At 45.5% G+C, this 1,153,433-nt stretch overlaps 2 protein-coding genes and 1 non-coding gene across 7 annotated transcripts; 2 read left to right on the top strand and 1 right to left on the bottom strand.

Annotated features, from left to right (window-relative positions):
- The first annotated feature begins 207,441 nt into the window (after window positions 1–207,441).
- MEGF11 (multiple EGF like domains 11) lies at window positions 207,442–996,757 on the top strand. 5 transcript variants are annotated; one of them, XM_075346052.1, is made up of 23 exons: window positions 207,443–207,947; window positions 354,271–354,394; window positions 430,850–430,951; window positions 436,075–436,175; window positions 547,065–547,157; window positions 734,366–734,612; window positions 734,769–734,889; window positions 734,972–735,108; window positions 764,027–764,239; window positions 772,634–772,808; window positions 851,569–851,689; window positions 856,103–856,266; window positions 856,363–856,465; window positions 875,642–875,788; window positions 880,980–881,114; window positions 892,906–893,034; window positions 896,041–896,169; window positions 938,203–938,331; window positions 940,048–940,176; window positions 940,272–940,505; window positions 962,156–962,212; window positions 976,510–976,716; window positions 995,383–996,757. In XM_075346052.1, exons 2-23 carry the CDS (start codon window positions 354,279–354,281, stop codon window positions 995,544–995,546), a joined length of 3,153 nt encoding a protein of 1,050 aa, XP_075202167.1. In that variant the 5' UTR covers window positions 207,443–207,947; window positions 354,271–354,278; the 3' UTR covers window positions 995,547–996,757. The 5 variants fall into 5 exon arrangements, with proteins under 5 accessions (XP_075202168.1, XP_075202167.1, XP_075202165.1 ...); XM_075346050.1 differs by having other exon boundaries at window positions 734,342–734,612; XM_075346051.1 differs by lacking the exon at window positions 207,443–207,947 and adding an exon at window positions 208,140–208,207 and having other exon boundaries at window positions 734,342–734,612.
- A 90,312-nt stretch (window positions 996,758–1,087,069) lies between these two features.
- Window positions 1,087,070–1,139,752, bottom strand: RAB11A (RAB11A, member RAS oncogene family). Its single transcript, XM_075346045.1, has 5 exons — window positions 1,139,594–1,139,752; window positions 1,111,158–1,111,353; window positions 1,109,707–1,109,900; window positions 1,095,877–1,095,957; window positions 1,087,070–1,087,845 (listed from the first exon to the last, which is right to left on the bottom strand). The coding sequence occupies exons 1-5, from the start codon at window positions 1,139,631–1,139,633 to the stop codon at window positions 1,087,706–1,087,708; spliced, it is 651 nt and encodes a 216-aa protein (XP_075202160.1). The 5' UTR covers window positions 1,139,634–1,139,752; the 3' UTR covers window positions 1,087,070–1,087,705.
- A 444-nt stretch (window positions 1,139,753–1,140,196) lies between these two features.
- On the top strand, window positions 1,140,197–1,140,268 carry TRNAQ-CUG (transfer RNA glutamine (anticodon CUG)). The gene has a single exon. It is a non-coding gene; the product is annotated as a tRNA-Gln (tRNA).
- The last annotated feature ends 13,165 nt before the right edge of the window (window positions 1,140,269–1,153,433 follow it).

Below are 1,153,433 nucleotides of genomic sequence, written 5' to 3'. Positions count from 1 at the left end.
AAAATGCTACATTGGACTTAATCTTATCGTGTTGCAATATTTACGATGAGCCCTAGTGGTGGAAGATTATTCATAAACTTCATATATTCTTTACACTCTCTGAAATTCCTTTCCAACCTGTACTTACTTGGCCTTCAGCATCTTCAGGCACTTTCCCACTGCTCCTGGCTTGAGTGTTGCACTTTTCAGCAGGTTCATTCTGTCTCTCAATTATATTTGGAAAGGTTGACGGCTTTATGGGAAAAAGAAAACTAGAAAGTCAGAGGCAGGTGGAAAATTCTCTGGACCAACACACTTTGTGGTGAATTGGAAAGGTCTGTAACCTGTATATAAAGTGACCCGCCGTGTGAACCAGTACCGGCTGATGTGGAAATGGATTTCATTGTTCTACTTTTTCAGAAACCTACTGCTGTATACCGTATGAACATTAACTCAATTGTACATAATGATGAAGGTACAATCCCGTATCAGTTTTTAACAAGGTTAAATTAAATAAATCTTAAACTGAACATCACTGTCTGAAAATAATTCCCTAAGGGTACAACGCTGTACAAGGCTTTATGCAAGAAAGTTGAAATAATAGCCAAATGACAGCCACTGATTATTGTGAGTGAGCAGCTGTCATCTGACAGATATATATATATATATATATATATATATATATACTAGAAGGTGGCCCGATTCTACGCATCGGGTATTCTAGAATTTACGTATTGTGTAGTTAATGTATGATTTTTGTTATATATATATATAGATATATAGATGTTGTTGTCTGTAGTTACCAAGTGTTTATGTAGGGCGCTGTACATGTTCTGGGTGTTGTCTGGGTGTGGCGGGGGGTGAGAGCGGTGTTGTATGTGTGTTGCGTGTGTTGCGTTGTTTGTGGAGCGCTGTGTGTCTGTAGCGTTGCGTGTGTGTGTGTTGCGCGGTTTGTGTGGGTGTGGTGTGTTTTGGGGGGAGGTATGTTTTGTGCAGTGTGTGTGTGTTGCGTGGTATGTGCGTATATTTATGTATGCCGCAGTGTTTGTGTGTTGGGTGTTGTGTGTGTGCAGCGTTGTCTGTGTGTGTGGGTGTCTGTGTAGGGCGGTGTTTGTGGTTCCCAGTGTGTGTGTGGTGTGTTGTGTGTGTGTGTGTGTGTTGGGGGGAGGTGTGCACCTCCCATCGTGCTCCATCCCCCATGCTGCGCACCCCCTATCGTGCTCCATCAGCCATGCTGCGCACTCCCAAACGTGCTCCATCCGCCATGCTGCGCACTCCCAAACGTGCTCCATCCGCCATGCTGCGCACTCCCAAACGTGCTCCATCCGCCATGCTGCGCACTCCCAAACGTGCTCCATCCGCCATGCTGCGCACTCCCAAACAGGCTCCATCCGCCATGCTGCGCACTCCCAAACGTGGTCCATCCGCCATGCTGCGCAGTCCCAAACGTGCTCCATCCCCCATGCTGCGCACTCCCCATCGTGCTCCATCCCCCATGCTGCGCACCCCCCATCGTGCTCCATCCCCCATGCTGCACCAGCATCAGCCTCTCTCCTCCCAGCATCAGCCTCTCTCCTCCCAGCATCAGCCTCTCTCCTCCCAGCATCAGCCTCTCTCCTCCCAGCATCAGCCTCTCTGTCCCCAGCATCAGCCTCTCTCCTCCCAGCCTCAGCCTCCCCCCTCCCAGCCTCCCTCCTCCCAACCTCCCCCAGCATTAGCCTCTCTCCTCCCAGCCTCCCCATCCCAGCCTCCCCCAGCATCAGCCTCCCCCAGCATCAGCTTCTCTCCTTCCAGCCTCCCCCAGCATCAGCCTCCCCCAGCATCAGTCTCTCTCCTCCCAGCCTCCCTCTTCCCAGCCTTCCCCAGCATCAGCCTCCACCTCCCAGCCTCCCTCAGCATCAGCCTCCCCCAGCATCAGCCTCTCTCCTTCCAGCCTCCCCCAGCATCAGCCTCTCTCCTTCCAGCCTCCCCCAGCATCAGCCTCCCCCAGCATCAGCCTCCCTCCTCCCAGCCTCCCCCTCCCAGCCTCCCCCAGCATCAGCCTCCCCCAGCATCAGCCTCTCTCCTTCCAGCCTTCCTCAGCATCAGCCTCCCCCAGCATCAGCCTCCGCCTCCCAGCCTCCCCCAGCATCAGCCTCCGCCTCCCAGCCTCCCCCAGCATCAGCCTCTCTCCTCCCAGCCTCCCCCAGCATCAGCCTCTCTCCTCCCAGCCTCCTCCAGCATCAGCCTCTCTCCTCCCAGCCTCCCCTAGCATCAGCCTCCCCCAGCATCAGCCTCCCCCAGCATCAGCCTCTCTCCTTCCAGCCTCCCCCAGCATCAGCCTCCCCCAGCATCAGCCTCTCTCTTCCCAGCCTCCCCCAGCATCAGCCTCCCCCTCCCAGCCTCCCCCAGCATCAGCCTCCCCCAGCATCAGCCTCTCTCCTTCCAGCCTCCCCCAGCATCAGCCTCCCCCAGCATCAGCCTCTCTCATCCCAGCCACCCCCAGCATCAGCCTCCCCCAGCATCAGCCTCTCTCCTCCCAGCCTCCCCCAGCATCAGCCTCCCCCAGAATCAGCCTACACCCTCCCATCCTCCCTCAACACAACATCAGCCTCCCCCAGCATCAGCCTCTCTCCTTCCAGCCTCCCCCAGCATCAGCCTCCCCCAGCATCAGCCTCTTCCATCCCAGCCACCCCCAGCATGAGCCTCCCCCAGCATCAGCCTCTCTCCTCCCAGCCTCCCCCAGCATCAGCCTCCCCCAGCATCAGCCTACACCCTCCCAGCCTCCCCCAACATCAGCCTCCCCCAGCATCAGCCTCCCCCTCCCAGCCTTCCCCGGGATCAGCCTCTCTCCTCCCAGCCTCCTCCAGCACGCCGTGCTCCTCTGCCGACACTCACAGATCCAATCCGATCGCATACACACACACACACACACACACACCCGATCGCATACACTCACACACACCCGATCGCATACACTCACACACACCCGATCGCATACACTCACACACACCCGATCGCATACACTCACACACACACACACTGACGATATTGCACATACGCGCTCACATTCACAACATCCGGAGATACCACATGCTTCTGGCCATGTGATCCTCCGGCAGTTCCTGAAAGCTCACTGCAGCACAGTATCGCGGCCGAGAAGCAAGCGATATCGCCGGATGCTGTGAGTGTGTGGATGCGATCTGATGTGTGTGTGAGGTGTGTGTGAGAGTGAGTGTGATCTGATGTGTGTGTGTGTGTGTCTGTTGTTATGTGTGTGCGTGTGGATGTTCCGCCACTGCAGGACCTTGATGCGCTGGTAACTATGCTACCATGGCTACCAGCGCATCCTGTCCCCCACTCGCACGGGAGCCCACACCAGCATACGGCGGGAAACCCCAGCAATGCGAGGGTTTGTGTCGGCTGGGTTGGCGGCGTATGCTGGTGTGGGCTCCCGGGGGTACAGTACTCACCTGGGAGTCGGTGTCTCCGTGTCAGTTCAGGGGATGCGTGCGGGGGCGGGGCCAGAGCGAGCGTGTATTGCGTGAGGGGGGCGGGGCGTGGCCGAGTTGCGAATACGTGCAGGGTGCCGGGGCGAGAGGCCAATCCGTGTGGGGGGCGGAGCCTGTGCGAGCAGCCGGCCAATCCATGTGGGGGGGGAGCCAGGGCGAGCGACCAATCCGTGCGGGGGGGCAGGGCCATGGCGAGGCCAGCGGCCAATCCGCTTTGTGTCACCGTAAGGACACAATTTTGGAGCAAGACAGACAGACAGACAGACAGACAGACAGAATAAGGCAATTATATATATAGATATATAAATTGAGACTTACAGTCACTAGCTTTGGTAAATGTGTGTAATACTATGACGCCTGCTATAAGCTCATCGCGGGCTTTCAAGCTCTTGTATAGCTATGAAACAAATGGTGACTGGTGATAAATAGCAGACCAATAACACATAAACTGACAGATTTTTTTTGTTTTTAAGAATGGAATGAAAAATTGAAAAATTGTTAAAGCGCACCAATCACCAGGATTTTCCTATATAACCTAAAGCCAGTGTTATACTGGCACTATCAGGCTGATTCTATGCATACCTTTAGTTGTCTGCTAGTATGTATAGATTTTGAAACACAAGCAAGTAAAATTTGTAAAATCAGCAGCTTTTTGATTGACAGCAGCTAGGGTGGGTATTCATAGTTATCCCCTCCCCCGGTTATTTATGCTAATTCTATTATAGAATCAATTTACTAAGTGACTAGAAGGACCTGTGCTGATGTCATACCCATGTGACCAGAAGGGGCAGGGCCTCAACCAGCAGAATAATATTGGTTCCTGATATCAGTTATGTTGGCTGAGGCCTCTCCTCTTCTGGTCACATGGGTATGACATCAGCACAGGTCCTTCTAGTCACTTAGTAAATTGATTCTATAATAGAGTTAGCATAAATAACCGGGGGAGGGGATAACTATGAATACCCACCCCAGCTGCTGTCAATCAAAAAGCTGCTGATTTTACAAACTTTACTTGCTTGTGTTTCAAAACCTATACATCCTAGCTGACAACTAAAGGTATGTAGAGAATCAGCCTGATAGTGCTAGTATCGTACTGGCTTTTGGTTGTATTGTAAAATCCTGGTGATTGGTGCACTTTAAAAATGATGCCTTTTGGGGGGTAGATTATTGCTGTGCCAATGTTTTTATATAGGTGGTGTATACAGAAGAAGCCATTGCTTTTTGACAAGTGGTGATCCAAAATGTATTCCTGTTTGGATAATAGTAACAAGTTTGGTGTTTGGAAAATAAAGAACCTATAGCTTTTTAACAAACCTTCCAAAACTTACTCCTTTTTGGTAGCAGTAATAGGTTTACTAGTGGTGTTTTGAAAATGAAGAAGCAATGGATTCTTAAACAGCTGTCCAAAAATTATCATTATAAGTTGTTTTAGGTTTATTTACCATATACAGGGTACCTTTCAAGCAGCAATATAGTATAGTAATACTGACAGATTTTTTATGTTTTTAAAAATGGAATGAACAATTGAAATTTTTTTAAAAATTATACCTTTTTTGGGGTAGATTATTGCTGTGCCTATATTTATATATAGGTGGTGTACACAGAAGAAGCCATTGCTTTTTGACAAGTGGTGATCCAAAATATATTCCTTTGTGAAGGCTTGATGTTTGTAAAATAAAGAAGCTATAGATTTTTAACAAACCTTTAAAAAAGTAATCCTTTTTGGAAGCAGTAATAGGTTTGCTAGTGGTTTAAGCTATGGACTCTTAACGGTCCAAAACTTATCGATATAAGTTGTTTTAGGTTTATTTACCCTGTACAGGGTTCCTTTCCTGCAGCAGTATAGTATAGTAATAGACCACTTTCTGATGTGTGTTTTTGTCTACCACCAGTGGAAATGGCAGTGGCAGAAACATCACAGTATAGATAATGATGGGACAGGCAAGGAGATGTCTAGCTGTCTTGGACCAGTACTAGCCAAACCCAGCAACAGCAAAGTAGTATAGTCTTATGGAGAGACAGAAGCTGTGTGGCTGTCTATCGATAGGGTCTGTAAACAAAAAAATACAGTGCAAAGTCACCACTGCATCATTACTCTGTGTTGCATTCAGGTCCTGTTTGTTACACCCGAATTCATCCAGTGTCACAAAAATGGAGCTCAGAAGCCACAGATTCATTTAGGGTCTGTTAAATTAATATCTGGTGGGATGACAAAGTCTGGGGAAATCCAGCCCATGTTCAATCTTATAAGAGTCAGCCTGTCTGCATTTTCCTGTGACAGGTGGCCGTGCCTATCCGTTATGATGGCCCCAGCAGCACTAAAAACCCCTACAGACAAGACGTTAGAGGCATGATAGACCAGCACGCACCTCCAAGGTGAGTTCATGACATGTATCTTCCTTTGACATCCAATAGTTATATGGCACTGAGGAATCATGGAGGACGCTGGTATGGTCATCTTAGTACTTCAACATCTACGTCAACTTCAACCTCCTTGTCAGAGTACCCCACAAAACTGTCCCTTGGTGCTGGGACAGTTTAAGGAAACTGTCCCAGGTCTTGTGTATTGTAGGCCTGCCTATGTTGTACCTGGTGTGTGTATCCCTCCTCTCTAATCCTTGGTTGGCCAAAGAAGCGGGAGCTCTGCCATCAGCATTGCCTGAGGGGAATTTTTTCAGCAACTGCTCAACAATGGCTTTCTGATATTGTTGCATTTTATTAGCCCTTTCTGCCATCAGAAGGAGAAATGGAAATTTCTCCTTGTACTATGGATTGAGAAAGTTGCACAACTAGTATTTGGTGGAGGCCAAAATGCATATCATGCGAGGGTTTGGGAAAGGCCAGTAGGATATGAACTCTGCTGTGTGCCAAACTACCAAGATGCAAACTTTTAGTGTCCCCACCAGGACGAAGACTATCCATCATCTCCTCATCCTGACTCTGCTCCTCCTCTTCAGGCCATCTAAGCTGAACAAACAAGAAGCTGGTGTTGGTAAACCCCTCTGTAGTGCAAACAAGCAACTCCTGTTCCACCTCCTGCTCAGTATCCGCCGACTGATTATCAGCAAGTCTTTGCTAAGAAGATGGGATGAATCTGGGTAGTATCACCTATTGTATATTTTTGCTTCATAGCCACCTGCTCAGCATGCAAAGCTTCCTCTTTCAGAGTGATCAGTGAGCGTTTCAGTAGACTCAGCAGTAGGATAGTTAGGCTGATTATGGCATCATATCCACACACCATCTTGGTGGAGTTCTCAAAATTTTGGAGAACCTCACAGATGTCAGACATCCATGCTCACTTCGTAGCTGTTATGTTCGGAGGCGGATTGGAAGTCCAATGGACATGTTGGAGCCGGTAATTAGAGTTGAGCGCGGTTCTCCAGTTCGCGGCTCGAGTGATTTTGGGGGCTGTTCTAGATAGAACTAGAACTCGAGCTTTTTGCTAAAGCTCGATAGTTCTAGATACGTTCGAGAACGGTTCTAGCAGCAAAAAGACCAGCTAATTACTAGCTGGCTTTCCGCTGTAATAGTGTAAGTCACTCTGTGACTCACACTATTATGAAATTTCAGTGTATAGTGTGCGGGAACAGCGCATTCAGATCACTGCTGTATGGATAATGGCGATCGCCAATTTTTTTTTTTTCCCTTGTCTTCCTTCCCTAAGCGCGCGCGTGTAGTGGGGCGGGCCAGCATGTCAGCCAATCCCAGACACACACACAGCTAAGTGTACTTTTAGCCAGAGAAGCAACGGCATGTGTGATAGGATGTCAATGTCACATGTCCCTGCATTATAAAAACGAGTATCTGCCCGTCCGGACGCCATTATCTCTTCTGCGTCCTTGGTGTCAGTCACCGCTGGCGCAGCGCCTATGTCCAATACTGCTGTGTACGCTCTATACACAGCGCTGTACAGAATAGGGATAGCACTTTCTATCAGTCCATTTAAGGGCTAATACCGGCAGGGTCAGAGCCATAGGTGACAGGTCCGTGAAAACAGAGTTTAACAGCTACACAAGATGACAGCGTCTGTGTAGCTAAGGTCAGGGATTTCCTCGCTGCATTTCCCCATTAGGAGGGATAGAAAGGCAGGCTTCCTTTCCTCTACCCAGAGACCCACAACCCTGCCACTGTACCCTCCTGCCTTTTGCACACTCCAACTCATTGTTACTAAGACATTATACTAGCAAACACTGAGTGAACTTAGTGGCATCCTAAACGTGGCTATTGGACTTCTGTATAGTCCCAGTAGTGCAAAGATATTTGCAGCACGTCTGGCTGCATTGCACACTCAAACTCATTATAACTAAGCCATTATACTAGCAAACACTGAGTGAACTTAGTGGCATCCTAAACGTGGCTATTGGACTGCTGTATAGTCCCAGTAGTGCAAAGATATTTGCAGCACGTCTGGCTGCATTGCACACTCAAACTCATTATAACTAAGCCATTATACTAGCAAACACTGAGTGAACTTAGTGGCATCCTAAACGTGGCTATTGGACTTCTGTATAGTCCCAGTAGTGCAAAGATAATTGCAGCACGTCAGCCTGCATTGCACACTCAAACTCATTATAACTAAGCCATTATACTAGCAAACACTGAGTGAACTTAGTGGCATCCTAAACGTGGCTATTGGACTTCTGTATAGTCCCAGTAGTGCAAAGATAATTGCAGCACGTCAGCCTGCATTGCACACTCAAACTCATTATAACTAAGCCATTATACTAGCAAACACTGAGTGAACTTAGTGGCATCCTAAACGTGGCTATTGGACTTCTGTATAGTCCCAGTAGTGCAAAGATATTTGCAGCACGTCTGGCTGCAATGCACACTCAAACTCATTATAACTAAGCCATTATACTAGCAAACACTGAGTGAACTTAGTGGCATCCTAAACGTGGCTATTGGACTTCTGTATAGTCCCAGTGGTGCAAAGATATTTGCAGCACGTCTGGCTGCATTGCACACTCAAACTCATTATAACTAAGACATTATACTAGCAAACACTGAGTGAACTTAGTGGCATTCTAAACGTGGCTATTGGACTTCTGTATAGTCCCAGTAGTGCAAAGATATTTGCAGCACGTCTGGCTGCATTGCACACTCAAACTCATTATAACTAAGCCATTATACTAGTAATTTATACTGCCAGTTTAAGGGCCGTAGTTGCATTGTCAGGGATAATTATTCTTTATTATTCTGCTGTTAATAAAGCTAGACCACCGCTGCAATCTACACCACCTCTCAATTTTTACTACCACATTTTCAGTCCACAATCTTGTCGCAATCAACATGAGTGGCAAAATGACAGATGCTGGTGGAAAGGGGAAGAGGCGTGGTGGAAAAGGAAAAAAAGGGTTTGTCCGTGGAGAAGGTGGCAAAGCTCCATTAACATCTGCTGAAGATAGACCATCTACCAGCAAAAGTAAGATGTCTACTACTTACCGTGGACAATCCGATGTGCTCCCTTTTTTACGGACACGAACAACAGGAACAAAGGTAGATGATGGCCAAAAAAGGAAAATGCTTGAATGGATCTCAAGTGGTCCAACAAGTGCCCTCTCAGCCACCTCAAGTACCGCATCCAAAAAACACCAGTCCTCTGAGTTGTCATCCCAATCAAACTTGCTTTCTCCCAGCTCTGAAGTCTCCATCAGCCCTGCACAGTATGGTGGAACTGAGATGGCTGAGTCTGCAGAGCTGTTCAGTCACACTATAGCCTGGGAATCAGAGGTCTGCTCCCAAGCTACAGTGAGTACAGACCAGGAAATGGTCTGCAGTGATGCCCAGAACCTTTGTGACTCTGATTCAGGCCGTGAGGACCAAGTTTCTGAGCATAATGTTGACCCTTTGTCACAAACTGTAACACCTGTGGTTATAGACAATGAGGAACATACTGATGACGATGAGACGCATATACCAGATTGGGATGACAACTTAAATATTCGGTCAGGGCAAGAAGAGGCTCGGTCTGAGGGGGAGGGGAGTGCAAACACAACAATTGATGATGAAGTTCTAGATCCCACCTACTGTCAACCCCCAGTCAGGCACTCGAGGAGGTCAACAGAGGCGGTGGAGGAGGATGCAACCGACGACGAAGTTACTTTGCGCCTTCCTGGACAGAGTCGGAGCACTGGTAGCACGTCTACAACTGCATCATCAGCCACCACTCTGCCTCTGAGCACTAGTCGGGGGGGGCTCAGCAGGTCGCATGCCCTCTAAGCTTTGCCTAGCCTGGTCCTTTTTTGACATAGAAAAAGATCGCCCAAATTATGTGATGTGTAAAATTTGTCGTGATTCTGTTAGTAGAGGTCAAAACCTCAGCAGTTTGACAACTTCTTCCATGAATCGTCACATGAATAAATATCATATGTCCCGGTGGGAAGTTCACCGTGCTGCAATGCGGCCTAGCGGAGCGAACCATCCATGGCCTGCCCCTTCCAGTGCAACCGCGCGCTCTTCATCTTCTAGGACTGTGGGGACAGCTGTCAGACCTGGTTTTCCACGCACAACTTCCACCAGTGTAACCGCAACAGGCAGTTTGCTTGGTAGGTCGTCAGTTGGTTTGGAAGGGGAAACAAGTGAGTGTGTACAGCTCTCTCAGACATCGATAGCACCAACGTTGGATGAAGGCAACATCATGTCTCCGCCTGCACTTTCCTCACAAACCTGCATTTTTCCAGGGACACCCTACTCAACACCGTCTACACACAGCAGCCAGATCTCTGTCCCTCAGATGTGGTCAAATAAAAGGCCATTTCCTGCGACCCATGACAAAGCTAAGAGGTTGACTCTATCCCTCTGTAAGCTCTTGGCTACCGAAATGCTGCCTTTCCGCCTAGTGGACACACAGAATTTTAGAGACCTTATGTCTGTCGCTGTGCCCCAGTAACAGATGCCTAGTCGCCACTACTTCTCTAAGAAAGGTGTGCCCGCGCTACACCAGCATGTCGCACACAACATCACCGCTTCCTTGAGAAACTCTGTGTGTGAACGGGTGCATTTCACCACTGATACTTGGACCAGTAAGCATGGACAGGGACGTTACATGTCGCTGACTGGGCACTGGGTAACTATGGTGATAGATGGTGAAGGGTCTGCTGCACAAGTCTTGCCGTCCCCACGACTTGTGTGTCAATCCTCTGTCTGTCCAAGTTCCGCCACTGCTTCTGCCTCCTTCACCTCATCTGGGTCCTCCACCTCCGCCCCAAGCCTGCCTGGTCAGGCCACCAGCGTTCTCACTGCGCAGAAGGAATCACGCACCTCTCATTACTATGCTGGCAGCAGAGCGCAATGGCATCAGGCGGTCTTTAGCTTGACATGTCTTGGTAATAGGAGTCACACAGCTGAGGAGTTGTGGTCAGCTCTGCGGTCCGAGTTTAATAAATGGTTGTCTCCACTCAACCTGCAGCCTGGTAAGGCCGTGTGCAACAATGCTGCAAACCTGGGTGCGGCCCTTCGCCTGGGCAAGGTGACACACGTGCCTTGTATGGCTCACGTGTTGAACCTTGTTGTCCAGCAATTTTTAACACACTATCCCGGCCTAGATGGCCTTCTGACAAGGGCACGAAAACTGTCTGCTCACTTCCGCCGTTCAAGCGCCGCAGCTGAGCGACTTGCATCGCTCCAGAAGTCTTTCGGCCTGCCGGTTCATCGCCTGAAATGCGATGTGCCGACACGCTGGAATTCGACTCTCCACATGTTACAGCGACTGTGGCAGCAACGCCGAGCCCTGGTGCAATACGTCATGACGTATAGCCTGGGCCAACGAGATGCAGAGGTGGGGCAGATCACCCTGATGGAGTGGTCTCAGATCAAGGACCTATGCACCCTTCTGCACAGTTTCGACATGGCGACGAATATGTTTAGCGCTGACAATGCCATTATCAGCATGACAATTCCAGTCATTTACATGCTGGAGCACACGCTAAACACTATTCGGAGTCAGGGGGTGAGACAACAGGAAGGGGAGGAACTACAGGAGGATTCATATGCGCAAGACACAACAACATCACCAAGGTCCAGACGTTCATCATCACCAACGCGGCAGGCATGGGATCATGGGGGACAGGGATCAACAAGGGCGCATGGTAGCAGGCGAAATGTTGAGGAAGGTGCAGGAGAACATGAAGAAATGGAGGACGAACTGTCCATGGACATGGAAGACTCAGCGGATGAGGGAGACCTTGGTCAAATTTCAGTTGAAAGAGGGTGGGGGCAGATGTCAGAGGAAGAAAGAACGGGTAGCACCTCTATGCCACAAACACAGCGTGGACTTGGTCCGCATGGCTGCGCAAGACACATGAGTGCCTTCTTGTTGCACTACCTCCAACATGACCCTCGTATTGTCCAAATTAGAAGTGATGATGACTACTGGCTTGCCACACTATTAGATCCCCGGTACAAGTTCAAATTTTGTGACATGATTCCAGCCATAGAAAGGGACGCACGTATGCAGGAGTATCAGCAGAAGCTGTTACTCGATCTTAGCTCGGCTTTTCCACCAAACAACCGTGCAGGTGCAGGGAGTGAATCTCCCAGTTGAAACTTGACAAACATGGGACGGTCTCGTCATTTTCAACAGTCTACCCATACCAGTAGGACTGTATCTGGTGCTGGTAACAGCAATTTTATGGAATCTTTTCATAATTTTTTTAGACCCTCCTTTGCAAGGCCCCCAGAGACAACAAGTCTGACACATAGTCAACGGCTGGAAAGGATGATACAGTAGTATCTCCAAATGAACATCGATGCCATGACTTTGCAAATGGAGCCTTGCTCATTTTGGGCTTCAAATCTAGAAAAATGGCCAGAGCTCTCTAGTTACGCCTTGGAGATTTTGTCGTGTCCAGCTGCCAGCGTTGTCTCTGAACGTGTCTTCAGTGCTGCTGGGTGTGTGCTGACAATGTGGACAGACTAAAGTTCATCAAAATGAACAAGTCATGGATCCACTAGGAATTTACTACCCCCTGTGTCATCCTGGGGAGAGTAAATGCTTGTGGATTTGGAATGTGCTTGATGCAAATCTAGCTGTGAAGTGTACAACTAGGGCACAAGTGCTGCCACTGAATGGGTGGGTGTGTGTGGGGCACAATTTTTGGAAAAAAAGGTAGACTCCGCTTGGAGTAACCCTTGCTTGCTGCGTTTTTTAAAAATGATCCAAGATGAACAGAGCTGGGATCAGGAAAGACTTTGCTACCTACCCCGGTGTCATCCTGGGGACGGTTAAGTATGGCGTATTTTTGAATGTGCTTGATGCAAATCTAGCTGTGAAGTGTACAACTAGGGCACAAGTGCTGCCACTGAATGGGTGGGTGTGTGTGGGGCACAATTTTTGGAAAAAAAGGTAGACTCCGCTTGGAGTAACCCTTGCTTGCTGCGTTTTTTAAAAATGATCCAAGATGAACAGAGCTGGGATCAGGAAAGACTTTTCTACCTACCCCGGTGTCATCCTGGGGACGGTTAAGTATGGCGTATTTTTGAATGTGCTTGATGCAAATCTAGCTGTGAAGTGTACAACTAGGGCACAAGTGCTGCCACTGAATGGGTGGGTGTGTGTGGGGCACAATTTTTGGAAAAAAAGGGAGACTCCGCTTGGAGTAACTCTTGCTTGCTGTGTTTTTTAAAAATGATCCAAGATGAACAGAGCTGGGATCAGGAAAGAGTTTGCTACCTACCCCGGTGTCATCCTGGGGACGGTTAAGTATGGCGTATTTTTGAATGTGCTTGATGCAAATCTAGCTGTGAAGTGTAGAACTAGGGCACAAGTGCTGCCACTGAATGGGTGGGTGTGTGTGAGGCACAATTTTTGGAAAAAAGGGAGACTCCGCTTGGAGTCACCTTGCGGTGTTTTACATGATTTTAGAAGGGCATGCCATGCCTATATATGTGTCTCGTCCTCTTTTTCCTCGTAACGCTGTTTTGTTTTCACATGAGAATTTGTCCTTGTCACTTTCCCATGTGTTTGTGTTGTGTTGTGAGTTGTTTGTCACCTTTTGGACACCTTTGAGGGTGTTTTCTAGGTGTTTTTATGTGTTTGTGATTGCCTGCCATTGTTTCCTATGCAGTTCGAGTTCGGTTCGTTGAACGTTCGACGAACCGAACTCGAATGGGACCTCCGTTCGGCGAACCGACCTCGAGCCGAACCGCGACCGGTTCGCTCATCTCTAGTGACAACTCCGGAGTTAATTGCAGGTAATTGCGGCCAGGCCTGGTATTACTGAAGATTCCTCCAGTAGCCAGTCCGACGCTGGCTGCAGCATTTCCGCACCAAATCCGCATTCAAATCCGCAGCAATACGCAACAAACGCATGCGTATTTAAATGTGGTTTCAGTGTGGTATTTTCACGCAGGTGCGGTAATCTTACTGAGCCTCCGGAATTTTCTTAAGAAAATTCCTTTTTCTAGTGCGCACAGGGCCTTACAAGTAGCTCCAACAAGTCTGGGTATGTTTTCAGAAACTGCTGTACAGCTAGGTTAAGCAGATAGGCAAGGCATGGAACATGGTACAGGTTGTCAAGCTGAAGAGCAGCCACAAGCTTACGCCCATTATCGCAGACGACCAGGCCTGGTTCTAGGTTCAACGGCAAGAGCCACCGATCTGTCTGGTCTCTGCTGCAGTGTGTGGTTTATCACCTAAACAGATGAGTTTTACCAGAGTCTTTTGCTGCTTTGCCCAGGAAGTGCTGCAGTGATCTCAGCTTGGGACTGATGGGGAGAGTAATTCAGCTGCCGATGAGGAGCAGGAGGATGAGGAGGGGGTGCAAGAACTGCTTTACAAAGAGAGGGAAACCCTGATGGAATGTGGCCCTGCTATTCTATGCATCAAAAGCACATGTGGTGTTCCAGGATCTGACCCTGTCCCGAACTCCATCAGGTTTGCTCAGTGTGCCGTTAGGAAAATGTAGTGTCCCTGTCCACAAATACTGGTCCACATGTCTGTGGTTAAGTCGACCTTCCCAGTAACTGCATTGGTCAGAGCATGGTTGATGTTATTGGACACGTATGTGATTGTGTAAGGCATGAACAGCACACAGGCAGAAATAGTGGTGGCTGGGGACAGAGTACCAAGGGACAGCCGCCGCCAAGTGGTTGTGGAACGACAGCCTCCACAACATGAAACTGCAACATTTCAAGGGTGGCAGTCTGGCAATGTTGCTATTTAGTGTTTGAGCCTGTGGGTGGATGGCTGAGTATTTCCACTTCCTTTCCAAAGTGTGGGGTAGGGACAACTAAATGCTACACTGGGACAAGGAAGGGGACATGGCTGCTGATGTTGGTTGTGTATGTGCAATAACAGGTTCAGGGGACGAGGCATCCACACCTGCTCCATGGACAGCAGATTTGGAAACATGCAGCCTATGTAGAGTGGCAGTGGTTTCACCCTCAGACAATGGTTTTCTACCAAGGTGCTTCAGCTACCTAGTGGAGTGCTTGGCTGACAAGTGCTTGAGCATGCTGGTGGTGCTCATGTACCGCCCTGAGAGGGGCCCGGCCGCTCTCCATTGCTCGGGCTAAGCCACTCGAGGTCCGGGCTCGGGTTGTCGGTGGCATGAGCGCCTCCGGACCGGGGGCCACGTCGCTCTGTTAAGGGGAGGCAGTGGGGTGGTGGTGGTGTGGGACGAGGTCCGCAGCCGGGGGCCGCGTTGTCGTCGGACGGGTCATGACGCCACCCATGGGTCGAGGTGACGGGATGCACCACCACTGCGGCTGGAGGTGGAGGGTATTCCCGGGATCGGTGTTGCGGCCGCAGCCTAGATGTTAGCCCCTTGGTGGGTAGGGGCGGTGTGTCCCGGGGCCCGCTTGGGAAGGACTGGCGGCAGTGTTGTTGTCAGGGTGCAGGGTGCCGTGCTGCGGTGCAGTGTCGTGCCCGGATGGCACTGGTGTACTCACGAATAATTCACACTCAGAGTCACTGGTAAACCAAAGTTCGGGTCTGGTCGGGTCCCGCAGCTGGCTGCTTCTGTCCCTTGTGAGGCTGATGGTGGCCCCTTTCCCTTGCACCTCTTGTTTGACTGTTGGCTCCCCTGCCTGGACAGTGGTAGCCCGCTCCCCGGCGTTTTAGCTGCCGGAGGAGCCCTTGGTTGCCCGCAGGTGCTGGCCCATCAGATGTTTGGCCCTTGGCGGTGGCTCTCACCCGGTATCGGTGGGCTTTTGCCTTCTTTCGGGACTTTGGGTGAGGATGAACCCGTGAGGTCCAGACTGCAATCAGTTAATTTGCCTATACTCAGTGGCTTCTAAGCTAGGACAGGGTCTGAGTACCCAGTTTCTGGTGATCCGGTAAATGGTTGACTCCCCGGTTCAGAATCAGGCACAGTTTGCCCTGTCACATGGCTACGTCCACGACCACGGCGTTCACCAACATCAGCACCGTATCTACTTCCCCGTCCCCTAAGCCATTACTTGAACATTTTTATTTTTTTTAAACAAACTTTATTTGATGAGAAAAGGTATCAAACATTACATAATATAAATTGTTCATTTAATCATATTCTCATCCTTTTTAAACTTTTTTATGTTAAAACATTTATTGATAACCACAATTATTTCAGAGCCCGTAACAATAAGAACTACCCAACTATCTAATCCTTCTAAGTAACTTGTAACTTCCCTAAATTTGCCCTCAGGTCTTCAATACAATACCAAATTGTATTTCTAAACACCTTTACTAGACTTGAAATTTCCGACTGCGTAAAACTACAATCAATGACTGTCCATTTTTTTAAATTTCCGTATTTTTTTTCTTTTTGTTTCCATGTTTCTATTTTATCATAAATCATCAGTTTCTTTACTGTCTCTACTACTTCCAATACCCTTGCCGTCTGTTTTCCCAACCAATGTCTGAGAATGCATTTTTTGCAACCAGTAATACTTTGTGAATTATTAACGGGACATTTCGTCTTCTCTCCTCCTCTCCCTCCCGTGCGTCAACAGAATGTAGAATGCAGGTCTGAGGGGTTTTAGGGATCGCCACACTCCAAAATTTTTTATGGAATCAATAACGTCTCCCCACACACTTTGAATATTCGGGCATTCCCAGATGCAGAGAAATAGATTTGCTTTCCGTAAGCTACACTTCGGGCAGGCAGTTATGTAGTGTCCAAGTGAGTTTTAAAAGGATAGAATAAATGCGTATGTCACATTATGTATTAATTTAAAGTGCATTTCTCTCCACTGCTCATTGTTCATCACCTTCCCTACCTTATTTGACCCCTCTAGAATTGTATCGTGTAGATCTGGGTCCTGTATGGCATTGGCCCAACCTGAGAAAATCTCTTCACTCCAGCCTGTTTACGTTTCCATCCTCATTTTACTGTAAATTTCTGACAGTGAATCGCAATCTCTCGACCCCCCTACCAGTGAATCAAAGTGTCCCTGTTTCTCTACTTTACCCAAGTCTCTTATCCGGATAAAGTGATGCTGCACTACCTGGTTATATTGGAGAAATTGATGACCACCCAAATTATATTTTGGATAAAATTCCTGCCACTTTAGAAATCTCCCTCTCTACATCCAACATATCTCTCACCTTAACAACGTCTCTCTGTTTCCGTTGTGAATACAATTTGTTTTGGCTCGCTTGTAAAAACCTTGAGTCACTCCAAAGTGAAATGTATTTTGAAGCCCCAAATGGGAGTTTATACATTTTTTAAACAATTTTCCATGTCGTGATGGTATCACTCAAAAGTACACTAGATTTCACTTGGACTTTAATATATTTAATTAGGTATGCAACTAAAGGCCACTTTACACACACAGATAAATCTGCGGCAGATCTGTGGTTGCAGTGAAATTGTGGACAATCAGTGCCAGGTTTGTGGCTGTGTACAAATGGAACAATATGTCCATGATTTCACTGCAACCACAGATCTGCCAAAGATTTATCTCTGTGTGTAAAGTGGCCTTTAGAAAACTATTCTTACAGAATAGAATAGATTTGAATTATTCCTTTAAGGGACTGTTTGATTGATCTTGCAGCAGGTAATGTAGCGCAATCAACCCTGCCTAACTGGCTTTTTTAAACCTTATTCTATTAAAGGAGTTGTCCGACATTAGCTTAACAAAAATTTTTGAGTTTATCTGTGCTGTATTGTCATATAAATCACACCTACATTGTTATTTTTTGTTTTCTAACTTTTGTTCCTCTTGAATTATCCTTTTATTCTCTGCAGCTTCTTGTTTACATTCAGATCCAGCAAACATGACCACTTCCTGTGCAAAACCTCAGTCAGAGCTGTCACCACTCACCACCCACCCCAGTGTCCAGCCCCTCCCCAGTGTCCAGCCTCGCCCTCTGCCCGCCCCCTGCACACACATTCCCTGTCAGTATATTCTGCCCCAGCACCTGACCTGGTATCACTACAGCATTGCAAATAACAGCCCCACATCGGGCTCTGCACCGCACACATATGGCTTGGCACCGCACACGTATGCTCTGCACTGCACACATATGGCTCTGTACCGCACACATATAGCTCTGTACCGCACACGCACACATATGGCTCTGTACCGCACATGCACACATATGGCTCTGCACCGCACACGCACACATATGGCTCTGTACCGCACACGCACACATATGGCTCTGCACAGCACATGCACACATATGGCTCTGCACCACACACATATGGCTCTGCACCGCACACGCACACATATGGCTCTGCACCGCACACATATGGCTCTGTACCGCACACGCACACATATGGCTCTGCACACGCACACATATGGCTCTGCACACGCACACATATGGCTCTGCACCGCACACATATGGCTCTGTACCGCACACGTACACATATGGCTCTGCACCGCACACGCACACATATGGCTCTGCACCGCACATGCACACATATGGCTCTGCACCACACACATATGGCTCTGCACCGCACACGCACACATATGGCTCTGCACCGCACACATATGGCTCTGTACCGCACACATATGGCTCTGCACACGCACACATATGGCTCTGCACACGCACACATATGGCTCTGCACCGCACACATATGGCTCTGTACCGCACACGTACACATATGGCTCTGCACCGCACACGCACACATATGGCTCTGCACCGCAGACGCATGGCTCTGCACCGCACACGCACACATATGGCTCTGCACCGCACACATATGGCTCTGCACACGCACACATATGGCTCTGCACCGCACACATATGGCTCTGTACCGCACACGCACACATATGGCTCTGCACACGCACACATATGGCTCTGCACACACACACATATGGCTCTGCACATGCACACATGGCTCGGCACACGCACACATATGGCTCTGCACACGCACACATGGCTCTGCACACGCACACATATGGCTCTGCACCGCACACGCACACATATGGCTCTGCACCGCACACGCACACATATGGCTCTGCACACGCACACATATGGCTCTGCACCGCACACGCACACATATGGCTCTGTACCGCACACGCACACATATGGCTCTGCACACGCACACATATGGCTCTGCACATGCACACATATGGCTCTGCACACGCACACATATGGCTCTGCACACGCACACATATGGCTCTGCACACGCACACATATGGCTCTGCACACGCACACATATGGCTCTGCACACGCACACATATGGCTCTGCACACGCACACATGGCTCTGCCCATGCACACATATGGCTCTGCGCACCCCCCCCATAGGGAACACATGTAGCAGGGAGTACATACTCACCCGTCCTCGGTCCCCGCCGCTCCTGCACGTTCGCCAGCTGTCTGTGCTCTGGACATATCAGCACAGTAGTGACGTCACCGCTGTGCTGAAGAGAGCACAGACAGCCGGAGGGACAGTGATGAGAAGCAGCGCTGCACTGCTTCTCATCAGCACTTTCAAATGTACCGGCATCGGTGATCTGTGATGCCGGTACATTTGAATGTGCGATCCTGGGCAGGGGGCCCGGTGCCGGCGCTGACACCACGGCAGCCGCCGCCAGGCCCCGCCCCCAGGTCACAAACCCACAGCAGTGCAGGGGGAGGTTACTGGAGAGTAAAAGAGGTGCGGGGGAATGTGTGGGAGGGTGCAGGGAAGGGGGCGGGGCTCATCACACTGTAGACACACAGCAGGGAGGCGACATGCTGTTCCACATTTGCATGTCAACATGGTCCTGCCCATGTTGACATGAAATGACCGGAAGCGGCAAAATCGCAGCAGGAGCGGTCACATGACCGCTCTGAGCCGGGGGAGAGGGGCTGACAGCAGGGCAGGTAAGTGGTCTCTATCTACTTACCTGCCCAATGTAGCCCAATAGAGAAATAAAAAAAAAAAGTCAAAGAAGCCGGATAACCCCTTTAAACTCTATAAGCACTAATAAGGAACAATAGAAGTGGTTTTAGAATTTTCCCTTTAAAATGGCATTCAGTTTTGGGCAGCAGGTAATTTAACACAATCAACCCTGCCTAAAGGGGACTTTACACGCAGCGATATCACTAGCGATATCGCTGGTGAAAGCACCCGCCCCCGTCGTTTGTGCACCACGGGCAAATCGGTACCGTGGTGCACAATATCGTTAGGAGCCGTCACACGGACTTACCTGCTTAGCAAAGTTGCTTTCTAAGGGGGTGGTTCGTGCGGCGTCACAGCAGCGTCACTAAGCGGCCGCCCAATAGAAGCGGAGGGGCGGAGATGAGCCTCCTTCCTTCCGCATTGCCGGTGGCCGCAGGTAAGCTGTAGTTCGTCGTTCCCAAGATGTCACACATAGCGATGTGTGCTGCCTCGGGAACGACGAACAACTTATGTCCTCAACAATCAACGATTTTTTGAAAATGAACAACATGTCAACGATGGACGATTTGGTGAGTATTTTCCATCGTTAACGGCCGTTCGTTGATGTCACACGCAACGATGTCGCTAACGATGCCGGATGTGCGTCACGGAATCCGTGACCCCGGCGATATATCGTTAGATATGTCGTTGCGTGTAACGGGGCCTTAACTGGCTTTTTTTAAACACTCTGTAGCTTTTTCGCCATTTAACTATATAAGCAATAGCAAGCTCAGATAGCAGCAATTTTAGAATTCTCTCTTTAAAATGGCATTTTGTTGCAGGCAGCACCAGGTAATTTAATGCAATCAACCCTGCCTAACTTTTTTTTTTTAAGCACTCTGTAGCCTTCACTCCATTACACTCTATAAGCACTGACAAGTTCAGATAGCAGCAATTTTAGAATTCTAGCTTTAAAATGGCATTCTGTTTGGTGCAGCAGGTAACTTATCACAATCAACCCTGCCTAAGTGGCTTTTTTTAAACACGCTATAGCTCTTACTCCATTAACCGCTTTAAGAACTAGCAAGTTCAGATAGCAGCAAATTTAGAATAATACCTTTAAAATGGCATTTTCTTTGTTGCAGTAGTGGGTCATTTAAAGGAATTAACCCTGCCTAAATACCTTTTAAACATACTGTACCGTACTCCGAAATCTCTCCCTGTACTAACAAACTCAGATATCAGCAATTTTAGAATGATACATTTAAAATGGCATTTTATTTGTGGCAGTATGTCATTTAAAACAATCAACCCTGCCTAAATTCCTTTTTAAACAAACTGTACTCTATTCCAGTACTTTGCCCTGAACTATGCTCAGCTTGCACCAGTATTGTGATTTAGCTGTTTGTTTAACCTTCAAGCAGTCCTGCCACACACTGATACTGTCCCTTCTCCAACAGCAATGCTCGCTCTGCATCAAATGCACCTAACATGGCGTCATATAGCCAGTAGCCATATCCGGCCAGCCAATCACAGTAATGCCAGTAGCAAAGATGGCTACAGCAGTACTGTGTTTGGCAAGCAATCCCATAATGTTTAGTGGCTGAAAATCAGGTGCAAAATGTGCAGGGAGGAGACTTGAAGCATGCGAGGCAAGGAGCAAAGTGCTCATTGAGTAAAGGATATTGCGAATATTGCACTATTCATGCGAGTAATGCATAGTAACGATATATTCGCTCATCGCTAATGAGCAGACAGATGTAACGAACAGTCTATCCATTGGCATTAGCAATTCTTGTCTGAAAATCAGCACTGATTCATGTCCATTTCATTTTTAGAAATGTAAGGTATTCCATATTTGTGGAGGACAATCTGCTCCATTTGGGTATGAGAAAACCACCTATCATGGAGAATACCCACTCTGGCAGTACACTGGAGTCTGGACAAGACAGTACAACCATGATAAACTGGGCAAGCTCTTGCCACTTGTCCAATCTACCAACAGAGAAGTTCATGGGGTCAGGGCTTGATTGTCTGCAGAGGAAAGGACATAGTCCAGGTATGATTGAACGTGGCTGTTCAGTTGATTCATGTCTGTTTGCTGATGTATGTTAGGTTGGTGCAGCAGTAGATGTTGGTGCATAGACAGACCGTTATTAGGAATGGATATATGATGGCACCATGGAGAAGGAGGCAGAGGAGTAGTTGAAGTACAACAAACAGTAGTTGTGGATAACGGTAATGACACTGTCCAGGTGCTGCTTGAAGTTGTGGCTTGGCTACCAGAAATATGAGTGAGAAGAGAAATGTAGCAGAGGTAGCGGTATCACCACTAGGCAGAGTTCAATTACGGTACAGAAGGTGAGGGTGCAGAAAAAAGGGAACTGCTTTAATAACATACAAGGAATATATGTGTGAATTAACAGTGGAAAATAGTTTCACAACAGTATGGTTAACAAACACTGCAGTTTCTAGCTAGGCCGCACCAACTCTGTGTCCTCCCAACTATTACAAGTTGCAATACAACAGTAGAATTTTCAAGGAGAATTTACTTAAAACTACACTACACTAACAACCTAACTGGCCTCTGCTAAATGGGCCGCGCAGCTACTGATCTTTAACTACTGAGGCCTATGTTAAACCATATCGAGTGCACACTCTGGTAAATGACTCACAGTATTGTTGAGGGTGAACAAGTCCACTCCCGGGAGCTCGATACCACAAAGCTCGGATGGCCCATCGGTGCGCACTTTCCTTCCAGGACAGGCGGTAACTTCTGTTCTCCCACAGACCCGGTGTTCTTTGCCTCTTTTGGACTCTATCTCTTCTCAGCTACAGGATCGCTGACATCAAGAGCTTCTCCGCCTGGTACTGGCTCGATGTCTATGAGGGCTTTGCCATAGTCCAGGTTGCAGTCTGTTTCTCATATCCTGGCACCAAGCTTCTCCCCCACCCACCATTCTCGGAAACTTATCAGGCAACATCTCTTCTCTCACTCTCTCAAGTGACCCAACTTCTCTTGTTCCCGCTCTAAGTTCTCCTCTGTTTCTTTCTCTACTTCCTGCACTTTTTGGGCAGGGTAAGTCCAACTACACAGTACAGAAGAGAGCGTTCTCTGCTGGTTAGTCCACAAAACACAGAACATGGGGAGCATAGTCTCTAAAAGTCACAGTGTGCTTATACATTCATAGGGGCGACACCCCTATAGGAATATAACAGCTTGAGCCTTTGTCATATTGCTGACAAGCTTGTTTTTCTCACATGAACAGGAAATGCCACTTAATGTGCTGATAGAGAAATGTAGTTCCTACTCTGTTTGAACCTGGATGCCCATGGCTTATTTTCCTCATGCCAAGCCTACATACTGCAAATAGTTGTCGGACGGTAACATGGAAAATAATTCCAACCTCCGAGGTGCCTGCACATAGGACTTGCCACCACAACTACGACCAGGCACTACTGAGCCTCTTCCACCAACAGCAAGTGTCTACTTACCTGCACCAAAGCTGACTGGAGACGAAGCAGATCTGCCTCTTGAAGATGTGTTGAATGTTGACTGTCTGTCAGCTTCACTCTTTATAATGGATGACAGCACCTTAATTCTCTGACGACATAACCTCTTTGGCAACCTAATATATCCACCATTATTGTCAGCTCTGATTTTGCTAACCGTTTCGTCAGTGTGTGATCTATCCTGAGCTCATTACCACCACCTGCTTCCCATCTCTAGAGTTGTCCTGACTGCTAATACTACCTTGGCTGCTACTGCCAGTGCTCCTATTGCCATGACGGACAGAGCCATCAATACAGCTAGGTCTCTGAACTGTGTCCTCTATCTCCTCCAGCCCCAAATCATCCGAGTACAAGTCTGATTGTTCATCTTATGCAACAAATCAACTAGAAGGTTATTGTTGTGAACAGTCTTCCTTAGTCTCCTATACCACAGCACTCTGGGAGCTAAGAGGCAAAACAAGTAGAGGAGTAGTTAAAGGGAAACAACCACCGGGATTTTACTATATGAAGTAAAGGCAGTACCATACTGGCACTAAGATGCTGAGTCCAGGCATACCTGTTGTAGAAAGATCGGATGCTTGGTTGCTGAAATATCTTTAATCAAATTTGCAGAAATGCACTTCACTTTGATAGACGTGTGCATCAGGGGCGGGCCTTTGTGGGTCGGGTGCTCAGTATATTCCTCCTCCTGCGTCTTGATGTGTTGTGAATTTAAAACAAATAGTTTACACTGCAGAAAAAAAGCACAAGTGGGTATGAGATATTTATAAATCCCATTTACTTTGCTGGAACCATAAGATGTGTTTTTTTGCACTATGAAAATACTCAGCATCAAAAACTCACCACAGGCTTATTGTGGGAACTTAACCAGAAAGTAAAGATGGAAGATTGGCACTCCAGTACGTGCAGACCTACTCTCAGGCTCGATTCACAAACACTTTACTTCATAGTTTTTTTTAATTTGGATTTGTTGCCTCGTTGGGGGCTACATTATCAAGGAGATAACTAACACGTTTGATTTTCAAGAAAAAAAAATAAACACTAAAGCCCGCTTTACACACTACAATATATCTTACGATGTGTTGGCGGGGTCACGTCGTAAGTGACGCACATCCGGCATCGTAAGGTACATTGTAGTAGTGTGTAACAGCTACGTGCGATTGCGAATGAACGGTAAAACGTTCATCGCACGCACATCGTTCATTCCTCATGAATTGAACGTCAGGTTGTTCATCGTACCCGGGGTAGTGCACATCGCAGTGTGTGACACCCCGGGAACGATGAACAAATCTTACCTGCGTCCCGCGGCTCCCGGCCCACAATGCGGAAGGAAGGAGGTGGGTGGGATGTTTACGTCCCGCTCAGCTCCGCTCCTCCGCTTCTATTGGCTGGCTGCTGCATGACATCGATGTGACGCCGAACGTCCCTCACACTCCAGGAAGTGGACGTTCGCCGCCCACATCGAGGTCGTATGGACGGGTAAGTACGTGTGACGGAGGTTAATCGTTTGTGCGGCACATTCAACAAAATTGAACGTGCCGCACATACGATGGGGGCGGTTACGATCGCATACGATATCGTATGCACAATCGTAACATTTAAAGCAGGCTTAAAACTACATGAAAAAATGCCAAGAAAATTGCATGCAAAAATGCTCCCAATTTTATGGGAGTTTTTTATGGCCAAAAATGTGTGTGAAGGTAACCTTAAAGTTATTTTTAAAGCGAATGCAAACTCAAGTATTTTCCTATGAACATGTAATTCGTCCCTGCTGCATGGCGACCCCATGGTGCGTTTCCCCAAGCACAGACAATCAATAAAGTTAATTAGTAGTGATTAATGGAGCAGCATTAATTGTTGACTCCTGGAATTACAAAAGAGGATGAACATTTGGAGAAGAGTTAAACCTTAAACTGCTGATGATTTCATTTGTTCAGGCAGGATCGGTGGATTACTTAACTGCTCATCTGCCCATAGGGCACTTATCTATTTTATCAGACATTAATTACTACCTGATTGCTCCACAATTCAATTGTAGTGGGACTACAAATACCAACATGTGCTATTTGTAGGACCATGACAGCTGAAAGGTGATTTAGGTGACTATAGTGTGTAGTTTATATATAATGTTAACCCCTTCACCCCCGGCCACTAAAACACCCTAATGACCGGGCCATTTTTTGCAATTCTGACCAGTGTCACTTTGACAGGTTATAACTCTGGAACGCTTCAACGGATCCTGGCGATTCTGAGATTGTTTTTTCGTGACATATTGTACTTCATGTCAGTGGTAAATTTAGGCCGATATTTTTTGCGTTTATTTGTGAAAATTTAGGAAATTTGGCGAAAATTTTGAAAATTTTGCAATTTTCAAACTTTGAAAATTTATGCCCATAAATCTGAGAGATATGTCACACAAAATAGTTACTAAATTAAATTTCCCACTTGTGTACTTTACATCAGCGCAATTTTCGAAACAAATTTTTTTTCCGTTAGGAAGTTAGAAGGGGTCAAAGGTCATCAGCAAATTCTCATTTTTCCAACAAAATTTACAAAATAATTTTTTTTAGGGACCACATTACATTTGAGGTGACTTTGAGAGGCCTAGGTGACAGAAAATACCCAAAAGTGACCCCATTCTAAAAACTACACCCCTCACACTGCTCAAAACCACATCCAATAAGTTTATTAACCCTTTAGGTGCTTCACAGGAACCAAAGCAATGTGGAAGGAAAAAATGAAAATTTTACTTTTTAACACAAAAATGTTACTTTAGCCATAAAATTTTCATTTTTACAAGGGAGAAAAGAGAAAGTACACAATACAATTTATTGTGCATGTTCTCCTGAGTACGCTGATACCCCATATGTGGTAAAAATCAATTGTTTGGGCGCACGGCAGAGCTCGGAAGGGAAGGAGCGCCATTTGAATTTTTGAACGCAAAATTAGCTGCACTCATTAGCGGACGCCATGTCGGGTTTGAAGACCCCCTGAGGTGCCTAACCAATGGAGCTCCCCCACAAGTGACCCCATTTTGGAAACTAGAGCCCTCAAATAATTTTTCTAGATGTTTGGTGAGCACTTTGAACCTCTGGGGGCTTCACAGACGTTTATAGCGTTGAGCCGTGAAAAGAAAAAAAAATGTTTTTTACCACAAAACGGTTGCTTCAACTAGGTAGCTTTTTTTTTCACAAGGGTAACAGGAAAAAATGCACCATATAATGTATTGTGCATTTTCTCCTGAATACGCAGATACCTCATATGTGGTGGAAATCAAATCTTTGGACACACGGCAGTGCTCGGAAGGCAAGGAGCGCCATTTGAATTTTTGAGTGCAAAATTAGCTGCACTCATTAGCGGACGCCATGTGGGGTATGAAGACCCCCTGAGGTGCCTAAACAATGGAGCTCCCCCACAAGTCACCCCATTTTGGAAACTAGAGCCCTCAAATAATTTTTCTAGATGTTTGGTGAGCACTTTGAACACCTGGGGGCTTCACAGAAGTTTATAGCGTTGAGCCGTGAAAAGCAAAAAATTTTTTTTACCACAAAACGGTTACTTCAACTAGGTAGCTTTTTTTTTCACAAGGCAATCAGGAAAAAATGCACCATAAAATGTATTGTGCATTTTCTCCTGAGTACGCAGATACCTCATATGTGGTGGAAAGTAATTGTTTGGGCGCATGGCAGGGCTCAGAAGAGAAGGAGCGCCATTTGACAGCAAAATTGGTTGGAATCATTAGCGGACGCCATGTCACGTTTGGAGACCCCCTATGGTGCCTAAACAGTGGAGCTCCCCCACAAGTGACACCATTTTGGAAACTAGAGCCCTCAAATAATTTTTCTAGATGTTTGGTGAGCACTTTGAACACCTGGGGGCTTCACAGAAGTTTATAGCGTTGAGCCATGAAAAGAAAAAAAATTTTTTTTACCACAAAACGGTTGCTTCAACTAGGTAGCTTTTTTTTTCACAAGGCTATCAGGAAAAAATGCACCATAAAATGTATTGTGCATTTTCTCCTGAGTACGCAGATACCTCATATGTGGTGGAAAGTAATTGTTTGGGCGCATGGCGGGGCTCAGAAGAGAAGGAGCGCCATTTGACAGCAAAATTGGTTGGAATCATTAGCGGACGCCATGTCACGTTTGGAGACCCCCTATGGTGCCTAAACAGTGGAGCTCCCCCACAAGTGACACCATTTTGGAAACTAGAGCCCTCAAATAATTTTTCTAGATGTTTGGTGAGCACTTTGAACACCTGGGGGCTTCACAGAAGTTTATAGCGTTGAGCCGTGAAAAGAAAAAAAATTTTTTTTACCACAAAACGGTTGCTTCAACTAGGTAGCTTTTTTTTTCACAAGGGTAACAGGAAAAAATGCACCATAAAATGTATTGTGCATTTTCTCCTGAATACGCAGATACCTCATATGTGGTGGAAATCAAATCTTTGGACACACGGCAGTGCTCGGAAGGCAAGCAGCGCCATTTGAATTTTTGAGTGCAAAATTAGCTGCACTCACTAGCGGACGCCATGTGGGGTATGAAGACCCCCTGAGGTGCCTAAACAATGGAGCTCCCCCACAAGTCACCCCATTTTGGAAACTAGAGCCCTCAAATAATTTTTCTAGATGTTTGGTGAGCACTTTGAACACCTGGGGGCTTCACAGAAGTTTATAGCGTTGAGCCGTGAAAAGCAAAAAAGTTTTTTTACCACAAAACGGTTACTTCAACTAGGTAGCTTTTTTTTTCACAAGGCTATCAGGAAATAATGCACCATAAAATGTATTGTGCATTTTCTCCTGAGTACGCAGATACCTCATATGTGGTGGAAAGTAATTGTTTGAGCGCATGGCGGGGCTCAGAAGAGAAGGAGCGCCATTTGACTTTTCAAACGCACAGACGCAGTGCACTGATCGGCCGCTGCAGGACGCACGGTCGGATGCGATAAAAAAAAGCGTCGGGGATACGTAAAAAAAAAAGTCACGCCAAAAATTGAGCAGGGATGCCGATCCGTTATCTGCATCCCTGATCAGCGCTTGGCGGGACGCACAGACGGATGCGATACAAAAAGCGTCGGGGATACGGAAAAAAAAGTCACGCCAAAAATTGAGCAGGGATGCCGATCCGTTATCTGCATCCCTGATCAGCGCTTGGCGGGACGCACAGACGGATGCGATACAAAAAGCGTCGGGGATACGGAAAAAAAAGTCACGCCAAAAATTGAGCAGGGATGCCGATCCGTTATCTGCATCCCTGATCAGCGCTTGGCGGGACGCACGGACGGATGCGATACAAAAGGCGTCGGGGATACGGAAAAAAAAGTCACGCCAAAAATTGAGCAGGGATGCCGATCCGTTATCTGCATCCCTGATCAGCGCTTGGCGGGACGCACAGACGGATGCGATACAAAAAGCGTCGGGGATACGGAAAAAAAAGTCACGCCAAAAATTGAGCAGGGATGCCGATCCGTTATCTGCATCCCTGATCAGCGCTTGGCGGGACGCACGGACGGATGCGATACAAAAAGCGTCGGGGATACGGAAAAAAAGTCACGCCAAAAATTGAGCAGGGATGCCGATCCGTTATCTGCATCCCTGATCAGCGCTTGGCGGGACGCACGGACGGATGAGGTGTAAAAATGGACAGGGGATACGGAAAAAAAAAAAAAAGTTATACTCACAGTACCCAGAGGACTAGCAGGAGGATCACTGACCAGAAGAGCTGCAGAGGAACAGATGGCAGAGAGATGGACAGCTTTACAGGAGCAGCAGGCAGATCAGCAGAATGCCCAGGAAGGACCCAGCGATGGACGCAGATGTGATCAGGCCGGTGAAGACAGGTAAGAGGACGTCGGGGGAGAGCAGAGGGGGAGAGGGGGGGGTGAGAGCAGAGGGGGGGTTGAGAGCAGAGGGGGGGGCAGAGGGGGTGGGGGTAGAGCAGAGGGGGAGACCGGAGAGGGAGCTGCAGAAGCAGAACAGAGATAATGGGGGAGGCAGTCAGATCGCGGGGGGAGCAGATCGGGATGTCGGGGGGTGGGGAGGGTGGGGGGGGTTGGGGGGAGCAGATCGCGGGGGGGGGCACGGCAGGGGCTATCACGGCAGTGTGCAGGGGCACCACGGGAGCGCGCAGGGGCACCACGGGAGCGCGCACGGGCTGGCTGCAAAGTGAGCACAGTACTCACGTGCAGCAGCGGTGACCTCAGCTACGGCGGCGGCGGCAGCAGCAGCGGTGGCGTGGTACCACAAGTACCAGCCACTGCACGCTGCAGACATGTTGGGGGAGGGCTCGCAGGCCAGCACAGGCCTGGGGAGGGCGGCCACCGGCAGATCAGACCGCCCCACTGCACACTGATTGGAGCGATTGCGCGTCATAGCACGATCGCTCCAATCAGTGCTGCAGGGGCTGGGGGCGACATGTTTGAGGTCCACCTATGATATGCTGCAGCAGCTGCGGCATCTCATAGCTGGATCTCACAGGATCGCACTAATTCGGGCATTATTTTTGCCGAAATTAGTGCAATCGATGTGGTTGGCGGTTCAGATTTGAACAGCCAATCACATCGATCGTCGATAGGGGGTGGCGATGCCGCCCCCCCTGGGGTCAAGCAAAGGTCCCCTGCTGTAAGAAACAGCAGGGGACATCATTTGAAAGCCGTTGCTATGGCCACGGCAATCAAATTAACTTTAGGCAGTAAAATTACGTCCCTGGTCGTTAAGTCACGTTAAAATAGGACGTAATTTTACTGCCCGCGGTCGTGAAGGGGTTAAAATAACCTGCTCAGTTGTGGACAGCCTCAAACATTACCCTGCATTCATTCAAGGCCAATGCAAGGAACATTGGAATGACAATTTTCTGAAATACATGACAAAATCATGTACCATGTTTCCCCGAACACAAGACAACCCCTGAAAATAAGACCTAGTAGAGGTTTTGCTGAATTGCTAAATATAAGACCGCCCCTTTCTGAAAGTAAGACTTAGCAAAGATTTTGTTTTAAAGCATGCCCACTGAACAGAACACACGTGTAGCTGTGATTGTTTTTAGCCCGCCGCCATTGTCCCCTACCTTCACCGCCCGTTGCAGAGATGCTGCTTGCAGGACATGAAGACCATCACCTGCCGCCAACCCCGATGTTGCCTACTGTGGCCATCACTTGTCAATGTGCAGGCAAGGTATCAAGAGGCCCGTTGCCTGCCGCCATCCCGGTTGTCCCCTACCGCTAGATGTAGAGCTGCACACAGTCTGCCATTATCCAGTCGCCTGCCGCCATACTGTACGCTGTGCCTGCTGTGCTGTACGAGTGTGCTGTGGTGAGCTCCCCCTGGTGGCCGGAAGCCGCCATCCCCTTACACTCTGTCCCTGCTGTGCAAGTCTGTTGTGATGAGCTCCCTGTGCTGGCCGGAAGCTGCAATACCATCCCTCCTTCACAAGTAGTCCAGGAACTGCTGAGGTGAGCTCCCCCTGGTGGCCGGAAGCTGCAATATTGTCCCTGCTGTGCTGTACGAGTGTGCTGTGGTGAGCCCCCCTGGTGGCCGGAAGCCACCATTCCCTTATGCTCTGTCCTTGCTGTGCGAGTCTGCTGTGATGAGCTCCCCCTGGTGGTCGAAAGCTGCAATACCGTCCCTGCTTCACAAGTGGTCCAAGAACTGCTGTGGTGAGCTGCCCCTGGTGGCCGGAAGCTGCAATATCGTCCCTGCTGTAAGGACTTTGCTATTGCCAAACATGAGAGATTTGGGTCAATGATTCTGAAACAAATGTAGTCACAGGAAATTCACCAGGATATTCGGGGTTTGTATTGTTAATATGATGTTCCAGAAAATGATGACACGACTGTCATTGAATAAATCTTGCTCTGTGTTCATATATATAAGGATCTGAAAATAAACTATAGATTATTGTACATGGAAATAATATAATTTGGAGTAACAAGAAATTCTTGAAAGGATTCACAGTTCGTCTGTTTATGCTGGTTTGTGATAACAACTACTATTCAGTATAAAATAAATGCTCATTTTTTTGTTCAACAATAAATGGTAATTCTTCTTTATGGAAAAATAAGACATCCCCTGAAAATAAGACCTAGCGCATCTTTGGGAGCAAAAATTAATATAAGACATTGTCTTATTATTGGGGAAACAAGTTATTACTTGGTCAACCATTGGATTCTTCTTGAACTGGCACTCAGCTGTCTAATGACAAATAATTCTAATGTGAAAACTCTTTTGGAAAAAAATATTGATATAAAATTTCTACTAAATACACATACTCAGGGACTTAAGGGGGCTTTACACGCTACGACATAGCTAATGCGAACTCGTTGGGGTCACGGAATTGGAGACACACATCCGGCCGCATTAGCGATGCCGTTGCGTGTGACACCTATGAGCGATTTTGCATTGTTGCAAAAACGTGCAAAATCGCTCATCGGTGACATGGGGGTCCATTCTCAAAAATTGTTACTGCAGCAGTAACGAGGTTGTTCCTCGTTCCTGCGGCAGCACACATCGCTCCGTGTGACACCGCAGGAACGAGGAACCTCTCCTTACCTGCCTCCCGGCCGCTATGAGGAAGGAAGGAGGTGGGCGGGATGTTACGTCCCGCTCATCTCCGCCCCTCCGCTTCTAGTGGCGCAGCTGTGACGTCGCTGTGATGCTGAACGAACTGCCCCCTTAGAAAGGAGGCGGTTCGCCGGTCACAGCGACGTCGCCGGACAGGTAAGTAGTGTGACGGTTCTGGGCGATGTTGTGCGGCACGGGCAGCGATTTGCCCGTGTCGCACAACAGATGGGGGCGGATACCCACACTAGCGATATCGGTACCGATATCGCAGCGTGTAAAGCGGCCTTAAGTCAAGCTTCATTCATTCATTCATTCATTCATTCATTCAGTCAAAAGTATTGATAGAGGACTGGGGTAGGTTTTGGGTGGGTTAATCATGGCAGACACGGTAAATAAATCTGATGTGTGACCTTATATCACAAATGAAGAATACCAGCTACAACTTGAGAACCAGAGCTTTAAACATTCTTCAACATTGGAATTGCAACTCCAAGAAGGAAAAGTCGTGGGATTATGGAAACATCAGGATTGAAAGACAGGTTAACCTCTTCACCCAAGGGCGATTTTCCGATTTTTTTTCTGTTTTTAATTTTTTTTCCTCTCCTTCTTCCGAGATCCGTAACATTTTTATTTTTCTGTGAATCTTGCTATATGAGGGCTTATTTTTTGAAGGACAAGTTAAACTTTTAAATAAAGCCATGAGTTGCACCATATAGTGTTCTGAAAAACGGCAAAAAAATTCCAAGTGCGGAAAAATTTCAAAAATAGTGCGATCGCACAATTGTTTTTGGAATATTTTATTCACCGTGTTCACTACATGGTAAAACTGATATTTCAGTGTGATGCCTGAGGTCGGTACAAGTTTGTAGACACCAAAAATATATAGGTTTACTTTTATCTAAGGGGTTAAAATAAATTCACAAGTTTGTCCAAAAAAATTGGCTCACTTTTTGCGCCATTTTCCAAAACCCATAGCGTTCTTATTTTTCGGGATCTGGGGCTTAGTGACAGCTTATTTTTTCATCTCAAACTTTACCATTTTGGCGCAGATGCTACGTTTTGATCGCCTATTATTGCATTTTGCGCAAAATGGGTGGCAACCAAAAAATGTAATTTTGGCGTTTAGAATTTCTTTGTGGCTACACCGTTTACCAATCAGCTTAATTGATTTTATATTTTGATAGATCGGTCATTTCTGAACGTGGTAATACCAAATAAGAGTATATTTTCTATTTTTTTAACCCTTTAATCTTCAATGGGGCGAATGGGGAGTGATTTGAACTTTTAGGTTTTTTATTTTTTTAAATTTTTTTTAACTTTTTTTTATTTTCCTAGTCCCCCAGGGGACTAGAAAGATCAGCAGTCTGATCACTTATTCATTTCTGTAGATCACAGTTGCACAGCTAAGATCTGTAGAAATGCTGCTCTCCTCTCACACACTGGGTAAGGAATTGGCTAAAAGATAGGAAACAAAGAGTAGTCATAAATGCTACATTCTCTAAATGGGCTATAGTCAGCAGTGGGGTGCCGCAGGGATCTGTGCTAGGACCAATTCTTTTTACTCTCTTTATTAATGACCTTGTGGATGGGATTGATAGTACAGTGTCAGTCTTTGCCGATGACACCAAACTATGTAAGATATTAAAAACTGACCTGGATAGTACAATATTACAAAAAGATCTGGATAAGATGTCAGAATGGGCAGATACTTGGCAAATGAGATTTAATGTTGATAAATGTAAAGTAATGCACCTAGGACGGAGTAATCCTATAGCTGCGTATACATTAAATGGAAGTAAACTCGGGACTACAGAACAGGAGAAGGACTTGGGTATTCTCATTACAAATAAGCTGAGCAGCAGCACTCAATGTCAAGCAGCAGCTGCTAAAGCAAACAAGATTTTAGGGTGTATAAAAAGAGAGATTAGATCCCGTGATCCCAACGTATTGTTACCCCTCTATAAATCACTTGTAAGGCCACATCTGGAATACGGGATCCAGTTTTGGGCTCCACATTTTAAAAAGGACATTCAGAAGTTAGAGTCAGTTCAAAGGCGGGCAACTAGACTATTACAAGGAATGGAAGGCCTCCCATATGATGGCAGATTGAAAAAGTTAGATATGTTTAGCTTAGAAAAAAGACGTCTCAGAGGAGATCTCATTTATATGTATAAATACATGTGTGGTCAATATAAAGGACTGGCACATAACTTATTTCTTCCGAAAACAATACTAAGGACCAGGGGGCACTCACTGCGAGTGGAAGAAAAGCGATTCCGACACCTAAATAGGAAAGGGTTCTTTACAGTTAGAGCGGTCAGACTGTGGAATGCCCTACCACAAGAGGTAGTAATGGCAGATACTATAACAGCTTTTAAAAAAGGGCTGGATGATTTCCTCAGTACACAAAACATTGTTGGTTATAAATGACTTAGTGACTAAATGTAGAACTGGTGGAGGAAGGTTGAACTAGATGGACCTAGGTCTTTTTTCAACCTAAGTAACTATGTAACTAACTATGTAACTGCGTTCTGCCGGGTGTAAGAGGAGGTGACTCATGATAGCTACAGGAATCATCACATGGGACCATCGGCTCCATGGGATCACATCATGTGACTTCCGATGGTGGCCGGTGAGTACGCGATTACCACGCCGGGCATGTAGACCAGGCTGTCACAGTTTGACAGCCCACTGTAAGGGGTTAATAGGGCTCGGTGGATCATAAATCTATTCATGCCTGGTAGGCACACATGCCAACTGTTCAAATCAGCTGACATGTGCGGGGATCGCTGCTGGCTGCCTGCGGCAGCCGGTGGCGATTATCCTGACACGATCCATGACGTACCTGTGACGCCCTGGAAAAAACAGGTAGTCACAGATGACTGTACTCCCACCAAGGGTACAGGAATCACCTCCTCCTTGGGATTTAACATCACATCCCACACACAGGAACACCAGCCACAAAGCCTAGTCGCCCCCCATGACAACCAAGACACACCAGTAGGCGGGACCAGGTGGATGCGAGCGCCCACCTAGGGGTCTTGAGGTGTCAGGGGCAGGAAAGTGTCAGTTAAGTGAAAAGTTGAGTTAAATGAGGAGTGGAGTAGTTTCAGTGGAGCTGAGTGGTCAGGGGTGGGAGCCCTTGGACCACGGGAGAACCGACTAGGTGGCAGACGGCAGGGTCGGCCCACAGGCGACGGAGATCCGGTCGTGGGAGACGCAAAGTGGACCGGGGCAGGGTTGTAGCCTGCCGGTACCGACAGTGGGAATCCGGTCCGGAGGCCTTGTACAGGCGGGTACCTGGACCCTAGGATGAGGCAAGCTTCAAGCCCCTTGTTAATTGACCAGCGGAACAAGGTTTCAGGCCTTGTTTCCAGAGAGAAGCCCGGAGAGCAAAATGGCAACCCAACGCGGGGGATAGGGTGTCCGCCAGAACCCACTAAAATCCCAAGGGTCAGATTTTGCAGGCACGGCTCCCTCTGTACACAAAACCACAGGGGAGCGGATTTCTCCCATTCCAAGTGGGTTAAATCAACACACAGCAAGACACAAGTGCAGGAGGAAGGGTCCCTACCTTGCTAACCCGTGTGCGGGACCAGCACACCTCTCCAACGGCAACCGGCATCCGGCCTTGGTTTACTGTACAGAGTCTGTGTGGATTATTCCTAATCGTGAGTACACCGGTGTCATCCGGTCCAACCTGCCAACGGCGCCCCAGCACTGCTCCCTACCTAAACCTGGGCCCCGGGACTGCACCTCCCCTACTCGTGGAGAGGATACCATCTTGCTGCCCCACACCATTGGTACCGGGCACTGTCTCCAGAGGCAGCGGTGGTGCCACCATCTCATCACCACAACCCACGGGTGGCGTCACAGACAAAAACTATCTCCCCTGTAAATACCCCCTTTTTCACTGTTGCGAGGACGGGCGGTTGCACAAGCCCCGGGTCCAGTCACCACTCGAGCCCCAGACACGATCCCGGATCTGAGCACCCCGAGCAGTCCCTCTGCCGTGGAGCGGCACCCGTCCGCGACATACCCAGTACGTCATGTGTCGCGAAGAGGTAAATGATATGTAAATGATGAATAAAGGAAACAAAATTTTCAAAAAGTCTTGATTTATTTAATATGAGTGTCATATGCAGAAATACACGGACTTACTCTGCTTGGCTGCTATCATTGTTATTAATGGTTGTCTAAGGAATGTTCTAACATGCTGAATACACTTCGGGCATGCAAATCTATGTTGCTGGCAGCACCCTTTGCAATTGCTGACCTATTACGATACAGATGTGCTAGGAGGCAGACAAGTCTGTGGACACCGCAGGCCATGGTAGCATGTTTAGGCCAAGTAGGCTGCTCACAGTAGCACAAGCAACATGCAGCCTGGCATTGTTGTGTCGAAAATTGTCTCCTGGGACACTTTGGAAAAATGGCTGTACCGTTAGTGGTTGATATCTTCTATACTGCAAATAAATTTTGATTTCATAAATAAAGCCTATGGCTTCAAAAAGAGTACAAAACCGTGAAAGTATCCCAGTAACCATTTTTCAACACATTGCCAGGCCTCATATTGATCGTGGCCCTGTGATCAGCCTGCATGGCAGACCATTCCTCAGACATCCATTAATAACCTCATTGATAGTGTAAGAGTGGTGGACTGTTGCTGTCATGTTCCTCCCCCTTAAGAGATCAAACACATTGTGCAGTGTAATGTGAATAATGTCTCGTGTCTTCTGTAAATATTGTGTAATGTGGATTGTAATGTGTTCCTGTGATATGTAATGTAATGTACAGTGAGTAATGTGTGGCATAGCACTTATAAAGGAAGTTACCAGACCATAGGATAAGTAATGGTTAAGTGTTGGGACTAGTCCACAATTGCAGGGGTTAGTTGATAGGGAAAGTGATGGTTCATTCTGAAAGAATCAGCGAAGACCTAATAAGCAAAAGTTACTGACAGATAGTCTGTAGGCTGTAAAGGTTACATACAGTGGGTGACTGGTAGAATCAAAGGAAACAAAGGAGACTGGAGACAAGATAGCGTGATCCTTGAGTGTTGACCGAGACATGAAACAAGAACATTGTGAAGACTAAAGATTGACCCTTGAATGCAGCGGCCTGCAGACTATAGGAGCAGGACGGGACTCTAGAAGCCAGACCCTTAATCATCAAGGTAACAGGTTAGTCCTAACTGGAGTATGTACAAGGTTGGCTTACCCTAGCAGATTTTTCTCAAGCATCTGAGAGCACAAGAGCATAAGACTCTGCTTTGGTCGTGGTGATGAGACTCCTAATTCTTAATCCTGTAAGGAGAATAGACGTGAAGCTGCAGCAAAGGAAAATGACAGTCACAAGTAAGACTGTATCCTTATGCGGGGTTGCGCTGGAACTCACAGGACCAGTAAGATCTGAAGCAATCCAGTGAGAACTAAGACTGTGTCTGAAAACATAGAATTGTAACGTGCTGAAAGATATGTGCCCGGTATCTGATGTGTAAAGTTATTGCTGACAATGAACCATTGAGTAAAGTACTGTTGTTTGAAACAAACGGGAAATCTTCTTGTATGAGCTGCCATCCGATCCTGGCCAGCCAATGTCAGTAGCAACATGCAATGTGCACAGGTTCACAACCCACACAACACATGTCCACACAGGACCAGCTCTTTCATGTAGAATGCCAGGGCATCCGGAATCAATCCCTTGTCCACAACTACCCCACATGGCACTTCACCTTACAATAGCACCCAAGATGTCTAAATTCAAGGCTTCTGTGTGTCGCTCCTTCTGAAAACTGATTAAATCAAGATATTTTGAAAATTTTGTTTTCACTCTTTTACATAATTTGCATAGTATTGACATATCTATCCATGCTACGCTTATCAGAAGTCCACAATTTTTCTTTCTTGGCTTTGCAGTTTGTTCAGGAGAGCATAAATGAGCTCTGTTAATACAAGTACAGTGCCTACAAGTAGTATTCAACCCCCTGCAGATTTAGCAGGTTTACACATTCAGAATTAACTTGGCATTGTGACATTTGGACTGTAGATCAGCCTGGAAGTGTGAAATGCACTGCAGCAAAAAAGAATGTTATTTATTTTTTTATTTTTTTTTTTAAATTGTGAAAAGTGTATTCAGAGGGTCATTTATTATTCAACCCCTCAAACCACAAGAATTCTGTTTGGTTCCCCTAAAGTATTAAGAAGTATTTCAGGCACAAAGAACAATGAGCTTCACATGTTTGAATTAATTATCTCTTTTTCCAGCCTTTTCTGACTAATTAAGACCCTCCCCAAACTTGTGAACAGCACTTAGGCTATGTGCGCACTAGAAATGTGAAGTTTCTCAAGAAAATTTCTTGAGAAACTTCTGCCAGTGAAAGATTTCCGGACCTGCGGAAAAAATCCGCACCAAATCCGCATGCGTTTTTGCCGCGGATTTGCCGCGGATTTGCCGCGAATTTGCCGCGGATTTACCGCGGATTTACCGCAGGTTTGTCCCTGCAATAAATAATAAAGATAATCGATAGACAGATAATGGATAGAGGGAAAGATGGATAGATGAATAGATAGATAGATAGAGGGATAGATAGATGAATAGATAGATAGATAGAGGGATAGATAGATAGATGAATAGATAGATAGAGGGATAGATAGATAGATGAATAGATAGATAGAGGGATAGATGGATAGATAGATAGATAGATAGATAGATAGAGGGATAGATGGATAGATGGATAGATAGATAGATAGAGGGATAGATAGATAGATAGATAGAGGGATAGATAGATAGATAGAGGGATAGATAGATAGATAGATAGATAGATAGATGAGAAAAACCTATATAATGTTCCACCTCCCTGCATTTTCTAAGCTGGCACCCTTTAGTGACTTTCATGTGGCACTTAGGCTACTTTCACACCTCCGGTTTTTGCTATGCGGCACAATCCGGCACTTTGCATGAAAATCGCAACCGTTTTTTTTTTGCTGCCGGTTGCGATTTTCCTGCATAGACTTTAATTAGTGCCGCATTGTGCCGCATGGCCTTGCGTTCCGTCCGTTTTTTGCCGCATGCGGCAGATGTAGCCGATGCGGCGGCCGGATGGAACGTTGCCTGGCACGTTTTTTCGTGCGGCAAAAAAAACCGCATCGCGCCGCATTCGGCCGATGCGGCACATTTTTCAATACATGCCTATGGCGGCCGGATGCGGCGCGATGCGGCAATAACCGCATCCGGCCGCCGCATGCGGTTTTTGCCACTGCGCATGCTCAGTAGCATGCCGTAAGCGGCAAAAAACGGACTGGCCGCAAAGGAAAAACCTATGCAAAGGATGCGGTGTTTTCACCGCATCCGTTGCATAGCTTGCACAGCCGGATTGAGCCGCAGAGCTCAAGCCGGATGTGTGAAAGTAGCCTAAAGGGTGCTTAGCCTTGTATTTAGCCATAAAATAAATAAATAATTAAAAAAAAATGACGTGAGGTCCCCCCATTTTTTGTAGCCAGCTAGGGTAAAGCAGACGGCTGCAGCCTGCAGACCACCGCTGGCAGCTTCACCTTGGCTGATAATCCAAAACAGTGGGCACCCCACGCTGTTATTTTAAATTATATAAATAATTTAAAACAAAAAACGTGGGGTCCCCCCCATATTGGATCACCAGCCAAGGTAAAGCGGACAGCTGGGGTCTGATATTCTCAGACTAGGGAGGTCCACTGTTATTGGACACTCCCCAGCCTAAAAATAGCAGGCCGCAGCCGCCCCAGAAGTGGCGCATCCATTAGACGTGCCAATCCTGGCGCTTTGCCCCAGCTCATCCCGCGCCCTGGTGCGTTGGCAAACGGGGTAATATATGGGGTTGATGCCAGATGTGTAATGTCACCTGGCATCAAGCCCTGGGGTTGGTGAGGTCAGGCGTCTATCAGATACCCGACATCACCAACCCAGTCAGTAATAATTAAAAAATAGACAACAAAAAAAGTTTTATTTGAAAAAACACTCCCCAAAACATTCCCTCTTTAACCAATTTATTGAAAAGAGCACAATCAATTCCACGTCCGGCGTAATCCAATAAGGGAGGGGGGGGGGGGCACGGCGATCCATACCATAGTCGCTGTCCCAGTCAATGAAAAACAGAATGTTCCCCATTGGCTGGGAGAGCAATGCAGTGACCTGAGCTAACATCAATAGGTCAGCTCAGGTCACTGCAGGGGATGACGAGCGCTGCCATCAGGAGCATAGATGAGATCATTACCTTCTGTGATCATCTCCTGTACTGCTGACGTCAGCGCTGTCACTGACTTATCGCGAGAGCCCGTGATGTCACCGCTAGTGACAGTCTCGGGCCGCTCGCGAGTCGGCCCTAGACAGCAGTGACAGCGCTGACGTCAGGAGGCAGGAGATCGTCACAGCAGGTAATGATCTCACCTCCTGACAGCAGCGATCGTCATCCCCGCGGCTCCCAGCACTGCAGGATGTCAGTGTGTGCCAGCGCTGCAGCGTGACAGGCTGCTGACACTGCGGGCAGACACTGACACCCTGCAGTGCAGGCAGCCGCGAGGCCGGAGCAGGACACACACTGCACAGACACCTGGAGGTCGCACGGAAGTGCTTCTGTGCGGCGTCCAGGGAGTGTGACGTGTGTTTCCTCTGCTCCTCTTCCTGGCATAATGACATCGCTTCCTGCAAAACCGCAGGCAGCGATGGGCATTACCGCAGGTAAATCGCGGCTATTCCGGTGGTATACCGCACATCATTGCTACCTGCGGAATACCCCCGGAATACCGCAGGTACCTGCGGAAATTAATGGACATGCACATTTTCTCAAGAAAGTTTCTCGAGAAAATTTTCTCAAGAAATTTTCTTGAGAAAAATCCGCACAGTGCGCACAGCTATTTTTTTTTCTCATTGAATTTCATGGGAAATGTCTGCACAAAGATTGCAGACATTTCTCAAGAAATTTCCGGGGCAAATCCGCGGGTAAATCCGCGGGAAAAACGGTCTAGTGCGCACATAGCCTTATACTTGGTCAACATGGGAAAGACAAAGGAGCATTCCAAGGCCATCAGAGACAAGATCGTGGAGGGTTACAAGGCTGGCAAGGGGTACAAAACCCTTTCCAAGGAGTTGGGCCTACCTGTCTCCACTGTTGGGAGCATCATCCGGAAGTGGAAGGCTTATGGAACTACTGTTCGCCTTCCACGGCCTGGACAGCCTTTGAAAGTTTCCACCCATGCCGAGGCCAGGCTTGTCCGAAGAGTCAAGGCTAACCCAAGGACAACAAGGAAGGAGCTCCGGGAAGATCTCATGGCAGTGGGGACATTGGTTTCAGTCAATACCATAAGTAACGTACTCCACCGCAATGGTCTCCGTTCCAGACGAGCCCGTAAGGTACCTTTACTTTCAAAGCGTCATGTCAAGGCTCGTCTACAGTTTGCTCATGATCACTTGGAGGACTCTGAGACAGACTGGTTCAAGGTTCTCTGGTCTGATGAGACCAAGATCGAGATCTTTGGTGCCAACCACACACGTGACGTTTGGAGACTGGATGGCACTGCATACGACCCCAAGAATACCATCCCTACAGTCAAGCATGGTGGTGGCAGCATCATGCTGTGGGGCTGTTTCTCAGCCAAGGGACCTGGCCATCTGGTCCGCATCCATGGGAAGATGGATAGCACGGCCTACCTGGAGATTTTGGCCAAGAACCTCCGCTCCTCCATCAAGGATCTTAAGATGGGTCGTCATTTCATCTTCCAACAAGACAGCGACCCAAAGCACACAGCCAAGAAAACCAAGGCCTGGTTCAAGAGGGAAAAAATCAAGGTGTTGCAGTGGCCTAGTCAGTCTCCTGACCTTAACCCAATTGAAAACTTGTGGAAGGAGCTCAAGATTAAAGTCCACATGAGACACCCAAAGAACCTAGATAACTTGGAGAAGATCTGCATGGAGGAGTGGGCCAAGATAACTCCAGAGACCTGTGCCGGCCTGATCAGGTCTTATAAAAGACGATTATTAGCTGTAATTGCAAACAAGGGTTATTCCACAAAATATTAAACCTAGGGGTTGAATAATAATTGACCCACACTTTTATGTTGAAAATTTATTAAAATTTAACTGAGCAACATAACTTGTTGGTTTGTAAGATTTATGCATCTGTTAATAAATCCTGCTCTTGTTTGAAGTTTGCAGGCTCTAACTTATTTGCATCTTATCAAACCTGCTAAATCTGCAGGGGGTTGAATACTACTTGTAGGCACTGTATATGTCGCCCAAGCATCTAAGTAATCTGGTACCTTTTCTGCCCTAACTTAAGGTTTTATCTAAAATTCAGTGTTATATTGGGATATTAGTGGCTACGAAATAATTTTTGGGGAAAAATGTGATTGCGACCCATGAAAAACAAGTTTGTTTGGATTTTCTTTGAGAGCTGTTTTATAAATTTCTCCCTAAATTTTCTAATATTATATCTTTTTTAATTTAGACTGGATGGGATATAATGTAATGCACTTGACTTATTTCATTGAAGGTTTTTCTATAACTTTATGTAAATATTTCTTATTACAAGTTGTATTTCCTTTTGCTTTCTTTCCCTTTCAGTGTGTTATAACTCACAGCGGGATGCATTTCTGTCTTATGTGTTTGCATCTTTGAAATTTGTTTGTTCAGCCACAGTTACATTTTTAAATTCTCTTCTTGGAAACTTGTGGTCTTTAGAGTCCTGGTACTTTCACATGTTTAACCTCTATTTAAGGCACATACATTAAATGCATGCAAAATGGCACCTTCATGATGATTTAATCTCCCCTTCACAGTGATGGATTTTCTGTTATTTTGTTCTCTAGACCTTGTGTGTGTGACGGGAGAGTAAATTCACTTCATCCTGAGGAGATGCTGAATCAGATAGTCCAGCTAGTGCTGACCCTTGGCAGTGGTGACGGCCAGATTCTGTGGCCTCAGCAACTGTAACCCTAATCTGTGTAATGTCAGTAGAAATTGACATGCTCTGCAGAACAATAATTGCTGAGAAATAAGACCCTGTAGACACCTGGGTTATGGCCTAGTCAGGAATCCTCTGTAGTTTCCGAATCAAAGCAACACAAAGTGAAAACTTATTATCCCATTACTCTTATACCTAAATTAAGTGAATATTGTAAACAATATACTCTAATCTGGCAGGTAAGTTTATTACCAATTTATACATGAAAGGTTCCAATATGCGATATAGTAAAGTCAAATGACCAAAGCTATTTTTAACAGTTCCTTGTTGACAAAGATGGAGGACCTCTACCCAACATCAGAGAAGCTTTGATGTGCCCTGCTCCACTCTGGTAGTGGTACCTTGCACCTTTTTCTAGTGGTGATTTATATCCCGGTATCAAGTGCAGGACCTTCTGGTCGTCACCAAACATCCAACTGGAATACATCTGCTGGCCGAAGCTTTGTCTAGCTACAGTATCTCAATTATGGCATCTGTGATTTGGGAGTAGTGGGTAATGCGGGTAATGCTTGTGATGTGAGCCAAAGATTGTGGAGGCTAGAATTAGTCTCTGCACTACTGACAACCAGTGAAATAAATCCTGGGCTGGACTGTTCTCCAAGCTGGTGTTGTGCACTTTACCCCAGATTTTAAATAAAGTCTAAGAGAATAGAGTGCATCTGAAAATCAAAACAGTAGAATCATAGAATGGTAGAGTTGGAAGGCAACTCAAGGGCAATCGAGTCCAAACCCCTGCGAGTTCCAGTAGCAGTCACTCTGAATCGTAGTGTGTTTCACCTTCAATGGTGGACACTAGGTTGTCTTTTTCTTCAGTTTTATGGGTATTCAGACCTATACACACATCATCATTCCTCCACTTTACACGGCAATTCCTCTCCAGTGGACATCCACATTGAGCTCTCTGCAGAGTCCTTATCCCAGGTGTAGCAGCGCAACACCTCATACATCTGCAAACCAGTGTCCCGTCCTTGTCTAATGGTAGGGAAATGTGGCACCCCAGTGTCTGCGAGCTACAGTAGTGTTGCCCTCTCTACGGGGGGTGATGCTATGCCTGGAAGCAAGGAGGAGGGTTTCCCATGTTAGGTATACCAACAGTCTACATCTCCTAACTCTGGGCCAGTAGGGGGAGCTCAAGGACCACCTGTTTTGAGCGAAGCTTCCCTAGTATACTGGCCTGGAGGAGGGGTTACTTGCATACACAAAACAGAAAGTGAAACACCAGATGAGCAGAGGCAAAAATCAAGCATGGTCGCTGAAAGAGAGCTGTCTCCCAAACTCTCCCAGGACCAGGCGCAGTAGCAGGACGCCGGGGTCCTCAATGATTGCGTGCTAAAGCCCCATCGGTGAAGCCCGGAAAGCAGGAAATTTCAAGTCCCCTGGCCCAAAGAAAGCCCGAAGGTAAAGCAGCACAATAGAGCCCGGGGCCACAGTTACACAGGCGGTGCCCAGGACCTGCTTGCGCTGCCCGCCATAAAGGAAAGAACAAACAACAACTAGGAAGAGGGTCACTCTGCGGCTCCAAGCCACAGAGACTCACACACATAGCGCAACAAGGAAGGCCTCCAACCCACCTAGCAATGTGAATCCCCTCATTGTTTCCAGGCTGACCGGACTCCTATCATCTTCATCATCTTCTGGAACAGTCTGCCCAGGCCTGTTATCTACTTAATCTACCACTAGAGGTGCGCTATAATTTAGAAAAGCAGTTGATGCAGCAGATTACTAACCTTGCACAATTTCAAATCAATCAATCAAGTCTACCATGCTAAGTGGCTTCTCCACTATCTGCTCACAAGTAGAGATGAGCCACCCCCGTAGCGTTTGAGTTTGGTTCGTCGAATAGAGGCTCCGTTCGACGAACATTCGACGAACCGTTCGCCGAACCACTCGAACCAGGCAAACACATAAAAACACATTGTACATGTACACATAAAGTTAATAAACATTGCCATAACACAGGTCCCCGCGACGCGTCCTGCACTCTGTCTCCCGCCACTTTTCCTTCCAATAATCACTGCGTCCTCCCGGTAACCAGCACTATTGATAGGACCTATCGTGACGTCATAATAGCATGTGACCAGTCACATGTCTATTATCTCATTGGCTACAGACTGGTCACATGGCTAGACGTCATGCTAGGTCCTGTCACTGCATCTCTCCGGTACGCGGTGATCGTTCCAGCATCTCCGTGTACTGGCAAATGCTCTGGCACATGGTCAGCTTCCCTGTTCCTGCATGTGTGCGCTCTTTACAGAGTCAGCCCACATGCAAGGACTGGTTGCCACAGCCGGTGAATAACGGAGATCACCGTTGCTATAGCAACCCGCCTGTCAGCGGTGACGTCACCGCTTACAGCCCACAGCTTCTGCTCACTCACTGAGTGAATAGACTGCACGAGAGCAGCAGCATTCTTCCTCCCATGCTGTGCTGTCTGATGTAGCAGAGCTGCATGGGTTTAAGGAAAAAGAAGACAGAAGACCACGGAAGGATGAGAGGGAGTAATAAACATGGAGTCTCTAAGTGTGTCTGTGTATTTATTTCTATTAAAGTATTTTGTCTCTGTGTGGTGTCTTCTTTTTAACCCTTTATTGGAGATTCTTAATAGTCAGGTCAAACTTGCCTGACATTAAGAATCTCTGGCTTAATACTAGCTAGTAAAACAAAGGTAGTATTAACTCATTATTACCCAGCAAGCCACCCGGCTTCAGGGCTGCTGAAAGAGTTGGATACAGCACCAGATGATGCAATTCGCAGCAGAGGGGCCCAGAAAGCTCGGGTTAACCTGTGCTGCGGATTCCAATCCCCAGCTGCCTAGTTGTTCCTAGCTAGACACAAAAATGGAGCAAAGCTCATGTCGACTTTTTTTTAATTATTTCATGAAATTCATGAAATAATTAAAAAAAGGGCTTCCCTATTTTTTTAGTTCCCAGCCGGGTACAAATAAGCAGTTGGGGGTTGGGGGCAGCCGTACCTGCCTGCTGTACTTGGCTAGCATACAAAAATATGGCGAAGCCCGCATCATTTTTTTGGTGGGCAAAAAAGTCCTGCATACAGTCCTGGATGGAGTATGCTGAGCCTTGTAGTTCTGCAGCTGCTGTCTGCTCTCCTGCATACACTAATGAATGGAGCATGCTGAGCCTTGTAGTTCTGCAGCTGCTGTCTGCTCTCCTCCATACAGACAGACAGCAGCTGCAGAACTACAAGGCTCAGCATACTCCATCCAGGACTTTATGCAGGAGTTTTTTTGCCCCCCCCCAAAAAAATGACGTGGGCTTTGCCATGTTTTTGTATGCTAGCCAGGTACAGCAGGCAGCTACGGGCTGCCCACAACTCCCAGCTGCCTATTTGTACCCAGCTAGGAACCAAAAATATAGGGAAGCCCTTTTTTTTAATTATTTCATGAATTTCATGAAATAATTAAAAAAAAAATGACGTGGGTTTCGCCCAATTTTTGTGTCCAGCCAGGTACAACTAGGCAGCTGGTGATTGGAATCCGCAGCTCAGGGTGCCCAAGCTTTCTGGGCACCCCTGCTGCGAATTGCAGTCTGCAGCCGTCCCAGAAAATGGCGTTTTTATAGAAGCGCCATTTTCGGGTGCTGTATCCAACTCTTTCAGCTGCCCTGGTGATGTGTGGCTCGCTGGGTAATAATGGGGTTAGGGCTAGCTTTATATTATCAACTGGTCCTAAGCCCGAAATTTATGGTGTCACGCCAATATTAGACATGGCCACCATGAATTTCTAGTACAGATAAAAAAAACACAACACAGAAAAATATTTTTATTAGAAATAAAACACAACACAATTAGTGACTCCATCTTTATTGAAATAAAGAACCCCCCTCCACAGTAATCCTGGGTGAACGGTCCCGCGCCGTCCAATCTGGATCCGATATCATCTGATCGGTTTGCTGAAAGGCAAAGCGATCAGATGATGTGTCAGGTTCAAGGGCCTGAATCACATGACACAGCAGCTGATTGTACAAACAGCTTTTATACAATCAGCTGATGCATCAGTGCAAAAAAAAAACAAAACTACACACTTCAGTGCAGACTCCTGTCCGACAGCAGCAGCTGATAGTTTAGCCGGCTGGGCGGTAAAAAGCCGGCCTCACCGCTCGACTTATAGTGTCAGCTGATTCCGTCAGGTGACCGCATCAGCTGATCATCGCCAGGTCTGAGAGAAAGAAGAGAGAGAAGATAGAGAAAAGAGAGAGAGAAAAAAGAGAGAGAAAAGAGAGAGAAAAGAGAAGAGAGAGGGGGAGAGAGAGAAGAGAGAGAAGAGAAGAGAGAGATGAGAGAGAGAGAAGAGAGAGAAGAAAGAGAAGAGGAGAGAGAGGAGAGAGAGAGAAGAGAGTGAGAAGAGAGAGAGGAGAGAGAGAAAAGAGTGAGAGGAGAGAGAGCAGAGAGAAGAGAGAGGGAGAGAGAGAGAAGAGAGAGAGGAGAGAGAAGAGAGGGAGAAGAGGAGAGAAGAGAGAGAAGATAGAGAGGAGAGAGAGAGAAGAGGGAGAGAAGAGAGAGAGGAGAGAGAGAGGGGAAAAAGAGAAAAAGAGAGACTGAGAAAAAAAGAGAGAGAAAAAGAGAGAAAAAGAGAGAGAGAGAGAAAAAGAGAGAGGGGAAAGAGAGAGGGAGAGAGAGAGAGAAAGAGAGAGAGAGAAAGAGAGAGAGAAAAAGAGAGAGAAAGAGAGAGAGAAGAGAGAGAAGAGAGAGAAATGCAGCCTCATTCCGTGAACTGCTCCGATTTTAGAGGTGTGTCCCGCGGTTCACAGCTGATGTCTGGCTCCTCCCCTCAGTGCATAGTTAAATTAAATTATAATTATAAATAATAATTATAATTTAAAATAAATTAAATTCTTTACCGGGGCGGCTGGGACTTGAATTTGTGAACTAATGCTTTTTAGGCGAGAGTTCTAACCATTGAGCCACTGGCTCTAATAAGAAACATAGGCAGATTTGGTAATCTTTAGCTCTATACTGCAGTAGAGAATCTAGCAGATTGTTCAGCTGCAAGGATGGATGGATGGGCGGACGGATGGATGGATGGGCGGGCGGATGGATGGGCAAGGGGATGGATTGATGGGCAAGCGGATGGATGGGCAAATACCGGCAGTACCGCACTCATCACCGCACACACGCAGGCACTACAACCACCATCATCCTCCCCTCAGTGCATAATTAAATTAAATTATACTTATAAATAAATTAAATTCTTTCCTGGGACGGCCAGGACTTGAACTCATGAACTAATGCTTCTTAGGTGAGAGCTCTAACCATTCAGCCACTGGCTCTAATGAGAAACATAGGCAGATTTGGTAATCTCTGCGGACAGCGCAATTCACTTCGGGTGCTACGTGGAGAGGACACAGCGATCGTGTTCTACGGTGCTCCCTGTCATCTTCATGTAGCAGAGCTGACAGTGTCATGTGGATTACTTCGGACCTGGAGGGGTATTTGGGGATTTTAATAAAATAGTGAAAGAGGGTTTTTTTTGTCTTTTATTCCAAATAAAGGATTTTTCGTTTTGCGTGTTTATTTACTTTTACTTACAGTTTAATCACGGAAGGTATCTCGGTGAGACGCCTGCCATGATTAACTCCTTATTACCCCGATTGCCACCGCACCAGGGCAATTCGGGTTGAGCTGGGTAGAGTCTCAGGACTGCCGCATCTAATGGATGCGGCAATTCCGGGCGGCTGCTGGGTGATATTGTTAGGGTGGTGGGCTCCCCATGACGTGGCGCTCCCCATCCTGACAATACCAGCCTGCAGCCGTGTGGCTTTATCCTGGCTGGTATCAAATATGGGAGGAACTGCATTTTTTTTTTTTTTATTATTATTAATTTATTTATTTTACTGCACGATATAGACCTGCCCACCGGCGGCTGTGATTGGTTGCAGTGAGACAGCTATCACTCATCGTGGGGGCGTGTCTGACTGCAACCAATCATGGGCGCCGGTGGGTGGGGAAAGCACGGAATAACTAATTGAATAATGAAGCGGCAGCCATTTTCAAAAGAGGAAATGCCGCTGGAGATTTGTGACAGCTGTGCAGTGAGACGCCCGTGATCGGTGAGTAGGAAAGAGAGAGGGATTGTGCTGGGGATGCAGGACGCATGCAGATATGAAAGGTGCACACATACTTACTGTGAAAAGCCACGCTTTTGGTGCTCGAACCGTTCTCGAATGTAACTCGAACTGCCGAACTTTTAGCAAATCGTTCGAGTTCGTCGAACACCCCCCAAAATCACTCGAACATGAAATTGGCAAACCTCGAACATCGCTCATCTTTACTCACAAGCCTCTTTCCATTTAGAATAGCAACTAATGCAGCAGCCATTGGCTTCATCTTTGCTCATGACTCGCCCACCCCAGGGCTATGGGACACCCGGTGCCGGGCCGGACTAGTCCGGTGGTAGTCAGTGGTGGCTCGGCCCGGCTCCGTGGCCCTGGTGGGTGTCAGTAGAATATGTGGCTGACGACTTTAAGTTTGTGTTCGTGACGCCACCTGTGGTATGCGGCTATTAAGCCGCCGCTGCTGTGTAAGGCCTCCGGGGTGATGAAGTGGCAGCAATGGTGATACTGCTCCCCACAGGTGGAGCGGTGCCCCGGGACACAGTTGGTGCTTGTGGAAGTCTATGGTGTTGTGTGACTAACACGGTGCAGGGCCGACAAGCAATGAAAGAAACAGGCACAAACAGTAGTCTCTTTACCTTCTCCTCTTTTACTCGTCAGAAGTGTAGTCCAGGGAGACCGTCACAGATGGTAAAGATGGTCCGGCCGGCCTGGAAGTGCCTGGGGTGATCTTTGGCCAGTTGAGTATGAGGCCTACTCCCTAATCTTTCTTTGCTGTTTTTGGACACTGCACTTTGGGTTCGCAATTGCCCTCTTGCTGCTGGGACTGGTTGTTCGTCCCTTTTTCTGTGTGGTAGACTGCGCAGGCCCTCTCTGGTGCTTCTCTGCTGGAGTCTACACCGGGCCCTTGGAATGCAGCTGTACCTTCAGATTACTTCTGGGCCAGGGGGCTTGCAGCTCTCCTGCCCTCCGGATTCAGCTACCAGGGATGGATTTTATGCCCTGGCAACCACAGACTCCGATGTCCGAGTCTCTGCTGTGCCTCTCTGCACCTCTTGCTTCACTGGGCCAAGCTATCCCAGCTCTAGGCCCCAGTTCTACAAGGCAGCACTACTCTCCGTCTGTCCTCCTTCACTCCTGTCTACAGACTAACCACTACTTCCTCCTTCCAGCCAGACTTAAGGAATGCTCCATGAAGTTCCAGGTTCAGAGCTCCCCCTGCTGGCCGGAGGGAGAACTGCGGTTGATGTTACACTTACTGGCCAATAGATCTCCCAATTACCTCCAGGCTCAGCATTAACCCTTTGGAAGGGCAATGCTGTTGTGGCGACCAGGTCCTGGGGCGCCACACTCCCCCTTAGTTAAATTCAGTACTCCCGGACTGTAGAAACAAACATGACATGTTAGAACATTTCATCCCATTATGGGAGGCGCATTACTTGAACGTTACAAACTTAAACATTACTATAAGAGTCCAGTGTGGCTCCCTGCCGGGTGTCCATTACACTGCTCCATGGGGGACCCGCCGCGATCAAACCCCCAACGTAGGCTATGGGCGTGCGTCAGAGCATTGATGACCCCACTCTATGCACGCCGGACGGGTTTTTCTTCAGGGGTGTTGAGCACACTGGTGCTAACTATGAACAATTTAGGTGTTGACCACCCATAGTCCAGTGGCCCAATTGTCCATTTTCGCAATCAAAGAAAAAGAAAAACATTTTGTACACAACATTACAGACATTTCGCATAACTATTTACATTCTAATAAGTACTCTTTCTTTTTCCCTTATACAGTTGACTCTCTATACCTTGGAGGGGGTTGTCCCCGAGTGCTGCGTTGAGACCTGCGTAGCTCTGGTGTTTGCCCCTGACTACTTGGTGTGTCTTCTACTTCAGCACTACAGGTAGGCCTAACCCCGATAGGTAAGCGTGATGATTGCCTATGTGGCCTAAGAGTCGCCAAGGGTATGACAGGTTCACCACTGACAGGGGGTTGATCCTCCTGTTCCACTGCTGGCGTGTCATCTCGTGTTGGAGCGGACGGTTCTTTAGGTGGATCCGGACCCTCTTCTGTTTCTGGCTCGACCAACTGCGGAAACGTCAAAACTGGTACCACTATGGCATTGTTTATTCGGGTCCAAGTTTTGGGGAATTTTCCAAGGATTGTTTGGATCATCTCCCCCTCTTTCTCTTGACTTTGGGGACTTCCTTGTACTTCTTTCATTTCTCTTTGGATTCTGCACCATTCAGGGCACGCTTTCAGGCGGTCTCGAGAGACTGCTTGATAGGTCTTGCCTTCATCCTTGCTTATGAGGCATACCTTACTGTTGTCAAAGTTGGAGGGGATAATGGTGTAGGGCTCGTTTTCCCACTGATCATCCAATTTATGCGTCCTCCGCTTCTTCTTGAGGACTTGTTCTCCAGGTGCTAAGGGAGTTGCTGGGGCTGTTTGATTGTAATGCTGCTCTTGTCTCGTTCTTGCTTGAGACAGGGCCCTCTCTACGCATTCTTGGACCTTACGGTACCGCTGCTGCCGCTCCGTATCCCAATCTTCCATTTCCTGAACCGCCTCAGGTGACACAGTCCCCATTTCAAAGTCTACAGGTAACTTGCCAGGTCTGGCTCGCATCAGGTAAGCAGGGCTGCAGTTGGTCGAATTTACCGGGATATGGTTGTACAAGTCTACCAGATCTGGTAACTTTTCTGGCCATTGGTTTCTTTCTTCCAAAGGTAGAGTCTTGAGCATGTCAATAACCACATGGTTCTTCTTCTCGCACAATCCATTGGTTTGGGGGTGGTACGGTGTGGTTCTGATTTTCTTACAACCGTACAGGTTACAGAACTCTTGGAACACTTCTGCCTCGAATGCAGGACCCTGATCAGTCAGTACCCTTTCAGGGTAACCGTGAGGTCGACAAAAGTAGGCCTGAAATGCTCTCGCTGCTGTTCTAGCTGTCTGGTCCTTCACGGGCACTACTACCAGGAAACGAGAGTAATGGTCCACAATGGTGAGGGCGTACACATAACCTGACCGGCTTGGTGTTAACTTCACGTGGTCCAGAGCCACCAACTCCAGGGGCTGCTTCGTGACAATTGGCTGTAGGGGAGACCTCTGGCTAGCATCATCTTTCCGCCTCAGGTTACACGGACCACAGTCTCGGCACCACTTCTCGACTGTCTTTCTCATGTTCACCCAGTAGAACCGATCACGGAGTAGGGTCTCCAACTTCTTCCACCCGAAGTGTCCTGCATTATCATGATAAGCTGCTAGGACCATTGGATCATCCCTCTGCGGAACCACTATCTGCCAGACGAGTTCATTCGTTCGCCAGTTGACATATCTCTTACAGAGCTTGCCTTGATAGGTGAACAGCCGTCCCCTCTCCTTCCACAACTGCTGGGCTTCTTCTGGAGCATCTGGGCCAAGATGAGTCTCAGCTTGTGCTAGCTTTGCTTTGACCAATCGCACGGCCGGGTCACCGTTCTGCGTCTCTTCCCAATTATGGTGGAGTAACGGGTTGACCGAGACTTCGTTCTGGCTCGAGCGCTTCACTCCTACAGCATGCTCACACTGGGACACACCTTGGTGATGGAAAGCCGGTAACTCTATCTCTTCGAGTTCATCCAGGTCTTCTCCAGACTCGGGCAAGTGAGGCATTCTGGACAGCGCATCAGCATTGCTATTCTTCTTGCCAGCCCGATACTTGATGGTAAAGTCAAAGTTAGACAGCCGGGCCATCCATCGCTGTTCCAACGCACCTAACTTGGCTGTTGCCAGGTGTGTCAACGGATTGTTGTCCGTGAAGATGGTGAACTTAGCCGATGCCAGATAGTGCTTGAAGCGTTCAGTCACTGCCCAAACAATAGCGAGGAACTCCAGCTTGAAGGAACTGTAGTTTTCTGGATTCCTTTCTGTGGGCCGTAGCTTCCTACTGGCGTACGCTATCACCCTCTCTCTACCTCCCTGCACCTGGGACAGAACTGCTCCCAGTCCCACGTTGCTGGCGTCTGTATACAGTACAAACGGCTGGCTGTAGTCAGGGTAAGCCAGAATCTCTTCTCCCGTGAGAGCCCCTTTCAGCCGGACAAAGGATGTTTCTAATTGGCTGCTCCATTCAAATGGAGGGCTCTGCTTCTTAGCCTGCTTTGGCTGGCCCACCAGGAGATCTTCAAGGGGCGCTGCTATCTTGGTGAAACCATCAATGAACCTTCGGTAGTAGCCCACCAGCCCAAGGAACTGCCGCACCTCCTTTACCGTGGTGGGTCTTGGCCAGTCCTTGATTACGGTGACTTTCTCTGGATCAGGTGCCCCACCTTCCGCGCTGACCACATGACCCAGGTACTGTACCTTTGGCTTCAAGAGGTGACATTTGGACGGCTTTATCTTCAGGCCATATTTCGACAAGGACTCAAACACCTCGGCTAAGTGCCTCAGGTGGTCTTCATAAGTCTTGGAGTAGACTATGACGTCATCCAGGTACAACAGCACGGTTTCAAAGTTGTGGTGGCCCAAGCAGCACTCCATCAGCCTTTGGAATGTCCCTGGAGCGTTGCAGAGCCCGAATGGCATACAGTTGAACTCACAGAGGCCCATTGGTGTCGTGAATGCAGTCTTCTCCTTGTCCGCCTCTGCCACGGGAACCTGCCAATACCCACTGGTGAGATCCAAGGTGGAGAAATAGTTAGCTGACTTTAAGGCTGTTAGTGACTCCTCTATTCTGGGCAGTGGATAAGCATCTTTATGTGTAATGCGGTTAATTTGCCTGTAATCTACGCACATTCTCATTGTACCATCTTTTTTCTTTACGAGCACTAGGGGAGCTGCCCAGGGGCTACAGCTATCTCTGATAACCCCAGCCTCCTTCATTTCCCGTAACATTTCTTTGGCACGCTGATACTGTGCGGGGGGCACAGGGCGTTATCTCTCTTTAATGGGATGATGATCACCCGTGGGGATTTGATGTTTAACCCCTTTCACCTGCCCAAAATCTAGGGGGTGTTTGCTGAAGACCCGCTCGTACTCCTGTACCACCCGGTAAACCCCATGCTTTTGGTGTGAGGGGGTGGAGTCGGTGCCCACATGTAAATTTTGGCACCAGTCTTCCAGCTGCCCCTTGGAGCCATTGTCTTCCGCCTGGTCGGACGGGATCAAGGGTTCCACTGCTTTGATGGTATTGTTGCTGACAGTGTACAGTTTTGCTACAGTGGCGTACCGGGGCAATTTGGCCTCCTCCTCCCCACAATTCAGGACACGGACGGGCACTCTCCCCTTGCGGACGTCTGCTACCCCTCTGGCTACCAGAACTCCCGGCCTACTATCTGAATATACCGGTTCTACCAAGGCATGGTAATCCTGACCCTTGAGGCCTATTGCTACCCGACACCATATCAACATTTCACTTCTTGGGGGTATTGCAATGGGGAGGGGGTCACTTACCCTCACACTGCCAATTTCTCCTCCGGCCAGCTCTACCTGCTGCCTCCTCATCAGGGCTCTGATCTCCCTCTGTAGGGCACGCTGCTGCCCGGAGCTGGCGGTTTCAGACGCCTGTTGCAACAAAATTATCACTTCGGCATTACAATTTTCTATCACATTTGTACCAATGGTTAGCAGTGGTTCAGATTCTTTGCGATCTATATCTACAATTATCATCCCCTGACATGGCAATTCTACCCGCCCCACTTTAATGGTTACTTCTTTGTACCCAATTTGGGGTAAGGGCTGACCATTACTGGCCACAATTGTTAAATCATCATCTGGGCCATGGTCAATGTCTGAATCAGCCCAATATCTTTTGTACAGTTTGTAGGGGATGGTTGTTACCTGGGACCCCGTATCCAGGAGGGCATTCAAAGGGATCCCGTCCAGCACAATAGGAAGGACCGGGCGTCCTCCCACATACTTGCTGCGGCTGGGGGTTGAGCCGGGCTTCCTCACACCTGGGGGTTGGCTCCTGGCCCCAGGCTCGGCCCATTTAAAGGACAGCGTCGTGCAATGTGGCCCGCCTGGCTGCAGCGGCGGCAGATCGGTTGTCCCGTTGAATCATACCGGTCTGTGTCTCTGCCTCGGGTCGGCGGAATCCTCCTCTGTCGCATCCAGGGGACGTCATCTGGGCTGGAGGCCAACTCGAGTCTTGCAGGCGATGGGGTCACTTGTAGAGACTGCACGGTCTTGGCCAGGGCAGCTACAGTCTTGGTCAGCTCCTGGACCTGCTGTCTGAGCTCTGCAGTGGGGTCCTTATCCAGGGACTGCGCCTCAGCCCCTGCAGCGGCTCGTGTTGCAGGCACCACCCCGGGGTACGTGATAGCAAGAGGCCGGAGGGATACTGGGTCATTCGGTGTAGATTCTCTCAGTACCCGGATGGCCTGGTCCTTAAACTTTGCAAAGTCCAGAGCAGGGTTCTGCAGGACCATGATACGCAGCTGTGTCCTGTGGGCATCTGACAGGAGCCCTTCTATGAACTGCTCGGTTAGGAGTTTGTGTTCTTCACGTACACTCTCTGGGTCCACCTGTTTAACTGCTTTCAGGGCCTCCTGCAAGTTTAAGGCATAGTCCCTTATGCTGTCTGTGGCCCGTTGTTTGCACCCAAAGAATCTCATCTTTATCTCTGCTGCGGTGCGGGTGTCAAAAGTACTCTTTAGCTTGGCCAATATCTGGGTTACTGTCCCTTTATCTGTATCAGGCCAGGACTTCACTTCACGCTGGGCTGCGCCGGCTAGCTGTCCCATTAATATGCCCACCTTCTGGCTCTCAGTCAGAGGATACACCCGGAACAAGCTGTGCAGGCTTTCCCTGAAGTCGCTCAAGGTATGGGACTCCCCGGAGTACTGCGGTAGCCATTCTGCTCCCGGGATGTACGGCATTGTGATCGGCATTACCGGCGCTGCAGCGGGGGCTGGGGCGATGGCGACTGGGATTGCTTCGGCTGGTGCTGCGGCGTCTCGGGCTATGGCAGCCACCTGCTCTCCCTCTGAGTCGGACATCTTCCTCCCCCTTAGTGAACCTTACCAGGCTCCGTTCACTTTTCAAATTTCCTTCCGGGTCGCGCGGGGTTAACAGCGCTCTGCTCTGATGGCGCGCTCCCTTCGCGCTCTTTGTCAGGCACGCCCCCCTTCTTCCTGCGCTCGGCGAGGCTAATGGCGGCGGCGGTTTGCAGACAGTACACAGTCTTTTAAGCACAATTCCTGCAGGCGCACAGTACCCGGTGTGACCGGGCACAAAATCCTTTTCGTGACGCCAAATGTTGACTCGCCCACCCCAGGGCTATGGGACACCCGGTGCCGGGCCGGATTAGTCCGGTGGTAGTCAGTGGTGGCTGGGCCCGGCTCCGTGGCCCTGGTGGGTGTCAGTAGAATATGTGGCTGACGACTTTAAGTTTGTGTTCGTGACGCCACCTGTGGTATGCGGCTATTAAGCCGCCGCTGCTGTGTAAGGCCTCCGGGGTGATGAAGTGGCAGCAATGGTGATACTGCTCCCCACAGGTGGAGCGGTGCCCCGGGACACAGTTGGTGCTTGTGGAAGTCTATGGTGTTGTGTGACTAACACGGTGCAGGGCCGACAAGCAATGAAAGAAACAGGCACAAACAGTAGTCTCTTTACCTTCTCCTCTTTTACTCGTCAGAAGTGTAGTCCAGGGAGACCGTCACAGATGGTAAAGTTGGTCCGGCCGGCCTGGAAGTGCCTGGGGTGATCTTTGGCCAGTTGAGTATGAGGCCTACTCCCTAATCTTTCTTTGCTGTTTTTGGACACTGCACTTTGGGTTTGCAATTGCCCTCTTGCTGCTGGGACTGGTTGTTCGTCCCTTTTTCTGTGTGGTAGACTGCGCAGGCCCTCTCTGGTGCTTCTCTGCTGGAGTCTACACCGGGCCCTTGGAATGCAGCTGTACCTTCAGATTACTTCTGGGCCAGGGGGCTTGCAGCTCTCCTGCCCTCTGGATTCAGCTACCAGGGATGGATTTTATGCCCTGGCAACCACAGACTCCGATGTCCGAGTCTCTGCTGTGCCTCTCTGCACCTCTTGCTTCACTGGGCCAAGCTATCCCAGCTCTAGGCCCCAGTTCTACAAGGCAGCACTACTCTCCGTCTGTCCTCCTTCACTCCTGTCTACAGACTAACCACTACTTCCTCCTTCCAGCCAGACTTAAGGAATGCTCCCTGAAGTTCCAGGTTCAGAGCTCCCCCTGCTGGCCGGAGGGAGAACTGCGGTTGATGTTACACTTACTGGCCAATAGATCTCCCAATTACCTCCAGGCTCAGCATTAACCCTTTGGAAGGGCAATGCTGTTGTGGCGACCAGGTCCTGGGGCGCCACACTCACACCTACATTCTACATGTGACGCTAGTGTCACGCTTCATACGGGGTACCAAGTACCAAGCAAACGGCAACACAGAAGGGAAACCCTATGTCTAGGGAATAAGGAGATGGTGACCCTCTGACCAAACCTACCTCTGACCCTAACTAGGTAGGTTTGGCAAATATGCGCCGAGCCGGATACCTAACCCTGGCTGACCCTGAAATAGGCGCTAGGTAGGGAACAGATGGCATGAGCACTTAGTCGGCCCCCAGTCATTCACTGGGAACAAGGCACGCCTGAATAACCCAGCAGCTTCCAGTATCAAATTGGATGATTGAGCCGTCATCCAACTCACCAAACTGACAGATTAGCACGCCCTGATTCCATTGTTCAGCAGACAGTGACTCATTGTGTCCTAGATGCATTGAGGGGAGGAATCGTGACACTATATATATAATGTAAACCACTGCAGTATAGCAGTAGTGATAAATACTGTTTGTATGTACAATTTTAGATGGGTGAGGTCAAACTGAATCTTTGCCATTGGTGAAATGCCTAGCTCTGCCATTACATGGCAAAAATGGGTGTTGACTCAAACACAGATTTTCCCCTTTGTGTCCAATTTTAGTAATCACAATTGACTCCATATAAGCCACACTGCACAAAAAAAAAACCAAGAAGGTCTATAAGTGAAATGTATTGAAGGGATAAATAGAAAAAGCCTACTTATTTATTGTGTGAGTACAGCAAGTTCTGGGAGTACATAATAGTGCCCTTTTATGATCACAAACATGATGTGCTGGTCTCTGCAGAATCAGGATATATCTGTATAATAAAGGAAGAGCATAGTAGTTAGTAAAGGAATATTAACGGACAAAAAGCCTGAGTACCAGCAACAAGTTTCATCCCCATGATTTGCATCCCCTGGAAGTGTTTTTTGAACGTTGCTCTGATGCTTGTCAGATACCTGCGGACAATGAGGTTCTCCATCCTGGTTATAGATGCTGACATTTTCCACGTATAGTCACTCTCGCCTTACATTACTTTCCGCCGTGCACTCAAAAGAGATGCAAGTGTCTCACATCTCTGCTGTATTTACTCTTCTGCAATTCAAAGACAAACTCAGAAGGGAAAGTATCATAAAACAGGGGATATTAATGTCCTCACAGCTGGTAGCCGCAGCTTTATAGAACAGTGACTCCAGTAATACGCCGCTCTGGTCAGAGAATGCAGTACTGCGTATGCAGAAATAGACCCAGATTATCAATAGGGACTATTATGTCACTTTATTCTTCTATAAATGCCCATAACTATGCGCTTTGTGATCCCAAACATCTAACAATGAAACATACTCTCTTCCTGATGTGCTTATTATGTAAATAAATCTGTTTCTTATGTAAATTATTATGTAAAAAGTGTTTGTAATAATGGTAGTCACACGCAAGCCGATGTTTTCATGATTCATTTATGATCCTTCTTTGAGTGATCACTTATGCAGCTGTTTGAATGCGCATTTTTCTTGCCAATTTCCAATGCTGGTGAACACCATACACCTCTGCCTAACTAGTGTCCATGAGCTTCAGAATGCTTTGTGAACTTTGGTTGTCTGACCCCCCTTTCCCTCCCTCTTATTTCCCCCACTACACCCTTTTATTATAGGGAATGGAATGTCACCTTGGAAAATGCCATTTACCTGCAGACTTATGGGTACTTTGCACGTTGCGACATCACTAGCATCGGCTAGCGATGCCGAGCGCAATAGTACCCACCCCCGTCGCGCATGCGATATCTTGTGATAGCTGCCATAGCGAACATTATCACTACAGCAGCTTCACACGCACTTACCTGCCCTGCGACGTCGCTCTGGTCGGCGACCCGCCTCCTTCCTAAGGGGGCAGGTCTTGCGGCGTCACAGCGACGCCACACACGACAGGTGGCCAATAGAAGTGGAGATGAGCGAGACGTAAACATCCCGCCCACTTCCTTCCGCATAGCCGGTGGACGCAGCTAAGGAGATGTTCCTCGCTCATGCGGCTTCACACACAGTGATGTGTGCTGCTGCAGGAACGAGGAACCACTTCGTATCTCCTATTGGTGTGACATTAGGAAAATGTCCGACACTACACAGATCACCGATTTACGACGCTTTTGCGATCGTTTATCGGCGCATCTAGGCTTTACACGTTGCGACGTCGTTACTGGCACCGGATGTGCGTCACTTTCGATTTGAGCCCAACAATATCACAGTAGCAATGTCGCAACGTGCAAAGTACCCCTAAGTCATGAGGATGTGCATGGAGCGCCGACAAGCATTACTCACAGCACAGCTCACTATAATATGAGCAGCGACTATAAGCATGCCCAGCACTTTGATTAACAGCTTACTGTCTACAGATGTGCTGGAGAGGTGGCTGTCAATCATAGTGTCAGGGAATGATTATAGCCGCCACTCACAGTACAGTGAATGGTGCTATAAGCAATGCTTGTCGCCAGCCTATTCACACCCTCTTGACTGAAAGTCGGTGGCTCCAGAAGGAAATAAATACTTTCTCTCTCAGTTGCTACACTTTCAGTAAGCTGATCATTTGTCTGTGGAAGTGTGGCGCCCCTGAGGCTTCCGTCGCCACAGAGACATTGCACCCCAGCCAGAGGTGTGATGTCCCATCCTGGGTAAGAAAGGGGGTACATGCCAGTTCACAGGTAAATCTGCACTACACCCATTGTTAGGCACACACAGGGACCAGGGATAGTGGCAGCAACCCTCCCATGCTGCATGCTGGGAGGGGCCGTAAGTCCCATCCCTTCTCCCATAGGGTGGTAGCTTAGCAACTGGGGAGGTGGGAGGAGCCAGCTGAGAGAAGAGTAGTAAGGAAGGTCAAGTTAGTTCAGTTTACCTCAGAGAGTGAGAGAGTGAGGAGACAGCATGTAGCTGTGAAAGAAAAAGGAGCTCTGTGAGTTCAGAGTGTCCGCAACAGAGAAAGAAAGCAACAGTCAGAGAAAGCTCTAGTCAGTCAGGAGCTAAAGAGAAGAAAGTGATGCTTCCAGGTGAAGATCCTGGGACTCAGAGGGTCCAGGTGACACCAAGCAGGGAACGAAAGGATTCCAGGACCACAGATAGCTTTTGAGCTGGTGGCCTGTTCCACAGGAACATCGGTGGAGGGATCAAGCTGCATCCAGGGGACGGTCCCTAGTCACTGGAGGAGGAGAAGTCAACTCCAAAGGTTAACAACTGAGGTTCAGGGAAGCTGCATGCTCCCCGGACCCCAGCCCACAGCAGAACCTCTAGAAAAGGGGCAAGTAACCGACAGGCGAGCTCCCAGCCCGGAGGCTGCAGTGGAGGGCGAGCCAGGTTCGACAAGGGCAAGGCTAGTGAAGTCAGCTGAGGAAGAAACACATAGAGGGGTGCACTGGCATTTACCCCCAGATCTACTCGGGATCGGCGGAGGTCCCTGACAGGGGATTCCATCACACCAGTGGGCAACCGGACAGCTGCCGTGTCAAATAACCAACTGTGAGTAAACATCTTGAAACTGCAGCCCCTGGTGTTGCCTCTGTTATTTCATCTGCATAGACTTCCATCACACCATAGACTCTCACGAGCACCAACTGTTGCCCCAGGGCACCGCTCCATCTGTGGGGAGCAGGACCATCCGAGCTGCCATACCACCAGCCCCGGAGGCCTCATACAGCAGCGGCGGCTTAATAGCCGCAAACCACAGGTGGCGTCACGAAAATGCAAACTTTAATCAACCCCACTGAAGCCATATTTAATTGACACCCACCAGGGTCACGGAGTCGGGTCCCGCCACCACTGACGACCCCTGGACTAGTCCGGCCCGGCACCGGGTGTCCCATAGCCCTGGGGTGGGCGAGTCAGAAGAGAAAGCGCACATAGGGACTGACCAGGTATGAGATTTGACAAACAAGGTGCCAAAGGCACACTCACCTGTTGAAGTTGTGTCAGGCACAACTCCTTGAATGCACATATATCAAATGGTGGTCAGCAGCAGCCCCGAAAAGAGGGATAAAACAATATGGGTAAAAGAGATCCGGGTTTACTGCTGCGCTAGAAACCACATAAATCCAAAAGTATATGATGAAATCCTTTTTCTTTATTTCTGCAGGTCAACGCGTTTCAAAGACATATCCGTCTTCTTCATCAGGACAACAAAGGAACAATATTTTTCCTTTGTTGTTCTGATGAAGAAGACGGATATGTCTTTGAAACGCATTGACCTGCAGAAATAAAGAAAAAGGATTTCATCATATACTTTTGGATTTACGTGGTTTCTAGCGCAGCATTAAACCCGAATCTCTTTTAGCCATATAGTAAGATGATCAGGCAGCCTTGTAACATTATTTACCAGTAGAATAACCCTATAAGTGAAGGTAAACAGCATTTTCCAAGGTGACAGGTTCACTTTACATACGGTACTTATATTCCTCATGACATAAGAAACCTGGAACATCTTTTCTTTTAACACTGTTCATTTTGCTATTCCTCCTAGAAATGTATGAATAAGTAGCCATCATGTCCTTATACTTTAGTTGCTGCTCTATTTACACACTCCTTTGCAGCTTTTGTCAGATCCTTTCTTTGGGAACAGCACTGTTTCTCCTACCTAGTTCTTTTCTTTGTGTAGCACAAAAATATTCTGCCTATGTTGCTTTGCCACACTCTGCCTCACTTCCTGGAAGCAGCTCTTTATAAGCACTGTCTAGTCTCTGCAACAGTAGAAGTGACAGCAGTTAATACTGTAGTACAGCGTCATTCCAGAGTCAGCATAATACACCTTACACCAGGGGTGTCAAAGTCATTTCCACCAAGGGCCACATCAACATTATGGTTGCCTTCAAAGGGCAGCTTGTAATTGTTAGGTCTGAGTATAAGGATGGACTGCAATGCACAAATTGGCCAAGGGCTATAAGAGAGCGATAGAAGAGCTGTGACTGGGTAAAACTGGGCTACACAAGAGATGTTCCTGGGCAGTAGGGCTATGCAAGAGCTGTACTTGGGTAGTAGGGCTATGCAAAAGCTGTATTTGGGTAGTAGGGCAGTACGAGAACTGTTCCGGGGATGTAGGACTGTCTGAGAGCTGTCCCTTGATTAGTAGGGCTATGGATGAGCTGTCCTTGGGTAGTAGGGCTATATGAGAGCTGTCTCAGGGTTGTAGGGCTCTACGAGAGCTGTCACTGGGTACAAAAGCTATACAAGAGCTGTACCTGAGTAGTAGAGTTATACAAGGGTTGTCTCTGGCTAGTAGGACTATACAACAGCTGTCCCTGGGTACTAGGGCTAGGGTAGTAGGGCTATCCAAGAGCTGTCTTTGGCTTTTATGGCTAAGATAAAAACGTTAGGGCTTTGGGGCCAAAACACTGATGACGCCGTTACCTTTTTTTGTGTTTGTGAAAAATGCTGATATATGAATATGGCCTAAGGCACGGGTGGGGAACCAGGGCTGAGAATCTGCCCACAGGCTGCATGACCTTTTCTCCGATACATACACTGGAGGATACATCCTCATACTGGCCAGTGCCAGTGTAAGGACGTACTTTGCATGTGAGGTAGGCCACGATGCGCTCCCATCCCACAGAAGAAAAGCAGCTGTTCCAGTGCCACCAATATTGTTTGTGTCCTCAGTGTCCCCAAGTCTGTCTGTGCCCCCAACATCCTCAGGATTGTCTGTGCCCCCTGCATCCCCAGTGCTGTCTGTCCTCCCCCCCCCAACATCCCCAAGGCTGTCTGTGCCCCTCCAGCATCCCCAGGGCTGTCTGTGCCCCCAAGCACCAAAAAGGAGACAGTTGCCCTCTGTAGTGCTAATATGTGTAACAATGAATATGGGAATATAGATATGCATTACTACTATGTAAAAATGAGATACTTAGCACACAGAAATAGCCAGTTCTATGTATGTGAGCCCAATAGCCAATGGCAAGGCAACCTCTTTTTGTTGGGTCCCTTTCAAACTATTGCCCCTCTTTAGGTTAAAAAAACCCCTAGAATTTATGGGCAGACAGAAACCTGTAAATAAAGAATTCAAAAGGCCTAAGACTGAAGAGCAGGAGTGCTCAATGAGAAGGTATGACCCTATAATCTAAGAAAAAGACTGATGGCACATCCTACCTTTCTAATGTGAACAGCTGCAAACTGAATATGAAACATGGTAACAAAAAGGAGACAGTTGCACACTGCAGTGCTAAGTGCTAAGATATGTGGAACAATGAGTATGGGAATATAGACATGCATTACTACTATGAAAAACATGTAAACATTTAGATAAAAATGTCCACTTTTATGTGAGCCTAATGGCCATTTTTGTGTGCTAAGTATCTCAATTTTTACATGTTTCTCATAGCAGTAGTGCAAGTCTATATTCCTATATATTTTAGCACTACAGTGTGCAACTGTCTCCTTTTCATTACTATGTTTCATGTTCAGTTTGCACCTCTTCAAATTAGAAAGGTAGGATGTGCCATCAGTCTTTTTCTTAGATTATGTGCTCCTCAGCATCCCCAGGACTGTCTGTGACCCATAGGATCCCCAGAGCTGTCTTTGCCCCCAGGGCTGTTTGTGCCCCTCGGGCTTTCTGTGACCCAGAGATTTTTGTGTCCCCAGCGATATATTTGCCAGTCAGTTATGTATGTACCCCCAGTGATTGTTGTACTCCAGTGATGTATGTACCCTCCAGCATTATATATATATATATATATATATATATATATATACAGCCCCAGTGATTTCTATGCCCCCCCAGTGATTTCTGTGCTGCTTAGTAATGTCTGTGCCCGTCAGTGATGTCTTCTTTGATGTATATGCCCCTATTTTCTCTTGTGATGTATATGTCCCCAGCGTTTCCTGTAATGTATATGCCCCAGCATATCCTGTGATGTACATGCTTCCAGCGTCTCCTGTGATGTATATACCCCAATGTCAAGGTGAAATTCCATCGTTTTTGGGAAATCACCTTCTATACAGCGAATGTCTGATTAATAGTCACTGAGAGCCGGCGGAGAAATCCACACCACACAGAATAGCTCTGGTACGAATTCCTTCTCAGTGAAGGTGCACAAGAGAGTGCTTTATTTTTTTTTACAAGCCTTTTATAGAGCAGTAATGAGTTAATCTTTTAGGATAATTCCTACGTAAGCATTGGCTATATTAAAGCGTATACAGAAAACTTGTGACATTTATGCATTTCTTGGGACTTCCCCTCCAGCCCCTCCTTTGTGTCCAACTCCATATCTTGCAGAGTTTTCGGCAGATAGCACCTCAGGCCATAAATTTGGACTTGCGCAGATAGCCAGTCTTTGATATCAACATCTGCATTCCGTTCCTTTGTATCAGTCTTCAGCTGCTGACCTTAATATACACATACTTGCTTTCCTGATATCAGCAATAATCAGAAAACAGACTCTTCCTTTTTACTCATATAGAAAAGAAAGTTTGGTTATAGAAAACCATATATATATTCTCACAGTAAAAAGCATATATTCTCACAGTAAGAAGCATATAGAAAAATATTTTGTATTCTCACACCAGCGTCTCCTATGTGATGTATATACAGCAGTCCCAGCAGACACAAACCTAAAAAAGCAGTTGTGAGAAGCCACAAGCTCAACATCACCTAATATCACAGCCGCACCAAAGAGAAGCAGCTCCAGCCACCACAGTAGGGGTGAGCTAATTAATTGTTTGACCAAACACAGCAGGGTCATTTTCAAGTTGATAATTTTGTGTGGCCCCCAAATGATGGTAAAAAATTTCCAAATGGCCCCCATCAGAAAAAAAGTTCCCCACCCATGGCTTAAAGGGAACCAATCACAAGGATTTTTGTATATAACCTAAAGCCAGTGCTATATTGGCACCATCAGGCTGATTCTATACATACCTGTAGTGGTCAGCTCAGATGTATAGGTTTTGAAATCCAAGAAAGTAAAGTTTATAAAAGCGGCAGCTTCTTGAGTGACAGCAGCTGAGGATCAGATAATAGCTGGGGGGGTATTCATAGTTATCCTCTGCCCCTATTAGAATTAGCATAAGTATTATACAATTGATTTAACTTTTCACTTGCAGGACCCGTGTGAGGTCATACCCATGTGACCAGAAGGGAAGGGGCCTCAACCAACAAAGCTGATGCCAGGAAGCAACATTTTTCTGATGGCCGAGGCTGCGCCCCTTCTGGTCACATGGCTATGACCTCACCACAGGTCCTGCTAGTGAAAACTTAAATCGATTGTATAATACTTATACTAATTCTAACAGGGGAAGGGATAACTATGAATACTCCCCCAGATATTATCTTATCCTCAGCTGCTGTCACTCAAGAAGCTGCAAATTTTATAAACTTTACTTTCTTGGATTTCAAAACCTAAACATCCGAACTGACAACTAAAGGTTTGTATAGACTCAGCCTGATAGTGCCAGTATAGCACTGGCTTTAGGTTATATATGAAAATCCTGGTGATTGATGTGCTTTAAGGGCCTGTGCCATTATATGGAGCATGTATGGCAGTGTGGACCAGCTGTGAGAGTTGCTAGTACTGAGTGACTCCTACAGGATATGTAGGAGATTTAGGACTCTCAACTAAACGACTGTACTCTATAGAGCTGTTATACGACTGTGAGCATGAACCCTGACAGCTTGATCATCACATCACTACATGTATACACACTACAGATATGATAAAACAAATTCTATAGGCTGTAATTGCTACAGTTACACTATGACATGTCATAACTGTTGCGCAATGCATCTTTCAGGACTGGTTGTAGATATTTTTTACTGTGGCACTTGTTAATTCAGAGTATGAAGACAGACTGAGAGTCACAGATGGTTCTTTGCAGCATGAGCTGCTTTGTATTCTTTTCAAGGATTCTTAAACTCTGCAGTTTTTGCATAGTCCTGTGTTCACCTTTTACTATAATTCTTCCTTTACGTCTATGGAACTTGTTCAGAAGTAACATATATACCATGAAAATGACGCTGACAATCCTGCCGTTGAATTTTAGTTATATGAGATACAATCTGGAGGGTGACGTGGCACAAACTTTGTATCTGCCCCTGAAATCTCCATATCTCATCCCCTTCACTCCTTTCATCACTCCCAAGTCGCTCTTTATATATGAATTTCTGAAACTCTCTTCGTGTTTTTCTTTAGCTCCTTCCCTTCCGGGGGTTCCAGGCTCTGGCCTGGTTTCCTACACAGCATGCTCTGTTCCTTAGCCAAAAGAGAGCTCACAGATGATTTTTGATGAGGCTGTGAAGCTAATTAGGAAGGAGTAACAGTTCAGAGAGACTACGGGGTGATACTGTCCAGGCTGGCATGAAAGACACAATCCTATTGACTTAAGAGATCATTTTTATTGGCAATAATACAGTGTGCCGTCATCCGTTCCCATGGGATATCCTCTGGAATCAGCACTGATGTTTCTTTTTCCTTCAAGTAAATGACTTTGCAGTTTCCAAATTATTATAAAAATGCAGTTCCTTAGAGAATAACCTGGTTAGGGTCGGAATACGTTTTGCAGGATATCTCCGGTGGATCTCCAGCTGTGCTTTGTGGGGAGCCGGTATTGTCACTTTGTTGTCCCCACGTTCCCTTTTTCAGGCGATAGAAGTGTGATGTGATGATGAGAGCTCGACATTGACCCCAGATTCTTCCTGTCTTATTTCTACTCAGTATAACCCTAACCAACATATTTTATTAAAGGCTGGCACCGTGTGAGTCATATGTATTTTTTATTAATTTGGCTCGGCACCCGCTGTGAGGAGTTACCTATGTGTCGAAATGTGTAAATGACTGGAACAAGAAGAAAAGATAAGTTTTCCAGGAGATTATATGCAACTCAGCGCTGACCTATATGAACCAATCTACAATTAGCCGGTGAGCAAACTTTATATTCTAGACTTAAAAACTTTGTGTGACTAGTGACAATGACTTACCATCCTCAAATAATAAAATCTACTTATGTGTATGCTCATGTGCCGCCCCCACATGAGCAGCCGGGCCGCTCAGCTCCGGATCTGCAGTGGCTCGAGGGGTTGTATGGACACTCAAATAAAAAAGGGGCGTAATACGTACAGGGGATTGTTGTAGATAGTGACGCCACCCACTGTGTGTGGTAAGATGGAGTACCACCGCTGCTGTTGCGGAACACCCGGGGGCGATGGAGCGGCAGCTAGGTGTTTAACCCCTCTGTGGGTAGGGGTGGATGCCCCGGGTTTCAGTGTCCATAACACGGGAGGTGATGGCTGCTGGTGGTGGTGCGCCGGGACGGACCGGAGAGTGTTGGTGTACTCACGATTGAGTGATTGCACACAAGTCCGCTGGTAAACCAAGGTGTCAGTGGCCGGCTGCCGCCTCCAGGTGTATATGGTTCCCCCACCCAGCTGGTGTGCCAAGGTCCCTTCCTCCGGCACTATGTACTTTTCTTCTCCTGTGGATAACCTCGTGTAGAACGGGGAAGTCCTCTCCCGGTTCTGTTTTGGTTGGGAGATGTGCCCACGAAAACTGACCCATGGGATCTCAATGGGTTGTTGCGGATACCTTATCCCCCGCGGTGGGCTGCCGTTTCACTCTATCTGGGCTAACACACTCGAACAACGTCTGGAACCTTGTCCCCGGTCTGGTTAATTAGAGAAGGAGCTTGCAACCGTCTTCTAACTAGGGTCCAGGTACCCGGTCTGTGCACGGTTTCCAGACCGGATCTCCGCTGTCGGTACCGGCGGGCTCCAGCCCTGCTCCGGTCCACTTTGGATTTCCCGCGACCGGACTCCCGTCGCCTTTGGACATGGTCCACTGATTGCCACCTAGCCAGTAGACCAGGGCCACTACCATGGCTACCCTTCACTAGACTCAGACTGGACTTCAACTTCGACTCTCTCCTCCAAACTTCAACTTGAACTACCACTTGAACTGAACTCACTGGTTCCCTCCCCCGGATCCTCAAGACCCCTAGGTGGGTGCTCCCAATCCACCTGGTCCCGCCCACTGGTGTGTCCTTCCTACCCTGAGGGGGGTGGCTAGGGTTTTGTGGCTGATGGTACCTGATGTGGGGTGTACTGTTTCTCTGTGACCACCTGGGAAAAGAGGAAAGGAGCACTTTCTCCCCATCTCCTCCCCAGCCTATCTGTGCGCATATCGCAGTGCACACGCTCCCATAGACTTGTAAGGGGGTGTGTGAGCCAGGACTCGCTACCAAATGCAGCATGCTGCGATTCATTTCTCATGCCAGATATATACTTATTTATTCATCTACAAAGCTTCTAGATCATACCAAGGAAATTCCAACTCAGAAAGTACATATAAAGTGCAGTGCAGAGGATAAAATAATAGTGCGGCTATTTATCATTAAGCTACACAACTTCCCAGGTGCCTAAATGAAGTATTTAAAGTGCAGTGCAAAGACAGGTACTCTAATTCATGATAATAGATGAAAAAAGCTAATAAGATTACTTCAATGCTGATTCCAGGACAGAGGACAGCCCCAACGCGCGTTTTGCTACTGCTTTTTCAAGGGCAGTGGTTAGGAAGCAGTTTGCCAGGCATATATATATACACACCAGGGATGTACGTCATAATAGAAAGAACACCTGTTTAGTTTATGCACTCATACTGATAGCAGTCCGGTGAGTGCATCTAACCAATGGCGTTCATTTGGGAGTGCTCATGTTGGGAGGAATCTCCAGATTACGTCATTTTGATGAAGTCACCGACAGAGATACAGCGGTAAACCAGATCAGAAAGATCGCTTACCAAACGGTGGACATTTTTAGGAAGACCAGTGAATAGCATTGTTCTATGAGTTATGAATATGGATAAGCAGTGTGTTATAAACAGATGCCATTTTTAAGTAGTTCCATAGATGGCGCCATTTTGGAGTATTTCATGAGTATAAAATAAGAAACACATGTGGACCAGGATTATAACTATAGTAAAGATACATATAGTTATTAATGTGAAAGTAAGGGGAACATGCCCACAGAGGTGTGCTAACATGCTATTCAATACAGAACCATCAGCGGTGACGCACGTACCTGTATCTGATGTCATCGCTGATCAGAAGTCCAGGCACTTCCGGTCATGCACACTGGACCTCTTTGAAGCCGGGACGCGTATACCTTTTCTCATACTGCGCATGACCGGAAGTGCCCAGCATTCAGATCAGCTGTGACAGTGGACACAAGTATATGCCGCACTGCCGATGACGCTGCATTGAATAGCATGATAGGATACCCCTGTGGGTATGCTAACATGCTAAGAGGGCGGAACGAGTGCAGGAACTAACGCCCTTGCGAATACTCCCTGCGCTCATTAGCATATCATAAAGGATCTTTAGAAATACTTTTTCTAAAGATCTTTTTATCTATGCCACTGGATGCTGGACGGTTAGGCAGGGATTAGCAGTATGCACCCACAACTGCTCGTAGCTCTGGGTGTATATTGCACCTGACAGGTTCACCTTAAATGGCCTCAACACATTTTCAGTAAAGGGAATCTTTAAGTCCTATCTATTTGTAATATAGCATTCTGTGTCTTAAAGAGCAGTGACGTATGAAATTTGGCTGAGAAACGATAAGCTATACACCAGGGCCAGATACACTGCAGATGGCACACTGGAAAGCAAAAGCGTTAGAATCTGTAATGTTCGCTGCACGCTCCAAGAAAAACGGCTTTCCCATATCCAGCTATTTTACATGCAGCGAGCATGGAGCGCAGTTGACAGCTCCGGTCCCCGTCACTGCGTGCTGAAGCTGCTGGAATGGGTTACAATATGTAGGATTTCAGCTTGGATTCCAGTTCCTGTAGCCAGACAGTGTTATCAGGGAATTACTTTACACACATTGTCTATACTATGAACTTCTGTCACAGATTCCGCATAGCGTGCTATTTCATCTGGAGATCATGATGGAAACCTGACGGACTCTATTACAGTAAATGGGATCTATTAGGGGCCATTTGTGTTCGCTGTGTGATGGATCCATTGATCTTTGTGAATTTTTGCTTTTTTGTTTATATAATTGAATCACTAACTACAATTACGAATTCAGATGTGACCAAAGCCCTAATTACTTTATTTGTAAATATTCAGACTTGTTCGGTTAAGTTCCCACAATTTGGTAAGTTATTGATGTTGCAGATTTTATCCAACATTTCTGCCCCTATTAGCTATATTAGTTTACTTGTATTTTTGAGTGGTTTTTTTCACGCATTTTTATTGCGTTTTTGACACTGTGGTTTTTGTCTGTTTTTCGTATGTCATGTTTTAAATAATGATTTTTTTTATACTTGTTGGCATTTAGCTTTGATAAAACTTTATTGATACAATCATGTGGATTATATGTGTTTCTTGGAAAGAAAAAAAGATTCAGCTCACCTGCCAGCCTAAGGGCGGCTTTGCATGTTGCGACATCGCACGTGCGATGTCGATGGGGTCAAATCGAAAGTGACGCACATCCGGCGTCGCAGTCGATATCGCAACGTGTAAAACCTTTTTGATACGATTAACGAGCGCAAAAGCGTCGTTATCGTATCATCGCTGCAGCCTCCGACATTTCCATAATGCCGGTGCAGCGACAGGTGCGATGTTGTTCCTCGCTCCTGCGGCAGCACACATCGCTGTGTATGAAGCCGCAGGTGCAAGGAACCTCACCTTACCTGCCGCCGGCTGCAATGAGAAGGACGGAGGTGGGCGGGATGTTTACATCCTGCTCATCTCTGCCCCTCCGCTTCAATTGGCCGCCTGCCGTGTGACGTCGCTGTGACCCCACACGACCCGCCCCCTAAGGAAGGAGGCGGGTCGCCGGCCAGAGGGACGTCGCACGGCAGGTATGTGCGTGTGAAGCTGCCGTAGCGATAATAATCGCTACGGCAGCTTTCACTAGATATCGCACGTGCGACGGGGGCGGGACTATCGCTGCAGCATCGGTAACACATTGTTACCGATGTCGCAGCGTGCAAAGCCCGCCTTAGTCCTATGACTAAGGACTTAGTTTGTTTTTATTTAAAGTCCGAAATGCGTTAAGAGCACCCATGCTTTAATGTATGCTTCCAATCTTCGGTCTCCTTTTTGTTTTTGCTTTTAATACTTCAATAAAGAATAAGAAAAACTTTTTATCAATAAGGAATTTGTGCTGGATCCTTTCCTTCCATTTTGCTGTTGCTTATATGTGTTTCTACCTATGGATTTTCCACATCTAATGCAATTCTTTGGTGAAAATCCGCACATAGAACTCAGCATATGCGTAAGAGAAATTGTCATATTGTGGATTTAAAAAATAAATTAAATAAATATAAATAAATAATAAAAACAGGATAATAGGCATGAGATTTGTATGAATCCCATCCACTTTGCTGGAAATGTAAGACGCTGTATTTTTGGGGCAGTGAAAATATGCAGCTCAGAAACTTACTAAAAACTCCTAGTGCACCCATTGATTGTTAAAAGCAAATAGGAACGGGACGTTGGCCCCTTGACAGAAGACCAGTGGTCCGACATTCTAGAACAGGTCCCTAGGCTGGCGGTCTCGGAGTGCCAAAGGCTGTCTCAAATATATCTCATCCACAGGGTATATAAAACTCCCAGTCTACTATTTAGGATGGGATTTAGATCAAATCTTCAGTGTGTTAGGTGTGGACAGGATGATGCCCATTTGATACATGTTATGTGGGAATGTGGACATATTAGTAATTTCTGGAAACAAACTGTGGCGCCCCTGACCTGGTCAGGCACCACTGAGTACTGCACCCATGCTGGGGACAGTACAACACAGGTAATCCAGAAGGCTGACCGAGGTGTGACTACACAGGCGCATAGTGATAAGGTCTCACACATGTACCTTTGAGAGGACCCCTGGGGATCCCAGGAGGGGGCGAAGCCTGAGCGAAGCCTCCATCTCCACTCAAGGGGTGTGGTGGAGAGCCTGGTTGCTAGGTGGCGTAGGCAGGCACAAAAGGGAAAAGAGGAAGGAGGAGGAGAGGGGCAGTCTGAAGCAGAGTGTGGAGGAGTGAGGAGCATGGAAGTGGAGCTCAGACAGGAGCAGCAGTGCAGGTCCCACGAGTGAGCCGGTTTAGTGTGCAGCTCAGGGAAAGCAGACGTGAGGAGCAGACCCTGGAGCTGTGGCAGTCTAACAGCGTCCGCGCAGTGACTACCGACGGGGGAGAACGGTCACCTGGGAGTGCTACCCGAAATCCACACACAGCTAAAGAGAGAGCAACGGAGTGGAAAGTAAGGAGACTGTCAGGGAGATACCAGGCCCAACGGGTAGCAGGTCCCAGTGCAGGGATAGATCCACCTTTCCCTTGCCAAACCTGCATGAGGGGGCACTTTACACCCCCAAGACAACACTACAGAGTCCGCAGCCACGTAGCCACAGTTAGGGCCCATAGTTCACAGGAGGCAAGCAGCCGGAGTGTCCTGGTCCAGGCTACAAGCAAATGGGCCAAAAAGAAGGGGAGAGAGGCACCAGCAACTTCCCTGGGCGACCCCAGCAGGGCTTCAAGCAGGGGTTACCCCAAAACGGAAAGGGCTAAGGAAGGCGAGTCGGTAGCCACCCTCATCAGTCAGCCTGAAGGACACCTGGTTCCAGCCTGGTTCATCCCAGCTACGCCCGGGTTACTCACCCTGCCACCATCAGTGAGTAAAATCCCTGAAAGACATCCTGCTTGTGCGTGTGAGTCATTCTGCGACTTGTAGTTCCACACACTTACACAGGGCCCTGGGGCTTGCCTCACTCTCAGGAGGCTATTACAACTGACTGCACCCACCATCAGCCCCAGGCGTCCCTTAATCTGCAGTGGCGGTCCCCACTGACCGCAATTCTGAGAGTGGCGTCACGACAATCCTAGATAGAAGATTTCCTACCTGTGACAGGATCCAGCTGCGTGGAGTCCCTGAAGGTAATGCACCGACACAATACTTGCGGGGCTTCACATCTGGCGTCACGAACAGGATAAGGACTAGACCTGTTCAGACAGGTGACCATGTGCCTGGGCGGTCCGCTTGGAAAATTGGAAGCGCCGCCATATTGCCACCATGAAAAGCGCGCTGAAAAACAACAGCAGCCCGCGCTGGGAGAAGTTACCGCCCACGAAGAGGTGTGGCTACCCAGAGATCCCCTGAAGGGTCCTGGCTTCGCAAGTGATGAGAGCGGAGGCGTTCAGAGACGTCGGGAAGGAAAGGGAGCCAGAAGCCTGCTGCTGGAAAAGGCAGAGCAGAAACTGATAAGCCTGCTGTTGGGAGAAGAGTTCAAGGCAGTGAAGGAACTGGCACTGAGGCTGCAAGGAAGAGTCGGAGGCCTGCTGCTGAGAAAAGATCTGCAGAGCGGCGACGACGCGGTGAAGATGGCGTCTGAAGATAGGAGCCCAGAGCCGGGTTCCGCTGCCTGGTGGTCCTGGGAGCTTGCCCAGTTCAGTGACCGACTGGAAGCGAGGATCGTGCAGCAGATCCGAGAGGGACGTGCGGAGCTGCAGGAAATCGCTGAAGCAGTTCAGGCCTATGAGAGGGGAACCGCACGACGAGTGCCAGACCGAGCGGCGACGACTCAGGCCCCGACGATGTTACCGATGGGTGAGTCCTGTGTTGCCCCTGTCAGCGCGAGTGCCCCGACCCTTGCTGCCATGCCCGCGGTCCCTGGAGAGATGCCCGGCACGGCGACGCTGAATCAGGCCGCAGCCACGCCAGGTGCGGCCCGCCGAGCCCAGGCCGCCGCAACGATGCCCAGCCCGGCCCGCAAAGATCCGGCTGCCGCCGCGACCCTCCTCCACGCCGCAGGTGTGACGCTGACCCAGGCCGCCGCCATGCTAGGCCCGGCCCGCCAAGACCCCACCGCAGCAGCGACGCTCGTCCGCGCCGCAAGTGAGGTGCTGAACCAGGCCGCAGCCACGTCAGGTGCGGCCCGCCAAGCCCAGATCGCTGCAGCGACGCCCAGTCCAGCCTGCACAGATCCCATCGCAGCTGCGACGCCAATTCAGGCCGCCGCAGCGATGCCCTGCCCGGCCCGCCAAGAACCGGCCGCAGTAGCGATGCCCGCTAAGACTCCAGCTGCGACCCTGATTGAGACTGCGACAGCGACGCTGATCCAGGCCGCCGCCATGTCAGGCGCGGCCCGTCAAGACCAGGCCGCCGCCATGCAGGGCGCGGCCCGCCAAGACAAGACTGTACCACTGTTTACCCCGGCCTGCAAGGCCAGAGCAGACACCGCTCCCCAGTCTAAGGAAGTCCCTGCTAGGAAGTCCCTGCTGGGGGAGGACCCCGAATACTGGAAGCTGAAGGCTGACCTAGAGGCCCAGTTCCCACAGGAGATGGTGGACCGGTATCTGCTCCCTCCGCACACCCCCAGGAGGATTCCGGCAATATCCACGCCAAAAAGTCCACTGCCCTGGCCGGCTGATGAACACCCATCCCCAGCGCTGCCACAACAGGAGTGCTCAGAAGAACTAAGGGGGAGAGGAGAACAGAAGGCTGAGGAGCTGACCCCGGAGCCATCAGCAGGGGATCCATGCCCAGAGCCAGAGATGTTGCCATATTCCCGCTGGGATGAAGAGAGCCCGACATCCTCCGCTGAGGAAGATTTGTCCAGATACCTCACCTGGGAGCCTGCAAGCAGTGAAGTAGCAGCCCAGCGGAATCCAGCCCGCAAGACACGGCGCCGCAGCAGGACAAGGGATCCACCTGCACAGCAATCTCCAGATAGAAAAGACGAAGTAACAGCCAGAGACTTGGAGGAGAAGCAGTCATTAAGGAGAGCTAAATCCCAGGTCAGAGGCCCACTTTGTCGTGGAGTAGTGGAAGACTTTAGTTTAAAATCAGGATATGGCTTTATAGTTGTACCTGGAATGAAAGAAGGCATCTTTGTAAACAGAAGGGACGTTAGAGCCCATTTGCCTAGAGGACATCCAGGAAGAAACTTACAGATGGGAGACTCAGTGGAATTCACCATGCACCAAGGAGAACGCGGATGGTACGCACTGGATGTTACACCATGTCCCAGAAGTCCCTACAGTAATCCTGAAAAAGAAACAGACACAGAAGAAGAGGAAAGAAAAGACAAAGAACCCATTGATGAGACCACTACAGATGATGACAGAGATGGAGAAAGCAACAGGTGCCGCAGCCCTACAGGCCCAAGCCCTGGTAAGGAGGAATCTGTGTAAAGCATGTAAAGTAAAGTACAGAAGTTAAAGTTTGAAGTTTTGCAACGTTTACAAGTTTAAGAAATGTGCCCACATGAACTAATGTGAGAAACCCATGAACCTTAAGGCTATGAACTGGCTATAGCCACAAACTCTCGCAGTGTAAATAGTTACCCCAGAGGTACCACCACCAGAGCCAGCCTGTTTAGGGGCCTGGCTCGCCTGCAACCAGGGAGCATGCCTGTTTATGGGGCCTGGCTCTCCACCACAAACAGGGTACCTGGTCAGCACCAACTGAAGAAGAGGCTGAAGGCGCGGCTCCACCAGGCCAGGTATACCCTGAAACCACCAGACCATGAAAGCCGCCTCTACATCCTGCCAGAAGTGGCTGAAGGCGCGGCCAACAAGAGAGGGTTTAGGGTGGGTTAACGGACTTGTGGGTGGAGGGTGGTGATGTATGGTACCTGGTGGTTTTAAAACGTTTTACCATGTTTTAATGTTTTACGCATTTTAAAATGTTGTCTTGCAGCCCGAGGACGTGCTGGTGATAACTAAGGGGGAATGTGGCGCCCCTGACCTGGTCAGGCACCACTGAGTACTGCACCCATGCTGGGGACAGTACAACACAGGTAATCCAGAAGGCTGACCGAGGTGTGACTACACAGGCGCATAGTGATCAGGTCTCACACATGTACCTTTGAGAGGACCCCTGGGGATCCCAGGAGGGGGCGAAGCCTGAGCGAAGCCTCCATCTCCACTCAAGGGGTGTGGTGGAGAGCCTGGTTGCTAGGTGGCGTAGGCAGGCACAAAAGGGAAAAGAGGAAGGAGGAGGAGAGGGGCAGTCTGAAGCAGAGTGTGGAGGAGTGAGGAGCATGGAAGTGGAGCTCAGACAGGAGCAGCAGTGCAGGTCCCACGAGTGAGCCGGTTTAGTGTGCAGCTCAGGGAAAGCAGACGTGAGGAGCAGACCCTGGAGCTGTGGCAGTCTAACAGCGTCCGCGCAGTGACTACCGACGGGGGAGAACGGTCACCTGGGAGTGCTACCCGAAATCCACACACAGCTAAAGAGAGAGCAACGGAGTGGAAAGTAAGGAGACTGTCAGGGAGATACCAGGCCCAACGGGTAGCAGGTCCCAGTGCAGGGATAGATCCACCTTTCCCTTGCCAAACCTGCATGAGGGGGCACTTTACACCCCCAAGACAACACTACAGAGTCCGCAGCCACGTAGCCACAGTTAGGGCCCATAGTTCACAGGAGGCAAGCAGCCGGAGTGTCCTGGTCCAGGCTACAAGCAAACGGGCCAAAAAGAAGGGGAGAGAGGCACCAGCAACTTCCCTGGGCGACCCCAGCAGGGCTTCAAGCAGGGGTTACCCCAAAACGGAAAGGGCTAAGGAAGGCGAGTCGGTAGCCACCCTCATCAGTCAGCCTGAAGGACACCTGGTTCCAGCCTGGTTCATCCCAGCTACGCCCGGGTTACTCACCCTGCCACCATCAGTGAGTAAAATCCCTGAAAGACATCCTGCTTGTGCGTGTGAGTCATTCTGCGACTTGTAGTTCCACACACTTACACAGGGCCCTGGGGCTTGCCTCACTCTCAGGAGGCTATTACAACTGACTGCACCCACCATCAGCCCCAGGCGTCCCTTAATCTGCAGTGGCGGTCCCCACTGACCGCAATTCTGAGAGTGGCGTCACGACAATCCTAGATAGAAGATTTCCTACCTGTGACAGGATCCAGCTGCGTGGAGTCCCTGAAGGTAATGCACCGACACAATACTTGCGGGGCTTCACAAAACCCTGGGACTCATAGACCAAATATATCATATCACAATACAACTGTCCAGTGGCGTAACTAGAGTTGGATGGGCCCCGGTGCAAAGTTTAGACCTGGGCCCCCCCTCCACATACACAGACACTTGGGGTAAGGCATACCTCCCAACTTTTAAAGAAGGAAAAGAAGGACAAAGCTACGCGCGCCGCGGCACATTTTTAGGCCACGCCCCCTAACCACACCCATTTCACAGTCACGCCCATATCCACTCCCCATCCACAGCCATTCAGCATGGACACGCAGGCAGCCGGCGGGCCTCCAGCATGGACACGCAGGCAGCCGGCGGGCCTCCAGCATGGACACGCAGGCAGCCGGCGGGCCTCCAGCATGGACACGCAGGGAGCCACAGTGAGGCGGCCGGTCGCCCACACAGTGAGGTGGCCGGTCGCCTTCACAGACAGGCGGCAGGGGGGCGCCCACACAGACAGGCGGCAGGGGGGCACCCGCACAGACAGGCGGCAGGGGGGCGCCCGCACAGACAGGCGGCCGGGGGGCGCCCGCACAGACAGGCGGCCGGGGGGCGCCCGCACAGAGAGGCGGCCGGGGGGCGCCCGCACAGAAAGGCGGCCGGCCGACCGCACAGACAGGCGGCCGGCCGACCGCACAGAGAGGCTCCGGCCGGGGGTGAGGGGGGGGGAGGGAGGGAAATCAGCGCTGGGGAGATTTTACTGTACCAGCAGCAGCACAGGCAGCGCTCCTCTCTGTTATGCCACGTCTACTGGGATGGTAGGAGGGAAAAGCAGGGAGGCGGAGAGAGAGTGGGTGGGCGGAGCCCGGGAGCCGGCCGTCCTGATCGTGGCAACGGGACAAACAACGTAAAGCGTGAAAGTCCCGCTGTATCCGGGACGGTTGGGAGGTATGGGGTAAGGGATAATGACACTGACACTCGGGGTACAGGATAATGACGCTGACACTTGGCTCTCACCCACAGCACCCTGAAATCCCTCTATCAGCACCCAGCTTTCCTATGTTCTGATATTTATCTTGTCCTCAGCACCCAGCTTTCCCATATCAGAGCATGAGAAAGCTGGGTGCTGAGAGATGTATATCAGAACATGGGAAAGCTGGGTGCTGAGAGATGTATATCAGAACATGGGAAAGCTGGGTGCTGAGAGATGTATATCAGAACATGGGAAAGCTGGGTGCTGAGAGATGTATAGCAGAGCATGGGAAAGTTGGCTGCTGAGGGAAAGAGCCTTTTTCCCTCAGCACAAAACATTTCCATCCCATACTTGTATCTTTGTCCCCCCTGTATAAAGTTCTCAAAATACTATAACAGCCCCCACATAGCCTTCCAAATAATTGTATAAAGGGTCTCACATAACCCTTCATATATTAGAATGCAGATACATAGCCCTCCATATATTATAATGCACCCCCATAATCCTCCATGTATAAAGTAGCCCTTCAATTATAATGCATTTCCCATAGTTCTCCATGTATTAAAATTCACCCCATAGTTCTCCATATATTATACTGCACCACATAGTCCTCCATGTTTTATAATGCACTTCCATAGTCCATGTATAAGGTAGCCTCCATAGTCCTCCATATATTATAATGCAGCCCCCATAGTCCTATATGTATTATAACACAACCCCATAAAACTTCAGATGGTATTATGCAGCCCCATACTCCTCCATGTATAATTCACCCCTATATTCCATGTATAAGGTGTCCCTTCATTTTGTATTATACAGCCCCCCCCCCCGACCTCCATTTTAATGCAGCCCTATAGACCTCCAGTATAATGCAGCCTCCATAGTCCTATATGTATTATAATCCAGCCCCATCAATTTTCATATTGTATTATGCAGCCCCATACTCCTCCATGTATAATGTACCCCTAGTCCATGTATAAGGTGTCCTTCATGTTTTTTATGCAGTCCCATAGACCTCCATGTGTCATGCAGCCAGCCACCCCAGGGCCTCCATGTGTCATGCAGCCAGGCCCCTCCAGGGCCTCCATGTGTCATGCAGCCAGGCCCTCAGGCCTCCATGTCATGCAGCCAGGACCCTCCAGGCATCCATGTGTAATGCAGCCAGGCCCCTCCAGGCCTCCATGTGTCATGCAGCCAGGCCCCTCCAGGCCTCCATGTGTCATGCAGCCAGCCACCCCAGGGCCTCCATGTGTCATGCAGCCAGCCACCCCAGGCCCTCCATGTGTCATGCAGCCAGGCCCCCAGGCCTCCATGTCATGCAGCCAGGACCCTCCAGGCCTCCATGTCATGCAGCCAGGCCCCTCCAGGCCTCCATGTGTCATGAAGCAAGGCCCCTCCAGGCTTCCATGTGTCATGCAGCCAGGCCCCTCCAGGCCTCCATGTGTCATGCAGCAAGGCCCCTCCAGGCCTCCATGTGTCATGCAGCAAGGCCCCTCCAGGCCTCCATGTATCATGCAGCAAGGCCCCTCCAGGCCTCCATGTGTCATGCAGCAAGGCCCCTCCAGGCCTCCATGTATCATGCAGCAAGGCCCCTCCAGGCCTCCATGTGTCATGCAGCAAGGCCCCTCCAGGCCTCCATGTATCATGCAGCAAGGCCCCTCCAGGCCTCCATGTATCATGCAGCAAGGCCCCTCCAGGCCTCCATGTATCATGCAGCAAGGCCCCTCCAGGCCTCCATGTATCATGCAGCAAGGCCCCTCCAGGCCTCCATGTGTCATGCAGCAAGGCCCCTCCAGGCCTCCATGTATCATGCAGCAAGGCCCCTCCAGGCCTCCATGTGTCATGGAGCCAGCAAAATAAAAAAACAAGTACCTCTCTTCTCCTTTTGACCCCTGCAACCACGGTAGTTATGACCCTGCCCCCATATGTCACACACACTGCTCCCCATACAGCCTGCACCCCCCATAGCACACACACTACACCCCCATATGTCACACACCCTGCCCCACATATCTCACCCTGCCTGTACCCCAACTTACCCCTCTCAAACACTCTGCACCCCTTCACATCCTTCTGTCACAGTCTGCAGCCCTCATATGCCACTCACCCTGCACTCCCCTCCCCCTCGTGCCCCCTCTTTTCTCATTACCAGTCATGATGTGTCCAAATCTCTTTCAGGAATCCGTATCTTCTGATGCTTTCTGCCCGGCAATCTTGTGTCTCCTCCCACACACTCACATGGGCATGACATCATCGCAGGTCCTGGAAGGATGGATTTCGTCTGCTGTGCAGGAGCGCTTCTGCTCTGCCGCAGCTCAGAAACGCCTGGTGGGTCTCTCCAGGTCAGGGGGCCCCTCTGCCCCCTGCTGACACCGGGCCCCCTGACTCACAGGCCGGCCCCCTGGCGGTCGCGTAGTCGGCCACTACACAGCGCATCACCTCTGTTACAGAGAGGAGCCGGCTGTGCAGAGCGGCTGCCGGGCCCCTAAAACCCTGCGGGCCCGGTCGCAGTGGCGACCGCTGCGACCGCGGTCGTTACGCCCCTGCAACTGTCATCTCGTCTATGTTTGTTGAGTCTGTGGGAAGGAGGAGTAGACCCGGACTCTCCAACAGCCCTGGGAATAGCCCGTATCCTGTAGCAAGCAAGAAAGCTACTTGCATATCACTGGTTAGATCCTCTACCACCAACACTACTGGACCTTAAAAACTAATTAAATAATGTATTAAGATTAGAAAGGGGAGTTTATTTAAAAAGAAAAACATTGAGAAAGTTTTACAAAATTTGGCAGCCATGGATGGAGTCGCCGGGCCTACCCTCTAGTGCACTGGTTCGGGATGCAATGCTGGACCGGTTACTGTTGTGCTTGCAATGAATGAAATGTGTGGGGAATAAAACTAAAACTAGTGTTTTCCGTGGCGAAGTGGATTATAAGGCTATGTTCGCACGTTGCGATTTTTACCGCGTTTCTGCAGCATTTTTAGCAGCAGCGTTTTTGCGCTAAAACGCATGCGTTTTTATTTTCCAGCAAAGTCTATGGGAAAAGCAGAAATCCTGTCTGCACTTTGCTTTTTTTTCTGCAGCGTTTAATTTGCATATTTTGGGTCAAAAAACATGCAGAAAAAGAAGCAGCATGTCAGTTGTTTTTGCCATTTCTGCAGCGTTTCCTTAACATTGGAGTCAATGAGAAATGGCAAAATGCAACCAAAAGCACAATTCCTGCGTTTTTCATGCTTTTTACCTGCTTTTCCACTGCGTTTTTGGCTCCAAAAACGCATGCTTTTCTGGCCAAAAATTAATGGGTTCTAATGTTCCTTTACACACACACAATAACCGAAAATTTAAATGTTAAAAAATAATAAACTTTACCTATTTTTCTGATACAATGTGCATAACCACTATTATTTCATTAAAATTGATAATTTTCCATATATTTTTATTCAAAGTTAATTTTATACTTTTTTTCTCTTTTTTCATTCATTTTGACTATTTCAACTTTATTTCTCAGTGTCTTAATCTACGAAACGCATCTGCAGAAACACAGGTGAAAACGCAGGTAAAAAGCGCTAAAAACGCACTAAAAACGCGGTAAAAACGCATCTGCAGAAACGCAGGTGAAAACGCAGGTAAAAAGCGCTGAAAACGCACAAAAAACGCGGTAAATACGCATGCGTTTTTAGCGCTAAAAAATGGTCAAAAGCCATTTGGTCAAAAACCAAGGGAAGGAAAACGTGCAGAATAAACTGCAGGTACTCTGACGCAACGTGCGCACATAGCCTAAGTGTTGTTGTGGGAGGGGCCGGAAGGGTTTGATTGATGACTGCACGGAGACAGAAGTAGGAGGGTATGGAACTATGATGTGGAGCGACATGGCTGATGGAGGAGGCTTTTCTGTTAGACTGAGGCATTATTGCATTATTTAAGTTTTGTTTATCTGTGGAGGCACGCGGTTTGTAGGCTCATTTTCTACAATATGACTGCGATTTGAAAACCTTATTATTAGTTTTATATATATACAGAGGAAGAACTTGATTTACATACAACATGTGCTTATTTGATGTATCCTGTTATTAGCCATATGAGAAGTGATATATTCTCTCTGTATTGATTTCAAACTGTTTAATAAAAAAGATTTAATTTAAAAAAAAAACTCCTAATGAGAACTAAACCTCTACGTACCTCTCTTGCTCCAGCCGAGAGCAGTATCTGGCGTTTATCTCACTTGCATTTGTCTGTTCTTCCTGCACTCCACTGATGTAACCTTACCAAGTCACTTAAAGCATTATGCCCGTTTTTTTTATTTGAGCGCTGGAGTGGTGCTTTAAATGTAAGTCTCCTGCTAACAGTTTTATACTCACCTGCTGCCATCTTAATCTGATTCCAGCGCTGCCCCGGACTCTACTGCAGCATCTCCCTGCTTCCTGGCCTCACGCAAGCCTTCAGTGTATTCCCTTAGGCTGCGGGTGCGGCCACGCCCCCTTTTTTAGATGGCCGGCATCCAATTACCCGGAAGCAATTGCAGAGGTCACCTGTGACCCTAAATGTATTTAAGTCTGCCTCCTCTAACAGGAAGCGCCTGAGCAATGTTGCGTATAGTGAGTTGCTAGCTCTCAGGTCCCTGTACGTTACTGTGTCAAGTCCTTGTACCAGTTTCATGTATCTAACCTCTGTCTCGAACTAGAGCTTGCTCTCTACCACCTCTGTGCCGACACACCTGAGCATTCACTGTCGTGCCGCTATATCAGAGACACTACCCCTGTGCCGACACACCTGAGCCTTCATTGCTGTGCTATCACATCTGAGCCTTCACCGTTATGCCGCCATCTCCGTGCTGCTGTAACGGGGGGCAAGGGGTGCCTTGGGGTTTGCTGTAATGGCCGCTCTATGTATCAGGCTGACCCCTGGCCCGGCCGTCACTGTTAGAACAGGGGTGTTGTTGGTGGGGAAGAGTGTGGATGGCGGAGGCATGTTGTCAGACTCAGGTAAACACCGCAGACAGACATCAGATGAACCAAAAGGCATTTTATTGCACATAACTTCCATACCGTTTCGGTACACAAATCTTTCAGTTTCCAAATACAATTCCTGCCGGGGGCTTCTCTTATTTCTCTTCAGCGGGCGTTACCCGGCTACTCTTGTTTCTGTAACTATGCTCAGACTCCGGCTACTACAGGCTTTGCCCATAAACTTCTGTTTCTCTGTCTCTGCTTCTTCGGGTCTTACCGGTTCACTGCTGGTTCTTGATCAAAGCACTTTTCTCTTTCTCTCTTTGGCTATCTGCCACGGTCGCTCCCACACCCTGCCCCATTGCTTCTTCTCTCACCACCAGCAGACACTCTCTCTTCTACTCTCACTCTGCTACAGAGTCCTCTAACCCTCCCCCTAGGCTGTCCTGCTCCTCCTTCTCCTGTCACTGTTCCCATGGGGACCACCCTCCACCCTGTACCTAATGGGGACCCCGGTTATCACTATAACCACACATAACATTACATCGCTGACCACCCCATTGTGGGGCATCTTCAGGGGGGCAAAACGTCCTTTTCACCAACAGGGGTCCGTCCACCCCTTACACTGCTGCAATTGAGTATTCCAATATCAGACAGTCAGATACTATCCCTACAGGTCCCTGGCTGCCGTGCATTTATAACTTCCGTTGGTGCACCACACAGTCACTGTATAGGGGTTCGCTGCTGGTTGCACCTTCGTGAAGTCTGGTGCACAGTCCAGTGGGTTCACCCCCAGGCGCTCACCACCCTTCGGCGATCGTAACACAGCACAGCTAATCAGCAAACTTTCAGCATAGGGAAGATGCCTGGACACTGCTGGGAACAAAGTAAATACATAAAATGACATGGGGTCCCCCCTTTTTTTGATAACCAGAGCTGGTAAAGCAAATAGCAGCTTTACCTTGGCTGTTTTTCAATAATAGTGGGGATCCTAAGATGTTTTTTTTCAATTCTTTATTTATTTTGTTACCAGCAGCATCCAGGCATCTTCCCCATGCCAAAAGCTTGTTTATTAGCTGTTCTGCAGCCTTTCAATAAACTTTATTCTGTATCTAAGTTTCAAACATGAAAAGTCCATGTTCAAATTCGAGCCCAAAAAAACTAGGTGTCCAGTACAAACCCATAGCCATTTATCGGCAGGTTAATAGTGTTTGAGGACATGGAAGCTGGAGGCTGGTATTATCAAGCTGGGATGGCCCATTTTTTTTTTGGCCCCTCCCAGCCTAAAAATAGCAGTCAGCCTAGAAATTGCATATCCATTGGATGCACCAATTATGGCACTTTGCAAGGCTCATCCTGATTACACTGGCGTGGTCAAAATTGGGGTAATATTTTTGGGGTTGATGTCAGCTGTGAATTAACAGCTAGCATCTTGTTTTTATACAAGAAAATGCCATGGCAGATGACATGACCAGTGATACCATAAATTCACCCTTGAATATTACCTGCTTAACCCAGCAGGAAGTACGCCGCCGCCTCGAAATCACTAAGGTTGACAAATCTCCGGGCCCGGATGGCATACACCCCAGAGTACTACAGGAATTGAGTTCTGTGATAGATAGACCATTATTTTTAATCTTCTCAGATTCCTTAATAACAGGGTCGGTACCGCAGGACTGGCGCATAGCAAATGTGGTGCCAATATTCAAAAAGGGGACAAAAACTGAGCCGGGAAATTATAGGCCGGTAAGTTTAACCTCTACGGTTGGTAAAATCCTTGAGGGTTTCTTGAGAGATGCTATACTGGAGTATCTCAAGAAAAATAACCTTATGACAGAGTATCAACATGGGTTTATGAGGGATCGATCCTGTCAAACAAATTTGATCAGCTTCTATGAAGAGGTAAGTTCAAGTCTGGACCAGGGAAATGCAGTGGATGTTGTGTATATGGAGTTTTCAAAAGCTTTTGATACGGTGCCACACAAAAGGTTGGTACATAAAATGAGAATAATGGGGATAGGGGAAAATATGTGTAACTGGGTTAAAAACTGGCTCAGTGATAGGAAACAAAGGGTGGTTATTAATGGTACGTACTTGGACTGGGTCTCAGTTCATAGTGGGGTACCACAGGGGTCAGTATTGGGCCCGCTTCTTTTCAACATATTTATAAATTACCTTGTTGGGGGCATGCGGAGTAGAATTTCAATATTTGCAGATGATACTAAACTCTGCAGGGTAATCAATACAGAGGAGGATAATTTTATATTACAGGGAGATTTATGCAAATTGGAGGATTGGGCTGAGAAGTGGCAATTGAAGTTTAATGTAGATAAATGTAAGGTCATGCACTTGGGTAGAGGAAATAACATTTATGATTATGTACTTAATTGTAGAACACTGGGTAAAACAGACACAGAAAAAGACTTGGGTGTATGGGTGGATGGTAAACTTCACTTTAGTGGCCAGTGTCAGGCAGCTGCTGCCAGGGCTAATAAAATAATGGGATGTATTAAAAGAGGTATAAGTGTTCATGAAAAAAATATAGTTCTACCTCTGTACAAGTCACTAGTGCGACCGCACTTAGAATACTGTGTACAATTCTGGTCACCGATATATAAGAAGGACATAGCTGAACTGGAGAGGGTGCAGAGAAGAGCGACCAAGATTATTAGAGAAATGGGTGGGCTGCAATACCAAGACAGGTTATTAAACTTGGGGTTATTTAGTTTGGAAAAACGAAGGCTTAGGGGGGATCTAATCACAATGTATAAATATATGAGGGGACAGTACAGAGACCTTTCCAAAGATCTTTTTACACCTAGGCCTGCGACTGGAACACGGGGGCATCCGCTACGTCTTGAGGAAAGAAGGTTTAATCATAATCACAGACGAGGATTCTTTACTGTACGAGCAGTGAGACTATGGAACTCTCTGCCACATGATGTTGTAATGAGTGATTCACTACTAACATTTAAGCAGAGCCTGGATGCCTTTCTTGAAAAATTTAATATTACCAGTTATGTATATTAGATTTTATGACAGGGTATTGATCCAGGGAACTAGTCTGATTGCCGGATGTGGAGTCAGGAAGGAAATTTTTCCCCATTGGAACTTGTTTGCCACATTGGGGTTTTTTTTGCCTTCCTCTGGATCAACATGTTAGGCTACGGGTTGAACTAGATGGACTTAGAGTCTCCCTTCAACCTTAAAAACTATGATACTATGATACTATGATCAAGCCCAGGGGTTAGTAATGGAGAGGCGTCTACCAGACAACCTGATTACTAACCTGGTAAGTTTACAGTTAAAAACACACACACACACACACACTGGAAAAATAGTTTATTTGAATAAAGATTCCACCACACTCCCTTGTTCACCAATCTATAAATTAAAAAAAATTCTTGAAGTTCTTATATGATTCAATGGTGCAATGTCCTATGACATCCATCAAAACCTAGGGAGCCTCGTTCTGCGGTTACTCTCGTTCAGTGGCATGCACAAAATTTCTAACGAGCGTCATTTTTTGTTTGTAGGGCAATTGTCCCGCTCTTAGCTCCATTTTGCTTGAACAGATGCAGATATTATCAGGGGGCTGGCAGCTATTAGACACTAGGAACAGGCCATGCCCAATGATGTGCGATGTACTGTTGTAAGGGGTAGTCGGACCCCTGGTAGTGAAGGAGCGGTTTTTCCCCCCCTGAAGACGCCACAGTAGTATGGTGGCAAATTGTAAATGTTGATGGTAAAATGTTACCTGTCATAAACTGTTTCCCCACTAGGTGCCAGTGTAGAGCAGTGGTTCCCCTGGTAACAGTGGCAGGGAAGGAGGGGAGGGCAGCCTAGGTGGGGAAGGAAGGAAGGGAGGTCTCTGAATGCAGAGCAGTGTGTGCAGGACAGTGTAGTAGTCGGATGTGACTGAAGAGAGGAGTCTGAGGTGCCGGGGCAGAGTGTGGAAGTGGTGCAGTGGCAGAAGAAGTGAAAGAGTCAAGACTAGTCCCAAAGCCGGTGGTGTGTACTAGAGTGGAGTGCAGCTATCAGGGGGATAACAAGTGGCCCCTGCAGGCGAAGGTTAGTGCCCTGACAAAGAAGTGGAGAGGTGAGAACTTATCCAGAGCCGGTAGTCTGTGCTAGATCTGCCCTATAGATCCGGGTTCAGTGTGCAGCTACTAGAGGGTTAACGCATGTCCCCTGCAGGCGAGGGAAAGTTACCGGGGAAAGAGGAAACCGTCAGCAAGAAGTGGAACCTGTAAACCGATGTGACTTGATGCTGAAAGGTGTAAAGAGGAGTGGGAACTCATCCGGAACCGGTAGTGTGTGCTAGATCTGCCCTGCAGTAATTCAGGGTTCAGAGTACAGCTACTAGGGGGTTAACAAGTGTCCCCTGCAGGTGAAGGAGAGTGACCGTCAGCAAAAAGGGGAAACCGTCAGGAAGGAACGTAATCTGTAACGTTAAAGTGAAGTACTGAAGTAACTTGCTGCTGAGAAGTGTAACAGAAAATGGAAGCCTCGTTCAATAAAATGTTTCTTAGTTTACCAGCTGCCTGTCAGTGGCTCTTTTCTGTAACTGATGAAGGGGCTGGCGAGCCGAGGGAAAACGGCGTAACGGAGAACTCAGGTACCGGCACGAACGCGTCCCTGCCACCCACACTCTGCCCCACAAACAACACCCCTGTTTTAACAGTGACGGCCGGGCCGGGGGTCAGCCTGCCGCCCCCTGGGCGGGAGACCGCGACTACAACCCCTGAGGCGCCCCCTGCCCCCGTTACAAACTGGCGTAGTCGGCAGGATCAAGCCTGCATGCAAGAAACCCCGACCAGAGACTGTGAGGAAGATCAAGTGGTGCCTGACGTGCTGAACAGGCCACAAGATGGCGGCAAGATGGCGGCCGTCCTCATGGACTCAGCAGAGGCGCGAAAAGTTGGCGCCAAACGAAAAACGCTGGGCTGGCCTGGGAGGAAGAAGCCCAGAGTGCACTGCCCAAAGAGGGGAGGTACCTGCCCCAAGAAGCTGCAGAGGTCTAGAGATGTGGGCGGCGCCGCAAGAAAGAAAAGGCGTCATCAACGCTATGCAGACCTGGTGGGTGAAGCCGGGGGCGGAGTGTGTGCTAAAGCGGGAAAAGAAGAACCGCCTCCACCTTCCCTGGCGCCATTGCAATCCCAGCAGCAGAAGCAACAGTTCCAGTTACCTGCGCTAAACAGAATGGAGGCCAGGACAGACAAGCAAGCCGTAGCGGGCGCGCTGGTGCCCGTAGGACGCAGAAGAGAACGTCCGATGGAGAGCTCGGTGGGAGAGTTACCCATCATCACGTTGCCGGCAAGCATGATACCGGCCGTGACTGGAGTCTCGGAGAAACCAGCAAAGGTCACGTTTTTTACCTCATGGGATGCCGTTACCGTGGAAACGACGACGGAAGTCTGGGCCACCTACAAGTCCCGGCTGACACTGGGGAGCGGGCCACCAGGAGCATCCGTACAGATTCCGGAGGCGCCCGCGTCTGTTAAGGTAGGCCCTCTGCCCCCCTCAGGAGTTAAGGCCCCGTACTGGCAAGATATCCCAGAACCAGAGGTAATCGTCCGGAAGAGAGTGATTTGTTTGCCGTTGAAAACCAGTACTGTTGAAAGCCGGTGAATGTTTCCAGTTACAGTAACGTTAAAAGTACTGAACCCGGGAGGAGCTTAATGCAGAGCTGTGCGTGGACTCCTTCCGTGACTGTTAAGAAGGAATCTTGTTGTCTTGTTATTTTCTGCCCACCCAAAGACCGGGAGCGCTTGGAAATAGCCTCCGGGCAGAAGGTCAGCTAAGACCGGGAGCGCCTGAGGAGGGCCTCCGGGCAGATGTGCGACTAAGACCAGGAGCTTCCCTGGAGGGACTCCGGGCACCAAACTTGTGTGCCAGTCTGTGTGTTTTAAGTATTGTGTTTTCCTACATGTATTGTTTTGCAGGTACGAACCTCGCCAGGAGGCTGAGGTTAAAGAGGGGAGGAATGTAAGGGGTAGTCGGACCCCTGGTAGTGAAGGAGCGTTTTTTTCCCCCCTGAAGACGCCACAGTAGTATGGTGGCAAATTGTAAATGTTGATGGTAAAATGTTACCTGTCATAAACTGTTTCCCCACTAGGTGCCAGTGTAGAGCAGTGGTTCCCCTGGTAACAGTGGCAGGGAAGGAGGGGAGGGCAGCCTAGGTGGGGAAGGAAGGAAGGGAGGTCTCTGAATGCAGAGCAGTGTGTGCAGGACAGTGTAGTAGTCGGATGTGACTGAAGAGAGGAGTCTGAGGTGCCGGGGCAGAGTGTGGAAGTGGTGCAGTGGCAGAAGAAGTGGAAGAGTCAAGACTAGTCCCAAAGCCGGTGGTGTGTACTAGAGTGGAGTGCAGCTATCAGGGGGATAACAAGTGGCCCCTGCAGGCGAAGGTTAGTGCCCTGACAAAGAAGTGGAGAGGTGAGAACTTATCCAGAGCCGGTAGTCTGTGCTAGATCTGCCCTATAGATCCGGGTTCAGTGTGCAGCTACTAGAGGGTTAACGCATGTCCCCTGCAGGCGAGGGAAAGTTACCGGGGAAAGAGGAAACCGTCAGCAAGAAGTGTAACCTGTAAACCGATGTGACTTGATGCTGAAAGGTGTAAAGAGGAGTGGGAACTCATCCGGAACCGGTAGTGTGTGCTAGATCTGCCCTGCAGTAATTCAGGGTTCAGAGTACAGCTACTAGGGGGTTAACAAGTGTCCCCTGCAGGTGAAGGAGAGTGACCGTCAGCAAAAAGGGGAAACCGTCAGGAAGGAACGTAATCTGTAACGTTAAAGTGAAGTACTGAAGTAACTTGCTGCTGAGAAGTGTAACAGAAAATGGAAGCCTCGTTCAATAAAATGTTTCTTAGTTTACCAGCTGCCTGTCAGTGGCTCTTTTCTGTAACTGATGAAGGGGCTGGCGAGCCGAGGGAAAACGGCGTAACGGAGAACTCAGGTACCGGCACGAACGCGTCCCTGCCACCCACACTCTGCCCCACAAACAACACCCCTGTTTTAACAGTGACGGCCGGGCCGGGGGTCAGCCTGCCGCCCCCTGGGCGGGAGACCGCGACTACAACCCCTGAGGTGCCCCCTGCCCCCGTTACACTGTCCAGAAGGGAGGGGGAGCACCAAGGAGCAACTGCAGTGTAAGGGTATGTGCGCACGTTGCTTTTTACCTGCTTTTTACCTGCTTTTTTGCTGCTTTTTCTTCTGCGCTGTTTAATGCCAAAATGGATGTGTTCTTCTATTCAAGCAAAGTCTATGGGAATTTGGGTTTCTTGTTCACACTATGTTGTTCAAAATGCTGCCTTTTTGTGGCAGAACTTTGGTCAAAAACTCAGCTTTGCAGTGCAAAACCCAAATGGCAAAAACAATTGACATGTTGCTTCTTTGAAAAGCTGAGTTTTTGACCAAAGTTCTGCCACAAAAAGGCAGCATTTTGAACAACATAGTGTGAACAAGAAACCCAAATTCCCATAGACTTTGCTTGAATAGAAGAACACATCCATTTTGGCATTAAACCGCAGAAGAAAAAGCAGCAAAAAAGCAGGTAAAAAGCAACGTGCGCACATACCCTTACATTGAATTGCAGATACTTTGAGGGTTCAAAAGGTAGGGGGGAGCACCAAAGATTAGCTACAGCGTTTCCCTGGATTGCAAGTAATGTGAGGGTGGGGAACAGCACTATGAATCTCATCTTTAGAGGTTATGACGGTATGGCCATTAGAATAATTTTTTATCTCCCTGGAATACCCCTTTAACCTGCATATTAACCCTATATCTGCAAGGCTAATAGTGTTTGGTGGATATGATAGTACTATGATACTATGACATGACCTTTTCCCTTTAATCTGATTAAGGACACCATTTGAGTATTCAGGAAGTTGGCATTTCTGCTGCTACACTGTACATCCACTGCAACCTTGGCCTTTCGATATCAGCCTATGCTGCTAGTATTATGCTATTTCCGATCATCATTATTCCAACAGTGCTACATGATACACTTCTGCAACAACTTTGCTATTTGGTTTATTGTTGTTCCAGTACTGCTACATCAGGAATCACTACTATACTCTGCTATTTTGGTCATCACTTCTCCAGCACTAATATAACAATTACCACTACTACAACCCTGCTATTTGAGTTATTGTTGCTTAATAGGGATGATCGAATACCTCAAATATTTGGCTTCGCGAATATCTGACAAATAGATCGCCGCTATGCAAATATTCGATGTGCAATGTAGCCTGAATAGTTCCAAATAGTTGTTATTCGGGTTTCCCATAGACTTACATTGCGCATCAAATATTCGCGAAAAGTCGAATAGTGGCGATCTATTCGGCAAATATTTGCGAAGCCGAATATTTGAGGTATTCGATCATACCTAATGCTTAAGTCTTTACATCAGTCACAGCTGTTCCAGCTCTGCTACATCAGTTTAGCCTTTGCTTTTCTGACCACTTTTTTTCAACACCTCTAGTCTTCACCCTGTTTCTGCCGTACCAGAGTCACTTGTCTATATTGCACAATAACTGCTCATCCAGACCAAGGGCTTTGAGACCCCAACTCACCAGGGGAGACCTAACAAGATTGATTTCTCAATCATTAATTATAGGATGATGGTTGGAGCTAGTCATCTACATTCATAGATACTGTGCCAGGATCAAAACTAATTTATGCTATTTCCACTCAATGGTGTCTTCAAATCGCATTACAATCACAGTAATAACAGTAATCAGTTTAGCAGGACATTTCACATCATTGTTTTCCAAAGAGATTATTTTCACAAAGCAGAAAATGGCATTCTGACATTTCAAGTTGGATTATAGCCAATTGTTATATGTTTAGTCTAACCTTAATATTTATGTAACATCTATTGTATATAAAGTAAAAACTTTGCCACTTCCGGTAAGGGTGCAATTACGTTTTAGAAGGTCCACATTAACCAAGCACACTCTGAAATTGCACAAATATACTAAATATCAAACAAAGGAAAATAATGCTTGAGAAGAGGCAAATTAATTTAGGGGCAAGTACAAGTGCATCTCAATAAATTAGAATTTCATCAGAAAGTTAATTTATTTCAGTAATTCAATACAAAAAGTGAAACGCACATATTATATAAAGTCATCTATTTCAAGTGTTTATTTCTGTTAATGTTGGTGATTATGGCTTACAGCCAATGAAAACCCAAAAGTCATTATCTCAGAAAATTAGAATATTATATAAGACCAACTGAAAAATTATTTTAAACTCAGAAATGTTGGCGCCTATTGAAAAGTCTGTACAATAAATGCCTCAATACTTGATCGGGGCTTCTTTTGTATGAAATACTGCATCAATGCGGCATGGCATGGAGGCGATCAGCCTGTGGCACTGCTGAGGTGTTATGGAAGCCCAGGTTGCTTTGATAGCAGCCGTCGGCTCATCTGGATTGTTGGGTCTGGTGTCTCTCATATTCCTCTTGACAATACCCCATAGATTCTCTATGGGGTTTAGGTCAGGCGAGTTTGTTTGCCAATCAGGCACAGTGATACTGTGGCTATTAAACCAAGCATTGGTACTTTTGAAAGTGGGGACAGGTGCAAAGACCTGCTGGAAAATGAAATTTCCATTTCCAAATAGCTTGTTGGCAGAGGGAAGCATGAAATGCTCTAAAATTTCCCGGTAGACAGCTGCTCAGACTTTGGTCTTGATAAAATACAGTGGACCTCCACCAGCAGATGACATGGCTCGCCAAACCATCACTGATTGTGGAAACTTCACACTAGACCTCAAGCAGCTTGGATTGTGGCCTCTCCACTCTTCCTTCAGACTCTGGGACCGCGATTTCCAAATGAAATGCAAAATCTACTTTCATCTGAAAACAACACCTTGGACCACTGAGCAACAGTCCAGTTATTTTCCTCTTTGGCCCAGGTAAGATGCTTCTGGTGTTGTCTATAGGTCATGAGTGGCTTGACACAAGGAATGCGACAGTTACAGCCCAAATCCTTGATACGTCTGTGTGTGGTAGCTCTTGAATTACTGACTCCAGCAGCAGTCCACTCCTTGTGAATCTCCAGCAAATTTTTGAATGGTCTTATCTTAACAATCCGATCAAGGCTGCGATTATCTCAGTTGCTTGTGCACCTTTTTTACTACACTTTTTCCTTCGACTCAACCCTCTATTAATATTCTTGGATACAGCATTCTGTGAACAGCCAGCTTCTTTAGCAATGACCTTCTGTCATTTACCCTCCTTGTGGAGTGTGTCAATGACTGCCTTTTGGACATCTGTCAAGTCACCAGTCTACTCCATGATTGTCTAGTCTACAGAACCAGACTAAGGGACCATTTTAGAGGCTTAGAAAGCCTTTGCAGGTATTTTGTGGTAATTATTCAAACTTTCTGAGATAATGACTTTTGGCTTTTCATTGGCTGCAAGCCATAATCATCAATATTAATAGACATAAACACTTGAAATAGATCACTCTGTATATATATATATATATATATATATATATATATATATATATATATATATATACATATACATATATATATCTAATATATAAAGCTCAATGTGTGTATGTATGTATGTATGTATGTATGTGTGTGTGTATGTCGGGATTAGCATCTGCCCGTCACAGCTACAGCCACAAAATTTTGCACACTCACACATCTGGACCCCGAGAGCGTCATAGGCTGTCTTGTGAGGCGAAATTTTAACCCCGCGCGTTCCAATTTACCAATCAATTTTGCCCCTATCTACATAATGGGAAAAAAGTGAAACGAAAAGTGTATCCGCACCGTCGTATTTACAATCACGAAATTTTGCACAGACACCTCATGTGACCTAGGGAACGTCGTAGACTATGTTTTGACAGGAAAATTGAACCCCGCCCTTTATAGTTACTCTCCAAAAAACATGCCTCCATTAAAGTAAATGGAGCCTGGAACTACAGGTTATTAGTAGGAGCTGTGATTAGTTGCTATAGGAACAAAAGACATTCATAGTATAAGAAGCTTATATGTGACGTAATAGGATGCCGGTGGGGAGACGGATAGAGACAGACAGACAGAGAGACAGACAAAGATAGATGGGGAAATACACAGACCTTGATAGAGTCAGACAGGGAAAGAGACAGAGAAATAGAGACAGACAAGGAAAGAGACGACAGAGACAGGCAGACAGGGAAATAGACAGACAGGAAAAGACACAGACAAAGAGACGGGGAGACAGACGGGGAAAGAGACAGAGAGAGACAGACAAAAAAAGAGACAGGCAGACGAGAAAAGAGACATGCAGGGAAAGAGACAGACGGGGAAAGTGACAGACGGGGAAAGAGACAGACCTGGAAAGAGACAGACGGAGCACATGTTGTGAAATGCTTCTATTAGCTTAGTTTTTGCCTTTTAATAATTACATTTCTATCTATTTGTTTTATGGTTTCTGTGTGCAGAATGCATTTATGTTAATACATTCTATTTTGTTAACAACAGTTATTAAGCCGGGCGAAGCTGGGTAGTACAACTAGTATATATATATATATAATATACTAGCTTCGCCCGGGTTAATAACTGCTGTTAACAAAATAGAATGTATTAACATTCCCGGGATAGAATGTATAAATAGAAAGTATTAATGCCCGGGATAGTAACTGTCTCTCTGTTTCTTTCCCATTCTCTGTCTGTCTCCCCCTCTGTATATATCTCTGTCTCTCTCTCTATCTCTTTGTCTGTCTGTCTGTCTTTTTCCCTGTTTGTCTCTGACTGTCTCTGTCTCTTTCTCCGTCTGTCTCAAACTCTTTCCCTGTCTGTCTATCTCTTTCCTTCTCTGTCTATCTATCTCTGTCACTTTCCCTGTCTGTCTCTTTCACTCTCTTTCCCTGTATGTCTCTTTCCCTGTGTCTGTCTCTTTGTCTGTCTCTTTACCTGTCTTTGTCTGTCTCTTACCCTGTCTCTTTCCCTGTGTCTGTCTGTCTCTTTGACTGTGTCTGTCTCTTTACCTGTCTGTGTCTGTCTCTTAACCTGTCTCTCTCTTTCCCTCTCTTTCCCTGTCTGTCTTTTTCCCTGTCAGTCTGTCTCTTTGTCTGTGTCTGTGTCTGTCTCTTACCCTGTTTATGTCTGTTTCTTACCCTGTCTGTGTCTGTCTCTTTCCCTGGCTGCATTGTGACACGCCAACATTCCATATAAGGACATGGCTGCGCATTCTTCTGAAGTTCTGGCTGCACTGTGGCTCCCAGCTCCATTCGCTTTAATGGAGGCAGGTTTTTTGGTGAATAACTGTAAAGAGCGGGGTTAAAATTTCCCCTCAAAACATAGCCTATGATGCTCTCGGGGTCCAGAAGTGTGAGTGTGCAACATTTTGTGGCTGTAGCTGCAACGGTGCAGATGCCAATCCCGGACATACACACAAACATACACACACACACACACACACACACACATATACACACATTCACCTTTATATCTAATATATAAAGCTGAATGTGTGTATGTGTGTATGTGTGTGTGTGTGTGTGTGTGTGTGTATGTATGTATGTCCGGGATTGGCATCTGCACCGTCGCAGCTACAGCCACAACATTTTTCACACTCACACTTCTGGACCCCGAGAGCGTCATAGGCTACGTTTTGAGGGGAAATCTTAACCCCACTCTTTACAGTTAATCGCCAAAAAACCTGCCTCCATTAAAGCGAATGGAGCTGGAAGCCACAATGCAGCTAGAACTTCAGAAGAATGCGCAGCCACGCCCTTATATGGAATGTTGGCATGTCACAATGCAGCCAGGGAAAGACAGACACAGACAGGGAAAGAGGCAGACACAGAAAGGGTAAGAAACAGACATAGACAGGGTAAGAGACAGACATGAAGAGACAGACACAGACAATAAGACAGACTGACAGGGAAAGAGACAGACACAGACAAAGAGACAGAGACAGACACAGGGAAACAGACAGACAGGGAAAGAAAGTGAAAGAGACAGACAGAAAAAGAGAAGGAAAGAGAGAGACAGGGAAAGAGAGGGAAAGAGACAGGGAAAGTGACAGAGATCGATAGACAGACAAGGAAAGAGATAGATAGACAGACAGGGAAAGAGATTGAGACAGACGGAGAAAGAGACAGAGACAGTCAGAGACAGACACTGAAAGAGACAGACCGACAAAGAGATAGAGAGAGAGACAGAGAGATATATACAGAGGGGGAGACAGACAGAGAATGGGAGAGAAACAGAGAGACAGTTACTATCCCGGGCGTTAATACATTCTATTTATACATTCCATCCCGGGAATGTTAATACATTCTATTTTGTTAACAGCAGTTATTAACCCGGGCGAAGCCGGGTAGTACAGCTAGTATTAGATAAAGCTGAATGTATGTATGTATGTATGTATGTATGTCCGGGATTGGCATCTGCATCGTCGCAGCTACAGCCACAAAATTTTGCACACTCACATGTCTGGACCTCGAGAGCGTCATAGGCTATGTTTTGTGGCAAAATTTTAACCCTGCGCGTTCCAATTTACCAATCAATTTTGCCCCTATCTATATAATGGGGAAAAAGTGAAACGAAAAGTGTATCCGCACTGTCGCATTTACAATCCCGAAATTTTGCACAGACACCTCATGTGACCCAGGGAATGTCGTAAACTATGTTTTGACAGGAAAATTGAACCCCGCATTTTACAGTTGCACTCCAAAAAACATGCCTCCATTAAAGTAAATGGAGCCTGGAACTACAGGTTATTAGTAGGAGCTGTGATTGGTTGCTATAGGAACAAAAGACATTCATAGTATAAGAAGCTTATATGTGAGGTAATAAGATGTTGGTGGGGAGACGGATAGAGAGAGACACAGAGAGACAGACAGAGAGACAGAGAGACAGACAGAGAGACAGAGAGATAGAGACAGACATGGAAAGAGACAGACAGAGACAGACAGGGAAAGAGACAGACAGAGACAAACGGTGAAAGAGACAGACAGACACAGATGGTGAAAGAGACAGACAGAGACAGACCTGGAAAGAAACAGACCTGGAAAGAGATAGACCTGGAAAGAGACAGATGGGGAAAGAGACAGATGGGGAAAGAGACAGACAGACATGCAGACAGGGACAGAGACAGGCAGACAGGGAAGGAGGAGACAGCCAGAGAGACAGACAAACATAGATGGGGAAAGACACAGACCTTGATAGAGAAAGACGGGAAAAGAGACAGAGAAATAGAGACAGACAAGGAAAGAGACAGACAGAGACAGGCAGACAGGGAAAGAGACAGACAGGAAAAGAGACGTGGAGACAGACGGGGAAAGAGACAGACCTGGAAAGAGACAGATGGGGAAAGAAACAGAGAGATAGAGACAGAAAAAGAAAGAGACAGACATCGACAGGCAGATGGGGAAAGAGACAGACGGGGAAAGAGACAGACGGGGAAAGAGACAGACGGAGGAAGAGGCTGACCTGGAAAGAGGCAGACCTGGAAAGAGGCAGACTGGAAAGAGGCAGACCTGGAAAGAGACACCTGAAAAGAGACAGACGGGGAAACAGACAGACGAGGAAAGAGGCAGACCTGGAAAGAGGCAGACCTGGAAAGAGGCAGACCTGGAAAGAGACTCCTGAAAAGAGACAGACAGGGAAAGAGACAGACAGAGACAAACAGGGAAAGAGACAGATGGGGAATAGACCTGGAAAGAGACAGACCTGGAAAGAGACAGACGGAGCACATTACTTGGCCAATTTAGTTAAATCTGTGTGGAATATCTGGGGTGTTGAAATATATGTTGTGAAATGCTTCTATTAGCTTAGTTTTTGCCTTTTAATAATTACATTTCTATTTGTTTTGTGGTTTTTGTGTGCAGAATAAATTTTTGTTAATACATTAGATTTTGTTAACAGCAGTTATTAACCCGGCGAAGCCGGGTAGTATATATATATATGAAATATGCAAATCAAAAGAATCCGTGGAGCCTCTGTTAGAAGTCTCGACTAGAGTTGAGCGTGGTTCGTGGTTCGGGTTCTCCAGTTCGCGGTTCGAGTGATTTTGGGGGCTGTTCTAGATCGAACTAGAACTCGAGCTTTTTGCTAAAAGCTAGATAGTTCTAGATCCGTTCGAGAACGGTTCTAGCAGCAAAAAGCAGGGCTTTTTACAGCTACAGTGTGCAGGAGCCATCGCTGGCAGCCTGCCACAAGCTGGTAACCAAGATAAACATCGGGTATCCAAGCAAAGCGCTTTGGTTAGTAACCCGATGTTTATCCTAGTTACGTGCAGGAAGCCCACACTTCCCCGCTCAGCTCGCTCCGCCCCCTCCTGCCCGTGGCATGTACACACGTACACACACACACACACACATGGTCCCGCTTGGCTTACCTGCGGTGATGAAGTCCCGCCATCCCGACCTCAGCGCTGTCACTGTCCTCCATGGCCGCCGCTTGTCACATCACCTTCTCTCGCTTCCGACCCGAGACTGACTAGCGGTGACGTCATGGGCCTCTCGCGATACTTGGCTGTGAAGGCGGCGGTCATTGAACTCAGTGACAGGTGCTGTCGGCAGTGCAGGAGATCAGCGCAGGTAATGTACCTCGCTAACAGCAGCACTTGTCATCCCCTGCAGTGACCTGGGCTGACCCATTGATGTTAGCTCAGGTCACTGCATTGCTCTCCCAGCCAATGGGGAACATTCTGCTCTTCATTGACTGGGACAGTGTGGATCGTCATGGCAACCCCTTGGATTACACCAGACCTGCATTTGTTTTTCTTTCTAATAAATTGGTTAAAGAGGGAATGTTTTGGGGAGTGTTTTTTCAAATAAAAATGTGTTTGTCGTCTATTTTTTTTTATTACTGACAAGGTTGGTGATGTCGGGTATCTGATAGACGCCTGACCTCACCAACCCCAGGGCTTGATGCCAGGTGACATTACACATCTGGTATTAACCCCATATATTACCCCGTTTGCCACCGCACCAGGGCGCGGGATGAGCTGGGGCGAAGCACCAGGATTGGCACATCTAATGGATGCGCCACTTCTGGGGCGGCTGCGGCCTGCTATTTTTAGGCTGGGGAGAGTCCAATAACCATGGACCTCCCTAGTCTGAGAATATCAGACCCCAGCTGTCTGCTTTACCTTGGCTGGTGATCCAATTTTGGGGGGACCCCTACGTGTTTTTTTTCTTTTAATTATTTAATTTAAAATAACAGCGTGGGGTGCCCTCAGTTTTGGATTACCAGCCAAGGTGAGGTTGCCAGCTGTGGTTTGCAGGCTGCAGCCATCTGCTTTACCCTAGCTGGCTACAAAACTAGGGGGAACCCTACGTCATTTTTTTTCTTCATTTTTTTGGCTAAATACAAAGCTAAGCACCCCTTAGTGCCACATGAAAGGCACCAAAGGGTGCAAAATTACAAAATGCAGGAGAGTGGGACATTATGTGTCTTTCTGCCATTATAATGACAGAAAAGACTGATATGAAGTGCACAAGCACAAGAAAATCACCAGAGCGCTCTACGCTGTGAAAAGCAGTAGAAAATGGCACTGGAGTGAACATGTGACCGCCTCATGTAGGATGAAGCTATGGACCCTGGGTAAATTTATGCATTTACCCTCCTTCAGTTTTTTTGCAGGACACAAAAAAAACGGAAGGCACACGGATGACAAACAGATGACATACGGACCGTCTACGGAACGGAAACGGATGCCACACGGATGCACCTGTGAAAAAAAACGGACTGTTTTTTGCAGACCGCAAAAATGGATCGGTCGTGTTAATGTAGCCTTATTCTGATCTGACGTTTATAAACAGCAGGCAGAAATAAGTGAATAACGCCCCCCGGTGTCAGAAAATCTCCGGGGTTTCAGGGCTAGCTGAGACCCTGGAGATCATGATTCAGGACGGTTTTTCCGGTCCCCGCTCACGTGATCACAGGTATACACCGTACACCGATGATCACGTTACAGTAAATGACAGCGCCAGTAAAAAATTATTTATCTCCCATCTGGCATGAACAAACACTTCTTCTCCACTTCTTCTCCACTTCTTCTCCACTTCTCCACTTCTTCTCCACTTCTTCTCCATTTTTTCTCCATTTTTTCTCCCCTTTTTCTCCCCTTTTTCTCCCCTTTTTCTCCACTTTTTCTCCACTTTTTCTCCATTTTTTCTCCATTTTTTCTCCACTTTTTCTCCACTTTTTCTCCATTTTTTCTCCACTTTTTCTCCACTTTTTCTCCACTTTTTCTCCATTTTTTTCTCCACTTTTTCCTCCACTTTTTCTCCACTTTTTCTCCATTTTTTTCTCCACTTTTTCTCCACTTTTTCTCCATTTTTTCTCCACTTTTTCTCCACTTTTTCTCCACTTTTTCTCCATTTTTTCTCCACTTTTTCTCCACTTTTTCTCCACTTTTTCTCCATTTTTTCTCCACTTTTTCTCCACTTTTTCTCCATTTTTTCTCCATTTTTTCTCCACTTTTTCTCCACTTTTTCTCCACCTTTTCTCCACTTTTTCTCCATTTTTTCTCCACTTTTATTCCATTTTTTCTCCACTTTTTCTCCATTTTTTCTCCACTTTTTCTCCACTTTTTCTCCATTTTTTCTCCACTTTTTCTCCACTTTTTCTCCACTTTTTCTCCACTTTTTCTCCACTTTTTCTCCACTTCTTCTCCACTTTTTCTCCACTTTTTCTCCACTTCTTCTCCACTTTTTCTCCATTTTTTCTCCACTTTTTCTCCACTTTTTCTCCATGTTTTCTCCACTTTTTCTCCACTTTTTCTCTGGTCGGTCTACTCATTAGCTCTGCCATGCATAGTGTAGCTCTACACCTACTGCACATGTTACTTTATGATTGACATCTCTTTCGTACCAGAGCTGTCTAAGCCTACTCTGACCCCATATTTGTCATTACTATGTTGTCCTTGTATTGTATTATGACATTTGTATCATGTGTTTAATTTCTTGCTGTGTTGCAATTTTTTTGCTGCATCCCAATTGTACCTCTACATTGTTCGAGTTTATGTTATTGTTCTCTCACTCTTATGTGATACTGATTATTGTCATTTTTCATGATTACATGCAGATAAGTTCAATCTGACGAAGGCTCAGGCCGAAACGTCATTTGTAACTTGTTTTGGACAAAAACATATATGCTTATGAAAATTTTTTTTTTCTTAATACGGACCAATAAAGAGTGATATTGCATTACTATCCGTTGTGACTTACTGACTTAGGGGCACTTTGCACACTGCGACATCGCAGGCCGATGCTGCGATGCCGAGTGCGATAGTGCCCGCCCCCGTCGCAGCAGCGATATGTGGTGATAGCTGGCGTAGCGAAAGTTATCGCTACGCCAGCTTCACACACACACTCACCTGCCGTGCGAAGTCCCTGTGGCCGGCGACCCGCCTCCTTGTTAAGGGGGCGGGTCGTGCGGCGTCACTGCGACGTCACACGGCAGGCGGCCAATCAGAGCGGAGGGGCGGAGATGAGCAGGATGTAAACATCCTGCCCACCTCCTTCCTTCCGCATATCCTACGGAAGCCGCAGTGAGGCCGGTAGGAGACGTTCCTCGCTCCTGCGACTTCACACACAGCGATGTGTGCAGCCGCAGGAGCGAGGAACAACATCGGACCGTCGCGTCAGCGTAATCATGGATTACGCCGACGCTGCACCGATGATACGATTACGACGCTTTTGCGCTCGTTAATCGTATCATCCAGCCTTTACACACTGCGATGTCGCATGCGATGCCGGAAGTGCGTCATTTTCAATTTGACCCCACCGACATCGCACCTGCGATGTCGCAGTGTGCAAAGTGCCCCTTAGTCTGGGAGATTTAGAGTGCCGAGGTTACTCACTAATTTTATCTATTATTACCTCTGAGCACCTATATACCAGTGAGCAGAGCTTCCTCTACAGTAGTTCTCCTGATTAGGGATGCCCTTACCTCATGAGCAGGGCATTGCAGCTTTGGTAGCAACCATTACGACATGGACTCTGCTGCTGTGGACCCGGGGAGAGTGAGTGCAGATTCATTGCACCCACACTCCTCACATGAAGGGTCCACACTCCTAGAAAATGGGGGATACGTCTAGACGGTCCAGAGTCGTCGTGGGACCCCTTTATTTTTTTTCTTACAATAAATTGGTGAAAGAGGAAATGTTTTGGGGACTGTTTTTTCAAATAAATTTCTTTTGTCGATTTTTTGTTTTTGTTAGTACTGACAGTTTATGATGTTGGGTATCTAATAGACGCCATGACATCACAAACTGCTGGGCTTGATCTCAGGTGACTTTACAGCTAGTATCAACCCGATTTATTACCCCGTTTGCCACTGCACCAGGGCACGGGATGAGCTGGGGTGAAGCGCCAGGATTGGCGCATCTAGTGGATGCGCCACGTCTGGGGTGCCTGCGGCCTGCTATTTTTAGGCTGTGAAGGCTCAATAACTATGGAGCTTCCCACCCTGAAAATACCAGACCACAGCAGTCCGCTTTACCTTGGCTGGTGATCCAATTTGGGGGGGGACCCTACTTTTGTTGTGTAATTATTAATATTTATAAAATAATTATAAAAAAGAGCCTGAGGGGACCTCCACATTGGATCCCCAACCACGGTAAAGCTGCCAGCTGTGGTTTTCAGGCTACAGCCGTCTGCTTTACCCTAGCTGGCTATCAAAAATGGGGGGACCCAACGTCATTTTTTTTTTTAACTATTTTTTAAATAGAAAAAATTAATGGGCTTCCCTGTATTTTGATTGCCAACCAAGGTAACGGCAGGCAGATGGGGGTGGCAACCCATAGCTGTCTGCTTTATCTGCGCTGAGAATCAAAAATACCGCGGAGCGCTACGTCATTTTTTTTAAGATTTATTTTTACAGCACTGTGATGTCCAGCAATCAAAATACAGGGAAGCCCATTTTGTTTTTAGTTATTTAAATAAATAATTAAAAAAATATATATGGGCTCCCGCTGCATTTTTTGTATTGCTAGCTAAGGGTAGTCCAAGCAGCTACTGGCTGCTAACCCCCACTGCTTGGTGTTACCTTCACTGGCAATGGAAAATCCAGGGAAGCATTTTTTATTTTTTTTGCCAAAAAACTACAAAAAAAGGACGTGAGCTTCGCCATATTTTTGTATGCTAGCCAGGTATAGCATTCAGGTGCTGGAAGAGTTGGATACAGCGCCAGAAGATGGTGCTTCTATGAAAGTGCCATTTTCTGAGGCAGCTGCAGACTGGAATTCGCAGCAGTGGGGCCCAGAAAGCTCAGGCCAACCTGTGCTGCGGATTCCAATCCCCAGCTGCCTAGTTGTACCTGGCTGGACACAAAAATGGGGCGAAGCCTACGTCATTTGTTTTCTAATTATTTCATGAAATTCATGAAATAATAAAAAAAGGGCTTCCCTTTATTTTTGGTTCCCAGCCGGGTACAAATAGGCAACTGGGGGTTGGGGGCAGCCGTACCTGCCTGCTGTACCTGGCTAGCATACAAAAATATGGCGAAGCCCACATAATTTTTTCAGGGGGCAAAAACTTCTGCATACAGTCCTGGATGGAGTATGCTGAGCCTTGAAGTTCTGCAGCTGCTGTCTGTCTGTATGGAGAAGAGCAGACAGCAGCTGCAGAACTACAAGGCTCAGCATACTCCATCCAGGACTGTATGCAGAAGTTTTTTGCCCACCAAAAAAATTTGCCTATTTGTACCCGGCTGGGAACCAAAAATATAGGGAAGCCCGTTTTTTTTAATTATTTCACTTATTTCATGAAATAATTAAAAAACAAATGACGTGGGCTTCGCCCCATTTTTGTGTCCAGCCAGGTACAACTAGGCAGCTGGGGATTGGAATCCGCGGCACAGGTTAGGCTGAGGTTTCTGGGCGCCTCTGCTGCGAATTTCAGTCCGCAGCCGCCCCAGAAAATGGCGCTCTCATAGAAGCGCCATCATCTGGCGCTGTATCCAACTCTTCCAACAGCCCTGGAGCCGGGTGGCTTGTTGGGTAATCATGAGTTAATACTGGCTTTGTTTTACTAGCCAGTATTAAGCCAGAGATTCTTAATGTCAGGCACGTTTGACCCGGCCATTAAGAATCTCCAATAAAGGGTTAAAAAAAAAGACACCACACAGAGAAAAAATACTTTAATAGAAATAAATACACAGACACATTAGAGAATCCATCTTTATTACCCCCTGTCAGCCCAATAAATCCTCAATAAACCAGCGCTGATAAGAGGTTTTTAATAGAGGCTTAAATTATAAGCAGCAATTTCAGCGTTCCAAGTGCCTTTAAATGAATTTGAAGAAACTGCACTTCAGGATTGTAGTGAGGATTGCAGTGAGGATGAGGTGCCCCAGCTCATCACTTGATGAGCTGGGGCACCTCATCCTCACTACAATCCTCACTACAATCGGGAAGTAGCGTGCAGCCTTCACTCCGTGAGAGATCAGTGCTGCTGGCTGTCAGCGGTAACAGCGGTAACGCTGACAGACGCGTTACCATAGCAACGGTGCTCTCGGAGCCGCAGTTAGTGGTGACGTCATCGCTAACTGCGTTGCTATGGCAACGGTGATCTCCGTTAATGACCGGCTGTGTCAGCCGGTCCCTAACGGAACGGGGAGTCGACCGAGTGCTAGAGCATGTCGCCGGTACACGGTGATACACAAATGTGCACCGTGTACCGGAGAGATGCACTCGCAGGTCCTACATGACGCGTCATAGTCATGTGACCAGTCTGTAGCCAATGAGATAATAGCCACGTGACTGGTCACATGGCTATTTTGACATCACGATAGGTCCTGCATCTCTGCTGGCAGTGCCGATCACCGGGAGGATTCAGCGATCATCGGATGGAATAGCGGCAGGAGACAGAGTGCAGGAGGGATCGCGGGGACCGGTAAGTGTTATGGCAATGTTTATTAACTGTATGTGTACATTTATAATGCAATTTTATGTGTTTGTGATTGCCTCCCATTATAGCCTATTGTTTCGAGTTCGGTTCGTCGAACGTTCGACGAACCAAACTCGAACGGGAGCTCTGTTCGGCGAACCGACCTCGAGCCGAACCGCGACCGGTTCGCTCATCTCTAGTCTTGACACAGAAACTAGCCAGATATCCCTCCGGGAAGGACCTAGCCAAGGAGTGGCTCTTTTTAGGAGACCACCATAACCCACATATTAAGTGGCCCTTTTAGTCAATATCCAACTTTTTGACAAGTTTAAAGATATGACAAGGGAAATACCAGGGCCAGGTATCCATCCACAGACAGCTGTTTTGGGGTATTGCCACTCATCAGTGTGGAGTAGGATTCTGGCCAGGTGGTAGCAATGCCTAGTAGACCAACAAGACAAAACAATCACTGATCTCGGGGAGACCAGCCAGAGAAAACACAAGGAGTGGCTCTTTTTAGGAGACCACCATAACCACCATATTAAGTGGCCCTTTAAGTCAACATCCAACACTTTTTTGTTAAGTATTTCATTCCACATGTATTAATTCAAAGTTTTGATGCCTTCAATGTGAATCTACAATCTTCAGTCATGAAAATAAAGAAAACTCTTTGAATGAGAAGGTGTGTCCAAACTTTCGGTCTGAACTATATATATATATATATATATATATATATATATATATATATATATACTAGCTGTACTACCCGGCTTCGCCCGGGTTAATAACTGCTGTTAACAAAATAGCATGTATTAACATTCCCGGGATAGAATGTATGAATAGAATGTATTAACGCCCAGGATAGTAACTGTCTCTCTGTTTCTCTCCCATTCTCTGTCTGTCTCCCCCTCTCCCCCTCTATATATATCTCTCTGTCTCTCTCTCTATCTCTTTGTCTGTCTCTTTCTCCGTCTGTCTCAATCTCTTTCCCTGTCTGTCTATCTCTTTCTTTGTTTGTCTATCTATCTCTGTCACTTTCCCTGTCTCTTTCCCTCTCTTTCCCTGTCTGTCTCTTTCCCTCTCTTTCCCTGTCTCTCTCTTTCCCTCTCTTTCTCTGTCTGTCTCTTTCACTTTCTTTCCCTGTCTGTCTGTTTCCCTGTGTCTGTCTCTGTCTCTTTCCCTGTCAGTCTGTCTCTTTGTCTGTGTCTGTCTCTTCGTGTTTGTCTCTTACACTGTCTATGTCTGTTTCTTACCCTGTCTGTGTCTGCCTCTTTCCCTGTCTGTGTCTGTCTTTCCCTGGCTGCATTGTGACACGCCAACATTCCATATAAGGGCGTGGCTGCGCATTCTTCTGACGTTCTGGCTGCACTGTGGCTCCCAGCTCCATTCGCTTTAAAGGAGGCAGGTTTTTTGGCGAACTGTAAAGAGTGGGGTTAAGATTTCCCCTCAAAACGTAGCCTATGATGCTCTCGGGGTCCAGAAGTGTGAGTGTGAAAAATTTTGTGGCTGTAGCTGCGACGGTGCAGATGCCAATCCCGGACATACATACATACACACACACACACACACACACATACATACATACACACATTCAGCTTTATATATTATATATATATATATATATATATATATATATACAGTGTGTCCAGCCATATAGTGTCCACCGCCATTAAGTTTAGAACGGCGGCTGCTATAGGCATAGAAGTGGTGTCTAGGTATAGTAAAGTAGCCATGCGCTACGCAATGATACCACCTATAGCGCCACCTGGTGGAAAACAACGGAGTTAGCATTTTTATCTCAAAAACGGAACGAGAGAAAAAAAATGAATTTAAAAATTGTAGGGCATCATCAATTCAATACGAATCGTCACCTTGCATACAGAAATGTTATGATATGAAACCCATGGCCCCCCTCCAAAACATTGAATGCTGGTCACGCATATGGCGCTCATTTAACTTTGATGCTCAAAGTGGCCTCCCTCAGCTGCCATGCACATCTGGACTCTGGACAGCATACTGTATCTTGCTGCACGTTGTGCAATATGGTAGGTGACACGTTTGCACAAGCATCTGTGATACGTCATCGTAGGTCCTGCAATATTGATGGAGGGGTCACATACACCTACTGTTTGATGTCAACTCACAGAAAGAAGTCCAATGGGGTCAGGTCAGGTGAGCGTGGAGGCCACTCCACGCAGCCACCATACCCAATGACTTGTTGGAAGGTCTCCATGAGGCATCGCTTCACGTCCGCAGCCTTGTGAGTTTTACACCTTCTAATCATAGCATTTCTGTATGCAAGGTGTTGATTCATATTGAATTGATGATGCCCTACAACTTTGCAATTCACTTTTTTTCTCTATCTCGTACCGTTTTCGAGATAAAAATGCAAACTCCGTTGTTTTCCATCAGGTGTCTCTATAGGTGGTTTCATTGCGTAGTGCATGGCTACTTTACTATATCTAAACACCACCTCTATGCCTATAGCTGCCGCCGTTCTCATGTTAATGGCAGTGGACAGGATATGGGTGGACACATTGTGTGTATATGTATATATATACTAGCTGTACTACCCGACTTCGCCCGGGTTAATAACTGCTGTTAACAAAATAGAATGTATTAACAAAAATGTATTCTGCACACAAAAACCACAAAACAAATAGATATAAATGTAATTATAATGTCTGTCTCCCCCTCTGTATATATCTCTCTGTCTCTCTCTCTCTCTTTATCTGTCTGTCTCTTTCCCTGTCTGTCTCTGACTGTCTGTCTCTTTCTCCGTCTGTCTCAATCTCTTTCCCTGTCTGTCTATCTATCTGTCACTTTCGCTGTCTGTCTTTTTCCCAGTCTGTCTCTTTCCCTCTCTTTCCCTGTCTGTCTCTTTCCCTCTCTTTCCCTGTCTGTCTCTTTCCCTCTTTCCCTCTGTCTCTTTCCCTGTGTCTGTCTCTTTGTCTGTCTCTTTACCTGTCTTTGTCTGTCTCTTAGCCTGTCTGTCTCTTTTCCTCTCTTTCCCTGTCTGTCTGTTTCCCTGTCAGTCTGTCTCTTTGTCTGTGTATGTCTCTTTACCTGTCTGTGTCTGTTTCTTACTCTGTCTATGTCTGCCTCTTTCCCTGTCTGTGTCTGTCTCTTTACCTGTCTCTCTCTTTCCCTCTCTTTCCCTGTCAGTCTGTCTCTTTGTCTGTGTCTGTCTCTTTGGCGGGCTTTGCACACTACGACATCGCAGGTGCGATGTCGGTGGGGTCATGTCGAAAGTGACGCACTTCCTGCGTCGCTCTCGACATCGTAGTGTGTAAATCCTAGATGATACGATTAACGAGCGCAAAAGCGTCATAATCGTATCATCGGTGTAGCGTCGGCGAATTCAATAATTACGCTGATGCGACAGTCCGATGTTGTTCCTCGTTCCTGCGGCAGGAGCGAGGAACATCTCCTACCTGCGTCACCGCGGCTCCCATCGGCTATGCGGAAGGACAGAGGTGGGCGGGATGTTTACATCCCGCTCATCTCCGCCCCTGCGCACCTATTGGCCGCCTGGCGTGTGACGTCGCAGTGACGCCGTACGACCCGCCCCCTTAATAAGGAGGCGGGTCACCGGCCAGAGCGACGTCGCCGGTCAGGTGAGTGCATGTGAAGCTGCCGTAGCAATAATGTTCGCTACGGCAGCTATCACTATGATATCGCAGCTGTGGCGGGGGCGGAGACTATCGCGCTCGGCATCGCAGCATCGGCTTGCGATGTCATAGTGTGCAAAGTGCCCCTTTGTGTCTGTCTCTTACCATGTCTATGTCTGTTTCTTACCCTGTCTGTGTCTGCCTCTTTCCCTGTCTGTCTCTTTCCCTGGGTGCATTGTGACATGCCAACATTCCATATGAGGGCGTGGCTGCGCATTCTTCTGAAGTTCTGGCTGCACTGTGGCTCCCAGCTCCATTCGCTTTAATGGAGGCAGGTTTTTTGGTGAATAACTGATTACTCTAGCTGTGTCTGTCTCTTTCCCTGTCTGTGTCTGGCTCTTTAACTGTCTCTCTCTTTCCCTGTCTCTCTTTCCCTGTCAGTCTGTCTCTTTGTCTGTGTCTGTCTCTTTGTGTCTGTCTCTTACCCTGTCTATGTCTGTTTCTTACCCTGTCTGGGTCTGCCTCTTTCAGGGAAAGAGACAGACAAAGAGACAGAGACAGACACAGGGAAACAGACAGACATGGAAAGAAAGGGAAAGAGACAGACAGGGTAAGAGACAGACAAAGACAGGTAAAGAGGCAGACAAAGAGATAGACACAGGGAAAGAGACAGAGGGAAAGAGGGAAAGAGACAGACAGGGAAAGAGAGGGAAAGAGACAGACAGGGAAAGAGAGGGAAAGAGACAGACAGGGAAAGTGACAGAGATAGATAGACAGACAAGGAAAGAGATAGATAGAGAGACAGGGAAAGAGATTGAGACAGACGGAGAAAGAGACAGAGACAGTGAGAGACAGACAGGGAAAAAGACAGACAGACAAAGAGATAGAGAGAGACACAGACATATATACAGAGGGAGAGACAGACAGAGAATGGGAAAGAAACAGAGAGACAGTTACTATCCCGGGCGTTAATGCATTCTATTTATACATTCTATCCCGGGAATGTTAATACATTCTATTTTGTTAACAACAGTTATTAACCCGGGCGAAGCCGGGTAGTACAACTGGTATATATATATATTTATATATATATATATATATATATACATATATATATATATATATATATATATATATATATATATATATATATATGGTGGTTTTTACTAGTACTATTTTTGGATAATTTGATTCATTTTTTATTTCATTTTCTGTGAGGCAAGATAGACAAAAACAGCAATTATGGTGTAGTTGCTTTTTTCTTTTTTAATGTTTGTCACCATGTGGAAAAATAATAATATAGTTTAATAGAATGGATCGTTAGTAACGCAGCAATGCTAAATGCATGCCATTTATGTAGGAGTTTGTTTTTTTCCACAAATAAAACATTTCTTTAATCTTAAAATTGAGATTTGTGGGGGGGTTTTATTGTCATTTTTTTCTACAGTAAAAAATATAAATCTTTTTCTACAATACTTAAAAGTCCCACAAAAGGAACTGAACATAAGATTCCATGATCGCATTGATAAACTTTTGATCATCAGTGTTTGACTGACAGGTCGAACATTAAACCCCAACTCCAGCAGGATATGCTAGGCTGAGGTATATGAAACTACACAGATCACTGTTATGCCTTTGGCTGCCATAGCAACATATTGGCACCCTGCGACCACACTGCTGGGGTACCGATGGGCTGACAGAGGAAGTGATCTCCCTCTGTAAAACTTCTCACCTGTCACTATTGACAGCAGGATTAGAGGAGCTAAAGTGCAGGGATTGTAGCTAGATCTAGTCATAGCACATGAAGCATCAGTCGTGCTAAAGGAATCCAGAGGTGATAAAGGATGGACATATGGTCAAACACTGTAATAACATCCATCTTCGAGAGGGCCCTGGCCAGTGGCATCTCTCAAAAACAAATATTTGCACTTCGTAAGTATCACAGCAAAGTACGGAGGTCAGGATATACCAAAAATGTGTAATGTGTTTCAGAAAGAATAACTTTCCCTTGTCAGCGATATCACAGGTTCCCAGAGTATCACATTTTTTAGCATTATGAGGCAAAGCATTTCATGCAGCAGTTGAAATAAGTATTGAACACATCACCGAATTTCTAAGTAAATATACAAGATGGGCGATTTATATGGATACACCCAAATAAAATAGGAATGGTTGGTGATATCAACTTCCTGTTTGTGACACATTAGTATATGGGAAGGGGGAAACTTTTCAAGATGGGTGGTGACCATGGTGGCCATTTTGAAGTTGGCCATTTTGGATTCAAGTTTATTTTTTCCAATGGGAAGAGGGTCATGTAACATATCAATCCTATTGAAAATTTCACAAGAAAAACAATGGTGTGCTTGGTTTTAACATAACATTATTCATTCATTAGTTATTTACATGGTGCACCACCATATTATGGGTGTCAAGTCCGAGCATTCCTACATGAACAGTGTCCTGGAAAGTGGATTGGTTATTGTGGCCCAGTTCAATGGCCACCAAGGTCTCCTGATCTGACCCTCTTTGACTTTTATCTTTGGGGTCATCTGAAGACAATTGTCTATGCTGTGAAGATACAAGATGTGCAGTATCTGAAACAATGGATACTGGAAGCCTGTGCTAGCATTTCTTCTGCGGTGTTGCTATCAGTGTGTCAAGAGTGGGAGAAGAGGGTTGCATTGACAATCCAAAACAATGGGCAGCACTTTAAACACATTTTATAAGTGGTCATAAAATTGTAAATACCTAATGGGCAAATAAAGTTATATTAAAACCAAGAACACCATTGTTTTTCTTGTGAAATTCTCAATAAGTTTGATGTGTTACATGACCCTGTTCCCATTGGAAAAATAAACTTGGATCCAAAATGGCCAACTTCAAAATGGCCGCCATGGTCACCACCCATCTTGAAAAGTTTCCCCCTCCCTTAGACTAATGAGCCACAAACAGGAAGTTGATATCACCAACCATTCCCATTGTATTTAGGTGTATCCATATAAATGGCCCACCCTGTATTTCAAAATGTGCTATTAATATGAATTTCTCACCAGACAATGGTAATAACAAATCCAATCCACACAGGCAAAGAAAACCGTAGATGTCTATAAATTTAGTGATGTGTAATAATGAGAAATGACACAGGGAAAAAAATAAAGAAAGAGAGGTGCCAAAAGCCATGGAAAATCATGATAGCAACTGATATTTATCAGTAAAAAGCAAACTTGTGACTTAGTGAAAAATAATATCAGCTGGTTCAACTGCTTGCCTATAAAAAGGGGTCTCATTACCAAGTTGCCACACAAGAAACATCTCATGATGGGTAAAAACAGTCTCAAAATGTCACGTTACAAGATGGACGGGAGAGAGGGACGTAGATCAACTGCTGCCAAATCTGGCTTTCCTTGGATGGGCATGACTAAGTACCTTCCCAGTCTTTAGCAGAGCATCTGATGGAGAGGTTGGACGTAGCTGACAATAGACACTAGGTACCACTAAGGGGATGCTCCTGGTTGACGTGCTGTACCAAAGAGCTGGTTGGCAGAAGACATACTGTGAGGAAGGAATGAACTTGCACTAAGAAAGAATAAGGAGAGACTACTCTTGACACTTTCACTGGGCAACCCTGAGTTCCCTGAGGTTTCTAGGTGTTTTGTTTCACCCAGTGTGGCAATCACGTTCCTATCCCTGTCTTTCCCTGAGCACAACACTTACTAGTGCACAGGGCAGCAGGAACACTAGTCCCGCTCTAGAATAAGGACGGAAAGGGGAAAAGACAAATAAGGGTTAAACTAACAGCAACCATACAGTGCACACCGGGCTACAGACAGGAGTAAAGGGAAAGAATTAGTAAGACAAACAAAAAAGGAAATAAAGGATGAGAAGACACCAAACATACTTCCAAGCAGCAATCTTGAGATACAGCTCCTTAAACGACTTCTTTGTCTACAACTCACACCTCCAAATTAAGATCAAGGTATATCAAGCTATCACAGGAAAGAACCCAAGCTGAGAAGTGAGTATTTTTAGCATAAGGGAGTGGGAAAAATCGGAACAGGACTAAACCCAGGACTAAAAGCCTTAGGAGACCAAAATAACTGATTAACCCTTATAGCACCGGACCAAGGAAAATTTGCACAGCTAACTGGAAGGCAAAGCAGATCCAACCACTACTAGTGTGCTTGTAGCCATGCACTACGATCTCCTAAAACCTGAAGTAGAGGAGATCACTCTCCATTGTGGTACACCATGACAATCCTTCAAATCTTATTGTTGCAAAACATACTGGTACATTAGGTACAGAAGAATTTCTAAACTACTGAAAGTTCCAGTGAACACTGTTGGGGCCATAATCCGAAAGTGGAAAGAACATTATTTCACCATAAACTGGCCATGTCCATGTGTTCCCCACAAGATTTCAGACCGATAAGTGAAAAGAATTATTTTTAGGATCGCTACTTCCAATAGGTGGCGCTGCGCTAGAGTTTGTCTCCATTCCTGGAGAGATACAGTCATATGAAAAGTTTGGGCACCCCTATTAATGTTAACCTTTTTTCTTTATAACAATTTGGGTTTTTGCAACAGCTATTTCAGTTTCATATATCTAATAACAGATGGACTGAGTAATATTTCTGGATTGAAATGAGGTTTATTGTACTAACAGAAAATGTGCAATCCGCATTTAAACAAAATTTGACCGGTGCAAAAGTATGGGCACCCTTATCAATTTCTTGATTTGAACACTCCTAACTACTCTTTACTGACTTACTAAACCACTAAATTGGTTTTGTAACCTCATTGAGCTTTGAACTTCATAGGCAGGTGTATCCAATCATGAGAAAAGGTAGTTAAGGTGGCCACTTGCAAGTTGTTCTCCTATTTGAATCTCCTATGAAGAGTGGCATCGTGGGCTCCTCAAAACAACTCTCAAATGATCTGAAAATAAAGATTATTCAACATAGTTGTTCAGGGGAAGGATACAAAAAAATGTCTCAGAGATTTAAACTGTCAGTTTCCACTGTGAGGAACATAGTAAGGGAATGGAAGAACACAGGTACAGTTCTTGTTAAGCCCAGAAGTGGCAGGCCAAGAAAAATATCAGAAAGGCAGAGAAGAAGAATGGTGAGAACAGTCAAGGACAATCCACAGACCACCTCCAAAGACCTGCAGCATCATCTTGCTGCAGATGGTGTCAATGTGCATCGGTCAACAATACAGCGCACTTTGCACAAGGAGAAGCTGTATGGGAGAGAGATGCGAAAGAAGCCGTTTCTGCAAGCACGCCACAAACAGAGTCACCTGAGGTATGCAAAAGCACATTTGGACAAGCCAGTTACATTTTGGAAGAAGGTCCTGTGGACTGATGAAACAAAGATTGAGTTGTTTGGTCATACAAAAAGGCGCTATGCATGGAGGCAAAAAAACACGTCATTCCAAGAAAAGCACTTGCTACCCACAGTAAAATTTGGTGGAGGTTCCATCATGCTTTGGGGCTGTGTGGCCAATGCCGGCACCGGGAATCTTGTTAAAGTTGAGGGTCGCATGGATTCAACTCAGTATCAGCAGATTCTTGACAATAATGTGCAAGAATCAGTGATGAAGTTGAAGTTATGCAGGGGATGGATATTTCAGCAAGACAATGATCCAAAATACCGCTCCAAATCTACTCAGGCATTCATGCAGAGGAACAATTACAATGCTCTGGAATGGCCATCCCAGTCCCCAGACCTGAATATCATTGAACATCTGTGGGATGATTTGAAGTGTGCTGTCCATGCTCGGCAACCATCAAACTTAACTGAACTGGAATTGTTTTATAAACAGGAATGGTCAAATATACCTTCATCCAGGATCCAGGAACTCATTAAAAGCTACAGAAAGCGACTAGAGGCTTTTATTTTTGCAAAAGGAGGATCTACAAAATATTAATGTCACTTTTATGTTTAGGTGCCCATACTTTTGCACCGGTCAAATTTTGATTAAATGCGGATTGCACATTTTCTGTTAGTACAATAAACCTCATTTCAATCCAGAAATATTACTCAGTCCATCAGTTATTAGATATATGAAACTGAAATAGCTGTTGCAAAAACCCAAATTGTTACAAAGAAAAAAGGTTAACATTAATAGGGGTGCCCAAAATTTTTCATATGACTGTAATTTGAAGAATTATTAGAAGAGTTGTCCAAAAACAAAGGATCATGTGTGGAGAGCTACAGAAAAACCTAGAATCAGCAGGTACAATTGTTTCAAGGAAAACAATAAGTAATGCTCTTACCCTCCATGGCCTGTATGCATGTTCCCCACACAAGACTCCACTGCTGAACTAAAAGCATGTTCAAGCACATTTAAAGTTTGCTCAACAAGCCTGGGGAATACTGGGAGAATATAGTCTGGTCAAATGAGGCCAAAATTGAACTCTTTGGATGCCATAATACACACCATGTTTAGAGGCCAAAGGGCACTTGACATCATCCCCAAAATATCATACCAACAGTGAAGTTTGTAGGTGGGAACATCATGGTGTCGGGCTATTTTTCAGCATACCACACTGGCAAACTTCATATAATTGAAGGAAGGATGAATGGACAAATGTACCGAGACATTCTTGATAAAAATCTGCTGCTATCTACCAGGATGATAAAGATGTAATCAGAGTGAACATTTCAGCAACAAAATTATCCCAAACACACAGCCAAGGAAATTCTCATTTGGTTTCAGGGAAAGAAAATAAAGCTGCCAGAATGGCCCAGCTAATCTCTTGACCCGAATCCAACAGAACATTTATGGAAGGAACTAAAGCTCAGAGGTCATGGAACTGTCGCGGGCGCGGAGGGCGCTGCGCTCACCACGCTCGGGTCCGGCGCTGCTGCTGCTGCTCGGTGGCTTGAGCGGTGGGCCGGATCCGGGGACTCGAGCGGCGCTCCTCGCCCGTGAGTGAAAGGGGATGATTTCTGGGTTTGGGAAGTCAGTCCGTGATGCCACCCACGGTTTCGGCCCCGATGGCTTCCCACCGGTGACCCGCTCCCCAGCGCTGTAGTTGCCAGAGGAGCCCCTTTTGCCCGCAGGCTCTGGCCCTGGGAACTCTAGCTGTGGCGGTAGCTGTATTTCCCCTCACGGTTGAGCGGTTGCCTTCAGTCGGGTCTTTGCTGCTGGGTAACCCCGGAGGTTCCCGTCGCTGACGGATTTGACCGGTTTAACGACGACTCCAAGCCTGGTCGGGGTCCGTAGGCCTTGCCGAATGGTGCTGTCTTCTCTTCGCTCCCCGGTCCGGTACCGGCGGGCCACCGCCCATCCCCGGTCCTTACGGTTGTGCGTCAATCGGCCTCGCCTGCAGATGGTCACCACCATCTGCCAACCTTGCTGTTTCTGTGCCCGGGCCACGTACCCGGACACGGCCAGTCTGCTCCACTACCACTTCCCTCAACTCTCCAAACTGTTCTCTCTTTTCCCACCTCCAGGACTGTGAACTCCTCGGTGGGTGGGGCCAACCGCCTGGCTCCACCCCACCTGGTGTGGACATCAGCCCCTGAAGGGAGGCAACAAGGATTTGTGTGTGACTCTGATGTTCCTAACCGGGGTGTGGGGTGTGTTGTTGTAGTACCTGTGACGTCCTGGCTTGTCCAGGGCGCCACAGAACCTTCAGGATTTTAAGTGTGTTTGTGTGGAAGAATGGACAAAATCACACCTGAGCAATGCATGTCATTAGTTTCTCCACACAGGGGGCCTCTTCAAGCTGTCATCACCGACAAAAGCTTCTGTATGTATTAAATACATTTCAGTAAGCGTGTTCAATACTTTTTCCCTGTTTCATTTCTCATTATTATTATTATTATTATTATTATTATTATTATTATTACACATCACTAAATTTATGGACATCTATGGTTTCATTTTTTGCCTGTGTGGATTGGATAGGTTGTTACTGACATCTGGTAGGAAAATCATGTAAATAGCAGCTTTAGAAATATATTTACTGAGAAAATTGGTGACGTTTTCAATACTTACTTCATCCATTGTATGTATCTACCACCACTATCTAACACCATCAGTGTTTTGTCCGCTTGAACAAAATGTGCACACATCAGCTCATCAGTGGCTGCTGACTGGCTGCAGCGCTCACCTGACGTCCCCACCAGATGTTGTAAGCTATGGAGCACTGATTATGTAGGAGCGGTGGAAGTACGGTAGGTTAGTTTTTGCGTCCATGTCCACATCCCTGAACCCTTTATTGTTCTTGTCCATTAGTGGGCAACCCCTTGAATCTATACATTTAATACCTGTGAAAATCATTAAATACTGGGTGAATGTTAAGTAAAATTTCAGCATAAACTAAACGAGCCCATCAAATGTTGAAAATCAATTTCAAAACTGACATTTTGTAAAAGGAACAATAGAGAGATTTAGGTAGAAGAAAAGGATTATTCATAACAACATATGAATACAATAATTATAGATGATGGGTACAGTATAAAAGGCATAAAATTCTAAGATACAATAGTTTTAGTTAAATGTACCCAAAATTACTTTTATGGACAAGCAGTGTTCTAAATGGTGAAGGAAAAATGATTATTTCAAACTGTTATACTAATGCTATGTACATTGAGAAATATGGGGCCGCTGAGTCCCCCCCAAAAAACTGTGCAGGAATGAACAAGTCACATCTATAACAATCTATGTGTATTACCTATATTAATAAAATATGTACATGTGTAGGAGGTGACCAGACCACCCCACTCCTACGCTGTACATATACTTTTTATTAAAGTAAATGTCTAAATGCTGCTGCTGAAGAGTACGGCTGGCGATGTAGCAGAACCGGAGCATTGCAGCGGTCAGCGCCCTCTTACGACCGGCATTATTAATTTTATTGCATATTGCATTTTACTGTATGATGTGTATTTTATAGTATAATCTGTCACGTGTGACTTCTGTGATAATATTAAAATGTTAACTAGGTATGTTAGTAGGGAGGATTTTAGCATATATAGTGTAATAGATACATCCTGGTTGCTGAGGGAACTAGAGCCAGGATGGGGGGGAGTGTCAGAGAGCAGAGGGTTGGTTAGTGAGACAGTCCAGAAGAGGGGCAGTTCTGCAGAATAGTTGCTAAAGCAAGGATGAGCTCTTTATTAGAGTCCATCGCACAACCAGGAGGAATCCTCCAATGGTCTGGAGCCTACGGCTCACCCCGTGACAGACTTAGAATAGTACAGGGACCAAGTGTTCAGCCGACGGGCCCATATACAGGTTAAAGGTGTTAGAAGCTGTCCGAGGTAGTGGAGCAGACTTGGGAAGCCGTGGAGACAAGAAATGGGAGAAAGCAGAAATTTAGACTCAGCTGCTGGAAGGGCAACACTCAAAGGGCTAGACAGGAAAAGTACCCTAAAGAAAGAACAATGGCAGCAGAACAGGAATGTATGGCCATGTCTGTCCAGAAGATTGAGAAACAAACAAAACAGATGTTCTTGTTTTGCAAAGAAACTCTCTGTGTAATGTGCTGCACTTCTACATCTACAACGGTGACCTGCTGTGGGGTGGTGGACGCACCCCTGAAGACCCAAGTTGATGCATTCCATTGCAGGTCCTCAATGCATTCCACCGCTGGCCTTCACGTTCCACTGGATCCTAGAGCCGTACGGTATCACCGGGGTGTGTATGTGTGTGCGTTCCACCGCAGGTCTTCACGTTCCACTGCGTCCCAGGATCCTATAGCAGTACGGTATCACCGGGGTGTGTATGTGCGTGTGTTTCACTGCAGGTCCTCATGTTTCACAGCCTCCCGTTTGGGGTCTGGTAAGTATGATTGTAGGGTCTGTCTTCTCTCTTTTGGGGGGGGGGTCTGCTTTCTTTAATGAAGTGTCCTGCAGTATTCATTATCTTTTTTAGCTGCATGGACACTTCATTATTGAACTGCGACTAGGGCTTATTTTCGGGGTAGAGCTTATATTTAAGCCTTACTCCGAAAAAGCCAAAAATTCCTGCTAGGGCTTATTTTAGGGGCAGGGCTGATTTTCATGGAAACACTGTAGTGTAGTATTTCAGAGTGCTACACTACAGCACTCTGAAATACCGTATTTGCTTTAATTGTATGGACTAGTTCTTTCAGTATGCACCTGTTCACATTTGTCTGTCTCTTGGATGTGGCGGTCAGTTTTTTTCTATTCCATAGTAACCCTGCTTACCTTATTAACATTAGTTGTACACCCTCACATCCCTCTTTTAATTGTGCTCTCTGGAATCCACGGTCTGTATGTAACAAGCTTCCCTACATCCACAACCTCTTTCTCAATAACTCTCTTAATCTGCTGGCCCTCACTGAAACCTGGATTCAGGACTCTGACACTACTTCCCCTGCCGTTAGTTCTCACGGTGGTTTACATTTTTCCCATTCACCAAGACCTGAAAACAGACATGGTGGTGAAGTCGGTTTACTCCTGTCCCCACAATGCACTTTCCAGGTCATCCCCCAGCTCCATCACTCTCATTCACATCTTTCGAGGTCCACACCATCAGGCTCTTCCATCCCCTCTCCCTCAGGGTAGCTGTCATATACCGTCCACCAGGCTCACCCACCCAGTTCCTTGACCACTTTTCAGCCGGGCTGGCGCTTTTCATGTCCTCAGAATTACCAACTCTCATCCTAGAAGACTTCAACATCCCCATAAACAGCCCCTCCTCCCCATCTGCATCCCAGCTTCTATCTCTAACCACCTCCCTTGGCCTCTCACAGCTCTCATCCTCTGAGACACATGAAGATGGTAACACCCTTGACCTGGTCTTTATCCGCCTCAATCTCTCACTTTGACAACTCACCTCTTCCCCTCTCTGACCACAACATCCTCTCCTTCAAGGTCACAAACCCTCGTCCACTCCAGCACACAAGGTCTTCCCTTGGTTACCCGATATTTACAGTGGTTACAGCTTTCCGCAGCTGCCAGACGCCGGCTCCTGCTCCCTGCTCGCTTCATTTCGTCGCTCTCTCGCTGTCACACACAGCGATGTGTGCTTCACAGCGGGAGAGCGACGACGAAAAAATGAAGCAGGACATTCAGCAACGAGCAACGACCTCACAGCAGGGGCCAGCTCGTTGCTGGATGTCACACACAGCGACAGCGACGGGACGTCGCTGCAACGTCACAGAAAATGGTGACGTAGCAGCGACGTCGTTGTCGTCGTTGTCGTCGTCGCTGTGTGTGACACCACCTTAACACCCCTCACCCTCAGAACCTCCAAACACAGAGTGAAACAGCCTTGGCTCATATCCCAAACTCGATTTCTCCAGCGATGCTCTAGGAGTGCCGAACGCCTATGGAGGAAAACCCGTGTCGGTGTTAGTCAGACTGCTCGGATCCGGGATCACGCCCCGAGGGGGCTCGTCCGGACCCGGCTTGGCGGACACTTTGATCCGTATAAAGGGGGTATTTACAAGGGATAAGTTCGTGATGACACCTGTGGGTTGCGGTAATGGGAGTACCGCCGCTGCTGTATGGAGTACCGGGGCAGATGGAGTTAAGCAGCCAGGTGTTAGTCCCTCAACAGGTAGGGAAGGCCCCGGACACAGGGTATTGGTAGTTATCTGGGAGAGCAGGGTGCAGGGGACCAGGGTACTCACTGTGGGTAGTCGTGGTGCTAGATAAGGATTATAAAGGAGACACACACTGCAGGTAAACCAAATTCTCTGTGTGCCGCTGCGGGAAGCCCGTCCAAGTACCCGGTCCCACCGGTGTCACATAGTAATCCGGAGCCTGCCTCCGTGCACAGTTTCATGTCCGTGTGGGTCCCTCTAGCTTGAAACTATAAGGTCCCCTCTTCAGTTTTTAAGTGAAGATTTACTCCCAAGGGCTGGCACTTGGGACTTTAATGGGTTGCTTTCTCTGGAAAACCCTGTCCCCCGCAGTTTGCTGATGCCCTCAGTCTCTGAGCTCTCTGGGAAGGTCCCTGAAGGTCCCCTTCCTCTGCAGGTCAATTGTCAGGACGTTGAATTGGCTCCTGGCCTAGGGTCCTGTACTCTGTCATTGATTGGGATTTGAGGTGCTGATGGAGGTGACACCGATTTCTGGGAACTTGAAACCGGGGGGGTAGGTCCTGCACCCTGCGAGAAGGATGCAGCTCCCTGTAGCACCCTGATGTATTCAAGGGCGTTACACCCACACACCGGAAAACTTCATCCACTACAAGTTCATGTTAAGGACCTACAACTCATCCCTTCACCTCGCCAAACAGACCTACTTCACCACCCTTATTTCCTCACTATCCAACAATCCAAAAAAGCTTCATACTTTTTACTCCCTCCTCAATCCCAAAGCACAGACCCCTATCACAGACGTTCATGCTGATGACCTGGCCTCGTATTTCACAGAGAAAATAGAAAACATCTGCCAACAGATCAGCTCCCAGCCACCAAGTGTTGTGAATCCCATCCCTCCCCACATCCCATCCAGCTCACTTTCCATATTTGACCCAGTCACAGAGGAGGAAGTCTCCAGGCTCCTCTCTTCTTCTCGTCCTACCACTTGCCCTACTGATCCCTTTCCCTCACACTTACTCCAGTCCCTCTCTCCGGTTGTCACTACTCACCTAACTAAAATCTTCAATCTCTCTCTCTCCTGGTATCTTCCCCTCCTCCCTCAAACATTATCATTTCTCCATTATTAAAAAAAACCTTCTCTTGATCCATCCTGCACAAGCAACTACAGACCTGTCTCCAATCTCCCCTTCATCTCCAAACTCTTGGAGTGCCTGGTCTATTTTCGACTCACCCACTACCTTTCCACTCACTCTCTTCTAGATCCTTTACAGTCTGGCTTCCGCCCTTTACACTCAACAGAAACTGCCCTTATCAAAGTGACCAATAACCTATTGACAGCAAAACGTAACGGTGATCACTCTCTGCTTATCCTTCTTGACCTCTCTGCCACCTTCGACACTGTTGACCTTGACCACCATCTCCTTCTCTCTATGCTCCATTCTATCGGCCTAAAGGACACTGTTCTTTCCTGGTTCTCTTCCTATCTTACTGGCCGCTCATTCAGTGTATCATTTGCTGGCTCCACATTTTCTCCTCTTCCTCTCACTGTTGGGGTCCCTCAAGGTTCAGTCCTTGGCCCTCTTTTCTCCCTCTATACTGCCCCAATTGGACTGACCATCAGCAGATTTGGCTTTCAGTACCATCTTTATGCTGATGACACAGCTATACACCTCATCCCCTGAGCTCACCCCCGCTGTACTACAGAACACAAGTGACTGCCTGACTGCAGTTTGCAACATCATGTCTGCTCTCTATCTGAAACTTAACCTTTCCAAAACTGAACTTCTTCTTTTCCCTTCGTCTTCCAACCTTCCTAAACCTGACATCTCCCTCTGTGTGTGTGGCACAACGATAAGTCCTAGGCAGCAGGCCCGCTGTCTGGGTGTTATACTTGACACTGGTCTCTCCTTCACCCCCTTCATACAATCTCTTGCCCACTCCTGCCGCTTGCACCTCAAGAACATCTCTAGAATCCGCCCCTTTCTCACAATGGAAACGACAAAAACCCTCACCGTGGCACTGATCCACTCTCGCCTTGACTACTGTAACTCTCTATTAATTGGTCTCCCCCTAACTAGGCTCTCTCCTCTGCAGGCCATCCTTAATGCAGCAGCCAGGGTCACCTATCTGGCTAATCGCTACTCGGATGCCTCTGCTCTGTGCCAATCATTGCACTGGCTGCCCATATATCACAGGATCCAATTCAAACTGCTTGTTCTCACCAACAAAGCTCTCCACAGTGCGGCACCCCCCTACCTCTCCACCCTCCTCTCTGTCTATCACCGCACACGTTCTCTACGCTCTGCAAATGACTTTCGACTAACATCCACACTAATTCGAACCTCCCACTCCCTGATCCAAGACTTCTCCCGAGCTGCACCAACTCTCTGGAACGCTCTACCCCAAGAAGTTAGGACAAATCACAACTTACTCAGCTTCAGACGAACCACAAAAAACGCATCTTTTCAGTGCGGCCTATCACACTCCTTAGCCAAACTAAATTCACATAGTCCCTCCACAACTTCTCAGAACATAACCCCACATCAAATTCCATGGCACCCAAATGCATCTCAAGGTTCTGGCCAACTGGTCCAGGAAGCCATTATCTATCCCCCATTTCCTTGAGATGGCTGGATTGTCATTGTAAATAAGCACTCGTACCTTGCTTCCCCCCCCATCTCATTGTAGATTGTAAGCTCTCATGAGCAGGGTTGTCTTTTTTCCCTCTAAATATTGTATTTTCTATAACTATTACTTGTTTGTATATGATCCTCCTGAATTGTAAAGCGCTGCAGAATATGTTGGCGCTATAGAAATAAAGATTATTATTATTTACAAAATATGAGGAGTGTACTCACTTTTGTGATATACTCTATCTATCTATATATCTATCTATGATCTTTCTTCATTTCCCAGTGCTTCTGTACTCTTGCTTTAAACTGGTTTAGTATCCTTCCTTGTTAATTCTATGGGGTGGGTTGTCCTTTTGTTCACTTTTTTTGTGGTGGGGGTCTGTGGTTGTCTTACACATGAATTGGTTTTATAGATGATAAATTGGCAAGATTTTTCTCTAATGTACCTTGTAAAAAAATGTTTTTTTGTTTCAAAGTGTTACTCAAATGCTAATCTATGTAACTATGTACGCAAGAAAAAATGACGTAATGCTACGGTATGTATTTTCTGGCAGATGAGTGACTACTTACGCTTTATTGATGCAGTCCTGACCAGTTATAGATATATAAAGAAATGTCTTGGAATATAAAAAAAAAATCTTAATTTGTGCAGCGTGGCAGAAAATGTTTTTCCCGATCAGTCAATTGAAGACTGACAGACTAATAATCAGATGTTTAAAAGGCATTGTGATGTGTGCTTAAATCTAGTTACTTGTGTTTTAGTTAGTTTTTTTTTTATTTAATGGCAATTGCAAGCAATTATATTAGACATGAGCTGTGCACATTTGCTGGTGCACCCTTCCCCTCCAATCCAATATCTGTGGGGTATTTCCTGGGAATTGATGATCAATTATGTTGGAGAATTCTGCTTAGAAAAGCTGAAGCAAGGAGACTGAATGGTGAATATTTTATAAGAATGTCACATTTTCTCTGGACTCTTTTAAATGACAGTCTTAGTGTGTGAAATGGGATGTATGCCAAAGTGCCTTTGTCTTAACCCCTTTCTTTCCAGTGCTTGGTTTTACATTTGTAGATAGAGGTACAAATGGGATGAGCAAACCTCATTTCGCTTTGGTTCCCATATATTTAAATGGGGTGATCATAGAGTAGTTGAATTAGAGATGACAGAACTCAATAGAAAATATTGATTGAGTTTTATATATGAATCACGAAAATGTTCAAATTTCACAGCGGATCCTCAAAGTCTATGGGGAGAGCTAGACTTTTACCTTTGTAAGCATGGATTAGACAAGCTGAATATTAGCAGTCAGCCATAAATATCCTGACAGCAAAAGTCAGCAACTTTCTATATAGTCTTTATTAAAAATGTTCTACTATTTCAGTCCAGTCCTTTTTCTAGCGTTTGGCTTTTGCAAAAATACCCTATTTTCCGGCACACGCTTACTCCAGGCGCCATGATTTGAAGTCAGAGCATCTGGGATATCCGCCGCACAGCTAACGCAGCTTCCGCTGCCAGCACAGCTAGTCGGCCGCCCATACGGCGAGGAAGTCAGCCGTCCGGCCGGCCACACGCACACACGGAGAGACAGCCAGCCGCCCGCACGCATGGAGAGACAGCCAGGCGCACGCATGGAGAGACAACCAGCCGTACGCATGGAGAGACAGCCAGCCTCATAGAGAGCCGTCCGTACATAGAGGCAGCCGCCTGCACCCACAGACAGCCACTTATAATTCGAAAAATACGGTACAGTACCTAATTATACGCCCTTTCAGACAATACCAGGCGTATAAGACAACTGCGGACTTTTGAGAAGATTTTCATGGGTTAAAAAGTCGTCTTATACGCCGGAAAATATGGTATTAAAAATCTCTCAGCGCTCCTGCTGAATTCTGCCAGCTCTCACTGCCTTCCCCCAACTTCCCACATTGGGGGAGTATTTGTATGCAGATATCCAGAATCGAGAGGTGAGAAAGTGTGCCGCCCCTGCAGCGGTCGAACCGCTCGGATCCGGGGGTTGCTGTGTCTCTAGGGTCTCCGGACCTGGAGGCTCGCGGCCACTTCAAATGAAAAGGGGGTATTTACAGGGGATAAGAATTTGTGACGCCATCCATGGTTCACGGTAAGGGGAGTACCGCCGCTGCCGATGGGAGTTCCCGGGGGAGATGGAGTTGGGCAGCCAGATGACATTCCCTCCACGGGTAGGGGAGGCCCCAGGACTCTGGATGGTGGAGTTGGTGTAGGGGAGCGTGGTACAGGTTGGAAGCAGGGGAGGACAGCATACTCACTCAGGCAGTGTTGGTAGTGATGCAACCGCAAAGCAGACTCTGACACAAAGGTAAACCAAGTCTCTGGGTGCCGCTGCCATTTCAGGGGAGCTCGTCCTGGAGTCCGCTCCCTTTGGTATTGCTGATGGTCTGTACCTTGTCTCCATGCACTGTATTTTAGATGTTCTGAGTGACCCCTATGCTTGAAGCTATCAGGGTCCTGCTCCCCACTGTTAAGTAGGGAAGCTGTGCTCTCGATGGCTGACACTTGGGATTTCAGTGGGCCGCATAAGCTGGAAAGCCCTATCTCCCTCTTTGTGTTGATGCCTTCTATCTCTGATCTCTTGGGGAAAGTTCATAAAGAGACTATCCTCCACAGGTTAATTATCAGGTTGCGTGAAGCTACTCCCTGATCTATGGTACAGTACCCCGCCGTGCTCGGTACCGGTTCGGTTACTAGGTACTCCGGTGCCAACCGTTCCCCAAAACTAAGCCTGGCACCTTTTCGCCAATACCCTCCGACCGGGTCTCCGACTCCTTCGGTCCTAGACCACCATCCGCGGCCTAGCCAAAAGTCCCCAGGTAGCTCCAACTCCCAACTCCTCACTCTTTGGGAGCTACTTTTCTTCTCCAGGGAGCTGCTACTCCCAGCTCCTCTTTGGTAAATACTAAAGTTCTGCCTAAGCTTTGCTCTCCACTTCTTCTCTTTGACTTCCTCCTTCCCACCAGTCTGCCTGACCCCTAGGCAAGTGGCCCTGTTCCAGCTAGACCACCCACTAGTGTGCCTGACAGGGTGTGGTGTGAGGTGTGACTAGGATCAGGGCCGTATTTACCACTAGGCACCTGTGGTCCGGTGCCTAGGGCGGCGCGATGCAGGGGGGCGGCGCCTTCTAGCAGCAAAAAAAAAAAAAAAAAATATTTTTTTTTACCTATCCCACTAAATCCGCAGTCTTTTCGCGGGGGGGGGGTGTGTCGGGGTAAAGGGGGGTGTTGTGTTGGGCGCACGGGCGCCCCTCTATTGATTTGTATGTATCCGCGTCTTTAAAGCGGATGCAAATTCACTGCAGGCAACGGGCACAGGGAGCTGATTGAACCCGGAACTGACGACAGCTGCATTTCCGTGGTCACAACACGCGCGCTCCTATCAGCTTCTTGCCAAGAGCTGGGACATCCAAACCTGTGCAGAGCTCACAGCAGGCAGGCACCAGTGTGACGTCTGGAGGATAATCACCGGGTCCGGAGCAGGTAATAAGCTGTCTATATGTGAAGGGGGGCTTTACTGCTAACTGTATGTGATGGGGGGGAGGGGAGCACTGCATACTCAGAAATGCCTGTGCTAACTGTATGTGATGGAGGGAGGGGTGCACTGCATCATGCAGTGCACCCCTCCCCCATCACATACAGTTAGCACAGGCATTTCTGAGTATGCAGTGCGCCCCTCCCCCATCACATACAATTAGCAGTAAGCACAGGCATTTCTGAGTATGCATGCAGTCTGCATGCATACTCAGAAATGCTTGTGCTTACTGCTAATTGTATGTGATGGGGGGAGGGGCGCACTGCATACTCAGAAATGCCTGTGCTTACTGCTAATTGTATGTGATGGGGGGAGGGCGCACTGCATACTCAGAAATGCCTGTGCTAACTGTATGTGATGGGGGGAGGGGTGCACTGCATGCATACTCACAATTAGCAGTAAGCACAGGCATTTCTATGTGATGGGGGAGGGGCGCACTGCATGCTCAGAAATGCCTGTGCTTACTGCTAATTGTATGTGATGGGGGAGGGGCGCACTGCATACTCAGAAATGCCTGTGCTTACTGCTAATTGTATGTGATGGGGGGAGGGGCGCACTGCATACTCAGAAATGCCTGTGCTTACTGCTAATTGTATGTGATGGGGGGAGGGGGCACTGCATACTCAGAAATGCCTGTGCTAACTGTACAGTTAGGTCCAGAAATATTTGGACAGTGACACAAGTTTTGTTATTTTAGCTGTTTACAAAAACATGTTCAGAAATACAATTATATATATAATATGGGCTGAAAGTGCACACTCCCAGCTGCAATATGAGAGTTTTCACATCCAAATCGGAGAAAGGGTTTAGGAATCATAGCTCTGTAATGCATAGCCTCCTCTTTTTCAAGGGACCAAAAGTAATTGGACAAGGGACTCTAAGGGCTGCAATTAACTCTGAAGGCGTCTCCCTCGTTAACCTGTAATCAATCATGTAGTTAAAAAAAGAAAAAATCCATCAGAGAGATAGCAGACATGCTTGGAGTAGCAAAATCAACAGTCGGGTACATTCTGAGAAAAAAGGAATTGACTGGTGAGTTTGGGAACTCAAAAAGGCCTGGGCGTCCACGGATGACAACAGTGGTGGATGATCGCCGCATACTTTCTTTGGTGAAGAAGAACCCGTTCACAACATCAACTGAAGTCCAGAACACTCTCAGTGAAGTAGGTGTATCTGTCTCTAAGTCAACAGTAAAGAGAAGACTCCATGAAAGTAAATACAAAGGGTTCACATCTAGATGCAAACCATTCATCAATTCCAAAAATAGACAGGCCAGAGTTAAATTTGCTGAAAAACACCTCATGAAGCCAGCTCAGTTCTGGAAAAGTATTCTATGGACAGATGAGACCAAGATCAACCTGTACCAGAATGATGGGAAGAAAAAAGTTTGGAGAAGAAAGGGAACGGCACATGATCCAAGGCACACCACATCCTCTGTAAAACATGGTGGAGGCAACGTGATGGCATGGGCATGCATGGCTTTCAATGGCACTGGGTCACTTGTGTTTATTGATGACATAACAGCAGACAAGAGTAGCCGGATGAATTCTGAAGTGTACCGGGATATACTTTCAGCCCAGATTCAGCCAAATGGCGCAAAGTTGATCGGACGGCGCTTCATAGTACAGATGGACAATGATCCCAAGCATACAGCCAAAGCTACCCAGGAGTTCATGAGTGCAAAAAAGTGGAACATTCTGCAATGGCCAAGTCAATCACCAGATCTTAACCCAATTGAGCATGCATTTCACTTGCTCAAATCCAGACTTAAGACGGAAAGACCCACAAACAAGCAAGACCTGAAGGCTGTGGCTGTAAAGGCCTGGCAAAGCATTAAGAAGGAGGAAACCCAACGTTTGGTGATGTCCATATTGAAACTAAAAATTTTTTTTTGGGTTTGGTTTATTTGTCCAATTACTTTTGACCTCCTGAAATGTGGAGTGTTTGTAAAGAAATGTGTACAATTCCTACAATTTCTATCAGATATTTTTGTTCAAACCTTCAAATTAAACGTTACAATCTGCACTTGAATTCTGGTGTAGAGGTTTCATTTCAAATCCAATGTGCTGGCATGCAGAGCCCAACTCGCGAAAATTGTGTCACTGTCCAAATATTTCTGGACCTAACTGTATGTGATGGGGGGAGGGGTGCACTGCATGCATACTCACAATTAGCAGTAAGCACAGGCATTTCTATGTGATGGGGGGAGGGGCGCACTGCATGCTCAGAAATGCCTGTGCTAACTGTATGTGATGGGGGAGGGGGGCACTGCATGCATACTCAGAAATGCCTGTGCTTACTGCTAATTGTATGTGATGGGGGAGGGGCGCACTGCATACTCAGAATTGCCTGTGCTTACTGCTAATTGTATGTGATGGGGGAGGGGCGCACTGCATACTCAGAAATGCCTGTGCTAACTGTATGTGATGGGGGGAGGGGTGCACTGCATGCATACTCACAATTAGCAGTAAGCACAGGCATTTCTATGTGATGGGGGGAGGGGCGCACTGCATACTCAGAAATGCCTGTGCTAACTGTGATTAGCTGAGGCTGGGGGGAGAGAGGCTGAGGCTGGGGGAGAGGGAGGCTGGGGGGAGAGAGAGGCTGAGGCTGGGGGGAGAGAGAGGCTGAGGCTGGGGGGAGAGAGGCTGAGGCTGGGGGGAGAGAGAGACTAAGGCTGGGGGGAGATAGAAGCTGAGAGGAGAGAGGCTGATGCTGGGGGAGGCTGGGGGGAGAGGGAGGCTGGGGGGAGAGAGAGGCTAAGAGGCTGAGGCTGGGAGGAGGGAGGCTGATACTGGGGGAAGCTGGGAGCAGGGAGGCTGATGCTGGGGGAGGCTGGGAGGAGAGAGGCTGATGCTGGGGGAGGCTGGGAGGGGGAGGCTTGGAGGAGGGAGGCTGATGCTCAGGGAGGCTGGGAGGCTGATGCTGGGGGAAACTTGGAGGAGGGGGGCTGGGAGGCTGGGAGGAGGGAGGCTGATGCTGGGGGAGGCTGGGAGGAGGGAGGCTGATGCTGGGGGAGGCTGGGAGGAGGGAGGCTGATGCTGGGGGAAGCTGGGAGCAGGGAGGCTGATGCTGGGGGAGGCTGGGAGGAGAGAGGCTGATGCTGGAGGAGGCTCATGCTGGGGGAGGCTGGGAGGAGAGAGGCTGATGCTGGAGGAGGCTCATGCTGGGGGAGGCTGGGAGGAGAGAGGCTGATGCTGGGGGAGGCTGGGGGGAGAGAGGCTGATGCTGGGGGAGGCTGGGGGGAGAGAGGCTGATGCTGGGGGAGAAGCTGCTGCTGGAGGCGGGGGGGAGAGAGGGTGCTGCTGGGGGAATGAGAGAGAGGGGCCAATGCTAGAGACAGAGGACAAGGGTTGAGGGATAGTGCAATGACAATATCGATGGGGGGAGTGTAAGGACTCAGAATAAGAGGGGGCAGCATTGGGAGCTCATTATGGAGAAGTGGCAGCATGTGTGGGCTCAGTATGGAGTGGAACAATGTAGGGGAGTCAATATCAAGAGTGGGGTAGTGTGTGTGTGTGTGTGGGGGGGGGGTCTCAGCATAAGCGCTAGTGTGGTGGTCTTAGTATGATGAGTGGGGCAGCATGGAGGTGTCATTATGGAAAAAAGGAAGGCAGCATTAGGAGCTCATGGAGAGAGGCAGCATGCATGGGACATTGTGAGGAGGGGGCAGCATGCATGGGACATTGTGAGGAGGGGGAAGCATGCATGGGACATTGTGAAGAGGGAGCAGCATGCATGGGACATTGTGAGGAGGGGGCAGCATGCATGTGACACTGTGAGGAGGGGGCAGCATGCATGGGACATTGTGAGGAGGGGCAGCATGCATGGGACACTGTGAGGAGGGAGCAGCATGCATGGGACATTGTGAGGAGGGGGAAGCATGCATGGGACATTGTGAGGAGGGGGCAGCATGCATGGGACATTGTGAGGAGGGGGAAGCATGCATGGGACATTGTGAGGAGGGGGCAGCATGCATGGGACATTGTGAGGAGGGGGCAGCATGCATGGGACACTGAGGAGGGGGCAGCATGCATGGGACATTGTGAGGAGGGGGCAGCATGCATGGGACATTGTGAGGAGGGGGCAGCATGCATGGGACATTGTGAGGAGTGGGAAGCATGCATGGGACACTGTGAGGAGGGGGCAGCATGCATGGGACACTGTGAGGAGGGGGCAGCATGCATGGGACACTGTGAGGAGGGGGCAGCATGCATGGGACACTGTGAGGAGGGGGCAGCATGCATGGGACACTGAGGAGGGGGCAGCATGCATGGGACACTGTGAGGAGGGCGCAGCATGCATGGGACACTGTGAGGAGGGCGCAGCATGCATGGGACACTGTGAGGAGGGGGCAGCAAGCATGGGACACTGTGAGGAGGGGGCAGCATGCATGGGACACTGTGCGGAGGGGGCAGCATGCATGGGACACTGTGCGGAGGGGGCAGCATGCATGGGACACTGTGCGGAGGGGGCAGCATGCATGGGACACTGTGAGGAGGGGGCAGCATGCATGGGACACTGTGAGGAGGGAGCAGCATGCATGGGACATTGTGAGGAGGGGCCAGCATGCATGGGACATTGTGAGGAGGGAGCAGCATGCATGTGACACTGTGAGGAGGGGGCAGCATGCATGGGACATTGTGAGGAGGGGGCAGCATGCATGGGACATTGTGAGGAGGGGGAAGCATGCATGGGACATTGTGAAGAGGGAGCAGCATGCATGGGACATTGTGAGGAGGGGGCAGCATGCATGGGACACTGTGAGGAGGGAGCAGCATGCATGGGACATTGTGAGGAGGGGGAAGCATGCATGGGACATTGTGAGGAGGGGGCAGCATGCATGGGACACTGTGAGGAGGGGGCAGCATGCATGGGACACTGAGGAGGGGGCAGCATGCATGGGACACTGTGAGGAGGGGGCAGCATGCATGGGACACTGTGAGGAGGGGGCAGCATGCATGGGACACTGTGAGGAGGGGGCAGCATGCATGGGACACTGTGAGGAGGGGGCAGCATGCATGGGACACTGTGAGGAGGGGGCAGCATGCATGGAACACTGTGAGGAGGGCGCAGCATGCATGGGACACTGTGAGGAGGGGGCAGCATGCATAGGACACTGTGAGGAGGGGGCAGCATGCATGGGACATTGTGAGGAGGGAGCAGCATGCATGTGACACTGTGAGGAGGGGGCAGCATGCATGGGACATTGTGAGGAGGGAGCAGCATGCATGGGAGATTGTGAGGAGGGGGCAGCATGCATGGGACATTGTGAGGAGGGAGCAGCATGCATGGGACACTGTGAGGAGGGGCCAGCATGCATGTGACACTGTGAGGAGGGGGCAGCATGCATGGGACACTGTGAGGAGGGGCCAGCATGCATGGGACATTGTGAGGAGGGAGCAGCATGCATGGGACACTGTGAGAAGGGGGCAGCATGCATGGGACATTGTGAGGAGGGGGCAGCATGCATGGGACATTGTGAGGAGGGGGCAGCATGCATGGGACACTGTGAGGAGGGGCCAGCATGCATGTGACACTGTGAGGAGGGGGCAGCATGCATGGGACACTGTGAGGAGGGGGCAGCATGCATGGGACATTGTGAGGAGGGGGCAGCATGCATGGGACATTGTGAGGAGGGGGCAGCATGCATGGGACATTGTGAGGAGGGGGCAGCATGCATGGGACATTGTGAGGAGGGGGCAGCATGCATGGGACACTGTGAGGAGGGGGCAGCATGCATGGGACACTGTGAGGAGGGGGCAGCATGATGTGAGGACAATGTGCAGATCATATTTCATAATTGAGGAAGGTGTGGTGGGTATAATTTATAAGGGAGGGCAGTGTGTAGTATATTAGGGGCAGTGTGACAGTCACAGTATATAAGTGGGGACGGTGTGGTGGGAATATTTTATACTCATGCTATGTTTTGATGTGCCTGTGGTGATTCCCATTGGGGGGGTTAGTGCCCTTCATTTCTCATTGATACTTTTTAAAGTGTTTTACAGAGTAGATCTGCCTTAAACAGATGTCGTGTGCGAAAACTCAGTTTTACGTTGTCACTAAGGGGCGCGACCACTTAAAGTGCCTAGGGCAGCATGAAGGCAAAATACAGCCCTGACTAGGATTTGCATGCTAATGGAGCAATACCAAAAGTTAGGATCCCAGAACCATGGAGGGTTGAGTCCTGCACCAGAAGGAAAGGGGTGCAGTACCCTGTGACACCCTGACTAGTTCAGGGGCATCACAAAAGTAACTCAGATAGGGCAGAAAAAAATAGGCCATAGGAAAGGAGGAAAGCACATGAAGTGCAGGATAGAAGCTGTGATGGTATGCAGTATTAGCTACTGTCAGCCCCTTTACAAGCCCAGCGCTCTCATCCAGCCTATATTACAGAGATAGCCGTTCCCAAAAAAGAAAAATCTGAATCTTATATCAGGATGCAGATTAAAATTTAGTGCAATTTAATTAAAGGGAACGTGTCATCAGGCTACCCAAATCATGGGCAGTATGAATCAAAGCCTGGCTGCACAATTTCTCTAAAATGCTTTGGCATTTCATTGAGGATATAGCTAGAAGATCCAGCTAAGGACCATAGTCAGAGATAACATTAGCCTGGCAAGCCAGTCACAATGCCGCTCCAGATGATTAACAGATCTCTCGCTTGTGTGTGTGCATAGGGAGAGACCTGTCAATCACATGTAGTAGCGCAGGGAAAAGGCAGATCTTCTAGCTATCGTGTCCCTAAAATACTGGCGATTTAGAGAACAAAATACCTGGAGGCAATTACAGTCAGGCTCTGATCCATGCTGGTTTGGACAGCATGAATCACATAACAGATTCGGTTTATTCCCCTCACAACATCCACCGTGGGAGGTGCATTCCCGCAAACCGACTTACATATACAGAGATACGATCGCGTTGGCTCATGTGCGGCATCAGAAAAATCATCAGCAGGTGTTAGCTATGCATCATAGTTGACACCCTGCTTAAAGGGAAGGTGCCGCATATTTTAATTTTTGTATTAATAATAGTGATTATCGAATCAATTATTTTTAATATAAAATTACATTCACTGTTTATTTAGTTTTTATTTAATTCTATTTTTACTCAAACACTGGGGGCTGCCATTTTGAATTTGTTGTGTGTAATGACAGTTACTCACCTCAAATACGACAATTCCTGTGCATAAGAGACAGGGTCGGAGGCCGACTACTATCTCTTAGGGTTCCGTCACACGTAGCGACGTTCCAGCGATCCCACCAGCGATCCGACCTGGATCGCTGGAGCGTTGCTACATGGTCGCTGGTGAGCTCTCAATCAGGCAGGTCTCCACAGCGATCAGAGACCAGCCACCAGCCACCAGCGACCCGTGTAACGACGCTGTGCTTGGTAGCCAGGGTACACATCGGGTAACTATGTAAACCGCTTTGTATAGTTACCCGATGTGTACCCTGGCTACATGTGCATGGAGCCGGCGTCTATCAGCCTGTAACAGGCGTACGCTGGTAACCATGGTACATATCGGGTAATAATAATAATAATAATAACTAAGCAAAGCGCTTTGCATACTTACCCGATGTGTACCATGGTTACCAGCGTACCGCCGCTTATAGGCTGCCAGACGCCGGCTCCCTGCACATGTAGCCAGGGTACACATCGGGTAACTAGATTGTTGGTCTCCCGCCGTGAAACACGCTGATGCGTGCTGCACAGCAGGAGACCAGCGAGCAAAAAATGGTCCTGATCATTTTGTAACAATCAGCGACCTTGCAGCAGGGGCCTGCTCGCTGCTGCTTGTCACACACAGCAATATCGCAGGCGAGGTTGCTGATACATCTCAAAACCTGTGACGTTTCAGCGATCTCGCTAGCAATCTCACTGTGTGTGACGGGGGCTTTACAGTGTAGCTGCTTCCTGCTGTGACCTGGACAGCTCTGGGAGGAGATCACCATCATCTCTGTGGAGCCCACAGTGTCTACTGCGTGGCTGTGTGCTCTGCTGTCCCTCTGAGCACGGTGGCAGTGGCGGTGATGGTGATCTGCGGCTGATCCTGGTGTGCTGTGGAAGTTGCGCTGCGATCACTGCACCCCCTGTATGTGCTCGCCTCTGGCCTACTCTTCCCCACGCATATGCTCACCTCAGGCCTCCACTTCCCCCTGAGTGTGCTTGCCTCGGGCCTCCACTCCCGGCAGCTCCTCCTCACTGCTCTGTGTTCTAATCGTTGACAGGAGCAACAGCCGAGATACCAAGTTGACATGAGATGCTCCAGGGCAGAGGTCTGAAGTGAGTGCATGCGTCTGGGAGCGGTAACCGCGCCGTGACTTCTGTAGTGCAGTGCTGGGCTCAGGCTGCAGATCACCCCTCCTAGCCACATGTCACCTCGGACCTCTGCTCCCAACAGCTTCTCTTGTCAGTCTGGTGTTTCAGCAGTTCCTCCTCTCAGCACTCAGAGCACAGTATATGGGGGCACAGGAATATGGGGGCACAGAAATATGGGGGCACAGAAATATTGGAGAAACAAGAATATCAGTGCACAGTATATGGGGGCACAGGAATGTGGTGGGAGGGTATATAGGGCATAACATACAGTGGGGCACAGTATACAGTAGAACACTATGCCAGCTGTCCTTGGTGACACTGTAGACATATAAGGATCACTTTGCGGTCACCAATAAAATGGCTCCACACTGTAATCCTAAACTTCATCCTCCCTTATCCTTTTGGAAACACCCAGATTGGGAGGGGGAGGTGACATCAGACACGTGGGAGAAGATTCTGCTCACTTTTATTGCAGTTGTAATCCAGGCTAATTGTACACTAGGATTTCAGCAGCTGCTGCCCCTTGTGTTTAAGAGTGGAACATATCAAACTTTTCAAATTATTTTTTTATAGTTTGCTCAATTAAAAACAAATAATAATGTTTAAACAAAACACCAAAACAATAATACTTTTCATTTTTTCAGTTATTGAACTTTTTTTTTATGACACCTTCCCTGAGCTGCTGCATTCATTGTCTTTCATGGAGCCAAGTGGAATGCGAGATTTTCTCATATTGCATTCGTGTTAATCATACGCCAGTGTGACTCTGCCCTAATGCTCACAATTGTAGGCGTTTAACCCTTGTGATGTCGCTGTCAATAGTGACAGCGACATCAATCTGAGGTAGGCGGCACTATCTCTGCTCTGATCGGCACAACGCAATTGTGATCATGTGGTGCTGAACATCTTCATGGTGACCACGGACAAAATAATGGTGGCAGAGCCAAACAGGTATGCATATTTGGTATTGCTGAGTTTCGAATGACCTGCTCTATAAAACTGTCACACTAGTTAAAGCCTTCAGTGAACACAGTAAAAAAAAATATGTGTTCAAAAAAATGATGCTTTTCATCATACCACCCAAAAAAATGAAATAAAACACAATTAACAAAATTGCATGTAGATAAAAATGGAATTGCCATAAACGTCATCTTGTCCTGCAACAAAAAAAGCCACCACTCAGCTTCATCTGCAGAAAAACAAAAAAGCTATAGCTTTCAAAATATAGTGATGCAAAAACAATTATTTTTTATATTAAAAAAAAATGTATTGTGTAAAAGCGGAAAAACTTAAAAAAACAACATTTATGTGGTACTGCTGTAATCATACTCATCCGAAGAATAAAACTATCTTATTCATTTTACCATACAGTAGACAGCATAAAAGAAAAAAAAACAACAATTCCATCCTGAATTGCTGTGTTATGTTCATTTAGCCTCCCAAAAACCGAAATAGAAGCGATAAAAAAAGGTAACAATAAAACAGTCAATTCATCATGCAAAAAAAAAGCCCTCACATGACTCTGTCAGCAGAAATACAAAATAATTATAGCTCTCAAAATATGGCAATGCAAAAACTTTTTTTTGGTTAAAAAAAGTGTTTTTGTGTGTGATAGTAGCCAAACAGAAAAAACTGTATACATGTGTACCGCCCCACGCTCGGCTGCAGCCGAGCCGCTCGGGTCCGGGCTCGTTTGGTGGGTGGCTCGAGCGCCTCCGGACTCGGGGGTCACGTCGCTCTGCAAGGGGATGCTGGCGATCTTGATGGGGGTGGTTAGGTAGGTGTATGGCCGGAGCCGTATTTGAGTTTGTGACGCCACCCACAGGACGTGGTGAAGGTGTAGACACCACCGCTGCAGTTACGGGGCACCCGGGGGAGACGGGGGAGATGGTAGTGCAGCAAGATGTTAACCCCTCCGTGGGCAGGGATGGTGGCCCCGGGACCCGCTAGGGAAGAGTAGTGGTTGGGCGGTGCAGGGCAGTGCGCGGCCGGATGGCACTGTTGTACTCATGATTACTGACACACTCAAGTCTCTGATGAACAAAGTTGATGGTGGTCGGTGCCCACAGCCGGCTGCGTCTTGTCCCCCACCCGGGTTGGTGGTCCTGGCCTTTCTCCTGCACCTCTTTATGTTTGTGTAGACTGCCTGTGCCTTAGCAGCGGGAGTCCGCTCCCCGGCTGTGTATGTACCGGTGGAGTCCGTTTGCCCGCAGGCGCTGGCCCGTGGGATCTCTCTGCCTGTGCGGTGGCTTTCTATCCCTCTCGGTGGGCTGTTGCCTTCTTTCGGGTCTTGGGATGGGAAAGGACCTAAGGTTCAGACCTCAATCAGTGAATTCGACGTGGTCCAGTGGCTTCTGGGTTCGGTACCGGCGGGCCACTACCCTGTCCCGGTCCCTTACGGTTCCACCTGGCTGTCTTCCCGGCTCCTGCAGGCCAGGCCACCACCTGCCTCCTAGTCAAGGTACCAGGGCTACGACCCTGGCACCTGTCAGTTTCCGCTGCAGACCTGTCACCACAGGCCTGCTGCACTCTACTTCACTCCTCTACCAATTGATCTGACTGTGAACTTGAACTGAAGTGAACACTGTTCTCCTGCCTCAGGCCCTCTGGACTCCTCGGTGGGCGTGGCCAACTGCCTGACTCCGCTTCCTGGTGTGACCATCAAGCCCTGAGGGAGGTGACTAGGTTTTAATGTGGTTGGCTGCTGTTACCTTTTTAGGGGGACGGGTGTTATGCAAGGGCCTACCTGTGACTACCTGGCTAGTCCAGGGCGCCACACATGTGTTATCATTGTTATTGCACTGACACAAAGAATAAGGCTGCCTAATTACTCATACCGTAAAGTGAATGGCGTAAAAAATAAAGAAAAGCAATTCTTGACCTGCTGTTGACTTATTCAGTTTTCCTCCCAAAGATCGCAGTAAGGCTCAGCCTCACATTTATCCTGCCCTCTACGCTGAGCACTTACATCAGGTTTCCATATAAATCTCTGAAATACGTGATTCAGACGGAAACCCTGATGGAACATTTCCTATAATGAGTCAGATAGAGCCACTGTGGGCTCAGTCTGTACTATGATCCGGCAGTGTCTGTCTTTTCAATGGTTCATAAAGCGTGGACAGAGGCCAGACGGAGTCTGGAGAATTTCTGCTGTCTCATTATAGTGAATGGGTGTCACCTGAATTTTGTCATTCGAATATTTAGATGGAAACCCTGATATAAGTCCTATGCATAAAGCACAGGATAAATGTGTTGCAAAATTTTATGTAAAATGTGCCCAATAAAAGCTTCAACTCAGATCACAAAAAAACAAAGTGACCACTCAGGTCCGTCATCTGTAAACAGAAATATAGGGGTCTTCAACAAAGGCTCTACAAAAGTGCTTTGTCCTACCCCCAAAAAAAAAAATCCTGCAAAATCTGTGATCCAAATCCACATGCCCCTCTCCTTTCTGAGCCCGAAGGTGTGCCTAAATGACATATAGTGTCCACATGTTTTGGCATTTCTGTAATGAGAAAGCCCACTTAATTTCCAGCTGCATGTCTCCAGAAGCATGAGCTAGGCACATTGTATGAGCACTACAATGTACTGGGCACTACAATGTCATATTTTCAATTTTCATTCAGCAGCATCCATTGCTGCTTGTTTCTAGAGAACACCTATGGACTCAAAATCATCGCTACACCTGTACATTAATTCCTAGAGGAGTGTAATTTCCCAAATGGGGTCACTTGAGGGAAACGTCTGCACTTCTGGCACTTAGGGGCTCTGTATATGGAGTCTCCAAACTATTGTATGAAAATTTGTACTCCAAAAGTCAAATAGTGCTCCTTAATTTAAAAGTCTTCGGACAGAAACTTTTCCCTCATCAACTCGATTACTAAATCTTACATTAAATTCTCTCCCTAATCCACTCTACTTTCTTTAGCGATGGAAGATATCGAACCAGAATATTCTCCCTTTATGATACATTTATTTTTAGTAGTCAAAAACTCAATAGCCAAGCAAATAGGTATCAGCTAGGCACCAGTAGTTCCATATTGTAAATTAATCTAATATATGCTGGAAATGATGTTCAAAAGATATGAATTTTATTGTTACAATATCAAATGTGTACAGGTATACTAAAAACATTTAAATCCATTATTATGGAATGTTTTAAATGTTTTTAATATACCTGTACACATTTGATATAGTAACAATAAAATTTTTATATCTTTTGCACATGTCATTTCCAGCATATATTGGATTCATTTACTATATGGAACTACTGGTGCCTAGTTGATACCTATTTGCTTGGTTGTAGTTCTCCTGTCCTTGGTATCTGGCACAGAATTGACCTATACTATAGGTGGTTCTTAAATTCCCCCTATTTTGTAAAAAAAAAAAACCTCAATAGCGGCATGCTGGAGAAGGCCATTGACTCCATCCATTAACAAAATCTCTTTACACAGCGATTATAAAAAGAGCCACGCTTTAGCGAATAATCACTTTGCAACGTACCTCAGGAGATGGAGCCCACATTAACCAAATCCTTTTGAAACTCAAGAAATTTATCAAATTCAAGTTATAACTTTTCTATGTATTGTTTTTCATTGTTCATTGTTCATTGTATTCATGAAAGTGTGTATCATCTAGTAATGCAATATTATACTGTGCATTTGTATATAAGTAATTTAACCTGTTTTCTATATAATTATATAAATGTTTTTGATTGTTTTTTGTTCTATATAGTTTTTTGTCTTCACAACTTAATGAATATTCTCCTATTGTTTCCAGCACTCTTCCCCTCTCCCTCCCTAAGGCCCCCTTCACACGTTCGTGTGTCCGGTGCGTGTGACGTCCGTTTTCACACATACCGGAGACACAGGCACATGTAGACCCATTAAAATCAATGGGTCTGCGCATACGTGCGTCTTTTAACATGGACCGTGTGTCCGTGTGGAGCATACATGTGTCTGTGTACTCCACACGTAGATATGTCCATTTTTCTCCGGCAGCACGGGTGTCACATGGACCGCACGGATGTGATCCGTGTGACACGTTTTTGTGAAATAAAATGAATTTCTACACTCACCTTCTCCAGCACTGCTGTCTCTGCCGCTGATGTCACTTGATCCTGACCCCCTCTCATTATGGTCATTGCGTATGCACTGCAAAAAGGACCGGAAGCAGCAGCAGTGCCGGAGATAGTAGCATCATGGATAGGTAAGTATAAAAATTCATGCTGTCCGTGTGCTATGAAGATGTTACACGGATAGCACACTGACAGCACACACTGAACACACACACGGACACACGCACACACATACGCACCTACACCACTGACCGCGTGCAAAATGTGTGTTTTTGCACGGACGTGTGAAAGAGGCCTAATACAGACTCCTTCCCTTTCCTTCCCCTTCCATTTTCCTCTATTTCGTTTCCTCCCTTTCTTGTTTTTACTACAGCGCTTGTATTATATTAGTTGTTAACTTAATTTTTAATTTCCTGTTAATATTTTATAAAAATCTCAATAAAATTACTAGAAATCTAATAGCGCTCCTTCCCTCCTGAATCTCTCCGTGTGGCTAAGTAGTACTGTATAGCCACATATGAGGAATTGCCTCGTTCACCAAAAATTGTGTAACAAATTTTAGTGCAATTTTTACCCATTTCCCTATGTGAAAATGTAAAAAATGGGGCTAAAGCAAAATGCTTGTGGTAAAAATATAATTATTTTTTCTTCACCGCCCAATTGTATAACATTTTAAGATACACCTGTGGTGTCAATATGCTCACTGCACTCTTAAATAAATTCAATGAAGGGTGTAGTTTGTAAAGTGGGGTCATTTCTTGGGGGTGTTCTACTGTTCTTGTACCCCAGCGGCTCTGCCAATGTGACATTGCACCATTCCAGCAAAATCTGAAGTCAAATATGGTGCGCCTTCTTTTCTGAGCTATAGACTGTGCCTCAAAAGTAGTTTTCTACTACATATGCATATGGAATATTGGCTTTGAACAACAAATTGTAAAGTTCGTTTTTTCAAATTATCCTTTTTGAAAATTAAAAATTTGGGTCCAAAGCAACATTTTAGCTGAAAAAATGGTAATTTTCATTTGCTCAGCTCAATGTTATACAATTCTTTGAATCACCTTAGGGTTAGAAGTGCCCACTAATCCTCTATTTGAATTCCACTAGAGGTGTAGTTTTCAAAATAGAGTAACTTGTGGGGGTTTCTGCTGTTTTGGCATATAGCGGTTCAAATGTGACATGTAATTTGCAATCATATTCTGGGCAAAATGGCTCTCCTTCCCTTCTGAACCATGCCATGCACCCAAACAGTAGTTTTCCACCACATATGGGGTTTTGCGTACTCAGTAGTAGAGATGAGCGAACCTAAGGTTTGGTTTTCATACCGAACGCAGACTTTACAAAAACAACAGAGTTCGGGTGCTTTACTTATGAAAACCACTCACGCAAGCATCACTGTACTTGGATAGGCTCGGTCCTCAGCCAAGTGCGACCCACTTGCAGAGTTTGAATGACGCACACTGGGGGTAACAACAACATGATCAGATGTAATGTGCACTGAACAAAAAAAAATGGAGAAACCCTGCCTCCATGAAGTGATCTGTTTATGTCTAAGTGCATGCTGACGGAGACCCAAACTGTCCAATTAGGGACTTCCATTGGGGTTCAGGTCAAGTCTGGGTCCCAAACCAAACTTTATCTAAAGTCCAGCTAAACCTGTCGAACCGAACTTCAACAGATTTGCTCATCTCTACTCAGGAGTAACAGCAAAACAAATTATATGATACACTTTTTCCTGTTATCCTTGTGAAAATAAAAAATTTGGGGCTAAAGCAACAATTTTGTGGGGAAAACTGTGATTTGTCATTTTCACAGCTCAACGTTATAAAATTCTGTGAAGCACCTTTTGATTCAAGATGCTCAACAAACATCTAGTTAACTTCCTTGAAATGTCTAGCTTCAAAAATGGGGTCCCTTGTGGGGGGGGGTCACTGTTTAGGCACTTCCAGGGCTCTCCAAATGCGACATGGCATACACTATCGATTCCAGGCGATTTTACTTTTCAAAAGTCAAATGGTTTTCCTTCCCTTCTAAACTCTGCTGTGCGCCCAAACAGTAGATTTACACCACACATGGGGTATTGGCATACTTATGAGAAATTGCACAATAAAAGGTATGTTGATTTTTTTCCTATTACTCTTTTGAAAATAATACATTTGGGGCTAAAGCAACATTTTTGCGGGAAAAATTAGATTTTTTTTATTTTCACGACTCAACATTATAAAATTCAGTGAAGCACCTGGGGCTCAAGGTGCTCACCACACATCTAGATAAATTCCTTGAGAGATCTAGGTTCCAAAGTGTGGTTACATGTGGGGGGAGTTTCCACTGCTTGGGCACATCAGGGGCTCTGCATACATGACATGGTATCTGCTGTCGATTCCAGACAATTTTACGTTCCAAAATTAAAATAGCGCTCCTTCCCTTCCAAGCCCTGCTGAGCACCCAAACAGTAGTTTTCCACCACATATGGACTATCTTATACCGGTATTAAATAAGGAGGAATTTCACAACAAACTATTTGGGTCCATTTTTTCCTGTTACCCTTGTGAAAATATAAAACTTTAGGCTAAAGTAACATTTTTGTGGGAACAAGGAAAATTTTCATTTTTTTCCTTCAACATTGCTTAGATTGCTTTGAAGCACATAAAGGGTTAATAACTAGGGATGATCCAATACTTCAAATATTCGGCTTCGCAAATATTTTCCGAATAGGTCGCCGCTTTTCAACTATTCGTGAATATTTGATGCGCAATGTAAGACTATGAGAAACCCGAATGACAACTATTTGGAATTATTCGGGCTTCCCATAGACTTACATTGCGCATCGAATATTCGCAAAGCGGTGACCTATTCGGAAAATATTTGAGGTATTCGATCATCCCTATTAATAACCTTATTTATTATATGTGGTTTTGAGCACTTTGAGGGGTGCCGTTGTGAAAATGGTATCAGTTTTGGGTATTTTCTGTCACCTAGGCCTCAAAGTCACTTCAAATGTGATGTGGTCCCTAAAAAAATGGTTTTGTAAATTTTGTTGGAAAAATGAGGAATTGGTGATAAAATTTTAACCCTTTTAACCTCCTAAGAAAATAAAAATTATCTTTCAAAAATGATACTGATGTAAAGTTGACATGTGGAAAATGTTATTTATTAACTATTTGGTGTGGTATAACTTTCTGGTTTAAGGGCATAAAAATTAAAAGTTTGCCAAATTTCTCATATTTTCACAAATAAGTGCAATGATCTCAGAGGATCACTGGGATCCATTGAAGCGTTACTGAGTCATTACATCATAAAATGACACTGGTCAGAATTTTACCAAATTGGCCTGGTCCGGAAGGTGAAAACAGGTGGGTTAATTAAAGATAATTACTAATATATGTAAAAAACAATACAAAATTCCATTTCAAATGTTTCTAAAGCCTTTCTCACCTTTTTGGAATCAATTCAGTACGTTTACAAATTGGCTGGTCAAACATCTAAGTTAACTTCTGCCTTTCCCGGTCCTTATTACAGCCTTCTCAACAATATTTTAAAATGAATAAGAGTAATCGCTACTTCGACAAAAAACAGGATGTGTAGTAGTGCAGCACATGAACTGGCAAGTAAAATTTACTGACTCAGTAGCACCATCCAAAATGTTCGCTGTGCAATGAATCAAACACTAATAACTAGCTATTAACTGGGACATCTAAGACATGCGAGAACAGTCACTTAGATAATGATTTTTCATGATTTTACTGGAGGACACTTGGGACACGAGAATCTGTACCAAGAATACAAATAGAAGTTGCAGCTTGGACTTTTTCTCTGCTTTAAACTTCTTTCTCCGGATGTAAAAATAAAATCTAAATCAGTATAACACGTGTTACGTGAAGCGCAATTAATATGTCTTATCTAGCATTACCTGTCCTCCCTCTACTGACATCACTGCAATTGATGAAGGGAAAGAAGGAATGGAGAGGTTGTCCTTTTACTTTGTACTATCTAAATAAGAGTTTATTCGATAGAGTCTGACTTTTTTCGCAGAACATTGGTCTTTGGTTCGGTCTTGTGACCTACAGTTACTTCCGGGAATTACTGCGCATGCATCGCCATATATCACTCTGTGTACAGGTACCTGACAAAGGTTATCTTCTTAAAGGGAACCTGTCAGGTCCAATATGCACCCAGAACCATGAGTAATCCTGGGTGCATATTGCTAATTCCTGCCTAACCGTCCCTGTATACACTAGTATAGATAAAGGGATCTTTAGTAAAAGTATTTCTAAAGATCTTATATCGTATGCTAATGAACGAGGGGACTAGTCCCCTGGGCGTTAGTTCCCCTGGCTAGTCGGCTCCATTAGCATGTTAGTATGCCCCTATAGGTGGTGCAGCGTCACAGGATGATCTCACTCACCTCTCCGCTGCCATCGCCGCCAGACACTGGACTTCGGCTCAATGCACATGACTCCGGAGGTTCGATCATGTGCACTATGAAGCCGGGTGTATGCGTCCTGGCTTCAAACTCATATAGTATGCATAACCGGGACTTCAAAATCATGTGCACTGAGTTGAAGTCCAGGAGTCAGACGCGATGGCAGCGGAGAGGTGAGTGAGATCATCCGCAGACGCTGCACATCCGGGCACAATTGCATTGATCAATACTTTTGCTAAATATCTCTTTTATTTCAAATATTCTCAGCAGGTATGCAATTTCCATTTTTCATGTTATCAATTTTTTCCATTTAGTCAACAGTATTTTTCATTGTTCTTATATTCCTATAGCAGTAATGCTTTTCCCATAATTCCTTATAACATAGTGTTTAGTGTGCAGCTTTTAAACTTTATTATAGTTATGTGTTTTTTTAAGCTAGCACCTAGTTCACACATACTGGTGTTCCAGACAGTCTTTTCTTATTGGTAACAAGACAAAGTGAGACTCTGACCCAGAACATGTCACCAATCTCCACAACAGGGAAAAGTCTGTGACACTTCAGCTTGACATTTGACTATCCACTTGTTTTGTGATTCTGTTCCTGACGTGACCTCCTGGATCTCACCCGGCTCCCTGACCATTCTACTTTCCAGCTTGTGCCACCGAACAGCTGCTGACTCTGTGGCCCTTACCCAGGGATTTCTGGGTAATTCCAGTTTCCTGTACAGGGGTTAAATGGTGAAGGATAGGGCAACCCCTGAAGTCTGGGAAGCTGAGTAACTTGTGCCAAGCCTATGCATGGTAGCCAGTTTTGAGCTGTAACCCTTTATATACCAGGCATAATATCCCCACCTACCCCCCCTGACAAAGTCATTGGTGAAACGGGGGTCAGATGTTTGGTGGCTGAGCCTCATTAAGCCCTTACTCTTATATGCACTTTATAACATGTTATGTATGGGGTTGTATTACTGTTGGCACTCTAAATTTGTACCATATCATCCTGACACTTGGATTTACTTCCTCTAGTTACTGATTGTGCAGTATTCATGTATACCACATTTATATTTGGATCAATGTAATCCTTTACTCATTAATTCTGTGATAAACATGAATGCAGAATATACCACTTGTATATGGATACCTCTCCATGGTGCCCTTGTAACTTTTGTGTAGGGGGTACCCCCTTTCTTGGCTCACCCATCATTCCTATTTGTATTAATTATGTTGGATATACACCATTGAAATTAATATATATATATATATATATATATATATATATATATATATATATATATAAAAAATATATATATATATGTATATATATATATATATATATATATATATATATATACATATATATATATATTTTTTTATATTCATATTTATTTTTGCCCTTGAACATTTTTTTGCTGTCTTGATTTTCTAATGCTTGCAGTATGTCATACCCCGTCGGAGTTATAATTTCTGTTGTTTTTTTTTTTATCTAATTCAGAATAGTCACATTAAAATGAAAAAATACTGGATTTAAAGTAGATCACCAACCAGAAAAAAAACAGTCGGAAGCTTATAATAATGCATGAATAATAATTCATTTATTTAATTCATATTAAAATTAAAATAAAATGTAATTGTGACATTCTGCATTCTAATGTCTCAAACAGAGATAATAAACACTACAGTCAATGTGTATACAAATGACTAACCCAATAGCGAAATAGGTATTAAATACCACCACACGGGAAACTAAGAATTGTTCTTCAATAGAACAGTAGAACATCCCCGCTTAGGAGTTATTATATTGAAATGTCAAAATATCAGCAATTACTATGTGATGATGCATCAGGTAGGTAAAGGGGTGTTACAATTCCAAGAAAGTGGATATTGAATGGTCTAAATTGGCTAACATAATAAAAAAAGCAGCTCTTCACCCCTCCCAAGGTCGGCACTGCTGCTCCGGTTGCAATGTGTTGTCTGGACCAGTGATGTCACACTGACAGCCTGCATCACCAATGTAGCCAGTTATTGAGCTCAGCAACTGGATCAAGGTAGCCGGTGCAAGATGCCAAGCTCAGATATTGATGGCAGGGGTGATGTGCACTGTCAAAGGGATGTCACCACTGTTGACAAAACATAGAGATCCATGCAGCTGCAGAGACATCGCTGGACCTGGGAAGAGTAAGTAGATCCTCATTTTCAATATTTCAGAATATTTGAAGTCCACTTTCCTGAAGGTGCAGCGGTTTTAATGTAATATTTTCAGTAAATCCAATGTAAAAATGACTCCTCAATAATCTCAAAATGTCAACTATTTGGAGTTACAGTGGAACCTTGGATTAAGAGTAACTTGGTTTGAGAGCATTTTGCAAGACAAGCAAAGCTTTTTAAAAATGTGTAACTTGGTTTAAGAGCAATGATTTGCAAGAAGAGCAAATCCTCACCGTGCACACTTCCGGTTCCATCATTTCACAACGCTCTGACTCGCTCTGGAGGTAACTTTTTGTACACATGTTATGTATACTATATACCAGTCATGGCGAACCTTTTACAGGCCGAGTGCCCAAACTGTAGCCCTAAACCCATTTTAATTTCCTGAAGTGCCAACTAATCCTATTATGTAAATAGTTGATTGTAATCTTAAGCTGGGTTTACACACTGCAACATCGCAAAGGACATCGCTGTAACGTCACCGGTTTGGTGACGCAATAGCGACCTCCCTAAGTCTCTGCTAAGTCTCTGGTGAGCGTTCAAACAGGCAAACCTGGCCAACAACACAACAGCGATCCGGACCTGCAGAGCGACCTAGCTGGTTGTTGGGGACGTTGATAAGCAGCTTTTTGAAAGGGAAGTTGCTAACAAAGTCGCTGCAAAGTCTTCACACACTGAAACTTCATGCTGCACAGCGGGAAACAAAGGACCTAGGAATGGTCCTGAACGATTTGTAACGATTACAACTTCACAGCAGGGGCCAGGTCGCTGATAGGATTCACACACTGCAACATCGCAAACAACATCGCTATTGCGTCACAAAACCGGTGACGTTACAGCGATGTCGTTTGAGATGTTGCAGTGTGTAAACCCAGCTTTACCTTTGCAGTCTTCTCTGCTCTTCAGCAGGGGGCATCACGCTCATGCATGCTTACCACACATTGAAGCTGAGCCCCTGCCCTTTCCAGACACAGCAGTTGGATTGATCTTCCTGGAAAAAAATTGCAGCATATTAGACACAAGGGATTTTAGCATGGAATGTAATCAGATGTCACCCTGTAATCCACATCTACATTTCAAAGTCTGAACATCCTGAAATCCCATAAAAACGTATGAGTTGCTCCCCTCCCCTTCATTGTGTAGTTATGTCCCCCTTCCTGGCCACTTCCTGGTAAACATGTCCCCCATCCTGATATATATTTCCTACATTCTGGTATATTTGGCCCCATCCTGGTAAATATTCCTCATACTGGTAAATGTACCCCATCCTGGTAAATGTACCCCATCCTGGTAAATATTCCTCATTCTGGTAAATGTACCCCATCCTGGTAAATGTACCCCATCATTGTAAATGTATCCCAACCTGGCATGTTTCCCCATGCTGTTAAATGACCCCATCCTGGTAAATGTACCCCATCCAGGCATGTACCTCATTCCTGGTAAATGTACAGTTAGGTCCAGAAATATTTGGACAGTGACACAAGTTTTGTTATTTTAGCTGTTTACAAAAACATGTTCAGAAGTACAATTATATATATAATATGGGCTGAAAGTGCACACTCCCAGCTGCAATATGAGAGTTTTCACATCCAAATCGGAGAAAGGGTTTAGGAATCATAGCTCTGTAATGCATAGCCTCCTCTTTTTCAAGGGACCAAAAGTAATTGGACAAGGGACTCTAAGGGCTGCAATTAACTCTGAAGGCGTCTCCCTCGTTAACCTGTAATCAATGAAGTAGTTAAAAGGTCTGGGGTTGATTACAGGTGTGTGGTTTTGCATTTGGAAGCTGTTGCTGTGACCAGACAACATGCGGTCTAAGGAACTCTCAATTGAGGTGAAGCAGAACATCCTGAGGCTGAAAAAAAAGAAAAAATCCATCAGAGAGATAGCAGACATGCTTGGAGTAGCAAAATCAACAGTCGGGTACATTCTGAGAAAAAAGGAATTGACTGGTGAGCTTGGGAACTCAAAAAGGCCTGGGCGTCCACGGATGACAACAGTGGTGGATGATCGCCGCATACTTTCTTTGGTGAAGAAGAACCCGTTCACAACATCAACTGAAGTCCAGAACACTCTCAGTGAAGTAGGTGTATCTGTCTCTAAGTCAACAGTAAAGAGAAGACTCCATGAAAGTAAATACAAAGGGTTCACATCTAGATGCAAACCATTCATCAATTCCAAAAATAGACAGGCCAGAGTTTAATTTGCTGAAAAACACCTCATGAAGCCAGCTCAGTTCTGGAAAAGTATTCTATGGACAGATGAGACAAAGATCAACCTGTACCAGAATGATGGGAAGAAAAAAGTTTGGAGAAGAAAGGGAACGGCACATGATCCAAGGCACACCACATCCTCTGTAAAACATGGTGGAGGCAACGTGATGGCATGGGCATGCATGGCTTTCAATGGCACTGGGTCACTTGTGTTTATTGATGACATAACAGCAGACAAGAGTAGCCGGATGAATTCTGAAGTGTACCGGGATATACTTTCAGCCCAGATTCAGCCAAATGCCGCAAAGTTGATAGGACGGCGCTTCATAGTACAGATGGACAATGACCCCAAGCATACAGCCAAAGCTACCCAGGAGTTCACGAGTGCAAAAAAGTCGAACATTCTGCAATGGCCAACTCAATCACCAGATCTTAACCCAATTGAGCATGCATTTCACTTGCTCAAATCCAGACTTAAGACGGAAAGACCCACAAACAAGCAAGACCTGAAGGCTGCGGCTGTAAAGGCCTGGCAAAGCATTAAGAAGGAGGAAACCCAGCGTTTGGTGATGTCCATGGGTTCCAGACTTAAGGCAGTGATTGCCTCCAAAGGATTCGCAACAAAATATTGAAAATAAAAATATTTTGTTTGGGTTTGGTTTATTTGTCCAATTACTTTTGACCTCCTAAAATGTGGAGTGTTTGTAAAGAAATGTGTACAATTCCTACAATTTCTATCAGATATTTTTGTTCAAACCTTCAAATTAAACGTTACAATCTGCACTTGAATTCTGTTGTAGAGGTTTCATTTCAAATCCAATGTGGTGGCATGCAGAGCCCAACTCGCGAAAATTGTGTCACTGTCCAAATATTTCTGGACCTAACTGTACCTCATCCAGGCATGTTGCCTTATCCTGGTAAATGTCCCCTTTCCTGGTAAACGTACCCCATCCTGGAAAAATATACCCCATCCTGAAAAATGTCACCCTTCCTGCTAAATGTTCCCCATCCTGGCAATTTTCCCCATCCTGGCAATTTTCCTCATCCTGGCATGTTCATGTACCCCCATCCTTTCATGTTTCCCCCCATCCTGGTAAATGTATCCCCCATCCTGGTAAATGTACCCCATCCTGGCATGTTTCCTCCATCCCTGCAGTCATGTTTCCCCCAATCCTTGCAGTCATGTTTCCCCCCATCTTTGCAGTCATGTTTCCCCCCATCTTTGCAGTCATATTTCCCCCATCTTTACAGTCATGTTTCCCCCATCTTTGCAGTCATGTTTCCCCCATCTTTGCACGTTTCTCTCCATCCTTGCAGCCATGTTTCCCCCATCCTTGCAGCCATGTTTGCCCCGTGCTCTCCATGTTTGTCCCGTGCTCTCCATGTCTGCCCCGTGCTCTGTATGCCCCCATGCTCTGTCTGTATGCCCCGTGCTCTGTCTGCCCCCGTGCTCTGGGTTTGCCCCCGTGCTCTGGGTTTACCCCCGTGGTCTGGGTTTTCCCCCATGCTCTTGGTTTACCCCCGTGCTCTGGGTTTACCCCCGTGCTCTGGTTTTACCCCCGTGCTCTGGGTTTACCCCCGTGCTCTGGGTTTACCCCCGTGCTCTGGTTTTACCCCCGTGCTCTGGGTTTGCCCACGTGCTCTGGTTTTACCCCCATGCTCTGGGTTTGCCCCTGTGCTCTGGGTTTGCCCCCGTGCTCTGGGTTTGCCCCTGTCCTGGCACAGCCGCACACAGCTTGAAAATAAAAAAAAACTCACCTTGCAGCCCCTGCTCCTCCGCTGCGCGCCGCCCTCAGTCAGTTCAGAAAGATCTCGCGCGCCCACAGGACGCCGGCGCCGCCTACTGACGCTCCTCCGTCTCCTAGGCAACAGGCCTGCGGCCCAGGAGAGGAGGCGTGTCAGAGGCAGGAGAAATGTTTCCTCCGCTCCAACACCAGTTTGTACTGTCGGCGCGACCGCACCGACAGTACAAAGTGGCTCAGGGTGGCGACAGCGCGCGTGCCGGCACAAAGGGCTCTGCGTGCCCAGTGTGGCACGCGTGCCATAGGTTCGCCATCACTGCTATATACCATTGTGCAGTACAGTATATACTATATAGCATGTCTATCAATTTGGATTTGTGGATACAGTACTGTACATTCTTTCTGCTAGCCAGTGCAGCATATTACTTGTACTGTAATCTGCCTGGGCAGTATGCCTGCCCCACATTTGGCTTAGTTCTGCCCTTATATTGGGGAGAATAGATTTGGGGTGTATTTTTTGTATATTGTACTAGAATAAAGATTGTCATATTTATGCATCATTTTTTCTCTCTATAGTGAACCTACCGCACAGCATCAATTCTATTGTAAGCTAACGTGCAGTTTCATTTTTTTTGTTTTTTACTGTACTGTACAGTATTTTGTATTAGTGTACTGTAATAATTTTATATGAATACAGTACATTATTTTGTATTACTATAATACGTTTGTATAAATACAGTACATATTTTTGGGTTGTGGAACGAATTTTCTGCATTTCAATTATTTCCTATGGGAAAATTCGCTTTGATTTAAGAGTAACTTGGTTTAAGAGCACACTCCCGGGACCAATTATGCTTCTAATCCAAGGTTCCACTGTATAAGAAGATCCAGATTCTGTCTGCTAGTCCATGGTTGTCAAAGACCTAAACCTTATAGCCATAGGTAACCGCACAATGCAATTGACATTAAATATATAAAATGTGAAGGCAAGTCAATGAATTGAAAAATACAAACACCTTAAAATCACCTTAATCATATGATAAAAATTAATATAATAACATCGTAGAGAATCAGAAAAATAGATCAATAGGATTTTCCTGTCATTTTCTTAGTTGTAATTTACAACAAAGCCAAGGTCAATAAACCGCTTACATTACAGGGAAGTTTTCTTATTTTTGAAAGTTTTCAGTTTGGAGAAGGACAGAAAAAAGGCACAACAATGTCATTACAATACAAGAAGAAAATTGGTCCAAAGAATTACAAAGAAAATTTCACCAACATTACAGGCATTACAGGAGCTGCAGGAATTTCTGGCAAGTATTGGTTGTGTACTGTATGTGACAACAATCTTCCATATTCTTCATATGTCTGGCCTGTGGGGTAGGGTGGCAAGACAGACGCCTTTGCTTACAAACAAAAACATCCAAGCCTGGCTACATTTTCCAAATAGCTACATCAAGTATGTCAGAAGTATGTGAGAAAACGTGTCCTTATCAGACCAAGTGTAAACGTTTTGTCCATAATTCCAGGATGTATTTTTGGTGCAAAGCCAACAGTACACATTACCAAAAGAACACCAAACCCACAGTAAAGCATGTTGGAGACAGAAAGCATTATGCTTTGGGGCTGGTATTTTTTTCCAGCTGGAACTGGGACTTTAGTCAAAGTGGAGAGAATTATTAACAATTCCAAATATCGGTCAATTTCACAAAAAAAGCTTCAGGTCGCTGTTGAAAAGCTTTCAGTATGAAAATGTCCCTAAGCAGACCATCAAATCAACAAATGGCTTCACCAGAAGAGGAAAGATGTGGATTGCTCCAGACAGAGCCCAGACCTAAATCAAATTGAAAATATGTGTGTGACCTTAGGAGAGCACTGTACAGAGGAAATCTCCTTACAAGCTGACACATTTGGAGCACTACTGCAAGCAAGATTGGGCAAAGATTGCCAGTTCTAGAGGTGCCATGCTAATAAACTCCCTTCTGAATGATGTCATTAATTTAAAGGGTACTTCAACAAAGTATTATTTTAAGAGTGTGCATATTTATTAGTGACGGGCGGACCCAGACTATAAAAGTCCGGATCCGCGCGGGTTTAAAAGAACCCAAGCACTGACCCTGGGACTGAAATACTCAGGGAACTCAGCGTATTGATCCGAGTCTGGACACTCTGGTAATAAAAAAAAATCAAAGAAGAAAGAAAGAAAATTAGAATAAAACAAGTGCTTTATACTTAACGGTCTCTGCACATATGTACACTTTCCAGGCTGCTCACTCTGCTTCAGGGGCCACTCATTATCCTTCATACATATTCACTGCTGTACCCACCCACTGGCATTCCTGGCATCTCTGATTGGCTACAGTGAGACATCGTCCCCAGCCTGTGTGACAGCGTGTCTGGCTGCAAACAATCAAAGGCGTTGTGTCTGCGTCTAAATTGATGTAAAAATAAAAAAAATGGCGAAAAGTCCCCCCATATTAAAATATCCAGCACAGATAAAGCATATGGCTACAGGCTGTAGCCCCCATCTGTGCACTTATCTTGGCTGTGTATCAAAATAAGGAACCACATATGGCTTGTTTAAAAAATGACTTAAATAAATAATTTTAAATCCTGGCATTCAGTATTACCCCCAATTTTGATACCCAGCCATGATAAAGCCGACAGCTGGGAGCTGTTATTCTCAAGCTGGGGAGACCCATGATTATTGGGACCCTCCCAGCTTCAAAATAGCAAGCTGCAGCCTCCAAAGATTATCGCATTTATTAGATGCAACAAACCCTGAACTTTACCCAGCTCATATCAATTGCCCTGGTACGGTGGCAATTGGGGTAATAAGAGGTTAATAACAGCTCAGAGCTAAGCCCTGGATTAGTAATGAGAGGCATCTATGAGACCCCCCCATTACTAATATGTAAGTGAAAAGAAATTAACAGAAACACCAGAAAAATTCTTTATTTGAAATAAAATACAAAAAAAAACCCCATCCTCTTTCACCCCTTTATTAATCCCCAAAACACCCAGGTCCAACATAATCCAGACGAGGTCTCAGGACAATTCCAGTTCTGCTACATCTGAAGTGACAGCATGCGGACATAGACCATGACTGCCCACTGTGAGCTTCAGGCAGACAATGACTGGGCCATAGTGATGAGTGGTGACGTCACTCAGGTTATTTGCGGCCACAGCTGGAGGTTCCCCCGGTCCTCCACCTGTGATCACAGGTAAACTGACCTTAGATTACATCATTGAATCATTGAACTATGTGGCCTCAGGTGAGTTTACCTGCAATCACAGGTGGAGGACCTTGGCAACCGCCAGCTGTAACTGCAAAGAACCTGAGTGACGACACTATTCATAGCGCCTGAAGCTCACAAAGAGCGGTCATGTCCTATGATGTAGCAGAGCCGGAATTGTCATGGGACCTTGTGTGTATTACGTTGGACCTGGGTGTTTTGGGGGTTAATAAAGGAGTGAAAGACGGTGGGATTTTTTGTATTTTATTTCAAATAAAGAATTTTTTTGGTATTTGTGTTTATTTCTTTTCACTTACAGATTGGTATCAGGGGGGTCTCATAGACACCCCTTATTAATAATCTAACAAACAAACTGAAAAATGCATAGGTAAAATATACAGCAAGATTTAGAAACTTGGACAACCCCTTCTTATTCCCATTGTTCACCCCTGTAAAAATAAATAAGCCTATACTCACCTGTGGTGCAGCTGATTGATAGTTCTATCCAAATTCTGAAGTTCTTTAGTGGTTAGGTCTTGGGTCTGAATTTATTTAGGGGTCTGCATTAATTAATTCATGGGTCTGGAGTCTCTATTTAGGTTTGATCTTAAGTCTGAATCCATACAGTGGTCTGCATTGATGAATGAGTTTGGCATGGGGTCTGAATGCACTTGGGTGACTGACCTTGGATCTGAATGTCATAGGATGTCTTGTCTTTGGTGTACATTAATTATGGGGCATGGTTCAATATCTAGTCTTCTGCTTTGGGTCTTGAATATATTTAGTTGTCAGGTCTAAAGCATGCACTAATTTAGGGGTCTGGCTGGTGGTCTGAATATATTTGTGTTGCAAAGAGGCTGAGGATTGTGGCATGAGTCAAAGTTGTCAGCTTTTGTACCTCAGCGGGTAAATCTGTAGTCATCGGGAAAAGTTGTCATAGCAGTCTGGGCCGTGTGGAGAAGAAAAGAGAACATTTTTAATCAGTTAAATAATCACTGACTTGGGAGTCACTTGATTTATAATGGATCTATTAGATTTCCTGTTATGTTTGTTATAATAAATCCTTGCATTCCTCATAACATTTCTGATGTTGTGATATTCCTTTGTTTTTCCTGCTGGAAATGTAATCGGTCTGACTTGCATGCTTTTTGTGACACAGTTAATGGATTTTAACTATAGAACTAAATCTGCAGTACAAACAATATACTGAGATGCTTAACACTAGAAGTCCCAGGAATTTCGAGCTCCATAGGGTTTCAATGGTAGAAATGTTAAATGACCTCTCTCTGGGACTTCTAGTGTTAAAGCACCACTCCAGCGTTTTTTTCCGTGCTGGAATGTTGCTCTAAATATAAGCCCTCTGCCTCCTGTACTTTCCCTTCATTATTATCATCCTTTTTCAGTGCCATGCTGATCCCCACAGTGACATCTTGTGCCTATAGCTTCTGATTTTCCAGACATCAGTAGTTACGCCACAAGAGCTCAATGCAAGTCTATGATAGCCAGAAGAAGGCTCTCATAGACTTGCATTGAGTTGTGGCCTCTATGAAACACTGAATTAGCTAGCAGTTCACAAATTGCCGGATACCGACCGGAGCGACGCTGGAAAAAGAAAATGGTGACAGGTGAGTATAAGATAGGGGGCAGGGGACTTACATTAACGCACCACAACTGAGCTGAAATAAAAATAAAAAAACAATACTGGAGTGCTGCTTTAAATTTTGGAGACTGCAACAATCAATTAAGTTAATATCACAACCTAATTGACAACAGGGTGTTATAATTTCCCTTTTGAATAAGGGTGTCCAATGATATACCAGACACCATCACTAATAAGGAGTATGGTGACGTGACGGCCAGTGGGCAAATTTTTATACATTTTGAGAAGCAATGGCACAAAGTGCCGTAATATTGGATGTGGATTGCTGAGATATGGGTGCCAAGGCTTCTTTATAATCTCAGCCTGGTCATAGGCTTTATTCTAGGACTCATACAAAACAGTTTCTCACTATTATCACATTACAGCTATTCTAAACTGAGCAGTCTGTGATCCCTCCTATTCTTAATCTATGGGTTTCCTTACAAAACAACAAAGCTCATACCATGAATTTAAATGTCTTTTAAAGCTAGCGGCGACCTTTATTACTTATACAAATGAAATAACACAGCAAAGTCGGCAGCATCCACAATAGACTCCGGGAGCATGAAAGAGGCGGCTGGGCTCCCAATGTGCCGCTTGGTTTCCGTGATGCTTTTTCGTCTCTCTATGTGACCACAAAGCATCAGCACAGTCTGTGCAGTCACAGAAGAATTTCTAATTGAGAAACACTAAGCACTGACTTCAATGCGCACTCTTTCCTAGAGAATTGTGAGCTAAGAACTCTCAATTATCTGCTAAAAAGGGCACCGTGTTACGCTGGCATTTCAGTCTTCCTAAACTTGCCTTCAGCATTGAAGTCTCAGGCCATACAACTATGTATGTAAAAGGACTGGTTTTCCAATTTAAAGATCTTTTGACATTTTGCTAAAAAAATATACATTGATGTGGGTATAATTACCAGGACCACAACTGATGCCTAGAACTTCTGCTAACAAGGACTGACTTGGCTTCTTCTCTATTAAGTGCTCTCCCTACTTGGGATGTCAGCCATGTCTTCGTAGGTTTACAGTTGTGCCATACACCTTCCATTTTTGAATAATGAATTGAATGCGCTACCTCAGCACATCAGACTCTCCCCTACCGTGGAAAGCTTCAAGAGGAACCTCAAGACCAACCTCTTCCAACAAGCCTACAACCTACAATAACCCTCAGTCCAGTAGACCACTGCACAACCAGCTCTGTCCTCACCTATTGTACCATCACCCACTCCCTGTAGACTGTGAGCCCTCGCGGGCAGGGTCCTCTCTCCTCCTATACCAGTCTGTTTTGTACTGTTAATGATTGTTGTACATATACCCTCTTTCACTTGTAGTGCACCATGGAATAAATGGCGCTATAATAATAATAATAATAATAACAGCGCTCCGTGAGATGTTCAGAGCTTTAGCTATTTTTTTTATAATCTAACCCTGCTTTACTGTTCTCCACAAATTTATCCCTGACCTGCCTGGTGTGTTCCTTGGTTTTCATGATGCTGTTTGATCCCTAATGTTCTCCATCAAACCTCTGAGGATTTCACATAATAGCTGGAGCTATACTAAGAATAAATTATACACAGGTGGACTCAATTCACTTCTGGAGGCAATTGGTCAGTTAGGATTTTAGAGATATGACTACAGTTGGCTTGTGATGCTAGTCACTACTTATGGGTAGTACAAACAGTAGAGTAGTCAGGAAAGCTGGGGTTGGTAACAGGAGAATATGTATGGACATAGGGAGTACACAGAGGCGTAGTCAGATCACGATCCAAGGGTCAGAATTCCGAAAAGGCACGCAGTGGATTCAGGGAGAAAACTGAGATGTGGTCAGGTAACAGATCGAGGTCAAAAGCCAGGAGACCCTGACAGGAACAGGGAGCGGGCAGAGAGGAGTCAAGCAACAGTTCAAGGTCAGGGAACAAAGATCAGAGCACAAGCAGGAACACAGGCTAACAGCACAACAACAAAACCAGAAAGTATGACTGGCAAGATTCTGGGAGAGCATGCTCACTAAAGAAGCAGAGCAATTACTCGGGAGATGGAACACCTGAGTAATCAGCACCTCCCAGAATCAGCATGGAAACCAGTGCTGTCAATCAACCTGCCAGCCAGAAGCCCAGGAAAATACATCAGAGCATCTCCTAATGTGCAAGATGCTCTGCACAGAGGAATCATGACAGGGCTGAATACATATGCACATCACAATTCTCAGAATTTTATTTTTTAAATATTTAGAAAGCCATGTATCATTTCCTTTACACTTAACAAATAATTGCAAATAATTACATAAAATCACAATAAAATATATTTAAGTTTGTGGGTGTAATGTGAAAGAATGCGGAAAAGGTCACAGGGTAGGAATACTTTTTCAAAGTGCTGTCACTTAAACTGAAGGTGCTGTAACTGAAAATTCCCTCAATACAGTAAGATATTAGACAACCACCTGAAAAATATAGATTTTTCATTAGATCATCAATGTTGGCCCAACAGCTATGGCCCCATACAATTGTACCACCCCGGTGTTAGTCGGGCTGCTCGGATCCGGGATTGTTGTGGCTCAAGGGGTCCGGACCCGGCTTGGCGGACACTTTGATTCGTAAAAGGGGATATTTACAGGGGAGAAGTTCGTGACGCCACCTGTGGGTTGCGGTAATGGGAGTACCGCTGCTGTGAGGAGTACCGGGGCAGATGGAGTTAAGCAGCCAGATGTTAGTCCCTCCACATGTAGAGAAGGCCCCGGGCTCAGGGGTGTTGGTGGTTATTTGGGAGAGCAGGGTGTAGGGGACCAGGGTACTCACTGTGGGTAGTCGTGGTGCTGAATGAGGATTATAAAGGAGACACACATGCTGCAAGTAAACCAAATTCTCTGTGTGCCGCTGCTGCTGTGGGAAACCCGTCCAAGAACCCGGTCCCACCAGTGTCACGTAGTAATCTGGAGCCTGCCTCCGTGCAAGTCTCGTGTCTGTGTGAGTCACTCTAGCCTGAAACTATAAGGTCACGCTCTTCAGTTTTTAGGTGAAGATTTGCTCCCAAGGGCTGGCACTTGGGACTTTATTGGGTTGCTTTCTCTGGAAAATCCTGTCCCCCGCGGTGTGCTGATGCCCTCAGTCTCTGAGCTGTCTGGGAAGGTCCCTGAAGGTCCCCTTCATCTTCAGGTTAATTGACAGAACGTTGAATCGGCTCTTGACCTTGGGTCCTGTACCCCGTCGTGCTCGGTACCGGTCAGTTCTTTTGGGCTTTCTGGTGCCATCAGTCCTCCTAGACTATGTCCGTCGCACCCTTTTCCAATGTCACTGCCACCAGTCCCCGAATCCTCTGGTCCCGGGCTACTGTCTGCAACCCAACCTCGGTCCTTCTAGCTCCACGGAAGCTCCCACTCCCCAGCTCCTCTCTCTTTAAGGGTTCTCACTAGACTCCTTCACTTCCCTCCCACCAGTCTGCCTGACCCCTAGGTGGGTGGCCCTTCTCCAGCTGGTCCAACCCACTGGTGTGTCTGACAGGTCATAATGTGAGGTGTTGATTGGGATTTGTGGTGCTGATTGAGGTGATACCAGTTTCTGGGAGCCTGGAACCATGGGGGGTAGGTCCTGCATCCTGAGGGAACAGGATGCAGTTCCCTGTAGGAACCTGATGTATTCAGGGTGCCACACAATCACTAGAGTGGAGAAGTAATAGGAAAGTATAATTCCCCTTTGCTTCCTGATTCCTTGATTTGATTGCCGGTTGGCCCATAAGGGCTCATGCGCACGTTGCGTACTTACATGCATTTATGCTTCATATTGCACTGCAGTGTAAATGCATGCGTCCTGCATCCCCTGCACAATCTATGTAGATTGTGCATGACACGTGCGCACGTTGCTTTTTTGAACGTAGCGATTTGGGTGTTAACATTTTGACCCAAATCCGTGCGTTCATAAAAGCAGCATGTCAATTATTCCGTGCGCTTTGGATGCAGCTCCCACTCTGTCTATGGTGGAGGCAGCAGCCAGAGCGCATGAAATCAGCTTTTTTTCTCCAAAAAAACTGCATCCAATATGCAGTGTTTCTGCAGCAATTTGAAGCGCACATGTGCTGTCAAATCGCTGCAGAAAATTCAGCAGGTACGTGAGCATGAGCCCTAACAGTGACAAATAAATGTGGTTCAATTTTGTAAAACTACCATAGGAAAAGAAACCAATAAATCAACAAGATAACTGTATAGCCATAAACTAATATAATGTCACGATTCCTATGTGCAGAACATTCTGTAGTGTTCTACTATGCTCTCCTGCGGGGCCATTATGTGTTGCTTAGGGTGCAGAGCGTTTTGCAGGATGAATGCTCTGCTGGTTGTTTCACAGCACTGGGCTCCACGCTGTTCCTATGAGGTGCTCACGCAGATGCTTCTCGTTCCCGGTGATTGCTCTGCTTCATTAGGGAGCGTGTTAGCTCAGGACATCGTACTTCCTGATATCAGTTGTGTTTTTGGCTCCCGTGGTGCTCAGAGTTCAGATCTTGGCTTCTTGACTCTGGACTGTTGTTGACCCATCTCTGCCTGTCCTCCACTGTTTCTGTTGTAACTTCCCGGCTTCTAACCTCGGACTTCCTCCTGACCATGTTCCCACCTGCTCCCTGTATTTTTAACATACTCTCCAGGAACCCTGACCTTCGGCTTGTATTTTGACCTTGTCTCTGTCTACCCCCCCCCCCCCACCTCGTATACTGTCGTGCCCTCCTGCTTTAGGATCTCGGCCTGTTTGACTACCTCTCCATTCACTGCATGCAAGTAGTGTCTATCGCCACCTAGTGACGGTCATCACATGTAAGCTGTGCTAGGCATATGGAAGATGGTGATTGAGCTTCTATCCCTGAAGACACCAAATGTTCTTAATTATATGTGTGATAAGATATAAAGTAAAGTTATGTAGGAAAGTAATGCAAAGTAATATATAGCTGTAGCAGTGCTGGTAGTGATATAAGGTTAAATTATAGGATGTAGATAAGATAGGTTGCACGGCAACCGATTGCAGGACAAATAACAGTTGAAAGTTGGGTTTAGCCCATGGTGGAGGAGCTACTGCTGAGGGAGAGATATACTCCATCTGAGAATCCAGTTGGAGGAATGACCAGAGTTGAGTGTGGATGTACGGGTCCACAGGTTGTTTTGGTCGCATTCTTTGGGTGATTTGTGAAGGCTGCAATGTCAAGATCGAACAAGAGTAGAATGAGAAAACATATGGACACATGGAGGGGGGTTGTGACCTAAAATGAAATTTCTAGAAATATCTAGAACTGGTCGATAGCAGTAGCACCTCTTGTGGGTAGAGAGTTGCAAGTGACACGAGTATGCAGTCCAGTGTGGCAGATCCAAGAGCGTCACTACAAACCTGTTGTTTGGGGATGTGGAACTGCACGAAGACTGGATTGACTCTCACAGATGGCTCTATTAGGTTAGGCAGTGGAAAAAAGACTGGAAACATCCACAATAATTCCAGCTGAGGTGAACTTAGAGGAAATGTGTCTGTTGGTGTTTGATACTAATGAAACGCACCATGAGATTTGTGCCCACTACATCTGGTGTAAAGTTGCCATCAGAGACTGTATAGTAAAGAACTGTTGCGTAATCAGATCTATCAGTCTCTGTCTCTGCTTCCTCCATGATCCGGTCCTGGCCTGCCAAAGACAATGGCGAGAAACAGCCCCATGAAAGGCATGAACAGCACCGCACCTATCTACACACCCAGCCAGGACCACAACACTTTTCCTGTGAAGTGGGCTGGGGCTACTACCAGATGGAATCCATCACCCGCGACTACCTCCCTGTGCCTACTGCTCACTGACAATCGCCACAGTCGGTATAGATGCTATGGCATCCATGCTTCATTGGGACCCATTGCATAAAACAGATACCCTGTAGTATATAATATTTTTCTTGTAGGTTTCTGTGTAGGAAAATGCAGGCCCCAACGTTTTCTGCCGGGTATGCATATGCATAACATATAAGGGACAAAAAAGGACAGGCTTTTGGAATCTGTGGGGTGAAAGAGGTCCTATGGCAATCTTAAATAATACACCATGAGGTTTTCCGGCCACATAATGAAATGTTTATCAAAGTGCCATTCTGGCTAGAGAGTAGAGATGAGCGAACCGGTCCCGGTTCGGCTCGAGGTCGGTTCGCCGAATGGAGGTCCCGTTCGAGTTCGGCTCGTCGAACGTTCGACGAACCGAACTCGAACTGCATAGGAAACAATGGCAGGCAATCACAAACACAGAAAAACACCTAGAAAACACCCTCAAAGGTGTCCAAAAGGTGACAAACAACTCACAACACAACACAAACACATGGGAAAGTGACAAGGACATATACTCATGCGAAAACAAAAGAGCTGGACAAGGAAAAAGAGGAGGACATACAGATATATGAGGATATGCAAGGAAACGTCGATTCCATTATTGTGCAACTTGAGCCCTGCTCATTTTAGGCTTCCAATCTTGATAAATTGCCTGAGCTCGCCACGTACGCCTTGGGGATCTTGTCGTGTCCTGCAGCCAGCGTTCTCTCGGAACCTGTCTTCAGTGCTGCTGGGGGTCTGCTGGCAGATAAGCACACGTGTCTGTCCACTGACAATGTGGACATGGCTCTCAGAGGACTTTTCTTCCCCTGGGTCAGCCAGGGGACGGGAAAGGCACGCGTATTTTTGAGAGTGCTTCATGCAAAGCATCTTTTTCTTTTTCAAAAGGGGGCTCAACCGATGCCAGGCAAGTGGGGTGTGTGTGGCCCAGTTAGTGGAAACGAGGGAGACTGTGGTTGGAGTCCCCTCGCTGTGTTTCTAAAAGAACCAAGATGAACAAGTCATGGCTCTCAGAGGACTTTTCTTCCCCTGGGTCAGCCAGGGGACGGGAAAGGCACACGTATTTTTGAGAGTGCTTCATGCAAAGCATCTTTTTCTTTTTCGAAAGGGGGCTCAACCGATGCCAGGCAAGTGGGGTGTGTGTGGCCCAGTTAGTGGAAACGAGGGAGACTGTGGTTGGAGTCCCCTCGCTGTGTTTCTAAAAGAACCAAGATGAACAAGTCATGGCTCTCAGAGGACTTTTCTTCCCCTGGGTCAGCCAGGGGACGGGAAAGGCACGCGTATTTTTGAGAGTGCTTCATGCAAAGCATCTTTTTCTTTTTCAAAAGGGGGCTCAACCGATGCCAGGCAAGTGGGGTGTGTGTGGCCCAGTTAGTGGAAACGAGGGAGACTGTGGTTGGAGTCCCCTCGCTGTGTTTCTAAAAGAACCAAGATGAACAAGTCATGGCTCTCAGAGGACTTTTCTTCCCCTGGGTCAGCCAGGGGATGGGAAAGGCACGCGTATTTTTGAGAGTGCTTCATGCAAAGCATCTTTTTCTTTTTCAAAAGGGGGCTCAACCGATGCCAGGCAAGTGGGGTGTGTGTGGCCCAGTTAGTGGAAACGAAGGAGACTGTGGTTGGAGTCCCCTCGCTGTGTTTCTAAAAGAACCAAGATGAACAAGTCATGGCTCTCAGAGGACTTTTCTTCCCCTGGGTCAGCCAGGGGACGGGAAAGGCACGCGTATTTTTGAGAGTGCTTCATGCAAAGCATCTTTTTCTTTTTCAAAAGGGGGCTCAACCGATGCCAGGCAAGTGGGGTGTGTGTGGCCCAGTTAGTGGAAACGAGGGAGACTGTGGTTGGAGTCCCCTCGCTGTGTTTCTAAAAGAACCAAGATGAACAAGTCATGGCTCTCAGAGGACTTTTCTTCCCCTGGGTCAGCCAGGGGACGGGAAAGGCACGCGTATTTTTGAGAGTGCTTCATGCAAAGCATCTTTTTCTTTTTCAAAAGGGGGCTCAACCGATGCCAGGCAAGTGGGGTGTGTGTGGCCCAGTTAGTGGAAACGAGGGAGACTGTGGTTGGAGTCCCCTCGCTGTGTTTTACATGCTTTTAGAAGGGCATGACATGGCTTAGAGGTTGACTTTCAGCATCTGGAAACTGTTGGCTACCAAAATGCTGCCTTTCCAACCTTTTTAACCGAGGATTTTCGAGACCTTATGCCCATCGCAGTGCCCCAAGAGCCGATGCCCAGGCGCCACTCCTTCTCCAACAAAGGCGTGCACGCGCTACACCAGCATGTCGCACTAAACATCACTGATTCCTTGTGAAACTCTGTGTGACAGGGTGCTTTTCACCACAGATAATTGGCCCAGTAACCATGGACAGGGGCGTTACATGTCGCTGACTGGGCAATGGGTTACTGTGGGGAGAGATGGAGAAGGGTCTGCTGTACAAGTCTTGCCGTCCCCACGAGTTGTTTCAATCCTTCTTCTGTATGTAGAAGTTAATACACTGCTTCTGCCTCTTCAACCTCGTGTGGGTCCTCCACCTTGGCGCAAACCCTGTGTGGTCAGGCCACCCTTCCTTGTAACTGCGCACAAGGACTACCACACACCTCCTTACTATGCTGGCAGCAGAGCTCAATGCCATCAGGCGGTCAAAGTTTTACTTTGAAATGTATGGGAAATGTGAGTCACACCGCTGAGAAGTTGTGGACGGTTAGCTCTGGAGACCGAGTTTCATCAATGGTTGTCTCCACTCAACCAGCAGCCAGGGAAGGCCGGGTGCGACAATGATGCAAACATGGGTGCGGCCCTTCGCTGTGACAATGTGACACACGTGCCTTGTGTGGTTCACGTGTTGAACCTGGTTGTCCAGCAATTTTTAAAGCACTATCCTGGCCCACATGGCCTTCTGCAGAGAGCACGGTGTAACGCCTTCCTTGATCCACACACTCAGATGGGCTGTAAATGATAGGCTAGAGGGAAGCCACTCACCAAGCAGGACCCCTAGAACCCTGAAACCCTTTAACCCCTATACAGGGATTAGGAATTGCACAGGGCCCAAGGTGATTAATACCTGTGGAAGGCTGCAGTTCCAGAGAATAGTAGTCAGGCAGGGTCAAAACATTAATTGAGGAACAGGAACAGAATGGGACGGCCAGGACTTAATCAGAAAACAAGCAGAGGTGAAATGCGGATCGGCCAACAAGGTACATAAACAGCAAGCAGGAAAAGTAGTCAGGTAACAAGCACACAAAATCATAAAACTGAACTGGGGGTAAAAGCAGAGCTATGTCTGGCAGTGGTCTGCAGACAGGATGGGCATAAAAAAGGGTGTGGTGTCTTCCCATTGGTTGTAGCTGAATGATGGTATTTCATCTGTGAGATACCCACCAGCTACATTCAGCCAGAGATTCTGCATCTGTCAAGGTAATGCAGCCCAGTGGGTGAGCATAACCTGCGTCCACCTGCGCCACTGGCATCGACTCCTCTCCCATCATCAGCACTATTCATGAAAGGAACACGTTGTCACCTGGCGACCGGAGTACAAATTGACGGAGCGGACTCCGTTGGTGACTTAACAGCCGTGTGCGGCAATGATGCAAACCTGGCTGCGGGCCATCCTCAGGGCAATGTGACACACGTGCCTTGTATGGCTCACGTGTTGAACCTAATTCTCCAGCAATTTTTAAAACACCATCACGGCCTACATGGCCTTGTGCAGCGGGCACGCTCGCTATGTGCTCACTTCCATCGTGCGCACACAGCAGCTCAACAACTTTCGTCGCTACAGAAGTCTTTAGGTCTGGTGGTTAAACGCCTGAAATGTGATGTGCCCACACGCAGGAATTTGAATCTGCACATGTTGCAGCGTTTGTGGCAGCACCGCCGAACCCTGCTGCAATACGTTATGACATATAGCCTGGGATAACTTGATCCAGAGGTGGTGCAGATCACGCTGCTGGAGTGGTGTCAGATCAAGGACCTATGCACCCTGCTACACAGTTTACAAATGTCGACGAAGATGTTTAGCACTGGCAATGTCATTCTCAGCGTGACAATTCTTGTCATCTACATGATGGAGCACACTGTAATTATTATTCGGAGTCAGGTGTTGGGACAAGAGGAAGGGGAGGAAGTACAGGAGGAGTCATATGCGGAAGGGATAACAAGATCTACGAGGTCCAGATGGTCAGCGGCACCTATGCGGCAGTCATGGTGAGGGAGAGGGATTAACAAGGGCGCATAGTATCAGCAAAAAGTGTTGAGGAAGGTGCAGGAGCCCATGAAGAAATGGAGGACGAACTGGCGATGGGCATGGAAGACTCAGCAGATGAGTGAGAGCTTGCTCACATTTCGGTTGTGCGAGGTTGTGGGGAGAGGGCAGAGGAAGGATGCACGATTCTCACCTCTCTGCCACCAACACACCAAGGACTTGGTCCTCCTGGATGCACAAGACACATGAGCGCCTTCTTGCTGCACTACCTACAACATGACCCTCGGATTGTACGAATTCAAAGTAATCCAGAATACTGGGTTGCCACACTGTTAGATCCCCGGTACAAGACAATATTTGGCAAAATAATTCCTGCCATAGAAATGGACGCACGTATACAGGAGTATCTGCAGAATGTGGTACGCAATCTTAGATCTACTTTTCCACTAAACACCAGTGCTGCACAGAGTGAATCTCAACGCTTTGTCATGGATAGGAGGAAATGGTCTTTTACTTGTCCACATCTGAGGGACCGAGGGCTGGCTGCTGTGCTGAGATGGCATTGAGTACGGTGTCTGTAATACTATTGTATGTTCTGAGGATTTCGATAGCGTTAGGGCTATGACAGCCAGAGACGAGTTTGTGGTACAAGATGTTTATGATATGTAACCACGGTAGATACACAACGGAAATACACAGTATAACAAACACATGAAAATACCTTTCCGAAACGGAGCGAAGGGGATTCCCGGGGCCACGCACCGGACTCCCCCAGGGAGACCACCAGAGCGAACCCCTATACAGGGACTGTCCGGCAATCACCCCGGAAGGCCTAAATGCGCCGCAGCCGGGACACAAGGGGCAAGCGGTAAAGTCCAGAAGTGTCCGTACGGGATGAAAGTCCAGAATGGTTATGAACCGGAAGAAACCGGGCAGCCGTGCTGACCAAAGACGGCAGACGGAGTCCAGGCACAGTTTGAAGAAACCGGGTGTGGTCCAGAGTCGGTCGGTAGATTTTCAGGAGGATCCAAAGGTAATCAAGTAGCAGCAGCAGCAGCAGCAGCAGCAAAGCAGGAGCACACAGCAAGCAGTATACTCAGGCACTGGACTAGGCTTAGAGGCGGCCTTTTAAGCAGCTGGACAGGAAGTAGGGCAACAGAACATAAAACTCCATGTTAACCGAGGGCAAGCTCTTTCAAAAGAGGACTGGAAAACCCGGAAACCTGACATTACTCCCCCCCCCAGAAACGGCCTCAGGACGGGTCAGGGCCCGGCTTGTCCGGGTACCGTCGATGAAACTGAGCGATCTTCCGGGGTGCTCGAATGTTACCCACCGGTTCCCAGGAATCGTCCTCGGGGGCGTACCCCTGCCAACGTACCAGATACTGAAGCCGACGACGATGGAGCCGGGAGTCAATAATGTCCTCAACCACGAACTGCTCCTCGCCGTCGACCATCACAGGCGGAGGAGGAGGCACGACACGACCATGAAACGTATTGGGAGAGACGGATTTGAGGAGAGAAACATGAAAGACCGGGTGTACCTTTAGATGGTGCGGTAACCGCAGCCGACAGGCCACAGGGCTCACGATCCCGGTGATCTTGAACGGACCGATGAATTTTTGTCCCAGCTTCTGCGAAGGGACACCCAATCTCAGGTTCTTGGTGGATAACCATACAGAGTCCCCTACCTTATACATGGGTGCCGGTTTCCGGTGAGCGTCTGCCGACCTCTTGTAACGCTCCTGAGCTGTAGCCACAGTGTCCTTCAGAACCTCCAGATTTTGTCGTAGCTCTGTCAATCTGTCCTCCACCGCAGGCACTGAGACCGCAACCGGTGACCTAGGCAAAATAGTCGGATGGTAACCCAAGTTAGCAAAGAAGGGCGTTACCTTAGTGGAGCTGCTCTGAGTGTTGTTATACGAGAACTCCGCCAACGGAAGCATCTTCAACCAATCGTCCTGCAGATGGCTGACATAACAGCGAAGGTATTGTTCCAGGGTTTGATTGGTCCGTTCGGTTTGCCCATTTGTCTGAGGATGGTATGCAGAAGACAAACAGACATCAATCTGGAGTGCCGTACAAAACCCCTTCCAGAACCTAGACGTGAACTGCACGCCCCGGTCAGAGATGATCTCGTCTGGTACCCCATGTAATCGGAATACGTTCTGGATAACCAGATCCACTGTCTCTGCGGCTGAGGGAAGACCGGCACACGGAATAAAGTGAGCAGCTTTAGTCAACCGATCCACCACCACTAAAATGGTATTGTGACCGTCTGAGACGGGCAACTCCACAATAAAATCCATTGAGATAGACCCCCAAGGGCGAGATGGCACGGGTAACGGTTGGAGGAGTCCTGTAGGAGCCACACGAGGGACCTTGCACCGGGCACAAACCACACATGAGTGGACATAGTCCTTTAAACAGGTAGGCCACCAGAAAAAACGGTTCAGAAATTCCTGCGTCTTCTGTACCCCCCTATGACCAGCCAACACGGAGTCATGGACCAACTTGAGAACCCGAAGTCTTACGGCCTCCGGGACATAAATGCGTCGCTCTCTCAACCACACACCATTCCGAAGAACAAGAGTTACATCATTCGGGGGGGCAGCAAGAAATACGTCACCATCATAGGCCAGCTTGATGTCCTTCCACAAGTCCTGGTCCTGGATTACTCCAACGAAATTGGCATCCGATAACACGGTCTGAGACGGGGTTCCAGGCACGGAGTCCACGGCGTGGATTCGGGACAAGGCATCGGCTTTCCCATTACGTGAACCTGGACGGTATGTAACGACAAAATTGAACTGGTTAAGGAATAGGCTCCAACGGGCTTGCCGTGGAGACAGGCACCTGGCAGACTTAAGAAATTCCAGATTACGATGATCTGTGAGTACTATCACTTGCTGCGCGGCTCCCTGTAAGTGGTGTCTCCATTCCTTGAAAGCGGAAATAATCGCTAACAATTCTTTGTCCGCAATGTCATAGTTCCTTTCTGCAGGGGACAACCGGCGGGAAAAGAAAGCACACGGATGTAAGAGACTCTTGTCCCCAGTCCTTTGAGAAAGGATGGCCCCTAATGCGTAGTCGGAAGCGTCGACTTCCACGATAAAGGGAAGTGCGGGATTCGGATGTACTAATATTGGCGCTGAGGTAAAACAGACCTTGAGACGATGGAAGGCTTCCTGGGCCTGGGCGGACCACACAAACTTCTGTCCTTTCTTGGTTAACAGAGTGATGGGACGAACGATCTCTGAAAAATTACGGATAAAACGTCGGTAAAAGTTGGCAAAACCGACAAAGCGTTGTACCTCTTTGATGTTTCCCGGTTCCGGCCAGTCTAGAATTGCTTGTATTTTGCCAGACTCCATGTTCAGTCCCTGAGGAGAGATGACATAAACTAAGAATTGTATCTGTGAGCAATGGAATTCGCATTTCTCCAGTTTGATGTACAGGTGGTTTTCCCTCAGCCGGGTAAGTACGGTCTTGACGTGCTCCTGGTGTTCCTGTAGGGAATCAGAAAAGATTAGGATATCGTCCAGATAGATCACCATGAATTGGTCCATGATATCCCTAAAAATATCGTTAACTAGATGTTGGAAAGCCGCGGGAGCGTTACAAAGTCCAAAAGGCATCACTAGGTACTCAAAATGTCCATACCGACATCGGAACGCGGTCTTCCACTCGTCTCCGGGACGTATGCGGAGTAGATTGTATGCCCCACGGAGGTCCTATTTGGTGAATATTTTTGCCTGTTGGACCCTCTCCAATAGCTCAGGAATCAATGGTAACGGATACCGGTTCCGGATGGTTATTTTATTCAGTTCCCGGTAGTCAATACAGGGTCTTAGAGTCCCCTCCTTCTTTTTCACGAAAAAGATGGGTGCCCCTGCTGGTGAGGTAGACGGACGAATAAATCCCTTAGCTAGACTTTCATCAATGTAGTTTTTTAGTGCTTCTAGCTCAGGTGCCGCCAACGGGTAGACATGACCAAACGGGATCTCCGCCCCTGGGAGTAAGTCTATGGGGCAATCATACGGTCTATGCGGGGGAAGCCGATCGGCTTTTCTTTTGTCGCATATGTCCGCAAAGTCGTTATACACCGGGGGTAGAACAGGTACCTGTACAGTGCCCTCCGCATTCGGTGTTACTGGAACCGGAACAGTTGGACTAATGGTCGGAATACTCTGCGGTGGGAAGGATATTTCCTTAGTTTCCCAATCGATGACCGGATTTGTAGACCGTAGCCACGGAATACCTAAAATAATCGGAAAATGAGGAGAAGAAATTAGCATGAAAACAAGGGTCTCCTGCTGACCTGGCTTCATGACGCATTCTAGCGGTACGGTTTCCCGATCAACTGGTCCAGAGATTAACGGAGATCCGTCTACCGTCTCCATGGTAACCGGTGAGGCTCTTTGCTGAGTCCGGATACCGTGTTTCCTGGCAAAAGAGGAGTCCATGAAATTTCCCCCTGCCCCAGAATCTATCATTGCAGAGGTAGGTATTAGCTGTCCCTCCCACCGGATCTGAATGGGGAGCGAGCAATGGGTATATTTCCCTTCCGAGTCCTTCGGTGAGGTTGACATTACAGTCAAGGGAAATACCGCATCCAAGTGTCCACTTGCCTCAGAGATATCGGACTCTGCGTCCGTGTTGTCACACTCTGCCATGGCTGCCAATACCTTATTTGGGCGATTCGGACGTTTCGGGCAGTCGATCAAGAAATGGTCCGATTGACCGCAATAGAAACACAAACGCTCACGGAGCCGGTGTTCGCGACGTTCATTGGTCTCTCGCTTTTGCAGAGAGTCCACTTGCATAGGAACGTCCTCGGCCTCCCGTGGCGTCCTGAGAGCGGGTTCTCTGGAAGGAAATGCAAAGTTGTTTACACGGTTTACAGCTGCCCATTTTTCCTGTCTACGTTCCATCAAGCGGGTATCAATACGCACACAGTGCTGGAGAAACAGTTCAAAATCCCCTGGAGATTCAGAACGAGCTAACTCGTCCTTGATGGTACCGGACAACCCCTTTCTGAAAACAGACAATAATGCATTGTTTCCCCAGTCGGTGTCTACCACTAACCTCTTAAATTCAGTGGCGTATTCAACGACAGAACGCTTTCCCTGACGTAAGGAAAGGAGAGCCGATTCAGCGGTAGCACGGCGATTCAGATCATCAAACATCTGCGCCATTGCGGTCAGAAAATCATCTAGGTGATTTAAACGGATGTCCCGGTTCTCTATCATAGGATTAGCCCAAGCCAGTGCTCGTGAGGTTAATAACATAATTATACATAACACTTTGGACCGGTCAGAACGGTAATAATCGGCATGTACATCAAAAAACAGTATACATTGGTTCACAAATCCACGAAACTGACTACGGTCACCATTGAAACGGAATGGGGGTAACCTAGGCATACCGGCAGCTGATACGGACGTAGTGGGGCCGGCTTCCTGAGCCTCCACTCTGACTTGCAAGTCCTGTATAGCTGGACCCAGTACCTGGTGATCATGGCCCAGCTGTGCCTCCACATCTCTAAGTTTAGTCTGCACCACCTCCATCTCCTGCTGCAAGGAGTTAATCATAGAAAAGAGCTGATCTACTCCTCGTGTCTCAGTCATTGCCCCAGCGAAATCCTCTTATGGCCTGAGTATAATGTAATACTATTGTATGTTCTGAGGATTTCGATAGCGTTAGGGCAATGACAGCCAGAGACGAGTTTGTGGTACAAGATGTTTATGATATGTAACCACGGTAGATACACAACGGAAATACACAGTATAACAAACACATGAAAATACCTTTCCGAAACGGAGCGAAGGGGATTCCCGGGGCCACGCACCGGACTCCCCCAGGGAGACCACCAGAGCGAACCCCTATACAGGGACTGTCCGGCAATCACCCCGGAAGGCCTAAATGCGCCGCAGCCGGGACACAAGGGGCAAGCGGTAAAGTCCAGAAGTGTCCGTACGGGATGAAAGTCCAGAATGGTTATGAACCGGAAGAAACCGGGCAGACGTGCTGACCAAAGACGGCAGACGGAGTCCAGGCACAGTTTGAAGAAACCGGGTGTGGTCCAGAGTCGGTCGGTAGATTTTCAGGAGGATCCAAAGGTAATCAAGTAGCAGCAGCAGCAGCAGCAGCAGCAGCAAAGCAGGAGCACACAGCAAGCAGTATACTCAGGCACTGGACTAGGCTTAGAGGCGGCCTTTTAAGCAGCTGGACAGGAAGTAGGGCAACAGAACATAAAACTCCATGTTAACCGAGGGCAAGCTCTTTCAAAAGAGGACTGGAAAACCCGGAAACCTGACAGTGTCCCTGCAGAGTTGCACTTTTGGTCATATACCAAAATGAGTTGAAAAAGGACAGATGCTGGTGGAAAGGGGAACAGGTGTGTTGGAAAGGGGAAAAAAGTTTTGGTCCATGGATTTGGTGGTTAAGCAACAGTAACATTTGCTGAAGAAACACCATCTGTTACAGTGGGACTGGCACATTTGGATAAAGTGGTATATACTATGTTACCGCTATATAACGAAAATTAATAAGAAAAGAAAGAGAAAGGTATATATCCCCATCAGCAGTCAGTGTCCACCGTGCTCCCAGTTGGAAAAGGAGAGGTTGGCAACTGGAAGGTTTGGTGGAGGATACAGAGCTGTGTGGCTATGAAACTAATAGTAGCCTGAACCGAGTTAGACGCCATTCGGATCTGGAGACTGGGAGCCCTGTTAGCGTCACAGGGTCCACATGCCCACCCAGCCCAGGAACTCCCTGTTAACAACACAGGGGCCATTGAGTACGCTGACCGTGTGCGTAGGGGCACACCTGTGGACAGCAGGCGCATCAGCAGCAGCAGGCCTGTTAATGCCACTGGGCTGCACAAGCAGGACTGGTAGGACAGGAGCTGGTCTTAACCGTTCTGCGTTACCAACTGTGGTGGTGGCCTGCATCGACACCCTATCCTTGCCTACCTCTGGCCTAAAGCCGCAATGGGTTCAACAAATGGAGGTGTGCTCTTTCGGAGCATAATAGAAGACTGCGCACCTCCTTGTTGGCTCCAGCCCCTTTTATAACCTGGGTCCGCCCCAAACCAGGGTGAACCACAATGCACCTCCTGGAGACAAAAGTAGAGTGACACGTCATGAGTGGCATAACTAGCGTCCTATTTGGAACCGCAACTTCAATGATGACCTCATGGCTGCCATGACCCAAACACCTCACCAGTCATCGTCTGACCATCAATAATGCGGTGACAAGTCATAGGGGTGGGCCTCTGCAAGCCATTTGGGAGGACACCTGATGCCCTGTGGTCTATATGGGACCCCCACATCAGGGGCAGGGCCAAAGAGTTCATTACCGGACCTAGTCTCTGATGCAGTAAGTGCCTGAGCATGCTCAGTAGCATGAAATACAGGGTCTGAAAAAAGACTATCAGCTTTAGCATGGTGTCTAGGCACAAAACAGGACTTAGACCCGGCACGGAATGCAAGCACCTGTGCAAAGAGGCTTTTCACACTTAGTGTGGGAGCATGCGCTGTATCCCGAAATGAAGACTTAGCGTCAGGAATAGCACAGTCAGGCTGAGCATACTCACTAGGCGAAACACTGTAATTAGGCTGCAGCTGGGGTAAATCGGCACACGCATGCGCACTAGCTGCCTCTCCACACTTAGACGTGGAGGGGAAATTGCTCTTGGAGATGCTGTCTATGAACAGAAGGAAAAGCTAAAGGAAGCCTGACTTTCTATCCCTCCGAATTATCAAATGCAGCAATGAATTCCATGAGTTTGCTATAACATTAGCGTAGCAAAATGTGCATGAGGGTGTCATGTAGAGGTGCTATAAATAGCTTGGCACCAGTGGGGCACTAATGGAATACAACAGCCAGTTCTATGATGCCACTAAATGGCAGTATTTTTTGCTATCATTATAGCTTATTAAAAACAGAGCAGGAGGGTGTCCTGCACAGGTGCTAGAAATAGCTTGCACCAGTGGGGCACTAATGGAGTACAACAGCCAGTTCTATGATGCCACTAAATGGCAGTATTTTTTGCTATCATTATAGCTTATTAAAAACAGAGCAGGAGGGTGTCCTGCACAGGTGCTAGAAATAGCTTGGCACCAGTGGGGCACTAATGGAGTACAACAGCCACTTCTTGTATGCCACTAGGTACACTGACTGTTTGCTAGTATAATGGCTTAGTTAAAAAGAGTTTGAGTGTGCAATGCAGGCAGAGGTGCTGCAAATATCTTTACAATAGTGTGAATAGACCAAAGTACAATAGCCACGTTTAGGATGCCACTAGGTACACTGACTGTTTGCTAGTATTATTGTGTCGCCCTGGGCAAGCCAGGGGACACAGGTCACAACACCACCACACCCCACACTCCAGGTAGGCACATCACAGCTAACCACAAATCCTTGTTGCCTTCCTCCGGAGGTTGATGATGCACACCAGGGGGTGGGCCAGGCGGTTGGCTCCGCCCACCGAGGAGCTCACCACTCTGGAGGCAGGAAGAAACCAGGCAGTCAGCTCAGGGACGAGCTTGAGTGAACAGCAGATTAGCCCAGGCAGGGGTTGAGTGCAGTTGAGCCCAGGGAGGAGAGGAGTTTAGAAAGTGAAAGTGAAAGTAGAAAAAAGGAGGAAAAGCAAGTAAAGTGACAGAAGAGAAAGACAGCCTGAAGGGTCCAGCTTTGTGAGGGCCAGAACAGCAAGGTCAGCAACGGCGGTGACTGTCTGGAGGGGGACCGTTTGGAAGTTCCTGGAAGGACCCCGTTGGCTGTGTGCCCGGTGGTCTGGAGCAGTGTTCCGAAGGACAGTCAGCACCAGGGCAGGGGCCTCTCGGACCCCGGCAAGGCTAGGAGTCGCCAGATTTGCCAAATCCGTCAGTGACGGGGACGCAGATCCCCCAACAACCAAGTCCCGATTGAAGGCAACAGCCCAACCCGTATTGGAGAGACACCGCCACGGCACCAGTTTCTCAGGGCCAGCGCCTGCGGGCAAAGTGTAGAGCTCCTCCGGCCCAGATTGCAGTCGGGGAGCGGGTAACCGGAGGGAATCCACCGCTACCATCAGTCAACACAGGTGCAAGGAAGAGGGACATCACCGTCACCTACCGGGAGTGCAGGTGCAGCCGTCTGTGGGACCGTCCTACCAGCCGTTGGTTTACCGTACAAACTGTGTCCGTGTGTCAGGCTGAGTGAGTACCATAGTGCCGCAAGGCACAGCGCTGCCCCCGCGTCCCTGCGCCCTCCTGGCCCTACACTTTACATCTCATCACCGGGCCCCGGGATCACCAACCCCTACCCACGGAGGGGCAACACAACACCTGGCTGCTCCGCATCACCATCCCCGGGACCCCCACACTGAGCAGCGGTGGTGCAATCACCACAACTGTGGGTGGCGTCACGAACTATAACAATCCCCACACCCAACAAACACCCCCTTTCACTCACGGGCGAGGAGTGTCGCTCGAGAAACCCCGGGATCCGGCCCACAGCTCGAGCCACCAGGAGCAGCTGCCGGACCCGAGCAGAAGGGGTGAGCGCGGTGTGCTGACACCCTCCTCCCCGCCCGCGACAACTTGGCGTCACGAACAGGATCTTACCGTTCTGCCGTCAGGTAGAGGTGCGCCTTGTTACCGCCGGAGGCATCCGGCAGAAAAATTTCAGAAGCCGCCATCTTTGGCGTGAAAAGTTCCCGCTCGAGCGTCTTCTCGAGCAGTAGAAGCGCGAAGGCCAAAACTCCGCCCCGAGAGAGGAGGGGCCGGAAAGAGCTAAGGGGGACGGAAACAAGATGTCTGCGCCCGACGGAGCCGCTGGAGGAGCGGTGGTCGCAGCCACAGCGGCACCCGCGGATGGGAATGGGCCTGCCCAGGTCCCGGTCGTACCGGCGGGAGGTGCCGCGGCCCCCGCGCTTGCTCAGGTCATGCCGTTTTCCTTGCCCTATGCGCCCGGAGCTGCCTGGCTACCGCGGTATGACGGGAAGCCGGATGCCCTACAGGCCTTCCGGAAAAAGCTTAACCCGTTGCTAGAGCTGTACCCCCTGACTGATAAGCAACGTGCAGCGATAGTGCTAGGCCAGTTAACCGGTGCGGCGGAGCAGGAAGCGGAGACCTGGGCCGAGGGGGACCGGCTCTCTGTAGCCACCATCTTCGAGAAGGTACAGACTGCCTTCGAGACCCGGACTGAAGCTGAGCTGAGGATGCAGTTTTACCAGTGCCGGCAACGAGCTGGAGATAGCATTCGGGACTATGCTCTACGTCTGCAGACCGCCCTCCGCACGCTGAAGCGGGTGAACTCTATTAATGAGGCGGATAGCAACAAGATGTTAGTGGAGCAATTTGCGCAGGGGATGAGGTCCCCTGAGGATCGCAAACAACTTCGGCTGTGGGCCCTGGAACACCCTGATGTGGACTTTGCTGTGTTAAAGGAGCGGGCTATCAAAGCACTACAGCCCCCAGCTGCTGAAGTTCTGGAACCCGTCCCGTGGCCCGTCGAGACAGCTCCCGTTGTGGCGGCCCCAGCCAAATCAACCTCCTTAATACCTGCAGCCCCGAGCAGCACCGTGGAAGAACTGGCAGCCCAGGTCCGTCGCCTGGACGGAGACCTTGCCAAGATCCTTGCTGCGCTACAACCTCTGACCAGATCTCAGCCTCCAGCGCAGATACAGCTTGCTGACAGTCCCGAAGATGTTCCCTGGATGCAGCGGAGAAGCGCTAACAACCCGCGGAGCAGACCCCCAATCTGCTACAAGTGCCGTAAGCCGGGCCATTATTACCGACAGTGCCCGTTAAACGAGCAACCCCTGGGGCCCCGGGCCAATCCTCAGGAGTAGAACACCGTGGCCCCCCGGACTGGCGAGACCGATATGTCGGGGCCCGCCCTATCATCCCCGTGGCTGTGGACGGCATACCAGTGATGGCTCTCTTGGACACTGGATCACAGGTAACTACCATACCGTACACGTTGTATCGGCAGTATTGGGCCACAGACGAGCTGGCGCCTCCAGACAATAGTATAAATTTGATTGCCGCTAATGGACTTCCATTGACCCAGGTGGGGTATAAACAAGTGGCTATGACAGTGGGGCAAGCTGAACTGCAACACCAGGGTATGATTGTGATCATGAATGAACCGAGTGATCATAACCCGAAAATAGTGCTGGGAACCAATGTGATGGAACACTGCATGGCTGATGTGTTGAACCTATTGCAACAGCTAGCCGCCACAGCGGCGGGGAGCCGGCAGAGGGCTGTGCAGCGTGAGATCCGCGCCCTGATGTACCGCCAGCATGTAAGCTCAACAGGAGGGGAGATTGGTGGGGTGAGAGTGATGGATGTTGCTCCATTGACTGTGCCCCCTAGGAGTGAGATGATGATCTGGTGTAGGGCAGCAGTAGGGCCTCAGGGGCGTGACTACCCTGCGATGATGGAGCCCATGCCCTCCGAACACTGGCCCACTGTAGTGGCCGCCCGAGGGGTGGTAGATGTGAAGAAAGGGAGAGTGCCCGTGAGAGTGTTGAACTGTGGGGAGGAAGAAGTCAGGCTCCCCCGGTATGCCACCATTGCCAAGCTGCTCACCCTGGACCCCCACACTATCCATGAAGCCAGTCCATCCACACTCCCACCTACCCCCAGCACTTCCCCACCCCAGGGGGACACAAAGGAGTGGCACCAACAGCTACATGTAGGCACTGATGATACCCCTACACATCACAGGGCCGGGGTACACAGGGTGGTGCAGGAGTACGAACAGGTTTTCAGTAAGCACCCCCTAGACTTTGGGCGGATCAAGGGGGTCCAACACCACATTCCCACAGGTGAACATCCCCCTATCAAAGAGAGGTATAGACCTATTCCCCCTGCACATTACCAGTGTGCCAAAGATATGTTGAGGAATATGAAGGAGGCAGGGGTTATTCGGGACAGCTGTAGTCCCTGGGCCGCTCCGTTGGTACTGGTCAAGAAGAAGGATGGTACCATGCGGATGTGTGTGGACTACCGGAAGATCAACCAGATAACCCATAAAGATGCCTATCCCTTACCTCGTATTGAAGAGTCTTTGGCTGCACTGAGAACCGCAAACTACTTCTCGACCCTTGACCTCACCAGCGGATACTGGCAAGTGGCCGTGGCCCCAGAGGACCGGGAGAAGACCGCCTTCACCACCCCGATGGGACTCTGCGAATTCAATAGCATGCCGTTTGGGCTGTGCAATGCCCCTGGGACCTTCTAACGGTTGATGGAGTGCTGTCTGGGACATTTAAACTTCGAGACCGTCCTGCTGTATTTGGATGATGTGATTGTTTATTCCCAGACGTATGAAGCCCATCTGGAGCACCTGGCCGAGGTGTTCGCGTCCCTTGCCCAGTACGGGATGAAGTTGAAGCCCTCAAAATGCCACCTGCTGAAACCCAGAGTGCAGTATCTAGGGCATGTGGTGAGTGCGGATGGTGTCGCCCCCGACCCTGAGAAGATTACTGCCATCCAGAGCTGGCCGAGACCAACTACAGTGAGGGAAGTAAGGCAGTTCCTGGGTCTGGTGGGGTACTATCGGCGCTTTATAAAGGGATACACGAAGATGGCTGCCCCCATGCAAGATCTCCTCGTGGGACAGACCAAAGGTGGTAGACCCATTGGGGCCCCACTGACGTGGGAGGACAAGCATGAGGAGTCCTTTTGCCAGTTGAAGGCGGCCTTGACCGGAGAAGAGGTCCTGGCGTACCCTGACTATGGGAGCCCGTTCATCCTCCACACGGACGCCAGTAATGTGGGGCTAGGAGCGGTCCTATCCCAGGTCCAGGATGGAAAGGAGAAGGTGATTGCCTACGCTAGCCGAAAACTCCGGCCGACCGAAAGGAACCCTGAGAACTATAGCTCCTTCAAGCTTGAGCTATTGGCGTTGGTGTGGGCTATCACGGAGCGGTTCCGCCACTACTTGGCGGCAGCCAAATTCACCGCGTTTACGGACAACAACCCGCTGACTCACCTGAACACGGCCAAGTTGGGCGCGCTGGAGCAGCGGTGGGTAGCCCGGCTAGCCAACTATGATTTCACCATAAAGTACCGAGCTGGTCGTGTCAACATAAATGCTGATGCACTCTCCCGGATGCCCCATTTGTCAGAAGAGGGGTGCGAGGATGACGACCTCGAGGAGATCGAGTTGCCTGCGTTTCACCAGCTGCCTACTGAGAGGGTACAAGTCTGTCAGCAAAGGGTGGATCTGGACCCGCGGCCCAGTCAAGAGTGGCAGGACGCCCAGGACCAAGCGCCGGCTGTCCGCCTTGTCAAGACTCTGGTGGAACAAGGTGCTATGGGAATAGACCCTGCCGCTCCAGCCGAAGCTCAACGCTTGTGGAAAGAACGAAAACGGCTTTACCTACACCAAGGGAGGCTGTACCGTGAGCTGATCAACCCGAAGACCCATGAGAAGATATGCCAGTTGATCGTTCCTCAAGCTGAGGTCGCTACTGTCCTGCGGGCATACCATGATGGTGCTGGCCACTTCGGGTGGAAGAAGCTGGAGATGCTGTTGAGGGAGCGGTTCTATTGGAGTGGGATGCGTGAATCGGTGGAAGCCTGGTGTCGAGAGTGTGGTCCTTGTACACTGAGGAGAAAGGACGAGACTAGCCAGAGGGCACCGTTACATCCCATAGTCACCCATCAGCCGCTGGAGCTGGTCGCCCTGGACCATGTCAAGCTCACCCCTAGCCGAAGTGGGTACACCTACGCATTGACCATGGTAGACCACTACTCAAGATTTATGGTGGTAGTCCCCATTAAGGACCTGAAAAAGGATATGAATAATAAGGTCCATACTATTAGAAACCTATATATATGAATGGTCACCAAAAAAGGACACAGAAGAAAGGAAGAGAGACCTTCAAAAATTCATGATAAACACACCAATATCATAATAAATCCAAGAAAATTCCATATCAAGATAATAAGGTGCAATTTAATTCATTATATGACAAAAAATGACAATGGATTTAAGGGATGTCATTTGGACACATAAAGTGCAGAAGTGCCTGTAAAATCACAACCAGGGAGGTGTGCCTGAAAGACCAGACCAGGGGTTTGGTAAAACATGGAAATACATAGGGACTGTTACAGTAACAGGTATACAAGGTTCTATGATACAACGATTATATACAACAATTACATTACATCAGGTTGGCTAGGTGTATAACACTACCCACTGTTCAGCAATCATAGATCATAATAAAACATGATATGCAGAATATAATATAGTACATGCAGAATAAAGTATTCACCCTATGCATGGAAAGGTGCTGTCACAGCCTAAATCATGACCGTGGCAACCAGGGATCAAAAAAACTCCCTTTGTATATTCAGGGTAGGACCAGCAGGCAAGGTAACCTACCACAATGACCCCTGGACCTAGTGCAGACACACCACCCTGCACCTCGACGCGTTTCGCTGTCGCTTCGTCGGGAGGTGCAGGTGTGATGTGGGTGGCTGCTATATATCCGGAGAAGTGTCAGTTACCGTCCCACATTGGCGCGCCACGGTAATCCGATGCCCATCCTCCACACTGACCGGCGTTCCGGAATCCGAATTGCGCATGCGCGCAACCCAGAGTCCTGGTAGGTCGCCAGACAGAAAGGAGGAGGGGAGATCGGACCACCGCGCGCGCACAGGATGGAAGTCGGAGTCACCATATTTGATTAGGGCAAAGAGATGGGCAGCACGATAATGCTGCGCATAACAGCTGGGAATGTTAACAAATATGGACACATATGAAATAAATCAGTTATTAACCAACATGGTAATGACCACAAAGATCTTTCTATAGGTACAGATCTCTGCTATGCTGTAAGTCCATATTTAACATATAATTGTCTCTCTTCACTCTTCAGTGTTCTCCCTTCCGGTAACCGAGTTGGTGAAAGGCAGCAGCCAGCCACATCTGGAAGATCATATAGTGAAAAAAACCATAAAAATATATTAAAAACAAAAAATAAAAAATGGCGTATAGCCATCGGCACAGTCCACCACAACAATGCAGAACCACGAGCTAATATATCATATTCTGTTCAAGCTGATCAGGTCAAGAACGGCTTGTAACTAATTATATCATTTAGACCCCTCGGTTTGACGGTGTCAAGTATAGTTATCCACCGAGTTTCTCTTTTAAGTAGTGTATTTTTAAGGTCACCACCTCTAGATCCAAGATGGACTTTTTCAATTCCTCTGAATTTTAACAATCGCCAGTTGCAATCATGGCATTCTTTGAAGTGTTTGGGAATATTTTTTAAAAGAAAAATATCCTCTGGCTTGTGTAGTTTGGCCGCGTTTTTAATATCCCGGATGTGCTCCAAAATCCGCACCCTGAATTCCCGGGAAGTCAGCCCTATATAAACCAGACCACAAGGGCAAACCGCCCAATAAATAATGCCTGACGAACGGCAATTAATAAATTCTCTGATTTTATAGGTATTTTTGCGGCTCGAGTCCCAAAACTCCACCGCACGGTCCATCTGAGGACATGCGCCACAATCCCCGCAAGATCGAGAACCCCAATTGGAACCCCTAGAACTGCCAAAAAAGTTGGTAACCCTGGGAGTATAATGACTCCTCACAATTTGATCCTTAAGTGTTTTTGATCTTCTTGGCGTAATAGCAGGTACTGGAGTTAGAATGTGAGATAAGTCACTGTCAGTCTGGAGAATTGACCAGTGTTTTCTGACAATGTCTGACATCTCCCTCCATTGGGCATGATAAGGGGTGATAAAGCGAATAACTTCATCATGGCACTTAATGTGAGTTTTGAGTAATTCTTCACGTGGAGTATCCCTAGCCCTGATGTAACCATCTTGTATGGATCTATGATGATAGTGGCGGGCCCTAAATCTCTTTTTTAATTCCTCTGATTGTTGCTCAAACAAGGCATCACTAGAACAAACACGTCGAACACGTAAGAACTGGCCAATAGGTATAGACTTAATCACCTGAGTAGGATGTGAAGATTTAGCACTCAGGAGTGAGTTCACCGCTGTTTGTTTACGAAATAAATCTGTGCATAAAGTTCCATCATTCCCTTTAAAAACTCGCACATCCAGGAAGTCGATTTTCTCACTGCTGTGGACATAAGTAAGATGAATATTATTAGAATTAGCGTTGAGTCGTTGCATAAAGGTGTCTAGCTGATCGATCCCCCCCTGCCAAATCAAAAAAATATCATCGATGTAGCGCAGCCACATGTGGACTGCGCACATCTCAGAATCCGGAAAATGTATGGACCGCTCCCAATATCCAAGAAAGAGGTTCGCGTATGAGGGCGCACAAGAAGCCCCCATCGCAACTCCTCTCTCTTGGAGATAGAAGCGGTCCTTAAATAGAAAAAAATTATGAGTGAGGATGAATCTTAAAAGAAGCAGGAGGAGATCGATCAGCCGGACATCCAACTCCGTAGTTTTCAGAAAAAAATTTACCGCTTCAACACCGTCTTCATGCTTTATAGACGTGTACAACGACTCAACATCTGCGGTTATCATGACCACATCAGTTTCGAGGATTATACCATCAAGTCTATTAAGAAAATCGGTAGAATCCCGAATGTACGAGGGAAGGGTATTCACCAAAGGTTTGAGGTAATAGTCAAGGAATCTACAAGCGGGTTCACATAGACTATTGTTACCAGATACGATCGGTCTCCCTGGCGGACAAATTATATTTTTATGTACCTTCGGTAGAAAGTAAATTGTAGGTACAATAGGATGTTCCACTATCAATCCCTCAAAAATAGACTTAGGTATGATGTTTCTCTCACATGCCAGAAAAAGCAGATCAAAGAGTTCACTCTGATATCTCCTCAATGGATTAGTCTCCAATTTAGTATAGCAGCTGGTGTCATGGAGTTGTCTAAAAGCTTCTGCTTCATATTTTTCTTTTCCCCAGAGTACCACATTACCCCCCTTGTCCGATTGTTTTATTACAATATCATCCATATTTTTTAGTTCTTGCAAAGCCAATCGTTGATTATGGGTAAGATTGTCGTGTGTACGCCTACGAGGTAGGCGTCTAAATTCCTGTGTTACCACTTTCGTAAAGGTATCAATCACAGGACAGGTCGACAAGGGGGGAAAAGCAGTAGATCTTTTTTTAATAAATGAGGGAAAGCCTGCCATGCTTCCATCCTCCTGTTCTGCCAATAGTGACTCCAATGTTCTCACCGCCTCCAATTCTTCAGGGGATGAATCAGGGTGCAGACTCATCTCCTTTTTCCTGAAATACTTCTTAAATAAGAGCTTACGACCAAATAGATTAAGGTCCTTGATGGCAGTGAAAACATCGAAGTCAGCTACAGGTGAAAAAGAGAGACCCAACTGCAATACCTCAGTCTGATCATTTGTTAACAGTTTATCAGTAAGATTAATTACCTTAAGGGTATCTGCTGAGTTAGAAGATTTTTGTGCATTCTGGCGCTGTTTTTTCTTGGCAAAATTTCTTGTTTCCATCCTATACGTAGAAGGATTATGTCTTCCATGACTACCAAAGGGAGGGCGGGAATGTGATATTCCCTCACCAGAGGAGAGTGAATCCGTATTCGACTGTGACTTGGAGCGACTAATAGACCCAGATTTAAAGAATTTGTTATGGTGCCATCTGAAGACATTCCCATTTTGATAATCAGTGACATCACGCTTGAATTTGTGTGCCTTTTTCTGTTTGATGTCTGCCTCCCATTCCTCAAATTCTTTGGCCAGCTCCCTGTCAAAATCCAAAAGGGCAGTTTCAGACATATTCTGCTTTAATTCATTATTGATTTTCTCAATTTCACATTCAAGTTCTTGGATTCTCTTTTTATCATAACCAATAAGAAGCTCCAGCATGGTTCGGGAGCATAGCTTGCAGGCCTCCTCCCACCTGGTTTTAAACATATCATCATCTACCACAAAAGCAGGAAATGTCTGAATACGTAGCCCTCTCGGTATGATATCTTTGCAAAGGTATTGTTCCAGTGATGCCTTATTCCACCACGTCTTGGTCCGCTTGAACAGAAAATTTTTCAATTTAACCTGAAGCTCGCGGTGCTGCACTGGGGGCGAGGGGCCAGGCTGGCCATCGCCATTCCCAAACACGTCCGACACCTGTGCTGCCCAATTGGCATCCCGACCTCGATAATCCATATTTGAACCTATATTCCCCAAAACAACAAGAAAAAGGATATGAATAATAAGGTCCATACTATTAGAAACCTATATATATGAATGGTCACCAAAAAAGGACACAGAAGAAAGGAAGAGAGACCTTCAAAAATTCATGATAAACACACCAATATCATAATAAATCCAAGAAAATTCCATATCAAGATAATAAGGTGCAATTTAATTCATTATATGACAAAAAATGACAATGGATTTAAGGGATGTCATTTGGACACATAAAGTGCAGAAGTGCCTGTAAAATCACAACCATTAAGGACCTAACTGGTCGAACCGCTGCTCGAGCGTTCCAGGCTTATTTCTGCCGACCCCATGGGTACCCTGAGAAGGTGCTGACTGACCAAGGCCCGGCTTTTGAAGCAGAGGTGTTTCACGAATTCTGCCAGTTGTACGGCTGCAAGAAGATCCGGACCACTCCGTACCACGCCCAAACCAACGGCATGTGCGAGAAAATGAATCACTTGGTCCTGGGGCTCCTCAAGACGCTACCGCTGGAAGAACGGAACATGTGGCCGGAAAAGCTACCTGACTTGGTCGACATGTATAATAATATCCCGTCCAGCTCGACGAAGTGCACCCCAGCGTATCTGATGAGGGCTCGGCCTGGCCGCCTGCCGGTGGATCTGGAGATGGGGTTGGAAGCCCCGGAAGCACTCCCCTCAACGGCAGAGTGGGAAAGTCGGAGGAGGGCACAGTACCGGCAAATCCAGGAGTATGTGGAGAAAAACCTCAGTCGAAGTCGAGAGCAGCAGGAGCACCGGTTCAACCAGAAGCCGCCCGCAGGTCCTTTCAAGCCAGGAGATGTGGTGCTGAAACGGAAGAGAAAAACCCACAAGCTGGATGATCAGTGGGAGCAAGTCCCTTATGTCATACAACCCACAGAATGGGGAGATGGGAAGACCTACCAGATCAGTCGTGACCAGGGGGACACCCTAGCCACAGTTTCCCGGGACCATCTAAAAAAATGCCCCCCAGCGCTGAAGGCAGAGGCTGAAGTACCGGTTCCTCCACCAGTGGAGAAGGCAGCAGAGGTAATCCACACTGTAATGGGTGACTTCCCAGCAGACTGGCCTACACAGAACGGCGCGGTGATCCTTCCAGTGATACTGTTCCCACAACCCGTGGATGAAGAAGTAGTGGAAGCGGTTAACCGTGAGCCAGAACCAGTGCCAGTGCCCAGGGATGAACCTGTACCCAGCCCCCCTGCACCTCCGCCTGCTCCACACTATAGCAGGGAGGAGGAACCGATTGTTCCCTCTACCCCACTGTCTAGCACCACTGACACCGGGCCCCGAAGGTCCACCCGTTCCAACCTAGGTAGACCCCCACTTAGGTACAGGGAGACCGTTCTATGAGTGAAAGGGGTCCGCAAATGTAAGAGTGTTGCTGTTTGTTTGAAAAGTTTGAAAGTTTGAAATGATAAGAAGAAAATGATTATACCGAGTTTTTCACCTGATTTGTTTGTTGATTTGCTTTGTGATTGAACCGGCAGGAGCTGGCACCGTTGTCCCCGTGGGGACCGTTTAAGTTTATTGGCGTGGGAACTATCCATGGACAAGCCCGTGAACTTGCAGGGCACCACAAACGTTAAGTGGCTTGTAGATATGTTGGGTACCGTTACCGTTTCCGCAATGCCGCCTCCGGAGAGGCAGGTTGGAGGGAGGGCCCTGAGCAGAGCAGGCCAGGGCCCAGCCACCAAAGGAACCGGTGGCTACCCTCTGGAGGGGAAGGACAGATCCCGCTCGGGTAACTTGTGCTGGACTGTGGGTCAAGGGGTGCTGCCTGGGTTTTAGGGGCAGCATCAGGGCCAGGTTGCTTGGGTGGGAGAGAGCGGAAACCGTGACCGTATACCGTTGCAACGTTTAAGTAAATGTGCCTCCCGTCTTGGGAAGAGTTTTTGATTAAAAATGTATTTATGTTTGCTTAACCCTTGTTACCCCTTTTACAGAAAAATAAAACCGGTGTAGGACGGCAGCCCGCGGACGGTCTGCATTTTGCTAAGGGGGAATGTGTCGCCCTGGGCAAGCCAGGGGACACAGGTCACAACACCACCACACCCCACACTCCAGGTAGGCACATCACAGCTAACCACAAATCCTTGTTGCCTTCCTCCGGAGGTTGATGATGCACACCAGGGGGTGGGCCAGGCGTTTGGCTCCGCCCACCGAGGAGCTCACCACTCTGGAGGCAGGAAGAAACCAGGCAGTCAGCTCAGGGACGAGCTTGAGTGAACAGCAGATTAGCCCAGGCAGGGCTTGAGTGCAGTTGAGCCCAGGGAGGAGAGGAGTTTAGAAAGTGAAAGTGAAAGTAGAAAAAAGGAGGAAAAGCAAGTAAAGTGACAGAAGAGAAAGACAGCCTGAAGGGTCCAGCTTTGTGAGGGCCAGAACAGCAAGGTCAGCAACGGCGGTGACTGTCTGGAGGGGGACCGTTTGGAAGTTCCTGGAAGGACCCCGTTGGCTGTGTGCCCGGTGGTCTGGAGCAGTGTTCTGAAGGACAGTCAGCACCAGGGCAGGGGCCTCTCGGACCCCGGCAAGGCTAGGAGTCGCCAGATTTGCCAAATCCGTCAGTGACGGGGACGCAGATCCCCCAACAACCAAGTCCCGATTGAAGGCAAGAGCCCAACCCGTATTGGAGAGACACCGCCACCGCCACAGCACCAGTTTCTCAGGGCCAGCGCCTGCGGGCAAAGTGTAGAGCTCCTCCGGCCCAGATTGCAGTCGGGGAGCGGGTAACCGGAGGGAATCCACCGCTACCATCAGTCAACACAGGTGCAAGGAAGAGGGACATCACCGTCACCTACCGGGAGTGCAGGTGCAGCCGTCTGTGGGACCGTCCTACCAGCCGTTGGTTTACCGTACAAACTGTGTCCGTGTGTCAGGCTGAGTGAGTACCATAGTGCCGCAAGGCACAGCGCTGCCCCCGCGTCCCTGCGCCCTCCTGGCCCTACACTTTACATCTCATCACCGGGCCCCGGGATCACCAACCCCTACCCACGGAGGGGCAACACAACACCTGGCTGCTCCGCATCACCATCCCCGGGACCCCCACACTGAGCAGCGGTGGTGCAATCACCACAACCGTGGGTGGCGTCACGAACTATAACAATCCCCACACCCAACAAACACCCCCTTTCACTCACGGGCGAGGAGTGTCGCTCGAGAAACCCCGGGATCCGGCTCACAGCTCGAGCCACCAGGAGCAGCTGCCGGACCCGAGCAGAAGGGGTGAGCGCGGTGTGCTGACACCCTCCTCCCCGCCCGCGACATTATGGCTTAGTTAAAAAAAGTTTGAGTGTGCAATGCAGGCAGAGGTGCTGCAAATATCTTTACAATAGTGTGACTAGACAAAAGTACAATAGCCACGTTTAGGATGCCACTAGGTACACTGACTGTTTGCTAGTATAATGGCTTAGTTAAAAAGAGTTTGAGTGTGCAATGCAGGCAGAGGTGCTGCAAATATCTTTACAATAGTGTGAATAGACAAAAGTACAATAGCCACGTTTAGGATGCCACTAGGTACACTGACTGTTTGCTAGTATAATGGCTTAGTTAAAAAAAAGTTTGAGTGTGCAATGCAGGCAGAGGTGCTGCAAATATCTTTACAATAGTGTGAATAGACAAAAGTACAATAGCCACGTTTAGGATGCCACTAGGTACACTGACTGTTTGCTAGTATAATGGCTTAGTTAAAAACAGTGTGAGTGTGCAATGCAGGCAGACGTGCTGCAAATATCTTTACAATAGTGTGAATAGACAAAAGTACAATAGCCACGTTTAGGATGCCACTAGGTACACTGACTGTTTGCTAGTATAATGGCTTAGTTAAAAAGAGTTTGAGTGTGCAATGCAGGCAGATGTGCTGCAAATATCTTTACAATAGTGTGAATAGACAAAAGTAAAATAGCCACGTTTAGGATGCCACTAGGTACACTGACTGTTTGCTAGTATAATGGCTTAGTTAAAAAAAGTTTGAGTGTGCAATGCAGGCAGAGGTGCTGCAAATATCTTTACAATAGTGTGAATAGACAAAAGTACAATAGCCACGTTTAGGATGCCACTAGGTACACTGACTGTTTGCTAGTATAATGGCTTAGTTAAAAACAGTTTGAGTGTGCAATGCAGGCAGACGTGCTGCAAATATCTTTACAATAGTGTGAATAGACAAAAGTCCAATAGCCACGTTTAGGATGCCACTAGGTACACTGACTGTTTGCTAGTATAATGGCTAAAGCGGGCTTTACACGCTACGACATCGCTAATGCGGAGTCGTTGGGGTCACGGAATTCGTGACGCACATCCGGCCGCATTAGCGATGCCGTTGCGTGTGACATCGATTAGCGATTTTGCATCGTTGCAAAACAGTGAAAAATCGCTAATCGGCGACACGGGGGTCCATTCCCAATTATCGTTACTTCAGCAGTAACGAGGTTGTTCCTCGTTCCTGCGGCATCACACATCGCTGCGTGTGACGCCGCAGGAGCGAGGAACGTCTCCCTACCTGCCTCCCGGCCGCTATGCGGAAGGAAGGAGGTGGGCGGGATGTTACGTCCCGCTCATCTCCGCCCCTCCGCTGCGATTGGGCGGCGGTTCAGTGACGTCGCTGTGACGCTGCACGGACCGCCCCCTTAGAAAGGAGGCGGTTCGCCGGTCACAGCGACGTCGCCGGACAGGTAAGTATGTGTGACGGCTCTGGGCGATGTTGTGCGCCACGGGCAGCGATATGCCCGTGTCGCGCAACAGATGGGGGCGGGTACGCACACTAGCGATATCGGGACCGATATCGCAGTGTGTAAAGTAGCCTTTAGTTAAAAAAAGTTTGAGTGTGCAATGCAGGCAGACGTGCTGCAAATATCTTTGCAATACTGTGACTAGACAAAAGTCCAATAGCCACGTTTAGGATGCCACTAGGTACACTGACTGTTTGCTAGTATAATGGCTTAGTTAAAAAGAGTTTGAGTGTGCAATGCAGGCAGAGATGCTGCAAATATCTTTACAATAGTGTGAATAGACAAAAGTACAATAGCCACGTTTAGGATGCCACTAGGTACACTGACTGTTTGCTAGTATAATGGCTTAGTTAAAAAAAGTTTGAGTGTGCAATGCAGGCAGACGTGCTGCAAATATCTTTGCAATACTGTGACTAGACAAAAGTACAATAGCCACGTTTAGGATGCCACTAGGTACACTGACTGTTTGCTAGCATAATGGCTTAGTTAAAAAGAGTTGGAGTGTGCAGAGGACAGGAGGGTACAGTGCCAGGATTGTGGGGCTCTGGGTAGAGGAATGGAAGCCTGCCTTTCTATTCCCTCCTAATGGTGAAATGCAGAGACGAAATCCCTGACCTTGGCTACACAGACGCTGTCTCTGTTTTCAGGACCTGTCACCTATGGCTCTGACCCTGCCGGTTTGAGCCCTTAAAAGGACTGCTAGAAAGTGCTCTCCCTAAGCTGTCTAACGCTGTGTATGCAGCGCATACAGCTGTATCGGCGATAGGACTCAGGAGGACGGAGCTGCGACAGTGATGTCTGAAACCAAAGATGCAGAAGAGATAATGGCGTCCTGGAGGAAAATGTCCGGTTTTATAATGCAGGGACATGTGACATGGACATCCTATCACACATGCCGTTGCTTCTCTGGCTAAAAGTCCACTTAGCTGTGTGTGTGTCTGGGATTGGCTGACATGCTGGCCCGCCCCACTACACGCGCGCGCTTAGGGAAGGAAGACAAGGAAAAAAAAAAAAAATGGCGATCGCCATTATACAAACAGCAGTGATCTGAAGGCGCTGTTGACGCACACTATACACTGAAATGTCATAATAGTGTGAGTCACAGAGTGACTTACACTATTACAGCGGAAACCAAGCTAGGAATTAGCTGTTTTTTTGCTGCTAGAACCGTTCTCGAACGTTTCTAGAACTATCAAGCTTTTGCAAAAAGCTCGAGTTCTAGTTCGATCTAGAACATGCCCCAAAATCACTCGAGCCTAGAACTGGAGAACCTCGAACCGCGAACCGCGCTCAACTCTACTAGAGAGTACCTGTTCTATGTTGCGTATGATTATGTTATCTAGCAATGTGCAACAGTATCAATAGCAGTAAAAAACCACAACCAAACAGCAGCCAGTCCAAAAGCATTAGATTGCGGTCTATGATGGCTAAGCTGCTTGCAATCAAATATTAAGAGGTTTGAATTTTTAGTGAGCGCCAATAGGATGACAATAGACCTAGGTCCATCAAATTCAGCCTTTTTCAACCAATTATACATTTAGGACACTAAATTATCTGTAACCCGCAATGTTGTGTGTAATGAGGAAATCATCCAGCCCTATTTTTAAAAGCTGATATAAGGGTCTGCCATTACTATCTGTTGTGGTAGGGCATTCCACAGTCTGAGTGCTCTAATTGTAAAGAACCCCTTCCTATTAAGCTGCCAGAATAGAGTAGGTTTATTTTCTTGTCTTGCAACGCAAACACATAGTACACAATCTTTAGTTATGATGTCGCAATGCAACATTACAATCTTCATGTCACATATTCAACCAAATTCACGGTGTAGTCCTAGCATTAGGTAGATAAGTATTTTTTTTACAGTGGAGTATAGAAGGAGTTAATAAGTGGACTGGCAATGTCTCCTGGAGGCGGATTATTTGGGGTTTTGTAAAATAAAACACAGTGGTCCTTAATGTTTTTGACGTCGAGAGCTATATTCAGCTGTGAGTGAGGGTCAGCAGCCACATCCAGCTCCACCCTCCTTCCCTCACAGTAGTAACACCCATCTCTGGTATAATGACAACCAAAGCTTTTCCACAGAAATCACACCAAGGCAGTATACCAAGATCCAAGGAATCCAACAATACCCCCATTCAATATTCGCGCATAAGCCCTCTGACCAAACTTTTAGATCCTTTAAAGGAGTTATCCGACATACACTCCAAAACAAATTGTAAGCTAATCTGTGCTGTATTGTCATATAAATCACCCCTACATTGTTATTTTCTGTTTTCTAACTTTTGTTTCTCTTGAATTCACACTTTATTCCCTGCAGCTCTTGTTTACATTCAGCTCCAACAAACATGACAATTTCCTGTATTCTTGGTTGACAAAACTCAGTCAGAGCTGTCACCGCCCAGCCTCAGTGTACAGGAACGCCCCCTGCCCGGCCTCAGTGTACAGGAACGCCCCCTGCCCGGCCTCAGTGTACAGGAACGCCCCCTGCCCGGCCTCAGTGTACAGGAACGCCCCCTGCCCGGCCTCAGTGTACAGGAACGCCCCCTGCCCGGCCTCAGTGTACAGGAACGCCCCCTGCCCTCCCTCTGCACATTCAATGGCTGTCAGTATTCTGCCCAGCACCTGACCTCTCAGCATGTGACAGAGCAGAGATCCAGCTTCTCTCATCTGTGACACAGCAATCAGCTCACATCCCATCCACAATGGTAACAGAAAGAGTTGTTACATGTTCCTCACCCCTTATAGATAAATGAACACTGTGTAAGGCAGACTATATATAGCACCCAATGTGAGTCTATAGTAGATATATACGCCATGTATGTATGGTACATGTGTGTGTGTGTGCGTGGTTTGTGTCATATAGTTATGTGTATACATATACATTATATATATATATATATATATATATATATATATACACACACATAGATTCTCCAGGCTTATCCCTCTATGTGTCACTATATGAATTGACACATTGGGCTCAGAATGTGGAGTGTGCAGCTTGCATACGAGTGGTCACATGACCATTCATTCTGACTGTCGACAACTGTGTCTGCTGCATCTGCAACCGTCTGTCTCGTTCACCGTCTGTCTCGTTCACCGTCTGTCTCGTTCACCGTCTGTCTCGTTCACCGTCTGTCTCGTTCACCGTCTGTCTCGTTCACCGTCTGTCTCGTTCACCGTCTGTCTCTGTCTGTCTCTAGCTTTCCGTCTCTTTTCTTTCCCTGTCTGTCTCTCTCTATCCGTCTCCCCACTGACATCTTATTACCTCTTATACTAACACTGTCCTTTGATACTATAGTAACCAATCACAGCTGAGATTAATACACTGTAGTTCCAGGCTCCATTCACTTTAATGGAGTCATGTTTTTTGGAGAGTGACTGTAAAGCGCAGGGTTAAATTTTCATGTGAAACCGTAGTCTACGACGTTCCCTGGGTCACATGGGTCATCTGTGCAAAAAAACGTTATTGTAAATGAGAGCTTATTCCTTTAGCGGACATACACACACACACGGTGGATGCAGCGGTGGCCGCGGGTAACCTCAGTGACAGCTCAGCTGATCGCGATACTCACCTCATTTGCTGTGTGGAGCTGACAGGAGCGGCGGCTGAGTAGCGCGATCAGCTGGACTGTCACCGCTGCATCCAGGTAACCTCAGTGACAGCTCAGCCGATCGCGCGGCTGTCTTCATTAGCTGCGTGGAGGTGACCGGAGCAGCTGTGTATTATGCAGCTCCTGTCACCTGCATGCAGCAGAGCTGGATGCGACGCTGGAGGAACGTGGATTACGCCGGACAAGGAGGGCTTTGTTGTGGGTAATAAATTGGTAATGAGGGAATTTGTTAGTGTTTTTTATTTCTAATAAAGGATTTTTCGGGTGTGTGTTTTTTAACTGTAATTTACAGATTAATCATGGAAGGTATCTCGGTCAGACGCCTGACATGATTAATCTAGGACTTATTGGCAGCTATGGGCTGCCAATAACTCCTTATTACCCCGATTTGCCAATGCAACAGGGCAAATCGGGAAGAGTCGGGTACAGTCCCAGAACTGTCGCATCTAATGTATGCGGCAATTCTGAGCGGCGCTGGCTGATATTGTTAGGCTGGGGGGCTCCCCATAACGTGGGGCTACCCATCCTGAGAATACCAGCCTTCAGCCTTATGGCTTTATCTGGCTGGTATTAAAATAGGGGGGACCTCACGCCGGATTTTTTAATTATTTATTTATTTATTTTACTGCACAGTATAGACACGCCCACCGGCTGCTGTGATTGGGTGCAGTGAGACACCTGTCACTCAGCGTGGGGGCGTGTCTCACTGCAACCAATCATAGGCGCCTGTGGGCGGGGAAAAGCTGGGAATACGAGATTGTTTAATGAGTGGCCGGCTTTTTCAAAAAAGGAAAAGCCGCTGGAGCAGTGTGAATGCCGTGCAGAGCCGGGGATCGGGGATCGTTGAGTATGAGAGAGGGGGGGAAACTTCAGTCACTCGGGGGATTAGCGGTCACCGGTGAATCCTTCACAGGTGACCGCTAATCATGACGCTACACAGACAGAGCCGCGTGGTCGCTGTAAAGTCCCCTTTACACACTGAGACTTTGCTGCACAGCGGGAAACAAAAGGAACAAAGAATGGTCCTGAACGATTTCTAGCGATCACAACTTCACAGCAGAGGCCAGGTCGCTGATGTGTTTCACACACTGCAATGTCGCTGGGGAGGTCGCTGTAACGTCACAAAACCGGTGACGTTACAGCGATGTCGTTTGCGATGTTGCAGTGTGTAAAGCCACCTTTAGTGCCTTTCATGTGGCACTAAGGGGTGCTTAGCCTTGTATTTAGCCAATAAATAAAGAATTAATAAAAAAAAAAAAACGACGTGAGGTCCCCCTTATCTTTTGTAGCCAGCTAGGGTAAAGCAGACGGCTGCAGCCTGCAGACCACAGCTGGCAGCTTCACCTTGGCTGGTAATCCAAAACAGAGGGCACCCCACGCTGTTATTTAAAATTAAATAAATAATTAAAAACAAAAAACGTGGGGTCCCCCCCAAATTGGATCACCAGCCAAGGTAAAGCGGACAGCTGTGGTCTGTTATTCTCAGACTAGGGAGGTCCACCGTTATTGGACACTCCCCAGCCTAAAAATAGCAGGCTACAGCTGCCCCAGAAGTGGCGCATCCATTGGACGTGCCAATCCTGGCGCTTTGCCCCAGCTCATCCCGCGCCCTGGTGCGTTGGCAAACGGGGTAATATATGGGGTTGATGCCAGATGTGTAATGTCACCTGGCATCAAGCCCTGGGGTTGGTGAGGTCAGGCGTCTATCAGATACCCGACATCACCAACCCAGTCAGTAAGAAATAAAAAATAGACAACCAAAAAATTTTTATTTGAAAAAACACTCCCCACATTCCCTCTTTCAACAATTTATTGACAAGAACAATCAAATCCGGGTCCGGCGTAATCCAATAAGGGTGTCGCACGGCGATCCATACCATAGTCAATGAGACTCCCAGTCAATGAAGAACAAAATGTTCCCCATTGGCTGGGAGAGCCGTGCAGTGACCTGAGCTAACATCAATAGGTCAGCCCAGGTCACTGCAGGGGATGCCGAGCGCTGCCGTCAGGAGGTTAGATGAGTTCATTACCTGCAGTAACGATCTCCTGCTCTCCTGACGTCAGCGCTGTCACTGACTTCTATGCCCGCCGCGTTCTACGCAGTATCGCGAGAGCCCGTGACGTCACTGCTAGTGACAGTCTCGGGCCGCCCGCGAGACGGGCAGAGAAGGCAGTGACCGCGGTGACGTCAGGAGGCAGGAGATCGTTACTGCAGGTAATTATGTCATCTAATCTAACCTGCAGCTACATGTGCAGAGAGCAGGGAGCCGCGCACACTGGGCGCTGGCTCCCTGCTCTCCTAGCTACAGTACACATCGGGTTAATTAACCCGATGTGTACTGCAGCTACATGTGCACAGAGCAGGAGCCGGCGCTGGCAGCGAGAGCGGCGGAGGCTGGTAACTAAGGTAAATATCGGGTAACCACCTTGGTTACCCGATGTTTACCTTGGTTACAGCTTTCCTCAGCTGCCTGATGCCGGCTCCTGCTGGCTTCATTTCGTCGCTCTCTCGCTGTCACACACAGCGATCTGTGCGTCACAGCGGGAGAGCGTCAGTGTCCCGCTCCCTGCCAGCCCCGCGGCGTGAGAAGCTGCAGATACTGCGGGCAGACACTGACATTGCAGTGCGGGCAGCTGCGGGGCTGGCAGGGAGCGGGACACAGACTGCACGGGCAGTGAAGCAGCGCTCGTCATCCCCGCGGATGCACGCACTGCAGGCTGAGAATGAGAGGCAGCTTATACTGCAGAGGGGGGCAAACACTGACAGGAGGGGGGGGCGGGGGTGGGTGAAATGGGGGGGGGGGACAGTTCCCAGGGCGTCAGGCAGTAAACATAATAAAGCGCTGGGGACACAGCGCTGGCAGTGTATCGGACAACAAGTGTTCCTTGCCTTATTGAACTGGACACTGACTCGGCTGCAATTCAGGGCGCACGTAGCTGGGCACAGGAGGCGGAGGAGGGAGACTACGGCGTGTGTGGGAGGTTGTGGGTGGAGTACGGGGTGCGGGGGAATGTGTGGGAGGGGGCAGGGAACGGGGGCGTTTACTCCAAACACTGTACAGCCCAGCAGGGAGGCGACATGCTGTCCCAGATTTGCATGTCAACATGGCCCTGCCCATGTAGACGTGCAAAGGCCGGAAGCAGCAAAATCGCGGCAGGAGGGGTCACATGACCGCTCTGAGCCGGGGGAGAGGGGCTGACAGCGGGGCAGGTAAGTGGTCTCTATCTACTTACCTGCCCCAATGTAGCCCAATAGTGTAATAATGAAAAAAAGTCAAAAGAAGCCGGATAACCCCTTTAAGCATCACCTCTGACAGGGAGTATCATCCTGCATCCTATCTCCAGCTTAATGTACTAAAATTATCTCTAGACCTGAAAAGGCCAGTATATGGGCATCCAGATCTGCTCTTCTGTGTGGGGTTCTCACATACTTCACCATCTGGAGATCTGCTCTTCATAGCTGCTTGCTAAACCTTTTGATAATGCACCAAGCTTGCAGACAACTGTGAACCACACATCACCAGACAGCCGCGAGCCACACATCACGGGTCCGCGAGCCACACATCACTAGACAGCCGCGAGCCACACATCACAAGACAGCCGCTGTCACACTAAGTATGGGGAAGTACCAAGTGAACCGTGAAAGTAAATGGAAACCCTGTGTCTAGGAAAGGGGGAGACAGCAACTCCTGATCAAACCTATCGCTGGCCCCGGTCTTCCCTCACTGCCCTAGATACAGTTGAAATCAAAAGTTTACATACACTATCTAAAAAGACACATCTGCATGTTTTTTTCCTCACTATCTGATATGAAATCAGAATAAATCTTTCCCATTTTAGGTCAATTAGGAACCAAATTTATTTATATTTGCCAAATGCCAGAATAATGAGAGAGATAAATGTTTTAAGACATATTTATTACTTTCTGCAAAGTCAAAAGTTTACATACACTAAGGCAGGGGTGGGCAATTAATTTTCCCATGGGGCCGCATGAGAAATTGGGATTGGTTTAGAGGGCCGGACTAATATAATTACCTCAGTTCTACCCAATATACTACATCACTACACCCCCTCCATATACTACACCTGTAATAAACTACACCACTACACCCCTATATACTACACCTGTAATAAACTACACTCCCTCCATATACCTGTAATATACTACACCCCCATATACACCTGTATTATACTACACCACTATATAATACACCTCCGATATACTACATCATTACACCCCTATATACTACACCTGTAATATACTACAACTCCATATAGTACACCTGTAATATACTACATCACTACACCCCATATACTACACCTGTAATATACTACACCTCCATATAGCACACCTGTAATATACTACACCTCCATATAGCACACCTGTAATATACTACACCTCGATATAGCACACCTGTAATATACTACGCCTCCTTATAGCACACCTGTAATATACTACACCTCCATATAGCACACCTGTAATATACTACACCTCCATATAGCACACCTGTAATATACTACACCTCCATATAGCACACCTGTAATATACTACACCTCCATATAGCACACCTGTAATATACTACACCTCCATATAGCACACCTGTAATATACTACACCTCCATATAGCACACCTGTAATATACTACACCTCCATATAGCACACCTGTAATATACTACACCTCCATATAGCACACCTGTAATATACTACACCTCCATATAGCACACCTGTAATATACTACACCTCCATATAGCACACCTGTAATATACTACACCTCCATATAGCACACCTGTAATATACTACACCTCCATATAGCACACCTGTAATATACTACACCTCCATATAGTACACCTGTAATATACTACACCTCCATATAGTACACCTGTAATATACTACACCTCCATATAGCACACCTGTAATATACTACATCACTATACCCCCATATACTACACCACTAGCCTGCACCCCATATATCACACACACTACACCCCATACAGCCTGCACCCGCATATCACACACACACTACACCCCCATGTCACACACCATGCCCACATATCTCACTCTGCCTGTACCCCAACTTACCCCTCTCAAACACTCTGCACCCCTTCACATCCTTCTGTCAGTCTGCAGCTCTCATATGCACTCACCCTGCAGCCCCCCTCCCCCTCATGTCCCCTCTTTTCTTATTACCAGTCATCATGTGTCCACATCTCCTTCAGGATTCACTATCTTTGCTTTCTGCCCGGCATCCTGTGTCTCCTCCCACACAGTCACATGGGCGTGACATCATCGCAGGTCCTGCAAGATGAATTACTCCGTCTGCTGTGCTGCTCCTTCTCCTGCAGGGCGGGCGGGAACTTTTGAAATGACACACGCAGCGCAGTACTGACAACGTCAGAGCGCGCGTGTGTCACTGACAATTAGTGCCGGCAGGGAACAGAGGAAAGACTCCCGCGTTCCGCTGCCTGCACTGACTGTGCGGACCTGCACAGGATCTCTTCCTGCTCGGCACGCTGCAGCCCGGCTCCACTGCACCGGCTGAAGACGGGCGGGCCGGTCACAGAGAGCAGGCGGGCCGGATGTGGCCCGCGGGCCGCCCCTTGCCCAGGTCTGCACTAAGGGGTACTTTGCACACTACGACATCGCAAGCCGATGGTAGCGATGCCGAGCGCGATAGTCCCCGCCCCCGTCGCAGCTGCGATATCTTGTGATAGCTGCCGTAGCGAAAATTATCGCTACGGCAGCTTCACATGCACTTACCTGCCCTGCGACGTCGCTCTGGCCGGCGAACCGCCTCCTTCCTAAGGGGGCGGGTCGTGCGGCGTCACAGCGACGTCACACAGCAGGCGGCCAATAGAAGCAGGGGGGCGGAGATGAGGGGGATGTAAACATCCCGCCCACCTCCTTCCTTCCTCATTGCAGCCGGGACGCAGGTAAGGCGATGTTCCTCGCTCCTGCGGCTTCACACACAGCGATGTGTGCTGCCGCAGGAACGAGGAACAACATCGTAACATCGGTCCTTCCGAAATTATTGAAATGACCGATGCTACACCGATCATACGATTTCGACGCTTTTGCGCTCGTTAATCGTTGTAAAAACGATTCACATACTCCGATGTCGACAACGACGCTGGATGTGCGTCACTTTCGATTTGACCCCACCGACATCGCACCTGCGATGTCGTAGTGTGTAAAGTACCCCTAAGAGTACTATACCTTTAAAAAATATGGGACAGCAAATATGATGATGTCATGTCTTTGGAAGCTTCTGATAAGTTTATTGGCAACATCTGTGTTAATCAGAGACATATCTGTGAATGTATTTTAATGCACACATGAAACACACTGTTTCTTTGTGTAGAACAGTGGTTCTCAAACTCCAGTCCTCACGACCCCCAACAGGTCATGTTTTCAGGATTTCCTTAATATAGCACAGGTGATGCCTTGATAATGATTCCATCACCTGTACAATAGTAAGGAAATCCTGAAAACAAGACTTGTTGTGGGCCATGAGGACTGGAGTTTGGGAAACACTGGTGTTGAATCATGGGAAAGTCAAATGAAATCAGCCAAGATCATAGGAAAAGTATTGTGGACTTGAAAAAGTCTGGTTCATCCTTGGGTGCAATTTCCAGATACCTGAAGGTGCCTCATTCATCTGTACAAACATAAGCAAGTAGAAACAAGATGGGAATGTCCAGCCTTCATATCGCTCAGGAAGGAGATGGGTTTTGTGTACCAGAGCATTCATTGGTCATTGAACATTCATTGGTCAGACATGTGCATATCAACCCAAGAACAAACGCAAAAGACCTTGTGAAGATGGTGGAATCTGGTCATTATCCACAATGAAACTAGTACTGTATCAACATTGGCTGAAAGGCCAACCTGCCTGGAAGAAGCCACTAGTACAAAAGAAACATAAAAAAGTCAGATTAATGTTTGCAAATGTACACAGGAACAAAGACCTTAATTTTTGGAGACATGTCCTGTGGTCTGACGAAACTGAAACTAATATTGAACTGTATGGACATAATGACCATCGTTACGTTTCGAGGCAAAAGGGAGAAGCTTTGAAGCCTAAAAACACCATCCCAACTGTGAAACACAAGGGTGGCAGCATCATGTTGTGGGGGTTGTTTTGCTGCAGGAGAGACTGGTGCACTTCACAAAATAGATGGCATTATGAGGAAAGAAGACTATATGGCAATACTGAAGCAACATCTCAAGACATTAGACACGCACTTAAAGCTTGGATGCAAATGGGTCTTCCAAATGGACAATGACCTGAAGCATACTGCCAAACTGGTTACAAAGTGGCTTAAGGATAACAAAGTCAATATTTGGGAGTGGCCATCATAAACCCCTGATTTCAATCCTATTGAAAATGTATGGGCAAAGCTGAAAAGGCCGGTGTGAGCAAGGCGACCTACAAACATGGCTCAGTTACACCAATTCTGTCAGGAGGAATGAGACCAAATTCCTACCAAATATGGTAAGAAGCTTGTGGAAGGAGAGCCAAAACGTTTGACTCAAGTCATACAGTTGAAGGACAATGGTGAAATGTATATGTATGTAAACTTTTGCCTTTGCAGAAAGTAATAAAAATACCTTAAAACATTCTCACTCATTATTCTGGCATTTGGCAAATATAAATAATTTTGGTTCCTAATTGACCTAAAATGTGATTTATTCTGATTTTATGTCAGATAGTGAGAAAAACCTGCAGATGTGTCTTTTTAGATAGTGTATGAAAACTTCTCATTTCAACTATAGGCTCCTCACCTATGCGCCAAGCCGGATACCTGACACTGGTTGACCCTGAAATAGGCCCTATGTGGGGAAAGTGTGAGATGAGCGCTTAGTCAACCCCACTAAGTTCACACACAGAGAAAGTAAACGAATAACTTATCTCCAAATGACCCCAAGAGAAGAACTGCAATAAAAACAAAATTTCTCCAGATGAATACTAGCAGACTGCTTGCACTGATGACTGGTTAATAGTATTAGACCTATCACCAGTGCACAGTAAGGGGAAATGAGGGTATTTAACACTAGAACTACTGAGGTAGTCATTGTGACTACTTTGCACCATGTATTTCTATATAGGTGTCACGAGTCCAGTAGGTCTAGTGTTAAAGACACAAAAGGAAGTGCTCTAGATTAATAGCTGAAAAGGTGAGGAAATCCGCAGGGTGCTAAAGAGAAAGGGATAAACCACAGGCAGGGAAAAACCGAAAGGCAGAGAGCAGCTTGTGTAGCCGAATGCTGCGACCTTCTACAGCAGGAAACTACAGGACTGTCTTTCAAGCATGACACACCCATGACAGTACCCTCCACTTCTAAAAGTGGTCTCTGGAAACTCAGGAAAAGGTTTATCTGGATGGGAAGCATGAAATGAATGATCCAACCTTGTGGCATTCAAATCTAATGCTGAAACCCACATCCTTTCTTCTGGACTGTAACCCCTCCAGTGCACCAAGAATTCAATGGAACGAGGTAAAAAAAAGAGAATCAACAATCTTAGCTGTTTGAAATTTTAAATTACCATTAACCATAGTTGGGGCCGGTGGCAGGGGGGATGGCTCCAAAGGTAACGCATACGTTTTGAGCAGTGACCTGTGGAACACATTGTGGATCCTAAGACCCTGAGGTAACTCCAGACAAAATCCTAGTGGATTAATTACGGTGGTTATGTGGCGCCCTGGACAAGCCAGGGGCCACAGATAACAACACCCCCACACCCACAGCCCAGCAGTTCACAGCAGACATCCCCAGTGAAACTTGATTCATTTCCTCGGGCTCAGACAGACACACTAGGTGGGCGGAGTCAGGAGATGGAGACACCCACCCAGGAGTTTAGCTGTCCTGAGGCAGGAAACAAGCCCAGTCAAGTCCAGGGAGAGGAGGAGAGAGAAGGTCTGCAGGGAGACAGAAGCAGACAGGGGCCTAGGTTGGAGCCTAAGGCCCCCGTGCAGAGAGTGAGGCAGATGGTAGTGGCCGTCTGCGAGAGCCGGGAAGACAGTTGGTGGAACCGTAGGTAGCCGGGGCTGGGCGGTGGCCCACCGGTACTGAATCGGGGAGCCAGCTGGAAACCGGATTGCAGGAGGAGCGTGCTCGGAGGGGAAAGAGAGGACTTACATTACCAACCTGGGGTCAGGGGAAAAACACCGCAGCCGCCTGTGGGACCCGTCCATCCAGCCGTGTGTTTTACCGAGAACTGTGTCATCATTACTGGCTGAGTGAGTACCACCGTGCCGTGCGGCACAGCGCTGCCCCCGCGACCCTGCACCTCTCCAGGCCCCGTAGCCCGCCTGTCAGCTCCAAAACCCTCCACGGGCCCCGGGACCACCAACCCCCCTACCCACGGAGGGGACATAACAACTACGCTGCTCCCTGTCATCGCTCCCGGGATCCCCGTCCAGAGCAGCGGTGGTGTCACAACCTCACCACAACCGTGGGTGGCGTCACGGACAATCTCCCTTACCTAACCCCTTTTTACTGTGGAGCCTGGGATCACAGACCGGGTCACGCCACCGTGATACCCACAGAAGTGACCCCGTGGCCCGGATCTGAGTACCCCTGGTCCCCGGGCGACACATTTGGCGTCACGAACAGGATCCTACCGCTCTGCCGTTTGGTAGAGGTGCGCCTTGTTACCACCGGAGTTGTCCGGCCGAAAGTTTTGCAAAGCCGCCATATTGGGCGCGAAAAATTTCCCGCTCGAACGTCTTCACCGAGCAGGAAAGGCGCGAAAGTGGAGCCCCGCCCCCTGAAGAAGGAAGTGCTAAAAAGAGGCTAAGGGGGACGGGATGGCGTCCGGCCGCATGTGAACCGCGGCTGTGGAAGCAGGGACGCAAAGACTCTGCCAGTGTTTGGTTCCTGGAACACCGCTGCACGAGACGTCCCGTCCGTCGCTGAAACCTCGGTGCCCGTGCCCGCGGTCAACGCCCCGACCGACCCGTTACCCCTGTCACCGGTAGCGGAGCTCGCAGTGTCTGTGAGGGAGGGCCCAGGCCTTAACATCGTCACCGCCCTGCCACCGGTCCCGGCTTCCATCCTGGCCGCGACGGAGATGACGACGGCTCCGGCAGTCCGCCCGGCCGCAACGGAAGCGAAGCACCCATCCCGTTAACTATCTGGGCAGCCTGGTTCTGGACTGGGGTCAAGGGGTGCTGCCCACTTCTTAGGGGCAGCATCAGGGCCAGGTTGTTTGGGTGGGTGACTAAAGGACCCGTTCCGTTGCCATTATTAAAAGTGTTTATTTTTGTTGCAACGTTGAAGTAATGTGCATCCCGTTGTGGGAGGTTTGCAAGGTAATGCTTGTGTTTTGATGTTTTATTCTTTTTGCAGTTAAAAGAAAAATAAAACCGGTGATGGACGGGCAGCCCGCGGACGGTCTGCATTTTGCTAAGGGGGAATGTGGCGCCCTGGACAAGCCAGGGGCCACAGATAACAACACACACACAAACCCACACCAGCAGTTCACAGCAGACATCCCCAGTGAAACTTGATTCCTTTCCTCGGGCTCAGACAGACACACCAGGTGGGCGGAGTCAGGAGATGGAGACACCCACCCAGGAGTTTAGCTGTCCTGAGGCAGGAAACAAGCCCAGTCAAGTCCAGGGAGAGGAGGAGAGAGAAGGTCTGCAGGGAGACAGAAGCAGACAGGGGCCTAGGTTGGAGCCTAAGGCCCCCGTGCAGAGAGTGAGGCAGACGGTAGTGGCCGTCTGCGAGAGCCGGGAAGACAGTTGGTGGAACCGTAGGTAGCTGGGGCTGGGCGGTGGCCCACCGGTACTGAATCGGTGAGCCAGCTGGAAACCGGATTGCAGGAGGAGCGTGCTCGGAGGGGAAAGAGAGGACTTACATTACCAACCTGGGGTCAGGGGAAAAACACCGCAGCCGCCTGTGGGACCCGTCCATCCAGCCGTGTGTTTTACCGAGAACTGTGTCATCATTACTGGCTGAGTGAGTACCACCGTGCCGTGCGGCACAGCGCTGCCCCAGCGACCCTGCACCTATCCAGGCCCCGTAGCCCGCCTGCCAGCTCCAAAACCCTCCACGGGCCCTGGGACCACCAACCCCCCTACCCACGGAGGGGACATAACAACTACGCTGCTCCCTGTCATCGCTCCCGGGATCCCCGTCCAGAGCAGCGGTGGTGTCACAACCTCACCACAACCGTGGGTGGCGTCACGGACAATCTCCCTTACCTAACCCCTTTTTACTGTGGAGCCTGGGATCACAGACCGGATCACGCCACCGTGATACCCACAGAAGTGACCCTGTGGCCCGGATCTGAGTACCCCTGGTCCCCGGGCGACACAGTTACATTATAAGGACCAATAAACCTAGGACCTAGCTTCCATGGAAGGAATCTTCAACTTAATATTCCTGGTAGACAACCACACATAGTCATTTACACTTACATTCAGATCTGGCAATTGTTTTTTGTCAGCCATACATTTGTACAGTGGAACCTTGCTTAATGAGTAACCCAGTTTGCGAGTATTTCGCTTAATGAGCAAAGCTTGCTGTAAATTTGTAACTCGGTTTACAAGCAAGCTTTGCTGTATGAGCAAAATCCTCACCGCACACACTTCCGGTTCCGTACATCCACAGCGCTCTAACCCGCTCTGGCAGTCCACACAAACACACACAAGCATGCACAAACACACACAAACACGCACGCACACACACACATATTATGCTCACCTTACCTTCCGTTCTCTCGCCGGCCTCCTGGAACTTGTAGTTCGCCCGTACAGGCTGTATATCGGGTAACCATCGCGACCAACGCCGGACCTTCCGCTCCCAGCGCGCTGACGTCAAAGGCAGGAGCCGCTTGCCTCTGATTGGCCAGCGCGCTGCCTTTGAGTAGCGGCTGACAGGGGAAGGTCCACCCTCGTCGCGATGCTTGCCGATGCACATCCTGTAGCGGTGAACTACAAGAACCATGAAGCCGGCGATGGAATGGAAGGTACACATATTAGCTCACCTTACCTTCCATTCCATCGCCGGCCTCATGGTTCTTGTAGTTCGCCGCTACAGGATGTGTATCCGGTAACCATTGTGACGAGGGAGGAACTTCTCCTGTCAGCCGCTACTCAAAGGCAGCGCGCTGGCCATTCAGAGGCAAGCGGCTCCTGCCTTTGACGTCAGCGCACTGGGAGTGGAAGGTCCGGCATCGGTCGCGATGGTTACCCGATACACAGCCTGTATGGGCGAACTACAAGTTCCAGGAGGCCGTCGAGGGAACGGAAGGTAAGGTGAGCATAATATGTGTATGTGCATGTTTGTGTGTGTTTGTGTGCGTTTTTGCTTGTTAGTACGTGTGTGGAATGGCACAACATGGGACCAGGATGGGACATTTAACAAGTTGTGGAACGAATTGTCTGCTTTGCAATGATTTCCTATGGGAAATTTTGCTTTGCTGAACGAGTAACTTGGTTAACAAGAACACTCCCAGAACGGATTGTTCTCGTTAACCAAGGTTCCACTGTATCTATCTCCATTCAGCTTCAAATTAGTCTGAACCCCTTGTCATACAGAAGAGAGCGATGAAGACTTGCTAGTAGACTCCTGGTGATGATTGTTTAACTCAAATTCGACCAATGGTAAGATGCCCAATCCTCCTGGTCCTCAGACAAAGCACCTCAAGTAAGTTTCCAGATTTTGATTTATGCGCTTGGTCTGACCCTTTGACTGAGAATGAAAGGCAGAAGAGATAAACAACTGCACCCCCATTCACGCACAAAATGCTTTCCAAAATTTGGAAACAAACTGGGTTCCCCGATCTGAGGCCACATCGGAAGGAACCCTGTGAAGCTTCACGATCTCATTGACACCTGAGCAAGTCTTGGCATTAGGAAGTGCCAGTAACGCAATGAAATGTACCATCTTACTGAACCTATTCACAACTTCTAAAACTACAGTATTTTCCAAAGACAAAGGTAGTTCATTAATGAAATCCATGGTGTATTAGGGACAGCCATTGGAAGGTGAGATCCTGACGAACGAGTATGCATTACCTTGAAACGTGTGCAAATGCTAAATGCAGACATAAAGTCAACCACATCCTGATGCAACCTCAGCCACCTAAAACATTGAGAAAGAAGGTTTATGGTTACTTTATCACCTGGATGACCCATAAGTATAGTATTTTGATGTTCACCAATTATTTGGCAGCGCAAATTAGGTGACACAAATAACTTCCCTGAAGGGCAAGAGGCTGGGCCATCCCCCTGAGCCTCCAACACATCCCTCTCCAGGTGTGGACACAAGGGTGAGATCACCACCCTATTCTGAAAAATGGCTACAGGGTTCACATGATTACTACCACCAGTGAAGCGCTAGAATAATGCATCTGCTTTGATGTTTTTACCCCTGTACGGTAAGTGACAGTAAAATAAAACCTGGTAAAAAACAAGTATCATCTAGCCTACCTAGGATTGGGACATTTGGCAGACTCGAAATATGACAGGTTTTATGGTCTGTAATTACAGTAATGGTAATGGGATGCACTGGCCCCTCCAGCCTATGGCACCATTCCTCAAAAGCCAACTTAATTGCCAAAAGTTCTCTATTGCCAACATCATAGTATCTCTCTGCTAAAGACAATTTCTTGGACAAGAAAGCACAAGGATGCCATTTACCAGGATACGGACCTTGTGACAACACAGCCCCATCCCCCAACTCCGATGTATCAACCTCTACGATAAAAGGCTGTGAAACATCAGGTTGAATGAGTATAGGTGCTGCGGAATACAAGCTTACTGCTTGCACTAAAGATTATTAGACCTATCACCAGTACAGAGTAAAGCTGGGTTTACACACTGCAACATCGCAAAGGACATCGCTGTAACGTCACCGGTTTGGTGGCGCAATAGCGATGTTGTTTGCGATGTTAGAGTGTGTGAAACTTATCAGCGACCCGGCCCCTGCTGCGAAGTTGTAATCGTTACAAATCGTTCAGGACCATTCCTAGGTCCTTTGTTTCCAGCTGCGCAGCAAGCATCGCTGGAAAGTTTCAGTGTGTGAAAGACTTTGCAGAGACTTTGTTAGCAACTTCCCTTTGAAAAGGCTGCTTATCAACGTCCCCAAACAACCAGCTAGGTCGCTCTGCAGGTCCGGATCGCTGTTGAGTTGTTGGCCAGGTTTGCCTGTTTGAACGCTCACCAGAGACTTAGCAGAGACTTAGGGAGGTCGCTATTGCGTCACCAAACCGGTGACGTTACAGCGATGTCCTTTGCGATGTTGCAGTGTGTAAACTCAGCTTAAGGGAAATGAGGGCATTTAAGGACACAAAGAAAAGTACTGAAGAATAACAGCTGAAAAGGTGAGGAAATCCACAGGGTCATAAAGAGAAAGGGATAAATCCAAACAGGGAAAAAGGGAAAGTCAGAGAGCAGCTAGCTAAATGCTGCGACCTTCTACAGCCGGAAACTGCAGAACTGTGTCATTTGCGACACACCTGTAACACCCAGGAGTCACACATCATCAGACAGCCATGGTCACACATCACCAGACAGTTGCGAGCCACACATCATCATACAGTCACGAGCCACACATCAACAGACAGCCGTGAGCCACACATCATCAGTCAAAAGTCAAATATCACCAGACAGCTGTGAGCCACACATCGCCAGAAAGCTGCGAGCACACATCACCAGAAAGCCGCAAACACACATCACCAGACAGCCATGGTCATACATCACCAGACAGCCATGGTCACACATCACCAGACAGTTGCAAGCCACACATCACCACACAGCTGCGAGCCACACATCACCAGACAACTATGAGCCAGGCATAACCAGACAACTGCGAACCACACATCACCAGACAGTTGCGAGCCACACATCACCAGACAGTTGCGAGCCACACATCACCAGACAACTGCGAGCCACACATCACCAGACAGTTGCGAGCCAGACATCACCAGACAACTGCGAGCCACACATCACCAGACAGTTGCGAGCCACACATCACCAGACAACTGCGAGCCACACATCACCAGACAACTGCGAGCCACACATCACCAGACAGTTGCGAGCCACACATCACCAGACAACTGCGAGCCACACATCACCAGACAGTTGCGAGCCACACATCACCAGACAACTGCGAGCCACACATCACCAGACAACTGCGAGCCACACATCACCAGACAACTGCGAGCCACACATCACCAGACAGTTGCGAGCCACACATCACCAGACAGTTGCGAGCCACACATCACCAGACAACTGCGAGCCACACATCACCAGACAACTGCGAGCCACACATCACCAGACAGTTGTGAGCCACACATCACCAGACAACTGCGAGCCACACATCACCAGACAACTGCGAGCCACACATCACCAGACAACTGCGAGCCACACATCACCAGACAGTTGCGAGCCACACATCACCAGACAGTTGCGAGCCACACATCACCAGACAACTGCGAGCCACACATCACCAGACAACTGCGAGCCACACATAACCATACATTCGAGAGCCTACATCACCATACAATCGCTATATACGCATCACCAGACAGCTGTGAGCCTCACATTACGGGACCACGAGCCACATGTGGCTCCTGAGCCACTGCTTGGGGATTCCTGATATAACAGGATCTATCCACAAACAATTACATTTCAGAGTTTTTCCTGAAATTATAGAAACAATGAATTTTGGATTTGGGAAATAATCTTTATTTGTTATGTCAAAACCAAGATGGATTTCTATTGCACCCTATGGGGGGCTGCATTATAATTGTGTAATAAGTTTAGTTGCAGTCCTATGTAACCCCACAGACCACACATGGTGCCATCCTCAGGAGTTATGCCACATTGTAAAGTCAGCACTGCTTGATCAGTACAGGTGGCTCCGCTCATGACTGTCCCCACTGAGAAATGTCTGGGACTTGTGCACCACCCTGATGGTGAATCTCCGCCGGCTGAGCCGCGGCTGCCCACAGTCGTCCTGTCTCGCCTGCACCGGGCAGCAGGAAGGTCTCCAGCAGCAGCAGCAGCAGCAGTGCACGGCGGAGCGGGGCAGATAATCGCTTATTCAGCAGCCTGACCTGTGATCAATGAGCCGGGCTGCGCATTACAAGCGGAGCAGCCAGCACCGAGCACAACACCGGCATCCAGGGGACCAGCATAGTCATCACCGAGGGGAGGGGACCAGGATAGCCACCACCGAGGGGAGCAGGACAGAGTCATCACCGAGGGGAGCAGGACAGAGTCATCACCGAGGGGAGCAGGACAGAGTCATCACCGAGGGGAGCAGCAGCCCGGAGACACGTGGGGAGCAGCCCCTGGGCTGGAGAGGGGGGAGCTGATCCTCTGCACAATGACTGACAGGAGAGCAGGAGACAGGAGACCTCTCTGATCATCCCCCCTATTACTGCTGCTGCTGGTGGGACAGGAGGTAAGAGTGAGGGCACTGTGCTGGGCAGGACAGTGCCAGGGTACCACCTGTATGTGCTCAGGGGGGCTGCACATAGGATGTTCATCTATCACCTGGATCTATAGATGGCAGTGGTCTTGTGATACTTTATTGCTACTTTCCTGCCGGCACCCAGGGGGTTAACTCTCCATGCAGCTACATCTGTAGGATCTCATTGGGTCTAGCACTTGTTTTGGACTCTGCAACTGCACAGCACTCCAAGCATTGCCCTCCACAGCCTGGTGAGTAGAGGCAGCCACTTCCAGAGTTCCCATTATGGCTAGTAGCCCTGATATTGTCGGAGTAGCCTGCAATGCAGAGCTCTGATTGTGGGAGCAGACTGGGAGACTCAGGGTTAATTTGCCAGGTGTGCTTCTTTTTTTAGGTCCCCCTGGTGAAGAGGTGTACTCCTTAAATGTAGGGGAGTGACTATGTTTGGAATCCATAGGAGTTGTGAAATGCTTGTATATCCCCTAATAGGAGCCATGCGGGGATCCAGTCTATTAGCCCTTTGGGCTTGTGAAGCCTCTCATTGCTGGCTCTGCACACACGATGGTGTCTGGTGCCCCAGTCTGGCATACAGGAGCTGGCACAATAGGGCAAAGTTCTGCTTCTCATACAATATGTGTGTTGGGCATTGCAGACAAATGCTGATGGGCTGCAGCATCAGAATATGCTGATTTAGGGCAAATATCATCACCCCAACTCACATGGCTACTTGCAGCTGGCACCCCCTTGTTACACTGCCACTATGATGCCAGCACCTCCACATGGCACAGGGTGGGCAGCAGGTGTTTAATGCAGCATTTAGGACCAGATGTAACAGCCTGCAGGGTCCACACACTTTTTTTCCTCCACTTGCTTTGCATAATGCTGTTGTCTGTATAGTTGGATGTATAGGGATTATTTATGACTATAGAGGGAGCAGGGTTGGATATATTTAGCCTGGAAATAGAATTTACAATGCTAATTGTAACCTGGGTGTGTATTGGAGAGATGCTGTATAATCAGCCTCTTAATACTAGTGCAGGGCTACCATGAAGTGTCCATATACCCAGCTCCAAGTCTCCGCAATCATTCCAGGAGGTATGCCTATTACTGGAGGGGTCTGCTGCTTCTTCTTCAGCCCAGCTCTGCTTCTGCCATTCATTTTAGTGTAATGATGACATTTGTGGCCAATCTCCTTAATAATCACTTCACTGTGTAGCATCTTTTTTGCAAGATGCTCTGAACTTATATTTGTGATGTTTGCATTTTCTGCCCTGCTTTCATGTTCCCTTAAAAAAAGTGATTTTTTTTGGGGGGGGGATGATGAAGGCAGTGGAGGGTCTGTCTCAGGGCAATGTCTGACTGCTTCTCAGGGCTGGAAATAACTGATAAACATTCATTTAGCCAGGGTCTTCTCCCAGCTTATATAATGTAAACTTGCCATAATTAATAGGATTTCTTCTAATAAGGCTTTTCTGAGCGGCTGCTGTGATTAGAACATCTTCCCTTTTACTTTTAGCTAAAGTTTTCTTGAAATCTACAGTAAAGGTTTTAATTATATAACTGCCAGGCTCGCTGTAAGAAATTGTTCCTGGCTTTCTATTTTTAACCCATTCTACAAATACCAGGTGTAGATGTTCTTTGCTTTATTTCAGTGAGTCACCTTCTATGTAGAGAGCCATTGTTTTTCTAATTAGCATCTATGTATTAGAAAAATACGAGCTAATCCGAGAGAAGTGTAAATTCTGATATGTGACATTACTTGCGGTGATATTTTGTATTTTGGCATCAGATGTGTCCATGTGTGAATGATACGTTGTATTGTTTATAAATAGAGGTTTACTTGTAAACAATAATCTGTTGAATCCAAGATATGTGAAAAGGGATTCTAATGAGGGGCTCCGAAGTAAGACATCTAAGAAAGGATTAGCATAGTTAATAGGGATGATCGAATACTTCGATTATTCGGCTTCGCGAATATTTTCCGAATACCTCGCCGCTATTCGACTATTCGCGAATATTCGATGCGCAATGTAAGTCTATGGGAAACCCGAATAACAACTATTCGGAACTATTTGGGCTTTCCATAGACTTACATTGCGCATCGAATAGTTGAATAGCGACGAGGTATTCGGAAAATATTCGCGAAGCCGAATAATCGTAGTATTCGATCATCCCTAATAGTTAACTATTACTTATATTTTATATATCAAACCTAGAATTTTGTCTTTGGTGCCTTTATTATAAAAGGAGAGAACATTAGTAGAGAATTTAGGAATCAAACATTGGAGGAGGAGGCAAACAGATCCTTTTGGGAAGATTAAAAAAATGGCAGATTTGTTGCAAATTTCCTCAAGCGTTCCATCAATCTACACAGGGCTTGGGGGAAAAAACACGTGCTTCCTGCAGAAATAGCCACATTCAGTCGTATGGTACTGATCTTTACCTCAGAAATTTCTACAACAAATCTTCCACATGGCATATATATGTATATATACAGTATATATATGTATATATATATATATATATATATATATATATACATATGATGTAGAGGTGGCATGTGAATTTTATCTATATATATATATATATATATACATATATATATATATATACACATATATATATATATCATATATATATATATATATATATATATATATATATATATATATATATATGCCATATATATACCGTAGAGATATATATATATATATATATACACACCGTTTATATATATATATATATACTATATATATATATATATATATATATATACACCGTATATATATATATATATATATATATATTTATATATATATATATATATCTATATATATATATACCATATATATGGTGTATATATATACCATAAAGAACAATATATATTTATATATATATATATATATATATATATACCATATATATGGTGTATATATATACCATAAAGAACAATATATATATATCTATATATGTATATATATATATATATATATATATATATATATATATATATATGTGTGTGTGTGTAAATGATGTAGAAGTCGTACTTCCTAGTACTTTTCGAAGATTTGTAGTTGTAGATACCATACAGAATGTTATATCCCTGTTGGGTATCCTGAATAAATTGACTAACTGGACAGAAAAATGGCAGATAAGGTTCAATGCTGATAAGAGCTAGGATGATATACATTTTAGGACAGAAAAGGAACATGCTATTTATACCCTGATTGGATTTCTATTGGGTTAGTGTGGAATGGAGGACGATTTGGGAATATTTGTTGGTATTAATGCCAGTCTGCTGCATCAAAAGCCAACAGTATAATGTATTGTTTTAGGAATGGCATCGCTTCTAGGAAAGATAGCATTTATGTGACCACAGCCAGTTTTGGACGCCAATCCGTTAGTAAGATATTAGAGAGCTGAAAAGTGTTCAAAGAAGGACAACCATACTTATAAGATGTATAGAAATTCCCAGTTATATCTTAGCAAAGCTAAATGAATTTATTCTAAAGAAGAGAAGACTGATATCTTTATATAAATATGTAAATGGCCTTTATAAAAGTCAATACAATGATTCTTTTCCCCGTCCCACCATTGAGTTGCTGACGGTTAGAGGCAGTGCACTGTCCTTAAAGTTAGAAAGCATGATGAATTTACTGGCTGAATCCTAAAGTTCTGTAACTGCTCCCAATGTAACTGAAGATGTGGATAGAGTTAAGAGATATAACAAATATGTATAGTTTCTGCTATTGATGTAAAATGATGATCCGTGGTCTGTCTGATAGCCAGAAGGCATTATAAAGGATATTTTTTCCACTTTCTGGCTAATGGAGTCATCATTTCATAGATTTGTCTCTGTAACAACTAGGGTTTTGTAAGTATAAAATGAACTTCCCTATACGCAGTGTATAAAGGTGCCTATTAGTGATGAGTGAGCACTGCAGTGCTCGGGTGCTCGGTACTCGTAATGACTGGTGATGAGTGAGCACTACCATGCTCGAGTGCTTGTTACTCCTAACAAGCAGTTGGACACTCGGACAGACTCGACTCGAGTACCTGAGTGTATTGGAAGTCAATGGGGGACTTGAGCATTTTTTTGGGAAATCTGGAAAAACGTCCGAATTCCCTATTGACTTTCTATACACTCATGTACTTGAGTCGAACCCATGCGACCATCCAACTGCTCATTACGAGTACCGTGCATGGTAGTGCTCACTCATCGTTAGTGCCTATATTTCCTTACAAAAGAATAAAGTTGTGTACATGCCTTGTACTTTTAGGATTTTTCAGTATATCAATCCAAGTTATTTACTTGTGATGATGAGAGATCAAAAGTGATCACAAAAAACCCTTGGGATAATCTCGGGATAATCTAATGGAGCTGATGCATTTTCTATTATGGTAAAATGCTGTTGAAGTCAACAGGATTCATCAGTAAATCAGTTTTATCAGGCTGTCTGAAAGAAAAGTAATCATTTTGCCATATATATTAGATACCTGTCGGCTAAATACTCGCTCAAGCGATATCTATTCCTCCTTCCCCTTTTCCTATTCCATATACATTCAGTTCTGCCTTTAAGTGATGGCTTATTGCCCCCAAAAAATGTTGAAATCCATCCGTTCCATTCTTCTTTCCACTGACATTAGCGTGTCAATGGAGGAATGTCAGGATGCCCACTACACCCCCTTCCATACACTTTATATGGTTGCTTGGAATTGGTGGGTCCAACCAACCATGTAATGTGTATGGCCACTTTTCGGAAGAGCGAAAATGTCCTGGGTTCAAATCCCACTAAGGACAACTATCTGCAAGGAGTTTGTATGTTCTCCCGGTGTTTACGTGGGTTTCCTCCAGGTTCTCCGCTTTCCTCCCACACTCCAAAGACATACTGATAGGGAATTTAGATTGTGAGTTTCAATGGGGACAGTGATGATGAAGTCTGTAAAGCGCTATGGAATTAATGACGCTATATAAGTGAATACATGTTATTACTATATATTAGGAATTGTAAATTACACTCAGTTCTGTGTCCTGCTGCTTTGCTCCATTCTTTCTTGGGGTTCTCCTAGTATCGGCCCCAGCAGTGTCCGCCATTGTAGCCAGGTGCATTTCTGAGCAGTATGGGTGTAGAGGCAGGATAAGGAAATTCCTACGTGTGATGAATTTCAAGTATAAGAGGGTTCTTAGTATTATTTTTGTGTTTGGATATAGTCCACCGGTATCTGTTATTTTCACCTTAGGGTATGTATTCCCCCGACAGCTCACCCCCGGTACCTGTTGCCATCTCTATATCAAAAAATCCGGTTTGCATGGAAAACAGTTAACCTTTTGTGCTACAAACACAAACTGAGCAAATTTTCATTTCTAAGATGACTTCTAGTCGGGTGACCCATAATGCATTTCGGTGCAAGGTGTTCCATTTCCCTGTGGCGGTGAATGGGGTACCCATCCATCACCATGGTTCCTCTTTTCCCAAGGGGACAACCTCTCCCAGCTGGGTTGGTAGTTATAGAGCGAGGCAAAGTGGTGTCACTTAGCATTGCTGATCCCATTTGTTCTGCACTAAGAAGAATGTCCTGTCACAAGCAGCTCTTCCCTTTGGCCTCAGAGAGCGATAAGGCAGGAGAAGGGGGAGAAGCGTAGCCTTTTTTGACTATTTAAAACTCATTCATTGATAAACTGAGCACGCGGAAATCCTGGAGCAGTCTGCTTCATAGGGAGAACAGGACATCAAATGTTACAAGGGAAGCCGGCTTTGGGTGCGTGCAGACAGTAAGTGATTACCTTGCTCGTGCTGAGGAGTGTGCAACCTATGACACAACTTGTTCTTGTTCTAACAATATTATTTTACGATTTGGAAGTGTAGTGCAGCCTGGTCTGGGCTAGCGCACTGTCTGCTGGCTACTAGAGGAAGGGTGCCAGGTGTTGAGTGCAGAGGAACGTGATCCTGTTAGATATTCCAGTGTGACCGAGGCCAAACACTGGAACTGGCAGCCAGGAAAAGGTTTATTTTTTTCCAAGTCCATGCTCAACCCGGGAGCGGCAATGATGTCACCTTACACTGTGACAGTTATTGATATCATCTAACGCATTAATTAGTTGCTGGGTGCTGGAACAGAGCCATCTGACCTGGTTCTCCTGCAACAAGGTCTCCTCGGAATGAAGCCTTTCTTTCCATGCGCTCAGGGTTGCTAGCTTGTTTTTTTTAATTTTTCATGGACAGCTATCAACAGTAGGTAAGTTTGTAGTAGAAGAAATATGCTAAATTGGTGCTAGCACTAATATTAGTCCAGAGGTTGGGTAAAAAAATGCTATTTTATTTGTGCAGTTCCTTAAACTTATAGGAATAATGTAGCATCTTTTACCCAACCTCAGGTCTGATAATACATTGTTGGGGTGAGAGCACCAATTTAGCCTCTTTCTTCTACTACAAATGTACCTACTGATGATAGTTGTCCATAAAAACAAGTTGGTAACCCTGAACCCATAGAAAGTCTTAATTCTGAGGAGACCTTGATGCACGAGAACCAGGTCAGATGGATGATGTCCACCACCCAGCATCTACTCAGTACGTTAGATGATATCAGTAACTATTACTATTTCTTCTTACGACATTCTTACATACTCTGGGGAACAATGCAAAACTCCTCTGGAGAAGGGAATAGTGATGGGCAAATAGTATCTATTCTTGTTTGGATAATACTTACCGAGTAATATTCCAGTATTTGTCACATCATGGCAAGAAAAGTGCTCGGATCCCCCCTTGACTTGCATTAGGTTCGTTATTTGTGACGAATACCGGAATAGTACTTTGGGATTGTTTATGAATAATCTGAATCCGAATAGTTACTATTCGCCCATCACTAGAAAGGAGACCCACCATCAGATGTCAAGCATTAACAGTCACTTCTGTTCCTCCTACCGGGTCGGATTATTAGAGGATGTGTTTTCCTCTTTCTACTGTTTTGTTTTACAATAAAAAAAAAAAAAAAAAATCACAGACATTTTTTATGACTTCCACATAATTAAGATTAGAAATATTATATATCTACGGCGCAGAATTCCGATATGAACATATTAGGGAACTGCAAAATAATGATAATAACGATCACAATAATCTCAACGTGCTCCTACGGCCTTAAAAAAAACCCTAATGCATCAAAATTTTGGGGGGGTTGAACGGAAAAAAGTGTCCGATTTGTAGGGGCTGTTGAGGAATTTGTGTACAATTGGCAACCCTGAATAGTATGTCTTGCTGGAACGTCCAAGCCTATGTATCTAATAGCAGAAGTTGTATCATCTACAATATACTTTAAAACAAACAAAACTGTAGAATATGAGAAAAATAGCTACCATGCACGGGACATACACGGTACATTTGCACTCTGACACTGCCGCGTGTGACCGAGCTGTGCTACAACAGATGATGACAGCTTTACCTGATCTTTGCAGAATGGGTTAAGAATGTAACAGTGATGGACATTCATAAAACATGTCACTTATTCCGTTTTGTTATCAGAAACTTGCCATAGAGATGTATCGACCTTGAGACATGTTTACAGAAGTGTAAAGTGATGTATCAGGAATACATCATGGATGGGACCTCGTATGACAGGTGCAAACAGATCTATATATTTACATGTTTATCCATTGAAATGTTAAAATGTTTTATGATTTGATGCAGCATTTTATTATAAATATTAACCAGAAATAGCAACCTTCACCTTTTAGAATATGGTTCATTACTTTATTTTTAGAAGACCCTTCCATTTATGTACATATTTTTTTGTGTGTATATACATATATATATATATATATATATATATATATATATATATATATATATATATATATATATATACATCGTATATATATATATATATACTAGCTGTACTACCCGGCTTCGTCCGGGTTACTAACTGCTGTTAACAAAGTAGAATGTATTAACAAAAATGTATTCTGCACACAAAAAATACAAAACAAATAGATATAAATGTAATTATTAAAAGGCAAAAACTAAGCTAATAAAGGCATTTCACAACATATATTTCAACACCACAGATATTCCACACAGATTTAACTAAATTAGCCAAGTAATGTGCTCCGTCTGTCTCTTTCCCCGTCTGTCTCTTTCCCCGTCTGTCTCTTTCCCCGTCTGTCTCTGTCTCCGTCTGTCTCTGTCTATCTCTTTCCAGGTCTATCTCTTTCCAGGTCTGTCTCTTTCCAGGTCTGCCTCTTTCCAGGTCTGCCTCTTTCCAGGTCTGCCTCTTTCCAGGTCTGCCTGTCTCTTTCTTTGTCTGTCTCTATCTCTCTTTCTTTCCCCATCTGTCTCTTTCCAGGTCTGTCTCTTTCCCAGGTCTGTCTCTTTCCCCGTCTGTCTCCCCGTCTCTTTGTCTGTGTCTTTTCCTGTCTGTCTCTTTCCCTGTATGCTTGTCTTTGTCTGTCTCTATTTCTCTGTCTCTTTCCTTGTCTGTCTCTATCAAGGTCTGTGTCTTTCCCCATCTATCTTTGTCTGTCTCTCTGGCTGTCACCTCCTTCCCCGTCTGCCTGTCTCTGTCCCTGTCTGCATGTCTGTCTGTCTTTCTCCATCTGTCTCTTTCCAGGTCTGTATCTTTCCAAGTCTGTCTCTGTCTGTCTCTTTCCCCGTCTTTCTCTGTCTGTCTTTTTCACCGTCTGTCTCTGTCTGTCTCTTTCTCTGTCTGTCTCTAGCTCTGTCTCTTTCCCTGTCTGTCTCTGTCTGTCTCTCTCTCTGTCTGTCTCTCTGTGTCTCTCTCTATCCATCTTCCCACCGACATCTTATTACCTCACATATAAGCTTCTTATACTATGAATGTCTTTTGTTCCTATAGCAACCAATCACAGCTCCTACTAATAACCTGTAGTTCCAGGCTCCATTTATTTTAATGAAGGCATGTTTTTTGGAGAGTAATTATAAAGCACATGGTTAAATTTTCCTGTCAAAACATAGTCTACGACGTTCCCTGGGTCACATAAGGTGTCTGTGCAAAATTTTATGATTGTAAATGCGACGGTGCGGATACAATTTCGTTTCACTTTTTCCCCATTATGTAGCTAGGGGCAAAATTGATTGGTAAATTGGAACGCGCGGGGTTAAAATTTCGCCTCACAAAATAGCCTATGACACTCTCGGGGTCCAGATGTGTGAGTGTGCAAAATGTTGTGGCTGTAGCTGCGACGGTGCAGATACCAATCCCCGACATACACTTATACATATATACATACACATATTCAGCTTTATATATATATATATATATATATATATATATATACTGTATATACATACATATATATATATAGATATATATATATATGACCCCTACGAAATTCCTGCATTATTGTAGGAGATATAATAGTGTAGTATAATAGTATCAAAGTACCGTAATATTGCGTCTGTATATTGCTGTGGCCTAATACTGCACTTTCAGTCGCACCTTTGTCATATGTGAAAGATGTATTAAAAATTATAAATACTATAATGTAGCCTCTACTGTGAATTATAAGATTATTAGAAGACATGGGGATTACCATATAAAAGCATACTGCTGCAGGCTGAGTACATCTGTCCATGACAATTAAGGGTATGTGAATACTGAGTACTCGCTCAGTTTTTGCTCCAAAAATTCAGCAGAAAGACTCAAAATGCCCGATTTATCAAGACTAGGGATGAGTGAATGCTAAATATTTGTGTTCGCATTATTCGTACCGAATACCTAGTACTATTCCGGTATTCATCACAAATAACGAACCTAATGTCAATGGGGAGCGCGAGCAGTTTTCTGGGATATTTTCAAGATGCTCCGTTCCCCATTGACTTGCTTTAGGTTTGTTATTCATGACGAATGCTGGAATAGTACTAAGTAATCGGTACGAATAATACGAACCGAAATATTTAGTATTCGCTTACTACTAATCAAGACTGGCATTCTTTGCGCTGGTCTTGATGAGGACATGTGCAAGAGTCGATGTTTCTTATTCATGTAGAAGTGTATCTCTCTTCATGAAGCAGGAGCGCTGGACGAGTGGCATTCATCTCAGGGTGCACCTCGCCATACATCCTTATCCAGTCCGTGCTGGAGTAAGATTTGTGGCATAATGAATGCCACCGCTTGTCATTTTAAAGGGATAGTATAGAAGGAAATGAGGCTTCTAGACTCACCATAAGTCTGGGTACCCTGCGTTGTCTCTTATCCCGACGGTAGACTTTGAGGTAGCCAGGGTTGAGCCTCCAGCGTAGCCCTGTCTCCTGTCCAGGCCCTAACAACTAAGTCCCCACCACCCAGGGGATTGACCTGTACGGGGCCCAACAATCCACCAACACAGAATCAGATGGGGGTAAACAAAAACCTATATACACCATTAACCTGCACCAGGGAATGGCCAAGGAGTAAGGGTAAGGGTACAACGAAAAAATGAGGCAGAAGAAACCACTTACAATAATCACAGAATAGCAGCAGTAGTAAGACAAGTCCACTCTGCTCCTTGGCTAGCCCCAAATGAATAAATAACCAGCCACAAGTCCAGGAAGCTGAGGGCTTATATCTGGGCAATTGCTTAAATGGAACCTGTCAGGTGCAATATACACTACGAGCAGTTCTGGGTGCATATTAGTGATTCCTGCCTAACTGTCCCTGTATCTAGTAACATAAATGAACAGATATTTAGAAAAAGAATTTCTAAAGATCGTATGTTATATGCTAATGAGATCGGGGACTAGTTCCAAAGACGTTTCTCCCCTTAACTAGTCGGCCCACATAGCATGGTAGCACAACCCTGTGGGCATACTAACATGCTAATGAATGGGCAGCGACACTGCACATACCTCACTGTTCATGGTGGCCGGCGGAGGATGGATGCACTCAAAAGGAAAAAACCTGTTTAAAGTGCATGGTCTAGATGATAACATGAGAACTAGCCCTGAACCTGTCACGTGACATTCATGAATTTGCCCACTTTGTCGAAGTTGGGTACAATACTGGGAAAACAGCAAAAGTTGAATCATTTTAGCACAACCTTGAGTTGCACCAAAATTATGTGATTCTTAATCTTGTGGTGTAAAAGCTTTCATGAATCAGATCCAGAATCTTGGTTTGAGGAGGTTTGCGATTTTGATGATGATGATTTGGACAGTTTCCACTCAGTTTTTGCTCACTTTTTACCTAAAAATCTCCTTGAAAAACTCTGTCTACACATAGCCTAACTCTAAGGTGACCGCTAATATTCTTTAGAATCTATAGTAGTGTGTATATAGTAGTGTTTGTATAGTAACGTGTGTATAGTAGTGTTTGTATAGTAGTTTGTATAGTAGTGTGTGTGTATAGTAGTATTTGTATAGTAGTGTTTGTATAGTAGCGTGTATAGTACTGTGTGTATAGTAGTTTGTATAATAGTGTGTGTATAATAATTTGTATAATAGTGTGTGTATAGTAGTATTTGTATAGTAGTGTGTGTATAGTAGTGTGTGTATAGTAGTATTTGCATAGTAGTGTGTGTATAATAGTGTGTGTATAGTAGTTTGTATAATAGTGTGTGTATAGTAGTATTTGTATAGTAGTATGTGTATAGTAGTGTGTGTATAGTAGTATTTGTATAGTAGTGTGTGTATAGTAGTGTGTATAATAGTGTGTGTATAGTAGTTTGTAAAGTAGTGTGTGTATGGTAGTATTTGTATAGTAGTGTGTGTATAATAGTTTGTATAATAGTGTGTGTATAGTAGTATTTGTATAGTAGTATGTGTATAGTAGTGTGTGTATAGTAGTATTTGTATAGTAGTGTGTGTATAGTAGTGTGTATAATAGTGTGTGTATAGTAGTTTGTAAAGTAGTGTGTGTATGGTAGTATTTGTATAGTGTTGTGTGTATAGTAGTGTGTGTATAGTAGTGTGTGTATAGTAGTGTGTGTATAGTAGCGTTTGTATAGCAGCATTTGTATAGTAGCATGTGTATAGAAGTGTTTGTATACTTCTTGTACTATAATATACATCTAAGCTGCTGTAGAACGTCTTTTTAAAAAGAAAATTGAATTTCCAGTTCACATCATTTTAAGCAACTAATATTAAATAACATAGAGTGGGATTTTTTCATTAGCAGCTAAGATGTATTTTAAGATTTGCAAAAGTTAGGTCACACATGGCAACTGCTGCAGAACCTCTTTTTAAAAAAGATGGAGCAATACATGACATTGATTAAACTGTTCAATAGGATAAAGAGTTGCACACAAGTAACAATGTATATGGGAATGATGAAAAGCAGAACTGCTATGGGAATACTAGACTGAAAAATACAATGAACTATCTGAAAAAGGGAAAAAACATGAAAAATGGAATATGCATAACTGCTATGAATATTAGGAATATAAGAGATGTTTAGCCATTGTATTGATCAATGCAAAAGAGCCCCAAACCAACGCCAAGGTAATCTCTATTTTTGGGGTCCCTAGCCTATATGTAGCCTCACCTGCAGTTAAATATGGGCTAGGGACCCCAAAAATAGAGATTACCTTGGCGTTGGCTTGGGGCTCTTTTACATTGATCAATACAATGGCTAAACATCTTATATTCCTATTATTCATAGCAGTTATGCATATACCATTTTTCATGTTTTTCATTTTTTCAGATAGTTCATTGTATTTTTCAGTCTAGTATTCCCATAGCAGTTCTGCTTTTCATCATTCCCATATACATTGTGACTTGTGTGCAACTCTTTATCCTATTGTATAGTTATGTTTTTTGAGTCTTGCACCATGTTCACACCATTGGTGTTCCAGACATCCATTCTTTAATGATTAAACTGTTGACATAAGAGAATGAACTTCAAGCGTAAGTGATTTAAGAAAAAAACGCTTCTACAAGACGAGCTGAGCGGCTCTTATATCTCATTGCTCATCATTGCGTAATTGTCAGGTTGTGACATTACAAAGTGATGTATATAAGTATTATATAGCTGTAATAATTACATTTTGCTGTAAATATATTAATTATATTTGTGTTGATGACTTCACGTGGCCATGCGGATGTCATGTGTCAGATCACTAAGGGGCCCTTTGCACAGTACGACATCACAAGCCGATGCTGCGATGCCGAGCGCGATAGTCCCCGCCCCCGTCGCAGCTGCGATATCTTGTGATTGCTGCCATAGCGAATATTATTGCTACGCCAGCTTCACATGCACTTACCTGCCCTGCGACGTCGCTCTGGCAGGCGACCTGCCTCCTTCCTAAGGGGGCGGGTCGTGTGGCGTCACAGCGACATCACACAGCAGGCGGCCAATAGAAGCGGAGGGGCGGAGATGAGCGGGACGTAAACATCCCGCCCACCTCTTTCCTTCCGCATTGCAGACAGGATGCAGGTAGGAGATGTTCCTCGCTCCTGCGACTTCATACTTCATACACAGCGATGTGTGCTGCCGCAGGAACGAGGAACATCGTACCGTAGCTGCAGCCAAAATAATGAAAATGACCAACGCTACACCGATCATACGATACCGACGCTTTTGCACTCGGTAATTGTAGTTAAAACGCTTTACACACTACGATGTCAAGAGCGACGCCGGAAGTGCGTCACTTTCATTTTGACTCCACCGACATCGCACCTGCGATGTTGTAGTGTGCAAAGGGCCTTTAAGGCCACCAGACTTTTGTAAATCCCTTTAAATAAAAAAAACATGGCCAAAAAGAGAAGTTATTCTTCCCTTTTTGGCAAGAAAGTTGTGTAAAATAATGAAATCAGCCATTTCTTTGTGTCTGCCTATCTACTGCTTTGCACTATTGCAGACAAGGAACCTGCCTCATGTAATCGTCTCAGTTTACTGAACAGAGAGAGAGCCGAGGACCTGCGGCCCTGAGAAATAACAAGTAATTATGTCTTTTTTTGGACTGAGTCTCTCTTAAACAGTGTGAAGCTTTAACTTTAAGGAGAGGTCACCTTTGAAAAGGCGAACTCTCCCCTCCCCTCCCCATCTTGTCAGTTCTTCACAGAGCGGCTGAATTTACCCTCCCCATTAGCGGGCATGAATAATTATTTTCTCGATTCAGCTGGTGACGTGCGGTTCACGGGAGGTTAATTGGTAATAATGGGTTCTGTTCCAAACGAAGAACAGCTTCACAACTCAGCCAAGGACTCTGTCCGAGAGCGGGCGATGAGACCAGTCACTGGTCATTTGCACAATGGGTTGGGATACACATGCTGGGTTTGCACAGTCCAGATGTCGGAGTCTGTGGATTAAGTAATCTGTCTGCTCTGAAGTTCTGGGGCTAGGTAATTAGCCTTTTAAACATAAATTCTATTATGTGTAATAATAGCGTTATTACTGCATAAGTTATTTGTGGACCATTATGTATTTGTTCACAAAATATGTAGCGAGCCTTGTGTATGAAACTGTGGCTGGTTATAAGGCAGGGGAACATTTTTCACCCTAAGGCACCAAGTACCGCTGCACCCATCATAGGTATGTATCCTAATATTTATGTAATACATACAGAGCAATCACATAGGCTCAACAGTACAGTGGGATCCTTAATATCATTGCAGCTGTATCAATACTTGTTCGTGTCAGAACTTAAAGGGTACCTGTCATATTAAAAAAAACACTATTAACCAGAAGATATGAGGTTAATTTGCAGGTCAATACCACTCTGACTTTGTTTCGCTGCTGCATTGAGAGTCCCAGGAGGAGTTGAGCTTTACTCCTACTGGCAGCCTCTAGCTTTCAGTCATAAAGGCGGGGTTTCAGTCACCTCTGTGTACATAGTGAGCAGCAGCTGTAACCGCGCCTCGACACTGACTGACAGCCAGCTCTGTACTGATGCAATGCTAAGCCAGCTGTCAGTCAATGCCGGAGGCGTGTTTACGGGTTGTGTGACAACTGTCCTAGCTGGCACCAAGTGGGAATCCTGCAAGATTTGGAAATCCACATTCACATAGAGTGTATAAAATAATTCCTATTCAGCCCAGAAAACTCCTGCAAGGACAACATACTCATTAGTTGAATCGGCCAACTGTAAGGACACTCTGTCAGTGTGAGCCTGTCAGCTCTAAAATGGCTACCATCAATGAAAGCTGGAAAGAAGAAATCATGCAAATAGGGTCTTATCCAGTGCAAAACAATAAGTAAAGCGTAGAGAGGCTCACCTCATGCGGTTGTGCAGGTCACAACCACCATAAACTCCTGTCGGCCACTGCAGAACCCACATGGAGATCAAACAGTGGAAGGGAGAAAGGGTTAATCTACTGCACTACCACACAGTCCAAACGATGTAAGTAAAATATGATTAATTGGTCAACCCGTTTCAAAACCCTCAAAGGCTTCTTCATCAGGACAATCATATACCAAACCGCTTACCAGATCCCAGGGGTTTCCCTGGCCTTCCCCCTTTAACCCCTGTACAGGGATCTGGACTTAAACAGGGGTGACTGGGCTGGGGCCACAGAATAAGCTGCTGTACGGTGGTGCAGGCTGGAAATCAAAAGCCGTAAGAATAGTCAGAAAAACAAGCCGAGGTCAAAGCAAGGAACAGAGATGACTACAAGGTGTTATACAGGAATGAACCAGAGAAGCACAAGCTGGAAACTTTAAGGCTATGTGCCCCCGTTGTGTTTTTTCATGCGTTTCCGCAGCGTTTTCAACTGCAGCGTTTTAATGCCAAAATGCATGCGTTTTGATTTTCCAGCAATGCCTATGGGAAATAGGGCTTTCTTGTGCACACCATGCAGTTCTAAACGCTGCTTTTAATTTGCATATTTTTGGGCAAAAACTCAGTGTTTAAAGAGGCAACATGTCAATTGTTTTGGCCATTTGAGCTGCGTTTTGATAACATTAGAGTTAATGAGAAGATGCAAAACGCATTCTACATCAAAATCCTAGCGTTTTACATGCTTTTTGGATGCTGAAAACAAGCGTTTCTGACAATTTAATTGCCTCAGTTTTTGACATTATATTAAAGGCATGATATGTGCCATTACACACACACATAGTCCGACAATTAAATGTATGAAAATCATTAATTTAACGTTATTTTATACATAAATATTAACAAACATTTATCATTTTAATAAAATCAGCTATTTTGTTTATGATTATAATCTTGATATTTGTTATCATTTTTTTTTCCATTTTTTCATAGTGTTTGAATGTTAAAACTTTATTTAGCAGTTTATTTGTCATCAAAACGTATCTGACTTTAAGCAATGAAAAAGCATGTAAAACGCGGAAAAAACGCGGCCAAAACGCGGTAAAAACACAAGCGTATTTATAGCATTTTTGTGGTCAAAATCAACTTTGGCAAATACCATTTCTGCCAAAGGGTGCGTTTAGAACTGCAACTACCTCGACGCAACGTGGGCACATAGCCTAATAGGGTGTGGTGCTTTCTAGTTGGCTGAAGCACGGAACTGATAACTTCAGCAGGACAGCACACATACCCATACTGACAGGCTAAAAAGCACTGCAGTTCATAGCCAAGTATCCATGGTTACGACCACGAGCAACTAACTAACTGTGATTATGTGAGTGGTATATCTAAGTTACTGCAATGCCCTGCAAATAAGGTATAATGGAACAGGATCTTGGAGATTGGAATACCCCTTTAAGGGCCATTCAAGATAATCATGAATGAGCGTTATTACAGTAAAACTCTCGTTTGACAATTATCGTCCTATGTACAAAAGTCTGCCGATCACCTGATGAATAAGGTCAATGCCGTTAATCAGGTGACATGGTGTGGCGCCCCTGCGGCTTCAGGCGCCACAGGGTACTGCACCTCAACCAGGGTGCAGTATTCATCTTGGATACGGAGGAGGTCATCACCGGTAAACCACCACTAACACACTCACCCAACACATAACAAGAGAGCTCTGTACTGGGACTTGGCTAGGGTAAGTGCTGGGGTGGCCATCATGAGGTATGGGACCTCTTGCCCACTAGTTCAGCAACCCGGGAGGCGGGTCACCAACAGGGGTAGTTAGGAGCCATCTCACACACAAGTGAGGAGTTAGCACCAGGCAGCGTCCGCACGAGGTCAGACTCCGGAACAGACAAGCAAGTAAAGACAAGAATAGCAAGGGGCCCATGGTCTGGACCTGGAGGCTCGACACGGGTTCTTAGGAAGAAGGGGGATCCTAGGATTCAGTGCAGCAGGCACCCGTGACCCGTTCCACTGCCCAGGAGCTGGGGTGGAGGGAAACCGTTGAAAGGAGACATACAGAAGGAAACGCCGGCCTTGACCTCCAAAGTATCCGGGATCGGCTGAGGCCCATCATAGCGGGACATGGCACTCCAAGAGCAGAGTGACTTCAGTGATCATTACCGGCGCCCTCACCATCACGCCCCTGTGCCATAGGCGACTACTACTCCCAACACCCTCCCTGGGGCCTGAGCTCTGCCTCTGGAGAGCTGTTCCATCTGAGCTGCGTTATCATCCGCCCTAGAGAAGACTTCCCGCAGTGGCGGCTAATACTGGCCACACACATCACAGGTGGCGTTACAAATACAAACGCCACATCCCCATCTTAATTGACACCACCGGGGTCACAGAACCAGGTCTGGCCACAGCGGCGTCCCAGAAGCTGAACCGAGGCCCGGTAATGGGTAAACCCCAGATGCCGTGGGCACGTCAATGGTCTTTTGTGCAGGATAAAAGACCATCATTCTCGGCGGTGCATTGTCCTGTGTAAATGGGATTCGTACTGTCGAGAACTATTGCAGCCTGTGTACACTAATCTGGTAAAGATCTGTTACAGTAAGTCCGAGGCCACAGGCTCAAAAAAGGCTACCTCAGACAGGCTTGGCACAAGCCACTCCGTGTTCCAGATCCTAGTCCCAACCTTTACCCTTTAACCTTTATACAAGGATCTAATCTTATAACAGTGTCCCCTGGATTGCTTTCACGGGAGGCTGCAGAACAGAGGAGCAATGTCATGTCAGGAACAAAATCATAAAACAAGCTGGTAGTGAAGTTTCAAGTTGAGGTGAAGAACAGGATAAAGTAGCAGGGGTAACCCCCGCACTAACTGACAGCTGGTTCTAATGCTGAGCGGCGGTCAGTCAGTGTGGGGCGTGGTTACAGCTGCAGCTCTCCATATACAGAGTGATGCCTGAACTCGCGCCACCCAATGACTGAAACCAGAACGCTGCTGGGAGGATTAAAATTAATTTCCTCCTGGCAACAGGGTTTAATATGCCAGCAAGTACAGTTGCCACAGAGGTTACCATTCAGGTGATAGAAAAAGCTGGGTACAATCCGTAATGAGTTATAATTGAGGCCATATTGATTATCACGCAGACTTCAAAGAAATTTAGTAAAGTAGATTAAACTAAGGATCGGCTTAATTAAATTATTAATAATTTCACAGTTAGGATTGATAAAATGACTTGTATACTGTATATTGGTGATCATTTTTTTTAAATTGTTTTAATTTTGAGAGAGATGGTCTGTACTGCCATAAAGGAGTTCAATTTTCATGGACAAATATACAACTATGGAACACAAGTGCCGCAAGAAAGTTTTGCAGTATAGCAGCAGTGACAGCCATTTTTATGCCCCTTTACATAATCAGAGTATGGGTCCCTTTCCTTCACTGTACATGTTCTTGTAGTGTATATAAAGGGAACCTGTCAGGTGTAATATGCACACAGAACCACGAGCAGTTTTGTGCACATATTGCTAATCCCTGCCTAACTGTCCCTGTATTTAGTAGCATAGATAAAGAGATCTTTAGAAAAAGTATTTCTAAAGATCTTTTATGATATGCTAATGAGTGTGGGGACTAGTCACAAGGGTGTTAGTTCCTGAGCTCATTCCGCCCTCTTAGCATATAAGTACGCCCACCGGGGTGTGCTAACATGCTGTTCAATGCAGCATCATCAGTGGTGCCGCGCGTACCTGTGTTCACTATGACCGCTGATCTGAATGTCAGGCACTTCCAGTTATGCGCAGTATGAAGCCGAGTGTACGCGTCCCAGCTTCAGAGAGGTCTAGTGTGCATAACCAGCAGTGCCGGGATTTCTGATCAGTGGACACAGGTATGTGCGGCATCGCTGGTGACGCTCCTTGTGGGCTCGCTAACGTGTTAAGAGGGTGGACTTGTTGGGGGAAGTAACAGCCTTGTGACTAGTCCCTCGCTCATTAGCATATCATAAAGGATCTTTAGAAATACTTTTTCTAATAATCTCTTTATCTATGCTAGTGTATACAAGGACAGTTAGGCGGGCTTTGCACACTACGACATCGCAGGCCGATGCTGCGATGCCGAGTGCGATAGTGCCCGCCCCCGTCGCAGCAGCGATATGTGGTGATAGCTGGCGTAGCGAAAGTTATCGCTACGCCAGCTTCACACACACACTCACCTGCCGTGCGACGTCCCTGTGGCCGGCGACCCGCCTCCTTGTTAAGGGGGCGGGTCGTGCGGCGTCACTGCGACGTCACACGGCAGGCGGCCAATCAGAGCGGAGGGGCGGAGATGAGCAGGATGTAAACATCCTGCCCACCTCCTTCCTTCCGCATATCCTACGGAAGCCGCAGTGAGGCCGGTAGGAGACGTTCCTCGCTCCTGCGACTTCACACACAGCGATGTGTGCTGCCGCAGGAGCGAGGAACAACATCGGACCATTGCGTCAGCGTAATTATGAATTACGCCGACGCTGTACCGATGATACGATTACGACGCTTTTGCGCTCGTTAATCGTATCATCTAGGCTTTACACACTGCGATGTCGCATGCGATGCCGGAAGTGCGTCATTTTCAATTTGACCCCACCGACATCGCACCTGCGATGTCGCAGTGTGCAAAGTGCCCCTTAGGCAGGAATTAGGAATATCCACCCAGAACTGCTCATAGTTCTCGGTGCATATTGCACCTGACAGGTTCCCTTCAAATCCATTAGCAGGACTTATCCCAAACGCCAAATGAAGCCAAACAATTAAAAGTTTAGCTCCTGGAAATACAATCAAAAAGACGCTGGCGAAAACGTTTCAGGAAAACAACTGCCTCCATTTTCCTAACACATTTTTGCTTGGAAACCTCAGGGGTTCCGCCAGTGTCTTAAGAGCATAATGGGAACATATAATTTGGGCACTTATTATTTTAGCTTAAAGTAATTTAAAAATAATTTTTGCTATTTGGTTTAAATAAAAATGTTGCACTTGGCTTTTACAGGCTCTTTTTTTTCTTACATATTCAATTTTGATGTGGTCTGATGTCATAAATCAGCCGAGAGGAGTTAAAGGTGCTTTACACGCTGCGACATCGCTAACGATATATCGTCGGGGTCACAGTGTTTGTGACGCACATCCAGCGCCGTCAGCAACATCGCAGCGTGTGACACCAAGGAGCGACGATCAACGATCGCAAAAACGTCAAAAATCGTTGATCGTTGACACGTCGCTCCTTTTCATAATATCGTTGGTGGTGCATGCCGCTGGTTGTTCGTCGTTCCTGAGGCATCGCTATGTGTGACACCGCAGGAACGACAAACATCTCCTTACCTGCGTCCACCGGCAATGAGGAAGGAATGAGGTGGGCGGCATGTTCCGGCCGCTCATCTCCGCCCCTCCTCTGCTATTGGGTGGCCGCTTAGTGAGGCTGCTGTGACGCCGAACGAACCACCCCCTTAAAGGAGAGATTGTTTGGTGTCTCCAGCGACGTCGCTAAGCAGGTATGTACGTGCGACGCTGCCGTAGCGATATTGTTCGCTACAGCAGCGATCACCCCCATGACGAAACAGCAACATGGGCGAGTGTTATCGTGCATGACATTGCTAGCTATCGCTAGCGATGTCGCAGCGTGTAAAGCACCCTTTAGGGTGCGTGTCCTGGACACAGCATGTCGTCTCCTGCAGGGATGCGAGTGCTGTCTGCAGGATACCGCAGCTGCCAGTGCCTACAAACAGGGTTCGGGCTGCTGTGGACTTTAGTTCTATTCTCTCTGAGGAGAACACTCGAATCTCCGCAGCATAATTTGACATGTTGTGGCTCGGGAAGCTGTGCTACAGGTTACTTTACACTGCAGAAAACAAGCACAGTATGCAGGAGATTTCTATAAATCCATCCACGGTGGTTGTACTGTACAACGCAGCAGTTTGGATGCTGAAAAAACACGCTTGTCCAAAACACTGCAAACCCCGACCATGGACACAAAGGGAATCTGTCACCAGATTTGGTGACTATAAGCTTCAGCCACCACCACTGAGCTCTTAAATACAGCATTATAGAATACTGTATATAAAAGCCCAGGCCACGCTGTATAAAGTAAAAAACACTTTTATAATACTCACCTAGGGGGCGGTCCGGTCAGATGGATGTCTCTACTCTCTGCGTTCCGGCGCCTCCTCTCTGCTGCGATCTCCGTCTTCCTTCTTCCCAGCACAGTATAGATGACGTGTCTATGTCATGCACACAATCCGGCATTGAGGTCCTGCACAGGCGCACTTTGAACTGCCTTGCTGAGGGCAGAGGAAAGTACTGTAATGTGCAAGTGCAAGGAAAGGTTAAAGACCGCTCGCGCATGTGCACTACAATACTTTGATCTGCCCTAAGCAGGGCAAATCAAAGTGCCTCCACTCAATGCCGGCTTGTGTGGATCACGTAGGACGTGTCATGCACACAAGCCTCAGAAGAAGGAGGACGGTGATCACAGCAGAGAGGAGGCGCCGGATCAGAGACCAGCGACACCCATCGGACCGGACCACCCCTTAGGTGAGTATTATAACATTTTTTTCTAGGTTCTCCAGAGCGGCCTGGGTTCTTATATACAGCATTCTAGAATACTGTATATAAGGGCTCAGAGGTGGTGACCGCAGCTTATAGGTGAAAAATCTGGTGCCAGTTTCCCTTTAAGAAAAATTCAGATAAGGGCTCATTTACACATCTGTTTTTCACATACTATTGCAATTATCCATTTTATTTCACGGATAACATTTGTACTTATGACAGTCTACGGGAGCTGTTCACTTGTGCGATTTTTCTCCTTGAACCGAGTAGTCCGTTCAAAATTGTGCACACGTCCGAAATTGATGCGAGCGTCGAATCAAAATCTGAAATGCAAGTTTACAGGTCAGTGATTGATAGCTAGGAGAAGGTAGAGAAACTTTTTTTTCCTCACCAATAAAAAAATCCCGATGACATAAAAATCACTGATGAAGCTTTGTCTATTTTTCTCATACGTGAAAAAAACTGCCTCTTGAATAAGACCTTAGAGTTATAAGTAGAGATGAGTGAACCTTTGGAAGTTTGGTTCGGCGGGCACAGTCTAAAGCGGGCTTTACCCGCTACGAGATCGCTACAGCCATCTCGTTGGGGTCACAGATTTTGTGACGCACATCCGGCCGCTGTAGCGATGCCGTTGCATGTGACACCTATGAGCGATTTTGCATCGTTGCAAAAACGTGCAAAATCGCTCATCGGTGACATGGGGGTCCATTTTCAAATATCGTTACTGCAGCAGTAACGAAGTTGTTCCTCGTTCCTGCGGCAGTACACATCGCTCCGTGTGACACCGCAGGAACGAGGAAGCTCTCCTTACCTGCCTCCCGCCTGCAATGCGGAAGGAAGGAGGTGGGCGGGATGATCCCCGCCCCTCCGCTTCTATTGGGCGGCGGTTCAGTGACGCTGCTGTGACGTCGCTGTGACGCTGAACGAACCGTCCTTTGAAAGGAGGCGGTTCGCCGGTCATAGCGACGTCGCAGGGAAGGTAGGTCCGTGTGACGGGTCCGGGCGATGTTGTGCGACACGGGCAGAGATTTGCCCGTGTCGCACAACCGATGGGGGCGGGTACGCATGCTGGCGATATCGGTACCGATATCGCAGCGTGTAAAGCAGCCCTAACCTTAAAAAAGTTCGGTTTGTGACCCCGACGTGATCCGAACCTCAATGGAAGTCAGTAATTGGGCAGTTCGTGTTTCCACCCACATGCTGCCAGCCATAAGCAGAACACTTCCGGAGGAGGGACAGTGGGGTTTTTCACATTTTTTCTTTTTGTGTGTACACACTACATCTGATCATGCTGATTTTACCCCCTGTACAAGCTGTTCACACACTGCACGTGGCCCGCACAGGGCTGAGCATCAATCGTACCCAAGCACAGAGCTTCTCGCTTTATTGGTTTGTACTGGTAACTCACTCGAACCCGAACTTTGTTTTTTGGAATTCGGTTTCCGAACCCAAACATCGGACCTCAGGTTCGCTCATCTCTGGTTATAAAGTCTCCAATTAGACAATCAAAATGCGCTCCTTCATGGTTTCTCAGTTAAAGGGGCTGTACGGTAATTGAAGGGGTTGTTCACTACTAGGACAAACCGTTTTGATTCCATATGTTTCCCCCAGGGAAAATTAACAACCTCTACTCAACTCTGTGGTTGGCCCGGTTCCAGCAGTGCAGGTGCTTGCAGTGATGGGGCTCATGGGGTTTGTGATGTCATGCAAACCCCTTGTCCAATCAGTGCCAGCTTCTGTCTCCCCACCTTTGGACAAAGAAGTTAATCAAGTGAGTGCAGCCACTGCTAATTTCCTGTTGATTACTCATGTGTCCGAAGACATGGAGAGAAGTCAGTGCTGATTGAACGTGGTGCTCACATGACATCACAACTCAACATTAGCCCTGGCACCACAAGCCCTGGCACTGCTGGAACTGTGCTGGCCATGGAGGCAAGTATAGGCTTTTTTACTTTTCCTAGGGGAAACATATGGAATCTGTTTGGATTGTCCTAGTAGTGGACATCCCCTTTACCAATTGATTACAGTGCCTACAAGTAGTATTCAACCCCCTGCATATTTAGCAGGTTTGATAAGATGCAAATAAGTTAGAGCCTGCAAACTTCAAACAAGAGCAGGATTTATTAACAGATGCATAAATCTTACAAACCAACAAGTTATGTTGCTCAGTTAAATTTTAATACATTTTCAACATAAAAGTGTGGGTCAATTATTATTCAACCCCTAGGTTTAATATTTTGTGGAATAACCCTTGTTTGCAATTACAGCTAATAATCGTCTTTTATAAGACCTGATCAGGCCGGCACAGGCCTCTGGAGTTATCTTGGCCCACTCCTCCATGCAGATCTTCTCCAAGTTATCTAGGTTCTTTGGGTGTCTCATGTGGACTTTAATCTTGAGCTCCTTCCACAAGTTTTCAATTGGGTTAAGGTCAGAAGACTGACTAGGCCACTGCAACACCTTGATTTTTTCCCTCTTGAACCAGGCCTTGGTTTTCTTGGCTGTGTGCTTTGGGTCGTTGTCTTGTTGGAAGATGAAATGACGACCCATCTTAAGATCCTTGATGGAGGAGCGGAGGTTCTTGGCCAAAATCTCCAGGTAGGCCGTGCTATCCATCTTCCCATGGATGCGGACCAGATGGCCAGGCCCCCTGGCTGAGAAACAGCCCCACAGCATGATGCTGCCACCACCATGCTTGACTGTAGGGATGGTATTCTTGGGGTCGTATGCAGTGCCATCCAGTCTCCAAACGTCACGTGTGTGGTTGGCACCAAAGATCTCGATCTTGGTCTCATCAGACCAGAGAACCTTGAACCAGTCTGTCTCAGAGTCCTCCAAGTGATCATGAGCAAACTGTAGACGAGCCTTGACATGACGCTTTGAAAGTAAAGGTACCTTACGGGCTCGTCTGGAACGGAGACCATTGCGGTGGAGTACGTTACTTATGGTATTGACTGAAACCAATGTCCCCACTGCCATGAGATCTTCCCGGAGCTCCTTCCTTGTTGTCCTTGGGTTAGCCTTGACTCTTCGGACAAGCCTGGCCTCGGCACGGGTGGAAACTTTCAAAGGCTGTCCAAGCCGTGGAAGGCTAACAGTAGTTTCTTAAGCCTTCCACTTCCGGATGATGCTCCCAACAGTGGAGACAGGTAGGCCCAACTCCTTGGAAAGGGTTTTGTACCCCTTGCCAGCCTTGTGACCCTCCACGATCTTGTCTCTGATGGCCTTGGAATGCTCCTTTGTCTTTCCCATGTTGACCAAGTATGAGTGCTGTTCACAAGTTTGGGGAGGGTCATAATTAGTCAGAAAAGGCTGGAAAAATAGATAATTAATCCAAACATGTAAAGCTCATTGTTCTTTGTGCCTGAAATACTTCTTAATACTTTAGGGGAACCAAACAGAATTCTTGTGGTTTGAGGGGTTGAATAATAAATGACCCTCTGAATAAACTTTTCACAATTTAAAAAAAAATTAAAAAAAGAAATAACATTCTTTTTTGCTGCAGTGCATTTCACACTTCTAGGCTGATCTACAGTCCAAATTTCACAATGCCAAGTTAATTCCGAATGTGTAAACCTGCTAAATCTGCAGGGGGTTGAATACTACTTGTAGGCACTGTACCTATTCTGGGGATAGGCTATCGAAATGAGATTGGTGGGGGTCCAACACCTGGCACCCAAACCGATCAGCTGAACTATGGAGTTATTTGATTATTGCCTTTATTTGCATGTCGTAGGGTATAGGTGAGTAGAGGTCCACTATTATGTTATGGTTGACAAAGACTTTTGTAAAATTGAAACGTAGTATGTGACTTTAGCGTCTAAAGACATTGATTCTGCTTGAAATGATCCCTGGAGAAGTGCAATCTTCTATTTTATACATCAGTTGAGCCTTGTGGGTTCAGGACTGATCTGCTCTGCATTCGTTATTCATTATAGCCTATTATTGTGCTGCTATGTCTATGATGTCTGAAATCTGCTCTTGCAGCAGCCGGATATAAACATTGTATGGACCGGAGCACCGCAGCCCTGTACATTATTTAGCTACTACCTGATGTGTTTTAGTCTGGATTGCATGTGGTTTGTGGTACTACCAGTGTTTGCTCCCTGGTGTCAGTGGTATCCAGTGCATAGAAAGAAGTAGTAAAAAATTTTGCCATAGCAGGAGTTCTAATTGGGCACCTCTCACAAAAAAAAAGTAATAAAAATATTCAGATGTCATGCTTGCAGTCTGTCAGGACTTCTCCCAGACTTATCTGGACGATCTTGCCATATTCAGTAAGAACTGGGAAGAATGCCTACAGTATATAGCAGACAGTGGCGTAACTAGAGTTCGATGGGCCCTGATGCTAAATTTGTACCTGGGCCTCCATACAGCAACACTCGAGGTACAGGATAATTACACCGATACTTGAGGTATGGAATAATTACACCGACACTCAGGGTATGGGATAATGACGCTCACACTCGGCTCTCTCTCAGCACCTAGCTTTCCCATGCTCTGAAATCCCTCTTTCTATCAGCATCCAGCTTTCCTATGTTCTGATATCCATCTTGTCCTCAGCACCCTGCTTTGCTGTACATCTTTCTCTTAGCATGCAGCTTTCCCATGCTCTTTTATACATTTTTACCTCAACACCCAGCTTTCCCTAGATATCAGAGCATGGAAAAGCTGAATGCTGAGGGAAAAATGTTTAGCAGAGCATGGAAAAGCTGGATGCTGAGGGAAAGATGTATAGCAGAGCATGGAAAAGCTGGGTACTGAGGGAAAGAGCCTTGTTCACTCAGCTTCCCCTATCCTTGTATATATGTCCCCATCCTGGTACATACGATCCCCATCACACTGCACACTTTAATAAAAAATGTAACAATTATACTTACCTTCCCGCTGCTGCCCCGATGCATGTTCTGATACAGTTTTTAAATAAGCAGTCATAAACCCCTACAGAGAAACACATGCTGTATTCTGTACATACACTAGTACAGGCATAGTATAGTGTGCACAATATTACGTTTACTGTATACCATATACACACTTATATGCAATACAAACTATTATTTACATTATATGTCAACTTTTATACAGTATATACTACCTTCATGCACACATACACACTATATACTACCTACATACACACTATATACTACCCACATACACACTGATATATACTATATATTACCTACGTACACCTTCATAAACACTATATACTCCCCACATTTATGTTGATATACACTATATACTACCTACTTACATCCTCATATACACTATATACTATCCACATACATCCTGATATACACTATATACTACCCACATTCACACTGATATACATTATATACTACCCACATGCACACTGATATACACTATATACTACCCACATACACACTGATATACACCATATACGGCATACACACCATTACATGTACTTACCTATGCTGAAGTCAGTCACCAGGAGCAGCAGGGCCTTCACATCCCTGCCCCATCATAAGGCAGCAGCCATGACCAGAGAAGTCTTTGCTCTGCAGGAAATGGAGGACACAGCACAGAGCAGAACTGAGAGATGAGCTGCCCCTGTCACAGGTTTTGATGCTACAGCTGCCAAGTCCTCTTCCCTCTCCCTCTGCTCTCTGTTCCGACTGCTTCTAGTGACAAGAGGGAGGGAGAAGAAGGGGCTGCACTGACCATTAGGTTCCCTGCAGCTCACGATGGCAGCAGTACCACACTCCACACACTAGTAGAAGACTGCAACGCGGCAGGGCCAGCAAGCCCGAGGTCACAACATGCTGGAAGAGGCTGGAAGGGCGGAGCCAAGCACTGACCAGCCATTTGTATTAAAACTAGTACAGGAACAGCACAGCTACTCTCTCACTGAGCGGAGCTAGCTGCTTCACTGCAGGGCGTGCGCCGGGCCCCTAAACTGCGGGCCCGGTCGCAGTCGCAACCTCTGCGACAGCGGTTGTTACACCCCTGGTAGCAGAGATACTTCAGCGCATTCTGAAGGCTGGGTTAACCATTTGGGTAGACAAGTACCAAATGGGGATGACTGGAGTCCAGTACCTAGGACACTGAGTATTGGGTGGTAGGATAAAGCTTGACCCGGCCAAAGTGGAAGTTGTAACTCTGTGGCCCCCTGGCCCCGCAACCAAAAGCAAGTGCAATAATTCTAGGGCACCACAGGGTATTACCGAAAATTAATCCTGGCGCACAGTGCGATAGCCAAGCCCCTGACTGAGCTCACAACTAAGAATTCCAAAGCCAGATAGAATGGACCGACCTGTGTGAACAGGATTTTGTGCAGCTCAAACAAGTTCTGGCGGGGGCCACTGTGCTGGTTATGGCTAATTACCGTGTTTTTTGGTTTATAACATGCACCGGATTATAAGATGCACCCCAAATTTAGAGGGGAAAAAAGGTTAAAAAAAAAATGAGGTCCATCTTACAATCCGGTGGTGTCTTACCGGGAGGGGGCGGCAGCACTGGTGGAGCGTGGTCACAGGAGGCAGTGCCGGAATAGGGCAGTGCTGCGGGTGCTGTGCTGGGGCTGCAGGCGCTGTGCTGGAGCTGTGGGCAGTGTTCTGGAGTTGTGCTGTGTTGGAGCTGTGGGCAATGTTCTAGAGCTGCGCTGTCCTGTACTGGGGTTGTGGGCACCATCCTGAAAATTTCGGCAGTGCAGACTTCAAATAATGGCGCCCGGAGTCGGAGTATGCGTAGATGGAGCTCTCGGCTCAAGATCTCATCTGCGCACATGCTACTTCCCTCTGGGCACCATTATTTTGAAGTCCGTACTGCCAACATTTTCAGGATGGAGCTCGCAGCTCCAGCCCAGCACAGCACCCTTGGCCCGCAGTCCCAGCACTGTGCAGCTCCAGCACAGCAACCGCAGCCCCATCACAGCAACGCTCCCTCGGCCCGCAGCCCCAGCGCAGCTCCAGCACAGTGCCAGCACCATTGCTCCTGCGACCCCTCTCCACCATCCCTGGTAAGCAACATTCGGATTATAAGACGCACCCTTCATTTTTTCCCCAAATGTTTGGGAGGAAAAGTGCATTTTATAATCCAAAAAATGAGGTATACCAAGAGATCCCTGATGCATAATGATGCATCAGAAAGTGGGTTGGGCACTTTCCTTAGTCAGGCGGATAGCACAGGGCAGGAACATCCAGTGGTGTGTCTTTCAAGGAAACTGGTAGACCAAAAGAAACAAACAAGGAATGACTGGCCATTGTCTGGGCACTGTAGAAACTGTTACCCTATGTGTATGAGAGGGACACCACCATACTAACGGGCCACAATCCATTGACCTCACCTACACCAGGTGGCAAGGGAGAATGGTATGTCATGTGAGCCCTGCCCACAATCAGCGTTGGCTTCACTCTCCACACCTTTGGACATATCAAACATCAAGAGGAAATGAGCGACCAGCCTAAGCTCTGACTTCCTCTCGATGTTCAATCTTCTGAAAGCAGTGAGTGTGAAGCCAATGCTGATTGGTGGCAGGGCACAAGTGATGTAACAATGTCATGTGAGATCCAGAAGAGTGAGTGCTGACACTGCATGAACTGCATCGGCACTAGAGATTAGTGGAAGTGTTGTTATTTTAACGGGTGTAAACATGCTGATTGAGAGGGGGTTGTCTGAGTAGTGGGCAATCCCTTTAAGGTCCATTTGCACTGCAGTTATATCATGAACACTTGTTTCATGATAATCATGCAGTCTAGACTGACAGTCACCCAATGAGCGAGAAAAATGCTCATTAGTTGGGTGACGTTATCTTTTGCTTTACACAAATGCAGCATATTGTCCTCTGTAAACAGGCCCTGGGCTGCTGAGAACAATGTCAGCTCATGCGCAGACCATTCAATGCGCATGAGCTGACATTATTCTCAGATCGTCCTGTGCACATCTGAAGCATAGTCTGCCAGTGTAAGACTATTAAATGAGTCCCTGGTCCTTGCTCTACTTTGCATGCATCGGCTGTCAATTCCGACTTCTGTTTAGCAATGTTACTTTCAATGCATGGTGAGAGTTTGCTCCCTCATCGGCTTTGATGAGGACTGACGAGCCAACAAGAGAGGGATGTTAGGGGGCTCAGGGATCAGTCACAGGTGAGTTCAGGTGGTGACCCATCTCCCTGTCATAAGGACCTTCTTCTACATTTTCCCTGGTGTAATGACCGGAGGTCCAATAGGGATCCACGAGACAAAGACACAGGCAGAAAGTTAACCAAACTGAGTTTACTGACAGGGTTGGGGGAGGGAATGTAAGATAAAGAACAGTACACAGTCTCTTCACCCAGACTACCACACTGATACCATACAATGAGTTATACTCGAGGGTCAGGGTGTCAGCCTCAGAGTTCCCCAGATTATGTTTTACAGCAAACCTGGAACAAATTTACCTAACAGTACTCAGGCTGAATAACTAGCACAGCACCAGGGGGGTGTAAATCACGTGAGTGCAACTCCAGGGGGATCTCTGAGGCTTCACACCAACTTACAACTTATCTGCTTTTAACTACAATACAACACAGAAGCAGAGACAAGACATAGTATATGTGCATATACTCTAGCAATTGGTATACCCGGGTATATCTGCACTGAAGGTACCGTTTGCTCTGGCAGTGTCCTTCACAGGCCTGTGAGGGGTCCTGTCCACATCCGCTTCCGGGGTCTTCGGTGCCAACCAAAGGAATCCAAAGTGCACAACAAATCTGTCCTCTCTATTCCACAGCGTTCAAAGGCCTTTGGCCATGTCACTCACAGTTCTGTCAGCACAGGGATGATAGTCTGCCATCCGGGTGTCGACATTTAATGAACAGGTCCACTGCTCTCCTCAACAGGGGGGAACTTCTTCACACTCTCCAGGTCCTTGGGTAACGTCCCAATGAACAGCTGACCTTCACCTCAGTCAGCACGGTCCTCCACGACTCTCTGAGCTCCTGACAGCAGGCCTGAACAGTCCTTTCTCCTTTTATTACCTGGGCTTGTCTCGACACATCCTATCCATGCTGCTCCCTCTCCATCTGGCCCCCACCTTTCCAGGGCAGTAAGGCTCTGAGTCTTAGTGCCCTCTCTACAGCTGATGAGTCACACACAGGGATAGAGCACTTATTAGGAATTGCAGTACAGCTGACAACACTTTTCACATTGTCACACTGGTTTGCCTCTCCTCTTGTGCTGCATGCTGTGCGGACCTCACTCCGGTGTAACAGTGATAGGTATCCTATTTTGAGGAGGCATGAATTAAAACATGTGTTTTTCTTAAGAACAACTCATTGGTGCAATCAGTTCTTTTCAAAACTTAACACTTCTGTTGTTAGATATACAATAAAATGACTTGTCATGCAATATGGGAAAACTTTTTTTAGTAATGTAGGAGGCTGATAGACTGGTGTTTTGGATATATGCTGCTCCATCAGCAGACAGTTTATTTTATGTCTAACAAGAGCCGACTTTATGTAATAAAGAATGGGCACTATTTATAACAAAACTAACAAGAGAATGTGCAATGCAAGGAATGGTGGATACTAATTAATAAGGGTCAATGCCATGCAAGATGGTGCTGTACATAACGAGCAGATGCTATGTAATAAGGGATGTGCTATATATAATAAGTACAAACTATCTAACTAAGGACAGTGCGATACATAAGAAGAAAGTACACTCTATACTAAGGGATGGAGCTATACATATTAAGTACATTATATACTAAGTCACGATGCTATGAATAATAAAGCTACATTAACTCATCCATTTGAATTGTCAATTTGCTGTTTGATTTTTTTAGTTGGACAGCACACAAACCCCATGACTATGTCCTATTATGATCTTCAAAATCGGAGAATAATAGGGAATGCTCTGAATCTCATAGATGTCATCCTTGTGTCTATGATTTTCATGGATGTGTAAATGCATCTATGAAACTGATGGGTCTGTGTGCTGTCAATAAAAAAAAAAAAATCTGTTGGCACATGGACATATCACATGAATGTGTGAATGTAGCCTAAGGGAGGTTGTTTTACAAACAACAGTATTACTCCCATTACCTCTCTGCAAGTCTTTACAGTATAGATACTGATTAAATATTTACATCCAGTGACTTACCACTGACGCCTCTTCTGGTACAGTCATTCTTTGTTGTTTCTTCTTCATCTGGTCAGAGCTTCATGTCAACACCTTCCAGCTACATTTGTCTCCTGAATAACAAATTCTCCACACTATGCCCCTAAATACAAATATGTACCACACCATTAATATACAATGAGCCACAGACCATTTAAAATTACAATTGATAAGCCAGCACCATGTGCCCCATTAACTATAATTTCCTCTATTCAATAAATATAGATTAATCAATCACTTTTACTCTCCTGCCATTTTATTCTAAATCCCTGTATAGCATTATAATGAATTGGGGGAGGGGGGTAGATAATGCTATATAGGGACTTAGAATGAATTGGGGGGTGGGTTAAGACACTATAAGAGACTCATAATGAATTAAGGGGTGGGAGAGGATTCTATTAGAGACTTATAATGAATTGGGGTCAGGGAGGATGCTATAGAGGGATTTATAATGAATAGGGGTATGGAAGAGGATGTTATAGAAGGACTTATAATGAATTGGGTGGTTGGAGAGAATGCAATCAGGGACTTGTAATGAATTGGAGCATCTGAAAGGATGCCACCATGAAGTTGAAATGAATTGGTGGGTGGGGGAAAATGCTGTTGAGGAATTTTAATGAATTGTGGGGTGGTAGATAAATTCTTAATAGCATCCTCTCTCACCCCCAATTTATTATAAGTCCTTCTATAGCATCCTTCCTCACCCCAAATCGTTATCATTCACCAACAGCGTATTTCCTCATGTCCCAATCCATTATAGGTCACTGATAGCTTCCTATCCCTCTTTTTCTCCATCTTGCTCTCTCCTTACTGTGTTATAAAAAAAATAAAACAATCATTCACCTCTCCAGATATTCCTTCACATCGTTTCCTTCTTTTTGTTACCAGGTACTTTCTAAATGGTGCAGGAGGTATACTGACATTATCATGATGCACACTCCTTAGTGATGGAGAAAGAAAAGGATAGGAAGGGGAAGTTTGCTGTTGCTCCAAAACCAATCTCTACTGTATGCTCCTTGCCCGACATGCCGCTAATTATAAAGGCAATCTGGTTTTGGCCCCCATATTCTCGGGCTTCACGCAACAGACCAGATTGCCCTCATAATAAGCCACCTCTGTATAAGCTCATGTCCACTTTTTGGCCCCTGGAATATGTCTGCCTTTTGGCCCTTGGCAGAAAAAGGCTCTATACCATACAGGATGTATGCAATCAATCAATAGGTTGCCAGTTGTCTTTTATTTCTGGGGTCAGGAAAGGGATCCATTATCATGATCTTTCAGATGGACAGTTTGCCAGTCCTTCCAACAATAAAGTAAATGATGTGCATAGGGCTATGAAACATTATACTTCCATTGCTTTATTATATATGAAGTTGTGAATTTAGATGATTTCTTAAACATTGAAAACAAAAGCTATAAAAAACATGAAATAAATAAAAATATGGATCATTTGTATAATGTTTGTTGTTTAAGTGTCTCCTTTGACCACGGGAAATTATGAAATATAGGAATTAAAATAAAGCTTTTTCCCAGTTTTAGAATTTCACAACAGGGAAAAGGTTTTGAAAATACATTTTATTTCTTGCCGCTATTGGCTAATTTTCTGTTGCTCTTTTTTTGTGATCGATCAAAGAGCTGTAATTGTGCCTCTTAGCTTAAAATGTACTAAGGAAGAGGGAGTAGGTTGTTTTGTGGAAAGAACGAGAATGGCAATGTTTCAGAAACTATTTCTTTTTGCAAATACATTGTAAAATCCAGAGCTGATTAGAAGCAAATACTACTTTGTAATTTAATGTTACGCCTGTATTGGAGAAAAACATTTATAAGCTATATAATAACAAAGAAGATTTTCCATTCATTTGCAAATGGCAACATCATGAACTATCAACAACATATTGAGCTTAATTTTTATAGCTGAAAAGGAAGAGAGAACAGGGGTTAGTTAGTTACATTAGTGAGGTGATAAGCCAGTCTTAAGAAATGTGTTTTTAGGGCACCCTTAAAACTTTGAATACTGGGAATTAATAAGATTGTCTGAGGTAGTGCATTACAGAAAATTGGTGCAGCATGAGAGAAGTCCTGTAGACGGGAGAGGTGAGGTTTAGATTATAGAGGATGTTAGTCTTAGGTCGTTAGCGGCATGGAGAGGACGGGTAAGGTTGCAGACAGATGAAGGAAGAGATGTTGGGCGGTGGAAAACTTTGGAGAGCTTTGTGTGTAAGAGTTATAAATTTATATTGGATTCTGTAGTGGGTGGGCAACCAGTGCAAAGACTGGCACATTGTGGAGGCATCAGTGTAGTGGTTGGACAGGAATATGATCCTGACTGCTGCATTCATGATAGATTGTAGAGGGAACAGTTTAATTAGAGGGAGACTGATTACTAGAGATGTGTAGTAGTTCAGGCAAGAATGAATCAGAGCAACATTAAGAGTTTTTGCAGAGTCAAAGGTAAGAAAAGGCTGAATTCTAGAGATGTTTTTGAGGTACAGGTGCAATGAGTGAGCGATCAGATACAGGGAGAGACGGAAAGATCTGAGTCAAATATGACCCCAAGACAGCGGGAATGCTCCTGGGGAGTAATGGTGGAACCACACACAGAAGTGGCAATATCAGATTTAGGTAGGTTAGTAGATCGGGGACACACAAGGATTTCAATTTTTGACATATAGGTTTTTTTCCGAATTCAATATAAAATTCTTTAATACACAATATCAACAGATGAATATGGCTGCATGCTTGGTATCAACAGATGAGAAATCCCGCATGCAAAATGAGCAATAATAGAATATAGCTGCATGCACAACCTCAACAGGTGCATACTATTGCATGCATAATACCAAAGGAGGAAAAATGTGGCATGCATAGTACAAATAGATGAACACTGCAGAATGCATAGTACAATAGATGAATATATATTGCTAATGTTTAGTATCATAGATGAATACAACATACTTAAAAGGGTTGTCCGGTCTAAATCCACAAGTCTGCAGTCACTCTATGTGTCTCTCTATGTGACTGCAGACTTGAGATTCCTCCAATCACAGACACTATGAGGATTGTCCTGTGTCAGACCTGAGAACAGCGGTCACTTGGCTGCGAGTATGTGATATGCAGACTACCGGCCAGAATCTGACTAGAGGGCACGGCCTTGCTCAGTGCAAGTGTACTCGCAGCCACATGACTGGCGTTCCCGGTGAATCCCGGTGAATCCCCAGTTTGTACAGTGGGAGGAATCACAAGTCTGCAGTCACATAGATTGACACATAGAGTGACTGCAGACTTGTGGAGTTAAGCCTGCTTTACACGCTGCAATTGATTGTGCGATCGCATTTGCGATCGCACCCGCCCCCATCGTTTGTGCGGCACAGGCAATTTGTTGCCTGTGTCGCACAATGCTGTAACCCCCCGTCACACGTACTTACCTTCCAAATGACCTCGCTGTGGGCGGCGAACATCCACTTCCTGAAGGGGGAGGGATGTTCAGCGTCACAGCGACGTCACACGGCAAGCGGCCAATAGAAGCGGAGGGGCGGAGATGAGCGGGACATAAACATCCCCCCCAGTTCCTTCCTTCAGCATTGCCGGCGGGACGCAGGTAAGCTGTGTTCATCGTTCCCGAGGTGTCACACGGAGCGATGTGTGCTGCCTCGGGTACGATGAACAACAGGACGTGCGATTTTTAGAAAATGAGCGACGTGTCATCGATGAACGAGAAGGTGAGTATTTCTGCTCGTTCAAAGCTGTTACACGCTACGATATAACTAACGAGGCTGGATGTGCGTCACTTACGACATGACCCCACCGACATCTCGTTAGATATATTGTAGCGTGTAAAGCCCGCTATAGATCGGACACCCCTTTAACTATATCAGTATTCATTTAGCACAATATAGTTTTATGGCTTGGGAGCATAGAGTTCTCCACATCAGTACAAAAACAGTTAAATATATAGGGTGGAGTACAAATATATGAATACTGCTTCATGCTTAGTACCAATAGATGAATACTATATCATGCTTAGTACTAGTAGATGAATACATTCTCATGCCTAGCACCAGCATATGAATATTGCTATTGCACTGCATGTACTATATTATGAGAGAAATATTGTTGCATGCATAGTTCCACAGGATGATTACTACTGCGTGCTTAGTATCCGTAGATGACTACTTCTGCATGACTTTGATGGGCCAAAATCATATTATGCCATTGTGAAAAATAATTGAAATTGGTTGTATCCATGTTTTGGCGTTGATGATCAGATCTGTTCATACCGATGCCACAGATTACACTTTGTATGAGACTGTCACTAAACTAATTATGTCTCATTCTTTATGATCTACTTTATATCTTTTTTTTGTTGCTAGATAGACTACCCCACATTCTGACTATCCAAGAAAAAATGAAAACTCAAAAGTCAAAACATAACGCCAAGCAATCATGTCATCAATTTTCAGAGCTAATATAGAAATCAGTATAAAAGGCTGTGTATGTACAGACACCTCCACATTCCGGAGAGTGAGAGTGGGGACCCCATTCCTGAGATAGATAGAGGTCCTAGACTCAAGACTCTGATATATTCGGTTACTATGACATAGATATCCTAGATTTGACAACAACTCTTAAATCGATTTGTAAGGAAGAAGACTAAAGGCCGCTTTACACGCTGCGACATCGCTAGCAATGTCGCTAGCGATCGCACCCGCCCCCGTCGTTTGTGCGTCATGGGCAAATTGCTGCCCGTGGCGAACAATATCGCTAGGACGCATCAAACGGACTTACCTTCCTAGCGACGTCGCTGTGGGTGGCGAACAACCTCTTTTTAAGGGGGTGGTTCGTGTGGCGTCACAGCGACGTCAATCAGCGGGTCACCAATAGAAGCGGAGGGGCGGAGAGCAACCGCATTCATGTCACTCCCACCTTGTTGCCGGAGGACGCAGGAACGCTGTTGTTCGTCGTTCCCGGGGTGTCACCGTGGCGATGTGTGCTGCCTCAGGAACGACAGTCAACCTGCGTCCAGCACGAGCAACGATATTTGGAAAATGAATGACGTGTCAACGATCAACGATTTGGTGAGTATTTCTGATTGTTAGTGAATGCTCGTAGGAGTCACACACAACGACGTTGCTAACATGAGGCCGGATGTGCGTCACGAATTCCGTGACCCCAACGATGTCTCGTTAGCGATGTCGTTGCGTGTAAAGCGGCCTTATCTTTCAGAAACAACCTCATTTTTGTCTGCACTGAGCTTTAAATCCAGCACATAGCAAAGTGTGGCACAGGCGTACATTTTTTCTTCAAACTATAGGTCACTGATGGAACCCCAAGTGTGCATAGACTGACGATTAAATTGGCCAGATAATATACTTCTTGTAAAGACCTGTTGGGTTCATGAGGTTGCGAACATCATAAGATATCCTGGATAGACTCTGGACTGTTGTTCATTTCTGGAAGAATAGCATATGAAAGGAAACAAACATCTTCATGTGGGGGGTGGGGAGTGGGCAATGGAGCTTATCCGCAATGAAAGATGCTTCAACGAGAGAAGCATTACAAGCCTACAAGTTCCCAGCACACAGATATGAACTTGTTACTTTCCGCAGCTCCTGGCATTGGCTCTGAAAACCCTTCAATTCATCGCAGACACACCGAAGTCTGGCAGCACGAAGATTAATATATAAAAGCTGCCTGTCTCCTTTCATTCAGAATGCGAGAGTGGAAGAATATCTAGACGGGGAAATTCCTGTGTCATTTCTAGGTTTTCTCTGCAAAGTACTAGATTTTCTTAGAAGATGGTGTTCATCAGTCAAAGACTCAGAAAACACAAACGGTATGTCCTTATTATAGCTACTTCAGTCTAGTTGCCTTACTTCCACCAACCCATTCCACTCCGAAGACCTTCTGCATTTTCCTGCTAAATTTTGCAATCCAGCTGTCTACATTTGGCTATAAATCAGGAGGCAATAATGGGGCAAAAGAGGAGGGGTATAATCTGTAAAACAAGACATTTTTGTTAGAAGAGTCCTATGATGGTAATCTGATTACAGGCTGTTCTTCTACAAGGACAGCCATCGATTAACTGTATGTTGAGGAACCAGGGCCGCCATCAGGGCATTACTACTGTGACTGGTGTAGCGGGCCCGGCGAAGAGAGGGAGCCAGGCCCAGGGTAATTACTTAGCTGTCTTAAGCCCCGGGCAGGCCGGTTCCCCTCTTCACTGGGCCCCAGTCACAGCCACAGCATAGGGGCCCAGCTGTGTCGTTTCAGCCACTGCACACACACACACACGGCTAAATTGCAGGCGAAGCCCTTCTAGGGCATCGCATGCAAATTAGCCATATGGCCGGAAGCAAGGTGAGTGGAGCAGGGAGGCGGCACGTCATCCTGCAGCTCAGTGTGATGTGGTCATCACTCTGTGACTCCTCACAGTGCTGTGGACAACGCAAAGGTGGCGAGGACGCGGCATCCGGTGGGGAAAGATAGACGCTCAGTGAGATCAACACTCGCGGTGGGTGGTGGGGGGTCACCCCAGCCTTGCTTTTGTCGCGGACGGAGGAGGGGACTCTGCGCTCACCCACTGCTCGGGTCCGGCTCCTGCTGCTGCTCGGTGGTGGCTCGAGCGGTGGGCCGGATCCCGGGGACTCGAGCGGCGTTCCTCGCCCGTGAGTGAAAGGGGGTGGTTTGGTTTAGGGATATTGTCCGTGACGCCACCCACGGTTGTGGGGAGGTTGGTGACACCACCGTTGCTCTGGACGGGGATCCCGGGAGCGGTGACAAGGAGCAGCTTAGATGTTGTTTTCTCCCCTCCGTGGGTAGGGGGGTTGGTTGTCCCGGGGCCCCAGTAAGGGGGTAGGGGTGGATGGTAGGCGGGTTATGGGGCCTGGTGAGGTGCAGGGTCGCGGGGACAGCGCTGTGACGCACGGAACAGTGGTACTCATTCAGCTAGTAATTCACACGGAGTCTCTGGTCAAACAAACGGCTGGATGGACGGGTCCCACAGACGGCTGCGGTGTTTCTCCTCCCGGCAGGTTGATGGTGACTGTCTTTCCCTGCACCTGTGTTGTGTTTACGGTTCCAATGGCTTCCCACCGGTAACCCGCTCCCCAGCTTGGATGGGTGCTGAAGGAGCCCCTTTTGCCCGCAGGCTCTGGCCCTGGGAACTGTAGCCTTGGCGGTGACTGTGTTTCCCTTTACGGTGTGAGCTGTTGCCTTCAATCGAGTCTTGATTGCTGGGAAACCCCGGAGGTTCCCTTCGCTAACGGATTTGACCAGTTTTACAGCGACTCCTAGCCTGGTCGGGGTCCGTAAGCCCTGCCGGATGGTGCTGACTTCTCTTTGCTCTCCGATCCGGTACCGTCGGGCCACCGCCCGTCCACGGTCCTTACGGTTCGCTCCAATCGGCCTCTCCTGCAGACGGTCACCATCGTCTGCCAACCTTGCTGTTCCGTCCGGGCCACACACCCGGACGCCTTCTGTCTCCTCTCCTACCACTTCACTCCTCAAACTCCAACTCTAATCTGACTTCCTTTTCCCGCCTCCAGGACTGTGAATTCGTCGGTGGGCGGGGCCAACCGCCTGGCCCACCCCCTGGTGTGAACATCAGCCCCTGGGGGAAGGCAACAAGGATTTGTCTTTGGCTTCGGTGTGCCTAGCCGGGGTGTGGGGTGTGTTGGTGTAGTACCTGTGACGACCTGGCTTGTCCAGGGCGCCACACTTCAGCTCAGGGGTTGGAACCTGCGATAGGTTTTCTGCAGCCCCTGGGCAGATTCCTGGGGGCCGCAGTGCTTGGGTGCTTACATACAAATGTGGTCAGGACTTACTGTGTGGGTGGGTTTAGCTGTGTGCCTGGAGTCCGCCCTCTGGTGTTGTGTGCCCGCTCTCCAGTGCTGTCTAGCCCCCTAAGTGCTGTGTGCAGCCCACCACAGTGCTATGTGCAGCCCCCACAGTGCTGTGTACAGCTCCCTCTAGTGCTGTGTGCAGCCCCCCAGTGCTGTGTGCAGCCCCCACAGCGCTGTGTGCCTTTCCCCCAGTGCTTTGTGCAGCCCTTCAGTGTACTGTGTGCAGCCCCCTCCAGTGCTGTGTTCTGGACTCTCCAGTGCTGTTTATCACCGCCAGTGTTGTGTACCCTCTAATGCTGTGTACCACCCCTAGTGATGTCCGTGCTCCGCAATTGCTGTTCGCACCACCCAGTGATGTTCGTGCCTCTCTAGGAATGTCTGTGCCCCCCAGTAATGTATGTGTGCCCTCTAGTGATGTCTGTGCGTCCCCCCAGTGATGTCTGTGCACCCCCTAATTATGTCTGTGCTCCCCCTAGTGATGTCTGTGCGCCCCCCTAGTGATGTTTGTGCGCCACCCTAGTGATGTCTGTGCGCCCCCCTAGTGACGTCTGTAATGTAATTTTTTGAAGGAAATACTTCTTCTGAAACAACTTCAAGGGTGCTAACACTTTTGGCCATGTGTGTATATATGTATATATATGTATGTGTGTGTGTACATATATATATATATATATATATATATATATATATACTAGCTGTAGTACCCAGCATTGCCCGGGATAGTACCTGTCTCTCTGTCTCTCTCCCACTGTCCCTCTTTCCCAGCCTCTGTCTGTCTCCCTCTCTGTCTGACTCTTTCCCTGTCTGTCTATTCCCTTTGTGTATGTCTCTGTGTGTCTGTCTCTGTCTGTGTCTGTGTGTCTGTCTCTGTGTCTGTCTTTTTCCCTGTCTGTCTCTGTGTGTCTGTCTTTTTCCCTGTCTGTCTCTTTTCCTGTTTGGCCATGTCTGTCTCTTTCCCTGTGTGTCTGTCTCTGTGTCTGTCTCTTTCCCTGTCTGCTTCTATCTCTGCCTGCCTCTTTCCCTGTCTCTCTTTATCTGTCTGCCTCTTTCCCAGTTTGCCTCTTTCCCTGTCTGTTTCTTTCCCTGTTTGGCTCTTTCTATCTGTTTCTTTTCCTGGCTGTCTGTCTCTTTCCCTGTCTTTCTCTGTCTCGGTCTGTCTGCCTCTTTCCCTGTCTTTCCCTGTCTGCCTCTTTCCCTGTCTGCCTGTTTCCCTGTAGGCCTCTTTCCCTGTCTGTCTCTTTCCCTGTCTGTCTAGCTTTCTGTCTCTGTCTCTTTCCCTGTTTGTCTGTCTCTTTCCCTGTCTGTCTCTTTCTCCATATTAAAGGGGTTATCCACTACTTGGACAGCCCCTACTCATTTTCCTTCTTCACTGACCACTACTGTGCAAAGTATGGTAGTCTGTGCGATATCGTCGCTCCAGGGCATCATGACCTCTGATGATTCAGCAGTGTGGTGCCGGATAAGTTTTTTTGGAGGTGGGGGAGGGACAAATGAGAAATGAATCTCAAAATTTTTGAATTCGTGTGAAACTGTGAATTTCAGGAAATCCCAAATGAACTCCATCCTCCACAGATCGATCCACTCATCTGTACTCAGAATTAATGGCCAAAATAAAATGAGAAAATGTTCACTTTTAGTTTACCCCAAACTTGCAAGTCCACCTTCTGCACTTAGAAAAAAATCAGAATGGCCTTCAAATGCTGTCTTGACATGAGACGTGGAATACGTACATGCATTGATACTTGGCGATCAATAGAAAACTTTCCACCATGAAAGGAAAAGTGATTTTTTTTTCTGAAAGGAACAAAGATCTCTTGCCTCCTCTTTCTTATTTCTTCTGGCTGGGGCTGATGGCATGTTATTTATTTCCACCAGTCTAACTATATATCTTTATGCTGATATTTTGCTAGACCAGACAGATACTGAATTTAAAGGGAACCTGTCAGGTTCAATATGCACCCAGAACCATGAGAACCTGGGTGCATACTGCTAATCCCTGCCTAAAGGGGGCTTTACACGCTACGACATCGCTAATGCAAACTCGTTGGGGTCACGGAATTGGTGACGCACATCCGGCCGCATTAGCGATGCCGTTGCGTGTGACACCTATGAGCGATTTTGCATCGTTGCAAAAACGTGCAAAATTGCTCATCGGTGACATGGGGGTCTATTCTCAAGAATCGTTACTGCAGCAGTGATGAAGTTGTTCCTCGTTCCTGCGGCAGCACACATCGCTCCGTGTGACACTGCAGGAACGAGGAAGCTCTCCTTACCTGCCTCCCGGCCGCTATGCGGAAGGAAGGAGGTGGGCGGGATGTTACGTCCCACTCATCTCTGCCCCTCCGCCTCTATTGGGCGGCGGTTCAGTGACGCAGCTGTGACGTCGCTGTGACGCTGAACGAACCGCCCCCTTAGAAAGGAGGCAGTTCGCCGGTCACAGCGACGTCGCTGGGCAGGTAAGTACGTATGACGGGTCTGGGCGATGTTGTGCGGCACGGGCAGCGATTTGCCCGTGTCGCACAACAGATGGGGGCGGGTAACCACGCTAGCGATATCGGTACCGATATCGCAGCGTGTAAAGCGGCCTTAACTGTCCCTGTATATAGTAGCATAGATAAAGAGATCTTTAGAAAAAGTATTTCTAAAGATCCTTTATGATATGCTAATGAGCGCAGGGACTAGTCACAAGGCAGTTATGTCCTTGCAACTAATCTGCCCTCTTAGAATGTTAGTATGCCCACAGGGGTGTTGTAACATGCAATTCAATGCCCATTGCCCAGGGTCATCAGCGCTGACCCTCGCACCTGTGTCCAGTGTCACTCATTCACTTGCTGGGCAGTGTGCATGATCAGAAGTCACCGCACTTACGGTCATGCACACTAGGGCTCCCTGAAGCATGGACGTGTACACCTGGCATCATAGTGCGCATGACCGGAAGTGGCGGGGACTTCTAATCATGCACACTGCCCGGTGTTCTGAAGTAGTGACAACGGACACAGGAACATGCGTCACCGCTGATGATGCTGGCTTGCAGTGGGCATTGAATAGCATGTTAGAACGACTCTATGGTTGTGCTAACATGCTAAGAGGATGGAATGAGTGCAGGAAGTAAGGCCCTTGCCACTAGTCCCTGTGCTCATTAGCATATCATAAAGGATCTTTAGAAATACTTTTTCTAAAGATCTCTCTATCTGTGCTACTAGCTGCAGGGGCAGTTAGGCAGGGATTAGCAACATGCACCCAGAACTGCTCGTGGTTGCACCTGACAGGTTCCCTTTAATAGAAGGTGGACGTATGATACATTCTTATGCTTATGTATCATAGTTTAGCTGTGCATTTATACTTGTATGGATTTATACCTTTTATCTTGTCCCAATAGAAATTGGTCAATTCTGACTATGATCTGATTCTGTTCCACAGTGAATGTAATATTACATTGGCATCTGATTTCTGGGCGTTCACCTCTCCTTTTGCCAGTCTGTGAGCCGGATTTTTGACTTGGTTGCTAGTCTGAATACTTCCTACCTACAGCGAACATTCACTGGTTTAAAGCATAACTATTAAAATGATAATAGGATCCTCCGCCAGATCCTCCCGGAGACTTCCAGCTGCAGAACATGGGAGTTTGAAAAGATTTATATTGTACCTCTAACAATAAAAAATGTATATGTGACAGAAGAGGTAATTATGATTTTACTAATATCTATTACTAAGCGGCAAAACTCAATTCTCCTCGCATGGAGCATGTGCAAGCATTGTTAACTGTAAGAAATATTGCGGTTGATGGAGAAGCAGCTGCCAGAAACCTTTGGTGCTGTTTTTTTCCATGTTGCACAAAGGATTTGCAATCCAAAGCCTCAGCTGTAATATAGTAGAGGTAGGTATAGGTTCCTATAGGAGAGCGCAGCTAAAGATGTTTTAATATTATTTCAGCTGGTGGTATTAATATTGAGAAAAGGTTCCCAGCTTCTTTTTATTTATTTTTTTTGCTTAAAGGCCACAAACAAATTTGATGGGTTTCTAAAGGTGCTGAGGCTGGCAGTGATGGCCGAAACTTTTCCAACCCCGGAGGGCCAATAGTTCATGATCGCAAAACAAAATTGTGTAGCCATTGACTCACTGATAGTGGGCGGTTTGCCTGTGGCTCTACGCTAAGGTTGAACACCTATGACTGTTGCGTCAGGCTCAACAGAAACATTGTTAACCAGCACCTTCACTTGTCTGCCGGAACAACTGATGCTCTAGACCAGTGGCCTCCAACCCTTATGACCTAGAGAGCCACATTTAGCTCAGAGAGAGGATCATGAGCCACATTTAGCTCTGAGAGAGGGTCGCGAGCCACATTTAGCTCCCGCCCCCCCCCCCTCAGTGACACTGACAGCCCCCATTACCATGCTAATGACAGCCAAAGCTTTTTCACAGAACTTACCACACCGAGGCATTATAACAATATCCAGGGGTTCCTACTTTTATTCAGATCTGCTCTTTTGCGGCTACTCATAAATGTCACCATCTGGAGACCTGCTCTTCATAGTTTGCAAGATTTGGTGCAAATACACCTAGCTGGTAGTTTGTAAACAGGAAGGCTTAGGGGCGATCTTATTATAAATATGTGAGGAAACAGTACAGAGATCATTTATAATAATCGTTTAACAATGAGGCCTGCGACAGTGACAAGGGGACATCTACAACATCTAGAGGAAACAAGCCTAATCACAGACGCAGATTCTTTACTGTAAAAGCAGTGAGACTATGGAGCTCTCCACCCCATGATGTTGTAATGATTCATTCACTATGTCGTGGGCGGAGGTCGCTCTCCCACTGCTCGGGTCCGGCCGCTGCTGCTGCTCGTTGGTGGCTTGAGCGGTGGGCCGGATCCCGGGGACTCGAGCGGCGCTCCTCGCCCATGAGTGAAAAGGGTGAGATTATTGATTGTGGGGATTTGATATTGTCCGTGATGCCACCCACGGTTGTGGTGAAATTGGTGACACCACCGCTGCTCTGGACGGGGATCCCGGGAGAGATGACAGGGAGCAGCTTGGATGTTGGTTCTCCCCTCCGTGGGTAGGGGGTTGGTTGTCCCGGGGCCCGGTGAGGGAGTAGGGATGGATGGCAGGTGGGTTATGGGGCCTGGTGAGGTGCAGGGTCGCGGGGGCAGCACTGTGCCGCACGGCACGGTGGTACTCACTCAGCCAGTAACACACACGGAGTCTCTGATGAAACAAACGGCTGGATGGACGGGTCCCACAGACGGCTGCGGTGTTTTCCCCTGAACCCAGGTTGGTAATGTAAGTCCTTTCCTGCACCTTCCGTACACTCCTCCTGTGCTCCGGTTTCCAGCTGGCTCCCCGGTTCGGTACCGGTGGGCCACCGCCCAGCCCCGGCTACCTACGGTGCCACCAGACTGTCTTCCCGGCTCTCGCAGACGGCCACTACCGTCTGCCTGACTGCTACATGAGGGACCTAGGCTCCAACCTAGGCCCCAGTCTGCGTCTGCCTCTCTGCAGACCTCCTCTCTCTTCCTCTGCCTGGACTTGTCTGCTCTAGTTTCCTGCCTCAGGACAGCCAGACCCTTCGGTGGGCGTGCCTATCTGCTTGACTCCGCCCACCTAGTGTGTCTGTCTGAACCCGAGGGAAGGAATCAGGTCTCACTGGGGATGTCTGATGTGAACTGCTGGGGGTGGGGGTGTGTGTGTTGTTACCTGTGGCCCCTGGCTTGTCCAGGGTGCCACAACTACAAAAGATCAAGGACGACCTGCATGCCTTTCTGGTTTAAGCTTATAGGCGCTAGATTCTGTGATGGGACGTTGATTGAGGGAACTAGTCTGATTGCCATATGTGGGGAATTTCTCCCTTAATATGGGTCATTTAAAACTGTCTCATGGGGGTTTTGCCTTTCTCAGGATCAACATGTTAGACTATACAAAGCAAATAGCTCATGGAGTTCACCGGCTTGCAGAATCCAATGCTGGAATCACATTATTTCAGAGGATGCATGGATCAGCTGGTGAAGCTCAGCACAATGGAAGAAAGGTAGAAGTCCAACACAGCCAATCAGCAAGCTCTCCTGGACTTCCACCTTTCGTCCATGTTAGGCTATAGGTTAAACTTGATGAACTTATTTCTACCTTTAACCTAAAAAACTTATGAACCTAAGTTTCGATTAGATGTTTTTGTTAAAGGGACTTTGTCAGCACAGAATGACTGTTCAAACATGTAGAGGCACTTGGTTCACCCTGCTTGTGGCCAAACATTTAGGTGCACCCTCCTACCTACTTCTTTTTCATTTATCTCTGCCCTTCTCGAGCTCTATAAAGCCAGAGCTGTCAATCAAAGAAAAGGTGGGGGATGCAGTCTGTGGGTATAACAAGCAGATGGGAAGGTGCACTTAAATTTTTGACCACACCATGATGCACCGAGCACCTGTTCTTGGTTTGAACAGTCATTCCGTACTGACAGTCCATTTAAAAGCCAGATAAATACTGTGGAGCATCTCCGGATATATGTGAATCAATCCTAAGTCCACATGTAACGACTGACAGTCTGCTCTCATGATCTACATGTCTACACTGGTAATACCCTCCTTTTTAAAATAAATAAGATCTACAGGCAGATTTTCAAGGTGATTTAAGTCTGGCCTATATATCTTATCAGGTCAATTATATATTAAGACACATGTGCTTTCTTTGGACTAAAACATCAGATTGCAGATGTCAAATTATCATTAACTTTTTATGACCTGCATGCCCATATAGAAGGCTTAATAGGGTTGATCCTACTGACAGATTCCCTGTAAGAACACATGGATTTTTTTTTCATAGTCTTTTTTTTATATTGATGTAGCTGTATGTTAAATTGTTGTTTGGAGGCAATACTGCCATCATTTTCTGTTTTATATCTTATTCTGTTCAGAAGGAAATTACAGCAATCCTTAATTTTTATAGTTTTTTGCTGTACTTTTTTCCTGCCATATTCTGAGTGATAATTATTGGGTGGAGCTGTGCGAGGGCTTGATTTTTGACATGGTGAGTTGTAATTTTTATTACTACCATTTACTGATATACAGAGTATGACTTTTTAATCACTTTTTATTCTTTTTTTGAGGCAAGATTACAGCAAACAGCAATATAGGCAATTTGGTCCGTTTAAGTTTTTTACAATATTGTGATGATATTCTCATCTCCAAGATCCTATCCCAATATGTAGTGGGTGTAATAATAATTACAGTAGCAAATATTTCCAATTAGAAATGTAGTATAGTTCTCCTGATTAGCTTAGTCGCTTACCTCATGTGCTGGGCATTAGAGTAGTTTATGTATCCATGGTTACAATAAATCATATAGGGACATAAATATGGTATAAAGATGAAGAAAAATGAAGTAGCACTCACCATCCATTAAAATCAAGATTTATTGTTCCATCTTTAAACCAAATCACGGGAGGAGCAGGAGAATAGCAGATGACCAACAGCTGTTTCATGTACAACACACACTTCAACAGTTTTTTTGTCAATTTTTTTTTTTTATCTCCTTCACAACATGATGTACCTTTACGTCATATGCCATGTTCCTGACTTTGATGCAGGCTCATACGCCAAACCCTTTTTTCCTGGCAGCTGATGGCTGACATGCTGAAAACCCCCTTGCCTGTCATTAACCTCTTCATGACCAGCCGATTTTGTGCTTTTCCGTTTGTATTTTTCAGCATTCTTCTTCCGAGAGCCGTAACTTTTTATTTTTTCATAAATACAGCCATGTGAGGATTTGGTTTTTACAGAATAACTTATACTTTTTAAATGAAACTATTAGTTTTACCATATAGTGTACTGGAAAATGGCAAAAAAATTCCAAATGGGTAAAAATTGCAAAAAAAAGTGTGATTGCACTATTGTTTTTGAGCTATTCTATTCACTGTGTTCACTAAATGGTAAAACTTATGTGTGGGTGTGATGCCTGAGGTTGGTACAAGTTTGTAGACACCAAACATGTATAGGTTTACTTTTATCTAAGGGGTTAAGAAAATCAGAAGTTTGTCCAAAAACAGAGCGCACATTTGCACCATTTTCCGTGACCCGTAATGGTTTCATTTTTTGGGATCTGTGGCTCAGTGATTGCTTATTTTTTGCGTCTCGAGCTGACATTTTTAACGATTCCATTTTTGCACAGATGCACAGTTTTGATCGCCTGTTATTGCATTTTGCCCAAAATTTGCCGCAACCAAAAAACATAATTTTGGCATTTGTAATTTTTTTGCCGCTATGCCGTTTACCGATAAGATTACTTGATTTTATATTTTGCTAGATTGGGCGTTTCTGAACACAGCGATACCAAATGTGTGTATATTTTTTATTTTTTTAACCCTTTAATTTTCAATGGGGTGAAAGGGGGGTGATTTGAACTTTTAGGTCTTTTTATTTTCTTTTAATTTTTCAAAACTTTTTTTTTTTATTTTTTTTTATTTTACTAGGTCCCCTAGGGGACTATAAGGATCAGCAGTCTGATCGCTCTTCCATATCTGCTGATCACAGCTACACAGCTGTGATCACTAGATATGCTCATCTACCTCACACAGCTCTTGGCCGGGTGAAACAGAAGTGAGTCATGTGAGCTTCAGGAGTCATCACATGACCCTGTGCTACCATGACAACCATCGGATCCTCGTGATCACATCACGTGACTGCTGGTGTCGGGCGGTGAGTAAAATTTAACCCGAACGTGATTATAATGACGCTGTCACATTTTGACCACGCCATTAAAGGAGTTAACAGGTTTCGGGCAGATCGCAGATCTGCTCATGCCTGCTAGGCACACATGTCAGCTGTACAAATCACCCAACCTTGTGCGTGGTTGCCCCTGGCTGCCACTGTGACGTAATTTTACTGCCCGCAGTTGTTAAGGAGTTAAGATAGTAGTGTGAAAGCCAGCGTTTAGCCGGCATTCATAGGGAACTTTGAATTTAGCTATACATAGCAGTGCTGATGCAGCTTCAAGTCCCCTACGATGACTATTAAGTATATTAAATAGTAAAAAAAAGTTTTTAAAAATATGAAAAACAAATAAAAAATCCCCACAAATTTCAAATCACCCCCTTTTTAGCCCCATTAAGAATAAAACAATTACAAAAATACACATATTTGATATTGTTGCATTTGTAAAAGTTTGATCTATCAAAATATTTTAAAAAATAAATCCGATTAATAAAATAAAATGCAATAAGAGGCGATCACAGCATAATATTTATTCAAAATGGTATCCGTAAAAACGTCTGCTCAGGGCGCAAAAAAATAAGCCTTTATAGAGCCCCATATCTGAAAATTGAAAAAATACATTTGAATCCTCTTTTTTTGATCACTTCAATAAAAAAAAAAAAAAAAAAAAAAAATGATGCATGTTTGGTATCTATGTAATCATGCTGATCTGGAGAATCATATTCCCAGGTCAGTTTTATCGTATTTTAAATATGGTAAATTAAAAGAAAATATTGTGAAATTGCACTTTTCTTACAATTTCAATGCACTTGGATTTTTTTTCTGCTTTCCAGTGCATCACATGATAAAATGAATTGAGTCATTCAAAAGCACAACTCGGCCCGCAAAAAACAAGCCCTCATACGGCTATTTGCTTGAAAAAGAAAAAAGTTATTTTTCTTGGAAGAAGAAAAAAAAAATGAAAATGAAAAAATAGAAATTGGCCGCCCAGTGAAGAGGTTAAATCTATATTTATTTTTAAGTTTATTGGCACTAGTGGGCTATAGCTTCTATTTTGCACATAAATCTCTGCTTGGCCTATCTTTTATCAAATTCTCTGCATTCAGTTCCTTTTTAGAGTCTCTTTTTGTGCGTTTGTGCCAGTTATATGTGATTAATTTGGGTAATAAATTGACAGGCCTACGTTACTCAAATCAGTTTCTGCAATGTCTCCTGTGATGCAGGCTTCATTGATCGTGTTACTTAGTTCATTGCTCATGGGTGGGGGTGGTATCTCTCACTTCATTTAGTTAACTCATTCTTCTGCAATCTTAAAATGTGGTCTTCCCAAGGATAAGAACTTCAAAACTGTAGCAATGAAGGCAGCACTAATAGCTATGAGCCACAGATGGGAGAATTTTCTATACTTGAATGTGAATTGTATTCTTCATTATAGGCACGTTGTACTGGTACAAAGAGATACCGTTCTAAATACCAGTGTATCTCTAAACACCTGTATTCTAGAGGGAAAGTTAAAGGCCATGTATGTCATAATGGTGTGAAGAACCAAAGTAAACAAAACTGGTTGGCCAAGTAACTCTGGTGTCTGGTGTCTCACTAGCCGACGGTGTCAATGACTGGCAGCAGAGGTGATGAGCTCCAGCCCAAAGTAGAAAATAAGTGTCATGCACCCCATCTAACCCTATGTCCACACACGGAGTCTTCTTGGTGAAGGAGAGCGGCAGCCACACGGCCCAGGGCCAGCTATAGTGCCTTGTGACAGTATTCAGCCCCCTTGAATTTTTCAACCTTTTCCCACATTTCAGGCTTCAAACATAAAGATAAATTTTAATGTTATGGTGAAGAATCAACAACAAGTGGGACACAATTGTGAAGTTGAACGAAATTTATTGCTCATTTTAAACTTTTTTAAAAAAATAAATAACTGAAAAGTGGGGCGTGCAATATTATTCATCCCCTTTAGGTTAATACTTTGTACCGCCACCTTTTACTGTGATGACAGCTGCAAGTCGCTTGGGGTATGTGCCTATCAGTTTTGCACATTGAGAGACTGAAAAATTCTTGCCCATTCTTCCTTTGCAAACAGCTGGAGCTGAGTGAGGTTGGATGGAGAGCGTTTGTGAACAGCAGTTTTCAGCTCTTTCCACAGATTCTCGATTGGATTCAGATCTGGACTGTAACTTGGCCATTCTAACACCTGGATACGTTTATTTGTGAACCATTCCATTGCAGATTTTGCTTTATGTTTGGGATCATTGTCTTGTTGAAATTTTAACATTTGCATTTTGCCCAAATAGTTATATTTTGGTTTCATCTAACCAGAGCACCTTCTTCCACATGTTTGGTGTGTCTCCCAGGTGGTTTGTGGCAAACTTTAAATTACACTTTTTACGGATATCTTCAAGAAATGGCTTTCTTCTTGCCACTCTTCCATAAAGGCCAGATTTGTGCAGTGTACGACTGATTGTTATCCTATGGACAGACTCTCCCATCTCAGCTTTAGATCTCTGCAGTTCATCCAGAATGATCATGGGCCTCTTGGCTGCATCTCTGATCAGTCTTCTTCTTGTTTAAGATGAAAATTTGGATGGATGGGTCTTGGTAGATTTGCAGTGGTATAATACACCTTCCATTTCAATATGATCGCTTGCACAGTGCTTCTTGGAATGTTTAAAGTTTTGGAAATCTGTTTGTAACCAAATCCGGCTTTTAACTTCTCCACAACAGTATCACAGACCTGCCTGTTGTGTTCCTTGGTCTTCATGATGATCTCTGCACTTTAAACAGAACACTGAGACTATCACAGAGTAGGTGCATTTATACAGAGACTTGATTACACACGGGGGATTATATTTATCATCATCAGTCATTTAGGACAACATTGGATCATTCAGAGATCCTCAAGGAACTTCTGGAGTGAGTTTGCTGCACTGAAAGTAAAGGGGACGAATAATATTGCACGCCCCAATTTTCAGTTATTTATTTTTTAAAAAAGTGTAAAATAAGCAATACATTTCATTCAACTTCACAATTGTGTCCCACTTGTTGTTGATTCTTCACCATAACATTAAAATTTTTATCTTTATGTTTGAAGCCTGAAATGTGGGAAAAGATTGAAAGATTCAAGGGGGCCGAATACTTTCGCAAGGCACTGTAGCTCCTTCACCGACACTGTCTCTTCCAGGATTTCGTAACAGTCATGCAATCCTGGCGGACAATCAGCGGCTGCTTCACTCTCCCTGCCTTCAGACATATTACATAGATAAGGAAGGCAGTGCTCACTTCCTTTAGATGTAAGCAATTTGTACATAGGCCGGGGGAGTGAAGACTTGGACCCCCACCAATCTAACAGGGCCTTTATGAAGGTACAATCTAAATATTCAATTTAAAAATATAATCTAAAGTTTAGGAACACATTACAAAATTACAAATGATTTGTTGTTAAATGTGAACATTTTATAAACCAAGTTTTATTCTTAGTACTAAATGTGAAAAAAGTAATAGAGAAGTAAAGGTAAAAATAAAACGTGCGGTGGAGTGTTATTCACTTTAGGGTTATTCTAGATCAAGACATTTCCTGTATCTCTTTGTCGGTTTCTGAAGTAACTGGTATTATTATAGAGATGACAGCAGAGTACGGCGTGATCCTAGAGGTGTGATCCACAGATACATCCACAAATAGACTCACCCCGATGAGAGCAGACACTTTCTGACTCATACATTTAGTTCTGATGGGGCTTGTCCACATTATGACCCACTTATACTGAACCTTATCATGTCCACCCACATAAAGCATGTACTGATTGTTATTTTACATGGTTTACTTGGTTTTTAGAATTTGTCTCATTGCTCACATTGACTAGAGTAAAGCTTTGACGAGTATGAGGACTTTTTCTTGACCATCATCTCTGAAGGAAGTGTTTGGTCTACAGGAGCCATATACCTATAGTAATTAATTGGCAGGATCAGACATATTTGAAGAATATGAAAAAGGTTCATAAATCAGTGATATCCGAGAGCTTTACTGAGCTTAAAGGGGTTATCTGATTTACAAAATAACTGAACCCTCATTGATTCATTGTGATGGAGTGATTATTAAGAGGAGTTCTCACACTTGAGGATCTATCATGTTTTGTGCATTACATAGAGAGTCTACAGATTTCAAATAGTCAAGTGCAATGCCTCATGTTTCCTGTGGAGGCTGTATAGGGGAATTGAACACATGCTGTCAGCTTTGCAGTAGATTATAACAGAATAGTTTGATTCCTTGCATGAACTCTCAGCAATCAAAGTAATATGGATTCAACTAAGGAGTATCTGTTACTTACATCCAGAGTCAGACTGGCCCACCGGGCCACCAGCGAATCCCCAGGGGGCCCCGGGCCCTCAGTGAGCCCCTGTGCCTTATACTATTATAGTGCGGAGCAGCTGTATAGGGCCGTGGGGCCATCAGTTTCTCAAGGCTGGCATTTATTAATAGGCAGACTGAGCAGCTGAACCAGGGCCCCCACGCTCTGAGGACCCCCAGCATTTCATTCATAAACTTCAGTGATGGTACAAGTTCTGTACTATCACTGAAGTTTCCGCAGTTGCAGAATGACCTATGGTGACATCACAGTCATGTGATTCACCAAAGGTCCTTAACGCTGCACTGCGGGAGTCCAGGCCTGCACACTACGTGGTGCACAGGACCTGGAGACGGCACCTCTGTTCAAATGAATGTGCGTCCTTCAGAAGTGCATACATTTGAACAGTGAGGCGATAGGACTGAGACGGAGGAACGCTCTTCAGCTCCGCACCAAGATGCCGTCATCACCGGGGCTGCAGCTGCAGAGAAGAGGAGGCACAGGAACCAAAGATGACATGTACAATAATTTTAGATGAGGGGGCCATGGTGCGGTAGGAGCGGTATTACTTTACAGGGAACATTATGGGGCAGTGGCGCACTTAATGGGGCACATTATAAAGCAAATTGGGACATTATGGGGCACAATAGGAAGCAAATTTGGACATTATAGGGCAATGGGGGACATTATAAAACAAATTGGGACATTATGGGGCAGTGGGGGACATTATGAAGTGTGTTGGGACATTATGGGTGACATTATGAAGCAAATTAGGATATTATGGGGCAGTAGGAAACATTATACAATAAATTGTGACATTGTGGTGCAATGAGGAACATTATAAAGTAAATTGGGATATTATGGGGCAATGAGGGACATTATGGGGCAATGAGAGACATTATAGGGCAATGGGAACATTATGAGGCAAATTGGGACATTGTAGGTCAATAAGAGACATTTTGGGGCAATGGGAACATTTTGGAGCAAATTGATTGGTCACAGTGTGGTGGTATTTGTCTCTTGTAGGTGGTATTATTTGGTCATTTTCTGGTCTGGTCATAGAGTTGCGGTATTTCTCCCTTGTATGTGGTTGTATTTGGTCACTATGTGTCTGATTATGGTGTGGCAATAATACTCTCTTGTATGTGGTTGTATTCGGTCACTATGTGGTGGATATAATCTTTTCTGGTCATGGTGTAGTGGTATTTCTCCCTTGTATTATTGGTCTTGGTATGTGGATTGTGTTGTGTATGGAGGTTACTATTTCTCTATATCTATAAGTGGGAGATTATTTCCAATAGAGATTAAATACTTGAGCATTTAACTCCTCTCTGTCCAGTGACTATTACACTGTAGCAAATATGCACTTACAGAGGTACTCCGGTAAAAACAAGTAATTGCCTATTCTAAACCCATGTGCCCATGTTGAGTACTTGGTAAGGATTTTACATCAGTATTTGAAAGCCAAAAAAAGGAGTGGTAAAATCAGAGGAAAAGTATAATATAAACTCTGACACCACTTCTGTATTTTTCACCCAGTACTGGTTTTGGCTTACAAATACTAATGTAACAAACTGACCAAATACTAAATGTGTGAACATGGCCTAAGGATGAGTGATAACTTGTTCACCAGTGAGGATCTGATTGCTGGGACCTGCACTAATCAGCAAAATGTGCAACTTTTATCTCCATTAGAGTGGAGCTCGTGAATGACTCGACCCCTGATCCATTCATTCCCTCAGTGGCTGCGAGCGCTGCTCTGGCCACCCCAAAGACGATGAATGGAGCTGCGGTCACACATCCGACCTCCTGCTGCATTTTATAATGGGAATAATAGTGCTCTGTCAGGAATAAAAGTTCCTCATTCATCCGATCGGTGCGGTTTCCACTGGTTGGATTTCACTTATCATTAAGTTATTACCTACTTAACTTGTGGATCGGTGGTAACTTGTTTTCACCAAAGATCCCCTTTACTGAAAACTACTGTAATTGTACATCAGTTATTGTGTGTGCACAGGAGATGTGCAGGAGCCGCCTGTGTTTTACTATCGATTCTCCACAATAACGAGGACAGCGGCTAAGAGGTATTTACATTTAGCTGTAGGGGGCCCCTAGAGTCAATTCCCACTGTGGGTCCCAGACACCCCAGTCCGACCCTGCTTACATCCTCTTAATTCTGGTCTAGTCATGGTGAAGATATTTGAGGAATTTAAGTGTCTATAGTTCTTGATTCTTGATTTTGTCACATAGATCAGAAACGACAGATATAGCGTGAAGCTTTGAGCTTTACTGCTGACAGAAGCTGAAAGACCTATTGAACTTCCAGGTAGGGAGACGATAGGCAATGCCGCATGGAAAATGTATGCAATTACTGTAGCTCTTCACTAAAAAGAAGAGGAACTTCTGTCCTTCACTCTTGTAATTAAAATCTTTAGTAAGACTTTGACTTACGGGCCAGTGATGTAAATGGCATTTCTGTAGGGCTAAATTTGCATACGAGGCAGATGAAAAGGAGTATTGTTCATCAGGACAGTATACTGGCTGATTGTAGTGACTCTTTTTTCTGACCTTGCTTTCTGCAGTATTCACAGGATATACAGTATGTGTATCTGAGTGTGTGGACGCTGTTCAAGTAGCACATATAGAGATCACGTATAAGTGGATACAAGTTCTCACATTAAAGAGGCGCGTTTCCCCCAGTAGGAGCGTGGCAATTACCTGATCATGTGCTATAATCATTCTATTCTGAAATGGAAATCAGCCTTCTACGCCGACTGCCTGGTGATTCTAAGGCTGGATCAGCACATTGTTGATGATAATAATTTTATAAACCATCAACAAGAAAAGGGCTGGAGTGGGGCGCAGCTATAGTGGAAGACCGGACATGACAGGGGGTTTGTAAGAACAGGCACAGATAGTTTTAATAGGGAGTTTGACCAGGAAGGGGTTAAGAGTGGTTTTGGCATGTTCCCAAGGTAGGATATGGGGGGGGGGAGTTATGTGATTTGAGTAGGTCACATGACTTGGGAACTGCTATGGGATTAGTGGGAAGTTTGTAGGAATGGGTGTGGAAAAGGCAGGAGGAGTACATTTATAAGAAGAGGAAGAGCTGTTGGGGCATCTTGTTTCGTGGATCCAGGGTCTCCTTAAAGTAAAGGTTATGGTTATCAGGTTGAGTATGTTCTTAATTGTAATTAATAAAGGCTGCTGTGGTCGTATATTTCCAACGTCACTAAGTGTTTTGTGGTTTTTGTGCATGGGACACTTTACAATACCCTCTAGTCATGTACTGTTATGGGGTACAGTGTTACTCCAGAAGAAGAATAGTGAGAAGATCTGGCCAGAGTCTAGGCTAATCCAGTGCTCCTACATGGGATTGACAGGTATATGTGGGTAAAAGCCCAGTCAATTATCTGGTGCAGTGCTGGGAAGAGCTGGCCAGGGTAGTTGCTGGACCAATCTAGTCTCTGGGTATGCTTCATTCTAACAAGGGAGGCCCCAGAGGTCAGGTCTAAAGTGATCAGTTATCACCTATCTTGCCAAGCTGAGACAATAGAGCAGAAAGTGATGATCTAGTGGTGGGATTTGTTAGCTAAGTATTACAGTAGCCTTCCTGAAGAGTTGGGAATAAAGACTTGTACATCCTTGATGGTCTCATGGAGAGAGTATTCCAAAGAAGTGGTGCAACATCAAAAGGATCATGGATAGGGTTAGAGGAGTTGTTTACATCAGATAAAGATTGGAGCCAGTTCTTAGCAAGAATAACCACTTCCAGACACCCAGTAACGGCATTTAGAAGTCATAGACGGAGATGGCATATAGAAGTCATAGACGGAGATGGCATATAGAAGTCATAGACGGAGATGGCACATAGAAGTCATAGACGGAGATGGCATATAGAAGTCATAGATGGAGATGGCATATAGAAGTCATAGACGGAGATGGCATATAGAAGTCATAGACGGAGATGGCATATAGAAGTCATAGACGGAGATGGCATATAGAAGTCATAGACGGAGATGGCATATAGAAGTCATAGATGGAGTTCTCTGCTCGGAATTCATTCATTCATATGAAAATAGTGGCTCCCATAATGAAGGTCTTGGCACAAGCATGTATTAAAAGGGTTATATTAGCCGGACACACAACTATTATAAAGGGTGGATGAGAACTGTCAGTCTTTTAATAAGTTATTGGCTTAATGGTCAATAAATTTAGGTTAGAATAATTTGGTAGATTTATCTGCAGCAAATTGTGAAGGGCAATAAGTTTTGCTAAATTAATTCAGCTCCAGCCTCATTGACAAACCTATATTCCAGTATGTGCCTGAGCCACATAAGAAGTATGTACATGCATAATATTGCTGCATGAGAACGACCAGACACTAATGCTGTAATGTTTCAGTGAGTTACAATTAGATAGTGCAGTAGTCTGGGATGTAATTGATCCATATGACATGACTGATATATGATATAGCAGAAGACGGTCTGCCACAAACTCACCCAGAGTAAATGTTTGAACATGAAATAACCAGACAGAGCATAGGAATGATTGATTTCTGTGCAGAAACAAACAACAAAGTATACAATATATTTGACTGTATTGATCCATGATCCTTTATGTTGAAAACCTGTGTATATTGGTTATTTTTGCATGAGAATCAATGCTGTCCATGCTGCGCTCACACATGGCTGAATGCAGTTGTTTAAGCATAGCGCCACCGAATATTACTTTCTCCTTTACAGATTGTATTGTATGTACCGATGTCATGAGCGAAGTGTGCGGATCACATTGTCCATGTGCATACGACCATTATTTAGAGCATCATATAAACAGCATGTATCAGGCATGTTCTTATAAGTGATTGCTCATAATGAAATCTGTGTATTGCACCTTGTACTTAACAATTAACTATCACTAAAACTGTAAAGTCCATTTAGACTCCTTTATTTTTGAGAACAAACATGCCTCATAACGTTCTTTTCACAATAATGGTGTAGGGTAAACAGATTACCGATCATCCGAGGAACGAACAAAGTACTGTCCATTGAGTGAAATGATCTTTTGGGCTGCACAAATGGTTATCGTGGCAGGTTGTGCTGTGTAACCAGGACCTTCGCTGCTGAGAACAATAGCAACCTATGCACACTCACCAATATATAGCAGTTTATTCAGTGCACATTTGAAGTGAGGTCCGCCTGGGTAAACAGGCTATTAAACTGTTGCTGTCGAGCAAGCTGTCGCCAGTTGGAGTCACATAACACTGCCCAATGTACAGTGTAATTGCACCTTAACAACTATAAGTGATCAGTAATGAAGGGCAATAAATCATTCCTAGCATTGATTAGCATGTGGAGTACTGCTCAACAATCTAGTCCAGTGAATCATCTAGATAAATATGAAATTGTGTTCTGGGTAAAGATCCATGGATCAGAAATATTATTATTTAATGAGCTTTAGCTCAATCTCAAGCCATGGTGACTTGATAGAATGCTCTGTAGGAAGATTAATCTTGTGAAAGCCAAGATAGGTCCACCAGGTTCTCCTCCGCCGTTATCTTGATAGTTTCAAGCCATTAGGTTGCTGGTCTTCCTCTTCACCTTGTTCCTTCTATTCTTCGGACCATTATGTCCTTCTCCATTGATTGCTCTTGTCGTATAATATGTCCAAAGTAGGCAAGTTGTAGCTTGGTGATTCTTGCTTCGAGTGACATGTCTGGCTTGATTTGTTCCAAAACTGATTGGTTTGTTCTTCTTGCCATCCATGGTTTTGATAACATCCTTCTCCAACACCACATTTCAAAGACTTTGATTCTCCTTATGTCTTGTTTCTTTATCGTCCAGGTTTCGCATCCATATATTACTACAGAAAAGACCAGACTATGTACAAGCCGTGTCTTCATTATCAGTGAAATATTCCTCAATTTGAAGACCTTGTCCTCTGACTTAATTGTTGTTATTCTCCTTTTGACTTCTGGTTTCGTAGTTGCATCTTGAGTGATCATTGATCCGAGTAGGTTGGAGTCCTTAACAACTTCAAGTTCGTCACCATCCATCTCAGGTATGTATATACCTGGTAGTAATCAATATCCTGGTCTTCTTTGTTTTGAGTAGGAGTCCTATGTTTGAACTTTCCATTTGCTTTCCAGCTTACCACTCCATAATAAGTCCTTTATTCCATTTATGCTTGTTGCTATCGATGTTGTATCATCTGCGTTTTTAAAATTGTTGATAAACTTGTCCAGAAATTTTGATCTCTTCTTCATTTTTGTCAAGTCTAGTCCTTCTGAAAATAGCTTTCTGTATATAAATTGAAGAGAATTGGTGACAGGATGTAGCCTTGTCTGACGCCTCGTTCTACTTTGAATCATGCTGTGTTACCTTGTTCCGTTCAGACTGTTGCTTCTTGGTTGATGTAAAGTTCCCTGATGAGGCTGATTAGATGTTTTGGCACACTCATATCCTTCATGGTATTCCAAAGTCTCTGGTTATCAACACAGTCGAAGGCTTTGCTGTAGTCAGCGAAGCAAAAATAGAGCTCCTTGTATTCTTTGTCATTTTCCATTATTCATGTACTGTTAGCAATTAAATCTCTTGTTTTTCTGCCTTTTCTGAATCCTGCTTGTTCCTCTGGCAGCTCTTTGTCAAAGTAAGGTTGTAGCTGTCTGTTCAGGATCTTCAGTAGTATTTTGCAGGCATGGGGTATGAGTGCAATACTCTGATATTTTCCACCATTGGTAGCATCTCCCGTCTTTGGAGTAGGAATAAACACTGATTTTGTCCAGTCCTTGGGCCATTTACCAGTTGTTCATATCTGTTGACACAGGCGTGCAATGACATAAACTCTTGCTTTAGAAGACTTTATTATCTCTATTAAGATATTGTCACATCCAGGTGCATTGTTTTTTGACAGAAGCTTTATCGCAGCAATGACTTTCTTTCAAACTTTTCAGTTCACTATCGTTTTCAGTCTCAGTTTCTTCCTGTATCACTGAGTCGTTCTTGTAGTGATGTACCGTGTATTCGTTCCTTGATCTGTTCTGGTTAGTTTGTCCCCAATGGCGTCTATCAACATTTCCATTCTTGGTTGAAACTTTCATCGCATCTCTTTGATTTTTTGGTATGCCTTCCTAGTCTTGTCCTTCAGATGTTTGTTTTCTATCTCTGTACATATCTTTTGTTAATAAAGTTCTTTGTCTTCTCGATTGGCTCTCTTATTCTTTTACTGATGTTGTTTGCGTTCTGCTTTTTACCTTTTTGCCATTCGTTTTTTTCGATAATCTTTAGGGTCTCTTTTGATAACCATGGTTTCGGGGGTCTTTTCTGCCTCTTGTTTATTGTCCTACTGGCTTCTTCAGCAATAGTAGTTCTTATATGTGTCCATAATTCCTCAGGCATTCCTTCATGTGTCCAGTGATATAAATCGGTTGTGCAGACAGTTCCAAATACATTCAGGTATATTGGTCAAATCAACGATGGAAACAACCTTTTGTCTAGTTTGTTAGCACATTTGACTCTAATCTTTGCTGTCAAAGGTTCATGATCCATTCCACAGTCAGCTCCTGGGCTTGTTTTCAAGGTAATGATTGACAATCTCCATTTTTGGCGAACACGAATGTAGTCAATCTGATTCTTATAGGCTCCATTCAGTGATGTCCAAGTCTTGAGTCTCCGTTTGTGATTTTTGAATAAGGTGTTCATGATGGACAGTTGATTTCACATAAAAAAAATAAATAAATATTCCTCTACATTTTTTTCGTTTGCTAAATTCAAAATTTCCAACAACATTTCCATGCCTGCCATGGCCCATTTTGACATTCAACTCTCCAATGGCAATGAGTAAGTCATGTTATGGGGTCTTGTCGATTTCTTCAACTTGATTGCTGAATAGTTCAACGTCCCCCTATGTGGCATCTGTTGTCGATGCGTAGATGTGTATAATTGTGACATGAATTGGCAGTCCTTGTAGTCATATCAAGATGACTCTATCATTGACTGCATTGTACTTCAGGACAGTGCTAGACAATCTTCAGTTGAATATAAAAGTAAGACCGTTTTTTCTTTGCTTATCATTGTGAGAATAGTAGACCTAATGTTCATTTGCCTGGAAATGTCCGAATTGAGTCCATCTAAAGCCCGCTTTACATGCTGCAATATATCTTACGATGTGTCGGCGGGGTCACGTCGTAAGTGACGCACATCCGGCATCGTAAGGTACATTGCAGTGTGTGACAGGTACGTGCGATTGTGATTGAACGTTAAAACGTTCATCGCATACACATCGTACCTTTCTCTAGAATTGCACATCAGATTGTTCATCGTACCCGGGGTAGCACACATTGCAGTGTGTGACACCCCGGGAACGATGAACAGATCTTACCAGCGTCCTGCGGCTCCCGGCCAGCAATGCGGAAGGAAGGAGGTGGGGGGGATGTTTACGGCCCGCTCAGCTCCGCCCCTCCGCTTCTATTGGCCGGCTGCCGCGTGATATGGATGTGACGCCGAATGTCCCTCCCACTCCAGGAAGTGGACGTTCGCCGCCCACATCGAGGTTGTATGGAAGTTAAGTACGTGTGACGGGGGTTAATCGTTTGTGCGGCACGTTCAACAAATTGAACGTGCCACACAAACGATGGGGGCGTTGCAAATCGCATACGAAATCGTATGCGAAATTGCAACGTGTAAAGCAGGTTTTAGTTTGCTAATTCTGAGTAAGTTGAGACCTGATTTGCCCATTTCGGCTTTGACGATGTCTAGTTTACCTTGGTTCATGGTTCATACAGTCCAAGTTCTGAACTTTATTGTATGTCTGCATCTTTTGATCTTCCCTTTTGTGCAAGCGAATGGGCACCAAGATGTCCTTGCGGATTGGATCCTGGAGCATCATGAGACTTGATCATATGGTCAACCATCAGTTTTTCCCCAGTAGCTTGTTGAGTGGCTCCCGACCCAGAGGTGCATCTTCCAGTGCTATATCGAGTTCCATTAGTGATACGCTCCATAAAGTTTTCTTGGCATAATATGGAAGTAGATTGACAGGCCTTTATTAAGTGCAGTAATGTGGTTTCTGTGAAGGAGTCACACTGTATCTGAGTTGTATGTTGTCAGTTCAAACTGCCTCATTGTGCAATACTCTGCTGCCAAAGCTAGTACAGGACAGTTCATTATTTTTCTCATTAATGTACACTCTGCACCCAATCTTGACAGAAAAATAACAGAAATGTAGAAATTTTTGCAAATTTATTAAACACGAAAAACTGAAATATCATATGGTCATAAGTATTCAGAACCTTTGCTCGGTATTGAGTAGAAACACCCTTTTGAGCTAGTACAGCCATGAGTCTTCTTGGGAATGATGCAACAAGTTTTTCACACCTGTATTTGGGGATCCTCTGCTATTCTTCCTTGCAGATCCTCTCCAGTTCTGTCAGGTTGGATGGTGAACATTGGTGGACTGCCATTTTCAGGTCTCTCCAGAGATGCTCAATTGGGTTTAGGTCCGGGCTCTGGCTGGGCTAGTCAAGAATGGTCACAGAGTTGTTTTGAAGCCACTCCTTTGTTATTTTAACTGTGTGATTAGGGGCATTGTCTTGTTGGAAGGTGAACCTTTGGCCAAGTGTGAGGTCCAGAGCACTCTGGAAGAGGTTTAGTTCCAGGATATCTCTGTACTTGGCCGCATTCATCTTTCTTTCAATTGTTCAATTGCAACCAGTTGTCTTGTCCCTGCAGATGAAAAACACCCCCATAGAATGATGCTGCCACCACCATGTTTTACTGTTGGGATTGTATTTGGAAGGTGATGAGCAGTGCCTGATTTTCTCAACACATACTGCTTACAATTATCACCAAATAGTTCTATCTTCATCTCATCAAACCAGAGAATCTTATTTCTCATAGTCTGGGAATCCTTCATGTATTTTTTTGCAAACTCTATGTGGGCTGTCATATGTCTTGCACTGGGGAGAGGCTTCCGTCGGGCTACTCTGCCATAAAGGCTCGACTGGTGGAGGGCTGCAGTGATAGTTGACTTTGTGGAACTTTCTCCCTTCTCCCTATTGCATCTCTGGAGCTCAGCCACAGTGATCCTGGGGTTCTTTACCTCTCTCACCAAGACTCTTCTCCCATAATTGCTCAGTTTAGCTGGACGGCCAGGTCCCAAAGGTTCTGGTGGTCCCAAACGTCTTCCATTCAAGGATTATGGAGGCCACTGTGCTCTTAGGAATCTTGAGTACTTCATAAATTATTTTGTAACCTTGGCCAGATCTGTGCCTTGCCACAATTCTGTCTCTGAGCTCCTTGGGCAGTTCCTTTTGACCTCATGATTCTCATTTGGTGTGACATGCACTGTGAGCTGTGAGGTCTTATATACACAGGTGTATACCTTTCCAAATCAATTCCTATCAGTTTAATTAAACACAGCTGGACTCCAATGAAGGAGTAGAACCATCTCAAGGAGGATCACAAGGAAATGGACAGCATGTGACTTAAATATGAGTGTCTGAGCAAAGGGTCTGAATCCTTATGACCATGGGATATTTCAGTTTTTCTTGTTTAATAAATTTGCAAAAATTTCTACATTTGTTTTTTTTCCTGTCCAGTAGGGGGATGGGGTGCACAGTGTACATTAAGGAGAAAAAAAGACCTTTTTTGAATTTACCAAATGGCTGCAATGAAACAAAGAGAAAAATTGAAATGGGTCTGAATACTATACGTACCCACTGTAGGCCACGAAAACCAGTCCTATTGTCCTTGCATGGCTTGTACATGATAATGCTTAATAGTCTTCTTTCATCAAGAATATCCAGGTGTCGTATTCTTTCATTTTACCAGAGCAGTGTAAGAAATAAGTGAGGCTCATGTTATCCTACCTTCATAGTCAAATGGTATCTTTGTGAAGAGCAGTAATGATGTGTGTGACTATATCCACCATGCTGCATAGTGATATTGGACGACTGTGTGCAGGGTTAGTTTTAGCTATATAGCAAGGATTAAAATGTAACTTTTAATTTTAAATGTCTAAAAACGACAATACAATACGTAAAGTGCAGTGCATAAAAATATAAACAAAAACAGGTAGATCTCACCCGATTCTTCTCCCCGAGCAGATCACACACCACTGGATGTATGGAAGAAGGTCGACTTGAAACAAAAGGGGGTAAGTGTCAGTAAATCCTAACTCCTATCGTGCCCCTGCATTAACTTTCACACTTACAAGGGCAGCACCCAAGTAAACAGGCTACCCCAATAGATTTAACCTCTCCCAACGCGTTTCCCTCTCCAAATAATCAGAGAGTTCATCAGGGGAGAACTGGGACATATACTCTGCAATGGCAGGTATATGCAGACACACAGCACGCTTTTGGCATATCTGTTCACATGCAGCTCACTTCCTGCATGTGTGTTAATGGCCAGTGGGACGCTGTACTCCGCTGGACCCCAAACATATATACCTTTCATAAATCCCACGCTCTCGGTGATTAGTAGTGCCACACAGGGCCGGCGCCAGCACCCGGCAAACCCGGTCAAATGCCGGGGCCCTGAGCTGCCGGGGGGGCCCACTCGCGGTGGCAGGAGTGGCGCACCGCTACTCAGGGGGGCCCGGTAGCCGCGCTGTCACCACCCCCCCCCCCCCGGAGGATCGCGCTTTCAATTGCATCGGCATCGCAGGTGCCGATACAATTGAGAGCAATGATGAGAGAGTGAGCGGCGCGCTCTCTTATCATTCTCCCCGCTGTGACTGTCGGCGTTCTGACAGCTCTGCAGAGGACCGCGGTGACGTCATCACTGCGCGCCTGCTGAGAGGTCAGAGCGAGCGACAGCAGTGGACGACGCGCCGAGGAGACCGGATCAGCGGGGGAACGAGGAGAAGTGAGCCGCCCCTCTATGGACAGTGGGCTCCCCTGACTCACAGGCCGGCCACTACACAGCGGCACTAGTACACATAGGGGCCCGGCAGCCGCTCTGCAGAGCCGGCTGCCGGGCCCCTATGTATAGTGCCGCTGTGTAGTGGCCGACAATGCGACCGTCAGGGGGCCGGCCTGTGAGTCAGGGGTGCACAGTGTCAGTAGAGGGGCCCCTGACCTGGAGAGGCCCACCAGCCATTTCTGAGCTGCAGGAGTGCTCCTGAGTGCACAGAAGACGGAATAAGCCATCCTGCAGGACCTGTGATGATGTCACGCCCATGTGACTGTGTGGGAGGAGACACAGTGTGCTGGCAGAAAGCAAGAGATGCTGAATCCTGATGGAGATTTGGACACATGACTGGTAATAAGAAAAGAGGGGACATGAGGGGAAAGGGGGCTGCAGGGTGAGTGGCATATGAGGGCTGCAGACTGTGACAGAAGGATGTGAAGGGGTGCAGAGAGTTTGAGAGGGGTAAGTTGGGGTACAGGCAGGGTGAGATATGTGGGCAGGGTGTGTGAGATATGGGGGGTGTAGTGTGTGTGATCTGGGGGGTGCAAGCTGTGTGAGATGTGGGGGTGTAGTGTGTATGATATGGGGGAGCAGGCTGTATGGGGAGCAGGGTGTGTGAGATATGGGGGTGTAGTGTGTGTGATCTGGGGGGTGCAAGCTGTGTGAGATGTGGGGGTGTAGTGTGTATGATATGGGGGTGCAGGCTGTATGGGGAGAAGGGTGTGTGAGATATGGGGGTGTAGTGTGTGTGATCTGGGGGGTGCAGGCTGTATGGGGAGCAGGGTGTGTGACATATGGGGGTGTAGTGTGTGATCTGGGGGGTGCAGGCTGTATGGGGAGCAGGGTGTGTGAGACATGGCGGCAAGGAAGTAACTACCGCAGTCGCAGGGGTCGGAAGGAGAAGAGAGGTACTTGTTTTTTTTATTTTGCTGGCTGCATGACACATGGAGGCCTGGGGGTGCTGGCTGCATGATACATGGAGGTCTATGGGACTACATAATAAACATGAAGGACACCTTATACATGGACTAGGGGTGCATTATACATGGAGGAGTATGGGGCTGCATAATACAAAATGAAGGACACCTTATACATGGAATATAGGGGTGCATTATACATGGAGGAGTATGGGGCTGCATAATACAATATGATTTATGGCGCTACATTATAATACATATAGGACTATGGAGGCTACATTATAATATATGGAGGAATATGGAGGCTACCTTATACATGGACTATGGGTGTGCGTTATAAAACTGGAGGCCTATGTGGTGCAGTATAATATATGGAGGACTATGTGGTGCAGTATAATATATGGAGAACTATGGGGTGAATTATAATACATGGAGAACTTTGGGGAAATGCATTGTAATACATGGAGAACTATGGGGGTGCATTCTAATATATCAAGGGTTATGTGGGACCCTTTGTATTATACAGAAGGCTATGTGGGGGCCATTATAGTATTTGGAGATCTATATACAAGGGGGGACAAAGATACAAGTATGGGATGGAAATGTTTTGTCCTGAGGGAAAAAGGCTCTTTCCCTCAGCACCCAGCTTTCCCATGCTCTGCTGTACATCTCTCAGCACCCAGCTTTCCCATGCTCTGATATGGGAAAGCTGGGTGCTGAGGGAAAGATTTATAGCACAGCATGGGGAAGCTGGGTGTTGAGGACAAGATGGATATCAGAACATGGGAAAGCAGGGTACTGATAGAGGGATTTCAGATCATGGGAAACCTGGGTGCTGGTGCTAAGCGTCATTATCCTGTACCCCAAGTGTCAGTGTCATTATTCCGTACCCTAAGTGTCGGTATATGTGGAGGGGGGCCCCGGTCCAAATTTTGCACAAGGGCCCATCAAACTCTAGTTACGCCACTGAGTATTAATCACTGTATTCTACATGAGGGTGCCAACTGCTATCTGGCTCTGCACTGTGCTGTATACAGGCTGTGCTATGTTATATAGCACAGCCTGTATATAGCACAGTGCAGAGCCAGATAGCAATAGGCACCCTTATGTAGCATACAGCTTGTATATAGCCTATATACAAGATGTATGCTACATGAGGGTGCCTATTGCTATCTGGCTCTGCACTGTGCTATATACAGGCTGTGCTATATACAAGCTGTATGCTACATGAGGGTGCCTAATGCTATCTGGCTCTGCACTGTGCTGTCTGGGTCTGCACTGTACTATATAGGTCTGTGTACTACATGAGGATACCTAATGCTATCTGGCTCTGCACTGTGCTATATAGGTGCTGTGTACTATATGAGGGTGCCTAATGCTATCTGGCTCTGCACTGTAGTATATAGGGGCTGTATACTACATGAGGGTGCCTAATGCTATCTGACTCTGCAATGTACTATATAGGGGCTCTGCACTACATGAGAGTGCTTAATGCTATCTGGCTCTGCACTGTGGTATATAGGGGCTATATACTACATGAGGGTGCCTAATGCTATCTGGCTCTGCACTGTGGTATTTAGGGGCTGTATACTACATGAGGGTGCATAATGCTATCTGGCTCTGCACTGTGGTATTTAGGGGCTGTATACTACATGAAGGTGCCTAATGCTATATGTGTCTGCATTGTTCTATATGTGGGCTGTATACTACATGAAGGTGCCTAATGCTATCTAGGTCTGCATTGCGCTATATGGGGGCTGCTTAATGTTATATGGGGGCTGCATAGTGAATATGGGGGCTACATAATACTATATGGAGGACAATGGGGGCTTCATAACACAATATGGGGGCTGCAAACTACTATACCCCCAGAGTTGTATGTCCCCTCCACCCAGGTGCTGCATACCCCCTCAGAGCTGTATGTTCCCTCCACCCAGGTGCTGTATACCCCCTCAGAGCTGTATGTCCCCCCCCCCACCCCAGAGCTGTATACCCCCAGAGCTGCATGTCACCCCCCACCTCACAGCTGTTTGTCCCCCCCCACCTCAGTCACTGCCCTACTCTAGAGCTGTATGCTCCCCATTGCTGTATACCCCTTTCCTCAGTAATATATATTCCCCCAGTAATGTGTTTGTCCCCAGCCTCTCTTGTGATGTACAGTCAGGGCCAGAAATATTTGGACAGTGACACAAGTTTTGTTATTTTAGCTGTTTACAAAAACATGTTCAGAAATACAATTATATATATAATATGGGCTGAAAGTGCACACTCCCAGCTGCAATATGAGAGTTTTCACATCCAAATCTGAGAAAGGGTTTAGGAATCATATCTCTGTAATGCATAGCCTCCTCTTTTTCAAGGGACCAAAAGTAATTGGACAAGGGACTCTAAGGGCTGCAATTAACTCTGAAGGCGTCTCCCTCCTTCACCTGTAATCAATGAAGTAGTTAAAAGGTCTGTGGTTGATTACAGGTGTGTGGTTTTGCATTTGGAAGCTGTTGCTGTGACCAGACAACATGCGGTCTAAGGAACTCTCAATTGAGGTGAAGCAGAACATCCTGAGGCTGAAAAAAAAGAAAAAATCCATCAGAGAGATAGCAGACATGCTTGGAGTAGCAAAATCAACAGTCGGGTACATTCTGAGAAAAAAGGAATTGACTGGTGAGCTTGGGAACTCAAAAAGGCCTGGGCGTCCACGGATGACAACAGTGGTGGATGATCGCCGCATACTTTCTTTGGTGAAGAAGAACCCGTTCACAACATCAACTGAAGTCCAGAACACTCTCAGTGAAGTAGGTGTATCTGTCTCTAAGTCAACAGTAAAGAGAAGACTCCATGAAAGTAAATACAAAGGGTTCACATCTAGATGCAAACCATTCATCAATTCCAAAAATAGACAGGCCAGAGTTAAATTTGCTGAAAAACACCTCATGAAGCCAGCTCAGTTCTGGAAAAGTATTCTATGGACAGATGAGACAAAGATCAACCTGTACCAGAATGATGGGAAGAAAAAAGTTTGGAGAAGAAAGGGAACGGCACATGATCCAAGGCACACCACATCCTCTGTAAAACATGGTGGAGGCAACGTGATGGCATGGGCATGCATGGCTTTCAATGGCACTGGGTCACTTGTGTTTATTGATGACATAACAGCAGACAAGAGTAGCCGGACGAATTCTGAAGTGTACAGGGATATACTTTCAGCCCAGATTCAGCCAAATGCCGCAAAGTTGATCGGACGGCGCTTCATAGTACAGATGGACAATGACCCCAAGCATACAGCCAAAGCTACCCAGGAGTTCATGAGTGCAAAAAAGTGGAACATTCTGCAATGGCCAAGTCAATCACCAGATCTTAACCCAATTGAGCATGCATTTCACTTGCTCAAATCCAGACTTAAGACGGAAAGACCCACAAACAAGCAAGACCTGAAGGCTGCGGCTGTAAAGGCCTGGCAAAGCATTAAGAAGGAGGAAACCCAGCGTTTGGTGATGTCCATGGGTTCCAGACTTAAGGCAGTGATTGCCTCCAAAGGATTCGCAACAAAATATTGAAAATAAAAATATTTTGTTTGGGTTTGGTTTATTTGTCCAATTACTTTTGACCTCCTAAAATGTGGAGTGTTTGTAAAGAAATGTGTACAATTCCTACAATTTCTATCAGATATTTTTGTTCAAACCTTCAAATTAAACGTTACAATCTGCACTTGAATTCTGTTGTAGAGGTTTCATTTCAAATCCAATGTGGTGGCATGCAGAGCCCAACTCGCGAAAATTGTGTCACTGTCCAAAGATTTCTGGACCTAACTGTATATACAATTAACAACAACCAAGACAGTAAAAGCAGACTTCAATGAAGTAAAGGCAACAACTTCAAGGGACATATTAGAGAGAGCAAGACAAGAAGTGTTTAAATTTGCCTCATATTACATCATATCCCATGGCCCAAAAAACACCAATACCAAAGCGCATAGTTGCACATAAAAAACTTTAATTGATTGGGTCAGGCATATAAATTTTTGCAGACTGCTCCCCATGTGCGTCTGCATGTGAGTATTCACATCCGGTGGATTCCCTGCTGGGTATGTGCTTTGGTAATGTGCCAATGGTTCTTTACTATTAGGTTTACTCTGAATTGTTATCTTGAACCTTTCTCTACTTACTGCTAAAGCACTTACACTGGCCTTACTGGGAATGTACCTTTGTGTTTACCCTGCGGTATCCATGCAGCCCCACATGGGGATTTTTTGCTCGCTTTCCTGTGTGAATTAATCTGTCTATTACTTATGATGTTTTTATATCCCATGCAAAAATTTATATGCCTGACCCAATCAATTAAAGTTTTTTATGTGCAACTATGCGCTTTGGTATTGGTGTTTTTTGGGCCATGGGATATGATGTAATATGAGGCAAATTTAAAGACTTCTTGTCTTGCTCTCTCTAACTGTATATACAGCAGTGTTAGTGTGCTCTATGTGCGGCCATGTCTGTTAGACAAGCCGGGAGGTGAGTGAGGCTGTTGCCGGCTTCCCAATATTAGAAATATATATACACAGGATAAATATATAAAAATAATGTGTGTGTGTATGTATGATGTGTATCTATGTATGTCAGTGTATATGACTGTGTCTAGATTTATGTCTATTTATGTGTTTTTGTGAATTTCTCTTTAAATAAGTATGCGTACGTATGCCTGTATGTGTATGTATCTGTGCATGTCTGTGTGGATGGGGCCCACTGAGACTCTTTCGCCCAGGGCCCACAAAAACCTGGAGCCGGCCCTGGTGCCACATGTTCCAGCAGGCCTCACAATCAAAAACCGATATGTCCCGTGCGTCATCCACAGATCCTCCATAGCGGTGCATCATTCCCAAATCCCCATAACAGAACGTCATCCACAGATCCCCATAACAGCTGTTGACTGGTGTTGAGTCTATATTGTTAAAATAATGTTTTTTAATTTTATTAAAATGTTTCAGCACACTATTTGGCCGAAAAATATTTTTTTTTATTTTCCTCCTCTAAAACCTAGGTGCGTTTTATAATGAGGTGCGTCTTATAAAGTGAAAAATATGGTACTATATATGACTTACCAGTTGTCTCTTTCTGTTCAGTTCTTCTAGACTCCTGCATGGTAAAGCACCTTTACTTGCATGATGGTTACATGACCGTGATGTCACCAAAAGTCCTGCTAAACTTTTAACATCAGAAATTGCACAGATAATGCAGGACTTATATTATCAGTGCAGTTTCTGCTTGTAAATGCTGAGGATCCTTATGAAGTGGCGGCCTGGGTAATGGACAAGTTTGCTTCCCCTATTGCCGGCCCTTCCTATGTGCACACAGAATCATTCACAGAAACACAATTGGTGTATTGGGGGCATTGTACCCATCATTATCTTTTTGTTTTGTTTCAATTTTTTCTCTAAAAATAAAGCAAGATATTTCAGAATTAGGGTGCGTTCCCACAATGTGTTTTTGGTGAGTTTTGATGTTGCAGCATTTCTGCAGCATTTCTGCACCTATTATGTAAATTAGGTTACTAGATTTTTTTCATTGCATTTTTTAGTTTGTCTTTATCTAGGTTTTGATGCTGCGGTTCTTTCACTTTTGTTTGTTTGTCCTGGTTTAAAATAAACCTTATTTTGTTTTTGATGCCTCCTGGTATTTGGCTTTACCAAAATGTTATTGACACATTCATGTGCGGAGTAAATGCATTTTTAGTGCATTTCCAAAGAGGAAACCCACTAAAATTGCAAATGCATTTTTTTAGCTGCAGATTTTCCACATCTGCTGCAAGTCTATGGGGAAAATCTGTGCATAAAACTCCGTGTACCCAGAAGAGAAATTCAAATGCAGCGGATTTCTAAACACGCACCGCAGATCAGTTTACGCTGAGTAAAAAGAAGCACAGTGTACAGGAGATTTCTATAAATCCCATCCACTTTGTTGGAATAGTAAGATGCTGCGTAATAGACAGCGTCGACACTTCACAAAATACTCATCATTGGAACACAGACGTGTAAGCATTGAGTATTTGTTTTCTACCTTAGTATTTGTAAGCCAAATCCAGGAGTGGGTAGTAAATGCAGATGTGGTGCCCGTGTTTCTATTATACTTTTACTCTGATTATTCCACTCCTGGTATAAAAGGGGGGGGATAAAATAATTATTATTCCTTCCAAAGATATATTTCTCCAAAGGTATTTTTCTCTGTTACTGTCATGGGGTATGCACCAAAGGAACAGGGGTTCATAGGCTGACCCTAAGACTGGGGCCCATGCGCTGTCCCTTATCTTGAAGGTAGACTCGATGGTAGCCAGGTTTGAGCCCCCAGCGTGACCCTGTCTTTTATCCGAGCTCTGATACTACTGAATCCCACCCATGGAGAGGGCCAGAAGCCGAGAAATGAAAACCCCACAAATAGGCACAGACAAGGGTAAATGAAAACTCGTGCTCAAACACAAAGGAGGGACTGTATGTGAACTGGGAAGTAACGCAAAAGGAGTAGGAAATAAATGCACAGCTGGAGAACTCACACACCATGCAGAACCACAACTTATAGATCACCATAGGACTGGATAACCACAGAAACTGAGATAGCAGAAACTATATCCGGCACTCAGCCCCAGAGTCCAGACCCTTATAAAGGGTGAATGCAGCTAAGGATGGTAATCAGCAGTCTGAGCTCCCAGCAGATGATCACAAGCCAGCAGGAATTAACTCCTGCAGTACCGGAGAACAGTGAATTCAGACCCAGTCAACGTCCATGACAGGCTGTGCAACTAAAGGAACCCAGGCTGTTTGCCGGACTCTGCAGTGTGAATAGACTCCGACGCACCCAGCAAGTGTAATGCCGAATGCTGCAAAACAGTTACTTTGCCCTGTTTGGTTTGTATCATACATACGCAGACTCATGACACTTGGTAACAAGAAGAAGAAGAAGAAGAAGAAGAAAATATAACAAGTTTATTCGCTAACAAGACTACGCTTAATTCACAATGTAATGGTAGCACATATCAATACATATACAAATCAATATGAAATGCATAAACTAAATGATACACAATTACAATACATGAAAATAATAAATTTACCATTAAACCCACAAATTGCCAAATATACCACCCACATTGACTAAAACACACACACAATTAGAACCTACCCAACACTAATGCGGGCGTCACACGATACAATCTATCGTAGCGATCGTACCCGCCCCCGTCGTTTGTGCGTCACGGACAAATCGCTGCCCGTGTCGCACAAAGTCGTTAAACCGCTGTTACACGTACTTACCTGCTGAGCGACCTCGCTGTGGGCGGTGAACATCCTCTTCTTGAAGGGAGAGGGACATTCAGCTTCACAGCGACGTCACACAGCCGCCGGCCAATAGAAGCGGAGGGGTTGAGATGAGCGGGACGTAAACATCCCGCCCACCTCCTTCCTTCCGCATAGCCGGCGGGACGCAGGTAAGCTGTGTTCATCGTTCCCGGGGTGTCACACGAAGCGATGTGTGCTGCCCCGGGTACAATGAACAACCGGCGCCATGAAAAATAAACGATTTTTTAAAAATAAGCGACATGTACACGACTCACAATTTGTGACCGATTCAGCGTCGCTCTGAGGTGTCAAACGAAACGACGTCGCAAACAATGCCGGATGTGTGTCACAAAAACCGTAACCCCGACAATGCATTGCACGATAGATCGTCTCATGTGACACCCGCATAACACTATCCCTATATGGAGAAGGTTAGAGGGATATTAGAGTTACCGGTAAAGTACAGGGGGTGATACACTTAGTCCGTTTGTTGGTCATGATTCATGCTTGTCCAAGAGAGAAGGAGAGGCAAGAGGAGTAAGATGCCGAACCACAGGGAGTGTAGTCTCGTATCTTATAGAGAGAACTGGGTATTTTTATCTTTGAGACTAGTCGGTGCTTACTGAGTATTGCGTAACATTTTCATCAGTTTTATAAGTAATTGTATGGTATCTAGTCTTTTATAGCTCGGTATCTTCCACTTTCCCAGTCCGCTCAGTACATTCTCTATGCTTGCTGAGAAGTTCTTTCTCTTTTTCATTATCTGTACTTACATCAGGTAGAGTGTCTTTCTAGTCAAGGGTAAGTGGATAATGTGCTCTCAGGTAGCCAGGTCTGTACTACTCATACACTTTAAAGCTATGATTGTCTTGTCTTATATCCTCTTGGGATTTTTGATTGATAGATTTGCTGTGGAGGAAGACCAGGGTTGTAATATATTTTGCTGATAATGTTATTGTTAGGTGAAGACATTATTTTACCATTTTTATTATCATTTGGACATGAGATTGCTGAACATCTATGTGGTGATGAAAAATATGACAAAGAACTGTATCTAAGCAGACAAATGCGCATTGTGTCATTGACTCCAAACTATTTTTATACACGGCATTTAAAATCTTTACAGAAAATGGACTGTTGCATCAGGAACTATGTTAAAATTTATGTAGTCAACAACATAAAAGTTTACACTGACGCAATGTGTTCCCTTCGTTCTACACAATGTATCCGGCAACCCATTCCTCTATATGCTCCTGTGATATGCCAAGAAACATACAAGCTAATAGTGAAGGATACAGTGCTAAACTGACTTATACAACTGTGCACAAACCGCAAAAGAGAGGACGATAGTCCGTCAGTCATGGTGATGGAATCCGGGGGTGGTAGCGGGTGGACATTTGGTCAAACTCCTTGATAAGATCCAGCATTACGAGCACCCTGGTCAATGGCCTCTCTCAAAAACAAGTGTCCCCTCTGCCTTACTGATGTCACTGCAAAACTATGTATGGAATCCGCTGACAAGTACTACTAAAAAAAAGAGAAAACTGTGATATCCCTGTTGAAGGATAGTGCTTCTTTCCAGAAGAAGTAGGGCATCTTCTTTTTTTGGTTTCTTTTTATATCCGTACTTTTGCAGTGACATTACTGAGGCTATACAAAAATTGTTTTTTTTAAGAGATGGCGCCGGGGGCCGGTGTGAAATGGGGGGAGGGTGTGATGAAAAACCTGGATCTCATCATGGTGTTTCACCAAATTTCCACTGCAGGACTGGACTGGCCATAGTGCAATTCTGGAAATGCCTGAAGGGCCGGGCCCTGTATTGCAAGAAGACAGGAACATCCAATGGACAAAGGCGAGGATAAAATAAAATTCCATCTTTTATTCAATTCTTTAAAAATAGTAACAGTGGTACAGTCACCAACATAAATTGAATAAAAGAGTTTTATTTTATCCTCACTGGATGTTCCTTTCTTCTTGGAGTCCTTGCAGCCCATGTCTGGGTTTTCCCTTGGACAATGTGATACACTCTGGATCATTTGGATATGGTGAACTAGCTATATTTTGTGTTTCATTTATATGGTACCTGTAGTAGGCCACTCAATCTCCAGTCACTGCCATTCTCCTCAGCAGCACGCACGCAACACTGCACAGCTGAAACCAGCAGAAGCAGGAGGCAGCGCACTGTTCTGTGCCGCCATGGTCCTGCTGTGCAGTGATAATGTACCCAGCATGCACACTTCTGGGGAGAGTGGCAGTGACCGCAGCTTTCTCCTTCCTAATCAAATGTATTTGCGTATTTCGGCCATAAATACATTTGAACAGTGAAGTGCCGACATGCAGCACATTGCTGACATAATCACACTGCTGCGGGCGCCGCTGAAACACTTCGGGCAGTGGTAAGCGCTCCATGGAGGAGCCAAAGATAAAATGTTTATCAATGTGGATGAGTGAGGAGGTGATTAGGGCACATAATGGGGGAAGATTTGTGAAAGGGACACAGCTTTGTGAGAGGCAGCGGGGGGAGTACTGTATTCAGAGGGGCAGTGTGTGCGTGAGGGGTGTTGGGAATATTTTAAAAAATGGCAGTGTAGGGGGGAATATTTTGGAGAAGGGCAATATAGGGGGGATATTTTTCAGAGCGGCAGTGTAGCGAGTATATTATGGAGGGTGTGCGCAGGTGTGCAGGTCAGTCTTGTACTGTATCTAAAAGCACTTTTAGCTTATAGATAGGACAGTGTAAACTTGTATAGTATTGATAATCTTTTTTGAGTGAGTAGACACACTCTTATTGTCACCTGGGAGAGCGTGGATTCCTATCATACACTCCTCAATATTTCTATTGTTAGTGGAAGCAATGGTGTTCTTATTTTAATTTTATTTCTCATCTGTATTTAGTATCACTCATTCAGTTTTTGCTTGCTTAGCTGGACTATTAATCCGAGACTTCTAAAAGATTTGCAGCTTATCCTAGATTTGGGTTATGGTGAAAACGTATCATTACACAGCACAACAATGTTTTTGCTACTGAGGGTAAAACATGTGTTCTTTACTAATTTGAACATGCTGATTCCAAATATGAACTCAGAATTTGCACAGCACGTCCAGATTTTGAGTTATACTTAGAAAAGGCCATACGCCTATTCAGGCATTGTTGAAGATATTCTTACACACATTCGTTGACCTCCCCGGACCTATCCGGGCATGTCCAGACAGGTATGGGAGCTGATATCAGCACTAACCAGTTATGGCTATATGTAGGACCTATCCAGACATGTCCAGACATGTCTGGGAGCTGATGTCAGCATGAACCAGTTATGGCTATATATAGGGAGTGCTGACACCAGATTTACAGACAACTGTTGGACAGTGTTCAATAAAGTTTTCTTTTAAAGCTAGTAGTGCGATTTATCTGGATTACAATGAATAGACGTAAATGTCTTAACGACCCGGACAATTTTTGTTATGTTTGCGGGAAATTTATTACGTTTGATCAACGCAAGAATTTGACCAGAAGAGTAAGAGTTGCTTACAAGTATTATTTTGATTGTCAAGTAGGAGATCAGGATAAAAACTGGGCACCTCATGTGTGTTGCACTGTGTGCTACTCTGGGCTAACGCAATGGTTGAATGGGAAAAGAAAAGGATTGACATTTGCAGTGCCCATGGTTTGGCGTGAACAGAAAGATCATAGTTCGGACTGTTATTTCTGTATGACTAAAATTGCCGGATATTCAAAGAGGAATAAATCACAAATTGTGTACCCTGACTGTGAGTCTGCTCGTAAGCCATTACCACACGATGCGGAGAATCCAGTGCCTGTTCCTCCTTCACCAGCCGCTGCTACTGAGACAGACAGTGATAGCTCAGATCTTAATAAAAAAGATGATGGCAGCGATGATGAATTTCATGCCCAAGAAGATCAGGAATATCAGAAGAGTAAGCCACACCTACTAAACCAATCTGATTTAGATGATCTGATACGAGATCTGTCATTGTCTAAAGAGAAATCAGAACTGTTAGCCTCTAGACTTCAGGAATGGAATTTGTTACAAGAAGGCACATCAATATCACACTTTCGTTATCGACACAAAAAGTTAGCTTCATACTATGTCATGGAAAATGGTGTCTGCTTCTGTACTGATGTGAATGGGCTTATGCTAGAGTTGGGTTGTAGACATTTTCCAGATCAATGGAGACTGTTCATAGACTCTAGTAAAGCAAGCTTGAAAGCTGTTCTGTTGCACAATGGCAATGAAAAGCCATCTGTCCCCATTGCACATGCGGTTGGAATGAAAGAGACCTATGCTTCTATGCAGATCATTCTGAAATTGATTAAATATTCAGAACATCAATGGAACATTTGTGCTGACCTCAAAGTTGTTGCACTAGTCCTTGGTTTGCAGTTAGGTTACACTAAGCATATGTGCTTTCTGTGCCTATGGAACAGTCGAGATGACAACAACCATTATAAAATTAAACGGTGGCCCAATAGAGATGAACATAAGATTGGTAAGCACAATGTTCAACACGAATCACTTGTCGATCCACTTAAAGTTTATCTTCCACCTCTTCACATTAAACTAGGACTAATGAAAAATTTTGTAGTAGCAATGGATCGTCAAGGGAATGGATTTAAGTATCTGAAGGAAAAGTTTAGTGCATTGAAAACTGAGGCCAAACTCAAAGCAGGAATCTTTATTGGTCCTGAAATCCACCAACTAATCCATGATGAAATCTTCAAGAAAGAACTCACCCCACTTGAACTAACTGCATGGGATGCATTTATATTAGTAGTTCAAAACTTCCTTGGAAACGAAAGAGCAGAAAACTATGCTGAACTAATAGACAATATGCTTCAAGCATACGAAATGCATGGTGCCCGAATGTCATTGAAAATGCATTTCCTACATTCACATCTTGACTTCTTTCCTCCAAATATGGGTAATGTCAGTGACGAACATGGTGAGAGATTCCACCAGGACATTTCTACTATGGAAAAAAGATACCCAGGTCGCTTTAACCCCAACATGATGGGCGATGACTGCTGGTTTTTGCAACGGGCCACTAGGACCACTCACAAGCGCAAAAGCAAGTGCCTGAAGCACTTTTAAAAGTACTCTGCTGAGTTCAAGGCGATTTCTTAAGCTACTATAAGTGATTTTTAAGTTTTTTGGTTTATTTACCTATACTTCTTTTTCAATAAAAATGATAATACATGTTGTGAAACTGTGGGACATAACGATTCTGTATCTTTATTAATTGCTTATTTTAATTTTCTCAAAAATTGGAATAACTTAATATCCTGACGTGCTACAAAAAAACTAACTTCAGATTTGGATTCAGCGCATTCGATTTAGTATAGCGCACATGTTTTTTGCCAAGTAGCAGACAAAAAGTGTTTATTTGTTGTGCTGTGAATTAGCGCCATAAAATTTGTATGAATTCCTATTAGTAACGTGAGGCTATACAGTACACACTTTTCGGATTCTCCAGTGCCAGTGGCAAGAGTGGACGGTTATGTGAATGCAAAAATGTGATTTGCCTACTTTTAGCCACATTCCAACTAGATGTCTTTGGCTTCGCTCAATTTACTTGTATGGCATGAGTTTAGACATGTCTAGTTAGCCGTAAGCACATGTATGTAAATCACATAAGTGTGGTTTTGGGACCTCCCACTCAACGTCGGCACCAGAGAATCCTGAAAGTGTGCACGCTGTGAAAATTTGCAGTTACATATAGTGAGTTCAGACTTTCATCAAAAACTTAAACAACCCTTTTAATGCTCCTAACATAAATAAAAACATACATAGTAACCCTTAACTTGTCAGATTGCACAAAACTTTATTATAGCCATGTATAACATAATGTTACAAGTTATGGATTGTTACATGTGTAGAGGATCAGAACTAATAACAGCACAAGAATACATCACCAGAAACACAGCATCACAAATCATTATAGAAATACATCACCAAAACCAACAACAGTACATGGTACATGAATTGTAATGTCAGGCCAGACCTGTATACATTTGTATTACATGAACCGACAACTCCCAGTATGTCCATAAAAATGGTAAGGAGAAGCTGGAAGTTGTTGCTATCAGTCATCATCAGACTGCGGATCATACAGGAACCACAGTAATGATGAGAATTAGTCAGTATCACAAATAAACATTTACATTCAGTTACCTTATAGATGACATTGTTTCTCATCAGAGTAGTTCTCTTTCTTTTCTTCAGCTCGTCCAGATGCCATGATGACTTTTCACATCCACAGGTCGCCTCTGCAGACTTCCATCTTGCCCAGTCTTTTGCATCAAATCCTGACACGATATCCTTTAAAAATAGTATAATGATTATAATGCTCTTGAATAAAAAAATCTGCCTTACACTGTGCCCCTGAATAAATAATTGTCCCTCACTGTGTTCCCGGCACATTATATGACCCACAGACTCTCCCTCTTATGGTACATGCCCTCCACACTACCCTCTCCTTTCCATACTTGGCACCCTCTTCAAACTGTCCTCTACATTGTGTACCCCTATAATGCCTAGCCTTTATACTGTGTCCCCTCACCACACTCCCACGTCCTTGCTATATTATACACTCCTAGATATTCCCTTACACTGTCTCTCCATGCAAGTACCTCTATATACTGCCAACACACACACACACACACACTATCCAGCTTCTATTTTGTGCGCCCTCACACTTGCTGTCTCTTCACATTTCTCCCCCCTTCGCTCACCATACTGTGTCCACACCCATTCCCCCTCACTCCCCATACTGTGCATATATTTACCCCTCACACTTCATACTGTGTCTGCACACATACCCCCTCACTCACCATACTATGTCCTCATACATCTCCTTTTAACTCTCCATAATGTGTCTTCATACATCCCCCTTCACTCCCCATAATGTGCCATCAAATTCCCCCACCCCGCTCCCTATTCTATATGAGCACCTATCTTCCACTCACTCCTCATTCTGAGTCAGCACCCATCCCCACTTCCTCCCCAAACTATTACTCAAATAACCCCCTTTCCCCAAATTACAATAATTATTGGGTGTGTTCAGCTTTACTGGAACTTTTACCACCAATGCTCTGTTCGCCGGCAAGTGGCTTGATCGCACTGCTGACATCGCCCTGACCAGGAAATGCCGGTGCTTAGGGTTCCTATTGTACTTGCATCTAAAAGATGCCAAGTACAATTGATCATCGGGAGCAAACTAGCTGCACCTCCTCTGAGTTGGCTGTCAGCTTCACATCCGGCTCAGAGAAAGACCGACTCCCACCACGGGGGGTGGCAAAATGCAGCTGCTGGGGAGATACTTCGGACTGCTGAATCAGGTGGACCGATGGTGCCCCCTTCCAGTTGCGCCTGCAGCAAATGCCCCACCTGCCTATCATGGGTGACAGACAGTCATGTGGTTTCTGGCAATAGAAGGTCACAGCATTTGGCTGCGCAAAATGCTCCTTGACTTTTTCTATTATTCCTGCTGTTAGTATTCATTGTAATAGGTAGCTTTCCTGTTGGCTTTTCATCTCTTCCCCTTTAGGACCCAGCATTGCACTCCTTCCGTCCAGCTGCTTATTATCAGTAGTCCCCTTGTGCTTAAATAGACCAATCTTCCCTGGACTGGTGCTGGTGATATTATTCAGTTCCTTCAAGGTCTGGTTGGAAGCAGGTGGCTTGTACTCATCTGCGGTATCATTGCTGAAACTTTGCTGAACTTCTAGCTGAGTCATCTATGGATAAGTAGTTCATGTATTTTTCCCGTGTGTCCTCCTTGTGTCTTCTTTAGCGTTAAATGGGGTTGACAAAGAAGCTCATCCCTCCCATTCCCTATTTGGAGTCCAACACTAGGGATACCTAGGGTCAGGTATTTAGCTTCGAGCATTGGTGAGGAACCTACACCGTGTGCAGAATTATTAGGCAAATGAGTATTTAGATCACATGATAATTTTTATACATGTTGACCTACTCCAAGCTGTATAGGCTTGAGAGCCAACTACCAATTAAGTAAATCAGGTGATGTGCATCTCTGTAATGAGGGGGTGTGTGGTGTAATGACATCAACACCCTATATAAGGTGTGCTTAATTATTAGGAAACTTCCTTTTCTTTGGCAAAATGGGTCAGAAGAGAGATGTGACGGGCTCTGAAAAGTCCAAAATTGGGAGATGTCTTGCAGAGGGATGCAGCAGTCTTGAAATTGCCAAACTTTTGAAGCGTGATCTTCGAACAATCAAGCATTTCATGGTAATTAGCCAACAGGGTCGCAAGAAGCGTGTTGGGCAAAAAAGGCACAAAATATATGCCCATGATTTGAGGAATATCAAGTGTGAAGCTGCCAAGATGTCATTTGCCACCAGTTTGGCCATATTTCAGAGCTGCAACGTTACTGAAGTATCAAAAAGCACAAGGTGTGCCATACTCAGGGACAAGGCCAAGGTAACGAAGGCTGAAAAACAACCACCTTTGAACAAGAAACATAAGATAAAAGGTCAAGACTGGGACAAGAAATATCTTAAGACTGATTTTTCAAAGGTTTTATGGACTGATGAAATGAGAGTGACTCTTGATGGGCCAGATGGATGGGCCAGAGGCTGGATCAGTAAAGGGGAGAGAGCTCTACTCCGACTCAGACGCCAGCAAGGTGGAGGTGGGGTACTGGTATGGGCTGGTATCATCAAAGATGAACTCTTGGGACCTTTTGGGTTGAGGATGGAGTGAAGCTCAACTCCCAGACCTACTGCCAGTTTCTGGAAGACAACTTCTTCAAGCAGTGGTACAGGAAGAAGTCGGTATCATTCAAGAAAAACAGGATTTTCATGCAGGACAATCCATCACATGCATCCAACTACTCTACAGTGTGGCTGGCCAGTAAAGGTCTAAAAGATGAAAAAATAATGACATGGCCCCCTTGTTCACCTGATCTGAACCCCATAGAGAACCTGTGATCCCTCATAAAATGTAAGATCTACAGGGAGGGAAAACAGTACACCTCTCGGAACAGTGTCTGGGAGGCTGTGGTGGCTGCTGTACGCAATGTTGATCGTAAACAGATCAAGCAACTGACAGAATCTATGGATGGTAGGCTGTTGAGTGTTGTTCACTAACTTTTTTGTGGTTTTGTTTTTGCATATCAGAAATGTTTATTTCTAAATTTTGTGCAGTTATATTGGTTTATCTGGTGAAAATAAACAAGTGAGATGGGAATATATTTGGTTTTTATTAAGTTGTCTAATAATTCTGCACAGTAATAGTTACCTGCACAAACAGATATCCTCCTAAGATAGCCAAATCTAAAAAAAAAAACAAAAAAAAAAAAAAACACTACAACTTTCAAAAGTATTAAGCTTTGAGATTTATGAGTCTTTTGAGTTGATTGAGAACATAGTTGTTCATCAATAATAAAAAAAATCCTCTACAATACAACTTGCCTAATAATTCTGCACAGAGTGAATATAGGGTGATGAGTGATCCCAGAGACCAGTGGTGGGATTAATCAGGGGTTACCATCTCTCCCTTCCCTAGATGCAGGGTTCCCCGTCCCTTTAGCCTTTCGCTTAGTACTCCCCCTTACCCAGTGTGACATTGCCCCCCATGGATATGCCACTGCCTTAGGACACTTGAAAGCACCTCTATTGCCACCTATTGGAGGAAGCAATTCCTCTATATTGACATCACATATAATATTTAGCCAAACCTGAATTTTCTTCAGAAAGGAAAGATCTCCATTTGCAGAGAGCTGTTTCAGCATTCTTGCCCCTTGTGTAAAGTAGAAAACTGGTTGGCTAGATGAGAGGTGTTTGAAGAAGGGTCTAATAAGTAAAGTTTTTCTTTAAGGTGACTGCCAAGTTGGAATAGGAAGACTAAGGGGCACTTTGCACACTGCGACATCGCAGGTGCGATGTCAGTGGGGTCAAATTGAAAGTGACGCACATCCGGCATCGCATGCGACATCGCAGTGTGTAAAGCCTAGATGATACGATTAACGAGCGCAAAAGCGTCGTAATCGTATCATCGGTGCAGCGTCGGCGTAATTCATAATTACGCTGACGCGACGGTCCGATGTTGTTCCTCGCTCCTGCGGCAGCACACATCGCTGTGTGTGAAGCCGCAGGAGCGAGGAACATCTCCTACCGGCGTCACTGCGGCTTCCGTAGGATATGCGGAAGGAAGGAGGTGGGCAGTGACGCCGCACGACCCGCCCCCTTAACAAGGAGGCGGGTCGCCGGCCACAGGGACGTCGCACGGCAGGTGAGTGTGTGTGTGAAGCTGGCGTAGCGATAATTTTCGCTACGCCAGCTATCACCACATATCGCTGCTGCGACGGGGGCGGGGACTATCGCACTCGGCATCGCAGCATCGGCCTTCGATGTCGCAGTGTGCAAAGTGCCCCTAAGGGGTACTTTTCACGCTGCGACATCGGTAGCCGATGCTAGCGATGCCGAGCGCGATAGTACCCACCCCCGTCGCAGATGCGATATCTTGTGATAGCTGCTGTAGCGAACATTATCGCTACGGCAGATTCACGCGCACTTACCTGCCTTGCGACGTTGCTCTGGCTGACGACCCGCCTCCTTCCTAAGGGGGGGCGGGTCGTGTGGCGTCACACGGCAGGCGGCCAATAGAAGCGGAGGGGCGGAGATGAGCGGGACGTAAACATCCCACCCACCTCTTTCTTCCGCATAGCCGGTGGAGGCAGGTAAGGAGATGTTCTTCGCTCCTGCGGCTTTACAAACAGCGATGTGTGCTGACACATGAACGAGGAACAACATCGTATCTCCTATTGGTGCGACATTATGGAAATGACCAATGCTACACAGATCGCCGATTTACGACACTTTTGCGATCGTTTATCGGCACATCTAGGCTTTACACGTTGCGACGTCGTTATCGGCGCCGGATGTGCGTCACTTTCGATTTGACCCCGACGATATCGCAGTAGCGATGTCGCAACGTGCAAAGTACCCCTAAGACTATGTTCATATTGCATCTTTGGCAAACGTCAGTGGCTCCATCGATGCTTACGTTTGAAGTTTTAAAAACAGGATTCGAGTGGAATTGTGAACAGGGTCATTGAACTTAATGAAGCCAATGGAGTCACTTTGTGATTATCTGACCTCTTCTTTGATGTCTGCCTTTTTGAGGCAAGCACAACATTTCAGTTAGTCCTGCTTTTGTGCCTGCCTCAAAAAGGTGGAAACTGCCAAAAATGACATCATACGAGGGGGCTGCTGATAAGTCTTTGGATTTACTCAGAAAGAAACTGGATAGGATGATGAAACTTTACATTTATTCCACATACTCTCCACTGATGTCAACATAATTCTTAAATCAGTATTCCAAGTTCTGTAAGCCTAGCAAAAGGAAGGATTTCGGTTGTGCCTCAAACCAGGCAGCTGTAACAGCCATGGCATCAGAAATTGTGTGAAATTTGGTACCCTTGAGGTGTTTTTTAAGGTTTGGAAACAGATGATAGTTGGAGGGAGCTAGATGTGGTGAATAAGGTGGGTGGTCAACCAGCTGGAAGCCCAGCTCTGCCAGTTTTGCCGTCGTCGCTTGTTCAGTGGGAGCGGAGGCGTTGTCTTTCAGGAACAAGATTCGTTTGGACAGCTTGATGCGCCTTTTGGCCTTCAGAGCTGCCTTCAATTGGTCCAAAAGTTCAATGCAATATCTTGCATTGGTGGTGGAACCCTTTTGAAGGTAGTCCACTAGCAGCATGCCCTCCTTATCCCAGAACACAGATGCCACCACCTTAGTGGCTGATTTCTGCACACTGAACTTCTTTGGACAAGGAGAACCACTGTGCTTCCACTCTTTTGACTGCTGCTTGTTTTCGGGGTCATAAAAATAAATCCAGGTCTCATCCATAATGACCAGTCGATCCAGGAAGTTCTTATCAGTCCGGAAATGCTGACAAATGGACCGGGAAGTTTTCACTCTCATGCTTCTGTGATCTGTTGTCAAACATTTGGGGACCCACTTTGCAGATAGCTTCCTCATGTCCAAATGTTCATGAATAATGACACAAACACGTTCACGGGAAAGCCCCATGATGTCTGCTATTGCTTTAGCTGAAACTTGTCAATTCTCCAGTATGAGGCTGTGCACAGAATCGATGATCTCCGGAACAACAACCACTCTCGGTCATCCAGGACGTTCCTCATCATTGGTGCTGAAGTAGCCCGTTTTCAATTTGGCAACCCAGTTCTTAACTGTGAAATATGAATGGTATTGATCCCCCAATGTCTGCGACATATCACTATGAATATCCTTTGCGGACTTTCCTTACAGAAACAAGAATTTTATCACTCCTCTGCTCTCAGTTGCTGTGAATATTGCATTGACTCCGCGATTTTGTTTTCCCGCATGCGTAGAACACTGTTGCCATTAGCAACAAACACAAAATTTTGAAAACATATTAGATACATAAGTCTTTCAGGTGATGTTCCATTCATTACCATAAAAACAAAAAAAAAAGAACATAACGCCAAAGACTTATCAGCAGCCTCTCGTACAGACCACAGAGGAACTCTGTATGCTTCATTTAACTCAAATGCCCCATCCTGGAAACCACCTGAATCCTGTTTTTCAGGGTTTTACATAGAAGCCCCGGCACATCCACTGATTTGTGGCAAAAAAAATTCAACATAGGAAAAACTATGTAAATTGCTTCTGCACAGAGGAAGAGATCAAGGTGCCTAAAGTTCCAGAACAAAACAGTATTATTATAAATTCTACATGGAAGGTAGAGATTTTCTTACTAATTTTGCTTTAGGGCCATGTGGATTCTTGATACTCCTCTTTGGTTGATATGCTAGTTTTTTTTCTCTAACAGAAGGTAAAAGTAGATACGAAAATTGATTTTTCTAATACCTTTGTAATGTGATTTACATTCTCTGAATTAGATGAAAAGTTTGAGAGAAATCCTGCTGCTCACAGAGGCCATAATGTGCTCATGTGGTGCCCTACGAAAACCTACACTAAGCTCATCCCTGAAATATTACTTATAATCCTTGAACAAAATGAGGACAAGATATTTATTCTGTATCAGACGAATACATTTTGGAAAACTGAATATATCTTCCAAGATTAGAAAGAACATTTCTTGAAGTCATTTTAGGTACAGTAAATAGTAATAAAATATAATTTTTGTCCAACAGTATATTATTTTATATTATTGCAGAAACATAGATTTAATGCAGGTGTTAAAAAAAAAACAAAACATTTTTTGATGGGCATTGCCTTCATAAAAAACTCAAAAAAACTCACCAGAAAAAAAGCCCCCAGCCAACACAGGTCAAAATGGCAGATGCACTCGCAGGATGTGTGACGCCCTGGCAAAACCAGAGCCTGCAGAAATCCAGCAAAATGCAGGCCATTCTCCTCCTTGGCACCAACACAGTCCTCACGCCGATGCACACCAACCAATCAGGCCCTACTCACCCCCTCCTCTGGAAAATGGGAGGGATTGGAAAGCACTGAGGAAGTGTTAGAGCAGAGTTTAGTCAGTCTGTGCTGAGGTCAGTGAGAAAGTGGTAGCCGGGGGTTGGGGCCCTGAACTATCAGACTGGGTGGCTGTAAGGGCCCTTGCTGTGCATCCGTGTGTGGGATCCGAGCACACCCCTGCAGAGGCTACCGGCATCCGGCCTTGGTTCACTATAAGGACTCTGTGTGACTTTAATCAACAATCTCCATAGCGGCCCCGGCCGCGCACCCACCCGATCACCAACTCAATCCCCATTTTCACTCATGGGCGAGGAGCGCTGCCCGAGCCCCGGGTCCGGCCCACTCGAGCCACCAAGGAGAAGGTACCGAACCCGAGCGTGATCTCCCCGGGCAGCCCCCGCGACGGGGGACTGGCCCCCGCCTGCGACAGATTCAGCCGCCCCCAATGCACTTATATAGTGCTGGGCAGCCCACCTGATCTAATAGTATGGACGTCAGCAATAGACTGTAAGCCAGACACTGTGCATTGCACGTACCTGTGTGACTTGGCACTCTATGTAAAACCTCATTAGTGTGCAAGTTTAATACCAGCAACCACCCCCCTCCATGATGTGGAATGCTTTGACTGCTTGTCTCTTCGGTATTTTGCACCTTTGTTACCTCTACCTTTATTATAAGGGGTTGGCTGCATCATGCGAGTGCATCTGTGCCGCCCCCGTGCCAGCACCCGCCGCTGCTCGGATCTGGACCTCCTAAGGGGGTGGCTCGAGGGTCTCCAGACCCGGGGGTCTCGCGGACATACCGAATAAAATGGGGGGACGTAGATGTACGGGCTAGGCCGTATTAAGGTCGTGACGCCACCCACGGTGTGTGGTGAGGTGGGACACCACCGCTGCTGTTATGGGGCTCCCGGTGGAGATGGAGTGGCAGCTGGATGTTAACCCCTCCGTGGGTAGGGATGGTTGCCCCGGGGCCCAGTGTGCAGGGTATAGCGACAGCAGGGGAATGTTTTAGTTACGGTAAATGAACCACACGAGTCTTTGGTAAACCAAGGTGCTGGTAGCCAGCCGCCGCGGCTGGTTGCATTCAGGTCCCCCACTCAGGCTGGTGATCTCTGTCCTTTTCCTCTGCACTGACTTTGTGTATGGTGGACTGCCTGGTCTGGAACTCAGGAGTCCGCTCCCGGCTGGATGTGGCCTAAGGAGCCGTGCCCGCAGACGCTGGCCCGTGTGATCTATGGGCCCTGGCATTGACCTCCTATCCTTATCGGTGGGCTGTTGTCTTCTATTAGGGACTTTGAGTGGGACAGGAACTCTAGTCCTGGCCTCAATCGGTTAATTAGCCAGGCCGCTGGTTTCCTGTCCTGGCATCAGGGTCCGAATACTCCCCTTTGTGCTCCGGTTTCCGGGTCGGTTCCCCGTGTCGGTACCGGCGGGCTACAACCCTTTCCCGGTCCACCTCGGTTCTGCCGAGCCGTCTTCCCGTCTCCTGCTGACGGAGACCACCGTCTCCCACCTAGCCAAAAGCACCAGGGCTCCAACCCTGGCACCGTTCAACTTGAACCTCCTCTGCTGGAGCTACACCTAGCTCCAGCCCACACTCCTCTCAACTTGAACTGTAAAACTCAACTGACTCAGAACTACTTGTTTTCCTGCCCCGGGCTGTCTAGACCCCTGGGTGGGCATGTCCAACCGCCTGGTCCCGCCCACTGGTGTGTCTATCTTTCCCTAAGGGGGGGTGACTAGGGTTTCAGGTCGGCTGTGTGTTCCCTGAGTGAGGGAAGGGTGTTGTGCGGGGGCCTATCTGTGACTACCTGGTTTTGCCAGGGCGTCACACATCTGCCATTTTGACCTGTGTTGACTGGTGGCTTTTTTTCTGGTGAGTTTTTTTCTGAATTTATGTTCTTTTTGGTGTATTATTTTAAATGCATTGCCTTCATAGTAATCACCGAAAGACATAATCCTTTTTAAAATACTATATTGGAGAATTCTTAGATAATACAGACGAGACGCCCATTAAGGACCCTGCTTTACCAGACATAGTAGAGAGGAAACAAACAACCTCTCTCGCTCTGGAGAGCTCATATTTGTGTATTACTCAGAAAGCCCCTTAATATTAACGATGAATGTGTAATGCTTCATCTGTACTGCGGAGGCGCTGTGCAGAAATTGGATGTCACAGTAATATCTAAACCTTAGATCATATTATTGTCAGGGCACTAGCGGAGACAGACAGAAGAGGGCCCTTGTGCATGATCCTCTTCAGCCCAAGAGCATTTTAGAATCCTCTTATTCACCTGCTTTGGAGGTTGAAATGGGCCCCCTTCCCTTTTGGACCCCTGTGAGGCTGCACAGGTTGCACCAATCATATGTCCGCCCTTGCGTCAGGGGATCGGCCAAACCAAAAGGTGGACAACTCATTCAGGCATGTCATATTCTCATTGGTTTAAACTAATCATGAGCAAATATGCTAAAATTTAATTTTGGTGATTTGGCCAGGAAATACAGTTTGCATCATATTTAAAGGATACAAATTGAAAGTGCATTATTGTGCTGTGGGGTCTCTTCAGACACCAGAGCATTATGTACATAAGTGAAAAAGAAAAATTGTACTGGGCTAGCTGCACCGTCCATGTGATGCAAGTCACTACTTACGGGTAAGAGTAGTCTGGCAAGCCAGGTCTGGTAACAGGACAGAGGACACAAATGTACACAGGTAGTACACAGAGGTGTAGTCAGGGGATGATTCAAGGATCAGAATTCTGGGATAGCATGAAATGGATTCAGGTAGTAAACTGACACGTGGTCAGGTAACGGTCCGAAGTTAAAATCCGGGAAGTCACGACAGGAAAAGGTAGCAGGCAGACAGGAGTCAAACAGCAGTCCGGGGTCAGGAAACCAAGGTCAGAACACAGGTTGGAACTCAGGCCAACAGCACAACATCAGAACCAGAATGTACGATTGACAAGGTTCTGAGAGAACATGCTCACTAGGAAGCAGGACAATTACCCAGAAGATGGAATACCTGAGCAATCAGTGTACCACCCCGGGGCTCGGCCGGCTGCCGAGCCACTCGGATCCGTGCTCGTCGGTGGGTGGCTCGAGCTCCTCCCGGACCTGGGGGTCACGTAGCTCTGAAGGGAATGCTGGCGCTACGTGCGTGAGGGGTGGTGTTCGGTGGGGGGAAGGCCCACGGCCGCGGCCGCGGTTGTTTGGGGATTAAGTTCGTGACGCCACCCACGGGTTGTGGTGAATGGATGGACACCACCACTGCCGTTGACTAGGCTCCCGGGGACGGTGTTGCGCAGCTTGGTGTTGACCCCTTCATGGGTAGGGGGAGATGATGGTCCCGGGGGCCCGAGGGTGCTGAGGCGGGGGATGCGTGCTGGTGTGTCGGTGCGGTGCGCGGCTGAGGGCACTGTTGTACTCAGTATTACAGACACACTGGAGTCTCTGGTAAACCAAACAAGATGGTGGACGGTGCCTGCAGCCGGCTGCGCTTCTCCCCTCTTTAGGTTGGTGGTTTCCGCCTTTCTCCTGCACCTCACTTTTGGTAGAAATGATGACTCCTATGCCTGAGCAACGGTAGTCCGCTCCCCAGCTTTGTGTGTGCCGGTAGAGCCCGTTTGCCCGCAGACGCTGGCCCGTGGGATCTCGATGCCTGGGCGGTGGCTTTTTATCCCTATGGTTGGGCTGTTATCTTCAGTCGGGTCTTGGGTGGGAAAGGACCTAAAGTCCAGACCCCAATCAGTGAATTCGACTTGGTCCAGTGGTTTCTGGGCCTCGTACTGGGTCTGAGTATCCCTCCTGGTGCTCCAGTTTCCAATCGGTTTCCCGGTTCGGTACCGGCGGGCCACTACCCGGTCTCGGTCCCTTACGGTTCCACCGGCTGTAATCCCAGCTCCTGCAGGCGGCCACCACCGTCTGCCTCCTGGCCACAGGGTATCCGGGCTCCGACCCAGATCCCTCAGACGTCTCCTCTTTGCTACCTAACTCCTCCACTCCTGTCACTGATCTCTTCTGTTTTTCCCACCTCAGTCCATCCGAACTCCTCGGTGGGTGTGGCCAACCGCCTCGCCCCGCCCCCCCAGGTGTGGAGATCCGAACCTGAAAGGGGTGACTCAGGGTTTTAAGGTTGACTGCTGGTACCTTTTTAGGGGAAGGTGTTTGTGTAAGGGCCTACCTTTGACTACCTGGCTAGTCCAGGGCGTCAAATTAGCACTTCCCAGAACCAGCATGGAAGCCAGCGCTGTCAATCAACCTACCAGACAGAAGCCCAGGAAAACACAGCAGAGCATCTGCTAATGTGAAAGATAATCTGCACAGAGGAATCGTTCATGACAGTCCGGTCATCTCCTTTTGAAGATGGCAAAGATAGCTGGAAGATGCTGAAGATGGTCCAGTGAAGACTGGATCAAAGAAAACATCCGGACCGTGCTACGAAGTGGGAAAGCTGAGGAATGGGTGAGTATAATTTTTTTTTCCAGTTTTTTTCACCCCTTCCTGGCCCTTTATAATCCAGCTAAATGGCAACCAGCCACCACTTTACTGGATTCACTCAAAGCAAATATTTTATAAAAAAAAATTGAGATTTGGATGAATCTGAATCTTTTTGTAAAGTTAAATGTAAATTTGATTTGTCTTGAATTGATGCGCTCATTTTTAATTAACATCATAACGATCAACAGGTCAAATTAGGGTCTTGGACATCAGAATTGGCTTCACGTTTATGATCACCTTTACCATTGGGTCATTAGTCAAATACTGATATATCTCTGTTGTTTAACATTAAAGAAGTATCAGAGAATTGAACTCGCTCCAATGATGAAAAACCTTCACACTTAATTATGCTCTTATACTCACATGTGCATTGGGATGTCTTAAGGGCTGACATTACCAATCATCTAATATTATCTGCTCTTTTATTAAATGACCTTACCTAGGTTAATTATTTTGTGCACAAGCACTTAATTTTGTTGACCCAAGGATAAAATTAATTTAGTCAGAAAATCAGGAGTAAATACAGCAGCAGACACATATTTCCATGATAAATGCATGTTACTTACATTATTCTGCAGTAGGGATGAGCGAGCATGCTCGGGGAAGCTTGTTACTCGATTATCACAGGTGCTTAAGCGCCATGCTCGAGTCCCCGCCCCACATGTTTTGCGGCAAATTCCTGCCATACCTGGTAATGCCATAAGCCTGCTTTACACCTTACGATCCAGCATACGATATCGTATGCGATCGTAACCGCCCCCATCGTATGTGTGGCGTGTTCAATTTGTTGAATGTGCCGCACATACGAGTAACCCCCCCGTCACACGTACTTACCCGTCCATACAAACCTCGATGTGAGCGGTGAACGTCCACTTCCTGGAGTGGGAGGGACGTTTGGCGTCACAGCGACGTCATGCGGCAGCCGGCCAATAGAAGCGGAGGGGCGGAGCTGAGCGGGACGTAAACATTCCGCCCACCTCCTTCCTTCCGCATTGTGGGCCGGGAGCCACAGGACGCAGGTAAGATCTGTTCATCGTTCCCGGGGTGTCACACACTGCGATATGTGCTACCCCGGGAACATTGAACAATCTGACGTTCAATTCATGAGGAATGAACGACGTGCATGCGATGAACGGTTTACCGTTCAAATGCAATCGCATGTACCTGTCACACACTACAATGTACCTTACGATGCCGGATGTGCGTCACTTACGACGTGACCCCGCCAACACATTGTAAGATACATTGCAGCGTTTAAAGCGGGCTATAGCCATGTTGGCTACGGGCATTACTGTGATTAGCGGCCATCATCAGATCTTATATGAGACCAGGGGACATGATGTGCAGTACACTGTCCTCTAGAAGCAATTCTGGAAAGTTAATGTAGGAGGGAGAGCTTAGATTAGAGCAAAGTTTGTATAGTTGCATCCTTTATTGCCTTTCATGTGGCACTAAAGGGTGTTTTAACTTGGTTTAAAGGGAACCTGTCAGGTGCAATATGAACCCAGAACCACGAGCAGTACTGTGTGCATAATGCTAATCCCTAAGCCTAAGTGTCCCTGTATCTAGTAGCATGGATAACATGGATAAAGGGTCTTTATAAAAAGTATTTCTAAAGATCCCATATGATATGCTAATGAGTGCAGGGACTATTCGCAAGGCGTTAGTTGCTTTGGCTAGTCGGGCCCCTTAGCATGTAAGTACGCCTCTGTGGACGTGCTAACATGCTAATGAATGCGCAGTGTCAGAGGATGGTCATGCTCACCTCTCTGCTGCAATTGCGTCCGACTCCTAGATTTCAGCTCAGTGCGCATGATTCCGGACTTTCAGTTATGCACAATATGGAGGCGGGTGTACGCGTCCTGGCTTCAAACTCGTGTAGTGTACATGACCGAAAATCCGGGATCATGCACACTGAGCCGAAGTCCAGCGTCGGACGTGCATGCCCACAGGGGCGTGCTTATATGCTAAGGGGCCCGACTAGCAAAGGGAACTAACGCACTGTGACTAGTCCCCACGCTCATTAGCATATCATATGGGATCTTTAGAAATACTTTTTCTAAAGATCTCTTCATCTATGCTAGTGTATAGAGAGACGGTTAGGCAAGGATTAGCAATATACACCCAGAACTGCTCCTGGTTCTGGGTGCATATTGCACTTGACAGGTTCCCTTTAACCTAATAAATAAATAATGTAAAAAAGACGTTGTGATGTCTATCCTATTTCTACTAACCAGCCAAGATAAATCAGACAGCTCCAGGCTGATATTATCAGGCTGGGAAGGTCAATGGATATTGGCCATTTACCAGCCTAAAAAAAAAACCAGCCCACAGCCACCCCAGAATTGGCAAATCCATTAAATATGCCAATTTTTGGCGCTTTGCCCAGCTCTTCCCTATTGCGCTGTTGCGGTAGCAATTGGGGTAATATTTTCTTTGGTTAATGTCAGCTGTGTATTGTCAGCAGGCATCAAGCCCTTGTGTTAGTAATGGAAAGGTGTCTATCAGAAACCTCAATTACTAATCCAGTAATAAAAAAAAAACCCCAAAAAAACCAATCACACACACAGAAAAAATTGTTTATTTGAATAAAGACTCCCGCACACAATCCCTCGTTCACCAATTTATTATCAAAAATGTTCCCACGAATTTCCGTTGTAGTCCACTTTCCCCGAATGCAGTTCCAACCGCTGTGACTAGAAGTAAAGTACAGCTATTCACAGGTGGCGCATGGTGATGACAACTCTCATCAGAGCCACCCCCTCAATGCTACGCTCAATGAGACCCGGCAACACTGGTAACAGTTGTCACCACTTCCTAGCACCTGTGAATAGCTGTACTTTACTGCTATTCACAGTTGCTGAAGTTGCATTCGGGGAACGTGGACTACGACGGAAATTCATGGGAAAATTTTTTATAACAAATTGGTGAATGAAGAATTGTGTGGGTGAGTCATTATTCAAATAAAGTATTTATTGTGTGTGTGTGTTTTTTGGGGGATAATTGGGTTAGTAATTGGGGTGTCTAATAAACACCTTTCCATAACTAACACAGGGTCGGATGCCAGCTGTCACTACACAGCTGACATCAATCCCCCAAAAGTATTACCCAGATTGCCACTGCACATGGGCAAGTGGGAAGAGCTGGGCAAAGTGCCAGAATTGCTAAATATAATGTGTGATGTGCCACTTCTCGGGCACCTGCGGGCTGGTATTTTTAGGCTGAGAAGGGCCCAATAACCATAGGCCATCCCAGCCTGATAATACCAGCCCCCAGCTATCTGCTTTACCTTGGCTGGTTATCAGATATAGGCAGGACCCCATGTAGTTTTTTTAAATAATTTATTTACTTCCCAGCAGCGACCTGGGAGTCAAAGATGCTTCCAAGCATCTTCCCCATGCTGTTTCCATCCATGTCAGGAACTTTCTTACCTCCCCAGCATTTCTGTTAGGGTTTCCCATTGACTTCCCTTAAATTCGTTACTCAAGTTGAGCCTGATTGAGCGTCCAACCTGCTCAATTCGAGTTCCGAGTACTCAAGCATTTTAGTGCTCGCTCATCACTATTCTGCAGGTTTATGAATTAAATTGCTCTTTCCGCCATTGATTTAAATGGAAAGAAAACAACTTTTAGACTTTTTTTTAATCAGTTTATTAAAAAAATGTTTTTTTACTATAAAATAAGGCATAATCCTGTGCTTTGGGCATTTGTAAATATTTCTTAGTAGGCATTTATCTGGATCTTACTTACTTGTTAACCATTTTAATTTGGAAATACTACATGATGTTAAAGGAGATTTTCCAGTAAAAAAATAAAAATATATTCCAGCAACACTGGAGCTCAGTGGTGCTTTGCAGCGCTGAGGTCTTAGCATCAAACCCCACCAAGGACAACATCTGCAAGTAGTTTGTATGTTCTACCCGTGTTTGCGTGGGTTTTCTCCGGGTTCTCTGGTTTCTTCCCAGACTCCAAAGACATACTGATAGGAAACTTAGATTGTGAGCCCCAATGGGGACAGTGATGATCACGTCTGTAAAGTGCTGTAGAAGGTAATGGAGCTATATAAGCGAATAAGATAAATACATCTGATTAAAAAATAAGTCAAGTGCCTTCGTGCTAGGTTTCTCAGCTCCAGCTCTGGTTCTATACCCATTAAGGTATATTCACTTGGCATCTTTAAAACGCTGGTGGAACAGTTTAACTTTGAAGGTGAAAATGCCACAGACAATTGTCTTGAAGCTTCTATTTTTACGTCAACTTGCATATTTGCTCTATACTTTTAAGTATTGAACAGACAGCTTAAAGGGAACCTGTCATCAGAAATTTAGCTATAAACCTAAATGTTTCCCCCTCTGCAGCTCCTGGGCTGCATTCTAGGAAGGTTCCTGTACTTTTTGTGGCCCCTTTTAAACCAAATTAAATACTTTATAAACTTGTACCTTTTGCTATGTAAATTTTGTAAATCATCCATGGGGACGGGCTCTCTGCTGACCGTTGCTGTTCCTCCAGCAGATTTACGCCGCCCCCCAACGCTGAATTTCATATCTCAGGACGCCGCCCCTGGGCGCCCGTGGTCCCGCGCATGCGCTGTGCGACTGTAGCGGGACTGTGCACTGTGTGCACGTGTGACCGCTGGTGACGTTTTGCGCAGGCACGAGGTTATGGGCGGCGCTGTGTCATCAGAAAGTGCCGCCCATAACCTCGTGACCGCACTTTCCCCTCTTCCTTCAGCGTTCCGCGCAAGCGCTTGCTGGCCAGATGACCCGACGTCACCTCTTTCCTATCTTTGCCCTGCTGCAGGGTAAGATGGGAAGGAGGTGACGTCAGGTCATTTGGCCGGCGAGCGCTTGCGCAGAACGCTGGAAGCAGTGGGGGAAAGTGCGTTCAGGAGATTATGGGCGGGCACTTGCGATGCAATCACAGCGCCGCCCATAATCTCGTGCTTGTGACACACGTCACCAGCGATCCTGGCGTGGGTGGCACCTCGGGCGCAGTGGGCGGCGTCCTGAGATATGAAATTCAGCGTTGGGGGGACGGCGTCAATCTGCTGGAGGAACAGCAATGGTCAGCAGAGAGCCCGCCCCCATGGACGATTTACAAAATTTACATAGCAAAAGGTACAAGTTTATAAAGTATTTAATTTGGTTTAAAAGGGGCCACAAAAAGTACAGGAACCTTCCTAGAATGCAGCCCAGGAGCTGCAGAGGGGGAACTTTTAGGTTTATAGCTAAATTTCTGATGACAGGTTCCCTTTAAAAAACGCCAGAAGAATGCATGTTACTACTTATTAGCCACAACAAGGTTTCCAAACCGTAAATCAGTTAAAAGAAGTGACATAAGACAGAACATGCGCAAAGCACGCAGACAGCACAGACTATATACTCGTCTGCACTATTCATTGTAATTATTGCATGGGATTTGAAGGAGATACTCTTATTATTAATGTTAAAGCGACTCAAATTATATATAAAAAAAAGGTTAACAAGTCCTCAAATGTGTATATTAATTAAAAAAACTCACAAAAATATTGCAGTGTCACCAGCAATGTGGATTTTACTATATAATGAATGGCACAATAATTAATTGAAAAAAGCCCAATAGACGTTAGCGCATGCATATAGTGTTACGGTCTTAAATTATAGTCACGTGACTGATAATATGGGCAAATACATATATTGGACTATGAGGCAGCATTAAACTAAGTGAAGCATATCAAACAAAAAGAAATGCTAATAAGCCTCTAACGTACATATTGATAGCAAAAAACTTTATTATTGAAATAAATCACACAGCAAGGGGGACACAACAAAAAAAGAGGTGACATGGAGAGCAGGAGAGGGTAAAAGGTAAGACATAAAATACGTATTGTATAGTCATCGGAGAGCAGGAGAGGGTAAAAGGTAAGACAAAAAATACGTATTGTATAGTCATCAATAAGGGTATTGCATAGGTAGTACAAATATATACAGTATATATGTGCATAGAGTGAGACAAGTAGTTATATATTAAAGGTATTGATATAATAGTTTACACTTTGGTATTCCCTGACAAAGGCAATCTGCCGAAACGCGTTCCAGCAGAAGAGTATTTACTATGTGTATGTACACAACATTGTAAAATATTATATTAAATTTTTTATCTATAACTATTTGTATGTTTCACTCTATGCACATACTGTATATGCTGTATATATTGATACTACCTATGCAATACCCCTATTGAGGTCTATATAATATGTAATTCATGTCTTACCTTTTACCCTCTCTGTTGTCCTTTTTACAATGCAGTATTGTGACGTATTCATTTCAAAGTAAAATCCACATTACTGCTGATACTGCGATTTTCTTGTGAGATTTTTAGTCTACAATGTTTTTAAAAAAAAGAAGTGGTACTTCTTTGTTGTGGCTTCCTTGTGGAATCTGCTCAAATCTTGACTTTGTGAAAAGGCTGCAAAAAAAAATCCAAGGAAAAATAAGCATCAAAAACCTTTTCAAAACCACTTTGAAAGAGAATCTGCACATGACGTCTTTTAGACTTATGCAAACACGATAAGTGTTTTTTTAGGAGCCGTCTTTTCACTTTTGACATCTTTTCAGTCTTTGGTTATTTCTTGGGGCCTCTTTAGCCGTGGACTTTTTTTTCTATTTTATTATTGCATAAACTAGAGAGCAGCTTCCAAGCGGAAGTCCCTAAAGAATCGGTAGATTGTTTCTTTTTATTGGTTTGCATATTAAGGCACGTGAGCACGTTGCAGATGTGGTGCAAAAAATTTCTGCATCAGATCTGCATTTTCTGGCAGAAAAATACATAAAAAAAACATGCGTTTTGGTGCCTTTTTGTGCTATCTCTTTTTCTTAATGATGTCAATGTGTGGAAAGTCACAAAAATGCAGGCAAAAACACATCAACTTAAAGGGAACCTGCCACAACTTTTTTGCCCTATAAGCTGCGGCCACCACCACCGGGCTCTTATATACAGCATTCTAACATGCTGTATATAAGAGCCCATGTCGCTGTGAGAACATAAAAAACACCTTATAATACTTACCTAACGGTCGCTCGGTGGGCCTAATGGGCGTCTCCGTTCTTCGGGGTCGGCGCCGCCTCTTTCGGCCATCTTCGTCCTTCTTCTGAAGCCTGTGTGCATGACGCATCTATGTCATACACACTCGCCGATCCTGCGCATGCGCACTACAATACTTTGATCTGCCCTACTCAGGGCAGATCAAAGTGCGCCTGCTCAGGACCTGAATTTCGGCGAGTGTGTATGACATCGGACCCACCATGCACCGCGGCTAGAAAAGAAGGAGCACAAAGATGTCCGAAAGAGGCGGTGATGGCAGCGGACAACGGAGACGCCCATTAGGCCCACCGTTCGACCGTTAGGTAAGTATTATAAAGTGTATTTTATGTTCTCACAGCGGCCTGGGCTCTTATATACAGCATGTTTGAATGCTGTATATAAGAGCCCAGTGGGGGTGGCCGCACCGTATACGCCAAAAAAGTGGTGACAGGTTCCGTTTAACATGCTGCAGATTATTTTCGGCACCAAATACACAAGCAAAAATAAGCAACATGTGTACAACACTTCAGAATTCTCATTGACTTTGCCGGCATTGCTGGCATATATAGGCATGAAAATTTGTGACAAATCTGTACCAAAAAATGCATCCAAAACGCATTGTGCGCACACAGCCTTAGAAACTTGAAATGGTTAATATTAATTAAAAAAGACTGTAATTTTTACATTGAGGTGAATATGATCATTCTTTTGAGTTATGGAGTCTACCCACATCAAAAGACGTAGTATGCACATACTCTTAAGGCTGCTTTACACGTAACAACATCGCTAACGAGATGTCGTTGGGGGTCACGGAATTCGTGAACCACATCCAGCCTCGATAGCGACGTCGTTGCATGTGGCACGTAGGAACGCTCGCTAACGATCACAAATACTCACCTAGTCGTTGATCGTTGACATGTCGTTCAAATCCCAAATATCGTTGCTGTTGCTGGACGCAGGTTGTTCGTCGTTCCTGAGGCAGCACACATCGCTACGTGTGACACCCCAAGAACGACGAACAACACCGTACCTGCGTCCTCCAGCAACAAGGTGGGCGTGACTTTCCTTCGGCTGCTCTCCACCCCTCCGCTTCTATTGGATGCCTGCCGTATGACGTCGCTGTGAAACCGCATGAACCGCATTCTTAGAAAGGAGGCTGTTTGCCGCCCACAGCGACGTCGATAGGAAGGTAAGTATAGTGTGACGGGTACTAGCAATATTGTGCGCCACGGGCAACGATTTGCCCATGACGCACAAACGACGGGGGCGGGTGCTTTCACGAGCAACATCGCTAGCGATGTCGCTGTGTGTAAAGTTCCCTTTAGGCTACATCCCCACAATGAATATTCAGGGAGTTTTTGATGTTGGAGAATTTCTGCTTAATTTTTGCACTTATTCACTAATTTAGGTCACTTGTGGGGGTTTTATTTTTATTGCTTTCGAGTACATTTTTTACATGCTTTCTATTGCAGTTTTGATGCTGCAATTTTTGTCTCTTTTTTGTATGTCATGCTTTAAATAAAGCTGCTTTGCTTTTGATAATTCCTTATATTTGTCTTTGACAAAACGTAAATGATAGTCATATGTGAATCACATACGTTTTTAGTACGTTTCCAGAATCAAAACGCACTAAAGATGGGTATGCCTTTTATACCTGATTTTAAGCACCTAAAGCAATTCTATGGGGAACATTTGCACATAAAACTCAGTCAGTTTACACAGAAAAAAAGCACAGTTGGAATAATATTTCTATAAATGCCATTAAATAAACCACAGAGTTCAAAAACCACAAGTTTTGACTAGTGAGTTGGAGAAGTTGTGCTCTGAAAACTCAGCAAAAAAAAACCCTAGTGTGACCTGTGTTAAAAAAAAACTGTTTAACTAGTATGATCTAAATACCTTATCAAAACCACGTCAGACTTGTCTACTTTATAAAACCTTGTTGAGAACATACTTTTAGGGCATTCGTTTTCACACTGTTTAATTCGAGAAGCTTCGGAAACCTACATCTTTTTTTCAAACAAGAAAAACTGAAAAAACTGAGAGGTAAAAACTGACAAAACCAAACTCTAAGGCTCAGACGATTATATAAATTGGACTTATGATATCTGAATTTTATCGGACATCCGGCTGACCCGTGATATTCAATGAGGCAGTGCAGAGGACCGATCTGTTTTCACTAAAAGAATCTGTGAAAAAAATTGCAGCATGCTTGATTTTTAACTGAATTCGGATGAGGCTCACCCATTCAAGTCTATGGGTTTAAGGAACAAATCGGATGACATCCGATACATTACAATTCTGTAATATAGGTCCTATAAATAATTAATAATGGCTACTGTAAAAAAATGGATTGTACATGGTTGACAATTGAGAACAAAATAATTTGACATTTCTGGACAAAAATCAAACTGATTTTTTATATACTGTTGTGTGAACCTAGCCTTAAGCTGTGTGCCCATGAAGGAGTTTTGGTGACTTTTTGGATCTGCCTATTTTCGTTGCATCAAAAACACAGCATCTTACAGTTCCATCAAAGTGGTTGAGACTTAGGCCTCCTTCACATATCAGTGATTCTGGTACGTATGTTGCTGTTTTTATACGTACCGGAATCATGGACATACACAAACCCATTATAATCAATAAGTCTGTGCATACATCAGTGATTTCTCACTGACCGTGTTTCCATGCGCCGCACACGTGTGTCCATGTGTTCCGCACGGAGACAAGTCCAATTTTCTCTGGCATCACTGATGTCACGTGGACCACACAGTGGTGTGATCAGTGTGACATGTACCAGAGAAAACAGGTATCTGTGAAATAAAATTATTTTTATACTCACCTTCTCCAGTGATGCTGTCTCTGGCTGCTGCTGTCTCCTGCTTCCAGGCCAATTAATTATGGTCATGAATATTCACTACATCGGAACCCTAAAGTAAAAGCAGAGGGGTGACAGCAGTGGTCGGAGACAGCACCACGGAGAGCAGCGGCGTGGACAGGCAAGTATAGGAGTGCCTGATCTCCGTGTATTATCACGGATAGCACACTGAGAACCTACGTGTGCCAAAATGCATCTTTAACTTGTCAGTGAAAAACGTGTGTGTTTTTGATTGCCGTGTGAAACAGGCCTTTTATAGAAATTTCCTGCCAGACAAATTTTTGACCATAGGTAAGCATTATCAATATTAATTGGATTATACACATAATAAGTACAAAACTTTATTTATTCATATGCTTAAGTACATATTGCCAAAGCAAACAATAAAAACACCCTACTATGGGGCGTTGTATTGTTTGCTTTGGCAATATGTGCCATAATTAAGCATATAATTAAATAAAGTTTTGCATTTATGTGTATAATCTAATTAATATTGATAGTGATTACCTATGGTCAACAATACGTCTAGCATTTCTTTTAAGTGGGGACTTTAGTAAAGTAGGATGTTTTGATAATGTAAGGGGTCGTATATCTTTCTTTGGTAAATATTATAGAAATCTCCTGCCCGCTCTGCTTTTTTTTTCCTCACAGCAAACTGACCTGTGGAGCGTGTTTCATATCCACAACATGATAACTTTTTTTTGTGGGTGCGCTGAGTTTTATGTACAGATTTCTCCCATGGACTTGTGTTAGGTGCAGAAAATCTGCAGGTAAAAATTGCAAATGTGTTTTTAGTGCATTTCTCTGCTAGAAACACATAAAAAGTGCAAGTAGTCCCACAAGCATATCAATAAAGTTTTGGCAAAGCCAAATCCCAGAAAGTCTAAAAAACAAAAGAGCATTTTTTAACACATGGCATGCCAAAAAAAGAAAAAAAAAAAGCCTCAAAAACGCTATAAATTGAACACAATTTGCCGTAGGCAACTAGAGGTACCCTAACTAAAGCTCATTAAAAATTAACTTTTATTATTATTTAAATTAAATGACCAACTCTAAAAGATGGCAGATAGGATGAAAAATGTAATCATCCCTGAGGAAGTGAGTCATTCAGCCATGGAGCGAAGTACACTAAAATATCCTATTTATAAATTAGTGTCCTACTATACTATATATCGATTTCACCCTAAAACTGCCTATTTTAAATCATTGAGCTACTAGCCTCCCCAACATGTTTCACCATGACTGGCTTCATCAGGTGGCTAAGGTTATAGCTCATCGTTGGATTGTAGAATAGACCTGCTTGGGTAATTAAAAAGCCAAAGAGAAAACTCATGGTTGACTTTTTTCATGATTTAGCTGTTTGCTACAAACGTCCCAAAAAAGGAAAGCCAGCACCAAAAAAGTGTGTGTGTCTGTGTCTGTGTGTGTGTGTGTGTGTGTGTGTGTGTGTGAAGGAGAGCACCAAAAAAAGTGTGTGTGAAGGAGAGCACCAAAAAAAGTGTGTGTGAAAGAGAGCACCAAAAAAGTGTGTGAAAGAGAGCACCAAAAAAGTGTGTGAAAGAGAGCACCAAAAAAAGTGTGTGAAAGAGAACACCAAAAAAGTGTGTGTGAAAGAGAGCACCAAAAAAATGTGTGGGAAAGAGAGCACCAAAAAAGTGTGTGTGAAAGAGAGCACCAAAAAAAGTGTGTGAAAGAGAGCACCAAAAAAAAAGTGTGTGAAAGAGAGCACCAAAAGAGTGTGTGTGAAAGAGAGCACCAAAAAAAGTGTGTGTGAAAGAGAGCACAAAAAAGTGTGTGTGAAAGAGAGCACCAAAAAAAGTGTGTGTAAAGGAGAACACCAAAAAAGTGTTTGTTAAGGAGAACACCAAAAAAGTGTGTGTGAAGGAGAGCACCAAAAAAGTGTGTGTGAAGGAGAGCACCAAAAAAGTGTGTGTGAAAGAGAGCACAAAAAAGTGTGTGTGAAAGAGAACACCAAAAAAAGTGTGTGTGAAGGAGAACACCAAAAAAGTGTGTGTGAAAGAGAGCACCAAAAAAAGTGTGTGTGAAAGAGAGCACCAAAAAAGTGTGTGTGAAAGAGAGCACAAAAAAGTGTGTGTGAAAGAGAGCACCAAAAAAAGTGTGTGTGAAGGAGAACACCAAAAAAGTGTTTGTTAAGGAGAACACCAAAAAAGTGTGTGTGAAGGAGAACACCAAAAAAAAGTGTGTGTGAAGGAGAGCACCAAAAAAAGTGTGTGTGAAGGAGAACACCAAAAAAGTGTTTGTTAAGGAGAACACCAAAAAAGTGTGTGTGAAGGAGAGCACCAAAAAAAAGTGTGTGTGAAGGAGAGCACCAAAAAAAGTGTGTGAGAAGGAGAACACCAAAAAAGTGTTTAAGGAGAACACCAAAAAAAGTGTGTGAGAAGGAGAGCACCAAAAAAGTGTGTGTGAAGGAGAACACCAAAAAAGTGTGTATGAAGGAGAACACCAAAAAAGTGTGTGTGAAGGAGAACACCAAAAAAGTGTGTATGAAGGAGAACACCAGAAAAGTGTGTGTGAAGGAGAACACCAAAAAAGTGTGTATGAAGGAGAACACCAAAAAAGTGCGTGTGACGAAGAATACAAAAAAAAGTGTGTGTGAAGGAGAACACCAAAAAAGTGTGTGTGAAGGAGAACACCAAAAAAGTGTGTGTGAAGGAGAACACCAAAAAAGTGTGTATGAAGGAGAACACCAAAAAAGTGCGTGTGAAGAAGAACACAAAAAAAGTGCGTGTGAAGAAGAGCACCAAACAAGTGTGTGAAGGAGAACACCAGAAAAGTGTGTGTGAAGGAGAATATCAAAAAAGTGTTTTTTAAGGAGAACCCCAAAAAAGTGTGTGAAGGAGGGCACCAAAAAAAGTGTGTGTGAAGGAGAACACCAAAAAAGTGTGTGTGAAGGAGAACACCAAAAAAGTGTGTTTTAAGGAGAGCACCAAAAAAGTGTGTGTGAAGGAGAACACCAAAAAGGTGTCTATGAAGGAGGACACCAAAAAAGTGTGTGAAGGAGAACACCAAAAAAGTGTGTGTGAAGGATGCCTGTGGGCGAATATTTAAGCTTGTACATTAAATTAGAAAAAGATAGAAGTTTGTTTTAATTAAATTTTTCTAAATCCATCCGGTATTTATCTATTTGTGGTAATTAATTGTACCACGCTCTGCTCTAGCTACTTGGGCAGCGACTTTTTCGGTGGAAACGCTGCAGACTTGTCCTAGACCCTAATTACATCTTTCTGAATCTCAAACAAGATTATCCTTGTAAATGTGCTGGGGTTTCATTTCGAAGCAACTGATCCAACAGAAGAACCTTCCAGCCCCCAGGCCTGTGTTCTGGTGGTTAATTGATTCTTGCTAATGATGTTTACTTGGTTTACTTCCATCTCAATCATTTCCTAACAGTGGTTTTAACCCCTACAATGAAAGAGAAGTCGATTTTTATTCATACATACTCTAAATCTATTTTCCAGAGTTATGGTGATGAGCCGCAATAACAATGGCGTAAAAGACTCCTGTTTTTATAAAGAGCCAAAGATTTTCAGAGTTATGGATGTTATTGTCAAGCAGATGTTCCATATGATTGTGCGTCTCACACTGCCGAGATTTTACTGCGCTGTTAAATGAGTTAAATGTGGAGTCAGAGTTTGTTAAACATGGGGTTTATTGCCGCCATTACTGACCCTTGTGAGTCTGTAACTGTGCTACATGATAGACTGCAAACTAACTCCTTACGGTAGGAGGAAGCCGGCTGAGTATCTGCAGCTCTTCCAATATTCGTGGTCTTAAAAATGATTGTGCTGTGTCAATTACAGTAGTAATTGTTGATGTCGGCCTAGGATATATGCATACTTTCTCGAGGTTGTCAGTGAAAACTGCTTCAGGAAATGCTCTTTTTTTGGAGAGTTTTTCATTTGACCTTTTCTGTTGGTGAAACCTACGTGACAGCAAATTATAATATGTTTTAAAAAACTTTCAACCAAACTAGTAGATTATGTGGTACCCATCCTGATGTAGCAAGAAATCAATTCCATAAGGAGCTCAGAGACACCAGGATGAAGTTGTCTCCGATATAAGGGTTTTATTGGCGCTGATAAAAATAAATCTTAATACAACGCGTTTTGGCCATGCAAGGCCTTCATCAGGTCACAATGACTCTGGGATAGTGGGTAATCAGGGCCTCTAAGCTGTCCTTCAAGCTAGGGTGCACTATGCTATCCCTATTCTCAGGGATACCCCTAATGGTGGGGATGCCTGAGTCTCCTTCCTAGCTTTGCTCCTGACCAGACCTCATCTGTTTCTCCCTCCCCCCAGGGATAGACAGGACAGGAGTCTAATGAAAGTCACAGATATGGACAGACATGGAAAAAAAAAAAAAACCTCTGTCAAACAGCACGCACACACAAAGGTAAAGACAATAGGAGATACAGGAGGAATCACAAGAGCAAGAAGGAAGCTACAAAACAACAGAGGTAAACTTCCACAACTGGAACAGGCATATAGCACAATTTTCACCAGAGAATCTTGGACATCACAGCTCACACACCAACATAGAAACTATAGCTGGCATGGGTAGAAAATTTCATCCAGCTTAAATAGGAGGGGAGCAGATGTGATTGGCTTGCTCACCACATGTGATCAAAGGAACCTAACAAGTAGACTAGCAAAGATTAACTCTTGCTAGCCTTCCTGTGATACACCCCACAGAAGGTCAATGCCTGAGTCTGCCTGTGTTGATCCCAGACACCATAGAAACCATCGGACAGAGTGTCAGAATTTGCAATATGAACAGAACCTGACACCACCATGACAGTCAATGAAGTTTCTGCAAAACTCTGTGTGACCAAAGCTGATAATATAGGAACTATTCCTAATTCAAATTGCATTGACTTAAAGTGTAGTCATAGATTATAGGATCAAAACAAACAGGAAAACGAGTGTATTGTACCAATTTTTTTAATTTACAATTTTTTTTAACATTTATTTATTCAACATACATTAAAAACACCAACAAAGTCACTCAAAAAAACACACACATTATGGGGGAATTTTGACCAAAAAAAATAATGATAGGGAGGTGAAGAAATACACTGCCCACAAAATATCAAAGTATAAATATTCTATGTCAAAAAAATGTACACAGAACAATATCCCAACACCCTCCCCAATAATTAAATATATTGCACTTGTGGAATAAATATGTATGAAAAACCTCAAAAAAACCCTTATTAAGTACCAAGTTAATCGATATTAGCCGTATTATTAAATAGTTATAAATTCTACTCCTACTCCCCAATAAATATTTTGAAAAAATATAGGAAGGAATAAATATTCAAAAATATCATAAAATATAGTAAAAATATAAATAAGGCTCAATCAAAAGTATGTTTACAAAAATGCATGAAGGGAATAAATATTCAAAGGGTGTGTCATTAGGCAAAAGTAATTAGGGTAATATGAATATAAATGAGGATCAGCCAGTTAATATATGTAATTGTGGTAAAAAAACCATTCAAACTATTTAGGTGCAAAACATGCAAAAAAGTGCAACTATTGCAACTAGTAATATATCAAAATGCACCTTAATCAAACAAAAACTGGCTGCCCACAAACAGAGGCTCAGTCTCTCTGCATATAAATAAATCCATACAATACTTACACAGTCACAAGGTCAAAAGATCCCCCCAAACACCTCGACGCACGTTTCAAGGAAACCTTTTCATCAGGAGACCTCTTTTTTTTGTGGGCAGTGTATTTCGTCACCTCCCTATTAATAATTTTTTGGTCAAAATTCCCCCACAATGTGTGTTTTTTTTCAATGACTTTGTTTTTGTTTTTAATGTATGTTGAATAAATAATTGTTAATTTTTTTTAGTAAAATAAAAAAAGAAAAAAATTGGTACAATACACTTGTTTTCCTTTTTGCTTTGATTATTTAACATTTGAGTTAAGATACCACAAATAATATGGTGGGGAAGTAAAGGAAGTTTTCAATATGTATCTAATAGATTAAAGGATGCATGCACAAAGGTCAGTTTCTAACCTTTGGTTGTCACCAAGAACACCCAATTCTGTGACATCCATGTGCCCTAAAATACCATATGGACATATGGAAAAAAGGTTGTCTTTATGATACACATGCAACCAAAAAGTATGTGTACAATATATTAACCAGTGATAGTTGCTGGCAAATGTTTGAAAAAATTCATACATTACCTTAATTTAACTTAAAGGAGTTTTCTTCTTTTTTTTTTTTAGAAAAATAGGCATCAAACGTTTTCTGTCTTGTAACATAAAATCATATAGTAATTTCCCCAGCAACCTTTTTGCCTAAAAGCCCTCAACAAATTGATAAAAGTCTAAGGTTGTGACCACTGAAACTCGGCCCAACCATGGTTAGCCAATAGTACTTTTTGGTGAAACAAAATAATGCAGCCATTGGATCACTGCAGGTGGACAGAGTTTCGGTAGTCTGTCCAGCCGTAACCTGAGGCTGCACTCTAAAGCCCACCATACCATAGACAGCTGTCAGTGATCTCTGCCGGCTCTCCCATACACAGGATTCTCGCTCTATGAGATGAACCACCACCAGACATGCCTGGAGATGACTCATGCCTGGGAGAAAAAAAAGATGGCTCTTGAAAACTGGATCTTTAACTTCCCCAACAATTCTGCGAGGACCCCTAGATACATTAGAATAATGGCCAAACCCATTGATATCGGCAGGTTCAGATGATATTAGTCAAACTGGTGTGGGGGGCTTCACCAACAAATGTGGTATCTTATGAGAGACTACAGCTATTAGACTTGTACCACTTAAATTGACTGTAACCAAGACACTCAGTGCCTTTCAGTTAGAAATCCTTATATTAACACTGGCTGTCTAAGGCAATGTTCCCATCATTCTACCTTAAGTTTAGTGGCTCTGTCGGGTCTTACGTCCAACTCCCTACAAAATAGTCGGAAATCAAGAGTATACGGCTATGGAGGTGTACAGCAAGACGTAAACCTAGATGAGACTATCTGCATCAACTGGGTGTATACGGCCCAAAATGATGTTACGCTGTGACTCCACCGGCATCATTACGGTCAAAGGCCCCATCATCATATATGTTCGAATCCCATTTTCTGGATTTTCTGCAGACATAAGCCCCAATGGATCCACTGAATGTAGGGTAAAACGTGATGGGAACATTGCCTAAATCTGACAATGCCTTAATCAGACCCTCTCTTGCCCGATCTTGGAGATCACGGCTGACTATATGTTTAACAAAGTTTTGTGTTTTAGCTAGCTTTCTTTTTATCAGTGGTTTTGTAAACTTTTTTCAGGTTGGTTTTCCTGTATGCAGATGGGATGGATGCCTTTTAGGGGTATCTGTAACATATCTTCCCACAGAGAGCCATTGACCGCAGCGCTTCAGAGGCAGAGTAATTTATTGCCCTTTGTCCAGATGTGGGAATAATAGTCTGTGGGACCTTAGAAGCCAGACAATCTCCCCCCAATGTATGTCTCCCACTGATTCTTGTTAGTCACTGCTCTGTCAGTTATAAATCTATTGATTCCCTTGTGTTAGTGACAGGACAAGCGTGCAAAGGACAAAGTGTCTTCTGGTGCTGCAATGTCACGCGCTCCACTGACAGAATTAACCCTCTCCTCCTATGGGGGGCTGCAGCTGTCAGAACAAGCATGGGTATCATGCTGCACACCATAGGGTACTAATGAGCACTACCACAGTCTGCCATGCAATCATCTCAATAATATGGATGGTCATGTGGGTCCTTATGCATTTACCAGGTTGGAGCTGATTAGAGGGTAATGAGCAGCTCCCACAGGATCTTATAAACAGAAGGCGATGATCAGTCCAAGATTAACAGTCACTAACCGCCACATAAAGCTCCGCCGGCTGCATCCCCCGTCTGGGCTGTAATTCTCTAACTGAAGCCCAAAGGGGTTGGGAAACCCTCCAGTGTGATATAATAGCGCACAGCCAGCATACCTATAAAATGAAATAATATGCTCGATTACATTTATCGAAATAGGACCAGTGATTTACCAAGAGGCTGAAAATAAGCTGTTACATAATATAACTACACAGAAAAATATTACATAAGGCTCATCTTCACGCATTAAAGGGAATCTGTCACCAAGTTTTTGCTACATAATCTGAGAGCAGCATGATGTAGGAGCAGAGATCCTGATTCCAGTGATATGTCACTTACTAGGCTCCTTGCTGTTGGTTTGATTAACTCCCTGTTTTCCCTGCTGCTGATCTACCAGTCCTCTGAATGCTGAGCTCTGTATAACCTTGCCCAAACTACTTTGTAGCTTTCTGTGCACACTGTGCATGTCACACTGGGTTTGGCTCAGAAGTTGCTGGGTGTCATGGCGGCATCAGACGCTGTTCACACGACAAACTCTAACACGCCACACTGTGCTTTCTCTGGTGCTTCTGGATTATACAGGCTGGCTTGGGAGACAACCAGCTATGTGTTCATTTGTGATCAGGCTGGCAGGAGTACCCTGCTGCTTACCTCTGGAATCACATGTTGAAGAAAGACCTATCACATCAACTCCCCACCTTTTTAAGGTGTAGGAATCTGTCTTCCCATGCCGACAATAGCTTTTGCTACAACACTCCATGTGCTGTTGTTTCCCAGTCCTGCTGGCAATTGCAGTGCTTTGTGCATGGAGGTGTTGTGGAGTTCTCTTGTCGTCTTGTTGTGTCCTCCTTGCTCTTATTTTCCTCCATATCACTTGTTTTCTGATACCTTTGTGTGAGCATGCTGAGTGAACGAGTTTTTGTTTCTCCTGTTTGTCCATATCTGTGGGTTCTACCACTCCTGTACTCCTGTACCGGACCTCCCCTGGGGTGAGGGAGAGGGGGTATTAGATTACGGGCTGTATAGGAGCAGGGCTACCAAGGTGGCTCAAACATCATCACCATCAGATGTATCTCTGGGATCAGGGACAGCTAGGGCCCCCTAGCCTGAGGGTCAGTGTAGGAGCCCCGGTCTCCGTTTATCCCATCACACCCTGTGACAGTGCATAGCCAAAAAGCTTCTAATTACTAGTGGGGTTGGAGTATACAGAGCTCATGAATATAGAAGACTACGTGGCAGCAGGATTACTAGTCCTCTAATGATAATGTCCTGCTAATAAAACAGTGATATCAAAACTACAACAAGGAGTCCAATAAGTAATATCAGGTTAGGTAGAGGAAACTTTGCACCCAATTTATTATTCTATTTGCTCCTTCATTGAAGTCTATTGTATATGTGCTCGCATGTTTTTTTTGAAGTTTAATGATTTCAGATTTTTTCGGCTGATTCATCAATTGTGACTTTTTAAAAAATAACTTTTTGGTGTAACTCTACTCCATTCGCCCGCCGGTTTAGTTTTATGCAGGTTTTCATAATCGTATCTTTTGTGACGTATTAAAAAAGATACACCTTTTTGCTCAAAAAGTCATAAAATGTTTAATGACAGGAAGCCCTTTTCTTTGGGGCTTTGCACCAAGTTCATGAATTGCGTGCTCCATTTTGATGGATGTGGTGCAATAAACTCACAATCAGTGGAGCAATCGGAATAAAATAAGAGCAAAAAATGGTCAGTTTTGACCTGATGACAAGTTCTCTTTAATTGCGACTAACTCCAGTAGGGGTATAGTCTGAATATTAGAGACAGAGCTCAACACAGAAGTGTTATATCTAAAGTTGAGCCAAATTGATTAAAGATTGAAGGATGTTTTGATGAATTTGGTGCAAATTGAGGCAAGCAAAAATCTCGTTCATGATAAATCCCCTTCCCCTTGGTGAAATCTCCATAGATCTACACATGAAGTATGGTCATATGTATCCTGACAGAGCCCTGGTCCACAAGCGTCACGCTAGGTAAGGGGAGTTACCAAGCGAGCAGCGAAAGGTAAGGGAAGGGGACCTGGTGACCCCTAAGCAAACCTGGGTTTCTGGGATCCCTCACCACCCTTGATAAGTTCTGCACCTATGCACTGAGCTGGATACCTGACCCTAGGTATCCCTAGTGCTGGACCGTAAATAGGGAACGGGTGGGATAAGCTCTTTGTCAACCCCACTAAATGCTAAGGGAAGACACAAGGGGGGGGGGAAATGGGGGAAACGCATGTATTAGTATCCACAGATGACTCAGGCAGAAGTTCAGCAATGATACAACAGAGGACAGCAAGTCACCTACTTGCAACCAGAGATAGAATGAACTGAATAATATCACCAACAACAATCTAAGGAAGATGGGAGTATTTAAGCACCAAGAAAATACTGATATTCAGCAGCTGGATCAAAGGCGAGCTCCTGCTGGGTCCAAAAGTGGGAGAGATGAAAATCCAACAGGAAAGCCATCTATTACAATGAATACTAACAGCAGGAACAATGGAAAGTCAGGGAGCATTTTTGGCAGCCAAACACTGTGACCTTCTATTACCAGAAACCACATGACTGTCTGTCACCCGTGACACACTCGTGACAACAATATCTTGAGACTTACTATCAGTGAGTGTGCGTTAGATAGCATGCATGTGACATATTAGAGAACTATCCGTCCATCTATGTGCGGTAAACTGTAATCACGCTGACTTAAAGGGCTGACCATATCATCTTTTCCTTTGGTGTTAAAGACTTTTCAGTGTTCAGAAGGTAAGAAAATTTACTGTAAATTGTTCACAGTAGATTTTCTGATAATTATATTATAATAGACAGAACACTGTCTGATAACTCATCTTCCCATGAGACAGTTCAGAAATGAATATATTGACATTTTGTCCATTTTATGTTATTACACTGACGGCTGATCACTAAATGAATTAAGACTTTAATCTAAGCTGCACAATTCCAGGTTTCTAGACGATTTTAATTGCAATCTGTAGCAGTGATTTTTCTAACGATACCCCAAAGTTGGGCATGATGTCCCCGGCACATTTGGTGAATTATTCCGTATTCCTGTAGCTAATAACCCCTTGTTTTTCATCCATTTCCTAATTGGACGCTTATTAGTGACACTGCCTTCCAGCCCTAATTATGGGAACACAGAACCCCTGTTTGTAACACACGAGCCATGTGTCTGTTAGTCTGTTTCTAATGCTGCGTATCTGTCTTCCCACGTCTCGGCTCTACACCAACCTCATTACATTACCATCCTTGGGGAAACCTATCATGTAATTCTCTTAATTAACATTACATGTCATTAGCAAGCAGCAAGCTTAATCTAATCAAGGGCATAGCAAAGTCTTGGGAGATCAGTGGGAAGAACATATAATATGTTAATTGTGTTATCGATTTGATGCTTTGGAAAATGACTTCAAGACTCTCACCTGCACGATGGTTTAGGGAATACGACATAAAAAGCCGATGTGCACTTAGATATAATTTTATTTGTGAGCAAGTAGGATAATCCTGGAAGATGAACAGCACTGAGTGGGTTAACTTAATATGCATGTATCATTCATTCTATGTGTATTCTTGGGTTCCTTCTTGGTCTTTTCGCTCCCTTCTTCTATGTGTATTTACTATAGACTTGTTTTTTCCCTGAATTTGTGTTCTGACTGTTTTATATGGTTTAGGCTAGTTTCACACTTGCGTTGGGTTGAATCCGCTGGGTCCGTTACTGCGTCGTTTTGACGCATCCGTTATTTTTGTGGTGTCAACGGATGCAACAGATCCGTTATTTCACAGGATTTCGTTAGCTGATTCCTGTGAAATAACGGACCCGTTGCATCTGTTGCATCCGTTTGGCGTCCGTTAGGCGTCCGTCTAATGGAATGCGTCGGCTCTGGGTTATTTTCATTTTTTTCATTCTGGGCATGCTCAGTAGAACTTAGCGGAATCCAGCAGTGGATTCCGTTGTAAAGCACTTTGCAACGGAATCCGCTACCATAGGGATCCATTATAACTATTGACGGAAGCAATGGAATCCGCTGGTCGGCGTCATTTTGACGCAAGCTAATAACGTTACATTCAGCGTTGCTTCCGCTCGGCGGAAGCAACGGAGCATCGGCCAACGGAAGCAACGCAGGTACTTTTGGCACAATCCTCATCAATGCAAGTCTATGGGAAACAGCGGAATCCGTTAACGGATTCCGCTGATTTCCAAGACAGCGGATTGCGCCAAAAAAAACAAAACAGAAGAGTGAAAGTACCCTTAACCATCGCTGGCATCTAAAGATTTCCCCTCCCTAGTTCCTTTTGGAACGCCGGGACACACTGAATTCCAGGGCCCAACTAAGAGCTAAGACCTTGACAGTGTATGGCCCAACTTCCTCCATTCCATACCTTTCCCTTTTATGTTCATTCCCCCAAAACGGCCTTCATCAATTATACTATATAAATAACCACACTACACCTTCTTGGCCACAGCAGCCATTTTCTTAACATAAATTAACAATAGCAATATAAATAACCAAAATTGGGAGGAGGTCCTTGACGCCACCAGATCTGGTACATACCACCAAATTACAAGGCATCTCTATTTTACCCTCAGCCGTGAACCCCCAGCTCAAGAGCACCGTACCACAATAAGTGGCCCAAAATGTGTAACCACCAGCTCCCAGGGCACACCCCGGTCCAGAGCCCCATTAAGTGCCAAATCACCAATACCTCAATTCCATCTGGGAGGGAATTATCTATATAAATCTGCCCTAACGCCAACTTTACCAACTCCAATGACCCCACCCCACTAACACCGACTACTGTGACATGAAGTACCCCAAAACAACCCCCCCCAACTGTGACTAAAGAACTCTAACAGCTCTTTTTTTTTTGTAGAACCCCAATAGTAGGTGGGTGGACGGGACTCCAGTCTTTGGGCACCCCAAAATGGCCTCTTTTCCCACACTTTTCCTTTATATACCACCCATGTTCAATGCCCCTCCCCCATCACCTTTTGTTCTGTCCCCTACCAATCCCCCTACATTCCCTCATGGACTAACCCGTTATTTGGGCTTTTGCTAATTTTTTCTGCTCCGGCCCTTTCTATAACGGAAACTATACCAAAATTTGACACAGTATAGTTTTTTTTTCCTTAGACCCAAGATTCTTACAAGTAGGTCATATTTTAAGTTGTAATTCTCATTTTGAAAAGGGCATAAACTAGAAGCTAATTCCTTACACTGTACATTTGCATTGAGCCACATGCATTTGTCCTTAGTTAACGATCATACAATTGATCTGATCATTAATGATAATCGCTATCAGTATATCCAGTTTAACACTTTGACAACCCCTGCAGGAAGGGTAAATCTCCCATTGGGAATATGTGGACAAACGAGTCAATCAAGGCTACCGATGAAAAAATAGAGGAAAGGATCTCCAGCAGCTCGATAGAAGAGGATAAAAAACAATTTTATTTTAGTCCTCTAAAACCATAGAAATAGCAGGGGAACACAGTTAGGTACTCAGCTTGATCCTACATGTTTCGGCATGGAACCTTAAACTTGTCTAAGGCTCCATGCCGAAACATGTAGGATCAAGCTGAGTACCTAACTGTGTTCCCCTGCTATTTCTATGGTTTTAGAGGACTAAAATAAGTCTTTTTTATGCTATTCTACTGAGCTGCTGGAGATCCTTTCCTCTATTTTTTCATTGTTCAACACTTCCCAAGGCCAGGGCAGCTCCGAGCACCGCCAGGGAGTCTGCAATTCACTGCAGGATCAGAGGTGAACTGAAGATTTACATATATTTTAATCAAGGCTACCGGTCTGTATTGTTGAGAGCCCCATAACAGGCCTAAACCAGAAAATTATTAGTTTATATATTAACTCTTTAATGACCTGGAATTTTTTATTTCTGCCCTTTCGATTCTACCTCAACTTCTTCGGTCGACATACAGGACTTGATTTTTGCGGGACAAGTTTTAATTTTGAACGACACCATTCATTTTACTGAAAAATGGAGGGAACAAAATCCATTGGGAGGACATTTTGAAAAAAATGCAACTCCACTTTTGTTTTCTAGGTTTTGTTTAAGTTTATTCTGCAGTAAAAGCAACATGGAAATATATAATTTTTCAGGTCAATTAAGATGTTTCCAAACCTGAATCAATTTTTTTTTATTTCAGTGATAAAAAAATTGTTTATTGCAATACATATATATATATATACAGTACAGACCAAAAGTTTGGACACACCTTCTCATCTCTAGAACAAGTGTTAAGAGGAGACTTTGTGCAGCAGGCATTCATGGTAAAATAGCTGCTAGGAAACCACTGCTAAGGACAGGGAACAAGCAGAAGAGACTTGTTTGGGCTAAAGAACACAAGGAATGGACATTAGACCAGTATAAATCTGTGCTTTGGTCTGATGAGTCCAAATTTGAGATCTTTGGATCCAACCACCGTGTCTTTGTAGAAAAGGTGAACGGATGGACTCTACATGGCTGATTCCCACCGTGAAGCATGGAGGAGGAGGTATGATGGTGTGGGGGTGCTTTGCTGGTGATACTTGTTGGGGATTTATTCAAAATTGAAGGCATACTGAACCAGCATGGCTACCACAGCATCTTGCAGCAGCGTGCTATTCCATCCGGTTTGCGTTTAGTTGGACCAGTTCCACCAGACTTCTGCACAACACAACTGATTGTCCCAACCCCATTTATAAGGCAAGAAATCCCATTTATTAAACCTGACAGGGCACACCTGTGAAGTGAAAACAATTTTCGGTGACTACCTCTTGAAGCTCATCAAGAGAATGTCAAGAGTGTGCAAAGTAGTAATGAAAGCAAAAGGTGGCTACTTTGAAGAACCTAGAATATAAGACATATTTTCAGTTGTTTCACAATTTTTTTAAGTATTTCATTCCACATGTTTTAATTCATAGTTTTGATGCCCTCAATGTGAATCTACAATTTTCAGAGTCCTGAAAATAAAGAAAACTCTTTGAATGAGAAGGTGTGTCCAAACTTTTGGTCTGTACTGTATATATATATATATATATATATATATATATATATATATATACACACACATACATTTATTTTTATTTTGGGGTGTGTCACCATTCTCTAAGACCCTTAATATTTTTTTGCATAGCAAGCTAACAATTTAATTTTTACCAATTTGGAGATGTTTTAATCATTTTATTATTTTTTACAGAAGTGTGGTGACCAAAAAAATGCAATTGTGGCGCTTTGATTTTTTTTTGCTCTTTACTAGGGATGAGTAGACCCGTGAAAGTTTGGGTTCACTTGGATTTTAGCTGAAAATTCATTCTGCACCGGAACTTGACCCCAAACCCATATAAGTCAATGGGGACCCGAAGTTTAAAATGGCTGTAAAATGGTCGTGGTAAGAGCTAGGAGGCTACAAAAGGAAGAAAACGGGGGTAAGAGCAGGACACTTGCCCCGCAAACAAATGTGGATAGGGAATAAATAAATAAAAAAAAAACAAACAAAAAAAAAACTTCGGGTTGCCCCTATTTTTGATAAACAGAGTAGGTAAAGCAGGCAACTTTGGGCTGCAATTCCCAGCTGTCTGCTTTAACTTGGCTACTTATCACAGAGAGATGGGATTCGATACCGTTTTTTTTAAATTATTATTATTATTAATATTATTATTATATATATTTTTTAAATCATTTAGAAAAAATTCTGTGGGGTCCCCCCTATTTTTGACAACCAGCCAACAACAGCAGGCTGGTTATCAAAAATAGAGGGGACCCCATGGCATTTTTAAAAAAATATTTATTTAAATAATTTAAAAAAAAAACCAAAAACAGCATAGGGTTCCCCCATATTTTTGATTACCAGTCAAGGTAAAGCAGAAAGCTGTGCACTGGTATTATCAGGCTGGTAAGACCCATTATTATTTGGCCCTTCCCAGCCTAAAGATAGCTCCCCTCAGCTGCCCCCGAAATAGCGCATCCATTAGAAGCGCCAATGCTATTGCTTTGCTCGGCTTGTCCTAATTGGCCTGGTGTTGTGGGAATTGGGGTAATACTTTTGGGGTTGATGTCAGCTATGATCTGACAGCTGTCATCAAGCCTAGGGGTTAGTAAAGGAGAGGCACCTATTAGACACCCCCATTACTATACCGACAAGTGTAGAGTTAAAAAACACACAAAGAAAAAAAAATTGAATAAAGACTCCCGCACACTCCCTCATTCACCAATTTATTAATTAAAAATAAATCCTCGAAGTTCTGACGTAATGCAATGGTTTAATGTCCCACAACGTCCATAGATTCCTATGTAATCATTCTAAGAACGAGGTTCCATAGGTCACTCTTGGTCAGCTGTAGACCTGGAATTTTTCACAAGCAATGATTAGTAATGGGAGTGTGTGATAGATGACTATCCATTACTAACCCCTGGGCTTGATGCTAGCTGTCAGTTCACTGCTGACATCAACCCCAAAAGTATTACCCTGATTGCCACTGCACCAGGGCAATCAGGAGGAGCTGGGCATAGCGCCAGTATTGGCGCATCTAATGGATGCGCCACTTTTGTGGTGGCTGGGGGCTGCTATTTTCTGGGAAGGGCCAAATAGCCATGGACTTTCCTAGTCTGGTAATACCAGCCCCAAGCTGTCTGCTTTACCTCAGCTGGGACCTTATGCCATTTTTTTAAATTATTGAAATAAATAATTTTTTAAAAATGCCATGGGGTCCCTTTTATATTTGATAACTAGGCTGCAGTTGTCTGCTTTACCTGCTCTGGTTATCAAAAAAAGGTGGGAGCCCATATCATTTTTAAAATAAAAAATATTTATTATTCACAGCAGCATACAGGCACCTTCCCCAAAACGAAAAGCTTGTTGACTGGCTTCAACGAAGGTTATTAGTACACAAACAGCACCCGAACTCTGGACTTGCAGTTTTCGCTCATTCCTTCTCTATGGTGCTTGTTATACGAGCTTTTTATAAATTAGACGTTTATGGACCCAACTATACAAAATATGTTCATTTACTTTTTTTGCCTATATTTTTAACAGTAGAGAAGTTGGCTGATTTGAATTGTTATATATGTATATTTTTATATTTACATTATATTTACCCCTTGAACCTGTAATTAGTTGATTGCAGGCTCATTCTTAAGTACAACAGTTTTTACGTATATAGTGAAAATCTCAGTCTCCTTTGGAGTCCACCCACACGCTCTGCTTCACAGGATTATTAAAATGGCGCTGAATGGTTCCTGATCACATAGCGATGGAACGATAAGTTCCTTTGTATGCACCAATTGGCAACCGCGCCATTTAATTGCCGTTGTCAGAAATTGACAATGGCAATTTACATGGCTAGCCAACGCAGTGAGACACCGATGCTGGATAAGTAAAATAGCCTACATCTACTGCATGTGGAATGGGATCAGCTTCCTTGCCTCCTCCAAACTTTTGGACCACTTTCTAGGATGTTTGTTAATGTTCAAGTGCGAGAAGGTATTAAAGGAGGACTTTTATATTTTTACAGTGAGAGATGCAAAGTGCTAAATTAAAAAATATCGTTAAATGGGTATTCCCATCTCCAAGATGTTATTCTAATATGTAAGAGGGGTCATAATAATAATAATAATATTAGCACATGCCGCCAATTAGAAATGTAGTATAGTTCTGATATAGCCATGTCTCTTACCTCATATGCAGGGCAGCTTAGGTATCCATGGTTACATCCATTTATATAGTGAAAGTTAATTTCTCATGGTCGTAACCATGGATACCTAAGCTGCAATGCCCTGCACATGAAGTAAGAGACATGGCTATATGAGAACTATGCTACATTTCCATTTGCAGGTATTTGTTAATAGTATTACCAGCACCTACTACATATTGGGATAGGATCTTGGTGTTATATTCACCGGCGAACAGTGATTTTAGCAAACCCACTGGGCCACAGCACACAGAAAACCCTGAGAGGCTTGACTACGGAACCACACCTGGTTTTCTCCAGAGACCCTGATGGTGAGGGTGTTATGCTTTCGGTGTGAGACCGGGTGCAACTCGGGAAGACTGTTGCTGTGACGGCTGGCCCAAGGGGTACGGGAGCGACAGTCTCTGGAGGCAGTGTCAGGTGTCGAGGCTTTGACCGGGATGCAACAGCAGCTGGCGAGGGTACTTCACAGCAGCCGGTATCGTGGTTAACAGCCCATGTGGCAGCTTTCGGCAGGTTATGGATATCAGCAGCAGTACTCTGGAACAAAAACATATGTCAGCAGCGGAACTAGCACAATACAGCAGCAGCAGCAGAGACAGCAGCGCAGCGCTAGGGGACCTGAGAACGAGCAACGTATTAGACTCGTAGCCCAAGCACTTTCCTAAGGGGAGGAAGTAACTTAAATAGCTACAGCCTCTCAGCTGGCCCTTTAAGAAAGTGGGTGTGGCCATGCGTGACCCTCTAGAGCAGAAGCATGAAGCCTGCCATGAGAACGCAGCTTCCGGGAGACAGCAGCATGGGACGGGAACTGAGTGGCCAGCGCAGGAGAGACAGATGGGTGAGCAAGCCAACGTCCCCACTGGTGTGGGCGTTACATTTGGAGATGGGAATACCCCTTTAACTCCAGCCCTGATTCTAGTCAATTACTAGAAGTGATATTAACTTGTGGCACAAGATGAAACCGCTGAGACCAGTGATTGCCTGCAACTTTTACATTGGTGTATGGCATGTCATTGCTCCAGGAAAATAAATAAGGACCACTATGGACCCCTATAGCATTGGTCCTGGAGTGACAGGGGGCATACTAGTTGGGTTATGGTTACTTTTTTTTCTTATTTTAGTGCATCTTCTGCATTTGTACTTTTCCAGTTCCCAGTCACCTTTTAAGCTATTAGACCTGCACCATTGTCATACCCATAGCCTTTATTATACATTAATAACTATTTACTAATTATTATTAATTATTAGTAGTGTGTATGGTATTGTGCACCTCTGACGCACGTTACTACTAATGAGCCCCTCTCCGGTCTGACATAGATGAGTTATTATGACCACTGAAATGTTATAAAGTGTGCGTGCTGCCTGTCTTGTTTCCACCTTTATATTTGATTTGTAGCATCTGTAGTAAATTATAAAAATCTTTCTGTATTCCCCTGCGTCAGAATAATTGCTTTCACGCTGACTAAGGTTAATACTGGTTTAATATGTAAGTGGCATTAGTAATAACTTCCAAAAAAATGTGGCAAAGACAGGGTAATTAATGCAATTATCATTCATTTATCCCATTAGTATGAAAATAAGGCAACTATCTAACATTCTCCACAATAATGACGCCATTAAGTACAGAATCCACAGATGACACATGGATCAATCTGAAAATGACAGCCGTTTTTAATGGAGATTACCTGCGGCTGCACGCTTCAGGGGTCTGGAAAGAAATGACTGTCAGATCATGGAGGTGCATGTGCACCTGATAGACATCAGACTATTCTTTACTTTACTGGTGATGCTGAACTGTTCGGAGGATTACGACGTGATGCAAAACTGTCATTAATCCATCCCTTCTAACAGCTCCATATCTTTTAGCTATAATCCTATTAACTGTAGGTGAAATTCACTATAAAGGGCAAAAATGTTCTTTCAGTATCTGCCCTCGCTTCCTATTGGGTCATACGCCCGATCAGACTTTCCGTCAATCGTCACTTTACTGCGCTCTTCCTGTATAGAAATATCCTGATGGAGGAAAGCGCCTTCCTTGTGTCTCTAGTGATACCCAGTCCCCAAACAACCCCCGTAATAGACCCCCTTCATGCACACAGCCATATTTCAAAGGCCTGTTACCAGGGTTGCCAACTTGACTTTTTATTGTTTTCTGGACAGCATATCAAAAAATCATGGACAAACAATATTTTTTTGCTGACACATTGGAAAACTGTACTAAATAATTATGATTTATAAGTGATCCATGTCTACAACACATAGTTCTGATATGAAGACATCAGCAGCATTCACTGTAAACTGTATAAGGGTGTTTTCACAGTGCGTTTCTCTCCCCGTTCAGTGGTCCCGTCGGGCTTCCGTCCGAACCCCCCACAAGACGCGATTCGGACGTATGTGCTGGCGAGGCCACTGACTATAAGTCCGCTTGCACACTGTGTTATAACCTACATTCACTGGTCCCGTCAGAGCTTCCATCCAAACTCCCCGCAAACAGGTTTTGGATGCGTGCGCCGAGAGGGCTATTGACTATAATGGTGCAGACGGAGTTACCGTTTGCTCTGTCTTGCACCATTTTTGAGCGTATACGCTTTTTGCAGGCGGTCACCCAGACGTAGTAGACTGCCCACCCGCAAATGGTGCAAGACAGAGGACGGGATTACACCATCTGCACCATTATAGTCAATGGCCCCGTCAGCGCATGCGTCCGAAACTCGTTTTTTGTGGGTGTTCGGATAGAAACCCCTACAGGACCAGCGAACGTAGGTCATAACGCAGTGTGAAAGGGCCCTAATGGAGTAGATAGTCAGTATGTGCTCTCTCGTACACCATTTTCGGGGGTATACGTTTACTGGAGGTGGACACCCAGATGCAGTCTACTACGTCTGGGTGTCTGCCACCAATAAGCATTTACGCCTGAATATAGTGCACGATAGAGTACACGATGACTCTATCTGCACCACTATAGTCAGTGGCCTGGTCGGCACATACGAATCCCGTTTTGCAGGGGGTTCGGACTGAAGACCCAACGAGACCAATGAACGGGGAGAGGAATAAAGTGTGAAAGCGGTCTAATGATGATTTAGTCAAAATAATCTGTATATGTTTTTTCAGCTTCAAAAAAATTACGAATGCTTTACATTTTTTATGGACAAGGCAAAAAAATTGTTCTATTTTCATGGACTGTCATGGACATTCACACTGTTTTGCATTCAAAGAAATAGATACTTTTTTCAATCACAGAATTATGGGGGCAACAATTGATGCACTTTATGGCTTTGATCGCATTCGTGTGGCTTGAAATATGAGTAAATTGGCAAAGCGCTTGTAAAAACAACCAATGTTGTAATAAATCTTAATTTTACTGTTTACAGCCACTTACCAGGGGGGCCAGGCACTGTTCCGATTCAGCAGTATGGGCCCAACATGCGCGGTGCTCTCTAAGTGCTTTCATCCTCAACTTGCTGGCTCTCCATTACCGATGGCTGGAGTGCAATTTTCGCTCCTGATCCTGGCCACTTCTGATTCTGCAGAGGCAAAGCTGCCGACTATAGAAGTATTGAGTATGCACAGGTCAGCGGCACAACGATGCTACAAGCCTGAACTGTCAGGGAATGAGGCGCGCCCTCCTCCCGGCAAGTAGGAAGTTGGAAACTGAGAGTGCTCTTGAAGACGGAGGATGAGAACAACCCTTTTTGTGAAGGTGTTGTTGATAACCTTCCTGCAATTGAGCAAGGCAAATATGCCTAGCTATGTTATGATGTATTCCTTCTCTAATATTGCTGCAGTACAAGGTAGCTCTAATGGTGGTTATTGGCTGACATCCAACCTTTTTTCACAGATAAATGTGAAAGAAATGTAAAAATAGCATCTTAATGTGTCTGTGGAGGAAAGATGCACAGTTCTATTATTTTCCATTAGTTATAGTATAGGCAAAAAACTAACAATGATGCCGTTATATACATGTAAATGCACCCACCCAATTAAATTAGTTCTTTTCTGATAGCAAAATATATAAAAAAAATGATTGGATCCATCAGGATATGTTGAAGGTGTTGCCCACGCGTTCCACAAAAGTCTACATTCACTCTAAAGCCCACTTTACATGCTGCGATATCGGTACCGATATCGCTAGCAAGCGCCCCCGCCCCTGTCGGTTGTGCGTCACGGGCAAATTGCTGCCCGTGGCGCACAACATCGTTAGTCCCCGTCACACATACCTACCTGCCTAGTGACATTCCTGTGGCCGGCGAACCGCCTCCTTTCTAAGGGGGCGGTTCGTTCGGCGTCACAGCAACGTCACTAAGCGGCCGCCCAATAGACGTGGAGGGGCAGAGCTGAGCGGGACGAACATCCTGCCCGCCTCCTTCCTTCCTCATTGCGTGCGGCCGCAGGTACGGTGATGTTCCTCGTTCCTGCGGTGTCACACATAGCGATGTGTGCTGCCGCATGAACAACGAACAACCTGCGTCCTGCCACAACAAACATAATCGGGAAAGGAACGATGCATCAACGATTAGGTGAGTAATTTTGATCTTTAACGGTCGTTCGTGCGTTTCACACGCAATGACGTCGCTAAAGAGGCCAGATGTGCGTCACGAATTCCGTGACCCCAACGACATCTCGTTAGCGATGTCGTTGCGTGTAAAGCGGCCTTATGTTCCGGCGTTGATTCCAAGTAGTTATGGAACTGCAAGTTTGTGATATGCATACATCCGGCCTCATTCAGACAAGACGTGTCGCTTAGTACAAGTGAATTGAGCAAGGCAGCGAACGTCTAGTCGGAACGTGGCCAGATGTATGTATATCGCAAACTGGTGGTCATGTGACCGTTGGGTCTCACAACCTGCACCAGAGAAACCTCACAGCGTGCACTTGAAGCATGAGGAAGGAAATATGTGGCTCATAAGATATATGTAAATACTTTTATGCAAAAAAAGACACGGGATTCTAAAGGCCCCTTTACACACTGAGACTTTCTAGCGATCCCACCAGCGATCCCAACCTGGCCGGGATCGCTACAAAGTCTCTGGTGAGTCGCTGGTGAGCTGTCAAACAGGCAGACCTGGCCAACGACGCAACAGCGATCCAGACCTGCAGAACGACCTAGCTAGTCATTGGGGACGTTGTAAAGCAGCTTTTTGAAAGGGAAGTCGCTAACGAAGTCGCTGTAAAGTCCCCTTTACACACTGAGACTTTCTAGCGATCATGCTGCACAGCGGGAAACAAAGGACCAAAGAATGGTCCTGAATGATTTGTAGCGATCAGCAACTTCACAGCAGGGGCCAGGTCGCTGATGTGTTTCACACACTGCAATGTCGCTGGGGAGGTCGCTATTATGTCACAAAACCGGTGACGTTACAGCGATGTCGTTTGCGATGTTGCAGTGTGTAAACCCACCTTAAGAGTGATACCTTAATGAGCAACTTTACCAGTGAATGACTGAGATAAGAGCACAACATTCCAAAGTCATTTGTATATGAGGTGGATAGGGTGATAAATCAAAAAGATAAGCCAAAGTAATAATACTGAGGTTTTTGTTACAAATGGAGAGGTAATAGAGGTGAAACTGAAAGAGATTCTCCCATGAATTAAGTTAATCTAAAAGTTGATTTTAGTCAATAGATCTTGGAATAATGAGTTCTAAAATTGGATGTGTTTAAAAAGTTCCTGTGCTGAGATAATTCTACACATGTGCCTCTGCTATGTACTGTGTAATGGCCATGTCTGACCATACAGACACGGCCATTACACAGTACAGAGCAGGGGCACATATATAAGATTATCTTAGTACAAGAATGTTTATTTTTAAACACATCCAAATGAGGAACTTATTATTATTCCAAGATCTATTGATTAAAATGAACTTCATACATGGGAAAACCCCTTTAAGAGTTTAGGGATCTGGAATCAGTCTGGTGGAGGTGGGTAATATGCCCATGTAGTGGATCATAACTGCAGGTGTTAAGGCTCGTTTACAGAAGCATATTATACAGAGAGCACACGCACCCATTAAAGCTAATGTTCCAGTGCACAGAGCCAAATTTCCACACCCGAACAATGGTCTGTATGGTAAAAAAAAATGCATTAGCAAGCACTACTTTTGTCCGATTTATGGACCAGACTAGTTTATGTAAATGACAGGCAATTGGCTGAACCTACCTTAAATTAAGTCCTTTTCTCAACAATTTAAAGCTCCTTGCTTGAATTCCCAATTTTTGTTTCTCTGTGGTTTTTAAAATGACCTCACAGGCAGCTATGTATGACACTGTACTGTAGTGATTATCGCCCTAGACAACACACGATCTACTAATTAAAGGTATTTGTGAATTTCTTTTTCATGGTATTTTATTTTTTTTTCTATTCCTGGAAAATGTGTTTAAAAAATGTGGTGTTTTCCCATTAAATCCTATCATTATGGAGTAGAGATTTTCTAATGAGAAATTATTTTTACTACTGATTGTTAAGCATATGCCTGAATCATTGTGTAGTCCAGCGACAATCAGAGCTGAATGTTATGGAGGACATCTACTTGTGTGACACATAATAAGTGTAGACTAACCTTTTCTCTTCCGGATAATCATTCTTCCAGATGACCCAAACAGTCTGAAGGGGCTTCATCAGAGAAAATACCTTCACCCCAGTCCTCCGCAGTCCAGTCCCTGACCCTCCTGCAAGTTATTTTTTCTGATGAAGCCCCCTTTAGTCTGTTTGAAGTATGGAATGATTGTCCAGAGAAGAAAAGGTGAGTGCTACCATTATTCCTGTATCATGTGATCAGTAAAGCATCCTGAGACCATTCACATGTGGTGTTCCTTTTCATCCAAGGGACTCGGCTCACTCACAATTTTGCCTGAGAACACTGCCATTAATAAAGATTAGGCCTAAGCCACACAGCGAGAAAATCGGTGCGAGTGGAGTGCGATAAAACATCACATTCCCCTCGGACCAATTCTAGCCTGTGTGTCAGCACGCATGAGCGATTATTTTCTCAGCCCTAATTGGACCGAGAAAACAATTGCAGCATGCTGCGACTGTAAGCTGAGACTCTTTCTCTCGCACCCATTCAAGTGAATGGAGCGAGAGAAAAATCGCACTGCACTTGCGGTACACCGGTATACTGCCAGTGCAGTGCGAGAATGGCAATAGCCGACTACGGAGAAGAGAGGGAGAGAAATCCCTCCCTCCCCTCCTCCGTGCCAGCCCGCCCCCCACAGCTGAGGTCTGCTCATATGATCGGACCTCAGATGCAGGCACACTCGTATGACACTCGGCTCCTGCTGTGCTGCCAGCGCGAGCCGAGTCTCATGCGAGCATCGCAGTAGTGCCCCATGTGGCCCCAGCCTTAGTATCTAAACATCCTCTAACAACAACTTCTCCCAACCGTCCAGGATTAATTTTGTGATGAACTATCATGTTGTGACTGTTGGACGAGGGATAGGGGCCTCTAGGCTGTCCCTCATGCTAAGTGGCCCTAGGCTATCCCTAAACTCAGCAGATCAGGAACAAAGTACATGTGGAGCTCTTACTGCGCTACTGAAGATATGACATAAATCCAGGAAAAATTTAATGAAGGTGGTTTTATTCTACGCGTTTCAAAGTGTCTCCCCATTTCTTCATCAGGAAATCCACTGATATAACAGGCTATAACAGTAATGCAATCTATATATAGCAGCAAGTATTCAAAAAAATAGCCCCAAGGAAGTACATGACAGGGAGTCCCTAACCTCTATTCCCTAACCTCAGGTATACTCCTAATGGTGGAAAGTCCCACATATGCTGATTGTCCCACTCACACTGCCCCATTGTTGGGATTTGGTGTTTTCATTATCTTGCAACAGTATTGTGACCCATGTGAATGTGTTACTTGTGCATGTGAGGTTCATATTTATTGCCTTATGGTTGGGACTTCTTACTGTGTGCATACAGCCCTTCTTTGTTCACCTTGCTTACATTATATCTGCTAGGGGGTTGCTCTATCCCTCACAGGGGATAGACAAAGACATTTATAGGCTTTGAGCCTTTTAATTGTTTTTAAATTGGTTTGTGTCCACTTGAGTGACTATTGTAATAAAGACTTTTTGTATACTCATACAGGTGTATCCCTGTTTTTTGCATACCAGCTTTTCTCTATATATATGGTTACTTTGGTGTGCTTAGGTGATCCCTGTTCAGTTTAATTATTGGATGATTACATCCTTTAGGTGGTGCCCTCCTTAAGATTATACAAGTCCCATTCCTGTTATACTCCTAACCAGACCTTATCTGATAAACCCCGATCCAGGGAAGGCTGAGACAGGAGTGTGATTTTAACCAACGATAAAGACAGAGAAGGGAAACACAAAACTTTGATACACTATGCACACACAAACACACACACAAACACACACACACACACGATTAGACTATAAGAGTTTCAGGAGGAAAACAAGAGCGTGAAGGTAGCTATAAAAGACAAGAGGAGTAAACTCTACAACCATGCAACGCAATAAGCACTACTGCCACCAGAGAATCTGGAACACCACACCTCACCAGACAACCTAAGATAAACTATAGTTGACATAGGTGGAAAGATTCAGGCAGCATAAATAGGAGTGAAGCAGATATGATTGACTTCCCAACAAAATGTGAACAAAGGAGACAAACAAGCAGACTAGCAGAGATTAACTCTTGTTAGCCTACATTTGAATCAGCACACAGCAGGTCAACGCTCGAGTCTGCATGCGTTGAACCCAGACACCAGAGAATTTCTCAGGTGTGGTGTCAGAATCTGTAATCTGAACAGCATATGTCACTGCCATGACAGTTGGCGAAGCTTGTGAAAATCTCCGTGTGACATAAACAATGCGTTTTCTACCATGGTACATGGAAAAAGTGACAACTAAGTGAATCTGTGAACAAAACATTTATATTTTAGGTCCATGGCCAGAAAACTCCCCAGATCTCAGTTCCATTGAAAACCTGTGGTCACTGGTCAACCCTCCATAACCAGGTAGACAGGGGTGGGATTCAAATTTTTAACAACAGGTTCTCTGTAAACCTCGCCCAGTTGAAAACCACACCCATTCTGTAACCACACCCATTTTGTTAGCCACTCCCATATACACGCACTTTCCTCAACCAAAAAATACAAGTAATTTAAAGTAAAATCTCTTTCCCCTTCTTACCCTCCTTTACCTTCATGCTCCTGTCCAGCACCAGTTATTGTATTAAACGGTTTTTCTATAATTTTTAAAAATTATTACTAAAGGAGCCCTGCTAAAATTGGAACGGACGACCTTCCCCACACAGATCTCATCCCATGTGGTCTCTTTCCCCTGCAGATCCCATCCCATTATGGCCTCTTTCTCCTGCAGATCCCATCCCATTATGGCCTCTTTTCCCCTACAAATCCCATCCCATTATGGCCTCTTTCCCCCTACAAATCCCATCCCATTATGGCCTCTTTCCCCTTCAGATCCCATCCCATTATGGCCTCTTTCCCCTGCAGAGCCCATCCCATTATGGCTTCTTTTCCCAGCAGATCTTATCCCATGTGCTCCTTTTCCCATATAGTTCCCATCTATGCAGCCTCCTCTCCCCATATAGCTCCCATCTTATGTGGCCTCCTCTCCCCATATAATTCCCATCTATGCAGTCTCCTCTCCCCATATAGCTCCCATCTATGCAGCTTTCTCTCCCCATATAGCTCCCATCTTATGTGGCCTCCTCTCCCAATATAGCTCCCATCTTATGTGGCCTCCTCTCTCCATATAGCTCCCATCTTATGTGGCCTCCTTTCCCCATATAGCTGCCATCTATGCAGCCTCCTCTCCCCAAATAATTCCCATCTATGCAGTCTCCTCTCCCCATATAGCTCCCATCTATGCAGCCTCCTCTCCCCATATAATTCCCATCTATGCGGCCTCCTCTCCCCATATAGTTCCCATCTATGCGGCCTCCTCTCCCCATATAGCTCCCATTTATGCGGCCTCCTCTCCCCATATAATTCCCATCTATGTGGCCTCCTCTCCCCATATAGCTGCCATCTTATGCGGCCCCTTTCCCCATATAGCTTCCATCTTATGCGGCCCCTCTCCCCATATAGCTGCCATCTTATGCAGCCCTTGCTCCCTGCATCTTCGGCTCTATGAGCGCTTACCTGTTCCAAGCACCGGCGTCTCTCCTCTGTCTTCCGTCCTCCTCCGCAGCTCTCTGCACACTGATGCTGACAGGCGGCAGTAGGAGGAGCTACCTCCTCACACTGCCGTGACCTCTGCAGCGTCAGGTCAGGGGGCAGACAGGCTCCACTGTACCCGAAAGTGCGGCACGTACGGAGGTACGGGGATTCATTTGTGCTAGTGTCTTAAAGACACTAGCACAAGTGTATACAGGGAACTGGATCGCCAGAGCTGTTTCTTGCCGGTTCGGGGTACCGGTTGCTATTTTAACAACTGGTTCGCCCGAACCGGACAGAACCTGCTGAATCCTACCCCTGCAGGTAGACAAATAAAAACATAGAAATTGTGATAAACTCCAAGCACTGATTAGTTAAGAATGGGTTGTCATCAGCCAGGACTTGGCCCAGAAACTGTTATCCAGCCTGCCAGGGTCAGTGGCAGAAGTCTTGTAAAAAAAAGGGTGAACACTGCAAATATTGAGTTTTGCATAAACTTGATGTATTTGTCAATATTTTTTTTTAATACTTATAAAATCCTTATAATTGTACTTTAGTAACCATAGAAACATCTGACTTAAAGATCAAAACCACTGAAGCAGCAAACTTTGTGCCAGTCCCAAAACTAGAAAACCACACGTGAAATGCATTTACTATAGTTAGGAGTTTTATTGCACGGCTACCCACACACATACAATGCTCCCTACATGGGTTTTCAACTCATTATATAAGTCCAGCAAATAATGGACTCCTATTATTCTGCAATTAGACATCCTTCCCGGTCTCTGTGTGTTCTATTGGATCATTCAGCCTTTGGTGGACTTTCCATTCTCCAAGTTAGATGTTGTATTATTGGCAAACAGGAGCTTTAAATGTCTCAGATCTAACTTTATGGACTATTTCAGTTTTATGTTCTCCACATTCCAACTTGTGATTACTTGGAATTTATAAGATCTGTGTGAATTAATGATTCAATTATCTTGGATATATACTTTTTTACCATCTCATATGTGAATGTACCATTTTTTACATTCATTCAGATTGTACATGATTACATAACTTGGCAGATGAATAGATCTATACAGTGGCATGTAAAAGTTTGGGCACCCCAGGTCAAAATTATTTTTATCCTGAACAATTAAGGCAACTTGAAGAAAAAACAAAAAGCCAGCACCAATTGTGCACTACAGCACTAAACATTCCAAACTGTACTTATTATAAAAAATTTTTTTGAGATTTTTGGCAAAAAATTGCAATTTCTTGAGCTGCTTCGCCACGTCACGGCAAATCTCATTTGAAGCAGTCCTACACTAAAATATTTTTATAAAATGTGCCATACGGCACATTAAGTCATCAGGCTTTGTCCACAGGCTATTTACTTCATGCAGCATTTGCTTGGACCTGTCCCGCCCACAGCCATGACTCAGTCATGGGTACGGGATTGAAATAGACCAGGTGAGTGCTGCTAAGAGCAGTTCTACTATTCATATGTGAGGCCGTATGGCACATTTTATAAAAATATTTTAGTGTAGGACTGCTTCAAATGAGATTTGCCGTGACGTGGCGAAGCAGCTCAAGAAATTGCAATTTTTTGCCAAAAATCTCAAAAATTTATTTATAATAAGTACAGTTTGGAATGTTTAGTGCTGTAGTGCACATTTGGTGCTGGCTTTTTGTTTTTTCTTAATTAAGGCAACTTTCACACATCCGGTTTTTGCTCTGCGGCACAATACGGCGTTCTGCAGAAAAACCGCAACCGTTTTTTTTCCCGACGGTTGCGTTTTTTTTTTCATAGACTTACATTAGTGCCGTATTGTGCCGCATGGGCTTGCGTTCAGTCCAGTTTTTGCCGCATGCGGCAGATTTAGCCGATGCCGCGGCCGGATGGAACGTTCCCTGGCACGTTTTTTGCTCCGGCAAAAAAACCACATCGCGCCACATCCGGCCGCTGCGGCGCATTTTTCAATGCAAGCCTATGGACGCCGGATGCGGCGCGATGCGGAAAAAAACGCATCCGGCCGCCGCATGTGGTTTCTTCCACTGCGCATGCTCAGTAGCGTGCCGCAACCGGAAAAAGACGGACGGGCCGCATGTAAAAACTTATGCAAAGCATGCGGTGTTTTCGCCGCATCCGTTGCATAGGTTTCACAGCCGGATTGAGCCGCAGTGCTCAAACCGGATGTGTGAAAGTAGCCTAAGCAAGATGAAGATGAAATGATCTATAAAAGGCATTCACTTAAAGATGACAGATTTCCTTTGTATTTTAGGCCAAAAAAATTTTTTGATACATTTTAAAAATTACAAAAAGTAAAACAGGCTGATGCAAAGGTTTGGACACCCCTGGATATTCGTGTATTCAGATATCTTTAACCAAGACTTCAGACCTCATTAGCATGTTAGGGTTATGGCTTTTTCACTATCAGAGGTAAGAAAAAAAACAGCCTCCACTAACCATGTACCAAAAAAACAGCAGCCATTGGTTCTTCTAAACAGCTGCCTAGCACTCTGAAAATTAAAATAGTGGAGGCTGATACAGCAGGAGACTGCTTTAAGACGCAAAGCATTTTCAAGTTGCCCTTTCCTCAATTCGAAATGTAATTAAGAAATGGCAGTTAACAAGAACAGTAAAGGTCAAATAAGATCTGGAAGGCAAAGCAAATTTCTGTGAGAGCTGCTCGTAGGATTGCTAGAGAGATAAATCAGAGCCCCCATTTTACTGCAAAAACCTTTAGGAAGATTTAACTGAATCTGGAGTTGTGGTACATTGTTCTACTGTTCAGAGACACCTGCACAAATATGGCCTTTATGGAAGAGTCGTCAGAAGAAAACTTTTCATGCATCCTCACCAGCATCAGAAGTATGCAAAAGAACATCTAAACAAGCCTGATGAATTTGGGAAACAAGTCATGTGGACCGATGTGGTTAAAATAGAACTTTTTGGCCATATTGATCAAAAAGTATGTGTGGAGACATGTCAAAATTTACAATAGACCACCTCAAAGGATTCAAGCTAAAAGTTTTAAAATGGCCCTCACAGTCCTCTGATTTAAACACCACCGAAATCTGTAGCTAGACCTGAAAAGAGCAGTGCATGCAAGATGACCCAGGAATCTCACAGAACTGGAAGACTTTTCCAAGGACGAATGGATGAAAATCCCTCAAACAAAAATTGAAAAACCCTTGACTGGCTACAAAAAAAACATTTAGAAGCTAAGATACTTGCCAAAGGGGTGCATCTAGGTACTAACCAAGTAAGGTGTCTACGGTTTTGCGTCTGTACATTTTCCTTTTTGTTGATTGTAAAATATAAAAGATGAAAAAAAAAAAAAATCCTCTTAAAATACGAACGAAATGTATTATATTTACTTTTTTGCCTTTAAGGCTATGTGCGCACTTACCGGATTTTGCCGCAGATTTTTTGCGGTTTTGCTGCATGTTTCGCTGCAGAAAATGTTCATAACATCTCTGCAGTGAATCACCAGCAAAACCTATGGGCAAAAAAAATCCTGTGCGCACTAGGCGGAATTTGACAGCTGCATGTTTTGCTGCGGGATTCCTGCAGCAAAAACAATTGCATGTCAATTCTTTTCCGCACGTCGCTGCGGGATTTCACTCCATTGACTCCAATGTTAATCGTGAAATCCCGCAGGGAATAACGCAGGCAGCAAATTCTGTGCGGTTCACTGCGTTTTCCTGCGTTATTCCCTGCGGTATTTCGCGGTTTACCTCCGGTAATGTGCATCGCCTGTCTGCGGTTTTGCAGGGAAGTGATGTCATTACAGGAAGAGGAAGCCGTGCAGAGAGTAAACACACAGATCACACACACACAGACATCACAGACATAGATCACAGACACATAGAACACACATAGAAAGAAAACGGAAATATAGAAAACAAAGAACGTGGGCTCCGCCGTATTTTTACCTTCCAGCCGAGGTAAGTGTGACGCCCTGGGCAAGCCAGGGGTCACAGGTCACAACACCACCACACCCTACACCCCAGTTAGGAACAACTAGGCTAACCAAAAATCCTTGTTGCCTTCCTCCAGGGGCTGATGTCCACACCAGGGAGTGGGCCAGGCGGTTGGCTCCGCCCACCGAGGAGTTCACAGCCCTGGAGGCGGGAAGAATCAGGCAGAACAGTTTAGGAAGTGAAAGTAGAAGGAAGTGAAGTGGTAGAGGACCAAAGGAAAGGAGCTTGAGTGAAGAAGTAAAAAGGAACAGTTAAGCAAGCCTGAAGCTGGTCCGGGTGTGTGCCTCGGACTGAGACAGCAAGGTCAGCAGACGGCGGTGATAGTCTGCAGGGGGACTGCTTGGAGGTTGCTGGAAGGACCGCGGACGGGTGGTGACCCGGCGGTACCGGAGCAGTATACGAAGAACGGTCAGCACCAGGGCAGGGGCCTTTCGGATCCCGGCAAGGCTAGGAGTCGCCATAATTTGCCAAATCCGTCAGTGAAGGGGACCTCTGTCTCCTAACAACCAAGTCCCGATTGAAGGCAACAGCCCGACCGTGAAGGGGAGACACCGCCACCGCCAGGGCACCAGTTTCCCAGGGCCAGCGCCTGCAGGCAAAGTAGGGCTCCTTCGGACCAGATTGAAGCCAAGGAGTGGGTACCCGGTGGGAACCCATCGCTACCAAGAGACTTTTCATAGGTGCAGAGAAGAGACCGTCACCGCTATCTGCAGGGAACCGCAGCACCGTAACCGTCCGAGGGACCCGTCCAACCAGCCGTTTGTTTACCGAGAACTGTGTCGTGTTTACTGGCTGAGTGAGTACCTCCGTGCCGTGCGGCACAGCGCTGCCCCTGCGCCCCTGCACCTCCACAGGCCCCATACCCGCCTGTCCACCATACCAACCCCATCACTGGGCCCCGGGAGCACCAAGACCCCTACCCACGGAGGGGCAAATCAACAACTGGCTGCTCCGTACCATCACTCCCGGGCTCCCCAAACAGAGCAGCGGTGGTGTCCACTCAATCACCACAGCCGTGGGTGGCGTCACGGACAATAAACTATCCCAAAACCCAATCCCCTTTTACTCACGGGCGAGGAGCGCCGCTCGAGTCCCCGGGATCCGGCCCATCGCTCGAGCCACCGAGCAGCAGCAGCCCGCAGCAGCCGCGGCAGCCGGACCCGAGCAGAGGTAGAGCGCGGCGTCCCTTCCTCCGCCCGCGACATAAGCACACAGCGGCGGCCCGGTATTCTCATGCTGGGGAGGGAGAGGGGCAGGGTTAATGTCCCCTGCCTCACTCCCCCTCCCGCAGCCGAGAATATCAGCTGCAGCTGCCCCGGGACTGTCGCATCCATTATGCGGCAGCATCGGCGTGTCCCCGGCTCTTCCTGCCGCCGTGTAGCAGTGGCAGCAGGGTAATACAAGGGGTTAATGGTGGTGGATCACCGCCATTAACTCCAGGCTTGATCATGGCAGCGTCTATGAGACAGCTGACATGATCAACCCGTAAGTAAAGTGAATAAAACACACACCGAAAAATCCTTTATTTTAAATAAAACAAACAAGCCTCGTTCACCATTTTATTAACCCCTCCCGCACCAAAGCTCCAGCGTAATCAACCGCTCCGACGTCCTGCGCTGCTTACATCCAGCCGCGACTGTCACAGACACAGCGCTGAATGAATGCAGCAGACAGCAGAGGTAATTACCGGTCATTTCCCACGGCCGGTAATGTGAACTCACTGCCGACCGTGGTAAATGCAGCGATCTGTCCTCTATCTATCTATCTATCTATCTATCTATCTATCTATCTATCTATCTATCTATCTATCTATCTATCCCTCTATCTGTCTGTCTATCTATCTATCCCTCTATCTATTCTTCTGTCTATCTATCTACTATCTCAGAATTAAATGACTTTTTTTTTTTTTTTTCAATGTGCTTTATTGCATTGAATGCAATAAAGCACATCCCAACCTGCACGCGGCAAAACCGCGGCAATACCGCGAACAATACCGCGGTGAAACCGCAGCAAACCGCATGCGGTTTTCGGGTGCGGTTTGCCGCGGTTTTTTACCGCGGGTGCGGTAATCTTTGAGAGCATGCGGAATTTTCTCAAGAAAATTCTATTTCCCAGTGCGCACATAGCCTTAAGGCCCCGTCACACAAAGAGATAAATCTTTGGCAGATCTGTGGTTGCAGTGAAATCATGGACATATTGTTCCATTTGTACACAGCCACAAACCTGCCACTGATTGTCCACAATTTCACTGCAACCACAGATCTGCCGCAGATTTATCTCTGTGTGTGACAGGGCCTTTAGAGTTCATTTCATCTTCAACTTGCTTAACTGTTCACAATAACAGTAATTTTGACCGGGGGTGCCTAAACGTTTACGTGCCACCCTATATAGTGCCTTTAAAAAGTATGAACTTTGCCACATTTTTTCATGTTACACACCTAGGAAATTGTACATTTTTTAAATGTTTAAAAAACATAAATCTGAAAATTGTGAAGTTCATTTTTATATTCAGTCCGCTGTAGTCTGATGCCTCTAAATAATATCCTGAGTGATCAATTGCCTCCAGAAGTCTCTTACTTAGTAAACTGAATACACATATATGTAATTTTTTCTCAGTATAACTGCAGCTGTTCTGTGATGATCTCAGAGGTTTTTGAGGACATTAGGGATCAAACATTAGGAAAACCAAGGAACAAACCAGACAGGTCAGGGATAAAGGTGTAGAGAATAGTTAAGCAAGGTTTTGGCTATACTAAAAAAAAAGCAACCTTTGAACATTTCACAAAGCACTGTTCGATCTATCGTCCAAAAGGAAGGAGTAAGGTGCAATTTCAAACTAAGACATGGCCTTTCACCTAAACTGACATCCTATGCAAGGTGAGCAGTAATTAGTAGTGATGGGCGAGCATACTCGCCACTTCTTGATAGTTTATTGAGCATCAGGGTGCTCAGGCATGCTCATTACTTGATTGAATATCGGGGGTACTCGAACACCATACTCGCGTCCATGCCACGCATGTTGGACAGCCGCTAAACATGTGAGAATTACCTGCCAATCAAGGTAATGCCGTAGCTTTGCTAAATTATGGCATAACTGTGATTGGCATGCCACAACGCGTCACCGCCACACTCTACCCCAGAAAAACTGTAGGCATAGCTGCTGGAGAAGGGATAGGTTTGGATTAGAGGCATATAGGCAGGGATTATAGTCTCACAGACTTTGCTGCTCCAACCTAAAACCAAAAGTCCTTTATCAGGGCTACATCTATTTTATTCCTTATTAATGGTGTAAAATGTCCAATCATATGTCATTTACCTAATTTAATATGCACGTGGTGTGCATAAGGACAGGGAAGTGGACGTGCTATTGATGGTGCACATCGAGGCGAAAACCGTGGATCATGTGGAACTGAGCCTTCTGTGGAAGCAAAAGATACACTCTCATCCACAAGACCTCTCTTCCCGTCCCACGTTGCCAGGGAGGTGCCGGACACCGCTTTTGAAGCCAGAACAGTGCGAACAGGTGATCGGTTGGATAGCAGCACCACCCTATCTTCCACATGATCCAGCTTCACTAGTTAACAGGCCTTGAACCTCCTTCCTCCCACCATGGTGAGTCCCAGAAGACAAATGATCCCACACTTGGACACTCCCAAGAGCTTTTTACTTTTCGATTTATTGATTCTGGCTTCTTGACCTGCATGTTTCAAGTGGGACATAAGAAGATGGTGTGTAATGATGCCCAAATATTTGAGCAGCCATGGTCAAAAGAAGATAACGGTGTCGAACGGCAATAACTGTCTCAAGTCAAGAGGTAGATGATGAGACACAGTTGCCAACAAGTGAAGATATTAAGTCAACAAGTCAGGAGGAAGACCACAATGCGGAAGTGAAAGATGAGGTGATGGACGATGAGGTCACTGACCCAACCTAGGAACGTGCCATGCAGAGCGAGGACAACCGCACACAGGGGGAGTGTTCCACAGCACCGCAACAGGCAGGAAGAGGAAGTGGGTTAGCCAGAGGGTGAAGGTGGGCAACTGTTCCCCAGAGCACCCACACGTGGCAAGTTCCTAGGTAGGTGTTACCCAGTCTGGAGCATTGTTGGCAATGTCAGCTTCAAGACACCGCCTGTGTGGAGAAACCTGTCGCATGCATTGCTCAGGTGTGATTTTTTTTTTTTGTCCCAGTCTTACACACAAACACTCATTAAATCCTGAAGGTTCTGTGGGCTCATTGTATCAACTCTGAACTTTAGTTCCTTCCATAAAATTTCTATCGCATTCAGGTCAGGTGATTGGCTGGGCCCATCTAGCAGCTTTATTTTCTTTCTCTGAAACCAACTGAGAGTTTCTTGGCTGTGCTGTGAGTTTTTGATCATTGTCTTGCTGATATGTCCACCTTCATTTCAGGTTCATCTTCCTGGTAGAAAGCAGAAGATTTTTAAGAATGTCTTGGTACATTTGTCATTCATCCTTCCTATAATTATATGAAGTTTTCCAGTGCTAAAAAACAGCCCCACACCATGATGTTCCCAACTCCAAACTTAACTGTTGGTATGGTGTTTTTGGGTGCAGTGCCGTTTGACCTCCAAACATGGTGTGTATTATAGCATCCAGAGTTATATTTTGGTCTCATCTGACCAGACTATATTCTCCATATTTTACAGGCTCATCTAAATTACATAGTTAGTTACATAGTTACTTAGGTTGAAAAAAAGACCTAGGTCCATCTAGTTCAACCTTCCACCAGTTCTACATTTGGTCATAAATGTTGTTGAGCAAACTTTAAATGCGCTGAGCATGCTTTTTGTTCAGCAATGGAGTCTTGCATGGTGAGCGTGCATACAGGCCATGGAGGGTGAGTGGTTTACTCATTGTTTTCTTTGAAATAATTGTACCTGCTGATTGAAGGTCTTTCTGTAGCTCTCCACAGGCTCTTAGACAACTCTTCTGATAATTCTGTCTGAAATCTTGGTAGGGAGCACTTGGTCATGTCCTGTGTATGGTGAAATAATAATCTTTCCACTTCTGGATTATGGCCCCAACAGTGCTCACTGGACTTTTCAGTAGTTTAGAAATTGTTCTGTAACCAATGCTATCAGTATGTTTTGCAATAATTAGGTTGCAAAAATCTTGAGACAGCTCTCTGGTTTTACTCCTCATGATATTTCTTGTGTAGCACCTTGGTAATGAGACACCTTTTTATAGACCATCAGGTGAACCAGCTGATATTATTTTTCACTAACTAAAAGGATTGCTTTTTAAGTACTGATAGACTTCAGGTGGTGTCATGACTTTCCATGGCTTTTTGCACCTCTTCTTCATGTGTTTCAATATGTTTCCCTGAGTCATTTCTCATTATTACACATAATTTTTGAACATCTATAGTTTGATCTCTTTGCCTGAGTGGATTGAATGGGATGTTACTGGCTACTGACATCTGGTGAATAATTCATTTCAATAGAAATTTTTAGAATATTTTTACTTAGAAAACTGGTGGCGTGTTCAATACTTAGTTCACCCACTGTAAATATATATATATATATATATATATATATATATATATATAGCTCTATATATATATATATATATACAGTATATATATAGATATATATATATAGATATACGGTACATATATATAGATATAGATAGATATAGATATACAGTCATATGAAAAAGTTTGGGCACCCCTATTAATGTTAACCTTTTTTCTTTATAACAATTTGGGTTTTTGCAACAGCTATTTCAGTTTCATATATCTAATAACTGATGGACTCAGTAATATTTCTGGATTGAAATGAGGTTTATTGTACTAACAGAAAATGTGCAATCCGCATTTAAACAAAATTTTACCTGTGCAAAAGTATGGGCACCTCAACATAAAAGTGACATTAATATTTTGTAGAACCTCCTTTTGCAAAAATAACAGCCTCTAGTCGCTTCCTGTAGCTTTTAATGAGTTCCTGGATCCTGGATGAAGGTATATTTGACCATTCCTGTTTACAAAACAATTCCAGTTCAGTTAAGTTTGATGGTCGCCGAGCATGGACAGCACACTTCAAATCATCCCACTGATGTTCAATGATATTCAGGTCTGGGGACTGGGATGGCCATTCCAGAACATTGTAATTGTTCCTCTGCATGAATGCCTGAGTAGATATGGAGCGGTGTTTACGATCATTGTCTTGCTTAAATATCCATCCCCTGCGTAACTTCAGCTTCATCACTGATTCTTGCACATTATTGTGAAGAATCTGCTGATAATGAGTTGAATCCATGCGACCCTCAACTTTAACAAGATTCCCAGTCCTGGCATTGGCCACACAGCCCCAAAGCATGATAGAACCTCCACCAAATTTTACTGTGGGTAGCAAGTGCTTTTCTTGGAATGCCGTGTTTTTTTGCCTCCATGCATAACGCCTTTTTGTATGACCAAACAACTCAATCTTTGTTTCATCAGTCCACAGGACCTTCTTCCAAAATGTAACTGGCTTGTCCAAATGTGCTTTTGCATACCTCAGGCGACTCTGTTTGTGGCGTGCTTGCAGAAACGACTTCTTTCGCATCACTCTTCTTTACAGCTTCTCCTTGTGCAACGTGCGCTGTATTGTTGACCGATGCACAGTGACACCATCTGCAGCAAGATGATGCTGCAGGTCTTTGGAGGTGCTCTGTGGATTGTCCTTGACTGTTCTCACCATTCTTCTTCTCTGCCTTTCTGATATTTTCTTGGCCTGCCTCTTCTGGGCTTAACAAGAACTGTACCTGTGTTCTTCCATTTCCTTACTATGTTCCTCACAGTGGAAACTGACAGTTTAAATCTCTGAGACCAAAAAAATTATGGTGTGCTCCAACCAAAATCAAAGTTAGTGAGGTGCAAGTGAGAGGACCGTGGTCCTGGTTATCAGTCAATATTCATACACTGCACTCTCGTATATATTTGAAGTTGAAAAAAAGACTTGAACAAAGTTGATTCCTTTAGCAAAAACGTGAAAATTTATTTATACAGTGACAAGGGAGGAAGATTTTTCGGCCTCAATACGGGCCTTTCTCACGCCGGGTCACTCCACTAGAAAAAGACAGTTTCTCTCAAGAGTATTGCTTTATTCTATTTAGTCTGCGATTGCAGGGATAAGAGATGAATAAAGAGGAACTCCACCCAGGGTATATTTGATTAGAGGTCACAGGAGAAGAGCTCTGCTTAGCATATTCATTACATATGAGCTGTTCAGGTGTGCATGTACGTCCTTTGCAGTAGATGTAGGAATACGGGAAGAATTCCCTATGTTGCACCTGGTAGTTGTAGTAGATGGGAACAGCCGTACAGGGAAAGTTTATAGTATATAACTTGTATTCATAACATACGGGCCGTTCAGGTGTGAACATATGTCCTTTGCGGAAGACGTGGTGGTTGGGGAAAAATCCCTTGATATATTGCACCTGCTAGTGGCAGTGGATGGGGCCAGCCGTATATAAGCAGACTTTTGTTATAGTATATTGAGGAGGGCTTCCATCTGTGTACTGCACATGAGGGATTTGATATATAAGGGTGGAATGCGAGAAGTCCTCTTAATGCCGCCTTCCCAGGTTATGGCTCGAGTGTGCCATAACCTGGGAAGGCGGCATTAAGAGGACTTCTCGCATTCCACCCTTATATATCAAATCCCTCATGTGCAGTACACAGATGGAAGCCCTCCTCAATATACTATAACAAAAGTCTGCTTATATACGGCTGGCCCCATCCACTGCAACCAGCAGGTGCAATATATCAAGGGATTTTGCCCCAACCACCACGTCTTCCGCAAAGGACATATGTTCACACCTGAACGGCCCGTATGTTATGAATACAAGTTATATACTATAAACTTTCCCTGTACGGCTGTTCCCATCTACTACAACTACCAGGTGCAACATAGGGAATTCTTCCCATATTCCTACATCTACTGCAAAGGACGTACATGCACACCTGAACAGCTCATATGTAATGAATATGCTAAGCAGAGCTCTTCTCCTGTGACCTCTAATCAAATATACCCTGGGTGGAGTTCCTCTTTATTCATCTCTTATCCCTGCAATCGCAGACTACATAGAATAAAGCAATACTCTTGAGAGAAACTGTCTTTTTCTAGTGGAGTGACCCGGCGTGAGAAAGGCCCGTATTGAGGCCGAAACGTCTTCCTCCCTTGTCACTGTATAAATAAATTTTCACGTTTTTGCTAAAGGAATCAACTTTGTTCAAGTCTTTTTTCAACTTCAAATATATACGAGAGTGCAGTGTATGAATATTGACTAAATCTCTGAGACAACTTTTTTTTATCCTTCCCCTGAACAACTATGTTGAATAATCTTTTGTTTTCAGATCATTTGAGAGTTGTTTTGAGGAGCCCATGATGCCACTCTTCATAGGAGATTCAAATAGGAGAACAACTTGCAAGTGGCCACCTTAAATACCTTTTCTCATGATTGGATACACCTGCCTATGAAGTTCAAAGCTCAATGAGGCTACAACACCAATTTAGTGCTTTAGTAAGTCAGCAAAAAGTAGTTAGGAGTGTTCAAATCAAGAAATTGATAAAGGATGCCCATACTTTTGCACCGGTCAAATTTTGTTTAAATGCGGATTGCACATTTTCTGTTAGTACAATAAACCTCATTTCAATCCAGAAATATTACTCAGCCCATCAGTTATTAGATATATGAAACTGAAATAGCTGTTGCAAAACCCAAATTGTTCTAAAGAAAAAAGGTTAACATTAATAGGGGTGCCCAAACGTTTTCATATGACATCACAGTACGTATATCAGACCAAGGTCAGCCAAACCTGGTGATGTGATGGCGGCTTGCATAACAGAGTCTTATTTGCATGGGGACCCCACAACTCTCCCCAGACAGATAATTTTTCGTGGGATAGAAGTCGTGATCATGTCCCATTTCAGACTGCGAATCTTTTTGTTCTCAGTGAGATGTTACTTCCAGAAGAGCCTGGCAGCAGCTCTTTTATAGAGGCCGCAGCAGAGCTGAGTGTTCTAGTTGTATGGAAGAGTTGGGAGAGATCTTGTTCAGCCAAAAAATAGGCCAAACCAATATTCAGTTACCAGCTTTCTTTTGTATATGGTCATCTTTAATAGGTTGTCCCCTACTTTTACATTGATGGCCTATACTAAGTTAGGAGAGGTCATCAATGTATGATCGGCCGGGGTCCGACACCCCACACCCCCGCCGATCAAATGTTCTTGGTCTTGGCAACACCAGCAGGCAACTGGAAATGCTCAGTTCCGGAGCTGCTCCATCTTCTGATAGCGGCCGCAGCAGGGTATTGCACATCCGCCTCCTATTGATTAGAATGGAGGAGGATATGTAGCATATCAGAAGACGGGTCAGCTCCAGGACTGAGCATTTCTGGCTTCTGTCGCTGCCAGCACTGGGAACAGCTCATTGCGGGGTGTCAGACTCCGGCTGATCAGACATTGATGACCTATCCTAAAGATAGGCCATCAATGTAAAAGTAATGTACAATCCCTTTAATACACGTCAACAATAATATTAGTTCAGCACTGGGAAGAGAGAAATATGGCCATCACTCCCAAGCACTATGCATGGACATCTCTGCGTGTCTTTATTTTTCTACTTTTGTGATTCTGGAGGGAAAAGGGAGATTTTTGTTCGAAATAAGAAAATGTTATTTTCTTTGCAGCTTCTTTTTTATTACTTGAGGTGAAAATCTTTGTAAATGGCTGCCCGGGGAGTCCTCCTAAATGTATAGGTAGACATTCTGTATATATAACTTAGGGAAAGAAAGGATTGATGCCACTCTAGTTAGTAATCCATTTGTGTGGAAATTCTCTGTGGTAAACACAACTCCCTTGAGCCCAAAGGGGACATAATCCATTAAACTTGTAAGATACTACACGACAATGGAGCCATGTCTGATGTACCCGCTGCCCCTGTTACTCACAGAGAAGATATTCACAGCAAGCCAACCATGTTTAATATCCCACAGAGCTTTGTATGTCTGCTCAAGTGTTCCCTGAAGACGACCGTAGCGCACAGAAAAAAAGTTTTAGGGGCAGGTGAATGGGAACATGAGGCGGCTAATGAAGAGAAAAGCTTGTCTTTTGTCTCCAGCTTGTAAAGAGCACTTAGCTGTAGTCACTTTGACGGCCCTGGGCGGTAAAGAAATAACAGACATAATAAGACGTCTTATTAGTAGAAGAAGGTCAACTATATATGATCCTAATATAACTGGACTTAGATCAGGGGACATTCTCCGTCCAAGCGGCTGGCTATTTGATTTCCAATATGAGCCAAGTCGACAGTCGGAGCAATGACGATAAGGGCAGGAAGCAGGTCTTTGCTTGCACACCTGGTCGATATGGGGTTAAGTGTATTTCACATAAATAGCAATTTCGGCAAATGGCGTATATGTAAATGATAGGAGAGGCCCACTCAGCTTCGGAAAAAATGACTTGTTAGCATTTGCCAATAAGCAGAACCTTTCAGAGTAACAACCATTGATTTTAGTGTTATTGTAAATTCATGTATATGTGACTGTTACTGCCACAGTATCTTTACCTCCTTGTTACAGCAGGGCGGTGATTCCTGCTCTTCCGGAGAACGACTAAACCCAAATACAATGCAACATTTCACTAAATGATGTGCAGTGGCTCCATTAGGCCATTTTTCATGTTGCATTTGTAATTTAGAATAAGGCCCTGTGCGCACGCTGCAGATTTACCGCGGATTTGCCACAGAAAATGTGTCTAACATTGCTGCTGTCATTCCCCAGCAAAACCTATGGGTATAAAAAAATGCTGTGCACACACTGCGCTTTTTTATACCTGCGGATTTACCCACGTAATTTCCGCTTCAGAATTAATGAGCATGTCACTTCTTTTCCGCAGGTACCTGCGTTTTTTGCCATAGATAATGGTAAAAATCCGCAGGGACCAACCTGCGGAAAATCTGCGGTAAATCCATGGCAAATCCACAGCAAATCTGCACCAAACCACGGCAAAACCGCATGCGGATTTCGTTGCAGCTTTGGTGCGTTTTTTTTACCGCGGGTGCGGGATTCTTTATGAGGGTCCAAATTTTCCTTGAGAAAAAGTCCATTTTGTAGTGCACACATGGCCTAACACTATTATTAATCCTGGAGGATGTCTTCTAGAATTGTCTATTTCAGCCTCTAGATCAACTATTATTGTTTTATGGTATATGGTTATATTTTACTTTTGTCCTGAAATAATTTTTGTTCAAGCTATTAGTTTTAGAGAAAAGTAACTTGCACAATGGCGGTATTGCTGGTATGTAGTTTGTTGTGACCCACAGTGTTTCTTGTAGGATTTCATTATTTAGCATGAATGCCGGTTCAGCCAAGTGCTAAATGCTGGACCACCAGACTGACCAAAACTTCTCACGTACCGCAACGACATGCAAGGTTTTTGTTGGAATATGTTTAGTGCAACAACTCCATTCCTGTCTATGAATGTTTAGTTGTTAGGTTTGTGTGCTGTTAATAAAGATAGAACAAAAAAAAGGAGGTCACAGGAAGAGCATGTGACTGTATTCTGTATTCTTCCTTCCTGTGCTCTATGTGAGAGGACGCTTGCTGCAGGAGCTCCAGATAGAGACACACAGAAACGATCACTTGCTGATTTACTAAGCTTCATATTTGTTCCTGAATAAACCAACCATTGTTTACTTGGAGAGTATCGTGGATAATCTGCTGCCAACAGTTTTTCTGAAATCACACATATGGTCTAAAGGGAATCTGTCAGCAGGATTTTAACCTGCAAACTATTTATATGTGCCTGTAGCTCTTTCTCAGACAAGTCTAGCTATACCGTTACATGGCCAGTCTATTCCTCCATTACTGGGAAATCAGCATTTGAATTAATATGTAAATGAAGCTGAAGAAGTATTTTTAGATCTGAAGCCTCTGTGACTCCAGCTCTATTCCCTGCCCAGCGTCGCCTTTTCCTGTTGACTGATGGTTTTTCTACCTGAAAATATTCAGCAGAGAGACTGTTAGTCAAGCAGGAGGATGGCGGCACTGAGCTGTAAATAGAGCTGAAGCTTCTGTCACTCCAGCTCTATCATATCTATTTGCATGTCAGTTCAAAGGCTGATTTTTCAATAGCGGAGGAACTGACTGGCCATGTAAAGGTATTGCTGGACTGGCCTTTGAAAGAACTACCTGTGCATATAAATAATTTACAGGGTGAAATCCTACTGACAAATTTCCCTTAACCCTAAATCTCTAGATTCCTTACTAAAGAAATAACAAGGCTTATTATTTTCTTTAAATCTATTTTCCTGATTGCCACATAACAGTGGTGTATGATTGGGGATTATAACTAGAAGAGTGCAGAGGTTAGGTTACCCCCAGGTCTAGATCCTGAGGGCGCACAGAAGATCTCTCTGTCCAATATAAGGAGTAATATAAATGACATATTTTATAAATCTCGCATTTTGCCCATGATCTTGCAGGTGTCTGGTCCATCCTAATCGACTTTAAATAGGTTGTCCACTACTTGGATAACTCCTTCTCAATCTCTATATTTCCCCCATAATAAACCTATACTCACCTCCTATGCCAGCATCCTATCTACGGTGTTGGCAATGGCTTTCCCTGGGCTCTTGTGACAATGTTATCGCTTTTTGGAGGGGGGAAGCATATTGATTGAAGAGGAGTTGCTTGAGTAGTGACAACCCCTATAAATTCTTTTTGTATTAATGTATCTGATCTACCTAAATATTTCTGAAGTGAAATTTAGGAAACTCAGATGCTACTAACTTTAATGATAAATCTTTAAAGGGGTATTCCAATGTCTAATATGTTATCCCAATATGTAGTAGGTGTAGTAGTAATAATAATAATAATAATAATAATAACAAATACCTCCAATTAGAAATGTAGTATTGTTCTCCTGATAAGCTATGTTGCTTACCTCATGTGCAGGGTATTGCAGCATAGGTATCCATGGTTCTGACCACTCATATAATGACAGTTAGTTGCTCATGGTCGTAATCATAAGTTACTGTAATTCCCTGCAGACGAGATAAGTGACATATCTTATCAGAGGAACTATACTACATTTATAATTGGAGGGATTTGCTAATATTATTATTATTATTATTATTATTACACCTGCTACATATTGGAAAAGGATCTTGGAGATGGGAATATGCCTTTAAGTAGTTTTATTGTTACAGATCTAATGTGCTACAAATATAAGATCTGTGGTGATCTGACTATTCTCCAGAAAGTACAAATGTGTTCTAGAAAGAAATAAAACATATATATGGGAGAAATAAAATGATAAGGCAATCCAAACAGTGGGAAAATTATCAATACCGTACATATAAGGACCTGTAATGCCGGTAGACTAATCAGTAAAGCAATATTCCGGAAAATTCCTGTCTGGTCCATTTCTCCCCATTCAGTTGAGTGCAGTTGTTTTGCAGTTCGCTGTGGCTGACCACGAGCACCATTGTGCAGGGTAACACTTGAAGGTAATGCAGCCCTAATCTAGCGCTGCGATCTCTCCATTCACAGGATCAGTGAGGGTCATGTCGGTCAGATTCCTACTCTTCAGAAACTGAAGGCATATACTGTATGTATATACCGTAATAATGATATGCCATCATTTTCTGTTTAGGGAAACCCCTTTAGAGTAAGGTACAAAAACACTGTGAGCTCTTTTCTATTCGCTGCAGTTTAACTTTCTTATTACTCAGGAACTCTTTTTGTGGCCACTTTTTAATGCCTTTTTTTTCCTTCCAGGTGTCAAAATGAAGCTTTTTGCTGCTGTGGGATGGACTGTCAAGGTGTTCATTTTGTGTCTGGTGCTAGGAACTGCGGTCTTGCTAAATCCAGAGGATCCCAATGTCTGCAGCCACTGGGAAAGGTAATGCTAATCAGAGCCATCTGATACTGCTATAGCTACAAAGTAATATGTTCATACTGCCTTATAGTTCATAATTGGCTGTAGAGACTTAGGGGTACTTTGCACATTGTGACATCGCTACTGCGATATCGCCGGGGTCAAATCGAAAGTGACGCACATCCGGCGTCGCTGTCGACATCGGAGTATGTGAATAATTTTTACTACGACTAACGAGCGCAAAAGCGTCGAAATCGTATGATCGGTGTAGCGTCGGTCATTTCCATAATTTCAGAAGGACTGATGTTACGATGTCGTTCCTCGTTCCTGCGGCAGCACACATTGCTGTGTGTGAAGCCGCAGGAGCGAGGAACATCGCCTTACCTGCGTCCCGGCTGCAATGAGGAAGAAAGGAGGTGGGCGGGATGTTTTTGTTCCGCTCATCTCCGCCCCCCTGCTTCTATTGGCCGCCTGCCGTGTGACATCGCTGTGACGCCGCACGACCCGCCCCCTTAGGAAGGAGGCGGTTCGCCGGCCAGAGCGACGTCGCAGGGCAGGTGAGTGCATGTGAAGCTGCCGTACGGATAATGTTCGCTACGGCAGCTATCACAAGATATCGCAGCTGCGACGGGGGTGGGGACTATCGCGCTCGGCATCGCTACCATCGGCTTGCGATGTCGTAGTGTGCAAAGTACCCCTTACAGTCACTCAACATTTATAAAAGGAGTGTATATTTATACAGAATGTTTGAATATAATTCAGCCCTATACACGTGCCCTAGAAGAAGCCTAGGAAGATGTGGAACCCATCATCAGGCCAGTCAGCATGTCACTCATTTTTATAAGAAAAGCACTGTATTATTTACTTTTGGGAACATATAGATTAAAATACTATACATTTTTTTTACAATTTCTGGTGACATACTGCATTGTGCTTGAACTTTCTAAATCCCTATAGGTACACAATCATTGATAAGCTATTTGTTTGCCTTGTAAGAAGAGGTGGTAAATGATTTGGGGTGGATTAATCCAGTGTTTCTAGCAATTTCAGTAAAGCCGATTATAAACTTTAAAACTTTATATAAATTATTACAGGAACATGATCGCCCTTTCAGTCTTTTCTTAAACATGAGATTCACTTTGTAAGAAAATTTCGCTTTTAGATCAGATTACATTATTAGAGCCATTTATTATTAGTAGGCATTAGTGGGCTCATGGAAGTGAGAGAAAGTGCGAGAATTGGCACATCTAATGGATGTGCCATTCTTGGGCGGCTGCGGGCTGCTATTTTTAGGCTGGGAAGCGCCCAATAACCATTGACCTTCCCAGCCTGATTATATCAGCCGCCAGCTGTCTGCTGTACCTTGATTGGTTATCAAAAATAGGGCAGAACCCATGCCATTTTTTTAAATTATTTATTGAAATAATTAAAAAAAAACGGCTTGGGATCCCATCTATTTTTACTAAGCAGACAGCTGAGTTTTGCAGTCCGCAGTTCTCTGATTAAACTGTGCTGGTTATCCAAAATAGGTGGGAGCCCACATCAGCAGCCGACGTAATTATTTTTTTCTTTATTGTTCAAAGCAGCGTCCAGGCATTTTTTCAACCAAATTCTTCAAAATATTCATGTTCATTCATTCATTCATTCATTCATCTTCATGTATTTAGCATAAAGAAATTGAGTTTTTACTTTTTTTTTGCAAATGTTTGGCTCAATAACTTGCACATTTTGCAAAATGTCACATAATTGTGTCAAAATACTGGCATACTTACAAAATACACCAGAGTGGGGACTAAATTGAAGTTGCGCCAAATTTTGCAACTTTTTAAAAAGTCGCAAAAGGTGAATCAGGCAAAAGCAGCTGGAATTGCTAAACTCCATTTACTAAGTGAAAAACAAAAGCAAAGGTGAGCAACTACAATGTGATTCATTTGCTAATTTACTTGTAAAAAATTGCTTTAATTTCTCAAAGAAATGATCTATCGTACTGAAATGTGGACTTTACATACTTTGGTTCATGAGAAACTGATGTTTTAAAGCATGTGTTGAAAATGTCCACTGTTGCATCCAAGTGCACCTGCACACGCTGTCCTATATTGTTGAATGTGTTTCGCTGGATGTCTGGGGTCAGAGTCTAAATTTCTCACAGTATTTTTTCTCACAGTGCCTGTAATGTTCGCCTTTTATTTTACTTTACATCCGACCTTTCAAATGGCTCCAAAGGAAAATATCCGGTGCTGTTAAATCAGGAGATCTTGGTGACCACAATCCCTTGGAGATGACTCTGTCACACTGATAAAGGATGTGTGACATGTTGCACCATCCTGTTGGAAGTAGCCCATTCTAAGTTCCCTCATTGTCCAGCTGACGAAGGTTTGGAGGATTTCCATGTACACGGCTGTTGTCATTTTACTTCATTATGGGCCAATTATGTGCCATCTGGAAATGGCACAGCAAAAACCAACTTTTTGTGGATGAAGCGGCATCGTGTAAAGTGCTTATGGGTAGTCAGCAGCTGAAGCCACATAGTAGAAATCAGGCTTCATCAGTGTACTACATATAGTCCAATATGTTTTCTTTTTTAGCAATGAAGGTCTAGAACCACTGATAATAAGGAAATATTTTCCCTTGATCCGGCCCATTCTAATTCCTGAACAGCAGTGACTCTATGGGTGAACACATCCTTTCTTGGCGGCTCGTTGACATGTGGACTATGACATGCCTGTCTTCTGGGAAAGCCTCTACAATGATTTATATGGAGATGCCAGAAGTCGCTGTTTCACATCTTGAATTGCTTCTTCAGGCATTATCGGACGTCTTCCATCATGTGTATCCAGTAATGTTCCTGAACGTTCCAGCTTCTTCGCCAATTACAGAATACACGGTTGATATAGTGGATTTCAACATACAAACGTCTATAGAAACTCACTTTGGCACCTCTTTACAGTTTTCCAATAAGTTTTCAAAATAAAAACACGCTCCTCCAATCGGTATCTGTTAATAAATGAAGAAGGAATCCGGCAGAAGTTAAATGCAGGCAACATACACAGACTACCGACATGCAGAAAGGCGTACAGCAAGTGGAGATGACTGGTTGGGTCAGAGAAACCACTCGGAGTGAGGATGTTTCTTATCGCTGTCACTAAGGTTCATTTCTCTCTCCCTTCTCATGAACCAAAATATGTACAGTCCAAATTCCAATACAGTCCACTATTATAAGTTGCAGCAATTTTTCCGGGTTGAGTTGCGAGTGAATTACTCTGTATGAAATAGACTTAAAAGAAGCCTAAATAGAATAATGAATTGGGTGCAAACAAAAAAGGCACAAAACTGAAGACAAAAACAGGAGAAAGGCAATGATGAATCGGCGCTTATGTTGATAATGCCATATGTGTTGCCTGTTCTGCACATCGTGTCCTCTAGGATTCTGTCTTCTTATAGATTGTAGGTGGCTACATTTCTTTTGCTTTTAATAAACAGTTGATGTCGCAAAGTAAAACTTCATCTCATACAGAAATATGAACAAAACATGAGCAGATGCCTCCCATTCTGTCTAATTAAATATATGGGGCACTTGCCAGCAAGGCATATCAGGTGCTTTAGTTGAACCATGAATAATCACAAATACGAAGTTTCTTTTGTTATTCTTGGTTCGTGCAGTTGTGTTCCTCTAGTTTGCCCTTTGTCTGATGGGGGCAGAAAGCAACCAGCAGATTTCCATGCACAGAATCTAGAAATGTCATGTTGTGTGAGGCTGCACAATGCGGGCATTGTAAACGCTGGGCACAATGGGCTATGCCCATTGTAACAATTCACATTCCATTTGCCTTTTTGTGGGTCGGCAAATAAAAACTTGTCATCTAACGGGTTGTCAGGGGCAACATCTCTGATTACATTTCAATGAATAGATTGAAATTTACTTATGGTGCTATAGTTCTAATATAATAAATTAGGAATATATTAACTGATCAGTATACAAAGCAGGAAAACTGCAGGGCATTTATGGTCAATGCTTATTTTCTGCATAGCAGCCTACAGAACCCTGCTCTTTCCACTTAAAGGGCTTGTCTTGCCTCTGCTGTATCCCATGTAATGGCTTGTTCCTGACCATGTAGAGGAACTATAGTTGCTCGTCGGCACGTGCCATTTGTATTGATGCCACAGAAGGAGGGAGGGAAGATAAGTGAACATTCTCCACTGATTGTGCTGGCAGGGGCTATTTTATGCTTAGGGCTCTTTTCTGGCTGTTCCTTTCTTCTAAGTAAAAATGGTATCTGCTATTAAAGGAGCTTCGCGTTCACCTCAATATATCACACCAAGTTCAGTTACTGGACATATAAACTGAAAAAACACCATATATGTCCAGCTACTGGGCTTGTTGTACTGCGTTGATGTGATCTATTGAGGTGAGCTCAAAGTTTCTCTGCTATACACCAACAATCAAAAGGGTAACAATGTTTTGAACTTTTGACTCTCAGGCTCCATATCTCACCATCCACTACAGCTTTGAATGTGAGACTACCTTCATTTTATAGACAATCATCTTTGCTATCTCATACATAAAATTGACTTGCAACTATTTAGCACATGATTAGTTATGCAGATTCATGTTATGTCTCTGCATTATTACTGTTTTGTTCTTGGTAGTGGAAAAATCTTTTTCTTCCTGTACAATACAAATTGCAACCTGTTCTCACATTCCCTAATAGCTCAGTGTGTTATTAGGTTGATTCCCAAGCAAAAGGTCACTGGTTCAAATCGAGGAGCAGTCAGGAAGAAGATTTCCCAAGGAAAGAGAAACCGCATCATACATCTCATCTATAGCAGTCTCTCGGTCCAAAAAAATGCTGAACTGCATCATCCAAGTGCCAAGACCATTGGAAGAATACAAAATAAAGTCCATCCATGCAAAAGCCAAGAGGTGGACACCCAGACCTTGTGATAAGTCAACAAGTAGGCTCATCACAAGGTCTATCAGTTCTGGCGCAACAAGCACTGCAGTGGAGGTGACTCGTATGTAAGATCATATACTGTATGTCTATGCAAGCACTGTGCACAAGTCTGGAATGGTGGGCGAAAAACGGTGAAGAAGCCTTGATTTCAATATTGTCATAAGAAGTGTTGGCCTGAGTTTGCAAAAAAGTGGACAGTAGAAGATTGGAAACGGGTGACTTGGAGCGATGAGATGAAATTTAATAAACTAAGCTCACATGGATGGAAATGGGTCTGGAAGAAACAAGGAAAATGGGGAAAATGGATTGAGAAATTGAAGTAACTGTCAAGTTTGGTTGAGGAAGCCTGATGATATTGGGTTGTTTCACAGCTAAAGGCATTGGATGCTTGACCAGGATCTATAGTGGCCTCAATGCTGAGCTTTATGTGAGTATAATAAACGTCGAGTTACTTTTGTACACTCGAATACTATGGGTATGAATAGGACAACAGTGTTCCAGCAGTACAACGACCAGAAGCATACGTCTAGTTTGGCAAAAACATGGTTCAATGACAATGAAGTAGAGGTGCTGGATTGGCCCCCACAGTCCCCAGACCTCAACCCAATTGAACATTTGTGGGTAAAGTAAAAGAAAAATCTATATACTGTAAATACCCAAGTGAGTTGACCAGTATGTACCAACATTGGGAACATGTAGAAGAGACCTGGGACCAGATTTCGGTTGAGACATGCTTGAATTGATCGAAAGCATGCCCAGAATATTTAGACAATGTTGAAAGCCAAAGGTGGATTTACAAAATACTAACAAAATAATAAGAATTAAGATATTAATTTTTTTGCAGTAAAACAGAAACAATGCAGTGACATGGCAAGAATCTGCATAACTAATCATATGCTAAATAGTTGCAAGTCAAATTTATGTGTGAGATAGCCAAGATGATTGTCTGAAAAATGAAGGTAATCTCATGTGTGAAGCTGTAGTGGGTGGTGAGATATGAAGCCTGAAAGTCAAAAGTTCAAATTATTTTGCTCATCATTGTAAGGCCTCTTTCACACGTCAGTGATTCTGGGACGTTTGTGCTTTTTTTTAAACGTACCAGAATCACTGACATACGCAGACGCATTATAATGAATGGGTCTGCTCACACATCAGTGATTTTTCACTGCACGTGTCTCCGTGCGGCGTACCCGCGTGTGCGTGATTGCCGCTCGGAGACATGTCCATTTTTTTCTGGCATCACTGATGTCCCACGGACCACGCAGTGGTGTGGTCCGTGAGACACGTGCCAGAAAAAAACGTGCTTTTAAAATAAAAAACATTTTAACTCACCCGGCATCCAGCGATGTCCTCTGCAGCCCGTGCAGCTTGCTGCTTCTGAGCCGGCTCATTATTGTCGCGCATATTCATGATGCGCGACACAGCCGACCCGGAAGCAGCTGCTGCGGGGGTCAGCGCCGGCCGGATGCTGCACCGCGGGAGCGATCAGCACCATGGAGAGCGGGAGCGGGCGCAGGTGAGTTGATTACTAAGTGCAATCACGGGCCACGGAGAACGGAGCCCGGATTGCACTTAGACAACCCACGTGTGCCGTGATTCACGGCACACGCAGGGACATGTGCGTGTTTTACACGCCAGTGAAAAACGTCAGTGTTTTTCACTGACGTGTGAAACGGGCCTAAAACACACGTTTGCTTCTTAGATGAAAGGCACAAGTAGAGAGAAGGATCATCATAATCAGCGGCACCAGTAGAGAATATTCACTTATCTTCCCTCTCTCCTTCTGTGGGATCAATAAAAACAGCACATGCCATCCAACACTAAAGTGTCTTTACATGTCTGGCAGAAGCTATCACACAGGGTGCAGCAGGGACAGCATTACCTGTTTATCTCTGCACAGCTACATTATTTTTTTAACACATCTAATTGTAAAAATGCTTCATTTTCCTTTATCTATTGATTAGACAGCACCTTTATTTGTGAGACTTATCCTAACGTATTTCTGAATTCCCTGTGATTTTAGGGAGAGTCTTAAAAGAAATTCTTTAAAAACAATAAATATTCCTGGTTAGGAGATATAGGCCTCCTTTTCTGGGATTCAGACCCCCCTCATTTATCAGATATTTATATTATATATTTGGATGGACATTAAATGTCTTTGTTGGGGGACTCTTTATCACAATGGCAATATATAATTATTAACTGAAAAATGCAGCACTGCTACATTTATATACTGACGTTTATGTAATATACCATTTTACACTGATATCTGTATACAGATTGTCTTCTTTGAATTATCATGCTATACAAAAAGTGGTTTTTTTTCTGCATAAAATGCAGCAATTTGTTCGCGATTGTAAGCTGTATAGACCTCAGGACCAAGCTTTCAGCCTCCGAGCCACTCATTTCCCTACTTAGTGAGCAGAACCTTTGGATAATTATATAGTTACTGTTACATTTCATAATCTATTGTAGAAAGATCAAAACTCACCACGCTGTACAGATCTGTTATTAGTGGGGTTACATGTGAAGCCTGGCATGGCACTGTATATTAACTGGATTACTGTATTTCCATGCTATGTATATCATTACAGAAAAATAAGAGCCTTAGGTACTAAAAAGCAATGGATACATGCTATATATAATTTTACATAGTTACTAAGGTTGAAAAAAGACCTAGGTCCATCTAATTCAACCTTCCTCCACCAATTATATATTTTGTCCCTAAGTCACTTATAACTAACAATGTTTTATGTACTGAGGAAATCATCCAGCGCTTTTTTAGAAGCTGTTATATTGTCCGCCATTACTACGGTAGGGCATTCCACAGTCTGACTGCTCTAACTGTAAAGAACCCTTTCCTATTTAGCTGCCGGAATCGCTTTTCTTCCACTCGCAGTGTATGCCCCCTGGTCCTTAGTATTGTCTTTGGAAGAAATAAATCATGTGCCAGTCCTTTTATACTGACCACACATGTATTTATACATATAAATGAGATCTCCTCTGAGACGTCTTTTTTTTAAGCTAAACATATCTAACTTTTTCAACCTCTCATCATATGGGAGGCCTCCATTCCTTGTAGTAGTCTAGTTGCCCGCCTTTGAACTGATTCTAACTTCTGTGTGTCCTTCTTAAAATGCGGAGCCCAAAACTGGATCCCATATTCCAGATGTGGCCTTACAAGTGATTTGTAGAGGGGTAACAATACGTTGGGATCCCGGGATCTAATCTCTCTTTTTATTCACCCTAAAATCATGTTTGCTTTAGCAGCTTCTGCTTGACATTGAGTGCTGCTGCTCAGCTTATTTGTAATGAGAATACCCAAGTCCTTCTCCTGTTCTGTAGTCCCGCGTTTACTTCCATTTAATGTATACGCAGTTATAGGATTACTCCGTCCTAGGTGCATTACTTTACATTTATCAACATTAAATCTCATTTGCCAAGTATCTGCCCATTCTGACATCTTATCCAGATCTTTTTGTAATATTGTATTATCAAGGTCAGTTTTTAATATCCTACATAGTTTGGTGTCATCAGCAAAGACTGACACTTTACTATCAATCCCATCCACAAGGTCATTAATAAAGAGATTCAAAAGCATTAATCCTAGCACAGATCCCTGCGGCACCCCAGTGCTGACTATAGCAGTCCAATTAGAGAATGCACCATTTATGACTACTCTTTGTTTCCTATCTTTAAGCCAATTCCTTACCCAGTTGCATATAGTTTCCCCTAGTCCTTGCTTCTGGAGTTTTAGTATAAGGCTATTATGTGGTACAGTATCAAATGCCTTTGCAAAGTCCAAATAATCACATCAGCTGCATTACCAATATCCAGATTTGCGCTTACCCCCTCATAGAAACCCAACAGGTTGGTTAGACACGACTTATCTTTCATGAATCCATGCTGTCTGTCAGTTATTATATTATTTTCTGCAATATATTTTTGCACGTCATCCCTTAATATGCCCTCAAAAACTTTGCATTCTACTGATGTCAGGCTTACTTGACGGTAGTTGCCTGGATCCACCCTCTTACCTTTCTTAAATATCAGTACCACATCAGCAATCCTCCAATCCTGAGGCACCAACCCTGTTACAAGCGAGTCAAACAAGATGAGATACAGCGGTCTGTCAATTACGAAGCTCAATTCCCTCAATATTTGTGGATGAATGCCATCTGGCCCTGGAGATTTGTCAATGTTTAATTTACTCAGACGCAGGGGTACTTCTTCTTGTGTTAAATTAATTATATCAGGTGGTGAACTTTGATTTTTCACTTGTTGAATGATCCCTGGAACAGTCTGCTCCTTGGTGAATACTGATGAGAAGTGCCTGTTTAATATCTCAGTATTTTGTTTGTCCTCTATAACTAACTTGTCTCTTTATTGTCTCTTTATTCTCAACTGACTGTTAAAGGGAATCTGTCAGCAGGTTTTTTGCAATGTAATCTGAGAGCAGCATGATGCTGCTTATGCTTAGTCCCTGATTCCGGCGATGTGTCACTCCCTGGACTGCTCGATGTATTTTTTTTTATAGAATATCTGTTTTTTCTTGCTGTAGATGTAATAGTGCTCAGAATGCTGAGCTATGTATAATCCCACCCACACTTCTAATTGTCAGTTTCCTGTGTACACTGTACATTGTCAGCAAGCTGCCAATCAGTGGTGGGGGCGGGGTTACACAAATTAGTCTCACTGGCCTGCTCAAGAACTAGTCCTGTAGTGATAAACTCCTAATAAAACAATGGTTGTATTGAAAATACACCACACAGCCTAATAAGTGACACATCCCTGGAATCAGGCTCTCTGCTCCTACATTATGCTATTCTCAGTTTAAATTGCAAAATAACTGCTGACATTATTTTTAAAGGGAACCCATCAGGTGCAATATGCACCCAAAACCACGAGCAGTTCTGGGTGCATATTGCTAATCCCTGCCTAACCGTCCCTGCATCTGGTAGCATAGATAAAGGGATCTTTAGAAATGGTATTTCTAAAGATCTTTTATCATATGTTAAGGAGGCCAGCGACTAGTCACAAGAGCATTACTTCCCCCGACTAATCCGCCCTCTTAGCATGGTAGAATGCCCACAGTATCAAATTAAACAAAAAAGTTCAGCCTGCCATTCACCCTACGACCTTTCCATCAGGGTGCACGGAAGAAAGCAGAGGGAGGGTGGTCCACCTCCACAGGAAAATTCAAATGCAAAGAAAAAAATCCAGCACCTGTAGTTCGATCTTCAATTTAAATAAAACATCCTTTTATTGGAAACATGTTAAAATATACATGTACATATAGAAAATCCTTACGCGTTTCAGGTCATAGTGATCCTTACTCGTAGCCTACAGGGGCGTAAGAACATGCCATTCAATGCAATGTCACAAGTGGTGCCACACATACCTGCGTCCGTTGTTTAGAAGTCCAGGCACTACCAGCAGGCTCGGTCTGGCCTTCCGGGGTACCGGGGAATCCCCCGGTAGGCCCGGGCCCTCAGTGGGCCCCTATGCCTTACATAGCACGGGGCAGTGATAGCGCCGTGGTGCCGCCGGTTTTTCGGGGCCGGCGTTATGTGCGGGCAGAGTGGGCAGGGCCCCCACGCTCTGATGGGCCCCCCCCCCTCCCACGCTCTGAGGGCCCCCCAGTCTTTTAATCACAAGTTCCGTATTATCGCTGTAGTTTGTGCGGCTGCAGAAGGACCTGCGGTGACATCACAGTCATGTGATATCACCGTATGTCCTGCACTGCGGAAGTCCCAGACCGCACCGCTATTCAAATGTACGCGCCTCTTTCAGACGCGCGTACATGTGAACAGTGCGGCCGGTGACAGGACTGAGGCGGAGGAGCTGCTCAGCCCCGCAGCGACACAGCGGCCATCATCACACTGCCGCCGGAGCAGCAGAGATGAAGAGGACGCGCAGCGCTGCAGGTAAGCGCTAAGCAGCCGAAGAAAAAAAAAATATCTTCTCACCTCTCGTCCTCATTCCCCACGCTGTCCAGCTGCTCCTTGCAGACCGCAGGACACCGCTACAGCTGTGTGCTCCCGGGTACATCCGATGGCAGCAGGACCTGGCGCTGATCACCTGATGCGGTCACCTGACGCATCAGCTGATCGTAAGTCTCGCGGTGACGCCGGCTTAAACGATCAGCTGATGCCGTCAGGAGACTTCATCAGATGATTACTGGCAGCTGCTGCAGCGATCGGACGTGTGTATATTTTTTTTTTTCCTCACTGATGCATCAGCTGCTTGTATAACCTGCTTTTATACAATCAGCTGATGTGTGATGTGATTCACATCATTGAACCCGACACATCATCTGATCGCTTTGCCTTCCAGCAAACCGATCAGATGATGTTGGATCCGGATTGGACGGCGCGGGACCCTTGACCCAGGATTACTGTGGAGGGGGGTTCTTTATTTCATTAAAGATGGAGTCACTAATTGTGTTGTGTTTTATTTCTAATAAAAATATTTTTCTGTGTGTTGTGTTTTTTTTTAATCTTTACTAGAAATTCATGGTGGCCATGTCTAATATTGACGTGACACCATGAATTTCGGGCTTAGGGCCAGCTGATAATACACAGCTAGCCCTAACCCCATTATTACCCAGCGAGCCACCCAGCATCAGGGCAGCTGGAAGAGTTGGATACAGCGCCAGAAGATGGCGCTTCTATGAAAGCGCCATTTTCTGGGGTGGCTGCGGACTGCAATTCGCAGCGGGGGTGCCCAGAAAGCTTGGGCACTTTGCACTGCGGATTGTAATCCCCAGCTGCCTAGTTGTACCTGGCTGGACTCGAAAATTGGGTGAAACCCACATCATTTTTTTTTTTTAATTTCATGAAATTCATGAAATTAAAAAAAAAAAGGGCTTCCCTATATTTTTGGTTCAAATAGGCAGCTGGGGGTTGGGGGCAGCCCGTAGCTGCCTGCTGTACCTGGATAGCATACAAAAATATGGCGGAGCCTACGTCATTTTTTGGGGGGCAAAAAACTCCTGCATACAGTCCTGGATGGAGTATGCTGAGCCTTGTAGTTCTGCAGCTGCTGTCTGCTCTCCTGCATACACTATTGGATGGAGTATGCTGAGCCTTGTAGTTCTGCATACAGTCCTGGATGCAGCATGCTGAGCCTTGTAGTTCTGCAGCTGTCTGCTCTCCTGCATACACTAGTGGAGAATGAAGAACATGTGGAAGAAGAAATGACATCAGACCTTTTTTTCTTTTTTTTTTTCTTCAACAATCTTTAATGGCATTGTTCACTGATTCAAAAACGCAATGAGGAAAAACGCACCAAAACACAGCGTCAAAAAAATGCAGTGTGTGAACTTAACCTAACATGTGTGTTTGTGAACAACGGCATAATAGGGGACAGGAAGGTTACTGGAATGAGAATTTTACTAAAGGATGGGGGACCCATTCATACACTGCACAAGGATGGGGGGGCCCATTCACACACTGCAAAAGGATAAGGGGGGCCCCATTCACACACTGCACAAGGATGGGGGGCCCCATTGACACACTGCACAGGGATGGGGGGACACATTCACACACTGCACAAGGATGGGAGGCCCATTCATACACTGCACAAGGATGGGGGTTGACCGTTGCTACACTGCACAAGGATGGGGGGACCATTGCTACCCTGCACAAGGATGGGGGGGCGTTGGTACACGCCACAAGGATGGGTGGGCCCCGTTGCTACACAGCACAGGGATGGAGGGGCCCGTTACCTATATACAGATCTCCTGTTTATAAAGTCATCTGTGATCACTGTATTACCAGTACACTGATACTATATACAGAGCTCCTGTGTATAATGGCACTGATGGTAATATTAATGTTATTAGTATTGTGGTTTTTATTCATGATCATTTATTGTAGTATTCGTCACTGTGTAGTAGTAATATGTGGTCTTGTCATGGTTCATGGTGGTATTTGTCTCTTGTATGTAGTATTATTTGGTAGTCTGGTCATAGTGTCGTGGTATTTCTCCCTTGTATGTGGTAATATTTGGTTACTATGTGGTCTAATTATGGTGTGTCGGTATTACTCTCTTGTATGTGGTTGTGTTTGATCACTATGTATTGGTAATATGTTATCTGGTCACTATGTGGTGGTAATATGTTGTCTGGTCATGGTGTGGCGGTATTTCCCCCTTGTATGTGATATTATTGGTCTTGGTATAGTGGATTGTGTTGTGTCTGGAGGTCACTTTTTCTCTCTATCAATATGGGGAAGATTCTTTATTTCCAATAGTTTAAATATTTGAATGTTTAACCCCTCGCTGTCCTATGACTATTGCACTGCAGCAAATATGCACTTGCAGAGGTTCTCCAGTGAAAACAAGTAATCTCCTTTACTAAGGCCACATGCACACAGTATTTGGTGAGTTTTTTACCTCAGTATTTGAAGCCAAAACCAGGAATTGTAAAATCAGTAAAATGAGAGGAAAAGTATAATAGAAAGACGGGCACTGCTTCTGCATTTTTCACCCACTACTGATTTTGGCTACAAATGCTGATGTAAGATACTGACCAAATACTGAAGGTGTGAACGTGGCCTAAGTATGTGATAACTTATTCATCAGTGGTGGTCGGATTGCCGGGACCCGAACTGATCAGGAAAATGTGCAACTTTTATCCCCATTACACTGGAGCTTATGTCTGACCCGACCCCTGATCCATTCATTCCCTCAGTGGCTGCGAGCGCTGTGCTTGTTTTTATCTGACTGCCCCACAGAGGATGAATGGAGCTGCGGGCACACATCCCACCCCACAGAGGATGACTGGAGCTGCGGTCACACATCCCACGCCACAGAGGATGACTGGAGCTGTGGTCACACATTCCACCCCACAGAGGATGGATGGAGCTGCGGCCACACATCCCACCTGCTGCTGCATTGTATAATGGGCATATAAGTGTCCTGTCAGGGATAAAAGTTCCCCAATCTTCCGGTCGGTGCAGTTTCCACTGGTCTGGTTCCACCAATCAATAAGTTATCAGCAACCTACCCTGTGGATCAGTGATAACTTGTCACCAAAGATCCCATTACTGCAAACTACTGTAATTGTACAGAGTTATTGTGTGTGCACAGGAGATGTGCAGGAGCCGCCTGTGCTTTATAGTCAGCGCTAAACTATAACGGGCATAGCAGCTAATAGATATTTGCATGTAGTTGTAGGGTGGGCCCCTAGAGTTATTTTCCCTGGTAGGCCCCAGACACCCCAGTCCGACCCTGACTACCAGTCATGTGCACTAGACCTTGCTGAAGCCGGGACACGTACACCCGCTGTTCGGAAGTGCTGGGGACTTCTGAACAGCGGAGACAGCAGACACAGGTATGTGCATCACCACTGGTGACACCGCATTGAGTAGCATGTTAGCATGCCCCTGTGGGCGTGCTTACATGCTAAGAGGGCGGACTAGTCAGGGGAACTAACGCCCTTGGCACTAGTCGCTGGCCTCATTAGCATATGATAAAATATCTTTATCATAATACTTTTTCTAACAATCTCTTTATGTATGTTAGTACATACAGGGTCGGTTAGGCAGCGATTAGCAATATGAACCCAGAACTGCTCATGGTTCTGGGTGCATATTGCATCTGAAAACTTCACTTTACTGCCTGTTTCAGGACCATGGAGAGCTCAGTCTCCTTTTTTTCTGTTGAACATCTCTACTATTCACTATGTACGAGATATAGATAGATAGATAGATAGATAGATAGATAGACAGATGGATAGATGGATGGATGGATGGATGGATGGATGGATGGATAGATATAAGATCAGCAACATGGTCCTATTGTTATAATTATAGTCACAGGACATTTATATACTGCGCCGGATGGGACCATGCTTTCACAAACACTACATGGTTCCCCTTCCAAGGTATCGTATATGGTAGAGTGAAAAGAAAACGCCCAATAGAAACCTATAGAAGTCACACAGACCGGAGTACTATATTCACAATCTTAATACAATATTTTATTTTGACATTCAATTTCAATGAGACTATATAATACATGATTTGCTATAGAACACAATAACTTAGTTCCTTGTATCTTCAACTCCTCCGATTTTTTCCGATCTTCTATTGGCAACCTCTTTTTATCATGTTTGTAATATTTATGTGTTATTGTAATTGAATGTCAACATAACATATTATATTTTGACACTGTGAATATAGTACTACTATTGTTGTGGGTGCAATATGCACTAATGGAAGCAGCGCTGCAATGGAAATAAGTGAAATAGGTCTATACACTGAAATACATGCCACATTTTAGCTGGAGAAAGGCTTCAAGTGAGAACCTGAAATGTCACATGTATCTGTGTGAAATTAGTCCACCTTGTTCACTTATTTCTATTATTCCATTACAGTGCGGCCCCCTTAAATTTTTCAACCTTTTCCCACGTTTCAGGCTTCAAACATAGAGATGAAAATTTTAATGTTATGGTGAAGAATCAACAACAAGTGGGACACAATTGTGAAGTTGCACGAAATGTATTACCTATTTTAAACTGCTTAAAAAAAAAAATAACTGAAAATTGGGGCGTGCAATATTATTCATCCCCTTTAAGTTAATACTTTGTAGTGACACCTTTTGCTGCGATTACAGCTTCAAGTCACTTGGGGTATGTGTCTATCAGTTTTGCACATCGAGAGACTGAAATTCTTGCCCAATCTTACTTTGCAAACAGCTGGAGCTGAGTGAGGTTGGATGGAGAGCGTTTGTGAACAGCAGTTTTCAGCTCTTTCCACAGATTCTCGATTGGATTCAGGTCTGGACTTTGACTTGGCCATTCTTACACAGAGATATGTTTATTTGTGAACCATTCCATTGTAGATTTTGCTTTATGTTTTGGATCATTGTCTTGTTGGAAGACAAATCTCCGTCCCAGTCTCAGGTCTTTTGCAGACTCCAACAGGTTTTCTTCAAGAATGGTCCTGTATTTGGCTCCATCCATCTTCCCATCAATTTTAACTATCTTCCCTGTCCCTGATGAAGAAAAGCAGGCCCAAACCATGATGCTGCCACCACCATGTTTGACAGTGGGGATGGTGTGTTCAGGGTGATGAGCTGTGTTGCTTTTACGCCAAACATATTGTTTGGCATTGTGCCCAAAAAGTTCGATTTTGGTTTCATCTGACCATAGCACCTTCTTCCACATGTTTGGTGTGTATCCCAGTTTGTTTGTGGCAAACTTTAAACAACACTTTTTATGGATATCTTTGAGAAATGGCTTTCTTCTTGCCACTCTTCCATAAAGGCCAGATTTGTGCAGTATACGACTGATTGTTGTCCTATGGACAGACTCTCCCACCTCAGCTGTAGATCTCTGCAGTTCATCCAGAGTGATCATGGGCCTCTTGGCTGCATCTCTGATCAGTCTTCTCCTTGTTTGAGATGAAATTTTTGAGGGACAGCCGGGTCTTGGTAGATTTGCAGTGGTATGATACTCCTTCCATTTCAATATGATCGCTTGCACAGTGCTCTTTGGGATGTTTAAAGTTTCAGAAATCTTTTTGCAACGAAATCCAGCTTTAAACCTCTCCACAACAGTATCATGGACCTGCCTGTTGTGTTCCTTGGTCTTCATGATGCTCTCTGTGCTTTAAACAGAACACTGAGACTATCACAGAGGAGGTGCATTTATACGGAGACTTGATTACACACAGGTGGATTATATTTATCATCATCAGTCATTTAGGACAACATTAGATCATTCAGAGATTCTCAATGAACTTCCGGAGTGAGTTTCTGCACTGAAAGTAAAGGGGCCGAATAATATTGCACGCCCCAATTTTCAGTTTTTTATTTTTTACAAAAATTTAAAATAAGCAATAAATATCGTTCACCTTCACAATTGTGTCCCACTTGTTGTTGATTCTTAACCATAACATTAAAATTTTTCTCTTCATGTTTGAAGCCTGAAATGTAGGAAAAGGTTGAAAAATTCAAGGGGGCCAAATACTTTTGCAAGGCACTGTGTATATATATATATATATATATCTCAAAGCACACTGGAGATCAAAATCAGAGAACAATGTATGATCACTTTTTCAGAAATAATGTGATCTACATTTCTACGTTAATCAACATTTGAAGGTTTTTTGTAAGAGGTGCACCATGCCACTGGAACATTGTTTTACAATAGATCCAAAGTTTATCATCATAAAAGCTTTATTTTGCCCAAAACGTAATAATCATAATTAGAGAACAACAATGACTGTAGCACAGAGAAAGATTATAACTAAAATTTTTGACAGTAACGACAGTCACCAATCAGTAGGAAGTGTTCAGGCCTTTGCTTTCAGTGACTTCAGCACATCTGCGACCACAGAACATCACTAGTCTCTCACACTGCTCTGGTAGGATTTTGATCCACTCTTCTTCCAGTCTCTTCCACAGTTCTTTGACTGTTGTGGGTTTCTTGGCCATAACTTTGTCACCAATTATTTCCCAGAGGTTTTCTATTGGGTTTAGATCAGGACTCTGGGTTGGCCATTTCACAGTTTCATTGTTTTCTGTTTCAAGGAACTGCCTTCCCTCTTTTGCTGTGTGATGGGGGGCATTGCTCTGCATGAAAATTGCTGGCTGATTTCTGTGAGTTCTGATTCACATTTGCATTCACTGTGCCATGTAGCTGTATGAGAGGTCCTGTCCTCTCTACCATTTGTGTTTTTAGGGCATCCAGCCTCCTTGGGGGACTTGAAAGAGTTTGTGATGTTGTAAAGATGTAATATTCTCAAAATCGCAGACTTGGAACGACCAGCTTTTCTTGCTATGGGGATAGGGTCACCCTTTTGGCCTTCATCTGGACAACCTGCTGCTGGAGGGTTTTAGTTACTTTGGAACAGCACACCATTTTTGTTAAGTCAGTGCATACTGGAAAGTTAGGCTGCCAGTTACAGTGCTGGCCAAAAGTATTGGCACCCCTGCAATTCTGTCAGAGAATACTCAGTTTCTTCCTGAAAATGATTGCAATCACAAATGCTTTGGTATTATTATCTTCATTTACAGGGAATCTGTCAGCAGAAATTTTGCACTAAACCTAAAAGTTTCCCCTTCTGCAGCTCCTGGGCTGCATTCTAGCAAGGTTCCTATTGTTATTGTGCCCCCTTTTAGGCCAAAATAAATATTTTATAAAATGGTAACTTTCTGTATGCAAATCTTGTTAATGGTACACGGGGGAGGGCTGTCTGCTGTCCGTTATTCTGCCTCCTGCTGGTTTACACCGTCCCCCATCGCTCCGTTTCATACCTCAGGATGCCGCCCAGTGCGCCCGAGGTCTCCCGCATGCGCCGTGCCACTCTAGTGTGACCGCTGGTGACATGTTGCGCAGGCACGAGATTATGGGCGGCGCTGTGATTTTCATCAGCAAGTACCCAGCCATAATCTCGTGCCCACGCTTTCCCCTCTGCTTCCACCGTTCTGCACAAGCGCTGCTCCGCTCCTACCATCTATTTCCTGCTCCAGGGCAAGATGGGAAAGAGGTGACGTGGGGTCATCTGGCCAGCGCTTGCGCAGACCGATGGAGGCAGCGGGGAAAGCGCGGGCACGAGATTATGGGCGGGTACTTGCTGATGAAAATCACAGCGCTGCCCATAATCTCACGCCTGCGCAACACGTCACCAGCGGTCACCCTGTGCACAGTGCACAGTCCCGCTAGAGTGGCACGGCGCATGCGCGAGACCTCGGGCGCACTGGGCGGCGTCCTGAGGTATGAAATGGAGTGATGGGGGACGGCGTAAACCAGCTGGAGGCAGAATAACGGACACCAGACAGTCCGCCCCCATGGACCATTAACAAGATTTGCATACAGAAAGGTAATACTTTATAAAGTATTTATTTTGGTCTCAAAGGGGGCACAATAATAATAGGAACCTTGCTAGAATGCAGCCCAGGAGCTGCAGAAGGGGAAACTTTTAGGTTTAGTGCAAAATTTCTGCTGACAGGTTCCCTTTAATTTGTCTTCAATGAAAAAAAAAATAAATTTCTCATAAAGCCAAATTGGATATAATTCCACACCAAACATAAAAAAGGGGGTGGACAAAAGTATTGGCACTGTTTGAAAAATAATGTGATGCTTCTCCAATTTGTGTAATTAACAGCACCTGTAACTTACCTGTGGCACCTAACAGGTGTTGGCAATAACTAAATCACACTTGCAGCCAGTTGACATGGATTAAAGTTTACTGAACCTCTGTCCTGTGCCCTTGTGTGTACCACATTGAGCACGGAGAAAAGAAAGAAGACCAAATAACTGTCTGAGGATTTGAGAATCCAAATTGTGAGGAAGCATGAGCAATCTCAAGGCTACAAGTCCATCTCCAAAGACCTAAAAGTTCCTGTGTCTACGGTGCTCAGTGTCATCAAGAAGTTTAAAGCCCATGGCACTGTGGCTAACCTCCCTAGATGTGGAAGGAAAAGAAAAATTGACGAGAGATTTCAATGCAAGATTGTGTGGATGGTGGATAAAGAACCTCGACTAACAACCAAACAAGTTCAAGCTGCCCTGCATTCCGAGGTTACAACAGTGTCAACCCGTACTATCCATCGGTGTCTGAATGAAAAGGGACTGTATGGTAGGATACCCAGGAAGACCCCACTTCTTATCCCGAGACATAAAAAAGCCAGGCTGGAGTTTGCCAAAACTTACCTGAGAAAGCCAAAAACATTTTGGAAGAATGTTCTCTGGTCAGATGAGACAAAAGTAGAGCTTTTTGGGAAAAGCCATCAACATAGAGTTTACAGGAAAAAAAATGAGGCATTCAAAGAAAAGAACACTTTCCCTACAGTCAAACATGGCAGAGGTTCCCTGATGTTTTGGAGTTGCTTTGCTGCCTCTGGCACTGGACTGCTTGACCGTGTGCATGGCATTAGGAAGTCTGAAGACTACCAACAAATTTTGCAGCATAATGTAGGGCCCAGTGTGAGAAAGTTGGGTCTCCCTCAGAGGTCACGGGTCTTCCAGCAGGACAATGACACAAAACACACTTCAAAAAGCACTAGAAAATGGTTTGAGAGAAAGCACTGGAGACTACTAAAGTGGCCAACAATGAGTCCAGACCTGAATCCCATAGAACACCTGTGGAGAGATCTCAAAATGGCAGTTTGGAGAAGGCACCCTTCACATCTCAGGGACCTGGAGTAGTTTGCCAAAGAAGAATGGTTTAAAATTCCAGCAGAGCATTGTAAGAAACTCATTGATGGTTACCGGAAGCGGTTGTTCGGAGTTATTTTGGCTAAAGGTTGTGCAACCAAGTATTAGGCTAAGGGTGCCAATACTTTTGTCTGGCCCATTTTTGGAGTTTTGTGTGAAATGATCAATGATTTGATTTTTGTTTCATTCTCTTTTGTGTTTTTTCATTGCAAGCAAAATAAATGAAGATAATAATACCACAGAATTTGTGATTGCAATCATTTTCAAGAAGAAACTGAGTATTATCTGACAGAATTGCAGGGGTGCCAATACTTTTGGCCAGCACTGTACATAGGGTTTGTCAGATAATTAAAGAAATTAGCACCAGGTGCCAGATTAAAACCAATAACTTGCAGGGATCTGAAAGTGTTCTCTAATTTTGATCTGTGATCTTTTTCATTTATCTCATTTACATTTTTATTTTGTGCTTTAGAATAAATTCAATTTTTGAAATAAGCTTAAAATACTGCTCGTTTACTCATGTTAGGATATAATCACATAGGAATTCACAGTGACCTTAACATTTAGGAAATTGTGTTTTGTTCTCCAATTTTGATCTTCAGTATATGTATATATATATATATATATATAAATTGTTGATCCCCTTTATTAGGGTGAAGGAAACTCACAATTGTCGCTTAAGTAACTTTACATTGCCAGAAGTAATTTTAAGTTTACTAAATATCACATCACTTTTGAAATTTGGTTCAACAGAAAAATAAAAAAGATTAAAAAAAAACTATTGAAATAGGCCTGGACAAAAATAATTATTCCCATAACTGAACATTTTGGTGCACAACCTTTTGAGGCAATCACTGCAAAAACTATTTCTGTAACTCAAAGGCAATGTGCACACGCGCAGCAGATTTGGTGCAGAAATTTTTTGCATCAAATCTGCACCTTCAGGGAGTAAAACAACCAAAAATCGCATCTGGTTTTGGTGCGTTTTTTTTCTGTACATTCAATGGCTGGAGAGGCTAAAAAATGCATGAAAAAACGACCAAACAATTGACATGCTGCAGATTTTTTCTGCACCAAATCTGCAAGGGAAAAAAAGCAATGTGCGCACAGCACTTCAGAAATCTCAAAGACTCTGCTGGTTTTAGGATACGCATGAAGATTTCTCAAAAAACACATGAAAAAATCCACCATGTGCCCCTACACTTAATGAGACTATTGCAACCAACCACAGGTATCTTGTCTCACGCACTGTGAGAAAACTTCTCCAACTGTCTCCGGTGTGAAGGTGTCTTCTCCAGACTGCAAGGTTCAGCTCCTTTCACAGATGTTGCATAGAATTTAGCTCCGGACTCATAGAAGCCACTTCAGAACAGTACAATGCTTTGCTATTAGCCTTTCTTGGATGTTATTAGCTGCGTCTTTTGGGTGTTTGTCCTATTGGAGGATCCATGACCTGCGACTCAGCCAAGCTTTCTGACACTGGTCACCACATTTCACTCCAGAATGCCTTGATAGTCTTGAGAGTTAATTGTACCCTACACAGATTTAAGACACCAAATGCCAGACGCAGCAAAAATGCCCTAAAACATAGCCGATCCTCCTACATGTTTCACAGTAGATACAACGCTCTTGTATTTGTATGCTTTATTTTTGCATCTGTGAACATAGAGCTGATGTGACTTCTCAAAAATCTTGTTTTGTATCATCTAATCAAGGGATATTTTCCCAAACGCTTTGTGGCTTGTCAATATGAATTTTGGCAAAGTACAGTCTCTCTTTTTTTATTATTTACTTTCAACACAGGCATCTTCCTCAGTCATCTTCTGTTGAAGTCCTCTTGGCTAAGACGATGACGGAAGGTGTGACCTGACTCTGATGTACCTTGACCTTAAAGTTCACCGCTTCTCTGTTTGAAAGTTGTTTTGGGCTCTTTAGTTACCATTCATATTATCCGTCTTTTCTGTTTTATTATCAATTTTGCTCTTGCGTTGAAGTCCAGGGAGGTTGGCTACAGTCTCCTAAACATTAATCTTCTGAATAATACAGTATGTGCAACGGTAGTAACAGGAACATCAAGCTGTTTAGAGATGGTCTTATAGCCTTCACCTTTAACATGTTTGTCTAAAATTTTCATTTTTATCTCCTGCGACAAGTCTCTATTTAGCTTTCTTTGATCCATCTTCAGTATGGTACACAATGATACCAAACAGCACAGTGACTACTTTTCACCATGTAAATAGTCGGACTGATTGATTTCAAGTTTGCAAACACCTGTGATGCTAAATTGTCAAATGTCAAACTTTCTGTTGTTTGTTCTTGTTTGTTTAGTTTATTACAATGAACATAACTCAACACAACTAATAGATCAAGTGGTTTCTCCAAGTTAATCACTAAATGCCAGTTTAACTGACCACTATAGTTTCAGAATTATTCAATCCCTTCATGACAAGTGTATTTAGTACCTTGTAGAACACCTTTGTCTGTTATAATCTGCTGCAACCAAGCCTTGTTGATCTTGTTATGCTTGGGAACACTGTCCTTTTGGAAGGTCTATTGATATCCAAGCTTCAGTTTCCTCACAGAAGGCTTGATGTTTTCTCCTTGTATTTCCTGATACATGATTGAATCCATCTTGCCTCAACACGATGTAGGTGCAAACATAATTTGAAAACAGGGTTGAATAATTTTGATTGAATCTGCATACAGTTGGTTACCTCAATGCATGGATTCAGTTATGCACATCTGAAAATCCGACAGCTGTTACTGTGTAACCTACTCTAAATGAAGCAAAACCTATTGCTTTTATTGCAACGATTGACTGCAGAATTGCATCATTTTATTCAGTTGGTGAACCCTGATTAGAATTACAAAAAAAAATGAGACAAGAGAGTTTAAATAAAAATATAATTTTCAAACCTTTATTGACTAGTGATGGGTGAACCTTGACTGTAAAAGTCCGGATCTGAACGGGACACCTAGTATCCATGCACCAACCCTGACCTCGGAGTTCTCAGGGTACTCCATGTAACTATCCGGATCCGGCCACCCGGGTAATTGAAGAAAAAATAAAGGAAAAATAAGGAAAATAGGAATAAAGCAGGCGGCCGTTCATTACCCTCATACATATTAACTGCTACCCCCGCTCACCGGCAGTTCCAGCATATGTGATTGGTTGCAGTCAGACTGCGCTCCCACCCTGTGTGACAGCATGTCTGACTGTTTGGAATCACACATACTCTCTGTGATGGTGTGGGGTGTAAATATAAATAGTTTCTAATGTCTCCGCACTGTGACTTCAATATGAAGCAGAGCCAGAATCGTCATGGGACCTCATGTGGATTACGTCGGAACTGGGTATTTGGGGTTAATAATTTGAAGAGAGAGTGGGTTTTTTTGTATTTTAATACAGAGAAAAGATTTTTTCAGTGTTTGTGTCTATTTCTTCTCACTTGCAGAATAGTAATGGGGGGTCTTATAGACGCCTGTATTACTAATCTAGGGCTTAGTGGCAGCTGTGAAACCATGATTGACACTGTACAAGGGCAATCGGGATGAGCTGGCTAAAGGGCCGGGATTGTCACATCTAATGGATGCAACAGTTCTGGGTGACTGCAGGCTGTTATTTTTAGACTGGAGGGGCCCAAGAACCATGGGTCTCCCTAGTTTGAGAATTACAGCCCCCAGCTGTCGGCTTTATCATAGCTGGGTATCAAAATTGGGGTGATCACGCACCATTTTTTTTTAAATTGTTTTTTTAAATAGTTTTTAAAAGCTGCATGGGGTCCCTCTTATTTTGATACACAGCCGAGATAAGCACATGGTTGGAGGCTGCAGTCTGTAGCCATATGCTTTATCAGTGCTGGGTATCACAATATGGGGGGACCCTAGTTTTTTTATTTGTTTATTTTTACACCACTATAGAGACATAGACACTGTGTGTGTCTCTATAGTGACACACACGACTGCCGTTGAGCGGGGGAAGCAGGGTATATGTATGAGGGATAGTGAGTGGCCCCAGAAGTACTGTTATTGCTGTGTCTCGGTAAGTATAACGCGCCTGCTCTAATCCCCCTAGCACTTTCTACCACCATTTTAATGCACAATATTTAGGTCCCCATAGATTTACACGGGAATCGGTGTCCAGCCAAATATTCTGAATTAATTCCGATCCCGAATTAGATTTTTTTTTTTTTTAAATCCGCTTGGATCCGCTGATTCTGCATATTTGTCCATCAATATTAGAGACCCTTTGAAAATACATAATTTCCCTTATATAACACATTCTTATAAATGGTGCCTGTATTAATCCCTCTGTGAAAAGTATATTTTTTTTCAACTAAACTAACAATACAGATCCCAGAGAGACTGAATGATAAAATACAAGTTTATGATCTACGTAAAAGAAAAATAGCAACAGCGCTTCATAGGGCAAAACATTGGTATGTTTGGGTGAAATAAGAGATTCCTTTTCATCCCCTTCATGTCATTTCTCACATTGCGTGGCTGTGTTCTCAACACAACACCTGGTCGTGCCTTTATTAATCTCTGTGAAGGTTGAAGCTGATGTTTCCTCTCTCTGAAACGGTCTGATATGTTAGCGTGGAGACTATCACCCTAATTTTACTTCTGACTTGAATCTGAAAATAGGAAGAATCAGCACTTTCTTACATAATTATCTTTCTTTTATAATGCATTAGTGGCTTTAGCTAAGGAAACGGCACGAAAAAGTGTTTAAAGCTGAATGGGCACTTTGTTTAAGGTACCTACCCTTTAATATTTGAAGCTTCTCTTTAATGAAATTAGCCAAGGGATCACTTATAAATAAGCCAGACTTGTACTTAAAAATCTGTGTTGGGAGCATACAATGGTGTTATTGAGGAAAAAAAATCTAGCGAAAGGGGATCCTGTTGATATTAACTCCTTACCAACATATAACACTGGTATGCTGGCTCCCTGACTTGGATACAGTCTCCAAAGCCAAGCCTGCATCTTTTACAGCAGATGATGGCTGTGTTATTCAGCCATCTGTCAGGACCGGGAGGACTGGTAGACCCAGGAGGTGGATCCTCTGGACCGAGCACCCCACCGGGGGGAAGGGCACACGGCAGCCGGAGCACTGGCGTGGCCAGGACGGGAGCCGCGTCCCACAGGGGACGGGAAGACCAAAGTCACTGGTACAGGTGCCAGGTAGCAAAGACAAACAGTAGTCCAGGTAATGGGACACGGCACAAGAGGACCTGAGCACCTAGCTCATAAGACTAAGCTTCAAGACACGTTGATCAGGCGCCGCCCACATGGAAAGGCCAGTCTTATATACCCAGCACAGCCTCATGTCATTTCCTGCTGCAGGTGTGCTGGGCCTATAAGACCAGGAGAGTGGGCGCGGCCTGGTTCTATACAGATCCATGTGGCTAAGACTCAGAGTCAGACTCATAAGACCAGGAGCAGGACACAGGAGAGCACGGATGGGAGCGGCAGCCATGACCGGTGGACACGTGGACTGGATCAGTGGTTAAGGAGCAGTGCAATGACGGTGAGGCCGGATCAGTAGGTAAGGAGCGGTGCTGAGGCATCGGGAGCGTGACACCATCATCTGCTTCTAACAGCCATGGGTGGAGCAGAGCACCGCTCAAGGCTGTAAACCTAATGTTGAATGCCACTGCCAATCTGTGACAGCAGCATTTAATGCACTGCGGCAGGGGGGACGTCACTCTCTGTGCCTATCGGCATACCCATGATGCAATTGCAAGGATCTGATGGGTTGCCATGATGAAGAAAGAAAGAAAACAAATACACATATTTGATATTGCTGCGTTCGTATAATTTGATCTATCAAAATATAAATAAGTTAAAGGGTAAACAACACAACTAGAAAAGAAATTTGAAACGCCAGAATTACTATGTTTTGGCCGGTAAAATGCAATAAGGGCTGGTCAAGACATCATATCTAACCCAAAATTGTATCTATATAAATGTCAGCTTATGGGGTACAAAACAAGCCCTTACCCAGCAACATTGATAAAAATAAATTTCAATTGGTGGAGGTCTCAGGAAATTGCGACACAAGTGAATTTTTTTCTATAAATCTCATTTTTTCACCACTAAAATAAAAAAAGGCATATTTGGTATCTGCGTAATTGTACTGACCTGGACAATCATATTGACATGTCAGTTATGCTGTGTAGTGAATATAGTAAAGAGTAAAAAAATTGCATAATTGCCCTTTTTTCATAATTTTGCTGCATTTGGATTTTTTCCTGATTTTCTGTGTTTTACATTATAAAAAGAATGAAGTCAGAGACCACACACTGGGAGAAGAAAGAAACCACACAGGGGGAGAAGAGAGAGACCGCACAGGGAGAGAACAAGTGGCCACACAGGGGGAGAAGCGAGAGACTGCACAGGGACAGGGGGAGAAGAGGGAGACTACACATGGGAAGAAGAGGAAGACTGCACATGGGGAGAAGAGAGAGACCACACAGGGGGAGTAGAGAGAGACTGCACAGAGGCAGGGGGAGAAAAGAGAGACCGCACAGGAGGACAGGAAAGAGACTGCATACGTGGAGAAGAGAGAAACTGCACAGGGGGAGAAGAGAGAGGCCTCACAGGGGGAGTAGAGAGAGACTGCACAGGGGCAGTGGGAGAAGAGAGAGACCGCACTGGGGAAGAAGAGAGAGACCGCATAGGAGGAGAAAAGAGTGACCACACAGGGGGAGAAGAGAAAGACTGCACAGGGACAGGAGGAGAAGAGGGAGACTGCACATGGGGAGAAGAGAGAGACCACACAGGGGGAGTAGAGAGAGACTGCACAGGGGCAGAGGGAGAAAAGAGAGACTGCACAGGGGGAGAAGAGAGAGACTGCATAAGGAGAGAAGAGAGAGACTGCACAGGGGAAGAAAAGAGAGACCTCACAGGGGGAGTAGAGAGAGACTGCACAGGGGCAGGGGGAGAAGAGAGAGACCGCACAGGGGGAGAAAAAAGTGACCGCACAGGGGGAGAAGAGAGAGACTGCACAGGGGGAGAAAAGAGTGACCTCACAGGGGGAGAAAAGAGTGACCACACAGGGGGAGAAGAGAAAGACTGCACAGGGACAGGGGGAGAAGAGGAAGACTGCACATGGGAAGAAGAGAGAGACCACACATGGGGAGAAGAGAGAGATGTTGTATATTATATGTATGGGAATTGTATTATATATATATACACACACACACACATACATTTACACGGTCCTGCAACCTCTATATTCGAATCATGAATCGTGGTATCTGTTAAAGGGCCGACCGTGACTCTTCCACCCCAGGCCCACGAAAACCTGGAGCCGGCCTTTCCCTCTACACACACGGTATGATTACCATACAGCAAACCCCTCCTGCAAAGTATAATATCCCCACAGTGACCCCAGCACAGTACGATGGCCCCCACACAGACAAAAAGGTCCAATGTACTACCTGATTGGGTGCGCTATTAAAGTGGCCATTCAATGTAGATTCACACCATGTTTTACTTGCTGTTGAAAGGTATTGTTTTGTTTTGTTTTTAAATCAACTTTTAAAGAGGATGACAAAGCAATCAAAACCACATAGGCCGCTTTATCCTGTCCTTTATGAAATTTTGATGCAAACCAGAATGCAAAAAGTGCTACTGTAAGGTCTAACTATGCTCAAAACCTAATAATGTGGTTATGCAATTTATAAGCATTTATTTCCCTACCAAAATGCTGCGTTTTACTGAGGGTTCTCATCTCTCGCTCAATCTGATGTTGGGCAATTTGTGTGGAATAATTGTATTTGCATTTCTGGATTAATGACGAGACATTGGATTAGAAACATTTAGTGACGTGTTCTGTCTCGTATTCTAAAATAAGAGCATTGCTCCCCCTGACTTTCCCTACCCTGATCACAATCCAGATTGATGTAATCCTTCGCTGTTCGGAGGTGTTATGTTACTGGTTAAGAAAAAAACTAAAGCGTGAAAAAAGGTGGAATTTTCTGAAAGAAAGATTTAATTTACCAACATACTGTAAAGGCAACAGCAATTCCATCAGTATTCAACAAAAGGTCGACTTACAAAAGTGTTGTGACACGGAGACATGTCAGAAGGTAAAACCTGTGAACCCGAGCTCCACGGGATAAGTGGAACACATGGGATGCAGCGCTTGTTAATGATTCTGAACTGGGAATCTCCGACAACTCAACATTAGAAAAGTCATTTATGTAATTGTGAATTTGTAGTGAACTATTCATTTTAAGAAATAAATTGGAAAACGTTTATTAAAGGGAACCTGCCACCAGATTTGGTGTCTATAAGCTGTAGCCACCACCAGTGAGCACTTATATATAGCATTCTAACATACTGTATATAAGAGCCCCGGCCACTGTGTAGAGTGTAAAAATAACTTTATAATACTCACCTAAGGGGCAGTGCAGTGCAGACTGGTCGGATGGGTGTCGGATGGGTGTCTCCATTTTCTTCGTACTGGCGTCTCCTCTTTCGGCCATCTTTCTTGTCCTTCTTCTGAAGCCGGGGTGCATGACACGTCCTACGTCATGCACACGCGCTGGCATTGAGGTCAGGCGCAGGCTGATTAGGGCAGATCATAGTATTGTAGTGCGCCTGCGCAGGACCTCAATGCCAGCTAGTGTGGACACTATAAGATATGTTTCTTATGAAATTGCAGAGAAAAGGCACTCACCGGGTTGTTGCTGTTGAGACCAGCTGAAGCACATTGTAGGTGCGAAACGGCCGTCGTCTGACGTGTCCGGCGAGTGCTTCCTCCCCGCTGGCCCCCACACATGTAACCTCCACGTTTGAAATAAACATCACCCTTGCACAGCAACAACATGGTGAGTGCCATTTCTCTGCAATTTCATATGTAATATTGTCTTTCTCCTGGATGTGCACCCCGGAGCAGCACCGATTTTCTGCCTGTGTGGGATGGACTTTAAAGCGGGTGATTTGATTGTGTCAAGTAGTGCCCTGGATTCCTCCCTGACTTTTCAAGATATGTTTCTGCAGTGTTTTTTGGTACAATTTGTTGCCCCAAACTGTATGTATCTCCTTCTCCCAATAAAGTCTATGAGAATCCTGACTTGCTGTGCTCCTGTTGCTTCTTTTTTCCTTGCAGTTTTGGCTGCAGAAAAAAGCAGCAGGATGTTAATTATTTGTGCGATTTTGTTCTTTGTTTAGTTTTAGACTTGCCAGCCATTAAATGCTGTAAAAAATGCATGTCACAAAAATGTACCAAAAAAGTTCAAAATGACAGAATTATGGTTTTTTTGACTGCCACAATATTGCAATAAAATGCAATAAGAGACAATCATAGCATTATATCTACCCAAAAATGGTATCAGTAACAAGATCGGCTCAGGGTGCAAAAAAGAAGCCCCAGATCCTAAATAATAAGAACATTAAGGGTCTTGGAAAATGGTGACAAAAGTGACATTTTTTTTTATACAAATTTCTGATTGTTTTTCACAAATAAAATAAAAAAAAACTAAGCATGTTTGGTATCTGCGTACTCATACCGACCTCGAGAATCTTACTGCCTAGTATGTTTTACTATATAGTGAACATGGTAAATAAAAAACCTCAAACAATTGTGGAATGGCACTTTTTTTACAAATTCAACATGCTAGAAATTTTCCCCAGTACACTACATGGTAAAATGATTATAAAAAGTCTTTCTAATAATAGTAAAAAGTTTTGAAAGGTACAACTCATCCCACAAAAAAAACAAACCCTCATTATGGCTATATTGTCGGAAAAATTAAAAAAAAGTTATGGGTTTTGGAGAAAGGAGAGGAAAAAACAAAAGCACAAAAATGGAAAATGGCCATAGTGTAAAGGAGTTAAAATTCCTCTTTCTTGTATCATAGTATATAATGAATTTCAAAATGCACACGATGAATGATTTTCATCCGGCATGCATAGTCTGGAATTAATTTTAATATGCTACAATAAAGAGGAATTTTAACCAGAAGCAGGAACATATTTTTCCATGTCTGTACATTTTTTAAGCAGTGTGCTGTCTATTTCCCCATTGCATAGTTTAGTGGAAGCTTTTTAATTTACTTAGTTATTGATCATCCACTGATGACACAGTGATGGTGTAGCACCCACAGGGCAAGGGGTTAACTTTACTCGTCGCCGGGCCTGGTGATGTTTGGGTCAGGGGGATGTCACGGGTGGCGTGGCCTGGCTTCGTGGCCCCAAGATGTAAATAAAGAAGGGGGAAGGGTGATGGTGGAGGATTTCTCTCGTGACGTCACCTGCAGTATGCGGCCAGGGAATAGCCGCCGCTGCTGTCGCTGTCCTCTGGGGCTGATGGTTGTAGCAGCTAGGATGTTTCTGCTCCCCACAGGTGGAGCGGACCCCAGGGAGGATGATGGGGGGAGTAGTGTTGGCTGGCGCCGAAGTGCAGGGCGCTGGCAATGACAGGCAGACACAGCCTCAAGGTTTCTTTACTCACAGTCCTGGTTTACCCGGTAGATGCCAATCACCACCGTGATGGACCCCAGTCGATCCCGAGCAATTTGAGGTCACTGCCGGTGTTCCCACTGTGAGTCCTTTCTGGTCAGGTTCCCTCCAATCCCGGTGTATGTGGAATATGGAACAGGCTTAGTGTCCTCCACTCTCCGCAGACCCTGGAATCCCGTGTAACTGTAGAGAACCTGGGCTGAGCTGTCTGCTCCAAGCCACGGCGTTCCCAAAAGTGTGAACTTAGAGAGAATATATCTGGACTGAGGTCAGGACTGTGCTCCTCACCCCAAGCTGTGCCCGGGGCTAACTGAGTATGTGTAGAGATTCTCTTTCCCTTTTCCCCAAGTGGTGCCCGCCGCCCAGGTGGCTGTCCTGGTGACCGGGAAAGTCCTATGCTTTAACCTCTCCTTACCCGGGATGAGTACTACATCTTAAGGGAGATGCAGTACCCTGTGGCGGCTGAAGCCTCAGGGGCGCCATAATGGGGAAAAATTGACACTGATGACATAGTGACAGTTAAAACGGTACATGGATGGCACACACTGATACCGGTACCATTTTTTACCCGTGCATTTTTAATTACAGACGTATGAATGAGGCCTTAGTTGCATGTGTTCTATCCTGATGCATGTCTATTTTTTATCTATTCTGTGGATCAAGTTCGCCCGTACAGGTAAATGAATCTGTTAAAAAAAAAAACCCAGGTGGCACTCAGATGCCATCAATGTGTCATCCAAGTGTTGTCCCATTATTATTGCCTAAAGGGTGCTTTACACGCTGCGACATTGCTAGCCGATGCTAGCGATGGCGAGCGTGATAGCACCCTCCCCTATTGTTATGCCGATATTTTGTGATCGCTGCTGCAGCGAACATTATCGCTACGGCAGCGTCACACGAACTTACCTGGTCGGCGGCGGCGTTGTGACTGCCGAACAATCCCTCCCCAAGGGGGAGGGACGTTCGGGATCACAGCCACATCACCGGCCAATCAAAGCGGAGGGGCGGAGATTAGCGGGACGAACATCCCGCCCACCTCCTTCCTTCCTCATTGCTGGCGTGTGGCAGGTAAGGAGAGGTTCCTCGTTCCTGCGGCGTCAGACATAGCGATGTGTGCTGCCGCAGGAACGAGGAACAACTTCGCCCACGCGACAGCAGTGATATTTGAGAATGGACCCCCATGTCAACGAGGAGCGATTTTGGACGTTTTTGCAACGATCCAAAATCGCTCCTAGGAGTCACACACGAGATCGCTACAGCGGCCGGATGTGCGTCACAAAATCGCTGTAGCGATCTCGTAGCGTGTAAAGCCCGCTTACGCCCGTGTGCCCACAATGAGTTTTTCACTCCGCATATTTTTGCTGCTTCAAAAACGCAATGTCTTATAGTTTCAGCCAAGTGGATGGGATTTATAGAAATCCCATTGTGCTTCTTTTTTTACTCAGTGAAATCTGACCTGTGGTGCGAGATATGTGCACACGTCATCTATTTTAGGCAGATTCTGTCCTGGTCCCGCCTGAAATAGCACTTAATAATTGTTAAAAATAATGAACATCGATCAGAAAAGGATCACGTGTGAGTCGAAGTTCCTGAAAATCTCGGTTTCATGTGAATTTGAACATTTTGAAATTCACTTTGCGATTCTCAAAAAAACACTTGCCCGATACCAGTTTCTACTCTAAGCTAACATCATATTGTGTGGCCGTGCGAGCTTCCTCGTAATGCAGCTATGGCATCTAGCAGATTATCATAGCATCTACAGTGGTGGTTAGTACCTGGGCCATCACAGATCAGCGGATCCCATGTGAGTACAGTTTGTAAAGCTGAGTCGTTTTCCATCTCCACAATCACAGGGTAAGATCTTTCTTCTGTAAAGTGATGAACAATAAAAAATTATATTAAGGTACTGTGTACCATGATGTCTACTATATAGTGTAAGCGCTGAGGCTACCTTCCCAAAATGAGGATCAGTTGAGTTTTTGACGCTGGAGAATTTCTGCACCATCTCCGCACCTTAGTTTATTTGTGTCTTTTTCATTGTGTATTTGACACTGCATTGTTTTGTCTCTGTTTGGTGTCATCCGTTAAATAAAGCTGTTTTGTTTTTGAAACTTCCTAGTTTGGACATCATTAGGTCTGGATTACGTGCGTTTTTGGTGCGTTTCTGCCTCATAAATGCAATAAAAATGCATGTGGATCTTTTAACTACGAATTTTCCGCATCTAATGCATGTCTATGGGGAAAAACCGCACAGAAAACTTAAGTTTTCATGCAAGAGAAATTGATATGCTGCAACTTGGAAAATGATTGGTTGCTCTTAGTGAGAGAAACAAAATTATAATCTTGTAGTTGTGATATCTTTTAACTAGAGATGAGCGAACCGGTCGCGGTTCGGCTCGAGGTCGGCTCGCCGAACGGGGGTCCCGTTAGAGTTCGGTTCGTCGAACGTTCGACGAACCGAACTCGAGCCAATAGGCTATAATGGGAGGCAATCACAAACACATAAAAATGCATGATAAATGTACACAAACAGTTAATAAACATTGCCATAACACTTACCGGTCCTCGCGATCCCTTCTGCACTCTGTCTCCTGCCGCTATTCCATCCGATGATCGCTGAATCCTCCCGTGACCGGCACTGCCAGCAGAGATGCAGGACCTGTCGTGACGTCAAAATAGCCATGTGACCAGTCACGTGGCTATTATCTCATTGGCTACAGACTGGTCACATGACTATGACGCGTCATGTAGGACCTGCGAGTGCATCTCTCCGGTACACGGTGCACATATGTGTATCGCCGTGTACCGGCGACATGCTCTAGCACACGGTCGACTCCCCGTTCCGTTAGGGACCGGCTGACACAGCCGGTCATTAACGGAGATCACCGTTGCCATAGCAACGCAGTTAGCGGTGACGTCACCGCTAACCGCAGCTCCGAGAGCACCGTTGCTATGGTAACGCGTCTGTCAGCGTTACCGCTGTTACCGCTGACAGCCAGCACTGATCACTCACGGAGTGAAGGCTGCACGCTGCTTCCCGATTGTAGTGAGGATTGTACTGAGGATGAGGTTCCCCAGCCCCAAGTGATGGGCTGGTGAACCTCATCCTCACTACAATCGTCACTACTACTACACTAGTGAGGATTGTACTGAGAATGAGGTTCCCCAGCCCCAAGTGATAGGCTGGTGAACCTCATCCTCACTACAATCCTCACTACTACTACACTAGAAAGAAAGAAGACAGAAGAGCAGGATCGTGGAGGGCTGACAGGGGGTAATAAAGATGGAGTCTCTAATGTGTCTGTGTATTTATTTCTATTAAAGTATTTTTTTCTCTGTGTGGTGTCTTTTTTTTAACCCTTTATTGGAGATTCTTAATGGCCGGGTCAAACGTGCCTGACATTAAGAATCTCTGGCTTAATACTGGCTAGTAAAACAAAGCCAGTATTAACTCATGATTACCCAACAAGCCACCCGGCTCCAGGGCTGTTGGAAGAGTTGGATACAGCGCCAGATGATGGCGCTTCTATGAGAGCGCCATTTTCTGGGACGGCTGCGGACTGAAATCCGCAGCAGAGGCGCCCAGAAACCTCGGGCTAACCTGTGCTGCGGATTCCAATCCCCAGCTGCCTAGTTGTACCCGGCTGGACACAAAAATGGGGCGAAGCCCACGTCATTTGTTTTTTAATTATTTCATGAAATAAGTGAAATAATTAAAAAAAACGGGCTTCCCTATATTTTTGGTTCCCAGCCGGGTACAAATAGGCAACTGGGGGTTGGAGGCAGCCCGTGGCTGCCTGCTGTACCTGGCTAGCATACAAAAATATGGCGAAGCCCACGTCATTTTTTTGGTGGGCAAAAAACGTCTGCATACAGTCCTGGATGGAGTATGCTGAGCCTTGTAGTTCTGCAGCTGCTGTCTGCTCTTCTCCATACAGACAGACAGCAGCTGCAGAACTACAAGGCTCAGCATACTCCATCCAGGACTGTATGCAGAAGTTTTTTGCCCCCTGAAAAAATTATGTGGGCTTCGCCATATTTTTGTATGCTAGCCAGGTACAGCAGGCAGGTACGGCTGCCCCCAACCCCCAGTTGCCTATTTGTACCCGGCTGGGAACCAAAAATAAAGGGAAGCCCTTTTATTTATTATTTCATGAATTTCATGAAATAATTAGAAAACAAATGACGTAGGCTTCGCCCCATTTTTGTGTCCAGCCAGGTACAACTAGGCAGCTGGGGATTGGAATCTTCAGCACAGGTTGGCCTGAGCTTTCTGGGCCCCACTGCTGCGAATTGCAGTCTGCAGCCGCCTCAGAAAATGGCACTTTCATAGAAGCGCCATCTTCTGGCGCTGTATCCAACTCTTCCAGCACCTGCCTGCTGTACCTGGCTAGCATACAAAAATATGGCGAAGCTCACGTCCTTTTTTTGTAGTTTTTTGGCAAAAAAAATAAAAAATGCTTCCCTGGATTTTCCATTGCCAGTGAAGGTAACACCAAGCAGTGGGGGTTAGCAGCCAGTAGCTGCTTGGATTACCCTTAGCTAGCAATACAAAAAATGCAGCGGGAGCCCATATATATTTTTTTTAATTATTTATTTAAATATCTAAAAATAAAATGGGCTTCCCTGTATTTTGATTGCTGGACATCACAGTGCTGTAAAAATAAATCTTTAAAAAAATGACGTAGCGCTCCGCGGTATTTTTGATTCTCAGCAGATAAAGCAGACAGCTATGGGTTGCCACCCCCATCTGCCTGCCGTTACCTTGGTTGGCAATCAAAATACAGGGAAGCCCATTAATTTTTTCTATTTAAAAAATAGTTAAAAAAAAAATGACGTTGGGTCCCCCCATTTTTGATAGCCAGCTAGGGTAAAGCAGACGGCTGTAGCCTGAAAACCACAGCTGGCAGCTTTACCGTGGTTGGGGATCCAATGTGGAGGTCCCCTCAGGCTCTTTTTTATAATTATTTTATAAATATTAATAATTACACAATAAAAGTAGGGTCCACCCCAAATTGGATCACCAGCCAAGGTAAAGCGGACAGCTGTGGTCTGGTATTCTCAGGGTGGGAAGGTCCATAGTTATTGGGCCTTCACAGCCTAAAAATAGCAGGCCGCAGGCACCCCAGACATGGCGCATCCACTAGATGCGCCAATCCTGGCGCTTCACCCCAGCTCATCCCGTGCCCTGGTGCAGTGGCAAACGGGGTAATAAATCGGGTTGATACTAGCTGTAAAGTCACCTGAGATCAAGCCCAGCAGTTTGTGATGTCATGGCGTCTATTAGATACCCAACATCATAAACTGTCAGTACTAACAAAAAAAAAAAAAAATCGACAAAAGAAATTTATTTGAAAAAACAGTCCCCAAAACATTTCCTCTTTCACCAATTTATTGTAAGAAAAAAAATAAAGGGGTCCCACGACGACTCTGGACCGTCTAGAATATCGGGGGGGGAGACACTCAGGGAACGTATCCCCCATTTTCTAGGAGTGCGGACCCTTCATGTGAGGAGTGTGGGTGCAATGAATCTGCACTCACTCTCCCCGGGTGCACAGCAGCAGAGTCCATGTCGTAATGGTTGCTACCAAAGCTGCAATGCCCTGCTCATGAGGTAAGGGCATGCCTAATCAGGAGAACTACTGTAGAGGAAGCTCTGCTCACTGGTATATAGGTGCTCAGAGGTAATAATAGATAAAATTAGTGAGTAACCTCGGCACTCTAAATCTCCCAGACTAAGTCAGTAAGTCACAACGGATAGTAATGCAAAATCACTCTTTATTGGTCCGTATTAAGAAAAAAAAAATTTCATAAGCATATATGTTTTTGTCCAAAACAAGTTACAAATGACGTTTCGGCCTGAGCCTTCGTCAGATTGGACTTATCTGCTTGTAATCATGAAAAATGACAATAATCAGTATCACATAAGAGTGAGAGAACAATAACATAAACTCGAACAATGTAGCGGTATGTTAGGGCCAGATGGATGGGCAGACCCAGGAGGTGGATCCACTGGACCGAACTCCCCGAAGAGGGAACGGAGTCCGGTAGCCGGAGCACTTTAGGTAGCAGAACAGTCCGTGCACTTAGAACACAATGGAGAAGTCCCTGGGACCACGGGGTCACTGATGGTGGTCCGGGTGACGGAGCTCAGGTTCGGAAGCCGGGATGATGTCAGGCGGGGTCCGGAACCGTTGGAGCGAGATGGCGGGTCAGGATGGTAGATAGGCAGCGTTCGGGGTTTGAGATACAGCAGGACCGGATGGCAATGCAGGATCGGCTCTAAAAGAGAGAGAGGTAAGTATCTCACAGGAACACAAGGAGACCTGACTCCTAGCTTGGGAAACACGAAGAACAGGCCCCGCCCCCTTGGACATTAATCCCCTTTATACCCTGTACCTGTGTGCATCATTTCCTCTCAGTGAACACTGGCCCTTTAAGAAAGGGTCAGTGACCGCGCGCGCGCCCTAATGCGCATGCGCGCGGCCCGGGTGCCAGAAGCCAGGGCAGGAAGCTGAGAGGAGGAAGCAGCAGAGCCGGCCAGGGGCTGGGAAGCCGACGGGCGCCGGGAGCGGGGACCAGGAGGCCTGGGAAGCGCGGCCAATGGAGGCTGGAGAGCGGGGAGCGTGGCAGGTGAGCCGGGGAGCGGAGCAGAGGACCCGGGGAGCGTGACAGTACCCCCCCCCCCACGCCCCCCTCCCTGCAACCGGGACAGGAAGGCACGGATCAGCGGAGTACCCACATTCTCCTTGGGCTCCCAGGACCTATCCTCAGGACCATACCCTGCCCAGTCCACCAGGAAGAACTGTCGGCCTCGTACGGTCTTCATGGCCACGATATCCCTTACCGCATAGATGTCGTCCTCAGCAATAGGAGGAGGAGCCGGACTGGCAGCAGCGGAGAAGGGACCAAGGACAACCGGCTTGAGCAGGGAGACGTGGAAGGAGTTGGGTATCCTCATCGTTGCCGGAAGCTGCAGTTTGTAGGAGACCTCATTGATCTTGCCGATGACTTTAAACGGTCCGATGTAGCGAGGTCCCAGCTTGTAGGATGTTAACTTCAATCGGACGTACTTGGAAGCAAGCCAGACGAGATCTCCCGGAGAGAAACATGGAGGATCCAGACGTCTCTTGTCCGCGTGTCTCTTCATCCGCAGGGATGCACGTGCAAGGGACGCCTTAACAGAGTCCCAAATGGTTGTAAAGTCACGGAGTACTGCATCAGCAGCAGGGATGTCCGAGGAAGAGGATACAGGCAATGGGACAGACGGCTGAAGTCCGTAGACGACATGGAAGGGAGAACAGGAGGAGGACTCACTGACGTGGTGATTATGGGAGAATTCAGCCCAAGGAAGAAGTGTGGACCAATCGTCATGATGGGCGTTGACGTAGTGACATAAGAAAGAGGTCAATATCTGATTGACCCGTTCCACTTGGCCGTTCGACTGAGGATGGTAAGCAGAAGAAAAGTCCAGCGTTACTCCCAGATGTTTACAGAGAGCCCTCCAGAAGCGGGAGGTGAACTGAGTTCCTCTGTCGGACACAATGTGTGATGGAAAGCCGTGCAAGCGGAAGATGTGATGTATATAGGCGTCCGCGAGTTCCTGGGCAGAGGGCAGTCCAGCCATAGGGACGAAATGGGCCATTTTAGAGAACCGATCCACCACGACCCATATGACTGTGTGTCCGGAGGACAATGGCAAGTCCGTAATAAAGTCCATCGCAATGTGTTGCCAGGGAACTGAGGGTATGGGCAGAGGCAGTAGACGGCCATATGGCAGGTGTTTGGGCGTCTTGTTCCTGGCACAAGAAGAGCAAGCAGAGACAAAAGAGGCGACGTCCGTGCGAAGGGATGGCCACCAGTAATGACGTACAATTGCACTCCATGTTCTCTTCTGACCAGCATGACCGGCTGTTTTCGAGGCATGGCCCCAGTGTAGCACTTTATGCCTGTCTGTCTCAGAGACATAGGTCTTCCCGGGCGGTATCTGGGCCAGGGTGACAGGAGCCACCGGAATAATCTTACTTGGACAGACGATGGGTTGGGATGTCTCCTCTTCCTGCTCCATGGGCATGAAAGACCTAGACAAGGCATCAGCGCGTACATTCTTGTCCGCTGGTCGGAAATGGAGCTGGAAATCGAACCGGGCAAAGAACAAGGACCACCTGGCTTGCCGGGGGTTCAGTCGCTGAGCAGACCGCAGGTATTCCAGGTTTTTGTGGTCCGTGTAAATAATGACGGGGTACACTGCTCCTTCCAGAAGATAGCGCCATTCCTCCAGAGCCAGTTTGACTGCCAATAGCTCTCGATCACCGATGGTGTAATTGCGTTCAGGGGCGGAGAAGCTCTTGGAGAAGAAACCGCAAGTCACCATCTTCCCGGAGGAGGACTTCTGCATGAGCACTGCTCCGGCTCCTGAGGAGGAGGCATCCACCTCCAAGGTGAACTGGCGGTTTAACTCTGGACGGTGGAGTACAGGAGAGGAGGCAAAGGCTCGCTTTAGAGAGCCAAACGCGGCGTCGGCCGCAGGTGACCAGTCCTTTGGATTAGCCCCCTTCTTGGTCAAGGCGGAGAGAGGAGCAGTCAGAGCAGAGAAGTGAGGAATGAACTGGCGGTAATAATTGGCGAATCCCAGAAAACGTTGGATTGCCTTCAGTCCAGAAGGAGGAGGCCAGTTGAGAATGGCAGAGACCTTCTTTGGGTCCATCTGCAGTCCGGTCTCGGTGATGAGGTAACCCAGGAAGGGGAGAGAAGACTGTTCGAAGACACACTTCTCGTACTTGGCGTACAGACGATTCTCTCTCAGTCTTTGTAGAACCAGTTGCACGTTCTCTCGGTGGGTCTGGAGGTCCGGAGAGAAGACAAGGATGTCATCCAGGTATACCACCACACAGACGTAGAGAAGGTCCCGGAACACGTCGTTCACTAATTCTTGGAAGACGGCTGGTGCGTTACACAGGCCGAAGGGCATCACGCAGTATTCATAGTGCCCATCACGAGTGTTGAACGCGGTCTTCCATTCGTCCCCCGAGCGAATACGGTCCAGGTTGTAGGCACCCCGAAGATCCAACTTGGTGAAGACACGAGCTCCTCTGAGCCGATCAAACAATTCGGGGATGAGCGGCAGGGGGTACTTGTTTTTTACGGTAATTTGGTTCAATCCCCGGTAGTCTATGCATGGTCGTAGGTCGCCCTCTTTCTTCTTTACGAAGAAGAAGCCAGCTCCAGCAGGAGAGGAGGATCTCCGAATGAATCCCCTAGCCAGGCTCTCTGTGATGTATGTAGACATGGCCCTTGTTTCGGCTGGAGACAATGGATATATCCTTCCTCGAGGTGGTGTAGTTCCCGGGAGCAGGTCAATGGCACAATCGTAAGGACAATGTGGCGGAAGTACCTCTGACTCCTTATCAAAGACGTCCACGAAGGACCAATAGGCTGAGGGTAGTCCCGGTAGGGTCTCTGGAACCGGAGGTCGCCGGATGGGTTTTATGGTCTTCAGACAGGTGTCATGGCAAGAAGACCCCCATCGAGTGATATCGCCAGTGCCCCAGCTGACTGAAGGTTCGTGTGTCCGCAACCAAGGAAGACCCAGCAGGATTTGATGTGACATGTGAGGGAGGACGTAGAGAGCGATGTTCTCGGTGTGCAGAGCACCGATACGCAGTTCAAGCGGCTTGGTGATCCAGGAGATGGTGTCAGAGAGGGGTCTTCCATCCACAGAGGCAATCACAAGAGGTTTGGCGAGTGGAGTAACAGGCAGCTGGTACTTGTCCACTGTGGCCTGCTGGATGAAATTGCCTGCTGCCCCAGAATCGAGGTACGCCTCAGCCGTAAACCGCGTCTCTCCCGTTGTCACTTGCACAGTCCATGTAACCGGGTCTGAGAGAGTCCCAGCACCTAGGGTGGCCTCTCCTACCAACCCTAGGCTTTGGAGTTTCCCGGCCTCTCTGGACAGGCGCGTAGCAGGTGTGTGCCCTCTCCGCAGTAGAAGCAGAGACCCTTGGCGAGTCGCTCTGCTCGACGTTGTTCAGACTGTCGTACACGGTCGATCTGCATGGGCTCATGGACGGAGGCACCAGAGGTCGTTGACTGGAGTACGGCGGGCTTCCGTGGAGGAGAGGCATGCCGTACCGGACGTCTCTCACGGGACACCTCTTTGGACCGCTCCTGAAAGCGAATGTCCACTCGAGTCGCTAGGGTAATCAGGGCGTCCAGGGTGGACGGTACGTCACGTCCAGCCAGCTCATCTTTGATTCGACCCGAGAGTCCTTCCCAGAAGGCAGCGGTTAGGGCCTCGTTATTCCACCCGAGTTCCGAGGCCAAGGTGCGGAAACGGATGGCGTATTGACCCACCGTCAGAGTTCCTTGACGTAACCAGAGAAGAGATGAAGCAGACGCGGAGGCGCGTCCTGGCTCGTCAAAGGTGACTCGAAAGGCCTGCAGGAACTCTTGGAGGTTCTTGGTCATAGGGTCCTCCTTCTCCCACAAGGGGTTCATCCACGCCAGTGCCTCGCCCTCTAGGTGAGACATTATGAAGGCGACCTTGGCTTGGTCGGAGGCAAACAAATGCGGCAGCTGCGTGAAATGAAGGGAGCATTGGTTTATAAACCCCCTGCAGGTCTTGGGATCTCCGGCGTACCGGGGTGGTGAAGCCAAACGAAGTCTGGAAGCATCCGAAGAGACTGCCACGGGAGCGGGAGCCGTGGATTGACTAGTGGAGACCCGGGGCGCTGAAGATGTGACCGAGGCTTGTAGCGTGTTCAGGCGGGCATCCACGGAAGTCATAAAGTTCAGCATGCGGGTCTGGACTTCACGCTGGCGTTGGAGTTCCTCTTGCAAGGCCGCTAGTGCTTCGGCGGGATCCATGGCCTGTTCTTACTGTTAGGGCCAGATGGATGGGCAGACCCAGGAGGTGGATCCACTGGACCGAACTCCCCGAAGAGGGAACGGAGTCCGGTAGCCGGAGCACTTTAGGTAGCAGAACAGTCCGTGCACTTAGAACACAATGGAGAAGTCCCTGGGACCACGGGGTCACTGATGGTGGTCCGGGTGACGGAGCTCAGGTTCGGAAGCCGGGATGATGTCAGGCGGGGTCCGGAACCGTTGGAGCGAGATGGCGGGTCACCGCAGGGAACCGGGATGGTACGGACTGTCAGGATGGTAGATAGGCAGCGTTCGGGGTTTGAGATACAGCAGGACCGGATGGCAATGCAGGATCGGCTCTAAAAGAGAGAGAGGTAAGTATCTCACAGGAACACAAGGAGACCTGACTCCTAGCTTGGGAAACACGAAGAACAGGCCCCGCCCCCTTGGACATTAATCCCCTTTATACCCTGTACCTGTGTGCATCATTTCCTGTCAGTGGACACTGGCCCTTTAAGAAAGGGTCAGTGACCGCGCGCGCGCCCTAATGCGCATGCGCGCGGCCCGGGTGCCAGAAGCCAGGGCAGGAAGCTGAGAGGAGGAAGCAGCAGAGCCGGCCAGGGGCTGGGAAGCCGACGGGCGCCGGGAGCGGGGACCAGGAGGCCTGGGAAGCGCGGCCAATGGAGGCTGGAGAGCGGGGAGCGTGGCAGGTGAGCCGGGGAGCGGAGCAGAGGACCCGGGGAGCGTGACACGGTACAATTGGGATGCAGCAAAAAAATTGCAACACAGCAAGAAATGAAACACATGATACAAATGTCATAATACAGTACAAGGACAATATAGTAATGACAAATATGGGGTCAGAGTAGGCTTAGACAGCTCTGGTACGAAAGAGATGTCAATCATAAAGTAACATGTGGAGTAGGTGTAGAGCTACAGTATGCATGGCAGAACTAATGGGTAGACTGACCAGAGAAAAAGTGGAGAAAAAGTGGAGAAAAAGTGGAGTAAAAATGGAGAAAAAGTGGAGAAAAAATGGAGAAAAAAATGTAGAAAAGGTGGAGAAAAAGTGGAGAAAAAGTGGAGAAAAAGTGGAGAAAAAAGTGGAGAAAAAATGGAGAAAAAGTGGAGAAAAAGTGGAGAAAAAGTGGAGAAAAAGTGGAGAAAAAAGTGGAGAAAAAAGTGGAGAAAAAGTGGAGAAAAAAGTGGAGAAAAAAGTGGAGAAAAAGTAGAGAAAAAAATGGAGAAAAAGTGGAGAAAAAGTGGAGTAAAAATGGAGAAAAAGTGGAGAAAAAATGGAGAAAAAGTGGAGAAAAAGTGTTGACAAAAATGGAGAAAAAGTGGAGAAAAAGTGGAGAAAACGTGGAGAAAAAAATGGAGAAAAAGTGGAGAAAAAGTGGAGTAAAAATGGAGAAAAAATGGAGAAAAAGTGGAGAAAAAGTGGAGAAAAAAATGGAGAAAAAGTAGAGAAAAAGTGGAGAAAAAGTGGAGAAAAAGTGGAGTAAAAATGTAGAAAAAGTGGAGAAAAAATGGAGAAAAAAATGTAGAAAAAGTGGAGAAAAAGTGGAGAAAAAGTGGAGAAAAAAATGGAGAAAAAGTGGAGAAAACGTGGAGAAAAAGTGGAGAAACAGTGGAGAAAAAATGGAGAAAAAGTGGAGAAAAAGTGGAGAAAAAAATGGAGAAAAAGTGGAGAAAAAGTGGAGTAAAAATGGAGAAAAAGTGGAGAAAAAATGGAGAAAAAAATGTAGAAAAAGTGGAGAAAAAAATGGAGAAAAAGTGGAGAAAAAGTGGAGAAAAAGTGGAGAAAAAGTGGAGAAAAAGTGGAGAAAAAAATGGAGAAAAAGTGGAGAAAAAGTGGAGTAAAAATGGAGGAAAAGTGGAGAAAAAATGGAAAAAAAAATGGAGAAAAAGTGGAGAAAAAGTGGAGAAAAAAATGGAGAAAAAGTGGAGAAAAAGTGGAGAAAAAATGGAGAAAAAGTGGAGAAAAAGTGGAGAAAAAGTGGATAAAAAGTGGATAAAAAGTGGAGAAAAAGTGAAGAAAAAGTGAAGAAAAAGTGGAGAAAAAATGTAGAAAAAATGTAGAAAAAATGGAGAAAAAAATGTAGAAAAAGTGGAGAAAAAGTGGAGAAAAAGTGGAGAAAAAAATGGAGAAAAAGTGGAGAAAAAGTGGAGAAAAAGTGGAGAAAAAAATGGAGAAAAAGTGGAGAAAAAGTGGAGTAAAAATGGAGAAAAAGTGGAGAAAAATGGAGAAAAAAATGTAGAAAAAGTGGAGAAAAAAATGGAGAAAAAGTGGAGAAAAAGTGGAGAAAAAGTGGAGAAAAAAATGGAGAAAAAGTGGAGAAAAAGTGGAGAAAAAGTGGAGAAAAAGTGGAGAAAAAATGGAGAAAAAGTGGAGAAAAAGTGGAGAAAAAATGGATAAAAAGTGGAGAAAAAGTGAAGAAAAAGTGGAGAAAAAATGGAGAAAAAATGTAGAAAAAATGGAGAAAAAAATGTAGAAAAAGTGGAGAAAAAGTGGAGAAAAAGTGGAGAAAAAGTGGAGCACCCTTTGGTGCCTTTCATGTGGCACTAAGGGGTGCTTAGCTTTGTATTTAGCCAAAAAAATGAAAAAAAAAATGACGTAGGGTTCCCCCTAGTTTTGTAGCCAGCTAGGGTAAAGCAGACGGCTGCAGCCTGCAGACCACAGCTGGCAACCTCACCTTGGCTGGTAATCCAAAACTGAGGGCACCCCACGCTGTTATTTTAAATTAAATAAATAATTAAAAAAAAAAAACACGTAGGGGTCCCCCAAAATTGGATCACCAGCCAAGGTAAAGCAGACAGCTGGGGCCTGATATTCTCAGACTAGGGAGGTCCATGGTTATTGGACTCTCCCCAGCCTAAAAATAGCAGGCCGCAGCCGCCCCAGAAGTGGCGCATCCATTAGATGCGCCAATCCTGGTGCTTCACCCCAGCTCATCCCGCGCCCTGGTGCGGTGGCAAACGGGGTAATATATGGGGTTAATACCAGATGTGTAATGTCACCTGGCATCAAGCCCTGGGGTTGGTGAGGTCAGGCGTCTATCAGATACCCGACATCACCAACCCAGTCAGTAATAAAAAAAATAGACGACAAACACATTTTTATTTGAAAAAACACTCCCCAAAACATTCTCTCTTTAACCAATTTATTAGAATGAAAAACAAATCCAGGTCTGGTGTAATCCAAGGGGTTGCCATGACGATGCACACTGTCCCAGTCAATGAAGAGCAGGATGTTCCCCATTGGCTGGGAGAGCAATGCAGTGACCTGAGCTAACATCAATGGGTCAGCCCAGGTCACTGCAGGGCATGACAAGTGCTGCTGTCAGCGAGGTACATTACCTGCGCTGATCTCCTGCACACTGACAGCCCCTGTCACTGAGTTCAATGACCGGCGCCTTCACACCAAGTATCGCGAGAGGCCCGTGACGTCACCGCTAGTCAGTCTCGGGTCGGAAGCGAGAGGTGATGTGACAAGCGGCGGCCATGGAGGACAGTGACAGCGCTGAGGTCGGGATGGCGGGACTTCATCACCACAGATAAGCCGAGTGGGACCATGTGTGTGTGTGTGTGTGTGTGTGTGTGTGTGTGTACGTGTGTACATGCCGCGGGCAGGAGGGGGCGGAGTGAGCTGAGCGGGGAAGTGTGGGCTTCCTGCACGTAACTAGGATAAACATCGGGTTACTAACCAAAGCGCTTTGCTTGGATACCCGATGTTTATCTTGGTTACCAGCTTCTGGCAGGCTGCCAGCGATGGCTCCTGCACACTGTAGCTGTAAAAAGCCCTGCTTTTTGCTGCTAGAACCGTTCTCGAACGTATCTAGAACTATCGAGCTTTTGCAAAAAGCTTGAGTTCTAGTTCGATCTCGAACAACCCCCAAAATCACTCGAGCCTAGAACTGGAGAACCACGAACCGCGAACCGCGCTCAACTCTACTTTTAACTTGGAAACACACTCGGCAGGTCAGTTTACAAGAAGCACATAAGGCTACTTTCACACTTACGTTGAACGGCATCCGTCACAATGTGTTGTGTAACGCATGTGACGGATGCCTTGCAAAAAGTGTGATAATAAAGGCAACGGATTCCAGTGAAATAACGCGTTGCGTTAAGTTTTCTTTAGCCGAGAGAGAGCCCTCATCTTCACCGCACACATCCCGACACTACAGCCCTCCTCATCACCGCACACATCCCGACACTACAGCCCTCATCTTCACCGCACACATCCCGACACTACCGCCCACATCATCACCGCACACATCCCGACACTACCGCCCACATCATCACCGCACACATCCCGACACTACAGCCCTCATCTTCACTGCACACATCCCGACACTACAGTCCACATCATCACTGCACACACACTGACACTACAGCCCTCATCTTCACCGCACACATCCCGGCACTACAGCCCTCATCTTCACCGCACACATGCCGACACTACAGCCCACATCATCACCGCACACATCCCGGCACTACAGCCCTCATCTTCACCACACACATCCTGACACTACAGCCCTCATCTTCACTGCACACATCCCGACACTACAGCCCTCATCTTCACCGCACACATCCTGACACTAGAGCCCTCATCTTCACCGCACACATCCCGACACTACAGCCCACATCATCACCACACACACCCCGACACTACAGCCCACATCATCACCGCACGCACCCCAACACTACAGCCCTCATCTTCACCGCACACATCCCGGCACTACAGCCCTCATCTTCACCGCACACATCCCGACACTACAGCCCTCATCTTCACCGCACACACCCCGACACTACCGCCCCCATCATCACCACACACATCCCGACACTACAGCCCTCATCTTTACCGCACACCCCCCGACACTACCGCCCCCATCATCACCGCACACATCCCGACACTACAGCCCTCATCTTCACCGCACACACCCCGACACTACCGCCCTCATCTTCACCGCACACACCCCAGCAGTACCGCACCCATCATCACTGCACACACACAGGCATTACCTCAGTGACATTCCCGCTGACAGCGCGACTCACTTCAGTTGCTGCCTGGAGTTGAAAGAGAGCGGTGGTGTTCTACGGCCGCTCCTGTCAGCTTCATGTAGCAGAGCTGAATGCGTCGGGGACCTCGTGTGGATTACGCCGGACCTGTAGGGTATTTGGGGATTTTAATAAAGTGGTGAAAGAGGGTGGTTTTTTTGTCTTTTATTTCAAATAAAGGATTTTTTCGGGTGTATGTGTTTATTTACTTTCACTTACAAGTTAATCATGGAATGTGTCTCATAGACGCCTGCCATGATTAACCTAGGACTTAGTGGCAGCTATGGGCTGCTGCCATTAACTCCTTATTACCTCGATTGCCACCGCACCAAGGCAATTTGGGATAAGCCAGGTAGACTCCCGGGACTGTCGCATCTAATGGATGCGGCAATTCCGGGCGGCTGCTGGCTAATCTTTTTAGGCTGGGGGGCTCCCCATAACGTGGGGCTCCCCATCCTGAGAATACCAGCCTTCAGTCGTGTGGCTTTATCTTGGCTGGTATCAAAATTGGGGGGGACCGCACGCCATTTTTTAAAATTATTTCTTTATTGTACTGCACGATATAGACCCGCCCACCGACGGCTGTGATTGGTTGCAGTGAGACAGCTGTCACTGAGCGTGGGGGCGGGTCTGACTGCAACCAATCATAGGCACCAGTGGGCGGGGGAAGCAGTAAATACTAGATGGAATAATGAGCGGCCGGCTTTTTCAAAAGAGGAAAAGCAGCCAGAGCTTTGTGACAACTGTGCAGCATCGCGCCCGTCATCGGTGAGTATAAGAGAGTAGGGGAGAGGGGGGAGAGAGACCAGGAGTGATTTTAAATGATTTTGATCGTTCTGCTGGACATGCTGAGCATGCGCAGTGGAACGTGCCGAAATCCGTCAGCGGATTCCGCCGGCTAAGCGCATAGCAGCGGGATCCGCCACCATAGACAATCATTAGACACCGTGGCAGATTCCAACGGAATCCGTCAAGGTGCGCTATTTTAACGACACAAAAAACACTACATGCAGCGTTCCTTCCGCCCGACGCAGCGTCAAAATAACGACGCTGCATCGTGCAGCGGATGCAACGCAAGACCATGCGTTGCTATCTGTAGCTAATAGAAGTCTATGAAACGGTTTCCTGCAACGGTTACCGTAATTCTTCAAGGCTGCGGATAGCAACAGAAGCCGTCCAACGCAAGTGTGAAAGTAGCCTAAGGAAGAAGCACAATGGGCCAAAGATTTCTATAAATTCCATCAACTTTGCTGGAACTGTAAGATGCTGCATTTTGGATTTGAGATGCCCTCATCGTAGTGTAAGCATTTATGGTCAGTGAGGTCCTTTATGTTCTGTAGAGTGTAAGCTCTTATGATCACTGGGGTCCTCTCTCTTCTGTAGAGTGTAAGCTCTTATGATCACTGGGGTCCTCTCTTTCATGTAGAGTGTAAGCTTTTATGGTCAGTGAGGTCTTTTCTGTAGAGTGTAAGCTCTTATGATCACTGGGGTCCTCTCTCTTCTGTAGAGTGTAAGATTTTATGGTCAGTGAGGTCTTTTCTGTATAGTGTAGGCTCTTATGGTCAGTGAGGTCTTCTCTCTTCTGTAGAATGTAAGCTCTCATGGTCAGCGAGGTCTTCTCTCTTCTGTAAAGTGTAAGCTCTTATGGCCAGTGAGAGTTTCTCTCTTCTGTAGAGTGTAAGCTCTTATGATCACTGGGGTCCTCTCTCTTCTGTAGAGTGTAAGCTCTTATGATCACTGGGGTCCTCTCTCTTCTGTAGAGTGTAAGCTCTTATGATCACTGGGGTCCTCTCTCTTCTGTAGAGTGTAAGCTTTTATGGTCAGTGAGGTCTTTTCTGTAGAGTGTAAGCTCTTATGATCACTGGGGTCCTCTCTCTTCTGTAGAGTGTAAGATTTTATGGTCAGTGAGGTCTTTTCTGTATAGTGTAGGCTCTTATGGTCAGTGAGGTCTTCTCTCTTCTGTAGAATGTAAGCTCTCATGGTCAGCGAGGTCTTCTCTCTTCTGTAAAGTGTAAGCTCTTATGGCCAGTGAGAGTTTCTCTCTTCTGTAGAGTGTAAGCTCTTATGATCACTGGGGTCCTCTCACTTCTGTAGAGTGTAAGCTCTTATGATCACTGGGGTCCTCTCTCTTCTGTAGAGTGTAAGCTCTTATGATCACTGGGGTCCTCTCTCTTCTGTAGAGTGTAAGCTCTTATGATCACTGGGGTCCTCTCTCTTCTGTAGAGTGTAAGCTTTTATGGTCAGTGAGGTCTTTTCTGTAGAGTGTAAGCTCTTATGATCACTGGGGTCCTCTCTCTTCTGTAGAGTGTAAGATTTTATGGTCAGTGAGGTCTTTTCTGTAGAGTGTAAGCTCTTATGTTTAGTGAGGTCTTCTCTCTTCTGTAGAATGTAAGCTCTCATGGTCAGTGAGGTCTTCTCTCTTCTGTAAAGTGTAAGCTCTTATGGCCAGTGAGAGTTTCTCTCTTCTGTAGAGTGTAAGCTCTTATGATCACTGAGGTCCTCTCTCTTCTGTAGAGTGTAAGCGCTTATGATCACTGGGGTCCTCTCTCTTCTGTAAAGTGTAACTTCTTATGGTCAGTGTGGTTCTCTCTCTTTGTTTCTTCTGTAGAGTGTAAGCTGTTATGGTCAGTAAGATTTTCTGTCTTCTGTAGCATGTAAGCTCTTATGGTCAGCGTTGGTCCTCTCTCTCTCTCTTTCTCTCTTCTGTAGAGTGTAAGCTCTTATGGTCAGTGTGCTCCGCTCTCTTGCTCTTTTCTATAGAGTGTAAGCTCTTATGGTCAGTGGGCTCCGCTCTCTTGCTCTTTTCTATAGAGTGTAAGCTCTTATGGTCAGTGGGGTCCTCGCTTTTCTGTAAAGTGTAAGCTCTTATGGTCAGCTGGATTCTCTCTCTCCTCTCACTCGTGTATTTTCCAGGCAATTGCAAGCTATCCAACATTGAGATTCATGCAAAACGATTTCTGGAAATAAAATTTTGGGGGCAAATTCGAATATAATAAAAAAAATCCCCTTATTTATGGTCAAAACAACTTTCTGTACAATATGTTTTGTCTTTAGGCTTCGAAAACTGTGAAACAAAAAAAAAAAATGACCTGACCATACTTTATATGTAAAGTTTAAAAAAATGATGTATTTCCACAAAACGACTAAAAAGTCGACAAAGAAGACACTACCAGAACAATCACTGATAGTATTCTTCAAAAACCATGCAGGTACTCCGGCGTCTGTGTGCGTATACCCTAATGGATACCTTTTTGTTTTTGCATTAAGGCTATGTGCGCACTTTTCGTTTTTACCTGCGTTTCCGCAGTGTTTTGAACTGCAGCGTTTTCATGACAAAATGCATGTGTTTTGATTTTCAAGCAAAGTCTATGGGAAATGGGGATTTCATGTGCGCACAATGCTGTTAAAAACGCAGCGTTTAATTTGCATATTTTTGGGCAAAAACTCAGCGTTTACAGAAGCAGCATGTCAATTGTTTTTGCCATTTGGACTGCGTTTTGCTAACATTGGAGGCAATGGGAAATGTCAAAACACACACACCATCAAAATTCCAGCGTTTTACATGCTTTTTAGCTGCAGAAAACAAGCTTTTTGGACAAAATAAATGCATGCGTTTTTGACTTTATAATATTGGCATATGTCCCTTTACACACACACACAAATTAATGAAATACCATAATTTAATGTTATTTTATGAATATATATTAAAAATATAGTTATATATTTAATAAAAATATTTATTTTGTGTATGATTTTAATCAATATATTTACTATCATTTTTTCCCGTTTTTTTCATAGTGTTTTATTTATTTGGTAGTGTCTTTGTATTGAAAATGCATCTGACTTTAAGCAATGAAAAAGAATGTAAATCGCGCTAAAAACGCGGTAAAAATGCACGCGTATTTATCGCGTTTTTGTGGTCAAAACCAGCTTTGGCAAAAAACATTTCTGCCAGATGATGTGTTTAGAACTGCAACTACCTCGACGCAAAGAGCGCACATAGCCTAAAGGAAAATGTATGTCACAGTAAAAAGGTACAAATGAACAAATGAACACATGAACCACCCAAAAAATGAATAAAAAAACAGATAAAAACACTAATCAAAGTAGATTTGTTTTTCTTCTACAGCTGAACAAGGCCTTTGTTTCACAATTGGATTTTATTGAATGTGTTTAGCATGAGGGTATACCTATATGTTGTCATATCTTGACTACTGCAATCTCCTGCTCTGTGGCCTCCCTTCCAACACTCTCGCACCCCTCTGTCACGCTCCCCGTGTCCCAGCATCACTTCTTACCCACTGATCCAGTCCATGTGTTCACCAGTCATGGCTGCCGCTCCCGCTCTTGCTCCCCTGAGTCTTGTTCCTGGTCTCAGGAGTCTGACTCTGAGTATTAGCCACATGGTTCTGTATAGGACCAGGCCGCGCCCACTCTCCTGGTCTTATAGGCCCAGCACACCTGAAGCAGGAAATGACATGGGGCTGTGCTGGGTATATAAGACTTGCCTTTCCATGTGGGCGGGGCCTGATCAACGTGTCTTGTAGCTAGTCTTATGAGCTAGGTGCTCAGGTCCCCTGGTACCGTGTCCTGCGGACTTCTTGTCCTAGCTCCTTGGTACCTGTGCCTGATTACATTACTGTCCTAAAGAACTCTGTGACTCTGGTGACCTGTTTCTACTTGTCTCTGTCACGTCAGCGCTCCGGCTGCCGTGTACCCTGCCCTCCGGTGGGGTGCAAGGTCCAGTGGATCCACCTCCTGGGCCTACCAGCCTTCCCGGCCCTGACAGATTGATCAGGCCATGGATCCTGCTGGAGCGCAAATATCAGAGCTGGCTGAGCTGCGCCAGGAGCTGGCACAACAGCGTGAAACCCTGACCCGGATGCTGAAATTCATGACGTCCGTGGACCACCGGTTGTATACGCTGCAGACTGCCGTCTCGTCCACGCAGCAACCAGTCTCCAGGTCCGAACTAGTTTCATCCACGACCTCGCAACTTCGCCTCGCTGCTCCGCCTCGCTACGCAGGGGATCCCAAGTCCTGCCGAGGCTTCCTGAACCAGTGCTCCCTGCATTTCCAGTTGCTCCCGCACTTGTTTGCCTCAGACCAGGCCAAAGTGGCGTTCCTGATGTCACACCTGGAAGGCGAAGCCCTGGCCTGGATAAACCCCCTGTGGGAAAACGAGGATCCTATGATTACCGACATCCAGGAGTTCCTGCGAGCCTTCAGGGGCACCTTCGATGAGCCCGGACGAACTACCACAGTGACCTATTCGCTTCTCCGGCTACGCCAAGGGACCCAATCAGTCGGCCAATACGCCATCCAGTTCCGCACGCTCGCTTCGGAGCTGGGCTGGAACAATGAGGCCTTAACAGCGGCCTTTTGGGAGGGTCTCTCTGGGCGTATTAAAGACGAACTAGCCGGCCGTGATGTTCCTCACACCCTGGACGCTTTGATTTCCCTGGCCACCCGGATTGACCTCCGCTTTCAGGAGCGTTACAAAGAGAGAGTCCGGGAGAAGCGACCACCTTGCCATGCCGTGCTCCCGCAGAGACCTACCGTTTCTTCGTCCCTGCCTTTCCGTGACTTATCGCCAGAACCCATGCAGGTGGACCGTCTGACCCAGGCCCAGCAACGCCGTGCAGAACGGCTCGCCCGGGGCCTGTGCTTCTATTGCGGAGACGGGTCACATATGCTACGTTCTTGCCCGGAGAAACCTGGTAGACCCCAGGTCCAAGGGATGGTGGGAACCGCCACCCTTGCCACCGAAATCCCTTTGGTTCCAATGAAACAGACTGTGCGGGTGACGACAAAGGGGACCCAGTTTCCAGCTGAGGCCCACATCGATTCCGGGGCAACAGGCAACTTTATTCACCAGGCCACGGTAGACAAATACCAGGTCCCTGTCACTCCGCTGAAGAAGCCTCTCTGGTTCGCCTCCGTAGACGGCAAACCGCTCTACAAACCTGTCCGGTATACCACCGAGCCCGTGAACCTCCAGGTTGGCGCTTCGCATACCAAGACTATAGCCTTCTATGTCATCCCAAGAATGGCTCCTGAGCTCCTGCTGGGTCTGCCCTGGCTTCAACTCCATGACCCTGCCATTAGTTGGCGCTCTGGCACTATTTCCCGCTGGGGACCCTTGTGTCATGACCACTGCCTACAGCCTGTTCCTCAGTCCCTGTCACCTGAGCCGTTGGAACCACCGACCCCTGAAGAGGTGACGACTCATTCAAGTGCCGTGCCACACCTCTTGTCACTTGTTCCTGTGGTGCCACCGGAACCAGAGGAGACGACGTACTCCAGCGACATTCCACCGTCCCTGACTATTGAGACTGCGGTGCCACCGGAACGAGAGGAGACGACGCACTTCAGCGACGTTCCACCGTCCCTGACAATGGAGACTGTGGTGCCACCGGAACCAGAGGAGACGACGCACTCCAGCGACGTTCCACCGTCCCTGACAATTGAGACTGTGATGCCACCGGCTACCGAGGAAGAGACACTGTCCTGTACCAAGTCCGAGACGCCCGGTTCGGTCGTCCACGACCCCAGTCCTGCTTCTGACTGTCTCCCCCCGCTTCCCGTTGCCCCCGTTGCCACTACTGGTAGATCGGCTAGGCGTCGTGCGGCCAGGAAGGCGGTACGGGGTCAGCAGTCCTTCCCCGCCTTTGTGTTGGATCCTGGTCCGGTGACTCGATCCGGGGTGCCCCTGGGGTTCTGTGCTCGGAGGGGGGGGCATAGAGGGGGGGGTACTGTCACGCTCCCAGTGTCCCAGCACCACTCCTTACCCACTGATCCAGTCCATGTGTTCACCAGTCATGGCTGCCGCTCCCGCTCTTGCTCCCCTGAGTCTTGTTCCTGGTCTCAGGAGTCTGACTCTGAGTATTAGCCACATGGTTCTGTATAGGACCAGGCCGCGCCCACTCTCCTGGTCTTATAGGCCCAGCACACCTGAAGCAGGAAATGACATGGGGCTGTGCTGGGTATATAAGACTTGCCTTTCCATGTGGGCGGGGCTTGATCAACGTGTCTTGTAGCTAGTCTTATGAGCTAGGTGCTCAGGTCCCCTGGTACCGTGTCCTGCGGACTTCTTGTCCTAGCTCCTTGGTACCTGTGCCTGATTACATTACTGTCCTAAAGAACTCTGTGAGACTCTGGTGACCTGTTTCTACTTGTCTCTGCCACGTCAGCGCTCCGGCTGCCGTGTACCCTGCCCTCCGGTGGGGTGCAAGGTCCAGTGGATCCACCTCCTGGGCCTACCAGCCTTCCCGGCCCTGACACCCTCCAATCTATCCTAAACTCTGCGGCCCAATTAATCCACCTGTCCCCCTGCTATTCCCCACCTCGCCACTCTGTAAATCCCTTCACTGGCTTCCTAACATTAACCATGACATACAAAGCCATCAACAACTTGTCTCTTCCATACATCTGTGACCTAGTCTCCCGGTACCTACCTGCACGTAACCTCAGATCCTCAAAAGATCTCCTTCTCTACTCCTATCTTATCTCCTCTTCCCACAATCACGTACAAGATTTCTCCAGCGCCGCCACCACACTCTGGAATGCTCTACGCCAAAATATCAGACTCTCGCCTACTGTGGAAAGCTTCAAAAGGAACCTGAAGACCCACCTCTTCCAACAAGCCTACCACCTACAATAACCCTCAGACCAGTACACCACTGCGCAACCATCTCTGTCCTCACCTACTGTATCCTCACCCATTCCCTGTAGACTGTAGGAGGGGAAAAAAGCGCAATAGGGTCTTACCTATTACCGGTATGAGGGTAGACAGACAAGACAGAAAAACACTCACCTGATGAGGTTGTGCCAGTCACAACCCCTTATGATAGTCTGTGAGTGCCTGATGGTTTAGCTGCAGCCCCGGGAAGGATATTTGTAAAATACAGGTAGAAGAGAAGACCACGTTTATGCCGCGCTAGAAACCACTGATGCGTGTAGATTAAAAGACTTCCTTTTATTTTACAGGTCTACGCATTTCAGTCCTTCCTCAGGAAAAGAAATCAACTGATTTCTTTTCCTGAGGAAGGAGACGGATGTCTCTGAAACGCGTAGAACTGTAAAATAAAAGGAAATCTTTTAATCTACACGCATCAGTGGTTTCTAGCGCGGCATAAACCCGGTCTTCTCTTCTACCTGTATTTTACAAATTCCCTGTAGACTGTGAGCCCTCACGGGCAGGGTCCTCTCTCCTCCTATACCAGTCTGTTTTTGTAATGTTCATGATTGTTATACTTGTTTTTATGTATACACCTTTCACTTGTAAAGCGCCATGTAATAAATGGTGCTATAATAATAATAATAATAATAATACAAGGAAAATTATATTTGCGTGAGATTTAGTCTAATATATAAAGCTGAGCATGTGTGTGTGTGTGTGTGTGTGTGTGTGTTTGTCCGCTAAAGGAATCTGCACCGTCGCATTTACAATCACGAAATTTTGCACAGACACTCCATGTGATTCAGGGAACGTCATATACTATGTTTGGGCGGGAAAATTTAACCACGCACTTTACAGTTACTCTCCAAAAATCCTGCTTCCATTGAACTGAATGGAGCTGGGAGCTGCAGGCTATTAATAGCAACTGTCAGTGGTTGCTATAGGAACAAAATAAACTGTTAGTATAAGAAGCTTATGTGTGAGGTAATATGATGTCGGTGGGGAAACAGATCATGAGAAACAGAAAGAGACAGACACAGACACAGACAGAGACAGATGGTGAAAGAGACAGACGGGCAAAGAGACAGACGGGCAAAGAGACAGACAGACAAAGAGACAGCCCTGGAAAGAGACAGCCCTGGAAAGAGACAGACCTGGAAAGAGACAGCCTTGGAAAGAGACAGACGGGCAAAGAGACAGACCGGGAAAGAGACAGACGGGCAAAGAGACAGCCCTGGAAAGAGACAAACCTGGAAAGAGACAGACCTGGAAAGAGACAGCCGGGCAAAGAGACAGCTGAGCAAAGAGAAACCGGGCAAAGAGACAGACACCCAAAGAGACAGACGGGCAAAGACACAGACGCGCAAAGAGACAGATCTGGAAAGAGACAGACAGGCAAACAGACAGACCTGGAAAAAGACAGACCTGGAAGGAGACAGACATGGAAAGAGACAGCCTGGGAAAGAGACAGCCCTGGAAAGAGACAGCCCTGGAAAGAGACAGACCTGGAAAGAGACAGCCCTAGAAAGAGACAGCTCTGGAAAGCAACAGATGGGCAAAGAGACAGATCTGGAAAGAGACAGACCGGGAAAGAGACAGATGGGGTAGAGACAGATGGGGAAAGAGACAGCCCTGGAAAGAAACAGCTGGGCAAAGAGACAGTCGGGCAAAAAGACAGCCGGGCAAAAAGACAGCCCTGGAATGAGACAGCCCTGGAATGAGACAGCCCTGTAATGAGACAGACAGGGAAAGAGACAGACGGAGAAAGAGAGAGTCAGAAAGACACACACATAGAGACAGACACAGAGATAGACAGAGACAGACAGATACAGCGATTGAGACAGATAGACTGATACAAATACAGACAGAGAGATAGAAACAGACAGACAGAGACAAAGACAGACATGGAAAGAGACAGACAGAGAGACAGACAGACAGTGACACACAGACAGAGACTGGGAGAGAGACAGTTACTATCCTGGGCAACACCGGGTACTACAGCTAGTTTAATTATAAAATTAAGAAAATATTAGATGGCAAATTGATTAAACTTAGTGAGCTGTTATGATCTGCATTTTCTTCTCCGCTCATAATATATTCCAGCGGGTTACTTAAGGCTTTCAGCAGTTTGGCTGGTGATGTAAAAGACTGAAAAGGTTAGTAATTTGGAATTCCTATAATTGCTTTACAGGTGTCAGACCTATCCCCCTAAATAACCAGTGCAGACAGAGCAGCTTCCCTCTAACCAATAGCCGGAGCCTGTGTTGGCGTTAACATGTGCCATATCCATCTCAGAGAATAGATTGTTTTGTTGGCAGGTGTTCCACTTTTCATTAATCTTTTTCCTTCATTAATTAAAGCAGATTTCTCATACAAAAGCTAAGCTGGTTTCTTATGTTCTGGAAATCTCTCTCCTTGTATTATGCCCATGCTTTTATGCTGTTGAGTATAGTACCTACCGTGCCATTCAAGTAGCCCATCTGCTTCCCTTAGACGTCATTATCAAATGGCTTTTTTGTCTTTTAAAATAAAAGGTCATGATTTTCATGCATTTTTTTTTCTTTTTATATGTGTTTATGTTTTTCATAATTGTTAGAATAGAGTAGACTATGCCTGAGAGCATAAAATGCTGCATTTGGAAACATTGGCAAAAATCGTCTTCTTTATCTATTCTTCCCCTGGCCGTTTTCTTCTCCTTTAGTTAACCCCTTCACCACCTGGCGATTTTCCATTTTCTTTTGGTTTTTTTCCCCTTCTTCCAAGAGCTATAACGTTTCAATTTTTCCATCAATATAGCCATGTGAGGGCTTGATTTTTGCAGAACGAGTTGTACTTTTGAACAACACCATTCATTTTGCTGATATTGTAGTCAAAAACGGGTAAAAAAAATTCCAAGTGCGATGAAATTGCAAAAAAATGCAATTGCACAATTGTTTATGGGTTTTTGTATTTACTAAGTTCACTATATGGTAAAACTGACATGACAATATGATTCCCCAGGCCGGTACGAGTTTGTAGATACCAAACATGTATAGATTTAATTTTATCTAAGTGATGAAAAAAAATTCAAAAGTTTTTAAAACAAAAATAAATAAATTGCACTTTTGTCACCATTTTCCAAGACTCATAGCGTTCTCATTATTCAGGATCTATGGCTCAGTGACAGCTTATTTTTTGAGTCTTGAACTGACATTTTTAATCATACCATTTTTGCTTACATGCGATGTTTTGATTACCTGTTATTGCATTTTAAAGCAGTGTTGCGGCGACCAAAAAAACGTAATTTTGTCGTTCGGAATTTAATTCTCACTATACCCTTTACCAATCAGATTAATTGATTTTATATTTTGATATTTTGAATGTGGCAATACCAAATGAGTTTTTTTTATTATTTTTGTTTTATTTTCAATGGGGCAAATGGGAGGTGATTTGAAATTTAAGGGGGGTCATATTGTTTACACCTTTTTTTTACATTTTTTAATGATTTTACTAGTCCCTCTAGAGCAGGGGTCTCAAACACGCGGCCCGCGGGCCGCATGCGGCCCGTCAGGCTGTTTCGTGTGGCCCCCAGGCCCGTGCCCCTGTTCACTATCGCGGCGGGTGCAGGGGCCGCAGCCACTGTCTGTACTTTGTTAGATGAGTATTTTGCCGGCGCTGCGTTCTCAGAGGCAAGGACTGTGCGCGCGCAGCGCCGGCAAAACAACCATCTGATCTGACATAAATCGCTGCCAGGGGCTGCGGCACCTGCACCGGCCGCGATAGTCACCGGGGCACGGCCTGCAGACAGCAAGAAGCAGAGGTGAGGAGCCGAGGGAACACGGCACAGGTGAGAAGAATAGTGTTTTTTTATTTTTTGTGTATGTGAAGGACGGCACATTAACCCCTTAGCGACCTATGACGTACTGGGTATATTATGGCTCCCTGGTACTTAAGGATCCATGACATACCCAGTACGTCATGGTGAAATCGCAGCCCCGGTGGCTGCGATCGCTGTTTGCATTGCAACTAGCAAATACCTTAGACAGGGGAGGAGGGACCTCAGGAGGCGTGGTGTCTCCTCCCCGGACCTACGGAGGCTGTGATTGGCTGTGCGGCGTTCGTCAGCCAATCACAGCCACTGTAATGATTCAGCCATTGAAAATGGTTGTAACATTGAAATCCAGCCCTGATCAGTGCAGCTGTAGCACCGATCATTGGCTGTAGCTGGGTGACCTCAGTTTCACCCGCCCCCAGCTCTGATTGGAGAGACCGACCTTGTGACTGATCTGTCCAATCACTGTGGATCTGGGGCCAGAGACCACCCCCTCAGCTTCACTCAGGAATCTGTGGGTGGAAGCCGAGAGCGATCGGTAAATTATCACCTTTCACCCGCCGCCACTGCCCCCACCACCCATTACTACAGGATGGGGACATTACTATAGAATAGGAACAAGGTGGGCACATGTCTATAGGATGGGGACAAGGTGGGCACATTACTATAGGATGGGGACAAGGTGGGCACATGACTATAGAATAGGGACAAGGTGGGCACATGACTATACGATGGGGACAAGGTGGGCACATGACTATAGGATGGGGACAAGGTGGGCACATGACTATAGAATAGGGACAAGGTGGGCACATGACTATAGAATAGGGACAAGGTGGGCACATGACTATAGGATGGGGACAAGGTGGGCACATGACTATAGGATGGGGACAAGGTGGGCACATGTCTATAGGATGGGGACAAGGTGGGCACATGTCTATAGGATGGGGACAAGATGGGCACATGTCTGTAGGATTGGGACAAGGTGGGCACATGTCTATAGGATGGGGACAAGGTGGGCACATTACTATAGGATGGGGACAAGGTGGGCACATGTCTATAGGATGGGGACAAGGTGGGCACCTTACTATAGGATGGGGACAAGGTGGGCACATGTCTATAGGATAGGGACAAGGTGGGCACATTACTATAGGATAGGGACAAGGTGGGCACATGTCTATAGGATGGGGACAAGGTGGGCACATTACTATGGGATGGGGACAAGGTGAGCACATGACTATAGAATAGGGACAAGGTGGACACATGTCTATAGCATGGGGATAAGGTGGGCACATGTCTATAGCATGGGGACAAGGTGGGCACATGTCTATAGCATGGGGACAAGGTGGGCACATGACTATAGGATGGGGACAAGGTGGGCACATGACTATAGGATGGGGACAAGGTGGGCACATCACTATAGGATGGGGGACAAGGTGGGCACATGACTATAGGATGGGGACAAGGTGGGCACATGACTATAGGATGGGGACAAGGTGGGCACATGACTATAGGATGGGGACATTGCTAAAAGATGGGGACATTACAAGGCTGGGCACATTACTATAGGATGGGGAACATTACTAAAAGATGTTGGCCAAAATTTCTATATACCGTAGTGATAATTGTAATACTATTAGTTACAAGAAAGGGATAAAATGTAAAAAAACAAAACAAAATAAGGCATAACTTTTTTTTTTACATCAAATTTTTTTTTTTAGATTTAACCAAAGAATGTGCACATTTGTTATAATAAACAAGTGAAAAATGTTGAAAATCAGTGATCCAAAGGTGTGTAAAAAAATATATATGGTACCAATAAAAATGTCACTTTGTCCTGCAAAGAATGCGGCCCCCCAAATTATATTTTTCCTCTGTGCGGTCCATACACCCAGCCGAGTTTGAGACCCCTGCTCTAGAGGGCGTTATAGCTGCACACTTCTGATCAGCTCTTCTTATCAGAGCGATGCTTCAGCTTCAGGAGAAATGCTGTGTTGCTGTGAGTGCCAGAGCTCTGTTGGCATTTACAGGAAACACATCACGGCAGCAACAGGGGTCATCATCCCACCCTGTGCTGCCATGCCAACCCATTGGCACCCCATATCCCAGCTGGAGCGTTTTAGATTGCGCTTTCAGAGTTTGACAGCATGATCTAAGCGTTTAACAGGTGCGAGTGGATCGAAAATCCACCCGTGCCTTTTAGCTGCACATGTCTGCTGATCAGATCAGCAGACATGTGTGAGGAATAATGCAGGCTCACTACACGAGCCAGCATTAAAAGGACTGACACGGCCAAGGACATACAGATACGTCCTTGGTTGAGAAGGGGTTAAACTTTTCCTTGCAGCCGCCGCCATTATCCCTATGGCTGGCGCTTGTCCACTGCTATGTTCATGTTGTAGTTGAATCCTTCAAAAAAAATGGCGCCGGAGTAAGCGCATACGCATACCGCGATCTCTGGCCTCATTTTATTGAAGACACTGGGTCTGCGAATATCATCTGACACAAATTGGTGACTGGTGATAGTCACAGAGACAGTGCAATCAATAAACTAGTGCCAGAGTTGGCGGTATGCCATTTTATTGAAGAATTCAACTAGAACGTGACCATAGCACTGTGCATGTGCCGACCAAACAGTTTGATTCAAGCTTTGGACAGAAGGACGTGTCTCCAATGTGCACTTTTTTATGTACTGAATTCTATACATAGTAGTTATTTATTTTTTACATTTGTGCCTCAATTGATATATATATATATATATATATATATATATATATATGTATATATATATATATATGTATATATACAGTGCTATGCAGAAGTTTGAGCACCACTGGTCAAAATTACTGTTATTGTGAACAGTTAATAAAGTTGCAAATGAAATGATCTCTAAAAGGCATAAAGTTAAAGATGACACATTTCCTTTATATTTTAGGTAAAAAAAAATAAATATTTTCATCTTTAACATTTTAAAAACTACAAAAATGAAAATGGGCCAATGCAAAAGTTTGAACACCCTTGGAGATTTGTGTTCTCAGATAACTTTAACTATCATTTCAGACCTTAATTAGCCTGTTAGGTTTGTGGCTTGTTCATTATCCTAGTTAGGAAAGGGCAGGTGATGCAAATTTCACAGCTTTATAAAAACCAAGCTTTCTCTAACCTTCTGCAAATAAAACAACAGCCATAGGTTTTTCAAAGCAGCTGCCTAGCACTCTGAAATTCAAAATGGTGAAGGCCCACAAAGCAGAACAAAGCTAGAAGAAAATAGCAAAGCATTTTCAAGTTGCCCTTTCCTCAGTTCGAAAAGTAATTCAGAAATGGCACTTACAGAAACAGTGGAAGTCAGGATAAGGTCTGGAAAACCAAGCAAAATTTCTGTGAGAGCTGCTCGTAGGATCAGAACCTTCACTTCACTGCAAAAGTCCTTCAGGAAGATTTAGCCGACTCTGGAGTTGTGGTACATTGTTCTACTGTTCAGAGACACCTACAGAAAAATGGCCTTCATGGAAGAGTCATCTGAAGAAAACCTCTCCTGCGTCCTAACCATAAAATTTAGCATCAGAAGTATGCAAAATAACATCTAAACAAGACTGATGTATTTTGGAAACAAGTCGTGTTAACTGATGAGGTTAAAATAGAACTCCTTGGCCACAATGATCAAACCAAATGTTTGGGAAAAAAGGAGACAGAATGTCATGAAAAGAATATCTCGCCAACCATTAAGCATGGGGGTGGATTAATCATGCTTTGGGTTGTGTTTTATCTAATGGCACTGGGAACATTTCATGGGTAGAGGGAAGAATGGATTCAATTAAAGTTTAACAAATTCTTCAAGCAAACATAACACCATCTGTAAAAAAGCTGAAGTTGAAAAGAGGATGACTTCTACAAATAGATAAGCATCCTAAACACAATTCAAAATCCACATTAGCCTATGTCAAAAGGTACAAGCTGAAGGTTTTACAATGGCCCTCACAGTCCCCCGATCTGAACATCATTGAAAATCTGTGTCTAGACCGCAAAAGAGCAGTGCATGCAAGAGGACCCAGGAATCTTACAGAACAAGAAGACTTTTCCAAGGAAGAAATCATGAAAATCCTTCAAACAAGAATTGAAAGACTCTTGGCTGGCTACAAAAAACATTTACAAGCTTTGATACTTGCCAAAGGGGGTGCTGCGGGTACTAACCATGCAGGGTACCCAATATTTTGCATTGGCCAACTTTATTTTTTGTTGTGAATTTAAAAATGTAAAAAAATATATATTTTTTTTTGTCTAAAATGCAGAGGATATGTGTTATCCTTAACTTTATGGCTTTTACAGATAATTTCATCTTCAACTTGCTTAATTGTTCAGAATATCAGTAAACTTGACCAGGGGTGCTCAAACTTTTGCATGCCACTGTATATATACATGCAGAAAAAAACCACACAGACAGCGGCAGCCCTGGCACACGCTTCAAACTTGTTCCCTACAGCGATGTTCTAGGTGTGCTGAGCATCTGTGGAGAAAAACCTTTTCAGCTGAAGACTTCATCTACTATAAGTTCCACCGAAACGGCCCTCACCAAAGTCTCAAATGATCTATTAACAGCAAAATCTAAAGGCCACTTTTCCCAATTGTTGCTCTTGGATCTCTCAGCTGCTTTTGACACTGTGGATCACCAACTTCTCCTCACCAGGCTCCGCTCTATTGGCCTCAAGGACACCGCTTTCGCCTGCTTCTTCTCCTAGCTCTCCGACCGCTCCTTCACTGTTTCCTTTTCTGGCTCTTACTCCGCTCCTTTCCCCTTCACCTTCGGGGTTCCTCAAGGCTCAGTCTTGGGCCCTCTCCTTTTCTCTCTATACACCGCCCCTATTGGACAAACCATCAGCAGATTCGGTTTCTAATACCATTTCTATCACCAATTATATACATCATCTCCAATCATCACCCCTGCTTTGTTACAAAATACCAGAGATTGTCTGTCTGCTGTCTCTCAAAGCATGTCCTCCCTCTATCTGAAACTGAATCTCTCCAAAACTGAGTTTCTTGTGTTTCCTCCCTCTACCAACCAACCTACACCCAACATCTCAATTACCTTCGATGATTTAATCATTATTCCCAAGCAGCATGCTCGCTGTCTTGGGGTCATATTTGACTCAGAACTCTCCTTCGTTCCCCATATACAATCACTCACTCGCACATGTCACCTGCATCTCAAAAACATCTCCAGAATCCGACCATGTCTTACTTTCGAAACTGCAAAAACCCTTACTGTCGCTCTTATTCATTCCCGCCTGGATTACTGCAACTCTTTATTGATTGGTCTCCCTCGGACCAAACTCCCCCCTCTCCAATCCATCTTGAATGCAGCAGCCAGGGTCATATTCCTGTCCAGCCACTTCACCGATGCCTCCACCTTGTGCCAGTCACTACCTTCAGCTACATACATACAATACAAACTCATATCCCTCACCCACAAAGCTCTCCACAGTTCTGCACCACCATATATCTCATCCCTCATCTCTGTCTATCATCCTACCTGCCCCCTTCGTTCCGCAAATGATCTTAGACTAACATCCTCCATAATACGAACCTCATACCTCAGTCCAAGACTTTTCTCGTGCCGCGCCAGTTTTCTGGAATGCACTACCCCAAAGAATGTGACTAATATCCAGCCCCCAAGTTTTTAAGCGTACATTAAAAACACATCTCTTCAGACAAGCTTATCATAATAACTTACTAACCCAACTCTCCCCCGTCTCACCTTCTAAATGTACTCGTACCCTTCTCTCTCCTATGTCTGTCATCACGTCCTACATACAACCAAGGTTACTGTCTAATGACCAGATCATTCATCTTTATATGTAAACAATAAACTAGCATAACGATGGCCTGCCAGATCTACAAGTGTGCTTCACCTTTTGTGTCCCCCTTTTTCCCTATAGATTGTAAGCTTTCAAGCTGGGCCCTCATTCCTACTGTAGCTGTTGAATTATGTACTATTCTATTTTGTTTTGTTATTGTCTATACAACCCCCCACCTGATTGTAAAGTGCTGCGTAATATGTTGGCGCTATATAAATAAACTTATATATACATATATATATATATATATCATACTTTTTGTTATAAAGCCTTATATATTTAGCTCTCATTATGGAACTAAGTCCTCCCCCACCATGATGCATCTGATGTAGGCGGACGGAGATTACGTCGGACGGTTGCCACAGTTACACACCTTTGTTTCTCGTCTCTTCTCTTCCTCATCATGGCGCTTCTGACGTGGGCGGGTGCGGTTCTTCCCTCAGTTATCATGATGGGTCTGGTGTGGGCAGGCAGTTCATTGCCTCTCCCCTCCCTCGCCAGAACATGTCTGGTGTGGGCGGGTGGTTCCTCACCTCAGTCAGGACTCAGTCAGGTGACAAAAAGAATGAAATATTGTTAGTTTTTTGTACGGAAAATTAATAATGTTGCATCCGCTCGTGTGAACCTAGCCTAAGTAATCTATAGTGCATTCATATTGAGCAGATTTACATTACATCAAGACAAAAAAACTCTACACTATACTGAAAATATGTAAGTTTAGTTTATGCCAGAAACAGACAGACAATGTAGTGGAAAAATCAACATTTAGTGATTAATAAAAAGAAAAGGAGGCAGAATAGATGGACCTCTCGGTCTTTTTCTGCCGTCGCTATTGTATGTATCCAAGTTTAAATGTATTCATAAAATAATAGCTGAATTGTTTCCCAGCAATGGAAAATGATTTCATGAAAAAAGAAGATCCCCAGACACTTGGAGCAAAAGTGCAAGAACCTTCTAGTACATTGTATGCAAACGTCTTCTTGTGATATAATTAAAAGTGTAGAACTAGTACAAGTTTGGAAACATTTCTATTTGTCACGCTACATGTGTCCGGGTATTAATATATTAAGTATCCTTAGTGACTTAAAGGGAAATACTAGCAAATACTACTTATTGATAGATCCCTGTAAAATTATTTATAATTATAATTTTTTTTTTTACTACTGTGTGTTAACTGTATTGTTAGACAGCCCCTTCGATATTGGAGCTATCACGGTGATCAGCGCGGTCTCACTCCTGAGACCAGATATGAAATTAGTTCATGACAGTCATACAAATGAATGACCAATGCAATACGCCATATAAATATATATATATATATTATATATATATATATATATATATATATATATATATATATATATATATATATATATATATATATATATATATATATAAAAATAGATATATAGATAGATAGACAGATAAATATATTCGTGTAACACAGCTAGCATATGGAAGAGGGTGCTCATCATTGGGGAAATTAGACCAAAGTAGATATTTTTGGGCTAAATGCAGAACGCTATGTGTGGCAGAAAACACTACATGTCACCCTAAAAACACACCATCCCCACTGTCAAGCATAGTGGTGGCAGCATCATGCTGTGAGGAGGCTTTTCTTCAGCAGGGACAGGGAGGATGGTCAGAATTGATGGAAACATGTATGGAGCTAAATACAGGGCAGTCATGTAGTAAAATCTATTAGAAGCAGCAAAAGTCTTGAGACAGGGGTGTAGGTTCACCTTGCAGCAGGACTGACTATAAATATAATGGCAAAACTACAATGGAGTAGTTTAGATGAAAGCATATTCATGTGTCTGAATGGCCCAGTCAGAGTCCAGCCCTAAATCTCATTGAGAATCTTTAGCAAGACTTGAAAATTGCGGTTCACAGACGCCTCCATCCAATCTCACTGAGCTTGAGCTATTTTTCTAAGAAAATGGGCAAAAATTTCAGCCTCTAGAAGTGCAAAGCTGGTAGAGACATAAGCCAAAATACTTGCAGCAATAATTGCAGTGATGGGCGATCCTATAAATTATTGACTAAGGGGGTCTGAATACAAATGAACATCACAATTTTCAGATTTATATTTTTCAACTATTTAGAAAACCATATAAATAAATGCACCATTCAAGCCATGCTGGGAATAATGAACCAAGAGTCAAGGAATACTCACTACTGGGCTGAGTACCAACTCTATATAGAACATTAATAGGAATGAGGACTGAGAGTATATAGTACAAAAGTATCAAAATCTTTATTGAGACAATATAATCCAATAAAAACAGGCTGACAGAAAAATAAGGGGGAGGAGGGAAGATAGACAAATGAGATGTGACTGCTCTAGCTGCAAATATAAATTAGTATAAAGTATAATGCACAAAGGGTTAAAGTATGAAAAATAATTACCCAGAATTAAAATGGTTATAATAACACAAATTATACTTGGTGAGAAAAACACAAAAAACCCAAGTTAAAGTGCTAATCAGCACAAGTGGAAAAAACCCAGTCTGCCAAAGAGGATAGAAGTAGGTCTGGACCTACTTCCCCATGTGTAAGCTGTATTAACTACAGCAAAACGTGTGTTGGGGGCATTTCTCTGCCTGACTTCTCCATCTACTACTCCCAGTTGGATTACTGCACTGTGAATCAGTTTCTGGAGGGAGGGGATCATGGTCTGCTTCAGTATGTCACAGTAAATGTTGACATTCATGGTTCCCTCAGTGAATTGTAGCACCCCATATTCATGCAGCCTTAAACCATGACACTCCCACCACCATGCTTGACTGTAGGTAGAACAAACTTGTCAATGTACTTCTTACCTTGTTGCCCCCACACATGCTTGACACCATCTGAACCAAATAATTTATCTTGTTCTAATCAGACCAAAGGACGTGGTTCCAGTAAATCATGTTCTTAGTCTGATTGTCTTCAGCAAACTATTCTGGGACGACAGCCATGCAAACCAATGGGATGCGGTGTGCAGTGAATGGTCTGAGTACTGACAAGCTGACCCCCCACCCCTTTAACCTCTGCAGCAATGCTGGCAGCACTGATACGTCTATTTTGAAAAGACAAGCTCTGGATATGATTAAGCACGTGCACTCAACTTCTATCGTCAACCATGACGAGGCCTGTTCTGAGTGGAACCTGCCTTATTAAACCAAGTCACATTACACCAGGGAGGGAAAATGGCTAATCCAGAAAGTTTTGTCTTCCATGAAAAATCATACTTTTATTTATGATTTGAGCTGCATAATGAATAGAAAATATAGTCCAGACTTTAACTACGTTAGAAATAATGATTTTTACTTGAAATAATTTTCTCCTTCAAACTTTCTCCTTTGTTTTTGGCCAAAATAAAGGTTTTATGTTAATGAATTTTGGATCTTTTGTAAAACACAGTTCTAGTGGCATGGTGTACCCCTCACAAAAAACCTTTCAGATGTTGATCAGCGTTGATTACATTATTTCTGAAAAAAGCAAGTGATCATACACTGTTCACTAATTCTGATCTTGTGTATGTGTGTGTACATATATACACCTTCTCATTCAAAGACTTTTCTTTATTTTCATAACTCTTAAAATTGTAGATTCACATTGAAGGCATCAAAACTATGAATTAACACATGTGGAATGAAATACTTAACATACAATTGTGAAACAACTGAAAATATGTCTAATATTCGAGGTTCTTCAAAGTAGCCACCTTTTGCTTTGATTACTGCTTTGCACACTCTTGGCATTCTCTTGATTGAGCTTCAAGAGGTAGTCACCATAAATGGTTTTCACTTCACAGGTGTGCCCTGTCAGGTTTAATAAGTGGAATTTCTTGCCTAATAAATGGGGTTGGGACCATCAGTTGTGTTGTGCAGAAGTCTGGTGGATACACAGCTGATAGTCCTACTGAATAGACTGTTAGAATTTGTAGGATGGCAAGAAAAAAAGCAGCTAAGTAAAGAAAAACGAGTGGCCATCATTACTTTAAGAAATGAAGGTCAGTCAGTCTGAAAAATTGGGAAAACTTTGAAAGTGTCCCCAAGTGCACTGGCAAAAACTATCAAACGCTACAAAGAAACTGGCTCACAGGCGGAGGATAAGTTTATCCGAGTCACCAGCCTCAGATATCGCAGGAGCAGCAGCTCAGATTAGAGACCAGGTCAATGCCACACAGAGTTCTAGCAGCAAACACATCTCTAGAACAACTATTAAGAGGAGACTTTGTGCAGCAGGCCTTCATGGTAAAATAGCTGCTAAGAAACCACTGCTAAGGACAGGCAACAAGCAGAAGAGACTTGTTTGGGCTAAAGAACACAAGGAATGGACATTAGACCAGTGGAAATCTGTGCTTTGGTCTGATGAGTCCAAATTTGAGATCTTTGGATCCAACCACCGTGTCTTTGTGCGACGCAAAAAAGGTGAACGGATAGACTCTACATGCCTGGTTCCCACCGTGAAGCATGGAGGAGGTGTGATCGTGTGGGGGTGCTTTGCTGGTGACACTGTTGGGGATTTATTCAAAATTGAAGGCATACTGAACCAGCATGGCTACCACAGCATCTTGTAGTGGCATGCTATTCCATCCGGTTTGTGTTTAGTTGGACCATCATTTATTTTTCAACATGACAATGACCCCAAACACACCTCCAGGCTGTGTAAGGGCTATTTGACTAAGAAGGAGAGTAATGGGGTTCTATGCCAGATGACCTGGCCTCCACAGTCACCAGACCTGAACCCAATCGAGATGGTTTGGGTTGAGCTGGACCGCAGAGTGAAGACAAAAGGACCAACAAGTAATAAGCATCTCTGGGAACTCCTTCAAGACTGCATGTTACAGCTAATTAACCTAATATAAGTACAAAAAAAGAAGGCAGCACACTATGGGAATATCAAAAAAGTGTACAACTTTTAATTTGCTATGTGTGCAAAAAGACCCACAAACTGTACTGTGCAGGAAAATGCTTTCAAAAATCGAGGTCTTAATAGTTCATTTTTATCAATTAACAAAATGCAAAGTGGGTGAACTAAAGCGAAATCGAGATCAAATACGTAGTGTGATCGCCTTTTGCTTTCAAATCAGCATCAATTGTTTTAGGTACATTTGCACAAAGTCAAGGATTGTGTAGGATTATAGTCAGGTCTATGAGTAATCAATTATAACAAACAAGTGATTATCATCATCATTTACTTGAATACCAGTCATTAACAGCAGTGTAGGAGTCTTGAAACTGTGTGAGGAACAGCCAAATTGATGGAAACGTGAGGTTGTAGAAGACAAATTCGTCACATGGCAAGAATGAGCATACCAATGAGACACGAGGTAGTTAAACTGCATAAGCAAGGTCTCTCCCAGACAAAGATTTCAAAGCAGACTGGGGTTTCAAGATGTACTGTTTTTCTTCTTTTGAAGAAGCACCAAAGAATGGACAACCTTGAGGACCAGAGTCCTAGTGGTTGGCCAAAGAAACAGTGAAGCATCTGAAGTGTCCAGCAGTGCCATCAGCTCAAAACTGGCAGCTACCAGTGAGACCCACATACTGGTTGAGGAAGTCTGTCTAGATGTGGTCTTCATGAAAGAAATGCAGCTAAAAAGCCATAACTTTCACATAGAAATAAGGTCAAGTGGCTCAACTATGTACAAAACATTGGAACAAAGGTGCAAAAAAAATGGACTAAGTACTCAGGACTAATTGATCAAATTGTGAAATATTTGACTGCAGTAGAAGGCAGTTTTTCATAGAAGGGCCATAGAGCAGTATAATAAGTGTTTGCTTTCAGTATCTGGTATGACCTCTTTATGCAGCAAAAACTGCATCTCAATATTTCCGGTAACTGTTGATTAGTCCTACATAGATCGTTTCTCGCAATACAAAACATCTTCAGCTCTGTAGTGTTGGTGGCTTTTCTCCCATGAATTGCTTACTTCAGCTCCTTCTACACAATTTATAAAGAATCAAAGTCAGACTTTTTGTGGGCCATTAGAAGAATACGACTTTAACCTTGCTTTTGTAGAACGACTCGTGTACTCGTTGATGTCTTGCTGCGAGACCCATGCTTTCTTTAGATTCGGTTCGTGGACTGATGTCGTGAAATTTTCTTTCAGAATTTGATGGTTTAATCCATAATTAATTGTTCCATTAATGATAGCAAACTGTTCTAGCCCAAATGCCACAAAATTGGACCAAATCATGATACTATTAGCACCAGTTTTTCACAGATGGTATAAGGTTTTGTTTTTTTGCTATATTGCCGTGTTCCTCTTTCCCCAAACATAACATTTCTCATATAAATCAAAACAATCTAATTTGGTTTCATTCATTCACAAAACATATTTTTAAAGACCTTCTGGCTTCTCCACGTGATCTTTAGTAGACTGTAGACGAGCAGCAATGTTATTTGTGGAGAGCAGTAGCTTTTTCCTAGCCATGCTGTCATGTCCATGTCCAGTATTCTCCTGATAGTGACAGTCATGGAGATTATCACTATCTAGTCTGAGAGGCCTACATTTAGAGGTTACCTAAGGTTCTTTTGTGACTTTGCAAACTATTATAATTGCTCTTTGTGATTTGACAACGCCTAAAGGTACCGTCACACATAACGAGATCGCTAGCGATATCGCAGCTGAGTCACGGTTTCTGTGACGCAGTAGCGATCCCGTTAGCGATCTTGTTATGTGTGACACCTACCAGCGATCAGGCCCCTGCTGTGAGATCTCTAGTCATTGCAGAATGGTCCAGGCCATTTTCTTCAAAGGCGATGTCCTGCTGGGCAGGACACATCGCTGTGTTTGACACTGTGTGACAGGGTCACAGTGACTGCTGATATCGTTATACAGGTCACTACTGCGACCTGTATTGTTCCTGCATCGCGGGTAAGATCTGACTGTGTGACATCTGCGACCTCCCAGCGACTTACCTGCGATCTCTATCAGGTCGCATCGTTTTCGGGATCATTGGTAAGTCGTTGTGTGTGACTGGGCCTAAAGGATGGTAATAATGGCTTTCAATTTCTTCATTTGTCTCACGATGGATTGGTAAAGTCTAAACTTTTTAGAGATGGTTTTACAGCCTAATGAGCATCAACAACTCTCATTGTGAGGTCCTTAGAAATCTCTTTTGTTTATGTCATTATATAGCTCCACAAACATGTGGTGAGGATCAGACTTTGGCTGAGTTCACACAAGTGTATGCAAAAATCATCCATTTTATGACCAGAAAAAAAATGACAAATTTTAATTTGTATTGCCAGTCTAAGGCACACCTGTGAAATAATCATTCTGTCTAATCAGCATGTTGATATGTCACACCTGTGAGGTGAATGGATGATCTTGGCAAAGAAGTGCTCACTAAGGCCCCCTTCCCACGTCAGTGAAAAACACACACGTTTTCACTGATGTGATAAAAGTGCGTATGTCCCTCCATGTGCCGTGTTTTTGGTGCACATGTGATCTCCGTGTGCTATCCATGATAATTCACAGAGATCAGGCACTTATACTCACCTATCCTCGGCGCTGCAGTCCGTGGTGCTGATATCTCACATGATGATGTGTCCGGCCGCTGCTGTCTCCCCTCTGTAGCTACTTCCGGATTGGCTGTGCAGTGCATATCTATGAGCATAATTAGCCAACCTGAAAGCAGGAGACAGCAGCGGTTGAAGACAGCATTGCTGGAGATGGGGTGTTGAAAAAGCTTTTTATTTTAAATGTACGTGTTTTTGTGGTACGTGTATCACGGATCACACCATAGTGTAGTCCGTGGGTCATCAGTGATGCCAGAAAAAAGCGGACTTGTCTCCGTGCGGAACACACGGACACGCGTCGCACGGAAACATGTCCGTGAGAAATCACTGATGTGTGCGCAGACCCATTGATTTTAATGTGTCTGCGTATGTCCATGATTTTGGTACGTATAAAAACTTCAACATATGTATCAGAATCACTGAAGTGTGAAACAGGCCTAACACAGATTTAGACAAATTTGTGAGCAATATTGGAGAGAAAAAGGCATTTTCTGTACATAGAAAAAGTCTTAGATCTTAGAGTGCAGCTCATGAAAATGGGAGCGAAAATAAGTGGGTTTATATTGTTGTTCAGTGTGTATATATACAGTATATATATATATATATATATATATATATATACAGTGCCTACAAGTAGTATTCAACCCCCTACAGATTTAGCAGGTTTATACATTCGGAATTAACTTGTCATTGTGACATTTGGACTGTAGATCAGCCTGGAAGTGTGAAATGCACTGCAGCAAAAAAGAATGTCATTTCTTTTTTTTTTTTTTTTTTTTTTTTAAAATTGTGAAAAGTTTATTCAGAGGGTCATTTATTATTCAACCCCTCAAACCACCAGAATTCTATTTGGTTCCCCTAAAGTATTAAGAAGTATTTCAGGCACAAAGAACAATGAGCTTCACATGTTTGGATTAATTATCTCTTTTTCCAGCCTTTTCTGACTAATTAAGACCTTCCCCAAACTTGTGAACAGCACTCATACTCGGTCAACATGGGAAAGACAAAGGAGCATTCCAAGGCCATCAGAAACAAGATCGTGGAGGGTCACAAGGCTGGCAAGGGGTACAAAACCCTTTCCAAGGAGTTGGGCCTACCTGTCTCCACTGTTGGGAGCATCATCCGGAAGTGGAAGGCTTATGGAACTACTGTTAGCCTTCCACGGCCTGGACAGCCTTTGAAAGTTTCTACCCGTGCCGAGGCCAGGCTTGTCCGAAGAGTCAAGGCTAACCCAAGGACAACAAGGAAGGAGCTCCGGGAAGATCTCATGGCAGTGGGGACATTGGTTTCAGTCAATACCATAAGTAACGTACTCCACCGCAATGGTCTCCGTTCCAGACGAGCCCGTAAGGTACCTTTACTTTCAAAGCGTCATGTCAAGGCTCGTCTACAGTTTGCTCATGATCACTTGGAGGACTCTGAGACAGACTGGTTCAAGGTTCTCTGGTCTGATGAGACCAAGATCGAGATCTTTGGTGCCAACCACACACGTGACGTTTGGAGACTGGATGGCACTGCATACGACCCCAAGAATACCATCCCTACAGTCAAGCATGGTGGTGGCAGCATCATGCTGTGGGGCTGTTTCTCAGCCAAGGGGCCTGGCCATCTGGTCTGCATCCATGAGAAGATGGATAGCATGGCCTACCTGGAGATTTTGGCCAAGAACCTCCGCTCCTCCATCAAGGATCTTAAGATGGGTCGTCATTTCATCTTCCAACAAGACAACGACCCAAAGCACACAGCCAAGAAAACCAAGGCCTGATTCAAGAGGGAAAAAATCAAGGTGTTGCAGTGGCCTAGTCAGTCTCCTGACCTTAACCCAATTGAAAACTTGTGGAAGGAGCTCAAGATTAAAGTCCACATGAGACACCCAAAGAACCTAGATAACTTGGAGAAGATCTGCATGGAGGAGTGGGCCAAGATAACTCCAGAGACCTGTGCCGGCCTGATCAGGTCTTATAAAAGACGATTATTAGCTGTAATTGCAAACAAGGGTTATTCCACAAAATATTAAACCTAGGGGTTGAATAATAATTGACCCACACTTTTATGTTGAAAATTTATTAAAATTTAACTGAGCAACATAACTTGTTGGTTTGTAAGATTTATGCATTTGTTAATAAATCCTGCTCTTGTTTGAAGTTTGCAGGCTCTAACTTATTGGCATCTTATCAAACCTGCTAAATCTGCAGGGGGTTGAAGACTACTTGTAGGCACCGTATATATATATATATATATATATATATATATATACATACATATATGTGTATGTGTATATATGTATATTTGCATAACTCATATTGTGTATATTCTCGAAAGTTAGGTTAGATAAATGGAATTAAATGTTCTCCATGACTTCTTGAGCCATTTATGCCTCTCTATCAATAACTTTGGCTTGTTTAAGAGGTTAACTATGTCAATAGTTGAATGCGGGGCATTTCAGAATAAATGAATGAAAATCGTACAGTGGACGTCGGGAATGCCTGCGCTCCTGAAATTGAATGTTGCTTTTCTTGAATAGCCAGTTGACCTTCACATCTCCATGTTAGTCTATACTTCAGGTTCCACTTTGAATTGGGAGCAGAGCGTGCTGAGCTGGAGCAATGCGAGGGTGATGTTTTGTAACTTTTATTCCAATCACAAATGGAAGGTATTGATTTTGGGAAAGCAGAGGCAGAGTGGCAGGCACCCAATCGAGGAGAAACAAAAATGAAATACCAGAATTGATTGGTTCCACTGACCAGGACGACTTTCTTACTTAGCTGGTAATATCTCACACGGAGAAGGGTCAAAGATTAGGCTGTGAATAGCCCTTCTCTGCTTTCATAAGGTATAAAATATCTCTCGTTTCTGAATGTCATCAGTCTCTCCTTGATGCAAAAAGAATGTCAAATATTGTACTACACAGAGAACAAATTGCTGTGAAATCCAGGAAAAGACTTTCAAGAACTAAGATTTGAGGTGATGGAAGCTAATCCTTGAGTGGGGCAACATAAAAGCAGTCAGCGCGGAGTAGACGCAGTGCCCAGGGAGCAGACGCTGCTTAGGGAGGGGTTGTTTATTGATGAAGATTGTATCTATCAAAATTCCAAGATGCTACTCTAAGCACTTGGTCTGTGAGCAGAGGTGTGCTGATTTATGTATGAGACCTCAAGTTCACCTGCTAACGCATTATGATATTTATCTGTAGTAGAGAATTCTGTCTTTTATGCTGATGTGACATCAGGTATACTGTAGAGGATTAATTTCCCAATTATAAATAATCCAAATCCTATCTGAAAAACAAGGTAACACCAGACATGAATGTAAAAGTTATATCTTGTATAACAAAGGGTCTAAATGTGCACAATCTCGTATAGTCCAAAGACCACACTGCCAGAATTAACCAATCTCAAAGTAAACTTAAAGGGGTGTTAAAATCATCTGAGACATTTATGGCACATAGAAAGTAAATGCCCGATAGGTCCAAATTCTAGGGCTCCCATCTTTTCACACTATTGGGGTCCCTTTCTCCTCCAATTGCACTCTACAAAGATAGAGATGAGGATGCAGGCATGTGATTCTTTCTACTGTCATTTATGTGAGTGTTTTAATAATTTTGCTTCCAGAAATAATAATGGAGATAGCAGCACTCTTGCATGGCCACTTCGCTACCTTATCTCTGGAGACCCCCATATAGCTAATATATATGGGTTAAAGTCAAGAGATAGCTGCATAGTGCGCCATTAGTACTTACCTGGCTCTTGTCCTGCTCTGAATGTGGCATGGAAAAAGTGATGCAGCCACCAGACACAGACAAGCTTGTCCATAACAAGATGCGAGCTATACAAAATAACCATGAAGAGCGCATGTTGTTTATTGGGCCATGTGAGCAGCTACCATGACCATTACCAGATGATTGAAGACAACAGAAATTGACATCTAAGCATTAATGTTTCCCAGGCCAAGTGAGCTGCCTCCTGACACAAACTAGAATATCCATACCCAGATGGTTGGGGACTCCAACAATTAACATCTTGGGGCACATGTGGTTTTCTGGGCCACGTGAATAGAAAACATGACCATTAGAAGATGATTGGAGACCACACAAATTGACATGTAAGGGTTCATGTAGTTTTGCAGGCTACATGAGCTGCCTCCAGACAAACTAGTATGTTCATGCTCAGATGGTTGGGGACCCCAACAATTGACATCTTGGGACGCATGTGGTTTTCTGGGTCATGTGAGCAGCAAAGATGACCATTAGCAGATGATTGGCGACCACAGAAATTGACATCTAAGGGTTCATATCTTTTTCAGGCCACATGAGCTACCTCCAGATAAACTAGCATGTCCATACCAAGATGGTTGATGAGAACCCCAGAAATTGATAACTTGAGGTGCATGTGGTTTCCTAGGCCACATTTGAGCTGGCAGCAGAGAGACAATTGTGCATGACCATACCCAGATGGTTAGGGACTTCAGAAATTGATAAATAAATGTGCCTGTGGTTTTCCGGGTCACAGTCTGCACACCCCTGCTTTACTCTTTCCATACTGGAAATGTTTTGAATAGATCTGAGTGATATTGACTGTCGATGCATCTGACTGGTATAGGGGAGTTCACATATTTGCTGGGAGTAAGGGCAGTAAATAAACTAGATTTATTAGGGCATCTTATCAATGCCCTAATTTAGTGGTGTCTGTGTAATTACATTTTGTAAGTGCTATGCAGCTGCTGCATTGAATACAGAAAGACCTAGAAGAGAAGATGGGTGAATAGAAGAGTCAATGACGCCTCAAACATAAAGTTACATCTATATATGAGTTAATATTAGCTCAGATCTGAACAACAGTGGAGGTACGGTGCCAGAATCGTTGCTCTGTATGCCCCGTCTTCAGTCACTCCGCTAATAGTTATTGGAAGCTTACAGTGACATTCACTTGAATATGTGGTGGCAGGCGAAACAGCACATATTTTAAGTGTAATTAAGACCATCTTATTTTTGTGAGCATTTCCCTTTTGATGAGATTACAGCGTTCTCTATTGCTGATCTACACAAATTTCTTTCCAAGTTTCAAGAAGCCATTAACCTTTCCTCTCCTTCTCTCTTCCAGCTATGCTGTGACGGTGCAGGAATCCTACGCTCACCCATTCGATCAGATTTATTACACTCGCTGCACAGATATCCTCAACTGGTTCAAATGCACAAGACACAGGTAGGTTGTTGCTTGTATGATCCTGCAGCTTACATTGCATTGTGTATGCTGGCGGAAATGGTGAAGCTTATGGAGGCCAATCATATTAGATACATACTGACCAGATGTGTCACTTTTGAGCAACCAATATGTATGACTGTGTCCTTAGAAAATACGGTTGAGCATTTTCCCGGCAGACTTGTCAACTCATGTTTTCTTTAAAATACAACAGCATTTCAGAGTAAAACATACCTGAAATTACAGAGCCAGTCTCCACTCATGATGATTGTGGTTCGGACAGCATGAATCAAGCACTTATTACAGGCATTGCATATACCCCTAGGGCACATATACCACAGATTGAGCCCCTAGGCATTAGCAGCCAGGTAAGCTGTACCCATAGTACAATTCTCCAATAGGTTCCAACATTTAACCCTTGTTAATGTATGGCAAAAAAACCCCACCAATACACCACCAGCATACCATTTACAGTGGACCAAGATTTCATTGTTGTTGACACCTTATTTGTCACATAGCGAGCGTGACGAGCGCGTTCAAACCAACTGAGGTCTGACACAACGAAAAACACAACTAAACAACACCACAGACAAGGGGGGACACAATAACAACAGTGGGCCCTGGCACTAGTGAGAGAGAAGATGGACACCTCCTAACCTCACCTAAGCTGTCCCTACTCTCCTAGCCAGTCCCTATACAATCTCCGCAACTGTCGTTGAGCAGTACCCTGGGTCCCTGAGAAATCCTATAGAGGCCATGACTTGTGAGAGGTGGGTGTGGTTAACTCACGTAAGCTGCCTCTAGATAAACTAGTATGTTTGTACCCAGATGGTTGGGGACCCCAACAATTGAAATCTTAGGGTGCATGTGGTTTTCTGGGCCATGTGAGCAGCCAACATGATCATTACCAGATGATTGACGACCACAGAAATTGACATTTAAGAGATCATGTAGTTTCCCAGGCCACGATAGCTGCCTCCTGGCACAAATTAGTATACCCATACCCAGATTGTTGGGGACTCCAACAATTGACATTTTGGGGCGCATGTTGTTTCCCGAGCCACGTGACCAGCAAACATGACCATTACCAGATGATTGAAGACCACAGAAATAGACATCTAAGGGTTCTTGTCATTTCTCTGGCAACATGAGCTGCCTCCAGACAAACTAGTATGTTCATATTAGTTAACTTAACCCACCGCTGCACTAAAGAGACAAAAGGGTATGTAGGAGAGACAAACAGGGGATAAAGAACCAAAATGGATAGGATACTTCGGAAGAATCCACAGCAGCTTCCTTCCACAAAGGCGACTTTCATACAAATAGTTTGTATAGTCAGGAAAGCTTGCTGGGAGACCTGGCTATTTAAGCACAAGTGGGGGTGTCTACAAAGCAGGTGCGGCTGACCTCAACTGCAGCAGGGACTGTGTTACGGTTGCTGTGGCACTGGAGACTATGTTCGGATTTCTTGCTACTGCACATGTGCGAGCACTGGAGACTATGTTCGGATTTCATGCTACTGCACATGTGCAAGCACTGGAAACTAAGTCCTATCTTAGAGCCATTGCACATGTGCGGGTGACATCATCGCTGACACGAGGTCACATGTCTCTGACACCTTCTAAGCTGATTGGCCGCTGGTCATGTGCTTGTGACACGTGGTCACATGTCTCTGACACCTTCTATGCCGATTGGTTGCTGGTCATGTGCTTGTGACGCTTTGCTCGGTGATAGGCCAGCGTGATGTCATTGCTGTCGTTCTGGCAGCGGATTGGCTCTGGTGTCCTCCATCTTGGATGAGGCACAGAGTCTATATAAGAACCTGACGCACACCGCCCGGCGCTCAGTCCTCTTGGTTCATGCATGAGAGTAAACGCTCTGTGCACGTCCCTCTAGGCATCTCTCTGTCTATGCTAGGTGGCGCTACCGGCAGGGTAGCGTTCTTATACCTTACAGCTTCGGCTGCGGTCCGTATCCTTACATCTTAGTGGCGTGGACATAGGCAGGTGCCTGAGGCACATGGTCCAGCTGGGTCTTGTGATTCTACTCGTAGGTGGACGTTGCCGCTAGGGTAACGTTCCTTATACTGCGTCTGGCAGTTGTTCGTATCCTCGCACACTAGGGGAGCGAACATAGGTAGGAGCTTTGTGCGGCTTATGCTGCTGTCCGTCTCTTTTGCACCACTAGTGGAGCGGACCTAGGCAGGTGCTATATCTAGTGGTTCGTATCCTCGCACACTAGTGGAGCGAACGCAGGTAGGAGCTTTGTGCGGCTTACGCTGCTGTCCGTCTCCTGGCACCGCTAGAGGAACGAACCTAGGTAGGTGCCATTTCACACTCACTGCTTTTGTCTCTGTGACCATTAACAGAGACCATTCCACACACCCTCCAAACAAGGGAGGAATTGCTTTATTTCCTAATTATATTCCTCTGTGAGTTTAACAGAGGTATTGCACTCTGCACTTGTGCTATTACTATTTACAGTGGCACACTTATATACCCCTTATCCTCTGCCATAGTCTGCAGCAGAGTCTTTGCATGGTGGACCCTGACTGTCTGATATTCCTTTGGGTTTTATTATCAGACAGCCCCCCGTAACAGACTGCTGGAGAGGCTGCCAGCAGAAAACTGACATAAACCATTTAGGTATTGAAGGAAACAAAACCACATTTAAATGTAGATAATCTGATAGAGATAAGAGGTTGTCACTAGTCTCCAAAAACAGGGAGACGACCATGACATTTTCTGATGAAATGGTGGCATACTATATATGCACATTTCCGTTTTGGCATATGATAGTATCACATCTACATATATAAATGGAAATCTCAGATTTTTTTTGTAACTTTCACCCAATGAGGCACCAACAATCCTGCCATTGTCAAATTCAGCACATTTCAATGAAGTTATCTGCCTCCATGGTGGATAACCTATTGTCTGGGTATAAACTAAGGCACAGATTGGAGAAATGCAGAGGAAAGAAGGGTGGTAGATGGTCGAGGAAGCCTTCTCGGCTGAGCTTAATGTACCTCCCTGGGAGGGTTCGGCGGCTCCCTGCCGGGCCGAGCCGCTCTAGGTCCGGGCTCGGGTTGTCGGTGGCTCGAGCGCCTCTGGACCGGGGGCCACATCGCTCTGTTAAGGGTAGGCAGTGGGGTGGTGGTGTAGGACGAGGTTCGCAGCCGGGGGCCGCGCTGTCGTTGGATGAGTCGTGACGCCACCCACGGGTCGTGGTGACAGGATGCACCACCGCTGCGGCGAGAGTGAAGGGGGCTCCCGGGATTGGTGTTGGGGGGCACAGCCTGGATGTTAGCCCCTCCGTGGGTAGGGGCGGTGTGTCCCGGGGCCCGATGGTGAGGGCAATCGTGTCGTGGTGCAAGGTGCCGTGCTGCAGTGCGGTGCCGTGCCCGGATGGCACTGGTGTACTCACTATGAAATCACACTCAGAGTCACTGGTAAACCAAAGTTCGGGGATGGTCGAGTCCCGCAGCTGGCTGCTTGTGTCCCTTGTGAGGCCGATAGTGGTCCCTTTCCCTTGCACCTTCTGTTTCTCTGCTTTTGGCTCCCCTGCCTGGGCAGTGGTAGCCTGCTCCCCAGCATTTAGCTGCCGGAAGAGCCCTTGGTTGCCCGCAGGCACTGGTCCGTAGGATGTTTGGCCCTTGGCGGTGGCTCTCACCCGGTATCGGTGGGCTTTTGCCTTCTTTCGGGACTTTGGGTGAGGATGAACCCGTGAGGTCCAGACTGCAATCAGTGAATTTGCCTAAACTCAGTAGCTTCTAAGCTAGGATGGGGTCTGAGTACCCGGTTACTGGTGCTCCGGCTAACAGTTGACTCCCCGGTTCAGGTCCGGCGGGCTCCAACCCTGGCCCGGTCCTACGGTTCCGCCGGTCGTTATACCGTTACTCCTGCAGGCGGCCACCACCGTCTGCCTGCCTGACGTTTCGGGGGTCCCAGGCTCCGACCCGGGTCCCTGACAGCTTTTCTCCTTTCTCACTCAACACCCTCCTCAACTTTCTCTCTACTCTCTGTGTCTTTCCTGCCTCAGGACAGTAGTCTCCTCGGTGGGCGTGCCTTTCCGCCTGACTCCGCCCACCTGGTGTGCCCTACTGGCCCTGAGGGAGGCATCAGGTCTCCCATTCGGGTGACGGGTGTGTCCTCACAAGGGATGGGGGTGTGTGTGTGGTGTTGTTGGTGTTGTTACCTGTGACCCCTGGGGTCCAGGGCGTCACATTAACATCTAGGATTGTGCTCTTAGGCTGTGTCCGCACTTTGCGTCGAGGTAGTTGCAGTTCAAAAAGCATCCTCTGGCAGAAAGGACAATGCTTTTGGCTTTAAAAATGCATGTAAAATGCAAAGAAAGTAGCCTATGCGCACATTGGGGTTTTCATGAGTTTTTAGTGCTTTTCCGGTGCTTTTAGAAACACTGCAGTTTTGTATTAAATTGAATGAATGGGAAATGCAGCCAAAATGGCAAAAACAATTGAAATGTTGCTTCTTTGAACGCTGAGTTTTTGCCCAAATATATGCAAATTAAATGCAGCGTTTTGAACAGCAAAGTGCGCACAAGAAAGCTCAATGTCCCATTGACTTTGCTTGAAAAGCATAACGCAAGCATTTTGGCATGAAAACGCTACAGTTGAAAAAGCAGTGAAAAAGCAGGTAAAAACGCAAAGTGCGGACACAGCCTTAAAATCAGGACTTGTAGAAAAATGGGGACAGTTTTCAAGGAAATCCTGTGATCGCATGGATGTTTCTCCACTGTAATGTCTCTTCAGGGAGAGTATATTGTTTAATTTATGGACAGAAACAGGGCACCATCTGACAAAGTCCAGGAACATAAACATAAAAATAAAAAATATACTGTATAACCCCCCCCCCATTTTCCTGGAACATAAAAAGAATTATGTTGAATATATATTCATATATATATATATATATATATATATATATATATATATATATATATATATATATATTCATGTATATATATATATATATATATATATCTCAAAAAAAATAAAGGGAACACTTAGGTAAGGATTTTGTATACTGTGTATATATGTATGTCTAAAATAATCAAATTTTCTTTTGCAAATGTCTCGTGTAATTCTGATTTGTTTTTCTGTGCAGGATAAGTTACAAGACAGCCTACCGACGAGGTCTGCGAACCATGTACAGAAGACGATCACAATGTTGCCCAGGATACTATGAAAGCGGAGATTTCTGTGTCCGTACGTATTTCTCTACATGTGTCCATTCTTTTCTATGAATTTCTGATGGTATTCTCCTATATTATTCATACGATTGTTCTCTGTAGCATTCTTGCTCTGCCAACCTCCAGTATGTGAGTTCCCATATATAACGCAGCAGGACTAGAGATATTGCCGTCCTGCATCTGTGTATTGGCACCACAATCTGCTCTGCCTTGGCCATTACAGTTTTGCTTAGGAATTTCATAGTAATAAAGTTTTTTTTTCCTTTTCTTTTTAATGTCCTGTTTTTTATTGAGGTTTTTACGACTTGTACTCCGCACTGTACATGAAACTAATTTATATCAGGAGGTCACGGGTGCTATTATCACTGTGTGCGGTTTAGTTCGGGGTACAGGTATATAACTGTGTAACATCCCCAAAGTGCACTGGCTTTTTAGTTGTGTAGGGATGAATTATTGTATGTCCACATAGCGGACCTCTATTACGAGTAGGCATCTGGTACTGACAATTTTTTCTATTTAGGGCCCATATGTTAACTACTTGTTTGTATGATGTATAATGAGGTTATAGCAGCTTCTTTGTACCTCTTCTATTTACTTGATTGCACATGAAGCAGGTGAAGCCTATTAGAAAGTGGTATTGCAGATTGAATGATATCGACGGCAGGACATGGTGTACGTGTTAGCAGTAAATTCCAGCGATCCAGGCATGCTTATAAGACGTACAGAGATTATTAAATAACTTATGGGCCAGAGTAAATGTACTTTATTACTTCTCCATTCTATTACTCTCCACAAATGGGTTCCTATTTGACCTCAGAGGAAAGGGCCTTCAATTCCATAGACTATCTTTTGAATAGTGGAGAAGCTTTATTTAAGGGGTAATATCAAATTTGGCCGTAATCCCTTATCTGTTGTTTAAGGGATAGGTTTCCGACTTCTGGGGGTTCAACCTTTAGGACCTGTAGTGATTCTGACATGCCCGCGCCGGGGCTGTGGGGTTACTCGTTACCGGGCCACGGTTCTGGGACGCTACGGTGGCGAGGCCCGGTTCTGTGATGCCGGCGGTGTCGTTTAAATATGAAGGGGATGATGACATTATTCGTGATGCCACCTGTGGTATGCGGCAAGTTAGGTGCCGCCGCTGCGGGATGGGGACCTATGGGGCAGATAGTGACACAGCTTAAATGGTGCAGCTCTCCACAGGCAGAGCTGGGCCCCAGGACGCATGAGGGTAGTAGTTTGCAATTTCTGGGGTGCAGGGCCGAATGCACAGGCGAATAATGGAGCGACACAGGGATGCAGTCTCAAGGTTTTTACTCACTGCAGCAGGTTCGAAGGTAACACGACATGTCAGTGACTGCCTTTGGAGTGCTGGGGCTTCACTGTGATGGGCTCCAGCCGATCCCGGACAGTTCGAAGGTCAAGACCGGTGCACCCTTCTAGTGTTCCTTCCCTGGTCGTCCTGCGATGACTTCTCTCCCACCTGTCCCGTGCCTACGCACACATCACACAGTGCCCTGAGCCGGTGTCCGCGGACCCTGTCGGGGTGGCTTGAAGTTCTATCCCTTGACCCTATGTGGCCACCTTCCAGCGGATTCGTGTGCGAAGTTGGCTTTGGTACTAAATGGTCCTCAGCCTCTGGTTTTACTAGAGGAGCACGTTGGTTCTTCTCCTCTAGCCTAGGGACCAGTCCCTGATCTGCGACCAAGTCCTTACACTCCAAGGTTGTATATGGAACAAGACCATGGAAGTATAATAATAATAATAATAATAATAATATTTATTAATTTATATAGCGCTATTAATTCCACAGCACTGTACATACATTGGCAACACTGTCCCCATTGGGGCTCACAATCTAAATTCCCTATCAGTACGTTTTTGGAGTGTGGGAGGAAACCGGAGTACCCGGAGGAAACCCACGCAAACACGGGGAGAACATTCAAACTCCTTGCAGATGTTGTCCTTGGTGGGAATTGAATCCAGGACCCAGCGATGCTAGGCTGCAGTGCTAACCACTGAGCCACCGTGCTGCCCAGTATGGCGCACTTCCCATGGTCTCTAGGACCCCTTCTGTCTTGTGCCCGGGCCGAGCTGTACCAGCTCCAGGCCACAGGTCTTCACTCCTCCACCTCTCCTTCTAACTGCCTGACACTACAGTGTCCCCAACTAACTAGACTACACCCCCAGGCCCTGTCTGATTAGGGGGAGGGAGGGACCATCACCAGCATTGTGGTGGCTGTTCATAGCATGAATGGAACCAAGCCCTAACTCTGACCCGGTGGAGAGCTGGTAACTGAGGTGTTGTGCCTGTTTTGTGTGCATACCGGTGAATGACCTCCTCCGTACCAGGGATTGGATACCACACCTCTGGCTGAGGTGCAGTACCTCTGTGGCGACTGAAGCCTCAGGGGCGCCACAATTCCAACAATTGTTATACTGAAGAGCCCCTTATGAACGGAGCAGTAGCCAGTCTAGCACACTGTCACATCATTCATTCTTAATTGGACCACCAGAGGAGACCAAGTTGGTTTTCACCACTCCCATAAGAATGAATGGAGCAACAGTGCGCATGATTGTCCACAGCTCCATTCTCACAGGGCCCCTGATTCTTGGGATAGGTGATGGTCTGATAACTTCCTGATAATGTAGTGGAAAACCTTGATTGGGCCTTCTGGATTTGCTGTCCAATCCCATTTATTCTTGTAAGATAAGATACATTAGAGACCTAAGATGTCTTATAGTTAAAGGAGTGGTCCCATCTCCAAGATCCTATCCCAATATGTAGTAGGTGTAAAATATTATTAGCAAATACCTCCAATTAGAAATGTAGTATAGTTCTTCTTATATAGCCATGTTTCTTACCTCATGTGCAGGGCATTATAGAACCTTAGGTATCCATGGTTACGACCACACAGTTAGTTAGTTAGTTAGTTGTTAGTGGTGGTTAAGGGTATCTCAGATCCTGCAATGTCCTGAACAAGAGGTAAGTGACATAGTGAATCAGAAGAACTATACTACATTTCTAATTGGAGGTATTTGCTAATTTTATTATGACACCTACTATAATATTGGGATAGGACCTTGGAGATGGGAATGCCCCTTTAATCATCTCTTCCAGACACCTTGAAGTTAAGCACAGCTTAAAGAATACCTGTCAATTGTCATAAATATTAATTTTTTTCTACCTTGTAAAATGCTGCTGTTCTGAATCTTGCCTTGTTTATTTTTTGTTCCTGTGCCTCTACTTTTCTGACATATGGCCCTCTCTTCCATGTATATAACCAGTGGCGTAACTAGAGTTTGATGGGCCCCGGTGCAAAGTTCAGACCTGGGCCCCCCCTCCACATACACAGACACTTGGGGTACGGGATAATGACACTGACACTCGGGGTACAGGATAATAATGCTGACACATGGCTCTTTGGGTGGCTTTACACGCTACGAGATCGCAAGCCAATGCTAGCGATGGTGAGCATGATAGCACCCGCCCCTATCGTTATGCCGATATGTGAAGATCTCTGCCATAACGAACATTATCGCTACGGCAGCGTCACACATACTTACCTGCTCGGCGACGTCGCTGTGACCGGCGAACCGTCTCCTTTCTAAGTGGGCGGTTCACTCGGCATCACAGCGACGTCACTAAGCGGCTGCCCAATCAAAGTGGAGGGGTGGGGATGAGCGGGACGAACATCCCGCCCACCTTCTTCCTTCCTCATTGCTGGCGTGTGGCAGGTAAGGAGAGGTTCCTCGTTCCTGCGGCGTCACACGTAGCGATGTGTGCTGCCGCAGGGACGAGGATCAACTTCGCCCAAGCGACAGCAGCGATAATTGTGAGAGGACCCCCATGTCAACGAGGAGCGATTTTGGACGTTTTTGCAGCAATCCAAAATCGCTCCTAGGAGTCACACACAACGAGATCGCTACAGCGGCCGGATGTGCGTCACAAAATCCGTGACCCCAACGAGATCGCTGTAGCGATCTCGTAGCGTGTAAAGCCCACTTAACCCACACCACCCAGGTTTCCCATGATCTGAAATCCCTCTATCAACACCCAGCTTTCCTATGTTCTGATATCCTTCTTGTCCTCAGCACCTAGCTTCCCCATGCTCTGCCATACATCTTTCCCTCAGCACCCAGCTTTCCCATATCAGAGCATGGGAAAGCTGGGTGCTGAGGGAAAGAGCCTTTTTCCCTCAGCACAAAACGTTCCCATCCCCTGATTGTATCTTTGTCCCCCCTTGTATATAGTTCTCCAAATACAATAATGGCCCCCACATAGCCTTCCAAATAGTATAAAGCAGGGGTGGGCAATTAATTTTCCCATGGGGCCGCATGAGAAATTGGGATGGTTTTAGAGGGCCGGACTAATATAATTAACTCAGTTTTACCCAATACTGTATATAGCATATATACTATCCCTTCATATACAAACAGTAGGTTACGGACTGTGTGACCCCTCGTGGCCCTGCACGCACACATGTCCTTTTTTTCTCTGGCAGCACAGGTGTCACACGGACCGCACACTGATGTGATCTGTGTGACATCAGTGTGACAAATACCAGAGAAAACACGGGTCTTTTTAATAAAAAGATTTTCTATATTTACCTAACTCCAGCGCTGCTGTCTCTGGCTCTGCTGCCTCCCGCTCCTTATCGCTGGTAATTATACTCACTGAATATTCACTGCAGTGAGCAGCTGGAAGCAGGGACAGCACTGGGGACCGCATCGCTAGGTGAGTATACAGGTGTGTGTGTATGTTGAGAATCTGGAAACCGGAGCATCTCGGGGACTCGTCACAGTTCCCAATGAACTCTGATGAACCCATGAAGCTGTAGCGTGGGTGTCGCAGGATGGTCATCAAAGTTCATTTGAAACTCTGATGACCTCCTGGAGGTCACTGTACTTGCAGAATACTCACCTGTCCCTGCAGTGATGTCCTCAACGGTGCTGTGCCCGGTGCTGTCATCGCGATGCTCCGGCTTCCAGGTCCTGAGTGCGGTGAATAATCAATGAATGAGCAGTGGTCAGGAGCGGGAGGCAGCAGAGCTGAAGAAAGCAGGTAAATATGGAAAATCTTTTTATTTCACAGACTCGGGTTTTCTCCGGTACCTGTCACATGTATGCAAACAGGTACCGGAGAAACGCAATCAGACCCTGTAATGGCGGTATGGCGCTGCAGGGGGCGGGGAGAGAGCACGTGGTACCCGATGTAACTCCAGTACCACTCGCAGTTACGGGCTTTTCTCTCTGCACGCACGCACACATACATACACAAACGCACACGCTATATACATATATACACAAACAATCCCCATATACTACATCACTACACCCCCATATACACCTGTAATATACATCACTGCACCCCCATATACACCTGTAATATACATCACTGCACCCCCATATACACCTATAATATACATCACTACACCCCTATATACACCTGTAATATACATCACTGCACCCCTATATACACCTGTAATATACATCACTGCACCCCCATATACACCTCTAATATACATCACTGCACCCCCATATACACCTGTAATATACATCACTACACCCCCATATACACCTGTAATATACATCACTGCACCCCTATATACACCTGTAATATACATCACTGCACCCCTATATACACCTGTAATATACATCACTACACCCCTATATACACCTGTAATATACATCACTACACCCCTATATACACCTGTAATATACATCACTGCACCCCTATATACACCTGTAATATACATCACTACACCCCTATATACACCTGTAATATACATCACTACACCCCTATATACACCTGTAATATACATCACTGCACCCCCATATACACCTGTAATATACATCACTACACCCCCATATACACCTGTAATATACATCACTACACCCCTATATACACCTGTAATATACATCACTGCACCCCCATATACACCTGTAATATACATCACTATACCCCCATATACACCTGTAATATACATCACTACACCCCCATATACACCTGTAATATACATCACTGCACCCCCATATACACCTGTAATATACATCACTACACCCCTATATACTCCTGTAATATACATCACTACATCCACATATACATCACTAGACCCCTATATACTACACCTGTAAAACTACATTGCCATATACTACATCACTCCCCCCAAATATTACTTACCAGTTACCCCCCCCTCACCTCCACTCCCCCCAGGTTACTAGTCACCACTCACCTTTCGCTCCTCAGACACCTCCGTACGGGCTCCCGCTGACATCCTTCTTCTCTTGTACGGCTCCCCGCTGAGCTGCTTCCTCTCTCCGTACGCGCTCCGGCTGCTGCATCTTCTTCTCCTGCCGGGGCGGGAACTTTTCAAATGACACACACGCGCGCCGTACTGACGACATCAGGGCGCGCGCGTGTGTGTCACGGAGAAAGTGCCGGCAGGAAACAGAGGACAGATTCCTGCGTTCCGCTGCTGCACTGTGCGGTGCTGCAGTATCTGTCTTCTGTTCCTTGCCGGCACGCAGCGTGTGATGAGGGCAATCTGACCACGGGCCGCCCGGAGCCTGGAGCTCCGGATAACAGGTCAGATTGCCCTCATCAGTGACCGGCCAGCAAGGACGCCCGGAGCCAGGCGGGCCGGTCACAGAGAGTAGGCGGGCCGGATGTGGCCCGCGGGCCGCCCCTTGCCCAGGTCTGGTATAAAGGGTCCCACATAACCCTTCATATATTAGAATACACTTCCATAGTCCTCCATGTATTATAATGCATTTCCCATAGTTCTCCATGCATTATAATTCACCCCATAGTACTCAATATATAATACTGCACCACATAGTCCTCCATATATTATAATGCACCCCCATAATCCTCCATGTATAAAGTAGCCCTTCAATTATTATCATGAATTTCTCATAGTTCTCCATGTATTATAATTCACCCCATAGTTCTCCATATATTATAATTCACCCCATAGTACTCCATATATTATACTGCACCACATAGTCCTCCATGTTTTGTAATGCAACCTCATAGTCCATGTATAAGGTAGGCTCCATAGTCCTCCAAATATTATAATGATGCCCCAATAGTCCTATATGTATTACAATGCAACACCATAAAACTTCATATTGTATTATGCAGCCCCATACTCCTCCATGAATAATGCACCCCTATATTCTATGTATAAGGTGTCCTTCGTTTTGTATTATGCAGCCCCCCCAGACCTCCATATATAATAATGCAGACAGCCTCCCCAGTCCTCCATGTATAATAATGCAGCCAGCCTCTCCAGGCCTCCATGTATAACAATGCACCGAGCCTCCCCAGGCCTCCATGTATAATATAGCAGCCAGCCTCTACAGACCTCCATCTATAATAATGCAGCCAGCCTCCCCAGTCCTCCATGTATAATAATGCATCCAGCCTCCCCAAGCCTCCATGTATAATAATGCAGCCAGCCTCCCCAGGCATCCATGTATAATATAGCAGCCAGCCTTCCCAGGCCTCCATGTATAATGCAGCCTCTCCAGGCCCCCATGTATAATAATGCAGCCTCCCCAGACCTCCATGTATATTGCAGCCTCTCCAGGCCTCCATGTATAATAATGCAGCCTCCCCAGACCTCCATGTATAATGCAGCCTCTCCAGGCCTCCATGGTATAATGCAGCCTCCCCAGACCTCCATGTATAATGCAGCCTTCCCAAGCCTCTGGCTACCGCGTACTCACTAATTTAGATTAAAAAAAAAAAAAAACAACAAGTACCCTATCTCTTCCTTCCACCGCTGCTCTGTCTTCACGTCTCCTCGTTCCACCGCTGCTGTCCTCACTTCTCTCCTCGTTCCCCCGCCACTGCTCTGTCCTCACCGCTTTCCTCTTACTCCCGGTGCTCCGGTCGGCGTCCTCCCGTCCTGCGCTCTGTGCACTTAGCACAGCAGTTGCACGGGAGTGACGTCACCGCGCAGGCACAGGGGGAGAATGATGATGCATAGTGCGGCACCGGCCGCGCTATTGCTTCATCATTACTGTGCGCAGTGACGGAGAACCACCGCAGCCGCTGACACAAGGCAGGGGGCCCCGGTGCCGCCGCTGACACCAAGCTGGGGGGCCCGGTGTAGGCTGAGGCACCAGGTCATATAGCGGCCGCATGGTCTGTGAAAGATCAGCGCAGCTCCTCTCTCACTGAAAGGAGCTGCCTGCTGATCTGCCAGGCGGCTGTCGGGCCCCTAACCTCCCGTCCCCGGTTGCAATGGCGACCGCTGCGACCACGGTAGTTACTCCCCTGTATATAACTCTAGTCTTATTATCAAATGGGTGTCGCCCCTTAGGAAGATGTCCACAGAGAAAAGTTGTTGACCACACCCCCTTGTAAAAAGAATACATTTAGATACAGGGAAGGGGGGGGAACATATCTCTGGAATGGAGAGAATCAGGAAGAAAACAACAATGTCAGATATAAGAGAATAGGTCTACTTGTTACACGGGGAAAAAATTATATACACACACACACACATATATACACACACATATTGTACATACAATATATATATATCTATATATATATAGATTTATATATATATATATAAACATGCCAAGTGACCAGTCATCTGTAATGTTATTGGAGGCATTGGCGGCTTTGAGTGTTGGTTGAAGGAGAGCAATTACTTTATGTTTATAGCTGGCAGAGATAACATTGCCAATTGCCTTTCACTGATACAATAATTATTTATAGATTGAAATCTATAATAGATTTAATGAACTGACGGGCCTGAGGATAATAGAGGTTTTATTATGTCCAAATACAGGAATACTACCCATTAGCTGCAATGTTAAAATGGAGGACATAATAGAGGACACACTAGATGCGTCTGCTGTTATTGGCTCTAGTATATACTATATTAAAAATTATAATCTCATAAACAACATATATCAGCTATCCACTGACTGGATGTATGATAATGGGGGTATGACTGGAGGGAACCCCATGGATCATAACAATGGGGGTCTGAAAGCCCCCTGGGTAAATGGAGCGGTAGTGAGCATGTGCATCCACCATTCCTAGATGGTAAATGGAACAGTGATCACACATGCTCGCTACTGCTCGATCCATACATGGGAATGTGCTGTCTCCTGATGACCCCAACCTGAAGACATTTTTCAGCCTCTAGAGTCAGAACATAGAACCTCTCGAACCCCATTGAAAACAATGGGAGGCAAACACACACACATAAAATCACATTATAAATGTACACATACAGTTAATAAACAATGCCATAACACTTACAGGTCCACGCGATGCGTCCTGCACTCTGTCTCCCGATGCTTTTCCTTCCGATAATCGCTGCATCCTCCCAGTAACCAGCACTGATGATAGGACCTATTGTGACGTCAAAATGGCATGTGACCAGTCACGTGTCTATTATCTCATTGGCTACAGACTGGTCACATGGCTAGACGTCATGCTAGGTTTTGTCAGTGCATCTCTCCGGTACGCGGTGATCATTTGTGTATCTCCGTGTACCGGCGAGACGCTCTGGCACACGGTCGGCTTCCCCGTTCTGCTTCCCCATTCCGTTATTCACCGGCTGCCACAGCCGGTCAATAACAGAGATCACCGTTGCTATAGCAATGCGCCTGTCAGCGGTCACGTTACTGCTTACGGCACACAGCCTCTGCTACTCACTGAGTGATATAGACTGCACGGGAAGCAGCAGCGTCTTCCTCCCATGCAGTGCTGTCTGATGTAGCAGAGCTGCATGGGTTGAAGGAGAAAGAAGACAGAAGACCATGGATCGGGGAGGGATGCGAAGGAGTAATGAACATGGAGTCTCTAAGTGTGTCTGTGTATTTATTTCTATTAAAGTATTTTTTCTCTGTGTGGTGTCTTTTTTTTTAACCCTTTATTGGAGATTCTTAATGGCTGGGCAAAACTTGCCTGACATTAAGAATCTCTGACTTAATACTAGCAAGTAAAACAAAGCTAGTATTAACTCATTATTACCCAGCAAGCCACCCGTCACTAGGGCAGCTGGAAGAGTTGGATACAGCGCCAGATAATGGCGCTTCTATGAAAGCGCCATTTTCTGGGGCGGCTGTGGATTGCAATTCTCAGCAGAGGGGCCCAGAAAGCTCGGACTAACCTGTGTTGCGGATTCCAATCCCCAGCTGCCTAGTTGTACCTGCCTGGACACAAGAATGGGGCAAAGCTCATGTCGATTTTTTTTTTTTAATTATTTCATGAAATTCATGAAATAATTAAAAAAAGGGCTTCCCTATTTTTTTTAGTTCCCAGCCAGGTACAAATAGGTAGCTGGGGGTTGGGGGGCAGCCGTACCTGCCTGCTGTACCTGGCTAGCATACAAAAACATGGGGAAGCCCACGTTATTTTTTCAGTGGGCAAAAAACTCCTGCATACAGTCCTGGATGGAGTATTCTGAGCCTTGTAGTTCTGCAGGTTCTGTCTGCTCTCCTGCATACACTAGTGAATGGAGCATGCTGAGCCTTGTCGTTCTGCAGCTGCTGTCTGATCTCCTCCATACAGACAGACAGCAGCTGCAGAACTACAAGGCTCAGCATACTCCATCTATGACTGTATGCGGGAGTTTTTTGCCCCCCCCCCAAAAAATTTTGTGGGCTTTGCCATGTTTTTGTATGGTAGCCAGGTACAGCAGGCAGCTACGGGCTGCCCCCAACCCCCAGCTGCCTATTTGTACCCGGCTGGGAACCAAAAATATTGGGAAGCCCTTTTTTAAAGAATTATTTCATGAATTTCATGAAATAATTAATAAAAAAAAAAGACGTGGGCTTCGCCCAATTTTTGTGTCCAGGCAGGTACAACTAGGCAGCTGGGGATTGGAATCCTCAGCTCAGGATGCCCAAGCTTTCTAGGCACCCATGCTGTGAATTGCAGTCTGCAGCCGCCCCAGAAAATGGCGCTTTCATAGAAGCACCATCTTCTGGTGCTGTATCCAACTCTTCCAGCAGCCCTGGTGATGGGTGGCTCGCTGGGTAATAATGGGGTTAGGGCTAGCTGTATATAATCAACTGGCCCTAAGCCCAAAATTCATGGTGTCACGCCAATATTAGACATGGGCACCATGAGTTTCTAGTACAGATAAAAAAAAACACAACACAGAAAAATATTTTTATTAGAAATAAAACACAACACAATTAGTGACTCCATCCTGGGTCAAGGGTCCCGCGCCATCCAATCTGGATCCAATATCATCTGATCGGTTTGCTGGAAGGCAAAGCGATCAGATGATGTGTCAGGTTCAAGGGCCTGAATCACATGACACAGCAGCTGATTGTATAAACGGCTTTTATACAATCAGTGCAAAAAACCCCCCAAAAACTACACACTTCAGTGCAGACTCCTGTCCGACAGTATCAGCTGATAGTTTAGCCGGTCGGGCGGTAAAAAGCCGGCCACACCACTCGACTTATAGTGTCAGATCTTTCCGTCAGGTGACCGCATCAGCTGATCATCGCCAGGTCAGAGGAAGAGAGAGAGAGAAAGAAGAGAGAAAAGAGAGAGAAAAGAGAGAGCGAAGACAGAGGAGAGAGAGAGGAGAGAAGAGAGAGAGGAGAGAGAGAGAGAGAAAGAAGAGAGAGAGAGGAGAGACAGAGAGAGAGAAGAGAGAGAAAAGAGAGAGGAGAGAGCGCGAGAGGGAAAAAGAGAAAAAGAGAAACTGAGAGAGAGAGAGAGAGTAGAGGGAGGGAGAGAGAGAGAGAGAGAGAGAAGAGAGAGAAGAGATTAGAGAGAGAGAGAGAAAAAGAGAGACTGAAAAAAGAGAGAGAAGAGGAGAGAAAAACAGAGAGAGAGAAAAAGAGAGGAGAGTGAGAGAGAGAAAGAGAGAGAGAAAGAGAGAGAGAGAAAGAGAGAGAAATAGAAAGAGAGAAAAAGAGAGAGAGACGGAGAGAGAGAGAGAGGGAAGAGAGAGAGGAGAGAGCAATGCAGCCTCATTCCGTGAACTGCTCCGATTTTAGAGGTGTGTCCCGTGGCTCACAGCTGATGTATGGCTCCTCCCCTCAGTGCATAATTAAATTAAATTATAATTATAAATATACAATAATTATAATTTAAAATTAAAAATAAAAAAAATAAAAAAATTTAATTCTTTCCTGGGACTAGAACTCGTGGAGTTATGCTTCTTAGGCGAGCGCTCTATCCACTGAACTACTGCCTCTAATGATAAAGATAGGCAGATTTGGTAATCTTGAAGTCTGCATTGCTGAAGTCTCTGCTGACCGCGCGATTCACTTCATTGCTACGTGGAGCTGATACAGAGCACTTGTGTTCTGTAGCAGAGCTGACAGTGTCGTGTGGATTTCGTCGGTCCTGGAGGGGTGTTTGGGGATTTTAATAAAATGGTGAAACAGGGTGTTTTCTTGTCTTTTATTCCAAATAAAGGATTTTTCGCTGTGTGTGTTTCTTTACTTTCACTTTCTGTTTAATCACGGAAGGTGTCTCAGGGAGATGCCTGCCATGATTAACTCATTATTACCCCGATTGCAACCACACCAGGGCAATTCTGGATGAGCTGGGTAGAGTCCTGGGACTGTCGCATCTAATGGATGTGGCAATTCCGGGTGGCTGCTGGGTGATATTGTGAGGGTGGTGGGCTCCCCATAATGTGGCGCTCCCCATCCTGACAATACCAGCTTCCAGCCGTGTGGCTTTATCCTGGCTGGTATCAAATATGGGGCGAAGTGCATTTTTTTGTCTTTTATTATTTATTTATTTATTTTACTGTACAATATCATTTAAAATTAAAAATAAAAAAAAAAATTTAAATTCTTTACCGGGACTGGGACTAGAACTCGTGAAGTTATGCTTCTTAAGCGAGCGCTCTAGCCACTGAGCTCTTGACAGTCTCCTGTTGAAGCACCTGCGAAACACGTGTTGGGACCGGGTCCACATGTGAGGCTGACAGACTCCCCTCCTTGGGTGCTATACATACCACAGGTAGGTACTTCAGGTGCCAAACTCCACCATTGTATGATTTTTTTTTTTTCTTTATTTGAGATTATGCTATGTACTCGCTGGTGGTGTTACATACTATTGTGTTCAGGCCCTGATTTGGACCTTATCCTGTTGGTTAATTTTCATGTATAAGCACTCCATTATTCTACTATCTTAGGGGATATACCTATGTTTCTCTGGTTATTTATATGGCCATCTGGGATATAATCAAACTATCCTGTTCCCCGTACAGAAATTAAGGGGTAGCCTGTCTCCCTCCCTGTGACCTTCTTTTCTATGTCTCATTTAATTGGATTTTAACTATGTATGTTTAATCACTAACTGCAATCACATGTGATTTCCAGTATTTTGTATTTTTTGTAATAATAAAAACTGTATACTTTTTTCACAATTGTGGTGCAGTAGTTCTTACTCCAAAAAAACATGGTAAATACCCCCCCTCGTTCACAAGTTTTTGTAATGATAAAGATAGGCAGATTTGGTAATCTTGACGTCTGCATTGCAGAGTAAAGTCTCTGGTGACAGCGCAATTCACTTCATTGCTACCTGGAGAGGACACAGCACGATCGTGTTCTACGGTGCTGCTGCATCTTCGTGTTGCAGAGCTGACAGTGTCGTGTGGATTACGTCGGACCCGGATGTATATTTGGGGATTAATAAACTGGTAAAAGAGGGTGTTTTTTTGTCTTTTATTCCAAATAAAGGATTTTTCGCTGTGTGTGTTTCTTTACTTTCACTTTCAGGTTGATCATGGAAGGGGCTCGGGGAGACGCTTGTCATGATGAACCTCTTATTACCCTGATTGCCACCACACCAGGGCAATTCGGGATGAGCTGGGTGGAGTCCCGGGACTGTCGCATCTAATGGTTGCGTAATTCCGGGCGGCTGCTGGGTGATATTGTTAGGGTGGTGGGCTCCCGATAACGTGGTGCTCTCCATCCTGACAATACCAGCCTTCAGCCGTGTGGCTTTATCCTGGCTGGTATCAAATATGGGGGGAACCGCATTTTTTTAATTTATTTATTTATTTTACTGCACGATATAGACCCGCCCGCCAGCGCGGCTGTGATTGGTTGCAGTGAAACAGCTGTCACTCATCGTGGAGGCGTGTCTGACTGCAACCAATCATGGGAAAGCATGGAATACCTGATTGAATAATGAAGCGGCAGCCATTTTCTACAGAGGAAAAGACGCCGCAGCGAGATGCCCCATGATCGGTGAGTAGGATAGAGAGAGGGATTGTGCTGGGGACGCAGGACGCATGCAGATAGCAACGTGTGCACATAGCATTACTGTGAAAAGCCACGTTTTTGTTGATCGAACCGTTCTCGAATGTACCTCGAACTGTCGAGCTTTTAGCAAAATCACTCGAACATGAAATTGGCGAACCTCGAACATCGCTCATCTCTAGTGAAGATATATAGATCGATCAGTAGCAGACACAGACAGAATAGGGCCCCTGGACTAGAGCAGTACATCGGCCCTTTTTGCAGTCCAATAGTGCTGCTGTGACTGTTGTGCTTGCTGCTTTGGAGGTGGAAGTAGACACCCTTACCTCTTGACTGCCCTTGGTATAATTTTTATTTTTTTAATAGATCACTCCTTGTTAAAAAGATGACTTAAAGTGAGCCTTTCACCAAATTTTTCATGTTAAGCTGGACACACAAGTTATTTGGCACCTAATTAATTAAATGTTTAAATCCAAGTGGTTGTAATGACACAGTTTGCACTGGGGGCGTGTGCTTTTTCTCCCTATGTGATGCTGTCCAATCACAAGCAGACAGCAACATACTAGAGAAAGAACACGCCCCACCGACGTTTAGAGCAGGGGAGGGGGTGGCAACTTCCCCTTAGCCCTTTTCTGCTGGTAAATCTTCTGTCAGATCAGTAGTCTCCACCAGAGAAGGGGCAAGGGGCACCAGCACATAATCTTTATTTCTGTAGCACCAATATATTCCGCAGCACTTTACAAGTCAGAGGTTTATATACACAGAGTACACAAATGTGCAGGGGAATATGAGCAAACATTAATTCAGTGACATCGTTTATAGTTAACTCTTGGTTACAGTATATTATAAGGTTCTCCAGCAGCTGAGGTCTATTACAGTATTTGTGAAAGGTCGTCTTTACCTGTTTAGACCCTTCCTCAGTAGGCAGCCCCATCTCCATATTGCAGTGTTTCTTGTGCAAAGGGAAAACCCCTCTTATTTACTGTAGCCCTAACCTAGGGATCTCCTTCCATTCTTCTCATGCTTCTCACACGGGACAATACTGAAGCCCGGGGTTATAATTCTGCTGGCATTATTAGACGTGCTAAGATTTTCTCATTGTGCAAACTAATAAGCATGAATGTTTAACTAGCTTAATACATATTCATGGCTGCATTAATGTATTTTTAGACAGGCTCTATATTAAACTTGTAACAGATGTAGCAGGACTGAGTATGTCAAAGCAGAGGTGCCGAGTTTGTCATTTGGCACAACCCATTGTGATATCACTAAATCCAAACAGACCCCACATTATTTTTACTTTTTCTGCAAAGATTAAAAAATGCAAACAAAAATCAGTGGATAAAAGAGCAGCCACAAATGTATTATGTTCAAGGGCAGTAGTGTCAGTATATTGTAGTCCGTGAAGAGGCTGTGAACATTTTGACAACAGAGCACAGACTTTATGTCAAATGTCTTCAAGTACCTGTAGCCTTTTAATGATGTGCCATTCGTGAACGATCCGAGACAAAGAGCCAGCTCCCTGCTGTGAAAGACTGTTGCCGACACCCCAGTGAGAGACACTAATTCTCACAGGGTGTAAATTTCCGGTGTTCAGCGGAAAAAAACCCCGCTCACTTTCAACCAGCCAATTACATTGATGAGTGGGATTGATTTGGGTGGGGTTTCACTAGAAATTTACGCCCACGCAATGAAATCCTGCCCACTTGTCAATGCAATGTAATTGGCTGGCTGCAAGTGGGCAGGATTTTGGCCCAGGTGGGTGTGGTTTCAACAGTCTTAACATCATCTTAAATATGTGTTCACCTATGTGTTCATATTTATGATCCAAAAGAACCGGTTAATTTTGGTGAGTGGAGCCAAGTGACCTGGATCACCGTGAAGGGCTGGACTTCCCATCACTATAGCATTTCTAAGAGCAGCGGAAGGTAAATAGGAAGCTTGTACATGGGGTCGTCATCATATAGTGACATCTAACGTAAAGCACTACTGTTTTTCCAAAATAAGACCTCCCCCAAAAACAAGCCATACCCTGAAAATAAGCCCTTGTCGCGGTTTATGAAGTGTCCATGCAGCTGAAAAAGTTAAAGAATACTGCAGGACACTTCGTTATAGAAAGCGGACACCCTGCAATCACACTTATTAGACGCCCAGAGGGAGACCGACCCTGCAGTGGATCTCACACCCACACCATCAGATCTAACACCCACACACCCACACACATCAGATCTCACACCCACACATATCAGGTTTCACACATCAGATCACACGCACAATCACCCATCAAATCGAACACACACACTCATTACATCCAGCGATACAGATTTCTTCTGGTCGGCAGAATCCTGAGATGCAGAGTGGTGAATGAAACGCAAGGACCTGCGGCTGTGGATGGAATGCTTACAGGACCTGTGATGCATAACTTTTTCCCATCTTTCCCTGCGGCCAGAGGCACTCTGTACTGCCGGATGTGGTGAGTGACTAGTGAGTCTGTGTGTGCGATTTGATCGGTGATTGTGTGTGTATGTGTATGAGTGTGTGTGTACGCGATTGGATGTATGAGTGTGTCTGCCAGAAACCGGGGAGGACGTCGTGCAGCATACCTGCTGAGAGGGCCCGCCGGAGATCACAGGGAGGACCTGGGAACCACACAGACGTCCAGGGTTTGGTAAGTATGAGTCTCCTGGGAAGGGGGGGGTCTGCTTTTTTTAGGGGGATAAACTTACCCCCAACCATGTTTCTTCAAGAATAAGACTTACTCCAAAAATAAGCCCTAGCACTATTTTGGGGGGCAAAAAAAAGTATAAGACAGTGTCTTATTTTTTGAAAAACACGGTGTACATATAAGGCTTCTGCTTATTAATTCTATACTATTCCATAACAACTTTTTATTGTCCCAATACCAAAAAAAAACCACCCATGAAGCAGCTTTGCTATCAGACTGACTTCCATTTATGTGCAACCTCTACTGTCTGAGTTAGCAAGAAGAAGGGATAGAGGAGGTGGAGTGGCCCACGATCGTAGGATGGCACTACACAAGGTTTGTTTGTAGTCTGTTACCAGAGAGACATGAAGGGCTGCAAACATGCTGTATGTGCAGTATGCAAAGATGCTTCATTTTTTTCTAGTTTAAACTGCAGAGGAGGAATAAAATAAAATAAGTTGTACTAAAGGACACTTCCGTATAAAAGGCTTGTATAGGATCAGAAATACATCCGAAAACACTTTGGCTCTTCGCTCCAGTCCTCTTCTGCTCCAGTCACTGCCACAGATATCAGGGCAGTGCACAGAATGTAGTACACCTGGCTAATGTCAGGACTCCATGGGGTCATCAAGATTTTGATTTGACCAGCATTGCCTTAAGACATGCCAAATTCTTTCTACTCAAAATAAAATGGTGCGATGTGCAATTTTTTATTTTTTTTTCACACGTATGAAAACTGTCATCTGAACAGCGCTATTGAATTATATTGGTGAGTGCGCGGTCCAATTTTACTCAGATGGCACACGTTTATTTTATACACACATCTGAACAACCCCTTAAAGAGAACCTGGCATCTGAATCATGCTACCCAATCCAAGGGCCGCAAGTATCAGGTAATGGCTGTATGAACCCAGCCATATAGGTTTCACTCTGGAACTCAGAGAAAGACATTGTCATGGTTCTGCTCAGCGGTGCTCTGCTCTCCTGCAGAGTCTATGCCGGGCTTCATTTTTTTCCGCCGGTTTCCGGTTAAGTCCTGTGTGGTGTGAGAAGGGTCTTTTCTTTGGAGCCTCGTTCCGGGTGATTGCTCCTCTTTATCTGGGAGCTGTTTCACCCGAATCGCCGCCAGTGATAGCACCTGTTTAGCAGTGTACAGTAAATCTCTGGTTCCCGTAAGTGTCTGACCTGATCTTGTTCTGCTACCTTGTTCCACTGTTCCCCTCCCATCTCCTTATCTACTGACTTGATTCCCTGACTCTCTGACCTCGGCTTGTCCCATCCCCTGAGTCCGGCTCTGCTCGCTCCCTTGTACTTACGTGACCTTTCTCTTACCGACCCCAACTCGTCCCCTGGCTCCGACTCTGCTCGCTCATTTTGTCACTTATGTTATCTCCTGACTTTTGACCCCTGACTTGTTTGACTGCCCCTCACTAGGTGTGTCCAACGACACCTAGTGTACTAACCTGACGGATTCACTCCACTAGTGTGCCGGGCGACACCTAGTGGTTTATTGTCTTATTTCACCCAGGTTCTCATCATCACAGACATATTTCTAATAGTCACCTGGGACTGAGTGGTACTGCAGAATAGTCGGACAAGCGTCTCTGCCTATATATTCACATCCATGTGAATGTTTTAACAGTGTTTCTTATCCAAGTACCTACTCCAAATCCAAATTTATGATTCCCTCTTGACAAAATCCTGTGTGCTATGCCGCAGTACCATGCTCGGGTGCAGTGCTGCTTCTAGAATAAAGCTGCAATCTCCTAGCTGTATCCCCAACAATATATCAAGGGGGGAAAAAACTCTTTTAAATTAAATCTAAATGTAGAATAATAAGTTAAAATTAACATTGAATAAATACTTAAAACATGCAATGGGCCCATTGATCTGTGGTTACATTTCACACTTTGGTGCTGCCCTTGTCAGTGAGGTAAGCCATACATGGTGCATGACAGGGTAACTTCATTTGGTTCCATCCCCTGAGATATCCAGCCCGATTTTCGACTGTGAAATTAGTTGTCATGTTCGGAGTTGGAGAAGTCCGAATGCACTACCTGACACCTTTGTTCAGACATGCTGGCATCTGACTCACAATCAAAACACCACAAACAAAGGGAAACACCAGGGACACTTTAACAATGGTGGGCCTTGGCGCTAGTGAGGGGGAAGATGGGACACCTCCTACACCTGCGGCTACACCCTACTCTCCTAGCCAGTCACTATACAGGTTCTGCACCTGTCACAGAACAGGATACCTGAAACCCTGAGAGACCCTGTAATAACCCTGGCTAATGAGCTGGCAGGTGAGGATCGCTAGTCCCACCGCTGCACTAATACTGCAAGAAGGGAAAGGTAAATACACAGGGGGAAAGGATACAAACACCAAACTCCACGGAAACAGTCATACTCCAAGGCAGCAGACAGATGGGCACATTACTGTACCACAGCAGCTCCTTTCACCAAGGGGGCCAGAATAGAATGAGTTCATTAACAGCAATATTTGCTGGGTAGTAGTCACTACTAAAAGTGAGGTTCATGGTAACTGAGTAGCTGCACCAGAAATGGACTGCTGAAAAACTGCAGGCAACAAAACTGACATTAACCCATTTAGCACCAAAGAAAAAAAACACATTTAATTTAAAGGGAACAAATAACCAGGATTTTCCTATATATAACCTAAAGCCAGTGTTATACTGGCACTATCAAGCTGATTCTCCACACACCTTTTGTGGTCAGCTCGGATGTTTATTTTTTGAAATCCAAGAAAGTAAAATTTATAAAATCGGCAGCTTCTATGGTGACAGCAGCCGAGGATCAGATAATATCTGGGGGGGGGTATTCATAGTTATGCCATCCCCCTGTTATAATTATCATAAGTATTATACAATCGACTTAACTCTTTACTTGCAGGACCTGTGTGAGGTCATACCCATGTGACCAGAAGGGGCGGGGCCTCATCCAATAAAGCTGATACCAGGAAGCTACATTTTTCTGTTTGCTGAGGCCCCACCCCTTCTAGTCACATGGGTATGACCTCACACAGGTCCTGCTAGTGAAAAATTAAGTCGATTTGTATAATACTTATGCTAATTATAACAGGGGGAGGAGATAAGTATGAATACCCCCCAGATATTATCTGATCCTCAGCTGCTGTCACTCAAGAAGCTGCCGATTTTATAAACTTTACTTTCTTGGATTTCAAAACCTAAACATCCGAGCTGACCACTAAAGGTATGTATAGAATCAGCCTGATAGTGCCAGTATAGCACTGACTTTAGGTTATATACGAAAATCCTGGTGATTGGTTCCCTTTAATACCAAGAGTCTCCAGAAAGAATGAGGCTCAGACCCTGAACCTGCCACAGGTCTCTATATGCAGAGAGACCACCGTGACATTAGTCTCCTCTACAGACTGGGTGAGAAATAACAATTATTCATGTGAATTTATGTGACACATTGTTTGCACTATATATATATAGCCCGTGCATTTTATTGTCTTGGTGTATGCCTCTGCATATTTAAAGTATTGATTTAAAATTAATTTGACCTCTTTATGCTACATTTACAATAAAGCTGCAATGTTTTCCTAAACTTGGACAAATGCTTTAGATTACATTCTAGTTTATTCACTTTAGTTTCATTAAATATTTTCATTTAAAAAACCCCAAACAATATAAAAAGGAAACACTTGTGAATGTATTGAATATTCTGTGGGTGCACTTTTAGTTATGTATGAGGAAGATGAAAACCTCATAAGATGTTGTTTATTCTTAGGCGGTTTGATACTTTGAAATTATACGTGAATAAAGCAATAAAGTTTGTCAAAGCTCACAGTACTTTCCATAGTCACTGCATTTAGATATCAATATTTAATCCTGCGTATTTCAGATTTCTTTGTATAAAATACTGCACATAAACAGAATAAACATTGGCTTTATTCTTGCATTGGATGTACTCTAAAGCTGGGGTCACACTAAACGACAGCGACAACGACATCGCTGTTACGTCACCATTTTCTGTGACGTAGCAGCGACCTTGTAAGTCGCTGTTATGATCGCTGCTTAGCTGTCAAACACAGCAGCCGAAGCAGCGATCATAACGACACGCGTCGCTGTGCTGCAACATGTGCAGAGAGCAGGGAGCCGCGCACACTGCTTAGCGCTGGCTCCTTGCTCTCCTAGCTACAGTACACATCGGGTTAATTAACCCGATGTGTACTGCAGCTACATGTGCAGAGAGCAGGAGCCGGCGCTGGCAGCGTGAGAGCGGCGGAGGCTGGAAACGAAGGTAAATATCGGGTAACCACCTTGGTTACCCGATGTTTACCTTGGTTACAGCTTACCGCAGCTGCCAGACGCCGGCTCCTGCTCCCTGCTCGCTTCATTTCGTCGCTCTCTCGCTGTCACACACAGCGATCTGTGCGTCACAGCGGGAGAGCGACGACCAAAAAATGAAGCTGGACATTCAGCAACGAGCGGCGACCTCACAGCAGGGGCCAGCTCGTTGCTGGATGTCACACACAGCGACAGCGACGGGACGTCGCTGCAACGTCACAGAAAATGGTGATGTAGCAGCGACGTCGTTGTCGTTGTCGCTGTGTGTGACACCACCTTAACTGTCTGTTGGTATCTTAGATGTTAGATAGCAAATTTGCAAAGAATTATTCCATCACTTTTAGTACAGAGCTTATCAGTAAACCACCTTGAAAAAGTATTCATACCCCATGAACTTTTCCACATTTTTTTCACGTTACACCCACAAATGTATTTTATTGTGAATTTATGTGAAATACCAACACTAAGTAGCAAGTATGAAGTGAAGAGTAATGAAAATGATACATGGTCTTCTAAATATTTATGAAAATCTGAAAATTGTGACATGCATTTTTATTCAGCCCCCTTGTAGTCTGAAACCCCTAAATAAAATATTGAGTGACCAATTGTCACCTAATTAGTAAAATGAGTCCACCTGTGTGTAATTTACTTTCAGTATAGCTACAGTTGTTCTGTAATAGCCTAAAGCCTGCTTTACACGGGATGACCGATTGTGTGATTTCACAATCGATCGTACCCGCCCCCGTCGTTTGTGCGTCACGGGAAATTGATTGCCCGTGGCGCACAAAGTCGTAAACCCCCGTCACACGTACTTACCTCCCGTGCGACGTCGCTGTGGGCGGCGAACATCCACTTCCTGGAGTGGGAGGGATGTTCGGCGTCACAGCGACGTCACACGGGGGCCAGCCAATAGAGGCGGAGGGACGGAGATGAGCGGGATGTAAACATCCACATAGCCAGCGGGAGCCGCGGGATGCAGGTAAACGATGTTCATCGTTCCCATGGTGTCACACGGAGCAACGTGTGATGCCACGGAAACGATGAACAACCGGCGCCATGTTTCATAAACGATATTATGAAACCTAGCGACGAGTACATGACTCACGATTTGTGAGCGATACTGCGTCGCTAGAAGGTGTCACACAGCCCGACATCACAAGCAATGCCGGATGTGCGTCACAAAAACCGTGACCCCGACGATCTATCGCACGATAGATCATCTCGTGTAAAGCACCCTTGAGAGGTTTGTTTGAGAACATTAAACAGCATCATGAAAACTAAGGAACACACCAGACAGGTCAGGGATAAAGTTACATAGTTACTTAGGTTGAAAAAAGACCCAGGTCCATCTAGTTCAACCTTCCTCCACCAGTTCTACATTTGGTCACTAAGTCATTTACAACCAACAATGTTTTGTGTACTGAGGAAATTATCCAGCCCTTTTTTAAAAGCTGTTATAGTATCTGCCATTACTACCTCTTGTGGTAGGGCATTCCACAGTCTGACTGCTCTGACTGTAAAGAACCCTTTCCTATTTAGCTGTCTGAATCGCTTTTCTTCCACTCGCAATGAGTGCCCCCTGGTCCTTAGTATTGTCTTTGGAAGAAATAAGTCATGTGCCAGTCCTTTATATTGACCACACATGTATTTATACATATAAAGGAGATCTCCTCTGAGACGTCTTTTTTCTAAGCTAAACATATCTAACTTTTTCAACCTGTCATCATATGTGAGGCCTTCCATTCCTTGTAATAGTCTAGTTGCCCGACTTTGAACTGACTCTAACTTCAGAATGTCCTTTTTAAAATGTGGAGCCCAAAACTGAATCCCATCTTCCAGATGTGGCCTTACAAGTGATTTATAGAGGGGTAACAATACGTTGGGATCACGGGATCTAATGTCTCTTTTTAAACACCCTAAAATCCTGTTTGCTTTAGCAGCTGCTGCTTGACATTGAGTGCTGCTGCTCAGCTTATTTGTAATGAGAATACCCAAGTCCTTCTCCTGTTCTGTAGTCCCGAGTTTACTTCCATTTAATGTATACGCAGTTATAGGATTACTCCGTCCTAGGTGCATTACTTTACATTTATCAACATTAAGTCTCATTCGCCAAGTATCTGCCCATTCTGACATCTTATCCAGATCTTTTTGTAATATTGTACTATCAAGGTCAGTTTTTAATATCCTACATAGTTTCGTGTCATAAGCAGAGACTGACACTTTACTATCAATCCCATCCACAAGGTCATTAATAAGGAGATTAAAAAGAATCAGTCCTAGCACAGATCCCTGCGGCACCCCACTGCTGACTATAGCCCATTTAGAGAATGCACCATTTATGACTACTCTTTGTTTCCTATCTTTTAGCCAATTCCTTACCCAGTTGCATATTGTGTCCCCTAGTCCTTGCTTCTGGAGCTTTAGTATAAGCCTATTATGTGGTACAGTATCAAATGCCTTTGAAAAGTCCAAATAAATCACATCAGCTGCATTACCAAAATCCAGGTTTGCACTTACCCCCTCATAGAACCCCAACAGGTTGGTTAGACACGATTTATCTTTCATGAATCCATGCTGTCTGTCAGTTACTATATTATTTTGTGCAATATATTTTTGCACGTCATCCCTTAAAATGCCCTCAAAAACTTTGCATACTACTGATGTCAGGCTTACTGGACGGTAGTTGCCTGTATCTACCCTCTTACCTTTCTTAACCCCTTCACGACCGGCCGATTTTTCGCTTTCCGTTTTTTTTTCGCCATTCTTTTTCTGAGAGACATAACTTTTTTATTTTTCAGTCAATATGGTAATGTGAGGGCTCATTTTTTGCGGAACGAGCTGTACTTTTAAATGAAGCCATAAGTTTTACCATATAGTGTACTGGAAAACGGCAAAAAAATTCCAAATGCAGAAAAATTGCAAAAAAAGTGCAATAGCACTATTGTTTTTGAGATATTTTATTCACTGTGTTCACTATATGGTAAAACTGATGTGTGGGTGTGATGCCTCAGGTCAGTGCGAGTTCGTAGACACCAAACATGTATAGGTTTACTTTTATATAAGGGGTTAAAAAAAATCGGAAGTTTGTCCGACAAAAGTGGTGCACGTTTTACGCCATATTCCGTGACCCGTAGCGTTCTCATTTTTCGGGATCTATGGCTCAGTGACGAATTATTTTTTGCATCTCGAGCTGACGTTTTTAACAGTACCATTTTTGCGCAGATGCTACGTTTTGATCGCCTCTTATTGCATTTTGCGCAAAAGTTGTGGCGACAAAAAAACGTCGTTTTGGCGTTTGGAATTTTTTTGCTGCTACGCCGTATACTGATCAGATTAATTGATTTTAAATTTTGATATATCGGGCGTTTCTGAACGCGGCAATAGCAAATGTGTGTATATTTTTTATTTTTTTAACCCTTTAAATTTCAATGGGGCGAATGGGGGGTGATTTGAACTTTTAGGTTTTTTGTTTTTTTTAAATTTTTAAAACTTTTTTTTTAACTTTTTTTTTATTTTACTAGTCCCCCTAGGGGGCTATTGGAATCAGCAGTCCGATCACTCTGCACTATCTGCTGATCACAGCTACATAGCTGTAAACAGCAGATACGCTCACTTTCTTTTTCACTGGGCCGCGGGCACAGCGAAACTGAAAGCAATTCATGTGTAGTACAGGAGTCATCACATGACCCTGTGCTACCATGACAACTACCGGAAGTCACATGATCGTGTCACGTGACTTCCAGTATCGGGCGGTAAGTAAAAGTTTACCGCGATCGCGCTTATAATGGCGCTGTCACATATTGACAGCGCCATGTATGGGGTTAAACGGCACGAGCAGATAACAATTCTGCTCGTGCCTAGCAGGCACACATCTCAGCTGTGAAAATCAGCTGAGATGTGTGCCGATCGCGGCATGCTGCTGCCGGCAGACCGCGGGCAGTAACGTTATGACCGCTAGGACGTAATTTTACTGCCCGCGGTCGTTAAGGGGTTAAATATAGGTACCACATCAGCAATCCTCCAATCCTGAGGCACCAACTCTGTTACAAGCGAGTCTAAAAAGATGAGATAGTTGTGGAGAAGATTAAAGCATGGTTAAGTTCTAAAAAAAATAGCATTTCATGGAGCACTGTTCAATCAATCAATCATCCAAAAATGGAAGCAGTGTGGAACAATTGCAAATCTAGCAAGATATGGTCGTCTGCCTAAACTGACATCCCAAGCAAGGAGAGCACTAATTTGAGAACCTGACAAGAGGCCCATGGTCATTCTGGAGGAGCTGAAAAGATTCACATCTCTGGTGGGAGAATCTGTCTACAGAACAAGTATTAGTCGTACACTCCACAAATCTGGCCTTTATGGAAGAGTGACAAGAAAAAAGCAAGATATAAGATGTGCCATTTGCAGTTTGCAAAAAGCCCATGTAGGGGACACAGCTACCGTAGCATGTGAAAGAAGCTCCCTTGGTCAGATGAAAAACAAAGTAGAACTTTTTGTGGTAAATGCAATGTGTGGTGTAAAACTAACACTGCACTCACCCAGAAAAGACCATCCCCACCATTAAACATGGTGGTGGCATTGTCATGCTTTGGGTATGCTTTTCCTAAGCAGGGACAGGGAAGCTGGACAGAGTTGATGGGAAAATGGATGGAGTTAAATACAGGGCAATACTACTAGAGGAAAACTTGATAGAGGCCGCAAAACACTTGAGACTGTGGTGTAGGTTCACCTTCCAGCAGATCAATGACCCTAAACCTACTGTCAGCGTTATAATGGATGGTTTAGATCAAAGCATATTCATGTGTTTGAATGGCCCAGTCACAGTCCAGTCCTAAACCCCACTGAGAATCGGTGACAAGACTTGAAAATTGCTGTTTTACAGACGATTGTCAATTTCATTGAGCTATAGATAGTTTGCAAAGAGAATGGCCAAAAATTTCAGCCTCTAGAAGTGCAAAGCTAGTAAAGACATACCCCAAAAGACATACAGTAGTAATTGCAGTGAAAGGTTGTCCTACAAAGTATTGAGTTAGGGGAAGTGATGGGCGGACCTGGACTGTAAAAGTGCGGTTTCAAACGTTATGACTGCCGGGAATTATCATGGAGTTCCGGCTAATGACCCGGATCCGGCACTCGTGAAATAAAAAAAAAAAGTAGGAAAAATAAAGAAAATAAGAATGAAGCAAGTGCTTCATACTTACAGAGGCTCCGGCGCAACTGTAACTGCTCTCATGGCCGCTCATTCTTCTGGGGCCGCTCATTATTGCTCATCCATATGCACTACTTTATCCGCCCTCCGGCAGTCTCAGCCGCCTGGGATTGTCGCATTCAGTAGATGTGACAAGCCCGGCGCTTTACCAGGCTCTTCCCGATTGCCCTGATGCGATGGCAATCGGGGTAATAGGGGGTTAATAACAGCACACAGCTGCCACTAAGCCCCAGATTAGTAATGAAAGGCATCTATGAGACCAGACCGCTCTCATTACTAATATGTAACTGAAAAGAAATAAACACAAACACCGAAAAAATTATGTATTTGAAAAAAAAAAGATAAAAAAGCCCCTTTTTGCACTACGTTATTCTCCCCAAAAACAGCCCTGCAGGTCTGACGTAATCCACATGAGGTCCCAAGACGATTCCAGCTATGCTACATCTGAATTTACACCAATCAGCCATAGAACAGTGACCGCCTGCTGTGAGCTGCAGGCAGAGACTGAGTGAGCCACGTGATCAGCGGTGACCTCACTCAGGCGATTTGCGGTCACAGCTGGAGGTTTTCTTTCTTGAAAATATTTAGAAAACCCTGTATCATTTCCTTTACATTTCACAAATACTTGCTACTTAGTGTTTATTTATCACATAAAATCGCAATAAATACATTTAAGTTTTTGGGTGTAACCTGAAAAAAAAATGTGGAAACGTTTAAGGGGTATGAATACTTTTTCAAGGCACTAGTTCTTTAGACATGTGACATTAGAGAATACAGAGAGAGCGGGAATATAGTCAAAGGGGTATTCCCATCTCCAATATCCTAATATGTAGTAGGTGTAATAATAATAATAATAATAATAATATAATAATATCAAATATCTCCAATTAGAAATGTAGTATAGGTCTCCTGATATAGCCATGTCTCTTACCTCATGTGCAGGGCATTGCAGCTTAGCCATCCGTGTTTATGTCAATTCATACAGTGACAGTTAAGGGTGCTTTACACGCTGCGATATTGGTAACGATATATCGTCGGGGTCACGTCGTTAGTGACGCACATCCGGCGCCGTTACCGACATCGCAGCGTGTGACACCAAGGAGCGACGATCAACGAGCACAAAAACGTGAAAAATCGTTGCTCGTTGACACGTCGCTCCTTTCCTTAATATCATGGCATAAAAGGTAAGAAAAAATATGAGCACTCATACGAGTGCTCTTATTTTTTCTTACCTTTTATGCCTTGAACTTTTGTGGACTTTGTATATGAGCACCACGGAGCTGTGATTATCCTGGCAAAAAACAGGTAAACGCATTACCGGCAGAGTGTACAGCAGTGACATGCTTGGTTGTAAACTGATCCTGACTATATAGAGTAGTGCCCTGCCTTTTTCCTTCTCAGCTTTCCCCTTTCCTTAATATCGTTGCTGATGCAGGTACGATGTTGTTCGTCGTTCCTGCGTCATCACACATCGCTATGTGTGACACCGCAGGAGCGACGAACATCTCCTTACCTGCGTCCACCGGCAATGAGGAAGGAAGGAGGTGGGCAGGATGTTACGGCTGCTCATCTCTGCCCCTCCTCTGCTATTGGACAGCTGCCGTGTGACGTCGCTGTGACGCCGCACGAACCGCCCACTTATAAAGGAGGTGGATCGCCGGCAACAGCGACGTCGCAGGGAAGGTAAGTCCATGTGACGGGTGTTGGCGATGTTGTGCACCACGGACAGCGATTTGCCCGTGCCGCACAACTGACGGGGGTGGGTACGCTCACTAGCGATATCGGTACCGATATTGCAGCGTGTAAAGTACCCTTTATTTAGTTGTTTGTGGTCATAACCATGTATACCTAAGCTGTAATGCCCTGCACATGAAGTAAGACACATGGCTATGTCAGAAGAACTATTATTACACCTACTACATATTGGGATAGGATCTTGGAGATGGGAATACCCCTTTAAGCTTTGAATTAAAGGGGTTGTCTTAGTATTGTTCTTGAAGAGACCACCGCTAACTACAATTGCCAAGGCGCAGTTTGCTCCTCACTTGATTGACAGTTCAGACCAGCGGCATCATTGCAACATTATCCCAAACTGTGTTTGCCCAAAGGCAGTTTTGCTTCTATAGCATCGGAGAAGCACAGAGATAATGAAGCTGGCCGGAGCTGTCAGTGCTCCACAGCCATCTGGTCCGCTTTATAAAGGCAATTACAGTACAAGCTCTTTTGGAGATATTGTGTCCTCCTTGCTTAAGAATTCAGCCACTGCTGCTGGACTCCAGAGGTGGCCAGTAACGTAGACAAAGCAATAAACAAACAAAAAAAAAATGTCCCTTTGTGAGAACGTGGAGGATTTTGTAATGATTTGTAAATTGCAAAGTTGCTTGCTTTTTAAAGACAGTTTGCAATTTAACTATTTATTGTGATGAGAGTAATGTTTGAAATGCATATTTGTTTCCAACATATGTGGCAGTGTTGTTTTATTTTCCACAATACTATCTATAGTTAAAAAATTATTCTAAAATCTTGCAGTTTGCACATTGATCACTAAGATTGTTAATGATCTGACACTTTCTGTTTTGTATACTTCGCTTTTGAGTAGAGTTGTCATCACAAACGAGATTGCAATGGCAGATAACACCTACAGTGGGTACAGAAAGTATTCAGATACCTTTAAATTTTTCACTTTGTTACATTGTAGCCATTTGATAAATTCAAAAAAGTTCATTTTTTTCTCATTAATGTACACTATGTACCCCATCTTGACAGAAAAATCCAGAAATGTAGACGTTTTTGCAAATTTATTAAACAAGAAAAACTGAAATATCACATGGTCATAAGTATTCAGACCCTTTGCTCAGACACTCATATTTTAAGTCACAAGCTGTCCATTTCCTTGTGATCGTCCTTGAGATGGTTCTACTCCTTCATTGAAGTCCAGATGTGTTTAATTAAACTGATGAGACTTGATTTGGAAAGGCACACACCTGTCTATAGAAGACCTCATAGCTCACAGTGCATGTCACACCATATGAGAATCATGAGGTCAAAGGAATTGACCAAGGAACTCTGAGACAGAATTGGGGCAAGCCACAGATCAGGCCAAGATTACAAAAGAATTTCTTCAGTACGCAAGGTTCCTAAGAGCACGGTTGCCTCCATAAGCCTTAAATGGAAGAAGTTTGGGACCACCAGAACTCTTCCTAGACCTGGCCGTCCAGCCACTGAGCAATTGTGGGAGAAGAGGTGAGAGAGGTAAAGAAGAACCCCAAGATCACTGTGGCTGAGCTCCGGAGATGCAGTAGGGAGATGGGAGTAAGTTCCACAATGTCAACTATCACTGAAGTCCTCCACCAGTCTGGCCTTTATGGCAGAGTGGCCCGAAGAAGCCTCTCTTCAGTGCAAGACATGTGAAAGCTGCATACAGTTTGCAAGAAAGGACATGAAGGACTCCCAGGCTATGAGAAGTAAGATTCTCTGCTCTGATGAGATGAAGATAAAACTTTTTGGGGATAATTCTAAGTGGTATGTGTGGAGAAAACCTATCGCCTTCCCAATACAATCCCAACAGTGAAACGTGGTGGTGGCAGGATCATGCTACGGGGGTGTTTTTCACCTGCAGGGACAGGATGATTGGTTGCAATTGAAGGAAATATGAATGTGGCCAAGAACAGAGATATCCTGGAAGAAAACCTCTTCCAGAGTGCTCTGGACCTCAGACTTGGCCAAACAATCACCTTCCAACAAGACCATGACCCTAGGCACACAGCTAAAATAACATAGGGGTGGCTTCAGAAGAACTCTGGGACCATTTTTGACTGGCCCAGATAGAGCCCTGACCTAAACCCAGTTGAGCATCTCTGAAGAGACCTGGAAATGGCTGTCCACCAATGTTCACCATCCACCCTGACAAAACTGGAGAGGATCTGCAAGGAAGAATGGCAGAGGATCCCCAAATCCAGGTGTGAAAAACTTGTTCCATCATTCCCAAGAAGTCTCATGGCTGTACTAGCTCAAAAGGAGGGGGCTTCTACTCAATACTGAGCAAAGGGTCTGAATACTTATAACCATGTGATATTTCAGTTTTTCTTGTTTAATAAATTGCAAAAATTTCTACATTTCTGTTTTTTTCCTGACAAGATGGGGGCAGAGTGTACATTAACGAGAAAAAAACAAACTTTTTTGAATTTACCAAATGGCTGCAATGAAACAAAGAGTGAAAAATGTAAAGGGGTCTGAAGACTTTCCATACCCACTGTGTATAAACAACATGATTTTTTTTCACTATTTTTGTCCCATACATTATAGATATGAAATCAAGGCTCACAGAATTGCAGGAGTCAAAATGTGCCATATCACAGATCTAGAAGCTATCCCATTGTTGATATTTTAAATGTCGGGAATTTATCAATTTAATTGAAGGGTTTGCATTTACACACTATAAATGTGTTTTTTTTTGTTATTCTTTTTATTGTGCTTATTATTATTTATGCACTACCTTTACAGGCACATTTCTGTTTTTACAGCATTAATGTAATTTTTTCCTACAGACACATATAGGATTGAGCATTGCTTAGAGGTTTAATTAGTCTTGATCCGCAGTCTTTACAGTAATTGATGCCATTGAATTTTCCTTTCTATAAGTAAATAACTAAGGTCAGTGTATCCAATTATAGGATTTCTGATGGCTATAATCTTAGTGTTACATCAAGCTACGTTCTGGTGTAAATTTCACATTTTTTTGCAGGCCAAGAACATACTGGGATTTTAGGGCTTTGCACAATCTCTTAAGTGCTCATTAAACCTAGAATTCAATATTTTGCTAATTTAAAAAAAAAGTTTGTAATGAGATGTAACAGGGTCCTCTAACCTAACATATGTTATTTATAATGTCGGGGTCTTGTTATGTGGTGTTTGAGCAAAATATGATGTATTTATTGCTCTTTCAATTATAATAGCCATGTTCAGGAGAGAAATCTAATGTGGTCCTAACTGTAATCCACCATGATGAATATAACCAAGTAAAAATAGAAGCTAAAATTAATAATAGATACCTATATGTTTGTGTATATATGTGTGTGCGTGTATATATAGTCACACACACATACTGTATACAGTTGAAACCAAAAGTTTACATATATACAGTCAGGGCCAGAAATATTTGGACAGTGACACAAGTTTTGTTATTTTAGCTGTTTACAAAAACATGTTCAGAAATACAATTATGTATATAATATGGGCTGAAAGTGCACACTCCCAGCTGCAATATGAGAGTTTTCACATCCAAATCGGAGAAAGGGTTTAGGAATCATAGCTCTGTAATGCATAGCCTCCTCTTTTTCAAGGGACCAAAAGTAATTGGACAAGGGACTCTAAGGGCTGCAATTAACTCTGAAGGCATCTCCCTCGTTAACCTGTAATCGATGAAGTAGTTAAAAGGTCTGGGGTTGATTACAGGTGTGTGGTTTTGCATTTGGAAGTTGTTGATGTGACCAGACAACATGCGGTCTAAGGAACTCTCAATTGAGGTGAAGCAGAACATCCTGAGGCTGAAAAAAAAGAAAAAATCCATCAGAGAGATAGCAGACATGCTTGGAGTAGCAAAATCAACAGTCGGGTACATTCTGAGAAAAAAGGAATTGACTGGTGAGCTTGGGAACTCAAAAAGGCCTGGGCGTCCACGGATGACAACAGTGGTGGATGATCGCCGCATACTTTCTTTGGTGAAGAAGAACCCGTTCACAACATCAACTGAAGTCCAGAACACTCTCAGTGAAGTAGGTGTATCTGTCTCTAAGTCAACAGTAAAGAGAAGACTCCATGAAAGTAAATACAAAGGGTTCACATCTAGATGCAAACCATTCATCAATTCCAAAAATAGACAGGCCAGAGTTAAATTTGCTGAAAAACACCTCATGAAGCCAGCTCAGTTCTGGAAAAGTATTCTATGGACAGATGAGACAAAGATCAACCTGTACCAGAATGATGGAAAGAAAAAAGTTTGGAGAAGAAAGGGAACGGCACATGATCCAAGGCACACCACATCCTCTGTAAAACATGGTGGAGGCAACGTGATGGCATGGGCATGCATGGCTTTCAATGGCACTGGGTCACTTGTGTTTATTGATGACATAACAGCAGACAAGAGTAGCCGGATGAATTCTGAAGTGTACCGGGATATACTTTCAGCCCAGATTCAGCCAAATGCCGCAAAGTTGATCGGACGGCGCTTCATAGTACAGATGGACAATGACCCCAAGCATACAGCCAAAGCTACCCAGGAGTTCATGAGTGCAAAAAAGTGGAACCTTCTGCAATGGCCAAGTCAATCACCAGATCTTAACCCAATTGAGCATGCATTTCACTTGCTCAAATCCAGACTTAAGACGGAAAGACCCACAAACAAGCAAGACCTGAAGGCTGCGGCTGTAAAGGCCTGGCAAAGCATTAAGGAGGAAACCCAGCGTTTGGTGATGTCCATGGGTTCCAGACTTAAGGCAGTGATTGCCTCCAAAGGATTCGCAACAAAATATTGAAAATAAAAATATTTTGTTTGGGTTTGGTTTATTTGTCCAATTACTTTTGACCTCCTAAAATGTGGAGTGTTTGTAAATAAATGTGTACAATTCCTACAATTTCTATCAGATATTTTTGTTCAAACCTTCAAATTAAACGTTACAATCTGCACTTGAATTCTGTTGTAGAGGTTTCATTTCAAATCCAATGTGGTGGCATGCAGAGACCAACTCGCGAAAATTGTGTCACTGTCCAAATATTTCTGGACCTAACTGTAATATCTATAAAGACATATCTGCATGTTTTTCTCACTATCTGACATGAAATTAGAATAAACCTTTCCCGTTTTAGGTCAATTAGGATTACTAAAATTATTTATATTTGCCAAATGCCAGAATAATGAGAGAGAATGTTGTAAAGCATTTTTATTACTTTCTGCAAAGTCAAAAGTTTACATACACTAAGAGTACTATGCCGTTAAACAATATGAGACAGTCCATATGATGATATCATGTCTTTGGAAGCTTATGATAGGTTTATTGGCAACATCTGGGTTAATTAGAGACACACCCATGGATGTATTTTAATGCACACCTGAAATGCACTGCTTCTTTGTGTAGCATCATCGGAAAGTCAAAAGAAATCAGCCAAGGTCTCAGGAAGAGAATTGTGGACTTGCACAAGTCTGTTTCGTCTTTGGGTGCAATTTCCAGATACCTGAAGATATCTGAAGGTGCCTCGTTCATCTGTACAAACAATTATACACAAGTACAAACAAGATGGGAATGCCTAGCCATCATACCGCTCAGGAAGGAGACAGATTCTGTGTACCAGAGATGAATGTGCTTTGGTCAGACATGTGCAAATAAACCCAAGAACAGAAGAAAAAGACCTTGTGAAGATACTGGCGGAAGCTGGTACGATTGTGTCATTATCCACAGTAAAATGAGTACAGTATCAACATGGGCTGAAAGGCTACTTTGCCAGTAAGAAGCCATTACTCCAAAAGAAACATAAAAAAGCCAGATTAATGCTTGCAAATGCACACAAGAACAAAGACCTTTATTTTTGGAGACATGTCCTGTGGTCTGACGATCCTAAATCTGAACTGTTTGGCCATAATGACCATTGTTACATTTGGAGAAAAAAGGAATAAGCTTTGAAGCCTAAGAACATTATGCCAACTGTGAAACACGGGGGTGGCAACATCATGTGGTGGGGTTGTTTTGCTGCAGGAAGGACTGGTGCGCTTCACAAAATAGATGGCATCATGAGGAAAGACGTTTATGTGGCAATACTGAAGCAACATCACAAGACATCAGCTAGGAAATTAAAGCTTGGGCAGAATTGGGTCTTCCAAATGGACAATGACCAGAAGCATACAGTACTTCCAAACTGGATACAAGGTGGCTTAAGGATAGGAAAGTCAATGTTTTGGAGTGGCCATCATAAAGCCCTGATCTCAATCCTATTGAAAATTTATAGGCAAAGCTGAAAAGGCAGGTGCGAGCAAGGAGACCTACAAACATGGCTCAGTTACACCAGTTCTGTCAGGAGGAATGGGCCCAAATTTCTGTCAACTATTGTGAAAAGCTTGTGGAAGGACACCCAAAATGTTTGGACCCAAGTCATACATTTTAATGGCAATGGTACAAAATACTAATGAAATGTATATAAACTTTTGACTTTGCAGAAAGTAATAAAAATGTCTTAAAACATTCTCTCTATCTCTCATTATTCTGACAATTATGAATCATTTTAGTTACTAATCTACCTAAAACAGAAAAGGTTTATTCTGATTTCATGTCAGATAGTGAGAAAAACATGCAGATGTATGTTTTTAGAGAGCATAGGTAAACTTCTGGTTTCAACTGTATACTGTATATACTTATCGAGTCTCCGGCGCGGCTGTAACTGCTTCCAGGCCGCTCATTCTACTTCCGGCGCCATTCATTATCGCTCATGCATATTCTCTGCCTCTCCCGCCCACCTCCAGTCCTGGCGTCTGTGATTGTTTGCAACCAGAAAGCGCCCCCAGCCTGTGTGACAGCGTGGCTGGCTGCTTGCAATCACAGGCCCTGTCTGCAGGTCACTGTAGAATGGTGTAAAAATAAATAATAAAAAATTGTCATAGTATCCCCCATATTTTATACCCAGCAGAGTGTATCAACTGTGTGTACGTGTATATATAGTATATATACAGTATACATATATATATATATATGTATATATATATATATATATATATATATATACATATATATATATGTATATATATATATATATATATATATATATATATATATAAAATGTTTCCCCTAAGGCTTATCTACAGGGTAGGTCATATTTATGGGGAAGGCACGCACTTACCCAGGCTAATCGCACTTACCAGCCCCAGACATCTGCGTCATTCCCAGGTCCTCCTGCGTTCCACAGCGGTCATTTTCAGATCCCCCTGCTGTCTGGAAGCAGTATCACCAGATCTGTGTGTGCGCGAAGAGCTCCTGGACCAGATCTTTGCGTGTGTCAGCAGAACGGCGAGGGACCTGACAGCAACACAGATTAATGTGGGAGAGCCCATCCACTGTCGGCACTTGCTAGCTGTAGTTGTTTGGGGTCTGGTGAGTTCGATTTTTATTTTTGAGGGGACCATTGTCTGCATTCTTTTGGTGCTGTATTCTCTCTTTCGAGCAGTTTCCTCTTTTTGGTGGCGGGGGGGGGGGGGGGGGGTCTGCTTTCTTTAATGAAGTGGCCTGCTGCATTCTTAAAAGTATTTAGCTGCATGGACACTTCATTATTGAACCACAACTAGAGCTTATTTTTGGAGTAATAATAATAATAATAATTTTATTCATTTATATAGCGCTATTAATTCCATAGCACTTTACATACATTGGCAACACTGTCCCCATTGGGGCTCACAATCTAGAGTCCCTATCTGTATGTCTTTGGAGTGTGGGAGGAAACCGGAGTACCCGGAGGAAACCCACGCAAACACGGGGAGAACATACAAACTCCTTGCAGATAGTGTCCTTGGTGGGATTTGAACCCAGGACCCCAGCGCTGCAAGACTGCAGTGCTAACCACTGAGCCACCGGAGTAGGACTTATATTTTTATTACTTATACTCCAAAAAGGGTGAAAATGCCTGCTGGGTCTTATTTTCAGGAAAACACGCTATACAGTGGGTACGGAAAGTATTCAGACCCCTTTTGAAATTTTTCACGCTTTGTTTCATTGCAGCCATTTTTTATATATATAATTTTTTTCTCTTTAATGTACACTTTGCACGCCATCTTGACAGAAAAAAAACAGAAATGTAGACATTTTTGCAAATTTATTAAACAAGAAAATTCAGACCTTTTGTATTCAGTATTCAGACCTTTGGCTCAGACACTCATATTTAAGTCACATGCTATCCTTTTCCTTGTGATCCTCCTTGAGATGGTTCTAATCCTTCATTGGAGTCCAGCTGTGTATAATTAAACTGATAGGACTTAATATGGAAAGGCACACACCTGTCTATATAAGCGCTCACAGTGCATGTCAGACCAAATGAGAATCATGAGGTCAAAAGGAACTGCCCAAGAAGCTCAGAGACAGAATTGTGGCAAGGCACAGATCTGGCCAAGGTTGCAAAAGAATTTCTGCAGTACTCAAGGTTCCTAAGAGCACAGTAGCCTCCATAATCCTTGAATGGAAAAAGTTTTATACCACCAGAACTCTTCCTAGACCAGGCCATCCAGCCAAACTGAGCAATCGTGTGAGAAGAGCCTTGGTGAGAGAGATAAAGAAGAACCCCAGAGATGCAGTGGGGAGATGGGAGAAAGTTCCACAAAGTCAACTGCAGCCCTTCACCAGTCAGGCCTTTATGGCAGAGTGGCCCAACGGAAGCCTCTCATAGTGCAAGACATAGGAAAACCCGCAGAGAGTTTGCAAAAAAACACATGACGGACACCCAGACTATGAGAAATAAGATTCTCTGGTCTGATGAGACAAAGATAGAACTTTTTGGTGATAATTCTAAGCAGTATGTGTGGAGAAAACCAGGCACTGCTCATCACCTGCCCAATAATGATACATGGTGGCAGCATCATGCAATGGTTGTGTTTTTCAGCTGCAGGGACAGGACGATTGGTTGCAATTGAAGGAAAGATGAATTCGGCCAAGTACAGAGATATCCTGGAAGAAAACCTCTTCCAGAATGCTCTGGACCTCAGACTTGGCTGAAGGTTCACCTTCCAACAAGACAATGACCATAAGCACACAGCTAAAATAAGAAAGGAGTGGCTTCAGAACAACTCTGTGACTATTCTTGATTGGCCCAGCCAGAGCCCTGACCTAAACCCAATTGAGCATCTCTGGAGAGACCTGAGAATAGCTGTCCACCAACGTTCACTATGCAACCTGACGGAACTGGAGAGGATCTGCAAGAAAGAACGGCAGAGGATCCCCAAATCCAGGTGTGAAAAACTTGTTGCATCATTCCCAAGAAGACTTATGGCTGTACTAGCTCAAAAGAAGGGTGCTTATACTCAATACTGAGCAAAGGGTCTGAATACTTATGATCATGTGGTATTTCAGTTTTTCTTGTTTAATAGATTTGCAAAAATGTCTACATTTCTGTTTTTTTTCTGTCAAGATGGGGGGAAGAGTGTACATTAACGAGAAAAAAATGAACTTTTTTGAATTTACTAAATTGCTGCAATGAAACAAAGAGTGAAAAATTTAAAGGGGTCTAAATACTTTCCGTACCCACTGTATATACATTACTCAGAAAAAGTTAGGAATATTTGGCTTTTGGGTGAAATTTCAGGCTGATCCTAAAATGCTAAATCCTAAAATATCCTTTTCAGCTGAACTTAATGGGACCTTCTGTACACTTCTGAAGGCACATGTCCAACTGTTCAATGTTTCAGTACTTTTTGCACAACTTGCTGTTGCCTAACAAGGAACTTAAAGACGTATTCACATCTCCAAGATCCTATCCCAAAATGTAGTAGATGTAATAATAATTTTAATACTAGTGAACACTTCCAATTAGAAATGTAGTATAGTTCTCCTGATTAGCTATGTCTTTTATCTCATTTGTAGCGCAATGCAGCTTAGGTATCCATGGTTCCATCCACTCTTATAGTGACTGCTATTTATTTAGTTGCTTGTGGTGGTAACCATGGATACCTAAGCTGCAATGCTCTGCACATGAAATAAGAGATATTCCTATATCAGAACTATATTATATTTCTAATTGGAGGTATTTGCTATTATTATGCCTACTACATATTGGAATAGGATAATGGAGATGGGAATACCCCTTTAATGGCAAAATTCACAACAGGGATTTGATCCATGAATCAACCAATACATTTCGGGGTTCAATTCGAATTGGTATTTAAACAATTCTCTTCAGCATGCTATTCACAGTTTGACATCATGAGACCAAGGTGACACCTAATATAAACAGTACCTCATAATTGCAAGGCTTTAAGCAGGATGTTCTCAGATGGAAGTGGCCACTGAGCTTAGAATGTCACAGAGTGTCACCAGCAGGTTGCAATAGAGATACAGAGAGACTGGAAGAGTCACAGAAAGGCAGGGAAGTGGACAACCTTCGGCCACATCCCACCGCTTCATTCCAAACAATGTCTTTCAGAACAGGATGATGAATGACACAGAACTCCAAGCATATTTAAGGAAGGTGAGAGGCACCTGAGTGTCATGTCAGACCAATCTAAACTGTTTACATCAGTGTGGTTTGCATGCTAGATGACCTGCAAGGGTACCTGACCACAGGCACAGGCATCATATTCTTGGTGGACGAGGGACCAGTAGGCCTCACTGCTGTTCATTGATGAAAGTCGCGTCATGCTGAGCAGAAATTATGGCCGCCAACAATGTTGGGGACATCAAGTAGAGCGCTATACATCAGCCACTGTTGTCACCAGACGAGCCTTTGGTGTTGGTGGTGTTAGTGTGGGCAGGTGTGTTTAGTCAATACAGAACTGCCCTACACTTTGTGGATGGTAAAGTGACAAGCCTCTACTACTGAAATAACATTATTAATCCAGTCATTGTGCCTCTGACTGAAGACCTCAGGCCTAATTTCATCTTCATGGATGATAATGCTCCAACTCATTGAAGTTACATAATTAGGGAACGTCTGCTGCAGAGTGGGGACCTCAAATGGAGTGGCCTGCCCTTTCTCCAGACCTGAATCTAATAGAAAACCTATGCGATCAGCTGAGTCATGTAGCGGCTCGTAACTCTGTACCCCAGAATCTCAATGACCTGAGGACCACTCTTCAAAAAGAGTGGGATGCTATGCCTCAGCAGACAATAACTCCACTTGTGAACAGCAGGAGACGTCATTGTCAAGTTGTAATTGATACTCAAGGCCACATGACAAGTTATTGAGACATTGACAATTTTTTGGGGAGGGTGGGAGGTATACCCCCACTGTTGTTTGAGATGAATAAATCCCCATTGCAGGCTTCTACTAAATTGCCCTACTTTCATGCTAAAATATCACTGTAGCGTGAACTTTTTACGTTTTACATAAATTTCACCCGAGAGCCACATATTCCCAGCTTTTTGTGAGTAGTGTATATATGTATTTATTAATACCTTTGTTTTATGATCACCAATAAAAATAGCGCTTGACTGTAATATTGTTTTGGCATTGGGACAGTAGAGGTAGATGCCAGCAAATGCTGATTGCTTCAAAAATTGCATCAATCTCTCATAAACCCATATATACAGTGATTATACATTTTGTCAGACATAGGCTCCTTTCTCATTAGTGTTAATGTGATACTGCAGTTTCAGTCAAGTTTTCAGTCATATTGGATGTGAAGAATAATGCAGTCCACAGCATTATTCTTGACATTAAAAATCATGGTATTGTGATAGACCCCACTAAAGTATATGCGGCTTATCAGGATTCAGCACATAAAATTTATCTGTCACTCGATTTTTTTTCTGCCCCATCTGAGAGCAGCACGATGTTGCGGCAGAGACCCTGAATTCAGTGATGTATCATAAGATAGACTGATTGATGCAGTTTTTGACAAAATCTCTGTTTTATCTTTTGCAAATCTATCAGTGCTCTGGATGCTGAGCTCTGTATAACCCCGCCCACACCAATGATTGACAGCTATCTATGTACAGTGTGCATAAGCAGAAAGCTGCCAATCAGTGGTGGGGGTGGGCTTATACAGAGCTCATGAATGTGACGGTGTACATGGCAGCAGGTTTACTAGTTCTCTAGTAATATTATCTTGCAGATAAAACATAGAAACCACAGCAAGCAGCCCAGTAAGTGACACATCGCTGTAATCAGGGACTCAGTCTCTACATTATGCTGCTCTCAGATTAGGTGTCAAAAACCTGGTTACAGGTTCCCTTTAAATGCTGATTAAGTATAGCTGTAATGGCTTCACTGTCATGGAAAGCCATGATTTTAGAGTGAAGAGGGCCCTAGGCTGTTTCACACATTTTTTTCTGTAAACAAAGTAAAACCGGAATGTTATTGCTGCAATATAAAGCAAAATCAATGCCAAAAGGGGACGCAACGTCAACATGTGAACACAGCCTTCACAATTGTTTATTATTTGCTAAAGAGGCTGTCCAGGAGTAGTATATTAATGGCCTCTCCATAAGACCCTCATACATATTCAATAAAAGTCGATGAAAACCATCAATTCAGACCGGATTGGCTAACTATCTAGGGTGTATGAGGCCTCCCACACCCAGCTTCCCCACTAACCAGCTGCTATCAACTCTTTTATTGGCGGATGTAAACAGTGTAGAGAGCGGAAAAGGACAGCTCAGGACAGTGTAGTGGACATTCCAGGGTACTGCAGCTCTTATTCAGTTCTATACGATCTGAGCAGCGCCACGCGGTAAATGACGTGCTGTTTTGCTCTGTACACTTTATATATCTGGCTGCCACCAATAACAATTGATTGATAGGCTGCTGGGTGTCAGGCCATCTCTGATCTGATATTGATGACTTATCAAAAGTTGTGACCCACTTGATTTTGCCAACTAAAAGTGTATTTAAAAGTGATACACCGATGAAGACTGCTACAGGAGGGATGAAGAGGTTTTCTCCTTTTAGGCCTAAAACACACTTCCGCATAAAAAAACGTACGTGTTACACGTTCCGTTTTTCGGGTCCGTGTTCCGTTTTTTATGGGCGTTTCTCCGGTACGTATGACATCCGTGTGATGGCGTATGCTAGCCTTGTGTGCGTGTGGATTGGCTGTGTATGCGTACGTGTAATGTCCGTGTGAAATGTTCCGTGTGTGATGCACAATGTCGTTGATACATGTCGGCTGACAGCAGACAGTTACGCGATGAGAATAAACTCGGGTGAACTTCACCCGACTTCATTGACGTACCGCGGCTCTGTCTGGGTGTCACGTACTGATTAGTGGTCACCCGTGAAGGACTCACCGGTGACCGCTAATCCCCTGAGTGACTGAAGTGAGCAGCGCGATTAGCGCTGCTGTCACTCAGGCTACCCGCGGCCAGCTGGAGTCCTCCCCCCGAGACCGCAACTCACCTGTGACTTCACCGCTGTCACTCGGGCGACTTGCTGTCACAGTTGGAGGATCCAGCGGTGGCCGCGAGTAACCTCAGTGACAGCACAACTGATCGCGCGGCTCACCTCAGTTGCTGCGTGGAGCTGTCAGGAGTGGCGGTGTTCTTCTGCAGCTCCTGTCACCTTCATGTAGCAGAGCTGGAACCGACGCGGGACCTCCGTGGATTACGCCGGACATGGAATGGTTTTTGGGGCTTAATAAATTGGTGAACGAGGGTATTTGTTATTGTTTTTTATTGCAAATAAAGGATTTTTCATTGTGTGTGTTTATTAACTTTAAATTACAGGTTAATCATTGGGGGTGTCTCATAGACGCCTGCAATGATTAATCTAGGACTTAGTGGCAGCTATGGGTTGCTTCCATTAACTCATTACCCCGATTGCCAACGCACCAGGGCAAATCAGGAAGAGCCGGGTAGAGTTCCAGAACTATCGCATCTAATGGATGCGGCAATTCTGGGCGGCTGCTGGCTGATATTTTTAGGCTGCGGGGCTCCCCATAACGTGGAGCTCCCCATCCTGAGAATACCAGCCTTCAGCTGTGCCAGGGGGCTGGTTTCAAAATTGGGGGGGACCGCACGTCGTTTTTTTTTAATTAATTATTTATTTTACTGCACAGTATAGACCCGCCACCGGCGGCTGTGATTGGTTGCAGTGAGAAAGCTGTCACTCAGCGTGTGGGCGTGTCTAACTGCAACCAATCATAGGTGCCTGTGGGCGGGGGAAGCAGGGAATACTAGATTGATTAATGAGCGGCCAGCATTTTCAAATTAACTGAAGCCGTGTATCTTTGGAACAGCTGTTCTTCGCCGTACTGATGATCGAGGATCGGTGAGTATGCGACAGGGGAAGATACAGACCGGGCGCAAAAGGGATTATGACTGAGAACAGCAGAAAAAAAGGTAAGTAGACTGACATTTAACAAAAAAACCCCAAAAACCTGACATTGTTAGTTTAAAAACGCACACGGATGGTACGTGCTGAACACGGACATGCTACGTGTGCAGTCCGTGCAGGCATGGACCCATTGACTTTAGCGGGTCCGTGCCTGCGTGCTGACCGCCAAAAACGGACATGTCGGCCGTGTGGGAAAATGCACACACGTACTAACCACACGGACACACATTCCGTGTGATTGTACATGTGTATGCCATCTACCATAGGGCAACATTGGTCAACGTGTCTCCGTGTCTCCGGGACGTGCAAAAACGTACCAAACACAAACACGTACTGGAGGCACGGATGCGTGTTGCAGGCCTTATATGTAGTATGCAAGTCTTTTCATTAATTGAAATTACCAAATAAAATTTTTAAATAAAATATGTTTCTAATATTTTTTTGTGCTTTAAAAGAACCTGTCATTAGAGTAATACTGGCCAAACCAGGCTTACCCTCAGAGGGGGATGACTAAGTGCCTACCCCGTCTTCACCAGAGGCACTGATGGTGAAGTTGGACTTGTCTGCCGATAGGCACCAGGTACCACTCCAGGGCAGCTCCAGGTTGTCGAGCTCTATCAAGAGTGCTGGTTGGCGTAACGCATGATGGGAGAAGGGATACACTGCAACTAGGGAAGGATAGAGATGGTTAACCAATGACACTTATCCTAAGCAACGCTGAGCTCCTTGGCATCCCTAGAAGGGTTCTTTCACCTTGTGCTGTGATCACGTTCCTATCTCTGTCCTTCCCTGAACACAACCCTGTCTATTGTGCAGGGCAGCTGGTACACTAGTTCCTCTCTAGGTTAAAGACACAGAAAGGATAAGACAGGAAAAGGTAAAAGAAACACTAATCATACAAAAGTACACCAAATTATTTACAGGAAGGAGAAAAGGGAACAGACAAGTGAGGAAAACTGAAAAGGGATTAAAGGAATAAAGCACAAACTTCCACGCAGCAATCGTCAGCAACAGTTTCAAAAACGATTCCTAAAGGGTGCTTTACACGCTGCAACATCGCTAACGATATATCGTCGGGGTCACGTCATTAGTGACGCACATCCGACGCCGCTAGCGACATCGCAGCATGTGACACCAAGAAGCAACATGCAACGATCGCAAAAACGTCTAAAATCGTTGATCGTTGACACATCACTACTTTTCAAAATATCGTTGGTGGTGCATGCCGCTGGTTGTATGTCGCTCCTGCGGCATCACACATTGCTATGTGTGACGCCGCAGGAACGACGAACATCTCCTTACCTCCGTCCACCGGCAATGAGGAAGGAAGAAGGTAGACGGCATGTTCCGGCCGCTCATCTCCGCCCCTCCTCTGCTATTGGACGGCCGCTTAGTGACATCGCAGAGATGTCGCTATGATACGCACCTCCCCCTTGAAGGAGGGATTGTTTGGCGGTCACAGCGACGTCGCTGACAAGGTATGTGCGTGTGACGCTGCCGTAGCAATGTCGCAGCGTGTAAAGCACCCTTTAGTCCACAAGTCACAAGTCCACTTTGAAGGCTAGGCATAGCTAAGCTATCACTGGCAACTCCCTAAGTTGAGAGGAGAATATTTATAGCAGAAGTGAATGGGAAACTCAGAACAGCTGAGATTAGGCTTTTCATCTTGAGTTCGGAGACCAACAGAACTGCTTAACACTTGCAGGACTGGACCAAGGAGAATCTGCACAGCTAGTAGATTTAAATATTTAACCCATGCAAGTATTTGTATCCCTGAAACCTGAAACAGAGGGGACCACACTCAATCGTGGTAATTCCGTGACAGCATCAGAGCCTGGTTACATAATTGCTACCAGGTGTATTTTGCTCTGGTAATCCATATTTTTGTACAGAAATCCATCACCCACAAAAAGGAAAGGTTTAATATCTAACTTTTAATGCATCGTAATTAAAAAATGGGAAAAAAAAAGTGAATAGTTAAAACTCCTGAGGTATTTTTCCTTGATAGGCTTTGGCATTTCAGATAAAATATAGTTAAAAGATCTAGCCAGGGACCATAGGAATAAACTAGAATAATGTGGTGCTGCCCCAGTTCTACTCAGTGCTACTCAGAAACCTGTCAATCACCGGGAGTAGCATAGACAGAAACTGTCCAAGGACAGCGCTGGACTAGTCTAGTCTGTTCCTATAGTTTCCAGACAAATCTTTTAACACTAGAACTACTGGACTCGTGACACCTATATAGAAATACATAGTGCAAAGTAGTCAAAATGACTACCTCAGTAGTTCTAGTGTTAAATATATTTTCTTTTAAACCACTGTTTTTTTAGAAAAAAATATACCTGGCTGCAGTCGTTCAGACAGGCTCTGATTCATACTGTACGCAGTTTGGGTAGCAGGAATGAAATGACAAGTTACCTTTACAGGGAATCTGTCACCAGGTTTTTGTCATCCAATCTGAGAGCAGCATAATGAGGAGTCAGAGATTCTGATTCCAGTGATGTCACTTTCTCGGCTGCTTGCTTTGGTTTGGATAAAATCACTGTTCTATCAGCAGGAGACTAGAGGACTAGTAAACCTACTGCAATGTAGGCCTCCATATTCATGAGCTCTGTATAATACCACCACCACCACCACTGATTGGCACCTTACCCAGGAAGTTGCCAATCAGTGATGTGGGCGGGGTTATACAGAGTTCAGGATTCAGAGAATTAGTAGATCTGCAGCAAAGCTACTACCAGTTTTATCAAATCTTCAGCAAACAACAGTAAAGGGGGCTTTACACGCTACGACATCGCTAATGCGGAGTCGTTGGGGTCACGGATTTTGTGATGCACATCCGGCCGCATTAGCGATGTTGTTGCGTGTGACACCGATGAGCGATTTTGCATCGTTGCAAAAACGTGCAAAATCGCTCATCGGTGACATGGGGGTCCATTCTCGATTATCGTTACTGCAGCAGTAACGAAGTTGCTCGTCGCTCCTGCGGCAGCACACATCGCTATGTGTGACGCCGCAGGAACAAGGAAGCTCTCCTTACCTGCCTCCCGGCCGCTATGCGAAGGGAAGGAGGTGGGCGGGATGTTACCTCCCGCTCATCTCCGCCCCTCCGCTTCTATTGGGCGGCGGATCAGTGACGCAGCTGTGACGTCGCTGTGACGCTGAACGAACCGCCCCCTTAGAAAGGAGGCGGTTCGCCGGTCACAGCGACGTCGCCGGGCGGGTAAGTATGTGTGACGGGTCTGGGCGATGTTGTGCAACACGGGTAGCGATTTGCCCGTGTCGCACAACCTATGGGGGCGGGTGCTCACGCTAGCGATATCGGGACCGATATCACAGCGTGTAAAGCGGCCTTTAGTGATACATTGTTGGAATCAGGGTCTTTGATCCTACATTATGTTGTTATTAAATGTGGTAGCAAAAACATGGTGACAGATTCCCTTTATCCTCTTCCCATTTTCCTGATACTAGACTGCTGTCAGGGAAGAGGAACGCTCTTAAAACATCAAGTTTATTAAAAATTTTCAAAATTTAAAACTGTAAAAACACGTTTAAGGGTATGTGCAGACAACATTTTTTCCACCTGGATTATAGGTGGAATTGTGCAGAGTTGCGATTACAACTTTCCTTTAATTTACCATAGTCAGTCTAAATAAGAGTAAGTGGTAATACAGCACCCGTAGTCCAGTCTTCAGTGAAAATTAAAACATCCTTTATTCACAAAGCATGTTAAAAACATACATGTTTAAAATCAGAACTGTCTTACGCGTTTCAGGTCATAGAGACCCTTACTCATATGACCTGAAACGCTTAAGGCAGTTCTGATTTTAAACATGTATGTTTTTAACATGTTTTGTGAATAAAGGATGTCTAAATTTTCTCTGAAGACTGGACTACGGGTGCTGAATTACCACTTACTCTGATTTAGACTGACTTCTGCAGGGGTGGACCACCCCTTTTCTTCATCCGTGCACCCTAAGTGGTTTGGATCACATGGCTATGGTAGGCTGAAATTTACTCCTTTTCACTTGGAATTTGCTTAGTTTACCATAGTCTGCTCAACTGTTGTTTGACAAAATTGCTTCGGAAAATAATCAGCCATAATTAAAACACAAAGCTTGTGCCATCTGAATCACACATAATGGAGTTTAAAGAGGTTGTCCACCTTTACGTAAGTGCTCATGATGACTTTTTTAAGGAAGATTTTCCTGCAATCCACCAGAAAAAGTGCCTGAAAAATGAACATAATGCACGGCAGTTCAAGACGACATTATTGTGCACGTTACTTCTTATTTCACTTCTTTTAACCAGTTCAGGGTTCAGAAATCTTGAAGCGGTTAAAATTTGGGAGAAAAATGAGGGGTGCTTCTTAAAATCCAAATGTAGTTTACCGAGGGGTGGTGAAGAGGGGTCAAAGGAGGCAGGGGTAATGCTATGCGGTGTGCTACCCATGCTGGTCTGTGCAGCGCTGTTCTGTGCATCGGGCGGCGTGGCTCTGCTCAGCTGTGCTCTGTGCGGAGGGGCTCTGAAAGACCTGGCTAGTTTCCTGCCAGCGTTGAGAAACATGTGATGGTGTCTCCGCAGGCTTTCTTGTTTTGAATATTTCCCAGGGGGCATTGCTCTTGAATCACTGCGTTGAGAAACACGTGATGGTGTCTCCACGGTGTTGGATGTTGATCTCCCTAAGGTCAACCATCCTTGCTTATGTGCATGGCTGGTGACATGGCTCTGTTCTGTGTGGGGTGGCTCTGCTCTATGTGGGGCTGCTCTGCTCTGTTCTGCTCTGTGCGGAGCTGCTCTGTGCGACGGGCAGTCATTCTGAAGATGTCAGCGGTCAGGGCTTCAAATAATGACGCCTAGAGTCAGCGCGTGCGCAGATGGAGCTCTCAGCTCAAGCTCTCATCTGCACATGCGGCGACTCCGGCCACCATTATTTGAAGCCCTCACCACCTGCTGCCAACATCTTCAGAATGGCAGGTGACTCACCGCCTCCTACACAGAGCAGAGCCGCATCACCAGCCCCGCACAGAGCAGAGCCGCGTCACCAGTCCCGCACAGAGTAGAGCCGCGTCACTAGCCCCGCACAGAGCAGAGCCGCGTCACCAGCCCCGCACAGAGCAGAGCCGCATCACCAGCCCTGCACAGAGCAGAGCCTCATCACCAGCCCCGCACAGAGCAGAGCCGCGTCATCGGCCCCGCACAGAGAAGAGCCGCGTCACCAGCCCTGCACAAAGCAGAGCCTCGTCACCAGCCTTGCACAGGGCAGCACCCGCAGTAAATATCTGGGCACCCTCTATACCACTGGCAGCATTGCAGTACTCCAGTACCGCCTCTATCTCCTGTGACCCCCGCTCCACTGCTGCCTCATGCACTGGCTATAGGACTACATATACACTCTTTGTTGTTCACACACTAGCCTTTTTTTATCAAATATGTCTTCCTTTACTTTGCAGCTGTACCAACTTTGCACTATTTTCTGACAGACTTTAATCTATAATGCCAGAAAAATGAAAACTGGTGTTACGAGTGTGTCATGACCGGATGTGGTCTCGGGGGGATCTGGGATCAGAAGGTCACAGTGTATAGTTGATCTCAGATCCTCTTTAGTGCCCACTCCTCATTTACCCTGAGTTGGAGCTTATTTAATTCCATCAGGTGTGAAGGGGTTAAGATTCCTTTCTTTCCTGCTGTGATCTAACAGGTAGTTGTAACCTCAGCTGCAGCCGCTCCCTTATGCTATAAATATCCACTCCTCTCTATGTCAGCTACACTTCATTCTATACTGTCTGCTTTGAAGGAGCCTGTCTCTGGAGAAGCTTAGGTGTTTTCTTCTGTTGCAGCTGAGAAGTTCCTGCTGGAGAAGCCGCGGAGTGTTATTTGTTGTATCTTTTCCCACCTGTTTGCCTTACCTTCCTTGTGTTGTCTTATTGCAGTCAGTAGTCAGGGTGGATTTAGGGCCAGCAAGGGCCTAGGCACATGGTTGTGCACGGGGAGAAGTACCCGTGTAGGAACATTAGAGAGTGCAGTGATCAGACTCAGGTGAGTGTTATGAGGTGACCTTTCTCCCTTTTCCCTTGCACTGGGGCCTTCCATTGTATTGCTTCCCTGGTTTTCCCTTTTGTGTTGCGTCGCTCGCCGGGTGTCCTCTCGCTCCTGCGTAACACACGGCTCTTGTATTTTGCTACACAACTATTTTAACAGCTCTACATGAACATTTTACAGTTCAGTACATATAGCAATGGATAGGTAGAGATTGGCTGAAATCACTACTACTTGATAGGATATCTCCTTCTGTCAGTCCTTTTCCTCATACACCTATAGAATACAACCTTCCCTCCTGTCCTCTTTGTCACATTATTAGAGATTTGCATTCATTCCCAACACGGCTGAACCTTTCCCTTATTATCATTGCTCTGATTTGCATCTAATCTTTTCTTAAGTCCGGATCTATTTGTATCACACTTGTCATTGAAAACCTGAAGAACGTCTTTGACGGTAAATTATTTCTCCGGGGTGAAGACCTTCTCCTTCAGTCAATGTGAGATAAACAAGATACAATATGGGTTGTAGACAGGTTCGCTGTTCACCTGACAATCGTCTACATGCTTACCTGTGCCTCAGGATGTTTTTTTTTTTAAGGTTTTTTTTTTTTATTATTAAGCCCATTACAAAGTCTCTGAATTATTAGTGAGAACAATTGTAACACTCGTCAGGCTTCTTCCCACAATTTGAAGACTGACATGTATAGATCCATCTTGCTCAGTTTTAGACCCATAACTTTGATTACCACTTGATTACTTTACCTTTGAAATTTTTATCCAGGACATTGTCTTATTTTAAGAACCTTTAAAAATAGATTTTTTTTAAATTCTAGAAAAATAAAAATGCCAATGTCTCATTGACTTCGGAAAAGGGGGAGTAGCATCCAGCAGAGAAATCTTTTCTACCCCTTTAATGAGAGATTTTGCAGTTATTGGAATCAATTTTAAAAAATCCATGTTTTTCTTATTACAATAATAGGTCAAGATCTTACTGAAAGCAGCCAGGATGGATGTTTTTGGTTACCTGGTCGCTGTAGGCAGAGGAGTCAACTCTTATTTTGGAGGGTCTAATATGGGTCATGGACTTGTACATGGAACTTGGCAACTCTAAAGAGGGTTTCCATGGATAGTGTGATGGGAAACATCCAAAAAGTCTCAGTTTCATGTAGTGCTGCAGTCAGGAAGTTACAGCAAAAGGTTTTGAAGAGAGAACTTAAGAAATAACTGAGTATGTGACCCACACAGATAAGAACACACATATATCTAACATATAAAGTGTGCCGCCCTGGGAGCAGGCGAACCGCTCGGATCTGGGATCGCTGTGGCTCAAGGGTCTCCGGACCCGGGGGCTTGTGGCCACTTCAAATGTAAAGAAGGGGGTATTTACAAGGGGATGATTTTGTGACGCCACCCGTGGTTCGCGATAAGGGGAGTACGACCGCTGCCGATGGGAGTACCCGGGGGAGTTGGAGTGGGGCAGGCATCTGGTGTTCCCTCCACGGGTAGGGGAGATCCCGGGACTCTGGAGTGGTAGGTGGAGGTTAGGATTGTGCAGGCTATGCGGGCAGGCAGGACGCATGGGGGAGCAGTGTACTCACTCAGGCCGTGTGGATGTTGGTGCAACCATTAAGCAGACTCTGACACAGGAGTAAACCAAGTCTCTGGGTGCCGCTGCCATTCTGGGGAGCTCGTCTGGGAATCCGTCCCCGCTGGTATTGCTTAGTGGTCCGGAGCCTGCCTCCATGCACATGTATATAGATGTTTCTGAGTGACCCCTTGGCCTGAAGCGGTCAGGGTCCCGCTCCCTATATTTGAATAGGGGAGCTGACACTTGGGATCTCAGTGGGCCGCATAAGCTGGAAAGCCCTATCCCCTCGTTGTGTTGGTGCCTTCGATCTCTGAGCTCTTGGGGAAAGTTCATAAAGAGACTATCCTCCATAGGTGAATTACCAGGTTGCGTGAAGCTACTCCCTGATCTAGGTTCCTGTACCCTGCCGTGCTCGGTACCGGTCCGGTTACTGTCCAAGGGAAAGCACCCTATTCAATGAGATCACAAATAGGGTGCTTTCCCTTGGACACCAGCACTATTTGAGTCTGCAGTGTGCTATTTATCAACAGGATCCCCTCTTTGAATCAGCCATTAGGCTACAGAAGGTTTTCCTGAACCACTATTGTAGTTTACTATTGGCCTTCTGAGGAACCCACTTCTGGGAGAAACGTGTTGAGGCTTAAAATTACCATTTTATTCACATCAATGAGATAAGTTTTTGAATTTTCCTCCCTACTGTCCACCTGCCACACCAATTTGTTTGTTGCACGTATCTCAGGCACTACACCTTTTTTCCGGCAGGGACTTCAGGGGTAGTAGGGAAAGTCGTCGCGGAGTGGGGGGCGCCATATCGTATTTTTAGGGTGCCAACCCCCGCTGTTAGGCAGTACGCAGATAGGTGCAGCTATTGAGGGCTAGCAATCTATCCTGTGCACTTTTAGTAATCACGGTGTGGTTTTAAGTGATTTAATAAAGTATTTAAGTTTTATAGGGACAGTCTATGTGCATGTATCTTATTTGACTCAGGGAGCGTCATAGACTTTGTTTTGAGGGAAAAATGTAACCCTGCTCGTTGCAGTTAGTTGCCAAAAAACCTGCTTACGTTAAAGTCAATGGCACTGGGAGCTACAGGTCATTAATAGTAGCTGTGATTTGTTGCTATATGAACAATGGACATTCATAGTATAAGAAGCTTATGTGTGAGGTAATATGATTTAAGTGGAGAGACGGGTAGGGAGCGTGGCAGTTGGAGAGACAGACAGAGATACAGAGAGAGACAAACAGAGACAGAGAGATATAGAGAGACAGAAAGAGAGATACAGACAGAAAGATAAATAGTGAGAGGTAGACAAGGAGAGAGGCAGACAGGGAGACAGAGAGAAACCAACAGAGAGAGAGACAGAAGCAGACAGGGAGAGAGACAGACATAATAGAGAGACAGACAGAGAGAGAGCGATAGATTGAGACAGACAGAGAGAGAAACAGTCTGAGAGGCAGACAGGGAGAGAAACAGGCAGAGACAGAGATACAGACAGAGAGCGAGAGACAGAGAGAGACAGAGAGAGGTAGACAGGGATAGAGACAAACAGAGGGATGCATAGAGAGACAGAAAGAGAGACAAACAGAGAGACAGAGAGAGAGACAGAGCGAGACAGAGAGAGAGAGACAGAGAGGGAGACAGAAAGGCAAAGCGGGAGAGAATCAGAAAGACACTTAATTACTATCCCGGGCAATGCCAGGTACTAAGGCTAGTTCAATTTAATAAACTCAAAGATAATTTTATGCTGAACAGATAGATCCACATTGACAATCACGTTAGTATCATTGATCAGCCAAGACTTACATGGCAAAGACCGAACGACCAGGCACTCAGACTGCTCTCTAGGTCGTTCTGACAAAAACATTATACCCATGTAAGACGGAGAAATGTGTAATGCAATATATACTTGTAAGAATAAAATATAGTAAGTAATTGATTAATCCAACAAAGCAATATGACCAATTAATGATTAGTTTCCCTATTAGGTTTTTGCACAAGTTTCTCAGCTTAGTATGCCCAAGGAAGACTCTGGTGTGAACTCATTCTCCCCAGTCTTGGTGCTTGGCTTTCACGGGAGATCTTTTTGGTTGAATCCATTTAGTAGATGTTAGCTGATGCAGTGAGTGGCAGAGGAATGGTTTTCTAGCTGGGTCAAATTGAGAGGTATGAGACCAATGACGTAATCAGCAGATAGGGTTGAGATCATGATGATAGAGTCAAAACCGAAGAAACAGACTCCATAACTGAATTTAGTGGAAAATGGGGTCTAGTTCATTTACTCATGCAAGACCAGCCCTGCCATTGTCCAGCACAGCTTAATTAAAATAATGTTAAAACAAAATGGCTTGGAAAGGGGTCTCACATTGCCCTGGACTGTTTTAGGCTGACATTGTGAATGCTGCCAAAATCTGATAGACACAGAAGAGGGCAATATGAGGCAATGCATGTATAACCCTGTCAGAGGATAGATGACTTTCTAGGTGAGTTGACATGTGTTATGCCCATGTCTGAACCCTCTTCTACAATGTGGCACTGTGGTTGCCCTGTGGATGGAGCTGGGGGCAGCAGTGCAGTGCTGTTTAAAGTTACTATTTCTGTGATTTGTGGTATTGCCAAGCCAGGGAATCTATATTTTACTGCAGAGTTTCCTAATCTGCTGTCTGTTTTAAGCCTTCGCCAGAGCTCGTTGCTAGTTACCCTGGCCTGCTGCTTTCATGAGCCTGCTTCTTGAATATCCCATTTACTCGTATTAGTTTCTGGCCTTGGATGATATTTCTGACTACCCAAATGTCTCCCGATTCTGTCTCTGACCTTCTGGTTTTGACCCATTATCCAGGCTAACCTCAGCCAACTAGCTCCATCGAAAATAACCCATGGGAGGCTGTGTAAGTATAGACCTCTGTTTAGGGATTAAAGGATGAAGGCCAGGATTCTCCTGTGACATGTTAAGTGGAATAACTTGGGCAAAGCCTGTACTTAGAAGCCTTATTAAGGCCATCAGCTATCTACATGCGGTGCACAATTACAGTATAATTGGCCATTAAAAATGGACTGACTGTAGGGTGTGGAAAACCAAGTGCAAGGCCTAACCCACTATAAAGCAAATGTAACCGCTCCACTGACTATTCCTGAACCCAAAGTGGATCTACCTTACCGTTTTTCAGATGATTGTAATTTTTTTTTACCTTTTAGTGAAAGTTGTCACCTGTACTTCAGGTTCTACCCACATTTGTCTGGTTCTGAGAGCCATTGGGGTGGGACTCATCATTTCTTTTTTGCATAGTGTCCTCCAGACTTGGGCCAATTGCCTACTCCTCTTGGCACCTTCCTCCGGTGCCTAGTGAAAAATTCTGCCGACATATATATACTGTTTTCTAAAGATTACAAAACAATTAATAATTTGCTAAACTTGAAAGATGTGTTTTCTAGTTCAGGACGTAAATATCCTTGGGTATATCTTGTCTGCTAAAGGTTTCGGAATGGGTCCCTAAAGGTTCAAGCTATTAAAGATTGGGTGCAACCCAAATCTCTGCTTCTTGGTATTTTTCTGGCATCTCACCGATAGTGAGTATAGACCTAAGGGACCCTGAAGGCTTGGTGTAGATAAACTGCCCTGATCTTCTGGGCTACACTGGTTTTTGGTTACGCTGTCCCCATATAGTAAGAACTGTGTAGCCAGTCATACTAAGAGTTAATACCGCAGCTTGATGTTTATTTAGCATCTTCATTTACACCTTCTGGATATTTGGAGGCCTGGGCCTTTCCCAAATTGCATGTAGTGTTGTAAACTGTATTATTATCTGCGGTATATCCAACTGATCCATCACTCAGGACCATTGTTGTAGCAATGCAATGTGTAGTTATTGTCTATAATATATGTATGTCGCATTAAGGAGAGGTTACGCATATTATATTTGTATAATCATTTGTTATATACACTATACTATATATATTGTTTCCCAATGTGATTGGTTTAATGCCATGGGCTTTTTAAGTGTGTTTTTATTACCTTTTGTGTGTGCCACACTTCCGGTGCGGACTTCTGTTTTTTTGTGTACAATAAAATTAACTCCTTGATCGTTTAATAATGTGGTGATCCCTTGTTTGGTATACTCCTTTCCTCTTTCTCTAATTGGTCCAGTTTTCTGTATACCTGGAGATCCCACGGGTAGTGCCCTTCCTCCTCTTGTGTTCATCCAAATCTCTGAAAGCTTTGCAACACTTCTTGGATTCGCTAATTACTATCATAAATTTATTAAAAAAATTTCCAACACTGCCAAACCACGGACTGACTTAACTAAAAAGGGGGCTGATGTGGTTAACTGGAAAACTGAGGCAGTCCATGTCTTCATGGAGCTGAAGAAACATTTTTAATTGGACTCTGTATTTTTTCAGCCTGACTCCACACATTCTTTAGCAGTAAAGATGCCTCTGGAATTTGAAATTGGAGCGGTGTTGTCTCTAGGTTGCTTGTCTCTGACACAACTCAACTTTTCACAAAAACTATGATATGGATAATCATGAATTGTTGGCAATTAATTGTGCTTTCGATGTAATTTCCCAGACCAGTGATGGGGAACCCCCACCTTAGTGTGGCCCTTGGGTAAATTTCTGGTAGGCACCATAGCTTGGCCGGCTGTCTCTGTTTATCCATCCACCAGTCCTTAAATTCTTCAGTACAAACATACAACATTAACTTCTGACTGTTGCCACAGCACATGTCACACTGAACTACATTATACACTGGCTAATGCCAGCGTTAGCATGTTCTTTATGGGCAGAGGTAGAACACTCTGCACTCCTGTCCTTCTACTCCTGCCTGTGATGTCAGTCTCAGTGTATCTTATGTGATGCATATACAGCAGTCTCAGTGTTTTCTATGTGATGTATATACAGCAGAGTCTTAGTATCTACAGAGTTTCAATGTATTGTATGTGATATATATATTGTGATAACACGCTCGGGGATCACCTTTGCTGTGTTCAAAGGGCACGTATTCACCTCAGGCAGACAGCCGAATCCAAGGCGTAACTGACGCTCGTTCAGGTTTATTGCAGTGAAACATAAACAAAAAAAAACACCAACAAAATAAATCCTTGCCTGTCCGGCGCTAACTATACAGGATGATATCCTAACTACAAACTGGAGGGCTTCCCCCTTCCAGCTAAACCTTACAAACATCAAGCACTGCTCTCACTCACAAGTGTCTCCAACACAGACAGGCTTTCTGTGTTCCCAGATGGAAACCCTCCCCCAACTTCCCAGACTCCTTTTACATCCGTCCTTCACCTCCCATTAATCCATTAGTAGACGGGTGATCCTGACCAGGCTAAGTCACATAGGACCGATACCGGGGTGAGATATACCTGCCCTCATCCACTAATCCCACATGAGTCTCACAATATATATATATGTATATATACAGTGCTGGCCATAAGTATTGGCACTCCTGCAATTCTGTCAGATAATACTCAGTTTCTTCCTGAAAATGATTGCCATCACAAATTCGTTGGTATTATTATCTTCATTTAATTTGTCTTCAATGAAAAAAAATAAAAAAAATTGTCATAAAGCCAAATTGGATATAATTCCACACCAAACATAAAAAGGGGGTGGAAAAAAGTATTGGCACTGTTTGAAAAATCATGTGATGCTTCTCTAATTTGTGTAATTAACAGCACCTGTAACTTACCTGTGGCACCTAACAGGTGTTGGCAATAACTAAATCACAGTTGCAGCGAGTTGACATGGATTAAAGTTGACTCAACCTCTGTCCTGTGTCCTTGTGTGTACCACATTGAGCATGGAGAAAAGAAAGAAGACCAAAGAACTGTCTGAGGACTTGAGAATCCAAATTGTGAGGAAGCATGAGCAATCTCAAGGCTACAAGTCCATCTCCAAAGACCTGAAAGTTCCTGTGTCTACGGTGCGCAGTGTCACGAAGAAGTTTAAAGCCCATGGCACTGTGGCTAACCTCCCTAGATGTGGAAGGAAAAGAAAAATTGACGAGAGATTTCAACGCAAGATTGTGCGGATGGTGGATAAAGAACCTTGACTAACATCCAAACAAGTTCAAGCTGCCCTGCAGTCCGAGGGTACAACAGTGTCAACCCGTACTATCCGTCGGCGTCTGAATGAAAAGGGACTGTACGGCAGGATACCCAGGAAGACCCCACTTCTTACCCCGAGACATAAAAAAGCCAGGCTGGAGTTTGCCAAAACTTACCTGAGAAAGCCTAAAATGTTTTGCAAGAATGTTCTCTGTAGAATGAGACATAAATAGAGCTTTTTGGGAAAAGCCATCAACGTAGAGTTTACAGGGAAAAAAAGAGGCATTCAAAGAAAAGAATACGGTCCCTACAGTCAAACATGGCGGAGGTTCCCTGATGTTTCGGGGTTGCTTTGCTGCCCCTGGCACTGGACTGCTTGACCGTGTGCATGTCATTATGAAGTCTGAAGACTACCAACAAATTTTGCAGCATAATGTACGGCCCAGTGTGAGAAAGGTGGGTCTCCCTCAGAGGTCATGGGTCTTCCAGCAGGACAATGACCCAAAACACACTACAAAAAGCTCTAGAAAATGGTTTGCTAGAAAGTACTGGAGACTACTAAAGTGGCCAACAATGAGTCCAGACCTGAATCCCATAGAACACCTGTGGCGAGATCTCAAAATGGCAGTTTGGAGAAGGCACCCTTCACATCTCAGGGACCTGGAGCAGTTTGCCAAAGAAGAATGGTCTAAAATTCCAGGAGAGCATTGTAAGAAACTCATTGATGGTTACGGAAGCAGTTGTTCGCAGTTATTTTGGCTAAAGGTTGTGCAAGCAAGTATTAGGCTAAGGGTGCCAATACTTTTGTCTGGCCCCTTTTTGGAGTTTTGTGTGAAATGATGAATGATTTGATTTTTGTTTCATTCTCTTTTGTGTTTTTTCATTGCAAGCAAAATAAATGAAGATAATACCAAAGAATTTGTGATTGTAATCATTTTCAGGAAGAAACTGAGTATTATCTGACAGAATTGCAGGGCTGCCAATACTTTTGGCCAGGACTGTATATATATATATATATATATATATATATATACACAGTACAGACTAAAAGTTTGGACACATCTTCTCATTCAAAGAGTTTTCTTTATTTTCATGACTCTGAAAATTGTAGATTCACATTGAAGGCATCAAAACTATGAATTAATTCATGTGGAATGAAATACTTAACAAAAAAGTGTGAAACAACTGAAAATATGTCTTATATTCTAGGTTCTTCAAAGTGGCCACCTTTTGCTTTGATTACTGCTTTGCACACTCTTGGCATTCTCTTGATGAGCTTCAAGAGGTAGTCGCCGGAAATGGTCTTCCAACAGTCTTGAAGGAGTTCTCAGAGATGATTAGCATTTGTTGGCCCTTTTTCCTTCACTCTGCGGTCCAGCTCACCCCAAACCATCTCGATAGGGTTCAGGTCTGGTGACTGTGGAGGCCAGGTCATCTGGCATAGCACCCCATCACTCTCCTTCTTAGTCAAATAGCCCTTACACAGCCTGGAGGTGTGTTTTGGGTCATTGTCCTGTTGAATAATAAATGATGGTCCAACTAAACGCAAACCAGATGGAATAGCATGCCGCTGTAAGATGCTGTGGTAGGCATGCTGGTTCAGTATGCCTTCAATTTTTGATAAATCCCTAACAGTGTCACCAGCAAAGCACCCCCACGATATCACACCTCCTCCTCCATGCTTCACAGTGGGAACCAGGCATGTAGAGTCCATTTGTTCACCTTTTCCGCGTCGCACAAAGACACGGTGATTGGATCCAAAGATCTCAAGTTTGGACTCATCAGACCAAAGCACAGATTTTCACTTGTCTAATGTCCATTCCTTGTGTTTTTTTGCCCAAACAAGTCTCTTCTGCTTGTGGCCTGTCCTTACCTGTGGTTTCCTAGCAGTTATTTTACCATGAAAGCCTGCTGCACAAAATCTCCTCTTAACAGTTGTTTTAGAGATGTGTCTGCTGTTAGAACTCTGTGTGGCATTGACCTGGTCTCTAATCTGAGCTGCTGTTAACCTGCGATTTCTGAGGCTGGTGACTCAGATAAACTTATCCTCCGCAGCAGAGATGACTCTTGGTCTTCTCTTCCTGGGGTGGTCCTCATGTGAGCCAGTTTGTTTGTAGTGTTTGATGGTTTTTGCCACTGCACTTGGGGACACTTTCAAAGTTTTCCCAATTTTTCGGCCTAACTGACCTTCATTTCTTAAAGTAATGATGGTCACTCGTTTTTCTTTACTTAGCTGCTTTTTTCTTGCCATAATACAAATTCTAACAGTCTATTCAGTAGGACTATCAGCTGTGTATCCACCAGACTTCTGCACAACACAACTGATGGTCCCAACCCCATTTATAAGGCAAGAAATCCCACTTATTAACACTAGAAGTCCCAGAAAGGGGTCATTTAACATTTCTACCTTTGGAACCCAGAGACGGGTCGAATGACCTGAAGGATTTTAGCTAACATCCTGTTCTGTAATTAAGGCCATTACTGTCACACCACAGGAGGTTGTTGTTTTCCATTGAGTTTAGCGATTTTGTTTCTAGTTAGTTCTATTCAGTATGGACATAAGCGGGCTTTACACGTTGCGATATCGTTAATGAATTATCGTCGGGTCACGTTGTTTTTGACGCACATCCGGCGTCATTAACGACATCGCAGTGTGTGACACTTATGTCCGACCTAAAACGATTGCAAAAGCGGCAAAAATCGTTTGCCGCGGAGTTGTCCTAAAACAAAAAGTCGTTTTCTTTTAATTAGTGATGTTGTTTGTCGTTCCTGCGGCAGCACACATCGCTGTGTGTGACACCGCAGGAGCGACGAACATCTCCTTACCTGCCTCCACCACCAATGCGGAAGGAAGGAGGTGGGCGGGATGTTTACGTCCCGCTGATCTCCGCCCCTTCGCTTCTATTGGACGGCTGCCGTGTGTGTCGTCGCTGTGACGCCGCACGACCCGCCCCCTTAGAAAGGAAGTGGATTGCCGGCCAGAGCAACGTCGCAGGACAGGTAAGTCCGAGTGAAGGGGGTAAGCAAGATTGTGCGCAACGGGCAACGATTTGCCCGTGACGCACAACCGACGGGGGTGGATATGATCGCTTGCGATCTCGCTGGCAAGATCGCAGCGTGTAAAACCCGCTTATGGGTCATTTGACCCTCTTTTGGGATTTCAGGTGGGAGCTTGAAATTTCTGGGACTTCTAGTGTTAAACCTGACAGGGCACACCTGTGAAGTGAAAACCATTTCCGGTGACTACCTCTTGAAGCTCAACACGAGAATGCCAGGAGTGTGCAAAGCAGTAATCAAAGCAAAAGGTGGCTACTTTGAAGAACCTAGAATATAAGACATATTTTCAGTTGTTTCACACTTTAAGTATTTTATTCCACATGTCTTAATTCATAGTTTTGATGCCTTCAATGTGAATCTACAATTTTCAGAGTCATGAAAATAAAGATAACTCTTTGAATGAGAAGGTGTGTCTAAACGTTTGGTTTGTACTGGATATACAGCAGTGTCTGTGTCTCCTATGTGATGTACTTACAGCAGTCTCTGTATCGTATGTGATGTACAGCAGTCTCCCATGCAATATATACAGCAGTCTCTGTCTCCTATGTGATCTATGTACAGCAGAGTCTTAGTATCTGCTATGTGAAGTATACAACAGTCTCAATGTGTCCTATGTGATATACAGTGCCTTGCAAAAGTAATCGGCTCCCTTGAATTTTTTAACCTTTTCCCACATTCAGGCTTCCAACATAAAGATAAAAATGTTAATGTTATGGTGAAGAATCAATAAATGGGACACAATTGTGAAGTTGAACAAAATTTATTGCTTATCTTAAACTTTTAAAAAAAATATATAACTGAAAATTGGGGCGTGCAATATTATTCATCCCCTTTAAGTTAATACTTTGTAGCGCCACCTTATGCTGCGATTACAGCTGCAAGTCGCTTGGGGTATGTATCTATCAGTTTTGCACATTGATTGACTGAAATTCTTGCCCATTCTTCCTTTGCAAATAGCTTGAGCTGAGTGAGGTTGGATGGAGAGCGTTTGTGAACAGCAGTTTTCAGCTCTTTCCACAGATTCTTGATTGGATTCAGGTCTGGACTTTGACTTGGCCATTCTAACACCTGGATACATTTTTTTGTAAACCATTCCATTGTAGATTTTGCTTTATGTTTGGGATCATTGTCTTGTTGGAAGACAAATCTCCGTTCTAGTCTCAGGTCTTTTGCAGACTCCAACAGGTTTTTTTCAAGAATGGTCCTGTATTTGGCTCCATCCATCTTCCCATCAATTTTAACCATCTTCCCTGTCCCTGCTGAAGAAAAGCAGGACCAAACCATGATGCTTCCACCACCATGTTTGACAGTGGGGATGGTGTGTTCAGGGTGATGAGCTGTGTTGCTTTTACGCCAAACATATCATTTGGCATTGTGCCCAAATAGTTCAATTTTGGTTTAATCTTACCAGAACACCTTTTTCCACATGTTTGGTGTGTCTCCCAGGTGGCTTGTGGCAAACTTTAAATGACACTTTTTATGGATATCTTTGCGAAATGGCTTTCTCCTTGCCACTCTTCCATAAAGGCCAGATTTGTGCAGTGTACGACTGAGTGTTGTCCTATGGACAGACTCTCCCACCTCAGCTGTAGATCTCTGCAGATCATTCAGAGTGATCTTGGGCCTCTTGGCTGCATCTCTGATCAGTCTTCTCCTTGTTTAAGATCAAAGTTTGGATGGACGGCTGGGTCTTGGTATATTTGCAGTGGTATGATACTCCTTTCATTTCATTATGATCGCTTGCACAGTGCTCCTTGGGATGTTTTAAGTTTTGGAATCTTTTTGTAACCATATCCGGCTTTAAACTTCTCCACAACAGTATCACAGACCTGCCTGTTGTGTTCCTTGGTCTTCATGATGCTATTTGCACTTTAAACAGAACACTGAGACTATCACAGAGCAGGTGCCTTTATATGGAGAATTTGATTACACACAGGTGGATTATATTTATCATCATCAGTCATTTAGGACAACATTGGATCATTCAGAGATCCTCAATGAACTTCTGGAGTGAGTTTGCTGCACTGAAAGTAAAGGGGCCGAATAATATTGCACGCCCCAATTTTCAGTTATTTATTTTTTAAAAAGTTTAAATTAAGCAATAAATTTCATTCAACTTCACAATTGTGTCCCACTTGTTGTTGATTCTTCACCATAACATTAACATTTTTATCTTTATCTTTGATGCCTGAAATGTGGGAAAAGGTTGAAAAATTCAAGGGAGCTTAATACTGTCGCAAGGCACTGTATGTACGGCAGAGTCTCAGTGTATTCTATATTATGTATATACAGCAGTCTCAGTGTCTAATATGAAAAGTCTTAGTGTATCATATGTGATGTATATACATCAGAGTTTCAATGTATCCTATGTGATGTATAAACAACACTTTCAGTGTATTCTTTGTGGTGTATACAGCAGAATCTTAGTGCATGCTATGTGATGTATATACAGCAGTCACAGTGACTCGTATGTGAGATATATATATGTATATATATATATATATATATATATATATATATATATATATATCTAGCGCACTCTCAGTGTCTCCTGTGTGATGTATTCTGCAGACCTCCCATTGCTTCAGTTCTATAAACAATACATGAGCTGTGATGAATTTCTCGCTTAGAGGAGACATGCATTTAAATATGCATCTGTGTTCAGAGCAGCTTACTGTTGTGAGAAGTTATTTTCAAAGCTTAATATCCCAAAAGATGTACATTAATTTCTATCTCCTAAGTTAAGACCCAAACTTATTGGTCCATATGAAACAATTAAGGACATTAACCCAGTGGCCTTCTGCTTGAAACTTCTTCTTTATTGGTACTAATGTGTTTCACAAATCCCTGCTTAAAATGTATCATTCTCCAGTTAACCCTGCTAATGATCATCCTCTCAGAGGGAGCCTAGAATATGAAATACAGAAAAGTATAGATTCCTGTGTAGTGTGAGGGTCCTTACAGTATTTATTATTTTGGAAAACTGATGGTTATCCAGAGGAGAGATCCTGGATCCCAGCTGGTAACATGAGTACTGACACCTTTGGCAGTTCCAGCGGTTATTTCCTGAGTAACCATGTACCTGTAGTCCAGAATCCCCCCTTAAAAGGGAGGAGAACTGTTATGTCCATGTCTTCTATGGCCTCTTTTATAAAAAACTTAATGACAAAATGTATAATTGGTGGAGGAAGTTGAACGAGATGAACCTAGGTCTTTTTTCAACCTATGTAACTATGTAACTCTACCACTATGCGGTACCGCCATGCACTTTGGATAGCACTGGGAGGGGGGACACAGGCGCTGTCCTGGTTAACATTATTGTGGCTTACCTTTGTCTGCTGCTTTGTTTAGGCTGCTTCTTGATTCTCCCCATTCCTGACCTTGACTTGTATGACTGACTACCCAACTGTTTCCCTGACTTTGACCTCCTGGTTTTGTCTCCACATTGTTCTCTGCCGTCACACACCTCCGACCAGCGGCCACACCATGGAATAACCCAGGGAGCCGTAGTCAAGTCCAGATCGCTGTATAGGTGTTAAAACAGTGAAGGCTAGAGATTTCTTGGGACCCACTAAGTGGAGTTGATTTTGCAAAGACTTTAGAAGTCCCTATTAAGAGCTCTATACATGGGGCACGATTACAACATGCTGCTCAACTATGACATTATCACCTCCTCCTCTGCTGTCAACTCCTTTCACCGAGTCAGAGCAGCTAGTTCTGACACTAGAAGTAGATGGTGCTTGAACAAGGTGAAATATGTCTTTTTTTTTGTACATTCATAGATTTGTATTATTATAGTACATTCACTCTAGTTCGCCAGAAAATTGTTCACTGGGCCTAAACAACACATTAGACTTCATCTTACACATTTTCTCATGGTTTGATGCAATTTAGTATATACATAAAACTACATTAAAATTTGTAGAACATCAAATATAAAATTTAACTGAAAACAGAACAAACTGAACAACATAATAAGCTATAGACTTGAAGCTAGTGTTGACTATATTAGTCAGTAGTCAATTAACATTAGTTATAATTATTTTCCATAGCAACGGTCTTTGTTTTCGCTCACCAGTTCTTCTTACCACTCTTTTAAGTTTAACCAGGTATTTTTGTCCCTCCACACTGTTTTAGACTCCAAACAGTATTTCTGTGATGCTAGTCACTACTTACGGGTAGTATGGATGGAAGAGTAGTCAGGAAAGCCGGGGTCTGGTAATGGCAGGACACGTATGAGCAAAAGGATTAAGCAAAGATGGAGTCAGGTCAATGTCCGAAGGTCAGAAATCCAGGAGAGCACATAATAAGTTTAGGGAGAAAACAAACATGGTCAGATAACAGTCCGAGATCAGAAAACAGGAGGTCATGAAAGGAACAAGGAGCGGGCAGAGAGAAGTCAAATAACAGTCCAAGGTCAGAAAACCAAGATCAGAACAGAGACACAAGCCAACAGCACAACTGCAGAACCAGAAAATACAACTGGCAAGGTTCTGGGTGAGCATGCTCAGTAAAGAAGCCTGAGCAAGTACTAGGAAGGTGGTACACCTGAGAGTTCAGCACCAACATGGAATTCTGCGCTGTCAATCAGGCTCAGTAACTCAGGAAAGCGCAGCAGAGCATCTCCAGAGGAAAAATGCTATGCACAGAGGAATCGCGATAATTTCCTTCCCTCCTAGATAGACCCTTGATAAAGCCTAATAAGGTGAAACTGATGAGGTTATGTGCAACTCATATTTTATAAGATGGGCTCATTTTAGCGGTATATCTTGTAAGTAAAATATTATCATGTAGAGAAGTAAATTTTAATCAGGATCTAAGCAGCATATTTCTTTCCGTCTTCCCAATGTCCAGTACGGTCGCCTTATAATCCATGGCTATTTAAAATAAGGCTGCAATTACTCTTTGAAGAAGGATCATTGCTGCTGAGAGCTGACCTCTTTTGAATCAAAGAAGCCTCCGTAGAAGTTAATTGTAGATAAGCATGTATCTATCTGATTGTGCTGAGTTGGACTAGGCGGGAAGGAAATATTATTAGAAGATTAAGGCCTCATTCAGATGTTAGTGGTTTTTCACGTAAATAAAAAAATTATGCAAGTGTCATCATTGTTTTAGGTCTGAGTTTCATCAGCGTTTGCCAGTGTAATCAGTGACTTTCACATATGAAAACAATTAATATATATTGTAAACTTCTATATATTTCAATGTTAATCACAGACAGCATGTGGATTGCCCACGGGTGCTGCGCATGATTTTCACTGACTTGTATGGGAGATTTCAGCCGTGACAATAATAAAAAATGGACATGTCTCCTTGATGATTTTAGCGAACATAGTCTGCCAAAAACCACGGACACGTAAACCACTCCATGGGAATGTGTTCTGTCTGTGAAAAATACACGTAAGTGAAAAAATAGACTTCTGAACAAAGCCTAAAACAGTGTGGATGGATGAAAATACCCAGCTAATGATAAAAGAACTGTTACCGACAAGGAATGGTCAGCACAACTGGGGTGGAAACCAAAATTGTTGCTGTGTAAATTCTAGTGTTGATGCCATTTAGCCTGTACGGGGTTATTCCCATTTTATAAAGGTTTGGCATATCATTAGAAAATGGCATCACTTTATAACCAGTCAGGATTTCACCTCTGATCTCACAATTCAAGAGAATAATAAGAATGGGTGACTGGTCGCCTTTTAGGTTTTCGCTGCACCGAAATGCTTCCAGCACACCAAACTTTGGAAGGAACTGTAGCTGGCAGCATTTACTTGAGTTGAGTAATGGCGCAAATTCCTGGACTGGGACACCTACCGTATTTTTCGCTTTATAAGACGTACCTGATTATAAGACGCACCCCCAAATTTGGTGAAGGAAAAGAGAATTTTTTTTTTTAATGTTAAATGGGGTCCATCTTATAATGCCAGTGTCCCTCTAACAAATCATATAGGGTATATGTCCCTCATAGCCCCCCATCCTAAAATTAGCCCCCTTAATCTGGATATGGCCCCCTTATATTGAATATAGCCCCCTTGTGATGGCACACGTTCCCCTGTGCTGCCTATGGTCCCCTATGGATTGCACACGTTCCCGTGTTAGATAACGCCCCCATGCTGCTGCCCATGGCCCCTATAGATCGCACAAGTCCCCCTGTGTTAGATATCGCCCCCATAGTGCTGCCCATGGCCCCTATAGATCGCACAAGTCCCCCTGTGTTAGATATCGCCCCCATAGTGCTGCCCATGGCTCCTATATAGATCGCACAAGTCCCCCTGTGTTATATATCGCCCCCATAGTGCTGCCCATGGTCCCTATATAGATCGCACAAGTCCCCCTGTGTTAGATATCGCCCCCATAGTGCTGCCCATGGCCCCTATATAGATCGCACAAGTCCCCCTGTGTTAGATATCGCCCCCATAGTGCTGCCCATGGCTCCTATATAGATCGCACAAGTCCCCCTGTGTTATATATCGCCCCCATAGTGCTGCCCATGGTCCCTATAGATCGCACAAGTCCCCCTGTGTTAGATATCGCCCCCATAGTGCTGCCCATGGTCCCTATATAGATCGCACAAGTCCCCCTGTGTTAGATATCGCCCCCATAGTGCTGCCCATGGCTCCTATATAGATCGCACAAGTCCCCCTGTGTTATATATCGCCCCCATGCTGCTGCCCATGGCCCCTATATAGATCGCACAAGTCCCCCTGTGTTAGATATCGCCCCCATAGTGCTGCCCATGGCCCCTATATAGATCGCACAAGTCCTCCTGTGTCAGATATCGCCCCCATAGTGCTGCCCATGGCCCCTATATAGATCGCACAAATCCCCCTGTGTTAGATATCTCCCCCATAGTGCTGCCCATGGTCCCTATAGATCGCACAAGTCCCCCTGTGTTAGATATCGCCCCCATAGTGCTGCCCATGGCCCCTATATAGATCGCACAAGTCCCCCTGTGTTAGATATCTCCCCCATAGTGCTGCCCATGGCCCCTATATAGATCGCACAAGTCCCCCTGTGTCAGATATCGCCCCCATAGTGCTGCCCATGGCCCCTATAGATCGCACAAGTCCCCCTGTGTCAGATATGGCCCCCATGCTGCTGCCCAAAGTAAAATAAAACCCTCTTTCCTTACCTCCTCCAGCGCTGAGCTCCCTCCTGTCTGGCTCCGTGCTTCTGTTCTTCCACTTCCTGGTTCTCAGTGCGGTCATGTGATCGGCACAGCAGGCTGAGCTCTCTGCCTGCCTGATCACAGTGGAAGCAGGGACACAGGGAGAAACACTGCAGGGGTAAGTAAAGCTTTTTTATTTTAGAATGAAAGCGAAAAATACGGTATATGCAAGAAACAACAGTGAACGCAATGCTAAAACCATCTATTCTGCCATTTTATTCTTAGCATCAGACCAGTGCTTGTAAAGTAATGGCATATAATAGTGATTTGCCAAATTTTATGAAATGTGCATCACTTATTATACCTTTATTCAGATTATCTTCATTGGGAACATTTAAAACTAATTCTTAGAGACACATATAAGTGTATGGAGATGCATGAGAATGTGGATGTGATGCTAGACACTACGAGCAGTATGAATAGAAGGTTAGTCAGACAAGCCGGGATAATAAGCTAGGCAGTAACGTATAAGATTCAGGGAGCAGACAGAGACATGGTCAGAAAGAGGTCTGAGGTCAGAAGCTCGGAGGTAATGTATAAGGTTCAGATAGCAAAGAGGTGGTCAGAAAGAGGTTAGAGGTCAGAAGCCGGGAGGTAATGTATAAGATTCAGATAGCAAGGAGGTGGTCAGAAAGATGTTAGAGGTCAGAAGCCGGGAGGTAATGTATAGGATTCAGGGTGCAGGCAGAGACGTGGTGAGGAAGAGGTCCGAGGTCAGAAGCTGGGAGGTATTGTATAAGGTTCATATAGCAAGGAGGTGGTCAGAAAGAGGTCTGAGGTCAGAAGCTCGGAGGTAACGTATAAGGTTCAGATAGCCAGGAGGTGGTCAGAAAGAGGTCAGAGGTCAGAAGCCAGGAGGTAATGTATAAGGGTCATAGTACAGGCAGAGACGTGGTCAGGAAGAGGTCCGAGGTCAGAAGCCAAGATCAGAACACTTACACCAGACAGGAGCCAAGAGCACACTGAGCAAACATGAAATACGACTGGCGAAATTCAGACAGAGTAAGTCCAGTAAAGAAACAGAGCAATCACCAGGAATGAAGCGCATCTGTGAAGGCACCTCCCAAAACCAGCGAGGACCCTAGTGCTGAAAGGCAACCTGTCAGCAAGTGCACAAGACACATAGCAGAGCATTTTCAAATGCAAAATGCTCTGCACAGTGGAACCGTGACAGTGGATCTTTCACACAATGAAAAAAAAGTGTTATCCTATCAACCTGAAAAGTTGAGAGGTATGCCGATAATACTTTTTGACTAGTCGTTCATAACAGTCAACCCAGTCAGTTATCCTGTAATGTATGTGCTCTGCTTTATATATTATGTAATATACAATCCCTCTTATTGAAGAAATAATACAAAATTATGTTAGATTCAAGAATGGCTGAGTTTTCATTGTTATTTCTCAAGCTGTCGCACTGTTTAGATTGGCTACACATGCAATCACTTAGAGATGTAAGAAAAGCCTTGGTTATTTCACATCTGGAATGGAGTAAAGTTTGACCAAGCTCTTGCTTACAGTCTCCGTTGCAGTGAGCAGAACTTGTCTCCTTCCCTCCCTCCTCTCCAGAAAGCAGGCCGTGCTCCGAGGCCTACATTAGAGACCTTGCTTTGTGCTTGTCTTGTATGAATCAGCTCGCTAGATTCACTCAATGCTCTGAAAACACAATCAAGATGCTCAGCGGGTTCTTTGTTAGTCTCCCCCTTGAGCTCCATTAAGTGAAGAATTCCCTGTAAACGCGTGTCAGAGGGAGAAAGTGGCTCATTTACTAAATGTAAGGCTGTTTTGTTGGAGGGGAGTGTGCGCTTTTGTGCAGTGCCTGCCTCTAAATCTTGTTTCTCCACAATAGACCCACATAATGCATCCACAGGCAGAGTCTCCCTGCAGTCTCTGAAGTGGCAGACATCCAGCGCTGGGAGGGGGGGATAAAGTGCAGCTCATTCCCTCCTTTCAGATCGCTCGTTCATGTGGGGAAGGGAACGCTCCCAGCTCCCACACACCTGCGCTATTCTCACCGCCGCTCGCTGAGCCAAACATTGCAACCACGATAAAAATAGGAAGGGCTGGGGGCTAATGGTAAACATACTGCTCTGTGAAGTGGTTAAAGCACAGTTCATTCTGCAGCGTATTAATCCTTCAATGCCATGGGGTCTGTAACACAGAGATAGGGTTCACCATGACCCATAGTGGAGCCATCGGGGCCACTTCTCTGGTCCTTGGGAGCTTAAGTTGGCAGCCGACCAGAACAATATAACTTTTAATACCTGCTATCAATTAAGCTATATTGTAAGTCACATTTCACACCGAACGCCTAAGTTTTTATTTCCAAACCAGAAATTCCGTTTTTTGCAGAAAGGACTTTAAAGTAAATTACCATTTCTGAAATGGTCTTAAAAACTGGTCAAGAATCAATGTAACCTTCTACAATCTGTTGCTGCAAGAACAGCACGTCGCTTGGCCCGCCCGGGTCAATGTCTATGTTTAATTCAATTTAATTCCTGTGACTTTCATTTTTCATTGCATTAATTTAAATGAACAATTTGGTATAAATGGTCGGCCTTTCTTATAAATGCTGTAATTCCTTTTTTAATCACGTTGTTTGAAGACACCTACGATATAGTTTGTGCAAATGTAAATGTCTAATGACTTAAAGAGGCTGCCCACTTCTTGAACAATCTGAGTATTTGCCCCCGTTAAAAAAAACCCCACTTATACTTACCTTCTGTGTCGATTACAAAATAATAAGAAGCCAAAAGGGACCTCATTACCAAATTATTGATCAACAACTTCAATGAGTAAAGGGGGCTTTACAGCTTTACACGCTGCGACATCGCTAGCGTTCACATCCACCCCCATCGTTTGTGCGTCACGGGCAAATCGCTGCTCGTAGCGGACAAAATCACTAGTACCCGTCACACATACTTACCTTCCTAACAATGTCGCTGTGGCCGGCAAACTGCCTCTTTTCTAAGGGGACGGTTCATGCGGCGTCACAGCAACGTCACACGGCAGGCGTCCAATAAAAGCGATGGGGCGGAGAGCAGCCGCATGAAAGTCACGCCCACCTCGTTGCCGGAGGACGCAGGTACGGTGTTGTTTGTCGTTCCCGGGGTGTCACACGTAGCGATGTGTACTGCCTCAGGAACGACGAACAACCTGCATCAAAAAGCAGCAACGATATTTGGGAAATGGACGACGTGTAACAATCAACGATTTGGTGAGTATTTTGCATCGTTAGTGGTCGCTCATATGTGTCATAAGCAACGGCGTCGCGAACGAGGCCGGATGTGCGTCACGAATTCCGTGACCCCGACGACATCTCGTTAGCGATGTCGTTGCGTGTAAAGCGGCCTTAAGAGAAACAGGAGGAGGAGTAAGTCTTTAAATTCGCCCATATATGAGAACATTTCCCAAGTATCAACAACTCAAAGTAACAATGGAGTATTTAAAGATGATATGTATTAAGTATCAAAAGAAGTGCCGTGAAATATAAATACAGAATGTATCAAAAAAGACAGGACTAAAACGACACAGAAGGGTGAGAAAGAGTCCCCACATAGGACCGCATGTAAAAATTAACAATCCTCTAATGCTCAGGCATAACGCTGCTAAACCACCACTGAATAGAGGAACAAAAAGACACTCTGGAAACAATCATATAGTTAAAGTCCAAAAACCTAGGTGATAATACACCCGATACCAAAGAGTGTCAGGTACATAGCAGTGAATGCACAAGGAGCATACCATTAGATTACAGAGGCATGGGGTCAGATATGGGAATGTGTCCCAACACATGTTTCGATCGTTGACGCTTCCTCGGGGGACTTTAACTATATGATTGTTTTTTGTTCCTCTATTCCTCCACTTGTGGAGGTGGTGGTTTAGCAGCATTGTGCCTGAGCATTAGGGGATTGGTAATTTTTACATGCGGTTGTGTTGTTTTAGTCCTGTCTTTTTTTATACATTCTGTATTTATATTTCCCTGCACCTCTATTGATACTTAATAAATATTATCTTTAAATACTACATTGTTAGTTTTAGTTGTTGATACTTGGAAAATGTTCTCATATATAGGCAAATTTAAAGACTTCCTCCTCCTCCTGTTTCTCTTACCTTTGGTGTTGGTGCTGTTCCAGCGGTGTCGTCACTCACTCTCTTGGGGCTCTGCTTAGATTGAGATATTCTGGATAAATACTATCTCCTACGTACAAAGGATGTTACTATTCAATGTCAGAAAAAGATTTAAATATACAGATCTTAAATAATTATATAGATTTTTTTAAAAACTTTTTGGGGAAAATGGACAACATTTATTTGCTGGAACTGCCATACCTCTTTAAAGAGTGTGTCCACTACTCGGACAACCCCTTCTCAATCTGAGTGCTAAAATAAAGTCACTTCTACTCACCTTCAGTGCCAGTGGTGTCTCACTCTGGTGTCGGCACTCACTCTCTCATGGCTTACATGAAGTTATGTCACCCGAGCCCTGCCCCAATCAGTACCGGCTTTCCTCTCACTTCCTTTTGATGTTCAATTTGTCCAAAAGTTGGGAGAAGGAAGCCGGCGCTGATTAGGCACAGGGCTCGCGTGACATAACAGCTTCATGTGAGCCCCAGGAGAGTGAGTGCAGACACCGCTTGAACAGCAGCGGCACTGAAGGTGAGTATAAGTGTCTTTATTTTAACAGTTATCAGTTACCCACACTTTGCACTGACGAGGGGCAATCACCCCGAAACATCGTGTCTGCAAATTGGGATTCTGATCTGGCATATATCCTAGGTCATATGAAAAGGCTTGTTAAAAGGCCACTTGGGACTTCTAGGATTGCTACTTCCAATAGGCGGCACTAGAGTTTGTCTCCTTTCCTGGAGACACAATTTGAATAATTCCCATAGGGGCATTGCAGCTATAAGTCCCCTCACCACTAACAGCCAGACTGGTTTGTCAGGTCTCCGTAAGGAGAATAATCTTCTCCCGTGATCTCCACAAAGCTTCTCATAAGCCAGATCAGTTACCCACACTTTGTACTGACGAGGGGCAATCACCCCGAAACACCGAGTCTGCAAATTGAGATTCTGATCTGGCATATATCCTAGGTCATATGAAAAGGCTTGTTAAAAGGCCACTTGTGACTTTTACAATTGCTACTTCCAATAGGTGGCGCCAGAGTTTGTCTCCTTTCCTGGAGAGACAATTTGAATAATTCCCAGAGGGGCATTGCAGCTATAAGTCCCCTCACCACTGACAGTCAGACTGGTTTGTCAGGTCTCCGTAAGGAGAATAATCTTCCCCCCTGATCTCCACAAAGCTTCTCATAAGCCAGATCAGTTACCCACACTTTGTACTGACGAGGGGCAATCACCCCGAAACACCATGTCTGCAAATTGGGATTCTGAGCTGGCATATATCCTAGGTCATATGAAAAGGCTTGTTAAAAGGCCACTTGTGACTTTTAGGATTGCTACTTCCAATAGGTGGCGCTAGAGTCTGTCTCCTTTCCTGGAGAGACAATTTGAATTATTTTTTTTTTTTTTAAATTCTTTATTTAACCGAAAACATGGCATCTTTAGAATCATATTCAATTGAATTACATTTTACAGCCCCTGAGTGTTCACATTTCTGGCTAACTGTAACAAATGTATAAAATAAGAAATACAACATTTTGACTCCTCCACGTTAACCTGGCAATTTTTGAAATACAAGAAAACTATGGGAAATTAAAAAGAGGAGAAGAGAGAAACCAATAGGGCAAGAAAGATTAAGAGGCAATGAGTGGCGGGGGACACACGAGGAAAGGGGGGGAGGGAAGAGAGAGACACTGGGCAATGAGCAGTTACGAAGCAGAAGACCAACTTCTCTGAACAACTCTAACTGACGGCATCAGTGGGCCTCCCCCACTCGGGGGGGATCCAGGTACCGTAGTCATCAGAGTACTTAAACTCGATCCAGGGGAACCATGTCTTGTGGAAAGCCTCTTGTCCGTCATGGAGAAACGCCGTCAGGTCCTCCATGTACAACAAATCGTTCACCCTATTTGCCCACATAGATAACGTCGGCGGAGCGTCGGATCTCCACCTCAGGGGGATGCACGTCCTGGCGGCCATCACCAGGAAGCTTAACAGAGACATTTTGTATGCACGAACAGAGGACTCAGATAGTTGGAGCAGGAATAGTTCCGGGCCCAGGGTCTGCGAGTATCCAGTCACATGCCTGATTACTCCCCGTACCCCCTCCCAGAACCGCTGCAACACTGGGCACTCCCAAAATATGTGCAGGAACTTTCCTTCTTCTGCACCACATCTCCAACATCTAGAGTCCACCGTTGTGAATATCCTGTGGAGTTTTGTCGGGACCCTGTACCACTGAGAGAGACATTTATAGTTAGCTTCTTGCAGTTTTGAACTGATGGATGCTTTGTGGACGAGTGACAGCACCTTATTTCTCTGTGTGGTCGAAAGGGTAAGGCCCAAGTCCGACTCCCATTGCAAGAGAAACCTAGGCAGAGGAAAGTCCGAGGTGTTGTTTAGTATGGTGTTCGAGATGGCCAGTGAGTGTCTAAGGGACCCCTTCTCCATGCATAGCTTCTCGAATTCGGTGAGGGGTCTGTCAAACTGATTATAATCAGGTAGAGAACATAGAAAGTGTCGAAGCTGCATAGAGCGCCACAAGCCCAAAGGTCCGGGGACACTGAAGTTCCGAAGTTCCTCTGTTGTTGGCCAGTGCCCCCCAGCTCCAATTTGGTGGGCTCTGTATCTATTTCGGGAAATCCATAGACGAAATACCGGGTCAGAGAGACCCGGTGAGAAATCCGGGGTGCCCACGATCGGGGAGAGGGGTGAGGGCAAAGGAATTAGAGATCTCCGGACCAACTCTTGAGAACAACAAGATAGCGTGGCTCCAATCGTAGGATGAGACTTGAGTTCCGCGCCTATGGGGGAAATCACCCAGGGGAGCGCCGCCAGAGGAGTATCAGTGAAGCTCTGTTCCACCGGCACCCATGGTTTGACCTTAGAATGCCTGCACCAGTCCACCACTCTGGCTAAGTGAGCGGCAATGTAGTATGTCTTGAGGTTCGGGAGACCCAGCCCGCCCCGGGTTCTTGGTCTACACAACAGCGACCGCGCCAATCTTGCCGGCTTGTTTGCCCACAGAAACCTCGTTTGTAAGGAAGAAACTTCTTTAAAGAAGGACTTGGGGATCCCGATGGGTAGGGTCTGGAAGAGATATAGCAGTCTCGGGAAGATATTCATCTTGAGAATCGCGGATTGTCCGAACCACGTAAACGTGCCTTTTGACCAGGTTTTACAGTCTTCTTTAATTCTTTGGAGAATAGGAGTAAAGTTCAACTTGAATAAGGAGCTCACGTCGGACGACAGTTTGAGTCCCAGATATCGCAGGTACTGAGGGGCCCATTGGATGTCGAGGGCTCCCCGTAGTTGCGAGACTACCTCCGAGGGGAGGTTCACGCTCAGTGCTTCTGACTTAGACAAGTTGATCTTAAAGTTAGAGAGTAGGGAGTAACAATTAAGTTCCTGCATTAACGCTGGGAGCGAGTTGACTGGGTCTGTGATGAAAAATAATAAATCGTCCACGAAGGCCGCTATCTTGTGTGTCACACCTCCTATCTCTGGTCCCCTAATACTCACATTCTTCCATATATGTCACAGCAGGGGCTCTAATGTAAGAATGAAAATCAGTGGGGAGAGAGGGCAGCCCTGCTGTGTGCCGTTGGTGATAGGGAATCTCTCCGACAACAACCCATTGACCCGTATGCACACCGACGGTGAGTTATAAAGAGATGCTATCCATCTGAGCATGTTTCCCCCCAGACCCAGGGAAGCAAGGACTCTATCCAGAAACATCCAACCGACTCGGTCGAACGCCTTTTCGCCGTCCGTTGACAACAACATAAGAGATCCACCGTCTGTCCTGGCTCTGTGGATCAGGTTAATGGCCCTCGTGGTGTTATCCCTGGCCTCCCTGCCCAACATGAAACCAGCCTGATCCGGATGGACTGTGCCCCCCAACATGGGGGACAGCCGATCAACTAGAATCTTGGCAAACAGCTTTAAGTCCACGTTGAGCAGGGAGATAGGGCGATAGTTGGCACAGCAGGCAGGGTCCCTCCCCTCCTTGGGAATGACCACTATGTTAGCCGTTAGAGCGTCCCTGGGCAGAGGCGAGTATGGACATGCTGGGATATTGTTGAATGCTGCTAGGAAATGGGGAGAAAGTATGGGGCCCAACTTTTTGTAGTAGGACAGCGGGAGTCCATCTGGACCCGGTGCCTTACCCGAGGGGGAGTTCTTTAGAACCGAGGCGAGCTCAATATCGGATATCGGTGCCTCCAATTTGAATTTATTTTAACACTCAGATTGAGAAGAGGATGTCCGAGTAGTGGACAACCCCTTTAAAAGGTGTATGATAGTTCCAGCATATAAAAGTTGTTCATTTTCATTTTGTAATAAAAGTTTCTAAAAATATATCCATATAATTATTTAAGATTTGTATATTTAAAGCTTTTCCTGACATTCAATAGGAACATGCTTTGCAAGTAGGAGATAGATTGAGAGGTTCCAGATAAAGAGTCTGAGGAATTAATGCTGAAAATATATTGGAAGTTCGGTATGTATTTAGTATACAATGAAAACCATTTATTTGAACAGAACAACTGTTTTTGCACTATAAAGATATTGCTGAGCCATCTTTAACACAGGTCAATTAATACCAGATTGGTGTGGGTTTGACACTTGGCACCACAATGATGAGCTATTACCAGCATCGTCAGTGGCTTAGTGTGAGCAGTGTATGTAGCGGGACAGCTCAGTTCACTATTTAGTGGTCCCTGCCAGGTACTGCCGATTAGCTCCTATACATGTGCATAGGGGCTGATAACAGATGATCGGTGGAGGTACCAGGTGTTGGATATCCACAAATCAGATATTATTGTTTATTCTAAGGATTTTAATCACCTATCCAAAGTACAAGGTATTTATATTTACCATCATAGTACTGGAATATCCCCTATTACCCTTTAAAGCTTTCTTTGGCCGTTAAAATGCTATATAACATATACTGCAATTTATATTTTATTTTTTATTTGTCTTCAATCAGCCAAAAATACTGGACTTAGGGGTACTTTGCACGTTGCGACATCGCTACTGTGATGTCGTCGGGGTCAAATCGAAAGTGACGCACATCCGCCGCCAGTAACGACGTCGCAACGTGTAAAGCCTAGATGCACCGATAAACGATCGCAAAAGCGTCGTAAATCGGTGATCTGTGTAGTGTCGGTCATTTTCATAATTTCGCTGCAGCGACAGGTATGATGTTGTTCCTCGTTCTTGCGGTAGCACACATCGCTGTGTATGAAGCCGCAGGAGCGAGGAACTTCTCCTTACCTGCCTTCAACAGCTATGCGGAATGAAGGAGGTGGGCGGGATGGGACGCTCATCTCCGCCCCCTGCTTCTATTGGCCGCCTGCCGTGTGATGTCGCTGTGACGCTGCACTACCCGCCCCCTTAAGAAGGAGGCGGGTCGCCGGCCAGAGCGACGTCGCAGGGCAGGTAAGTGCGTGTGAAACTGCCGTAGCGATAATGTTCGCTACGGCAGCTATCACAAGATATCGCATCTGCGATGGGGGCGGGGACTATTGCGCTCGGCATCACTACAATCGGCTAGCGATGTCGCAGAGTGCAAAGTACCCCTTATAATGATGTGCAGTGATCCTACATCCTATAGCAAGACAATGTTCAGATCTCCTTTATACATTCTATCAAATATTCAATAAAAAATACTGCACTGTTTTGTCCATTTAAAAGCCAGATCTCATGACAAAAATTCAATATCCCCATTATAGTCATTGGGATTCTTTGTGTGCCATTGTTATCCATTATGTTAGGCACTTTTTTTTATTTTTGCTGTTCTGCTTAAGTTATGAGGGAAATAAAGAAATAACCAATGCAGAACGTATACAATTGAAAAAAGGTTTCAGTGACTTATAAATTATGGGAACATTGGCAAATGTACCTCTTTTTTCCTTTTATTACCTCTAGGAGGTTTCCCTGGACTTTTCAAAATGTGCCAGGGAGTAGGAATTATTATAAAATGACCACTTTAACCCCCTCCTGCTCCAGCACTGATGCTCTGCTAGTCTCAGCCATCCATCACTTGACCAATGAGGCCAATGATTGGCTACGGGGTCAGGTGATTTATAGTTGGAATATCATGAAGACCAGAAGTGATGACTTTCCATCCATCAGTCACTTGGCTTCTATAACCAATCAGAGGCTTTAGCCATTAGGTGAATGATGGACCAGATTCTGTCATCATAACTTTTTTTTTATATATACTGTATATTTTATTTTGGTCAATGATCATTATACAACATACAAAGATACAGTACAGACCAAACGTTTGGACACACCTTCTTATTCAAAGAGTTTTCTTTATTTTCATGACTCTGCAAATTGTAGATTCACATTGAAGGCATCAAAACTATGAATTAACACATGTGGAATGAAATACTTAACAAAAAAGTGTGAATCAACTGAAAATATGTCTTATATTCTAGGTTCTTCAAAGTAGCCACCTTTTGCTTTGATTACTGCTTTGCACACTCTTGGCATTCTCTTGATGAGCTTCAAGAGGTAGTCACCGGAAATGGTTTTCCAACAGTCTTGAAGGAGTTCCCAGAGATGCCTAACACTTGTTGGCCCTTTTGCCTTCACTCTGCAGTCCAGCTCACCCCAAACCATCTCGATTGGGTTCAGGTCTGGTGACTGTGGAGGCCAAGTCATCTGGCGTAGCACCCCATCACTCTCCTTCTTAGTCAAATAGCCCTTACACAGCCTGGAGGTGTGTTTGGGATCATTGTCCTGTTGAAAAATAAATGATGGTCCAACTAAACGTAAACCGAATGGAATAGCATGCCGCTGTAAGATGCTGTGGTAGTCGTGCTGGTTCAGTATGCCTTCAATTTTGAATAAATCCCCAACAGTGTCACCAGCAAAGCACCCACACACCATCACACCTCCTCTTCCATCCTTCACGGTGGGAACCAGGCATGTAGAGTCCATCCGTTCACCTTTTCTGCGTCGCACAAAGACACGGTGGTTGGATCAAAAGATCTCAAATGTGGACTCATCAGACCAAAGCACAGATTTCCACTGGTCTAATGTCCATTCCTTGTGTTCTTTAGCCCAAACAAGTCTCTTCTGCTTGTTGCCTGTCCTTAGCAGTAGTTTCCTAGCAGCTATTTTACCATGAAGGCCTGCTGCACAAAGTCTCCTAACAGTTGTTCTAGAGATGTGTCTGCTGCTAGAATTCTGTGTGGCATTGACCTGGTCTCTAATCTGAGCTGCTGGTAACCTGAGATTTCTGAGGCTGGTGAATCGGATAAACTTATCATCTGCAGCAGAGGTGACTCTTGGTCTTCCTTCCCTGGGGCGGTCCTCATGTGAGCCAGTTTCTTTGTAGCGTTTGATGGTTTTTGCCACTGCACTAGGGGACACTTTCAAAGTTTTCCCAATTTTTTGGACTGACTGACCTTCATTTCATAAAGTAATGATGGCCACTCGTTTTTCTTTACTTAGCTGCTTTTTTCTTGCCATAATACAAATTCTAACAGTCTATTTAGTAGGACTATCCACTGTGTATCCACCAGACGTCTGCACAACACAACTGATGGTTCCAACCCCATTTATAAGGCAAGAAATCCCACTTATTAAACCTGACAGGGCTTTAAAGCAAAATGCTTTAGTAGATGGCTGCAGCCCAACAATATAGTGTTCCTTTTTCTTCTCTGTTCAACAAGGCGTCTGCAGAATCTCCCAAAATATTGAAAAGAGCCCACTCTGCTGTTCGCTGGATAGAGATATTAAGGTCATCCCTAAGTAGTTTGGCAACTGTTTTTTGGATAAAATAATTTTTACAACTGAGACCTTCCACTCACTTGGGGATGAACAAACCAGGGGAGATGTTAACCACAGGTCATTATACAAAGTAGGAGTATCCTATACCTGACCCTGTTGTGTCCCTGCCTGACTACAGAGGTTGGCTTCCTAAAATTACACAATATTGCTCCTACTCAATGTCGTCGAGTGTACTAAACTAAACCAAGTGTACCACAAAACATCAATAAACATGAAGAAATGTACCCAGGGAGAGAGTTAGACACAGGGCTAAAGATATGTTCATACAGTCATTCAGAGAAGACAGAAGTAACTGAAAGAAAACCAAAAAGACTTACGTAATGAGTGGAACACCTACAAATGCTAAATGAAACAAAATGGGAGAATGCCAGAAAGGGAAACAAACAGCAAGATTATCCACAAACTAAGGAGCTGGGACTCCAAACATCCATTAATCTTGGAATATGGCCACCACTAAAGGCATGTGCATGGTGAGTATAAATAGTCCCTTCCAAAATGTGATGGGGCAAACAAAACAAGGATGTAAACACATTGAAGTAAAATTAAACAGAAATAAAAGGAAATACAAGAGAAATAACAGCAGTTGGACCGATAAAAACCATGTTGTGGTTCAATGGAAAGGGAAACTGACCATACAACCATAGGTCACCACATTGAGCCCTGGCGTCAGGCCATGACAAGAATATTTCCACAAACAATGGAAAATATCTGCCTGTGGGGTCTGAGATTTTGAGAAAAAGTAACTATATTAAGGATTCATCTTGGTCTATATCTTTGTTGTAATATAGGTCCTATGACATATATCTAGGGCCATAGATTTATTATATAGAAGGATTATGATGATTTTATTTGTAGCATCTAATATATCTTGAATTGATAACATGGGGATCTAAACACACTATTTACCTGGACCTGGAGATGTATCCGACCTGGCCCCATTACAGATTTTTAAAGTGGTGGCACTGGAGCAGTAGAGAATTTAAAAAGCAATTAAACTCATCTTTATTTTTCAATGAACCCTATGCTCTTGAAAATCTTTAAAAGTCTTGGAAAAAACTCCTTGAAACATTATTCATTTAATTATCTGTGGCCATTAGCTAATGTAAAATGTAGTTTTAGTGTTCCATTTTTATTCCAATGGTTTATTATTTAATTTAATTAGTATTTTCTTCAAAGTTTTCAATAAGATAGCTGCAAGAATAAATATAAAAGAAATACAATAAAATATGACTGGATTGGTGTTCATTGGCCAGATGCCACAGTCAACAAATTTATAAGAGATGTGGTGATTACTGTCACAAGGTGGCACTAGACACACTTGTATACAGTAAATGGAGAGGTAGTCAGACAGGCCAAGATCAGAAACCAGGAGGACACGACGGTACACGGGGGGCAGATACAGACGAGGTCAAGATACAAACCAAAGGTCAGGGTTCCAGGAGAGCACATACAAAATACAGGGAGCAGGGAGCAGGGGACATGGTCAGGAGGAAGTCTGAGGTCAGAAGTCGGGAAGTCACAACAGAAACAGGGGAGGACAGGCAGAGACAGGTAAACAACAGTTCGAAGTCAAGAGACCAAGATCTGAACACTGAGCACCACGGGAGCCACAGCACAACTGTAAACAGGAAGTATGACTGGCGGTGTCCTGAGCTAACACACTCCCTAATGAAACAGAGCAATCAGCGGGAACGAGAAGTATCTACGAGAGCACCTACCAGGACAACGTGAAACCCAGTGCTGTGAAACAACTAGCAGAGCATTCATCCTGAAAGACACCGGCTCTATAGGAGGGCATAGCAGAACAATACAGAATGTTGTGCATATAGGAATCATGACAGTAAGACATCAGCTACAACAGTGTGAGCAGCAGATAGTGGTAAAGGAAAACCAATGTCAACAGGTTAGGATTAAACAGGAATACCTTTTTCAATTTATGTTAAAAGTTGTTACTATTCTGTTACGTTTTTCAGTTTTTATTTAACTTTCTTGATAACTTGTCTTCAATAAACGCTTAGAAAAATTTACATGAATACATGAAAACAGGTTTACATAGAAGTACGTAAAACATTAGGACTACCCACTTCGAAACACCTATTGAGAGCCAATAATTAGTAGCATCTCACACATTGGAGCTAGACCATCCATGAATTACAACATCGGCCATTCATTTAAATGGTATGTAATGCTACATTTGGCTACTGTAGGGGAAGTGTATGGCAAGCTTCATCTTCTAAAGCCAGACATTCAGAAATCAGCAGATCATCTGGTCAACTATAATTGAAAACTTAGTCGTCTTTCCAAGACAACCATTTTAATGAGCCAAGCTGCTTGTTGATGCCTTCCAGATATTCTGCAGTTGAAAAAAAAGGAAAAAAAAACAAGCAAAAGGAGTCATGAAGGATATATTACAAAGATGTTAGATTCTACATTTGGTAAATATAGCACCAATGTTAATGAAAGGTTAAGCTTTATTTTCATGTGTAGTCAGTACAATGAAGAAATCCTTTTGGCTGTTAATGCCCCCAAATTATATTAGAATGCCATACATACAGGCACCTTGACACTTTTGTACTCTTTGGAGTCATGCCATGGTTTGATGAGTTTGGTACATAAATCTCCCTTGAAATATGCCTGGAGAGTCTGTATTTATTGTACGAGCCGAGGAAGAGAGAAAATCATTTACTTTCTTTCCAATCAGATATACCGGCTCTGAATTATCATCTAGCATTTAAATTGCTCTATACCATATTGAAGCTGTGGAATATTTACAGGGGTTGTCGGAGGTTGGCTCTCTCTGCGGTGACCGTCAGTCTACATGTGTTTATTGTGATTGTAATTGTATGCACTGGTAATATATTCCGAGCAAATTCCATTACACTTAACCAAGTTCAACAATAAGGAACATTATGCTCATTCCCTCTATAATGTGATCTAAGGATGTCTCTACATCAAGTGTCTAACTATTCTACGCTTCCGGTATAGCTCCATAATTCCATGTCAGTTACTTAGCCGGTTGCGTAGGATCCGGGCACATCGATAATGAGCATTTCCAGTCAGATCTCTTACTTGCTCAGATCAAGGGTTTATTGAGCCGCAGAAGTGACAACTACTTTTTTGAACTCCAAATAGTTGTCACAAGCCTTCTCCTGCTTTTGGTAACTTGTGAAGACTTACTAAGCAGGAGTAGATAAGAAGAAATGCATCCCACTAACCATTAGATACTTAGCAAGATCTGTTATTTCTTTTTATGTCCACTTTCCATCAGTGATTCTGCTGTTTTTAACCCCTTACCGCCGAAACCTGTCAGGCCAAATTTTAGAATTCTGACCAGTGTCACATTATGAGTTAAAGGGAATCTGTCACTACTTTGACCTTTTTAAACTGTTATAGGGGCATACAGTTTATAGAATGCTGAAAAAAAATCCATACCTTTATGTCTCATATCAGATGCCTTGTTGTGGAAAAATCATCTTTTATCACTTTATGTAAATGAGCTCTTCCAGGCTATGGGGCGGATGCTGCCTGGAAAATAACTCTGCCTCCAGAGAGTAATTTAAATTAAAGGGGCGTTACCAGTGTGACACAAATAACTGACAGAACAAGAGAAATTACATTTCACTTCTTGCAAACACACTTTTTGGAGCTCCCTGAGCTCTGCTTCATTGCAACAATGTTGCAGAACTGACTGCCTGCTGCAAGCTGAAGGCTGAAATAAGAGGAACCTGCAGAAGTTCAATTATAGTAAGGGATGATCGAATACCTCAAATATTCGGCTTCGCGAATATTTGACGAATAGGTCCCTGCTATTCGACTATTCGCAAATATTCAGTGCGCAATGTAAGTCTATGGGAAACCCGAATAACAACTATTCGGAACTATTCGGGCTTCCCATAGACTTACATTGTGCATCAAATATTCGCATAACGGTGACCTATTCAGAAAATATTTGCGAAGCTGAATATTTGAGGTATTCGATCATCCCATCTTAAAATCACATACAGCTCTGCAGTGAGAGCAGAGAGCGGCCATGACATATCACACTGGTAATGCTCCTTCTATTTAAAATAATCTCTGGAGGCGGAGTTATCTTCCTGGCAGCATTCATTCCATAGCCTGGAAGAGCTCATTAACATAAAGTGATATAAGATTATATTTCAACAACAAGGCTTCTGATATGAGACATACAGGTATGGATTTTTTCAGCTTTCTATAACCTGTATGCCCATATTAACAGTTTAAACTGTTAAAGTGGTGACAGATTCACTTTAATAACTCTAGAAAGCTTATATGGATCCCAGGGATGCTGAGATTTGTTTTTCATGATATATTGTACTTTATGATAATGGTAAATGTAGGTTCAAATTTTTTAAGTTTATTTGTGAAAATATTGGAATTTTGGAGAAAATGTTAAAGATTTCGCAAACTTTTGATCTTTAAGCTGGCTTTACATTCTGCAATGTATCTTACGATGCGTCGGCGGGGTCACGTCGTAAGTGACGCACATCCGGCATCGTAAGGTACATTGCAGTGTGTAACAGCTATGTGCGATTGCGATTGAACGGTAAAACATTCATCGCACGCACGTCGTTCATTCCTCATGGATTGAACATCAGATTGTTCATCGTACCCGGGGTAGCACACATCACAGTGTGTGACACCCCAGGAACGATGAACAGATCTTACCTGCGTCCTGCGGCTCCCGGCCGGTAATGCAGAAGGAAGGAGGTGGGCGGGATGTTTACGTCCCGCTCAGCTCCGCCCCTCCGCATCTATTGGCTGGCTGCCGCGTGACGTCGATGTGACGCCAAACGTCCCTCCCACTCCAGGAAGTGAACGTTCGCCGCCCACATCGAGGTCGTATGGAAGGTAAGTATGTGTGACGGGGGTTAATCGTTTGTGCGGCACGTTCAACAAATTAGACGTGCCGCACATAAGATGGGGGCGTTGCAAATCGCATACGATACCGTATGTGAAATTGCACCGTGTAAAGCAGGCTTAATGCACCTAAACCAGACAGATATGTCACAGAAAATAGTTAAAAATACAAAACATTTCCCACATGTCTACTTTGCAGCAGCACAATTTTTTTTAACTTTTTTTTGGGGGGGGGGGATAGGGAAGGTTTAAAAGTTTTTCAGCAATTTCTCATTTTTCCAACAAAATTTACAAAACTTTTTTTAAGGACCACATCACATTTGAAGTGACTTTGAGAGGCCTATTTGACAGAAAATACGCAAAAGTAATACCAATTTAAAAATTGCACCACTCCAAGTACTCAAACCCACATCCAAAAATTCTATTAACCCTTTAGGTACTTCGAAGGAATGTAAACCAATGTAGAAGGAAAAAAAAGAAAATTTGACTTTTTCCCACAAAATATTGCTTTAGCCTCAAATTTTGCAATTTCATAAGGGTAACAGGAGAAATAGGACCATAATATTTGTTGTACTAATTCTCCTGAGTATGCCAATACACCATATGTGGTGGAAAACTACTGTTTGGGTGCACGGCAGTGCTTGGAAGGGAAGGAATGCCATTGGACTTTTGAAGGTTTTTTTTGTGGGATGAGTTGATGTTTTCATTGGTACCATTTTCATGCATATAACATTTTTTGATCAATTTTTATTACGATTTTTGGGAGCCAGAATGAACTAAAATCAGCTATTTAGAATTTTTATTGTTGGGGGATGTGTTTTTTGTCGTTCACTATGTGGTAAAAGTGATAAAATTAGGTCAGTATGATTACAACAATACCACGATTCTAAGTTTTTTTAATGTTTTGCCTCCGCATTATAAAAACAATTTTATAGAAAAAAAATAGATTTTGAATCGCTATAATTTTGCAGCCATAGTTTTTTTATTTTTCAGCTGATGGAGCCAGCTTGTTTTTTGCGGGACGCATTTATTAATGTTTGACTTTTTGATTGTGTTATATTCCACTTTTTCCAACAATTTAATGATAAAACCTAATGTTTGTCTTTTTTTGCTTTTACAGTATTCACTGGAAGGGTTAAGTAGTGTGACAGATTTAAATATTTGTTTTTTTCTGGATGCAGTGATACCAAAAATATAATTTTTTGTTTATTTTTATTTCTTACAGAAATATACGTGTTTATTAGTTATTGATTTATTGTTATTTTTGTGGGATTTTTTTAAAAATATTTTTACTTTTTTTAAGGTTTTTTGTTTTTTTTTACTTAGTTTCCCTATGGAACATTACCTTTTCTAAGTCTGATCACTGGTCTAATGCATTGCCATGCACAAGTAAGGCAATTTTTTATACCTTTCAATGTGACACTGACAAAAAACCTGTTAGACCATGCTCTTGGCATAGTCTCACAGGCCACCGTAGCCAGGTATGTAACCAGAGCTCGGCTATCATTTAAGCGTAGCTCCTGTCACTGATTGCATGTGCACAGCTCCTGTACCTGCACGATCGCCTGTACTTACAGGTACGTCCATTTGTGGGAATGCCCTGCAAGATAGGACATACCAATATGTCCAAAGTCAGGAAGGGGTTAGAGGTAAGAAAACTGCAGTCTAGAATGCTAATTTTGCTGCAAAGAATTTCTCAGTCCTGATGGACTGTACTGTATATAGTCATTTCTCAGGGTTGGCAACCCTGAAATTGTTCCAGAATTAAGTATTTATCCCAGAATATTACTGTACTTACACATGATTTATTATACATATAAACATATTATACAAATGCTTCATACAGCCTTTATTGACCTTTGACATGTACATCATAGGTCATTATAGGGTTACTAGAAGGTGGCCCGATTCTACGCATCGGGTATTCTAGAATTTACGTATTGTGTAGTTAATGTATGATTTTTGTTATATATGTATATATATATATATATATAGATGTTGTTGTGTGTAGTTACCAAGTGTTTGTGTAGGGGCTGTACATGTTCTGGGTGTTGTCTGGGTGTAGCGGGGGGTGAGAGCGGTGTTGTTTGTGTGTTGCGTTGTGTGTCGTTATTTGTGGAGCGCTGTGTGTCTGTATCGTTGTGTATGTGTGTTGCGCGGTTTGTGTGGGTGTGTGCGTGTGTTTTGGGGGGAGGTATGTTTTGTGCAATGTGTGTGTTGTGCGGTATGTGCGTATATTTGTGTGTGCCGCGGTGTTTGTGTGTTGGGTGTTGTGTGTCTGCTGCGTTGAGTGTGCGTGTGAGTCTGAGTGTGCGAGTGAGTCTGAGTCTGAGTGTGTGTGTGAGTGTGCGTGTAAGTCTGAGTCTGAGTGTGAGTGTGCGTCTGAGTGTGAGTGTGCGTGTGAGTCTGAGTGTGAGTGTGCGTGTGAGTCTGAGTGTGAGTGAGTGTGAGTGTGCGTGTAAGTCTGAGTGTGAGTGTGCGTTTGAGTCTGAGTGTGAGTGTGCGTTTGAGTCTGAGTGTGAGTGTTTGTGTGAGTCTGAGTGTGAGTGTTTGTGTGAGTCTGAGTGTAAGTCTGAGTGTGAGTGTGCGTGTGAGTCTGAGTGTGAGTGTGCGTGTGAGTCTGAGTGTGAGTGTGCGTGTGAGTCTGAGTGTGCATGTGAGTCTGAGTGTGCGTGTGCGTCTGAGTGTGCGTGCGAGTGTGAGTGTGCGTGTGAGTGTGCGTGTGAGTGTGAGTGTAAGTGTGAGTGTGAGTCTGAGTGTGCTTGTGAGTTTGAGTCTGAGTGTGAGTCTGAGTGTGAGTCTGAGTGTGAGTCTGAGTCTGAGTCTGAGTGTGAGTCTGAGTGTGAGTCTGAGTGTGAGTCTGAGTCTGAGTCTGAGTCTGAGTCTGAGTGTGAGTCTGAGTGTGAGTCTGAGTGTGAGTCTGAGTGTGAGTCTGAGTGTGAGTCTGAGTCTGAGTCTGAGTCTGAGTCTGCGTCTGAGTGTGAGTCTGAGTGTGAGTCTGAGTGTGTGTCTGAGTGTGTGTCTGAGTCTGAGTGTGAGTGTGCGTCTGAGTGTGAGTGTGCGTGTGAGTCTGAGTCTGAGTGTGCGTGTGAGTCTGAGTGTGAGTGTGCGTGTGAGTCTGAGTGTGAGTGTGCGTGTGAGTCTGAGTGTGCGTGTGAGTCTGAGTGTGCGTGTGCGTCTGAGTGTGCGTGCGAGTGTGAGTGTGCGTGTGAGTGTGCGTGTGAGTGTGAGTGTGAGTCTGAGTGTGCTTGTGAGTTTGAGTCTGAGTCTGAGTCTGAGTGTGAGTCTGAGTGTGAGTCTGAGTCTGAGTGGGAGTGTGAGTCTGCGTCTGAGTGTGAGTCTGAGTGTGAGTCTGAGTGTGAGTCTGAGTGTGAGTGTGAGTCTGAGTGTGAGTCTGAGTGTGAGTCTGAGTGTGAGTCTGAGTGTGAGTCTGAGTCTGAGTGTGAGTGTGAGTCTGAGTCTGTGTCTGAGTGTGAGTCTGAGTGTGAGTGTGAGTCTGCGTCTGAGTCTGCGTCTGAGTGTGAGTCTGAGTGTGAGTCTGAGTGTGAGTCTGAGTCTGAGTGTGAGTGTGCGTCTGAGTGTGAGTGTGAGTCTGAGTCTGAGTGTGCGTGTGAGTCTGAGTGTGCGTGCGAGTGTGAGTGTGCGTGTGAGTTTGAGTCTGAGTCTGAGTGTGAGTCTGCGTCTGAGTGTGAGTCTGAGTGTGAGTCTGAGTCTGAGTGTGAGTGTGAGTCTGAGTGTGAGTCTGAGTGTGAGTCTGAGTCTGAGTCTGAGTGTGAGTCTGCGTCTGAGTGTGAGTCTGAGTCTGAGTGTGAGTCTGAGTGTGAGTGTGAGTCTGAGTGTGAGTCTGAGTGTGAGTCTGAGTGTGAGTCTGAGTGTGAGTCTGAGTCTGAGTGTGAGTCTGAGTCTGAGTGTGAGTCTGAGTGTGAGTGTGAGTGTGAGTGTGAGTGTGAGTCTGAGTGTGAGTCTGAGTGTGAGTGTGAGTGTGAGTCTGCATCTGAGTGTGAGTCTGAGTGTGAGTCTGAGTGTTCGTGTGAGTGTGCGTGTGAGTGTGAGTCTGCGTCTGAGTGTGAGTCTGAGTGTGAGTGTGAGTCTGAGTGTGAGTCTGAGTGTGAGTGTGAGTCTGAGTGTGAGTCTGAGTGTGAGTGTGAGTCTGAGTGTGAGTCTGAGTGTGAGTGTGAGTCTGAGTGTGAGTCTGAGTGTGAGTCTGAGTGTGAGTGTGAGTGTGAGTCTGCATCTGAGTGTGAGTCTGAGTGTGAGTCTGAGTGTGCGTGTGAGTGTGCGTGTGAGTGTGAGTCTGCGTCTGAGTGTGAGTCTGAGTGTGAGTGTGAGTCTGAGTGTGAGTCTGAGTGTGAGTCTGAGTGTGAGTCTGAGTGTGAGTCTGAGTCTGAGTCTGAGTGTGAGTCTGAGTGTGAGTCTGAGTCTGAGTGTGAGTGTGAGTGTGAGTGTGAGTGTGAGTGTGAGTCTGAGTGTGAGTGTGAGTCTGAGTCTGAGTGTGAGTCTGAGTGTGAGTCTGAGTGTGAGTCTGAGTGAGTCTGAGTGTGAGTCTGAGTGTGAGTCTGAGTGTGAGTCTGAGTGTGAGTCTGAGTGTGAGTGTGAGTCTGAGTGTGAGTGTGAGTGTGAGTGTGAGTCTGTGTCTGAGTCTGAGTGTGAGTGTGAGTCTGAGTGAGTCTGAGTGTGTGTCTGAGTCTGAGTGTGAGTCTGAGTGTGAGTCTGAGTGTGAGTCTGAGTGTGAGTCTGAGTGTGAGTCTGAGTGTGAGTGTGAGTGTGAGTGTGAGTCTGAGTCTGAGTGTGAGTCTGAGTGTGAGTCTGAGTGTGAGTCTGAGTGTGAGTGTGAGTGTGAGTGTGAGTGTGAGTGTGAGTCTGAGTCTGAGTGTGAGTCTGAGTGTGAGTCTGAGTGTGAGTGTGAGTCTGAGTGTGAGTCTGAGTGTGAGTCTGAGTGTGAGTGTGAGTCTGAGTCTGTGTCTGAGTCTGAGTGTGAGTCTGAGGCTGTGTCTGAGTCTGAGTCTGTGTCTGAGTCTGCGTCTGAGTGTGCATCTGAGTGTGAGTCTGAGAGTCTGAGTGTGAGTCTGAGTCTGAGTGTGAGTCTGAGTGTGAGTCTGAGTGTGAGTGTGAGTCTGAGTCTGAGTGTGCGTCTGAGTCTGTGTCTGAGTCTGAGTGTGAGTCTGAGGCTGTGTCTGAGTCTGTGTCTGAGTCTGAGTGTGCGTCTGAGTCTGCGTCTGAGTGTGCGTCTGAGTGTGCGTCTGAGTCTGCGTCTGAGTGTGCATCTGAGTGTGCATCTGAGTGTGCGTCTGAGTGTGAGTCTGAGAGTCTGAGTGTGAGTCTGAGTCTGAGTGTGAGTCTGAGTGTGAGTCTGAGTGTGAGTGTGAGTCTGAGTGTGAGTGTGAGTCTGAGTGTGAGTCTGAGTGTGAGTCTGAGTGTGAGTCTGTGTCTGAGTGTGAGTCTGTGTCTGAGTGTGAGTGTGAGTCTGAGTCTGTGTCTGAGTCTGAGTGTGAGTCTGAGGCTGTGTCTGAGTCTGAGTCTGTGTCTGAGTCTGCGTCTGAGTGTGCGTCTGAGTCTGCGTCTGAGTGTGCGTCTGAGTGTGCGTCTGAGTCTGCGTCTGAGTGTGCATCTGAGTGTGCGTCTGAGTGTGCGTCTGAGTGTGAGTCTGAGAGTCTGAGTGTGAGTCTGAGTCTGAGTGTGAGTCTGAGTGTGAGTCTGAGTGTGAGTGTGAGTCTGAGTCTGAGTGTGCGTCTGAGTCTGTGTCTGAGTCTGAGTGTGAGTCTGAGGCTGTGTCTGAGTCTGTGTCTGAGTCTGAGTGTGCGTCTGAGTCTGCGTCTGAGTGTGCGTCTGAGTGTGCGTCTGAGTCTGCGTCTGAGTGTGCATCTGAGTGTGCATCTGAGTGTGCGTCTGAGTGTGAGTCTGAGAGTCTGAGTGTGAGTCTGAGTCTGAGTGTGAGTCTGAGTGTGAGTCTGAGTGTGAGTGTGAGTCTGAGTCTGAGTGTGAGTCTGAGTGTGAGTCTGAGTGTGAGTCTGAGTGTGAGTCTGAGTGTGAGTCTGTGTCTGAGTGTGAGTGTGAGTCTGAGTCTGTGTCTGAGTCTGAGTGTGCGTCTGAGTCTGCGTCTGAGTGTGCATCTGAGTCTGCGTCTGAGTGTGCATCTGAGTGTGCGTCTGAGTGTGCGTCTGAGTGTGCGTCTGCGTCTGAGTGTGAGTCTGAGTGTGAGTCTGAGAGTCTGAGTGTGAGTCTGAGTCTGTGTCTGAGTCTGCGTCTGAGTGTGCGTCTGAGTCTGCGTCTGAGTCTGCGTCTGAGTATGCGTCTGAGTGTGCGTCTGAGTCTGCGTCTGAGTCTGCGTCTGAGTGTGAGTCTGAGAGTCTGAGTGTGAGTCTGAGTGTGCGTCTGAGTCTGAGTCTGAGTGTGAGTCTGAGTCTGTGTCTGAGTGTGCGTCTGAGTGTGCGTCTGAGTCTGAGTCTGCGTCTGAGTGTGAGTCTGAAAGTCTGAGTGTGAGTCTGAGTGTGCGTCTGAGTCTGTGTCTGAGTGTGCGTCTGAGTCTGTGTCTGCATCTGAGTGTGCGTCTGAGTGTGCGTCTGAGTCTGCGTCTGAGTGTGAGTCTGAGTGTGCGTCTGAGTCTGAGTCTGCGTCTGCGTCTGAGTGTGAGTCTGAGTGTGAGTGGCGGCCAATCCGTGCGGGGGGGTCGGATCCGAGGCGAGGCGAGCGGCCAATCCATGCGGGGGAGGAGCCGAGGCAAGGCGAGCGGCCAATCCGTGCGGGGGGCGGGGCCATGGCGAGCCCAGCGGCCAATCAGCTTTGTGTCACCGTAAGGACACTTAGTGTCACCGTAAGGACACAATTTTGGAGCATGACAGACAGACAGACAGACAGACAGACAGACAGAATAAGGCAATTATATATATAGATGTCATAAAATTCTATCTGGTTACAGCTGCCACTAAGGTGAATAAACGCAGCCACAAAATCATCAACAAAAAGGAAACCTATGAGAAACATTTACATACCCAAAACCATTAATATGATTGCATAGAACTTTAGAAGATTAGATGATCCCTTTATGCTCCACCAATAAGGAATCACATTTTGAATTTGTGTCTGGAAGTACTGTAAGAGGGTGCCGGGCCCATGTGCCTGAAGACACAATTCAGCGCTATAGAATAATAATGCAAAATGTTAGCCTTGCTTGCAAATGTAGCAACCTAGTGGCTAGTTTTGGTATTGTTTCTTAGCAAGCTATTGGAGGTTGCCTAGCGATAGGAACAGTGAGACAGTAAATAGTTAAGAATACTGAGAGGCATTGGCTACAGAGTATAGCCGGGCTCGAGACAGTTTTTTCTCAGAGTAAGAGAATGAAGATAAAAATTGATTGAGTAAAGAACTAGGAGTGTGCAAGTCAGCTAAATACCGTCGGTCCTGAGAGTGGGTTACTGTGGCAAGGCCAAACAAAAGTAAATACTGTAACACAGGACAGCACAACAGAGTACCCCTATCCCATTGTAGTGAATACCAGAGCCTAACCTGGGTAACTGGAGTTCTGACTGCTTCCAGCGGTACTAGTTCTATAGCAGAGGGCTGACAGACTTGGGCAAAGAGGTTGGCATGGAAAAACCCAGTAGACGCGCTTTGTCCAACGGAGGTTGGTAACCGTTACCAACAGCAGAACCCTAAGGGCTGAAGGCGACCATGCCTATGAAGGACTCCATGAGTTTAATGAGTGGAACCATGGTGTCAGACGGTGAGGGAGATATTCAAATTGTCTCTCCAGGGAGGAAGGAGATGAACTCTAATGCCACCTATTGGAAGTAGCAATCCTAAAAGTCAAAAGTGACCCTTTAACGAGCGTTTACATATGACTCAGGATTTATACCAGATCAGAACCACAATTTGCAAACACTGTTTCGGGGTGATTGCCCCTCGTCAGTGCAAAGTATGGGATCTGATCTGGCTTAAGGGGAAAACGTTTCTCCTTGCGGAGACTGACAAACCAATCTGGCTGCTAGTGAGGAGTCTTATAGCTGCAATTCCCCTCTGGGAAGAGAATATTAGAGCAACAGCTCTAGTAGTAGTACCAGGAACCATGGAGCAGTCTGCAGTGGAAGTGTGCTTTAAAGTCAAATGTACTGTACCATACCTACAATGGTCAAGTGTTGTGCCCACAGTAATGAAGTGAAAGAGATACTGTGCATAAATGTTAGTAAAAGACTGTTGAATAAGAAAAATAAATCTGTGTCCAGGAATCCCTGGTGGAAAACCCCTGGTTCATACGAGGGCCTGAGGAGAGGTATGGCATGCACACACAAAGTCCACATACCCCACCAAGAACCAGTGTTACATTGGGTACGGGGAAGTTCCAAATGAACAGCAAAAAGGAAGGGAAATCCTGTGTCTAGGAAAGGGGAAGATGGGGACCCCTGATGAAATCTACCGCTGGCCCCTGGTTTCCATCATCACCCTAGATACATTCCGCACCTATGCACCATGCTGGATACCTAACCCTGGCTGTCCCTGAAATAGGCCCTAGGTAGGGAACGAATGGGATGAGCGCTTAGTCAACCTCACTAAGCTCTAAAGAACACACAGTGAATACACATAGGGAAAATTAACAAATAACTTATCTCCAGATGACTGAGGGAGAGGAACTGCAACAACAAAGTTGCTCTAGATGAATACAAGCCGACTTCTGGCACTGAAGACTTGTTAAGGGTAGTAGACCTATCACCGGGACAGAGTAAAGGGGAATGAGGGTATTTAAAGACACAAAGGGAAGTGCTGATGAAAATATCTAAAAAGGTAAGGAAATCAGGCTCCTACAGAGAAAGGGATATACCCCAAGCAGGGAAAAAAGAGAAAGTCAGAGAGTAGCTTGTGTAGCTAAACGCTGCAACCTTCTACAGCCGGAAACTACAGGACTGTCTGTTAAGCCGTGACACCCAGCCAACCTCCCCTTTCTTATTGCTCTGTGTAGAGGACTGGGGTGCAGACCCAGTAGAGAAAGGCCAAGCCGAGACAGAGGGAGCCCGTCTCAATTGACCACATTGGGGTCCGACCCGCGACCTCAGCCTCCGCTCTTCTGTACAATGGGGAGTGATGATGTACTTCTAGCTTCAGAGGCATGTGCTATATTTCCTACCTAGCACCACCCTCCTCTAGATGACTGACAGGTAGTTTGCTCTGTCAATCAGCCAGGAGAGGGTGATGATAGGACATACCGGTATGTCATAGGTCATGTTACTCCCTTTGATGCGGACTCATGTGGCGAGCCCGTACGATTACGCACATGTTTCCGCATCTGATCATCCAAAATGTGTAGCTAACAGTTTCCGACATTCACAGGAGATCAGCATTTCTGCTATTTAGAGCAGTGCTGAAGCATCGCTCTGTATAGTACAAGCGATTGGAGTATCGCAGCTTCAAGTCTCCTAAGGGGACTGGTAAAAACGGATATTATCTAATGAGAACTCAAGCTGGGTATTAATAGCTAAAAATCACTAAATAAAAACATGTCTTTAAAAAATCTAATACTGGCTCACCTTATAGATACAAATCTTACCCTCCCTCAATCACCAATAATGACGTTGATATCATTGCACGGAAAGCACTTAGCAATTTGCTAAAATCATTCTCTTTTAGCTATGAGACCGATATTCCAATAGATATTTTAGAAATTGTCAATCAGTATATCAATCTTTAAGATTGGAAAGATAAAGCTATAAGGTACATGTCAGATCTGTTCTGTGGTTGTAACAAAGATGTTAATCCCTTCTACTACATACAAGAGAAATGTAAACTAGATGACATAGACTTCGTTAAATATCTAGATATTAATAGATTCCTAACGATTTATATCAAAAGAGAAAATATGCAAAAAGTTCCCATTCCTAAACCAATACTTAGCTACTCATTAAACTTTTACACATCACGGCTTGGAGAACCAAAAATATCTACAGCTTATTTAATGAAGACTAAAGGGTGCTTTACACGCTGCGACATCGCTATGACGATGTCTGAGCTGCCTTCCTACCCCTGCTCCTGACCAGTTCTGATCTAGTACCCCCTCCCTCCCTGCCCCACGGGAGGAAGTGACAGGAACGTATAAACACCAGCAGTGATAGACAAACAGGGGAAATCAAAGCTATATCACACAGCACGCTCACACAGAATAATCAGACAAGTGATAATGAAGAAAACTAAAGCAGGGAGGAAATAACTAAATGGCAGGAGGAATTCCACAGCACACCAAGCAACACGCAGTAATTCACCAGACTGGAAACCAACAGCACATGGACCGGTTTAGCAGAAAGCTATAGCGGGCATAGGAAGAAAAATTCCTCCATCTTAAAAAGGCAGGGAGAACCTGTGATAGGTCTCCTGCAACATGTTACCCAAAAGGTAACTAGCAGGCTGGCAAAAATTAACTCCTGCTAGTCCGATTACTAATAAGCACACAGCTGGTTGATGCCCGAGCCTGCCTGTGCAACTCAGAAGCACCAGAGAAAGTATAGTGAGGAGTGTCAGAGTCTTCATTACTGTGTCTTCAATAAAATGGTGCCAGAAATTGCAGTATGTGCATTAGAGGACTCCGGCTCCATTTTAATTAATACACAATTACTGTGGCAATGCGCACATGCCACCAACAACAGCAGCTAAAGAAAAGGGGGCAAGCCAGAAAGAAGCTGAAGGAGAACTTTACAATGAAGAACTCACAAAGGCCCGCCCTGATGCACCCGTCAATCAAAGTGTAGTGCATTTCTGCAGCTTTGATTAAAGATATTTCTGCAACCAAGCATTTCATCTTTCTACAACTTCTTTCTGGATTCAGCATCTTGCTGCCTGAATGGCACTACCTTTAGATCATATAACAAAATCCCGGTGGTTTGTTCTCTTAAATTTGTTAAAACTCCTTTCCCCTTATACTTCTCTACCTTGTTCTTCTTATCCCTAGTACACCTTTCAACTGGAATTTCGGACCACTATTCTTTTGCAAACTGCTCCAGGTCTCTCATATTTGATGTGTATCCTCTCCAAACAGCAAGTGTAAGATCTCTTCACAGGTGTTCAGTGGGATTTAGATCCAGACTCATTGCTGGACACTTCAGAACTCTCCAGTGCTTTGTTTTCATCCATTTCTGGGCGCTTTTTGAAGCATGTTTGGAGTCATTGTCCTGCTGGAAGACCTACGACACAAATCCAGCTTTCTGACACTTGGCACTACATTGCAACCGAAAATACTTTGGTAATCTTCAGATTTCATGATGCCGTGCACACAGTCAAGGGACCCAGTACCAGAAGTAGCAAAACAACTCGAAAATAACCCCCAAACATATTTGAACCTCCACTATATTTGACTGTAGGTGCTGTGTAGTTTTATTTGTATGGCTCATTCCATTTTCATGAAATAGTAGAATGATGTGCTTTCCCAAAAAAGCTCCATCTTGGTTTCATCTGTCCACAAGATGCTTTCCCAGAAGGATTTTAGCTTACTCACATACATTTTGTCAAACTACAGTCCAGGTTTTTTGGGTTTCTGGGTCAGCAGTGGGGTCCCCCTGGGTCTCCTGCAATAGCATTTAATTTCATTCAAAAATTGATGGATAGTTCACACTAAAGCCCGCTACACACGCTTCAATATATCTCACAATCTGTCGTTGGGGTCAAGTTGTAAGTGACGCACATCCGGCATCGTTTGTGAGGTATCTGCGTGTGACATCTACTTGCGATCAGGATTGAACGCAAAACCGTTGATCGCAAACACATCGTATCATTCTCTAGAATTGAGCGTTTTGTTGCACGAACCTAGTCAATTGTAACGTGTGACATCCCTCATACGATTTTGGTGTCTGATGCTATGTGCGCAGGTGTGCGCTCTGCACCGCAGCTTAAAAAAGGTCCGCTTCAGAGCGCAGCTGAAAAGCTGCGTTCTGAAGCGCCTCACAATGTCTGTCAGTCATTAATCTCTGTCAGTCGGTCACTATCTCTGTCCCTCACTCTCTGTCCATGTCAGTCTATCCCCCTCTCTCATATACTCACCGATCCCCGATCCCCGGCGCTGCACGGCGTTCACACTGCTCCGGCGGCTTTTACTGTTTTGAAAAAGCCGGCCGCCCATTAAACAATCTCGTATTCCCTGCTTTACCCGCCCACCTGCGCCTATGATTGGTTACAGTGAGACACGCCCCCACGCTGAGTGACAGGTGTCACACTGCACCCAATCACAGCACCCGGTGGGCGTGTCTATACTGTGTAGTGAAATAAATAATTAAATAATTAAAAAAAACGGCGTGCGGTTCCCCCCAATTTTAAAACCAGCCGGATAAAGCCATACGGCTGAAGGCTGGTATTCTCAGGATGGGGAGCTCCACGTTATGGGGAGCCCCCCAGCCTAACAATATCAGCCAACAGCCGCCTAGAATTGCCGCATACATTATATGCGACAGTTCTGGGACTGTACCGCCGCTCCTATCACCTCCACGCAGCAACTGAGGTGAGTAGCGCGATCAGCTGAGCTGTCACTGAGGTTACCCGCGGCCACCGCTGGATCCAGTGACAGCGGGTAACCTCAGTGACAGCAGCTGATCGCGCGGCTGTCTTCATTACCTGCGTGGAGGTGACCGGAGCGGCTGTGTCTGCTGCAGCTCCGGTCACCTCCATGCAGCAGCGCTGGAAGCGACGCTGGAGCATCCTGGAGTACGCCGGACAAGGAGGGCTTTTTGGGGCTGATTAAAGTGGTGAACCAGGGTATATGTTTGTGTTTTTATTTCTAATAAAGGATTTTTTCGGGTGTGTGTGTTTATTTACTGTAATTTACAGATTAATCATGGAGGGTGTCTCATAGACGCCTGACATGATTAATCTAGGACTTATTGGCAGCTATGGGCTGCCAATAACTCCTTATTACCCCGATTTGCCAACGCACCAGGGCAAATCGGGAAGAGCCGGGTACAGTCCCAGAACTGTCGCATATAATGTATGCGGCAATTCTGGGCGGCTGTTGGCTGATATTGTTAGGCTGGGGGGCTCCCCATAACGTGGAGCTCCCCATCCTGAGAATACCAGCCTTCAGCCGTATGGCTTTATCTGGCTGGTTTTAAAATTGGGGGGAACCGCACGCCGTTTTTTTTTAATTATTTAATTATTTATTTCACTACACAGTATAGACCCGCCCACCGGCTGCTGTGATTGGGTGCAGTGTGACACCTGTCACTCAGAGTGGGGGCGTGTCTCACTGTAACCAATCATAGGCGCCGGTGGGCGGGGAAAGCAGGGAATACGAAATTGTTTAATGGGCGGCCGGCTTTTTCAAAACAGTAAAAGCCGCCAGAGCAGTGTGAACGCCGTGCAGTGCCGGGGATCGGGGATTGGTGAGTATGAGAGAGGGCTGCTAACTTCAGTAACTTAGGAGATTAGCGGTCACCGGTGAGTCCTTCACTGGTGACCGCTAATCAGGGCGCGACACAGACAGAGCCGCAGCATGACAATGAAGTCGGGTGAAGTTCACCCGAGTTCATTCTGACAGTGCGGCTCTGTCTGTGTCTGCTGTCAGCGGCCATTCAGCTCTGCTACATGGCTGTCTGTGTCTGCTGTTAGCGGCCATGTAGCAGAGCTGAATGGCAGATGACATAGTAAAAACACATCCCTACACATTACACACGCTTGGCAAGTCAATAAATAAAAAAAAAAAAAGGTGCCCAATGCATACGTCACAGAACACATGATCTAAAGGATCGCACATAACATTGATCAATTTAACATAGACTACTAACGCTCGTGTGACAGCAAATGAACGACCAACGTGAAATCTCATAAGATCCCATATGCAACCTGGGCGTGTCACATCGCAAATGCGATTGTACAACTAATTGCAACGTGTAAAGTGGGCTTAACACTGATGCACCCTGAGCCTGCAGTACAGCTTGAGTTTCTGTGGAACTAGATTGGGGCGGCTTATCCACCATTCAAACTATTCTGAATTGCAACCTTTCATCAATTTTTCTCTGATGTCCAAATCCAGGGGGAGTAGCTACAGTGCCATGGGTTGTTAACTTTTTGATTATATTGTGGACAGTGAACTTCAAGATCTCTGGAGATGGATTTTTAACCCTGAGGTTGTTGATATTGTTCAATAATTTTGGTTCTCAAGTCCTCAGACAGTCCTCTTCTCCTCTTTCTTTTCTCCATGATTAGTGTGGCACACACATACACACAATGCAAAGATTGAGTCAACTTCTCCATTTTTTATCTTGTTTCACGTGTGGTTTTCATATTGCCCACACCTGTTACTTGCTACAGGTGAGTTTGAATGAGCATCACATGCTTGAAACAAAGTTGTTTACCCACAAGTTTTGAAGATGCCAACAATTTTGTCAGGACCATTTTTGAGGTCTTGTGTAAAATTATGACCAATTTGACTTTTTTCTCTGGTTCTTGTTCAAAAACACAAAGGAACTAAAGATCTCTAACAAAACGTGTAGGTGCAATAATTTTCTGGGAGAAATACTTTATTTTCTAGAACAATTTCAAGGGTGCCAACATTTTAGGCCATGACTGTAGATATTTCTTAACATTAATAAAAACTATTAGACCAAAATAACAAAAAAAGACTGTGTGAACATGGCCTGAAGCTGTTGCAGATCTAGTAACCTAATGTTTCCGATCAGTTTCCAATCCACGCAATTTGCTTGGACCTCGAAAACAGCTGGGAATAATTTCAGTAGCGTGTTGAGAGCTGGTTGCCGGCATCAGTTTTAATCACATTTAATAGACATCTGCATGATATTCCTGACCTGCTTGTGATGAGCAGACGCTAAATGCCAGCAGCAATGTCTGTGTGATGTAGCCCCATGTGTTCTCTACATGTACGTACTTAATACAACTATTGATTTGCGGACTCTTGTTCCTTTCACATTTGGGTGCTATCAGATGTTTCAACCTATGCTTTAAAGTTAGGTTTCTTTTTACTCACATTGAAAGCAGGAAATAAAAATATCTCTTTTTCCCTCATGTCATTCAAAAACAAAAAGTCATGAAGAGTTCAGAAAGAAATCAATAGCCAAGCTCTCTATGGCTCTAGAGCGGCAGCTAGAAGTATCTTTTGTTTACTAGGGGGTTCGGTGTTATTTCAGAAATCAAAGTGGAACATACTTAAAAGAGAGTCTCTTTCTGTGCACTATATGGGCTAATAGTCTGTAATATAGCCTGTATTGTAATTCAGTCCAGTACAAGTGGCTGCATTTATCAATAGGCAATCAACAGAGGTGAAAGGAGGACAACTAGGAAGGGACAGATGAAGGCTGTAGATAGGGAAAGATATTTCTCTATTTTAGAGCAGGCACGTCATGTACGCTATATAGAGGTCACACTCCACTATTATTCATGGCACTATTTTGGAAGTTGTAAAAAAATAGGTGATGTGGACCGGCCATTGCATCAGAAATATCAAGACCCCTGTAAATTGTATAATACATACATGTAATTTTGACTATAAAGCATTTTTACGATACGATTTAAAGTTGTCCATTATTTAGACAACCCCTCCAAATTTCCCGTGTTTCCCCCAGTTAAAATAAAAAAGTTTATACTCACCTCCGCTGCTGTTTATACTCACCTCCAGCAGTGCCGACACACACTTTCCCAGAGTTCACATAAGACTGTTACAGTCACCACCGGCTTCACGCTCCCCGCCTTTGACGTATAAGTGATCAAGAGGAAGTGAGAGCTTCGGCTGCCACTCACTTTCTTTTAATTACTTATAGGTCCGAAAGTGGGGAGCTTGAAGCCGGTGGTGGTTGGGTGTAGGGCATGCAAGATACAACAACTTCATGAGCCCTCAGAGAGTGAGTGTCGACACCGCCGGAAGGGAGTTGCATTTAAGCTTTTTATACAGCCTCTATGTATCACTGTCCATATGCTAAAAATTATAAAGGGAGTGGCTTATTTAATGGGACATTCTGTGCTTACAGGCTCCTGAAATATAAATAGGGTTAAAAACACCAAGAAATATTGTAAGACCTTTTCCGTATTTATTATTATGCTTTCTTCTTCTTTCTTCTTCTTTCATTCTTTTTCCTTCTTTTTTTCTTTTTCATTGTTCTTCTTCTTGTTTCTTTTTCTTTCTTCTTCTTTCTTTTTCTTTCTTCTCCCATAGGCTCCTACAGTTGTGCTCAAAAGTTTACATACCCCAGCAGATTTTTTTGCTTTCTTGGCCTTTTTTCAGAGAATATGAAGGATAACACAAAATCTTTTTTTCCACTCATGGTTAGTGGTTGGGTGAAGCCATTTTATTGTCAAACTACTGTGTTTTCTCTTTTTAAATCATAATGACAACCAAAAACATCCAAATAACCCTGATCAAAAGTTCACATACCCTGGTGATTTTGGCCTGATAACATGCACAGAAGTTGACTCAAATGGATTTGAATGGCTAATAAAGGTAACATCCTCATATGTGATGTGTTTGCTTGTAATCAATGTGTGTGCATAAACGTTGAATGAGTTTCTGGGATCCAGACAGACTCTTGCATCTTTCATCCAGCCACTAACATTTCTGGATTGTGAGTCATGGGGAAAGCAAAAGAATTGTCAACGGATCTATTGGTAAAGATAGTTGAACTGTATAAAACAGGAAAGGGATACAAAAAGATATCCAAGGAATTGATAATGCCAGTCAGCAATGTTCAAACTGTGATTTACCAAATGGAACATCAGGGGCTCTGTAAAAACCAAACCACGATCAGGTAGACAAACAAAAATTTCGGCCACAACTGCCAGGAAAATTGTTCAGGATGCAAAGAAAAACCTATAAATAACACCAGCTGAAATACAGGACTCACTAAAAACTAGAAGTGTGGCTGTTTCAAGATGCACAATAAGGAGGCACTTGAAGAAAAATGGGCTGCATGGTCGATTCGCCAGAAGAAAGCCATTACTGCACAAATGCCACAAAGTATCTCGCTTACAATACGCCAAACAGCATAGACACAAGCCTCCAAATTTCTGGAACAAGGTAACTTGGAGTGATGAGACCAAAATCGAACTTTTTAGCCACGACATTAAATGTTACATTTGGAGAGGTGTCAACAAGGCCTATGATGAAAGGAACACCATTCCTACTGTAAAGCATGGAGGTGGATCGCTGATGATGTGGGGGGGTGTAAGCTACAAAGGCACAGGAAACTTGGTCAAAGTTGAAGGTAAGATGAATGCAGCACGTTATCAGCAAATGATGGAGGTAAATTTACACTCATCAGCCTGGAAGCTCATCATGGGACGTACTTGGATGTTCCAAAACACAGGCCAAGTTGACCTGTAATTGGCTACAGCAGAACAAAGTGAAGGTTCTGGAGTGGCCATCTCAGTCTCCTGTCCTCACTATCATTGAGCCACTCTGGGGAGAACTCAAGCACGCAGTTCATGCAAGAAAGCCCAGGAATTTACATGACCTAGAGGATTTTTGCCAAGAAGAATGGGCAGCTTTACCACTTGAGAAATAAAGAGCCTCAGCCACAACCACCACAAAAGACTTCAAGCTGCCATTGATGTTAGAGGGGGTAATACACGGTATTAAGAACTGGGGTATGTGAACTTTTGATCGGCGTCATTTGGATGTTTTTGGTTGTCATTATGATTAAGAAAGAGAAAACACAGTAGTTTGACAATAAATGGCTTCACCCAACCACTAACCATGAGTGGAAAAAAAGATTTTGTGTTATCATTCATATTCTCTGAAAAAGGCCAAGAAAGCAAAAAATCTGCCCGGGTATGTAAACTTTTGAGCACAACTGGAGCATTGCAGCTGGTAATGTGTATGAAATAAAAAAAAATATACATTTCTAAATTCACACAATAGTTTTTAATAAAAACATTAAAATAACAGCAGACAGTACTGGATTGTGTTATAGAAGCCACAACATTTTAGTTTGACAGATATATTGATCATTTGCAAAAAATGTTGCATTTTAATACTTGGCTCTTTTATGTTGGAAATTTGCCTGAAGGACATTTGAAGAATGTTTTTTTTTATACTTTTTACTGTCAGGCAGATCGGGAATATGGACTTTGACAATAGACAGAAGAACACCTGCATTTATGGATCTTTATAAAAATACATTGCTGGAGGCTATTGTTACTATATTAAAGCTTTAATATAGTCCTTTAAATATAACGCTTTAAATGTAAGTCCCCCGCCCCCTGTCTGATACTCACCTTCTGGAAGCTTCCTCTTCTATCACTGCCGCTCTGGTCGGTCTTGGCGGTTTGTGACTTGCCGGCAGCTCTAGTGTTTCCATTGTTTCATGAAGCCGGAGCTCACAAATCAATACAACTCTATGAGAGCCTTGATCTGGCCTCGTTCTGGCTCTCATAGACTTGCATTGAGAGCTTGTGACATAGCCTCTGACTTCTGGCCAGGGAAAAGTTACAGACACAAAATGGCGCCGCAGGACCGGAGCAACGTTGGTAAAAGGTGATGACACATGAAAGTGAGTATATGCCGGGGGGCTTACATTTAAAGCACCCCTCCAGCGACGAATAAAAAATACCAAAGTGGTGCTTTAATAACATCAAATAACATAATATTTTTATGTTTTAATTTGTATCATATAATTGCATATCCAGCTCACTCAGAATATTGACCAGAAGGGAATATACTGATACCAAGAAACTGAACTGGAACATACAACAGACAGACAGATAGATAGATAGATAGATAGATAGATAGAAGAGCTCATAAAGGGAATCTGTTACTAGGCTTTTTCTAACCCATCTGAGAGCAGCATAATATAGAGACAGAGACCCTGATTCCAGTGATGTGTCACTTACTGAGCTACTTGCTGTCAATTTGATAAAATCAATGTTTAATTAGCAGGATATTATCAATAGAGGACTACTTGGCGTGCTGCCAGGTAGTTCTGCATATTCATGAGCTCTATATAACTCCTCTCCCACCATTGATTGGCAGCTTTCTGTGTACACTGTATATGGCCAGAAAGCTTTACATTCAAATAACTGCTAGAATTTCAGCAAAGAAAAGTGATTTTATCCAAATGACAGCAAGCAGGTCAGTACGTGACACATCGCTGGAATCAGGGTCTCTGTCTCTACATTATTCTGTTCTCAGATGGTGGAGTAAATACCTGTTGACTGATTCCCATTAAAGGGGTTGTTCACTATTAGAACCCACTCTCAATCTGAGTGTTTGCCTCCTTTAAAATAAACGTATACTAACCTCTGATGACGATGCCGTTCCAGCGTTGTCGGCACTCAGTCTCCCGGGGCGCACGTGACATTGGTACATCACACAAGCCCTGCGTTTAAATAGGCACCAGCTCCAAGGTCCCCACCTTTTTGTCAGAAAACGGCTGTAGAAAACTTTTGTGAACCGTAAACTTGTTCAAAAAGTTTATGAATTTTGATGTTTTCCCAACAGATTCGACAGCTTTTTGAAAAGTGGGAGGAGCTTGGCAGAAGGAATGGTGTGTGATAGATTCATGATAGCAGGAATGTCCTCCAGGTCATGACTGCAGCTGAGAGATGCAGCAAATTCATTAAGAAGAGTGTGTCTCTTAATGAATTTGACACATCTTACTCCAACACACCCCGGATAAAGACTGGCGTATAAAACGTCAGTCTTGATTAATTCCCATCCCCCCCTTTTTGTTGTGTATATCCTGCATTTGTTACTTGTGGTTTCACCTTGATGAGCGCTAGCCGTGACTTTTATTATTTTCGTGCATGGGGCTAAGGACTAACAGGTAGGTAATTGTTAAATATCTACCTGATCTGCACGGGGTTGATATCTGATGGTTCACGTGGAGATTCTGCTGCTTCAATTCACCTCTTGCCAACAGAGCAGCTCTTTCGCTTCTATTCTCGATTGTCGACAAAATATTGCTGCAGACGTCATGCTGATTGACAGATGGCTCCTAGCAGTTACTCTGTGGGCAGCCAGCTGTCAATCTGCATGACATCAGTACAGAACCCCCATCATTAGAGCAGAGCGGAAGAGAAGACACTACTTTGTCAATGTGATGTCAGCGGAAGCAGTGATACCGCCAGCAGGAGTGGCCTGTGACCGAACGCTCTGAGCCGGCAGAGATCGGCACCAGGTAGAACAGGACGGTACTTAGCAGCTAACTGCCTATTGGTAGTAAAAAAAGTAATACAAGTACCAAAAGAACCCTTTAAAAATCCTGGAGCTTCTAGTTTCCCTCTAGTATTACAGTATTTCTACAGAGGGCCAAATAGCTACACTACGGCCATTGATAGGTAGGACATAGACAATAAGTCATTCAGCTTAATGTAGCTTAATGTATTCCAGTGTAAACGTCTAATCCTCTGATGCAATATCCAATAAACACTTTATGCACAATTATTGGACAATAATGAAGCGACCAGGAGCCCATTGTCCTCCAGCGCTGCCATATTCCAGAGCTGCAACCTCCCTGGAGGGCCCAGAAGTGCAAGGAGACAAGTGCTCAAAGACATAGCTGAGGTAAGGGAGGCTGAAACCGACCACCACTGAACAAGCCACAGAAGTACAAGGTGATCGGTGCTCAGAGACATGGCCGAGGTAAGGAGGCTGAAACCGACCACCACTGAACAAGCCACAGAAGTACAAGGTGATCAGTGGTCAGAGACATGGCCGAGGTAAGGGAGGCTGAAACCGACCATCACTGAACAAGCCACAGAAGTACAAGGTGATCGGTGCTCAGAGACATGGCCGAGGTAAGGAGGCTGAAACCAACCACCACTGAACAAGCCACATAAGTACAAGGAGATCAGTGGTCAGAGACATGGCCGAGGTAAGGGAGGCTGAAACCGACCATCACTGAACAAGCCACAGAAGTACAAGGTGTTCAGTGGTCAGAGACATGGCCGAGGTAAGGAGGCTGAAACCAACCACCACTAAACAAGCCACATAAGTACAAGGAGATCAGTGCTCAGAGACATGGCCGAGGTAAGGGAGGCTGAAACCGACCATCACTGAACAAGCCACAGAAGTAAAAGGTGATCAGTGCTCAGAGACAAAGCAGTGATGAAGGAAACTGATCACCACTAAACAAGATACATAAAATGAAACATTAAGACTAGGCCAAGAAGAATTTGAAGACAGATTTTTCTAAGGTTTTAAGGATTGATGAGTTGAGAATAACCTATGATGGACCAGATGGACAGGCTGGATCAGTAACAGGCACTTACCTACATTTCAACTCAGATGCCAGCAAAGAAGACGTGGGGCACTAGTATAGGCTGGTATTAATGATGAGCTCATGGGACTTCTTCTGGTTGAAAATGGACTCAAAATAAACTCCCAAACTTACTATCAATTTTTAGAAGACACTTTCCTCCTGCAATGGTACAAGACAGAGTCATGATTTTTATGCAAGACAATGCTCCGTCACATGCAGCTAAGACTCCAGTTCTTGGCTGCCAGTAAAGACTTTAATGATGAAAGAATAATGACCCATTCCTCAACGGACCTAAACCCTATTGAGAACTTATGGGTAGAGATGGACAAACGCGCATATGTTTGGGTGAGTTGGGTCCCACTAAACATAAAAAAAAGTCTAGTTTGGGACCGGACTTGAACCAGAACATGAGCCCAGATGCTGAACCCCATATAAGTCTTTGGGGACCCAAACATAATTGTTATAAAATGGTACTAATAAGGACTATGGGTCTGTAAAGCAGGATAATTATGCTTACAGAGTCTCCAGCACGGCTGTCACAATACTTCCGGGTCCACTCATTAGCTCTCTGCTGACCTCACCCATCCTCTGTGACAGCGTCTGTGGTTAGTTGCAGTCAGACTGCTGGCGTGTCGGCATCTGTGATTAGTTGTGAAGTGTAAAAATAAATACATTTTTAAAATGGTGCAGGGTCCCCCCCCCCCGTATTTTGATGCAGATAAAGCATACAGCATGCAAAATACAGAGAAAAATACTTTATTTAAGAAAAAAACACCCTCTTTCTCCAATTTATTAACCTCCAGAGCACTCCTGCAGATCCCATGTAATCCACAGACCCGACGTCCCATGACGATTCTGGCTCTGCTACATCTGAGGTACAGAGTGCGGTCTAATTAGAAAATGTGATCGTGTCGCGGGCGGAGGAGGGGACGCCGCACTCTCCCACTGCTCGGGTCCGGCTGCCGCTGCGGCTGCTGCGGCCTGCTGCTGCTGCTGCTCGGTGGCTCGAGCGATGGACCGGATCCCGGGGACTCGAGCGGCGCTCCTCGCCCGTGAGTGAAAGGGGATTGGGTTTTGGGATAGTTTAGTGTCCGTGACGCCACCCACGGTTGTGGTGATTAAGTGGACACCACCGCTGCTCTGTCTGGGGAGCCCGGGAGTGATGGTATGGAGCAGCCAGTTGTTGATTTGCCCCTCCGTGGGTAGGGGTTTTGGTGGTCCCGGGGCCCAGTGATGGGGTTGGTATGGTGGACAGGCAGGTATGGGGCCTGCGGAGGTGCAGGGGCGCAGGGGCAGCACTGTGCCGCACGGCACGGAGGTACTCACTCAGCCAGTAAACACGACACAGTTCTCGGTAAACAAACGGCTGGTTGGACGGGTCCCTCGGACGGTTACGGTGCTGATGTTCCCTGCAGTTAGCGGTGACAGTCTCTTCCCTGCACCTATGTAAAGTCTTTTTGGTAGCGATGGGTTCCCACCAGTTACCCGCTCCCCGACCTGGACATGGGCCGGAGGAGCCCCTCTCTTGCCCGCAGGCGCTGGCCCTGGGAAACTGGTGCCTTGGCAGTGGCGGTGTCTCCCCTTAACGGTCGGACTGTTGCCTTCAATCGGGACTTGGTTGTTAGGAGACAGAGGTCCCCTTCACTGACGGATTTGGCAAATTATGGCGACTCCTAGCCTTGCCGGGATCCGAAAGGCCCCTGCCCTGGTGCTGACTGTTCTTTGTATACTGCTCCGGTACCGCCGGGTCACCACCCGTCCGCGGTCCTTCCAGCAACCTCCAAGCAGTCCCCCTGCAGACTATCACCGCCGTCTGCTGACCTTGCTGTCTCAGTCCGGGGCACACACCCGGACCAACTTCAGGCTTTCTTCACTGTTCCTTTTCTGTCGCCACTCTTACTGTCCTCCTTTACCACTTCCTTCTACTTCACTCCCTCAAACTGATCTGCTTCTCAGACTCTAGTCTGACTTCAACTTCAACTCTCTCTGATCTGCCTGATTTTCCCGCCTCCAAGGCTGTGAACTCCTCGGTGCGCGGAGCCAACCGCCTGGCCCACCCCCTGGTGTGGACATCAGCCCCTGGAGGAAGACAACAAGGATTTTAGGTTAGCCTAGGTGTACCTGCCGGGAATGTGGGGTGCATGTGATGTTGTGACCTGTGACCCCTGGCTTGCCCAGGGCGTCACATTCCCCCTTAGCAAAACGCAGACCGTCCTCGGGCTGCCCGTCCAACACCGGTTTTATTTTCCTTTTGTTTTTCTGCAAAGATAAAAAACGGTAACATATATACAAGTAGAAAAACATCATCCCACATCGGGAGGCACATTTCTTAAACGTTACGGTTTTAAACGGTTAACGGTTACGGTCTCCGCTCTCTCCCACCCAAGTAACCTGGCCCTGATGCTGCCCCTAAAACCCAGGCAGCACCCCTTGACCCCAGTCCTGAACCAGTTACCCGAGCGGGATCTGTCCTTCCCCTCCAGAGGGTAGCCATCGGTTCCTGTGGTGGCTGGGCCCCAGCCTGCTCTGCTGTGGGCCCTCCCTCCAACCTGCCTCTCCGGAGGCGGTAAATGCGGAAACGGTAACGGTAACACAACTTATTTACAAGCCACTAGCGTCTGTGGTTGCCCTGCAAGTTCAGGGGCTAGTCCATAGAAAGTTCTCTATGCAACTAAGGGGTCCCCACGGGGACAACGGTGCCGGCAACGACCGGTTTCAATCACATGGCTAATCAGGTCAATCTTCGGTTATTATTCTCATTTTCACAACTTTTCAAACAACCACACTGGTGGTCCCAACGGGGACTGGACAACGGGGTTCCGCTGCCCTATCCTGTTCGTGACGCCAAGTTGTCGCGGGCGGAGGAGGGGACGCCGCGCTCTCCCACTGCTCGGGTCCGGCTGCCGCTGCTGCGGCCTGCTGCTGCTGCTCGGTGGCTCGAGCGATGGGCCGGATCCCGGGGACTCGAGCGGCGCTCCTCGCCCGTGAGTGAAAGGGGATTGGGTTTTGGGATAGTTTAGTGTCCGTGACGCCACCCACGGTTGTGGTGATTAAGTGGACACCACCGCTGCTCTGTCTGGGGAGCCCGGGAGTGATGGTATGGAGCAGCCAGTTGTTGATTTGCCCCTCCGTGGGTAGGGGTTTTGGTGGTCCCGGGGCCCAGTGATGGGGTTGGTATGGTGGACAGGCGGGTATGGGGCCTGCGGAGGTGCAGGGGCGCAGGGGCAGCGCTGTGCCGCACGGCACGGAGGTACTCACTCAGCCAATAAAGACGACACAGTTCTCGGTAAACAAACGGCTGGTTGGACGGGTCCCTCGGACGGTTACTGTGCAGATGTTCCCTGCAGTTAGCGGTGACAGTCTCTTCCCTGCACCTATGTAAAGTCTTTTTGGTAGAGATGGGTTCCCACCGGTTACCCGCTCCCCGACCTGGACATGGGCCGGAGGAGCCCCTCTCTTGCCCGCAGGCGCTGGCTCTGGGAAACTGGTGCCTTGGCGGTGGTGGTGTCTCCCCTTAACGGTCGGACTGTTGCCTTCAATCGGGACTTGGTTGTTAGGAGACAGAGGTCCCCTTCACTGACGTATTTGGCAAATTATGGCGACTCCTAGCCTTGCCGGGATCCGAAAGGCCTCTGCCCTGGTGCTGACTGTTCTTCGTATACTGCTTCGGTACCGCCGGGTCACCACTCGTCCGCGGTCCTTCCAGCAACCTCCAAGCAGTCCCCCTGCAGACTATCACTGCCGCCTGCTGACCTTGCTGTCTCAGTCCGGGGCACACACCCAGACCAACTTCAGGCTTTCTTCACTGTTCCTTTTCTGTCGCCACTCTTACTGTCCTCCTTTACCACTTCCTTCTACTTCACTCCCTCAAACTGATCTGCTTCTCAGACTCTAGTCTGACTTCAACTTCAACTCTCTCTGATCTGCCTGGTTTTCCCGCCTCCAGGGCTGTGAACTCCTCGGTGGGCGGAGCCAACCGCCTGGCCCACCCCCTGGTGTGGACATCAGCCCCTGGAGGAAGGCAACAAGGATTTTAGGTTAGCCTAGGTGTACCTGCCGGGAATGTGGGGTGCATGTGATGTTGTGACCTGTGACCCCTGGCTTGCCCAGGGCGTCACAATCGCTTACTGCGGCCTCCGAGACACACTGACAGAGCCGCAGCTGTGAGTGGTGATGTTACTGAGGTCACTGCTGGAGGTTCCCATGGTACCCCAGCTGTGACCACAGGTCAACTGACTTGATGTCACCTCAAGTCATTGAACTCAATGCCGGATTCCCAGATTAGGCAATGTGTGCACAGTGAGTCTTTGGGTGCAGACATTTCTTCACCATATCTGCATCCAGATGCGTTTTGGTGCATTTTTTTGCCAGGAGGTGCAGATTTGATTATGTTAATTTTGCACACAGAGATATTTTCCTATGAAAGACAAAACCTCACTGTTTTCTCTTAAATATTGAGATTTCATGTTCATTAACCTTTTGGATCGACCGACAGCACTGTAGTTGTTCAGTAATAAAATTAATCATCAAAAATACAAATTACCCAATAATTGTGCGCACAGTGTAGTATCAATATTTCAACTGAAGTGTGTCACCACCATTGTCTGCTGCATCTTCTGAATGGCTGGAGCACAAACCATTTATTGTCTATAAGGGACCCTTATGTACTACACTACAGTGGGTCATATATATGTTCCTTTTTGTGGAAATAGTCATCATCCTCTTACATAGGTCCGTTTACACAGTACATAATGATAACAAGATGTATATGTGACTGGTAATGTCTCTGACTTGTTGGATGGAGCTAGATTTCCTTTTGATGTGTTGGATGTACTTTGTATAGTAAGTGCACTCTAGCAGAGAGGATTATGGAAATATCTAATAGTACAAATAGTATTTTAGCCATAACAGATTCCTATTTATTAATTCTTTTTTTTCTTTCTCCGGCTCCTTAAAATCTTTGTACATCTTTTTAATACTTTATAGTTATTCTACTTGTTCGTTCAGAATTTCTTGTAGAAGAGTGTCTCTGGATACATTACCGTAAAAGCTATATTTTATGGAATAAGTGAAAAATGTACAATCCGTTTCCACTTGTTTTTTGCTCGGTTGATCTCTTTCTTACAATGAATGGAAACTTTGTAGAGGTTTTAGTGATTCTTACGATGACTTTGACATTTAGAAAGACTGTTTAACATTGCATTTATTACTTAAATGTCTGTAAATATCTGTTGCAAAGTTAATACATTAACTTTTAAAAAAAAAGACAAGATTCTCCTCCTGATTGGCTGTTTTACTGAATACGTTTATTCCTCATGTAATAACAATTAAAGATTTTTTTTTTATTTAAAGGGGATTTCCACCACTTTTACATTAATGGCCTATCCTTAGGATAGGTCATCAATGTCTGATCGGTCAGGGTCCGACACCCTGCACCCCCGCAGATCAGCTGTGTTTGGTCCGAGCAGCAACAGACAGCCGGTAATGCTCAGTTCTGGCGCTTCTTCGTTTTCTGGTAGCGGCTAATGCCAGGTACTGCAGATTCGCATCCTATTGATTAGAATGGGAGGCAGATGTGCAGTACCCAGCTGCAGTCACTATCAGAAAACAAAACAGTGCCGAAACTGAGCATTTCCAGCTGCCTGCTGCCGCCGCCGGGACCGAGAACAGCTGATAGTCGGGAGTGCGGGGTGTTGGACCCCAGTCGATCAGACTTTGTCGATCAGACTACTAAAAAGTAGTGGACAAACCCTTTAAGGCCTCATTCAGACATTTTTCATCTACAAATCTACAGCATTTCAGAAGAAATGTACTTTAAAGATCTGACTGTGGACCAAAGCAGGAGAGGACTAGTCTGGCTCCACCCCTGGTGATCTTCCTGCAGAGCTCCAGGTGACTTACAGGTCTCTCAGTAAATATACACAAGGAAGAAACCTGTCAATCACCTGCAGAGGAACTTGCAAGACCCGACTGGGGGAAGAACCAGACTAGTCTTGTGTCCGGGTATGGTCCCTGGCCGGATCTTTAAAGGATATCCTCTTTGGAACCCTTCAGCATTTCTGAGATAATATACCTGGCTGCAATGCTGCTGCTAGGTTGTGACTGATGCTGCCTGCGGATTGAGCAGCATAACTTATCTGACAGGTTCCCTTTAATGCTAGATCCAATGTTATCTACCATATACTGTATATACAGTAGGTGTCATCGCTACATAATTGGATCCATGAGTCTATTGTTAGATTTAGTTGCCAGTGTAAATATTGCAAGATTTTTTTTTTTTTAAATGGACAATTGGAAGATATCAAAAATAAAAAAAAGTACAAAAAAAACCTGATTTACAAAAATAGGTAATTTTGAGATGACAGACCACATTCCTTTTCAAATATATAGCCCAATTCTGCAATATGGCCATGTGCTTGTGCCCTAAAAAGGTAGGAATAGGAAAATCAAGGTTCCCACACTGTAAAAAGCTTGAGTCTTCTGTTCCTGTCTTTCTTTGTACGTGCACTAAGTTAACTTTCTAACTTCTGTTTTTCCTTTACAGCTCTCTGTACGGAGGAATGCGTGCATGGGAGGTGCGTGTCGCCAGATACTTGTCACTGTGAGCCCGGATGGGGAGGCGCAGACTGCTCTAGTGGTGAGTTCTCAATTATACATAATGCAATGCTGTCATCCTGAACAGAGCTTGTAAAAGCTAAATTAAAATTACAGATGGTCAATAAACTCTAAGGCGGGCTTTGCACGTTGCGACATCGCAAGCCGATGCTGCGATGTCACACGCGATAGTCCCCGCCCCCGTCGCAGGTACGATATCTTATGATAGCTGGCGTAGCGAAAATTATCGCTACGGCAGCTTCACATGCACTCACCTGCCCTGCGACCGTCGCTCTGGCTGGCGACCCGCCTCCGTCCTAAGGGGGCGGGTCGTGCGGCGGCATAGCGACGTCACACGGCAGGCGGCCAATAGCGGCGGAGGGGCGGAGAAGAGCAGGATGTAAACATCCCGCCCACCCCCTTCCTTCCGTAGAGCCGCCGGCGACAGGTAAGGTGAAGTTCCTCGCTCCTGCGCCGTAACACACAGCGATGTGTGCTGCCGCAGGAACGAGGAACAGCATCGTACCATCGCTGCAGCAAAATTATGGAAAAGTCGGAGCTTGCAACGATGATACGATACGATAACGACGCTTTTGCGCTCGTTTATCATATCATCTAGAGTTTACACACAACGATGTCGAAAGTGACGCCGGATGTGCGTCACTTTCGATTTGACCCCACCGACATCGCACGTGCGATGTTGCAACGTGCAAAGCCGCCCTAAGTCGCTGTTTAGACTTGCTAGAAAACTTTAAAATGTAAGCGAGTGACGCGCTGACATACATTTCGCTATGGAACTTAGGCTTTTTCTACCTACTATCGTGGTAAGTTCATGAGTTATATGCCTAATAATGGCGTGACTGCAGATTGTGCTGTGGATTTCTCTCTGCTACAAAATCCAGAGAAAATCTGTGACACAAAGAAGAAACTGCTATAGATTCAATCATTTGATGTTTTGTATTATGCTGGAAACACACGTGTAGCTTGAGATGTAGTTTTTGCTAGATTCCCAACTCTTTGGGAATTGGGGTTGTATATTTCAGTGTGTGAAATCTGCGTTGGCAAAGAGATCCTGAATCCAACGATGTATCACTTAGATTACTGATGCAGCCATACTGACACAATCTGAATTGTTAGCTTTAGTCATGTAGCAGAGCTGAGAAAGCTGTCCCCGCACACACCAGGCTCTCAATAGATATTGTAGATTGAAAGTGAGGTGTCAATCAGAGGAGAAGAGAAGTGACATTGTAGTCCAAGCAATGATAAGTACTGCTGCTTAAACAAACATAGCAAGGAACAAATTGGACCTTGACAAGACAGGCATCCTTGAATTCTGTGTTTTAACCCTTGCAGAATGCTGTCTTCAGCTTACATAGCAAAAACCTGCTGTCATATTCCCTTTGACTCTGTAAAAAAACATCTGTTTGCTGATGAGTTTGGATAACATCACTGGTCTTTTTTTGTGTTTATCTGTCACGGTTTATTTCAAATTGTAGAAATAAATAGCATGGTGATGTAATATTGCTGTACAACTTATGTGATGTTCATTTTTTTGTCCAATATATTGCAACAGTAAAATTCCATATACAAAATCCACTATGGGCCGTTGCTCATCTTAGACTTCTTGTAGTTTAATATTTGAATTTTATGGGGTGACAGCTGCAGCCCACAAGAAGATGGATCATTCTGAAGGTTCCTATTGCTGTCTGGAGACAGCTGGATCACACCTATACCTCAGTGGTGATCACTACTTGTGACCCTACATACAACTATAGCCTCAGTGGACTCTTATGAACCATGTGACTTTTGTTGCAAGTTGACATCGTGTTTTGGTTTAGTTTTTGGCCATAACATATAAATGCATGCCACTTAAAGGGGTTGTCCAGTACTAGGACACCGTTTTTGTTATTTCCCTGTTCGCTCCCATAAAAATAAATAAGCCTATACTCACCTACGGTGCGGCTGCGGTTACAGCTATGTCAAAAGCCGCGTTACTGGGGTTCATGTGACATTGTTATGACATGTGGACTCTGTGACCAGTAGGCACCCGGCGTCTGTCTCCCCACCTTCGGATATTTGAGCAGGATGTGAGCGCTGCTCTGACTTCCTGCTCAAACGTCCGAAGGCGGGGAGAAGGAAGCCGGCACTGATTTGTCACGGGTCTCACGTGTCATAATAATGTCATGTGTGTCCCAAGAACGTGGCTTTAAACATCTCTGGAACCGCGGCCGCACTGGAGGTGAGTATAGCCTTATTATTTTTACAGGGGGGCGAATATGGGAATGAGTAAAGGGTGTCCAAGTAGTGAACAACCCCTTTACATAAGTATGAGTAGTTTTAATTTTCCTTTTTTGTTTGCTATCCCATAGATTGGAGTCACAATGGTACATAAAACACATTTGCATTAATTAAATAAATGAAAACACTCCAAGGCTCAGGTAGCATCACTTTCACAAAACCACCAAAATAAAAAAATGCTCAAAAACACCAATATTTATACATAGAGGACAACTGAGTGACTCAGGGCCATATAGATGGGCCAATAATCAGGGAGTGAGTGTTCATAAGAACAATTACCGAACTATTGTCCTATCTCCGCAGGCTGGAAAACATCTGAGTATTGAGCAAAACACTCCATAAAATCATATTTCTCGACAGCATATTGTCATGCACAGGAGATGAGCTGCTGAGAAAATTATGGTCTATGAGCAAAAAACATGGGTCGGGCCTGTTCGATCAGACCATTGCCGGTTGGCTTGCTTGTAGCCGATAGGGGGTCCTTTCATGTCCACTGTTGGCACGTGTAAATCCATCATAATTTTTCCTAGTATTATCTGTAGAAAGTCATAGAAGTAATGTAGATTTACTGATTTTTTTATATGGTTGAGTGATTTTTTTATGCTTTGTATTAATTTTCTTGTTTGCAGGATCCTTTGTATCAGTTATCTATCAATCGTATCATAGGACATACTTCACTTATGTTATCTGGAGCGTTAGATGTCTGGATAAATATTGATCTGCCCTCGTGTGATTCCTCATGTTATTATTCTGGTTCTTCTCTTTGCCAATTTTTAAATGGAAATTGTCTTTCCAGTATTTCCGTTACCCATTGACTGATGGCTCGGTTGAAAGCACAAATTACATACCGTACGCTTCTCTGTATTTGTAGTGTGCCATTGTGTGATGTGCTCTCCATAGATCCTCCTACTGCTTTATATTGTCTGTCCTAATTTTTCTTTTGCACAATATAATCCTTTTCAATGATATTTCTTACAGTATGGAGATACAATGAAGAGTTGGATATAGCTAATAACAGGCAATGTGCATGTAAACACAGAAAATGTGCTAAAGTAAAACACTGAGGATTTGTTATAAAAGGGATAAGCTGGCGTTGTCCCTCCCTGAACCTCACCAGTCTATTATAGAGGGTTTTCCCACTATATACATTTATTAATTCTTGAAGGGAGCGCTCCAGAGAGGGTTGGCCATACTTGACCTCTGATCATTCACTTAGATGAGACTTAGGGAATGGCATCTAGTGGGAGAAAAGCAGGCTGTCTTTTCACATACAGAGAGCCATGACTAAAATATACACATTGCTATATACTTTTGTGCACATTATGGGCAAAAGCTCTTGTGCCGCCCCGTGCCAGCAGCTTGGTGTAAGGTGGACTTCCTAGTCTGAAACTCAGGAGTCCGCTCCCGGCTGGATGTGGCCTAAGGAGCCGTGCCCTCAGACGCTGGCCCGTGGGATATGTGGGCCCTGGCGGTCACCTCCTATCCATATCGGTGCGCTGTTGTCTTCTATGAGGGACTTTGGGTGAGACAGGACCTCTAGTCCTGGCCTCAATCGGTTAACCAGGCCGCTGGTTTCCGGTCCTAGCTTCAGGTCCGAGTACCCCCCTTTGTGCTCCGGTTTCCGGTGGTTCCCTGTGTCGGCACCAGCGGGCTACAACCCTGTCCCGGTCCACCTCGGTTCTGCCGAGCCATCTTCCCGTCTCCTGCTGTCGGAGACCACCGTCTGCCACCAAGCCAAAGGCACCAGGGCTCCAACCCTGACACCGTTCAACTTGAACCTCCTCTGCTGGAGCTACACCTAGCTCCAGCCCACACTCCTCTCCACTTGAACTCCAAACTGAACTAACTAAATGTTTTCCCGCCCCGGGCTGTCTAGATGCCTGAGTGGGCATGTCCAACCGCCTGGTCCCGCCCATTGGTGTGTCTATCTTTCCCTAAGGGGGGTGACTAGGGTTTCAGGTCGGCTGTGTGTTTCCTAAGTGAGGGAAGGTGTTATGCAGGGGCCTATCTGTGCGCGAGGAAAGAACGATGTCCTCTGATGTAGAAAATTGAACCTCAGCACAAAATTAGGTAAAGTTAGTTCAATATTGCTGCAAAAAGTGAAACTTTTATTCAGATCCAGCACCAAGGGAATAGAAAACAATCCAACGTTTCGACCTGTGCAAGGTCTTTGTGAAGAATATCTGTATTGCAAGAGCCGACGTGCCCAGCACCCACAAGGCTATCCTCCAGCAGCTCATGCTGCCTTTACCTTCTCTGGCACTATAAGCATAGACCATATGCTTACCCTACTATATATTTAACCCGGCTCTTTCAATACAGATATCCTTGACAAAGACCTTGCATAGGTCGAAACGTTGGATTGTTTTCTGGATTGTTCCATTTTCTTAAACAATGGCTCTCCTATATCGTTCACCCCAATGTATGAATCTTATGTATACCACAAATGAAATGTGAACAGAGCCTTAGTTTAGCAGAACCAAGAGTCATTCTTCCTTTAGACTGGTTTAACACTAGGTTTTGGAAGGTACAGATCCATCACATGATGGACCCCATTAGAAAGACCCCACTGACTCATAACGGGTTTGTATGGTTTCTGTTAGGGTGTCAATCATTTGTCTGGAAGAAAAAAAGCTGTAAAAATGGCGGAATATGTGACCTAACCTTAGAGAACCCTGTGGTGAGATATACCTAATCTAAACGGAGCCTGCCATACAAAAAATGCTTCATTTTTCCCAATTTTTTTGTTTAGTACAATTGTTGACAACAGACCTGATAAGTTTTTCATTATGCTTTGCTGAACCTATATTGATCCATTCCTTGAAGCAAAGAAACTGAGATCCGTGCATTTGACTTAAGGCCCCTTTACACACTGCAACATCGCAAACGACATCGCTGTAACGTCACCGGTTTTGTGACGTAATAGCGACCTCCCCAGCGACATTGCAGTGTGTGAAACACATCAGCGACCTGGCCCCTGCTGTGAGGTTGCTGATCACTACACATCTCTCAGGACCATTCTTTGGTCCTTTGTTTCCCGCTGTGCAGCATGATCGCTAGAAAGTCTCAGTGTGTAAAGGGGCCTTTACAGCGACTTCGTTAGCAACTTCCCTTTCAAACAGCTGCTTTACAACGTCCCCAATGACTACCTAGGTCGTTCTGCATGTCCGTATCGCTGTTGCGTCGTTTTCCAGGTATGCCTGTTTGACAGCTCACCAGAGACTTTGTAGCGATCCCGGCCAGGTTGGGATCGCTGGTGGGATCGCTAGACAGTCTCAGTGTGTAAAGGGGCCTTTAGTTTGGTAGCAATGCTGTCGAATCAATAGATAATCATGGCAAAAGCTGTAAAAACCCAGAGCCACATTTTCCACTGGTTGCCTAGTGGATTACTGCAGTTTTTAACAGCCTCACAAATTCATTACTAATCTTATAGATCATCATTACTCTTTCTTACAGTATTGATTCTCCAGCCCACTCTTGATTGACATGTCATATGGACAAGTGAGAGCAATAACTAGTAAAGTGTTGGTCCCGTGTCATATGAAACTAATCAATATCTGTCTTATTCCTATTTTTATTTGATTCTGGTGAGGTGCCAATGAATTTTGTTGTTTGCCTACTTGACCTGATGAGACTAGAGATGAGACGATCAATCGTCAGAGCATCAAGTTTGAGTCGAATTTAGTTGAATTTGCAATATTGGGATTTCCATAAATATATTCACTGCAAGTCTGATTTTTTTTTTAGAAAATTCTGTAAAACCAGTGAATTCAAATTCCCAAAAGATCCGCTCATCTCTACTGATGACCTGATCTCGGCACAACCCATTACACATATAGAGGTTTGGGTGTGAGCAGGTTTGGCTTTTGGAGGTTTATGAATGATTTCTCCATGGATTTTTTGAGATTATTATAAGAAGAGATGGTCATTCTCAGCCTATATATGCCTTATTGTGAAAATAAGTCCAAAATTGCCTTTAGTATCACTCATTTTTATCATATTTTTTAAGGCAGATTGAAAAACTCAACCCTATATACAGCCCAAAGTAATTTTTTTCAATTTTAGAACTACTTCATTTTTTTGTTTGTTTGTTTTTTTAAGGGAAAAATGGAGATCAATCCATATGATAGAATTGCCATATAGTGCAAAATGAAAGTGCCAGATATTGCTATATACTATAACACATAACTGACCAAATAATATCAATTAAAGGCAGCAAAAGTAGTGTTATACAGGGGCTACCATAACTGGCATTGTCTAAATGACCAAATGTATCTGCAGTAGACTATGCATTCTCCATCTTATTTACCACCTGAACATCTTCCGCTACGTGGATCCATCTCCACTTTTGTAGATTTTTCCTTTTGTGGTCCTCCTATGTTTCTGAAACTGGATATTAAATTAACCAAGAGCCCCTTTCACAGGTCCGTGTCTCCGATACGGGTGGTGTCCGCTTTCACATGTACTGGAGACACATTCACACTCTTACTAATTAAACTCAATAGGGATCTTCACATGAATCTTGTGTTTGAGTGAACCACCTACGTGTCCGTATGATCCACACAGAGACATGTCCGTTTTTTTCCAACAGCATAGATTAAATACAGATAGCATCCATGTAACATCCGGAAAACCAGGAAAAAAAAGGATGACACCGAAATGAATGGTTTATTATGTATACAGATAATGTATAAGATTATGTACACAGATAGATAGATAGATAGATAGATAGATAGATAGATAATGGATAGATAGATAGATAGATAGATAGATAGATAGATAATGGATAGATAGATAGATAGATAGACAGCGCCGCTCATAGATAGTCAGCTCAACCCTCAACTATCCCTTGTAGACTGTGAGCCCTCGCGGGCAGGGGCCTCTCTCCTCCTGTACCTGTTTGTGTCTTGTATTGTATATGATTATTGTACTTGTCCCTATTATGTACACCCCTTTCACATGTAAAGCGCCATGGAATTGATGGCGCTATAATAATAAATAATAATAATAATAGATAGTTTGGATAGCTATTTAGCTATTTAGCTAAATAAATAAATAAATAAATAACAGAAAAAAATTACTTGTGTTCCCCGTGTTTTTCCATAACCAGCAGAGGTAAAGCTGCGATGTCTGCTATACCTTAGCTGTTTCTGAAAAATAGAGGGTAAGCCACAGTATTTTGTTTTTGTTTTGTTTTTTTAATTATTTAACCCCTTATGGACGAAGCCAGTTTTGTAGTTAAAGGGAACCAAACATCAGGATTTTTGTGTATAAGCTGCAGCCAGTGCAGTGCTGGCACTATCATGCACAGTGTGTACATACCATCAGGGGGCAGCTCGGGTGTTTAGGCAGTGAAATACAACTGTATAAAGTTTGAAATTTCGTGCACTTTTTGATTGACGTGTGCACCTCTGCAGATAATGTCCGGGCGGGTTATGCAGGAGTTCCCCGCCCCCCCACCAGCCTGTTCCTCCCTCTCTCCTGATGTTCGGGCGGGTTATGCACGTGTTCCCCGCCCCCCCGCGCCGCCTGTTCCTCCCTCCCTCCCTCTGGCTGTATGTAAATATCTAATCTTCAGAAACATGGCGCCGGAGTGGGCCTCTGCGCATAGCGCTTATCTCCGGCGCCATGTTTCTGAAGCCCCCGCATTACACAACTTGGTGTCTGAGAGGGCGGCGCCACAGCGATGTCACACCGGCTGGTGTGTTGGCCCGGTGTCCTGGGGCGGCATGATACAGGAGCAGCAGGTAATCGTGTCCTCCGGTCAGCTGTTCTGTCCTGTTCTAATCGCGCGCGCTCCCGCGGTCACAACGGGCTGTGAAGAAACGAGGGCGCATGCGCCGCCCTCTCAGACACCAAGTTGTGTAATGCGGGGGCTTCAGAAACATGGCGCCGGAGATAAGCGCTATGCGCAGAGGCCCACTCCGGCGTCATGTTTCTGAAGATTAGATATTTACATACAGCCAGAGGGAGGAACAGGCGGCGCGGGGGGGCGGGGAACACGTGCATAACCCGCCCGGACATCAGGAGAGAGGGAGGAACAGGCTGGTGGGGGGGCGGGGAACTCCTGCATAACCCGCCCGGACATTATCTGCAGAGGTGCACACGTCAATCAAAAAGTGCACGAAATTTCAAACTTTATAAAGTTGTATTTCATTTCACTGCCTAAACACCCGAGCTGCACCCTAATGGTATGTACACACTGTGCATGATAGTGCCAGTACTGCACTGGCTGCAGCTTATACACGAAAATCCTGATGTTTGGTTCCCTTTAATGACTGGGCCATTTTTTGCAATTTTGACCAGTGTCACTTTATAAGGTTATAACTCTGGAACGCTTCAATGGATCCCGGTGATTCTGAGACTGTTTTTTCGTGACATATTGGACTTCATGTTAGAGGTAAATTTAGGATGATATTTTTTTATTTTATTTGTGAAAAAATCTGAAATTTGAGAAAAAAAATTAAAATTTAGCAATTTTCAAACTTTTAATTTTTATGCCCATAAACCAGAGAGTTATGTCACACAAAATAGTTAATAAATAACATTTCCCACATGTCTACTTTACATCAGCGCAATATTTGAAACAACATTTTTTGGGGTTAGGAAGTTAGAAGGGTTCAAAGTTCATCATTTTTTCAACAAAATTTACAAAACCATTTTTTTAGGGACCACATCACATTTGAAGTGACTTTGAGAGGCCTAGGTGAAAGAAAATACCCAAAAGTGACACCATTCTAAAAACTGCACCTCCCCTCAAGGTACTCAAAACCACATCCAAGAAGTGTATTAACCCTTCAGGTGCTTCACAGGAACTAAAGTAATGTGGAATGAAAAAAAATAAAAATTAGCATTTTACCTAAAAATGTTGCTTTAGCACTAATTGTCTTACTTTTTCAAGAGGTAACACCAAAAATTGGACCTCACACTTTGTTACCCACTTTCTTATGAGCGCGCCAATACCCCACATGTGGTTAGAAACCTTTGTTTGGGTAAATGGGAGGGCTTGGAACCAAAGGAGCAATATTTGAATTTTGGAAAGCAAAGTTGGCTGAAACAGATTGCGGGCACCGTGTTGCATTTACAGATCCCCTAAGGTACCTAAACAGCAGGAACCCCCCTCAAGTGACCCCATTTTGGAAACTAGATCCCTTAAGGCTTTTATCTAGGTGTATATTGAGCATTTTGAATCCACGAATACTTCACAGAATTTGATAAGCTTAGGTTTTGCTATTGAAAATTTTCATTTTTTTCACAAAAATGTTTCTTTAGCATCACCTTTCTCACTTTTTCATGAGGCAACAACAAAACGTGGACCCCACAGGTTTTTATCCAATTTCTTGTGAGCGCAGGGATACCCCATATGTGGCCAAAAACCTCTGTTTGGATAAATGGGAGGGCTTGGAATGGAAGAAGCACAATTTGAATTTTGGAAAAGTTGAAATAAATTGTGCGCACTATGTCCCATTAGCAGGGCCTTTTGGGTACCTATACGTCAGAAACTCCCCACAAGTGACCCCATTTTGGAAACTGGACCCCTCAAGGATTTTATTCAGGAGTATAGTAAGCATTTTGAATCCACAGGTACTTCACAAAAATGTTGCTGCAGGAACAATATTCTCACTGTAAAGGGTGCTTTACACGCTACGACATCGCTAATGCGAACTTGTTGGGGTCACGGAATTGGTGACGCACATCCGGCTGCATTAGCGATGCCGTTGCGTGTGACACCTATGAGCGATTTTGCATCGTTGCAAAAACGTGCAAAATCGCTCATCGGTGACATGGGGGTCCATTCTCAAAAATCGTTACTGCAGCAGTAACGAAGTTGTTCCTCGTTCCTGCGGCAGCATACATCGCTCCGTGTGATGCTGCAGGAACGAGGAAGCTCTCCTTACCTGCCTCCCGCCACAATGCAGAAGGAAGGAGGTGGGCGGGATGTTACGTCTCGCTCATCTCCGCCCCTCCGCTTCTATTTGGTGGCGGTTCAGTGACGTAGCTGTGACGCTGAACGAACCGCCCCCTTAGAAAGGAGGCGGTTCGCCGGTCACAGCGACGTTGCCGGGCAGGTAAGTAGTGTGACGGGTCTGGGCGATGTTGTGCGGCACGGGCAGCAATTTGCCCGTGTGGCACAACAGATGGGGGCGGGTACCCACGCTAGCGATATTGGTACCGATATCGCAGCGTGTAAAGCGGCCTTTAGGCTATGTGGCCATGATCCAGCGACACGGCGTCTAGTACACAATGTCAGCCTTCCTGCAGAGATGTGAGTGTTGTCCTTGTCCACGGGAGAACGCAGCTGCCCATGCCCACGATTTGGGTTCAGGCTTCTGTGGACTTTAGTTCTATTCTACCTGCAGAGAACACTCATCTCTGCAGCATAAATTGACATGCTGAGGCTCAGGAAGCTGCACCATAGGTCGGTTTATGCTGCGGAGAAAAGAAGCACAGTGGGCATAAGATTTCTAAAAATCCTTCCACTGTGCTTTTACTGCACAACGCAGCATTATGGATGCAGGGAAAACACTCGGCGCCCAAAATGCTGCAAACCCTGATCGTGGGCACACAGCCTAAAATGCTACAGTGGATGAATGGACAGATGTCAAACATATATAACATCCCACCCCCCTGCATATTCTAAGCTGGCGCCCTTTAGTGCCTTTCATGTGGCACTAAAAGATGCCTAGCCTTGTATTTAGCCCAAAAAGAAAAAAGATAATTAAAATAAATGACGTGGGGTCCTCCCTATTTTTGATAGCCAGCTAGGGTAAAGCAGACAGCTGTAGCCTGCAAACCACAGCTGACAGCTTCACCTTGTATGGTGATCAATTTGGAGGGCTCCCCAAGCTGTTTTTTTTTTGTTTAATTATTTATAAATAAATAATTAAAAAAAACAAACAAACATGGGGTCCCCCCCAAATTAGATCACCAGCCAAGGTGAAGCTGACAGCTGGGGTCTGGTATTCTCAGGGTGGGAAGAGCCATGGTTATTGGACTCCTCGCAGCCTAAAAATAGCAGGCCACAGCCGCCCCAGAAGTGGCGCATCCATTAGATGTGCCAATCCTGGCGCTTCGCCCCAACTCATCCCGTTGCCCTGGTACGGTGGCAAACGGGGTAATAAATGGGGTTGATACCAGATGTGTAATGTCACCTGGAATTAAGCCCAGCAATTAGTGATGTCACGGCGTCTATTTGATACCAGACATAACTAATTGACAGTAATGAAAAAAAAATTGACAACAAAAAAAAAATTATTTGAAAAAACACTCCCCAAAATATTCCCTCTTTCACGAATTTATTGAAAAGAAAAAAAAAAATCGGGTCCCTGTAATCCATTGTGAAAGTCCCGCGGCGATTCTGGACCTTCTAGAATATGGGGGGCACGTTCAGGGAACGTATACCCCATTTTCTAAGAGTGCAGACCCTCCATTTGAGGAGAGTGGGTGCAAAGAATCTGCATCCACCCTCCCCGGGTCACAGCTGCAGAGTGCCGAGCAGCAGCAGCAGCAGCCAGCGTCTCTGAAAGCAAAGCAGGAAGCTGAGCTGACAGCCGCGCTCTGCACGTGTGACCGGCGTGCACTGTGAAGGAGGAGGGGGCCGCGGGGATCAGAGCTGAGACAGGTACGGGGGACACCAGGGAACACCGGGGTGGGAATAGGGGGTGACCTGGCAGGGCCTGGGGAGCAGTTTTCTGTCGTATGTGTTATAGAACATGTGACAGAAACCAGAGAAATGCGGCTGGCGCGCTGCTGTGCGCGCCGGTGTGCGCGCGGCCATCTTGGATTTTCGGGAGGGGGGGGGTCGGGGGGGTTCGGGGGGGACACTTTGGCGACAGCGGGGGACCGGAGCGGACCGGGGAGGACATTTATCTCCCTTCTGACATGTTTGTTTATGCCAGATGGGAGATAAATCATTTTTTACCGGCGCTGCCATTTACTCTAACCTGATCATCGGTATACAGTGTTTACCGGTCATCAGGTGAGCGGACACCGGAAAAACCGAACTGAATCATGATCTCCAGGGTCTACCCCTGGCAGCTGAGACCCCGGAAATTTTCCGACTCTGGGGGGTGCTAGACCCTTTTTTCCGACCGCCGTTAAAAAGCAGCGGTTTGTAAGAAGTACCCTAATTTGTCGCCGTTAAAAGGCGTATCGGCGGTCGTTAAGGGGTTAAATAACTAATTTTAAAAAATAGTGTGGGTCCCCCCCATTTTTCATAACTATTTAAGATAGCTAGGGGCTGGTATTATTAGGGTGGGAAGGCCCTTGGTTATTTGGCCCTTCCCAGCCTAAAAATAGCAGTCTGCAGCCACCCCAGAAGTGGCGCATTTTCCCACTTGCCCTAGTGCAGTGGCAATCAGGGTAATGGTTTATGTGGTTGATGCCAGCTATGAATTGACAGCTGGCCTTCAGCCCTGGTGTTAGTAATGGGGGGCATCTATCTCAGTGGTTAGCACTGCAGTCTTGCACCACTGGGATCCTGGGTTCAAATCCCACCAAGGGCAACATCTACAAGGAGTTTGTATCTTCTCCTTGTGTTTGTGTGGGTATCCTCCCACACTCCAAAGACATACTGATAGGGAATTTAGATTGTGAGCCCCAATGGGGACAGTGATGATGATGTATCTAAAGCGCTGCGGAATATATTAGCGCTATATGAAAATAAAGTTTATTATTATCAGACATCCCCATTGCTAACCCAAAAAACACATCAAAATATTTTATGTAAAAAAACACCCATTTCTAGCCCACATTCACCAATTTATTAAAAAAACACACAGATGGCACATGGACAGCACACGGACGACACACACGTACACACAAGTGGACAAAATGGACTGTGCAACTCGTGCGTTTTTTCAACGGACATGTGAAGGGGGCTTAAGATGGACACCTAAATGGCTCAGGTCTTAGGAAATTGCTCCTCCGGGAATATTAATATACCCCATTGAACATGTTGAAAATGAAGAATGCTCAGTCAGTATATTTTTAATGTAGACAGTAAGTAAATGGTATATGATCTCTTCTCATAAAGAACAAGTATCACTCCAGCGCACAGCAGCACGTCCTGATCCTGCCCGTAACCTTCAAGGTTTTATTAAAGTCCAATCTTGCCAAATTAACAGAAAGTGTACAGATCCTGCATACCCCGTGTTTTTCGATAACCTCCCTATAAGGATGGGGCGGACGGGAACACCGCTGGCTAATTCTCCTGATCTCGTGAGTACAAAGTGAAAAGGAGATCGTAGAAGAAAAGACTTTTCGCTCCTGTACTGAATATGCAGCTTTTTCAAGTAATTAGGAATATTAAAAGCAATGACTGTGATTGAGATAGAAACATTATTCATTCCTTTATATTTCCTCGCTGGGCAGGCGGCCAACATATTTCATTTATGAGTTTTCATCTGCAAAGAAAAAAAAAAAAAGAAAGAGAGAGAAAGAAAGGAAGGAATAGCGGAGGGCGAGGAGCCAATTACTAAATGAAATACGTTCCTGTTTAACTCTAATAAATGACACTCTAACTGTTCTGGGTTTGGAGTGCTCCCAGAGTGACAGCTCATTTCGCTTATTTGGAATTAACCCCACGGTAACTGAGACAGATATTAGAATAGAAAGCAAAAATATGGTGGCACTTTAGCGCCGTCTCCCCTCATCCGTCTGCCATTTTGGCACCTGTTTCCAAAGATTTCAGACGGTATTCATCCTCAATCGACTCCAGCATTTTGCTTATAGCAGGCATTTTGGGTTCCTTCATTAGCGACATTTGCCAGTAGACTTTTTTTCTTTTTTTATAGTTTCTTCACTGACTGTGAGGAAGTCTCTTCTTGGTCAGGAACATTGGCATGGTGGATTTATGAAAGGCCGCTTCTAGCCAGGACTTTGATTGGTGAAATTTATTACATTACTGAGTAAATTACAGGTGACATTCTGGATTGATGAGAAAGAAAAAAAGCAATATTGAGTACGAGACTATACAATTCATTAAGAAGAAAAAGTGCGGAGATTGAATATAGATATATGTGAATGTAATATCTCTTGTGTGAGTCTTAATTCTTTATCTTAGAGGAGAGTGATTCATCTGCGCTGAGTGATTGCCTTCAGTAATTGATCTTTAATGTTGAAGTTCAAGCTGTTTTCTAATCTGCTCTGCCGCCGGCACCCACCTATGTACCTATTCGTGCTCGATGGACGACTGCTAGTTTATTTCTTTCCCATTGCTTATATAGCAGCAATAGATTTTGTACAGATGTAGAGATTCTCATTGTTCATATCAGCTCCTGTTCTATCAGGGCTTACAATCTAGTTAGATCTCTTTCCTTCACCTCCTGTATACAATCTCTCGCCCGCTCTTGTCGCTTGCACCTTTTGAACATCTCTAGAATCCGCCCCTTTCTCACCATGGAAACTACAAAAACCCTCACCATGGCCCTGATCCACTCCCACCTTAACTACTGTAATTATTAATTGGTTTTCCCGTAACTAGACTCTCTGCTTTATAGTCCATCCATAATCCTACAGCCAGGGTCACCTATCTGGCTAATCGTTACTCAGATGCTTCCTCTCTATGCCAGTCATTGCACTGGCTGCTGCCCATATATCTGTTACGTCCGGGTGGTGGAAACACTGGACCGTACACCGGGTTCCCTTGGTGAGGCAGCCAGGCCGGTCACCCCGCCAGAGGGTCTTGATGCACGGCAGCCGAAGCACTATTGGTAGCAAGACAGTCCGTAGGAGAGCTGGAAGGTAGATGTCGCTGAGAACACGGAGTTCTAGACGGTAGTCCGGGTGACGAGGCTCAGGGTCCGAGGCCGGGTTGAAGGGTCAGGCGGAATCCGGAACCTGCTGAGCGAGGGGACAGGTCACCAAACGGAGCCAGGGACTGGAGACTGGTGGAGCTGCAGAGGTGGTGGCACTTCCGCCGAAGTCACCGTCAGTAGTACTGGAACGGACGTGGTCAGGACCGGCTGGCGTGGCAGGACAGGCTCTGCGAGACAGACAGTGGTTAATACAGGACACAGCAATACGGGGACCTGAACTCCTAGCTTACTAAACACGTAGAACAGGCCCCGCCCACCAGGAAAGAGAATCCTAATATACCCTGTACCTGTCTATGCAATTTCCTGTTTCTAGGTGCTGGCCCTTTAAGAGAGGGTCAATGACCGCGCGCGCGCCCTAATGCGCATGCGCGAGGCCCGTGTGCCAGAAGCCAGTCCAGGGAGCGGTGCAGAGGAAGCAGGAGTGCCCGGCTGGGTGTACCACGTCGCAGAGGGGCGCCGGGAGCGGGGAGCAGGACACATGGAGGGCGCAGGCGAGGAACAGGAGGCTGGGACTGGAGTGGTGAGCAGGGGACGCCGCCGGGAACCGGGGAGCGGGCCACGGGGACCGGAGAGCGGGGCACGGGGACCGGAGAGCGTGACAATATCACAGGATCCAATTCAAAATGCTTGTTCTCACCCACAAAGCTCTCCACAGTGCGACACCCCCCTACATCTCCACCCTCCTCTCTGTCTATCACCCTACCCATTCTCTACGCTCTGCAATTGACTTTCAACTAACATTCACACTAATCTGGACCTCCCACTCCCAGATCCAAGACTTCTCCCGAGCTGTACCAGCCCTCTGGAATGCTCTACCCCAAGAAACTAGGACGAATCACAACTTACTCAGCTCCAGATTTTCCCTAAAAACACATCTTTTTAGGGTGGCCTATCACGCTCCCTAATCGAATTCAATTCACATAGTCCCTCCACAACTTCTTAGAACATAACTCACCGTCAAATTCCACTGAACCCGAAAGCATCTCAAAGTTTTGGCTGACTGGTTCAGGCAGCCTTTATCTATTCCCCATTTCTTTGAAATGGCTGGATTGTCATTGGAAATAGGCACTTGTACCTTGTCCCCGCTACCTCATTGTAGATGTAAGTTCTTAGGAGCAGGGTTGTCTTTTTTGCTCTAATTATTGTATTTTCTATAACTGTTACTTGTTTGTATATGAGCCTCCTGAATTGTAAAGCGCTGCGGAATATGTTGGCTCTATAGCAATAAAAATTCATTATTATTATTATTATTAGTTTCACTATCTCAGATATACACACAATAACACCAATTCATAGGAAACCAATTACGATTCAGCATCTTTTTGCAATGTAGGAAGAAGCAAAAGTATTTGAAGGAAACCCACACAATCAAGAACATACAAGCTCAATCTCTATTCATAGAATCATAGAATGTTATGCCGGCGTCACACGGTACGATATATCAGGCGATATGTCGTCGGGGTCACTTCGTTAGTGACGCACATCCGGCATCGTTAGACATATCGTACCGTGTGACACCTCCGAACGACTGTGAATGAGCAAAAATACTCACCTTATCGTTCCTCGTTGACACGTCGTTCATTTTCAAAAAGTCGGTCCTCCTTCTGTGCTCCGGTTGTTCATCATTCCCGAGGCAGCACACGTCGCTCCGTGTGACACCCCGGAAACAACGAAAACAGCTTACCTGCGTCCCGCCGGCAATGCGGAAGGAAGAAGGTGGGCGGCGTGTTTACGTCCCGCTCATCTCCGCCCCTCCGCTTCTATTGGCCGGCTGCAGTGTGACGTCGCTGTGACGCCGAATGTCCCTCCCCTTTCAGGAAGAGGATGTTTGCCGCACACAGCGAGGTCATCCGGGACGTAAGTACGTGTGACGGGGGTTCACGACTTTGTGCGGCACGGGCAACTAATTGCCCATGACGCACAAACGACAGGGGCGGGTACGATCGCTCGTGCGATCGCACGATAGATCGTCCCGTATGACGTCGGTATTAGAGTTGGAAGGGACCTCCTGGGTCATCTGGTCCAACATTGAGCAGTGGGCTCAATGCAGGAATCACTATATCATCCCACACAGATGTCTGTCCAGTCTCTTTTTGAAGACTTCCATTGAAGTACAACTCACCACCTCTTGTGGTAGCCTGTTCCACTCGTTGATCACCCTCACTATCAAAATGTTTTTTCTAATATCTAATCTTCGTCTCCTCCCAATCAGTTTCATCCCATTGCTTCTAGTTTTTCCTTGTTCAAATGATAATAGAGCTGATCTCTATACAGTGTGACATCCCTTGAGCTATTTGTAGACAGCTAGAAAGTGTCATCTCAGTCTTCTTTTTTGCAAACATTCCCAAATCCTATATGTTCCTCATAGGACATGGTTTGCAGACCCGTAACCATTCTGCTAGCTCGTCTCTGAACTTGCTCTTGATGTCTTTTTTAAAATGTGATGCCCAGAGCTGAACACAGTATTCCAGATGAGGTCTGACCAAAGAAGAATAGAGGGGGATAATTACTTCACGTGATCTAGAATGTATGCTTCTGTGAATACATCCCAGAATTGTGTTTGCCTTTTTTTTGCTGCTGCATCACGCTGTTGACTAATGTGCAGTCTCTGATCTATTAGTATACTCAAGTCTTTTTAACATGTCCTTTTGCTTCGCCCTAATCCTCCCATTCAGTATATGTGTTTTCTTTTATCATTTTTCTTGCCCAGATGTAAGACTTTGCATTTCTGCCTGTTAAAAACCAGTGTGTTACTTACTGCCCACTATTCCAGTTTGTTTAGATCTTTTTTAATTTTCACTCTCTATTCTCTTAGCTATCCATCCTAGCTTTGTGTCATCAGCAAATTCAATCAATTTACCCACAATTCCTTCATCTAAATCATTGATAAAGATGTTGAACCACACAGGGCCCAGTACAGAGCCCTGTGGTACAGCATTTGAGATATTCTTCTAGCCGAATGTGTAGCTATTTATGACCACTCTTTGAGTTTCATCACTGGTCCAGTTATGAATCCACCTAACAGTTGCCTTTTTCTTTCTATATGTAGTCATTTTTTCAATAATGATAGTAGGAGATACCTTGTCAAATACTTTGCTGAAGTCAAGATATACTGTATCTACTGTGTTTCCCTGATCCACCCAGTCAATGATTCTGTTATAGAAGAAAATTAAGTTAGTCTGACATGACTTATTAGTTACAAACCCATGCTGGCTCTGGTTAAATACCTTCATTCTCATGCAGGTACTTGCATACATGTTGTTTAATAATTTGTTCAAAGCTCATTCCTGGTATGGAAGTCACGTCAGGCTCACAGGCCTATAGTTCACTGGATCCACTTGCTTCCCATTTTTGAAGATAGGGACAACATTTGCTCTTCTCCAGTCTTCTTTGACTTCTTCTGTTCTCCAAGAATTTTAAAAGATTATGGAGATGGTTGAGAAATTTCCTCTACTACCTCCTTCAGTACCCTGGGGTGTAATTAATCTGGACATGGAGACTTAAATTCATTTATTTTTGCGAAGTATTCCCTCACTATTTCTCTATTTATAGGTAGCCTGGATTCTTCTATTCCTTCAATAGTACAGTGAAGATCAGATAATGTTATATTTACTTTCTAAGAGAAAACATATGCCAAATAGGAACTTAAAAGTTTCTTCTTCTCTACACCATTTTTTACCACTTCACCATTTTCATCCTGTAAAAATCCTATAGCATCCTTTACTTTCTTCTACTTTTGACATACCTCTAAAATCCTTTTTTATTATCTTTTGACCTTTCTTGCAAGCCTTAATTCATTATCAGCTTTAGCTAATCTGAGGCGTGCCCTTCAGGTTCTGCAGACTGCATTATATTCTTCTTTTAATATGCCTGCTCTTTCCATTTGATAAACATTTCTTTCTTCCTTTTTAGTAAGTGTTTAAGTTCAGCCATCCTGGTCTCCTTAAATGTTTCCTATTCTTCCCTCTTTTAGGGATTGTTAAGGATTGTGCTTTTTGAGATTCTGATGTTTCAAAATTCCCCATCCTGTAGAAAATGTGTTCACAAAAACATTGCACCTTGTGCCAGAAAATGCAACAAAAAAAACTGCTTGCGTTTTTGCACTTTTCCTGCAAGTTTTTGCGCTTTTTTTAGTGAAATCCATGGCTGGAAGGGCTAAAAATACGCAGGACAAAAACACACAAAGAATTGACATGCTGCTGTTTTTTTAGTTAATCCAAAATTGCAGGCAAAAAAATAGCAACATGCGCTGAGCATTTCTGAATTCTCACCGAATTTCTGAATTCTCAAAGACTTTCCTGGGAGAAGTTGGACATGCAGTTTTAGGCAACAAACTGCACCAAAAAATGCAGCTTGTGTACACAACCTAAAGCTCTCCTGATGAGTGCAGCAATGCGACTTCCAAATCTGTTTTCCAGTCTTCATAAAGTGCAGCCCATCTCTAGCAAGAAGTCCATTGTAATTTACTCCATGATCCAGAAATCCAAATCCTTGCTGACGGCACCAATGACATAGCCAGTTGATCACCTGTAAAATCTTGATCCACCTCCTTGTTCCATGGCCATCCACTGGGAGAATGGATGAAAAGACCAGCTACGTTCCTAGTTCTTTCACTTTCTTGCCTAAGGGGGGGCTTTACACGTTGCGACATCGCTTCCGAAATATCGTTGGGGTCACGTCGTTAGTGACGCACATCCGGCGCCGGTAACAACATCGCAACGTGTAAATCCTAGATGCGCCCATAAACGATCACAAAAGCGTTGTTCATTTTCATAATGTCGGGTCGACTGCAGGTACGATGTTGTTTGTCGTTCCTGCAGCTCCCCACATCGCTGTGTATAAACCCGCAGGAGCGACAAACATCTCCTTACCTGCTTCCAGACGGCAATGCGGAAGGGAAAAGGTGGGCGGGATGTTATGTCCCACTTATCTCCGCCCCTCCGCTTCTATTGGCCGGCCGATTAGTGACGTCGCTGTGACGCCAAATGCACCTCCCCCTTGAAGGAGGGATAGTTTGACAGTCACAGCGACGTCGCCGAGCAGGTATCTGCGTGTGACGCTGCCGTAGCGAACATTATCGCTATCACCACATATCGCATGTGCAACGGGGGCGGGTGCTATCGCGCTGGACATCGCTAGCAATTGCTAGCGATGTCGCAGCGTCTAAAGCCCGCCTAAAGCTATGCGTGCACTTTGCTTTCTTACATGCGTTTCCGCAGCGTTTTGAACTGCAGCGTTTTAATGCCAAAATGCATGCGTTTTGATTTTCAAGCAAAGTCTATGGGAAATAGGGATTTCTTGTGCGCACTATGCTGTTAAAAATGCAGCGTTTCAGTTGCAGAAAATTTGTCAAAATCTCTGCATTTAAAGAAACAACATGTCAATTGTTTTTGCCATTTTGGCAGTGTTTTGCTAACATTAAAGTCAATGAGAAGTTTCAAAACGCATCCTTAATCAAAATCCAAGAATTTTACATGCTTTTGATGCAGAAAACATGCTTTTTTGACAAAATAAACACATGCGTTTTTGACATATTAAGGGCATGATATGTCCCTTTACACACACACATAGTCCGACAATTAAATTAAAGAAAAACAATAAATTAACGTTATTTTATACATAAATATTAGCACGTAGTTATCATTTTAATAAAATAAGCTATTTTGTGTATGATTTTAATCATGATATTTAGCATTTTTTCCCTTTTTTTTCATAGTGTTTGAATGTTTAAATTTTATTTAGCAGTGTATTTGTATTCAAAATGCTTCTGACTTTAAGCAGTGAAAAAGCATGTAAATCGCGGTAAAAACGCAGCCAAAATGCGGTAAAAACGCAAGCGTATTTATAGCGTTTTTGTGGTCAAAACCAAATTGACAAAGACAATTTCTGCCAAAGGATGCGTTTAGAATTGCAACTACCTCAACACAAAGTGCTCATACAGCCTTAAGGGGGCTTTACACGCTGCAATATCAGTAAGGATATATCGTCGGGGTCACGTCGTTAGTGACGCACATCCGGCGCCGTTACCGACATCGCAGCGTGTGACACCAATGAACGACGATCAAAGAGCACAAAAACGTGAAAAATCGTTGCCCGTTGACACGTCACTCATTTCCTTAATATCGTTGCTGCTGCCGTTATGATGTTGTTCGTCATTGCTGCGGCAGCACACATCGCTATGTGTGACACCGCAGGAGCGACGAACATCTCCTTACCTGCGTCTACCGGCAATGCGTAAGGAAGGAAGTGGGCGGGATGTTACGTACCGCTCATCTCCGCCCCTCCACTTCTATTGGCCGGCCGCTTAGTGTCGCTGCAGTGACGTCGCCATGACGCCGAACGCAACTCCCCCTTGAGGGAGGGATTGTTCGGTGTCTCCAGTGACGTCGCTGACAAGGTATGTATGTTTGACACTGCTGTAGTGATAATATTCGCTCCGGCAGCGATCACCACATATCGTGCCACCGACGGGGGCGGGTGCTATTGCATGCGACATCGCTAGCAATCCCTAGCGATATCGCAATGTGTAAAGGACCCTTTAGTCTTCAAAGTCACTGCTGATGGTTTCCAGGTCCTTTCTTGCAGTGTCATTTGTCCCCACATGTATTAGCAGGAATGTGTAGTCATCTGTAGGTCTGAAGAGTCCTACTATCCTGTCAGACACATCTTTGATTTTTGCACCTGGAAGACAGGACATTTCTCTTGGTGTTAAATCCGGTCTACAGGTGGCGGCCTCTGTTCCTCTCAACAGGGAATCCCCCATGACCACCACTCTCCATTTCTTCTTCACAAGAACACGTTTCTTTTTCCAACGAAGCTGGCACTGAGTGCTTGCAAAGTTGTTCTATGTGGGCAAAGTCTTACCATGATGTACCTGATCATCGTTCTGCTGCATTAGAGCCGGGGACTTGTTCCTGAGATGTATGGGTGCTGACTGTCTCCCAATGCTCCTGCTTCTCTAGGTTTCATGCTTCCATTCCTCTAGTTCTTCAGCTGCACTACAAATTTCTTCTTTCGGTATTCTGAATAGATACTTCTGCTCTGTCTAAGAATTCCTCACCTTGCTTAATAGTTTTCAATGTAGCAATTCTCCTAGACTTTGCAACATTTCCTACAACAGTGACACAAGCTTGCATTTGTGGCAGGTGAAATTTTGCTTTTCCACTGGCAAGTCTGTGAACAAGTAGCATGTTCTTAATGATAAAAGGATGTCAAAGTGTTCAAGACTCTTCCCCAGGTTTTCCAATTCCCTCCTTTCCGCTGCAGCCAAAATCTAGTGTTCTTTGACTTCGCTTGTTGCTGTTAACCACAAAGCCACCATTGGGTCAAAAAATGAAATATTGCATTCCAACTTTTTTTATGTGCATCAATGCATCATTTAGGAATATATGCAGAGCTTGCTGCCTTCACTATTTGGGGTTTTATCCCTAATGGCGTCTCTTTGCCCATCACTATTATCACTAATTTCTGTTATGTCTCACATTTGATCCAGGAGCCTCTTGGGCTGTAATCCGTTTCCCTCTTCACTGAGCTGCAGCCTCGTTCGGTTACTGTCCTGGTTCTGAACACTTTGTTTGTGTGTTCATTGCCTTTCTGTCAACAGGTGTTTCCAACTCTGTAGTTTGCCCTATCACCCAGCAGGTGTAACTATTTAAGGCTTCCAATTCCCACTGGTGATATTTCTGAAGTGGAACCTGGTTGGGACTACAGCCTGTCTGCCTAGTGTTTCTCCTGGAAGATTATTATTCTTGGTTTCCCTTATTTTTCTTTGCCCTTTCCCCGCCTGGCCACTTAAGAACCAAAGGTCCGAGTGGTCATCTAAGTCCAGTTAGGGTTTTTTCAGTCTGCGCAGGGGTCTTTAGGGACTGCGCAGCTGGGATCTCTAGTTTGTACAAGATCTAAGCGTGTCAGGTCTAGTAGTTTTAAGTTAGACCCTATTTTGTATTGTATTCCACCTGTGCATGTCAGTGCGCATAACAGTTTCATTGTACGAGACAACAATTTGTGTTCTGGCATAAATTGTGGGATTATTGTAATCATCTTGCACTTTTTGCATCTCACTATTCATATTTGCCGGTGGTTTGTTTTTTTTCAAAATTTGAAACAAAACTGAATGTTATAATAAATAATTAATAACTAGAGGTTATTTATAATAAAATATGACCTATTGTTAGAATTGGGTTTTTGTGTTAAATGTGCACTGGGGAGGGGGATTTGGGCAGTTTATTTTACATAGCACTATCTGTGCTAAAAATAAAAAAATAGAAATCTTTCAATTTTCACACTGGCCAATGAAGCTTTTTTAGACTCTTCATGTTGTTTCAGGAAACAACACATGTACATTAGCCGCAGTGAAAGATTTTGACACTATCCTTCGTAAGTGTAAAATCTGTTCCTGTCCCCTTTGCTCCTGCTTCAGCCGCTAGGTGATGCTGCGCCTCTATTACTGGTGATGCGTGAAATCATCAGTCCCGCATCACCTATTTTTATTGATGAATCTTAAGGTTTTACCTGTCATCATTGTATCCATGCCTCTGCTGATCAACAAGGTAATTGAATTTTTTTCTGAAAGGATAGGAAGTATGAATCTAAAAAAGCCTCTGTGAAACTTGTGAAAAAAACATTACCAAAAAAACCCCTTTCAAAAACACATGTAACAAGAACACCGGATTTAAGCAATAAGTCATATTCTGGATATAGCTTCCCTTTACCCCAATTTGTTAGACACTTTTCCTAAGGGTAAGTTAATCAGAAGGCATCAAGTTAATCAGGTCTCCTGCAATTAGATATAATAGTATTAGATTCTCATGCAGCACCACCAGACAGGAAACTAAGCAATACATAGCACCCATATAAGTCAATGGGCTGAACAAATCCTGCAGTGCAACTGACCTATAAATATGGCTCCTAAACTGCAGCACCGAAAAACAGACACTACACAGTCTTCAGCCCTGTGGTGTTTCGGCTTGGTGCACCACACATTCATGGTGCCAGTGCACTTGGCAGAGTAAGTGCAATGTTATGCACCCAGTACTTTTCCAACATCTACATATTACAAATAGGCGCTATAATCCTCATACAAATTTTAAAGGGGTTGTTTAGAATAAGCTAAATGTAGGAAGAAAATCCATTGCCACCCCTGTGTATACAGTGGTGTGAAAAAGTGTTTGCCAACTTCCTGATTTCTTATTCTTTTGTATGGTTGTCACACCCAAATGAACCAGGTCACCAAACAAATGTAAATATTAGACAAATATAACACAAGAAAACATAAAATGCAGTTTATAAATAAATGCCTTTATTATTAAGGGAAAAATAAATCCAAACCTTCAGGGCCTTGTGTCAAAAAGTGACTGTTCTCGAAACCTAGTAACTGGTTGGGCCACTCTTAGCAGCAACAACTACAATCAAGTGTTTGCAATAACTGGCAATGAGTCTTTTACAACGCTCTTGGGGAATTTTTCCCCACTCAACTTTGCAGAATTACAGCCACATTGAAGGTTTTCTGGGCATGAACCGCCTTTTTAAGGTCACGCCACAGCATCTCAATCAGATTAAGGTCAGGACTTTGACTAGGCCACTCCAAAGTCTTACTTTCGTTTTACTTAAGCTATTCAGAGCTGGACTTGCTGGTGTGTTGGATCATTGTCCTGCTGCATAACCCAAGTGTGCTTCCTTCACAATTTTTTTGTAGGCAGCAAAATTCATGGTTCCGTTTACCACAGCAAGTTTTCCAGGTCCTAAAGCAGCAAAACAGTCCCACACCATCACACTACCACCACCATATTTTACTGTTGGTATGATGTACACTATGTGGTATGTTGGATGTTGCCTTTCTGAAATGCTGAGTTACTTTTACGCCAAATGTAATGAGATCTTCCAAAAAGTCCAATTTTGTCTCATCAGTCCACAGAGTATTCTACCAAAAGTTTTAGGCATCATCAAGATTTTTTGGGCAAAACTGAGATCAGCAGTGGTCTTCGTCTTGAAACTCTTTGATACAGGCCATTTTTGCCCAGTCTCTTTTTTATTGTAGAGTCATGAACACTGACCTTAACTGAGGCAAATGAGGCCTACAGTTCTTTGTATGTTTTTGTGGGATTTTTTGTGACCTGTTTGATGAGACGTCGCTGTGATTGGGGTAATTTTGGTCAGCTGGCCACTCCTGGAAAGGTTCCGTGTTTTTGGCATTTGTGGATAACTCACTGCGGTTCTCTGGAGTCCCAAAGATTTAGAAATTGTTTTGTAAACTTTTATAGACTGATATTTGTTTCAATTACTTTGTTTCTCGTTTGTTCCTAATTTTCTTTGGATCGCAGCATGATGTCTAGCATTTGAGGATCTTTTGGTCTACGCCATTTTGTCAGGCTACTTAAGTTATTTCTTGGTTGGGAACAAGTGTGGCAGTAATCAGGCCTGGGTGTGACTAGGGAAATTAAACTCAGCTTCCCAAAGATGTGATAATCCACAGTTAAAGTATGTTTTAAGTGGGGAGCAATCACTTTTTTAACACAGGAGCTTCTATGTTTGGATTTCTTTTCCCCTTAACAATAAAGACCTTCATTTATAAACTGCATTTTGTGTTTACTTGTGTTATCTTTGTCCAATATTTAATTTTTTTGGTGATCTGAAACATTTAAGTGTGACAAACATGCAAAAGAATAAGAGATAGGGGATGAATACTGTGGCTGTGTATGGTATTGCAGCAAAGCTCTTTCCCTTCAGTTGAGTTGAACGGCAAACACAACCCATAGATGACTTTGTTTATTTTGTAAAAAAGCAATCATGATTTTCTAACTCTTAAGCTTCACATAGAAACTTAAGTGCCTATTTCAGAATATGTACAGTAGATGTTGTCAGCTAGAAGAACATCAGAAGTGCTTATGTCTCTTAATTAATCCGATTTTCACACATCTGCCAATAATGTGTGGAAGGGGTTGTTTGCTTACATCTTACCAATCCAGTGATAAGGTGTAGTCTCATCTCACTGACATGTATTCTACTTCTCTTCACAAGCTAATGCTCATATTCTGTCATGGATGTGTCACAGCCCATCACGGAGGTGTCACAGCTGGCTGACAATCCAGTGGCAGCAATTGCTAGAAAATCCCAGAAATTGGCAGCATGTGTTGTTATCTGACAGTTCCCTGTTTCTGCAGCTGTGGACTCTATGACCTTGGGAAACTGCCAGTTTTTCCTCTGAGTTGCCAGCCTCTGCCTTCCTTTATTAACCTCACCCTGGGGTGGTTTGGGTGCGGTTTATAGTTTCTTCCTTGCTGAGCTCTGGAGAGGTTGTTTTCTGTTGCTCCAGACTTCAGTGGTTGCTACAGCTCAGATAAGTGTTTGTCTTTTGCTCTGGTGATTGCAGTTGTGTTTCCCCTGTATTGTTCCCTTGCGTCTTCCTTTAGTGTTAGCGGTGTTGACTTAGAGCTCACATCCTCCATCCTTACTTAGGGCCCATTTGCCAGGGTAAGACAGGGCCCCAGGTATTCCAGCTCGGCGACTTGTGTGGAACCTGTATTGGGTCGATGAGGGCAGTGAGGGTGAGCTGCAGGTTCTAGTTAGGGATCACCACTTCCCCCTTTCCCTAGCTATAAGGCATTCCTTCCCTCTTCATGTGTGTTGTCTTATACGGTTGGTATAGCCTCTCCCCCCTGCCATGACACATTCCCTCCTGAAGCCCAGGTCCTCGGAGCTTCCGTCAGGGCAGGGCTGAATTTTTATGTTGAGGGCATATTATAAAATGTAATCACGTCTGTTATTTAAGTAATATTTATTTATTCCTCGAGAACCCCTTAACTTATAATGGTAGCAAGGGGATAAGAGACGGTAAGAGCAGTGTGCTCGGAAGACCTCAAGTCCCACTGGGTATTTCTGGCGCACATCAGGTGCCCGAACCTCTGAAGCGAGCACCCTCTGAAAATTAATTAGCATTACAAGCAGGTAACCTGTTCAAACACTGGGAATCCTGGGAGAGATGCGCTGATGCTCTTCATGAGTTGTTCTAAGGATTTGGAATGAAATCTGTTATTTGTTCCTGTAAACTATTTATCTTCTATTTGGGTCATAGACCTGAGATGAATCATCGGGATATTGTAGAAATTGAGGTCATTTAGTTGACCAGTCTCTAAAATACATCAGTGTTTATGTTTATTTAATGCCTTAATCTCCCCATCTATAACTTCATAACGAGAAGCATCGACGCTTTGATCCTCTCTCTTGTCATTTCTAACGTCAAGAAGAAATACTTTATTTAATACTACTGCATTCAAGTTTTGCTAAATTTTTTCAATAAATGTAGAAATCATATACCCCTTCTGCCCTTTAGAGCTGCCATCTGAAGCCGTGTAAAATTCAAGTCTTTTCCGAAATGTATTACGTCTAACTACAAGCACATAGGGGCACATCTTAAAACATAAAGCCATACTAATTGAAACTAGCAGAGTAATGAATGCAGAAAAGTTTGTAATAGTTATCATCCATATATATGAGGATAATAATGTTATTAATATTTCACCCCAAATGCACTAGATACTCATTAACTTTGGCAAAGTAAACAGTATTTGTGAAGAATTTAATTTGCCTCTAAAGACCTATTTTGAGCAGGTTCAATGGTAAATACCTACAGGCTCTCAGAACTAACTGCTTTCTATATGGTACATTGGGGGGAGGGAATGCCCGGCATGCGGCGTAAGAGAAAGGGTACACCTAGGAAGATGTAAATTTGAGGGGAGAGGGATCACCTCCTATCTCACCTGCAGCTGGTCACTAAGCTCCCTAATGTCCTTAGACAGATCCTTTCCACCATGTGTAATCAGGTATCTAAATTCTGGCTGACCCTGGACTTGCCCTGACAAGTGCTCAGGCCAGAAAGACACTAGTCTTTCTTCTAATATAAAGGCAACATAAGGATGGGGAGCAAACAAGGGAAAACAGAAAAAGCAACAGAAACTCCAATTCTTCTCCTAAAAGAGACTCCAACGAATCTTGCTGGAAAGAGAACCACCGCTTTCTCCAGAGACAACTCCTTCACCGGTCAGCATAGAATGAACTATAGCCGGCATAGGAGAGAGTGAGTAATTTTATAGCAGAAGGGCGTAGCTGCACCTGAGATTATTATCTACAAGTCAGTCTCAGCAGGATAATAAAGAAACCTCAACCACTTCAGCACCAAATGAAATTAAATAGGCTCCTACTCAGGATAAATGATGAGCGAGTTTTAAACCGGATCTGCGATCAACTAAACAATCTGACCTTCTAATCCCAGCTCCCCCCAAGGTGTCAGCAGAGTGCAACACACTTGTGACACTATATCAGCGATCACTTTTAGCCCACTGATCCAGGAGCCACGGAAGACAAGTCTTTTACCTACTGCGCCATTTCTTTGTACAGTGTTTTAGTGTAATGTAAGATTATGCTTTTAATTTCAATTAGTAAGCAGAAGTAGCCACAATGCAAACTTAGTTTTTTTAAAGTTTCTTCAGGTTAGTCCATTCAGCACAAATGCTGTCTACGGACAAAAGTGTTGGGACACCTTCATATTTCACCTACAAGACTTTATATGACCTCCCCTTCTAAACCCATAGACATTCATATAAAGTTGTTCTTCACTTTGCATCTAAAACAATGTCCACTCTTCACGGAAGGAATTACAGAAGATTTTGGATGTGTTTGGGAGATTTTTTTTGCCCATTGATTCAGAAAAGTATTTGTTAGGTCAGACAGTAATGTAGGAGATGGCCTGGTTCACAGTCTGCCTTCTAGATCATCAACAAGGTGTTTGATGGGATTGAGGTCGGGGCTCTGTGTGGCCAGTCAAGTTCTTCCACATCAAACTAACTCAACCGTGGCTTTATGGGCCTTGTTTTGTGCACTGAGGCACAGTCATTGGGGAACAGAAAAGGGCCTTCTCCAAACTGTTCCTACGAACCTGGAGGTCTACAATTGTCCAAAATGTTTTAGTATTCTGAAGTATTAAGATTTACTTTCACTGGAACTAAGAAGCTTATTACAACCCGTTAAAAAAACAAGCCCTTAGCATTATCCCTCCTGAGGCAAACCTTACAGTTGGCAGAATGCAGTCAGTCAGGTAACGATCTCCTGCCATTTGCCAAACCCAGATTGTCAGATGGACAAGCAATGATTTATCCCTCCACAGAAAATGTTTTCATTGCTCCAGAGTGGCACCAGGGATTACACCACTCTCTCCATTGCTTAGCACTGTGCTTGGTGATGTAAGGCTTGATGCAGCTGCTCGGCCTTGGAACGTCATGTCATGAAGCTTCTAATTTGGAGCTCTGTGCTTGCTGAGTTAACAGATCATTGCTGACGTTTAATTAAAAGAAGAGAAACAGGTTTTCATTACAAATATAAGTACGCATTGGTGATGAAAAACAATTTAGTCTTATTCTGTTTGCTACTTTTATTCACTGTATGCTTCAGCACTCGTCTATCCGACTGTCACTTTACATGGTCTCCACTTCTTCGCAGAGTTTCTGTGGTTCCTAAACGCTTCCATTCTCCAATAATATCACTCACTGCTGGTCGTGGAATATTTAGAAGGCGACAAATTTGGGAAGTGACATTACATCAGTGATGTCCTTTTACAGGACACTCCTGAATTCAGTGAGCTTTTTAGAATGTTCCAGTCTGTCACAAATGTTTGGAAAGGCAGCCTGCATGGCGAGGGGCAGCTGTAGTAGTGGTACTAAATGAAAAACCTGAACTAAGTGATTAATAGATGTCTCAATACTTTTGCCCATAGAGTATATACCTCTATGTAAGAACATAGTCGCCTTATAATTCATTTGATGATGGAAATAGGGGAAATAGGGATAATTAATACAAAGTTTAGAGAATTTAGGGTATATCTATACATTAGAGATAAGTTGACAAACAAGGTCCCGAACCCTGTAACCCTAAGTCTGATGATCAGTAGTAGAATCCTAGTTATCTGACCTATATCTTAGTGCTTAATGCTACTAATATGGTTTTGACGCTGACACCAAGTTCTAGTTTTGCTGTCACCTCCCTGATATCATCTGTGCATAATAGCATCTAAAGGGATCAATGCATAAGAGCCTTGTGACTGCCAAACGTCAGGTGGGCAACACTGTTATATGCCATAAAATTTACGCTAAATATTTCAACCTCAACCATTTGTGCTACATCTGTTTCTGATGACGGTCCATATTACGAAACCTGAGGCTCCAACAATGTCACCAAAAAATACAGTAGCCCTTGTTCCATGTTAGTGTCTGGAAATTGAGATTCTAGTTTGGGTTTTATCCTCATTCATATAACAAGGCTCAATATTGAATTTTAGGATTGCTATCTCCAATAGGGGGCACTAGAGTTCAAGTCCTCTTCCTCTCTGAAGAAGAATTTGGCTATTTAGTATTCTTAGGGCCCCGTTACACGTGTCTAGTTATCATGCGATCGCACCCGCCCCCATCGTGTGTGCGTTACGGGCAATTTGTTGCCCGTGTCGCACAAAGTCGGTAACCCCTGTCACACGTACTTACCTTCCAAACGACCTCGCAGTGGCCAGCGAACATCCTCTTCCTGAAGGGGGAGGGACATTCGGCGTCACAACAACGTCACTCAGCGGCCGCCCAAAAGAAGCAGAGGGGCGTAGATGAGCGGGACGTAACATCCCGCCCACCTCCTTCCTTCCGCATTGCCGGTGGATGCAGGTAAGCTGTAGTTCGTCGATCCCGAGGTGTCACACATAACGATGTGTGGTGCCTCGGGAACGATGAACAACCTGCGTCCTCTACAATCAACGTTTTTTTGAAAATGAACGACGTGTCAACGATGGACGATAAGGTGAGTATTTTCCATCGTTAACGCTCGTTTGTTGGTGTCACATGCAACGACGTCGCTAATGATGCCGGATGTGCGTCACGGAATCCGTGACCCCGGCGATGTATCGTTAGATACCTCGCTGCGTGTAACGGGGCCTTTAATAATTTCTCTGAAATCTAATGTCCCATATTGATCGTCTATGACTTTTTTAAGTCACTTTTTTGTTTTGTCTTTGTGATATTTGGTGCAAAATCACAAATGCTTTTTAATTTGGTCTCTGACCATTTTTCCTAACCTTTTAGCGCAAAAGCTCTCACATTTGTCTTACACTGTGGCAAAATAATAAACTATACCAGAAGCCTTACTCCAGGCAGGGACAGGATTGAAATGCACCAATATAGATGTGATAGTTGGTAAAAGTCGCATTTCATGAATCTGTCTAAGGCCCCCTTGACACGTCAGTGATTCCGATACGTATGACACAGTTTTTATGCATACCAGAATCACGGACAAACACAGACCCATTAAAATCAATGGGTCTGCGCATACATCAGTGATTTCTCAGGGACCGTGTGTCCGTGAGGCGCACACACGTGGCCGTGTGTCCGCATGGAGACAAGTCCATTTTTCTCCGGCAGCACTGATGTCACATGGACCACACAGTGATGTGATCCGAGTGACACGTACCAGAGAAAACATGTGACTTTGAAATAAATTGAATTTCTATACTCATCTTGCTTTGTTCGGTGCTGCTGTCACTTGCTTCCAGGCCCGCTCATTATGCTCATTCACTATTCACTGTATCGTGGACCCGAAAGCAGCAGAACCAAAGACAACAGCATCATGGGGAGCAGCGCTGGGGACAAGTGAGTACAAAGTTCCTGCTCTCTGTGTGCTATCACAGATAGCACACAGAGAACACAAGTGTGCCAAACTCAAGGCACACGGCGGGCCATACGCACCTTCAACACGCCCATGAAAAACGTGAAAGAGGCCTAAAACATCTGGGTAAAAAAAAGAACAACAACTGAAAAAAAGTGGCTCAAATTTTATAGAGAATAAAATCAATATAAAAGCCACTAAAAAGGCAAATTGCACCAGAAATGTGGAGAAACAACTATGATGAACTGTGGCCAATGTCTCCTAGAGTAGAAATAGTTAAGTCGTGTCTATCTGAAGGGTACATTTCGGCAGACAGAGCTACATGTCCCTGACGCCAGACACCCCCCTCCTGAGTCATTATCTGTCCCCATGTATTTCTGAATAATTTCATTTTTTTATCCAGTGAGCAAAAAAGCCGCTGCCCAGAATCCGGCCTTGTTTGTTTTGCTCTAATTAGTAGCATTAATCAGGATATATTTCCCCAACACGTGGAGGGAGGAGCGCTGCTGTCTGTCTGCTCCGCTTGTATTACAGTTACACAAATGATGCGTGAGGCCGCCGCGTCCTAAATGAATGGATGTAATACTGCTGAGTGCCTCCATATGCTGAGAGTACTTATAATCAGCTCGTCGCATCTAATAATAATATGAAAGCATCTAACCGCCTGAAAATGGATCATTCCTGCATTGCTAATGGTAATTCTGCAGCATGCAGCCTTATAGTCTATAGCTTCATTTTCATATACTTAACATTTTACATTGTGTTATTTATATAGCGCCGGCCACATTCAGGTCTCCGGGAAGCCCCTCTGGGAGCCACATTAGCCGACATACTATATGTTACACAGTTTTCCTAGAAACAGAAACAACGAGCAGAATTTTTAAATGAAATTTTACTTATTTGCTTATGATTTTTCTTTTTTATTACATTAGAAAAATATCGCTTTTTTTACTACCACTGTTCACTTGAATTGGAATCTCTGGGACCTTCCGGGGTATCCTCATGTTTCAAGCAGACACTTTTCTAGTAGATTTGAATGGACAGGTGACTGTGGTCCTTTTGAAGTCAATGAGATGAATTTATGAAGATGAGAATCTTATATAAATATATTAAAAGCTGCAAGTCTTCTAATAAATTTGGCAGCACTGTTTGAATCACAATCCCATGGCCCTGGAGCCTAGGAGGGCTCAAAAGGTCGTGATGTTGTACTATATATGTAAAGACCTGTACTATCAGGGTATATGCACATGACATCTTTATCGGGTGAATTCTGCCTTAACCCCGCTTGAAAAAGCACAAAAAAAGAGTAAAAAAAAGAATGAACATATGCACAGCAATGTCAAAACGATTTGCTGTGCACATGTTCGTTCTTTTGGTCCCTTCTTTTAACAGCTTCAAGCTTCGAAAGCCATGAAGTGGATAAAAGACGGGACTCGTCCATTCTTGTCGCACCCAGGGAAGGGGTACTCAATCCCGGGCGGTAACAAATGGGAATGTCACTCTGGTGGCCATTGCCCGGTCCCGGGCCCTGGGACTTCTTTTGTAAAAGGGGGTATTTACAGGGGAGTATAGAGTTAATGTCATGTGACACCATCTGTGGGTTGTGGTTAAGGATAGAGAACAGCCGCTGCTAAATGTGGGTACTCCCAGAGCTGGTGGTGATTGCAGTAATGGTGTTAGGCCCTCCGCAGGTAGGGCCGTGCCTGGGAGACGATGAGGGATAATAACACAGACCACACCAGGTTGTCTTTAACAGTCTCTACTTACTTGGACACAGGGGTTGCTGGTTCGGGTCCCTTGGAGTATCAGTGCCAATGTAGTGACCCATATTGCTCTGTCCCTGGCACTCTCTGTTGGTTGGGTCCCCGTAGCATGGGGCGTTTGGGGCCCGACTGTCCCTTTTGGGGTACAGTCTCCTTCTCTGTACGGCAGGCAGTGCGGACCCTGTGGGGAGGTAAGTGTCCGAACCCCGATCTTAGTTTACTGCTGATGCCCCGGATTATTTTGTTCGGTGAAGTCCGTGAAGGTATTTATCAAAGCCGTGTAGAACTGGCACCTGATCTAGGGCCCTGTGCCCCGTGCGTGCTCCGGTCCCATCGGTATCTCCAGTACTTGACCTGGCGAACTCTCTCCTGTGCCCCCAAGTCACCGTTGCACGGACCCAGCTCAGGCTTGTCCGTACACCTCTTCTGTGTGCCACCCTTTTTTAGACTCTCTACTGACTGCTGAGCCCTCCCACTAGGCTAACTAATCCCAGGGACTCATTCCTTTCCATGGCGACCATCCCCTTACATGTTAACCCTTTATGCCAGGTGTCGAGTAGAGAACTAGGATTTTGGTTGTTCTTTGGTGATATCGGCACTGGTACTTCAGGTCCCAGGGGGTAGGTCCTGCATCCCCAAGAGAATGCAGTTCCTTGTAGTCCCCGGAGTGTCTCAGCGGCGCTACATTCTTCTGTTGGCTTCTATCTAATATATAAAGCTGAGTGTATGTATGTGTGTATGTATGTGTGTATGTATGTGTGTATGTCCGCTAAAGGAATCCGCACCATCGCATTTACAATCGCGAAATTTTACACAGACACCCCATGTTTGGATGGGAAAATTTAACCCCGCACTTTACAGTTACTCTCCAAAAACCTGCCTCCGTTAAGTCAATGGAGCTGCGAGCTACAGGTCATTAATAGGAGCTGTGAGTGGTTGCTATAGGAACAAAATAAATTATTAGTATAAGAAGCTTATGTGTGAGGTAATAAGATGTCAGTGGGAAGACGGATAGAGAGAGACAGAAAGAGACAGAGAGAGAGACAGACACAAACAAACAGGGAAAGAGACAGACAGACAGGGAAAGAGACAGTCAGACAGGAAAAGAGACAGCCAGACAGGGAAAGAAATAGAGACAGGTAAAGAGACAGGGAAAGAGACAGAGACAGAGTGGGAAAGAGACAGACTGGGATAGAGACAGATGGGGAAAGAGACAGAGACAAGGAAAGAGACAAGGAAAGAGACAGAGACAAGTAACTAGATAGGGAAAGAGACAGAGACAAGTAAAGAGACAGACAAGTAAAGAGACAGGGAAAGAGAGAGAGACAAGTAAAGAGACAGGGAAAGAGACAGTCAAAGAGACAAGGAAAAAGACAGAGACAAGTAAAGAGACAGATGGGGAAAGAGACAGATGGGGAAAGAGACAGATGGGGAAAGAGACAGACGGGGAACGAGACAGACGGGGAACGAGACAGACGGGGAACGAGACAGACGGGGAACGAGACAGACGGGGAACGAGACAGACGGGGAACGAGACAGACCTGGAAAGAGACAGACCTGGAAAGAGACAGACGGGGAAAGAAACAGACAGGGAAAGAAACAGACGGGGAAAGAGACAGACGGGGAAAGAGACAGACGGGGAAAGAGACAGATGGGGAAAGAGACAGACGAGGAAAGAGACAGACGGGGAAAGAGACAGACGGGGAAAGAGACAGAGGGGGAAAGAGACATACCTAGAACGAGACAGACCTGGAACGAGACAGACCTGGAACGAGACAGACGGGGAACGAGACAGACGGGGAACGAGACAGACGGGGAACGAGACAGACGGGGAACGAGACAGACGGGGAACGAGACAGACGGGGAACGAGACAGACGGGGAACGAGACAGACGGGGAACGAGACAGACCTGGAAAGAGACAGACCTGGAAAGAGACAGACGGGGAAAGAAACAGACAGGGAAAGAAACAGACAGGGAAAGAGACAGGCGGGCAAAGAGACAGACGGGGTAAGAGACAGACGGGGAAAGAGACAGAGGGGGAAAGAGCCAGACCTGGAACGAGACAGACCTGGAACATGACAGACCTGGAACGAGACAGACGGGGAACGAGACAGACGGGGAATGAGACAGACCGGGAAAGAGACAGACTGGGAAAGAGACAGACGGGGAAAGAGTCAGACGGGGAAAGAGACAGACGGGGAAAGAGACAGACGGGGAAAGAGACAGACGGGGAAAGAGACAGACAAGTAAAGAGACAGGGAAAGAGAGAGACAAGTAAAGAGACAAGGAAAGAGACAGACAAGTAAAGAGACAAGGAAAGAGACAGAGACAAGTAAAGAGACAGATGGGGAAAGAGACAGATGGGGAAAGAGACATGGGGAAAGAGACAGGCAGGGAAAGAGACAGACGGGGAAAGAGACAGACATAGAACGAGACAGACTTGGAAAGAGGCAGATCTGGAAAGAGACAGATGAGAAAATAGACGAGGAAAGATAAAGTTCTGGAACGAGACAGACTTGGAACACGACAGACGGGGAACGAGACAGACGGGGAACAAGACAGACTGGGAATGAGACAGACAGGGAACGAGACAGACAGGGAACGAGACAGACGGGGAACGAGACAGACGGGGAACGAGACAGACGGGGAAAGAGACAGACGGGGAATGAGACAGACGGGGAAAGAGAAAGATGGGGAAAGAGACAGACGGGGAAAGAAACAGACGGGGAAAGAGACAGATGGGGAAAGAGACAGACGGGGAAAGAGACAGACAGGGAACGAGACAGACAGGGAACGAGACAGACGGGGAACGAGACAGACGGGGAATGAGACAGACGGGGAAAGAGACAGACGGGGAAAGAGACAGACGGGGAAAGAGACAGACGGGGAAAGAGACAGACGGGGAAAGAGACAGACGGGGAAAGAGACAGACGGGGAAAGAGACAGACGGGGAAAGAGACAGAGGGGGACAGAGACAGACCTAGAACGAGACAGACCTGGAACAAGACAGACCTGGAACGAGACAGACCTGGAACGAGACAGACGGGGAACGAGACAGACTGGGAACGAGACAGACGGGGAACGAGGCAGACCTGGAAAGAGACAGACCTGGAAAGAGACAGACCTGGAAAGAGACAGAAGGGGAAAGAAACAGACGGGGAAAGAAACAGACGGAGAAAGAGACAGAGGGGGAAAGAGACAGAGGGGGAAAGAGACAGAGGGGGAAAGAGACAGAGGGGGAAAGAGACAGAGGGGAAAGAGACATACCTGGAAAGAGACAGACGGGGAAAGAGACAGACGGGGAAAGAGACAGACCTGGAACGAGACAGACCTGGAACGAGACAGACCTGGAAAGAGACAGACCTGGAAAGAGACAGACCTGGAAAGAGACAGACGGGGAAAGAGACAGACGGGGAAAGAGACAGACGGGGAAAGAGACAGAGGGGGAAAGAGACAGAGGAGAAAGAGACAGACCTGGAACAAGACAGACCTGGAACGAGACAGACGGGGAACGAGACAGACGGGGAACGAGACAGACGGGGCAAGAGACAGATGGGGAAAGAGACAGACGGGGAAAGAGACAGACAAGTAAAGAGACAGGGAAAGAGAGAGACAAGTAAAGAGACAGGGAAAGAGACAGACAAGTAAAGAGACAAGGAAAGAGACAGAGACAAGTAAAGAGACAGATGGGGAAAGAGACAGATGGGGAAAGAGACAGATGGGGAAAGAGACAGGCAGGGAAAGAGACAGACGGGGAAAGAGTCAGACGGGGAAAGAGTCAGACGGGGAAAGAGACAGACGGGGAAAGAGACAGACGGGGAAAGAGACAGACGGGGAAAGAGACAGACAAGTAAAGAGACAGGGAAAGAGAGAGACAAGTAAAGAGACAAGGAAAGAGACAGACAAGTAAAGAGACAAGGAAAGAGACAGAGACAAGTAAAGAGACAGATGGGGAAAGAGACAGATGGGGAAAGAGACATGGGGAAAGAGACAGGCAGGGAAAGAGACAGACGGGGAAAGAGACAGACATAGAACGAGACAGACTTGGAAAGAGGCAGATCTGGAAAGAGACAGATGAGAAAATAGACGAGGAAAGATAAAGTTCTGGAACGAGACAGACTTGGAACACGACAGACGGGGAACGAGACAGACGGGGAACAAGACAGACGGGGAACGAGACAGACAGGGAATGAGACAGACAGGGAACGAGACAGACGGGGAACGAGACAGACGGGGAACGAGACAGACGGGGAAAGAGACAGATGGGGAAAGAAACAGACGGGGAAAGAAACAGACGGGGAAAGAGACAGACGGGGAAAGAGACAGACGGGGAAAGAGACAGACGGGGAAAGAGACAGACGGGGAAAGAGACAGACGGGGAAAGAGACAGACGGGGAAAGAGACAGACGGGGAAAGAGACAGAGGGGGACAGAGACAGACCTAGAACGAGACAGACCTGGAACAAGACAGACCTGGAACGAGACAGACCTGGAACGAGACAGACGGGGAACGAGACAGACTGGGAACGAGACAGACGGGGAACGAGACAGACCTGGAAAGAGACAGACCTGGAAAGAGACAGACCTGGAAAGAGACAGAAGGGGAAAGAAACAGACGGGGAAAGAGACAGACGGGGAAAGAGACAGACGGAGAAAGAGACAGAGGGGGAAAGAGACAGAGGGGGAAAGAGACAGAGGGGGAAAGAGACAGAGGGGAAAGAGACATACCTGGAAAGAGACAGACGGGGAAAGAGACAGACGGGGAAAGAGACAGAGGGGGAAAGAGACAGACCTGGAACGAGACAGACCTGGAACGAGACAGACCTGGAAAGAGACAGACCTGGAAAGAGACAGACCTGGAAAGAGACAGACGGGGAAAGAGACAGACGGGGAAAGAGACAGACGGGGAAAGAGACAGAAGGGGAAAGAGACAGAGGAGAAAGAGACAGACCTGGAACGAGACAGACCTGGAACGAGACAGACGGGGAACGAGACAGACGGGGAACGAGACAGACGGGGAACGAGACAGACGGGGAACGAGACAGACGGGGAACGAGACAGACCTGGAAAGAGACAGACCTGGAAATAGACAGACCTGGAAAGAGATAGATGGGGAAAGAGACAGACGGGGAAAGAGACAGACAGGGAAAGAGACAGAGGGGGAAAGAGACAGACCTGGAACGAGACAGACCTGGAACGAGACAGACCTGGAATGAGACAAACCTGGAATGAGACAGACCTGGAAAGAGACAGACCTGGAAAGAGACAGACGGGGAAAGAGACAGATGTGGAAAGAGACAGACGTGGAAAGAGACAGATGGGGAAAGAGACAGACGGGGAAAGAGACAGACCTGTAACGAGACAGACCTGTAACGAGACAGACCTAGAACGAGACAGACCTGGAATGAGACTGACAGATAGAGAGAGACAGACAGACACAGACAGACAGACAGAAACAGAGAGAGCGAGACACAGTGATAGAGAGACAGACAGAGAGACTGATAGAGAGACAGACAGAGAGACTGATAGAGAGACAGACAGAGAGACTGATATGGACAGACAGACACTATCCCAGGCAACGCCCAGGTGCTACAGCTATGTATATATATATATATATATATATGTATATATATATATATATATATGATGCTCCAATGTTTTCCTGAAGGGCATCCTCCTACAAAAACAATGCATGTACGCTGGTGCCCAGAAGATAACATGTACAAGTAGCTGTAGCTCCGGTGTCCCTGCACTGACCTGCCTCCTCTGCTCGGTAGGGACGCTGGTGTGCTTACCACTGGCCTGTTTGCAACCCTGCTCCTTCTGCCGTCCCCCGCTTCAGGACCTGATATTGTGTAGGTCTCCTGGCAAAGTCCTTAGGGAACACATGCTCACCACCTCTTAAAGGGAGAACACGCACACTCAGAAAATGTTTACCAGCCTATGGCTGGAAGGCACTGGCCATTTAAGGCACCTTCCCCTGGAGGGAGGCGCTTGAGCAATTAGGTTCCTGGTTAGCCTTATCTAATCAGTACTCTAGTCTGCTATCTGTCTGTTGTCTTAGTTCTTGAACCCGTCTTGCCTCTCCGTGTTCCAAACCTGTCCTGCCTATCTCCTAAACCAGAACCTGTCCTGCTAGTCTATCTCTTGTACCTGTCCTACCTGTCTACTGAAACAGAACTTGTCCAGCCAGTCTGTCTCCAGTTCCTAAACCCGACTTGCTTGTCTGTGTCCCTGAACCCAGTGTTCCTCTCTCTAGTACCAGCTCTTCCAGCTTGTCTCCTGAATATCCTCCATCTTGTCAGGCTCCTTTAGCCATTCCTTCCTGCCTGTGCTCCGTACCTTCGTCCCTGACCTTTGGGTTAGCTGCTGCAGTACCGGGAATTGCCCTGGAGTAGTACCTGGTGTCTACTGGAAGCCAAGTACGAGAGTACTGCTGGGGTACTGTGCTGTCGGAACAACCAGCTGTGACCTCAGGTGAACTCGCTAACGTCACCACTCACAGCAGTGGTTCCGTCAGTGTGTCCCTGATGCCGCAGTGCTTGGTTGCATTTTATTATGTGACTGTGCACTGCAACCTCAGATGTAGCATCGTCATGGCACATTATGTCTGTGGATGATGTTGGACATGCAGCGGTGCTTTGGGGTTAAGATATTGGAGAAAGAGGGTGTTTTCTTTTTTTTTTTTTTCAAACAAAGGATTTTTCTCTGCTTTGTGTTTATTTCTTTTTACTTACACAATTAGTAATGGGGGGGTCTCATAGAACCCTCCCCATTACTAACCTTGGGCATGATGATAGCTATGATTTTTTTTTACAAATCACAGCTGTCATTAACCCCTTTGTTACTCTGATTGCCACCGCTTTAGGGGCTGCTATTTTTTAGGCCGAAGAGTGCCCAAAGACCATAGACCTCCCCAGCCTGAGAATACCAGCTCCCAGTGCTCTGCTTTATCTTGGCTGGGTATCAAAATGGGGGGGGGGGGCGCACAGTGTTTTTTTATAAATTATTTATTTAAATAATTTTTAAAAAGCCACATGGGGTCCCTCATACAGCCAACATGACCATTGCAGCTGGGGACTGCAGCCTGTAGCAGCTTGCTTTATCTGCGCTTGGTTTGAAAATATGGGCGACCCTATGAGATTTTTTCCAATTATTTATTTGTTTTGACACTCCACAACCAATTACAGATGCCGGCATGCTGGCAGTTTCACTGCAACCAATCACAGACTCTGTCACAGAGGGTGGGTAGGGGAAGCAGTGCATATTCATGAGGGTTAATGAGCGGACCTGGAAGCATGGAGATTTGGTAGGATTAATGATTAAAAAAAGCAAAGAAAAATGCTAGAAAAAACGCTAGAAAAACGCCCTGTGGGCACAAGGCCTAACAGTTATGCTCTAATCCCCATTTTGCTTCCTTTTTTTTTACATTTTTTTATTTTAATCCACATGACTGAACCCGAGAAGTCCACGTTCGGGGTCCGTGCATGGACACTAGGTGTCCGGTATATATCCCGAACTTTACAGTTTGGGTTCGCCCATCACTATTGGTGATAACTTCTTTTCATCGGGCAAGCCTATAGCGTCCAAACAAGTTAGATGACTTTGCTTATTTCAAGAAAGTTTGTAATCTAAAATGTACAACACAGATAAAATAATACACATCATGAGCTATCCATTTCTGTAGGAATGAATAGAGATGTAAACCTCTCAGTAATCCTACAGATCCCAATGTCTATAAGCGCGACAAAATGCCGACGTTTTTTGCCTTTCCTTGTGTATCATAATGACTGTAATGAGCCTTTCTGTCATCTTTTCTTTTTATAATACTTGTATCTGTGAATGCCACATTCATTTACAATAAAACTGGATCCTTGAATACACAATGTGAAGTACCTCATCAAATAACTGGTATTAGCCGCCGATCAGACGACTACCTGAGCTCATGCAGCAGCGAGTCTACAACTTACTGTAATTCAGCTTTTGATTCTGCACTAGGAAAATTCAGCTTCACATGCATTTTATTGTATAGTAAAGAGAAGTATTAATGTGTTTCTGAAAGGAAACATGTCATGTCCAGAAACATTTACCTGCTCATGTAGGCTAGGTGCGCACGCGAAGCATCTGGTTGCAAATATGTGTGCACCAAATCTGCATCTCTGGGCCCCCCAAAAAAAACACCCATTTTTGAGGTGTTTTTGGCATGCGTTCTGTCACGCTAGGTATAAGGAAGTATCAAGGGAAGGGAAGGGAAACCCTGTGTCTAGGGAGAGATAAGATGGTGACCCCTGACAAAACCTACTGCTGGTCCCTGGGGTCCCTCACCACCCTCGATAGGTTCTGAACCTATGTGCCGAGCTGGATACCTGACCCTAGGTATCGCTAGTGCTGGACCTTAAATAGAGAGCGGATGAGATGAGCTCTTCATCTACCTCACTAAACAACTATTGAAGACACAAGAGGGACACAAAGTGGGAAAAGCATGAACTACTTATCCATAGATGACATAGGTAGGAGTTCAGCAAACCGTCAGTAACGACGCCACAGATTAAAGCAAGCCACCTGCTTGCAACTAAGCATTGAATGAATTGAAAAATATCACCAGCATCAGTCTAAGGAAGGAAGGGGTATTTTCAAGCACAAGGGAATACTGATAATCAACAGCTGGAAGTCGAGCTCCTGCTGGGTCCAAAAGGGAGTGAGATTAATCCAGCATCAAAGCTACCTATACACATGAATACTGACAGCAGGAACAATGGAAAGTCAGGGGCATTGTGCACAGCCAGACACTGTGACCTTCTATGGCCAGAAACCACATGACTGTCTGTCACCCATGATACATCCGTGACACGTTCTCTATGCATTCTAAGGTGGAAAAACGGTGCAAAAATGCTGACAGAATTGACATGATGCAGATTTATTTTTGCTCCAAATCTCCAAGGGGAAAAAAAATCTATAAGTGCACAAAACCTCAGGATTCTCATTAACTTTACTCTCAAAAGAATTTGCAGTTTTGTGACAACTACACTCAAAAAATGCATCAAAAAACATAATATAAACGCACTGTGCGCACATAGCCTTAGGGTTATTGTGCAGGTACTTAGCGTTGGGGTATGTACACACGTCACATTTTTGCAGCAATTTTTCTGCATATTTTATGCAGGGTATTTTATGAGTATTAAGACACAGAATTTTATAGGTACAGCATAATCAATAAGATTTCCTGAACATACGCAACTGTGGGCGTTTTTCCGCTTGTATTTCAAGTCCTGCTATGGTTTTGTCTAGATGTACATTATGTAAATTTTTTCAGCATGTTTGATGCACTTTTCACCCAATTAAAATGAATTGGTGAAAAACACAAGCAGACCACTGCAATATCGCATGTAATATTGTGACAAGTGTGCGTATTGTAGGCACTCCGGCTTTTAATGCAGAAAAAACGCTGCAAAAACGCAATGTTTGAACATACACATAGAAGCCGAAAAACCTGCCATAGGTCTGATATTCTCATACGAGTGCTATTTTTTCAAAGATGACACTTACCTGTGACATATCCAAAAAAGAAAAGTCCACAGCACCTTGGTTAAAAAACTTATGTGCCTGTGCAACAGCACAATCAACACCTCAGGAGCGCACGCCCATGATCAAGGGATCACTTGAAATAACATACCAATAATAAGGATGACAGCGCTCCTCCGGGTGAAAAAACATGCAATTCTTTATTCCATCAGTTGTATGACAGCAACGTTTCGACCTGCTTGATAAAGACCACCAAGTCGAGACTTACCTGTGACAGTCTATGGGGCTAGCTATTCCCTTGTCCATGATTTTCCGCAGACAGAATGGTCTGCTGAAAATTTGGTTGACATGTTTGATTTTAATTCAAGTGTTGGATCAAAATTAGCAATAAGTGGAAAAAACGTTTTGTTTTTTTTCTCTACGTTCGAGAAAAACAGATGATACTTGGACCACAATCTGATCAAAGTCTGATCAAAATAATCCATCTGTTTTTCTCGTTCATGAGAAACCTGTACTTGTGAATGAATCCTTATAAAAAGAGCCACTGCAGGGAGAAAATAAACTTCTTTTCTCCCTGTAGCTGCTGCCTTCCAGTCATTGGATCAGTGCAGAAAGCAGTTACCATCACTGCTCACTATAGTGAAGGCGCTGTATTCACTTCCTGAGGCTTTGATTGATAGCCTGCTCTACAGTTGTGTGGTGCAGGGTGTGTGTGCAAAGTCAGCTGGTAAAGATCTCCTTCACCCCTATAACAGCCTTATTTCAGCTCTGTAGGCCTGGGTCAGATGACATATCAGTGGTGCAACCTGTGCAGCCACAAAGGGGCACAAAAGGTAAGGGGGTCACCACCACCTAAAAAGCAGATGGAGTTATGAATTTTGGTGACCTGATAAGGCCCCGTTACATGCAGCGACATATCTAACAATATATTGCCGGGGTCACGGATTCCGTGACGCACATCCGGCATCGTGAGCGACGTCGTTGCGTGTGACACCAATGAGCGTCTGTTAACGATGGAAAATACTCACCAAATCGTCCATCGTTGACATATCGTTCATTTTCAAAAAATCGTTGATTGTTGAGGACGCAGGTTGTTTGTCGTTCCCGTGGCAGCACACATTGCTATGTGTGACACCTCGGGAACAACGAACTACAGCTTACCTGCGGCCGCCGGCAATGAGGAAGGAAGGAGGTGGGCGGGATGTTACGGCCGCTCATCTCCGGCCCTCCGCTTCTATTGGGCGGCCGCTTAGTGACGCCGCTGTGACGCCACACAACCCGCCCCCTTAGAAAGCTGGCGGTTAGCCGGCCACAGCGGCGTTGCTAGGCAGGTAAGTATGTGTGATGGCTCCTAACGATATTGTGCGCCACGGGCAGTGATTTGCCCGTAACGCACAAACGACGAGGGCGGTTACGCTTGCTAGCGATATCGCTAGCGATTATCGCTACGTGTAAAGCCCCCTTTAGTCTGAAAAGTGCCCATATACTGATCTTGTACAGGGCTCCCCTTCTGTCAGTGTCCAATGCCTCTTTAAACAACGGCCATGTGCACGGTATCCATTCTAAATTGACATATCCTCAGTCACAGTTTACACTGGATACACTGACCTAGTGGAGCTGTAGATATGTCATACAAAACCAAGAGGCCATGCTGCTAAGGTGGGATCTATAATGCCTTATTAGGATTACACAAGGAGCAAGCCTTCCCCAATTTGCATTAAACATCAAAGCTAATTTTTTTTGCATTGAAGAGTGACTACACAATTAAAAGTGCATAGTGCAGGACAGGAGCAAAAAATGGTAAAGTGCCAGTGCTGAGACTAAAGCGAGGAAGGTTAAACATCCCCCAGGAAGCCCATGCAAAACATGCATTGGGGTTGCGGCGGTGCTCATTGCTGACAAGGGATTTCATGGGTGAGTGTAAAATTGGCATCGGTTACCATCATGTTCATTCATTTTGACAAGCTTAAGCTCCTTTCACACTGCCGTCTTTTTCCATCAGTTACAATCCGTTTTGTGTCTGATGTTACGGATGCGTTGTAGATTGTGGTACAACTGATGGGATGGATCCGTTAAAAAAACTGATCCATTGTAGCAGTTTGTACCTGGCAAAGAGAATCCAGCTGTGGCCGCGGGTAACCTGAGTGACGTCACCGCTGACAGGACGACTCACTTCAGTTGCTCCATGGAGCTCACAGTGAGCCTCGGTGTTCTACGGCCGCTCCTGTCCGCTTCTGTTGTAGCAGAGCTGAAAGCGTCGTGGGACCTCGTGTGGATTACGTCGGACCTGGAGGGGTATTTGGGGATTAATAAAGTGGTGAAAGAGGGTGTTTTTTTATCTTTTATTTCAAATAAAGGATTTTTTGGTGTTTGTGTTTATTTACTTTCACTACAGTTTAGTGATGGGGGGTGTCTCATAAACGCCTGCCATCACTAAGCTAGGACTTAGTGGCAGCTATGGGCTGCCAGTAACTCCTTATTACCCTGATTGCCACCGCATCAGGGCAGTCGGGATGAGCCAGGTAGAGTCTCGGGACTGTCACATCTAATGGATGCGGCAATTCCGGGTGGCTGCTGGCTGATATTTTTAGGCTGGATGACTCCCCAGAACGTGGGGCTCCCCATCCTGCGAATACCAGCCCTCAGCCGTGTGGCTTTACCTTGGCTGGTATCAAAATTGGGGGGGAACGCACACCGTGGTTTTTTTCATTATTTATTTATTTTACTGCAAGATATAGATCCGCCCACTGGCGGCTGTGATTGGTTGCAGAGAGACAGCAGTCATTCAGCGTGGGGGCTCGTCTGACTGCAACCAATCTTAGGCGCCAGTGGGCGGGGAAGCAGTGAATACGAGATGGAATAATGAGCGGCCAGCATTCTGGAGAAGCCGCCGGAGCAGTGTGACAGCCGTGTGACAGCCGTGCAACGCCGTGCCGGTGATCGGTGAGTATGAAAGAGAGAGGGAGAGACTGACCGACAGAGAAAGAGAGATTTTCTAACCAGAAAGGAATTTACACATCTGAGCATGCTCTGTTGCTAAAAGACGGAACCGTCGCCGGAATCCATCATTTGACGGATTGGACGGATTCAGATGCCCATAGGCTTCCATTATAACCACAAAAAAATGTTACATTCTGGGTTGCTTCCGTCCATGTGGATGCAACGCAGGGCTATCAGTTGCAATCCGTCATTAATACAAGTCTATAGGGGAAAAAACAGAATCCTGCTAAATATGTTGCAGGATTCAGTTGCTTCTCTAAGCAACGGATTGTGACTGATGGAAAAAGACGGAAATGTGAAAGCAACCTTATGTGTTCCTGTATGTAATATGCGTTTTGACTACCATGCCTGCACAATAGTTTAACTATCATCGATTTAGTCTCAGCACTGGCACTTTACCACTTTTCGCTCCTGTCCTGCACTATGCACTTTTAATTGTGTATGTTATGTATTCTACATGTATAATTATATTTAATAAAGATTGTCATTTTTTGGTAAAATCATGGTGATTTCATGACTTCACTTTTCTATATGTTTACTATGTAGCTGGGAGTTTTTTCACCATGTTGACTTTTGGTGATCTGCGGGTTCCTAGCTACACTTGTAGAGTGGGCTAACTCTCCTGAGATGTTCAGATGTGGTGTATATTGAAGAGTGACTATACAGTGATATAATTATGTTCTAACCCGTGTTTTACACTTATTTTTTTTATTTCAATAGAATAAAACTTCGATATTCAGGAGAGTCTCTGCTATGTAGACAATTAACGAAGAAATAGAGGATGTAGGCTACAGCTGTCATCGACCATCAAGGGGGTGTAAGGAGTCAGAGCCTCATTGATTGGCCTAGTCTATCCTAATCTATTCTCCCCTAGTCTCAGCCAGGAGATGGGAGTGGGGGGCAGTTTGTGGGTGCACTCTACCGCTTCATTCAAGACTATACAACTGAAGAAGAGAGCAGTTTGCAGTTTGGCTTTGGGGGTCATCGGGGGGATGCCAGACCGGCCACTCCATTAATTTCCTCCTGGTCATGCTCTGGTGACCAGGAGAAAATGGGGGTCACAAGTCCTGTGTTCTAGTGATCACGGGGGTCATAGCTGTGTGGAACTGACAATGATCTACTAGTTTAGGCTAGAATACCCCTTTAACAGCTCCCTCTAACTTTTCCTAAATGCCGAGAGATACAAAACACTTTCTATAATTCCTCCTTTAACTTCGTACTTGTTCTTTTGCTTTTTAATCCGTTGGTCCGATTGCTTCCATTGCCCCACATAACCCTCGGTGCTGTGTTGCTTGTTTCCTCGTGCTGGTGACAGCTACATGACACAGTGGCACCGGGTACCGAGATGAGAAATGTGAACAAAGCTGTAATAAATTGTCGTCTGCTCCTGTACTCTCTCCCTGAAGCTTGGGGTGAAATAAATTCTCAAAATCTATTTCCCTGTGATGGCCAGCGGCCGACCAGTCCAGTAAATAAGAATTATAGCGGCTGAACGGCATCACTTATGGTTGGATAAAAAAAGGAAGACAAACATGTCTTCAGTGGAGATATAAATCTGTTGGTCAGAGAGGAGTGGGGCTGCCAGAGATAATATGAGTATTTATACCAAGTTTTAATTCTACTGAATGTGGCATTGATATGTCGGCCAATATCCCAGGGGAATAAACTGGGGAGTTTTATTCCTCTTCCATCCATAGTGTAGCACTGTATTAGAATACATCTTTATTAGCACAAAAGGCCAATTTAGAGCAGCGGAAAGGAGATGTCCTACAATCCGAGCTCCTTATGTAGGGATCTTTTCTAAAGGTGACATTAGGCCAAGATCCCACTCACCTGATACAAAAATTCTACTTATTAACCCCTTAACTTTCTTTTTTTTTCTTGTATGTTAAATTCTATTTTTTTATTGTAATGTATTATAGCTGTGACGCCCCTGAACTAGTCAGGTTGTCACAGGGTACTGCACGCTCTTTATCTCCCAATGCAGGACTCAACCCCTCTTGGTTCTGGGTTCCCAACTTGCGGCACTGCCTCCACCAGCATCTAAAAATCCTAATCACACCTTGCACCACACCCTATCAGGCACACCAGTGGGCTGCTAAGCAGGAATAGGCCCGCCCACCTAGGAGTCAGGCAGGGAGGTGACAAGTCAGTTGAGTGGTAGCCCTCAAGCAGTGAGGAGCTAGAGGAAGCTGGGAGTTGGAGCTCCCAGGGGAGAAGCAGATTGGGTTGCAGACGGTGGTCTGGGCCCGGAGGAGTCGGAGACCCGGTCGCGGGATATTGGGACTGGGTGCTGGCTTAGTCTAGGAGAACGGTCAGCAGCTGCAGTCCAATAGCCGGTCTGGGGCTGAAAGCACGTCGGGGTACTGGACCCTAGGTTGGGGAGAGGCTTCAAGCAACCCGGCAATTAACCTGCGGAGGACAGGGCCTTTATGGACTGTTCCCACGAAGCTCAAAGATCAGGGGCACTAGCACAACGAGGGTGATAGGGCTTTCCAACCAAAGCAGCCCACTAAAATCCCAAGCATGAGCTCCTGAGAGCAAGCTCCTCTGCTACTCTTAGTAGGGAGCGGGGCCTGGACAGCTGCAAGCTTAGGGGCCATCTGGACACTTTAAAATTCTGTGCACAGAGGCAGGCTACGAACCACCAGGCAGTGCTGCAAGGGACGGGACCCAGACGAGCTCCTCAAGAGGGCAGCGGCACCCAGAGACTTGGTTTACCACGTTGTCAGCGTCTGCTTTCCTTCTGAGTGAGTACCTGATTAACCCCTGCTATCAGCGAGTCTGTGCTCCCCCTGCAATCCATCTCACCATCCAGGGTCCAGGGCCTTTCCCTACCCGTGGAGGGTAACGTCATCTAGCTGCTTCACTCCATCACCCCGGGTACTCCCAATGTCAGCGGCAGTACTCCCTATTACCGCACACCACGGGTGGCGTCACAAACTATCTAACTCCCCTGTAAATAACCCCCCATCACCTTTCGGAGTGACCCGGAGACCCTCGAGCCACAAGTAGTGACACCCAGATCCGAGCGGTTCGACTACTGCTGGGGCGGGATTCGTCTGAAACATAGCCACTGCACATAAAACATTATCTCAAGATCTTTTGTTTTGCAAATTGTCCCCAAAATTACAATTAATTTGCACAAATCTTAATATTGGAAAGCTTGTAATTGCTGGGAAAATACACTTTGGGAGAGGAGAAAGATAAGGTGGCTTTACACGCTACGAGATCGCTAAAGCGATCTCAGTGGGGTCACGGAATTTGTGACGCACATCCGGCTGCTTTAGCGATGTCGTTGCGTGTGACACCTATTAGCGATTTTGAATCGTTGCAAAAACGTTCAAAATCGCTAATCGGTGACATCCCGCCTAAGCTCAATTATCGTTGTTGCTGCAGTAACGATGTTATTCCTCGTTTCTGTGGCAGCACACATCGCTCCGTGTGACACCGCAGGAACGACAAACATCTCCTTACCTGCGTCCCGCCAGCAATGAGGAGGGCGGGATGTTACGGCCCGCTCATCTCCGCCCCTCCGCTTTGATTGGGCGGCCGCTTAGTGACGTCGCTGTGACGCAGAATGAACCGCCCCCTTAGAAAGGAGGCAGTTCGCCGGTCACAGCGACGTCGCAGAGCAGGTATGTGCGTGTGACACTGCCGTAGCGATAATGTTCGCTACGGCAGCGATCACCACATATCGGCCGTACGATGGGGGCGGGTGCTATCACGCTCAACATCGCTAGCATCGGCTAGCGATGTCGCAGCGTGTAAAGCGGCCTATAGAGAGAGGACTCCACTGACCATAAGAACATATACTCTACAGGCAAAAGAGAAAGGGAGAATGAGCGGGTTCTGCTGACCATAACAGCTAACACTCTACGGGAGAGAGAGAAGGGACCCTGTTGATAATAAGAACTTACACTATACACAATAGAGGCTGCCGTCAAGTAAGCCTGACATCAGTAGTGTACAATGTTTTTGAAGGCATTTTAAGGGATGACATGCAACAATATATTGGAGAGAATAATATAACTGACAGACAGCATGGATTCATGAAAGATAAGTCTCGTCTAACCAACCTGTTGGGGTGCTATGAGGGTATAAGTGCAAATCTGGATGTTGGTAATGCAGCTTATGTGGTTTATTTGGACTTTGCAAAGGCATTTGATACTGTACCACATAATAGCCTTATACTAAAACTCCAGAAGCAAGGACTAGGGAAAACTATATGCAACTGGGTAAGGAATTGGCTAAAAGATAGGAAACAAAGAGTAGTCATAAATGGTACATTCTCTAAATGGGCTATAGTCAGCATTGGGGTGCCGTAGGGATCTGTGCTAGGACCGATTCTGTTTAATCTCTTTTTAATGACCTTGGGGATGGGATTGATACTAAAGTGTCAGTCTTTGCTGATGACACCAAACTATGTAGGATATTAAAAACTGACCTTGATAGTACAATATTACAAAACGATCTAGATAAGATGTCAGAATGGGCAGACACTTGGCAAATGAGATTTAATGTTGATAAATGTAAAGTAATGCCCCTAGGATGGAGTAATCATATAACTAGGTATACATTAAATGGAAGTAAACTCAGGACTACAGAACAGGAGAAGGACTTGGGTATTCTCATTACAAATAAGCTGAGCAGCAGCACTCAATGTCAGGCAGCAGCTGCTACAGCAAACAAGATTTTAGGGTGTATAAAAAGAGAGATTAGATCCCGTGATCCCAGCGTATTCTTACCCCTGTATAAATCACCTGTAAGGCCACATCTGGAATATGGGATCCAGTTTTGGGCTCCACATTTTAAAAAGGACATTCAGAAGTTAGAGTCAGTTCAAACGCGGCTAACTAGACTACTACAAGGAATGGAAGGCCGCACATATGATGACAGGTTGAAAAAGATATGTTTAACTTAGAAAAAAGACGTCTCAGAGGAGATCTCATTTATATGTATAAATACATGTGTGGTCAAATCAATATAAAGGACTGGTCCAGATGAATTACACCCCAGAGTACTGAAGGAGTTATCAGAGGAAATATTAGAACCACTCTTCATAATTTTTGAAAATTCTTGGAAAACAGGAGAAGTTCCAGAAGACTGGAGAAGAGCAAATGTTGTCCCTATCTTCAAAAAGGGGAAGAAGGTGGACCCAGGGAACTACAGGCCTGTGAGCCTGACTTCCATACCAGGAAAGATCTTTGAACAAATTATTAAACAACATTTATGCAAGTACCTGGATGAGAATGAAGTGATTAACCAGAGCCAGCATGGGTTTGTAAGTAATAAGTCATGTCAGACTAAGGGTGGCTTTACATGCTGCGATATCCGGCCTGATATCGCTAGCATGAGACCCGGCCCCATCGTTTGTGTGCGACGGGCATATCGCTGCCCGTCGCGCACAAAATCGCGCACCCCCATCACACGTACTTACCTGCCCTTTGACATCGCTGTGACCGGCGAACCGCCTCCTTTCTAAGGGGGCGGTCCGTTCGGCGTCACAGCGACGTCACTAATCGGCCGCCCAATGAAAGCGGAGGGGCGGAGATGAGCGGGACATAACATCCCGCCCACCTCCTTCCTTCTGCATTGTGGCCGGAGGCAGGTAAGGAGATGATCCTCGTTCCTGCGGCGTCACACGTAGCGATGCGTGCTGCCGCAGGGACGAGGATCAACTTCGCCCCAGCGACAACAGCGATAACTGGCAGTGGACCCCCATGTCAGCGAGGAGCGATTTTGGATGTTTTTGTAACGATCCAAAATTGCTCCTAGAAGTCACACGCTACGACATCTCTACAGCGCCCGGATGTGCGTCATAAAATCCGTGACCCCAACGAGATCGCTGTAGCGAAATCGTAGCGTGTAAAGCCCGCTTAACCTAATTTCCTTCTATGACAAAATCACTGACTGGGTGGATCAGGGAAATGCAGTAGATATAGTATATCTTGACTTCAGTAAAGCATTTGACAAAGTATCTCATACAATCCTTATTGAAAAAATGACCAAGTGTGGAATGGACAAGGCAACTGTTAGATGGATTTGTAACTGGCTTAATGATCGGAGTCAAAGAGTGGTCATAAATGGCTGCACATCCAGTTGGAAGACTGTTTCAAATGGGGTACCACAGGGCTCTGTCCTGGGCCCCCTATTGTTCAACATTTTTATCAATGATTTAGATAAAGGTATTAAGGGTTAACTGATTAAATTTGCTGATGACACAAAATTAGGAGGAATAGCTAATACAAGAGAAGAGAGAGAGCGGATTCAACAAGATCTAAACAAGCTGGAACAATGGGCAGTAACTAATAGAATGGTTTATAACAGGGAGAAATGCAAAGTCATACATCTTGGCAAGAATAATGAAAAGAACATATACATCATGGGAGGAATAGAGCTATCCAACAGCATGTGTGAAAAAGACTTAGGTATACTAATAGATCACAGACTGAACATGAGTCAACAGTGTGACGCAGCAGCAAAAAAGGCAAACACCATTCTAGGATGTATTAACAGAAGCATACAGTCTAGATCACGTGAAGTCATTATCCCCCTTTACTCCTCTTTGGTCAGGCCTTATCTGGAATATTGTGTCCAGTTCTGGGCACCACATTTTAAAAAAAGACATCAACAAACTGGAGCAAGTTCAGAGAAGAGTGACCAGAATGGTGACTGGACTGTAAACCATGTCTTATGAAGAACGGTTACAGGATTTAGGATTGTTTAGCTTGCAAAAGAGAAGACTGAGAGGAGACTTAATAGTGGTCTACAAATATCTTAAAGGATGTCACACTGTAGAGGGATCAGTTTTATTCTCATTTTCCCAAGTAAAGACTAGAAGCAATGGGATGAAACTAATGGGGAGGAGACACAGATTAGATATTAGAAAAAACTTTTTGACAGTGAGGGTGATCAATGAGTGGAACAGGCTGCCATGAGAGGTTGTGAGTTCTCCTTCAATGGAAGTCTTTGGACGTACATCTGTCTGGGATGATTTAGTGAATCCTGCTTTGAGCAAGGGGTTGGACTAGATGACCCAGGAGGTCCATTCCAACTCTAATATTCTATGATTCTATGATTCTATGACTTATTTCTTCCAAAGACATTACTAAGGACCAGGGGGCATACACTGCGAGTGGAAGAAAAGTGATTCCGGCAGCTAAATAGGAAAGGGTTCTTTACAGTTAGAGCAGTCAGACTGTGGAATGCCGCCCACAAGAGGTAGTAATGGCAGATATTATAACAGCTTCTAAAAAAAGGGCTGGATGATTTCCTCAGTACACAAAACATTGTTGGTTATAAATGACTAAGTGGCAATATATATAATTGGTGGAGGAAGGTTGAACTAGATGGACCTAGTTCTTTTTTCAACCTATGTAACTATATAAAGGGGTCAATTCATTATTGCATTTGCACCTGTTCTTCTGTTTTGAGCCTTTTTTTCTGTTTGCACCAAATTCAACTTTCCGTTTGCGCCTTTTTTAAGTCTGTTTGACTTTGTGGGGGGTTAGGGCTTCGAAATGTTTTTGCCTAATTCATCATTTGCAACTATTCAAAAAGTCACAAAATTTGTTGTATTTCAGTCCCCCGCTGGAGTGATTTTATGTAAAGCAGGCAATTTTTGCAAAACTGGTCATAGTTAAATAGAATCTGTCAGCAGATTTTTGCTATGTAATCTGAGGGCTTCTTGATTTAGAGACAGAGAGTCTGATTGCAGCAATGTATCACTTACTAGACTGCTTTGTATAGTTTTGATAGAGTCTCTGTTTTATCTGATTTAGCATTAGCAGTGGTCAGAATGCTGCTCTGTATAACCCCACCCACACCCCTGATTGGCAGCTTCCTCTGTACACTATTCATTTTCAGCAAGCCTCCAATTGGTGGTGGGGGAGGGTTTACACAGATTAGCTGGATTAACTTCCCCTAGTCCTTTTGTGATAATCTCCTGCTGATAAAACACTGATTGTATTAACCCAGCTCAATAAGTAACACATCCCTGGAATCAGACTTTCTGCCCTCACATTATGCATCCCTCAGATTAAATAGGAAAAACCTGCAGACAGATTCCTTTTAAAAACAAAAAAACTTTTTTACTTTGTGCAAAATTTGTGAAGTGTGTACACCATTTTGGTGAATTTGGCAGTAACACAAGATAGAAAAACATTAGTAAATCTTACCTAAATGATGATTCATGAACTTATGAATCGCCCCCAAAAACTTAGCATTGTTGGAAAGCATCTTAGCATTTCTGCTATTTTAATTTACATATCTACATTCTTCTTACTTGGTGTTTTATATGCAAATGTCCACATTTTTTTTAGCTGCTGTTGATGGATCTCAATAGGGCATTATTTTTATTCTAATTATGGCCGGTGTACATGCAGAAGACACCCGAACTAAGAGAGAAAAAACATAAATATCTGATTTTTTTTTTTCCTAATCTTTAATACTTTCCTTGGATGTACATGTGTTAACGAACTAATAATATAATATAAAATTATTATACTGCTAATGAGCCAATCAGACCCACAGCCTATTCACAGCAGGAGATCATTATATGCACCATACTAAATTGAGCCACATAATTTCATAGCAGATCTGTCAACAGCAGCGTGTTGTTTCCTTCTAGCAGTAGGGCATTGTTTTTCAGTAGTGCATGAATGAACTGAAAAATAACCGAAAACAGCAAAAATGTTAATTAAGGTTTATCAGAAAGATGGTGTTAAATCAAAAGATGAAAGCAACACTGTAATAGCGTAATTGAAAAAAGCCAGAATCACTTTATTTACCTATAAAGGAGCCTTTGTCTTTCAGGAATCAAAACATATTACATAACTAATTCCATTCTTCTTCCAATTAATAAGCTGTAGTCAAAAATTAATGGAATTGTATTTTGTATCTTAATATAAAGTAAAAAAAAATGTATTTTAATCATTGGTGTCACTTTGCATATACATAATGCGTGATAAAAGACAAAAAATGACAATAAGCCCCATAATAACTGAAAGTATTAATATAAGTGAATAATATTAAGGAAGTTTTACAGACTTTACTCTAAATGGTAGCACCTTAGAAGTAGCCAAAAACAGGTGTGGTTATACTAATGCTACCTATTAGTATTCACACCCCAGCTTGGCTCCAGTGTATACCTACAGATATCAGTAGAATATTGGCATCTGTGGCAGATACAGTATGAAGGTAGGGCTGCCACTAGGAATTTCAGGGCCCCATACTGGCAAAAGTTTCAGGCCCCCTTGAGACTCCGCCCAGGCTCTACCCCAGCTCCGCCTCCACCCCTTGAATATATTGACTGACACATATATAGTATAGAGGTTGCTGCAGGCTGTATATATATATATATATATATATATATATATAAAGGTTGCTGTGGGCTGTGTGTGTGTGTGTGTGTGTGTGTGTATTTATATATATATATATATCAGTACTGACCAAACGCTTGGACACACCTTCTCATTCAAAGAGAACTCCTTCAAGACTGTTGGAAGACCATTTCCGGTGACTACCTCTTGAAGCTCATCAAGAGAATGTCAAGAATGTGCAAAGCAGTAATCAAAGCAAAAGGTGGCTACTTTGAAGAACCTAGAATATAAGACATATTTTCAGTTGTTTCACAATTTTTTGCTAAGTATTTCATTCCACGTGTGTTAATTCATAGTTTTGATGCCTTCAATGTGAATCTACAATTTTCAGAGCCATGAAAATAAAGAAAACTCTTTGAATGAGAAGGTATGTCCAAACTTTTGGTCTATACTCGTGTGTATATATATATATATATATATACAGTATATATATATATATATATATATATATATATATATATATATATAAAAATATATATATATGTATATTATAAAGGCTACTGCGGGCTGCATACACACATATACTGTATTTAATGCAGAGGCTGTTGCAGGCTGTACACACATTTAATATAGTGGCTGCTGCGGGCTGTATACACAATAGAGGCTGGTGCTGGCTGTATATGTCGCAGGCGGAGGGCTCGCCACGCTCGGGTCCGGGGCTTCTGCTGTTGCTGCTCGGTGGCTGGAGCGGTGGGCCGGACCCGGGGACTCGAGCAGCGCTCCTCACCCGTGAGTGAAAAGGGGATGGTTAGTTTGGGGAGATTGTTCGTGACGCCACCCACGGGATGTGGTGATGGTGGCACTACCGCTGCTGGTAACGGGGATCCCGGGAGAGATGGTAGAGAGCAGCCAGGATGTTGTCCCCTCCGTGGATAGGGGGGTTGTTGATCCCGGGGCCCGGGGAGGCTGGATGGCTGGGGTGCAGGGACTGCGCGGCGCGGTGCCGGACGGCACTGGTGTACTCACTCAGACAATCACTGACAGAGTCTCTGGTAAACCAAAACGGCCGGATGGACGGGTCCCGCAGCTGGCTGCAGTGTTGCCCAGCCCCGGTCCTTACAGCTTTGCAGAGTTCCACCAACTCCTGCAGATGGCCACCACCGTCTGCCAACCTTGCTGTCAGTGCCTGGGCTCCTACCCAGGCACACGCAGACGTTTCACCCCTCTCACTTTTACCTCCTCAACTCATCTCACTGCCTTTTCCCATCTCCATGCCTGTAAACTCCTCGGTGGGTGGGGCCAACCGCCTGGCTCCGCCCCACCTGGTGTGGATATCAGACCCTGGAGGGAGCCAACAAGGGTTTTTGTGTCTGACTGTTGTAACTGTCTAGGGTGGGGGGTGTGTATGTTGGTATGTATGTGACTACCTGGCTAGTCCAGGGCGTCACACTCCCCCTTGGTAAAATGCAGACCGTCCGCGGGCTGCCCGTCCATCACCGGTTTTATTTTTCAAACTGCAAAAGATAAATAACATGTAAAAACATTCAAAGTAAGCATGTTTAGAAATCTTCCCTTACGGGAGGTACGGTACTTTAACGTTTCAAACATTAAACATTTTTATTAAAACGGACGGGTTCGTGGTCATCCGCTCTCCCACCCAAATAACCTAAACCTTGGTGCTGCCCCTAAGAAACAGACAGCACCCCTTTACCCCAGTCCAGTTCCAGGTTACCCGAGCGGGAACGGGTAGGGTGTCTCGCACCCGGCTGTCACTTCAGGGGACCCCACGTCCAGGGGGACCCCTGACCCCTGTTCTAAGGATGGCCACCGGTCCTGGTGGTGGCCGGGCCCCAGCCTTCTCTGCTGCGGGCCCTTCCTCCAATCTGCCTCTCCAGAGGCGGCACGGCACGGAAAACGGCCCACAAAACTATTTACAAACCCACAAGTTCGTGGGTGGCCTGCCAGTTCTCGGCCATGTCCATGAGCAGTTCCTCATGCGGATGGTAAAAACACATAGGGTCCCTCCGGGGACAACTTGTCTTAAAACGGACAGCAATGTGGTGAAACTTTGGTTTGATTAGTGTTCATTCATTTACAACGGGAACAATCAACATACAGCAGAGGGTCCCAACGGGGACAACTTTGGTGACAATGGTAAACCGCTGCCTTTACTTGAGGTCACACTCATCAAGGACCTCCTCTAGCTCGACATCCGGACGGCACGGTGGGGGAGGGGGGCTGGGGCCGCATCTGCACACCGCGGCTTTCCCTCTGTTTCACATCCAGGGCATACCAGCCCCTCTCCCCGCAATGTCGGGTGTAGGTCACCAGGTCGCCCGGCAACAGATCGCGACCTGGGTGGCCCGTTGGGAGATGTGAGTTCACGTCGCGGCGGGCTACAAACACTTTGGCCTCCAGGTCCGGTTCGTAGATAAAGCCGAACCCCCTTCGCGGGTCAAACTTCCTGACCTGGCCTTCATAGAGTGGGCCCCGCACCCAGAAGGTGGCGTTCCGGAGGTGGTCTTTCTCCCGTATTGTACGGGCCACCACGTCGGCTTTCTCCCGCTCCCTGGCGGCTATCTCCTGGCCCAACGGGTTCGGCTGTTTGTTCCAGTACGGGGCGTTGGCATACCCCTGCGCTTGGGTCGGGCCCCGCCGGATTGCCCCCACGCCGGCTACAACCAGCACGCTCTTTGGGGGGTCCAGCGGTGACGTGGCCTGAGGTGCTGCCCTGCAGCAATGACCCGGCGCAGCCTCAGCCAAGACAGGCAGTTCAGGGACAGATGGCCTCACTGGTTGGGCCTTCAGGCTCGCAGCGGCCGGTTCTTCCGCGGCCTTTCGGACTGCCGGGGCCGGGTCCTCTGTCTGTGTGGCCACTTCCGGGGCCGACGGCTTCTTGTCACGGACGGGCACCTCCCGCGTGATCTTCCATGGCAGCGGGAGGGATGCGGGCCGCTCACGGACAACGCCCCCAGGCCGGTCCTCTAGGGCGGACGGGTTAGATTCTGCTACCGGAATTGTTCATTTACAACGGGAACAATCAACATACTGCAGAGGGTCCCAACGGGGACAACTTTGGTGACAATGGTAAACCGCTGCCTTTACTTGAGGTCACACTCATCAAGGACCTCCTCTAGCTCGACATCCGGACGGCACGGTGGGGGAGGGGGGCTGGGGCCGCATCTGCACACCGCGGCTTTCCCTCTGTTTCACATCCAGGGCATACCAGCCCCTCTCCCCGCAATGTCGGGTGTAGGTCACCAGGTCGCCCGGCAACAGATCGCGACCTGGGTGGCCCGTTGGGAGATGTTAGTTCACGTCGCGGCGGGCTACAAACACTTTGGCCTCCAGGTCCGGTTCGTAGATAAAGCCGAACCCCCTTCGCGGGTCAAACTTCCTGACCTGGCCTTCATAGAGTGGGCCCCGCACCCAGAAGGTGGCGTTCCGGAGGTGGTCTTTCTCCCGTATTGTACGGGCCACCACGTCGGCTTTCTCCCGCTCCCTGGCGGCTATCTCCTGGCCCAACGGGTTCGGCTGTTTGTTCCAGTACGGGGCGTTGGCATACCCCTGCGCTTGGGTCGGGCCCCGCCGGATTGCCCCCACGCCGGCTACAACCAGCACGCTCTTTGGGGGGTCCAGCGGTGACGTGGCCTGAGGTGCTGCCCTGCAGCAATGACCCGGCGCAGCATCAGCCAAGACAGGCAGTTCAGGGACAGATGGCCTCACTGGTTGGGCCTTCAGGCTCGCAGCGGCCGGTTCTTCCGCGGCCTTTCGGACTGCCGGGGCCGGGTCCTCTGTCTGTGTGGCCACTTCCGGGGCCGACGGCTTCTTGTCACGGACGGGCACCTCCCGCGGGATCTTCCATGGCAGCGGGAGGGATGCGGGCCGCTCACGGACAACGCCCCCAGGCCGGTCCTCTAGGGCGGACGGGTTAGATTCCGCTACCGGTGTTGGGGGTAGTGCACTGAGTGGAGGGGCAACAGCAACCGGTACGGATGGCGGGGGAGACAGGAGGGTGAGCAGACCGGGCCCCTCAGCCGCAGCGGCCGGTCCTTCTCGGACACAAGGGCGTGGGTCGCTTACCCGCTCCTCCAACACTGCCTCCACCTCGCGTCTCCGCACGGCCGCCATCACTTCCTCCATCTCGGCCACCCAGCGCTCCATCAAGAACCGGACCTGGATTTGCAGGCGGCAGCACATGTGTGCGGTCCGGGCTTCCACCCACGCCGCCGTTCCTGGCGTGGGGTCGGGAATCTCGGCATCACCGGACGGGGCGGACATGCTTGCTGGCAGGCTTCCAGGAACCGGATATCTTGCAGAGTCCTGGCGTCCCTGCCTTTTATGCCCTCGGCTACATTAGGCAGGCTTTCACCCGCCCCCCCTTAGTTCTTTCTAGCACTTCCTCTTTGGGGGCGGGGCTTCGCTTTCGAGCCTTCCCTGCTCGGGGAAGATGCTTGAGCGGGAAATCTTCGCGCCAAAGATGGCGGCACTTCAAATTTTTTGGCCAGATGCCGCCGGCGGGGACTGCAAGGCGCACCTCTACCGGTAGGTAGATCGGTTCTATCCTGTTCATGACGCCAAGTCCGGGGCTTCTGCTGTTGCTGCTCGGTGGCTTGAGCAGTGGGCCGGACCCGGGGACTCGAGCAGCGCTCCTCACCCGTGAGTGAAAAGGGGATGGTTAGTTTGGGGAGATTGTTCGTGACGCCACCCACGGGACATGGTGATGGTGGCTCCACCGCTGCTGTTAACGGGGATCCCGGGAGAGATGGTAGGGAGCAGCCAGGATGTTGTCCCCTCCGTGGGTAAGGGGGTTGGTGATCCCGGGGCCCGGTGGTGTAACGGGGAGGCTGGATGGCTGGGGTGCAGGGACTGCGCGGCGCGGTGCCGGACGGCACTGGTGTAGTCACTCAGACAATCACTTACAGAGTCTCTGGTAAACCAAAACGGCCGGATGGACGGGTCCTGCAGCCGGCTGCAGTGTTATTGTTGTGCTCTTCCCGGACGGCTGATGGTGGCTGTCTTTCCCTGCACCTTTTAGAAATGATTTGACTCCTGTGGTTGCCCACCCGTAGTCTGCTTCCCGGCGTATAGGTGCCGTAGGAGCCCGTTTTGCCCGCAGGCGCTGGCCCTTGGATCTCTAGCCTGTGGCGGTGGCTGTATATCATTTTATGAAAAAAGGGGGTGTTGCATAACAAAATCTTATAACCCTTTAAATTTTATTAGTTACTGATTAAAAATATCCACAAACCCTGTGCAACCCGCTGAGTGGGGGCGCCATTTTCATAGACATCAGGGTGCCAACCCCCGCGGTAGGTAGTGGACAGGAGGGAGGTTTATCGGATAGGGTGAGAATCTTACCTTCCTCCTTTTCTTTTCCTTTTATAATTGCACAGGGTTTGTGGATATTTTTAATCAGTAACTAATAAAATTTACGTTTTAAAGGGTTAGGTGGCTGTATATCCTCACGGTGTGAGCGGTTGCCTTTTGTCGGGACTTGGTTGTTGAAAAACCCCTGGGGTTCTTGTCAAACTCGGATTTGACTATTGACGGCGGCTCCAAGCCTGGTCGGGGTCCGATGGCCCTGCCTGTGTGTGCTTAGCTTCACTCCGCTCCCCGGTTCGGTACCGGTGGGCCACCGCCCAGCCCCGGTCCTTACGACTTTGCAGAGTTCCACCAACTCCTGCAGACGGCCACCACCGTCTGCCAACCTTGCTGTCAGTGCCTGGGCTCCTACCCAGGCACACGCAGACGTTTCACCCCTCTCACTTTCACCTCCTCAACTCATCTCACTGCCTTTTCCCGCCTCCAGGCCTGTGAACTCCTCGGTGGGTGGGGCTAACCACCTGGCTCCGCCCCACCTGGTGTGGACATCAGACCCTGGAGGGAGGCAACAAGGGTTTTTGTGTCTGACTGTTGTAACTGTCTAGGGTGGGGGGGGTATGTTGGTATGTATGTGACTACCTGGCTAGTCCAGGGCGTCACATATACACAATAGAGGCTGCAGGCTGTATACACAATAAAAGCTGCTGCAGGCTGTATACACAATAGAGGCTGCTGCTTGCTGTAGACAGAATAGAGGCTGCTGTAAACTCAAAAGAGGCTGCTGCTTGCTGTATACAGAGTAGAAGCTACAGGGTGTATATAGTGTGTACACAGCACTCTACTGTACACATATCCACAAAATATATATATATATATCTATATATATATATATATATATATATATATATATACTGTATATAGTATATACAGACACACTTTAATACAGGATATAATGTGGACCTGTACATACAATTTGGTGCTGTGTATGAGCAGGGAACAGAAGCCACAAGTCAGACATACACAGAGTATACTCACCGACTGCTGGCAGCTCCGACGCTGAAATCCTGGAGCGCTCTGCAGTGAGTTCTGTTTGTACTGCGCTGGGCATCCTATTTATCTAGCACATGCACAGTACAAACCTCATGATGTACAGAAGGCGGGCCATCAGCGTCTGACATCACTGAAGATTCCTGCCTCCTCTGCTTTGGCGTCTGCTGCAGTGACTGAAGTGGGGCTCGGTGAATCGGTGGGGGGTGGGATTAGAGCTTAATACAGAGTACAGCAATTACCCCGGGCTGCTCTCTTCACTGGGCCTGATACAGCAGTAAAGGTACTAATGCCAGGATGGGGGCCCTGAATGAGGGCATCTGTGCCAGCCACTATATGAGGGCATCTGTGCCAGGCACTGTATGAGATCAGTGAGAGCAAACCTTACTAAAGTGTGCTCGGGTGCTCACATGAGGGGGTTGCACACCCTTGTACAACATCAGTAAGCGCAAGCGCTCACAGCGCTCCTTGTTTCTGTTCTGTAGCGCCCCTGAAGACATCAGGGAGCTACAAGGTACTGCATCCCCACCGGGGTGCAGGGCCTTCCCTCTAGGGACACAGAAGACCAGTAACAACACAAACACTCCAGATAATCCCTGTTTTTCCTCAACTCATTCCCCCATAGATTGGTACCAGGCTAGGGTTGGACCAATGGATGGCCGCCTAGAGGTGGAGCCAATCCAGTCCACTAGACAACCAGCTGGGAGGGGCAGACAGTGGACAGTCAGTTAGTGAGTCGGTGACAGAGGGAGAGGAAAGACTGCCAAGAGTGAACAGTGACCTGAGGGCCCAGGCAACTAGTTGCCGGTGGAGTACTATCGGAATCACGCACCGAGGTACAGAATCCTAGATCAGGCAAACGCTCCAGGCTGACCTGATAAAATCTGCACAGTTAGGGGATCATCAAGGACCTCACTGACCTTGACGTTCGAGACACAGTAGCAACGGGAGAACCAGGGACCAGGACCAGACACTCCGACCCCATAGGTTTCACACTAATGTCATACGGACTACCGTTAAGAGACTACCAGGAGGGGGCTCCAAGGCCAAAGACAGGTGAAAGAAGCCACCAGGTCACTAAACCAGCACTGGGACTAAGAGGACCTGCGGTTGAGACCAGCCGGCCTTGGGTGACCAGTTTCCAGCTTACTGTGAGTAAAGGAACCAGTTACATTGCAACCCCTTGTGTGAGTGTAGAACCATGACAGATAGGGATACCAAGGTATGATAGTAGAATAACCACAAAGAGCAATACCTCTAAAAATCAAAACTTTAATAGATCAATATTAAAACAGACACACAGTGTCTCTCTCCAATCAACATATAGGCAATAACAGTGCTAGTGAATGTTAGGTGGAAATAGGTTAGCGTGAGGGGAAATAGCGATAGACAGGTTGCCAGTAAATAACTGTAGATACTATATCACAACCTCTGCTTACCCTTCCTACCGACGGAGGGTGTCGTAAATTGTTGGACACCCCCCTGTTCCAGGTGGCTGACCCTCACTGTCCCTATTACTCACTAACATATGTCCACCACCAAGAAACCAGGTGAAGCAGTGTAAGGCCCGTTTCACACGTCAGTGAAAAACAGTGACGTTTTTCACTGGCGTGTTAAACACGCACATGTCCCTGCGTGTGCCGTGATTCACGGCACACGTGGGTTGTCTAAGTGCAATCCGGGCTCCGTTCTCCGTGGCCCGTGATTGCACTTAGAAAACAACTCACCTGTGCGTGCTCCCGCTGTCCATGGTGCGGATCGCTCCCGCGGTGCAGCATCCGGCTGGCGGTGACCCCTGCAGCAGCTGCTTCCGGGTCGGCTGTGTCGCGCATAATGAATATGCACGACAATAATGAGCCGGCTTAGAAGCAGTAGGCTGCACGGACTGCAGAGGACATCGCTGGACGCCGGGTGAGTTAAAATGTTTTTTATTTTAAAAGCACGTTTTTTTCTGGCACGTGTTTCACGGACCACACCACTGCGTGGTCCGTGGAACATCAGTGATGCCAGAAAAAAATGGACATGTCTCCATGCGGCAATCACGCACACGCGGGAATGCCGCACGGAGACACGTGCAGTGAAAAATCACTGACGTGTGAGCAGACCCATTCATTATAATGTGTCTGCGTATGTCAGTGATTCTGGTACGTTTTAAAAAAGCACAAACGTCCCAGAATCACTGACATGTGAAAGGGGCCTTAGGACGAACCACAAAAAACACACACACAATAGCGTTAAAAAATAGGTTCCTGACTGGACTGGAGTCTCCAGTCAGAGAGATAGATGGAGTTGTTAGGATGGAGCCAAAAAGACCAATTCAAATAAGCTGGTACCCTCAGCTCTCCCAAGGCCAAATTTGCACGATGTAAGAGAGGCATAACACACATTTATTTATATATATATACACACACACACATTGGTTTATGATCTTGGGCTCACAATTACGAAAAGGGACTGTGGCGCTCTGTTACGCCTCTTCAGTCCTGCATAGAGATGTCTGTCTATAGGAATATCAGACGCGGTCCTGGTGATATAGTGATATTGCAATCAGAGGATTAATGCAGCTTCAAGGTCATTTAAAAATAGAATTAATTTTACGCAGGAAAAAACTGTTTCGCTGCCCATGAATCATATGCAGATATTGTGTCCGGAGTAAAATCTCCTTGCATGTGGGGGTGAAATGAGCAGTACGGGAAGACTACAGCGAGGATCAGAAATATGAAATCTCAAACATTTCAGGAGGGTGATTAGAATCAGCTACATTCATGAACTGAACGCTCGTGAATAACCTTTATCATCCTTGAGTACACAGGGGTGGATGCACTTTGTTGCTCCTTTGGCTGATATATGTTCCAATCTACAGAGCTAAATGATTCTCAGATGGGACTTGAAAGACGGCTCATTGATTCTTATGAACACTGCAAAGGTCTGGACGTCAGGAGTGATTCGACAGAATCCAGAATGGAGCGTAGACAAGTCTTGTACTCATCCTCAGTAGTAAGAATTGGGATGAAGGTTATGTTATCCTTCTGACCTGCAATGTACGCTATAAAAAATGAAAGGCAAAAACCCTCCAAAACATAGCTGGATAGTTGATAAGGTAAAAAAAATCAAAAACTTCCAACCTATAATCTTATTCTACTGGCCCCGACAAATATAAGAACCCCTATGAGATGAAAATTATTTTCCGAAGTAATGAACTGTCGCGGGCGGGGAGGACGCCGCCGCTGCACTCGCTAACGCTCGGGTCCGGCGCTGCTGCGGCTGCTGCTCGGTGGCTCGAGCGGTGGGCCGGATCCGGGGACTCGAGCGGCGCTCCTCGCCCGTGAGTGAAAAGGGTGGTTGGTTTTGGGGGATTTAGTCCATGACGTCACCCACGGGTTGTGGTGAAGATAGGCACCACCGCTGCTGGTGACGGGGATCCCGGGAGTGATGGTAGGAAGCAGCTGGGATGTTGTTTTCCCCCTCCGTGGGTAGGGGTCGGTGGTCCCGGGGCCCGGTGGTGTGACGGGGAGGCAGGGTTGGTGAGGTGCAGGTTTGCAGGGACAGCACGGCGCGGTGCCGGATGGCACGGGTGTACTTACTCAGTAAGAGATGCACAAAGTCCTCGGTAAACCAAATGGCTGGATGGACGGGTCCCGCAGCCGGCTGCAGTGTCTCTCCCCAGACAGGTGATGGCAGCTGTCTTTCCCTGCACCTTTGTGTACTGTTTTGACTACTATGGATCCCCAACGGTAGTCCGCTCTCCGGTGTATGGATGCCGGAGGAGCCCGTTTGCCCGCAGGCGCTGGCCCTTGGGTCTCTAACCTTAGGCGGTAGCTGTATACCCTCACGGTGTGGGTGGTTGCCTTCTAACGGGTCTTTGGCTGTTAGGAAACCCCTGGGGTTCCTGTCACACTCGGATTTGACTGTTGACGGCGACTCCAAGCCTAGCCGGGGTCCGATGGCCCTGTCTGTGTGTGCTGACTTCACGTCGCTCCCCGGTCGGTACCGGCGGGCCAACGCCCGACCCCGGTCCTATGGGTCCGCTGATTCACCACTCCTGCAGACGGCCACCACCATCTGCCAACCTTGTTGTCAGTGCCTGGGCCACAAACCCAGACACTCTCCACTTTACTCCTCTCACTTCAACCTCCTCCACTGAACTGCTCCTTTTCCCGCCTCCAGGCCTGTGAACTCCTCGGTGGGCGGAGCCAACCGCTTAGCTCCGCCCCACCTGGTGTGGACATCAGACCCTGGAGGGAGGCAACAAGGATTTTGTGTTTGGCTAATGTTACTGTCTAGTGGGGGTGGGGGTGTTTGTGTGCTACCTGTGACGACCTGGCTAGTCCAGGGCGCCACAAAACCATTCTTCAGACTTAGGATAAGGAGTTTTTGTGATTAGCTTTCATTTATTTTACCTGCTTATATAGCATCACTTGCTCTAGTACCCGGTGTTGCCCAGTATAGTAACTGTCTCTCTTTCTCTCTACCACTCTCTCTGTCTACGTCTCTCTCCATCTCTCCATCCAACGTAACATCCCGCCCACCTCCTTCCTTCTGCATTGCCGGTGGGACGCAGTTAAGCTGTGTTCGTCGTTCCCGGGGTGTCACACGGAGCGATGTGTGCTGTCTCGGGAACGATGAACAACTAGAGCACAGAAGGAGGACCGACATTTTGAAAATGAACGACGTGTCAATGAGCAACGATAAGGTGATTATTTTTGCTCCTTCACAGTCGTTCGTAGCTGTCACACGCTACGATATGTCTAACGATGTCGGATGTGCGTCACGGAATCCGTGACCCCGACGACATATCGCCCGATATATCGTAGCGCGTGAAGCCGCCCTTAATCTAATGTGTATGGGGGCCATTACAATTACCAAGAATTTCCACGTGCTGTACTTGAGCCATGATCCCTTTGTAGGGCTTAATGAACACTCATCCCAGGCAAGGTGCTTTCTGCTCAGTATGCCTTCAGATGGCCCCCGCTGTTTTACTAATATAGATAAAAATGCTGAAGAACTACCATTAATAAATTCAAGATTAATGTCTAAAGTTTGGATAACTTGTTTGGTCTCCTATTCCTCCTCCTCTTCCTCCACTGGCTGTAAGAAACACTCTCCGCATGATATCTACACTTTAATGAGTGACCTCCTCTTGTCTTTGAAGTGGATCAAGATGTAATGTTTTATTTATCCGCCATGCTGACTGATAGAGGTATACTTTGGTTTTATGAGAGCAGCTCTGTCTTCTGGCTCAGTAACGCAGAAGGGTAAGAAGCAGTTAAGGAGTTAAATCCCTGCGGTTATCATAAGAAAGAAAATCTTGTATTCTGTGTTCAACTGAATGCTGCAATTGTCACACCCAGACAGACCATATTCAGGAAATCTGTCTGACCCTCGGGGTTTCCAACCTTTACCCTTCCTGGAGAACATTGAGGACTGAGTGGGTGTTAAGCCCTCAATTAGAAGCCATTATGTCTGTAGTGACTTGGCAGGTATGCCGGATCTCCTCGTAAGAACTCTTAAATCCTCAGTGATCTAATGGTCTTATCTGGTGGTTTTCCAATTTAACTTAATTGGACAAGTAATTTGACAAATGGAGTTAAATTGTTAACCATGTGGTGGATGGAGCCGGCACTGTAACAGTGGACACTACTCATGAGTTGGTAAGGGTGTCAGGGGGCCGCTGTATATGTCTCCCTGCCAGAATAAGCGAGCTGTCATCTCAATGACGACTGACCTGTGTCAGCAGCGCGGAGTTACAGCTTCCAGCGGTTGATTGAGTTATCAACTTCACACCTGCACGATGTGTGTGCCATTATGTGGATCTTTGGCATTAATTCAGAGCTATTTGCAGTCTTCCCGCTGCTCTAATTTCATCTTTCTTACGGTTATAGGATGAGGCACCATGGAAGGCCTTCAAGAGTCTCATCTGACAAAAATGTCCTGAAACACAACTGCTTATTAGTCCATTATCAAATATTATTATTGTACTTGAGACTGTGGCTATTAGCCAGCTGCATTGCCGCTGGCTACTGCCTAGGGGTAAGCAAAGACAACAGGATTATATCTGGTAAGATGGACAAGAGTGTATGTATTCTGTACTGGAAAGTGCCATATACGCCAATGACATGACACAAATGTCTCAAATAATCTCCATCTGGGTAAGTCTAACAATGATTGGTCCTTTGCTTCTTCTCTATCTGTCACATGCATTTGACTCTGTATATCCCTAACTACAATTAAAGGGGATGAAAAAGAGAACTGGAGCAAAATGCTGGATCAATATCAAAAGTGTTTTTATTAATACATTACGTTCAAAGTGCAAAGTGCCATGAAATAAAACATATTAATGATTGTACATGGAAAAAGAGGATGGAGAACAGGTGGTATAAACAAAAAAATATTTGCCGGGTGTGGACTGACAGGCAAAAATGTTCTACATATAAAGAGTCCCCAAATCACCTGACATGGGGTGAAAGCTAGACTAAGTGCTAGAAAACATGAGGTCAAGCAGGTATATAATCCCTAGATGGTTAGAACAAAGACAATGAAAGACATACAGTGCCTACAAGTAGTATTCAACCCTCTGCAGATTTAGCAGGTTTACACATTCGGAATTAACTTGGCATTGTGACATTTGGACTGTAGATCAGCCTGGAAGTGTGAAATGCACTGCAGCAAAAAAGAATGTTATTTCTTTTTTTATTTTTTTTTTTAAATTGTGAAAAGTTTATTCAGAGGGTCATTTATTATTCAACCCCTCAAACCACAAGAATTCTGTTTGGTTCCCCTAAAGTATTAAGAAGTATTTCAGGCACAAAGAACAATGAGCTTCACATGTTTGGATTAATTATCTCTTTTTCCAGCCTTTTCTGACTAATTAAGACCCTCCCCAAACTTGTGAACAGCACTCATACTTAGTCAACATGGGAAAGACAAAGGAGCATTCCAAGGCCATCAGAGACAAGATCGTGGAGGGTCACAAGGCTGGCAAGGGGTACAAAACCCTTTCCAAGGAGTTGGGCCTACCTGTCTCAACTGTTGGGAGCATCATCCGGAAGTGGAAGGCTTATGGAACTACTGTTAGCCTTCCACGGCCTGGACAGCCTTTGAAAGTTTCCACCCATGCCGAGGCCATGCTTGTCCGAAGAGTCAAGGCTAACCCAAGGACAACAAGGAATGAGCTCCGGGAAGATCTCATGGCAGTGGGGACATTGGTTTCAGTCAATACCATAAGTAACGTACTCCACCGCAATGGTCTCCGTTCCAGACGAGCCCGTAAGGTACCTTTACTTTCAAAGCGTCATGTCAAGGCTCGTCTACAGTTTGCTCATGATCACTTGGAGGACTCTGAGACTGACTGGTTCAAGGTTCTCTGGTCTGATGAGACCAAGATCGAGATCTTTGGTGCCAACCACACACGTGACGTTTGGAGACTGGATGGCACTGCATATGACCCCAAGAATACCATCCCTACAGTCAAGCATGGTGGTGGCAGCATCATGCTGTGGGGCTGTTTCTCAGCCAAGGGACCTGGCCATCTGGTCCGCATCCATGGGAAGATGGATAGCACGGCCTACCTGGAGATTTTGGCCAAGAACCTCCGCTCCTCCATCAAGGATCTTAAGATGGGTCGTCATTTCATCTTCCAACAAGACAACGACCCAAAGCACACAGCCAAGAAAACCAAGGCCTGGTTCAAGAGGGAAAAAATCAAGGTGTTGCAGTGACCTAGTCAGTCTCCTGACCTTAACCCAATTGAAAACTTGTGGAAGGAGCTCAAGATTAAAGTCCACATGAGACACCCAAAGAACCTAGATAACTTGGAGAAGATCTGCATGGAGGAGTGGGCCAAGATAACTCCAGAGACCTGTGCCGGTCTGATAAGGTCTTATAAAAGACGATTATTAGCTGTAATTGCAAACAAGGGTTATTCCACAAAATATTAAACCTAGGGGTTGAATAATAATTGACCCACACTTTTATGTTGAAAATTTATTAAAATTTAACTGAGCAACATAACTTGTTGGTTTGTAAGATGTATGCATCTGTTAATAAATCCTGCTCTTGTTTGAAGTTTGCAGGCTCTAACTTATTTGCATCTTATCAAACCTGCTAAATCTGCAGGGGGTTGAATACTACTTGTAGGCACTGTAAGCCTGTGGGGAATTACTCTGCTGGGGAGAAAAGCCCTGGAAAGGCCATGATTACAAAAATGGTGTAAGGCTGACAACCAAAAAGCATCCTGGGGTAAAAGGTACATATAAATATCTCAAGTAAGAGCAGAAAAGCCCCCTATACAGGAATATTCCTGATTGAATGATCAGCAAATGATCAATGGCTGGACCAGGGAAAAACACCTTAGGAAAAATCATGGGAAAATATCCAGTGGATGGTAGCAGGGATATACCTAGAGAGCAATATGTGATAGTAAATAGGTATTGGTGTAGTAATCCACAGGAAAAACAGGGGTAATTGTACAGGGATAAATTGCAATTGAACCAAAATCAATTGTCAGGTAGGGGCATGGCAAAGTTGCCCGTTAGGAGAACATATTACCTGGGTCTGGTGGCAGGGGGCCCGATGCACGTTTCGCGGCTTTCAGCGCATCGCTTGCCGCTTCATCATGGGGGAAAGTGAGGAGTAGTGCACATATCCGGTCGAGTGACCCATAAATACCTCTGCTGAAGTGGAAACCACAAATGGGTTTAAAGGGGGTATTCTAACCTCATGATGTTTTTCCAAACTGTTTATACTGATGTAAAATAGTGAAAGGAGTCATAGTCACCTTAGCAATCCCCTGCTGCTCCCAAGCCGATAGTTATCTGATTCATGTAATGTGTACAACTATCCCCGGTCCTACATCTGTCTCTGTCCCTCTATCTTCAATGATGACTTGATGATGCAACATGTGACTGGAAAAACTATGTGTCTACACAATGGAGGTCACTCACTGTTGAGGCCATTGATTGGCTGCAGCAGTCAGAGGTCATTTCAACATGTCAGCGCTTGAGTTGCGTGAACCATGACTTACCTTAAAACCAGGAAAGCATCAGCATGGGAGTGGCAAGAGATTGGTAAGGTGCATTTTATTCTATTAATATATACGGTATGTATATACAGTGCCTTGCGAAAGTATTCGGCTCCCTTGAATTTTTCAACCTTTTCCCACATTTCAGGCTTCAAACATAAGATAAAAATTTTAATATTATGGAGAATCAACAACAAGTGGGACACCATTGTGAAGTAGAATGAAATTTCTTGCTTATTTTAAACTTTTTTAAAAAATAAAAAACTGAAAACTGGGGCGTGGAATATTATTTGTCCCCTTTACTTTCAGTGCAGCAAACTCACTCCAGAAATTCATTGAGGATCTCTGAATGATCCAATGTTGTCCTAAATGACTGATGATGATAAATACCGTATAATCCACCTGTGTGTAATCTAGTCTCCGTATAAATGCACCTACTCTGTGATAGTCTCAGTGTTCTGTTTAAAACAGAGAGCATCATGAAGACCAAGGAACACAACAAGCAGGTCCATGATACTGTTGTGGAGAAGTTTAAAGCCAGATTTGGTTACAAAAAGATTTCCAAAACTTTAAACATCCCAAGGAGCACTGTGCAAGCGATCATATTGAAATGGAAGGAGTATCATAGCACTGCAAATCTACCAAGACCCGGCCGTCCATCCAAACTTTCATCTCAAACAAGGAGAAGACTGATCAGAGATGCAGCCAAGAGGCCCATGATCACTCTGGATGAACTGCAGAGATCTACAGCTGAGGTGGGAGAGTATGTCCATAGGACAACAATCAGTTGTACACTGCACAAATCTGCCCTTTATGGAAGAGTGGCAAGGAGAAAGCCATTTCTCAAAGATATCCATAAAAAGTGTCGTTTAAAGCTTGCCACAAGCCACCTGGGAGACACACCAAACATGTGGAAGATGGTGCTCTGGTCAGATGAAACCAAAATCGAACTATTTGGGCACAATGCCAAACAATATGTTTGGCGTAAAAGGAACACAGCTCATCACCCTGAACACACCATCCCCACTATCTAACCTGATGGTGGCAGCATCATGGTTTGTGCCTGCTTTTCTTCAGCAGGTACAGGGAAGATGGTTAAAATTGATGGGAAGATGGATGGAGCCAAATACAGGACCGTTCTTGAAGAAAACCTGTTGGAGTCTGCAAAAGACCTGAGATTGGGACGGAGATTTGTCTTCCAACAAGACAATGATCCAAAACATAAAGCAAAATCTACAATGGAATGGTTCACAAATAAACGTATCCAGGTGTTAGAATGGCTAAGTTACAGTCCTGACCTGAATCCAATCGAGAATCTGTGGAAAGAGCTGAAAACTGCTGTTCATAAACGCTCTCCATCCAACCTCACTCAGCTCCAGCTGTTTGCAAAGGAAGAATGGGCGAGAATTTCAGTCTCTCGATGTGCAAAACTGATAGACACATACCCCAAGCGACTTGCAGCTGTAATCGCAGGAAAAGGTGGCGCTACAAAGTATTAGCTTAAAGGGGATGAATAATATTGCACACCCCACTTTTCAGTTATTTATTTTTTTAAAAAGTTTAAGATAAGCAATAAATTTCGTTCAACTTCACAATTGTGTCCCACTGGGACATCAATTATGGTTGATTCTCCACCATAACATTAAAATTTTTATCTTTATGTTTGAAGCTTGTAATGTGGAAAAAGGTTGAAAAATTCAAGGGGGCCAAATACTTTCGCAAGGCACTGTATATACTGAACAAAAATATAAACACAACATTTTTGTTTTTGCTCCCAGTTTTCATGAGCTGAACTCAAAGATCTAAGACTTTTTAAATGTACAAAAGGCCTTTATCTCTCAAATAATTTTAACAAATTTGTCTAAATCTGTGTTAGTGATCACTTCTCCTTTACCAAGCTAATCCATCATCCTCACAGGTGTGGCATATCAAGATGCTGATTAGACAGCATGATTATCTCACAGGTCTGCCTTAAGGCCCCGTCACACTAAGCAACATCGCTAGCAACATCGCTGCTAACGAACAACTTTTGTGACGTTGCTAGCGATGTTGCGGTGTATGACATCCAGCAACAACCTGGCCCCTGCTGTGAGGTCGTTGGTTGTTGCTGAATGTCCTGGGCCATTTTTTAGTTGTTGCTGTCCCGCTGTGAAGCACAGATCGCTGTGTGTGACAGCGAGACAGCAACAACTAAATGTGCAGGCAGCAGGAGCCGGCTTCTGCGGAGGCTGGTAACCAATGTAAACATCGGGTAACCAAGAAGCCCTGTCCTTGGTTACCCGATATTTACCTTTGTTACCAGCCTCCGCCGCTCTCACTGTCAGTGCCGGCTCCTGCTCTGTGCACATGTAGCTACAGCACACATCGGGTTAATTAACCCGATGTGTGCTGTAACTAGGAGAGCAAGGAGCCAGCGCTAAGCATTGTGCGCTGCTCCCTGCTCTGTGCACATGTAGCTGCAGCACACATCGGGTTAATTAACCCGATGTGTGCTGTAACTAGGAGAGCAAGGAGCCAGCGCTAAGCATTGTGCGCTGCTCCCTGCTCTGTGCACATGTAGCTGCAGCACACATCGGGTAATTAACCCGATGTGTGCTGTAACTAGGAGAGTAGGGAGCCAGCGCTCAGTGTGCGCTGCTCCCTGCTCTCTGCACGTGTAGCTCCGTGCGGTGGTAACCAAGGTAAATATCGGGTTGGTTACCCGATATTTACCTTAGTTACCAAGCGCAGCATCTTCCACGCGGCGCTGGGGGCTTGTCACTGGTTGCTGGTGAGCTCACCAGCAACTTGTGTAGCGACGCTCCAGCGATCCCTGCCAGGTCAGGTTGCTGGTGGGATCGCTGGAGCGTCGCAGTGTGACATCTCACCAGCAACCTCCTAGCAACTTACCAGCGATCCCTATCGTTGTTGGGATCGCTGGTAAGTTGCTTAGTGTGACTGGACCTTTAGGCTGGCCACAATAAAGGCCACTCCCTTTTGGGGAGGTGTCTGCACAACATCCTTAGTTAGTTTGGCTACCATTCTGCTAGCTATTTGTCAGGTCTCGTGCTCTTGTCCTATTATCCCTGTGTCCACCACCTGTACTTGCCTTTGCATACCTATCTGTCCCTTCTGTACCCACCACTCCTGTCCATACCCGCCTGTCCAGCCTGCTTCAGTCATTCCGCCTGTACCTGAGTCCATCACCTGTCCTGGGGCTCAGCTGGCACAGTCCCGGACACTGCCCTGGGAGTGGTACCTGGTGTCTCACGCTAAGTGATTAGTTAAGCCCTTTCCACTAAAGGATAAAGCCGTGGCCCCTCTGTGGTCCAGTGGGTCCACTAATCCCTCTCGCTGCCCCTACACCAGCCGTGACCGTTACAATAATGTAGTCCCTTATTGATTTGGGCTGGAATGTTGGCACGTAAATCTCACAATATATAAATGAACACTGCAGCTCTCTTCTGTCTTGTTGAAACCATGGAGCTCCAGTGCATTAATGGAGAGAAAATGGAGCAGTTTCCTTATCCGTGTACATGAGGTTCATTATGCATTATGACTAGTCTTTAAGAAGACCATCCCCTTAGAAACAACCACTTATAAAAGTGTATTTCTAAGAGGTTAAATTATATTCTACTTTATTGATTGTAGACATTGCATAAACCTAAGGCATCTCATAGGACTCCTACAAGCCTCCTATTTAAGCACATGAAGCACATTATATGTACCATATAAATTAGTGGAAGACAAATGTATCTCGCTCCATCGCTGCCATATCGCCGAGGTTTCTCCCATGGAAGCAATAGTGAATCATGGAGAATAGTCTGTAAAGGCTTTGCCTTGGGCATAAGCAGTTCTATTTCCCTAAATATGGGGAACATTAGCATTTCAAATCCCATGTAAGCAGACAAATACAAAAACAACAGTAAAATAATCTACTGGGAGCATTTGTGATCTCCGATAACTTTTACTCACATGTTGAGTATGTGGCATTGCTGTCTGAAGAGGTTGTCTTGTTTGAAAACGAGTTTCTAAGTTAGTGGAACAAGTTCATGTGTTCAAGAGCATCTCTTGCCCTGAATGACCTGGCCTGTTCTAGATTACATGGGAAACCTACTGATATCAAGTGGGTGATTCATATTTGTTCTTCAGGAGCACTCCGCTCCTCTGCCTCATGGGTTCCTACATGTCTGGTGGGGCTGCACTCCTCAAGATTGACAGTTCGGCCAACAGCATGACCCAAATTGCAGGCAGCGGTAGCTCTGCCTCGGCAGCATCGGAGAAGCACAAGGGCTCTGAAGATGGCCAAACCAGCAATCTGCCAGCCTCAGAACACAGCTAAAAGCTATATAGCAAACTGTTCAAGGCCTATGCTCCCGGGCAGGAAACCAGCCACAGCAGAGATGGTCGGTAACCTAGACCATGGATTGTAAACTATAAAATAAAAAATCCCTCTGTTTTTGAGAACAAAGACAATTTTTAGATGTAAATTGCAAAGCTGCTTGGTTTTCAAATCACATTAAAGTTTTAAACACTTATAAACATGAGTCAGCTCCTTTAAATGGAAACAGTGTAATGCTTCATTTGACCTGTGGTAGCGCTGCAAGGAAATTCAACACAGAACATCAGGTTTCCCGACAAATTAAAGTTGATGACTTGTGATCTGCCTTTAGCCAAGAGACAGTATTGGCAAAGAATGGTTCCCTAAAGTGGAGAATAAGAAAGGATGCAAGAATTTGCATAAAATATTTGTTAATTGTGCAATTATTGTTTTATTTCTGGTCCATCCATTAATGCAATTACATTAAATCTAACCTCATGAAAAATTTGAATATACATGCCCTGGTACGGTGGGAAAAATAAGTATTTGATACACTGACGATTTTGCAAGTTTTCCCACCTACACAGAATGGAGAGGTCTGTAATATGTATCATATAGGTACACTTCAACCGTGACAGACAGAACAAAAAAAATCCAGAAAATCACATTGTATGATTTCTAATAGTTAAATTGCATTTTATTGCATGAAATAAGTATTTGATCACCTACCAACCAGCAAGAATTCTGGCTTTCACAGACCTGTTATTTTTTTCTTTAAGAAGCCCTCCTACTCTACACTCATTACCTGTATTATTTGCACCTGTTTGAACGCGTTACCTTTATAAAAAGACACCTGTACACACATTCAATCATACTCCAACCTTTCCACCATGGCCAAGACCAAGGAGCTGTCTAAGGACATCAGGGGCAAAATTGTAAACCTGCACAAGGCTATTTTTGGCTACAGGACAATAGGCAAGCAGCTTGGTGTGAAGGCAACAACTGTGGACAAGAGGCAAGCAGCTTGATGATAATGCAATAACTGTTGGCACAATAATTAGAAAATGGAAGAGACACAAGATAACTGTCAATCTTACTCAGTCTGGGGCTCCAAGCAAGATGTCGCCTCCTGGGGTAAGGATGATTCTGAGAAAGGTACTAAAGGAATCTACAGGAAAAAATCTGACCTCTGTAATTACAAACAAAGATTTCTGTACCAAATATTAAGGTCTGTTATTCCATTATATCAAATACTTATTTCCTGTAATAAAATGCAAAATAATAATGATACAATGTGAGTTTCTGGATTTGTTTTGTTTTCTGTCTGTCAGAGTTAAAGTGTACCTAAGATAAAAATTACAGACCTCTCCAGTTCTTTGTAGTTGGGAAAACTTGCAAAATTGGCAGTATATTAAATATTTACTTTCCCTACTGTATATGAAATTTTACAATGTAATGTAAATCTGTTTGCTGATATTATCCTGATGGTCAAAACAAGTATCAAACAAGTTTATCTTGAATCCATACTTTCTTTCCATCATTTAAAAGTGGAGCTAGAAGTATTTGGCGGAAGCTTTTCTTGTTCTGCACTGAGCGCACCACTGGGAAATGCCTGTTTATAGGTATAGAGGTTTGGCATCTACATTATGTGTTCTGCTGGCGTTGGACGCAGGGCCAAAAGGCTAATGAAGTTATATTCTGTAGCCTAATCCCCGGCAAGGGAGCCCTGTAGATCCAGCAGGACAGGACATGGTCGAGGGAAATGTGCCATTGTCACTGGAGTGCTGGGTCCCAAGTGAGTTACAGATTGTCGCTGTTTCTCTGCGGGAGATGACTCCTGTAATTAATGAAAATCCCATTCATTTCAGATGATTGTTAGATAATTACAGTTGGATGGTGCCCAAGCCATGTCTGTGCTCACAGAGGCTTTCAATTGTTGCATCCTCACAATCAAGATATAATCAGCTCTGTGACTCCTTGTCAGAGTCTTGTCTCGTCACTGTCAATGAGACATCAAGGGCTAATGAGTGGTAATTATTATTATTATCTGCACTATCAGTCACATGGTGAGGCTGTTTTCTTGTCTTCGAGAGTTTTGATGGGTTACTGAGATCTGTATCTGTCGCTGCAAGAGGTGACAGCTCGGGAAGGATGCAATGTGGCAATCATATTATATTAAGGAACCCATTTATTGTTGAGGGTTAGAAGAAATGCGAAACCTAGTATCTCCACCAGCATCATGGTAAGAGGAACCCAATACATCAGAGACCCCATGGTTAGATGCTTGATACCCAATCCATCAGAGAGGTCAGGATATCTAATTTTAGAGTTGTTTTATTTGTGCTCTTTAGTCACGCTAAGAGCAATTATGTATAAAATTGTTTATCTCGGTAATTTGTGACCAAAATATGACCTCTGAGAAGTTAATGTAACTAAAGTGTCACGGTGGAGTACGGATGGCACAGGGGCTCCTGAGCTGACCCTAAAGCTGGGGACCCTGTGCTGTCCCTTATCCCGATGGTAGACTTGGAGGTAGTCAAGGTTGAGCCACCAGCGTGTTCCTGTCTCCTGTTGGGCCCTGACCTATTACCCTCGAAATCCCCAACCCAGGGCTGAGCAGGACACAAAGTATAACACCACCCACAAGACAAAGACAAGGGGATTAACTGAAACTCACACCGCAAATATCCACAGATGAGAGACAAAAAGACATCAGAGGTAATAAACCAAAGAGGAAGGAGAAAGTCACACCAGGGAGCTATCATACAGCGCAGACAACAAATCGCTGGTCACCAAACGGAGGATCACCACGGGTGTCGGGATATCGTAACTGCAAGCAGAAACTATCTTCGGCAGTCTCCTAATACACACCCCAGTCTTAAATAGGAGGAGACCAGGTGTGGAAGGAAATCAGCAGCCTGGCTCACAACACACTGCTACAACAAGGATTAACCCCTGCATGGCTGGGAACAGTGAAACAACTGAGCCGACGCCCAGCCGAGCTGAGCACTTAGGAGAGACAAGGATACCTGTCGGACTCTGCAATGTGAACAAAGTCCGAAGCAGTAGTACAGACGGCGCATGACATAAAGCCATTCTATTCCAAAGCCGCTATGGAACTCAGTTCTTCACTTTGTTTCATTCTCTCAGATGTTCAGCTTGTTACATTGTATCGCGGAAGGTGCAAATATCAAACACCTGCGTTGATGAGTTTGGATTAGAAAATATTTTCTACGCAGATAAATTGCAACAAAGACTCAACTGTGAGAAGGACTAAAAAGAAAAAAAAGTAATTTAGATCCAGTACAAAGTCCTTAAAATGTAAAAAAGTTTCTTCTGTATTGAAAAATCCATTAAAATACAAAAGCGATATGAACCGCCATACTTCACAGATGTATATCATATCTGAGATGGAAAAACACACTCCTGCTCGCCACGCATTTCAGATCAAAATCATCCTTCATTATGAGAAAAACTACACCTGGGACACTTCTCCATTTATAAGTGAGAGACTCTCACTTTGTTTTGGAAGAATGGAAAATGTCACCAAAATCAATGACTCCTGTTGGTGTCGGGATGGTGGTGGTGTAGTTTTGCGTCTGATTTCTTATTTCTCATGCCATATACAGTTTTATCTGATAACATTAATGCTCTAACAAAATACAGTAGAAAACAAATTGAGCCACGCTGGTGTTTGTGTTACATTGTTTCTAAAACGTACCTGTTCTCTTCATACAAAATCTGAAGAAAAGCATGGTCTTGCTGTCTTCCTTCCTCCACAACTGGATAAAACAATTCATGCTCAGCAACTTGTCATTCAATCTTGCTTGATGGAAGCTTAGGGGTGCTTCACACACAGCGAGCTCGCTGCCGAGATCGCTGCTGAGTCACGCTTTTTGTGACGCAGCAGTGACCTCATTAGCGATCTCGCTGTGTGTGACACTGAGCAGCGATCTGGCCCCTGCTGCGAGATCGCTGCTCGTTACACACAGCCCTGGTTCGTTTTCTTCAAAGCCGCTCTCCTGCTGTGACACACAGATCGCTGTGTGTGACAGCAAGAGAGCGACAAATGAAGCGAGCAGGGAGCAGGAGCCGGCGTCTGACAGCTGAGGTAAGCTGTATCCAAGATAAACATCGGGTAACCAAGGTGGTTACCCGATATTTACCTTAGTTACCAGCAGCTCTCACGCTGCCTGTGCTGCCGGCTCCGGCTCTCTGCACATGTAGCTGCTGTACACATCGGGTTAATTAACCCGATGTGTACAGCAGCTAGGAGAGCAAGGAGCCAGCGCTAAGCAGTGTGCGCGGCTCCCTGCTCTCTGCACATGTAGCTGCATTACACATCGGGTTAATTAACCCGATGTGTACTGTAGCTATGGTAGGAGAGCAAGGAGCCAGCGCTCAGTGTGCGCGGCTCCCTGCTCCCTGCACACACAGCTGTGCGCTGGTAACTAATGTAAACATCGGGTAACCATACCCGATGTTTACCTTAGTTACCAGTCTCCGCAGCTTCCAGACGGCAGCTCCGTGCAAGCGCAGCGTCGCTTGCACGTCGCTGCTGGCTGGGGGCTGTTCACTGGTCGCTGGTGAGATCTGCCTGTTTGACAGCTCACCAGCGACCATGTAGCGATGCAGCAGCGATCCTGACCAGGTCAGATCGCTGGTCGGATCGCTGCTGCATCGCTAAGTGTGAAGGTACCCTTAGTGTCACGATGACATTGGGACCGGATCTCCTAATCTGTCCCTCAAGTTAGGGGGGCCTATGCTATCCATAATCTCAGAGATACTACTGATGGTGGAGATGCCTGGGTCTCCTTTTTGGCCTTGCTCCTGACCAGTCCTGATCTGATTCCCCCTTCCCCCAGGGAGGGACGGGACAGGAGTGTGATGAAACCCACAGATAAAGACAGACAAGAGAAAACCAAAAACTCTCTTAAACAGCACACACACAAAGGTAAAGACAATAAGAGGATCAGGAGGAAAAACAAGAGCAGGAAGGAAGATACAAAACTACAGGGGTAAACTCCACAATCGCTCCAGGCAATAGGCACAACTTTTGCTAGACAGTCTGGGACACCACACCTCACAGACCAACATAGATCAGATGAAACATAGATCATCTATAGAGCTGGCATGAGTGGAAGAATTCAACCAGCATAAATAGGAGGGGAGCAGATGTGGTAGGCCTCCCACCAACATGTAATCAAAGGAGCAAGCAGACCAGCAGAAATTAACTCTTGCTAGCCTTCCTATGAATCAGCAAACAGCAGTTTGACACCAAAGTCTGCCTGTGTTGATCCTAGACACCAGAGAAACCATCAGGTGGAGTGTCAGAATCTGCAATCTGAACAGAGGCCAATACCGCCTTGACAGTCAGCAAGTCAGTCAGTCTGTGCAAATCTCTGTGTGACACTTCACTTTATCAGTATTCTGACAGCACGATGGGTTCTGAAGCTTCCTTTCCCTCACTGACTTGCCTGCTCTGAACTGAAATCCTTCCTGTCTGTTATACCTGTATGGCAAAGAGAAGAACAAGAGCAGAGAACCAAAGACTCATCTCTCGCTTCATGAAATCATGAAATCTGTCTCGGGGTCTGTGCGACTAGATATGAATTACACGTGACAGCAGGTATTTGTCAGAAAGCTAGTCAGAAGGGAGACACCTAGTGGGCAGCAGTTTGAAGTCATTTTTCATGATGAGGACAACATAATCTTTATACAGTGTGTCCACCCATATCCTGTCCACTACCATTAACTTGAGAACGGTGGCAGCTATATGCATAGAAGTGGTGTCTAGGTATCGTAAAGTAGCAATGCTCCACGCAATGAAACCACCTAAAGCGCCACCTGGTGGAAAACAACGGAGTTAGCATTTTTATCTCAAAAATGGAACAAGATAGAGAAAAAAAGTGAATTACAAAGTTGCAGGGCATCATTAATTCAATATGAATCGACACCTAGCATACAGAAATGCTATGATATGAAACCCATGACCCCCCCAAAACATTGAATGCTGGTCACGCATATGGCACTCATTTAACTTTGATGCTCAAAGTGGCCACCATCAGCTGCAATGCACATCTGGACTGCATACTGTATCTTGCTGCACATTGTGCAATATGGTAGGTGACATGTTTGCACAAGCATCTGTGATACGTCGTCGTAGGTCCTGCAATGTTGGTGAAGGGGGTCGCATACACCTGCTGTTTGATGTGACCTCACAGAAAGAAGTCCAATGGGGTCAGGTGAGCATGGAGGCCATTCCATGCAGCCACCATACCCAATGACTTGTAGGAAGGTATCCATGAGGTATCGCTTCACGTCCGCAGCCTTGTGAGTTTTACAGGTTCTAATCATAGCATTTCTGTATGCAAGGTGTCGATTCGTATTGAATTGATGATGCCCTACAACTTTGTAATTCACTTTTTTTTCTCTATCTCGTTCCGTTTTCAAGATAAAAATGCTAACTCCGTGGTTTTCCACCAAGTGGCGCTATAGGTTGTTTCATTGCATAGCGCATGGCTACTTTACTATACCTAGACACCACTTCTATGCCTATAGCTGCCGCCGTTCTCAAGTTAATGGCGGTGGACAGGATATGGGTAGACACACTGTATAAAGTGATTTGTAGATTTCCTGTTTAGCACATTATCTAATGAGATCTAGTCCTCTGAAAGTAGCGGGTTGGATTTTGGATGTTTTCTGATTAGAGGGAGGTGGGGGCCCCCTATGGGCCCAGGTGGGGGGGTGCATGAGAAAAATCACTCCATTTGCCCTCCCCCTGATCTTCCCTTGACCGTTTGTAGATGTTTTATAAAACACACAGAACAATTCATAAAGTATAACCCTATCAGGGCCAGAGAAGCAAAACACCGGCCTAACATAAGAGTCTAATATGTGTAGAGTTCATACATGTAATCTTGTGCTCTATTTAAAAGAAAAAAACAAAAATAGTTTGGTACAAACTAGAAACACGTAATGAAGCTATTATTGAATAACTACCACACCGGGGAAAGGCTAGTTCTCCAGCAGCAGCATGGTCAGCCAGAAACCTGCATCTCCTTTTACTCCTCAATATCCTTCATAGTTGACAATTATGCATGCCTGTGCCTACATGCATTTATACCACAAAAGAACAATCGTTCTGAAAAATAACTTCGTTCCTTTGAAGTCCTGATGAAGGGGACGGATATCTCTGAAACACATCGACCTGTACCAACAATAAAGGAATTACATTAATATTGGATCTGAGTATTAGCGCGGCATACACCCGATTTCTTCTTCTATTATACTATATGAAATCAGAAGAAACCTTTCCCATTTTAGGTTAATTAGGAACCAAAATTATTTATATTTGCCAAATTCCAGAATAATGAGAGAGAGAGAATGTTTTAAGGCATTTTTATTACTTTCTGCAAAGACAAAAGTTTCCATACATTTCATTAGTGTTTGGTACCATTGCACTTACACTATATGATTTGGGTCAGATGTTTTGGATCTCCTTCCACAAGCTGCTTTCAATAGTTGGTAGGAATTTAAGCCCATTTCTCCTGACATAACTGGTGTAACTGAGCCATGTTTGTAGGTCACCTTGCTCGCACCTGCCTTTTCAGCTTTGCCCATAAATTTTCAATAGGATTGAGATCAGGGTATTGTGATGGCCACTCCAAAACATTGATTTTGTTATCCTTAAGCCACTTTTTAGTTTTCATGTGATAAAAATACTATGTAATAGTAACATATTTTGCATAATTGTTTATAATTTTATAGAATTTTTATGGTATCATTAACAAAACATAAAATTTATGGAACCATAAAAAGCTAGTGATTGCTTTTTCTCAATCCTCAGTCCAATGTATTCTTTGCCAAGTGATTGTGTAACAACTACATCTTTTGGGTGGTAATAAATTATGTATTGTTACTTTTCTGTATCTTACATTAAATTACGTGCTATACAATAAGTCAAAGACACGAACGTTGACACCAGAAGGGTGTAATTGTGATGTTAGGTAATGTTGGGTCAGAAGGTGAACCTGCTACAGAAACACAGATAATAATTCAATATGACAATTTTTCTTGTTTGCGGAGCAAGTGGTATTTTAAATTTACAGGACAATGGAACATCTAAATACTTTCATGAGGAAGAATCCGTTTATTCTAACGTTTCCTTATATCTCTCATCACTGATTATTTCACTAAAAATCTGTGCCTTTTAAAGCACCACTCTGGCGTTTGTATGTTTTTTATTTCAGCACTGGAGTGGTGCTTGAAATCTACAGTACAACACAAAAGTGAGTACTCCCCTCTCATTTTTATAAATATATTTTTTTAATATCTTTTCATGGGACAACATCGAGGATATGACACTTTGATACAATGTACAGTAGTCAGTGTACAACTTGCATAACAGTGTAAATTTGGTGTGCCCTCCTAACGCCATTAATGTCTAAACCGCCGCCAACAAAAGTGAGTACACCCCTAAGTGAAAATGGCCAAATTGTCACTTACTTGTTGCTCCTGAAAGTAATCGTTTTCATTTAAATATCCGGCTGGTTTATTTTAGTTGTCATAAACCACTCCACGGGAAAGAAACTTAAAGAGTTTTCAAGCACAAAGGTACAAACACAAAAAGTCAATTTTTTGCGGAGTTTGCCCACTCAGGATAACACTTGTTTCTACACAGGTTTTTCATACCTCCACACACTCCACTATATGAGAGTACTGGTCTCCATTTTAAGTTATGTTAGGGTGAGGTATGTGAGCAGCCAGACCTGCCCATCTCACCATCTGCTCTTAAACCCCAGCCCTGATGCATCCTAATAACTCTCTTAGTACAAGGTGTAGTAGAGCTTTCATACAGACTTTTATCACAGAGAATAACCACCTCTGTGATACCTACCTCCCATTGACTATGTGTCCGGCAACCTTGTTACAACCCCTAGGTGAACATGGACAAATTGTGCCCAAAGTGTCAATATTTTGTGTGGCCATCATGATTCTCAATCACAGCCTTAACTCTCTCAGGCATGGAGTTCACTAGAGCTTCACAGGAGCCATTGGACTCCTCTTTCACTCCTTCATGAGGACATAGAGCTGGTGGATGTTAGAAACTTTGCGCTCCTCTGTCTTCCTTTTGCAAATGCCCCACTGATGCTCATTATGGTTTAGTCCTAGCACCTTTACTCTCAGTTTCTTTAGCAAGGCAGTGGTTGTCTTGGAGGTGTGTTTGGGGTTGTTAGCATGTGCCCTGCGGCCCAGTTTTCGAAGAGAGAGGATCATGCTCTTCTTTAGTATGTCACACTACATGTTGTCATTCATCGTTCCCCCAATGAACAGATGGCATAACTCATGCACCCCCAAACCATGACACTACCACCACAATGCTTGACTGTAGGAAAGACACACTTGACTTTGTGTTCCTCACCTGGTTGCAGCCACACACGCTTGACACACATGAAACAAATAAGTTTATCTTGGTCTAATCAGACCACAGGACATGGTTCCAGTAACCCTTGTCCTTAAGCTGGATTTACACACTGAAACTTTCAAGCGATCCCACCAGCGATCCCAACCTGGTTGGGATCGCTACAAAGTCTCTGGTGAGCTGTCAAACAGGCAAACCTGGCCAACGACGCAACAGCGATCCGGACCTGCAGACCGACCTAGCTAGTCATTGGGGACTTTGTAAAGCAGCTATTTGAAAGGGAAGTCGCTAACGAAGTCGCTGTAAAGTCCCCTTTACACACTGAAACTTTCTAGCGATCATGCTGCACAGCGGGAAACAAAGGACCAAAGAATGGTCCTGAACGATTTGTAGCGATCACAACTTCACAGCAGGGGCCAGGTCGCTGATGTGTTTCACACACTGCAATGTCGCTGGGGAGGTCGCTGTAACGTCACAAAAATGGTGACGTTACAGCGATGTCGTTTGCGATGTTGAAGTGTGTAAAGCCACCTTTAGTCTGCTTGTCTTCAGCAAACTGTTTGTAAGCTTTCTTGTGCATCATCCTTAGATGAGTCTTCCTTCTGTGATGACAACCTTGCAGACCATTTTGATGCAGTGTGCGGTGTATGGTCTGGGTCTTGACTGGCTGACCTCCCCTACCTCTTTAACCTCTGCAGCAATGCTGGCAGCACTCATACGTATTTTTGGAAGGATAACCTTTTGATATGATGCTGAGCACTCAACTTCTTTGTTCGGCCATGGCAAGACCTTTTCTGAGTGGAACCTGTCTTGATAAACTGCTGCATAATCTTGGCCACCATGCTACAGCTCAGTTTCAGGGTGTGGGTATGTGTCGCCCTGGGCAAGCCAGGGGACACAGGTCACAACACCACCACACCCCACACTCCAGGTAGGCACATCTATGCTAACTACAAATCCTTGTTGCCTTCCTCCAGGAGTCTGATGATGCACACCAGGGGGTGGGCCAGGCAGTTGGCTCCGCCCACCAAGGAGGTCACAGCTCTGGAGGCAGGAAGTAACCAGGCAGAGTAGCCCAGGGAGGGCAAGTGTGAGGAGCAAAAGAGAGAGAGTAAACAACAGCTAGGTGAAAGTGAAGGAAGTAAAGTGGAACAAGAGAAAGAAAGCCTGAAGGGTCCAGCTTTGTGTAGGGCCAGAACAGCAAGGTCAGCGACGGCGGTGACTGTCTGGAGGGGGACCGTTTGGAAGTTCCTGGAAGGACCCCGTTGGCTGTGTGCCCGGTGGTCTGGAGCAGTGTTCCGAAGGACAGTCAGCACCAGGGCAGGGGCCTCTCGGACCCCGGCAAGGCTAGGAGTCGCCAAATTTGCCGAATCCGTCAGTGAAGGGGACGTAGATCCCCCAACAACCAAGTCCCGATTGACGGCAACAGCCCAACCATTACCGGGGAGACACCGCCACCGCCAGGGCACCAGTTTCCCCAGGGCCAGCGCCTGCGGGCAAAGTGTAGAGCTCCTCCGGCCCAGATTGCAGTCGGGGAGCGGGTAACCGGAGGGAATCCACCGCTACCATCAGACAACACAGGTGCAAGGAAGAGAGACGTCACCGTCACCTACCGGGAGTGCAGGTGCAGCCGTCTGTGGGACCGTCCTACCAGCCGTTGGTTTACCGTACAAACTGTGTCCGTGTCTCAGGCTGAGTGAGTACCACAGTGCCGCAAGGCACAGCGCTGCCCCCGCGTCCCTGCGCCCACCAGGCCCCGCACCTCCTTCTCCACCACCGGGCCTCGGGATCACCAACCCCTACCCACGGAGGGGCAACACAACACCTGGCTGCTCCGCATCACCATCCCCGGGATCCCCGAATTGAGCAGCGGTGGTGAAATCACCACAACCGTGGGTGGCGTCACGAACTATAACAAATCCCCCACACCCAACCACAAACAACCCCCCTTTTCACTCACGGGCGAGGAGTGTCGCTCGAGAAAACCCCGGGATCCGGCCCACAGCTCGAGCCACCACTGAGCAGCTGCCGGACCCGAGCAGAAGGGGTGAGCGCGGTGTGCCGACACCCTCCTCCCCGCCCGCGACAACTTGGCGTCACGAACAGGATCTTACCGCTCTGCCGTCTGGTAGAGGTGCGCCTTGTTACCGCCGGAGGTATCCGGCAGAAAAATTTCAGAAGCCGCCATCTTTGGCGCGAAAAGTTCCCGCTCGAGCGTCTTCTCGAGCAGTAGAGGCGCGAAGGCCAAAACCCCGCCCCGAGAGGAGGGGCCGGAAAGAGCTAAGGGGGACGCGATGGCGGCTGGCGGCATGTAGTCGCGAATATAAAAGCAGGGACGCCAGGACCTTGCAAGCAGACCGTTCCTGGAAGCAAACAGTGAAGACACCATGTGGATGCCGTCCCGAAACACCGTGGCCCCCGCACCGGGAACCGCAGCGTGGGTGGAAATCCGGACCGCGCAGCTCCACCTAAGGCTGCAGGTCAAGATGCAGCTCCTCTTGGAGGAGTGGGAGACCGACATGGCGGACGTCATAGCCACCGTGCGGAGACGCGAGGAGGAAGCGGAGGAAGGGAGGGTGAGTGACCCACGCCCCTATGTCCCGGAGGGACCGGTCGCTGCGGCTGAGGGACCCGGTCCAAGCCCTCTCCCCCCGTTGCCTCCCTCGCCACCCGTCTCGGGGGCCGTAACCCCGCCACTAGGCCCGCTACCACCGCAACCGGTAGCGATACCCAGCCCGTCCGCCCCAGCGGACCGACCTGTAGCCGGAGCCCGTAACAAACCGGAGGCATTGCCTTGGAAGGCCCCGAAGATTGTGCCAGAGACAGTCCCAGAGCAGTTTCCCGAGCCGGAGCCGACGACCCGCTCCGAGCCGAAGGCCCAACTGCGGAAAGCCCCTGTGCCCATCCCCCACACCTCGGCTGAGGTGGCGCCGGGTTGTTGCTGCAAGGCAGCGCCCAAGGCCATGACACCGCGGGATACGCTACCCACCTTCCTGACAGTGGGTAACGTGCTGGATGTCCCGCGGGGCTCAACCCGTGCGCCGGAGCTGGCAGCAGCGCCATACTGGGACAGGGAGCCGACAAAGCTGGGCCTGGAGATCGCGGAGAGGGAGAGAAGGAAAGCCGAGCTGGTGGCCCGAGCCATTCGGGAAAAGGAAAACCTGCGGCAAGCGACCTTCCGTGTCCGGGGCCCGTTCTACGAGGGGCAGGTGAGGCGGTTTGATGTCCGCCGGGGCTACGGATTCATATACGAACCGGGCCTGGAGGCCGAGGTGTTTGTGGCCCGGCGGGATGTGAATGCCCATCTGCCCGAGGAGCATCCTGGCCGCAATCTCATACCGGGAGACATGGTGCGTTACACCCGGCACTGCGGAGAGAGGGGGTGGTTTGTCCTGGATGTAAAGCTGAAGGGCAGCCCGGAGAGCAAGGTGAGCTCTGCATCCCCTCCCTCAGATGAAGCAGCAAAAGGACCGGAGTAGGGCAGCGGATGCCCGTTGCACCGTCCCCGTTGGGACCACCACTGAAGTTGTTGTTGTGTAAGAGTTTGAAAGTTTGTTTAAAAGCTGAATGATAAGTGAAATTACCGAAGAAGTCACCTGATTTGTTTGTTGATTTGCAACCGGCAGGAGCCGGCACCGTTGTCCCCGTGGGGACCGTTTAAAATGCATGGGAACTATCCATGGACAAGCCCGTGAACTTGCAGGGCACCACAAACGTTAAGTGGCTTGTAAATATGTTGGTTACCGTTACCGTTTCCGCAATACCGTCTCCGGAGAGGCAGGTTGGAGGGAGGGCCCTGAGCAGAGCAGGCTAGGGCCCAGCCACCAAAGGAACCGGTGGCTACCCTCTGGAGGGGAAGGACAGATCCCGCTCGGGTAACTTGTGCTGGACTGTGGGTCAAGGGGTGCTGCCTGGGCTTTAGGGGCAGCATCAGGGCCAGGTTGCTTGGGTGGGAGAGAGCGGAAACCGTAACCGTAAACCGTTGCAACGTTTAAGAAATGTGCCTCCCGTTTTGGGAAGAGTTTTGATTAAAAATGTATTTATGTTTTGCTTAACCCTGTTATCCCCTTTTTACAGAAAAATAAAACCGGTGTAGGACGGCAGCCCGCGGACGGTCTGCATTTTGCTAAGGGGGAATGTGTCGCCCTGGGCAAGCCAGGGGACACAGGTCACAACACCACCACACCCCACACTCCAGGTAGGCACATCTATGCTAACTACAAATCCTTGTTGCCTTCCTCCAGGAGTCTGATGATGCACACCAGGGGGTGGGCCAGGCAGTTGGCTCCGCCCACCAAGGAGGTCACAGCTCTGGAGGCAGGAAGTAACCAGGCAGAGTAGCCCAGGGAGGGCAAGTGTGAGGAGCAAAAGAGAGAGAGTAAACAACAGCTAGGTGAAAGTGAAGGAAGTAAAGTGGAACAAGAGAAAGAAAGCCTGAAGGGTCCAGCTTTGTGTAGGGCCAGAACAGCAAGGTCAGCGACGGCGGTGACTGTCTGGAGGGGGACCGTTTGGAAGTTCCTGGAAGGACCCCGTTGGCTGTGTGCCCGGTGGTCTGGAGCAGTGTTCCGAAGGACAGTCAGCACCAGGGCAGGGGCCTCTCGGACCCCGGCAAGGCTAGGAGTCGCCAAATTTGCCGAATCCGTCAGTGAAGGGGACGTAGATCCCCCAACAACCAAGTCCCGATTGACGGCAACAGCCCAACCATTACCGGGGAGACACCGCCACCGCCAGGGCACCAGTTTCCCCAGGGCCAGCGCCTGCGGGCAAAGTGTAGAGCTCCTCCGGCCCAGATTGCAGTCGGGGAGCGGGTAACCGGAGGGAATCCACCGCTACCATCAGACAACACAGGTGCAAGGAAGAGAGACGTCACCGTCACCTACCGGGAGTGCAGGTGCAGACGTCTGTGGGACCGTCCTACCAGCCGTTGGTTTACCGTACAAACTGTGTCCGTGTCTCAGGCTGAGTGAGTACCACAGTGCCGCAAGGCACAGCGCTGCCCCCGCGTCCCTGCGCCCACCAGGCCCCGCACCTCCTTCTCCACCACCGGGCCCCGGGATCACCAACCCCTACCCACGGAGGGGCAACACAACACCTGGCTGCTCCGCATCACCATCCCCGGGATCCCCGAATTGAGCAGCGGTGGTGAAATCACCACAACCGTGGGTGGCGTCACGAACTATAACAAATCCCCCACACCCAACCACAAACAACCCCCCTTTTCACTCACGGGCGAGGAGTGTCGCTCGAGAAAACCCCGGGATCCGGCCCACAGCTCGAGCCACCACTGAGCAGCTGCCGGACCTGAGCAGAAGGGGTGAGCGCGGTGTGCCGACACCCTCCTCCCCGCCCGCGACAGGTAATCTTCTTATAGCCTCGGCCATCTTTATGTAGAGCAACAATTCTTTTTTTCAGATCGTCAGAGGATTCTTTGGCATGAGGTGCCATGTTGAGCTTTCAGTGACCAGTATGAAAGAGCGTGAGCGATAACACCAAATTTACCACACCTGCTCCCTTTTACACCTGAGACCTTGTAACACTAATGAGACACATGACATCGGGTAGGGAAAATTGCTAATTGGGCACAATTTGGCCATTTTCACATATGGGTGTACTCACTTTAGTTGCCAGTTATAGTTGAGCGGATCGGTCATAATCGGGGTCCGGCGGATCCGGATCGGGTTGCCGTCGAAGTCCGGATCCGATCTGGAATCTGCGGCCATACAAATCAATGGGGAACGGGATCCGAGACGAGAGAGAGAGAGAAAGAGAGACAAAGAGAAAGAAAGAGAGAGAGAGAGAGAGAGAGAGACCGGGTCCGCTCAACACTATTGCCAGTGGTTTTGACTATAGTGGCTGTATGCTGAGTTATTTAGGGGACACACCAAATTCACACTGTTATACAAGCTGTACACTGACTACTGTACATTGTATCAAAGTGTCATATCTTCAGTGTTGTCCCAATAAAAGATATAATAAAATATTTACAAAAATGTGAGGGGTGTACTCACTTTTGTGATATACTATGAGTACTCTGCCTTATAGTCACCTGCCGCCATCTTCCTCTTATTCCAGTGTCGCTCTGATCAGTCTCCCGTGATTGTGACCTGCCAGCAGCTCCATTGTTTCATAGAGTGAGTCGGTGCTTACACATCAATGTAACTCTTTGAGAGCCTCATTCTTGCTCGCATAGATTTGCATTGAGAACTTGTGATGTAACTTATGATTTCCAGCCAATCAGGAGTTACAGGCTCAAGATGAAGCCGCAGGACTAGTGTGGTGCTGAATATGGATGAAGGTGCTAGAAAGTGAGTATAAGACTGGTGCCAGGGGACTTAAGGGTGCTTTACACGCTGCAACATCGCTAGCGATTGCTAGCGATATCGCAAGCGTTAGCACCCGCCCCCATCGTTGGTGCGATATGTGGTGATCGCTACTGTAGTGAACATTATCGCTACAGCAGCGTCACTCGCACATACAGTACAGACCAAACGTTTGGACACACCTTCTCATTCAAAGATTTTTCTTTATTTTCAGGACTCTGAAAATTGTAGATTCACATTAAAGGCATCAAAACTATGAATTAACACATGTGGAATGAAATACTTAACAAAAAAGTGTGAAACAACTGAAAATATGTCTTATATTCTAGGTTCTTCAAAGTAGCCACCTTTTGCTTTGATTACTGCTTTGCACACTCTTGGCATTCTCTTGATGAGCTTCAAGAGGTAGTCACCGGAAATGGTCTTCCAACAGTCTTGAAGGAGTTCCCAGAGATGTTTAGCACTTGTTGGCTCTTTTGCCTTCACTCTGTGGTCCAGCTCACCCCAAACCATCTCGATTGGGTTCAGGTCTGGTGACTTTGGAGACCAGGTCATCTGGCGTAGCACCCCATCACTCTCCTTCTTAGTCAAATAGCCCTTACACAGCCTGGAGGTGTGTTTGGGGTCATTGTCCTGTTGAAAAATAAATGATGGTCCAACTAAACGCAAACCGGATGGAATAGCATGCCGCTGCAAGATGCTGTGGTAGGCATGCTGGTTCTGTATACCCTCAATTTTGAATAAATCCACAACAGTGCCACCAGCAAAGCACCCCCACACCAATACACCTCCACCTCCATGCTTCAAAGTGGGAACCAGCCATATAGAGTCCATCCGTTCACCTTTTCTACAAAGACACGGTGGTTGGATCCAAAGATCTCAAATTTGGACTCATCAGACCAAAGCACAGATTTCCACTGGTCTAATGTCCATTCCTTGTGTTCTTTAGCCCAAACAAGTCTCTTCTGCTTGTTGCCTCTCCTTAGCAGTGGTTTCCTAGCAGCTATTTTACCATGAAGGCCTGCTGCACAAAGTCTCCTCTAAACAGTTGTTCTAGAGATGAGAAGGTGTGTCCAAACTTTTGGTCTGTACTGTACCTGTTCTGGAATGTCGCTGTGCCCGCCAAACAATCCCTCCTTCAAAGGGGAGGTGCGTTCGGCGTCACAGCGACGTCACAAAATGGCCGTCCAATAGCAGAGGAGGGGAGGACATGAGCGGCCGGAACATGCCGCCCACTTCCTTCCTTCCTCATTGCCGGTGGATGGAGGTAAGGAGATGATCGTCGCTCCTGCGGTGTCACACATAGCGATGTGTGATGCCGCAGGAACGAGGAACAACCTCGCTACGTACGAGACAACGATTTTTGGTAAATGAACGACCTCTCATATACCAACGATTTTTGTCTCTTTTGCGATCGTTTAAGGTCGCTCCTGCCTGTCAGACGCTGTGATGTCGCTAACGGTGCCGGATGTGCGTCACAAACACCGTGACCCCGACGATATATTGTTAGCGATATCGCAGCGTGTAAATGGCCCTTTAGATTTAAAGGGCCACTCCAGCGGTAAGACGAGAAATAGCTGGAGTGGTGCTTTAAAGGTTTCTCCAAAAGGTTTTTCACCACAAAAGCATATTCTTTGCCTTCAACTCCTTGTTCCTATGGTCCATGTCTTCTATAATATTTTTGCCCTTTCCTCCAGTTCTCACGTCTTAAAGCACACATAGTCCTAGGTCCGCTCTCTGCCTCACGCACGTCTCTGTCCCCTTTCTATGTCCCAGCACACCTTCCTATTCTCCCAACTCCCGGTGACAGTGACAGGTCTCAGAAGGAGTCAAGAGGCTGCAGCAAGTCAATTTGTAGCGACAGTTAATTCATCTTCTGCCAGTGGGTCTGCGAGGGGGAGAGCACGCCCTGGATGGGGCTGAACACTTTATGCATACACAAGTAGCAGAGCACCAGGTATTTTTAGAAATTCCCTAACCTTGTTTTGTCCGTGTGAGTGACGCAGGACCTAGCATAGGACATTGGGTAAGTGATGAATTGCCCCCGGTGAAATCTTTTATATCAGTGAATAATGTACATTGAGACTCTTTATTACAAGCAGTATGCAGATAACTTTCTACACGCAGTCTAATGAAGACAGAGCTCGGGGAATAAGACGTGCCGGGGAGGCTGTGCCGGTGACCCTTATGGTGTAAGCACCTCTCTGTAGAGGCCAAGATATATTGAAGATTCACAGATCGTAGTTTATTCTTTCGGACTACAAGCACTGGATTTATCTGTATTTTTCCAGATTGAATCTCCTGTCTTTTCTTTATTTCATATAATATAATCTCAGGTGTTAGAGATCGGATACCATATGTAGTATCTGGTAAATCGTATAAATGAAGCCAGTGGAGCATGACTGTTTATATAATCCTATTACTTGTACAACCTGTAGGAAAATCTCTAGGTGCAATAATGAGTACTCAGTATCATGGAAAGTGTTTATTAACCCAGTGCCTGATCCAGCTCATGCCATAGAATCAAGCCGATCCGATCACACTGAGGTGCCAGGCGCCCAACAGTAAGGCTAGGTTCACAGATCCATGTGTCGCAATATGAATACGGACCACAATCCACAAACTGGTAGTAGGTATTCTGAGCCAAACCTGAGAGTCTTATATATCCCTATGAGGCCCCCTTCACACGTCAGTGATTCCGGTACATATGACGCCATTTTTATACATACCGGAATCTAGGATATACGCAGACCCATTAAAATCAATGGGACTGCACACACATCAGTGATTTCTCACAGACGTGTGTCCGGATGCGTGTCCATGTGTTCCGCACGGAGACAAGTCCGTTTTTCTCCGTCATCACTGATGTCACACAGACCACATAGTGAGGTGATCCGTATGACACGTACTGGAGAAAACACGTGTCTGTGAAATAAAACTAATTTTTATACTCACCTTTCTACAGCGCTGCTGTCTCTTGCTTCATGGCCCGCTCATTATGCTCATTGCATATTCACTGCACCACGGACCTGTAAGAAAATGTGACCACAGTGTCAGAGACATCAGCACCACAGACAGCAGTGCCTGCGACAAGTGAGAAAAGTTCTTGCTCTTTGTGTGCCAAAATCTTATCACATGGAGAGCCATACGCACCTTCAACATGTCAGTGAAAAACGTGTGTGTTTTTCACTGACGTGTGAAAGAGGCCTGAGGCTGTTGAGATCAAGCTAGGAGACTCACAGACAGTTTGTGAATCACAGGCAAAGATACAGGTCTGTGTGAATACAGCCCAAGGCTTCTTTCACACGTCCGTAAAAACCATGTACATTTTGAACGGACGTGTAAAAATGTGTGAATGGCCCTCTGTGTGCCGTGATTTTGGCACACAAATATTCTCCGTGTGCTATCTATGCTAACACACGGAGAACAGGAATTTTATGCTTACCTGTCTCTGGCGTTGCTGTCCGTGGTGCTGATGTCTCCTGCACTGCTGCTTAGGGTCCTCAGTGCAGTGAATATTCATGAGCATAATGAGCGGGGGTCAGAAGCAAGTGACAGCAGAGGCAGAGACAGCAGCGCTGGAGAAGGTGAGTGTGGAAATTAATTTTATTCCAGAGAAACGTGGTTTTCTCCGGTACGTATCACACTGATGTCACATGGAGCACATCCATGCGGTTCATGTGACACCTGGGTTGATAGGAAAAAAAAAACATGTCATCGTGTGGAGCACATGGACATACGTATGCTCCACATGGTCCTTGTGAAAAGAGAAAATTGATTTTAATGGGTCTACGTGTGCCCATGTCTCCGGTACGTGTGAAAATGGACCATCACATGTCCAGTACTCATCCGTTAGAGCGGATTCAGCAATGATCCATTGGTAAGAAAGTTCCACAAACACAACTTTTTTGCACATTTTAAAATAACTGAATCTTTTTTTTATATTGGAGTCTATGGAAAATGGATCCATTAGCAGATTGCTATTTATCTTCCATTTGATACAGATCCAGTGAGTAAAAAATGGATCCTTTACAAATGGACAAAAAAAAACCAGATGGTTAATTAACAGATCCATTCTCCATAGACTCCAATGTAAAAAAAAAACAAACAAACAGATCCGGCTGAAATCAGTTATTGAAAACAAACAAAAGTTGTGTTTGCACAATTTTTTTTACCAATGTATTGCTGCTGGATCTGTTCTAATGGATGGTTACTGGACATGTGAACTGAGACTAAAGGGGGTGTTACACGCAGCGATATCGCTGGTGAAAGCACTCGCCCCCGTCGTTTGTGCATCACGGGCAAATCGCTGCCCGTGGCGCACAAAATAGTTTGGAGCCGTCACACAGACTTACCTGCCTAGCGACGTCGCTGTGTCCGGCGAACCGCCTACTTTCTAAGGGGGCAGTTAATTCAGCGTCACAGCGACGTCACTAAGTTGCCGCTCAATAGAAGCGGAGGGGCGGAGATTAGCGGGACGCAACATCCTGCCCACCTCCTTCCTTCCTCATTGCCGGCGGCCGCAGGTAAGCTGTACTTCGTCACTCCCGAGGTGTCACACAGAGCGAGGTGTGCTGCCTCGGGAACGACGAACAACCTGCAAGATCAACAATCAACGATTTTTTGAAAAGGAACGACGTGTCAACGATGGACGATAAGGTGAGTATTTTCTATCGTTAATGGTCGTTCCTTGCTGTCACACGCAACGACGTCGCTAACGATGACAGATGTGCGTCACGAAATCGGTGACCCTGGCAATATATCGTTAGATACGTCGTTGCGTGTAACGAGGCCTTTAGGCCTCATTTATGTGTTCACCTTGAATCACACACGTTATAAAATGGTCAGCAGTGTTTTGGATCAGTGTCATCAGTGTTTTGGATCAGTGTCATCAGTGTTTTGGATCAGTGTCATCAGTGTTTTGGATCAGTGTCATCAGTGTTTTGGATCAGTGTCATCAGTGTTTTGGATCAGTGTCATCAGTGTTTTGGATCAGTGTCATCAGTGTTTTGGATCAGTGTCATCAGTGCTTTGGATCAGTGTCATCAGTGTTTTGGATCAGTGTCATCAGTGTTTTGGATCAGTGTCATCAGTGTTTTGGATCAGTGTCATCAGTGTTTTGGATCAGTGTCATCAGTGTTTTGGATCAGTGTCATCAGTGTTTTGGATCAGTGTCATCAGTGCTTTGGATCAGTGTCATCAGTGTTTTGGATCAGTGTCATCAGTGTTTTGGATCAGTGTCATCAGTGTTTTGGATCAGTGTCATCAGTGTTTTGGATCAGTGTCATCAGTGTTTTGGATCAGTGTCATCAGTGTTTTGGATCAGTGTCATCAGTGCTTTGGATCAGTGTCATCAGTGCTTTGGATCAGTGTCATCAGTGTTTTTCATGCATGGATCATTGACTAAATAAATTACAAAGCTTCTCTTATCCTTTGCAATGTTAAATACTTACAACACACTGATTGTACACTGATGCCATCCGTGTGCTGTATGTGTTTTTCACAGACCCGTAGACGTGTGTTGGTCCTTATCATCCGTGCTTCCAGATAAAATCAGACATATCTTTGTGTGTTTTGCACAAGTATACGTGCAGTGTAAAAACACATAAATGTGAATAGCACCGTAGATTATAACGGGTATGTGTGGTATCTGTGAAAAACACTGATGCAACACGTACAGTACAGACCAAAAGTTTGGACACACCTTCTCATTCAAAGAGTTTTCTTTATTTTCATGACTCTGAAAATTGTAGATTCACATTGAAGGCCTCAAAACTATGAATTAACACATGTGGAATGAAATACTTAACAAAAAAGTGTGATACAACTCAAAATATATCCTATATTCTAGGTTCTTCAAAGTAGCCACCTTTTGCTTTGATTACTGCTTTGCACACTCTTGGCATTCTCTTGATGAGCTAGTAGTCACCAGACTCAGCCTCTTTTTTTTCTGCCGGACTAAATCTGCAAATCCAAAAAATCACAGCATGCACTAGTTTCTTCATTACTGCACTGTTGTAGATGCTTCCTTCCCGTCTTAAACCAAAAACTCCTCCCCCCATGCCTTTTCCCCTTTCTCACGAATTCCCCTCCAATAAGCACAGGATAGCAGCTTAGATAAATTGGCCAAATCGGCCTTTATTACATAAACGAAACAGTAAATAATTTAAAAAAATTAAAGAAAATTATTTAAGCGAGGAGGGTTTTTGGAGCTCCAAACAATCTGGTGGACACTCCCATAATATTGATAAACCATCCAGCATTGCCAACAACTTGGGGACACCACTTACCGGAAAAACATTTCCCTAACACCAACTCCCAGGGGACCCCATCCTGGAGAGCCCCAAAGTCCACCAGATAAATACCATTTCAAAAGGAAAAAAGGAGGGGGTTACCATCCACCTGATGTATAATCCTCCACCACCATTTCACCACTTAGGCTATGTGCGCACTTTCCATCGTCCTACATGCAGTTGTAAACGCACGTTTTAGCCTTAATTGATTTAGCCAAAGTTGCCTTTTTCTGAAATTTAGCGCAGAAAACGCATGCGTATTCACTGCTTTTTAGATGCGTTTTTAGCGCTTTTTCCATGCGTTTCCACAGATGCGTTTTGAACATCAAAACACTGCTAAATAAAGATTAAATAGTCAAACAGAATGAAAAAAAGAGAAAAAAAAGGGACAAATCTATATTAATGGGAAAAATAATGGAAAAAGATATATTTAATAAAATTATAGCGTTAATATACATTTTATCGGTAAAATAGCAATAAATGCATATTATTCTTAAATTTAATTGTCGGATTATGTGTGTGTGTAAAGGGACATATCAAATCATTATTTTGAAGTTCAAAAAGCATGCATTTTGGTAGTCCAAAACGCATGTTTTCTGCAATAAAAAAGCAGGTAAAACGCAGGAATTTTGATATTTCTTGCTTTTTGCTACTTCTCATTGACTTCAATGTTAACAAAACGCACCACAAATGGCAAAAACAATTGACAGGGTCCTTTTCTGAACGCATGGTTTTTGACCAAACTTATGCAAATTTTGAGATGCGTTTGGAAACGCAAAGTGCGGACAAGAAATCATGAATTCTTATTGTCTTTAATGGAAAACCAAAACGCATGCATTTAGGCACAAAAACGCTGCAGTTCAAAACTGATCCTAAACGCACCTGAAACGCAGGTGAAAACTGAAAGTGCGCACATAGCCTAACTCCAAGAGCCTACCTCGCCGATCAAAATGACAATAACAGTTATTGAATGCAAAATTGTATTCCCAGAAACCGACACCCATTCACAAGGACGGGAGGACGGGACCTTTCCTTTGTGGCCACATGCGCTGCAATGGTAGTCTCCACCTACCCTATCTGACCCTATATACCCACTTCAAACTTAAACCAGCCCCCTCGCTTCCATACCAACCCCCTTAAACTTTTGTCCCCCCCCCTAGAGCCCACGCTTTCCTTTCCTCCCCACAGTTAACCCCTCATTGCCCTCATGGGTCACTTTGCCCATGGCTCCGCTGTGGGCCCCGTTCAGTCTGTATGTCAGAAGGGACTGGCTTCTTCAAGTCTCAGGTGCGCAAAAAAAAATGACACCCATACGGATCAACTGCACAGCATTCAAGTTTGACTGACAAAATGTATTTTTTTTTTAACATAGGAAACTTTATTTGTTTTTGTACATTTAATAACCACTGATATGTAAAAAAAAATGACATGAGGGAGACAATACAGAGGGTAATTGAGATGAAAACAGACCATTTTTTTCTGGATGCAACTAGGGTCATTTGTCTTATACTCTTGTGTAAATGTAGTCTTAAGGGTGCTTTACACGCCACAACATCGCTAACGATATATCGTCGGGGTCACATCATTAGTGACGCACATCCGGCGCCGTTAGCGACATCGCAGCGTGTGACACCAATGAGCGACGATCAACGAGCGCAAAAACGTGAAAAATTGTTGCTCGTTGACACATCGTTCATTTCCTTAATATTGTTACTGCTGCAGGTACGATGTTGTTCGTCGTTCCTGCGGCAGCACACATCACTATGTGTGACACCACAGGAACGACAAACATCTCCTTACCTGCGTCCACTGGCAATGAGGAAGGAAGGAGATGGGCCGCTCATCTCCGCCCCTCCTCTGCTATTGGACGGCTGCCGTGTGACGTCGCTGTGACGCCGCACGAACCGTCCCATTAGAAAGGAGGCGGATTGCCGGCCAGAGCGACGTCGCAGGGAAGGTAAGTCCGTGTGACGGGTGTTAGCGATGTTGCGCGCCACGGGCAGTGATTTGCCCGTGACGCACAACCGACGGGGGCAGGTACGCTCGCTAGCGATATTGGTACCGATATTGCACCGTGTAAAATACCCTTTAGTCTTAGTTCACACGACCGTATATTTCATCGGATTGCTGTCTGTGAAGAAACTGACATCACAAGGACAGCATTCTGAACGATGTTATCCAAATGCACTGTTCAGATGACAGGGGTTTTTTTCACAGACCAAATCCGCACTTGAAATGATCACAGGAGGCACTAGATTCTTTCATTTTTAAAGAGACTTACCTATTCAAGTCCATGGGTGCTCAAACATAATTGGATCCCATACAGATACATTGCAATTTTTAACCTAGGAAATGGAATTTGATAATATACATTTTGGAATATTGATATGTAAAAGACCATGCCACCGGACGTAACAAACAGACATACAGATTGTACACTGATGACGATATAGATGAAAATTGTCCGAGTTTTTCAGGTTGAAACCCGCCCGATTTTTTATATGATATATGTGTGAACTTGGCTTCACTGGAAACATGTATTAAACTTTATCAGTATAATTCAGTTAAAGCGCACCAATCACCAGGATTTTCCTATATAACCTAAAGCCAGTGCTATACTGGCACTATCAGGCTGATTCTATACATACCTTTAATTGTCAGCTAGGATGTATAGGTTATGAAACACAAGCAAGTAAAGTTTGTAAAATGAGCAGCTTTTTGAGCTGCCGATCAGCTGCTAGCTGTGGTGGGTATTCATAGTGATTCCCGCCTGCCTGTCCATCCTCCCCCTGTTATTTATGCTAATTCTATTATAGAATCATTTTACTAAGTGACTAGAAGGACCTGTGCTGATGTCATACTCATGTGACCAGAAGGGGCGGGACCTCAGCCAGCATAGCTGATACCAGGAAGCAACATTGACTAGTTTGGGACCCAATGGATGGCCACCCCGGAGTAGAGCCAATCCCGTCCACTAGAGAACAACCAGGTGGGAGGGGGGAGACAGAAAAGGGAGTCCGTAGTGACAGCTAAAGGAGACAGACGGTGTCTGGAGACGGGGTCGTGTACCTGTGACCTAGTTGGTGAAGGAGAGTGGTTGCCAGGGAGGGTACAGCCACGTACCACTGGAACCATAGCACTGACGGGGCATAGGGCCCTAGGTCAGGCAAACACTTCAGGTTACCTGACAAATACTTGTACAGTGTGGGGACCATCAAGGACACTAGCAGTAACAAGAAAACCAGGGACCAGGACAGAACACTGACCCTACAGGGTTCACACTGCCCGCCGTACGGAACCGAGACTGAGAAACTCAGAAGGGAACCCCCAGACACTCCAGGCCATGGGGTTCCACCAACCAGTAGAGGTGCAGGGTAGAGAAGCCACCAGGTTACCACCGGCACTGGGACTAAGGGGACCAGAAGTGAACATCAGCTATACTCTGGGTACCGGTTACCATCTAAAGTGAGTAAAGATAACCAGTTATACAACAACCCCTTGTGTCGCCTCCCTTACTTTCCGCGCCTACCTCCATTATCCATTCCCTGGGGCCTGGCCCTACTTGTGGAGGGCCCAATACCTAGCCTGCCACCACCATCAGCTCCAGAGGCCAGAGACTGTGCAGCGGCGGTTTTATCTCCGTAACCGCAACCCGCAAGTGGCGTCATGACATAAACTTTTATTACACTTACCCTATAAATATTCCCCTCTTAAAGTGACCCCAAGGTCAGGGAGCCGGGCATCGGCCAGTATACACCAGTGACACAGCATCCCCGTACATATACGGCCTGGGACCGAGTACCCCATAGCCCTGGGGCAGGACACTTTTTTACATATCAATATTCCAAAATGCTATCAGATGATCGGCACCTGCTGCCACTCAAAAAGCTGCTCATTTTACAAAGTTTACTTGCTTGTGTTTCAAAACCCATACATCCTATACAAATAAATGTATAGAATCAGGCTGATAGTGCCGCTATAGCACTGGCTTTAGGTTATATAGGAAAATCCTGGTGAATGGTGCGCTTTAAGGGAGAACTTGCTGGGAAACCAGTTAATAATTTAGAAAGCGTTGTTTTTACTTTTTTTGCTGGCATCCACTTTGGAGCTGTGTTCTTATGAGTTTAGCTTACATCAGTTCAGAGCAATTACTTCCCCTTTCTAGATAATAGAATTTGTCAGGCAGCTAGGATTACCTTCACATTTGACATTGTAAGAACACGAGGCCTTACGCCTCTAAACTACTGCGGCAAGAAATGGAGGGCTTGTACATAGTAGCCAGTGAGATCAGGAGAAATCTGGGCAACAACTTGGACAACATCATTTTTGGGTGCGTTGGAACCATAAGCCTTATCTTATGTGGTAACAATGCAACATTGAAAAATATCTATGGCTAAGAAGCGATTTATAGCAGCCAAGAAGATGGTAATATTTTTTATATATGAAAGAGCAAAAAAATCATTTGGAAGTTTGCACATTATCTCATAATCAATTTGACGGTGTAAATATCAATCTCCGCACTCTGTTGTACAGGACGTGTATGGTTATCAAAAGGGAAAAACATAAAGCAATCATGTTTTAATATCAGTATAAGAATTGAATGTAATTGAACACTTCTTGTATTCAATTAAAACCAAAATGTATTATTGATTTTGTCCTGCTGCTTGTTCTCTTTTCTTTCCTATTATTTTACAAATTTTGCTCTCTATGTTTTCCAGGATTATTTTTAATTACATATTAAACTTTGTAATATAGAATAAAAGGACATTTTTTTTTTACATATACTACTGTATACGGACAAAAATATTGGGAAACCCTTCAAATCATTATATTCAGGTTTTTCATTTAGTCACATTGTGTCACCATGTGCCTGCAGGATTGCGAGGGACAGGTGCTCCTATACAGTCCCTCATGCTATGAGACCCTAACCTATTCCTAATCTTCGGGTTACCTCTGATGATGGAGATTCCAAAGTCCCGTGTCTTAATGTTATCCTGTCCAGAACTAATTTGTTCTCCCCCTCTCCCTTCCCAGGGAAGGAAGGGGCAGGAGTGACATAGTAACACAGATAACGGCAGACAGGGAAAAAACAAAACTAAAAACACTGAAAACTCACAGGTACAAACAGTAAGAGACTATGGAGAAAAGCAAGAGAAGGAAGGCAGCAACAAAAGGACGACAAGGGTAAACACCACAAACACTCACAGCAACAAAGTATAGCAACCACCAGTAAGTCTGGATCACAACACCTCACCAGACCAACATAGATAAACTATAGCTGGCATTAAAGGAATTGTCTAGCCAGGATATATAGGATAGAAGGAATGTGGCTGGCTCCACCACAGCATATGATCAAATGAGACTAACAAGCAGCCCAATAAATTTGGTAGATGACATTTTATCATTTTAGTAAGGAGATATTTAGGTTTATCTAACAAGCAGCCCAGCAGAGATTAACTCTTGCTAGCCTCTCTATGAACTACCAATCTATGGGTTGACACCTGAGTCTGCCTGCGCTGATGAGAAACATCAGAGGAGTTAGCAGGCAGAGTGCCAGAATATGTAGTCTCCAAAGATCCTGATCCTGCCATGCGATGTTTGTGACACATAGCCACAGATGTACTAAATCTGGCCCCTTGCCATGCATGCTGCCTGCAATAACTTTTATGAAAGAATGACTCATTTATTAGGATGACATTTAAAGAAGTCAGTTCATGAAATTTGTTCCCTCCTAAATATTTCACGACCAACTTTGATTGGTATTATTGAAAAAGGGAAGGAATGGAAGCAACTCAGCCATGAAGTAGCAGACCACATAAAGTTCCAGAGTGGGGTCACCAAGTATTGAGGCACATAAAAGTTGCCAACATACTGTTGACTCAATAATTGCAGATATTCAAACTTTTTTTGGCATTAGCATCAGCTCATAAAAATGGTTTGGGCTTGGAGAATGCCAGAAGAATGTTACTTGCCTCTCTGCATTGTTCCAAATGTAAGATTTAGTGGGAGAAAGCGAATTCTATGAGGGTTGTTTTTTCAGGGGTTGCCCTAGGCCATTAAGTTCCAGTGAAGAGAAACTTTAGTGTTTCAGCATACCAAGACGTTTTGAATCATTGTATGTCTTCAACTTTGTTAAAACAGATTGGGGAAGACCCTTTTTAGCATGATTATGCCCCAGTGCACAAAGTAAGGCATATAAAGGCATTGTTGCCTAAGTTTGATGTTGAAGAAATGGACTGGCCAAATACAGCCCTGACCTCAACCCCCTTGAACACCTTTGTGATGAACTGAAATGTAATATGAGCCAGGCCATCTTTACCAACATCATTGTACAATCCCACAAATTATCTTCTTGATGAATGGACAACAACATAGACATTCTACAAGTGGGGATCAAGTCCATATTAATTATAATCAAAGATTTCTGGGTAACAGATGGTATAAGAAATAGTAATCCGTGGCCACTCCAAAAAATACATGAATAAGAGCAAGAGGAAAAGGAGTGCTAAAGGGCCAACCATAATATCAAAAAATATAATCAAATACCTCGTAGTATCAAAGTGTAAATATATTTATTAAACACAAAATCAGACAAGGCTAAAATCACATGGTACAGTAGAAAAAAGACATATAAAGTGCAGGAAAATCAGTCCCAGAACAACATTCCCAAACAAAGGGACATCTGCCCAATATAGCAATATAAGAATATGGGTAAGCAGCACCTTAATACCATCATAAGAGGAAAGATTCCCTCATATTACAAATTAATGCAACATTGCTGCTTACCCATCTTAATAAAGTGCAAAAAATGCTTGGTCAGTGCCAGGGCATCACCCCCCGAGGAAGCAACGCCAGCGAAACGCGTTGGGGCTTCTCCCACCATCACTGGACTTCTGCCCTGGCACTTTATTAAAATGGGTAAGCAGTAATGTTGCATTAATTTGTAATATGAGGGAATCTTTCCTCTTATGATGGTATTAAGGTGCTGCTTACGCATATTCTTATATTGCTATATTGGGCAGATGTCCCTTTGTTTGGGAATGTTGTTCTGGGACTGATTTTCCTGCACTTTATATGTCTTTTTTCTACTGTACCATGTGATTTTAGCCTTGTCTGATTTTGTGTTTAATAAATATATTTACACTTTGATACTACGAGGTATTTGATTAAATTTTTTGATATTATGGTTGGCCCTTTAGCACTCCTTTTCCTCTTGCTTTTATCCATATTAATGCCTATGGATTTAGATTGGGATGTCATGAAAGCTCCTATAGGTGTAATATGTAGCTATCTCAATAGTTTTCTCAAATAGTGTATATTGGTACATGATTGCACACAAATTGAGTGACTGCCCCCAAAAAGGCAAACATTATACTAGGAGTGCAGCTAGAATTTTAACCTACAGTTGCACCATCACTGTGTCACCTTTATACATCAACTTAAGCCTAAAACTAACTTAGTTTAGCTAAGCAATTTTAGAAACTGAGTGTTCTTGCTGTTAGGCATCTCAATTAATCTGATCAGTAAACAGCATAGCAGCAAAAAAAATCCAAACACAAAAATTAAGTTTTTTGGTTGTCACAAAATTTGCGTAAAATGCAATAACAGACGATCAAAGCGTAGCATCTGCACACAAATTATACCATTAAAAACGACAGCTATAGACGCAAAAAATAAGCCATAATTGAGCTGTAGATCCTGAAAAATGAAAATGCTACGGGTCTCGGAAAATGGAGCAAGAAGTGCGCCACTTTTTTTGGACAAACTTCTGAAATTTTTTTAAATCCTCAGATAAAAGTAAACCTATACATGTGTGGTATCTACGAACTAGTACGCACCTGAGGCATCACATAGATACATCAGTTTTACCAATGAATAAAATACCCAAAAAACAACTGTGCATTTGCACTTTTTTTTCTAATTTTTCTGCACTTGGAAGTTTTTTGCCGTTTTCCAGCACACTATATGGTAAAAATCATGGTTTAGTTTAAAAGTACATCTTGTTCTGCAAAAAACAAGCCCTCATATGGCAAGATTGAAGGAAAAATATAAACGTTACTGCTCTTGAAAACCCTATTTAAGGCCTCTTTCACACGTTTGTGAAAAACCACGCACATTTTTCACGGACATGTCAGAGGTGCGTTTTGCCCTCCGTGAGCCGTGTTTATGGGCTACGTGTGTTCTCCGTCTGTTATCCATGATAACACACGGAGAATGGGAACTTTCTACTCACCTGTCCCTGGCATCGCTGTCCGTGGTGCTGATCTTTGGTCTCCGGTTCTGCCGACTCCCCGCTGTTGCTGCTTCCGGCCGCAGTGAAGTGAATATTCAATTAGCATAATGAGCGGCGGTCGGCAGCAAGTGACAGCAGCGGAAGAGACCGCAGGGCTGGAGTAGGTTAGTAAAGTTTTGGTTTTTTTTCTCACAGACACATGTCTTCTCTCCGGTGCATGTCACATGGAACACATCTGTGTGGTCCGTTTGCATTACGTGTGACACGTTTGCATTCCGTGTGACACCCGTGATGCCGGAGAGAAAACGGACATGTCGGCGTGAGAAACACACGAAAGTACGGAACGGACACACGTTCCTTACGCAAATACTTACGTGTGTCCAAAACCATGGGAATACCTAGGTCTACGTGTGCCCGTGTCTCCGGTACGTGAGAAAACTGCCAAACACGTACCGGAGGCACGTACGTGTGAAAGAGGCCTAACATATATTTTTGTTATTGGTTCCTGATAACTTTTTGGACCTTGCAGCATCATGTGAGCATAACAGTGCGTAGTTGGCTGCTGTGATGGATGGTAACATCAGATAGTTACAATAAAAACTATTTTACAAGTTTTTCATCATTTTTTTATATATATGAAACTATATCTAGGAGTTAAAAACCATTGAGAGGGAAATGAGACAAGATGTGGACAGGAGTCGGCAGTACGGGGCGTGGTGAGTGTAATGGAGATGAGAGCCCACGAAACATAATGTCATGTCAATATGACATCCTATTACAACCATCTTATGAAAGATACATTATCATTGTCACTGTCTGACATCACTCATGATGAAAGATAAAATTGTCAGTTGATTTGACAGATATCATGTAATATGAGAGGATATTAAAAATAATAGTCTGCCATGTTACCATATTAGATACAAGGCTTCTTGAGTTTTCCATTACATGGTACAAAAGTGTAAAAAAAGTACTATACTTTTTAATTGGCCACTCTAACTTTCAGGTTAAGCTTTCACAATGAGTTTTTGTTGAATTTTTGACAATGTCTGTTGGCATTTATAGAAGTCTCATGCCCACTATGCTTTTTTTATGCTGACGACCTGTGGTATATTGTTTCAATCCACAACAGTTCGCTGAGTTTTATGTGTGCATTTTCCCCATAGAGTTGCATTTGATAAAGAAAATCTGCAGAGAAAAAACCCACATTCATTTCTAGCACATTTCCATCACAAAAACATGTACCGTAATAGGCACATGACAATCAATACAGTTTTCTAAAAGCTAAACACCAGGAAGTATCAAAAACAAAGCAGGTTTATTTAAAGGGAACGTTTCACCGGATTTGGCAACTATAAGTTTCGGTCACTACCAGTAAACCCTTATATACAGAATTCCAGAATACTGTATATAAGAGCCCAGGCCGCCCTGTAGGACGTAAAAAACACTTTTATTATACTCACCTAAGGGGCGGTCCGGTCCGATAGGTGTCGCTGCTCTTCGGTTCGGCGCCTCCTCTCTCCGGTCCGGCGCCCCCTCTCTCCGGTCCAGCGCCTCCTTCTTCTGAGGCTCGTGTGTATGACGTGTCCTACATCATGCACACTAGCCGGCATTGAGGTCCTGCGCAGGCGCACTTTGATCTGCCCTGCAGATTAAAGTATTGTAGTACGCATGCGTGGTCGGTCTTTAACCTTTCCTCGCACCTGCGCATTCCAGTACTTTGATCTGCCCTCAGGAGGACAGATCAAAGCATGCCTGCACAGGGCCACAGTGTCGGTCTGGGCTGGATAGAAGGAGGACAGAGATCGCAGCAGAGAGGAGGCGTCGAATCAGAGAGCAGTGACACCCATCGGACCAGATCGACCCCCTAGGTGAGTATTATAAAAGCGTTTTTTACATTCTACAGTGCGGCCTGGGCTCTTATATACAGTATTCTGTAATGCTGTATATAAGAGCTCACTAGTGGTGGCTGCAGCTTATAGTCACCAAATCTGGTGACAGATTCCCTTTAAAACATGACAAACCAAAAACAGTCAAAAACGAGATAAAAACATATGTATAAAAAAAGTACAAAAAATAAATAAATAAAAAAACACACCTAACCTAATAGGTGCAGAAAATTTGCACCATCAAAAACTCACCAAATACTCATCATGTGTAATTAGCTTTAAAAGTAATTGATTTGATTGATTGATTGATTGATTACAATTGATAATGGCTTGGGTGTGTCATATGATGAATATTATCTATTATTATGTTTAGTTTATAAATAGGCGTTCATACGGCTTTATATGCCTGCAAAGTCTGATCAGGAGGAATCCAGGCACCGTGACCATTGCTGATTGATGGAACAAAGTGGCACTGGCACTGGGAAAGCAAAAGGCCAAATCTTTTATTGACTGTGCTTGACTGCACCGCTATTGAAACTATTGGCTGTCCGTCTGTCCATCTGAATCAATGCCTAGTGGAGGGAATGACAGCATTTCACAAAAAAATCATTAAAAGTACAAGGAGTGGTAAATACTTTTTGTAGGCATTGTATATAGAATTTTTTTCTTACGAAGGAAACACCATTGCTACTATTAATAAAACAGCTATGACTGATTTAATAAAAAAAATGGAACAAAAGCAAATGTGAACAGGGTCTTGTCTCCTTGCATTTTATTTTCCAAAAGTGGCGCACTTCCATGGATGATGAGACCGCAGGTGGTCTACTTACCTCCAATTTAATAGGACCTAAAGATGTTTCCTTTTAAAATCCCTTCTTTTTTCACTTATTATCCCCAATTTCCATTTCCTGACCATTGTGAGATTTTACATTCATTGTGTGTCAATCTACCCCACTCCCCTCTCTGATTCATATTTCCTATTATATATATAAATAGCTGTACTAAGTGCTGCCATCAAACCGGTCATAAAAAGCCGATGTCCCAGTCCCAAAAGAGAGCTTTCATCGTTTATAGCTTTAATAGAAATCTGACTATAATATATCAGACACCATCTGGAATTAGCATTTTAGATGACATCACCAAAAACCTAGAAATGATGTTTCCCCCCCATCTTCTTCAATTATAAGTTAAAATGAATGCTCTAACAAGACCAAGAGGAACCTACATAGAGGCTTAACACTAGAAGTCCCAGAAATTTCGAGCTCTCCCCTGAAGTCCCGAAAGAGGGTCAAATGACCCTTAGTCCAAACTGAATAGAACTAACTAGAAACTAAGTGGCTAAACTCAATGGAAAACAACAACCTCCTGTGGTGCGACAGTAATGGCCTTAATTAACAACAAAAGAACAAAAGACGGTGATTATAGGATGTTAGCTAAAATCCTTCAGGTCATTCGAGCCGTCTCTGGGTTCTAAAGGTAGAAATGTTAAATGACCCCTCTCTGGGACTTTTAGTATTAATGCTCATTTGAATAGTTAGTAAATGTCTCCCATTTTTACAGATTTTATCAAACAAATTGGAACAAATATGAAACAGAACCTGGACATACAGTTAAGTCCAGAAATATTTGGGCAATGACACAAGTTTTGTCATTTTAGCTGTTTACCAAAACAAATTCAAGATACAGTTATATAAAACAATGTGGGCTGAAAGTGTAGACTCTCAGCTTTAATTTTAGGGTATTCACATACTAATTGGAGTAAGGGTTTAGGTTTATTAACTCTTTAATATGTAGCTGTCTCTTTTTCAAGGAACCAAAAGTAAATGAACAATTATCTCAAAAGCTCTTTAATGGGTTGCATGGGCTATTCCCTCAATTACCCATCATCAATTAAACAGATAAAAGGTCTGGTGCTGATTCCAGGTGAGGCATTTGCATTTGCAAGCTGTTGCTGTGAACACTAGTGATGAGCAAGCATGCTCGGCACAGCTCAATACTCGATCATCAGGGTACTCAATCAAGTATCTTGTGAGTGCTCAACATGCTCGATTTCCCGCCCAGAGAGCGCAAAAAAAGAGAGAGAAAAAATGTTTTTGTGTGTTGGAAAAATGATCAAGTTTCCCATTGATTTCCTTTATGTTAAGTACTCGAATCGAGCACATCAGAGTGTCCGACCTACTCAATTTGAGTACCAAACACTCAAGCATTTTACTGCTCTCTCATCACTTGTGAACACACAGTATGCAATCAAAGGAGCTCTCAATAGAAGAGAAACAGACCATCATTAGGCTGAAAAACAAAGAAAAATTACAGCAGGAAGATAGCAGAAATGGTAGCATTAGCTAAATCAAGATTGGGACATTCTGCAAACAAAAAGGGGCACATTGGTGAGATTGGTATCTAAAAAAGGCCTGCACATCTATGAAAGACAAAATTGGTAGATGATCGTAGAATTCTTTCCTTTGTGAAGAAACACCCCTTCACAACATCCACCAAAGTGAAGAACACTCTCCAGGAAGTACGTATTTCAGTATCTAATTCTACCATAAAGAGAAGACTTCATGAGAGCAAATACAGGGGGTTCACCACAAAGTGCAAACCATTGGTCAGCCTTAAGCCTCTTTTACACGTCCGTGTCTCCGGTACATGTTTGGTCCGTTTCTTCACGTACCGGAGACACGGGCACACGTAGACCCATTAAAATCAATGGGTCTGCGCTCACGTGCGTGTTCTGCCATGGACCGTATGTACGTGTGGAGCATACGTGTGCCCGTTTGCTCCACACGTAGACATGTCCGTTTTTCTCCGGCATCACGGGTGTCACACAGCCATCATACGGACCACATGGAGGTGTTCCGTGTGACACGCACCGGAGAACACACGTGTCTGCGAAAAAAATAACAAATCTTTACTCACCTTCTCCAGTCCTGCTGTCTCTGCCGCTGCTGTCACTTGCTTCCGACCCCCGCTCATTATGCTCATTGCATATTCACTCCACTGCGGCCCGGAAACAGCAGCAGTGGGGAGTCGGCAGGACCGGAGACCGAAGATCAGCACCACGGACAGCTATGCCAGGGACAGGTGAGCAGAAAGTTCCCGTTCTCCGTGTGTTATCACGGATAACACACGGAGAACACACGTGTGCCATAAACGCGGCTCACGGAGGGCAAAACGCACCTTTGACACGTCCGTGAAAAAAAACGTGCGTGATTTTCACGGACGTGTGAAAGAGGCCTTAAAGGGAATCTGTCTCCCCATTTGACGTATCTAATCTATTCATATGGGCATACAGGTTATAGAGTGCCTAAAACAATCCTACCTTTATGCCTCATATTAGATGCCTTCTTGTGCAAAAATCATCTTTTATCCCTCTATGTAAATTAGATCTTCCAGATTTTGGGGCGGATGCTACCTGGAAGATACTTCTACCTCCTTGCTACATTAACATAGCTGTCGCCTTCCATCAGCGTCACAGTATCCCTGTGATGTCTAGTTTTCCTGAAATCCTGGGCACCACAAATGCCGATGTTCCACTGTAGCATTCCACACTTCTTGGGCAGTGGCTTTATGTTTGTTCTGAGCTGCATCAGAGTCTCTGATACTTCCACTCTGTTACTGGCTGATTATTACAGATCTAAGCTGATAACAGAGTGAGCGCTGTGTATTGTGCAGATCGCACAATGCACTGCCCAAGGAGGGATAGACACAGCAGAGACAGCAGGGAGAGACACAGAGGGACAGACCAGTCCCTGAAATGGGTGTCATAATGACGCTTCATTTCAGGGAGGAGGCAGAGGTTGTGGTCACCACCACCATCATCTCTCACCCCTGATGACACTTTGTTTGAGTATCCCAGCTTGCACTGGGATTCTCAAACTAATTGTCATCAGACAGGAAATAGTAAAACAAAATTGAATAGAAGTTAGATGGTGTGGTTAGGCAATGGTAGGGAATTTTTAATACAAGTATAATAGAAAATAGCTTATATTATAGCATCAAATAGATAGGGATTTAAATATAATTTCCTTTTGCTTTCGGACCACCCCTTGACGTCTCATTTACATTGACTGACAATCCTTCAAATTCTAACATTAACAACCCATAGTTCATGATAATTTTATAATGTGAATGGATTGAGAGGCTGAATGATGTTTCCAAAAACGGTTGTCCAATGCACATGGAACTGTTTATGTGAGTGAAGAAAATGTTGTTCATCTTTTCAAAATTATGTAATGTAAATGGAGATTTTTTTGCTTGCGCAATGATTAGACCAGCAAAAAGGAGGAGTGCAAATTCAAGATCACTGATTGTGTTCCTAGGCAATAGCTCAATAGCAGTTGGAGAATTGGCAAGAACATATTCGTATCACATAGTTCATCGTTATTATTGCAAATCTACTCATTATATAAAACTGTGGACTTGGTTATTCAACATTTTACGGCTAATTTGATTAATTAGATAAGTATAAAATCACCAGAAATGTTTGTACAATAATTTATAAATTCATGTATTTAATAAAAATACTATTACTTATTGGACTGGAACGTTATAGACACATTAACTTCTGATTATCTGCCGGTGTGAACAGGATACACGATGCTCAATGTTACAATGTAACAATTGATATCTATTTCATTTACAATTCTTGTCCTATGTAAACACTTGGCTGAGTTACGATCGCAACGTTCATCGATTCAATGATTATCTTCTCATGTACGGTATATAGAACCTTAAACTGCATGTGGTGCCAGGAAGCTGGAGAGGATTATTTGGCAAGAAGTGTTTGTAGGAAATAGTTTCTGCTATATGGCAGGGGGCTGAATATGTCTCTTGGTTCTTTGTACTCTGGGGGGCTGTGGGTGCTCTTTGTGGTTTGTCGCTGTAGTAGTGTGGGCTCAGTTTTTTTATTGAGAGCCTAAAAAGGAAAAACAGCCAAGTCTAAAGGGCCATTTACACGCTGCGACATCGCTAACGATTTATTGTCAGGGTCACGGTGTATGTGACGCACATCCGGCGTCGTTAGCGACATTGCAGCATGTCAGACCTATGAATGACCTTAAACGATCGCAAAAGAGACAAAAATTGTTTGTCTGTGAGAGGTCGTTCACTTACCATTTATCGTTGTCTGGTCAGTAGCGATGTTGTTTGTCGTTCCTGCGGCAGCACAAATCGTTATGTGTGACACCGCAGGAACGAGGAACAACATCACACCTGCGGCCGCCGATAATGAGGAAGGAAGGAGGTAGGTGGAATATTAGTTCCACTCATCTCTGCCCCTCCGCTTCTATTGGGCGGCCGCATAGTGACGTCGCTGTGACGCCGAACGAACCTCCCCCTTAGAAAGGAGGCGGTTCACCGGCAACAGCGACGTCACTAGGCAGGTAAGTATGTGTGACGGGTGTTAGCGACGTTGTGCAACACGGGCAGCGATTTGCCTGTGACGCACAACCGACAGGGGCGGGTACGCTCACTAGCGATATCGGTACCGATATCGCAGCGTGTAAGGTACCCTTAACAGTACCACCCCGATTGTATTATTACATCCACTATCCATACTGTGTCTTACCAAAGAGTGTGACCATCAAGAATTGAATATAATATCTTCCGTTCAACCATTATAATATATGAACTTATCACCAAGACTACACTCCTACAGGTACAAAGTTGGCTATGTCTTTACATCGCCTATGAGGATTAGTACATTTCATTTTGACTAAAACACTTTCCTTAGTTTAGCATCATAAGAAACATTCTTCAATCTACCTAAACGTCAACACTTAAAGCTCATTTCTGCTGTTCTGCAGACCGCAATAAATGCTGCTTGTGTGGAACCGTGTAATTGCCTTCTATTACTTGTATTCTGTATTCTAAAAGTAATATCCTCTTCTAGTTAGGTCCCCCCAGTTTTTTCTCCATTCCTTCATCCTACATACTGTGAGTGCCTATAGATGACATTGCAGCCGACTTTACAGAGCTGCTCCATTGTTAAAATCTTTTGCAGTAAATAATATGATGCTAATATCTATAATTGATGAATGCAATATGATTTATGTTTAATAAATTGGTGACTTTCTGGAATGGGAATCTGTCATCAGGTCACTTCCATTTAAATTACGAGGTGTAGTAAACATCCCACTAAAGTGTTAAAACGCAAAATTTGCAATGTACAATTCTGACAATAGTATTTCCATGAGATCTCGCAGTCTATGAAATCTCTTTTGACACTGCTCAGTCACCAGCGTGGGAATAAAATAAAAGAGAGCAAATGTTAATCAGCATATGAAGTCTTCTTTCACTCTTGAACAGTATTTAGGAAGGTAATTTTAGGCTATTTTTTTTGGACCCTATCGAAGACATGATTGTAGTGGACACCCTTCATCTACAAAGAACCTGTGTCTACTTTTGCATCATAATCCTTTATGTTACCATTGCTTACACGTGATATATTATCAGTAAGGTCGATTGGTGTTTTGGTGAAAGACTTTTACTGGACCTTTGGACCCATGAACCTATTTTCCAGCTCTGACATATTAGGAAGGCTTCTAGAAGAAGGGGAGACATCTACTGAACTCTTGGAAGAATGGGCAAGTCTCCATTGTAGGTAGCTCTACAGAAATCTTCCTCTGCCCTAGCACCATATGGTTGAGGTTGGCTAGGTTTGGTCAAGGCAGTATGACAGGCAGTACACTCCCTATTATTGTAACCCCAAGTGCTGTCTCAATGTCAGGAATGGATGTTGGTTTTGATGGTGGCACGCTCGGGTAAAGAGAAGTGCCTGAATGGGAGAGGTATCTAAACATCGCAGCCTCAATACTCCCATTCTAATTAGAGAGGCCTCATTTGCCTGTTACATTACTCCTACACATGCCACAATTACTTCATGCCATGTTCTTACTCCAACCACAGATGTCTGAAGGTCTCAGAGGTCAACTCAATTACCTTCTGTCCTCTGGTCTCAGTTCTGTAAAAAGGAAGGGATCATAATATATTATTTGGGATTCAAATGCCCTAGGCTGTACCATATAAATGGGCGGGCATAGAAAAAGAAATTGCCAGCTTGAGCATTAGTTTCCCTATGAAACTCTGGAAGGCTAATTTGATCTTTTTTGCATGTAGTGAAAACAGTTGAACTCAACTAGTTTGGTCACTGGTTTCCTTTCATATATATCATTATTACATTTTTATACTTTTAGTTGACTGCAATATTTTATCTTCAGATTTGTCCATAGTTGCACCTAGATCTTTCTCAAGATTGATAAAAGTAGTACGTCCTTTACGTGGACTGATCTAAGTTTGCATTTTCATACATCATTTCATTGCAGTCAGCAGCGTTCCCCTCTATACTGTACCAATCGGCACACTGGGTCTCCTTGTGACAGACCCTTCTTGATAATTGCTGCCTTATTAGCTGGTTTTAAGCGGACTGGACATTCTGTCACCATCACATTGACTGTCACCTGCCATCCTCTATGTCTAACGTGTCTTTTGAGTTCTAAAAATGGCTGCGCCTCTGTGACATGGATTTGAATTCCCTTCCATCTCTTTGCTGAGGAGCCTTTTAAATGTTAAAAGCTTGGTCTTCAGAACGCAGACGCTGTGTTTCATCTTCCTTTTTAGGCTAACGATCTCTCTGGTGGCTCCCACAGAACTTTTAGAATTTATTCAAGAGGCAGGTGGTATAAATAACGCTTCCTATCACATGTATGAGATTCTAATCTGTCATTATTCAGATGTGTGCAAAGCTCTCGCTCCCTTGTGTCGTTATAATGGTGCAGGTCAAGAGATGTCCCCTAGATTGGCAGAAGGATGCTGACTTTTCTCATAAAGACATTTCTGAAAAAGTACCAGTTTTGACCAGTAAAAAACTCAGCATTTCTCAAAGAAACATTATCATTCCTGCAACAGTAATTCATCACATTACCAGTCAGACTCTTTCATTGAGAGTGCCACTGCTCAAGGTCATGTCACTCCATACCTACCACGGTCTTATTTTTTTCTTAACCAGTTGTATTGCCTGATTCATTATATGACTTTTTTTTATAAAGCATATCATTAATTGGAAAAGCATTACCATCCAGGAAAGAAAAATGGAAGCATCATATTGGAGGACCTGAAGCATACCTGTCAATTAAAAGAAAAAAATTAGGAACATGGGCTTGGAGCGCCCATACAACTTAATGTGTTGATACGTTGATCACACTGATGTGTAATTCTTCTATGACAGCCTCATTATGTCTGTTCTTCTCAATTTTACTGACACTATGGTGACGTTACACTGATTCTGGGCAATCGGAAAACCAATCAGAGGGTGGATTTGGTAGGCCATCAATGGTCCTGGTGCCTTATTTAAAGTAAACCTGTCAGGTGCAATATGCACCCAGAACCACGAGCAGTTCTGGGTTCAAATTTCTAATCCCTGCCTAACCATCCCAGGCTATAATAGCATACATAAAGAGATATTTAGAAAAAGTATTTATAAAGATCCTTTATAATATGCAAATGAAGCCAGCGACTAGTCGCAAGGGCGTTAGTTCCCTTGTCTAGTCGGCCCACAGGGCGCACTAACATGCTAATGAATGCACAGCGTCAGAGGTATGGTTGATCTCACCGCTCTCTGCTGTCATCGCACCCGATGCTGAATTTCTGCTCAGTGCGCATGATCAGAAGTCCCAAACGTCCGGTCATGCGTATTATGTACGCGTCCCGGCTTCAAACTGGTGTAGTGTGCATGACCGAAAGTCCAGGGATGTTCTGATCATGCGCACTGAGCCGAAAACCAGCGGTGGCAGCAGATGTGAGCGCATCCAAACCTCTGACGCTGTGCATTCATTAGCATGTTAGTACGCCCACAGGGGCGCACAAACATGGTAAGGGGACTGACTAGCCCAGGGAAGTAACGCCGTTGTGACTAGTCCCTGGCCTCATTAGCATATTATAGAGGATCTTTCTAAAGATCTCTTTATCTATGCTACTAGATACAGGGACAGTTAGGCAGGAATTAGCAATATGCACCCAGAACTGCTTGTGGTTCATGGTTCTGGGTGCACATTGCATCTGACAGGTTCCCTTTAATTTTTCTGTTTGCTGTGCCCAGTGCCATTTATAATATTACTAGAAGGTGGCCCGATTCTACGCATCGGGTATTCTAGAATTTACGTATTGTGTAGTTCATGTATGATTTTTGTTATATATATATATATATATATATATATATATATATAGATGTTGTTGTGTGTAGTTACCAAGTGTTTGTGTAGGGCGCTGTACATGTTCTGGGTGTTGTCTGGGTGTGATGGGGGGTGAGAGCGGTGTTGTTTGTGTGTTGCGTTGTTTGTGGAGCGCTGTGTGTCTGTAGCGTTGTGTGTGTGTTGCGCGGTTTGTGTGTGTGGTGTGTTTTGGGGGGAGGTATGTTTTGTGCAATGTGTGTGTTGTGCGGTATGTGCGTATATTTGTGTGAGCAGCGTTGTCTGTGTGTGGGTGTCTGTGTAGGGCAGTTGTTTGTGGTTCCCAGTGTGTGTGTGTGGTGTGTTGTGCAGTGCGCGCGCGTGTGTGTGTTGGGGGGAGGTTTGCACTTCCCATCGTGCTCCATCCCCCATGCAGCGCACTCCCCATCGTGCTCCATCCCCTATGCTGCGCACCCCCCATCGTGCTCCATCTCCCATCCTGCGCACTCCCAAACGTGCTCCATCCGCCATGCAGCGCACTCCCCATCGTGCTCCATCCCCCATGCTGCGCACTCCCAAACGTGCTCCATCCGCCATGCTGCGCACTCCCCATCGTGCTCCATCCCCCATGCTGCACACTCCCAAACGTGCTCTATCCCCCATGCTGCGCACTCCCAAACGTGCTCCATCCGCCATGCTGCGCACTCCCCATCGTGCTCCATCTCCCATGCTGCGCACTCCCAAACGTGCTCCATCCGCCATGCTGCGCACTCCCAAACGTGCTCCATCCGCCATGCTGCGCACTCCCAAACGTGCTCCATCCGCCATACTCCGCACTCCCCATCGTGCTCCATCCCCCATGCAGCGCACTCCCCATCGTGCTCCATCCCCTATGCTGCGCACCCCCCATCGTGCTCCATCTCCCATGCTGCGCACTCCCAAACGTGCTCCATCCGCCATGCTGCGCCAGCATCAGCCTCTCTACCCGCAGGATCAGCCTCTCTGCCCGCAGCATCAGCCTCTCTCCCCGCAGCATCAGCCTCTCTGTCCCCAGCATCAGCCTCTCTGTCCCCAGCATCAGCCTCTCTGTCCCAAGCATCAGCCTCTCTGTCCCCAGCATCAGCCTCTCTGTCCCCAGCATCAGCCTCTCTCCCCGCAGCATCAGCCTCTCTCCCCGCAGCATCAGCCTCTCTGTCCCCAGCATCAGCCTCTCTGTCCCCAGCATCAGCCTCTCTGTCCCCAGCATCAGCCTCTCTCATCCCAGCATCAGCCTCTCTGTCCCCAGCATCAGCCTCTCCATCCCAGCCTTCCCCAGGATCAGCCTCTCTCATCCCAGCATCAGCCTCTCTGTCCCCAGCATCAGCCTCTCTGTCCCCAGCATCAGCCTCTCTGTCCCCAGCATAAGCCTCTCTGTCCCCAGCATCAGCCTCTCTGTCCCCAGCATCAGCCTCTCTGTCCCCAGCATCAGCCTCTCTGTCCCCAGCATCAGCCTCTCTCATCCCAGCATCAGCCTCTCTCATCCCAGCATCAGCCTCTCTGTCCCCAGCATCAGCCTCCCCATCCCAGCCTTCCCCAGGATCAGCCTCTCTCCTCCCAGCCTCCTCCAGCACGCCATGCTCCTCTGCCGACACTCACAGATCCGATCGCATACACTCACACACACCGACACACACCCGATCGCATACACTCACACACACCCGATCGCATACACTCACACACACCCGATCGCATACACTCACACACACCCGATCGCATACACTCACACACACCCGATCGCATACACTCACGCACACACACATTGACGATATTGCACATACGCGCTCATACTCGCAACATCCGGAGATACCACATGCTTCTGGCCATGTGATCCTCCGGCAGGTCCTGGAAGGTCACAACAGCACAGTATCGAGGCCGAGAAGCAAGCGATATCGCCGGATGCTGTGAGTGTGTGGATGCGATGTGTGTGTGAGGTGTGTGTGAGGTGTTTGTGAGAGTGAGTGTGATCTGATGTGTGTGTATGTGTGTGTGTGTGCTGTTATGTGTGTGCGTGTTGATCTTCCGCCGCTGCAGGACCTTGATGTGCTGGTAACTATGCTAGCATGGTTACCAGCTGGTAACTATGCTAGCATGGTTACCAACGTATCCCGTCCCCCGCTCGCACGGGAGCCCACACCAGCATACGGCGGCAAGGCCAGCAATGTGAGGGTAAGTGTCGGCTGGGTTGGCGGCGTACGCTGATGTGGGCTCCCGTTGGGGGGCGGGGAGTACAGTACTCACCTGGGAGTCATGGCTCCGTGACCGTGTCAGTTCGGGGAATGCACGCGGGGGGGGGCAGAGCTAGCGTGCATTGCGTGAGGGGGGCGGGGCGTGGCGTGGCCGAGTTGCCAATGCCTGCAGGGTGCCGGGGCGAGAGGCCAATCTGTGGGGGGGGCGGAGCCTGGGCGAGCGGCTGGCCAATCCGTGTGGGGGCGCAGCCTGGGCGAGCGGCCAATCCGTGTGGGGGGGTGGGGCCATGGCGAGCCCAGCGGCCAATCAGCTTTGTGTCACCGTAAGGACACAATGTCACCGTAAGGACACAATTTTGGAGCATGACAGACAGACAGACAGAATAAGGCAATTATATATATAGATCTTTAGTGATATTCTGGATTCTTTATTCGTGTTCTAACTGCCATTTACTGACTATTATTTGCTTTAATTCTTGGATGTCTACTCAAATTTGATCTTGCACTGTTTGACCCTTTGCCTAACTATTTTAATGGCCTCTACTGACTTCTAAAACATCGATCCTGTACTTGCTCTCTGGTCCTGATTTTGTCTTTATCTAGTGATTCTCTAGTTTTGACCCCAGCTAGTTTAGTTAATGCTTCACCAGTAAGTGACTATTTAATAGCCACAACCTGGTAGTTCTTGCACCAAAGCCCAGATCTCTGTATAGTGGATAAAGAATTAATATCGGGGAGCTGCTTAAATGGAATCTGTCAGCAGATTTTTGCTATGTAATCTGAAGACAGCATGTTGCAAGGGTTAAAACTAGAGATGAGCGAACCGGTCGCGGTTCGGCTCGAGGTTGGTTCGCCGAACGGACCTCCCGTTCGAGTTCGGTTCGTCGAACGTTCGACGAACCGAACTCGAACTGCATAGGAAACAATGGCAGGCAATCACAAACACAGAAAAACACCTAGAAAACACCCTCAAAGTTGTCCTAAAGGTGACAAACAACTCAAACACATTGGAAAGTGACAAGGACATATACTCATGCGAAAACAAAACAGCTGGACAAGGAAAAAGAGGAGGACACACAGATATAGGCATGGCACGCCCTTCTAAAATCATGTAAAACACCGCAAGGTGACTCCAAGCGGAGTCTCCCTTTTTTCCAAAAATTGGGCCACACACACACCCACCCCTTCAGTGGTAGCACTTGTGCCCCAGTTGCACACTTCACAGCTAGATTTGCATCAAGCACATTGAAAAATACGCCATAATTAACCGTCCCCAGGATGACACCAGGGTAGGTAGCTAAGTCTTTCCTGATCCCAGCTCTGTTCATCTTGGCTTCTTTTAAAAACACATCAAGCAAGGGTTACTCCAAGCGGAGTCTCCCTTTTTTCCAAAAATTGGGCCCCACACACACCCACCCCTTCAGTGGCAGCAGTTGTGCCCTAGTTGTACACTTCACAGCTACATTTGCATCAAGCACATTCAAAAATACGCCATTCTTATCCATCCCCAGGATGACACCGGGGTAGGTAGCAAAGTCTTTGCTGACCCATGACTTGTTCATCTTGGCTTCTTTTAAAAACAATGTAAGCAAGGGTTACTCCAAGCGGAGTCTCCCTTTTTTCCAAAAATTGGGCCCCACACACCCACCCATTCAGTGGCAGCAGTTGTGCCCCAGTTGTACACTTCACAGCTAGATTTGCATCAAGCACATTCAAAAATACGCCATTCTTATCCATCCCCAGGATGACACCGGGGTAGGTAGCAAAGTCTTTGCTGACCCATGACTTGTTCATCTTGGCTTCTTTTAAAAACAATGTAAGCAAGGGTTACTCCAAGCGGAGTCTCCCTTTTTTCCAAAAATTGGGCCCCACACACCCACCCATTCAGTGGCAGCAGTTGTGCCCCAGTTGTACACTTCACAGCTAGATTTGCATCAAGCACATTCAAAAATACGCCATTCTTATCCATCCCCAGGATGACACCGGGGTAGGTAGCAAAGTCTTTGCTGACCCATGACTTGTTCATCTTGGCTTCTTTTAAAAACAATGTAAGCAAGGGTTACTCCAAGCGGAGTCTCCCTTTTTTCCAAAAATTGGGCCCCACACACACCCACCCCTTCAGTGGCAGCAGTTGTGCCCTAGTTGTACACTTCACAGCTACATTTGCATCAAGCACATTCAAAAATACGCCATTCTTATCCGTCCCCAGGATGACACCAGGGTAGGTAGCAAAGTCTTTCCTGATCCCAGCTCTGTTCATCTTGGCTTCTTTTAAAAACACATCAAGCAAGGGTTACTCCAAGCGGAGTCTCCCTTTTTTTCCAAAAATTGGGCCCCACACACCCACCCATTCAGTGGCAGCAGTTGTGCCCCAGTTGTACACTTCACAGCTACATTTGCATCAAGCACATTCAAAAATACGCCATTCTTATCCGTCCCCAGGATGACACCGGGGTAGGTAGCAAAGTCTTTCCTGATCCCAGCTCTGTTCATCTTGGCTTCTTTTAAAAACACATCAAGCAAGGGTTACTCCAAGCGGAGTCTCCCTTTTTTTCCAAAAATTGGGCCCCACACACCCACCCGTTCAGTGGCAGCAGTTGTGCCCTAGTTGTACACTTCACAGCTACATTTGCATCAAGCACATTCAAAAATACGCCATTCTTATCCATCCCCAGGATGACACCGGGGTAGGTAGCAAAGTCTTTGCTGACCCATGACTTGTTTATCTTGGCTTCTTTTAAAAACAATGTAAGCAAGGGTTACTCCAAGCGGAGTCTCCCTTTTTTCCAAAAATTGGGCCCCACACACCCACCCATTCAGTGGCAGCAGTTGTGCCCCAGTTGTACACTTCACAGCTAGATTTGCATCAAGCACATTCAAAAATACGCCATTCTTATCCATCCCCAGGATGACACCGGGGTAGGTAGCAAAGTCTTTGCTGACCCATGACTTGTTCATCTTGGCTTCTTTTAAAAACAATGTAAGCAAGGGTTACTCCAAGCGGAGTCTCCCTTTTTTCCAAAAATTGGGCCCCACACACCCACCCATTCAGTGGCAGCAGTTGTGCCCTAGTTGTACACTTCACAGCTACATTTGCATCAAGCACATTCAAAAATACGCCATTCTTATCCATCCCCAGGATGACACCGGGGTAGGTAGCAAAGTCTTTGCTGACCCATGACTTGTTCATCTTGGCTTCTTTTAAAAACAATGTAAGCAAGGGTTACTCCAAGCGGAGTCTCCCTTTTTTCCAAAAATTGGGCCCCACACACACCCACCCCTTCAGTGGCAGCAGTTGTGCCCTAGTTGTACACTTCACAGCTACATTTGCATCAAGCACATTCAAAAATACGCCATTCTTATCCGTCCCCAGGATGACACCGGGGTAGGTAGCAAAGTCTTTCCTGATCCCAGCTCTGTTCATCTTGGCTTCTTTTAAAAACACATCAAGCAAGGGTTACTCCAAGCGGAGTCTCCCTTTTTTTCCAAAAATTGGGCCCCACACACCCACCCATTCAGTGGCAGCAGTTGTGCCCCAGTTGTACACTTCACAGCTACATTTGCATCAAGCACATTCAAAAATACGCCATTCTTATCCGTCCCCAGGATGACACCGGGGTAGGTAGCAAAGTCTTTCCTGATCCCAGCTCTGTTCATCTTGGCTTCTTTTAAAAACACATCAAGCAAGGGTTACTCCAAGCGGAGTCTCCCTTTTTTTCCAAAAATTGGGCCCCACACACCCACCCATTCAGTGGCAGCAGTTGTGCCCTAGTTGTACACTTCACAGCTACATTTGCATCAAGCACATTCAAAAATACGCCATTCTTATCCATCCCCGGGATGACACCGGGGTAGGTAGCAAAGTCTTTGCTGACCCATGACTTGTTCATCTTGGCTTCTTTTAAAAACAATGTAAGCAAGGGTTACTCCAAGCGGAGTCTCCCTTTTTTTCCAAAAATTGTGCCCCACACACACCCACCCATTCAGTGGCAGCACTTGTGCCCTAGTTGTACACTTCACAGCTAGATTTGCATCAAGCACATTCAAAATCCACAAGCATTTACTCTCCCCAGGATGACACAGGGGTTGTAAATTCCTTCTGGATCCATGACTTGTTCATTTTGATGAACGTCAGTCTGTCCACATTGTCACTGGACAGACGCGTGCGCTTATCTGTCAGCACACACCCAGCAGCACTGAAGACACGTTCAGAGACAACGCTGGCAGCTGGACACGACAAAATCTCCAAGGCGTAAGTTGCGAGCTCTGGCCATTTTTCTAGGTTTGAAGCCCAAAAGGAGCAAGGCTCCAGTTGCACAGTCATGGCATCGATGTTCATTTGGAGATACTCCTGTATCATCCTCTCCAGCCGTTGACTATGTGTCAGACTTGTTGTCTCTGGTGGCCTTGCAAAGGAGGGTCTAAAAAAATTATGAAAAGATTCCATAAAATTGCTGTTACCAGCACCAGATACGGTCCTACTGGTACGTGTAGACTGTTGAAGATGATGAGACCGTCCCATGTTTGTCAAGTTACAACTGGGAGATTCACTCCCTGCACCTGCACGGTTGTTTGGTGGAAAAGCAGATCTAAGATCGAGTAACAGCTTCTGCTGATACTCCTGCATACGTGCGTCCCTTTCTATGGCTGGAATTATGTCACAAAATTTGGACTTGTACCGGGGATCTAATAGTGTGGCAAGCCAGTAGTCATCATCACTTCTAATTTTGACAATACGAGGGTCATGTTGGAGGTAGTGCAACAAGAAGGCACTCATGTGTCTTGCGCAGCCATGTGGACCAAGTCCACGCTGTGTTTGTGGCATAGAGGTGCTAACCGTTCTTTCTTCCTCTGACATCTCCCCCCAACCTCTTTCAACTGAAATTTGACCAAGGTCTCCCTCATCTGCTGAGTCTTCCATGTCCATGGACAGTTCGTCCTCCATTTCTTCATGTCCTCCTGCACCTTCCTCAACATCTCGCCTGCTACCATGCGCCCTTGTTGATCCCTGTACCCCATGCTCCCATGCCTGGCGCCTTGGTGATGATGAACGTCTGGACCTTGGTGATGTTGTTGTGTCTTGCGCATATGAATCCTCCTGTAGCTCATCCCCTTCCTGTTGTCCCACCCCCTGACTCCGAATAGTGTTTAGCGTGTGTTCCAGCATGTAAATGACTGGAATCGTCATGCTGATAATGGCATTGTCAGCGCTAAACATATTCGTCGCCATGTCGAAACTGTGCAGAAGGGTGCATAGGTCCTTGATCTGAGACCACTCCATCAGGGTGATCTGCCCCACCCCTGCATCTCGTTGGCCCAGGCTATACGTCATGACGTATTGCACCAGGGCACGGCGGTGCTGCCACAGTCGCTGTAACATGTGGAGAGTTGAATTCCAGCGTGTCGCCACATCGCATTTCAGGCGATGAACCGGCAGGCCGAAAGACTTCTGGAGCGATGCAAGTCGCTCAGCTGCGGCGCTTGAACGGCGGAAGTGAGCAGACAGTTTTCGTGCCCTGTTCAGAAGGCCATCTAGGCCGGGATACTGTGTTAAAAATCGCTGCACGACAAGGTTCAACACGTGAGCCATACAAGGTACGTGTGTCACCTTGCCCAGGCGAAGGGCCGCACCCAGGTTTGCAGCATTGTCGCACACGGCCTTACCAGGCTGCAGGTTGAGTGGAGACAACCATTTATTAAACTCGGACCGCAGAGCTGACCACAACTCCTCAGCTGTGTGACTCTTATTACCAAGACATGTCAAGCTAAAGACCGCCTGATGCCGTTGCGCTCTGCTGCCAGCATAGTAATGAGGGGTGCGTGATTCCTTCTGCGCAGTGAGAACGCTGGTGGCCTGACCAGGCAGGCTTGGGGCGGAGGTGGAGGACCCAGATGAGGTGGAGGATGCAGAAGCAGTGGCGGAACTTGGACAGACAGAGGATTGACACACAAGTCGTGGGGACGGCAAGACTTGTGCAGCAGACCCTTCACCATCTATCACCATAGTTACCCAGTGCCCAGTCAGCGACATGTAACGTCCCTGTCCATGCTTACTGGTCCAAGTATCGGTGGTGAAATGCACCCGTTCACACACAGAGTTTCTCAAGGAAGCGGTGATGTTGTGTGCGACATGCTGGTGTAGCGCGGGCACACCTTTCTTAGAGAAGTAGTGGCGACTAGGCATCTGGTACTGGGGCACAGCGACAGACATAAGGTCTCTAAAATCCTGTGTGTCCACTAGGCGGAAAGGCAGCATTTTGGTAGCCAACAGCTTACAGAGGGATAGAGTCAACCTCTTAGCTTTGTCATGGGTCGGAGGAAGTGGCCTTTTATTTGACCACATCTGAGGGACAGAGATCTGGCTGCTGTGTGTAGACGGTGTTGAGTAGGGTGTCCCTGGAAAAATGCAGGTTTGTGAGGAAAGTGCAGGCGGAGACATGATGTTGCCTTCATCCAACGTTGGTGCTATCGATGTCTGAGAGAGCTGTACACACTCACTTGTTTCCCCTTCCAAACCAACTGACGACCTTACAAGCAAACTGCCTGTTGCGGTTACAGTGGTGGAAGTTTTGCGTGGAAAAACAGGTGTGACAGCTGTCCCCACAGTCCTAGAAGATGAAGAGCGCGCGGATGCACTGGAAGGGGCGGGCGGTGGATGGTTCGCTCCGCTAGGCCGCATTGCAGCACGGTGAGCTTCCCACCGGGACTTATGATATTTAGTCATGTGACGATTCATGGAAGAAGTTGTCAAACTGCTGAGGTTTTGACCTCTACTAACAGAATCATGACAAATGTTACATATCACATGAGTTGGGCGATCTTTTTCGATGTGAAAAAAGGACCAGGCTAGGCAAGGCTTAGAGGCCATGCGACCTGTTGATCCACCCCGAATAATGCTCATAGGCAGAGTGGTGGCTGAGGATGCAGTTGTAGACGTGCTACCAGTGCTCCGACTCTGTCCAGGAAGGCGCAAGGTAACTTCGTCGTCGGTTGCATCCTCCTCCACCGCCTCTGTTGACCTCCTCGAGTGCCTGACTGGGGGTTGACAGTAGGTGGGATCTAGAACGTCATCATCAATTGTTGTGTTTGCACTCCCCTCCCCCTCAGACCGAGCCTCTTCTTGCCCTGACCGAATATTTAAGTTGTCATCCCAATCGGGTATCTGCGTCTCATCTTCATCAGTATGTTCCTCATTGTCTATAACCACAGGTGTTACAGTTTGTGACAAAGGGTCAACATTATGCTCAGAAACTTGGTCCTCACGGCCTGAATCAGAGTCACAAAGGTTCTGGGCATCACTGCAGACCATTTCCTGTTCTGTACTCACTGTAGCTTGGGAGCAGACCTCTGATTCCCAGGCTATAGTGTGACTGAACAGCTCTGCAGACTCAGCCATCTCAGTTCCACCATACTGTGCAGGGCTGATGGAGACTTCAGAGCTGGGAGAAATCAAGTGTGATTGGGATGACAACTCAGAGGACTGGTGTTTTTTGGATGCGGTACTTGAAGTGGCTGAGAGGGCACTTGTTGGACCACTTGAGATCCATTCAAGCATTTTCCTTTTTTGCCCATCATCTACCTTTGTTCCTCTTGTTCGTGTCCGTAAAAAAGGGAGCACATCGGATTGTCCACAATAAGTAGTAGACATCTTACTTTTGCTAGTAGATGGTCTATCTGCAGCAGATGATAATGGAGCTTTGCCACCTTCCCCACTGACAAAACCTTTTTTGCCTTTTCCACCACGCCTCTTCCCCTTTCCACCAGCATCTGTCATTTTGCCACTCATGTTGATTGCGACAAGATTGTGGACTGAAAATGTGGTAGTAAAAATTGAGAGGTGGTGAAGATTGCAGTGTTGGTCTAGCTTTATTAACAGCAGAATAATAAAGAATAAATATCCCTGACAATGTAACTTAGTTATAATTAGTTGGAGTGTGCAACGCAGGCAGACGTGCTGCAAATGTCTTGGCACTAGTGGGACTAAAGCAAAGTCCAATAGCCACGTATAGGATGCCACTAGGTACACTGAGTGTTTGCTAGTATAATGGCTTAGTTATAATTAGTTGGAGTGTGCAACGAAGGCAGATGCGCTCTGCAAATGTCTTGGCACTAGTGGGACTATAGCAAAGTCCAATAGCCACGTATAGGATGCCACTAGGTACACTGAGTGTGTGCTAGTATAATGGCTTAGTTATAATTAGTTGGAGTGTGCAACGCAGGCAGATGCGTTCTGCAAATGTCTTGGCACTAGTGGGACTAAAGCAAAGTCCAATAGCCACGTATAGGATGCCACTAGGTACACTAAGTGTTTGCTAGTATAATGGCTTAGTTATAATTAGTTGGAGTGTGCAACGCAGGCAGATGCGCTCTGCAAATGTCTTGGCACTAGTGGGACTATAGCAAAGTCCAATAGCCACGTATAGGATGCCACTAGGTACACTGAGTGTTTGCTAGTATAATGGCTTAGTTATAATTAGTTGGAGTGTGCAACGCAGGCAGATGCGCTCTGCAAATGTCTTGGCACTAGTGGGACTATAGCAAAGTCCAATAGCCACGTATAGGATGCCACTAGGTACACTGAGTGTGTGCTAGTATAATGGCTTAGTTATAATTAGTTGGAGTGTGCAACGCAGGCAGATGCGTTCTGCAAATGTCTTGGCACTAGTGGGACTATAGCAAAGTCCAATAGCCACGTATAGGATGCCACTAGGTACACTGAGTGTTTGCTAGTATAATGGCTTAGTTATAATTAGTTGGAGTGTGCAACGCAGGCAGATGCGCTCTGCAAATGTCTTGGCACTAGTGGGACTATAGCAAAGTCCAATAGCCACGTATAGGATGCCACTAGGTACACTGAGTGTGTGCTAGTATAATGGCTTAGTTATAATTAGTTGGAGTATGCAACGCAGGCAGATGCGTTCTGCAAATGTCTTGGCACTAGTGGGACTATAGCAAAGTCCAATAGCCACGTATAGGATGCCACTAGGTACACTAAGTGTTTGCTAGTATAATGGCTTAGTTATAATTAGTTGGAGTGTGCAACGCAGGCAGATGCGTTCTGCAAATGTCTTGGCACTAGTGGGACTAAAGCAAAGTCCAATAGCCACGTATAGGATGCCACTAGGTACACTAAGTGTTTGCTAGTATAATGGCTTAGTTATAATTAGTTGGAGTGTGCAACGCAGGCAGATGCGCTCTGCAAATGTCTTGGCACTAGTGGGACTATAGCAAAGTCCAATAGCCACGTATAGGATGCCACTAGGTACACTAAGTGTTTGCTAGTATAATGGCTTAGTTATAATTAGTTGGAGTGTGCAACGCAGGCAGATGCGTTCTGCAAATGTCTTGGCACTAGTGGGACTAAAGCAAAGTCCAATAGCCACGTATAGGATGCCACTAGGTACACTAAGTGTTTGCTAGTATAATGGCTTAGTTATAATTAGTTGGAGTGTGCAACGCAGGCAGATGCGCTCTGCAAATGTCTTGGCACTAGTGGGACTATAGCAAAGTCCAATAGCCACGTATAGGATGCCACTAGGTACACTGAGTGTGTGCTAGTATAATGGCTTAGTTATAATTAGTTGGAGTGTGCAACGCAGGCAGATGCGTTCTGCAAATGTCTTGGCACTAGTGGGACTAAAGCAAAGTCCAATAGCCACGTATAGGATGCCACTAGGTACACTAAGTGTTTGCTAGTATAATGGCTTAGTTATAATTAGTTGGAGTGTGCAACGCAGGCAGATGCGCTCTGCAAATGTCTTGGCACTAGTGGGACTATAGCAAAGTCCAATAGCCACGTATAGGATGCCACTAGGTACACTGAGTGTTTGCTAGTATAATGGCTTAGTTATAATTAGTTGGAGTGTGCAACGCAGGCAGATGCGCTCTGCAAATGTCTTGGCACTAGTGGGACTATAGCAAAGTCCAATAGCCACGTATAGGATGCCACTAGGTACACTGAGTGTGTGCTAGTATAATGGCTTAGTTATAATTAGTTGGAGTGTGCAACGCAGGCAGATGCGTTCTGCAAATGTCTTGGCACTAGTGGGACTATAGCAAAGTCCAATAGCCACGTATAGGATGCCACTAGGTACACTGAGTGTTTGCTAGTATAATGGCTTAGTTATAATTAGTTGGAGTGTGCAACGCAGGCAGATGCGCTCTGCAAATGTCTTGGCACTAGTGGGACTATAGCAAAGTCCAATAGCCACGTATAGGATGCCACTAGGTACACTGAGTGTGTGCTAGTATAATGGCTTAGTTATAATTAGTTGGAGTGTGCAACGCAGGCAGATGCGTTCTGCAAATGTCTTGGCACTAGTGGGACTATAGCAAAGTCCAATAGCCACGTATAGGATGCCACTAGGTACACTAAGTGTTTGCTAGTATAATGGCTTAGTTATAATTAGTTGGAGTGTGCAACGCAGGCAGATGCGCTCTGCAAATGTCTTGGCACTAGTGGGACTATAGCAAAGTCCAATAGCCACGTATAGGATGCCACTAGGTACACTGAGTGTGTGCTAGTATAATGGCTTAGTTATAATTAGTTGGAGTGTGCAACGCAGGCAGATGCGTTCTGCAAATGTCTTGGCACTAGTGGGACTAAAGCAAAGTCCAATAGCCACGTATAGGATGCCACTAGGTACACTAAGTGTTTGCTAGTATAATGGCTTAGTTATAATTAGTTGGAGTGTGCAACGCAGGCAGATGCGTTCTGCAAATGTCTTGGCACTAGTGGGACTAAAGCAAAGTCCAATAGCCACGTATAGGATGCCACTAGGTACACTAAGTGTTTGCTAGTATAATGGCTTAGTTATAATTAGTTGGAGTGTGCAACGCAGGCAGATGCGCTCTGCAAATGTCTTGGCACTAGTGGGACTATAGCAAAGTCCAATAGCCACGTATAGGATGCCACTAGGTACACTGAGTGTGTGCTAGTATAATGGCTTAGTTATAATTAGTTGGAGTGTGCAACGCAGGCAGATGCGTTCTGCAAATGTCTTGGCACTAGTGGGACTAAAGCAAAGTCCAATAGCCACGTATAGGATGCCACTAGGTACACTAAGTGTTTGCTAGTATAATGGCTTAGTTATAATTAGTTGGAGTGTGCAACGCAGGCAGATGCGCTCTGCAAATGTCTTGGCACTAGTGGGACTATAGCAAAGTCCAATAGCCACGTATAGGATGCCACTAGGTACACTGAGTGTGTGCTAGTATAATGGCTTAGTTATAATTAGTTGGAGTGTGCAACGCAGGCAGATGCGTTCTGCAAATGTCTTGGCACTAGTGGGACTATAGCAAAGTCCAATAGCCACGTATAGGATGCCACTAGGTACACTGAGTGTTTGCTAGTATAATGGCTTAGTTATAATTAGTTGGAGTGTGCAACGCAGGCAGATGCGCTCTGCAAATGTCTTGGCACTAGTGGGACTATAGCAAAGTCCAATAGCCACGTATAGGATGCCACTAGGTACACTGAGTGTGTGCTAGTATAATGGCTTAGTTATAATTAGTTGGAGTGTGCAACGCAGGCAGATGCGTTCTGCAAATGTCTTGGCACTAGTGGGACTAAAGCAAAGTCCAATAGCCACGTATAGGATGCCACTAGGTACACTGAGTGTGTGCTAGTATAATGGCTTAGTTATAATTAGTTGGAGTGTGCAACGCAGGCAGATGCGTTCTGCAAATGTCTTGGCACTAGTGGGACTATAGCAAAGTCCAATAGCCACGTATAGGATGCCACTAGGTACACTGAGTGTTTGCTAGTATAATGGCTTAGTTATAATTAGTTGGAGTGTGCAACGCAGGCAGATGCGCTCTGCAAATGTCTTGGCACTAGTGGGACTATAGCAAAGTCCAATAGCCACGTATAGGATGCCACTAGGTACACTGAGTGTGTGCTAGTATAATGGCTTAGTTATAATTAGTTGGAGTGTGCAACGCAGGCAGATGCGCTCTGCAAATGTCTTGGCACTAGTGGGACTATAGCAAAGTCCAATAGCCACGTATAGGATGCCACTAGGTACACTGAGTGTGTGCTAGTATAATGGCTTAGTTATAATTAGTTGGAGTGTGCAACGCAGGCAGATGCGTTCTGCAATTGTCTTGGCACTAGTGGGACTAAAGCAAAGTCCAATAGCCACGTATAGGATGCCACTAGGTACACTAAGTGTTTGCTAGTATAATGGCTTAGTTATAATTAGTTGGAGTGTGCAACGCAGGCAGATGCGCTCTGCAAATGTCTTGGCACTAGTGGGACTATAGCAAAGTCCAATAGCCACGTATAGAATGCCACTAGGTACACTGAGTGTGTGCTAGTATAATGGCTTAGTTATAATTAGTTGGAGTGTGCAACGCAGGCAGATGCGTTCTGCAAATGTCTTGGCACTAGTGGGACTAAAGCAAAGTCCAATAGCCACGTGTAGGATGCCACTAGGTACACTGAGTGTGTGCTAGTATAATGGCTTAGTTATAATTAGTTGGAGTGTGCAACGCAGGCAGATGCGCTCTGCAAATGTCTTGGCACTAGTGGGACTATAGCAAAGTCCAATAGCCACGTATAGGATGCCACTAGGTACACTAAGTGTTTGCTAGTATAATGGCTTAGTTATAATTAGTTGGAGTGTGCAACGCAGGCAGATGCGCTCTGCAAATGTCTTGGCACTAGTGGGACTATAGCAAAGTCCAATAGCCACGTATAGGATGCCACTAGGTACACTGAGTGTGTGCTAGTATAATGGCTTAGTTATAATTAGTTGGAGTGTGCAACGCAGGCAGATGCGCTCTGCAAATGTCTTGGCACTAGTGGGACTATAGCAAAGTCCAATAGCCACGTATAGGATGCCACTAGGTACACTGAGTGTGTGCTAGTATAATGGCTTAGTTATAATTAGTTGGAGTGTGCAACGCAGGCAGATGCGTTCTGCAAATGTCTTGGCACTAGTGGGACTAAAGCAAAGTCCAATAGCCACGTATAGGATGCCACTAGGTACACTAAGTGTTTGCTAGTATAATGGCTTAGTTATAATTAGTTGGAGTGTGCAACGCAGGCAGATGCGTTCTGCAAATGTCTTGGCACTAGTGGGACTAAAGCAAAGTCCAATAGCCACGTATAGGATGCCACTAGGTACACTAAGTGTTTGCTAGTATAATGGCTTAGTTATAATTAGTTGGAGTGTGCAACGCAGGCAGAGGCGCTCTGCAAATGTCTTGGCACTAGTGGGACTATAGCAAAGTCCAATAGCCACGTATAGGATGCCACTAGGTACACTGAGTGTTTGCTAGTATAATGGCTTAGTTATAATTAGTTGTAGTGTGCAATGCAGGCAGACGTGCTCTGCAAATGTCTTTGCACTAGTGGGACTATAGCAAAGTCCAATAGCCACAGATAGGATGCCACTAGGTACACTGAGTGTGTGCTAGTATAATGGCTTAGTTATGAGTTGGAGTGTGCAGAGGACAAGAGGGTACAGTGGCAGGATTGTGGTGCTCTGGGTAGAGGAATGGAAGCCTGCCTTTCTATTCCCTCCTAATGGTGAAATGCAGGGAGGAAATCCCTGACCTTGGCTGCACAGACGCTGGCGCTGTTTTCAGGACCTGTCACCTTAACTCTGACCCTGCCGGTTTGAGCCCTTAAAAGGACTGCTATAAAGTGCTCTCCCTATGCTGTCCAGCGCTGTGTATGCAGCGCATACAGCTGTATCGGCTATAGGACTCAGGAGGACGGAGCTGCGACAGTGATGTCTGACACCCAAGACGCAGAAGGCAGATAATGGCGTCCGTGAAGAAAATGTCCGGTTTTATAATGCAGGGACATGTGACATGCAGATCCTATCACACATGCCGTTGCTTCTCTGGCTCAAAGTCCACTTAGCTGTGTGTGTGTCTGTGATTGGCTGACATGCTGGCCCGCCCCACAAGACGCGCGCTTAGGGAAGGAAGACAAGAAAAAAAAAAAAAAAATGGCGATCGCCATTATAGAAACAGCAGTGATCTGAAGGCGCTGTTCACGCACACTATACACTGAAATGTGATAATAGTTTGATTCACAGAGTGACTTACACTATTACAGCAGAAACCAAGCTATGATTTAGCTGTTTTTTGGCTGCTAGAACCGTTCTCGAACGTTTCTAGAACTATCGAGCTTTTGCAAAAAGCTCGAGTTCTAGTTCGATCTAGAACATGCCCCAAAATCACTCGAGCCTAGAACTGGAGAACCACGAACCACGAACCGCGCTCAACTCTAGTTAAAACATAGAATTCATGAATGCCTGTCTTGTCAAGGTCTGATCTGTTGTTTTCCTGGAATCAGGGCTGGCTGCAGGTTTTTGTGGGTCAGGGGGGAAGTGTTTCATGGGCCCCATGGGCATGCAGATATGCACTTACACAAACATATACACATGTGCGGACACATACAGGTATATGTACATGGCGTGTCTGTGTCTTGTAGGCGTGCCGGAGCTGTAGGTACTGATAGAAGGAACTATGGGGAATCCCAAATTCGGCCTGAAGCTGATCAAAACTTCTAAGTATGTTATTCTGAAGTATTTGAGACACCAAATGCACACTCCTGCCACCCACATTCTCCAGCCTGGGAGATTCTGCAGCTCTAATAGTCCATGATTATACCATAAGGCTTCTCACAATAACTGGTAGAAATTTGGGCCCATTCCTCCTGACAGAACTGGTGTAACTGAACCATGTTTGTAAGTCGCCTTGCTTACACCTACTTTTTCAGCTTTACCCATACATTTTCAGTAGGATTGAGACTTCTATAGGGAAACCACTTGGGTCCGTCAACTACATTGTGATTTAATCTGGTACCTTGAGGATTAAGGGCTTTAGCGCCAGCATCCCTGCGCTGCTCGCCCTTTTCCCTGCATGGACGTCTACTCACTTACCGCCGCAGCCACCCCACATTGCCTGCCTCGCTTCCCCGCAGTCTTCTACCTAGGTCTCCTCCTCCCGGGGCCTATGCATGTTGTCCGGGTCCTCTGGGAGTGCTCCTAGAGTGTGCGCATTCTCTGCTGCCCTTTTCGTAAAGGGCCAGCTCGCAATTTCCTGGAAGTGCCTCTCAGCCTATCGCTGAGAGGCACTGGGTACTTAAAGCACTCTCCCACTAATGGAGGTGTCTGAGCAATGTTGTTAGTTAGAGTTCAGTTCTCTAGCTAGCTAGTTGTCAGGTCCCCTTGTCAACTGTCCGTGTCCGTGCCAGTGTACATTTCCTGTACCCTTGCTGGTACCTTGGTGCCTGTCCATCCTGGCCGTGCTATCTGCCTCAGCTGTCCCGGTGGTCCCTGTCTATAGTACTGACTGTACCTGTCCGTCCTGGCTATGTTATCTGGCTCAGCCATCCCGGTGGTCTCTGTCTAGACTAGTGACTGTACCTGTCCGTCCTGGCAGTGCTATCTGCCTCTTCTGTCCTGTTTGTCCCTGTCTACACGAGAGACTCGGCCTGCTTGCAGCCATGTCCATCCTTGCCCTGGGGGTCAGCTGCCACAGTACTGGTCACTGCCCTGCAGGTAGCACCTGGTGTCTGCCTCGTGGTGGGTGCTTAGTGAAGCCTCTCTCACTAAAGGGTAAGCCTGGGTTTCCCTTGTGGTCCAGTGTGTCCACTTTTGTTTGCTGCATTACCATCTCCAGCGGTGATCTTACAAGGACCTGGCCAATTAAATCCTGTCCTCCAGCTCTTATTGTCTGGGGCCACTCTGTTCGAGGATCAGTCTCTCATTTCAACACTGTTCACAATCTGTGTTTCCGTCAACACACGAGGTTCATGCCTATCTTGCCTCTGACTCCTCTCATTCTCCTTTGTTGCCACAGACCACCCACTGTATGTGAACTTCACAACCAACTGACTGTTTTTCCATCATTTTCACTCACTTGGTGTCACGGATGTTTCACGGCCTGACACGGAGGTGTCACAACTGGCTGACAATCCAGTGGCAGCGAGTGCTAGATGATCACAAAGATTGGCAGCACATGTTGTTATCTGACAGTTCCCTGTTTCTGCAGCAGGCGGACTCTATGACAGGAGATCTGTCGTCCTGCCTCTGGGGTGGTTTGGGTAAGGTTTATAGATTGTTCTTTGCTGAGCTCTGAAGAGGTTGTCTTCTGTTGCTTCCCTGATTGCTGCTGCTCATAAAAGTATTTGTCTTTTGATATAACTTGAGTTGTGGTGATTGCAGTCATGTTTCCCCTGTATTTTTCCCTTGTGTCTTTCTTTAGTGTTAGTGGTGTTGACTTAGTGCTCATACCATCCATCCTTCCTTAGGGTCCATTTGCCAGGGTAAGATAGGGCCTCAGGTATTCCAGCTCGGCGACAGGTGAAGAGCCTGTATAGTGTCGATGAGGGTGAGCTGCAGGTTGTTGACAGGGGTCACCACTTCCCTCTTTCCCTAGCTATAAGGCATTCCTTCCATCTTCCTCTGTGTTGTTCTATATGGCTGGCATAGCCTCTCTTCTCTGCCGTGACACTAGGTCTTCACTGACTTAATAAATAAATAATAAACCGTCACTTTGTCTTTCACTTGATCCCTCCCATGGTGGACTAGTCCCAACACTTAATTGTTAATGACCCAACAGTCTGACAACTTCCTAAACAAATGCTATGCTAAACATTACCATATTTAACCTTACATTACACATTATCAACACTACATATCACAGGTTACATTATATATTACACAGAAACACATTACAGTACATACATTATCATCACAGTTCACATAATATATTATACACAAAATCACAAACCATTATTCATATTACACTACACAATGTGATTGGTGTCTTCAGGGGTAGCCATGTACAAGCAATTGTCCACCACCCTTATATTTGAATCCTGGGGCCCATCAGATGATGGTATATTTCTGTCCAGAACGCTGAGATTTTGGGAGGCTTATGCGGGAGTCACACGTGACGATCTATCGTGCGATGCATCGTCGGGGTCATGGTTTTCGTGACGCACATCCGGCATCGTTTGCGACGTCGTTTTGTGTGACACCTCCGAGCGATGCTGAATCGGTCACAGATCGTGAGTCATGTACACGTCGCTTATTTTTAAAAAATCGTTTATTTTTAATGGTGCCAGTTGTTCATCGTACTCGGGGCAGCACACATCGCTCTGTGTGACACCCCGGGAACAATGAACACAGCTTACCTGCGTCCCGCGGCACCTGCCGGCTATGCCGAAGGAAGGAGGTAGGCGGGATGTTTACGTCCCGCTCATCTCCGCCCCTCCGCTTCTATTGGCCGGCGGCTGTGTGACGTCGCTGTGATGCCGAACGTCCCTCCCCCTTCAGGATGAGGATGTTCGCCGCACACAGCGAGGTCGCTCAGCAGGTAAGTACGTGTGACAGCGTTTTAACGACTTTGTGCGACACGGGCAGCGATTTACCCGTGACGCATAAACGACGGGGGCGGGTATGATCGCTCGTGCGATCGCACGATAGATCGTACCATGTGACGCCCGCATTAGATGAAGACTGAGAAGGACTTATGCAAAGATATACTTAAATATATAATCATATTACAAAGAAATCTATTACATCTATATATTCTGCCCAGTAATGCTAGGTTATAGTAATCTGGATTTCTACTTTCATAAACATATGTCACTGTATGGCAATAAATATGGTCTCCAACAACTGTTGTCACCCTGAATGTACATACCTCTTCATAGCAATTTCTACCTCATCACAGCTCAGCATCCCGCGCTCTCTCCTTTGCTACAGAGAGCCGCAAGCAGGAGCGACGCTGGGCTGTGATATGCGGGGAAACTCCGACCAGAGCCCAGTCACTAAGGAAGACTGCAACCCGCCTCAGTTGGCGTGATATCACCAGATCTCAGAGGTCACATAGCTGGGGGACATGTGATGGGGATGAGCGATCTGCAATAGCGTCGCTCAGAAGCACTATTGACAACATAAGATATTTGAGAGAAGCCTTGTTTCTCAACATAATTTTGATGTGGCCAGTACTCCTAAGTAGGGAACCACCTCTTTAAACAACAGCTAACAGTGATCGGTAAGCACTGAGAATGCTTAGACTTTCTGCTAGCATGGCGCTCCTGAGGCTTCAGTCGCCACAGGCTACTGCACCTCACTTAAGGTTCACTATTCATCTCCGGTAAGGAGGGGGCTAATCACAGGTGTTTCCACATGTCACCTTAAATACAGCTTAGGTACCTTCTCACTGGGGATTGGACTAGGGTAGGCTGGGGGTGGCCTTCACGAAGCATGGGACTTTCCCGGTCACTAGGACAACCACCTGGGGGGTGGGCACCACTTGGGGTAGAATTAGGAGCAACCTTTACACGATCTTCAGTCAAGTCGCGACTACAGTTTTGGCAACACGACACCACCTTCTTCCTTCTACATGGACCCTGTGGCTTGGAGCGAGAAGCTCAGCCAGGGTTCCTCACTTCCATAGGGGCAACCCTTAGGAAAGGACATTTCCAAATACCGGTGGCTATCTCCAACTTATCCGGGATCGGCTGGGGCCCATCATGGCAGAGACCGGTACCTTGAGGCAGCACTTGAACTGTGAGTAAAAAGACCTGAAACTGCAGAAGCTGACTCAGCCTCTTATTGCCGTCGCCGCCACCCTGTGCTTTGGTGCCAATGGCCGCCATTACAACCTCCATCATCCTCCCCGGGGCCCGCTTCACCTGTGGGGAGCAGAACCATCCTTGCTGCGACACCACCAGCCCCGGAGGATATCACCCGCAGCGTACCACAGGTGGCGTCACGAGACAAACTACTATTCGATCATCTTCCCCCTTTTAATTGTACACCTCGGGGCCACGAAACCAGGCAAGGGCCACCCATGACATCTCCTTGACCCAACATCACTGGCCCGGCAACGAGTCTATTTAACCCCTTGCCCAGTGGGTGCTACAACTTGGGGTCATGAACAGGATTACGTGCCCGCAACAACCGGGTACTGTGCGCCTTACAGAACTGTGTTAAACCGTATTTCTTGAAAAGAACAGTCGCCATTAACTATTCCGCACGGGAAAAGAAGGGGCCTGCCATCATGGGCGGAACCCAAAAAGAGCACGAAAGCGTGGGTGGAGCCCAGAAAGAGCGCGAAGGAGAGCCTCACTGCCGGAAACAAGTAGGAAACCCCGGGTTCACAAGGACATGTCCACTGAGGAGGAAGCAGAGACTGTTTCTATAACTGTAGCAGCAGCTCCGGTGTTGCCATTTACCATGCCATACCTTCCGGGAGCTACTTGGTTACTACAATATTCAGGTTAAGCCTATACCCTGACTGACTTTAAAGAGAGACTTTACGGTTTATTCCAGGTGTACCCTATGACCGAGGACCAGAAAGCCAGCATCCTCATTGGCCAACTGACTGGGGCAGCTCATTGAGAAGTCAAGTCCTGGCCGGTGACTGATAAAAGAGTGGTAAAGGACATTTTGACTAAACTCAAGGACACCTTTGACACCCGTACAGCAGCTGAGATAAAGATGCGGTTTTACGGATGAAAGCAAAGGGTGCAGGACAGTATACTGGACTATGCTTTAAATCTTCAGGAGGCGATGAGAGCTGTTCAGCTGGTGGAACCGAATGAAGTGAAAGATGAGAACCGCCTGCTGACTGACCAGTTCATCAAGAAGCTCCTGTCTGATGCCCACCGGACCCAGATACGCATCATGTCCATGCAAAACCCTAACCTCAGCTTTCAAAGATCGGGCCATCTGGGCATTACATGAATCGGATCCCTGCAGCGCCATGCTTCAGCAACCGGGGTTGGTGCCAGCTACACCAGTGGTGGTGGAGGCCAAGGAACAAGCCTTGGGTAAAGACTCTATCAGTAAGCTGCGGCTCATGATTCTGGAGTTGATCAAACGTATGGCTACTTTGACCAAGGCTGTGCAAACCAAGCCAGGGGCTCAGCAACCTGTAACCACTGAGCTGGCCTCCAGGGCTGATGACCTCCCCTGGCAGCGACGTAGAAGAAATCCGATGCCTCTAGTACCTGACCGTTATGATACAAATGGCAGCCATCTGCCGGCGCTGCGACAAGGTTGGACACTTTGCCCGGGGATGTCACTTGAGTGCCCAGAGCTAGGGGACTGGGACCAGCCCTCTGGTACCACCAGCAGTCAAGAAACATAGAATGTTTTCTTATGCAAATATTGATGTTTTATTTTGTTGCATTTGAACACTGCTGACCGGTAAATGTTTGAAATGTTGAATTGAAATGCCTCCCATAAAGGGAAGATTGTTAACTTGTTTATATGCATACCAGAAAAAAATTGCGGTGTACTAAATTTGTTTTGTTTGCAGCCCAGGAGTGCTGCCATTTGCCGTGGGGGAATGTGGCACCCCTGAGGCTTCAATCCCCACAGGGTACTGCACCTCAGGGTGCAGTATTCATCTCGGGTAAGGAGGGGGTTAATCATCGGTGTTTCCATATTTCACCTTACATACAGCTTAAGTACTTTCTCACTGTGGATTGGACTAGGGTAGGCTGGGGGTGGCCATCACGAGGCATGGGACTTTCCCAGTCACTAGTACAACCACCTGGGGGGTGGGCACCACTTGGGGTAGAAGTGGAAGCAACCTTTACACGTTCTTCAGTCAAGTCGGGACTATAGTTCTGGCAACACGACACCACCTTCTTCCTTCTTCACGGGGCCTGTGTCTTGGAGCGAGAAGCTCAGCCCAGGTTCCTCACTTCCACAGGGGCAACCCTTAGGAAAGATGATTTCCAAATACCGGTGGCTATCTCCAACTTATTCGGGATCGGCTGGGGCACATCATGGCAGAGACCAGTACCCTGAGGCAGCACTTGAACTGTGAGTAAAAAGACCTGGAACCGCAGCAGCTGACTCAGCCTCTTATTGCCATCACCGTCACCCCACGTTTTGGCACCAACAACTGCCATTACAACCTCCATAATCCTCCCCGGGACCCGTTTCACCTGTGGGGAGCAGAACCATCCTTGCTGCGACACCACCAGCCCTGGAGAACATCTCCCGCAGCAGCAGCTAATCCATGGCTGCCTACCACAGGTGGTGTCACGAGACAAACTACTATTCCATCATCCTCTCCCTTTTTATTGTACACCTCGGGGCCACAAAACCGGGCAAGGGCCACCCGTGGCATCCCGTTGACCCGACATCACTGACCCTGTGACGAGTCTATTTAACCCTTTGCCCCGTGGATGCTACACTAGGCTACAGCGATTGCCGATAACAACATGTATACCAAGAATTTAACAATAAAATTAAAAATCTCTACATTCTTGTGACCAGAGGATTTTACTGATAGGTAAATTGCAGAGTTGCTTGTTGTTATGTGACGCCCTGGGCAAGCCAGGGGTCACAGGTCACAACATCACATGCACCCCACATTCCCAGCAGGTACACCTAGGCTAACCTAAAATCCTTGTTGCCTTCCTCCAGGGGCTGATGTCCACACCAGGCGGTGGGCCAGGCGGTTGGCTCCGCCCACCGAGGAGTTCACAGCCCTGGAGGCTGGAGAACCAGGCAGTTAAGAAAAGTAAGGGAACGTAGAAGGAAGTGAAGTGGTAGAGGAGCTAAAGAGAGAAGCTGAAGTGACAGAAAAAGTGAGAGTAGTAAAGCCTGAAGCTGGTCCGGGTGTGTTCCCCGGACTGAGACAGCAAGGTCAGCAGACGGCGGTGATAGTCTGCAGGGGGACTGTTTGGAGGTTGCTGGAAGGACCGCGGACGGGTGGTGACCCGGCGGTACCTGAGCAGTATACGAAGAACAGTCAGCACCAGGGCAGGGGCCTGTCGGATCCCGGCAAGGCTAGGAGTCGCCATAATTTGCCAAATCCGTCAGTGAAGGGGACCTCTGTCTCCTAACAACCAAGTCCCGATTGAAGGCAACAGTCCGACCATTAAGGGGAGACACCGCCACCGCCAAGGCACCAGTTTCCCAGGGCCAGCGCCTGCAGGCAAGAGAGGGGCTCCTCCGGCCCATATCCAAGCCGGCGAGCGGGTAACCGGTGGGAACCCATCGCTACCAAGAGACTTTACATAGGTGCAGGAAGAGACCGTCACCGCTAACTGCAGGGAACAGCAGCACCGTAACCGTCCGAGGGACCCGTCCAACCAACCGTTTGTTTACCGAGAACTGTGTCGTGTTTACTGGCTGAGTACCTCCGTGCCGTGCGGCACAGCGCTGCCCCTGCGCCCCTGCACCTCCACAGGCCCCATACCCGCCTGACCACCATACCAACCCCATCACTGGGCCCCGGGATCACCAAAACCCCTACCCACGGAGGGGCAAATCAACAACTGGCTGCTCCATACCATCACTCCCGGGCTCCCCAGACAGAGCAGCGGTGGTGTCCACTTAATCACCACAACCGTGGGTGGCGTCACGGACAATAAACTACCCCAAAACGCAATCCCCTTTCACTCACGGGCGAGGAGCGCCGCTCGAGTCCCCGGGATCCGGCCCATCGCTCGAGCCACCGAGCAGCGGCAGCAGCAGGCCGCAGCATCCGCAGCGGCAGCCGGACCCGAGCAGAGGGAGAGAGCGTGGCGTCCCCTCCTCCGCCCGCGACAGTTACATGCCCTTTTTGATTTTAATTATTATTGTAGTTGAGACAGCCCTTTTTACACCAGGTTTACTATATTTCGATTACGCAATCTATAGTCAAGCAGTAATGATAAATGACTAATATCAGGGTCTTGCTCCAATACATTACAAATTTACTCTCATTTAGGGAAGACATAATTCTAGGATCCTATCACTTTAAATGAAGAACTAACTTACCGTGAAGCTCCAGTTTCTAAGCCGCATTGACTTACATATTAGTGCAATTTACGGTGAGCTGTTCAATTCCCAACTAGGGATCCTTGGAACATCATCTGGGTTTCCTAGAAAACAACAGCGGAAAACGCAGTCACTTTTACAGTAGGTTCCCCAGGAGGAATAGTGACCCCACAATCACAATGTTGAGAGTTACTGCATAGCATGTCCCCATTTCAAGCAGGATTAACTCAAGAACTAAACAAGAGCAGCAATAACTAATCTCTTAGCTACTGATATGAGACTTGTCTGCACTGTATTTTATCCTCTTTCTCCCTATTCTGTTAATTGCACTGGGAGCGGCTATGGGACCACATTTCCAGTAGCTGCTCTCTGCCTTTGTCCCGCAATTCCAATTTATAATAAGGCATGGATGTGCTATATAAAGTATATCCCAATCACAACAAATACAAGTTAACCAACGTTCTTAGTCCTTTGTCATATACTGCAAAGTAAGCCTTTATATACCCACCAATCCTCGTAATGCCATGCCACCACCAAGTATGAGCTCATCAGAATTTTATAAGACCTCCTTCATGTGTCCCATGTTTTCAATATGTGTGGCATCTGCATCTGTTTTTTTTTCACTACTACACATACCCATTATAACCTATGGTGGTGGTCTTCACTTGCCCGTGTTTTGACATGGACTGTGCGTCCATGTGAACCAGACGGAGACATGTCTGTTTTTTTCGGGCAGCACTGATGACAAGGGTCAACACAAGTCTATAGGTCCATAAAAAACACGTAGAGCACATGGATGACGTCTGTGTGCTATCCATGTGCTGTATGTGTGCTATACATATTTATCATGTGAAAATATAGGAAAAGCTTGGAATTGCATTCTTTCTTTATCCATACCAGAAAAAAAAAACAGATGGCACACTGATGACATACTGGTAGCACACTGATGGAAACAGTGATGACAGCGGTACCAATTTTTTACTTATGTGTTTTATACACTTGTGTGTCACGCCCTGCTGAGACCTCAGGAGGATAGGGGATCAGTAGGTCACAGCGTTTGCTTGATTGCAGTTCCTTTTGTCAAAGCCGCTGATCACTTCTCCTGAGTGGGAGTGTATTTAATTCCATTTGGTGCTGAATGAGTTAAGGTCTCTTTTTCTATCCTGCTGAGATTGACTTATAGCTGTTATTCTCAGGTGCAGCCATGCCCTTGCACTATATAAACTCACTTCTCACTCTCTCCTATGCCGGCTATAGCTCATACTATAACTGTCTACTCTGAAGGAACCTGACTCTGCAGAAGCTGAGGAGTTGTTTCTGTTGCAGCTTAGAAGCTTCTGGCTGGAGTAGCTGGAGAACTATTTGTTGTGTCTTTCCTCTGTTTGTCTTACCTACCTCGTGTTGTTTAATTATAGTGGCGCTGGTCTTGGAACTAGTCAGGGTGAGTTCAGGGCCAGCAAGGGCCTAGGCACGTGACGGTGTATGGGGGGAAGGACCCATCTAGGGATGTTAGGAAGTGCAGGGATCAACCTCAGGTGAGTGTTAGAAGGTGAATCCAAAAAACGGAAATAGAAATCCATGTTATATCCATAAATGCAAATCTACCAAACCAAACTTTTTAAACCTACATTCAACTTGCATCTTTATACTAATTTATCAAAAAGACAATGAAAATTCAAACAAATAGTCACTTTATTAACATAATTAAAAAAAACTGTTTTATTTACACATGATTGAAATGGAAGTCAAAACACACAGACTAAAATGTACCCCTTAAAAACACAGACAAAAAAACCTGGTGCAGTGTGGTAAATAGAGAATTTCATAGGAGTGGTCAAAAAAAGAATTATAAATCAATAAATTTACTATACAAAATACTCAAAAACAGTTAGCAAGCTCACAGTCTCCGAAAAAGCCTTTATAAGAACCAATGGGGTTTCAAATTTAATTTTAAAGTGACAGTGCCATTAAAGTGCATGTTTAGCCACAGAAATATAGGACATTTTAGTTATTATATGTAGTGACAACTGGCCTCTTATATAGATTAAAGGAAGTATCACCAATGCTCATACAGCCTATTATGCCACCACACATAAGTACACTGTATTGCGTTAAAAATGCAACCCCCTAAAGTAAGATTTCATAAGAGGCGACAATCAGTTGCTGAAATACTTTAGGAGTCATATAAAGGAGAACCATTGCAACCTGACATGTCATTATACAGGGTAACACTAAAACGTAGCACAGTGATATTCAAACTCCCCATACACTTCAATACCCATGGTTATAACTAGGGATGATCGAATACCTGAAATATTCGGCTTCGCAAATATCCGACGAATAGGTCGCCGCTATGAGACTATTCAATGCGCAATGTAAGTCTATGGGAAGCCCGAATAGTTCCAAATAGTTATTATTCGGGTTTCCCATAGAATTACATTGCACATCGAATATTCGCGAATGGTGGCAACCTATTTGGCAAATATTCGCGAAGTCGAATATTTGAAGTATTCGATCATCCCTAGTTAAAACAATTCATCCCCTGATCACCGTTAATATTGCCATACTTAGCAGGGAGGCCAAGGGTACCGGAATTATTGGAGACAGAGATTACATGATAATGACCACTACCTGTAGAACCACACTGCCCAGCACCTCAACGCACGTTTCACACTCGCTTCGTCAGGAGGTTTTTTGTCTTTGTTTTTAAGGGGTAACTTTTAGACTGTGTGTTCTGACTTCCATTTCAATCATGTGTAAATCAAACTGTTTTTTGAACTATGTTAATAAAGTGAATATTTTTTTGAATTTTCATTGTTTTTGATAAATTAGTATAAAGATGCAAGTTTAATGTAGGTTTAAAGAGTTTTAGAAGGTGACCCTGCTCCCCTTTCCCTAGCACCAAGACCATCCATTGTATAGTTTGCCTAAGGTTCCCTTTGCATTGCGTCGCTCGCCGGGGTCCTTTTGTCCCCAATGTGACACTGTGTGAAGGGGTCTTAACCATAGCTATATTATGCATATCTATATATATAATTGCCTTATTCTGTCTGTCTGTCTGTCTGTCTGTCTGTCTTGCTCCAGAATTGTGTCCTTACTGTGACAACCGTCTGATTGGCCACTAGCTCGGCCTGGCCCCGCCCCCCCCACAGATTCGTCGCTCGCCTCGGCCTGGCCCCGCCCCCCGCACGGATTGGCTGCTCGCCCCGGCCCTCTGCACGCATCGCCAGACATAACCTTGCGCTGCTGGGATCGTGACGGAGCCGGTGAACGCTGGTAACCATTATACACAGCGGGTAACTAAGGTCCCTTAGTTACCCGATGTGTATCATAGTTACCAGCGTACACCGGCTCCCGGTACACATGTGCAGGGAGCCGGCATTATACTCCTCTCCCCCCAGGACTACTCCTCCTATTATAGTCCTCCTATTATACTCCTCTCTGAGTATAATAGGAGAACTATTATAGCATGGGGGATGGAGCACGATGGGGAGTGCGCAGCATGGGGGATGGAGCACGATGGGGTGCGCAGCATGGGGGATGTAGCACGATGGGTGGTGCGCAGCATGGGGGATGTAGCACGATGGGGAGTGCGCAGCATTGGGGATGGAGCACGATGGAGAGTGTGCAGCAAGGGGGATGGAGCACGATGGGGGGTGCGCAGCATGGGGGATGGAGCACGATGGGGGATGCGCAGCATGGGGGATGTAGCACGATGGGGAGTGTGCAGCATGGGGGATGGAGCACGATGGGGAGTGTGCAGCATGGGGGATGGAGCACGATGGGGGGTACGCAGCATGGGGGATGGAGCACGATGGGGGGTGCGCAGCATGGGGATGGAGCATGATGGGGAGTGCGCAGCATGGAGGATGGAGCACGATGGGGAGTGCGCAGCATGGGGGATGGAGCACGATGGGGGGTGAGCAGCATAGGGGATGGAGCACGATGGGGGGTGCGCAGCATGGGGGATGGAGCACAATGGGGAGTGCGCAGCATGGGGATGGAGCACGATTGGGGTGCGCAGCATGGGGGATGGAGCACGATGGGGGGTGCGCAGCATGGGGGATGGAGCACGATGGGGATTGCGCAGCATGGGGGATGGAGCACGATGGGGGGTGCGCAGCATGGGGGATGGGGCACGATGGGGGGTGCGCAGCATGGGAGATGGAGCACGATGGGGGGTGCACACCTCCCCCCAAAACACACACACACCGCCACACATGCACTGCACAACACACCACACACACACTGGGAACCACAAACACCGCCCTACACAGACACCCAACACACAAACAGCACGGCACACACAAATATACGCACATGCCGCACAACACACACATTGCACAAAACATACCTCCAACCAAAACACACACACACACACCCCACACCCACACAAACCGCGCAACACACACACACAGCGCTCCACAAACAACGCAACACACACAACGCAACACACAAACAACACCGCTCTCACCCCCCGCCACACCCAGACAACACCCAGAACATTTACAGCGCCCTACACAAACACTTGGTAACTACACACAACAACATCTATATATATAACAAAAATCATACATTAACTACACAATACGTAAATTCTAGAATACCCGATGCGTAGAATCGGGCCACCTTCTAGTATTAAAATACTTACCCATCGCTGCCTTCTTCCATTCCAGTAGTCTTCTACACCACATGGCCACAATTCTAACAAGTCAGCTCACATAGCATCTTCTGTGTGGACCAAAATTCACTTTCTCAATGTAACTCTATGAGAACCTCAATGTGAGCCTCATAAGATAGCAAAGAGAAAGTGACTTCTGGTCCACAGGACTCTTTGTGAGCCCAATAGTCAGAATTGTGGTCACGTGATGCAGAATAGGATCTAACTATGGCCAAGGGGATAGATAATAAATAGGGATGATCGAATACCTCAATTACTCGGCTTCGCGAATATTCGACGAATAGGTCGCTGCTATGCGAATATTCGATGCGCAATGTAAGTCTATAGGAAACCCGAATAGTTCCGAATAGTTGTTATTTGGGTTTCCCATAGACTTACATTGCGCCAATCGAATATTCGCGAATAGTCGAATAGCAGCGACCTATTCGGAAAATATTCGCGAAGCCGAATATTTGAGGTATTCGATCATCCCTAATAATAAACAAAATCACCAGAGTGCTACTATGACGTTTTATCTAGGCAGAAAATGTTTGATTGCACTGCAGGGCCTCCCCAGGATATATGGAGTATTACACAATTCCCATTGAAATCTATGGTCTGTCTGTGCGTTAAATAGAGGTGCCATGTCCTACAGAGCAGGAGACGCTCTTTGTAGCTGACCTCTGTGACTAATAGGTGAGGATTCTCTGTTAACTCAAAATTCCCTGAAATGAAATTTCTGAACCAGACAACCTAGTTGATTACCGGGGATTGGTGATTTCTATACCTCTGCCCTTATAGGAAATAGAATCACAACTAATATTTGTAAATAGGTAAAAAGCTAGCCACTATAGTCAATCAGGACACTGACACCTAATGGCTACAAGAGCGTCCGCTAAGTGGAAACGGTTAAATGCTATTGTGTAGTACATTGATTTGCATGTTATAATATTGCTTTGCAAAGGCTTGCGGTGAGGAGTGGGGGTGCTGCGGTGCACACAGACGTCCCAGGAGAGGTTCACTCACTACGCGCAGCGTCCCTCTCTCATTTCTACCGATACACGGACACTGCCTTCTCGCTGCTTACTCATTAGATCTGGCCAACGAGTTATACATAATTAATTAGCAGAATCTCTGGGCACAAACCTTGGAACCAGAAGCTGCAGAAACAAGACGATTGTGAGCCAAGAACATCGCTAGTCAAAACTCTGCAGGAATTTAACCCTTCCCTGCTTGACCAAATTGGTAAAACAGCTGCAATAAAGGAGAATGTAGGGGGGGCTGCTGCTGTCCTTATTTGTTTTTTTACCTAATAATAATTTTAATTATTATTTAATACACATTAATAGAGGATGGATATATATATATATATAGCATATATGTAAGGCTAAAGGCCCCGTTACACGCAATAACGTATCGAACGATATATCGCCAGGGTCATGGATTCCTTGACGCACATCCGGCATCGTTAGCGACGTCGTTGCATGTGACACCAACGAACGTCCGTTAACGATGGAAAATACTCACCAAATCGTCCATTGTTGACACGTCGTTCCTTTTCAAAAAATCGTTGCTTGCTGAGGACGCAGGTTGTTCGTCGTTCCCGAGGCAGCACACATCGCTATGTGTGGCACCTCGGGACCGACGAACTACACCTTACCTGCAGCCGCCGGCAATGAGGAAGGAAGGAGGTGGGAGGGATGTTACGGCCACTCATCTCCGCCCCTCCACTTCTATTGGGCGGCCGCTTAGTGACGTCGCTGTGACGCCGCACGGACCGCCCCCTTATAAAGGAGGTGGTTCGCCGGCAGCAGCGATGTCGCTAGGCAGGTAAGTCCGTGTGACGGCTCCTAACGATATTGTGCGCCACGGGCAGCGATTTGCCCGTGACACACAACCGATGTCGCTGCGTGTAAAGCCCCCTTTAGTTCCCATGTCCTGTAGTCATCCCTTAGAATGGATCCGTTGAGAAATTGATTTCTGACAGATGTAAGTCAATGGGAAATACTCACTAAGTAGTTAGTAACCCGAAAAACATACTTTTCGTCCAAGTAGCGAATAGTACGGCTTACGGGTTACTCACTACTTGGCGAGTATTTCCCATTAACTTACATTGCGCCCGCTACTCATAACAAATATGCGAGTAATGGACAGTACTCACTAACAGCATAGCGAGTACGAATAGTTAACTACTCACTCAACACTAGTCAGCAGTCAAGATGACGAGATGTTTCTCAAAGCTCTGCATAGGCAGCAACTGAGAAGACAAAGTTCACTTCATTATACTAAGCTTCGTTAATTCAGTCAATGTCTCATGGCAGTGCTGGGCAGGATCTCTTGCACCGCACTAAGAAGAAGCAAATTTTGCAGGCCCCAATTCTTAGACAGTGGCAGCAGTGTGTGTAGAGCAGAATTTTGTGCCCCAATAGACTTTGATAATAGCTTAACTTGATAACATCACCTGTCTAGGGGTATAATATACTAGACAGTAAATAAACAGTCCCTAAAGCACCACTTCAGTGTTTTGTTTTGGGGTTTTTTCAGCACTGGAGTAGTACTTTAAATCTTAACTCTCTGTCCTGTCATATACTCACCTTCCAGCGTCTTCATCTTAGACTGATGCCTCTCCAGTCCCACCACTCTATCTTGTGACTGTAACTTCTGACTGGCCGGAAGTCAGAAGCTATGTCACAAACTCCCAATGCAAGTCTATGAGAGCCAGAATGAGGATCTCATAGAGCTGTATTGAGTTGTGACCTGCAGCGTACTCAATGATACACTAGAGTTACCGGCAGGTCACAAATCACAGGAACTGTGGTGATAGAAAATGAAGCCATTGGAGGGTGAGTATAATACAGACAGCAGGGGACTAACATTTAAAGCAACACTCTAGCGATGCAATAAAAAAAAAAAACACTGGAGTGGTGCTTTAAAGTTGATGCGTTGGAAGCAAGAAAAATGGAAATCTGTTTTGTATGTACATGTTCGATCCGTGTTTTCCATGGATAGAACACGTAACTATTATAGTCTATGGGCTGTTAAAAGCTAAAAAAAAAACCCGACGTTTGTTTTTTCATGTGGGTTATAGATCTACCTCGTCAATCGGTGCTCACTGCAGCAGTCTGTTGTCGTGTTTCCCAATGTCTGTCTTTCCTTCTCTTGGTGTTTTATTAGTGCAGCGATGGGGCTAGCGTTCCTCACTTGCCAGCTCACTGGCCAGGGCTATTACAGGGTCTGCTAGGGCATCATGTATAATGTTTGGCGACAGGTGCAGAACCTGTCTAGGGACTGGCTAGGAGTGCAGGGTACAGCTGCAAGTGAGTGAAGGAGGTGTTCCATCTTCCCCCTCACTAGCGCTAGGGCCTATCGTTGTTAGTGTCCCCAGTGTTACCCTTGTGTTGTAGTGTGTCGCGTGGTGTGTCATACTTCCGGTGTCACTTGCATGACAATGAATGGAACATGAACACTAAAGACTCGATACACCTAGGAAGTGAAGGACAGCCCATCTAGTTCAAGCTCACTGAAAAAAATACACATAGTATAGTACACATTGCTGAAAAAAAGGAGTGCTGAAAAATGTCGATACATATCATGCATCACAGCATCAATATCGCCTACCTTAAGCGGGCTTTACACGCTACGAGATCGCTACAGCGATCTCGTTGGGGTCACAGATTTTGTGCCGCACATCCTGCCGCTGTAGCGATCTCGTTGTGTGTGACTCCTAGGATCGATTTTGGATCATTGCAGAAACGTCCAAAATCGCTCCTCGTTGACATGGGGGTCCTCTCCCAATTATTGTTGCTGTCGTTTGGGCGAAGTTGATACTCGTCCCTGCGGCAGCACACATTGCTTTGTGTGACGCCGCAGGAACGAGGAACCTCTCCTTACCTGCCACACGCCAGCAATGAGGAAGGAAGAAGGTGGGCGGGATGTTCGTCCCGCTCACCTCCACCCCTCCGCTTTGATTGGGCGGCCGCTTAGTGACGTCGCTGTGACGCCGAGCGAACCGCCCCCTTAGAAAGGAGGCAGTTTGCCGGTCACAGCGACGTCGCCGAGCAGGTAAGTACGTGTGACGCTGCCGTAGCGATAATGTTTGCTACGGCAGCGATCTTCACATATCGGCATAAAGATAGGGGAAGGTGCTATCACGCTCGCCATCGCTAGCATCGGCTAGCAATGTCGCAGCGTGTAAAGCCACCCTTAGGCACATGAGCATCAGACCAAAATGATGAAGCAATGGAAGAAGGAAGCAAGGAGTTGAAACCACAATATACTATAGGAAGAGGATAAACTGGGGCCACCTTGTGACGCTCTGGGAATTTTTCTGCTGGAAAACTTTGGGTTTTGGCAGACATATGGATGTTACATGTACCAACCAGATAAACAATGTTACAGAAAATTGTTCAGAAATTGTTTGAGGAACTTCACAAAGAGTTCAAAGTGACGACTTGGTCTTCAAATTCTCCAGATCTCAATCTGATTGAGTATTTGTCAGATGTACTGTACTGGAAAAACAAGTGCAATCCATGGAGGTATCATCTAACGACTTACAGAATCTGCTGCTAACGTCTCCATGCCAGCAGGACACTTTCTGAGGTCTCGCGGAGTCCATGCCGGCCGGTCGGAGCAGTTTTACTGACACAAGCACAATTGTTTTATTGTTATGTCTTATCGGTATATACAGACTACTGAAACTATTGAGGCTTTTCAATACAGTCTATACAGAGTAAGTGTACATGAAAAAACACTCTCTATGGGAAGAATATATTTTATTAGGTGTAATCTTAGAGCTCGGCGCCCGACGCACTCACTGGACCTGAAACAATGCTTCTAGTAAATTAAGTTCTAGGAATAAAATGACCATAACTTTCCCCGGGGAACAGTGGATATTTAATTAGGATAAATCAATTTCTATGCCACACTCTCAATCCTGTTTAAAGGTTTCATTTCCACTTTGGCAATATGTTGTCTCTTGTTCGCGCAGCTTAAGAAAATGGTGGATTTAATAACGCGGTTCATGGACGAGCATTTGACGTATTTTAATGATTTATCGGTATCCTTCTTTGGGCTGCTAAACAAACGTCTGCCATTTGCCATGATAAAGCAGTCACTTTGTTTCTTGATAATTGGACATTCATGGTAATTTCTGGGAATGGGAAATATACCCACAATGCTGTAGGTCTCTTCATCGTATTGAGTTAACTGCTTTCTTGCCAGCAGTTAATGCATCACGTCTCTGGCCAGGTTGTTTTATTGCATCGCAAGCAGTCCTCAAAGTGTGATACTCTGCGGGTTTTCCCAACGATACGGAGAATAGGACTTGGCAGCCAGAAGCGTGGCACGGAGAATGCCCTGCGACTGCCAGGGCTGGCACACAGTGATCTGCTTGGGTTCAGTGGCTGCTGCTCTCCTCTCCTGTCTCCCAGCACCAAACAGCAAATCAATAACATCACAAAGTCTGCAGCTGATCAATACTCTCTGATTAATCCGCTCCCAGCTGTCGGGTATATTTAGCGCATCATAATTAGAATTATTAATTAGAAATAGGAAATCGATTGTCACATGTTGGGCCAAAAACAAGTCATCACAGACAGAGGGACAGAGATGTCTTAAGCTTTATTGTCCTGACATTGTGCGTCTGTGACCTCGGCGGCTGTCACCGAAAAAGACGTGACTCTGTCGCGACAAGAAGCGAGTACCCCGAATTGCATTTAAATGAGCCGTGTGCAGAAAATGATTGTCTCTTTGGTTCAGGAGCCTATTTCTTACTATTTTATGTACGTTGCTAACAAACATAAAGGCTTCAATATGAGAACAAGGCTCATAACTATTATTGTGATATGCAAAGTACAAGACTTGGCGACACAGTACAGGACACAGAGATTTTACACCAAAAAGAAATAATCCCTGTGCTATTCACCATCCCCCTGAACAAACCAGTGTTCATAAATATATGGAAAATATATAAAAACTGACTACAACAATCTTTTTTTTTTGTTGTCCATACCAACCAATCACTGTTCAGCTTTCATTTAACCAGAGCCGTTTAAAGGGAACCTGTCAGGTGCAATATGCAGCCAGAACCATCCCGGACTTTCAGTTATGCACACTATGAAGCCGGGTGTTCACATCCAGGCTATAAACTCCTGTAGTGCGCATGACCGGACGTCCATGATCATGCGCACTGAGCCAAAATCCAGGAGTTGGACGTGATGACTGCAGAGAGGTGAGCGCAATCATCCTCTGATAATGCACATTCATTAGCACGTTGGCACGCCCACAGGGGAGTACTAATATGCTAAGGGGGCCGAGCATCCAGGAGAAGTAACGCCCTTGCAACTAGTTGCTGGCCTCATTAGCATATCATATATTTTCTAAAGACCTCTCTTTATCTATGCTAGTGTATACAGGGACAGTTACGCAGGGATTAGCAATATGCACCCAGAACTGATCGTGGTTCTGGGAGCATATTGCACCTGACAGGTTCCCTTTAACAATTCTGATTGGTTGTTATGGACAGTGAAAAGTGATTCTTTTAGGCTCAATTTGCAAATCTGTGTGAAATATCCATGTGCTGTGTGACTTTTTATGTGGCTGGCACAAGGACCCATTGAGTTAGATGTTTGAATACATCAATAAGTTAAAATTACGGATCCAAAAATGAAATCTGTGATCCTATTCTGATCCGATTTTGAGAGTCACAATTGGCCATTACTCAATGGGTCCATGTGCCCTCTAGATTTCACTGAATTTCTTTTTGGGGGGAATCATAGTACTTATTCAGAGGCTAAAGGCCGCTTTACTCGCTGCGACATCGCTTGCGATGTCGCTCGTGAAAGCACCCGCCCCCAATGGTTGTGAGTCACGGGAAAATCGCTGCCCGTGGTGCACAATATTGCTAGGACCCGTTACACTATACTTACCTACCTAGCGACGTCGCTGCCTCTTTTCTAAATGGGCGGTTCGTGCGGCGTCACAGTGATGTCACACGGCAGGCGGCCACTAGAAGCGGAGGGGCGGAGAGCAGCCGAAGGAAAGACACGCCCACCTCATTGCCGGAGGACGCAGGTATGGTGTTGTTCATCGTTCCTGGGGTGTCACACGTAGCGATGTGTGCTGCCTCAGGAACGACAAACAACCTGCGTCCACAATGAGCAACGATATTAGGGATTAGAACGACGTGTCAACGATCAACGATTAGGTGAGTATTTTTGATCTGTAGCAGTCGTTCGTACGTTTCACACGCAACGACGTCGCTAACGAGGCCGGATGTGCGTCACGAATTCCGTGACCCCGACGACATCTCGTTAGCGATGTCGTTGCGTGTAAAGCCCCCTTTAGTGCTACAAGTAACGTGGAAGCCATCTATATTTCCATTTACAGATGACGGACCTGAGTGGGGACTTGTTTTTTTGTGGATTGATTTGAAGCTTTCATTGGGAACATTTTGCATTAAATTTAGGGTCATATTTATCCAGTGCTCTATGCTGAGCACTTACAATGGAGTTTCCATCTAAAAGTCTGAATGACGCGATTTAGATGACACCCCCATGGGATCCATTCACTATAATGAGGCAGCAGTTACTCTGGACTCTGTTTAGCCTCTTTTCAGTGTTGTCCTTTTTAAAAGTGCACAAAACTATTTTCAACTGCGCTTTTCTGCACCACTGAAAAGACAAACCCCTCTGAATCATAGCAGAGTCCAAGGTGACTCCATCTGCCTCATTATAGGGCATCTAAAGGTTTCCTCCTGAATCACGTATTTCAGAGATTTACATATAAATCTCTGTAAGTGCTCAGCGTAGAGCGCAGGATAAATGTGAGTCAAGCCGTACTGTGATCTTAGAGAAGAAAAATTAATAAATCAACAGCAGATCAAGAATTGCTTTTATTTATTTTTTACACTGGTCATTGTGCAGTATCTGTGATTAGGTGGCTTTATGATTGGGGTCGGTGCGATTACAGGGATACCAGATTTATATAATTTTATTATGTTTGGCTACTATCACACACTAAAAAACACTTTTTTCTACAAAAAAGGTTTTTGCATTGCCTTATTTTAAGAGCTATAATTATTCTGTATTTCTGCCAACACAGTCATGTGAGGGCTTGTTTTTTGTGTGAGAAGTTGATGTTTTTTAATGGTAACATTTTCAGACACATACATTTTTTTTATCGTTTTTTGTTTTGTTTTTTTGGAAGGAATAATGAACATAAAACTGCCATTCAGGCAGTACCACATTTAGGATTCACTCACATCTGTGTTTAAATTATAGCTCCGTTATTGCTCCTGAAGTGTCTTGGATTGAGACTCAAGTGACATGAGAGTGCCTTTCCGTATGTCATGCGGCTATGTTTTTCCCCCTCGCCTAGTCTCCGTGTGATATATTTGTATCATCCATGTATCAGCCATGTGACATCCACATGACATGCATTTTTAACATGGAGTTTTACATACTGTCAAAAGCCAGATAGATAAATGGATATATATAGTTGAAGCTAGAAGTTTCCATACACTATCTATAAAGGCACATCTCCTTGTTTTTCGCACTATCTGACATGAAATCAGAATAAAACCTTTCCCGCTTTAAGTAAATTACGATTACCAAAATTATTTATACTTGACAAATGCCAGAATAATGAGAGCGAGCGAATGCTTTGGTACCATTGCCATTAAAGTGTATGACTTGGATCAAACATTTTGGATATTCTTTCAAGCTTATCTCAATACAGAACTGGTGTAACTGAGCCACCTTGCTCGCACCGGCCGTTTCAGCTTTGCCCATAAATTTTCAACAGGATTGAGATCAGGGTTTTGTGATGGCCACTCCAAAAGATTGACTTTGTTATCCTTAAGCTACTTTGTAACCAGTTTGGCAGTATGGTTCGGGTCATTGTCAATTTAGAAGACCCATATCCGCACAAGCTTTAAGTTCCTTGCTGATGTCTTGAGATGTTGCTTCAGCATTGCCATGTAATCTTCTTTCCTCATGATGCCATCTATTTTGTGAAGTGCACCAGTCCCTCCTGCAGCAAAACAATGTCTCCAAAAATTAAGATCTTTTTTCCTGTGTTCCTGTGTGCGTTTACAAACATTAATCTGTCTTTTTTATGTTTCTTTTGGAGTAATGGCTTCTTACTGGCAGAGTGGCCTTTTAGCCCATGTTGATACAGTACTCTATTTACAGTGGATAATGACACAATCTTATCAGCTTCCGCCAGCATCTTCACAAGGTCTTTTGCTTTTGTTCTTGGGTTGATATGCACATGTCTGTCCAAAGCACATTCATCTCTAGTGCACAGAACCTGTCTCCTTTCTGAGTGGTATGATGGCTGGACATTGCCATCTTGTTTATACTTGTGTATAATTGTTTCTACAAATGAACGAGGCACCTTCAGGTATGTGGAAATTAGACCCATGGGTGAATCAGACTTTTGCAAATTCACAATCCTTTCCTGAGGTCTTGGCTGATTTCTTTTGAGTTTCCCATGATGCTACAAAAAGAAGCAGTGTGTTTCAGGTGTGCATTAAAATACATCACAAGTGTGTCTCTAATTAACTCAGATGTTTCCAATAAACCAATCAGAAGCTTCTAAAGATATTGCAACATCATATGGGCTGTCCCATATTGTTTAAAGGCATAGTACTCTTAGGGGTACTTTGCACAGTACGACATCGCAAGCCGATGGTAGCGATGCTGAGCGCGATAGTCCCCACTCCCGTTGCAGCTGCGATATCTTGTGATAGCTGCCTTAGCGAACATTATCGCTACGGCAGCTTCACACGCACTTACCTGCCCTGCGACGTTGCTCTGGCCGACGAACTGCCTCCTTCCTAAGGGGGAGGGTCGTGCGGCATCACAGCGACGTCACATGGCAGGCGGCCAATAGAAGCAGGGAGGTGGAGTTGAGCGGGACGTAAACATCCCGCCCACCTCCTTCCTTCCTCATTGCAGCCGGTACGCAGGTAAGGCGATGTTCCTTGCTCCTGCGGCTTCACACACAGAGATGTGTGCTGCCACAGGAACGAGGAACAACATCGTAACATCGGTCCTTCCGAAATTATGGAACTGACCGACGCTACACCGATCATATGATTTCGACGCTTTTGCGCTCGTTAATCGTAGTAAAAAGGATTCACATACTCCGATGTCGACAGCGAGGCCGGATGTGCATCACTTTCGATTTGACCCCACCGACATCGCACCTGCGATGTCGTAGTGTGCAAAGTACCCCTTAGTATATGTAATTTTCTGACTTTGCAGAAAGTAATAAAAATGCCTTCAAATATTCTCTCTTGCTTTCATTATTCTGGCATTTGGCAAATATAAATAATTTTGGTTCCTAATTGACATAAAACAGGAAAGATTTATTCTGATTTTGTGTCAGATGTGAGAAAAACAATAATATGTGTCTTTTTAGAATGTATGTAAACTTCTGGTTTCAACTGTAGATAATATATAGATACGTAGATGTGCAATACATATATGGTGTCCCACCTAATGCATATTGTACGCTTGCACTCTTTAGTGCCTTTTATGTGGCACTAAAGGACTAAAGGGTGTTTAGCCTTGTTTTAACCTCAAATTCAATAATTAAAAAAAACCAACAATGTGGGGTACCTTACTTTTGGTAGCCAGCTAAGGTAAAGCAGACAGCTGCAGTCTGCAGACCATAGCTGGCAGCTTCACCTTGGCTGGTAATACAAAACAGAGGTCACCCCACGCTGTTGCTTTAAATTATTTATTTAAAATTAAATAAAAAAATAAAAATAAAATGTGGGTTTCCCCTCAAATTGGATCACTAGCCAAGGTAAAGCGGACAGCTGGGTTCTGGTATTCTCAGGCTGGGGGGGTTCAGGGTTATTGGGCTGTCCCCAGCCTAAAAATAGCAGTCCGCAGCCGCCCCAGAAGTGGTGTATCCATTAGATTCGCAAATCCTGGCACTTCACTTCAGCTCATCCCATTGCCCTGGTGCAGTGGCAAATGGGGTAATATATGGGGCTGATGCCAGCTGTGAATTGCCAGCTGGCATCCAGTCTTGGTATCAGTATTGGGTGGGCGTCTTACAAACACCCTCATTACTAATCAAGTAGTTGAAAAAGTAAAATACATTTTATTTGGACAAACATTCGAACTACAGCCTTTGTTCACCAATTTATTACAAATTTTTACAAAAAAAGTCCAATGTAATCCATAGCAAGCTCCCATGACATTCCCCAAAGTAAACCTTAAAGACAAAAAAGGAGAAAATTAGTAAAGAAAAAAAGACGAGATACCCTCTTTCACCAATTTATTTTCCTGGCAAATCTCTAATCCATTTCCGGCATAATCCAATAATGGGATCCATACTCACTGTCCCAGTCAAGGAAGAACAGTCATTGTAGAAGAACCTCACACACTGCTGTGAGAACCACTGCAGTAATCAGAGATGACCTCATAAGGCCAGCCCAGGTCACCGCAGCAGCCCACACAGCAGTGTGTGACCGGCCACAGCCAGTAACGAGTGGTGATATCATTATCTTAGCTCAGTTCAATGTCCAGAGCTGTTCTCACACCAAGTATCGTGAGAGCCCGTGGCTGTAATGTGTGGTGACATCACGGGCTCTCATGATACTTGGCGTGAGAACGACCGCTGGCATTGAACTCAGTGACAAGAAGTGACGACATGTGACCTTGTGACGTCACTGCCCACGGCAGCTCACACAATACCGTGTGAGCCACTGCGGTGACCTGGGGTGACCTAATGAGGTCATCTCAGATGACTGAAGTGGCTCTCATACAGCAGTTTGTGAGGCAATGTTCTTTTCTTCATTGACAGGGACAGCGAGTATGGGATCATCGTGGAACCCCCTTATTGGATTATGCTAAATGTGGATTAGGGATTTGCCAGGAAAATAAACTGGTGAAAGAGGGTGTTTCTTGTCTTTTTTGTTTACTATTTTTTTCTTTTTATGTCCTTCAGGTTCACCTTTGGGGAACATCGTGGGACCTCACTTTGGATTATGTTGGACATTTGTTTTTAAAAAAAAAGTGTAATAAATTGGTGAATGAGGACTGTAGTTGAGGGGGTGTTTATGCAAATAAAATTTATTTTTCTTTTTTCAACTAATGGATTAGTAATGGGGGTGTCTGCTAGACATCCACCCATTACTAATACCAGTGCTTGATGCAAGCTACCCTCAAGCTAGGGGGCCCTAAGCTATCCCTAGCATCAGGGATACTCCTAATGGTAGAGAGGTCTGAGTCTCTTTCCTAGCCCTGCTCCTGACCAGTCTTGATCTGATACCCCCTCCCCCAGGAAGGAACTGGACAGGGAAAACCAAAACATTGTCACTCAGCATGCACACACAGAGGTATAAGACAATAAGGGATTAGGAGGAAAAAAAAGGCAAGAAGGAAGCAACAAGACGACAGGGGTAAACTCCACAACTGCTCCAAGCAAAAAGCAACATTTTCACCAAAAAGTCTGGGACACCAAAGCTCACAGACCAATACAAAATAAACTATAGCTGGCATGAGTAGAAGATTTCAACCAGCATAAATAGGAGAGGATCAGATGTGATTGGCTCCATCACCACATGTGATCAAAGCAGCCTCACAAGCAGTCTAGCAGAGATTAACTCTTGCTAGCCTGCCTATGAGTAAACACACAGCAGGTCAGCGCACAAGTCTGCCTGTGTTGATCCCAGATACCAGAGAAACCATGGGACGGAGTGTCAGAATCTGCAATGTGAACAGAGACCGATGCCTTCATGACTGTCGGCGAAGTTTGTGCAAAACTCTGTGAGACACTTTTCCACAGAAATCACACTGAGGAAGTATACCAAGATCCAGGGGTATCTGACAAAAGTCAAGAGACCTGCTGAGTACAAAGCTGCCACACATCACAGGCCCGCAAGCCACATGTGGCTCCAAGCTACAGGTTGAGAACTCCTCCTCTACATGATAATCACTAAGGCCGGGCCCACACAAGTTTATGTGAGAGCATCGGATGTGATATGCTAATGACCCTCGGCTCAGGCTCTGCTACGAGATGAAGCTGAGTGTCATGCAGCTGAGATCCGATCTTGCAATCAGATCACAGGTGAGGAGGGAGGGAGTAATCTCTCCATCTCCTCAATTACCTGTCTGTCCATAAATCTCACTGCACTCAGATGTCATCTGAGTTGGGTCTGATGTTTTACACACACCCATAGACTTGTATGGGTGCGAGTGATACGAGACTCACTGACAATCGCAGTATAGTGACATTTTTTCCTCCGTCCGATTCAGCATAATAAAAATAATCACAAATCAGAACTGCCCCATAGAATAACGGTCAGAGTGCAAGTCGATTTTTTTATCGCATTCCACTTGTCCGATTTTATCTCAGTGTTAAAGTTTCTATAACCAGTGGGGAAAATAATTATTTGATACACTGCCAATTTTGCAATTTTCCCACCTACAAAGAATGGAGAGGTCTCTAATTTATATAGTTATATTATATATATATTATATTATTATATTATATATTTATATAGTAGGTACACTTCAACTGTGACAGAATCCCCCAATATTCCAGAAAATCACATTGTATGATTTTTAAAAAAATAAATTTGCAATTTTTTTGCATGAAATAGTATTTGATCACCTACCAACCAGTAACAATTCTGGCTCTCACAGAATTATTTTTTCTTTAAGAAGCCCTCCTACCTTGCACTCATTACCTGTATTAATTTTACCTGTTTGAACTTGTTACATGTATATAAGACCCCTGTCCACACACTCAATAAATCACACTCGAACCTCTCCACCATGGCCAAGACCAAAGAGCTGTTTAAGGACACCAAGTACAAAATTGTAGACCTGCACAAGGCCACAATGGGCTACAGAACAATAGGCAAGCAGCTTGGTAAAAAGGCAACAACTGTTGGCACAATTAGAAGATGGAAGAAACAGTAGATGACTGTCAGTCTTACTCGGTCTAGGGATCTATGCAAAATCTCGCCTCGTGGAGTAGGGATGATTCTAAGAAAGGTCAGGAATCAGCCCAAAACTACACTGGAGGACCTGGTCAATGACTTGAAGAGAGATGGGACCAAATTCTCAAAGATTACCATTAGTAACACACTACGTCATCATGGATTACAATCTTGCACAGCATGCACGGTCCCCCTGCGCCTGCCACCACATGTCCAGGCCCGTTTGAAGTTTGCCAATGACCATCGGGATAATATAATCCTGAGGAAGCATGGGAGAAAGATCTTAAGACCAAAATAGAACTTTTTGTTATCAACTCCACTCACTGAGTTTAGAAGAAGAAAGATGAATACAACCCTAAGAACACCGTACCAACTGTAAAACATAGGGATGGAAACATCAGACTTTGGGGGTGCTTTTCTGCAAAGGAGACAGGATGACTGTACCGTATTAAAGGGAGGATGGATGGGGTCATGTATCATGAGATTTTGGCCAACAACCTCCTTTTGATTAGTAAGAGCAGTGAAGATGGGTCATGGCTGGGTCTTCCAGCATGACAATGACCAGAAACACACAGCCAGGACAACCAAGGAGAGGCTTCGTAAGAATCATTTCAAAGTCCTGGAATGGTCTAGCCAGTCTCCAGACATGAACCCAATAGAAAATCTTTGGTGGGAGCTGAACCTCAATGTTGCCCAGCAACTGCCACAAAACATGAAAGATCTGGAAAAGATCTGTATGGAGGAGTGGGCCAAAATCCCTGCTGCAGTGTGTGCAAACTTGGTCAAGAACTACAGGAAACGTCTGACCTCTGTAATTGCAATAAAAGCTTCTGTACCATATATTAAGTTTTGTTTTTCTATTGTATCAAATACTTATTTCATGCAAATTAATTATTTAAAAATCATACAAAGTGATTTTTGGGATTTTTTTTTCGGGAGCGGGGGGGATTCTGTCTGTCACAGATTAAGCGTACCTATGACAAAATTTACAGACATCTACATTCTTTGCAGGTGGGAAAACTTGCAAAAAAATGGCAGTGTATCAAATACTTATGTTCCCTAGTGCATTAGTGTGCTGTGTGCACAAGTGCTCAAAACGACATTGATTTTATTAAAAGCGTATTGCAGCCTCCGTATTGTGATTGATTGAACACATTACACACCTATTTTCATTTCTTACGGTTTTTTACTGTTACAAATGACCAGTTTGTTCCTCTTTAAGAAAGCACGTAAGACAGTTCCCTGAGTCTCGTGTCATCTGGCTGCTATTTATTCTCATTTCCAGAGAGCAGCTAGAGGAGAATACGAAGCTTTTCGTCTTACTTGTGTGACCGCTCTATTAGGGAGAGGGAATGCCAGCGCGTGGATCTGCTGCTTGAGCACAGATATTACATAGCGCTTGTTCTGTGTAGTAAATGTCCATCATGTCAACCTGAATCTATAACCTGCTTTTAATTTCAAAACAAAGTGCAATTTTTTCACAATTCATCTAAGAATATATTTGTCTTATTGACAATGTTCTTAATGTGAAATGCAAAAACTGCTCAGCTCACTTTATTCTGCAGCTGCTCATGTACAAAGTTCCTGGCAAAATCACCTGAAATGTAAGCAGCCAAAATAGCAAGACTAGAGTAAGTCAGTTATGATGAGAGGAAGAAAATTAGCACCCGTTGTATCTGTTGGAATTTAGGTAGCAACTCATTTCAAATTCTTCCATTTAAAGGGAATCTGTCAGCAGGTTTTTGATACCTCATCTGAGAGAAGCTTGATGTAGGCAAAGAGATCCTGAATCCAACAATGTATCACTTAGATTACTGGGTGCAGCAGTTCTGACATACAGTTAGGTCCAGAAATATTTGGACAGTGACACAAGTTTTGTTATTTTAGCTGTTTACAAAAACATGTTCAGAAATACAATTATATATATAATATGGGCTGAAAGTGCACACTCCCAGCTGCAATATGAGAGTTTTCACATCCAAATCAGAGAAAAGGTTTAGGAATCATAGCTCTGTAATGCATAGCCTCCTCTTTTTCAAGGGACCAAAAGTAATTGGACAAGGGACTCTAAGGGCTGCAATTAACTCTGAAGGCGTCTCCCTCGTTAACCTGTAATCAATGAAGAAGTTAAAAGGTCTGGGGTTGATTACAGGTGTGTGGTTTTGCACTTGGAAGCTGTTGCTGTGACCAGACAACATGCGGTCTAAGGAACTCTCAATTGAGGTGAAGCAGAACATCCTGAGGCTGAAAAAAAAGAAAAAATCCATCAGAGAGAGAGCAGACATGCTTGGAGTAGCAAAATCAACATTCGGGTACATTCTGAGAAAAAAGGAATTGACTGGTGAGCTTGGGAACTCAAAAAGGCCTGGGCGTCCATGGATGACAACAGTGGTGGATGATCGCCGCATACTTTCTTTGGTGAAGAAGAACCCGTTCACAACATCAACTGAAGTCCAGAACACTCTCAGTGAAGTAGGTGTATCTGTCTCTACGTCAACAGTAAAGAGAAGACTCCATGAAAGTAAATACAAAGGGTTCACATCTAGATGCAAACCATTCATCAATTCCAAAAATAGACAGGCCAGAGTTAAATTTGCTGAAAAACACCTCATGAAGCCAGCTCAGTTCTGGAAAAGTATGCTATGGACAGATGAGACAAAGATCAACCTGTACCAGAATGATGGGAAGAAAAAAGTTTGGAGAAGAAAGGGAACGGCACATGATCCAAGGCACACCACATCCTCTGTAAAACATGGTGGAGGCGACGTGATGGCATGGGCATGCATGGCTTTCAATGGCACTGGGTCACTTGTGTTTATTGATGACATAACAGCAGACAAGAGTAGCCGGATGCATTCTGAAGTGTACCGGGATATACTTTCAGCCCAGATTCAGCCAAATGCCGCAAAGTTGATCGGACGGCGCTTCATAGTACAGATGGACAATGACCCCAAGCATACAGCCAAAGCTACCCAGGAGTTCATGAGTGCAAAAAAGTGGAACATTCTGCAATGGCCAAGTCAATCATCAGATCTTAACCCAATTGAGCATGCATTTCACTTGCTCAAATCCAGACTTAAGACGGAAAGACCCACAAACAAGCAAGACCTGAAGGCTGCGGCTGTAAAGGCCTGGCAAAGCATTAAGAAGGAGGAAACCCAGCGTTTGGTGATGCCCATGGGTTCCAGACTTAAGGCAGTGATTGCCTCCAAAGGATTCGCAACAAAATATTGAAAATAAAAATATTTTGTGTGGGTTTGGTTTATTTGTCCAATTACTTTTGACCTCCTAAAATGTGGAGTGTTTGTAAAGAAACGTGTACAATTCCTACAATTTCTATCAGATATTTTTGTTCAAACCTTCAAATTAAACGTTACAATCTGCACTTGAATTCTGTTGTAGAGGTTTCATTTCAAATCCAATGTGGTGGCATGCAGAGCCCAACTCGCAAAAATTGTGTCACTGTCCAAATATTTCTGGACCTAACTGTAATTAGTGATGGGCGAACCCGAACTGTAAAGTTCGGGGTCCATACTGAACACATACTGTTCGTGTACACGATCCCGAACACGAGCTTTCTGAGAACCTCATGTTACAGTCCGCTTCCAGTTCAGGTCCAGGGGCTGTAAAAAAGCACATTATTAAAAAACATTATGATTATACTTACCGCTCCCGCAACCCGTCCTACAGACTCTGTCTCCTGGCCACTTCTGCTTCCGGGTCCGATCATTAATTTCCGGGAGTATTCACTGCACTGCTCGTCACTTGGCAGTCTTTGGCTTTTTTCGGCCATGTTTGCGGTGACGTCACAATTCACCCGAGTCCATGGCTGTCAGGAGAGTGTGCGCCATGCTGGGTGATACCGATGCAAGACTCGCACGAGTCATACGCAAGTGGAATCATACCCTCACTGTCAGCCTGCTTCTCACTCTGTACAGAGCGATGAAGCAAAGCTGACGTGGCTCTCCCTACTTCTCGCTCTATATAGACGCTTGTCTGCACAGAGCGATGAAGCAGAGCTGACCTGGCTCTCCCTGTGGACTACGTCGGACTAAAGGGGGCTTTACACGCTGCAACATCGCTAACGCGGAGTCGTTGGGGTCACGGAATTTGTGACGCACATCCGGCCGCATTAGCGATGTCGTTGCGTGTGACACCGATAAGCGATTTTGCATCGTTGCAAAAACGTGCAAAATCGCTAATCGGCGACATGGGGGTCCATTCTTAAAAATCGTTACTGCAGCAGTAAAGAAGTTGTTCCTCGTTCCTGCGGCAGCACACATCGCTATGTGTGACGCCGCAGGAACGAGGAAGCTCCCCTTACCTGCCTCCCGGCCGCTATGCGGAAGGAAGGAGGTGGGCGGGATGTTACGTCCCGCTCATCTCCGCCCCTCCGCTGCTATTGGGCGGCGGTTCAGTGACGCTTCAGTGACGTCGCTGTGACGCTGCACGGACCGCCCCCTTAGAAAGGAGGCGGTTCGCCGGCCACAGCGACGTCGCCGGACAGGTAAGTATGTGTGATGGCTCTGGGCGATGTTGTGCGTGCCGGGCAGCGATTTGCCCGTGTCGCGCAACAGATGGGGGCGGGTACCCACACTAGCGATACCGGGACCGATATCGCAGTGTGTAAAGTAGCCTTAAGGAGTTTTTTATAATAAAAATAGAGTTTCGTTATCTCAGAACCCAAACTCGAACTTTACAAAAAGCTCTGGCAAGTCTTCCGAACATGAACATCGGGGGGTTCGCCCATCACTAGATATAATTATAATTTTTAGATTTTGCCATGTAGCAGAGCTGAGAGAGCTGTCCCCACCCACACCATCCTCTCAATAGAGATTGTACATTCAAAGTGAGGTGTGAATCAGATGATGGGGGTGTGCCGGACTACCGAGCGTGGGACATTGTAGTCCAAGCATTGAGAAGCCCTGCTGCTTAAACAAACATAGAAAATAAACAATACATCAGACGTTGACAAGACATGCATCTCTGAATTTTTGTTTCAACCCTTGCAGCATGCTGTCTTCAGCTTACATAGTAAAAATCTGATTTAATTTAACGTTATCCTGACATATCCCAAGATGGCAATGGAACAATATGTTAAACAAACATATATGGTCAATAAATACCTCAACAGGTGCCAGTGGCCATCTGTCTCTCATGGCCCCTCATGTAAAAAAAATAGGAAATTTATTATGCAGTAATCATATTCCATAGCACTGTACAGACATCATCATCACTGTCCCCATTGGAGCTCACATCCTACATCCCCTATCAATGTTTTTGGAGTCTGGGAGGAAACCTACACAAATACAGGGAGAACATACAAACTCCTTGCACATGTCCTTGGTGGGATTTGACAGGACATCAGTGTTGCAAAGCAACAGTGCTAATGACTGAGAAACTACGCTGCCCAATGCGTGAACATATATTTACTCGGTGGGAGCAACATTGTATTGAGTAGGTACCACAACAACCTGTATAACTTAACACTGTTGAATACAAGCTAAGGTTGTTATCCCACCAATAATATTTATCACTCATGCATGGAGTAAGTGATAAATGTATGATTGGTGGGGGACAACCACTAGGACTTCCACTGATCACAAGAACATGGCCCTATGTCCCTGCTCACCATGTGAATGTAGCAGTATAGTATACATGCGTGACCACTGTGGTGAAATCACCCCCATTTAAAGGGGTTGTCTTGTCTAAATCCATAAGTCAGCAGTCTCTGTATGTTTCTCTCTATTTGACTGCAGATTTATGAATCCTCACATCGCGCACACTGTACACTGTAAGGATTCCCTGATGTCACAGCTGATTAAGGATGTCACGTGGCCGCAAGTATGTGATATGCAGACTCCCAGCCACAATCCAACTATTGGGTGATAGCCTCTGTCAATACATTTAACCTTTTTTTCTAATTTACAGGTTTACAATTTAACTAAATATGTTTAGGTTACACTGCATAAAGATTAGAAAATCTGCTGAGATTACAATTCTGCAAATCAAATGATTTGAATGTTTCTTATTGTGCTCCAGGGTCTTTCTAGACCCCAGAGCAAATATAAATGTAAAATGTAAAAAGAAAAATGAATACTTCTCACCTGTCTCACCATACCTATATCCCGCCATCCGGCCCTCTGCACCTCACCTTTTCCTCTTCCTTGTCACATGCATTCTGTTTGGCTGCCTCACTCCAGGCCTTGGCTTGGCGCATCTAAGTCTCAGATGTTATTGCGCCCCCTGCTGACATTTGGGTAGTGTACGTCATGACATCATGACATGTGCAGTGACATCACAGCGCAGCGGGGAATCAGAGGCCTAGTCGTGCCAGAAATTCCCTCCTGGAGTGAAGCAGCCAAAGAGGAAGGGGAAAAGAAGAGGCACAGAAGACCAGACAGCAGGCTGCGGGGACAGTTGGACAGGTGAGTGGTGATGCGAGTATTTTTTTAACCACTTGCCTGGCCATCTACGGTTTAGCAAAACTATGTCTCTAACTGGCTGATATTTTGCTGAATTTTCGCAGAACATGTCACAAAAAATAAGTATTTTGGAGAATACGAATTTTTATAAAATTCAAGTAGTCTAATACATATAGTTAATTAAAGGAGTTCCCCCTTTCATTAAACTTATTGTTCATGGGCACAGGGTAGAAAAATTAAAAGAAAAAACCTGCCTCCTGGGCAAGCACAATACCTCCACACTGACTCTTTTGCCCCCACTTGGTTTGTTGGCATAAAAAAATATTACGTAACAGTCACAGCATTCTCATATAGTCTTAACAGATTTTTTTTTATTTTATTAAGACTTTAAAGTGTAATAGTCTATATCTTGGTTTTAATGCTGTATTATTGCCCTGAGTTCTGCATGAGACATACAGTATATACAGTCAGGGCCAAATCAGTGTACAGTACTCAACAAAAAATGGGTGCACCCCAAACAAATTTGTCAGAAACGCTTTAGTTTTCTTTCAGAATCATAATTTGGGATACAATATTGCAAAATACTCTCACAAATGTGGGGCATTGCAAAAATTAGTCACTGGACACTTTAAAAGGAGGCTGGTGCTTGGTATCATTGTTTCTCTTCAGTTAACCATGGTTATCTCTAAAGAAACACGTGCAGCCATCATTGCTCTGCACAAAAATGGCCTAACAGGGAAGAGCATCGCAGCTACAAAGATTGCACCTCAGTCAACAATCTATCCCATCATCAAGAACTTCAAGGAGAGAGCTTCCATTGTTACCAAAAAGGCTCCAGGGCGCCCAAGAAGGACCAGCAAACGCCAGGACCGTATCTTAAAACTGTTTCAGCTGCGGGATCGGACTACCAGCAGTGCCGAGCTAGCTCAGCAATGGCAGCAGGCTGGTGTGAGTGCTTCTGCACGCACTGTGAGGCGGAGACTCTTTGAGCAAGGCCTGGTTTCAAGGAGGGCAGCAAAGAAGCCACTTCTCTCCAGAAAAAACATCAGGGACCGACTGATATTCTGCAAAAGGTACAGGGAGTGGACTGCTGAGGACTTGGGTAAAGTCATTTTCTCAGATGAATCCCCTTTTTCGATTGTTTGGGACATCTGGAAAACAGCTTATTAGGAGAAGAAGAGGTGAGCGCTACCACCAGTCTTGTCTCATGCCAACTGTTAAGCATCCTGAAACGATTCATGTGTGGGGTTGCTTATCAGCCAAGGGAATAGGCTCACTCACAGTCTTGCCTAAAAACACAGCCATGAATAAAGAATGGTACCAGAATGTCCTCCAAGAGCAACTTCTCCCAACTGTCCAAGAGCAGTTTGGCGCCCAACAATGCCTTTTCCAGCATGATGGAGCACCTTGCCATAAAGCAAAGGTGATCACTAAATGGCTCATGGAACAAAACATAGAGATTTTGGGTCCATGGCCTGGAAACTCCCCAGATCTTAATCCCATTGAGAACTTGTGGGCAATCATCAAGAGACGGGTGGACAAACAAAAACAACAAATTCTGGCAAAATGCAAGCATTGCTTATGCAAGAAGGGACAGCTATCAGTCAGGATTTGGTCCAGAAGTTGATTGAGAGCATGCCAGGGAGAATTGCAGAGGTCCTGAAGAAGAAGGGTCAACACTGCAAATATTGACTTGCTGCATTAATTCATTCTAACTGTCAATATAACCTTTTGGTACTCATAATATGATTGCAATTATATTTCTGTATGTGATGTAAACATCAGACAAACACAATTAAAAACCAGAGGGCAACAGATCATGTGAAAAAATAATTTTGGTGTCATTCTCAAAACTTTTGGCCATGACTGTATACTCACCTCTGGTGCTGAGTCAGCAGTTTCAGCAGTCTCGGTACTAGCTCTCTCAGGACTCAGGTGACATTGATATATCATGTAATCCTTGCACCTATCAGTGGCCACTTCACTGTCTCCTCCCTCATACAAATCAAACATTTGTAGGAAGACAGGGCAGCCGCATCTCTCACTTCCTCTGGATTTTAATTACGCCCGAATGAGAGGACTATGAAGTAGTCAGTGATTGGCCTCAGAAATTGCATGACATAACAATGTCACATGAGCCCTGGGAGAGCCAGTGTCAACATCTCTGGAACAGGAGGTGAATATAGGTGAGTGGACAACCCCTTTAAAGAATGGAAAAAGTTGTTGCAATTCCATAAGCCTTGGTGCTGTCCTTAAAAATCATGGAACTATGGAGGTCATACTCCATACTATGGAGCTCATCTGTCCTTTTTGAAAGGACGAAAATAGAGAAATGACCTACACCCATTTAATATGGTGGTACAGATTAAATATCTTTTAAGTTCCCCAATACCATACAATGATGTCTACCATATACCAGGCTACCAATCAGAGACAAGTTAAAGATAAGGGGGCTCATGTTATTAAGAGGAGGGACACTAATAAAATCTTTGCGCTAGGCCTACCAATGTGGTAAAACAGTCCTGCATATGGTGCAACACATACAGTGCCTAAAATTACTTTGATATGGAATAGATAAAGAGATTAGGGTCTTTTCAAAATTCTTGATTCCTTACAAAATTATAATCTTGTAGTTGTGATACCTTTTAATGACCAACAAAATAAAATAAATAATGTTACAAAGCAAGCTTTCGAGACTTCTTAGGTCTCTTCATCAGGCATGGTATAATTAAGTATTTGAAGAAACAGCACAAATAAATGTACAAAAAAAGCAGAGGTATGGCATAATAAATGGGCAGTTAAATAAATAAACAATCTGAGTTTAGAGAGTAAATTCTTATTTAGATTAGATTAGTGGTGTGAAAGTTTTATAGTCTCAATATCCATGTTAGATCAGAGGCCTGGTTCCCTCACAGTCTCTGGAGCAGATTCTTCAGATTTTGTAGTAAATCATAAATCCTCCTGACAGATTTAGTCCTGTGTGGAGAGAATCCTAAAAGGTATCATAGCTACAAGATAATTATTTTGATTTTCCCACTGAGCACAATGTTTTTTTAATTGGTAACAGTACCAAACCTTTTTTTCTTTTAATTAAAAATGACACAGGGAAAAAGTATTGAACCCATCAATAAAGAGCGGTGCAAAAAGCTATTGGAGGACATGACACCACCTCAAATCAGTAATTAGAAATCAATCCTGCCACTTCTGAAAAATTATTTTAGCTGGTTCAACTAATGGTCTATAAAAAGGTGTTTCATGTCCAAGGTGCCACACAAGAAACATTTCATGGTGGGTAAAGCCAGTGAGCTGTCTCAAGATCTTTGCCACCTTATTGTTGCAAAACATACTGATGGCATGTGTTACATAAAAACTTCTGTACGGAAGGTTCCAGTGAACACTGTTGGGGCCGTCATCCAGAGGTGGAAAGTACATAATTTCACCATAAACCACCAGGTGCACCCTGCAAGATTTTGGACAGAGGAGTGAAAGGCATTATCAGAACAGTAGTCCAAGAGCCAAGAACCACATGTAAAGAGCTACAAAAACACCTGGAATCTGCAGGTACAACTGTTTAAAAAAAAACCCAAACATTAAGTAATGCATTCAACCTCCGTGGCCTGTATACACGCTCACCACGCAATTCTCCATTGCTGAACAAAAGCAAGTTAAAGAGCATTTAAAGTTTGCTCAACAACATTTAGACAAGCCTGAGAAATACTGGAAGAATATAGTCTTGTCAGATGGGACCAACATTGAACTGTTTGGATGCCATAATACACACTACATTTGGAGGCCAAAAGGCACCTGCATATGATCCCCAAAACACCATACTAAGAGTGAAGTTTAGAGGTGGGAATATCATAGTGTGGGGTTGTTTATCAACATACATCACTTGTAAACTTCATATCATTGAAGGATGAATAGACAAATGTACCAAGACATTCTTGGTAAAAATCTGCTGCCATCTACCAGGATGATGAAGATGAAACAAGGGTGGATATTTCAGCAAGAAAATCATACCAAGCACACAGCCAAAGAAACTCTCAATTGGTGTCAGAGAAAGAAAATAAAGCTGCCACAATGGCCCAGCCAATCTCCTAACCTGGACCCAGTACAAAATTTATGGAAGGAACTAAAGCTCAGAGTTCATAGAAGGAGCCCTCGGACCTTCAGGATTTGAAGAGTGCTTGTGTTGCAGAATGGCCCAACATCACACCTGAGCAATGCATGCGACTAGTTTATCTATAACGGTAGAAAACAAAGGAGAAAACTATCACGCTGCAAATGCTGAATTCATGCCTTTATATAAGACGTCGGTGCTGTCGACACTGGTGTGCAAGACCAAAAATTTGAAGGAATAAGTCTCGGCACAACCACTGAAGAAATATTTAAAAAGTAAAAAACCTTTAGTGGAACATGCTAAAAAATGCATATATTGTCCCTAATATGTGCGTTTTTTAACATGTTTCAATAAAGGTTTTTTACTTTTTAAATGTTTCTTCACTGGTTGTGCTGAGACTCTTAAGCGGGCTTTACACGCTACGATATCGTTAATAAATTATCGTCGGGGTCACGTTGTTTGTGACGCACATCCGGCTTCATTAATGATATCGCAGTGTGTGACACTTATGAGCGACCTTAAACGATCGCAAAAGCGGTCAAAATCGTTTGCCGCGGAGAGGTCGTCCTGAAACAACAAATCGTTTTCTGCTTATTAGCGATGTTGTTCCTCGTTCCTGCGGCAGCACACATCGCTGTGTGTGACACTGCAGGAGCGACGAACATCTCCTTACCTGCCTCCACCGGCAATGCGGAAGGAAGGAGGTGGGCGGGATGTTACGTTCCCGCTCATCTCCGCCCCTCCGCTTCTATTGTACGCCTGCCTTCCTTAGAAAGGAGGCGGTTCGCCGGCCAGAGCGACGTCGCAGGGAAGGTAAGTGCGTGTGACGGGGTTAAGCGAGGTTGTGCGCCACGGGCAGCGATTTGCCCGTGTCGCACAACCGACGGGGGTGGGTACGATCGCTTGCGATCTCGCTAGCGAGATCGCAGCGTCTAAAGCCTGCTTTACTCTTTCCTTGTAGTTTCTCTATACAGGAGGCATCTTGAAGATGTTATCACCAAAAAAGGCTTTTGTATGAAGTATTACATAAATTTCAGAAAGCGTGTTCAGTACTTTTACCCTGTGCCATTTCTCATTATTACACATCACTAAATGTATGGACAGCTATGGTTTGATTTCTAAACCTATGTGGATTGGATGGGTTGTTAGTTACCGACATGATGAAAAATTCATGTGAATAACACCTTTAGAAATATATTTACTTAGACAATTAGAGATGTGTTCAATACTTATTTCCCCCGCTGTAAGCATTATGCCACTGAATGCATCTGTTTCCGCAGTCTGTCTTATCTGTCAGGACTTAATACATTATACAGAATGTTCTTTAGATCCACGTAATAAACATTTTGTTCTTTACATTATTGATTGTTGTATTTCATCAAGATTGTTCCTTCCAGTTTGCCTAGGCGTCATCAGTTTAGATATTGTGTAGGCACAGATATGAAAATGAAATGATGACATGCTTTTAGGTGACCGTGTTGAATACTAAAATTATCCAACAAACACTTGTGCATTGTTTATACCATTGTGTCCCCACAATGCCCTCAAGGTGCTACTTGCCAAGGATCCAGACTGTAAAAGCAACGTAAAAGATATAGAGAAAAAAAGGCTTTTTTTTGTCATGGAAACTGTAACTCTAACCCTCGCTTGCCAGCTGCTTTTATTCTACTACTTGGCTGCTCAGTGGTTAACACTAAGTAGCACCACGGGTTCAAATCCTCCCAAGAACAGCAACTGCAAGGAGTTTGTACATTCTCCACTTGTTTGCGTGGGTTTCCTCCAGGTGTTCCAGTTGCCTCCCACACTACAAATATACTGATAGGGAATGTAGATTGTGAACCCTAATGGGGACAATGATGATCACGTCTGTAAAGTTCTATAATATGATGGTACTATATAAGCAGGTGTAATAAAAATAAATCAATACAGTTGAAACCAGAAGTTTACATACACATTTAAAAAGACACATCTGCATGTTTTTCTCTTTATCTGACATGAAATCAGAATAAACCTTTCTTATTTTAGGAACCAAAATTATTTATACAGCAGTCATATGAAAAAGTTTGGGCACCCCTATTAATGTTAACCTTTTTTCTTCATAACAATTTTGGTTTTTGCAACAGCTATTTCAGTTTCATATATCTAATAACTGATGGACTCAGTAATATTTCTGGATTGAAATAAGGTTTATTGTACTAACAGAAAATGTGCAATCCGCATTTAAACAAAATGTGACCGGTGCAAAAGTATCGGCACCCTTATCAATTTCTTGATTTGAACACTCCCAACTACTTTTTACTGACTTACTAAAGCACTAAATTGGTTTTATAACCTCATTGAGCTTTGAACTTCATAGGCAGGTGTATCCAATCATGAGAAAAGGTATTTAAGGTGGCCACTTGCAAGTTGTTCTCCTATTTGAATCTCCTATGAAGAGTGGCATCATGGGCTCCTCAAAACAACTCTCAAATGATCTGAAAACAAAGATTATTCAACATAGTTGTTCAGGGGAAGGATACAAAAAGTTGTCTCAGAGATTTAAACTGTCAGTTTCCACTGTGAGGAAATGGAAGAACACAGGTACAGTTCTTGTTAAGCCCAGAAGTGGCAGGCCAAGAAAAATATCAGAAAGGCAGAGAAGAAAAATGGTGAGAACAGTCAAGGACAATCCACAGACCACCTCCAAAGACCTGCAGCATCATCTTGCTGCAGATGGTGTCAATGTGCATCGGTCAACAATACAGCGCACGTTGCACAAGGAGAAGCTGTATGGGAGAGTGATGCGAAAGAAGCCGTTTCTGCAAGCACGCCACAAGCAGAGTCGCCTGAGGTATATAAAAGCATATTTGGACAAGCCAGTTACATTTTGGAAGAAGGTCCTGTGGACTGATGTAACAAAGATTGAGTTGTTTGGTCATACAAAAAGGCGTTATGCATGGAGGCAAAAAAACACGGCATTCCAAGAAAAGCACTTGCTACCCACAGTAAAATTTGGTGGAGGTTCCATCATGCTTTGGGGCTGTGTGGCCAATGCCGGCACCGGGAATCTTGTTAAAGTTGAGGGTCACATGGATTCAACTCAGTATCAGCAGATTCTTGACAATAATGTGCAAGAATCAGTGATGAAGTTGAAGTTACGCAGGGGATGGATATTTCAGCAAGACAATGATGATCACTTTTATGTTGAGGTGCCCATACTTTTGCATCGGTCAAATTTTGTTTAAATGTGGATTGCACATTTTCTGTTAGTACAATAAACCTCATTTCAATCCAGAAATATTACTCAGTTCATCAGTTATTAGATATATGAAACTGAAATAGCTGTTGCAAAACCCCAAATTGTTATAAAGAAAAAAGGTTAACATTAATAGGGGTGCCCAAACTTTTTCATAGTTACATAGTTACATAGTTACTAAGGTTGAAAAAAGACCTAGGTCCATCTAGTTCAATCTTCCTCCACCAGTTCTACATTTGGTCACAAAGTCATTTATAACCAACAATGTTGTGTGTACTGAGGAAATCATCCAGCCCTTTTGTAAAAGCTGTTATATCATCTGCCATTACTACCTCTTGTGGTAGGGCATTCCACAGTCTGACTGCTCTAACTGTAAAGAACCCTTTCCTATTTAGCTGTCGGAATCGCTTTTCTTCCACTCGCAGTGAGTGCCCCCTGGTCCTTAGTATTGTCTTTGGAAGAAATAAGTCATGTGCCAGTCCTTTATATTGACCACACATGTATTTATACATATAAATGAGATCTCCTCTGAGACGTCTTTTTTCTAAGCTAAACATATCTAACTTTTTCACCCTGTCATCATATGGGAGGCCTCCATTCCTTGTAGTAGTCTAGTTGCCCGCCTTTGAACTGACTCTAACTTCTGAATGTCCAGTTTTCATATGACTGTAGTTGCCAAATGCCAGAAAAATGAGAGAAAATGTTTTAAGGCATTTTTATTACTTTCTGCAATGTCAAAAGTTTACGTACATTTCATTCTTATTTGGTACCATTGCCCTTAAACTCTACAACTTGGGTCAAATGTTTTGTATATCCTTCTACAAGCTTTTCACAATAGTTGGTAGGAATTTGGGTCCATTTCTCCTGACAGAACTGTTGTAACTTAGCCATGTTTGTAGGTCACCTTGCTCGCACCAGTCTTTTCATCTTTGCCCATATATTTTCAATAGATCAGGGTTTTGTGATGGCCACTCCAAAACATTGACTTTGTTATCCTTAAGCCACTTTGTAACCAGTTTGGCAGTATGCTTTGGATCATTGTCCATTTGGAAGACCCATTTCTGCTCAAGCTTTAAGTTCCTGGCTGATATCTTGAGATGTTGTCTCAGTATTGTCACATAATCTTCTTTCCTCATGATGCCATCTACTTTGTGAAGTGCTCCAGTCTCTTCTGAAGCAAAACAACCCCCACAACATGATGCTGCCACTCCCGTGTTTCACAGTTGGTATTATGTTCTTAGGCTTCAAAGCTTTTCTCTTTTTCCTCCAAACGTAACGATGGTCATTGTGACCAAACAGTTCAATTTTAGTTTTGTCAGACTACAGGGCATGTCTCCAAAAATTAAGGTCTCTGTTCCTGTGTGCATTTGCAAACATTGATTTGACTTTTTTTAAGCTTCGTGTTGGGTAATGGCTTCTTCCTGACTGAGTGGCCCTTCAGCCCTTGTTGATACAGTACTCGTTTTACTATGGATAATGACACAATCTTACCAGCTTCCGCCAGCATCTTCACAAGGTCTTTTGCTTTTGTTGTTGGGTTGATATGCACATGTCTGACCAAAACATGTTCAACTCTGGTACACAGAATATGTCTCCTTCCTGAGCGGTATGTTGGCTGGACATTCCCATATTGTTTGTACTTGTGTATCATTGTTTGTACAGATGAACAAGGCACCTTCAGGTATCTGGAAATTGCTCCCAAGAATGAACCAGACTTGTGCAAGTTCACAATTCTCTTCCAGAGATCTTGGCTGATTTCTTTTGACTTTCCCATGATGCTAAAAAAAGAAGCAGTGTGTTTCAGGTGTGCATTAAAATACATCCACAGGTATGTCTCTGATTAACTCAGAAGCTTCCAAAGACATGACATCCTCATGTGGGCTGTCCCATAATGTTTAAAGGCATAGTACACTTAATGTATGTAAACGTTTCACAATGCAGAAAGTAATAAAAATGCCCTAAAATATTATATTTCCCATTATTCTGGCATTTGGCAAATATAATTAATTTTGGTTCCTAATTGACTTAAAACGGGAAGGGTTTATTCTGATTTCATGTCAGATAGTGACAAAAACCTGCAGATGTGTCTGTTTAGATAGTGTATGTAAACTTCTGATTTCAACTGTTCGACTATTATAAAAAAAAATAAATTAAAATGACCAGCGGGATAATGTATTTTGCTTGGAGGTGCTGGTCAGTTTTTGGATATTTGACTGAGGCATTTTTAATTTGAGCGGATTCTGCCTGTTCTTAAAATTGTAGACTTTCAGCCTCGGACAGGCTTTCTTAGGGTATAAAACAAAACGCCTTGTCGCGACTGATGGTCTCTGATGAACTGACCAATTTGTACACTAAATACCTTCATTTTTTTTAGCATACTTTCTATAGCAGTAATGCAGTACAAATTCAATATTTGTGTATCATAGCATCTCAGAATACAGCTGTATTTTCTTGGCCCTGTGACTTTTACACATTTTCCCATTGCACTGAATGGTTCTGAGTGTTTCTATATTCATGGATATCCGAAAATTTCAGAGACAAAATTTTTATTTTTGAGGTTCAATATTCAAAATAAAAAGTGGAGCTGCAGCACTACTTGTCGAAATACTCTGCATAGGACGCTGTTTTTAGGTTCCTCTGATAATTCTACCTACAGGATTTCCACCTCTTTTCCTCTTCTAAAAGAAACTCTAATAAATAAACCTTCAATACTTACTTATATCTTATTTATGTAAAGAAGAAGAATAAGGAATTCATTTTTCACGTAATTTCTCTTGATATGTTGGGGGTAAGGGTCGGCCATGTTTCTAGTCTAAATACGGGAATCACATTGACTTTTTCCCACTGTGTTAAAAGATTCTAAAGGCCCTGTCACACACAGAGATACATCTTTGGCAGATCTGTGGTTGCAGTGAAATCATGGACATATTGTTCCATTTGTACACAGCCACAAACCTGACACTGATTGTCCACAATTTCATTGCAACCACAGATCTGCCGCAGATTTATCTCTGTGTGTAAAGTGGCCTTTAGTCTTCCAGAGTGAATGCCATACTTTTGTTTTTTCCTCTGGATGGGGCAAGGAGGATCTTAGGCTATGTGCATATGTTGTATCTTTGTGGTGACCACAAAGATACATGTTTTTGGCCCAAAAAAATGCACCCACAGCAAAAACGCTACATCTAAAGCTCACAGAGAACACCATAAAATATGACTGCCCACTGTGAGCTCCACGCAACTGAAGTGAACCGCGCTATCAGTGGTGATGTCCCTCAAGTGATTTGTGTTCACAGGTGGAGGACACCTGCTGTATCTGCGGTTAATCTGAGTGATGTCACCGCTGATCGTGCAGCTCCCTTCAGTCACTGCGTTGAGCTCATAGCATGCAGTCATGTTCTATAGCACTCGCTGTGAGCTTCAGATGTAGCAGTAGTAGAAGCGTTGTGGGACCTCATGTGGATTACCGTGGACCTGCAGCAGTGTGTTTGGGCTTAATAAAGTGGTGAAAGAAACCTTAGGCCTTGTGTGTAAGCTGTGTTTTTTTCCGATTTTTCGGGTGCAGTTTTGGTCCCAGATTTCCTTCCCCAGCAAAGTGTAGGAGATTTCATTTTTGCTGTGCGCACATTGCAGTTTTATTTGGCTGATCAGCGGTGACATCACTCAGGTTAGCCATGGCCACAGCTGGAGTCTTCCACCTATGACCGCAAATCACCTGAGTCACGTCTGCGCTAATCACGCGTCCCACTTCAGTTGCTGCGTGGACCTCACAGCGGGCAATCATGTTCTATGATGCTCACTGTGAGCTTCAGATGTAGCTTTTTTTCTGTGGGTGCGTTTTTTTGGGGGCCAAAAACGTTCATCTTTGTGGTCACCACAAAGATGCAATGTGCGCACATAGCCTAAAATTAGTTTATTAGCTGACTTCTTGTAACATAAAAAGGTGGCATTCAATGAAACAAATGGAGCTCTTTAGTATGACCCGTTCCACTGCCTTGTTTGCCTGTGCAGATGGCATGGATGTCGTTGGTATGGACAGTGGTACTTAGAGGTAAAGCCTTGGCCCCACTGCCATTTATGTTGGAAATTAACACCAGGTTTGGTATAAGAAGGTTCATGTTGAAAGCACTTTTTCATAAATTAGTTTCTTGAAACCAGTATTGTGCATAAATAAGTAAAATATTGTTAAAAATACAATGAATAATAAATGGAGAGTACAAAATAAAGAGTAACATGATTAATTATGAGTCTCTGGGCCGTATCCTGCTATTCACAGAATGTACCACAATCCTCCCACTCCACATTTAAGACAGTGAAGGTGCAGAGCGAGTATTGTATAAGTGGCCAGTATAACTTATATAGCAAATAAAGAAATATTGAGGTCATTAGATATGTGTTATACATCTGCATTATATCCTTATACTAAGCACTTAATGATTTAATCACTTATTCATGTAATGGCTCAGATACTCATTAGCAATTCTCATGTTTTATGAAAGATAATATACTCTGTCAATTGTGTATTTGAATTCACCTTGGAGCCAGAGTCTGCTCAGTGGTTTGTAGCTTGTGACTCGGTAATGAGGTGGTTGGGTACAACAACGCCGACAATGAGGAGTCAGTGGGGACTGAACCAATAACGGTTTATTAACTATATACAAATCAAAGATCAGCACTTTACATGGGAGATAGTGGTATAGCAACAGTAGTAAATCAGATAATATCCAGTGGATTAATCAGCAGCACAAGTATAAGGAATGATATCACAGTATTCTTTAACAGTATTATTCTTACCAGTAACAGTCACTGTTGGTGTTATCGTACTCCAGATCCCACTAGCAGGGAAATCTGTGTCAAGGCTGCTTTACACGTAGCGAGATCACTAGTGATGTTGCTCATGAAAGCACGTTGCCCCCCCGTGGCGCACAATATCGCTAGGACGCGTCACACTACTTACCTTACAAATGACGTCGCTGTGACCGCCGAACAACCTCTTCTTTAAGGGGGCTGTTCGTTCGGCGTCACAGCGACGTCACCATGCATGACACCAATAGCAGTGGAGGGGCGGAGAGGAGGCACTGGATCGTCACTCCCATCTCGTTGCCGGAGGACGCAGGTACGTTGTTGTTTGTCGTCACATGTAGCGATGTGTGCTGCCTCAGTAACGACGAACAACCTGCGTCCTGAACGAGCAACGATATTATGGAAGTGAACGATGTGTCAACGATCAACGATATGGTGAGTATTTTTGATCGTTAACGGTTGCTCGTACGTGTCACACACAACGACGTCGCTAACGAGAACGGATGTGCGTCACGAATTCCGTGACCCCAAGGATATCTCATTAGCGATGTCGCTGCGTGTAAAGCGGCCTTCACTCTATGCATTACTGTCATCTACTTATCTAAACATTAGTATACAGTGTACAGGCCCTAGCACGGTTGAAGACGCTACTCGCTAGGCCGCAAGTTCAAATTGGGAGATCTCTGCACACACTCTACTGGTTGGCCGTTTTTGTGCGCTGAAGTGTGACCTATGTCCCCACTCAATACCACATCTCTGCACAGGAAGTAATAACAGGCACTTACTGGCACCAGTCACAGCTTCTACTGCCATGGGTCAGGTCTTCTACTAGTGTGGGTCAGGGTCTTCTTCTTGCACAGGTCACCTATCTTCCTCTCAGCTCATGTCATGGATCTTTCTTTAAGCTGAGGTCACTATTTTCTTCTCAATTAGATCACCAATCTTCCTCTCAGCTCAGGTTACAGATCTTCCTCTTAGAATATAAGGACATGGCACTTCTGTGGGAATGGGTGCACTAGTAGGGTCCAACTCAGTAACAAGATAATGAAACTAGGCACTCCAAAAGTAGATATAATTAGTTGATTTATTCTTTACAGCCAACAGTTCACAACTAGATCAAAAGACGTTTCAGTCAAAAAATCAACCTTCGTCAGTAGGAACTGATGATACATAACAGAACTTAACAAAATAAGTCAAAAAAACATTTTTTTTTAAAAAAAAAATTTATAATCAGATGTCCATTGAGAATTACAAATAAATCGGCCAGCTCTTCCTCTTATCTCAGGTCCTCTCTGAGAATTAACCAATCTCGGAGCTTTTTATGGCAATTGCGGCTATAAGCCTGCTTTGCTGCCACATGACCTTCCTGAAATCAGATTCTGGCACCAATTCCCCCCTATTCAGCCCAGCCAGGCCTTTTATATTTTGCAACTGCAACACAACTGTCACGTGACCCGGCATCTCCTCCAAACATTTCCTTCTACAAGGTAAAACTGTGGAGAGAAAAAGTGCAATAGGGTCTTACCCGGTATATATCCGGGGAAAATAAAAGGAAATGCACTCACTTCAAGGAGTTGTGACAGTCACAACTCCTATGAAAGCTTATGTTGTTGGGATGAAATCTGCTGCAGCCCCCATGGTTGATAACAGAGAACAATAGAGAAGGGGTTCATGCTGCGCTATTCATCAGGAAGGAGGACAGAGAGTTGATCAATGTTCCTTTATTGTAGCTTGTGTCTACGCGTTTCAGGAGCTCTCCTCCCTTCATCAGGACATACAGCACAAAAACAACATATCTCTTTCGTTTCAGGAGCTCTGCTCCCTTCATCAGGACATACAGCACAAAAACAACATATCTGCAGTTGATCCAAGGATCCCAGCATAAATACAACACAGAAAAAAGAAAAAATGTCAAGCCACGCCCCCAAATAAAAAAATTTGGCGGGTTGGAATGACGCATATAGCAGCAAACACATTTTCATGTATAAAAAGCAGAAGAATCAGGAACGAACAGTTGGTAACAGTATAAAAACATGCTATAAAATGTTTGAGCAAAACATTTTTACACAATTAAAAAAAGAAATCTAAAAATAAAGACTTTATGATAGATTAAAACATTGTATGTGTGCAGATATGTTGTTTTTGTGCTGTATGTCCTGATGAAGGGAGCAGAGCTCCTGAAACGCGTAGACACAAGCTACAATAAAGGAACATTGATCATCTCTCTGTCCTCCTTCCTGATGAATAGCGCAGCATAAACTTTTCCCTCTAGGAGACACACACTTTTCTGTTCAGTTCCTGTTTACTGGCATTAACGTCTACTCTTATTACTCTCAGCCAGCAGATGGCGATGTTTCCCCGCAGACACTAAGAGAAAGGTTAGCTGAATGTGTCTTCTGCTTAACGGACTCCCTACAACTCCATATATCAAAGGTGATAAGCTAATGCTAATCAACCAGTCAGACTATCAAAGCCTCACACTTGGGCCTCAGTTTGTTGAGGAGGGGCTATGCATTTGGATAACCCAGGGCCAGATCAAAGGGTTCAGCACTGAAATGAGTAACAAAGAATTAACTGTGGGGGACAATAACAGCTTGATCTCCTCAAGTTCACTACCCACTTAGTGCTTTTCTATGGGCGGTTCAGTAGTTAGCACTACTCCCTTGCAGTGCTGTGTTTCAGGTTTACATCCAACCAAAGGTAACATCTGCATTCCGTTTGTACCATACAAATTGTATATTTTCCCTGTGTTTCCTCAATGTATTCTGGTTTTCTCCAACACTCCAAAAATACACATAGGTTATTGGCTTCCTAAGAAATAGAGCATTACAGAGCCTGGTTAGAAAAATATGTGCATTATTAGTTAATATTTTTGCCAAAATATGCAAGCACCCAACCCACATCAAAATAATTTTTCATCTTTGCAGGATACAGCCTGTCTCTCTGTCACGATTTTACCTTTGGCTCTGCTCCACGCAGAGCCATTGGGTTTTGTCTATTGCTCGGTTGTTTGTATTTCTCGGGTCCTTGCCGGTGGGTGGCTTGTTTGGTGCCTTGTTCCGGTAATCACCTTGCTTTATCTTTAGGCTGTTTCCACCGGAACTTCACCAGTGATAGTACCTGCTCTGCAGTGTGCGCTTCTGGTTCCCATGAGTTTGTTCTGATCCTCGTCCATCTATCCTGACTCCTTTTCCTGTCCACCGCTCCATCCGTCTTGTCTGTGCTCCCTGACTTCCTGACCCTCTGCTTGCCTTGTTCTCTCAGTTCCGCTTCCCCCCTTTTGTTCTGATGTTCCCCTTCAGCTTCTGACCCCGGCTTGCTCTCTGACTACCGTTCTGCTCCCCATCTGATGTTACATCCCGGCTACTGACCTTAGGCTTTCCTCTGACTTTGGCTCCTCTTCCTGGCAATTAGATCAGAGCCTGGAGCAAGAGGGGTTCAAAAGGTCCCCATTGGTCCATATGAGAAGGCCATTTCTATTAACACTAAAAGTCCCAGAGAGGGGTCATTTACCATTTCTACCTTTGGAATCCAGGGAGCTCGAAATTTCTGGGACTTCTAGTGTTAAAGACCTGTGATAGTTAGGGGTCTTGCTGGAGATTTGTGCTTTGGGTTCAAAAATGTTCAAGCTACAATAGTTACAATACCAATGCCCAGGTGTGAAATACTGATCATCTGTCATCCATTAAGGGGGTGGCTGCTGTTGACTGTTACTTTCGTGGATTCCTTATACCGTGTGGACATTACAGCTGCTTGCTATTATAGATGCACAAAGATAAGGCTTGTATAAGGTGCCAGTGACACAGACATGTCCATGGCACCATGTCAGCTTACAGTCTATTAGTGACACCCATACTGTTTGATGTAAGGGCAAACCAAAAGGAGAGTGTAATGCTACCACGAGGGGGCGCAGGTACACAGGAGAGATGTAGAGCTTTAAGGTGTAATGCGGTGTCTGCCTACTAGACGTCACCAGTATCTAGACAGGGAGGTAGAAAAATGGTTGTATATGATGAGGGTCAGAGCCGGGAGGTCACGTCATAGGAGTTAATCTTTATTGTATGTATGATTTCCTGCAATGCTTACTGATATTATTTCAATTACCAGATATGCCCCTTTGTTTGGTCTCGATGACAGAAAACCCACCACATATCATCCTGCACCTGAGAATGGTGTCGGTGTGCTGGATGATATGTGGAGTGTGCAGGTATTGAGCCAAAAAAACAATTCTCGTTTTTGTATAGATGCTGATGAACTGTTTTTTTCACCTTCCATAATGTATACATTATACAGTTAGGTCCAGAAATATTTGGACAGTGACACAATTTTCGCGAGTTGGGCTCTGCATGCCACCACATTGGATTTGAAATGAAACCTCTACAACAGAATTCAAGTGCAGATTGTAACGTTTAATTTGAAGGTTTGAACAAAAATATCTGATAGAAATTGTAGGAATTGTACACATTTCTTTACAAACACTCCACATTTTAGGAGGTCAAAAGTAATTGGACAAATAAACCAAACCCAAACAAAATATTTTTATTTTCAATATTTTGTTGCGAATCCTTTGGAGGCAATCACTGCCTTAAGTCTGGAACCCATGGACATCACCAAACGATGGGTTTCCTCCTTCTTAATGCTTTGCCAGGCCTTTACAGCTGCAGCCTTCAGGTCTTGCTTGTTTGTGGGTCTTTCCGTCTTAAGTCTGGATTTGAGCAAGTGAAATGCATGCTCAATTGGATTAAGATCTGGTGATTGACTTGGCCATTGCAGAATGTTCCACTTTTTTGCACTCATGAACTCCTGGGTAGCTTTGGCTGTATGCTTGGGGTCATTGTCCATCTGTACTATGAGGCGCCGTCCGATCAACTTTGCGGCATTTGGCTGAATCTGGGCTGAAAGTATATCCCGGTACACTTCAGAATTCATCCGGCTACTCTTGTCTGCTGTTATGTCATCAATAAACACAAGTGACCCAGTGCCATTGAAAGCCATGCATGCCCATGCCATCACGTTGCCTCCACCATGTTTTACAGAGGATGTGGTGTGCCCTGGATCATGTGCCGTTCCCTTTCTTCTCCAAACTTTTTTCTTCCCATCATTCTGGTACAGGTTGATCTTTGTCTCATCTGTCCATAGAATACTTTTCCAGAACTGAGCTGGCTTCATGAGGTGTTTTTCAGCAAATTTAACTCTGGCCTGTCTATTTTTGGAATTGAGGAATGGTTTGCATCTAGATGTGAACCCTTTGTATTTACTTTCATGGAGTCTTCTCTTTACTGTTGACTTAGAGACAGATACACCTACTTCACTGAGAGTGTTCTGGACTTCAGTTGATGTTGTGAACGGGTTCTTCTTCACCAAAGAAAGTATGCGGCGATCATCCACCACTGTTGTCATCCGTGGACGCCCAGGCCTTTTTGAGTTCCCAAGCTCACCAGTCAATTCCTTTTTTCTCAGAATGTACCCGACTGTTGATTTTGCTACTCCAAGCATGTTTGCTATCTCTCTGATGGATTTTTTCTTTTTTTTCAGCCTCAGGATGTTTTGCTTCACCTCAATTGAGAGTTCCTTAGACCGCATGTTGTCTGGTCACAGCAACAACTTCCAAATGCAAAACCACACACCTGTAATCAACCCCAGACCTTTTAACTACTTCATTGATTACAGGTTAACGAGGGAGACGCCTTCAGAGTTAATTGCAGCCCTTAGAGTCCCTTGTCAAATTACTTTTGGTCCCTTGAAAAAGAGGAGGCTATGCATTACAGAGCTATGATTCCTAAACCCTTTCTCCGATTTGGATGTGAAAACTCTCATATTGCAGCTGGGAGTGTGCACTTTCAGCCCATATTATATATATAATTGTATTTCTGAACATGTTTTTGTAAACAGCTAAAATAACAAAACTTGTGTCACTGTCCAAATATTTCTGGACCTAACTGTATATGCTTATATAGGGAACTTAATATATTTTGATAAGTTTCTAATGTATGTCTTTGAATTTTAAATGATTATGTGCATTTTTTCATAGTGTGGTTTGATATATGTTTCTGTAATTGTATTATTGTACTAAAGGTAATTTGTCAGCAGGTTTTTGCTATGTAATCTGAGGACAGCATGATGTAGGGGTTAAAACACTGAAGTTAGCAATGTATCACTTATTAGGCTATGTGCTTTTCTTTCCACACAATGAAGGTTTAATCACCAGGAGATTATCACTGTCCAGACTACAACTCATGTGCCTGCTAGACCAACAATGCCCCTCCTTTAATTAGCACCTCACTGTTTATAGACAATGTATACAGAGAGCTGTGATGTAGGTTGGGTTAGCTGAGCTCTGCTACATGCTATATCCAAGGCTACATGAGCACGCTGCGTTTTTTGCCCTGTTGTATGGTGCAGTTTTGTTGTCAGAAAGTTGTCACTTTTGACTTCCAAGCAAAGACTATGTACATTCAAATTTGCTGTATGCACGTTGCAGTTTTCTTGTCTGCAGTCTGTTTGTCACAAACTTCTGACAAATAAACTGCAGCATGTTCTATCTTTTTGTGTTTTGTCCCTGCGTTTCTCACAAGTGATGGGAGGACTCACAAATCAATCCCCCGCCAACTCGGGTAGGTGGGGGATTGATCCCTGGTATCTGGCTGGATACCAGTCCCTATATAATCTATGAGGACCAAAATCTGGCGCAAAGGGGCAGTAGCAAGCGCTTCATACTCACCGATCACCGGCGCGGCTGTCACACTGCTCCCGCGGCCTCTCATTCTTCTATCAGGGCCGCTCATTAGGCTCATACATATTCACTGCTTCCCCCACCCACGTCTGTGATTGGTTGCAGTGAGACACACCCTTACATTGAGTGACAGCGTGTCTGACGCTTCCAATCACAGACCCGGTATAAAAATAAATACATAAAAAAAATTGGCGTAGGTTATCCCCATATTATGATACCAAGCACAGATAAAGCCATGGGTAAAGGCTGCAGCTCCAACCGTGCTCTTGTCTTGGCTGTATATCAAAATAGGAGCAACCGAATGCTGTTTTGTTTTTTTTCTTAAATTATTTAAATAAATAAGTTTTAAAAAACAGCATGCGGCCCCCTATTTTGATAACCAGCCAAGATAAAGCCGAACAACTGGTGGCTAGTATTCTCAGGCTGGCAGTTATTGGGAGCCCCCCAGCATAAAAATAGCAGCCTGTAGCCGCCCAGGATTGTCGCATCCATTAGATGCGACAACCCCAGCACTTTATCTGGCTCTACCAAATTGCCCTGGTGAGGTGGCAGTTGGGGTAGTTAAGGGGTTAATGGCAGCCCACAGCTGCCACCAAGCCCTAGATTAGTAATGGGAGGTCTCTTACCATGCCGGTGACTCGATAAGTAAATTATGCTCGCTTTATTATATTTTCTTTATTTTTACTTTATTTTTTCTTATTTCCTGAGTGTTCGCGGGGGTCAGACGTCACAGTTAGGTACTATATTGTCACAAAAAAGCATCAAAATCAGAATTAATAAACACACTAAAAACACAGAATCATTACAAGCATTTGTTTACATTCCAGGCTGTCTGGGACAAGGTGCAGTTCTCCTGCAGTTTTTTGTGACAACAAAAATGCAGCATGCGCATGTAGCCTTAGGCGGGCTTTGCACGCTGCGACATCGGTAACAATGTGTTACCGATGCTGCAGCGATAGTCCCGCCCCCGTCGCACGTGCAATATCTAGTGAAAGCTGCCGTAGCGATTATTATCGCTACGGCAGCTTCACACGCACATACCTGCCGTGCGACGTCCCTCTGGCCGGCGACCCGCCTCCTTCCTAAGGGGGCGGGTCGTGCGGCATCACAGCGACGTCACACGGCAGGCGGCCAATTGAAGTGGAGGGGCGGAGATGAGCAGGATGTAAACATCCCGCCCACCTCCGTCCTTCTCATTGCAGCTGGCGGCAGGTAAGGTGAAGATCCTCGCTCCTGCGGCTTCACACACAGCGATGTGTGCTGCCGCAGGAGCGAGGAACAACATCGCACCTGTCGCTGCACCGGCATTATGGAAATGTCGGAGGCTGCAGCGATGATACGATAACGACGCTTTTGCGCTCGTTTATCGTATCATCTAGGATTTACACACTACGACATCGCAAGTGACGCCGGATGTGCGTCACTTTCGATTTGACCCCACCGACATCGCACCTGCGATGTCGTAGTGTGCAAAGCCGCCCTAAATCTCTGATTGTGTCACAACTGCTGAACCCAGTAATCTAAGTGATACATCTTTGGAATCAGAGTTTCTACCCCTACAATGTGCTGCTCTGAGAAGAGGTAGCAAAAACCTGCTGACAAATTCCCTTTAAGTGATTATAGCATCTAAAGGGTGGTGTATATATTTTTTTTAAATCTTTTTGTCATGTACCATCACTTATAGCCCTCCATTAGGTAGACCACAGTCTGTACAGTTTCTGGAGTGGATGTCTTTTATTTCATATAAGGTCTATAGTCAGAATAATAGCTGGAAAAATCGTTCTGGAGAGAGTAAAGTGGAATGTATTCTAGCATAATTCTGATGTGATGTTGAACACTGAATCTTTTTTACTTCACCGGTGTTAATCCATTACAGTTTTGCTATATTCTTCACCCATAGGTTGTGACAGTGAACACTGGGGGCCGCACTGCAGTAACCGCTGCCAGTGTCAGAACGAGGCGCTGTGTAATCCTATAACTGGAGCCTGCGTGTGCTCCGAAGGGTACAGAGGATGGCGCTGTGAAGACTGGTGCGATCCAGGCACCTACGGCAAAGCCTGCCAGCTAAGGTGCCAGTGCCAAAATGGAGCAACATGTGACCACAGAACTGGGGAATGCCACTGTGCTCCCGGATACACAGGAGCTTTGTGAGTATATGTACCGCCTGGTTACATTTAGGACTTTCTTTTGTAAAATTCATTTATAGTGCATCCCGCTTAGAACACAAATAAACCCAAAGTGCACCTTATTAGAGTGTATCCAGTGTGATTAAAAGATATTTAATTTATCTATCCCCATACTAGTTGTGAAGAACTGTGCCCACCTGGAAGTCACGGGGCATTATGTGAGCTACGATGCCCTTGCCAGAATGGGGGAGTATGTCACCATGTGACTGGAGAGTGTTCATGCCCATCAGGGTGGACGGTAGGAAGTCTAATTCCCAGCTCTGACGCATTGCATGGTATATGAAGGACCTGACTAACCCCATCCCTCTCTCACTATATAGGGGTCCGTCTGTGCTCAGCCATGTCCTTCAGGAAGATATGGAGTCAACTGCAGCTATGAATGCCAATGTCACAATGGAGGACAGTGTGACCCTGTGACTGGACGGTGTCAGTGTGCCGCAGGATACACAGGAGAGAGGTAAAACCAGCAACCTACTGCAGCCGACTAGCGGATAAGTGTCTGCATTCAGAAGCTGATCGGGTGTATTAGTTTCAGATGGTAAAACCAACACAAAGGCTACGTACATATAGTGGTTTAACACTAGAAGTCCTAGAGAGGGGTCATTTAACATTTCTACCTTTGGAACCCAGAGACGGGTTGAATGACCTGAAGGATTTTAGCTAACATCCTATAATCACCGTCTTTTGTTCTGTAATTAAGGCCGTTACTTTCGCACCACAGGAGGTTGTTGTTTTCCATTGAGTTTAGCCATTTAGTTTCTTGTTAGTTCTATTCAGTTTGGACTAAGGGTCATTTGACCCTCTTTCGGGACTTCAGGGGGGAGCTCGAAATTTCTGGGACTTCTAGTGTTAAAACCATGACAGCCCTGTACGGTTGGGGTCTTCCCACTGTTTCCCTGCACAGCCCTTTGTTTTACAAAAAAACTGCGGTTTCACCTGCAAAACCGCAAGGCCATTACTATCGGCGACGGTCATCAAAAATTTTCAAATGAAAAATGCGTCAAGAAGGTCTCCTTCTCTCTGTAGTTCTGTAAAGCCGAAACTTTCTTTTTTATGCTTGTTTTGAACATTTCCTGAACGCTGTATCAAATTTTTTTTCTGATAATGTTTTTTAGCATTTTGCTCTTATGAATTTTTTCACTGGTGTTTTGAAGATTTTTTTGTTTTTTTATCCATAGAGAAATGAATAATGCACTAGTGATTTTTTTAAGCAAAGGCAATGAAAACCAGTCATAATTTTCACATATGTGAAAAAAAACAGATATCTGAATAAGGCCATGCACAGTGATAGGCGGACCCGGACTGTAAAAGTCCGCGTGGTTTCAAACTTACCCGAGTGCCGGGCCTGAGATTCTGGGTGTTGATCCAGATCTGCAACTCTGGGAATAAAAGAAAAAATAAATAAAGGAATAAAAAAAATAAGTATAAAGCAACCACTTAATACTTACCAAGGCTCCGAGGCAACTGTACACTGCTCCCGCAGCCTCTCCTTCACTTCCTGGGCCGCTCATTATTGCTTATCAATATGCACTGCTTTCCCTGCTTTCCCCGCCCACTGACCGTCCCAGCGTCTGTCATTGGTTGCAGTCAGACACGCCCCCAGTCTGTGTGACAGCGTCTGCCTGGAACCAATCACAGACACTGTCTGCGGGTCTATATCGTACAGTAAAAATAAATAAAATATTTGGTGTAGGGTCCCCCCATATTATGATACCCAGCACAGATAAAGCATATAATATAGGCTGCAGCCCCCAGCTCTGCTCTTATCTTGGCTGTGTATCAAAATAGGAGGAACCGAATGCAACAGTCCCGTTATCTGCAAGTCCACTCATCATTAGTCATACATCTAGGCTATTATACAGTGCCTTGTAAAAGTATTCATGCCCAGTGAACTTTTCAAGTTTTTTTTAACATTACATCGACAAACTTAAATGTATACTATTGGGATTGTATGTGATATACCAACACGAAGTAGTATTTGTAAAATGTAAAAAAAGATACATGATTTTCTAAATTAAAAATATATACATTGTGAGGGGAATTTGTATTCAGCCCTAGTTAACACTTTGTAGGACCACCTTTTGCTGCAATTACTGCAATTTTATGTTTTAAAATATTTAGGAAACCATGTATCATTTCCTTTACACTTCACAAATCCTTGCTACTTAGGGGTACTTTGCACGTTGCGACATCGCTACTGCGATATCGTCGGGGTCAAATCGAAAGTGACGCACATCCGGCGCCGGTAGCGACGTCGCAACGTGTAAAGCCTAGATGCTTTAAGGAACATCCCCTTACCTGCCTCCACCAGCTATGCGGAAGGAAGGAGGTCGGAAGGATGTTTACATCCCACTCCTCTCCCCCCCTCCGCTTCTATTGGCCGCCTGCCGTGTGACGTCGCTGTGACGCCGCATGACCCGCCCCCTTAGGAAGGAAGCGGGTCGCCGGCCAGAGCGACGTCGCAGGGCAGGTAAGTGCGTATGAAGCTGCCGTAGCGATAATGTTCGCTATGGCAGCTATCACAAGATATCGCATGTGCGACGGGGGCGGGGACTATCGCGCTTGGCATCGCTATCATCGGCTAGCGATGTCGCAGCGTGTAAAGTACCCCTTACTGTTGGTATATCACATAAAATCCCAATAAAATAAAATTACGTTTGTGGGTGTAATGTTAAAAAATGTGGAAAACATTCACAAGATATGAATATTTTGGGGAGGCACTGCAACACAAGTAAATAATACCGTGAAGTGATAATGATGACAGATGTACCCCTCAAATTACCCCATAGCAAATAGCGCCCATATGACAGTTAGTATAAAAGTGTAACAATATTAAATTGTGCCATCTCGTAGGGCCATTGGCTTGTGCTTTATACAGTCATATGAAAAAGTTTGGGCACCCCTATTAATGTTAACCTTTTTTCTTTATAACAATTTGGGTTTTTGCAACAGCTATTTCAGTTTCATATATCTAATAACTGATGGACTGAGTAATATTTCTGGATTGAAATGAGGTTTATTGTACTAACAGAAAATGTGCAATCCGCATTTAAACAAAATTTGACCGGTGCAAAAGTATGGGCACCTCAACATAAAAGTGACATTAATATTTTATAGGTCCTCCTTTTGCAAAAATAACAGCCTCTAGTCGCTTCCTGTAGCTTTTAATGAGTTCCTGGATCCTGGATGAAGGTATATTTGACCATTCCTGTTTACAAAACAATTCCAGTTCAGTTAAGTTTGATGGTCGCCGAGCATGGACAGCACGCTTCAAATCATCCCACAAATTTTCAATGATATTCAGGTCTGGGGACTGGGATGGCCATTCCAGAACATTGTAATTGTTCCTCTGCATGAATGCCTGAGTAGATTTGGAGCGGTGTTGTGGATCATTGTCTTGCTGAAATATCCATCCCCTGCATAACTTCAACTTCGTCACTGATTCTTGCACATTATTGTCAAGAATCTGCTGATACTGAGTTGAATCCATGCGACCCTCAACTTTAACAAGATTCTCGGTGCCGGCATTGGCCACACAGCCCCAAAGCATGATTGAACCTCCACCAAATTTCACTGTGGGTAGCAAGTGCTTTTCTTGGAATGCCGTGTTTTTTTTGCCTCCATGCATAATGCCTTTTGGTATGACCAAACAACTCAATCTTTGTTTCATCAGTCCACAGGACCTTCTTCCAAAATGTAACTGGCTTGTCCAAATGTGCTTTTGCATACCTCAGGCGACTCTGTTTGTGGCGTGCTCGCAGAAACGGCTTCTTTCGCATCACTCTCCCATACAGCCTCTCTTTGTGTAACGTGCGCTGTATTGTTGACCGATACACATTGACACCATCTGCAGCAAGATGATGCTGCAGGTCTTTGGAGGTGGTCTGTGGATTGTCCTTGACTGTTCTCACCATTCTTCTTCTCTGCCTTTCTGATATTTTTCTTGGCCTGCCACTTCTGGGCTTAACAAGAACTGTACCTGTGTTCTTCCATTTCCTTACTATGTTCCTCACAGTGGAAACTGACAGTTTAAATCTCTGAGACAAATTTTTGCATCCTTCCCCTGAACAACTATGTTGAATAATATTTGTTTTCAGATCATTTGAGAGTTGTTTTGAGGAGCCCATGATGCCACTCTTCATAGGAGATTCAAATAGGAGAAGAACTTGCAAGTGGCCACCTTAAATACCTTTTCTCATGATTGGATACACCTGCCTATGAAGTTCAAGGCTCAATGAGGTTACAAAATCAATTTAGTGCTTCAGTAAGTCAGTAAAAAGAAGTTAGGAGTGTTCAAATCAAGAAATTGATAAGGGTGCCCATACTTTTGCACCGGTCAAATTTTGTTTAAATGAGGATTGCACATTTTCTGTTAGTACAATAAACCTCATTTCAATCCCGAAATATTACTCAGTCCATCAGTTATTAGATATATGAAACTGAAATAGCTGTTTCAAAAACCCAAATTGTTATAAAGAAAAAAGGTTAACATTAATAGGGGTGCCCAAACTTTTTCATATGACTGTAGTTAGTTCCCATTATAAAGATAATGTTCCCAAGAAATAGTGTCCAACGACATTTTCTTTTTCTTGGGCAGTCTTCATTTTACAGCACTATACTGACTTTATAGCATCTTACCAATCAGCATGAGTGAATGAAGCGCAAAACACACATTATATTGCTCCCTTACACTGACAAACCCAAGAAACAGAGCTCCTGTTTGTATCATCTTAGGCAACGGATCACCACTTATATCTCTCCAATACAGGAAGTATGCAATAACCTTTCCTACTAAATCTTTTTCTTAGAAAAGGGTTTTATGATTGTGAAGACTTAGTGGTCCACTAGCACCTATGTGCCAGGCAGCTGAAGTCTTCCTTTTGCCCCCTGCAAGCATAGGAGCACAGCAATATCCACAGTGGAAAATCTCAGCTACAGTAAGATCCAGAAATATTTGGACAGTGACACAAGTTTTAGCATTTTAGCTTTTCACCCAAACATATTCAGGATACGATTATGTAGTCAATATGGCCTTAAAGTGCAGACTCTCAGCTTTAATTGAGGTTGTTCGTGTCCTAATTTATGTAAGGGTTTCGGAAGAGTATAGGGGGCTTTGCACGCTACGAGATCGTTAATGATTTATCGTTGGGGTCACGTCGTTAGTAACGCACATCCGGCGTCATTAACGATATTGCAGCATGTGACACTTTTGTGCGACCTAAAACGTTCGCAAAAGCGGCCAAAACCGTTTGCCGTGGAGAGGTCGTCCTAAAACAAAAAATTGTTCTCTTCTAATTAACGATGTTGTTCCTCGTTTCTGCGGCACCACACATCGCTGTGTGTGACACTGCAGGAGCGAGGAACATCTCCTTACCTGCCTCCACCGGCAATGCGGAAGGAAGAGGTGGGCGGGATGTTTACGTCCCGCTCATCTCCGCCCCTCCACTTCTATTAGACGCCTGCCGTGTGACGTCGCTGTGACGCCGCACAACCCGCCACCTTAGAAAAGAGGTGGATCGCCAGCCAAAGCGACTTCGCAGGGCAAGTAAGTCCGTGTGACGGGGATGCGCGATTTTGTGCGCGACGGGCAGCGATTTGCCCGTGTCGCACAAACGATGGGGGCGGGTACGCTCGCTAGCGAAATCGCAGCATGTAAAGCCCGCTTATATCTTGAATATATAGCTGCCTCTTTTTCAAGGAACCAAGGGTAATTGGACAATTATCTCAAAGGTTCTTTCATGAGTTGCATCTTCTATTCTCTCATTAAGCCATTATCAAATAAGAAGGTAAAAGTTTTGGAGCTGATTACAGGTCTGGTATTTGCATTTAGAAGCCGTTGCTGTGAACCCACAATATGCGGTCAAGTAAACTCACAATAGAAGTGAACCAAACTATCATTAGGCTGAAAAAAAGAACAAATCCATCAGAGAGATAGCAGAAATGTTAGGAGTGGCCAAGTCAATTATTTAGTACATTTAAAAAAAAAAAAAAAAATTAAGGACCTTGGTACTTGGGAACTCAAAAAGGCCTGGATGTCAACAGAAGTCAACAGTGGTGAGTGATTGCAAAATCCTTTATTTAGTGAAGAAAAACCCTTTCGTATCATTCACCCAAGTGAAGAACACTCTCCAGGAAGTAGGTGTTTCAGTGTTTAAGTCTACTATAAAGAGAAGACCTCATGAGAGCAAATATAGAAGATTCACTCCAAGAAGCAAATTATTAATCAGCTTTAAACATAGAAAGACCAGATTGGCCCTTCTCAAAAACATTTAAGAAGCCCAGACAAATTCTGGAAAAGCATTCTTTGGACAGATGAAACTAGGATCAACCTTTACCAGAATACTTGGAAGAAGAAAGTATGGGGAGGGCTTGGAACGGCTCATGATCCAAAGCACACCACATCCACTGTAAAAAGTGGAGGAGGCAGTGTGATGGCCGGGCATACATGACTTCCAATGTTACTGGGTCACTGATGATGTGACTGAAAACAGAAGCAGCCGGAAGAATTCTGAAGTGTACATGTCAATATATTTATTTAAGGTTCAACCAAATGCAGCAAGGTTGATTTGACGATGCTTCAGAGTACAGATGTACAATGACCCAGAACATACTGTGAAAGAATCCCAGGAGTTTTTAAGGCAAAGAAGTGGAATATTCTGCAGTCACCAGATCTCAACCCCATCAAGTATGCATTTCACAAGCTTAAGCTTAAAACATAAAGAGCTATTCCCATCTCCAAGATCCTATCCCAATATATAGCAGCAGGTGTAATAATAATATTAGCAAACACCTCCAGTTTTGTCTTAAGCTTGTCAAATGCATACTTGATGGGGTTGAGATCTGGTGACTACAGAATATTCCACTTATTTGCCTTAAAAACACCTGGGAAAGACCCATAAACAAGTAACAACTTAAGTCAGCTGCAGTAAAGGCCCAGTAAAGGAGGAAACCCAGCGTTTGATGACATCCATGCAGTTTATTGGTGACGTCCATGGCTTCTAGACTTTGGGCCAACATTGCTTGGAAAGGATTCTCTACAAAGTATTAAAAATGACCGAAGTGATGCAAGGAGGGTAGAAAGGCTAACCACGTTCAGCTATGCAGGTCACTGTTGAATTTCCAGGGTGCTCTGATAAAAAGTTCACCAAGTGAACTGGAGCATAGCAAAAGAAAATTATTGGCACTCCTCAAAAAAAATGTAAAAAGGTTTTCCTTCTTTATTTGAACATGGTTGAATACTCATAAAGCCACAGGCTATGTGAACATTTTCCTGACGGGATTCTGGAGCAAGGAAGCGCTTTCTTGTGCCGGAAATGCATCAGGACAATGTCGACATAGCTAAAAACTCATAGAGCCATGGCTATGTTCAATTAAAGAAGAAAAACTTTTTAAAAAATTTTGGGAAGGAGTGTCGATAATTTTCCTTTGATATTAAAAATTAACATTTTATCTATGGTAAAGTAATGTCCAATTATTTTTTCTATCCTCATATGAGGAGGCTTTGTGGAAAAATGGCTGCAATTCCTAAACGTTTCTCTGGATATTTATGTCCAACCTCCTTAATTAAACCTGATAGTCTACACAGCATCTCAATTGTTTCATTGTAAATAAAAATTAGTGTCACGCAGAGGCCAAACCACGAAGATTCAGTCACTGTCCAAATATTTCTGGACCTAAGTGTACGTCTGTATGTAGCCTAATGCATCTTGCGGCCTTGTGCTTTTCTATGGTCCCAGAACTGTTTGCTGGCTTGTGACTAAACTCTTGATATATACGGCAGTTCTGAGGCACATGACACTTCTGTAATGTGATGTAGATTTTGATAATTTTACAGATGACCAGGCTGAGCCCTCACAGGCTGGCTGTCGTAGTTGTGCCAGGCCATTTACCCCGCTGTAATGTTTCTCATGGTGTGGATGTGTTTTGTCCTTTTTAATTAAGGTATTTGAAGCATTCTGTTACCTGCTGCTGTAAACAGTAATGGCCGATGGTTTTCAGAACTGCTGAAGTCATCAGCGGACACTGAAGTGACACGGAGTTCAATAAAGAAACTCAATAACGTGTTTTATTAAAGAAGCAGAGGACATGTTTTACAGGTTTACACACGGCCTGTGTCAGCGGCACTCAAGCATTAGCATTATTACGGCTTTTTATTTATACAGTACTGGCCACATGCCACACAAATACCTCTCCCAGTTTTTCATCCATTCCTATAGATATAGATAGAATGAGACCTTTTTCGACAAAATTCTTGTCACCATTTATTATAAGCGTTTTGTGACAGCCAAACTTAAGAAGCCAGATCGGATTTTACAGAAAGGTAATAATAAATGCCCCACCACCACCTTGAGATGTCCATCACTGTTCCCCATATAAAAATCATCCTAAAGCCCGCTTTACACACTGCGATATCGGTACCGATATCGCCAGCGTGCGTACCCGCCCCCATCGGTTGTGCGACACGGGCCAATCGCTGCCCGTGTCGCACAACATCGCCCGGACCCGTCACACGGACTTACCTTCCCTGCAACGTCGCTGTGACCGGCGAACCGCCTCCTTTCTAAGGGGGGCAGTTCATTCAGCGTCACAGCGACGTCACAGCAGCGTCACTGAACTGCCGCCCAATAGAAGCGGAGGGGCGGAGATGAGCGGGACATAACATCCCGCCCACCTCCTTCCTTCCGCATTGTGTCCGAGAGGCAGGTAAGGTGAGGTTCCTTGTTCCTGCGGTGTCACACGGAGCGATGTGTGCTGCCGCAGGAACGAGGAACAACTTCGTTACTGCTGCAGTAACAATATTTGAGAATGGACCCCCATGTCACCATTGAGCGATTTTGCACGTTTTTGCGACGATGCAAAATTGCTCATAGGTGCCACACGCAACGGCATCGCTAAAGCGTCCGGATGTGCGTCACAAATTCCGTGACCCCAACGAGATCACTTGAGCGATGTCGTAGCGTGTAAAGCCCGCTTAAGAGCAGAATGTTTGCAATTAAGACAGTTTAATGAGTTGTAATATATTGAAAATGATTGAATATCATTATTTTCTTTGAGTCAATATGAGCGGCGGCCAGTCAGCACCCAATGCTTGGGTCAACCTCTACAACTTTACTAAGCTCTTTATCTACAATAGGTCCACACTGACTCATATGAGGTTTCTCTGCACTTCAGGTGTAAAAAATTAGCAATTTATTATACTATTGTGTATACCGTGAGAAACAAAATTCACATATACGACAGTCAGGAGATCTAATATATCTATTATATACAAAAAGAGCCACAGCCACACCATGATTTACCAGATACATATATGACCATTGGGAACCATGTTATGTATAGGGAACTGGATGGGGACTGAGGATAAGTCGTAATAATTATAAATCAAAGAGAAAACACACGACCAAAAATCCAAGGTGCAAAAGGTGAAATCTTTATTGACACAGGGGTAGGTGCGGGGCGGCACGAAGCAAGTGAGGGCGCGGACACCATTCACTGATCAGATTATACATACAATTATCACAGATTCCTTATAAACTGATGTTTCAGTCTATCCATAATATAATGTAATCGTGTACCATCAACTATTTCATATATTGCATGTAAATTACACAATGATAAACATATGATAAAACCGTAAACACCATTAACAACCAGGCAGGGCCATGTCACAATCTGGTAGAGAGGAAAAAATTTCCTTCAATTCCCGTCCATCTAGCTCCCTGATACTAACTAGTGGGGAGAAAAAATTCCCTTAGATTCCCATCCATCAGAGTCCATAATCAAATTAGGACAATATTATGGCAATAATAATAGCAGTAACATGTCAAAGGGCTCAGGGGACTAAGCTCCAAGGCGATGTATAGATAAGATAGACAGGTGGCACATTTTTACCTGGGAGACAATGGTGGTCAGAGAGAGGTGTTCAGCCCGAAACGGCCGTCGGGAAGGACGCGGACACACCTCTCTCTGAACACCTCTCTCTGACCACCATTGTCTCCCAGGTAAAAATGTGCCACCTGTCTATCTTATCTATACATCGCCTTGGAGCTTAGTCCCCTGAGCCCTTTGACATTTTACTGCTATTATTATTGCTATAATATTGTCCTAATTTGATTATGGACTCTGATGGATGGGAATCTAAGGGAATTTTTTCTCCCCACTAGTTAGTATCAGGGAGCTAGATGGACGGGAATTGAAGGAAATTTTTTCCTCTCTACCAGATTGTGACATGGCCCTGCCTGGTTGTTAATGGTGTTTACGGTTTTATCATATGTTTATCATTGTGTAATATACATGCAATATATGAAATAGTTGATGGTACACGATTACATTATATTATGGATAGACTGCAGCATCAGTTTATAAGGAATCTGTGATAATTGTATGTATAATCTGATCAGTGAATGGTGTCCGCGCCCTCACTTGTTTCGTGCCGCCCCGCACCTACCCCTGTGTCAATAAAGATTTCACCTTTTGCACCTTGGATTTTTGGTCGTGTGTTTTCTCCTTGATTTATATCTATTATATGTATAAGGGCTAGGACACATGGCAAGTAAAACAGTCCGAGTGGAATACGATAAAAAAATCACATTCCACTTTGTCCCATGTCACTCTATGGGGCCGTTCCCATTTATGATTATTTTCTCAGCCCTAATCAGACCGAGAAAACAGTTGCAGCATGCTCTGGTTAGAATCCAATCTGTTTTTACTCACACCCGTGCAAATCTATGGGTGCGAGTGAAACATTGGACTGCACTCAGATGACACCAGAGTGCAGTGCGATAATCGCATCAGCTGATAATGGAGGAGATGGGACGATTAATGTCTCTCCTCCGCAGCGTCTGCCTTCGCTGCCGCAGCTGTGATTTGATCACAGGATGGGATCACAGTGGCATGACACTCGGCTCACACTCGCAGCAGAGCAGGAGCCGAGGGTCGCATCCGATGCACTCACATCAGATTCCATATGCTCATGTCGTCTCAGCCTTATACAGTATATCTTTTCCAAAGCCACCATTTTATGATTCTATAATCTTCAAGCAGAAACTGGATAAAAACATAACGGGGATGGTTTAGGAAAACCTATACTTGCAGGGGGTTGGACCTGATGGCCCTTGAGGTCCCTTCCATCTCTATCATTCTATGATTGTATGTTTCTATAATCTAGGAATATAATAAAAAAGTTTGTTAATTTCATTCTAACAAACGACAATTTTACCCAAACTCTGGGTGTGTTTTTCTGGGTGTTGTTAGGACATCAGTATATTTATCTTGGGCTATATCTGTGTTCCTGATATAAGGTATCTTTGTAATGTGTTTTTTCATATTTAATAAAGATTTAAATTGAGTAGCCCACGTCATCATTCCCAAGGGTTTATATCACTCCGAGGTTTTTTGTGTTGTTTATTATTAGAGATGAACAAACTCGAACCATTAAGATCTGGGTTTGGACTGAACATGGACTTTTAAAAAAAAATATCAGAGTCCGAGTTCAGATTTTGGGTGTGTTACGTATGCCAACCACTTGAGCGAGCATCGCTGTGCTTGCGAACCCTCGGTACTTTGCCCAGTGGGAGCCGCTTGTAGTCTCTGAATGGCCCTCACTTGGGGGACGGGGTAAAAACAACATTTTCGGATGTAGTGTGTCCAAAAAACTAAAAATCCCGCTGTTCAGTCTCAGAAGTGCTCTGTTTATGGCTGGCGGTATGTGTGCAGAGAGCCAAAGTGCCCAATAATTGACTTTCATTGGAGTTTAGGTCAAGTCCATGTCCGAACTGAACTTTATCTAAAGTCCAGCTGAACCCGGCGAACCCTCTGAATGGCTCTAACTCAAGGAGGGGTAAAAATAATGTTTTTGTATGTAGTGTGTCAAAAAAAACAAAACAAAAAAAAAACACTGTCCCTTCCCCGGAATTGTCCTGTTGATGGCTGGCTGTATGTGGATGGAGAGACAAACTTCGCAATTAGTGACTTACATTGGAGTTCAGGTCAAGTCCGGGTCCCGAACTGAACTTATCTAAAGTCCGGCTGAGCCCGGCAAACCCTTAGTTCGACTGGTCCACTCATCTCTATTTATAATATAAGTACAAAATATTTGGTTAATTCTTCCGTTATGACCGACTCATAACTTCTCCAAGAACCCTTCTGTCCACTCTGCTCCTCCTTGGTGCTGTCAGCTGACAGGTGCTATGACCGGGGACGAGGTGGTCACACAAATTGATTATATGTGATACCAGAAAGACGATATAACACACTGTGGATGGCAGCGAATGCGAACAGAATGGCGGCAGCCGATACTAGTAAACAGGAATTTTTATTCTTTTAACTTTTTACTTAAGTTTCTAACAAAATATTATTCTAATCCTAGAAATCCCCTTCAAGTGGTGCAGTGATTTCAGGGGCCATCTGCATTGTAAAGCTTTGTTAAATAATAACACATGGAAGTGCTGCTATAAATCGTGCACTTTTCACTTAGATATAATGACTATAATGATCAAAAATTCCAGCAATGTTGCTTAGAAGAAGACGTTATGCAAGTTTCGACTGTGCAGCATACTGATTAATTTCTAAAATATTCTGTATACCGGCGCAACTTTCCCTTGTGCCGAAATAGTAAAGTCTATTCTTTATTTTTCTCCCTGAAATTGCTACGCACGTACAAGAGAAACGTATTAGAGGCAGTTAGGCAGTTTATAGAAGATGGGGGCATGCTTAATATACATATGTAATACTTTGGAATTTTCTGAGAATATTTGAAACTTTTAGGTTAAGAGGCTTAATTTAAATGGCTAAATCATGGAAAATAGGTAGAGTAGTTTTAAAGATCAAATCAACAAGATGATGAAGTATAAAAATAAATCAAGTAATTCATATTCTTTTTAAAAACACACTTATAAACCAGATCCGTCTTCAGGTCATTACTGCCCTTACTGGTGTATGGGGCCCGATAAAGAGGTGGCCTGGCCCGAGCATGAGGTACTTACTGTATTAAGACATAGTCATAGCCACAGCAGGAGGGGATGGTCGTATAGCTTGGGCCAATTTAACTGAGTGTGCTCATAGTACCACATGGCTAATTTGCATATGATGCATTTCAGGTATCACATGCAAATTAGCCATGTGGTGGTACAGCCAGGATCAGTGGCGCACAGCAGGGCGCGTCATCCCGCGGCCTAGCGTGCAGCAGCGTGATGATGTCACCATTTCTTGGTGATCAATGGTACGTTTACATGTGCTGATTATTGGGAACTTTAGTGAACACTCCTTTGGCAATTATCAGCTTGAGTAAATGGGCCTTTAATTACCTTGTTGCATATACAGATTTATTTTCTCAACTATTCTTAGATTACTGCAAAATTAAACTTATAAGAATTTGTTAGCATTGTACAAATCAATAATAGTTGAGACCACCTATACCTACACTGCTTTCATACTCTTCTTAGAACGTTACACTTATTTCTGACTTTACAAAGTCTCCTTGAAAAATATTACTGTAACAGTATTATTATCAGGTGTTCTCTTCCCACTATATGGTGTTGTTTGCTCCATAATGAGCCATTTTAGGTTCAACGCTAAAAAAAGACACATCATGCATAATATAGCCTCCATTTAAAACAAAAGTATAGTCCTACAAGTCATATTTTTCCAAATTTCCATAATTCTAAGTATATGTCACAATGTGACTGCACCCGGTGAGTTGCGTAACACCGGGGGGGGGAACACCAGGGTAACAATACTATGGATTGCCCTGACACTATGGAGAGGAGAGGTGGGTCACCTCCTAACACTCACCTGAGGTTGATCACTGACCTCCCTAACATCCCTAGACAGGTCCTTCCCTTCATACACCGATCACATGCCTAGGCCCTCGCTGACCCTGAACTTACTCTGGCAAATGAAGGCTAGTCTCCCCACTGCAATAAGACAACACGAGGTAGGAAAGACAAAAAGGTGGGAAAAGCCACAATAAGTAACACTCCAGGAGGAACTTCACATCTGCAACTGAAGCAATATCCCAGCTGTCTCCAGAGACTGGCTCCTTTGAAGTGGACTGCATAGGTATGAGCTACAGCCGGCATAAGAAAGAGTGAGGAGTGGATACTTGTAGCAGCTGAGATTACAACTACCTGTTAGATCACTGCAGGATAAAAATGGAACTTAACTCCTTCAGTACTGGAATTAAGTATGCTTCAACTCAGGGCAAATGACAAGCGGGCACTAAATCGGATCTGCGATCAACAACACGCTGTGATCCTGCTGATCCCAAAACCCCCCAAGATCACATCAGGTGACAACACACTTGACTTGATGTGACAGTATACAGTGTTATTATTATTATTATAGTTTCTTTCACGGGATTGGTAATGCAGAAGAAAGACCGGTGGAGTCTCAGTTTTGGAGCCACTCATGCTCCTGTCTCTCTCTTAAACATGGCCGCTCAGGATTTGAGGCACAGCCAGTTGCGCATGCATGAGCCAAGTATGGAGAACGCATCTCCAACCCCCTGTGATTATCCGTTGTGTTCATTAATAGGGTGTTTGTATAAAATTCATTAGCAGCTGAGCTGTTTGATCTCTAACTAAACAAGTTAGCAGAATTGCTTGTTTGTGAGGGGGTGAAGGGGGGAGCTAATTATGTAAAGGACATGAGTCGTCAATATTTAATTTCCAGTTGCTATATCCTTGTGGCTGATAAAGACTTAACTATTTTCATCCTGGCAACCAGACATATACGGGAGAGACGGGTACATCACGATTTACCCATCAGGGCACTGATTGGATAACTGGCTCGGAGGCAGTCGTTTGCACAAGCACTTTGCATTTTTTACATTGCTTCACCGGAGCTGTCCAAATGTTGGCCAGACATTGCCCTTTTTATAGCCACCTGCATTTCTGGGAAACTTTATATACTTAATGATCCAAAATATATTGTATAACTGGATCCAGCGTTAAATGAGAACGTACTTTTGGGTTACAGAATGCTTGAAAAATATTCCTATATTTCTGTTGCATGTATGGGAATTGCATGCGTGTCATCTTCAGTAGTCCGTAAAAGATTTGCATCTTTTTTTTTCCCATTAAACCCTACAAATAGCGTAATTCTGGATATTTTATAGTATATTTCACAAGATATTGATTTTCTGTTTCCCCCTAGGGTGTACTAATCCTTTATTAATGTCACCGGCGGAGCAGGCAGCAGAGCAGAAAGTGTTAAGCGAGACTTGTCCTTGCTCCTGCTAACAAGTGATTAGTATTCAGCCGGCGTTTCCTGGACCCCAGCCCATGCAGGGATACGCTCCGTGGCCTCTGGAGAGGTCCCCTTCCCAGCATGTACTCTGCATGGAAGGATGACTACATAGAGCAGTTCACTTTGTTAATAATACACCTGGAGAGTCAAATAGGACGTGCCATCAATTACTGTCAACAAGAAGACCCTAAAAGTGACATTTAGATTTGCGATAGGTAGCGGATCCGAGACGTCACGAAGAGTTAATTCTAAATAAATATGGCTTGTTTCTGTAAAGCAAGCTTATTTTCCCCAGCGGAGTCAGAGGCAGCCATTTCTGTGTATCTGTGCCAGATCTCAGCAGGTGAGGGCTTTGCTGGTCGCACTCCCTGTACAGACGGAATGAGCCAGGCTGGCGCGCCAGGCACGGTGCACACGGGAGGCGAGCAGGCGCAGCATCTGATCCCAGGCACACAAAGACCTCATCAATAGCAGAAATTCTCAGAAAGTTGTGTTTATAGAGAATCGCACAAGACCCCGGAGCTGGATGTACATGAGTTTATATAAAAGCTCTTTTAAATAATAAAAAAAAGCATTGTGTTCATGTGGCTTGGTACTCAGGAGATATTCTACCTGTGGTTAGCGGTATATGGAAAGATTTTAGTCACAGGGAATAGAAGGAATTTAGTCACTGACTAATATTTACCTCTGTTGTTGAGCAAGCAATAGAGAAGCCATTGGCTGATGACTACATGCGGAGGCAGCCATTCATAAATTAATAAGAGTACAGGGGCTGTACTTTCAGAATTTATCCTACTGGTTTTTAGACAATAGACTTCATGCCGTTCATGTTATTCGTGCTTAACGGGACTGTCAGCAGGTTTCTGCAATGTAATCTGAAGGGTTAAAACAGAGAATTCAGCCCTGTGTCTGTTATCTCAGTCTTTTTTTGTTTACCTGTAATGTTAGTTTAAGCCTCTCACCTTTATCATTAGTGGGTCTCAGCAGCACCTGATCTCTAGTCTGACTACACCCCTCTCTGTGATTAGCAGCTTTTGTCTATGGAACTGTACACTGAAAGCCTGGTGTAGGCAGGGGAATCTCTCTCAGAGCTCTGCTACATCTAAAATCTCATCTCTTTCACTGTGGCAGCAACTAATCTAAGTGATACATCGTTGAACTCAGGGCCTCTTTGCCTACATCATGCTGCTTTTAGATGAAATAGTAAAAACCTGCTGACAGATTCTCCTAATAAATAGACAGTCTGCACAAGATATTTATATCTAAAGACAGACTGTCCCCAGCACAAATCCCATAACTTTATAATATGTCAATGATGCCCCAACTAACCATGGACTGTAGAAGACAATTGCCAATTGCGCAGTTGGTAACAAGCTCATCATATGCGCCTACCTTCATAGGCTATAATCTCACAGTTCAAAATCCTGCTCAAAAACCCTTCAAAAACTCTTGGAAAACTTCATATTCTATCGGAAATCCACTTTGACATTTATGAGAAGATTAGGGTTGGGTTTTGGAGAACACCTACTATTATTTTTTTCCTGATGGCTCCCACGCCAAACTAGGCACTATCAAATCAAAAGTCTGGCAAAAAAAATGAGATCTGGAGAAAACTCTTCTAAAATTCTTAAAAACTGTGTCAGGAAAAGAAAAACTCCTCCAAAAAGGAGCGTTTCCAGAAACTTTCAACTGACAAAACTCATTTGTTTAAAACTTTGTGTGAACATAGACTTCTGATTTCATTTAGAGCTAGATTCATGTAGAATCCACTTGAAAGACTGATTCTACATGAAACATAGATTTTTTTCAAAACCTTATCAGAAAAACATTCTCTTATGAACAGCAAAGAGGTTTTGATATTGAAATAAATAGAAATCACATTAAAAGCATTTTTAGGGGACACAGAGTGTTTAAGAATCCAGCTTAAGAACACATTGTCTTTGCAAAGCTTCAGAAACCGGATTCCGAACCCTCAAGTGGGTAAAGTGATATAAGATAGAACGTGTGTACAGCAACGTAGTTTTCACATTGCTGTGCATTCTTTTTTTTTTGCAGTACTTTTCTGGTTCTTACCTAAAATAGATATTGTGTGCAAATGCACTTAAAAATATTTTTGAGAAAATTTTTGTGCAAATCTGCTTCAAAATTCTCTTCAAAATCTCTATACAAACTTAGACTCTTTTTTTCACTTTAGCAGGCCATTTTGTTATGCAGTCGTTTTTTATTTATCAGCCTAAGGGCATCATAGCGATTCCGCTGAGGCCCCTTTCACATGTCCGTGAAAAACAACGCACCTTTTTCACGGACGTGTCAAAGGTGCGTTTTGCCCTCCGTGAGCCGTCTTTATGGCACACGTGTGTTCTCCGTGTGTTATCCATGAAAAACACTAAGAACGGGAACTTTCTACTCACCTGTCCCTGGCTTCGCTGTCCGTAGTGCTGATCTTCGGTCTCCGGTCGTGCCGACTTCCGGCCACAGTGAAGTGAATATGCAATTGTACCGCCCCGCGCTCGGCCACAGCCGAGCCGCTCGGATCCGGGCTCGTTTCTGGTGGGTAGCTCGAGCTCCTCCCGGACCCAGGGGGGGTCACGTCACTCTGTAAGGGGGATGCTGGCGCTACGTGAGGGGTGGTGTTCGGTGGAGAGGTCCACGGCCGGGGCCGCGGTTGTTTGGGGATTAAGTTCGTGACGCTACCCACGGGTTGTGGTGAATGGATGGACACCACCGATGCCGTTGACTAGGCTCCCGGGGACGGTGTTGCACAGCTTGGTGTTGACCCCTCCGTGGGTAGGGTGATGATGGTCCCGGGGGGCCCGAGGGAGGTGCTGAGGCGGGGGAATGGATGAGTGCTGGCGTGTCAGTACGGTGCGGCACGGTGTGCGGCCCGAAGGCACTGTTGTACTCACTATCACAGACACGCTGGAGTCTCTGGTAAACCAAACAAGATGGTGGACGGTGCACGCAGCTGGCTGCGCTTTTCCCCTTTTCATGTTGGTGGTTTCCACCTTTCTCCTGCACCTCACTTTTGGTAGAAATGATGACTCCTATGCCTGAGCAACGGTAGTCCGCTCCCCAGCTTTGTGTGCACCGGTAGAGCCCTTTTGCCCGCAGACGCTGGCCCGTGGGATCTCGATGCCTGGGCGGTGGCTTTCTATCCCTATGGTTGGGCTGTTGTCTTCAGTCAGGTCTTGGGTGGGAAAGGACCTAAAGTCCAGCCCTCAATCAGTGGATTTGACTCGGTCCAGTGGTTTCTGGGCCTCGTACTGGGTCTGAGTACCCCTCCTGGTGCTCCGGTTTCTAATCGGTTCCCCGGTTCGGTACCGGCGGGCCACTACCCAGTCCTGGTCCCTTACGGTTCCACCGGCTGTAATCCCAGCTCCTGCAGGTGGCCACCACCATCTGCCTCCTAGCCAGAGGTGACTGGGCTCCAACCCAGACACCTGGTGTTAGACTGTGGCAGACCTGGACATAGGTCTGCACTTGAACTCCACTCCACTTCACTGTCAAGACTCATCTACTCTGTTTTTCCTGCCTCAGGGTCTGTGAACTCCTCGGTGGGCGTGGCCAACCGCCTGGCTCCGCCCCCTGGTGTGGACATCAAACCCTGAGGGAGGTGACTAGTGTTTGTAGGTTGGCTGCTGTCACCTTATTAGGGGAAGGTGTTTGTGCAAGGGCCTACCTGTGACTACTTGGCTAGTCCAGGGTGTCACACAATGAGCATAATGAGTGGTGGTCGGAAGCAAGTGACAGCAACGGCAGAGACAGCAGTGCTGGAGAAGGTGAGTAAAGTTTTTTTATTATTTTCTCAGACACGTGTGTTTTCTCCGGCACGTGTCACACGGAACACCTCAGTGTGGTCCGTTTGCGTTCCGTGTGACACCCGTGATGCTGGAGAAAAACGGACATGTCTACGTATGGAGCACACGGGCACACGTATTCTCCACACGTACAAACGGTCCATGGCAGAATACGCACGTGAGCGCAGACCCATTGATTTAAATGGGTCTACGTGTGCCCGTGTCTCCGGTACGTGAGGAAATGGACCAAACACGTGCCAGAAACACGGACGTGTGAAAGAGGCCTTAGGAAGTTGGTTGAAAAGTTTATTTGCTTAATTTAGAAACTTTTTTTGTAGTTTTTACCCTATAAATTCTGCTAAACCATCAATCAGGAAAAAAAAAAGTGAAAAATGGAATCGCTGCATATAACAAGCCAGGTTTCACCTCTCATTTTTCTAAGTCCCTTTGTGGAATACAAGCATAGACCTAATCAGCTGTCATGGGCAAGATCTCATTTTGTTTGTACTATTTTTGTCAACTCTCCTCTGATATCCCTAAACAAACTCATTAGATACTGTAATCTATATAGCAGGGGTCTCAAACTCAGCTGGGTGTATGGGCCACATATAGAAAAAAAAATCGAGAGAGGCCGCATTGTTTGCAGGACAAAGTGACATTTTAAATAAATCCATGTTTTTTTCTATACATCTTTGGATCACTTTTTTTGAACATTTTTTGCTTGTTTATTAGAACAAACCTGCACTTTTTTGTTTAGTTAAGTTTATATATAAAAAAGCATTTTTAATGGCGCAAACAAAATCATGCTTTATTTTGAATTTTATCACTTTCTTGTAATATTGTTTAAAATTAGCAGCATCATATAGTAATCTTAGCTAACATATTATAGTAATGTCCCCATCTGTGTGCTCTGTAGTAATGTCCCCCATCCTTGTGGTATTGTGCCCAGTAATATTGTGCCCATCCTTTTACTATTGTGCCCATCCTTGTGGTATTGTGCCCTGTAGTATTGTGCCCTGAAGTATTGTGCCCATCCTTCTGCCCTGTAGTATTGTGCCCAGTAGTATTGTGCCCATCCTTGTAGTATTGTGCTCATGCTTGTAGTATTGTACCCATCCTTGTAGTATTGTGCCCAGTAGTATTCTGCCCATCCTTGTAGTATTGTGCCCAGTAGTATTCTGCCCATCCTTGTAATATTGGGCCCAGTAGTATTGTGCTCATCTTTGTAGTATTGTGCCCAGTAGTATTGTGCTCATCCTTGTAATTGTGTGCCCAGTAGTATTGTACTCATCCTTGTAGTATTGTGTCCAGTAGTATTATGCTCATCCTTGTAATATTGTGCCCAGTAGTATTGTGATCATCCTTTTGGTATTGTGCCCATCCTTATAGTATTGTGTTCATACTTGTAGTATTGTACCCATCCTTGTAGTATGTGCCCTGCAGTATTGTGCCTATCCTTGTAGTATTGTGCCCAGTATTATTGTGCCCATCCTTGTATTATTGGGCCCAGTAGTATTGTGGTCATCTTTGTAGTATTGTGCCCAGTAGTATTATGCTCATCCTTGTAATTTTGTGCCCAGTAGTATTGTGCTCATCCTTGTGGTATTGTGCCCATCCTTGTAATATTGTGCCCATCCTTGTAGTATTGTACCCATCCTTGTAGTATTGTGCCTAGTAGTATTGTGCTCATCCTTGTAGTATTGTGCCCAGTAGTATTGTGCTCATTCTTGTAATTCTGTGCCCAGTGGTATTGTGCTCATCCTTGTAATTTTGTGCCCAGTAGTATTGTGCTCATCCTTGTGGTATTGTGCCCATCCTTGTAATATTGTGCCCTTCCTTGTAGTATTGTGCCCATCCTTGTAATATTGTGCCCAGTAGTATTGTGCTCATCCCTGTAATATTGTGCCTAGTAGTACTGTGCTCACCCATGTAGCATTGTGCCCAGTAGTATTGTGCCCATTCTTGTGGTATTGTGTCCAGTAGTATTGTGCTCATCTTTGTAGTATTGTGCCCATCCTTGTAGCATTTTTTCCAGTAATAGTGTGCCCATTCTTGTGATATTGTGCCGAGTAGTATTGTGTCCATCCTTATAGTATTGTACCCACCCTTGTGGTATTGTGCCCAATAGTATTGTGCCCATCCTTGTAGTATTGTGCCCAGTAGTATTGTGTCCATCCTTGTAATATTGTGCTCATGCTGTATTGTGCCCTGCAGTATTGTGCCCATCCTTTTAATTTTGTGTCATGCAGTATTGTTTCCGTTCTTGTAATATTGTGCCCTGCAGTATTGTGTCCATCCTTGTAGTGTTGTGCTCATCTTTGTAGTATTGTGCCCTGGAGTATTGTACCCATCCTTGTAGTATTGTGCCTATCCTTGTAGTATTGTGCCCATCCTTATAGTATTGTGCCCTGCAATATTATGCCCATCCTTGTAGTATTGTATCATGCAGTATTGTGTCCTGCAGTACTATGCTCATCCTTGTGGTATTGTGGCCATCCTTTAGTAATAGGGAAAAAAAAAATTCTCCTTACCTTTCCTCCGTTCCCTGTGTGCCCACGATCAGTGTTTGCAGCGTTTTGAATGCAGCATGTTTCAGCTGCGTCCAAAACGCTGCGATGTACAGTACAAGCAGAGTGGATGGGACTTCTAAAAATCCCATGCCCATTGTTCTTGAGCGGTCAGCAGTGAAAACTGACCTGCGGTGCGGCTTGCAGAGGCCTCAGCATGTGAATTTATGCTGCGGAGTCGCATGCCCTCCCTAGGGAGAACACAGCGAGGAAACCGCAGCACCCCGAAAACTGATTGCGGGCAAGGGCAGCTGCGGTCTCAGAAGGAGGAGACTTGTGGCCCCGCAGGTCAGAACCCGCCAAGTCCAGGACTTAGTAGGTCCTGATCATGAGCCTCTACCTGCTTGTTGCGGCCCGTGATGATCGCAGCTCTATGCCCTTGGACCTGCGCTGGCAGGAATCATTTGTGGTGCCATGCAGAGGAGCTGTCTGTGTTATACTAATGGTTACTGCCGGCCAATCAGATGCAAGGAGGTGATGCCATACAGCAACATCACTTCCTTGCATCTGATTGGCGGGCAGCAGCCATTGGTATTATGCAGGTAGCTCCTCTGTGCGGCACCGCAAATGGATTCAATGGTAGCAGACTCCTGCCGGCGCCTGGTTCTCGGGCATAGAGCTGCGATCGTCACAGGGTCTGCGTGTCACAACAAGCAGACTCAGGAGCTGCATGTGGCCCACGGGCTGCATGTTTGAGTCCTCTGCTATATAGTATATATTATGTTTCAAACGTTATTTATTAAAGGGGTTGTCCACTACTTTTACATAGATGGCCCATCTTTAAGATAGGTCTTCAATGTCGGATCGGCTGGGGTCCGACAACCGGCACCCCCACCACCAGTTGTTCTCAGTGCTGGCGGTGGTAACAGGCGGCCAGAAATGGTCAGTTCCAGAGCTTCTCCATCATCTGATAGTGGCTGTGGCCGGGTTCTCCACATCCACCTCCTATTTAAATCAATAAAGGGTGGATCTGCAGTAACCGGTTGTGGCCGCTATCAGAAGAGCAGCTCTGGAACTAGCATTTCTGTCCGCCTGCTGCCACCGGGGCACTGTGCAAAGTGGGAGTGCCGGGTGTCAGACCCCGGCTGATCAGACATTGATGTGCTATCCTAAAGGATAGGCCATCAATATACAATGAGTTGGCAACTCCTTCAAAATTTTAAGCTAAAGGTGGCAACAATATGCCTGATACCCCACACAAGGGGAGTGGAGAAAAAATACAGAACAATATACAAACAAATATAGAAATAAGATGACCATGTTTGACTTTACACCATCAAAATAATATAGAATCCCAGTGCTTGAAAATATTTTATAGGTTCCCACACAGGAAAATACAAAGAAACAAAAAGAATTCCAGCCCTCAGCTGCCTGGCTTTACCTGACTGGCGATCAAGGTACATCGGGAGCCCACGCATTTTTTTTAATTATTTTTTTAAATAAAAAAAAAATAATGGTCTTCCCTGCATTTTGATTGCCAGCTAAGGTAAAGCCAGGCAAATGGGGTTGAGGCTGACGGCCCATGACAGCTCTGGCCAAAATTAAGAGACCATTGCAAAATTTTCAATTTTTCTCTTTATTGGTATATTTTTGAGTAAAATGTAAATTGCTTTTTTATTCTATAAACTAATATTTTCATAAAATAAATACTAAATGTATTGCTTGGAAATTCAGAGATATGTTGTCAGTAGTTTATAGAATAAAAGAAAAATTTACATTTTACTCAAAAATATAAAGAGAAAAATCAGAAAAACTAAAAATTTTGCAGTGGTCTCTTAATTTTTGCCAGAGCTGTGTATATACACCATGTGCAGAATCATTAGGCAAGTTGTATTTTTGAGGATTTTTTATTTATTATTGATCAACATCTATGTTCTCAATCAACCCAAAACACTCATAAATATCAAAGCTTAATATTTTTGGAAGCTGGAGTGGGTTCTTTTTAGATTTCGCTATCTTAGGAGGATATCTGTTTGTGCAGGTAACTATTACTGTGAAGAATTATTAGGCAACTTAATAAATACCAAATATATTCCCATCTCACGTGTTTATTTTCACCAGGTAAACCAATATAACTGCACAACATTTAGAAATAAACATTTCTGACATGGAAAAACAAAACCCCCAAAAATTAGTGACCAATATAGCCACCTTTCTTTATGATGACACTCAACAGCCTACCATCCATAGATTCTGTCAGTTGCTTGATCTGTTTACGATCAACATTGCGTGCAGCAGCCACCACAGCCTCCAGACACTGTTCCGAGAGGTGTACTGTTTTCCCTCCCTGTAGATCTCACATTTTATGAGGGACCACAGGATCTCTATGGGGTTCAGATCAGGTGAACAAGGGGGCCATGTCATTATTTTTTCATCTTTTAGACCTTTACTGACCAGCCACGCTGTGGAGTAGTTGGTTGCATGTGATGGAGCATTGTCCTACATGAAAATCATGTTTTTCTTGAACAATACCGACTTCTTCCTGTACTACTGCTTGAAGAAGTTGTCTTCCAGAAACTGGCAGTAGGTCTGGGAGTTGAGCTTCACTCCATCCTCAACCCGAAAAGGTCCCAAAAGTTAATCTTTGATGATACCAGCCCATACCAGTACCCAACCTCCACCTTGCTGGCGTCTGAGTTGGAATGGAGCGCTCTGCCCTTTACTGATCCAGCCTCTGGCCCATCCATCTGGCCCATCAAGAGTCACTCTCAATTTATCAGTCCATAAAACCTTGCTTGGCATTTTGGCAGCTTCACGCTTGATTTTCCTCACTTCATGGGCAGTTACTTTGCGCCTTTTTTGCCCAACACGCTTCTTGCGACCCTGTTGGCTGTTTGCCATGAAACGCTTGATTGTTCAGTGATCACGCTTCAAAAGTTGACTCCATCTTTATTACTCCCTCTCACCACTCCACGATCCTGGTTTTCTGTCTTCTTCAACCGATGCAGCGCTGCTATATCAGAATTCACGGGGAGGAGGAAGAACACTTCTGCTCCCCATGCAGTCTAATCACTCAATGAGTGAGCAAAGACTGCGGGTTGGTAAGTGGTGATGTCACCGCTGCCACCGTTGCCATAGTAACCTAACGAGCGGGTTAATATGGCAATGGTCATCTCCGATCACCTGATTCTCAGCGCCATTATTCACCGGCTGTGGCATTACAGTGTGGGGCAGCCAATCCCTGCATGTGGGCTGACTCTGTAAAGAGCGCCGAAATGCAGGGACGGGGAGCCGAGCATGTGCCCGAGCATACCGCCAAGTATACCGAGAGTACTGAGATGCTCGGGCGAGCACCAAGTACCGACGAGCATGCTGACACTACAGGACCTTGCATGACGTCATAGTCATTTGACCAGTCTGTTGACTATGAGATAATACAACATTCACACGTGACTGGTCACATGCTATGATGTCATGGAAGGTCCTTCGGTTACCGGGCGGAACAGCGTTGATCGTACTCGGAAGCAGAAGCGCTGGGAGACAGAGTCTGCAGGTCGCGTTGCGGGACCTGTAAGTATAATGACAATGTTTATTATTAACTGTATTCTTTATTTTACAGAACACCCCGCCCCATCCCATAACTGTAAAGTCCAAGATCGGTGATCGGACTTAAGATCTTGTTACCTCGATCCTGATCTCGATCTTTACAAAATGATTGGGCGAGTCTCCCCGATCCCAACCATCGGGGGGATCGCCCATCACTAGATGTGAGGTCTGTGTGTATCCAGGGTGCTGTTGTCTTCATTTTATTTCATGTATCAGCCCAGTTAAAGAATCGCCTGTATTTTTTCCTTATGTGGTTTCCTATTTGTTATTAGTATCTGGGACGGACACCAAAAACAGACTATGTACAAATTTACTGCAGTCCTGGGTACAACCTCTTCCGCCTTTCTACTGCTATCTCTAAGGCCTCCTTCACACGTTCGTGTCTCCGGTACGTGTTTGGTCCATTTCCTCATGTGCCGGAGACACGGGCACAGATAGACCCATTAAAATCAATCTGCACTCACGTGCGTGTTTTGCCATGGACCGTGTGTCTGTGTGGAGCATATGTGTGCCCGTGTGCTTCACACGTAGACATGTCCGTTTTTCTCCGGCATCACGGGTGTCACACGGACCACACATGGACCGACCGATGTGATCCGTGTGACACGCACAGGAGAAAACACACGTGTCTGTGAATTAAAAGGAATTTCTATACTCACCTTCTCCAGCTCTGCTGTCTCTGCCGCTGCTGTCACTTGCTTCCGACCCCCGCTCATTATGCTCATCGCATATTCACTCCACTAAGGGCTGGAAGCAGCAGCAGCGGGGAGTCAGTAGGACCGGAGACCGTAGATCAGCACCACGGACAGTAACACCAGGGACAGGTGAGCATAAAGTTCCCGTTCTCCGTGTGTTATCACGTTTAACATAAACACGGCACATGGAGGGCAATAGCACCTTTGACATGTCCATGAAAAACATGGGTGATTTTCATAGACGTGTGAAAGAGGCCTAAGGCCTCTTTCACAGGTCTTTGGAAAATACACACGTTTTTCACAAACTCTGTTGAAGGTGTGTATGGCCCTCCGAGTGCCGTGATTTTGGCACACTTGTGTTCTCCTTGTGCTATCTGTGACACCATGCTGAGATCAGGAACTTTTTACTCACCTGTCCCCGGCGCTGCCGTCCATGGTGCTGATGTCTCCTGCGCTGCTGTCTCTGGCACTGCTGTCCATGGTGCTGATGTCTCCCGCGTTGCTGTCCCCGGCGCTGCCGTCCATGGTGCTGATGTCTCCTGCGCTGCTGTCTCTGGAACTGCTGTCCATGGTGCTAATGTCTCCCACGTTGCTGTCCCCGGCGCTGCTCTCCGTGGTGCTGATGTCTCCCGCGTTCCTGCTATCGAGAGAAGGGAAGGAGAGAACAAAATCAGAATGAATCAGGACTTGTGATTCATTTGGATTCTGTTCTCTCCTTCCCTTCTCTCTATATTACAGATAGCAGTAGAAAGGGGGAAGAGGTTGCACACAGAACTGATTCAGGAGTCCTAAGTGATTTATATCTTGTTTTTCTTTTTACAAAGCACTTAGCTAGCTAACGTCCTTACAAACGCACTGCAGCAGAAAAATGGTGGATAATTTTGAATAAAGATTATACTAAAAAAAAACCTGTAAAATGTGTACATAGCCTGATACAGTCACATATGGGTGGCACGGTGGTTCAGTGGTTAGCACTGCAGTCTTGCAGCGCTGGGATCCTGGGTTCAAATCCCACCAAGGACAACATCTGCAAGGAGTTTGCATGTTCTCCCCGTGTTTGTGTGGGTTTCCTCCGAGTTCTTTGGTTTCCTCCCACACTCCAAAGACATACAGCTAGGGAATTTAGATTGTGAGCCCCAATGGGGATCGTAAAGCGCTGTGGAATTAATAGCACTATGTAAATGAATAAATATTATTATATGACAGTTTTTTAGAAAATGAATATCAGTTCCATCCATCTGTTTTGGCAGCGAGCACATTAATTTTTGCTGATGAATGAAACAATTGTAGACATTTTTTAAACAAATCTGTGGCATGTGGACATACCGGTGCCTTTATTTTATAATGTTAGATTTAATAGTTCAGTTTGAATTTTATGGTGGAACATGGCGAAGCTTTAAAAGGTTTATTATCCTATATGGGAATGAGCAGGGTTATTTGTATCAAGAGGATTGGTGATTGCTTTTCTTCTTGATAAGAAGGAACTCATGTGGATACATAAATTACTAACACTCCTTCCACTTGGTTTAAATATTGATTCAGATGTTCACACTGTCTTATAAGTAATTGACGTTATGTATGGAGGCACATGCTCACATGTTTTATTATGATCATCATCACCTTTTTTATCCTGACGCACGGTCATTAATTGATGTTAAGTTGTGTGTATTTAAATGATTCTTGTTCACGTTTGTGATAGAACTGTTGTGTTAATGGAATTGCGTGAAATGACGAGAGCGTAGCCGAGCCATCCATGAAATTGAGCTGTCCATACTGAATTCAGTGTTGTATTCTGATAGAATGATCTGGCCAATAATGTAGCATGGAAAGAAGAATGAATGCAAGTATATAGGCCACATTTCTCCCCATTTTATATCCATGATGCCATTATGAAAGGCAGGGACATACGTAGAAATCATGGGGCCCCATTCCAAAAGTCTTAGGTAGAGCTCTCCCCCCCAAAAAGTGAAATCAACAGGCTTTCTTAAATCCAAGCATGCATGTATTACAGGCCAAAGATTGTCCAAGAAAGAGATTCTTCTGAAATAGAAGTTCCATAGTTCATCGTTCCTTGTGCCATAATACATGTTGCCTTGCCATGTGTCATTATATATCATGCCATAATACATTGTGCCATAATAGATCATGTTATGTGCAATTATACATCAAGCCATAATCCATTGATCCATAAACATTGAGCCATAATACGCTGTGCTATAATGCATTTTTCCATGTGCCATAATGCACAGTGCCATAATACACCATACTAAAAAAACATTATGCCATAATAGATCGTGCCATGTGCCATTACACATCAAGCCATAATACATCGTGCCATAAAACATTGTGCCATGTACCATAATACACGGTGCCATGTTCCATAATATACTTTGTTATGTACCAAAATACACGGTGCTTGTGCCAGAATACATTGTGCCATGTTATTTCTAAAGGGAACCTGTTACCCAGTGGCATTACTAGAGTTCGATGGGCCTCAGTGCAAAGTTTGGGCTTGCCCACCACCCCCACATGTTGGCCAGATGTATGTGCCATTATAGCATTCTAAATCCAATAAAGGTATACATTCTAAATCCCATAAAGGTATACTTGTTACCCCCCCCCCCCCCACAGACACACACACACCACCCCCTTTGTTATGTATTTAAGGGAACCTGTCAGCAGATTTGGGGCCTATAAGCTGCGTCCACCACCAGTGGGCTCTTATATACAGCATTCTAACATGCTGTATATAAGAGCCCAGGCCGCTGTGTAGAACGTAAGAATCACTTCATAATACTTGCCGAAACAGTCGCTGCAGTGGAGTTGGGTCATATGGGCATCTCCGTTGTCCGGTGCCTGCGCCTCCTCTTTCTGCCATCTTTGTCCTCCTCCTGAAGCCTGTGTGCATGACGCGTCCTACATCATACACACTCGCCGGCATTGAGGTCCTGCGCAGGCATACTACAATACTTTGATCGAAGTGCGCCTGCGCAGGACCTCAATGAGTGCGTGTGGACACGTCATGCACCCCAGCTTCAGAGGAAGGACGACAAAGATGGCCAAAAGAGGAGGCGCCGCCACCGGAGAACGGAGATGCCCATATGACCCAACTCCACCGCAGCGGTCGTTTAGGTAAGTATTATAAAGTGATTTTTACACTCTACACAGTGGCCTGGGCTCTTATATACAGCATGTTAGAATGCTGTATATAAGAACCCACTGGTGGTGGCCGCAGCTTATAGGCCCCAAATCTGGTAACAGGTTCCCTTTAAAATCCCCCATCTTGTACTAAAGTCCCTCATCCTGGGCCATTTCCTGGTAAATATGTCCCCCATCCTGACCACACACACCAGAAGAACATATTTTTCTACATGTTGGTGGTTGTTTGAAACAGTTATATTAATTCTAAGGGATAATTTGGTTTCTTGAGTTGTCTTCATTTTTAGTTGCAGTAGGTGATCAATTTACATTGTTTACAATTATTAAGGAAAGACTAATGTATTGTTAATTTCCATGATCTACAGGTGCCAAGAGGAATGCCCCGTTGGTACCTATGGATACCAGTGTGCGGAAAGATGTGACTGCCAGAATGGAGCGAAGTGTTACCACATCAATGGTGCCTGTTTGTGTGAACCTGGTTTTAAAGGCATCCTCTGTGAGGAGCGGGTGTGCGCTGAAGGACTCTATGGACTCAAGTGTAACAAGAATTGCCCGTGTAATTTGACCAATACCCGTGGGTACGTATCCTGCAATCTGCAGAGAATAGAATTCTCCCTTGCAATGAAATATCTGTGTGCGGAGCATCCAGCAGAGTGCGGAAGGGAAAGGCTTTATACCAAACTCGTTGCTGAAACCATTAAATGTAGAAGACAATTGATATTGCACAATCCTCTTGGAGAAAGAGGTAAACCTCTGGAGATGTAAGGAATGCATGTCAATCTGATGTGACTAAAGCCTCATTTAGTCGTCAGTGATTTTTCTTACACGCAAAAAATTCAGAATGATTTTTATCAGTGTTTGGTCAGCTTTTAAGATTCTTCCATCAGTGTTTTATGAGTAGTTTTCTCACATGCTTTAAAACAAATGGTAAAACTTCACCTACTTATTAGAATATTAAAAACGGAGCACACAAGTATTGGACACAGATTGCATCCTTCTGTAACCTGTGGTTTTCAGGGGCCCACAGACTTACATTGGCGAGTTTTATCCATGACTCGGATCAAAAACGGACATATCTGGGGGGTTTTGCTCACCGATCTGTCTGCAAAAAAACACGAACACGTGGACAGCTAGATAGAAAATACTGGATTGAACATGTACGTGAAATGCTGACATCTGAAGGAGACCTAAATAGACTGTTTAAAAAGAGGAATACCCAAATACGATATACATCCTGGTGAGGCCAGATTAGATTAGGTTCACAAATCAACAAGTTTGCAACAAAGTACAACCTACTACTTAACGGGATTGTGTTATCAGAAAATTACCTAGTGTAATTGTGCCGCCCAGTGCCCCGTTACCTTCAGGTCGTCTCAGGGTCTTCAGGGACGGCGCATCCTGGGTCCTTCTGGTCACAGGTAGGTTCAGTTCTATAGGATTCGTGACGCCACTCTTGGTATTGCGGTCAGGGCTACCGCCACTGCAGTTTAAGGGACCCCTCGGGCCGATGGTAGGCGCAGTTAGATGTGGTAGCGTCCCGAGAGTGAGGCTGGACCCAGGGTCCAGTGAAGGTGGGTAGTACCACAGGTCGTAGAAGAACTCACACGCACAGCAGGAATGTCTTTCAGGGTTTTTACTCACTTCAGGTGGCAGGGGTGAGTAACCCGGGCGATGCTGTGATGTTCCAAGAGGGGAACCAGGCTCCTTCAGGCTGACTTAGGGGGTGGCTGCTGACTCGCCTTCCTAGCCATCTTGTTTTTGTGGTGACCCAGACTTGTAGTCCTACGGGGTCACCCAGGGAAGTTGCTTCTGCCTGTTCTCCCCTTTTTCGGCCCATTTGCTTGTTGCCTGGACCAGGTCACTCCGGCTGCTTACCTCTTGTGATCTATGGGCCCTCTCGTTGCTACGTGGCTGCGGACTCTGTGGTGTTGTGGTGGAGGGTATGAAGTACCCCCACCTCTAGGTTGAGCAGGCCAACTGAATGGGTCCCTGCTCTGGGGACCTGTAACCCCGTGCGGGCCTGGTCCTCGCCTGGCAGTCCCCGTACCCAGCCACCTCTCTGCACTCCGGCCTTAGGTGGATTTCGGGCGGCACTACCAGGTGACCATTCTCCTCTGTCAGTAACCACTGCACCTGTGGTGTCTGACTAGTGACAGCCTCCAGGTTTCCTCCTTGTGACTGCTTCTCTCCCTGAGCTTCACTGACTGACTGGCGCACTACTCCCTCCTCTCTGTGCCTGCCTCTGCAACTTAGCAACCAGGCTCTCTACCACACCCCTTGAGTGGAGATGGAGGCCACGCCCCCTCCTGGATTCCCTAGGGGTCCCTTCAAAGGTCAATGTGGGAGACCTAGTTACTATCCGCCTGTGTAACCACACACCGGTTAGCCTTCTGGATTACCTGTGTTGTACTGACCCAGCATGGGTGCAGTACTCAGTGGTGCCTGACCAGGTCAGGGGCGCCACATAATAACCCCATCACAACCTTTAATATACCCATACGTCATGGACGGGCAAGGTTTACCAAGCTTTTATGTATAAGTACATCATGGAGCTGTGCCCGCGCATTTGCCGCCAGGAACTTGGATTAAGTGACAGGCGGGAAAAAGCTTTCACAGCCAAGAGCAGTACCTGCACCGCCCCGACTGTTTAACCCCCCAACTGCTGCGATTGATATCGATCGCAACATTTAGGACGCTGTAAAAGGGAAGTGTGCTCCTTCTCTCGTCCAATCGTCATCATCATTGCAGGGGCCCGAATGTTGCTATAGCAAGCCTGTTAGACCATGCCAGAAACTGTTAGACCTTGCCAGTGGTGACAGCTGTGAGCTGTCATTAACCCCTAATTACCCCAGGGAAATTGGGATGAGCCAGGTAAAGTTCCAGGATTGTCGCATCTAATGGATGCGATAATAATGAGCGTTCTTTAAAACAAACTATAGCCAGGGGACAAGGGTTTGTAAAATTGGAAAACCCCCTCTTAAATATGAAAAAAAGACCATGGCCTTGATTCAGGAAGGTGTCTGACTGAAGTAGCATTCCTGGCGGTGGCACAGATTGGCAGCACAACTTGTAAGGTTTGGCAAATTCATTAAGCAGCATGGCTCTTAATGATTTAGGCACACTTTACTCCAGCGGTCCAGATCATTAAAGGGGTTGGCCACTACTTCATAAGTCCCTCCCATGTGAACTAAGTGAACTAACCATCATAGGTAAACTGTTTTGAAAATATCTTGCTTTCCCGAATCCTCCTGTAATCTGAGCTGCTCTCCTGGTCAAATGATCTTTGGCTGAGAATCTCCTGCTTCCTGTTATGTAGAGATCGGTCATTTATGAATGGCCCGATACAAAGAGCTGGCTCCCTGCTATGAACGATGGGAGTCAGCTCCGCAGTGGAGCCACTAAAGTCTCTGAATGGCTCTTACTGGGGGTAAAACGACTTGTGTTTGGCGGCTGAAACCCAGCACAGTATTTTCATTGGCTGGCTATAGATAGGCAGGGTTTTGGTCGCGGGTGGGCAGGATTTCCACTGCGTTAAATGTATCTAAATGTGTGTTCACCTCAGGATCCTCACCAGAGCCAAGTCATCCAGATCACCAAAAAAATCCGGGCTGGCCATCACTACTGTCATGGCACATTAAATTCTCCCTGGCTTTCTTCCTAGCAGTGAATTCAGATGTGACCTCAGAGCCATGTGACTTTCATACTATGTGGGTGGGGGGGACCTATTCAGCAGGACTCACTGCTTCTGTGCATACAGCTGCAGACACAGCTCTCCCATCTCCCTGCACATATCTCCCTCCAGGGATCTCCCTTGTAACTTTAGATTTACAACACAGCATATATTTGGACACACACTACTGTATTCCCTCTGTTATAAATATACATTCATACATATCCTTCTCCATATCTATCCATCCTATTAAAGTTGGACATGATGATTCTCAGTGAGGGCCAAGGCTGGTATTCTGGTGCGTTGTGTAACTTCCATGCACTGTATCAGTGACTTGTCTGCAGCCGTGTCTTGGACAGGACATTATGGCGATGCTGTGGGAGGAGCGGAGGGATTTAAAGGGAACCAAACATCAGGATTTTGGTATATAAGGTAAAGCCAGTGCAGTACTGGCACTGTCAGGCACAGGCTGTACATACCATTAGTGGGCAGCTCGGATGTTTAGGCTGTGAAATCCAAGTTTATGAAGTTTTAAAATTCATCCATCCATCTTTTTGATTGATGTGTGCATTTCTCCAGATAATATCCGGGCGGTTTATGCACATGATTCCCCCCCCCCCCCGTTCCTCCCTCTCTCGGTCTGTATGCAAATTTCTCTCTTCAGTTACATGGCGTCGAAGTTGGCGCCTGCGCATAGCGCTTATCTCCGGCACCATGTTTTTGAAGCCCGCACTACCCAGTTTTGTGTCTGAGAGGGTGGCGCATGCGCCCTCGCTTCTTCAGATCTCGTTGTGACAGCAGGAGCGCGCGCGGTGTCACAACAGGACTGGAGAACAGTTGATCTTACCGATTAGCTGCAGCAGACGTCTGCTACGATATTGTATGCTGCAGCTAATCGGTAAGATCAGCTGTTCTCCAGTCCTGTTGTGACCGCGGGAGCGTGCGAGATCTGAAGAAGCGAGGGTGCATGCGCCGCCCTCTCAGACACAAAACTGGGTAATGCGGGCTTCAAAAACATGGCGGCGGAGATAAGCGCTATGCGCAGGCGCCAACTCCGACGCCGTGTAACTGAAGAGAGAAATTTGCATACAGCCAAAGAGAGGGAGGAACAGGCGGCGGGGAAAGGGGGGGGGGGCGGGAATCATGTGCATAAGCCGCCCAGATATTATCTGGAGAGGTGCACACGTCAATCAAAAACATGATGAATTTTCAAACTTTATAAACTTGGATTTCACAGCCTAAGGCTAGCTACTTTCACACATCCGGTTTAAGCACTGCGGCTCAATCCGGCTGTGAAACCTATGCAACGGATGCGGCGAAAACACCGCATCCTTTGCATAAGTTTTTACATGCGGCCCGTCCGTTTTTTTCCGGTTGCGGCACGCTACTGAGCATGCGCAGTGGAAAAAACCGCATGCAGCGACCGGATGCAGTTTTTTCCGCATCGTGCCGCATCCGGCGTCCACAGGCATGCATTGAAAAATGCGCCGCAGCGGCCGGATGCGGCGCGATGCGGTTTTTTTTTGCCGGAGCAAAAAACGTTGCAGGGAACGTTCTATCCGGCCGTGACATCGGCTAAATCTGCCGCATGCGGCAAAAACCGGACCGAACGCAAGCCCCTGCGGCACAATACGGCACTAATGTAAGTCTATGCAAAAAAAAACCGCAACCGGCGTAAAAAAAAACGGTTGCGGTTTTTCTGCAGAACGCCGTATTGTGCCGCAGAGCAAAAACCGGATGTGTGAAAGTAGCCTTAACATCCGAGGTGCCCACTAATGGTATGTACAGCCTGTGCCTGATAGTGCCAGTACTGCACTGGCTTTACCTTATATACGAAAATCCTTATGTTTGGATCCCTTTAAGCAGATACAGGTCTGCGCTCACTGCTGACTTGCAGCCCAGCTCAAAGGGTGATGGGAAATGTAGTCAGAAGGGAAGAGAGGATCCTGAAGAGGAAGTGCTGACTGTGACCACAGAGCTGATGCCAGGGCACAGGGAGAGAAGCAAAAAGGCATAAAACAGCATTAAGGCTGACAGAAAAGGTATATGGGGATCTTTAGGGGCATTATCCTTAGGCATTTATGGAAAACCCAATAACTAAATTTGGTAAGTGTCGATCTCTGTAAGGCTGGCATCCACAATGTCATTCTTAATGAATCGTGGCCCAAGTAAAAATATTCAGCAGTCAGGAGAAGATATAATGGAAAAAAATAAGTATAATACTGGTTACTGGGGAGGTGGAAGGGAGAATCCTCAGTCAAATTGCCGCCCACCGCATCTTCCTCAGGGATCATTTGAATTGGATCATTGGTGCCATTGCCCTGACAGTTAGTGGCGTAATTAGAGTTCGATGGGCCCCGGCAAAATTCGAACCTTGGCCCCTGTCCCCACCCTCGCCCCACTCAGGGTACAGGATAATTACGCTGTCACTTGGCTCTTTCCTTTAGCACCCAGCTTTCCCATACTCTGATATCCTGATATAATATTCAATATTATAATGCATCTCATAGTCCTCCATATATTATAATACACTCTCCATAGTTCTCCTATATTATAATACACTTCCCATAGTCCTCTATATATTATAATGCATCCCTCATAGTCCTCAACATATTATAATACATTCACCATAGTCCTCCATATATTATAATGCACCCCCAATAGTTATTCATATATTATAATGCACCCCCAATAGTTATTCATATATTATAATGCACCCCCAATAGTTATTCATATATTATAATGCATCCCCCATAGTCCTTCATATCATATAATACACTACCCATAGTCCTCCACATATTATAATGTACTCCCGATAGACCTCCACATATTATAATACACTCCCCATAGTCCTTCATATATTATTATGCATCCCCCATAATCCTCCACATATTCACATATTATAATACATGCCCCATAGTCGTCCCTATATTATAATGCAGTTCCCATAGTCCTCCATTTATTATACTGCACCCCCAATAGTTACCCGTAGTCCTTCATATTATATAATACACTCCCCATAGTCCTCCACATATTATAATACACTCCCCATAGTCCTCCACATATTATAATACACTCCCTATAGTCCTCCATATATTATAATGCATCCCCCATAGTCCTCCACATATTATAATACACTCCCCATAGTCCTCCACATATTATAATACACTCCCTATAGTCCTCCATATATTATAATGCATCCCCCATAGTCCTCCACATATTATAATACATTCACCATAGTCCTACATATATTATAATGCAGTTCCCATAGTTATTGATATATTATAATGCATCCCCCCATATAATAATAATAATCTTTATTTCTATAGCGCCAACATATTCCGCAGCGCTTTACAATTTAGGAGGCTCATATACATAAACATAAACATATACAAACAAGTAACAATTATAGAAGATACAATATTTAAAGGGAAAAAAAAGGCAACCCTGCTCGTGAGAGCTTACAATCTACAATGAGATGGGGGGAGGGGCAAGGTACAAGTGCTTATTTACAATGACAATCCAGCCATCTCATGGGGGATAGATAATGGCTTCCTGGACCAGTTGGCCAGAGCCTTGAGATGCATTTGGGTGCCATGGTCCTTCATATCATATAATATACTCCCAATAGTCCTCCACATATTATACACTCCCCATAGTTCTCCATATATTATAATACACTCCCCAGAGTCCTCCATATCTCCATATAGTTTAATGCATCCCCATATTCCTTCATATACTATAATGCACCCTTATAGTCTTCCATATACTTTAATGCACACCATATTCCTCTATATAGTATTATGTAGCCCCCCCATATAATATTATGTAGCCTCCATATAGTATTAGGTGCCCCTATATAGTATTATGCAGCCCCCATATACCATTATGCAGCCTCCATGTAGTAGAATACAACTCTGATCTCGTTTAATGCAGCCCCATAGTCGTCTGGTCACCATGATTAATTATATAGTCACTCCTCCTCATTCCCCCGTTACTTTGGTCTCCTCAGCGTGTTCACAGTTCTGCCGCTCTGCACATCTCAGCACAGCATGCACTCAGTAGTGACATCATCATGCTCCGCTGTTCTGAGCTGTCCGAGCGCAGACACAGTGGAAGAATGATGAGAGAGGTAGCGCACTGCTCACTCTTTCATCATTGCTGTCATTTGTATCTGCGATGCCGATACAATTGAAAGTGCGATCCTTGGGGGACCCCGGTGGCACCGGGCCCCATAGCGGTAGCGTGCCCTGCGCCATTGGCGGTCTGCCACTGGCTGAGGTCCTCGGGCCACCTGAACACCCGGGCCTAGTCGCAGTGGCGACCCCTGCGACCACAATCGTTCCTCCTCTGCTGACAGCCAGGAACACTTGTAAGTAGTGATAAGCTGGCACTACTATGCTCATGTGCTCAGTACTTGTAACAAGCAGTTGATATTCAGATGGGAAAGACTTGAGTACTCAAGTACAATGGAAGTTTATTGAGGAGCTTGAGCATTTTTCCGGAAGATCTCCCTGATATTTTTGGAAACTTGAGTTGCGCCCATCCGAGCATCCAACGTCTTGCTAAGAGTCCCGAGCACATGAGCATGGTGGTGCCCGCTCATCACTACTGGTAAGTAGTGTTGTTCCACAGTATTAATTTAATGAATATGTGTCTGTCCCTTCTAAATGGAGAAGACACTAATGTTCCCTCGATCTGGCTGTGACGGGCCAGCACAAGCCTCTTCATTCCACTTCTGAGAAAACCGTGCACCTAAAATATAAATCACTAACGACTGTAGGAAACCCCTTCTCTAATGAATAATTATATTGGCAAACGCCGGTTGTAAAGTCTATTGGTAAATTGAATTCACTGGTGAAAGTGGAAATTTATTATCAGGTTTCCGCCAGCAGGAATGGCAGATGTGAGCTCTTGTTTCGGGTGTTTTTTCGTCCTGTGAATTATTTTTTGCTTTCTTCATTTTCATTATTTTTCCAATTGAGTTGATTTTGTGTTTTCCTTTGAACAGGACACGTTCGCATCCAGATTTCCCTAAATTTCTTAGTGCTTGTTTTTTTTGTGGCTCAGCTCCTGTTTGCAAAAATAATCCCTCACTTTCTCTGTACATTTAAATAATAGATTTTTCCCCCCCAAGGAGCTGGGCTTCAGTCGATGAATGAATTGCAGGGTTACTGCGGGTGAATGAATTGCAGGGAGCGGGGTCCCAGTGTTGCCGGCCGCTGACACCTCGATGTATTGTTTTAATTAGTTCTCCGCGCGCCCCACAGCTCGGTACTGACGAGTCTCTGTTTTCTCCCAGATGCCACCCACTGTCTGGGGAGTGCACCTGCAGGGCAGGTTGGAGCGGCTTGTACTGTGAAGAACCCTGCCGGCCCGGCTTTTATGGGGAAGGCTGCCAACAGCTGTGCGCCTGCTACAATGGCGCTGACTGTGACGGGATGACAGGAAGATGTCTCTGTGCTCCAGGATACACAGTAAGACGGATCTAAGGGTCACGTTCCATTTCCTTCCACCTTCTGTACTTTTTTCCTAATAGCCCGGATAATTTCTTGCACATCTGACCTTCCATTTCTCTCCCTCCTCACCTATTATCCACATATAAAGCACAATGGCTGCTATTCCTAAGCTGAGAAAATGCTTATTGTGTTTATATTGTATTCTATATATTGCGGCTTATCATAGCCATTCTATAAACTGCTCAGACAAAAATCTCCCTTCTTAAGATGTTATCTGATATTTTCCGATTATTCCAGATTTCTGTAATACTCAGCGTCTGATTCTTTTCTATTATTTATGTCTAAGTATCTTCTTGTATATTTTGTTCTATGACAGACGGTATTCTTCGGATTTACTTGCCTTTGAGCTGATTTTTCGCTTTTTTTTTTTCATAACTAGCTTATTTCCTTACATCTTTTTTTTTTTCTGCAGGTTTCATTTAAGAGATAAGAGGTTTGATAATTAACCTATGCGGGCTTTATAACTTTGTAATCCATGGCTCCCCTGGGGTGGGTTTAAATTGGTGAGATTGGGGCTTGAAATCTCTAATTATACACCCCTGTTGGTAAACTTTGACAAATTTACCCCCAACAGAGCTGTGATTCAGGCACCTGAGCTATAGTGATATATTACATCTCAGACCATGCCGCGATATTGTAGCAGATCAGCCGAATCCGAAATGTCTCAGATTAAAACAAATAATGCATTGTGTTCTCGAAATAAAGGAGAGGAATGGGAGAAAACCTCGTGGCCTTGGTTGCCATCTCGTGTCTGGCGCTGGTTAATTACATTTTAGATTGCAAGCTCTAGTATATATTTTTCTCCTGCACTTTAAAAATAAATGAGCCTTCAGAGCCTATGTTCCCCCCATGACTGCGGCCTCATTAGTTCTTGTAAAGAGCCTGCACCCCTCCTCTTAAATCTTAACAAGTCCGAAGAGCAGGACACTCATGTTTATTTGCTAAGCTCAGCTGCTGGCTCTGAAAATGCTGCAACTGCAGAAAAACATCCAGATCGGCCCACGGAGTTCAAATGCCACCGTGCTGCGTGAGTCTCGGGAGCCGGGACCGGCTGTACTGGTCTCAGTCTACACAAACATTCCCTGCCCGCACCATCTGCCAACACATAGATGCAATGGGCTAAACCGCATTGGTATTATTTGCGAGATGTCATTGTCATCCTGATCTGATTCTTGCATGTGGTGATAGTCGCAGGCAGTGTCGGACTGGGGTGATAACAGCCCACTAGTATCATTGAGTTTGGGGGCCCACTGTTCAGCTGCTTACATATATTACATTATCACTAATTTAGTATGTAATAAATTGGGCAGTTTGATAAATAAATAATGAGGTGCTGCCATTGTCGACAGTTAGTGAATCAAGTGTATTGTGCAAACTACTATTCTTATAACTCCTCCAGAGAGGCCCACCAGGGAATTTACCTGTCCACCTGTGGGCCAATCCGAGTTTGGTCACAGCGGTGCTTCCTCACTTCTTACGTTACTTAAAGGGAATCTGTCACCAGGTTTTTGCTACCCCATCTGAGAGCAGCATAAGGTCCCTTTCATACGTCTGTGGAAAACACACACGTTTTTCACAAACTTATTGAAGGTGCGTATAGCCCTCTGTGTGCCGTGATTTTGGCACATGCATGTCATCACGGATATCACACGGAGAACAAGAACTTTATACTCACCTGTCCCTGGCGCTGCTGTCAGTGGTGCTGCTGTGTCTGGCGCTGCTGCTTCCGGGTCCACAGCGCAGTGAATATGCAATGAACATAATGAGTGGTCCTGGAAGCAAGTGACAGCAGTGCCGAAAACAGCAGCGCTGGAGACAGGTGAGTATAGAAAATCATTTTATTTCTAAAACACGTGTTTTCTCCAGTAACATGTCACATGGATTACACCACTGTGTGATCTGTGTGACATCAGTGCTGTTGGAAAAAAAAAGGACTTGTCTCTGTGCGGAACACACAAACACACGTGTGCACCACCTGGAAACACGGTCAGTGAGAAATCACTGATGTGTGCGCAGACCCATTGATTTAAATGGGTCTCTGTATGTCATATGAAAACGGGCATCATATGTACCGGAATCATTGACATGTGACAGGGGCCTAATGTAGAGACAGAGACCCTGATTCCAGTGATGTGTCACTTACTGAAATGTTTATTGTCATTTTGATAAAATCAATGTTTTCTCTGCTGCAGATCTAGCAGTTATACAGAACTGATGAATATGCTGGACTACCTTGCAGCATGCCAAGTAGTCCTGTAATGATAATCTAATGCTGATTAATCAGGGATTTTATCAAAACTACATTAAGCAGCCCAGTAAGTGACACATCGCTGGAATCAGGATCTCTGCCCTTATATTATGCTGCTCTCAGATTAGGTGGCAAAAATCTGGTGACAGATTCCCTTTAATTGTAACTCTCTATTGTGCCACTGTATCATACTGTTATGATAATATGACTGTAACACGCAATCACTTTATAAGACGAGATCCATCTCTATTTAGCAGGTGATTCGCACCTCATCTAGGACCCATCTGGCACTTTTCAGTCTATTGATATGCAGGTGTGATCCCCAGGAGTTTTGTACAAAACGAAATTGTACAATTATTGTTGGAATGAGTCCACAGATCTGTGATTCACAGAAGGAACACGGAGATAATTTGCTGCTGGCAGGGACTAGCGATGCTAATAATAATAATGTCAATTTATGTTGTATGGTTAGATGTGTACACTAAAGATCATGTCATCAGTAAGGACGAGCCCATCTACCTGCCACATACGCCAATTTGCTAGTCCATAACATACAATAGGAGAATTGATTTGTAGATGATTTGTTTAGATTCCCTGATAGGAAATCAGTAATGCATCCGATCAATTTTCGCAGTGTATCCTAACGGCTGGAAGATCACAAATTCATCCGCAAATCAATGAAAAACAAATTGGGTGTATTTGGATTTGCTCAGGTCTGGTGATATTTTTCGTCATGCCGGTCACATACATCGGTCTGGCCTGAGTGATGGAAATCATCTTCATAACTGGCTAAGCAGAGCGATCATTGTGGCTGACAGATGGCGCCTCCACAAGATGGTGACTGAAGCTTTGGCCCGTGCCTACACGTAATCCTATTAACTTCCGCTCGTTTATTCACAACGAAATAATCACACAGATATTTGTTGAATCCATTCATCGCGATTACAACTTTTTGTCCATTTAAGGCCATGTGCACACATTGTGTTATTTTGCCGTTTTTTATATGCGTTTTTCCTTGCAGATTTTAATCAATACTGCATGGGAAAAAGCATCCCAGCAAAGTCTATGAGAATCCTGACTTGTTGTGCACATGTTGCTTCTTTTTTTCCTTGCAGATTTTGTTGCTGAAAAAAGAACCAGCATGTCAATTGTTTATGCATTTTTTCTGCGTTTCTATAATCCACTGCTATACTTTATCACTTAGGCCTGAAACACACATCCGTGAAACACGTGCGTGTTTGGTCCGTTTCCGTGTATACTGGAGACACGGCCAAACGTGCACCAATGTTATTGTATGATAAAAGCTCCACGTGCGTTTTTGATGCATGTCCGTTTGTCCGTGTCCGTGATCCGTACCTGTGTGCGTTTTGCACGGAAGTATGTCCGTTTTCTGCACGCAACACGCAGCACGGACCCAATGAAAGTCAATGGGTCTGTGCGCACATCCGAGTGACACGGACGCATCTCTGTTTGCTCCCTGTACGTTTTGTGCTTTTTTCATGTGATGTCGGTCTTTTTTCTTTTTCTGTGTCGTTCTCTCCCTCAGTCCGTCGGTCGGTCTCTCTGTATTATCTGTCCCTCTCGCTGTCTGTCAGTCAGTTCCCCCCCTCTCTCATACTTACCGTTCCCCGATCTCCGGCGCGGCGCTGCACGACTGTTATAAAAACTCCGGCGGCTTTTACTATTTTGAAAAAGCCGGCCGCCCATTAATCAATCTCGTATTCCCTGCTTTACCCGCCCACCGGCGCCTGTGATTGGTTGCAGTCACACACGCCCATCACGCTGAGTGACAGCTGTGTTACTGCACCCAATCACAGCAGCCGGTGGGCGTGTCTATACTGTGCAGTAAAATAAATAAATAAATAATTAAAAAAAACGACGTGCGGTCCCTCCCCCATTTTAATACCAGCCAGATAAAGCCATACGGCTGAAGGCTGGTATTCTCAGGATGGGGAGCTCCACGTTATGGGGAGCCCCCCAGCCTAACAATATCAGTCAGCAGCCGCCCAGAATTGCTGCATACATTATATGTGACAGTTCTGGGGCTGTACCCGGCTCTTCCCGATTTGCCCTGGTGCGTTGGCAAATCGGGGTAATAAGGAGTTATTGGCAGCCCTTAGCTGCCAATAAGTCCTAGATTAATCATGTCAGGCGTCTCCCCGAGATACCTTCCATGATTGATCTGTAAATGACAGTTAAAAAACACACACACACCCGAAAAAATAATTTATTAGAAATAAAAAACACTAACAAAGTCCCTCATCACCAATTTATTAACCCCGACAAAGCCCTCCATGTCCGGCGTAATCCATGGACCTCCAGCGTCGCATCCAGCTCTGCTGCATGCAGGTGACAGGAGCTGCAGAATACACCGCTGCTCCTGTCAGCTCCACGCAACAAATGAGGTGAGTATCGCAATCAGCTGCTGTCAGTCAGGTAACTCACGGCCACCGCTGGATCCAGCGGTGGCCGCGGGTAACCTCAGTGACAGCTCAGCTGATCGCGCTACTCACCTCAGTTGCTGCGTGGAGCTGACAGGAGCGGCGGTGTATTCTGCTGCTCCTGTCACCTGCATGCAGCAGAGCTGGATGCGACGCTGGAGGTCCGTGGATTACGCCGGACATGGAGGGCTTTGTTGGGGTTAATAAATTGGTGATGAGGGACTTTGTTAGTGTTTTTTATTTCTAATAAATTATTTTTTCAGGTGTGTGTGTTTTTTAACTGTCACTTACAGATTAATCATGGAAGGTATCTCGGGGAGACGCCTGACATGATTAATCTAGGACTTATTGGCAGCTATGGGCTGCCAATAACTCCTTATTACCCCGATTTGCCAACGCACCAGGGCAAATCGGGAAGAGCCGGGTACAGTCCCAGAACTGTCGCATATAATGTATGCGGCAATTCTGGGCGGCTGCTGACTGATATTGTTAGGCTGGGGGGCTCCCCATAACGTGGAGCTCCCCATCCTGAGAATACCAGCCTTCAGCCGTATGGCTTTATCTGGCTGGTATTAAAATGGGGGGGGACCGCACGCCGTTTTTTTAAATTATTTATTTATTTCTATACTCCATAGTGACACGCCCACCGGCTGCTGTGATTGGGTGCAGTGAGACACCTGTCACTCAGCGTGGGGGCGTGTCTCACTGCAACCAATCATAGGCGCCGGTGGGGGGAGAAAGCAGGGAATACGAGATTGTTTAATGAGCGGCCGGCTTTTTCAAATTAGAAAAAGCCGCCGGAGCAGTGTGAACGCCGTGCAGCGCCGGTGATCAGGGATCGGTAAGTATGAGAGAGGGGGGTACACTTCAGTCACTCGGGGGATTAGCGGTCACCGGTGAATCCTTCACAGGTGACCGCTAATCAGTACACGGCACAGACAGAGCCGCAGCATGATAATGAAGTCGGGTGAAGTTCACCCGAGTTCATTCTCATCCCGCTACTCTGTCTTCCGACATGTAGTAACGACATTTTGCATCACACACGTACATTTCACACGGACAACACACACACATGTCAGTTATTTCACTCACGCACACACGGACATTCCACACGCACATACGGCTATAGCATACGGGATACACACGCAGGCCACACATACCATAAAAACTGACCTAAAAAACGGAAAGCGGACCCGAAAAACGGCCCGTTTTACAAGTGCGTGGTTTTCAAGGACGTGTGTTTTAGGCATAAAGGAGATTATAGCGCAGCATGGTGTGTGAGGCTCTCCATAGCTCAGTAACCTGGGGTCATGATGGTGATTACCCAGGGTTACCAATACAGTGATCGAGTCCCCGAAATCGCATTACAGTGACCCGATCGCTAGGCAGAGGTAAGCGATTCCTCTCCCTGCCCCATGAATGCTGCAATTGCATTATTCAGGGGGTTAAACTACCGGGCAACACTCCGGGCAGTGAGAGCTGGGTCCCGGCTGTAACATCAGCCGGAGATCTGGCAGTGAACGTGGTGGTACAGCGCAGGAACCCCCGCAATTACCATGACTAAAAAAAAGCAGGAAAAACCACGTAAACGCGATAAAAAATGCGCACTTTTTCTGTTTTTTTATGGGCAGAAAAGAAGCACATAAAAAGCCACGTGCACACATAGCCTAACTTGCTTAGTTTGCTTTTTTTTTTTCATTAAAAGATTTTCACATAATCAAAACTCACCCATCCAAAGGGCTGTCGAGAAGTATCAGATCGGACTACAGCACCCAACTGCTTCCACCATGGACAGTGAGCGGAGTCGTCACGTCAGTCACAAAAGGGTCTCGGGAACCTTCATTCCAGCTATCAGATCCCCAACAACCACTTATCACCAATCTTATAAAGTACAGAGAAGTTTTTATTATAAGATTATGGGAAAACCTTTTAACTCCATCTCGATTTAACAGTATGGCCTGTAGACTGTGAGCCCTCGCGGGCAGGGTCCTCTCTCCTCTTGTACCAGTCTGTGCCTTGTATTGTTAATGATTGTTATACTTGTTTTTATATATACTCTTTTTACATGTAAAGCCCCATGGAATAAATGGCTCTTTAATAATAATAAATAATAATAATAATAATAATAATAATAATATAAGGTACGTGTCTATAAAGCTGGCCTAGAAACTATGCCCGCACCATGCCCGGCAGAATACCCACAGCGGGGCTTCCGAGGCGAATGTCATAGTCATTATATTCTTCAATTCTGTGTTATTGGAATATATAGAGCAAGCGGTCAGACTATCACAAGTTCAAGCCCCTGAAGAAGTTAAAAGAAAAATGTTTTTAAAAATCTAAAAAAATATATAAAAGTTTGAATCACCTCCCTCTTTTACAAATTTAAAATTAAATAAGAAAAGTAATAAACAAATCTGGTGTTTTCCCGCCTAAAGGCTACGGTCACACAACCTTTTATTTTCGGTCGGCGTGCATTCCAACAAAACATCACATCACAGTCGGACCAATGTTATTCTATAGGGCTGAGCATATGTCAGTTTTTTTTCCTCGGACCAAGTCAAATATGCTTTTTAGAAACAGCTTTTTTACTGCCAAGAAAGCAGATTTTACAGCATAAAAAAAGAAGCAAAAAAAGCAATGTGTGAACATAACCTTAATGTCTTTAATAATATTTACAGAAGATGCCTCTATTGTCAGTACAGTAAATTTTCATTACATGACTCTTTTTCTCATACTATATTATAGATATATGTTGCGTCGTCAGCCCCTACAACACTTTACAAATTGAAACATTGGGGTAAAGCTTTGTAAAAATTATAAAAATGCATTATAAGGCCATATGCGCAATAGGAAGTGCCTTTTTCTTAAGAAAAATCCGGACCCTCTTAAAGAATCCCGCCCCCGCGGTAAAAAAATGCACCAGAACTGCAGCCAAATCCGCATGCGGTTTTGCCGCGGTTTGCTGCGGATTTACCGCGGATTTTCCGCAGGTTGGTCGCTGCGGATTTTTACCATTATCTATGGCAAAAACCGCTGGTACCTGCAGAAAAGAAGTGACATGCACATTCATTCCACAGCGGAAAATCTTCGGGTATAAAAAAACGCAGTGTGCGCACAGCATTTTTTAAAACCCATAGGTTTTGCTGGTGAATGACTGCAGCAATGTTAGGCCCCCTTCACACGTCCGTGAAACACGTGCGTGTTTGGTCCGTTTCCGTATATGCCGGAGACACGGCCAAACGTGCACCAATGTTAATCTATGATTGTGGTCACACGTCCGTTATTTCATTATGTCCGTGTGTGCGTGTCCGTGATCCGTATGTGTGTGCGTTTTGCACGGATGCATGTCCGTTATCTGCACGGAGCACGCACACGTGGACACAATGAAAGTCTATGGGTATGTGCACACACGTTAGTAAACACGTATGCATCTACCTATAGTCCGTGTCCGTTTGGTGTTTTTATTTCTAGTGATGTCGGCTATTCTTTCTATTTCTGTGTATGTCGGTCAATCTCCCTGAGTCCGTCGGTCGGTCTCTCTGTCTCTCTGTCGGTCTCTCTGTCTGTCTGTCCCTCTCTCACAGTCTGTCGGTCAGTTTCCCCCCCTCTCTCATACTTACCGTTCCCCGATCTCCGGCGCAGCGCTGCACGGCATTCACACTGCTGCGGCGGCTTTTACTATTTTGAAAAAGCCGGCCGCTCATTAAACAATCTCCTATTCCCTGCTTTCCCCGCCCACCGGCGCCTATGATTGGTTGCATTGAGACACGCCCCCACGCTGAGTGACAGGTGTCACACTGCACCCAATCACAGCAGCCGGTGGGCGTGTCTATACTGTGCAGTAAAATAAATAAATAAATAATTATAAAAAAACGGCGTGCGGTCCCCCCCAATTTTAATGCCAGCCAGATAAAGCCATACGGCTGAAGGCTGGTATTCTCAGGATGGGGAGCTCCACGTTATGGGGAGCCCCCCACCCTAACAATATCAGTCAGCAGCCGCCCAGAATTGCCGCATACATTAGATGCGACAGTTCTGGGGCTGTACCCGGCTCTTCCCGATTTGCCCTGGTGCGTTGGCAAATCGGGGTAATAAGGAATTATTGGCAGCCCATAGCTGCCAATAAGTCCTAGATTAATCATGTCAGGCGTCTATGAGACACCCTCCATGATTAATCTGTAAATTACAGTAAATAAACACACACACCAGAAAAAAATCCTTTATTAGAAATAAAAAACACACACATATACCCTGGTTCACCACTTTAATCAGCCCGAAAAAGCCCTCCATGTCCGGCGTACTCCAGGATGCTCCAGCGTCGCATCCAGCGCTGCTGCATGGAGGTGACAGGAGCTGCAGAAGACACCGCCGCTCCGGTCACCTCCACGCAGCTAATGAAGACAGCCGGCGATCAGCTGAGCTGTCACTGAGATTACCCGCGGCCACCGCTGGATCCAGCAGTGACAGCGGGTAACCTCAGTGACAGCTCAGCTGATCGCCGGCTGTCTTCATTAGCTGCGTGGAGGTGACCGGAGCGGCGGTGTCTTCTGCAGCTCCTGTCACCTCCATGCAGCAGCGCTGGATGCGACGCTGGAGGACTGTGGAGTACGCCGGACATGGAGGGCTTTTTGGGGCTGATTAAAGTGGTGAACCAGGGTATATGTGTGTGTTTTATTTCTAATAAAGGATTTTTTCTGGTGTGTGTGTTTATTTACTGTAATTTACAGATTAATCATGGAGGGTGTCTCATAGACGCCTGACATGATTAATCTAGGACTTATTGGTAGCTATGGGCTGCCAATAACTCCTTATTACCCCGATTTGCCAAAGCACCAGGGCAAATCGGGAAGAGCCGGGTACAGCCCCAGAACTGTCGCATATAATGTATGCGGCAATTCTGGGCGGCTGCTGACTGATATTGTTAGGGTGGGGGGCTCCCCATAACGTGGAGCTCCCCATCCTGAGAATACCAGCCTTCACCCGTATGGCTTTATCTGGCTGGCATTAAAATTGGGGGGGACCGCACGCCGTTTTTTTTTAATTATTTATTTATTTATTTTACTGCACAGTATAGACACGCCCACCGGCTGCTGTGATTGGGTGCAGTGTGACACCTGTCACTCAGCGTGGGGGCGTGTCTCACTGCAACCAATCATAGGCGCCGGTGGGCGGGGAAAGCAGGGAATAGGAGATTGTTTAATGAGCGGCCGGCTTTTTCAAAATAGTAAAAGCCGCCGCAGCAGTGTGAATGCCGTGCAGCGCCGGGGATCGGGGATCGGTGAGTATATGAGAGAGGGGGGGACACTTCAGTCACTCGGGGGATTAGTGGTCACCGGTGAATCCTTCACAGGTGACCGCTAATCAGTACTCGACACAGACAGAGCCGCGGTATGAGGATGAAGTCGGGTGAAGTTCACCCGAGTTCATTCTCATCGCGCAACTCTGTCTGCTGTCAGCCGACATTTATAAACGACATTGTGCATCACACACACGGACATTCCACACGGACATTCCACGTACACATACACGTTAATTCCACACGCACACACGGACGTTCTGCACACAAACACGGCTAGCATACGCAATTCACACAGGTGCCACACGGACCATAAAAACGGACACAAAAACGGGACACGGACCCGAATAACGGCCCGTAACACACGTGCGTGTTTTTCACGGACGTGTGAAGGGGGCCTTAGACACATTTTCTGCAGCAAGTCCGCGGTAAATCCACAGCGTGTGCACAGGGCCGTAGGGTTCATAAGCATCTGCGTGTAAGGCCCCTTTCACACGTCAGTGATTCTGGTACGTTTGTGCTTTTTTTCTACGTACCAGAATCACTGACATACGCAGACCCATTCTAATGAATGGGTCTGCTCACACGTCAGTGATTTTTCACTGCACGTGTCTCCGTGCGGCATACCCGCGTGTGCGTGATTGCCGCACGGAGACATGTCCATTTTTTTCTGGCATCACTGATGTCCCACGGACCACGCAGTGGTGTGGTCCGTGAAACACGTGCCAGAAAAAAACGTGCATAAAAAATAAAAAACATTTTAACTCACCCGGCTTCAGCGGCGCTCTCTGCAGCCCGTCCTCCCTGCTGCTTCTGAGCTGGCTCATTACTGTCGCGCATATTCATGATGCACGACACAGCCGACCCGGAAGCAGCTGCTGCGGAGGTCAGCGCCGGCCGGATGCTGCACCACGGGAGCGATCAGCACCATGGAGAGCGGGAGCGCGTACAGGTGAGTTAATCTCTAAGTGCAATCACGGGCCACGGAGAACGGAGCCTGGATTGCACTTAGACAACCCACGTGTGCCGTGATTCACGGCACACGGAGGGACATGTGCGTGTTTTACACGCCAGTGAAAAACGTCAGTGTTTTTCACTGACGTGTGAAACGGGCCTAAAATATAGCTCCGCTGTTGCTCCTGATGTGTCTTGGAGTGAGATGCGAGCATCATTCCGTATGTCATGCGAGTATGTTTTCCCCCTCGACTAGTCTCCATGTGACATGCGTTTTTAATATGGAATTTTACATACTGTCAAAAACTAGATAGATAGTATAATAGATAGATAGATAGTATAATAGGTAGAGAGAGATAGATATATCTATGGCCGGTGTCACACTTGCGAGTGCCTCACGTGTATCTCTCGCGAGTCTCGCGTTGCATCACCCGGCGTGAAATCACACTCTCCTCACAGGAGCGGGTTGGTTGCATAGAGATGCATGCAACCGACCCGCTCCTGTGAGGAGAGTGTGAGTCCGTGCCGGGTGATGCAATTCGAGACTCGCACAAGATACACGCGAGGTACTCGCAAGTGTGACACCGACCTATCTCTCATTCTTGCATTTGTCAAATATAAATAATTTTGGTTCCTAATTGACTTAAAACGGGAAAGGTTTATTCTGATTTCATGTCAGATAGTGAGAAAACCATGCAGATGTGTCTGTTTAGATAGTGTATGTAAACTTCTGGTTTCAGCTGTATATAATGTCCCACACCTCTCCAGATTGTAAGCTTTGCACCTTTTAGTGCTTTTCGTGTGGCACTAAAGGGTGTTTAGCCTTGTATTTAGGCACAAGTTAAATCATTTAAAAAAGAAAAAAAAGACCTAGGGTTCCCCTTATATTTGGCAGCCAGCTAAGGTGAAGACCACAGCTGGCAGCTTTATCTTGGCTGGTAATCCAAATCAGAGATCACCCCACGCTGTTGCTTTAAATAATTTACTTAAAGTTAAATGAATAATCTTAAAAAAAAAAAAGTGAGGTCCTCCCAAATTGGATCTCCAGCCAAGGTAAGGCCTCTCTCACATGTCCGTGAAAAACCACGCATATTTTTCACGGACGTGTCAGAGGTGCGTTTTGCCCTCCGTGAGCCGTGTTTATGGGCTACGTGTGTTCTCTGTGTGTTATCCATGATAACACACGGAGAACAGGAACTTTCTGCTCACCTGTGCCTGGCGTCGCTGTCCGTGGTGCTGATCTTCGGTCTTCGGTCCTGCCGACTCCCCGCAGCTGCTGCTTCCAGCCGCAGTGAAGTGAATATTTAATGAGCATAATGAGCGGCGGTCGGCAGCTAGTGACAGCAGCGGCAGAGACTGCAGGGCTGAATAAGGTGAGTAAAGTTTTGTTTTTTTTCTCACAGACACATGTCTTCTCTCCGGTGCGTGTCACAAGGAACACATCCGTGTGGTCCGTTTGCATTACGTGTGACACATTTGCGTTCCGTGTGACACCTGTGATGCCGGAGAGAAAACGGACATGTCGGCGTGAGAAACACATGGACACACGTAAGTACGGAACGGACACACGTTCCGTGCACAAATACTTACGTGTGTCCATAGCCATAGGAATACCTAGGTCTACGTGTGTACGTGTCTCCGGTACGTTAGAAAACTGCCAAACACGTACCAGAGGCACGTACGTGTGAAAGAGGCCTAAAGCAGATAGCTTTGTTCTGGTATTCCAAGGCTATGTGCGAATGTTGCCTAATTTCATGCATTTACGCTGCGTATTGCACCGCAGCGTAAATGCATGCAACCTGCGTCCCCTGCACAATCTATAAAGATTGTGCATGAGACATGCGCACGTTGCGTTTTAGAGCGCAGCGATTTGGATGCCAAAATTTTGTTCCAAATTGCTGCGTTCTAAAAAGCAACATGTCAATTATTCCATGCGCTTTGGATGCTGCTCCCACACTGTCTATGGGAGAGGCTGCATCCAGAGCGCATGAAATCAGCTTTTTTTCTGCAGAAACACTGCATCCATTATGCAGTGTTTCTGCAGCGATTTGAAATGCCCATGTGCTGTCAAATCCCTGCAGAAATTTCTGCAGGGACACGACGCAACGTGCGCACATAGCCTAAGGCTGTGAAGGCCCATGGTTGTTGGACCCTCCTCAGCCTAAAACTGACAAACTGCAGCCGCCCCAGAAGTGACACTCCGCTTAGGCTCTTTCATTTTGCCTTAGTGTGGTGTCAAATGGGGTAATTATATGGGGTTGATGCCAGCTGTGAATTGCCAGCTGGCATCAAGACCTGGCATTAGTAATGGATGGGCGTCTAGTAGACACCCCCATTACTAATCCAGTAGTTGAAAAAAGACAAATACATTTTATTTGGACAAACACCCACTGACAACAGCTCTCGTTTACCAATTTATTACAAACTTTTACAAAACAAATGCCAGACATCATCCATTGTGAGGTCCCACGACGTTCCCCAAAAGCGAACCTGAAAGACATAAAAAGAGAAAATTATTAAAGATATAAAGACAAGAGACACCCTCTTTCTACAATTTATTTCCCTTGCAAATCCCTAATCCTGGTCTGGTGTAATCCAATAAGGAGGTCCCATGGCGATCCCATACTCACTGTACCATTCAATGAAGAGCAGAACGTTCCCCATTGGCTGGGAGAGCAGTCACTGCAGCCTCACACACTGCTGTGAGAACCACTGCAGTGATCTGCGATGATCTGAGATGACCTTATGAGGTCATCCCATGTCATTGCAGTATGTTAATGCTATCAGAATTTTTGCAGCACTTTTTCACCCCAGAATGCATAGAAATTATATAGAGAAAATGCAGCAAAATCACTGCAAAAACACGCATTTTTTCTGCCAAGAGATGCACATTTGGTGCAGAAATTTCTCCAACCAAATACTCAGCATGTTCATATAGCCTAAGGCGGGCTTTGCACGCTGCGACATCGGTAACAATGTGTTACCGATGCTGCAGCGATAGTCCCGCCCCCGTCGCACGTGCAATATCTAGTGAAAGCTGCCGTAGCGATTATTATCGCTACGGCAGCTTTACACGCACATACCTGCCGTGCGACGTCCCTCTGGCCGGCGACCCGCCTCCTTCCTAAGGGGGCGGGTCGTGCGGCGTCACAGCGACGTCACACGGCAGGCGGCCAATTGAAGTGGAGGGGCGGAGATCAGCTGGATGTAAACATCCCGCCCACCTCCGTCCTTCTCATTGCAGCCGGGAGGCAGGTAAGGTGATGTTCCTCGCTCCTGCGGCTTCACACACAGCGATGTGTGCTGCTGCAGGAGCGAGGAACAACATCGCACCTGTCGCTGCACCGGCATTATGGAAATGTCGGAGGCTGCAGCGATGATACGATAACGACGCTTTTGCGCTCGTTCATCGTATCAAAAAGGTTTTACACGTTGCGATATCGACTGCGACGCCGGATGTGCGTCACTTTCAATTTGACCCCATCGACATTGCACGTGCAATGTCGCAACGTGCAAAGCCGCCCTAAGGGTTTGTATAGTGAGATAAAAGAAAAGAAAAGCGAGAGGCATGAGACGTCTTATATGTATGGGACAGTTATTCCATCATGTCAAAATATCAATGTATTTGTGAATATCTCTGGAGCCAGATGTTCGTCAGTCTGACTTTCCTAAACGTATTGACTATTTCATTGATTGTAGTGCTCTTTGGCTGCAGCTTATCTCATTAGCATTACCTGTTCTGCACTTCATCTGTCTAGTTTAGTGACAAGCTATATGTGTCATCCTTTTTAGTGCCATGTTCTGGCTCAGCACTGCTATGTGTGCCATCCCCTTTAGTCCCATGTTCTGGGTCAGCACTGTTACAGTGGGTAAGGAAAGTATTCAGACCCCTTTAAATATTTCACTATTTGTTTCATTGCGGCCATTTGGTAAATTCAAAAAAGTTCTTTTTTTCACAATAATGTACACACTGCACCCCATCTTGACAGAAAAAAACATAATTGTAGAAATGTTTGTAAATTTATTAAACAAGAAAAACTAAAATATTACATGGTCATAAATATTCAGACCCTTTGCTCAGACACTCATATATAAGTCACATGCTGTCCATTTCCTTGTGATGCTCCTTGAGATGGTTCTACTCCTTCATTTGTCTATATAAGTCCTCACAGCTCACAGTGCATGTCAGATCAAATGAGAATCATGAGGTCAAAGGAACTGCCCAAGGAGCACAGAGACAGAATTGTGGCAAGGCACAGATGTGCCAAGGTTACAAAAGGATTTCTGCAGAACTCATGGTTCCTAAGAGCACAATGGCCTTAATAATACTTAAATGGAAGAAGTTTGAGACCACCAGAACTCTTCCTAGACCTGGCTGTCCAGTCAAACTGAGCAATCATGGCAGAAGAGCCTTGGTGAGAGAGGTAAAGAGAACCCCAAGATCACTCGACTTCAGCTGACTGAGCTTAACTTGCTCACTCCTCCTCCACTACTCCTCCAAACTTTACTCCTAAACTTGACTCCTAAACTTGACTGACTCTTTTTCCCGCCCTGGATTTTCCAGACCCCTAGGTGGGCGTTCTCCTTTCGCCTGGTCCCGCCCACTGGTGTGTCTGTCCTTCCCTGAGGGGGTGACTAGGATTTTGTCGGCTGGTTTAACCCTGTGTGGGAGAGGTGTTATGCAGGGGCCTAATCTGTGTGACTACCTGGTTTTGCCAGGGTGTCACAATTCCCAAGAAGACTCAAGGCTGTACTAGATCAAAATGATGCTTCTACTCAATACTGAACAAGGGTCTGAATACTTATGACCATGTGATATTTCAGTTTTTCTTGTTTAATAAATTTGCAAAAATGTCTACATTTCTGTTATTTTCTGTCAGCATGGGGTGCAGAGTGTACATTAATGAGGAAAAGAGAACTTTCCTGAATTTACCAAATGACTGCAATGAAGCAAAGAGTGAAAAAAATTAAAGGGGTCTGAATACTTTCCGTACCCACTGCTATGTGTGCCATTTCCTTTAGTGCCATGTTCTGGCTCAGCACTGCAATATGTGTACCGCCCTGAGAGGGGCCCGGCCGCTTCTCCGCCGCTCGGGCCGAGCCGCTCGAGGTCCGGGCTCAGGTTGTTGGTGGCACGAGCGCCTCCGGACCGGGGGCCACGTCGCTCTGTTAAAAAGGGGGGAGGCAGTAGGGTGGTGGTGGTGAGGGACGAGGCGCGCAGCCGGGTGGGCCGCGTTGTCGTCCTACGGGTTGTGACGCCACCCACGGGTCGTGGTGACGGGATGCACCACCGCTGCGGCTGGAGTGGAAGGTATTCCCAGGATCGGTGTTGTGGCCGCAGCCTAGATGTTAGCCCCTCCGTGGGTAGGGGCGGTGTGTCTCGGGGCCCGGTTGGGGAGGACTGATGGCGACTGTGTTGTTGTCGGGGGGCAGGGTGCCGTGCTGCGGTGCAGTGTCATGCCCGGATGGCACTGGTGTACTCACGATTAATTCACACTCAGAGTCACTGGTAAACCAAAGTTCGGGTATGGTCGGGTCCCGCACCCGGCTGCTTGTGTCCCCTGTGAGGTTGATGGTGGCCCCTTTCCCTTGCACCTCTTGTTTTGTTTTTTCGGCTCCCCTGCCTGGACAGTGGTAGCCCGCTCCCCGGCGTTGAGCTGCCGGAGGAGCCCTCGGTTGCCCACAGGCGCTGGCCCGTCGGGTGTTTGGCCCTTGGCGATGGCACTCACCCGGTATCGGGACTTTGGGTGTGGATGAACCCCTGAGGTCCAGCCAGCAGTCAGTCATTTTGCCTAAACTCAGTGGCTTCTAAGCTAGGACGGGGTCTGAGTACCCGGTTTCTGGTGCTCCGGTACACGGTTGACTCCCCGGTTCAGGGCCGGCGGGCTCCAACCCTGGCCCGGTCCCTGCGGTTCCGCCGGTTGCTGTACCGGTACTCCTGCGGACAGCCACCACCGTCTGCCTGCCTGACGTTTCAAGGGTCCCAGGCTCCTACCCGGGTCCCTGACAGCTCTACAACTCCACTACTCTCACTGTCACACTCTAAACTAGACTGTTTGTATTTCCTGCCTCAGGACAGTAGTCTCCTCGGTGGGCGTGCCTTTCCGCCTGACTCCGTCCACCTGGTGTGCCCTACTGGCCCTGAGGGAGGCATCAGGTCTCCCTTTCGGGTGACGGGTGTGTCCTCACAGGGGATGGGGGGGGTGTGTAGTGTGGTAGGTGTTATTACATGTGACCCCTGGGGTCCAGGGCGTCACATACCCCCTTGGTTTAATGCAGACCGTCCACGGGCTGCCCGACCAACTCCGGTTTATTTTTATTTTTATTTGAACTGTAAAAACAGGAAAAACAGGAAATATTTACAATTATAATAACATTTGTACAAACTATGGTTACTGAAGGTCTTCCCATAACGGGAGGCATTTTGCTTTAACGTTTCATAACTTTATTAAACGGGACGGGTCCATGTCCTTCCGCCTTTCCCACCCAAACAACCTAGCCTTGATGCTGCCCCTAAGAAACGGGCAGCACCCCTTTTCCCCAGTCCGGAAACAGGAACATGGCCATATCACCCAGGCGGGAACGGGTACTGTGCGGCGCACCCTGCAGTTGTCAAAGGGCTCCCCGGAGGATGGTCACCGCTCCCGGTGGTTACCGGAACCCAGCCTGCTCTGCTGCGGGTCCTACCTCCAATCTGCCTCTCCGGAGGCTAACGGAACGGGAAGGCATGTTAAAAGGGGCAGGTTTTTTGGGTGGCCGGCAAGTCCACGGCCTTGTCCATGAGCAGTCACTCACGCAACAGTGGGGAAAACGGGGTTTTAAACACAAGTCCCAACGGGGACGGGTCCTTTTTAGTAGCAATGGCTACCGGTTTCACTTTGCAGCGGGGAACTCCTCTTCAACCTCCACATCAGGGCTGTACGGTGGAGGAGGGGGCTGTCTGCCACTCCGGACATCCAGGGCAGACCAGCCCCTCTCCCCTCGGTGCCGGGTGTAGTGCGCCAGATCGCCAGGCAGGAGGTCACGGTCTGGGTGCCGGAGATGGGCATTCACATCCCGCTGGGAAAAGAAAACTTCTCCATCCAATTTAGGGTCGTAGAGGAACCCCCAGCCTTTGTCCTTATTAAACCTCCGGATCTGGCCCTGGTAGGTCGGGCCCCGCACCCAATATCCAGTGCTCCTTAGGTGCTCCTTCCCCTCGATGGTACGGGCAAGTACCTCCTCTCTCCTGTTTTCCCTGGCCTCTATCTCCTGGCTCAGTTGGCTGGGCTGCCGCTCCCAGTACGGGGCACTTGCACGCCCGGGGTCTACTGCGGTGGGGGTCTGGCCCAGCCGGCGCTCCCCGGTGCCAACCACGATCGGCAGTCTCCAAGGGGAACACCGCTGTGTCGTGGCCGGCTCTGCTGCCTTGCAGCTGCCTCCCAGCGGAACCTCAACCAAGGCCCGCGACCCTGGAGCGGCTTGCTTTGTCTTCTGAGCCTTCTTGGCCGGGTGGACTGCTGGGGCCTGGGCACTATTGGGCGCGGTCACTTCCGGGACATCCGGCATCGCCTCATGGTGCTGGCCGGTAACGGGTCCCCTCAGGCAACGGGCACAGCGCGGCCGGGTTCCACAGCAGGTCCAGGCCAGGCTCCCCAAGCAGCTTCCCATGAGCGCCCGGGACGGACTCCGCCACCGGTGTCGGGGGTGGGGATACGGGTGGAGGAGCAGCGACAACCACTGCGGGCAATGGAGGAGGCGGTATAGCGGGCAGCAGCAGACCGAGCCCCTCAGCCGCGATGTCCGACCCCTCAAGGGCATAGGGACGTGGGTCGCCTTCCCACCCTGCCAACACCGTCATCCTTTCATGGGTCCGCACGGCAGCCACTATCTCCCCCATCTCCGCCGCCCAGTGCTCCACCAGGAAGCTTACCTGGTGCTGGAGGCGGCGACACATCTCCTCTGTCCGGGCCTTCACCCACGCTGCGGTTCGGGCGCAGGCTCCGGGGTATCGGGACGCTGGACAGGAGTCGCCATGCTGCACAGTCGGGGTCCAGGAATGGAATGGATGCAGGGTCCTGGAGTCCCTGCCTTTTTATCTTCTCGGTTACATCAGGCAGCCTTCTCGCCCGCCTCCCCCTTGGTTTTCTCTCCACACTCCTCCTTCGGGGGCGGGGCTTCACTTTCGCACCTTCCCTGCTCGGGGAAGACAACTTGAGCAGGAAACTTTCGTGCCAAGATGGCGGGACTTCAATTTTTTCGGCAGGACGCCGCTGACGGATACTTCTAAGGCGCACTTCCACAGGTAAGTGGACTGTCTGAATCCTGTTCGTGACGCCAGAAGAGTCGATGTGTACCGCCATGAGAGGGGCCCGGCCACTTCTCCGCTGCTCGGGCCGAGCCGCTCGAGGTCCGGGCTCGGGTTGTCGGTGGCACGAGCGCCTCTGGACCGGGGGCCACGTTGCTCTGTTAAAAGGGGGGGAGGCAGTAGGGTGGTGGTGGTGCGGGACGAGGCGCGCAGCCGGGTGGGCCGCGTTGTCGTCCTACGCGTTGTGACGCCACCCACGGGTCGTGGTGACGGGATGCATCACCGCTGCGGCTGGAGTGGAGGGTGCAGGGTGCCGTGCTGCGGTGCAGTGTCATGCCCGGATGGCACTGGTGTACTCACGATTAATTCACACTCAGAGTCACTGGTAAACCAAAGTTCGGGTAAGGTCGGGTCCCGCAGCCGGCTGCTTGTGTCCCCTGTGAGGTTGATGGTGGCCCCTTTCCCTTGCACCTCTTGTTGTGGTTTTTCGGCTCCCCTGCCTGGACAGTGGTAGCCCGCTCCCCGGCGTTGAGCTGCCGGAGGAGCCCTCGATTGCCCGCAAGCGCTGGCCCGTCGGGTGTTTGGCCCTTGGCGGTGGCACTCACCCGGTATCGGTGGGCTTTTGCCTTCTTTCGGGACTTTGGGTGTGGATGAACCCCTGAGGTCCAGCCAGCAATCAGTCAATTTGCCTAAACTCAGTGGCTTCTAAGCTAGGACGGGGTCTAAGTACCCGGTTTCTGGTGCTCCGGTACACGGTTGACTCCCCGGTTCAGGGCCGGCGGGTTCCAACCCTGGCCCGGTGCCTATGGTTCCGCCGGTTGCTGTACCGGTACTCCTACAGACGGCCACCACCATCTGCCTGCCTGACGTTTCAAGGGTCCCAGGCTCCTACCCGGGTCCCTGACAGCTCTACAACTCCACTCCTCTCACTCTCACACTCTAAACTAGACTGTATGTATTTCCTGCCTCAGGACAGTAGTCTCCTCGGTGGGCGTGCCTTTCAGCCTTACTCCGTCCACCTGGTGTGCCCTACTGGCCCTGAGGGAGGCATCAGGTCTCCCTTTCGGGTGACGGGTGTGTCCTCACAGGGGATGGGGGGTGTGTGTAGTGTGGTAGGTGTTATTACCTGTGACCCTGGGGTCCAGGGTGTCACATATGAGCCATCCCCTTGCCAGTCGTCTTTCTAACATCCTTCCTATGCTCCTCGCAGTGACTGTGTACTCTGTGCTGCACCACTCTTCTGCTCACCTTTACCTTCCCTCCATGTCCCCTTTTCCCATCTCTAATGCCCGCCGTTCATTGCTTTCACCTCCTTTTTAAATGAACTGCTTCATCTAATTCCCGTCAGTGTGTCTGTGGCCTTTACCCGGTCCTAATCAATGTCCCTTCACCTCGTTAATGAGGCTTTTATCTCCTTGATTTATTTCCAATAGGTCACTTGTACAGCTGCCCGCTAATCCCAGTGACCTGTCACTCACTGTCCCTCCAGACCAGCAGGGACTTGGCAGATACTTCACATCCTCATTGCAACTGAAACGCTTCTTAATTAGAATCGGGCAAAGGCCGTGAGATGTCCCAGTTCCATCTGTCCAGCCGCTCCCGGTGTGCCGCCTCCTGTGCATACACTTGTGTGGCACTAACCTCGTCAGAGCCCTGCGCACCTTCACAATGAGACCTCAATCACACACAGGGGATGATTGGGAAGCACAAAGAATACTGAACCACAAACTGCTACATATTCGCACAGGCCGGATTATTAAGGAACACTCCTCTATTGAAAACAACCATATGGGGATTTTTTTTTTTTTGTTGCATTCTTATCATAGTGGTTTTTCTATACTGATACCCTATGGGAATAATGCTACATATAGAGCAGTCTATGGCTTAAAACAAAGTTGTGAGCTTTTAGAGTGATTTTCTAAGATTTTTCTTTCTGGAAACAGCACCACTCTTGTCTAATGGTTGTGTCAGAGTGTTTCTGATGCTTAAACAATTCCTTGTATATGTTCAGACAGTAATGCGGGCGTCACACGATACGATCTATCATGCGATTGCACGAGCGATCGTACCCGCCCCTGTCGCTTGTGCGTCACGGGCAAATCGCTGCCCGTGTCGCACAAAGTCGTTAAACCGCCGTCACACGTACTTACCTGCTGAGCGACCTCGCTGTGGGCAGCGAACATCCTCTTCCTGAAGGGGGAGGGCCGTTCGGCGTCACAGCGACGTCACACAGCCGCCGGCAAATAGAAGCAGAGGGGCGGAGATGAGTGGGAAGTAAACATCCCACCCACCTCCTTCCTTCTGCATAGCCGGTGGGAGCCGCGGGACACAGGTAAGCTGTGCTCATCGTTTCCGGGGTGCTGCCCCGGGTACGATGAACAACCGGCGCAAATAAAACAAACGATTTTTTAAAAATAAGCGACGTGTACACGACTCACGATTTCTGACCGATTCAGCGTCACTCGGAGTTGTCACATAAAACGACATCGCAAACTATGCCGGATGTGAGTCACGAAAACCGTGACCTTGGCGATGCATCGCACGATAGCTCGTCTCGTGTGATGCCCGCATAAGGTGTGTTCTTTATCGACAGAAATTAAAGAGAACCTGTCACCAGATTTGGGGACTAGAAGCTGCGGCCACCATCAGTGAGCTCTTATATACAGAATTCCAGAATGCTGTACATAAGAGCCCAGGCCACGCTATAGAACGTAAAAAACACTTTAATAATACTCACCTACGGGGCGGTCCGGTCCGATGGGTGTCGCTGCTCTCCGGTCCGGGGCCTCCTCTGTGCGGCAATCTCCATCCTCCTTATACCCAGCCGAGGACAGACTAAAGTACTGTAATGCGAAGGCGCAAAAAAAGGTTAAAGACTGCATGCGCACTCCAATACTTTGATCTGCACTGAGCAGGGCAGATCAAAGTGTGCCTGTGCCGAACCTCAATGCCGGCTAGTGTGCATGACGTAGGACACATCATGCACATGGGCTTCAGAAGAAGGAGCACGACGATCACCGCAAAGAGGAGGCGCTGCACCGGATAGAGGAGGCGCCAGACTGGAGAGCAGCAACGCCCATCGGACCGGAAAGCCCCTTAAATGAGTATTATAAAAGTTTTTTCATGTTCTACACAGCGGCCTGGGCTCATATATGCAGTATTCTGGAAAGCTGTATATAAGAGCTCAGTGGTGGTGGCCGCAGCTTATAGGGGCCAAATCTGGTGACAGGTTCCCTTTAATTTTAAAAGAAGGAATAGTAGAAAGGATAATGTATTCTTTTTTCATTTAAAACAGAAGTGCTGTCTTTTCTAAGTTTAAAGGGAATTTGTTACCTAATTGAGAGCAGCATAATGTAGGGTCAGAAGCCCTGATTCCAGTGATGTATCACTTACTGAGCTGTCTTTATATAATCATTGTTTTATAAAAAGGAGATTATCACTAGTGGACGACTTGCCCTGCTGCTGTATGCAATCCAACCACACCATTAAGTGGCAGCTTTCTGCCTATGCACAGTTTACAAAGAAAGCTGTCAATCGGTGGTGTAGCCGGGGTTATACAGAGGTCAGCATTCAGAGAACTGCTAGATCTACAGCATATACCACCATTTAGATCTACAGCAGATACCACCATTTTTAATCAAAACTGTAGCTAGCAGTCTGGTAAGTGACACATCGATGGAATCAGGGTCTCTGTCTCTACATCATGCTGCTCATAGATGGGCTAACAAAATCCTGGTGACAGATTCCCTTTAAAGAGAACCATGGGAATCATGAATCAGACACAGCTTCGATGTAACGTTTTATTACGAAGCACTGTGCTGTTCCAGAGAAAACATACTTTGAAAACCCCTGTGATGACCAGTCTGAGGCCGGATCCCAGCGGATTCCATCTTACCTGCGGTGTATGTTTGAAAACCGCTACGTAGTCTTTTCCACATTTGATGCATATAATGAGGAAAAGCCACAGGTAAAAAATGTACTAAAAGAGCATGTAATCCACACATGACTGTATCACTACAGTTTTGTCAAAGCCAAACCAGGAAGTATCAAAAATAAAGCAGCTTTATTTAAAACATGACATAACCAAAATAGACACAAACTGCAGGGTCAAAAATGTGATAAAAAAAATGCACTAAAAAGGCAAAGAAAAAATGCAAATCACCAAATTTACCTATAGGTAAATCTGCTGCTTTATAACTCATTAAATACTCATCATGGGAACTTTGCCTTTGATCTTTCAGATGACCAGATACATATAAAATAACCAGTTTTTATGTAATGTAATAAAGCATTGTTCTGTGAATAGCTGTGTCCAAATAGAGGAGGAGCAGGCAATTAATTTTCCCAAGGGGCCACAATCGAGACCGTGACTGGTGTGGAGGGCCGAACCAATAGACTGAAATTATTTCTGCTCAATATCAATATTAACATAATAATTATAATATTATTTAATATTAATTATTTCACTTAATATTGAATAGAACTACCGGTAATTATGTTGACATCCCCATATATACAGTATGAGCCTACACACAGACCCCTATATAGAGTATGAACCCCCAAATAGCTCCATACATACAGGATAAGCCCTCACATAGCCCTCTATATACGTATGAACCCACTCAAAGCCCCCCTATATATGGTATGAGCCCCCACTCAGACCCATATTTAGGGTATGAGCCCCTACATAACCCCTATATGCAGTGTGAGCCCCTTTATAGCCTCTATATATACAGTATGAGCCCCCATATAGCCCCTTATATAGTGTGACCCCCAAATAGCCTTTCTATATACAGTGTGAGCCTCAACATAGACCCCTATATACAGTGTGAGCCCCAACAGTCTCTTAAACACAGTATGAGCCCCCTCATAGCTTTCTATGTACAGTATGAGCCCCCACATAGCCCCTATATTCAGTATGATACCCCCACATAATCTCCTATATACAGTATGAGCCCCCACATAGCCTCCTATCTACAGTATGAGCCCCACATAGCCTCCTATATACAGTATGAGCCCCCACATAGCCTCCTATATACAGTATGAGCCCCCACATAGCCTCCTATTATTATTATTATTATTATTATTATTTATTTATAGAGCACCATTAATTCCATGGTGCTGTACATGAGAAGGGGGTTACATACAAAATACGTATACAAGTTACAGTAGACAGACTAGTACAGAGGGAAGAGGGCCCTACCCTTGCGGGCTTACATTCTATAGGATTATGGGGAGGAGACAATAGGTGGGGTATGAGCCCCCACATAGCCTCCTATATACAGTATTAGCCCCCACAGTCTCAAATATACAGTATCAGCCCGTATATAGCATCCTGAATACAGTATGAGCTACCACTTAGCCTCCTATATACAGTCTCAAATATACAGTATGAACCCACACATAGCCTCCTATACACAGAGTGAGCCCCCACATAGCCTCCTATATATAGTATGAGCCCCCACATAGCCCCCTATATATAGTATGAGCCTGCACACAGCCTCTTACATACATGCAAACATTCCATACACATAAAAATAAGACACCAGATACTTACATCACTCCCGTTCCCTCAGTGCTCTGCTCCAGCCTCTGGTGCACTGACACTCCGCACAGCACATGTGATGTTGTGATGTCATCGCATCTTCTGTGCCTCACGCTGATTGGTGTAGAGCAGAGCCAGTGGCACCGTCCTCCACCAATGAGTTCACCACTGTTGTACTTTGCCCAACTCTGAAATAGAGGTTATCTGCTCCATCTGCCACTCTAGAGCTGCACACTCCTCTTAATTAAAGAGGGTTGTCCTATGAACAAAAGTGCAGTTGAATCAATTGATAATGGAAAATTAAGCAATTTCACTATTGGATGTATTTCAAAATAATGTTACTGTGCAGAGATGCACAGAATACAGCAAGAGCCCCATTATCAGTTTAAGGGCTCTCTATTACGAGTGCATAACTCAAATGAGTGTTATCCGGTGTTTTATCAGATAGCACTCAGTCCAATGTTATACCATGGGCAGTGCCGATCAGCGATCTTTTTTTTCTCATAATGGGATGTAAAAGAGAGCGTACAATGCTGTGAATGGCAATGCATATCAGACGGCGGCACCCATATAAGTCTATGGGTGCGTGGAAGTCATCGGACTGCACTTGGATGACATCCAAGTGCAGTCCAATTTTCATGGACTCATAGAATGAAGAAGATAGAGAAATTGTGTTCTATATCATCTCTTCACCTGTGCTAATCGGATCACTCTAAAGGCCCCTTTACACACAGAGACTTTCTAGCGATCCCACCAGCGATCCCAACCTGGCCGGGATCGCTACAAAGTCTCTGGTGAGCTGTCAAACAGGCAGACCTGGCCAACGACGCAACAGCGATCCGGACCTGCAGAACGACCCAGCTAGTCATTGGGGACGTTGTAAAGCAGCTTTTTGAAAGGGAAGTCGCTAACGAAGTCGCTGTAAAGTCCCCTTTACACACTGAGACTTTGCTGCACAGCGGGAAACAAAGGACCAAAGAATGGTCCTGAACGATTTGTAGCGATCACAACTTCACAGCAGGGGCCAGGTCGCTGATGTGTTTCACACACTGCAATGTCGCTGGGGAGGTCGCTGTAACGTCACAAAACCGGTGACGTTACAGCGATGTCGTTTGCGATGTTGCAGTGTGTAAAGCCAGCTTTAGCTGACCCTCTGATCAAAGTTTAATCAGAGTATCTGTACTATAATCTACAGTCTAACTGTTCTTTCCTACCATGTAGAGGATCTTTCACAGTTGGTCAGCAAATACTGTTTTTATTGAACCTACAGAAGGAGGGAGGATACGTGAATATTCTTTACCGATGGCGCTGGCAGGGGATATTCCATAACCTTTTCCATTTATCTAAGTAGTGATGGTATCAGCTATAGCTGAGGACTTTGAGATCACCTCAATAAATCCCATCAGTGTAGTACCAGCTCAGTCGCAAAATATATGAACTGAAAAAAAAACTGCATATACAGTGGGTACGGAAAATATCCAGACCCTTTAAATTTTTCACTCTTTGTTTCATTGCAGCCATTTGGTACACTGAAAAAGTTCATTTTTTCCTCATTAATGTACACTCTGCACCCCATCTTGGCAGAAACAGAAATGTAGACATTTTTGCAAATTTATTAAACAAGAAATACTGAAATATCACATGGTCATAAGTATTCAGACCCTTTGCGCAGACACTTATTTTTAAGTCACATGCTGTCCATTTCCTTGTGATCCTCCTTGAGATGGTTCTACTCCTTCATTGGAGTCCAGCTGTGTTTAATTAAACTGATAGCACTTTATTTGGAAAGGCGCACACCTGTCTATATAAGACCTCACAGATCACAGTGCATGTCATACCATATAAGAATCATGAGGTCAAAGGAACTGCCCAAAGAGCTCAGAGACAGAATTGTGGCAAGACACAGATCTGGCCAAACTTACAAAAGAATTTCTGCAATACTGAAGGTTCCTAAGAGCACAGTGGCTTCCATAATCCTTAAATGGAAAAATTTTGGGACCACCAGAACTCTTCCTAGACCTGGCCATCCAGCCAAACTGAGCAATCGTTGGAGAACAACCTTGGTGAAAGAGGTAAAGAAGAATCCCAAGATCTCTATGGCTGAGCTCCAGAGATGCAGTAGGGAGATGGGAGAAAGTTCCACAAAGTCAACTATCTCTGTAGCCCTCCACCAGTCGGGCCTTTATGGCATAGTGGCCCGACGGAAACCTCTCCTCAGTGTAAGACATATGAAAACCTGAATAGCGTTTGTACAAAAACACATGAAGGACTCCCAGACTATGACAAGATTCTCTGATCTGATGAGACAAAGATAGAAGTTTTTGAAGATAATTCTAAGCAGTATATGTGGAGAAAACCAGGCACTGCTCATCACCTGCCCAATACAATCCCAACTGTGAAACATGGTGTTGGCAACATCATGCTATGGGGGTGTTTTTCAGCTGCAGGGACAGGACGACTGGTTGCAATTGAAGGAAAGATGAATACCACCAAGTACAGAGATATCCTGGAAGAAAACCTCTTCCAGAGTGTTGTGGACCTCAGACCTGGCCGAAGGTTCACCTTCCAACAAGACAATGACACTAAGCACACAGCTAAAATAACAAAGGAGTGGCTATAGAACAACTCTGTGACCATTCTTGACTGGCCCAGCCAGAGCCCTGACCTAAACCCAATTGAGTATCTCTGGAGAAACCTGAAAATGGCTGTCCACCAACGTTCACCATCCAACCTGATGGAACTAGAGAGGATCTGCAAGAAAGAATGGTAGCAGATCCCCAAATCCAAGTGTGATGTGAAAACTTGTTGCATCATTCCCAAGAAGACTCATGGCTGTACTAGCTCAAAAAGTGCTTCTACTCAATACTGAGCAAAGGGACTGAATACTTATGACCGTGTGATATTTCAGCTTTTCTTGTTTAATAAATTTGCAAACATTTCTATATTTCTGTTTATTTTCTATCAAGATGGGGTGCAGAGTGTACATTAATGAGAAAAAAATAAACTTTTTTGAATTTACCAAATGGCTGCAATGAAACAAAGAGTGAAAAATTTAAAGGAGTCTGAATACTTTCCGCACCCACTATATGTCTGACTATTTAGCTCATTGTATTGTACTGATGTGATTTAATAAGCTAAGTCCAAAGTTCCTGTCCTCGGGGCAGCATTTTGAGTTTGAGTTGAATTGTGACTATGCGGCTCACTCTATGCGCTCTATGTGTGAGCCAAACGTCTCTTTTACAATGTTAGTCTATAGAGCCTCATTCTGATGTTTTATACACTGTGTGCAGAATTATTAGGCAAGTTGTATTTTAGAGGATTTTTTTTACTATTGATCAGCAACTATGTTCTCAATCAACCCAAAAGACTTATAAATATCAAAGCTTAATATTTTTGGAAGTTGGAGTGGTTTTTTTTTTAGATTTGGCTATTTTAGGAGGATATCTGTTTGTGCGGGTAACCATTACTGTGCAGAATTATTACGCAACTTAATAAAAACCAAATATATTCCCATCTCACTTGTTTATTTTCACCAGGTAAACCAATATAACTGCACAAAATTTTGAAATAAACATTTCTGACATGCAAAAACAAAACCCAAAAAATTAGTGACCAATATAGCCACCTTTCTTTATGATGACACTCAACAGCCTACCATCCATAGATTCTGTCAGTTGCTTGATCTGTTTACGATCAACATTGCGTGCAGCAGCCACCACAGCCTCCCAGACACTGTTCCGAGAGGTGTACTGTTTTCCCTCCCTGTAGATCTCACATTTTATGATGGACCACAGGTTCTCTATGGGGTTCAGATCAGGTGAACAAGGGGACCATGTCATTATTTTTTCATCTTTTAGACATTTACTGGCCAGCCACGCTGTGGAGTAGTTGGATGCATGTGATGGAGCATTGCCCTGCATGAAAATCATATTTTTCTTGAACGATACCGACTTCTTCCTGTACCACTGCTTGAAGAAGTTGTCTTCCAGAAACTGTCAGTAGGTCTGGGAATTGAGCTTCACTCCCTCCTCAACCAGAAAAGGTCCCACAAGTTCATCTTTGATTATACCAGCCCATACCAGTACCCCACCTCCACCTTGCTGGCGTCTGAGTCGGAGTGGAGCTCTTTGCCCTTTACTGATCCGCCTCTGGCTCATCCATCTGGCCCATCAAGAGTCACTCTCATTTCATCAGTCCATCAAACCTTTGAAAAATCAGTCTTAAGATATTTCTTAGCCCAGTCTTGACGTTTTATCTTATGTTTCTTGTTCAAAGGTGGTCGTTTTTCAGCCTTCCTTACCTTGGCCATGTCCCTGAGTATGGCACACCTTGTGCTTTTTGTTACTCCAGTAAGGTTGCAGCTCTGAAATATGGCCAAACTGGTGGCAAATGGCATCTTGGCAGCTTCACGCTTGATTTTCCTTAATTCATGAGCAGTTATTTTGCGCCTTTTTTGCCCAACACGCTTCCTGCGACCCTGTTGGCTATTTGCCATGAAACGCTTGTTTTTGTTGGTGATCACGCTTCAAAAGTTTGGCAATTTCAAGACTGCTGCATCCCTCTGCAAGACGTCAATTTTGGACTTTTCAGAGCCCGTCAAATCTCTCTTCTGACCCATTTTGCCAAAGGAAAGGAAGTTGCCTAATAATTAAGCACACCTTATATAGGGTGTTGATGTCATTACACCGCACCCCTCCTCATTACAGAGATGCACATCACCTGATTTACTTAATTGGTAGTTGCTCTCAAGCCTATACAGCTTGGAGTAGGACAACATGTATAAAAATCAGCATGTGATCAAAATACTCATTTGCCTAATAATTCTGCACACAGTGTATATACACACACATTTAATTAAAAAATATACATAGGAGTGCTTCTTTAAAATGTGGTTCATGATTCCATTAGTTTATGAAATTTCTCTAAGGCCCCCTTCACACGTCCGTGAAAAACACGCACGTGTGTTACGGGCCGTTTTTCGGGTCCGTGTCCCGTTTTTGTGTCCGTTTTTATGGTCCGTGTGGCACCTGTGTGAATTGCGTATGCTAGCCGTGTTTGTGTGCAGAACGTCCGTGTGTGCGTGTGGAATTAACGTGTATGTGTACGTGTAATGTCCGTGTGTAATGTCCGTGTGTGTGATGCACAATGTCGTTTATAAATGTCGGCTGACAGCAGACAGAGTTGCGCGATGAGAATGAACTCGGGTGAACTTCACCCGACTTCATCCTCATACCGCGGCTCTGTCTGTGTCGAGTACTGATTAGCGGTCACCTGTGAAGGATTCACCGGTGACCGCTAATCCCCCGATTGACTGAAGTGTCCCCCCCTCTCTCATACTCACCGATCCCCGATCACCGGCGCTGCACGGCATTCACACTGCTGCGGCGGCTTTTACTATTTTGAAAAAGCCGGCCGCTCATTAAACAATCTCCTATTCCCTGCTTTCCCCGCCCACCGGCGCCTATGATTGGTTACAGTGAGACACGCCCCCACGCTGAGTGACAGGTGTCACACTGCACCCAATCACAGCAGCCGGTGGGCGTGTCTATACTGTGCAGTAAAATAAATAAATAAATAATTAAAAAAAAACGGCGTGCGGTTCCCCCCAATTTAAAAGCCAGCCAGATAAAGCCATACGGCTGAAGGCTGGTATTCTCAGGATGGGGAGCTCCACGTTATGGGGAGCTCCCCACCCTAACAATATCAGTCAGCAGCCGCCCAAAATTGCCGCATACATTATATGCGACAGTTCTGGGGCTGTACCCGGCTCTTCCCGATTTGCCCTGGTGCCGTTGGCAAATCGGGGTAATAAGGAGTTATTGGCAGCCCATAGCTGCCAATAAGTCCTAGATTAATCATGTCAGGCGTCTATGAGACACCTTCCATGATTAATCTGTAAGTTACAGTAAAAAAACACACACACCCGAAAAAATCCTTTATTTGAAATAAAAAACACACAAATTCCCTCATTACCAATTTATTAACCCCGACAAACCCTCCATGTCCGGCGTACTCCACGGACCTCCAGCGTCGCGTCCAGCTCTGCTGCATGGAGGTGACAGGAGCAGCAGAAGACACCGCCGCTCCGGTCACCTCCACACAGCAAATGAGATGAGTAGCGCGATCAGCTGCTGTCAGTCAGGTAACTCGCGGCCACCGCTGGATCCAGCGGTGGCCGCGGGTAACCTCAGTGACAGCAGCTGATCGCGCTACTCATCTCATTTGCTGTGTGGAGGTGACCGGAGCGGCGGTGTCTTCTGCTGCTCCTGTCACCTCCATGCAGCAGAGCTGGACGCGACGCTGGAGGTCCGTGGAGTACGCCGGACATGGAGGGTTTGTCGGGGTTAATAAATTGGTAATGAGGGAATTTGTGTGTGTTTTTTATTTCAAATAAAGGATTTTTTCGGGTGTGTGTGTTTTTTTACTGTAACTTACAGATTAATCATGGAAGGTGTCTCATAGACGCCTGACATGATTAATCTAGGACTTATTGGCAGCTATGGGCTGCCAATAACTCCTTATTACCCCGATTTGCCAACGGCACCAGGGCAAATCGGGAAGAGCCGGGTACAGCCCCAGAACTGTCGCATATAATGTATGCGGCAATTCTGGGCGGCTGCTGACTGATATTGTTAGGGTGGGGGGCTCCCCATAACGTGGAGCTCCCCATCCTGAGAATACCAGCCTTCAGCCGTATGGCTTTATCTGGCTGGCTTTTAAATTGGGGGGAACCGCACGCTGTTTTTTTTTAATTATTTATTTATTTATTTTACTGCACAGTATAGACACGCCCACCGGCTGCTGTGATTGGGTGCAGTGTGACACCTGTCACTCAGCGTGGGGGCGTGTCTCACTGTAACCAATCATAGGCGCCGGTGGGCGGGGAAAGCAGGGAATAGGAGATTGTTTAATGAGCGGCCGGCTTTTTCAAAATAGTAAAAGCCGCCGCAGCAGTGTGAATGCCGTGCAGCTCTGCGCCGGAGATCGGGGAACGGTAAGTATGAGAGAGGGGGGGAAACTGACCGACAGACTGTGAGAGAGGGACAGACAGACAGAGAGACCGACAGAGAGACAGAGAGACTGACCGACGGACTCAGGGAGATTGACCGACATACACAGAAATAGAAAGAATAGCCGACATCACTAGAAATAAAAACACCAAACGGACACGGACTATAGGTATATGCATACGTGTTTACTAACGTGTGTGCACATACCCATAGACTTTCATTGTGTCCACGTGTGCGTGCTCCGTGCAGATAACGGACATGCATCCGTGCCAAACGCAAACACATACGGATCACGGACACGCACACACGGACATAATGAAATAACGGACGTGTGACCACAATCATAGATTAACATTGGTGCACGTTTGGCCGTGTCTCCGGTATATACGGAAACGGACCAAACACGCACGTGTATCACGGACGTGTGAAGGGGGCCTAAGGGTCAGTTTGCAGTCTTCATTCCTTCATTCATCTTCAGACCCCTTGATTTGCAGTTTGCGATGTGATCCAAGTTTAACATTTTAGACAGGAGTATTCTTATATGAGCTTCCAGAGTTACACTTAATTCCTCTGATTGTACTGTTTTGTCCTTTTCTGTAGCTTGTATTCTCCTACCTCATTGAAACCTTGCATACTTTCTACATTGTGGATATTTGTGTACAACCCCCTCCGTGCTGCCATCTACGTATTTACACAGTTGTAACATTTTTTCAAAAGCACTCAGCTAAATACTTGGGACTCCCAGACATTCTGCAGCGGCATATTGTCAGAAAACTCTTAATCAAAACTATTTGGAAAATTGTCTTTCTTAGCATTTAGGAAGCAAAGGGACAAAATAAACATTTTGTTTGAATGTGTTTATCATAATGATGAGCGGTTCGCATTCCAGTAAAATTTCCTGAAATTTAGAGATTGGCTTCTTGATTCACAAAAAAACATGCCCCACACATTTCCCACACTGCTGAAGAATGAGAGAGTGGGCTAGTGTTTTGGGTTTTTTTTTGCATAGCTGCGAGGGCTTCCCCATAATTCTCTGCAGCTATGACATCTTGGGCATTACCATACCTTGCACAGTGGTGGTCAGCATCTGGGCCATCAGAGATCAGTGGTTCCCAATGGATCACAGTTTGTATGACAGTCGTCTTCCATCTCGAGAGTCACTGGATAAGTCTCTCTTCTGTAGAGTGTCGGCTGTTATGGTCAGCTAGGTTCTTTCTCGCTCTCCTGTAGACTGTTCATTCTTATGATCATTTGTGTCTTCTCTCTTGTAGAGTGTAAGCTCTTCTGATCAGTGAGGTCTTCTCTCTTGTAGGGTATAAGTGTCATGTTGTGACTGTAGGAAAGCGAGGAACGGGAGTTCCTATGCTGTCCGTCACTCTAGGAGTCCCTAGCCTATCCCTACCTCAAAGTTACCCCTAATGGTGGAGATGCCTAAGCGCCATGCTTGGCTAAGCTCCTTAGAACTGATCTGATTCCCACCTCCCTCTAGGGAAGGAAGGGGCAGGAGAACTGGAAACATAGATAACGACAAAAAACCAAAACTCTGACACAGTACAAACACACAGGCACCAACAATGAGAGACTCAGGAGAAAAGCAAGAGCAGCAGGGTAGTGACAAAAAGACAGAAAGACTTAACTCCACAACCGCACACAGCAACAAGTACAACAACCACCAGTTAAGGCCCCGTTACATGCAGCAACGTATCTAACGATATATCGCCTGGGTCAAGGATTCTGTGACGCACATCCGGCATCGTTAGCGACGTCATTGCATGTGACACGTACGAGCGACCGCTAACGATGGAAAATACTCACCAAATCATCCATCGTTGACATGTCATTCATTTTCTAAAAATCGTTGATTGTTGAGGACGCAGGTTGTTTGTTGTTCCCGAGGCAGCACACATCGCTATGTGTGACACCTTGGGAACGACGAACTACAGCTTAGCTGCATCAACCGGCAATGCGGAATTGAAGGAGGTGGGCAGGTTGTTAGGGCCGCTCATCTCCGCCCCTCCGCTTCTATTGGGCGGCCGCTTAGTGACGCCGCTGTGACGCTGCACGAACCGCCCCCTTAGAAAGGAGGCGGTTCACCGGCCACAGCGACATCGCTAGGCAGGTAAATCCATGTGATGGCTCCTAACGATATTGTGTGCCACGGGCATTGATTTGCCCGTGACACACAACCGACGGGGGCGGGTGCTTTCACCAGCTGCGTGTAAAGCCCCCTTTAGTCTGGATCATAATACCTCACCAAATCAGCTAAGATAAACTGACATTAATGAAAGTGTCCAGCCAGCATATACTGTATAGGAGGGGAGCAGATGTGATTGGCTTCCCCACAACATGTGATCAAGGACGACTCACAAGCAGACCAGCAAAGTTTAACTTTTGCTATGAACTAACAATCTGTTGATGCTTGAGTCAGTCTGCACTGATTACAGACCTCAGAGAAGTTATTAGACAGAGTGTCCGAATCAGTAGTCTGAACAGAACCTGACACTGCCGTGACAGTCAACAATGTTTTTAAAACCGCTATGTGACAGTAAGCTCTTATGGTCAGCTAGGTCCTATTACTCTCTTCTATAGAGTGTAAGCTTTAATAGTAAGCGAGGTCCTTTCTCTCTCCTATAGATTATAAGCTTTCATGATAAGGGAGTGTGACGCCCCAGAGCTATGGGGTACTTGGTCCCAGGCTGTATATATTACGGGGATGCTATGTCACGGTTGTGTAACGGCCGATGCCCGGTTCCGTGACCCTGGGGGTTGCTTTTTAAAGGGGTTATATACAGGGGAGATGAAAGAGTTTATATTGTGACGCCACTTGCGGGTTGTGGTTATGATGATGGAACCGCCGCTGCACAGTCTGTTACCACTGGGGCTGATGGTGATGGCAGCCTGGACGATAGGCCCTCCCTAAGTAGGCCTGGGCCCCAGGGAGTGGATGATGGGATCCGGCGCAGAAAGAAGGGAGACCACACGATAGGGATGCAGTGCAGCTGTTGTCTACTCACGGCAGTGTTGAGACCAATGCACTGAGTATGGCTGGTTATAACCCCTGGTCCCTTTTGTTCCAGTTCCGGTGTGGTAACCTGGTGGCTTCTTTTCCCTGTCACCTCTCACTGGTTAGTGGAACCCCGCGGCTTGGAGCGTCTGGGGGTCCTCTACTGCTTGTTGGCAGTCTCTGGTCCGTATGGCGGGCAGTGTGAACCCTGTAGGGTCGGTGTTCTGTTCCGGTCCCTGTCTCTATCTTTACTATTGGTGCCCCCGGATTTTTGGGTCAGTGAGGTCCTTGAAGGTCCCCTCACTGTGCAGGTGTTTGTCAGGTTGCCTGAAGCTGTCGCCTTAGCTACGGCCCTGTGCCCCGTCGGTGCTCTGGTTCCAGGGGTACCTGACTGTACCATCCCTGGAAACCACTCTCCTAAGCCACCTAGGTCACTGCTACATGACCCCATATGGAGACACATCCGTCCTCTTCAACTGTCACTACTGGACTCTCTCTTCTGTCTCTCTGTCCCCCCCCACATGGTTGTTGGCTAGTAGACTGGACTGGCTCCACCTCTGGGTGGCCATCCATTGGGTCCAGGACTAGTCAGTCACCCATGATTGGGAGAGGGAAACTGAGGATGTTTATGTGTTTCGGTGGTTCCGGCACTGGTCTTCCAGGTCCCTGGGGGTAGGCCCTGCATCTTTGCCAAGATGCAGTACCTAGTAGTGCCCTGATGGGTTCAGGGGTGCTACATGATGTCCTTTCTGTCTCCTATAGAGTGAAAGCTTTAATGGTAAGCAAGGTCCTTTCTCCTATAGAGTGACAGCTTTCATGATAAGCGAGATGCTTTCTCTCTCCTATACAGTGTAAGCTTTTATGGTGAGTGAGGTCCTTTCTCTCTCCTATAGCGTGTAAGCTTTCATGGTAAGCGAGGGCCTTTCTCTCTAATATAGTATAAGCTTTCCTGGTAAGCGAGGTCCTTTCTCTATCCTATAGAGTGTAAACTTTCATGGTAAGAGAGGTCCTTTCTCCTATAGAGTGTACGTTTTCATGGTAAGCGAGGTCCTTTCTCTCTCCTATACAGTGTAAGCTTTCACGCTTAACAAGGTTCTCTCTTTCCTCTCCCCCACAAGTTTTTTCCGAGCAATCACAAGCTTTCCAGGATTGAGATTTGTGCAAATGTATTCATCGCAAATCAAATTTTATAGGAGAATTCAGTGAAGCCAGCGAGCTTCAAAATATCCGCTCATCTCTACTATGTAGCCTTTGGTTCCATAGACGGCGGAGGGATGAGTGCCCGTCAGACACCTTTCCACTGCTTACTACCAGGTAGAATGAAAATAGAATAATAACCTGTTGTGACCCATTTTCATTTCGCTGGAGAATAGATGCAGGTGATTGATCATAAAGGACGACGTCTGATGGCAAAACCCTAATGTGTACGAGCAGCTTAAAGATGGAATTTGAACTTGTAGAAATCCAATGTTTGACAATCCTGAAATCATCAATTGTTAGATTCATTGCTTGCCTAGGGCCATCCAAACATGCCTGGGGCAGCTTTGAATGTGAACAGTGGCCAGTAATACCGTACCGCTGATATCCATCCTGTAAAGCTAGGCATGTGAAAAACACTTTATTGAAATATTTGACCATTTTCTGAATGATCATAGATCAGCAGATAGACACAGTAATTTTTATATTTCAACTTGACTGATTGTTCGTGGCTTTGTTTTCCAAGCAGAGTAAGATGTAATCTTTACCTTTACTGTGTCCGCACTTGTGCAATAGAAGAATCACATTTCTAGTATGACCGACATCATTTATGTGCTCCGCACCATCCGCCCCGGATTTGCTAACAGAAGTTTGCTGGTTTATTTTTTCTACCAATTCAGAAGAGTTTATTGGAATTCTGATGTGTAATTTTTATTTTTACACATGTATGCAGTCATTGTCACATGTAATCCAATAGTTACAGCTAAAATATCATGTTTTGTAGGTCTAGCCATAGGAGAATTGGGCATTATAATTGGCATTGCCATTTTTTTTATTAGGATGCAGAAGAGATGTGATCTTATTGTCTTTTTTGCCTTTCTTTTATTTTTGGATATTATTATTATTATTACCAGGTACTGGAAAGCAAAAATCTGTCTATTGTAAAGGCAGAAAAGACACTGATCATATCTCTCTTGCACCTTTCTGCTTTATTAAAAATAATGATGACCAAAAAAATTTAAAAAAACGATATTCAGATAGAACAAAAAATTTTAAATTACTAAAAGAAAAAAGAATATGTAAAAAAAAATTTACAGATTTTTGGTCTGTGTGAAAAAAAATTGTTGCAAGCTGAAGTTTGGGCTGATTTACCAGAATAGTGCACTTATACACTGGAGATCAAAAGCTGCTTTTTTTCAGAAATAATGTATGATCAACATTTGAAGGTTTTTTGGTAAGGGGTACACCATGCCATTAGAACAGTGTTTTACAAAAGATCCAAAGTTTATCAACATAAAGCCTTTATTTTGCCCAAAACATGATGATCATACTTAGAGAACAATGACTGCAGCACAAAGAAAGACTATACCTAAATTTTCTGAAGGTGACAACAGTCATCAATCAGTAGGACATGTACAGGCCTTCGCTTTCAGTGACTTCACCACAACTGCAGCCACAGGCCATCACTAGTCTCTCACACTGCTCTGGTGGGATTTTGGTCCACTCTTCTTCCAGTCTCTTCCACAGTTCTTTGACTGTTGTGGGTTTCTTGGCCATAACTTTGTCGCCGAGGAATTTCCAGAGGTTTTCTATTGGGTTTAGATCAGGAGTCTGGGCTGGCCATTTCATTGTTTTAATGTTTTCAGTTTCAAGGAACTGCTTTACCCGTTTTGCTGTGTGACAGGGAGCATGGTCCTGCATGAAAATTGCTGGCTGATTGAGTGATGAACGCAAGTAAAAAACCACGTGTTGTTGAAGAAGGTTCTGATACACACTTGCATTCACTCTGCCATGTAGCTTTATGAGAGGTCCAACTCCTGCTGCAGAAAACATTCCCCAAACCATGACACTTTCTCCACCACCTTTCACTGACTTCTTAACACTTTGGATTCAGTCTTTCCCCAGTTTGTCAATGAACATAATGTTTCCCATCTGATCCAAATAAATTAAACATGCTTTCATCACTAAAATAAACTGTGGACAACTTCTCTGTCCACACAACATGCTCCTCACCAAAGGTGAGACTAGCCTTTTGATTCTCTCTGCTAATGAGAGGTTCAGTCACTGTAGAGTGAGCTTTCAGTCCAAATGCTCTTAAATGCTGTGACACCGTATGATGAGACAGATCCTTACCCTGTTCAGTGCTGAACTGGCCAGCAATTCCAGTTGCAGTGTTGAAAAGATTACCCATGGAGATTCTCTGTATTAACCTGTCCTCTCTTCCATTGGTCTTGCGAGGGTGACCAGCCTTCTTGGGGAACTTGAAAGAGTTTGTGATGTTGTAAAGATGCAATATTCTAAAAATCACAGACTTGGAACGACCAACCCAACTTCTCTTGCTGTGGCTTATAGGATCAGCTCTTTGGCCTTCATCTGGACAACCTGCTGGTGGAGGGTGTTAGTCAGGGCCAGCGTCAGCACCCGGCAAACCCGGTCAAATGCCGGGGCCCTGAGCTGCCAGGGGGGGTCCACTCGCGGTGGCAGGAGTGGCGCACCACTACTCAGGGGGGCCCGGCGGCCGCGCTGTCACCACATCCCCTCCCCCCGCCGAGGATCGTGCTTTCAATTGTATCGGTGTCGCAGTTGCCAATACAATTGAGAGCAATGATGAGAGAGGGAGCAGCGCGCTCCCTCTCTTATCATTCTCCCCGCTGTGACTGTCGGCGCTCTGCAGCGGAACGCGGTGACATCATCACTGTGCGCCTGCAGTGAGGTCGGAGTGACAGCAGTGGACGCACCGAGGAGACCGGAGCAGCGGGGGAATGAGGAGAAGTGAGTATTAATCACTGTATGCTACATGAGGGTGCCTACTGCTATCTGGCTCTGCACTGTGCTGTATACAGGCTGTCCTATATACAGGCTATATACTATATGAGGGTGCCTACTGCTATCTGGCTCTGCACTGTGCTGTATACAGGCTGTCCTATATACAGGCTATATACTATATGAGGGTGCCTACTGCTATCTGCCTCTGCACTGTGCTATATACACTGTGCTATATATAGGCTGTCCTATATACAGGCTGTATATTACATGACGGTGCCTAATGCTATCTGGCTCTACACTGTGCTATCTGGGTCTGCACTGTACTATATAGGTGCTGTGTACTACATGAGGGTGCCTAATGCTATCTGGCTCTCCACTGTGGTATATAGGGGCTGTATACTACATGAGGGTGCCTAATGCTATCTGATGTTTATCTATGTATGTCAGTGTATATGACTGTGTATAGATTTATGTCTATTTATATGTGTTTTTGTGAATTTCTCTTTAAATAAGTATGTGTACGTATGCCTGTATATGTGTATGTATCTGTGCAGGTTTATGTGTGGATGGGTGCCACTGAGACTCTTTCGCCCAGGGCCCACAAAAACCTGGAGCCGGCCCTGGTGTTAGTCACTTTGGAACGGCACACCATTTTTGCATAGCCAGTGCAAGCTGGAAAGTTAGGCTGCCAAGTTACATAGGGTTTGTCAGATAATTAAGGAAATTAGCACCAGGTCCCAGATTAAGGCCGGTTTCACACCTGCGTTCAGCGCAATCCGCCGCTATGGAGAATAGCGCAGTCCATTAACGTACTGCGCTATTCTCCATAGACTTGTATGGACTGCGCATTGTAACGCAAGTGTCTGCATTGCATCCGCTGCACGACGCAGCGTCGTTATTTTGACGCTGCATCGGGCGAAAGGAACGATGCAAGTAGCGTATTTTGTGTCGTTAAAATATCGCACCTTGATGGATCCCGTTGGTATCTGCTAAGGTGTGTAATGAATGTCTATGGCGGCAGATTCCACCGCATTGCTCTAAGCAGCGGAATCCGCTGACGGTTCCCGTCACGTTCTACTGAGCATGCTCAGCATGTCCAGCAGAACCGTCTAAATCGTTTAAAATCACTCATGGTCTCTCTCCCCCCTCTCCCCACCTCTCTCATACTCACTGATCACGGGCGCGGCACTGCACAGCTGTCACAAAGCTCCGGCGGATTTTCCTCTTTTGAAAATGCCGGCCGCTCAATTAATCCATCTCAAATTCACTGCTTTTCCCGCCTACCGTCGCCCATGATTGGTTGCAGTCAGACCCGCCCCCATGCTGAGTGACAGCTGTCTCACTGCAACCAATCACAGGTGCCGGTGGGCGGGTCTATATCGTGCAAAAAAATAAATAAATAAATAATTAAAATCAAAACCAATTTTGATACTAGCCAAGATAGAGCCACACGGCTGAAGGCTGGTATTCTCAGGATGGGGAGCCCCACGTTATGGGGAGCCCCCCAGCCTAACAATATCAGCCAGCAGCCGCCCGTAATTGCCGCATCCATTAGATGCGACAGTCCCGGGACTTTACCCAGCTCATCCCGAATTGCCCTGGTGCGGTGGCAATCGGGGTAATAAGGAGTTAAATGGCAGCTTATAGCTGCCACTAAGTCCTAGGTTAATCATGGCAGACGTCTCCCCGAGATACCTTCCATGATTAACCTGTAAGTGAAAGGTAAATAAACACAAACACCCGAAAAAATCCTTTATTTGGAATAAAAGACAAAAAAAACACCCTCTTTCACCACTTTATTAAACCCCCAAATACCCCTCCAGGTCCGGCGTAATCCACGCAAGGTCCCATGACGCCTTCAGCTCTGCTACATGAAGCTGACAGGAGCAGCAGTAGAACACGACCGCTCTCTATCAGCTCTCCACTCAGCAACTGAAGTGAGCCGCACGATCAGCTGTGCCCTCATTCAGGTGACCCGCGGACATAGCTCTCGGGTGGAGGACTGCAGCTGTGGCCGCGGGTCACCTGAGTGACGGCACAGCTGATCGCGCAGCTCACTGCAGTCACTCAGGGGCTTAACCGTTTACCTCTCTCTCCTCCCGACCACAAATCTCCTTTCCCGGCGAAACATTGAAAAGAAAAAACAAACCGCAAAACGTTCTTTTAAAGGAATCAGTTACCTTTATTAGAACACTATTTGCAACGCATCCGCCACATGCGTCACACAACGCACTGTGACGGATGCCTCACAACGCAAATGTGAAACCGGCCTAATACCAATAACTTGCAGGTATCTGAAAGTGTTCTCTAATTTTGATCCGTGATCTTTTACATTTAGCACATTTACATTTTTATCATGTGCTTTTGAAAATATTCAATTTATGAAACAAGCTTAAAATACTGCGAGTTTACTCATGTCAGGATGTCATCACATAGGACTACACAATGACCTTAACATTTAGGAAATTGTGTGTTGTTCTCTCATTTTGATCTGCAGTGTATTGCAGGCAACTCCTTTACTTCTCCGATTTAATCAGATGCACAGAGTTGCACATGGAACCAATCGTCAGGTCTTCAACTTGTGGATGTGTCTGGCCTAAGCGTAACAACAGCAATCTGAATGTAGCTTTAGGCTGGGACTACAAGGTGAGTTTGACCGTTACACCTGCACAATACAAGGAAATAGTTTGTTGGATTTCTTGCAACTTGTTTGTCGCAGTCATAATGCGCCTTTTACTTGCGCTGACATGTACTACTGACACCTAGCAAACTTGGAGATCGCGACAAGCATAGCCCCAGGCTTAGGCTATGTGCCCACGGGGAAAGTGTCCTGCGGATATATCCGCAGGACATTCTGCAGGAGCTCCCAGAAATCCGCAGCACAACTTTGTCTGTTTACATGCTGCGGTTGTATTGCGGAATGTCCTGTGGATATGCTGTGGTCATTCTGCATTGAGGATACAGTACCATGGCTTCGGCACTGTCTCCTCAAGGCAGAACAAGTGCTGCAGTGATCGGTGAGTTCATACTTGCCTCCATCAAGCAGCACCTCACTTTCCGTCCGTGTCTGTCTGCACTGTGCAGGTGAAGGTGAGTGGGCCTGAACTAGCTCCGGCTGTCACATGACAGGAGTTCGTGCAGGCCCCGCCCACCTCCTCCTTCCTGCTCCTGGCTCCACCGCGCTCCTCTGCACCGGAGGAAGTGACTCCGGTGTCTGCTAACAAGGCTGGTAAGTATAGGACCCTGTGGAGAAATCCGCAGGAATAATTCACGTGCTGCCGATTATTTCCGCTGCGGAAAAAAACGCAGCATGGGCACATCAGTTCCAAAATGCCATAGAAATGGCTGGGGACTCGCTGTACTGCGGATTTTTGAAAAATCCGCAGAATTTCTGCAGCGTGGGCACATAGCCTTAGGGGTACTTTGCACACTACGACATCGCAGCTGCGATGTCGGTGGGGTCAAATCGAAAGTGACGCACATCCGGCGTCGCTGTCGACTTCGGAGTGTGTAAATCGTTTTTGATACGATTAACGAGCGCAAAAGCATTGAAATCGTATCATCGGTGTAGTGTCGGTCATTTCCATAATGTCGCGGCAGCGACAGGTACGATGTTGTTCCTCGTTCCTGTGGCACCACACATCACTGTGTGAGAAGCCACAGGAGCGATGAACATCTCCTTACCTGCGTCCCGCGGCTCACGCCGGCTATGCGGAAGGACGGAGGTGGGCGGGATGTTTACATCCCGCTCATCTCCGCCCCTCTGCTTCTATTGGCCGCCTGCTGTGTAACGTCGCTGTGACGCCGCACGACCCGCCCCCTTAGGAAGGAGGCGGTTTGCCGGCCAGAGCGACGTCGCGGGGCAGGTAAGTGCATGTGAAGCTGCCGTAGCGATAATGTTCGCTACGGCAGCTATCACAAGATATCGCAGCTGCGACAGGGGCGGGGACTATCGCGCTCGGCATTGCTACCATTGGCTTGCGATGCCGTAGTGTGCAAATACCCCTTAGGGTTGCATGATGTGTCGCTAGAGATGGGCAAGCACTAAAATGCTTGGGTGCTTGGTCCTTGAGCTGAGCAGGTCAGACGCTCTCAAAGTGCTCACCTCATGTAACGAGTATAATGGAAGTCCATAATTGGGCAGTTAGGCAGCCAGAAAGAGAGCATTTCCGTAGGGGGAGAGGGGGGGGGGGGGTTCTTAACACTCTACATCCAAAAATGTTCTTTTTATCCCCCAGAAGAGCCAGTCAGACACAGCAAATGGCTCGAATCATTCATTGAATGGAACCGACTCTTTGTGTTCTTGTTTCACGGATGACACATCCGAGCACCCGCGATACTCGGCTGAGCACCATGAGCTCTGGAGCACCTCGATGCTCAATTGAGTTTCGAACATGCTTGCTCAACTCTGTGTGTCACAATAAAACTTATTTATCAATTATTTTTAGTCATTGTATTTGCATCACTTTTCTGGCAGGGGTGCATTAAAAAAATAATTTGCCAGAAAAAGACACGTGGTTTCCAGGTAACATATATTGGGACTCATTAATAAAAAATAAGTAGAGAAAAGGGGCAGTGACAGGTAAGATCCCGTGTGGGACAGGGAAACCTGGATGTCATTGTGGGCCAGTTGAATGGCCACCAAGGTCTCCCAATCTGACCCTCTTAGACTTTTATCTTTGGGGTCATCTGAAGGCAATTGTCTATGCTTTGAAGATTCAAGATGTGCAGCATCTGAAACAAAGGATACTGGAAGCCTGTGCTAGCATTTCTTCTGCGGTGTTACTATCAGTGTGAAGAGTGGGAGAAGAGGGTTGCATTAACAATCCAACACAATGGGCAGCACTTTAAACACATTTTATAAGTGGTCATGAAATTGTAAATAACTAATGAATGAATAAAGTTATGTTAAAACCAAGAACATCATTGTTTTTCTTGTGACATTCTCAATAAGTTTGATGTGTTACATGACCCTGTTCCCATTGGAAAAAATAAAGTTGGATCCAAAATGGCCAACTTCAAAATGGCCGCCATGGTCACCACCCATCTTGAAAAGTTTCCCCCTCCCTTAGACTAATGAGCCACAAACAGGAAGTTGATATCACCAACCATTCCCATTGTATTTAGGTGTATCCATATAAATGGCCCATCCTGTATAGAGTGCATGATGATGTGTACGGTGCATGATGATGTATACGGGGCATGATGATGTATACGGGGCATGATGATGTATACGGGGCATGATGATGTATGCGGTGCATGATAATGTATACAGTGCATGGTAATGTATACGGTGCATGATGATGTGTACGGTGCATGATGATGTATGCGGTGCATGATGATGTATAGAGTTCTTGATGATGTGTACGGTGCATGATGATGTATGCGGTGCATGATGATGTATAGAGTTCTTGATGATGTGTACGGTGCATGATGATGTGTATGGTGCATGATGATGTGTATGGTGCATGATGATGTGATGATGTGTACGGTGCATGATGATGTATAGAGTTCTTGATCATGTATACGGTGCATGATGTGTACGGTGCATGATGATGTGTACGGTGCATGATGATGTGTACGGTGCATGATGATGTATGCAGTGCATGATGATGTATGCAGTGCATGATGATGTGTACGGTGCATGATGATGTGTATGGTGCATGATGATGTATGCAGTGCATGATGATGTGTACGGTGCATGATGATGTATACTGTGCATGATGATGTATGCAGTGCATGATGATGTATGCGGTGCATGATGATGTATAGAGTTCTTGATGATGTATATGGTGCATGATGTGTACGGTGCATGATGATGTGTACGGTGCATGATGATGTGTACGGTGCATGATGTGTACGGTGCATGATGATGTGTACTGTGCATGATATGTACGGTGCATGATGATGTGTACGGTGCATGATTTGTACGGTGCATGATGATGTGTATGGTGCATGATGATGTGTATGGTGCATGATGATGTGATGATGTGTACGGTGCATGATGATGTGTATGGTGCATGATGATGTGTACGGTGCATGATGATGTGTACGGTGCATGATGATGTGTACGGTGCATGATGATGTATACTGTGCATGATGATGTATACTGTGCATGATGATGTATACTATGCATGATGATGTGTACGGTGCATGATGATGTGTATGGTGCATGATGATGTATACTGTGCATGATGATGTGTATGGTGCATGATGATGTGTATGGTGCATGATGATGTGTACGGTGCATGATGATGTGTACGGTGCATGATGATGTGTACGGTGCATGATGATGTATACTGTGCATGATGATGTGTACGGTGCATGATGATGTGTATGGTGCATGATGATGTGTACGGTGCATGATGATGTGTATGGTGCATGATGATGTGTATGGTGCATGATGATGTGTACGGTGCATGATGATGTTTTCTGTGCATGATGATGTGTACGGTGCATGATGATGTGTACGGTGCATGATGATGTATGCAGTGCATGATGATGTATACTGTGCATGATGATGTGTACGGTGCATGATGATGTGTATGGTGCATGATGATGTATACTGTGCATGATGATGTGTACGGTGCATGATGATGTATGCAGTGCATGATGATGTGTACGGTGCATGATGATGTATGCAGTGCATGATGATATGTACGGTGCATGATGATGTATACTGTGCATGATGATGTGTACGGTGCATGATGATGTGTATGGTGCATGATGATGTATACTGTGCATGATGATGTGTACGGTGCATGATGATGTGTATGGTGCATGATGATGTATACTGTGCATGATGATGTGTATGGTGCATGATGATGTGTATGGTGCATGATGATGTGTACAGTGCATGATGATGTGTGCGGTGCATGATGATGTGTATGGTGCATGATGATGTATAGAGTTCTTGATGATGTATACGGTGCATGATGTGTACGGTGCATGATGATGTGTACGGTGCATGATGATGTGTACGGTGCATGATAATGTGTATGGTGGATGATGATGTGTACGGTGCATGATGGTGTGTATGGTGCATGATGATGTGTACGGTGCATGATGATGTGTATGGTGCATGATGATGTGTATGGTGCATGATGATGTATACGGTGCATGATGATGTGTACGGTGCATGACGCATCTATTAGGGATAAGCAGGTTACCATACAAAGCACCCAACCATATCTACCTAAAATAAAGACTAGAACCACGACTTTATTGCAGGAATGGCCACAGTTTTATTTAAACCGTATATATGTATACCAAAGCTCGTGGCTCAACATGCCACTCAATTGTTACTTAAACCTTATACATATATACCCGTATAACCATACACCCCGATAGATCCGTCCAAGAGGCCAACCATCCTTCATAACCCCCCGGCCGTAACCTCCAAACCGGCCCAGAGGACCACCTCGGCCGTAACCACCCGGCCCAAAGGTGAGGGGTAACAACGTTCCATCGTTAATTACCCCTTCCCAGAACCTGCGGGACCTCCGCCCACAAGTTCCCATCCAATCCGAAGCCACTCCCCTTGAGCGACTTCGTACCAACCAACCAACTGTCGGTACTCCCAACCTCTCAGACGGACCTATCACCCCGCTGTGACAAAACAACTTGGCAAAGCAATCTTATATTCTCCAGTCTTTCCTTTTTTTTTTTTTTTTTATTTTTATACAATGTTTTTTTTTTTTTTTTTTTTTTTTTTTTTTTGTTTCGTTTTTTTTTTTTTTTTATACATAACATCAGGGCGGGCGGGTGGGACACAACTTTTCAACGACGAAAGGGGAGGTAATCAGTCCACCCCCCTCTCTTATACCCCCCCACAACCCCCACCCCTTCCCTGGTCCCCTCCAATCCCCCTACAGCTTCCTTCCACCAATCCAATAGTCCTAACTATCCCCTATCCCAGTTCAACCAATTAACCCCCTCCTAACCTTGCACCCTCACGATGGTCATGGGGTCCATTCACCCCTATGGGGCTCACTGCCCTTCTTGACGCATCTATTAGGGATAAGCAGGTTACCATACAAAGCACCCAACCATATCTACCTAAAATAAAGACTAGAACCACGACTTTATTGCAGGAATGGCCACAGTTTTATTTAAACCGTATATATGTATACCAAAGCTCGTGGCTCAACATGCCACTCAATTGTTACTTAAACCTTATACATATATACCCGTATAACCATACACCCCGATAGATCCGTCCAAGAGGCCAACCATCCTTCATAACCCCCCGGCCGTAACCTCCAAACCGGCCCAGAGGACCACCTCGGCCGTAACCACCCGGCCCAAAGGTGAGGGGTAACAACGTTCCATCGTTAATTACCCCTTCCCAGAACCTGCGGGACCTCCGCCCACAAGTTCCCATCCAATCCGAAGCCACTCCCCTTGAGCGACTTCGTACCAACCAACCAACTGTCGGTACTCCCAACCTCTCAGACGGACCTATCACCCCGCTGTGACAAAACAACTTGGCAAAGCAATCTTATATTCTCCAGTCTTTCCTTTTTTTTTTTTTTTTATTTTTATACAATGTTTTTTTTTTTTTTTTTTTTTTTGTTTCGTTTTTTTTTTTTTTTTATACATAACATCAGGGCGGGCGGGTGGGACACAACTTTTCAACGACGAAAGGGGAGGTAATCAGTCCACCCCCCTCTCTTATACCCCCCCACAACCCCCACCCCTTCCCTGGTCCCCTCCAATCCCCCTACAGCTTCCTTCCACCAATCCAATAGTCCTAACTATCCCCTATCCCAGTTCAACCAATTAACCCCCTCCTAACCTTGCACCCTCACGATGGTCATGGGGTCCATTCACCCCTATGGGGCTCACTGCCCTTCTTGACGCATCTATTAGGGATAAGCAGGTTACCATACAAAGCACCCAACCATATCTACCTAAAATAAAGACTAGAACCACGACTTTATTGCAGGAATGGCCACAGTTTTATTTAAACCGTATATATGTATACCAAAGCTCGTGGCTCAACATGCCACTCAATTGTTACTTAAACCTTATACATATATACCCGTATAACCATACACCCCGATAGATCCGTCCAAGAGGCCAACCATCCTTCATAACCCCCCGGCCGTAACCTCCAAACCGGCCCAGAGGACCACCTCGGCCGTAACCACCCGGCCCAAAGGTGAGGGGTAACAACGTTCCATCGTTAATTACCCCTTCCCAGAACCTGCGGGACCTCCGCCCACAAGTTCCCATCCAATCCGAAGCCACTCCCCTTGAGCGACTTCGTACCAACCAACCAACTGTCGGTACTCCCAACCTCTCAGACGGACCTATCACCCCGCCACAGACCGGCCAAGTGACCCCTTACTTGGCCCGGGCCCCCCACACCCCTAGTGCTTGCTCCAGGCCATCCCTCAAACCCAACATCCATAAATCCAGACCCACATCGGTCAAGTGAACCCCATCTCTCCTTAGATACTGCTCCGTGGACTCCTCCAATTCTCTATGCCGCACCACCAACCCACCATTCCTCGCCACAAACCTACCAATCGCCCGGTTCAGCTTGCTCCGAGCCCTATTAATCCGGTCCACCGACCTACCAAAACGCCACTGAGTCCGAGCTATAATGTCTGACCAAACGATAACTATGCCCGGAAACGCCCTCCACAAATGTAACAGGTCCAGCTTTATGTCCCTTTTTAATTCCCTTGCCGACCTTACTCCCAGATCGTTCCCACCCACGTGCAAAATTAACACATCAGGGTCACGATCCATACGGCTATAATAAGCCACCTCTGGGCGCACTCTACCCCAGGTCATGCCCCGAATTCCGAGCCACTTTACTCGGGCTTCCGACACCGACACTCCAAGCTGCCGACCGTCACGACGCACATCCGCTCGCAACGCTCCCCAATACACATAGGAGTGCCCGAGGATCCACACAAGGCATGGACCTACAAATACAAAAACCACGAATAAAAACAGCAACAGAACAAGAAAATACACAACAAACCAGCATCAACACAAACCAGGAATCCCCCACCCCTGACCATCACCTGACTAAGTGAGGCCTAATGTACAAGCGAAACCTGGAAGACTCCCACCTCCCAATCCGCCGGATACAATCCTCACTCAAACCCCACCTGGCGGCCTCCGTCGCCGCCCCAATCCGGAAGGAGTGAGACCCGTACTCACGTGGCTCCTCCCCCACCCTTACCAAAGCCATCTTCAGCACCGCATTGAATTGGTACCGCGACAAAGCCAATCCATCCGCATGTCTAAGAAAAACGCCAGGGAAACCGCCGCGCACCTTTAAAAACTCTGACACTTGTACCACCGGGCACAACTGGTGCCCCGGTAAAGCGTACAACACTACTAAGCGCCCCCGGCCCCTCTGATCCGTCTTCGAAAACCGAAGGCGACATTCCACTCTATCCTCCCCCAGCATAACATCCTCCAACAGCAACCCACCCATCGCTTGCTTGGTCGGGCTGACCAATTCACCAATGCGAAAGGCCCCAAAAAACGCCAATACAAAAGCTACCGAAAACAACACCCGCTCATAAGGAGACGAACACAATTCCCCCAAACACCCCACTAACCGACCCAACAATGGCAATGACACCGGCCGCCTCATGTCACGCGACTGGGCCCCTTTTCGAAAACCCTTCATTGCCTGCCGCACCAGAAAATCCTTAGTCGCGTCCCGAACCCCTTGCATCTGAAACAAGAAGGCCAATGCCGCCAACTTGCAACCAATCACCGAAACGGACCGACCTGCCGAAAAATCCCCACTAATGAACACCAGGACCCCCAACACTCGGCCCTTGTAACCCGACTCCATAAAATCCCCTCTTTCCAACTCCGCCCATTCCTTCCACACCGCCTGATATCGGCACCAAGTAGCCTCAGACACCGATCTCCTAATCCCCTCAAATGCTACACCGATGCCAGGTCCCACAGCCATTCCGGACAAGGTTCTCCATCCGCGTCCGCTCCCGGCACCAGCTTCCTGAACCTGCAAAACTGAAATCGTGATAGCGCGTCAGCCACCTCATTTCGAATCCCTGGCACGTGCCGTGCCACCACACAAATGTTCAACTCCAAACACCTCAACACCAAGTGCCTCAAATACCCCACAACCGGCGGGGATTTTGCCGACAGCGCATTGATGGAATGCACCACCGCCATGTTGTCACAATGCATGCAAACCCTTCTTCCGGAAAAAACAGGGCCCCATAACTCCACTGCTACAATGATGGGAAACAATTCCAGCAGAGCCAAATTCCTCACCAGACCTGCTTCCACCCAAAGCCGTGGCCACTTTCCAACACACCAGTGCGTCTGAAAAATTGCCCCAAAACCGGTCGCTCCAGCCGCATCCGTGTACAACTCCAACTGACTATTGGACAAAGCCTCGCTCATCCAAAGGGTCCGACCGTTGTACCGGTCCAAGAACCTCTCCCAAACCAACAAATCCCCTTTCATCACTTTGGTCACTCTGACAAAGTGATTTGGAGCTTTCACCCCCGCGGTTGCACTTGCCAGCCTCCTATTAAAGATCCGCCCCATTGGCATAATGCGACAAGCGAAATTCAATTTTCCAAGCACTGACTGCAAATCCCGCAACCGCACCTTCTTGGCCTGATACAAAACCCGCACCGACGCCTTCAAATCCAGAAGCTTCCCCTCCGGCAATCGGCATTCCATTGCCAGTGTATCAATTTCGATCCCTAAGAAACATAGGGCCGTCGCCGGCCCTTCTGTTTTTTTCTTTGCCAACGGGATACCTAGGCTCCGCGCGATCCGCTCTAACGTGAACAACAACAAGGAGCAGACCGAAGAGCCCGCCGGACCCACGCAAAAGAAGTCATCCAGATAGTGAATCACTGAATGGACTCCTGCCACCTCTTTGACTACCCATTCCACAAAAGTACTAAATGCCTCAAAATGAGCACACGAAATGGAACAGCCCATCGGCAGGCAACGATCCACATAGTATTCACCATCCCACATACACCCTAAGAGATGAAGGCTCTCTGGATGCACCGGGAGTAAACGAAAAGCTGCTTCCACATCCGCCTTTGCCATCAGGGCCCCCCGCCCGGCAACCCTTACCAGCTCCAAAGCCTTATCAAAAGATACATAAGAAACTGCCGACAACTCTGGCGATATCCCATCATTCACCGACAATCCCGCCGGATAAGATAAATGATGAATGAGCCGAAATTTGTTCGGCTCCTTCTTAGGCACCACCCCAAGGGGGGAAATCCTTAAATTGGAGAATGGCGGGTCCTGGAATGGACCCGCCATCCTCCCCAATTCCACCTCCTTTTGCAGCTTTTCCTTCACCACCGCCGGATGTTCTTTTGCGGACCTCAAATTCCCCGGGCGAAACACCGGCGCCTCAGATTCAAACGGAATCCGAAAACCTTCCGTAAAACCACTTGCTAACAACTCCGCCGCCCTAACATCCGGATACCTATTTAAATAGGGAAGCATCGCCTCTACTCTCACTGGCGTCCTCCCTTTTTCCAGACCCCTCCCCCGCCTTTCCTTTGTCCTTTTTTGAAGCACCTGGCCAAGGAGTGGGACCCTCCACATCCGGAACACTCGTGTTTAAACCGACACGAGGCCCCAAACTTACACTGTCCCTCGTTATACTGCCAACAAGCCCCCTTTTTCTGTCCAGCCGAGGACCCGCCGCTCGCACCCGGGCTCCCGGCACCCCCTCGAAAGGGCTGAGCCGGAGCCGTCATTAACCGCATCCACAAAGAAATATCCTTGTGGCCCCACTGGACACCCTGCCGCAGAGCCTTCCGCTGCCGGAACTGCTCATCATATCTTAGCCACCCTAAACCGCCATACACTCTATACGCCTCCCCTATCGCGTCCATATAACCAAATAGGGGCGGAACAATGCTCCGGCTCCTTTTCCCCGATCACGCTGGCTAAGATCGCAAAGGCCTGTAGCCAGTTAGTGAACGTCCTCGGGATCAATCTATACCGTCGCTTTTCCTCATCCTCTTTCTCCTTTTTTGTATCACTGGGTTTCACCTTATCCAAATTAAACTTCTCCAAGGGAAGCAGGGAAAAAATTTCCACATACTCCCCTTTCCAAATCTTTTCCCTCACCTCCTTCTTCAAGTGAACCCCTAACTGACCTTCAAAACACACGTAAATTTCACTCCGTGCCCTATCATCCAACCGCACAACCTCATCCTCCTTTTCTTTTTCCTTTTCCGCCTCCTTGCTCGCACCCACGTCAGCCGCCCCACTGGCCGCCGTTCCCGCACCTACCGCCGAGGCAGGGTCCCGCACCGTCACCCCGCTCACCGCCGCCTCAGTCTGCACCACCTCCGTGGGGCCCACCCACGCCCCCACCGGAGCCCCCGGCCCAGTCCGACCAACCCGCTCCGCCGACAACCCCTGCAACGCTCCCAAAAGTTGCCCCCAAAACTCCGGGCCCGGGAAACCAGCCTGACCGACCCCACTCGCCCCCCTGTGCCACACTTCCCGCGACGGAACCCCCGCCCCCACTACACACAGCATTAAACATGTCAGTCGTCTGCTCACCAGGCTGCCGTGGAACCGCCGGCACAGCCGTACCACGATCTTCCTGCTGCCGCTCTGCCCGACCTGCCGCTGCCATTGCTCCATCGTCACCGCCGGAATCTGACGTGCTGCCGAAGTCTTCAGGGGGGACCAGCGAGGGGACAGCCTGCACCTGGCGGCCGTCAACCCCCACGGTCACCGCACCCTGCTCCTCCGGGCGCCTCCTGCTCGACCTTTTTCGTTTCTCACGCCGTGGCGCCCTGCCGCCGTCGTTCCTCGCTGTCTGCATGGGCACCTGCTGCGCTGCTGTTGTTGCCGCCGTCCTCAGTGGGCTCCCTCCCTGCCGACTGCAGGAAGGCCGTGCTGCATCTGACCGTCGCTGGGAACCCCCCCCAGCCCGATCCTTGCTGGCGGGGACCGTGACTGTGGACCTCATCTGCGCCTCCGGGCCACCGTACCCCTCCTCCACGCTCCTCACGTCGCCGCTCTCCTCATCCCCCATCCTCCGACCTGTCGCTCTCCCCTGCCGTCTGCAGGGAGTCTCCGTCCGTGCCATACCCCGACGAGCGCCACCCCCAGCCGGCACTTCACTGGGGGCTGCTGTGATCGCTGCTCCGGTCCTGGACTGTGCTGGCCGCGGACCGGAAGTGGGCCCCGCCGAGGCTCCGCCCACCCCCGACCCGCGGGATCTCCGTCGAGGATTCCTCCCGGCGGCCGGCAGCTCCCCCTGGTAAGATGGAGGGCTCCGCTGTCCCGGAGGGTCCCCGTAGGGGCTCCTAGATCTCTCTCTCCCCCTCCCACTGGGGGAGTAGCGCTCCGGCGGTCGCGCCCGCCGAGCACGTAGCAGCGGTCCGGGCGCAGGAGTAGCAGGCTGTACCGCTCCAGCTCCACAGACCGCCACCAGCTGCTGCCGCAGAGCGTCCACGCCGAGGACCTCGGAGGCCCCCCGCACCATCTCTAACAGCGCATTAAGGTCAGTCATAGCAGCGGCAGCACAACGTCCTGGGGCCACAACTTTTCAACGACGAAAGGGGAGGTAATCAGTCCACCCCCCTCTCTTATACCCCCCCACAACCCCCACCCCTTCCCTGGTCCCCTCCAATCCCCCTACAGCTTCCTTCCACCAATCCAATAGTCCTAACTATCCCCTATCCCAGTTCAACCAATTAACCCCCTCCTAACCTTGCACCCTCACGATGGTCATGGGGTCCATTCACCCCTATGGGGCTCACTGCCCTTCTTGATGATGTGTACGGTGCATGATGATGTGTATGGTGCATGATGATGTGTACGGTGCATGATGGTGTGTATGGTGCATGATGATGTATACGGTGCATGATGATGTGTACGGTGCATGATGATGTGTATGGTGCATGATGATGTATACGGTGCATGATGATGTGTACGGTGCATGATGATGTGTATGGTGCATGATGATGTATACGGTGCATGATGATGTGTACGGTGCATGATGATGTGTACGGTGCATGATGATGTATACGGTGCATGATGATGTGTATGGTGCATGATGATGTGTACGGTGCATGATGATGTGTATGGTGCATGATGATGTGTACGGTGCATGATGATGTGTATGGTGCATGATGATGTATATGGTGCATGATGATGTGTACGGTGCATGATGATGTGTACGGTGCATGATGATGTGTATGGTGCATGATGATGTGTACGGTGCATGATGATGTGTATGGTGCATGATGATGTGTACGGTGCATGATGATGTGTATGGTGCATGATGATGTGTACGGTGCATGATGGTGTGTATGGTGCATGATGATGTGATGATGTATACCGTGCACCTGGCAGAAAATTGACTACTAGGGTCTTTGAGTTCATTGCATAAAATACACATAAAGCTGACACACTTTAGGACTTTTTACTTTCAGCTCCTTTTTCTGTAGAAGGAAAAAAACAATAATCCTTTTTTAACACTTGTGCATACATTATTTATACTGTGTACAAGTGATAACTCTTTAAAATGTGTCAGGTTTTTATACAGGCAAACATGTAAGACATTACCATTAGCAAATGCTGTAAAAGATGCAGCATGTCATGTATACATACCCATCGCGCACCTCACAGACGTTGTTGGGCATACATTGCATAGCTGGGGCAAATTTCTGCCAAATCTGAAGTTTCTCTGCCAATTTTTTGTTTCTTGCTTGGCAGTGCCAGCGCAGCGTCCCTGCCTGCCTCTCGCATTCTGTTTCTTCAGTATTATATATAAATATGGAATAAGGAATAAATACATAAAACGCATCAGTGCTGCTGCACACCTTGCAGTGCGGTGATGTGTGACGGCTCGCAGCCCTTGTACAGATACCAGACTGTCTGTACAAACAACATGTTGAACATCAACTCCGGGGATCTGGGAATACTGTATGACGGCTTGCATGAGCAGGCTGAACCAGAAGCCCACAGGCCAGTGAAATCTTAGGCGGGCTTTGCACACTCCGACATCGCAGCTGCGATGTCGGTGGGGTCAAATCGAAAGTGACGCACATCCGGCGTCGCAGTCGATATCGTAGTGTGTAAATCCTTTTTGATACGATTAATAAGTGCAAAAGCGTCGTTATCATATCATCGGTGTAGCGTCCGACATTTCTATAATTTGGCCTCAGCGACAGGTCTGATGTTGTTCCTCGCTCCTGCGGCAGCACACATCGCTGTGTGTGAAGCCGCAGGAGCGAGGAACATCTCCTACCTGCGTCCTGCGGCTCACGCCGGCTATGCGGAAAGACGGAGGTGGGCGGGATGTTTACGTCCCGCTCATCTCCGCCCCTCCGCTTCTATTGGCCGCCCGCCGTGTGACGTCGCTGTGACGCCGCACGACCCACCCCCTTAGGAAGGAGGCGGTTCGCCAGCCAGAGCGACGTCGCAGGGCAGGTAAGTGCATGTGAAACTGCCATAGCGATAATATTCGCTACGGCAGCAATCACAAGATATGGCTGCTGCGACGGGGGCGGGGACTATCGCACTCGGCATCGCAGCATCGGCTTGCGATGCCGTAGTGTGCAAAGCCCGCCTTATATCTATACTAGTAAAAGGAGGTATAGCCCACAGATAATTACTATTCTCTGCCGCAAAATTTAACAAAGCTTCGGCAAACTTAAGTAGAAATGAGCGAATCTTTTGAAATCAGAATTCTCCAGCTTTGACAATTTTTTTCAAATTAATTAAAAATTACCCACGAATCATAAGTAGTCCAATTGCCCTGAAAAGACCTATATAACACTGAGGTCTCCTAGGTCTATATCTAACTAATTTAAAGCTCTTTAATAAAACCCAGCCTTCGATATTGAGCTGTCACACACACACACTATCTGTAAGGCCTGTTTCACACGTCAGTGAAAAGCAGACGTTTTTCACTGACATGTACAAAACGCATACAGTATGTCCCTCCATGTGCCATGATTCACAACATACGTGGGTTGTCCATGTGCAATCCGTGATCCGTCATCCGTGATTGCACATGGACGTATACTCACCTGTCCCCGCTCCTGCTGTCCGTGGTGCTGAACTCTTCGGCTCTGCTGTGTTTCCACCCCCGCTGCAGCTACTTCCGGGTCGGCTGTGGCTGCATACATGAATATGCATGAGAATAAGCAGCCGGTCCTGAAGCCGCAGCCAGCAGAGGCCGGAGACAAGCAGAGCTGGAGAAGTTGAGTTAAAAATGTTTTTTATTTTCAATGTCCATGTTTTTCTGGTACGTGTTTCACAGATCACACCATAGTGTGGTGACATCAGTGATGCCAGAGAAAAACAGACATGTCTCCGTGCGGCAATCACGGACACGTGTGTACGTCGCATGGAGACACAGTCAGTGAAAAATCACTGATGTGTGAGCAGACCCATTGATTATAATGGGTCTGCGTATGTCCGTGATTATGGAACGTATGAAAACTAGCACATACATACCCGAATCACTGACGTGTGAAAGGGGCCTAACATTTATTCAGTGTCTTATGGCTTTTTCTAGCTATCTCTGTTGTTAAGCTGTAAGTTGAGACATTTTCTTATGATTGAGATTCACCACAAAATATCTACTATGTTCCCTGCTTCAACTTTTACACAGTGTGACATCGTGGGCCCCGAGCGTATGGGGGGACCATGCGTCAGGTAGCGGGATTGAGTCACACAGGAGCACTGTATCACTTAAAATGTCCATGCAGTTTATTCAAGCGTCATAAACCTCTGTTACAGTTCCTTTAAACATATTACCGGAACATGCCACTATCCCCAGTCTGTTCCAAATGTGAGTATATCCGCAAGGCTTCATACACACAGCGTCCCCGGGCCAGCGTCCCAGCCTTTACTCACTGACCTCTCAGCTGTCTCCAAGCGAAGACATATATGGCGGTCTTCACTTGCAGACACCTAGTCGGCTCACAACCCCCTTCTCCTGGGGATACCTATTCAGGAGTCGCAGCACATTCCCCACTTGGTCTCACCATGTGCTCCAGCAGGGCCATGTCCTTCCAGGACCCTGGTAGACTGCCATGTGATCACAACCAGGCACAAGATATCCTCCCAGACACACTCCTGGGTGGGAGGCACGTGGATGGTCAGTCCCACCCATCACTTCTGACCATCCCATGCATCGAGCTCTGAAACATGTTACCAAACAGACGTGTGGAACTACAAGTGCCAGCGAACACTCATTTCCGATATTACCGAGTGCCATCTTACAACAGTTAATGATAGTACCTCCTGATTAACTGTGCTATACTATGTGATAGCTGCAAGGTGTTGTGAGGAAGCCTGCTCGGTGGTGCGCAGTATCATGTGAGCCTCCTCCGGCTCATTAAATATTTTGCTTTGTATAACAATGGCTGTGATAATTTTAACAATTCACACAAATAGAATCACAATTTTTTTAATTTGTCAAATTTATCAAATTCTTAAAAATTTTACACAAATTTGATTTGTATTGAATAAATTCTCTCATCGCTATTTTAAGCAATGTACGCACAGTATTGCAATCCCTACTATAAGGCCAGAGTCACACTTGCGAGTGCCTTGCGTGTAACTCGCACAACTTTCTCATTGAATCACCCGGCACGGACTCATGGTCTCCTGACAGGAGCGGGTCGGTTGCATGTATCTCTAGGCAGCTGAGAAGCTCCTATCCGGAGAGTATGCAGCCGTGCCGGGTGACGCAATGAGAGACTCACGCGAGTTATACACGAGGCACGCGCAAGTGTGACTCTGGCCTAAGGCACAGAAATGGCACAGCTGAACAGACCTTTTCGGATGACATGTGGATCAGTGAGAAACAGGACAGCAGCCAGACAACACTAGAAGACACAGGGCCAGGAATATGGATATAAAAGGAACTGAAGCTGTATAGTACATTCACAACTTGCAGCAGATAAATGGTTAATATCACTTGTGTACTATTAGCAGATAGATGGTCAACGGCAGAGACATATGCAATCACCAGACAAATAATTAAGTACAAAACAGCAGTTATGTGCAGAAGTACAGGCAAACTGGATAATTACTTGCACAGATTACACTCTGTTGCAGCAGAGTTGTGTAAACAGGGGCAGTATTAGTAGAGAAGAGTTTGTTATGCTTACAGCAGACAAATTGTCAACCACAGGTGAAGTGATGAGTGAGGTGGGAGGTAAAGTAAACTCCTGAAGTACACATGATAACTGAATGCAAATATAATGAATACTCAGGCAGCACATGGCTGTCTAATGGTCATGTCACACACAACGACAGCGACGTCGCTGCTAGGTCACCATTTTCTGTGACGTAGCAGCGACGTTGTCGTCGCTGTCGTTGTGTGTGACATCCAGCAACAACCTGGCCCCTGCTGTGAGGTCGTTGGTTGTTGCTGAATGTCCTGGACCATTTTTTGGACGTTGCTCTCCCGCTGTGAAGCACACATCGCTGTGTGTGACAGCGAGAGAGCGATGAAGTGAATGTGCAGGGAGCAGGGAGCCGGCTTCTGCGGACGCTGGTAACCAAGGTAAATATTGGGTAACCAAGCAAAGGCTGCTTGGTTACCCGATATTTACCTTCATAGCCAGAGTACACATCAGGTAAATAAGCAAAGCAGTTTGCTTATTAACCCGATGTGTACTCTGGCTACAAGTGCAGAGAGCCAGCGCTAAGTGGTGTGCGCTGGTAACCAAGGTAAATATCGGGTAACCAGCGAAGCATTTTGCTTGGTTACCCGATATTTACCTTAGTTACCAAGCGCAGCATAGGTTCCACGTGTCGCTGCTGGCTGGGGTCTGGTCACTGGTCGCTGTTGAGATCTGCCTGTTTGACAGCTCACCAGCGACCATGTAACGACGCACCAGCGATCCTGATAAGGTCAGGTCGTCGTCGTGATCGTTGCTGCGTCGCTACGTGTGACCCTAGCTTAAGTCGACCTGACAAGGCCCTGCATTATTTTCTCAAAGGAGGTTGCCGAGTATCAACTGGACAGATTTGCTCAAAGGGAATTGATCCTAAGAAACCGAAGGCCTAAGCAGGATAGGTGAGTTACATTGCAACAGGGTAGTGTGAATCCTTTTTGCTCATCTTTAGTGTTGACTATACTTATTGAGTCCCAGAACAGCCAGACAGCCGAGGATTAGAAAGACTACAGCAAATGTGTATACAGTGTTCTAGCTTTACCTTATACATTGGCTAAAATTACAGCACATTTGAAAGGTGGGTAAGTGCCCACTTGAAAGCACAGGTGTAAATGGACAGGACTTCTTGCAGGCTGCTGTCACTTAAAGGAAATCTGTCAGCAGATTTTTGCTGCCTCATCTGAGAGCAGTATGGTGTAGGTAAAGCGATCCTGAATCCAACGATGTATCACTTAGATTACTGGGTGCAGGCGTCCTAACACAATCAGATTTTTCAGTTTTAGCCATGTAGCAGAATGGAGTGAGCTTCCTCCACCCACACCAGGCTCTCTATAACGATTGTACATTGACAGTGAAGTGTCAATCAAAAGAAGGGGGAGTGTCGGACCGCTCTGCGCATAACATTGTAGTCCAAGCAATGATCAGTCCTGCTGTTTAAGCAAATATAGCAAATAAACAACAGATCGGACCTTGACCAGACAGACAGCTATGAATTCAATGTCTTATCCCTTGCAGCGTGCTGTCTTCAGCTTACATAGCAAAAACCTGCTGACAGATTCAATTTAAGACACTGGTAACACGGCATAGCAATTGAGTGTTAAAACATACCAATGCAATTGTAGTTGTGGTTCTTTCCTTTAAACGGGTATTCCTGTCTCCACGATCCTTTACAAATATGTAGTAGGTGTAATAATAGTAATATTAGTAAATACCTCCAATTAGAATTGTAGTATAGTTCTCCTGATATAGCCATGTCTCTTACCTCAAGTGCAGGGCATTACAGCATAGGTATCCATTGTTACATCCTGTCATACAGTGACAGTTAGTTAGTTACTTGTGGTCTTAGCCATGGATAGCTAAGCTGCAATGCCCTGCACATGAGGTAAGAGATATGGTTATATCAGGAGAACTATACTACATTTCTAATTAGAGGAATTTACAAATATTATTATGACACTTAAGGCCGCTTTACACGCTGCGATATCATGACCGATATCGCTAGCGTGGGTACCCGCCCCCATCGGTTGTGCGACACGGGCAAATCGCTGCCCATGCCGCACAACATCGCGCGGACCCGTCACACTACTTACCTGCCCTGCGACGTCGCTGTGACCGGCGAACCACCTCCTTTCTACGGGGGCGGTTCGTTCAGCGTCACAGCAGCGTGACTGAACCGCCGCCCAATAGAAGCGGAGGGGCAGAGATGAGCGGGACGTAACATCCCGCCCTCCTCCTTCCTTCCGCATTGCGGGCGGGAGGCAGGTAAGGAGAGGTTCCTCGTTCCTGCGGTGTCACACGTAGCGATGTGTGCTGCTGCAGGAACGACGATCTACATCGTTACTGCAGCAGCAACGATATTCGAGAATGGACCCCCATGTTACCGATGAGCGATTTTGCACGTTTTTGCGACGATGCAAAATCGCTCATAGGAGTCACACGCAACGGCATCGCTAAAGCGACCGGATGTTGCGTCACAAATTCCGTGACCCCAACGAGATCGCTTGAGCGATGTCGCAGTGTGTAAAGCGGCCTTTACTGCATAATGGGATAGTATCTTAAAGATGGGAATAAATTTTTAACTACAGTTTTGTTTTTTTCAATACATATTGCATAGTAAAATCCTGCTGACAAATCTTCCTGTAGAATATCAATATTAGGTTCCAAATATGCAAATACAATAGACATAAATACCTCATAAAGGTATTATTAGTATATATACATAGCAGTCTTATAAGTGAGAATATGCTGCCAACCTACTTCTAAGTAAGTGGGTGTAATAGGATTGGCCAGTACTTTGTGTGATAAATGGCTCCTGTCATGTGTATGACCCGCTTGCTCCAGGTTTGGCCCCAGTGGAGAGGGTGCGGGGTTGAACATACCGTGGCCACTGTTCCGTTACATTGTGCCTGATCACTCCTACAACAGCCGGCTCTGTAAATGTGTATGTGTATATCTTCATTAGCGCACCTTGCTGCAGCCGGCTGGGTCACTAGTCCGAGGGCCCATAGAGAGTTATGGGGCCGATTATTCAGCATTGCACTTACTTTAACTGTTTAAGGCTTGTTTAATGCATCTGTCTTTATGGGAGAGGAGGAAATATACGGCCTTTCTAAGTATAACCTTCATGTAGGTTATTTAATAGCAGCAAAGTATTAATACTTCCTTCTGAATAAAAGCCTAATTGCAGCACATACATTTATTAATAGATCACCCATTGTTAAGAAAATGATGTATAAAACTGTGCCCTTTTATTCTATGTCATAAAACCTTAGGCGTCTTTTAAATTAGCTGCTGATATTGGCAAGATTTCATGTAATGCCAAAGTCACGTGATCATCGGAGCTAATATATTAAAAGAAGCAATTCATAATATATAAAACAGAGCGAGCATACATCTGCCGACACATTCTACATCAATGCTTCATGGGTTTTCAATAGGAAAAGAGAAAATAATCTTATTACCAATGAAAACAAAAGAATCACTGAAATTCCAATTTCGATCCCCCTGTCAGGAGAGAGTTTGGAGGTCCCCGTATGTATCAGGCATTTAGACCACTTTAATGTGTATGAGGGTCTTTACTGTTTGAGATCCTCCTCCGTGAGCAAAGTGGAACAACAATAAATATCAGTAGCTCTACCTATAGCTCCAGACTTAAGGCCGCTTTACACGCTGCGACATCCCTAGCGATAGCACCCGCCCCCGTTGTGCGTGTGTCACTGGCAAATCGCTGCCCATGGTGAACAATATCGCTAGGACACGTCAAACGAACTTACCTTCCTAGCGACGTCGCTGTGGGCGGCAAACAACCTCTTTTTTAAGGGGGCGGTTCGTGCAGCATCACAGCGACGTCAATCAGCGGGCCACCAATAGAAGCGGAGGGGCAGAGAGCAGCCGCATTCACTTCACTCCCACCTCGTTGCCGGAGGACGCAGGAAAGCTGTTGTTCGTCGTTCCCGGGGTGTCACACGTAGCGATGTGTGCTGCCTCAGGAACGACAAACAACCTGCGTCCAGAACGAGCAACGATATTTTGAAAATGAACGACCTGTCAACGATCAACGATTTGGTGAGTATTTTTTGATCGTTAGCGGTCGCTCGTAGGTGTCACACGCAACGACATCGCTAACGAGGCCGGATGTGCATCACGAATTCTGTGACCCCAACGATATCTCGTTAGTGATGTCGTTGTGTGTAAAGCGGCCTTTACACTGGATCGGCAGCAACCAGCCGATCACCAGTAAACATGATTAGAAAAAAGGGTTTAAGTTATTGAAACAATCCAGGGGACACAAAGTTGCACTTTATTTTGGAACTCTGCTTTTATAAATAAGAACAACCTGTCTATGGCTAAACAATAAAGTTCTTGTCATGGATGCCCAGGGAACACAGGGTAACCTATGCTGGCCCTAAGGCTGGGGCCCCTGTGCTCACTCTAACACCTGGAGGTACCCTTGAAAGTAGGGAGGTCTGGACCCCCAACCTAGACCCTATTTCCTTTCCTTGTCCCTGACCCCCCTCCACAACCAACCACCCAGGGGGAAGGGGCAAGAACAGATGTTAATAACCCCACCAACAAATGTGGACAAAACAGGGGTGACAATGACAACAACTCGTACACATGGCAACCACATACAAACGAGCCACTAAAAGTGCACAAGGGGAAACTACCTAAAATAGGGGAAAGAAAATAAACTATTGGGTAACATCCACACCGTACAACCAGCACACCTAGAACTGCTGCAGCAAGCACTAATGCTGCAGCCCACAAAGCAAGTCTAAGAGAGAGGGTTTCTTCCGCTCCTTCCACCTCTTGGCCAAGCTTCCAAATGATGAAAATAACCGGCACCCTCTGGTGGATGTAGAGGGTATTTATAGGACCTGGGCGTGGTCCCAACCGGAAACACCTGACCAGGAATCAGGAGCTGCTGGAAGGTAAACTGATATTAACCCTCTGCTCCCCAAAGGAAAGGGAATTAATTTAATCAGCAGAGTCTCACAAGATTAAGTGAGACTCTGACCCAGAACCTGTCACTAAACTTTGCAACAGATAGAAGACTGTGACAGTTCTGTGACCAAGAATGTAACATGCAAGAGGATACAATCACACCTGGCCCATGCAGCCTGGGGAGGGCCAAAAGATCTCTTTGGCTCATATGAGAACACTAATACTATTAATGACCTGTAATACTGGGAGCACTTTTGTGTATTTTGCATTCGGCGCTATTGTGGATTTTGCATTTGGTGCTACAAGCTTAAATGAGTTGTCCGACATTAGCTTAACAAAAATTTTTGAGTTTATCTGTGCTGTATTCTCATATAAATCACACCTACATTCTTATTTTTTGTTTTCTAACTTTTGTTCCTCTTGAATTATCCCTTTATTCTCTGCAGCTTCTTGTTTACATTCAGCTCCCGCAAACTGACCACTTCCTGTGCTGAACCTCAGTCACAGCTGTCACCGCCCACCCCAGTGTCCAGCCCCACCCCAGTGTCCAGCCTCGCCCCCTGCCCGCCCCCTGCACACACATTCCATGTCAGTATTCTTCCCCAGCACCTGACCTGGTATCACTACAGCATTGCAAATAACAGCCCCACATCGGGCTCTGCACCGCACACGCACACACATGGCTCTGCACCGTACACGCACACACATGGCTCTGCACCGCACACGCACAGATATGGCTCTGTACACGCACACACATGGCTCTGCACCGTACACGCACACACATGGCTCTGCACACGCACACATATGGCTCTGTACCGCACACGCACACATATGGCTCTGCACACGCACACACATGGCTCTGCACCGTACACGCACACATATGGCTCTGTACCGCACACGCACACATATGGCTCTGTACCGCACACGCACACATATGGCTCTGCACCGCACACATATGGCTCTGCACACGCACACACATGGCTCTGCACCGTACACGCACACATATGGCTCTGTACCGTACACGCACACATATGGCTCTGTACCGCACACGCACACATATGGCTCTGCACCGCACACGCACACATATGGCTCTGCACCGCACACGCACACATATGGCTCTGCACACGCACACACATGGCTCTGCACCGTACACGCACACATATGGCTCTGCACACGCACACATATGGCTCTGTACCGCACACGCACACATATGGCTCTGCACACACACACATATGGCTCTGCACACGCGCACACACATGGCTCTGCACCGTACACGCACACATATGGCTCTGTACCGCACACGCACACATATGGCTCTGCACCGCACACGCACACATATGGCTCTGCACACGCACACACATGGCTCTGCACCGTGCACGCACACATATGGCTCTGTACCGCACACGCACACATATGGCTCTGTACCGCACACGCACACATATGGCTCTGCACCGCACATGCACACATATGGCTCTGCACCGCACACGCACACATATGGCTCTGCACACGCACACACATGGCTCTGCACCGTACACGCACGCATATGGCTCTGCACACGCACACATATGGCTCTGTACCGCACACGCACACATATGGCTCTGCACACGCACACATATGGCTCTGTACCGCACACGCACACATATGGCTCTGCACACGCACACACATGGCTCTGCACCGTACACGCACACACATGGCTCTGCACACGCACACATATGGCTCTGCACCTCACACGCACACATATGGCTCTGCAACCCCCCCCATCCCCATCCCCATAGGGAACACATGTGGAGTACATACTCACCTGTCCTCGGTCCCCGCCGCTCCTGCACGTTCGCGCGCTGTCTGTGCTCTCTTCAGCACAGTAGTGACGTCACTGCTGTGCTGCAGAGAGCACAGACAGCGGGAGGGACAGTGATGAGAAGCTGCGCTGCGCTGCTTATCATCAGCACTTTCAAATGTACCGGCATCGGTGATCTGTGATGCCGGTACATTTGAATGTGCGATCCTGGGCAGGGGGCCCGTACTGGCGCTGACACCACGGCAGCTGCCGCCAGGCCCCGCCCCCAGGTCACGGACGCGGACCCCACAGCAGTGCAGGGGGAGGTTACTGGAGGTGCGGGGGGAATGTGTGGGAGGGTGCAGGGAAGGGGGCGGTGACTCCTCGCACTGTAGACACCCAGCAGGGAGGCGACATGCTGTTCCACATTTGCATGTCAACATGGCCCTGCCCATGTAGACATGAAATGACCGGAAGCAGCAAAATCGCGGCAGGAGCGGTCACATGACCGCTCTGAGCCGGGGGAGAGGGGCTGACAGCAGGGCAGGTAAGTGGTCTCTATCTACTTACCTGCCCCAATGTAGCCCAATAGGGAAATAAAAAAAAAATGTCAAAGAAGCCGGATAACCCCTTTAAACTTAAGCCACTGTATCTGACATTATTTATATTTTTATTTTTCTTTACGGACTTTTCTCTGACTAAATAAAAATAACAAAGAAATAAATATTGACATAGCTTGACTACAGTAAAACCACACTGACACGCCAGCACGACTGATAGCCAGAGGCTCCTGGGAGAAATAAAGTTCATATTCTCTCAGGTGCCACACTTTCAGTACAGCTATGGCCATGGGTGGTAGTCATGGGCAAGGGTTTCACTGCTTCTCTCTCCCTGGCATGCTCCAGACAAGCGTGGTTGAGCAAGTGTGGGAGTTTTACCTTGCCGTAGCGGTAATTCTTGGCCACAAGACAGCTTCTCATCAGCTCGTTTACACTGTGTGATTCCGCATTCGTGGTATTTAAAGAGGAGTCCACAATGGTTAAAAACTGCATGTAATTTACTGGTAACAAGTTGCCAACAACGTTTCACTTCTCTTGCAACGGGTTTCACACTTGGTGTCTCACAAGGCATTAACATCTTTGTACAGACTGGCTCTTCTGCTACGGCTGCCAACATGTTCACACTGGCTACCAAGGAGGATGGGGAACGTGGCATATCTCTGTCCCCTAGGTATTTAACCACACAGGTCTATGTGTATCGATGTGATTAGAGAACCCAAAACAGCTGTGCTACTTCTTTGGGATCACTCCTCAAGTCGATTTCCCACTGTCAGTGACCATTAGTCAATACTGACCCGCCACTGTCTGCACCGTTCACATTAGCCTTTTCGATGGGGGCTGTGCTCTCTGGTCCCTCAATTGGCCTCCATGGAGCCTAAGCAGTAATCTGGTCCTGATCACCTTTACTTCCTCCTGCCTATTACTATTGACTAAAGGCCGCTTTACACACAACGACATCGCTAAAGAGATGTCTTTGGGGTCACAGAATTCGTGACGCACATCCAGCCTCGTTAGTGACGTCATTGCGTGTGAAATGCATGAACGACCGTTAACGATCAAAATTACTTACCTAATCGTTGATCGTTGACACGTCGTTCCTTTCCCGATTATCGTTGCTGGTGCTGGACGCAGGTTGTTCCTCGTTCCTGCGGCAGCACACATTGCTATGTGTGACACCACAGGAACGAGGAACATCACCTTACCTGCGGCCGCCCGCAATGAGGAAGGAAGGAGGTGGGCGGGATGTTCGGGCTGCTCATCTCCGCCCCTTTGCTTCTATTGGGCGGCTGCTTAGTGACGCCGCTGTGACGCCGTACGAACCGCCCCCTTAGGAAGGAGGCAGTTCGCTGGCAACAGCGACGTCGCTAGGCAGGTAAGTATGTGTGACGGTGTGTAAGCGTTGTTGTGCGATTTGCCCGTGACACACAACCGACGGGGGCAGGTACGCTCGCTAGCGATATCGATAGCGATATCCCTGCCTGTAAAGTGGCCTTTAATCTCCACACCACACTAACTCCCTTGTATCCATGAATCTCAACAATATATATATATATATATATATATATATATAAATATATATATCTATCCATCACTGTGGGCCTGCTTGTTTAGGTAACCCCTTTGGCCCTGTAACTGTACCTGAGGCCTAAGCTTCCCCTTCCAACTAGGGAACCCAGGACTGGTATCATCTAAAGGTGGCTGATAGCACTGCGCCCATAGACACACACACACACGGGGAATTTAAACATCTTACTACCACTATACATTCTTATAAAAGCAATAGCCGTCTTCAGGGGGTGCAGGTCGTAGACCACTCTCCTGCACAGCGACGTGACACAATTGTAAGGCTATCAACCAGCAGATTAACCCTATATCTGCAGGTAAATAGCATTATCCAACCTTACAGGTTCCCTTTAAGCCCCAACTACTTACCGTATTTTTCGCTTTATAAGACGCACTTTTGTTCCCCCAATTGGGGGAAAGTAGGGGGTGCGTCTTATAATCCGAATATACAGATTATATACTGCAGGGTCCAGGGGAGGTGGGGGCCGCTCTGGAGCGGTGCTGGAGGCTGAGGGAGGCTGGTAGAGACTGGTGAGCTGGTGAAGGCTGCAGCGGGAGATCTCCTGCTCCCACTCATATAATATGCACAGCCGCTGTCCATCACCGTGGTGCTGAAACCGAACCGCGGTGATGGGCTGGGGGAGCGGCGCATATTATGTGTGCCTGTGCTCCCCTTTGATGGCACATGCCCCCCTGTGTTAGATATGGCCCCCATGCTGCTGCCCATAGTAAAATAAAAAACTCTTTACTTACCTCCTCCAGCATGTCTCCCCGGTCTCCCTCCTGCTGCTGTGATCAGGCACGCAGAGATGTCACTCTGCTGTGCCGATCACATGACTGGCACCGAGAACCAGGAAGTGCAGGAGCTCAGCAGCATGGAGGGAGACACGAGGGACGACAGTGCTAGAGAGAAGGTAAGGAAAGAGTTTATTTTACTAAAAGCAGCAGCATGTGGGTGATATCTAACACAGGGTGATGTGTGCCATCCACAAGGGGCCATGTGCAGCAATAGGGGGCCGTGTGCCAGCCACAGGGGGCCGTGTGCCAGCCATAGGGGCCGTGTGCCAGCTATAGAGGACGTGTTCCAGCCATAGGGGCCATGTGCCAGCCATATAGGACGTGTGCCACCATAGGGGACATGTGGCATCACTGGGGGCTGTGTGCCAGCCACAGGGGGCCGTGTGTCAGCCATAGGGGCCATGTGCCAGCCATAGGGAACGTGTGCCAGCCATAGGGGACATGTGGCATCACTGGAGGACGTGTGCCAGCACAAGGGGGCTATATTCAATATAAGGTGGCCATATCCAGATTAAGGGGGCTAATTTTAGGATGTGGGGGCTATGAGGGACATATACCCTATATGATTTGTTAGACAGACACTGGCATTATAAGACGGACCCCATTTATTAAAAAAATCTCTATTCCTTCACCAAATTTGGGGGTGTGTCTTATAATCAGGTGCGTCTTATAAAGCGAAAAATACGGTACATAGACGCGTTCTTCTTGGCTGAGCATTCCTTTGTTCCTCTATAAGAGCGGAGTCTGACTTATCATTTAGAGAAGAAAAAGGAATGGCTTTCGTAAGTCCAATGTGCCAGATCCTTCTCTCATCTGTTGGGGTAGAGTTGGGGAATCCTCACATATTAAATTATCACCCTATCCTTCTAAAATTGGAATGTTCGATCACCTTTAATGATATCAAATAAAAAAAAAGGCTAGCCAGCTCCCTGAACCAAGTAAAATCCCCATGTGACCTTGAAAGTTGTCCTCTGATTTTGGCTGCAGTCCTCCTGGATAGTTTTGAATATGTGGATATACAGACCTGTGGTATTGAGGCTGCTATGCTAACACACTGCTCATTTTGCACATCGTTAGCTTTATTTATGTTCTAGAATGTCTTATTTAAATATCTAAAATGTTTGAAATCCATTAAGAGTATACAGTTAGGTCCAGAAATATTTGGACAGTGACACAATTTTCGCGAGTTGGGCTCTGCATGCCACCACATTGGATTTGAAATGAAACCTCTACAACAGAATTCAAGTGCAGATTGTAACATTTAATTTGAAGGTTTGAACAAAAATATCTGATAGAAATTGTAGGAATTGTACACATTTCTTTACAAACACTCCACATTTTAGGAGGTCAAAAGTAATTGGACAAATAAACCAAACCCAAACAAAATATTTTTATTTTCAATATTTTGTTGCGAATCCTTTGGAGGCAATCACTGCCTTAAGTCTGGAACCCATGGACATCACCAAATGCTGGGTTTCCTCCTTCTTAATGCTTTGCCAGGCCTTTACAGCCGCAGCCTTCAGGTCTTGCTTGTTTGTGGGTCTTTCCGTCTTAAGTCTGGATTTGAGCAAGTGAAATGCATGCTCAATTGGGTTAAGATCTGGTGATTGACTTGGCCATTGCAGAATGTTCCACTTTTTTGCACTCATGAACTCCTGGGTAGCTTTGGCTGTATGCTTGGGGTCATTGTCCATCTGTACTATGAAGCGCCGTCCGATCAACTTTGCGGCATTTGGCTGAATCTGGGCTGAAAGTGTATCCCGGTACACTTCAGAATTCATCCGGCTACTCTTGTCTGCTGTTATGTCATCAATAAACACAAGTGACCCAGTGCCATTGAAAGCCATGCATGCCCATGCCATCACGTTGCCTCCACCATGTTTTACAGAGGATGTGGTGTGCCTTGGATCATGTGCTGTTCCCTTTCTTCTCCAAGCATTGTTGACCTTAGGGAGATCAACATATCCACTGCAGAGACACCATCACGTGTTTCTCAACGCAGTGATTCTAGAGCAACGCCCCCTGGGAAGTATGCAAATAAGAAAGCCGCGGAGACACCATCACGTGTTTCTCAACGCTGCCAGGAAACTAGCCAGGTCTTTCACCGGGAAGGAACAACCGGTGAAAGACCTGGCTAGTTTCCTGGCAGCGTTGAGAAACACGTGATGGTGTCTCCGCGGCTTTCTTATTTGCATACTTCCCAGGGGGTGTTGCTCTAGAATCACTGCGTTGAGAAACACGTGATGGTGTCTCCGCAGTGGATATGTTGATCTCCCTAAGGTCAACAATGCTTGCTTAAGTAGTCTTTTACTAGGCATTGCCCCCACTAGCCAGATTCCTACTCCACACTGATGAGGGGCAAATACCCCGAAACGGCTGTCTGTGGATGGATACCATGTTTGGTATAGGTGGTCTCCTTGACTGGAGACTGCCCTTCCCGTGGTTGTTCCTTCCCGGTGAAAGACCTGGCTAGTTTCCTGGCAGCGTTGAGAAACACGTGATGGTGTCTCCGCGGCTTTCTTATTTTCCCTTTCTTCTCCAAACTTTTTTCTTCCCATCATTCTGGTACAGGTTGATTTTTGTCTCATCTGTCCATAGAATACTTTTCCAGAACTGAGCTGGCTTCATGAGGTGTTTTTCAGCAAATTTAACTCAGGCCTGTCTATTTTTGGAATTGATGAATGGTTTGCATCTAGATGTGAACCCTTTGTATTTACTTTCATGGAGTCTTCTCTTTACTGTTGACTTAGAGACAGATACACCTACTTCACTGAGAGTGTTCTGGACTTCAGTTGATGTTGTGAACGGGTTCTTCTTCACCAAAGAAAGTATGCGGCGATCATCCACCACTGTTGTCATCCGTGGACGCCCAGGCCTTTTTGAGTTCCCAAGCTCACCAGTCAATTCCTTTTTTCTCAGAATGTACCCGACTGTTGATTTTGCTACTCCAAGCATGTCTGTTATCTCTCTGATGGATTTTTTCTTTTTTTTCAGCCTCAGGATGTTCTGCTTCACCTCAATTGAGAGTTCCTTAGACCGCATGTCTGTAATCAACCCCAGACCTTTTAACTACTTCATTGATTACAGGTTAACGAGGGAGACGCCTTCAGAGTTAATTGCAGCCCTTAGAGTCCCTTGTCCAATTACTTTTGGTCCCTTGAAAAAGAGGAGGCTATGCATTACAGAGCTATGATTCCTAAACCCTTTCTCCGATTTGGATGTGAAAAGTCTCATATTGCAGCTCGGAGTGTGCACTGTGCACTTTCAGCCCATATTATATATATAATTGTATTTCTGAACATGTTTTTGTAAACAGCTAAAATAACAAAACTTGTGTCACTGTCCAAATATTTCTGGACCTAACTGTATTGTACTATTTTCTATGATTGAGATGCAGCTCTTGTTAGGAGGACCACTTTTGCTTTGGGCGCATGCCATCAGAATTTTTAGATATGGTCTAACCTGTCAGATCCTTGTTGCACATTTCCATCCAACGTGTACAATAACTTATTGTGGGTAAGAATGTGGTGAAGATGCAGAATTGTGGGATTATTAAATGCATTAGTAATTCAGTTTAAAGGGAACCAATCACCAGGATTTTGTATATAAGCTAAAGCCAGTGCTATACTGGCACTATCAGGCTGATTCTTTTCATACCTGTAGTGGTCAGGTCGGATGTTTAGGTTTTGAATCCAAGAAAGTAAAGTTTATAAAATTAGCTTCTTGTTGACTGACAGCAGCTGAGGATCAGATCATATATTCATAGTTATCCTCTGCCCCTGTTAGAATTAGCATAAGTATTATACAATCAATGTAACATTTCTCTTCCAGGACCTATGTTGAGGTCGTATCCCATGTGACAAGAAGGGGCGGGGCCTCAGCCAATAGGAAAATGTTGCTTTCTGATATCAGCTCTGTTGGCTGAGGCTCCGCCCCTTCTGGTCACATGGGTATTTTGAGGCTCCATAGCCTTTGATCTAGATAATTGAGGAACGTCATGGGAACTGCTGGACTACGTCGGACCTTGGAGAAGTGTTTTATTTAAAGAAATATTTTTGTTTGTGTGTTTTGTTTTTTTTCTTTTTACTTACTGGGTTAGTAATCTGGATGTCTGATAGATGCATCTTCATTACATGCGCCAAGGCGAAGAACCAGAATTGGTGCATGTCATGTGATGCACCACTTTTGGGGCAGATGCGGTCTGGTATTTTTAGGCTTGGAATTGCCCAATAATCATGGACCTTCCCAGCCTAATAATACCAGCTCCCAGCTGCCTGCTATACCTTTCCTGGTTACTAAAAATATGGGGGACCCCACATCATTTTTTTAAATTATTTATTAGGTTAAACCAGGCTAAAAACCTTTCAGTGCCACATGAAAGGCACTAAAGGGTGTAAGTCTATAATATGTAGGGCAGTTGGTAAATTAGATATCTGCATGATATCTATCTATTCTATCTAATATTTTTCTATCATATCTTTGCATTTTTTTATGTCAGTATATGTGTGTTTGTCTGTATTGGGATATGGGCGGTAATAGTGTTTCTTATGAGATTGTGAAAGTTATAATTATGCATGATTTTATACCACTATAATTTGTAATAATAAACTTGTTTCTTTGCTTTGGGCAACTTCCAGCTTGCTCTGCTGCCTGTGTGTCAACCAACCTTATTGTGTCAAAAATGCGTGTTTCAAAAACGTATCAAAAACGCATGTAACAAAAAACTCACACAAAAAAACCACAAGTAACTAAGGTGTGTATTTGGTGCAGAAATTGTGCAGCGTCCAAAACTGATCAAACACTGATCATGGGGATGTACCCTTAATGGGAACCTGTCATCAGATTTGGCAACTATAAGCTGTGGCCACCACAAGTCAGTCCTTATATACAGCATTCCAGAATACTGTATATAGAAGCTCAGGCCACTTTGCAAAACATAAAAAATACCTTTATAATACTCAACTAGGAGGTGGTCTGGTCCAATGGGTGTCGCTGCTCTCCCGTCCGGTGCCTCCTCTCTACAATGTCCCTGTCCTCCTTCTATCCCGCCCAGTGTGGATAACGCGATCTACATTATCCACACAGGCGAGCATTGCGATCCTGTGCAGCCGCACTGTGAGTCTAGCGTAGTATATTGTAGTGCGCATGCACGGTCAGTCTTTAACCTTTCCTCGCACCTGCGCATTACAGAACTTTGATCTGCCCTCAGCAGAGCAGATCACAGTGCACCTACGCAGTACTGCAATGCAGGCCGGTCTGGATGACATAGCTCGCGTTAGCCACATTGGGCAAGATAGAAGAGGGATGGCTATCGCCGCAGAAAGGAGGCACCAGACCGGAGAGCAGCGACCCCCATCGGACCAGACCACCCTCTAGGGGAATATAATAAAGGTGTTTTTTATGTTATACAGAGTGGCCTGAGCTTGTATATACTGTATTCTGGAATACTGTATATAAGGGCTCACTGGTGGTGGCCGCAGCTTATAGACACCAAATCTGGTGACAGGTTCCCTATAAGTGTTCAACATTTGTCTCTATTGCCATCTTCCCCTTAGGCCAGTATATAGTATATTCCCTATTTCTTTCCCTGGTATTTTCCACCTTGGCATATATTGCACGGAGCGCTGTATCATTATTGAATTGTTACTTTTCGGATGGCAACATTATATCTTTTCTTTTCAACATCTAACAATGTCAAACTCAGAAGACAAAGAAGCAAACAAAACTTGTAGTATTGCGCAATCTACAACCTTGACAAGTAATGATAATGACCCAGGACTTAACACTCTCATCTCCATGTCTCTATCGGGTCAGCAATCTGTTTTTACAGGGGAAAAAAAAATCAATATGATGTAGATTTAGTATTAGAACAGAATTGTGCGATTCAGAAACACTCTCTGATCTGAGCTGAATCATTTATAACGTACGTTTCTGATATGTCCTCCAGGGGTTTCGCTTGTGCTGAAACACCAGAAAGCATGAAATACTGGAAAGATTATTAATCTTTTCACAGCCGAGGAAATGTATGGGAGTTCTGCAGTTATTACGTGATATCTGGGATCTCATACAATGTCTAGGATAGCTTTACTGCTCTGGTACATGAAGACACTACTATTTTTAGAATGACTTGTCTGATTTGAGCTGTGAAGATACTTTTGATTCAACCTCATGCGTGTGAATGTAACAAGAAAAAAAAAATCCAGAAGGAATAATTGGTAGCTGGTACTTGAAGCAACTAAATGGCTACTGTGTAACACTTTGCCAGGACTTTAGACAGTCTGATTGTCTAACTTCTCCCTTGCACCCCTGGAAGGAAGTTTCCCATGAACTTGCTCCTCTACTTGCCCTTCCCGGTACAAGGTGCAGCCTGTGCAGAATCCTTATGGACAGTAAACTGCCCTATTCCTTGGTTTGATAATGATCTCCTTGGGAGTAATTAGCTGCAACCCTGAGAGCTCACACACCTCATTAGAGAGGGGATTAGAGTAGTAAGTAAGGAGCGGATCACACGTCTGCATTACACTAGAGGGAGACTATCAACATAGCTTCAGATGAAAGGCGCACTAGCTTTCCCATATGATTAATATAATGGTCTAATAAAGAAATACATATTAATAATACACATGTAAGCATGTGTATGTGAAGAATTTCAATACAGGCTCTGGAACTATCCATGAACAATAGTCTTAAAGAAGACGTGTCATCAGGGCATTTACACCTGTCAACGTTATACAACCAAGCCGATATACAAGCGTGTACAGACCGACTGTCCATAATTCTGTGCTCATAGAATGATCATTAATTTGATATAGCAAATGGATATCATCATTATTAGCAGCACCAATCCTGGGACAATGTGTTGCTGATAACAATGATTATAATGCCGGTATATGAATGATCTGTTCACCTGACAAGTGAGTGTCCTGCTCATTCATTGGGAGATTGTTGGCTTGCTAACACGTCGTTAATTGGCAAATGAGTATTTTAACGAACTCTTGTTCACGATTGTCGGCTTGTCTAAAAGAATCCTTTACAGCTTCTGAGCCACATTGAGGTAGTATTGTAAGTGTCGTAGATCTTAGAGTCTCCTCATGCGCAGATTAGGTAAATTGTAGATCCCATTTCTGCCCATTTACACAAATTCAGGGAAATTTACTAAACTAAAATCCTCCAAAATTCTACTCAAGTTGTGCCCAAATTCTCCATAAGAACCAAATAACAAAGGCAGATCTCACACAGCTTAGGGTTACCGTTAGGATTCTGATGGAAGTGGAAAGGCGGCTCCAGTCCGTCGTATAGCGCCGAGTCTGAGGAGGTGCATGCTCCGAAAGTAACTCATATCCAAGGCAAATTCACATTTGAAGAGAAAAATAAGCGGCTCCACTCCAGTGTGCATAAAAAACTTCGGCTTTATTTTATGAAAAGGTGTGTATTACTAAAAAGCAGCGGTGAAGCCATGTGCAGGCTCCCCAGGACGACGGCTGTTTCGCCGTTTGCATTGTGCCCAAATTCTACTGTAAATGCTACGTGTTGTAAGAAGGGTTTCAGATAGTCTGTGCACCTTAGTAGGCAATTTTAAGAGTCTAGAAAGTTTTGCGTGGCTCAGTGTGTTTGTAAAATATACCAATCTTATTAAAAGTGTGCTTCAGTTGCAAAGCTTAAAAAGTGGTGTTAAAGTAAACCAGCTCAGATATAGCGTAAAGATAGACTTGTCCAGAGTAGAGATGCCCCAAATATATCAGCCTACATAAGCCAGAGGGATAAATTTGGAGCATTTTTAAAGGGAACCTGTCAGGTCCAAAATGCACCCAGAACCACAAGCAGTTCTGGGTACATATTTTCGTTGCACCACCTCAGACGCCGAGCTTTGGGTTAGTGTGCATGGATCAGAATGCCCAGTACTTCTGTTCATGCGCACTATGAAGCTGGGTGTATGCGTCCCGGCTTCAGAGAGGTCTACTGTACATGACTAGAAGTGCGGTGACTTCTGATCCATGGACACTAACCCAAAGCTTGGCGTTTGTGGTGGTGCAACTGACACAGGTACGTTCGTCACTGCCGAAGATGATGCTGAGCCATGGGCATTGAATAGCGTGTTAGCACACCCCTGTGGGCGTGTTAACATGCAAAGAGGATGGAATGAGCGCAGGAACTAACACCCTTGCAACTAGTCCCTGTGCTCATTAGCATATAATAAAGGATCTTTAGAAATACTTTTTCTAAAGATCCCTTTATCTATGCTAGTGTATACAGGGATGGTTAGACAGGGATTAGCAATATGCACCCAGAACTGCTCGTGGTTCTGGTTGCATATTCCACTTGACAGGTTCACTTTAAGACTATATAACCAAGATATTTACTCGTCTCAACTATTTTAAACTTCATCAGATCTGTGAAACATCGTCAAAGTACAGAACTGGTTTCAGATTTCCTGACCCAAAATTGACAGCCTCAAAGATATATGAGGCTGGTGAGTTTGGGTGGTGAGACCAGCGGTCTGTCCATACATCATGGTACATACACGGACTATGTTTCACGGACGTTAGAATGAGGTTTTACATTGGATGTCCCACTGTTTCTAAATGTATACATGCTTCTTTGTATAGGAAGAGACCACTTGGTGTAAATGGGGTTTAGTCTATCATCAGTAGCTGCTCAATTATTGACAGCTGTTATAAGAATACATGTGAAATATATAGTGCCGTCATCGGTCACTTTTTTTTTCCACCATCCCGGCAATTCTGCATGTGGCATTTCTGGATTGAAATGTTTTTCTTAGCATATGAGAAATACATAAAAGTACCAAGATACCAATATGAGTGTGAATGCTCACTTAGGCAAGCCACTATAGCTCAGTTGTAATATTTACATTATCTTTCACAGTTCTGTGCAGTACAGTTGTTTTCATTCTGCCAGGGATTGATGTTAATGGGATTACAAATATAAAGGACTACAATTTCCAGGATTTGTCTCAGACAATGCCTCTAGCTACAGTTCTCTGCATGTCTCCCTATGAAAAGATGTTAGGTAGGGCTGTAATTACTCTATAACAGTCCCATATTACATCTTGTTCCCCGAAGCCAAGGAAAAATGTACAGATTACTCAAGCAGTGTCTCAATATACTGTGTTTTTCCAAAAATAAGACTTGTGCTGGTGCAGTGTCTCTTATGGTAACACTTGCTGGCACTCTCAAAACACTTTGTGTGGCAGTGGCACTCTTCTTCTCTATGTGGCCGTGAGGGGGCAGAAGGCGGGAGTCTGGAGCAGGACTCAGGAACCGTGGTTGTGACGTCACATGTGGCTGCTTCTGCGGGAGCGAGCAGGGCCGGCCGGGAGATTAGATCCAAGAGCCGGCACTTGAGAGGCAGGAGGTGGGATGCTAGAGCAGCAGCCAAGCCCACACCATAGTGCAGTAGTGGCCAGGAGGCTGGACCCAGGAAGCATTATTCGGCAACAGGACTTGGGAGCGGCAACCAAGCAAACATCATAGCACAGTAGGCCAGGAGGCGGAAGCCACGTGACAACACTCAGGATGCGGGACTCGGGAGCGGGTGAGCAGATTTTACCCTACCATGGCAGGAGGAAGTGGCAGGACGATTTGGGAGCCACATTATGCATATTTCAGTGCCTGGAGCATTAGGTTATGTCTTTGTGATGTTAGTGACATATCCTAGTGTCACATGATATAACTTACTACTGGAGGCGCTGACTAACTTGGCTTTATTTTTGGAGTAGGGCTTATATTTAAAGCCTACTCCAAAAATCCCTAAAAATCAAGCTAGGGCTTATTTTGAGAAGAGGGCTTATTTTTGGAAAAACAGGTATTGCTTCAGAGAACCACTGCATTTCTATAGACCCATGATAAACAGGCTGTAAATGTAATATATTATTGTATTTAACCTTTGTACTCATCCTTATACCAATAAATCCAGTGTCACCAGATCATCACTAACAAAGACAATGGACCATAACCCTCAGGAGTTCAATAACTGTACGGTCTTAAATCATTAGAAAATTTCAATCTAATATGTGAGCTTATGACTTGTACAGTAATGTTGAACCTGTTGGTGTTATATAGCTGACAGCTAATATTTCTGATGTGTGCTGTTATATTTATATATGGATGACAATATTAACACATACATGTATTTGCAGTTATACTTGGACATTAAACAATGGTATATCATAAATTGCAAACAGACGACTGTAAGACATTGCATGGTCCCTGAAGCCCCTTAGTGTCTACAGTTCATGTAACAAGAAGCTGAGACATTTAGTGGTGGTAGAAGTCATTAGATTTTCAGAGTAGATACTTGGGACAATTTGAAGGTCACCAAAGTCGGAGGGGGAATCACACTCGAGGGGACATCCGCCTCTCAGGCCAGCAGCTCTGATCCAGCGTATTCTTTGGGTCTTTGTGAATTCGCTGACAGGAGGGTATTTGTGTCTCTTCAGCATCTTCCTCCGTCAGGTCACACTACTAATCAGGTTCAAAATGTTAATTATTGCGTCTGCCGGAATAATTGGGGAGAGTTTCTCAGCTCTTGATTGTCATCTAGTAGAAAAGCCTAGTGTTCTCCACATTTGAAGACGGTCGTCCGCCAATTTGAAGACGAGTTAACCCATTGTGCATTGAAAAACATTGATCTATGAATTTACTGATTTTACTACTTTAACCTTTGGGAAATAAGCATGCAAACAATAAAGTAACCATGGCACAAGACTTCATTCATGATGACTGAGAGAAGTGGCAATGTGCCAGTAGGAGGGAGAAGAAAAATTTGCTATAAATACAACAGTATTACAATATTTAAGTATGGAAGTTAATTCAGTCGGATGCCTAACTCTGCGGTAATAACAACCAGATTCCTTCTCCATTACTGATGACTACACTGTGTGATTAATGGCCTTGAACTTTACACCAAGGCCTGAAACATATCTTCTTTTATTCTACTCAGATTTAATGATCTCCTGGAGACAACTGTTTGCGGCATTTTAGCTAAAACACAATATTGTACAGAGAAGAGCATAGACCTACCATACATTACATGACAAATTACTGCCACCACATGAGGATCCTTTCAATCATCCTGCATGAATCGCAATACAGTGTGCCTCTAATATAGATCCTTGACCACTCGCCCTAATTACACTTATTGTGTTGTCATTTCAGGGACAGGACTGTTCTTTGCTGTGTTCCCCTGGAACATTTGGAACTGACTGCTTGTCAATGTGTAACTGCAAGAATGGTGCTGCCTGCTCCCCGGTGGACGGGTCTTGTATGTGCAGAGAAGGTAATCCAGTCTATCGTAACTTATTCAGTGTTTGCACATTTATTACAATGTCTTCAAACATAGAACATGAATCCGACTCTAATGTTTATTTTTATAAAATGCATTCCTGGACATAGTAACCAAATATTTCTTTAGATGTCAAAAATCTAAAATAAAAGGTCTTTGTGTTGTTCGGCCATCATTCTCGAACACTGAAACACACATTCTAAACTTATTAACAGTACAGTGTATTAACTTATTCCCTACAAACTTAAGAAATAGGATTATCCCTGACTAGAGATGATCAAATCTTGTGAAATTTGAATTCTCCAGGTTAGTCAAACTTTAAAATAAATTGATTTACAGCAAATTGATTTGCTGTGAGTTGTAATATTGCAGAGCCTCCAATTTTGCTGAAAAGATGAGCGCTCCAAGGACTTCTAGAACTGTATCCAACCCCTATTCAAGCCTTCGTAATGTCAAAGTGATCTCACCATAGAAACAGATGCTCACCGGTAATAACAAACGGCTCATTTAATAACACAGTGCACTGGCAGACTTTTTTTTAAACTAAACAAAAGTCTAAAAATGATCTCTCAGGCATTTGTGATTGAACAGACAAACCGTTCTATGCAAAACACTGAGTACAACTGACGATGTTACTATCAGAGGCAGCATCATGAGATCAGTGATGTGCCATATATTCCATAACGCCCTCCATCCTTCCCACTAATATGTTTCCCAGAGGCAAATAGAAGCTAACTGTGGACTACTGCCAGGATGGTTAGTGCCAGTGGTGGTGCTTCTGCTATCAGCTCATTTTATTGGTTCATTTTTTCTTTTAAAAATAGCAACACAAAGAGGAGATAAAAACAACCCCAAAAATGTAATATAATATAATATACTCACAGCAGAAAAGAGGGCAACCAGTCCAGTTAGCCCAGGCTAACTACTCACTGCAGCATACAAGGGACAGAAACTCCACTACGCACGCACGGCCTGTATTAAGAGGCCCGGCTGCACCCCGTATAAAAAAAAGGTGCAAAAAATATATTAAATGAGGTATTAGTAAATTGGCCAATGTACATAAGCCTGCAATCCTCATCACAGATCCTCATGCTTGCAGGTCCCTACACTGATAAATATCAAAAATAGCAACAAAACGAGGAGATAAAAACTCCCCCAAAAATGTAATATAATATAATATACTCACAGCAGAAAAGAGTGCAACCAGTCCACTTTTTCCTTTACCATACATTTTGCTGGGTACTATAACTTTTGCCAATCTGTTCAAATGCAGTTATTCAACCCTTGCCAAAAAGAGCAACAGAAAAATGCTAGGAAGGTAGATACACTTACAGAAAACAATACGTTGCAATACGTGGCAGCAGGCTGTGATTGTCTCTCTTGATTGTCCCGCTGTACCATGAGATGTCAAAAATGACAAAAAAAAGAGACAGTTGGACGCTGAAATGCTAAATCATGAAAACTATGAATGTAAGAATATAGACATGCATCACTGCTAAAGGAAATCTAAGAAAAAAATTGAGATATTTAGCATACAAAAATGGCCATTGTTATATCTGCCCAGTAGCCACGTCAAGGTATACCAGTATACGAGGTATATATAACAATGGCCATTTCTATATGCTAAATATCTCAATTTTTTCTTAGATTTCCTTTAGCAGTGATGCATGTCTATATTCTTATATTCATAGTTTTCATGCTGTAGCATTTCAGATTGCAACTGTCTCTTTTTTTGTCATTTTATGTCATGTTCAGTTATGCACCTGTTCACATTGCAGTTTTGGGAGTGTCGTCAGTCTTTTTGTCTAGATACCATGGGATGTGATAGCTGCAGTGCACTGTGGGGTAGCCCGTGCATTCAAGGTCATGTCAGCATTCTGTCGCTGATGCAATCTCCAAAGCATAAAAATTCAGAAGGCATTTTTTGGCAACTTGCTCAAATTGAATCGCAGATTGTTTGGATTCGCCAAAACTTGCAAATTTCATAAAATTTAACTGAAATTTCAAACATCAAATCGTGCCACTGATTTCTACCTTTGACTATATATAATTATTAGATAACCAACAACAAAAAAAGGGTCAAATGTACATTACATGAAACTTTACGTGAACCAGATGATTTTGGCTGGACTGGACAATCATCTGATGTATATGAGGGCTTCTCCACTCTTCCCTGACAGATCTAGATCAATAAATCACATTGTAGAAGAGAGGGATCCGGCAGATGGAATTTCAGCAGCTAAACATTTTGTTTTAAGGGGATATAAGGCTCCTCTATCAGTGGCATACTCCTCTTTCCCTATTTAAAAAACAGAAATCAGAAGAGATAGCTGTTTTACATGTCAATTAGCCGTCTCAAATTCCTTGACCCCCAACCCCATGTCCCTGTAATGTGAACACTTGACTTTACAAGTAATTTTAATTCACATTAGGTACACATTAGATTAAAGTAGTTGATGGATTGAACATGCACTGAATGAACGATCTTCTGGTGAATAATTGTTACAATGACACAAACACACACATATTAGTACATAACGGCCGTTACCATCGTTCAATCCAGTCACAAATCTTCAATAATGCCCGTCAGAACTGAATCATTTTTTCTTTCAAGAAAAAGATGGAAAAAAGAAGATCTCTCATCAGACTATTGATGGAAAGAATAAAAACAGCTGACTTCATTTCAGATGATAATGGTTTGTTAACTGTCGGCTAAAGTAATTGATTACTGTTAAATTGTACCCATTGAATGATCGTTTTGGTTAATATCGGTCATTTTCATCAACTAAATGGCAATATATATGGGCACCTTTAGAGTAGAAGGCTCAGCAGTTGTCGGAAACTTCTATCGTTGGTTGGATAAGGAAAAAACGGTGGAAGATCAACCAGCATTTCTATCACAGCTAGTCCTGTTTTGGTCTAATGTAAAAGTCTAGAGGACTAAAAAACAAGATTTTCTACAGATCTGAGTACTAAAGTGTGGAGCACCAACAACAACAAAAATAAACCATTTTCGGCACAGGATGAACAATTGCAGATGGTATCAGTTGTCATCCTCTGGAAACAGTTCCTTATCATGACTTTCGTAAAAAAATGAAGACACCTATACCATGTACCCATGAGTCGTAGCCTATCACACCATGCAAGGCATCAACTATTAAGAGAAAGAATGTAATGTCCGAGCTAAAAGCTCATCTTTATTAATACATCTAAAATCAAATGAAGGAAAAAAGGAAAAGTAGCCAGCTCATCATGTCGTGAAATCCCGGAATCGGTCACAGTCTCCGCACGGAACACGCCCTGGCCAGGTCTCCATAGGAGCAAAAACCCGAAGAAATCCAGTGGAACCAGCGGGTAAGGATGAATGAAAACTTCTTCCTTATTGAACATGACAATAAAAATCTGCACAGGTTTGGCCCCGACAGATATGAAGCAGAAGGAAGATTACCCGACACATTTCGACATTATGAATTAATTATCGTTTATTCTCATGTTTCAATAAAGAAGTTTTTATTCATTCTTACCCGCTTGTTATGCTGGATTTCTTTAGTTTATTGATCTAAAATAAAATAGTATACATATATATTAGTATAGAGACAATGAAAGATCACATGTATCAGACAATTAGGATGTCTAAACCCCTCGAAAAATAGATATGCCCTAAAATTTCAATGTGAAGTTCCAGGGCGCACATTTTTGTATCCAGGTGTTTTTTTCATCCTATTTGACTGTAGTCTGTGATATTGTGTTGCCTATTAGTGATGAGTGAGCACTACCATGCTCGGGTGCTCGGTACTCATAATGAGCAGTTGGAAGCTCGGATGGGCGCAACTCGTGTACCAAGTATACTAGAAGTCAATGTGGAAGTCGACCATTTTCGCGAAGATTTCCCAGAAAAATGTTGAGTCTCCCATTGACTTCCATTACACTTGAATACTCGAATCGCACCCATCCAAACATCCAAATGCTTTTATCGAATATCAAGCACCCAAGCAAGGTAGTGCCCGCTCATCACTATTGCCTGTATATTATCATCTATGTATTTTATATTATTACATGTATTAATAATCAATAAAAGCTATGGAAGTGTTGTGAACACAGTCTATGTTAAAGGGGTCATCTAGTATAATTATAATAAAAAAAAAGTATTACTTGCCTTTTCAACCCTCCACCGCTCCACTGCTGCCACTCCAGCACAAAGTAGTAGGTAAGTAATGACTATTTTTTATTTGATACCATTTCTCCATTTTTGAAAAATCCTAGCCCGGCCTTTTAAATATTGAGATCATTTTAATACTTCTATTGTTTTTAGTTAAAGAGAAGATAGTTACTTATTTTATATTCCGTTATATTATGTGCATGCTATCATTAGGCACTAGAGAATCTCTTGTATATGTCTTTATTCAGGTTGGCAAGGAACAGACTGCTCTATCCCCTGTTCTAGTGGCACTTGGGGTCTAAACTGCAATCAGACGTGTCATTGTCTTAATGATGCCTCCTGCAGTCCGGTGGATGGCAGCTGCATGTGTGCTGCAGGCTGGATGGGGGAAATCTGTGACCAGCCATGTCCGGTAAAGCATCACATCTTTTTATTAAGTGCATGCACTACAATGCAGAGTCTCATAGTTTTCACTTTTTCTGATTTTTTTGTCCCTTTTTTTTAATAGGAGGGAATGTATGGCCTGGACTGTATGGAACATTGTGATTGCAGTCACGCAGAGGGATGTGACCCTGTCACCGGGCACTGTCACTGCCTGGCAGGGTATACCGGTATGTGCAAAAAGGAAAGAATTACTATGCTATTTTTTTAATACCCTAGTTTACTGCACTCATTTTTTATCCATGCCCAGAGAACAAAAATGTCTGCCTTTATGATTCTGATACCCTGCTGACCTTGGTGATACCAACCTGCCATCTATGTGTATGGGGGTATCCAGACTCTCCCCGATGGCAGATGTTGGAGGAAAAAAAAAAGTTAAACGCCTAATCCTTCTGTTCTCATAAGAGATATCTGGTAACAATTTACAAAGAGAATACGTACAGTAAATGTGTATTGGGGGGTTGGAAGGAACAAGCATTTGCCTGACATTTAAAATGGACACTTTAATGGGAACGATGAGCAATTCTGGGTGCATATTGCTAAACCCTGCCTAGCAGTCCCAGCCTATAGTAGCATAGATAAAGGGATCCTTTAGAAAAAGTATTTCTAAAGATCCTTTATGATATGCTAATGAGCGCAGGGACTAGTCGCAAGGGCATTAGTTCCCTTGGCTAGTCGACCCCCTTAGCATGTAGGTACGCCCCTGAGGGTGTGCTATCATGCTACTGAATGTGCAGAGTCAGAAGCATGGTCGCGCTCACTTCTGGTGCCACAGCGCCTGACGCTGGACTTCAGTTCAGTACGCATGATCCCTGGACTTCCGGTCTTGCGCATTATGAAGCTGAGTGTACGCGTCTCGGCTTCAAACTGAGGTAGTGCGCATGACTGAAAGTGCTGGGGATTTCTGATCATGCACAGCGTTATGAGGCGGTGTAACGGACACAGGTACAAGCATCACTGCCGATGATGACGCTGAGTAGTGGACATTGAATAGCGTGTTAGCACCCCTCTGTGAACGCGCTAACAAGAAGAGAGAGCGGAATGAGCGCAGGAGCTAACACCCTTGCGACTAGTCCCTGCACTCATTAGCATATTATAAAATATCTTTAGAAATACTTTTTCTAAAGATCTCTTATCTATTCTAGTGTATACAGGGACGGTTAGGCAGGGATTGGATTAGCAATATACACTCAGAACTGCTCGTGGTTCTGGGTGCATATTGTACCTCACAGGTTCTCTTTAAGAATCCAAAACCACACGATATGTTGTGAATATTAGCAGGTGTTTTCATAGCCACATTTTTTATACGTTTTTGACTTTATGTTTAATGCACCTTTGAAGTAACATTAGGCATAAAAAATGCACAACAAATAAAAAGGGAATTATTTAGAAGTAAAAAAAAGTCTGCCTCCGTGATCAATACTTTATCTTTAGTATCTCCAGTTATAAGAATCTCCAGAGACATAGACATACTGTGTGTGTAAATGATATTAGCAACCCTTTTATAGACCACAGTTTTTAAAGTTTTGCATTTTATGACTAATGCACCTTTAGAGGAACATTTAAGATAAATATGCACAAAAGTAGTTCCTCTCTTATTCTCATTTGATTCTGTTTTGTCTGAAATTACGATTCAACAGGAAAAAAAATATAAAGATATGTACCCTACGTTTCCCAGTAGATCAGCAATACCCCACTTCTTCATGTCAATATACAGCATCAGGCTGCAACAAGAGCCTCCAATGTGCTAGTTATAGTTCTTCTATGCTGACCTCCCAGGAGAAGTTGTCCTTGTAGAAGCCATGGAGTTCTGTTTGTTGTTTTATTACCACTTGTTTGTCCGACTTTCAGTGTTGTCTTATAGTAGTAGTAAGACTAGCGTCTTGCTTGCCAGGTCACTTGCCAGGTCATAAGCCAGGGCTAGCCCAGGGTCAGCCGGGGCTTATGCACATGATTGCACTCTGTGGGAAGAACCCATCTAGGTACAATAGGGAGAGCAGGGTTCAGTCTCAGTGAGTGTTTAGGGGTCACCCCCTCCCCCTCTCCCTATCATCAGAGCCTCCTTTTAACCTTTTTTTGCACCACATGCGAGTCATCTCTCTTTCCGGTCATGACATTCTTATAGGGGATACTGGGTCACCCAAGTAAGGGTGTGTTAGCTGAGATGGTTAAAGCGTCATTCTACCGACAGCTATCCAAGACATATGGCCAGCTGTTTATTAATCTGCAGATGTTTTTGCATGAGCTTAAAACTTTAACAGCAAGATTAACTCCTCTTCACTTATATAATTAAAGGGGATTTGCCACCATGAAAATGCAGTCAATCTGCAGGCACCATATTATAGAGCAAAGGGAGCTGAGTAGATTGATATATAGTTTTGGAGGAATTGATTCAGTATTTCCTGTGTACTTTTCATTTAATTCTCTGCTTCTTCTGGAATTTTTGGTCCAGTGGGTGGCCCTATCAGTGATTGACAGCATTCATAGTATAGGTGTGCATACAGACAGATGTTCCTCACTGATAGGCCTGCCCACTGGGCCAAAAATCCCAGAAAGAAAGACGTTTACATGATTAACCCTTTCATGACCTTAGACATACCTGTACATCCAAGGCCGTGTCTGCCACTTTAATGCTTTCGCGGCGAGCCTGCATTTTTGCCCACACATGTCGGCTGATCTGATCAGCCAACATTTGCAGCTAACAGGCTAATCCACCCACTATTTCAATCCTGCGCTCAATCTCTGGGTTATCACGAACTCTCCTGCGATCACTAGGTGCCAATCCTGACAGCCGGGGATCAGCTGATGACCCTTGTTCCTGAAAACAGTGTCAGAGTTCTGGCATTCACAGGATATCAACATTTCTGCTGTCAGAGCGGCATTGAATCATCGCTCTGTACAGCATAAGTGTCAGTTTCAAGTTTTTGAAACTATGAAAAAATAAAAATAACAAAAGCTGAAAACACCCCTCTTTTGCCCCACTGAAAATAAAACGATTTAAAAAAATATAAAAACACAATATTTGGTATCGCCGAGTTAACAAAATGCCCGATCTATCAAAATATAAAATAAATTAATCTGATTGGTACATGGTGTAACGAGAAAAAAATCAAAATGCCAGAATTACAGTTTTTTGGTTACTACAACATTGCAAGAAAATACAATAACAGGCGATCAAAACATCGTATCTACCCAACAATTGCATAGTTATAAACAACAGCTCAAGATACAAAAAATAAGCCATCACTGAGTCCCAAAACCCAAAACCCGAAAAATTGAGACCGCTACAGGTCTTGTAAAATGGTGACAAAAGTGCAGTTCTTTTTTGGACAAATTTCTGAATTTTTTTTCACCACTTAATTAAGAATAAATAAAGATACATGTTTGGTATCTACGAACTCGTACTAACCTGGGGAATCATACTACCATATCAGTTTTACCAGATAAGAAACGTAGTAAATAAAAAAAAAAATAATAATTGTGCAATTAGGCTATGTCCGCACTTTCTGTTTTCACCTGCGTTTCAGCTGCTTTTTAGGTCCGTTTTGAACTGCAGCGTTTTCATGCCAAAATGCATGCTTTTTGATTTTCCAGTAAAGTCTATGGAAAATGGGGATTTCTAGACCGCACTTTGCGTTTACAAACACAGCGTTTAATTTGCATATTTTGTGGCAAGAACCATGCGTTCAAAGAAGCAACATGTCAATTGTTTTTGCCATTTGGGCTGCGTTTTGCTAACATTGAAGTCAATGAGAAGTTGCAAAAAGCAAGAAACATCAAAATTCTAGCGTTTAACCTGCTTTTTAGCTGCAGAAACAAGGCATTTTGGACTTCCAAAACGCATGCTTTTCTGACTTCAAAATAATGGAATAATATGTCCCTTTACACACACACATAGTCCGACAATTAAATTAATGAAAAATATAAATTTAATGCTATTTTACATAATAGTAAAAAAAACGCTATAATTCTATGAAATATAACTATTTTCTTTATCATTTCAATATTTATGTGTTCCTTTTTTTTCCCTTTTTTCATAGTGTTTGACTATTTAAACTCTATTTAGCAGTGTCTTTATGTTCAAAACGCATCTTTCAAAACGCAATGGAAAAGCAGGTAAAAAGCGCAAACAACGCGGCTAAAACGCGGTAAATACGCATGCGTTTTTAGCACTATTTTGTGGGCAAAAGCAACTTTGGCAAAATCAATTACTGCCAGAGGGTGCGTTTTGAACTGCAACTAGGACGACGCAAAGTGCGGACACAGCCTTAAGCGGGCTTTACACACTGCAATATCGGTCCCGATATCGCTAGTGTGGGTACCCGCCCCCATCTGTTGCGCGACACGGGCAATTCGCTGCCCGTGGCGCACAACATCGCCCAGACCCATCACACATACTTACCTGCCCGGCGACGTCGCTGTGACCGGCGAACCGCCTCCTTTCTAAGGGGGCGGTCCGTGCGGCGTCACAGCGACGTTACTGAGCGGCCACCCAATAGCAGCGGAGGGGCGGAGCTGAGCGGGACGTAACATCCCGCCCACCTCCTTCCTTCCGCATAGCGGCCGGGACGCAGGTAAGGAGAGCTTCCTCGTTCCTGCGGTGTCACACGGAGCGATGTGTGCTGCCGCAGGAACGAGGAACAACCTCGTTACTGCTGCAGTAACGATTTTTGAGAAGGGACCCCCGTGTCACCGATGAGCGATTTTTAACGCTTTTGCAACGATGCAAAATTGCTCATCGGTGTCACACGCAACGGCATCGCTAATGCGACCGGATGTGCGTCACCAATTCCGTGACCCCAACGAGTTCGCATTAGCGATGTCGTAGCGTGTAAAGCCCCCTTTACACTTATTTTGCGAGGTCACCACACTTGGATTTTTTTTTCCATTTTCAAAGAATGAATGGTGTCATTGAAAAGTCGCGCAAAAAAACAAGGCCTCATATGGCTATATTGATGGAAATCTAAAAAGTTATGACTCTTGGAAGACGAGAAGGAAGAAATGAAAACAGAAAATGGAAAATCACCGAGTAGTGAAGGGGTTAATAAACAGGTTGTACTGAGATTTTCTCACAAAGCTATATATCAATCTGCGCCGCTCCTCCTGCTCTATAACATTATCATGGTGATAGTTCCCTTTAATCCCTAGTTTCTTGCTCTTCTATGAGCGTTTGTGGCCAGTCTGGCTGCTGACGTGGAGTGAGCACTGCAGTATTTTCCTATGACTCTGCTTGCCTGCACGTGGCTGGGTATTTGACTTCATAATATCAGAGCAAAGGAGCACAGCTAAGGGCTAAGCGGCGTTGTGCAGTAAATTAAATAGATATTATCGTCTTCACAAACACACAGCTCTCCATCTGCTTGGTACTGATTGGTGTGGGAGCCAGAGGCAAGAAGGCATGTGTGCGGGGAGATTACTGACCTCCGGGATGATGAGGAGGGGAGGTGGTGAAGTCTGAGGAGCGGGCACCTGAACTGCTCAAGTCTCATGAATTCATACAGAAGGAGCCATTACTTTCAGTCAGTGTGTACATGGCGGCCTGAAATGTGTCAGCTTCTTGATTGTAAAAACTGAGTATAGTTCCTATATGTAAGATATATAATTCGTACTGCGCATGATATATAGTCGAAAAGAAATCAATATATAGTTATGGAGTGTGAGAACAATGCACTAACATCATCTGATTTTTAGACTAAAGGCTACTTTACACACTGCGATATCGGTCCCGATATCGCTAGTGTGGGTACCCGCCCCCATCTGTTGTGCGACACGGGCAAATCGCTGCCCGTGCCGCACAGCATCGCCCAGACCCGTCACACATACTTACCTGTCCGGCGACGTCGCTGTGACCGGCGAACCGCCTCCTTTCTAAGGGGGCGGTCCGTGCGGCGTGACAGCGACATCACTGAAGCGTCACTGAACTGCCGCCCAATAGCAGCGGAGGGGCGGAGATGAGCGGGATGTAACATCCCGCCCACCTCCTTCCTTCTGCATAGCAGCCGGGAGGCAGGTAAGTGGAGCTTCCTCGTTCCTGCGGCGTCACACGCAGCGATGTGTGCTGCCGCAGGAACGAGGAACAACTTCGTTACTGCTGCAGTAACGATTTTTAAGAATGGACCCCCATGTCGCCGATTAGCAATTTTGCACGTTTTTGCAACGATGCAAAATCGCTTATCGGTGTCACACGCAGCAACATCGCTAATGCGGCCGGATGTGCGTCACAAATTCCGTGACCCCAACGACTCCGCATTAGCGATGTCGCAGCGTGTAAAGCCCCCTTTACTCAATAAATTCCTTTTTCCACGCTCAAAGCCCCCAGACCGCCATTTTACAAAACATTGCTCAAATTTTAATAAAAAAAAACCACAAACAAATCTGATGCTATAGGCTAGTGATAACTGGTGGAGGCTAATGAGACGTCTACTGTAGGGTTAATAGATACGTGTGTCATTGTTCAGAGTAGAGGAGATGTTTGTGCATACGATTCTAGGGGTCTAATGTGATGAAGGAGGAAATATTCAGATCTCTGGTGGTTTAGGGCAATAAATAGGTTAAGGCTATGTGCTAGGTTTTTTTCCCTGCGTTTTTCCTTGCTTATTTTAATCAATACAAGGAAAAAAGCATCCCAGCAAAGTCTATGAGAATCCTGACATGCTGTGCACACGCTGCTTCTTTTTTCATTGTAGATTTTGTTGCTGAAAAAAGAAGTAGTATGTCAATTGTTTCTGCGTTTCAATAACCCCCTGCAATGCTTTATCCCTACAGGGGATTATAGCGCAGCACTTCGCCTCTCACACAGTGCATACAGCATGGTGTGTGAGGCTCTCCGCAGCTCAGTAACCCGGGTTAGTCATGGTGACGACCCAGGGTTACCACGGCAGCAATCAGGTCCCTGTAATTGCATTACAGGGACCCGATCATCAGGGAGATGTAAACGATTCCTCTCCCTGCCTCATGAATGCTACGATCGCACTGATTGCAGCATTTAGAGAGTTAAACTGCCGGGAGTGGTGCAGGGACCGCTCCGGGCAGTGAGAACTGGATCCGGTTATAACATCAACCAAAGACCTGGTGGGGGTACAGCACAGGAACCCCTGCGATCGCAATGACTAAAAAAATGCACAAAAAGAAGCAGAAAAAACGCATCTGAAAAAACACGCAAACGCAATAAAAAAATGCACGTTTTTTTCTGCGTCGTTTTTCCTGTCAAAACATACTTTTTATGTGCAGAAAAGAAGCACACTAAAAAGCAACATGGGCACATAGCCTAATTGTTAAATCTTGTGTGCTAAAGAGTATTATATTCGATCACTAATGGTATAGCATAGTAAAAAAATGAATTAAATTACTTTCTGGTGGTCTGGGCCAATAAAGGACACTGAACAATCCCTGGTGGTCTAGGTTTGTCAAAGACTAAAGGGGGCTTTACACGCAACGACATCGCTAACGAGATGTCATTGGGGTCACGGAATTCGTGACGCACATCCGGCCTCGTTAGCAACGTCGTTGCGTGTGAAACGCACGAACGACCATTAACGATCAAAATTACTTACCTTATCGTTGATCATTGACGCGTCATTCCATTCTCAATTATCGTTGCTGTTGCAGGACGCAGGTCATTCGTCGTTCCTGCGGCAGCACATATTGCTACTTATGACACCGCAGGAACGATGAACATCACCGTACCTGCGGCCACCCGCAATGAGGAAGGAAGGAGGTGGACGGGATGTTCGGCCCGCTCATCTCCGACCCTCCGCTTCTATTGGGTGGCCGCTTAGTGACGTCGCTGTGAAGCCGCATGAACCGCCCCCCTTAGAAAAGAGGCGGTTTGCCGGCCACTGCGACGTCGCTAGGCATGTAAGTACGTGTGACCATTCTTAGCGATGTTGTGTGCCACGGACAGCAATTTGCCTGTGACGCATAACCGACGGGGGCGGTTGCTTTCACGATGTCGCTGTGTGTAAAGTGCCCTTTAGTGATATTTTCCTCCGGTAGACACATGTTGGGGTCTTGTCATTTGGGAGCTTTCTGCAAAACTGGAGATCTGGACATAGCCATGCTCTGATACTTACTCTGTCACAGTTTTGGCATGATGTGTCATGGCGGATTCCAAACTAATGACTAATGCATTAATATGAAGGATATACTTTATAAGAATAGATTCTAGTACAATACCATGGTGTTCCCCAGATTAGGTGACTATAAATCATTAGATAACTATTGATGGTTCCTTGCACGTGACTTCTAGTAAGAGTTTAAACAGTTAGAATTACCTGTCACATACGAATGGCAGAGATTTGGTCTTAAAGGAAATGTGTCACCAGATTTCATAATGCAAACAGCATTCATTACTAAATAGATCTCTTGGATTTGATATTGATGATTAATTTACTTCCATGTTAGAATGTCTGTATAATCGTTTATGAAAGTTTATCTGTCTCTGACAGTGATTGACAGCTCATCAGTGTCCCTCCTCCCTGCTGAGATCTCGCCATGCTCTGTAGAAGCTGCTGCTGTCAGTCAGGCTCAGTGGGAGGGGATTAAATATATTTAGACTCGTGAGCTATATAATTGTATAAGCCGGACTCAGAAAATGCTCATCTTCATATCAGCATTATACAATGATTCTGACTTGGATTTTCAAAATAAATGCATCCAGGTTCAAGATATCTATCAGACTGAATAGTGAAATCTGGTAACAGATCCACATTAATGAGAAAAAATAAAATGTGTTTTTAAAAAAAACCCAAAAAAACCCTCTTTAATAATACCTATTCACATTTCCCCCTTAAAAAGGAGTGAGTTGGTCTATGTTGAACAATTGTTCCCTAGCTTCCCTAATGCTGCTCCTTAGCTCACGCGTCTTATATCTCCACCATAGAAGCCGCTATTTATATAACGCTATTCTTAGCAGTGATTCTTTCCCTGCCTGGTATCTGATTGTGTTTTTCTATCTAACGGTCTGACCGTGTTCTGGCAGTATATAGACTAATTGTGCTTGTAGAATAGACACTGCTATGCCATTGTTCAGACAGAGAATGAAGCAGGTTAGGCAGCTGTACGTGAAGACTTTGTCAGTCTCCTGGTCTACCTAGGCGTGCGCACAGTGACAGAAGGACGGGTGATGCCGCTCGTAGTGTCGATATGGTGCCTTCGAGCCAGGCAGATGTGAGAGTTTGGTCACATCAGACCTGTCACTCACTCACAAAGCTGCGCCTTGCCTGCCCTTCAGCTCCATTAATGCAGGACTATAGATAATCCCAACTCCCACAAGGCTTGGTCCATGGGTTTACGGAAACAGCCGCTTGCTTTACTGCGCTCATGAACTAGTACTGCCTCAGTGCAAAGTTTCGACACCTTCTCTACAATGGAGCTGTCAGTGGGAGCCTCTGGGGATTGGAGATAGCAGCTAATTATACCAGATGGATGTGTCTGTGCATCTTGCGATAGACCTGTCTGTCTGGCTCTTTTCTTCTTCTAAATGTCTTCATAATCTTCATTTCCATCACTCCTGCCTTTCTGAGACTCAAGTTCACCAAACGGAATATTTTTAAGGAAATGCACATGGTCTTCTACGCCAGTGATTTTTTCTTGTGTACTGTAATGTTTGTAAAACAGAGGAGCCGATGGTAAGCAGTAGAGCGAGGCTCCTCCACGGTTAGAAAGGAACAGTCCTGCACTTTCTCTTGGAAGGCACACAATGCACTTTGCACTCCATATAATAAAAATCCTAATGTGAACGTATAATATAATATTTGGCTGCCTGAGGAAACGGAGATAATACAGTTCAAGCAAGGTCATCCAGAGACAGCAATTTAAGAATATGCAAAATTGTCGAGGGCTAGATAAGGCGGCAAGGCACTGCAGGATTACGGCTACCCCCGGATTATCCCCCTTCGTGATTGGACGCTAGTTTTGGTTGCCACTCTCTGGGACTTGAGATAAGTCTCCAGAATGTTCGCTTTCATTTTTTCACAAGACTTAATTTGTACAAAGCTGATAAGGAATTGTACTTCCGCCTGTGCTCAAAAATCCTCACAGGGGTGAAAGAACTTTGAAATCTTCAACCTGCAGGCAGGCGGAAAAGTTTTAGCAATAACAACTCTTTGGTCTTAGTGCTATGATTGCTCCTGGCTATGTACAGTGCATACATAGAGGAGTGGGGGCCGCCAACAAAAATATACACTCCTCGTTCACAAGAGCCCCATTCCGTTTCTTTGCCCACAGAAAGACAACATTATGTTCACCATTGTTTGCTACACTTGTGGTGTTGGACGAGAGGAGTCTACTTGAACTACCCATAGGGTAAGGAAATGGAATCCATCAAAGCTGGCACCTACCTATCTATGGGTTAGGCTTCATTACCACATCAGTGTTTGTTTCCCGTGTGCCACCTGATTTTTAATGGACAGCACAGATACATAAATTCAATGGGTCATTTCACTTGTCCGCATCTTTTTTTATACAGACCCGTGGTCTGCACAAATAAACTGAGTCATGGCCTATCTTGATCCAATTTGCAGCCCAAACTCCCTTATTCAATGAATGGGTCAGAGAAAAGATGGATAGTATACCGATGCAGTCTGCCTTTCATTTTTCACTGTTTGTTTTTCCTTGTGCATGGAAGAAAATTGGATGATACATGGATGGTAAAAAGGGACATATGCCCAAAAAAGATGAACAATGAATCCTGTACACTAATGAAAATGGTCTGCTTTTTACACACAAATGGAAAATGGTGGAGGTGTGAATGAGGCACTTGTTGGAGATGCCTATGTAAGACATGTGTAATGGTTGCCTTTATGAACTAAAATATTAGGGTATGTGCCATTGGTTGCCTTTATGAGCTAAAATAGTAGGGCATGTGCCATTGGTTGCTGTTATGAACTAAAATAGTAGGGCATGTTCCATTGGTTGGCCTTATGAACTAAAATAGTAGGGTATGTGCCATTGGTTGGCTTTATGAACTAAAATATGGTATGTGCCATCGGTTGCCTTTATGAGCTACATTAAAATAGTAGGGTATGTGCAATTGGTTCCCCTTATAAGCTAACATAGTAGAGCATGTGCCACTGGTTGCCCTTATGAACTAAAATAGTAGGGCATGTGCCATTGGTTCGCCTTATGAACTAAAATAGTAGGGCATGTGCGATTGGTTCACCTTTTGAACTAAAATAGTAAGGCATGTGTCATTGGTTCCCCTTATAAGTTAACATAGTAGAGCATGTGCCACTGGTTGCCCTTATGAACTAAAATAGTAGGGCATGTGCCCTTGGTTGCCTTTATGAACTAAAATAGTAGGGCATGTGCCATTGGTTGGCCCTATGAAGTAAAATAGTAGGACTTGTGCCATTGATTGGCCTTTTGAACTTAAATAGTAGGGCATGTGCCATTGGTTGCTCTTATCAACTAAAATAGTAGTGTATGTATCATTAGTTGGCCTTTTGAACTAAAATAGTAGGGCATGTGCCTTTGGTTGCCCTTATGAACTAAAATAGTAAGGCATGTGTCATTGGTTGGCCTTATGAACTAAGATAAACAACCACGATACCAGCTCACCGCTCACAATATTGGACTGGATCACGTGATCCTTCACGTATGATCCCAGGTGAGGATGTCCACAATTCTGGAGGAAAAATATCCAGCGGATCACAGGCAAATTTAAAATTCAAGTAGCATTATTTCTTACATTAAAAGTCCACATCATGGAATCTAGCAGACAGGTACAAGGTTTGAAGAAATAGCATCATCCAACGCGTTTCGACATATTAATTGTCATAAAGTCTTATTCATGGATGGATCCATGAATTATGAACTAAGATAGTAGGGTATGTGCCATTGATCGGTCTTTTGAACTAATATAGTAGGGGATGTGCCATTGGTTGGCCTTTTGAAGTAAAATAGTAAGGCATGTGTTATTGGTTGGCCTTTTGAACTAAAATAGTAGGGCATGCACCATTGGTTGGCCTTATGAACTAAAATACGAGTTTCCCCCACTCTTTCATTGGTCAATACAATGATCTTTGGATACTGATCCATGTATCAATACAGTCATTCTGATTGATCTGTGTCAGTTATTGCTTAGCTATTTGTTCCAGAAGGTAGAGCGATATTTCAGTCTTGGTTGCGACGTTCGGCATGTGAAGGGTGGAGGACTTTGTGAGCTCACAGTAAATTCCCTGGGTTTGCAATATTTTTGCATTAACTCAGGACGGTTTGAACAAAATCAGCAAGTAGCGCAAGTGAGGAAAACGACTCAGAGCCTGTGTAATGATTTTCACTCACTCGCAGTAATCCTTAAACTTTCAGCTGCCGAGCAGATTGAAGCCTCAGTAATTACAATGCGGTACCTGTTCTGCTCAGATGGGGAGGGGGCGCATCTCCTGAGTAACACGTTAATCCACTCTCTGCCTGAGGTCTCTCCCCCTGTGTTTATCCCATTATGCAGAGGAGCGTGGGCCTGTGAGATAAAGCTAGCAAATGCTGCAACACATTGTGGGGAGAGGGAGCGAAGTGAAGAGGAGGGGAGAAATCAGGTAAACTGGAGGGGAATGTCTTACCATTCCGTCCTGCTAACAACCTGTTTATTTCGAGCTCCACTTCCTGTTGTTATGACCAAATCTGAAAGCCGTAAGGTGAGAGCAAAACAGGTCATGAAATGTATGGAACTAATTATAATAAGAGAATGTGCATGTGTCCTGATGGGATTGTGCTCAACCGGCAAAGGGAGTGATTTTGGCCATACAGTTATACCGAACATGGGCATAAAACACTTTACTATTATAATTGAACATGTCATAGATGTCAACCAAAGTCAGCTTGGATGGGTTTGTCTTCACCGGACCCCATTATTGCCGCAGCACCTGGATGGTTAGATCTTCAGTGATCGTCCATCTCTGTACATGCATCTTCATAAAGTGTTTCCATGGGAAATTCTTGAAATACATGGGTATGGGTGGGGAAAGGAGAGGGAGAGAGGTTACGTAGATCCCTGCACTCCTCAGCAAGACCTAGTTCACTTCAAAAGACCCCAGCACTACTTAACAAGCCCCAGTAACTTTCAGCAGACCTAAATACCTCTAAGCAAACGGTGAAACCCTTAGGCCAGAGTCACACTTGCGAGTGCCTCGCATGTATCTCGTGCGAGTCTCTCATTGAATCAACCGGCATGGACTCACACTCTGAGGACAGGAGCATCTCAGCTGCATAGAAATACATGCAACCGACCCACTCCTGTCAGGAGAGTGCGAGTCCGTGCCGGGTGATTCAATGAGAGACTTGCGCGAGTTACACGCGAGGTACTCGCAAGTGTGACTCTGGCCTTAAAGGGAATCTATCACCAGATGTTTGCTACTCCATCTAAGAGCTGTATAATGTAGAGACAGAGACCCTGATTCCAGCGATGTGTCACTTATTGGGCTGCTTGCTGTCATATTGATACAATCCATGTTTTATCTGCTGCAGATCTACTAGTTCTCTACCAGAGCTCTGTATAACCCTGCCCACACCACTGATTGGCAGATTTCTGCCCAAGAAAAGTGTACACTGACAGGTGGCATTCCATATAAACTTACATAGCAGGGTCACCGGGGGACTGAGGCAGATAGTGACTAAATAAGGTTATGTGCGCACGTTGCGTTCTATTCCGCACTGCATGTGCGTCTCAGAACGCAGCCGAAAAGCTGCGTTCTGAAGGGCATTGGTAGTGGAGAATTCCTACTGAATTCATGCGTTCTGGATGCTTCCAGAATGCACATTTTTGACAGTGCGGTCCCACTCAGCTCTGCAGCATCCCCATAGACTTTCAGCAGAGCCGAGTGGGACCGCACTGTCAAAAAGAGCATGGCTGGCTGCGAGACAGAGCCGCGCGATCAGAATGAACTCGGATGAACTTCACCCGACTTCATTGTGATCGCGCGGCTCTGTGCATGCCGTGGCTTGATTTGCGGTCACACGTGAAGGATTCACCTGTGATCGCAAATCCCCTAAGTGACTGCAGTGAGCCGCGTGATCAGCTGTGTTTTCACTCAGGTTACTCGCGGCCACAGCTACAGTCTTCCACCTGAGAGCGGTGGCCGCGATTAACCTCAGTAACAGCACAGCTGATTGCGCAACTCACTTCAGTTGCTGCATGGAGCTCACAGGAGCGGTGGTGTTCTACTGCTGCTCCTGTCAGCTTCCGATGTAGCAGAGCTGAAAGAGTCATGGGACCTTGCGTGGATTATGTCGGACCTGGAGGTGTTTTTGAGGGGTTAATAAAGTGGTGAAAGATGGTGTTTTTTGACTTTCATTACAAATAAAGGATTTTTGGATGTGTGTGTTTATTTTCTTTAACTTACAGGTTAATTATGGACGGTATCTCGTGAAGACGCCTGCCATGATTAACCTAGGACTTAGTGGCAGCTATGGGCTGCTGCCATTAACTCCTTGTTACCCCGTTTTCCACCGCACCAGGGCAATTCGGGATGAGCTGGGTAGAGTCCCGGACTGTCACATCTAATGGATGCGGCAATTCCGGGCGGCTGATGGCTGATATTGTTAGGCTGAGGGGCTCCCCATAACATGGAGCTCCCCATCCTGAGAATACCAGCCTTCAGCCGTGTGGCTTTACCCTGGCTGGTATTAAAATTGGGGTGGATCGCACATCGTTTTTTTTTTAAATTATTTATTTATTTTTTTAACTGCTCGATATAGACACGACCACCGGCGGCTGTGATTGGTTGCAGTGAGACAGCTGTCACTCAGTGTGGGGGTGTGTCTGACTGCAGCCAATCATAGGCGCCGGTGGGCGGGGGAAGCAGGGAATACGAGATGGATTAATGAGCAGCCGGCATTTTCAAAAGAGGAGAAGCCGCCACAGTGTGAACACCGTGCAGCGCAGCGCCGGTGATCGTGGATCAGTAAGAGAGAGGGGGTGGGAGGGAGAGACAGAGAGAGAGACCGAAAGAACTGCGTGTATTATGCCAAAAAACATGCGGATCGCAACAAAAATACAGTGCAAACGCACTGCTTAGCATTTTGGTAGCGTTTTTCTACAACTCATTGATTTCAATGGGTGTAGAACGCTGCCAAAACGGACAAAAGAATTGACATGCTGCTTTTACAAATGCAGAGATTTTGTGAAATTTTTGACAATCAAAACGCTGCGTTTAAAAAAGCATTGTGCGCACGGATTTTGTATGATTCTCATAGACTTTGCTGGGGAAGCCGAACGCATGCATTTTGACAATGTGACGCTGCAGCTTAAAACGCTGCAGAAACGCAAAAAAAACCCCACAACGTGCGCACAGGCCGTAAATGCAGTTTCAAACTTTAAGGCACGGGTTTCCATGGCTGAGCTGTGAAATACAAGCTTTACATTACCAAGCACAATGCCAAGCATTGGATAGAGTGCTGTGCAGCACACCTCCATACACTGGGGCAGTGGAAACGTGTTCTGTGGAGTGATGAATCACACTTCTTTGTCTGGCAATCAAATAGTTACCCTATTAATAGAGTCTAAATAAAAGACAATATTCCTACAAAAAATTAGACTCTACAAATTTATATCTGTCAAAATATTTTCGTCTCTTTATGTTTGCAAAAAAATGTAAAACTTTTTATTAGAACACAATACATGAATAGAAAAGGAAAGGGCAAATTTTTGCGAACTTTAGATATGCATGGGGGGGTCAATCAAAATAATAATAACCCTATAAAAAGCACAGGTAAAAAAAATATATTTCCTTGTACCGTCCAAGGTAGGTAAAAAATGTGCCTTGTGCAACAAGATTTAGATTATTCACATTGGTGCATGCTGTTACCTCAAATGGACACTAGATGGCATATGGTTATTATTATTATTTTGACTGAAACCCCCCCTCCCCCATGCCCCCTGCACAATAATTAGTCCCATGTGTTACTAAGGATTTGCCCTTTCCTTTTCTATTCATGTATTGTGTTCTAATAAAAAAAAAATATGGGCGAAAATATTTTGAAAGATATAAATGTGTAGAGGGTTTTTTTTGTAGGAATATTCTCTGTCAGTCTGATAGCTAAGTGTGGGTTTAATGATTGTCAGAAGAAAGTTTGGTGGAGGAATAATCCTACATGGTTGGCCTAAGCCCTTTAGTTCCAATGAAAGGTAGTCTTAAGGGGGCTTTACACGCTACGATATCGTTAATGTTTTATCGTCGGGGTCACGTTGTTAGTGATGCACTTCCGGCGTCATTAACGATATCGCAGCGTGTGACACTTACCAGTGACCTTAAGCGACCTCAAAAATGGTGAAAATCGTTCACCATGGAGAGGTCGTCCCAAAACCAAAAATCGGTAATGGTTGATTATTGATGTTGTTCGTCGCTCCTGCGGCAGCACACATCGCTGTGTGTGACACCGCAGGAGCGAGGAACGTCTCCTTACCTGCCACCGGCCGCAATGCGGAAGGAAGGAGGTGGGCGGGATGTCACGTCCCGCTCATCTCCGCCCTTCCGCTTTGATTGGCTGGCCGCTTAGTGATGTCGCGGTGACGTCGCTGTGATGCCGAACGTCCCTCCCCCTTGAGGGAGGGATTGTTCAGCAGTCACAGCGACGCCGCCGACCAGGTAAGTGCGTGTGATGCTGCCGTAGCGATAATGTTCGCTGCGGCAGCGATCACGCAATATCACATGCACAACAGGGGCGGGTGCTTACATGCTCGATATCGCTAGCAATTGCTAGCGATGCCGTAGCGTGTAAAGCCCGCTTTACAGTTTGGGGAAGGACCCTTTACAGTGCAAATGTGCCCTACTACACAGATAAAGTCCATAAAGTAATGGTTGGATAAGTTTGAAGAAACACTCCCATCAAAGTATTTGACCTCTTTAAATACTGCAATCACCATTTTATGCAGCACTGTGTACTTACAATTGCTCATTTTGGCTTTCTATCCAGTTAATACTTCTATTTTTAATTAGGTGTGTGACATCACCTGATTAAACAATGACTAGTAAATCTTTCTAAGCTCTATGGTAAATCAGGAAGTCTTATTTGCCATGCATGACTCATCATTAGAATTTCAAAGTGTTTTCCGTGACCTAGACTTGTAATTTTAATGATGACTCATGCAGGAAAATAGACTTCCTGTTTCTACATAGAGCTAATTTGTTTTTAATGACATGATGTCATAGACCTAGTGGAAAAGAGAAGAATTAACTGGGTAGAAGGGCAAAATTGTAAGCCCACAGTGCTTTATAATATGATGATTGCAATATATTAACACCTTCACAACCTATAACATATCATTATGTCATAGGTCATGTGTGTCCCTTTGATGCGTATCTGATCAGTCGACTTTTGCAGCTAACAGGTGCGGGTGGATCTCCAATCCACCTGCACCTGTTAATGAGTTAAATTCCGCTGTCAATCTCCGATATCAGGATTTAACACACATTATCAGGGAGTGCGTCTTTCCCTGCCAACATGGTAACCCCTGGCTCCGTGATGTGATCACGGGGTGCTGATGGGTTTTCATGACAGCCGGGGATCAGCTGATGACCCCTGTCACTGTTATTACGTAGTTCCTGTGAACGCCGATAGAAGCATCACTCTGTACAGCAGAAGCAATTGTAGTATATCCGCTTCAAGTCTCCTAAGAGGAGTAGTAAAAACAAGTAGCGTAAAAAAAGTTTTAAAAAATATCCATGCCCCCCCACAAAGGTTCAAATCACCCCCTCCTTATGCCTCATTGAAAATAAAAAAGACATATTTGGTGTCGCTGAGTTCAGAAATGCCCGGTCTATCAAAATCTAAAATAAATTAATTGGTAAAGGGCGTAATGAGAAAAAAAAAATCAAAACTCTAGAATTATGGGGTTTTTTTGGTTGCCACAACATTGCAATAAAATGCAAAACATGATATCTATCTAAAAATTCTATACTTAAAAACGTCAGCTTGGGATTAAAAAAATAAGACGTCACTGAGCCCCAGATCCCGAAAAATTAGAACTTTACGAGTCTTGGAAAATGTCCACAAAAGTGCAATTCTCTTTTTTGTTGTTTTTTTTGTTTGTTTTTTTTACAAATGTCTCAATTTTTTTTCCACCACCTAAATAAAAAAAGTACGGTATATACATGTTGGGTATCTCCAAACTCATACTGACCTGGGGGATCATACTGCCAGATCAGTTTAATCATATGGTAAATATGGTAAATTAAAAAAAACTATAAAATAATCGTGGAATTGCACTGTTTTTACAATACCACCGCACTTGAATTTTTTTCTCTTTTTCAGTATAAGATGTGTCAGAATGAATTGTGTCATTCAAAAGTACAACTCAGTCCACAAACGATACCTCATATGGCTATATTGGCGGAGAAATAAAAAAGTTATGGCTTTTGGAAGAAAGGGGGGAAGAACCGAAAATGGAAAAATTGCCGGGGGTGAGGGGGTTAGAATGATAAAAACTTTGCAGCCAGTAAAGTTCTTCCACATTAAAGAAGCACTCCCATCAAAGAGCCCTGACGTCAACACCATTGAGCACCTCTGGGACTGAGACTCCAGCCAGGCCCGCTCATCCAACATCAGTGTCTGACCTTTAATGCCTATGGGTTTAGAATATGATGTATGCAGAATGTGCTGGTGTCCCAATACTTTTGTCCATGTAAGGCCTCTTTCACACGTCCTTGTCTCCGGTACATGTTTGGTCCTTTTCCTCATGTACCGGAGACATGGGCACACGTAGACCCATTAAAATCAATGGGTCTGTGCTCACGTGCGTGTTCTGCCATGGACCGTGTGTACATGTGGAGCATACGTGTGTCTGTGTGCTCCACACGTCAACATGTCCGTTTTTCTTCGGCATCACGGGTGTCACACAGAACGCAAACGGACCACACGGAGGTGTTCCGTGTGACACGCGCCGGAGAAAACACACGTGTTTGAGAGAATAAAAAAAAACCTTTACTCACCTTCTCCAGTGCTACTGTCTCTGCTGCTGCTGTCACTTGCTTCCGACCGCCGCTCATTATGCTCATTGAATATTCACTTCACTGCGGAAGCTGCAGCAGCGGGGAGTCGGCAGGACCGGAGACCGAAGATCAGCACCACGGACAGCAACGACCGGGACAGGTGAGCAGAAAGTTCCCGTTCTTAGTGTTTTCACGGATAACACACGGAGAACACACGGAGGCCATAAACACGGCTCCCGGAGGGCAAAACGCACCTCTGACACGTCCATGAAAAACGTGCTTGGTTTTTCACGAACGTGTGAAAGAGGCCTAATGTATAGTGATAATTATATATCTGTAAATCTTCATTGCCCCATACATCCTACTGAGTAAGCCATGTACTGTGTATACTGTGATCTGATGAGCTCCCTTTATTTTCAGGTATACACTGTGACAATGTGTGTGTTCAAGGCCGCTGGGGGCCCAACTGCTCCATGTCATGTCACTGCGAAAACGGGGGTTCATGCTCACCTGAGGATGGGAGTTGTGAGTGCGCTCCGGGATTTCGAGGAGCTTTGTGCCAAAGAAGTAAGAAATAATGAGACATTTTGAAAAAAAATAATTCTATCACTATAAATCATGTAACGTTGCTCTATTTGATCAAACCATTTGCTGCCTGGGGAGCCAATCCCAATGGACAGTCGTATAAAAACTGCATCTAAGGCTCCTGATCAAGCACCTAAACAGTTAATCAATGCTCTGAAACTGTTGAACCGCATGTGTAGATACGTGTCTATACTTTAATCACTCTACAGCTCTCTAATAAAAAAAAACATCGTGCCAAGATGTGCAGTGTGTAAGGCCCCTTCACTCGTCAGTGATTCCGGTATGTATGACGCCGTTTTCATACGTGCCGAAGACATGAACATACGTAGACCCAATAAAATCAATGGGTCTGCGCACACATCCCTATTTTCTCACGGAAGTGTGTTCATGTGGAGCACACGCATGTTCATGTGCTCCACACGCTGACATGTCTGTTTTTCTCCAGCAGCACGGGTGTCACATGGACCACACAGTAATGTGATCCGTGTCACGAGAAAACATGTATCTTTGAAATAAAATGATTTTCTATACTCCCCTTTCTCCAGCCCTGCTGTCTTCGATGCTCCTGTCACTTGCTTCCAACCCCTGCTCATTATGCTCATGAATATTCACTGCACCGCGGACCCTGAACCAAAAGCAGTGCCTGGACAGCAGCATTGGGGACAGGTGAATATAGAAGTTCCTGGTGTCTTTGTGCTATCACAGGTAGCACACACAGAACACACACACATACGCACCCACCCCACAGACAGTGAACAACGTGCGTTTTTATCACAGACGTGTAAAGGGGGCCTAATGCAGCTTTTGTCTTGCACCCTGAGCCACAACCCTGCCCAGTCTGTGCAAACGTGAAGGCGTACAATAAAATGAGTTTTGACTACATTACATGTTACACCCCATGGGATAAATGGCAATGCTATCAAACCAGGAATGGCACTGTTTGTTAACCACTGGAAAATGTTTTATCCGGCTGGGAGTGCACTGCCTATCACAGCTCCTGTGGTCTGCGGCGGTGACTTTATTAGGGTGATATCTTCAGTGCCTGGCAATACCATGGTGTTGTATGCACATAATAACTACACGATACAGGGATGGAGCGTAATAACACATATCCCAATAGATGTCACTGCTGATCACTGGTTTCTTCTATGTAAACAGTAATTATGTGTCTTTCCATTTGCCCAGATCATTGAACCAATGTATTACAGCTAGATTCAATCTATCATTTCCTTGTTGTATCCATCACACTAAGACTAGGGTCACACAATGGTATAAAAAAAAAAACGGTCCGATTTTCATCCAGAAAAGTGAGACGATTTTTTTCTCACTTGTCATCCAAATACAATCTGTTTTTTTTTTTTTCCAAGAAGCGGATATTAATAATTTACAAGACTATTTAGGGTATGTGCCCACGATCAGGACCTCTTGTTTCCTGGACGTGGCGGGTCCTGACCTGAGGGGCCGCGAGTCTCTTCTGGAGGAACGCAGGAGACCACAGCTGCTCGTACCCACGATCAGGGTTTAGTACGCTGCGGTCTCTCGCTTGTGTTCTCCCTATGGAGGACGCTTGTGACTCTGCAGCAAACAATTGACATGCTGCTGCTTGGAAAGCCACACCGCAGGTCAGTCTTCACTGCGGGCTGTACATGGACAGTGGGCATGGGATTTCTAGAAATCCCATCCACTATGCTTGTACTGTACATCGCAGCATTTTGGACGCAGTGAAAACACGCTACATCCAAAACGCTGCAAACACTGATCGTTGGCACGCTGTCTTACAGTTTCCGACGTTACTGAATCACAATGTATCCATAAAAATCAGATGCTGGACTGTGATGTTCGTTTTCGTTCTCGCACCCATAGACTTCAATGGTTGAGTCTGATCTGATTTCTGAAGGAAAATTGTGCATTCTGTGATTTTCTGTCAGTACAAAAAGAAAATTGGTCATCTACACTGCACATTGAATAACATTGGTCCGAGTGCTGTCTGTATTTTTCGTGGGTAGCACTTGGATGGATGCGGTCGTGTGAACCTAAGGACTCGTGCAGATGACCGTATTTTCATTCTGAGTATTATACATGAAAAAACGGATAACCCTTGGACCAATGTAAAACGGATAACCCTTGAACCAATGTTATTTACTGGGGCAGTGCAGATGACCGATTTTTTTTTACTGATAGAACCTGTGTGAGAAAAAAAAAATTGCCGAATGCTGGATTTTTCTCCAGAAATCGGGCAGAACGCACCCATTCAAGTCTATGGGTTCAAGAAAGAAAAACAGATGCCACAGTATAACATCCAATTTTTGCATATACATTGCAATTATGTAACATTGGAAACTGTAAATGGTCTGTAAATTATTCAAAACTGCTGCTGTAAAAAAATGGATTGGACACGGATGACAAGTGAGTAAAAAAAAATCAAACCACTATTCCGGATGAAAATCAGACCAATTCTTTTATACGCTTGTGTGAACCTAGCCTCAGTGTTGTCTACAGACATACTTATTTTTTTATTTTTCTTTGTTTCTTTATCACTGATCCATCTACTACCACTATCATTTACATTTATTTAGTCAGCTTTTTCTATCATATACAGTGAGGAAAATAAGTATTTGATACACTGCCGATTTTGTAAGTTTTCCCACCTACAAAGAATGGAGAGGTCTGTAATTTTTATCGTAGGTACACTATAACTGTGATAGACTGAATCCAAAAACACATCCATAAAATCACATTGTATGATTTTTAAATAATTAATTTGCATTTTATTGCCTGCAATAAGTATTTGATACAATAGAAAAACAGAATGTAATATTTGGTACAGAAACCTTTGTTTGCAATTACAGAGGTCAGACGTTTTCTGTAGTTCTTGACCAGGTTTGCACACACTGCAGCAGGGATTTTAGTCCACTCCTCCATACAGATCTTTTCCAGATCTTTCAGGTTTCGGGGCTGTCACTGGGCAACATTGAGTTTCAGCTCTCTACAAAGATTTTCTATTGGGTTTGGATCTGGAGACTGGCTAGGCCACTCCAGGACCTTGAAATGCTTCTTACGGAGCCACTCCTTAATTGTTCTGGCTGTGTGTTTCTGGTCATTGTCATGCTGGAAGCCCCAGCCATGACCCATCTTCAATGCTCTTACTGGGGGAAAAAGGTTGTTGACCAAAATCTCACGATACATGACCCCATCCATACAGTGCAGTTGTCCTGTCTCCTTTGCAGAAAAACATCCCCAAAGTATGATGTTTCCACCCCATACTTCATAGTTAAGAAGGTGTTCTTGGGGTTGTGGTTGGTCTTCTTCCAAAGACAGCAAGTGGAATTGATACAAAAAGTTCTATTTTGGTCTCATCTGACCACATGACCTTCTCCCATGCCTCTTCTGGATCATCCAGATGGTAATTGGTGAACTTCAAACAGCCCTGGACATGTGCTGATATGAGCATGCCCTGCAGGATTTTAATCCATCACGGCATAGTGTGTTACTAACGGTAATATTTGAGACTGTGGTCCCAGTTCTCTTTGGGTCATTGATCAGGTCCCCCTATGTAGTTTTGGGCTGATACCTGACCTTTTTCAGAATCATTCTAACCACACAAGGTGAGATCTTGCATGGAGCCCCAGACCGAGTAAGATTGACAGTCATCTTGTGTTTCTTCCATTTTGTAATAATTTTGCCAACAGTTGTTGCCTTCTCACCAAGCTGTTTGCCTGTTGTCCTGTAGCCCATCTCAACCTTATGCAAGTTTATCATTTTTTGTCCCTGGTGTCCTTAGACAACTCTTTGATCTTGGCCATGACAGAGAGATTGGAGTGTGATTGATTAAGTGTGTGGACAGGTGTCTTTTATACAGGTAACGAGTTCAAACAGCTGCAATTAATACAGGTAATGAATGTAGAGTAGGAGGGTTTCTAAAAGAAAAAAATAACAGGTTTGTGAAAGACAGTCTTGTTGCTGGTTGGTAGGTGATGAAATACTTATTTCATGCAATAAAATGTAAATGAATTATTTAAAAATCATACAATGTGATTTTTCAGGATTTTTTTTATTCTCTCTGTCACAGTTGAAGTGTACCTACGATAAAAATTACAGACCTCTCCATTCTTTGTATGTTGGAAAACTCACAAATTGACAGTGTATCAATTACTGTATGTACTCAAGTATAAGCCGAGTTTTTCAGCACATTTTTTTATGATGAAAGCGACCCCCTCGGCTTAACAAATAGGTATATACAGTACTTATTTCCCCCACTGTACCTCATCGTACACATCAGCCTTCCTTCAGTGTCTTATATAAATTCAATAGTAATCATCGTATTGGCATCTGTCACACAGTCGTCAACAAATCACCAATGCAGCTCTTTATGGGTCACAATTACTTATGGGCAATAGTTTTACCAGTACTACAATGAAAGAAATGACCCACTGCTTCTATTTAATCAACTGCAGTTTGGGCGTTTTTATATTCTGTTTATTGTTAGTTACCGAAAATGACAGCATATGCTCAAAAGTTTGAAGTAAACTGCATCAGTCAAAAATATAACACACATCTACTTATGTGAATGTTGCCTGACCCTTCTCCATAATGTATATACAGTTTTATATATATTCAGCATCATGCCCTGTATACTTTCTTTTTTTCTTTTATTCATTGCTGTTTTTTGCCCCGAATTCTTCAAAATGGCACATGCGGCTCATAAATTTTGCGCAAAGTAAAAAATGGTGTTTAATTTGTTTTTAGCGACTTGTTAGCACAACATGTTGCACATTCTGCAAAAATAGCGGCAAACAGTGTCTCAAAAAAACTATCACTCCAGATATGAATTGGACAACATTTGCAACAAATTTTGAATCTTTTTGAAAAGTCACAGATAATGAATCGGGTGAAAACATCTGAAAACCCTAAACTCTGATATATAATGATAAACATAAAAATAGACAAACACATATAAAAAAAAGACTCCAAAAGAGGCACAAATAAAAAATTAAATATGGCACAAACAAAAAAAAATTGTGCAAAACTGTAAAACCTTGACAAAAACAGGAGCAAATGCAATAATAAATCCGGCCCTATGTGTTGTATATAGCGTATATGAGACTGTATTTTCTATCGCTGTGCATGCCAGCTAATACTGTTACTTATTATATTTTACCTTGAATTTTTCCAGTTTGCTCTCCTGGATTTTATGGACATCGGTGTAGCCAAACCTGCCCCCAGTGTGTTCATGCCAACGGGCCATGTCATCACATCACAGGACATTGCGACTGCCTACCAGGATTCTTTGGGCCGCTTTGTAATCAAGGTAATCCCAAGTATTTCTATAGTAATGAAATAGTTTTTACAGGATTAGATAAAAAGCAGGCCCTGCCTTCTTGTCATGGACAACTGGCAGGGGTGGACATATCATTGGTGCAACCTCGGCAGCTGCACAGGGGTCCAAGAGGTAAGGGGCCACATCTACCACCAAACTAGGCAAAATTGTGCAGTAAAATGAGCAATTGGACTACAAAGGGTACATATATTGTTGATGTGTACCGCCCCACGCTCGGCTGCAGCCGAGCCGGTCGGATCCGGGCTTGCTGGTAGGTGGCTCGAGCGTCTCCGGACCCGGGGGCCCTGTGGTCACTTCAATCTGAAAGGGGGGGTTGGCGGTTTAGGGGACGTAGGTGTACGGCCGGAGCCGTGATTAAGTTCGTGACGCCACCTACGGGATGTGGTGAAGGTAGACACCACCGCTGCAGTTACGGGGCAACCGGGGGAGATGTTTATGCAGCAAGATGTTAACCCCTCCGTGGGCAGGGATGATGGCCCCGGGACCCGTTGGGTGTTGTGTGGTTAGGCGGTGCAGGGAAGTGCGCAGCCGGAGGGTACTGTTGTACTGACGATTAGTAACACACACAAGTCTCTGGTAAAACAAGTTGATGGTGGTTGGTGCCCACAGCCGGCTGAGTTGGGTCCCCCACCCGGTTGGTGGTCTCTGCCTATATCCTGCACTGTGTTGTGTATCTGTAGACTGCCTGCGCTTCAGCGACGGGAGTCCGCTCCCCGGCTTTGTGGATGTCGGGAGAGCCCTTTTGCCTGCAGACACTGGCCCGTGGGATCTCTTTGCCTGTGCGGGGGCTTTCTATTCCCCTCGTTGGGCTGTTGTCTTCAGTCGGGACTTTGGGTGGGAAAGGACCTATAGTCCAGACCGCAATCAGTTAATTAACTCGGTCCAGTGGCTTCTGGGCCTCGTTTCAGGGTCTGAGTACCCCCCTTTCTGCTCCGGTTTCCAAGTCGGTTCCCCGGGTCGGTACTGGCGGGCCACTACCCTGTCCCGGTCCACCACGGTTCCACCAAGCCGTTTTCCAGGCTCCTGCAGGTTGAGGCCTTCGCTTGCCTCCTAGCCAAAGGTGCCCGGGCTCCTACCCTGGCACCTGTCAGTCTATTACAGGCCTGTCACACAGGCCTGTCCTCCTCCACTCCACTCTAAACTGAACACCAAACTGAACTGAACTGTACTTTCCTGCCTCAGGCCCTCTGAACTCCTCAGTGGGCGTGGACAACCGCCTGGCTCCACCCCCTGGTGTGTCCATCAAGCACTGAGAGAGGTGACTAGGTTTTAATGGTTGGCTGATGACACCTTTTTAGGGGACAGGTGTTGTGCGGGGCGCTATCTGTGACTACCTGGCTAGTCCAGGGTGTCACACTTGCACAGGGACCCAAGACTTAAGGGGTCCACATCTACCTCCAAATCAGGTGGAATATGCACTATGAGTTATTGGGCTGCAAAGAGCTCTTATATACTGTTCTTGCATAGGGGCTTCTGTCTGTGTTTGCCAATGACAACTGGTTGCTGCCTACGAACAGGGAGACAAAAATTAGTAATTAGATGCAATGGTCAATTTTTGAGATTAAACTAATATCGCCAAACTCCACATAAAAAAACGCTTCAAGCTCTCTTTAAATATAGTTCCTATTGATTTGATTGTGAAAAAATATATAGTACATATGGTGCAGATACAGTATATTCCATGCAACATGCTGATGATTAAAGGGAATGTGTCATCAGAAAATGGCCTAATGTTTATATCAGATTTTTGTGTTAAATGAATATTTTAAAACTTTGGGGCAATGCTTTTTTTTTTACACGCCATCATCTGTATTGCAAATTAAAAAAAAAAATTGCAATTTTAACACTGGCTACTAGAGTTTTTAAAGACTATAACGTATTGTTTAAGGAAACAGGAGTACATTAGCCACAATGGTAGGATCCTGACACTAATTTTTGTATTAAAGTATCTAATGAGCATGTGCAAATGTCATTGAAAAGGAAGGGGGAGCACAGGGACTGTGACATTGCCTGTTGTGATTGGTGGACCTGTGCCATCAGCAGTATATACGGTAGGTTACCTGTAGTGATGAGCGGATTCGCAGATAACCGGGACCGGCGGATCACAGTGATCCGGTTTTTAAAATATGGGGACCAGAATCTGGCAATTAAAAATGATGGTAGAAGGGATAGAGAGATAAGACCAAGCGCTTTATACTTACCAAGGCTCCATCACGGTTGTACACTGCTTCCAGGCCACGCATTCACTTCCTGGGTTGCTCATTACATTCGATATGCACAACTTTCCCTGCCCACTGGCGCCTGTGATTGGATTCAAATACAAAAACACTTCCTCTTTCACCACTTTATTAACCCCAAAAACACCCCTGCAGGTGCGACGTAATCCACACGAGGTCCCACGGCAATCTCAGCTCTACTACATGTGAACAGACAGCGCGCAATCCGGGAACATGACTGCCCTCTGTGAGGGTCAGAAAGAGAATGAATGAGCCACGCAATTAGCGGTGACGTCACTCAGGTTAGTTGTGATGGCAGCTGGACTCCTGCACCTGTGACCGCATGTAACCTGACCTCAGAGGACCTCAGGTTATCTCATTAAACTCGGTGAACTCATCTGCATCTCCCAGCAGAAAACCGTGTTTTTTTGCCAAGAGATGCAGAATTAGTGCTGAAATTTTTACACCATATTCCTGCACCCATTCTACACCTCCTGGCAAAAAAAAAAATCACATCACTACCGCATCATACCTCATACCTTTTACAGCCCATCACTAGCTTTTTGTCCTTGTAATCCGGTAAGAAAACACCTACCTCCTCCTGAAAGGATAGGAAGTAGGAATCTAAAAAAGCCCCAGTGACCTGAGTGAACATTTCAAAATCATTATTATTTTGTGGTTTGTTCTTTTTTTTTTTTTTAAAAAAAAGTTTGTAATGTGAAAAAAAAACATGGGAATTTAAAAAAAAAAAAAAAAATAAAAAATCATGTAACACAAAAACCTGATTTAAACAATATTTTATTTTCTGATGATACATTCCCTTTTAAGGCATTTCAACCAGCATGTCAATTCTCAGCAGAGAATTGACATGCTGTGGCTCGGAAATCCACACCGCAGGTCAATTTTCACTGCCGGAAAAACAAGCATAGAGGGCAGGAGATTTCTAGAAATCCCATCCACTGTGCTTGTACTGTTCAACGCAGCGTTATGGACGCAGTACAAACACTGTGCATCCAAAACTATGCACCCTGAATGTGGGCACGCCGCCTAACCCGAGCTGCAGCGTTAAATAATGTGCTTACTAGCCTGCTTAGAGCTCACTTCCAGAGGGCACATAACAATCATTAATATAGTTCTCGACAGCACATCTCCAATTTTCACAGGACGATGTGCTGCTGAGAATTATAATTTTTAAGTCAACTTTATTATGACTTCAAAGACTTGCTCATTGGGTGATTGGTAGCTTGTTTACACGTCCAGATGATTGGGAAAGGAGATTTCCTAGGAATACTGGCTCCTTATCGGCCAAAGTAAATGTATCATACTCATTATCTGCTCCATAAATTAATGAGTATCTGTCAGCAGATATCTCCGTACTACAAAAATAAAGGCCCAGTCACACACAATGACTTACCAGCGATCCCGAAAACGATGCGACCTGATAGGGATCGCAGGTAAGTCGCTGGGAGGTCGCTGGTGAGATGTCACACAGTCAGATCTTACCAGCGATGCAGGAACGATACAGGTAGCAGTAGCGACCTGTATAACGATCAGTCACTGTGACCCTGTCACACAGTGTCAAACACAGCGATGCGTCCTGCCCAGCAGGACATCGCCTTTGAAGAAAATGGCCTGGACCATTCTGCAACGACTAGCGATCTCACAGCAGGGGCCTGATCGCTGCTAGGTGTCACACATAACGAGATCGCTAACTGGATCGCTACTGCGTCACAGAAACCGTGACTCAGCTGCGATCTCGCTAGCGATCTCGTTATGGGTGACGGTACCTTAACAATGTGAGGAAGTAGACTTCAACACCTTGTGAAATCTTACCTTTCTTTGTGATGCTTCTACTTGGTGGGGGCTTAGCTGTATCCTTGTAGAGTACTAGTTTTTGGCCTGGGCAATGTACACACTGCAGCCCATCTTTGCTGTAAGTAATGCTTAATTTTTGGAGGATATTTATTCCTCTTTTTGTTGCTATTCTTTCTTGGTGCTGGTTGAAAAGTTGTTATTGGTTATGCAAATTAGCTCCTGAGTGTCCAGCGGGTGTTCCCAAGCCAGGCGGGTGGTCTGATTCTCATCATTAAACTCTTTCCAACTTTCTTTTCCCTTTTGTGACAACTGATGCGTCCAACATTTATTTGTGGAACTGCATTGCCTCGTATGTATCTTGCCTTTAGGGGGAGAGGGTGCATACGACGTCTGACCCCAAACTGCAAGGGCTGCGAGATTTTCAACATTCAAAACAAAAGCCAAATCTGTCAGTCAACACTAAAGAGGAGGAATTGGCGAGGGTTTAGTTACAAGAGGCGCTCCTCACATTTGCATACTACTTGGCATCTATGAGTACATTTTAATAAAAAATACATTTATATAGAGGAAAGTTGTTGAGAAAATAAACTTTTAGTCTATATATCAAGTCGGTGTGGTCACCAACTCTTTTCTATGGGCACCTTCTTATGATCACACTACCTTGGAACTAGACTTACACACCGGTTCAGAGGAGGCAATATCGAGATGCGTTGGAAGAAAAGAAAAACAATGTCATATTCAGGTCCTCTTTGAGTCTATGACATGGCATTGTTATGAATTGATTGGGTATAAATCTGTTCATAGACTTCCTTTAAGGCTATGCTTGTGCTACGCTTACAGGAGCGTATGACTCAGACAAGTGCAATGCGAGAAAATCTTGTAATGCACTCGGACTAATGTTATTCAATGAAGGAGAGCAGATGGTCAGCTTTTTTTTCATCCAGATGCGAAAAGTTGCAGCATGCTGTGATTGTCAGCGAGACACGTGTCACTCGCACCCATACAAGTCTATCGGTGTGAGTAAAACTCGGACTGCACTTGGATGACATCCAAGTGCAGTACAATAATCAAATCAGCTAACAATGGAGGAAATGGAGAGAGTAATTGCTCCCTCTCATCCGCAGCTGTGATCCGATCGCACAATCGGATGACAGTTGCATGACACTTGGCTCACAATCACAGCAGAGCCGGAGGCGAGGGCCATTAGCATATCGCATCTGATGCACTCGCATCAGATGCCATAGGATCTTATGAATTCAGCCTAAAGGGAATATCCAATACTTTTTTTTTTACAATGTGCCTAAGAACTAAAAGGCAAGTAGTTGCTAACTACCTGGCTGTTGTACCTGACGTCAATCTCTACCAGTACCGAGTGGCCACAATCCTCTCCTGTCTGCGATTCAGTGGCTTCTTCTCTGCTCTGTTGATGGGACATGACTGCAGTCTTCACGCTGATTGACAGCCGGCTCCCTGGTGCCTAACTGCGGGGAGCCGCCTGTCAATCAACATAACTTTGATGGCGATGGAGGAGATGGAAGAAAAGGATTAATCCTTGCTGCCAGAAGAATATCACTGTAGATTGATGGGGATTAAACATCTGATTTTATTGTTCTACATGTTTCGGAGCTGTATAACCCCTTCTTCAGGAACAAAATCAATAACGTAAATTACCTTACTGAAGAATGGGATATACAGCTCCGAAACGCATAGAACAATAAAGTCAGATGTTTTAATCCCCATCAATCTTCAGTGATCTTCTTCTGGCAGCGCAGATTAACCCTTTTCTTCCATCTCCTCCATTGCTATCTTCATGGGTTCTGCAGCAGTCATCCTTATTACATGGTTTTAGTGGTTGTGTCTATAACAGTACTGCACTAGATTAGTGCACCTTTTCAAACACAAGTTGGTACCACCAGATAAAGCACCATTTGCACCTCCTCCCCCACTTTGTAATTTGAGTTTTTACAACATAAGCAACATAACTTCGGCAGTCATGCTCCATCAACACAGCAGCCCAGAAGAAGAAGAGCTGCTCTGTTAAAGTTTAGCACCTAAATTCGCCAGTAGGCGCAGTCAATGATCACTTTTTGCCGGTGTAGAGTACAATAGTCAGGTTGTTGCCTCTGTTAGTAAATAACTGCCTGTTAGTTTTTCGGTACATAGTAAAAAAAGCCTCAGACAACCCCTTTAACTTCCAAGTCTGCCATAGATGAGCGTGAATGTTTTTTTTGTTTTTTTTTTAATTGTTGGACACTACTTATTTTAAGTCTATGTCCAGAATTTGTCCCAGGAAAATGAAAACACAAAAACAACGAATGAGCAATGGAGTAATACGCTTGTATCCAAAGCGGATCTCCTTCCTTCTCCAGAGTAGAAGAGATGACTTTAGAACAAGGATGGAGATGAGTGCCATCATGTGCGGTATCAGCGTCCGCCCTCCGCGTCTGTCCTGTGTGCTTCTGTCTGCTCCAATCATATTGGAATTCAGATAGGACACTCGGAGTGATGCAGACGATACAGACATGGAGCTTTATCACTGCCACCAGGCGCTGCCTCATTACCAAGATCTCTTTCCTTGGAAGACAAAATCAAACTAGAAAAAAAAATCATTCATGGGGGTGGCAGGTTCCTTATCTGATTGTTCAAGCAGGAAGGGGCCAGGTGACTGGGATTGAGGGAGCCGCGCCGGGGGAGGGGTGGTTGCTAATGTCCCTGTCACACAGCTTGCGGATTACGCTGTCTGTGTCATTGGACGGTCTGTGGAAAGATAAGGTTTTATCACAATGGCATTTTTCTGATGTTTTCTCGTAGGATTCAGTTTTCTGATAATAAACCTGTGACAACCCCCTCGCTGTGTGAAATAATGCAGAAAAACATTATTCCGGAGCTGTAGGACACCCCCCACCCCAAAACGTCAACAAGCTGTATTCTCTGTCACTGAAAAGCTGCAGAGAGCGAGATAATCAGGGGGTGCACCGCCCCGCAAGCAACAAGCTCCATATTACCAAGTGTCTCTCCTCGTACCTTGTCATTGTGCAAAAATAACAATGATTATTTAACTGGCAAAATATTTCATTGTATTTATCCACATTTCCAGTGTCTTCCATTGTGTCTCATAAAGACATTACTGCATTTTCCTTAGCAAAGCGGGGACGACTTGTTTTATAGACATGTTTTCATTTTACGCAAATGCGAAAGAACGAACCTTGCGTGCGGAAGCTTCATACATGAATGGCAGATCACAGAGATTTCATGTCAGGCAGCAGATCTCCCACCGAAGGATTTCAACATAAGATAAAACAAGGAATTCAGTGAAACAGAAGGTGAGAAAGGCCTGAACCCAAGAGCTGTCAATCTTACACATAAAAGGCAGAGACTAGAGCTGCGCTTCTCCGACAACATATAAGCACCGTATTGTGGAGCGCTAGTTCTATTCTTGAAACAATAGACATTTGGATAGCCATTTCTTACTTTGTAGAACAGGAACTTACAGTATTTCTTAGAAGACAGCTCTGAACGGTGATTACGGGCAACAACATTGTTCTAGACATCTCACCCACGGGTCTATCTTTTCTCATTAATAACCTACTTGCCCCTATTGATTATATGACACGTGTGCAAACATAATGGCTGAGTTTACAGTAAACTTTTCAGAATAGCAAGATAGCGAACGTGCTGGTGTACCCACAGTATCTGATGCAAGGTCTTTAAAGGGGTTTTCCCACAAACAAGTACGGTACATTTTTATCAATAGCTCTTGGAATAATAACAAGTTCCACTATTGAAAGTGTTAAAAAAAAATGTTCCTGTGCTGAGGTAATCTCATACAAGTGCATCACAATAAATTCGAATTTCATCAAAAAGTTAATTTATTTCAGTAATTCAATACAAAAATGGAAACACATATATTATACAGAGGGATCTATTTCAAGTGTTTATTTCTGTTAATGTTGATGATTATGGCTTACAGCCAATGAAAACCCAAAAGTCATTATCTCAGAAAATTAGAACATTATATAAGAACAACTGAAAAAAAATATTTTAAACTCAGAAATGTAGGTGCCTACTGAAAAGTCTGTACAGTAAATGCCTCAGTACTTGGTCAGGGCTCCCTTTGCATGTCCAGTTCTTTTTCTCCCTGACTTCTAGCGTTAACAAATAAGGAATAACGTTTGGAGCACCATTCTAAGTCTGAACTGGGTGCAAAAACCTAAAAAAACATCACTATGGGGAGATAAGGTATGCACACCAGTGACTATGTAAGGGGAATACATGAAATAGCAGAAATTGCTGTGTGAATACTGACTTGAAAAATCCAATAGCTATATGTGAGAGTGAAAATGTGAAAAATGGAATCTGCATTACTGCCATGAACATATGAATCAAGAGAAATTTAGCTACTGAATTCATCAATGCAATAGAGCCCCAACACTACGCCAAATTTCTCTTGATTCATATGTTCATGGCAGTAATGCAGATTCCATTTTTCACATTTTCACTCTTACATATAGCTATTGGATTTTTCAAGTCAGTATTCACACAGCAGTTTCGGCTTCTAGCGTTGTCTATTGGTCATGAGTGGCTTGACACAAGGAATGCGACACTTGTAGCCCATGTCCTGGATACGTCTGTGTGTGGTGGCTTTTGAAGCACTGACGCCAGCAGCAGTCCACTCCTTGTGAATCTCTCCCAAGTTTTTGAATGGCCTTTTTGTTAACAATCGTATCAAGGCTGTGGTTATCCCGGTTGCTTGCCCACCTTTTTCTACCACATTTTTTCCTTCCACTCAACTTTCCATTAATATGCTTGGATACAGCACGCCGTGAACAGCCAGCTTCTTTAGCAATGACCTTTTGTAGCTTACCCTCCTTGTGGAGTGTGTCAATGACTGTTTGCTGGATGTCTGTCAAGTCAGCAGTCTTCCCCATGATTGTGTAGACTACTGAACCAGACTAAAGCCTGCTTTACATGTTACGATTCTGCATACGATATCGTATGCGATCGTAACCGCCCCCATCGTATGTGCGGCACGTTCAATTTTGTTGAATGTGCCGCACAAACGATTAACCCCCGTCACCCGTCCATACGACCTCGATGTGGGCGGCGAACGTCCACTTCCTGGAGTGGGAGGGACGTTCGGCGTCACACCGACGTCATGCGGCAGCCGGCCAATAGAAGCGGAGGGGCGGAGATGAGCGGGACGTAAACATCCCGCCCACCTCCTTCCTTCCGCATTGCTGGCCGGGAGCCGCAGGACGCAGGTAAGATTTGTTCATCGTTCCCGGGGTGTCACACACTGCGATGTGTGCTACCCCGGGTACGATGAACAACCTGACGTTCAATTCATGAGGAATGAACGATGTGCGTGCGATGAACGTTTTACCGTTCATTCGCAATCGCATGTAGCTGTTACACACTACAATGTACCTTACGATGCCGGATGTGCATCACTTACGACGTGACCCCGCTGACACACCGTAAGATACATTGTAGTGTGTAAAGCGGGATTTAGGGACCATTTTAAACACTTAGGAAGTCTTTGCAGGTGTTTTGTGTAGATTATACTAATTTTCTAAGATAATGACTTTTGGGTTTTCATTGGCTGAAAGCCAAAATCATCAACATTAACAGAAAAAAAATACTTGAAATAAATCACTCTGTGTGTAATGACTCTATATAATATACAGTGTGTCCACCCATATCCTGTCCACCGCCATTAACTTGAGAACAGCGGCAGCTATAGGCATAGAAGTGGTGTCTAGGTATAGTAAAGTAGCAATGTGCAACGCAATGAAACCACCTGTAGCGCCACCTGGTGGAAAACAACAAAGTTAGCATTTTTATCTCGAAAATGGAACGAGATAGAGAAAAAAAGTGAATTACAATGTTGCAGGGCATCATCAATTCAATACGAATCGACACCTTGCATACAGAAATGCTATGATTAGAACGTGTAAAACTCACAAGGCTGCGGCTGAGAAGCGATACCTCATGGAGACCTTCCTACAAGGCATTGGGTATGGTGGCTGCGTGGAGTGGAGTGATATTAATGGGTCTTCATTTGTCCATGATTCTGTTATGTATAAAAACAGTGTCATACGTCACGGAATCACTGACATGTGAAGGGGGCTTTAGAAAGCAAAAAAATTAGAAGTCTGAAATCAGACATGTCAGATCCTTATCTGCCCCAACAATCTGTTGCGGCTCAAAAACACAAATTAGACTGACGATATTGATGGTAGTCAAAAGTGTTTAGGGGCCTAAAGACAGGATGAACTAGACAAACAAGCCATCTGTTTAGGATAGAAAGAAGCAAAATAAGGTAAAGAAGTATATTACAAAGTATCATCATTGTACAAAGGCTTATCAGTAATGAAATAATAATGAAATAGTTTATCTTTAAGTTTGGTTTCACAGAGCCCATATGTACTATATATGAAGTTGTATAGCATCTGGCTGATCTCAATCAGCGTTTGCCGCTTCCTAATTGTCTGAGAGCTCGTTAATAAATAACATGTAGGCAAAGCAGTCTGTAGTTCGGGGGCACATAATGCCAACTGCTTTAACCTTTTACAAATTCCCATATCTACCATGGCTGTTTTATGAGAGATGAGATTTAAAGGTGCACGGAGGTGTCTGAATAATGAGAAGGAATAACACAAGAACTCTATAGAAAAGGGAAACCTAAGCACAGGGATTGGGGGTGCTGAAGTTCCACAGATGGGACTTCTACTGTTCTGTTCATGTCTATTATTTATTTTACTCACTGATACAGTGCTTTACAGACGTGATCATCACTGTCCCCATTGGGGCTCACAGTCTATATCCCCCTATCAGTATGTCTTTGGAGTGTGGGAGGAAACTGGAGAACCTGGAGGAAACTCACACAAACACAGGGAGAACATACAAACTCCTTGTTGTCCGTAAGGCCCCGTTACACGCAACGACATCACTAATGAGATGTTATTGGGGTCACAGAATTCGTGACGCACATCCGGACTTGTTAGCGACGCTGTTGCGTGTGACACTTACGAGCAACTGCTAATGATCCCAAATACTCACCAAATCATTGATTGTTGACACGTAGTTCATTTTCAAAATATCATTGCTCATTTGGGACGCAGGTTGTTTGTCGTTCCTGAGGCAGCACACATCGCTATGTGTGACACCCCAGGAACGACGAACAACAGCGTTCCTGTGTCCTCCGACACCGAGGTGGGAGTGACGTTAATGCGGCTGCTCTCCGCCCCTCCGCTTCTATTGGTGGGCCGCTGTGTGATGTCGCTGTGACGCCGCACAAACCGCCCCCTTAAAAAAGAGGTTGTTCGCCGGCCACAACGACGTCATTGGAAAGGCAAGTTTGTGTGACGCGTACCTGCGATATTGTTCACTACGGGCAGCGATTTGCCCATGACGCACGCACGACGGGGGCGTGTGCGATCTCTAGCGACATCGTTGGTGATGTCGCAGCATGTAAAGCGGCCTTTAGTGGGATATGAACTCAGGACCCCAGCAATGCAAGACTACAGTGCTAATCACTGAGCCACCGTTCTGCCATTATAAAAGATATCCGTGGCGTACAAGCTGCAATACAATTACAATTACCAGCACTCAGTTGTGTGAGACAAGATGTCTGATATGTTCCCATTCATGATATTGGTGTATCATATATTTGAGAGATTAACAATACAAATCCAATGTCTCTGAATTGTGTTCCTCTTTTATTAAAGTTTGCCCAAGTGGAAGATTCGGCCGGAGCTGTGCGGAATTCTGTATATGCAGCAACAATGCAACCTGTAACCCCATTGATGGCTCCTGTCAGTGCTACCCTGGATGGATCGGCAGTGACTGCTCTGATGGTAAGTTGCACTTGGGTTAGGTGGAGACTACATTTGTGGCCATTTTCATGCACATAAACTCAGGAGGTTTACGGCCGACAGTGGCCACTGTTAGGATGAATGCTGAAACATCCGTCCACCATAGACACGCTCTGAAAGGAAATGTACACTGCGTGGTATATGTTTCTTTGTAGTGGCCCTCTATATAGGAGTGTGTTATCTGCTGCACTTTCTATACAGGTAGAGAAACAGTATGCAGGTGCTGCCAGATGGAAGCTACAACAACTCACTTTTGTTTCAGTATACACAGGGCTAGCATTAGGGTGGGGCATTGTGGGCAGTTGCCCATGGCCCCCACCCTCTTGTAGGACCCAGCAACTATAGCCGGAGCTATATTGATAATAGCATTGTGGAAACTAATTGACGACCATTGGTGACATCACAATCATGTAATCGGTCATGTGACCATGATAGCACCACAGATCTTGCACACTGCGGGACTTCAGGACTTTTGGTGACATTATGATTATGTGCCCGGGATGTCACTATTGAAAGGGCTGAACAGGAGATGGAATGGCAGTAAGTGTGTGTGTGTGTGTGTGTGTGTGTGTATGTACTGTATGTACATCTATGTATGTATGTATGTATGTATGTACCGTATGCATGTATCTAGAATGTATGGTCTCCTGGTGGTATATATTATCCCCTTCATGACATCTGCTGTACATTTACGACACAAGTCAGAAGTGAGTGCATGGAGCAGGTGAACATGCCCGATACCCGGCAGGTAATGGCTGTGCATTACAGCAAGGACCTACCTCTAACATATTCTGGTGTATATGTTCACCATCGTGGTATATATGTTCCTTATACTTGGCCCATCCTGACTTTGGCATAGCTTCTATTGCTGTTGAGGAACCCAGCGGGTCCTAGCACAGCAATACACTTCAGTTTGATGTGTGGTCCCCAGACACAGTATAGCTGAAACATGCACTGGCCCCCTCTACCCATGGGCATTATGCCCCTGACCATAATGATGAGGAGAATCTTTTTGCAAGGTCATTTTTACCACAAAATTTACATTGTAAAAGCAACTCCCTAAAAACCATGTTAAAATTGTGGGAAGTTTTCACAATTTCTCCACATGTGGCATTTTTTGTTTTCCAGTACACTATATGGTAAAATGAATAGTGTCATTCAAAAGTCCATGAAAAACACACACGTTTTGCACGGACTGTGTTGAAGGTGTGTATGGCCATCCGTGTGCCGTGATTTTGGCACACGTGTTTTCTGTGTGCTATCCGTGATAGCACACGGAGAGCAGGAACTTTTTAGTCATCTGTTCCCAGCACTGCTGTCTCCTGCGCTGCTGTTTCTGTGTCTGTGATGCATTGAATATGCATGAGCTTAATGATCGGGCCTGGAAGCAAGTGACAGCAGCGCTGGAGACAGGTGAGTATAGAAGATAATTTTATTTCAAAGACATATGTTTTCTCCAGTACATGTCACACGGATCACATCAGTGTGCGGGCCATGACACATCAGTGCTACCGGAGAAAAACGGACTTAGCTCCGTGCAGAACACACGGACACACGGAAACTCGTCCGTGAAAAAACAGTGATATGTGCGCAGACCCATTGACTTTAATCGGTCTGCGTATGTCCGGCATGAACACGGACATCATATCTACTGAAATCACAGATGTGTGAAGGCGGTCTAAAGGGTGCTTTACACGAGACGACGGATCGTGCGATGCATCGTCAGGGTCACGGTTTTCGTGACGCACATCCGGCATCATACACAACGTCGTCTCGTGTGAAACCTCTGAGCGATGCAGTATCACTCACAAATCGTGAGTCGTGTACTCGTCGCTCAGTTTCATACTATCGTTTATTTTTACTTGTGCCGGTTGTTCATCGTTCCCGTGGCAGCACACGTCGCTCTGTGTGACAACACGGGAGCAATGAACTCTGCTTACCTGCGTCCCACGGCTCCCGCCGGCTATGCGGAAGGAAGGAGGTGGGTGGGATGTTTACATCCCGCTCATCTCCGCCCCTCCGCTTCTATTGGCCGGCAGCTGTGTGACGTCGCTGTGACGCCGAATGTCCCTCCCCATTCAGGAAGTGGATGTTCGCCGCCCACAGCGAGGTCGCTCAGCAGGTAAGTACGTGTGACGGGGGTTTCATGACTGTGCGACACGGGCAGCGATTTGCCCATGACGCACAAACGACGGGGGCGGGTACGATCGATTGTGAAATCGCACAATTGGCCGTCCCATGTAAAGCAGGCTTAAGATTGGGGGCAGGGGACGTACATTTAAAGCATCACTCCAGCGGTATAATAAAAAAAAAATGGGGTGTTGTTTTAACCGTCTGAGCTCAACATGTGTAAATGTAACCTAAATGATTCGGTGTGATGGTGCAAAATGGTAGCATATAAGGCCGCACTCTGTCTGAAACCGGCCCTGTGTATAAATGATGACAAGCTCCCGACCTATATAAAGGCTAAGTGCACAGATGCAGTGTGGTGCTGTCTTCAGGGCAGTGAGGACCTAGTCACACCTTGTACCATTGTGAAATTAGGGTATTTACTATATGTAATTGGAGCGTCAGCCTTGTGAGGTAGTAAGCTCTGCAGTCTCTATACTAAGTACTTTTCAGCACGAGGAGATACTATATGGTAATGTAATTTCTTGCTGTGGAGCCAGCATATCCCGCGTAGCGATACAATTCAATTACACGTTATAGAAAATAGCGCACTTGCAGCAGATGCTGACCTGCTCTCAGATCTGCTCTAATTGACTAAAATAATAATCTGTTAGTAGCATTGCTGGAAATAGGCTGCAGAAAATCTACAGAAAATTCTACTTTTTTAGCGCAGTTAAACTTATACTAATCTTTTGGACATGAATCAAAATCCCGGCTGCACGAGAAAATATTTACACAGGCGTCCTAGAAATCTGACATGTAGAGAAGGAAGCATACGATGATCCGCCTTATCTTATACGACGTCTTCTCTTTTTCCAGAATGCCCCATTGGCCTCTGGGGTCCAGACTGTATCCACACGTGTAACTGCCACAATGACGCCGAGTGCAGTGCCTATGATGGGGAGTGTAAATGTACCCCCGGATGGACAGGGCTGTTCTGCACCCAAAGTAAGTACCCGATCATCTCTGCTTGCACATCTAATATAGAAACGCTGTTCCCTGAATATTCTTCTTTAATATCTGTCCAGCAAAAGCCGTCAGTTGCTGCTGCTCCATTTACTAAATGTGCGTGCGGCACAAAATATCCAATGTAGATAAACCATTAAATGTGGCTATGCTATAAGTCACAATCAGAGGTGAAATATTGTACTGCCCCACAAGAAATGCATTCAGCAAATCTGGACAGCTTTATAATACGGGATTGCTTAAAAATCGAGTAATGCTAGCCATATATATCATTGTGCAATTTTTTTTTTACATTATCTGCCAAAAATCAGCTGCCGAGGTCCGGAGTGACAAGGTTCCTACACTGATGACTGACTGCTGACAGTTATCCTATGTTTCTTCACCTTAATCCTAATTACCACCCAACCTAGCTGGTTAGACTGATATGAAAGCGGAGCTATTTTATTATTCTCTCTCCTCAGGGTGACGTACTGCCCCCTCCTGGTATATCCTGCCTGCCTTCTGGCTATTCTCTTATTTCCACATAAACATGTACACATATATAAGTGTTTGCATACATGGTTTAACAATACAGGGACATGTTTACCCCAAGCAAAGTAGGAATTTGTATGATACAGTGCTGGCCAAAAGTATTGGCACCCCTGCAATTCTGTCAGATAATACTCAGTTTCTTCCTGAAAATGATTGCAATCACAAATTCTTTGGTATTATTATCTTCATTTATTTTGCTTGCAATGAAAAAACACAAAAGAGAATGAAACAAAAATCAAATCATTGATCATTTCACACACAACTCCAAAAATGGGCCAGACAAAAGTATTGGCACCCGTAGCCTAATACTTGGTTGCACAACCTTTAGCCAAAATAACTGGGAACAACCGCTTCCAGTAACCATCAATGAGTTACTTACAATGCTCTGCTGGAATTTTAGACCATTCTTTTTGGCAAACTGCTCCAGGTCCCTGAGATTTGAAGGGTGCCTTCTCCAAACTGCCATTTTGAGATCTCTCCACAGGTGTTCTATGGGATTCAGGTCTGGACTCATTGCTGGCCACTTTAGTAGTCTCCAGTGCTTTCTATCAAACAATTTTCTAGTGCTTTTTGAAGTGTGTTTTGGGTCATTGTCCTGCTGGAAGACCCATGACCTCTGAGGAAGACCCAGCTTTCTCACACTGGGCCCTACATTATGCTGCAAAATTTGTTGGTAGTCTTCAGACTTCATAATGCCATGCATACGGTCAAGCAGTCCAGTGCCAGAGGCAGCAAAGCAACCCCAAAACATCAGAGAACCTCCGCCATGTTTGACTGTAGGGACCGTATTCTTTTCTTTGAATGCCTCTTTTTTTTTCTTGTAAACTCTATGTTGATGGCTTTTCCCAAAAAGCTCAACTTTTGTCTCATCTGACCAGAGAACATTCTTCCAAAACGTTTTAGGCTTTCTCAGGTAAGTTTTGGCAAACTCCAGCCTGGCTTTTTTATGTCTCGGGGTAAGAAGTGGGGTCTTCCTGGGTATCCTACCATACAGTCCCTTTTCATTCAGACGCCGACGGATAGTACGGGTTGACACTGTTGTACCCTGGGACTGCAGGGTAGCTTGAACTTGTTTGGATGTTAGTCGAGGTTCTTTATCTACCATCCACACAATCTTGCGTTGAAATCTCTCGTCAATTTTTCTTTTCCTTCCACATCTAGGGAGGTTAGCCACAGTGCCATGGGCTTTAAACTTCTTGATGATACTGCGCACCGTAGACACAGGAACTTTCAGGTCTTTGGAGATGGACTTGTAGTCTTGAGATTGCTCATGCTTCCTCATAATTTGGATTCTCAAGTCCTCAGACAGTTCTTTGGTCTTCTTTCTTTTCTCAATGCTCAATGTGGTACACACAAGGACACAGGACAGAGGTTGAGTCAACTTTAATCCACGTCAACTGACTGCAAGTGTGATTTAGTTATTGCCAACACCTGTTGGGTGCCACAGGTAAGTTACAGGCGCTGCTAATTACACAAATTAGAGAAGCATCACATGATTTTTCAAACAGTGCCAATACTTTTGTCCACCCCCTTTTATATGTTTGGTGTGGAATTATATCCAATTTGGCTTTATGACAATTTTTTTTTTTTTTTTCATTGACGACAAATTAAATGAAGTTATTAATACCAAAGAATTTGTGATTGCAATCATTTTCAAGAAGAAACTGAGTATTATCTGACAGAATTGCAGGGGTGCCAATACTTTTGGCCAGCACTCTAGGTCTGTGATATTATGTGTGCAAAATGAATGATAGTCACATATTCTTCGTGTGTTGCTAGCAGATTTGGCACAGATGCAGATTTCAAGCGGGATTTGATCTTCTTAATTGCAAAGGGTTAAAATCTGCATCATAAATGGTGGAAAAACTTAGCAAATTCCTTGTCACTTTGAAAATATATTCTATGTAGTTTATTCCATCAAGTAAAAAAGATGTACAAAATTTTTAAAAGTGACACGTTTCGGCTGCAGCCTTTTTCATAAGCTAACTTTTGAAAGGGTGCCTGCATGCAGCCGAAACGCGTCACAGCCATTTTGTACATCTTTTTTTCTTGATGGAATAAACTAAGAATATATTATCAAAGTGAGCAGGAATTTGCTCATTTTTTCTGTCGTTCAGCATGGAGTCACGTAGTATTCATGCATAAGTCCTAACTACCATTTGTCGAAACGCGTTGGATCGGTCATCTGGTGTGTTCTGTGGGTGCCAATACCGCAGTGGCAGCTATTTAATGGTTTAAAAAGACGGATTTTTTTTTTTACTTATCCTCGCCTATAGTCCGCTGGATGTTTTCTTCCTTCTTGGACTTTCATCATAAATGGTCTGTTCAAAATTGCGGAGAAATGTCTGATATTGAGCCTAGTGTCTGATCAAAATCGACAATGCAAATCTATGGGTCCGTGAAAAAAAAAAAAAAAAAATCGGACACAACTGGAATACCATCCAAGTGTGGTCCAATTATAACAGAATGCTAGATAGGAAAAAAAATATTTTACACTAGAAACATTAAAGACACTCTGCGCAAACTGATGAAACGTCGATGAAGCATCGACTGAAGAAAATCGGTCTGGTTTTCAGGTACGTGAAAAAACAAGGGTATGTCCATACTACGTGTTTTAAATGGCAGCATACCCGCATTGTTTTTGAAGCAGATGACGTTTCAGGAATACAAAGTTGGAAGTTTTTCTGATGCATATTATTTGGCGTCTTTCTTGAAGTTTTTGCATCAGCTTTTCTCGATAAGGCCTTTTTAAGGAAATTACATGTATGAGATAGTGGCGGCTTCCACTCGGAAGTCGCCTGAAGAATGGCTAGGTCACTTCTTGCTGATTCACGGCTTTTGATGCCTGAATTGGTTCAAACAAGTTACAAAGAACGGAACATGCACAGCAAGCTATTTTGACATTGCAGTGCATATGTTTATTATTTTGGGCTTTTTAATGTGCTTTGTTTAGACAGGTTCCATGCAGAATCTGCCTGAAAAATACCCTTATGGTGGATTTACAAGCAATTCTGCAACTGGAAATCTGTTCTGTTTATCTGAATAAAGTTGTTTTGGAGGTAATCACATATACTGTATATCTGGAGATTCCATTCAGATGAATGGAGCACTCCAGAAATCTCTGCAACAAAATCTTTAGAGTGTAAAACCAATCGCCGGTCTCGCTCACACCACCATATATTGTGGATAAGTGGTATCAAATGTTTTATCAGATACAGTAGCACTCGAACCAATGTTATATTATAGGGCAGTTTCCTGATTCAGTGTGAGAAAAAATGCACAGCATGCTGTGAGTAACATTGCAAATTTGACGTTGTGCACCCATACATGTCTATGGGTGCGTGGAAATCAAGAGAATGCCCTCAGATGACATCCCAGTGCAGTCTGATTTCTGCAGAGTCACAGAAAGTTTTGCTCTCCATCACTTCCTGACTATGTGCTCTGATTCTCTCATGCTAGAGAATCGGATTACACTAAGGGCGGCTTTGCACGTTGTGACATCGCACGTGCGATGTCGGTGGGGTCAAATCGAAAGTGACGCACATCCTGCGTCACTTTCGACATCGTACTGTGTAAATGCTAGATGATACGATGAACGAGCGCAAAAACGTCGTTATCGTATCATCGTTGCATTCACCGACATTTCCATAATGCCGGTGCCGCGACAGGTACGATGTTGTTCCTCCTTCCTGCGGCAGCACACATCGCTGTGTATGAAGCCGCAGGAGCGAGGAACATCTCCTTACCTGCCGCCGGCGGCTATGCGGAAGGACGGAGGTGGGCGGGATGTTTACATCCTGCTCATCTCCGCCCCTCCGCCGCTATTGGCCGCCTGCCGTGTGACGTCGCTATGACGCCGCACGACCCGCCCCCTTAGGAAGGAGGCGGGTCGCCGGCCAGAGCGACGGTCGCAGGGCAGGTGAGTGCATGTGAAGCTGGCGTAGCGATAATTTTCGCTACGCCAGCTATCACACGATATCGTACCTGCGACAGGGGCGGGGACTATCGCGTGCGACATCGCAGCATCGGCTTGCGATGTCGCAACGTGCAAAGCCCGCCTAAGTCGACACTCTGATCGAACTTGGATCAGAGTTTGATCAGAGTATCATTACCATAATAGATCTGATTCTCTCATATAAAGCCCGCTTTACACGGTACAATATATCTTACGATGTGTCGGCGGGGTCACGTCGTAAGTGACGCACTTCCAGCATCGTAAGGTACATTGTAGTGTGTGACAGGTACGTGCGATTGCGATTGAACGTTAAAACGTTCATCGCATACATGTTGTTCATTTCTCTAGAATTGAACATCAGATTGTTCATCGTACCCGGGGCAGCACACATCGCAGTGTATGACACCCCGGAAATGATGAACAGATCTTACCTGCGTCCTGCGGCTCCCGGCCGGCAATGCGGAAGGAGGAGGTGGGCGGGATGTTTACGTCCCGCTCAGCTCCGCCCCTCTGCTTCTATTGGCCGGCTGCCACGTGACGTCGATGTGACGCCGAATGTCCCTCCCACTCCAGGAAATGGACGTTCGCCGCCTACATCGAGGTCGTATGGACGGGTAAGTATGTGTGACGGGGGTTAATTGTCTGTGCGGCACATTCAACAAATTGAACGTGCCACACATATGATGGGGGTGTTGCAAATCGCATACGATATCATATGCGAAATTGCAACGTGTAAAGCAGGCTTAAGAGAATTAACTCTTGTGTGACCCTGGCCTAAGGTTGGGGCTACACAACAACACTGGGCAAACATTGGCCATGTGACAGGTGTTGTCGTGTAGCCCTGGCCTTAGGGGAGGTGCACCTTGAGTCATTTTGCTGAGTTTTTAGGCCATGTGCGCACGTAAGTGCGTACTGCACCGCAGCATAAAGTCACTGCTTGTGCAATTCAGAACGCAGCTGAAAAGCTCCGTTCTGAAAGTTTGGTGTCTGCAGAATTCATGCAGAATTTGTGTGTTCTGGATACTGCCTCTCCCACAGACAGAGTGGAGAAAGCATCCAGAACGCACAAAACAATTGACATGTTACTTTTTAGAACGCAGCGTTTTGACAGCATGCTAAACGCTGCGTTCTAAAAAGCAACGTGCGGATGGATTTTGCACAATCTATATAGATTGTGCTGGGGACGCAGGACGCATGCTTTTACGTTGCGGTGCAGAACGCAGCATGTAATTACGCAACGTGCGCACATGGCCTTAGAGTGAAGACTCCAAGATTCTGAGGAGTTTTGAGTTTCTGCTCCAAAAACTCAGCAAAAAAATTGCGTACGAACATACCTTTAGGCTAGAGACTTTTTTGCTGCATTCAAAAACTATAAACTTTTTGAGAAATATTTTTTAAACGTTTCAGAAGAGTTTTTTTCCTGAAACATTCTTTGCAGCCTTTTCATTTGACAGTGCTTAGTTTGCAGCCGATTCTAATAGCATTCACTTAAGGGCTCTTCTCCACTTGCAATTTCCATGTGCGAGTGCGATCCAATAAAAAATCGGATCGCACTCGCACCAATGTTAAGCTATGAGGCATTGTCCACTAGCTTAATTTTATACGATACGACTCATGCTGCGATTTGCACCGAATCTCAGCTCTCGCACCCCCCCATACAAGCCTATGGGAGTGAGAAAAAAATCAGAATACGGGTGGCATGCGCATGTCATACAGATGGCATACGCATGTCACACGGATCCTTGACACTTGCATACAGCATCGGACTGGCTACCGGAGGAATCTCTAGTAAGACCAGTCCTGGCCGCGGTTACATGCACTGAACTCCGGAGCTATCACCTGAGCTCTGGAGTGCAGCCTGAACTGAACAGCGAGTGCCGAGTCATTGATTCCCCGGCGACTGCTGTTCAGTTCATGACAGCTGTGGACAGACCGGGCTGAACTCTTGATCTCAGCTGACTGCTCCGGAATTCAGTGCAGGTAACCGCGCCAGGACTGGTATTACTGGAGATTCCTCCGGTAGCCAGTCCTGCGCTGCTTGCATAAACACTCACATAGCACTCGCATGACGCTCGCATGTCATACAAATGCTATGTGAGAAAAAAAAACACCGTACGCAGACCACACGCAGGACACTCGACTCACATTTGTAGCCGAGTATCGCAGTGATTTTTTTTAACGCAAGTGGAGAAGAGCCCTAAAGAGGTGACTTGCACATTTTTTCCACCCATTTTTTTTGCAACCTGAAGTGCGGAAAAAGCTTCAAATCTCTACATATGAACAGAAAAGAGAATTAGCATTGAAATGACTAGAATTCTAATTCATATGTTGTAACAATTTCTGGAGCAGATCCAAAGACCCTCTTCAAAATACTAGGTGTGCACATAACCTTAAAATCCGCATAGCTGGTCAATTTTCAGTAGAGATTTTATTTTGGAACATGTGGATAAGATTTGGAACAATGATTTGCACAATGCTGATACTGTAATACACTGTGGATTTTACTCCCTAAAATCCAAGTGAATTTAACCTAAGGACAAACTTGTTTCAGGATCATAAAGCACAAGTCCTGTCTAGTGATCTGTAGTAAAAGGCCCCCATCCACCTCCCCCCCCAGCCACACTGAGAATGGGGCTCGGCAGTGCCCCTTCTGAATATAGCAGAGGTCGAGCAGGTGTACCTCCTTTCCATTCGCCATTCATTCTCTATGGGACTGTCAGAGATAGCCAAATGTTGCTGGAATTTCTACCACTGTCCTGTTCATCTGAATGAAATATGTGCACATTATAAAAACAAACCCACTAAGAATTAAGGGATTTTTGAGTACCAAAAATGAATCTACCAGACACACTGATGCATTTGTAAAATAAACAATTTGCATCCATTCGTTAATCTGGCTGTCAAGGTAATGAGCAAACCACTATTCTAGACTGCATGGTCACTCTATCTCTGGTATGATAACATAACAGCCAGTTTCAGACGAACAAATTACATATTCAAGTCCAGAACGCAAGAAAATAAGCCATCACTGAATCACAGATCCCGTAAAAAACACATTTCAGAATTTGTCTCACCGATTTATATAAAAGTAAAACTATATATGTTTGGTATCTGCACACTTGTACTGACTGAGGACTCATATTCCCAGGTCAGTTTTACCATATAGTTAAAGCGCACCAATCACCAGGATTTTTGTATATAAGCTAAAGCCAGTGCTATACTGGCACTATCAGGCTGATTCTATACATACAGTGCTATACTGGCACTATCAGGCTGATTCTATACATACAGTGCTATACTGGCACTATCAGGCTGATTCTATACATACAGTGCTATACAGGCACTATCAGGCTGATTCTATACATACAGTGCTATACTGGCACTATCAGGCTGATTCTATACATACAGTGCTATACTGGCACTATCAGGCTGATTCTATACATACAGTGCTATACTGGCACTATCAGGCTGATTCTATACATACCTGTAGTGGTCAGCTCTGAGATAAAGGTTTTGAAATCCAAGAAAGTAAAGTTTATAAAATCATCAGCTTCTTGAGTGACAGCAGCTGAGGATTAGATAATATCTGGGGGGTATTCATAGTTATCCCCTCCCCTGTTAGAATTAGCAGGGCCTTAGCCAATAGAAATATGTTGCTTCTTGGTATCAGCTTTGTTGGCTGAGGCCCCGCCCCTTCCGGTCACATGGGTATGACCTCACACAGGTCCTGCTAGTTAAAATTTGAATCGAGTGTATAATACTTATGCTAATTATAACAGGGAGAGGGGATAACTATGAATACCCCCCAGATATTATCTGCTCCTCAGCTGCTGTCACTCAAGAATCTGCCGATTTTATAAATTTACTTTTGTGGATTTCAAAACCTAAACATCTGAGCTGACCACTACAGCTATGTATAGAATCAGCCTGATAGTGCCAGTATAGCACTGGCTTTAAGCTATATACGAAAATCCTGGTGATTGGTTCCCTTTATGGTAAATAAAAAAAAGCAATTGTTCAATTGCACTTTTTGTTGCAATTTCACCAAATTTGAAAAAAAATTCCCATTTTTCAGTACAATATGTGGAAAAATGAATGGTGTCATTCAAAAGTACAACTCATCCCGCAAAAAATAAGCCCTTATATGGCTATATGGAAGGAATAATAAAAAAGTTCTGGCTCTTGAAAGAAGGGGAGATAAAAAAAAAAAGGAAAATGGCCAGGTGGTGAAGGGGTTAATGTACATAGAGTATTATATTATATAAAAGACGGTGTTAAAAACGCATTGCATACGGATGCTAGAGGCAAAAAAAAACACACACACACTCGCATGACATATGAAATGATGACATACAAATGACACTCATCCAACTTTCCTGGCTGAGAATTGGAGGGATTTTATATTCGCAGATGTGAGTGAATCCTTTGCATGATTTTACAGCATGATGAAGATTTTCAATCCACAACAAGACTTGTTTTGCAAAATTGATACAAATTGTAACTACAGAATTCACACTTTGTAAGAAAAATCCACAGGAAGATACACAGATTGTATTACTTTGTCTTTACTTTTTCAAAGTTATAGGGTAATGGTGTGCACTCAGCTAGAGTATGGTTTCATTAGAGGTGCTAGTGTGGGGTCAATAGTCCCAGAACATATTATATAATAGACACCGCACTCTCTTGTTGATAAAATGAAGACAAAAAGTTTTTTTTTTGCAAAAAAGTGATTATTTATTTGATGGCGACAAAAGATGGTGGACGTTTCGGCCCAACGGCCTTTATCATGTATGGTCGCTCCACAAGAGGGCTGTTTCAGAAGAGAAGAAAATAATGGAGCAGGATGGAAGGAGTACCACCAAGAATAGTTTATGATACAAGATTTTCCAGAGGATGAAGTCTAGAAGCAGGTTAGATTTCCTTTGGCTGGAAGGAATTCGTGTACATGTATTCCAATGGAAGAGATTTCCAGCTTTTATCTTTATATATTCACCTTCCCAGGTGGCGTGGAGAAGGAAAATATCCACCCCACCAATGTCTAAAACCTCCTCCTCCACATGAGAGAAGTCTGCAGGAGCCTTTATCAGATGGTGGTTATATACATGTTCTCTTACAACCACCCAAACGTCTATGTGATCCACATGAATATATATATCTATATATATAATTGCCTTATTCTGTCTGTCTGTCTGTCTGTCTGTCTGTCTATCTGTCTGTCTGTCATGCTCCGAAATTGTGTCCTTACGGTGACACAAAGCTGATTGGCCGCTGGGCTCGCCATGGCCCCGCCCCCCCACACGGATTGGCCTCTCGCCCCGGCTCTCTGCAGGCCCCGCCCCCTCACGCAATGCACGCTCGCTCTGGCCCAACTGACACGGAGCCCCGATTCCCAGGTGAGTACACACACACACATCAGATCACACTCACTCTCACACACACCTCACACATCACAACATGCTGGGATATCGCTTGCTTCTACACCGGCTCCGTCAGGATCCCAGCAGCGCCACACATAACCTTGCGATGCTGGGATCTTCACGGAGCCCGTGAACGCTGTTAACCATTATACACATCGGGTAACTAAGGTCCCTTAGTTACCCGATGTGTATCATAGTTACCAGTGTACACCGGCTCACACTCAGTCTCACACACACCTCACACACACATCACATCGCATCCACACATCAAGGTCCTGCAGCGGCGGAAAATACAGACACATAACAGCACACACATAACAGCACACACATAACAGCACACACACATATACACACACAAATCAGATCACACTCACTCACACACACACATCACATCGCATCCACATACTCACAACATCCTGGGATATCGCTTGCTTCTCGGCGGCGATACTGTGCTGTTGTGATCTTCCAGGACCTGCCGGAGGATCACATGGCCAGAAGCATGTGATATCCCCGGATGTTGTGAGTATAAGCGCGTATGTGCGATATCGTCAGTGTCTGTGTGTGTGAGTGTATGCGATCGGGTGTGTGTGAGTGGATGCGATCGGGTGTGTGTGAGTGTATGCGATCGGGTGTGTGTGAGTGGATGCGATCGGGTGTGTGTGAGTGGATGCGATCGGGTGTGTGTGAGTGGATGCGATCGGGTGTGTGTGAGTGGATGCGATCGGGTGTGTGTGAGTGGATGCGATCGGGTGTGTGTGAGTGGATGCGATCGGGTGTGTGAGTGGATGCGATCGGGTGTGTGTGAGTGGATGCGATCGGGTGTGTGTGAGTGGATGCGATCGGGTGTGTGAGTGGATGCGATCGGGTGTGTGAGTGTCGGCAGAGGAGCACGGCGTGCTGGAGAAGGCTGGGAGCAGAGAGGCTGATCATGGGGAAGGCTGGGAGGAGAGAGGCTGATGCTGGGGGAGGCTGGGAGGGGGAGGCTGGGACGAGGGAGGCTGATGCTGGTGGAGGCTGATGCTTGGGGAGGCTGATGCTGGGGGAGGCTGGAAGGAGAGAGGCTAATGCTGGTGGAGGCTGATGCTTGGGGAGGCTGATGCTGGGGGAGACTGGGAGGGGAAGGCTGATGCTGAGAGAGGCTGGGAGGAAGGAGGCTGGGAGGAGAGAGGCTGATCCTGGAGAAGGCTGGGAACGAAAGGCTGATGCTGGGGGAGGCTGGAAGGAGAGAGGCTGATGCTGGGGGAGGCTGGAAGGAGAGAGGCTGATGCTGGTGGAGGCTGATGCTGGTGGAGGCTGATGCTTGGGGAGGCTGATGCTGGGGGAGACTGGGAGCGGAAGGCTGATGCTGAGGGAGGCTGGGAGAGGGAGGCTGGGAGGAAGGAGGCTGGGAGGAGAGAGGCTGATCCTGGGGAAGGCTGGGAAGGGGAGGCTGATGCTGGGGGAGGCTGGAAGGAGAGAGGCTGGAAGGAGAGAGGCTGATGCTGGTGGAGGCTGATGCATGGGGAGGCTGATGCTGGGGGAGACTGGGAGCAGAAGGCTGATGCTGAGGGAGGCTGGGAGGAAGGAGGCTGGGAGGAAGGAGGCTGGGAGGAGAGAGGCTGATCCTGGGGAAGGCTGGGAAGGGGAGGCTGATGCTGAGGGAAGCTGGAAGGAGAGAGGCTGATGCTGGGGGAGGCTGGAAGGAGAGAGGCTGAGGCTGGGAGGAGAGAGGCTGATGCTGGGGAAGGCTGATGCTGAGGGAGGCTGGGAGGGGAAAGCTGATGCTGGGGAAGGCTGGGAGGACGGAGGCTGGGAGGAGAGAGGCTGATCCTGGGGAAGGCTGGGAGAGGGAGGCTGATGCTGGAGGAGGCTGGAAGGAGAGAGGCTGATGCTGGCGGAGGCTGATGCTGGGGAGGCTGGGAGAGGGAGGCTGATGCTGAGGGAGGCTGGGAGGAGGGAGGCTGGGAGAGGTAGGCTGAGAGAAGAGAGGCTGATGCACACACACACACACACACACACACGCGCGCGCACTGCACAACACACCACACACACACACACACACACTGGGAACCACAAACAACTGCCCTACACAGACACCCACACACACAGACAACGCTGCACACACACAACACCCAACACACAAACACCGCGGCACACACAAATATACGCACATACCGCACAACACACACATTGCACAAAACATACCTCCCCCCAAAACACACCACACACACACAAACTGCGCAACACACACACAACGCTACAGACACACAGCGCTCCACAAACAACGCAACACACGCAACACACATACAACACCGCTCTCACCCCCCGTCACACCCAGACAACACCCAGAACATGTACAGCGCCTACACAAACACTTGGTAACTACAGACAACAACATCTCTCTCTCTATATATATATATATATATATAACAAAAATCATACATGAACTACACAATACGTAAATTCTAGAATACCCGATGCGTAGAATCGGGCCACCTTCTAGTATATATATATATATATATATATATATATATATATATGTTCACACAGTATGTTCAGTCTTTTGAGGGTCTTTTAATCACTGCAAGTTTCAAAAGATGCTAAGAAGTTTAAAGAAGTGACCTGACCATTTTTCAGGAATTTTCCCTCTCCATAGGCATTCCATACTTTACAGTATAAGTCACTGGAAAGGCTCAGAAGACACCCGGGGGTATTTTGATCATTTTCCCAGCAATTTTGCTAATGAAACCATCATTGTTAGGCGCCCTTCACACGTTAGTGATTCCAGTAGTATGACGTCTGTTTTCATACGTACCGGAGACACGGCCATACGCAGATCCATTAAAATCAATTTGTCTACACACATATCAGTGTTTTCACAAGGACCGTGTGTCCGTAGGGAGCACAAGTGTGTCCGTGTGTTCCACACAGAGACAAGTCAGTTTTTCTCCGGCAGCATTGATGTCACACGGACCACACAGTAGTCTGATCAGTGTGACACGTACCAGAAAAAACATGTGGCTTTGAAATAAAATTATTTTCTATACTCACTTGTCTCCAGCGCTGTTGTCTTCGGCGCTGCTGTCAATTGCTTCAGGGTCCGCTCATTATGCTCATGAATATTCACTGCACTGCGGACCCGGAAGTGTTACGTCAGCGCCGAAGTCAGCAGCACCATGGAAAGCAGCGCCAGGACAGGTGAGTAAAAATGTACTGATCTCCGTGGGCCAACACATGAACACACGTGTGCCAAAATCACGGCACACGGAGGGCCATACGCGCTTTCAACACGTCCATGCAAAACGTGTTTGTTTTCCACAGACGTGTGAAAGTAGCCTTAAATGTAGAGAAAAAAATTACTGGGAAAAAAACAAGCAGTACAAGAGACTCCCAAAAAGCCAGAAAAAAAATACTAAAACACATTATATGCCAGAAACATTGAAAATGACACACAAAAAAGGGGCAAATCAAGAAAAAAAACGGCATCTCATGAATCTTCTTCCTTTTGGAAGACTCTACAGTTTTGCCAGCATGTAAAACACGTTGTGCGCACATACCTTATCACTTTTTTCCTCTGTCTACTTTCAGTGTTGGCTAGAGAAAAAAAAATGTATCACAAACTTCAAAGTTAGACTGTGCGTACATATCTGAGGCTCCGTCCGATTCTCTATGTTTCTAATTGAAATGTATTGAGTCATACAGAACATGTTATATAATTGCGCTCCAAAGCGAGAACTATTACGGCCTTGGGTTTTTTGACCCTTGGCCATTAGAGAAACAACTGAAACCTGAAAGATAATGAAATTTTGTTTTCTCCAGAAGAGTCAGTTAAAAGGTCACAAAACTGGAATTGCATTCAGCTCTCCGCAGCTACAGGAGTCTATCAGCAGCCGCTTGTGCTCTAGAGCAGTGGCTCTCAATTCTAGTCCTCAAGTATCCCCCTCACAGGTCACAACTTAGCATATCCTATGAGAGAATACCTGTGGCAGTTATTGGGGCAACACTGAGGAGATTCAGAAAACAAGGGCCTTTTTACATGAGAATTGGAGATAAAAATCTGTATTAGGCCAGAATCACACTTGCTAGTGCCTCGCGTGTAACTAGCGCGAGTCTCTCATGGTAGAACCCGGCTTGGCCGCACACTCCCCTGACAGGAGCGGGTAGGTTGCATGTATCTGTGCAGCTCAGACGCTCCAGTATGCATAGTGTGCGGCCATGCTGGGTTCTACCATGAGAGACTCGCGCGAGTTACACGCGATCCACTAGCAAGTGTGATTCTGGCCTTAGAACAAGGCTTCTTTTTTTCTATTGTGGCCTCATCTGCTAGAACATGGTGATGCTTGGGCCTCACCAATAGGCTGGAGTCACTTGCGTGTGACTCGCACAAGGATCACATTGCATCACCCGGACCTGCCGCAGCTCTCCTACCAGGAATGGGTCAGCTGTATGTATTTCTATGCAGCTGACCCGCTTCTGTCTGGGGAGCTGCCAAGGGGTCCAGCCAGTGCAATGTGATGTGATCCTCACACACAAGTGACTCCAGCCTTAGGCTGTGTGCGCACGTGTGCGCATTGCATGCATTTACGCTGCGTCTAGCACTGCAGCGTAAATGCATGCGTCCTGCATCCCCAGCACAATCTATGAAGATTGTGCATAATCCATCTGCACGTTGCGTTTGAGAGCGCAGTGATTTGGATGCTGAAATTTTGATCCAAATCACTGCGTTCAAAAATGCAACATGTCACTTCTTTCATGCGCTTTGGATGCTGCTCCCATTCTGTCTAAGGCCTGCAACACACATCCGTGCCGCTGGTACGTGTTTGGGACTTTTTGACGCGTACTGGCGACACGAACACACATACACCAATGTTACCCTATGGTAACAGGCACACACACGTAAAGCCACACGGAACGTGTGTCCGTGTGGTATGTACGTGTGTGCTTTTTTTAACACGGATGACATGTCTGCGTTTCGCTGGCATCATGCAGACACGGACCCGCTAAAGTCAATGGGTCCGTGTCTGCACGTATGTGACACGGTCCAGGTACGTGTGCTTTCCGTACGGTCCGTGTGCGTTTTTTTTTTGTTTTGTTTTTTTAATGGTGAAACGGCTCAAGACACACAGACTGCACACGGACATGACACGTACGTATCTCACGCATACACGGACATTCAACACGCATGCACGGCAAGCATATGCCATCACACTGATGTCACACGTACCGGAGAAACGGACATCCAAAACGGAACACGGACCCGAAAAACGGATCGCGAGACACACATGTGTTTTCTGCGGACGTGTGTTTCAGGCCTATGGGAGAGGCAGCATCCCGAGTGCATGAAATCGGCATTTTTTCTGCAGAAACACTGCATCCATTATGCAGTGTTTCTGCTGCGATTTGAAGCGCACATGAGCTGTCAAATCACTGCAGAATTTTCTGCAGTGACATGACGCATCGTGCACACATGCCCTTAGTCTGTGATTACACAAATATAGGTTCTCTCATGTGAGAGGATTGGATCGATTATGCAAATGACACTCTGATCAATATCTGATCAAAGTTCGATCTGAGTGTCACCTTAGTGAGGTGAGGAGAAGATGCAGGACAATATTTCTCCATCTTATCCATTCTGTAAGCTTGTGCAAATTGGATGTAATCCGAGTACAGTCCAATGGTTGCTACGCACCCACAGACTTAAAATTACAGAATTATTTTGGGGTTTTTTTATTTACCGTGTTCACGATTTTGAAAAACTGACCTGCTAATATGATTCCCCAGGTCAGTACAAGTTTGTAGATACCAAAGATGTGTAGTTGTACTTTTATCTAAGTGGTGAAAAAAATTCAGAAGTTTGTAAAAAAGAAAAAGAATTGCGCTTTTGTCGCCATTTTCCGAGTCCCATAGCGATTTCATTTTTCGGAATCTGTGATGGTTTATATTTTGCATCTTGAGTTGTGATGGGCAGACTGTAAAAGTTCGTATCCATGCGGGTTCAAAAGCACCGACCCCGGGCCCAGAGTTCTCATGGAACTCCGGGTACCGATCAAATCTGGCCACCCGAGTAATTAAAAAAAAAAAAAGAAAAGAAAAAGATAATAAAGGAAAGCGGATGTGATATACTTACCAGTGTCCCATGCAGTTGTAATGCTACTTCCGGGTCGCCCATTATCCCTCATGCATATTCACTGCTTTCCCCACCCACCAGCAGTCCCGATATTTGATTGGTTGCAGTCAGATGCACCCCCACCCTGTGAGACAGTGTGTCTGACTGCTTTCAATCACAGATGCTGTCTGCATGTCAATAATGTAAACATAAATAAATTAAAAAAAATTGTCACAGGGTCCCCCCCATATTATGATACTCAGCACAGATAAATAATATGGCTACAGGCTGCAGCCCCAAACCTATCTTGGCTGTGTATCAAAATAAGAGGCACAACATGCAGCTTTTTTAAAAATTATTTGAATAAATAATTTAAAAAACTCAGCATGCAGTCCCCCCCAAATTTTTTACACAGCCATGATAAAGCAGACAGCTTGGGGCTGGTATTCTCAGGTTGGGGAGACCCATGGTTATTAGGTCCCCTAGCCTAAAAATAGCAGCCGACAGCCGCCGAGGATTGTTGCACCAATTCGATGAAACTATTCCGGAATTTTACTTGGCTCATCCCAATTGCCCTGGAGTGGTGGCAGGTTAATGACACTCACAGCTGCCACAAAGCCCTAGATTAGTAATGGGAGGTGTTTGAGACCCTCCATTACTAATTTGGAAGTGAAAAGAAATAAAACACAAAACACAGACAAAATCCTTTATTTGAAATAAAATACCAAAAATCCAGCCTCTTTCTCCCCACTATTAACGCCCAAAACAGCCAGTTTCGACAAAATCTACACAATATCTCATGACAATTCCAGTTCTGCTATATTACTGAGGGCAAAGTGTGTGGGCTCAGAACATTACCACATGCTGTGGGCTTCAGGCAGAGAATGAGTGGTGACGTCACTCAGTTTTTTTGCAGTGACAGCTGGAGGTTCCCACAGTCCTCCACTTGTGACTGCACGTAACCTGACTTGAGGTGAGGTCACAGTTTAATGAGGTCACCTGAGATAGTTTACCTGCGGTCAAAGCTGCGGTACCATGGGAACCTCCAGCTATGATCGCAAATAAACTGACTGACATCACCGCTCATCACTGCGGCTCAGTCTCTGGCTGAAGCCCACAGCATGCAGTTATGTTCTGTGCCCACGTGATGGGCCTTCAGTATGTATCTAGCAGACCTGGAATCTTTGTGGGACCTCGTGTGGATTACGTGGCAACTGGACGTTTTGGGGCTTAATAAAAAGGGAAAAGGAGGGGGGTTGTATTTAGTTTCAAGTAAAGTATTTTTTCTGTGTTTTATTACTTTTCACTTACAGATTAGTAATGGGGAGGGGTCTCATAGATGCCTCCCATTACTAATCTACAGCTTAGAGGCAGCTGTGAGCTGTCTTTAACCTTTTATTACCCCGATTGCCACTGCAACAATCCTGGACAGCTGCAGGCTGCTATTTTTAGGCTGGGGAGGGCAATAACAATGAGTGCTCCCCAGCCTGAGAATAACAGCCCTCAGCTGTTGGCTTTATCATGGCTCGGTATCACAATTCTTGGGGGGACTGAACGCTGAATTTTTAAAATTATTTATTGAAATACTTTTTTTTTTAATAAAAGCCACATGCAGTCCCTCTTATTTTGAAATGCAATGTTTTGATCCCCTGTTATTGTATTTTAATGCAATGTTGTGGTGAACAAAAAAATCATAATTTGGGCGTTTAGAATTTTTTTCTCGCTACATCATGTACTAATCAGATTAATTGATTATATATTTTGATAGATTTTGCATTTCTGAACGCGATAATACCCCAAATATGTGTTTTTTTTATTTTTTAGTATTGTTTTATTTTCGATGGAACAAAAGGAAGGTGATTGGAACTTTGAGGGTATGTGCGCGCGTTGCTTTTTACCTGCTTTTTTGCTGCTTTTTCTTCTGCGCTGTTTAATGCCAAAATGGATGTGTTCTTCTATTCAAGCAAAGTCTATGGGAATTTGGGTTTCTTGTTCACACTATGTTGTTCAAAATGCTGCCTTTTTGTGGCAGAACTTTGGTCAAAAACTCAGCTTTGCAGTGCAAAACCCAAATGGCAAAAACAATTGACATGTTGCTTCTTTGAAAAGCTGAGTTTTTGACCAAAGTTCTGCCACAAAAAGGCAGCATTTTGAACAACATAGTGTGAACAAGAAACCCAAATTCCCATAGACTTTGCTTGAATAGAAGAACACATCCATTTTGGCATTAAACAGCGCAGAAGAAAAAGCAGCAAAAAAGCAGGTAAAAAGCAACGTGCGCACATACCCTTAAGGCGGAGATTGCCATATTTTTTCAAACTTATTTTTTAATGATTTCACTAGTTATGGCTGCACTCTCTGGTCACTTCTGATCAGAGCGATGCTTCAGCACCGTTCTGATTAGTAGAAATGCTGCTCTTCTGTGAGTGTCGCCGCTCTGCCGGCATTAACAGGAAACACGTCATGGCAGCGACAGGGGTCATCTTCTGACCCCACACTGCCATGCAGACTCATTGGTGTCCCATGATTGTGTCACAGGGATGACAATAGCAGCAGGGAACAGCACAATCCCTGCTGGAGCGCTTGTTAGCTGCACATGTCTGCTGAGTAGATCAGCAGACATGTGCAAGGAATAACGCAGGCTTGCCAAGCGAGCACGCATTAAAGGGACAGACATGGACAGATACGAATGTGATTGTGAAGGGGTTAAGTGTAAAAGCAGAGCTTTAATGTACTATAAAAAAATTAATTAAAAATATTGCTTCAATTCTGCACCACAAATGCATCAAATAAAAGGGAAAATGCATAACAAAAAGACATTAATCAGAGAAGATTATTATTGTGTTGCACACGTTGAGCATTTGGTGAGGTTTTTTTTTACCTTAGCCAAAACCAGGAGTGGGTGATAAATACAGAAGTGGTGACATGTTTCTATGAAACTTTTCCACTCCTGATTTTGTCTTACAAATACTGAGGTAAAAAACTCACCAAATACTCAATATGTGCACATGGCCTAAGGCTAGGGCCCCACTTTGCGTTTCCACCTGCGTTTCAGGTGCTTTTTTGGTCCGTTTTGAGAAGCACCTTTTTCATGTCAAAATGCTTGCGTTTCCATTTCCCATTAAAGTCAATCGCAAATGTGTTTTTTCCGACCCCACTTTGCATTTGTAAACGCATCTGCGAATTTGCATATTTTGTGGCAAAAAACATGCGTTCAAAGAAGCAGCATGTCAATTGTTTTTGCCATTTTCGGTCAGTTTTGCTAACATTGAAGTCAATGAGAAATGGCAAAAACCAAGAATCCTCCAAATTTCTGCGTTTAACCTGCTTTTTAGGTGCAGAAAACATGCGTTTTGGACTTCAAAAACGCATGCTTTTTGGACATCAAAATAATGATTTCATATGTCCCTTTACACACACACATAGTCCGAGCAATAAAATTAAAAAAATTATTAATTTATTGCTAATTTTTCGTTAAATATCGAATTAACACAAAAAATTAATGATATAAATATATTTCCATTATTTTACTGTAAATTAGAGATTTGTTTAACTTTGTCCCTTTTTTTCATTCTGTTTGACTGCTCAAACTTTATTTAGCTGTGTCTTGATGTTCAAAACGCATCTTTCAAAACGCAAGTGGAAAAGCAGGTAAAAAGCGCTGAAAACGCAGCTAAAACGCGGGAAATACACATGCGTTTTCAGCGCTAAATTTCAGAAAAAGGCAACTTTGGTCAAATCAATTAAGGCAAAAACATGCGTTCTAAACTGCAAGTAGGAAAACGCAAAGTGGGACCCTAGCCTTATAGTTCGGACACCTGCGGAAAAACATGCGGAGAAAAAGTAGCAAATAAAGTGTATAATTTATCCTACGTGTGAACGCGACCTTTTATTATATAAGTAGATTGGAGGCAGACTAGGGCAGCCATAATGCTGTTGGTTGTTATCCTCTAGATATGTGGTCCATTATGTCCGGTAATGATACTAATGTGTAGACAATTATTAACAGGCAGCAGAGAATATTGCCCCATGAATAGTACAGTAATTCATGGTGTATATATACAGTATATAGCACATAGCTGTTTATCCCTTTATATATGAAGAATACAATAGTAATATAGTACCAAACACAGGAGCTCAGGTGCGGGTTACATGAGAGCAGAAATGTGCTGAATCAGCTGTTCTCCTTGGGTGATCAGTCATGAAACGTTCCCTTTGTGCACCTGTATGTCATGCTATGAGATTATTTCATAATTTAGTGACAGGACAAAGCGCAAAACTACAGGAATTATACAAGTCTTACGTAACATCCGGATATGGAGGAAAAGATCAGCGAAAATAGCTACAGTATTAGATTTATTTTATTTGCTGTTGACGTATAGTGTAAAGGGGGCTTTACACGGTAGCGATATCGCTAGCAATTTGTAGCGATAGCGAGTGTGTAAGCACCCGCCCCCGTCGTGCATGCGATTGTTTGTGATCGCTGCCGTAGCGAACATTATCGCTACGGCAGCGTCACACGCACTTACCTGGTCGGCGGCGTCGCTGTGACTGCCGAACAATCCCTCCTTCAAGGGGGAGGGACGTTCGGCATCACAGCGATGTCACCGCAACGTCACTAAGCGGCCGGCCAATCAAAGCGGAGGGGCGGAGATGAGCAGGACGTAACATTCCGCCCACCTCCTTCCTTCCGCATTGTGGCCGGCGGCAGGTAAGGAGACGTTCCTCGCTCCTGCGGTGTCACACATAGCGATGTGTGCTGCCGCATGAGCGATGAACCACCTGGATAAACAACCCTTACCGATTTTTGAGTTTGGGACGACCTCTCCATGGTGAACGATTTTCACCATTTTTGAGGTCGCTTAAGGTCGCTGGTCAGTGTCACACGCTGCGATATCGTTAATGACGCCAGATGTGCGTCACTAACAACTTGACCCCGACGACCAAACATTAACGATATCGTAGCGTGTAAAGCCCCCTTTAGGGGAGCTGCATGGTTAGGACCTTTAAGCCATGTGCGCACTTTGCGTTTTTACCTGCGTTTCCGCAGCATTTTGAACTGCAGCGTTTTAATGCTAGAATGCATGTGTTTTGATTTTCAAGTAAAGTCTATAGGAAAAGTGGATTTCTTGTGCGCACAATGCAGTTAAAAACACAGTTTAATTTGCATATTTTTGGGCAAAAACTCAGCATTCAAAGAGGCAGCATATCAATTGTTTTTGCCATTTGGGCAGCGTTTTGCTAACATTGAAGTCAATGAGAAATTGCAAAATGCAAGAAACCTCAAAATTCTAGCGTTTTACATGCTTTTCTGATGCTGAAAACATGCGTTTTGGACCAATTAATTGCATGCGTTTTTGCAAAATATTAATGGAATGATATGTCCCTTTATACACACACATAGTCCGACAATTATTTTTATGATAATCCATAAATAAATGTACCGTATATTTTGCTTTATAAGACGCACCTGATTATAAGACGCACCCCCAAATTTGGTGAAGGAAAAGAGAATTATTTTTTTTTTAATGTTAAATGGGGTCCATCTTATAATGCCAGTGTCCATCTAACAAATCATATAGGGTATATGTCCCTCATAGCCCCCCATCCTAAAATTAGCCCCCCTTAATCTGGATATGGCCCCCTTATATTGAATATAGCCCCCTTGTGCTGGAACACGTCCCCCTGTGCTGCCCATGGCCCCTATAGATGGCACACCTCCCCTGTGTTTGATATGGCCCCCATGTGTGCTGCCCATGGCCCCTATAGAAGGCACACCTCCCCTGTGTTTGATTTGGCCCCCATGTGTGCTGCCCATGGCCCCTATAGATGATACATCTCCCCTGTTAGATATGCCCCCCATGTGTGCTGCCCATGGCCACTATAGATGGCACATCTCCCCTGTGTTAGATATGCCCCCCATGTGTGCTGCCCATGGCCACTATAGACGGCACATCTCCCCTGTGTTAGATATGCCCCCCATGTGTGCTGCCCATGGCCACTATAGATGGCACATCTCCCCTGTGTTAGATATGCCCCCCATGTGTGCTGCCCATGGCCACTATAGACGGCACATCTCCCCTGTGTTAGATATGCCCCCCATGTGTGCTGCCCATGGCCACTATAGATGGCACATCTCCCCTGTGTTAGATATGCCCCCCATGTGTGCTGCCCATGGCCACTATAGATGGCACATCTCCCCTGTGTTAGATATGCCCCCCATGTGTGCTGCCCATGGCCACTATAGATGGCACATCTCCCCTGTGTTAGATATGCCCCCCATGTGTGCTGCCCATGGCCACTATAGATGGCATATCTCCCCTGTGTTAGATATGCCCCCCATGCTGCTGCCCATAATAAAATAAAACACTTTCCTTACCTTCTCAGCGCTGTAATCCCTGTGTCTCCCTCCTCGCAGTTGAACTCTGAGTCCTCCCTCCTACACTTCCTGGTTCTTGCTGCTGGTCATGTGATCGGCAGAGTGATATCATCTCTGTGTGCCTTATCACAGACAGCAGCAGCAGGAGACCGGAGATCAGCGCTGGAGGTAAGTAAAGCTTTTTTTATTTTACTATGGGCAGCAGCACGGGGGTCATATCTAGCACAGGGGGGATCAGGTGCGATCAAAGGAGGGCGCAGGCAGATATAATATGCCCCGCTGCCCCAGCCCATCAACGTGATGCAGTTTCAGCACCACACTGCTGGACAGCGGCCGTGCATATTATATGAGCAGGAGCAGGAGATCAAACGCCGTTGCTCGCAGCTGTCACCTGCCCCCAGCATGGCTCCAGAGCGGACCCTGCAGTATATATATATATGTGTACACCTCCCCCCCCCGTATATTCGGTTTATAAGACGCACCCCCTACTTTGCCCCAAAATTTGGGGGAACAAAAGTGCGTCTTATAAAGCGAAAAATACGGTATATATTTTGATAGATTGGGCATTTCTGAATGCGACAATACCAAATATGTGTTTTTTTTAATTTTTTATTATTGTTTTATTTTCAATGGAACAAAAGGAGGGTGATTGGAACTTTTAAGGCGGGGATTTCCATATTTTTTAAAACTTATTTTTTAATGATTTCACTAGTTATGGCTGCATGCTCTGGTCACTTCTCCTGATCAGAGCGATGCTTCAGCACCGTTTTGATTAGTAGAAATGCTGCTCTTCTGTGAGTGTCGGCGCTCTGCCGGCATTAACAGGAAACACGTCATGGCAGCGACAGGGGTCATCTTCTGACTCCACGCTGCCATGCAGACTCATTGGTGTCCCGTGATTGTGTCACAGGGATGACAATAGCAGCAGGGAACAGCACAATACCTGCTGGAGCGCTTGTTAGCTGCACATGTCTGCTGAGTAGATCAGCAGACATGTGCAAGGAATAACGCAGGCTTGCCAAGCGAGCACGCATTAAAGGGACAGACATGGACAGATACGAATGTGATTGTGAAGGGGTTAAGTGTAAAAGCAGAGCTTTAATGTACTATAAAAAAAAATAATTAAAAATATTGCTTCAATTCTGCACCACAAATGCATCAAATAAAAGGGAAAATGTATAAAAAAAAGACACCTCATTAATCAGAGAAGATTATTATTGTGTTGCACACGTTGAGCATTTGGTGAGTTTTTTTTTTACCTTAGCCAAAACCAGGAGTGGGTGATAAATACATAAGTGGTGACATGTTTCTATGAAACTTTTCCACTCCTGATTTTGTCTTACAAATACTGAGGTAAAAAACTCACCAAATACTCAATATATGCACATGGCCTAAGGCTAGGGCCCCACTTTGCGTTTCCACCTGCGTTTCAGGTGCTTTTTTGGTCCGTTTTGAGAAGCACCTTTTCCATGCCAAAATGCTTGTGTTTCCATTTCCCATTAAAATCAATTACAAATGTGTTTTTTCCGACCCCACTTTGCATTTGTAAACGTGTGGCGCCCCTGACCTGGTCAGGCACCACTGAGTACTGCACCCATGCTGGGGACAGTACAATACAGGTAATCCAGAAGGCTGACCGAGGTGTGACTACACAGGCGCATAGTGATCAGGTCTCACACATGTACCTATGAGAGGACCCCTGGGGATCCCAGGAGGGGGAAAAGCCTTCACCTCCACTGGAATAGTGGAGGGGGCCAAAAGCCTCCATCTCCTCTCAAGGGGTGTGGTAAGAGAGCCTGGTTGCTAGGTGGCGTAGGCAAGAACAGGAGAGGAGGAGCAGTGAGCCGGTTCAGTGCAGAGTCCAGGGAGCTCCGAGAGGAGCAGACCCTACCCCTGGGGCTGTTGCAGTCTGACAGCGTCCGCGCAGTGACTACCGACGGGGGAGAACGGTCACCTAGGAGTGCTACCCGAAACCCATCTCCAGCTAGAGAGAGAGCACAGAGTGGGAAGTAAGGAGACTGCTAGGGAGAACCAGGCCCAAACGGGCGGCAGATCCCGGAGCGGGGATAGATCCACCTTTCCCTGCTAAACCTGCCGGTGTGGGGCCCTCAAAGCCCACACCACAACACCCAAAAGCCGCAGCCACGTAGCCACAGTTAGGGCCCATAGTTCACAGGAGGCAAGTAGCTGGAGTGATCTGGTCCAGGCGACAAGCAAACGGCAACCGAAGGGGAGAGAGGCTTCAGCAACTTCCCTGGGTGACCCCCATAGGGACTAAAAGTCGGGGTTACCCCAAACCACCAAGGGCTAAGGAAGGCGAGTCGGTAGTCACCATCAACAGTCAGCCTGAAGGATACCTGGTTCCAGCCTGGTTCATCCCAGCTACGCCCGGGTTACTCACTCTGCCACCTTCTGTGAGTAAAACCCCTGAAAGACATTCTGCTTGTGTGGAGTTATTCTGCGCCTTGTGGTTCTACACACTTACACAGGGCCCTGGGGCTTGCCTCACTCTCAGGAGGCTACTACACCCGACTGCACCCACCATCAGCCCCAGGCATCCCTTAACCTGCAGTGGCGGTCCCCACTGACCGCAATTCTGAGAGTGGCGTCACGACAAATAGAAGATTTCCTACCAGTGACAAGATCCAGCCGAGTGGAGTCCCTGAAGGTAATGCACCGACACAACACCTGTGGGGCTTCACATCTGGCGTCACGAACAGGATAAGGACTAGACCTGTCCAGACAGGTGACCATGTGCCTGGGCGGTCCGCTTGGAAAATTGGAAGCGCCGCCATATTGCCACCATGAAAAGCGCGCTGAAAAACAACAGCAGCCCGCGCTGGGAGAAGTTACCGCCCACGAAGAGGTGTGGCTACCCAGAGATCCCCTGCAGAGTTCTGACCTCGCTTGTGAAGAGAGCGGAAGCGTCCAGAGACGGCGGAACGGAAAAGAAGCCAGCAGCTTGTTGCTAGAGAAAATGGCGTCTGAATGCAGAGACCCGGAGCCAGGCTCCGCTGCCTGGTGGTGTCGGGAGCTTGCCGAGTTCTGCGATCAACTGGAAGCCAGGATCGGAAGGCTGATCAGAGAGGGACGTGCGGAGTTCCTGGGAATGACCGCGGCGGTGCAGGCCTATGAAGAGAGAGCCGCGCGCCGAGTGCCAGACCGGGCGGTGACGACTCAGACCCCGATGCTGCCACCGATGGGTGAGTCCAGTGATGCCCCTGCCCGCGCGAGTGCCCCGACCCTTGCTGCCACGTCCGCGGTCCCTGAAGAGGCGTCCGGCGCGGCGACGCTGAAGCAGGCCGCAGCCACGCCAGGTGCAGCCCGCCAAGCCCAGGCCGCCGCAGCGATGCCCTGCTCGGCTCACCAAGACCCGGTCCCTGCAGCAACGCCCAGCCCGGCCCGCAAAGATCCGGCTGCCGCCGCGACCCTAATCCACGCCGCAGGCGTAACGCTGACCCAGGCCGCCGCCATGCTAGGCCCGGCCCGCCAAGCCCAGACCGCGGCAGCAACGCCCAGTCCGTCCCGCCAAGAACCGGCTACGGTAGCGATGCCCGCTGAGGCTCCGGCTACGACAGAAACGCCAATCCAGGCCGCCGCCATGCCAGGCGCGGCCCGCCAAGACCAGGCCGCCGCCATGCCAGGCGCGGCCCGCCAAGATAAGAACGTATCACCGTTTACCCCGGCCTGCAAGGCCAGAGCAGACACCGCTCCCCAGTCCAAGGAGGTCCCTGCTAGGAAGACTACGCTGGGGGAGGACCCCGCATACTGGCAGCTGAAGGCTGACCTGGAGGCCAAGTTCCCACAGGAGATGGTGGACCGGTACATGCTCCCTCCGCATACCCCCAAGAGGATTCCGGCAACCCCTGCAGCAACCACGCCAAAGAGTCCCCCGCCTGGGCCTGCTGATGAAGGTCCATCCCCAGCACTGCCACCAAAGGAGTGCTCAGAAGAACTAAGGGGGAGGGGAGGCCAGGAAGCTGAGGAGCTGACTCAGGAGCCACCAGCAGTGGATCCATGCCCAGAGCCAGAGATGTTGCCATACTCCCGCTGGGACGAAGAAGACCCGATACCCTCTGCTGAGGAAGATCTGCCCAAAAGCCTCACCTGGGAGCTTGTAAGCTGTACCTCGCAGAATCCAGTCCGCAAGACACGGCGCCGTAACAGAACCCAGTCTTTCCCTGCACCGCAATCCCCAGAGCAGAAAGATGAAATAACGGCCAGAGACCTAGAGGAGAAACGGTTCCTGAGAAGAGCCAAAGCCCAGGTCAGAGGACCCCTTTGTCGAGGAGTAGTGGAAGATTTTAGCCTAAAATCAGGATACGGCTTCATCGTAGCACCTGGTATGAAAGAAGGCATTTTTGTCAACAGAAGAGACGTGAGAGCCCATTTGCCCAGAGGACATCCTGGAAGAAACCTAAGAATGGGAGACACAGTGCAATTTACCATGCATCAAGGAGAAAGAGGCTGGTATGCACTTGATGTAACACCATGTCCTAAAGAGAAAGAAACAGACACGGAAGAAGAAAGGAAAGACAGAGATAGAGAAAGACCAGACAAAGAACCTACTGACGAGACTACCACAGACGAAGAAAGAGGTCAAGAAAGCAACAGGTGCCGCAGCCCTACAGGCCCAAGCCCTGGTGAGGAGGAATCTGCATAAAATAAAGTACACCAAGTTACTGTTTTGACCAGTTTGAAGTTTTTTGCAACGTTTTTCAAGTTTAAGCAATGTGCCCACATAAACTAATGTGAGAAATGAACCTTAAGGCTATGAACTGGCTATAGCCACAAACTCTCGCAGTGTAAATAGTTACACCAGAGGGCACCACCACCACCAGAGTCAGCCTGTTTAGGGGCTTGGCTCGTCTGCAACCAGGGAGCACGTCCGTATATAGGGCCTTGGCTCACCTGCAACCAGAGAGCATGCCTGTTTATGGGGCCTGGCTCTCCACCACAAAGAGGGTACCTGGTCAGCACCAACAGTGGAGGCCGCCTCTACATCCTGCCAGAAGAGGCTGAAGGCGCGGCTCCACCAGGCCAGGTATACCCTGAAGACCACCAGACCATGAAAGCCGCCTCTACATCCTGCCAGAAGTGGCTGAAGGCGCGGCCAACGTGAAAGGGTTTTGGGTGGGTTAACGGACTTGTGGGTGGAGGGTGGTGATGTATGGTACCTGGTGGTTTTAAAAATGTTTTACCATGTTTTAATGTTTTATGCATTTTAAAATGTTGTCTTGCAGCCCGAGGACGTGCTGGTGATAACTAAGGGGGAATGTGGCGCCCCTGACCTGGTCAGGCACCACTGAGTACTGCACCCATGCTGGGGACAGTACAATACAGGTAATCCAGAAGGCTGACCGAGGTGTGACTACACAGGCGCATAGTGATCAGGTCTCACACATGTACCTATGAGAGGACCCCTGGGGATCCCAGGAGGGGGAAAAGCCTTCACCTCCACTGGAATAGTGGAGGGGGCCAAAAGCCTCCATCTCCTCTCAAGGGGTGTGGTAAGAGAGCCTGGTTGCTAGGTGGCGTAGGCAAGAACAGGAGAGGAGGAGCAGTGAGCCGGTTCAGTGCAGAGTCCAGGGAGCTCCGAGAGGAGCAGACCCTACCCCTGGGGCTGTTGCAGTCTGACAGCGTCCGCGCAGTGACTACCGACGGGGGAGAACGGTCACCTAGGAGTGCTACCCGAAACCCATCTCCAGCTAGAGAGAGAGCACAGAGTGGGAAGTAAGGAGACTGCTAGGGAGAACCAGGCCCAAACGGGCGGCAGATCCCGGAGCGGGGATAGATCCACCTTTCCCTGCTAAACCTGCCGGTGTGGGGCCCTCAAAGCCCACACCACAACACCCAAAAGCCGCAGCCACGTAGCCACAGTTAGGGCCCATAGTTCACAGGAGGCAAGTAGCTGGAGTGATCTGGTCCAGGCGACAAGCAAACGGCAACCGAAGGGGAGAGAGGCTTCAGCAACTTCCCTGGGTGACCCCCATAGGGACTAAAAGTCGGGGTTACCCCAAACCACCAAGGGCTAAGGAAGGCGAGTCGGTAGTCACCATCAACAGTCAGCCTGAAGGATACCTGGTTCCAGCCTGGTTCATCCCAGCTACGCCCGGGTTACTCACTCTGCCACCTTCTGTGAGTAAAACCCCTGAAAGACATTCTGCTTGTGTGGAGTTATTCTGCGCCTTGTGGTTCTACACACTTACACAGGGCCCTGGGGCTTGCCTCACTCTCAGGAGGCTACTACACCCGACTGCACCCACCATCAGCCCCAGGCATCCCTTAACCTGCAGTGGCGGTCCCCACTGACCGCAATTCTGAGAGTGGCGTCACGACAAATAGAAGATTTCCTACCAGTGACAAGATCCAGCCGAGTGGAGTCCCTGAAGGTAATGCACCGACACAACACCTGTTCTTGCCTACGCCACCTAGCAACCAGGCTCTCTTACCACACCCCTTGAGAGGAGATGGAGGCTTTTGGCCCCCTCCACTATTCCAGTGGAGGTGAAGGCTTTTCCCCCTCCTGGGATCCCCAGGGGTCCTCTCATAGGTACATGTGTGAGACCTGATCACTATGCGCCTGTGTAGTCACACCTCGGTCAGCCTTCTGGATTACCTGTATTGTACTGTCCCCAGCATGGGTGCAGTACTCAGTGGTGCCTGACCAGGTCAGGGGCGCCACAAACGCATCTGTGAATTTGTATATTTTGTGGCAAAAACCATGCGTTCAAAGAAGCAGCATGTCAATTCTTTTTGCCATTTTCGGTCAGTTTTGCTAACATTGAAGTCAATGAGAAATGGCAAAAACCAAGAATCCTCCAAATTTCTGCGTTTCACCTGCTTTTTAGGTGCAGAAAACATGCGTTTTGGACTTCAAAAACGTATGCTTTTTGCACATCAAAATAATGATTTCATATGTCCCTTTACACACACACATAGTCTGACCAATAAAGTTAAAAAAAAATATTAATTTATTGCTAATTTTTCGTTAAATATCGAATTATTAAAAAATTAATGATATAAATATATTTCCATTATTTTACTGTAAATTATAGATTTGTTTAACTTTTTTCCTTTTTTTCATTCTGTTTGACTGCTTAAACTTTATTTAGCTGTGTCTTGATGTTCAAAACGCATCTTTCAAAACGCAAGTGGAAAAGCATGTAAAAAGCACTGAAAACGCAGCTAAAACGTGGGAAATACGCATGCGTTTTGAGCGCTAAATTTCAGAAAAAGGCAACTTTGGTCAAATCAATTAAGGCAAAAACGTGCGTTCTAAACTGCAAGTAGGAGAACGCAAAGTGGGGCCCTAGCCTTATAGTTTGGGCACCTGCAGAAAAACATGCAGATAAAAAGTAGCAAATAAAATGTATAATTTATCCTACGTGTGAACGCGACCTTTTATTATATAAGTAGATTGGAGGCAGACTAGGGCAGCCATAATGCTGTTGGTTGTTATCATCTAGATATGTGGTCCATTATGTCCGGTAATGATACTAATGTGTAGACAATTATTAACAGGCAGCAGAGAATATTGCCCCATGAATAGTACAGTAATTGATGTTGTATATATACAGTATATAGCACATAGCTGTTTATCCCTTTATATATGAAGAATACAAATAGTAATATAGTACCAAACACAGGAGCTCAGGTGCGGGTTACATGAGAGCAGAAATGTGCTGAATCAGCTGTTCTCCTTGGGTGATCAGTCATGAAACGTTCCCTTTGTGCACCTGTATGTCATGCTATGAGATTATTTCATAATTAAGTGACAGGACAAAGCGCAAAACTACAGGAATTATACAAGTCTTATGTAACATCCGGATATGGAGGAAAAGATCAGCGAAAATAGCTACAGTATTAGATTTATTTTATTTGCTGTTGACGTATAGTGTAAAGGGGGCTTTACACAGTAGCGATATCGCTAGCAATTTGTAGCGATAGCTAGTGTGTAAGTACCCGCCCCCGTCGTGCATGCGATTGTTTGTGATCGCTGCCGTAGCGAACATTATCGCTACGGCAGCGTCACACATACGTACCTGGTCGGCGGCGTCGCTGTGACTGCCGAACAATCCCTCCTTCAAGGGGGAGGGACGTTCGGCATCATAGCGACGTCACCGCAACGTCACTAAGCGCCCGGCCAATCAAAGCGGAGGGGCGGAGATGAGCGGGACGTAACATTCCGCCCACCTCCTTCCTTCCGCATTGCGGCCGGCGGCAAGTAAGGAGACGTTCCTTGCTCCTGCGGTGTCACACATAGCGATGTGTGCTGCCGCATGAGCGATGAACCACCTGGATAAACAACCCTTACCGATTTTTGAGTTTGGGACGACCTCTCCATGGTGAACGATTTTCACCATTTTTGAGGTCGCTTAAGGTCGCTGGTCAGTGTCACACGCTGCGATATCGTTAATGACGCCAGATGTGCGTCACTAACAACTTGACCCCGACGACCAAACATTAACGATATCGTAGCGTGTAAAGCCCCCTTTAGGGGAGCTGCATGGTTAGGACCTTTAAGCCATGTGCGCACTTTGCGTTTTTACCTGCGTTTCCGCAGCATTTTGAACTGCAGCGTTTTAATGCTAGAATGCATGTGTTTTGATTTTCAAGTAAAGTCTATAGGAAAAGTGGATTTCTTGTGCGCACAATGCAGTTAAAAACACAGTTTAATTTGCATATTTTTGGGCAAAAACTCAGCATTCAAAGAGGCAGCATATCAATTGTTTTTGCCATTTGGGCAGCGTTTTGCTAACATTGAAGTCAATGAGAAATTGCAAAATGCAAGAAACCTCAAAATTCTAGCGTTTTACATGCTTTTCTGATGCTGAAAACATGCGTTTTGGACCAATTAATTGCATGCGTTTTTGCAAAATATTAATGGAATGATATGTCCCTTTATACACACACATAGTCCGACAATTATTTTTATGATAATCCATAAATAAATGTACCGTATATTTTGCTTTATAAGACGCACCTGATTATAAGACGCACCCCCAAATTTGGTGAAGGAAAAGAGAATTATTTTTTTTTTAATGTTAAATGGGGTCCATCTTATAATGCCAGTGTCCATCTAACAAATCATATAGGGTATATGTCCCTCATAGCCCCCCATCCTAAAATTAGCCCCCCTTAATCTGGATATGGCCCCCTTATATTGAATATAGCCCCCTTGTGCTGGAACACGTCCCCCTGTGCTGCCCATGGCCCCTATAGATGGCACACCTCCCCTGTGTTTGATATGGCCCCCATGTGTGCTGCCCATGGCCCCTATAGAAGGCACACCTCCCCTGTGTTTGATTTGGCCCCCATGTGTGCTGCCCATGGCCCCTATAGATGATACATCTCCCCTGTTAGATATGCCCCCCATGTGTGCTGCCCATGGCCACTATAGATGGCACATCTCCCCTGTGTTAGATATGCCCCCCATGTGTGCTGCCCATGGCCACTATAGACGGCACATCTCCCCTGTGTTAGATATGCCCCCCATGTGTGCTGCCCATGGCCACTATAGATGGCACATCTCCCCTGTGTTAGATATGCCCCCCATGTGTGCTGCCCATGGCCACTATAGACGGCACATCTCCCCTGTGTTAGATATGCCCCCCATGTGTGCTGCCCATGGCCACTATAGACGGCACATCTCCCCTGTGTTAGATATGCCCCCCATGTGTGCTGCCCATGGCCACTATAGATGGCACATCTCCCCTGTGTTAGATATGCCCCCCATGTGTGCTGCCCATGGCCACTATAGATGGCACATCTCCCCTGTGTTAGATATGCCCCCCATGTGTGCTGCCCATGGCCACTATAGATGGCATATCTCCCCTGTGTTAGATATGCCCCCCATGCTGCTGCCCATAATAAAATAAAACACTTTCCTTACCTTCTCAGCGCTGTAATCCCTGTGTCTCCCTCCTCGCAGTTGAACTCTGAGTCCTCCCTCCTACACTTCCTGGTTCTTGCTGCCGGTCATGTGATCGGCAGAGTGATATCATCTCTGTGTGCCTTATCACAGACAGCAGCAGCAGGAGACCGGAGATCAGCGCTGGAGGTAAGTAAAGCTTTTTTTATTTTACTATGGGCAGCAGCACGGGGGCCATATCTAACACAGGGGGATCAGGTGCGATCAAAGGAGGGCGCAGGCAGATATAATATGCCCCGCTGCCCCAGCCCATCAGTGCGATGCAGTTTCAGCACCACGCTGCTGATGGACAGCGGCTGTGCATATTATATGAGCGGGAGCAGGAGATCAAACGCTGCCGCTCGCAGCTATCACCTGCCCCCAGCACCGCTACAGAGCGGACCCTGCAGTATATATAAATATATACACCTCCCCCCCCCCGTATATTCGGTTTATAAGACGCACCCCCTACTTTCCCCCAAAATTTGGGGGAACAAAAGTGCGTCTTATAAAGCAAAAAATACGGTAATTTTAGCCAAAATTATTATGACAAACTTATCATTTTATATTAAAAAAGCCATTTTTTGATTGATATTAATCTGGATATTTGTTATCATTTTTTCCCGTTTTTTTTCATAGTGTTTGAATGTTTAAACTTTATTTAGTAGTGTCTTTGTATTCAAAACGCATCTGACTTTAAGCATTGAAAAAGCAGGTAAATCGCACTAAAAACGCGGCTAAAACGCGGTAAACACGCACGCGTATTTATCGCGTTTTTGTGGTCAAAACCAACTTTGGAAAAATTTCTGCCAGAGGATGCATTTAGAACTGCAACTACCTCGATGCAAAGTGCGCACATAGCCTAAGGCCCTTTGCACAATTTGAGTATTTGGTGAGGTTTTTTAAATCAGTATTTGTAAGATAAAACCAGGAGTGTAAAAATCAGAGGAAAAGTATAATATTTTTGATTATTTTTTACTCACTTCCGATTTTGGCTACAAATATTGAGGTAAAAAAACCTCACCAAATACTCAACATTTGCATGTGGCTTTAGTCTAAGTTTCCACGATGATTGTTTTGGTGAGTTTTTGATGCTGCAGGTTTTTTGCAGCATTTCTGCACCTATTATGTAAATTAGGTTGCATGTGTTTTTTAACTTTGCGTTTTATGCATATTGGTAGTATGTCATGTTTTAAACAAAGCTGCTTTATTTTTGATATTTGGCTGTAACAAAACTTTTTTGTTATACTTATATGCAGGTTACATGCATTTTTTATGTGTTTCTGTAGCAGAAATTAAATAAAAATCCATGTGCATTTCTTACCTGCGGATTTTCCGCATCTAAGGTATAGAAAAATCTGCACAAAGCCGCAGCATGGGCACAGGACTCCCCAAATGCCATAGAAATGGCTGTGGACTCGCTGTACTGCAGATTTTTGAAAAATCCGCGGATTTTCCGCGAAAAAATCGCGGCTAATTCTGCGAATTTTCCGCAGCGTGGGCACATAGCCTAAGGGTCCGTGAAAAAAAAACAAAGCCATTCATTTGCTGTTACTTTTTTGTGAACCTTTTGATATGAGAAACATAGGGCCACGTGCACACAATGAGTATTTGGTGAGTCTTTTTACCTCAGTATTTGTAGCCGAAACTAGGAGGGAACAATCAGAGGAAGAGTATAATAGAAACACGTCATCACTTCTGTATTTATTACCCACTCCTGGCTTTGGCTACAAATACTGAGGTAAAAAAAACTCATCAAATATTCAACGTGTGCACGTGGCCTAGGGTGCTGCATTTTTGATGATGCCAAAATAAGCAGTGCCAAACACTCACCAAAAACTCATCGTAAGCACACAGCCTTAGGTTATGTTCCCATGATGAGCTTTTGGTAGGTTTTTGATGTTACAGCATTTCTGCACCTGTTATGTTACTTGCATTTTTTCATTGTGGGTTGTTTTAGTGCTTTTTCATTAAGCTGCTTTGTTTTTGATACTTACTGCTATTTGGATTTCATAAAACTTCATTGATACACACAGGTGCGTATTACCGCCGTAGAGATACTCTAAAGGCTACTTTACACACTGCGATATCGGTCCCGATATCGCTAGTGTGGGTACCCGCCCCCATCTGTTGCGCGACACGGGCAAATCGCTGCCTGTGTCTCACAACAGCTGTCACACATACATACCTGTCCAGCGACGTCACTGTGACGGGTGAACCGCCTCCTTTCTAAGGGGGCGGTCCGTGCGGCGTCACAGCGACGTCACTGAACCGCCGCCCAATAGCAGCGGAGGGGCGGAGCTGAGCAGGACGTAACATCCCGCCCACCTCCTTCCTTCCTCATAGCGGCCGGGAGGCAGGTAAGGGGAGCTTCCTTGTTCCTGCGGTGTCACACGCAGCGATGTGTGCTGCCGCAGGAACGAGGAACAACCTCGTTAATGCTGCAGTAACGAGATTTGAGAATGGACCCCCATGTCGCCGATTAGCGATTTTGCACGTTTTTGCAACGATGCAAAATCGCTTATCGGTGTCACACGCAACGGCATCGCTAAAGCGATCGGATGTGCGTCACCAATTCCGTGACCCCAACGACTCCGCATTAGCGATGTCGCAGCGTGTAAAGCCCGCTTTAGGCTATGTGCACACTTTGCGTTGAGGTTGTTGCAGTTCTAAACGCATCCTCTGGCAGAAATGTTTTTTGTCAAATTTGGTTTTGACCACAAAAACGCTATAAATACGCTTGCGTTTTTACCGCGTTTTGGCCGCGTTTTTAGCACGATTTACATGCTTTTTCATTGCTTAAAGTCAGATGCGTTTTGAAGACAAATACACTGCTAAATAAAGTTTAAACATTTAAACACTATGAAATAAAGAGAAAAAAATTATAACAAATATCATGATTAAAATCATACACAAAATAGCTGATTTTATTAAAATTATAACTGTGTGCTAATATTTATTTATAAAATAACGTTACATTATTGATTTTCATAAATTTAATTGTCGGACTATGTGTGTGCGTAAAGGGTCATATCATGCCCTTAATATAATGTCAAAAACGCATTCATTTAATTTGTCAAAAAAGCATGTTAAACGCTAGGATTTTGATTTAGGATGCGTTTTGAAACTTCTCATTGACTTCAATGTTAGCAAAACGCTGCCAAAATGGCAAAAACAATTGACATGCTGCTTCTTTAAACGCAGAGATTTTGACAAATTTTCTGCAACTGAAACTCTGCGTTTTTAACAGCATTGTGCGCACAAGAAAGCCATATATCCCATAGACTTTGCTTGAAAATCAAAACGCATGCCTTTTGGCATTAAAACGCTGCAGTTCAAAACGCTGCGGAAACGCATGAAAAAAAGCAAAGTGCGCACATAGCCTAAAAATGCATGTGTGCTTTTTCCGGTGAAATTTCCACATCTAATGTAATTCTATGTGAGAAATTTCCACATAAAACTCAGCATACCCGTAGGAAAAAGGGGCACCTTTATCACCAGCACGCCACTCCATTTATTTTCTATGGGGAAGCCAGGAAAAGTTGAGCGCAGCTCTAAGCATACAAATAAGGGATGACTAGAGCAGCAGTCGAGCTTGCGCTCTACTGATCCATTCTGTCGGTGATAAGTGTTCCCCATTTGGCCGATCAGTGTGGGTTCCAGAAGTGTGACTCCCAATGATAACTTGTTTTCACCAGACAGCCCCTTTAAATAGGCTGATAATTGAAGAAAAGAATTCATAGAAACCTAAATAAGCAAACACAGGTTTATCAGGAGCAAGGTTAAAAATTACCATTCTCGGCAGGAAAGGTGTAAACAGGAAATGTGTAAACAGGAAATTTGATCTTTAGACTTTCAGGCTCAATAGCTCATTATTCACTACAGCTTTGAAAGTAAAGGGGGCTTTACACGCTACGATATCGTTAATTTTTTATCGCCGGGGTCACGTCGTTAGTGACGCACATCCGGCGCCATTATCGTTATCGCAGCGTGTGACACTTATGTGTGACCTAAAACTATCCCAAAAGTGTCAAAAATCGTTTGCCGTGGAGAGGTCGTTCTAAAATTCTAAAACTAAAAATCGTTCACCTCTAATTAGCAATGTTGTTCCTCGTTCCTGCGGCAGCACACATCACTGTGTGTGACACCGCTGGAGCGAGGAACATCTCCTTACCTGCCTCCACCGGCAATGCGCAAGGAAGGAGGTGGACGGGATGTTTACGTCCCGCTCATCTCCGCCCCCCCCGCTTCTATTGGACGCCTGCCGTGTGACGTCGCTGTGACGCCGCACAACCCGCCCCCTTAGAAAAGAGGAGGATCGCCGGCCATAGCGACATCGCAGGGCAGGTAAGCTGTGTGACGGGGGAGCGCGATTTTGTGCGCGATGGGCAGCGATATGCCCGTGTCGCACAAACGATGGGGGCGGTTACGCACGATAGCGATATCGGTACCAATATCGCTACCGTGTAAAGCCCCTTTAAGTCTACCTTCATTTTATAGACAATCATCTTGGTTAGCTCATATATAAATTTGACTTGCAACTATTTAGCATATGATTAGTTATGCAGATTCTTGTTATGTTACTGCATTATTATTGGTTTTCTCCTTCAAATGTTAAGTTAAATTTTTATTATTTTAAAAGCCCACCTTTGGCTTTCAACACTGCTTACATATTTCTGGGAATGCTCTCTATCAGATTCAAGCATGTCTCTTCCGAAATCTAATCCCACCTCTCTTCTACACATTACCAAAGTTGTTCCATACTGGTCGACTTACTTGAGTACGAAGTAACTCATATTGTAGTATACTCACATATAGCTTAGCATTGAGACCACAATCCATTACCCAACGCCTTTGGCTGTGAAACAACTCATATCATCAGGCTTCCTCCCCCAAACTTGACAGTTCCTTCAATTTCTTGATCCGTTAGCCCCTTTTTCCTTTGTTTCTTCCAGACCCCTTTACACCTATCAGAGCCTAGTCTATTGACTGTTGCCTCATTGCTCCAAATCACCCATTTCTGATCTTCTACTGTCCACTTACCATACTTTTTTGCAAACTTGAGCCGATGCTTCTTATAATATTAAAGACAAGGCCTCTTCACCCTTTTTCAGGCCACCATTCCAGACTTGTGTAATGCATGTTGCATAGTGATTGCATGGACATCTGTGATCTCACTATTATGAAGCATATGAGCCACCTCCACTGCCGTGTTTGTCGCACCAGAACTGATAGACCTCGTGATAAACTGACTTGTTGACTCCAATATTTTTCCTGGACGTCCAGAAAAAAGCATCACCAAATTATACCTGGATAATGGGGAACAGTTATTCCTGAAGGATTCTTAAGGGCACAATCACACGAGCGTGAAAAGCGGACGAGTGCAATGCGAGAAATTCTCGCATTGCACTCTCACCAATGTTAATCAATGAGGGAGAGCAGTTGTTCAGCTTTTCTGGCATCCAGATTCTGGATGCGAGAAAAGTAGCAGCATGCTGCGATTTTCTGCGAGAGCCGTATCACTCGCACCCATTCAAGTGAATGGGTGCGTGAGAAACATTGGATTGCACTCGGATGTTATCCCAGTGCAGTGCGATATATGCACAGGCTGACAATGGAGGAGATGGGAGCATTTATCCCTCCCTCTCCTACGCAGCGCCTGCCCTCAGCTTCACAGCTTTGACCCGATTGAAAGATCGGGTCACAGTCACATGACACTCGGCTCATGCTCGCAGCAGAGCCCGAGCCAGGGGTCATTGGCATATCGCATTGGATGCCATACGCTAGTCTGAGTCCAGCCTAAATACCGATTCTTTATTCAAGGCAGTATTTCAGGCAAAATTGTGAGTGAGCCTACACCATTGGATGAAAAGCAACCTGACACATGAATGGTCTCAGGATGCTTTATTGTTGGCATGAGACAGGACTCATGGTAGCGCTCACCTTTTCTTGTCCAGCCAATTATTATTCCAGATGTCCCAAACAGTCTAAAGGAGGGTTCATCATAAAATATCTCCAGACCTCTGCAGTCTAATCTCTGTAGTTCTAATTTATGCAGAATGTCACTTTTTGCTTCATGTTTTTCTTGGAGAGAATTGGCTTCTTTGCTGCCCTTCTTGACACCTGCCTGCTGAAATTCCTGAGCAAGTTCTGTACTAAGTGATCACTTAGCTGAATTCTCATTAGAAGGTTTTCCTTTCACTTGCTGGACTTTCCTAGATGCCCTGAATCTTTCTTCACTGCAATTGAACCTGACTTTTTGAAGTTCTTTATGATCCGATAAATGGTTGATTTTTAGTCACTTTGAGGGTATGTGCGCACGTTGCTTTTTACCTGCTTTTTCTTCTGCGCTGTTTAATGCCAAAATGGATGTGTTCTTCTATTCAAGCAAAGTCTATGGGAATTTGGGTTTCTTGTTCACACTATGTTGTTCAAAATGCTGCCTTTTTGTGGCAGAACTTTGGTCAAAAACTCAGCTTTGCAGTGCAAAACCCAAATGGCAAAAACAATTGACATGTTGCTTCTTTGAAAAGCTGAGTTTTTGACCAAAGTTCTGCCTCAAAAAGGCAGCATTTTGAACAACATAGTGTGAACAAGAAACCCAAATTCCCATAGACTTTGCTTGAATAGAAGAACACATCCATTTTGGCATTAAACAGCGCAGAAGAAAAAGCAGCAAAAAAGCAGGTAAAAAGCAGGTAAAGAGCAACGTGCGCACATACCCTTATACTCAGCAATGTCCTTGCCTGTAAAGTCCTTTTGATGCAAGGCCAAGGGCTGCTTGGTTCCTTGGAGGTAACCATGGTTAACAGTAATGAACAATGATTTCAAGCACAAGCCCCCTTTTTAAAGCGTCCAGTCTGCTCGTATAATTCAGTCAGCTTGACAGATTGATTTAATCTGCCTTGCCCTCATTAACACTCTCCTGAGCTAGCAAGATTACTGAAATGAAGTAAGCAGATCATTTTGTGGCAGGACTGAAATTAAGTGGAAATGGTTTTATTTCCGTTTTTTTTTTCCTTTTGTGATTAGGTTAATTTCATGGCAAGAAATGTCCTTGCAATTTGTGGAAATTCATCGGATCATTCGTTATAAAAATCGAGAGTTAATGTAAATATCAAATATAAAAAGTGAAGCAGTAAACTTTGTAAAAGAAAAAAAAATCACATCTAAAATCTTTTGGTACTGGTCTAGAAAGATTTGCTGTTCAAGACTTTTTTTGATTGCTGGGTGACAACTCGTGTAGGGTTTATATTTTTGGCCATACTTATTTTTACCCTTTAAGCAAATTTCTCTCATGAACAATTTTTTTGGAATTGTTAACACCTTGAAAACAGAGGAACACTCAGCTTCTGCACTGTTATAATTAGTCACTAATTTTATTTCCATTTTAGTTTATTTGTATGAAAAGATAAAGGTAATCTGATCTGCTCTTAGGGTCGCCAACTGTCCAGAAATTCCTGGACAGTCCATAAAAATCGGGCGGTTTTTTCCAGTCTGTAAAAAAAAAATAATTGATGTCTGTGACTTTTGGAAACCTTGTAATTACAAATATCATTAATGTCTTCATGTCAGTATTGTGGTTGATGGCCATACTCAGAGGCGTAACAATCGCGGTCGCAGAGATCGCAACCACGACCAGGCCTGGCACCTGCCCTGTAGAAAAGTAGCCGGCTCCTCTTAGTGAGAGAGGAGCTGAGATGTTCAGTGGCGTAACGCCAATGGCGGCAAGCCACACGGCCTCTATGGGGCCCGTGAGTCAGAGGGGCCCGGTGTCAGCTGCGGCACCAGGCCCCCCCCTCGCCCGTCATTGCACAAAGCAATGATGAAAGAGGGAGAGGAACGCTTCGCTCCATTCCTCATCATTCTCCCCCTGTGCCTGCACTCGATATCTCAGCGGAGCTTGGTGACGTCACTACTGTGTGCCACTGTGATGAGACATGCAGGACGCTCTAACCGGAATAGCAGGGGAATGACGAAAGGTGAGTACTTGTTTGTTTATTTATTTATTTAAATCAGTGAGTATATGGTGCCATGGGGGTATATGGGGGTGCATTAAATGGTATGTGGGCTGCATAATACAATATGAAGGACTATAAGGGATACCTTATACATGGACTATGGGGGTGCATTATAATACATGGCGGACTATGGGGTGTATTAAATGGTATGGGGGCTGCATAATAGTCCTTCATTATAATACATATAGGACTATGGAGGCTGCATTATAATACATGTAGGACTATGGGGGCTGCATTGTAATACATGCAGGACTATGGGGGCTGCATTATAATACATGCAGGACTATGGTGGCTGCGTTGTTATATGGAGGACTAATGGGGTTACCTTATACATAGACTATGGGGGTGCATTATAATATATAGAGGACTATGGGGGTGCATTAAAATATATGGAAGACTATGGGGGTGCATTATACTACATGGTGGACTATGGGGGTGCATTATAATACATGGAGGACTATAGGGTGCAGTATAATATATGGAGGACTATGGAGTGCATTATAATATATGGAAGACTATGGGGTGCAGTATAATATATGGAGGACTATGGGGTGCAGTATAATATATGGAGGAGAATGGAATGCAGTATAATACGTGGAGGACTATAAGATGCGTTATAATACATGGAGGACTATGGGGTGCAGTATAATATATGGAGGATTATGGAGTGAATTATATTACATGGAAAACTATGGGAGGTGCAGTATAATAATTGGAGGACTATGAGTGCTACCATATACATGGAGGACTATGGGAAGTGCATTATAATGGGGGTGCATTCTAAAATATAAAGGGTTATGTGGGACCCATTATACTATATGGAAGGCTATTTTGGGGCCAATATAGTATTTGGAGAGCTACGAGGGAGCCTTTATACTTTATGGAGGGCCATTATACTGTTCGCAAGCAATTATGCAGTGTGAAGGTTTGTGTGCTGAGGGAAAGATGTATAGCAGAGCATGGGAAAGCTGGGTGCTGAGGGAAAGATGTATAGCAGAGCATGGGAAAGCTGGGTACTGAGGGAAAGATGTATATCAGAGCATGGCAAAGCTGTGTGCTGAGGGAAAGATGTATAGCAGAGCATTGGAAAGCTGTGTGCTGAGGGAAAGATGTATAACAGAGCATGGGAAAGCTGTGTGCTGAGGGAAAGATGTATAGCAGAGCATGGGAAAGCTGGGTGCTGAGGGAAAGATGTATAGCAGAGCATGGGAAAGCTGTGTGCTGAGAGAAAGATGTATATCAGAGCATGGCAAAGCTGTGTGCTGAGGGAAAGATGTATAGCAGAGCATGGCAAAGCTGTGTGCTGATAGAAAGAGGGATTTCAGATCATAGGAAAACTTGGTGCTGAGGGAAAGTGTCATTATCCCATATCCCAAGTGTTGGCGTCATTATACTGTACCCCAAGTGTCTGTTTGTGATTTTTGGAAGATGTCCAGAAACAAAATAAAAAATCAAGTTGAAGACCCTGGCTGGTCTGCTGTTTAGCTGAAATGAAGCTCTTGCATACAACAACTAAAATAATAAAAATATGTATTTCTATAACACCAATGCATGTCCAAAAGGATGGTCTATGTGTTCTTACTTTGGATTAAGCAGTAATATTGTTAATGTGATCTGAGGTCTAGTGTGATATTAGTCTGAACCATTGGTTAATAGAGATGAGGTCGCCCCCTGTCTGCTGCTAGGTGTTTGTGATGCTATTCTGATTCTGCAGGGTGCCCATCAGCATTTTATGGAAAGGACTGTGCCAATGTCTGTCAGTGCCATAATGGAGCCGACTGTGACCACATCACTGGGCAGTGCACATGTAGAACAGGATTCACAGGCAAACACTGCGAGCAGAGTAAGTGTCCTGTCACCCAGTGTCTTGCTCTCCAGGAACTTTTTTCCCCGTTGCATTGAACAGTGTCCTGTTCTGTGTCTGTCTGCCCCTCCCCGCTCCCATTACAAAAACGGTATGACCCTCCTAACTATTCCTCTACAAATTAAACTATGTAGTGAAATACAGTATTGTTTATTTATATATATACACATTGAGGCAAATCACATCCAGAATCTGCTTACGCAGTATATGTTAAAAAAAGGCATGTACCCCTAAAATAAAAAAGGGAAATGTAAGCCCTTGAATTGTCAATGTTGTAGACATAACATTTTCTAATATACAAGCATTATGGCCACCAGATGTGGTCACACAACTTTCCTAGACTCCTGAATGGAATCTCTGTTTAGTTGGAAAGTCATACACGGCACTCCAGTGTGTGAGCTGTGGTGCCCAAGTAGGGCTCCAATCCATATCCAATAATAAACCCAGCAATTGACAAGAGAAATTTGCAAGTGATGTAGACTTTAATCAACGTGACAATCCAATTCGACAATATACATGGTATGACATTTTGGTCATGTGGACCTTCATCAAATAAATGTCTGAGGACTGGGGTCAGTGTATAAGCCATCTTACAGTGACATAGTCACACTTCCTGCAGCGCGAGTCTCCACAGATCATTACTATCCGTGACATCCTCATTATATCTCCATAAGCGTATATGCTCATACATTGACCCCAGTCCTCAGACATTTATCTGATGAAGGTACACATAACCGAAATGTCATAAATAATTTGTATATTGTCGAATTGGATTGTCACGTTGATCAAATTCTACATCACCTGCAAATTTATCTTGTCGAGTGCGGGGTTTATTACTATTATTGGAATTTCTGTTTAGTTATGCTGTAATTCACAAAAGGGAAATGTGTTAAATGTACAAAAATATAAAATCATAAACATTATAATTTACAGGGGTTTTCCACTACTAATGTGACAACCCTTTCATCTGTCCTAACTATTCCTAACTAACACTTTCCTAATATACTTCTGCTATCTACCCTGCTCCTGGAAGCTGATCTCTGCGGCGTGTATATTCCTAGGTTGATGTTTTAGCTTTGATGCTTCCGGTCTGGACACCAGAATCGGACCAACTTAGCATGGTACATTACTGGTGGGGGTTGGACTGCATCTCTGTGAGTGACAGCAGTCTGGGTACGTATGCTCAGCTCACACTTCACTCTCCTCTCAGCCTGCTTTACAGTGCAGTGCTTTGATATGACAAGCGCTGCGACATGCAGATCACAGGGTGATACACTATCTAATGATTGGCAGATCTCAGTGCTTGTCACATTAAAGCACCGCACTATAATGCAGGCTGAGACCAGAGTGAAGTGTGATCTGAGAATGCACGCCCAGACTGCTGTCATTCACAGACAGGCAGCCCCACCCACACCAGTGACGTGCCCTGCTCAGTTGGTCCGATTACGGTCTCCCGACCAGAAGGATCAAGGCTAAAACATCAATATAGGAATACATTTGCCCCGGAGGGATCAGCTTACAGGAGCAGGGTAGGTAGCAGAAGTATATTAGGAAAGTGTTAGTTAGGAAGAGTTAGGACAAATGAAAGCGGATCAAATTAGTACTGGAAAACCCTCTTAAAGGGGAAATTCCCTTTACATAAAACGATTTCCAGCATTATTTTGTTCATAAATTTGCATCTCTCTTTATTTTCAGAATGTCCACCAGGGACTTTTGGATATGGCTGCCGCCAGATGTGCGAGTGTCTAAACAATGCAACCTGTGATCATGTCACTGGCACCTGCTACTGCAACCCTGGTTTTAAGGGCATCCGCTGTGACCAAGGTTAGTGAGTGCTCTCTGCGTGTTCAGATTTCTAGATTGTGGCACAAGCACTTGTATAATCCTAGAATGTATTGTCTTTGTCTCCATTACTACAGCTGCGTTAATGATGGAGGAACTAAACCCATACACTAAAATCAGCCCGGCACACGGATCGGAAAGGCACTCTGCAGGTGCCATTATTGGGGTCATAGTTCTCCTGCTGATCATCATGACCTTACTGGGGCTCTTTTTATGGTACCGACAGAGGCAAAAGGACAAAGATCACGACATGCCGAATGTGTCTTACACTCCAGCAATGCGTATGACAAGTACGGATTACTCTCTCTCAGGTGCGTTTTGCAGGCTCAGATCTCTGAATGCCTTGTCTTAAGCGGGCTTTACACACTGCGATATCGGTCCCGATATCGCTAGTGTGGGTACCCACCCCCATCTGTTGCGCGACACGGGCAAATCGCTGCCCGTGCCACACAACATCGCCCAGACCCGTCACACATACTTACCTGCCCGGCGACGTCGCTGTGACCGGCGAACCGCCTCCTTTCTAAGGGGCGGTCCGTGTGGCGTCACAGCGACGTCACTGAGCGGCCGCCCAATAGAAGCGGAGGGGCGGAGATGAGCGGGACATAACATCCCGCCCACCTCCTTCCTTCCGCATAGCGGCCGGGAGGCAGGTAAGGAGAGCTTCCTCGTTCCTGCGGCGTCACACGGAGCGATGTGTGCTGCCGCAGGAACGAGGAACAACCTCGTTACTGCTGCAGTAACGATTTTTGAGAATGGACCCCCATGTCACCGATGAGCGATTTTGCACGTTTTTGCAATGATGCAAAATCACTCATCGGTGTCACACGCAACGGCATCGCTAATGCGGCCGGATGTGCGTCACCAAATCCGTGACCCCAACGAGTTCGCATTAGCGATGTCGTAGCGTGTAAAGCCCCCTTTATTCTACAATTGACTTATTTGTCATTTACCTTTTTTCTACTAATATGTAACAAACTCAAGAACGTGATGCAATTCCTACAACTCAATATGGAAGGGAGATCAAGATGTCTTGCCGTAAATATCTTATGGACCTGATAACACGATGTTTAAATTCCTTTTCCTTTTATTTATTTGACTTGTTTATATAGCACCATTACTTTCTATAGCACTTTACAGACATCACCATCTCCCCTTTACCTTATTGTTTAGTTTGTAAGACATCACAATTGTTGGATCACGCCATTTATTAGACAATGTAACCCCTAGTACATAACCTCAACACCACTATTTTTATCGTTCATTGCCTTATACAGTGCCTTGAACAAGTATTCATACCCTGGGAAATTGTGTACGTTTTTAAATGTTACACCCACAAACTTAAATGTATTTTATTGGGATTTTATGTAATATACAAACACAAAATTCCACATATTTATAAAGGAAATCATACATGGTTTTCTAAATTTTTTTAAAATATAAATCTAATAATTGTGACAAGCATTTGTATTCAGCCCCCTGTAGTCTAATACCCCTAAATAAATATTGAGTGACCAGTTGCCTCCAGAAATCAAACTGTTAGTAAAATGAGCCCATCTGTGAGTAATTTGGTTTTTGAGTTTGGTCAGTGTCTCATAAGTGTTTTTACATGAAAAAAAAAAAACTGTTGGATGTTCCTTAGACAATGTGCACACACTGAGTATTTGTTGAGCTTTTTACTTCAGTATTTGTAAGCCAAAATCAGAAGTGGGTAAATAATTTAGAAATGGTGACGTGTTTCTATTATACTTTTCCTCTAATTGTTCCCTCCTGGTTAAAAACTCATCAAATACTCAACGTGTGGAGGCAGCCTTGTAAGGAATCTGTCAGCAAGTTTTTGCTACCTCATATGAGAGCAGCATACTGTAGGAAAAGTCTCTGAATCCAATGATGTATCATTTAGATTACTGGCTGCAGCCGTTCTGACACTATCATAGCTTTAGATTTAGCCATGTAGCAGAGCTGAGAGAGCTGGCCCCACCCACACCAGGCTTGCTATACAGAGTGTGCATAGACAGTGAGGTGTCAATCAGAGGAGGGGGCGTGCCAGACTGCCATGCACGTGAGATTGTAGTCCAGCAGTGATAATCACTAAGTGATAAAGCCTTTCGTTTAAGGAAACAATAGCACAAAGCTTGATAAAAGAGGCACAGTTGATTTTTGTTTTTTAACCCTAGAATATGATGTGCTCAGATTACATAGCAAAAACCTGCATTAAGCTTCTCATATCACACAGTTTTATAAAACAAAAGTAACAGCAAACTAATGTCATCAAATATTTTTTTTTTTTTCATGGTTCGCTTGCATTGGCGAGTTTGATCTGTGACTCGGGTCAATATGGGACATGTCTCCATAATTTTATCCCATTAATTTTAAACTGACCACTCAGACTGCGAAAATACCCATTAATCTAGACAAAAAGCCTGATGGCATTCCCAAAACTGCAATGTGAACAAGTGCATAACTGAAAATGACATAAAATTACAACAAAAGAGCAGTTTGCACTTTGAAATGCTAAAGCATGAAAACTATGAATGTAAGAATATAGACATGCATCACTGCTAAAGGAAATCTAGGAAAAAATTAGATATTTAGCATACAAAAATGGCCATTTCTATATCTGCCCAGTAGCCACGTTATGGAAATGGAATCTTGTAACTGTGTACCTACTCTGAACTGAAGTCTCTCTTCAGTAATGCATATCTATATTCTTACATTCATGGTTTTCATGCTTTATCATTTCAGAGTGCGAACTGTCTCTTTTTTTGTCATTTTATGTCATGTTCAGTTATGCACCTGATCACATTGCAGTTTTGGGAGTGCCGTCAGTCTTTTTGTCTAGATTAATTGGGATGATGCCTTCTGACCGTGTGCCCCTCCTCCAATAGCACCTGGTGATTTTATTCAGTATAGCAGGTTCCTATTTGACCATACACAGGAGGTTTTTAAACCCAGAGAGAGGCTTCAGTTCAGAGTAGGTAACAAGTATAAGAAGTATGCCTTGACGTGGCGACTGGGCAGATATAAAAAAGCCATTTTTGTATGCTAAATATCTATTTTTTCTTAGATTTCCTGTAGCAGTAATGCATGTCTATATTCTTACATTCATGGTTTGCATGCCTTAGCATTTCAGAGGGCAACTGTCTCTTTTCTTTGCAAAAATACCCAAACATGTGATCAGCCCCTCAGGTTACAAGTTATGAGATATAAGTTGTACGAGGAAAACTGACGTCTGAATGAGCACTCACTTGAGATTCCTTTTGGAGGAGATTTTTTTCAGCTTTTTTCTTTTTTAAGGACTTTTGATGTTGACCCATAGGGCTCATGCACACTGCTGTATAACTGTTCAATGTTGTCCCACGCTAAAAAGACTTCCATAGCGGTGCATGAATCCTCTATTGTACCTTTGTATGTTTCCGATTTGATATACGGGTTTTCAGAGGTTTTCTTTTTTATTTGATGCTGTACAGATCCAGCAAAAATAAAATTGTAGCATGTCTCATTAGACTTACATTTGCACAGATATTCTTCTCTAAAAGCTTTTTCTCCGGGGAAAATATCCAAGTACACATGAAATCTGACATCAATATACGCGCCATGTACCGGCACATCTTTACTTACACCTGAACTGGAAACCTTCGGCTGAACGTGTTATTTACACAATTCTGAATGATACATGCTTATAATTTCAGTTGACAGTAGGGGGAGCCAGAGCTCTCATCAGTATTTACCGTCACTTTTATCATACACATTATTTTGTCATATAACTATATATTAGGCTATGTGCGCACGTTGCATACTAGCCCTGCAGATATTTCTGCAGCGATCTGAAGAGCACATGTGCGCTTTAGATCGCTGCAGAAATGTCCGTAGTGAGCGCCGATTCCATGCGCTCTGCATGCAGCTCCTGCCATAGACAGAGCAGGAGCTGCCGGCAAAGCGCAGGAAAGAAGTGACATGTCACTTCTTTTTGCGCAGCGCTTCGGCAGTAGCCGAAGCGCTGCGCTCTGAGACGCCACGTGCGCACGGCCCCTGCACAATCTCCATAGACTGTGCAGGGGACGCAGGACGCATGCAGTTACGCTGCGCTGCAAAGCGCAGCGTAACTGCATGAATTTACGCAACGTGCGCACATAGCCTTACCTAGCAGTGGTCCTTACATCCCTTTTATATCACACACAGCTCGACCTCTATTAACACTCCCGAGACACAAAACACAGGGGGATAACAAGGTGTAGTAGATAACTTTCACAGTCATTTTCCTCACTATTGATCAGCACAAGACGGATGCAGCATCTGCAGCACCTGATACTAATAAAATTATATACAGGAGAGATTTATCACAGTATCACTAGGTTGATTTTGAGTTTGGAACAAAAAAGGGTTGACAATCACTGTGGTGTTTACCATGATAGCCAAAATACAACGGCATGCAAAAGTTTGGGCACCCCCTGGTCAAAATTACTGTTATTGTGAACAGTTAAGCAAGATGAAATGATCTCTAAAAGGCATAAAGTTAAAAATGACAATTTGTGTTTTAGGAAAAAAACGTTTTTTCTAATTTTCATCTATTAAATTAACAAAAAAGGAAAATGGGCTGATGCAAACGTTTGGGTACCCTGCATGGTTAGTACATAGTAGCACTTCCTTTGGCAAGTATCACCGCTTGTAAACAGTTTTTGTATCAACCACAAGTCTGTCACTTCATGTTTCAGGGATTTTCATCCATTCTTCCTTGGAAAAGTCTTCCAGTTCTGTGAGATTCCTGGCTCGTCTTGCATGCACTGCTCTTTTGAGGTCTAGCCACAGATTTTCAATAATGTTCAGATCAGGTGACTGTGGGGGCCATTGAAAAATCTTTAGTGCCTTTTGAGGTAGTCAATTGTGGATTTTGACGTGTGTGTAGGATCATTATCCATTTGTGGAAGCCATCCTCTTTTCTCATCTTGTAAACTTCAGCTTTTTTACAGATGGTGTTATATTTGCATCAAGAAATTGTTGAAATTTCATTGAATCCAGTCTTCCCTCTACCCGGGTAATGTTCCCCATGCCATTGACTGCAACACAATCGAAAATCATAATTTATGCACCCCCATGCTTAATGGAGACAATATTTCCTTTCCCTGAAATTCTGAGCCCTTTTTTCTCTACACATACCTTTTGATCATTGTGGATGTGGAGTTCTTTTTAAACCTCATCGGTGCACAGGACTTGTCTCCAAAATGCATCAGGCTTGTTTAGATGTTCATTTGCAGACTTCTGATGATTAATTTTATGGTGAGGACACGCAGGAGAGGTTTTCCTCTGATGATGACTCTTCCTTGAAGGCCATATTTGTGCAGGTGTCTCTGAACAGTCGAACAATGCACCACAACTCCGGAGTCTTCCTGAAGGTCTTTTGCTTTCACCCACGGGTTCTGATTTGCCTCTCTAGGAATCCTACAAGCAGCTCTCACAGAAAATTTGCTGTAAAAAAGCTGACGTTGGAAAGAGGATGGCTTCTACAAATGGATAATGATCCTAAACATATGTCAAAATTCACAATAGACTACCTCAAAAGGTACAAGCTGAATGGCTCTCACAGTCCCCTGATGTGAAAATCATTGAAAATGTGTGGCTAGACCTCAAAAGAGCAGTGCATGCAAGACGAGCCAGGGATCTCACAGAAGTGGAAGACTTTTCCAAGGAAGATAGATGAAAATCCCTCATACAATAATATAAAGACTCTTGGCTGGCTACAAAAAGTGTTTACCAGCTGTGATACTTGCCAAACGGGTGCTACTAGGTACTAACCGTGAAGGGTGCCCAAACTTTTTCATCAGCTCATTTTCCATTTTTTGGTAATGTAAAAGATGAAAAAAATATTTTGCCTAAAATATGAAGGAAATGTGTAATCTTTAACTTTTTGTCTTTTAGAGATCAGTTCTTCTTGATCTTGCTTAATTGTTCACAATAACAGTAATTTTGACTAGGGTTGCCCAAACTTTTGCATGCCACTGTAATTAATGCACTTTTAGTGTTTGCATATATTTTTATTAAAATAAGGTTAACAAAATAACATATCAAATCCACACAATCAAGATATTATCATGCGTAGCATACCATTATTTGAATACATGTGGGGATCTATTGTATGAATAAAACTTTTCATCTGGGGGGGAAAGGTATAGGAAAAGAGAGGGGGAGGTAAAACAATTACTTTATTGGGGATAAAAAAGGGGAGGAGGGTGGAGACAAGGAAAAACAAGGTGAAGAGGGGGTGGGTAAAAGGAAGAACAATGAACGTAAACAAATCTCAACTATGTTAACAGGCTTCCATTCCAGGAATATAAGCATATTGTCAAGAAAGCATGACTGAAGGTTTGAATAAAAGGATTCATGTTATAAAAAAGGTTTTTGAATAGTTATAAATATTTATTTATGTAATACCTTGTATAAAACTATTCCAGTGATCCCATCTTCTGTAATAGGAGGCAAAGGCATTGTTAATGGGAGCAAAGTACTTCTCGAAGTTGTTGTGAAGAGAAGTAGTCTCCATGACCTCAGAGATAGTGGGCACCGCAGGTTTCTTCCAATTAGAAGCTATAAGATTTCTAGTAACTAGAAATAAATGAGTTAGGATAGGTTTATATATAGGGTCAAATTTTTCCAAATTAAGTGAAAGCAGGGCCATTTGGGGAGTTACCTGAATTGTGGAGTTAGTAATCTGATTAATTAGATTAGAAATATTTTCCCAGAGACTCTTCAATCTGGGACAACTCCAGAAAATTTGAAGTAGAGTACCTCTCTCGTCACAATCTCTCCAACATAAAGGGGACGTCTCTCTATTAAATTTAGCAAGTCTACATGGAGTGAGATACCAACGCGAGAGAATTTTGAAGTGAGATTGATGGAAAGAGGCACATGCATTTGAAGAATAGGTTAGTGAAATGGCTTTCTGCCATTCCTCATCCGTAAAGCTCTTACCCAAATATTTTTCCCAATCTAGCATATATTTGCTCTTGTGGAATGTTAGATCGTTATTGAAGTAGTTATAGATATTTTTGCAACACCATAGGGACATTTTGGTTGGATTACAGAATAACATGCAGATTATTTCAGAAAGGGGGTTTGTAAATAATAATTTTGTCTTTAAAATTTCCCTAAATTTGATGAGGGCCTTAAAGTCAGAGTCTGGGAGCTTGTGTTTGATCTTTATATCCAGGAAGTTTATAAAGTCTTTTCCGTTAAAGATGTCTCCAACCGTTTTTAGATTTGACTCCTGCCATGTTGAGGGAATTTCTGAGTTATCCAGAATCGCCAAAATTTTTAGGGGAGTATTTCTAAGAAGATGATTTTTATTAAGATTAGACGGAGTTTTGGCCAAAGTTTTCCATGCTCTTATTGTAGCGTATAAAGTAGGGGAGTTTGGAGGTGGGATAGAAGGGTTGATTAGGTGAGTTAAAATTAAATGCACTTTTAGTGAATTAAAGGGCTATTCTCAGTTTTACAACTTATCCTGTATCCGAGATAAAGAGTAACCTCTTGACCACTGGGGGGGTCCACAGCTGGGACCCCCAGAATTGCGAGAAAAAGGGCTCCAGAAAGCCCCATGTGAATGAATCAATCATGTTCACTTCATTCTTCATTAATGGGACCTCTGCAGATAGCTGATCTGATCTTTGGCACTCCCATAAAAATTAAAAAAGCGGAAGTACACAAGATTAACCACCAATCCATTCACACAGGGCTCTCCTGAGCCCTAATCCCTGGGATCACTAGTGGTCCCAGTGTTTGGAGCCCTAGAGACAGGGTCGTTATACCCTAACCCTTGGATAAGGGATAAATGCCATACTTGAAAATACCATTTGTCCAAAACTTATATTTACTTAGTGATTGTTAAACAAAGAAGCAGGGGTGTAAGTAGAATTTAAAGAGCCTTAAGGCCCCTTTACACACTGAGACTTTCTAGCGAGCCCACCAGCGATCCCAACCTGGCCGGGATCGCTACAAAGTCTCTGGTGAGCTGTCAAACAGGCAGACCTGGTCAACGACGCCCCCTGTAGAGGAAGATTAGAATTGCCCTCCTCCCTGCCACATTATTGACAGTAAATTGAACCGTAGTAATGCACACAGCAGCAAAACTACTTTGTCCAGTAAAGAATTTTTCTTTAAAAGAGCTAAGAAATGTATATACAAAACTGAAATATATACATACTTTCCTTTATGATGTTCTGATGCTACTTGATCTGACATCATGACACGGGGACATGTGAACGCTGCTACCAAACACTGATCACAGCGGACCTGCTATATCTAGTAATTGCCTTCAGCATTCCTATATCCGCAGCAGGGAATAAAGACTGGCGTGGGCCTGGCAGCACCAAAACTGGAGTGGTTTAGGATTGATGAGGTGTAATGATGAGCGAGTTTCGAAATACTCGGATTTGCAATACTCGTAACGAGTACTGTCCAATACTCATGTATTCATTCCGAATAGTGTGTGCAATGTAAGTCAATGGGAAAAACTCGCAATGTAACGAGTAACCCGAATGCCACCCTATTTGTGTTGAGTAGCGAATATTATGGCATTCGGGTTACTCATTACATTGCGTTTATTCCCCATTGACTTGCATTGCACATGCTATTCGGAATGAATATGCAAGTATTAGACACAAGAAAAAATAGTAATCCAGCTCACCTGATCCAGAAAGACCACTAAATCAGGACCATGCAGGGAAGGTAAAGTCGGCAAAAACTGGAGACTGCATATCCAAAGCAGTAATTCCACCAATCGGGTCCAGAAAATGTAGGTATAAAAATACAATTTTATTAAATGATTATAATTAAAAACAGTCTATGTAGGTCACAAATAAGTCCACAAACAGAGTTCTTATACCTACATTTTCTGGACCCAGTTGCTGGAATTACCGTTTGGATATGCGAGTGTTAGACACTACTCGTTATGAGTATCGCGAATCCAAGTGTTTTGAAACTCGCTCATCATTATTGAGGTGATCAGTAATTTTTATTTTCGTACAATGTTGTTTTTTTCTTCACTGTAAAATTTCTTCAAATCATAAGGTGAAGAGTAGTAACCTACAGCTGATCCTCAGCACCACAAAGGACGACCTGCACAGTGGATCTAAGTAACAAAAATCCACCACAATTAGATCCTCCCGCTCATGTGGCGGAGCGGCATTAGACCCCTCCAGACAAGAAGCCTCGGTGTGACTTGTTTCTCTACAGCTTCCATTCAAACAACAGCTTGGTAAAACCCAGAAACAGATCTATGATCTATTAATTCCTTTGTTTTTATTACAATCACTTTTACGGTACCCCATGTAAAAGCCATGCAATCAGCTTAATGCTGATATTCGAACTTTATGAGTTACAATCATTGGGCTTGTTCTACTCCTCCCATTACTAAGGTTTCCCTCAGATGTAACCTCAATTAATTACAGTCATCTTTAAAAGCTTAATCACCATCTTCTCAACATCTTAATAGCTGTGAACAAGGCTCATCTCTAAGCCTTGTGTACTTGTGTAATCCTGCGGCTGTTCTGCTGCACTCCGGCACCCTCGTATTTTTTAGCCTCCTTTTATTACAACGTATTGCATTGTACTTACTTTTCATGGGAGTTCCTGCAAGCGCCATTCACTTTATTACTACACTGAATATCCAGCTGTAGTAGGCAATAAAAATGAGTAGCTAAAATTTATGTTCCAAAAAGCCTAATAACCAAACGCACCTTTGTAATAATATAGCTGCTATTCTGACTACTGATTACCTGTTTATGCTGGTAACTCCAACATGACTGAGGCAGCAAACAATGCTGAAAACTGCGGCAATATTCACGGGGTCAGAAGAAGGTGCTGGTAAATGAGGAAATTGTCAGGGACCTTGTCTGGTGTGTCTGCTGTGAGGTGGTGAAGTGACAAGATTAATTATATCACAATATAATTGTAGAAAAATAACCTAGACCACAAATCCAAAATTATTACCGTATATAATCATCTACTGCAGCTAAGCAAATTTTTCAAGACTGAAAATGAGGGTCTTAGTTAACATTTTGATCAGAATGTTTAATGTGAACCTGTCAAGTGCAATATGCACCCAGAACAACGAGCAGTTCTGGATGCATATTGCTAATCGCTGCCTAGCAGTCCCAGCATATGTTAGCATAGATAAAGGGATCTTTCGGAAAAGTATTTCTGAAGATCTTTTATCATATACTAATGAGCGCAGGGACTAGTCACAAGGGCATTAGTTCTCTTGGCTACTCGGCCCCCTTAGCATGTAAGCACAACCCTGTGCAACGTCAGAGGCATGGTCGTTTTCACCATTCTCTGCTGCAACCATGTCTGATGCTGGATTTCGGCTCAGTACGCAGGATCAGAAGTCCCGGACTTCCGGTCATGCGTACTGTGAAGCCAGCTGGACACGTCCCGGCTTTAAACTGCTGTGGTGCACGTGACTGGAAGTCCGGGGACATTCTAATCGTGCGCACTGAGCCGAAAACTAGCGGTGGCAGTCGAGGTGAGAGCGACGATGCCCTGTGGGCGTGCGAACATGCTTAGGGGGCCGACTAGTCAAGGGAACTAACATCCTTGTGACTAGTTGCTGGCCTCATTAGCATATGATAAAAGATGTTTAGAAATACTTTTTATAAAGACCTCTTTATGTAAGCTACTAGATACAGGGACAGGTAGGCAAAGAGTAGTAATATGCAGTACTGCTCGTGGTTCTGGGTGCATATTGGTTAACTTTATGCCCAGTATGACGTCACAGTGAACCCTTCTAGTGTCACGTTGTGGTGATTGCCATGCATCACTATACCCGTGGCTCCAGCTGGCAGAACGATACATGTGTGCTGCAGTATCCATGCTGCCAGGCACTGTCCTTACATCTCTGGGTCACACTATCTCACAGAAACAGCAACACACCAACAATGGCCACCCTACAGCACCAACATCATGTGAACTGATCTTGATCTTATTACACCTCAGGGCACTGGATGCTGACATCATATTGGGCAATGTCATTTACATTATCTGACTAGTCCTCCTTAAAGGGAACCAACCATCAGGATTTTCGTGTATAAGCTGCAGCCAGTGCAGTACTGGCACTATCATGCACAGTGTGTACATACCATCAGGGGGCAGCTCGGGTGTTTAGGCAGTGAAATTCATCTTTATAAAGTTTGAAATTTCGTGCACTTTTTGATTGACGTGTGCACCTCTGCAGATAATGTCCGGGCGGGTTATGCAGGAGTTCCCCGCCCCCCCACCAGTCTGTTCCTCCCTCTCTCCCTCTGGCTGTATGTAAATATCTAATCTTCAGAAACATGGCGCCGGAGTGGGCCTCTGCGCATAGCGCTTATCTCCGGCGCCATGTTTCTGAAGCCCGCATTACAGCTTGGTGTCTGCAGACTGCAGAACAGCTGATCGGAGGACGCGATCAGCTGTAGCTATGATGACGTGCCGCCTCAGGACACCGGGCCAGGACAGCAGCCTGCCAGCGACATCGGGGGTCAGGTGAGGTAAGTTCACAATGGACTCACATGACCCCGTGACGGCAGTGCTGCGAGACCCGGTCACGGTAGTGATATCGCGTCCTCCGATCAGCTGTTCTGCAGTCTGCAGACACCAAGCTGTAATGCGGGCTTCAGAAACATGGCGCCGGAGATAAGCGCTATGCGCAGAGGCCCACTCCGGCGCCATGTTTCTGAAGATTAGATATTTACATACAGCCAGAGGGAGGGAGGGAGGAACAGGCAGCGCGGGGGGGCGGGGAACACGTGCATAACCCGCCCGGACATCAGGAGAGAGGGAGGAACAGGCTGGTGGGGGGGCGGGGAACTCCTGCATAACCCGCCCGGACATTAACAGAGAGGTGCACACGTCAATCAAAAAGTGAACAAAATTTCAAACTTTATAAAGTTGGATTTCACTGACTAAACACCCGAGCTGCCCCCTGATGGTATGTACACACTGTGCCTGATAGTGCCAGTACTGCACTGGCTGCAGCTTATACACGAAAATCCTGATGATTGGTTCCCTTTAAGGCTCCAGAGTGGGTGGTGATGTCACTGGTAGGAGTTTGGCAGTGACATCACGAGTGCCAGCCTAAAAATTGTTTGTCATGACCTGAACCTGTCTGTGAGCTGTCTAGCAGCTGTATCTTCTGGCCTCAAGTGCTGAAGTGACAATACAATGACTTGGCATTTTCACTGCTTGTGACTTCATCCCAGAGTTCGTCAAGGATTTGGTTTGGTGGGTCCCTTGTACGGCACTATTGCATTTGGTGGCAACAGAAGGGAAGAACATGTAGTAATATTTCTTTTATAGGTATGGCAGGCAGTAATTTTTACAAGGGTTGTCTTCGCAGTAAATTGTGTAAGGAAAAAATTAGTCCGGAAAATTTACAGTGGCATGTTAAGTCCTAAATTGGAAACCTGCGTCTCTACCTAGACTCGATGATGGACCCCAAATCAACTGTTCTGTTCAATAGACCCTCTTAAGGTCCAGTCACACTAAGCAACTTACCAGCGATCCCAACAACGATAGGGATCGCTGGTAAGTTGCTAGGAGGTTGCTGGTGAGATGTCACACTGCGACGCTCCAGCGATCCCACCAGCAACCTGACCTGGCAGGGATCGCTGGAGCGTCGCTACACGAGTTGCTGGTGAGCTCACCAGCAACCAGTGACCAGCCCCCAGCGCCGCGTGGAAGATGCTGCGCTTGGTAACTAAGGTAAATATCGGGTAACCAACCCGATATTTACCTTGGTTACCAGTGCACGGAGCTACACGTGCAGAGAACAGGGAGCAGCGCACACTGAGCGCTGGCTCCCTGCTCTCCTAGTTACAGCACACATCGGGTTAATTACCCGATGTGTGCTGCAGCTAAATGTGCACAGAGCAGGGAGCAGCGCACAATGCTTAGCGCTGGCTCCCTGCTCTCCTAGCTACAGCACACATCGGGTTAATTAACCCGATGTGTCCTGCAGCTACATGTGCACAGAGCAGGAGCCGGCACTGACAGTGAGAGCGGCGGAGGCTGGTAACAAAGGTAAATATCGGGTAACCAAGGACAGGGCTTCTTGGTTACCCGATGTTTACATTGGTTACCAGCCTCCGCAGAAGCCGGCTCCTGCTGCCTGCACATTTAGTTGTTGCTGTCTCGCTGTCACACACAGCGATCTGTGCTTCACAGCAGGACAGCAACAACTAAAAAATGGCCCAGGACATTCAGCAACAACCAACGACCTCACAGCAGGGGCCAGGTTGTTGCTGGATGTCACACACAGCGACATCACTAGCAACGTCACAAAAGTTGTTCGTTAGCAGCGATGTTGCTAGCGATGTTGCTTAGTGTGACGGGGCCTTTAATCTGGTTCCAATTATGGGAGCCTTGCAGACACACAATAGTTGCATAGGCACATAAAGATAAGCTCGAGGAAGCAAGCAGAATTATCTGCACTTAACCCATCAGCACTAATTACAACAAATGGATTTCCCAGTCAGTAAACAAAAATAGGGTTAAAATGGTACCTCCTTTTTTAAAAATAATAAAAAAACTTGTCCAAGTGTCTTTTTAGCGAATATTGTGGATATTTAATTTAGACTTTCACCCAAAAACATCCCCTTCCCTCTTAGTCAGTGTAATTATATGTATAGTGCACACAGAGACTCTTTGCTCTGATCTCTTTGTCCCTAATGAGGTATGGCTCCAGCCTGGAGCTTCTGTAAAAAAAAAGTGTAAAAAAAAAAGTATACTGTATGTTGTACTGTACTGAACTGCAAGGGCCACATGCAAAGCTCCAATGTAACCACGCTCCATACAGTGGGCACCACTGGTGGATACAGACAGAAAAGGGCCCCTGAAAAAATATATGACCCTTCTGCAGCCCAAGCGCTCCTAAAAATGTAAAATTGCACCTGTTTTGGAGGTAGAAATGGGTCCCATTGCCTTGTGTGTGGCCACGCAGGTTGCACCAATGGTATATCCACCCCTTGTGGGCACTATAGTTAGAGGGCATTTTTTGGTAAACATTGTGGGTCATATTGTGAGGCCAGAGTTTTAGTGACCTTTCACCAAAAAATGTATTTCATTATTTGCACCATATTTACAATCCGTATTAGACATCTTTTAGGTATTGTCCGTAAAGGAGGTGAGCCTTCACTGAAAAGGGGCATAAATTATATGAAAATGGCCATGGCTTCGTGTGCATCAAAATTGTTTGGCACATGTCTAGCGCAAAGTAAAGTCAACAATCTAGTGGTGTAAACTTGGACAAAACTGTCTTAAAATAAGACCGATTTATCAAACAGTATGGACCACTTTAATAAATCTGGCACACCTCAAGACTGTCCTACGGTTGCACTGTCTAAGGGTACTTTGCACGTTGCGACATCGCTACTGCGATCTCGTCGGGGTTTAATCGAAAGTGACGCACAACCAGCGCCGGTAACGATGTCGCAATGTGTAAAGCCTAGAAGTACCGATAAACGATCGCAAAAGCGTCGAAAATCAGTGATCTGTGTAGTGTCGGTCATTTCCATAATTTCGCTGCAGCGACAGGTACGATGTTGTCCCTCGTTCCTGCGGCAGCACACATCGCTGTGTATGAAGCCGCAGGAGCATCTCCTTACCTCCGTCCCGCCTGCAATGAGGAAGGAAGGAGGTGGGAGGGATGTTTACGTCCCGCTCATCTCCGCCCCTGCGCTTCTATTGGCCGCCTGCCGTGTGACGTCGCTGTGACACCACACGACCCGCCCCCTTAGGAAGGAGGCGGGTCGCCGGCCAGAGCGACGTCGCAGGGCAGGTAAGTGCGTGTGAAGCTACTGTAGCGATAATGTTCGCTACGGCAGCTATCACAAGATATCGCATCTGCGACGGGGGCGGGGACTATCGCGCTCGGCATCGCTACAATCGGCTAGCGATGTCGCAGCGTGCAAAGTACCCCTAAGAATTTGATAGTTTTATAAATATGTCCCTGAGTTTTAAAACCCTCATGTTCTTCACATTATGATGAGTTTGCACATAGCAATTTATGTAATTGCATGCTTAGTACATAAGTTATCTCAAGGTGATCGGGAAATTAACACTACTAGTCATTATACCAGGAAATGCTACTCGAACTCTGGTCAAAGTCTAGAAAAATAAGAGTGATGTCACTTACAACCCAAGGCTCTGCTTCCATTCAAGGAGGCGCTGCCCACATTATGTCATCTTTTACTGCTGTACTTAGCAACATGGAGTTTGCTCCGTTTGCCATTCTCCTGGATGTGTAACATAATTTTTGTTCCCGGGTTCTAACTGTTATATTTCAACTGTTCACATATAAATGTGATAAAAAATCACCAACATTCCTCATGAACTTGTGACAATGGCCTACTCTAGTTTTGTATTTAATGAGATAAAGCACAAAATTTTGACTTGTGCTTGTTTTTATCATAGAAACAATCAACATTTCACTACAAATATGCAATTATTATGAAACTCGATCAATGTTGCATATTAGAATTAAAAAAGAGTTTTTTTCTGGATTTGCGGCTGTATTGTATATCACTTTCACAAGTCAGTCCCCAAATATAGTCTCTCATCATGTTCTCATCACTTTGTCCTTGGTAACAGCGTTAAAAGTTTATTATGTCCTTGTCATAATGACTATGGGATAACAAGGAACCAGGGCTCCTAAGATGTCCCTCAAGTTAGGGGGCCCTATGCTATTCCTAATCTTAGGGATACTCCTGATGGTGAAGAGGCCTGAGTCTCCTTCATGGTCCTGCTCCTGACTAGTCCTGATCTGATTCCCCCTCGCACCAGGGAAGAACAAGACAGGAGTGAGAGAAAACCCACAGATAAAGACAGACAAGGAAAAACCAAAACACTGTCACACAGCACGCACACACAACAGTTGAGACAAAAAGAGATTCAGGAGGAAAAATAAGAGCAGGAAGGAAGCTGCAAAACAACAGAGGTAAACTCAATAACTACACCAAGGAAAAAGAACAAATTTCCAGTTAGTCTCACAGACCAACATAGACAAAATATGGGTGGAAAGATTCACGCAGCATAAACAGGAGGGGAGCAGATGTGGTTGGCCTCCCCACAATATGTAATCAAAGGAGCAAGCAGACTAGCAGAGATTAACTCTTCCTAGCCTGCCTATGGATCAGCCCATAGCAGGTTAATGCCTGAGTCTACCTGTATTGATCCCAGACACCAGAGAAACCATCAGGCGGAGTTTCAGAATCTGCAATCTGAACAGAGTCCAACGCCGTTCCGCCATGAGTCTGCAAAGTTTGTGCAAAACTCCGTGTCACAGTCCTGGTGAAAGTGCTCGCCTTGCTCCTCTGAATATGTGCATTTTTGGGCTCCATAATGCATGAGTTTGCTTTCCCAGCAATGTCTGAGTTTTCATTTTTGCTGTCCGCACACAGCTATTTTGTTAGCAGCGTTTTTGAGCTGAAAAAAAATGGTCATGTCAATTATTTTCTGCGTTTTACTGCGTTTTCCACTCATGCAATGCATTGGAATAACGCAGAAAAACGCAGTGATCAAAACCGCAGCAAAACGCAGTAAAAAAACGCACCAAAACGTGGTAAAAACGCATGCGTTTTTACCGCTGCATTTTTGCCGTGGGTGCGTTTTTTAGCAGCAAAAAATGCACAAAAACGCAGTGTCTAAAAAAATCAATGTCTGCACATAGTCTTAGGGGTTTCCAGATGTTATTGCTTGATTAATCATTTGTGACTTTTCAAGAAAATGCAAATGAACTTCAGTTCTCACCTGGAGTGATTTCATGAACACAAACATTTGGTGCAATTTGTGCAACATTTAAGCAGAACATGTGACTTTTTGCACTAAAAGTAAAAAAACAGATTAAGGCCCCCTTCACACGTCCGTGTCTCTGGTACGTGCTAGGTCCATGCCCGTATGTACCGGAGACACGAGCACACGTATACCCATTAAAATCAATAGGTATATGTGCACGCACGTGTTCTGCCAGTGGTCTGTGCTTCCGCGTGGAGCAGACGTGTTCCGTATGCTCCACACGGATGCATGTCCATGTTTCTCCGGCAGCACGGGCCTGCACACGTACCACACGGATGTAATGTGGATGCGGGTGCACGTGACACGCGCCGGAGAAACACACGTGTCATTGTAAAAAATAAAAAAACACATACTCACCTCCACCAGCCCTGCAGTCTCTGCCGCGACTGTTACCTGCATCCGTCCCCCAGTGAATTTGAACAACGCATCTTCTTCATTGGGGGCCGGAAGCAGCGTCAGCAGGGCGTGGCCTGTGCCGGACACTGTCATTCAGCCCCACAGACAGCTCCGGAAGAAACAGGTAAGGCAGAGCTTCCCATTCTCCGTGTGTTATTACGTATAACACATGGTGAACAGGAATGTGCCACAAACACTGCACACGGGGAGCAAACCACCCCTTTAACACGTACGTGAAAAAACGGATCTTTTTTTCACGAACGTGTGAAGGGGGCCTAAAAGGGACTTTAACATTGATGTCCTATCTTCAGGATAGGTCGTGAATGTCTGATTGGTAGTGGTAGAGGGGGTGGGTGACACCTGGTACCCCTGCCGATTCGCTGTTCCCAGTGCCACTGGTGCTGGCTGGAACTCCTCAGTTGTGTACTTGCACAGGACAGCTACATCAACAGAATAGTGACTGTGTATGGATACAGTAAATTCACTTCTTGTTGATTCGATTAAGGGGCTTATATGGCGTACCCAGCTGCGACCACTATACAGTAGATGGAGTTGTGCTGTGCATGAACTGCGTACGCCATTTTAATTAATTTGTTGCAAAAATGTCAGCAAATATCACAAGACAAAAAAAATGTGTCATCCAAAAATTGCAAATGAGGAATTGGGCCTCTTGGTTATTCATTTTTGCACCACTGATCTGTGCCTTAATTTAGCTGTTTTTGACTAGATATATACTATGTCAGTATGTAAAGCTGATCTATATACTTCAGTGTATGTGACTTTTGCAATTATACACTGTACTTCCAGTAAAAAATCAAAAGGTGACCTGCTGGCAGGCATAAATAATTCTTAAGGAGCTTTAATGTGGTATGAATAGATCCTAATATCCATAAGGCAGATATTTTATGTTATTTTATATGCTGTATGATATCTACTTGATATCTAGGGCCATAAACTTCCCAATGTGAATGGGTCCTATTGTTTTGTCAAAACTTTATTGATACAGTCATGTGTAGATTACGTATGTTTTTTGCACTTTTTGACATAGGCAATGCTCATGCATTTTTTTTTACTTGCGGATTTTCTGCATGTAATACAATTCTATGTGCAAAATCAGCACATTAAACTCAGCATACTGGCAAGAGAAATGAACATGTTGCCAGCGGTGTCAGCGCCAGCATCACAGAAACTGATACAGTTGAAAGCAATGATGAGACGGAGCGCAGTGCTCCCTCTCATCAGTGTTCCACTGTGTCTGTGCTCTGACAGCTCAGCACAGCAGTGACGTCACTACTATGCACCACTGTGTTGAGATGTGCAGAGCACAGACACAGCGGTCGGACGAGGAGCAGCGGCGGGAGGCCAAGAAGGGGTGAGTATGTATTTATTCAGTACATGGTGGGGGTGCATAATGCTATGTGGGGGTGTATAATACTATATGAGGTTGCATAATACTATGTGGGGCAGCATAATATGCGGGGCTGCATAATACTATGTAGGGGTGTATACTGCTATGTGGGGCTGCATAATGCTATGTGGGGCTGCATAATACTATGTGGGGCACCATAATGCTATGTGGGTCAGCATAATGCTATGTGGGGGCTGCATAATGCTATGTGGGGGTTTATAATACTATATTGGGCTATATGGAGGAATATATGAGGCCAATTATACTATATGGATGGCTTTGAGGAGCCATTATAATATTTGGAGACTTATGAGGGAACCTTTATACTTTATCTAGAGTTATATGAAGGTCATGTGTTTGTATGGGGTCCTTCATACTGTGCGAAGGGCTGTGTGGGGGCCATTATATTATTTGGAGGATAATAAGGGCCATTATACTGTATATAGACCCATTATACTGCATGGAGGGCTGTGAGGGGGTCACAGTTGGGGATATTACTGTGTCGGGGTCACCATTCATTGCTGGGTAGCTGAAAGGGGGTACAGTAGGGTCATCATACTGTGCGTCTCGAGGGTATTGTGGAAGAATTTACTGTTAGGGATCATATAGTGTTTGTGAGGCACTTTTGTTGCCATCACACTTTATGACTGCAATGAAAGGGGAATCTAGGGGCTTGGTAAGGGCTATAAAGTTGGGAAATATGCTGTGCTGTGACCCAGCCGAATAGTATTTTGTTTTTAGAGGGGGCCCAATTAGAAATTCTGCTATGAGGTCCATGATTTCTATGTACACTCCTGAATCCCATCCACTGTGCTGAAACTGTAAGACTGAGTTTTTGATGCAGTAAAAATACAGCGTTACAAACTCCCTAAAACCTCATGACGGGAACATTATCCATTGGGGTGAATTTATCACATTTAGGCCTCGGTTCCACTTGCGTTTTACACGGATGAATGCAATCCGATAAAACATCGGATTGCACTTGTGCCACTGTCAAACTATGGGACAATGTTCATCTGCGATTCTTTTCTCATGCTTTATCAGTATGAGAAAAGAATTGCGTCATGCTGTGTTTGGCAGAGAGTCTAGGCTCACACGCACCCATACAAGTCTATGGGTGCGTGTGAAACATCGCCCTACGCTCACATGTCATCCGAGTGCAAGGCGATGTATGCAGAGATGGGCAGCAGAGGAGAGGGAGAAAGTGCTCCCTCCCTCTTCTCCGCAGCTGTGTTCCAATCGCAAGACATTCGGCTTACACTTCCAGCAAAGCCTGAGCCGACAGTCATTAGCATAGTGGAACCAAGGCCTTACGAGCGTCTGCTTACAAGTCTTTGGCTTTGTGATCTTTTTTTTTTTTTTTTTATTGTAACAAATGTTACATCACATGAAAGCCTTATGTGCCTAATATATGTTTTCAAAAGTTTGTGTTTGTTGCTTATGGCAACGCACGCGGGAAAACAAAATGGTGGAGTCTAATGTGATATTCACAGTAACTGAGAGCAGAGGAGTGATAAAATTCTTGTTTCTACAAGGAAAGTCCACACAGGATATTCATGGTGATATGCCGCAGATATTGGGGGATCAATGCTCTTCATATTCCACAGTTAAGAACTGGGTTGCAAAGTTTAAAACGGGCCACTTCAGCACCAATGATGACTAACGTACTGGACGACCGAGAGTGGTTGTTGTTCTGGAGATCGTTGATGCTGTACACAACCTCATACTGGGGAATCGACGAATTTTAGCTAAAGCAATAGCAGACATCATGGGGATTTCCCGTGAACGTGTTTGTGTCCCCAAATGTTTTAAAACAGATCAAAGAAGTAAGAAGCATGCAAGTTAAAGCTTTCCGGTCCATTTGTCTGCGTTTCCGGACTGATAAGAATGTTCTGGATCGACTGGTCACTATGGATGAGACCTGGATTTATTTGTATGACCCTGAAAAGAAGGAGCAGTCAAAAGAGTGGAGGCACAGTGGTTCTCCTCGTCCATAGAAGTTCAGGGTGCAAAAATCAGCCACTAAATTGATGGCGTCTGTGTTCAGGGATAAGGAGGGTGTACTGCTAGTGGACTACCTTCAAAAGGGTTCCACCATCAATGAAAGGTATTTAATTCAAGCTTTAGACCAATTGAAGGCAGCTTTGAAGGCCAAAAGGTGTGGTAAGCTGTCCAAAAGGAATCTTGTTTCTGCAAGACAACTCCTCCCCTTACACTGCACAAGTGACCACGGTAAAAGAGGCAGAGCTGGGCTTCCAGCTGACTGACCACCCACCTTATTCACCAGATCTAGCTCCCTCCGACGATCATCTGTTTCCAAACCTGAAGAAACACCTCAAGGCTACCAAATTTCACACCATTTCTTATGCCATGGCTGCTACGGATGCGTGGCTTGAGGCACAACCAAAATCCTTCTTTTTTGCTAGGCTTACAGAACTTGGAATACCGATGTGAGAAGTGTGTTGATATCAGTGGAGAGTATGTGGAATATATTAAAGTTTCATCATCCTATCTTGTTTCTTTCTGGGTAAAGCCAAAGACTTATCAGTAGCCCCTCGTAGTGCCAGAATTCTGGTGCATTTTGTGTTATTTTTAGTTTTTAGACATATTTAAAGATGAAACCATTTTGCTTCAAATCCATCATTTATATTTTGAGCTTGCCAAACAAATAGGTCCTCTACATTTTTATAATTTTAGATATATTTGTAACATGGAACCTTTTTTTTATAATGTTGTATAAAATGTTGTAAAATCACTCCGGTTGGAAAATCCATTGTAGGTAAAAGCATTATACTGTATCTTTAGATGCTCCAATTTTTTTCAAATATGATGGGGCAGTTTGAAAAAATTCACACAAATAACGACATTGCAGCCAGAAGCAAAACTGAATAAAAAAAATTCCTCTGATGATGAATTCCCCACTATTTATGCCCCAAAATGGTGTAATCAAAAAGTATAGGTAATTTCACAAAAAGAACCCACATACAGCTATAATGATGGATAAGGTAAGGTATTTTGACTCCCTAGAAGTGTTGGTGAAAACATCTGCGTCATAAAAGGTCAAAACTATCTGTGGAGGTAAGGGGTTGAATATAAAACTTACTTTTAGCCTAAAGCATCGTAGCCTAATGATCCTGATACTCACTGAATTTGAGGATATTACCAAATGAATACCAGTATCCTGCCTGATCAGCTCGGTTGGGCATATGTTCAATGGCAGATAACAATGTTGGGATCCACAGGAATCTATGCTAATATTCTGGATTTTTGTGAAACTGACGTAAGTCATGTTAGATGTCGTTAGTCACCATGGTGTCATGTCTATTCCTCTAGGTGCATGCAGTATGGAGAGAAGACAGAACACATACATAATGGAAAATGGCTTCAAAGGTAGGAATAAGACAACAGGGGTGTGATTGTGGTGCATGACTGTCCACTGGAGAGGGATGGTGGCAACATTGTATGCTAGAATTACTCGTAAATCGTATAGGCACAATCTTTGCGTAGAAGGTCTTCCCCATCCAATACCAACAGCTTTTTCACCTAGTTGTAAATTTTGTAGTTTATTTCAAGATCAAAACAAAAGTGCTACCTACGTCTGCACAATTTATCCCAACTCTGGGGATACACACGATAGAGGAGAGGACATGGCTTATCGCCTAGTGCAGATATTGACACACGCTTATGCCGGGTGTTTGCTGCAGTAGAAATGCATTTTCCATGACTGCCAAGTTAACAGGGTATTACTGGCAGATCACCAATATCAAATCTGCAACCTGACTCACAAAATGAATAGTATATCTCCAGTTGCCAACCTCGTGTAGAAGACAAGGTTGGCAACTCACAACCAACTAAAGGGAGAGATGTTTTTGCCATTACAGATTCACCAGGTTCTCACACTTTCCTGCGTTATCAGAGCAACAAAATGATTCCCAAGTGAATTTTGGAGTTGTGAATGGGACATCACTGGTTGAGGTTCTTAATATTTCCACCTAGATTATACATAGATCACCACCAAGACTTCAGCAACAATGATTATCTCAGATCTACAATGCAACATTTGGTTTGATAATTTAGTGCAAACTATATTATGTCAGGCTTGAAATATTTATGCAGTAAGTAGAAGTTACTAGAACTAGGAAGTCATGAAATCAGAAATATGCAATCATCTGGAGAGAGGCCAGTGGCGGCCATTTGTGTAGACAGGATATGTGTAAAGGGGTCATCATTTAAAGATAAGGCGGTGTCATGAAGAAGGGATTCAGGGTAGGTGTAAAATTAATTTTTACAGACTGTAGTTTTGTATACCGAGAAGAGAGTAAACCATTGCCAGACATCACCAGTGGTGACTTACACTGACAAGCAAAATGGTAACAAAGTTAAATTTAAGTATGAGATAGCCGAGATGATCTATAAAATGAAGGTAGTCTTACATTGAAATCGGTAGTGGATAATGAGATATGGAGCCTGAAAGTCAACAGTTCAAAACATTGTTACCCTTTTGCTTGTCAGTGTATCTTCTATGAGAAAAAAATTGTGTTGAAACTCAATATGCCAGATGCTTACTTCCCCCAATGTCCTATGTTAGGAGGAAAAGTCTAGAGGAACCCATAGACAAACAGTGGTGCGTGAAAGTTTGCGAATTCTTCAGAATTTTCCTTATTCTGCATAAATGTGACTTAAAACTACAACACATTTTATACACGTGACCTAAAAGTAGATACTGAGAATCAAATTAAACAAATGAGTCAAAAATATTGTATTTTTTATTGAGGAAAATATTCCAATATTACATATCTGTAAGTGCAAAAGTGTGCAAGACCCCATGGGAATTAGTAACTTAGAGGAATAATAATCCATCCTTGCCTACAAGACAGCTTCAAATCTGTTTTGTTGGTAGGTTTTCTCCTATGAACTGACCACTTCAGGTCCATTCACAACTTTTCTATAAGATTAAAGGACATTATTTTAACTAGACCATTCCGAAACTTTACGTTTATTCTTTATTGGTTTATTCTTCTTTAACCATTCTTTTATAGAATTTGTGTGCTTTGGGTTCTCGTCTTTCTGGATGACCCACAATCTCCTGAGATTCGGGTCATGGCCAAATGTCCTGATATTTGTCTTTACAATTTGCTGATAAAATGAAAAAATAATTGTTCCATCACTGATGGTAAGACAAAATTCCCCAGATGCAGCAAAACAGGCCTAAATAATAGTATTACTGCTATGTGTTTTACAGGTGATGCTTGGTTTTATGCTGCAATTCTGTTTTCTTTCGCCAAACATAACTCGCCTTATGTAAGCCAAAAAAAGCTGTATTTTGGTCTCATTTGTCCACAAATCATTATTCCAATAACCTTCTGGATTGTCCACATGATCTATAGCAAACTGCTGACAAGCAACAATGCTCTTTTTGTAGATTAGTGATTTTCTCCTTGCAATACTGTCACGCACATCATTGTTTTACGATGTCCTCCAGATGATGAATTCATAAATATTTACATTAGTTAATGTGATAGAGGCCTTTAGTTACTTAGAGGTTACCTTGAGCTCCTTTGTGACTTCACAGACTATTACATACCCTTGCTCTTGGAGTGATCTTTGTTGGTTGAAGGCTCCTGGGGAAGGTAAAGGTCTTGAATTGCCTCTATTTGTACACATTCTGTCTGTCTGCAGGTTAGTGGAGTTCAAACCGTTTACAGATGCTTTTGTAGCCTTTTCGAGCTCGATGAATGTCAGCAGCTCTAGTGAGATCCTCAAAAATCTACTTTGTTCATGCCATGATAAACACAAACATGTTCTGTGAAGATCAGACTTTGCTATATCCCTTATTCTTTAAATAAAACAGGTCGCCCACTCATAAATGATTGTCATCCCATTTATAGGTAACAGCAGACTTTAATTTCACCTTCAACTTATCTGTCGATCTTAAAGCTTCATATACTTTTTCCACTCAAACATGTGATATTGGACCATTTTCATCAATTAAAAAATATGGCAAAGTCTAATATTTTTTTACTCTAAATGCTTTCAGGTTTTAGGTCAAATACATGCAGAAATATGGACAATTCTGAAGGCTTCAGAAACTTTTAAGCACTATTGTAAGATAAATGGCCCAAATTGTTGGGTATGATTTACTTTTCACTTATTTCTATGGGTACCTTTAGAAGTTACAACTGATTGCTGGAGGTACTTTAGAACTAAGATGGACTAAGACCGCTGTTAGGCCAAATCCTTTACAGTTTTTACATCATATCCTTTTTAGTGTCAGCTCTTTATGGGAAATATAATTTATGAAGTTCAAAGTTCCATTTACTAGATACAGATTCCTCATATAAACATATTAAAGTATAACTTTTTGTCACCCACCAGCCACCAGGAAAGGGAGTACTGTATTGTGATTGGGATGAACCGATAAACAATATACAGTAAGCTCCTATGCTTCCTCTGGTACAATATTATTTTTTAAATTTATCTCTATTCAGGGAATTTCGTGCTCCAGCTCTTATATGAAACATTAGGACATGTATACTTTTGTGATATTCTGTATGTATGTGTATATACTGTGTGTGTGTGTGTATATATATATATATATATATATATATACAGTCATATGAAAAAGTTTGGGCACCCCTATTAATGTTAACCTTTTTTCTTTATAACAATTTGGGTTTTTGCAACAGCTATTTCAGTTTCATATAGCTAATAACTGATGGACTCACTAATATTTCTGGATTGAAATGAGGTTTATTGTACTAACAGAAAATGTGCAATCCGCATTTAAACAAGATTTGACCGGTGCAAAAGTATGGGCACCTCAACATAAAAGTGACATTAATATTTTGTAGATCCTCCTTTTGCAAAAATAACAGCCTCTAGTCGCTTTCTGTAGCTTTTAATAAGTTCCCTGATCCTGGATGAAGGTATATTTGACCATTCCTGTTTACAAAACAATTCCAGTTCAGTTAAGTTTGATGGTCGCTGAGCATGGACAGCATGCTTCAAATCATCCCACAGATTTTCAATGATATTCAGGTCTGGGGACTGGGATCGCCATTCCAGAACATTGTAATTGTTCCTCTGCATGAATGCCTGAGTAGATTTGGAGCGGTGTTTTGGATCATTGTCTTGCTGAAATTTCCATCCCCTGCGTAACTTCAACTTCGTCACTGATTCTTGCACATTATTGTCAAGAATCTGCTGATACTGAGTTGAATCCATGCGACCCTCAACTTTAACAAGATTCCCGGTGCCGGCAATGGCCACACAGACCCAAAGCATGATAGAACCTTCACCAAATTTTACTGTGGGTAGCAAGTGCTTTTCTTGGAATGACGTGTTTTTTTGCCTCCATGCATAACGCCTTTTTGTATGACCAAACAACTCAATCTTTGTTTCATCAGTCCACAGGACCTTCTTCCAAAATGTAACTGGCTTGTCCAAATGTGCTTTTGCATACCTCAGGCAACTCTGTTTGTGGCGTGCTTGCAGAAACGGCTTTCACATCACTCTCCCATACAGCTTCTCCTTGTGCAAAGTGCGCTGTATTGTTGACCGATGCACATTGACACCATCTGCAGCAAGATGATGCTGCAGGTCTTTGGAGGTGGTCTATGGATTGTCCTTGACTGTTCTCACCATTCTTCTTCTCTGCCTTTCTGATATTTTTCTTGGCCTGCCACTTCTGGGCTTAACAAGAACTGTACCTGTGTTCTTCCATTTCCTTACTATGTTCCTCACAGTGGAAACTGACAGTTTAAATCTCTGAGACAACTTATTGTATCCTTCCCCTGAACAACTATGTTGAATAATCATTTGAGAGTTGTTTTGAGGAGCCCATGATGCCACTCTTCATAGGAGATTCAAATAGGAGAACAACTGGCAAGTGGCCACCTTAAATACCTTTTCTCATGATTGGATACACCTGCCTATGAAGTTCAAAGCTCAATGAGGTTACAAAACCAATTTAGTGCTTTAGTAAGTCAGTAAAAAGTAGTTAGGCGTGTTCAAATCAAGAAATTGATAAGGGTGCCCATACTTTTGCACTGGTCAAATTTTGTTTAAATGTGGATTGCACATTTTCTGTTAGTACAATAAACCTCATTTCAATCCAGAAATATTACTGAGTCCATCAGTTATTAGATATATGAAACTGAAATAGCTGTTGCAAAAACCCAAATTGTTATAAAGAAAGAAGGTTAACACTAATAGGAGTGCCCAAACTTTTTCATATGACTGTATATATATATATATATATATATATATATATATATATATATACATGCAGAAAATTAAGTGTTTCGCCCAGAAAATTATTGCAATTACACATGTTTTGTTCTACCCACTTATTTCCTTTGTGTGTATTGGAACAATTGAGGGAAAAAAAGGCAATCTGGACATAATTTCACGCAAAACTCCAAAACTGGGCCAGACAAAATTGTTGGCACCTTTGCAAAATTGTGGGTAATTAACTTTGTTTCAAGCATCTGATGCTCATTCAAATTCACTTGTGGCAAGTAACAGGTGTGGACAGTATGAAAATTAGATCTGAAATCAGACAAAAAAGAGAAAAGTGGACTCAAATTTGCATTTTGTGTCTGTGTATGCTACACTAAGCATGAAGGACAGAAAGGGAGTAGAAAACTGTCTGAGGACTTGAGAACCAAAATTGTTGAAAAATATATCAACAATCTCAAGTTTACAAGTTCATCGCCATCAGAGATCTTGATGTTCCTTTGTCCTTAGTGCACAACATAATCAAGTTTACAACTCATGGCGCTGTAGCTAATTTCCCTGGACATGGATCACAAAGAAAAATTGATGAAAGGTTGCAATGCAGGATAGCCTGGATGGTGGATAAACAGCCCCATTCATTTTCCTAAGAAATTAAAGATGTCTTGCAGGGTCAGGGTGAATCAATGTTAGTGCAAACTGTCTGTTGACATTTGAATGAAATGAAATGCTATGGCAGGAGACCCAGTAGGACCCCACTGCTGACACAGAGCCATAAGTAAGTTATTCTGCAGTTTGCCAAAATGTTGATGACTAGGCTAAAATCCTTCTGGAAAAGTATCTTGTGGACAGATGAGACCAAGATAGAGCTTTTTGGTAAAGCACATTATTCTACTGTTTACTGAAAATAGAATGAAGCCTACAAAGAAAAAAAGCACAGTGCATACAGTAAATATGGTGGAGCTTCATAGATGTTTTGGGGTTGTTTTGGTACCTCTGGTATTAGGTGCCTTGACTGTGCGCAAGACATCATGAAATCTGAAGATTACAAAGGATTTTGGGTTACAATATAGTGCCCAGTGTCAGGAAGCTGGGTTTGCATCCTAGGTCATGGGTCTTCCAGCAGGACAATGACCCCAAACATACATCAAGAAGGAGAAATAAATAGATGGAAATAAACAGCCACAGCCAGAGAGTTCTGAAGTGGCAGCAATGAGTCCAGATCTAAATCCAATTGAATACCTGTAGAGAGATCTTAAAATTGCTATTGGGAGAAGGCACCTTCAATTACGAGAGACCTGGAACAGTTTCCAAAAGAAGAGTCCAAAATTCCTGTTGAGAGGTGTTCAAGAAGCTTATTGATGATTATAGGAAGTGATTGCAGTTATTTATTCCAAAGGGTGTGCAACCAAATATTAGGCCGGGGCCACACGGGGATTACTGCGATCCCCTCGCATGACACTCGGCTCGCGCTGGCAGCACAGCAGGAGTCGAGTGTCATGCGAGTGTCCCTGCACCTGAGGTCCGACTGTGCGAGCGGACCTCAGCTGCGGTGGGTGGGCCGGTGCTGCGGAGGGGCAGGCCAGCACTGGGGAGAGGCAGGCCGGCACAGAGGAGGAGAGGGAGGGATTTCTCTCCCTCTCTCCTCCGTAGCTGGCTATTGCCATTCTCGTTCTGCACACACGGTACACCAGTGTACCGCGAGTGCAGTGCGATTTTTCTCTCGCCCCATTCACTTGAATGGGTGCGAGAGAAAAGAGTCTCACATTACAGATGCAGCATGCTGCGATTGTTTTCTCGGTACGATTAGGGCTGAGAAAATAATCGCTCATGGGTGCTGACACACAGGCTAATATTGGTCTGAGGGCAATGTGATGTTTTATCGCACTCTACTCGCACCGATTTTCTCGCCGTGTGGCTTAGGCCTTAAGCTAAGGGTGCCAACTTTGTGCAGCCCGTTTTTGGAGTTGTGTGTGAAATGATGTCCTTTTTACTTTTTTTCTCAATTATTTTGTGTTGTTCCAATATACACACAAAGGAAATAAACGTGTATAACTGTGTAATTGCAGTTATTTTACTGGAGAAATAGTTAATTTTCTGGAATAATTTCAAGGGTGCCAACACTTTCAGCCATGACTATATACACATATACAGTGGATTATTTATCCTCACCCTCTCCGGATCCAGCACTGAATCCCTACTGTGGTTCTCATTGTCTGTTGTTGTATATGGTGCAGACAGTACATTGACATCTCTGCCTGTGTAGATGGCATGAGCCACTGAACTCTCTATTTGGTTGCAGCCCTGCCGTCGTGAGTGACAGCAGAGCTGCAGCCAACAATAGACAGCAAGAGCATCAGTAGAGACTCAAAGCTGGACCCTGGGAGGGTGAGTAAAAAACAATTTGAGAGTTTTTTTGTTTGCTTTTTAAACAAACTGCACTTGGAGAATCTACTTTCCTGGAAACCTTAAACCCCTTAATGTTTTTACACTGCAGTAAGTCAGCTCACCCTTCCACCTTGTATGGGGTTCCTCGGATCGGCAAGGAGTGGCCTGGGTCCGGCCATGCAGCATTGAGAAAACAAACCATAAGTATCCAGTGATGCAAAGAAACCAGTGTCATAGACGTAAAAACAGCTTTAAAAGATCAATGTAAAAATATCCAGACAGACCAAGGCAATAAGAATGGCGAATGCCCATGGCTCCCCTTTCCAAGATCAACGCGTTTTGAACATGCCTTATGGGTGAGCCTTAATCAACCCTGAATCGCGTTGGTCTTGGAAAGGGGAGCCATGACCATTTGCCATTTTTAATGATACGGTCTGTCTGGATATTTTTACATTGATCTATTAAACCTATTGGTTTCTTTGCTGAATACCATCACTGAATACCTATGGCTTCTTTCCTTTAATGTTTTGGTATGTATTTATGTATTGTGAGGATATGGTACATTAGAGTGAATCTGTCAGCAGGTTTTGCTATGTAGTTTGAGGACAGCATGATGTATGAGTTAATACACTGAATTGTGGGCTGTTTAATTACAATGAAGTTTTATCACCAGGACATTATTGCTGCCAGAATTGGTGCTCACATGCCTGCTAGATTGACTATGCCCCTCCCCTCTGATAAGTACCTCACTGTCAATAAACAATGTACATAAAGAGCTGTGCTGTGTGAGGAGTTAGATGTACCAGAGCTCAGAAAGCTAAGAACTCTGATTATGTCACAACTGCTGCACTCAGTAAACTAAGTGATACATTATTAGACTCAGATTCTCTATTCCTACATTATGCTGCTCTCAGATGCTGTAGCAAAAACCTGGGACAGATTCCCTTTAAACAGTTTGAAATGTTTATTTTTTAAGGTTTTTATATTTCAATAAAATATGAAAACAATAAATACAATTATAATATACTTTCATTTATATATAAATGCCATGAGCTGGCTAATTGGTAAAAAAAAATTCTAAGTGACCTAGAGTAGAGCTCCATAGGGGACAAAATTTAAATCTTTAAAAAAGTAGACACTCAGAAAAAATATCAGGCATAGTTATGTTAGTGTACTACAAGTAAATGTGGGTGATGCCTCATATAGCACAGCGCTGTGCTCCACTTCATCTAATGCACTCACCGAGTCCCCTCTAAGGCTTTGTGCGCACTAGAACTGTGAAGTTTCTCAAGAAAATTTCTTGAGAAACTTCTGGGAGTGGAAGATTTCCGGACCTCCGGAAAAAATCCGCACCAAATCCGCGGTAAATCCGCATGCGGATTTGCCGCAGATTAGCCGCGAATTTTCCGCGATTTTCCCGCAGGTTGTTCCCTGCGGATTTTGCAGGCTGTACTGCCGAAATCCGCAGGGTACCTGCGGAAAAGAATTGACATGCTCATTTTCTCAAGAAATTTTCTCAAGAAATTCTTCTCAAGGAAATTTCTTGAGAAAAATCCGCAGCGTGCGCACAGCTATTGTTTTTTCACATAGGATTTGCTGGGAAATGTCTGCAGAAAGATTGCAGACATTTCTCAAGAAATTTCCGCGGCAAATCCCCTGGTAAATCCGCGGGTAAAACGCACTAGTGCGCACATAGCCTAAGGCTACGTTCCCACAATGAGTTTTTGATGTTGCAGATTTTCTGCAGCTATGAGCTAAATTGGGTTACTTGTGTGCATTCCTTTACATGCAGTTTCAGTCCGAATTTTGACGCTGCAATTTTTCTCTCTTTTTGGTTGTCATGTGTTAAATGAAAATGCTTTGTTTCTGATACTTTTAGTATTTTGCTTTGACAAAACATTATTGGTACAGTTGTGTGGATTGGGGCTAAAATGCACTAAAAATGCTATTTTATTAGCAGATGTTCCCCATCTAAGGCCCCCTTCACACGTCCGTGATAAAAACGCACGTTTTTCATGGTCCGTGATGTGGGTGCATATGTGTGTGCGTATTTCGTGTGTGTGTTCGGTGTGTGCTGTCAGTGTGCTCTCTGTGTGCTATCGGTGATACTCGTAGCACACAGACAGTAGAAATTTCTATACTCACCTGTTCCCGGTGCTGCAGTCTCCTGCACTGCTGCTGCGTCCGCAGTGCAGTGAATATGCATGAGCAGTATGAGCTGACCCGGAAACAAGTGACAGCAGCGCAGGAGACAGGTGAGTATAGAAAATCATTTTATTTCAAAGAAGTGTTTTCTCCGGTATGTGTCACACTGATGTCACACGGATCACATCAGTGTGTGGTCCATGTGACACCTGTGCTGCCAGGGAAAAATGGACATGTCACCATGTGGACAACACAGACACGCGTGTGCTCCACACGGACACACGTTCATGAGAAAACAGAGATGTGTGCGCAGACCCATTGATTTTAATGGGTCTATGTATGTGCGCGTCTCCGGTACATATGTAAATGCATATCGGAATCACTGACATGTGAAGGGGGCCTAATGTGGTTCTTTTGTATAGACCCCATCCACTTTGCTTGAACTGTAAGGCTATGTCCACACGTGCTTTTGCTGCATTTTTTTGCATGTTTTTTCAAATTATCAAAGTTTTTATGCAAATTAAAAGCTGCTTTTTACAGTACCAGCAAAATCTAGGAGATTCCAAAAATCTCATGCACACACACACACACACACACACACACACACACACACACACACACACACACAAGCACACACACTTCCTTTTTTTTTCCTGACTTTTTGAAAAAGCAGCATGTCAATTCTTTTTAGCATTTTTGCTGCTTTTCTCACCATTGAAAACAATGATAAAATGTAAAAACGCAGTGGAATTTTTGCTTTTGCTGCTTTTGTGGTGAATGAAATTAACTATATTTAAACATTACTGTAACAAATGACACACCAAAAACACAGCTAAAAAACGCCGCAAAACCTGCTTTTTGGCATTGTGCCCATGATCAGTGTTAGCAGCGTTTTGGACACAGTACACTTCAGCTGCGTCCAAAATGCTGCAATGTACAGTACAGGCACAGTGGAGGAGATTTCTAGAAATCCTATGACCACTGTGCATGTATTGCCTTCAGCAAAGACTGACCTGCAGTGCGTCTTTCCTGAGCCACGGCATGTCAATTCTTTGCTGCAGAGTCGCATGCGTCCTCCGTAGGGAGAACACAGGCAAGCGACCGCAGTGCACCGAACCCTGATCGTGGGCACAGACAGCTGCGGTCTCCTGCGTCGTTCTGCAGAGGAGACTCGCAGCCCCGCAGGTCAGGCCAGGGCACAGCGGGTCCAGATCTTGGGCACATACAGTACCCTTAGACTCTGCAATTATTATTATTTATTTTTTTTTCTTTTGCACAATGAAAACTGGAAGTATAAAAAACTAATTGTGGGAACTTAACCTTACATGATCAAGCACCATTTATAGAAGTATTCTTCATATGTAAAGCGCCATTGAATAAATGGTGCTATAATAATAGTAGTAATAATAATAATAATAATATGACTATATGTTTATATTGGGATATGTTCGCTATTACTGATCCATTACTTTTTGTATCTGGAATTGAGCATTCTGTTCATGTGTGTTTGGAAGCGATAGACGTGCTCTTTGTTAATGATGTTGTATATGGATGCTTGCCAGTGGTTTGGCAGAGACACAACTGGACAGTCATGCTGTTGTATTGGGAAGGGACAGACACAGAACGCCTCTGTTTCCTTCTGCCTGTGTGTGCCACTCTTTGCTTGCTCACATCCTTGCCTCTAAACACAGCTATCCTGCTCATCCCTCATCCCATGCATGCCGCTTTATACACAAATTCACTGCTTCTCATCAATTCTGCTTTAAGGTCCTCATTAACACCAAGCCTTTCCTGAACTGTCTATACAGGGCATTGAAACCTCAGGCCTTGGGTTTACTCTAATTGCTCAATTTACATATTTTACATAGTGGAACCCCTATAGAATTATTGAGTGGCCGAAAGTAGTTCACTTCTTCCCAGTCAGTATATGATAACAGATCACAGACATTTCTTCTCCATTCTTCTGGCTCAGCCAAGTGTGACTACAAAAAAAAGCATGCTAACTGGAATAATGCAAAATTCTGTGTTGGTTAAACCACATATTTTTAGTTAAACCCATAATTTGTAGCTCTAGTTAGACAACGTACGTGATGTCATGTGTACAACTGCATTTAATGTGTTTTCTACAATTAAATAGCAGTAGATATACTTGGGGATGTCAAGGAATCCGGTTGTTTTTTTTGGTTTTTAAAAAGTGATACTTTAAAAAGAATGTGTTATCAGAAAACCAATCAAATTTTCTTTTAAATATATTTTATATAAATAATTTTTTTCATAGTACTGCTGGTCTTGTTTCTCACTGGCTGACCTGATATAGTGGCCCCAATTCATCACATTGTTTACACCAGAAAATTGGTGTAAAACACTTTGCCAAGTCCCAAAATCTTTGCACAACACTAAAGGCCTCTTTACACGCTACGATATATCTAACGATATGTCGTCGGGGTCACGTCGTTAGTGACGCACATCGTAGCGTGTAACACAAATGAGCGACTGTGAACGAGCAAAAATACTCACCTTATCGTTGCTCGTTGACACGTCGCTCATTTTAAAAAAATCTGTGCTCCGGTTGTTCATCGTTCCCGAGGCAGCACACGTCGCTCCGTGTTACACCCCGGGAACGATGAACTGCAGCTTACCTGCGCCCACCGCCAATGTGGAAGGAAGGAGGTGGGCAGGATGTTTACGTCCCGCTCATCTCCGCCCCTCCGCTTCTATTGGGCGGCCGCTGTGTGACGTCGCTGTCACGCCGAACCTCCCTCCCCCTTCAGGAAGAGGATGTTCGCCACCCACAGCGAGGTCATTTGGAAGGTAAGTACGTGTGACGGGGTTTACCGAGTTTGTGCGACACGGGCAACAAATTGCCCGTAATGCACAAACGATGGGGGCGGGTGCGATCGCACATGCAAATGCACGATAAATTGATACGTGTAAAGCGGCCTTTAGTTGCTCAAAAATGTAGCTACTTTTGGTGTTTTCCCACTAATTTCTGGCAGCTCCGCCAAAATGGTTGGAGCTGGGGAGGAGCCAGTATGGGAAGGGGTGTTGGTATACCCGCCTATCAAATTGTTCAAAAGTGGCGGTCTTTGCTATGTCACAAATGTTACTCCAGTTCCTAAATAGAGTAACATTTCTGCCGAGGAGCACTCCACTGATAAGATGTGCTGAATACATTAAGTGACGTGAGCCTCTTAATGCATTTGGCGCATCTTATTCCTGCTCTCCCATCACTCCAGTCTTATTGAATCAGGGCCATTATGTTTGCAGCTCATTTGCTTGATTTACTGTGTAGAATGGGACAGAACAAGAAGTATTTCATTATCATTAAAGGGTAAGTGAATTAAAGAGGTCCAACCAGCAATATTTTCGTATATAAACTAAATCCAGTGCTATACTGGCACTACCATGCTGATTCCAAACATACCTTTAGTTGTGAGATCGGATGCATAGTTTCTGAAATATAGGCAGGTAAAGTTTGTGAAATGCACTGTGATTTGATGAGAAGTGCTACAGAATATCTAATAGTTGGGTCGGGTTCTGCTAATTATTCCCACCTGTCTGCCTGGTCTTCCTCCCTCCTTCCTTAACCTGTAATAACAGAGACAGTGGGAGGAAGGACAGGCAGGCAGACAGGGGCGGGAATAACTAGCAAAACCCAACCCACTTATTAGATATTCCGTTGCACCTCTCATCAAATCACAGTGCATTTCACAAACTTTACTTGCCTATACTTTAGAAAGTATACATCTGATCTCACAACTAATTGTATCTATAGCATCAGCATGATAGCTCCTATATAGCACTGGCTTTAGTTTATATATGAAAATCCTGATGGTTGGTCCTCTTTAAGGACTGCTTTATGAAGGCCTAGATAAGGCAACATAATGCACAGAGCCTCTATGCATCTCTTATGTCACATCCTGGGCTCCGGCTGCAGTCATCACTTTCTGAGGACTGTAATCATTTATAATATATCTCTGTCAAGTAATTCCCATTAATTTCAGCAGTCTAAAAAGGGTTGTCCACAATTTTGATATTGATGACTGACTTAGCCTTGTGATAGGTCTTCAGTATCAGATTGGTGGGGGTCCAACAACCAGCATGCCCACTTATCAGCTGTCACCAGTTCTGGCGGATGTAAACAGTGAGTGGCACAGCATGGCTCCATACACTGCGTACTGCCCCAGATGCTGAAGCTTGGCTTCTATTCACTTGAATAGGACCTAAGTACAGAACCCGACAGCTGAGACTGTGTATATTGGGAAATTATGAGAAATAGATATTGGCTGAACAAACCCTCAGCTGTGTAAAGTTTACAAGCAGCTTAAGTCAGTAGAATAACTTTAAACTCCTGGGACCCAATACAAAATCTGTAGAGCCAATACTCAGGGGTGGACATATCATTGATGCAACATGTGTGGCCACACAGGGAACCTAAGAGGTTGGGGGGTCCATTTCTACCTCCAAAGCAGGTGGAATGAGGCATTGTGATGAGTTATTGGACTGATTAGGGCCCATATACTGTCCTTACACAGGGACCCTCTTCTGTCTGTGTCCACTAGTGGGTACAACTGCTACTTTTTCCCCTCCACCATTTTAATGTCGCCCCTGCTGTTAGCTAAGAGTATAGAACAATATTATTAAATGGATTATCTGCCCTTTTGTCACATGCTCCTGCATGACACACTTCGGCCACACAGGGTCATTCTTTAGGTAGTTCTGTCCTTAACGCTCTGTAACAGATTCCACCCCCCCCCCTAACATCCTCCATATTTTTGCCCTCGACTTAACAGCTCTTATAGTGAACATCTGTTTTTAACCTTTAGGGCTTCCCCCTTTCCTGCCATTTTTCCTGCTGCCTCCTGAGCTCCAGTCTCTTCCCCCAGATTTTTTTGACTTGTGTTTGTTGCTTTTTGCAGATTGTTTGAAAGAGTCAGGGTGCAGCTCCAGCACCTGCTCTCTGAGCAGCAGTGAGAACCCTTATGCCACCATTACAGACCCCCCCGCGCAGCAGTCCAAACACTCAGAGAACAGCTACGTGGAAATGACCTCACCTGTCCATACAGATGCCCCATACTCAGATATACCACCCTCATCAAAACCTAACAAAAATGTATATGACGTGGGTAAGTGTCAGTTTCCATGCCAGCTGTACACGTGCATGATCCTGTAGCACCAGACTTGCTTGATGCCAGCACAGACCAATATGCATGACCAGCTGACAGACATTGCTTGCTACGTTCATCCAAGTGACCAAGTGTGCTCTTTCCCATTCTCAGATTGCATAAAGTGTATTTGATTTTTGCTCATCACGGCGCATGGTATACATAGCATAAGGGTAGACCCCGTAGAAACAATAGAATGTGGAATTCTTCTTTAGTGTGTTCCCATTATTATCTCTCTTGGAATGTGCTCTGACCATCAGGAAACCTAAATGGGTGCATTACCTGGCCAATTTAACAAAATGAGATAATAAATAGGCACTTGTAAAAAATTTTTATAGAGGAAACAGAAAGAGTTGTGTAAATTCAATCCAGGAAGAGTTCTACCATATTTTACGCTTTATAAGACGCACTGGATTATAAGACTCACCTAGAGGAGGAAAATAGGGGAAAAAATGTTTAATGTTAAAATGGAGGTTTGTCTTCTAATCCTAGTGTGTCTTAAAATAGTTCACCAGGGGGGAGCGGTGGTGGTGGAGCAGCTCAGGAGGGTCACAGCAGGCATGGTTGGTGATGCTGCGGGTTTGGAGGAGGGGGTGTCCCAGCTCAAGAGGGTTAGTGGATGGAGGGTTGGTGATGCTGTGGGTTCAGAGAAGGGAGTGTCGCAGCTCAGGAGGGTCAGTGATACTGCGTGCCTGGGGGTATTGCGGCGGCATTGATCTGCCAGTGCACTGCGGGCTCAATTGATCTGCCAGTGGTTGACGCAATGGACTTGGAGGCAGCGCATGTGCAGATTGGCCTCCGCGTCCATTTTCTTGAAGTCTATCGTGTCAAGTGACAGCAGTTTAATGGAGCTTGCAGCCCGCCAGCAGATCAATGGTGCCCACCACTGCGATACCCCCGGGCCCACAGTTATTGCTGACCCTCTGTCCTGTGACCCTCCTGAACTGCTCAACTGCAGTGACACTCCCCCCCCCCTCCTCCGAGCCCTCAGTATCGCCGAACCTGCGCCACCACCAGCATCCCAGTAATTCACATCCGGATTATAAGATGCATTCCCATTTTCCCCCCAGTTTGGGGGGAAAAAAGTGTGTCATATAATCGGTACTTTGTTTTTTGGCCCTTTTTCCAGTACATTTTTCCCCATTTTTTATATTATATCAGTGGTTTTAAATCAATTGTGGTCAGTTTGTGGTCTGTATATTGGCTAGTCTATGAACCCATAGAGTGATCATTGTGTTGTCCTTACTTCCACAATCATGCAATTTAAGCCCCATCATACCATGGTTTTTGGAAATGTATGTATAAAAAAATGTAGAGGAATTTACCCTCAGAAATACTTATGGAAATAAACAAGATGTAAACGGGGTTTTTTTTCTATAAATGCAATCTGCTATTACTCTCTGCACATCAAAACCCTGATCAATGTTGTCTTTTAGAAACAAGCTGCTTCAGGTGTCTCTTCCTGCTCCTTCTGAATCTGCCATAATATCCTTCATCCGGAGGACAGTTTCCTCTATTTTGTCTCTGAAAGAAAATGTCTGTGCGAGTCAAAATTTGTTTTTAAATTTTATGTATCCTTTCATTTTTGTGTTATGTATCAAATCTCAAGACCTAAAATGGATCTGTCACCAAGATTCACTTTACAAACTGCATACATTATTAAATAGATCTTTTATACTTGATGGGGATGTACTTTGTCAGAGCGCTCATTAGTCCAAGTTTATTCAGTCTCTGCCCACCCAGTCTGACAGGTGCAGCTTGTGCTGAGCAGTGTGAGATCTCATTAGGGAGGAGGGGCACTGAGGTGCTGTCACTCAGACTAGGTGGGAGAATATTGATTTTAAACTTTCAAAAAGGATTACACACTCATTCTGACATAGATTCTCAATGTTCACCAGTATCACTGGGTCTAATTTAATAATGTATGTAGTTTGTATTGTAAATTCTGATGACAGAACTGCTTTAAATTCCAATCGCGCCATATAAACTAAATAAAAATACATACATACAAAAATATCATTATAAAATAGCTCAACGTATGTATTTGAAATGGGGTACATATATGTAATAGCCATGTTTGTAAAAAGGTGAAGACTTCTATTACATGTGTTTTCCTTTATACACTCCCTGACAGACGTTCTGTCGCTTATCCATGTTATGTAAATAAAAGCTTATAACCTGACTTTAAATTCATCCATTGGTTTTAGAAATTACTCTTTTGAAAGCTGAAACCCTCCCAAATTTGGTTTAGGTTATGAAAATAAAGTTGCTGCAAAGCTGAAATATTGATCATTTAATGAACACAGAAAGGTCAGAGTTTGGCAAGACAAAAGTTTAGTCGCCCACAGAAAGTAATGTGAAATTAAAACAAATAATTAACTTCTAATACAAAGATATGTTGCATAACATTGGTTAATCAAGTTGTGGTGCTATTAGAGCCCTATTTAATATTTTGTGTGACTTCCATGAGCTTGAAGGACTGCATCCATGCGGTTCAACAATGATTCATACAATTTATTGATGAAGTCATCAAGAATAATAATTAATTAATAATAATTTTATTCATTTATATAGCGCTATTAATTCCACAGCGCTTTACATACATTTGCAACACTGTCCCCATTGGGGCTCACAATCTAGAGTCCCTATCTGTATGTCTTTGGAGTGTGGGAGGAAACCGGAGTACCCGGAGGAAACCCACGCAAACACGGGGAGAACATACAAACTCCTTGCAGATGGTGTCCTTGGTGGGATTTGAATAGCAAAGAATGCAACCTTACATGCCTCCTAGAGTTCATCTAGATTCTTTGGTTTTGTCTTCCAAGCTTCCTCTTTCATCCTACCCCAAACATGCTCAATGATGTTCATGTCTGGTGACTGGGCTGGCCAGTCCTTGAGCACCTTGATCTTCTTTGCCAGGAGGAACATTGTTGTAGAGATGGATGTATGAGATGGAGCATCATCCTGCTGCAGAATTTGACCCCTTTTATGATTGGGAATGTAAGAGGTAGCTAATACTTCTTGATATTTTAGGCTATTGATATTGCCTTCCACCATGCAAATGTTTTGCACACTCCCATACTAAATGTAACCCCAGACCATGATCTTTCCACCACCAAACTTAACTGTTTTCTGGATGTATTTTGGATTTATATGGGCTCTAGTAGGTCTCCTGAAGTGTGGTGTAATTCAACTGAAGATTCATCAGAGAAATCCACCTTCTGCCAGTTTTCCAGCGTCCATTTGTTTAGCAGGCTGTCGAACTTGGCAAATGCCAAACGTTTTTTTAATTGCCTTTTGTTTAGTGCTGGCTTCTGGGCACTGATTCGACCATGGAGGCCATTTCAAGACAGAATCCTACAAACTGTTCTAGTTGACACAGTGACTTGAGGTGACCAGGCCTGTTGGAGCTCTGCTGCAGTGGAAGAGGGGCTGGCTTTTGATTTTCTAACCAACAAACGTTCCTCCTGAGTAGTTGTGAGGTCTGCCGGACTTGAGCTTGCCAAAAACATCTCCGGTTTCTTCAAATCTTTTTTTAATTCTTTGTACTTGATGCTGAGACACATTAAAGGTGCCACCCACTATCTAATCGATCATTTAGTGAGCACAGGTGAGAATGTAAACTAGGATTGGGTGCATTATATGACAAGGCGACAAAACTTTTGTCTTGACAAAATCTGACCTTTCTATGTTCATTAAATGATCAATATTTCAGATTTGCAGCAACTTTATTTTCATAACCTAAACCAAATATGGGAGGGTTTCAGCTTTCAAAAGAGTAATTTATAAAACCAATGGATAAATTTAAAGTCAGGTTATAAGCTTTTATTTACATAAAATGGATAAGCGACAGAACTTCTGCCAGAGAGTGTATTAGGGGATCACATTTACAGCTTTTCGCAGTGGAAACCTATTTTCTGGATTACTGTATTTTCCAGATTATAGATCACACTTTTTTCTCCCCAAAACTGGGGGTAAAATGTGGGTGTGCCTTATGATCTGGATATGGCTTACTGGAACGGCGGTGGTGGAGTGGGGTCACAGGAGGCAGGGTCGGCGATACTGAGTGCTCGGAGGAGGGGGTGTCACTGCAGTGGAGCGGCTCAGGCGGGTCCCAGGATCGAGGGTCGGCGAGGCAGCGTGTGCCATTGATCTAACAGTAGGCTCATTTGAGCACGCAGTTCACCGGCAGATCAATGGCGCCTGCCACCGCGGCACGTCAGAGCCCACAGTATCGCCAACCATCCATCCACTGAACCTTCTGAGCAGCAACACCCCCTTCTCCGATCCTGCAGCATCGCCGACCCTGCCTCCTGTGACCTTCCTGAGCCGCTCCACCACCGCCACTCCACCCTGGTGAGATATTATAAGACACACTAGGATTGTAAGACGGACCCTCATTTTAACATTAAAAACGATTTTTTCCTATTTTCCTCCTCTAAATTTGTGGTACGTCTTATAATCTGGTGCGTCTTATAAAATGAAAAATATGGTACTCCCTTAGGAACTTGAGGTGTAATTTGTGTAATAGTGTTAGTATGCATTGAGTATAGTAGACATAGTGGCTCAGTGGCTAGCACTGCAGTCTTGCAGCGCTGGGGTCCTGGGTTCAAATCCCACCAAGGACACCATCTGCAAGGAGTTTGTATGTTCTCCCCGTGTTTGCGTGGGTTTCCTCCGGGTACTCCGGTTTCCTCCCACATTCCAAAGACATACAGATAGGGACTCTAGATTGTGAGCCCCAATGGGGACAGTGTTGCCAATGTATGTAAAGTGCTATGGAATTAATAGCGCTATATAAATGAATAAAATTATTATTATTATTATATCCTTAATACCCCTGAATACCTCATAAACCTGATGTGCATAGAAAAATCTGATTGATATGAAAGCTGCTGGACTAACACTTGTTTGTCTTAGGGAGGCCCCAAATTTATTAGATGATTTGTCGGGCCGCCTGAGATTGATGTTTGACTATAATATAATGTGTACTCTTGATGGGGAGTGTAATAAGCCTTCATGTCCTGCTTCTTCCCTCAACCAAATAATCTTAGATTTATTGCCATGGTCATTCCACCTGACAATCTCCATTTGAAATGTAGTTCACTAAAAGCAACTAGTTTTTCTCAAATTAGTTTTAAACTGAAGGCCAAGGGCGAACATATCATTGGTGCAGCCACACAGGGGTCCAAGGGGTTAGAGGACCCATTTCTAGCTACAAAGCAAGTGAAATTGTGCATTGTGATGAGTTCTTGGGCCTCAAAGGGCGCATATACCATTCTTGTACAGAGGCCCTTTTTATGTCTGTGTCCGCCAGTACTTCTGCGGTGTATCCCTTAGGACCCTTATTGTATTGCCTTAATTTTACTTTTTGTATTTGTTGTTTGCCCCTTATGGTATGCTGGCTATTGTCATTTAGATCACCACCGAACACATGTTGTGTTCCTGGCTGCCCAGAATTAGCCTCGCTCCAGGAAGATTGTTTCATCTCTTAGTTGTGTCTTTGTCCAAATTAGAAATAAATAGGAGGCTATAATATGAGTTGGTAAAAGCACCCAGTAGGGAGATTGGGGCTCTCACCTGTGTCATGATAGTAGCAAGCCGAAGCCAACCCCTGTTTGACAGAATCCTGAAAAGGACTCTAGGACTCTTGTGTGAATAAGATATTGTTAGGATCCCTTTATCAATACTCCTCGTGAGTCTGATTTCCAGCAAAACTCATCTTTCCTGTACTCCACTTTGCTGTGGCTTTACAACTGAGCTTCAATAACTAGGCACTGCAGAGCTGAGGCAAGCAGGGCTACGATGTGTTTTTTTTTTACCAGCTTCCAACAGACCAGTGTGTTATGATTGTGTAATCAACTCACATGGGATAAATAGGTAAATCACTGAAAATACTGTACCTGACCCAGCTGGTTCCTGTACAGACTAGAGATCAGACCCTGCTGTCTCTAGTGGTTCATGTGCGGGCTGGGAAAGACCTAAGCCCAGACTAAACAATGGCATCTCAGACCTATACTGCCTGAAGTGTCTTTGAGCCCTTCACATTTCTCCTAAAGAACCAGAGGGCAGAGTAGAGCGCAGTTTACCTACAGAAAGGAAGGAGTGCTGAGATAAGAAGAGATCCCAGAGTAAGTAAAAACAAACCACAAAATACCAAATTAAACAATTAAGTATGTACAATTAGAGTATGCTTCCTACTACCTAACTAGAAACAGAAGGCAAGTGCAGGGTGAAAAGCATAAATAGCAGAGAAGTAAAAACCTAACTGGTCTTTAACTGTCTGACATAAACAACAATAGTATGGCTGGACATCCAAATGAGAATATCACCAGCAGGAAATACCAGCAAGGGGAAGATATTTATAGCTGCACCAGAAAGATGATTGGAGAGACAAATGAGTAAGTGAAAACCCCTATTAACCTAAAAGACATATGCAAGGATAACAGGTAATAAATAATGATAGGCGAACCCGAACTGTAAAGTTCTGGACTCGTACCGAACACATAGTGTTCGTGCACAAGGTCCCGAACACTGGTTTTCCTGGGAAACCCATGTTACAGTTTGGGTCCAGGGGCTGTAAAAAAAGAGCACATTATTAAAAAGCATTGTGATTATACTTACTGTTCCAGCGACGCATCCTGCAGACCCGCTATCTCCGGGCCGCTTCTGTTTCCGGGTCCGATCATTGACTTCTGGCGGTATTCACTGCACTGCTCGTCACTCAATAGTCTTCAGCTGTTTTCGGCCATGTTCGCCATGACATCAGGGTTCACAAGCAGTGCAGTGAATACTGCCGGAAGTTAATGATCAGACCCGGAAGCAGAAGCGGCTGGGAAACAGCAGGTCTGCAGGACATGTCACGGGACCAGTAAGTATAATGACAATGTTTATTATTAACTATATTATTTTTTTTACAGACCCCCCTTCCCGCCCCAGTCCATAACTGTAAAGTCCAAGCTCGGGGTTCGGACGCAAGTTTGCGTTATCTCCGGCGCCAAACTCGGACCTTACAAAAGCTCGGCGAGTCTCCCAATCCCGAGCATAGGGGGATTCGCCCATCACTAGTAACAAACACCCAGGTGCGGTTATTGGAAGAAAAGTAAATCCATTTAGTCCTTTTGATTAGATGAAACAAAACATCTTAAATATTGTTCTACTTCTTGTTCATTCTCTGTCTGACGATTAGTCTCAGAATGATACCCTGAGGAGAACGAAAGCTTAATTACTAACCTGGAACAAAAGCTACTCCAAAAACTAGCCATAAACTTATCCCCTCTCTCAGAAATGATGTTTTTAGGAACACCATGTAACATAACAACATGAGAGATAAACATTGTAGCTAAACTCTTAGCTGTAGGCAATTTTGGTAGAGGAACCAAGTGAACCATTTTGATGAAATAGTCCACCACCACCCATATTACCATATTACCACCAGCATTAGACAAATCCATGACAAGAGTCCAAGGTTCAGACAGAACACTGTTAGGCAGAAGAAATCCTGCCAGGGCCAGCAAGAGACTTTAGACCTGGCACAAACTCGGCACTCACGGACATACTCCTAAGCATCCTTTTGAGCATTCTGCCACCAAAAGGACCTGGAAACAGCTCTCCAAGTAGCAGAGAAGCCAGGTTGTCCAGCAAACACAGAGTCACTAACTTTGTTAAGAAGGTCAGTACAAAGCGAGAACGGCAAACCCTCCAGTGCACTAATCTGAGCTTCCAAAATGTGCTTTCTGAGATCAATCCCCAGAGCACCCACCTCCACTTTTTCACTAAGAATTTTGACTGGATTTTTGTTCCTCAATTCTGGAACAAAACTACGTGATAAAGTATCAACTTTAATAGTCTTAACACCAGGAGAAATGTCACAGAGAATTCATACCGAGCGAAAAAGAGGGCCCAGCAGGCCTGTCTAGTATTCAAGTGTTTAGTGGCATTACCATAGAGTAAATTATTGTGATCAGTAAAGACCATTACTCCATGCCTAGCCCACTCCAACCAATGCTTCCATTCTTCGAAGCACTCAATAGCCAAGAGTTGTCAATCTCTTATATAGTTGCAATCTGCTTGTGAGAATTTCCAAGAAACACCCCCCCCCCACACACACACAAGTCTCAAGGTAACTGTCCTTCTTCAGTGACAGAACAGCACATATCCCCAGAGAAGAGGTGTCTACCTCAACCACAAAAAGCAAATCAAAATTGGGTTGTTTGAGGACTGGTGCCTTAGAAAAAGCTGTCTTGAGAGCCGCAAAGGCATCAACAGCCTCAGTAGACCAAGAAGAAAAATAAGTACCCTTCTTGGTCATATCAGTAAAAGGTTTGACTATAACTAAAAAGTTTTTAATGAACTTACTATAATATTTAGAAAAACCTAAGAACCTCTGCAAAGCTTTAAAAGGATTGTCCATTAGTTGGACAACCACTTCTCATTCCCTTTATTCACCCCAGAAAAATAAATAAGCCTATACTCACCTATGGTGTGGCCACGGTTCCAGCGATGTCTGAAGTCTTGTTCTCAGGGGCCACATGACATTGTTATGTCACATGGGCCATGCGACTAATCAGTGCTCAGCTTCCTTCACCCCGCTTCACATATTTGAGCAGGAAGTCCGTGCAGCACTTACTACCCCATCAAATGTTTGAAGGCAGGGAGACAGACACCAGGCTCTGATTGGTTGCGGTGTTCACGTGTCATGTCACATGGGCCATGGGAATGTAACTTCAGACATCGCTGGCCCCTGAGTTGAGCATAGGCTTATTTATTTTTATGGGGGCGAACAAGGGGAATGAGTAGGGGTTGTCGAAGTAGTGGGCATCCCCTTTAATATTAGTAGGTAGTACCCAATCATGGACAGCCTGTTTCTTAACTGGATCCATCTGAAAACATTTAGCAGAGACCAAATCACCCAAAAAGTGAATCTGCTGCACCTCAAATTGAAACTTCTCTAGCTTGGCGAATTAATGATTGTCACAAAGAACTTGAAGTACTTGTGGAACATACTCCAGATGTTCCTCGCAACAACCTGAGTAAATCAAGGTGTCATCAAAGTATATCACTACAAATCTACCCAATAAAGAAAAAAATATATCTTATGAAGTTCTGAAACACTTCTGGAGTTTAGGTCAAACCGAATGGCATCACTAAATTTTCAGAGTGACCCTAGGGTGTATTGAAGGCAGTCTTCCAATCATCACCTTGGCGAACACGTATAAGGTCATATGCCTCTTTCAGATCCAGTTTAGAAAACCACTTTGTCCCCGCTAGTTGGTTAAACAAGTCAGGAATAAAAGGTAGAGGGTAAGGATTACGTACAGTAATCTTAATAATTTCTATGAAACATGGACACAGCCCTCCATCTTTTTTCTTAAAGACTGGTGAGGTGGAAGGCCTTATGTGACTCTTGGAAGGACATGTTTGAATGTACTCTTTCAAGGCATCTCTTTCAGGAACAGAGAAAGTAAATATATGGGATTTAGGCAATTTGGCCCCTGGTATAAATTTGAGAGCACAGTTATAAGACCTATGTTGCAGAAGAACTTCACTTTCAGTCTCAGAAAAAACAATCATCAAAATCCTGAATAAAATGTAAAAGAAGAGATCTCAAAGATGCAAGGGATTTAGATAAACAATTGGTGAAGCAAAAATTTCCTCAAGACATAAATTTCACAAGTGTCCCAATTGATGGTAGGATTGTGTTTAACGAACCAGGGCATACCCAACACAATTTTAGCTGATAAGGAAGGAAACATCATGAATGAAATAGATTCTGTGTGCAACGCTCTCACTATAATGGAAACATTCTCAACCTTAGAAGTAAAATATCTTTGGGTAAGGGGAGATTATCAATTGCGGATACTTTAATAGGATGATGAGAGTCAAAACTGTGCACCCACACTTAATATCGAAATCACTGTCAATAAGATCTAAGGCAGAACCTGATTCAACAAATTCAGAGGTAGTTATAACTCCAGATTTGGTAATCAAACACTTGTAAAAATAACAAGTGGTATGTATATGATATATCCTCAAACCTCTAGAACCAGTTGTTCATGTATATTAATGAATCTTTGTCTCTTTACCTTTAAGAAATTCATTATTGTATCTGAAAAACTGAATCATCACAGGACCTGTTCGACCGCAGTATAAACAGAGATGAGCACGTGATCCAAGCTCAATTCCCTCCTTGGACTCTGCAGGCCCCAATTTGCATAGATTCTCCTGCCTCAATAGGTCACTGAAACTATCACTAAGATGTCTGTTCAAACGCACTGCCAGTGACATAGCTTCTTTTAGCGACAACGGGGAGGGACTATAAACCATCATATCTCTTAAATGGCTAGAAAGTCCCTGACAGAATTGACTGCAGAGATCTGCAGGACATTTTCACTGTCTGAACTGAAAGCAGTAGTTCTACAATTTATGATTTCCCTAAAGCAATCTGCTGATTATTGATTAAGCAACCTTATATGGGTTATCATAAATGAGCCCCATATCAGAGTAAAAAGTGCCAACTGAGGAAAAAGCTGGAGAATCCTCAGACGAAGAAAATGCCCAAACCTGAGAATCTCCACTGAGCAATGATAGAATAATTCCTACTAGTTGACTCTGTCCTCCGGATTAGGCAGGGCGGAGATGAAAATACAATTTACATGAAGAAAGAAAGATGGAAAACTTCGTAAATTGATAAATTTTACCTTAGGTTCAGAAGACACTTTTGGGGAGACTAAAACCTCTGTAGCGGCGGATAACACATGTTGTTGCTTGATGTCTGCCACCTCCAAGGACAAGGACCGTAATTGTGCGGCCTGGGTGTCCCCATCATTCATGTTGGATTCGTAACACACACAAAAATGGAGTGGGCCGGTTGTAATGTTATGATTGTGTAAGCCACTCACACGGGATAAATAGGTAAACACTGAAAATACTGCAACTGACCCAGTCGATTGCTCTACAGACTAGAGATTTGGGCCACACAGTCCTCAGTGGTTCCTGTATGGGCTGGGAAAGCTCTAAGCCCAGGCTAAACCATGGCAACTTGGATATATGCTGCTTGAAAGTCCTTTGAGCACTTTACATTCCTCCTAAGGAAGCGGAAGGCAGACTAGAGTGCAATTTACCTATAGAAAGGAAGGAATGCTGAGATAGGAAGAGATCCCGGAGTGAGGATAAATTAACCATGAAATAACAAATGAAAGGATAAAGTACATACTGCTAAAGAGTATGCCGCCTACTATCTAACTAGACACAGATAGTTACAGCAGAGTAATAAAACCTTATCTGGTCTTTCACTGTCTGGCATAAACAACGGCAGTATGGCTGGACAACCAAATGAGAATATCACCAGCAGGAAGTACCAGCAAGGGGAAGGTATTTATAGCCGCACCCGAAAGGTGACTGCACAAACAATTGAGTAAATGAAAACACCTGTTAACCTAAAAGACTTAAGCAAGGATAACAGATCATAAACACCCAAAGAAATGAATATCTGTTGTGGTTCAGTGGACAGATAAACCACCACAAAGCACAGGCTCAGGGGTTAAAACCCTAACGCATGACACAGTGATTTGAAACATCAAATTCCAATCTACTGATGCACATGACAAAAAAAGTATCCTCTACCATCTCAAACACAGCTCAGCCCTGCTTCTCGGTTCTGCTGTGTCAGTTATTGCCAGTTCCAATTTAACTCTATAGTGGAAGCAAAGCAGTGCAGAGTATGGGATTATTGAGATCTGCTAGAAAGCAGGCAACAGAGCAATGATGTAAAAACACACATGCAGCTATGTTGATGTAGATGGCAGAAGATAACATCCTTCAGGCAGAGTATAGGACCTTTCACTATAAAGAAGAAGAGAGTGTATTCTAATTGTAGACTTCCCTCCATGTTAGTTGTGGAGGCAGCACAGAGCTATGCTGGCAGGAGTCAGCTGAGAGAGACCACAGTGAGCACTGGAAGTACAGCAGGACAGATCTAATGGCATCTGAAGGGTAAATAGATACTGGAGGGGCATCCTTAAAGGGAACCCATCATGTGAAAAAGCACTATTAAACCTGCAGATGTAGGGTTAATCTGCAGGTTGATGGCAATCTGACACTGTGCATTCACCACAATCAGAGCCCCACTGCCAGGAGGAAATTAATTTTATACCTCCCGGCACCCTCGAGCTTTCAGTCATACAAGGGCCGGAGAGGCTTCAGTGCATGGTGAGTAGCAGCTGTAACCAAGCTTCCCCAGCATTAATTGACAGCCAACTCAGCATTGCATTAGCACAGAGCCGGCTGTCAGTCAATGCCGGGGGAGTGGTTGCATTCTCTCACTATGCACTGAGCGGTGGCTGATGCCGCACTAGACGCACCTCTATGACTGAAAGCCCAAGGTTGCTTGGAGCAATAAAGCTCATTTACTCCTGGCAGCAGGGCCCTCAGTGCAGCGGCTGCGCAGCATCAGAACATTATTGACCTACAGATTAACCACACATCTGCAGGGTTATAAGTGTAAATCAGGGCAGATTAAACAATAAGTTATATTGGCAAAAATGAACAATTATCTATCTTATTATAAGACCACATTGTTATGTTATGAAGCACCCTTTAAGGAAATGGTACACTAGTTTGTCTGCACTTGTACTAAAACATTTCTTGCCCTGCTTGGGCATGAAACTGTTCTCTGGATGCAGCATAGACATCAGACACTGGACACATAATTGCACATTTGCAGCTGCAAAAGGTCGGGGTCAGTGAAAGGTAATTGTGTTCAATTCAAAGGGACTAGTACATCCCTACGACTTGTATATACAGCAGTCAGGGCTGGCTCTGGTAGGGGATGGTCCCTGAAAGAACTAAAGCGGCCTGGTAAGACAGGCTGCATAGACTACAGTCACTTTGGGCCAACCCATGGGGAATCTGTATCCTAATTTGTGTGAACTTAAACTAAAACCTGCTGGGTCTGAAACTGCTCTCTGGAAGAAGTATAGAAATCATTTGGTCGACATGTTGCACAATCACAGATGCAGGAAAGTTTGGGGTTCGTATTAGGTAATGATATTCTCTACAAAATTACTGGTGCGCCCCTTTGAGTGGCACTGGATGATTCCTTGAAAACCCCCACGAGGAGGTTCCTTGGTAGGTCAGGCTGAAGAGCCTATAGTTACTTTGTGACGAGCCAGCCTATTGGGAACTCCTGGAGATTTGAGATTTTTCAGCCCAATTTAAAGAGAATCTGTCAGCAGATATTTGTTACCTCATCTGAGAGCAGCATGATGTAGAGAAAGAGATCCTGAATCCAATGATGTATCACTTAGATTACTGGGTGCAGCCATTCTGACAAAATCAGAATTTATTGATTTGGCCATCTAGCATAGAGCTGAGAGGGCTGTCTCCGCCCACACCAGGCCCTCTATAGAGATTGTACAAAGACAGTGAGGTGTCATTCAGAGGAAGGAGTGTACCAGACTGCTCTGTGCATAACATTGTATTCCATGTATTTATGTAACAAACAGCAACTAAACAACAGATCAGACCTTCAAAAGACAGCCATCCTTCAATTTTCTGTGTTAACCCTTACAACATGCCGTCTTCAGTTTACATAGCAAAAACCTGCTGACAGATTCCCTTTAAGGACCACAAATCAAAGCCTCTAATTCAAAACCTCTATTGAATAGCAATGTCAATAGTTTACCCAGGAGTTCCTCTTACAAACTTGGCAACAGGCCACTCTCTATCTCATTCTGCTTTATTAATCACACTTTTCTATATACTTTTTAGATGGAGGAATTCTGTTTGAGTCTGCTAGTAGGTTCAATAATAAATGGCCATGGAAGAACATGTTTTCTCCTTTGTTTTATGAAATAAAGAATTGTAAGTGGGTTGCAACTCAGTTATTTGTATGTAATGGGGATGGACAGCAAAACCAAGCAGAGCCCTTAGGTAAAAGTGGGGCTATTTCTGAGAAAAGCAACTTTTTTGAGTAATTTACAAGCCCTTCAATAATGTAGCCAGACTACAGGCGAAGCACTACCCAATACATGGAATTTGTGCTACCAATTTGAATTCCTACCAGCTATGATTTTCCAGCCGTACGATAGATCAACACAAATAGGATTTGGCTGAATACACAAGAAAAATGTCTGTAATAACATTAATTGCTCCTATAATCAAGGGAAGTCATAAAGAACCCAAACACAGAGGAACCTCTGTAGCAAATGAAAAGTTGCATTACCATAGTATAAAACGAAGATCATGCATTAATTAGCTTCAATGGGAAAACTGCAAATATAAAATGTGCATTCATTTTTTTTGATCTGGGCAAGCAGGGACCAAGTTGCTTATCTAATATATATCTGTTGTGGAGCATAGATATTTTACATGAGAGGCATCATCAGTGTGAATCTGTGGCCTACACAATATTAGATGAACGTTCAACCTAATAATGGGCTAATGGTGCCATTACTGAGGAATGGGGTTCAAAGCATGGTTCAAGATAGTAATTATTCCTAGTAAATCATGAGCCATGATATTTCCCTTTTTGTGAGGTCAGGCAATAGGTTGTATTGTCCAGGGAAGTTCCTTATTCTGTGACAGCCTGGCATTGATCTAGTAATATCTCAGCCAGGTATGATTGACTGCGAAACGCTGTGACGTTTCAGAAGAGAACTGCCATGGACAAAGACCACACTATAGACTACTTGGAAAGGTGGGTGGCTTCTCCTCGCCCACTGCCTTGTACTGACGGGTCTCTTGCTGAACAGAAAGGTCAACTTTTAAACTATGTCCAGCATGTATCAGCTGACAGGATCACTTTAAAGAGGACTTGTCACCAGGTCAAAAGTGGGCAGCTTGTGCTCTTACTTTATCGCCTCTGTTCTTTTGAGTATTCAGTGTTTTTTCTGTTTTAAATCCGTCATACGGTTCCAGATATACGTGCCTTCTTGATTAGGGCTAATTTTGATGGTCTTTTCCAAGAGGGCGTGACTCACAGTGTAATAATGCAGAACATACTAAAACACGCCCTCACCCCTTGTGATGGCCATAAAAATTAGCACCAAACAAAGGCCCATATTACTGACACCGTGTGGCCAATTTAGGAAAATAATTTAAATGAATACTCAGAGGAGCAGTAAGACTACAATAGGAGCAAAAATGGACCACTTTTGACCTGGTGACAGGTCATCCTTAACCCCACGGTTGGCTAGACTTCACCTGCCATCCTGCTGAATGATTATGCCCACCATATAGCCATTCCATGCCTGCACTTGGCTGCTTGCCAGATGTCATAACTTGGGACCCTTAGTACTCTCCCATGTCTTCCCCACTGACGCACTCCTATCGCTCCTCATTCGTTACTCTTTTAGCACTCTCATTGGTCCCTACATTGCCCATGCAGTACACCTTCCAGCTAGGAATTATATCCATCCAGTATACTTTGTAGGAATGAGCATAACCCAGTCAGTTCACAGTTCCTGGACAGACAGATCTCTCAGAGTATGGGCACATAGACACAGACCTGTCAGTCCAGGACAGCGGGCAGGGAGATGCCACCTGATACCCGCCTGCCCATCTAATGTGCATTGTGGTCTCGGTCCCCAATGGCTCTTAAAGTTAGCTTTTCGCTGAAGTGTTTCAGAGTCAAGCAAACCTGGCTGAGATAACAATGCTGCTGACAGATTCAGGTTCCCTTTAACAGTTGGCTTCCTATCATCACCTCTAGAGGGAGCCTTGGAGCTTGCTGCATACTGTACTATCTTACTATTGATTTCACTATGTAAGGGTATGTTCACACGATCAGGGTTTGCAGTGTTTTGGATGCAGCGTGTTTTTACTGAATCCAAAGCACTGTGTTGTACAGTACAAGCAGAGTATATGGGATTTACAGAAATCCCATGCCCACTGAAATTCTTTTCTCTGCAGCGTAAACTGACAGGCGGCATGGATTTTCGAGCTGCAGTATGTCAATTTATATTGCGGAGCCGCGAGTGTTCTCCACAGGGACAATAGAGCTAAATTCCGCAAAGGCCCAAACCCAGACTGTGGGCACTGACCGCTGCGTTCTCCTGTGGGGAGCACTCACGTCCCTGCAGGAGAAGGCATGCTGCATCCAGGACACGTTGTGTCCTTATCATGTGCATATACCCTAACAGTATCCAGTAAAACTCCAAGTGCCCTCTAGTGGTAGCTATTATTTTTAGAGTAACCATCATTTTAATTTTTATTTTAAAAATGTATAGAACACAGGAAAATAAACAACTTTGTAATATATCTTTCCAAAAAATGTGTTTCTTTCTCCTCCTGGATTGATCTTTCACTCTTAGGCGTGCTTTATACGCTGCGAGATCGCTAGCAATTGCTAGCGATGTCGAGCATGATAACACCCGCCCCCGCCGTACATGCGATATCTGGTGCTTGCTGCCATAGCGAACATTATCGGTACGGAAGCTTCACATGCACATACCTAGTCGCCGACGTCGCTGTGACCGCCGAACAATCCCTCCTTCAAGGGGGAGGTGCGTTCGGCATCACAGCGACGTCACCGCAACGTCACTAAGCGGCCAGCCAATAGAAGCGGAGGGGCGGAGATGAGCGGGACATAACATCCCGCCCACCTTCTTCCTTCCGCATTGCCGGTGGACGCAGGTAAGGAGATGTTTGTCGTTCCTGCGGTTTCACACACAGCGATGTATGTTGCTGCAGGAAGGAAACAACATCGTACCTGCAGCAGTAACGACATTATGGAAATGAACGACGTGACACAGATCAGTGATTTTTTATGCTTTTGCGCACCTAGGATTTACACATTGCGATGTCGCTACCGGCGCCAGATGTGCGTCACTAACGACGTGACCCTGACGATATATCGGTAGCGATGTCGCAATGTGTATAGCCCCCCTTATTTCATGGATAAAATCTGTACTCTGTATATTCAGTGAAGATAGATTTTCATATTACTTAGATAGATGACAGTTGGTGCTTTTAAAATTGAATGGAGAGGCGAAGGGTGGGGGATCTAGAGGCAGACACAGACATTCTGCTGAAAGTTCTACTGATATAACAGTTACTGTCCTCTATAGAGCTTTATTATACCAGCTGTTATCCTCTGCTGCAAGTTCAACTGAAACAACAATTACTGTTCTCTATAGAGCTTCATAAGCACCAGTTGTTATCCTCTGCTGCAAGTTCTCTTGAAACTACAGTTACTGTTCCCTATAGAGCTTTATAACACCAGTTGTCATCCTCTGCTGCAAGTTCTTCTGAAATAAGTTACTGTTCTCCATTGCAGTTTATAAGCACCAGCTGTCATCGTCTGCTGCAAGCTCTCCTGAAATGACAATTACTGTTCTCCATGAAGCTTTATAAGCACCAGTTGTTATTCTCTGCTACAAGTTCTCCTGAAACTGCACTTACTGTCCTCTATAGAGCTTTATAGGCACCAGCTGTTATGCTCTGCTGCCAGTTCAACTGAAACAACAATTACTGTTCTCTATAGAGCTTTATAAGCACCAGTTGTTATCCTCTGCTGCAAGTTCTCCTGAAATAAGCTACTGTTCTCAATAAAACATTATAGGCACCAGCTGTCATCCTCTGCAGCAAAATTCTTCTGAACCTACAATTACTGTTCTCTATAGAGCTTCATAAGCACCAGTTGTTATCCTCTGCTGCAAGTTCTCCTGAAATAAGCTACTGTTCTCAATAAAACATTATAGGCACCAGCTGTCATCCTCTGCAGCAAAATTCTTCTGAACCTACAATTACTGTTCTCTATAGAGCTTTATAAGCACCAGCTGTCATCCTCTGCAGCAAAATTCTCCTGAAACTACAATTAGTGTTCTCTATAGAGCTTTATAAGCACCAGTTGTTATCCTCTGCTGCAAGTTCTCCTGAAACTGCACTTACTGTTCTCTATAGAGCTTTATAAGCACCAGCTGTCATCTCCTATTTCAGTAATGGGGAAATTTGTATTCACTTAATGCAGATTTTATTCATAAAGTGACAATTTTTAGAATAAATGATCAGTCCAGGACGAGAAAAAAAGTAGATTTCATTAATAAGATATATTACCAAGTTTCTTATTTTCATGTATACAAAAACATTAAAACCACAGAATCTTTAAAGCTTTATCTATCCCGGGGATTTGAAGCTTTGATTTAGGAAAGTGGAACTCTGTCCGATATAAATGTATATTGAGAAATTAATCAGGAAGACATTTCCAACCTATTTAGATTGAAAACAAGAACAACATTGACGGGTGGACAATACATTGATTTTATGGTGCTGCTGCTGCCACCCACTTCTGCTGTGCTTGGTGATAGGTATCCGCCTGAACATACTCTCATTAAAGATTACAATGGTAATAGTCATTTTTACTCATACTGTGTAATGATAAATGACCTCTTTGTATCTCATCCTCCTCCTCCTCAGCAGGTAGCTTCTTGGATATTGTTGTCACCCGTATATATTGTGTCAGTAGCAGATGAGATTGCCATATTTTTCCCTGGCTTGAAGTGAAGAACAATGTAGATGGTTTGGGGTGGGGTAGGTGAAACCAATACATAGCAAGCTGAGCAGGAATGAGGAAGGGTGTGTTGTTATGATAAGGCTGTGTCTCATGTGCCGCTTGTCTCTTTCCAGAGCCGTCTCTCACCCTGCTCCAGGATGCCCAACACCAGATCCCCAACTACATGCAGAACCCTTACGACTTGCCAAGGAACAGCCACATCCCCAGCCACTACGACCTCCTCCCGGTGCGGCACAGCCCCTCTCACGGGACATTCTGGGATAAGCAATCTTTATAGAAGTACGAGGACAATGACGGAGAGCGCTCTCATTCTGCAATATGCCCATTCTGTGGGGGGCCGGCACCACTGGACATGTGCATGATGTCATTAGGAGACTTTTTTATACAAATAGGATGTATCTATAGGACAAGTCACTGTGTGTATATATATATATGTATATGTGTGTGTATACACTGTGTATGGCCAGATACCACTCATCCTCCTATAAGGTACACATGTGAACAGGGACTAGTCCAGCGATGAGTCAGCTTTGGAAATTGCAGTTTACACACAATGCCAGATAATATATGTAAATACATGTATATAGAGCAGCTTTCTCTAAAGAACTGTATATATGTCATACTCAGACAAGAACGATGAATGCGGTAATGGATTGCCGGTAAATACAACTCGGTATTACTTATTTATCAATATGAGCCATTTTCTAGTACCGTCCCAAGTTTATAATGGTTAAGGGGATGTGTACATGTTATAGTTAAAGCTCTAGATTGCAGCCATAGGTGCCCCATTGCTTACTGATGGTAATAATCCCATATTTTATTATAAAAATCATCTAATAATTTAATTTTCTATGTCCACTCCCAATGCCGTGCATTGCTCTGCTCATTCTGATCTTCCTGGTTCCTTTATAGAATGCTAAAATGGCAGATAAGCATAGTCGTAGAATGGAGAAAATGTAGCGTTACCAGTGTGTGACAAGTAACAATCCCTATGGGTACTGTAATGGATGTCATTAATAGTCGTCACTTTTGGACGTGCAGCATCTGTTAGGCCAAGATAACTTAGAATGGCTGAATGAAATATTTAAGACTCCACATGGGAGGACAACTCGGGGACTTATATTCTCAAGGTTCTAGTGTAAAATGCACTTTAAATAATGACGGGACGGTATATGCTACAGAGATAATCCATCTGGTCCATACACGATCAGTCATCTTCTGGTCACAGGCTGTTAATCCCTGAATGTGTCGCCTACAGATGTACAGTGCTGGGTCACTTGCTCTGCTTGAGAAAGAAAAGCTAAGAAAACGGATGGAGGTAAGAGTGTACGAAGACAGAGGGGGAAGCTTTCAGCCGCCTTTATGCACTAAGCCGCAATTTGCTTTTGTAACAAAAACATGCATCACAAAAACAGACCAAACTGACCAGTTCCAAAGAAAACTAAGCCACTAATTTACTGAAAATAAAAACAGAATTTTTATCCTTTGCCTCATTCAATCCCTTGAATTTTTATTTAATTCTTTTATAATGATACGGAATTCACTGGGCCTGACAAGCCGGGTTCTGTATCACAGCGGAAACGTAAAGGTAGGTAACATATGGTCATTCTATACTATGTAATAATGCCTAAGGCCTCTTTCACACGTCCTTGTCTCCGGTACGTGTTTGGTCCGTTTCCTCACGTACTGGAGACACGGGCACAATTAGACCCATTAAAATCAATGGGTCTGCGCTCACGTGCGTGTTCTGCCATGGACCGTGTGTACGTGTGGACCATACGTGTGTCCATGTGCTCCACACGTCAACATGTCCGTTTTTCTCCGGCATCACGAGTGTCACATGGAACGCAAACGGACCACACGGAGGTGTTCCGTGTGACACGCGCCGGAGAAAACACACGTGTTTGAGAAAATAAAAAAAAACTTTACTCACCTTCTCCAGCACTGCTGTCTCTGCCGCTGCTGTCACTTGCTTCCGACCGCCGCTCATTATGCTCATTAAATATTCACTTCACTGCGGCCGGAAGCTGCAGCAGCGGGGAGTCGGCAGGACCGGAGGATCAGCACCATAGACAGCGACGCCACGGACAGATGAGCAGAAAGTTCCCGTTCTCCGTGTGTTTTCACGGAGAACACCCGTAGGCCATAAACACGGCTCCCGGAGGGCAAAATGCACCTCTGACACATCCGTGAAAAACGTGCGTGGTTTTTCACGAACGTGTGAAAGAGGCCTAAAGAAGTGTAACCCCTTCCATATCTTATCAGCAAGGTCTGGCCAAATATATTTAGAGGGCTGTATAATCTTACTATTGACAATAGGTGGGAAATTACGTAAGTATATTATACTACAGAACCTCTCACTAAAAGATTGTTTACAGACATGACTTATTTGTCAAAGACATTTTGCAGTGGATAGATTTTTATGCACTGCATAATACACCACCGGAGTCTGTTTCAAGGGGATATGTCATCAGAAAATGACCTATTATTTAAATCAGGTTTTTGTATTACATGTACAGTACTTCTCAGGTTATGTTCACACTTCCGTTGTTTTGCATCAGACACAATCAGTCGCCTTAAGGAATTACGGTATCCTGCAAAATATTTTGTAGGAATCCGTTTTTTCCCCATAGACTTGTATTAACGACAGATGGCCTTGCGTTCTTTCCACCGCGTGACGGATCAGTCGTGGAATGACTGACCATCGGGTGGTAAGAACGCAGAATGTAATGTTTTTTGGAGCAGCAAAATAACGCACTCCGCAGGTGTCCGTCGACAACCATCAAGGGCTATAATGGATGTCTATGGTGCTGGATTCCCACATGTTCTACTGAGCATGCCCAGCATGTCTGGCATTCCCATTGGGCTGTCCCAAACTGATACGGATCACGACGGATCCGTCAAAAAACGGACGCACAGCGGATATAACGGACACGACGGATCAGTTTTTCACAGGATTCCTGTGAACGGAATCCTGTAAAATAACACACCCTCTGTGTCATTTGACATTTAAAAAATGACGGATCCGTCGTTTCGTCACAACGACGGACCTGATGGATTTAAAACAACAGAAGTGTGAATGTAGCCTTAAAGGGGTATTCTCAAGTTATTAAATTGCTGTCATGTCCCCACCGGAGTCTGCTCCTGCGACTTCTGCTCCAATCGCCAGGCGACGCCGTGTTCCCACCATGGATAGTGCTGGTGATGGGAGAGGAGTCGATGCCCATGGCTCTGCTGAGCACAGGCTCTGCTCATCCACTAGGCTGGGTTTTCCTGGAACCTGCAGTACCACTGGCTGACTGTAGGTGGCGTGTGTCTTCCAGCTGAAGTTGCCAACATTCACCTGCAGCCAATGGGAAGACACCACACCCTTCTTATTCCCCCTCCTGTCACATGACCACTGCCAGAGATAGTTCTGTACTCCTGGCTCATGTGCTGTTTGTATTTTGATTCCTGTGCGCTGACCTTTGCTTGTTTTTTGACTACCCTCCTGCCTGTCGTTTTTGTACCTTGCTGCCAGTTCCGGATTTGACCTCTGCTTTGTCTCCTCACTACGCCCTTGCCTGAAGATTCTGTTCCTGTTTAGCATCTCCTGGTTTTTGACCCTGCCTGACGACCACGGACTACAGCCTACCACAGGTAGTGGTCTCTGGGGCTCTGTGTAATTCCAAATCCCTGTATAGGGGTAAAAGGGTTGCAGAGTTCTTGAGGTTCTGCCTTGTGAGCGGCTTTTCTCTAGACTCCCCTTACAGCCAATCTGAGTCTGTAGCTCCAAGCAGGCGTTACAATTGCTTTAATTAGAGAGCATGGAAATAAGAAAGTTTGCAACTGACTTGCTTTTCTATCTGCTGTCATTTTCCTGCATTGAAAGCTTCTATTTTACATAGCGTACAGCTGGTTTCCATGGATCCCAGATTCTGGTGCCCGCCCAGATCCTCGTCAAGTGTTCAGAGTAGAGACATTCCAGGAAAGAAGTTAAAGGGATTCTGTCACCAGGTTTTTGCCACCTAATCTGAGAGCAGCATGATGAAGGAAAAGAGACTCTGATTCCAACTATGCATCACATACTGGGCTGCTTAGTGTAGATTTTATAATAATCACTGTTTAATTAGCAGGAGATTACCATTAGGCTATGTGCGCACGTTGCGTACAGTCACTGCAGAAATTTCTGCAGCGATCTGAAGAGCACACGTGCGCTTCAAATCGCTGCAGAAAATGTCCGTAGTGAAAAAAAAAAAAAGCCGATTCCATGCGCTCTGCCTGCAGCTCCTCCCATAGACAGAGCAAGGGCTGCAGGCAAAGCGCACGGAAGAAGTGACATGTCACTTCTTAGAACGCGCACTTCGGGCAGCAGCCGAAGCGCTGCGCTCTAAGACGCCACGTGCGCACGGCTCCTGCATAATCTTCATAGATTATGCAGGGGACGCAGGACGCATGCAGTTACGCTGCGCTACAAAGCGCAGCGTAACTGCATGTAATTACGCAACGTGCGCACATAGCCTTAGAGGACTACTTGGAGTGCTGCCAGGTAGTCCAGCAGATGCATGGGCCTGTAACCCTGCTCTACATTCAAATAACTGCTAGATCTGCAGCAGTGACTTTATCAAAATGATAGCATACAGCTCAGTAAGTGACACATCGCTGGAATCAGGGTATCTGTCTCTACATTATGCTTCTCTCAAATGGGGGAGCAAAAATCTAGTGACAGTGTCCCTTTAATTCCTATCATCTCAGTCATCTTGTCTTCAGCCCATTGATTTCTACACAGTAGTTAGCTGCTTATCTCCTCCATCCTCACTTCCTGACAAACTGTTGTCATCAATCCTGTAAAATCACAATCCCCGACACCTGGAATCATGGCTCTCACTGTTCCAAGTCATGTGCTTGTTCAAATGCACTGTTATCTCAAAATGTAAGTATAGTAGTATAGTGATTGTGTACACTACAGAGCCAAAGGTTTTACAGCAGAACGTGTGCTGAGCTTTACAGTTCTACAAGTAATCATCAGAATTGTCACTCAAGGAGCAGTGCCCACACCCCTCAGAAACTAGGAAATGAAAGAGACTAGAAAGTTTTGTTCTGCTGGAGAAACATCTTAAGAATAACCCTTTAAATAAGATATCCCATCAAAATTTTTATTTAGAATTCAGCACAAAAAAGTCAAGGAATACCACAAGATAAAAAAGAAAAGTCACTTCAAGATATCGCCACAATCATAAATCGGTGCAATAGTTCTCTAAGAAGTTTTCAGCAGGCTCACTATCATCAGAGGCAGATTTACAATCACTGCAGCTCATAAAACACTATCTACCCCAATCACAGCAAGTAATGTCACAACTGACCCCTGTCTTCACAATGACCCTTGAATACTCATATTACATGCTTCAATACAAAAGATAGTGTCTGTGTCAGTCTACTAATGGACATGTGGATTTCCTGAAAGAAAAGGAAGTTTGAGCCTAGAATTGCCCCAGTGGCCCATGTGGAATTTGCAAGCTTTTTTTAACCAGTTCAAGATCAGTCTATTTACCCTGTTCCCGACAAGTTGCATTTTTGTCCCTTTTTCACGCTTTGGTTTAAACTTTTGGTTTAAAGAGCTATGAAAAAAAGAAAATTCTAATTCAGATATTAAAGCAATTTTTACATCCTTTTTTTATTAAGGCTAAGTTCACACATCCTGTGTTTTGCATCAGTCACAATCCGTCGCCTTGGGGAATTACGGTATCCTGCAAAATATTTTGCAGGAATCCTGTATTTCCCCATAGACTTCTATTAGCGACGGATTGCGACTGATGACCCTGCGTTGCATCCGCTGCGTCGCGGTCCGTCGTTTTTGACTGACCGCCGAGCGGGGAGCAACGCAGAATGTAACGTTTTTCGGGCCGTCAAAATTAACGCGCCGCGCAGGAATCCGTCGCCATCCGTCAAGCTTGTAATGCATGTCTATGGTGCTGGATTCCGTCGTAATCCGTCTTACAACGGAATCCAGCGCAGGATTCCGTCATGCTCTACTGAGCATGCCCAGCATGCTTGGCACGCCCACTGGGCTGTCCCAAACACAGACGGATCATGACTGATCCGTCAAAAAACGGACGCACAGCGGATGTAACGGACGCAACTGATCCGTTTTTTCACAGGATTCCTGTGAAAGGAATCCTGTGAAAAACACATCAGTTGCATCAGTTGACATCTTGAAAATGACTGATCCGTTGCTGACGGACCTGACGGATTGAAAACACAGGATGTGTGAACTTAGCCTTATACATGTGGCTTCCTTTTTATGCCACTATCATATTCTTTCTTTCTATTTTTGATATCAGTGGAGAAATAAGGGAAGTAAGTATCTGTTTTTCACATAATTTTTTATTACCACACTGGACCACTAAAATACATTTAAAAATGTGTTCCCCATTCTGTAACAACTATTTTATGTATTGGACATATTTTATTTTTTTATGTGGCTCGATTAGTAACAGCCATTTGAATTGACTGCTGTATTTTTAATTATTTTTTACCATTTTTTTTTCATTTATTTTAAACATTCTGCCAACATAAAGTCATAAAAAACTTTTGGGGGGCATTTAAATATTGAAATATTTTTTTATTTTTATCTTCTATCCCTTGTAATTGGAACTGGTATATGAATATTTATGAATATTCATATTGATACTGGTGCATGGCCAAGCTGTCGGGGTCTCCTATGATTCAGTAGCTCCTACTCCCTTTACACAGCAACCATGTGCCCACTGTGTATAGAGGAAGAAGTGCCGTCAGCGCTTCCTATTACAGCATAAACAGCGCTTCTTTAATGCTATGTATAGAGTGATGAAGAAGGCACAGACAGTTATAAACTGTATCTGCCTTCTCTATGGGGACCCTTTCGCAGATACCCGATTGCGTGAAACTATGCATCGCAGAGTAGGAGCAGGACCACTCAGACATTTAAAGTCTATGGTCATCCAAAAGCAGTTAATAAAGATTGTAATTTGGTTAAAAAAAATTGCCAAAAAATGCTTCTAGGATAAAATCCTGATTTAAACAATAGGTATTCTTCTGATGATGCTTTTCCTTTAAGAAAAAAAGGGGCATCCTGACAGGCAAAAAGTAAGCAGCTGGAGTGTATATTATACAGCACCTTACCCTGGCTGCTATAAAAGCTTTTAGGCGGGCTTTACACGCTGCGGCATCGCTAGCAATTGCTAGCGATGTCCAGCGCGATAGCACCCGCCCCCGTCGCACATGCGATATGTGATTGCTGCCGTAGCGAACATTATCGCTACGGCAGCTTCACACGCACATACCTGGTCAGCGACGTCGCTGTGATCGCCGAACAATCCCTCCTTCAAGGGGGAGGTGCGTTCGGCGTCACAGCGACGTCACTAAGCGGCCAGCCAATAGAAGCGGAGGGGCGGAGATGAGCGGGACGTAACATACCGCCCACCTCCTTCCTTCCGCAATGTCGGTGGAGGCAGATGTTTGTAAGGAGATGTTTGTCGTTCCTGCGGCGTCACACACAGTGAAGTGTGGTGCTGCAGGAACGACAAACAACATCGCACCGGCAGCAGCAACGATATTATGAAAAGGAGCGACGTGTCACCTATCAACGATTTTTGACGTTTTTGCGATCGGTGATCGTCGCTCCTAGGGTTTACACACTGCGATGTCGGTAACGACGCCGGATGTGCGTCACTAACGACATGACCCCAATGATATATCATTACCGATGTCGCAACGTGTAAAGCCCGCCTTAAAGTCTAATTCCCCAGTGACTTAACATATATGTTTTTAAATATAAGGGCTCGCTCACATTCATGTGAAAAAATTGGGTTCCATTCCACTCCTGAAAAGTTGGATGATTGGAATCCATCTGGGTAACCTTTTGTCATGCAAGTGTGCGATTTTTCTCTTGCATAGCATACATATGACATCGGTATGACATGCATATGCAAAGCGATTTTAACATCATCTTTTAAATCCTAGACGACATTATGTAAATTCTTGCTAATTGTCAGAAATAATAAAGCAAACAAATATAAAACTATAGATAGATTAGATAGATACAAACAGACTAGATAAATATTCTGCAGAAAAATAATGCGTCAGCCCCTAGTGGCCTAACTAGAGTTCAATGGGCCCTGGTGCAAAATTTGGACCTGGATCCCATCCATCCCCGCATGTTGGTTAGATCTATGTATACATTTAGCATTCTAAACCCTATAAAAACATACAAGGTGCCCTCCCCCCCATTATGTAGTAATGTACCCCATACTGGGCTAGTTCCTGGTAAATATGTTCCCCATCCTGGTATATATGTTCCACATCCCAGTATATATGCCCACATCCTGGTATATTTGTCTCTCATCCTGGTATATACTGTCCCCCTCCTGGTATATACTGTCCTCATGCGCCCCTCCTGGTATATACTGTACCCCTCCTGCTATATATGCAAAGAAAATTGTGTCAGCTTACCTTCAGAGTACAGAGTCCGGTTGTAGATCTGCCGCTCGGAGGCCTGGGCAAGGCCGAAAGTCCAACAAAGAAAGAAAATTCCAGCGCAGAGAGGACCGAACTAACAAGACATCATATAAAATGTCTTTTATTTTTCAATTAAAATCATTTGAAAAATGGTCAGACAGGTAAATCATGATTAAGGCATAGGCCAAAACGTGTCAATCCCCCCCACCCCCCTCCCTTTTTCATGTATATCTGTATTTTAGCTGTGTGAATGGAAAAATAAAAGAGAAATTTTATATAAGTCTTGTTAGTTCGGTCCTCTCTGAGCTGGAATTTTCTTTCTTTGTTGGACCTCCTGCTATATATGTTCTTCTCCTGGGCTACTCCTGGTATATACTGTCCCCCTCCTGGTATATACTGTCGTCCTCATGGGCCCCTCCTGGTATATACTGTACCCCTCCTGGTATATATGTTCTTCTCCTGGGCTCCTACTGGTATATCCTGTACCCTTCCTGGTATATATGTTCTTCTCCTGGGTTCCTCCTGGTATATACTGTCCCCCTCCTGGTATATACTGTCGTCCTCATGGGCCCCTCCTGGTATATACTGTTCCCCTCCTGGTATATATGTTCTTCTCCTGGGTTCCTCCTGGTATATACTGTTCCCCTCCTGGTATATACTGTCCTCCTCATGGGCCCCTCCTGGTATATTCTGTACCCCTCCTAGTATATATGTTCTTCTCCTGAGCTCCTCCTGGTATATACTGTACCCCTCCTGGTATATACTGTACTCATCTGCCTCAGCTCCCACATCGCGCGGCATCCTCCTCTATAGCCGGCCCACAATGGACAGCAGCTTTCATTGTCATCTATGCTACGGCAACGCATGACATTATTGTCATGTGCCGTCTCAGTCATGGGAATGTCGCTGAAAGCTGACGGCTTCTGTTTGGCCGGCAGTGGGTATCGCAGCGCAGGGTCCCGATGGGTCTCTGCATCATGATACATTTCAGCTGGATATACAGCCTCAGATAACCCTCAAGTTATGTTCTTGGGTTTATTAACATTAATATTGAAGTCACATGAGATCACATGTATAAATAGTAATCAGCAAAAATGAGTACACCCCCTTTGAGATGTAAGATTTTAGTCAATATCCCACTGAATACAAGAATACTATCCAAAATTTTGACAAGACTGATTTTCTTAGAACATTTTTTTAACCAATAACATGAGAGGAAGGATAATAATGTAACTTTTATTACAACATCTTCAGTTTTACTCAATTTTGTTGAGGCAAAAATGAATACACTCCACATTAAAAACTACTGTACCTAGTATTCTGAATGTTGTCCATGATTTTTAAGGAGAACCTCAAGTCCTGTAGGTATGGAATGAACAAAGGTGACGTGTTGCAATATTTATCTTTTTTCCATTCATCAAGAACGACCTTTTTGGTGCCTCCTTTAGAGACAATGATTTGGATCATTTTAATGTTGTAAAAGTGCACGTCTACCAAGGGCACGTAGTGATGGTAGCATCTTTTCTTTCACTATAGAGCAGTACATCTGTGAGTTCAGGATACCATCAATAAAATGTGGCTCCCTGACACGAGCAGCACTTATACAGCAGCACATAAGGACTCTGCCACCACCATGTTTCACTGTAGGCACCATGCTTGTTTCTAAATTCATTTTTCTAAATGCATGGTGCCTATACTGAAACATGGTGACAGCGTACTCATTTATGCTGAGCATTGTATATGAGATCATTAAGCTTCATAGTAATACATTACTGAAGATAACTTTTAGACTATGACTAAAATAATATTTGGGCCTAGAAAAATGAGTAGGAAACCAGGAAGAAAATGGGGAAAAGCAGTTTGCAAATTAATTCACTTCATGATCACTCACATACGGGTACAGCGTAAGTGCTCTATTACCATTGATTTCTTTTACATGTATCATTCACAGTGAACTGAAATTCTTCACTGATATCTTGTACAATATTATATGCACCAGGTTTCAAGTGCAGCCTTGAGCATATGCAATACCTTGCGAAAGTATTCGGCCCCCTTGAATTTTTTTAACCTTTTCCCACATTTCAGGCTTCAAACATAAAGATAAATAAAATTTAACTTTATGGTGAAGAATCAACAACAAGTGGGACACAATTGTGAAGTTCAACAAAATTTATTGCTTATTTTAAACTTTTATAAAAAATAATAAACCGAAAATTGGGGCGTGCAATATTATTCGGCCCCTTTAAATTAATACTTTGTAGCGCCACCTTTTGCTGCGATTACAGCTGCAAGTCGCTTGGGGTATGTGTCTATCAGTTTTGCACATCGAGAGACTGAAATTCTTGCCCATTCTTCCTTTGCAAACAGCTTGAGCTGAGTGAGGTTGGATGGAGAGCGTTTGTGAACAGCAGTTTTCAGCTCTCTCCACAGATTCTCGATTGGATTCAGGTCTGGACTTTGACTTGGCCATTTTAACACCTGGATACATTTATTTGTGAACTACCGTATTCCATTGTAGATTTTGCTTTATGTTTGGGCTCATTGTCTTGTTGGAAGACAAATCTCCGTCCCAGTCTCAGGTCTTTTGCAGAATCCAACAGGTTTTCTTCAAGAATGGTCCTGTATTTGGCTCCATCCATCTTCCCATCAATTTTAATCATCTTCCCTGTCCCTGCTGAAGAAAAGCAGGCCCAAACCATGATGCTGCCACCACCATGTTTGACAGTGGGGATGGTGTGTTGAGGGTGATGAGCTGTGTTGCTTTTACGCCAAACATATTGTTTGGCATTCTGCCCAAAAAGTTTGATTTTGGTTTCATCTGACCAGAGCTTCTTTTTCCACATGTTTGGTGTCTCCCAGGTGGCTTGTGGCAAACTTTAAACAACACTTTTTATGGATATCTTTGAGAAATGGTTTTCTCCTTGCCACTCTTCCATAAAGGCCAGATTTGTGCAGTGTACGACTGATTGTTGTCTGTTGGACAGACTCTCCCACCTCAGCTGTAGCTCTCTGCAGTTCATCCAGAGTGATCATGGGCCTCTTGGCTGCATCTCTGATTAGTCTTCTCCTTGTTAGAGATTAAATTTTTGAGAGACGGCCGGGTCTTGGTAGATTTGCAGTGGTATGATACTCCTTCCATTTCAATATGATCGCTTGCACAGTGCTTCTTTTGATGTTTAAAGTTGTGGAAATCTTTTTGTAACCAAATCTGGCTTTAAACTTCTCCACAACAGTATCATTGACCTGCCTGTTGTGTTCCTTGGTCTTCATGATGCTATTTGCGCTTTATATAGAACACTGAGACTATCACAGAGCAGGTGCATTTATACGGAGACTTGATTACACACAGGTGGATTATATTTATCATCATCAGTCATTTAGGACAACATTGGATCATTCAGAGATCCTCAATGAACTTCTGGAGTGAGTTTGCTGCACTGAAAATAAAGGGGCCGAATAATATTGCACGCCCCAATTTTCAGCTTATTAATTTTTATAAAAGTTTAAAATAAGCAATAAATTTCATTGAACTTCACAATTGTGTCCCACTTGTTGTTGATTCTTCACCATAACATACATTTTTTAATCTTTATGTTTGAAGCCTGAAATGTGGGAAAAGGTTGAAAAATTCAAGGGGGCCGAATACTTTCGCAAGGCACTGTATGACCCAGCACTTCATATTAGAAAAATCGCTAAACTCCACCTACGGGGGTACGAGGGGCACTATCTCTTTATATGACTATGGACATTGATATCCATTTTTTTATTTACAGGTATTTAAAATAACTTAAGTAATGATTTTGGGACACCTACATATTACACGGACAGTGGCTTTCATGACACTGCATTATAAATCCATAGGAAATTAATATGAAGTTGGTCTCTCCTTTGTGGCTTTAAACATTTTAACTGTTGTTGAATGGCTTTGTACAAGATTTTGAGGTGTCTGCGAGAATTTTTGCCCATTCGTCCAGATTTTAATAATGTCAATCTCTTATGTGGGATGAGAGGGTCTGGCTCACAAATGGGCTTTATCAATGTGAGTCATATAATGACTAACAGTCTACTCTCCTATTCTACATCTACAGCTCTGAAGGCAGATTATTATGCAGATCAGTGTCTGGCCCATAGATCTTAGTTCATTTACATAGAAGCAAAACGTAGATTTCTCTGTAATAACACATCAGATCACATATATCAAGGGGACATTTTATTAAACTTTCCATGGCCTACATGCCCATATAGATGGCTTAGGAGGCAACGTTGATCCTACTGACAGATTCCCTACTGACCACCAGTTCTCCAGTTTTGGGACTCCCTATCTGTCTGGACCCCCGTGAGTGTAATATTGTCGAGAAGGGCATTGTGTGGTTCCTGCATTCACCTTCATTATTTAGACAATTAAATCCATCATTTGCATCATCTGGAAAATAAACCCTAGAGAATTTCCTATGAGTCAGCAGCATTTGTTCCTTCTCCGGGGAGCTTTACGTGGTATATTGCACTGATAACATCTATTAAACCTTTATTACTTATGAAGCAATAAGTGGCCGTTCATTCATGAAAACAAAGGGTGATCTGACATAAACAATCCCGATCACGGAAGGAGGGGAAGAAGAGGAGTTATTGCAGCAATATTATAAGATTACATTACTACAAGGTGTAACTTTATGTAGGTGAATTGCCTAGAAGCCGAGTGTCTCAGCATAGCACAGGGGAAGCCGAGAACAAAAGCCTGCATTCTGCTGGAGGGCGGAAGTCTCCGGAGAGTCCTGGTATGCTGTTTTATTTTCCATCACCAGTTCCTCCACCCTGTATAATAGTCACAGACAGGTGTAGTGTGACAATGCTCAGCAGTTACTGGTGCTCAATGCTGCAGTATGATTCGGACTTTGGAAAATGCATAAATAGCAATGACCTAAATTGCAATATAAGCTCCGATGCACGGCTGATCTAAGCATTCATGTTTATGGAGAGTGTTGGAGATAGTTGTTGGTTGAATCAGCACTGGGCTGAAGGCTGCTTTACACGCTTTGCTCGCGAAAGCACCCGCTCCAGTCGTTTGTGCGTTACGGGCAAATCGCTGCCCGTGGTGAACAATATCACCGGTATGCGTCACACATACTTACCTTCCTAACGACGTCGCTGTGGCTGCCAAACAACGTCTTTTTTAAGGGAGCGGTTTGTGCGGCGTCACAGCGACGTCACTCAGCGGGCCACCAATAGAAGCGGAGGGGCGGAGAGCAGCCGCATTGACGTCACTCCCACCTCGTTGCCAGAGGAAGCAGGTACGTTGTTGTTCGTCGTTCCCGGGGTGTCACACATAGCGATGTGTGCTGCCTCAGGAACGACGAACAACCTGCGTCCAGCACGAGCAACGATATTATGAAAATGAACAACATGTGAACGATCAATGATTTGGTGAGTATTTGTCATCGATAGCGGTCGCTCGTAGGTGTCACACAGAACGACGACGCTAACGATGCCGGATGTGCGTCACGGACTCCGTGACCTCGACGACATATCGTTAGATACGTCGTTGCGTGCAAAGCGGCCTTTAGGCTGTGTGCACACTGAGTTTTTGGTGAGTTTTTGGGATTGCGTATTTTCGCTGCATCAAAAACACAGCATTTTACAGTTCCAGCAAAGTGGATGAAATGTATAAACATCTCCGTCCCTCTGTGCTTATGTTTTACTCTGCATAAACTGACCTGTCAAATTCTCTTGCAGGTACGCCTAGGTTTCTGTATAAAAAAAATCTGCAGGTAAAAACCGCAGTATAAACACATCAAAACACATGTAATCCACACATTATTGATAGACGTAGGTTTCATCAAAGCTAAATACCAGGAAATATAAAACAAAAGCAGTTTTATTTAAAACGACATACTAAGAAATGACAAAAAACACCGTCAAAAACGCAGGTAAAAAAACGCACAGAAAAACATGTAAAAAAATGAAGATAACCTAATTTACATAATTGGTGCAGAAATTCGGCAACATGAACAACTTCCCAAAACCTCATCCTGGGAAAGTAGCCCAACTGTAATTTTATGCCTGTCCCCAGTTTGGGAGAATTTCACGCAAGCATTATACAGGCTCATTTTTGCCACAGAGTATTTATTCCTATTTTCTATCTTTTTCCTTTTTTTTTTTCTTCTTTTTTCAAATTAGCCGGGTGGCCGGATAGTTACCTGGAGCTCCCTGAGAATTCTGGGCCCAGGGCTGGTGCTCGGATACTAGGTAACAGTACACAGTCTGGGTTCGCCCATCACTAATTGCAACATCTATCTTTTTTACATTCTTCAACAACGACTTTTTTTAGAGCCTTTTTTAGAGAAAGTGTTTTGGATCATTGTTATGTTGAAAAAGTGTACGTCTACCAAGGGCACAGAGTGATGGGAGCATCTTCTCTTTCATATAGAGCAGTACATCTGTGAGTTCATGATACCATCCATGAAATATACCTTCCCGACACCAGCAGCACTTATGCAGTCCAACATAAGGACACTGCCACCACCATGTTTCACTATAGGCACCGTGCATTTTTCCAAATTCATTTTTCTAAATATAGTGAAACATGTTGGTGGCAGTGTACTCATGTATGTGAGGTAATGAAACTTCACCCGAACTTTGTTTTTTGTGTAAATTCTGTGTATGGTCGGAACACCGAATCTTGGGTTCGCTCATCTCTAGACAGGAGCTTTCACGTTCAGCCTTTTAACATGAGGAATTTTTTAACATAGGAATTTATGACGGCTGGAATTACAAAGCTTTTTTTGAGTGGGCTGAAGATGAATAAGAGGGAATTTGTGACCCCAGAAATTGTTTTGTTGTATTTCACTGGATTAGAAAAACTTGAAATATTCTGACTAATATGTGATGAGTCTTTGGTCCTGCTGCTGCAAAATATATTACTGTATTTATTTTTGGAACACAATAAATCATGAATAAAATTTCTTTAAAATACATGGGTATTGTTTTATTAAATGTCAATATCATTCCTGATGAGATAAACAGAGAATGTCCTGTTAATTTTCCCACCTTAAAGGATTATTCCCAAAATCTAAATTATCCTCTAATATATCTGACCACTGGTCACCCCAGCGATCCTGAGATATGGCCCCTGGAACCTGGGGACCAGACTCCTGTCTTGAATGGAGCGGAGGTGCAGATGCTGGATCTCCACTCCATTCATTGTTTGTCACGCCTGTCTCTCTGCATTATGAGACTAGTAACAGATTTGAGGACTTGAGAGTCATTTCCATGCTAGACTCTCAATATTAAATGGATTTCTTTTCCTTTGACAGTCATAGGGTTAATGTCAGTTTGCTTTCCAGCAGCTTCTGAATCCTAGTCAGGTGTTTCTGGTTTGGGACCACTCCCAGTGCCTTTATATACCCTCTGCTACCAGCAGAGCGTGCCAGTTATGCTTTGCCATTTGGATGCTGGGCCACGAGGTGGAAAGAGCTGCTGTAACCCTTTGTTGAAGCTGCTGTGGTGGTTGCAGTCTTGATGCGGACTGCAGCAGTTTATCGTGGTGTTTTCCCCCTGTCTGTCTTCCTTCCCTGGTGTATTGTTTTAGTGCAGCAGTGGGGCTAGTGTCCCTTACCTGCCCACTCACTAGTCAGGACTTTTGTAGGGTCACTCAGGGCTCCAGGTTCCTGCTCGGTGACAGGTGAGGAACCTGTATAGGGACTGGCTAGTAATATAGGGTAGAGTGGCAGGTAAGTGGAGGAGGTGTCCATCTTCCCTCTCACTAGTGCTAGGGCTCACCGTTGTTATAGTGCCCCCTGTGTTCCCATTATTTGTTGTGGCATTACTCCTGTTGTGTGTTTGGCTTCACACCGGACCTTTCCTAGTCCATGTCATGACATTGTCTATGAAACTGCCAGAAATAGCTAAGTGAAGGACACATACTTCATAAGATTACTTTTCAGCATGTGCAGTGTCAGGGTCAACTATTATTTCATTAGTATTCAGAACGAGGATTCCACCATTGACAATATATGATGGATAAGCTCAGTAAATCCTCCCTCTCCCTATGCATTGACAGCATGATAAAAAGCATGCCCACAACACGCTCTACAGTCAAGTTTTTTACTTATTCTCTAAGGCAGGCCTGCACAATATGGATCCACAGACTCAGACAGGCTGTAATGGACAAGCTAGAGGGAAGCCACTCACCAAGCAGGACCCCCAGAACCCTGAAACCCTTTAACCCCTATACAGGGATCCGGAATTACACAGGGCCCCGTGATCACTACCTGTGGAAGGCTGCAGTCCGAGAGAGTAGTGGTCAGGTAGGGCCACACCAGGAATAGCAGAACAGGCAGTGGCGTAGCTAGTGGTTCAGCTCGGGGGGGCGGGCAAACATCTGAATGGGCACCTAACCTGGTAACCATAGTATCACGCCTTAATAATGGGTATAGAGGAACCTCAGCAGATGACCGCGCTGTTACTGAAAATAGATCTACAAAAAGGCCAACACTGATATTACCGCCATATGGTGACCATAGAGTGGTAAATATCAGTCCTCAGTACATGTGAGAGATTATAGTACTGTTATAGGTGGTTACTTACAGCTAATGTTCTTTCTCATTCACTTTTCTCGTCTTTTCTTTCTGGCCCAGCCCAACATGACGACTTCTCCAGCCAGGACTAGTCTGCAGAAATTATGTACCGCCCTGCGGGCTCGGCTGCGACCGCCGAGCCGCTCGGATCCGTGCTCGTACTGCGGGTGGTGGCTCGAGCCTCTCACGGACCCGGGGGTCACGTCGCTCTGCAAGGAAGTTGGCGCTACACGCGGGGTGAGGAATTCCACGGCCGGGGCCGCGGTGGTTTGATTTGGTATGTAAGTTCGTGACGCCACCCACGGGTTGTGGTGATTGTAGACACCACCGCTGCGGTGAAGGTATGGGGGCTCCCGGGAGCGGTGTAATGGCGCAGCTAGGTGTTGACCCCTCCGTGGGTAGGAAATGTTGGTCCCGGGGCCCGGTTGGTGAGAGCCGGGGTGCAGGGTGAAGTGTTGCGGTGCGGTGCGGTGCGCGGCCCGAAGGCACTGGTGTACTCACTATGACACAAGACACCGGAGTCTCTGGTAATCCAAACGGAGTGATGAACGGGGCCCGCAGCCGGCTGCAGCTTCTCCCAGAATAGGTTGGTGGTTTCCGCCTTTCTACTGCACCTCTGTGTAAATGTCTGACTCCTATGCCTAGACACCGGTAGTCCGCTCCCCGACTTGTATATGCCGTAGGAGCCCGTTTGTCTGCAGGCGCTGGCCCTTTGGGTCTCTATGCCTTGGCGGTGGCTTTACCCTGTATGGTTGGGCTGTTGTCTTCTAACGGGGCTTGTGTGGGATAGGTCCTTAAGTCCAGTCCGCAATCAGTTGATTCGACTCGGCCCTGTCGGTTCAGGGCTTTGTACTGGGTCTGAGTACCCCTCCTGGTTCTCCGGTTTCCAAACAGTTCCCCGGTTCGGTACCGGCGGGCCACCGCCCGACCCCGGTCCCTACAGTTCCACCGGCTGTAATCCCAGCTCCTGCAGGCGGCCACCACCGTCTGCCTCCTTGCCAATGGTGACTGGGCACTGACCCAGCCACCCGGTAGTCTCTTGTCAGGCCTTGACACAGGACTGCCTGTGAGCTTGACTGCTCTCTACCACCTCCAGACTACTCTCCTCTAGAACTTCAACTTCTGTCAGTGTTTTCCCGCCTCCAGGCCTGTGAACTCCTTGGTGGGCGGAGCCAACTGCCTGGCTTCGTCCCCCCTGGTATGGACATCAAACCTGGAGGGTGGTGACAAGGCTTTTAGTTTGACTGATGTCACCTAATCGGGAGAGGGGTGTGGTGTTGTGTGTGACTACCTGGGACGACCTGACTAGTCCAGGGCGTCACAATTACAACACAGACTCGTCTGACCTCACATTCCCAGCCCCGACCCCATCTATTCCCGACCTACACAAACCCCTCATCCTCCTGATACCCCAATACTGAGCCACTGCTGCCACATGTGCCCCTATTACTGCATCTGCTAAGCGGTACAATAACAGTGCTCCTCTTACCACCCTACATACTAATGCCACCGCTGTACCCCCACATGGTAATAATGCCTCATTTGTGCTGGCTAGATGGTAAAATTGCCCCCTCAAAAATATTATTGCCTTTGGAAAGTGGCCTAGAAAAATGTCCACATTTTGCCCATAAAATTTAATAATGCCCCCAGTGTGCCTGTGATGGTCATAATAATACCCTGAGTGCCCCTATACTGTAATAATAATGCTTCTTAAATGTCCACTACTTAACTTGTATAAATGTCTCCTGAGTCTCCGAGGTACACACTATGACGGTCCCCATAGCTATCTATTATGGATGATCGAATACCCTATTATTCGCTTCGCCGAATATCCGACGAATACCTCGCCGCTATTCGAGTATTCGCGAATATTCAACCCCCAATGCAAGTCTATGGGAAACCAGAGTAATTTCATGTTGGACCCGTCGGTGAGCTGTGGCGACTGAGGAAGAGGCTGAAATGGATGGGAAAAGGCAGAAACAGTATGGGCACAGCCTGTAGAAGGTGCCTCAATGCATTTCTGCCCCCTCCCGATTCATCCAAGATGACAGGACGCACACTAACACGCCGCCTGCATTCACCCTCTTCCTCTGATTTCTGTCGCATGTGCCATGACACATGAGACAGAAAACTCTCCCCGGGTCCAGCTAAGTCACCCCCCCCCCATACCCCCTGGTGTTTTCCGGTGTTCCCTCGGTGTTTTTACCTTTTTGCAGCGTTTATCCCCCGCGTCCCTCCTCCTTCACAATAAACGCTGGGCGCATGCGCAGAGCGCGGCTGTCAGCTGAGCTCAGCCTCCTGTGTTCAGTGAAAATGGCTATGGAGCTGCGCTAGCTGCACGCCCTCTGCTGCTGTGACCCGGGGAGGGTAGGTGCAGATTCTTTGCACCCACACTCCTAACATGGAGGGTCTGCACTCCTAGAAAATGGGAGACACGTTCCCTGAGCATTCCCCCCATATTCTAGAAGGTCCAGAGTCGTCGTGGGACTTCCAAAATGGATTACAGGGGATTATTTTTTTCTTTACAATAAATTGGTGAAAGAGGGAGTGTTTTGGGAAGTGTTTTTTCAAATAATTTTTTTTTTGTTGTCTATTTTTTTTTCTACTTTTATTACTGACAGTTGGTGATGTCGGGTATCTGATAGACGCCATTACATCACCAACTGCTGGGCTTGATGTCAGGTGACATTACACATCTGGTATCAACCCCATTTATTACCCTGTTTGCCACTGCACCAGGGCACAGGATGAGCTGGGGCGAAGCGCCATGATAGGCGCATCTAATGGATGCGCCACTTTTGGGGTGGCTGCGGCCTGCTATTTTTAGGCTGGGAAGGGCCAATAACTATGGACCTTCCCACCCTGAGAATACCAGACCACAGCTGTCCGCTTTGCCTTGGCTGGTGAACAAATTTGGGGGGAACCCCCACTTTTTTTTTTTATTATTTACTTATAAATAATTTTAAAAAAGAGCCTGGGGACCCTCCAAATTGGATCTCCAATCAAGGTAAAGCTAGCAGCTGTGGTCTACAGGCTGCAGCCATCTGCTTTACCCTAGCTGGCTATCAAAAATGTGGGGGACACCACGTTGCCTTTTTTTTTTTTAAATTATTTATTTTTTTTGACTAAATACAAGGCTAGGCACCCTTTAGTGCCACATGAAAGTCACTAAAGAGTGCCAGCTTAGAATATGCAGGGAGATGGGACATTATATATGTGTTTGACATCGGTCTGCCTGTCTATCTATCTATCCATCTATCCTTTTTTATCTATCCATTATCTATCCGTCTATCTATCCATTATCTATCACTCTATCTACCCATCTATTTATCTCTCTATCCATTATCTATCTATCTCTCTATCCCTCTATCCATCTATCTATCCATTATCTATCTGTCTATCATCTATCCATCTATCTATCTATCCATTATTTATCCATCCATCTAGCCCTCTATCTATCCATACATCTATCTATCCATCTATTTATCTATCTATCCATCCATGATCTATCTCTCTATCCCTCTATCTATCCATTATCTATGTATCCATCTATCTAACTATCTATCCCTCTATCTATCTATCTATCTATCTATCTATCCATCTATCTATTGGATGGAGGGATGGATGGATAGAGGGATGGATAGATGGATAGAGGGATGGATGGATAGATGGATGGATGGATAGAGGGATGGATGGATGGATAGAGGGATGGATGGATAGACGGATGGATAGAGGGATGGATGGATGGATAGAGGGATGGAGGGATGGATGGATAGAGGGAGGGAGGGATAGATAGGGCAGATTCCGTCTACACCTAGAAGCTCTGAAGAGGTCACTATCATTTTGGGCTCACCTACAGAGTAGCAATCCAAGCTCCCATCACCACAAAGCTCTGATATATATACGAGGTCCAGATGAACCAGGACCCCTGGCACAGCTCTCCCAAACCCAACTGGACAAAATGACCAATCACAGCAACCTGATAAAAACCAGAATCAGGAAAATGGTAGACGAGGGCCACGAGAGGTATAACTGCAGTGACTGGAGGACCGACATCAACACCTCACAGAAACTGACCACGTACCAGAGTCTACAGAGAGACTTCAGACTGGCCCCAGATCTGGAAAAACTCCCAGACCCCAGAGACCGCAGAACACTGAGCCGATATACAGTAGACTCAGTGCCCACAATCTAGCCATTGAATCCGGCCGACACAAGCAGAGCTACAAGCCCAGGGAGGACAAACTATGCCAACACTGTGACCTGGGGGCCCTGGAGGATGAAACCCACTTCCTGTCACACTGCACCAAGTACTCAGCAGTGAGGGACACTCACTTCAGGAGACTCTCCGATCTCTTCCCAGATTTCAGCTTCATGAAGAAGGAAGAGAAAAATGACATTTTTGTGTACTCACCGTAAAATGTCTTTCTTGGAGCCTTTCATTCGGGGACACAGACAGTGGGTATTATGATGTCTCCAGGGAGGCGTGACACTAGATTGAAAAAGTGTTAGCTCCTCCCCCCACAGCATATACCCTAGCTAGGCAGGAAACTAGCTCAGTTTGGTGTAAAAGCAGTAGGAGAAGGACAACCACAAGGGTGGGAGCTGTGTCCCCCAATGACAGGCTCCAAGAAAGACATTTTACGGTGAGTACACAAAAATGTCATTTCCTTTCTCGCCTTTTCATTGGGGGACACAGACAGTGGGACGTCCCAAAGCAGTTCCTGGGTGGGAACTGAACTATTAACAGTGTATAACATTAGACTAAAGGCGGCTTTGCACGTTGCAGCATCACACGTGCGATGTCGGTGGGGTCAAATCGAAAGTGACGCACATCCGGCGTCACTTTCGACATCGTAGTGTGTAAATCCTAGATGATACAATTAACGAGCGCAAAAGCGTCGTTATTGTATCATCTGTGTATTCTCCAACATTTCCATAATGCCGATGCAGAGACAGGTACGATGTAGTTCCTCGTTCCTGCGGCAGCACACATCGCTGTGTGTAAAGCCGCAGGAGCGAGGAACATATCCTTACCTGCCTCCCTTCTACAATGAGAAGGAAGGAGGTGGGCGGGATGTTTACATCTTGCTCATCTCCGCCCCTCCGCCGCTATTGGCCGCCTGCCGTGTGACGTCGCTATGACGCCACACGTCCCGCCCCCTTAGTAAGGAGGCGGTTTGCCGGCCAGAGCGACGGTCGCAGGGCAGGTGAGTGCATGTGAAGCTGGCGTAGCAATAATGTTCGCTACGCCAGCTATCACAAGATATCGTACCTGCGACGGGGGCGGGAACTATCGCACTCGACATCGCAGCATCGGCTTGCGATTTCGTAATGTGCAAAGCCCGCCTAAGAGCTGACTAACAACTGCAACTGCAGTGAACACATATCAACACTGTCAAAAAAACGAGCAGTGGCCAATTATAAATGGGCCACTGCCGCCTGAAGGACTTGTCTTCCAAGAGCAGCGTCCGCGGAGGCATGCGTATGCACTCTGTAGAATTTTTTAAACGTGTGCACACTGGACCAGGTAGTGGCCTTGCAAAGTTGGGCCGCCAAAGCCTGATGGCGGATAGCCCAGGGAGCACCTACTGCTCGCGTAGAGTGGGCTCGCACAGATTGAGGGGGAACAGAACCTCGTGCTTTGTATGCCTCACAGATGGCAGTCCTGATCCATCGAGAAATCGTGGATTTAGAAGCCTGGTTGCCCTTTTTGTCCTTCTGAGAGGACGAAGAGGGCATCGGACTTGCCCAACGGCGCTGTTCTGGAGATGTAGATCCGCAGAGCCCTAACAAGATCTAGAGTGTGAAAGGCTTTTTCAAAGGAGTGGACCGGGGCCGGACAGAATGACGGCAACACAATGTCTTCGTTCAAGTGGAAGATACGACCTTCGGATGAAAGGCGGGGGAAGGCCGAAGGACCAGCTTATCGTAATGGAATATCAGGTAAGGTGAGCGACAGGAAAGGGCCTCCAGTTCGGACCCTCGTCTGATAGAGATAATGGCGATTAAAAAGGCAACCTTCCAAGAGAGACGTTGAAAAGAGATTTCTCTTAAAAGTTTGAAAGGAGGAAGCTGAAGAGCTCCGAGAACCAGATTCAGATCCCAGGGATCTAAGGGGTGGCGATAAGGAGGGACCAAATGCGCTACCCCTTGAAGAAAGGTACGGACCTGAGGGCGAGAAGCCATCTGCTTCTGGGAAAAAATTGACAAGGCAGAAACTTGACCTTTAAGGGTACTGAGGGCTAGTCCAGAGTCCAGACCGTCTTGCAGAAAGGCAAGCACATCAGGGATTGAAAAACCAAGGGGCGACCGGTGATGACAGTCACACCAGGAAAGATAGGTCTTCCAGGTCCTGTGATAGATACTGGCGGAGGAGGGCTTCCGAGCACTAAGCATGGTATGAACTACCTTAGAAAAAAGACCTGACTTGGCTAGAATCAAGGATTCAAGTGCCACGCCGTCAAATGCAGCTGTACTGTGTTCTGGTGGAATATTGGACCTTGTGACAGAAGATCTGGGCGGTCGGGGAGACGCCAGGGAGAGTTGCTAAGAAGTTGGAGAAGATCTGGGTACCAGGCTCTCCTGGGCCAGTCCGGGGCCACGAGGATCACGGGAATTCCCTCCGCCTTGATTTTCGTGATTACTCTCGGAATGAGAGGAAATGGAGGGAAGATGTAGGGCAGGTGAAACTGCGACCACGGGAAGACTAGAGCGTCGGAGCCGAGCACTAGCGGGACTCTCGACCGGGATATGAAGGGATGTACCTTGGTGTTCATCCGAGACGCCATGAGGTCCACATCTGGGAGTCCCCAACGAAGAGTGAGCTGATGGAACACTTCGTCGTGGAGGGACCATTCCCCTGCCGCTAGACCCCTTCTGCTGAGAAAGTCTGTGGCCCAGTTGTCTACTCCCGGAATATGGACAGCTGAAATAATGGGAATGTGCATCTCTGCCCAAAGAAAAATCCTGGATACTTCTTTCATCGCTGCCCTGCTGCGAGTTCCTCCCTGACGGTTGATGTAAGCCACAGCCGTGACATTGTCTGACTGAATCCAAACAGGGAGACCCAATAGCAAGGGCTGAAAGTTCTGAAGGGCCAAAAATATGGCTCTGATCTCTAGAACGTTGATGTGAAGGGAGCGTTCGGAGGGAGACCAGCGTCCGTGAACAGTGTGGTGGAGAAACACCGCTCCCCAGCCTATGAGGATGAGACTTGAGTCCACCAGACGAGGGAGTAGAGCACAGTCCGAGATAAGCAGACTGACCGGTCTAGAGAAGCTGGATTCTTGTCCCAGAAGGTTAAAAGATCCAGTTGTAGAGGGCGCAGATGGAATTGGGCAAAGGACATGGCTTCCATGACTGCCACCATCTTGCCTAACACTCTCATCCCATTCCGAAGGGATGTGTGACGGCGGGAGCGGAGGTATTGGGTGGCCCGGATGAGGGAAGACCTCTTGTCTTCTGGAAGAAAAACCTGGGACTGAGCCGTGTCTATCAGCATACCTAAAAAGGTGATGCGCTGACGAGGAATGAGGGATGACTTGTTGAAGTTGATAAGCCACCCTAGCCTTGGCAGCGTGTCTAAGCATATCTGCACGCTTTCTGAGCAAACTTGAGGAGCGCTCCCCTTGACGAGTAGGTCGTCCAAATAGGGAACGACCAGAACGCCTCTGGGGTGCAAAATGGACATGACGGCCGCCATGACCTTTGTGAAGACCCGAGGCGCAGTGGCCAGTCCAAAGGGGAGGGCCCTGAATTGGTAATGACGGTGTCCTACGGCAAAACGAAGGAACCGTTGATGGGATACACATATGGGAATGTGTAAATAAGCATCTTGAACATCTATGGAGGGTAGGAATTCTTCCGGTTCGAAGGCGGCTAGTACTGCTCTCAATGACTCCATTTGGAAGGTCCGAATGCGTACGGATCTGTTCAGTCTTTTGAGATCCAGGATAGGGCGGACAGAGACATCTTTTTTGGGAACGACAAAAAGGTTTGAATTGAAACCTTTGCCGCGCTGTTCCAGGGGCACTGGAATGATAATGTTTGCTTTTTGTAACGAGGGTATGGCCTGAAATAAGGCTTGGCTTTGCGTTTTGGACTTTGGGAGACGAGAACGCAGAAACCTGCTGGCCGGCAGAGAATGGAAATCGATCTTGTAACCTGAGGTGACGATTTTTCGAACCCAAGCATCGTGAGTGTGGTCTTGCCAGATATCCCGAAAAAGCAGAAGCCGCCCTCCAACAGGAGTCGGATCTGAGGGATACCTGGCGTCATGCTGAGGGGGCCTGTGCAGGGCGAGGTCCCTTAGGTTTAGGTTGTTTGGAGTGGGAACGCCAAGAACAGCCCCTTGAGGGGCCGGATCCTCGATCTGAGCGTTGGGACGATCCTTGTACTGAAGGTTTTTGGGAGACGGGCTGAAAGGACTGCCTGTGCCAAGAAGATTTTTTAAAATTCCTGGATACAGGCCGCTTTTGTGGTAGAATGGTACTTTTTCCACCCGTCTTCTCAGATATGAGTTTGTCCAGGGATTCTACAAACAGGCGAAGACCATGGAAGAGGAGTGTGGACAGGGATTTCTTGGAGGCACTGTCCGCGTTCCATATGTTTAGCCACAGGACTCTGCGGGCAAAAACAGCATTGGCTGCCGTTAGGGCTGACAAACTAGCTGCATCTAGGGAGCCGTGAAGAAAATAATAAGAGGCTAGAGAGAACAAATCAAGGATCTCAAAAGCCTCCGGAGGAATATTACAAGAGCGAAGCATCCTGCGTAGGTTCTTACTCCACACACCCATAGCTCTTGCGACCCATGTCAAGGCAAACAGGGGGCGAAGAGAGGAGCCTGAAGCCTGGAAAATAGACTTGACCACCGCATCAACTGCGCGGTCGGACGAGTCCTTGAGAGACGTGCTGTCTGAAATGGACATAACCGTGTGTTTAGCCAGCCTAGACACTGGCAGGTCCACAACGGGGGGTACTGACCAGGTCTTAACCATTTCAGATGGAAAAGGATAAGCGAATGAAGTGAAAGGTTTTTTATTAAACCTTCTATCAGGGTGATCCCACCGTTTAGACACGATTTGACGAAAAACCGGATCCTGGGCAAAGGATTTAGGAGGCTTCTTGGCCCGCTTGATTGCCGACTGAGAAGTCGGGTCCGGAGGGCTGATCAGAAATCGACAAAGAGTGATTGACAGCCGAAATTAGTGTGTCTTCTATATGCCTAGACTCGGAAGGGACATCTGAATCAGAGTCAGAGTCTTGGGAATCGTGACTACTAAAAGTCACAGAGCCCGGGTCAGACTGACCATCGTCCGAGTCGGAAGAGGCGTAGAGGTCGCAATGGCGCCTCTTGGAAGCAGCCTTTTTACGTTCTGGGGAAGAAGGACCAGACGAAGCAGGCGGGCTCCTCTGAAGGAGCTGAGCCAGGGGAAGGCAGCCTGAGGTTTGGGATATCTGAGTGACAAGGTCATCTATCCTTTTAGACATTAGAAGAGCCCATGCAGGAAGAACGTCATCAGACGGGGGTGCTGCCTGGCCGGTGGCAGAATCCAAAACCTGCGCGGCCTCCTGGTGCGTCAACTGGGTCTGTTGTGACACGGTAGTAGAAGCATCGCAGCCCCGGCATAGTGGATACCTTCGGCCATTAGAAAACGAGCGTCCACAGGTGGTACAGGCATAGTACAGGTCCGTAGAGGACGCCTGGGAAGGTTTATCACCCTTGCAGTTACGCATGTCAGCAACAGAGTCCTACAGCCCTATATAGGGATATGCCGCTGTTAGTATGAGTGAGGAGCCACTAGCAGTATTATAAAGTGACTGCTATGCAGAGCCGGTATATACTGATAGCAAAATGGCATATACTGTCAAACAGTCGGCATATACCTGCAGGCAGAGCCAGTATATACCGCTAGTAGCTGATATACACCGCTAGCCAGCAGGCGCACACCGCTAGAGAGACAGGGATAGACCGCCGAGCAGAGCGGTATATAGTGCTGCAGAAGTGCAGAGCCAAGGAGGCGATCTTACCCATGTCTGCTCCCCACGTGGAAAATGGCGTCCAGTGTTCCTGGCAGCCTGGAGGAGAGAGACGGCCCCTGGAGACTGATTGGTCTCAGGGCTGGGACTAAGCGTGACGGCCAATCGGAAAGGAGCTGCTCCTGAGTGAGGGAGCGGCTTCCAGAGCAGTGAGAGGGGGCGTTGCTAGAATGCAGGCCGAAGCCGGGGGCTAAATTAATGATGCTCCCTGGGTTCACGGCCTGCATCGCCCCACCGGCGCCTTTCCAGGCGGCGGTTTGGATGCAGGGGACATGTAAGGGGTGGGCAGACCCCTTACAAAGGAAGCATAGTCTACCCGGAATGCTGTTATTAATAAAAATGTTTTTATTATTATTGTATTGTTGTAGTGGGTACCCCTAGTGGCCGGGTGGGACGGCTGTCACCACAGTGGAGAGGAGGAGCCGGCAGAAGAAAGGGGAGGGAGGAGTACAGTTGTTAGAAAAAGTGCAAGTTAGAAGGCAGTTGTGTCCGGGACGGCAGAGAGAAAGCAGAGCCGGGGCAGAGTGTGGGAGCTGGAAGAATAGGGAAGCCGGAGAGAACAGGAGCGGGCGGAATCTCAGGAGCGAAGCAGACCGGTGTGGGTCCGGTTTGTGGGTAGCCATAGTGGGAGCCGGGTGAAGAGGAGTAGCCGGGCACATCCCCACTGGAGAGGACGTCAGGGCAGGCTTCCCCCAGCTAAGGAAAAAACGTGAAATCATCTGCAACTGCCGGTTTATTTTGGAAAATAAAGAATGTCTTTTATTTGCACCAAAGCACGCCTGGAGAGTGTTTGTACGTTGGACGACCGCTGCACCACCACACTCTGCCCCACCATGACATCTCCTGTCCCGATAGTGACGGTGGAGCCAGGGGTAAGCCTGATAGCAAGGGCCACGACTACAAGCCCGGAGGCGCCCCTGGCACCCCGTTACATGTGGCGTAGTCGGCAGGATCCGGATTGTATGCAAAGGGTCCCACAAGAAGATGGAGATCAAGTGGTGCTTAGGGCACAGGATCCGGATTATTGGAGAAGATTCCCGATCCCATGGTGGGAAGAAGAAGCAGTGCCTGCAGCGTTGGACCGGGCACCAGATGGCGGCAAGATGGCCGTCGTCTGCAAGGACGTAGAAAGCGCGCGAAAAGTTGGCGCCAAAAGAAGAGCCTGGGGCTGGCCGGTGCCGAAAAAGAAGTTCGGAGTACTCCGCCCAAAGAGGGGAGGTGCCGGTCCCAGGGCACGAATGAAGATATGTGAAGTGGGCGGTGTTCCAGAGAAAAAGAAGAACCGCCGCGGAGGGGTCGACCTGATGTGTGAGACTGGGGGTGGAGTATACCCAAGAGCGGGAAAAACAGGCCCGCCTCCACTTCCTCCAGCATCTCCACTGACCCAGCCGCCATTATTAGAGTTGCCGACTGCTAACGAGATGGAGACTTCCAGACAGCAGCAAGATGTGGTGGCCGCGCTGGCAGCCACTAACCTGGGCCGAGGACGTCCTAAGCAGGCTGCAGCTGCGGAAGCGCTTCCCATCAACGTACCGGCGGTACCAGGAAGACAAGAGCGCCCGACCAAAGTGACCTGGGTTACAACGTGGGACGCTGTGACCGGAGAGACCACGACTGAGGTCCGGGCCACGTATACCGCTCAGCTGCCGTCGGGGAATCGGCCCCTGGGAATCCCATACCCATACCCAGACCTGGAGACACCCCCGCCAGTCGCGGTGGGACCGTCGACACCTGTTCCAGTTCAAGCTCCGGAAGATCCACACGCCCGGAAGCTGGAAAGAGACAACTGGGGTTTCTTTTGGGACCCAATACAGCCGTCACCCCTACCTCAACGGAAGTCCCCGTCCCCAGAACCGGACCCGGTACAGGAGCGACTTCTTGCCGAGACCGTGGCCCGGGAAATGATGGCTGGTTCCCGGAGTGAGGAGTTTGAGCAGCAGTGCTCCACAGGAGTTGTGGTGAAGTTCAATCAGAAGGAGGGTTACGGCTTCATTAAGGACGAAGAGACCGGCGATGACTATTTTTTATAATAGAGTACACTTGGACGTTGAAGGCCTACCCCAGCGCCTGCACACGTTGTATCCGGGGGAAAAGGTCCGGTTTATGCGAGAGGTGGGATGCCGAGGCCTCTTCGCAGTCGGCGTAACCCGGATGCCTACCCCACAAGAGGCTGCTCAATGGCAGCAAGAATTGGAGTGGGAGGAATGCCAGTACCGGCGGCGGTCGCAGCCAAGACCGGTGATGGTTGAACCCTCCTACCCGAGACACACCTTGGCCGTAGCTCCCGAAGTGATGCCCGGACCGGCCGCTGACCCGGAGAAGGGAACCCCGGCGGTGCTGGCTATTAGCCAGAACATAACCACACATCCGGTAATAGTCATAGACATACCTCAGCCGCCTCGTGCAGCGACCCCGTCACCCCCATCGGAGGATGAGGAGACCAAGGCACCGGAGCCCACCGTCGGGTATGAGCCTTTCCAGAGATTGCGCCGGCTGCCCGGGCAGTCCTTATCAGACTATGTGAGGGCTCAACGAGCCGAATGGAAACGGGTTTTGCACCCGGAGTGAAGTGCCCTGATCGGCTTGTTTGAAGACCGGCGTTGTTTTGAACCGGCAGAAGTTTTACTGTTAACTACCGTTCAAGTTGTTAAGCCCGGAGAGAGCCTGCGGCTGGACTGAGCCAGGGGCTCCACCGCGTCGTTAAGAAGAAGAAGTTTTTTTCTCGAGTTGTGTTCCGGCTGTTTAACATCTAAGACCGGGAGTGCTGCAAAAGCCTCCGGGCAGAAACTCCACTAAGACCGGGAGAGCTTGCCAACGGCCTCCGGGCACGACTAAGACCAGGAGCTTCCAGGAGGAACTCCGGACGCTGGACTGGTGTGCCCCTTGCGGTTGCACAAAGGTGACCTTGCTTGCAGTTTTATGGAAATGATGTTGTTTCTTTTATGTGTAGTTTTAGATTTATGCCTTGCCGGGAGGCTCAGGCTTTAAGAGGGGAGGTATGTAAGGGGTGGGCAGACCCCTTACAAAGGAAGCATAGTCTACCCGGAATGCTGTTATTAATAAAAATGTTTTTATTATTATTGTATTGTTGTAGTGGGTCCCCCTAGTGGCCGGGTGGGACGGCTGTCACCACAGTGGAGAGGAGGAGCCGGCAGAAGAAAGGGGAGGGAGGAGTACAGTTGTTAGAAAAAGTGCGAGTTAGAAGGCAGTTGTGTCCGGGACGGGAGAAAGAAAGCAGAGCCGGGGCAGAGTGTGGGAGCTGGAAGAATAGGGAAGCCGGAGAGAACAGGAGCGGGCGGAATCTCAGGAGCGAAGCAGACCGGTGTGGGTCCGGTTTGTGGGTAGCCATAGTGGGAGCCGGGTGAAGCGGAGTAGCCGGGCACATCCCCACTGGAGAGGACGTCAGGGCAGGCTTCCCCCAGCTAAGGAAAAAACGTGAAATCATCTGCAACTGCCGGTTTATTTTGGAAAATAAAGAATGTCTTTTATTTGCACCAAAGCACGCCTGGAGAGTGTTTGTACGTTGGACGACCGCTGCACCACCACACTCTGCCCCACCATGACATCTCCTGTCCCGATAGTGACGGTGAAGCCAGGGGTAAGCCTGATAGCAAGGGCCACGACTACAAGTCCGGAGGCGCCCCTGGCACCCCGTTACAGACAGATGACTCGTCGTCTCCCTACCTGCTCCTGGCTCCGTCTGAAGACGCGTCGGTGATGGATGCGGGGACCTCAGGGACGCATCTTCCGTTCAAGGCTGAAGCAGGTCCTCGGCTCTGCTTAGCCCTCTGGAGCTACCTTGGTGTGAGGTGCTTCCAGGGAGCCTGGAGGGGTACGCAGACCCGACCACTTGGGCGCGAGGGAAGACTGACGGCTTGTGCACGCCAGGTTTCCTCTGCCCGTACACGGGGGGAACGAGGGTGGCAAGGCACCCCGGTATTGCCCCATAATCAAAAATAGAATGAATAAGAAAAAACAAAATAAAAAATAAAAACAAAATAAGCTGGCCTAAGGCACCTGGTAGAGCTCAGGCCAGACATGTCAGACTCCCTGCTGACACTAGAAAAAAAACTGAGCTAGTTTCCTGTCTAGCTAGGGTATATGCTGCGGGGGGAGGAGCTAACACTTTTTCAATCTAGTGTCACGCCTCCCTGGAGACATCATAATACCCACTGTCTGTGTCCCCCAATGAAAAGGCGAGAAAGGAACATATATCCTGCTGGGGGAAGAAGAGAGCGCAGTGCAAATAGCAGCGCGGTATGTGAGCGAATGTCATAGACTTCGAGAAAGAGAACTATGATAAGCCATGGACTTCCATAGCAGCATCCCAGATGTAGCCCCACATTCCCCACCATGGATGTGCCCCATCCATCCTTACTACAGTCCCCACCCTGGATATGCCCCATCATAAGCCATGGACTTCCATAGCTCCCACCCTAGATGTGCCCCCACAGTCCCCACCCTGGATGTGCCCCATCCATCCTTCCTACAGTCCCCACCCACCATCCCCACAGTCCCAGTCCCTAATGTACACTTGCTTTGGAAAAACTAATGTGTATTTGGTCCTGCCAATAATGCTGATTTGATTTGATTTGATTGATAGAGGGATAGATAGATAGATAGATAGATAGATAATGGATAGATAGAGGGATAGATGGATAGATACAGTAGATAGATAATAGATAGATGGATAGATAGAGGGATAGATGGATGGATAGATAGATAATGGATAAATAGATGGATAGATAATGGATAGATAGGTAGATAGATGGATAGAGGGATAGATAGATGGATGGCGGGATAGATAGAGGGATAGATGGATAGATAGATAGATAATGGATAGATAGATGGATAGATAAATAGATAATAGATAGATGGATAGATAGATAATGGATGGATGGATAGATAATGGATAGATAGATAGATGGATAGATAGATAATGAATAGATAGATAGATAGATAGATAGATGCAGGGCCGGCCTTAGCCTGAATGGCGCCCTGTGCAAAACTGCCCTTTGGTGCCCCCCCCTTCCCTACTGATTTTTTACCCAGTTTCCAGGAAACAAATGAGGACCAGAGGCAATTTTTTTTATATCCTAAGAAAATTGATTTCTTCAAACGTACAATAAAGTCCTCCAGATTTGTGCTGGAGAATCTGATTCTCAAATCCACATTAATTCCACCACATCTAAAATTATTCTTATTGGGGTCTTCTCATCTCGTACATGCTGTATGCCTGGATATTACATTATGGATGGTACATATGGATTCCCCCAATGGGGCGCACATGTATCTGAAGAATGAGGCGCTGCCGCTCTTTGTGGAGAGATGATATAAATTCCTATACACTTAGGGGCACTTTGCACGCTGCGACATCGCAGGCCGATGCGATGCCGAGCGCGATAGTCCCCGCCCCCATCGCAGCTGCGATATCCTTGTGATAACTGCCGTAGCGAACATTATCGCTACGGCAGCTTCACATGGACTCAGCTGTCCTGCGACCGTCGCTCTGGCCGGCGACCCGCCTCCTTATTAAGGGGGCGGGTCGTATGGCGTCACTGCGACGTCACACGGCAGACGGCCAATAGGAGCGGAGGGGCGGAGATGAGCGGGATGTAAACATCCCGCCCACCTCCTTCCTTCCGCATATCCTACGGGAGCCGCGGTGACGCCGGTAGGAGATGTTCCTCGCTCCTGCGACTTCACACACAGAAAAAAAAGAGAAAAAAAAAAAAGGAGCCAGCACGATCTGAAATTGGCATGCATCATATAAAAAGTGAAAATTCACAGATTTATTCCAACTGTACTATAATAAAAAAATGAGATTTTTAGCAAATAATCAATTTTTTGAGCCACCCCTGCCAACGTCACGGCAAATCTCAATAGGGGGGTCCTACTCTATATTCTGTATTTCATGTGCCATGCGGCCTCCTAGATAAAGTTAAAAGCAGAACCATATTGGAGCACACATACCTGTAACCTGTATATAGCCGCTTCCATGTTGCAAAAAAGGCAATTGTGTATAGAGATCAGCCCAGGTCCCAGCATGTGGAGCAAGCTCTACACATACCAGGACTATATCAGAACTGATCCTCCCAGTGCCAAACAGCAACCATTGATAAAGGCGGACCAGATGCAAGAATGGTAAACATCCCGCCCACCTCCTTCCTTCCGCATATCCTACGGGAGCCGCGGTGACGCCGGTAGGAGATGTTCCTCGCTCCTGCGACTTCACACACAGCGATGTGTGCTGCCGCAGGAACGAGGAACAACATCGGACCGTCGCGTCAGCGTAATCATGGATTACGCCGACGCTGCACCGATGATACGATTACGACGCTTTTGCGCTCGTTAATCGTATCATCGAGCCTTTACACACTACGATGTCGCATGCGATGCCGGAAGTGCGTCATTTTCAATTTGACCCCACCGACATCGCACCTGCGATGTCGTAGTGTGCAAAGCCCGCCTTAGAGCGGCGCAGGTTGTGGTCCCATTGGTGGCATCAACATGTACTATACAAATCCTGAGGATAAATGTGCCAGATGATACCAGACAAGGCACCATAGAGCCGGCGGCCGATGCTGTGTGTACTCCGGACCAAAAAGTCCAAAATACAGATGTTAAAGGGGAATGTACGAAATTAGAAAAAAATCTCTGCTTTCTACATAATAAAGAGTCCTCAGGTTATATGTGTCGCTGCCTCTCAGCTAAAATGACCTGAACAGACTGAGGTGCAGCACCACATACACATTATGAGGGAGGGGCACGATGTATGGAAGAACTATGGCATATATATTGTAATCCCTTTATTAACCAGACTGGGCACACCCCATTTGGCAATGCTACAAATAATTTTGTTGGAAAATTTGTAAGATAAATCCATGCCGAATAATGTAATATTCTGCAGAACTTCATAATGCACACCTCAGCTGCTAGAGAACCTCATTATACACATCTCAGCTGCTGCAAAATCTCATAATTCACCTCAGCTGCTTCAGAACCCCATAATACACACCTCAGCTACTTCAGAACCCCATAATACACATCTCAGCTGCTGCAGAACCCCATAATACACACCTCAGCTGCTGCAGAACCCCATAATACATACCTCAGCTGCTGCAGAACCCCATAATACTCACCTCAGCTGCTGCAGAACCCCATAATACACACCTCAGCTGCTGAAGAACCCCATAATACACACCTCAGCTGCTGCAGAACCCCATAATACACACCTCAGCTGCTGCAGAACCTCATCATACATACCTCAGCTGCTGCAGAATCTCATAATACACCTCAGCTGCTGCAGGACCCCATAATACACACCTCAGCTGCTGCAGAACCCCATAATACATACCTCAGCTGCTGCAGAACCCCATAATACACACCTCAGCTGCTGCAGAACCCCATAATACACACCTCAGCTGCTGCAGAACCCCATAATACACACCTCAGCTGCTGCAGAACCTCATAATACATACCTCAGCTGCTGCAGAATCTCATAATACACCTCAGCTGCTGCAGAACCCCATAATACACCTCAGCTGCTGACGATGCATTAGATTGATAGAATGGCCTTCATAACAGCACTAAGGCTAAGTTCACACATCTTTTGTTGCATTTTTGAGGTCACAAAGATGCCCCTGCATGCATTTCCTCCTCCCAGCAAAGTCTATGGGATTTCGATTTTGCTGTCCGCACTCACTTTTGTTGGCTGCGTTTTTGAAGATGCAGCTGTCAATTCTTTTTGCGTTTTTGTTTTTGACCCCTTCCAGTCAATAGATTAGACTTAAAAAACGCATTGGGCAAAACACAGTAAAAATGTGTCAAAAACACATTGCCTTTTTTTATGCGTTTTTGCCGCGGTGCATTTTTGGTGCATTCTTGGGACAAAAACACTGCATATTTGTGGTAAAAAAAAGATGCCCCCGTGTGAACATACCCTAAATCATTACATGTGACGTGCAGACGGCAGTGACGCCATGTAACATATGAGACTCCAATGTTATTTTGCTACCAGGTAAGGAATCTGACAGCTGATTCCTCCTGCACGACCCCCGCGTGGAAGGAATCAGACACCGGCTGCATTATTGCAGTCGGGTATATTTTACTATGATGCTTCCACATTTCAGATAAACCACATTTAATCTCTGCCGAGGGCGATGCAGTCAGGATGAGGAGCCCGGGAGGCCGGTGGCCAATGGCTTCTCCCTGCTCTGCTGCCCTGGACTGACCGGTATTTCCCCTGTGTATGACATTCTGCACATTGACTGGTCGAACACCCAGAATGTGTAATATACACTGTTAGGATTTAATTTGCCAATGAAATCACTCACAAATGATTTGCAGACTTTGGGTCATCTGCTGATGACGTCTCCCCCTGCTTCTCTAATTGTTATAATGTGGGGCATATCAGTAATATTGAGCTGGATGCACCCTGACTGCTGAGCCCGGTCTGAAGGGGTTAATTCCTCCTTCCCATGCCCGAACCGTCCGCCCCCTTGTCCGTGTCCAATCCCAGTGTTTTCTCCTCCTCCAGTTTCCCATATAAAATCCCCCTATTTCCTGGTTTCGGTCTCTCCTCATCCGTGAGACCTGGAAGCTGCTGTGCTGCTGGTTACCCAGACACAGCAGTAATTCTGGTGAGAGATGGCCGACGCGCTTGCCGCTGCAATTAGGGACAGGATCGGGAGGGAAGGGGACGCATGGCTTACCTCCATCCTAGCCGAGATGCGTCCTCTCCCTCCTGAGGCTCGGGCGGTTATCTCCGGCGGCAGGCGATCCGCTCGGCGTACACGCCCGCCGGAGCGCCTGAGTCCATCCACAGTGACGTCACGGGGCATGCGCACTCGTGCGCGTGCCTCGCGGCAAGCTCCGCCCACTTCCTCCCAGCTCCCGACCGCGGCTGCCGCACGCCGACTCTGTCCCTCCGGTAACGCGGACCCGCGGACAGCAGCTGTTAACCCCTGCCGCCCTGAACCACCACTATTCCACTTGCCACCAACTATGGGAGGACATCACAGCTGCAGCTCCTCATCCATAGAGGAGACTGCAGACGCTGTGCCCCCACTACCTCCTCCCCCTCCCACCCAGCCTTCACAAACAGCACAGGCAAATATTGTTCACAGCCAACCTGCTTTATGTGCTGGGGCAGTAATAAGCCCTTCAGCACACATTAACCCCCAGATGCTGGTCTTGCCACCCATTATGCAGGGATCTGCGGGTGTGCAGCCAGCTGTGTCTGCCCACCCCCCATCTGATCTGTTCCCACTAGTCCACACTTCACAGGCCCCCATGATTGCTTTGGAACAGATGAATGCTGAAGCTCTGGCCCGCGGTCGTAGCTGCCGCGGCCGCCGCGAACGCTCAGCAACACATTCATCTGCGTCATCGCACACCCCCGAGCGATACGAGCGCCCTGCTAGGTCGCATGGAGCACATAGCCATTCCCGCAGTTCCAGGTCCTCTCGGAGGAGCCGCCGCTCTCGCTCATTGAGGTGGCACTCTCCTTCCGCCTCATCAGATTCTTCAGACGCCTCCGTCGTGCCTCATGGGCATCATCGCCGACGTCACCATCACCCGCAGAGGGAGTGGGGTCCTCCCACAGCGCGTTTGCAGCCCGTGGAGGTCGTTGATCCACCACTGGAGCCTTATGTCGCCCCTATTCAGGATGCTGGTGAGTACCACTACTCTGGGGCATGGGGGGATGGTGCGGGTATGCCAGCAGCCCTTAAAGCACTTTTAGCAAATTTACAGCCTGCGGCGGGGGGAAAAATACTAGTTAACCCTTCATTTAATACTCAAATTTCAAACCAACCCCCCTCCTTCCTTTCCCCCCCTCCACGCGCGGATATTCACAGAGACGCTTTCTTCTGCGGCGTTACCCCTTTGGGATCCCACTTGAGCGAGGAGACTGTTCAAAAAATATGGGCCAATGACTATATTGATATATGGTCCTTGGTTTCCACCGATCAACATACCGTTGATAAAAAGAGCGGCGATCGGCGGATCGTCCTTTTGAAAGGAGGCCAAAAGTAGCCAGGTCTATGAACAACTGGCTACAAGCATTTTGTGTTATGGGATGCGTAATGGGTCAGAAGCACCCCGAGCGCTGCTCCGAGATGTTCATTTATCTCGACACCATATACAATTCTTACAAATCGCACGGGGGATCTGCCTGGTGGCGTTACGACGAAGATTTTCGTCGTCGTTTAGCCCTCCAACCCCAGCTAGGCTGGGGGGTCAAAGCCACGGACACATGGCTGCGACTGATGCTGGCCCAGAAGGCTTATCAGCCCTTTCATTCAGCGGCCCCTAGCACTACCGCCGGCTCCGGCTCAGTGGCCGTTCGTAGACCTGGCACGTGCTGGTCATTCAATGAAGGCCACTGTCGTTTCTTTGGCCTTTGTAAATTCAAGCACGAGTGCTCCGCCTGCGGTGGACCTCATACCGCAGCCAAGTGTACCCGTCCATCCGCAAAATTTCCTGCAAAAACATCCAGCATGCCGGATAAGGACGCCAGTGAGCGTCCTCGCGATGGGGCCGTGGCTCGACCAGTACCCCAATAAAGAGGCGGCGGCCCAGCTGCGTTTTGGTTTTACTTTCGGTTTTTTCATCCCTTTTAATTTTTGTAGGGACCCCTCGTTTGCTCAGAACCTAAAATCGGCTACTGAGTTTCATCATGTGTTACTACAGAAGTTGGAAATCGAATTGTCAGCAGGCAGGATTCGAGGCCCATTTTCTTCACCCCCCTTTTTCAACTTGAGGGTTTCTCCTTTGGGTGTTGTTCCCAAAAAGGAACTGGGCAAATTTCGCCTGATTCAGCATTTGTCCTACCCCAAAGGATCATCAGTAAATGATGGCATATCTGAAGCAGATGCCACCGTGACTTACGTGTCTTTTGATAGAGCGGTTTCGCTAGTTCGACAGGCCGGAAGGGGCGCGTTGATGGCAAAATCTGACATCGAGTCGGCCTTTCGCCTCCTTCCCGTTCACCCCGACTGTCACCATTTACTGGGCTGGTTCGTTGATGGCTCTTATTATTACGACACGTGCCTGCCCATGGGCTGTTCGATTTCCTGCTATTATTTCGAACTTTTCAGTTCATTTTTGGAGTGGGTGGTGAGATGGGAGTCTGGCTCCCATTCCATCACTCACTACTTGGATGATTTTCTTTTTGTAGGACCAGGTGATTCCTCACACTGTCAATTTTTGTTGGATAATTTCTGCCGGCTCATGGAAAAATTTGGCATCCCCTTATCACAAGGAAAAACAGTTGGTCCGGTTTCAACACTATCCTTTTTGGGGATTGAAATCGATTCTGAGGCCATGATTTTTCGCCTCCCATCTGACAAAGTTTCTGCATTACTTTCATTGCTCAAGGGTTTTCGTTCAGTTCGTAGCGTTACTTTACGTCAAATGCAATCTTTACTGGGCCTTCTGGTGTTTGCATGCCGGGTCATGCCTATGGGACGTATTTTTTCTCGTCGCCTGGCCCTTGCCACCAGGGGTGTCAGGCTCCCCCACCACCGGATTCGGATCTCGGCTCCGCTGCGCGCTGATTTGATTGTTTGGACTGAGTTTATCTCTCAGTACAACGGTCATACATGCTTTCAGGAGGAGGAAATAACTAATGAGGAGCTATCCCTTTTCTCTGATGCCTCTGGGTGACTTGGTTTTGGAGTGATTTTTGATGACCAGTGGTGTGCTGAACGATGGCCAGATTCCTGGCATGCCTTAGGCTGGGTTTCCAACTTAACCTTGCTTGAGCTTTTTCCCATAGTGGCGGCTGTCGCTATTTGGGGAACTGTTCTACGGAATAAGCGCATTTTGTTTAGGACTGATAATATGAGTGTAGTTCATGCAATTAATCATTTGTCTTCCTCGTCCCCCCGGTCATAAAATTACTCAGGTCATTAGTCCTTAGATGTTTGGAACTTAACATCTGGTTTCGTGCCCGTCATGTCCCTGGTTTTCGCAATTCCGCTGCTGATGCTCTTTCTCGCTTTCATTTACAGAAATTCCGAGAGCTTTGCCCTCGCGCTCAGCCGGACAGCTTGCCCTGCCCTGTCAGTATGTGGAACCTCCTTCTCAGCAACTGATTCCGGTGGTGAGAGCTTCCGTGGCTCCTGCAACGTGGCTAGCTTATGGTAAGGCATGGTCGGAATGGCTGAATTTTGCGGGGCACCCCCCGATTGACAGTTCGGAACCTGCCCGTTTGGCAGCTACAGTTCGGTACTTGATTCATTTGCGTGATTCTGGTTTTTCTGGGTCCGTGGCCCGGAATCGTTTAACTGGCATCGCCTTCCATTTCAAGCTTCGCAGCTGGTCGGACATCACAAAATCTTTTATTATCAGTCGGGCCGTTCGTGGTTGGTGTCGGTTGACCCCCTGCCGGGAGCATAGACGGACCATTTCTTTTGCACTGTTGGCTCGCCTCATTGGGGCCGTCCGTAATTTTTGCTCATCCCCCTTTGAATCCGCCCTTTTCGCGGTTTCCTTTGGATTGGCCTTTTTTGGCGCTTTGCGAATTGGTGAGCTTTTGTCCTTGTCGAAGCACCGTCCCGGTGGCCTCCGGCACAATGATGTTACAGTTTGCAGTGGGGGTTTGTGTATCCGCATCAGTAAGTCCAAAACGGACCCATCTGGCAGGGGCTCTTGGATCCCCTTATTCGCTATCCCTGGCCCTGTCTGCCCCATTGTTTTGGTAAACAACTATCTAGCTGTGCGTCGCTCTGGTGTGTCCTTCTTATCTCACGAGGATGGTTCACCACTCACAAAGTTCCAGTTTTTGGCCCTCTTTCGTAAATGCCTGCGATCGTTTGGCTTGACGCCTACTGAATTTGGTACACACTCCTTTCGGATAGGTGCGGCTACCGAGGCCGCGAGAGCTGGTTTGTCCAATTCCGAGATTCAGCGCATTGGTAGATGGCGTTCTTCTTGCTTTGCGCGCTACGTTCGACCTGATTTATTGCTTTACTAATTCTGTTTCTTTCCATAGGCGGTGCACGGCCGGCGGTGTGGCTGTTGGGCCACTCATATATTTTTTGGGCTGGCCAGAGAGCGGCGTATCGTCCGGGTGGAAGGCATCTCGGCTTTCGTGGCCTCGACGTGCATTGGAGGGGCATCAGAGGCCTGATGTGGCCGCAGGTTCTCCCGGAGGTAGTCGGCATCGCTCAAGTTGCTGCGTCCCCGGTGATTCTTCTCATACACGCCGGGGGCAATGATCTTTGTTCCTACCGGCTTGCAGAGCTCCTGGCTACTATGAGGTCTGACGTGGATAAATTCCACGGTTTCTTTCCCGAGCTGGTCCTCATTTGGTCAGAAGTAATTCCCCGCATTGCATGGCAGGGGGCTCGCGACGCAGCAGCGGTTGAGCGGTCACGCCGTACTTTGAACGCGAGAATGTCCCGTTTCATCCGCTTTAAGGGTGGTGTAGTCGTCAGACATAGGCAGCTGGAAGGGGACAACTCCAGCCTCATGTTGCCGGATGGCATCCATTTGTCGGACATTGGCATCGATATTTTTTTATCAGGCCTTCAAGATGGCATTGAGCAGGCACTTCTTTTAATGGGTGGGGGTCGGAGCGCTGTCTAGGGACTTTGCTCCTCCGTGGCGGTCAGTTCTGGAATGGTGGTGTCAAGCGAAGGCTGATTGCGCCGGGTGACCGGCCTGGCATTACGCCTTGTCTTGACAGCAGTATAAGTTGGTTTTGATATTTGCACAAATTAATGTAAAAGCTGTGACCGACCTCAACCCAGCAAAAGATGAGAGTTTTATACGTTTGCACTTGATTATCTCTACAATAAAGTTTACTTGTTTTATTACAAACATGTGTTTTGTTCGGGCATGGGGGGTTTGTTTGGTTGTGGGGTCTCAGCAGTCTGTGGGGCATATCAGTAATATTGAGCAGGATGCACCCTGACTGCTGAGCCCGGTCTGAAGGGGTTAATTCCTCCTTCCCATGCCCGAACCGTCCGCCCCCTTGTCCGTGTCCAATCCCAGTGTTTTCTCCTCCTCCAGTTTCCCATATAAAATCCCCCTATTTCCTGGTTTCGGTCTCTCCTCATCCGTGAGACCTGGAAGCTGCTGTCCCACCCTCCCTCCCCGTTGGTTCAATGTTAAACTATTTAAGTCACAGCGGTCAGTTCTGGAATGGTGGTGTCAAGCGAAGGCTGATTGCGCCGGGTGACAGGCCTGGCATTACGCCTCGTCTTGACAGCAGTAAAGTTGGTTTTGATATTTGCACAAATTAATGTAAAAGCTGTGACCGACCTCAACCCAGCAAAAGATGAGAGTTTTATACGTTTGCACTTGATTATCTCTCCAATAAAGTTTACTTGTTTTATTACAAACATGTGTTTTGTTCGGGCATGGGGGGTTGGTTTGGTTGTGGGGTCTCAGCAGTCTTTTCAATTTGAGAGGAACAGGAGGAGACGTCATTCGGCAGATGACCACACATTGCAAATCACATGTGAGCGATCAGGTGACAACTACTCGCATCGGCAAGTGAAATCCTAACAGAGCGCATATTACACACCTTTAGGATATGGCAGGTCAATATTCAGAATTACATTACATTAAACACTAAACGTGACATGTACAGGGCATATGTAGGGTGTATAATCTAATATATAAAGCAGTGTGTCCGTCCGTCCGTCCGTCCGTCCGTCCAATAAAGGAATCCGCACAGTCACATATACAATCCCGAAATTTTGCACAGACACCATATGTGACTCAGGGAATGTCATAGACTATGTTTTGATGAGAAATTTTAACCCTGCACTTTACAGTTATTCGCCGCAAAAACCTGCTTACATTAAAATCAATGGAGCTGGGAACTACAGGTCATTAAAAGGAGCTATAATTGGTTGCTATAGGCAACAAAGGACATTCTTAGTATAAGACAGGTAATGTGTCAGAAAATATGATGTCGATAGAGACAAACACAGACACACACAGAGACAGAGACACACAGACTGATACAGAGACACACAGGGACACAGAGTCTGATACAGAGACACACAGAAACACAGAGACAGACACAGAAACAGACAGAGAGAGACACACACACACACACAGAGACTGATGCAGAGACACACACAGAGACAAGGACACACACAGGGACAGAGACACAGACTGACAGAGACACACAGAGACACACAGAAACAGACACACAGAGACATAGACACAGACATAGAATCACAGACACTGATATAGAGACAGAGACACAGAGACAAAGAGAGCGAGAGACACAGAGACAAAGACATACAGAGAGACAGAGACTGATACAGAGACACACAAACAGAGACTGATCCAGAGACACACAAAGACACACACAGAGACAAACTGATACAGAGACTGATAAAGAGACACACAGAGACATAGACACACAAAGACTCATACAGAGACACAGAGGCTCATAGAAAGAGACGGAGACACAGACATAGACAGAGACACACAGACAGAGACACACACACAGGGACACACACACAGGGACACATACAGAGACAAAGACATGGACACACACAGAGACACAGACACACACAGAAATACATTCACACACAGAGACACACAGACAGAGACACAGAGACAGAGACACAGAGACAGACAGACACAGAGGCAGAGACACACAGAGACAGACACATAGACAGAGACACAGAGACAGACAGACACAGAGGCAGAGACACACAGAGACAGACACATAGACAGAGATACACAGACAGACACACACAGCGACCCACAAAGACAGAGACACACAGAGACAGACACAGAGACACAGATATAGTCACAGAGACAGAGATACAAAGAGACAGAGACACACACAGATACATACAAACACAAGCACAGACACGCAGAGACAAACACACAGAGAGAGGGAGACAGACAGAGAGGGACACAGAGAGTGGAGAGACGGAGAGGGGGAGAGACAGTTACTATCCCGGGCATCGCCAGGTACTACACCTAGTAAATATATATATGTATCTATTACCCCCTACACATGCTTTGCACGCACTCTGGTCGCAGCTGCAGGGCCCACTGGCATCACATCACAGGCTCCCCCTGATGTCATTACACTTATCCAGGGCCTACAGCTGTAGAGCAAGGGCGAAACAGGGAGCCAGTGGCCATCCAGTGCTCAATGGTGTTCAACCATGCATCTAAGAAAATAGCAATGGCCACCATCACCGACAGGCCAAGTCATTTTGCCACTGCATAAATTACACTATATACATGACACATACATACTGTAGATATTATGGAAAAAATAGATGGATGCAGGGTCGGACTGGGGTGTCTGGGGTCCACAGGAGGAGTTAACTCTAGAGGCCACACAACAACTATATGCAAATCGCTGCAGGAGCCCCCACACAGCCTCCTATGCACAGCAGGAGCCCCCACAAGACTTTCTACACACAGCAGGAGCCCCCACACAGTCTTCTATACACAGCAGGAACCCCCACACAGCCTCCTATACAGAGCAGTGGCCTCCACACAGCCTCCTATGCACAGTAGTGGCCTCCACATAGCCTCATATACAACAGGAGTCCTCACAGATCCCATATAGACATAAAAAAAATTATACTCACCTAATCCTGATTCCCAGCACCACAGCCTCCATCTTCTCTTCTATGGTGGCCTGTGGAGGCAGCTCTATGCAATGATGTCACTGCAGTGCCCTTGTGGATATACGGTCTCCTAAGACACAGGTCTGCAGCGGTCTGTGGCTTAGGAGACAGGCAGTGATAGAGCATGGAGCTCTTGCTCTGTCACAGGATTGAACTGTATCAGGGTGACGCCGACATAGTTCAGTGCGGTGGTTGCAGAATATTTGGGGCTCCGGCCAAGAAATTCTGGGCCGGAGCTCCGGATCTTTGGTGTCAGTGGTGCCCCTGCTGGCGGGTCCCCTCTATGTCCAGCTGGAGAGCCCTCTGGGGCATTGACTGGTGTCTGTGTGGCAGACCAACGCTGTATAGATGATAGACAAATAGATATCAGACAGACAGATTGATAGATAGTTGGATAGATAATAGATATATGATAGATAGATAGATAGATAGATAGATAATAGAGATACATAGATATAGACAGATATATAATAGAGAGATAGGCAGACAGATAATAGATAGATAATAGAAACATAGATAATAGATAGATAATAAATAGAGAGATAGATAATAGATATAGGATAGATAATTGAGATATATAGACAGATATATAATAGAGAGATAGGCAGACAGATAATAGATAGATAATAGAAACATAGATAATAGATAGATAATAAATAGAGAGATAGATAATAGATATAGGATAGATAATTGAGATATATAGACAGATATATAATAGAGAGATAGGAAGACAGACAGACACACAGACAGCAGAAATTCTGCATATATTAGATATCTTTATTACATCATAAGTACAAAAATAAAGTGCTGGTACCCACAGACATTAAAATTCCCTACCCCATAAAAACATCCTAAAACAAAAACTGGTGCAGTGTGGAACAATTCTTGTAATTAATCAATGAAAGAGTTAAATATTGCACATTTGAGAGCTCTGGGTATAACCATAATCAAACATATAACATATTTGCTGGTCCAAATCACTCCATAAATAGTATAAAGTGCATAATGCAAGGGAGGTATAGGATGGCTGACTCGGTATAGTTAAGGGCACAAGGGGAACAGTATCATCACCTGTCCTAAGCACACATAATATGCATATATACCTCTTCAATGAAATTTATGAAGGGAACACCGAGGTCAGTTTTTACAATCAGCCACCTATGATCCAGCAGGTGAAATTGGAACCAAGACCCAGAGATCAGACCACACTGCCCAGCACCTCGACGCGTTTCGCTTCCGCTTCGTCAGGAGGTGCTGGGGCAGTCTAATGGTCATTCTTATATAGTGCAAAGCCCACCTGATGTTCTCCATGGCGCGCGCCGCAGGCCGGAAGCCGCGTCATCCACCGCAGCCGGCGTCCCGGAAGACGCTGTGCGCATGCACAGTAAGCGTCTCTCAATTGGGCGCCGGCCAGGGAGGGGAGGCGGCCACCACCATGCAACGTGCGCACTGACGTCAGTCCGGCCAGCAGCCATGTTAGAAGAGGGCACAGGTAATGGCAGAATACATAGTATGATTTCAAACAGCCTGGTATACAAATTAATGAAGCGGACATATGTTATATATGAATGGATCCTGAATACATCATGGTAAAAATATATTAAATATAAATCCATGCATAACGCAGTATGCCATCCCTTATATGGGCGGACAATTACTCAATGCTGACCTCTAGAGGATAATTCCTCATAAATACCATTAGTGAATACAAGATCCAGCACTGATTTCATTAGAATATATAACATATTCAATATCAACATGTCAGACAATAAGATGGTTATTTAGATGTTATCTTCATCCCAAGTGAGGAACTCCCAAATTATTGTTCATGATCCGTACGACAATTCATACAGTAAAAGATCCATTTCATCCGCCAGAATTCATTTAATGTATTATGCAGCCAGGAACTCTATGTTGAAGTGAATGATTAAAAGAATGACCTAAAATCACAAAAAGGTGAGTAAGTCGGTTCGCAGCTAAATCATATGTCCAAGCAAAAGCTAACACAGTCCTCAATAAATCTCAACAAACCCTGAGTTACAAATCTTGATCAATCAAAAGGCTCATCCACAGAAACGGAGAGAAGGTGGCGGAACAATCCCCCCAGAGAACAACACAGGCAAATCAAGAGGATCATCAACAGGATTCACAGAAAGGGTTTGAAGGAAATAAGGTCATTCAAACCCTTTGGTTTCTCTGTCTCTAACGTGGTGATCCACCTGACCTCCTTTTGGGTTTCGACTTAAACCTAACAGATTCCCCCTCTGCAGCTCCTGGGCTGCATTCTAGCAAGGTCCCTGTTAGTATTGTGGCCCCTTTCTGACCCAAAAAAAGAGTTTATATCGAGGTACCTTTTTGGCTTCTGATTCTCTAAATGTGTCACGGGGGCGGGCTGCCTGATGGCCGTTATTCTGCCCCCTGTTCCTGTATGCCGCCCCCATCGCCGATTTCTATACTTCTGGACGCCGCCCACTGCTCCAGCCATCCCCGCGCATGCCCAGTGCTCATCTCTCGTGGATGAGCACTGTGCCCAGTGTCACCGGTGGTGACGTGCGCGCAGGGTTTAGATTATGGGCGGTGCTGTGATGTTAATTACCAAGCAACCGCCCATAATCGCGGGACCGCGCATTCCCCCTCGGCCTGCTTCTTTCTGCGCAAGCGCGCTGCAGCTGAACTCCTCCTGATCGGTGTAGTCACTGCTCCGCGCTCCTCCCATCTATTTCCTGCCTCAGGGCAAGATGGGAAGGAGGTGACGTGAGTTCAGCTGCAGCGCGCTTGCGCAGAAAGCAGGCCGAGGGGGAATGCGCGGTCCCGCGATTATGGGCGGTTGCTTGGTAATTAACATCACAGCACCGCCCATAATCTAAACCCTGCGCGCACGTCACCACCGGTGACACTGGGCACAGTGCTCATCCACGAGAGATGAGCACTGGGCATGCGCGGGGATGGCTGGAGCAGTGGGCGGCGTCCAGAAGTATAGAAATCGGCGATGGGGGCGGCATACAGGAACAGGGGGCAGAATAACGGCCATCAGGCAGCCCGCCCCCGTGACACATTTAGAGAATCAGAAGCCAAAAAGGTACCTCGATATAAACTCTTTTTTTTGGGTCAGAAAGGGGCCACAATACTAACAGGGACCTTGCTAGAATGCAGCCCAGGAGCTGCAGAGGGGGAATCTGTTAGGTTTAAGTCGAAATTTCTGCTGACAGTTTCCCTTTAATTCAGAAAGGTCTTTCTGAGGCCCTCAAGGTGATTGTCTCTATCTGTAGTGTTGGAACATATCCGATTGTACCCGATGGCCTGACTGTATACTATAGAGTTTTTTATGTGTTTTGGATGAAAACTGTCCCATTTCAGGTATGTTGGACGGTCAATTGGCTTCTTGTACAGGGATGTCTCTATTTCAAGTTGTAATACCTATTGTTAGTATAAAATACACAAGGGATGTAGCAGTGCTGAGATTGTTGATTATTAGTAGCAGATGTCAGGACAGCTTTAAATCTCTCCCTGCCTGTGAATAAGCTCTCCCTATATCACACACTGCAGTAACAGACCGTATGCAGCACTAATAAGAGGATTTTTTTTTTTGGCCTGTTTAAAACAGGAACGGCAGTAACCTAACTAAGCAATGCACTAACACTGTCCCTATACCTTGTTCTATGATTTACACAGCTGCTAGCAGATAGTGGAGACTGTCTTCAGCCTTTACAAGGACTATTTTGGATTCTGCAGCAGAAACACTATCTCAGGCCTGAAACACACATCCGTGAAACACGTGCGTGTTTGGTCCGTTTCCGTGTATACTGGAGACACGGCCAAACGTGCACCAATGTTACTATATCTCAGCGGTTACAATTGCGTTTTTGGTTATGTCCGTGAGTCCGTCTCCGTGATGCGTTTTTTGGTCCGTGTCTCACGCCAGCATGTCCGTTTTCTGCACGCAACACGCAGCACGGACCCAATGAAAGTCAATGGGTCTGTGCGCACGTCCGAGTGACACGGACGCATCTCTGTTTGCTCCCTGTACGTTTTGTGCTTTTTTCATGTGATGTCGGTCTTTTTTCTTTTTCTGTTTCGTTCTCTCCCTCAGCCCGTCGGTCGGTCTCTATGTCTGTCAGTCGGTCTCTCTGTCTTATCTGTCCCTCTAGCTGTCTGTCGGTCAGTTCCCCCCCCCCCCTCTCTCATACTTACCGTTCCCCGATCTCCGGCGCGGCGCTGCACGGCTGTTATAATAACTCCGGCGGCTTTTACTATTTTGAAAAAGCCGGCCGCCCATTAATCAATCTCGTATTCCCTGCTTTCCCCGCCCACCGGCTCCTGTGATTGGTTGCAGTCACACACGCCCACCACGCTGAGTGACAGCTGTCTCACTGCACCCAATCACAGCAGCCGGTGGGCGTGTCTATACTGTGCAGTGAAATAAATAAATAAATAATTAAAAAAACCGGCGTGCGGTCCCCCCCCATTTTAATACCAGCCAGATAAAGCCATCCAGCGGTGGCCGCGGGTAACCTCAGTGACAGCAGCTGATCGCGCTACTCATCTCATTAGCTGCGTGGAGGTGACCGGAGCGGCGGTGTCTTCTGCTGCTCCTGTCACCTCCATGCAGCAGAGCTGGAAGCGACGCTGGAGGTCCATGGATTACGCCGGACATGGAGGGTTTGTCGGGGTTAATAAATTGGTAATGAGGGAATTTGTTTCTGTTTTTTATTTCTAATAAAGGATTTTTCGGGTGTGTGTGTTTTTTTTACTGTCACTTACAGATTAATCATGGAAGGAATCTCGGGGAGACGCCTGACATGATTAATCTAGGACTTATTGGCAGCTATGGGCTGCCAATAACTCTTTATTACCCTGATTTGCCAACGCACCAGGGTAAATCGGGAAGAGCCGGGTACAGCCCCAGAACTGTCGCATATAATGTATGCGGCAATTCTGGGCGGCTGCTGACTGATATTGTTAGGGTGGGGGGCTCCCCATAACGTGGAGCTCCCCATCCTGAGAATACCAGCCTTCAGCCGTATGGCTTTATCTGGCTGGTATTAAAATGGGGGGGGACCGCACGCCGGTTTTTTTAATTATTTATTTATTTATTTCACTGCACAATATAGACACGCCCACCGGCTGCTGTGATTGGGTGCAGTGAGACAGCTGTCACTCAGCGTGGTGGGCGTGTGTGACTGCAACCAATCACAGGCGCCGGTTGGCGGGGAAAGCAGGGAATACGAGATTGTTTAATGAGCGGCCGGCTTTTTCTAATTAGAAAAAGCCGCCGGAACAGTGTGAACGCCGTGCAGCGCCGGTGATCGGGGAACGGTGAGTATGAGAGAGGGGAGGAAACTTCAGTCACTCGGGGGATTAGCGGTCACCGGTGAATCCTTCACAGGTGACCGCTAATCAGTACACGGCACAAAGACAGAGCCGCGGCATGAGAATGAAGTCGGGTGAAGTTCACCCGAGTTCATTCTCATCCCGCTACTCTGTCTTCCGACATGTAGTAACGACATTTTGCATCACACACGTACATTTCACACGGACAACACACACACATGTCAGTTAGTTCACTCACGCACACACGGACATTCCACACGCACATACGGCTAGCATACGGGATACACACGCAGGCCACACATACCATAAAAACGGACCTAAAAAACGGAAAACGGACCAGAAAAACGGCCCGTTTTACACGGACGTGGTTTTCACGGATGTGTGGCGGAGGCCTCAAAGAACAAACTGCACTGCCCCTATACCTGTTTCCATGATTTACACAACCGCTAGCAGCTAATGCTAAATATCTTCAGCCCTTAGAAGGACTAGTATTAGTTGGCTGGAAAAACGCTGTCCCGCACACAGTACAGTCTAGTTAAACCAGCAGCTCAGGAATTAATGCGTGCACACAAAATGGCGGCAGCCTTATATAGCCCCTATGACGCTGTGCGGCCAAGCCAATCACAGTAACACCCCAACATAGATGGCTGCGGCGTTACTGTGAGGGCAAGCAATGTCAGATGTGCTCATTGGCTGGAAAAAGGCGCCAGGAAGTCCAGAAATGAAAATTTCGGAGCGAATACCATATTAGACTACTTTCACACATCCGGTTTTTGCTCTGCGGCACAATACGGCGCTCTGCAGAAAAACCGCAACCGTTTTTTTTGCCGCCGGTTGCGGGTTTTTTTGCATAGACTTACATTAGTGCCGTATTGTGCCGCATGGGTTTGCGTTCGATCCGGTTTTTGCCGCATGCGGCAGATTTAGCCGATGCCGCGGCCGGATGGAACGTTGCCTGGAACGTTTTTTGCTCCGGCAAAAAAACCACATCGCGGTGCATCTGGCTGCTGCGGCGCATTTTTCAATGCATGCCTATGAACGCCGGATGCGGCGCGATGAGGAAAAAAACGCATCCGGCCGCCGCATGTGGTTTCTTCCACTGCACATGCTCAGTAGCATGCCGCAACCGGAAAAAAACGGACGGGCCGCATGCAAAAACTTATGCAAAGGAGGCGGTGTTTTCGCCGCATCCGTTGCATAGGTTTCACAGCCGGATAGAGCCGCACTGCTCAAACCGGATGTGTGAAAGTAGCCTTAGCCGCTGGATACCGAATACCTCGAATACCACATTATCTGCCAGATATCGAATAGTGGCGAATATATTCGCTCATCCCTAGTAATAATGCCTCATTTGTGCTCTCTAGATGGTAAAATTGGACTCTCAAAATTATTATTTCCCTTGGAGAGTGCCCTAGAAAAGTGTCCACATTTTGCCCCGAGAATGTAATAATGCCCCCAGTGTGCCTGTGATGGTCACAATACCCTGAGTGCCCCTATAACAATAATGCTTCTTAAGTGTCAATTACTTAACATGTAAAAGTGTCTCCTGAGTCTCCCAGGTACATAATATGATGGTCCCCATAGCTATCTATACAAAGTATGATGTCCCCACAGTTCTCTATACAGAGTATGATGAGCCCACAGCTCCCTATAAAGTATAATGGGCCCACACCTCCCCTATACACAGTATAATGGGCCTACAGCTCCTCTATACACAGTATGATGGACCCACTGCTCCCCTATACACAGTATGATAAGCCCACACTACGTTATCAGGCCCTTATAATATACAGCCCCCTTTTCCCCCCCACACACACATCCCCTCAGTACATACATGTTGTCAGGCTCCCACACTGCACAATGTAATAGCCCCCTCCCCCACACACATCACCTCATTACATACATGTTGTCAAGCCCCCACACTGCAGTGTAATAGCCCCCTCCCCCACACACATCACCTCATTACATACATGGTATCGGGCCCCCACATTGCAGTGTAATAGCCCCCTCCCCCACACACATCACCTCATTACATACATGGTATTGGGCCCCCACATTGCTTGCAGTGTAATAGCCCCCTCCCGCACACAAATCACCTCATTACATACATGGTATTGGGCCCCCACATTGCAGTGTAATAGCCCCCTCCCCCACACACATCCCCTCATTGTATACATGGTATCGGGCCCAAACACTGCACAGTAATGAACACTCTGCCACCTGTCACCACAGTAACTTACGTCCCTTCCTCACTGCACACAGTCTTAGATCCTCTCTGCGTCTTACCATCAGCCCAGAGCTCCGTGTGCAGCAGAGGAAGAGGGAGGCGGAGCCAGCACAGGTCCTGGAAGAACAGCAGGAAATCCTCTGCACACAGTGCGCTGCTGTATGATAGGACCTAAACCTCCTGACGTGGCCAAGCCGATATATTTAAAGGTGCAGTGACACTGATATAGTTAGCTGTATTGTAGCTCCGAGTGTACCCCCTCTGAGCACGGGGCCCGGGGAGACCGCACCCTCTTCCCCCCCCCCCCCGCTAGCTACGCTACTGAGAACAGGGACAGCAGAATCAGCAGGCAAGGACATAATCAGAAAACATAGCAGGGGTCAAATCCGGATCGGGCAGCGAGGTTCATAAACAGCAGGCATAAGGGTAGTCAGGAAACATAAAGAAAGTCATAACACCGGAATCACTAAACAGAACAGGGTCGGAACAGGAACCAGAATATCAGAACTATCTCTGGCAGTGGTCAGCACCCAGGAGGGGAATTAGGAAGGGTGTGGTGTCTTCCCATTGGTTGTAGCTGAATGATGGTAACTTCAGCTGGAAGACACACGCCACCTATAGTCAGCCAGTGGTACTGCAGATCCCAAGGAAACCCAGCCCAGTGGATGAGCGGAGCCTGCACCCACCGGCGCCGCTGGTATCGACTCCTCTCCTATCACCAGCACTATCCACGGCAGGAACACGGCGTCGCCTAGCAATCGGAGTAGAAGTCGCTGCAGTGGACTCCGGTGGTGATGTAACAGTCACCTACTAAAAGATTTCATGTGACCAGTCGAGATCCAGCAGATGCCGCTTCTGTCCTTCCTGTACAAAATGTATTTGCTTCTTATAGAAGCAAATACATTTGAACACTTGAACATCAGGTCAGGGGTAAAGGAGTGCTCGTCAGCATCCTGCCCCAACATGTAGCTGACCTCATCACACTCTTGCTGTGACTGCAGTGCTGTAGAGACAGCAGGAAGTTGACCAGTAAGATCTCTATGGAGGAGCCGAAGATTAAAGGGGTTATCCGCCTTATTTTTTTTTTCAAAAATCTTTTATTGAAGTGTATCAACGAGACAGGATACATGCAAAGTAAGTGCAATTGCACCATTACAATATAGACAATAAATCACTCAAAATAGACCGCCCAAGCTCGACAACACATGTCTTTAAGTATCCTGCAGAACTAAACTCAAGGGCGAACATAGAAGCATAAGTGTCTCATATAATGTGAACATAACAATCCCAGTATTTGCTTCTGTATGCAGAAACTGTTTTTATTGTAAATCTAAAATCATAGAGTAGTGTAGTAAGAATTATAAAAGGAGAAAGAAGAGAGACGGAAGGACAAAGAAAAGAAGAGAAGAGAAACAAAACAAAAAAAAAGGGGGGGAGGGGCGAGGATGGTGCCATGTATTATTTGACCATGAATGTAATGTCACTTTCCGAGGACCATTGAGAAATCAGAGGACTCTCTAAACCTAATCCAATCCTGCCACGTGTGGAAAAACTGTTCAGATTTAGACTCACTCTGAGCCGATAATCTTTCCATTCTACAGATATAATCCATCTCAAGAGACCAGTCCGCTATAGTTGGGGCTTCCCTAGATCTCCAACGCCTGGGAATAATAGACTTGGTGGCAGAAAGACAATGTTTAAGTAGACCCCTTTTGATAGTCTTAAAGGACCCTGGGAGCATCGACAAAAGGGCAATTTGAGGAGAAATGGGAGGTCGCTCACCTGAGATATGACTAAAGATCTCGAAAACCTTACCCTATAGTTGGTGAATCGAAGGGCATTCCCACCATATGTGCAACATAGTACCTTTGGCTGTCTCACATCTCCAGCAATTGTCTGATGTGGTGGGATAGAACTTCCGTAGATCGGCGGGGCACCTATACCACCTAGTGAGAATTTTGTAGTTCCTTTCCTGAAGTTTACAAGCCATGGTGAGTTTATGTGCACATAAGAAGGCCTTCTCCCATTCGCGCTCTGGAAAGGAAAGATTCAACTCTTTTTCACAATCCCTGACAAACCACAAATCTTTAAGATCAGGTATAGATATGAGGATATTGTTAATTTGGGAAATCGTGTGTTGAGGAGTCGAGGTTTGGATCAGTAGTTTCTCAAAGGCAGAATGCGGAACTCTGATTCTGGCGATCGACAGAAAAGATGAAAGAAAGGATGTAAATTGTAGGTAGGAGAACCATGGAACAGGGCAATCCGGACATAACGTTCTCAACTCTTGGAAAGAGGGGACAGCTAGAGAGCCAACGAGGGTCTGCTGAAGTCTCGTTTTGGAGTTATGGGACCAGATTAGAAATTTATCAACTCCCACTGCTGGAGGAAAGGCAGGGTTATCAAATAAAGGTGTCATCAGTCCAAGTTTGTCCGAGAGCTTATATTTAGCTACTGCTTTATCCCATACCCGTATCCGGCTTATTTTGACTTTTTTTTATTATTACCCTATTGGACTACATTGGGGCAGGTAAGTAGATAGAGACCACTTACCTGCCCTGTGTCAGCCCCTCTCCCCCGGCTCAGAGTGGTCATGTGACCGCTCCTGTCGCGATTTTGCTGCCTCCGGTCATTTCATGTCAACATGATGAGTAAAAAGCTGTGGAGAAGAAGCGCAATAGGGTTTTACCCCAATAACACATGGGGTAGAGACAGGGAGCAGTAATACTCACCAAGTGAAGTTGTGAAAGTCACAACTACTATGCAGGCATGGAAAGTTTTGATCAAGGCAGCAGCAACCCAGACTGCAGATAACAGAGAACAATAGAGGAAATTAGGATTTTTTTGAGCCGCGCCAATGATCACTTCTCAGGTATTCAAATTAATGGATCTTTATTTTGCACAGGTCTACGCGTTTCTGGAGTCTCAGCTCCCTTCCTCAGGACCATCAGGCATAAGAACACATCAAAAGTGATTTGATGTGTTCTTATGCCTGATGGTCCTGAGGAAGGAGCTGAGACTCCAGAAACGCGTAGACCTGTGCAAAATAAAGACCCATTAGTTTGAATACCTGAGAAGTGATCATTGGCGCGGCTCAAAAAAAACCTATTTTCCTCTATTGTTCTCTGTTCATGTCAACATGGGCAGGACCATGTTGACATGCAAATCTGGAACAGCTTGTTGCCGCCCTACTGGGCTGTACAGTGCGTGGAGTCCCCGCCCCCCTTCCCTGCACCCTCCCACACATTCCCCCGCACCCCGTACTCTCCCCGCCCACGGTGTCACCGCCAGCATCGGGCCCCCTGCTCAGGATAGCATGAGTGCCCGTGCAGTCTGTGTCCCACTCCAGCCCCGTGGCTGCTTTCATTGCAGTGTGTGTCTGCCCGCATGCAGATTCTCACCCTGCAGTGCTGGCAGCTGCGGGGATAACGAGCGCTGCTGCCAGGAGGTTAGATGAGATCATTACCTGCTGTGACGATCTCCTCTTTACTCCTGTCAGCGCGGTCACTGCCTTCTATGCCCGCTGCGTTCTCACATCACTAGCGGTGACGTCACGGGCGATACAGCTGAGTACGCGGCGGGCATAGAAGGCAGTGACCACGCTGACAGGAGTGAAGAGGAGATCGTCACAGCAGGTAATGATCTCATCTAACCTCCTGGCAGCAGTGCTCGTCATCCCCTGCAGTGACCTGGGCTATTGATGTTAGCTCAGGTCACTGCATTGCTCTCCCAGCCAATGGGGAACATTCTGTTCTTCATTGACTGGAACAGTGACTATGGTATGGATTGTCATGTGTCCCCCTTATTGGATTACGGTCCTTATTGGACCCTGATTTTATTGTTCTTGTCAATAAATTGGTGAAAGAGGGAATGTGTTGAGGAGTGTTATTTCAAATAAAACTTTTTTTGTTGTCTATTTTTTTTTTATTACTGACTGGGTTGGTGATGTCGGGTATCTGATAGACGCGTGACATCACAAACCCCAGGGCTTGATGCCAGATGATATTACACATCTGGCATCAACCCCGTATATTACCCCGTTTGCCACTGTACCAGGGCAATGGGATGAGTTAGGGAAAAGCGCCAGGATTGGCACGTCTAATGGATGCACCACTTCTGGGGCTGCTGCGGCCTGCTATTTTTAGGCGTGGGAGTGTTCAATAACAGTGGACCTCCCTAGTCTGAAAATACCCGACCACAGCTGTCCGCTTTACCTCGGCTGGTGATCCAATTTGGGGGGGACCCTGTGTTTTTTGTTTTAAATTATTTATTTAATTTAAAATCACAGCGTGAGGTGCCATCTGTTTTGGATTATCAGCCAAGGTGAAGCTGCCAGCTGTGGTCTGCAGGCTGCAGCCGTCTGCTTTACCCTAGCTGGCTACAAAAGATAAGGGGGACCCCACGTATGTTTTTTTTAATTATTTATTTATTTTTTGGCTAAATACAAGACTAAGCACCCTTTAGTGCCACATGAAAGTCACTAAAGGGTGCCAGCTTAGAATATGCAGGGGGGGTGGGACATTATATAATGCGCCGTGTGTGTGTGTGTGTGTCTGTGTGTGGGTGGGTGGAGGGTTGCAGAGCCTGATGTGATGTGGGGCGCAGAGCCCGATGTGTGTGTGTGTGTGTGTGTGTGTGTGTAGAGCCCGATGTCGGGTTGTTTTTTCCATTGCTAGAGTAATAACAGGTCAGGTGCTGGGGCAGAATACTGACAGAGAATGTGTGTGCAGGGGGCGGGCAGGGGGCAAGCCTGAACACTGAGGGCGGGCAGGGGGCGAGCCTGGACACTGAGGGCGGGCGGTGCCAGCTCTGACTGGGAGGTTTAGAACAGGAAGTGGTCAGTTTGCTTGTTCTGAATGTAAACAAAGAGCTGCAGAGAATAAAGGGATAATTCAAGAGGAACAAAAGTTAGAAAAGAAAAAATAACAATGTAGGGGTGTTTTATATGACAATACAGCACAGATAAACTCAAAATGTTTTGGTAAGCTAATGTCGGACAACTCCTTTAAATGTCCTGACTATTATTGTAGACGGGAGAGGGGATGTTAAAGGGCAATCGAAAAATTGAGAAAGGAGCCCAGTATAGAGAGGGATTAGCATGGGTGTGCAGTAGGGAGAGGGGAAATGTGGGAATATTATGGAGAGAGCTAGTCTGGGGGGACATTATAGAGGGCAGTGTGTGGTGACAGTATGGAGAGGGGCATTGCGTGAACTAAAACCGAGATGGGGCAGTAGGAAGAGGTGGAAGAGTGAGGGGACTATATGGAGTGGTGACAGTGTGAGGGAGCAGAGTAGAGACGTGGGGGGCACAATATGGAATGGTGGAACAGTATGGAATGGCAGATAGTATGGGGAGGTGTGAACATTGGGGACAGTATAGAGTGGTGGGAGCTTGGGGGAGCAGTATGAAGTGATGGCAGTGTGGGGCACAGTAGCAGTATACAGCGGTGGGATCGTGGGGTGGGGCAGTATGGAGAGGTAGCAGCATGGGGGGACACCTAAGATGAGGACAGCATGAGAGAGGACAGTGTTAATGATATCGTTCATAAGGAAGGACAGCAAGGCAAGAGAGGACTATAGTGGTTATAATTTATATGGCAGGACACTGTTGTGGTTATAATTTATTTAGGGGGCAGTATGGAGGCAATCATAAGGAAGTATCATAAGTGGTGCCATGTGGGGGTTATATTTTCTGCAGGAAGCAATTATTTATTCAGGGGCACAGCATGGGAGACATTTTTGTTCGTGGGGCATTACAATGATACTTTTATTTTTTAGGGCAACGTGTCGGGAAGTGTCTCCAATACATGAAGAGAAATGGGATGAGAATGAGTTCAAATCAGAGATGCTTTCACCTGTAAGGTACCTAGAAATCGTCGGAAAAATGATTGAGTTTCCCATTGAGTTTCGTTATACTCGGGTGCTCGAGTCGCGCCCATCCAAGCATAAATACGAGACCCAAGCATGGTAGTGCTCGCTCATTTGTAGCACCTCAATGTAAATGTTTAACATAGCTGGAGAAAGACATGGTTCACACATCCAAGAATCATGCATCGATCTAACACTGCTAGGCAAAATTGATAAAACTGAACATAAGGTTTTTAGTTTAACATCCTGATCAGACTATATGAAGCCCACTGCCACGTCATGGTACACCTCAGTGGACCCACTGCCACGTCACGGTAAACCTCAGTGGACCCACTTCCATGTCACGGTGAACCTCAGTGGGCCCACTGCCACATCAAGGTGAACCTCAGTGGACCCATTGCAATGTCACAGTGAACTTCAGTGGACCCACTGCCATGTCATGGTGAGCCTCAGTGGACCCACTGCTATGTCACGGTGAACCTCAGTGGACCCACTGCCACACTGAACCTCAGTGGACCTGCTGCCACATGACAGTGAACCTCAGTGGACCCACTGCCACGTCACACTGAGCCTCAGTGGACCCACTGCTACATCACAGTGAACCTCAGTGGACCCACTGCCACGTCACGGTAAACCTCAGTGGACCCACTGCCACGTTTACCTCTATTTTGTTTTACTACTCTGTATAAATGTGGACTTCCCAGGGATGACATGAGAAAAAAAAAATGTGTTTTCTGAATGAAACTTGATTTTTATACGTTGATGTGAACTTAAGCTGCGGTTATGTATTGCGCCACATTGAGATCATCGTGCCGCATTATATCTAATGATTTCCTATGGTGACACATTGCAGCCCCCTATGACACAGAGTCACAAAGGTTTCCAAATGTGTTGGATTTTCTGTCACATGTGACACACTTGCCATAGACTTCAATGCAACTCGCACACAACTGCGACTTGTGCTATTTACTCAGATTTGGCCCTTTTTTTTTTACAGCAGGTTCCTGTCTCTAGAATAGTTGCACGGCAGCAAGTAGCAGAGCAGTTGCACAGATGTTTTTGGTGGCATGAATTGGGATGGGAAGTCAGAGCTCTGTTGTACTTGCCTCCTATTATGACATTGTGCTGTGGAAGTCATGTAGTAACTCACGATTTCAGCTTCAACGACCAAATTGCAAAACAGGTCACATAATCAGGAAAGAAGCAACCTTCCTGCAAGTGAAATCACCCAACAGAATTCTTAAAGCCTAGGTGGTCACCTCTTTATTGTGGCTACATGTAGCTCCTTTGTCGGGAGGAGGGGGTTTATCTGGTGGCTAAGCCACCCCATATGGACAGGATCTACCCTATATATTGAGCGCTATTATGTCCGTATAGACGGCATGTAGATGTCCATAAGTAATCATTTAATTAATCTACTTTTATGAAGACAGTAACCCCACTAGGGAATGCAGATATTCTGCGGCCAGACCATACTGAGGACTTATCTATATTTCTACAGGAATTTTAGAAACCTTTGCACGGTTTCATCAAGAATCCTGATGTCAGCAGTTTTCTAATATGCTTTCATTAGCAGATATTCTTGGTTTATGAAATGGAACTATTCCAATGCCGGTATCTGCAGGAATAAAAACATAACTTACGTCTCTCCATCTCGGATCGACTTCGCACTGATCACAGCTACAAACCTATGAGTCTTCTATAGTGTCTAGTGATTGAGTGACAACCATTTCCCGGCTTGTGCATTTGAATGGCAAATCCCTTGCCTCATGGGGAAAAAATGGGATCACATAGGGTAGGACAGAAAGAGTTTTTTTGTCTTATGTTCTAATATTCTTGAGAGAGTCTTAAGGCCCTGTCACACACAGGGATAGATCTGCGGCAGATCTGTGGTTGCAGTGAAATTGTGGACAATCAGTGCCAGGCTTGTAGCTGTGTACAAATGGAACAATATGTCCATGATTTCACTGCAACCACAGATCTGCCAAAGATTTATCTCTGTGTGTGACAGGGCCTTTAGTGTGCCAGCCTCAGATGTTCACCAGACATTCTACTACAGCCACACATGCCCCCTTCACAGCCTTTTTAGGTACAAGTGCCAAACATTACAGTATGTGGCAGCCACAGAAGCCCCTACAACAGTGTGCCAAACGTATACCCCCTACAACAGTGTGCCAACAGTGTACTCCCTACAACAGTGTGCCAACAGTGTACTCCCTACAACAGTGTGCCAAAGGTGTACTCCCTAAAACAGTGTGCCAACAGTGTATGCCCTACAACAGTGTGCCAACGATGTACGCCCTACAACGGTGTACGCCATACAACAGTGTGACAATGGTGTACCCCCTACAACAGTGTGCCAACGGTGTACCCCTACAATGGTGTACGCACTACAACAGTGTGCCAACGGTGTACCCCCTACAACAGTGTTCCAATGGTGTACCCTCTACAACAGTGTGCCAACAGTATACCTCTACAGCAATGTGTCAACAGTGTACCCCCAACAACCGTGTGCCAACAGTGTACCCCCTACAACAGTGTGCCAACAGTGTACCCCCTACAACAGTGTGCCGACAGTGTACCCCCTACAACAGTGTGCCAACAGTGTACCTCTACAGCAATGTGTCAACAGTGTACTCCCAACAACCGTGTGCCAACAGTGTACCCCCTACAACAGTGTGCCAACAGTGTACCCCCTACAACAGTGTGTCAACAGTGTACCCCCTACAACAGTGTGCCAACAGTGTACCTCTACAGCAATGTGTCAACAATGTACTCCCAACAACTGTGTGCCAACAGTGTACCCCCTACAACAGTGTGCCAACAGTGTACCCCCTACAACAGTGTGTCAACAGTGTACCCCCTACAACAGTGTGCCAACAGTGTACCCCTACAACAGTGTGCCAACGGTGTACTCCCTAAAACAGTGTGCCAACAGTGTATGCCCTTCAACAGTGTGCCAACAAGGTACGCACTACAACAGTGTACGCCCTACAACAGTGTGCCAATGGTGTACCCCCTACAACAGTGCGCCAACGGTATACCCTCTACAACAGTGTGCCAACAGTGTACGCCCTACAACAGTGTGCCAATGGTGTACCCCCTACAACAGTGCGCCAACGGTATACCCTCTACAACAGTGTGCCAACAGTGTACGCCCTACAACAGTGTGCCAATGGTGTACCCCTGTAACGTGGTGTGGGGTGGTAGTCGTGGGCGAAGTATTTGTCTGCCGCACCCCGGCACGCTACATGAAAATGGAAGTCCTGGCTGGGTGTGTGGTGTTGCATTCTGGAGGCGATACGCCTTTGCAGGCCGCATGTTGCCGATGGTTTGGGCTGGCCAGGACCAGATGGTACACAGCTCATTGAGGGAGACCACAAGTTCATAAAACATGTCATTTTACTGAACATAAACTTGTCAACACCAATGTACATTAGAAAGTGGACATAAATCTTCTTAGATGTTTCAGTGTCACAGAGGAGCATACAACCTTCAGTTCAGTTGTTCCAACCTCCATAAGTCCCTTTCTTCCCTTCACTACCCAGACTAGTATCACATCACAGTCCTTGGAAGACTTTCTCCTCCTCAAGCAGTTCCACGTCTTTTCCCTCTTAGAGAGATTTTGCCAATATGGCTGGACCGAGCTATAAGCTACTCAAGACGCCTCATGGACACCTGCTTAAGACACTCACGTCGTTCCTTGTCCCGTTCTGTCTTGCACCAGACTTGTCATTCTCTGTCAGTCGTTCCTTCTTTTCCTCGGTCACTCTATTCTATGTAACGGTCTCCCTCTTTTCTTGTCACCCATATCATGCGGCTCTGCTTCTCCTCAGACCTGACGTCTGTTCCTGTCACAGGCTGGGCCCTCACTGACGTTTCCACAGCAACCGTTTCTCTCCCTCAGCAGTAGCTCTTTCCCTATTGGCTAATCCTAGAATCCCAGCTGTCACCTGTCTGTCACCGGGCAGATTTAACTTTTCACCTGCACCTATAACACTAATAATACCTTATTAAGCATTATTCATTATATACTACATAACATTACACCTTATACCAATACACATACTGTACATTACATCTTCAATACTGCTACACCGCTACATAGTAACATTCTGTACTCTGCTACATCTTATACATTACAATATGCATAAAACTCTAATACATCCTTATAAAATACTGTAAAGATTAATAAACACGTTTTAGAACCATGTTATGTCTTCTGGGGGGTTTCTTCTCACGGGGGCTCGACCACCCCCTTACACCCCCTACAACAGTGCGCCAACGGTATACCCTCTACAACAGTGTGCCAATAGTGTATGCCCTACAACAGTGTCCCAACGATGTACCCCCTACAACGGTGTACGCACTACAACAGTGTTCCAATGGTGTACCCTCTACAACAGTGTGCCAACAGTATACCTCTACAGCAATGTGTCAACAGTGTACTCCCAACAACCGTCTGCCAACAGTGTACCCCCTACAACAGTGTGCCAACAGTGTACCCCTACAACAGTGTGCCAATGGTGTACCATGGAAGAGTATTTCATTAGGTTCATTGTTAAGGTGGACACATTTAAGTGAGATAGATGGTTATAGGGTGGCCAGACTCCCGGTTCATGGATCAACATTTTACCCTATTATAGTTTATGAGTTATATATATATATATATATATATATATATATGGTGCCACAGACAGGATCAGATTCTATCCTGAGATATCAGAAAAACCTTTGTTGTAAAAATACATTATAATCCGCTAACAGGAGATCCAGTCACTCTGGTGGCTTCATATGCATCATGTTGTAAGTGGGCTTTACACGCTACGATATCGTTAATGAATTATCGTCGGGGTCACGTTGTTTGTGACGAACATCCGGCTTCATTAAAAATATCGTAGTGTGTGACACTTATGTGCGACCTTAAACGATCACAAAAGCGGTCAAAATCGTTTGCCGCAGAGAGGTCGTTCTGAAATAAAAAATCGTTTTCTTTTTATTAGTGATGTTGTTCCTCGTTCCTGCGGCAGCACACATCGCGGTGTGTGACACCGCAGGAGCGACGTACATCTCCTTACCTGCCTCCACCGGCAATGCGGAAGGTAGGAGGTGGGCGGGATGTTACGTCCCGCTCATCTCCGCCCCTCCGCTTATATTGGCCGCCTGCCGTGTGACGTCGCTGTGACTCCGCACGAACCGCCCCCATAGAAAGAAGGCGGTTCGCCGGCCAGAGCGATGTCGCACGGCAGGTAAGTGCGTGTGAAGCTGCCGTAGCGATAATGTTCGCTACGGCAGCGATCACAACATATTGCGCATACGACAAGGGCGGGTGTTATCGCGCTCAACATCGCTAGCAATTGCTAGCGATGTTGCAGCGTGTAAAGCCCGCTATAGACTTGGCTACGGTCACCAACTTTGTCAAGACAAGGTCAAAGTGAATTCTTGAATGAAGAAAACATGTTTCCTTTTTTTTGCGTCTGTTTAGTAAAGGAAACGTCTTTCTGCATTACTGAAATAATATAGAAAGGCATTTATTTGTTTCTGTTTAGTAGACCCTGCCAGCTCCTAAATGTTGGCCAAGAATGGCAAGTGCAATTTTACACACTAATTCCCTACAAGTCAGAGGAGAAATCCAGAGTCATTTTTGGATCCATTTTGTATTCTATACCTGCAGCACCTATATAGTAAAAGCTCACTGCAGTCACATTCATTCTTGCGTTCAATGTATTCAGTGAGCTCCCTCTAGTGGTGGTCATAGACAGATATAACTGTATAAAAGCTCTGCACAGGATTTGAAGCTCTGTATAATGGTCCGCTCATCCTGGCGTCTGAATTGGGGTGCAATGTGAGAAGAAACAATTGCATTTCACTCTGACCAATATTAGTCAATGAGGCAGAGCTCAAATCGGACTGATGAAAAAAATCGACATATGGAATACCAACCGGATTTCACTCACCCAACTTTTCTGGAGGAGAATGGAACCGATTTTTTTATATGCCGGGGTGAGAGAACTATAAGAAAAATAGCCCAGGAGAGCCTACTCCAATGGATAATTTTAATGAATGATTCTGATCACTATGACTGAGGGTGGACTTATTCTTTGGATTTAGAGAGTTAAGAGCGTTAAAGGGAACCTGTCAGGTGCAATATGCACCCAGATACATGAGCAGTTCTGCGTGCATTTTTCTATTCGCTGCCTAAAGCTGGGTTTACACACTGCAACATCTCAAACGACATCGCTGTAACGTCACCGGTTTTGTGACGCAATAGCGATGTTGTTTGCGATGTTGCAGTGTGTGAAACCTATCAGCGACCTGGCCCCTGCTGTGAAGTTGCTGGAAGTTGCTGATCACTACAAGTCGTTCAGGACCATTCCTAGGTCCTTTGTTTCCCGCTGTGCAGCATGAAGTTTCAGTGTGTGAATCCTTTTCAGCGACTTTGTTAGCAACTTCCCTTTCAAAAGGCTGCTTATCAACGTCCCCAACAACCAGCTAGGTCGCTCTGCAGGTCCGGATCGCTGGTAAGTTGTTGGCCAGGTTTGCCGGGTTGAACGCTCACCAGAGACTTAGCAGAGACTTATGGAGATCGCTATTGCGTCACCAAACCGATGACGTTACAGCGATGTCCTTTGCGATGTTGCAGCGTGTAAACCCAGCTTTAAGCTGTTAACTGTCCCTGTATACACTAACATAGATAAAGAGATCTTTAGAAAAGTTTTCCTAAAGATATTTTTATCTTATGCTAATGAGCGTGGGGGCAGCTAACATGCTATTCAATGCAGCGTCACCTATGTTCGCTGTCAACGCTCTTCTGAATGCCGGGCACTTCCAGTCATGTGTAGTATGAAGCCGGGTGTACGCGTCCCAGCTTCAGAGAGGTCTAGTGTGCATGACCAGAGGTTTTGGGCATTCAGAAGCGCAGTCACAGCAAACACAGGTATGCGCGTCACTGCTGGTGACTCTGCATTGAATAGCATATTAGTACACCCCTGTAGGTGTGCTAACATGCTATGAGGGTGGACTAGTCAGGGGATATAAAACCCTTGGGACTAGTCCCTGCGCTCATTACTGTAGTATATGATAAAAGATCTTTAGAAATACTTTTAGATGTGTTTTTGTGGTGACCACAAAGATGCAACATGACAATTATTTCTGTGTTTTTGCCAGTGTTTTTCAGCCATGCAATGCATTGGAAAAAAACGCAGCAACAAAACACAGCAAAATGCAGCCAAAAATGCACAAAAACGCTGCATCTTTGTGGTCACAAAAAAAAGGCAACATGTGCACATAGCCTTAAGGGTGCTTTACACGCTGCGACATTGCTAGCGATTGCTAGCGATGTCGAGCGCGATAGCACCCGCCCCTGTCGTTCGTGCGACATTTGGTGCTCGCTGCCGTAGCGAACATTATCGCTACGGCAGCGTCACACAAACATACCTTGTCAGCGACGTCGCTGTGACCGCCGAACAGTCCCTCCCTCAAGGGGGAGGTGCGTTCGGCATCATAGTGACGTCACTGCGGCGTCATTAAGCGACCGGCCAATAGAAGCGGAGGGGTGGAGATGAGCGGGACGTAACATCCCCCCCCCTCCTTCCTTCCTCATTGCCAGTGAACGCAGGTAAGGAGATGTTCGTCGTTCCTGCGGTGTCACACATAGCGATGTGTGATGCCGCAGGAACGACGAACAACATCGTACCTGTGGCAGCAGCGATATTAAGGAAAGGAACGACGTGTCAACAATCACTGTTTTTGAACGATTTTGCGATCGTTGATCAGCGCTCCTTGGTGTCACATGCTGCGATGTCGCTACCGGCACCGGATGTGCGTCACTAACGACGTGACCCCGACAATATATCGGTAGCGATGTCGCAGCGTGTAAAGCATCCTTTAGGCAGGGATTAGCAATATGCACCCTGAACTGCTCGTGGTTCTGGTGCATGTTGCACCTGACAGGTTCCCTTTAAGGAGAGTTAAGAGAATGGTGGCACTGTATTACGTGCACGCACATAGTTGAAGACATTATCATAAGTTCCTATTAATGAGTTTCCTATAGAAAAATTTCCACAGCAAATTTGAAGGAAGCCGCTGGGAAAACCTCTTTTTTTCTGATTTTGATAGAGTTTATCTGCACTAATTCTTTGTATCAGATTGGAGGCCCGGCCGTTTCGCTCACAGTCTCCGCAGTAGGATTAGATCTGCAGTGGTTTGCAGCCTCTTGATGTCACATTCACTGACAGCAAACAAGCGCTTTTTACATTCTAGCAGATTGAAAAGGGAAGAATATCAGAAAGTTGCAAATTGTGGTTTTGCACCACTGCACTCTAGAGCTCGCTGCAGTGACTGTACAAACTACAATTATACAGCAAGTCATATGTGTGCGAAAAGAAACGACGTTCTTGTGGCATTTGGGGGGAAATTAACAATTCATTGCGATATCAAGAAGAGAAAGACACAACAGGTGCTTTCTGCTGAGTCTCTGACACATTAAGGCTATGTGCCCACAGGACAATGTACCCGCGGATTTTGCCGTGAAAAACCTGCGGATTTATCTGGATTTTCCAGATAAATCCGCAGGTTTGCACAAGTACAAACATTTCCCATGTTACCCTATGGGATTTGGGGAGTGCTGTATCAATGCTGCTGTATGTGTGGCTGCGGAATATGCTGCGGTTGTCCCGCAGCCGCACGTAACTGCATGTCAATTATTCATGCGGAAATATCTGCGGAATTCCCGCTCCTCCACTATAGGAGATACAGGGCGGTAATTCCGCAGGTAATCTCTCACTTGTCCCACAGGTTTACCGCAACAAAAATGCTCGGAACCCGCAGCAATGGATAGCTGCGGATTCCGGGGAGCAGCTGCGGGAAACCTGTGGACAAACCTGTAGAAATATCCGCAGGTACATTGTCCCGTGGGCACATAGCCTAACACCGAGTACAGGATTTTCAATATTTCTTCACATATTTCACCTAAAACTATATCAGATTTTTACACAAGTTCTAAAATAGATACATACTGGGTCGGACTGGGGTGTCTGGAGCCCACAGTGGAAATTCACACTAGGAGCCCATCCTACAGCTATAGGTAAATACCTGTTAGCTGTTATCCCAGTTATAATGGAGCATCGACTGTAAAACATAGGCGGCTCCTGCACATCTCTTGCACACACCATAACTGGGATGTATAATTACTGTAGTTTGCAGTAAGTAGGTGTTTTGGTGAAAACAAGTTATCACCGATTAGAAGAATGTGGAACTTTTATTCCTGACAGGGCACTTTATCCTTATTATAAAATGCAGCGGCAGGTGGGATGTGTGACCGCAGCTCCATTCATCCTCTTTGTGGCTGCCTGAAAAAGCCAAGTACAGCGCTCACAGCCTCTGAGGAAATGAATGGATCAGTGGTCGAGTCAAACACGAGCTCCACTCTAAGGGCGATAAAAGTTCCACATGTGGTCCCAGTAGTTGGACCCCCACTGATAAATAAGCTATCACTTATCTTGTGGAGAGATGATTACATGTACTTAGAGGGGTTCTCCAATAAAAACATCTCTGCTGCTGTGTAATAGTTACTTAATCTTAATTAATATCAGCGAGAACAAATGACCTCCTTACACAACACAATCCACTAAACCAAGATCAATAATACCACATACAAGGAGCAAGTACCACCACATCATTACCAAACCACATATTACAACCACGTAGTGACTGAATAATACCACATACAAGGGAGAAATACTGCCACATCATGACCAGACCACATATTACCACTACATAGTGACTGAATAATACAATACTGAGCATGAATAAAAACCACAATACTAATAACACTAATATAACTGCCATTATACACATGAGCTCTGTATATTGTGAATAGTACACAGGTAATACAGAGATCACTGGTAACATTATACATAGGATCTCTGTGTATAGTGTATATCAGAAGCGGGCAATTAATTTTCCCCAGGGACTAAATGAGAGACTCTGACTGTTGTGGAGGGCTGAACAAATTGACTAAAATGAATTTTGCACAATATTATCATATTTGTATTAACATTAATTGTATTACTTAATATTTAGCAGAATTAAGTATGGTGACATCCCCCATTTACCTTATGAGCTCCCACAGACCTCCCCCATATACAGCATAATCCCCACACAGCCCCTCATATATAGCATGATCTCTAAACAGTTCCCATATATACAGCATGAGCCCACACACAGCCCCCCTATATACAGCATGAGCCCACACACTGCCCTCTATATACAGCATGAACCCCCATACAGACCCCTATATACAGCATGAGCCCACACACAGCCCCCTATATACAGCACGAGCCCACACACAGCCCCTCTATATACAGCATGAACCCACACACACAGCCCCCCTATATACAGCATGAGCCCACACACAGCTCCTTTATATACACTATGAGCCCACACACAGCTCTCCCTATATACAGCATGAGCCCACACACAGCTCCTTTATATACACTATGAGCCCACACACAGCTCTCCCTATATACAGCATGAGCCCACACACAGCTCCTTTATATACACTATGAGCCCCCACACAGCTCTTCCTATATACAGCATGAGCCCACACACAGCTCCTTTATATACACTATGAGCCCACACACAGCTCTCCCTATATACAGCATGAGCCCACACACAGCTCCTTTATATACACTATGAGCCCCCACACAGCTCTTCCTATATACAGCATGAGCCCACACACAGCTCCTTTATATACACTATGAGCCCACACACAGCTCTCCCTATATACAGCATGAGCCCACACACAGCTCCTTTATATACACTATGAACCCACACAAAGCCCCTATACCCAGTATGAGCCAACACATGGCCCCCCATATACCGCATGAGCCCCAAATAGTTCCCTATAGACAGTTTTAGCCCTCACATAACCTTGGATAAACCAGCCACGTATAAACCACCCCCTTCCCCAAAATGAAAAAAATACCATATACTCACTTTGCTCCAATTCCCAAGTGAAATCCACTTGCTGGTTCCTCTCGCCAGCGCAATCGTTAAAATGGCCGCTGGCCTATCAGAGTCTGACTGCTGACATCAGCGTGTGGTACATAGCAGTGATGTAATTTTTTTTTTTTACTGTTGACTAGTTATCGGGAGGCCCCCTGTACATTTTTTGCTCTGGAGCCCACCACAGCATTGTCCGGTGTCCCGCCGGGCCAGACATACGCTGGATACAGTGAATAAAATCAAAGAAATTAGTCAAAATATCAGAGCTAGACATTTTTTAAATGAGGAATATGATCCAACCTTACAAGTCTATGAGTTGCAATTATTGCTCTACAACGACATCATACGAAGTACATTTGCATCTAAACTTTTTTGGTAATCTATATACATAAAGCAGAAAATCTGTGTTTGGTGAATTTTGCAAGGCCCATCTTTATCAACAGACTAAAAATACTACAAACATTAAAATTCGAACTTCCCTTCACAAGATTTGCCCCCCCCGTATTTAGTCTGTATAGAACTACAGGAAAAAATGGGTTTCTGTGCTAAATGCAAAATCAAAGTTTTTGCCCAAAGGGTCTTAAAGAATTAAAGCGACGACGCCTGAGGTGAGGCAACCTGATAACTTGCCATAATGTCTGTAACTATAGCAATGGCTGCCAACAACTAATACACAAGTAACCCAGCCTCATTTATGAGAATTGCCTCACAGTAAGATCTATCTGGTTGCCTATAGCAACTACAGTGCAGGTTTCAGCACTGAAGCTGCTGATAGTTTTGCCAAAGGGTCTTAAAGGGTTTAATCCATGGGGCCCAAAGAGTCGCTCTTAAAGGCTCATCAACCAATATAGTCGCTAAGGTGGGTCAACTTGATAAGTCACTCTAAAACCTGTAAAAATAGCAACGGCTGTTAACAACCAATGCAGAAGTAACCGATGCCTCATTTATGAAGATTGCCTCACAGTAAGATCGTTCTGGTTGAATATAGCAGCCAGAGTGCAGCGTTCAGCTACTGAGGTAAAGTGAAAGCTGAGTTCTGATTGGTTGCTATGGACACCTAGAACAGTCTGACTGTGAGGCAGTTTTCATAACTGAGATTTGAGATCCTTCAGGACACACATTTTCTGCTTTATATATATATACAAACTCACCTATTAGATCTCTGATCAGTGTGAGGTGATTACTAATGTCATGCAAGGTACTGGGAAGTACCAAGCACACGGCGAAAGGGAAGGGAAACCCTGTGTCTAGGGAAAGGGAAGATGGTGACCCCTGACCAAACCTACTGCTGGTCCCTCGGGTCCCTCACCACCCTAGATAGGTCCCTCACCTATGCGCCGAGCCGGATAACTGACCCTAGGTATCCCTAGTGCTGAGCCCTAAATAGGGAACGGATGGGCTGAGCTCTTCATCAATCCCACTAAACAACTATAGAAGACACAAGGAGGACACACAGGGGAAAAGCATGAACTACTTATCCACAAATGACTAAGGTAGTAGTTCAGCAGAGCTTTCAGCAATGATACCACAGAGGAGTACAAGCCACCTGCCTACAACCTCGGCTTGAAGGAACTGAAAATATCACCAGCACCAGTCCAAAGAAAGAAAGGGGTATTTAAACACCAAGCAAATACTGACAATCAACAGCTGGGAGGTAATCAAGCTCCTGCTGGGTCCAAAAGGGAGAGAGATGAATCCAGCAGAAAAGCTACCTATTTCAATGACTACTGACAGCAGGAAAGTCAGGGAGGATTCTGCACAGTCAAACGCTGTGACCTTCTATGGCCAGAAATCAATGGCTGTCTCTCACCCTTCAAACTGAAGTGTGAACAGGTATATAACTGAACATGACATAAAATACCAAAAAAGACAGTTTGCACTCTGAAATGCCAAAGTATGAAAACTATGAATGTGTGACTATAGACCTGCATTACTGCTAAGGGAAATCTAAGAAAAATTAGATATTTAGCATATAGAAATGGCCATTTGTATATTTGCCCAGTTGCCACGTCACGGCATACCTCGTAACTGAGTACCTACTGTATGTTGAAGCCTGACTCTGGGTTAAAAATAAGAATTATTCTTACCGTTAATTCGGTTTCTAGGACCTTCCACGACAGCATAGGAGGTTGTCTCTCCACGCCCTAATTGGGACAGGAAGCACAACAGGTTTAAAAGGACCCTCCCACCTCCCATAGCCAGTGTGTTACAAAGAACCCATAGCATATGAGAAGTACAAACACATCCAGGAATATCGAGGATATGGGAGGGAATTATCTCCTGTCGTGGAAGGTCCTAGAAACCGAATTAACGGTAAGAATAATTCTTATTTCTCTAGTCCCTTCCACGACAGCATAGGAGGAATACCAACAAATTGATACCTAGGGGGGGACCACAGCCTGCAGGACCTTCCTGCCAAAAGCCAAATCCCTGTTGGAATCCAGATCCAAACGATAATGCTTCGTGAAAGTATGGAGGGAAGACCACGTAGCCGCCTTGCAGATCTGCTCAGGATGAGCCCCTGCCCGTTCAGCCCAGGAGGCAGAGGTAGCCCTGGTGGAGTGCGCCATGAATCCAGTAGGCGGAGAGAGATGCTGAGCGAGGTAGGCGTCTCTAATGGCCCGCACAATCCAGTTGGCGACGGTACTCTTAGCCACCTTCCTGCCCTTATTTCGACCAAAGGGCTGGATGAATAGGTTATGATCAAAACGCCAAGGTGCAGTAACATCCAGGTAGTGCAACACTGTCCGACGAACGTCCAAAGAATGAAACACTTCCTCACCCGGAGTCCGAGGAAGCTGACAGAAGGAAGGCAGGATGATGGACTGAGAACGGTGAAAATCCGAAACCACCTTGGGAAGGAAGGGTCCAGCTGTAAGACAATGCTGTCATCTCTGACGGTCAGGTAAGGCTCCCGAATAGACAATGCTGGAAGTTCCACGACTCTACGAGCAGACGTAATAGCCACAAGAAAGGCAGTCTTGTGACCAAGAGAACGGATGTTACAGGAGGACAGAGGCTCAAAGGGAGACTGAGACAGTCCGGTAAGGACCACATTGAGATCCCAGCGAGGCGTCAGGACCCTCTGACGCGGACAGAGTCTACTAGCGGACACAAAGAAACGGCGGATCCAGCGATGATCCGCCACAGCCGTGTCAAAGACTGCACTGAGTGCCGAGACCTGAACCTTCAGGGTGCTAGGCCGAAGGCCCAGGTCTAATCCACTCTGGAGGAAGTCTAGAATCTGCGCAACGTTAGGCCGGAGCGGGTCAGGAGGCCAAGAACCACACCAGGAGGAAAATTTCATCCAGATTTTATTGTAAATACTATTAGTCACTGGTTTACGGTTCTTCTGTAGAGTAGCCACAACCCTGTCAGAAAGTCCCTGGGCCCTCAGTGCCCGGGCCTCAGAAGCCAGGCAGCCAATTTGAGTTTCTGGGGATCCGGATGGAAAATCGGACCCTGGGATAGTAAACTGGGGTCGGAATCCAGGAGGACCGGGCCGTCTATCCCGAGTGTCAAGGATCAGGCTGTACCAACTCCTCCGAGGCCACAGAGGGGCTACCAGGATAGTTGTGGCTCCGTCGTCTCTGATCTTCCTCAGGGTCCGTGCGAGAAGAGGAAGTGGGGGAAAGTGTAGGCGAGGCAAAAGGACCAAACGTGGTAGAAGGCGTCCACCCCCAATGCCTTGTCCCGAGGGTTCAGGGAGAAATATGTTGCGACCTTGCGATTTCCTGCCGAAGCAAAGAGGTCCACCTCTGGAGTACCCCATCTTGCCACCAGAGAGCAGAACACCGCTTGGTCCAGACTCCATTCCCCCGGATGAACATCCCGACGACTCAGGAAATCTGCCTGAAGGTTTAGGGAGCCCTTTAGATGGACTGCAGAAAGGGATAGCAGGGACTGTTCCGCCCAGTGGAAGATCCGGGAGGACACAGACTTCAGGGCGCCCGATCGTGTACTGCCCTGATGGCGGAGATGTGCCACTGTGGTGACATTGTCCAAGTAGACCAGGACGTGAGAGTCCCAGACGAGATCCTGAGCCGCAAGGAGGGCTTCCCTGACTGCCCTGAGCTCCCGGTAATTGGAGGATTGGGAGCTGACATAAGGACTCCAGACCCCCTGAAATGGGGAGTTTGCCACCATAGCACCCCATCCCCGCAGGCTGGCATCGGTTGTCAGTGTAACCAGGGGCGTCTGAGTCCAGGCAACCCCCACCTGAAGGTTGTTGGGCCGCAGCCACCAGAGAAGGGACGAGGAGACGGTCCCCGAGAGGCGAAACCGTCTGTTCAGGGAGGACGGGAGTCGGTCCCAATGCGCCAGGATATGATCCTGGAGACACCGAGAATGGGCCTGAGCCCACCTGACTGAGGGAATGCAGGACGTCATAGAACCCAGAGCCGACATAGCCGCTCGAAGGGTCGGGCGAGCCTGATGGTGAAGCTTTGAGATTTTGGCTAGCAGGGCCACCCTGTGGCCCTCTGGGAGAAAGGATGCCTGCCTGTCGGAGTCCAGCAGCACTCCGAGAAACTGCCGAGTGGAGGAGGGGTGCAACTGTGATTTTTTGAGATTGGGGATCCATCCCAAGGACCGAAGGATTCCTAAAGACTTCTCCACATGGCTCCGGAGGGCCTGAGAGGAGGGAGCCACTAGAAGAAAGTCGTCCAAATATGGAACCAGACAGATACCCTGCAATCGTATGAAGGCGACCACCTCTGCCATGATCTTTGAAAAGATCCTTGGAGCCGAGGAGATCCCGAAGGGAAGTACATTGAATTGGAAATGAAGCACTTCCTCCCCGTGTAGAACCGCAAACTTGACGTATTGCCTGTGACACGGATGGATGGGCACATGGAAGTAGGCGTCCTTCAGATCTATGGAGGCCATCTGGTGGTGCAGACATATCAGGGGAATAGCCGATTTCACGGACTCCATCTTGAACCGCCGGTACCTGACCTGCCGGTTGAGACGCCGTAGATTGATGATAATCCGGACGTCACCAGACGGCTTTCTGACAAGGAAGAGACAGGAGTAGTGGCCTATCCCTTCTTCCTGACTCGGGACTGGGGAAACGACCCCCGAGTGCAGTAGCTCCTGAATCTTTGCGTACAGTAGTGCCTGGGAACCCTGTGACGCCAGAGCCGTGACTCGAAGACCCGGAAGAGGGGGGGAGATGAATTCTATTAAGAGACCCTCTGAGACGATCTTCAGAACCCATTGGCAGGAGGTGATGGACCGCCACTGGGGAAGAAACGCCGAGAGTCGTCCCCCCACCCGAGCCGAGTCACTGTTTGTCCTGCTGAGGACGTTGTTGATGGGGAGGGATGAGGATGTTTCTCCCTCTACCCTTAGGATAGCTCCACCGGCCTGCCTTCCCTTTCCCTCTGGGCTGGGAGGCCTGAGGCATCGAGGGACGAAAGGACCGCTTCCTGGGGGGTCTAGGATCAGGCAAGGCCTTACGATCATTCGCCTTGTCCAGAAAATCATCCAGGGCAGGCCCAAACACCAAATCCCCTTTAAACGGAAGGGAGCAAAGTCTCATTTTGGAGGTGGAGTCTCCGCTCCAGGCCTTAAGCCAGAGGGCACGTCTGGCAGAGTTAGATAGAACCGAGGTCCTGGCCGCCAGGCGGACTGATTCCACCGTGGTATCTGCCAAAAAACTGGTAGCCTTCCTAAGTAAGGGAAGGGATTCCAGCAACTCATCCCGAGGGGTACCCTGGGAAATATGAGCCTCCAACTGGTCTAACCACCTAAGTAGGGACCGGGATACACAAGTGGAGGCAATGTTGGCCTGAATGGTAGAAGATGATGCCTCCCAGGATCGCTTCATGAGGCCCTTTACCTTCCTATCCATCTGATCTCTAAGTTGGGAAGTATCTTCAAAGGGAAGCGCCGTTTGTTTAGCTACCCTAGCCACCTGTACATCTACTTTGGGGACCTCCCAATGTAACTCAGAAGTTTCCAGAGGAAACCGGCGTCTGGGGTCACTCCGGAAATGCTTCTCAGGAAATTCCCATTCCTGAGAGACAATATCCAGAATATTGGCATGAACCGGAAACCCTAATTGTTTGAGGATTTTCAGGCCAGCAAACATTTCATCCTGGATAGAGGGAAGAAACTGCACTTCCTCTAACCCCATAGTACTCCTAACCGCCCCAATAAAATCCCCCAAATCTTCTGAGGGAAAAAGGAAGGACTGGTCAGACCTCCCGGAGGAAGAACCTTCATCGGGACCCTCCGAGGCGGAATCAGCATCCTCATGATCAGACGGGGTTGACTGGAGTTTCCTTTTCTTTGGGGAAGAGGGGCCAGGAGTAGGGAGGGAGGCTAGTGAGGCCTGAATCTCCTGCTTCATCATGGACCGTAGTTCGTCTACCAGGGACGGTTGTTCAGCCCTAATAATCTGGTCCGTACATTGTTGGCAAAGCTTCTTATCCCAGACTGCAGGTAGCTTTTTTACACAGACTGGACACTTTTTAATCTTTTCAGTCCGTTCATAGCGGTCAGGTTTATCCGGTTTATCGGACCTCTCAGACCTCTCTGACTTCTCAGACTTCTCTGACTTTTCATTTTTGTCAAATTTCTTAGTGGCCTTGTCCTCCTGGAAAACACAGACCAGAAAGAGCCATAAATATCCGTCTGAGACCTATGCATGAGGGACCACCCCCCCTCCGTACTTACTGTGGCAGGGGGAACACTGGGCTCTGCAGATGCAGCTGCAGGGGAAGACATGTCAGGGAGCACAGCAGCAATCCTTACCGTGAATCTGAAGTCTTCAAGGCAGCCCTTATGCACAAGGGCCTGCCCCCCCCAGTGACCGGGAACGTTCCCCACCTCCTGCATCCGGTCCCTGACAGGCCGTGTCAGCGTCGGCGTGTCCTCCATGCTGCCTCCGCGACCGGAAGTGCCCAACCGGAAGTTCGCTAGACTGGAAGTCCCGCCCGCGGTAGCACTTCCGGATCGCCCAGCAGCGTGCAAGCAGGAAGCGGCCGGCGGCTCAGGGAGGACGCCGGCCGGGGAGCTACACAGCCTGCATCACCCCAGAGGAGTTCTGGAAAGCTGGAGCAGCGGTCCCCCACAGCGTGAGGGAACAGTAGGGGAGGAGCGGCGAAGGCCCGACCGATACTGCCTGGCTTAAGGTAGGAACAAACAAAAAAAAACAAAAAATATATACTGTAGTTCGCCGGCCACCACAGCATAGGAGAAAAAGAAAACCTCTCCATGCCCCATGGGGACAGGAAAGACACTGGCTATGGGAGGTGGGAGGGTCCTTTTAAACCTCTTGTGCTTCCTGTCCCAATTAGGGCGTGGAGAGACAACCTCCTATGCTGTCGTGGAAGGGACTAGAGAAAACCTCCTGCGTATGGGCAAGTAGGAACCTGCTATATAGGATGAAATCACCTGTGGCAAGTGGGGGAGGGGTGCACGGTCAGAAGGTATGACCCCTCCCCCACTTGCCACAGGTGATTTTATCCTATATAGCAGGTTCCTACTTGCCCATACACAGGAGGTTTTTTTAAGCCAGAGAGAGGCTTCAACATAGAGTAGGTACTCAGTTACGAGATATGCCATGACATGGCAACTGGGCAGATATACAAATGGCCGTTTCTATATGCTAAATTTATCATTTTTCTTAGATTTCCCTTAGCAGTAATGCAGGTCTATATTCACACATTCATAGTTTTCATACTTTAGCATTTCAGAGTGCAAGCTGTCTTTTTTTTGTATTTTATTGTGTCACCCGTGACACACCCGTGACAACTAAGGACTGTTCTTTGTTCGCCTCAGTGTTATGACAAATTTGAAAAAATAAAAAACTGTTAAAGCCAAACTAACAACAAAAAAGTTGAAAAAAAACAAAACAAATTTTAAAAACTGAAGATGTCAACTTGAGGGTGAAACTGAAAATGTGACCTTATCAAGCGTAGCCAACATATCATTTTTCACGAGCGGAGCTGCGGTATTTTGCTAGTTGTTGAATATTTCTGCACATCAACATGGAGGAATTTTACCCCATACTTCCATTAAAATCTATTATATTGGTAGATTTTCCCCAGGAGCTGCTCCCTTCAGGTCCTTCCTTACCATTTCTCTAGGATTGAGGTTAGGACATTTGACTTGTCCATTATTCTAAAACCTTTCTGTTGTGGAACAACTTGTGTGCTTTGGATTCCTGTTTTGCTTCATGACTCACGTTCTCTTGAGACTCATCGTACGGGCAGATGTCCTGATAATTTCCTTCTGAATTTATGATGTAATTCAGGATTCATTGTTCCATTAATGATAGCGAGTTGCCTTGCTATCATTAATGTAGATGCAGCAAATCAGGCCCAAACCGTGATAGTAGTATCACTATGTTCCCCATATAAACATTAACTAATCTGTGCTAATTAGCAAATGTTTTAGGTAAAATGTATGCAGAAATATGGAAACTTTTATGCAGCACTCACTGTAAGTGTATTCTCACTTTATCCAGTTGCACCCGAGGAGTTCTTGGTCAGTCTACAGCAGAGGTACACAACCTTTCATGGTCAGTGGGTCACATTGTCAGGTGTAACCACTCTCAAGGGCCACAATAAAAGTTAAGAGTATTATCATTGGTGACATTTACAGTGTAGCAATAGTACATGCCAAAAATGTCTGATGCTGGTTCCAATGACTCTCTATCAGAAGGCTGGGGGACCTTTCCGTCCACATTCAGAAATGAAAAGACGATGCATGCAGTTAACTACCATGGAGAGATATGGAGGTAGCAGATACAGTCTAGCATTTCACAATTCTCAAACTACACTTGAGAGTCACAGGCATAGATGGTCACTGGGCCACCACGTTTAGCTCTTTCAATGGTTACACAGTAGGCCATTTGTACTTGCCTGTCCATGCTCCCAGTCCTCTTCTCTCTGACATGGAAAACCATATTATTTTTGTGTCCAGATGATTTAGGGAAAAGGGATGTCAAACTCAAATACACAGAGGTCCAAAATTAAAAACTTGGACAAAGTCGCAGGCTAACCTAGTTGCAGACCCACATAGTCCTTCATACAGATTAATGGGCCCCAAATAGTCCTTCATACAGATTTATGGGCTCCACATACTCCTCCATACAGAATAATGGGCACCACATAGTCCTCCATAAAGAATAGCATTGCGGACCAAATATAATCGGTCGGCGGGCCAGATTTTACTCATGGCTCAGAGTTTGACATGTGGTTTAGGGCCTCAGAGAATGGAACCTCAGATAAGTGTAGCCCCCAGATTGTGCACCACTTATTTACACCAATGGTGGGGAAGCAGAGCCAGAAGCCATGTTGCCAACATTGGAAACCCTCCTAAACATTCCTTTGGTGCCTTAAAAAATAATCCAAAGAATATGTTAAAACTACACTGCTCTGATGCCCCAAACAACCAGATGAAGTTGGAACTTTATTATCCACACTGATCAACACTTCAAGGCCAGAGTCACACTTGCAAGTGCCTCGCGTGTAACTCGCACGAGTCTCTCATTGAATCACCTGACATGGACTCACTCTCCGGACAGGAGCGTCTCAGCTGCCTAGACATACATGCAACTGACCTGCTCCTGTCAGGGGAGTGCGAGTCCATGCAGGGTGATTCCATGAGAGACTCGCGCGAGTTACACACGAGGCACGCGCAAGTGTAACTCTGGCCTAAATCTCAGAATCAGATCATAGCATTGCCACGTCATTGCTATTTGTACCTGATGAAGGCACCATTGTGAGGTTGAACCACATTGTACAATGTGGATAAGAAAGCTCTTCTGAACCGTGTCTGGATCTTCTTCTTAGATTTGATTATGAACAGTGATATTATATAATCCATTTTATATGACTAAGAATGATTGAAGAGAAAATTATATCTAGGTGACACCCTCCAACTAGTGGAGCAACTCTAGTTATTACATTATAATCAACAGTGAACAATCCGGTATGACAGCCGGAGAACAGACGGGGAACACCCAACGGCCTACAAACCAGAGCAGTGAAAGGTCAGGCAACATTTAATCAGATGAGCTCAGCCAGGCAGCGGCATCTCAAATAATAGTCTCCAACTTTTGGCTCTCCCGCAAAACATAAGGAACTACAACTCCCAGTATAGTTCTATACACATGTCACTGGTCTGTATTTTATCAGATATATTTCTCCCAGTACCCAGTGACAAATGTAGCTGTAAATCCACATCGGCGTGAGAGGTTGCTCACATTACCTGGCTCCATTGACCGCTCAGGACGGTTTTTGTTGACAGACAGCAGCAGTGATTTCATGACTACAGTGTGTATGACCACTGCAGCCAATCAATGGGCTCAGCATGATGCCAGTGTACAAAGCACAAGTTGCAGAGCCCAGCGATTGGCTGCAGTGGTGACGTGTACTGTAGTAGTGACGATGACACTGACATCACTCAACCCCTGAGAAGGATAACTCTGATTTAAATATTTTCTCAAGCAGATGGGCAGAAAAAAACTCAAAAAACTGGAACATTCCTTTAAGAGTATTTTCACACGTAGTGTTTTAGGTGCACTTTTTTCCACATAAAAACCACTGCAGGAAAACCACTGCGTACATTATGCACCTTTTTATGCTTTTTTCGCTAATTGATTTTAATGGGAAAATATACTGAAAAAATGTACTTGCTACATTAAAACAAAAAAAGACACTGCGGCACGAAAACTGAATAGAGAATATTTTCGAACATGTGCGTGACATTTCAGGAATCTCATTCATGTTAAGCGCCACAAAGACACGTCATCATGTGAGTTCCCTCAGGACACAGAAATGGGGAGCGTCTGACTGTTTTGCAGATTTCTCTTTAGTAGCAATGAACAAATATATCTCAGGTCTGTATAAACCTTGTGTGAACTCTTCCTGCTCTTCCAGTAACGCAGCTTCTGACTGTGACAATTCCCTTGTACACAATAAATTGACTTTCATTCAAAAACTGTTCCTATTTATCCTTAGATTGTAGCAATTTGTTTCTCTTCTGCAAACTAAATTATTTTCTTTCTCATAGGCTAGTTTCACACTTGCGTTGAACGGTATCCGTTGCAATGCGTTGTGTGACGGATGCAACGGATGTGTTGCATATAGTGGCACAACGGATGCTGCAAAACAACAGAATCCGTTTTGATTTTTTTTTTTTACAGTTTTGCCGGCGGCAGACTATTGTGAACAATCAGCTGATCGCTCCCTGCAGCCGGCCGCCGGGTGATCAGCTGATCGCTCCCTGCAGCCGACCGCCGGGTGATTAGCTGAGCGCTGTCACTTGCCGGCGGGCAGGTGATCAGCTGATCGCTCCCTGCAGCCGACCGCCGGGTGATTAGCTGAGCGCTGTCGCTTGCCGACGGCCAGGCGCTGAGCTGAACGTTCGGCCACCGCGAGCCAAAATAAAGTTTGTGATTTAAAAAAAAAAAAAAGGAGCATGCGTAGTGAAATCCAGAGGATTCCGCTGCTCAAAACAACGTTACATGCTGCGTTCCTCCCGCTGGGCGGAAGCAACGCAGGTACTTTTCTGTACAATCCGTCATCCATACAAGTCTATGGGAAACAGCGGAATCCGTTAACGGATTCAGCTGTTTTCCAAAAGGGCGGATTGTAACGGAAGGAAAACAACGCGTGTGAAAGTACCCTTATGAACACTAAGAAGAGATCCGCAGATAATTTTGTGGATTTTTCACGTGACTTGTGTTTTATAGGGTTACCAATAAAGAACCTACAAACAAATGTATGTGCGACCCCCTACTTATACTGTAGATTGTACAGTACCCTAATGGATTATATGAACAAAACGTTAGAGGGACTTTACTATAGTGATACACAAAGTATCACTTCAGGCTATTTCCAGTTACAGTATATTGACAACTCACCAGCAATATTGTGTCATTTGTTACGTTGATACATTTTTAGCCCCTCATTAAAAGGGGTGGTTCACTACACAGAAATAATGGCCACATCTCTGTAAAACTGATAGGGAAGGTTTTTTTCTAATTACATTTTTCGGCCAATTCTGCCTTAAGCAGCGCTATTGTGATCCACTCATCCCCATCAAGTGACTCCCGGGCAGGCTCCGAGAACTCTGAGATCTGGTGATGTCAGGTCAACTTCCAGTTGACCTGACATCACCATGGCCGATCCCAGTTATCCTGAGTTACTGCAAATCAAAAAGGTCCGTGGAGCCTCTGTTAGGAGTCTCAACACAGAAACCAGCCAGATATTCCTCCGGGAAGGGCCCAGGCAAGGGGTGACTCTTTTTAGGAGACCACCATAACCACCATGTTAAGTGGCCCTTATAGTCAATATCCAACTTTTTGACAAGTTTAAAGATATGACAAGGGAAATACCAAGGCCAGGTATCCATCCACAGACAGCTGTTTCGGTGTATTGCCCCTAATCAGTGTGGAGTAGGATTCTAGCTGGGTGGGAGAAACGCCTAGTAGACCAACTGTGTTGAGACTCCTAAAAGAGGCTCCACGGACCTTTTTGATTTGCATATTTTCCAGGGGGCAATGTACCTAGGATTTCACTGTCTTGAGCGCCCTCGCTGGCTGCCGGCAGTGTTTTCTCTGGCTGGTGTCCCCGAGATCAGTGATTGTTTTGTTTCCTGAGTAACTGGGCTGTGGGCGGAGTTTCACCACTCATCACAGCCCAGCATCATAGCGCAGCATGTTACAACCGGTGAAACTCCGCCCACGACCCAGTCACTCAGGAAGACTGGGGCCGGGTGTGACATCACCGGATCTCAGAGGTCACGGAGCACGGGTGGAGGTCACTTTATGGGGATGAACAGACCACAATAGCACCACTCAGAAGCAGAATTGGCTGAACAAGGTACTTAGAAAAAGCCTTCCCTATCAGTTTTACAGGGATGTGGCCACTATTGCAGAGTAGTGAACCACCTCTTTAAGGTCTGCTGACCACTGGTGGAATACATGCTTTCCTCTGCTGCCAAGGTGGAAGTTTTTGACATCCCGTGAACAATGCTGACCATCAAATTCTTCAAAACAGATCCTCAGCCCACCAACCTTTTTCTCTGTACTTCTCCAGTGCAGCTACAGATACTCTCTCTGCTTTACATAAGAGTTGTGATACGAGTCTCTACACTGACCTGGCGCAGAGCTCTATACCTTTCCTAACTCACACAATCTGAACTGTAAGCAGAATCCCCAGGCTTTATATGAGATGCAGATTGAGCTAATCTCTTCTGCCTCCTGCTTGTCAGAGCTGACACGGAGAAACCCATCACAAACAGGAGGCAGGGAAAATACACTGAAACTGCATCACATAGGATACACAAAGGGGCAGATTCATCAAGCATTTTCCACTAGCTTTCTGGTGTTAAAAAAAAAATAAAAAAAAAAAAAATCGTAATTTTCGTAATGTGTACAACAAAGTTGCATAGAAATTTTCCTTTTTAAAGTATTTTTTTCTGCAGGTTTGCCAACTTTTTGAATAGTGGTTGGAGCTTAGTAAAGCACAGCCTAACAGATCCATGACTGAAGTGCCTTTTCAGATACATGAACAGTTGAAAAATGCATCAAATTCGTTAACAGACGGACATACCTGTGAATTAATTTGCACAACTAACTGCAAAGGATTTAGCATCAAGTTTGGATTAATTCCTACCTGATGCTCAGTAGTGTCAGTCACATGACAGCACTTCTTTTCTACTGATCATTGGTGGCAGCAGACCGTATGGAAAGTAGACCATATTTTGTGAGTCCGAAACACATCCCCTGATGAAGCTAGATATGAAGAAACATGTTGGGAAGGCTAGTAGCTGAATGATTTTAATTAGTTGTATTAGGGAGAATTTACCAAAGGGATAAAATAGGAGATTGAGGTCCGCGACATGAGACAGTAATGATCTATAAGTAAGTTCTCCCTTCTGTAATGGTTTTTAATGGTCAGGAACTTAATAATAATGACAACAAAGGTTAAGTTTAATGGTTTTGAGTTAGGGTACCTCTAGTTGCCTATGGTAAATTGTGTGTGATGAGACACATCAGCCGGTACCATGAGTGTCAGTACTCTGTTTTTAATATAGTAATTTAAATAGATGAATACATTTTGCATTTCTTTTTTTTAAATAAAGATTTTTTTTCATTCAGTATTCCCTGTGGTTGCTGGTTTTCCTTTTTCTTCTTAGTGCAATGTGAGGAGAGCCTGTCCGCTCTGCAAGACCAGAGGCATCGTTGGAAAAGTCTGCATTAAGGCAACCATAGAGAATAAGAAATCAGGATCACCAAGAGAACAATGGAACACCAACCAAAACACTTACAAAAGAGACTACGTTATACTTTAACCCCTTAGTGACGAGGCCAAATTTTTAAAATCTGACATGTCACTTTATGTCATAACTCTGGAATGCTTCATCACATCCCAGAGAAGCTGTAGTAGGAGAGAAAAGGCGCAATAGGGTCTTACCCGATTTACAGGGCAGAGGGAAAAAGGGTTAAAACACACTCACCTGGCTGGGTTGTGCCAGTCACAACCCCTTCGAGAACGTGGATGAGTGCTTTAGTGGTTCAGCAGCGGCCCCGTGTCTGAGCAAAGGATATCAAAGTGTAGACTGGAGGAAAAACGGGTTTAAAAACCACGCAAGGAAACCACGAGCAAGGATGTAAATGAATATTTTTCTTTTATTTAGATAATTCCAACGCGTTTCGGAGACCCATCTGTCTCCTTCCTCAGGGAAAAAGAATCTTTTCCCTGAGGAAGGAGACAGATGGGTCTCCGAAACGCGTTGGAATTATCTAAATAAAAGAAAAATATTCATTTACATCCTTGCTCGTGGTTTCCTAGCGTGGTTTTTAAACCCGTTTTTCCTCCAGTCTACACTTTGATATTCATCACATCCCAGTGATTTTTAGACTTTTTCTATGATACATTGTACTTTGTTAGGCAGTTTCAGACGTCCGTGTTTAATCAGGTACCAGTCACACGCATGGTTATGGTCACACGTGTGACATCCGTGTTTGCATACGTGTGACAGGTATCGGAGAAAGCACGTCTGTGAAATAAAAAGATTTTCCATATTTACCTGCTTTCTCCGGCTCTGCTGCCTACCTCTCCTGACCGCCGCTCATTATATTCATCAATTATTTAAGGTCCTGAGTGCGATGAAGATGGATACAGCACCGCCAAGGACAGCACCGCGGGGACAGGTGAGTATTCTGCAAACACAGTGACATCTAGGAGGTCATCGGAGTTCACAATGAACTCTGATGACCCCAGCAACACTTGTGCTACAGCTTCACGGGTTCATCAGAGTTTATTGGGAACTGTGATGAGTCCCCGATGCTGTCCCGGCTTCCAGGTTCTCACTACACACACACACACACACACTGCTGTATACTCACCCAGCGATGCAGTCCCCGGCACTGAAGTCCCCAGCACTGCTATTTCTTCCAGCTCCACAGGGCACTGATTATTCAGTGAGTATAATGAGCGGGGGTCAGGAGCGGGAGACAGCATCTCTGAAAAGCGGTAGAAATAGAAAATCTTATTAAAAAGACCCGTGTTTTCTCCGGAACGTGTCACACGGTCACACGGATCACATCAGTGTGCGATCTGTCTGACACCCGTGTTGCCGGAGAAAAAACCAACATTCCTGCGTGTGTGGCCATGAGAGGTCACACGGTCCGTATGAAAACACGGACGCGTGATTAACAGCAAATAACAAGGGTACGTGTGGCATCCGTTTTAAAAACGGATGTCACACTTACCTGAAACACGAACATCTGAAACCAGCCTTAATGGTAAATTTACTTAGATATGTTTTGCATTTAATGAGGAGAGTAATCCAGCTGGGTGCAAACGGTGTTTCTTTATTCGTGCATGAGCAAACAGTGCACAATCAACGTTAACGCGTTTCTGGCTTAACGCCCTTAGTCATAATGGTTTCAGGATTACTCTCCTCATTGTTTATGCGGCCAGGGCAGGGCCGACATCCGAGTCTGGGTAGCAGTCAGGTCAGGTGGCGGTGAGCTGGACTTTCAAGGATTATGTTTTGCATTTAATTAAAAAAAATCAGAAATAAGAAAAATGTATTTTTTTTAATGATTATCACTTTAATGCGGATAATCACACCACACAAAATAGTTAATAAATTACATTTCCCTTATGTCTACCTTAGGCCTGAAACACACATCCGTTAAAAACACGCATGTCCCGCGAGACACGTATTTTCCCTGCGTGTTGCGTGAGGTAAGTACGTGTCTCTGGTACGTGTGTTCTCCGTGATATATCCGCGATAGCACACGGAGAACAGGTAATTTACATACTCACGTGGTCCTCGCTGCTGTCCAGGGTTCTGATCTTCGGCTCCAGCCCCGCCCACTCCCCGCTGACTCTGCTTCCGGCCGAGCGGAGATCAGCGCCCGGGACAGCACGCCCACCTCCTTTACACGCTCATAATGAGCGGCGGCCGGCAGGAACAGTTTGCAGCGGAAGAATCTGCGGGGCAGGTGGAGGAGAGTATTTGTTTTTTTTATTTTAAAATTAATGACACGTGTTCTCCGGCAAGTGTCACACAGAACCGCATCCACACTACATCCGTGTGGTACGGGTGCGGGACGTGCGACACCCGTGCTGCCGGAGAATACATGGACACGTCAGCGTGCAAAAATCACGGACATACGTAATTACGGAACGGACACACGTTCCATTCCAAAACACTTACGGGTGTCCATACAATAGTGAAAACATAGGTCCACGTGTCTCCGTGCCGCCGGTACGTGAAAAAACTGCCAAACACGTACCGACGGCACAAATGTGTGGCGGAGGCCTTACATAAACGCCATTTGGCAAAGATCCTTTAATTTTCTTAGGATGTTAGAAGGTTTGAAAATGTAGCAACAATTTGTTTATAGTTTCAAGGAAATTTTCAAAACTTATTTTTCTAGGGACCTATTTGGTTTTGAAGTGACTTCAAGGGACCTATAGCTTGGAAAACCCCCAAAACTGATACCATTTTAAAAACAACACCCCTCAGCATATTCAACACGGCTGTCAGGTAGTTTATTAACCCTTCCTGTGCATATAAGGAATTAAAGAGAACCTGTCAGGTCTGTTATGCGCTCTGACCTACAAGCAGGGTGATGTGTGCTACCCATATATACCCATAATATTGTGTAATATAAAATTATAATAATAATAAAAAAAAAAAAAGTTTTATAACTTACATGTTCCCTATGTAAATGATCAGAGGATCTAGTCCCCTGGGCGTCGCTTCACCCCGTGGGCATTTGCATGCTTTCTGTGGTATCACCCCTGTGGGCGTGATACCATGGATTTACATGAGCAACGTCACAGTCAGCTCTTGGAGAGCCCGCACGTGCTCGCTTGCCATTCACGCAGCCTTATCTGGGTGTTTGCTTGTCGGTTTCACAAGCGCACTGCGCATGATCAGAAGACTCCTGCGGTTTCAGACCATGCACAGTGTGTGTCTGAAGCCGGCAAGTAAACACCCGGATGAGAAGGCTGCGTGAATGGCAAGTGCACACACGTGGGATCTCCAAGAGCTGATGGTGACATTGCTCATGTAAATCCATGGTATCACGCCCACAGGGGTGTGATACCACGGAAATCACGCAAATGCCCAGGGGACTAGACCCTCTGATTATTTATATAGGAAACACGCAAGTTATAAAACTTTTTTTTTTTTATAAATTCATATTACACAATATTACAACACAGGGATGGGTAGGAAGAGAATTCTAGGCCACACATCACCCTGCTTGTAGGTTAGAGCACATAAGGGACCTGACAGGTTCCTTTTAATGCAAAATGGCATGACAGGAATGAAAAAAAAAAAAGTATTTTTACCAATTAAATATTGCTAATTTCTGAACGGGCTACTAAAGCCACCAGACTCCAAGTATATAATTTAGGCTTGAATTGCTATGGTAACCATCAGGACCATACAATCATCATCTCAGAATGCGAATTGGGTTAGGGTACTTTCACACTTGCGTTTATTTCCTTCCGTTACAATCCGCCCTTTTGGAAAACAGCGGAATCCGTTAACGGATTCCGCTGTTTCCCATAGACTTGTATGTGTGACGGATTGTACCAAAAGGACGCTCCGTTGCTTCCGCCCAGCGGGAGCAACGCAGCATGTAACGTTATTTTGAGCAGCGGAATCCTCTGGATTCCACTGCGCATGCTCTTTTTTTTTTTTTTTTTTTTAAATCAAACTTTATTTTGGCTCGCGGTGGCCGAACGTTCAGCTGAGCGCCCGCCCGCCGGCATGCCCGGGCGCCGGCAAGCGACAGCGCTCAGCTGAGCGCCCGCCCGCCGGCAAGTGACAGCGCTCAGCTGATCACCCGGCGGCCGGCTGCAGGGAGCGATCAGCTGATCACCCGGCAGCCGGCTGCAGGGAGCGATCAGCTGATCACCCGGCGGCCGGCTACTGGGAGCGATCAGCTGATCACCCGGCGGCCGGCTGCAGGGAGCGATCAGCTGATCACCCGGCGGCCGGCTGCAGGGAGCGATCAGCTGATCACCCGGCGGCCGGCTACTGGGAGCGATCAGCTGATCACCCGGCGGCCGGCTGCAGGGAGCGATCAGCTGATCGTTGACAATAGTCTGCCGCTGGTAATAAAACTGTAAAAAAAAAAAAAAAAAAAAAATCAAAACAAGCGTTGTTTTGCAGCATCCGTTGCATCCGTTGTGCCACTATATGCAACACATCCGTTGCATCCGTTACACAATGCAATGCAACGGATACCGTTCAACGCAAGTGTGAAAGTACCCTTAACGACGGAGCCCCCATATTCTGTTAACCATCTAGATGAGGTACTCACTATTTACAGCAGCATCTAAGGGGTTAATTGAACATGTGACTGATGCAGCAGCGTGTCAGCTAAAGTGGACAGCAACTGCATTTTCAACCATTTGGGGATGCTATTCTCTTAGGCTATGTGCGCACGTTGCGTACAAGCCCTGCAGAAATTTCTGCAGCGATCTGAAGAGCACATGTGCGCTTTAGATCGCTGCAGAAATGTCCGTAGTGAGCGCCGATTCCATGCGCTCTGCCTGCAGCTCCTGCCATAGACAGAGCAGGAGCTGCCGGCAAAGCGCAGGAAAGAAGTGACATGTCACTTCTTTTTGCGCAGCGCTTCGGCAGTAGCCGAAGCGCTGCGCTCTGAGACGCCACGTGCGCACGGCCCCTGCACAGTCTCCATAGACTGTGCAGGGGACGCAGGACGCATGCAGTTACGCTGCGCTACAAAGCGCAGCGTAACTGCATGTTTTTACGCGACGTGCGCACATAGCCTTATAACTCCGGTCAGTAAAAAGACGTATTGCTGGTCACTTAGGGGTTAATACTTGCCTGTGCCATATAATGTAGGTAAAAAGAATGCAAAAGTATTAACCCCTCTTAGTGTCACAGCCAGTTTTGGTCTTTAACTGTTGCATTCCAGGAGCCTCGCTGTCTTATGAAGGATTAGTTTTATTTCTGGATTAAATGTATTTGTCCAGGATAGAATTTTAGCGCATATACACCTTATGCCATCTTCCGGTAACACTATCAAGAAGAATACAAACAGAGCAACAACTCGGTCATTATTCTTTACGTTTTATGCCATGCTGCCCAAATGGAGGGTTAAGCCTGACTCTGTAGCTCAGTATGAACACGGCCATACAATATTTATAGTTTTACTATATATTGTACAATAAATACAACCTTAACTTGTTTTTGTGTTGCCTTATTATGAGAGCCAGAAGTTTTAAGACTCTGGTTAGGTTCACACAAATGTAAAAAAAACAAAAACCATAACATCCAATTTTCATCCATAAAGCTCAGAGGATTTTCTTTTTTCCATTTTTCAGCCATGTGCAACCTGTTTTTATACCTCAACAGTTCTTAAAATTCCCAGGACCAAATAGTTTCCCATTTTAAAGATTGCAATTTAGTCATTAAAATTAGGTACTATACAGTCTCCTCCAAATGCAATCCATTTTGTAGACTTGAATGGCAGAGTCTCATCAGACACAATGAAGAAACTAATGCATACTGCGACTTTTTTTTCCATGCAGATTCGGTTTAGGACAGAATATCAAAGCAACGTCAGAACAAAAATACTTTAATCGCCTGCCAGCCGCCCACTGTCCCAGTAACTCCAGCCATTCCTGCAGGAGAGACATTGAGTAACAACCTTTGGGTTCACCTTGTTAAAGTTGGACAATTATTAAAAACTTCCAATTTACTATTAGCCAATTTGGCTTGTTTACTTGTCAACAGTGGCCCTAAAGTGGCCTCTAAGCCCCATTTCCTCAGCCTAAGTGCCTGGCATCAGTCATTCTTACTCAGTATTCATACTTCATCTCCATGAATTTTGAGTACGGATTCTTTCTGTGCAGGGGGTGGCATTTTGCATTGTGGAATCTTTCGCAGCAGGCTTTCCTTGAGCCTCCAGTGTTCCTCACTTTTTGCTGAGGTGGCATTTCTTTTTCCTACGGTGCTATAAGGGAGGAGCACTGGATAAACAGAAGTAATGAGGCACAGCAAATAGAAAGGAAGGCTGGAGGCTAGTGGAAAGCATGTTGCTGCAGGTATCAATGCAGATGACCTATTGACTGCACTACCTCACTAGAGAACGTACACTCCTAAAGTGCTGTCCCCTCAGAGAGAGAAGTACATAAAGACAGTTCAGATATTAAATAAAAACTGAAGCCAGGCATAAAACACTGGGGTAAAATTGGTTTCGAGGTCACTTTGGGGCTACTTTTGATCGTGAAAAAACCCACCTGAACTAGATACATTGGGTCTTGACAAAGTACATGGCACCAAATTCAGTAAGAGGCAACGACACAATGCTTTTATCACCATCTCTTCCAAGTGGCAAGTGCCATAAATGCTACTTCACTCAGACTTAAGAAACATTTCTGGAGTAGAAAACACTGGCACATTTGATGAATCTAATGGCGAGGACTGAGGCAAAGTGACATGAAAACAACAAAAGTCGCAACATTTTTGACCAACTCCTTGTTGTGCAAAGATTTGGGAACTTTTCAAGCTTTTCTGCCACGTGAAAACTACAGGAGATAGAGGCAGACACTATCCTGGAGATATATATATATATATATATATATATATATATATATATATATATATATATATATATATATATATATATATATATATATATATATATATATATATATATATTAAAACCTACCGTATAAAATCAGTATTTTGTGGACCAATTGAAAAAAAATCATTTTTATATATCACAATCTGAATTAAAAAAAACAAAAGAGAAAACAAAAACCACCAAAAATAAATACATTAGTGATCTTGTAATTTTCACAATGACCACTGGGATTTTAGATTCATAAGTCCTGTCTTTTTCACAGCTGATAACACAGGATCCACCAATCACATGGGAGAGGATCTACCTGACCTTGTTCCCCCCCCCCCCTCCGTTGATGATGGTTTTTGCACATGCTCATTAGATGCTTCAATACATAAGAAGTTCAAGTTCTGAGTATTGTGGTCATGTACACGTTTCCTGAAACAACAGGAACTTAAAGGGAACCTGTCAGGAGCAATATGCACCGAGAATCACGAGCAGTTCTGGGTGCATATTGCCATTCTCTGCCTGTCACTGTATATAGTAGCATAGATAAAGAGATCTTCAGAAAAAAGTATTTGTAAAGATCGTATATACTACGCTAATGACTCCAGAGACTAGTCCCCTGGGCGTTAGTTCCCTTGGCTAGTTGGCCCCCTTAGCATGTAAGCATGCTTCTGTGGGCGTCCTAACATGCTAATGAATGTGCTAGAGGATGGTCGCACTCACTTCTCCGCTGACATCTCATCCGACGCCGGACTTCGGCTCAGTGTGCATGATCCCAAACTTTTGGTCATGCGCACTAAAAAGCCGGGTAACGTGTCCTAGCTTTAAACTTGTGTAAGTGCACATGACTGAAAGTCCGGTATCATGCACATTGAGACGAAACCCAGGAGGGAGACGCAATGGCAGCAGAGAGGTGTGTGCAACCTTCCTCTGACGCTGCAAATTCATTAGAATGTTAGCACACCCACAGGGGAGTGGTTACATGCTAAGGGGGCCGACTAGCCAAGGGAACTAACGCCTTTGCGAATAGTCCCTGGCCTCATTAGCATATCATATGGGATCTTTAGAAATACCTTTTCTAAAAATCTCTTTATCTATGCTACTAGATACAGGGACAGTTAGGGATACCTCTCACATAGCGAGATCGCTAGTGAGATCGCTGCTGAGTCACTGTTTTTGTGACGCACCAGTGACCTCATTAGCAATCTCGCTGTGACACTGAGCAGCGATCTGGCCCCTGCTGTGAGATCGCTGCTCGTTACACACTGCTCTGGTTCATTTTTTGGACGTTGCTCTCCCGCTGTGAAGCACACATCGCTGTGTGACAGCGAGTGAGCAACGATCTGAATGTGCAGGGACCCGGCTTCTGGCAGCCTGCGGTAAGCTGTAGCCAAGGTAAATATCGGGTAACCAAGGTAAATATCGGGTATCCAAGCAAAGCCCTTTGCTTGGTTACTAGTGTCCGCCGCTCTCAGACTGCCAGTGCCGGCTCCCTGCACACGTAGCCGGAGTACACATCGGGTAAATTAGCAAAGCGGTTTGCTTATTAACCCGATGTGTACTCTGGCTAGGAGTGCAGGGAGCCAGCGCTAAGCGGTGTGTGCTGGTAACCAAGGTAAATATCGGGTAACCAAGGGAAGTGATTTGCTTGGTTACCCAATATTTACCTTAGTTACCAAGCGCAGCATCGCTTCCACACGTCGCTGCTGGCTGGGGGCTGGTCATTGGTGAGATCTGCCTGATTGACAGCTCACCAGCGACCATGTAGCGACGCACCAGCGATCCTGACCAGGTCAGATCGCTGGTGGGATCACTGAAGCGTTGCTAAAGTATGACAGTACCCTTAGGCAGTGATCAGCAATATACACCCAGAACTGCTCGTGGTTCTGGGTGCATACAGGACCTGACACGTTCCCTTTAAATGGAACCTGTCAGGTCAAAAAAGCGTTATAACCTACAAGCAGGAGCCTGTGTGAGGTAGTAACCCATTCCTACCCATCCCTTTCTTGTAATAGTGTAATAATAAAGTAATAAAATACGTTTTTTAAAGTCTAAAAAAGCCCCAGTGGCCAGTGTGAAAATTACAAGATTTAAATTTCTGGAGGTTTTTTTTTTGTTTTTTTTAGTAAAGCTTATGAGTTTGAAAAAAAAAAAAACCCCAAAACATTCCCTCAAGGTTTTACAAATATACAATTAAACATAAAAACTTGAAGCAAACAAGTCATTTTCTGATCATCCTCCATGTGGACACTGGAACTAATCACTTCCTCCGCAGCGATGCTCGTGTGTACAGCAAGTGGCAACTGGGACCAGTAATCGTCAGTAGTGGGCATATAGATGATGTGCCTAACGTTACCACTACAAAATCAGAGAGGACTAATGAGCCAGCAGGGGGATTTAACTGGTAAATAGAAGGTTGTTTTTTCCTATGTGAATGCATTTAGTAAGCACCACCACTAAAGTGACCACAGAAGGAGGCCTCATCACCGACGTCTGCAGACAAGAAAGCTGCGGGAAAGCAGAGCGTGAAGAGAAAAACGTGACTTAAGGTTTAACAGTATAAACACTTTATTACACATCACACCTGTTTTTTTCCATGTAGTTTCTATAGATCAAAACAGCGGTTCTAGCAATGAGTGACATACAAGTGACATTACCTATTACTAGATTAGAGTGAGAAAAACAACCCAAGAACAGAAAAAAGATCTGTTGAGTCACAAGGTATGAGGAGAATACGCCTCCAGCAGACAACATGCTTTATTTCATATATTATACAGACATCTCTGAGTGGAGAGGAAGAGGAGGATGGGGTTAGGAGAGACCTGGAATCATCTTATCTTTAGAGAAGAAAGGAGGAAGGCGGCAGAGCAAAGGGAGGGAGAAAGAAAGGATTAGATTGTTTCTTTTAATAAAGAAAGATGGAAAATCAAAAGAATTTAAGACATGTAAAAATCCAGATGGAATAGTAAAATTAAAGTTCTTACACACATACACTCAAAAAAATATATTAACAAAAAAAAAAAAAAAGGGGGGAGAAAAAAAAAAATAAAGAATTCCAAAGAGTCCAGTGCAGGACAGGGGGAATATACAGAGCCTGGCACCTCTAGGGCGGGTCAGGTACAGAGCCTGGCCCCTCCAGAGCTGGACACAGGGATTCAGAGCCTGGCACCTCGCAGGCAGCAGCCGTTATATGTTCTGACAGCATTGCATCTTTGGTTTATTTTCAGTGGTGGGTGGGACATGGATGGGAACTACGTTGTTACTGGGGGACATGTCATTCTCACGTCTGTCAGACATCTGCTTCTGAGACACAATGCGGTAAATCTCTGAAAAAGAAAAAGGAGACAAATATGAATAAACGAAGAAGAAGCAATGTTCACATGCAAAAATGAAGAGGGCAGGAGAGCTCACAAGACACGTCAAGAGCAGACCTATCCGAGGTCCTCCTACTGGAAGACTCAAAGCTACTGTGGATGCTACACTGGACACGTCAAGAGCAGACATATCCGAGGTCCTCCTACTGGAAGGCTCAAAGCTACTGTGGATGCTTCACTGGACACGTCAAGAGCAGACATATCCGAGGTCCTCCTACTGGAAGGCTCAAAGCTACTGTGGATGCTTCATGGGACATCTCAAGAGCAGAAATATCTGAGGTCCTCCTACTGGAAGACTCAAAGCTACTGTTGCTACACTGGTGGACAAAAGTTTGGAGACAGACACAATTTGGTTGTCACATTTTTCTTTAGATTTTCTTTTTTAGTCAGACCTTTCTATGGTACCAAAGTACAATTACTGAATAAGGCTTTTAAACTTGACACATCATGCAAAGTCTCAATATTTACAGCACTGACCCTAATTTTTCAAGTTGTTTTTCCACCTGCTTTTAGAAAATTGACCACAGGTTCCCAAATGGGGATGAGATCTGGGGTTCAAGGACCAAAAATATCAAATGTTTTGTTCACTGAGCCACTTATCACTGCATTGTTCATCACCAAATTTCTCATGGATTGCTGGGAGAAGTTGCACTTGGAGACTAACCCACGCTAATCCGAACCTCCCACTCCCGGATCCAAGACTTCTACCAAGCTGCACCAATCCTCTGGAATGCTCTACCCCAAGAACCTAGGACGAATCACAACTTACACAGCTTCAGACGCTCCCTAAAAACACATTTTTAGTGTGGCCTATAACATTCCCTAATCAAAGTCAATTCATATAGAGCAGACCTGGGCAAGGGGTAACCCGCGGGCCACATCCAGCCCGCCTACTCTCTGTGACCGGCCCGCCCATCTTCAGCCGGTGCAGTGGAGCCGGGCTGCAGCGTGCCGGGCAGGGAGAGATCCTGCAGGTCCGCACAGTCAATGCAGGCAGCGGAACGCAGGAATCTCTCCTCTGTTCCCTGCCGGCACTTTCTCTGTGACGCGTGTGCGCGCTGTGATGTTATCAGTACTGCGCGCGTGTGTAATTTCAAAAGTTCCCGCCCAGCCAGAGAAGAGCGGCACAGCAGGGGGCCTTCACAGAGAGAAGCAGCGACGGGGGCCCCTCCGGGAAGAGCATCAGCGCAGCCAGGGCCCGTAAAACAGAAGGAGCAGCTCAGCGGGGGGCCTGTACGGATGTGCCTTAGGACGGGGACAATAACAAGGGAGAGGTAAGTAGTGACTAATAAGCTGAGGGGACAATGGGGGAGGGGGGGGGACTGGTAACTAATACTGGGGGTGTAGTGGTGTAGTTTTACAGGTGTAGTGTATGGTGTTGTGTATATAGTGATGTAGTATATGGGGTGTAGTACATGGGGTGTAGTGATGTAGCTTTATTACAGGTGTAGTATATAGGGGTGTAGTATATGGGTTTGTTGTATATAATGATGTAGTATATTACAGGTGTACTATATGGAGGTGTAGTATATTACAGGTGTATTATATGGGGGTGTAGTATATTACAGGTGTACTATATGGAGGTGTAGTATATTACAGGTGTATTATATGGGGGTGTAGTGATGATGTATATTACAGGTGTAGTATATGGGGTGTAGTGATGCATATTACAGGTGTAGTATATAGGGGTGTAGTGATGTATATTACAGGTGTAGTATATGGGGTGTAATGATGTAGTATATTACAGGTGTAGAATATAGTGGTGTAGTATAATACAGGTGTATATGGGGGTGTAATGAAGTAGTATAATACAGGTGTATATGGGGGTGTAGTGATGTAGTATAATACAAGTGTAGTATATAGGGGTGTAGTGATGTAGTATATTACAGGTGTAGTATATGGAGGGGGTGTAGTAATGTAGTATATTGGTTAGAACGGAGTTAATTATATTAGTCCGGCCCTCTAAACCAATCCCAATTTCTCATGCGGCCCCATGGGAAAATTAATTGCCCAACCCTGATATAGAGCCTCTCCATGACTTCTCAGACTATAACTCCCCGTCAATCTCCACCGCATCCGAAAGCATCTCAAAGATTAGCTGACTGGTCCAGGCAGCCTTTATCTATCCCCCATTTCTTTGAGATTGCTAGATCGTCGTTGGAAATAGGCACCTGTACATTGTGGTCCCCATTCTTGAGCAGGGTTGTCTTTTTTGCTCTAATTATTGTATTTTCAATAACTGTTACTTGTTTGTATATGAACCTCTGAATTGTAAAGCAGTGCAGATTATGTTGGCGCTATGGAAAGATTATTATATTATAGTTAAATACCGTTTTTATTCAAGGTCAATAATTGGGGAATGACCTGACACCCTTTGATGAACCAGCCATGAACCCTACAGGAAGGTGTCAGCATCTGCGCACAACGCGAGACAGGCCTGGTGAGAAGGGAAGAAAAGTTACTTCCCTCTAAGAACAACAACAGTGAGGACAGACTGCCATTCTGCAGGAAAGTCAGGAATTGGATTACAGAGGACCAGGGTAGGGGAATTTTTTCTCTGATGAAGACCCCTTCAGACTATTTAGGACATATGGAAGAATTTTTGTATGGAAAACAAGAAGGTGAAGGAGCTGCATTAAAAACAGAAGTGTTCACGCTGGCACTGAGGCTTTTTAGACTATAACTTCCTGTTTCAAGAAGTAACAAGCTACAGATCCACTATGGTCAGACCCGGCCCTACCTTCTGGATTGAAGGATATAATTAAGCCTTGGTAAAGGTCATTGTACAAGGAAAGGTGTGACCACCTATTGTGACTGGGGGATCCTGTGTTATCAACTGTGTATAGAGGGGTTGCCAGTCATTGTAATCCGGCCTCTACTGATAGTGAACCTGCTGAATACTCTTCCTGAAAGAACATGAAGTAAAAGTCTAAAAAAAGCCCCAGTGACCAGAGAACAAGTTTCCAAATCAGTTGTTTTTTTTAATTTTATTTAAATAAAGATCATGAGGTAGATAGATATATCTACATACATACATACATACATACATACTGTCCTGCTACCCGACCCCCACCAAAAAAAAAAAAAAAAAATCTACAATACATACACAAACACTATGCCAAAACATTTGGAACACAAATACCAGATTTAATCACTCAAACAAAAACTTAACAGAAGCCTGGCTGATAGCCAATGTCTAATATATGGATCAGGTAGTATCTGTGTGATTTCAGCCAGGTCATGTTTAACACATGGGTGGCCCTGATTGCTTCTCCTGGCCCGCTCCCTTGGAGTTACAGGTCTGCCTATAGGGGACACTAGTCACTCCAGGGGAGCGGGCCGGGAGAAGCCACCGGAAAGGGCCTGTCCTATTAGTCTCCTATGCAGCTTGGTCTCCAGTGGCTTTTAAGGCCCTGTGCGCACACTGCGTTTTTTGCCGCAAATAAAGTGCAGTTTTTGTTCATCAAGTTCATGCAGTCCTTCCCCAGCAAAATCTATGAGAAATCCAAAATGCTGTGCACACACTGCTTTTTTTTCCCCTACAGGTCTTGCTGCAGAATTTCTGCAGCAAAAAGAAGCAGCTTGTCACTTTTCTGCAGGTACCTGCGGTTTTTTCCATTGACAATGGCTCCCAGCAGCCGGCCGCCGGGTGATCAGCTGATCGCTCCCAGCAGCCGGCCGCCGGGTGATCAGCTGATCGCTCCCAGCAGCCGGCCGCCGGGTGATCAGCTGATCGCTCCCAGCAGCCGGCCGCCGGGTGATCAGCTGATCGCTCCCAGCAGCCGGCCGCCGGGTGATCAGCTGATCGCTCCCAGCAGCCGGCCGCCGGGTGATCAGCTGATCGCTCCCAGCAGCCGGCCGCCGGGTGATCAGCTGATCGCTCCCAGCAGCCGGCCGCCGGGTCATCAGCTGAACGCTCCCAGCAGCCGGCCGCCGGGTGATCAGCTGATCGCTCCCAGCAGCCGGCCGCCGGGTGATCAGCTGATCGCTCCCAGCAGCCGGCCGCCGGGTCATCAGCTGAACGCTCCCAGCAGCCGGGGAGGGGCGGAGTGCGGGGTGGGTGGAGCAGAGCGGGGCCATGGCGCTGAGGACAGGTGAGTGTGTGGTGTGTGTATACATGCGGAGTGGAGTGCAGGAGGGGGCGGAGCCAAGCGGGGAAGTGTCGGGCTCCCTGCACATGTACCCAGGGTAAATATCGGGTATAAACTAGGCAAAGCACTTTGCTTGGTTACCCGATATTTACCTTGGTTATGGGTGCAGGGAGCCCGAGAGAGCATGCGCAGTGAAATCCTGAGGATTCCGCTGCTCAAAAAAAAGTTACATGCTGCGTTCCTCCCGCTGGGCGGAAGCAACGGAGCGTAGCCCAGCGGAAGCAACGCAGGTCCTTTTGGCACAATCCGTCATCCATACAAGTCTATGGGAAACAGCGGAATCCATTAACGGATTTTGCTATTTTCCAAAAGGGCGGATTGTGATGGAAGGAAAAAAACGCAAGTGTGAAAGTACCCTAAAACACCTTCATGCAATTTTGTGAAATGCTTTTGTGGGGAAAAATAAATAAATAAATATAATCAGTGGCTTAAAGAGAAAGTGACATCAGTCGCAGATCTCATTCTCTGTATGTCTGTTTAGTCTGGAGGGGATAGTGAATCCGCCGCTGTCTGTTATGTCATACGATCCCTGGGAGAGCGAGTGCTGACAACGCTGGAGCGGTGCCTGCCCCGGAGGAGAATATACATGTTACTTTATAAAGGGAACATTGATTGAGAAGGAGTTGTTCACATAGTGTACAATATCTTTAACAGCATAATTTAAAGGTGTAGTGACCATTTCAACCCCAAAAGTGACTTCAAGTGCTTTATGTGCATTAGGTGTCAAAAAGTGAAGTTTTTTTTTTTATTCCCAGTTGCCTCCCCCAACATTTACTGTGTGGTAGAAGTAATAATAACTATTTTGTGGGTCTTCGCGTGATACCAAATTTATATGGTTATATTTTCTGTTTTACTGTGTGCACAACAAAAATACTTAGCAAAACAAGAAAACAATATTTGTGTTGCCATATTTTTGGAGACAACCTTTTTAGTGATTGATTATTTTTTCCAGAAGTTGTAATCTGCACTGGTACCATTTTCGGGTAGGTGTGACTTTTTGCTCGCTTCCTATTCCCTCTGTTGACAAGGACAAAAAAAAAAAATAGCAATTCTGGCTATTTTTTTTTTTAAATTGACAATCACCGTTGGCACCTGAGCGATCAGCTACTTTTATAGTATGCATTATAGGCAAGGTGATGCTATTTATTAGACCTTGTCATATGGCATCATCACTGTCCCCATTGGGGCTCACAATCTAAAAAACACCTATCCAAATGTGTAGTTTGCTATTCTTCTTTTCCCCAATATAGGACATAAAAAGAGGGGGGAAAAAAGCAATTTACATTTTTACATGACTATTCTTTTCAACGTATTTTTGTTACTAATGTGATACATGGAGAAGCTACTTTACACAGGGACAGGAGATCACACAGCTTCCTTTTATTGCTGCAATCTTCCAGTTCCCCCGCAGCCCACCTTCTCCTCGTTCACAGTGACTGAAGTCAAAAGGGTGGAGCGCTGCATTTTAATAGGCTGTATCACATCTACAGCAGCCATCAAGGGCTCGGTTTAAGGGCTCACACCACTGTATTTTCAGTCTGAACGCGATGCGGCTAAAAAAATAGCGGACCAATGTTAGTCTACATGGCTGTGCACACTTCCAATTTTTTTTCCTTCGACAGAGTAAAGGCCGCTTTACACGCTGCGAGATCGCTTAATCGATCTCGTTGGGGGTCACGGAATTGGTGACGCACATCCGGTCGCTTTAGCGATGCCGTTGCGTGTGACACCTATGAGCGATTTTGCATCGTTGCAAAAACGTGCAAAATCGCTCATCGGTGACATTGGGGTCCATTCTCGAATATCGCTGCTGCAGTAACGAGGTTGTTCCTCGTTCCTGCGCAGCACACATCGGTACGTATGACACTGCAGGAACGAGGAAGCTCTCCTTACCTGCCTCCCGGTCGCTATGCGGAAGGAAGGAGGTGAGTGGGATGTTAGTCCCGCTCATCTCCGCCCCTCCGCTTCTATTGGGCGGCGGTTCAGGGACGCTGCTGTGACGCTGAACGAACCGCCCCCTTAGAAAGGAGGCGGTTCGCCGGTCACAGCGACATCGTTAGGCAGGTAAGTAGTGTGACGGGTCTGGGCGATGTTGTGCGCCACGGGCAGCGATTTGCCCATGTCACACAACCGATGGGGGCGGGTACGCACACTAGAGATATCGGGACCGATATCGCAGCGTGTAAAGTGGCCTTTAGTCTAAGGAAAAAATTTCCAAGTTGGCTCTGACGATTGGATCAATGAGTCTGTGGAACACATCTGACTGCACTCAAATGACAATTTTCCTGACCGACAGAATGGAGAAGATGCATAACTGTTTTTCTCCATCTTCTCAGAGAAAATCGGATCACACTGATCATACCCTGAGTTTGATTTGCATAATTGTCCCAATTTTCTCGAATAAGCCTATACACAGGAGTGACCCTAGCCTAAAAACTGAGTGTCAGGAGTGAGTTGCAGACAGGTGCCATTCTCACTTTAACCCCTGATGCATCGAGTTGGGATATCAGAATCTCAACTTTAAAATGGAACCTGTCACCAGATTTGGGGCCTATAAGCTGCGGCCTTACCAGTGAGCTCTTATATACAGCATTCTAACATGCTGTATATAAGAGCGCAGGCCGCTGTGTAGAACGTAAAAATTACTTTAGAATACTCACCTAAATGGTTGGTGCGGTGCAGACTGGTCAGATGGGCGTCTCCTCTTTCGGCCATCCTTGTCCTCCTTCTGAAGCCTGGGTGCATGACGTGTCCTACGTCATACACATGCGCCAGCATTGAGGTCCTGCGCAGGCGCACTATAATAATTTGATTAGCCCTGTTCAGGGCAGATCAAAGTGTGCATGCGCAGGACCTCAATGCCGGCCTGTGTGCATGATGAAGGACGAGTCATGCACCCAGGCTTCAGAAGAAGGAGGACAAAGACGGCCTAAAGAGGAGGCGCCGCATCCGGAGAACGGAGACACCCATTTGACCAGTCTACACCGTCCCGACTGTTTAGGTGAGTATTATAAAGTCATTTTTATGTTCTACACAGTGGCCTGGGCTCTTATATACAGCATGCTAGAATGCTGTATATAAGAGCCCACTGGTGGTGGCCGCAGCTTACAGTCACCAAATCTAGTGACAGGTTCCCTTTAAAATGAACACTGGCTCATTGCTGTAGCTCTAATCTAATCTGGATCAGATACAGCCTGTGCAAATGTCCCCCTTTACGGGCGCTTCTGACTCCAGGCAGTCTAAAAGGAGGAGAGAAATTATGTGTGGTCTTCCCATCGCTGTGTTATATACAGCCATTAGTAGACATTATTATAGATGAGCAAATTGATTCACAGCACCCTGGTCCAGTGGCCACGTTGCTAGCCCATAATTGCAGGACAAGGGCACGGTAACCTGCCTCCTACCTGCCGGAATCTCAGGGATGAAGGTGTCTTTGTGCCGTGACGCACACATGACGTCGTGTATGTCCTACAGAAGAGGTGTGGAGGATGTATGCAACTGATAGTCCTGGGCTGTGGAGTTACCACTCTGCACCATAAAATTAATGATGCCTATAGTAAATCACCCCCTGCCCATTACTATAGGATTTATGAAAGAAGGACACTTTTTAAGGATGACCCATCATATTTCAACCATATCCAAACATTGTACCCCAAGATACTTCCATTTCAAGAATAGCAAAATGTCTTTGTCTGCCACAGAGGAAAGTGGTGTCCAAAGCTGCCCAGTAATATCACTGGGGGTACCAGGAATACCGCCACCCTCTTATTAGAGGCCAGAAGTGCCTGTCACTACATGATACTTTAGTCAGTAACCTGCAGCCATTTCTCACCTGTCAGGATAGTCTGGAAAGCAGCCTCCACATTTGTAGAGTCCAGGGCTGAAGTCTCAATGAAGGACAAACCATTCTTCTCTGTAATGAGAGATAAGAAAAGGCATAAATCAAGGAGCTTCAACCAATGCATCAATACAGGATTGCTAGAGTTAAAACCGCCAAACTGTGCACAACGGAGACACGGACTAATGCAACACATGGTAGAAAATGTTGCAGTAACTGAAAACAATGGAACATTTATAAAATGCTGCTACAATATGTCTACACTGGGGAATGGCAAAGAGGAACATCAGAGCTCAGGGCACGAGATCTATAGAAGGGAAGGGAGGGCAGGTCCTAATAAACGTTACATCACTGAGCCACAGTATTACGTGTGTGATACACCCGGCTGCATGTACAGGAAGCAAATATACATGACACACCGGCACTGTCAGCAGGCGCACAATCACCACGTCTTGCTTCATGAGTACGTGAGGAGTGAATGTACAGGGAGCGGTGCGAGTCGTCCTCTGCCGTCAGCACTTTCTGCCAATCTGACTCATCAGCAGTCACATACTGCTCGCTGGCAGCTCCCATCATGCTGTAAACTTATGGACAGCATCAAAGTCACCAGCGTTACAAGACATCAATACGGTAACCCCTTACACAGTGCATTGTTTTATGCGGAGTGTGAAGGGTCCCAATGGTGACCCCCCCCTTGATCATTTGCACGGCTGGAAGAACCCTCAAAGTCAGAGCACACAGCCATATCTATGCAGCCAGTCCGTACCAGCCACAATCAGCACATGCTGGGTGTTCTTCACTTACCTAGGTCACTGGTTTTAAATCTGACTCTCTGCCAAGCATTTGCTGGACTCGCACCAATTAAAATCAAGAGAGATCAGAGAGGGAAAAAAAAAAAAAAAAAAATTACAGCTACTCGGCCTTCCATTCCCCTCCATGTGCTCAGGAATACCAGTAAAGAACCGTTTTCTATCAGGAGGAACCCCCATCAGATCGGTTTACATGCAGAGAAACCAGACCTCTCCAAGAATGCACTGCATTACGGTCAAGATGATCCGGCCATAGCACTGCCCAAATACAAGTTCCACCTTGTCTAATACCGTCATATGGTGTCTGAATAATAGTAACATACAGTTACCAAACAACAGAGCTACAATCCGGCTGCGGCTCACCTCCCTTTGTTTACTTATACACCTGAAGGTGGGTCAGTGAAGCCAGCGGTGATTAGGAGTGGGGCTCGCCTTACATCATCGTGTAAGCCCTAGGAGAGCGAGTGTCGGCGGCACAGCTGGAACAGCCCCGGAATAGGAGGGGATTATAAGCTTTTTATTTTTAATTTCAACGGGGTCAACATGGGAAAAGGGACTGTCCTAGTAGTGGATAACCCCTTTAAAGCGAACCAATCACCAGGATTTTCGTATATAACCTAAAGCCAGTGCTATACTGGCACTATCAGGCTGATTCTATACATACAGTGCTATACTGGCACTATCAGGCTGATTCTATACATACCTTTAGTGGTCAGCTCAGATGTTTAGGTTTTCAAATCCAAGAAAGTAAAGTTTATAAAATCAGCAGCTTCTTGATTGGCATTTGCAACTGAGCAGATAATATCTGGGGGGGTATTCATATGGATTCCCGCCCCCCTGCCTGTTCCTCCCTCCCTGTTCTCTATGGTATTATACAAACGACTCACTGTGCTGAAGGACCTGTGGTGAGGTCATACCCATGTGACCTGGTATCCAGCTTTGTTGGCTGAGGCCCCGCCTCTTCGGGTCACATGGGTATGACCTCATCACAGGTCCTTAAGCAAAGTGAGTCGTTTGTATAATACCATAGATAACAGGGAGGGAGGAACAGGCAGGGGGCGGGAATCCATATAAATACCCACCTATATATTATCTGCTCAGTTGCAAATGCCAATCAAGAAGCTGCTGATTTTTTAAACATCCCTTTTTTTGCATTTGAAAACCTAAACATCCGAGCTGACCATTACAGGTATGTATAGAATCAGCCTGATAGTGCCAGTATAGCACTGTATGTATAGAATCAGCCTGATAGTGCCAGTATAGCACTGTATGTATAGAATCAGCCTGATAGTGCCAGTATAGCACTGTATGTAAAGAATCAGCCCGATAGTGCCAGTATAGCACTGTATGTATAGAATCAGCCCGATAGTGCCAGTATAGCACTGTATGTATAGAATCAGCCCGATAGTGCCAGTATAGCACTGTATGTATAGAATCAGCCTGATAGTACCAGTATAGCACAGTATGTATAGAATCAGCCTGATAGTGCCAGTATAGCACTGTATGTATAGAATCAGCCCGATAGTGCCAGTATAGCACTGTATGTATAGAATCAGCCTGATAGTGCCAGTATAGCACTGTATGTATAGAATCAGTCTGATAGTGCCAGTATAGCACTGTATGTAAAGAATCAGCCTGATAGTGCCAGTATAGCACTGTATGTATAGAATCAGCCTGATAGTGCCAGTATAGCACTGTATGTAAAGAATCAGCCTGATAGTGCCAGTATAGCACTGTATGTATAGAATCAGCCTGATAGTGCCAGTATAGCACTGTATGTAAAGAATCAGCCTGATAGTGCCAGTATAGCACTGTATGTATAGAATCAGCCTGATAGTGCCAGTATAGCAATGGCTTTACCTTATATACAAAAATCCTGATTGGTTCCCTTTAAGACAGACATTAACGAGAGTAAATTGTTGGTCCCATCAGCTATACTACACTTTGAATAATAAAGGAGCTAACTCCGGCGTTTGTTTTGTTTTTTTATCAGCGCAGGAGCGGTGCTTCTAATCTAAGCTCCCTGCCACCAGTTTTATACTCACCCTTTAGCGTTTATACCCTTTACCGGCGACGCTCCGATCCTGTGACGCCAGCTCATGACCGGAAGTCAGATGTTATATCACAAGATCCCAATGCATCTCTATGAGATCAGAACGAGGATCTCATAGACTTGCATTGAAGAGTGACCTCTGGCGCACGCCATGAAACACTGGAGCCCTTGGAAGGTCACAAATCACCAAGACTGACCGGAGCAGCGGCTATAAAAAGGTAAATATGGGGGTAAGTGAGTATAAAGAGCAGGGGAAGAGAACCTAGATTAGAAGCAACACTCCAACACGGTCACAAGAAAAAAAAACTCTTGGTGCTTTAATCCTCCCAGAACTACTCCGCTGCTACAACATCTCAGCATGTAGGGACACCAGGCAAGAGATTATTTTGACCAACAGAAAGTTACCAAACGCTATCTCCTCCTATCTGCAGAAAGTCACATTTCCCATCCATCCTGACACATTAATTGACCCAGACAGAGTGCAGATTGCTACAGATCACAACAATCCAGATCCCAGGCCCAGTTTGCTTCTCGGCCTAAGGCTATGTGCGCACATGTGCGCTCTGCACCGCAAAGAAAAGGTGCGCTTCAGAGCGCAGCTGAAAAGCTCCGTTCTGAAGCGCATGGTGCCGGCAGAGAACGTGCGCTCTGCATGCTGCCTCTCCCTATAGACAGCATGCAAACCGCACAAAAGTAGTGACATGTCACTTCTTAGAACGCAGCGATTCGGGCAGCAGCCGAATCGCTGCGTTCTAATATGCCACGTGCGCACGGCCCCTGCACAATCTCCATAGATTGTGCAGGGGACGCAGGACGCATGCAGTTACGCTGCGGTGCAGATCGCAGCGTAACTGCATGCAATACGCACACGTGCGCACATACCCTTACATACATTTTTGCTGTAGTCTCAGTTTTCAGTGGAAAGCAAGGAGGACTCTGTAAGACAGGTTTTCCTCCTTGCAGCCATTTCATTGATTCCTAAACTACATGCCTATGATGAGCAGACTATTTCTCCATTTTTCTGATACGAGGGGCCAGCTGAAAAGTCTTTGGCTTTACCCAGAAAGAAATGAGAGAGGATGATGAAACTTTACATTTATTCCACTGATGTCAACACACTTCTTACATCGGTATTCCAATTCTGTAAGCCTAGCAAAAAGAAGGATTTCAGTTATGCCTCAAACCAGGCATCTGTAGCAGCCATGGCATCAGAAATGGTGTGAAATTTGGTACCCTTGAGGTGTTTCTTCATGTTTGGAAACAGATGATAGTCGGATGGAGCTAGATCTGGTGAATAGGGTGGGTGGTCAACCAGCTGGAAGCCCAACTCTGCTAATTTTGCCGTGGTCGCTTGTGCAGTGTGAGCGGAGGCATTGTCTTGCAGGAATAAGATTCCTTTGGACAGCTTGCCACACCTTTTGGCCTTCAGAGCTGCCTTCAATTGGTCCAAAAGTTCAATGTAATACCTTTCATTGATGGTGGAACCCTTTTGAAGGTAGTCCACTAGCAGCATGCCCTCCTTATCCCAGAACACAGACGCCATCACCTTAGTGGCTGATTTTTGCAGCCTGAACTTCTTTGGACGAGGAGAAGTGTGCCTCCACTCTTTTGACTGCTCCTTGTTTTCAGGGTCATACAAATAAATCCAGGTCTCATCCGTGGTGATCAGTCAATCTAGGAAGCTCTTATCAGTCCGGAAACGCTGACAAATGGATCGGGAAGTTTTTACTCGCATGCTTCTCTAATCTGTTGTCAAATCTAAAAATAAGGAGCGCTAATAGTGTAATACCAGATGGACAGTGTAGTATATAGGAAATATACACTCACCTAATTCAGTTGTAAAAGTCACAACCACTAGTACGCATGAGATACTGGCGTCTGCTGCAGCCCCACGTGGATGAACATTCAAAATGGAGTAGAGAAGGGGTTAACGCCGCGCATCCGCCAAATGAAGATGTAGAAATGTTGATGAGAAATAACTTTTTTATTCCATAGGTCTACGCGTTTCGAGGTGAAAACCTCTTCCTCAGGACCAGTACATCAACAAAAACCGACTGATGTACTGGTCCTGAGGAAAAGGTTTTCACCTCGAAACGCGTAGACCTATGGAATACAAAATTATTTATCAACATTTCTACATCTTCATTTGGCTGATCTGTTTTCAAACATTTGGGGACCCAGTTTGCAGATAGCTTCCTCAGGTCCAAATGTTCATGGATAATGACAGAAACACGTTCACGCACAGGAAATCCCCATGATGTCTGCTATTTCTTTAGCTGAAACTCGTTGATTCTCCAGTATGAGGTCATGAACAGCATCGATGATCTCCGGAAAAACAACCACTCTCAGTTGTCTGGGATGTTCCTCATCATTGGTGCTGAAGTGGCCCGTTTTAAATTTGGCCACCCAGTTCTTAACTGTGGAATATGAAGGGCATTGATCCCCCAATGTCTGCGACATATCACCATGACTATCCTTGGCGGACTTCCCTTGCAGAAACAAGAATTGTATCACTCCTCTGCTCTCAGTTGCTGTGAATATCACATTAGACTCCGCCATTCTGTTTTCCCGCGTGCGTAGAACACTGTTGCCATAAGCAACAAACACAACATTTTGAAAACATATTAGACACATAAGGGCTTTATCTGATGTAACATTCGTTACCATTGAATAAAAAAAACAAAGCCAAAAACTTATTAGCAGCCCCTTGTAAATATTAGTATGACATTTTTAACCAAATTATTTAGTAAACTAGCAATGCTACTCAATTCTATTGTTAGATAAAGATTGAGCCCAAATGGGATTTGTCACAAGCAGTCAGGTCCCAGATAACACCCCAAAAAATTCATCTCATTCATTCTCTGCTGCTCTCTGGATATCTGTAAGGTCTTCACCACTCTAACCTGGTCCAATCAAATTTCAATACTAAGTAGTTAGGAAATCACACCCCAATTTCTCACCTGGTGTGTTGTATGCCACTAACCAAGCCTATGATATACAAGATACACAGACTTAATTCCTATCAAAAAAGGATCATGCGGGCCACACAGTGGGCGCCGGCACCACTTCTCTTATTCAAGGAATGCTAAACACGTGACTATATTGACATCTGCAGGACCTGCCTTGGTATTAAAAAGCCTCTCTAGATTTAGGTGTGCTCCCATATTTACTCATACTACAGGTTAAAACAAATGACCCAGTGGAGGACCTTTTTAAATTAAAAAGTGACTTAAAACAGAACCCCGAAACAATTTCTAATGCATGGAAGCAAAGCTTCTGAGGTGAAGAGATGACTCATGATGAAATAAAAAAGTAACTTCCACGTTGGCAGCCTGCCCTGAAACATTTCTGACATTCTGGCCCCCACCCCCGGAAGAATATATCCTTCCACCTCAGCACAGAAAGCAGCTCAATATAATGGGGTGCAGAATGTCCCCTCCTGACAAACCATTTCTTCCTCTCTGTAAAGACCACCCAACCACCTTTCTCCCCCTTTTCTTCCCCATCCCAGGGTTATTTAGTTTGTCTCATTGTAACCATTTTTTGTTCTTTGACCACCTAAGGAATTCCTATACTTAAACTTGAAGAGCCAGCAATTCTCACAAGCGTCATATTTCTTGGTAATAGAAGACCATATACAATTATAAGCAATGGCTGCTGCTTTGTCTCTCATTTGACAATAGTTCAGTTTCTATCTTAAAGCGCACCAATCACCAGAATTTTTCGTATAAAAGCGAATAGTGATAGTGCTATACTGGCGCTATCAGGCTGATTCTATATATACACCTTTAGGTGTCAGCTCAGATGTATGGGTTTTGAAACACAGGCAAATAAATTTGTAAAATGAGCAGCTGTTTGAATGACAGCAGCTGCGATCAGCTGACAGCTGGGGTGTGTTTTTATAGTTATTCCTGCCCCCCTGCCTGTCCCTCCTTCCCGTTATTTATGCTAATTCTGTTCTAGAATTGTTTTAATAACTGACTAGAAGGACCTGTGCTGATGTCATACCCATGCTTCCTGGTATCAGCTATGTTGGTTGAGGCCCCGCCCCTTCTGGTCACATGGGTATGTCCGCATAAGTTCTTCTAGTCACTTAGTAAAAAAAGACTATATAATAGAATTAGCATAAAAAAATAGGGGGAGGAGAGGAACAACGGGCAGGGGGTAATACCCACCCCAACTATCAGCTGATCGGCAGCTGCTGCCACTCAAAAAGCTGCTCATTTTACAAACTTTACTTGCATTTCAAAACTTATATATCCTGACAACTAAAGGTATGTATAGAATCAGCCTGATAGTGCACTGACTTTAGGTTATATAGGAAAACCCTGGTGATTAGTGCGCTTTAACACTACAATTGAAGGGAAGCCATTATCAGAAAATGACTTTTCTAAATATGATTTTTGTGTTAAATGTAATTTTAAAACACTTGAAAAAAGTTAGAAATCTTGCAATTTTCACACTGGTCAATGGAGCATTTTTAGACTCCTGTAACATGAACATTAGCCAAAATGGTCTGACCCGATCCAATCTTTTGCATTGAAGTATCTTATGAGAAAATGCAAAGGTCATTGAGAAGTGAAGGGAAGCAGGGGACGGTGACCACCTATTGTGATTGGCGGATCCTGAGTTATCAGCTGTGTATACTGAGGCCCGATCATTCTGCTTCTAATAAAAAGGAGCTGAAAAAACTATTCCTGAAAGGACAGGATAAATGAGTTTAAACAAGTCCCAGTAGCCAGTGTGTAAATTGCAAGGTATATTTAAATTAATACATTTTTTATAATACTGAAGTTATATGAAAATAAATAAAAACATTGCCAAAAAAAAAAAAAAAAAATCTGATTTAACCCCTTAACGACCCATGACGTACTAGATACGTCATGGATCGTTTCCCGGTAAGCCCCGCCCCCTGCCGCCGGCGGGCGGCGGCGAGACGCGCACATATCAGCTGTTATCAACAGCTGATATGTGTGCCTGCTAGCCGCGGGTGGAATCGCTTCCACCCGCGGCCATTAACCCCTTACATTTCGCTGCCAAAGTCTTGGCAGCGATATGTATATGGGCGCCGCCATGACAGTGACTTACCCCGCCCCCGCCGGAAGTCACGTGACATGATCACGTGACTTTCGGCGGTTGCCATGGTAGCACAGGGTCATGTGATGACGCCTGTGGCTAACATGAGTCACTTCCTCTCAATGCCGGAATACAGCCGGCATTGAAAGTGAAGCAGCAAATCTGCAGTTCTCAGCTCTGTAGCTGAGATCTGCAGATTGTGCAAAGCGATCGGATTGCTGATCGCAATAGCCCCCTAGGGGGACTAGTAAAATAAAAAAAAAAAGTAAAAAAAAAAGTTTTAAAAAATTAAAAAAAAATAAAAAACCTAAAAGTTCAAATCACCCCCCTTTCACCCCATTGAAAATTAAAGGGTTAAAAAAATAAAAAATACACACATATTTGGTATCGCCGCGTTCAGAAATGCCCGATCTATCAAAATATAAAATCAATGAATCTGATCAGTAAACGGCGTAGCGGCAAAAAAATTCCAAACGCCAAAATTACGTTTTTTGGTCGCCGCAAATTTTGCGCAAAATGCAATAACAGGCGATCAAAACGTAGCATCTGCGCAAAAATGGTACCGTTAAGAACGTCAGGTCAAGACGCAAAAAATAAGCCATCACTGAGCCTCAGATCCTGAAAAATGAGAACGCTACGGGTTTTGGAAAATGGCGCAAAATGTGCGCCACGTTTTTCGGACAAGCTTGTGAATTTTTTTTAACCCCTTAGATACAAGTAAACCTATACATGTTTGGTGTCTATAAACTCGCACCGACCTGAGGCATCATACCCACACATCAGTTTTACCATATAGTGAACACGGTGAATAAAATATCCCAAAAACTATTGTACAATCCCACTTTTTTTCCAATTTTTCCGCACTTGGAATTTTTTTGCCGTTTTCCAGTACACTATATGGTAAAACTTATGGTTTCATTTAAAAGTACAACTCGTCCCGCAAAAAACAAGCCCTCATATGGCAAGATTGATGGAAAAATAAAAAAGTTACGCCTCTCGGAAGAAGGGGAGCAAAAAACAAAAACGCAAAAACGGAAAGTGCCCGGGGGCTGAAGGGGTTAAACAATAGGACCCAGATTCCTCAAAGATATTACCCCAGAATTCAGGTAAATTGTTTTAAAAGCCACAAATATTTGACGCAACTCAAGAGTTTTACAACGATTTGTGACTTTAGGCGATTCACACGCCAGTTTTCCCCAGCTACGGGTCTGGTGTCAGATACGCGGCTCTTGTGATTCATGAAGAGGCATGCCACTCACTATTCATGAATCAGGAAGGTCCAAAGTCAACAAGCCCCCTCAATTGGTGAGAAAAAAAAAAATTAAATCGGTGATCTTGAAGCATCAGGGCCCAGGTCTTTTTTAGATTATACCTTCCCTTTAAAACAACTGACAGGAGTAGGGTGGGTAATATAATTGCCCTCATTAGGTGGGATAGGTTTTCTGACATAATTTACCCCAGCAGTTTATGGCCCGTATCTTCACAATACACTACTCTGGAACCCTCTTCTGTTAAACTCCTCCAGCACCGGAAGCCATGACACCTCGGTTCTACTATCGCATGAATCAGCGGCGCTGTGACAGAAGAAAGGTGACACCATGGCTTCCGATCCTACGCAGGCCACCGGAGTGACTGACCCTGGATCATCAATTTGTTATTTCCACCGCATGTTTGGCGCCCGTTTCTTGTCTGGCTGGACAATCACAAGTCTAACAATGAAGAATAACTATTTTCTAGCTGAGAAACGATCTGTTATAGGTGTGAAATGATGAAACAGTCCAACAATAAGAAAATACTCAGGAAATAGCAGTTCTGTAGTTGTCCTTGCAGTGGTGCGCAGTAGGTTATGGACATTTCCAGCTTTCCTCAAAAGACCAGGAAAATCTTGTAAAGTGACAACAGCTAAAGGCCAAGATAGATACAGTAACGTGGCCTGCTCCGCACTGACTGATGTCAGCTGGAAGCAATGAGTAGCTGCGGAAAATAAAAGGGCAACAGGGAAGGGATCTGTAGGATTGCATCTCATTACAGATACATAGATCACTACCATTTGTAATGAGCCTTTGGTGCCCCCGTCCTGTAGGAACACGTGTGCGCTGCTGTGATGGGTACTCCCGTGCTTATGTTACCAGCAGTATGGGGTATATTAGCTTTCATATACAAAACAAGCCCAGAGACCTCAACCCACATGTAAAATTTTATGGAATAATAAATTACAATTTTTCTATTATAAGTTCAGCTCCAGGTATATAAACATAATGCAGCGTCTCCTCTGTTGCTTGATTAATACTTTTGGAACTTGACAGACCCTACACTAAATGGTACTTTACATGCTGCAACATCGCTAGCGATCTCGTTAGAGATGTGACACGCCAGATCGCAGATAAGATTTGCCGAGATCGCACATAGGTCATTTTTGTAGCGCCGGTCACATGTGCGATCTTGGCAAATCGTATGTGCGATCTGGCGTGTTACATCGCTAACGAGATCGCTAGCGATGTCGCAGCGTGTAAAGCACCCTTTAGACTTTTCAGAATCTGTTCTTCTGCTGGGAAAATAATTGCACGTCTCCCATTCCCAAATATGAAATCTGCCCGAACCTGCAGCGGAGCCACCTATGGCATATGCCATCACTATCATATTGGTGGGGGTCTGGTCTATGAGACTCTCACAGATCTTGAGAAATCTTTACATCTTTTTTCTCCTTTATGACTTCATTTCCAGCCGCAAGAAGAACGGCAGCCGGCTGATCTCACTGTAATGCGCAGGGGCTGCTGTGCTAGGAGAAACTGCAAAGGGTCTGCTGGGCTGAACCAGTGGTGCTGCCTCCATCCTCCCTATCAGTGTTCAAGAGGTCAGACCGTCATCAAAGCCATGGCACAGCCTAGTGACATAACACCATTTTACAAAATAAAAATGTCCTTTATAGGGAACCTGACAGCTTGGAAATGCAGTGCAATCTGCCAGCAGCAGGAGCTGAACACACTCATTATACAGTTTTATAGCATCCAGTGGGCTAAGCAGCGACTGGTGGCTTTCCCTGTGTACAGAGTTAGCTGTTAGCTGTCAATCATTGATGAGGACCACCCACTGGACTAGAGTGCACAGAAACAGAGATTTCATTACATAAAATACAGGTTACATTGAGTACTTCCCCACAAAACCATATAATCAATCTGTTCAGCTCCTTCTCCTCTATCACATACTGCATTTCCATACGGCATTTCCCTTTCTCTTGTAAAAGTATATCTACTTTATGCTAACCACGAGGCTTTGTGCTCACGATCAGGACCTGCTGCGTCCTGAACGCGGCGGGTCCCGGACCTGAGAGTTGCAAGTCTCCTCAGCAGGCGATCACAGGAGACCCCCGCTGCCCGTGCCAACGAGCAGGGTTCGGTGTGCTGCGGTCTCTCGCTTGTCCTCTCCCTATGGAGGACGCTTGCGACGCCATAGCAAAGAATTGATCTGAGGTGTGGCCTTCCGAGCCGCAAGCATGTCAGTTTTCGTTGCGGGACGCACACGCACAGTGGGCACGGGATTTCTATAAATCCCATCCATTGTGCTTGTACTGTACAATCGCAGCGTTTTGGACACCACAAAAATACGCTGCATTCAAAACGCTGCAAACACATCGTGGGCATGCACCCCAAGTCTACAGAGCTGCAATCACAATTCTGCTGAATGTCATGCTAAACAGTGGTTTAATACATCTTTAATAGTCCAGTAATTCCCATAATGCAGTGGGTTAGTCGATTTCCAGCATCAGGTTACTGTCTAGTGTCTTTTACAAAGGTTACACTAGTAAAAAGATAAATAGAATAGGATTCTATGCAGACACTGAACCAGCAAACAATGGTGGAAGATTTCAGCTCTGAAGGCTGTAAAACTGGCAGTTCAAATGCAGACTGCAACTGGGGATCCATACAAGACAACTAGTGTAAAGAGGTTGTCAGGTGATGAGGGTGCTCGACCATTGCTCCTTTCATTCTCTAGGCGTCTGCTGGGCACAGCTGAGCTGCGCAGGCAATTCCCTAGAGAATGAATGGAGCAGCAGTCAGATGTGCACTGGCCCTTCATTTTACCCCATTCTGAGAGGTCGACTGATCTATAAGTTATCATTTATACCATGGATGGGTGATACTCATTGCCGGACAAGCCCTTTAAATGTTCCCCTTACCGCTTTTCTGCAGAATTTATATAATTACATACACTGTAATATGCTGCTGAAATGTGATTATCAAGAACTAAGAGGAGGATTGGAAATTTCTCGGATATACATTTTCTATAGTCTAGTACAAAGATCTTCCCCTATAAAGATACAGTGGAACATATCAAAAAGTAAGCAAGGCCACATGACACGCATAAGGCTAGTTTCACACTTGCGTTCAGCGGAGTCCGTCACTATGGAGAATAGCGCAGTCCGTTAACGCACTGCGCTATTCTCCATAAACTTGTATGGATGACGCACTGTAACGCAAGTGTCAGCGTTGCATCCGCCGGACGACGCAGCGTCGTTATTTTGACGCTGCGTCGGGCAGAAGGAACGCAGCATGTAACTTTTTTTGAGCAGCGGAATCCTTTGGATTTCACTGCGTATGCTCTCTCTGGCTCCCTCCACCCGTAACCAGGGTACACATCGGGTAACCAAGGAACCCTGGTTACGTGTGCCGGGAGCCCGATACTTCCCTGCTCGGCTCCGCCCCCTCCCCGCACTCCGTATGTAGACATACACACAATCGCACACACACACGCACACACACACACACACACACACACACACACACACACACACACACTCTCTCACTCACCTGTCCCCCCAGCGATGCAGTCCCCGCGGCACTGACGTCCTCAGCCATGGACCTGCTCGGCTCCACCCACTGCACTCCGTCCCCCGCACACATTGTCGGCGACCGAACGATCAGCTGATCACCCGGCGGCCGGCTACTGGGAGTGATCGGCTGATCACCCGGCGGCCGGCTACTGGGAGTGATCGGCTGATCACCCGGCGGCCGGCTACTGGGAGTGATCGGCTGATCACCCGGCGGCCGGCTACTGGGAGTGATCGGCTGATCACCCGGCGGCCGGCTACTGGGAGTGATCGGCTGATCACCCGGCGGCCGGCTACTGGGAGTGATCGGCTGATCACCCGGCGGCCGGCTACTGGGAGTGATCGGCTGATCACCCGGCGGCCGGCTACTGGGAGTGATCGGCTGATCACCCGGCGGCCGGCTACTGGGAGTGATCGGCTGATCGGCCGGCTACTGTGAGTGATCGGCTGATCGGCCGGCTACTGTGAGTGATCGGCTGATCACCCGGCGGCCGGCTACTGTGAGTGATCGGTTGATCACCCGGGGCCGGCTACTGTGAGTGATCAGCTGATCACCCGGCGGCGGACTACTGTTAGCGATCAGCTGATCGTTCACAATAGTCTGCCGACGGTAAAACTGTAAAAAAAAACAAAAACGAATTGCGTTGTTTTGCAGCATCCGTTGCGTCACTACATGCAACACATCCATCACACAAGGCAATGCAATGGATGCCGTTTAACGCAAGTGTGAAACTAGCCTAAAACTCAATGCTATGTAGACCTGATTTACATGAAGGCACTGAGCGCAGCGCCGGAGCCTATAAATACATTATGTAAACTGGAAGATATGGTCTGTAATATTACAAGAAGCTCGTAGGCTCTGTAGACATGGGGCATAGGACATGTGAAGGGCTGGTCAGTAATTGATGTGGGGCCTCTGACGTCACTGTACGACAGGGGTGCATATGGTATGTAATAGGAAGAGGTGGTAATACTGCACATAAGTGGTCATTACATGGCTACATACATACCCCAACTACAACGCCTCATCAATGGCATAACTATATAACAATAATGACCTGCAAAAGCACGGGCTTCATCAGTGGGCACGGCTCTCAGGTGACGCAAGTCGCTCTTGTTGCCCACCAGCATGATGACTATGTTGTTGTCTGCGTGGTCCCTCAATTCCTTTAGCCACCTCTCAACATTCTCATACGTGAGGTGCTTGGCAATATCATACACAAGCAAAGCACCGACGGCGCCTCGATAGTACCTGTTGGGAGAAGATGACCGGTCAGACATGGCTGAAGGAGAAATCTAGATAAGACAAGTATGTAAATCTGTCTCCTTGTATGTCCCTGCTCTAAAACCAGGAGTAACATTCATCGGGACAACGCGTTTTAGGGCAGCAGTTTCTTCCAAACGGAGATGAGATCATCTAGTATTACATGGCTTCCACTGATGTCTATGTGCAGTCATGGACACTTCCCCAACTATGACATGAATTTCCATTATTATGATGGGGACAAGTCTTAATTTGAGATGACTCGACCCGTGCAAGTTCAGTAATTTAGTTAAAAGTTCAGCTTTGGGCCCGGACTTGACCCCGGCCCTTGAAACTCATAAGTCAACGGGGACCTGAACTTCTGTCTGTAAAATGGTCTAAAGGCCGCTTTAAACGCTGCGACATCGCTCAAGCGATCTCGTTGGGGTCACAGAATTTGTGACGCACATCCGGTCGCTTTAGCGATGTTGTTGCGTGTGACACCTTTGAGCGATTTTGCATCGTTGCAAAAACGTGCAAAATCGCTCATCGGTGACATGGGGGTCCATTCTCGAATATCGCTGCTGCTGCAGTAACGAAGTTGTTCCTGCGGCAGCACACATTGGTACGTATGACACCGCAAAAACGAGGAACCTCTCCTTACCTGCCTCCCGTCCGCAATGCTTCCGGAAGAAAGGAGGTGGGCGGGATGTTCATCCCACTCATCTCCGCCCCTCCGCTTCTATTGGGCGGCGGTTCAGTGACGTCGCTGTGACGCTGCTGTGACGCTGAACGAACCGCCCCCTTAGAAAGGAGACGTTTCGGCGGTCACGGCGACGTCGCAGCGCAGTTAAGTAGTGTGATGGGTCTGGACGCTGTTGTGCGCCACGGGCAGCGATTTGCCAATGTCGCACAACCGATGGGGGCGGGTACCCACGCTAGAGATATTGGTCACGATATCGCAGCGTGTAAAGCGGCCTTTAGTCTCCATCTCCTCTGCAGCCTTTCCACAAACTATTAGAATACAAAAAGAACCCAAACTAGGGGACAGACATTTTTATTTTTCTTAAAGCCCGTGTTTGAGTCTGAAACATGGACACCCGCTGTTCAGTACAAACCCCGAACTTCACAGTTCAGGTTCGCTCACCTCTAGTCTTAATCTATTCCCGCTCCTGTTCACTTGTGAAGATTCCCTACAGACGTTTCTGATGTATAAGCAGAAAGGTTTTACATAACTCAATAAGCTATAACATATGGATGACTCACGCAGAGGTGATGGCGCGGTATCGCTCCTGTCCAGCAGTGTCCCAAATTTGAGCTTTGATTGTTTTGCCGTCCACTTGGATGCTTCTTGTGGCAAACTCTACCCCGATGGTACTTTTACTCTCCAAGTTAAACTCATTGCGGGTGAATCGAGACAGCAGGTTACTTTTTCCAACTCCAGAATCTCCGATTAGCACCACTGCAGAGAGAAGAAGAAAACAAGTTACCAAAACCTAAAGTCCGTACATCAACGGTGGCGCAATAAGAAGATAATGAACGGTCTGTCCAGAAATTGTTGGGGACAACCAAGATACTGTGCAGAACCCTCAAAACTCCCAGGCCTCTGGAGGAGAAACAGATTGAAGGAAGAACAAAAAGTAAATACAACCACCAAATAGGAGGAGGTGAAAAAATGATTTTCATATATACACACAGTCATGACCGAAAGTGTTGGCACCTTTAAAATTGTTCAGAAAAACAAAGTTTTACTCAGAGAAAATGATTCCTTTCACACATTGTTATACACACATTTCCTTTGTGTAGATTGGAACACCACACAAAGGCAAAATGGACAATTTCACACAAAATCCAAAAAGCGGGCAAGACAAAATTGTCACTTTTCCAAAATTGTGGGTAAACCACTTTGTTTCAAATATATGATGCTCATTCAAACTGATCTGTTGCAAGTAACAGGTGCGGGCAAAATGAAAATCACACGTGAAAACAGATAAAAAGGGGAGACGTTGACTCAATCTTTGCACTGTGTGCCACGCTAAGCATGGAGAACAGAAAGGAGAACGAACTGATAACTTGAGGACCAAAATTGCTGAAAAATTTCAATAGTCTCCAGGTTATAAGTCCATCTCCAGAGATCTTCATGCACCATTGTTCACATTGCGCCAACATAATCAAGAAGTTTACAACCCATGGCATTGTAGCTAATCTCCCTAGACGTGAACGGCAGAGAAAAATTGATGAAAAGTTGCAACTTAGAATAGTCCACATGGTGAATAAGCAGCCCCAATCAAGTTCCAAAGAAATTCAAGCTATCCTGCAGGGTCAGGGTGCATCAGAGTCAGCGCACACTATACATCCATATTTGAAAGAAGTTAAATATTATGGCAGGAGACCAAGGAGGACCCCACTGCTGACACAAACAGCTAGACTGCAGTTTACCAAAATGTACATAAGTCAAAATCCTTCTGGGAAAGCATCTTGTGGACAGATCAGACCAAGGTAAAGCATTTTGGTAAGGCTGGGGCCACACGGGCACTACTGCGATCCACTTGCAAGACACTCGGCTCGTGCTGGCAGTACAGCAGAGCCGAGTGTCATGCGTGTGTCCTTGCAACTGAAGTACGTTCGTGCGAGCAGACCTCAGCTGCGGGGGGCGGGCCGGCACTCAGGAGGGGAGGGAGGGATTTCTCTCCCTCTCTCCTGCATAGCCGGCTATTGCCATTCTCGCACTGCACTAGCGGTACACCGATGTACCGCGAGTGCAGTGCGATTTTTCTCTCGCCCCATTCACTTGAACGGGTGCGAGAGAGAGAGTCTCAGCTTACAATCGCAGCATGCTGCGATTGTTTTCTCGGTCCGATTAGGGCTGAGAAAATAATCGCTCATGTGTGCTGACCCACAGGCTAGAATTGGTCCGAGTGGAATGCGATGTTTTATCGCACTCCACTAGCATTGTTTTTCTCACCGTGTGGCTTAGGCCTAAAACACATCATTCTAATGTTTTTCAAAAACGGAATGAGGCCTACAAAGAAAAGAACACCATACCTACAGTCAAATATGGTGGAGACTCAAAGATGTTTTGGGGTTGGTTTGCTGCTTCTGGTACTGGGTGCAACGTATGATGAAATCTGAAGATTACCAAAAGGATTTTAGGTGGCAATGTAGTACTCAGTGTCAGAAAGCTGGAAAATGACCCCCAGAAATGGATGGAAACAAGCGCTGGAGAGTTCTGAAGTGGCAGCAATGAGTCTGGATCTAAATTCCATTGAAGATCTGTGGAGAGATCTTAAAAATTGCTGTTGGGAGAAGTTACCTTCAATATAAGACCTGGAGCAGTTTGCAAAAGAAGAGTCCAAAATTCCAGATGAGGTGTAAGAAGCTTATTGATGGTTATAGGAAACGATTGATTGCAGTTTATTCCAAAGGGTGTGCAACCAAATATTAAAGTTGAAGGTGCTAACAATTCTGTCCAACCCATTTTTAAGATTGTGTGAAATAAGGTCTAATTTCCCTCTTTTGTTGTTTTTTTTTTTTTGTGTGTGTTCCAATACACAAAGGAAATAAACACGTGTATAACAAAACCCATGTACTTGAAATAATTTCCATAAGTACAAACACGCATGCATATATATGCTGGCTTCTAAATCGAACATTAGACTTATCCCCTGTTCTGTAAAAGCAATGAAAGGTAATACCGCTATATACAGTAGATAATACAGGAACTAGCATTTACAGCAGGTGATGGTAAATGCTCACATCCCTCCCTGCACAATGACCTCTGCACAGATCACAGAGCATGCCAACAAAACACTCCTTACAGAAGCCAATGAATCTTCAGACTACAGGTTTCTAGAATTCTAAATCTTAAAAGGGATTTTCCCACTTACAAAGTTCATTTTAATCAATAGATCTTGGAATAATAAGTTCCACTATTGGATGTGATTAAAAATAATGTTCCTGTGCAGAGATAATCTTATAAATGTGCCCCTGCTATGTACTGTGTAATGGCCGTGTCTGGCCGTACAGGGACATGGTCTGATCATACCACAGCTCCTGGGCAGGGTAAAAAAAAAAAAAAAAAAAAAAAAAAAGTATAAAAAAATTACAGCATGAGATCATAGCTAACTCTTATTGTGAGGTAAAACATTTCCCTGCCTCTTTTAAATAGTAGGGGTACATACATAACATCTCAGGAAAATTTTTTTAAAAAACACATCCAATTGTGGAAATTATTATTACAAAATCTCTTGATTAAAATAATCTTAAATTTACCTTTGTTTGTAGCAAAACCCCTTTCCGATATCTCTAAATGCTGTTCACAGTTCAAACAAAATGAGCAGAGAAACAACTACAAATCTTCTGCCGCTAATGGGATAGTAGTACACACTAAGGCTGCTTTCACACTACATTTTTTAACATGCGTCATGAACGTTTTTTTAACGCAAAAACAGTTCCAGTGCAAATGCGTTTTCATGTCAATGCATTTGCAATGGACTCGCATCCACATGCGTTCACATGCGTTTGCGTGCGTTATAGTGAGGATCCAGCGACTTGCAGTTTTTTTAACTTTTTTCAAAAACGCTGCTTAGGCTGCTTTCACACTACGTCTTTTTAACATGCGTCCTGAACGTTTTTTTAACGCAGAAACGGATCCAGTGCAAATGCGTTTTCATTTCAATGCATTTGCAATGGACTCGCGTCAACATGCGTTCACCTGCGTTTGCGTGCGTTATAGTGAGGATCCAGCGACTTGCAGTTTTTTAACATCTTTCAAAAATGCTACTTGTAGCGTTTTTGAGCTGCGTCCAACTTCTGCAAATTGCTGGATCCTGACTAAACAGCATGCAAACGCATGTGAACGCTGGCATGCTGATAGGCAGGATCCTGCTTGCTCTACTGAGCATGCCCAGAACCAGCCTCCGTGATCAGTCTCTCTCCCTCCCTCTACCCCACCTGAGAGCTGCGGACACTCGTAACCAAGGTAAATATCGGGTAACCACTTATCTTAGTTACCCGATGTTTACGTTGGTTACGTGTGCAGGGAGCCCGGCTCCTAGCAGCTGCAGACGCTTGTAACCAAAGTAAATATCAGGTATCCAAGCAAGTATACCCGATGTTTACCTTTGTTACGAGCCTCGCAGCTGTCAGATGCCGGCTCCCAGTCTGGCACGTTTAGTTCCCCTCACTCCCGATCACATGACTCCAATGCCCGCCCCTAAACATCCAGTGACAGGATCCTGCAAAATAAGACATGCGTTTGCATGCATTTTTTGCTGTAAAAGCAGGATCCGCTTTTGCAGCAAAAAACCATTCAGGACGCATGTTAAAAAGACGTAGTGTGAAAGCAGCCTTATAGTGTTTTTGAGCTGCGTCCAAATACTGCAAATTGCTGGATCCTGACTATACTGCACGCAAACGTATGTGAACGCTGGCATGCTGATAGACAGGATCCTGCTTGCTCTACTGAGCATGCCCAGAAACCAGCCTGGTGTGATCAGTCTCTCTAACCCTCTCCCCCGCCTTAGAGCGGCGGATGCTCGTAACCAAGGTAAATATCGGGTAACCAAGGTAAATATCGGGTAACCAAGCAAAGCACTTCGCTTAGTTACCCGATATTTACCTTGGTTACCAGCATCCACAGCTGTCAGATGCCGGCTCCCAGTCTATCACGTTCAGTTCCCCTCACTCCCGATCACATGACTCCAACGCCCGCCCATAAACTTCAAGTGACAGGATCCTGCAAAATAACATGCGTTTGCATGCGTTTCTCTTTGCAAAAACAGGATCCGCTTTTGCAGCAAAAAAACGTTCAGGACGTATGTTAAAAAAAAGTAGTGTGAAAGCAGCCTAAGTGAGAAGGAGCTGATCTGCTGGTGAAAAAAAAAACAGGTGGCTGGGTGGTGGTGCTGGGTTTTGGACCCCCACTGGTGTAATGGATCATGAATACCATGACAAGTCCCTTAAAAAGGGTTTTCAGGTTTCAGAAAAACCATTATCCCCAGTTAGCTGTTTAAAAAAAAACAACAAAAAAAAAACCAAAACACCACACTTTACTCCCTCCCTCCCCAGGTCCAGCTCCGGCTTCATCATTGCTTTTAGCGCAATGGAGGCCTCTGTGAAGGACGCAGGATGCATCATGCACACGGGGCTGGGCAGGAGGACGGTGATCGCACAAGATGGAGGAGGCGCTGGACCGAGACCAGCGACACCCATCGGACAGGACCACACGCTGAGTGCTTTTTCCGTTATACCGTGTGGTCTGGGCTCTTAGGCTATGTGCGCACGTTGCGTATTTACATGCAGTTACGCTACGATCTGCACCGCAGCGTAACTGCATGCGTCCTGCGTCCCCAGCATAACCTATGAAGATTATGCAGGAGATGTGCGCACGTGGCGTCTTAGAGCGCAGCGCTTCGGCTGCTACCCGAAGCGCGCGTTTTAAGGAGTGACATGTCACTTCTTTCCTGCGCTCTGCATGCAGCCCCCCCCCGCTCTGTCTATGGGAGGGGCTGCATTCAGAGTGCATGGAATCGGCTTTTTATTTTCATTACGGACTCTTTCTGCAGTGATTTGAAGCGCACGTGTGCTGTTCAAATCGCTGCGGAAATGTCTGCAGGGACAGAACGCAACGTGCGCACATAGCCTAATACCCAGTATTCTGGAATGCTGTATACAAAGGCTCACTGCTGGCAGCAGCTCAGAGACGAAACCTGACGATAGGTTCCCTTTAATAAAGTACATTTTATTTACTAGACAAAACGACAAAAAAGATGGTTTCTTCACTTTCTATGGGTGAAAAATGCTGCAGAAAAACTGAAAACGCTGCAAGAATTGACACGCTGCACACTTCCAAAACGCTGCAAGTCTTCAATTTAAACAAGAGGAAAAAAAATACAAGTGTGAAGCATGCTCATGAGATTTCTGACATCGCACAGCTTTTGGTGGTACAGTGCAACCTCGGTGTGCGAGTAACTTGGTGTGCGAGTATTTCACTATACGAGCAAAGCTTGCTGTATGAGCAAAATACCGCACACACTTCCGGTTCCGTACGCACAAACACACACATTTTGCTCACATATCCTCCGTTCCCTCGCCGACCTCATACCGGGTTCTTGTAGACCGCTGGTATGTGGATCCGGTAACCAGCGCGACTGATACAGGAGCTGCCGCTGTGCTTCCCAATGGCAGCGCGCTGACCAATCAGAGCCACTGACGTCAGCGTGCTGGCCAATCAGTGGAAAGCGGCTCATGCCTCTGACGTCAGCGTGCTGGCCAATCACAGAGGCAAGCGGCTCATGCCAATGACGACAGCCGCTGAAGGCCTGACAGCGGCAGCCCTTGCATCGGCCGCCATGGTTACCGGTGGACTGCAAGAACCAGGCCGGCGAGGGAACGGAGGAGACTAATGAGCATAATGTGCGTGTGTATGTGCACGCGTGTGGAATGGCACAATAGGTAACCAGGATGGGACATGCCACAAGTTGTGGAACAAATTGTTCGCATTCCAATGATTTCCTATGGGAAATTTTGCTTTACTAGACGAGTAACTTGGTTTACAAGCACACTCCCAGAACGGATTGTTTTCGTAAACCAAGGTTCCACTGTACAGTAAAAAGTAGCTTTTAATTTGCATTAAAAAAAAAATGCAGCATGTGAACATCGCCCAATACTGAGGTTACCATTCCCGGAGAAGGTTGTCCTGCTGTTTAGCGGCTCCAGCAAGGACAAAGTGCTGACCTGACTGAGGTGACCGCTGTGGCTAGTGAGGGCCATCAGCACGTCATATCAAAACCACAACACTGCTGGAACTGGAAAACAGACCAGAACCAGTGCGAGAGCAAGGAAGTGTCTGCCGAGGAGCAGAAGGCGGCCGCGAAGTGTTACTGATATCATCACCTGTTTATCTAAAGCTAAAAAAACGCAACAGGAATGGAAAACCCCTTTAATAGGAATTAGTAGGAGTCTATGAACTGTATTCTACATTTTTTTCTAAATCACATTGTGGTTCACAATTGGATTTTCAGGGAGTTTTTTGTTCAATGAGAATTTAAAGGGAACCTGTCACCAGATGTGTCCCCTATAAGCGGCGGCCAGCACCGGTGAGCTGTTATCTTTACAGCATCCCAGAATACTGTATACAAGAGCCCAAGCCCTTATGTAGAACATAAAAAAACGCCACTGCGAGACGGTGCGATGGGTGTCGCTGCCCTCGGTCCATCGCCTCCTCTCTTCCTTCCATCGTCAATTGGTGTGGATGATGCACCCTAAGGGTATGTCCGCACGCTGCACCCTCTGGCAGACTTGGCAACTGTAAACACACCGTTTGACAAAATAGGCGGTGAAAACGCATGCATTTTCAATGCGCTTTCGTCAGTACATTTTTTTTTAAAGGAGAAATAAAATATGATAGCTAGGATAGATAGAAAAAGCAGAAAGAACATATAGAATAGATAACAAGAAACAGGTAGAATAGATAGAAAAAAAATAACAGAATAGCTTCATAGTGGGATAGCTAGCTTGGACAACTGTTTTTATTTATTTTTTTGTTAAAAAAAAAAAAAAAAAAATGACGTTGGGGGTCCCCCCATTTTTCATATCCAGCACAGGAACAGGAGCAGCTGCAGGCTGCAACCCTCAGCTGTCTGCTGTACCTGGCTGGTTATGAAAAATAGAGGGGATCCCAAACTTTTTTTTTTTAATTAAAAATAAAACATGTGGGTTCCCCCACCATTTTTCTAAAACCAGCCAGCCAAGGTGGAGCAGAAAACTGGGGGCCAATATTAAGGTGGGAAGGCCTATCATTATATGGCCTTCTCCAGTCTAACAATAGCAGCACACAGCCGCCCCAGAAGTGGTGCATCCATAAGATGCGCCAATTCTGGCGCTGGACCCGGCTCTTCCCATTGCCCTGATGTGGTGGCAATCAGGGTAATAATGAGTTAATGGCAGCTCACAGCAGCCACCAAGTCCAAGATTAGAGATGGCAGTCGTCTCATGACGCCCACCCCCATCACTGATCTGTAAGTAAAAAATAAAGACACACACACCCCCAAAATCCTTTATTTTGAATAAAATACAAAAAACACCCTCTTTCACCACTTTATTAACCCTAACACACCCGGCAGGTTAGAAGTAATCCACATGAGGTCCTACAGCGATTCAGTTCTGCTACATCCCTGTCCTGTCACAGTGAGCACCATAGAGCATGACTGCCTGGTGACAGCAGACGGACAGCCGCGCAATGAGAAACTCAGGCAGTAGTGCGGGGCCTGCAGTTGTAATGTCAGAGGTTCACCCAAGTTCATTTTCATTGCACGAATCTTTGTCGAGGCCTGATTTGCAGTCACGTGAAGGACTCCAGCTGTGACGGGAAATCACCTGAGTGACGCCACCGCTGATCGCGCTGCGCACTGCAGTCACTCGGGTGATTTGTTGTCAGGGGTGGCGGACTCCATCTGTGGCTAACCTGAATGACATCACTGCTGATAGCTCGACTCACTTCAGTTGCTGGGTGGAGCTCCCAGCGGGCAGTCTAGTTCTATGGTGCTCGCTGTGTCAGATGTAGCAGTGCTGGAAGCGTCATGGGACCTCATGTGGATTACGTCGGACCTGAAGGGATGTTAATAAAATGGTGAAAGTATGGGTTTTTTGTCTTTTATTTCAAATAAAGGATTTTTCTGTGTTCGTGTTTATTTACAGATTAGTGATGAGGGGTGTCTCATAGACGCTTGCCATCACTAAGCTAGGACTGAGTGGCAGATATGGGCTGCCATTAACTCCTTATTACAATGACTGTCACCGCACCAGGGAAATCGGGATGAGCCGGGTAAAGTCTCGGGACTGTTGCATCTAATGGATGAGGCAATTTCCGGGAAGCTGCTGGTTGATATTTTTAGGCTGGGGAGCTCCCAATAACGTCGGTCTCCCCAGCCTGAGAATACCAGCCCCCAGCTGTGAGGCTTTATCTTGGCTGGGTTTTACAATTGAAAGGGAAGGCAAGCCATTTTTTTTTAAATTTTTTTATTTTACTGTACAATATAGACCCGCCCACAGGCGGCTGTGATTGGTTGCAGTCAGACAGCTGTCACTCAGCATGGGGAGTGAGACTGCAACCAATCTAGGCGCCAGTGGGCGGGGAAGCAGTGAATACGAGATGGAATAATGAGCGGCAGCACTTTCAGAAGCAGGAGAGTCTGCGAGTGAGTATGAAGTGGAGAGAGACAGAAAGAATGGAGAAAAGTTGGTGACCTGTGTTTTTGTTGACAAAAATGCATCCAAAATGCAGTGAAAATGCACAGCTAAACATTTTAGTTGTGTTTTGAATCACCTCATTCATTTCAATGGGTGACAAAACGTGACCAAAAACGCAAAAAAAAGAACATGCTGCTTTTTTTAGGCACCGATTGACAAATATTTGTCAAACAAAACGCTGCCTAAAAAAAAAAAAAAGCAACGTGCGCATGGAAATTTTGATTTCTCAGACTTTGCTTAGGAAGCAAAACGCATGCATTTTGTCAATGACAGTGCAGTTTAAAACACAACCAAAACGCAAGAAAAACATGCGCACATGGCCCAAGTCATCCATACAGAGCCCTCCATTGCTCTCCTGCACACGCACGTGTCTCTGCTACGCTCAGTACAGATCAAAGTATTGTAGTGCGCATGTGCGAGCGATCTAAACCTTTCCCTGAGCCTGTGCATTACAGTACTTTGTTGTGCTCTCAGCAGGGTATAGAGAAGTGTGTGCACAGGAGGGCAATGGAGGACGCGTCATGCACATGGAGCTGGGAAAGTGAACGGCGACTGCACAAGATGGAGGAGGCGCTGGACAAAAAAAAAACAAGACACCCATCAGATCAGACCGCCCCCATGGTGAGTATAATAAAGGTGTTTTTTATGTTCTACAGAACGGCCTGGGCTCATATACAGTATTCTGGAAAGCTGTATATAAGGGCTGACTGGTAGTGGCCACAGCTTATAGGAGCCAAATCTGGAGAAAGGTTCCCTTTAAAGAGAATCTGTCACCAGGTTTTTGCCACCTAATCTGATAGCAACATTACGTAGGGGCAGTCTCTGGACCCTGATTCCAATGATGTCACTTACTGTGATATTTGCTGTAGTTTTGATAAAATAACTTAGCAGTCGATTATACTCATCAAAAACCAGTATCAATAGTATATAGTAAAGAGGATCGCTTATATTGACCAGAAAAAACTCTAAAACGTCACGTTTATTAATACACGTTTATAATATTACATATCACGACATGTAAGGCTAGTTTCACACTTGCGTTGAACGGTATCCGTTGCATTGCGTTGTGTGACGGATGCAAAACAACGGAATCCGTTTTGATTTTTTTTTTCCACAGTTTTACCGGCGGCAGACTATTGTGAACGATCAGCTGAGCGCTCCCTGCAGCCGGCCGCCGGGTGATCAGCTGAGCGCTCCCTGCAGCCGGCCGCCGGGTGATCAGCTGAGCGCTCCCTGCAGCCGGCCGCCGGGTGATCAGCTGAGCGCTCCCTGCAGCCGGCCGCCGGGTGATCAGCTGAGCGCTCCCTGCAGCCGGCCGCCGGGTGATCAGCTGAGCGCTCCCTGCAGCCGGCCGCCGGGTGATCAGCTGAGCGCTCCCTGCAGCCGGCCGCCGGGTGATCAGCTGAGCGCTCCCTGCAGCCGGCCGCCGGGTGATCAGCTGAGCGCTCCCTGCAGCCGGCCGCCGGGTGATCAGCTGAGCGCTCCCTGCAGCCGGCCGCCGGGTGATCAGCTGAGCGCTCCCTGCAGCCGGCCGCCGGGTGATCAGCTGAGCGCTCCCTGCAGCCGGCCGCCGGGTGATCAGCTGAGCGCTCCCTGCAGCCGGCCGCCGGGTGATCAGCTGAGCGCTCCCTGCAGCCGGCCGCCGGGTGATCAGCTGAGCGCTCCCTGCAGCCGGCCGCCGGGTGATCAGCTGAGCGCTCCCTGCAGCCGGCCGCCGGGTGATCAGCTGAGCGCTGTCACTTGCCGGCGGCCGGGCACTCAGCTGAGCTCTGTCACTTGCCGGCGGCCGGGCATGCCGGCGGGCGGGCGCTCAGCTGGGCGCTGTCACTTGCCGGCGAGCGCTCAGCTGAACGTTCGGCCACCGCAAGCCAAAAAATGGTACAATCCTGTCACAAACCACCGGGGGGTCACTCAGAAATCCCCCGCGCTGGCTACCAGTACGTCACAATCGGGGGGTAACAAGTGGGGGTCACCCCTCCTTTATACCTCCCGACCGACAGACAGAGCACGTGACGCGCTCTCTAGCGCCCCTCTTATAGTCAGGCCAATTATGGAATTGCCCGACAATAAGCAAGGAGGCCGCTATACTACTTATGCCGATTATTGAAGGGTCCCCGGTGAGAGTAAGGTATATATTCCCCCGACCTCCGCGGGCGGAATATATAAAAGCTCCCCGAATCTCACTGGCCTCCCCACAATAATCCTTGGCACAAACTCGCTGCCACCAACCGCTTCACGGTAACTATTAGCCGAACACACGGACGTGGGATTCAAGATCGAGATAACAGAACAGCCCAAGATTAATTATATAATTTAATCGCCTAAAGCACACTAGAAACTACAATATATACAATAGGGAATCTACAGAATATACATATGTCAGAGTACAGTTACAGATAAAGCATGGTTTACAACAGGTATGCAATTCAATCAGTTACCTTGTGCGTCTGGCCACAGGGGGGCGCTGTAGACCAGGTTTCCAGGAACTCTCTCACAGGTCTGTCCCAACCAGGCCCCCGAGCAGAAGAACGCTGGAAAATGGCCGAAGTAGGGTTATCAACCTGGGCAGATCCAGGTCCCCTCCTACCTTAGTGACCTCACAGGGAAGCACTGCCACTCCCCCTGCATGGATCAGAATTATCCAGCCAAGGGGATATTGGCCATAACTTTGCCTGGGAGCGTCGTAGGCGGACGCCAATGCTCTCATTGTGACAGTTATGAATTTAGCTACAGAACGAGGGGACTCATGACCTGTCTGCCAGTTCCCCATTGGCGGATATCACGCCTGGGGCATTTCCCAATGTCCTGCTCCCATAAAAAGGGTGTGCCGGCATCGTCCACATGCGGAGACACCATTTTTATGGTTGCCATATTTATCGGAAATATGGCTTGCGAGATATGAACCATTTTTTACTGGAGTCGTTCTGTCTGGCTATTTCCATAGCCTTGCTAACTAGCTAGCAGCCCCCACTACAGGGTGACGGCAGGGAGTCATCCTGTGTCCATTGTCCCTAAGCCACCTCATTTCCATATCACAGGACATGGCCATGGATTTGTTGCTAAACCAGTTGTGTGAAGGGAAGGGGGGGGGGTGACACCAGGAGAGGGCTTCCTGACATGACTTGAATGTCATGATTTATCGTCATATCTCCGGATTTACCTCACACCTCCCCCCTTTTGAGGGCGCTAGGGGGCAGCACACTCCGGTGTTCCCCCGTGCGCCCGTCCGCGACCTCTCCTTGTCGGGACAGCCCGTCTGCGTTACCGTGGTCACGGCCCCTTTTGTGGCGAATGGTGAAGTTGTATTGCTGGAGCGCAAGGCTCCATCGCAACAATCGCCCATTCGTCCCAGAGACGGTGTGCAACCAGCTGAGGGGATTGTGGTCCGTCTCCACGATGAAGTGGCGCCCGTATAGATAGGGTTGCAGACGCTGCAGGGCCCACACTATGGCCAGGCACTCCTTCTCCATCGTGGAATAGGCAACTTCCCTTGGTAGCAGCTTCCTGCTCAGGTACAAGACTGGGTGCTCTTGGCTCGCAGAGTCCACCTGGCTGAGCACCGCACCGAGGCCGAAGTCACTGGCGTCGGTCTGTACTACAAACGGCCGCGTGAAGTCGGCTGCCTGTAGCACGGGCGGGCTGGACAGGGCGTCCTTTAGGGCCCGGAAGGCTGTCTCGCAGTCCATTGTCCAATCGACTGCAGAGGGCAGCTTCTTCTTGGTGAGGTCCGTCAAGGGCTTTGCCAGGCTACTATAGCATGGAACAAACCTCCTATAGTACCCCGCGGTCCCCAAGAAGCACATCACCTGCTTCTTGGTCCTGGGGGTGGGCCAGGATGCGATGGCTTCCACTTTCTCAGGCTCGGGCTTCAGTGTTCCCCCGCCTACCCGGTGACCGAGGTACTGGACCTCGCTCATGGCCAGCTGACACTTGCCCGGCTTGATGGTCAAACCTGCCCGGTGGACCCGCCTGAGCACCTGTGCTAGATGCTCTAGGTGATCTTCCCAGGTGGGACTGAAGACGGCAATGTCATCCAGGTACGCGGCCGCGTACCCTTCAAGTCCCTTGAGCAGGGTGTTGACCATCCGCTGGAAAGTGGCAGGGGCATTCCTCATCCCGAATGGCATCACCGTGGACTCGTACAGTCCAAATGGGGTAATAAAGGCAGAGCGTTCCCTGGCCTTGCGAGTCAGGGGGATCTGCCAATATCCCCGGCTCAGATCCATGATGGTCAGGTACTGAGCCCCGGCCAACTGATCGAGCAGGTCATCGATGCGTGGCATTGGGTACGCATCGGCGACCGTGACAGCATTGAGCCCCCTGTAGTCCACGCAGAACCGAGTGGTTCGGTCCTTCTTAGGGACGAGGACTACAGGCGAGGCCCAAGCGCTGTTGGATGCCTGGATCACCCCCAGCTTCAGCATCTCGTCAATCTCCTGGCGCATGTGTTGCTGCACCTCCAGGGAGACCCGATATGCTGAACGCCGGATCGGGGGATGATCCCCAGTGTCCACGTGATGGACAGCCAAGTCAGTCCTTCCGGGCTGGTTGGTAAACAACCCCCGGAAGGGGTGTAGGGTGGCCCACAGCTGGGACCGTTGGTCCTCCAAGAGCTGGTGGCCAACCTCCACATCCTCAATGGATCCGCCTGCCCTAACCTGGGCTAGCATATCCAAGAGGGTTTCCGCTTCTCCCTCCTCGGGCAGGTTGCACACGGGGAGCGCACATGCCTCCCGCTCATGATGTGCCTTCATCATGTTCACATGGAAGGGCTTTCGCCTTCCACGGGCAGGGTCCAGGGTGACCAGGTACGTCACAGGGTTGAGCTGCTGGTACACGAGGTATGGGCCTTCCCAGGCTGCCTGAAGCTTGTCCTGTGGTACGGGGACCAGTACCCACACCTCTTGACCCACTTGGTAGGTCCTCTCACAAGCGTTCTGGTCGTACCAACGCTTCTGATCAGCCTGGGCTTGAGCCATATTGTCGTGTACCAGTTGCGTCAAGGCCTGCATTTTGTCCCGGAAGCGCATGACATACTCGATAACCGACACTCCAGGGGTGGCCAAATCCCCTTCCCAAGCCTCTTTCACCAGAGCCAGGGGGCCCCGCACACGTCGCCCGTACAGGAGCTCAAACGGTGAGAATCCTGTTGAGGCCTGTGGAACCTCCCGGTAAGCAAATAACAGGTGTGGGAGATACCGCTCCCAGTCACGCCCGTGGGAGTCGACCAACATCTTAAGCATCTGCTTTAAGGTGCCATTGAACCGCTCGCACAGGCCATTAGTCTGTGGATGGTACGGGCTGGCCACCAGATGTCGCACCTGGACTTGCTTACAGAGGGCCTCCATCAGCTGGGACATGAATTGGGTCCCCCGGTCAGTGAGCATTTCCTGGGGAAAACCCACTCGGGAGAAAATCTCCAGCAATGCGGTGGCCACCTTGTCAGCCCGAATGGACAAGGCCACTGCTTCTGGGTACCGGGTGGCATAGTCCACTACCGTCAGTATGAAGCGTTTCCCGGAGCTGCTGGGGATGGCCAGCGGGCCGACCAGATCCACAGCCACCCTCCTGAAAGGCTCATCGATGATTGGCAGAGATACCAGTGGGGCTTTGGGGCGTGGCCCCGCCTTCCCCACTCTCTGACAGGTTTCACACGAACGGCAGTAGGCAGCCACATCGGCCCCCATTTTTGGCCAGTAGAAATGCTGGTTTAACCTGGCCTTGGTCTTAGCGATCCCTAGGTGTCCGGCCATCGGAATCTCATGTGCGATCCGCAACAACTCCGTCCGGAACGGATAGGGTACCACCAACTGTCGGTCCCTGGGCCACGCCTCCGGTGAACCCTGCTGGACCGTGGCCCGGTACAGCCGTCCTTGGTCCCAGACCACTCGCTCCGGGTCCGAGTCCGAGGGAGGCTGTGCCGCCTGCTCCTTTAGAGCTTTCAGGCTGTCGTCAGCTTCTAACGCTGCCTGAAACTCCTGACTAGATGTGGCCAGAATCGACGAGACTGTCACATCTTCAGTCAGTACCCCGGGACCTGTGTCCTGGCCTCCACCTGACTCGGCTGCCACTTGGTCAGAAGGGGAAGAGCTATCGGACCTCCGGGAGGCCCCTTGGCTTCCAGCACTCCCACTGCGGGTGACAGCGGCCACAGCCGCTGCGACCGTGGGTCGTGCCTGCTCCTCCTCCGTTCCTGACCAAGTCGCCGGTTCAGGCAGACCTACCTGCCTTCCTGACACCCCGGTTGTGGGGGAACCCTGCACCGAGATCTTACCTGGGAGCACTTCCGCTCCTGGACCGGCCCCAATCTCACCTGCCTGTTCCCCTCCTGCAGCAACAGAACCCCGCTGTGAAATCTCTGGGGACCCCACATTTGCTGTGGTAGCCCCCACCCCACACACTGGTCCTCCCCCTGCAGCACCCTGCTCTCTGCTTATCCCTGCAGAGGGCAACAGATCCCAGCTCACAGGCTGATTACTTGTAGAGGCATTGTCACACCTTTCTCTGACCCCCTCCCCTGTCACAGCTGCAGCTGTGTGTGTGTCTATGGTGTCTGTGCAAGCAGAAATATCAGAGTTCACTCCCTCCTCCCTTACATCATTCATAGATAACACATTAACATTGTCCGGAGGCACGTCAGCACTGGCTGAAGGTTCAGCCTTTGGGGCGGGGCCAAACTGGGAGGTTATTTGCCCCAAATCTGTCCCAAGTAGCACGTTTGCAGGGATCCGATCAGTTACCCCCACCTCCCTCACCCCTCGCCCTGCGCCCCAGTCCACATAAATGTCAGCAACAGGCAGCGCCGGGTCAATGCCTCCAATCCCGGAGACAGCGAGGGTTTTTCCAGGGATCAAGTCTTGGGGGGACACCATCTCAGGCCGCACCAGAGTCACCTCCGAGGCGCTGTCTCGCAGTCCTATGGTCACAGACTGGCCGACGGTGACAGGTTGGAAGCTGTCCAGGGACCTACCACCACCCCCACCCACACAATACACCTTGGGCGGCCCTTGGGACGGGGACGGAGCCGGGGCCTTGGGACGCTGAGGGCACATGGCCTTGAAGTGTCCAGGTAGGTTGCACTGGTGGCACCGTCTTGGTTCTGCCACGGGCCTGGAGAGGGGAGTTGAGGGGGACACCCCCTGCAGTCTAGGGGCAGGTGGGGCAGTCGCAGAGTTCATCTTACCCCCTCTCCAGGTGCTGCTGGTGGCTGCTCTCCTGGCTTCAGGAGCCCGATTGTTGGTGTAGTCATCTGCCAGGGCAGCTGTAGCCGTGGACCCCTTTGGCTTCTGGTCTCGGATGAACTGGCGGAGATCCTCAGGGCAGTTCCACAAGAGTTGCTCCGTGATGAACAAGTCCAGGATCTCCGGTCCGGTGGAAAGCTGCAGGCCTTGGGTCCAGTGGTCGGCAGCTCGGGCAAGTGCCCGCCGGTGGTCAGCCCAGGAGTCCTTTGGTCCCTTCTGCAGCGTCCGGAACTTCTTGCGGTAGGACTCCGGGGTGAGGTTGTACTGTTGGATCAGGGCCCGCTTGATGGTGTCGTAGCCCTGATCCGCCTCAGCAGGCAAGTCCCCAAGGATATCCAGGGCCTTACCCCTTAAACGGGGGGTCAGGTATTTGGCCCACTGGTCCTTGTTCAGATGATGCTGCAAGCAAGTCCGTTCAAAAGCAGTCAAGAAAGAGTCCAAGTCTCCATCCTTCTCCAGCACTGGGAAGTCCTCAACACGGACCTTTGGAAGTTTGGTGTCTGGAAGGTCACGGGTGGCTGATGAGGGCCGGAGCTGAGCTAGCTGCAGCTGGTAGTTACGCTCTGCCTGGCGCTCTTCACGCGCTGCTTGCCGCTCACGCTCGGCCATGAGTTCCTTGTAGCCCTCCCGGTCTCCAGCCTGGCGTAGGGCCATAGCCATTTGAAGAAGGCTATCCGAGCCTCCCAGGCTCGGTGGAATGGCACGTGGTGATCTGCGGCCCGCTGCGGAGCCTGGTGATTCACTGTCCATTGCAGAGCGGAGGGCTGGCATCTGGCTCGTTGAGGACCCTTGGGCGAGCTGCTCCTCATCTTGTCCAGCAGTGCCCGGTTGTGCAATGTCCTCTGCAGAGCTGTTTTCTGGCGTCGAGCTCCTGGAGGACTCGTGGGCAACCTCCTCATTGCTGTCCACAGCACCGTCCTCCCTCTCTTCGGCTCCTGCTTTAGCATTGGCCAGTTGCATAGCTCTGCTCCTGGTGCCATCAGCCATTCTTGCAGACTTTTGGTCACTGACACAGAACTGACACCTGATGCCTCCACACACCTTACAGTATCTGCACTCTGACACTCTAGTGTTGAGCTAGTCTGAAGACCCCAGCAGCCACAGCTGCTGCAGGCAGTCTTTAGTGTCTGGGAGTATGGGTCTCACACTCACACACACTATTATCTCGATCCCACCGCTATGCCACCAATATGTCACAAACCACCGGGGGGTCACTCAGAAATCCCCCGCGCTGGCTACCAGTACGTCACAATCGGGGGGTAACAAGTGGGGGTCACCCCTCCTTTATACCTCCCGACCGACAGACAGAGCACGTGACGCGCTCTCTAGCGCCCCTCTTATAGTCAGGCCAATTATGGAATTGCCCGACAATAAGCAAGGAGGCCGCTATACTACTTATGCCGATTATTGAAGGGTCCCCGGTGAGAGTAAGGTATATATTCCCCCGACCTCCGCGGGCGGAATATATAAAAGCTCCCCGAATCTCACTGGCCTCCCCACAATAATCCTTGGCACAAACTCGCTGCCACCAACCGCTTCACGGTAACTATTAGCCGAACACACGGACGTGGGATTCAAGATCGAGATAACAGAACAGCCCAAGATTAATTATATAATTTAATCGCCTAAAGCACACTAGAAACTACAATATATACAATAGGGAATCTACAGAATATACATATGTCAGAGTACAGTTACAGATAAAGCATGGTTTACAACAGGTATGCAATTCAATCAGTTACCTTGTGCGTCTGGCCACAGGGGGGCGCTGTAGACCAGGTTTCCAGGAACTCTCTCACAGGTCTGTCCCAACCAGGCCCCCGAGCAGAAGAACGCTGGAAAATGGCCGAAGTAGGGTTATCAACCTGGGCAGATCCAGGTCCCCTCCTACCTTAGTGACCTCACAGGGAAGCACTGCCACTCCCCCTGCATGGATCAGAATTATCCAGCCAAGGGGATATTGGCCATAACTTTGCCTGGGAGCGTCGTAGGCGGACGCCAATGCTCTCATTGTGACAGTTATGAATTTAGCTACAGAACGAGGGGACTCATGACCTGTCTGCCAGTTCCCCATTGGCTGATATCACGCCTGGGGCATTTCCCAATGTCCTGCTCCCATAAAAAGGGTGTGCCGGCATCGTCCACATGCGGAGACACCATTTTTATGGTTGCCATATTTATCGGAAATATGGCTTGCGAGATATGAACCATTTTTTACTGGAGTCGTTCTGTCTGGCTATTTCCATAGCCTTGCTAACTAGCTAGCAGCCCCCACTACAGGGTGACGGCAGGGAGTCATCCTGTGTCCATTGTCCCTAAGCCACCTCATTTCCATATCACAGGACATGGCCATGGATTTGTTGCTAAACCAGTTGTGTGAAGGGAAGGGGGGGGGGTGACACCAGGAGAGGGCTTCCTGACATGACTTGAATGTCATGATTTATCGTCATATCTCCGGATTTACCTCACAAATCCGTCAACCATACAAGTCTATGGGAAACAGCGGAATCCATTAACGGATTCCGCTGATTTCCAAAAGGGCGGATTGTAACGGGAGGAAACCAACGCAAGTGTGAAAGTACCCTTAGTGACTTGAATATTTGGGTATGATTCCAGTGTTTTAGAATTAGATATAATATTTTAATGAAATTAATAAACGTGACGTTTTAGAGTTTTTTCTGGTCAATACAGTCGATTATACTGCAGGACTAGTAAATCTGCTGCCATGTAGTCCTCCATATTCTTGATATCTGAATTACCCTGACATTACCGATTGGCAGCTTTTTATATATCTATAGTGTGCATAGGCAGAAAGCTGCCAATCAACGGCAGGGGTGGGGTGATACAAAGATCAGCGCTTAAAGAACTGGTGGAAACGTTAAAGCAGTAATGTTATCAAAATTACAGCTTGCAGCCCAGTAAGTGACATATAGCTGGATTCAGGGTCTCTGACCCTGTATTGTGCTGCTCTCAGATGGGGGTAGCAATAATCTGGTGGCAGATTGCTATAGAAAGCCCACAATTTCACGTTCAGTTCTGCCTCTGGCTGTCAGTATAAATCAGTTGTAGAGATCCCGGATCACAATCACATCTGCTCACATTCCGGAGGAGGTAACCTGAGGAAAGGGAGAGGTGGGAGAAGTTCTGCCCCATGGTGAATCAGCAAGGCTCACCGCAGGATCATCGGTCATAATTCATCTCATACACCCAGGTGCACCCGTCTGACAGGTCTCCCTGATCCTGGGACACTTCCTACTAAGGTGGTGTATGAAGGAGACCTGCCCTTCAGCCAGCCTGAAAGCTTCCAAAGAGGGAGAGGCAGTGTCAGCTCATACCACAGGGTTTAACCTTTACCTGCCGGGACACCTGCACTGTCAGTCCATTGTAACGGCAAGCACAAAGGGCCAGCTCTACCCACCCACAAAGTGCATCCCCATATAGATCCCTATGAGGACAATATCAGGGCGGTGGTGTTGGCGTGTCTAGTGACGAGACATATCTGTAGGACAAGTCAGACCCGTGCAGTGCTGCGCCTGGATCCGCACAGCTGTTCATATAAGACATTTATCACGATCGGTGAGACATTGTAAGAAATATTTTGCAAAAGGTCGGTCAAATCACTACCAGTCTCCACATTGCACCGAGGCTGGTGACATGGACTGTATTGATGAATATGCCCTCAATGGAGTGAGCCATCGCCAGGTACATCCACAATATTCTGCTACCCGCAGGTACTAGAGGAGCAATGGAAGAAATGCAGAAGATAAGCAGCTCTGCATATTTCGGTTTATCAGGGCAGATTTAGTGAGGAATTTTCATTCCGATTCCCCTCCCCCAATCCAGGAACTACTCAGGATAGAAGTATGCAGTAGCAGCAGACTTCTGTGCCGCAGGTTTCCCTCTATCCACTAAAGGATTGAGTCCAGGTCAGGAGACGGGCTGGGGAGAGAAGATTAGGGTGCGGGAGGCCATTATAGACATCCAAGCACGCCGGGACAAGTGGAGACATTCTGGAGGGAGCTCCCTATTCTCCCCCTCAGGGGTCTCCTGATGCTGCCCGCTCCATATACAGCACTCAGATGTGTCATCCTGCCAAGAGACATTCCACTCAATAATGGCAGGAAGTCATGTCTGGAGAACCCTGGACACAAACATTTCTTCTACATGAAGAAGGTGCACAACAAAGTGAAGACGTCCCGAACAAACATGGTTCCTCCCAGCTGCATGAGACATCACCTTTGGCCTTAGCACAGGGTTTCACAAGTATGGTCCTGTATATGGAGTCTCCAGCCTCCCGCAGTGACGCAATGTGCTGCGCACCAGACTGCAGTGACTACACAGGGTGTGCTGCGTGACTCACCCACAGAGAAAGGTGCGGGCGGCTACTAGGAGCCCAGGGCTCGTCTCACCTGAGCACACAGGAATCATCGGCACCATTCATACTGTTAGGCCCATTTAAAAAGGTGACTTCAGCCCATTAATGAGTGTTGATCGACTGCATCGGTACTGATCGGCATTGGTATATTCTGACCACAGAAAGCGATAGGACCAGAACTAATGTGAATTCAATGATACAGTCCCTATACAGCAATCTGTTAATGGCAGCATATCCACGCTTTACATAGAATGGTTCCTGCCAACAACAAAGATTTCTATGCCGGCAATCGCCCAACAAACCAATATCCAATAGTTGGGAAGGAGCGGGCTTACAAAAGATACTCCTGGCCACTTTTGAACTAAACAGCACATCCCCTACAATCCACAAATCCTCCGATCTCTTCACATGTATTTTAAAGAAGTTTCCGCTCAATTAAAATGTATCAGCTATCAACGGAGTGGGTGACGGGAGCGGGATCACTGGGGGTCTCACTGCTGTGACCCCTACCACTGGAGACCTGGGATCCTTTGTCAGTAATTTCAGCGACAAGACTCCCATTTTGTGAGCTGGGGACTAAGTGGCACCATGTACATGCGAACAGTAATGATGAGCGAGCGTGCTCAGCACTTGATCAAGCATCGGGGGTGCTCAGGTAGACTCATACTCGGCCATGTACATCGGATGCGTCATTTGTGAACAATCCGAGACAAAGCACAGGTTCGCCTCAGGGAATGATGGGAGCCAGCACCCCAGTGAGAGCCAATTGCTCTCTGAATGGCTCAAGCTGGTGGTAAAAATGTTTTTGGATGCAGTGTCAAAAAAAAAAAAAAAACCACCATGCTCCCTCCCCCAGAAGTGCTCTGTTTATGGATGGCTGTATGTGGGTTGAGAACCAGCTTCCATTATACTGGTTACTAGAGTGGAGCCCGTCCAAGCATCCAGCTCTAGTAACGAGACTGTGAGCACTTTTGTGCTTAGCAGCCTAAAGACCCACCACCAAGAATCCTGCCAGCACCGCACGTCGGAAAGACCATAAATATGGAAACGTCCATATCGCTGGAACCGTGTACTGGATTTTTTAAAACATGAAATACTCAGTGGAGCAGTCGCTTCGGAGGAGATGGATCCTATAAATTAGGCATCAGTTCCACTTGCGTACACCTTCGGATGCGAGAGCATCAGAAGCGATATGCTAATGACCCTCTGCTACGAGGGTCATGCGACTGATCCGATCTTGTGATCGTATCACAGCTGCGGAGAAGAAAGGTGCACTAGCTCCCTCTCCTTCGCTACCTGTCTTTACGTACATCGCACTGCACTTGGATGACATCAGAGGGCAGTGCAATGTTTCACACGCACCCATAGACTTGTATGGGGGGGGGGGTGAGCCGAGAATCCCTGCGAAACAGAACATGTGATTCATTTCTCAGACCGATATGGCATGAGAAATGAATTGCAGATGGACACTGCCCCATAGTTTTGCACTGGTCCGATGTTTTATCAGATTGCACTTGTCCATGCAAAACGCAAGTGGAACCGAGGCCTTAAAGGATCTGTCAGTCCAGAATGACTGTCCACACCCAGTACAGGCGCTCGGTGCATCATGGCGGGGCTGATCAATTAGAAACCAATGCCACTGCTGGTCTTCATCTATCTCAGCTCTTCTTTCACTCTAGAAAGCCAGAGGGTGGAGATAGAGGATTAGCCCCGCCATGATGCACAGAGCGCCTGGGTGTGGACAGTCATTCTTCGCGGCTGGTCACTAACAGTTTCTGGTGAAGGTCGGCTCCAATCTCCATGACCTTCGCAGCCCTCAGATTGGCCAATGGTGCCCGTAAGTCTCAGACTAAGGTTGTACAGTATATTCCATGACAATATTTCCCTGGACCAAGGGTCGCTTCAATTATATTTCCTGCTCACTTTCCTGGCAGTGACATAAAAGTAGAAGTAAAATAAAAGGTCACGACAAGCATAAAACATAGAAACAAATGGTTACTCATGTGTATTATACACACCCGTGATATGTAAACTGCAGGCAAAAGGACAGTATCTGAAAGAAGACTTAAAATCTCCCTAGCTGATACAGCAAACACATACCGTAGTATACAGAAATAACAGAAAATGTAAGAAGCCGCCATAAGGGTCTGCAAGGCATCAGAGGTCACTGGTGGGGCCTTCACTGCCGGATCCACACCTGTCAATACAAAGACCAGGTCCCTCGGTCCATTTATGATCACCTAGTAAGGCGGCCGGATGCGGTTTTTGCCGCAGGACGCTGCATCCGGCGTCCATAGGCTTGCATTGGAAATCGCGCCGCATCGCGCCGGCTCCGGTGCGATGCGGTTTTTCCGCCGCACAAAAAACGTGCCAGGCAACGTTCCATCCAGCCATCGCATGGGCTAAATATGCCGCATCCGGCAAAAACACGACCGAACGCAAGGCTATGCGGCACAATACGGCGCTAATGCAAGTCTATGCGTTTTTCTGCAAAGCGCCGTGTTGTGCCGCTCAGCAAAAACCGGATGTGTGAAAGCAGCCTAAGCCTGCCATTAATAAGCGGACGGCAATAGCAATCTACATGTATCTAACAGCAGACCCGAGAGGACAGCATAGGAGACAGGAGTCCAGCACAGCTCCCCCACACACCAGACATTCCTGACTCCCGAGGGGTCACACACCGTGCTCCGACTACTGACCCCGAACACAACCCGGCTCAAAGTCCCCGACAGGCAAACGTCCCAGATTATTAATGAGCGCCAGAGGTGACAGCAGCACAACGCTCAGCCTGTGCCACATTTACTGACTAACCAGGCAGTTAAATGAACACTAGGTCTAATATCTATGTTATTTATAGTCAGAGGCTTTCTATTCTCCCTGTTATCAGCCACAGGAGAGGCTGACTGTGGTGTTATTGCAGTGGATTAGTAACAGGAAGGCCAGAACAATGTCTGCCCCATGACCAGGACGTCATCTCCTGTGCTTCCACCTAGGCATACATTCATGTGTGGGTAATGGCAGCTCTTGCTATAGGCAGCCTCAATCTTTAGGTTTGCAGTCCATTTAAATCACCTAATGACAGGCACAACAAACATTACAGAGGTGATCAAAAAGGTTTGTAGGACCCTGGTCCAGAGCCACATGGCTAGACCGTAGACAGTGGCTCGGGAACGCTGATCCTACCTGCTGATCCCAGCCTTTCTAATTAAACCACTGCACAACCAGCTCTGTCCTCACCTATTGTACCATCACCCATCGCCTGTAGACTGTGAGCCCTCGCGGGCAGGGTCCTCTCTCCTCCTATACCAGTCTGTTTTGTACTGTTAATGATTGTTGTACGTATACCCACCCTTTCACTTGTAAAGCGCCATGGAGTAAATGGCGCTATAATAATAAATAATTAGAAGGACCGATGTAATGCGGGACACACTGCAATGGTGACATCACAAGAGAGGTCGGGGACCCGGCAGGTAGGAGCAGGGCTACTAGATTATTCCCATGGCTCTGGACCAGGGTCCTGCTAAACTACTATTTGCTCTACTCTAGTACATTATGTCAAAGAGTTAATAATTGGTAAAGCCCCACACAGTATTAACAATGGCATGGATAACTTGTGGCTTTGCCAGCGAGGGATGGGTTATGTTCAAAAGAGCTAGATGTAAAGATGACTGCGTGATACAGTTGGTGCATTGGCCACGTCTGTAATCTATGGAGGGTGGAAGGAGTCGTGAGGGCAGCCTCCTACATCCCGCCATCGGCAGCTCTTCTTCTGATTAGCCAGCCTGGCGAGACATCACATTTGTGTCACACCGCAACAATGAAGTCAGCCGGCTAATTCAATAAAAATCTGTGAATGCTGGGAGCTGGGCGGCTGTTCTCATGGCTCCCGGGCAGCGACCACAGACTGCAAACATGGCCGGAGGGCCGCGTGCTGTGAAGCCATTCACACCAACTTTACTATGTGTGACACCACGTATGTACCATGTGCCTGAGGATATAATGATCACAGGGGTAGATCAGTATTGGGACAATGAAGACCACAGGTCAGACCCACACAAACTTGAAGTGGACGATAGGGAACAACAGGATGAAAAAAATAAGTGGCGTCAATGTCTCAAAAGTGAAGGTCAAACCCAAGGCCAGGAACTTGGCAGGATTTCAAAGACTGAGTTGTCCTAAAGGTAAACTGTACAGAAAACCAGGACAGGTCATGAACCTTATTCAATAAGGAGTCGGTCACACTCCCAAATTATTAACCGGTGCAGGTGTCATGCTTGTGCCAAAATCAGCTATGTGATCGCTTTCCAACAGGTGTGCCATACATGACCTGCAGGGAAGGAATCGGGTGGTGGTCGCCTTCTCTAGAAGGTATATACACCGACTAGTCATGAGAGAGCACTACCATGCTCTTTACTCATAACGGGCAGTCGGATGCTCGGAAGTGGCCCGACTCCTGCGCTAAGTATAAAGGATGTCAGTGGGGGATTCACACATTTTCCCATAGACGTCCATTATACTCTGTACACGAGTCGCCCCTGTCCGAGCGTCCAACTGCTAGTTATGAGTATTGAGCACCAGAGCATGGCGGTGCCCGCTCATCACTAGTTACGAGAACCAGAGCATGGCGGTGCCCGCTCATCACTAGTTACGAGAACCAGAGCATGGCGGTGCCCGCTCATCACTAGTTACGAGAACCAGAGCATGGCGGTGCCCGCTCATCACTAGTTAGGGGTTCTGAGCATGGCAGTGCCCGCTCATCACTAGTTAGGGGTTCTGAGCATGGCAGTGCCCGCTCATCACTAGTTACGGGTGCTGAGCATGGCAGTGCCCGCTCATCACTAGTTAGGGGTTCTGAGCATGGCAGTGCCCGCTCATCACTAGTTACGGGTTCTGAGCATGGCAGTGCCCGCTCATCACTAGTTAGGGGTTCTGAGCATGGCGGTGCCCGCTCATCACTAGTTAGGGGTTCTGAGCATGGCAGTGCCCGCTCATCACTAGTTAGGGGTTCTGAGCATGGCAGTGCCCGCTCATCACTAGTTACGGGTTCTGAGCATGGCAGTGCCCGCTCATGACTAGTTACGGGTGCTGAGCATGGCGGTGCCCGCTCATCACTAGTTACGGGTTCTGAGCATGGCAGTGCCCGCTCATCACTAGTTACGGGTTCTGAGCATGGCAGTGCCCGCTCATCACTAGTTACGGGTTCTTAGCATGGCAGTGCCCGCTCATCACTAGTTACGGGTTCTGAGCATGGCGGTGCCCGCTCATCACTAGTTAGGGGTTCTGAGCATGGCGGTGCCCGCTCATCACTAGTTAGGGGTTCTGAGCATGGCAGTGCCCGCTCATCACTAGTTAGGGGTTCTGAGCATGGCAGTGCCCGCTCATCACTAGTTACGGGTGCTGAGCATGGCAGTGCCCGCTCATCACTAGTTAGGGGTTCTGAGCATGGCAGTGCCCGCTCATCACTAGTTACGGGTTCTGAGCATGGCGGTGCCCGCTCATCACTAGTTAGGGGTTCTGAGCATGGCAGTGCCCGCTCATCACTAGTTACGGGTTCTGAGCATGGCAGTGCCCGCTCATCACTAGTTAGGGGTTCTGAGCATGGCAGTGCCCGCTCATCACTAGTTACGGGTTCTGAGCATGGCAGTGCCCGCTCATCACTAGTTACGGGTGCTGAGCATGGCAGTACCCGCTCATCACTAGTCAATATATATTTTCGTTACTCATTTAGGTTGTGCCCCTGTACTATTCAGTGGGTGTGAGGGCAGTTTTCTGTAAAGGCAGAGCCTGGTAATTGCTCAGTTACTTGTACAAAGCAGGAATCTGATCTGCTTATCTGTTAATCCAACACCACTTCCCAAACATTTCCTCTATTAAAATTAGGAAAAGGAATATTCCAACTCTCAAAGAAAGAAGTGGCACAGACCTCACTATGGAAAAACAGTCAAGAAAATGACTGAATATCACCCAAAAGATCCAGGCGGAAAGGAAACCTGATAGAAAGGTGGTAGGAAGTGAGAGCATCGCCCAATACACACCAGTATGACTGCAGTGTCCACTATATCCTGGCTACAGCACACCAGCACAGGGCACACTCAGTGTGCTCACAGCTGCATGCTGGGAGTTGTAGTTTCTTAAGAGCCGCAAGATGTAGATTTACACTCTGGTGGAACTACAACTCCCAGACTGTACTTATAAGGCCTCACACGTTACTACACAAATGTGAAACAATCAGTTTTTTCACAGAACATGAACAAATTATGGGGATGTTACTATATCCACAATAAAAAAAAAAAAGTCCAGTTTGACCCGAGTCGTAGATCAAATTTGACCAATCAAATCTATTGGTCAATGAAAAAATTCATAATCAAATGCTGTCTGTGTTGCATCCTATAATATGTGTTTTACAGTTTAGGCCAAATGTATGGACCGGCCAAGGGTCACCCGATCCCAAATATTGTGGGTAAAAGCGACACTGATCGAACACTGAAGAAAATCTGACCCAGCGCAAAGGTCAGATACAAGAAAAAATATCTGAAGGAGCTGTAATGGTAAACGCCGGAAGGCCCGAAATATACCTATACAGCAGAGGCTGAAAACTACAGACTGCAGCTCAACCGCAGCTGGAGACCACCGCTATTATGTCAGGCCGGAGCTGCACGTCTACCACAGAACCACAGGCCACACCGCTGCAGGTGAGAAGAGGTTACTGAGCGCTCAGTGAGGTTATATCAGAAGTGATTCACCAATCCAGGAGATGAGAATCTGCTGTGCACATTGTCTGCCACATAACACAGAGGGTTAACAGTGAACAGCAGGCACAGAGGATTTCCTGCAGCGGACGCCGGGGCCTCCTGCAGCGGACGCCGGGGCCTCCTGCAGCGGACGCCGGGGCCTCCTGCAGCGGACGCCGGGGCCTCCTGCAGCGGACGCCGGGGCCTCCTGCAGCGGACGCCGGGGCCTCCTGCAGCGGACGCCGTCAATCTGTACACTGAGGAGGCAACATGGTCACCTGAGCCTGTATTATGAGCAGATAATGTAGCAGGATTACCTGCAGTCCTATGTAACACCGTGTCACAGGACCGGACCTCAGCTACATCTGTGTATTATATGTGACATTCTGTATATATAAACACTCTACATTATGAAAGAAAACTATATATATATATATATGACATGTATTATAAATGACATCTATATATTATACAAGGCACAGTATATGTGACATCTATTATGACATTATATAAATACATTACATTGACCCACACCCCTGTATGATGTGCCCTGCTGTATACATGTGACACCCCCCATACATGATACGTCCTGCTGTATATATGTGACCCCCAACATATGTGTCCTGCTGCATACATGGGGTGTTTGGCTGGATACATTACATATGACCCCCCCCATATATGTGCCCTGCTGTATACATTGCATGTGACACCCCCCCTATATATGTACATTATATATAACACCCCCCATATATGATGGCCCCCGCAGTAGGTGACACCGGTGCGGCCCTAGACCCCGTCACCTCCATATATATATATGTCCTGCTGTATACATTGCATGTGACACCCCCCCTATATATATGTACATTATATATAACACCCCCCATATATGATGGCCCCCGCAGTGGGTGACACCGGTGCGGCCCCAGACCCCGTCACCCCCTGGGCAGCCGCCATCCTCCTCCCGTCCTCTGTGAGGTGACAGCCGCCCCTCCTTCTCGGCCCCTCCATACTCCGCGACAGTCTATATGTCCCCGCTGCCAGGGATCCGTCATCTGCCCCTCATCTCCGCCGCCATTATCGCTCCGTCTCCGCTCCGGCCTCTACCTTTGAACAGATAGTCATACTCGTCGTCCCGGGTTCCCATGCTGGCGCTTCGTGTAGTGCTCCGGATCTGCAGCTATCGGCAACAACCGACAAATCTCCAGGAAGCCCGGCTGTGACCGAACCCCTCCCTGAAACAGGAACAACGCTTCCGCCCAGTCCCAACCGGAAACAAGTATGCAGCACTTCCGGGTTCAATGGAGCAAAGCGTCGCCATCTTTGTACACCCTCGCCGCGGTGTCAGTTTAAGCGTTGTTCCTATATCCCGTTACTTTTTCACAGTTTATTAGGGAACATTGAGTTGGTTTATACCTGTAGTTTGTAAAACAAATAATGTAAAGTGTCTGCAACGACGGCGTGATAGAGCGCAGTGAGAGGGGCAAAATGGCGTCGCTTTGTTCTGCAGGAGGTGTTGCAGTATGGCGGGGTGTGGGCAGTCCGCTATGACACTGCGGGCACAGTGTAAAACACGAGCAGCTCCTCTGTGTGCGCTGAGCCTGTGGTAGTGGAAACTAAGCAGCAGAATCTGCGGCCCCCGGGAGATGACGGCGCTGACAGGAGCCGGGTGCGGGGTCTTGGGCAGGAGAGTGGGGGAGCGCCTGCAGCGGTTCCATGGTGTAATGGTTAGCACTCTGGACTCTGAATCCAGCGATCCGAGTTCAAATCTCGGTGGGACCTAAGATTTTCTTTCCTTTCCCAGCGGCGGAATTTTCTAGATCTGACTTCCATTATATACAGTATATACTGTATACACATAGGTGTGTTCTGCGCCTCACACATTTCTACTGGATTTTTAGTCTTTACTGATCCCTCCTCAGATCTCAGCGTCTGACTTATTCCTAATGACAGAATTATCCGGATAGTGCAATAGTCAGTGATAGCAATGGTGCAGACACTACAGTCACAGGACGCCGCGCCATTTGGCTATGTTCACACGGCATTTTGCAGCAGTTTTTTTTTTTTTTTGCAGCCGCAGTTTTTTTTTTTGCATGTTTTTTCATTGGTATAAAAAAACTGCTTTTTACAGTACCAGCAAAACCTATGAGATTCCAGAATGTCATGCTGCAGACACTTGCTTTTTTTTATGCTCTGAATAAGGCTATGTGCACACACTGCAGTTTTGTTTCTCCAGCGAAAAATGCACCTCTGCCAGAAAATAACATCAGTGATAAAACTAGAAAAAAAAGCCAGATAAACAGTGCTCATGGGAGCTCGTACCTGCGGATGTATCCGCAGGTTTCCCGCAGCTGCCCACCGGCGTCCGCAGCTATTTTTAGCTGCGGTAGTACAGCGGAATAGCTGCGGTAAACCTGCGGCTATTCATGCGATTTACCTGTGGACGTCCCGGCCTCTATCTCCATAGTGGAGGGCCGGGATTTCCGCAGGAATAATTGACATGCAGTTACGTGTGGCTGCGGGACATCCGCAGCATTTTCCGCAGCTGCACATTCCGCAGCATGGACACAGACAACGCCCCATGTCCCATAGGATAACATGGGGAGTGTCTGTACATGCTGAAACCTGCGAATTTATGTGGAAAATCTAGAAAAATCCGCAGGTTTTCCGTGGCAAAATCCGCAGAAGCAAGCTCTTGTGGGCACATGGCCTAATATATAAAAAGTATATACACTCACCTAATGTAAAAACAAAGAAAGGAGGAAACACTGGCACCATTCAGCGAGCTAACCGCTCTGTCTTCCTATTTCAGGTTTATACACGCATTATACGGCTTGTAAATTTCTTTGCATTTTGGCCATGGTGCTCATTCCAAAAGACAACAATCCATACAGTCCATGTGAAAAGAGACGGAAGCCACTCACCAGATATGCGGTAAAAAAAAGCTGTTTTATTCGACCATCAGGTCAAGGTGGAAAGGCGTGAGGGAGGTAGGCACACACAATCCGCCGGACGACGGCCGTTTCGCGTCTTTACAACCGACGCTTCCACGAGTCCATACTCGCATCGGTTGTAAAGACGTGAAACGGCCGTCGTCCGACGGATTGTGTGTGCCCACCTCCCTCACGCCTTTCCCCCTGAACTGATGGTCGAATAAAACAGCTTTTTTTTACCGCATATCTGGTGAGTACCTTCCCTCTCTTTTCACATGGACACTCACCTAATGTGGTTGTGAAAGTCACAACCGCTGCAAAGCATAAGATCATGGCGTCTGCCGCAGCCCCACGTGGATGAGTAGTCAAACAGGAGAGGAGAAGGGGTTAACGCCGTGCATCAGCCAAATGAAAATGTAGAGTTGTTGATAAATTAATCTTTTTTTATTCCATAGGTCTATGCGTTTCGAGGTTGAAACCTCTTCCTCAGGACCAGAATATCAACAAAGCATGCGTTTTAGCTGTGTTTTCGGTGCGTTTTTGCCGTGTTTTCGGTGTGTTTTTGCCCCTGCTTTTTTAACATTGTCAATGGCAAAACACAGTGAAAAATGCAGAAAAGAAGTGACATGCACACAGCCTTTCTGATTTCTCATAGACTTTGCTGGGGAAGGTCATACATGCAGTTTAGGACCACAAACTGCACCAAAAAAGCATCATAAAAAGGCAGCGTGCGCACAAGGCCTAAAATGGCAAAATGCGGAATTTTTTAAACAAACAGCATGTCTATTCTTTCAGTGTTTTGCTGGGGTTTTTCACCATTGAAAGCAATGAGAGCTAAAAAAAAAACCCCTGTGCGTTATTTTTGCTGGGTTTTTTTTGGTAAATTAAACTATTGTACAGGAGCATTTACAGTGTTCTCTGCTACATGATAGAGTTGTATTTAGAAAAGGTCACTGACCCAGATCAACTCAATTATATAGGAAACCACTGAGATTACATTTAAGACAGCGAAAAAAAGTGGTACAATTCCATAATTCAATAAAAATATTCTTTATTAAATTTAATTAATTCATTAAAATTCAACAAGGAGTCCGATTTAGGAGACCTCAACCACATACAGTAGTGTAATGAGAAACCACATGTACAATAATAGACTGATATAGCCTGATGTAAATTTTTTATATGCTTAGTAATAACAATTGTGGGCACAATTACATAATATTTATCCAAGTAGGATCCTAGAAAAAGATTTTTTATGCAAAAAGTTTTTTGTTGTTTTTTTTTTAGCACCAATACTGTTATAAAATAGGTTAGATTAGAGAAGCTGTCATAATGACCACATATATACAATAAATCAGTATGGCCAGATATAGATACTTTTATGCACAATAATATTCCTTATAGGTAAACAGTGTTCACCCCAATTGGGTCACAGAAAAAAGTTTTTTTGCACCACAATTAATGTATATTGCATAGGCTAAACTATCTCTATATTATATATAGATACATGGTAACTGATTCACATCGACAGTAGAGGGGGACGGGGACAGGGCTGAGACCCATTGTTCAGATGACAATAAGGCAATAACAGTAACTCTGGTAATTATAAGTTAATTTATATATGTCCAAAGATAAATCCCTTACAAAAGTCATGGGATATAATGGTTAACCGGAGTGAAAACCTGTGCCCCTCAATTGTTCAAAGTATAAGTACTAACCCGTTATTGTAGTGGTATCCGTCTCCCAACAGTCCCTACGCGCGTTTCACCTCTTCATCAGGGAACTACGGTATGTACATGTGGTTTCTTGTTACACTACTGTATGTGGTTGCGGTCCAAATCGGGCTCCTTGTTGAATTTTAATGAATTAATGAAATTTAATAAAAAATATTTTTATTGAATTATGGAATTGTACCACTTATTTTCGCTGTCTTAAATTATAGAGTTGTATTTAGAAAATTGGATGTTACTAGGATGGTCCGTGTGACATCCGTTTTTTTTTTCTCGCACCCATAGACTTGCATTGGAAATTCTCGCACGAGAAACTCTACAAATCGCAGCATGCTGTGATTTTTTTCTCAGTCCGATTTGAACTGAGAAAAAAAGCAGATCGGAGCTGCCTCATTAATTAACATTGGTCCGAGTGCAATGCGAGATTTTCTCACATTGCACTCGCACTCGTGCGAGTCATTTGCAAGTGTGACGCCGGCCTTACACTCCAACTCACCCCACAGCAAGGGTTTTCTCAGAGTACAGACTTTACACATGTAAATATTATAGAGGGGTCATCTGGTATAAATCCCCAGTCTATGTGAGGGTATGACTTAGTCTTAATGTGGCTGCGGGGAATGAGGGTGCTGCAGTGGGGCGGGTCATCTGTGGCATGAGCAGGCTGTAGCAGCCTGCCGTGACCACATGGGCCCGCTCATTTGATATGCACGCCCATCCTCCCGCCCATCATCCCTCAGCGCTGAAGCCAGCACTGACAGGTGGGCGAGATGATGAGCGGGGGGGGGCGCGCATAATTAACAGCCGGCCTGCGTGATCACCCTTGACAACTACAGCCAGGAGTGATCATGTGCGGCTGTATTCACTGCCCCCGCACATCATCATTAGCGCGGGGTGCAGTGAATAAGTATACTCACCCGTCACCATTGTGTGCAGCATCGCTCGTCCTCCTGTCTGCCGGCCAGCTGATCTGTGTAGAGAGCGGTGAGCACAGCGATAATGTGATCGCTGTGTGCACCGCTAGTCTCCACACAGGTCAGCTGACAGGCAGACAGGAGGACGAGCGATGCTGCAGACAACAATGATGGCTCCACACCAGCGGTGCAGCTGCCGGGACTAACAGGAGGAGGAGCGATGCTGCATGGAGCGAGGAAAGGTGAGTATAAACTTTTTTTTTTGTCTGCCACAGGTTACAGACCGTATAGCAGGATGGATGGGGGTATATAGCAGGATGGATGGAGGTATATAGCAGGATGGATGGGGTATATAGCAGGATGGGGGTATATAGCAGGATGGATGGGGGTATATAGCAGGATAAGGGTATATACCAGGATGGCGCTATGTAGCAGGATGGGGGCTATACCACGATGGCGGTATATAGCAGGATGGGAATATATACCATGATGGCGGTATATAGCAGGATGGGAATATATACCAGGATGGGGTACATATATACAAGGATGGGGATCATATACAAGGCAGGAGGATCATTACCAGGATGGGTTATCTTAGTTAGAGAATTTGGGGACATTACCCCCATAACAGTGTCAGCAGCAGATCCTTGCCCCATAATAGTGTGTCATGACCACATTTTTTGCTTAAAATTTTATTTTCCCATTTTCCTCCTCTAAAACCAGGGTGCATCTTATGGTCCAGTGCGTCTTACAGTCCAAAAAATACGGTATCTGCAGACTTTCTGCATACAAAACTATGTTCTGACAGGAAAAAATCATGAGGACAGACACTGCAATCTCTTTGTTTTTCTTATTAAATGAGACAAAGTGAGAGGTATTTTTTTCATTGCAAAATTGTGTGAATTTTATTGGCGACAAATTAGAAGTGGACATTTCGGCCTCAATGGGCCTTTGTCAAACACAGTCGCTCCATGGCAGAAGAGAAGAATGAGAAGTGAATAGGACTATATCCAGACACGATATGTAGAAAGTCCCAAAATAGTGGTCTTTTTAGCCACTTCTTGTAATATATGCTTGCTGGTAATTTTATGGTATCAGAACCATCAAGGGTTAAGGTTTGTATAGAGCTCTAAATAGGGACGCCTCTGTCTGACCGTCTCCTTCCCAGGATGTGGCTGCGTGCAAGAAAAAGGCAGCAGAGAAAAAGCAAAAAAAAATTTCTGGCGTTTTTCTATTAGTTTTTTTTTTACTTATGGCGATCGTGGGGTTTCCTGCTCTGTACTCCCATGATTGTCACTGGGTCTCCGGTTGATGTTACAGCTGAGACCTGTCTCTCACTTCCTGCTGCGGTGCCTGTACTGTTTCCAGTAGTTTAACCCCCTGAATGCTGCAATCAATGCGATTGCAGCATTCAGGAGGCAGGGACAGGATTCACTTACCTCTCCCTGGTAATCAGGTACCTGTCATGCAATCACAGGGTCTCAATTGCTGCAATAGCAACCCTGGCTCATCACCATGACGACCCCAGGTTACTGAGCTACGGAGAGCCTCACAGACCACGCCGGATGCATGGTGTCTGAAGTGAAGTGTCAGTGCTGCGATATAATCCATTGTAGTGATCAAGCATTGCAGTGGAGTATATCAGACGCAGGAAAAAACGCTGAAACAACTGACATGCTGCTTCTTTTTTCAGCAACAAACTCTGCAAGGAACAAAGAAGCAGCGTGTGCACAGCAAGTCATGATTCCCATAGACTTTGCTGGGATATGTTTTTCCTTGCAGCATTGATTAAAATCTGCAAGGAAAAACGTATGAAAAAAGCAACGTGTGCACATGGCCTCATTCTATGTGTCACTATGTGACTGCAGACTGCGGTCACGTGGCCGCGAGTATGTGACATGCATATTCCCAACCACAATCTGACTATATTGGTGCTGCCTCGCTCATTACACTTGCACTGAGCGACGCCTGACATTATTACAATAAATAGAGAAAAGAAAGTGTCATACAAGGAGGGTCACCATAAAAAATATTATTTTTTTTTATTTCACAAAATCAACACAAGAAAGGTGAACAACACAATTAATAACATTTAAAAAGCAAAAAGCTATAGTTAAACACAAATGTTTTTAATTGTGTTGTTCACCTTTCTTGTGTCGATTTTGTGAAATAAAATAACATTTTTTATGGTGATCCTCCTTGTATGACACTTTCCTTTATATATTGGACTAGTTTCTATTGTGTTAGGAGAGATCCCTCTGTGAGTGAAGTGGTGCCCTCCACATTTGTTAGTACTGCCTTACATTATTATGCCACGTGAGCTCGGTAGCCAATCAGCAACTGCTATCGGACTGCAGTTCTCATATTCTCATACCTCCACTGGACATGCTTTTATTTTCAAAATCTTTTTTTTTTTACTATTCCCTTTAGGATATATGAACAATTATTAAGGGAGTATTTTGATCATAAGCATTTTTATGCAGATTTTCCAACTCCAAGCTTTATAAACTTGAATGCTTATTGGATGAAGTCAGGCATTGCTCCCAACCGTCCCGGATTCATGAGGACTGTCCTGATTTGAGGGCTCAGTCCCGTTGTCCCGGTGCCTCAGGTATTTGTCCCGACTGCTCACCCTCTTCACTGACTTCGTAGCTCCTCCTCCTCGGGAAGCAGGGCCAGCATCTCTCTGCACGTACATAAATTAAAGGGAACCAACCAGCAGGATTTTCACATATAAAGTACAGGCAGTGCTATACTTGAGCTAAGGTGCTGATTCACATAATACCTTCAATTTAGAGATTGGATGCTTGATTGCAGAAAAATCCTTTATCAAAGCTTCAGAAATGTTTTCATTAGTTCACTGGCTTGAGCAGCAGGGAAGGACTTTGTGGGTCAGGTCCTCCGGAATGCTTCCTTCTCCTGGCTCGTCTTTTTTTCTTTTTTTAAATTCCCTCATTGCCAATGTTGGCGGCATGTGCGTATTGCTAGTGTGACATTGTCTTCAGTAAAATGGCGCTGGAATCAGTGCATGCGTGTACCGCTATCTCTGGTGCCATATTACTAAGGACACTGTGGAGATTACTATGAGTGACAGCGGCGCATGTGCTGATGAAAAAGAAATTTCAATCTGCGCATGCGCCGCCATCACTCATATTCGTCTCTACATTGTCGTCAGTAAAATGGTGCCGGAGATTGCGGTACAAGCATGCATTGACTCAGATACCATTTTATTGAAGACGTTCCACTAGCAATGTGCATGCGCCATCAACATCGGCGGTGGCGGTGCAATATTTAAATAAATTAAATGGGGCAAGCCAGGAGGAATCATTTCAAAGGACCCAACCCACAAAGTCCCACCACGATGCTCAAGCCACTGAACCAATGGTGTCATTTCTGAAGCTTTGATAAAGGATTTTTCTGCAATCAAGCATCCAATCTCTAAACTAAAGGTATGATTTGATTCAACATCCTAGCGCAAGTATTGCACTACCTTTGTAGCGTCCGCTTCCCTAGTGCGCCGACACTCTACGGTCGGGTGAGCGAGCGTGGTCCTCGCCTCGCCCACCCCGTGGTCACCCACGTCGTTTGGCCCTCTGCTTCCATTTGTTGCTGCCCATGTGTGGTGCAATCCCCTGGCTATTATGTTTATCCCCTGTATATTATGTTTTTTCCCCTATAGGATTAAAATAGTACTCATGTCACCATTTGCAATGCTGCCCAGTTCTCAATCACTGGCTTTAGAGATGAGCAAAAACATTTTCATTACCCAGTTCCAACCTCCGGTCTGGTCATCTGTTGGAGATGGACTTCATTCCTGTGTCCGGCATCCTTGATGCCACTATCGCTTCCTAGCACCTACAATGTGAAGATGTTGTGAGAGGCCTCCATACTGTAGTCCGATTCTCACATGGAGTCTGCATATCATGTACTCGCGGCCACATGACTACCGTTCCCGGCTCTGACACCAGTGAATCCTCACAGTGCATGCGATGGGAGGATTCACAAGTCTGAAGTCATACAGCGTGACACATGGAGGGACTGCAGTTTATGGATTTAGATTAGACAACCCCTTTATAGGGATCCATCACCTATATTTCTCATATACAGTTAGGTCCAGAAATATTTGGACAGTGACACAATTTTCGCGAGTTTGGCTCTGCATGCCACCACATTGGATTTGAAATGAAATCTCGACAACAGAATTCAAGTGCAGATTGTAACGTTTAATTTGAAGGTTTGAACAAAAATATCTGATAGAAATTGTAGGAATTGTACACATTTCTTTACAAACACTCCACATTTTAGGAGGTCAAAAGTAATTGGACAAATAAACCAAACCCAAACAAAATATTTTTATTTTCAATATTTTGTTGCCAATCCTTTGGAGGCAATCACTGCCTTAAGTCTGGAACCCATGGACATCACCAAACGCTGGGTTTCCTCCTTCTTAATGCTTTGCCAGGCCTTTACAGCCGCAGACTTCAGGTCTTGCTTGTTTGTGGGTCTTTCCGTCTTAAGTCTGGATTTGAGCAAGTGAAATGCATGCTGAATTGGGTTAAGATCTGGTGATTGACTTGGCCATTGCAGAAGGTTCCACTTTTTTGCACTCATGAACTCCTGGGTAGCTTTGGCTGTATGCTTGAGGTCATTGTCCATCTGTACTATGAAGCGCCGTCCGATCAACTTTGCGGCATTTGGCTGAATCTGGGCTTAAAGTATATCCCGGTACACTTCAGAATTCATCCGGCTACTCTTGTCTGCTGTTATGTCATCAATAAACAAAAGTGACCCAGTGCCATTGAAAGCCATGCATGCCCATGCCATCACGTTGCCTCCACCATGTTTTACAGAGGATGTGGTGTGCCTTGGATCATGTGCCGTTCCCTTTCTTCTCCAAACTTTTTTCTTCCCATCATTCTGGCACAGGTTGATCTTTGTCTCATCTGTCCATAGAATACTTTTCCAGAACTGAGCTGGCTTCATGAGGTGTTTTTCAGCAAATTTAACTCTGGCCTGTCTATTTTTGGAATTGATGAATGGTTTGCATCTAGATGTGAACCCTTTGTATTTACTTTCATGGAGTCTTCTCTTTACTGTTGACTTAGAGACAGATACACCTACTTCACTGAGAGTGTTCTGGACTTCAGTTGATGTTGTGAACGGGTTCTTCTTCACCAAAGAAAGTATGCGCCGATCATCCACCACTGTTGTCATCCGTGGACGCCCAGGCCTTTTTGAGTTCCCAAGCACACCAGTCAATTCCTTTTTTCTCAGAATGTACCTGACTGTTGATTTTGCTACTCCAAGCATGTCTGCTATCTCTCTGATGGATTTTTTCTTTTTTTTCAGCCTCAGGATGTTCTGCTTCACCTCAATTGAGAGTTCCTTAGACCGCATGTTGTCTGGTCACAGCAACAGCTTCCAAATGCAAAACCACACACCTGTAATCAACCCCAGACCTTTTAACTACTTCATTGATTACAGGTTAACGAGGCAGATGCCTTCAGAGTTAATTGCAGCCCTTAGAGTCCCTTGTCCAATTACTTTTGGTCCCTTGAAAAAGAGGAGGCTATGCATTACAGAGCTATGATTCCTAAACCCTTTCTCCGATTTGGATGTGAAAACTCTCATATTGCAGCTGGGAGTGTGCACTTTCAGCCCATATTATATATATAATTGTATTTCTGAACATGTTTTTGTAAACAGCTAAAATAACAAAACTTGTGTCACTGTCCAAATATTTCTGGACCTAACTGTATAATCTTTATTACACCTTTTGTGTCGTTTTAACAATTCCTTAAGTCACACCCCCTTGTAAATCAAGTACAAATCGCACCCCGCTTCCATCCTACAAATGGCCGTTAATAGAGGAGAGTTTGAAGCAACAGACCATTGAACTGCATCAGTGTTCTGCGTCCAGGTTCTGCACACGCGCAGATAACATCATCGCACCTCTAAACCTGTGCAAGTGCCGCTGACACCTTAGTGATTAACAAGTATGTAAAGGCATTTTCTAAGCAGTTAAACTTCTGTTACAGAATACTCACAATGGGTTAAAAAAAATACAGGGATTTGAATGTAGCTGATCCTTTGCCGTTTTATTCCAATGTCGCCCGATACCCTTTCAGAATCTACTTTCTGCTACATGTCCTGACACGGGGATATGTGACCGCTGCAGCCAATCACTGGCTGTAGAAAGTAACCTCTGTGGAAAGTAGACAGTAGGGATGAGCAGAAAGATTCACAATTCCTGTTTTTGACCTCTAATTTGGCCCATGCAGCCGATATTTTCTGGGATACTCTGCTGTTTCCCAGGCTCCATGTGGTCATATAAGGGCAAAGCGTAAAGGGGAGACCCTAGTGCTTACATCGCTGTAATGGCATCGGTGCCAGAGGCGAGAACATGGGGGGGTTATCTTATCAGGCTAAGTTCACACAGGACATCTTTTACTGCGTTTTTGGTGCGTTTTGAGGTCACAATGATGCACCTAAATACATGCATTTCCTTCCCCCAGCAAAGTCTATGAGATTTCAATTTTGCTGTCCGCACAGGGCATCTTTTTTTGTCTGCATCTTGGCTGCGTTTTTCAAGAAGTACTATGTCAATTCTTTTTGTGTTTTTACCGCGTTTTTGAGGTCTTCCAGTCAATAGATTTGACTTAAAAATGCTTTGGACAAAATGCGGTAAAAACGCATTGTGTTTTTCCGTGGTGCGTTTTTGGTGCATTTTAAGGTTCACTCAAGATGCACTGACAAAAAATGATACCATTGTCCAGGTAGTGGAAGATTCCTTTAAGTGGTTAAATAAATAAATAAAAATAAAAGATTAAATCAATTCAGGCATAATAATGTTTTCTATGGTAATAATCAGCTGCAGCGTCTTGTATTTGGCTCAGCGCTCCGGCCACCCGTATATACTGGATTTCTCCTCCATCTGCCCTTACAATGGGGATTTTTTACCTGGATAATATGCTGACCAGGCTACAATATCCCTCATGTATCTGTCCTGCTGACTGATATCCTGTTTCCCGTCATATCTTATCTCTTCAGTACTGCTGCCATACGACCATTTTTTGGCAGCATTAGTATTACTTGCTAACCTGACAATGGCAGTTTGTGCAAACTTATTTTTTTCTGCTTTGTGGTTCATGTTGGTTTTAATGTCTATGCATAAAAAGTATTATCCTGCTTTGTCAAGTTTCACAAGTTTCCAGAGAACATTTCACAATATTAACATGTTACCCCCTTCACTTCCAGGTTTTATTTTTGACTCCTCTGTCTTTTTGATTTTTCCATTGCCAGCTGTATCTGGATTTGCTTTCTGTGGGACGTTCTGTAGTTTTGAATGACAGAGTTAATTTTACCAATCAGTGTACAATTCCAAACGGGGTGATATCGGGGAAAAATATGCAACTAACCCCTTCACCACCTGGCAATTTTCTGTTTTTTGTTCCCCCCTCCCCCTTCTTCCAAGTGCCATAACTTTTTTTTATTCTTTTTCCAATTTTTCCCTTTTGCCATATGAGGGATTGTTTTTTTGTGGGACAAGTTGTACTTTTGAATGATAGTCCAGTCAAAATACGAAAAAAAAACCCTTTACCCTGAAATTCCAAGAAAACGTTTTATTGGTGTTTTTTTTGTAGTATTACATGTAGGGAAACACATACTAAAAGTTTACCAAGATAGGGTTACCACAAAGGGTCCAAATGTGACGTCAATGAATATGGCTGCCAAAGCTGTAAAATGTTAAAGGCGACTCGCCTTTCATTGTCTCTCATATTTCTTTTACAATCATATTTCTTTTACCAGAGGAAGTGGAATGTCCGAACATCAGAGGGCCTTGTGGACTCTGTGCCAGTGTCCTCTTTCTACAGTGATGCAATGCAGGGTTTCACTCGCCAGAGCTTTGTCACCAGTGAACAACACAAGGAGGCAAGAACGTCAAGGATGAGAAGAGATCGTGACGACCTGGAGAAAATTGCAGATAAACTTGAGACCTTTTCACCTTTCTCTGATGAAGTGTCTCTTCGCAACATTATCACCGGTGTCCATGCAAATAAGGATGTGAATGTCCATAACCTGTTCACCATTGGCAGAGAAATAGTGGCAACAATGGAGGGTCAATCACTGTTTTCAGTTAAGTACAAGCGGTCAATGAAAGCCAAGACCCTGGCATTCAGTGAGGCAATTGACATTGCTAAGGACAAAACAATAGACCCCGCTCTTTTGTTCCAAAGGTTTCTTGTGGTGTCTCAAACTGCTGATCTTTCCCTTGATGAGGTGATGGCCTATGAACTTTCACCATACCCACCATCCCTCTTTGAGGAAAAACATCTCTTATGCAAACTAAACAAAGCACAACTGATGGCTGCTATAAAAGAACAGAGTTCATATGACGCAGTACTCAAGAATGTACCAGAGGTGACGGAGGTTCTCTTCTCCATCGACTGAAGTGGTCAGAAGGAAAGAGATATTGTTCAATTGCTGAAGACTATGCATCTTTGACAGTAAAACACTATGGTAAGGCTACGATAGTATTTGATGGTTACATTGGAGGACCAAACACTAAGGACATTACCCATCAGTGACGGCGCAAAAATCAAATAAGTAACAAAGTGAACATTGCTGAAGGAACGACATTTGTCGGGAAAAAGGAGGACTTCCTTTCGAATGTGGAGAACAAACAGTCTCTTATCAATCTCGTTTCACAGCGCATGAATGACATAGGTTGCCACGTAATACAATCAGAGGGGGATGCAGATGTGGAGATTGTTAAGGCAGCAGTGTCAATGTCATCCAACAAAAGTACTTGTCTCATTGGCGAAGATACAGATCTTTGGTGTTGTTACTTCATCACGCGTCAACCAGCGATGGCAACAAGCTTTATTTCTACTCGGATAAAGGGAGTCCTGCAACAGTATACGACATTAAGGTTATGAAGAAGTTCCTGGGAAACCATGTCTGCAGCAGTCTTCTGTTCTTGCTTGCATTCATGGGTTGCGATACCACTTCCGAGGTTTTTGGAATCGGAAAAAAACTCGGTCTACACAAGGTTTTGAAGGGAGACTCCGTCTTAAATAGCTGTGCTAAAATGTTTTCCACACCTAAGAAAAACATAGCTGAGATTGAAGACGCTGGGTGTAAAGCGATGGTGGCATTGTTTGGGGGCAAACCTGGAGACAATCTGTCTGCAATGAGGTATTCTACTCTCTGCAAAAAAGTTGGTTCAGCCAAAATCTTTGTTACACCTGAACGACTGCCACCAACCTCCTCTGCAACGAAGTATCATGTCCTTCGTAGTTGCCTCCAAGTGATGCTTTGGATGGACAATGGAGAGGCCATGGACACTACTGAATGGGGATGGGAATTGCAG

The sequence above is a fragment of the Anomaloglossus baeobatrachus genome, chromosome 4 (genome assembly GCF_048569485.1).
Source record: "Anomaloglossus baeobatrachus isolate aAnoBae1 chromosome 4, aAnoBae1.hap1, whole genome shotgun sequence".
NCBI lineage: Eukaryota > Metazoa > Chordata > Amphibia > Anura > Aromobatidae > Anomaloglossus > Anomaloglossus baeobatrachus.
This window is presented reverse-complemented; position numbering and strand designations above follow the sequence as displayed.

Coding starts and splice junctions, on each gene's coding strand:
- MEGF11 (XM_075346050.1), top strand. CDS start 354,279: ATGAAGCTTTTTGCTGCTGTGGGATGGACTGTCAAGGTGTTCATTTTG. Junction 547,158..734,341: donor AGGCGCAGACTGCTCTAGTG/GTGAGTTCTCAA, acceptor AATCCATTACAG/TTTTGCTATATTCTTCACCC. Junction 893,035..896,040: donor CGGCAGTGACTGCTCTGATG/GTAAGTTGCACT, acceptor CTCTTTTTCCAG/AATGCCCCATTGGCCTCTGG.
- RAB11A (XM_075346045.1), bottom strand. CDS start 1,139,633: ATGGGAACCCGGGACGACGAGTATGACTATCTGTTCAAAG. Junction 1,109,901..1,111,157: donor TACCGCGCCATCACCTCTGC/GTGAGTCATCCA, acceptor TTCTCCCAACAG/GTACTATCGAGGCGCCGTCG. Junction 1,087,846..1,095,876: donor TTTCCAGACTATCCTGACAG/GTGAGAAATGGC, acceptor TTTCTTTTTCAG/AGATTTACCGCATTGTGTCT.